Source organism: Canis lupus, chromosome 37, assembly GCF_003254725.2.
Source record: "Canis lupus dingo isolate Sandy chromosome 37, ASM325472v2, whole genome shotgun sequence".
NCBI classification, from domain to species: domain Eukaryota; kingdom Metazoa; phylum Chordata; class Mammalia; order Carnivora; family Canidae; genus Canis; species Canis lupus.
Genome location: NC_064279.1, coordinates 24,968,885 through 26,025,784, shown reverse-complemented (window position 1 = coordinate 26,025,784; position 1,056,900 = coordinate 24,968,885). Strand labels below are relative to the sequence as shown.

Below are 1,056,900 nucleotides of genomic sequence, written 5' to 3'. Positions count from 1 at the left end.
TAATGATTATAATAAGAACATCACTAATAATAAGCAGCTAACGGTTACTGAGCAGTTAATATACACCACATGCTCTAATAAGTGCCTGACATTGAATCCTCACAGCATCATATGAGGAAGATACTGTTAACCCACTTGGAAATAGAGTCTCGAAGTGGTTAAGTGACTTATCAAAGGTCACACAGCTAATAAGTAACCACCAGCATTTGAACCCAGACTTCTGAGTTATTAACTGCATTTGTTTATGTATGACTGACATTTTCTGGGAAGGGTGTTAGGCCTTCTTCCCCATCTTCCATGTAACCATCCTTCTCCTCTGCCCCTGCTCCTGTCAGTGGGATCTTCTAGCTCCCACTGGCTCTTCACAGCAGGAGCCTTTGGGGGCTCCAGGACCCCCCATGCTTTTACTGGCCAGGGGAGCCTGAGAACTCCACCAGGGCTCATTCTCAGGTACCACTGATAGTGCTGCCTCCAGACCACAGCGCCCCAGGATATGCCCCCCAGTCGGGACTGTCATTGAAGTGATCTGGGGACAACATGAAAACAATCCATCAGGTGGCTCACTTTGTCCTTTAGTTTCTTTTTTGGCATAATTTAGATAGCCAGATTTGGACATATGAAAGTATGAGGCCACATGGACTTGCCCAGCAATCTGAGGGGAAATCAGGCTGCTTCACCCTGGATGATCCCTCTGTGCTAAGACTACCATCTTAAGAGCATGTATATTTTTTCCCTAGTTTTTCTTTTAAAGTAGGCTCCACGCCAACCGTGGAGCCCAGTGTGGGGCTTGAACTCACAACCGAGATCAAGAATCAGACACTCAACCTCCTAAGCCATCCAGACACCCCAAGAATGTGCAGTTTTAGTCAGAGGGGGCTCAGGGGTTTGTGAAGCCCCTAAAATTGCGAGTAAAACTCTAAGAGCATAACTTTTTCATGTTCTCAAAAGGATGCATGACTTTTTCTTTTTAAAGGTTAAGTAAGGGCATCTCCCTGCCACTGCCCCCTTTGCCTCAAAGGTTGCTGCCTCCATGGGGATTGGCCTAAACACATCCTCAGAGTAGCGTTGCTCCCGGAGGCTCTGTCTTGGGTGGGTATTCCTGCCCTGAAGCTCTTGCCCCCCCAGAGCTAGGGGTGGTGGTTGAGGATCCTGGGGCAACTCCCGGGAAATCCTGGCCTCCACAGATTGGCGTAGCCAGGCTGTATTCCAGCCCTGCCCCCTGGCTTGGCCACCCCCTCAACCCCCCAGGCTCCCAGCCTGGCCCAACCCCCACCCCACATGCACATAAAAGGGTCGAATTCTCGTGGCTGCTCCATAAATTTTATTCCGTAAATATTAGTTTTCCCTGTGTTTAATAAAGCAGTGGCCCACCTCCCCGCCTACCCGCCCGCTCCCCGGGGCCGGGGCTGGGGCCAGGGCTGGCTGGTGGGAGAAGGGACTCTTTCAATTGCTTTGGAGTATTTTTAGAAAAAAAAATAATATAAGGTGGTTTACACGGAGCAAGCCAGCAAACCAGGAGCAGGACTAGGGACCTCGAGGAAGTTCCTGCAGCAACTGGACCTAAAAAATAGGGAAATAGCGCCACCTAGGCTGCAAGGCCTACTTGGCCTCGCCGCCCGCTCCCCTGCCCCCACCGCCGGCGGGACAGGCAAGCTCTTTGCTGGAAGAGAAATCCTCGGCCCTTAGCGCTCCAGCCCAGCAGCACCTCCTCAAGTCAGGCCCCACTGCGGGGAAGGGCTTTCCTGGCCCACCTCGAGGGCAGCGCCCCAGCCGCCTCCTGGACAAGTCCCACCAGGCTCCCGGGTCAAGGAGGGAGCGTCTCCAAAGGCTGGAAAAGTTCTTGAGAAGGGGAAAAGGAGCTGCTGCTTTCCATCTTCCCACGGAACCCTGAGCAGCTCACCCTGGAAATCCTGGAGGGTGAGGTAGCCAAGAGAGAGACCAGGAGGGAATCTGTCCCTGGCACAGCCGGGTCCCTCCCCGGGACTGATGCACTTCACCTACAGGGAGCACTTGGCAGGGAAGAGAGCTGGTCAAGGGTCTTGAACCCTCAGCCCGACTGCTTCTTAATTGTGTCTGGTGGTGCCTTCGAACTCCCGCTTCTGGCCTTCCTAGTTGCTGCAACCTCCCCTCCTCGAAGCCCTCACCTCCCCTCGCCCTGGTCAGCTGGTGAGGAGCGGGAGTCTCAAGTGTCAGTCTCTGAACAGTAAAGGCAGGAGGAGGGGGAATGGGAAAGGCCACAACCTAGTCTTTTGATGTCACCAGAGGCATCTCCTTCTCTCCGCAATTACTCTGCCTCTCATTCTCTCCTTTTTTACAAAACTAGGAAGATTGCTCCCAAGAGTCTAGGGGAAACCCAAAATCCTCTTAATAACCCTTTCTTGGGCCTCAGTGGTTGAGTGTCTGTCTTTAGCTCAGGTCGTGGTCCTGGGATCGAGTCCTGCATCGGGCTCCCTGCATGGAGCCTGCTTATCCCTCTGCTTATGTCTCTGCCCCTCTCTCTCTGTCTCTCATGAATAAATAAATAAAATCTTAAAACAACAACAACAAACTTTCCTCATGATGTAAGAAGAAGCTCTTTATCTGTTACGCCTATGCCCTCACTATGTGTGCTACTAATATAATCTGTGTTATAGACATATTTCCTACATGTCTTTTGTGGTCACCCTTTCATACTCTCAAGGAGTAAAATATTCTTTGAGAATAGAGTCCGTTTTTAACCCTAACTCAGAAAATAGCACCATGGTGGTATTATAACTACCAAATGGTGCGACTTTATGTTAACTAGGTTCTGATTAAGATCAGGATGTATGCTTTTCTTTTTTTAAAGACGAACATGGGGCTCGAACTCACAACAAGATGAAAAATGACGTGCTCTACCCTCTACCAACTGAGCCGGCCAGGCACCCCCCAGGACTTACACTTTCCTAAGCTCTGACCTGAAGTATTTTCTATATTCTGGCTTTCCTGAAGAAGAAGAAACTGTTCAAAACTACAGGAAGACCCCGGCCTTAGAGCTTAAGGCCCTGGGTTCCTAGTTCCTCTTATGAATATCAGTACATGCGTGGGCTCATAGAATTGCAGTGGGTTATGCTGGGCACTCACAGAGAGGAACGTCGGAAGGGAAGGGAGCCCCACGTTGGAGGGAGAGTTTTCCCTAACTGCCATGACCTTCTGGAAGCTGCTACCGGTTATTCTTGTCGTGGGCCCCGTATTGTTCTATGCGCCCCCCTCCCCATATTTTGTTGCACAGGGTGTCAGAAGATCCCACCCTGAGGGGAAACATCCAGATAGGGAGAGTATGAGTTAGCTTGTGTGGTGCGTGTGTGCGCGATGTAGAGGGGACCTAGGGAATCCCTCACTACTCGAGCTGGAAGCCCGTCTAGCCTCTGTCTTTCGTTCCAGGCCCTTGGAGGAATACTTTTTCCATCTCCCGAGACTTTGCTTTATGGTAGTCCCTTAGGCTTCCTCTCAACTCCGGGGTCTCATTTCTTTACCCTGGCATGCAGGAAGTCATTAGGTGGCACCAAAGCATTCCAGAAAGGCTCATTTGCTCTTGCAAGCTGTTAAGTCCTACCTGCCCTTGGTTTTTCTCTCCTGGAGCCCAGCAGGTTCTGCTGTGCTTTCTACACTCCTGGACACTTTGAATGAGTGCTAGCCTCTCAGCACCTAACTCTCATGGGTTCCTGAGAGTCTGGGCCAGCTTAGGGGAACCCGGAAGAGGCGCTGGAAGGACTCCAGGGTGTGGGGAGCACACAGCCATTGACTCACCTGGGAAGATTGTGCCAGGATTACTTGTCCTGCTGGGCCAAGGGCCAGGAGTTAAAGGAGCATGCAGTGCCACACTCTTCCTCCCCTCACTTTGGGACCCAGAACAGAAGCAGGGCTAGAATTGGGGAGTAGGGCTTGGGGGCTGCTGGGAGTCCCTTCTGAAATCTGGGTGTTATATTTACTTTTTCATATTGGCAGCTGGAAGGGGAAGCCCATCCCAGCTCGGCATTGTTGTCTAACATGGTTAATCAGATCCTATAATCCTGCTGTGGAAATATTGGGCCTCACTCAAAACAATAGAGACCAAGAATATTGTGGTTAAACTTCAACCAACTGCCTCCCTGGCCTGTTTGCCTAACCCCTACCCCCCTCTCCCGGGCCAGAGTCCTCCTCGCTTTATGGACCCCTGATAGGATCGACAGCCGGTCAGAAATCGGTGACAGGAGAAGGGAGAATGGAGTAGGGTAAGGGTAATCCTCTTGACTAGCCCTCCATCCTGCTTTCCCCCTACCACCCCAGGCCTTGAAGGGTAAGCAGGGTGGTGTACAGGGTTGGAGCTGCTGGGCGGAGTGCGGGGTGGGGGTAATAGGGGGAAGCCCTGCAGGGTCTAGGTCTGTCGTCAGGGGTCAAGAGCAATACTGCTGAGGTTCTGGGGGGTAATGAGATCCTTTGTTCAAGACAAAAAGACCTGCTGCCACATGAGGAGGCAAGACTGCCAGTTTCATTTATGACTGCTGCCTGGTCCTGCCAGGGCACACAGCAATACCAGTGGTTCCTGTGTCACATACGAGAGTAGTAGGAAGGCCCTGGTTGGGGGAAGAGGAATTGCCAACAAGGATTTCTGTTTCGTTAGTAACCTGATATGACGGCCATGTAAAGAGTAATACTCTGATGACGTATGGAGGTGATACTGATACCTCAACTGGAGGGGTTTTCTGCTAGTGGTTATGTTCATTGTGTTGCTCTCCTTAATAAATACCAATTCAATGTGGCAGGATAATTTACATGATTAGAGTAAGAGGACAGAAGGAATAGACAGCCTGCACGATGGCACTTGGAATCAAAAGAAGATGCAGTGTCTGGATTGTGCTAAAGGGAAAATTAACACGGTGGTACATTCTGCCAAAGGCAGATGACGTTGTCCTCTTGCAAGACTACAGGGCACCTGGCGTGAGAAATGGCCACCTTTGAGTTTGTACATGGCTGTCACGCACCCAGGATGCACTGGGCACAAGTTGCAGCCATCCTGCTTTTGGAGGTGTCACTAGTCAATGAGGTGAAGTACAGTGAGGCCCAGATCCAGCACCTTGGACTATTGAACGGTCAAAGTGTAGGTGCATTTTTAGGATTTGAAGAATGAAAACAGAAGAATTGTGCCAAATGAAACTATATTTAATCAGTTCATATAGGGCGAGGATGGAACAACAGGAGGGAGCGTTTGATGTTACTCACTTTTTCTCACTTAGGGTGCTATGTGGTAATTCAGGGTAATTCACCAAAGCCATTTTACTTATTTTTTAAAAGATTTTATTGATTTATTTGAGAGAGAGAGAGAAAGAGAGTGCACGAGCAGAGGCAGGGGCAGAGGGAGAGGGAGAAATAGACTCCCCGCTGAGCAGAGAGCCCAACACAGGGCTCCGTCCCAGGACCCTGAGATCATGACCTGAGCTGAAGGCAGACACTTAACAGACTGAGCCACCCAGGCACCCCTCACCAAAGCTATTTTAAAGCAGGAACTGCTTGGTAGAAGCTGAGTTTCCCACCAGAAAGACATCTGGAAAATAGTTCTTGGGAGTAAGAATCTAAGAGGTATGTATGCTTCTGGATAGGAATCTTAAACCACCCTTATGGCCGTCATCAGAGAGAATTGAAGCAGGTATGAAACTGGATATCAAGATGATCTAGGGATGATGGAAAACATTTTAGCCATTCAGTAAGTGGGACAGCTAGTGGAAAGAATTCGGTGGGAAGAAAGATCCCCAATGGAAGCTCCAGAGGACGGTCTGTATTTCTGATCAGGAAGGGAGATGTAAGAAGCCAGGTTGTTTGGTTAAACCTTGTGCCCTACATATCTAGGACCGTGAATGGGAAAGTCCAACAAGGCAGTTCCAAAACATTACAAAGGAATTCAAAGAAAGGCACAGGTTTGTAGGAAGTATGTCAAGAATGAGATAGAAAAACCCATATTCAACAAGAAACAGGCACAATTATACATGCATTAATTCAAAGCTTGTATATATTGAGGGCTTACTCACCAGCATCCCCATCAACAGGGGCATTATGCTACTTGCTGTGTGGCCAGCTCCTGTTTTCAAGAAGCCCGCAATCCAAAGATGCTAGTGAAGGGATAGATTTTTTGAACTGTGTAAAGTAGAAAGTGAAAGCCATGCCTAGGTCGCTCTTTTTTTTTTTTTTTAAGTTTAAAAGAATCATATATACAAATACTGTTTTATTATCTGCTTTTATTCCTACTTGACTATATTGTGTCCATATTTACATGTCAAACATAAATCTCTCTAAAGGGTAAATTATCTTGGGTATGAGCGTTATAAATAGTTGGACGATCATACTTATGATCAGCAAATAGAAAGCCACGCTTCCTCCATTTTCCCCCAGCTTCATCTTCAATTACTCTGGGTTCCTTGCTATTTCCTTAATATGCAAGCACATAAGGCCGTTGCTCTATGCAGTTCTCTCTGCCTAGAATGTTCTTCCCTAGACATCTGCTTGGTTGAAGACCTCACATCTTTCAGGTCTTGGCTGAAGTCACGCCCAGTGAGACCTCCACCGACCACCCTACTTACCAGTGACCCGCCTCCCAACCTCACACCCTCCCCACAAGCTGGCTGCCCACTCAATCCCTTTCCTCCCTTTTACGGTTTGCAGATGATCCTTCGGGTTCCCCTGATACATCATGCATTTCCATTATTTTTAATTGTCAGTATTCCTAATGCTTCCCCACTAGACTACAGCTCCATAAGGGCAGGAATCTTTGCCTTGTGTTTCTGGTTCTCCCACATCCCAAGCATCTCTTGCAGTGTTTGGCACTTGATACGTGCTCAAAAATACTTGTGGAGTGAATATATGCAGAAAGATGATCACACACACGCACACACACACACACACACACACACACACACACACACATACCCCTCCACACCGGCAGTATCTTGAAGTGGTTTTAGAAACCTGTAAACATAAGTGAATGTAATCTTTTTTGTTTGGAGCAACCAGGCATAAGGCAAGAGTAGGGGTTGAATGTCATCATATTAGCTAGAACCACAACGGAATGATGTTGTCATTTTGCAGAAACTAAGAACACAAGTTATATATTTTTTAAAATGTAACAGGATACCTTCTTGCTTCTTTGGCTATACATCCCCAGCATCCTTAGGGTGCTAGCTGTATCAAGAGAGACTGGTGAGAGAGTGAGGGTGGGCCAATCCAAACCCAGTTATAGAAAGCCAACAGGCATGTCAAGAGCATCGCTTGAGAATTAAAAGGGTAGTACCCTTTCCTGAATGAGTATTTTTAAGATTATCTTTAAGCAACTAATTTCCTCCCAAATAGAGACAGTGGGGTTGAAGTAAGGCTACTTTGTTAATACACATGTTATTACTCATATAAAAATATATTTGTATATATGTCTTTCAATCTATAAGAGTTTCCCACAATGTTTGGTTTCTGATTTGAGGGGGGAAATTCCCTTTATAACTAATTTTGTTACTTTTTCCTGCCTTTTCAAAGTTATCAAAGCAAAGTCTTTAATGCCTGAATCTCTCTGAAGTGCCTTGTAATGAGCTTATTGTTAGGGTGAAGGTAACTTGACATTCCCATTTCTAAGCAATAGCCAGCTTTCAAAGCATTTGAGTGGCTCTAATTGGATCTCCAAAATATGTTGTTCTGGACTGAGCTGAGGCTTGAAAGACAGGCCTGCTTCTACCTCTGTATATGCGCCAAATTTGGTGGAGTTGCTAACCTCTTCAAAAGATCAATAGTAGAGGGGTGCCTGGCTGGCTCAGTCAGTAGAACCTGGAACTCCATCTTGGATTGTGAGTTTGACTCCCATATTGGGCGAACAGCCTACTTAAGAAAAAAATTAACAGAAGTCAGAGTGATCTCAACCAGTTGGGGAAATGGTCAAAGAGTATGAGGTCTTAAAAATCCAAAATGAAGGTAACAAAAGAGTCCCTTAGATTTAGAGAGAAAATGAGTGTCTCGAACAGAGGTCAACAATCCAGCATGCTTGCCCCAGGAATCACGAAGAAACGGGATTATTATGGAGTCAAACCGGTCTGGATTCCAACTCCAACTCCCTCACTTACAAGCTCTGAACTTCAGTTCCTCATTCGTAAAAATGAAGATAATGGTGTCAATTTCATAAGGGCCATTGTGAAAGTTACATCAGATCACAGTGGGGTTTCCTCCTTTACTGGATCATCCAGCTTGGGTTTGCATTATCGCTGGTACCATCATCTGTGCTTGGGCCACTGCTTGTCGCTGAGTATCCTCTTCATTCTTTTCAGGCATTCCTTTCCCTCCTTCAAAACCAATCTCTTTCAAGAGGTCTAACTCCTTCATCATATGGAATTGAAGCAGCTATGAAACGGATGTCAAAATGATCTAAAGATGATGGAAAACGTTTCAACAGTTAAGTAACTTAGACAACTAGTGGGACGAATCCAATGGGAAGGAAGATCCCAGGCTAATCGCTTCTTAATTCCATTCCCTTCTCGGCCCTTATCTACCAACTTATCTAGTTTATAATGCATTATTCTGTACCCATTCATGAGTGGCATTCACAGCTTTGTAACTGTCTTTTATTTTCATGATTTATTTTTAAGGTTAAATAGTAAATTTCTTGAGGACAACTGTGTCTTTTACTTTCTGTTTGCATTCTCTGTCTTTATGTGCCTATCACACTAGTATGCACAAAGTAGATGCTCCCTAATAGAAAGAATCCTCTTAATCCCAGCACTGTCTCAGGACACACATGCATGAGCATCCTGATGGATATTATTCCCCCTAGATAGGTGATAGGAATCATTATCCGCTGCTAGTGAACCCAGCAGAGGATAAAAACAAATGACACATAAGGCTTGTACTTTACAGCTTATACTTTTAACCCTCTCAGCAACCCTACAAGGTAAGTGGTAAGATTTTCACTTTATAGAGGGGAAAACTAAAATTTAGAGAAGTCGAGTGACTTACCCAAGGCCACATAGGTAGGAGGTATCAGAGACCATGTTCAGGTGCAAATCTGCCAACTCCAGGCCTAGTGCTCTTTCTATGAACCAGGGCTCCTGTGAGCTGAGTCATTGGAAGATATTTGACTAACTGCATTCCTGAAACTTGTCTGGTTGTGGCTCAGCACCCATGGATTTAGAGCAGGATTGATCTGGTCAAGTGGCATGATTAGGAGGAAAAAGACTAGTTGAGTATAGAAGCATGGACCAGCACAGTATGTATCTGTGTGTATCTGTAGATATACCCACATCTATATACACACACATACATTTATACATTTATATGAATATATGGTGATAAGTATACCATATTTGTACTATAGTGTTAAATTCAGGATTGAGGAAATATACCCATATAGCAGTCTCATAAGCAGATAGTAAAAATTTTTAAAGTTTTATTTAATTAAGTAATCTCCACACCCAACATGGGGCTTGAACTCATGACCCCGAGATCAAGAGTCCCACGCTTTACCGACCTAGTCAGCCAGGTCAGCCAGGTGTCCCAACAGATTTTTTTTTAATTTTTTTTTTTTTATTTATGATAGTCACACAGAGAGAGAGAGAGAGGCAGAGGCAGAGACATAGGCAGAGGAAGAAGCAGGCTCCATGCACCGGGAGCCCGACGTGGGAATCGATCCCTGGTCTCCAGGATCGCGCCCTGGGCCAAAGGCAGGCGCCAAACCGCTGCGCCACCCAGGGATCCCTCCCAACAGATTTTTAATGATCAGGTTCTATGGTTATTTTCCTCCCCGCCCCCCTTCTTTCCAGTCTATTTTTCCAACTTTCACTCTAGTAAGCAAAAAATGAATCATAGTATCCAAGGAAATAGATTTCACTTTGTCCAAAATCCAGATGAGTGAGGAGTAAAAGTGGTCTAAAGGTGGGAGAAGACAAGTGATTTTACCAATAGGCCCAGGACTCAGATGTGAGGTGCCCTGATCAGGCTCTGTTGCTGCTGATCAAACTCCAGGCCATCGGTGGTCCCAGAGTGGCACACTTTGGTTCTTTAGTTTTACCACAGGCAGGAGCCTGGCAGAGACCAGAAAAAGAACCAGGCTTCGTTTGCCACCTCTCATGGATTAGCCCCATTCAAAAGCTACCCTACATCTACTGAGCAGCTAAGAACATAGGGAACCAAGAAATGTCTCCAAGGTTCTTAGGCCCCAATTCAGATTTAAAGTGCTCCAGGATCACTACCATGGAAATTACGATGCTTCCACTCTCCGCTTTCTTCTCTCCCTCCCTGCACTGAATGCTACTAGACTGATGCAGATCCAAATTTGACACTCAGATCTTGAACCACCACTGTGTCTTGAGAAAAAAGTACTCAGTTTGGAGTGGAGAAGCTCCAGGGTTCAAAACTTGACTGTGGGACCACAGACAAACTACTTCACTCTGAGAGCCTTAGAATTGTAGATTTGTAAAATGAGAATAATAATTGCTACAGCACAGAGGGCAGGGGAGATTGTGAAGATTTGACTAAGTGCTTAAGGTAAGTGTCATGGAGAAAAGACTTGATGAATGTTAGCCCCCTCCCCCCATGTGCCTCTCCCAGTACACAACCTGATCGCCATCCTAAGTTAGCCAGGCGGGAGGAGGGGTGAGACTCGGTGGAGCCCAATCTCAACCACAGAGGTTATGCTGCTGTCGCTGCTTTCGGAGCACCCCCAGATGCCAAGCTGCCTCAGCACTGCGTAGTGCTTATTTGACACCGGATCAGATCTTTACCAGAGCTTTGTATTCAACAGGGTCCCAGTTTCAGAAGAGAAATGACAGGAAGAATGGCAAAGTCAACAGACAGATATAAGTTAGAGCCTCTAAGAGAATCTTAAATTGTCTTTTACTTGGAGAAAAGAAGGTTGAAAGTGAATTTAACAACTCTTTGAGACCGTGTTTATGGGATAGTAAGTGGGATAATGGCCCTAATCTCTAAAGCCAGAAAAAAGGGAAAGGAGTTGAATTTGCATTAGAGAGGGAGGAAGAAAGAGACACTGAACTTAAGGCAAAGCTTCTGTAGAAAATTATTACATAACACATTAGGACAGGTGACCCTGGGATCCTATGGGATTGTCTTCTTTAGAGCTCCAGAAGAAGAGGGCCCCTGTTTGTCTGGATTGAGAGAGGTACTGACCTGGCTGAGTAGTCTGCCCCAGAAATCTGAGTGGGAGAGAGGGAGGCGGGTGGGTAATATTGCAGGGATAGTTTTTGAACCCCAAAAAACTGAAGTGCTTAGATTAGGCACTCTCTCGAGTCCCCTTCAATTCTGAACTTCCGTCCACAAAATTGATCCAGAGAAAACGTGAGTACATCCGTGAAAAGTTCACCACCATCCAAAACCCTGGCTGTACTGGCTCTGCAAGACATAGAAGCCTGTGCACGTGCGGGGGTGGGGTGGGGGGACGATTGGGGCTCTGGGGTCAGACTGGGGGGGGGGATAAAGGTAGAGGATTTGAATTCCTCTCTGGTCCCCTGCCAGAAGCTAGTTGTGTATCTTCTCTGAACTTCAAAACCTTCATTTGAAAACTGGGAATAATAATAATAGCTTGTTTGGGGTTGTGAGTTTAAATGAGACAACGCAAGTAGAATACTTAGTATAATAATGTCTAATAGCTTCTGTGTATATGGCACGTAGCAGTAAAACGGTACTTAGCGTGTTAGTATTCTTGGAATGAGAACCTTTTAACCTTTTTATTCCTACTTCTACTGAACCTGTAGGATAGATTGCAACCAAATCATATCATTTGTTGTGATGGTGGCATTTGTTTTTAACATACTCGCCTTTTCTTGTTTTAGCAGAATAAACCCGAATTCATTCAGCTTTCTCGAATGACATATTGAAATACGTACACAATCCATGTTCACTTCTCTGGCTGCCTCTGTATAGCCTTTCTCCTTTTTAATTTATAAAGTGGAATTAAGAGAGTAATTGTCCTGCATGCCAACAGTTCTGAGTCGTTGGTGCGGCCCTTAGCAAGCCCCTGTCGCCTCCGCCGGGGGTCAGTTCCTCCAGCATTCTGTTGAGGTCACCATTTAGCTGCTCTTCTCTACACCTTGGCCCATCCCTTTGCAACTTCATTTTGCTCGCTTTAATGGTGTTTCCAACTCAAAAGCCCCTATCGGGCTCTTGGGTGAGGCTGGACGCCCCACTCCCAGCTTCCCACCCTGCGGCCGTGGGATGTGCACCGGGCTGGTAGAGAGCTCAGTCCACCGAGCCGAGAGGGCGCGTCTCCAGGGCCAGGGTGGGGCGCCAGGTTAGGAGCGGCCTCCCGCCTCTTGGCTTTACTTCCCCGCAGGGGACACCGTAGGCGGCGGTGCGGTCCGGCCACTGCCCCCCGCCCCTCGCGTCCGGCCGCGCCGTGGGTTGCGGTCTCTGTGGGGGTGGCAGCTCCTGTCCCGGAGGTTTGCGCCTGGCGGGGCACCCCGGAGCCGCGGGGAGCCCAGAGGCGAGGCCCAGGCGGGGTGGGGCGCGTCCGGGCGGGGAGGGCGCACTCGGGCAGCGCAGGGGGCGCCGAGGGCAGCGGGCGGGCGGACGGCGGAGGAGCGAGCGGGACGAGGGCTGGCTGGTGCCGGGGCCGCCCGCCCGCCCGAGGGGGAGGAGGCTGTGCCGCCCTTGCTGCAGGTTCGCTGTCGAGCGCACAGGAGGCAGGGACATGGGTAGGGTGCGGTCTGCGCGGGGCCCGAGCCCGGATCTCTTCCATTTCCCCTCTCACTCGGCCCCGGGCTGCGCCGCAGACGGCAGCAGCTCCCGCTCCGCCCGAGCCGCCTGACCGCCGGGCCGGGGCGCTAACCGCGGGGCCCGCCAGCCCGCCGGCCCGGCCAGCCCAGCCCAGCCCGGCGGCCCGCAGCCCCGCCGCCCGCCGCCCCCCGCCGCCGCCGCGTTGCCAAAACAAACGGGCCGGCCTATTTATTGGCGGCGGGCGAGCCGGGCAGCTCAGAGTCGAGGCGCCGAGGGGGACAGCGCGCCGCCACCCGCCAGGGCCCCGGGCCCCCGCCCCGCACCTGAGTCCCGCCGGCCCCGCGCCGCGCCGCGCAGCCCATGGCGCCCCCGCCTGGAGCCCCCCGGAGCCACCCGGACGCCTGAGCCCCCGCAGCGCTCGCGTCGCCTCGCCCACCCACCGGCCCCCCAGGCGCCCTCGCCCGCCGCCCGCCCGGGCTCCCCGGCCATGTCTCCCGCCCGGCTCCGGCCCCGGCTGCGCTTCTGCCTGCTGCTGCTGCTGCTGCTGCTGCTGGTGCCGGCGGCGCGGGGCTGCGGGCCGGGCCGGGTGGTGGGCAGCCGGCGGCGGCCGCCGCGCAAGCTCGTGCCGCTCGCCTACAAGCAGTTCAGCCCCAACGTGCCCGAGAAGACCCTGGGCGCCAGCGGGCGCTACGAAGGCAAGATCGCGCGCAGCTCGGAGCGCTTCAAGGAGCTCACCCCCAACTACAATCCCGACATCATCTTCAAGGACGAGGAGAACACGGGCGCCGACCGCCTCATGACCCAGGTGAGCGCGACCCGCCCTCGCAGGGCGCCGCCGCCGAAGCACCGCCACCTGCCCGGCCCTCCCCGCCCCCCTGGCACCTTTTCTCGACCGGCCGGCACGCCCCCTGGCACCTGCCCCTCTCGCCAAGCCCGGCCGCCTGCTGCCCAGGATGGGCCGGCCAGGGGTCCCGGCGGCAGCGCGGACAGCCGCGAACCCGCGGAGGCCGTGAGAAGAGCTCCCCGCTGCCGAGCGCCCCGGCCGGGTGGCGGCAGCCCCTGTGCCCCGGAGGGCCGGCCGCTGAGGCCGGCCGCGGCCCCCGGAGGTACCTCGACCCGGCCGCCTCCTGCGCCTCCGGGACCCCCGCAGTCCCTGCTGGCCTAACCTTCCGCACCGCTGCGCCCCTCTCCTTGCGAAGCCCGAAGCCCTTCGGCACCCCGGAGGCGAAGAAGCTGCGGGCGCACAGGGCCTTTCCTCCCCGCGCGCTCCCGGTCCGCTGCGCTGCCCCTCCTGGAGTCGCGTGCCCCCTGGGTCCGGGTTTGGGGACCGCGGGAAGAGTCGGGCCGGGAGGCGGTGGGAAAGGGAACTTGCCCGGCGAGCCCACGTGTCTGTCCCGGGAGCTGCGCGGCTCAGCTGCGGTTAAGGGTGGGGTGCCGGGAACTTCGGGATCTGGGACTGAACTTGGGGGATCCCTGGGCTTGGTGGCGGGGACGGGAGGGTTGAAAAAGGAGCGCCAGGATGCCGGGAGAGGCAGGGAGCAGGGCTAAGGCTAGCCAGTTTCGGCAAGCTCCCAACAGGACCGGCTCAAGCCCACGCACTGGGGAGCAGACTTTCTTCTCCGCGGTGGGGGTCCCAGGGAATCGGAAACCTACGGTCCCCTTCCTCAGGGGTCTCCCGGGGCTTCCCCCGCAGGCAGGCAGCGCGCTCCCTAGGTGCTTTGGGAAGAGCGGCTCCACCACAGCTCTCAGCCTGCGCCCTGGCGCCGGGGCTGGCCGGCCGGTGTCGGGGCCGAAGGTTGGCTGGTGGCCGGGCCGGGCCGGGCGCCGAGGAATGCAGATAAGGATCCGGGCCACGGGCTGGGCAATCATTGACAGCGCGCGCCCCGGCTCTGGACCCGGGGGAGGGGGAGAGGGGCGGGGAGCGGGGGCCCGCGGGGCCGCCGTACTTGGGTGCTTGAAGCCTGGAGGCAAGGAGCACGCGGAGCTCCCTCCCCGGGCAGTGAGCGCCCGCAGCGAGGCTGCTCCCCGGAGGCCGGCCAGGACTTGGGCTGTAGCCGTCGTTGGTTCCCGGGAGTCCCGAGTCCAAGGGTCTGTGGGGCCGGGCTCCCCGAGGTGGGGGGGTAGGCGGAGCCTCACACCTGAGTTGAGGACTGTGAAAGGGCCCCCTCTCCCGCTCGCCCCGCCCCGGTCAACTGCAGGGTCCTTTGGGCTGCAGGCCGGCGGGGAGTCATTACAGACGGCGGAGCTCTCCCGTCCTTCCCCCAGGGGCGGCCCTACTCCCACCCCCACGTGGGCCAGGGCTGCAGCTGGCTCGCTGAGATCAGAGGCTGGGTTTCTGGACTCCCTTCCCTGATAGGGGCGGCGCACAGGTGCTGGAGGCTCTGGACTCGGGGAAAACGCTGCCTGGGATTATCATCGCCCGGTGCGCCCGGTGCAGCTGGAGGCGCTCCGCGTCCCCACCCTCTGGCCAGGCTAGGCGCTAACCTTACCACCAGCTTCAGGTTCCCGGGCTTCCACATCCTCGGATAGGTTGCAGGACGCTTTGGGATCTTAAGTCCCAGCAGGAAAACTCTGTGGCTCTCGAGAGATCCCCGCCGCCCAGGATTTCCCCCCAACACACCCCCGCGCTCCTGGGGAGCTCTGCACCTGCCGCGCCTCGGGCACCCGGGTCGGGGGGGCTTCAGCCCTGAGGCTACGGTGACACCTACTGGGCACCTTCGGCCTTGCACGCCTAGCAGGCCCGCCGCAGGCAGTCGGCTCCGCTACCACTCCCACCCTGCGGGCGGAGGGCGGTTTCGGGCTCCCTTGCCACGGTGGGACGGAGGGACTCGGCACTGGAAAAGTGTAGCCCGGTCTGCGGAGGGATCGGTACCTGGGTCTGAGGAGAGAGCGCGCAGGAGGGAGGGGCCGCTTATCGGAGAAGGTCGCCCAAGGGTGCACCTCCCCGTTGCGCCCTCCAGATTTGTGGCGCCACCATGCGGTCCAGGTCCCTGGAACAGCCAGATGCTAGAATGCGAGGAAGCAAGTTAGGGCTCTTTGTTCCTACGAGATGGGAGCAGAGCACCCTCCCCGGTTTCCCAACTCCAGCGGATGCCCTGGGAGAGGCCGGGCGAGGCAGCGCCTCCACCCGCAGGGGCCAGCATCTCCCCCTAACTCCGCGCGCCTTCCTCTCGCAGCGCTGCAAGGACCGCCTGAACTCTCTGGCCATCTCAGTGATGAACCAGTGGCCTGGCGTGAAGCTGCGAGTGACCGAAGGCTGGGACGAGGACGGTCACCACTCAGAGGAGTCGCTGCACTATGAGGGCCGAGCGGTGGACATTACCACTTCGGACCGCGACCGCAACAAGTACGGCCTGCTGGCGCGCTTGGCAGTGGAGGCCGGCTTCGACTGGGTGTATTACGAGTCCAAGGCCCACGTGCATTGCTCCGTCAAGTCTGGTGAGCCGCTGCCTGGGGGCTGGGCCCGGGGCCGGGGCCGCAGGGCGTGGGCAGGCACAGGGCTCACCGCTGCCAGGAAGGTGAAGAGGCCGGCCAGGGGATGGAGGAGGGGACCCCAGGGAAGAGGACGTCCCCGGCGCTCCCCCTCCCCGCTGCTGCTTGTGACCACCTGCTCATCCCGTGTCTGGTAGCGCTCATGGCAGGAGCCTAGGGAGACAGGGCCCTCTCCCAGCGCGGCTGGGGGTCGACCTTGCGGTCCACAGTCCAGAGCCTGCCACAGGAGGTGCAAGACAGAGCGAGCTGGACAGATGGAAGCCAGGCTGTGACAGAGATGGCCTCCCCACTCAGCTGACTCAGAATGGAGGCGGGTGGCGGGACCAGGGGCCAGGGGCCAGGGTGTGCCCAGACACCAGCAGTGGCCTCAGCAGGAGCCAGGAGCCCAGAGATTCAGAGCCCAGAGCCCTGCTGCAGGTCAGCCCCTTTAGGGCATTTTGTATGCTCCTCTGGAGGTGCAGGCGTCCCCAACCTCTCCCTCAGGGCCCTGAAGCTGGACATTTTGGGGCAAAGCCAGCGACGAGGGCCAGAATAAAGAGTGGACTCAATAAAATGGATTTTCCCAGATTAGCCGCCTTGTTGATCTGAATGGGCAGGCGCTGGGGCCCTGCCCCTCCCTCGGATCTTGTCAGCGTCTCTGTCACCTACACTGAACTCAGTCATGGATGCTTCAAATGGTTCCTGCGTGACTGCCGGTCTGGCCCCACCTGGCTGCGGGCACAGCCCTCCACGCTGGCACCAGGCAGTAATCACACTTGAAGACCTGGCACACTGAGACCAGGCCCATTGCTAACAATTCCCAAACCCACCTGGGCACACAGTGGGGACCCCGTCCCCACCCTCCCCTCCAGCACTTTCCTGCCACTTGTATCTACTTCAAGACACGTCCACCTTTCACCGGCGAACACTGGCCTGGTGGCAGCTCCCCACGTGGCCACCTCTGTCATTATTCCTGCCCCCAACACTGCTCTCCACCCCACTCCCCAATGCCCCTGTGTCCTGTCCCCATACAAGGACCCAGCACATGAACCGAAGATGGTGATTTTACCCTTGCCACTGAGCCATGCCCTGATCTGACCATTCACTCTGAGGCTCTCTCTCTTCTCTATGGACTCCAAGGGCCAGCTGTGGCACAGAACTTGGGGAGTCCGTCTGAGAGGGCAATTTTTGGGGAGTGCCTGAGCAAGGACTGAGAAATCATGGGACATCCAGACCCCAGAGGAGCTAAGTGTTTTCTCCACAAGACTGCAGCTGAGTCACAGCTGACCACCGTCTGGCTCAGCTGATCCCCGGCCTCTCTGGCTGCTTTACAGCATTGTCAGGATTGAGAGCTGACGGGGGCTTCACCTGACCTTCAGAAGGGCCCTTTCCTTTCACTCCTAGGTCTTGGTGCCACAATACGCCACTCTCACTGGCAAAGGATTAGACTGGGGGGTGGGGAGTGGGTTCAAGGCTTCATGGGACAGTGGGGAGGAGGTGAAGAGCAGAGTCAGGATACAGTGATGGGGGCTCTCCGGGAGCGCGAGGAGCTCTGGGGAGGGGTGCTGTGACACGATAGTAACACCTTCATGTCCCTTCTTCCCACAGAGCACTCAGCTGCGGCCAAGACAGGTGGCTGCTTTCCTGCTGGAGCCCAGGTGCGCCTGGAGAGTGGGGCACGTGTGGCCTTGTCAGCCGTGAGGCCTGGAGACCGGGTGCTGGCCATGGGGGAGGATGGGAACCCCACCTTCAGCGACGTGCTCATTTTCCTGGATCGCGAGCCAGACAGGATGAGGGCCTTCCAGGTCATCGAGACTCAGGACCCCCCGCGCCGCCTGGCACTCACGCCCGCCCACCTGCTCTTCACCTCCAACAACCACACAGAACCAGCGGCCCACTTCCGGGCCACGTTTGCCAGCCAAGTACAGCCTGGCCAGTATGTGCTGGTGGCTGGGGTGCCAGGCCTGCAGCCTGCCCGAGTGGCAGCTGTCTCCACACATGTGGCCCTTGGAGCCTACGCCCCACTAACAAGGCACGGGACACTGGTGGTGGAGGATGTGGTGGCTTCCTGCTTTGCGGCTGTGGCTGACCACCGTCTGGCTCAGTTGGCCTTTTGGCCCTTGCGACTGTTTCACAGCTTGGCGTGGGGCAGCTGGACCCCGGGAGAGGGCGTGCACTGGTACCCCCAGCTGCTCTACCGCCTGGGACGGCTCTTGTTGGAAGAGGGCAGCTTCCACTCGCTGGGAATGGCTGGGCCAGGGAGCTGAAAAGACTCCTTCGCTGCCCTCCTGCAACTGCCTAATTTGGTCCAAAGTCCTCCTTGCCAGGAGGGCACTAGTCCTGGAAGGGATCTGAGTTGGGGGGCAGGGTTCCCACCATCTCCTCTTTCACAGAGACACACCATTGCAACTTGACCAGGCCACGCCAGCGTCGACCACCCCAACTCAATATAGTGACAGAGCTGTAAGCTAAGCTGGTTGGGAAGGGCTGGTCTATCCTATTCTAAAGACCTCGAGGCTGGCACCATGGGGCCAACCCAGCCAGGTCTCACTTTAATTTTTCATACCTGCCTCCCCCAGTGGGGAGGGCCCATTCCATCTGTCTTAGGCCCCTCTTAGGTGGGCTTACACCTCAGTCGATGCTGCTAGATTCCCTGGGTGCCAGCAGGGAGCTGGCTGGACTCAACGCCTGCTGCCCAGAACTGAGAAGGCCGCAGGGTGGGACAGCCAGCCTGGCCATCCTGAGGCATGACCTTCCTCCCTGGCCACACTCCTTGGGACACATCCAGAGACTGTTGCTGTCAGTGGGCAGAGTTCTGTGTTCCAGTCAATGTGATCATAGTACCCGGGACCAGGGGAGTGGGCTGGATGTCCTCCTGCCCCGGCCCAGGCTAAGCTCCCTCTTCTGCTGAACCGTGACCCCCTAACCCCCTCCGGTCAGTCTCCCCCACCTTATTTATTGGCGCGGAGGGGGAAGCCCATGGGAGAATTTTGGGGACGTTTTGGTCTTTTCTTCCTTTTGTAATAAAAATTATTTAAGTTGTTAGAGCCATAGAATCTAGAATGCTGAACGGGGCCAGTACACAGTCTGGAGCCCTGGGGAGGTCTGTCCTGGGGTGGGTCACCTTCCTCCAAGGACAAAAGCTCCCATGCTCCCACCTCTCTTCAGGCCCTCCTCACCTAGCAGCCCAGCAAAGTCCCCATAAACAGCTGGGCTCTGTATCAGGCAAGGCTTTCACATGCTGACCTCAAAGTTTGCCCTAAACACTATTGGACCAGAGTGAGAACTGAAGTAACTAGCCCACGGTCACCTTATTCATCTCGAACTGCCTCATTTTGTGCCTAGTCAAGGCCTGCGTTTCTCATCTTTTGGTGTGAACAATGGACCATAGTATGAAAAGACTCTGTAGAATTCACATCTGCCTCCTGGCCCCTCTGACTTCTTGGATAACTCAGGAGTCTCTAACCTAGCAGTTCTCAAACCTTGGAATAACCTGGGCAGCTTGTTTAAAAATGATTCCTGGCCCCACTCAAACAATTCTGCTTTAATACAAGCTCTGGAGTGAGGCCCAGGAGCTTATTTTTATGAAGACACCAAACATGGCAGATGGTCCACGGACCACATTTTGAGAAACTGCTTAGTCTAGAGAAGCCCAGTTTGTTGCCAAGACAAAGTGACGCTTTTCTTCATTTTCTCTTGGTCTCTCTATCCCAAGGCAGGTTTTTCTGAGCTCATCTCACTACAGATCAGCTGAGATTCCCAGGTCCAGGGTACACTTGTTAAATTGCCAGCCAGTTAGTAAGCCGGTTGAAATAGGCCATGGCAGGAATATTCATTCATACCACGGAAACTGCAAAGTAGAGTTCCCCTGACCATGAAGAGGCAGTTGCTAAAACACACCACTGTCCAGGTTCTATCCTCTTACAGAGATCACTAAGTTAGGGATGACTGCTCAGACTCTTACTTCACCCTTCTCCCACCTCCACAGAAGAAGACTCCAGAGAAACACTTCGTTGACGTGGAGACTGTGTCATTTGGGAGGAAATAGCCCCCCACAGGCTATAACGACAACTGTTGATCACCAAAGACTAACCATCACCACATATTTTCTAAGGGCTTTATATGAAGCCATTTAATTCTGGTAACAACCCTAGGTGGTGTATGTCTTCATATTACTATGTTCCAGAAGAGCACAGAAGCACGAGGAGGTTAAGTAACTTGCCTGAGATGACACAGCAAGTGACAGAAGCAGGATTTGAACCCATGCATCTCGCCATTGGGCCCACTGTTTTGACCACAAGGCTTTTCCCTTGGTGAACTTGGGTCCTCTCTGGAAGACACTCTCAGCATTTCAGGCTGGAAGTCAGTTTTGTCAGCACATCTAGAGTGGACTCATGGCAAACATCCATGGACCAGGCTCCCATGGACCAGAATGTCCATGAACTCATTGACAGTGAAAAACAGACTATCAAGGTCAAGATACTCTTGTCCATTCACTTGTACAATTCTCTCCCTGATAGACATTCTTTATGGGGGTTGGGGAGAGACAGAAGGTAGGAGGAAGGAGGGAGGGGAGAGGCAGGAAGAGAGAGAGGCTTTCTCCTGTGGGGTCCAGCTGCCCCTCCCACTGGGCCTGAGCACACTCCATCCTGCAGACACAGCCATTTGGTGTCCCCAGCCTTTCTGTTCTAGATGGGCTTTGTCCAGAAACACATCCATTCTTCAGATAGACAAGGCTGCAAAGATTCAGAAAAAAACTTATCTGAATTCAGACCCTCAAAAACCAACCTTAAGGTGGAGGTGGGGCTCTACAGCTTTTCTGGGAATCCTGGGACCAGATATGAACACATTAAGCGAGTGGGGAGACATAGGGAGACAGCTTGGGAAGTCATCTCCTGCGGCGACAGTATAATGGCTGCAATCACTCCCATCAAAACCCATCTTGCCCCGGTGTCTGTAATGCCAAGGCCCAGAGGAGGATCAACCATACTGTTCAGGCAGCTACTGATCCAACGCCTGCCTCTCCTCTCAGGGTCAAGTGCAACCCCCAAGGCTGCTGTGTCCACAATTGTAACCTGCTTTCATCTGTCTGGTCATCATTCACTGGATACTCTTGTGTTAGGTCCTGTGCCAGAGTGAGGGAAAGCGGTTAGTCCCCACTCTTGGGTGGTAGGAAGCAGTCTGGGGAGGCGTGTCTATGCTGTGCGCTGAGTGCTGTGGCTGACAGCTCACAGGGACTATGGGAGTCCCATGGAGAGGCTGGGAGCTAGGAAGGCTTCCTGGAGGTGAGGATGCTACAGGTAGGGCAAGGAGGGCTTTGCATGGCAGGTAAGTAAAGGAAGGGATCTAGTCTCAGAACACAGTAAATGCAAAACTGAGGGCTCGAGTGAGCCTAGGGGCTCGGAAGACCTGCCAGGTCAGCATCACAAAGCTATGTGGCCACACATTTGGACTTGAGCCTGGGGGCCTGTGGGGAGGGCCTGAAGGGTTTGAAGTCAGGAAAGTTCGCCACTGAATTGTTTTAGAAAGCTCGCCCAGCTGCAGTGTGGAGGATGAATCAGACAAGGCAGCTGTGGAAGCAAGGGGTCCATTTACTGGAGAGAGAAGCTGGTGGCCTGGACTGAAGAGGTATCCATGGGGTCAGAAATAAGGCGATGGACTGTAGATGTTTAGTAGTAGAATGGTCAGGACTTGAAGCCAGTTTAGGTGAGTAGTGAGGTTGAGGAAAGGGTTTGAGTCAATTCAGGTACTTATTTATTTATATTTATTTATTTATTTATTTTAAATTTTATTTTTATTTTTTATTTTTTATTTATTTATTTTTCAATTCAGGTGTTTAAGCATGAGACCTAGCTCCCCTATGCCTAGAGCCCTTGACCATGGCTCTTTTCTGGCCTTAGAGTCTGCACCTGTCGGTGAGACATCCAGGGTTTTCCCATATAGATATCCTCTCTCCTCATCGCCCAAGGCTGGTCTACCTGGGTTCGAGGCACCCTACAGTCTCCTGCTTTCTCCTTCTGCTGCCTGCCCCATCGAGAATACATGAGGAGGAGATTCAGAGTAGCCCCTTGCAGCCCAGTCCAGGTGAAATGCAACACCTGTACCTAGTGTACAAGTCCTCCAGGAGAACTGGAGATAGGGAGGCCTGGAGTGTGGGGGAACAGGAGACAAAGTGGGGAATCTGGCTGGGAGGCCTATGGAGCTGCCTGGATGGACTGCCCCTCAACCCAGGGGCCACTGCAACCTGGCTCTCCTACTTGTCCATGCAGAGGCACTCCTTCAGGTACCCATCCCTGCGCTGTCCTTGCAGCCTCCTCTCTGGTTTAGAAAGACCCAGTGCCCCTAGGGATGGCTCTTCCGAAGCTGTGGGACTGCACTCACCTGAAGATGCTGCCCTGGGGATGGTTTCTGACAGTCCGCTGTGCTGGGAATGGCAGAGCTGAATGAATCAATCCTTTAGGCAATCAGGCCTGCTGCTAGGACTGGCAGCCCCAGTGTGGGAACTGGAAGTGGGAGCCCCTCCACCAAAAAATTGAGCAAAGCCCTCCCTCCCTGCCCTGCAAAATGATCCAACTAGAAAAGGAAACTCTTCTGGTCTGGTGCCAGCAAGCCTGTGTAGGAGAGAGCCTAGCGCAGGAGGCACACTGGGGTATCAGCACACCTGGATTGCAGGCCTGCTTACCTGCCCAGCCTAGAGCCCGTATGTAATGTACAACTTGCACAGCCTTAACTCTAGTCCCTGATTCTGCCAGGCTCAGCAGATCGAGGCTTGTGATTAAAGTTTGGAGAGAAATTCCCTACAGTGTCACATGGGAGGAAGCGCAGAGCGATTAGACAGAGGCGGGGACAGGATGAGCTCAATGACCCCAATGTCTGGGGACTTCCTGCAAGTGGTTTTGGGCTGCTGCCTTCTAGGCTGAGTGACTGGGGCAAGGGTAGGTGGACACATTATTGGAAGCAGATGCGCAGAGGAATGCAGGGCATGCTCAGGAACTGGGACTGGTGCCGTTGGAGCTAAAGGTACAGGGAGAGGAAACGGGAGCTGGGCTGGGGGTTGGGGGATGCTGCGCCCCATGTGGGCCTGGTAGGAAGGGCTGGAGCAGGAAATGCCCCCAAACAAGCCAGAATGGTGGCCCTTGGGGGAGGGCACAGGCCCTGCTCCCCACCTGAGAGGATGCCCCCACCCTGGAGAAACCTCTCTGGTTGGGATTGGCCGCAGCATCTCCCCACCCCGTGCCCTCTGCCCCCTGGGTGGAATGTGCCTGATGGGGCTCGGCCCCACGTCCCACACCCCAGCCTGGTTCTCAAAGCCTCTTTGTTCCATGGGGCTGAGTTGTGGCCAGCCCGGATCTGATAAGGCCGGCGGGGCAGATAGTGGCCCGCCCTGTGCGCTGTACCGCCCCAAGCCACACCCTGGCCACCTCGCACGCACATGGCGTGGGGCCCCAGAAGGGCATAGATGCAGGGGGCTTCCTGGCCAGATTAGGATCAGGAAGGCTCAGCTGGCGGGCTGGCCCTCCCCCTAGTCCATTTAAGAGCCCCCTCGCATCCACACAGGGGAATTGGATTAAGAGAATTATCTCCATTTCAGAAATCAAGTCTCCAAGAGGGAAATGACTTGCCCACAGTTATGTCTTTCATAATCAGGAGCATTGGCTATGCTAAATCTGCTATTTACATTATCTTTTAAAATCCTAACAACTTATAAAGTGAGGTTGTGCCTAATTCCTACTTTGCAGAGAAGACATGGAGGCCAGAGAAGTGAAGTGACCTGCCCAAGGTCACACAGTAGCAGAGTCCAGACCAGAACCCAGGTGCCGTCCAGCAGCTGAAGGAAGTGGGACTCACCATCCCAGAGGAATGGGAGGAAGGCATTTCTAACTTCAACCTAAAAGATCTGATGGGGTCAGGGTGGCCAAGGACCCATCAGGGAAGGTAGTCCTGGGGGGAATAATGTTCTAGAAGCTGTGAGAGGAGGATCCCGTGCTTGTAGGAGTGGCAATGGTTAAAAATATGCCCACAAATTATTTGACACTCTCTCTCCTTGGAAAAGGCCACATAGCTTCTGCCTGGTTCTACCCTGAGATTGCTGAACTGGAGAGGCTACAGGTGGGTGGGTGTTCCTGTGCATAGCCTCGCGGAGCTTCCAGGCCACAACCAGCATCAATTGTCAGTTGTGTGAGTGTGCCATCTTGGATGTCCAGTGGAGCCTTCAGAGGGCAGCCCTGGCCAACATCTATATGTAACTACATGAGAGACTCTAAGTAAGAACTGGCTGGCCAAGCCCTTCTTGAATTCTTGGCCCACAAAATCATAAGCAAATAAAATGTGTGTTTGGAACTTTGAAGTTTTAGAGTGATTTCCTACACATCAGTAGTAACCAGAACAAAAGGCAAAGAGGGAATGGGAACAGATGAAGGCATCTTCTAAGGCCTTTGATGCTCTTACACAAAAACTTTTAATCATGGAATCATGGGCTACCCTTGGGTAGCTCAGTTGGTTAAGCATCTTACTCTGGTTTTGGCTTAGGTCATGATCTCATGGGTCCCTAGGTCGAGCCCCATGTTGGGCTCTGGGCTCAGTGAGGAGGCTGTTTGAGATTCTCTCTCCCTCTGCCCCTCCCTCTCTGTCTCTCTCTAAAATAAATAAATGAATCTTTTTTTTTAAATAGAGTCACTATTGGGCTGGAGGAGGTGTGATGCCTCTTAATCTTTTTTTTTTTTTTTTAAGTTTTTATTTCGGGGAGCCTGCATGGTTCATTCGGTTAAGTTTCTCCCTTCGGCTCAGGTCATGATCTCTTTCTCTCTCTCTCTCCCTCCCTCTCTCTCTCTAATAAATAGATGAAATATTTATATTTATTAAGATTTTATTTATTTATTTGACAGAGAGGGGGAGCAGCAAGCAGAGGGAGAGGGAGAAGCAGGCTCCCTGCTGAGCAGAGAATCTGATGTGGGGCTCAATCCCAGGATGCTGTGATCATGACCCAAGCCCAAGGCAGATGCTCAGCCAACTGAGCCATGCAGGTGCCCCAATAAATTAAATCTTTAGAAAAAATAAATTTTTTATTTATTTAAGTAATCTCTACACCCAAAATGGGACTTGAACTCACAACCCTGAGATCAAGAGCTATATGTTCTTCCAGCTGATCTAGCCAGGTGCCCTACCTCTTGATCTTCTAAAGCAGCAGTATGGGAGGACAGACTGATTTGGAATAACCTAGGGGCAAATAGAGATGAAGACAAAAGGGAGGGTTGGGTAAGTAGATCTCTCCACATTCAATTGATTAGAAGTATGTTATGTATCTGCTTTAGTAGCAGGATCTCTGATGATAGCAAACTCATGGAGGAATGAAGAACCTTCTGGAAGGAAAGAAGCTCATGGATCTGGGCTAGTGGGTAGTAAGGAATCATCCATGGCCAAATGAAAGGAATTCTCTTACAGATTTTTAAAAACCCAGAATGCTACATGTTGAAAAAAGTGCTCAAGGGGTGAGGCCAGACCTGAGAGATAGGCTGGACATTTCTGTGGACAGTTGCTGACCACACTTTCTTAGAGTGCCCCTGCACACTGAAACTTGCAGGGACCCAACAAGAAGGTCCCCGAAACCAGATTAGAAGCACCGTATTGCCCTTATAAATTCCAGGTGTGTTTGCATTTGGCTTCTGCACATGCTTCCAAATGCCAGACTTAAGAAGACTCAGAAGAAAGTGACCAGGCTGGTACTAGGGAATGGGTGTGTCTCAGAGGAGTGGTTGGGAGTGTAGGGGTAGAAAGGTTACTTCGAGGACAGATTTCTTGATTTTTGAACTCTTAATCCTAGAGAAGCAAAAGATGGACAGAATCAAAATCCAATAAGGAGAGAAAAGTAACAAGCTGACAGTGGACAATCCTGACACTACTTTTACCAAATAACAAAGTTAACATCACCAGCAATGCATAGTGCCATCATGTGCCCTCTGATATGATGCACTGAGAAGGGCATAGCACCTCTGTATTATGCTGACCAATAATACATAGCTTACTCTAATCAGATGTAATAAACCCAAGATTGAGGAACATTCTACAAAATAATTGACAGTGGGCTAAGAGAGTCAAGGTCATAAAAGACAAGGGAAAGACTCAGGAAATGCCCCAGGTAAGATCTGGAATTGGATACTGAAATAGGAAAAGGATGTTAGTGGACAAACTTGTGAAATCTAAATAAATTCTCTGCTTCCATTGATAGTGTGTATTGTACCAAGGTTAATTTCTTAGTTTTGATAAGTGTTCTATAATCATGTGTAAGATGTTAACCTAAGGGAAGTCTGTGTGAAGGGTTTATGAGAAATCTCTGTGCTATTTTTGTGATGTTTCCATACATCCAAAATTAACTCAAAAAATTTTAAATGCAAAAAAAAAAAAAAAGAATTCTACTAAATCAGAACCTCATGGACCAGTCAAAGGTACTCCCCCCTCGCATCATCCTTCAAGTCCAAGCTAACTTCCACACCCAAAGGAGGCCAGCTGCACTGAGCTAGTCGTCATGTTATGATACTCTTACTTGAGAGAGATCTCTGGACAGAAATGGATTAGAAAAGGGTTTGAGGAATTAAATAGGATGGCAATTAACAGAATAATGGTGTTCTTCCTTTATTTAGAACATATGATAAGGCTGGCACGGTGCTAAGTTCTTTAAATCTTTTATCACACTTAAACTTCAATCTTTGAGTTAGGTGTTAGTTTTCCCTGTTTACAGATGAGCGGACTGGGTCTTATAGAGAGGCAAAAGAACAAGATCATACAGCTGAGAGTTGATGGGGTTGGGATTCAAATTCAAACTTTTTACTCCAGAGCTGGTTCTTAATCACTCCACTGTACTGTCTTCTCAAGTATGACCCTCATTCAATTCATACTTCAGGGGGGTTCCACACTGGAGTGGGTCAGAGAGGTGGGAACAGAAGGCAAGAGGAAGGGGACAGCCTGGTCAGCCAGAGCTGTCCATGGTGCTGGCCAGAAAGGCATGTAGCTGGAAAGAGCAGGAGATGGTCTAGGGAAGACAGCTGGGAAAGGTAACACAGAGGAGCACTGCTCAGACTAGAAAGGAAGAGCAGTTAGACCAAGGAGCAGCCACTTCAAGTTTGGGCTTGAAATAAATAACTGTGTATAGAGTAGCCAGCGAGGTAGGATTTTCCCTTAGGTTTCACTTGTAACTAATACTATCCACTATAGCTATACTGGTTATTAAAATCTGCCAATACTTTGGTACCAGTTGGGAAAGTCACTAGCTGAGTCCTCCACTGCTGCTCCAACAACAAATTGTTAAACCTGACACAATGTGAGAGCAATCAGGACCCCGCGTTGCCTCTAAGGCCAGCTGGTACCCATTCTTATAGATTGGTAGCCATACTTTACCAATTGTTAGGAACTTTGAGTACTATCCTTGTTTGTCTCCATTTTACAGATGAGGAAAGTTAAGCCTCTGGAATGTTTAACAATTTGTCTGAAATCACCCAGCTCTCAGAAGGTAGAACCTGAACTTGAACTCCTGGGATTAAGCCTCATGTCCTTTCCCCTCCATCCCCCTAATGTTGGCTTGCATGTTTAGCTACCCTTTGGTGGTAACAGTGGATGGAGGGAGCAAGTTCTCTAGGGGGTTTGGGCTGGCACAAAAGGGTAGAAAACCCTATGCAGGGGTGAGGGGTGGAAGAATGGAACTCTTTCATTTGAATTCTCTTGTGATATGACAGTCTTCCCTCTAGCTCCTGCCAAGTTTTGTGCCTTGGCAGCCCTTTCAGACTGGAGGTCATGACAGACGGTCTCCAACCCCAGCAGTTTCAGAGGATCATGGCATTCTAATGCAGAGTGTTCCATACCTGCTCTTAGATCCAGCCCCCAAACCACCCAGGTGGTGGTTTCTCTTAGCTGCAGCTTTCTCTTACTCTTCACCCTTCAGGCTGGGCTTGGAAGACTTACCTCACTAATTTCAGAAGTCAGAAATTTCTGTGAGAGGATTCACCTCTTCATCTCCCTCCCCTAAGTTAAGTACATTTTGGATGCAGACCTGATTTCAGAGCCAACACTGGAAATGGAGTCAGAGTTACAGGGAAGGAAGAGGGAGGGGACTTTGCAAGTGCTGGAATTGGGTTGACCTGGTAACTGGACAAGAAGGCACCCTGGCACCTCCTTTTGTCTTTCTCCAACCCAGAGCACCAAGGGAGGCTCCATCTTGTAGAAACAAAGAAGGAGATGTGGAGAGGAGAAAAACTTCCTGGCTCTCCAGTGTGGAACAGAGAGGCTGGGAGGTGGTGGGAGAGGAGGGTGCACAGTAAACTGAGTGGCTTAGTTTTAGGGACATCCCACTTAGTGAGTGAACATCCTGTGTGCCTGCATGTGCATCTAATTTTATTGTCTACCATATGTCAAATACTTTTCACATGCCTGATCACTCAATCACTCACTACACCAGCCTTTTTTCTTTAATTTTTAAAAAAGATTTTATTGCTTGTTAGAGAGTGAGAGTGAGCAAGGCAGAGAGCCGCGCACTAGCAGGGGGAGGGACAGGGAGAGGGAGAATCCGACTCCTCCTTGAGCAGGGAGTCCGAAGCAGGGCTCAATCCAATCCCGGGACCCCAAGATCATGACCTGAACTGAAGGCAGAGGCTTAACTGGATGAGCCACCCAGGTGCCCCACTACACCAGCTTTTTTAATTATCCCCAGGTAACAGTTGAGGAAATGGAGGTTCAGAGGGGTCATGTGACTTGTTCAAGGTCACACAGTCAGTTGGTAAGTGACAGTCAGGATTAATTTCAGGTCTGTTTGATTTCCCAGCCCAGGATCTCCTCTAGTCTGTTTGGTGGTGGAAGGGAGGTGGGACTTAGGAAAGATATTTTTGAGTGTGCTGAAGCCCAAATTACTGAGTGTGTGCTTTATCTTTATTACCCCAGCAATGGTTTCCAGACAAAAGGATTCTAGTCTGTCTACTACCCATCCTCCTTCCTCCTTTTCTCCCACAACCTGGTCCTCATCAATTTCCTGAATCATCACCCACCCTTGTTCAAGCCTTGAACCAAATAGTACTCACCTTGTTGTCCTCTTGGGTCCATGGAAGACACAGTCACCAGGACCTACCACCCATTTTTTCCCCCATGGGTTCTGGGCTCCTGGAAAGGGGGACTTCCAAAGGAAACTCAGCTTTTTCTCTCCTCCTGAGACTCAACCCTTTGCCACACCCCTTTCTGTGTTGTTTGCCTCTTGTAGCAAAGTCCGGCTTGGACCTCTCCCTAGGAGTCCACCACATCAAGGTCAGAACTCTCCAGCAGAATTCTCAGAAGGCAGCCAGAGCCCCATAAAACTAGAGCCCACAGGGGCCCTACTAAGAATATCTTTCCATTGTCCCAAGCCCAGAATCCAGCAAGGTTTGGGCACACCAGAGCTGTGGAGGGACACTCCTTCAGTGAAGAGGCACAAGCACACATGGCCCCCAGCATAAGCTCTCTCACCTTCTTGGGATTTTCTTGCTGGGATTCCTGAGGCTACCACCAAGTCTGTTTGCAGAGTCAATGCTCCCATTTCTTTTCAGCCTAAGAATGGAAAAACAGGTCCCTTTCCCTGCGCTTAAGATCCAGCTGAGTCAGGCTGACCATTTCAAAAAGAACATAGAGGAGGGATCCCTGGGTGGCGCAGCGGTTTGGCGCCTGTCTTTGGCCCAGGGCGCGATCCTGGAGACCCAGGATCGAATCCCACGTCGGGCTCCCGGTGCATGGAGCCTGCTTCTCCCTCTGCCTATGTCTCTGCCTCTCTCTCTCCCTCTCCGTGTGACTATCATAAATAAATAAAAATTAAAAAAAAAAAAAGAACATAGAGGAAAACAAAAAGGAAATCATTATAGAAACTACACAGAAGTTGTCATGTCTAAAGTGTAGGTTTCAGATTCTGAGAATAACATTAAAACCGGTGAAAAGCTCATTGAGTTCCACATTCCTTGATCCCAAGAAAATTCCAGACCTAATGGTGCTGGCATAACTTCATATGCCCCCTGGCCTTCCCCTTCTTTCCAGTTGAGCCAGACTCTGGCTATGTGATTTCCCAGGCCAACTCAGGGCACTCTTAGTCCATCCATTGTTTACTTTCACAGTAAATGTCAACCTTCCTAAAATGAGAGTTTATTTTCTGGGTTTATCCCTAGACCACGAAGGTCTCTCCCTCTCCCTGTAACACCGCCCCCCATCACTGTCCTGGATAGTGAAACATCTTTAATTGCCCATGAATGAACTTTGAGGCTTCACCCACCCAAGGAGTCTTCACCAAATAAGAGCTATTAAAAACAAACAAAACAAAAAAACCCCACAGGCTCAAAATGGTGTCACTTGGGCCAAGTTTCAACCTCCTCTAGAAATGTAGTCTTAACGGGTCAGACAGGAATTTTCTGGTCAGTACCAAGGAGGTTATCTGTTACAAGTGCCCTCTCCAACCCCCAAAGGAAGATAAAGGTGATCTGCAATAACTTTCCCTATGAAGGAAGGCTATCTGGCCTGAAACAATCCCTTTTTTTTTTCTTTTTCTAATAACATCTTATCCCACACCCTCCAGTCTATAAAAACCTTCCATTTTGCACAACTCCCCAGAGCTCCCTTCTACCGGGTAGATGGGACGCTGCCCAATTCATAAATCCGTTTAAAAAGCTAATTAGATTAAAGTTTACTCCCTTGAATTTTTGTTAGCAGACCTTTTCCCCAAAGCCAATGCCTACAAATCAACACGTGGGCTTCCAAGAACCCATATTAGCATACCAGCGCCTTCTTCATGCATTCACCTCCAGATCCCTAGGAAAGAGCTTGGTGCCAGGGAGGAGGAAATGCTGGCAGGAAACGGATAGGACACTTTCTCTCCCACCTGCAAGAGGACTCCAGTTGTAAAGCAACATGCAAATGAGAAATAACAACGAGGTGCTTTTAACTTAGCAATCGCAACCACAGACTGAAGTTCCGGTGGAGATGCTGACCCTAGGTCACGGTCGCGCGTCCGGAAACAACTGGAACGGCTCCCACTCCGGTGACGGAGCCCATGGAGTAAGCTCCCATGAATTTGGTCGTCTTCCTAAAATAAGGATTGACGGGGCGGCGCGACCACTAGGACGCTATACGTGACATGTTGCGACCGGCAGAAGCTCAGGGGCGGCTAGCAGGGAAAATCAGAGAACTCCAAAGGGGTAAGCACTCTAGGTTGGGCGGCGCTTTCGCCTTCTCTGAGCCATGACTCCTCCCGGATGCCGTCGTTGTCCTGGGATACGGGAGACGCCGCGTCCTGAGCGTCCTGTCTCTATGGAGACGACAACATGGTGGCAGAGTGAGTTCTGAGAGTTGGTCCCAGGACCCGGGACGGCGCGAGTGGCTGCAGAAGGTATCTGTCCCGGGAGACCTCCTCCTCTGGGGAGTTGCGGCCGGGGGTCCCCTCCAGGTCCTCAGAGAGCCCCGTGGGGCTGAAAGTGGGGCGAGATCAGCCTGGGGGATCTCCTAGAGAAGGGAGGAACGACCTTAAGTATTTTTATCACTTCATTTTACCGCTTTCTTTTCCACTCCACACTACGCGACGACCTGCCACTTTTTCCACTGGTGAGCTTAGGAATGTTTAGAATGGAGATGAGGCAAATAAAAGAAGTTGATTTTATATATATTAATATATATTAATATAATATATAATATTATATATTATATTAAGGATATATATTATATATAATATATATTAAGAATATATTATAATATAATATATATTATAAGGAATTCCTTAATATATATTATATATTATAATATATCCTTAATATAATATATATAAATATATAATATTATATATTATATATATTCCTTAAGATGAATTTAAAAACAACAACTACCCTGCCCATTGTCTTCACAGTGATTGCAGATGGGTGTCTTTGGAAGACTAGCTCAGCCTGGTATGGAAGTTGTGATTGTTAATTACAGTAACATTAGTTTGTCATTTCATTTCAGCTTCACATAAACTTTGTGAAATAAGATAACCCTTATTTGGTGAGGTGACTGAGGCTCAAGGAGATGGAGAGATTTGCCCATCTCAATGAAGCTGAGCAGATGCTGGAACCCAGCTCTCCTGGTTCCAGGACCAGCGCTCTGTTCCCTCAGCCCTAAGACCTGATCTGGACCGGATTTCTACCCCATTGTCTCTAATTTCTTCTACCTGTGTTGACTGGAGACATTTTCAGAGCTGTGAGGCAGTAGCTATCTAGAATCCCTGAGATCACAGACTTCACTCAGGCAGGACCACGAAGCTATCCAATAGCAGAAAAGTAATGGGACTCTCCTCCCTGCCTCCCCAGCTTGTGTTTCTTTGATTCCTTTTGAACATCCTCTTTACAGTGGACAGCAGGGGCCTTGCCTGTCTTGTCCATTGCCTAGCACTGTACATAACAGGCATTCAGCAAATGCTTTGTGAGTGAATGAGTGAATGAATCTAAGATATTCCTTCAGAAGGTTGGGTGGTATTACCAATTAGGAAAAACTAAATCATCAAAATCTTTTGCTTTGGATGGTGGTGGGGATTGAATGGGAGAGTGTCTGATGAAATTGTGTAACTTCTAAAGGATGACCATAAAATTGTTAACTAAAGTGTAATATGTTATAATAAGGAGTTGAACCCCAAACTTGAAAAGAGATAATTTATTTTTAAATAGCCTTCCTGCCCGGCGTAGAGCCCAGCATAGGGCTTGAACTCACAGCCTTGAGATCAAGACCTGAGCTGAGATCAACAGTCAGACACTTAACCAATTGAGCCACCCAGGCGCCTTGAAAAGGGATTTTAGGCCAAATAAGACAGCTTACATCTCATCATAAATTGTTGTAGAGATTACAATACATAAGGGGCACCTGGCTGGCTCACTTGGTGGAACATGTGACTATTGATCCCAGGCATGTGAGTTGGAGCCCCACATTAGGTGTAGAGATTACTTAAAAATAAGTCTTAAAAAAAATAAAATACGTGAGAAGGCCTTACAACACTGCTTGGCACATAAACTCTCAGTAAATGTCATGTAGAAATTGTTACTATTTTTGAGATTGTTATTCAAAGACGTGGGGAAGGATATCGAATAGTCTGAAAAATATACATGTTCAAAAAGGTATTAGATTGACGCTGTCCAGTATGGTAGCCACATCTGGATGTGTGTGTGCTGAAGGAGGTCTCCTAAAGGAGGAGGGGATTTGGAGTCTAGGCCCCATGTGTGTCCCCTAGAACAGGATCAAACACCCTTTTGAGTGGGACACTCAAAAGGACACTGTGGACACTTTCCCTGGGAAAAAGCACTTCTCCATATATATGATATTTTGCATATATATATTTTGCATTTAATATTTGCATATATTTGCATACACTTTCCAGCAGCAGTCTCTTTGTGGATCCTCTGCTCTAGAAGTTGATTCACTTATCTTTGGATTGAGTGATTATTTTGGTGAATGCTTACTTTACACCTGGGCCACAGGTTGCCTACTGATAGAGGAAACCCAAGAGACTGAGAACTATCCAGTCTCACTTAACCTCTTCTTTGCCCCTCTCCTCCTTCTCACAGGAAGCAAGACACATTCAGAAGAAACAGGTAGAGGGCAAATCTAGATAAAGGTAATGCGTTTGCTTCAGTGACACTCACTGGGGGCTTACTGAGAAATGCCAAGTGTGGCCGTGGCAGGCAGGGCTGCATGGGCCCCATCCCAGAGTCCCTGTCCTGAATGGTGAGTTTCTAGGCCTCTGGGCAAAGTGCTGGATTTTGTATTCAGGTCCATTGCTAATCCCTCATACCTTGTTGCCACAGCTGGCAAGCAGGCCCTCCTTCATGATAATGATGGCCATAGCAGGTCTACTCCATGAGCCTCTCTCTGATGTCCCTCCTGTCTCCCCTCTGGTCTCTCCCTACCTCTGAGTTGGCAGGAACTCCTGGCTTAGCCAGAGTGCTCCCCTTGGACTTGTGTTCCAGGTGACTGATGCTCATCCGGGCAGCCCCAAGCCCCCCAATGAAGACTAGGGACAGCAGGACTACACCATGAACTCTGGGTCCTACCTGAGTGCCAGTACAATGGCCATCCCCACTATCACTGGCAGCAGTGTGGCACTGAGTGCCTGCAGCAGCAGCAACACCAGTGCCCGAGTGAGGACATGGCCAGGGCGGGCGGGGCAGTGGGCAGGAGGGCCGGGCGAGAGGTGGCAGGGCTGGGCGGGTAGGAATCTGGAAGAACCTGACTCCCCCTGTCAAAACCCCAACCCTAGACCCTGCACACATTGAGCACCAAGCTACCTGGAGTGGTGGCAGTAGCAAGAGTGACCGTGGGGGATGCGGGTGCATGTGAAGAACTCTCATGAGGTGCCAGTCGGAGCTGAGAGATAGTCAATGGTTCTCTCTTCCCTCAGAAGGTTCTTCTGGTCTTGACCCCTAGGACTTTGTCTTTGACCAATATGTAAATGTTGCTGACTTTTTTGCAGCCCTCAGGGTTGTCTGTGTGTGACATCACAGGGGCAGGTGGTGGTTGTCTAGAAGCGTGACTGTGAGGTTTCACTGTGTGTGGTGCAGAGTGTGTCTTTGTTGTGTGTATGGATTCTTGTGTCTCCTTAGAGGCGATGGTGCTTGCCTTCGCCTCCCTGAGGACTGGGGGATCACCTCACCCCTCGGTCTCTGCCATTCTGGTGGGCCTCTTTGCCCCATGTTCACGTACTACCCTTCCCTGCTCTGTGCTGAGCCAGCAGGAGGTTGGAAGTGGGGAGGAAGGGAGGACCAGGGTATTTCTCTCCCCGCCCCCTCCACGTTTGTGACAGTATTCCCAGCAGCAGCTGCATCTCCCCATGACTCCAACCCCACCAGACAGGCCTTGGGGTTCTGAGAACCCCAGTACCTCCCCTAACCTAGTGCGATGTTGCTGGCTTCTGGGTTACTTCACTATGCCTTGGTTGTGCTTTAAATACCTTGTTCTAAACACCTGCAGTGGCTTCTGTTTTCCTGATTGGACCCTGACTGATGTACCAACTGATATTTACGATAAATTACCTTTGCTCACCCATGTCACCTTTCCTCCATGGGCAAACCAGGAAGGAAAATAACTATATTGGCCATCTGACACTCTCTGTAAATATTTAAACTGAGAGTGTAAGCTCCAAGAGAGAAGAGATGCATCTGTCTTGTTCTCTATTGTAATCCTGGCACCTAGCACAGTGTCTGGCTCATGATATGTACTCAACAAACATTTGTCGCACGGATGAATATATCTTTATGTTAAGTGACAGTATAGAAGCAATACTTGGCCAAGGATAAAATAACATGGTGATGAGTGCAGTGTTCGTCAAAATGACTGTGGTAGGAAGGGATTCTTTGTTCATCTTCCCTTCAGCAGGGTTTTCTCCCCTCCATTCCCCTCCCTCCTCAGTTAGATGGGGGGCTACGGATCAACTCAGGAAGGATTTTCCATTACAGATGGGAAGCATTGGCACACTGCCCCTCTAGCATCATCAGGAACAGTGGTTGGAGCGGCCCCCACATCAAGGCAGGGGGTGGGGAGTTTGTTGCAGGCAAATTGACTCCTTCCTCTGCTCCACCAGCCAGTTGAGGGACGGGAGAAGGAACTGTAGAGTATCCCTGTGGCCTCCACAAGTGTCCAGGTGAGGCCACACCAGCTAGGAGAAGCTTCTGCAGCAAAAGGGTAGGATGGAAAGGAAGGAAAGGAAAAGTCAGCACCTGAGGGGACTGGTATCTGAGGAACAGAGCAGACCAGCTAAGACTGCTCAGTGCCAGATGGAGTGGCCCCGGGAAGGCTGCCGGGGCAGAGTCACAGAGAATCTAGTTGGAGATTCAGCAACCACAGAGATGGTAATATCTGACTCCAGGGCCTGCCTGCCCCCCACCTTCTCTCTCCAGACCACGCCCCCAGGAGCCAAGGGTAATTCCTTACTTTCTGGAGATGGGAGATCTTAGCCTGTTCTCTGTGTATTTGAATCTTACCCTGCTTCTGTGTCCTTTTTTCTCCCCCGGACCCCTACCAACTGAACAGCCTACCAGCCTAATGGATACTTACGTGTGCTTTCCAAAGAAACAAAGCAAAACAAAGAAGAGGGTCATCTGGGGCATCGAGGTGGCCGAGGAGCTGCAGTGGAAAGGCTGGAGGCTAGGGAAAGAGATCACCAAGAACCTGGCACTGAAAAATCTAACCTTGAAAATTCAGAAGATGAAGTACAGGTACCAGTATGAGGGATCAGAGACCCAGCCCCTAAGCCCTCAAGCCCCCACCCCCAAGCAGTCACTCTTTAGAAAAAAAAAAAGTTTAAAATTATCACAAAATTAGAGGCACCTGGGTGGCTCAGACAGCTAAGTGTTGACTCTTGGTTTTGGCTCAGGTCATGATTTCAGGGTTTTGAGATCAGCCTTGCTTCCGGCTCCTTGCTCAGTGGAGAGTCTGCTTGAGATTCTCTCTCTCCCCCTCTCTCTACACCCCTCCCAACCACACACAGACACACACTCTCTATTTGAAATATTTGAAATAAATCTTAAAAAAATAAAGTTATCCTATAAAATTAGAAGAGTATATAAAACATGCACAGTTTGAATAATTATTGAAAGTAGAACCCATGTGACCAGATTAATAATGAAATATATGAATTCTCCTATAGTATCTTCTAAAGACTCTGTAGTTTTGCCTTTCATGGTTGTCTTTTATTTATACAGAATTGATTTTTGTGAATGGTTTTAAGTAGGGATGTGATGACACTTTTCCTTAAACAAATGTCCAAATGTCCCCAAGCCATTTATTGAATAATGGATGTGTCACTGTCCTGTTGGAACACCTTCCCTGCACATAAAGGTAACCACTCTCCTGACTTCATGATAATGATTCCCTTGCTTTTCTCCAATGGATTTACCATCTGTGTTTGCATCCCTAAATGAAGTAGTTTAATTTTACCTTCTTATGAACTTGATGTTAAGTGGAATAGGATGGTATATTTTTGTGACTCCTTTGTTTTTGTTATGTTTGTAAGACTCATCTGCATGCAACTATAATTCATTCTTTTTTTCTTTTAAAGATTTTATTCATTTATTCATGAGAGACACAGAGAGAGAGAGGCAGAGACACAGGTGGAGGGAGAAGCAGGCTCCATGCAGGGAGCCCAATGTGGGACTCGATCCCAGGACCCTGGGATCACGCCCTGAGCCGAAGGCAGATGCTCAACCACTGAGCCACCCAGGCGTCCCTAGTTCATTCTTTTTCATCACAGTATAATATTCCAACAAATGATTATATTGTAATATATTCATCCATTCTTCTGCTGAGGGACGTTTGGGTTGATTGTGGTTTGGGACTGTTATCAACATTCACGTGTAGGTCTTCACTTGCAGGGGTTCTTCCCAGGGGAGATACATAGGAATAGAATCGCTGTGACCTAGAACATGTATATGTTTGCCTTTTATAGATAAAGCTGACCTCTTCTCCAGAGTACTCATTTCTATTTATATTCCCACCAGCCATGCATGAATTCGTACACCTTCGCATTTTTACTTCGCATTTTTACCAGCCATAGCTATTGTCAGCATTTAAAATTTTTGCCAACAATGATAATTTTTCCTGGTTCTAATTTTCATTTCCCAGCTTACTGAGACAGCTGACTGCCTTTCATATTGCTATTGACCATTTCATCTGTGGAATTCCTGTTCAAGTCTCTACTCACTTTTTTCTATTAGATTGCCTTTTTTTTTTTTAAGTGACCTCCACCCTCACGGAGGGCTTGAACTCATGACCCCGAGATCAAGAGTCCCACGCTTTACCAACTGAGCCAGCCAGGCACCCCTGTCTTTTAAAAAAAATAGCAGTTTTTATCGCTACTAATCCTTTATTGGTTGTGTATTATAAATATCTTCTCCCACCGGTGACTTGTCCTTTCCTCTCTTCATCATGTCTTTTGAGGAATTGAAGTTCTTAATTTCAAAGGAATCAAATGTATCAATCTTTTTATGTTCTGGTTGGTGCCATTTTGGATCGTGCTTAAGAAATCCATCTCTGCCCATGCCTAGGTCATGAAGACAGTCTCCTATAGTATCTTCTAAAGACTCTGTAGTTTTGCCTTTCATGGTTGTCTTTTATTTATACAGAATTGATTTTTGTGAATGGTTTTAAGTAGGGATGTGATGACACTTTTCCTTAAACAAATGTCCAAATGTCCCCAAGCCATTTATTGAAAAGTATACTTTCCCTGATGATCTCCTTCACCACTGATGCTTATGCTTGTCTTGTTTGTGATCTCAAAGTTGGGAAAATTCAAATGTATCACCATTGGTTTGGATGCTTCCTATAGCTTTTTGTTTTGGCTTGGTTTTTTTGTTTTGTTTTTTATCAGGTTAAGGACGATTCCCTTCTATTGCTAGTTTGCTAAGAGTTTTTCTCATAAACATATTGAAGGTTATCTAACATTTCTCTTTATGGAGATGATCACTTGATTTTTTTTTCTGTCTTAATTTGGTAACCTGGTAGATTACATTAATTGATTTTCTCTGCTAAACCAACCAGGTATTCCTTGAGTAAGCTCAACTTTGTCAGAATTCAGTATTCTTTCTCTATGTTGCTATATTCTTTTGGCTCTCTTGCTTTGCTTATGAGAGATAGGCCTATCATTTTCCATCTCCCTCTGCCTCTGTCAGATTTTGGTAAAAACTTTGTGATGGATTCAAAGAATACGTTAGGGAGTGTTTCCTCATTTTATATTACTGGGAAGGTAAGGCTGGAGTTATTTTTTATCAGATGTTTGGCAGGACTTTCTGTGAAGCTATCCAGTGTAGTGTTTTCTCTGCAGGAAGATTTTTAACTACTTATTCAATGGCTTTGATGACCTTATGTAGGATGGCCATGAAATTTATTATCTAATTCTTGAGTCCATTGTGGCAAGTTATACTTTCCTAGAAATGGGTTTATTTCATCTAAACTCTAACACTTATTGGTGTAGATTTATTTGCAGTATCATCTTCCTGTGGATATTTCTGAAGTCTGCAGTATCTATGGTTTTGACCCATGTGGAACTCTACAGCCCTGCCTAGGTCTCTGCTTGGATAGGCATCCCAACCCCTCTCTTCTCAGGCTTGGTTTCCCCCAGCTCAGCACTCAGGGATTCTTCTTGTTTTCTGAGCTGTGATCCTGAAGGGCTTAAGCCCCTGGCTCTCTCCTGCAGGCCCCCCAAGACGAAGTTCTTCTTCACAGTTATCCCTCAGCCCATCTTCCTGAGCCCGGGCATAACCTTCACACTCCCCATTATCTTCAGGCCTCTGGAGGAGGTAAGGTCTGCCATTGCGAGGGGGCAGGCAGGGAGGGGCACAGGCACCATGACCTTGGAACAGGAAGCAGAGGAGAGCAACAGGGAGCACTGCCCGCCGCCCCCCGTCCCCACTCTCCCCTACACTCCACCCCAACCAAGACATACACTTATACATCCTACTGGCTGCAGCCAAAACTCCAGCTTGCAAGCCCGGGAGAGGCTCCAACTCTAAACTCATTAAACTGAGGGGGAATTCCCTGTTGGGTGTTGGGGGCTAAAATCTGTGCTACTGTATCAGCTGCCAGGAAGCCCTAGATTCCTTAGCCTCTTTCTACTCCTCAAAACATTCCCCCAAGTACTTTGTTCCTCACTAAACAGGCCTCCTATTTCTGAGACCGAGACAGTGTTAGAGGATAGGTAACTATCTCTTCGTGGAGACTGAGGAGGGAGGGTTTTGGCCCAGCTCACCCCTCAGTGACCGTGTTGGGGGCCTGGCCAAGAGCCTGGGTAGGATGTGTGCTCCCCAACTACAATGCAGAGATCACTAAGCAGCCACTGCCTCCCGCCTCCCACATTGCAGAAGGAGTATGCGGACCAGCTCTGGTTTGAGAAAGAAGAGGGAATGTTCTATGTGGACCTGAGGGCCACCCTACCTTGCCACAACCTGACCTGCCCGTCATTTCTAGAGTTGCCCATGTGTGCTGTGGGGGACGTGGCTGAGGCCTGGTTCTGCCTGGAAAATGTGGGGTGAGGGGAGCGGCTGAGGCTCAAGGTGGGGAGAGTGAGTTTGGTGAGGAGGGTCCCAAGGAGCTGGTGGGGGAAGGCGGGGAGAAAGGGGCCCAGCATCTCTGCCTTTCTGAAGTAGGGGCAGTGGTCAGAATGAGCCCGGTGGCTCTGATCTACACTCCCCTCCAGGGACCTGCCCACTTTCTTCACCTGGGAGTTCCCCAGCCCATTCCATATACTGCCCACCACGGGGCTGCTGGAGCCGGGCCAGGCTTCCTGCACCAAGGTGACCTTCCATCCCCTTGTGGCTATCATCTATGAAGTACAGGCCACGTGCTGGTACGGAAAGGGCAGCAAGCAGAAGAGGAGCATCCAGTTGCGGGCTGTGGGTGAGGCCCAACCCCTCACCTGTCCCCAGAGCCCATCTACTGCCTCACCCTGGGTCTCAAAGCCTCAGCAGTTCCCCCTGAAACTTCCTCCACTGGCCTCTCCTCCACAGGACCTCCAGCAGCTTCCCCCCTTCCCCTAGCCTTGCAGGTTTTGCTTTTTCTTTGCCTTCCTTCCTGTGGCAGACCAGTGTCTCCCTGGGGATATCTGCCTCTTTCAAGGGACTCAGCTGGGGCAACACAGGTTTCTTCCCAAGACTCCTCTATCTCTGCCCCAGCCAAATGCGCCCAACTGCTGGTGAGCATAAAGCAGAAGCGACCAGAGGACCAGGATGCTGAAGGCGCCCAGAAAGTGTTGCACTTTGGCTCTGTTTCCGTGGGCTGTACCGTGGAGAGGCAGATCAAGCTGTACAACCCTTCGGTGGTAGGCGTCCTGTGTACCAGGGGAGGATGGGGCAGGACCACAGGACTGGCTGCTCCTAAAACCCATCCCCTTTACAAAATGCCATCTTTCTCTCCATACCTTTGGCCCCAAGCCTCACGTAATTAACCCACGGCTGTTGATACATACACGTGTCAACAAGTCCCCTCCTCTCTTCTCAGCTGGGGGCTGGGCTGGAGTCTTCCTTGGCCACCCCGAGAACCATTCCAAGAGCAGCCCTTAGGGGATCTAACCCCAGGACCACAGCTCGTCTTTGTGGTACCTTGGGGAAAGAAAAGAGTGCCCCCCAGGCCGTCCCAGGGCAAGGCGCACAGCTTGGCCCCTTCCTTCCTCCTGGTGGAGGTGGCCTCCATGCTCAAACTGACAAGTGGGCCATGGGCTGGACTTCGCTGCCCTCACCTCCTCAGCTGGGCTCTTGGGAAAGACGCTGCCTCAAGGCAGCTGTGACCTGTGACCTGACCTGACCCTTCCTGCCCTCACCTGGCCCCACAGGTGAGCGCTCCCTTCAGGATCGAAGTGGCCCCGGATATGCTGGCCGAAGATCATGCCTTCTCTTGCCCCACGACCCATGGCAACGTGCCCCCGGGAGAGAAGAAGTCCGTGTCCGTGTTCTTCCACCCAGAGACCTTGGACATCAGAGCTATTGACTACTTGTCCATCGTGCCCTCTGGCTGTGCCTCCCAGACCCTGCTCAAAGTCGTTGGCTTCTGTAGAGGTACTGGCAGCCCCAGGACGCTGCGCTGCTGCTGCTCCGGGACAGGAGCAATCCCACGTTTAGGGCTGGGAAGGGCTCTTGGGCTCCTTAGAAGGGCCTGGGGCCTCCTTCCCTTCAGCCTGGGCGTCTGCTGCCCCCTGGTGGGCTCGGCGGGGAATCAGATTTGGGCCCTGGAAGGAATGTTCCTGCCCTGGCCCCTGGGTGAGCGAGGAGGTGGGCTCAGGTTGCTGGGGCTCTGGGCCTTTCCAGCACAGCTTTCCGTCTCCAGGAAGCACCACTCTCCATCAGGTGGACGCCTCCTGAGACATCCTCCGAGAGGCTGATAGGCCCCTCTACCCGACCAGTGCAAGTGGGTCATGCGGCCCTGCTCACGGAGCCCCGTCCCCTCTACCCAGGTCCTGAGGTGTACCTGCAGCACCACTGCGTCAACTTTGGCTGGGTTAACCTTGGGCAGACCTCGGAGCAGGCCCTGTGGATTGAGGGCAGGTCTGACTGCACAGCCTACTTCCAGTTTGCCATGGACTGCCAAGAGAGTGTCTTCAGCATCAGGCCTACCTTTGGGACCCTGGTGGGCAAGGCCCGTGTGACCCTGCACTGTACCTTCCAGCCCACTCACCCCATCATCTACTCTCGCCGGGTGGCCTGTCTCGTCCACCACCAGGTGAGCCTTGGGGGAGGAGGCGGGGATGGGGTTTCCCTGGGAGTTGGAGGAGCCCAGCCTGAGGCCCAGTCATGAAGACAGGGCTCGGTGATCACTCTCCTGTATTCTGAAACTTCTGCTTGGATCATCTCTGCCTGGCTTTTGGAGCCAGAGCCCCCCGGCCAGGGGCGCAGGAAGGTTCGGCTCCCTCCAAGCCAAGCAGGTGTGCCAGTCTTGTCCTGATTCCTGCTGGGTCCAGGGCTTTTCCACCACTGCTGCTAATGGGAGGTGGGGGGGAGGGACTGGACTCACCCCTGCAGCATGTGCAAGGGTAGAGAGCCTTGAAGTGAGGATCCAACGCAGGGCCGTGAGCAAGGTTGTACAAATTGTGTCCTGATCAGCTGGCACCTGGCCAAGGTGGCAAATGGGGGCTGAAAGCTAGTCTTATACAGACAAATGTCACAGGACCCACTGTTCCTGGACCTGATTGGGACCTGCCACTCGGACAGCACCAAGCCAGCCATCCTGAGACCTCAGCACCTCACTTGGTACCGCACACACCGGGCACGGGGCCTGACGTTCTATCCTCCTGACATCCTGGGCATCATGCTGAGGGAGAAGAAGCTGCAACAGGATAAGGATGGGGCGCTCATGATTTCCACTGAGGTTTGACAGGCCCTTTGGGGCACCCCCCACGCACACACACAAACAGGCTACCCTCCCCAGGGTCATGCCCTTTTCTCTAGAAATTCTTGGCAAGTCCTGTGCCCTCAGAGCCCTATGGGTACCTTTAGTAGTTGGGGATGACCTGTGTGGAGCCCTAGTAGTTTTTTCTAGAAAGAGGCATGCAAATGAGGGGCAGTGGCAGGAGGAATGGTAGTTGGGCCCCCGCTCACCTGTCTCTCCCCATACAGGACCTGGAGGACATGTCAGCCCTGCAGTGTCCTCTCATTCCTCCCATGACTGAGTATTTCTTCGATGGTACCAGCGACCTAGCCATTTTCCCCCCACCTGTCAGCATAGAACCCACGGAGGTGGATTTTGGTGCCTGCCCTGGGCCCAAAAACCCCAACCCTGTCCCCCTGTACTTGATGAACCACACCAAGGGCAAGATCACGGTGGTCTGGACGCACAGGTCTGACTGCCCCTTCTGGGTGACCCCAGACACCTGCGACGTGCCACCACTCAAGTCTATGGCCATGCGCCTCCACTTCCATCCACCTTACCCCAACTGTCTGTATGTTGTGGAGCTCGAGGCCTTCGCTGTCTATAAGGTATGCCCAAGCCGAAGAGACCAGGGGTGGGGCTGCCTCTCTGTCCTGAAGCTTGAATGGCAGGGCAGGGTTGAGGGAGTAGGGTGGGGGTGCTCTGGGATCCATCCCCTCCGTGCCAAGCTCCTCCGTGGCCACAGAATAGTCCTTACTGGTTTGTCTTCTCCCAAGCTCAAAGGCTGCCTTGCTAAGGGGCTTCCTGGCCCATCTGACTATGCCTCATTTATATGTGGCCTCCCACTCCGGAGAACTCAGTTGGGGTCAAGCCCTTTAGGAAAATTCAGCACATAAGGAGTCACTCTCTGGGGTTCCTGGCTTCTCTCTAGTTCTTGAAGTAGGAAGTAGTCTGTCCAAACGAGCCGTGGGCAGGAAGCAGAGCCTGGGAGACCAAGTCAGGGATCTAGATCATTAGTTGAGGGGTGGGGTAGGGGCTCCAAGCACAGCTTCCCTTGGCCAGAGGCTCAGAGCACAGGCTGTGCCCAACCCAGCCTCATGGTCGCAGATGCTGGTCGCTCCCTCATCTCTGATCCTGCTTTTTTTCCCTTCCCTGTGGGCTCTGCCTACATGGATGTTCTTTCCCAGGGGTCAGGATGCTGGGGCTGAGAGAAGATTAGCATCCCTTACCAGCTAGATGACCCTGGGCAAGTGCCTTAATGTCTGAACCTTGGTCTTTTCATCTAAAAAATGGGGTCATATCTGAACTTTCAAGAAGGCTTTCCAAAGCTGAGACTTTAATTGCCTCCGATCTAACATCTTGGCAGAGGGGGAATGTGGAGGCTTGGCCAGGGCCGAGCCCTCCCGATATTTAGGCCACTGGCTCTAGCCCTGCGCCGTCTGATAGGGCAGCCACCAGCTACATGTGGCCACTGAACCCCTGAAATGCGGCTAGCCCAAACTGCGATGGGTTGTAAGAGACCCACCGGCCTTCAAAGACTTCGTGCAAAAAGAATGTGAAGTATTGGGATCCCTGGGTGGCGCAGCGGTTTGGCGCCTGCCTTTGGCCCAGGGCGCGATCCTGGAGACCCGGGATCGAGTCCCACATCGGGCTCCCGGTGCATGGAGCCTGCTTCTCCCTCTGCCTGTGTGTCTGCCTCTCTCTCTCTCTCTCTCTGTGACTATCCTAAATAAATAAATAAAATATTAAAAAAAAAAAAAAAGAATGTGAAGTATCTTACGCATCACGTATATATTGATTATATGTTGAAATGATCAGCTTCGGCATCTATGGGGGTAAATCGACATATCACTGAAATTAATTTCCCGTGTTTCACTTTGGGAAACAGTGGGGCCAACAGAACACGTGAAATGACGTCTGCGGCTTGCGTTTGCGGCTCGCGTTCTGGTTCTGTTGGCCAGCGAAGCTTCTCTAGGCACATTCCTGCAGGATCAGTGCTGTTCCTACCTCCCCTGTTGTGGTTATTACAGGGCGGATCGGCTGAGACCGGGCCTGGCGCGCCAGTCAGAGCTGTCAGGACGGCTGCTCTCTGCGCCGCCCTCCCAGGGAGCCCCCTCCTCTCTCTGTGCCCAACATGAGGCTCTTGTAGTGCAGGGGGGCAGGCTGGGGGCCCCGCAGGGTCGGACTCGGGCCTCTCAGCTTGGGTCCGGCCTCCTTGCAGGTCCTGCGGAGCTACAACAACATCGAGGAGGACTGCACCGTGTGCCCATCCTGGTGCCTGACCCTCCGTGCACGAGGCCATAGCTATGGTGCCTTCTTGGAGCACCACATCCCTCAGTATTCCCTGGATGCCCCCAAGGTGAGCGTGGCCCCAGTCGCAGTGGGAGGTGGGACAGGGGAGCTTGGTGACTGCCTGGCTCTGAAGATCCCTCTCCGCACTCCGATGGCCTCAGATACCTCCCAGTACCCTCCTGGGCCATCCCAACGTCCCCACCACCAGCCTCTGGGCTCTGGGCATGTAGGACTCTCTCATGGGCCAGACTGCGCTTGGACCACTGGCCCCTCCCAGCTCCCTCTGATATAGTCCCTGGGCCTCTCAAACTGAGGTTTAAAATTCTCTAGCTCCTTCATTTGTTTGTGCCTGGTTTACTGAGCACCCGTTAGGGATATGGCCACCCACCTTGAGCCCCTGCCCTTGGAGATTGCCCAGGCCTGTAGGGGTCACGGAGCTAGCTGGTCCCTGTCATGATTCCCAGGCCTCTCTCTCTCTCTTTTTAAGATTTTATTTATTTGGATGTGTGGGTGGCTCAGTGGTTGAGCGTCTGCCTTCAGCTCAGGTTGTAATCTCGGGGTCCTGGGATCGAGTCCTACATCGGGCTCCCCACAGGGAGCCTGCTTCTCCCTCTGCCTGTGTCTCCCTCTGCCTCTCTCTGTGTCTATTAATATTTTAATAAAATATATTTTAAAAAGATTTTATTCCTGGACCCTGGGATCACACCCTGAGCCGAAGGCAGACACTTAAGCACTGAGCCACCCAGGCGCCCCCACCCTGCCCCCAGGCCTCTCTGAAGAGCCCTCAAGGGCCCTGTCTACCTGAGCAGCGGCCAGATGACAGAAGGCCTAAAAGCATAAACCCTGGAGCCACATAGCCAAGGTCTGGTCCTGGCTTCTCCTTTGATGCCTCTTCCCAGCCTCCCTTACCTTTGTCATCCTTCCCATCCTTTGTCTCCACTGCCTTTATGCCTCCTGTTGCTGGAAAGGTGCCACTTTGGGGCACTGTGCTGGGGTGATCCTGCTCCCCTTTCCACCACCAATTGCACTTCTGCTCTCCAATCCCCAACTGACTTCACCCCCGAGATTCAGCTCAAATCTCTCCCTGACTGCATGGGGTTGCCCTCACTGACCCCTGTCCCTTAACCTTGGCCAGTTCATCCCACAGTTTGTGGTCTTTGCTGCTGCCCAGTTGACTCTGGGCCTGTGTTGCCCCCCACTGTCTCACACACGTGCCCCTGGACAGGGCACCCTGGTCAGCAATTTTGGGCCTCATGTTGTATGGTCCCCAGCTCTTAGTCGGCAGCTGGCCATACCCTACATGCTTAAGGAATGTTTGGAAGCTGGGATTTCTGGGGCTTTCCCTTTCTCAAAGTGGGGTTCCCCTCAGCCATCTGTATGAGAATCATCTAGAAGGGGCTGCTTATCCCAGAGCTTCTGGAGCAAGATCTTAAAGTGAATTCTCCAAAGGATGATTTAAGGGCACCCTAAAATGAAAGACCTTCATAACTTTGAGGAGGGGTCACAGAAACCTCCGTTTCCTGGGCCCACTTCCTACAGCCACTCTGTCTCCCCATCTAGAGGTCTCTGGAAGACAGAAGCATTTTTTTGTGCCAAGCTGTGTCCCTCCATTCCCTGCTCCCAGGGTAGTGACTGGGATGTGTGGCAGTACCTTGGAGCTCCTTGTCGGAGGCAGGCCCACCCAAGGCCACATAGACTTCCCTGATCCCCTCGGCGTCCCGGGAATATTGAGGGATGTGGTGCTTGTGTGCACATCAGCGGAGTGTTGGAGGGGGAAGTGCATAGATCTGAGCTTGGTCCGTTTTATCTCGCACCACAGCTCTTTCCAGCAGTGTCCTCCAATGAACCCTCCTACCGCAGCCTGCTCTTGATCAACAAAGGCTCCATGATGTTGACCTTCAACTTGGCCCCCCAAAGCAGCTCGGACATCTCCCTGCGGCCCAGCTCGGGCCTTGTGGCCCCCAAGGCCCACCAGATCCTCTTCGTCTGTACCTACCCCAAGGGCAACTCCTGGAAGCAGCACATTTTCTACTTGCAGTTTAATTTTTGCCCCCAGTATCTCAAGGTAAAAGGCAGAGCCAGGGGACTGGGTCCTGAGGAGTGGGCTGTAGTTCAGGGCTTTCCTTTTCAAAGCTAGATTCTGAGGCTAGCTTCCGAAGATCCCCTAAAATAGTCAGGGGACTGCTTCTCCCCAGGAAGTGCCATAGCAGGGAGAAGACCCCTTGGCCACATCTGTGAACAGCTCTCCCACCCTCAGGGCCCAGCATATCCACCTCAAGGTGTCTGGGACAAGAAAAGGGGTGCAGAGGTCCCAAAGGAATGAGTGGGGGCAATAGTAGGTTCCCATCTGCAGGTTGCAGAGGGGCGTATGGGGCTGGGCCAGGGTGGTGGGCCCATGTCTGGCCCATGAAATGGTCTGTACATCCTCTCTCAGTCCCTGAGTTCTTTTCAAGAACTGTCTTCTGGATCGGCCACTACCTCCTCTGCCGGGACAGAAGCTGCTGGTGCCTGGGCTGGAGGAGGGCCGGGACAGAAGCTGCTGGTGCCTGGGCTGGAGAAGGGCCTTTTGCTGCCCTCCGCAAGGGGGAAGAGCTGCCCACTCATGGCTTCTTGGACATGTAGGGGAGCCAGGGCAGCAGGGTGACGTCAGGACACTGCCCTACCTCCTCCGGCCCTAGGAGGTAATCATGCAGAGCCGGGAGGAGCCTCTGCAGCTGAAGCTGGACACCTGTAGGAGTGTGTTCTTCAAGCCGACCTGGGTGGGCTGCTCCTCCACCAGCCTCTTCACCTTCCACAACCCCTTGCGTCTGCCCCTGGAGTTTGAATGGAGGATTTCCCAGCAGCACCGGAAGATGCTGGCCGTCCAGCCTGCTCGGGGGCTTATCCAGCCCAGCGACAGCCTTGTGAGTCCTGCCCCACTGCTGGGGGCCCATGCTCCCCTCTGCTTGCTCCCTGCCCCCCAGCCAAGGCACGGACTCGGGGAAGTCTACGTGAGCTTGGGTGGGCTGTGTGCAAGGAGATCCCAGGGCATCTCTCACTCATGCCTATCAAGGGCCGGGCTTACAGTGTGCACCTTCCCATTTAATCTGTGATCCCTTCCCTTGACTTAGAAGTGGAGGTTACTGTTACCACTGTCCTAACCCCCATTTTACAAAGAATGGAAACTTAGAGAAGGAAAAGCCATTTCACTAAGATGATAAATGAAGAGGTGCAGAGCTGACACTTGAACCAGTTTCAAGGGGGCAAAGTCCTGTCTCCATCCGTGGTCGTCAAAGCCACGAGATCCTCTGGAGGTGGTTGGGAGCAGCTGGATTTGGGGCCAAATGGTGGATATCATTAAGGTGTGAGGAAGAGGAGTCCTTGAGGCCTCAGCAGCAGTCTGGAAGGGGGACACCAGCTGGATCCCAAACTAGCAGAGCCCCATTCCCTGGTCGAGGGCCTTATGGGTTAGTTGGGGGTGGCCAAACTTGGGCCAAGAACCACCAAGACGTGGTGTCTGGAAGAACCCAGGTAGTAGTCAGTGAGGCGAGAGACCACATGGGCTCTGGAGTCAGCTTCAAGAGTTCACACTCCAGGGATCCCTGGGTGGCGCAGCGGTTTGGCGCCTGCCTTTGGCCCAGGGCGCGATCCTGGAGACCCGGGATCGAATCCCACGTCGGGCTCCCGGTGCATGGAGCCTGCTTCTCCCTCTGCCTGTGTCTCTGCCTCATTCTCTCTCTCTCTCTGTGTGACTATCACAAATAAATAAAAAATTAAAAAAAATTAAAAAAAAAAAAGACTTCACACTCCAGCTCCCACCAAGCCCCCTCACCAGCCGTGTGACTTTGGTCAAGCTACCCCACTTCTCTGCCTCCAGTATCTCATCAGAAAATGAGGTACTAAAATAATGCCACTGACCTCGTGGGGATAAAGGACGGAGGGGCTGAGGGAGATAACACACGATGCCTGGCACAGGGTAACTGCTCAGAAAGGGGTACCATAGCTTGATACCCTGCAGTGGGACCTCCGACGGCCAGGAGTCCGGGCAGGGATCTGGAGAGCCCCATGCAGTGGTGATCTCTGTGACTGCAGACGCTGACGTGGACCTTCAGCCCTCTGGAGGAGACCAAGTACCTGTTCCGAGTGGGGATGTGGGTCTGGAAAGCCGGTCTGCCCCCGAACACCAAGCCCCCCGCCACCACCCACTACATGCTCCGGCTGGTGGGCGTCGGCATCACCAGCAGCCTCTCTGTGAGTAGGAGAACCCCGGCAGGCGGGCTGGGGAGCTGGGGGCCAGGGCGCAGGTGGGAGGAAGGCTCCAGGGTGCCCGGCTCCAAGAGGGCACGGGATGGGAGCCCGCTGGCCCTGCCCTGCCCTGGAGATTCTCTGAGGCCCGGGGTGGGAAAGCCAGGCTGCGGCTGGCTGACTCTGGCCCTCAGGCGAAGGAGAAGGAGCTGGATTTCGGGAACGTGCTGGTGAACAGCACTCAGTCCAGGCTGCTGGTGCTTCTGAATGATGGCAACTGTACCCTTTACTATCGCCTCTACCTGGAGCAGTGCAGCCCCAAGGTCATGGGCAGCAGCCCCCCTGGTACTTGGGCCTGGGCGGGGACTGGGCCCAGGGAGGCAGGCCGTGGGGGACAATGGCTCAAACACAACCGCTAACCAGACCACAGTTTGAGGGCAGGCGGAGCGGGGCTGAAAACTTGGTGCTTCCACCTCTGCAGATGTGTGGCCCTGGGTGGGTGACTGTGAGCCTCAGCTTCCTCATCTTTAAAATGGGGCTGTTGCTGGCACCCACCTCACAGGGCTGCTAGGCGGAGCAGAGTGCATAGCGGGTGCTGGTGACGCAAGAAATGGTTTCCTCTGTCTGCTCTGGGAAGAGGGACTCTGCTCCCTGTTCCTGGCTCTGGGCCTGCTCTCTAGCCAGTGCTCCGCTGGCCCAGGGGAGGATATCGGGAAAGGAGCAGAAGGAGGGGCCGGGACTCTCTGGCCTGCACTGAGGGCCTCCTCTACCCTCGACCCTGCTGGGTCGTCTCTGAGCAGCCTTGCAGCTGGACCGCACAGAGGGCAGCATGCCACCCCGGTCCCGGGACACCATCTGCTTGACTGCCTCTCCCAACCAGCGGTCCCAGTACTCCTGGACGATCAGCTACTCCCTCCTCTCCCACAGAGGTACCTGGGCCATGTGGCAGAGTCGGGGCCAGGGAGGAAGGCGGGAGGAGCACATGAGCAGGACTGAGGGTCCAGACAGGGCTAGCAGGGTGAGTGTTGGCGTGCGAGGGTGCGTCCTTGGGTGGCTGGTGTGTGTGCCCCGTACCAACCACAGCTGCCTGCCAGTGCCTGTGTGTGTGTGTGTGCCTGCGTGCCCCTGAGCTGTGCAGGACTCAGCATGGAGGGTTCAGAGCAGCACCTGTTTCCTGTGGGAACCTTAAGACAAATCCCCCAGCTGCCTTGAGCCTCAGCCTCCTCCTCCGTAAAATGGGGCTGTTATCAGCCTACCCCCGGGGCTGCTGGGAGGAGTCCAGGGCAGCACAGAAGAGTGGCTGACACTGTAGACTCGGGCCAGACTGCCTGGGATTGGCTCCTGATCCCAGCATATATTAGCTGTAGTAATCTTGGCAAGTTGTTTAAATCTCCGTCTGCCTCAGTTTCCACATCTGTAAAATGGTGATAATAATGATGCCCAGACCAAAAAAAAAAAAAAGGAATGAAGCACCAAAACATGTGAACTTCAAGGATGAACCTCGAAAACGTTAGGCCAGGTGAAGGAAGCCAGTGGCCAAAAGCCACATATTGTGTGAGTGTTTATGTGAAATGTCTAGAGCAGGCAAATCTATAGGGACAGAAAGTAGATCAGAGGTTGCTGGGGGGGTGGAGGGCTGGGGAGGGGGGAACGGGGAGCGACAGCTGCTTGGTCCCAGGCTTCCTTTTAGGGATGACAAAATGCTCTAAATTGGATAGTGCTGGTTGCAAAGCTCTGAAAATATGAAATCTCTGAATTGTATGTGTTAAAAGGATTAATTTTATGGTATATGAATTATATCTTGACGAAGCTGTTAGTGAGGGTCAGTTTGCAAACAAGTAACGGGGTGCATTTAACACAGCGATGCATGTGGAGCACTTCAGACGATGCCTGACACATAGGAAGTACCAGACAAGGCTTGGCTGTTGTCAGGAACGTCCCAGAGCCTGGGAGATGTCTGCTGCTCCTGACAAGGGTCCTGGGCAGGTCGCCAGGGGTCCCACACCTTAGGCTTGCATACTCTGCCCCAGGGCAGCTGGGAGGTGAGGCCACTCCTCTCCTCCACACCCTTCTCCCCTAGATAACAAGGCTGGGGACAGGCAGGAGCTGTGCCACGTCTTCCTGATGGCCGTGTATCCCTTACTCTCCATCCTGGATGTCTGCTCCATGGGCAGCATCGAGGGCATCACCCGGAAGCACCTGTGGCACCTCTTCTCCCTGGACAGGCTCAACAGTTACTTGGAGCGTGACCCCACCCCCCAGGAGCTCACCTTCAGGGTGCCCACCCGGCACAGGTGAGGCAGGCCCAGGGAAGGGGCAGGGCCTATTTGGGAATGTTCTCGGAGCTTTCTGCCCACACCTCCAGCACCCATCTCCCCTGCAAAGTCTTGCCCATCCCTGGAGGGGCCTGGAGAAGTCAGGGATTGGCTCAAGGTCTGACGGGCTTGCTCCCCCCTGCCCCCCCAAGTCCCACCTGCTAGAAGATGATTGCCCAGCCAGCACCCCCTGGGAGGGCCCCATACTGTCCCCATCTGACTCTGAGTCTGTTTCTCTGCTCCACACAGCACAAGCCAGATCCCCCAAGTCTTCACCCCTCTGAAGCTCGACTTCAATTTTGGGGCAGCACCAATAGAGGCCTCCCCCTCGGTAGTGCTCCTGGCCCTAAAGAACAGTGGAGTGGTGCCCCTGGACTGGTATGGCAGGCTTGGAAGGGGCTGCTGGGGGGCCCGGGAGACAGGCGCCGGAGGCCTGGTGGCTCTGAGAAGTCTCCTTGATGGGGTGGGGAGGCCAGCGTGAGATGGGGGTCAACCATCCGCACTCCAAACCTGTCGCTTCCGGAGATGTGCATAGGCTCAAGAGGGAGGGGACTGACGGGAGACCGGCACGGTCCTCCTAAGAGCTCAATGAGTGAGAAGTACCCTTTGGACACCTGCTGCAGCGTGGCACTGATGTGCAAGCCTTTTCTCCTCCGAGCTTCACACCAACCCTGGGGGAAGGAAGCCCCCTCCGCTGACTCTTTTGCAGACGAAGGCTGAGGACTCGGCTAAGACCACTCAGCCATCAGCGGCCAGAGCCAGGTTCAAAGCCAGATCTGTACCAGGTAGTCCTCAAGAAGTCTTCAGACCGCTGCTGTGTACCAGGCAGGCACTGTGCTGGGCACCGGGGCACCCCCGCCACAGCTTCGGCCCAGGAGGCCAGGCCTGCATGGGGGCGAGTTAAGACCTCTGGTGGGAAAGGACAGGGATGGGCTGCCATGGAGCCAGTGTCGGGGAGGGTGACGCGGCTCAGCAAAGCCACGTGGGCTGCAGGAAGCCTGAGGCTGTGCCTCTTCAGTCATGTGGGCCTGGGCCTGGAGCCCTGAGCCTGCCAAGCGTGGCCCTTCCTGTGCTCGGCTTTCCTCCCATCGGGGCCCGAACTCGTGCCCAGTAAACATCCTGTTTCCAGGCCAGGGCTTTTCCTTGCTCTTCCTCCCTGCCTCTGCCACGTGTCTTGACTTCCTACTAAATTTCCCTTTGATGACTTCTAATTTTTCGTGCCTAAACGGAGGTGAGAAAGGAGTATACCCAGCTGGGTCAGGCTTGGGGGGGAAAGAACCAGGGGCCTGGCCTGGGAAAGTAGGCATAGGGGGGTGTGGTGGAGGTGGCTTCTGTGATCTCAGGAAAACTTCCAGCTTGAGCAGTCTTGGGGTGTGGTAGGGGCAGGGATGGGGTGGAGGCTGCATCATTGGGGGTGCAGTGGCCGCCCTCACTCTCTGGATTATTCCTGCCCCTGAGGAGGCTGGCTCTTTATGTGGCTCCTGTCTGAGAAGAGCCAGGACTATGAGTGGCTGAGGGCTCCTGGCCCTGATGACTTGAGGAAGCTTGGCAGGCAGGGCTGCTGGCCTGGTGGGGGAGGCCCGGGCCCGCCTGAGCTCCAGATCGCCATTCACTGGGGCTGTTGGAGTGGCCAGAAGCCAGGCGCTACAGGAAAAGCGGCGTTAGTCTGTCCGGGCGTGGAGCAGGGTATTTTGGTGGATTATGCATGCAAGTGTGTTTGTGTAGGAGCAAGCCAGCTCACACTCCGTGTGGAGAGAGTCCAGGTTGCTGGAAACCGAGGCGGGAGGAAACCCAGGCAAGGTGCCCGCTGAGCTGAGCCCATCCATCAGGAGATTATTTGAGGTTCATTCAGGAAGGCAATCCGTGCTTCTTCCTGGAGTCCAAGCACAGCGAACCTTCCTTGGAAGGCTTAACTCTCCTCGGCTTTTTGTGTTGTTGTGTTTCCTTTCAATTTCTTAGAAGGCTATTTTTGAAAAATCTAGCCAGTCTCTGCTGAGCTCATAAAGAACAGACTGAAGGTTTTATTCCCACCAAGACCAGTAAGAAATGGGGAGTGTGGACTTGGCCTGAAGGCAGCAGCAGGCCGGGACAGAGTGACAACCCCCAGGTAGGAGGGGGAGCATCTGAGGAAATAGGAGCCGTAGAGCCCTCCCCCCTCCAGGTCTCCTCCCCTGATGCTTAGGGAGGCAGAGGGCCTTACAGACATCACATATGCTGGTTAACATCTCCTGCTTCCTCGGTGCACTCGTTAGGTCTTGGCTAGATGTTTACTGGGGGCTTCCTAGGCCCGGGCTCCTGGCCTCAAAATTGAGATGCTGACCGGTCCAAGCCTGGCCCTCTGGGTGCCCCAGGAGTCTGGGGTAGGCCAGCTTTTCGGTCCAGAGTGATGTGTGTAGAAGAAAGCTACAACTGAGCTAGACCCACAGCTTAGGGAGAAGGGGCAGAGAGGCTGCAAAGAATCTTCTAGACAGAGGGCCTGGTAGGTGCACAGGTAAGATAAAAGGGCTCAGCCTGGCTGGAGCGCTGACAGAGAAGGAGAAAGGGGTGCCGAATGTGACTTGGGAGGCAGACAAGGGCCAGGGCATTGGGCCTTCTCCCAAGAGTTTGGATTTCTTGGCATTGATGGTGATGTATGTGGGGACAAGGGACAGAGACATGATCTGCCTTCAAGACCTATTGCTCTGGTCTGGGGTCAGGGTGCAAGGTGCAGGGTGCAGGGAGAGAAATGGACTAGCAGCTTGAGGCAAGGGAGCAGAGGTAGGGGCCCACACTACAGAACTGGCAGGGACAAGGGGCTGGGATTATTTGGAGGGGGACTGGGTTGGAAACAGAGGCGTCAGAACTATCCAGATAACCCCAAAGTAGCAAGATCTCCAGTTTATTTATTTTTAAAAAAGATTTTATTTATTTATTCATGAGAGACACAGAGAGAGAGAGAGGCAGAGACACAGGCAGAGGGAAAAGCAGGCTCCATGCAGGGAGCCCAGTGCGGGACCCGATCCCGGGTCTCCAGGATCACAGCCTAGGCTGAAGGCACCGCTAAACCGCTGAGCCATCCGGGCGGCCCAAGATCTCCAGTTTAGTCGCTGATCGGTATCCCCTGGATAAAATGACAAAAGCAGTTTATTCACCTGTCAAAAGACACAAAGGTGATGGAAGAAAAGCAAGAAACTCCCCAGCTCCCAACCCGTGTCCACTCTGCTGGGGTCACCAGGGTTTGGAGGGGGCTTCTGCCCTCAGCACACATACAGAACACACGCACCATCACAGCCCTGAGCACACGTACAGCACACATGCATGAATTCAAGTTACCCTTAAATTTTTTTTACAGTAACAGCACGATGCTGTACTTACAGCCTTCTGCTCAGCATTAGATCAGTAACATTTTCACTCGTCATTATGCCAATAACATTCCTTTCAGATCAATACAGATCAATGCACAAAACTCTTCACTCTTTTTTTTTAAGATTTTATTTATTCATGAGAGAGACAGAGAGAGAGAGAGAGAAAGAGAGAGAGAGGCAGAGACACAGGAAGAGGGAGAAGCAGGCTCCAGGCGGGGAGCTCGATGAGGGACTCGATCCCAAGCCCAGGATCATGCCCTGAGCTGAAGGCAGATGCCCAACCACTGAGCCACCCAGGCGTTCCTCTTCACTCTTTTTTAAAAAGATGTTTTATCTATTCATTTGAGAGAAAGAGAGCACAAACAGGGGGAGAGGCAGAGGGAGAAGCAAGCTTCCTGCTGAGCAGTGAGCTGGACTTGGGGCTCCATCACAGGACCCTGAGATCATGACCTGAGCCAAAGGTGTCCCCTTAACTCTCTTTTTAATACTTGCATAATATTCCATAATATGAATGGCTCTTAAATTATTAAACTAATCCTGTCCTGGATGACATTAGTTGTTCCCAGTGATTTTTTTTTTTGCCACTACAAAGAAAGCTGTAATAAACACCTGTGTGTGTGTGTGTGTGTGTGTGTGTGTGTGTATGTGCACGTGCACACATGCATTTATTCCTGGAGATTAGTTCCCTAGGAGAGAATTTGTGAGTCAAAGGGCATGGGCAGTTTTTATTCTAGTAGATGCTGTCAAAATCCCTATAACAAAAGGTGGCAGCAGTGCCTTCCCTGCCTCCCTGTTTGAAGGTGTCTGCTCTTTCTAAACTTAGCAGCATCGAGTGGAACTGTTTATCAAGCTTCTGATAGGAAAATATTTAAGACTGATTCGGGGGAGTCTCGATTTGCATTTCCTCCACTCTTTGTTGAGCATTTCCCATTTGGCCTGCTCCCCGTTCGCGCCTTCTGCCCAGGGCCCAGTTCTGTGCCCTGTCTCTACAAGGGAAGGGGGTCCTCCTTTTCAGGTTGTAACCTGGGGACCCCCTGGCTGCTTGTTTTGTCAACCAGCTGGAGTGCAGTTTCCTACAACATGAGGCATTTTGGGGAGCACTAAGTCTATGCCCAGACTTTCTCCAGGTGCAAGAGTGCCAGCTCTGCTGGGGCATAGGTTCTCTGCCCTGGGCCCACACTGGCCTGGGCACCCTTCCTCTCGGGGGCTCCTGGTTGGTGGTTGGTGCTGCTGGCATTTTTAACGGCTTCACCTGGCCCTTCCTTAGTCACACAACCTGCCCCCTTCGCCCCAGGATTAGTGGCTAGCTAGGTCAAAGTCACTCACATACCCAGGTAGTCCTCTTCAGCCCCTGTTACCCACAATAAAAGCCCCAGTCTCTACTTTCCCACATCATCAGCAGGGACCTGCTGCTCTTCCCAGGTTTGGGGGCTGTTATGAAGTGAGAACCCACTAGAGCTGCGTTTGCTCAGCCACGGATGGGGCCGCTTACCCAACCCGGGGAGGGAGTAGGAGCAGCCTCCACCCACTCAACCTGCGGCCCAGCGCTCCCGCCTCTCTGGTCCAGGAGGCTTCACTCCGCCTTTGCACCCCTCTTCCAGGGCCTTCCTCTTTCCAAGTGACCAGAAGATTGACCTGGAGCTGTGGGCGGAGCAAGCAGAGTTTGACCGCACAGAGCTGCACCAAATGCGTGTGCAGGACAACTGCATCTTCTCCATCAGCCCCAAGGCTGGGAGCCTGAGTCCTGGGCAGGAGCAGGTGGTGGAACTCAAATACAGGTGCTCCCTCCACTGCCTGCCCTACACTTCCGGTCCTGGAGAATCCCCTCCACCCCACCACTGCACCCTGTCCCTTCCCCTGGTCGCCTGGAGGAGCTTGGCCTTGCACTCTGTGACCCCAGGGTACCCTAAGCGCCCACCACCAATGGACGATGCTGCCCACCCACTTGGAGGGAGGTTTCACTTCCCTCTAGCCCTGTCCCAACTCGGGGGGTTTCCACTTGCTCCCAGCAGCTAGTGGCCCCAAAGCCTCTCTTGCTTGTACCGGGGCTCAGGAACTCAGCCCAGACTTGTCCCCTCCCTTCCAGCCACCTGTTTATTGGCACCGATCGCCTCCCAGTGCTCTTCAAGGTGTCCTATGGCCGGGAGATCCTGGTGAGACCCCAGACCTCATCCTGTCCTGGGCACCCAAGAGAGGAGCAGGGAACCGTGCACCCCCCACCTCCCACCCCGGGAAGCTAGGGTCGAGATCTTTCTGCTGAGTGCTTTATTTCCTCCCAGGGAAGGATGGTAAACTCATGGGCTTTCTATTTCCAGCTAAATTTCATAGGTGTGACAGTGAGGCTGGAGCAAAAGTACGTGCACTTCACCTCCACTAGCCACCAGTTCATCCCTGTACCCATCGGAGACACACTGCCCCCAAGGCAGGTCAGTGAGCCCCACTGTCCTGGTTACCGAGAAGTCTAAGCACTGATCTCTGAGTATCCCCCATTAGCCCTTTCCCAGGTGACAAAGACCCTGCCCTCCGGAAGTCCTCGCTCTTAGAGGTGGGGCAACGAGTGGGACCCTGAGTTTGGGCAACTAGGAGAGATCCAAGGTGAGAGGCTTCCACTTCCTGAGGCCTGGTGCTGAGCCCTTTGCCAGGCCTCGTTCTGGTGCAAAAGCAGGGGCTTCTCTCCTCTGGCATAGGATTCTTTGAATGTCTTTGACCATGAATCACCCTGATATATTTTGGGTAATAACCCAGTAAGTACATACATGCACATATAACTAAAACAAAGCTCATAAATCAGTATGTGCACTACTACATGCAAAGTGTTCTGATATTTTCTGTTTTTAAGTTATTCTGTCCCATTTCTTACATGCTAGACGTGACCTGCTAAATTGGCTTCATGACCTGTTCACAGATAAGTCTCAGCCCCAGTTTGAAAAATCACTGCTCCAGGAAGGACATTTTTCTGATGTATGAAAAACCAGACTATGAACCCTTGCAAAGCTATAGAATTTTCTTTATTCAGTAGAGTGAATTGGGTTCCTTGGCTCTGAAAATGTACACTGGAAATCTCCCACAGGGGGACAAAATATTTTCCCAAACATGCTGTAGCTGTGACATTTCTAAGGATTGAAAAGTCCTTGTATTTCTGAGTGGAGGCCTCTGGTCATCCAGCCAGCAGTCAGAGGAATGGGCTTTCTGGCCATGAAAGGATGGGACCCCCTGGCCCCAACCTCTGTTTGCTTCCCTACAACAGCTTCTACCCTACTGGTTTCCTTGAAGCCCCACCCAAGGCTGCAGGAGCCCAGGTCCTTGAAAAGGAAGGCAAAGACTCAATGTCCCATGGAAAGCTTCCCCTTGAGAGACTAGACCACTCCCCTGTGGCCCTGAACACAGACAATGGAAAATGGGTCTGGAGCCAGGAGACCTAATTGTGCCTCCAGCCAATCTCCACAACTGTGGCCAAGCTTCCTCTTTGATTCATGAGATGACGACAGATTGTGGCCTGGATCCACCAGAGGGCAGCGGAAGTAGAAGTGAACAGATTTAATTTACATTTTGGAGGCAGAATCATTGGGACTTGCTGGGGCTGGATTGGGAGAAAGGGAGGGATTGAGATGTATTGAATTCCTAGTTTGAGCATTTACTGAAAAGAGTTACCCTGGGGGTAGAAATAGGCTTTCTAGTGAAGAGTTTGGTTTTTACCAAATTTGAGATGCCTATAAGACAATCAGTGGCCGGTGAGGGGGCAGGAGGGCTTGTCAAGCGGAAGTTGGATACCAGGTCTGGAGCTCAGAGAATGACCCAGGCTAGAGAAATATCAGCATATTCAGGAGTGGGTGCTGGGAATGATGAGGGGGCAAGACCTAGATCCAGACGAACTGTTGGCTCTCCCTGGCTTCCATTTTTTTTTCATCTTAAAATGAAGGATTGGCCCAGAAGATCCCTGGTTTCTTCCAGGACATTCTATGATTCCCACACTTTGGAGTTAGTCTTGGGGGGCCCCATAGCTTCCTTCCCCTCCCTCATCTGCCTTTAAGCAGGACTGCCTCTGAGGGCAGATGTGGAAAGTGGCAGCCTCCCTGGTGATTAGAACAAGAGCCTAGAAGATGCTGAAGGGTCTGGAGGGTGCATGCATGGACACTTCTGTAAATCACAGACGTGAGCGATAGTGCCCCCTTATACCCTGACAAAGGTGAATTAAGAGTAAATAAGGATTACAGATTATCTTAAAATGTCACAGGCTGAAAATATAGTTATATACTTCTTGAGTGATCAAGTGATAAGGGAAATCAGAGGTCGTCAGGGAGCCCTAGGCTGTAAGAGTGACATCATGATCAGCCTGCCCTCCTGCACACAGAACCCCAGGCTCTGTGCATTGCAGCCCTGGGCTGGTATGAAGACTTCATTATTCCTGCCCCCCTACAGATTTATGAGCTGTATAATGGTGGCTCGGTGCCCGTGACTTATGAGATCCAGACCAATATCCTGTCACAGGTTCAGGAAAAAAATTTCGATCACCCCATCTTCTGCTGCCTCAACCCCAACGGGAAGATCCAGCCAGGCACAACTGCTCAGGTCTTGTGGATCTTCTCACCTATTGAGGCCAAGACCTACACGGTGAGCAGCAGCCCAGGCTGATTAAGGATGGAGGTTGGTGTTGGCCTCCTCGGCAAGCTTTGCTCTGACTAGTCCCTTCCCCGCCCTCCTAACTTCCCAGGTGGATGTGCCCATACACATCCTGGGATGGAACTCAGCCATCATCCGCTTCCAGGGAGTGGGCTATGACCCCCATGTCATGGGGGACACAGCCCCATTCCACAACATCTCCTCTTGGGATGACAACTCCATACATCCTAGGCTGATGGTTCCTGGACAGGTAGGAGAGGGAAGGGAGGTAGGAAGGCCTGGGAACTAGGAGGAGCCTTAGACCCCCGGGGGGCCACTGCAGAGGGATGAGGAAGCTGGGAAAGAAATGTGATGGAGGAGGCAGGGGAGGGATGCAGAGGTGAAGCCTGGAACCAGCCCTCATCTGGAGCTATGAGGCCGCACCGGCTCCATGAGAGGCTTACTCTGCCACCTAGTGCCCATAGGTGTTCCTGCTCAAGTCACTCTGGGCATTGGGATGGAGATATTGGAAGGGGTAGAAGGAAGCTCTCCCATTTTTGGCTGTAAGATATTCTCTTCATACAGAACAGCCCCTCCCTGTTCCTAGATGGATTTTGCTGTAAGATATCTAGAGTCAACAGCACCATCTTTAGTTCAAACACAGCCCACTGTTGGGACATCTGACCTATTCATCCATCCATCCATCCATCCATCCAACTCCTCCCATTGGCCCACATGCCCATCTACTCATCCATCCATCCATCCATCCATCCATCTATTCATCCATTCATCCACTTCTCCATCCATCCTTCCATACAGCCACCCAGTCACTGTATACCTATATATCTGCCTGTTCACCCTTCCACTCCTACTGTTTTTGGACTCTAGCTGCATGCTCAGCACTGCGGAGGACACGAAGAAGAGCCAGACAAGGTCTCAGCCCTGGAGACACTCAGGGTCCCTGCAGAGAGAAAGTGCCCCTTCCATGTGGTGTTTCCAGACCCCCTGCTCTTCTGTTCCCAGTAAAGATGCCAACAGCTCACACCCCCCCCACCACCATTAAGTTTACAACCATCCATCAGGGATCCAAATTATGTTGGTTTGAGTTCTGTCTTCCCCAAGCAAAAATTTTTAAAAGACCTTATTTATTTATTCATGAGAGACGGAGAAAGAGGCAGAGACACAGGCAGAGGGGGAAGCAGGCTCTCTGTAAAAGCCCAATGTGGGACTCGATCCCGGACCCTGGGAATACCCCCTGAGTCAAAGGCTCAACCGCTGAGCCACCCAGGCGTCCCCCTAAGCAAATTCTGATTGCTCAGCCCTCCCAAGCCTATTTTAATGGTCAAAAGCATAGGCTTTAGAGTGAGACTGTCTTGGGTTATTCCCGCTATGCCTGTAAGAGACTTTTGGAAAAAAATTTATGTTCTCTAAACCTTAGCAGCTCATCTGTAAAGTGGGGACAATTATTATATATGTATACCCCAGGGCCATGGTGAGGATCAAATGACTGAACTGTCTACCATGGTACCTGGCCTGCTGAAAGCACTCAGTGACTGGTAGTGGTTGCTATGGTTATGATGTCTTCACCTCCCAAAGTGGCTGTTGTGTTGTCTCCACCAACAGAATGTCTTCCTGTCCCAGTCTCATATCTCCCTGGGAAACATTCCTGTGCAGAGCAAGTGTAGCCGCCTGCTGTTCCTTAACAACATCTCCAAGAATGAGACAATTGTCTTTGAGTGGCAGCTGAAGCCTCTAGAGTTTGGGGAGGTGAGAGTGCCCTATTCCCACAGAATTAGAACCTCTAGCAGGGCTCAAGATCCATCTTACCCCATCCCAGGCCACTCCATCCCACCCCATTCCATCCCATCTTGACCCCTCTCCATCGCACTGAATCCCACCCCATCTTATCCCACTATATCCTATCCTATCGCATCCCATTTCAACCTACTCCATCCCATCCCTGTGAAGCTCCAGAGACCTCTTCCCCCAAACAAACAGGTGTCTGTGAGTCCCATGACAGGGAAGGTGGCTCCTGAAGAGACAATTCCATTCGTGGTGACCCTGAAGGCCTCAGTGCATGCCAGCTTCTACAGCATGGACCTGGTGTGCAAGGTGGGACCAGCACCAGAGAGAAGCTGGGATGGAGCATAGCTCTCACTCCTGGGATGTGTGTGGGCTATGAGATCTGCAGACCTCCACAGAAAGACAGAGGCCAGCCCCTGGAGGAATGGGGAGGGGGAGGGGGTTCCACAAGACACAAGTCCTCCAGACCTTGACCTTCTCCTTGTCCTGGGCTACAGGTGTATCGGCAGGACCTCCTGAACCAGTACCATAAGGAACTACAGGAGTGGAAGGATGAGGAAATGCGGCAGGAAGTGGAGTTTACCATCACAGATAGGAAAGTGAAGGTGAGGAGGCCAGAGTGGGCCTTGAACACCACAGATCTTTCTGACTGGCCTTACCAAGGTGGACAGAGGTGGTGATGTGAGGTGGTCCTACATGTAAAACCTGCCAGCCCTGTCCCACATTAGCTTGCTTTCATTAGACCAAGCATAGCATCTCCCCAAGAGACTCTCTTCTGGATAGAGGACTGGCTGGCCATTCCCTGCCTCATGTAGCCAGTGTTGATGGGTGCCTGCTGAGTGCCAGGTGTGGGGACCCAGGGGAGACAAGACAGCTCACTTTCTTTTTTTTAAAAAAAAATTTATTTATTTATTTATTCACAAGAGACACACAGAGAGAGGCAGAGACACAGGCAAAGGGAGAAGCAGGCTCCCTGTGGGAAGCCTGATGCAGGACTCGATCCCAGGACCCCAGGATCATGCCCTGAGCCGAAGGCAGACGCTCAATCGCTGAGCCACAGGTCTCCCAACAGCTCACCTTTCTGATGGAAGATGGTGTGGGTCAGGGGTTTCAGGGCCAGGCTCTGGAAACCAGTTATCCAGTTTTGATTCTTGGCTTTAATAATTTCTAATTCTGGGATCTTGGTCAAGTTACTTAACATCTCAGTCCCTCAACTGTAAAATAGGGGGAATATGACATCTGGGATTGACTTCAGGATAATCCAGGGGCACCTGGTGGTGCAGTCAGTGAAGCGTCCAACTCTTGATTTCAGCTCAGGTCATGATCTCAGGGTTATGGGATCGAGGTTGAACTCCACCCTCAGCAGGAAGTCTGCTTGAGACTCATTCTCTCCTTCTCCCTCTGCCCCTCCCCTCCCTGCTCACACGAGTGTATGCGCACACTCTCTCAAATACATAAATAAATCTTGAAAAGAGAGAGAGAACCCAGAAGTGGGACACAAATGAGACAAGATTGGCCATGAGCTGCTGATGGGTGGGTAATGTGGTGGGTAATGGAGGACTCTGTACATTCTCTCTACCTTCCTGTACATTTGAAATTGCCCATATGAAGAGGATTAAAAATGAAAGTTCAAAAATATTTTGAATGCAAGTAAAATAATGCCTGCTTCACAGCATTGTGGTGAGGATTGGATGAGTTAAAGCATGCAAAGAGCCTGCAACAGTGCCTGGCATCCAGTGGATGCACTAAACGACTACTAGTATTTGTAGGGAAGACAGAGAATAAACATGAGACAAAACAGCCTCTTCTGTCCCTTCTCATTTCCCAGCCTCCCTATGCTGGTCTTCTTGCACCTTGATCACCTCTGCACTCACCACACTCAACCCCCAGGGAGGAGACACTGCTTCCCTCTAAAGCTGTGGCCCAACTATGAATGCAAATCATGTCTGCAGGGTGTGGGAGAAGGGATTTCTGAATGAAATCTTAATGAAGGAGAGCATTTCCTTATCACACCAAGCTGCAAAGCTCCGAGGCACAAGGACAAGCACCCTTGGTACAGCCTGCGTATATTTGGTGGAATCTCCTTTCCTTTCCTTCGGTTGAGTGATCTGATTTTCCTTGCAGTCTGCAGGCAGCACTTCCCTAAGGAAGGTCCTGGAAGGGGGTGTGGCTGGGAGTTGGGTGAGAGCAAGAGGGCAGCAGGTCCCGGCATGGGCTTCCGGCCACCCATGGGTGGACAGGAAAGGTAGGAAGAGGGGAGTCCCTCTAGGCTTCTCGTATCCCAAGCATGGGTCTCCTTGCTTCCACAGGAAGCCGGATGCTGTGGAGCCTGTGCACCTATGAGGAAGTACAAGGTGAGCTTATAAGCCCCATCTCCTTGGGATAAATTGAAAGGTCCTTGCTTGCTTCCAGAGATACCTCCAACTGCTGGCCCAGCCTCCTGGAAGGGAGGGATGGAAGTGGGGTGGGATCACACTTGCATTTGGCCCAAAAGGCCTGGTTGGGGCTAGGGACCCATCGGTAAGGGAGTGATGTCCCCAAACCCCTGTCATCCACCTCTCCTCCTTTCCAAAGACGCTGCCCCCCATCAGGAATCAGCAGCCTCTCAACCGGCCTGCCAGCTGGAACCTTAAGATCCCAAAGAAGATAAACTGGTTCTGTCCCCAGTTGCCCTCGCCAGACATGCTGTACTTGGGCCTCACGGCCCGTGCTCATGCCACTGACTACTTCCTAGCAAACTTCTCTGACTTTCCCCGCCACTTCTTGCACCGGTGAACTCTCAGGGAGGGAGGGGTCTCTGCCCCCTGGGGACCTCAGATAGGCCTCCTGCCCCACCTCCTTCCTTCCTTTTCCAACTTGGAGCCTCTCTAAGTCCTGTTGCCAACTCTGAGGCTTGGGCACTACATTTGGGCCAAGGTGGGGGGTGGGGGTGCTGTCCCAAGCTCATCTATGTTCTTAGGACTTCATGGCCACCACCATTGCTCATGAACCCACCCACCCCCATCTCCCAACCTCCCACATGGTGGCTTACTCAGGCCACTCAGAATGTCACGGCCTGCTCCAGGGAGCTGCCAAAAAGAAAATGCCCCAGGGAGGAGTTGGAGGCTTCTGAGGAAGAATCCCCAGACAAGTGGGCTGCCGTCTCCAAGCAGGAAAAGCAGCTCCTGATTGACTGTCTCACCACCATCATCAGGTGACCCCCTGGACCCTCACCATCCCCCTCATCTTGTCAGCTCATTCAGCCAACTCTGTGTCCACCCATGGTCCCTGAAATCCCAGCCCTGAAAAACAGAACTTCCTTACAAGATCCTTTCACTGGTGGCCCCAGGCCCTGTAGGATGGGGCAGCTCTGATGGAGCTGGCTAGAGGGATCCTGAGGTCTGGATCCTGAGGTCTGTCCTGTCCAGGGCTAGTAGATAAGGTCTGAGCCAGTTCACTGTCTCCCCAGGCCTCCGGTTGCTTATCTGTGTAACTCTGACCTCTTGGTTCTACCTCTAAGGACCCATGGGGCCCAGAGATGCCTCTAAAGAAGGGGTGGGCAGGGCAGCTGACTAAAGGCTTGTTAGTCCAAGCACCCATTTGTAGACAGAGTGGGCAGGAACTGCCCCTTGGAGAACACTGAAGCCAGAGTCCCAAAGGGGGGGCTCAAGGACCCCTTGCAAGGCCTCCCAGCAGGGACCTCCTCTTCCTCCTCCCTGCCATGCAGGGGTCTGCTAGAAGACAAGATCTTCCATGAGGCCGTGGACCAAAGCCTGGTGGAGAAGATGCCTTACTTCTCCCAGTTCTGGAATGAGCAGTCAGCCAGGTTCGTGGCCCAGAACAACACCCTGCACTTAGCACCAGTCCTGTCTCCATCCTCTAGCAGCTGGGAGGCCAGCAAAGGCAAGGAGCCAGAGGAGGACAAACTGAGGCTGGGAAAGAAAGTGGGGGAGGAGGAGGAGAAGAGCGAAGAGGAAGAGGAAGAGGAGGAGCTGGAGGAGGAAGAGGAGGAAGAGGAGGAAGAGGAGGAGATGGAAGAGGAGGAGACAGGCAAGGGGGAGCTGGAGGAGGAGGAGCTGGAAGGGAAGGAAGAGAAGGTGCCCTGGATGGGGATTGAGCCCATGCTGCAGCCCGCGTCCCAGGAGTCGCTGAAATGGCAGTGGCAGCAGCAGCTGAAGGTCATAGTGAAGGAGGAGCAGGAGCAGGACGAGAAGGAGACCATCAGCCGGTGAGCAGCCTGCGGAAGGATCCCGGGAGGCAGGGGTGTGCTGGGGCGCACCTGGGCAAGGCCCTTCCCAGCTCAGCGTTCACCGACGTCCCCACTGGTGGCTTAAGGCCTTCACGGGGAGTGTCCGCAGGAGGCGATCCGAGCTGTTTCGAGCATTCACTAGCACACCACTTCCGGAGGGTAGTCTGCACCCCCGCTTCTTGGAGGGCCTTTCCCTGGGGCTGCTCCCGGGCCCTCCCTGCCCGTGTGGGGATTCCTTAGGCACCACCACCCCCTTCGTCTCAGCCTGATGCCTCTCCCCACACCCGGCCCCGAGATGGGCCTACACTTGCGGGGGTTCGGATCCCACCGCTTGTTCCAGCAGCTGACAACTTGGGCAGCTCGGCAACTTGGTCCCCTTCAGCCACATACGAGCGTCTGTAAAGTTGGAACAAGGATGCCTTCTAGGGTTGGGAGGGCAGGGAGCGACCCGGGAACCCCCGCAGAGCGCAGGGCGCGCGGTGTACAGCACGCAAGAGGCCCGCGGAGAACGCGGAGCGCCGTCGACGGCGACGCTGCCACCTACCACCGCCCCCTCCCGCCGCCGCAGGCTCCCGGCGTTCGCCAACCTGCAGGAGGCGCTGCTGGAGAACATGATCCAGAACATCCTGGTGGAGGCGAGCCGCGGGGAGGTGGTGCTCACCTCGCGGCCGCGCGTCATCGCCCTGCCGCCGCTCAGCGTTTCCAGGTGGGGGCGCCCCCCGCGCCGCAGGGGCGCGAGGGGCGCGGGGCGGGCAGGCTTGGCCCCGGGCCTGCCCCCGACCTCCCTCTGGGGCTTTCTGTCTTCCAGGGTTGAGACTCCCGACTTGCTGCCCGTGGCGCCCCTCGGGCTGCAGCAAGCAGAGGTGCCCCGCCCGGCGGTGCCGCCCCCTGCGACTCTTTGAGGACGCCAGAGCCCAACCCCTCCGACTTGCTGCCCTAAGGGCCCCCTCCCCGCCGCCCCGCCAGTAAAGCATCCGGCCTTCTGTATCTGCCTTGACTTTGTTTCCCCGACGCAGGAGGAATTCTTGCGCGCGCTCTGGGAGGGACAGATGGTGGGAGCGGCCGAGGCGAACTGCAGCGACTCGTTGCAGACTTGGGTGCTGGGAGGGTGCGTCTCTCCCCTCCACGCGGCCCCGGGGCCTGGGCTCCTGCCGCTCACTCCGGGCGCCGACCTGGTTCGGCCAGTGGAGGGCGCTTCGGGCGGGGCCTAAGCGGCCTTTGCCCCAGCGCAGCCCGGCGGACGGGAACTGAGCGCCGGGCCTAATCGGCGCAGCAGGTGGCTGCAGGGCGAGGTGACTACCCCTCCCCTTTCCCCGTCGCGCCTGCTCCGAGGCTCGGTCCCTCCATCACCAGCCTTTTCTCAGCATCCGTCGGGCTCCCGGGACTGTGCTAAGAGGTTGAGCAGGGAGGAAAACCGGGGCACGTCGTGGAGGGCTAAGGGCTAGACGCTGGGACGTGGGTGGAGGTCACAGCTAGACAGCGGGCCACAGGCCCTACTAAGCGACCCCCATCGTCAATCTGAATCCCCAGCGCAAGTGATGTCCCACCTTCCCTAGGAGACCCACCTCTCTCTCCCCCCTAACCTCCTCCCGGCAGCCTCTGTCCTCTGCTCCTCCCCCCCACCCCCCAGGCAGGTGGGTGGAAAAGTGACATCTGGTGTTGTTCCAGAGGCGCCCAGGTCCCCGACACCCCCCCTCCACCCCCGCGGCCAAGGCCTCGGAAAAGCTCCAGCCCCAGAGCCCAGGCGGGGGCGGAGAGGGGGTGGGGGCGCTCCGCCTCCTCTGAGTCAATATTTGCTCCGAGCAAACGGGCGCCCGGGACAGGTGTGAGTGTGTGTGTGCGTGTGCGTGTGTGTGTGTGTCTAGGGGCGGGGACTGAGCAGGCGGTATAAAAGCGTGCTGAGCCCGGGCTCCCGCACAAGCTCGGGGGAGTGGGCTGGGGACCAAGCCAAGCAGGGCCGGGCCAGGTGAAGGGTGACCAGGAGGGAGGAAGGGAGGGGCGGGCCGGGTGCGCACCTGGGTGGCCTCCTCGGCCGGCGACGTGTCAGCCGCAGATGCGCGCAGGTGAGGGCGGCGGCTAGCGGCGCGCTGGGGGCCACTGCGCTCGCAGAAGACCAGGACCAGGAGCTCGCCGAGGGCGCCAGCCAGGCCCCGGGCCCTCCGCTCCCGCCCCGCGACGAGCCCCTCGCACAAACCGGACCTGAGCGTTTTGTTCGTTCGGCTCGCGTGAGGCAGGGGTGGCCTCTCAGCACCCGCCCGGGGGCCGGGCCCGACCGCCACGCAGGCACCTGCCGCCGCCGCCGCCGCCGCCGCCAGACGGGTCGGAGAGGCCGCGCGCCGCTCCCAGGGGAGATCCGGCTCCCATCCGGCCCCGCCCGCCCTGCCTCGTCCCGCCCGCAACGCCAGGGTGCCCGGCTTGATTCCGGGTAATGTGGGCCGGCTGAGCAGGCTCCACCGGGTCGCATAAGGGGCTGTGGCCGAAACAGGAGCCCTTCTGGAGGTGGAAACCCGGCTGCTAGTCCCGCTCTGTCCCAGCGACTTCTGTGGCCTTGGGCAAGTCATTTCCCAGCCTCTCCTGGGTTTTCCTGTTTGCTCAATGAGAGGGGTTGGTCTGGCCTCCCAGCGAGGGCCTCACCAGTCCCCAAATCCTGGCTTCTGGGCTTCTAGCAATAATTCTGAGCCACCTGCCCTGGGAAGTTGGAGACCCTCAAGGGGCTGGAGCAGTAGCTGTGAAGTGTGGAAAATCTGGGTTGAAGGAGCTAGAGCCAGGTGAAGATCGAGTGTGTTCCTCCAAATCTGTTTGGTGCTGACATCCTGAGGGTTCACTCCCTGCCATCTCCCTGGCCCCTCTTTCAGTCTTCCCATGTGTGAGATAGACTGAGTGATTGAAAAGGACAAACATGGGGTCCCCTAGCCCTTGCCAGATGGGGTCCCCAGGGACCGCAGCTCGCCACCTTTCCGGAACTCCATAATCCCAAGGCCTCCTGTTGCACGCAGCTGCGGGTCGGGTGAGGGTGGGTCCGAATGGCCCTCATCTTAGGCAGGAGTCCACGGGTCATTAGCCACCACCCACACCTGAGACAGCCGGGTGCCCTTCTGCAGTGATTCAGAGTGCTAAGATCTGACATGGGGGAGGGGGCGGAGAGTGCCCTAGACCCTGGCCTCCTGCCTGCTGAGTCTAGAACTGAGAGTTCCACACACAGCAGTAGGTCAGTCCGAGCCCTTAGCGGAGTCCCTCTGTCCTCTGACTCCGGGTGTCCTCCATTCCTCCTCCTCAAAATTGGTGGTGGTGCCAGTCTTGCCGCAGACAGAGGGGCCCGTTGTAGATCGTAAGTGGAGGGAAGCCTCTTGGACAGCGGTAAGGAGCCACAGTTTCCCCTCAGAGTGAGCAAGCATCATGGGGCTACATGGATTGTACCCCCACACACACCCAGGCAGAGGTAGCCCCTGGGGAGAGAGAACAAAGGTCAGGAGCCACAAGTCCTTCCAGCTCCGTTCTGGATGTTCCTAGAGGGGCTGGCTTGTCCTTTCTACCTGCCCCCCCCCTCCACTGTCACCCCCGCTCAACTACCCGCAGGCCCTATGGGATCTGCTGAGTCCTCAGTGCAGAGAAAGGGAGGGGGAGGGGATGAGATGGCTCTGACAGATTCCAGGAAGTTCTGGAAGGGGGTGGACTGCAGCGGCCCTGGGGAGGGGGACATCCATGGGCCCCCAGGCAGGGGCGTGTGCAGCCCCCATCCTGCCCTCCCTTACCAGGCTCCTGGTCCTCTGCTCCTTGCCTGGTGCTGAAGATTTGCCTGTCAGGGGCCTGGCCTGGCACCGGCACATCTTCCCTGTGTCTTTGAGGGCTTCCTCTTCTCCTCCCTGATTGTGGAAGGGGGTTAGAGCTCCCGACCTCTGGCTGAGATTTCAGATCTGGGGGTTGCACAACGAAGAGATGTCCCCCTGAAGCGACCCCCTTCCACACACACACAATCATTTGGTGTGTGTTGGGGGGGGCGGGTGGGAAGAATGAGGCCATCAGGAGGCTGGGTCAGCCCTTGCAACCGAGAACCACTGCCTTTTCCCTCCAGGGCCTAATTTCTCCAGACCTCCACCTCCCGTCCCCAAGACCCGCATTTCCTGACTGAGGCCTAGGCTCAGGCTTGGGCCTCTCCCGTCCAGGGCCCTCCTCCCTGCCCGGCCAGGGGCGGAGACTCCAGGCGCCAGGCTGGCCTGCAGGTGCGGGGCTTGGGGAGGAGGGGGGTGCTCAGCAGCTGGCGTTCGAGAGTGGGCCCCCTCCCCCCACCCCCTTCCAGCTCCCAGCCGGAGCCTGCTTCCTGTCATCCCTGTCAGCACCCCAGGCGGGGGAGGTGACAGGTAGGGGAGGAAGCGGAATAAGGGACTGAGCGGTCGGAGTGCGGGCAGCCCTGGGACTGGGGAAGCGCAGAGGAGCCTTGGGGAGGGGAGACAGGGAGCAGAAAACACAGGCAGGACAGAAAGATAGAAGATGAGGCCTAGAAGGATGTGAGACCCAGGGGAGATTTCAGGATCTGGAGAGGCTGCAGCTCCCCCGCCCCCCGCCCCCGTGAAAGCCAGGGCTAGGGAGCGACAAAGACAACCCCAGAGAAACCAAAACCAGAGAGGGAGCGAAGTACCCTGATAGAGCAAGAGAGGTACAATTGGGAGAGATGGAGAGATTTGAAGATGCCAGGTCAAAGGTCAGGGTAAGCAGAGGTAGAAGGCAGAGCATGTGGGGAGGTAGGGGTCCGCCGGGTGAAAAGGGCCTCCAGCCCCACCCTGGGGGAAATCACCCCCAAGAGAGGAGAGAGAGGTGGCTTCTAACGGCCAGAGCCCCAAAGCCGGGGAGGGCTGATAGGCCTGACTTGGGAGACCCATCTTTCTCCCAGTAAAGGGCAAACGACGAAGAGGGGCAAGGCTCAGGCCCTGCTGGACACTGAGCCACGAGGGGCACCATCTGACCCCATCTCTGCCCTTTTCTCTCTTGGCCACAGCTGTAGAGACAGACAGCTTTGGCAGCTGACCTACCCGCTACCCACCTGCCGGTTGTGGCCCAGCCGTGGAACCTCTGCCCAGGGTCCATTTGAGAGTCAGGGGACCCGGGAGGGGACCGGGAGTGGAGGCACTGGGGTGGGGGGGCTCATAACCAGGTGCTAATCCCCATCCGGCCAAGGCAGAACCAGAGCCTCACTGACCTTCTCAGAGATTAGTCCCCATGGCGACCTTGGCAACTCACCCCCTCACTCTGGCTGGGGGGGGGGGGTGGGTGCAGAGGCTGGGTGGGGAGGGCAGGGAAGCTTCCTGAGGCACCACAGGAGCACAGCAGTCAGGCTTGGGAGGCCTCTCCAAAATCAGCCCGTACTACAAAATTGGGCCCTCAAGAGAGGGGGACTGACCTGCCCCAGGGCACATAGGGAACCCAAAGAGCCTCCAGTTCCGCTCCCAAGTGCTTGTTCCAGAAGAGCAGAGGAAAGGAAATTGAGATACGACCCCTCTGACCCTCCCAAGCCTCCCAAACTGAGATCCTGAGCAGAGTGGCTTGAATGGGGTGAGGCAGGAAGGCTCCCCATCCAGAGTGCTAGGCTGGCTTGCACAAGGCCAATGTGGGAAGGGAGATGCAGCTCCCAGAACTAGGCTTGCTGCCCTGACTCCAGCCTCCATTCCAGCCAGGCCTGGGGGTGCGGGGAGCAGGGGGGAAGCCTTGCAGCAAAGCCATTCGTGACCGCAACCACCGTGACAACTAAGGGCTAACATTTATTGGGCACGTTCGGCAGGCCAGTTCTGTTTTACATGCTCTCGAATCTTCACAGCAGTTTTTAAGACTATTGTTCCCATTTTCCAGCGGGAAAAACTGAGGAGTAGAATGCAACTTAGAAGCAGTGGAGCTTGGATTTGAACCCAGGCAGTGGTGCAAGATTCCCGAGCACTCTTAACCCTCCAGTGTCTGTATGCTCATGGGCCGGTGACTGAGACGACCTTCTCTCCTCTTGGACACTGGCCGTGGAATGGGATATGTGCAAGTGTAAGTCACAAGGGAATACCCGTGTGTGACCCCCCAACACCCAGCACAGGGGGGCACATGGCACATTTTATTAAATTATTGGAGGAATAAGTGAGTGAACAAGCGTTTGCCCATAAATGAGTGTGGCTTTGGGGGCCTATTGAACCCTAGGAGAGTGCTCACGTGCGGTGTGTGGGATCCGCGTGTGGGATCTGCTGTGCCTGTAGCCCCAAGGCATGCGTGTGCCCGCCCTCTCCCTGCTGCCCTGCGTGAGCCCCCTGGCTTTGTGTCTGGTGAGCGTGTGGCGGTGGAAGCTGCCTCCCATCTCCCTGGATGGGAGCCAGCTCCACGTCCCCACTGAGAGGCAGAGAAGAGGGGCTCTGCTGCTGGCAGGAGAGGACAACGGGTGTGTGAGTGGGGCTCCCGCATCCCCCCCAAGACCCCCCTCTTTGGGGCCAGCTGTCGGACCCTGCCTGAACTGAGCTGATCTCTCAGTTATCTGTCTCCCAGGAGACCAGACCTCACAGCCCCAGGGAAGGTGCTCATCTGCCCGTTCCTGGCTCTGAACCTGGGGGGGGGGGGCAGCGGGGGTAGTGAGGCTGTAAAGGAGAGGCTGGTGACCCGACCAGGGGGAGGGAGGGCACCATTCACAGAATTTGCATCTTCAGTCACCAAAGCCCTGGCTGATTTCCCAGTGAAATGAGGGGTAAGAGGTGGGAGCCGGCCAGCTTGAGGAAAGGACATGGGCCACTGGGCGCTTCTAAGCTGCCCAGCAGTACTGGGAAGTCGGGCTGCTCGGGGATGGGGCTCTACTTGAGGGAGAGGTCTCTGGGGATTCTCAAATATCCCCTTTATATGGGATAGAGACCTGGGTGGGAGCCCAGGATCAGGTTGAGGGATCTTCATCAGATCTGTGTGCCCTGTACAGGAAAGGGCCCTGAGTGGGATCTGAGGGTCTCGGGTTCTGAGGACACAGGACTGAGTCTGAGGGTTTCTCTGTGGGATCTGAAGGTACCTGGTGGGTTTCGGGCTTTGGTAGAATCATGGGAAGGGCAGTCCTAGAGATTTCTCTATGGGACCGGAAGTCCCCATAGGAGATGAAGGGCTGGAGAGGGTGGGGATGGGGAGTTCTTTGAGGACGATGAGATCCCTATGAGAGCTTGAGGTCTCTTGGAGGTGTAGATCTGGGGACACTTTTTTTTTTTTGGCCTAACTTCCCCCTTCCACACCCAAAGGCTGAGGCTGTGGATGGGGAGGAGGTGGGAGTGAGGGTGCTGAGCTGGCAAACAAAGCCACCTGTGCCTCCATCCTTCAGGAAGCTCTAAGCACAACTGATCTGGGAAAACAAACAGGACCAGCTGCTGAGGTGAGGAAGGGGGCTAGGAGGCGACGCGGGCGGGGGGGGGGGGGGTGTCAGCTGGGGGACTGGCGCTGGATCAGCCTGGTGGAGAAAGGAGGCCGGGAGAGGGTCCATAGCACAAAATAGGGACAAGGACCCCAGAGTCCCATTCTAGCACACCCGGCAGGGCTGCCTGACAGCCCCTTCTCTGTCAGTGGGTCCTCCTTCCCTTTCTCTAGGACTTTGAGGCCCAGAGCCAGGGCAAGGTCTGGGGGAGGCGAGGACCCCGAGGGAGGTCAAGGCAGCTGGCTCCTGGCCTCTTGGTGGGTGTGCCCATTTCTGAGAGAGCTGCTCGCAGACATCTGGAACGGGGTGGAGCGGGGGAGGGGGAGCGCTGGGCCCTCTAACCGTGTTTCTGATGGGGAAACCGAGGTACCCAGGGGGGAAGAGGCTGACTAGTGCCTCACAGCTTCTGAGAGCAGAGCCCAGACCGGAATTTAGGACTAGAAACGTACCCTTTCTCCCACGAAGTGTCTCCACCCCAAATCCCAGACGGACTCTTCATTCGAATTGGCATCTCAGCTCTTATCGCCTCCCCACTGTGTCCCCGACCACACACACACACACACACCCCTCCTGCAGCATATGGTCGTCTGGCCAACAGCTGGATCGGAAACTGCCCACCTGGGCGCAGCCCAGACCCCAGGGCAACGTCCAGCCTCCCGCAGGCACCCGAGCACCCTCGGGGCGAACACCTGGCGCCCGCGTCACGGAGCAGCGCAGACGCACAGCCTGACGCACTCGCCCCCGCGCGCGTCGCGGCCCGGACCTCAGGCTCGCACCAACTCTCCCTGCCACCCCACCCACCCCACCCCACCCCACCCCACCCCACCCACCTCACCTCGCGGGCTTCCCTTCCAGCGCGGCCCGCCCGCGCCCCCTGGCGGCCGAATCTAGAATTGCCCGATAGAGACGGAGGAGGAGGGAGGGAGGGAGGGAGGGAGGAGGGAAAGAGAGATTCGGTTCTCCCCTCCCGCCGCGTCCGACGACCCCCCTCGGGAGCCCAAGTCCAAGGACCAGGACACGAAGAACCCAGAACTCTGGCCCCCCTCGATAGTTTGTATTTTTCCCTTATAGATTTTTGGGGGAAATTATACCCTATTTGTGTTTCTCCAAACGCCCCCTCTGGTAGGGAATCAGGGCACTGGGCTTGCTCTGACCCCATCTCCACTCAAGCCCGGCTCTGGTCGTCCTTGCTGTGACTCAAACCTTCCTAACATGGACTTTACTCCTCGTGTTTTAGGGCACTTTACTCTTGGCATTCACCTTCACACACCTTAGGATCTTCAATAGCAGTTCCTCACGAGTGAAAACAGAGACCTAAGGGAGGCTCCAGTGTCTCCCAACACCTGTTCTCAGCAGTCCAGAATTATGGGGCCAGAGGGTGGGCGGGGGCTTGGAAGAGTGGGCAAAGCATTGCCCTTGCTCTCTCACTGGGGAATTTCCTCTACACCCCTTCCCCCTGGACATTTGACGCAGCCTGACCACCTGTTCCCTCACTCAGGTTTTATTGAGCACCTACTGTGTGCCCAGTACTGTGCTGGGTTTGAGGATAACAAAGAACAGGACCAACACGGCCCCTGCCCCCCTTAAATGGAGCTTACACTCTAGCAAGAGATACTCAGTGCACCCACAAACACTCTTGAGCAAAAGATGAAGAAACTTTACAGAGTGATAGACACTATAAAGAAAACAGGGTGATGCGATGAACAGTAAATGCCAGGAAGAGCATCACCCAGGAGGTAACAAAGGAGCCAGCTTCCCAAGACCTTGAGACTAAAACACTCCATCCAGGTAAGGGGAGGCTCCAAGGTGGGAATGAGCTTGACTGGCCAGAAAGGACGGCCGGTCAGCATGGCAGGTTGCCAGGAGCTGAGGCCGCAGCATCTGGCCTCTACAAGCCTAACTTTTAGTCAGAGGATGTGGAGTGGTAAGAGCACTGGCTTCGCAATCAAAGGGTTTAAGTTCTAATCTTGCTTTGACCCTGGCTGTGTGAATGTGGAGGAGGCCCTGTGCCCCCCTGGTGCCTCAGTTTCCAGGTCTGCATGTCCAAGCCTACCTCACTGGACTGTTGTTGAGTCTATAAAGAAAGCCGTGGGCTGGTGGGAACAACAAAATAGCAGTTCCCTTCTCACTCTCCCCTCGGTAATGAATACCCCCTCCATTAAGGAAAGCTCACAATTTTGCCAGAAGTCTTTATGCCTTATTGACAACTATGATGGTTAGGAAATTCGGCTGTAAATTGGGAGGAAATGACCTCCCTTGGAGGCCCCAATCCTTTCCTCCTCCTCCTCTCCCCCTCCCACTCTCCCCCCTTCTCCCTGCCACACAGGGCCCTGGGATTGAGGGCCAGAGCCTAGGACCTTCCGTCCCCACCAGAGTCCCCAGACCCTGGAGCTCTGTCTGGCCACTGGGAGCGTAACGCTGAGGTTGAACCATTCTACCTACCACAGTGAGCCACTCCCTTAATTACTATTATTTCTAAGCGCTTCGTAAATCCGAGCCCTCCCTTGGGCGGTTTACGCTTCCTGAGCTCAGCGCCACGTCGCGGAGAGTCCTGGTCATTGCCTCCTTCTTGGCCCCTCCGCGCACGAAAACTCCCGAGAGCGCCGAGCTGGGTCCGGGAACTCAAGCTCGGGAGCATAGGAGCCACCACCGGCCAGCGCTCCGGGGCAAAGAGGACAGAGGGCGGGAGGAAAACCGTTGGCGGAGAGCTGTGTCTACCCTCCCGGCCAGCGTCGGGAGCCGCCTCGCCCTAGGCCTGAGGAAGAAGTGGAGGGTAGGCGTTGGCAAGATTTCTCGAGAGCCTCAAGAATTCGCGATCGTAGCCAAGTGGCCCCAGAGTGACCTGGTACCTCCATCACTAAGGGTCTGGACCAGGGAGGGCGCGTTCTGGCTCGGAGGCCGGGTACGCCTTGCCCGGCTCAGGCCCCCCAAAAAAGAAAAAGCGGAGTCAGCCTCAGCTGCGGCGGGCGCGGGACATGGGCCTCAGCAGTTTCTATTGTGATCCCCGAGGGCTGGGGCCAGATTGGCGGCTGCGGGAAAGGCCTGGGCTCCCCAGGGGACACCAGAACTGACCGCGGCCTGCCCGCTGACTCAGCGCCCCCACCCCGCGGGAGAGAATGCGCGGAGGGGGCCAGGCCCGGTATAAAGCCCCGCGCGCCCAGCCCGCGCGCAGCCTCTCGGTTTTCCGACAGCACAGCGCTCACCCCACCGGGTGAATACTCGGGGCTGGGGCGGGGTCTCCCCGGGACGGGGGAGGGCGAGGCGAGGGACAGCCGCTCGCAGCCCGCAGCCCGGGTGGAGCCCCGCGCTCCTCGCCTCCCTCTACCCGCCTTGGGGGCGCCTGGGCCCGGGAGGGGGCCGGCCCGACGCTGAACCTTTCTTTGGTCCCGCCCTTCTCGCCCGCAGCGGCATGAGCAGCGCCCCCGCGCCGGGTCCGGCGCCCGCCAGCCTCACGCTCTGGGACGAGGAGGACTTCCAGGGCCGCCGCTGCCGGCTGCTGAGCGACTGCGCGAACATCGCCGAGCGCGGAGGCCTCCGCAGGGTGCGCTCTGTCAAGGTGGAAAATGGAGCGTGAGTGATGCGCCAGGCGCGGCGGGGCTGGGTTGGGGGCGCCGGGCTCCCCGGGTCTAAACTCCAAGCCTGGGACCTCAGCTCTCGGACCTCCATTCCCCAGACCTTTAGCCCTGCCCGAGAGAGACCGACCCACATGGGGAACCCCTTGGCCTCCCCAGAACTCCCGTGCGCAAGACAAATCCTAAAGGGATAAAGGCGAGAGGCGACCCTTTGCGGGCACCGGCGAGACCAGCCTGAACCCTGAAGGGATTCCCAGTGTAATTTCCTCCCCAGAGTTTTTCTCTGTGCAAAGTTAGATGGCTCTGCGCTTGGTATAACAAAAGAAACCAACTCCCTCTCCCTTCACCCTGGTCTCTGAGAGCCTGGGACCCTCAGGAGAGCTGAGGGCCCCTGACTATTGGAGGTTGTTGCTATCACAGGTTGCTGCTGCAGGTTGGGAGGTTCCTACACTTACCTTTGCAGGCACCTAAGTGCTTGAGGTAGGAACCCTTGGTTAGGTGATATTCAGAAGATCAGAGAATTCCTTCCAACCTGGGGAGCCTAAGCAGGAAGGCTGGATCCCTCAAACTCCAAATAGCAGGTGGTTTAGAGTCTTTAGCTTCTAGAGGGGCCAGATTGCCATGTGCTGTGTATGTCACGGTAAGAGCCTGGGGTGGGAGAAAAAGATTGTTTTCTCAGTCTTTTAGGACACAGTGAGGGTGGGGGTGAGGAGGAAGGAGTGGGGCTGGGGCAGATACCTCCCAGCTTCCTTTATCTTTCCCCAGTTGGGTGGCCTTTGAGTACCCCGACTTCCAGGGACAGCAGTTCATCCTGGAGAAGGGGGACTATCCTCGCTGGAGCGCCTGGAGCGGCAGTGGCGGCCACCACAGTGACCAGCTGCTCTCCTTCCGGCCAGTGCTCTGCGCGGTAAGCACAGCCTTCCCCTTGCCCCTCTGCCTCCTAGCTCCCAGCTCCAGGCCCTGACTCCACCATGGCACCTCAGAAAGGCTGTCCAGTCACCGTATGGGGATGTGTAAATACAATTCCTAGATGAGCGGTAATGGCATTACTTCCCAGAACCAAACGAATCTCGGAAAGTTCGGACTGTGGGCCTATAATCAGGCGCCAACCCCCCCCCCCCAAATCAGCACCATGGACAGCACCAAGCCCCGTCCGGGCTTAGCACCTACAGGTTCCTCACCTCGTGTCCTCCACACCTGTGAAAGAGTGCCACTGTCATCACACTGTCCTGTAGGGCTGGGGTGGCTCCTGTTGGCCTCATATACAAGTGTGGAAATGGGGCTCAGAAGGGCAGAGTGTCTCGTCCCGGGACACGAGCATTAACACGAAGATGAGACTAGAACTCAATCCAGGGATCCTTGGTGAAAAGAGGTCAGTCTCTGTGTATGTATGTGGGGTAAGGGTTGGTAGTGAATCAAACGAGTCACTGGAGGGGAGAATCTCACTTCTCACTTGTACTGACTTGCCTTCCATAGTCCTAGGCCCTTCCCCTCCTGGAATAGAGAAGCTAGGCTAGAGGTCGAATGCAAAGAGCAAATGCTGACTCAACCTAGCTCTCCATTCCAGGAGGGGAAGGGCCTAGGACTATGCAAGGCAAGACCCAACTAACATTGATGCCCTGGCCTGTCTGTTCTGACTCTGCCATCTGGCACCCCGCAGCTGGGCCCTACCCAGCTGTGAGAGGCTGTATCCAAGGTGCTGGGCAGGGGATTGAATAGTCAACGAGGCCTTTAGGAAAACTGTTTCTTGGTTAATGGGCTAAATTTCTCTCAGGATCTCTGATTTTCCTCCTGAAATATGTCCATATTACAATATGCCCTCTAGCCCTGACCTAGAAGGGACTCTGGGACACCCTCAGTCTCACCACCTCAACCCAAAGCCATAGAAGGGACTAGGCTGGGAACTTCTAAGTACCCCAGCTTCCCAGACTGCTATGGACCTGACGGAGTGATCTCTGAGAATGTCTGTGAAGCCAGAGTGTCTGCACAGCTGTGCTGGGAGGCAAGGTGGGAAAAGTGGGGCTGAGAATGTACTCACTAATACCTCTTTGGAGGGCCTGACCTGTCCACCCCCACCTTCCTGTGCCTCAGAATCACAGTGACAGCCGTGTGACACTGTTTGAGGGGGAGAACTTCCAGGGCAGCAAGTTTGAACTCAGCGATGACTACCCATCTCTGCCTTCCATGGGCTGGGCCAGCAAGGATGTGGGTTCTCTCAAAGTCAGCTCTGGAGCGTGAGTCCTGGGACTGAAACAAAGGAGATAAGAAAAGAAGGGAGGCAATGGGCACCAGGGAAGGGGGTTGGGAAAGGTGATGGGGTGCTAAGAGATAGGGTAAAGGGATGTTGGGGGCTGGAAGGCAGGGGGAAGTGAGATGATGGAGACAGACTGTGGGGAGGCAGGTAATAGAGTAAGAGTCAGGGAGCCAATGTGGGGATAGAAGAAGGGATTTTTTAAAAAGATTTTTTATTTATTCATTCATGAGAGACACAGAGAGAGAGGCAGAGACACAGGCAGAAGGAGAAGCAGGCTCCCCGTAGGGAGCCTGCTCAGGCCCTGAGCCAAAGGCAGATGCTCAACCTCTGAGCCATCCCAAGGAAGGGATGTTTTAAAAGATGGATGAGGAGGCAATGGAGGGTGGGAATAGGGAACAAGGGGAGGACCAGGCAGGGAGAGATCCATGTAGGGAAAATTGAAGCAATAGTTTTGGAGCTGAGGCTGAGAAAGGAAGGCTACTAATGGGAGACATTGGTGGGAGTGGGGGCAGAGCTGCTTACCACTCTTGTGCTCTCACTGGCCTAGGTGGGTGGCCTACCAGTACCCAGGCTACCGAGGCTACCAGTATGTATTGGAGCGGGACCGGCACAGCGGGGAGTTCCGTACCTACAGCGAATTTGGCACCCAGGCCCACACTGGACTGCTGCAGTCCATTCGAAGAGTCCAGCATTAAACTCCACAGCTTGACACCTCCCCTGAGGACCCTCAATAAAGGCTCCTGAACCTGGCTGTCCCTCTTGTCTCTTTCTTGGTGTTTTGTTCTGTGATCTTCATCCTAATCCTTCCCTGCCACAAGCCCTCCCCCCAGGCTTTCAGATTCTTGACTGGAGCATAAACTGCCTTAGTATGTATGTGGCTAGACCCTAATAGAGCTGAGAAAACTGCTGATAAGGACCTTGGGGATCCTGTTAAATACAACCAGTTCCACACTTCTCCTTGGTAAAGGCCATCAGTGGTGTACCACAGTACACATGGAGCATTTGCCATCCTCTGGTTTGAGTTCACACAGTCCTAGAAAGGGGCTCATAGCTGAATTTCAACCACCTGGGCCAGGTACTACCATACACAGCAGGACCTCCTTAACTCTGTGCAGCACTCATTTGGGTTTCTCCCTAACCCCCAAGGCATTTCTAGCCTTTATCTTCACCATGGCTCTCTATCCAACTGAGCAAAGCCTGCACCCTTTCTCCAGCCTTATGGAATCTCTGTCTTCTAAAGAAGCAAGCTGTAAGAGGAGAAATGAGTGGGAAGTCCCACTGCCTCCCAGGGCCTTCTAAAGGGGAAATTTTCTCTGAGTTGAGCCACCAGACCCTTTGGATAATAACAATCCTTTCATGATATTGAACTCCAGGATTGATAAAGCACTTTCATACCCCTCATCTCAGCTGTTCCAAAGAACCCCTCTCTTGTTTTTCCTCTCCCTCCTCTCCCGCCTCTCTCTTCAGAGGATTAGTGATCTGGAGAGGCCACCCCTCAGCCACCAGCCACAGTGAGCCTGTGTTCTGGGGCAGGTGGCAGAAACCTACAGCCATGCTAGGGCTGAGTCATAGCAGACTCAGCTACCAGAGCCCCTGGCACAATGCAGTTTCTACCTAGTTCCCTCTTTGGCCCAGCTAATGATACTCTCAATCCCACATATGCAGGGTCTTCAAGAGCCTTGAGACTCCCCATTCTGTCATTCAGGGATGCTTGTGTTCTTAAGCCCCCAGTGAGACTATCAATGGGGAGGACTGGCCCAGATCATCGCCCAAGCCCAAAGGAGGTAGGGCAATATTGGAGAACAGTCAGACATGGCCCTGAGCCATTCCCAAGGGCCCACTTGTGCAAAGTCAGGCATCTGCTCCCTTGGGAAGAGCCCCAGACCAGAAGTCAGAACACCTGGGACCCAGTCATATAGCATCCTTAAGCCTACCTTGCCTCACTTGCAAAGTAAGGCTACTGATCCCTGTCTTGTCTGTCTCACAGGGTTGTGAGGATTCCAGGAGAAACCACTGAAAATGCTTGTGGTGTTATGGAAAAGTACTGGGGCAGTCAAAGTAAGGTCCTCATTCCCCTGCACTGCCCTCTCCCATCTATGGATCCCAGGGTAGTATTGGGGGAACAAGGGACAGAATTCTGGGTAGGGTATGAATCCTGCTTTCCACCTTGATAGGTTCTAGAGTCCACGCCCCTGTTGCATTTGGTTCTCCTAATACCTACCATATTTTGTCCATCTCATCAATGAAGAAAGGAGCTGGGCTGTCTGAGAAAGATAAGCCTTGATAAGGTCATCTACTTTATTGGTGATGAAGCCAGGACTTGAATACAGGGCTCCTGACCCCAAATCCAGGCTGTTCAGGGGAGGCTAACCTGAGCTGTGGCTAAAAGGCTCAGGCCTCAGCATAGCTCCAAATCTCTGTGGTCCCCAAAAGAGTCAAGGAGAGTCTGTGGCTGCTGGGAAGAGTCAGAAGGATGCAGGAACTGGCAGTGGGAACTTGAATAGGATACTCCCTGTCTCTAGGTCTTAGTGTCCCCATCTGGATAACTAGGGAGTTGAGAGAGCTAATATTTGCTGCAGCCTTTGTCAACAAGAACCTTCTAGGTCTTCTTGGACCTGGGGGTCCAACTCTATTCCCCACACTGGCACCTAAGCAGTAAGGGTTGCCAAGGCCAGGCTGAGACTGAGCATTTTCACCTTTCCAACCTCCTTCCATTCTAGGCAGGTTGATGGTCAGCAGAACCCTGTGGGACTAGCACCCAGTCAGGTGTTAGGATGGTGGAGGAGAAACTGCCTGCCACCCAATCATTGGCTGTACTCAGCCAAGGCCAAAGGGGATGAAGGAGGTCATTTCCTTTTGGCACAGCCAAGATCAAGGGGCAGTAGGATGTGGGGAGCATTTCTCAAACTCTTTCCAGCTCTTTCCAGAGCTCACTTACCCCTTCAGCACCTGAGTCCTCAGTGAAGCAGAGATACACAGTCTGAGCTGTTCATCCCGCACTAGTCTGGAGCTGGGATATCTGGGTAGACTCCCAACTCTGAGCACCTCTCCCTTCTGTCTGTCTCAGCCTTCTGCTGACAGCATGGAATGAACCCCACTGCCTCCCCACTCTCTCAGCTCTGACCTCCTGCTCCTCGTTTTCTACCTGAGAAAGAAATAAGAAGGCATGAAGGAAAGAGATTGAGACCTCAATGCCATCCCCAAGGTCCTCCCCTCCTGTGATGCCCTGGGTTTGGTCCCCAGGGAGTATCCTAATCTCTCATCTTTGCTCTCCCCAGATTCCTCATTGATATCTTCCTTTAGGATCCTGGGGTCCCAGGATCCCCCAGTTCCCCCCCAGACTCTGCCTCCCTCACCTTTGTTCCTTCTGACTTTTGCACCCTCCATCAGCAAAGATGAACACTCTAGCAGTTACAGCAAATGAGGAATGAACAGGGGCCTTGTGGAATTTGCCAAGTTGGACTTTCCAGTCATCCTCAGTTGGGTACCCCAGGATTGTGGATCCTGCAGGAATCTTGCTCCCTCCAATCTGTGTGCCCTGGAGTCCAGGCCACCTCATCTCCTGGGGCACAGGCAGTGGGAGAGAAAGGCCTTGAGATTACCAATTCTGACAGTAGCCACCAGGTACTGCATGGCTGCAGGTAGGCTCCTAAGCTCAGAGCCTCATCTTCAGCTAGCATCCCTCCTTAGCTAGCCTCTCTTGAGCCAGGAAGCCCCACAGGTACTCAGAGACTCCAGGCCACCTGGGAACCACATCAGCTTTGCTAATACACAATCAGTGTCTTTGGAAGGGATTTCAGTCTCCACACCCTCCCTTGGTTGGCTGCCTTATACAGCCACAACCCTGTTTCAACCCTTCTACTCCCGCTAGAGCGAGGTGCCAAATGCAGTCTGGTTCAGGGATAACCAGGATGGGAGTAGTTGAGAGGGTGGGTGGTAGGCTGGGATGACAGAGGGTGGGAAGGTTGGAAGAGGAATACTTTTGGGGGCAATCGGAAGGGGGCTCATGAGCCTATTGTATGCCACAGATTAGGAACAGATGAAGGAAAAATGGAGGGGATGGAGAGAAGACAGAGAGAGAGAGAGAATAGAGACAGGAAGGAGGGGTGGCATTGAACAGACTAGAAGAGGAAGAAAGATCTAGAAAGAAGGAGGAGGGGCAACCGCTAGAAGTTGTAGGGGGACAACCTGGAGCTGGCCCAGAGGCCTGGGAGCCCTGGAAAGGCAAGAAACAGGCCAAAACAAGAGGGAGACAGGGAAGGAGATCGGGTCTCTAGGGAAGAGCAGAGAGCAGGAGAGGAGGAGGAGGGAGAAGGCCCAGGGAGGAGGAGGGGGCGGTGATAAAGGGAGCAACTGCTGCCCGGCCCGGAGCGGAGCGACAGGCGAGAGGGAGGGAAGCGGAAATTTAAAAGTGAAGATGCAGATAACGCAGCCTGGAGACGGGAACCCGGGTGGGGGTGGGGGGAGGAAGGGGGAGGAGAGTGGAGCCGTGATGGGGGCGGGAATGGGCGAAAGGAGGGGCTGTGGCCCCGGGGGTCCGAGGTGGGGCCGGGTACCCTGCCCCGTCGCTGTTTGCTGAGAGTCACGGAGGCGGAAAAGCAATGCGCTCCCGACCCCTATCAGAGCGGGAGGCCCAGGCCCATCCCCCGCGCGTCTCCCGGGTTGCGGGGCGCTGGGGGCTGCTGGGTGCGCTTGGCTGCGGCGCTGCGCGTTGGAGACTTTATTGCGATGGGGCGATAAGAGGGGCGGGGGCGGGGTCCGGGGGGCCGAGGCAGCAGCGCTTTAATTAAAACGGAAATTGCGGCCCCTGCCCGCGCGGGGGGCCGGAGGGTTCCAGGCAGCCTGGTAGCTGGGAGCATCGCTCCAGGACCCCCTCCATCCCCCGCCACACCCGGGCAGCCCCCTCCCGCCAGGCCCTGCCGGACCCGCGCCGTCTTCTTCTCCTTGTCACCCGCGGTTGCCTCGGGCGGGGATCGGTGCCCCGGAGCGCAAAGCCTGACGCGTCCCCCCTCTCTCATCACCCCCCCACACACACCTCCCACCACCCAGTCCCTGGCGGCGATGAGACAGAGCGGCGCCTCCCAGCCCCTGCTGATCAACATGTACCTGCCAGGTACCAGGGACCAGCCGGGGGCTGGAGGCACCAGGACCCGGGGCCGGAAGTTTGGGTTCGGGCATGGGAAGGGGTTACTGGGGTCCAAGGGAACCGGACGTGGTCCAGAGACTAGGATTGCCGGGAGGACTGAGCAATCTAGGGCATCGGGGGACCTTAAAGGCAGATGGAGAGCTTTGGGGTTTTAGTGTGAGGTCTAAGGACTCGAAGTGAGCAGATTGGGAATCTGGGAGGCCGAGGGCGCGAGCCGAGGGGCTTGGAGAGCCTGGTAGGGGGAGCAGGGGTCTTCGGTGTGGCCGGGGACCGACTCCGTGTGCGTTCAGCGTCGGGAGGCTGTGGTCAGCTGAGCGTCGCCCCTGCGCCCTCGTGGCTCCTCACCTCCGTGCTCCGAGCGTTCCCACCAGCCCAGCCTTCCAGGCGCCCTCCTGTCTTCTGCGATGGGCTCCGGGCGCTCCCGCTCCGCCGGCGCACTCCCTGCTCGGCTTTATAAGGCTCCCGCCGGCCCGTTCGGAAAGCGGATTTCCTTTTTCCTGGACGCGTTTCCTGACTTGGGCGTTATGGAGGGGCTCCGCGCGGCGCGCGCCCGGGCCAGGCTCGCGGAGGAGGAGCCGGCGGCTCAAGCCCCCAGCTTCGCACCCAGGAACCAACCCCCAACCCCTCCGCCCCCGAGCCTTGGCCCGGAGCCCTTTCGGTCAAGCCCACAACCTCCGCTCGGGTCCTGAGTGTTTTCTCCTGCTGCATCTTACAGATCCCGTCGGAGACGGTCTCTTCAAGGAAGGGAAGAGCCCGGGGTGGGGGCCGCTGAGCCCGGCGGTGCAGAAAGGTGAGTTGGCCCGCGGGCGCGGGAGAAGGCCGGGGCACCCACCCCAGAAGGAGGGGCCGAACAGAGGGTGGAAGCGATGTGCACTGCACGGCCCTGGAAAGGAAGGGTCCAGACATGGCTGTGGGAGGCTGAGGGAAGGAGGCATTCACTTGGCCTTTGGCTCCAGCAGATTCCCAGTCCCAGAGCTGGACCTGCAGGCCCCGGGCAGAGGGAGAGGATCCTGGCCCTTGGTCCTTATCCCCTTCCAGGCCAGGACCCAGATGCTTGGCGTCCTTTCCCTCTTGGTAGCAGGAGCACAAAGCCGAGCACCTCTGGGCAAGGGGACCCAGATGTTTACTCCCTGGCCACTCCAGTCCTTCTCACCACCCGAACCGAGTGAGCACCTACCTACCTGCCTCACTGGCTCAGGCCCGCAGGGCTCTGGGAGTCAAGTTGGCTGGGCCATTGCTGTTGATTCTCAGGTTCCCCCACCGGGCTCTCCAAGTTGCTAAATTACTCTCCGCTTTGCCTTGCTGGTCTCAGAGCCTGGCTGGCCCTCCAGGCAAAGCCTCCCTGCAGCCCCTACCGCCCCACCAGTCAGTATCCTAGATCTCACCAAGTTACAGTAACCTCAAAGACAAGGTTGGCAACTGCTTTATCCAGAAGGGGACATGACTCCCAACAAAAATGGGTTTCCAAGCCTCTGATGTGGGTCTGCGGCAGTGCCAGCTGCACATTTTAACCCAAACCTTCCTTTGTTCCTGACCTGGAGCTCCTGACCTGGAGTCAGGCAGCTTTTTGCTGAGCTGGTGTGGAGGGATTGGGGTTGAAATGATGGTGAAGGGCAGCGTCTGGATTCAGAGCCAGTGGTTGAGAAAGGAGAGGCTCCATCAGGCCTGATTTGAACCGATAATCAGATTATTATTGTTTTAATAATCAGATTATTTCAAGGAAAAATCTTTTTTTTTTTTTTGCCCTCCCCTTAAAGAGGGGAAGTAATTGTACCAAGATTTTTCTTCCCTTGTCTGATTGAGGCTTGAAAGTAGGGGCATGAAAATTCTTTGGCAGCCCTCTAATCACCTGCATAGCCGGGAAAATCCTACTTGCTGCTACCAGCCATCCTGAATGCAGCCCGAAGAGCCCAGAGATGGCCAAAGATGGAAGGAGGCAGGGAGCCAAGCACAGCGACTTCCCACTTCCCGGTCTTATGTCCTCTCCTCAGAGCCGTGCATCACACCCCAAAGTATGACACCTTCCCAAGCCGAGAATCCCGCCTATTTCGAAAAACGGGGCTGAACGCGAGTGAGCGCCAGCGCAGCGCTCTGCACCCCGGACCCTGGCGAGGGTGGGGAGCCTTCAGAGTCTGACATTCCTCGCAAGCTTTGGAGGTCACTGCCCCCCATTCCTGTCTGACTAGTACCTCCAAAAAGCCAGCCTCCACCTCTTCACCTCAGGCGGCGCCAGTCCAACCGTAGGCCTTTGACCGCTAGGCCCTGTCGAGCGGCGGCGGTGGTCCCGCTGCACCCCTGCCTCTTCCCTCTGGACTTGCAGACATGGTCCAGCTGGGATGTGGCAGTCGAGGCACCTGCGCAGACCACCCCGTGCGGCGGTGCAGGCTCCCCTCTGCTGCGAAGAAGGGCGCAGGGCCCAGGTGGCAGTAGGGGCGCGATATCCGGCCCTCGCCGGCTCCTGAAAGCCGCGGGCCTTGTGCGCGCAGCCGCCGCCTCCTCCCCAATTCTCACCAAGCCTGGAGCCCTCGGGGCTGCGTCCTCCCAGGAGGCAAACCCGGTTTCCATTGTGCAAAAGCCCGGGACGGGCTCAGGGCCGCTGCGCGGAGCGGCCCCCTCCCCCGCCGGCCGGCCGCCGCGCCCCCGCCGCCTCGCCCCTTCCCCGCCCCGCCCCGCCCCGCCCCGCCCGTGGCTGACCGCCCCCTCCCCACAGGCAGCGGGCAGATCCAGCTGTGGCAGTTTCTGCTGGAGCTGCTGGCCGACCGCGCCAACGCCGGCTGCATCGCGTGGGAGGGCGGCCACGGCGAGTTCAAGCTCACGGACCCCGACGAGGTGGCGCGGCGCTGGGGCGAGCGCAAGAGCAAGCCCAACATGAACTACGACAAGCTGAGCCGCGCGCTGCGCTACTACTACGACAAGAACATCATGAGCAAGGTGCACGGCAAGCGCTACGCCTACCGCTTCGACTTCCAGGGCCTGGCGCAGGCCTGCCAGCCGCCCCCCGCGCACGCCCACGCCGCGGCCGCCGCCGCCGCCGCCGCCGCCGCCGCCCAGGACGGCGCGCTCTACAAGCTGCCGGCCGGCCTGGCCCCGCTGCCCTTCCCCGGCCTCTCCAAACTCAACCTGATGGCCGCGTCGGCCGGCGTCGCGCCCGCCGGCTTCTCCTACTGGCCGGGCCCGGGCCCCGCCGCCACGGCCGCCGCCACCGCCGCACTCTACCCCAGCCCCGGCTTGCAGCCCCCGCCCGGGCCCTTCGGGGCGGTGGCCGCCGCCTCGCACTTGGGGGGCCACTACCACTAGCCGGGGCGCCCGGAGCCGCGCGCCGTCCCATCCACACCCGGGGAAAGGGCCCGGAGCCCCCCCACCGCTCCTTTGCTCTCAGATTTTACTCCCTCGCCGCGCCCGCGCCCAGCCCCGGGGAAGGGGCAGGAAGCCTCCGCGGTCTTCTTTCAGCACTGGATTTGCCCCTGCACCCCCCACCCCTCCTCCCACCCTGCATCACCCTCAACCCCCAGGGGAGAGTGACTGTGGCCTCCTCCCCGCTTTCCTTAACTCCACCTTCTAGGCCCCAGAGCCCCGACGGGGTTCCCGGACCTCCCCTGTCTCTCCCTGTCCTCCACCTGTCTTGTGCCTGGCTCCTGGAAGCCCTCTCCGTTAGGACCCCTCTTTTCCGAATTCCAAATCTTTTCTCATTTTTTCTTTCCCCCACTGAGCTGCCCCGTCCTGGAGTGATAGAAGCCTCACACAGTCCTTGACCTCTGGGCTTCTCCGGGCTTGGTGAGGGCCGCTGCCCCCTGTGACTCCTCTGGGTAGCTTCTGGCCCCCCTTCCTCCCGCCTCTGTCTCTCTCTCTGGATGGCCTGGTGTGTTTCTCTTCCCTTCCAGACCCATTAAAGCTCCGGAGCTCCCTACTGCCTCCTCTCTGAGTTCTTTGATGCACCAGAACCTTTATTCCGGGGGAGGGGGGTGGAGATGCCCAACTCAGGCCTGAGCGGGAAGGCCTTACCAGGAAGAGAATGAGGGCAAAGCAGGCTCGGGTGCTGGGGGCGGGCAGAGGAGCCCCTGATGGGTGGGCTCACCCCGGGAGGGAGGCCGCCCTGCTGCAGCCGCCCCACCTGATGGACCCCAGGGTAGTCCACCCCAACCTGCCTCACTCTGCCTTCCACCTGTCCCTTCTCGCCACCCCGTCTCACCCCCCATCCCAGCCGGTCTCCTCTGCACACCATCTCAACCTTTCCTGTCTCCAGTTCCTTTCCTTCCCCACCGCCCCTCCCCAGCCTACCCTCACTTTGACTTTCTCTCCCCTTCATTTACAAAACGCCCCCCCCCCCATCTCCAACGCTATCTCTTCTGTAGATCTGCCTCCTGATTTTGGCTGCCCCCCCCCTTTCCCCGCGCGCGCTCTCGGCGGGGGCTTGCGGCGGGACCCTCCTTCTCGCGGGTGGCGCGCGCCCTCTGCTGGTCGGATGAGGGTAAACCAGGGCCGGGTTTTGCCGCTAATCCCCGGACTGAGCCCGAAGGAACCTCAGGTGTCTCACCCGCCCGAGGCGGGGAGGACCCCGACGCTTCTAGGCTTCCTTTGGCCTTCAGAGAGGAGGGCAAAGGGGCACCCTAGCTCTGCCTCCTTCAGGAAGTCCTGGAAGTGGCTCAAATGGGTCATTCTGGCTGCCCCCCCCTTTGTAAAGATTTTATTTATTTGAGAGAGAGAGAAAAAACACGAATAGGGGGCAAGGGCAGAGGGAGAGGGACAAATCGGGAGCTCTACTCCATCCCAGGACCCTGGGATCATGACCTGGGCTGAAGGCAGATGCTTAATGGCCCGCCTTTTTCCTTACAACCTGGAGGCCCTTCTGAATCTTGTGCCCACTGCAACCCTGGCCTTTATGCTCTCTTGGTGCCTTTTACAACAGCTGTTGGCAGGAAAACTGCCTTAAATGCATTCCCCTAGATGGACCAACACCTGGGCAGGTGCGTGAAGGGAATGCGGCAACTTTGGGCTGCACACCAAGGCAATCCCCTTCCCCATGGTCTTGGTGCTTCTTTCCCAAGGTTCCTGTAGGTTGAGGAGAGACCACCCTGGGCTCCCGCAGGAGGCTGACAAGATTCCACTGTGTCCTGTGGGCCAGAAGGGGACATGCAGGTGGAAGGCAGCACAATTAAGTGCAGGGAGGGTTGGGATGCTTTTCCCCAAGAGTGCTGTTGAAGTCATCAAGGTCCACCCAGGGAAAGAGTCTTTATTCTTTTTCATTTTATTTTCACTTAATTTTTTCCTGGTTTTCCAAATGACACAGAAATAGCATAGAAAATGGAAAATACAGAAGGACAAACATTATATGGTCTCATTCATTTAGGGAATATAAAAAATAGTGAAAGGGAATAAAGGGGAAAGGAGAGAAAATGAGTGGGAAATATCAGAGAGGGAGACAGAACATGAGAGACTCCTAACTCTGGGAAACGAACAAGGGGTGGTGGAAAGGGAGGTGGGGGGAATGGGGTGACTGGGTGATGGGCACTGAGGGGGGCACTTGATGGGATGAGCACTGGGTGTTATGCTATGTATTGGCAAATTGAACTCCAGTAAAAAAAAATAATAAATAATAATTTAAAAATAGAAAAAGAAAATGGAAAATACAGGCATGGGCAGCCCTGGTGGCTCAGCGGTTTGGCGCAAGCTTCAACTCAGGGCGTGGTCCTGGAAACCTGGGATCGAGTCCCACGACAGGCTCCCTGCATGGGGCCTGCTTCTCCCTCTGCCTGTGTCTCAGCTTCTCTCTCTCTGTGTCTCTCATGAATAAATAAATAAAATCTTTTAAAAAAAGGAAAGTACACACATAAGGCCTTCATTAAATATGAGTTGGATGAAGAGTGTAACGAAGCTGGGGGAAAACCACCTACAGCCCCATTACACAGAGATCACTATTCATATCTCTCTGCCATCATCTCTTTTCTTTTCACTATGCCTTTTAGAATTTAATGGTACCCTACTTTAGTCACCTAATGTTCGGGGGTGAGCATGTTCATATCACCATGCCCTATAGACCTCACATGGTGGAAGGGCGGGCTCATGTATTCTAAGGGATCATCCCCACATTGTGAGGGCCTTCGTGTGTTGGAGGGAGGTACAAAGGACCTCCTTACAGGGGGCAGGAAGCTGGGAGGGATAACAGATTCACCGGAGAGACAGAACCAGGATCCAAAAAGCTAAGAATTGAGGGCTAAATCTAACAAGGTGAAATTTTCCAGCACGGAGTGTGAGGCCCTGCTCTTAAATCATTAAATGAAAGGACAGGAGGTCAGAGTGCGAGATGTGGCAAGGCAGTGGTTCAGGAAAGCCTGTGTATAAATTAGTGGCTTCTTTTTTTAAAAAAAATTATTGATTTATTCATGAGAGACACAGAGAGAGAGAGGCAGAGACACAGGCAGAGGGAGAAGCAGGTTCCATGCAGGGAGCCTGATGTGGGACTCGATCCCAGGACCCAAGGACGTACCCCACCCCCCCCAGCCAAAGGGAGATACTCAACCGCTGAGCCACCCAGGTGTCCCAAATTAGTGGCTTCTTAGCACAATATTAAGTGGGAGCCTGATGGGTGGGATGCAGAAAAACCATTGAGCTCTGAGGATGCAGTGACGGAGCTATGGCATCAAAGATGTAGGAAACGACTTGCTCTAGTGATGGTGCCCCCAGCATACTGGACACAGTGTTAGAGAACACTTCTGAGACGACACCAAATGGAGAACATACAGAGTGGTGGGCTCAGGAAATGCAAAGACAGAAAGCTGGAGAACCCACAACATGAGAGGTGGTCTGGAAATCACACTGAGGAAAGGGACACAAGACCTGTCCTCGATTACTCAACATCGCTGCCCATGGCAAAGGACCTGGCTGTGCACGATTGAGGGCAGTGTTGGGACATGTGGTAGGAAACTACAGGAAAACAGATCTGTCACTTTGATTGAAGGAAGCAACACTGTCAATACTCAGCAGCTCCTTCCTTGGGGGTTTGCGGAAGTGGGGGAGACAAGGTTACTTCTCCAACCTTGAGACTTTTTTTTTTTAAGATTTTGTTCATTTATTCATGAGAGACACACAGAGAGAGGTAGAGGGAGAAGCAGGCTTCCTGCGGGGCAGCTGCTCAACCACTGAGCCTCCCAGGTGTCCCCAACCTTGAGACTCTTGAAGTCCTATGAATAAGGCAAGATTTCAGGTGCCTTTGGGCAGCGGAGGGGAGGTATCATTAGATTAGAGGATCTTCTTACCTATGAAATTATATCTTTAAAGCCCACCCTGCCCCTCTGTCTTTTCCTACACACAGAGCCAGTTTCAAAGCTACGATACAGGATTGGGAATCAGAAAACCGGAATTCCAGTCTCAACATGGCAACTAACTTGCTATGTGACCTTTCATCTGCTTCTCCCTCTCCCTCTGCCCACACCCCCCATGTCTCTCTCAAATAAAGCAATAAAATCTTAAAACAACAATAAAACAAAACACTTGCACATCCATTGTTCTGTTGGTCCCCTCTAAGGCCAGGGAGGAAGACAGGGCAGGGATTGCTTGACCCACTAGAAGGATAAATAAACCAAGGCCCAAGATGATAAGAGACTTGGCTAAAGTCTTAGTCTTGTTCTAGCACATGTGTCTTCTGATTTCTCTCCTAAGCTTTTTCTCAGTGGTGAGTGATTTCTCCATTGCCCTGAGTGGCCCTTGATCACCTTTTTTTGTAGGATCCATCCCACCCTTTGCCAGGATTACACAGACCTGTGTCTCCTCCACTAATGTGTGTTCTATGTCACCAAGCTCCACTTGAAGATGGAATCAGAACCCCGACTAGCATGTGGCACAAAGACATCTGTGTCCTCAAGGCCTTATACCTGCAGAGTCACAGGGCAATGATGCCACCTAGGGCACCAAGGCTTACCAGAGCACTTGCCCACATGGTAGCTCAGGTGACCATAGATAGACATTGAAATGGGCTTCTACGCTGTACATTTTCTCAGACCTTTCCGCTTTTCTGGCCTTCATCTTTTTTCAACCTGTCTTTAAAATGCATTTAATTTCAGCTTGTTCCTCAACCTGTCTATAACTCATATCAAGTAGACCTGCCGATAATAAAAATGAGCCTTACCCTTTCATTAAACCTGACTCTGCCAGGCTCTGCCCTATGCTAATACTTTTCATGTGATATCTCATTTGATGGGGCCACAGCCTTGCCAGGTGGGGATGGTTACCACCACGTTCAGATGAGGAAGCTCAGGCTCAGAGAAGTCAGGTGGCTGGCCGAGCCTGTGACGCCCGCCATCCCCCGCCCCCGCCCCCACCCAGCTCACATCCTCAGCATCACAGCAGATCCGTTCCTGCTGGGCCCTCCTGGAGAGCCTCTTCTTCATGTGGCTGTGACCTGCTGCGTGCCCATTGCAGGTACAGTCTTGTCTAGTTGTCATAGCAGAAGGTGGTTGGTTATGAAGGCAGATTGATGACTTGTCTTATGAGTGTCCTTGGTTAGGGCCTCCATCTGATAAAGAACAAATCAGAAACTGTAGTGTTACCCCCTTGTCTTTTGGAAGACTTCACCTTCCTACCTGTGCTCCTACAAGCTGGAGTAGATCACTGTACTCTGGGGTGGGGCTGGGGGGTCTGACTGCACCTTGACTTTGGTGGCATTTCCTACCTCAGTTTTGTCAGTGGTATTTCTCCCTGACTCTCCTCTGTCTTGGAACGGTGGGTTTCATATGAGGAGACAAGTGACCCACTGTCCCATTGACTGTTACTTTCTCTATTTCTGAGAATTCTCTCACTGGATCCTGCCTGCTGTTTCTTTCTTTCCTTTCTTTGTAGACGAAGGCAACATAGTATGGGGGTGGAGGTAGGAGCAAGGGCTTTGGGGCTGGACTTCCCGGGCTTGGGTGCTGGCTCTGTCCCTTACCAGCTGTGTGACCTCAAGCACTTTACTGCTCTACTTTGTCCCTCAATGACCCTATCTGCAAGATGGATTTGATAATAACAGAATCTACCTTATTGGGCTGAAGGATTAAATTATTACATAAGTACCATGGTACATATATCAGTATTTTCTATTATTAAGCAGACCAATAAAACCACCTGAAACAAAGCAAGTAATTGCCTCTTCCTCCTCTAATGCCAATCAGATGCTCCCATCTGTCCCAGGAGGAACTTGAGTGGCCACATCTACTTTTCTAGGCCAGTCCAGACCTTGTCCTAGACCCAGCTGCTGAGCTTCACCAAGAACTGGCCTCTTGACTGGTGATGGGGCCACACTGCTGTCACATGGGGCAGCCTCCTATACCCAATGGATCTTCCATTTCTTCTTGGGGTAATACTGAATCTAGAATTATAGGATCTTAGCTAGTTACCAGCCTTGTGACTTTGGAAATATGTCTATACCATTTGGAGACTTTGTTTTACCTTCTGAAATGTGGACAATAGTAATGCTTACTTCTCATGGTCATTGTGTAGATTAAATAAGAATAATGTTAACAATATGGAGCGTCCGGGTGGCTCAGTCGTTTAAGTGTCTGACTCTCGATTTTGGCTCAGGTCACAATCTCAGGGTCATGAGATCGAGCCCCACTTTGGGCTCTGCATTCAGTGTGGAGTCTGCTTGAGATTCTCTCTCTCTCCCTCTACCCTTCCCCCTGCTCTTGCTGTCTCTAAAATAAATACATAAACATTTAAAAGAATAATACTAGCAATAGCACCTAACCTACTTTTCACACTTACTACTACCCAAATAATATCCTAATATTATTTCTCTCAATGTAGCCAACACAGCTAGCTCTTTCCCCAACCCCCACACTCCAAGATGCATGCTCCTTACTTTACATAGCAGAGTTATCATTGGGAAGTGATTGCCCAGCCAGGAACTAATTTTTCAACTCTCCTTGTATTTTGGTGGGAGCCATGTGACTTGTTTCTGCCAACAGAATATGAATGGAAATGATAGTGTGTGTTGCTTGCAGGCTTGAGCACTTAGAAATGTGCCTTCTCCTTACTCTCTTATTCCCTTTCTGCCACCTGGATTCGGAGGAGGACTATTCCTAAGAGGAGGCAGAGATACCGTATGGATGGATTCTGGTTCCTAAAACACCACATGAAAAGAAGTCACCATCAACATGCATTAGACTATTCCTTGAAATTTGCAGGATTTCTTGTTACAGCAAATAACATGACCATAACTGATATACAGATTGCATTGAATCTTTTTTCCCTTTTTTTCCTAAAGATTTTATTTATTTATTCATTAGAGACACAGAGAGAGAGACAGAGAGAGAGGCAGAGACCCAGGCAGAGGTCCTGGGACTCCAGGATCACGCCCTGGGCCAAAGGCAAGCACTAAACCACTGAGCTACCCAGGGATCCCCTGCATTGAATCTTTACAGCAATCCTCTGAAATAGACATTATTATTTCCCCCCACTTTATAGATGAGGAAACTAACGCATAGAAGGGTTAAGTCTGAAATCACACAGTGAAAAAGGGCAGAACAGAATCCGAACCCAGTCTCATTTCAGAAGCAGTGAGTTCTAACCACTAAGGATGTGAAAAAGCTTTATACACTAAAGCCTCCTAAAAATAATGAAGGACTAGTACTTACTGGACACTTATGTGCCAAGTGATATTTAAAGAGCTCTACATTCATTTAATCTTTATGACCCTCTGTAGTTGTTCTAGTATTATTCCCATTCTGTAGATGAGGAAAAATAAGGCACAGAATGTTAAAGAACATTCTTTAAGCAAGAACCATCTTGCTTGGGGTCGCAGTACTGCTAAATAGTAGAGATGTGATTCAAACCCTAGCAGCCCAGCTCACTCCTTTCCCCACCCCTTATTCCTTTATCATCTCTTGTGGAAGAATGAGCAGACTCTAAGATTCTGAGAGGCCCAGGAAGTGGCAGGACTATAACCTGTGCCCAAACTCCAGCCCAACCCCAGGACAGGTTCCAAATCCAGCTTTCACCATGGGTTCCAGACAAATAGAGTGAGAAATGCCTATCAGAAGTCTTGTGGCCAACTGTGACACTTGAATTGATCTCAAATGACATGATAGAGTAGAAGGAGCCCAAGTATACAGCTTTTGCCTACAAACCCAGCTTTTGCCTACTCTCCTTGGAACCAAGAAGGGTACTTACTCTCTCTGAGCCTCAGTGACCTAATCTGTAGAATGGAGATGCTGATTATACCCACCTTGTTGGTTTGCTCAAGGACAGAGCATATGCCTAAAGAGTAAAGTGCAGAGGGCTGCTTCCTAAGTATTATTCTCCCAGCATCAACCAGCTCAGAACAGAGACCTGTCCTGTGAACTCAAACCATCTCCCACCAGTCTAATCCTCCAACTCTACCTACCCCAAGTCTCCTTCCGTGAGTCAGAGCAGCTCCTTCCTTAAATTTCTGTGAGACTAGGGGAGGGGGAAATAGCTAAAGGAGGCTGGAAGCCCAGACCCTGAGCATGAGCATCAGGTTCCTTTTTCTGGAATAGGAGGACAAGTTGCTTAGCAACACAGCAGGAAGTTGTCAGGGAGGCTTCAGGGAATGCTGTCCTTTTTTATCCTGCAGTACAGAGATATCTGAGGTGACACTAGATGGGGAAATGAATGGGGAAAGTGGGGAAGGGTCTGAGGTCTGATAGCAACCTCTGGACCTCATCCTCCTCTCTTATGATCAACTTTCCAATACCCTTACCCTTTTCCCTTGGTTTTCTACCTTTGACACACAGGCAGAGAGACAAGTTCTGGATACACCTTGCATACACATCTGTGCAATGACCACATCTGTGACCATGTATCAAAAACTCAGGACCACCTTATATGTATTGCACTTTACAGTTTACAAAGCACATCCATAGACGTGATCTCACTGATACTTACAATAGCTTTTTAAATTCCTGTACGACAGGGGCACGGGGAGGTCTCAAGGTCTCACAGTGAGGAAATAGCAAGGCCCAGATTTGCTGAAATCTCAGCATATTTCCACTCCATGTTGAAGCATGGATGTTAGTACAGGTATTGGCACACATATGTGTGCATGCAATTCCATATCCTCACATTTTGAAGGTTTCATGCCTAGTGTCCTAAGATGCCCCCAGATGCACCTAGCCCCACTCCTGGTCACAAAGCAAGTGCAATATAGAGGCAGGGTTCAGCTGTTCTTCCCTGATGGCAAGAGCCAGCCTGGGGCAAGGGCATCCTTAGAGTGTGGAATCCCAAAAGGGACCTGGCCTGCTGGCCCAAAAGCTTCAACTCAGGAATACTGCTGGGCTGGGCCTGGCTGACATAAGAGTCTACATGCCAGCAGCTGAAACAAGTCCCTTGGCTGGCATTCCAGAGAGGTGCACATGGGTCCCACTGGACCCTTGCCTGCAGCAAGGAGTAAACACATATCACTGAGGCCATAGATAGCTCATGGGAGGTCCCCGTCTCCAGAGCTCCCTACTGCCTCAGGGGCCAGCAGAGCTAGTCTTGGCAGTGCTGGGCTCCATTCTGGACTCTGTTTTGGTCCCTTTTCCCTCTGTCAATATTTATTAATAGTGCTGACTACCATAGGAATCGTTGTTACCCCAACAACAGTAATATTATCATTCTTGTTACAGTCATTTGATAGATGCAACACATCTGAAATCCTTGTTTCTATCTGATAGGTGAGAAAACTGAAGTTCAGAGAGGTTGAATAACTTAGATCGATTAGTTAGTTAATGGTAGAATAGGGACTCAAACCTCTGATTCCTGGTATGTTGTTCTGTGTATCACATCACACTGCCTTTAAATGTTTGGGCAGAACAGGGAGGAGGGGTGGGGTGAAATGGGGAGGAGTTGCAAAGGAACATTTGGCCACTCCATCCTTTAACCTCAAATTGCACATGGCCAGGACTATGTAGGCCAATATGCTTCAGAACAGTAAATTTGAATAATTATTTTTATTAAGGGTTTTTTTTAAGATTTTATTTATTTATGAGAGAGAGAGAGAGAGGCAGAGACACAGGCAGAGGGAGAAGCAGGCTCCACGCCAGGAGCCCGACGTGGGACTCAATCCCAGGTCTCCAGGATCAGGCCCTGGGCTGAAGGCAGCGCTTAACTGCTGAGCCACCCGGGCTGCCCTGTTTTACCCTTCTAACCTTCTCATCACTGTGACCGCTGAACATTCTACTAAAGGTCCTATTCAGTGCAATATGACAAGAAAAGATATATGCTATATGCAAAATATTGGAAAGGAAGATATTAAAATGTCCTTGTTTGCAGAGGCTATGACTGCCTACCTAGAAAATCCAACAGAACCAACTGGAACACAATTAAAACTAATGAAGCTAGTATATCCAGTAACATACAAGATTAACATACAAAATCTTATGATTATTCTACAACTCTATAAAATTAAGGGAAAGAATTGGGAATAATAGGTTTACAACAGCAATAAAAATATGCTCCTAGGTAAACCTAATGAAAAACATAGGAACAACTAAATGAAGTACATGACAAATCTCCACTAAGAAACATGAAGGAAGACCTGAATAAATGGAACACTTAGCATGTTCCTGGGTAGAATGACTCAATATTGCAAAACATCAAACCTGTCCAAATTGGTCTAGAAAAGTAATATAGTCCCTGACAGACTTAGTTCTAAAGTTCTTCTGGACTATGTTTAAGAATAGCTTAGAGGGGGCTGCCTGGGTGGCTCAGCAGTTTAGCGCTGCCTTGGGTCCAGGGCATGATCCTGGAGACCTGGGACCGAGTCCCACATTGGTCTCCCTGCATGGAGCCTGCTTCTCCTTCTGCCTGTGTCTCTGCTTCTCTCTCTCTCTCTCTCTCTCTCTCTCTCTCTCTCCTCTGTGTGTATTCTCATGAATAAATAAAAAGAAATAAAATCTTAAAAAAAAGAATAGCGTAGACAATTTTAGCAAAAGAACAATAAGCTTACTGCAAAGCTCCAGTTATTAAAGGTGTGGTTTGGCACAGAAATAGTTAAGTAAACCAATGGAACTGAGTAGAGCCTTGAAACAGACCCATGTATATGTGGGGATTTCATAAAAGATAAAGATCGCATTCACTGTAGGGAAAGGAAGACTTTTCAAAGGTTAGCACAACTTGTTATTCCTTTGGGGAAAAAATAGTTATATCTCTACTTCTCACTACATACAGAAATAAAGTCCAACATAGATAAAGAATAAAAGTATAATTGTATACTTACTGGCAACCAAAGACAAACATGGAAACTGTCACTATTTCACATTTAACTAAGTGCCAGGCACTGTGCTAGTTCTCCCTGTTTAAACAAAGGATATGAATAAGTTCATGTGAAGAGAAAATTTTCCCTAGGTTTTTTATTTAAATAAGGCATAATGGTCTCCTATGGCACTTATGCCAACGATAGAGGAGTGTTCTTTAAATAGTCTTTGAGGGATCCTTGTGAGTATGTATCCATGCTGCGTGTGTGTTCATGCACCAAACATGCTGCGTGGATACCTACACATGTTTGCTGTGCTAGATAGCTATCCAACTTTACTTGTCCAGCAAAGGACATTCTTAAATTCTTGGGATTTGGAAAGAGTTTGAGGAGAGGAAAGGGAGTGAAGAGATTTTGAAGATGTGTGAGAAAGAAGGAGGGCAGCGTTGGCCAGACACCATCCAGCTCCATTTTATCCTTCCTTCCTTCCTTCCTTCCTTCCTTCCTTCCTTCCTTCCTTCCTTCCTTCCTTCCTTCTTTTCTTCCTTCCTTTCTTCCTCCCATCTGTCCTTCCTTCTTCATTTCTTTCTCTGTGTCTTTTTTTTCATCATGATTTTCCTTCTTGTTTAGGTAATAATATTCATTATAAAAAACTAGGAAACTCAAGAAAATACCGAGATTAAAACTGATCATTTAAAATCCCACCACTCAAGGAGAGCAACTATTTAGTAAACATCTTAAAAGAGTCTATTGCTGCACATAAACACACAACACATACACCAATCATTCAGTGTAGACCTATTGACTGCATACTGCATACCCAGCCCTATGCTAGGTGCAGAGAATCCAGCAGTGAACAAGACAGACCTTCTATTGAGAGGATACAAAATAAATAAGCAACAAAAAATGATTGGGGGTGACAAATGCCAAGAAGACAATAAGTTAGGGGTATGTGAAGAAAGGTGGCTATGGGGCAGGCTGAGATGAATTCATCAGGATGAGGTGGCTATTTAAGCCAAGATCTGAATGATATGAAGAGGACAGCTATTTAAAGGTCTCTCTCTCTCTCTTACACAAATAGGACCATATGATATTGTTTTTAACCAGATATTTTCATTTTATCATGGTCATTTTTCATGTCAATAAACATAGATTGATGTATCATTTTTAATGGTCCATAATATCCCAATGAATATTGATCTATACAATTTACTTAATCTCCTACTGTTACATCCATTTTTTTTATTATGATAAACAATGTTACGATAAGCACCCTTGTGTCGGGTCCTTTCTTTTTTTTTTAATTTATTTTTATTTTAATTTTTTTTTGGAGGGGGTCTTTTCCCACTTATTTCCTTAGGGCAAATTTCTGGAAATGTGAAGCAGGGTCAAAGAGCATGCTGCCTTTCACATTTTGATCCCTTGCCAAGTAGCCCTCCAAACAGACTGAACTAATATGTGCATGTGCATATATACATCAATATAAGAAAGTGCATGTCTCCTCATGTTTTTATCATGGTTGACATTTTCCATTTCTGAAATCCTCATCACTATAAGACATGCAATCTCCCATTACTATTTTTACTTGAGTTTCCTGGTCAATAGCTAAGTCTTTTTTTTTTTTTTTTGCAAAGTCTCTTTTTATGTGTTCATTGATTATTTACATTTTTGGTGTGAATGACATTTTCACAGTTTTGATTAATTTTCTACTGAAAATATATTCCATCAGCTTATCACTTGTCTTTCAATCTTACTTATGGTTTTTTTTTTTTCTATTTCTCTAACATTCAAGAGCTGAAATGGAGTCAGATGAATCAATCTTTTCCTTCAAGGTCTATGCCAAAAAAAATGTTCTCCCCCAACCCAAGATGCAGTAGTAACAATACTAATAAATAATCCTTGTTTTCTCTAAGTATTTTTATTCAATATTTGACCATTGCCATATATTAACTTCTACTTTCTAATTATGCAAACAATATACTAATACATTTTTATTGTAAAAATTAAACTACACAGATAAGGTACATGTCCTCTAGACAAAATCAATCCCAGTTCTTCCGAGAAGTCTTTTATAAGAGTGATGTATATCTTTCTCAAGCTTCTATTACACACACACACATAAACACACACAAATTAAGGGTTAGTTTTGTTTTGCTTTTGCATAAATTGTACTGTATATATTGTTTTTTTACTGTATATGTTGTTATGCAACTGTTATTGATACTCCATGTTTTGTAGATCTTTCATCAGTACATCCATTCTTTTTAACTGAATAATGTAGTATTCAGTAATATGGCTGTATCAAAGTTTATTTAACCCCTAACATACTGGTGAATATTTAGATTGATTCTAATTTGTCGATCTCCAAGCAATAACATAACAAAAATATCTTTGTCATGTCTCTATGTGCACATATTCAAGTATTTCTCCAGGGTTGATACTAGAAGTCAGAACTCCTGAATAGAAAGGTATGTGCATTTAAATTTTTAGTAGGTACTTTTAAACTGTCTTCTCTTCTAAGTATTTTGTAGCTCTTTTTCTTTACATGAAAAGAAACAATCTGGAATTTATTTTGGGGTAAAGAATGAGGAAGGATTGACTTTTTTCTTCATATAAATGACTACCCACTTGTACAAAACCATATGCTGACCAATCCATCTTTCCCAATGGATTTGAAATGGTGTCTTTATCATATTTTAAATTCCCATGTATGCCAGAGTTTAGCTTTGGATTATCCATTCTATTTTATGATCTATTCCTATGTCAGTGCCATATATTTGAACTACCTTAGCTCTATAATACATTTAAATATCTGGTAGAGCAAACCCTCCATCATTACTCTTCTTTCTTATGTTTTTCTTGATATTCTGTTTTTCTGGGATCATACATACATTATTTTTTTTAAGGAGTAAAATGTAGAAAAATTATAATGGAATGGATGATAACCCCCTCCTACCTTTTAGGTGGTCATGTATAAAAATGCACACAGAGAAACTAGTTTTATGAATTATGGACTTGAAGCTAAATATCAATTACAAGAGACTGTGACCAAGAGGTATAAAGAAATGAAGGGAAGGGAGTGTTAAGAGAGGGGAGTAACTATTGTGGGCAATATCTCCAAGTAGAAAGAGACCTTAGGAGTAGCTAATTATTAAAGAAATAGTGGCAAAAATCCAGGGGGAAAAAACCCATGAAAGCCCAAACTAGATTGGGGGAATTTTAATCCAGAAACTAAGAGGTTAAACGTAAGCCAGAGGAAAGAAAAAAACAAAAAATAGGGGTGGGGTTGCTGGAGTGAAAAATTAGCCATCCAGTCTGCAAGTGCAACAGAGAGACTGACTCCAAATCTCATCAATGTATTAAATTAAGGTCAACTAATGTATTGAATCCTGAGACTACCCCTGCAGTTTATCTATCTTGTATCTAATCTTTCATCGCTGGACTAAAACAATTTTCTACCCCACATTTACATGCCTTGCCTGTGTGGGTACAGATGACCTTCTTGTAGGATGTTTAGCAATGTGCTGAAAGGAAGGTAATGGTCTTAATGAAAGTCCTTAAAGTGTTAATGCCTGTTGTCTTGAGGCCATTCACAACAAATGTTGTTTATCATGTATAAAGGGATCAAGAGCACCACTTAAAGTGGGATGTGTAAAGATGGTCAGTCCTCCATATCTGGCTCTCAGCTGTCTTTGGTCATGGTGGCATGGTTGGAAGGGTTGCTGTGGCAGCCTCTGTTGTAGAAATCTTCCAGAGATGCCCATCTGGGTGCCTGAGGCACAGTCCCTGTAGGTAGAGGCCACAGGATGTCCCCTTGGATATTGCCAGATGCTCTGGTTGCTGGGCACTCTGTCTGGCAGGCAAAGCGATTACCATGACAACCAACACCCCCGCCCCCACGTCTGTGGTTTTTTTTTTTTTTTTTTTGCATTTCTTCTTTCCCATTAAGTACCAAGGTATTCCAGGGACAGGCAAGCATAGCTGTCAGGACAAAATGTCCTCTGCTCCAGGAAGAGGGGCCCGGAAGTAGGCAGTGGAGATGTGTACTTGTTACGTCTGAAGGAGCCTTCATCAGTATAAATGCATATATACCTGCTTTCTGGGTTAAAATGTGTGCCTTTGGTTGTATATCCATGCAACAAATGGTCAAATCACTGTTTATCCATACATTTGCTTTCCTGCTCCCCTCCTCTCTCTGCTGCTCCTGCGCTGGGAGAGTCACCCATTTGCCAGGGGAAGTGCTGAGTCATGGCTCTAGCTGGGTTTCTGTCTCCTATTCTCCATCTCCATTCTTTCCTCAGTCCACTCCTCACCCAGGCTGGGCTCTCTGTAGAGCTCTGAGCCCTCTTCACCACTTCCCTTCTCAGCCTGGAAGCACTTTCCTGAGGTTCACTTCTGGTCAGTAAAGAGAAGGCACTTTACTCTGTTTCTGCACTTTCTCCGTTCTCACCTTGCCTTCTCAAAAGACTGCGCTTTTCTCCATGTGACCACCCCTCCCTTAGAAAACAGGAGTCTGACCAGGTTTGACCCAGGAGGCTAATTCTTCCATGTATTCATGCTGATCCTCCTCCAGTTGCTTACCCCCTAATCGGATTATGGCAGTGTCTCATGCCTTGGGGCAAGGCAAGGAAAGTGAGATTTAATTTGACACCACGCGCTGAGGCTTTTTTACATTCTGTCTCCAAGTGCCAGACCACAGGTTCCAGGAGGTGTGTGTGTGTGTGTGTGTGTGTGTGTGTGTAGTAAAGGGAGGATGCTGTGCCTATGGGTTCAGAGGCAGTACCTAGTGATCTCTCCAAGAGCAGGATGTTTGGGGGTCTCGGTAGTCTCTCTTTCCCTCCCACTTCAGACTTTTAACGCAGAAGTTCCAATTAAGTAATCTTGCTAACTAGTTCCAAATAAGGCAGATAAGGATTGTTTCCTCCGCTAGAGTGGGGAGAGTGGAAAGGTGGCCCCGCCCGCTCAGTCTGGTTGCTATGGCGACAGCCGCGGGGTGACCCAAGTGCTCCTCCCTCCCTCCTCCCAAACCCAGAAAGATGACGGCACCGCGCTGACTGCGCCAAATTCCAGCCAATGGGCGGCTGCTCCCGCCTTCCCTTCCGCCAGCTCTCCCCCTCCTCCCCCCCGGGAATTCGATTCACAAATCTGGACTAGGGATTTCCGGCTCCAGGCCGGGTGCAAGGGCGCTGGGCCGAGGCCGGGGTAGAGTCACGGTCTGTCCGCTTAGGAGGGCAAATGGAAGCCGGCATCCTTGGGTTTTCGGGCGAGACTCCTGTAACTCGCCATCAGAAGAGATCACAACCTACTCCCAAATTATCCAGAAAATCTAGTTGAAGCCGAGTCTGCAACACCTCCTGCCCCTGCAAGCCCCCACCCCGCCCGAGCGCGCCGATCAGCACCACGGACAGCGAACCCAGGCCTAGTCTTTCAGGGCCTCTCCGGGTTCTGACTCCTGATCCTCGAGGTCTGGGCGACGACCAGGGTCAGAGACGCCAGCGCTCTACTGGAGCCAGGCCTCCTTGGGCCAACGAAACTGAATGGGACGCTTAGCCACGTGGCTAAGAAGGCAATGGGACAGGAATCTTAGGCTAAAGAGCTTATTTCTCTTCTTTCAACCCCAGAGAGTGGCTCCTGTCTTCCAGGCTGCCTTAAGCAGGGATGGACTTCCCAAGGCTATCCTGGGTGGGCGTGTGACTGAAACGGCCTTGAAACAACCCAGTGGGCTGGAGGAGGGGTGTGGAGCTGAGTGTGACAGTCAGGTCCTACCTGAGAGTGGTGAGCACAGGCTTAGTCAGGCCTGACTAGACTCTAGACAGTATATGTAGTGGGGAGAGGTGGAGGAGGAAGAGAAAAGCAGCAATCATCACTAGCTAGTTCTACTTCAATAGACTACTTTGTAAAGGGTACAACTTTTGCTGTCCTCATCATTTAATCCCTAAATAGCCTGGGCATTAATGAAGAGCTAGGTGAGACAAGATGGAGGCATAGTGTGCGAGGGGATTCAGCTTTGTCACCAGGCCTCAATCTTTAGCTACTTTACTCTCTGTAAGATGGAAGCCAGTGTGGGGGCGGGGGGTGGGGGAGAATAGCAGTTCTCAGGGACCTTCCCCACCTTCCCCACTAGGCCCGTGGGGGTCATCCTGCCCTGTCTGTGACAGTTTCACTCCCAATCCCACTCCCTCCCTCCTGGGGCCCAAAGAAAGGCCGGCGCAAAACCATCTGCAGGCGCTTCCAGCGCTTTATAGTTCTCTCCGGGACAGACGGACAGACAGACAGTGCAGCCCGCGCCGTCGGCCCGCATCATTGGCACCTTGGACACGGCACCAGGCCCAACCCAGTCCCTGGTGCCCTCCCGGGAGGATTCCGGTCCGGCCTCAAATCAGCACCTCAGACAGCTCCCGGCCCAACACCCACCCCTCCCCCCTCCCTCTGGAAACAACCAAATAAATTAAAAGGGGGAGGAACAAAAACACCTAAGGATAAGGAAGAGGGGCACCCCCTCCCCCAGAGTAAAAAGAGTTTGTGTCTCTCCCGCCCTTCCTCTGAGGCTCCGCCGCCGCCGGGGTGGCCTCCTAGGTTGATTTGGCTCCCAAACCTCAGCCTCCTGAAGCCGGCATCTCCCTCCCCCCCCAACTCCCGGCATGCAACACGTTGGAAAAAGGTAGAGAGAGGAGGTGGGGGTGGGGCGAAGGACCATCCTGGTGGTTTTTCTGGCTCCTGGGGCTGCAGTTTCTCCCCGCACCTCAGTCAGTCCAAATCAAGAATTAATATTCCCTTCGGTCTGGGAAGGAGGATTGGCGGGGGGGGCGGGGGGCTTAGTCGGGGGAAGAAATGCAAGCTGACATAGGTGGGGGGGTGGGGTGGGGAGGTAAGCAGACAGGAGGGAAGATGGTGACACATGCCAGGAGCAGGGAAAAGGGAACAAGAAGGGGAGGAGGGGACACAGGTGCCGAAAGAGAAAGGGGGGCAATAATAGTCAGGTAGGGGGTAAGATGGAGACGGAAATACACACCCAAGGTATAGGAAAATGGAACGGCAGAGAGGGAGATGGGAAGGCAGACAGGGAGGAAGACGGAGATACAGGAAGGAGGCGAGGAAATGGCCAAAACCGAGGGAGATGGACTTGCGGACACACACGCAAGGGAAGGAGGAGACCCGGGTAGAATTGGAGAGATGGGGGCACAGGCAGACAGGGTGAGGCTGGGGGTCCCCCTTCCGCGGTCATCCCCCCACCCCCACCCTATGCCCAGCAAATCCAGAGCCGCGGCCTCTGGCGTCCTGGCCTCCACCTTCCCCTGCGGGACAGGGGCGGCTCCTCCTCCGGCCACGGCGCGGAGCGGCGGCAACAGCGGCGGCGGCTTGATGGTCCCGGGGGCTCCGAGTGCGTGTCGGGGTCTGGGGTGGGGGGGCGGGCGCGGCCCTTGGGAATCCCTAGCGGTCCAGGTTCATAGTCCAGTGCTTGGCTCCGGTCGCGCAGCTGTCCCTGGCGGCCGAGGCGGCGGCGGGGGCCGCGGGCGCGCCCCCGCTGGGTGGACCCCCGGCGCCGGCGGCGGCCTCGCCCTCGTTCTTGAGGTCTTGAAAGACCTGCGTGAAGAAGTGGGGGTCGGCGTTGAGCCGCAGCATCTGGGGGCTGAGCCGCTGGATGAGGCGCAGGCAGCGTTGCCAGAAGCGCTCCTTGTCGGGCTCCACGAGGAAGGGCTTGAGCGGGTAGGAGATCTCGTTGCCCATGTAGGAGTAGGCGAGGTAGAGGCAGGTGAGGAAGGCGGCCTGCAGCTCGGCGGCCGACGCCAGCTCATCCCCGCGCAGCGACTCGCGGCACAGCAGGTACACGAACACCAGGTTGGCGGGCGTAATGAAGGCCTGGTCTTGCCAGCCCTGCAGCAGCAGTGAGCGGTCCACTCCGCGGAACCAGCCCACCAGCTCGCCCGGGCTCAGCTCCTTGAGGCGGTAGCAGCGGCGGCACACGAAGTCGCCCAGGCAGCGCAGCAGCTCGCCGGTGGACGCCTGCACGATGACCCGCCGCGGCGAGCCCCCGGGCACCGGCGGGGCCGCCTGCGGGGCCGGGGGTGGCGGCGGCGGCGGCTTGCCCCCGCCCGAACCCGGCGGCGGGGCGGCCGCGCTGCCCCCCGACGGCGGCTCGCAGGTGGCTGCGGCCGCGGGCACGGTGGGCACCGGCACCGCCAGGGGCTTGGTGGCGCCGCCGCCGTCGGGGGGGTCCCGGCCCTTGCGGAGAAGGTTCTCGCGATTGCGTTGCTGGACCAGGGGGTCGGGGCCAGTGGACGCCGGCTTGGGCGTCACCTTCTTGCTGCCTTTCTTCTTCTTGGCAGACGCGGCCACCAGGCGCTTCCAGGTAAGCGCCGAGATGAGCACGGACGGCCGCTTGAGTCGGCTCTCGCCTTTGCCGCCCTTGCCTGCTGGCGGCGCCCCGTAGCCCCCCAGCGCCTCGTCCCCCACGGGCGGCGCTTTCTTCTTCTCTTCGGGCAGCCCGCCGGGCCTCCGGCCCTTGGCCGAGGAGGCGGGGGAAAGAGACAGCACCGTGCCCATCCTGCAGAGCGGGGCCGGCGCCCGGGCCCCGGTGGGAACCGCGGGCGGCGCCGCTGTCGCCGCCGCCGCTGCTGCAGCCCCCGGAGACCCGGCGGTGGGGGGCCTAGCCCCGGCCCGGGCGCGGGAACGGGCAGGGGAAGGCGGTTGCTGGGCTGCTCCGCGGCGGTAGCTCTGAGTCCGAGCTGCGCCAGCTGCAGCGTCAGCCCCACCCCTTGGGCCCCGGCTTTAGCCGCGCCGCGCCCCGCCCCACGCAGCCAATCCTCGCCCGAGCTGCGCTCCCGACTGGCAGCTCCCCTGGCCAATAGGAGCTCGCACTCCGATCTCGAGTCCCGCCCCCACCCCCACCCTCGGTCTCTGGTCCTCTGCCCTCACCAGAAAGGGGAAAGGAGGAGGAGGTGGCCCTGGCTCGAAGGGCCTCCTCAGGGTCAGCGCTGGGGAGAGGGGTCTGGCTGGGCCCCTCCTTCTCACCGTCACCCCCCAAGTCCTAAGGCCCTGGGTCGGCTTGTTTTGATGTCCTGGATCGCGAGAGAAGCAGAGGAGCCGTGGGAACAGCCTCCCCCCCTTTTCATTATGTGTTGAGGGCCGTGGGGCAGCGAGTGCCTTCACCGGGGCGCCCCAGCACCTGCTGGGCCCAGCTGCTCTGGCTTCTCCCGTCTGGTCACAGGTCGATTAGCTCAGCTCTCCTCTCCTCCCTTCATCCCGTGCGGCCTCCCGCATGGTGCTTGTGGGTGGGGGAGTGCCGCAGGTGTATCCTTGCTCTACCTGGGATGGGGTGCTGGCGGGCCGGACCTTCCTGCAGGTCACAAACCCCCTCCTTGGGGGCCTTTGCTCTGGGGGCCGCAAGACCCTCAGATATATGCCTGGCTCTGCCGTTGCCGCAGGCCTGATTCTCTGCAGCTGAAGCTGCGGGGAGAGGCCCTAGGCTCGGGTCCTTGGGTGGCTCCTCTTGTGCTCTTCTTCCCCGCCAACACACCCTGGTCCCACACTCAGGGTAAGTGACGAATGATTGGCTCCCGGGGAAGCGCTGGAAATTGAATGGGTTGGTCTCCTCAGGCTCGTTGATCTGTGCGGAGGGAGGCCCAAGAGGGTTGGCTCAGCCTCCAACCCAGGCCTGGGTCCCAGTCAAGGTGGGTTTTCATTGTTAAATTCTTCCTGCCATTCCGATCCCAGCTGCCCCCACTCCCAGCTGCAAGCTATTAGGCTAGGGCCTGCCCGTTCCTCTGTTCCCTCCTCAGCACCCACAAGGCCTCTGTGCTCTGGGCCTTACCTGCAGGCCCTGAGCCCAGCTGCTTCTGGGACTATTCTATCTGCCTTATAGGACAGTGTCCACCCTCCTCCAGCCCTGCTCCCTGTAGCTCCCCAACACAGAAGTCTTCCAAGCTTCATAAGTGGGCCTTGGAGGTGGGTATGATGGGGAGAAAAGCCTCTGCTATGAATTCAGCCAAACCCACAGAATTGTCACCTCCATGTTCCTCACAGACCACCAGAATGACTTCGGAGGATTGCTGCCTGTCGGTCTGTGTGCAAGCATAGGTGTGGGTGTGGTTCCTTACACTCTCGCTGTTCCAGAATCCCCTTAGGCTGCAGCTTCAGCCACCAGAGGCACCAGCTTTTCTCAGCGCTCTCACAGCCTCTGCTCACTCACACCCTCCCGGAGGCCTGTGGTCTGGTTGTCTTGATTCCCTCTCTCTTTACCACGCTACATGTGCAGACTTGTCCCCCATTCCTGACTCAGCACCCAATATGCGCTCAGCAGGGTCTCTCCTGTTCCCTGAGATCTGATCAGTATTCCCCTGCAGCCCAAGCTGACCTATCCCACCTCTCCTTCTCCCCCTAGTTGAAAAAAAAAAAAAAAAAAAAAACAACCCACAAATGTTCCCTCTATTCAGCTCCTGTAATTGGTCCCACTTCCTCCTACAAGGTCTTCTGAGTCAGCCTTTATCTGACACCCAAGGAACCGTAGGCTTCCAGTAGTTAAGGACAGGCCCCACAGAGACGAGTTGCCCTAGCAGAAACACGTGGATTTGAATAGGCACGTGGGTCCTCCCAGCTCTACTCCAGGGAGTCCCTCATTGACGTAAGGCCTATTACTGGTGTCATGCAGAATGATCTATCTGTGCAGCACCCACAGATGTCACCACCAAGGTACCCCCACTCCAGGCTCAGTTGTGGCTCGTGGTATCCTCTGGGTCAGAATCCAGAATCCTCTTCCTTGCTTCAGGGTCCCCAAAATGGGTACCTTAAAAGGTCTTACTCCCCTTCTCGTTCTTCACCTTGGCCCGCCTCAGACCCTCTTTCTCAGGCTCACCCTTTCCACCTCGTACTTTGGTTATCCCTCTTGAATCACTGAGCTCCTACCACTGGGCCAGCACTCTTTCTCAAACCACTACCTTGCCGCCTCTGTCAAACTCTTGAAAATCCACCTCCTCCGAGAAGCCTTTTTGGACTGACTGCAAGGGATCTAGTGCTCTTGCTGATATCAGTCTTTCCCACCTCTTTCCCCAACACCGCTGCTACATAACAACTTGTTTCAGGGCCGGGCTCTGACTCCTGAGTCAAAGATGTGCAAAATGAACATGGATGGAATTTTCAAAGGAAGCAGACAAAACAGATCCATTAAAAAAAGAAAACCCAGCATTTCTGTTTTTTATTTATTCATTCATAAGAGACACACAGAGGCAGAGACACAAAGCAGAAGGAGAAGCAGGCTGTCCGTGGGAGGCCTGATGCAGGACTTGATCCCAGGACTCTGGGACCATGCCCTGAGCTGAAGGCAGATGCTCAACCACTGAGCCACCCAGGTGTCACAACAGCATTTCTGTTATTAAAAAAAAAAAAAAAAAAAAGTTAATGGAGGAGAGAGGGAGCTTATGTCTTGCTTCTAGTTGGGCTGTGTGTAGGGTCTATATTCTATGATTTTTTTTTATTTTATTTTTTTAATTTATGATAGTCACAGAGAGAGAGAGAGAGGCAGAGACACAGGCAGAGGGAGAAGCAGGCTCCATGCAGGGAGCCCGACGCGGGACTCGATCCCGGGTCTCCAGGATCGCGCCCTGGGCCAAAGGCAGGCACCAAACCGCTGCGCCACCCAGGGATCCCTATATTCTATGATTGATTCATTTATCTGTAGTAGTATTTGTAGGTCACTTCTCGTCTGTCCATTTCTCATGGATGTGCGAGCTCCTCCGGGACAGTACTGGCTGTATGAGAACCCACTCCCCCACCTCCTGACCCCGCACCAGGCTCCTTATCTGTCTCCATCACTTCATAGGTTACCTAGAACACCGCCCTGTCCAGATAAATGGTTATTCCTGAAGGCTCTTTAAAGGCAAGAACTTCGGGCCTAGACCAAGAATTGGAAAGCGCAGACCAAGTTATTAGCCTGTGGAGGAGCACAGCCTTACTGATGAGGATCACCACCAATTTCACCGAAGACATGAGCCCTTCACTGACCCGCTCTGGGAAGATGAGCCCCATCTCTAAGGGAATATCTCCGGGCAGTGCTCCTCAGACTCTTCAGCCCCTTGGCTGTTTTTATCTCCTTGTCGGAGAGGCCATAGTCTAGGAAGCAAGAGGTAGAGTTCCAGTCCTTTGAACTCTCTGGGCCTCCTTCTCTTCATATTAAAATGCAGGGATTCCATATATTTTACTTATTATTGGACAAAATGAATATTAAAGAAATCAGATACCATCTTGAGGACTGGACTTAAAAAACGATTCCTAGAGCCGATTCCAATTCTACAATTCTGACTCTAAATAAAACCCATCCTGTAAGTCGGTTTCATTTCCCAGCTCCAGCCCTGTCTGCTTCTCTGTACGGTGTTTCTGCCCAATGGGCTCAGTCTTTGCGCGCGCACAGCATCTGAGAGGCGGGCACTTCTGCAGTTCAGCCCAGGAGACTAAGGGGAGGGTGCTCAGGCTCACAGTAATGTAAATCTCCCAAGGTGTCCCAGGCTTTAGTGGGGCCCCTGAAAAGTTCTGAAATGACAAAGGCCAGGATGCCAGGGTGATTCAGGGACTCCCCAGTAAACATGAAGGCCGGAGGCCCCAGAACTTAAGGTCACTGTGTCTGTCCTATGTCTCTAAGGGGCCCCTACAGAGGCTGATGACAAGGAAGGTTCTTAGAACAGCTAGAGGGGAGGAGACTCAGCCTGGGGATCTGACAGCCTGGATTTTGCTGCCCCCAACCCCGTCACTGGTCCAGTATCCCCTCCCCGGGGTCTCAGCTCCTGAGGTGTGCAAAGGTAGAGGCTATGTACTCACCCAGCCGTGTCCTTCCCTCTCCCGAAGACCTTGGCCCAGGAAAGCTAGGGTGGAAGGGAGTAAGGCCCCAAGAGGCAGTGGAAGGAGAAGCCTTCCCCAGGCAACAGTAGGGGGTGGGCAAAGGGGATGGGCAGAGAGAAGAGGTGAACCTGACAAAGGTTAGGTGCTGCCAGTTATCAAGAGGAAGACCCCACACTCTCACATCCTTCTCACTCCCACAGGCCCGTTGCTAGAAGGACTGAACGGAGGAGGCCAAAGAGGGGTTTATTCTTTAGTAGGAGCAGAGAATGGGGTTGGAAAGCACGGATGAGGAAGTGTCCTGGGGCAGGGAGAGAAGGGACTGATGCTCACATGCCAGAGGCCCGGGATTAGGGGTCAGAGGAGGATGATGATGTGCTGGGGGCTCCTTTTCCTTGCCATGGGCTCGGATTCCTTCCTTCATAAAGCCTTGTCTCCTTTTCAGGTTACCAAGGCCAGCCCTTCTCATCCTCACCCCTGGATCTTCTCTCCCCAGCTCCCCAGCTCCTGACTTCACCTCCTGAGCACAGCACTCTCTGCCCCATCCTTCCAGCTTCCTCTAGTAGCTGTATTTCTGAGTCACCTTGTCCTGCCTCCACCTAGCCCTCTTTCCCCTCCTCCCTTTCTGTACCCACCCCAAGCATCAGCCCCCACTCTGTCTCTTCCCTGCCCCTGCTGGCACCCAGCATAGCACTCCAGATGTAGGAGCAGATCAAGAAGGGCGGGGGTGGTGGCTGTTGCTTTTCTGGGATATTCTTAGCCTGTCTGGGGGCAGGAGCTGGAATCAGTGTTTCCATCTCAACCAGGCAGGTGGCTGCAGGGAAGCTGCTGCTCTAACTGGGTCTTCATCTCATTCCCTGTCCCTTTCCCTGTCCTTCTATGTCTCAGTTCCACTCTGTGAGCACAGACTCCTGTGCCCTGAGGTAGGGAGTTCCCTCCACCCTGGCCTAGCCCCAGTGAGGTCTTAAAACCCTGCTCTTGAAGACTCTTGGGGGGAAAAGGGCTTAGAGAACTCAAGCGCAGATGTTCCCTGGATCCACACACAGCCTTTGTCTCTCTGCCCCAAGTTGGGCTTTCTCTGCCCCAAGAAACCCTGCTTAGCACTTGGTCCATAGACTCTAGTCATGACCATGAGAGCCTTTCTTATCTCAAAATACAGGAATCATTCAGGGGCCCTGGCGTTCTAGGAGCTGTCTCTTGAGAGTCAGAGCCCTTGGGGTCCAGGCCTCCTTTGGGGCTTGAATAAGGGACTCACTGGCCAGATTCCTTTGCTAACAGAGGGAAGAGCCAAGAAGAGATCTGACTCATTCATAAATAGCACAGAATATATTTGTCCCCTTAAAAGAGACAGACAGTGTAGGGGGTCCTATGTGGGGTCTAGAGTCATGCAGATCTAGGTTCAAAAACAGCCCCACCACTTACAAGCTGGGAGATAGGGGACATCTTCTTAATTCTCCTTAAGTCTATAAAAGTAGACCACCACAGGGTCATTGTGAGATTTTTCTGAATCTCCCAATGCTCGTATAGGACATGGGCATGGTGCTTGGTTTTCATAAAATGCAGGTTATTACAAATTACATTGTCACCATTATTTTTACGGAGCAGGAGAGGTTTGACCTGTACCCTTACCATGTGTTTTGTTTTGTCTTGTTTTCTCATCAGCACACTCTTCAGTAAAGCCTGGACACAACCATCATTTCTTTTGGTTTGGTTGAGACCTAAATTTATAGCCGTCCTTTCTTTTTGGCTATTGTCCTGGCAGTTACTCCTACTCAGACCATCCCTGGGGGGTTGGTTTGACTCCTGAGGTGACCAAGACCTGACACCATACCAGGTGCTGGTCCTCTTCTCTGGTCCAGTGGGGGCCTCATTAATTTTGTGAACCTCTGTGTACCTGCTATGTGCCGGGCACCATCCTGGCCCCATATCTGACTTTGTTTTCCGGGGGCATTCTCTGGCTGTACCCTGCTGTCTCTTCGAAGCTCCAGAGACTCTATGTAGCGTCAGTTCCAGTTTTCAAGGGCTTTGAGAAAGTGTTCTGCAGAGTTATAAAACCCATATTAGAAAATACTGCTTCAGAAATTGCAGCCTATGAGGTACTGGGCTAGGTGCTGGGACCAGGACCAAATGTGAGGCAGAGCTTCAGCCTTCAAAGAACACACAACAGAGATGATGGAGACATGAGCAATAATAGTAGTAAATTGACCAGTGTCTTCTGATCGGCTCTGGAGGACAGGATTGGACGATTTGGCTAATCCTGCCCATCCCCCTGCACCTTCTACCGTTGTTGCTAATCCATCTCCAGCTTGTCCTGAATTCTCAAGGGTAAGCAACTACTGGCAGGGAGTTAAAATCAAGTTACCTAAGGTCCAGTACCTCTCCCTCGTGTTGGGTCCTCTCCAGTCATGGCCTTCCCTGTCTCACCCCAAGCTGGGGTGACGATCACCGCCTTTTGAGACAGAGCCCGGCCTCAGCAACTCTCTGATCGCAATGACAGATTACTGCCCTCGGAGCAGGAGAGTTAATGAGTTACTGCATGCATGAGGAGCCCCAGTGGGCCTGCTAACTGGCCCAACATCTTAGGAGCCACTTCTGTTTATCTCCCATTTGTCTAGGATTAGGGGCAGGTGGGGGATGGGCTTCGAAACAGGTTCGTTAATTTACACTTTCTTTTCCCTGATCTCAAAATATAAGGATAATCCTTTATTTTTACCTCCTCTGAGTAAAAAGGCAATTTTTAAAAAAGATTTATTTATTCGTGAGAAACAGAGGCAAAGACACAGGCAGAGGGAGAAGCAGGCTCCCTGTGGGGAGCCAGATGTGGGACTCAATCTCAGGACCCCCGGGTCACGACCTGAGCTGAAGGCAGATGCTCAACCACTGAGCCCCTGGGGCGCCCTTAAAAAGGCAATTCTAATGTTATAAGCTAGAGCCCCACATATATTCACTTTTGATTTCGAGTGGGGAGCAGAGTAAGAAGGTTGTCCCCTAGATTAATTAATTAGCTATTCCTAAACTACTCTGCTCAGCAGAACCACCAGGGGGAACTTTGTAAAAATACAATTTCCATAGGTCTATGTCAGACCTATGGAATCCTAATTTCTTCAGGTGAACTTAAGGTGGCATCACTATCAGAAATTATTAAGAGATAGAAGAAAATTCTGGGAGATGACTAGGTCCCACCTGTTCTTTCTGTTTTGCTCCACTATGGTTGCTGCTGGCCATGCATTCTCTGGTAAAATAATAATAGTAATAGTAATAATAATAATAACACCCTTGTTTACCTTTGGGAAACCCCTTCTTCCATACTCCCAATCCATGTGGTTTTTACCTGCCTAAATTCAACACAGACCTGACCAGCTGCTGTCCTGGTCACAGTGGATGAGGGATGGGCTGGTGACCCAAGCCAGTCCAATGAGACTCAATTCTTGCAGTTTTTCTAGAACTACTGGGAATGAGGTGCCTTTTTCCCCTCTAAGGTTGCTAAACTGGTGTGATGAAAGCCTTAAGATGTTGGCCTCCACATGGAGAGAGGTCATCTGAATGAAATCACAGGGAAAGAGTCAGCGGATAGAGGGAGACATTCCTGGTATGGTTCTAGCTGCTGGATCCAGCTGGGCCTGATACAGGCATGTAATCCAGTAAATGCCCCTCCTCCCCACTTCTTTCCTAATTTCTTTTTTTTTTTTTTAAGATTTTATTTATTCATGCGAGAGACACAGAGAGGCAGAGACACAGGCAGAGGGAGGAGAAGCAGGCTCCCCGCAGGGAGCTGGATGTGGGACTCGATCCTGGATCCCGGGGTCATGCCCTGAGCGGAAGGCAGATGCTCAACTGCTGAGACACCCAGGTGTCCCACTTTCCTAATTTCAAGGTAATTTGAGTTGCAAATCTAGTATTTGCCAGCAGAAAACATCCTGACTAATGAACTTCCTTCTGGAAATTTGTTGGTAACTTCAAAGAAGTACACATTTGGTCTTAATGGCTGAGGAGAGTAGCCTCTGACATCCAGTAGTCAGTGAAGGACTGACTCTGGAAGAGACCCAGCCTGGAGTCTGACCCCAAGGCCTATCTCCTACTACATTCCTCGGACCTCCCCGTCCAAACCTCAGTGGTGATTGTGATTGGAGTTCTTCATCACGTCCCAGTGGCCCTTCCTCTTTCCTTGGGACAGGAAAGCCATTTCCCTACAGCCTGTACAACCATCAAATCTTCTTTCTGGACCGCTCCCAGGTTGCATTCCTTAGGTATCAGCTTTCTGCTCAGATAAGAAATGTGATGCTTCACCCTCCATCATGCTTCTGAATCAAGTTTGCCTCCAGTCAGTGTAAGAGGTGGCTGTGGCCACACAGAATCATTTGTTATCATCAGGGCCATTAGCACAGAGTCTCTGGGGGGCCGGGGTAGGGGTGGCTTTGAGCTTTAAACTGCCTCAGGATTCTTTTTCTTTTTTCTTAAAGATTTTATTTATTTATTCATGAGAGACACAGAGAGAGAGAGAGGCACAGACACAGGCAGAGGGAGAAGCAGGCTCTTTGCAGGGAACCCAATGAGGGACTCGATCCCAGGACCCCGGGATCATGACCTGAGCCAAAGGCAGACATTCAACTGATGAGCCACCCAGGCATTCCTGCCCCAGGATTCTGTCCAGGACTGCAGAACTCTTTCTCTGACCTGCCTCTGGGGAGCTCTCAGAGGAGGGGTTGGGGCGCCAGTCAAACCAAATCAAAATTTTCAGTTATCATATGGCTCACATCTTTTTTTTTTTTAACTCCAAGGTTATTTACTTTCAGATGACTTGTGGATTATTCTTCAATGGGACAATATTCTCCTATTCCACTCTGGTCTGATACACAATATTCTATTGTTTTTAAAGATTTTATTTATTTGAGAAAGAGAATGAGCAGCGGGGGGGAAGGGCAAAGGGAGAGGGAGTAGCAGACTCCCCACTGAGCAGGGAGCGCCATGTGAGGCTCTATCCCAGAACCCTGAGATCATGACCTGAGCTGAAGGCAGATGCTTAACCAACTGAGCCACCCAGTGCCCCTAAATACAGTCTTGATGGGGATTCTATGGGACTTGGGCATCCATTTATAATTCATCTTTTCATTCATTCATTCATTCATTCAACATAAATTTGAGTGTGTAGAAATTTTTTTTTCTTTTGGTTAAATTAAATCCATCTTCTAGCATACTCTTATTGGGTGGAGGGAAATTCAATCTTAGTTGTTATGGAGACTCCATCCTTCTCCCAAAGGTTACAAGATATTTCTAGAAAGCAGAAGGTGTCTGGCACAGTCCTTTGGGGAGACTCATTGTCCAAGCCCAAAGGGCATCTCAGAGTCTTTCATCTCTACTCTTTCTAGAGTATGACTGAAGGTCAGGAATCTTTAAAATGGTTATAAAATAGATGAAAAGCAAAGTATAAAAAATAACATATCCACCTCCTAGTTCAAATAAAATATTGCCTGTACAGTTTAATCTCCTTATCTTCTCCTCTCCAACAGCCACCAACCCTACCCTACCACCAACCACCCACTCTGAATTTGGTGTTTGTCCTTTCCATATATTTCTTTATTCTCTTACTACATATGTAGAGCCTGATTAAACAAGTGTGTGTGTGTGTGTGTGTGTGTGTGTGTGTGTGTGTGTTATTGCTTACATAACAATTACCACAAACTTACACATTTAAAGGCTTAAGACATCTATTCATTAGCTTGCTTCTGTAGGACAGAAGTCCAGGCAGGCCTGGCTTGGTTCTCTACTTAGAACTTTACAAGGCCAATCAAGGGTGGTTTCCTTATCTGGAGGCTCTGGGCAAGTGTAGGCTTCTAGGGTCATTTAGTTTGTTGGCAGTTCTTGGCAGTTATGGAATTGAAGTTCTCATTTACTTGCAGGCTATTAGCTGGAGGCTGCCCCCAAGTCCGTAATTGTGCATCGAATCTTTATCACACTTGGAATGTCTCTTATTTCCAGCTGGAAAAACTTTCCTGCTTCTAAAGGGTTCATATGACTAGGTTAGTTAGGCTCACCCAGATAGGCTATTTTAAGGTCACCTGATTAGTAACTTCACTTACATCTGCAACAATCCCCTGTGCCATGTAATGTAGCATAATCATGGGATTAACATGGAGAAGGGAGAACATGGAGGCATCTTCAAAACCTATACTATCTGTATATCTATGTATTTTTCTGTCTATCCTTTGAGGGGCAGTTGTCCATATTTTAGCTGTATATAAGTGAAACCATACTATATTAATCTGAAATTTGTTTTTTTGCTTTACTTTAAGTTTGTAAGATTTATCCTTGTTTTTTTCTTTTTTTTTTTTAACAGTTTTTTAAAATTTATTTATGATAGTCACACAGAGAGAGAGAGAGAGGCAGAGACACAGGCAGAGGGAGAAGCAGGCTCCACGCACCGGGAGCCCGACGTGGGATTCGATCCCGGGTCTCCAGGATCGCGCCCTGGGCCAAAGGCAGGCGCTAAACCGCTGCGCCACCCAGGGATCCCAGATTTATCCTTGTTGATGTTGGTCTTTGCTACTACATAACACTTCACTGTGTGAGTAAATTTATTTGTTCTCCTGATGACTGATACTTAGTTTGTTCTCAACTGTTTATGATTACAAACAATGTTGTTATTTTATATATAACGTTTCCCTAGGAATATACCCAGTAGTGAAATTGTTGGGGTATTGGGCACACACATTTTCAACTTTGCTAAATTATTCCCTTGAGTAGTTGACCAATTCACAGCCCTTACCAGCGATGTATGTAAGTTCCTACTGCTCCAAGTCCTCATCAGCGTGTGATACTGTCAGATTATGTGAAATAACCCACAGTAATATATGAACTTTATGTATTAAGCAAATATTTATGAAGTGGCACTGCATGCCAGGCAGTGAACAGAATAGACAAAATCCTCATCCTATAGAATCTCATTTCATGGAAAAGGCACACACACACACACACACACACACACACTGCCTACATGAGATCCCCACTTGGACGTACAGCATCTTGACGTGTCAAAAACCAGCTCCTGATACACCCCCCAAACTGCTCCTGCTGTCACCCCCATCTCTGATAACAGCTGTTCTAGTCAACTATTTGCTTAGGGTAAAAGTTTTGGGTTATCCTGGACTCTTCTTATTATTCACAGCCATTTGTAATCCATCAGCAAATCTTGATAGTTCTGTCTTCAAAACATCCAGAATTCCACATCTCATGACCCTTCTGTCTCCACCTTGGCCCAAGCCACCATCCTCTCTTGCTTCGTTTACTGCAACAGACTCCTACCTGGTCTTCCTATTTTTTCCCTCCCTACAGTTTATTCTTTCCAAAAATTATTTATTTATTTATTCATGAGAGACACATGAGAGAGGCAGAGACACAGGTGGAGGGAGAAGCAGGCTCCCCATGGGGAGCCCAGTGTGGGACTTGATCCCAGGACCCTGGGATCACAACCTGAGCCATCCAAGTGTCCCATCCTACAATTTATTTTCAAAATGACAGCTAGACTAGTCCTGTCAAATGTGGACTAGATCATGTTACTTCTCTCCTTCAAACCCTCCAATGGCTCCTTGCCTTTTCACAGCAAAGGCCAAAGTCCTCACTATGACCTATAAGGGCCTACGTTGTAGATTAAAGATGGCCACAAATTCTTTGACGCTCCTCCCATTGAGAGGTGCATCAGTGCCCACCTCTGATTTCTTGACTCTAGGCGGGCTCCATTATGACTCTGACCACTACAATACGGCAGAAGTGCCACTGTGCCCATTTCTGGGGCCTGGTCTTTAAAAGACTGGCAACTGCTATTTCCTCTCTTGAAACGTTTGCTCTTGGAACTTTTTTTTTTAAAGATTTTATTCATTCATTCATGAGAGACATAGAAAGAGAGGCAGAGACACAGGGAGAGGGAGAACCAGGCTCCCTATAGGGAGTTTGATGTGGGACTCAATCCCAGAACCCTGAGATCACGCCCTGAGCCAAAGGCAGATGCTCAACCACTGAGCTGCCCAGGTGTCCCCTGCTCTTGGAACTTTGAGCCACTATGTAGGAAATCCTACCACTCTGTTGGGGAGACTACATGGAGAGGAAAAGGGGCCCAGCTTGTAGTCATCCCCACCAGGGCACCAGACATGACAGTGAGACCATTTTGGACCCTACAGGCCAACACATCTGCCAACTGAACACTGCTGAGTGACCTCAATTGATGCCACATGGAGCAGAAAAATCACCCATTGAGTTCTGTCCAAATTCCTGACCCACAATTGTGAGATATTTAAAAAATGGTTGCTATTTTAAGCCACCAAATTTCAGATGGTTTCTTATGCAGAAATAGGCAACCAAAAGAGCCTAACTAACCTTGCCCCTGCCCATGACCTCTATAACCTCATCTATTACCTTTTACCTCCCTTACTCCTCTCTAGTCCTCACTGCCTCCTTGCAGTTCCTCAAACCCTCCAGAAAAAGCTTCTGTCCAGGACCTTTGCATGTGCTGTTCTTAGTGTTAATTCTTCCATATACACATAAAATAAAGCTGGATCAAATTATAACTGCTGTTTTGGATATTTTGTTTATAATAGAGAATATTCATCTTTCTATTAAAATATTCTGCTAAAATACACTTTTTTTTTTAGATTTTATTTATTCATGAGAACACACACATACACACACACACACACAGAGGCAGAGACACAGGCAGAGGGAGAAGCAGGCTACATGCAGGGCGACCGACGTGGGATTCGATCCCAGGTCTCCAGGATCACGCCCTGGGCTGAAGGCAGGCGCTAAACCGCTGAGCCACTCGGACTGCCCTGCTAAAATACTTTTAATGGATGTTTAATGTTCGATTGTGCAGATATTTGTTTTACCAACATTTCTTTTGTGAAAATTTTCTAATAATACAGAACAAATGAAAGAAGAGTAGAGCAAAAATCCATATACTTGCCATCTATAGTCTATAATTAACCTTTTACTATATTTGCTTTATTACATACCTATTCCTCTACCCAGTTTATTTTGTTAAATACATTTCAAAATAAATAAGGTCAGGGCTTTTTGATTGGTTTGTCCATTACAGGATTCCTAACCTCTAGAACAGTGCCTGGCAAACAGGAGGCATTCTATAAATATTTGAATCAATAAACTCAGGAAAACTATAAAAATTAATATAGCTCAGTAAATCATACTGTTATACAAACATAATGAGAGACTCAAGTCAGATGTCACCCTCTCCAGAAGGCCTTCCTTGAATGACCCCTATCCCCTGCCAAGCTAGGTTGAGGATCCTCCTCAGTGTTCTCGAACGTCTGGTGAGCATCCATCTTGTTGCATTTAAAGTATTATATTGGGATCCCTGGGTGGCTCAGCGGTTTGGCACCTGCCTTTGGCCCAGGGCGCGATCCTGGAGACCCAGGATCGAATCCCACGTCAGGCTCCTGGTGCATGGAGCCTGCTTCTCCCTCTGCCTCTCTCTCTCTCTCTCTCTCTCTGTATGACTATCATAAATAAAATTAAAAAATTAAAAAAAAATAAAGTATTATATTATCACTTTGTACATCTATTTCCTCTATAGGTGGTGAGCTTCTTGAAAGCAAGTACCATTTCTCATCTGCCTTGATACCCAAGTGCCTAATACAATGCCTTACCTAGTAAGTCACAAAATGGATAACATGTACTGAGTTCTTACCATGGGGGGATGTACTACTCTATGTGTGCTAAATGTATCATGCACTTCATATGTATCGTGACTTAACTGGGTCACTAACTCTATGAGGTCTATATTGCTTTTATCATTCATGTTTTATAGGCAGAGAAACTGGGGAACAGAAAGTTCAGGTAATTTGTCTGAAGTCAACAGCTAGATAGACACAAAATTGGGATTTGAATCCAGGCCATCTGGTTCTTGTGCTTGTCTTTGTAACACTACATTGCCTTCTATACATAGGTAGCTCTCTTGTAAAACTTTATTAAACAGTTAAGTCTCAGGGATTCTCACTTGGCCAGAGCCTTCCAAAGCCCTGGGAGGGGCCCAATAATGTAGTCAGAGAGTTACGTACTTTTTCTAAAATCTGAAAAAAATGATATTTGAACCCAAATTGGCCAGAGCCTTCCAAAGCCCTGGGAGGGGCCCAATAATGTAGTCAGAGTTACATACTTTTTCTAAAATCTGAAAAAAATGATATTTGAACCCAAATTGGTTAAGACCACTGTCTCTCCACTCCAACGTCCCCTCTGTTACGTCCCCTCCTTATGCAGAAGGTATTGAAACTCTACAGTGGTTTCTGGGATCAAGCTAAAATTGGGATATTTAATCTGGATTCAGGGGCTATAGTAGTTTCCTGTGACTTGCTGGTTTAAAACAATACATATTTCTCTTACAATCTGGATCCAAGATGTTGCCCACTTTGGTTCCTTCTGGAGACCCCAAAGGAGAATCCGTTCCTTGCCTCTTTCCCAGCGTCTAGTAGTTGCTGACAATACTTGGAAATCCTTGGTTTGTAGACACTTCACTCTAATCTCTGCCTCTGTCTTCGTACCACCTTCTCCTCTGACTCTTGAGTCTCTCTCTCTACCTTTCTCTTGTAAAGGACACCTGATACTGGATTGGGGGCCCATTCAAAATCCAGGATGATCTCATCACAAGAGCCTTAACATCCACAGAGACTCTTTTACTAAGTAATGTCACATGTATAGGTTTGGACAAGGACAAGGATCTTTTGGTGGGGAAGCACTATTCAACCAATGTAGTGGGGTATAGTTGTGGAATCTTCAGGCATTTTTATGTACAGTTCATTATTAACTCATTTTGGCATGAGATTGTCTTCTAGAATGATGACTGGTGCCCATTCACTACACCAACAGATGCATATGTGTGATCAGACATGCAAAATGGACATGTCCTATAATACCTAGTACCAGCAGTGTATGAGTAAGGAAGACAAACAATGTTTGAAATGTGGGGAGCCAAAAGTTTGTCTGTGGAAGATTCTTCTAATCATCAGGTGTGTAAAACTGTAAATAGAGAATTCAGTTCTCATTGACACAAAAATGGAACTTCTCTCTTGTCAGGAATATATTTAATTATGCCCTGAAATCACATAGCTCATATATAAAGGAAACTTGGTAGCAGTTTTTCCTAATTAGACAACACAAAGATTGACACGACAATATCAGTGAGGTTTTTTTTTTAAGATTTATTTATTTATTTATTCATAATAGAGAGAGAGAGAGAGAGAGAGAGAGAGAGACAGGCAGAGGGATAAGCAGGCTCCATGCCGGGACCCTGATGTGGGACTCGATCCTGGGACTCCAGGATTGTGCCCTGGGCCAAAGGCAGGCGCTAAACCGCTGAGCCACCCAGGGATCCCCCCAAGATCAGTGAGTTTTGAAGTCAAAGCAAACTCTTTAAAGCTACAAAAATTATTTTGATCACCCATGCCGAGGAAAGACTAAATTATCTTTCCATTTTTTCTTAGACACTGATATTATAAAATTGTTGTCATGTACAGATGTGATCAGAGTATCCAGCCAAGAAATGTAGTGTAAAAGTACTATAGGATATTCTAAAAAATTGCTAATTTTTCCAGATTTTGTGATATTTGTGTCAGCTTTTTAGAGTTTATAATTGGTTATGATTTCATTTCTCATTCCTTTTTTTAAATTTTATTTATTTATTTGAGAAAGAGAGCATGCATGCACAAGCAGCAGAGAGGGGCAGAGGGAGAAGCAGATTCCCTGCTGAGCAGGGAGCCCAACCCAGGACTTGTTCCCAGCACCCTGGGGTCATGACCTGAGTGGAAGGGAGAAGCTTAACTGACAAAGTCACCCTGGTACCCCTGTTTCTCATTCTAAATAAATATTCACTTTCCTGCCTAATATTATGCTCATAATTTTATCATTTTTTTCTTAAGAGGGGCTCCAAGATTATATAACCTTTAAGCCCCACAAAAATCTACCCTTGCCCCTTTAAATAAGATACTGGCATTTTCACTCCTAGGATTATACCCAAGAAATGAACATATATTCACGGCAAGACATCTATTAGGCTTAGCAGAGATACTGAAATAGCCCCATACTGGAAGCTACCCTAATGCTATTATATTAGTTATCTATTGCTGCATAAAAAAATCACTCTAATACTTAGTGGCTTAAAATGATAAGCATTTATTATTTCCCAGCCTCTGAGATCAGGAGTTTGGGGGTGGCTTAGTTGGATGGTTCTGATTTAGGGTCTCTTCTGAGGTTACAGAGAGAACTGCAGTCCTTTAGAGACTTGAAGACCCACAGCCAAGCTCAATAAGTGGCTGTTAGCATGAGGCCTCATTCCTTGTGGGGGTTGGTCTAAGGCCTCACTGTGCTGGGAGACAGGGATGCCCATCCTATCTCCTATCTCTTTCGGTTCTTGCCTTGATTTTCCTCCTCAGAGATTTCTATTTACTGTGCATTGAGTCTTACTTGCCTATCTTCAATATTTGTAATTTTCCTTCTTTGAATCCTTTTCATCTTTTTTTTTTAAAAGATTTTATTTATTCATGAGAGACACAGAGAGGCAGTGACACAGGCAGAGGGAGAAGCAGGCTCCTCAAGGAGAGCCCGATGTGGGACTTGATCCCAGGACCCCGGGGTCACACCCTGAGCCGAAGGCAGACGCTCAACCAACCACTGAGCCCCCCAGGCGTCTCTCCTTTTCATCTTTTAAAATTTCATTTCAATTCTTCTTTTCTCTTCTGGTCCTATCTACTCTGTTAATTCACTGAAACATTTTTCCAGAGTAGCCTTACCTTCTTTTCTTTCATTTCCAATTCTCTTCTGAGTTCAGTCATCTCATTTCAGAATGTCTCTAACTTTGACGTATGTTGTCTTTTTATGTCTTGTATTATTTTTAATGTCTTTTATCTCTTTTCTAAATAGTTACAGTTACAGGTTTTCTCTGTTCTGTGGGCATGTCTTTCTGGCATGCTTTCTTTGCCTGTAGGTAGTATTGTGGTTCTGCTTCCTATTCTCTTACAACTATAATTGACTTGACCTCAATACTTTTCTGTTGCTTATTTCTATATGAGATTAATTTTCCTGAACTTTTAGGGAAGTGTGGGTCAGAACAGCTCTTCTAACTTCACAGAGCTCCCTTTTCTGTATTCATTATTTTCATGTAGTAATAAAGAATATGGCAGCATGCTTTCTAAGATTTCTTGGCTCTGCTCCCCTACCCATTATCATCTGAGCCTTGTCTTTTTATCGTCCCTATTCTGCTCAATGTTGATTCTCCCCCCAGCAATTTCTTCTCAATATGGGATCCTGTCTTGGCAGAGAGCCCTGATGGCCAGTCTTGAGAGTTCACATGGGCTAGAGTGCCCCAATTATTTCAGCCCTTGTCCCAGGCTGCTTATACTCACCCACTAATGAGTTAGGCAAAACCCTTTCCAATTTCTGGTGCTTTCTTAAATTGACCTATGAACACCTTGTGCAAATTCACTTAACTGTACCCTTCATATTCATGTACTTAGCTCTGTATATTATAGATCCATAGAAATCTATCCCTGTGTTAGGGTTCTCCAGAGAAACAAAGCTAATAGCATATGTGTGTATATATACCTAGTATGTGTGTATATGTATGTGCATATACATATGATATACATATAGAGAGAGAAGGAAGGGAGGGAAAAATGGGGAGATTTATCTTAAGGAACTGCTTGTTTATCTTATGAAAAGAGTGATTATGGAGGCTGGCAAGTCCAAAGTCTCCAGGGTACACCTGTTGGCTGGAGATCCAGAGAAGAGCCAATGTTGCAGTTCAAGTCTGAAGGCTGACTTAAAATTAACCATACACCCTCTAAAAACCACCTTAACATGAACTTACAGATGAGACTGAGAAGCTAAGTAACTTGCTCATGATAGTAGCTAGAGTAGTGGATTCAGTGGACTTAGCCCTCCTTGAGGCCAGAGTCCATGGTCTTTCCACTATACCAGGCAAAAGCTGTTCTACTGGGGTCTGGTCACAGGTCCAAGACATCATCCTCCTTAAGGAGCTGCAATGGCTTCTGAATGTTCTCACTGCTTTTGTCTTCCACACATCAGCCAGAGTGATTATTTCAAAATGGAAATCTGATTCCATCATCTAGAACTTCAATGGTGTACCACTGTCTTAGTCCATTTGGATTGCTACAACAGAAATACCATAGACGGATGGCTTAAACAACAAACGTTATTTCTCACAGTTCTGGAGGGTGAGAAGTCCAACTAAGATCAAGATGCTGATAGATTTGGTTTGGTGAGAGTCCACTTCATTGTTCACAGGTGACAATCTTCTCACTGTGTTTTCACATGGTGGACAGGGTAAGAGAGCTCACTAGAATCTCTTTTGTAAGGGCACCAATCCCATTCCTGAGGGCTTTATTCTCATGTCCTACTAATCACTTCCCAAAGGCCCTACCTCCTAACACCATTACAGGTTAGGATTTCAATACACAAATTTTGGGAAGATGAAAACATTCAGATGGTAACAGTCACTGAGAATATAACTTCCATGATAAAGACCGAAAAGCTGTAGTTTAAACGTGAGAAGTTTATCACTTTGTCACATATAGTCTAACGATCTAGGGCTATGGCTGCTCCATGGTGATGGGGATGCAGTTTCCCTCTATCTTGTTGCTTTGCTGTCCTCAGCATATGGCATCCATCTCATGGTCTAGGACAGCTCCTCCAGCCCCAACCATATGTCTATGCTCTAGTCAGAGAGAAGAAAATAGGAGGAAATAGAAGCCTGCCCTTCTGCTCACAACCCATTAGTCAGATGTGGTCACCTGGGCAAATCTATATGCAAAGAAATCTGGGATGTGGTCTTTAATTGGCACGTACCAAGCCAAAACTCTGGAGTTCAAATTCTAAAGAAATAGGGGGAAAATGAGTATTGGGGAACAACTAAGACTATGCCACATACAGTTTTCCACTGATCTTATATATGTCTCTTGGCTTTGTCTTGCCAGGCTCTAGTCCCACGTACCAACACACCCGTCACTCTCTGCCCTCTAGCCACACTGACCTTTTTCCAGTTCTTGAGTGTTCTGCACCCCAACCCCCCACCCCAATACTCTGGGCCTTTGCAGGAACTGTTCCTTCTGCCTGGAATGCCCTTCTCCCACATCACCTAGTTAACTCCCACTCATACTTCAGATGTTAGCTCAGATGTCACTTCCCCAGGTAGGCCTTCCCTGCTCCCACTCTAAAATAGATAACCACTCATGTCTACCACGAACCCTTCCTGTGTAATACTCAGCTCAGTTGTCATTATACACCTATTTGATAATTATTGAACTAATTGTCACCCCCTCCTCTAGACTATAAGTCAATAAAGGCAAGGCCATTTCAATTTTGCTCACCATTGTATCCCTATCACCTAGCAGAATACATGGGAAAATATTTTTCTTGAAAAAATGGACAAGCGAGTTATAGTGATCCTTAAAATTGTCTGAATGATACTGACAGGGTGATTTCAGCTGTATGGACAAGTTCTCAGACCACACGTCTTGATCTAGACTTATCACCTCTATGGTCACTACAGCAAGACTGGATTATCTGGGTCCTCCTGTAGGCAGAGAATGGTTGTTCAAACCCCATGATATAAGGTTTGATTCTAGTGTTCAGTGCATTGCCCTCTTGCTCCTTGACTGCAATTAGATTCCACCAGGCTTTTAACTTTTCTTTTGCTTTGATAAGGCTGTATTAAAAAAGAAACCAGGTAGTTTGAATCCTGCCAGAACGCATCCCTCCACAGAAAGACCCACAGTTTTATCACGTGAATGACTGGCTGCTCTGATGTCCAGAATACCCAGAGGGAGGAAGCACTTGGGAGTTCCCACTGAAGTGAAAATGAAGTTAAAACACCTGCAAGTCACAGATTTAACTCCCTCTTCTGCATTATTCCAGGTCCTCAGAATTACATGTCTGGATGCTTTTGGCTACAAGTCACAGAACACTCCTTCTCAGCTGGCTTAAACAGTAAAGAGTTTCTCATCATATATCTGCAACAAGTCTGGAGGCAGGGAAGTCCAGGGTTCTTTACTCATTGGAACACTCCACAGAGGCCTTGAATTCTTTCCATTCTCATTATATATGAATGGTTCTGCTCCTTGCTTTTTTCATTTGACTGTCATCCCAAACAGTACATAAATAACTACTTTATTAGTTTGTTTAGAATGAACAGTATCTCATCTTAAAGATATCATAATTTATGTAACCAATCCCCTCTTGATGGACATTTGTTTGCAGTCTTTTGCTATTACAGCAATGTGATACATACTTGTTCGTAAGTTATTTCATGTGTGAGTGAATGCATCTGAAGATAAATTTGTAATTTTGATATATGGTGCCAATCTGCCTTCCATATTGGCTATACCAATTTATATCCCCTCCCCTAATGTGTACAGCAATGCTTTAAATCTTTCTGACACCAGAACTTAGAGCAGAAAAACTATGGTAGACGTCTGAACGGTTTCTGTATACAGAAACAGTAGGTGGGTTGCTTATCAACTCAGTTGTTTTAAGTGGTAGCAACAGAAGCCTTAATCCTCCTTTCCAATAAATCACGAATCCCTTTGGACGCCCCCACCCCACCATTGTCTGTCCAGGCCAGGTTATATCCACACAGTCCATGTTTCAGAACTTAGCTGTCACTTAACCGTTCTATTCACAAATGACTCCTCTCTGGATCTTTTCTCCCTAGCTCCACCTGGCCATGATGAAGACCTCTCCTCCATTAAAACATTATGTGACACCTCCAGGCAGAATTAGTCACTCCTCTCTGCTCCTACAGAATTTTATTCACACCTCAGGCATAGCACGGATCACCTATAATAGAATTATCCATTTACCTGTCTGTCTCCCACACTATGCTCCGCAAGGATAGAAGCTTCACCACCATCTTTCAGCCAGTGCTTCCCTGCATGGCGCCTGGCAGAGTGGTTCACAGTAAAGGGGTGCTGAAATGAAATTCGACGAGGACACAGTGGTATAGCACTGGGTGGCAAATAGAACAGCATTTGTCTTTTTCGTTTTCTGATAGTAATAAGTTTAGCAAAAATATTTTGAGAATAAAAGCCAGAAACTAGTAAAGAAAATCCAATTGAAAAAATATATACAAAGTCTTCCCCCAAATATTGGAAAGGACCTAGTGCGTTCAGGAGACAGGCCCAGGTGAGACGCCCCAGACCCGGCCTGGTCAGAAGAGGCTATGCCTTGCGACCCCACACTTGGGACACTATGTGCTGGCGCCACTCAGTCCAGATCCATGACAGAACAAACTCCGGGGGAATCTAGATCCAGAAAGAACATCTAGGGGCATCTGGGTGACTCAGTGGTTGAGCGTCTGCCTTCAGCTCAGGTCATGATCCTAGGGTCCTGGGATTGAGTCCCGCGTGAGACTCCCTGGAGGAAGGCTGCTTCTCCCTGTGCCTGTGTCTCCGCCTCATTCTGTGTCTCTCGTGAATAAATAAAATCTTTAAAAGAAAAAAGAAGGAATATCTACAGTGCAGCTGAGACTTTTGTGTCTGTTTAATGTAGCCAGAAGATATTTCTAAGTCTTTCCCAATGCCTCAAGCTTGGTCCCTCATGTACCTGTTGTGTATTTGTGTTCTATTTCATATCAGGTGAATGCATATAAGGCTATAAACAGGGTCAGGGAAAAAAATGAAAAAAAAAAACAAAAACAAAAAACAGGGTCAGGTACACTTACACAGTCAATAAGTGCTGACTATGACTTTATTATTCTCACTAGCCCAAGTGTTCCCCTAGCAGTTCACCCGCCCTGTGCTGGTCCCTTTGATTCTCTCCCAGCAGATAATGTGGTCTCAGTCCCTGGGAAACATTCCGTTAAATGCACAGGCTTCAAGTCACCAACTGTGTGACCTTGGAGCAGTTACTTAATCTCTCAGAGGCTGTTTCTTCATTTGGACGATAGGCATTACATTAAGATCTACCTCTTGGGTTGTGATGAAGATTACATGAGATAAACATGGACACTGCCTAGCTCCACATAGGACTTGGAGTAAGCACTCAACTATTGTTCTCCTCCTCCTCCCCACTTTTGCAGGCTTTCACCTCTTCTTTCTGGGGGGACACATTCCCACAGCTCTTCTGGTTGACTGGAAACCTTCGGCTGGTTCTGGAATTGGGAGCATCACCAGGAGGCTTGTTTTGACCATGTGTGGATTAAATTCCTGCTCTTCCCTCAATGCCCTCCTGCCTGGATATACCTATTTCATTCCCATAAAAATGTTTTCCTCTGACCCATTCCTGAGAGCTGGAACTAGGCTGTGGGAACTTCAAATCAGAAAAATATGGTTGCCCAGTCTCTCTGACCATATCCCTACCCACTGGCCAGTATTTGGCTGACACTGCTAGGTGCCTCAATTTTGGTGAATCTGAATTTTCAGATTCACTTGTGACTTTGCCCTGTAAACTTCTTTTTGGGGACCTTTATCTGAAGTAGCAACTATGGAAAAAAATTAGCAAGTAGGCACTCTCCTTACTGACCCATTTTTGTGCATGTAACTCAGTTTTATGAAACTAAATAATATATGGCAGAGGAATACAGAGGTGTTAAAATTACAAAGATAACTATAGATACTGGATAATTATATATAACTAACATAGAAGACAGGAAGAGGCTGTCTCTGTGGAGGAGGGAGGAGGATAGAACTGCTGAAGGGCATTCAGGGAGCAGGAGATCCTCTGAATATTCCGTTTCTTGAGTAGTGGATGCATGGATGTTCATTGGGTTACTAAGCATATTCATGTAATATGCTTAGGTGTGCATGATACAATTCATATTTAAAAAAAATAAAACCATTGGGGGGATCCCTGGGTGGCTCAGGGGTTTAGCGCCTGCCTTCGGACCAGGGTGTGATCCTGGAGTCCCAGGATCGAGTCCCACATTGGGCTTCCTGCATGGAGCCTGCTTCTCCCTCTGCCTGTGTCTCTTCCTCTGTGTGTGTCTCGTGAATAAATAAATAAAATCTTTTTTAAAGAATAAAGAAAACCATTGTAAAAGAGGAAGGAAGAAAGAAAGAAGGACGGAGGGAAGAAGGGAGGGAGGAAGAGGGGGAGGAAACTGGGTCTGTTAATAGGAAAGAACATGCCAATGTCAAATTCCCATTTTTGGTGAACATTATTCAGCATCTAGGAGGATAATCCCAACAATTACTCAGTGGATCAGTTTATTTTATTTATGAACTGTGCATTAATTCAAGCTCAAAATCAAACATTCTAAGCTTCTTTCCTCAGAATATCTTCCACACTAAAATTATCTATGCCATGGTTTTCAGGGACAGAATTTCCTACAGAATCTTCACCTTGTTGTAGCCTCTTGCAGCAAGCATTCATCACACCAGGACAAAAATCAACTCTTTAGTTGTTGTTTTTTTTTTTTTTTAACTCTTTAGTTTTCATTTTAAAATTAACTCTGCTCCTTCTTCCCTCAGTACTCCTATCTCAAATTAGCCATCACCTTCAGTACTCCTATCTTAAGCAAAAGACACTCTTGCTGACAAGTAATACAAAATACCATTCTCTCAATACTAGGGTTCTTAATTTTGAATTACTCTGAAAAGCCTTGCTGAAACAAATTATTTTTCCCTCTGAACTGGCCAATGGGTAGAACGCACAGTATATCAATATGCTAGGGCCTGTGCATAGCTGTTAAATAAACGAATGGATGAATGGATGACTGTGATGTAGCCTAACACAAGAACTTTGCCCAAGAAAATCAACCATGTCTGAACTGAATCAATCAGATTCACTCTTGTGGAGCTGTAACTGACATGCAAAAGTTGGAACTTGACAGGTTAAGAAACAGTGAACACACAAAGAGATGGCAGGTCACAGAGGTTGGGTTTTGTTTTTTTTTTGTTTTTTTTTTGTTTTTTTTTTGTCACAGAGGTTTTGAAGCCACAAGGAACAAATGAACAATATTCAGAGGAGAGTTTGAAGAGGTTGGATGCCAGCAGGAGTAGGAGAATCAAAAAAACAAGGTGAGTTTCTATAATGGCAAGGAACTGAAGCCCTTCTGATGTTGAAGGCATGACAATCATAACCCTGTCACAAATTTTAGTTAAGGTCCTAAGTCACCCAGAGGTGCCTGGGTGGTTCAGTCAGTTAAACCTCCGACTCTTGATTTTGGCTCGGGTCATGGTCTCAGGGTGGTGAGACTGAGTCCCACATGGGGCTCTGAGCTCAGCGTGGAGTCTGTTTGAGATCCTCCACCCCTCCCCCTCCCCCAGCCTGTGCTATAAATAAATAAATAAATAAATAAATAAATAAATAAATCTTTAAAAAAAAGGTCCTAAGTCACCATGTAGTTCTCAAATTACGTCCTACACAAGGATTAGCTGCTCTTGTTTTCTTATGAAATGTTCACTCATTCACCCAAGGTTCACCCAAGATGCAGGAGTAGAGGTAGAACCCCAGAAAACTTCTGAGTCAACATGAGCTAAAACTCAAGGGTCCCCCAAGTCATGAAAACAAGGAGGATGCTGGAAAGAGGCAGAAGGAATGGCATAAACAAAGGCATAGAGGTCTGAAATGGTTGGTTGTATTTAGGGAATGGTGAATGTATGATTTTTTTATGCTGAGCAGAAAGAACCAGAGTAGGGGAAGGATTAAAAATCCAGGAAAGAAACTCTGCTCTAGCCTATGATGAAATAGCAGAATAACTCCCAATGAAAACAAACATATGCTAGATACAAACAAATCATAGGTGTTTGATGACATCAAAGAGTAACAAATGCAGCCAGGACATGGAGCACCAGGTTTCCAGAAAGAAGGAAAATGCAGAAAGAATAGAAAAGCAGTAGAACAGTAAATTTAGAGGTAAATTTCACTGAATAATGACTGTTCAGAACAAAAGTGATCTATTTTGAGGTTTAAAATATATTAAAATAAATTACATGACAAAAATAACATGAAAACAAAGTAGCTACTACACATAATTAAAGTGTCGTAAGGACTAGAAAGGGGTAAAAGTGGTAAAATTAATTTTTTAAAAGATTTTATTTATTTATTCATGAGAGACACACAGAGAGAGGCAGAGACACAGGCAGAGCCACCCAGGGATCCCCTGGTAAAATTAATTTAAGGGTGACTTTATTAACTATGTAGGCACTTGGTTGGCTCAGTCAGTTAAACATGTCTTTGGTTCAGGTCATGATCCTGGGGCCCTGGGACAGAGTGCTGTGTCGGGGGGCGGGTGGGGGGTCTCTGCTCAGCAGGGAGCCGCCGACTTCTCCTTCTCCCCCTCCCCCTGCTTACTTTCTCTCCTCTCTGAAATAAAATCTTAAAAAATAAAAATAAAGGAGACCTTACTAAGTCATGAATGTATGCTATACTTAGGGTAACAAAATACTGAAAACAGATGGATAACAGAAAGAGTTAATAAAAATATTGGTTAATTCAAAAGAGGGCAAGAAAGGGTTAAAAAGGGGCATCTGGGTAGTTCAGCAGTTGAGCATCCCACGGTTCCAGGATCAAGTCCTGCATCAGGCTCCCCACAGGGGGCCTCCCTCTGCCCTATGTCTCTGCCTCTCTCTCTGGGTCTCTCATGAATAAATAAAATCTTTTTTAAAAAGGGATTAAAAAAATCTGTGAGCCACTTTGAGTTAATTTTTATGAAGGATATAAGGTCTGTGTATAGATTCATTTTTTTACATATGGATTGTCCAGTTAATCCAGCACCATTTGTTGAAAGACTATCTTTTCTCTATTGTAGTGTTGCCTCTGATCTTTTGTCAAAATTAGTCAAGGTTGTGTGAAGGCAGCCCCGGTGGCTCAGTGGTTTAGTGCCCCCTGCAGCCCGGGGTGTGATCCTGGAGACCTGGGATCGAGTCCCACGTCGGACTCCCTGCGTGGAGCCTGCTTCTCCCTTTGCCTGTGTGTGTGTGTATGTGTCTCATGAATAAATAAATAAAATCTTTAAAAAAAATTAGTCAACGATATCTATGTAGGTCTATATCTGGGCTCTCTATTCCAATCCATTGATCTATTTGTCCGTTGTGTCATACCACTCTGTTTATTGTACCTTCATAGTAAGTCTTTTTTTTTTTAATAGTAAGTCTTAAAGTTGGGTAGTCTTTGTCAGAACTGTTCTCCCCTCAAGATTGTATTGGCTATTCCTCTACATAAACTTAGAATCTCCTTCAATTTGGTGTTGGCTTTTACCTCTATATAAACTTTAGAATCAGTTTGTTAACATCCACAAAATAACTTGCTGGGATTTTTTTTTTAAGATTTATTTATTCATGAGAGACATAGAGAGAGAGAGAGAGAGAGAGAGAGAGGCGGAGACACAGGCAGAGGGAGAAGCAGGCTTCCTGCAAGGAGCCCGACATGGGACTTGATCCCGGATCCTGAGATCACGCCCTGAGCCGAAGGCAGACACTCAATCACTAAGCCACCCAGGTGTCCCACTTGCTGGGACTTTGATTGTGATAGTTTTGAATCTACAGATCAAGTTGGGAAGAAAGGACGTCTTGACAATATTGAATCTTCCTATCCACAAACAGGATTTAGTTCTTCTTCATCAAAGTTTTGTAGTTTTCTTTATATAAGTCATGTACACATTTTGTTAGATTTATACCTAAGTGCTTCATTTCAGGGAGAGCTAATGTAAACGGTATTGTGTTTTCAATTTCAAATTCCACTTGTTCAATGCTAGTATAAAAGAAAGTGATTGAGTTTTGTATATTTACCTAGTATCACACAACCTTTTTTTTTTTTTTTTTAAGATTTATTTATTCATGAGAGATACAGAGAGAGAGAGAGAGAGAGGCAGAGACACAGGCAGAGGGAGAAGCGGGCTCCATGCAGGGAGCCCAATGTGGGACTCGATCCTGGGACTCCAGGATCAGGCCCCGAGCTGAAGGCGGCACTAAACCACTGAGCCACCAGGGCTGCCTTCACACAACCTTCCTATAATTGCTTATTAGTTGGAGGAATTTTTGTTGCTGATTCTTTCTGATTTTCTACATAAACCATCATGCTCTCCATGGACAAAGAGTTTTATTTCTTCCTTCCCAATCTGCATTCCTTGTATTTCCTTTTATTATTGCATTAGCTAGAACTTTCAGTACAATGTTGAAGAGCAAAGGTGAAAGGGGACATCCTTGCCTTGTTGCTGATGTTACTAGGAAAGATCGGAGTTTCTTACCATTAAGTATAATGTTAGCTTTTGGTTTTCTGTAGGTATTTATCGAATTGAAGAAGTTGCCCCTCTATTTCTAGTTTGCCAAGAGTTGGGATTTTTATTTTGTTTTTTTACCATGAATGGACATTGGATTTCATCAAATGCTCTTTCAGCATCTATTGATATGAACATGTGATTTTTCTTCTTTAGCTTGTTGATGTGATAGATAACACTAACTGATTTTTGAATGTTGAGCCAGCCTTGCATAACTGAGATGAATCTCACTTGGTCAAGGTGTATAATTATCTTTCTACATTGTTGGATTCAATTTGCTAATATTTTATTGAAGATTTTTGCAACCATGTTAATGAGAGATATTGGTCTGTCATTCTCTGTTTCTTTTGTCTGTCTGGTTTGGTATTAGGGTAATGCTGGCCTCATGGAATGCTGCTGCTATCTTTCAAAAGAGATTGTAGAAAATAGGTATAATTTAAAATATTATAGAATTCACCAGTGAAGCCATTTGGATTTCATGTTTTCTGTTTTGGGAAGTTATTATTTATGGATTCAATTTCTTCATTGGGCATAAATTTATTTTGTCTGTTTCCTCTTGTGTATTGCCAGACCATGTCTTTCAAGAAATTGATTTCATCCAGGTTATCACATTTGTGGACACAGAGTTGTTCATATTATTCCAAGAGGGACAAACAGACTCTGTTTAGCACGGAGCCTGTCATGGGGCTTAATCCCAGAACCCTGAGATCATGACCTGAGCCAAAGTCAGATGTTTAACCGACTGAACCACCCAGGCACTCTGCTTTATTATTCTTTTAATGTCCATGGAATCTATAGTGATGTTTCCTTTTTCATTTCTATTAGTAACTTGTGTCCTCTCTCTCTTTTTGTGTCCTCTTTTTTCCTTAGTTAGCCTGGTTAGAAGCTTATTGACTTTATTACTCTTTTCAAAGAAAAGATAATCTTGGTTTGTTGATATTCTCTATTAATTTGATTTTCAATTTCATTGCTTTCTGCTCTAATTTTTATTTTTTTCTTCAATGCTCTTCCTTTCTTTATGTAGATCCAAGTTTCTTATTATCATTTTCCTTCTCTCTAAAGAACTTTTAACATTTACAAAATAAGGTCTCCTGGCAATAAATTCCTTAACTTTGAAAAAGTCTTTGTTTCCCCCTGAACTTCTGAAGGATAATTTCACAGGGTACAGAATGGGAGGTAGTAGGGATTTTCTATCTTAACATGTTAAATGTTTCACCCTAGTCTCTTCTTGCTTGCATGGTTTCCATGTTTGCATGGGAAAAGTTGGATGTAATTCTTATCATTGCTTCTCTATAGGTAACTTATTTGTCCTCCCTGGTTTCTTTCAGGAATTTTTTATCTTTGATTTTCTGTAATTGGAATATAACATGCTTAAGTATAGTTTTCTTTGATATTTATCCTGCTTGATGTTATCTGAGCTTCCTGGATCTATGGCTTCGTGTCTGACATTCATTTTGGGAAAATTCCCAGTCATTGTTTCTCAAATATCTCCTATTCCTCTTTCTCTTTCTTCTGGTTCTCCCATTATGCAATATATTACGCCTTTTGTGGTTGTCCTACAGTTTTGGATAGTCTCCTGGCCTTTTCAGTCTTTTTCTGTTTGCTTTTCAGTTTTGGAGGTTGCCACTGAAATATTCTCAAGGTCAGAGATTCTTTCCTCAGCCATGTCCAGTCCACCTATAAGCCCATCAAAGGCATTCTTCATTTCTTTTTTAAAAATTTAAGTCTAACATGTCATTCTTAATTTCTATTGCAATGGTGTTTTTTTTTTTTTTTAATCTCTAGTATTTAAAGATATTTAAAACAGCTCCTTTTGCCTGGTACATTATACCTGGCAAAAATAAAAATAATAAATCATAAGACATATTAAAAAGAAAACACAGTTGGAAAACAGAGCAAGCATCAGAACCAGACTCTTATATAGCATGTTGAATTATCAGATTGGGAATTAAAAACAATTATGATTAGTATGCTAAGACTGCTAATGGATAAAACAGACAGCATGAAAGAACAGAGGGACAATGTAAACAGAGATGGGAATTAATAGAAAGAACCAAAAAGAAATACTAGAGATTAGGGATGCCTGGGTGGCTCAGCAGTTGAGCATCTGCCATCAGCTCAGGGTGTGATCATGGAGGTCCGGGATCTAGTTCCACATCAGGCTCCCTGCATGGAGCCTGCTTCTCCCTCTGCCTGTGTCTCTGCGTTTTTATCATGAATAAATAAATAAAATATTTTTAAAATAAATATCTTTAGTAATGTGTTAAGTTGTAGGGGGAGAGGAAACATTCTCCAGTTCTATGATTAGGTCTCTGAGCCTGCGCCTCTGGACTGAGAACCTCACATATACTTCTCATGCCCTCCTACCACCCTTAGGTAGAAGAGGATGGCCAGAGGATGCTGGAGTTGGGTATTTCCTTTCCCTAGGTCAGTTATGCTCTGATAAATCCCAGCAAGTTAGACTCCAGTTTTAAAAAGTTTCTCTGGAAGCAGACCTTGCTAAGACAAATGCTTTGGTGTATTTCAAAATGGTTCCTTTTCCTCCTCCCCATCAGAAGCATGTGGAAATTTTTCCATTTATTCACTGTGAGATCCAGGTAGAACTACAGAAGGTAAAACTCACAAAAGTGTGGGGGCCTCTAAATGACTGGGTTCCCCTGGAGTCTTTTTTTTCCCCCTGGAGTCTTTAACTCAGAATTTTCCATACTGAGTTCCCAGGAATTCATAAATTACAGTTCATGTTTCCATACCCCAGCACTGGTTCCTATAGAGCTTTCAGTTCATTGGGTTCCTGCTGTGTCAGCTCTGATTCTCTCCATTTGCCTGTTGGTCTCTCCAATGTGGGGGACAGCAGTTTGCCCTATGACTTCACTTCTCTTACAAAACAAAGAATGTTGATTTTTCAGTTTGTTTAGCTTTTTTTTTTTTTAAAAAAAAGGATTTTGTTTATTTATTCATGAGACACAGAGAGAAGCAGAGACATAGGCAGAGGGAGAAGCAGACTTCCTGTGGGGAGTCCAATGTGGAACTCGATCCTGGGACCCTGGGATCATGATCTGAGCCAAAGGATGTTTGTTTAGCTTTTTACTTGTTGTTAGCATGGAGTAGTGACTTCTAAGCCCAGAAACTGGAAGCCTTATGTTTTATTATTACTGATTTCCAGCTTGTCAGATTTTATTTTTAAGATTTTATTTATTTGAGTGAGGGAAAGAGAGTGAGAGAGAGCACAAGCAGGGGAAGGGGCAGTGGGATAGGAAGAAGCAGAAGCCTCACTGAACAGAGTGCCTGATGTGGGGTTCGATCCCAGGACTCTCGGATCATAACCTAAGCTGAAGGCAGAAGCTTAACAGACTGAGCCACCCAGATGACCCTTATTTGTCAAATTTTAATCCTATAAAGTTTACAGAGATTTCCTTAATGGTCCAGCTTAAAACAAGACTCAAACTGTTACCAAGTAACTTAACTGCATCCCAGAACATAGCCTAAACACAGGAATATTCTAAAGGAATAGAAAACAACCCAGTACCCAATAAAGTAAAATTCACAACGTACAGATGAAACTACAATGTGACATTGCAGAAGAAAAGATTAGTGAACTTGAAGACATAGACTGTGATAAATTTAAGATCTGTTATAATGCCACAGCAGCCACTAAAATAACAAATACAGAATTATATAGCTAAAAATCCAATGAAGCAAAGAGTGGAATAATAAAAAGTACCCAATCCAAAAGAAGGCAGAAAAGGAGGAAAGGGGAGCAAAGAACAGATAGGACAAATAGAAAACAAACAGCAAGGTAATAACCAACCTACATATTTTAAAAATCACATTAAATGTGGCTGAATTCATTAAATGGCAGAGATTTTCAGTTTGGACTTTTTTTTTTTTAATAATAAATTTATTTTTTATTGGTGTTCAATTTGCCAACATACAGAATAACACCCAGTGCTCATCCCATCAAGTGCCCCCCTTAGTGCCTGTCACCCATTCACCCCCACCCCCCGCTCTCCTCCCCTTCCACCACCCCTAGTTCGTTTCCCAGAGTTAGGAGTCTTTATGTTCTGTCTCCCTTTCTGATATTTCCTACCCATTTCTTCTCCCTTCCCTTCTTTCCCTTTCACTATTATTTATATTCCCCAAATGAATGAGAACATATAATGTTTGTCCTTCTCCGATTGACTAATTTCACTCAGCATAATACCCTCCAGCTCCATCCACGTTGAAGCAAATGGTGAGTATTTGTCGTTTCTAATGGCTGAGTAAAAGATAAACTCAAAATGGATGAAAGATCTAAATGTGAGACAAGATTCCATCAAAATCCTAGAGGAGAACACAGGCAACACCCTTTCTGCACTCAGCCGCAGTAACTTCTTACAAGATACATCCACGAAGGCAAAAGAAACAAAAGCAAAAATGAACTATTGGGACTTCATCAAGATAAGAAGCTTTTGCACAGCAAAGGATACAGTCAACAAAACTAAAAGACAACCTACAGAATGGGAGAAGATATTTGCAAATGACGTATCAGATAAAGGGCTAGTTTCCAAGATCTATAAAGAACTTATTTTCTCCCTCTGCCTGTGTCTCTGCCTCTCTCTCTGTGTGTGACTATCATAAATAAATAAAAAAAAGGGGCATCCCTGGGTGGTGCAGCGGTTTAGCACCTGCCTTTGGCCCAGGGCGCGATCCTGGAGACCCGGGATCGAGTCCCACGTCGGGCTCCCGGTGCATGGAGCCTGCTTCTCCCTCTGCCTGTGTCTCTGCCTCTCTCTCTCTCTCTGTGACTATCATAAATAAATAAATAAATAAATAAATAAATAAATAAATAAATAAATAAATAAACTCAACACCATAGAAACAAACAATCCAATCATGAAATGGGCAAAAGACATGAACAGAAATCTCACAGAGGAAGACACAGACATGGCTAACACACACATGAGAAAATGCTCTGCATCACTTGCCATCAGGGAAATACAAATCAAAACCACAATGAGATACCACCCCACACCAGTGAGAATGGGGAAAATTAACAAGGCAGGAAACCAAAAATGTTGGAGAGGATGCAGAGAAAAGGGAACCCTCTTACACTGTTGGTGGGAATGTGAACTGGTGCAGCCACTCTGGAAAACTGTGTGGAGGTTCTTCAGTTTGGACTTCAAAAAAAAAAAAAAAAAAGACCCAACTATGTGTCTCCTAAAAGAAAAACACTTCGGGGGATCCCTGTGTGGCTCAGCGTTTAACACCTGCCTTTGGCCCAGGGCATGATCCTGGAGTCTCGGGATTGAGTCCCGTGTCGGGCTCCCAGCATGGAGCCTGCTTTTCTCTCTGCCTATGTCTCTGCCTCTCTCTCTGTCTTTTATGAATAAATAAATAAAACCTTTAAAAAAAAAAGAAAAAGAAAAACACTTCAAATATAAAGACACAGATTTTGATAAAAAAAGTAAAAGGAAAGAAAAAGACATATGCTATCACTAAAAGAAAGCTAACATGACTATATTAATACCAGACAAAGTAGATTTCAGAGAAAATATATAACCAGGAATAAAGAAGGTCATTACATAATGACAAAGGGGTCAATTCATCAAAAGATCCTAAGAATCCTGAGTGTTTATGCACCTGAAAGCAGAGCTCCAAGATACATGATGCAAAAACTAATACCACTGCAAGGAGTAATCCAGGATTCTATTCAGAGATTTCAATATTCCTGTCAATAATGGATAAACAAGTACAGAGATTCATAAGGATATAGAAGGTATAAGCAACACTATCAACCAGCAACACTATCAACCACCTTAACCTAACTGACATTTATAGAACCAACGACATCAACATACACATTCTTTTCAGTCAGAATGTAGCTTAGAAGAACCATCTGGGTAGGAAAGAGACTTGAGAGTCATTAGTTTTAAGATCATAATCAAAGCCTTGAGACTGGATGCAAAGAGTGTGGAGGGTGAGAAGAAAGGATGAGTAAAGCAGAGCAATCTGAGGAGCAGCCAAGACATGTGGAAGCAGGAGAGTGGGTGTACTCAAGACCACTGAAGAGTGTTTCATGCAGGGACCGGCCCAGAGAGTCAAGTCTGCATTTATTCATTCAACAATTCTGAGCACCTGCTACATAGCAGGCACTGCAATGGGGACACAATGGGAAGAGGAAAAGCAGACTTAGACCATCCTATCCTGAGGTTCACTGTCTAAATAGGGATGTCAATCAAATAAATCCACCAACAAATTTGTAATTACCAAGATGGTTTTGTGAGAGCATATATCAAAGGAATGCAATCTTCCTGAGAAGTAACATTTGAGCAAGATCAAGACAGGCAGGCACTAGATAAAACATCACAAGCAACCAAAGAACAAAATAGGTAAACTGGACTTCATCAAAATTAAAAATTCTTGTGCTTCAAAGGACACCATCAAGATAGTGAAAAAAAAAAAAAAAAAGAAAAAAAGAAAGTGAAAACACTCCCTGAGCACAGGAAAAAATGTCTGCAAAACATGTATCTGAAAAGAGAGTTCCATCTAGAATATATTAATTTTTAAAAACATTTTATTCACTTATTTGAAAGAGAGTGAGTGTGCACATGAGTGTGGGGAGGAGAAGAGGAAGAGGCAAAGAATCTCAAGCAGACTCCATGCCGAGTACAGAGCCAGACGCAAGGCTCTGATGCCACAACGCTGGGATCATGACCTGAGCCAAAATCAAGAGTTGGAGGTTTAACCAACTGAGCCACCTAGGCACCCCTAGAAGATATTTAAGAACTCAATAATAAAAAGACAAATAACTCGGGCAATCCAGGTGGCTCAGCGGTTTGGCGCCTGCCTTCGGCCCAGGATGTGCGTGATCCTGGAGTCCCGGGATCAAGTCCCGCGTTGGGCTTAGTGGAGCCTGCTTCTCCCTCTGCCTGTGTCTCTGCCTCTCCCTCTCTGTGTCTCTCATGAATAAATAAATAAAATCTTTAAAAAAAAAAAAAGACAAATAACTCAATTTAAAAGTGAGCAAAGGATTTGAATAGACATTTATCCAAGGTATACAAATGGCTACTAAGCAAGTATGCTCCAAATCATTTGCACTAAGGAAATGCCTATCAAAACTATGATGAGATACTGCCTCACACCCGAAAGGATGGTCATGATAACCTTTAAACTGGAAAATAACAAGTATTGGTGACTATATTAGTTTGCTAAAGCAGCCATAACAAAGTACCATGAACTGAGTGACTTAAGCAACAGAAATTGACTACTCACAGTTTTAGATGTTAAAAGATAAACTGAGGCACCTTAAAAATTTTGAGTTTATTTGAGCAAAAATTGATTTGAATCAATTGGATCTGCAGCATCCAATCTAGCAGATAGAAGGGACCCTCTGAGGAGCTGTACAAAATGAAAGGCCTTCATAGAATGCAATGGGAAGAAGGAAGTTACAGCAGCAAAAAGCAGATTGGTTCTAGCAAGGTTCTTTTCCTTTGGGGGATGGCGGAGGTTTATCTAGTGCTGATGAGGTGAGTCCTGATTGACTGGTTTAAGATTCCATTTCTTCGAGAGCTGAAACTGCAATTAAGTTAAGCCTGTTTGGTTGACATGGGGCTCAGTATAAGTGACTCCACTGTGGGTCTTGCTTTTAACAGAAGCTAGAAGTCCAAGATCAAGGGGTCAGCAGGGCAGCCATGCTCCCTCTAAAGGGGCTGGGAAGGATAGGTCCCAGGCCTCTCTATAGTTTCTGGTAGTTGCTTGGTCTGTGGCAGCCTGACTCCAATCTTCACATGGCATTCTCCTTGTGTGCGAGTCTGTGTAACCAGATTTCTCCTTTTCATAAAAGACTCCTGTCATATTGGACAAGGGGTCCAATTTATTCCAATATGACCTCATCTTTACTAATTACATATGCAATAACCCTATTTCCAAAGAAGTTCACATTTTATGAGGGACTCTGGGATTAGGACTTCGACATACGAATTTTGGACCCATAACACCAAGGATGAGGAGAAATTGGACACTCATACAGTGCTTTTGGGAATGTAAAATGGTACAGCCACTTTGAAAAACAGTCTGGCAGTTTTTCAACATGTTAAACATAAAGCTACCATATGATCTAGCAATTCCACTCCTAGGTACATATCCAAGGAAATGAAAACATATGTCCATACAAAAAATTATATACAAATATTCATAACAACATAACTCATAAAAGCCAAAAGGTGGAAACAATCCAAATGTCCTTCAATTGATGAATGGATAAACAAAATGTAGTGTTATCACATCACAGAATATTATTTGGCAATAAAACAAATGAAGTACTTAAACTTACATGATATTATATCAATTATATCTCAATAAAAAAGTTAAATGAGTACTGACACATGACTCAGCATGACAGCATAGATGAACCTTGAAAACGTTAAGTGAAAGATGCAGTCATAAGCAACCACATAATGTATGATTCCGCTTATAAGAAATGTCCAGACTTGGCAAATTTGCAGAGGCAGAAAGTACACTGGGTGCTCAGGACTGGGGAATTGTGGAAAGTAGGGGGAAGCGACTTTTAATGGATACAAGGTTTCTTTCTGGAGTAATGAAAATGTTCTGAAATTGTGATGGTTATTCAACTACGAATACACAAAGTTTAACTGTGTACTTTGAATGGGTGAGTTTTATAGTATGTTAATTTTGTTTATAAAGCTGTTACTAGGGATCCCTGGGTGGCGCAGCGGTTTGGCGCCTGCCTTTGGCCCAGGGCGCGATCCTGGAGACCCGGGATCGAATCCCACATCGGGCTCCCAGTGCATGGAGCCTGCTTCTCCCTCTGCCTCTGTCTCTGCCTCTCTTTCTCTCTCTGTGACTATCATAACTAAAATAAAAATTAAAAAAAAAAAAAAAAAAAGCTGTTACTAGGGGCACCTGGGTGGCTCAGGCGGTTAAGCACCTGCCTTCAGGTCAGGTCACGATATCGGGGTCCTGGGATTGAGCCCCCCAGTCAGGTTCCCTGCTCAGCAAGGAGTCTGCTTCTCCCTCTCCCTCTGCCCCTCACCCTCCACTTGTGCTCATGAGCATGGTCTCTCTCAAATAAATAAAATCTTAGAACAAAAAGCTGTTATTAAAAAATAATAAAAAATAATAATAATAAATAAGAATAAACTTCTCACCATGAAAGAAAGGAAGGGGAAGAGCATTCCAGTAAAAAACAATCACCAGAAGGTGAGTTCCAGAATGGCAGCAATTTTTGCCAGTTTTGTTCACTACTGTACTCCCAGTACCAAAACAATGTCTGGTAAATAGGTATAGTATGTATACTCACATATTATTTATAGTACATAGTATAATATAGTTACAAGTGCAAAAGTCTTGCGGCTGGCTCAGTCAGTAGAGCATGCAACTCTTGATCTTGGGGTCATGAGTTCAAGTCCCATGTTGGGGGTAGAGCTTACTTTATAAAATAAAAAATAAAAAGCCCTGTATCCGGAAAAGAGCACTGGCCTCTGGAGAAAAAGATCAGTGTGTATGTGACTGCAATGACACTGAAGAGGACAGTTGGACCGTGTAGGTCAGAGATTTAGACCTCAATCCTAAAAGCAATGGGGAGCCACGGAAGGATTTTAAGTGGAGGTGGAGCAGATTTACATTTTAAAAGACCCTACCAGTAGCAAGGGAGAGTCGTTTAAGGTAAAGACTGAAAAGTTGGATTTAGCAACACAGAAGTTGTTGGTGACCTTGGACAAAATCAATCCAGGTAGAGACGGGGTGACTAATTTTGGGAACTGGAAAGGAAGTAGAGCTGGCAAAATTATACTACACTTGGTAAGACCTCTCCATATTCACAAGTCTCCAAGGAAACCGACCAAAAATACACTTGGCTTGGGAAATAACAAAAGACATGTTCACATGAATATTCACACACAGCCGGTTCGCCAGCTGATTCTGTTTCTGTTCAAGGATTCCACACTTCTCACCCTGACCCAGAGGAGAACCCATGGCCACAGTTCTTCGTTCTCTCCCACCAGATGCTGGCTCTTCGTTGCTGGGAGTGATGGATATAAGACCACAGAGAAAGCTGCTGTCATCTGAGACTTGGGGGCATTTCAGAGACATAACTTGTCCCCTTTTAGCTTCACTGGGCCTCTCACCCAGACTATGTACAACCCAGAACCCAAGGGCAAGCCAAGTAGACACACTCACAGCCTGTTCACTAAAGACTAAAGGTGAAACTTTTGGAATAGGGCACTTGTCCATAGTGTGCCAGATGTCTGAACTGAGAACCAAAGAGGCTGGGTTCTAGGTCTCGCTCTGCCAGTCACCAGAGCAAAGCCTTGGGCAAGCAATATAATCTCTCTGGGCTTCCACGTGCTCATCTCAAATATTAAGAGAATAAACACATGCCCTGCCCTGACCAGAGTGGTTAGGAGATGAGAACTGTGCAAGGGCATATCTAGATTTTGTGGGGCCTGAAGTTTCTATCATTTCGTGGGACCTCTTTAAGAATATAAAATTTTAAGAACAAAATTAGGTACGCATCTGAATATATATTTAGAATGAGAAATTACATCAAACTGTAACTGTTAAAAAGGTAATACAAAAAAAAATCAAAACACTTTTTTTTTAAATTACATATTTGGGGACGCCTGGGTGACTCCTCGTCTGCCTTTGACTCAGGTCGCAATCCCTGGTCCAGGGGATCGAGATAGAGTCCCACATCAGGTTCCCTGCAGGAAGCCTGCTTCTCCCTCTGCCCGTGTCTCTGCTTCTCTGTGTCTCTCATGAATAAATAAATAAAATATTAAAAAATAAAATAAATAAAATAAAATTACATATTTGTCAGGGCACCTGGTGGCTCAGTCTGTTGAGCCTTAGACTCTTGGTTTCTGCTCAGGTCATGATCTCAGGTCGTGGGGTCAAGCCTGTGTAGGGCTCACTTTAAGCACAATGTCTGTCTGAGGTCATCTCCCTTTCCCTCTCCCTCCCCATCTGTCCCTCTCTACCACTCTGTCTCTCAAATAAATAAATAAAATTTTTAAAAAATCACATATCTATCTGTCAAATTAATTGCCTGGCATATCACTATCCATTTTTTCCCCCACTACATTTTTTTTTTTTTTGGTTACATATTCTTTAACGGTTTCCTCAAAGATAACAATTTTGTAATGTTCTCTATGGAGAGAACAGGAAAATAATTCAGTCTTTCTCTCTCAGGGTTGATCAAAATTTATTATTGCCAGTTCAAAAAAAAAATACTTTCAGCATCTCAACTCATTATTTTACAACGGTTCTCAAATTTGGGGAAATCTCTATCAAGTTTCTTTTCTTTATGAGCTAAAGGATTTCAAGGAATTTCACATTTTCTTGTTCAGTGACTAATCATTTACATCTCCTCATTCTTCTGGTGCTGGACACGCTAGGAACCAAGGACCTCTGGTACCTTCAGGCCACCATGCTTGTAATTCAGCACAGTGCGGGGTTAGGAGTATTCTAGAAGCCGCTCCCACACCAGGAAGGCTAGCAATAACTATATACACAAACTGAATATATGGATCCCACTTAATTCAAATTAGGAGTATTCTCTACTCCAGGGGCACCTGGGTGGCTCAGTGGTTGAACATCTGCCTTGGCTCAGGTCGTGACCCCGAGGTCCCGGGATTGAGTCCTGCATGGGGCTCCCTGCAGGGAGCCTGCCTCTCCCTCTGCCTGTGTCTCTGCCTCTCTCTCTCTGTCTCTAATGAATAAATAAAATCTTAAAGAAAAAAAAAAAAGTATTCTTTACTCCAAAATGCCTAAAAATGCTCATGGCTACTTCAGCGACCCCAGATAGGGAAGCCGTACTGAAAAGAGACCACTAGTGGTCTTAACAGATTTGGATTAAAATAGCCCACTGCTTCTAATTTTATAAAAACACTTTTTCCATGGCCTTAGAGGGGGCCTGGGTGCGTGAAGGCCCAGGGAATGGAGGTGCTTTAGCGTTGGGGACAAATGAGCTCCGTGGTCACAGTCTCTCCAAAAGGCGGAGCCAGAGGCAGGGAACGTTACTCACGTTTGCAGGGAAGCTCAGCGGCCAGGCCCAGGCTGCGGCCACTGCCAGCCAAACCCCACGCGGAGGTCCCTGCGGACCCACCCGCCCTCCGCGCCCGCTCTGCGGCCCCCACTCGAGGCCCAGAACGGCCGGGACCTCCAGCCCAGCATCCCGCTCCGCCGCGCGCCCGCCGCCGGTTTCAAACGGAGCGCGCTCCCTCGGGCCCGCCCCTCACTTCCGGCCGGGACGCCCTTTGGTCCCACCGGGTCTCGCGATATCGCGACTCCTCATCCCCGCCCCCCACAGCCCCGGAGAGCGGCGCCCGCCCGTGCCCGGCAGGTGACTCTCCCTGGCTGGTGTCTGGGACCAGGGCTCTTCGCCCGGCACGTTTCCCAGCAGCACGGACCCGGCAGTTAAGGCGCAGTTAGGTCCATCAGGCCCCCAGCGGAGATCAGGAGCGGAGGGGGGAGGGGGTCCGCCTTCCCCCCCGCTGGGATCAGGAGCCGAGGGGGTCCGCCCTCCACCTGACCCTGCTCTGGGTCCGCGCATGCGCGGGACGAGGACTCTAATGTGAGCGACTGCGGGACCCTGGGCTGCACTGCGCACGCGGTCTGGCTTAGCCCCCACCCCAACGCCGGGAGGAAGGCGTGCTCTCTACCCTCGTTATAGCGATGGGGAACCTGCAAGGATGTGACCCGCATGACCGTAAGGCTTGAATCCTTGGGGAAGCAGTTTGTCCACAGGTTCCTCCGACCCCAGATCCCCAGAGGACAGTGCAGCTCAGTGAGAAGGATTCCACCTTTGGGGTCACACCGACTTCTTGTTTGTATGAAAATTGACACCCCTTCCGTGCTGTGGGACCTGGAGCAACTGGCTTAACCTTTCTGACACTCAGGAGATAGATGGGGATAATAATACCTCATGGGATCATGAGGATCGGAGGTATATTCGGTGCCTACTCCCAAATAAGCACTCAATAAATGGAAACTATTGTCCTTGATAATCTTTTTATCCCCTTACGCGTCCTGCAGTGCTCAACGTGTAGGAGATGCTTAATAAACCATTAGTGAATGAGTGAACGAGTGAATGAATGGAGGGAGAAAGGAGTAAGCCAGGCCAGACACCAGGTGGTCCCAGCCTCCAGCCCACTAATCTCTTACCCCTTCCCCCCCTGTGGCTACACCTCAAAGGGCTTGAAGTGGGAAATAACTGTTCATCCTCCTTTTCCCAAACAGTTGTGTGTATGTTCAGTTGTTATTAAAGTAGCATACAGAAAAGTGCACAGATCTTAAGTACGCTTAAGTTCTTATGGTATAGCCAGCTCCCTGATGAAGAAGCAAAACATTACCAGCCCCCAGAATGCCCTCATGTTTCCTTCTTGTTTTCTTTTTTAATTTTGTTAAGATTTTATTTATTTATTCATGAGAGACACACAGAGAGAGGCAGAGACAAAGGCAGAGGGAGAAGCAGGCTCCCTGCAGGGAGCCCGATGCGGGACTCCATCCCAGGACCCTGGGATCAGGACCTCCTGAGCCAAAGGCAGACACCCAACCGCTGAGCCGCCCAGGTGCCCCATGTTTCCTTCTAAGCATATATCTGCCCTAGAGTAACAGTTATCTTGCCTTCTACCAGCAGACATTAGTTTTGCTTGTTTTTGCATGGATGCACCTGGAATCAGATAGCATGTGCTAATCTGCACCTCTCAGATTTCCATGTCTCCTCGCTTCCAGTGGGAGTCCAGGAAGAAGCCGGATGGGGTTGAGTCCTGTGTGATCCGGGCTCCTGTCTGCTGCCACCCATCTCGACATCATGGCTAGCCTCTCTACCTGTTCACTGGCCCAGGATCCCTGTGCGCATGGACTCCTGGCATACCTCTCCCTTTCTGAGGTAAGAAAGCATCTTCTGCTTCCTCTCAGCTCTTTCATAAGGGTTCCCATGGTAGAAATGTGTGTGTTCCTGGTGCCCCCATCTTTGCCATTATACCCCAGATCTTTCCTACTCCATCAGGAAGGCCCTGGGAAAGTAGAGGATGGGGCTCCATACAATATGGAGCCACAATATGGTCATGCCCAGCTTCACACCACTCCGAGTAACACTCCTTCCTCTGCTTTGTTCAGTGTGCCCCTTCCCCCTCCATTTCTCATTCAGGGTGATAAGCTCTCGAAGTCTCTGCTGTTCCTCCCTGCAGTCTAGCATCTGTCACATTCCCTCAGCCCACTAGACATGTTTGTTCCTTCCCTAATCCCAACTGAGGGCATGGTGTTTGTCCTCTTACAAAGGATTCCTGATGCCATTCAGGTTGAGGAAGGTGGTTTATGGGTTCTGGGCGTTCTGCCTCGAGGGGGCAGTGTCTCCTAACACCACAAGACAGCCCAGTCCTTAGTCCAGTCAAGCCCCCATTACACAGATATTATTATCAAACCCATGTTACATATGAGGAGGGTAAGGCTCAGAGAAGTTTAAGGGATTTGTCCAAAACCATATAGTTCATAACTGATGACAAGTAGACCTCAGGAGTGCCATTTGATGTAGGTCTGAAGGCTTGGTATCTGCTACCACTCAATGAAACTAAAATGAGACACGTGGATATTTTACATAATTCATATCTAGTCCTTAACTCCAGGAGAAAGGTTTTTTTTTTAATTTCCATACGCCAGATATAGAAGCTGAGGTCCAGAAAAATTAATTATTCTGCCCAAGGTCACAGGGATAGAGACAGACTAAGCTAGGATTCAGCCCCTCCCATCCCACAGACTGACCTCAAAGCCCGGCTCTTTCCTCTGTGCTCCACCACACTCATCAAAGGGATTCTGGCAAATGCAGATATGAATGGATACATGGATAATATAGAACAGTGGGGACTAGGTATTTACCCAAAGAATACAAAAAATATTAATTCAAAGGGATACATGCACCCTGATGTTTACAGCAGCATTATTTACAACAGCCAATTAATGGAAACAGCCCAAGTGTCCATCAACTGAAAAATAGATAAAGAAGATATTGCACGTGGAATATTATTCAATCAAAAAAAATAATGAAATCTTGCCATATGTAACAACATAGATGGAGCTGGAAAGTATAATGCTGAGTGAAATAAGTCAGAGAAGGACATATACCATATGATTTCACTTATATGTGGAATTTAAGAAACAAAACAAATGAGCAAAGGGAAAAAAAAGGAGAGAGAGAGGCAAACCAAGAAACAGACTCTTAACTATAGAGAACAAACTGCTGGTTATCAGAGGGGAGGTGGGTGGGGGAATAGAGGAAGTAAGTGTTGGGGATTAAGGGGCACGCTTGTCATGATGAGCACCAGGTGTTGTATGGAAGTGTTGAATCACTGTATTGTACACCTGGAACTAATATTACACTGTATGTTAACTAGATGGAATTTAAATAAAAGTCTAAAAAAAATAAGACAGTGGGAAAGCATTCCAGAGAGAACAAAACACATACCACAAAGGGACAGTTTTGCTTCTCTATTAATGTGTAACCCCCCCAACTTAGTGGCTTAAAATCACTATTTATTTTTGTCTTTCACAGTCCTGTGGTTGACTCCACTCAGCTGGGTGGCTCTCACTGGGAGCCTGCCATGCAGTTGCAGTCAGATGGAAGCAGCAGTCATCTGAAGGCTCATCTGGGCTGGATGTCCAAGGTGGCTTTTTAAAAACAGAAATCTGACACCTCATCTGAACTGGTTGGACCAGATGGGGACTGGCCAGACATTCCTCTCTCTCTAGATAGTCTTTCCATCTGGCTTGCTGAAGTTTTCCTTGTAGATGGTGATCTCAGGTATTCAAACCTCATACATGAGTGGTGGCTGACTTTCCCCACCATGAACATTCCGACAGGCGACCTCCCTTTGGAATTCATGCAGCATCACTTCCACAGTATGCTATGAGTGAAAATGGATCACAGGGATGGCCCAGATACAAGGGGAGGGGACAATTCATAGGTGAGAGTACAGGAAGCATGCCTGGTTCAATGGAGACCATCTTTGGATATCAGCTAGTACAGAGGGCCAAGGCGGAAATGATCAACTCAGGAACTGCATGTATTCCTGTCTCAGCAGAAACCAGGGTGCAAAGGAGCAAAACTGGAAGTGATGGCCTGTGACATACCATGGAGGGGTTCAATGACATGCTCCAGAACTTCTAAATGGGTACCTTCTGGGGTCTTTAGCTGCCTAGCACCTAAGCCTCCTTCCTTTTTTGGAGGATCCTCCTTAGTGAAGGTGTTAGTGGGAGGTCAGGATCCCCACCCTTGACCCCTGATAGGAAAGTCACAGAACTGTGACATCAGAAGTATGCCAAATCAATGATCCCACTTGCGACTCTGATCAGTAAGTGACCCAAGGAAGCAGAGGACTGTTTATAATTCATTCTAGAGGCAGCAACAGCCAGTTCTCCGGGTAGTGGCTGTGCAAGAGAGGACCTCCAGAGCCCAGGGGCAGGAATCCCCTAATCAAACTGCCCTTAAGGCAAGACCTGACAGACGTTCTGGCTGCTTAGTTCCTCTTGATTCCTGCCTACTTCCTGACACGGATTCTGGAGGCTTCCTGTCAATTTTGTGAGTTTTCTGATATCATTCCAGTAAATTCCTCTTCTACTTAAGTAAACCAGAGTCCATTTCTGTTGTTTGCAATTAAGAACCCTAATTGGCACAAAGACCCATTGAAATCTTTAGCCAGAGGAAATGACATGACCAGAGCACTTTATGGAAGAGAAAAACAGAAAAATCTGATAAAGATGAAGAGAGAGAAACAGGGATGAGAGAGGCCAGTTGGGAGACTGTTGTGATGTTTGGGGGTGTATGGTGAATTACAATATTGCCAGTGCCAAGGAAGTGGGAGAAATGCAGCTTTTGGCCACTGACTGAATATGGAAAAAAGGAGAGAGGGGAAAATCCACGCTGACAGAGTTTTGAGCCTTAGCAACAAGGAAAATAATAATGTCATAAAGAGAAACAAGCAAGTCAGGGAGAACTAATTTGGAGGGGGAAATATTTCACTCATTTATTCAGTAAATATTAATTGCCTGCTCCATGCCAGGCACTGTTCTAGGCAGTGAGAAGACAGCAGGGAGCAAAACAAAGCTTCAGTCCTAAATTAACAAATAAGTACATGAGATAATGAAACTGCTTTAATAAAGCTTTAGTCTGCAGTGCCATGGACACACAGCAAAACATGTCTAACTGGCAGCAGGACTTTAAGAAAAATCCTAGGAAGCAAGGCTGGGCCTAAAGACAAATTGGTCATCATTCCCATAGACATTCATTCATTCATTCATTTACTTACTTTTATTTATTGAGTACCTCCTATGTACTCAGTACCATTCTTGCCATAGGAAAAACAAAAATAAAAATAAAAGAGGATCTCAGCTCTCGTGGAGTTTCCATTATAGAGTACAAGGGAGATGGTAGACAAGTACACAAATACGTCAGATATGTGATGTGTACTATGAAGAAACTAAAGGAAGGGAAAAGTAAGAGGAAGTTTGCTAGTTTAGATAGTTTGTTCTAAGCAAAGGCCCCTCTTGTAAGGCGATATTAGAGTGAAGTCTTGAATGAAGAGAGGCAACATTCACATGGTTACCATGGGAAATCTATTTCAGGCAGAGGGAATAATAAGTGCAAAGGCCCTGAGGCAGGACAGTTTGGTTTCTTCAAAGAATTTCCAGGAGACCAGTGTGGCTAAACTAAATAGATGAGGGCAGAAGTAGGAGGAGAACAGGTGAACGTGGGAGTGGGAGTGGGAGCCAGATCTTGTAGGGCCTTGCCAGTCATTGCAAATACTTTGGCTCTTGTTCTGAATGAGATAGGAAGACTTTGGAGAATTTTGAGCAGAGGAAGCATGCTACATGACTAACACTTTAAAAGGATTATTCTGGTGGCTGTGTATAGAATAGACTGGGGGTGTGTGAGGGCAGAAGCAGGAAGACCAACTAGAAGACAACTGCAGTCATTCAAGGCAAGAGACCATGGTGGCATGGAGCAGGATGGTAATGATGGAGGAGGGGACATATGATAAGATTCTAGAAATAAACAGAAGGAGAACAAACAGGATCTGCTGATAGATTGGATGTGAGATGTCAGAGAACTAAAGGACTCCAGTGACTCCAGCGCTTTTAATAGGAATCGGTAGAAGAGCAGTTGCCATTTACTGAACAGAGAGGATTGAGAATTATATCTAGAGCTTCAAGATTGCCTCCAGCCAGCCTGCCTGCCTGCCTGCCTGAATAATTTGCTCCAAAGCCATGATGGGGAGCCAAAGTAAATCACCCATGTGCAGGGAGCTGGGGGAGGACATTCAGCTAGCATAGGTTTTCGAGGCCAAGATGAGAGAAGGTGGAAGTCTACAAGGGGGCAGCAGCAACGGCAGGGAATAAATTATCTACAGAGGGATTAAACAACCCTTCCAACAAGAAGAGAGAAGGAAGTCACAGAAATAGAAAGGGGGTAAATTAGAATAAATCTTGTGATGTTGCGTTGGAATTGAAGGTATGGTGTGCGCTCATAGTTTTCTACATAGAGAGATTGAGAGATCGATCAATTGACAGATAGAAATGTATGTGTAAAATTATACATATATTTCCTAGCACTGTCCGTTGAGCAGCCCGAAAGCAGTGATACCCCAAGAAAAATGAGCATACCTAGCACCTAGATATTAATTTCTGAATATCCCTCCCCATTAAAAAGAACAAAGGTGCCTCAGAGAAATGAGGGTTGGAGCAGAGAAAATACAAGATTGGAGCTTGGAACATCTTGTGCCAGAAAATAAGGAAGTGATCAAAGAACCATGGTGGTAGAAGCCAGCTTGGCAGCTGGCCCAATCTGGGAAATTTTTTCAGCACTAAAATAAATAATGATGCAACAAGTAAAACACTCATATCTATAATAATGTTGCCAAAGATGCATAGCCCAAATCTAATGATGAGGAAACAACAGATAAACCCAAACTGAGGGACATTCTGCAGTATGATCGGTCTGCAGTCTTTTCGGTTGTCCCGGTCATTAAAGTAAAGGAAATCTTTGCTCTGTGTCAGACTGAAGGACACTGGAAAGACGTGATAACCAAATGTAATGAATAATTCTGGACTGTATCCTTTCATCATTAGGCCAAGTAATGAAAGTCCAATAAGGTCTGGGGGTTAGATGATATGAATGTATCGATGTTAATTTCCTGATCACGAGCATTGTACTGTTATTTAGGATAATGTCCCTTTTTTGTAAGAAATTTGTGATTGGGCATCATGTAGGCAACTTACTCTCAAGTGGTTCAAGGAAGGGGAAAGTTCCTTGTATGTTGTAATTTTTCTGTTATATCAAATAAAAAGAAAAAAGACAAAGAATGGAGGAAGTCCTTGAGACAGTGGAGAGGGACAGGAGGACCAGCCAGTGCACCAAATGGTAAAATATTTCTAAGGAGAGGACAGTTGATGTGCAGTGTTGCAAAGAGATGAGAGAAGATCAAGACTGAGATAAAGGTATTAAACTTACGAAATTTGTTCTTTGTTGTCAATAAAAATCATGGCAAAGTCTGTTTACGTATGCAGTACAATGGAATATAAATCCGTTATTTATCATGAGATTACTGGATGTGCATATGGATTTTTAACAACTTCTTGGCTTCCCTGGGCCTTGGGATTGAGAGGTTGGAAACCTGCTTTCACTACAAACTGTCACACCTTTAAGAAGAAAATCCTAATGACATAATCATATTAGCTCTGGTCAGGAGGCCAGGTCTCCATAATTCCTAGTTTTGGAAACATTCTTTCTTTAGTATATTTCAATGATATAATTGGATCCTCAAAAATATTCTGTATATGGAACTATTATTGTGTCCAAGTAATACACATTCATTATAAACAAATGAAAAATGTAGATGAAAAAGAACAAGTTTTAAACCACCTATAATCCCATCATCCCAAAATAGTTTCCGCTAGCAATTTGCTGCTTATTTTAGAGGTTTTTTTTTTTTTTTAAAGATTTTATTTATTCATGACAGAGAGAGAAAGAGAGAGGGAGAAGCAGGCTCCATGTAGGGAGCCCGCCGGGGGACTCGATCCTGGGTCTCCAGGATTACACCCCAGGCCGAAGGCAGCGCTAAACCGCTGAGCCACCGGGGCTGCCCTATTTTAGACCTTTAAAATGCAAATCACATCTATAAATCTTTGTTGCACTAAAGGAGGGATCCTGCCCTAGGCTATTTTGTATCTTGCGCGCGCGCACGCACACACACACACACACACACCCATATAGAGCAAACACTGCCTCAGTCACTAAATATGCTTCAACCACCTCAGTTTTAAGGACTCTGCGAAGAATTCCCCTGAGCAGATGGACGATGATTTATGTAATCATGTCCCTATTTGCGGACTTTACATTGGGCGCAGAGAGAGCGCGCCGCAGAACTTGCCCACGAAGCAAGGACAACTGGACAAGATGGGAAGGTTGGGGGACAGCCGGGTCACCGAACAAGGTTTTAAGTACACAGGGACCGAGGAAAGGTCATCGAGGCTGCGGCCGGCAGGAAGCAAAAGCCAAAGGAGTCAGGTTGTGCCCCAGGACAAGGGGCGTGGAATAGGCCGACTCCGAAACCCACGGAGATGAAGCGAGACCCCGGCCCCCCACCCCCACCCCACCCCCGGCGGCGGCAGCGGCTGCGGCTGCGGCCCGTGCGGGCCCGAAAACTGGTGCATCGCCGCTCGTCACCAACAGAGGGCGCCGGGGCCACAGCAGTTCGCAGTGGGCGGGGCCCAGCTGCCGGCCAGATGTCGGCAGCTGGACCGCGGGAGACGCGAGCTACACCCCAGCCCCTGCAGGCCCGCAGGCAGGGGGAAAGCGAAGATGGGATGTAGGGGCGAGGGTGGTGGCGGACACTGTCGCAGGGGGGCCCCAGATTGCCCTCCCCTGTGGGGCAGAAGTGTGGGGGGGGAGCCTCCCGCCCAGAGGGGGCGCCGTTCTCTGATTCCCACTGACGTGCGGTACGGGCTGGCAGCCACCCTGGGGCTGGCTCAGCAAGACAGAGCCAGGTCCTCTGGGTGGGGCTCCGGGCCAGGGGAGACCCACGCGACTGTCTGCGGCGGGAAAGAGAGCCGGCCTTGAGGGCTTTGAGCTTCTTGAGGACGCAGCCCTCGAGTCCAGACGCCCCAACGCGCGCGCGCACACACACACACACCCTCCCCGCGCTCTTTCTGCCCTGAGTGCAGTGTGCATTCAAGAAGAGAGCAACTGGGGGATCCCTGGGTGGCTCAGCGGTTTAGCGCCTGCCTTTGGCCCGGGGCGCGATCCTGGAGACCCGGGATCGAGTCCCACGTCGGGCTCCCTGCATGGAGCCTGCTCCTCCCTCTGCCTGTGTCTCTGCCTCTCTCTCTCTCTCTCTCTCTCTCTCTCATAAATAAAAAATCTTTTAAAAAGAGAGAGAGAGAGCAACTGAGGCACAGCAGGACGGAGCACTGAGTAGACCCCTCCTCCCCGTACTGTCCGGCGCGGAGAAGTCGGGCTGGAGGGCGGCAGTCCCAAGTTCCAGTTAAGGATCCCGGGCTGGAGGGATCCCTGGGTGGCGCAGCGGTTTGGCGCCTGCCTTTGGCCCAGGGCGCGATCCTGGAGACCCGGGATCGAATCCCACGTCGGGCTCCCGGTGCATGGAGCCTGCTTCTCCCTCTGCCTGTGTCTCTGCCCCTCTCTCTCTCTCTCTCTCTGTGTGTGACTGTCATAAATAAATAAAAATTTAAAAAAAAAAAAAAAAGGATCCCGGGCTGGGGACAACCCCGAGGACCCCGCCCCCCGGGCCAGCCTGCGGTCCCCACCCGGCCGCTTCCCTGACTCCGGAGTAATCAGCTGCTGCGCGCGGCTGTAATTGACGGTGCAGGCCCGTCTGGCAGAGAGCCGGCGGCCGGCGCAGGGGCGGGCGGGGGGCTTAATTGCAGGCCTTCAGGTCGCAGTCTGGGCTGCAGCTCCGCTTGCGGGGAAAGGGACAGACACTACGCTAGAGCCTGGCCTCAGAGGAGGCTAAAAGACCTCCGAGTCGGTAGTTGGGGATCCCTACCCCGGAAACCGGGGATTTGAGGGGCTTGAACCCCAGCGAGGGTGCGGGGGTGGGGGAGGAGTGGGACGTCTCCAGGGAGCCAGGCGGAGGGCGCCAGATTCCAAACTCCCCACCCCAACCCCAAGGAGCCCTGGTTCATGTCGTCCGAGACTCCTCCCTGGTTCTGACCCTCCCTCCACCACCACCCCCCGCTCCCCTTTCTGCCGCCCCCGTCACCCCCCCTCTCGTATCCCCAGGGCGCTCCCACCCTGGGGAAGAATGTGCCCTCCTAGCGCACCCTTGCCATGGTAACGGCACACCCCCACCCCCGCGCACCGCAGCGGCCGGGCCTGGCCCGGAGGGCGGCGAGAAAAGGGGGAGTGGGCGCCTCCCAGCCCCGCGGACACACCTCGACTGCCCTGGTTGCCACAGTAACCGGGGGCGTTTCGAAGTGCGCAGCCGCAAAGTGGCACAGGGCTCTCCTCTCGGTCCTGCACCCCTCCGAGCCGCCCGCCGAGGACCCCGGCTCCTGGCAGAGGCCGCCGCCCACCCTCCAACACCCTGCGCGACTTCAAGGACAAAGTCCAGAGAGGGATCGCGGGGCTTTCCAGCTTCCACGCACCGCGAGCCGAGGGAGCACAGGCGGCCGGAGGACCCAGAGAGCCTGAAACCTGAAGAGGGATCCCCTGTCCGCGTCCGTCCCCCTCCCCCAGCGGAGCCTGAGGGGGGGCGCTGGCAGCAGGAAGCCGGGAAGGGCCCCGGAGGCGCGCAGGCCCCACAGTGGAGCGGTGATTACAGGGACCTGTCCCTCCCGCCCCCGGCTCCCACTCTCATTAAGTCATTTTTTCCCCTGTTGGAAAGTCCCCGTGCCTTGAGCACAGGGGTTGGGGCGACCGCAGGCAGCTGCCGGCAACCACATGAGAAGGGGGGGCTCAGAGGGGAGGAGGGGGCCCCGACTCCGGCCTGGACAAACTCCAACGTGGAAGGCCCCCTGCCGGGGGCTAGCTGGGGACGCACTAATTTGGGAGGAGCAGTGCCTGGATGCCGCTGACCTTGCTTCTCACTCACCAGGGTCCTCCTCCAGCTGCCAGGGCCCCTACCTTTGCCTCTGTCCTTTTTTCAGCCCTGGGACCTTGGGTGACTGTAAGCAGGATGCCTGGGTTCTGATCCCCACCCGGGTCTGGCTGCCTCTCCCTGACCCTTAATCCTAAGCCTGCCTGCAGATCTGTCCTCATTCTCTGTTAGTGCTCTCCCTCCCTCCCGTTGAGGCCATCCAGGCTCCAGTGGACCATACTATTGTTTCCTCCTGCAAGGACACCTCCAGGGGCCATCAAGGCGAAAGGTGTTGAGAACCAGGACTGTTCCTTGCCCCTCTGATCTATGGCTCACCATGTTTTTATTCCCAGATTGCAACCGTGGTCCTCCCCAAGCACTTTGACAAGTTCTTCCTCCCATCTACCTCCACCACCCCCTATTTCCAATCGGTGCAGATTCCCACCTCACCCTTCAGCCAGTATGCCTAAACCTGATGCCTCTCGGGCCCTATCTTCCTGACCTTCATCACTTCCACATGTCCCTTTAGGGCCCTTGCCAAATCCCACATTCCTCTTTTCAACTGAGGGATCTGGCTTTGATCTTCAGACTCCAGTCAGCCTCTGGCCCAGAGAGAGGATGTGGAGCGGGCAACACCTGGTTTGTCCCTTTCCCAACTTTCCCTCTCTTCCTTTATAGGTCAGGCCAGCATAGATTAGTTCGCCAGCTCTTGAGTGGAACATGGCCCTCCCCCCCCACGCGGTGTCCAGCCCCTGCCCCACCCCACCACCCACCCCTCCCTCTGGAGGCAGCATGCTCTGCAATATTCCTGCTCCTACCTCATTATCCCAACCCTGATCCTGTATCTCTCCTCTTCAGTCTCTCCTCCCCCAGCTCTGTCTTCCTTAAGCCTGGAAGGCACAAGAGGATGACACCAAAGCTAATGCTGTGGTGGACCCTGCTGGAGTGGGAGTGACCCCCCAGGCCTTCACTCCCTCTCCCATACACACACCTCTTCTCTCCTCCTCCCTGGGATGGGAGGGAGCAAGGGGGCAGGGAACCCAGCCCCCATAGCTCTCTCCTGGGTGAACAAGAGGAAAGGAATGAGGCAGGTGTGTCTGGCTGCTCCTGCTTACCCCTCCTCCCTGGGGGACTCTCACCCGCCTGCCTGTGGGCCTGTCTTTTGGGGGTTGGGGAGAGAAACCCTGTCCTCCACAGAAGCAGCAGAGCTGAGCACATGGAAGGCCCTGCTGTCCTAGGCATGTCCAGGAGCTGCTGGGATGCAGGCAGTGGAGAGAGGGAGGCTGAAAGCAAGCCTAGCGGGGGCAAAGCTCCCAACTGTTGAGCCTGCAGGGGTATATCATCATGAGAGCCTCCTTTCTTTCTCGCCCCTACCCAGAGGGCTAGGGAAATACAGGGATTTGTGTAGGCTGACAATTGGGAAAAGGAATAAGACTTCATCCATCAAGAAGGATGCCATTCTGGGTAAACTGAGGTAGGCAGCAGGATCCTGTGAGCAGCAGGAGGTCTGGATGAAGAAGGTGAAGTGTTCTTTCTCTGAGATCCTGACTCTACCTCCGTCTGTACCACCCTCCTGAGGGTCTATTCCAGAAAAACATCAGATCTGAGAGCCAAGGAGAATGCAACCCTGGACCCAGACTGCCAGCTCAGCAGTGTTTTTAGGGTATGGAGAAGGAGGCTTGCTGACTTGCCAAAGGGCACCCGAGCTGGGAATCTGGGGACATAAGAGGCCTAAGAAGGCTGTCTCTCCACCTCTGGCCTTACCTACATACCCCACCTCCCCTGCATGGACTCAGAGAGACCAAAATCCAGACAGTGAGTCTCCTGGCCCTCCCCCGCCACCCTCCTCCTGGCCGCACCTCCTAGCCCCACCTGCTCCCCGGGGCGCTGGGCTGGCTGGGTTGAGCTGGGTCTTGCCCAGGATTACTCCTCTCAGAGTGCCTGTCTCTGCCGAAGGGTGCTGCTGGGCACCGCCACTCGCCCTGGCTTGTGGCAGAGGGCTTAGGTACAAGGTGGACAGCTAGAGCTCTGGCATCAAGAGCTCCTGAGCCAGCTTCTTGTCAACATCTCGTGGCTTCTATCCAGAAAGCACCTTCTCTGGATTGGAAGATGGACTGGCCCCGTGCTGTCAGTTTGTCCCCTCTTCATTCAGTTCCCTGTATAGCAATCCATGTGGGAATCAGACCATGACACTCATCTGCTTAAGAGTCTCTGAAGTTTCTCATTCCTCTTAAAGCCCATAACCGCTTACATTGGCCCAGGGGGACATGTGATGTGACTCTTGCCTGCCTTCTGAGTGCCTCTCCTGCGAACCTGCCCTTTGAGTCTTTCACTCCAATCACACTGGCCTCTTTGCTGTTCCTCCAGAGGAGATCTTTCTCACCACGGAGCTTTTGCATTCACACGGTCTCTGCTGGTAAGTCCTTACCCTCAGTCTGTGCATGGCAGTCCCCATTGCCCCAGTTTCAACATAAGTAACACAACTCAGAGAGGTCTTCCCAGACCAACGGCTTTATCTAACAGGGCCACACTCCTACCTACGTGTCTATGAATAAATGAATGGATAAAAAAAGATGTAGGCTCTGTGTGTGTATATACACAAACATATACACATGCATGCAATGGAATATTATGCAGCTGCAACAAAGGATGACATCTTGCCATTTGCAACTACAGGATGACCCTTGAGGGTATTATGCTAAGTGAAATAAGACTGGGAAAGACAAGCACCATAGGAGTTCACTCATAGGTGGAATCTAAAAAACAAGACAAATGAATATACAAACAAAAAGCAGAATTGGAACTATAAATACAGAGTTCAGAACTGATGGTTGCCTGAGGGAAGGGGGTATGAGGATGGACATATTGGGTGAAGGGGGAGTGGGAGATCCAGGCTCCCAGTTATGGAACGAATTAGTCACAGGAATACAAGGCACAGCATTGGGAATGCAGTCAATGGTATTGTAACAGCATCCTGAGGTGACAGGTGGCAGCTATTATTTGTGGTGAGCACAGCATAATGCATAGACTTGTAGAATCACCATGTCACACACCTGAAACTAATGTAACATTGTGTGTCAACTCAAATAAAAAGTTCTTTTTAATGCAAACAAAAAAAATAAAGGGGCCCCACTCCCCACAAATCACTCTACATCCAGTACCACGCTTTATTTTCGTCATGGCACAGAGCATTGTCTGAGAACTTGTTTGTGTATTTATTTGTTTATTATCCATCTCCCCCAAGCAGAATGTAAACTCCAAGAGGGCAGGTGCTGTGTCTCTCTTATTCACATCTGTAATCCCCAGCACCCATCGTCCCTCGCAGGGTGCCAGGCCAGAAGGAGTGCAAAATAAATATTTGTTAAATGAATGAGGAGGGGCACAGGCCCTTGGGTGGGGCGCGTGACTGAGGCCTCTACAGAGCCACTTCAGCTCAATTATGTCCGTTTCTTCTGTTCTAATCATCCTCCCCCTGCCCATGGGCTTCCAGGCTTCCACGCACTCTCTCTCTCCGCAGGAAGCGGTGAAGGCAGGAAAGGAGACAGGCGCAGAGGCTGCCTGGCTGACACTCGTGTCCTTACCCGCCCTCCGCCCTCCGGTATGGGGCAATCCCCAGCCCAACTGAGCTGTCTGCGTCTGGGGCAAGGAGCGGGGAGGCCAATCTGTCCTGGAGCCCACAGAAGTGAGGGGCTGGGTCCAGGCACGACTGGACTGTCCCCTGATTGCGGATCTGACCCTCAGAGCCCGGAGGCTCCTGTGCGATCAGCTAGTCCAAACTCCTCTCCCAGGAGCCTAGGCGACGCTGCCGGGCCCAGAGGGCAAGGCCCCTCCGCTCACTTGCACACGCTGACCCACTCGGTGATGCGGCACTCCTCGCACACCACGAAGCAGCACCAGTGGAAGCGGCAGTGGCAGCGCTCGCTGCGCGTCTGGCGCAGGATGTTGTGGCCGCGGCCGCAGCACATGCTGCCGCAGCCGTCGGGGCCCGCGCTGCTCTTGTTGCACAGGCGGCCCACGGTGCCCGCCGAGTCCAGGCGCGGCTCGCGCTCGCAGAAGTCGGGCGACTTCTCGAAGTAGACCAGGTCGGCGGGGCTGGCGCGGCGCCGCGGGCCGGGGGCGCCGGGGGCCGGCGAGGGCGCCCCCGCGGGGCCGGGCTCCAGCTGGCCGCCGTTGCGGTTGTGCGGCCGGATGAGCGTGGCGCGGTGGAAGCGGCTGCGCAGCAGCGCCCCCACCGCGCGGAACTCCGGCGTCACCTGCCAGCACGTCTTGAGCTGGCAGCTGCCCGACGTGCCGTGGCACTTGCACTTCCGCCGCATGTTCTCCATCACCGCCTGCGGAGGGAGGCACGGCGAGGGGTGACGCCCGCGGCCAGCCCGCGGCCCTCCTCCCAGCGCGGACACCGGCCTTCGAGAATCTCTCCTCGGAGACTTCACAACCCGACTCCCACTGAGGCCCCAGCAGGTGGGGAGGGGCGGAGCGGGGTAGGGGTGGGGGCGCACAGGCCGGAGAGGAACCCCCTGCCCTCCTGCTGCTCTCCCATCCGCCCCCCCCCCCCCCCCCCGCCAGGCCGGCCCGGGGAATTCCCTCCTCCCCCACCCCTCTCCTTTCCCAGCAGCTGCAGGGGGCCCTTGGGGCTAGAGGCGCTTGCTTCCTGAGGGGGGATCCCAGATCCTCAGGGAAATTCCCTCTCCTTCCATCCCTCAGCTGGGGGCCAGGAGCAGGGGGGTGCTGGCCCCACTATATCCCATCCCCAAAGCCTCTGGCCTTGATCCAGGCAGGAGTGGGGGCTGCGGGGAGTCTGAGAAAACCCCTTTCCTCCTCTCCTCTGGGCCCTGCGGCCCCTTGCAGGGAGCCCAAGGAGGGAACAGAGCTGGGGAGCCTCCTCCTTCCCCCATTATACTGGCTGGGGCTTATTCTGCCCCATGCTGAATGCCACAGTTCCTCCTAGGGGGTACTGAGCACCAAGGGGAGCCCTAAGGCTCTCTACCTGAATAGGGAATGGGACCAGCCCCAGAGGGCCAGATCCCCAGCCCAGTGGAAGTGAGAAGGCCCCAAGCCCTCAAGGGAGGTAGTTACAGGAACACAACCTATCAACCCCCTGCACAGCCCTCAACCAGCTCTAGAATCTCCTCCCAAAGCACACCTTGACATTACCCTCACTAGAGACACCAGAAGCAGTTGGCCACATCTTCCTTTCCCCAACTCCACTCCAAAACACACCCTCAGACCAGGAGAGCAATGATCACTGGCCCCAGCCCTCTCACCTGGGCAGTTAGGGCCACAAGAAAGGGACTCTGTCCCCTGAGTCTTAAAGGGCTCCTTGGCTTGTGGGTGCAGCCCATGGTGTCAGCACCACGGAGGAACCAGCCCAAGGCCTCCCCTGGTAACAACTCCAGAACATTTGCTTCCCACAGGCAGCAGCCATTAATTAGCCAGTTTAACAAGGAGGAGGCGGCAGTGTTGGTATGGGCTGGGATAGTATGGAAGCTTGGGAAAAGAGCTGCGTGAACGGGGCAGGGCTGGGTGGAAGCTGGATGTGACCTGAGGGTGGAAATGCCTCAGTTTACTTCATCCCTAAGTCAAGAGGGGAAGAGCTGAATAGCTCCAAGTCTTTGTGGAAGGAGAAGACAAACTGCCTAGGCTGACAGGCCAGGAGAAAGGGGAGTGAGGAGGAGCAGGTGTCAGCCTGAGCAAGGCAGGCCTGAAGGCAGGCCAGGCAGGTCCCAGAGAAGGGATGGTGGGGGGGCTGAACAGCCAGGGAAGGAGGGTGCCGAGCTCCCACGATGAGGGATAGGGGGGCATCTTAGCGGAGGCGTGCACATAGTGCAGACAACACTCAGCCACCTGGTGATGAATCCTGCCTCTACCACTTCCAGACCAGTTGCACCGCCGTGGGCAAGCTTCTCTACCTCCCTGTACCTCGGTTTCCATATCTGAACACAAGGCTAATACTAGTACCCTCATAGCTAGTTGTAAGGATTAAATTAGAGGCTACTATGTACTGACACCCTCCAGACAGTGCCTAACACATAGGAAGCACTCAATAAATGCAAGCGATTATTTCTTCCCTTCTCTCTTTTCCTTCCTTCCTTCCTTCCTTCCTTCCTTCCTTCCTTCCTTCCTTCCTTCCTTCCTTTTCTTTAATGAATGACCTTTGATGTAGTATAAACATTCAAGGGTAGGGAGACAAAGGCAATGATGCAAACTATAACATAGGGTCAAGAACCTCCCCTTGAAGGAATCCCTCATTCTGCAAAAAAGGGCTGGGAGAGGAGGTAGAGGGTCACAGCACAGGATAGCACAGGATAACACAGAATCACGGAACATAGAGCTGGGCGGGGCACGGGGGGGGGTGCTGCTGGGCATATTGGGTGATCCAGTTCAACCTTCTTGTTTTATAGGGGAGGTGACAGTGACAGAACAGGACCAAGGCCCCTGAGGCCCAGACCACAGCCCGGTAGCCCCCTCCATTGCTCACTGCAAAATAATGGGAGGAGCAGGCCACTCAGTGGAGGGGAAGCTGACCTAGGACAAGGCTGGTTTCATTCCTGTGTCCCAGGCCTAGTCCAGGCACACAGTAGGTATCCAATGCGTGTTTGGCGACTGGATTAGGTGGGGGCAATAAGATAGTTGCTGAGCTAGGGGGAGTGGTGTGGTCCCCAGAAGAGAGGTAGGCCTGGGGTGGGGGTGGGCCCTAGGCAGAGGGATCTGGAGCAGGCCCAGGCGGGTGGGGCTCTCACCTGTCTCCCAACTCGGTTGTTGTGGAGTCTCATGCGTGCGTGGATGTCTCTGTGAGGCTCCCGGGAGTCCAGAAAGTCCTTAGAGAAGCGCTCCCCGAAGCCCACGTCGGGGCTACAGCCGCCCCACTCCCAGGAGTCCTGCAGGCCGGGGCTGGCAGGGGGCAGGGCCGGGTGTTCCGGGACCCCGTGGCTCAAGCCCTTACCACGCTGCAGTGCGTCCAGCTGCAGGCGGTGCAGCTTCCGACGGAAGGCCTCCTCGTCCCCGCGCCGGGAGGCATCACAGCCGCAGGCCTTCAGTTTGCCCAGGGCACAGGCATTGGACACGGCGTGCACGACCCCAGCTGCCGCGATGGCATAGGCGAAGGCGCTCTCGCGAAAACCTGAGGGTGCAGATCCAGGAAACAGGCTCTGGGGGGCCTCGATATCTCAACCCTCGGCCCTTCCTGCCCAACCTTCTTCCCATACCAAGGGGAAACCGAGGCTCAATTTTGGGGGAGGTCTCCCCCATGGCCCATGGGAGGTCTCCCCCATGGCCCTCTTTTCATTGGCACTTGATTCCCTGTTGCCTTAGCATCACCCTTAGCAAGCTCAGAATTTGTGTCTACCTCTCTCCTGTTGGACAGAGGTATCTGGTAAACACGCTTCTTAAGATCAGGGACTTAATCTATTACCTCTCAAGTGATATCTGCCGTTTAAAAATAAGCCTGCAGAAAGAAGGCAAAATTTAACCTAAAAAAAAAAAAATCACTGGCAATGGACTTCCAGGCCCAGAAGATGTTCATGGGCATAAGGCTAAGTCAGAGGAGATGGTGTCCTCCTACAGCTCCCAGCCCCAAGATTGCCTGCCTGGTGCCATCCCCTTCGGCCCACTACAGAACCCTCTCTGATGGCCAAGTTCAAGAGGCAGAGAAAAGAGCCAGCAGAGGTTTCCCTTTTCCTGTCCACAGGCATCCCAGAAACTGCTCAGAAAAGGGTACCGCCCAGCCACCCCGCCTGCAGTGGGTCTAGGTCATCTGAAGAGGTTGTTTGAGGAATGCTGGAAGTCAGCCCAGTGCCCTGCAGTAGTGTTGAAAGTTGAGAGGGAAGGGTGAGCTAAGGCAGACACCTTCCTTGGGATGCTACAGGGCATAAAGACCCCGGTGAGCTGTTCACAGGGGCCCAGGACTGGTCTACACTACGTTTCTCCTTGGTGTTCCCAGCCTGAGCCATCCTCTGGGAAGGTCCTGATAGGTCTGGGCCTCCCTGGCAGAGGGGGAGGCCTGCTTGCAGAGGAGGGTCTGCCTCTTGGACCCACAAGTGGCTTCTTCCTCTGAGAAGGGACCAGCTAGTAGCATTTTCTGGTATAAGTCTCTGACCAGCCTCTGAAACCGGAAGCGTGTGGCCAGTGGGAGAAGCAGCCAGGAACAATCATAGCCTCTACATGAAGAGGAGAACTCACCTGTGTGGTAGGTACCTGTTGGGGAAGTTCAGACCCTGGCTGGAGACTTAATAGCTTGTAGGAGGCCAGAGATTCAAAGGAAAAACCCCTGGCTCCTTCCACCCTAGCATCAAAGACTGGGAGGACATGCTCTGGGAGTTCCCACAGACCTCAGAGAGCCAACCAGGACTGGACAGAGACCCTAGCCCAATCCTGCTCCTCCCCACCCCCGTGCTCACCCTATCACAGGGTCCTGTCTTCTTGTCCTTGCCTAACCCCACCCCCGCCCAAAGACAAGACATGTAGTAGTTAAAAAATATGAACTCTGAAGCCAAACTGTCTGTGTTCAAATCTTAGCTCTTCCACTTACTGACTCTTAATAGCTACCTGACCTTGACCAAGTGACTTGACCTCTGTGCCTCTGTCTTCTCCTTTATGAGATTGCTATTATCTGCTGCATTATTGTCCCAAGAATTAAATTAGTAAACTTAAAGTACTCAGAAGAGTACCTTACTCACAGAAAGTACTGCACAAACATTAGCTATTTTGATAAGTTCTTCCTCTGTCTCACTCCACTCACTACAGCTGCAGTGTCAGGCCATGGGTTATTGTCTCCCCCAATCAGGGACAGAGCCCAGCAGCTCATGACCCACTTTAGAATAAATCACACGAGCCACAGAAACCCACGAAGCAGGCCGTCCTTGTCTATCTTCTCTCTCCAGCTTGTGGCATCTCAGGACCTTTTCTGTAAGGAGCCCAGCTAAGAGCAGACAAAAAGGATGAGGATTGGGCTGGAGCCTTTTAAGGGCATGTCGGGAATTGGTGGGAGCTGCAGAGGAGTAGACACTGACATGGGAGGTGGGGCCCAGGGGAAAGGAGGGCAGACCCAAGTCCCTGGGGAGTGCACCCTGTGTTCATCCCCTGCCTTTTAGCTCTGGAACTCTGAGCACTCCCCCTATTGCTGGGGGTGGGGGGGAGGGGGTCACCAGCCCACTGCTAGGACAAATAGCAATACTCAGACTTCCAGAAGCATCCCAGACCTCAGAAATCATCCCCCACCCCCCATATACATACACACAGTACAAAAGGGAGATGCCCAAGGTCACAGGGGTTATGTAGCAAACCCAACCCCAGTTCTCTCAGCTCCCAGGCCTGGCAACTTCCTGTTAAAAGACATTCAGCTCTAGGGAAGATATGCTCCTGAATAAGAACCCCAGGTAGCCCAGCTCCCAGTTCCTATGACCCTATCTACACATGGCATCCAGAAAGAGCAAGAGGCTGGTCCAGGGGGATGTGCTAGGCCAACCACCATCTTCCAGGTTCTGTTATATTCAGAGGCAGGCCCAGAGGAATCTGGAAAAATGTAGTTCACAGTCTACAGAGACTACCTGTCCTAGGCAGCTAAAGACACCATGCCATGGCCTCTGGCAGTCGTCACAGCCACGTGTAGGGGCGACTGGCCAGGGCTTGTGTGACTACCCTCTGCTCCAAGCATCCGGGATTCAGAGAAGTCCAGCCTACTGGGTCTGCCCCCAGCTCCCACTCAGGGCCCCAGTTTCGGTCCTGGCCCCGACTGTCTGGGGCAGACGCAGGCACTGTGCCATCTGGCCAGCTGGAGGGGGAGAGGGGTGGGGCCATGGCCAGCTGGGCTGCCTGGAGCATGGAGGGAGGGGGGGCTTGTTAAGACGCACAATTAGCCGTCCTGCCTTTGATCTGGGACAGGGACTGCCAGCATCTAAGTGGAGTCAGCTGCTGCTCCAGGCCGCAGCCAACGGCCAGGATGGGGCTGGGGGAGGAGGTTTGGAGGGCAGGGGAGCTTGGAGGAGAGAGGATTCAGGAGCCAGAGGGGAACAAGGAGGGGTCAGGGAAGCTTGAGCCCCGCCTATTTGAATCAAAGAGGGAGGGAAGGGGAGAGATCTGTTCTCCATCCCCTCCATGCAAATAATCTGCGCATGCTTATGTGCCTGGGCTGAGAGAGAGAGAGTTGTGTGCATGTGGGAACGCTTAGGGGTGACACTGGAAGTGGCTACACGTTTGCACAAACAAAGGTAGGTGTGTAGGTGTGTGTGTGTGTGTGTGTGCTTTTGTGTATACATGTCAGTTTCATTTCTTGGGCCACTCCTCCATTGTACACTCACTCTGGACATACGTGGGAGCTCATGGTGGCCTGGGAGCCTAGGAGGCAGCAGGGCAGGGGTTGAGTGCAATCTCTAAAGTCAGCAGGCCTACATTTGAGTCCTGTCTCTACAGCTCCCTTTTAAGTCCCTGTGTGATTAATGGCAAGTTACCCAACCTCTCTCAGCTTCATCTGTAAAATGAGGATATTAATAGGGCCCATTGCATAGGGGTTGTTTGAGAATCTTAAAGTATAGATAAAGTGCTTTAGAACAGTGTCAGACAAACAGCAAGTACTTAATATGTATTAGCTAATTTATTGAGGGCTACTAGAATAATGGAACTTTAGGTGATCCTGGGACATGACTCCCTGAGCCTCTGTCTCCCTGAGTGCCACCACTCACCCCAAGCCTGGAGACTGAGGCCTAAAACCAAGACTCCTCAAGAATGAATGTAAAAGGGAGGTGGGAGAAGAAAGAGCCAGGGCCTTGGAAAACAGAGGCTGGATTCTCAAACTGTGGGCTTCCATTGGGCTGAGAGCCTGGCCTGCTGCAGGGCCTCATGCCCCCTCTTTCCATCCATTCCAGATGGGTCTGGGCCTTAGGAGAGGGCATTACTAACGCGTGTGGGCGCTCCTAGGACCTGCTGCTTGAATCTACTGCACTTGCCTCCACCAGCCTCTCCTTGGCTCCTCCATCCCCTTCTACTCCATTGCCCCTGTATCAGGAATGAGAGATGGATGGGCTCTAGTCCTCACAATGAGGGACTCCCCTCTTGATCTGCTGCCTAGCACCTCACCCACACAGATACCAACTGTCTGTGTCCTCAGAACAAAACCCTGGGGATATCATTGCCCTACCCACCCAGGTTCCAGCACCCTGTCATGCCCTCTCCTGGGCTGGGTAAAGCCCTAGTATATGCCCTGCCACTCCAGGTGCTCATGCACCCTTCCCTTCTACACTGGAACCCCATCCCTTCACCCAGTCCATTTCAGGGGAGATGCCAGGACAAGTGGATGGCAGTAACAGCATTAAGATGGAAGGCCCCAGGGACCACCTCCTCCCAGCCATCTCTGAATTTTAAACATGTCAGAATGCACCTTTAAGAGAACCCCAGTCACAGTCTGCGTTGGAAGAGGGGTCAGTGCCCTATATTCCACTTGGGGGAAACCACCTGACCCCACATGGAACAAATCACAACTTGAAAAGAGGGGAGACTGAAGGAAGGACCCAGTCCAGGGTCTGGCTGCAACCAAGAGTGGCCCCCTAGAATTCAAATGTAGCTAGTCCTTGAGGTGATGGGCTGGGAAATAACCCCCCGGGGAGGGTGAAGGGTGAACCCAGACATGGAGTGAGGGAAGGTCTGTCACGATGTCCGGGGGAGGAAGAAAGTGGCAATTTCTTCCAGAAGCCCAGAGTCCAGTCCGAGGACGGAGAGGTGGAAAATGGGCTGTCGCAATGTGGGAGCAGAAGCCACATCGGTAGGACAGTGTTCCAAGGCTAAAGGAAGGAGCCAGCACCCCCTCCCCACACACCCCCTGCTGCCAGAGCCCAGGAGCCGCTGCCCCGCCCCTGCCCCGCGCTGGGCACCGCCCCGCCCCGGCTAGCCCCAGCAAGTCTCCCCCCTCCACCCCTAACCTCCCCCCCACCAGTCCCCCCAGCTCACCTCCCGCTTATTAAACTGCAGGTGAACCCGGGAGCGCCTGGCGCCGCGCCAACCCCCAACCCCGCGCGCTTCCACCGCTCTCGGAACTCACCCCTGAGCTTCCACGACCCCACGCTCTCCACCGGGCCACACGGGCCTCACGCGGGCAAAGAAATCGGGACGCGTGGGTTCACTCTATCTAGAGGGGACAGGAGGCCCAGAGGGGAAGAGGGGACACCGTGGCCAGGAAGAGGGCTCAAGAGCTTGCCTTGCCTTGCCTCACCCTGAGCGGGGTGGGCGAGAACCCCAGCACCTGTCCGACCCCCCCCCCGCCCCGCGAGCAGAACCCAAAGGAAGGGCTCCGGGGGACCCTCCCCGCGGGGGGCGCGAGCGTGGGAGGAAACACCCGGGGCGTCGGGGAGCGCGCAGGTCACTTAGAGACCTGGAGGGCGAGCTCCGGGCCGGCGGGGGCAGCGCAGGAGAGAGACACGGGCCGGTCCCGTGGCGTGGGCGAGCGCGGGCGGCGGGGCCCGGCCGGGCGGGGCAGGGCGGGGCGCCGGGCCGGGGTCTGCGGGGTCGGCAGGGCTCGGTGCTGCGGGCGGGTGGGGCGGGCGCGCGCGGGGCGGGCGCGGGGGCAGGGGCGGAGGCGGGGGCGGGGGCGGGGGCACCCCTTGGAGAGCCGCGCGGCTCGGCCGGGAGCTGTCTGCCGCGGCCCGCGGGGATTAGTTCGCGGCTGCATGCCGCCACACGCGTCGGGCTGGGCTCGGCCGGGTAGAAACAGCGCCCCGGGCGCGCGGGGGAGCGAGGGGGGAGGGTGCGCGGGGGCGGGGCGGGCGGCCTGGGGCTGGGCTGGGGGAGGCTGCGGTGGCCCCTGACTTGGGAGCCCCCGGGGATGCGAGGAGGGGTCCCGGTGGAAAGGGAAAGTCCTCATTTTGCCGAGTTCTTTTTGAAATTAGGGTCCCTTATAGTGACTCTCCCAGAAGCCTCTGGGCCCCAAGGCCACAGGGTATAGGGGTAACCCTCCTCCACTGTCAACCAAGAACCGAGAACCGGACAAGTCCCAAGGAGCCAGATCCCCACACTGTCCCACTCAGGCAGCTAAGAGGAAAGATGAATAACTCCCATCTTCCCCCAAAGACCTGAGTCAAGGCCTAAGATACCAGGGCAGGAGGTGGGTGTGAACAGAAACGGGTGACAAAACCTCCTGCCATCTCCAGCCCAAGCTACTCTGGGGGTTGTCAGGGTGGGCCCTGGGTCACCCAGAAGTCGCAGAGGGAGGACAGGGAGTGGGCTGCGGCTTCTCTGGGCTGCCAGGGGAAGAGGGATTGGCAGAGCTGTCAGGCCTGCTGGGCAGGAGGCATGCACACACCCAGTGCCTCTGATTCAGAGAAGGTTTTCGGGGGCGGCAGGAATGACACAGAGGCTGGTGGTGTACCCTGCCCGGAAGAGCTTCTGCAGAAGTACAGACATTTTACCTGCCCAGGCTTCCCTCACCTATACAGTTTGGCAAAAGTCCTTCATGCTGACTCTGGACACCTTATCACAGGCTCTCCATCCTAAATGCTGTGTACTAGGTAGAGTGTAAATCGACGAAGGTGACAGATGTGGCTATTTCCCTGGCCTGAGACATACAGTGTCAATGACAGGGCAGGGTAACCCAGGAATTGACTCTCAGGTGTGGAACCTACTACCCTCAGCCCATGCAGCCCAGGTGGGAGACACATCTGCCCCATTTGTCTGACCCCATGGACTGTCCAAGACCAGAAAAGAGTAGCGCGGCTGGTAGATGGGCACCTGAGGAGGTTGCCAGCTTGAGGGAGTGGGTTGGGAATGGCTGGCTTTGGGGGTGGAGGTGTGCTGGAGGGGTGGGCAGAAGGGTAAGGCAGGGGGCAGCTACCTCTGCTGAAGATGGGACTCTCGTAGGGGATCTTGTTGCGAGTCTCCAGACTGGAGCAGTTCCAGCGCTGGTCCCGGAACTGGTGCTGGCACTCATGGATGGCGATCTGGATGCCCTGGATGGCTGAGGCAGCCACGTCTGGGTGGCGCACACACACTTCCATCTGCCTCCTGCTCAGGCCCGGCAACGTTAGGCACACCGTGTTGGCATTGAGCACAGGCTCCGGGGGGAGGCGGAGGCCCAGAATGTCGTTGGGTGCAGACCTGAAGGCAGTGGGGGAGTAGGTGTGGGGGAGTGTTTTAGGGGAGCTAGGAGGGCCCCCATTTAGCAACTTACACTCTGTCCCAAAGGCCATAATCCATCTGTTCCAATCTTTGCTTCTAAAGGTTGGGCCTATAGGTATATTCCTAAAGCATTCTCCTGTCCTTGCTCCCCTCATCATCATTTCCTAGAACACCACGGGCCCAGCTGCACACCCACCCAGGTTGACGTGTAAATGCACACACATCTGAAATGCCTGCACACATAGTATTTCATAAGTACATCCTGAGGCATAGATGCTCACCTACGTTCCCCAGGAGACCACTCCCAAAGCCTGTTTCAGATAGTCACATTCACACAGACACACTTCTGCACACATTGAGGTGGCCCAGGAACACTTACACAACATGCACACTTCGGACATAGTTTATACACACATACACAAAGACATACACAAAGACACTCGCGAGCATGCACATGTGCTCATCCTAATGTACATCAACCCATAAGCTCTCAGTCACACACATGTGCACACACAGACTGCTGTTTACAACATAACTTGCAGGGTTCACACACACACACACACACACACACACACACACACACACACACGGAGAACCCTTCCAGCTGCAGTGTCTCAGTGACCCCACCTGAACTACTCCCTTCCAGTCTCCAACCCATGGCCCCTCCTGGGAGTGATCTCCAAGGTGGAGCAAGGCGGTGGAGCTTTCTCCTGGGGGTGCGGGTGCATTCCCTCAGCTGGTGTGGCCTCCAGGCTGGCACTTGTCCCCCCCCACACACACACACACTTCCTCTTTTAGTAGCCTTCACTTTTCTGGGCACTGACTGCCTCCTCTCCCTGGACTGCCCAGATTGTCACATCCTATGAGGGCAGTGTCTTTCATTGGGTACCAGCACTTTCCTGCGACACTGTCCCTCCCTCCTTCCAGGGTCCCCTGCCCCAGCAGGAGCGCCAGAGGCCCCCCGCGGCTGGGGGTCCCAGCTCTCCAGGAGGGCGGGGCGTGAGGTGAGGGCTCACCTGGGCACGGCGGCAGCCAGCAGCAGTAGGAAGAACAGGAGCGCGCAGAGCGCGGGCCGCGGCTGGGGCCGAGGTCGGAGCCGCAGCCGGGGGCAAGGGTGGGTGCTGCCCATGGCGCGCGGGCCGTCACGGGCCAGGAGTGGGGGGCTCACAGCCCGGCGGGACCGGTGAGCCAGGGGCGACGGCGCATGTTCCGCGGGGGTCGGGGCGGCTGCGACACACAGCTCCGACTCGGGTCACGGCTCCGGGAGCAGACGGCGCCCGCCTCCCCGCTCCATGGGGCAGCGCCCCCGGGCACCGCCCTCGGGGTGGGGGGGCGGGCGGGCGCACCGGGCACCTCCTGGCACAGGGGTCCAGGGAATTTCCCGAGGCCCCCCTGCGACAACTCCCGGTGCCTCTCGAGGGTAGGGGGGGGCCCGGAGGTGCTGCGGGCTGGGGACGAGAGGCTGGGGTGCCGGGGAGCCCCCCAGAGCAGCGCCGCGAGCTTGCGCTTCCGAGAGCGTGCGAGGCGGGCGGGGGTTGGGGGGGTGGGGGGGGCGGCGCTGTCTGTGCCCGGCCCCACCGCCCAGAGAGTGAGTGACTGTCCCGGCTCGGGAGCTGCCGCCTCCCCTTCCCCCCCCTCCCCCCCCCCCCCGTGTCTCAGGGCTCTACCCTAGGTGACGTCACGACAGGGGGGGTGGAGGCTTGCACGGGTCCCGAGGCCACTGCGTCCGCTCCGGACTCCGGGAGGGAGCGGCGGTGCGGAGGGCGGGGGAGGGAGAGGTGTCGGGGGTCCGTGTGCGCGTGCACGTGGAGGTGCCAGTGCCAGGGCGCTGGTTTGTGTAACACGCTGTGGGTTACGGCAGAGTGTGTGTGTCTGGCCGAGACACAGCTGCCGGAGCGGTCCTCCCCAATATACACACCTGCAGGGGCTGGAGGGGAGGGGCTGGCCCCCCTGCTTGCCTCTCCCACCTCAGGAGGGACTTCCCAGGCTTGGCTGGTGCGGCAGGTGTGGGGGTCCTGTAAGGGGGTTTGGCAGCCTCTGGATTTTGCTCTTCTTACCTATGTGACCTTAAACAGGTGTTTGGTGCTCCCTGAGCCACCCTCTGCCCCTTTGTGAAATGAGGTCATACTGAAGCCCACCTCATCTACAGTGAGCCTGTGAAGGAAAATGTGCTGAGACTCTGTAAACGCTTGTTTGGGAGCAGAGCTCCCTGGGGTGACACACCCTAGGAGAGGAATTAGTGAGCCTTTTCATCCCAAAAGTGTGCTTTGGGGGGTCATCTTTTGTCCCCTTTTATTTCACAAGAAAATAATGAGGCTCAGAGAGGGCCATGACTTACTCAAGGTTACACAGCAAATTAGTTGAAGAGCTGGAACCGAGGCCGTTCTCTTGACCCTGAGCACAGCAGCAAGGGCCCCAACCCTGAGCGTTGCTTGCCTGGGTCTTTCTGCAGAGGCTCCAGATCTTGTCCTGGCCCTGCTACCTGTACTTGGTTCTCTGGGAGCCACCCAAAACCAGTCTCCTGACTCAGACCCCCTCCTCTCTGGGGTTCCTTCACGTCCTCCCGCTCCAGCTGAACATTGAACTCATCTCAATACGCGGTGAGTATACTAGACCCAGGCAAGGGCCTGAGAAACCAGATGGTTGGGGACAGAGGCTCTGGCTTCTGTTTCTGATTCTAACTTGGGTCCTTAGCATCCTCCTCTGTAAAATGGGCACAAGTCTTCCACTCTACATACACACACCTCCCTCCCAACCTCATTGTCCTCTGCTGGTTTAAGGACAAACGCTGGGCTCTGAGACAAAAGGGGCCCATTCCTGGAATTGCCCATCCCTGGGAGATTGGAGAGGGGTGGGGCCTTCCCTGTCCCCAGACTGTCAGGTGGTGGGGGCAGCCTGAGCAACAGCAGGCTGACGGCATCCTCCCCCCCCCCCCTTTCCCCCCATCTCTGCCGGCAGCCACCGCAGCTGTCAGGAATTAAGGGCTTGAGGCTGCGGGGGGTGGGGGTGGGGCAATGGGGGGGGGGAGCAGTCTGGCCGGACAGCAGGAAAACAGCCGGGGGCAGGAAGCAGTCTGCGTCAGCCAGAGCCTTGTCTGACCCTGGCTGCCCCCTGCCCACTCCGCTGCTCTCCTTCGCCCAGCTGAAGGGACAGAGATGGCTTGGGCTAGAGTTGGGAAGAGTATGGGGAAGGATAGGGCAGGACCAGGCTCAGCAGAGGGTATCACAAGGACAAGCCAGGCTGGGGAATTATGTGGCCATTGGCTGTTGGGGAAATTGAGGCCCAAAAAGGATTAGGAAGAGGCCCAAGATGGAACAGGGAATGTGTTCATGACCTCCTTACTCCCCGGTTAGTGCTCAAACTAGCCCTTCCATGCCTGGTGCATCATATGTAAGCCGTCATGGGGAATACTGGTTCTGGGGCCCATGCAGCTGAACCAGCCTGTCCAGGGACTGGGCCTTGGGGCTTACATTTCTAGCTGGTATCTCAAGTGATTTTTGTGAGGACCACATTTGGGAAATTCTGCTGAGCTGCTGTGAAGGGCTGATGTTTTTTTCCTTTGACCTGCCTCTGCCGAGAGGTCTCTTTGCTCCCCACCCCACTCTACTGCTCATGAAATATAGAGGTGTAAAAGAGAGGGAGCAGGGGCCCTTTCTTTGAAAACCCCAGGAGGCAAATAATGATTCTCAAGTCCTGTTTACACTGGGGAGTAGTTCTGGCCCAACATCAGGAGGGTCTCAAAGTGCCCAAGCCTGGGGCACCTCTCAGTACAGGGAGGAGAGGGCATATGGAGGCACACAACCTTGGTGTATGTGGGGATGAGGCCCAGAAAGAGTGTCTGCTACTGGAGCTCCAGTCCCAAATGACCCCTGCCATGGGCAAACCCCTATCAGCAGCCCCCAGTCCCCACCCTGGCCCTGCCCTGGGCCCTGGCCCTCAGCCCAACCCCAGCCCCCGCAGCCGCCAGCTGAGACCACAATTATAGGGGCCACTGGGGGTGGGGGGAGCACCAGGGATGAAAGGCAGCTCCGAGAATGGTTCCAGCTGTGGCAACTCTGGAGGAGGTTGCAGGGAAAGGGAGGGTGTGGGGAGGCACCAGGGTGCGAACAGGTGGGACCCTCATGGCCCCAGCCCAGACCAGGCCAGGCTCGGTCCCGAGGTTCTGCAGAAGTCTATCTTGGTGAAGAGGAGAGGGAAGGAGCCCCACATCAGTGAAGGAGCTCTTTGTCTTATTCTTCCGGCTGCAGAGACCAGCGCCTCTCAGCAAGGTAAGGGGGGATAACTTGCTCCTTTGGTCCCCAAACTCCTAGTATGTTTGGTCATCAGCAGGAAGGGGAAATGAGCCCTTGGCCTCCGGGTGATCACGGGCTTTCCAGCAGCTTCCCCACCCATCTGCCTGCATTCTGGCTGTTCCTGATGTGGTCATGCACACATCTGGGGCGCCTCTGTGCTCTTCCCCCATCTCCCCGGTACCACATGTCCCCCACCACCCGGCCAGCAGGGAACCTTCATGGCTCAGACTGTGCCTGGGGCTGAGCAGCTGAGTGAGCAAGGGGGTGGTGGTGATGGGGCATTTCTGAGCTCTGTGCCCAGCCTTCTTCCAAGGCAGCAGTGCAAGAGCACAGAGCTGTCTCTGAGCTTAGAGATGACCAAGATAATGGCCAAAATAGTGAGGTGCGCACCCTTCACAGAAGGTGTTTCCAGACTCCTGCGGGGCTTGGCCACAGAAGAGGGACCGCTAGCATACAACTAGCAGTTTGAAGAGGGTAATGCCCTCACAAGGTACCAGAAGCTATCAGACACTCTCTGTTTTTGATGGGAAACTGAGGCTCAGAGAGACGAACTACCTTGGTCAAGGTCAAGCTAGAATACTAGGCTTTTTTTTCCCCCCACCGAATCATGCTACTTCCTCTGAATTCCTTTTCACCTGATTGGGGCAGTGTCAGTTCAAGCTGCTGCCTCGGTTTCCTTCTGTGGCATCATGGAGGAGTCCAGCATCACCCACTCTCCACCACTCCCCAGGACTTGGTGATAGAGAGGGGGAGGCAAGCGTCCCAGCCCTACGTCCGGGTCAGCTCAGAGGTCCCAGACAGTCTGGAACCCCAGCAGCTTGACCCAAGCTGTCCCTGGGTCTCCCTGCTTCCTTTCATCCCACCCTCTCCTGCCCCCCCTCCCTCTCTGAGCTCCGCAGATGTCTTGCAGGTCCTGTTGGGCCCCGTTAACAGGGAAGTTGGGTTCTGTGCACCCTCTTGTGGTCTCCGAGAGAAGTGCAGGAGTTAGGTAGTCCGTTTGTTTGTTTGTTTGTTTATTTATTTATTTATTTATTTATTTATTTATTTATTTATTGTATTGAACCCAGCTCTGGGGAAGGCAGAGCTGTGAATATAAACGCCACCCTTAGGGAGCCTAATTTCTCCTCCATGTGGCCCATGATGCCAATTCCATTCTCCCCCTTGAGAGGTTATTCAAACCCCTTCGAGTAGAGAGGTCCTGAGTTCAGATTCTCCACAACTCTTCCCTGAAGCCCAGGCATTTGACCTAAAGGTGCCAGGAGGAGGCAGGAACTCAGATGCCCTTTCCTGCCCACTGCGGCCTGATACCCTCCTCTCTGTAGAGGTCTTGATGTGATTCTTGAGGGCTGAACCAGGCGAGGTCAAGGGGGAATGCAGAGGCATTGTGGGGAGGGAGGCCAGATGCACTGGAAGCCATTGTTAACGTCTCTTACATCCAGGACAAGTTCCCCCTTTCTTCTTTTCATTTGAAAAACTGTCATCTCCTCCTTGTGCCCCCAATACCTGTGGTCTCCAGGAGGCTGGTGCCAGCCCCAGTCTTGGTAATACATCTTCCTGGATGTATTGGTTTGGGGATGGGCAAGTGACCCAAGCTGACCAAATCAGGGTCTTCCTTAGGACTTTTGCTGGGAAGGCCATTCTTTTTTAGACCACCAGCTCTAAGAATGTGGACATAGGGCTGACATATAGAGCAAGTCTATCAGCAGCAGGAGATACTGAGGACAGTATGACAAGAGGAGCAGAGATAAGCTAGAAACTGTAGACTTGGGGATGGTGGTGAGTAAGACTTGAGGGGAGTAAGACCTATGACATCATTTGGCCCTCTGAGTTCAGTTGTGCTTGAATTCAGTCTTACCCCTGGACTTCCCAGGTAAACAATTCCCTTTTTAATTATCTTTCCAATAATTCATTCCTTTGGCCTAAGCTAGTTTGACTTGGGTATCTTCTCAGGGTCTGCCCTGAGAGCATCAGCTCTCTATCCTCATTCCCACAGTAACTGCCATTTATTAAATATAAGCTTGACATAAATCATTGTGCCAAATTTTGTGTTAAGTGCTTTCCACATCTCAAAAAAAAAATCATTTATGAGGAGAGCCTCTTAAACTGTCCAGCCAGCCCAGCCACCGCAGGAGGTGGCCAAGTGAATGACTACAGCCAATAGTTCAGCCATAAGGGGCAGAGCCATCAAGCTGAGTTCTGGCAAATTTCTAACCCGCTGGATCATGACAAATAATTAGTTTGGGGTTGTTTGTCATGCAACAATGGATAACTGAAACACAACTGTGTTCCCATTGTACAGCTAGAGACACTGAGGCTAACCTGCCTGTAACCTTCTAAGCAGCTACAATAGCAGCAGCTTCAAACCCAGAGTGCCTGAATCCAAAGCTCATGCTTTGCCCACATCACCAGGTGGGGCAGTCATTGTCCACTGCAGTGGTTGGGCTGTGGGTAGATTGGTGGCCCTGAATCCCAGCCATTTGGCTATGGCTCCCCCATCCTCTGGATTTAGTTCTGGAGAATCCAGAATCCCAAACCTTTCTTCTCTGTCACTTCAGCCTCAACATCAGCTTGCTGAGAAAGAACCAGAAGGAAGGAAATGTGATTGGGTGCCAAGAGAAACCTTGGGACAACTTTGCTTCACCCCCCTCTGAGTGTGATTAAGAAATGCTGTTCTGGGCAGTCTTTTGAACATTAAGGTGGTGAAGTTAGTTTTGATGGTAACAAAGTCTGGTGTTACTAATAACATAGTTTCATCACATTCTACAGTTGATAAAGTGCTTTAATCCTACGGGCTTGGGTGGCCCTAAACATCTACCCTCGAATTCCTCAGGGGTCACAGAAACAGAAAAGCAGGTAAAGGTGTCACAGTCCCCTAGAATTAAGATGAGGGATGATCTGAGAGCTGAATACACTACCAGAGGCTTCTGGTCTTCTTTTCCTAAACCTGTTCAGTCTGTTCCTTTGAGGAGAGATGGCTTAGGTCTTCCCCCTGCTTGCAGATCCAGGCTGGAGAGATGCGACAAGGGTGACTCTTCACCACCTTGCCAGGAGAGCCTAATCCAATAGATGGGAAGATATAGGGACCTAAGAATGACCCCTGAGATGCTAGTTTTGTCAAAGCCATCTTCCTTTACACGCCTCTTGGGAAGCCTGGCCCCATGGCAGCCCCAAGCTCCCCTCCCAAACTGTGGGCCCAGTCCTATGGGTTTAAATACCTTTATTGATACTAAACTCACCCACCCACCCCGAGGCCAACAGTTCTAAGGAGTCCTGCATCCAGAGGCCTAGAGCCTGGCTCTTTGGTTTCCATAGGCGGCCAAAGGGGGAGGGCGACTGCATAGTCTCCCCCACAGCAGTCCCAGAGCGCTCCCTCCCGGAGGGAGGAGGGGTAATCAGGTGCCCTGGGCCTTCACCTCCAGCCCTGCCGCCTCTCAGTTTCCGGAGGCCTGGGAGAAGCTGGGCAGGGTCCCCGCTGGGGTCCGGAGGTCCCGCAGACGCCGAGGGGCGCGCAGTTCGGGGCGCGGGGGGGAGGGGGCCGGCGGCGCGTCAGAGGCAGAGGCTGAGCTCCTTGCGCACGCGGCAGCGGTGGCACTGCACGACGCAGCACCAGTGGAAGCGGCACAGGCAGTTCTCCTCGAGCTGCACGCTCTCCTGGCGGTGCCCGCGGCCGCAGCACAGCAGGTCGCAGCCGCTGAGGTCCGGGGCGCTGCTGTTGCACGCGCGGCCTCGCGTGCCCGGAGAGCCGGTGCGCCGGTTGGGCGCGCAGAAGTCGGGCGAGTCGGCGGCGTAGAGGAGGTCGGCGCGGCCCGGCGGCTTCAGGGTGCGGACGGCGGGCAGCAGAGCCTTGCCGTCGTTGGTTCCCATGACGCGCGAGGCGCCGTGGAAGCGCTCGAGCAGCCGCGCGCCCACCTCGCGGAACGGGGGCAGCTTCTGCCAGCAGGTTCGCAGCGCGCACGAGCCCGACAGCCCGTGGCACTTGCACTCGGTGCGCGTGTGGCTCCGCACGGCCTGCGGGGGAGCGAAGGAGCGGCCGATGGGGACAGAGGGGAGGGGTGCGTGGTTTGGGAAGGCCCAGAGGACCGACCTAGAGTAAGGTGGGGAGCATGGGGTGGAAGGAAGAGAGGAAGGAGTAGAGGGCAAGGTGGAGAGGATCCCGGAGAAGGAAAACTGATAAAAATGGAAGAGTAACAGAAGTGGGGGTGGGGTGGGAGGGGGCGCAGTGTGTAGCACAGAGGGGAGGGTTTGCAGCTGTCGGGCTCTACTCCTCCTACCAACCCGGCCGGCCCCCCTCGTTGTAGCCCCACGGGCCCCAGGCAGGGCTGAGCAGAGCCGCAGAGCCGCAGAGCGGGCCTCCTGGGCGTCTGCCCCTGCCACCCCTCCCCAACCCTCTCTGACAGGTATGTGGGCCTGTCTGGACATTCCTCTCTGGGTCCCCTCTTACCCCTTGCCTGATGCCTCAGGCCTGAACCCTGGAGGACACCGGATGTGTGTAGGGTGTCCCTAGAGCACCCTAGAACTGAAGCATAGGGTGCGGGAGGGCCCCCTGTCAATGCATTCCCGGGAGCTGGAAGCCAGAACTCCTGCCCCTTATTTGCTACAACCTCACTAGAGATTTATGGTGTCAGATGACCCAGGAAGATCATCTCTGGAAGCTCAGAGTCCAGAGGCCAACCTAATCTACAGACTTGTGTGCCCTCCCTCCCCTTCCCAGGCCTGTCTCCTTTCTCACATCCCCTCCTGGAAACATCTGACCCTGACAGCTCTTATCCCTAAACTGGAGCTCCTGGGGCCCTCCTTCTTGCGGAGAGAAAGGGAGAGGCTGCCAGCGTCCCAAGCAGGGCCTACTCTGGGCTTGGTGGGCAGCCAGTTGGCAAGTACTCAGGTTCGGTCACAGCTTTCTTGGCTCCTGCCTGATTCCCTCCTACCTTCACCAATATCTACTTTTTGTCTTTCACACCTTTCCAAGCCCGCCCCCACCTCATCAGGCCTGTTCTAGCCCCTTGCCAAGCCTCCCTCACTTCTCCTGACTCCTCCACCTCCAGACCCCATGCCTTTGCCCCAAGTTCTCTTTTCTTTCATCTTCAGCTTTTGTCACCCTCCTCTGTCCCTGCCCTGGCAGCCGGATCTCTACATACCTCAAGCTTTGCCCCATCTGCTGGCTCTTGGAGGTTGCTAAAGGCCCCAAGTTCTCTTCCCTGGGTGTCTCCTTCTCACCCTGCCCATTAGACCACCAGCTCCAGGCCCTCCCAGGCGTCTCAAGGGACTCCTTGTTCTCAGCTGGGCACCTTACCTCCCACATGCCCGTCCATGCCCCCAGCCCATCTTCCCAAGAGGTCCCTTTCTGCCAAGCCGGCTCTCCTTCACATACGCCCTCGCTCACCCCTCCACTTCCTCACACTTCCACAGATAAGCTCCCACAGACCCCACCATCACCCACACCCACCCTGACTCACACACCCCTGCCCACACTCACCAGACGGCCTGCCTCATTGTTGTGAAGTTGCACCAATGCACGGATGTCTCCGCGACCCCGCTTGTGCCGGGCATCCATAAAGAGCCTTGATTTCTCGTCCCCGAAGTCCACGTCGTCGCCGCAGCCTCCCCACTCCCAGGTGGCGCTGCCGTCGGTGGAGCCGGCGGCGGGCCCCGGGGGGCCCGGGGTGCCAGGCAGGCCAGGGGGCCGGGGTGGGGCCCGGCCGCGGGGCGCCTGGCAGCCGCACTGCAGCAGCTCGCCCATGGAGCAGGCCTGCGTGACCGCGTGGCTGGCGCCCGCAGCCGTGATGGCAAACACGAAGGCCGTCTCCCGGATGTCTGCGGGTGCAGGGAGGGGGCAGTCAGCAGGCAGCACCCAGGCTTCGAGGGCGGGTCCCCCCAGGATGGAGAGGGGTGCTGGGTGCGTAGTGGCGCGCGGTGCTGCATGCGGTGGGCAAGGCGGCCTGGCTGGGAGACAGAGTCAGGGCAGGGTGCCCACAGGCCCCTGGGACAGATGGGGGCTCAGGCAGTCTCCCCCCACACACCCCCCTCTGATCCCCTAGCGAAGAAAAAGCAGCCCCCTGGGTGCTCAGCCCACACTGACCCTGCTGCAGGATGCGCCCGAAGGCCTTGCTGTGGCTGGAACAGTTCCAGCGGCGGAAACGGAACTGGAACTGGCACTCTCGCACCCCAAGCCGGGCGCCCCGGGCTAGCTCCGCCACCACTTCTGGCTCAGCCTGGCACAGCTCAGCCTGCCGCCCTGCCAGCCGCCGTGCTTTCCTGCAGATGCTGGTAGGGTCCATGACCAGGGGGCTGCCCACCGCCCTGGAAAGCAACCGAACAGCAGGGCCAGGGAATGACTCAGAGGGCTTGGGGGGAGGGGAGGGGGGAGGGAGACTGCCCGGTCAGCCCAGGGCTAAGAGCTGGGATGTGCTTCTTCTCTCGCCCCACTCCAGCTGCGTTTGAGATTGTCCTAACTGGTTCTCTAACCATTCCATGTCCCCCCTTAACTAGATTTTAGACTGAAATTGCTATCGGGCAAGGATTCCGTCTTGTCCTTCTGGGCACATCTTCATTCATAAATCCTTATAGGAATTTGACTCAAGGTGAAGGCACCTGGCACCGGCCTGCCGCAAAAGGGAGACAAGGAAGAAATTAACAGGAGGAAGATCACAAAAACTGTCGAAGTAAAAAAACAGTATGAATCATAAAGCAATACAAAGAAAAGTAGGCAAAAGTTGTATCAAAGAAGGATCTGGCATTAGTTGGACAACAAGCTGGATCTGTCAGCTGAACAGCCCTGGGGCTAGCAAGCAGGGGCAATCCCAGGGATGTAGAAGGCTGCAAGATTTTAGAATGGCTAGGGAAGGGAAGCTCTGAAGGCAGTCACACTCCCTCTGTAGCTCAGTTTGTCCTTCTGTAATATGGGAAGGTTGGGCTTTGATCTCTCAGGTGGGCCCTCACGCAGTGATATCCTCTGTCTCTCTGTACTGGAGAGCAGGAGGAAATAGCTGGGGACCGAGGTGCTGAAGCATTAATGTGAAGTAAGTGACACTGACCCTTCTGTTCTGGGGTCTGTGACATTTTCAGAGCAGCAGGGCAGCAAGCCAAGCCCTGACGCCACTGGTTGTGACATAACTGGTTTGGGGAAAGGGAAGGCCATTTGGCTTGGTGGGTCAAGACCTCACGGGAAGTTCTGTACACTTTCAGAAATCCTTCCGTTCCTAGCCTTTGTTTCACCTAAGAAGAGAGCTGTTATTTGGTTTCCATGTATCAGACCCTCGAAGGTTAAGGTTTTCACTCTTGAGTGGAGCTGCTTTTTTTTTTAAGATTTTATTTATTTATTCAAGAGAGACACAGAGATAGCAGCAGAGACCTAGGCATAAGGAGAAGCAGGGTCCCTGCGGGAGGGAGCCCGATGCAGATCTCAATCACAGGACCGCAGGATTATGACCTGAGCCAAAGGCAGATGTTCAACCACTGAGCCACCCAGTTGCCCCTTGAGTGGAACTACTTTAATGAGATTGCTCTTGAAAGCTTAGCTGGGATCCCTGTGCTTGCTGTAGGAATGAGTGCTTGGAGTACTTGGATCTGAGAGTCACTTGAGATCACACAAAAAAGCCTTCAGCAGAGAGCAGGAAAAGACTCCTTGGGTGGGACTAAGTGGTACCAGGAGATAGAAAATGTAGAGGAAACTGGTAGATAGGTGCCAAAGGTCATGGTGGCCTACTTTCGTGCCCATCGCTGCTCCCCCTCTGTCCCCGTGTGCTCTGCAAGTACAGGCTGCCCAGGCTTGTTCTGGCCCCACAACATGAGATGTAATGGGCTTGAACAGCAGTGAGTGGAATTTAGGTCTTAAGGTAGAACTTCTCAATGCTGGGGAGAAAGATGCTTGAGGAGAGAGTTGTAGGAAGATGTGTAAGATGGATCCTATAAGGTCTCCTACTCTCCTCCCCACACCACCACCAGACCCCACCCTATCAGATCATTGTCAGCCCCCTCGACCCGTTTTCTGGAGCCAAGATCCTTTTCTCAGTGAAGAGACATGCAGTCCAGGTCCTCCTTCCTCCGCGCTTAAGACCTGCTCATCACCGCATTCCAACCACAGCCTGGGAAGGTCCAGCTTCCACCCTTTCCCAACCCAAGAGAAGTGATGGATAGAGGGGTGGGCAGTGCGTCACAGGTACGGTAGGGGAGCCCAAGCTGTTTCCCAGTGGCCCAATGACTTTGAAGAGTGGATCGGCCTCTATCTATCATCTATCTATCTATCATCTCTCTATCCATCTATCCATCCCCGTATCATCTATCCAAACTCCATCCACTTATCCACCTCATTACAATAAGGATTTGAGGCTGCTTCCAGCAGGGTTGTATAGGGTCAGTAGATAAGACTATGTACACCTTGGGAATTAGAAGTGGCATTTTCTTTTCCTTCCCATGGCAGATTTTTAGGTGCTTAGTTCATATTTCCCCCAATTTTTATTATGAAAGTTTGCATATTATGAATGATTACTATAATACTACAATGAACACCATTTAATACATGTTTTTGAATGAATGAATGAGCCACCTAAGAAGAATGTCCCCACTCACCAAGGCCAGGCCCCTATCCATTTGTGATTCCCGGACCCTTAATTAGCTCCCCCCCACACCCCTACACTGGATGTAAAGGCAGGCAAGCAGACTTTCCCATGGCTATCCAGCTCCTTTCCTGCCACCTGCATGTCTAGGCCACCACCTGTGAGTCTGGGGCTCTGCAAACTCATCTTTCTACCCCACCCCCATGCCACTAAGCTCCCCAGTCTCCCCTCCCCAACCCTGCCCTCTGCTAACTCCCTACTTTCCCAAGGTTGACTGGCCTTATCCTCTCAAGGTTACTCTGACCCCATCCCTCTCCTCTCCCTCCTCCTACCCTAGGGAAGCAAGAGAGGGTGGGGGGTATGTAGGGAGAAAAGCAAAAAGCCCCCTGACCTTGTCTGCTTGCCAGGGGCTAGAGATAGAAGGAGCAGGAAGGGTGGGGCCCTCCAGGAGGTGGGGCCAGCCCTTTGCAGGGTTGAGGGGCTGCCCCAGAGTCAGTTGCTGGTCTGGGTCTGGCTCCCCAGGCTGGCTGGCTGGCTGCCTGGGAACAAAGCTTGTTTACAAGCTGGTCAGGAGGAGGGATGGGCAGTAGTAGCAGCTAGAATCCCAAGGGACCGGCTTGCTCCCTGCCCTCCCGTCCTCGCTCCCATCCCCAAGTCACAGGAAAGAAAACTCCGGAAGAAGAGTAGCAGGGGGGCGTTGGACAAAGCATCAAGCCTCATTTCTATACCCTGGTCTCTGTTAATTCTGGGTAAGCTGAGCCACTGTGGGCAAGTTGGTCCCTCTCTGGGCTTCAGAAACAGGAGGAGGTAGCATGAGAAGCTCCCTTTATCCCCCCTACTGTTAACACTTGACTTCACATCAAAAACCAACTCCTCCATCTCCCCTCTTCCTTTACCCTCTTCTCTTCCCTTCTGCTTCCTTAGGGAATCAGCTCTTTTTTGGCCTTTGAGTCAGCATTGGCCTGGGGGCAGCCCAGGGAAGATGTGCCCATTTGGGAGCATCTGCATGTTTGGGGGACTGGAGCACAGTCGTTGTAAGAAATATATAATACGTAGTATGTAGAATCTGAGATCCTAATCAAATAGCCATTCCTGGGCATAGAAAAACATGAGGCTAGCCCTAAAAGAAATCAGTATGCAGACAAGAAGGGACAAGCCTGGGGTTGGCCATTTTAACTGGCTTGGCTTGTGCCAAGATCTCCTTCCCAGGGACCTTGATTGGTAGAGTCAAGTGAGGTGGCATTAGGGGCCAGCCAGTTCCTACTGGCAACATCAGTAGATCTAAGCCCTGGGGGCCCCAGGTTCTGGCCTAACCTACCTTTCCATCTCCAGATTCAGAAAGCCAAAGGGAATGCCAGAGGTCACCTAGTCCTACCCAACCACCTTCCCTCCCCTCATTATACAGATGAACATGAAGGAGGGAGTTGACTGACCCTGGGAGGGAGGTCACTCAGTGGAGGGATCCTTACTGCAAGAAATTTAGGTGAATATTTTTGAAACCAAAGGAGCTGGAGGGAAATGACCACATGAGGTATCAGAAAACCTCAGATGACCCCACATGCCCTCTTCCACACCGCCCTTCCTTACTCTTAGCAGTGTTGGCTAACTCTGCATCCATCCAGATTACACCTTAAACTTTTGGGACTCAGAGCCACCCCCTCCCAACCCCTAAGTCAGCAAAATCAGACCCAACATATCTCCAAGCTCACTTCACTAGCCCCAAGGAGCCACCCCACCACCACCACATCGCCTCGGGTGTCGCTTATTTGGGGGTGCTTGTTGTCCTGCCTGCGGCATAACTATTTTGTCTTGTTTTCTCATCTTATCTTTCTCCCCTTAGATCGAAGACATACTAAAGACAAAGATGTCATGAGGAAGCATAACATCATCAAGAGGGCACCTTCAGACTTTGGGGAGGCTGAGCCTGGGGTTTGGATCTGGGCTCTGCCATTTGCCTGGTTGGCACTTAATATTTGTTGAATGAATGAGACCTCACCTTCTGAGCCTCAGTTTCCACAACTGTGAAATGGAAATAAATGATACCTGACTGCTTCTCTGGTGCACAGGAAAAGAGCCTGTCCAGAGAATGAGACCCAGCAAGTGGGTTTTGTCTTCCTGGTCATACACCCATATTCATCTCTTGGACCTGCCCCGTGCGGGGCAAGCAGTAGGAGTGCAGGCAGTGTTTGTGGGTTGGTGAGAACACCCTCTTCTCCAATGCTCTGCCCTTATGGCTCAGCTTCGATCCCTGTGTTTCATCCTCCCTTGCCTGCCAGGCCCCTGGACCAGAAGCCCCCCTCCAGGACCCTCCCCTTCCCCAGAGAGAACTACTGGATGGGTTTTTGAGGCCAAGGAGATCACAGACTATTTTGATGTCCAGCCTCTGCTGAAGGGCCTCATGGCCAACCCCCCCATTTCCTCACCCTCACCCCCAGGGTCCCTAGTCTGACCCCCACCTCCTAGAAGCCAGCAGAGGGAGCCCTGAGCCCTGGGGCTGTGGGTGGGGGCTGCATGGGGGTGGGGGAGGTGGGTGGTGGAGAAGGGGCAAAAAAATGTTGCCTGACGGCTGCTGAGGCGGCTGGGCCCGGGCCTGTGCCCGCCCGCCTGTCCTGTCCTGCTCTGTCTAACTCCATAATTACTGCTCCCCCTCCCCCAGCCCCTTCCCCCACCCCAAACACCACATCAAAGCCAGTGATGCCCCAGCTCCATTAACCCCTGCCTCCCCACCATCCACCAGACACCCCATTCCAGCCCTCTCCCACGCTGGCCCAATTTGGTTCCCTCTGCCCTGTGCTGGACACTGCCCTTCCCACCTCCTCACCCGGTGATCCTTCTCATAACTCATAGACGCAGGGGCTCTCCCTTCCCTGATGGGACTTCGTCAGTCGAGGGGGCTCCCTGTCAGTCAGGGCTGGGGGGCAGAGGAGTGGGCACACTGAGCCCCCCACTGCATCCTCTGAGGACAACCTGTCACATGCTTCTGCTCTCCCATCCTGAGGTGGGGAGTAGCCATGTGGCGGTGGGGACGGGGAGCAGAAGGTGCCTGTGGAGGGCCCTCTACCCCCTTCCTGACCCCCGCCCTCGCTGCACACAGGGGCGAGGTACACAGCTGGAGGTGGACTCCCAGCTTTAGCCCTCGCTGCCTGCGTTCTGGGTGGCCTCAGGCAAGTCCCCTCTTGTCCCCGGACTTCGCTGGACTCTTAACCAGAAGGGAGAAGACTGGCTTAGATGATCTCCAAGTACTTTCTAGACCTAACTTCTGGCTTCAATGAAGGGCTTTAGCCGGAGGAACCAGCTTTGGACGCCAGGTGGAAAACAGAAGATCCCTCCCAGCGACCTTTCCCTCCCTCAGCTCCTCCTCAGGCGGCCAGGGGAAGCACCCACGGTCTCACCGCACCCGCCCCGGCAGGGAGGAGGACGCGGGCTAGAGGGCGCTCTGCCCAGCCCCCGGGGACAGGCTGCTGAGTGCCCCAGCGCCTCCTGCTCCCTGGCCGGGTGCCCTGCTGCCAGCCTGACCGCGGCCGGCTGCCCGCCTGGCCCTGGCCTCATCCCCTCCACAGCTGCATTTCTCCATCAAAGTACACATTCTGGAATCCCCCTCGCTGGGCCCTGGTGATCAAACCTCCCACTGACCTCCCCCCACCAACTCCTGGCTTCCGATGAGAACGGGGCAGGAGGGGCCCGCCCCCCCCCCACCAGGAAATGTCACAGTGCCAGGACTCTGGTGGGCTCAGGGCATGCTCTGGCCCGGATTGAGCCAGCCTCCTTTTGCCCCTGCCCTTTTCTGCTCACAGCCTCATTGTCTCCCTCCAGGGGAAGCTGCCAAGGCGGGAGGCCTGGAGGGGGGTACTGGGTGGCCACCCCACCCCCATTCTCCACCCCACCCTGAGCTTGACGGGGGCCAGCCACAGGACTGGCCACAAAGGGTCAGATAAAGACACCATGGAAGGGGATGGCCAAACCCAGCCTGAAGGGGGGAGGTGGGGTCTCAGCTGGAAAACCTGGGTGTCAGGAAGAAGCCTGGGTCCTTTCCCTGACTCCCTGTGGGGCAGAGATGAGGCTGTCCTCGGGCCTCCAGGCCTGGTTCCTGGGTTCCTGTTTCTTTTCCATAACGGGGTGGGGTGGGAGGGGGAAGGCAAGATGAGATGGGGGAAGGGAGGGAGACTGGGTGCTGTTTTGCTCATAGAACAAGGGGGAGGGTTGGTTTCTTTCATAGAAAATATAAAACAGAAAGAGGAAGAGAGAAGGGAGATTGATTTGGCTATTCTGTGAGAGTGAGCTATTTTCCACATCCACTGATGGAGGCATAAATAGAGATGGGTCAGACATTGAGAAGAACTTCCTGGGGGAGGGTGGGGAGGGTGGGAAGGGTGGGAAGGGCTCGGAGAGCAGGCTGGAAGGGGTGGGAGCTGGTGACCGGGAAGCTGCAGACTTTCCCTCTCTGCCTCACTCTCAATCTGTCGGGGCCAGAGCGCAGGCTGGATGGCCTGGAGGCAGTGGGCTGGACGAGATGACCTCAAGAGAGCCTGGCCAATGTCCTGGAATCTGGGATTCTGCGATTTACAAAGATATGGTTACAGATGGGAGAGAGACAGACAGAGAGGCCGGAGGCAGAGTTTAGAAAGCATGCATTGCATTGAGGGGGAGGGGGGAGGAGGGGGGAAAAAGGGAAACTTTTCTGGAACCCAGAGCCAAGTACCTGAGCCTATTCCAGTACCTGGATCACTCCCCTACAGGACCCTCCTTTCCTAATCAGGACAGTCCAGTCACTCAGAGTTCCCAGGATCCCCTCTGTTCCTAGCTTGGCTGCTACTAGAATGTCAGAGTGGACTGCAAGGGGCTGCTGCTTTCCTGTCTAGTGCTAGAGCTCTGGCCTGGCTAGCATTCTCTGAGAAGCAGGATAAAGAGAGCCATCAAGCAGGTCCTAGACATCAGAGAATAGCCTGGGAGCTCCTGGCTTGATAAAGGTCTTAGTCATAGTAAAGCTGGGTTAGGGGGACAGCGCAGGGGTGAGGGGTGGGCAAGGAGTGGCAGGAGCCTCAGGTCACTGGGGATGCTGGGTCCAGCCCTCTAGCCCAAGCCAGATCTTAGAGAGCAATGGTGGGGTGGGGTAGGGACAAGAGAACAAGCAAGTAGAGTCAAAGATCCTGAGAAAGGAATCTGGGCTCAGACCAAAGGAATGAAGTATCAGAGACAGAGGAGAGCAAGGGGGCCAGTGCAGGTGGGAGAGGCAGGTTCTTTCTGAGAAGCAGCTGAGAGAGGCAGTTGCCGGACACCTTATCACCCCAGCCCCTCACTCTTCACCCCGCTCCCCCTGCAGCTGCAGCCATGAAGGCCCCTGTGTTCTCCTACACCTGCCCTCCTCACCTCCTCCCCCACTCTCTGCTTCCCCAGCTCCAGGGTCAGTCTCCCAGAGACCAGGTCTCTCCCCCTTTGGCTTGTCACCCACACAGCAGCCCCTCCTGAACCAAGAAACCCCCACAGACACAAGTCTCAGAAAGCTGAATTGACCAATTCAGCAGCACTCCACAAAACTTCCCCGGCACCTTCAGCCTCCAGGGCCCAAAGGCAAAGGCTCTGCCCTCCAGGAGCAGGGAAGAAGGACCACAGAGGGGAAGTGAAGTGCAGTAACTGGCCTGGTTGCCCAATGCGTGGGGTGCAGTGGGAGCACACAGAAGGCAGAGGAGGAAATACACAGAGACGGTGTTAGGGAGGATGTGGTATTCTACTTGGAAGGATGGCAATGGTTTGGAGACAAGGAAAAGTAGAGGGAGGGCAAGGACCACCAGGGAGAGATGCCTGTCTCCATACCTTGAGAAAGGGCAAAATTAGGAAATATGAGTCTGGGAAACAAGGTAGAGATCCCTTGACAAATTTTGCTTGGGACTCTGGATTTTAAACTTAAATTAATCCTCCTTTTCACCCCTACAGATTCTAGTCTGGAGAACCTGCAGCGTGGAAGAGGGGACTTAACATTTACAGAGCACCTCCCAACGTCAGATCATTTTGTAGGTCCTCCCGCCTAATCCTCCTATCCAGCCTCGCAGATAGGGGGGCTGTCTCCCAACTTTACAGTTGCGACGTTGAGGCGCAGAGAGAAGTGACTTATCCAAGGTCACAGACTTAACAAATGGCCGAGACTGGATCTCAGGTCTATTGCAAAACTGATACTATTATTTTTTTTTTGATACTATTATTATACTAAGTTATCCTAAGCCAGGATCGAAGGTCGCAAGTCCTCTGGCCGGGACCTGGGTCATCCTCGATTTGCTCCCTCACTGACACCCCCGAGGGACTTCTCTCCCGCATCACGAAGGAGGGATCGCCGCCAGCAGCTCGCTGTGTGGGCATCCAGCAGCTCCCTATCTCCCCGCAGGAGAGGGATCTGCCTGCCACACCCCTCCTTCCAAATCGGGGGTGGGGGAGGAGTGGAGGGTCGAGAATCCAGCCAATGATGTGGCGCTATGCAAATAGGCAAGACTCTGCTCTCTTAGGATTGGCTGATGCATCAGCGATCCCGTCCAAGTCCCTCCTCTTTAAACACCCAGCTATTCCGGGCGGGTCTTTGCAGCTCTGGAGAGACAGGGACGCGGAAAAAAGGCTACGGGATCCGGATCTCCGAGAGGTCCCGGCCCGGCACCCACTTTCCCAGTTGCTGTCCAACCCCGAGACTCAAAGTTGCCGAGACCTTAGCTCCACAGGTGTCTGCTCTAGGTAGGGCCCGGTCTGGAGGCCACGTCCCCGAGCCCTGGTTGGCCAGGCCTCCCTCCCTTCCACGGGGACACTTCACGATTCCCAGTACCTACGAAGCTGTATTTTTTCATGCCGGACCCTCACGTCTGGAAGGGCCGGGCGCCTGGGTCCCTTTCCTGTCTTTCTTCCTCTTCTTTGCTTCAGGAGGAGGACGTAGAGAAAGCTGGGGTCCTGACTCAGTTTCCCTTTACGTTTTCTTCCCCTCGCCGCTACTGTCCACTTTGAAGGAGCACTCAGAGAGAAGCTGGGGGGTTGTCAGGCAAAAGTAAGGCGGGCAAGAGGCAGCTGTCTGACCCTCCCAGCCTTGTGGCTTCCCACCTTGTTCCTCTCGTTCCCACAAATCCAGTCCTCCTCCCCTAAATCCAGGGCCCTCCTCACACACTCTTTTCTTCGGCTCTGACTACAGACCTTCCCCACGTGTAGCCGGTAGCTCTTTCCTACCCACGTGCCAGTTCCTTGAGGACCTGGGTTGAGCGCATAACCGGAGGGAGTAGGGGGAGGATGGGGAAGGGTGTGCAGCGCGAGGTAGGAGGAAATACAGCAGAAAGCGCGGAGCGGAGGCTTAGGAGCGTGTGAGGGGCAGTTTCGAAGTGGCCCAGGCGGGGCCGGCAGACAGGCGAGCGGCGCGCACCTCCGGCACCTCTCCTGCAGCCCCGGGGCTGGGCTCCGCTCGCAGGTGGAGCCCGGAGGCAGCGGGCGCGCGTTTCGGAGCCCCCCGGTCGGTCCCGAAGCCCCCCGGAAGCTCCCGAGCTCCAGGAGCCGCCCCGGGCCAGCCAGACCGACGCAGCACTCACCACCACAGTCCACCGACGTGCGCGGGGCACAGGAGCAGCAGCAGCAGCAGCCCGAGCAGGGAGGGCGAGGGCGGCAGCATCGTGAGCGCTCTGCCGCCGGCCGGTGCCGTAGGGGGCGAGGCTGCGGGGCGGCCGGTGCGCGCGGGGGCGCGGGCTTCACGGCGAGCGCGGCGGCGGCGGCGGCGGCGGCGGCCGGGAGGCGATGGCTCGGGCGGCGGCGGGGGGGCCCATCGCGGGCGAGGAGGGCGCGGCGGAGGCGGAGAGCGGACGGGGCCGCCAGCGCCTGTGTCTCCCGCCGAGCTCGCTCGGGAGAAGAAATCAGAGCCGCGGGCGGGGGTGGGAGGGGAGCGGGGCCCGGGCGGGGGCGGGGGGCAGGGGGGCGGTGGGGTGGCAGTTGCGACAGTCAGGCGGCGGGACTCTCGGGAGGGAGCCGTGCGCCCAGGGGCTGCAGGCGCGGAGCTCCGCGGAGGGCGGGTGCGAGGTCCCGGGGCGGGGCCCGAGCGCGCCCGTGGCTGCGGGACCCGCCAGCCTCGCCCCTTCCCTTCGCCTCTCGCCTCTCGCGGACTGGGAGCCCCCCGCCGCCGCGCAGAGTCGGGGGCAAGGAGAGGCGGGGAAGCAGGGTGGAGAGGAGTGAGGGGGGGAGATGGGGAATGGGGGGCGGGCTGGAAGGGAGACGTTTGACAGGTTTGTTGACTGTAAAGAGAGAAAACTTCCCAGGAATGAGGGAGTTGGGGGGGGGGGGCGGTTCGGAGGGAGATGCTGGAGCGGGGGCCGGGAGAGGAAGTGCGCCTGGGGCGCTGGGTGCTGCGGGGAGGGGTGCCGACTCGACGGTCGGACCGGGCGGACTCAGGAGGGCTCACCCCCTGCCGGCCCCGCCTTCGCGCTGCACGCCCCTTTCTCAGCCTTTCCTCGAGGAAAGGAGGAAGCCTAGGCCTGCACTCTCGCTCCCTCCCCGGCCACCCCGCCTCTCCTCTCGGAGCCCGCGCTCGGGGGAGGGCTGCGAAGGGGAGATTAGACAGCCAGGGGAACCTCCTGAGGGCCTGCGCCCCAGCGCTCGCACGTGTAAGCGAGCGCGAGAGCTGAGATTGCAGACTCGCAAGAGATAAGGAGGGCAGATCTCGCTGCAGCCGGGCCTCGCGTTCCTTCCCCAACTTGGCCGGGGCCAGGAGGGGTGGAAGAGCCAGCTGCAGGTGAGATGGCGTTTATCTGATTCTCTAATGCCACAAAAATGTCTTTGATGCCCCTGCCCCCCCCCAACTGGGGGGAGATCAAAGGCCTGTGGGGAGGAGGGACAGCTCCATTCATCACGCCAAGCAGTACAGGCAGTGGCTACAGTCCCTGCTCCTCCCCTCCGCCTGCTTGCCCCAGGGGTGCCTAGGGACAGGTGGTGCAGGACATTCCACAGCAAAGGCCAGTCTCCCTATCACCACCATCTAGAATGGCATCACCCTTGGTGGGGGTGTGGGTGTGGATGTCCCAAGTAGTAGAAACTTCAGGCACCCAGAGGAAAGCTCTTGTCTTGTCTGGGATGGAGATAGCACCTGAACTCTGGGAGTGAGGCCATTGCCCAGAGAGATAACATCCTTGGGTGAGCAGAGAGAAGGCAAGATTGAGTCCCCCAGAGAGGGGGGACAAGTGAATAGAGACGAAGCTAGGGGGTTGAGGGGCTGTAACAGAAGACCATAGATGCCTAGCTCAGGGAAGGAGGCAGATCTGGGGAAGGATGGATGAGCAACTGGAGAACAAAAATGGAGAAACTTTGCCCTAGGCGCACAGGGAGGCTCCTAGGTTTGCTGTGAGCCCAACCCCACCGCTGTGGTGTCCAGACTGCGTCAGTGTAATAATCCCCCGTACTGGGTACAGAGTATTTTGGTGAGGAGGCTGGAGCACTCTAGAGATGGGGAAGGGACCCTGGGTAGGTCGCCTGGTAGCTGAGGGAGACAGTGAGGGACATGAGGCCCAAGGGTTGCCCCCTCCCATTTTAGCCTTTCATAGCATCCAGCTGTCACCCATGGCCCCTGCGCCTATTTTGTACACAGTTGCTGTTTCTGCAGGGCAGTGCCGACTCTGGACGCTGCACACTCAGAGACATACCCGGGTTGGGTACACACTCGGTCCAGATGGTACTCAACAGGCAGCTGGAGAGCTTTGGGGGTTCCTAAAGGCTGCAGGTGGCCAGTGACCGGACCCCTGGGAACCACTGCCTGGGTTCTGAGTCCCCTACCCACCCCTGCCCCCACCCTGCTACTGTTATTGCAGATTATGAAATGCTCTCCCTATCCTGCATTCTTCTCCGAGGCAAGAATTTTAATGTATTTGTCTTTGTCATCAGGGGACCAGGGCTCTGGGACCGCCCTGCCTCTGCCTGAGGAGGGAGCGCCCCAAATCTAGTCCCTGCTGTCTCCAGACCCCAGCCTCTTTCCATTACCACCCCCTCATGCCCTAACCCTGCCCCTCGCCTCCCTCTCCTAAGACACAGTCTCTCTGTGGGGTGGATAAAAATGATGTTATTGAAACAACAGAATTGGGAGCAGTGGCAGGGAGCAGGGATCAGCGCAGGAAACTGGGGCGTTTGCCAAGAAGCCTTCTCCCCCGCAGGCGGCCTTTCTGCCCCCACCCCCCACCTTTCCTACAAACACACACAGATCGCCCCACCCCTCCTGCAGCACTCTCTCTGGCCAGATCTTAGAGAATATTTGGCCATCCCTGGCTTCCCTAAACCCTCTCCCCTCACCCAGTCCCCTTGCAGAATCTGTTGGCCCAGTAGAGCCTGCAGAAACACCGGGGCAGGGGAGGGGTCTGCCGGAGTCTGTGATGCGCCGGCCTGGGCTCTGCTGGCTCTCGGTTGCTGTCTCTGCACCCCCATCTAGAGGTTGGCTGGCATCTGGGCAGAAACCAGAGCAATGAACTTCTGCCTTTCTGCCTTCCAAACCTTTAGAGAGATAAGTTCACATGTGTCTGAGGCTTCAGGCCCGCACTCTCACCCTGGAAGTCTTTTCATGGACCGGGGCTGGGGGATAGAGACCAAGGTACTAAGAGATGAAGCTGTGTGCACATGTGCACACCCGCACACACCCACACCCGAGGGAGAACAGACGTCCTGATAACCCCACAGAAACCACAGGACACCCTTGCCCCTCCCCGAGACAGTGCTGGATAACTTTCACCCACAGGTACAGATGGACACACAGATGGGTTGGCTCAGGCTGAGACACATGCCTGCCTCCCTAGAGACTACATGCCCATGCACCCCCACCCCCCAACACACCCCACCTCTGCACAGACATGCATGTGGAGGAGTGTTCATAGAAGACTGGAGCACAGCAACCCAGAGGGGGCAGCGTGGGGGGGTGTTGTTACTCTGATCCCCCCCTCTGTCTGTTCTCTGGGCACTCAAGCCCCCTCCACCTCTTCCTCTACTGCTCAGTCTTTAGTTCTGAGAACCTTTTAACTCCACTTTTAGGCCCCGGTGCAAAAGAGAGAGGGGGAAGGAGCCCCGGGATGCCTGGCTGTGGGAGGGGAGAGGGGGGAGGAGCAGAGGTGGAGACTGGGGATGGGGAGAGAGGCAGCTGGAGAGAGATAACATCGGAGTCGCTGCAGGCGAAAGCAGAGCCCTCCGTCTGTAGGATCCTCTCTCCCCGTCTTCCCGTGTCTTTTCACGTCTCTCCCATCTCCAGAATTCGGTTTCTATTTGTATCTGTCTCTAAATCACTTTCTCTGCTTCTTTGTTTCGCAGAATGACTGAAGCTGCAGGAGCCCAGGAATTTGGGCCTGTGACCCTTCCCCTCCCAGTAACCCTCCTCTCTCTCCCTCCCTCTGCACCGCCTTCCCTCCTCCTTCCCCAGCAAGGGGACCTAACTGCCTACTTCGGGGTGGTGGTGAGGCTTGAGAATTCCCAAGGTCCCTGGGTCTCTAGATCCCAGGAGAACCAGGAGAGGAAAAGTTGACCCTCTAGAGAGATGGAGGGAGGAAAAAGAAAAAAGGGATGCCTTCCTCTCCCTTCCATACCCCTGTATTGTCTAGCTCCACTCCAGTCCACCCCAGCCCATCAGAAGTGAGGGCAGTGCACTTTCCAGCCAAGGTGGGGGGAGCTCAAATGCCCAGTTTCCACATCAGCCTCTTGGATCCTTGCCTCACAGGCCAGGTTTCCTCTGAGACTCCCTCTGGGCCTTTGTCCAAGGGAACCTCCCACGCCCCCCAGGTTCTCCACACAGCTTACCTGCACCACATCTCCCATATCTCCCAAATCTCCCAATCCTACCTATGCCCCAAATTTCCAATCACCCCATCAATCAAAGGGAGAAAGAACTGAAGGAGGTGGTCGGCAGAGGCTCTGAGGAGGGAGAGGGGAAGGGGAAGGGGAGCAGGGGCTGAGAGGGAGGGGCTGCTCGCCCACCAGGACTGGGCTGGGAACAGCCAGAGAACATTTGTTTCCACTTAGCTCAGCCCCAGTGGCCCCGAGTGGGAGTGGCTGGACCCAGGAGCCTCCCAGCCGTCCCAGTCCAGGCCTGGCTCCTGCATTAGGGCCTGGGGATAGGCAGAAGGACCCTGGCACGGCCTCAGGTGTTCTGGGAGGAGCCTCCACCCTCTTCTCCATTCTTCTCCAGGGGACACCCCCCCTATGCCCACTGCTTAGGCTCCCACCTCTGAGGGAATCAGGGCTTTCAGTCTCGGTCTGTTTCTCCTAATTGTGTTGATGTCTGCTGGCTCTCTCTCCCTGGGCAGCCACATTCTTAATTGACCACCTACTATGTGTCAGGCACCCAGCTCTGTAGTGGAGAAACAATGGTGAGCAAGAGCAGACCTAACCCCTATCCTCATGGAGCTCTTGGTCATTACTCATATCATCTTACAAACAAATGGAAAACCGCAACCTTGACCTGTGTTGTCCAGGAGAAGGGAGGGGCTGTGAGGCTCTGGCTGCAGGGGAGGGGTGGATTGGCCACCTCCCTGAAGGAGGAGCAGGCTTCCCTGAGGAGAGAATGCTCCCACCGAGATACAAAAATAAGTTGAGGTTAACTGGAAGACACAAGAGAAGGAAGAGCATTTCAGGCCGAGGAACAGCCTTTGTGAAAGCCCTGCTAGGGCGTGGGGAAGGGCTGGGGTCACTGAATCAAGGTTGGCATGGGTTGAAAGAAAGCAAAAAGCAGCCTAGTGGGAGATGAGGCTTGAGAGACTTTGGGGGATCAAACCAAGTAAAGCCTTCCAGGCATAGAAGAGAATGTTTTTCTTATTTTAAAAGCAAAGGGAATTCTACGAGACAGATACACTGCAAGAGAGAAGAAAAAGAGATGACAGGGGTGTGTGGGGGGGAGACCCTCTAGATTACAGGAGAACTAACAGGCATGTAAACAAAAACCCAAACAGACAAAGTTGAACCACAGTAGTTAGTGACATGTGGTTGAATAACAAAAATAAGTGGATGCCTACCATGAAAGTGGAGATAGGAAGTTCCCCAGAGGTGGGGTGGGGTGGGGTGGGGTGGGGTGGGGGAAGAAGCAGTTCTATTTTGAGGAGCACAAGGAATGGGACGGCTGATAAGGTTCTGTCTCCTTTCATGGCAGTGGGTTCCAAGGGTGTTCAATTGTACATTTGTTCTGTGCTCTTTTCCGTATTTGTTAACAATAAAAGAGTTAAGGTAAAAAACCACTCCCTTTGGGCCTGGTGCAGGAAGCCAATGCAGAGATTTCCCCCTCCCTGGGACAGTGAGTGGCATGGTCAGTTCTACATCGTGAAAAAATAGCTCTGGCCACAGTGTGAAGGGGAGATTGCCAGAGACCCAGAGCAGAAGCTGGAAGGCCAGCTCGGAGGCTCTGTGGTGGCCCAGGTGAAAAGCCATAGCAGCCTGGAGCTGGATGAAGGACAGAGATGATGGATAGAGAGGACAGTTCTAGTCAGTGTGGAGGAGGTAGGGTCAGGTGGACTTGGAGGGAGGTTGGGAAAGGGGATGAGGAAGAGGGAGTTGGCAAGGGCGCCTCTGGGATGTTTCACTGGCCTCGCAGGATGAACAGTGGCTTGTCTGCTCAGCTAAGGAACACGCAGCGGTGGCTTGTCCACTCAGCTAAGGAACACGCGGCGGAAGACCAGCATTAGGGAAGCCTGGCTGGGGAGTTTGGGACATGAATTAGAGATGCTTCTGAAACATTCACTGTCATGTAACAGTTGGATATATGGCTCTGGAGCTCAGAGGGGAGGCCCGGGGCTGAGTCATCCTGGTGTAGGGTGTAATTAAGCCAGCACAGGGCCAGGATCACCCAGGAGAGAGTGCAGAGGGAGAGGAGGCTCCGTGAATATTTAATGGCTGAGGAAGGGGGAAGAGGCCGAAGAGGAGTCCGGGGAAGGCCTCCAGAAGTGTAAGAGGAAAAAAATCATGTGGTTTCAGGGAAACCAAGGAAGGAGAGCACTTGGAGATGGGGGAAGTAAGTGGGCAGCCGTATCTACCATTTGTGAGAGGTCAGAAAATGTGTCTGCAGAACACAGGAGGGAAACCATGGAATCAGCTAAACCTTAGGCTGATTTTGCCAAAGTGCCATTTTCTTGCTGTCACATTGGCTCACCCTCACTTACAAAGTCAAGTGCACACCCCTTAACTCGGCATGCAGGTCCCACCAGGGTTTGTCTCCTTCTCCACTCCCAATCTCACCTTCCTTTTTGTCCTCCACCTGAACTCCAGCCTCACCGTGGCCCTCGGTCAGGCCCCAAAGCCTGGCCTCCCCTCCACACTCTGCTCACCTGCCTCCCAGCCCCAGCAGGCCCAGTTCTGCCCTTTCTCCAGGATTCCACCCACCTATTATGGGAGGCAATCTTTTCGATTCTCATGAACTCGTAGCACTTTGAACCTTTCTTTTTTTTTATAGAAAGAACAGCATTTAGAGTTGATTTTGTCTACATATCCTTCCTCCACTTGCTTATGAACTGTTGGTGTTTTTTTGCAGGGCATGTACCATGTCTGACTTGCAGTGGATACTTCATAAACTTGAGTTCTTTGGAACTCTGAAAGCCTGAAAGATTCACTGCAAGGCCAGGCAAAGGCAGACCAAGGACAGGTGGTGTCAGCTTCTCACCAATATCAGGTCTTCTGAACTCAGGTGGGAAACTGGGTCCCCGGGGGAGAACCCAGAGGATTTATTTTTATTTTTATTTTTTAGAATTTCACTGTTCTTTTTTTAACACTTTTTTTTTTAAGATTTTATTTATTTACTCATAGAAACAGAGAGAGAGAGAGGCAGAGACACAGGCAGAGGGAGAAGCAGGCTCCATGCAGAGAGCCTGACGTGGGACTCGATCCAGGGTCTCCAGGATCACGCCCTGGGCTGCAGGTGGCGCTAAACCGCTGCGCCACCGGGGCTACCCGCTAGAGGATTTTTTTAAATATCCCCTCTCCTGGGGCAAACACACAGCCTACCCCACAGCCCACCATTAACAAGGCAGCGCCTTCTCAGGGAGCCTAGCACAGAGTCACAGCACCATCTCCTGGCAAGATGAGACACTGTTCCTCAAGAGAAAATACTTTCTGAAAGGTCCTCTCCGTAGTAGAAGAAGGCAGATTAAAAATTAGAACCAGGGGGACACCTGAGTGGCTCAGCGGTTGAGCATCTACCTTTGGCGCAGGGTGTGATCCTGGGCTCCTGGGATCGAGTCCCGCATCAGGCTCTCTGCGTCTGTGTCTCTGCCCCTCTCTCTGTGTCTCTCATGGATAAATAAATAAAATATTTTTTAAACATATATTTTTAAATTTTTATTTATTCAGAGAGAGAGAGAGAGAGAGAGGCAGAGACACAGGCAGAGGGAGAAGCAGGCTCCATGCAGGGAGCCTGACAAGGGACTTGATCCCAGGTCTCCAGGATCACACCCGGGGCTGCAGGCGGCGCTAAACCGCTGCGCCACCAGGGCTGCCCTAAATAAAATCTTTTAAAAAATAAAATAAAAATTAGAACCTGGGAGACCACCAACCTGTTAAATTGACCACCAAAAAATTTAGAAAGTATAAAACTCAAAGCTGGGAGAGGTGTGGAGAAACCTTTGCCTATTGCAAGTTGACCAGGTTTCCCAGAGGGCATGCCAACAAGACTGATCATATATATACCCTACATGATTTCACTTTGGAGTGATACCCACTGTAAGTTATTTAAGACAAAAAAAAAAAAAAGAAACTATGCATACAAATGTAACTACCTTTTCTGTATTAGTGGAGCGCTCAAAGCTTACACGGTGCCTAGCTAGCAGCAGGGTGTGTTGACCGCACCATAAGATACTGCTCAGGCACTAAAATGACAAATGTTCATTGCACTGATGCAGGGAACAGCCTCTATAAAATAAATGCTAAGTTACAAAAAGAGCACCCAGAATGTTAATTTCATTTGTAAAGTAGAAACAGTGCATGCAACAAAAAGAATTGGAAGAGCATTAAAGATCTTACAAGGAGTTGAGGTTATTCAATGGTGAAGAAACGTTTTGAGTTTTGGGGTTATTTATTTACTCTCTGGTGGAAGTTTGTTCTTCTGATAGACTTCAGCTATTCAGTAAAAAGAAATCAAATAAGGAAAGAACTGGTTAAGAAAGTGTCCAAAGCTCATGGGGCTGGGTAATGTCCCTTGGGGGACATTACCCAGAGGCTTTTCTCCAGAACTTTCCACGTGCTGGCATAGGAGCTTGTATATAACATGTGTTCAGTAGATGTGTGTGGAGCCTCTGAATGAGAATGATGCCGTGCCCGAACACCAGCCAACTTGCTCAGTGCCATTCTCTCCCTCCCTTGAGCACCCTTCGGCCCTTATATCTTCAAGTTATTTGTCCTGATTCAATGAGAGCTAGATCCTGCCTCGAGACTGTCACAGAACCCATAGCTTGACTTGCCTACTGCCTTCAGTGCCTCTGTCCAAAATGGATCTAGGACTGGCCAAGAGGGAGGTCCCAACAAGCTGGATAATTCTCACACTTTGGATTCATAGCTAGCATCATTTCATAAGATCTAGAGGCGTGCCTCCTTTGTCCTGGCCACAGGAAATAGATACGTCACCTATTGGGCCCTCCAGAGACTGGAGATGGCCTTTGGGGTGCAAGGGGTTTATCTGGAAAGGATGGAGGCGGAAGCAGGATTGGGCAGAGGGAGAAGTGGGGCGGTGACTCAGGCTCAGCTAAGCCTCCATCGCAGGAGCTGTCACCTCTGGAGGGAGTTTTGCCACCAGAGTGTCCCTCAGGGAATGAAATGGCCAGACCTTTATATCCCTGTGTCACTCGGTAGCCAGATATGTGGGCAGCCCTGAGAAAGGAAGAGTGTGTTCTCTGCAGCTGACTCTGAAGGAGCCCGTTCCCCATGACTGGGCAGCAGATCCTTCTGTGAAGGGAAGCCCGGGTGGTGCATCTCTGTGTTTACTAGGGGACATTTGGCAGATGAAGAACTGAGGCCAAGATCATAGGCATTGAGTGACAGAGCTAGGAGTCCAGCTTGTGCTTCTGGTGGACCCTTACCCCCTTACCCCCACCTGTTTCTGAGTACCCCACAATGCACACCCCACTCCCGGCATTGAAAAGGGCTCCCAGGCAGCCCTGGTGGCACAATGGTTTAGCGCCACCTGCAGCCCAGGGCGTGATCCTGGAGACCCTGGATTGAGTCCCACTTCAGGCTCTCTGCATGGGGCCTGCTTCTCCCTCTGCCTGCGTCTCTGCCTCTCTCTCTCTCTCTCTCTGCATCTCTATGAATAAACAAATAAAATCTTTTTTTTTTTTTAAAAGAAAAGGGCTCCCTTGGAGAAAATGTTACTGAATGGCCCGTTAGTGATCAGAAGGGACCAAAGGATATCTGGCAGGGTCAATGGCATTCCTCAGGGCATCAGGAAGATAGAACCTGGAATGCTCCTCTTAGCCACTTTCATCTCCTCCCTCTGCCCCCACCTCTTTGGACTTCTGGCACACACGTCCTCTTGTGCCCCGACCCCACATGCCAGGATACTGCACTTTGCTGGGTCACAGCCTAGCCCACTGCCCTCGCACATCCTCTGTCTGCCTCCTGCATGGATCGGGGGCGGGGGCGGGGGGTGTCCCTCCAGTTCTCATCTCTTCACCATAGCTTGGCATTGTTTTACTTTTAATGTCAAGAAACAACCTTAATTTCAAGGTCACATGAGTTGGCTTTAGAAAGAGTGTGATCAAAATCAGCTCAGCCATCTGCCAGCGGTTGGACAACTAATAACCCTGCCTGTGCCTCACCTTCCCTGAGGTAAGACTCCCCACCCCATAGAGCTGTCATGAGGATTCAATAATATAGTGAAGACACAGCAAAAGTCAGGACCTGAAAGAGGCCGGGCTCTCATTCACTAGTAATGGTTATTTTTTAAATAAAGAATTCAGGGTGAGGCTCAGGTCTACTTTGCCAAATGAAGACAACAAGGATTCAAAAACAATTCCTAGGGAGTCAGATGCATCTATGGGTCATCATCCAGGAGAAGGGTAATGCATGTCCTTGGACTTTGAAGTGTAAAAGAGACAGTTGAAAGAAAAGCATGAAGTAAAAGTGGGGTCTAGGTAGTATGTGGATATCCATGAAAGGACCTACAAATAATGGTGTAAGGGGAGGCACGGGCCCTGCTTAGGGCCTTATGAAACCTTATCCACGCTGAGGGGAATAATGAGGCTTCCCAGAGAGGACAGGTGGAAGCCAGGAGGGCCACTGCCCTAGAACACAGCAGAAGACAAGTGCAGCTGAGCAGGGGTCCCCTGCCTGATGGAGAGTTCCTTAGAGCTCCCAGGGATGTGTGGATGGCCGACCCCCTGGTTGGGGGAGTCCAGTCCAGGGTCTCCCATGTCTTCATTGCTTCCAACAATAGTGTGCAGAAGATCGGAAGGTGGGTCGGAAGGCATAAATCTGGTCCTAGGAGCTGGTTTGCTTTGTGTTCTTGAGCCAGTCGCTTCCCCACTTGCGGCTTCAGTTTCCCCGTGTGCAGTGGGGGCTGGGAATGAATGATTCTGGACACAAGGCACAGCCCTTGAACAATTGTGGCGAATCCTCAGTGCTAGCAGAGGGCGCAAGACCCCAGGAGAGATTGGAGGCTCCCTTAGGACCATCCAGTAGAGGGGCTCAGGGAGCCACAGGGAGGCAGAGAAAGTGACAGCCTCAAATAGAGATGCGGTACCCTAGAGACTGCCTGGAGGGACCCGCTCCTCAGAGAAAGACCTCTGCGTAAGGACGGGGCAGGCGGTGTCCCGGCCTTGCTCTGGGCTCATGGCAATTAGAAACCAACCTTCCCTGCCAGCACCACCCTCCCTTGGGGGCCTCCGTTGTTGGCTGGGGGTTGAAGATCTCTCCCCTCACCCCTCTCCTTCCAAAAATATTTTTAAATATTTGGAGAAAAGAAATGTAGCACCATGGGAAAGTATCATGTTCTACAGACGATTCAAAATGCATCATTCTTACTTCATCTAAATTCAAAATGAATTTGCCACCTCGAGATGTTTAAACAAGACAACTCATTAGCGCATTACCGGTAATGGTAAAAAACAAAACAAAAAACCCTAGAAACAACCTAAAATGTCCATCAATAGGAAAATAATAACCTATATTATAACAAACACCATAAAATATAAGCTCTCGGGGTCAAGACGTAGAATTCATGAAGCAGACGAGAACAGCGCACCAGGATAAATTCTATAAATGGGTAAACTTCTGGAAGGAAACACAAGGAACTGTTAACAGGGGCTTCCTTTGGAATAATGGGAAAAGGAAGACTTGATTTTCAGTTTTAGACCTCCCTTATATAAAATAGGGAATTTTCAAACAACGTGAGTTGTGTGTATAATTATTATTTTAAATGTCCATAGGGATTATCTGGTGGGACGATTATTGACCTTTTTTGTATGTTTTTATCTTTCTGCTTTAAATTTTTTAAAAACAAAAATGGTTTACTGAAATCAATATTACACTGGACGTTAACTAACTGGAATTTAAATAAACACTTGAAGAGAGAAAAACCGTTGTGTTATTTTGAATTAGTGACATAAGACTCAAAAAGTCAGGGCAATCTAACAAAGTATGCATGGAGAAATCTTATTCCTACCCTGTTCTCATCTACCCCATCCCTTGGCCCATCATCTGCTAAGCCCTATGAGCAACTACTTTTTTTTTTTTTTACCTTTTGATCCTCTTCACCCATTTCTTCCACCTCCACCCTACCTCTGGCAGTCACCAACCTGTTCTCTGTATCTATGAATTCGGTTTTGGTTTGTTTTATTTTATTTTTTTATTTATTTATGATAGTCACAGAGAGAGAGAGAGAGACACAGGCAGAAGGAGAAGCAGGCTCCATGCACCGGGAGCCCGATGTGGGATATCGATCCCGGGTCTCCAGGATCGCGCCCTGGGCCAAAGGCAGGCGCCAAACCGCTGCGCCACCCAGGGATCCCGGTTTTGGTTTGTTTTAGATTTCCTATATAGGAGAGATCATATGGTACTTGTCCTTTTCTGTCTGACTTATTTCACTTAGTGCAGTGCCCTCAAAGTCCATCCATGTTGTTGTAAATACCAAGAATTCTTTAAAAACAAAACAAAACGTGAATAAGGAGTGCCTGGGTAGCTTGGTTGGTTGAGTGTCCGACTCTTGGTTTTGTACTGTCAAAAAGTCATGATCTCAGGGTCCTGGGATGGGGTCTTACTCTGGGCTCTGTGCTCAGCAGGGAGTCTGCTTGAGGTTCTCTCTCTGCCTTGCCTTCTGCCCCTCCCTCCACTCATGCATGCTGTCTAAAATAAATAAATAAATCTTTTAAAAAACCTGAATAATATTCCATTTGTATATATACCACATTTCTTTATCTGTTCATCTATCGACAGACACTTAAGTTGTTTCCATCTCTTGGCCATTGTGAATAATGCTGCAATGAATATGGGGGTGCCTTTTTGAGTTAGTGTTTTTGTTTTCTTCAGACAAGTACCCAGAAGTGGAGTCGCTAGATCATGAGATGATTCCATTTTTTAAAATATTTTTTTGGGGGGAATCCCTGGGTGGCTCAGCGGTTTAGCGCCTGCCTTGGGTCCAGGTGTGATCCTGGAGTCCTGGGATCAAGTCCCACATCGGGCTCCCTGCATGGAGCCTGCTTCTCCCTCTGCCTGTGTCTCTGCCAATCTCTCTCTCTCTCTCTCTCTCTCTCTCTGTCTCTCATGAATAAATAAAATCTTTAAAAAAATAAAATAAAAAAATTTTTTTATTTATTCATGACACACAGAGAGAGGCAGAGACACAGGCAGAGGGAGAAGCAGGCTCCCTTTGGAGAGCCCTATGTGGGACTCAATCCCAGGATCCTGGGATCACGACCTGAGCCAAAGGCAGATGCCCAACCACTGAACCACCCAGGTGCCCTGAGATTATTCCATTTTTTTATATTATTATTCCATTTTTGACTCCATAGTGTTTTCCACAGTGGCTGCACCTGTTTACATTCTCACTGGCCTCACCAATACCTGTTATTTCTTGTCCTTTTGATGACAGCTTTTCTAACAGGTGTGAGGTGATATCTCATTGTGATTTTGATTTGCATTTCCCTGATGATGACTGATGTTGAGCATCTTTTCATGTTGGCCAACTGGATTTCTTCTTTGGAAAAATGTCTAGTCAGATTTTCTATCCATTTTTATTTTTATTTTATTTTTATTTTTTGACAGTACAAAAAACCACTTTTATTTAGAAGACTACAGAACTTGGGATCCCTGGGTGGCGCAGCGGTTTGGCGCCTGCCTTTGGCCCAGGGCGTGATCCTGGAGATCCAGGATCGAATCCCACATCAGGCTCCCGGTGCATGGAGCCTGCTTCTCCCTCTGCCTATGTCTCTGCCTCTCTCTCTCTCTCTGTGACTATCATAAATAAATTTAAAAAAATTTAAAAAAAATAGTTATAAAAAAAAAAAAAGAAGACTACAGAACTTGTGCTGTGACATCACTAGGCTTCCAAGGATCTGTGGTGGGAATGGAAGTGAGAGAAGGAGGCAGGGAGGGGAAGAGAGACCTGGTGGTGGCAGGGAAAAGGAGTAAAATGGCTTCCAAGAAAAGCTCACACCACTCTAGGCCTGGGCTTCATTGTCTTTACTCCTCCACACCACAAGGGTGATGAGGAAGGGGATGAGGTAGATGGGGGCTATGATCATGGCCAGGAGTACATCCTCTGGGGGTGCTGATAAGGTGGGCTGCACCAGGGAGCAGTTGATAAAGTGGATCTGGTGAGTCTCAAAGATGACCCCTTCTGCCCAGGGATTGGGGAAGCCCAGGCCAAATGCTTCTGCAAAATGCTGTAGGTCGCCATAAGGCCTGCTAATCATGGCCCAGTCGCACCAATTCTTGGGGATAGAGTCCATCTGCTCCTTATAAGATTGCCAGCAAAATCGGACACTGGTTTCACAGTCATCTATCTTGTTCCCTTCTAACTTCAAGCTGCCTTCAGTGGGAAGAAGCTGAGCCAGGGACTCCTGGGACCTTAGGACAGTGAAGTGGGGCCGAAGACTGTCCAAGGACAGTGCTGTCCCACCCGCACCCCGGGGCCCTGTGTCGGCCTCCTTTGTCCATTTTTAAAAATAGAATTGTTTGTATTTTTGCTATTGAGTTATATGAGTTCTTTATATATTTTGGGTATTAGCACCTTATTGTGCTAATATATTGTGCTATATATTGCCATATATAATTTGGAGATATTTTCTCCCATTTGGTAGGTTGCTTTTTCATTTTGTTGGTTTCCTTTGCTGTGTGGAAGCTTTTTAATTTGATATAGTCCCAATGATTTATTTTTGCTTTTGCTTTCAGTGTCAGGATAAAAAGAAATAATCACCAAGACCCACGTCAAAGAGCTTACCACCTATGTTTTCTTCTAGAAGCTTTATGATTTCAGGTCTTAACATCCAAATCTTTAATCTATTTTGAGTTAATTTTTGTGTATGGTATGAGATAGAAGTCCAGTTTCATTCTTTTGCATGTGGTTGTCCAGTTTTCCCAACACCATTTATTGAAGAGACTGTCCTTTCTCCATTGTACATTCATGGCTTATTTTTTGTAAATAAGTTGACTCAATATATGTGGGTTTATTTCTGGGCTTTCTAGTCTGTTCCATTGATCTACATGTCTGTTTTTATATCAATACCATACTGATTTAATTACTGTAGCTTTATAAAATCATTTGAAATCAGGTGGTGTCATGCCTCCAACTTTGTTCTTTCTCAATTTGCTTTGGCTATTTGGGATCTTCTGTGGTTTCACACACATTTTAAGATTTGTTCTATTTCTGTGAAAAAGGCCATTGGGATTTTGATAGGGATTTCACTGAATCTATTGATTGCTTTTGAGTAGTATAGACAATTTAGCAATATTGATTCTCCCAATCCATGAATACAGAATATCTTTCTATTTATTTATGTCTCTTCAATTTCTTTCATTAATGTCTTGTAGTTTTCAGTATACAGGTCTTTCATCTCCTTGGTTAAATTTATTTCTAAGTATTTTATTATTTTTGATGCAACTACAAGTGAGAATGTTTTCTTATTTTCTCTTTCTAATAGCTCATTATTAGTATCTAGAAACATAACAGATTTTTGTGTATTGATTTTGTATATTGCGACTTTGCTGAATCCATTTGTTACTCGTAACAGTTTTATTTTTATGATGTCTATAGGGTTTTCTCATATGTAATATCATGCCATCATGCCAAATAGTGACCATTTTATTTTTTTTCCTTTCTGATTTGGATGCCTTTTATTTCTTCTTCTTGTCTAATTGCTCTGGCTAGGGCTTCTAGTACTATCTTGAATAAAACAGGTGAGAGTGGCATCCTTGTCTTGTTCCTGATCTTAGAAGAAAAGGTTTAAAAAAAAAAGAAGAAGAAGAAAAGGTTTTAGTTTTTTATCACTGGGTATGTTAACTGTGTGTTTGCTATATATGGCATATATGGTTTATATGGTATATACGATATATAACATACCTTTATTACGTTAAGGTATGTTCTCTCCAAATCAGCTTTATTGAGGATTTTTTTTAAAGATTTTATTTATCTATTCATGAGAGACACACACACACACACACACACACAGAGAGAGAGAGGCAGAGACACAGGCAGAGGGAGAAGCAGGCTCCATGCAGGGAGCCCGATGTGGGATTCGATCTCGAGACTCCAGGATCACACCCTGGGCCAAAGGCAGGCACTAAACCGCTGAGCCACCCAGGGATTCCCCTGAGAATTTTTATTATAAATAGATGTTGAATTTTGTCAGATGGTTTTCCTGCATCTACTAAGATGATCATGTGATTTTTATGCTTCATTTTGTTAATATGGTGTATCATTGACTGATTTGTGGATGTTGAACCACCCGTGTATCCCTGGAATAAATTCCACTTGATCATGGTATATGATCCTTTTATTTTTTTTATTTTTTTTTAATTTTATTTATTTATGATAGTCACAGAGAGAGAGAGAGAGAGGCAGAGACATAGGCAGAGGGAGAAGTAGGCTCCATGCACCGGGAGCCCGATGTGGGATTCGATCCCGGGTCTCCAGGATCGCGCCCTAGGCCAAAGGCAGGCGCCAAACCGCTGCGCCACCCAGGGATCCCTGATCCTTTTAATGTATTATTTGTGAGTAACCACTTTTACCATTTCCTGTAATCCCACCGGTGTTTCTCTGTGTAGAATCAAGCATATAAATGTATATTCTATCCCTCTTTTACATACAAAAGGTAGTATATTATGTACACTGTTGCATCTTGCTTTTTCCATTTAGCACTGTCCTGGATATCTTTCTTTATCATTAAAATATCTCCTATCCTTCTCTTCCCTCCATTTCATGTGAGTAATTAGTGCTATAAATTTCCCTCTCAGGACTGCTTTATGGGGATGTGGAAATCAAGGCTTAAAGAAAATAAGCGATTTGCTGGTAGTCACAGTACTAGTGTGGCAACATCTCTTGGCTGGGCAGAGCAGGGGCTCTGTTGAAACCCAGACTCTTCTCAAAGGTTCTCTGTGGCTTCTAGATAAACTAGGGCATTTTATTTATTTTTTAAAAATATTTTATTTATTTATTCATGAGAGACACAGAGATAGGCAGAGGGAGGGGATTGTGGGACTCAATCCTGGATTTTGGGATCATGCCCTGAGCCAAAGTCAGATGCTCAACAACTGAGCCACCCAGGCATCCCAAACTAGGGCATTTTTTAAATTTTTATTTATTTATTCGAGGGAGAGAGAGAGAGAGGCAGAGACACAGGCAGACGGAGAAGCAGGCTCCATGCTGGGAGCCTGACATGGGACTGGATCCTGGGATTCCAGGGTCAGGCCCTGGGCTGAAGGTGGTGCTAAACCTCTGAGCCACCTGGGCTGCCCCCCAAACTAGGGCATTTTGGATAAGATACCCACTTGAGTTTGCATGCTACCCAAGGCCTCTGTAGAAGAGAACTTGAACCTGGCCTATTTTGTCATTAAAACATGTATAGCTATTGGACTGGGCTTTTCTGAAAAAGATAAGACTGGGTGAGGAAGGGAGGGAGGGAGGGAGGGAGGGAGGCAGAGAGAGAGAGAGAGAGAGAGAGAGAGAGAGAGAGAGAGAATGAGACCATTAATGGGTTCCTGAGATAAATCACTGTGTGTGAAAGAAATCTGGTAGAGGGCAGCAGAGTCAAGATGTTGGAGGACACTATGACTCCAGGCGAGGAGTGATGACATACATGACCATAATCTAGTACCTCCTCCATCCCCTGAGATTCTGGAAAGGAGAAGACTGTGGTGCAAGGGAATGAAGAGTGTTACTTGGGGTTTGAAATAGCTAATCTGAAGAAGTAGATGGAAAGTTTCTGTTGGCCAAAGAGAAGGAAAGAAGCCACAGAGGTCTGTGGTCAGAGAAGTAAGAAAATGACACAGGTGGTGGTGTAGACAGTAGGGTGGCCTTAGTCAACAAACAGAGAATGACTGTGCAGAGGGCAGCATGGCAGTGGGACGGCAGCCCAGCATGATAGCTCAAACTATGTGCAGAACATGTTCAAACTCCTAGAAGGAATTGATGGGAGAAGGGGTTAGTCCCAGGGTTAAATAGCAGCTAATCAAAAAGATATCACTTTGAGCTGCAGGATTTTGGCATATTAGCTGCAAATGTGACACATTTATTAGGGATCAGCAGCTGGAGTATGAATAATACACAGCTTTCACTGGTTTATTTTTGTCACCGTTTTATTTGAAATCGACATCATAACCTGCATAGCAGACATTATTGTTCCCATTTAATACACGCAGACACTAGAGTTAGAGTTTTCCAAGCTCACACAACAAGAAGCACTCACCTCATTCCTTGACCCACTTTCTTTTAAAAAAGAAACTGGATTTTCTTTTTAAAAACCAGATGCACATTTCTGATGTGATGGAGAGGCAGGCACATCTCCCAGGGATCCTGGGTTTGCCCCTGAATATGGGATCCCTGGGTGGCGCAACGGTTTGGCGCCTGCCTTTGGCCCAGGGCGCGATCCTGGAGACCCGGGATCGAATCCCACGTCGGGCTCCCGGTGCATGGAGCCTGCTTCTCCCTCCGCCTGTGTCTCTGCGCCTCTCTCTCTCTCTGTGTGACTATCATAAATAAATAAAAATTTAAAAAAATATGTAGCTGGATGAAGTGTGGGTGATACTTTTTTCAGAAGGATGAATGCATTGCACTTAGACACAGAGTGTCTTTTCTGAAGTTGCATTTCTGAAGTTGCCTATAACCCAGCACCGAGGGTGTGTATGATTATTGGGCAGCCAATGGGGAGGGCTGTAGTATGGTTGATCTATAATAGCCATTCCACTCCTCCTTATTTTGTGGTGGCCACACACCTGGGAGAAGGATCTGATTAATGTCAGTCAAGTGTAGTCTCTCAATGATGGAGATTGGTTCTGGAATGAGCACATGGCTCAGAGTGGGCTAATGAGATACAAAATTTTCCAAAGACTTTGGAAGATAGGTCCTTCTCTTAGAAGAAAGTACAGGGGGAAAAATCGTGCCTTTTCTTCTAGATGTTGTTGAGCATAGACAAGGGATCCAGAATTGCTGCTGCTTCCTTAGTACATGAAGCTGGCACCCGAGGAAAGCAGAGGTAAGAGAACAAAGGGAAAAATATATCAAGGCCACTGGATTAAACCAACCAGAATCAATCAACTGGTTAAATGAGTCAATAAGTCTCCATCTTGTTTAAACCAATTTTTAAAAAGATTTTATTTATTTGAGAGATAGAGATGATAGATAGATAGATAGATAGATAGATAGATAGATAGATAGAGAGTACAAGCAGGGGGAGTGGCAGAGGGAGAGGGACAAGCAGATTCCCAGCTGAGCAGGAAGGCTGACATGGGGCTCAATCTCAGGACCCTGAGATCATGGGCCGAAAGCAGCTGCTTAATCGACTGAGCCACCCAGGTGCCCCTGTTTAAACCAATTTGAATTGAGTTTTCTATTACCGGTGTCTGAAATCACCCTGACTGATACAGTCTGACCTCTGAGTATAAACCAGGGTTTACACTGGAGCCGCCTTCGCCTCTGCAACCGAAATCCCCCATCCTCTCTCTCTCTCTGTCTCCACTTCTGCTCCACTCTTGAGCACACGATAAACATTCTTGCCATGTGGATGCTATGCTGAGTCATAGGAAATGGTATATGATTTTCAAAAGCTTGGTTTCCTCCTGCATTGCTCTTGGATGCTAAGATCATTCTGCTGCTCCCTTACTGTGCTGGGCCTGGGGGAGCCCTGTAAGGTCCTGTCTCCCCACATACACCATGTAACCCTTTCTACTCTGATTCTATCAGGAGAGCACAGGTGACTTCTGCTCTCAGATCTCAACAACCAGCCAGAGGGAGGAGGCAGAGGGCAGAGCTCTCCTTCTTTAACAATCCATATCTGCTCACCCTTACTTCCCATTTGACTCTTGTCTTCCTGCCAAACCAAGAGGTCTTTGTCTCCTCTTGGGGCCAAAGAAATCTTATGGGGATCCCTGGGTGGCTCAGCGATTTGGCGCCTGCCTTTGGTCCAGGGCGCGATCCTGGAGTCCCGGGATCCGTCCCGTGTCGGGCGCCCGGCATGGAGCCTACTTCTCCCTCTGCCTCTCTCTCTCTCTCTCTGTCTATCATGAATAAATAAATAAAATCTTTTTAAAAAACCAAATAAATCTTAATCTAATTCATATTTATTCTCCTAACCATTTTGTGCTTTCTGTGTGTCCTGCCTGTTGTTGTTTCTTTTTTCTCACAAATTTCTTCCTTTTTTATTTATAAACCACATTTGTATTCTCTGAGTGCTTTTTTCTAGAGATTACAGCATTCATGATTAATACATCAAAATTAAAGCTAATCAAAACCCAAAATCTTTTGCTCTTCCCAGATAATACAAGGATTTTCAAATGCTTTAAACACTCCATTTTTTTCACCACCTTTGATTTATATGTCATGGTTGGTAGTATTTTCATTCTAACCCCACAGGACATTACAATCCTTGTCTCTTTTTTTACACTTATGATTAATTTACATTTATATTTTTTACCACTTTCCTTGATGTTTATACCTTCTAAGTCTCAGATCTACTATGTAGGATCACTTTCTTTCTGAAGCATGTTCTCTAGAAATTTCCCTTACTGAGGCGATGAGCCACCTGTTTTTGTTTGTCATAAAATACAGCTTTCATCTTCTTTGTAAATTTTCTTTTAGTGTAACATTGTAAGTGGGAAGTTGCTTTCCTTCAGCACACTGAAGATATTCTATTGTCCTCCCGGTTTCCCTTTTCTATTGAGAAATCAGCTATTAAACTGTCGTTTCTTTGAAAATATAGTTGACCCTTGAACAAAATAGCTTTGACCTGTGTGTGTTCAGTTATTTCTGATTTTTTTTCAGTAAATACATTGGACACATTTTTGGAGATTAATGACAATTTGAAAAAACTCACAAACAAACCACATAGCCTAGAAATATTGGAAAATATCATGAAATGTTAGGTATTATTGTAAGGATACAGTATGTAATAAATATGACATATATATGTCAGTTGACTGTTTATGTTGTGACTAAGGTTTCCAGTCAACAGTGGGCTATTAGTAAAGTTTTGGGGAGTCAAAAATTGCTCAGATTCTCAACTGCATAGGAAGTTGGTGCCTTTCACCTCCATGTTGTTCAAGGGTCAATCATAATCTTTTTTCCTCAGTTGCTTTCAATTTTTTGTTCTCTTTGTCTTTGGTTTTCTGCAATTTTTGCTATGACGTTTCTATGTGTGAGTTTCTTTCCCTTGTCCTCCTGGGGATTCATAGGCTTCTTGAGTCTGGGGTTGTTATTTGTTGATTAGTTCCAGAAAACATCAAGCAATCTCTTCAAATAGTGCTTCTACCTCAAGCTCTCTCCACTCTTCTGAGACTGTTTAAATATGCTTCACCCTACGACCCAGCAATTGCACTGTTGGGGATTTACCCCAAAGATACAAATGCAATGAAACGCCGGGACACCTGCACCCCGATGTTTATAGCAGCAATGGCCACGATAGCCAAACTGTGGAAGGAGCCTCGGTGTCCAACGAAAGATGAATGGATAAAGAAGATGTGGTTTATGTATACAATGGAATATTACTCAGCTATTAGAAATGACAAATACCCACCATTTGCTTCAATGTGGATGGAACTGGAGGGTATTATGCTGAGTGAAGTAAGTCAGTCGGAGAAGGACAAACATTATATGTTCTCATTCATTTGGGGAATATAAATAATAGTGAAAGGGAATATAAGGGAAGGGAGAAGAAATGTGCGGGAAATATCAGAAAAGGAGACAGAACGTAAAGACTGCTAACTCTGGGAAACGAACTAGGGGTGGTAGAAGGGGAGAAGGGCGGGGGGTGGGAGTGAATGGGTGACGGGCACTGGGGGTTATTCTGTATGTTAGTAAATTGAACACCAATAAAAAATAAATTAAAAAATAAAAAATAAAAAAATAAAAAAAATAAAGATAATTTGAATTTTGGCCCTTAAAAAAAAAAATAAATATGCTTCAGACTTTTCTGCTTTAACCTCAATATCTCTTATCCTTTTTCATATGCATTTTACATATTTTTTAACTTTCTGTATTTTTTAAAAGATTGTATTTATTTATTCATGAGAGACACACACAGAGAGAGGCAGAGACACAGGCAGAGGGAGAAGCAGGCTCCATGCAGGGAGCCCGATGTGGGACTCGATCCCAGGTCTCCAGGATCACGCCCTGGGCTGAAGGCAGCACTAAACCGCTGAGCCACCCGGGCTGCCCTTAATTTTCTGTATTATATTCTAGGTAACTTCTCTGACCTGACATTCAATTTTCTCTTCAGCTGCACTTAACCTGTTGTTAAATACATTTATTAAGGTTTTACTTTCGCTTATGTGTTTTTCATTTCTAGAAGTTCTACCTTTTTTTTTTTTTTTTTTTTTTTTTTACGATTTCACGTATTTATTTTAGAGGGGGAGGGGCAGAGAGAGAGGGAGGGAGAGTCTCAAGAAGACTCCACACTGAGTTTGGAGCCTGATGTGGGGTTCAATCCCATGACCCCGGGATCATGACCTTAGCTGAAACCAAGAGTCAGACACTCAACTGACCATGCTACCTAGGTGCCCCTAGAAGTTCTGTCTGTGTTTAAAAATAATCTGTTATAAAAATAAATACATACATACATAATAAAATAATCCATTATATGGCTTTTCATAGTTTCCTATTTGCTCCATACTTTTTCAAACCATCTCATATTTCATTAAACGCAATAAGCATATTGTTATATAGGAAGTGTCTGATAATTCCAGTTGCTGAAGTTTTTATGGGGTTATTTCTACTATCTGTCTTTCTGCTAGTTCTTACAATTCTTAGTGTATCTCATTATTTTTTTAAGATTCATTTTTTTATTTGAGAGAGAGAGAGCACAAGCAGGCTGAGGGGCAGAGGGAGACGGAGAAGCAGACTCCCGCTGAGCAAGGAGCCCAGCGCAGGACTTGTCCCCAGGACCCCTGAGATCATGATCTGAGCCAAAGGTGAACACTTAACGGACTGAACCCCCCGGGTGCCTCTCTCATTATTTTCAACTATGGGCTGGATATTATTGGAATAATTTGTCGCTGTGAAGGAGCTAACTTTCTCCAGAGAACGTTTGTATTTGCTTCTGCCAGGACCTGGGGTCATTTCTGATTTAGTAACACCTTAAACCAAGTTCAAGATTTGATACTTTCTGAACCACTCAGGTGAGAAAAATCTTGTCTGTAAATCTACGAAAGAGCCTACTTTGCTTCTGGATTACGCCTACTCTGAGGGTATGGCCCTTTGAGATCCCAGTTGTTTATAGACGAGATCTCTTCCCATACTCCCAGCTTGTGTGGGTCCTGGGCCCCCATCATCCCACAAGGCTCTTGCCAGCATTGGCAGATGCCCTAGCACAGAGCCACTTCTCTTTTCACTAACTTCATTGTGTACCCCCATCTTCCTTTCAATTGGACCTAGTAAATGGATACTGGGTAGACACAAGCACCATCTGTCCACTTCAGTTTCCAACAGCTCACAGAAAAAAGCTCAGTAATGGGGCCCTGGAGGCAGAGTAAATTGCATTAATGAGGTGCTGGTTCTATCCAGGTCTTTGGGACACTGACCTCCATTTCAGCCACACATAGGATGAGAGCTGGAGTGTTTGGGTGACAGACATGAAGGCTGCTCTCACAGCCTCCCAACCACTCTGGCACAGCAGACCCCATTTGTAATTTATTGGGCTACTCCTCTTGGCCTCCTCAAGCTGTTTTTCTCCCTCTGATATAAAAATAACGCTTAAACAGGATCCTGACCCCATGTCCTAGGCAAATCAGCTATCTAGAGATGGCAGCCAAATTCACCCTAGGGTCAGGGTGCAGGTCTTTATTACACCCAGTTTTGAGAGCGAGCCAAGAAATAGGGTTGCAAGAAATATGATACCATGACCAGAGACTCAAAGCAAACACCCAAGGAGTATTTATTTCCCAGCCAAAGCCAGTACCTTCTGCTGATTGGTCCTGCCAGAGATAATGGGTAGGGCTCACCCAGCAGCAAGAGCAGGTGTGGGAGCACTGAGAGGCAAAGTGCAGGGGCAGAGCAGAGAGGTTTTTTTGTTTTTGTTTTTGTTTTTTTTTTTTTACAACAGGAAAATCACTATGGGTGTAGTGTTGAGCAGCACTGGGGTCTGCCCCAGCTGAAGCCCTCCTCCATCCCCATCCTCAATACCACAAACTCGTGGTGACGACCAGAGCGCCGCATGCCTGCCTGCCTTTGGAGACTGGGTGGAAGTCAAGGGGGAATGAAAGCAGGTGGCAAGGCAATAATTATAGCAACCACTTACTGAGCATCTATTACATGACCAGCCTGTGCTTTATTTACAGTAAGCTTTGTGCTTGAGTGTGTGGCATTGGAGTCCAGAAACACTGGTTTTGACCCTGAGTTCCATCTCACTCACTTTAAGGTTTTGATCAAGTTCATCTCTCTCTGCCTTGATTTTTTCATCTGTAAAATTTTAATTATAAGTATATTATAATATTAGTAAATATTAAATATTTCAAATTTAAATAACAAACATATACTAATATTTGCCACGCAGGGTTGTGAGGGATTACAAGAAATACTGCATACAACGTGCTTTATGGTATCCGGTAGGTATTAAGCGCTGCATAAATGTGAAGGATCATTAGATACACTGGTAACTTTTAACTCTACCCCAATCCTGCGAAGTAAATAAATACATTAGCTAGAGAGAGGCTTTGTTGCTTTAGCAAAGCTTTGATTTGTCAGTGGTTTAAGCAAGATGGAAATTTATTTCTCTTTGTAACAGCCCAGAGGTAGGCGGGCCAGCAAGGGGTCAAGAGGGAGAGGGTCTGTTATTTCCAACCTGCATCTCCCATCGCTGGGTTCAAACAGTGCTCCAGCTCTGACCATTGTATCACAATTCCAGGTAGTAGGAAGGAGAAGATCTGCCCTTCCTGCTAAGGTCATTCTTAAAGTCTGCATATAAGGCAGATACTCACATCCCACTCTCCAAGCTTAGTTACATGGCCATACCATCTGGAAAGGAAACTGGGAAATATAATCTTACACTTTGTTAAAATTGTGAGGATTACTCGTAGAGGAATAAGAAGGAGGGAGGAGGTACTGCTCTGTAGAAGCTCCCCCCACCCTCCCCAACAAAGAGCACAGTCAGCAGCCCTTGGAGGGAGGCATCCAGGCACCGCAACAGTTCAGAGCCCGGGATCTCTGAAGGATGAGGTGTGGATGGGATCCTATGGTCTAGTGACCTGTAAACTAAAAGGCAGATAATCTGCTCCTCTTGCTCCCCATAGACAGCAGTGGAGGAGGAACAGGATAAACTCAGTTAAAACATCCACTTGGGGGACACCTGGGTGGCTCAGCGGTTGAACGTTTGCTTTCGGCTCAGGGTGTGATCCTGAGGTCCTGAGATCGAGTCCCACACTGGGATCCCCACAGGGAGACTGCTTCTCCCTTTGCCTGTGTCTCTGCTTCTCTCTGTGTGTCTCTCATGGATAAATAAAATCTTAAAAAAAAACAACAACCATCCACTTGGATGGACCCTTTTATTATGATGTAGTGTCCTTCATCTCTTATTAGAGTCTTTGGTTTAAAATCTAGTTTGTCTGATATAAGGATGACTTATCCAGCTTTCTTTAGAAGTCCATTAGCATGATACGCGGCTCTCCGCTTCCTCACTTTCAATCTGAGGTGTCTTTGAGTCTAAAATGAGTCTCTTGTAAGCAGCATATCGACGATGGGTCTTGTTTTTTAATCCATTCTGATACTCTGTCTTTTGATTGGAGCAAGAAGTCCATTTACATTCAGAGTAATTGTTGAAAAAGTGCCATTGTATTACTCGTAAAATCACTGTTCCTGTAGATTGTCTCTATTCCTTTTTTTTAAATTTTTATTTATTTATGATAGTCACACACACACAGAGAGATAGAGGCAGAGACACAGGCAGAGGGAGAAGCAGGCTCCATGCAGGGAGCCCGACGTGGGACTTGATCCTGGGTCTACAGGATCACACCCTGAGCTGAAGGCGGCGCTAAACCGCCGAGCCACCCAGGGATCCCCATTGTCTCTATTCCTTTCCAGTCTTTGTTACTTTTGGGTTCTCTCTCCGCTCAAAGGGTCCCCTTTAACATTTCTCGCAGGGCTGGTTTAGTGTTCACAAATTCCTTTAGATGTTTGTCCTGGAAACCCTTTATCTCTCCTTCTATTCTGAATGACAGCCTTGCTGGATAAAGTATTCTTGGCTGCATATTTTTCCCATTGAGCACGTTGATGATATCACGCCAGTCCTTTCTGGCCTGCCAGCTCTCTGCGGACAGGTCTGCTGCCAGCCTTGTGTGTCTACCCTTGATGGGCATGAAGGAGGGCACATGATATGATGAGCACTGGGTGTTATATGCAACTGATGAGTCACTAAATTCTACCTCTGAAGCTAATAACACACTATATGTTAACTAAAGTGAATTTAAATAAAAAAATTTTAAAGAAGTCTACTTGGAACAAGAAAGAAAGGCAAACGGCCAGCAATCACTGGATCTTATCAATTACCAATTCCAGTTGGGCAGGGATTGCAAAGCTGCTTCCCCACAGAGGAGTAAGTTCTTGGGCAATGCCTCTGGCCGCCACTGGTTCTGCTCTCTGAGATGACCTCCCCTTTCTGCCACCCTATGTGGCATGTGGTGTTGCCTCCTGGGGAGCTATCCCTTACCTAGGATCCTCTATGGCTACCCTGCAGAACATGTCCTTGCAGACTTTACAGCTTCTATAGACCTCCTTCTGCTGGCACACATCTGGGAAGCTGGATGGGTCAAACTGGTTGTTGGTGACTAGGTTTGTAGTTTCTTGCCAATACAGCACTATCAAAGTCTTTTTTTAAAGCTTTTATTTATTTATTTGAGAGAAAGAGAGTGCACGAGCCGGGGGAGGGGCTGAGGGAGAGGATGAGGGACAAGCAGACTCTGCTGGGTGTGGGAGCCCGACATGGGACTCAATCCCAGGATGCTGAGATCACAACCTGAGTCGAAGTCAGATGCTTCACCGACCGAGCCACCCAGGTGTCTCCACGACCCTCAAAATCTTAAAAGGCTTCTGACTGGTTCTCTATTTGCATAGCCACAGCCGATGGTCTCATGGAGACATAATTCCTGTGCCCGATACTCTCTGGACGTGGTGTACTTTCTATTCTCTCTCAGACTGCTGGTGGCTATCTTGAGGCCATCTGAAAAAATATGCTTGGCTGCGAAGGGAGCCTCCTTTATCCTGCCCACTGAGCCAGCTCCCACTGTTGCTGAACGGAGTGTGCTGGAGAAAGGTTTGGAACTACAGGTACAACCTGGCTGAGGCTGCCTCTTCCAAGTCACTCTTACAACCAGCCTGAGTGCACCTCTCCCGTAGGTCTTTGCTAGTCGCCGCAGCAAGCAACACCCGACGCACGCCACCAGTCTGTTTCCATCCAGTTTCTGTGACTTAACAGGCTCTGTTAAGATTTACCTTTCAAAGCATCATAGATGACTATCACGCCGCATGTTTTGCTGGAATATAACAATGGTCACCACCTCACCAGCTTACAGTGCTTTGCTTTGCCATCTGCTGCCCAATCTCTAAACCAATGTCGCTTGGTTTAGACTTTCAGAGCAGTGCTACTTACAGATACCAATTCTGTGTTCATTAGGATGCATGTCTGGTCGCTGTACCAAAGACTCAACTTAAGAATGACTTAAACAGAACATTTATTTCTCTCTCACATAATAGTCTATAAACAGTCTAAGGCTGGTAGGGTGACTTTGAAACCCTTAACAAGCATCTTCCAATTTGGGTACAGGATAGCGGCTCTAGCTCCGGCCGTCATATTAGCATTCCAGCATGCAGAGGGGGAAAAGGAAGAAGGAGGGAACCCAGGCCTCTTTCTTTGAAGGCCTGACCTGGAAGTTGCTCACATCCCTTCTACTCACCTCACTTTTGCAAAAATTCATCACAAGGCCTCTTTTTTAAAAACTTATCACTTTATTCTTTTAGATTTTATTTATTTATTCATTAGAGACATAGGCAGAGGGAGAAGCAAGCTCTCTGCGGGGAGCCCAATACAAGACTCGATCCCAGGACCCCAGGATCACACCCTGAGCCAAAGGCAGATGCTCAAACCACTGAGCCACCCAGGTGCCCCACAAGGTCTCATTTAGCTGCAAGGAAGATTGGGAATCTGAGTCTTTATTAAGGGCAGCCACTCCAGCTAACATTCAAGTAATTCTCCTACTAAAAGAAGAAGAGAAGAGAAAAATAGGAGGCAACTGGCAGTCTGCCACAGAATGTTTTTATCCTCATTTTACATTGGTAGAAACAGGCTCAGGGAATACAAGCAATGCTTTTTAAGGTCTTATGGCAAACAAACGGCAGAACATGAATTTTAATCAGGTCCATCTGACCGTCAAACAGGGTTTCTGTCACATCCAGCCAACACACTTTGGTCATCAAGGTGGCCACTGTTTCCTTGGAGATAGAGGACGTTCACATGTGCATAGTCATCTAAATGCCAACTCTATGTACCTTGAGCCTGCACTAGAAGGAGACTAGTGCAGTGGAAGTGATGCTATTGGGGAAGGCTTTCTTAGAGAAGAACCCCTCCCACTGGCCCTGGAGGTGGAACAGGCCCCAGGGCGAAGATGGAGAAGGCAATGGTGTCAACTGTTCTCTATCTGGCTCGGTTGTGAAGGTGGGCCCAGAGCTTAAGGTGCGTAGAGGCTTTCTAGGTCCATCGCATAGCAGATGGGCCTGTCCAAGGATGATCCACTTGACGCTTCCACCAGCCAAGGTGTCCCATCGGCTGTGCCTTGGACATTCCACCATCTGGGACGAGACGGGAGCAGGCCACAGGAATCCTGCAAGAGAGCTGCACCCACCCCCGGTGCTACTCAAGACACACACGGGGAAGGGCCAAGTCCCTGATCTGTTCTCCTCCTCCTCCCTGTAGGCAGTACAGGGGCCTTGCGAGGTGATTAGAAATATGTTCCGTACATTCAGCAAGAAATCCAGTAATTCATTACCGAGTGTCCACTCCAGGGTCAGAGACTGGGATGGGAGAGGCTGGAAGGAGGAAGGGGGGGGCAGAGAGAGGGGAGCTAGAGCAGCTGGGTCAGCATTCCCGATTTGGATACTGACTCAGGCCCCAGGAATGCCAAGGAAGGGGGGTGGGCAGCCACCAGAGCTGGGCTGGGATCCTGTTGGCACCAGGATATGTAGGAACAGCACGCAGAGAGGATGTTGGGACCGGGGCTCCCACACCCTGGGACCCACCTCCAGATCACTGGTAGAAACAGATGGCTCTCATCCTGGGCCCTCAAGCCCACCACACACCTTCATGGTGAGTTCATGGTGAGTCTCCTAGCTCCCCACCTTCCTAACTCATCCCACCCCAACTTCCAGCAGAGGAAGGGATGGGCTCCTGGGATTCGAATGGGGACATCTGGACACACAGTGGCCGTTTTTCTGGGACCACCCACAAACCCCTCAGCCTCTAGCCTCCCAGCTGGCTCCCACTTGCCCCCTCTGACTCCAGCACCACCTACGACTGAAGTTTGTACAAGGAAGAAAGTTGAGCTCAACTCGCCTCCATTTCCCCTCCTTTGGCACCTGATAAAGATGAGCAGGAGCCCAGGACTCTGAAAGCCCACCTCCCACCGGTGCCCCTACAGTGCTCCAAGCCACCTCCCCCATGGCAAAGCCCTTCAAGCTCGTCCTTGAAGACCCAGGAGGGAGCCCAAGGCCAGGTCTCAAGATTCCAGGCGCCCCCCTTCCCTCCCCACCCTGCCCCAGGCTCTGGGTGGGAGCAGCTGAGCCTGCAGAGCCCTCCCTCCCGCTGCCTGACACCCAATCAGAGAGAAACCGATCCGGGGAGGGCAGGGTGCCAAGGGCCGGGCCCAGAATAGTGCCACCCGGCCAGTGTTGCGCACTTGCTCTCCGTTGGTCCGGGTTGGCCGCATGGAGCACACACTGCGCCGGGTATAGGGGTCCCCGGGGACGGGAGCTGGGGCAGCCGAGGCCAGGGGATTGCGAGCACAGCACACTGTGTGAATGTGTGTGAGTGTGTGTGTGTGCATGTGTGGCCTGGATCTTCTGTGTGTGTGTGTGTGTGTGTGAGCATGTGGGTGTCTGTGTGTACGTGTATTCTTCGTGTAAGCAACCTATGTGGTCCTGTGTGTGTCTGGGAATGGTTGGATGTGTGTTTTCCTGAGTGTATAAGTGTTTGTGTAAGGGGGGGTGCTTGCGGGGGTGGGTGCATGCACACGCAGGCCTGCCGGGGAGAGGACCTACCTGTGGTTCGGGAAGGTAGGGCACTTCCCCCACCCCTCCAGACCATTCTCCTCCCCACAGAACCCATCCTGGAGCAGCCTAGGGGGACCCGAGCATCAAGGTAAGTGCAGCTGCTTCCTCCTCAGGGGAAGGAAGTGCCTCTTCTCCCACTTCCTTTGTCCCCCCTCTTTGGGACCGTCATCTCCTTGGCTCTGATAGCCCATCTTTTGTCTCTCTCTCCCTCCTTTTCCTTTTTTTGCTCCTGTGTCTTTTCCTTTTCCCTTCATCACTCTTTTCTATCAGAAGAAGTTGCGGGGGTGCGGGGAGGAGGGGGAGGCGGGGAGGGGAGGGATATAGAGTCTGAAGACTCTGACCCTGGTTCTGACTTTATCACTTACTCACTGTGTGAATTGTGGCAAACCGCTTAACATCTCTGATCTCAGGTCTCTTTTTCATAAAATAAGAATGATGATAATGTCTCCCTTATAAGATTGCTAGGAGTGAGAAATATGGAGGAGAAAAACTCTTGGGAAGCTTGCAAATATTAAATGTTATTATTAATGACATTTTCATTGATTTCGTTGTGTTACTCCCTATTAACCAAACAGGCCCCATTCCCCCTTCCAGAGATGAGCTTCCTAGAACAAGGAGAGAGCACTTCATGGCCATCACCAGCCATGACCACTGGCTCAGAAAGAAGCCATGGGAAACAGGGGGCCAAGTCCTCGAGATGGACGAGGCAGGAGGTGGTGAAGGAAGGGGAGCTGCAGGGTCTGGAGGAAGGTGAGGCCAAGGCCAGTTCCGGAGAGTTGGGAGCGGGGGCAGTGGGACATCCCAGAGCCTGGGACCCAGGGCTCTGCTCTGATCCCTTCATAGAGATGGACCCAAGCCTCATCTTGTAGCCCCAGTCTGTCCATATGGGAAACGTCAACTGCACGGCAGAGCCAGGGGCCTGGCATGGCCAACTCAGGACAGAGCCACTATCTTGTGTGGCTCTGAGACTCAGCGTTCTCACCTGCAAAATGGGGCCATAGCATCCAGGCTTCCCAAGCCTGCTGTGAGGATGACCCGAGCCAGCAGATGAGAAAGCACTCTGGAAGATGGACTTATTGTCCTCTCCCCTCCAACAGATCCCCAGGCCAGGCCGCCTGCTGAGTGCACCGGGCTGGAGGCCACATTCCCCAAGGCCACACACTTGTCGCAAGCTGCCCCCCTGGCCAGGGTGGGCACCCCACCGACAGAGTGGGACATCTCCCCCCTGAACCATGCAGCCTCAGCCGTAGGCTCCAGTCCAGATGATCTGGAGCTGGATATAGAGTTCCCAGTCACAGCAGACTGGGGGTACGAGCTCGGCCTGGTGGAAGAGAGGCCTACCCTGTGCCCCTCCCCGCGGGCCCTGTTACCCAGGCTGGGCTGGGACGACGAGCTGCAGAAGCCGGGGGCCCAAGTCTACATGCACTTCATGCAGGAGCACACCTGCTACGATGCCATGGCAACCAGCTCCAAGCTGGTCATCTTCGACATCACGCTGGAGGTGAGGCCATGGTGCTGCCCCACCTCCATCCTCACGGGGCTGCAGCCACCACTCACACCCTCCAGGACACCCCGCTGGGCACCCTGCAAGTCCCCTTCCAGAACTCCTTCCTAGCACCATGGAGACCAGTGCTGGGGAGGGCTTCTCTCCCTGTCATCCTAGCTCTGCCATTTAGTATCTATAGGATCTTGGGTTAGTCACTATACCTCTCTCATCTCTAAAATAAGGATGGGGGTGCGCCTGGCTAGTTTAGTTGGAAGGGCATGCAACTCTTGATCTTGGGGTCATGAGTTCGAGTCCCACGTTGGGTGGAGAGATTAGTAGAAAATAAGTGCGTAATGAAAAAATTAAATAAAATGGGAACGGAAATGCCTGCTTTTCCCTACAAGCTCTAGAGGACTCCTGGGACCATCCAGGATACATGGGAGCACTTTGCAAACCCCAAGTATGCGGAAGACATTGCAGGGTGGCTTAGGCCAGACAGCAGGGAGGTCTCAATAACAGAAAATTAGAATGAGCTCTAGTCTCTGCTCTTCCATTAGGCTAAGCTATGCAACGCCTGATTCCGTGCTTAGCATCACACAGAGCAGGGCCCTGTTTCCAGAAGCATAGCCTATGAGCCATCCACAGTACACTATTTAATTCTGGTGGTACATGAACAAATATATTTATTTGAGTAGTTCTGCATTTATTTTAACATGCATTAGGAAGACACAACCAGAACAGGTACAAGCAGTGTGGATGCTACCACTTAGGATGAGGCCACACGAGTCAGTGTCAAATTTATTTAGAGAAAAGTTTTTCAAAGTGTTCTGTAAATAAGCACACCTCTAGAACTGAGGTCAGCAAAAGCTCTACTGTGCCTGACTGTACACCTACGACTTCCGAGTGGAAACGCTGCCCACACGTGGCTGCCGGTGAAGGGGTCACCGCAGCGTCACCTGCACCAGCCACCAGCAGCGTCACCTCTAAGTCAGTGTGCCTGACCAGGATGGTGTCTAGTGTCCGCCGTGGCCTGGGAAAGGCAGTCGAGCTCACGTAGGGGAGATCCTGGGAGAAGCCCCGCGGAAGGGCCCTGGTGGGGACAGGGTACCCCCGGGGGGCAGTGGGAGACTCACCCCTCACCTCTCTGGCCCTCAGATCAAGAAGGCCTTCTTTGCGCTCGTGGCCAACGGCATCCGGGCGGCACCCCTGTGGGACAGCAAGAAGCAGAGCTTCGTGGGTGAGCAGGGGCTGGGAGGCAGAGGTGGTCGGGAAGGGAAAGAGGAGAGCTTTCGAGGGGATTCTGGGGCCGAGCTGTGACCCACCGAGGGCTCGCGCAGACCCTTGGGCTGAGCCGCTCTAGGGCCTGGCCCGGGGACAGTGTGACCCTGTGGCGCCGGGTGGGAGACCCTGTGCGTGGAGTGGGTGTGACCAGCTGACCCCTCCAGCTCTGCTCCCCCGGGTCCTGTGTCCTAGGTGCTAGATAGGAAGAGAGGGAGCGAGAGAAAGAAATTAGGAGACCGGAAGGTGGGCGGGGAGGGATTGCAGGGGAAGCCTAAAAGGGGTGACCCCATTTCTCAGGCATGGGAGGGGCTGCCTTGCTCCCCTATTTCCACGGTTCCCACAGCTGTCTCAGTCCTCGGCCTCTGGCGGAGCGGGAAGGGGGTCTGACCCTTCAACCTGCCTCTCACCACAAGCCCCCCCTCCTTCCCCATCCCCCGCAGGGATGCTGACCATCACGGATTTCATTTTGGTGCTGCACCGCTATTACAGGTCCCCGCTGGTGAGGAGTCGGCTGGGGGTCCTGGGGGCTCCCATCTGGGCGAGGGCGGAGGGCAGCTCAGGGAGCCTGGTGCCCAAGGCGCCCATATCTGCCTTCGGTGTCTAGGTCCAGATCTATGAGATTGAACAGCATACGATTGAGACCTGGAGAGGTGAGCTGGCGGAGGGACCTGGAAGGGGCTGAGGGTGTGTGGGTGAGCCTCGGGCTGGAGGATCAGGGGCCTGGCAGAGGCTGAGGTGTGTGGGTGAGCCGGGGGGCCCGAGGGCCTGGCAGGGGTGGAGATAACCTGGAGGGAAAGGGGGAAGGGCAAGAGGGAGCCCAGGGGCCCGAGGGAGGAAGACAGGCCGGGCAGCCGCCTCCCTGAGCCGGACCCTGGTTTGCCTACAGAGATCTACCTGCAAGGCTGCTTCAAGCCTCTGGTCTCCATTTCTCCCAATAGCAGGTAAGTGTCCCCAGCCATCTAGCGGCACCTTCCGCCCGAGCAACCCCTTCCACACCTCCCAGGTCTGAACTCAGGGGCTTATCCTGCAGGGCTCAGGCAGCCTGGACGCCCTGTCCTCCTTTTGCAGGGGCTGGGGTGGGGGTGTAGCTCCCCAGGCCCACTGCTCCCACTTCTGCAGCCTGTTTGAAGCTGTCTACGCCCTCATCAAGAACCGGATCCACCGTCTGCCAGTCCTGGACCCGGTCTCAGGCGCAGTGCTCCACATCCTCACACACAAGCGGCTGCTCAAGTTCCTGCACATCTTCGTGAGCCTGGGCGCAGCCTCGGGGTGCCCTGAGGGGCTGAGAAGTCCTTGGCCCAACGGATTGGGGAGGGAGCGGCTGGGAGCCCTGGGCCCCCCTGATCCCCACCTGTCCCTAACCCACCCAGGGCACCCTGCTGCCCCAGCCCTCCTTCCTCTCTCGCACCATCCAAGATCTGGGCATTGGGACATTCCGGGACTTGGCCGTGGTGCTGGACACAGCGCCCATCCTGATGGCGCTGGACATCTTTGTGGACCGCCGCGTGTCTGCGCTGCCCGTGGTCAATGAAACTGGTACCTGCGCCAGGCGTGGGGCTGGCTGGGGTGCGGTGGTGGCAGGCAGGGGTCTGTGGGCATCAGTTCAGGACCCAGGGTGGAGTGGGGGCTGCTTTGGGTCTCGGATCCATTACTTAGCCTCTCTGTGCCTCAGTTTCCTCATTTGTGAGTTGGGAATCTTAACAACACTCATCCTCTGACTTCAAGGGATGATTTGAAAGGAATATGTGCAACAAAATGTGCATGGTGAGAGGAAACAGAAGATGAGGTTTTAATGTTAATTCCTCCTAAAATGGGCCATGGGATCCAGCCAGATCTCCCCTTTTCTTGCTCTGAATAGGGGTTAGAGGGACTACATTTTTTTGGTTGAATCATGGCTATAAACCATTTCAAAGTTAAAACTGCTGTCATCAAGCTAGATATCAAAACATGTTTTATTTTTTATTATGAAAAATTTCAAACGTATGAAAATGATAGGAAAAAATGTAGTGATTCCACATATCCATTACCTGGATTGACTACTGTTAACATATTTCCATAACCAGTTTTTCTCCCCTTTTTTTTTGCTGACATAATTTAAATTACAGAGATCATGTAATTTACCCCTTACCCCTTCAGCCTATGTCTCTTAAAATCAGTATATTTCCTATATCACCTAACGAAATTCTGAATAATTTATTAATATTATCTAAGATCCGATCCTCATTCTTATTTGCTCACCTTCCCCAAGAGTATCTTTTTCACAGTTGATTTGTACAAACCAGGATCCAATTAAGGTCCATGCTTTGCATTTGCTTCTTTTGTCTGAAGTCTCTTTTAATCTAGAACAGTTCTCCCTTCACTTAATTTTCATGACAGTATAATGGGTTGGTTGCCCTATGGAACGTCCCACCTCCAGATTCGTCTCTGCTTTCTACAGGTGACCTCAGCGTTGTTCCTCTATTCCCAGGTCTCCCATAAACTGGAAATTAGATCTAAAGGCTTGGTTAGGTTCAGGCTGTCCATTTGAGGCGAGGATATTTCAGAGGTGACACTCTGTACTCACATTGCATCACACCAGGAGACATGTCAGGCCGTCTCCTTGTGTGTGACTGTGTGATCTGTGGGTTCAGGTGGTGGCAGCCTGGTGCCTCATTTTAAAGCCGGTAGCCCGGGGAGGGATGGGGGGATGCCCAGTAGATCATTCTGAAAGCCCGCCCCATCTTGCACAGCATCGTGGCTCTGATGTGAACCTCTTCCCTTTCTCTCTCGCCACCCCCACCCCTACCCCCGTAGGACAGGTCGTGGGCCTCTATTCTCGCTTTGATGTGATTGTAAGTGTCTGCGGGAGTGGGGAACTGAGGGTGCCGCCGGGAGGCTGTGGGTGTAAGAATCGGTGGAGGGGCTTCTGTGGACCAGAAGGACCTTTAGGGATGTGTAGTGGGCAGTGTCTGTGGGTCTGGAGCCTGGTTAAGGGGGTGACTAACGTGGCCTTTCCCTCCCTGCCCCAGCACCTGGCTGCCCAGCAAACCTACAACCATCTAGACATTAGTGTGGGAGAAGCACTGAAGCAGAGGACACTGTGCCTGGAGGGAGTCCTCTCCTGCCAGCCTCACGAGAGCCTGGGGGAAGTCATCGACCGGATTGCCCGGGAGCAGGTACCTCCTGCCTCCTCATGCGCACCCCCAATACGTATGGCCCCAACCTCATGAGCAGCTCCAGCTGTCCCTGTACACCCGGCACCTGCCCTCTCCTCCCATTTCATGGCCATTTCCAGCTCTCGGTGTCCACCCTGGTCTGCAGCTGTTCCTGCCCCTGGGACCCTCGTGCTAAGGGCCACAGACAGCTGATCACCCAGAGTGGCCAGAGCCACCCCTAACTGGTCTCTAGGGGACACTCTCTTGCTCCCCCGTTATGTTCCGTTGTTGCCCCTGATTCTTGGTGCCAACCTTGCTGGCTGCCATAGCTGCAGAGCTCCGACCCCTCACGGACCCTCTGCGGACCCACAGGTACACCGGCTGGTGCTTGTGGATGAGACTCAGCATCTCCTGGGTGTGGTGTCACTCTCCGACATCCTTCAGGCCCTGGTGCTCAGCCCTGCTGGCATCGATGCCCTCGGTGCCTAAGAATATCTGAGTCCTCCCTCCCAGGCCACGTCTCACACGCTGAAGCCAACGATGGGAGCCAGGGGACTGGGCCTTCATCCTCCCCCACCCCCATTTGCTGGTTTGGCTCTGGTTCAGGTAGGCTCTGCCCGGGGGCATCGGCCTCAGCACCAGTCCATAGATCTTTCTGGGCTCACAGATCTCAGCCTGGGGTACCCCGAGGACAGAAGTGGCCCAGTTCATTGCTGAACAGCCTGATGTAAACCACAAGTGTCAGGATTCACCGCTTTGTCCCGGTGTCAGCCGAGGTCTTGGGGGTCCTCCTAAGAGGGCCTGGGGTGAAGGCAAGGGCAGTGATGTGCTTTCAGGTGCTCTGGGGAGACTTACCTGCCCTCTCACAATCATTACCCTCCTGCTCAGAATTCCACTGGAAGGAAGCAAGTTACTAAACCTTTGTTGAATGGAATGTCCATGCTCAGTAAGAACTTCGGCCCAAAGGAGGGAGCTTCTCTCTTAATGACTCGTCTCAGTAAAGTTGACATGATCTCAGACTCTTTGCTGGTAGCATGCTTGCTAGGGGCTCGCGCAGGTTCCACCTGCTTGGCACTGGATGGCGGGACGAGGGTCCTCGATTGGAAAGGCAACCTCCCCCCCATGTAGTCACTGTCTTCCCTTCTCTTTTCCCACAGGCTTCTCCAGCCCTCCCTAATTGCCCCTGCCCTGCCTATACTCCCAGGAGCCCTCAGGAATGCCCAGTGCACCATGGGATGATGAAACTAACGGCTGAGTCAAGCCTGGAGGTCTCTGAACCAGAGGCACTGGGACTATTATCCCAGGGCCAGCTGCTCCATGCCCACCCACGCCAAACCTTCCCTCCACCTGGGGTGTGGTTGGCCCCAGGGGGGCAGCAAGCCCTCAGCTGCTGGGGTTGGTCCTCAGCTTCTGGACTACCTGGGAGTCCCAGCTGTTCCTCTGCAACCACCGAGATGGTTCCCCACAACCGTGCCACTGCCCTCCCCCTCCTCCCAGCATTGTCATTTCAGGGCTGCTGGCGGTCGCCACGGAGCAGTAGATTCATGTAGAGCCTGTCGAGTGGGGTCCTCCCTCCCGTTCTCATCCTGAGCACCAGCCAACCAGGTTCTCAGTTTCCCCGGTGACCGCTGGGTTTGGATCACTGAGGGTGAACCGAGGAGAAAACAAAAACAAAAAGAACAACCCATGACCTTAAATTGTAGAAATGTCACTCAGAAAATGCTAGCCATTTGGCCCGAACTTGTGGCAAGACCCCTGTGCTTTCTGAATTCAAAGACATGAGGGAAAATCTGTGATCGACAAACACTACAACTGACTGGCATTTCTTTCGTGCATAGAGTGTTAGTTCGCTGAAATTTCTTTTTTCACCTTTTATTTTATAACAAAACCCTAAAGAAGACATGAATTAATTACATAGTAAATACAGCTCAGTCCACAAACTCTAATATGCAAGAAAATAACTTTATTTTTCTAACACTGAATGGAATTTGTATTATGAACCCCATTTTCGCCAGATGGTAGAAATTAATTGCAGTCAATTTGGGGTGCATCCCTCACCTTTTCCTGGGGTTAAATTCGGTGAGGGGGGAAAGCATTAAGTAGTGTAAGACTGTATTCCTCAGTCATCAACATCCATGCATGCCAGCACCTGCTAAAACCTTCCCATTCCTATCTGGTTGTCACTGGGTTGGTCACTGTTGGGCCTGGCACCTGCTAGGTGCTCCCTCACTCCCTACCACGGAGCCTCCTTGAGCCTGCCTGCTTCTGGGGCATGAGGACATTCTAGCTCCTAGACCTGGACCCGGCTGCACTTCAAAAAGCTCTGTGGGGCACTTGCAAGCCCATCTGCTCAGACGGACAGCAGGTGGTCTGCTGTACTCTGCATTTTGCTGGGGTGTTTTTCAGGCTCTATCCTGGAAACATGGGGCTCAGGGCTCTTCCACCCTTGTCATCTCCAAAGTTTCCTGGGATATTTGTCACATCCCCTCGTCCCTTCAGACACAGCTCCCATCTCAGGGACCCTAGAAATGTCCACAGTTTCTTTGCTTCCCCAGCCCCCATCAATCTATGGCATCTTTACCAGTGGGGCCTTTTGTCTAACCCAGCATGCCTCTTCCAAACCCACTCTATGTGTCTTGCGTTCTTGTCACCACCTATCTTGAGGGGCCAGGCTTTTGAAATTCCAAACCCAAGACCAGGTTTTTGCTATATCATCCCTCCCCTGTGGCAATGGACACTGCAGCTCTGCTGTCCAGTGGGAAGAGGATAGGTTAATATTTCTAAAATATGACCCCACCTCATTTAGCTCACAGAGCAACAGAGTGGAGACACTTGTACTTGATGAGTCAGGCAGCAAAGGAAGGCCTTTCTCATAGACAGGTGCTTCTCTGGGCCCATCGCAAGTGACAGTGTCCTTGGGGAGCCTGGGGCAGTCTGTCTCAGGCTGCAGCCAACTATGGGGAAAGTGTAGCAGGTCAGTCTTTGAGGTGATGCCCCAGATTGCTCTGTATGAGTAGACCTTCTGATGTCACAGTGTAGGCATGAGGTGGAAAGGACAGCCCGAGGAGGTCACTCTTCCCCCCACCCCCGTTCTGCTCCCCCTGAGAGTAAATAGGTCTCCAATCTCCTGGGCCCACCATGCTGAGAACCCAGCAGTTCCCCCATGGGCCTTTCTGTGAGGGACTATGCCAGCCTCCTGCCTCAGAAGCAGAGGGACTCTGCCCTGCTCAGATCACAGCCCAGCCTTCAGTTCCCGACAATCACCAGCATCAAGGCTGCAAGAACAGAGGCAAAAGGTTGCCATGGGGACTACTCCTGCCCTGACTCTGAATAAAAATGTGAAACCCACCTTACTGGTCCCTCTGTTCATACCCGTGAACCTGGGGCTGGCCAAATTTTCTAGCCATTGTTGGCCAAACCCCTGACTCCTGCCCAGACCTCCGAGGTCTCTACAAGGGGGCCTCCAGGCTGCTCCCATCCACTTCTCAGCCAACCCCATCTCTTCTCCCACACCATCTCAACAGCTGTCAATCCGGGCTGTGCAACAGGATCCCCTGGGGAGCTCTATCAGATGGACCTTCCAGGGCCCATCCCTAGCGATGCTAATATCCTGACTTGGGGGTAGGACTTGGGCAAATGCATTTATTTTCTGTAAACACTAGAGACTTATTATGCGTAACACGTGATGAGCACGATGAGCACGATGGCTCGCTGGCTGAGCAATAAGGATGCTTCATTTGCATAATTGGGAAAATCATTTGTCACATAATGGCATCTATATTATTTGTCATGACTACGATCTACAGGAAGAGCTGGCTAAGAGCAGGGACACAATATAGAAGAGACACGATCTGCTGGCATTCTCACTAGTCTTCTAAACAGCCACAAATACAGAAGAATTCAGTACAATGTCACGTGCGTCCATCCCATGATGACAGTTGTCAGAATTTTTATTTGACATGCATCTTAAAACTGGGATCATAAGTAATGAGTTGGAGCTGAACTAATATTAGCAAGCTAAGCTACATCCAGAGCTAAAACATCTACAGGACATGAGCGTTGTAGACAGCCGCAAAACATGGAGTACTCCATCTATTTTTATTGCTGGGAGTGCTGCATAAATGCTAAGAAGACAAGCTGATTTCTTAAAGTCTTACCCCAAAATCTGGATCCTAATTTGGCCAACAAGTGCAGATTAGCTGCAATGAGAGTAATGAGGTACATACATACATCCTTTTCAGTCAAAGGGTACCTGCTGTGCTGAGTTAATGTCTACATCTGCAATTATGCAGAGTCAGGTCAGGGTGGACAATGAAGGAGCCTCACTTTGACATAGCTTCCCTGTGACTTCTGTGGGCAGTCCAGGGTCCCTGAGGCCGCAGACCCCTGCTGGTCTAAAGGAGCAGCCCACTGGGAAGGCAGATATAACCCTGGTTGACTTTGTGACAGAAATCTGGCGCCCTCTGAGCCCGCCCCCATTCTCTGCAGGTATAAGGAGCTCTCACAGGTGAAGTCCTGCACTGATGGGGTGGAGAGCTATGCCCTTGTCATCAGGAATTCCTCCCATGTCTCTCCAGATTTCTGTACTCGGTATGGAAATCTCTGCATCCTCCCCTCTTCTTCCTTCCCCTGCCTCCTATTCCAGCCTTTTCTCAACCCACAAACATTGATTTGTGGCCTCCTAGGTGTTAGACAACAGTGTTGGGCACTGGGATCCAAGCTGAAAGGAGCTTGATTTGTGCCCCTCCAGGGGGTGCTCAACTGGTTGGGGATGCAGTTGGGTCTCTGACAAAGGTGAACCAGCTGAGCACTCAGTTCTGTAAGGTTGTGTGGGGGGGAGGCAGAGGAGAGCACACAGGAAGTGCTTGTGCTCCCTGACAGCTCAGGGGAGGCTTTTCAAAGGCAGTGACCTTTGAGATGAGCCCTAAGGAAGAGCAAGTTCTCTGGGACAGGACGACAGGATGACAGGACGACATCACAGTTGGTGGAGATGTTCCAAGGAGAGGGGACATTGAGAACAAGGCATTGAGGCCGGAAAGAGCATAATGTACTCAGGACAGTACAAGGAATTGGGGTTCGGCTGTGGAAAGGGTGCCTGGGCAGGGAGTGGGGATGGAGGGCAGAGTGCCAGAGTCTTCCAAGCCATAGTAGGGACTTAGGACTTTGCTTTGAGGATGAGGGGAGCCACCGGAGGATTTTTATTATTTATTTATTCATTCATTCATGAGAGAGACAGAGAGAGGTGCAGAGACACAGGCAGAGGGAGAAGGAGGCTCCCTGTGGGGACCCTGACTCGGGACTCGATCCCAGGACCCCGGGATTACACCCTGAGCCGAAGACAGAGGCTCAACCACTGAGCCACCCAGGGGTCCCTCCACCAAAGGATTTTAATAAGGGAAATGACATGATTTATTTTATTTTTAGTTTTTAGTTTTCTATGACCCAGCAGAAATGTACCAGAGTCCCAGTGGGGCTGGGACTCGGTGAGGCTGGGACTGACCGCCTTCTCAGACCTGTGGTACCCTCGGTCTCCCTGCCAGCCTGCTTTCCTTCTGTTGCCTTCCTCTACTAAAGAGGCTAGAAAGCTAAAAACGGTAGTCCCCAAACTCTGTTGCAGCTTGACTTCCAGGTGGCCCTGGGTTCCATCTCTGGGAGGTGTGCGGAAGGTGGTCACGGGGCAGAGGCCACGCTTCTGCTGCTCCCACTGTCGCCGTTGGGGGGGACAGTCATGGGCCAGGATGGGGGCAGGGAGGATACTTTTTTTTTTTCCTACTGGCAGCACTGACCCCACCCAGGAGACACGGAGGCTCCCTCGGGCCGGCAGCTGTCGTGATACTTCCCAGCACTCATGCTCCTGAGGGTGCCAACCTGGTGCTTCCCGGGCCGATCGGTAGCCCCTGGACCCAGTCCTGTAGATCCAGCCGGGAGCCCCTCCATCCATTTTTGCAGCACTTCACTGCCTCTGTCAGAGCACTTCCTGTCCCCAGATGGGTGTCCCTCTAGGTGTCCGGAGGGTGGTTCTGCAGGTCCTGCTCGGGCCGGCTTCAGCCAGCACAGGGTGGTGAGGCCTTCGCCTCTGTGCGGTGCAGGAGAGCACAGGCCTTCTCACTTTCCTTGGAGGGAGAGGGCTCCGCCTCCCACAAGATCCCTAAGAGGGGAGAGGCTGTTCCCCAAACACAGCAAGGGCTTCAGATGCTGGGTCATCACAAAGAATGACACAGGTCTCCAATTATCCACCAGAGTCCCTTTATTCTGTATTTTTTCCAAGGATAGCAATGTGGCACGGGGTGGCCTCCTATCTGAGACGGAGACATTGGAAATGATTAAAGTGGCAAAAGCTCAAGGTCCTACAGAAAGTGCGCTGGGTTTCTTCGATCTCCGGGTCCGGCAGCCACCTTCTCCCCCTTCCCGTCTGAGACACGGGCGGTGGCCTGGAATGACTGCGCCTGGGAGAGAGAAGGGGGCGGCTCCCAGGAGGCCGGGCCCAGCTCAGCACTGTCTCGGCTGGAAATGCAGGCTCACCTTCTTATTGGGAACCAGGACGATGCGGGCCAAGCTCTTCACCTCCCCTGTCTCGGGGGCCAGGACCACCTGGTACTGCTGGATCAGCTGGGGGGCAAACACACGTTGGACTTAGAACCTGTGATCCCTACCCACTGCCCTCCCTCCCAGGGTCCCTCCCTGCCCGACCTCCCGCTCCTCCCCACACTCTGCACCTGCCCTCCTGGCCCCTCACAGCGCCCCGCCCCCCCACTCACCCTTGACAGCAGCAGCTGCATCTCCAGCTCTGCAATCCTGCGGCCCAGGCAGGCCCGGACCCCGTAGCCAAAGGGCACGGAGCCAAATGCATGATGGACCCCAGGGGCAGCAAGCTGGCTCTTCCTGAGCCAGCGGTAAGGCTGGAAGCTCTCTGGCTCAGGGAAGATGTCTGGGTCACGGGACACCACATAGTGACAGAACACAAACTGGGTCTGCAGAGCAAGAACAGGCGGCACATGAGTTTAGGGCTACAGGGCGCCCCTGGGAACCCCAGCTCTTCAGCCCCACTCACGTTCTTGGGGAAGAGGAAGCCATTGACTTCAATCTCCTTTTCCGTGATGACCCGGGAGTTTATGGGGACCACAGGGTAGAGGCTGCAGGGAAAAGAAAGTGCAGGTTTGCCTCTGGTCCCCCAGGTCCTTCCTCCCATCCCACCCCTGGCCCTAGCTCCAGCCCACCGGCCTCTACTTCCAACTCTTATCCCTGAGTCCTCCTCCACACAGACCTTGTCCCCTGGGAACCACAACCTACCGCAGGGTCTCCTTAAGAACAGCTTTGAGCAGGGGCATGTGGGCAAAGTCCTTCTGCTGGGGCACCTGCCCGGGGGGCACCACACCCACCACTTCCTTATGCAAAGCAGCCTGGATCTCTGGGTTCTTGGAAAGATGGTACAGGGCCCATGTCATTGTGTTGGATGTCTGGGAGGCAGAGGGAGAGATGAAGTGAGGAGAGATTTCTAGGAAAAGGGCTGGTTAGGTAGTGGGAGGGTGAGCGAGTGTGGCAGAGATAGACACAGGGGCGCATGGGGACTCCACAGCCGGATGAGGACCCACGGGATGGAGAATCGTGCTCTGACAACAAGGATTGGAACGGAGGGAGACCACACGCGACAAAAGGAAAACAGTCCAACTAAGAAGGTGCTTGAGGTCAAGCTCTCCCCTTAAATTACACCCTAGAAAGATGCGAGGTGAACCTTCTGGCTGTCCGAGAGAGGCTCTGGGGGGCGATGGGATCCCTCTCACAAAAGGACCACTCCCTGCCCACCTCTGCCGGGCTCAATGACCCCTCCCCTGTTTTCCTTCTAGCTCTACATCTACGATACAGAAAGAGAAGCAGGTACCTGGAGGGACGAAGGTCAAGCTCAGGTGAGGGTAATGGGGAATTGGTTCAGGATAGGAGCTGGGAGCCCCTGGTCTCCTCGCTGGCCCCCCTCACGCACCGTGTCTACACCAGCCAGGAGCAGCTCAGGCAGGCTGCCCATGGCCTCACGAGTACTGAGCTGTCCTCTGGTCAGCAAGAAGTGCAGGTAGCCAGATATCTCGACTTCATCTGGCCCCTTTGTCTGAAGCTGGGTCTCTATCTCCTTGAGTTTCTGATCAATCAGCTTCTTGCCTACAGGGACAGTGGAGAACAAAGGAGGACAAGGTCAAAGTCACGATCACCAAAACCAGGAGGCACTGTGACAGCTGGTAGCATGAGGCAGAAGGTCCTGATGGACCGACCTCGGAACCCCTCCCCATCCCCCCACCCCACCGCCACTTCCTTCCCTGGCTTCCTCACCAAAAGAGAAGATGGTGTTCCAGCCATCCAGGTAGCGCTTCCAGAAAGGCAGTAGGGGCCGGGTCCACTTGGGGAGGAAGGTGACATAGACTGAGTTCTGGAACATGAGCCCGACAGATCTGACGAAGGCCACCGTGTCCTGGGGGATGGGGCGCTCCAGGCAGCCAATACGTTTCTCAAACAGGATGTAGCAAATAGCTGGCAGTGCACAGATGCCGTCACAGGAGGCAGTGTCGCGACGCCCAGAATCCAGGGGGCTGGAGGGGTGGGGGGCACAGCCTGCCTCTGACCCAGGTCCACCCCAGCCCCTCTCCCAACAAGGGTACCTTCCAAGGCAAAGTAGTAGAATTGGTGAGCCATGTCGGACACTTGGTTCCCGGAGGGGCTCTCTGCCAACAGCTGGCTCAGGTGGGCCATGAAGTCGTCGACCACCTCATTCAAAGCATCAGTGTACAGCGCAGCCTCACTTGGCTTCAGCATCCGCTGGTTCAGAGCGTGGCGCAGTTGGTACCAGTGGTGTCCTTCGCTGTGGAGAGTGGAGGAACCACGCTCTTGTGAGTGGCTGATGGCGGTTGCATTAGATGGTACCTTCCCCCTGCCCCAAGACCCCAAGAGAGCCTAGGAAAATCTCAGACCCCTAGCTTTAGAATTATAGAATCATTGAACTTCAAAGAACAGAATCTTCAAATCACAAAACATCAGACTCCCGCTGCAGCATCATGGAAGTGAGTCAAGGTGGGCATTCGGAGCCAGGCTACCCAAGGTCAAAACGCACGTCTGACAATCACTGGGTGACCTTAGGCAGGTGAAGTGTCTTAACTCCTCTGTGCCTCAGTATTCCCTTTGGTAAAATGGGAATAATAAGCGTGCCGATCTTAGTAGGGTTGTTCGAACAATCCCGGTGCTTAGATCAGAGCCTGGCACGTGGTGAACACTTAAGGAATGTTGACTATAACTATCTTAGGATGGTACAACTCCAGAATCTTCCTTATGTGAAATGAGGAGGAACTGAAATGGTTCCAGTCCTTCTGTGTGGAGGATGAGGAGTAAAGGAGGAGCAAATTAGGGTTCCTGGGAAACTGAAATTCTGGACCTTCATGCTCTGCTTTGGCTCAGTGAGCCAAGGGGACAGGGAGACCCACCAGGCTGATGCCCTAGGCCCTCTTGCTACAGTCATCCAGTAAGGGGGTGGGTCCCCATCCTGGGACAGAGATGTTCCGAGGGTGGGAACGTGCTTCCCACAGTGGGGGCTTCATGTCCAGGGACTGTATCCACCCACAGCTGTCCCCCAAATCTGTTACCTTTCCTAAGCAAGATGGGCATGGATCAATTTTTTTAAAAGCCAGTCGCAGAGTAATAAGCACAACATGGCCCAATTTTAGGAAGAAGAAAGGAAACCTTATAGGCCCATATGTATATTCTCATGTTTCCACATAAAGTAGGGAAGAGCACCCACCAAACTGTCAGGATTACTTAGAAGAATGGGATGGGAGTGGGTGGTGGGAGACAATATTGTATGATTGGACTTTTTACAATAAGTATTACTTTTGAATTTTAAAAACCGATAAGGTATTTTAAAAAGAAAGATCTTAAAAAGGCTTATAGCAAGAATCAGGATTTTCTTTAAATTTTAGAGAAGTATTTACTTAAATGAACCTCAAACCCCAGGAGTTTTCTTTATTATGTTGGCAAAAGTTGCAAAAAGGTGAACTAAAAGTGTTGCTGAAAAAGAAATGAAAACCAGAATAGAGTCATTTATTGGAACTTGAGATTGTGTGTGCTTCTCCAGGAGTAAAAAATTCTCCCAATAGTAGCAATCAGATTTGCAGAACTTGAATGAGACCATTTATGTGTTTGTTAAAATATTTCCTGGGAAAACAATGCTTCATAAAATGAGATTTAAAATATATATATATATATATATATATATATATATATATATATATATGTTGAGACAAAACTTATCATTGGTTAGCAAAATAGCTTTAAAATACATATATATGGTATAATATAATTAGGAAACTAGCTGTAAAGTAGGAAACTACAAATAGATAAATAGGGGTGTACATAATATTCAGCTCCAATTCTAAAATTTGAGCCATCAGCTCAACTGGTAGCCTGACCTGGCAAAAACCTAAGACCCAAATCTAGCCCTCAGGGCCAGACATCAAATTAAAGAGGTCTGGAAGGACAGATACTCGATTTTCTTCTCCTAACTTTGAATAAAGGCCTCACTCGTTGCAGTTCTGAAACTGTCCACCTGTGAAGGAACCATAAAAAAGAAAAAAACATGCAATGGGAGAATGAACATTTAGGCATCAAAGATAGACGAAATGCACCTTCCAACTCGTCTGCTTCCTTTTCAAAAGTATTAAGGCATTGAGCTCTTAAATTCCAGAATCAGAGATCGATTCCACCACTCATGAGTGGCAAGTGATGCAAAAACCTCTCTAGGCTTCAGTTTCTTCATCTATGAATGGGGATAATCATAGTATCTACCTCATGGGCTTGTTGTGAGAATTAAATGAAATAATAAATATAAAGAGACTGGCCTGATACTTGGCATATTATAAACACACACTTGGCTATTATCATTGGTGCTGCTATTACAACCATCACCAGGATCAGCTTCAATCCCTTAAGAAATGATGAAAGCATGAGATGTCAAGCAACTAAGGAAAACAGAAGTCCTTCATTATTTTTGAAGTTCTGTTAACATACTACAGCAAGATGAAACCTGTAATAGGTTGAAAGAGGTGATGGCGATTAAAGAGTGCACCTATCCTGCTGAACACTGAGTAATGTATAGAATTGTCCAATCACTATAGTATACATCTGAAACTAATATAACACTATGTTAACTGTACTGGAATGAAAACAAAAAACAATTTAAAAAAAACCTATAATATACCCAGTTACAACCTATAGCATTGGGATGGTTCATCACCAATGATTCTCAATGATTTACCTCAGTTGGCCTATGTGCACATAACACATTCAGCCCATCCTCAAATACATCACTGCCAAAATTATTTTGGGTTTAACTTCAAAGCTGCAGCCTACATCTGTCCCTGTGTATGAAGAGTATCTATGAAAGTTATATCCCATAACAAACCTATAATAAATAATTTGGGAAATATTTTTAAAATTAAAGTCAGCCTTCCTAACTAATGTGGTGACAATGTTTTCTCAACTATAAACAAGTATGTCCTATTATGATTCAAGTTGGCATATTTTCAACCATAATGTAGAATAATGGATCTGGAAAGGCACTAGAGATAGCTTGGAGATATTCTACCCCAAACTTCCCATTTTACATTTATTCCTTTGTTCAAAGTCATAGTCTATTAATGGAAAAATAATGTATGGTCCTAATCACTCTTTCTAGACTGAGTATCAGGATCAGAGGATGCAGCGAAAACCCTCTCTGCTCATTATCCACAGGCTTCCCAATGCCACTGTCCTTGGGCCTGGCCCTCTGAGGCCTTGTACCAGTCCCTTCAGGCCCCAGCTCACGTGGTGAAGGGCCCATAAGCCAGGCCCTGCTGGTCCCGATGCTCCTTCCATAGTTCCATGTCGTTCCGTACTGGGTACTTGCCCTCTTGCCGCATCACTTGCTCCAGGAGGGGGGCACTGGCCAGGTTCACATGGGTCTGGGGCCCTGCGTGGGTTACCCACATTGGACCATACTTGGCCTTGTTCAGCACCTGTGGGGTTCAACCAAAGCTGAATAACCATGGCCTATCCAGGCAGGTATTTACTAAAGAGGACATGGGAATGGGGAGTATCCATTAGTCACATCAAAGCAAATGGGCTGGGCAAAAGTGAATTGTATAGGAGGTGGGCACTTGGATGGCCTGTGAGAACACTGCAAAAAATGGGTACACAGGAGTTAGAATACTGAGACAATGAGTGTCTGGCAAAACTGGGGAAGTTGTCCTTGGAGAAATGAAATTTTAGAAAAATGGGATATGTGGCAAACTGGGATATGTTTTGAGGTATAGATACTTGGGGTCCAAGGTTTTAAAGAAATTAAACCTTTACTAAGGTTTAGTAGAGTGCCCACTGTTCCTTCATAGAAGCATTTAAATCTAAGGCAGCTTGCTGTCAGTGAGATAAAGATAAATATCTCCTGTAATCAATAAGAAAAAAAGAAACACAATAGAAACTCCAGGAAAAAAAAGAAGCTGAATGACAGAAAGTCAGGATTCAAATATGAAGTACACTAATGTGGTATGAATTCTTTTTATCTTTAAAAAATACTTTATGAGTGGCCCAGTGAGTCCCATAAAGTCCCAGTGAGGACTTTATGAGTCCCTGCATGGAGCCTGCTTCTCCCTCTGCCTGTGTCTCTGCCTCTCTCTCTCTGTGTATAAATAAAAATAAATAATAAATAAAATCTTAAAAAAAAATTTGAGAGTTACATTACTTAACACAGCTAATGAATTTTTCATTAAAAAAAATTCATACCAGGGCACCTAGGTGGTGCAGTTTGTTAAATCTCTAACTCTTGGGTTTGTCTCAGGTCATGATCTCCAGGTCCTGCGATCTAGCCCCTCCTTGGGCTCTGTGTTCAGCATAGAGTCTGCTTGAGATTTTCTCTCTCTCCCTCTGTCCCACCCACTTGTGCATGCACTGTCTCTCAAATAAATACATAAAATATTTTTAAAGATTTTATTTATTCATTCATGAGAGACACACAGAGAGAGAGAGAGAGAGAGAGAGAGAGAGAGAGGCAGAGACACAGGCAGAGGGAGAAGCAGGCTCCATGCAGGCAGCCTGACGTGGGACTTGATCCCGGGACTCCAGAATCACACCCTGGGCTGAAGGCAGTGCTAAACTGCTGAGCCACCCGGGCTGCCCAACTCTCAAATATTTTAGCTTAGAATTTCTAAATCACTTGACAATTGATACCCACAGCATCTATTTAATTGACATCAGTATAATGTTCTTATAGTTGTTGAAAATGAGGGGGAAAATAAATATATCTTGAGTTTGGGGGTAAAACTCAAGAAGAACCCACAAATACTGAGATTAAATTCACTGGCTAAGTTACACCTACAAATTTAAAGAATATGAAATAAAGTGGCTTCCCGGGTACTCCATCTTTCCTAAACTGTTACTGAAAAGATTTTAAGATGATCAGAATCTGCTCCAGTACAGAAATTAGACCAAAGGGTTTCTGTAAAAGATGTGTTAAAATTATAGAGAAGAGATCTTTCAATCAAATTATAGAAGGAAGCTTCATCCAACTCCTGGTCCAGAAAAACAGCAATCTTACTGGGTTTTACTAACTAAATTCCCCTAGGACCAATGTGACCTGATTGCCTACAATATATTACCCAGTTGCCCAGAATCCACCTTGAACTAATGGCTGATTTTGTCAGTTCCCAGGAAAACAGCCTTGACTGACCCCCAATATCTTTTTAGCTTTGTTTCCCACTCCTACCTCCCAGTAATGCCTGCCAGTGCAGTATGGTTTTTTGTTTTGTTTTGTTTTTGTAGTATGGTTTTGAACAGATGGTTATTGTAAACTACAGTGATTCTTGGAGAGAAGCAGGTATAGTCATACATTGCTGGTGGGAGCCTAAAAATGGCACAAACCTACATGGAGGACAATTTACTAATATTTATAAAAATTACAAATCCATTACAATCCATAAACAAAGTATGGGATGTCTGCATAATAGAACACTATGTTACCTTAAAAGAGGATGAAGCAGCTCCTGTGTAGTAATATGGAAAGATGGGTTGTAATATGGAAAGATAAATAGATAACCAAGGTAGATTGTTCAATGGAAAAGTGTGATATCTTCTGTCTAAGAAAGGGGGACCAAATAAGAATATACAGCATTTACTTTTGCTTTTATAAAGAAACACTGTGTTGATGCATCAGAAACTAATTAAAATGACCACCTATGGGTGGGTGGAGGAGACAGCAGTGAGAGGCAAGACTGCATGTATATCTTGTCATTATTTTGAGTTTTGAACTATGAGAATGAATTCAAAAAATTTTTTAATCTAAAAGGAAAAAAAGAAAGTGTCTGGTGAAACATCGAGTCACCTGCCATTATCAGGTAATTCCAGAAAGCAAGAAAGGCTTGTAAAACCTCTCCTTAGACCTATAAGTGGGCCCTAGCTTTATTCACTTTGTTTATTTCTCTTAAAGTTTCCATTTTGTAAAAGTACTTATATGGGGGCACCTGGGTGGCCCAGTTGGTTAAGTGCCCAACTCTTGATTTGGGCTCAAGTCATGATCTTAGGGTTGTGGGGTCGAGCCTCACCTTGGGCTCTACAATGACATGGTGTCTGCTTGGGATTCTCTCCCTCTCCCTCTGCACACTCCCTCTCTCCATCTCATTAAAAAAAAAAAAAAAAGTGAAAGTACTTACAGGCCTGTTTTTCTGTACTGAATTCCTTAGGAGAATTATCCTAAATATGTTTTAATTTGTGTTTCCAGTTGGTTTATTTAAGATATTAATGACATAATAATAGTTAATATCTCCAAGGAGCTTAGCATAAACTGGACACTGTTCAAAGCACTTTGCTTATTTTAGAAATTCAGTCCTCACTACAGCTGTATGAGGGGGGTATAACCTTATGACAATTTTATAGACGAGGGAACTTAGGCCCAAGGAAGTTGGCCAGGGTCACTTTACTGGGAAGTAGAAGAGTCAGAATTCAAACTCAGACCACCTAAATGGAGGTCATGCTCTCAACCACTTACTCTGTTGATCCCTGAGAAAACTATGTCCTACTAAACAGAAATAAACTTAGGCCCTTGAAAAATATGTACTATTTAAAACCAACATAACTATGCAATAAATCAGGGTTCCTCGCTGCCCTGTTGACATTTGGGGCTGGATGATTATTTGTTGTGGTGGGCTGTCCTGTGCATTGTAGGATGTTTAGCAGTATTCTTGGACTTTACTCACTAGTATCTCCCTGCACTCCAAGTTGTGACAATCCAAAATGTCCCTGGGGGAGGGGGGGGCAATATTGTGGAGGTTGAGAACCTCTACAATAACTCCAACCTTTTTGTTGTTGTTGGTGGTGGTGATTTATTTGTTGCTGTCTTGTTTTGTAACCCCAACCTTTTAATACGACTCTAATTCTTTAATTTTAGAAGACTTTTCTCAAGAAACAGTTTTGAACATTTTGAACAGTCTTCTCATTTTGAAGAAATACTTATCTAAAGTTTGGGGTTTTTTCCCTTGTGTTAAGTTCAAATACAATTACATGCCACAGTTATATAAAAATGCAAATAGTAGTTATCTCTGAGTCATGGTTCATAGATAGGTTACTTCCTTCTTTACACTGTGATTTGTTTTTCAGATTTTCTACCGTGATCTTGTAATCAGGAAAAAAAAGTTATAAGACTAGGGAAATAACCATTTACTTGGGGACCAGGTTCTTCTCTGGAATCCAAAGCCTTTGGCACCTCTTCCTGGCTGTCAGTTTGCAGGTTTCTGAGATGTTTTTCCCTTTGCATAGGCCATGCTTTATTCCTCTTCCTTCATATTCCTCTTCTCAGTTTACTCAGTGGAACTTAACTAGGATCTATTTATGTAAGAACTTATTTTAGAAAGACACCAGAATACTTGCTGAAAGAGTGTGCTGTGTCTGTGAACCTACCATTAGGCTGTAACCTGAGCCAGTTAGAGAGCCCAAGGTTCTCAGATAGATCCTGTCCAAGTGCCACTTTGCAGAACACAGTCCCCTAGGGATCATCTTCCAGGATGAATGGGAGGGGTAGCTTCCACCAAGTGAGATTCTGAAGGGGGAGAAGGATGAATTCACTCAACATTCATTTATTGAGCTTGTATTCTGTTCCTCCTATACTGATCTTGGGCTGGAAATACAACTGTGAGCACAGCAGGAATGCCTACCCTTAGAGAGTTTACATCTTAGTGCATGAGCACCCAGTTGAGATTGACCACATATGCTTATAAATTGCTCCCTAATTATGTCTTGTATCTTCCACTAGATTGAAAATCTTTGAGGGCAGGGACGATGTCATACTTCTTTGTTGCCTCCCATATTGCTTGACATATCACAAGGCACATTTTAGACACTTAATATTTAGCAGTTGTTAATGAGTCAGGTGGAGAAAAAAGTTGCAGACAATGCTGTTTGCAGACAGAAACAAAGACAGACAGAAAGAAAGTGAGGAAGGAGATTCACAGGAAACTGATACACAGCGGCTCCAAAGGAGTGGGCATTTGTTGTAAAAGCCTGGAAGAATAATCCAAAAAGGAAATTAAGAAAATAATTCCATTTAGAATTGTATCTGTTCTGGACTGAATATTTGTATTTTGGGGGATTCATATGGTGAAGCCTTAGCCCCCTCAGTGTGGCTGAATTTAGAAATGGGGCCTCTAAGAAAGTAAGATTAAATGAATAATTAAGATTACATAAGAGTGAGTCCCTGATCCAATAGGATTAGTGTCCTCATAAGAAGAGACATTAGAGAACGTTCTCTTTCTCTGACTGCATGTAGACACCAAGAAAGGGCATGTGAGGACATAGGGAAGAGGTGGCTGTCTACAAGCCAGAAAGAAAGCTGTCACCAGAAACCAACCATGCTGGCACCCTAATCTCAGACTTCCAGCCTCCAGAACTGTGAGAAAATAAATTTATATTATTCAAGACACCCATATTTTGGTATCTTATTATTATCTGTCATATTTTGTGATAGCAGCCAGAGAAGACTAATACATAGCATTCAAAAGAATAAAATACTTGGAAATAAATTTAGCCAAAGAGGTGAAACACTTGTATACTGAAAGCTACAAAGCATTGCTGAAAGAAATTAAAGCACTAGAAAAATGGAAAGATATCCCATGTTCATGGATAGGGAGACTTAATATTGTTAAAATGGAGTACTCCCCAAAGTCTACAGATGCAATCCAATCTTCACCAAAATGCCAATCACCTTTTCTGTAGAAATAGAAAAATCAACCCTAAAATTTATATGGAATCACGAAAGGCCCTGACTAGCCAAAATTTATATATATATATATATAAAGTTGGAGGTTTTACACTTCCTAATTTTAAAACCTATTACAAGGCTACAATAATCAAAACAGTGTGGCAGTAGCATAAGGATACACAGACCAATGGACAAGAACTGACAGTTCACCCTCTACGGTGAATTGATTTTTATACAGTGCCAAGACCATTCAGTGGGAAGAAAGAACAGTCTCATCAACAAATGATGCTGGAACTACTAGAGAACCAAGTGCAAAAGAATGAAGTTGGACTACTACCTCACTTCCTATACAAAGATTAACTCAAAATGGGCCAATAAACTAAATAAAAGAGCTAAAACTATAAAACCCTTACAACAAAACACAGAGGTGAGTGTTCATGACCTTGGATTTGACAATGGATTCTTAGATTTGATGCTAAAAGCATGAGCAATAAAAGAAAAAAAAAAAAGGGCAGCCCCGGTGGCTCAGCGGTTTAGCCCCGCCTTCAGCCCAGGGCCTGATCCTGGAGACCGGGATCGAGTCCCTGCATCGGGTTCCCTGCATGGAGCATGCTTCTCCCTCTGCCTGTGTCTCTGCCTCTCTCTCTCTTTCTCTGTGTGTTTGTCTCTCATGAATGAATAAATAAAATCTTAAAAAAAAAAAGAATGTGAAAAGATAATCAATGGAATGGGAAAAAATTGCAAATCATATATTTGATGAGAATTTAATAACTAGACTATACAAAGAAGAAAAAAACTTAAAAATAAGATAGTTCAACTTGAAAATGGTCATTTCTTCAAAGAAGGCATAAGAAATGGCCAATAAGCACATGAAAAGACATTCAACACCATTGGTCATTAAGGAAATACAAATCAACATCACAATAAGACACCATTTCACACCCACTAGGATAGCTTTAAACCCCCCCCCCCAAAAAAAAACAGAAAATAACAAGTTTTGGGTGAGCATGTGGAGAAATCGAAACCCTTGTACATTGCTGATGGAATTGTAAAAATGGTACAGATGCTATGGAAAACGACTTGGCAGGTCCCAAAAAGTTAAATACTGAATTACCATATGATCCAGCAATTCCATGGCTAAGTATATGCCCAAGAGAAAGGAAAACATATGCCACACAGACTTGGACACAAATGTTTATAGCAGCATTATTCATAATAGTTGAAAGGTGTAAACAACCCAAATGTCATCAATTGATGAATGGATAAGCAAATTGTGGTTTACACATAAAATGGAATATTTTTCAGCCATAAAAAGGAACAAAGTAAAAAAAAAAAAAAGGAACAAAGTATGATACATGCTACAACTTGGATGAACCTTAAAAACATGTGCTAAGTGAAAAAAGACACAAAAGGTCATATCCCGTAAGATTCTTTTTTTTTTTTTTTTTTTTTTTTTAAGTAGGCTCCATGCCAGCATGGAGCCCAACACTGGGCTTGAACTCATGACCCTTAGGTGAAGACCGGAGCTGAGATGAAGAGTCAGATAAGCCACTCCGGTGCCCCTGTATGATCCTTTTTTTGTGATTTAACTACATAGGCAAATCCATAGACATAGAAAGCAGATTAATGATTATCAAGGGGCAATAGGAGAGAGGAATGAGGAGAGATTAATTGGTGACAGGCTGTTTTTCTGGGATATTGAAAAAGTTTCGAAATTAGGGAGAGGGAATGGTTTCATAATACTGAGAATATACTAAATGCCACTGAATTGTACACATTGAAATGTATTGTGTGATTTTCTCCTAAAACAAAACAAACAAACAAAAAAGCCTAGAAGTTTGTGGTATTTAAAACATCCAGGGGCGCTGGGTGGCTCAGATGGTAAAGCAATGGACTCTTGGTTTTGGCTCAGGTCATGATCTATCGGTGGTGAGATAAAGCCCTATGTTGGGCTCCAGGCTGAGCATGAGATCCTGCTTGGGATTCTTCTCTCTTTCTTCTCCCTCTGCCCCTGCACCCCTCTAGTGTGCATGCTCAGTCTCTCTCTCAACAAACAAGCAAACAAACCAAACAAACAAAAACCTCCAGAGGGGCGCCTGGGTGGCTCAGTTGGTTGAGCGTCTGACTCTTGATCTCAGCCCAGGTCTTGATCTCAAGGTCATGAATTCAGGCTGTTGGAATCCGCGCTGGGTGTGGAGCCTACTTCAAATTAAAAAAAAAAAAAAAAGGCCTCCAGAGCCTCCGCAAGAACCTGCTGTGAACAAAAAATAGCCCCTCAGAAAAGAACAGAAAGAAGCTAAGAAATGCTCCCTCGAGTTGGTTCTTCTTTGGCTCCATGATTTTCTCTCTTGTACATAAAGGAGGAAAGAGAACTGGGCCGACCTTTCCTTTCTGCTATTAGCTCCTAACCCAAGACTAAACATCAAGCTTTGAGGGGTATTTGTTGGTCTGTTTATTTGTTCCGGGAAGAACACAGTGGCAGTGTCTGAGAATGCCCTCTGTTGTTCAAAACTACTGTGTTTACAACTGTCCTAGAGGACAACTTGGCAGGCGATACATATCAAAGCCCTGAACAAAATCTTTTAACAACAATTCCATTTTGGGATTTATTCTACGGAACTAATTCAGGATTGGCATGATATTTAGCAATAGACATATTTATCAAAGCTTGATACATAAAAAAATCTAAATATGTAACAGTAAGGCTGATTCACCAGCAAATTCTGGTGAAGCTATACGCTAGAATGCTATTCAGCCATTAAAAAAATGTTATAGAAGTGTTTGTTGATATAAAGGTATGCATATTTATTTTTAATAAAGGGTGGGTTACAAAAGAGAGCATATGGCATGCTTTCATTTTAAAAAAACATATATATGTCGATGACACACATCGGGGAAAGTGTGGGAATCTATTCACCAAGGATAAGCAACCAGGGATAATGATTCCTCACCACTAAGATCATGTGTGTATTAATGAATTCATTTTACAAATGTTTTTTTGTTTTTTTGTTTTAATTTTTTTAAATTTATTTATGATAGTCACACAGAGAGAGAGAGGCAGAGACACAGGCAGAGGGAGAAGCAGGCTCCATGCACCGGGAGCCCGACGTGGGATTCGATCCTGGGTCTCCAGGATCGCGCCCTGGGCCAAAGGCAGGCGCCAAACCGCTGCGCCACCCAGGGATCCCTCATTTTACAAATGTTTATCAAGCACCTAATGTGTACAAGACACTGTGACATGTGCAGGGTTTGGAGATTACAGAAGCTTGGGATTTTCTTCTTTTTATGTCTTTATATTTTCTGATCTCCCTACAATAAACACGTATCTCTGTGGACAAAATATTGTTTAATATCCTGCAAATTACGTCAGCCACATCAAAATGACATTGTCTCCCTCGGGTGGTACGCAGTCATAAATAATTAGCACGTAACTCATATTTACGTGATTTTTCAAAAAAACAAGAGCAATTTTTATAGGAAAAAAGTGCCTGTTTCTCTGTCATGTGTTTTTATCTCATCCACTGCTGGCAGGATCAGTGGAGGGATCAGGGACTGCCTGGCAAGAGACTTTGTTCCAGTTCCAGCTCCAACACTAACAGGCTTTGTCACTTTGTTGGGTGACAGCTCCACCACGGCACCCTCCTGACCTTGCGAGCATCCATACACACAAAGGCTGGAACCCAGCCTTCCCTGAGTCTTCAGGGCTGAGTGCCCTGTGACCCTCCTGGGACACGGGGGGACAGGAGGCCGACCAGGAGCCACCATGAGGCCACCCAGCACTTGCCTCCCTCTGTCCCCTGGGAGGCTGTCAGGAGACAGACAGACAGCTTCTCCTCTGGGTTCTGATGAGGTGTGTGCTTCCTGCCCTGCTCCCCTCAGGAAAGAGCTACAAAATATAAAAACCCCCAGCCGCAATCTAGAAGGGGCGCCTCCACCATCCTTTTGTGTAACAAGGATCTTGGGGAGCTGGCACCTTTGGCCTCTTCTTTTTATTCTCTGGGTTAAGTAATAAACCACTGAAGTCTAAATGTGGCCTATTGTATCTTTACCAGAAAAATCAGTTATGTCTTGGCCTTGCCTTGTCTAACGTATAAACTTGACATATTTGGTGCCCAATATGGGGCTGGGAAAGTTACAATGCTCTTTTTAGGGAACTGGGACCATGGGGCCAGGTTCGGAGATAAAGTAGAACCCGTGATGTAGGGGCACATGCTCGGGGCCAAGTGCCTGTGGGAGGGGCGGGCAGAGAAGGGCCCTCCACTGGCGGTTGGCATGGGCCACGGTAGCAGAGATAAGGCAGTGGAGTAGGGCTCTTCAAGGCCGCTGAAGAGGCGCCTGGGGGGCTCAGTCAGCTAACCTTCCAACTCGTGATTTTGGCTCAGGTCATGATCTCATGGATCTTGAGATGGAGCCCCAGAGTGCGGGGGTGGGGGGGGTGGTCCATGCTCAGCGGGGTGTCTGCCTGAGATTCACTCCCTCCATCTCTCCCCCAGTTGCTCTTGTGCTCATTCTCTCTCTAATAAATACATAAATCTTGAAAAAGAAAAAAGGCCACTGAAAATTGAAAGTAAATGCCAAGCTGTCCTCCCAGTGGAGCTGTCCCCCTGCGTTGCCCCTTCTCCCCTGCCCCTGGACTCCCTGACCATTCAGCCACTGCCCACTTCCTGAAGTGCCTGTGCTAAACCCTTTGGTCGGTGTTTCTGTAAAAAGCAACTGATGGCTTGGGACAAGAATGACAGCAAAAAGAGAACAAAAGGGAAAGTGATTCTGTGAGACGTCCGTGAGCTGATCCCTCCTACGTGCTGTTGCAAAATGTGTGACCAGTATTGAGATGTCTCACTGACAGTGTCTCTAAAGTGTTAGAAACATTCCTCTGATGTCTAAACTTTTCATTATATAATGACACCTTGTCGGTTGGCAAGCTGAAGCTCTCAGTAGGAATGACTGGTAAGATTCAGCGTCCGCTTGCCAAGTAGTTTTGGAAACAATGTTGGTAGAGTGACAACAAGGACTCCCTCTGGCAGCCAAAGAAAAACTGCTGCCTTTTTACCAACTAAAAAGCAGTATATTCTTGATATAAAAGTTGCACCTGCAAAAAAGAACCACACCCCACTGCCCCAGACAGATGGACTACGTGGGGGTTTTAAACCCTCCTCACCAAAGCAGACAAGGTCACAGCATCCTTTCAGAAAAAAGACAGTGAGACCCCACAAGCCAAGTAGCCAAATGTGCAATAGGATCCTGGTAGGCAATAGCAGACCTGGTTGATGTGCTTAGTGACAAGGTGACAAGGGTCACCTTGACCGTGGTCCCTGAGAGCCCCTGTGAGTTGTGTTGGTTTTTAGACCAAAAGGGAAGAGGGCTCCATAAAATGTTTAAAAAGCATTCCACAGTTGTTTCTTCCCCTTCTGTATCACTGAGGAAAGCAAAACTGTTTCCATCAGACAGGTGGCTGTGGCTACAGGTAAAATATGCCCTATCATCGCGGGCAGTTGGTTCCTCAGAGATATACTAAAGTCTCCTCTTACAATGAGCAGGAAAGGAGGGTTAGGAAAATATTTGGGCAATAGCCTAATGAGACTCCAGAAGTTTGGTTGCACCAGGTAGCAGATGAGAAAGCCACAGCAGTTCCGCCAGATGAGAAGGAATGGAAATCAACATGTCTCTTAATGACGACCTCATGCTCCTTAGACACCCTGGCCACCAACACCTTGGCTGCTGGCACGAGCACAGAGGAAGGACAGGCGAAGACTGATCAGGGCTTGTTGCAGTGGGTCCTTCCATCCATAATGAAACCATTGTCTGATGAGCACCTGGGGATGACAATGGAGGAAACCCTAACTTCCCTTAGGACCAGCGTGACCCTGCCTGGATTCACAGTAGAAAACATGAGTGCCCAGAGGATCAGTCATTTATGGTTAGATTGAGCTGTTTGTTCAATCAATGGGCACCATCAGGCATTAGGGGATGGTTAAATCTGCTCTTGCACTCCAAAGACAGACACTGGAAGACTATGCACCTCTGGGCAACAAACTTCCCAGAATGGAAGCCTAGACACAGAGCAAGATCAATATCCCTCAGGCTAAGGGAGGGGGGTGTCATGGATTGAAATGTGCTCCTCTCCAAATTCATATGTTGAAGTCCCAATATGCAGTACCTCAGAAAGTGACCTTATTTTAAGATAGAATAAAGAAGTAATACAGTGAACATGAGGGTGGGCCCAAATCCAATATGACTTGTGTCCTAATAAAAGGAAATTTGGATGCAGAAACACACATGCATCCAGGGAGAATGGCAAGTGAACATGAAGACAGTCTTCTACCAGGAAAGAAAAAGAGGCCTGGAAAAGACCTTCCCCATCCAACCCTCAGAAGGAACCCAACCTGCACACCTTGATCTGGGGCTTCTGGCCTCCAGAACTAAGAGACAGTACATTTCTGTTGTTTAAACCACTCAGCTTGTGGTCCTTGTTATGGCAGGCCTAGCAAACCAACACATGGGGACAGTGTAGGAATACAGATGTCCAGAATGTAGGGCCACATGGACCTGGTTATTGTGCCTGGGTGACACCCAATTGGAGAATGATAGCTTGTCCACAAGGGAATTTCTCTCTTGCTACTAGGCCATGAGAAGGCGACAAATTTGAAAGTCCCAGGCTATAACGGGAGACTCCCCAGTCATCACTAGCATTTACTGTGGACAAACAGGAGGAGAGGCAAGAGAATCAAGATGTGCTTGCTGAGGTCTCTGCAGTTTGGAGCAGTGCTGATGCAGTGCTCTGCCCCACCTCTCTCCCCAGACCTTATCCCCTTCAAGAACAAACAGGATGAGGGCAGGGGCCCAAGTCCCTCATTCCCTAAGGAGGACTAGGATTCATATGCACCAGTCAAGATGTGTTTGGGACTTGTTGGCAACCAAGGCTGTCAGAACTTTTTAGCCTTTCTGGACTCTGGGGCACAAGTCATTACCATGCTGAGAAATACCCATGGGCCTGGGCTGAAAATTGCTTCAGCTGGATTTGGAAGTGACACTGATTGGACAATGGACTGATATAATTTTGTGGGTATATTAATCAGGCCTTTTTAAAGAGACAGAACCACTGAGATATATATATATATATAGAGAGAGAGAGAGAGATTTATTTTAAGGAATTGGCTCATCCAATTGTGGGGGCTAGCAAGTCTGAAATTTATAGGCAGGCCAGGAGGCTGGAAATTCCAGCGGGAGGTTGATGTTGTAGTCATGGGTCTGAAGGCAGTCTGGAGGCAGAGTTTCTTCTTCTTATGGGGACACTAAGTCTTTTCACCTAAGGCCTTCAACTGATTTGATGAGGCCCACCCCCATTATGGAGGGTAAATTGCTCTAAATGTTAATCAAACTCATAAAATCCCTTCATGGCAATATCAAGACTAGTGCTTCACCAAATATCATAACCTCGCCACGATGATGCATAAAATTAACAATCAGCGTGGGTGAGCCTTTTTTGAGCCAGTATACACAAAAATGGTTCTCATGGATACTACTGAATAGATTGTGGGAATAGATGAGTTAAGTGCACGTAATACTCTACACTGTAAGGGATGTTCCCAGTCGGGAAAAGCCATGATTAGAGCAGTGGTAGTGGGTTGAATGGACCACCAGGAGTCCACCTTGTTCTCTCAGCTGAGTCATGTGATTATCAATCATCTATTAAGTAGTATAGGATTCCAGGGGAAGAGAAGGGGTGGAAGAGGAGATCACGGTCTAAGAATTAGTACAGACAAACATGCTAAAGAAAAACAATCTGGAGGCACCTGGCTGACTCAGCAGGAAGAGCTTGCGACTTTTGATCTCAGGGTCACGGGTTTGAGCCCTGCCCTAGGTGTAGAGGTCATTTAAATAAATACATACATACATACATAAATACATAAATAAATACATAAATAAATGTATTTTAAAAAAAACAAGGGATCCCTGGGTGGCGCAGCGGTTTAGCGCCTGCCTTTGGCCCAGGGCGTGATCCTGGAGGCCCGGGATCGAATCCCACGTCGGGCTCCCGGTAAATGGAGCCTGCTTCTCCTTCTGTCTGTGTCTCTGCTTCTATCTCTCTCTTTGTGTGACTATCACAAATAAATAAAAATTAAAAAAAAAAAACAAAGAACAAACAAAAAAAAACAAAAGTAAACACCCAGGGTGCAAAAACAAAACAAAACAAACAAACGAGGGTGCCTGGGTGGCTCAGTTGATTACGCGTCTGCCTTCGGTTCAGGTTATGGTCTCAGGGTCCTGGGATGGACCTGCATCAGGCTCCCTGCTCGGTGGCTGAGTCTACTTCTCCCTCTTCCTCCGTGATCTCTCTCACTCTCGCTCTCTCTCAAATAAATAAATAAAATATTTTAAAAGAAAAACCCAAATAATCCAACAGTACAGATTGCCCTTCCACTTGGGTCAACCCTCACGAGCCATTTGAACTACACGCATCAGTGACTGACATGTAGACTGAGGCCTGTAGTAAAATGATGTGGCCACTGGGCAATGGTTCTCTAGGGTTCTGGACATGCCCCTTGCCCAACATCAGCACCCAGAGCACCCCATGTGAGAAACCATTACTGCCTTGTTGCAGAGCACTAGCATGTATTGAGAGACCGACACAGCCAAGTGTGGCCCTACCCCATGTCCCTCGCATGAGATAGGTCAGAAATGAGAACATCAACAAGTGGGTATTGCCCAGCAAGCATCCCTCAGATTTCTTGGGGGCTTCGCTGCACTGAGGTTCCTGACAAAGCCTGGGCCTGGTTCATGGACAGATCAGCTACGTTGAGGGCCATGGGGTATACTAGGCTGCTGCTGCCGTGCAGCTCCAAAGAAAACTGCTCACAATTATGCATGGAAAAGAGAATGCTTGCTTTTCAGTGGACAGAGTTGTGAGCTGTGGTACTTGTTCTGGAAAAGATCTCCCAAAATGCACCTTGCTATATTTTCACTTGACTCATGACAGTGTGGGCTGATGCTTGGTAGTGGAATGCCTGGATGAGCAGGTCTCAGGCTCTGTGGTGATGAACATTATAGCAGCAGATCACACAAGCCCCATACCCTCTGTGACCCAGGTGGGTGCCCGAGGCAAAGGTTTCCTGGGATGAACATCAGTGGAGTTAGCAAGCTGAGGGGACCTATAATGCCCATGTAAGGACCACCTGAATGCACCATTGCACAGGGCATGGTACTATAGTTCAAAACTGGGCCCTAGGGGCACCTGGGTGGCTCAGTGGTTGAGCGTCTGCCTTCGGCTCAGGTCATTGATCCCAGGGTCCTGGGATGGAGACTCACATTGGGTTCCCCGCAGGGAGCCTGCTTCTCCCTCTGCCTATGTCTCTGGCCCCCTCTCTCTCATGAATAAATAAAATCTAAAAAAAAAAAAAAAAGACTGGGCCCTAAAACAAGGCACAGTGACTCTGGCACATGAAGCCAAAGAAGCCTGGCAAATATGTCAAGACCGTCAGCGAGACAGTCCAGTGGTTAAGGAAATTTGGGGGCACATAGTGAGCGGTACCAGAGCTGGCCTGCCTTGGCAAATAGACTGTACAGGTCCCCTACTATTCTCTCGAGAGGCCTGGATAAGCTGAAAGAGACCCAAGGCACATAATTAACCTCATTCTATCATTTTTCTTCCCACACCTGCCACTTGGAGAACCAAGGCTATTGGAATTTGCACATAGCAAGGAGAGTCAGGGAGTGAAAACTCTAACTTGATGCTGCTTCTGCCATCAGCTATGCTTGCTGCTCTTGGGCAATAGCAGATATTGACGATAATGGTCATGAGTATGAGGTGACGACTCCTTAGTTGGTCCTGCCATGAGGTTTCGGAGATGTTCTAGAATGGTAGTTGGCAGATAAGGAAGAAATGACTGAAGCACCTCAGGAGAAACCAGGGCTCATGTGAGAATAAGACACAAGAAGGATTGGGACAAAAAGTGAAGTGACTACTAGAAAAATGGTGGCATTGGTCACATGGTTGTGGTAAGAGGAATACCTCTGGCTTGTGGGAGATCAGGGGTCATTCTCTGGAAGTTGAAGGTGCAGGAGAGACTATTAATCTCTGTCTCTCTTTCTCTCTCTCTCTCAGCTCCTATCTACAGACAAGATGGCATCTAATTGACATCTGACCAATGTAACCCAGACCACCAGCCAAATAGAATCTCAATATGAAAACTCTTAGAAACTTCTCAAGAGACCTTAATTCCAGAAATGGTCAGCTTCCAGCGAAGATAACAGAACAAGATTAACTTTCTGGACACTGATTTGGTCTCCTTACCTTCATCCTGTCACCATTGGCCTCTTTTGTTCATTTGTCACCAGCTTCTCGAAACTCTTCACGCACGGGTGGTAATGGGCAGTCGGAGTGCCCAGGACCTACGCGGGCCAGCTGAGGCAGGGTGTGCGTGGCTGCCGACACCTCTGGCTGCCCTCGGGCGTGGTGCCTGGCTGCAGTCTCTGCTCCAAATAGGCCTAACCAGCCTCTGGGGAGTTGCAGATGTGGGGACTCTCATCTGATGTTGCTGAAGACAAACTGATTTGGTATGAGCTCCTATCAGTAGAACCGGACTATTTATCTGATGGGGTAGTCACATCCCTGAGAATTCTCTATCGCCTCTGGATATGTGAAAGGTCAGGGGAGAATTGTGGAGCAGTGCCAGATGTATCCATGCCCACAATGACCTGAGCCATAGCTTAGGAGTTTTGGCAGAACACTACCATCTTCCTAGAATATGAAAGAATGTTCTATAAGGAGCTATAAGGCCACCTCCCACTCACCTCCCTAATCTCCCCTGGGAGGTTGTCACGAAACAGTTTTTCATCACCTCCCAGGTTCTGATGAGGGCTTGGCTTTCTGCCCACCCCCTACCCGGACAAGAGCCACAGAATAGAAATCCCTCTGGCTGCTGTCCAAAAGGAACTCACCAGCAGGGTACCCTGGGAGTCACACTGCCCTCACTTGATGGGAAAAGTTTCAGTGTTGGCGTTTTAAACACGTGGGACGAGATTCACGGCGAGCTGGCACCTTTGCCCATCACTATATAAGCAATAAACTTGTCTAAATCTAGAAGCAGCTTGTTGTATCTTTGCTGATTAAATCAACCAGGCCTTAGCTTTGCCTTTTCTTCTGACATTTCATCTGTTAAATAAGAGCCCTAGACTATTAGTTGATCCCAAAGGTACACTGTGACTAGCCATGTGATAAGGTCAATGGCTCAAGGCAAGCCATAATGGCCATTACCCAAATTATAGGCATAGTGCCCAGAATGTACTAATCCACCTCTAGGCCAAGGGGTGGTCACCTGGGATGTGCAGACAGGCTGTGACGGCAGAGGGGGGATGGAAAGCTGAAATTCTATGTAATACGTTGTACACAAACTCATTTTTTGCTGCTGCAAAGGGCCATAGCTTTCAGATTTTTGAAGGGCCAGGTACATAAACAAATTTAGGAAACTCAGCTTTGAGTTGTGATAGAGATTCTCTCTGGAACCAGATTCTGGTCAGGCTCTCCCCAGCCCTCTTCTCAACTTGAACATGCTAACATAGTTTCTAACAGCTCAGAGTAGCATCCCTAGGATGACCTGCGTCCCTCGGAGAACGGCTGCCAGAAGAATTTCCTGTTTGCTCCAGCCAACACCTAAAAATAAGGCCCCTGTCTCCAGTCCTTGAGGAAACGTAGGAGTCTAACTTTGATAAGCACCGGTTAACAAACCGGATGAGTGGACCACCAGGAGTCCACTTCCCCACTTCCTGCTTGCCCCACTTCCTGCTTTTTGTTTTTGTTTTTGTTTTTTTTTTTTTTCAGGATTTTATTTATTTGTTCCTGAGAGACACGGAGAGAGAGGCAGAGACACAAACAGAGGGAGAAGTAGGCTCCCTGAGGGGAGCCCAATACGGGACTCAATCCCAGGACCCTGGGGTCACGCCCTGAGCCAAAGGCAGACTCTCAACCACTGAGCCACCCAGGCATCCTGTTCCTATTTTTTAATAATTTTTCACCTCCCTGACTCTGCTCAAGTGTCCACCATGCTGCTCCCCGCTCCCTCACTCTCCTTTTAAAATGCCCAGTCACCCCCACCCAAACCAGAATGGAGTTTATCTCTTTCCCCTCCTGTCAGTCATTACTGAATAAAATCTGTTTTCACACTTTAACTTATGTCCGCTGCATTTGTCTTTGACAGTTGTGTGTACCCTGCAAACTCAGAAAGTAACACTGAGCCAAAAGATGCAAACCACACAAACCTCCATCAGAAGGTGAGTGAAGAGGGATCGAGTCCCACATCGGGCTCCCTGTGAGGAGCCTGCTTCTCCCTCTGCCTCTGTCTCCCGCCCCCCCTGTCTTTCATGAATAAATAAATAAAATATTTAAAAAGAAAAAAAGAAGGTGAGTGAAGAAACAAATGGTGGCATATCCCCCACCATTTGGTGGAATATTAGTCAGTCATGAAAAGGAGCACAGTTCTGGTACAAGCCACGACATGGGTGGACCTTGAAAACGGCCCACTATGTGACAGAAGCCTTCAAACAGACCACGTATACAAAACAAGTACACTTATACAAAATATCCAGAAGAGGCAAATCCATAGAGACAGAAAGTAGATTAGTGGCTGCTGGGGACCGATAAGGGGATAGGGCCCAGGTGATGCTAAAGAGCACAGGGTTTCCTTCTGCGGTGATGGAAATATCCTTAAATTGCTGTGGTGACAGTTGTTTAAGTCTGTGAATTCCCTAAAAGTCATTTAATGGGTCAGTGGAGTGAATTACATGGCTCGTGATTATATCTCAATAAAGCTGTTCCAGGAGGGGGGAAAAAAAAAGAACATTGAAATCATCTAAAAATCTCCTCTAGGAAAAATTGATACCATATTGCAATGTTCTATTTTCCTACTCAACGGCCTGATCAGTTTACTGACTTGCGGACTCCTTGGGGAGGCTCTCAGCACCGCAGGAAAACCCACAAAAACAGCAAGTAAATAGCCCTGGGGACAAAAGTAAACTCACAGACACAACGTACTGTTTTGCCGGAGTCAACAGATCTGCCCCTAAAAGTTGGCAGCCATCAGTTGGATAAACAGAAGGAGAGAGAGAACTGTAGGTGCTGGCCACTCTTTTGCCTACCCTGACAGATGTGTCAGAAAGAAGGCCCACTCGGGGTCAAAGGTGAAGAGGAGCCCCGCTGGGACTGTCATGTCTCAATGTTGTCAAGTGTCATCAGGAATTTAGCCCCAACCCCCTTACACAAGTGGAATTCACATTTCCAAGAGACAGAAGGTGCTAAATAATTAACAGCATTCCCCAGTTCTCCTTGCTCTCAACCTGGCCTCGAAAGATCTCTGGGATCAGACTAAGCCAGTGGCACCATTTGGATTTAGGATGAGCAGGATTACTTGTATTTTTTATTATTAATATTTTAATGTGGATAGTTAAAGAAAATAACATTATAAATATTTATTTTTTTAAGATTTTATTTATTTATTCATGAGAGTCACAGGGAGAGAGGCAGAGACACAGGCCGAGGGAGAAGCAGGCTCTCTCCAGGAAGCCCAATGCAAGACTCGATCTCAGGACCCCGGGATCATGCCTTGAGCCAAAGGCAGATGCTCAACCACTGAGCCACCCAGCTGCTCCAATAACATTACAAATATTAATTATTTTAAATATATTTATAATTAATATATTTAATGATATTATATTTAATATAAATGTCATTAGTTAATAATTAAGGAAGTTAATATTTGTCATATTTGCTTCAAGTATTTTTCAAAAATGACATTTCATAAAAAAGAAAATGTTTCAAAGTCCCATTCTTATCCCTTTGCCCTCCCTCCCCAGAACCACTATCCTGAATCTGAAATGTATCCTGTTAATGTTTGTATAATTTAACTACATATATATGTGTCCAATGATAGCCTATAGTATTTTTGTGTGGTTTTTAATTCACAGAAATAGTATTCCATACCTATCATTCTATATTCAACCTTGTTTTTGGTTCTATATCAATACATTAAAGCTTGGAAAAAAAATACATTAAAGCTTGGACATTCATTATGACTGTCGTATACTGTTCCATTGTATGACCATCTCACAATTTCTTTACCCTGTTCATGGGCATTCAACATGTTCCTGAATTTTTTATTTTATAAACAAAACTGCCCAAGAATGTGCATGTGTGCAGCTATTACTACTTCAATAATCATAAAAATGTCTGTTTTTATGCAACACAGAACTGTCATAAGTTACAAAGACATGTTCTGGACCCTACAACAGTGAGAATTTCCCTCTGATTTTGCTCTCTAGAAAAACAATGGGCTGAGGGTAGAGGGTGATCCAAGAAAAGGCATTGCCAGGGATGCCCTGAGAGAGGCTGTCAGGGAAACAGGAGCGCTGCCCACCCCTCATCTGCAGTCCTCACCCCCCCAGAGGTGAACCCCAGTACGCCGAGCACACTGTGTCTATGGGTCGGGTTGGTCTGGGGTGGAACAACGGGAGTACTCCAAGAACAAGGGATGCGCCGTCCCCAACGGAGGCAGAACTGGAAACAGGATGTAGGCAGAGGCAGAAATCGAAAGGACCCAGGGCCAAACAAGGGTACGAGAGGAAGGGCCATGAGAGGACCTCGGAATATTATGTTACAGCAGGAAGCACGCAGTCAGCTGTGCATTTCTCTCCTGCTTTCCATTCTTTGGCTGTTATTATTGCTATTTTTATTGTAACAGGTAATCTTGTTGTAATAGAGAAAACCTGGTGGAAGTCCAGAGGAGTCCTGCAATAAAAGATAAGACTTCCTTCTAATTCTCATCTCCAACTCCAAGACCCCACACAGGGACAGCCATCATTACCAAGTTCTTGTGTGCCCTCCCAGAGATATATTACGCACCTCCTAAACATGCATATGCATTATAATCACACTCTTCCTTCATCCACAGACGAGGATGCATATAATATAGTTTTGTGCCTTACTTTCTTCCCATCTCTTAGCAGGCAATTCATATTAATAGACATAGAACTGCCCCTATTCTTTCTAGCGGTTGCCTAAAATCCCATCGTGTGAAGATACTATAATCAATTAGGCCCTTACTGGGGATATACATCATTCTAATCTTTCCCGATCAGAAATACTGCTACCTTGAATATTCAGTATTCTCTTTGACCATGGAATTTTATCTGCAAGATAAAAATTCTAACAGTAAGTTGCTAAGTTGATATGATTCACACTTTTGACCTTAATATCTGGTTTCAAATTACCCATCCCTGAAGCTTTAAAAGCAGTCCACCCAATTTGGCTATAGTCTCAAGGACAACCTATCTCGTCTGCCAGATGAGACAGAGAGCCAAATAAAGGTAACTAGAGGATACTCTCTGAAAGACTGGATGGTAACAGGAGTCCTGGGGCAGAAAATGTACTAATCAATGGTATTAGCCAAACTGAAGAAAGAATGTGTTAAGAGGAGCCAAATAGCGAGAATTTGGCAGCATTTATCTCTCGAGAGGGAGATACTTAATCCAATGGACAGGCACCAGAGAGACACATTCAACCAGATTTCTCCAAAGCCTAAACAAAATTTCCTTCCATATGATTCTACGCCTTTTGTTCTGGGGTCTCTGCACATCAAGCAGTCCACTAGTGTAATGACTATTTTCTCTCCTTGGGTACCTGGATCCTATAAAGAGGATATGGCAGATTAAAGATGGCCACAGATTCTTTGCCACCCTTCCCATTAAGGGGTGAGGTCTACATCTTCTCTTCTAGAACCCGAGTGGGCTCTGCAACTGCTTTGATGGGTAGAACACAGTAGAAATGATGCTGTGCTAGTTTTCAGACCCAGACCTTAAGAAACTGGCAGCTTCCACTTTCTGGAAAATTGGAAATTCACTGTCGGGGAAGCCAGTACCCTGACTGGATAATCTGGCTATCCAGAGACCACCATGCTGTGAGGAAGCCCAATCTAGTTACATAGAAAGAAAGAGAGAGAGAGATACTCAGCTGATCTGGCCAAATCAGCCCAGGGACCCAACATGCAATTGGAGGAGCCCCGGGAGTAGTGACCCGGGGAAAAAACTGAGAAGCCAGCCAAAAGCCAGGCCTGAGGCCTGCAAATATGGTCCCACTCAAGCCATCCCAGCCATCGCCAGCCACTCAAACTGAAGCCCCACTCCATTGTGAAGCTAAGTCAATTCTGATGTGCACTGCCCAATTCAGGAGGGTAACAGAATGTTGGTGTAAGCCATTATGTTTTGGGATAGGTTGTTACATAGCAATAGATGATGAGATTACAGGATTTCTATGTGATGGAGTATTATGGTCCCCTAGAGGGCCAGCTTCTTCAGTAAGGAAACACATGGGCACTCCAGTCCACAATTTGTTCTGTGGGCTTGGCTATCATTGGCCAACCCCTGGTAGTCTGCCTATGCTGAATTTGCTGATAAGATTTCGTTTCCGAACTTGAAAAGCTGAGACCAAAGAGTCAGGCTTACTCCATCTGCCACCATGCTTACTGTCTCTTCTTCACCCAATCTCATGTCACATAACCTAGGCCAAAGAGCTGAGGAGAGTCTCACAAAGTTTACCACCAGATGTTGCCACTGCTCGGTATCCCTCATAGTCCTTTGACTGGTATATGATATTTATTATTTTTTATTTTTATTTCTTTTTATTTTGAGAGAGATAGCAGGGAGGGACAGAGAGAAAGAAAGAATCTCAAGCAGGCTCCACACCCAGCATGGAGCCCAATGTGCGGCTCGATCTCACCACCCCGAGATCATAACCTGAGCCAAAGTCAAGAGTCAGACACTTAACCAATTGAGCCCCCCAGATGCGCCTGAAATTTATTTTTTATCAAACATTACTGGAGAACTTTCCCTGTAGCCAGGACTGTGTCTGGTGCTGGAGGACACAGAGGTGGGAAGGATATAGACTCAGCCCTCAGAATTTCCAGTCCAGCCTCTAAACCATATAAACAGGTGATGGTATAAAATATGTACACATGCATATATAAACAAATAATAATAGACCTAAAGAGAGAAATAGACAGCAATACAGTAATAGTAGGGAAATCTGATACCCCACTGGACACATCATCAAGACAGAAAATCAATAAGGAAAAAATAGCCTTAAATGACACAAAACAGACCAGAGGGACTTAACAGACATATACCGAACATTCCATCCAAACACAACAGTACACACATTCTCAAGTGTCTGTGGAGCATTCTCCAGGAGAGATCACCTGATAGGCTACAAAACAAGTCTTAACACCTTTAAGAAGATTAAAATCTTATCAAGCATCTTTTCTCACCACAACGGTATGAAACGAGAACTCAATTACAAAATTAAAAAAAGAAAAAAACCCACCTGGAAAAATTTACAAGAGATTAAACAAACACGCCACTGAATAACCAAGAAGAAACCAAAAGAGAAAATCAAAAAATACCTAAAGACAAATGGAAATGGAAATACAGCATATGAAAACTTCAAAAAGAGGGGGCGCGGGCCCTGGGAGGAGTTAAAAGCTGATTCCCCCTCTCCCCCGGGGGTGGGGGGCATATGGAGATTCCTGAGCAGGGGAACCAAACGTGCCTTTAGGGACAGTGACCCGGCAGTGGAGCCTGTGCACATTATAGGGGCGGCGGCGCAGCACGGGAGACCCGGCGGGAGGGGGCGCCCGGCACCGCTCCTCCGGGTCCCCACGGGGCCGCTGCAGCCCAGCCCGGAGGCCGACCTGGCACTGGGGCTGCTGGAGCTGCCAGAGCTGGAAACTACCCTTCGCGGTGGGCAGAACAAAGCCTGCCAGGTTCAGGAGGTCACGGATCATCTGGCCTTTGATGCGGCTGTCCAGCGGAGAATGGGAATGCCGGCTTCAGGGAAAGGACTGAAAGAGTGGGAAACGCCAGAATTTCTGGGATGCAGCAAAACCAATTCTAAGAGAGACGTGCACGGTGATTAAGAAACAGGAAAGAGGGGCGCCTGGGTGGCTCAGTGGTTGAGCGCCTGCCTTTGGCTTGGGTTGTGATCCCAGAGTCCTGGGATCCAGTCCCACATTGGGCTCCCCGCTTGGGGACCCTGCTTCTCCCTCTGCCTCTGTCTGTGCCCCTCTTTCTGTGTCTCTCAGGAATAAATAAATAAATAAACAAGAAAGATATTAAAGAAACAACATAACGTTACCCTTCGAGGGAATAGAAGAAGAACAACAAACTAACCCCAAAGTTAGTAGAAGGAAGAAAATAAAGATCGGAAACGGGGCAGCCTGGGTGGCCCAGCAGTTTAGTGCCGCCTACATCCCAGGGCCTGATCCTGGAGACCGGGATTGAGTCCCATGTTGGGCTCCCTGCAGGGGGCCTGCTTCTCCCTCTGCCTGTGTCTCTACCTCTCTGTCTCTCTGTCTCTCATGAATAAATAAATAAAATCTTAAAAAAAAAAAAGATCATAATGGAAATAAATCAAATAGAGACCAAAAAGACAATAGAGAGTATCAATGAAAACAAGCTGCCTAACCAATGGGCGGAAGATCTGGGCAGACATTTCTCCAAAGAAGACATCCAGGTGGCCAATGGGTACATGAAAAGATGCTCAACATCACCCATCATCAGGGAAATGCAAATCAAAACCACAACCAGATAACACCTCACAGCTGTTAGAATGAACATCAAAAGGACAAGAGATAGCAAGCGTTGGCGAGGATGTGGAGAAGAGAGAACCCTTGTGCGCTGTAGGTGGGAATACAAATTAGTGCAGCCACTGTAGAAGAGTAGGCAGGTTCCTCAAAAAATCACAAATAGAAACGCCTGGGTGCCTCGGCTCAGCGGTTGAGTGTCTGCCTTCGGCTCAGGGCGTGATCCCGAGGTCCCGGGATCGAGTCCCGCATCAGGTTCCCTGCAAAGGGCCGGCTTCTCCTTCTGCCTGTGTCTCTGTTTCTCTCTGTGTGTCTCTCATGAATAAATAAACTAAATCTTTAAAAAAAAAAATAGAACTACCCTGTATAATTCAACAATTTCACTCTGGGTAAATATCTGAAGAAAACAAAAATACTAACCAAAAAGATATGTGCACCCCCTGTTCGCTGCAGCATCGTTTACAAGAGCCAAGACCTGGAAGCAATCTAAGTGTCATTGATGGATGAACTGATACAGAAACTGTGCTACCTACACAGCGGAATATTATTATTCAGCCACACAAAAGAAAGGACATCTTGACATTTCTGACAACGGGGATGGACGGTGAGGGCATTATGCTAAGTGAAAGAAGCCAGAGAAACACAAATATTGACTGATGTCTCATCCTTGTGGAATCTAAAGACAAAACCAACCAGAACCGAATTCACAGATGCACAGAACAGACCGGTGGTTTCCAGAGGTGGCGAGTGGGATGAGCGGAAGGGGTGAAGGGGCTCAAAAGAAACAAACTTCCAGATACCAAATAAATAAGTCCTGGAGATGCAATGCTCAGCCTGGAGACTGTAGTTATTTCTACGGTATTGTATATTTGAAAGTTTCGAAGAAAGTAGATCTTAGAGTTCTCATCAAAAGAAAAAATGTTGTAACTATAAAAAAAGAGAAACGTGATATATGAAGTGACATGTGCACAGGGCATTGTGTGGCACACAGGGAGTCGCCAGCCTAGGCAGCCCACAATAAGACCTGCAGAATGGGGTGCCTGGGTGGCTCAGGTCATGGTCCCCGGGTCCTGGGATCGAGTCCCGCATCAGGCTCCCCACCGGGAGCCTGCTTCTCCCTCTGCCTGTGTCTCTGCCTCTCTCTGTGTGTCTCTCATGAATAAATTAAAAAATCTTTTTTAAAAAGTAATATTTCTTTATTAAGTTGTCTATGTTTAGTTCTGTATATCTCGCTGGTTCCTTCATTAATTAATCAGTTGAATAAAATCTTTGACACATTTATGTTTGGAAAGAGTTATGATTTTACCATTTAAAATGATGCTCTAGGGATGCCTGGGCGGCTCTGCAGTTGTGCGTCTGTCTTTGGCTCAGGGCCTGATCCCAGGGTCTGGGGATCGAGTCCCGCACCAGGCTCCCTGCGGGGAATATGCTTCTCTCTCTGCCTATGTCTCTGCCTCTCTCTGTGTTTCACTCACGAATTAATGAAATCTTTAAAAAAATAAATAAAATAAAATAAAATGATATTCTAAAAAATAATAAATAAAATAAAATGATACTCAAGTAAATAATTACTTCAATGTTTATTCATTTGATTAATTATCTTGGATGACTGAATATGTATATTCCACATAATGACCACAACTATTACCTTCTTTTACTTTGTATATTCTCTTTAAATGGCGTTGCTTTGGGACGCCTGGGTGGTTCAGTGGTTGAGCATTGTGATCCCAGGGTCCAGGGATCAAGTCCCACACCGGGCTCCCCATAGGGAGCCTGCTTCTCCCTCTGCCTGCGTCTCTGCTTCTCTCTGTGTGTTTCTCATGAATAAATAAATAAAATCCTTAAAAAGAAAATAAAAGAGCTACAGCACAGATAACAGGTCTCATCACTCTCTGGTGGGCTAACATTTTTGAAAGAAATCAATTGACTATAAATCTACATATAAATTTAATGTATGTTCACGTTTCATTTTTCTAGTATGCTTGGTATTATTTTAGTTGAGAAAGAGAAGGGAACTGCATTTATGGACCAGTATGATTTTCACATGTTCCAATTCCCACCATGCCCTTAAGTCCTTCAATGTTTCCCTGAGCTGATTTTATTCTTTTTCTGTGTGATATGCAGTTTTTGACAACTGAGGGTGCAGGGGATATCGTGGTCAGCCGTCCTTCAACTCCACTCCTCTGCCTTGTGCAGCCCTCAGACGGTTTAGGTGGGAGGGACCCCAATCCCAGCTTTAGGAGCGAGCCTGCATGCATCTAAGCTAATTAGAGTACACCTCTGGCCTCTGTGCTGGGTTCAGAGATGACCTATTAACCCAGGTCAGTCAACTAACTTCTGCAAGACAACAGAGCCAAGAGAACTCCAGAAAAACAAAGCTATAGCTTTGATGATCTCCTGAATCTCTAGAGCAAATTATATAGCTGAAGAGCATCCAACTATTAGAATTTTTGAACTATATGAACCAATAAAGCTACTTTAAAGTTTATGCCAGGGTGAGTGGCAACCAAACAAATCCTAACTGATACAAAGTGGGTCCCTGAAATGTATCCGCCTCCTCATTAGGGGCACTAACTGGGTTTTCCAGATGTGCAGCACAACACCCTTGATTAACTCACACCAGCCACATGTAGTAGAAAGGCCTAATATATTTCTCATCCGTGCCCTGGGAAGGTTCATGTGACGCCAGATCTCTGGGATACAAGGGCTAGAGCCGGGGGCTCTCCTAAACCCTAGCCCTGGCTGCTCCTTTAAAAGACTGCACAATCCTGGGGTGCTTGGGTGGCTCAGTTGGTTAAGCAGCCAGTTCTGGATTTCAGCTCGGGTCATGATCTCAGGGTTGTGAGATGGAGTCCCACATTGGGCTCCACACTCAGTGTGGAGTCTGCTTGAGATTCTCTCTCTCCCTCTTCCTCTGCCTGTCCCCTGTCTCTCTCTCTGTATAAGATAATAAAATAAAATAAAATAAAATAAAATAAATAAAATAAAATAAAAACTACACATTCCTGGCTTTCTCCTGCTTGAGGAAGCAAGCAGGAGACCACCTCCTAGGATGGTCTAGAATTTCTTTGATAGTTATTGCTCTAGAGAGAACCCTAAGCTACACCTTCCAGTAAATTCTCCTTCAGAAGTGATGAGAACTCTTTAAACCCACCCTTGGGGCATTCACTGGGCCTCTCATATTTCCAGAGGTTAAATGAAGTAGGAAAAATTTACAGGACTCTGGTTTCTTGGCTTACTTAGTTTCTTGATGCTGAGCCCAGAAGGAATGATTTTTTTTCACCATCCCAGAGTGCCTCGGGAGCTGCCCACCAAGTCCTGGAAACAAGAGCTAACAGGGAAGATCCCCGCCCTGTAGTAGCACCCAGGAGGGGGCAGAGGGTGTGGGATGCTCAGAAACTGGTCAGGCTAGTGCTTCCAACCCTCAGAGTCATTTCCCCCTCATCCTCAACTCTTGGTCCATTGAATAGAGGGTGGCTCTGACAGGCCACGCTGAAGCCTTTGTCCCCTGAGGGCCTCTCCACCTCTCCTGCCTGGTCCATCCTACTGCACACACCTGGCAGTACCTGGGCAGTACCCAGGCAGTACCCAGGCAGTACCTGGGCAGTACCTGCTCAAGAGCCCACCGTGGCCCTCAGAGGAACTAGGGCTCTCAGTCTCACCTCCAAGGCCCTCCTCAGAGGCTAGTCCTAGCCCAGTGCCCACAGCTCCTCTGAGTTTTTGACCGCTGCCCAGCCCAGCTACCCAGTAACCAGACTGCTCACCAGCCCAGCCAAAGGCCTGCCCACTCCTCCCGCCAACCACCGATAACCACACATGTGCCAGGAGGGCAAATGAATCAAAAGTCCCACCCCGCCCCCAACCCTGGACCAGCTTCCCCTCTCAGGGTACTGAAGTTCTCTATCTGAAGTTAGCTGTGTATTGACTTATTCATACTCCTGCCCTCTTTCTTCCCCCAAAGGAGCATAGAAACCTTGGGGTGTAAGCCTCCAGCTGAGCATATAGCCCAGGAGAGCACTGGCCACCTCCCAATGAATCCCAGCACTTGGAAAAATACTGGGGTCACAGTGGATGTGTTTATACTTTGTAATAGTCATTAAGAAGACAGATCCCACCCAGATGTGTTGAGTTCATTTCCCAAAACCTCTCCAACTGAACCCACATCGGGATTTCCAATCTCTGTCCGTTCACAGTGGGATCTCCACCCATCGCTGCCTCAACCAGGGTCCCACTGAATAAACTCTTCTTCGTGGACATGGATTCCTTAATAACAACAACAACAACAACAAAAAATACACCTTTTCCAGAATGTCTATGATTTCGCTCCCTGAGAAGTGACATTTTTCTCCCTATGGCCAAGTCTGTCTTGCAAATCACTAGATGTCTATCCTCCATGAAGCCCCCTCCTTCGGGACAAGTCTGTGGTAGCCAACAGCATCGCAGAATTACACAGTGGTTCTTCCACACCTGGTCGTTTAGACACCTGTACCTGCCATTCCGTGACCAGACGGGTCCCTCCTCCCTCGACCTCTGTTCATTTTGAGCCCGGCCTCCCAAGTCACCTCTTCCCTGGTGCCCTCCTGGTGCAAACCCCTCGAGGACCTATCCATTTCAGTTTAAGCGGTTCTGACTCCCCTTTGCACATAATCCCTACAGCTCCAGTTGGTCCTCAGCTAAATTCTCAACATCTGGAGAATTAGGCCTTTCCACTAAAAATCTGATATATGCTTCTACCTTTATTCTTTTTCCTCCCTCTGGATTCATTTTCCTGATATTTTGTATCTTTTAACCTTTTTAAAAAACCAAACTGCTTCATCAGATTTTCTGATTTCCCAATAAGTGCGTTGAATGCTGTACATTTTCACATGTTACCGTGTTGGCCATTCCAACAAGATTCAGTACACATTCTCTCTTTTTGTAGTCGTTCAAATCCCAATAGTTTGTAATTTCCATTTTGATTTTCTTTTTTCTTCACTTTTTTTGCCCCAACATCTCTCCCCCTCGGGCGTCTGGGTCCTGGCGCTCACCCCCCCACGCCCCGCACCCCACCCCACCCCCGCTCGGTTACCTGGAGCTTGTGTAACTGCAGAACGTAGCCTTGCCCTAACAGCTGGAATAAGAAGCGCAGCTGCCCGGGCCCTGGAAGCTCCTCCAGCGTCCGCAGCCTCCGGTCGCCAGGCCCGTTTCCAGGAGTCTCGGCGGTGGCCGGGACGGCGGCGGGGATCGCGGCCTTGGCTCTGGCCCCGCGTGGGCAGAGGCCGGCCGGGGCCCCCCGCGCCCCCCGCAGCGCCCCCCGCAGCCTCGCGCCCCGCAGCGCCGCCAGCCGATCCATGGCCCGCGCCGCCGCGCGTCGGGACCGCGAGTGAGCAGCGCCCGAGCCGCTCGCAGCCCGATCCCGAGGGGCGGGTTCAAGGGCGCGGGGGGGGGGGGGGGGCGGGCCCCTCTGCTCGCTTCGCCCCGGTCCCCCGACAGCGGGGAGCTAACCGACGCGCCGAAGCCTCCTCCTCCGGCCGCAAGCCGAGGGCGCGCCCCGGATTCAGCGGCCCCGCGGCCCTCGCCGCGACTCCCCGCCTTCCCTGGCTCCCAGTTCTTTGGGTCGCAGCACAGCAAGTTGTCCGGAGCCGGGGCCGCCTCCACCGCCGGGAAGCCCCAGCCCGGGAGCCGGGCCTCTCGCGGGCCTCTCCTAATGCCCCCAACCCCGGGTGATCCCCGGAGTCGGAGCGTCCAGGGACGACAGAAAAGAAAAGCAAAGGGGGGGGGGGGGGGGAGAAGAAGGAGAAGAAGGAAGTAAGCAAAGCAGAGCAAAGCAAAAGAAAAACACACCGGTCCGGTGTCCAAGGTCATCTGATTCCTGGAGGGTGAAAGCCAAACAAACATTTAAATATTAGGGATTTACTAATGCAGTTCTAGAGGCCCCCCACCCCCACTCCTAAGTCGGCTAAGGCAGGGTTTTTCAGACCGCAGGTTGAGCCCAGATTTAGGGTCTGTGGCTGGTTTTTTTTTTTAATAAGGTGGAAAAGAATAAAATAGTACAGGAAACACGGCCAAGAAGAAAGAGTGGTGTTTCATGAATCTTTTGTTTCGTGTATATTGGAAGTCTACTGAAAAGTTATTTCTATTTCAGAAAGTTAAAAGCAGGATGGAAAAACTTGTTTTAAGAATATTGGAAGGAGGGCAACCCTGGTGGCTCAGCGGTTTAGCGCCGCTTGTAGCCCGGGGTGTGATCCTGGAGACCCAGAATTGAGTTCCACATCGGGCTCCCCGCATGGGGCCTGCTTCTCCCTCTGTCTGTGTCTCTGCCTCTCTCTCTCTCTCTCTCTCTCTCTCTCTCTCTCTCTCTCTGTCTCTATGAATAAATAAATAAAATCTTAAAAAAAAAAAAAAGAATATCGGAAAGAAAAAAAAGAATATTGGAAGAATTGGTTATTTATTAGGAATCAGAGGAAGAATGGGGGCATATAAGGTTCAAAGGGGCAACAATTAGAGGGTCAGTTAATGTGGCTAGGTGTGGATTTACGGTTTTATTTATCCCATTTGGGACCGTAGAATTTCTCAAAACTGTGACTGAAAATCTTTCATCAGTTTGGGAGTTTTTCAGACATTATCAGTTCAAACATTTTTTTCTACCCCATTCCTTTTTCTCCACCCCCCTTCTAGGACTCCAGATTATACATATGTTAGACCTTCTAACTGATCCTTCCCATCTCTTACCCTCTCTTCTGCATTTTTGAATTTTTTTTTAAGCAGGCTGCATGCCCAGGGTGGAGCCCAATATGGGGCTTAGACTCAGGACACTGACATCAAGACCTTAGCTAAGATCAAGAATTGGTCACCTACTGGACTGAGCCACCCAGGTGCCCCTCTTCTGCATTTTTAAAAGTCCTCCTGTCTATTCTAGCTCATTAATTTTCTCTTCTGCTGTGTATAATCTATTAAATCTGTCCATTGAATTCTCAATTTCAGGTATTGTGTTTTTCAGTTTTTAATTTCGATTCGTTTTTTTCAAATCTATGTCTTTGTTTTGTATTTCTAGTTTTATGTCAGAATTCATAGTTTTATCTCTTAATATCCCTTTCTATTGTGTGAACAGTTGTTTTAAGAATTATGATTAATAACTCCAACATCTGGATTCTCCCTGAGGTGATTTCTTTTGTCCATTGTTTCTACTAGGTTTTGTTCATGTTGCCATATTTCTTCCTGGGCCTGGTTGCTTTTGATTGGTGTGCCAGAAAAAAATAATTAAGTTACTGGAGGAACTCATTTAAGTTTAGGATGATTTCATTTTCCTCGGGCAAGGTTTACTTTTCTTCCTGACAGTTGCCTGAAGGCACAAGCAACCTAGGATCCACTTAATTCAGTTTGGGGAGTGAGATGCTTTGAAACCAGGCTGCAATCCTTTAGAAAGCCAGTCTAATCCAGTCCTTAATCCTTGAGGATCTCAACCCAAAGTTTGGGTATAAGAGATCGTGGATCCCAGCATTACACTCAGCTTCCTCCAATGAAAATGGGAAATACCACTAATAGGAAAGTGGTACCTAATACCTAACTTACCTCTGAGTTTCTGTCTTCCGGTTCCTGTCTGGTTTTTGTCTGTTACCTTGTGTGTTCGCTGATGCTGGTGCTTCAAGTAAATGCTTGACATATTCGTAGTCATATAGCTTTCCTAGCTATCCTTAGAGAGTCTAGTATTAGAAGTAAAAATCTGATATATGCTTCTACCTTTATTCTTTTTCCTCCCTCTGGATTCATTTTCCTGATATGTTGTATCTTTTAACCTTTTTAAAAAACCAAACTGCTTCATCAGATTTTCTGATTTCCCAATAAGTACGTTGAATGCTGTACATTTTCACATGTTACTGTGTTGGCCATTCCAACAAGATTCAATACACATTCTCTCTTTTCGTAGTCGTTCAAATCCCAATAGTTTGTAATTTCCATTTTGATTTTCTTTTTAAGCTAAGAGTCATACAAAAAGGCAATTTTGTTCTCCTGCAAATAGTTGCAGTTTTGTTTTTTGTTTTGAAAAGTTCCATTCCTTTGTTATTGATTTATAGGTATTACATTGTGGTCAGTGTATGGGTTCTGCTTTTTAGAATTATTGAAATGTTTTTATAAGTCTCATAATTGCTTTTTCTGAGCATCTCATATGGTTTTTTAAAAATATGTATTCTCTGTTTATTAACTTAATTTTGTTATTCAGATCCTCTATAACTTTACTTTTGTCTACTTGATTTGTTAACTTCTTTTTTTTTTTTAATTTTAGTTCTTTATTCATGAGAGATGGAGAGAGAGAGGCAGAGACACAGGCAGAGGGAGAAGCAGGCTCCATGCAGGGAGCCCGATGTGGGACTCGATCCCGGGACTCCAGGATCAGGCCCTGGGCTGAAGGCAGGCGTCAAACCGCTGAGCCACCCAGGTGTCCCTGATATGCTAACTTCTGAGAGAGGCTCATTAAGGATCCTCAAAATAGTATATATTTGTGGATTCGTCAAGTTTTCCTGTATTTCCGACAGGTTTTTTGTTGTTGTTGTTGCTTTGGGGTTTTTTAGATCTTATTTATTTATTCATGAGAGACACAGGCATAGGGAGAAGCAGGCTCATTGCAGGGCACCAGATGCGGGACTTGATCCCAGGATCCCAAGATCACACCCAGAGCCAAAGGTTCAACCACTAAGCTACCCAGGTATCCCACTGACAGTTTTTGTTTGACATTTTGGAATCTGTTGTTAGAGTCATAAAGGTTCATGACTATTATATATTCTTGATGGATAGCACCTGTCATAAATCTGAAAAATTGCTTTGGATTTAGTTTGTTTGATTTTAATATTGTTACTCCTACTTTATTTTTTATTCATGTTTGATACCTTTATTCATCCCTTTATTTTTAGTTATTCTAAGTTATTTTGATTTAGAAGTATCTTGTAAATACCATGTAGCTGGATTTTTTTCTTACCCAGGAAGAGAATCTTTAAACAGCAAAAAATATTTTTTTAATTTGAATGAAGCTTAAAACTAAATAAATGAAACTGAATAAAATTACGACAACAAATGGGTAATTCAGAAGAGGAAATATGAATGAAAAATGTTCAACTTCACTTACAATGAAAGAAAGACGAATCTGAACTACATAAGAGTTCATTTTTCACCTATAGTTTGGCAAAGATCAAAAGCTTGCTATCTATGAAGGTATAAGGAAACAAACTCTTAATCATGGTTCAAAGGAATACAAATTGCTACAGAGCATTTGAAGTTTAAAGTGCCCTTACCTTATGAACCAGTGATCCTACTTGCAGAGATTTTTTTCTACAAATATACTTGCACATTTGCAAAATCACAAATACAGAAGGATATTTATTACAGCATTGCTTGAAAAGATAAAATTTTAGAAGCAACATAAACATCCATGAGTAGAGGACTAAAGAGGTAAATTAAGCTTAATCCACACACTGATATCATTTGAATTTGCATATCACTGAAAACGATACAGCTCTCTGTATACTGATATGCAACAAAATCTTTCTTTTTTCTTTTTTTAAGATTTTATTTGTTTATTTGACACACAGAGAGCGTGTTAGCACAAACGGGGAGCGGCAGGCAGAGGGAGAGGGAGAAGCAGACTCCCCTCCGAGCAGGGAGCCCAATGCGGGGCTCTATCTCAGGACTCTGGGATCATAACCTGAGCCAAAGGCCAATGCTTAACCGACTGAGCCACCCAGGAGCTCCAATAGACAGAAAGTTCTAAGATATATATTTTTCTAAGTAAAAAGAGCAAGATGCAAAACTGCGTTGTAGTAGGGTATAGGCTACCCTGTGATTATGCCAATGTTGGCACATGCATAGACCGTCGCTGAAAGGATACACAGGATATTACTCTTTGTAATAGTATCTGCCTCAAAGAACAAAGGTGGCAAGGACACAATTTCCCACCACACTCTCTTGGACTCTTTGAATTATGCAATATGTACATGTCCTAATTTTTTCAAGTGGCTTATTTAAAAGTCACATAGCAAGGACATTTTCTTTTCACCTTTCTGAAAACTCGTTTCCCAAAGTGATGTCTGGCTATTATCTTGGTCACTTTGATCCTCATCAGAGCCAAAAGCTTTAGTGAAAGCAATAATCATGTATTAAAATAATTAAAATAATTAAAGCCACACATATACACATAGGCACATTTTTTTCTTTCTTTCCTTCTTGTTTTCTTTCTATTTTCAATAGGGGGGGATTTCTAGAAAGAAGTATATTGGGGAAAATGTATAATTGAAGATATCCATGAATTAAGTACAAGGTCAAATAGTGTGAATAAAAATTGGTTTGAGGGGTGCCTGGGTGGCTCAGTCAGTTAAGTGTTGGACTCCTGATTTCGGCTCAGGTCATGATCTCAAGGTCTTAGAATCTCCTTTAGATTCTCTTTCTTCCTCTCCCTCTACCCCTCCTCACCCCAAAATATTGAGATGTGAGAGGAGGTAAAAACTGGTCTGATTCTTCTAACTCATACATTTTTGTGTGTGATTTCGAAAACTAAAATAAACAAGAATTTCCCAGACCTTCCGAAAGTAGTGAATTTATGTTTGCGCTGCTTGCAAAGGCTTTGAATTATACAGCAAAACATCCCCAAAGGAAAAATCACCCATAATCTCACCACATGAAAAGTTGATATAATGTAACAAAATAAAAGACCTCTGCTCTCTTTGGCCAATTTTATTCCCTTAGAATAAAGCACTGCTCGTAGGTAAGTACATACTCTTTCAGACCTTATTCCACATTTACAAATCTTTTTTCATGTATAAGTAAAAGAATCAGACTGATACATTAACATGAATTCCTTTAAATATTATAAAGGCTCAGGGTTTCTAAAAAAAAATGTATTCTTATTGACCATTTCTATTTCTCTATGAAGTCCTTAATCATATTCTTTGATCTTTTTCCCATTGGGTTTTTTGGGTCTTTCTTATTAGTGTGTTGGTGTTCTTGCCCTATTTTGGGAGATTAACCTTTGTCTGTATGTATTACAAGTATTTTCTCCTGCTAGTCTGTTCCCTATATCTTGGTTATATTTGAGGCATCTTTTGTTAATTTCTGTGTGGTCCAATCTGGAATTTTTTCTTTTATGACCTCTTGGTTCCATATCTTACTTGGGACTACCCCAAGATTGTTAGTGGAAAAAACTTTCATAGATTTTACCTTATATTTGACAGTTTTGTCTTTATATGCTACACATTTTCTTCACAATGAGCAATCTAATCCATCTGGCATTAATTTTCATTTCTGATGTGACCTAGGGTGTTAATGTATCTAATTATTCCAACGTCATTAAATTAAATGACATCTAATTATTCCAACATGATTTATTATATAATAGATTTGGAGTTTGCTAGATGCTTCCATCTCCTCTCTGGGAGTAGCATTCTTTAAACTACAAGGCTTAGCAGATTTGATCTTCCATTTCACTCCAGAACATTCCTTTGGGGCCACGTAGCTTTCAAATGCTGTCCTCTGGATCATCTTCTGATATTACAATGACCACTTGCAGCTTAGAGTTACAGTTCACCCAAGGGTGACCCTCCATCTTTCACTGGAGGCCAGGAGAAGATGGGAAGGGACATCCCCTTCCACGTCATGCCACTCTGCCTTTTTAGTGTTCACAAGACCAACATAGCAGGGGGCATATGTTCCTTTAGCAAAAAGGACATTTCCAGAAGGGAAGCACTACATAGGAGAATCAAACATTCTCCTTCATGTTGCTCAAGGGTGGGCAGCTGGTGCCCTAGACCTTCGTGACTTGGTGCTTCAGAGGCTTCTTCTTTTTTTTTAAGATTTTATTTATTTATTTGACAGAGAACACAAGCAGAGGGAGAGGGAGAAGCAGGCTTCCCACTGAGCAGGGAGCCGGATGTGGGGCGCAATCCCAAGACCCTGGGATCATGACCTGAGCTGAAGGCAGATACTTAACTGACCAAGCCACTGAGGTGCTGCCTCTTTTTAAAAAGATTTCCAACTCACAGCAATTTATGGGACTACTACAGCCTCCTTGAATAGTTAGAGGTCATTACACTTCTCCAAGTAAGAAAAATGAAGTTCAGAGAGGTGAAAAGGAGGTGGCCGAGCCAGACTTTGCATGAACCCAGGACTTCAGGTACCGAGCTTAGTGTTCTTTCTGCTAGGTTTGTGGTGAGAGGGGAGCGACTACGTTGTTCGAACATTTCTACCGCAAAAATGGGAATGAGGAGGAGCTCACTATTACCCTGATAACCAGAGGCTGGATGATGGTCCATAAGAAGGTAGGACCCCTAGCCTGGCCCCACATAAAGACATCTGCTTGGAGCAAACAGTGCCCTCCAGTCCTTGTGACCTGAGCATCTGTGGGTGTGGTGGCTCACTGTTACCCCAACCAGTGCTGCCATGCTGAGGCCTCCAGAAATTACCTCAAGGGTACGTGCTGGCCTTCTGAATCTGGACAAGCTCTTATCTGGAATTCTATTTTGTTTTGTTTTTAAATATATATATATTTATTTATTTGAGGGAGAGCACAAGGAGAGGGAGGGTCAGAGGGAGATGGAGAAGCAGACTCTCCACTGAGCAGGGAGCCTGACCTGGGGCTTGATCCCAGGACCCTCGATCATGATCAGAGCCAAAGGCAGACACTTAACCAACTGAGCCACCCAGGTGACCCGTGGAATTCCATTTTGCAACCGAAAGTTATCCTCAGTAAATTTAGGGATGCCTGCTGCTGTATAATAAAGAATTTTTCTGGTCTTTGTCCCAGGTTCCTCAGGGACAGTGTCTAGCTGTTGAAATTCTATGAGTGGTAGGAGTGTCCACGATCCATTGTTGTTCACAGTGGATCCTTAGATAATTCCAGGGTGGGGATGGTCATGCTGGAGAGCTTGGTCATATGATTAGATCCTGGCTAAGTTATGAAACACCAATAAAAGAACTCTGACACCAAAGCTCAGTTGAGCTTCCTGGTGGGTAAGCACATGAATATGCTGGGAGGGTGACGCCTCCTGATTCCATGGACAGAGGACTTGACAGCTTCATGTTCAAGACACTCCTAGACTCCATCCTATAGGTCTCTTCTTTTGCCTGGTCTTGATTCAGATGATTATAACATACCTATACTTAAAAAAAATGTGTTTCTTTATTTATTTTAGAGAGAGTGTGTGTGTATGAGTGGTGGAGAGGGGCAGAAGGAGAGGGAGAGAGAATCCTCAAGCCGACTCACTGTTGATCATGGAGCCCAACCCAGGGCTTGATCCCAGGACCCTGAGATCATGACCTGAGCCAAAATAGACAGTTGGCTGCTTAACCAACTGAGCCACCAAGGTGCCCCAATAAAACCATAATTTTTAAAAAAGATTTTGTTTATTTATTCATGAGAGACACACAGAGAGAGAGGCAGAGACACAGGCAGAGGGAGAAGCAGGCTCCATGCAGGGAGCCCGATGTGGGACGCGATCCCAGGACTCCAGGGTCACACCCTGGGCTGAAGGCAGGTGCTAAATCACTGAGCCAGTGAGGGGACCCCTAAAACTGTAATTTTATGTATAGAACTTTCCCCAGTTCTGTGAGTCTTCCTAGTGAATTATCAAATCTCATAGGGTTGTGGGAACCCTTGGCTTTGTAGCCAGTTGATCAGAAGCATAGGTGGCTTGGGGACCCCCAATGTAGCAGATGGCATCTGAAATGAGGGTAGTCTTGTTGGGAGACTGGCCTCTTGTAAAGTCTGTGCTAACTGCAGGTAGTTAGTGTCAGAATTGCAGTGTCGTACCTACCCCTTCCCTGTGGTTAAGCAATCACGCTGTGCCCAGTGCCTGTGAGGGTCCCAACCTGGTCTTCAGCTGCTGTTGGCTCAGGCTGCCATTAACTGAAATATCCTCATTTCTGCCTGGCTGCAAACTCCTCTCCTCTTTCTGACCAAAGGGCTCTTAGGTACAGTTCCCACTCGGTCTTTCCTCACCCAACACACACATCTTCTCCTACTTCTACATCTTATATGGGCTCCTGGGAGCATCTGGGTCTTCCTGAACTCAGGCAAAGAGAACTTGAAGGTCATCTCAGGCCTATCTGCCTACATATCCCATATGTCCTCATATTGGGCATGAAGGAATCTCTGGGACTTCCCTTCCAGGAGGCTGGTGCAAGGCTTTTCTGTTCTCTGATTCTCCAGATCATTGGCAGAGGAGAAGTACAGGACACAGGCCCCAATCTCAGAGACACACATCAGTCTAGAAGAAGGAGGAGGAAGAAGAGAAGAAGAAGGGGATGGGAGAAGGAGGAAGAATTAACATTTGAGGACTTACTATGTGCCAGGCACTGGTCTGAGACTTTCCTAATATTAAATCCATTGGATTCCCGCAGCAGCACTACAGTTTACATTATTATCCTAATATTTTAGAAAGCAGAGGGGTAAAGATTAAAAATAATCTGCCCAAGTCACACAGCCAGTAAAATCAGAGCCCAGAATTCCAAAACCGAAAGTTGCCATGATCACCAACGCTTGTCATGAGCACATATGCGCTGCATCATTTCCGCATGTCAGTTTTGTTCAGTCATAAAGGCAGGTTAACATGACTGTAAAGCAGAGTCAGGATTCCAAACCCAAGGACATCTCACCACATGTTTAACTTGGCTTCTTTCTTAACACAAAGAGGGGCACCTGGGTGGCTCATTTGGTTAAGTCTCTCTCTCTCTCTCTCTTTTAAGATTTTATTCATTCATTATTCACCTGAGAGAGAGAAAGCAAGCTTGTGTGCAAGTGGCAGAGGTGGGGGGGTAGGGAGCAGAGGGAGAAGGAGAAGCAGACTCCCCACTAAGCAGGGAGCCCAATGAGAGGCTCGATCCCAGGACCCACAGAGATCATGTCCTGAGCTGAAGGCAGACACTCAACCAACCGAGCCACCCAGGCGCCCCAAGTGTTTGACTCTTGATCCCAGATGAGTTGAAGCCCTGTGATGGGTGTGGAGCCTCCTTTAAAAAAAAAAAAAAAAAAGTCACGCAAGGCTCAAGGCAAGTCACACAACAAACAAGATAGAACAGGGGTTGGAAATTAATGAACCAAAAGTGAAGTCAGTCTGAGCCGCCCCTGAGATAAGGCCTCAGATAAGGCCTCTGTCTGGTCCAGGTCAGCTCTCCGCACTTACTGCTCATTGTGTTCAAGCCGTGAAGGATCTCGGTTCTCTCCGAGACCTATTGGGCAGAGCCTTTGGCAGCTGCTGCCTTTTTTAAGTGGTCAGACATAGAGGAGTCAGTGTCTAGAGAGTCTGACGGTTTGCTGGAAAAATCTTCTTTTTTAACAGGGATTTGGTCAGTGTTGGGCCCTTGCAGACCGCCTCTGTTTCTACTGGTTATCAGTTCCGGTGCGTCCTCAGCTGTGGCCCGTCTAGGTATCTGGTCTGAGCTGCAATGCCCTGCGCGGCCTGCACCATTGCTCCACACAGGCCACTGCTTGACACGAGTGACTCCATCTTGCTCTCTGCAGTGCTCTGTACTGACTTCCTTTCACCAGACCTCCTCGCCATTGCCTCCCCTTCTGCCACCTAAGGTAACAAATACATATTTTTCTAAATATCTCATAACATGTCTAAGCTTGAAATTTTGTGAACAAATAAATGACTATCTTCTTCTCCCTAAAATCTTTCCCTAAAAGGAATGAGATAAAACACTCCGGCCACTGCTTCCTTGATGGGTGAGGGCCACCTGATGAAAAGGGAACCACTGGGAGTGTTGCTATACTCCGACACTTGAATGGGGCTCCCTAGCCTGACACAAAAGAATTCCTGGAGACAGGAGACAGTTTGACATGGTGGAAAGAGCAAGGGTTGTGTTAAAATGCTCACAACGTGGGGTGCATCTGCCTTCCGTTCAGGTCATGATCCCAGGGTCCTGAGATTGAGCCTGCCCCCACCCCCAACCCGGTTAGACTCCCTGCTGGGGTGGGAGGGCCTGCTGCTCCCTCTCCTCCCCACTCTTGCTCTCTCTCCCTATCCCTGTCTCTCTCTCTCTCAAGTAAATAAATAAAATCTTTGTTTAAAAATGCTCACGTTTCATTAAGAAGAAACAAAAACATGTTATGAAACCATTTCAACAATTTGTCTCTCTCCCTCCCTACCTCTCTCCCCCTCACACACAAAATTGGAAATACACACACCAAAATTAATAATGGTGATAAATTGGATGTGGCTTATATTCTTTATCCTTTTCTGCAAGCTGCCTTGATTTTTTAAATGAATTTCTTTATAAGAAGAAGAAAAATGTTCAGGACAGTAAAGCACATAGAGTCCTGGCTTTGTTACTTACTAGCCATGAGACTTTGGGGAAGTTACGTAACCCCTTGAGCAAGCCTCAGTTCTTAAGGAATGAAGTAAGAATAATACACAGCAAATTTCCAGGGCTGTTGTGAGGATGAAAGATAACATAAATCAAGTTCATCACTAGATTAATTATTATCATTACTGTCATATACCAGGGCATCGTGTTTAATCTATAACCAGGGCTCTGTTTATTTTTTTTTTAAGATTTTATTTATTTATTCATGAGAGACACACAGAACACACCCTGGGCTGAAGGCGGGCACCAAACCACTGAGCCACCCAGGGATCCCCATCTGTTCACTTCTTTTAATGAATGGATATAAAAGTATTGGGATGCCTGGGTGATTCAGCAGTAGGGTACCTGCCTTCTGCTCAGGGTGTGATCCTGGAGTCCCAGGATCGAGTCCTACATCGGGCTCCCTGCATGGAGCCTGCTTCTCCCTCTGCCTGTGTCTCTGCCTCTCTCTCTGTGTCTCTCATGAATAAATATATAAAATCTTTTTTTTAAAAAGAAAGAAAGAAAGAAAGAAAGAAAGAAAGAAAGAAAGAAAGAGAAAGAAAGAAAGAAAAAGAAAGAAAAAAAGGAAGGGAGGGAGGAAGGAAGAAAGAAGAAAGAAAGAAAGAAAGAAAGAAAGAAAGAAAGAAAGAAAGAAAGAAAGAAAGAAGAAAGAAAGAAAGAAAGAAAGAAAGAAAGAAAGAAAGAAAGAAAGAAAGAAAGAAAGAAAGAAAGAAAAGTATTGATTCAGGAGGCCCGGGGTAAGACTGGAATTCCCCATTTGTAACAAGCTCCTAGGTAATGACAAGACATCTGGTCCATAGACCACATTTTGAGTCACAGGTCTGGAGGGATGAAGACATTGAGGGGAAAGAAGGTATAGCTGATCACTGCAAGTATTTTCAACTGGGGAGCATTTGGAAATTCTGGAAACAGGCAGAAGGTTGAAAGTCCAGGCTTTAATTTCAAGGAGAACCACTTAGGAGAGATGGAGAAAGTACAAAGAATGTTGGCAGAACTTATGGGGGCCTTCAGCACACAGCCAGTTTCTCCTTCAGGACATTTGCCAGATTCTAGGGTTGCAAAATGAGAGATTGAAAATCTAAGAAGAAAAGGCTCCCCAAAGCAGAGCATTGCTTTTAGCAGCCTTGCCATATGCATAGAATTAAAAATATTAATTTTAAATAAGAGGTTCTGCTCACCCAATTTCCATGTGTCCCTGGGGTGGGGAATACACCACCAAATGGTGCTTGGATGCCAGCTGGGTGTCCTACAGTTCAACCCGATTCTGACACTAGGTACCCAGAGATAGCATCAGATTCCACAGCTTAGGAGCTCAGTCCCACAAAACAGCCCCCCACCCCTGCAGGTACCATTGCAAGCCCAGGTTATCTGTACTTCTGACCACCCAGCTACAGCCTGGAGGTTCCCATGGCCTCCTCCTTAGACTTCAGATGCCAGCCATGAATTCAGGTAGTTAGTTGTCTGTACTTCTGACCAACTAGCTGTAAATCAGAGGGTTCTAAGTTTGGGGCTTTGATTAATTTGCCAGAGCAGTTCACTGAACTCAGGAAACCCAGTCACTCACGAGATCGCTAGTTTATTACAAAGAATTTTAAAGGAGATAAACCAACAGCCAGACGAAGAGAAACAGGACAACATCCAGAACAAAGGAGCCTCTGTCCCCGTGGACTTTGGGCCCAGCACAGAGGCATGTGGAAGCCTTCTGGTTCCCCAACTGGAAGCTCTCCAAACCCCATCCTTTGGGTTTTTTACGGAGGCTTCATTACAGAGGCATGTTGGTGAAATCATTGGCTGTTGGTGATTGATTCCACCTCCAGCCCCACTCCCCTCCCTGGGAATCAGGGGTTGGGACTGGAAGTTCCAATCCTCTATTCCTGGTTGGTTCCCCCTGGCGACCAGCCTCCCCTCTTAGGTGCTTTCCAAAAGTCCCTTTATGAATGTAAACTCAATTGGGGTGCAAAGGGGCTCGTGAGGAATAGCCAGACGCTCGTTGTACCTTTATGGCTCGGGAGTGATTTCGGGAACTGAAGACGAGAGAGCAAATGTTGTAACAAAAGATTGTCCCACTGCTCTTATTGCTCAGGAAATTCCAAGGGTCCTAGGAGCTGTGAGCCAGGAGCCACGGATGAAGAATATGTTTTGGTCATCTGCGTGATATATATATCATAAATCACAATGTCATAGTAATAATAATGCAAAAGGCAGGAAGGCAACTGGAGCTAATGTGTTCTAACATACTGAGCATGACACTTTAAAACCAGTCATGTGTATTAGATTTCTGCTATTGCTGCATAACAAACTGTCCAAATAATTAGCAACTTAAAACAACAACTGCTGTGTTACAGGTACGGATTCTGTGAGTCAGGGGATCGGGAGTGGGCACAGTGGGAATCGCTCGTTTCTGTTCTATGATGTGTGAGAGCTCAGGCTGAAGGATTCAAAGGCTGAGGGCTGGAAGAATCTGGAAGTGCCCAGTGACTCAGGGGCAAGGATTGCCATCCAGAATGTCCTCACATGGCTTTTCTGTGTGGCTGGGCTTCCAGGAGTGAAGCAGTAGGACTTACCACTACATGGCAGCCCAGGGCTCTGAGCATGAATGTTCCAAAGAATAAGACAGAAGCGGCGTGACCTTTTATTAGCCTGCTTCAAAAGTGACACAGCATCCGTTTTGCCATACGCTTTCGTCAGAGAAGTTCCATGCTCAGGGGGAGGGATGGTACACTCGAATTCCTAACGGAGGAGTGACCAGATCAGTTATAGAATTACATGAGTTGGGATCCCTGGGTGGCGCAGCGGTTTAGCGCCTGCCTTTGGCCCAGGGCGCGATCCTGGAGATGTGGGATCGAATCCCATGTCGGGCTCCCGGTGCATGGAGCCTGCTTCTCCCTCTGCCTGTGTCTCTGCCTCTCTGTGTGTGTGTGTGTGTGTGACTATCATTAAACAAAAAAAAAAAAAAAAAAATTACATGAGTTTCCAAAGAAATTGTTGCGGTTCCCTTTGGGGGAAAAAACAAACAAAAAACCTCCCACTTGGGCCATCTGTTTGGGGTGATGAAATATTTGGCAACACGTAGAGATAATGGTTATGTAATAATGTGCATGTCATTAATGCTACTGAGTTGTACATTTAAAATGGTTAAAATGGGCCAATTTTATTTTATATATATTTTGCCACCAAAAAAAAACAAAAAACAAAAAACTATAGAGAGGGAGGAAGGGAGGAGGGAAAGAAGGAAGAGACGGAGTAAATAAGGAAAGAAAGAGGCCCAGACCAGCCCAGGGCTGGTGGGAAACGAGGCATGACACTCCAGAGAAAAGCTGGATACTATGTTCTGGGTCCTCCCTGTGCATATAATTTGTACCCCCATGATCCTCCATCTAGAAGCTTGTTAGAGCTTTTGTAGATAGTGTGAAGGATAGGAGAGGGTTTGGCTGGACCCACGATCAAGTGTACTCACTACAGTAAACGAGAGGCTAAGAATAAAACCAAAGGACCAACTTCCATTTCCAAACCCAGAATTTCAACAGGTTTACAAGACCAACCTTGGAAGACTAACTTACAATTCCAACAACATTAGTGAATTTCTCAAAATCACTTTTAATGAACAGTGACACTGAGCTGAGAGCAACTCTCCGGGGCAGAAAGATCACCAGCATAGTCTCTGGGCAGTGGTGTTGCCTGAATGATATTATGTGGGTGATTGTATAACAAGGGGGCAGTAATGCTACCAAACAATGGGTACATTGTCTGTTCAAAATGAGGAAGTGGTTTCTAGTGCTGTCATCACATATTTCGTTTCCGGTTTCTATTTTTTTGGTGACTTTTTTTTTTTTTTTTTTAAAGATCTGATGGCTGATGGAATTTATTTGTTACTCTTAGAAAAATCTCCTCTTAACTGGACTGAGACTTCGAGGTGGAAGCTCTCAGAGAGGACAGTCCCCATCTCCTGGTAACCTGTTCCTGGTGCTTTTCTTTGGCCTCCTTCATTCTATTGGCCAAAGGTTTAGCATATTCTACAACCTCTTCCTTAGTTTTCTTAGTACGCTGTTCCTTCAGAGCGATACACCGACATTTGCGTTGGAGGACACATGGAGGAACAAGACACCAGATCTTGGGCACTTTGGTCCTAGGTTTCTTATCTGCTTTGTTTAGGGACTTTCTCACAACAAACGGGTGGACATCTTCTTTAGAGAGATTGAAAAGTCTGCAGCCTCTGCTGGCTCTTTCCAGCCCCTGATCAGTGAGCCCAAGAATATCCTTCTCCACTTTTTTTGGACAATAACCAAATCGAGAACCCTGAGATTGGCATCCACAATGCAACCCTGAACAGATTTGTGCATCCTTTCTCCAGACCTCCTTGGTCTCTCACAGGAATGCCCCTTACCCAGCAGCAGGGGTTTCTGGTTTTCTGGTGGCTGGGGGCCACGGCCGCGGGGCCACTGCTGTGGGTCAAGAGCACCTGCTTCGCGGGGTGCCTTGTTTGTCATTGGCACTGTGCTTCAGACCACATGACCTCCCATTCCTCACCCAGAGCATCGGCGGCAATTCTGTGGCCATAGGCTTCTCATAAAAGGCACGAAGTTTGCATTCATCATCCACCTCAATGAGTCCTGGCAGCCAGTAGCTGGGAAAGAGCTGTTCAGTCATATTCTAGAGCAGGCTGCAGCCTGCGAGGTGCCACGAAAAAAAGTTGCATCGCACGTTCTAAACACATATGGGGGCATTAGATTTTACAGCTTTAGCCAGAGAGCTGGATACATCTGCTGCTAAATAGAACACAAACTAGATAGAGGAGAAAATAGAAATTGAATGTGTAGGGGCTCAGGGCAGGCCGCCCCCCAAGATGGGCCACTTTGGCATGGAGATTTTTTCGAGCTGAAGGCAATTAAGACCCTGAGGGCTCAATAGAAACATTTGCCCTTCCCTTAACTACTTAGAAGAATTTAAATTGGGGATCTTTCCCAAAATAATAGTTATTACCAGAGATAAGTTTTATCTGAGTGACCCATCTGTACAGCAGGGAAAACATACAGTTACCAGCATCTGCTCTTCTTACTGCTCTGTAAACTGCATTCCTTTCCTCTGGAGTCCCGGACCCCAACCCCCCTTCTCCTCATTCAGGATGACATATAGACCTCATTACGCCTGTCTTTGGAATTTCCATGTCTGTTTGGATCCCCTATATGTTCGCTCTTAATTTTGATCTTCTCTGTCTCAAGTCAATTTGATTCTTACTCTAGCTGGAAGGACCTTGAAGGGGACCGGACATTCTGGCTCCCGGACAAAGGGTACACCTTATTCCACTTCTGTGACCTTCTCACCCATATCTCCCCTCACGCTTGTATAACTTGGGAGTTGGATGCCAAAATCTAGGCAAAAATCTCTATTCAGCTTTATAGTTATTTAATGAATATTTATTGTGGGACCAGATGGGAAGACAACCATCTCCAAAGATGGGAAATAAGTACTTTCAGCCATGTAGATTTTAAATTGTTAGGTGGGATTAGAACAGACCTTCTAGGATTATTTTTTTTAATATTTCATTTATTTATTCATGAGAGACACACACACACACAGAGAGAGAGAGAGAGAGAGAGAGAGAGAGGCAGAGGGAGAAGCAGGCTCCATGCAGGGAGCCCAACGTGGGACCCATAAGGTCATTTTTGGAGGCTAGAGAAGGATTGCAAAACAAAACAAAACAACAACAACAACAACAACAAAAAAAAACCCTCTGTCATCCCCAGGGATTTGAGATTTTTCCCATGTGATAAAAGCAACAGAATTTCTCTCAGCTACAGTCTCAGGTATGATTGCTGAGATACCTGGCACTTACCAAGCCCATGGATCCTGATTTTGAATCAGTTCCAAGAAAAATGACTTAAAATTTGTATTCCTCTGTATTTGTATTCAGATTTGGGTTGGCTTGTTTCAAGTGAACTATCTTTCAAATTTTATTATTTTTATTTTTATTTTCTATTTATTTATGATAGTCACACACACAGAGAGAGAGAGAGTCAGAGACACAGGCAGAGGGAGAAGCAGGCTCCATGCACCGGGAGCCTGATGTGGGATTCGATCCCAGGTCTCCAGGATCACGCCCTGGGCCAAAGGCAGGCGCCAAACTGCTGCGCCACCCAGGGATCCCTCAAATTTTAAATATATCATGCACTGACAATATTATGACTATCATAATTATTCTAGAGAGCTACATACTACGGCTGATAATGTCCTTGTCACAGCATTATCAGTTGCTGATATGAGCTGGGAATTCCACCCCTACGTATGTGCTATGATACATTGAATTGTGTGCCCCCAAATTCATATATTGAAGTCCTGACCCTCAGTAGCTCATATTGTGATCTTATTGGGGAATAAGGTCATTGCAGGGTGTAAATAGTTGAGGTTATACTAGAGCAGGGTGGGTCCTTATTCCAATCTGGTGTCCTTATGGAAAGGGGAAATTTGGATACAAATAGGCACACAGGGACACCAGGACATGTGGACCTGAGGGCAGAGATTGGGTGTTAGGTCTACAAGCCAAGGAATGCCAAAGATTATCAATGAACCACCAGAAGTTAGGAGAGAGGCATGGAACAAATCCTCCCTCATATCCTCAGAAGGAACAAACTTTGGAGACACCTTGATTTCAGGTTTCAGGCCTCCAGAACTGCAAAACAATAAATCTCTATTGTTCTAAACCAACCACCCAATGTGTGGTACATTGTCACAGCAGCCCTAGTGAACTAATACAATATCCAAAAGAATTGACAACAGGCACTCAAACTAATACATACACAAGCGTGTTCACAAGAGCACTCTTCACAATAGCCAAAAGCCAGAAACCATCCAAATGTTCACCAATGGATGAATGGATAAATAATAGTATATACTCTGGGGGATGTGATTCTTAAAAAACAAACAAAAAACATTGGGATGCCTGGGTGACTCAGTGATTGAGCCTCTGCCTTCGGCTCAGGTTGTGAATCCAGGGTCCTGGGATCAGGTCCCACATCGGGCTCCCCATAGGAAGCATGCTTCTTCCTCTGTCTGTCTCTACCTGTCTCTTTCTATCACTCATGAATAAATAAAGTCTTAAAAAACAAAACAAAACAAAACATGACCACTGATTGACCTGTGAACTGGACCCAGGCACTCCCTCTCTCCCCTGTCCTTGAAATGTGGGTTCCACTTGCTTTCCCTGCTCCAAGGACAGAGCGTTGGGGGTGGTGATGAGGTGTTGAAAACACCTGCATAGTATATGTGGCTGAACCCAGGTAGGGCCTCTTTATAAGCTTTTAAGATTTGCAGGGCGGGTGTGGGGATCCATTCACCTTGCTGCCACCCAACACAAACCTCATATGTAAGTTCCCTTTGCTAGTATTAAAGTTGCCACCTACCACGCTGGGGTGGCCTGCTTCTTTCTTCAGCCTCTCCCCGCCCTCTGCATATGCGGGCTGGTTTCAGATTACACCAGGAAAGCTTAGGAGGTGGTTGTGAATCTACACAGGCACACAATGGAATATTATTCAGCCAAAAAAAGGCATGAAGTGCTGATACATGCTACGAAGTGCATGGACCTAAAATATACTAAGTGAAAGAAGCCGGGCACAAAAGATCACTAATTGTAGGATTCCATTTACATGAAATATCCACAATAGGTAAATCAATAGAAACAGCAAACAGAAAGTGGGGGCTGGGGGTAGGGGTACTAGGGTTTCCCTTTATTTTTTTTTTAAGATTTTATTTACTTATTCATGAGAGACAGAGAGAGAGGCAGAGACACAGGCAGAGGGAGAAGCAGGCTCCATGCAGAGAGCCCCATGCAGAAATCGATCCCAGGACTCCAGGACCACACCCTGGGCCAAAGGCAAGCGCCAAACCACTGAGCCACCCAGGGATTCCCCCCTAGGGTTTCCTTTTAGATTGATGAGGATGTTTTGGGACTGATGGCAGTCACACAACATTGTGAATGTACTAAATGCCACTGAATTGTTCACTTTCAAACAGTTGATTTGGGGACGCCCAAATTAGTTGCTTAAGCAGCTGACTCTTGATTTCGGCTCAGGCCATGATCTTGGGGTCCCCAGAATGAGCCCCACATCAGCCTCCACATTCAGTGGGGGATCCACTTGAGGATTCTTCCTCCCTCTCCCTTCGCCCCTCTCCCTACTACTCTCTCACACAAGTCTTTTAAAAAATAAGTTAATTTTGTTATGTCAATGTTACCTCAATTTCTAAAAAAAAATAATAATAAGTGCTATCTTAAAATTAATGTACAGGTCTTAAGCACACAACTTGATGAGTTGAACTAGTGCATTCCCTATGTGAACAACACCCCCATCAAGAATAGAGCATTGCTGGGCGCCTGGGTGGCTCAATCAGTTAAATGTCTGCCTTTTAGCTCAGGTCATGTCCCCGGGGTCCTGGGATCAGCCCAAGGTCCAGCTCTCTGCTAAGTGGGGAGCCTGCTTCTCCCTTTCCCTCTGCCCCTCCCCATGCTCATGCTCTCTCTCCTTCCCTGGCAAATAAATAAAATCCAAACAAACAAACAAACAAACAAACAAACAAACAAAAAACATTGCCATTGCCATCACTCCAGAAAGTTCCCTGACACCCCCTTACTTACCACACCATTAACTCTCAGAAGGAAACACTGCTCAGATTTTAATCCCCATAGTTTACTTTCCTCAGTTCTTGAACTCCATGAGTGGTACAGCGTGTACTCTTTTGCATCTGGCTTCTTTTACGCAATATAATTTTTTCCAGACTCGGGTTGTTGAATAAATCAGTAGTTTGTTTCTTTTTATGCTGAGTGATAGTATTTCTGACCAGTTTATCTGATCTTCTATTGAGAGACATTTGGGTTGTTTCCAACGCTTTGTTATTATGAAGAAAGCTGCAACAACATTTTTGGTGGGTGTATTATTTTATCGGGGAGGGGTTATCTAAGAGTGGAAATGCTGAATCGTAGGTAGATATATGTTAACTCACAAGAAACTGCTGGTGCTCCACAGCAGTTGTACCATTTTACATTTACAAGTCGTATGTGAAAGCCCCGATGGTATAACCTCTCCAACATTTGGTCTTGTTTGCCTTTTAAACTTTAATTATTCTGGTATTATCTCATTGTCTTTAATTTGCATATGCATCATGAAACGGTATCTCTCTGTCCTTTTTAAAAAGTTAGCTTTATTTACTTACTACAATGAAATTCACCCATCTCAAGTGTCTAATTTGACTACTTTTAACAAATGTACAGTCATGTAACCACTATCACAATCAAAATAGAGTATTTCCAACATGCCCCTGAAGAGTCAATCCCCTCCCTCATCTACAGTCTCTGGCAACCACTGATAGGCTTTGTCACTAGTTTGCCTTTGTTATACTAAGTGGAATTGTATAGTACATAGTCCCTTGTTTCTGGCTTTTTTGACTTAGCACAATGCTCTTGAGATTCATCCATATTGTTGCATATCAGGTTTTTGTTTTTGTTTTGGTTCTTTTGAGAGAGAGAGAGAGAGAGAGAGAAACGTGAGTGTGCATGCTGGGGTGGGAGGCTGGGGGAGGCAGAGGGAGAGAGAGAATCCTAAGTATGATCCACGCCCAGCGTGGCGCCGACGCAAGGCTTGATGTCACGACCCTGAGATCACAAACTGAGCCAAAGTCAAGAGTTGGACACTTAACCGACTGAGCCACCCAGGCACACCAGCTTATTCCTTTTTTTATATCGAAGTAGTATTGAATAGATGTATCACAATTTATTCAGTAGTTGTTGGATATTTGGGTTGTTTCCAAGTGTTTGCTACTATGAATAAAGCTGCTATGAACGTTTGTATGCAAGAGTGAACTGCTGGGTCATATGTTGAAGAAGAAGAGTAGGTTTCACTTTACAAGAACCTACCAGGCTGTTTTCCAATGTACCATTCCCACCGGCAATGTGTGCATTCCAGCTGCTGACACAGGGTATTTTCAGCCTTTTTCATTTGAGCCATCCCACTATGTACGTGGTGTCTCCTTGCGGTTTTTCTTGTATTTTGGTTTTCTTTTGTTTTACTCCTTTCCCATCCCACCCCTACCCGCTTATGTCAAGGGCTGACTTTCAACAGATCCCAGTGAGGCTACTGCTCAGCTACTTAGCAACCCAGACCCAGAAACAGGCCCTCTACAAAAAGTGTAACACCAGGTTCTCCTTGAATGTGCCTCGCATGGCATGCAAGGAGAAGGCTCCTTCCTTCGTATCTGGAGGAGCGGCTCTCCGCTCAGGCAGCAGGCACCTGCGAGAATGGGTGGAGGCCCAGTCATGCTGCCCTATTGTTTAGCCTCAATAACATTCTGACCTAAAGGGTCAGTCACAATCCTACAGATGGTAACTTTGCCCTCACTGGATCCTCATTCAAGCATATACACCAAATCTCTGAACTTGCATCTTTATAGTTTTAAATGCTCTTTCCTGACAACGAATGTTAAAGGATCCAATCTTTCTAAGTTAATTATCTTGATGAAATCATGAGGTTTTGTATCTCACAAATACTATTAAAGTAGATTTGGTTAGTTTTATAATAGCAAAATGCTGTTGTAACAGTTTTGTAGAACTATTGAAATAGGGGATCCCTGGGTGGCGCAGCGGTTTAGCGCCTGCCTTTGGCCCAGGGCGCGATCCTGGAGACCCGGGATCGAATCCCACGTCGGGCTCCCAGTACATGGAGCCTGCTTCTCCCTCTGCCTAGGTCTCTGCCTCTCTCTCTCTCTCTCTGTGTGTGTATCATAAATAAATAAAAATTAAAAAAAAAGAACTATTGAAATAGTAACGTGCTAGGTTACTATTACTTGATGGAAAAAATCCTTTTGGTGATTTTAGAATCTATTTTTTTAAAGTTTTATTTAAGTAATCTCTATGCCCAACTTGGGGTTTGAACTCACGACCCTGAGATCAAGTCACATGCTCTTCTGAGCCAGCTGGGAGCCCCAGAATCTATTTTAAATCTGCACTATGGGGGAATCCCTGGGTAGCTCAGCGGTTTAGCACCTGCCTTTGGCCCAGGGCACGATCCTGGAGTCCTGGGATCAAGTCCCGCATCGAGCTTCTGGCATGAAGCCCGCTTCTCCCTCTGCCTGTGTCTCTGCCTCTCTCTATGTCTATCATGAATAAACAAATCTTAAAAAAAATAATAAATCTGCACTATGTTATCACTTTGTCTAATGTTTTACATATATTTCTCATCCCCATTTAACCCTCACAACTACCCTATTTCGTATGCTTTGGCCTCCTCACTTCATTAATGGAAACATAGAAGAGCTTTTCATTGTGTTAGCTTTTCCAGTGACAGTCCCTAGCATTCTGTGTCCTAATCCATTATAATAAAGGCGCAAATAAGTTTTAGAAAACTATTGATCCTTCTTGTATTCTTTCATCTATGTGAGAAATCTGCCAACAGCAATGTAAGACTGCTTGCAGTTTTCATTGCTCCAAAGCTGATGAAAGGTCATGTCAAAAGAGCATCTATTGATCCCTGGACATTAACAAGGATGCAAACTCTGCTCAGGTGGGGGTAGGGGTGGGGTCCAAAGGCCAAGGTTTGAGAGGCTGGATCAGAATCACAAGTGGCATGAAATAGAGGTGCCTTGGCTACACATCTCTGAAAAGTCTCAAAGCAGTTGGGGGATTCAATCAGTAAGTACACAGCTGAATCGTAAGTCTTAAAGGACAAATCCAGAGTAAACAGTAAGGGGAGGTCCCCTGGCTGCCTTTAGTGACCCTTATTTGTGTAACTAATTCAGCTGACAGGGACATGGAATTACCTACCATGCGCTGGATTCTCCACCTCTTTCACTGGCCCAGTGCTGGATGGTCCCAGGGGACCTCCGGGTGTGCTGTTTGGCTATGGTGATAGGGAGAACCACCCTCAATGAACAGCCTAGAATCTTAAGAATGCACCTGTAACAGCTATCCCTCGGCACAGCTGTTGGGTCTGCATGTTCCTTGGCCCTAGCTCAAGGTCTCCTTTCTGTACCTGCCCTGCTCCTCCCCCTTTCCTGCCACCAGGTCCCTTTTCGCTCCCTTGTTTTTATTGAGGTTTCTCTTGGGATAGGACTGAAGAATTTCATTCAATTCACATACTTAAAATGCTTAATGTGTTTCCTGTCCCAGAGAATTTGTATTCTCTAAAATATGAATCAAAGAAATGCCCAGTGAAGAGCAAAACAGCAGAATGATTAATGCTGGTGGTGTTTGTGCAGGGTGGGAGGGTGATGAGGTATATAAAGCCTGTTCTGGCATTCCTCACCTCGAACACGTCTCAGCTGCTTCACTTCCCTGTGGAAAGGGCTTTACATTTCTTGTTTGCCTTCCCTTAGCCAAGGAGCGGGGCTTGAGCAGCAAATGGAGAGAGGAGTAACCATGTATTAAGTCCCTTTACAACCTAAGTACTTTTACTATGTCTTGCTTAATTTTCACAGTCCTGGCATGTAGGTATTATTTTTAAATTATTAAAAGCACCTGACTTTAGGGATGCCTGGGTGGCTCAATCAGTTGGGTGTCTGACTCTTGGTTTCAGCTTGGGTTGTGATTTCAGGTTTGTGGGACTGAGCCCTGCATCAGGATTCATGCTCAGCATGGAGTCTGCTTGATATTCTCTCCCTCTGCCCCTGCCCTCCCCACCCGCTCATGCGTGTGCTCAAATAAATAAATAAATAGATAGATAAATAAAATCTTAAAAAAACCAACCCTGACTTTAAAAAGTTAGATAACATGCCAAAGGTCACACAGCAGATCTGAGATTAGAACCCAGGGTCAGACTACAAGGTCCATGCTCTCTTCCTATCACAATGCCACCTCTTCATTAGTGTTCATTCTAAAAATAGTTTTCTATCAATCCTGAGTGAATCTGAAGTGAATGGGAATAGTGACCACCTTCCATACCCCCACTCCCCCGGATCCCTACTCCATTGACCCAGAAATACCCTGTATTTCATTCTTTGGCTCAGGAACACTTGCCTGGGTGTAAGTTACCAATTTAGAAAAATAGCGGATACATTCTGATGTTTACCCTACTATAGCTCCAAAATTAAACTTAAAAAAAAAATGTCATTACTTCCCCTAAAGCCCTTATTTAGCTGAATACCTTATACTGTGGGTTTTCATTGCTAAACATGTATGCTGAATGCTTAAGCAAGATTCAATTTTCTCTCAAGGATGAAGGGGGCATATAAGACCCATTCCTTTCTCCCATCTGGCAAAACACACCTTCAGATATGATGCGATGTGATGGAAATTAAAAATGTCTGTATACACATGCTTTAAACTACTAAGGACACTTATTTTCATTACTCATTTAACTTACTAAGTCCACCTCTCACCCGCCGTTCCATGCTGCCACAATGCTGGTCCCCTCTCGTTGCATGGATGCTGTCTGGGGATTCTCAGATGGCAGGCCAAAGAACTGAAGTTGCTTTCCAAGAAGTAAAGCAGCTTGGCCAGGCCTCCACACTGAAGCCCTTGCACCAGACCAGACATCACAAAAGTACTCAAGTAGGTGGCCAGCTTTTTTAGGAAGACCGCATCTGCCCTTGTCACAAGGTTTGTTTTGACATTGCTCTAGAGTACTGCATGCAGGTAGGATGGGGGAGTTGGCTTCATTTCTACCCAAATGGATTTAACCAGACTGCCAGGGCCACTGTTGCTGGGCCCAACTTTGAAATCCTTGCCGCCGAGCAGCATGTATTGCCCCAGGACTTTGCCACCAAGCTTTCTTCACAATTGTCAACATGGCCTTCAGACTGGCCAGTGTAGCCATCACTGGGTGGCCTTGAACCCAGCCAGGCCTCTCAGTGACTTTTCTATAGCTCTATCCCAACTCTCCACTTAGAACTCTAGGAGCCACAAAGCAGGGTAGTCATCTTTCCAAAACTTCGAGAGAATGAAGGCAGAGAGCCCGGGGCCAGGTGCCTTCTTACTGGGCACCACTGCTAGAAAATGAGAGTAAAGAGACCTCAGGCCTGGGGAGGGAGGGAGCAACTACCCGGAAGTGCTGGGTTGAGGGGGAGCACAGTTCAAGTGAAAACTACCTTCCCGATCACACCTTATACTTCCCCTGGACCCCACCATGCCCTGGGAAAGGAGAATTTCTGGTTTGGGTGTTTGTGTTCTTTGTAAGCATGGTTCACTCAGCCAACATCTATCGAATGGTCACCATTTTACTGAGTCTTGGGGAGGGAGGTAGATTCAGTTAAAAGCACAAAGAATTTTGTCAGCAGTCTGACTAGAAAGCCATCCTACAGTGGTGACTGCTCCTGAAATCCACCTGCCATGCCATCAGACCTGTGAGCCAGACCCCGCTCATCAGACAGTGACAAGAGTAAGCAGAACCTGAAACTTCCTCCATGTTGTGGGGAAATCACAGCTCCTGCCACTTCCCCCTGGATGGTGTCCTTCGTTGTATGAGCAGAGACAACAGCAACTGGGATTATCTGGGCTCCTTCAACGGGGCCACAGGAAATTTGCAAAGCTCACAAGACCTCTCACCTCACAGAGCACTAAGAACTAACATCCATGAGAGAGAAGTCTAGAAGGCTGAACAGGTAGTGATGTGAGGTCAGAAAAGGAAGACTCAGGACTGTCGACTGCTGGGTATATGAAAGAAGTGAATCCCCGAAGACTTGGTATGATAGGAAATGGGTTGATCATGTTTGGCCTCTCCCTGCCTGTCTCCTGAGGAAGTCTGAAGTTTCTCAAAGTGGTTCCTCAGAACAGGGGGTTTGGGACATGGGGACTGAGGGTGATGATGGAGATGAGGAGGAGAGGAGGACCTTTGGAGGGACCTCCTCAATTACAGACAAAGGACTTCAGGCCCAAAAGTGTTCATTGCGTCTTCTCCTCTAGAGCTGTAACTCAATCACTGCACCAAGGTCTAAAACAAACCACACACGGCTCTCTGAAGTTAGAAACCAAACCCTGCTTTATAAGGCTGAGTGGCCATTAGTGGCTTCTCTGCGGAGACATGAGGTACCAGCCAGTGAACCTTCCTCACCTTCTCCCCATTCCCACCACCCCTCCAGCCCTCTAGATACCCATTTCTGCAATTCAACCACTTCAAAAAAATACTTTGAGAAAGGGGCCGGGGGCTCAGGCTGGCTGGCCGGCCGGCCAGTTCCCATGAGGTAGCTAACACCGGTGCTCCTAGGTAGGGGCTAGTGGAGAGAGGCCAGTCATGGGCTCACAGCAGCCAGGAGTGAGTCACCGGTTGACTGGGAGGTGGGGGAAGCAGAGAGTCTCGAAGTCTGCCCAGAGTACTTCAACAGAGGTAACATCTGGGTAGAGAGGCTGGGCTCTTTGCTGATGTCCTCACTGTCCTTGGAAGAACTGGGTTTCCCGGGAACAGGACAAAGGCCAGCTTGGGTCTTCTTGGGCTTAGGCATGGTCCCATCTTCACAGAGTGGTATGCTTCCCTCGGAGAAGCTGTGTTTTCTGAAGGAAACAGTGAGGAAAGAAATGGCTGAGATGGGACTTTAGCCTATGATCTACCTTCAGAGTGCAGACCAGGCATTCACACCATTACTGTGCTACACGCCATACAGAGGTAACTATAAAATACATCTTCTTTATCTGAAGGCTGGAGAGCTTGGTGCAAATGTGAAGTGAGAGAGGAGGGCCAAGGAGTCCACAGGCAGTGCGCACAGCTGAGAGGGGCCATGTCTGCAGGTAATCCTGCACTCCAGCTCAGCTGTGTCAGGCAGACGAGGAGCCACCAGGCAGAGGAGATGGCAGTTGCGTATCTCGCCACCCCCACCCCCACCCGGAGAATGCTGATCTCATCATAATCTGGGAAGAGAGAAAGGAGAAAACTCCCCAAACTCACACCCAACACCCTTCCCTTGCCCAGACAGCACTCACCCCAGCTTGCCACTCTCTAGTTTGGGGAAAGTGCTGAGTCCCACGTCACCCTTTGGGATGGTCAGAAGTGATGCTGGGAGAGACCACTAAAAGCAAAGGAAGCAATGAGGCCAAAAGGGCTAAGCAAAAGTCAGGCGGGAGTGTCTAGGGTCTTGGGACTCTCTTCTGGCTCTACCTCTGAGTGATCATGGGGCTCTCCTCTTCCCTACCCTTCAGGCATGGGCCCATCTGGGACAAAAATCCCCATTCTCTCCAGATTCAGACAAGAAGTTGAGACTACCAAGCACTCGTTGACCTTTGGAAAAAAGGCACCCAGGGGATCCTGGAGGCCATTATTCCCTTGAAAGGGAAGGGTCACGAGACACAGAGACAGGGTCTAGGGGAGAAGGTGAGAGGGTCTGGATCTACATCCATTCCATGCTGCACTCCTATGGTGGAGGAGGGACTGAGGCGGACTGGAGTACCCCCACCCCCACCCCCCAAAATAGTATCACTCACCATTGGAGCAGAATCACAGATGGCTCCTGTGTGGAACCCTTTGTAGCACCAACTCCGAAGCAGATCTACTCCTAGGACAAGATTAGCAGGGGTGGGACTTAAGAGGGTAGAATCAACTGGTCAATTCTTCTTATCAGGGAGGCTCATTTCTTTAATCACTCACTAAACACGGCCTCCTGTGGGCAAGGAGGACACATCACCTTTGAGCTTGTTGCCATGGTACTTCTGTTCCCATTGGGTGGTGAGAATGTTGAAGTATCGTGGCTGCTCAAAAAAGCGGAGATAGCGAGAAGAGATTCGAGAAGGAAAAATTCGTTCAAATTGACCACGGCGAGAAAACTCATCCTCCATCTCAACCAGAATCCGAACATCATCTGGCGTCAGGACATCCAGCACAGATGCATAGAAGTCCTAAGGCCCAAAAATGGAAAGGAAGAGGGTGTGACAGAGAGTGTGGGCTGGAGATAGAGAATTAAGAAGCTGGGGGACAGCATGCATGGCTCTGAGGTCCTCGGGCTCCAGGACTCCTAAAGGGAACAACAAAGGCCGACTAGTGAGTCCGGCTGGGGACCTCGTCTGTTCTGCTGTCCGGAGAAGATAGTCTGGGTAGGGGAGCCCCTGGAGCCCAGAGGTTTTAAGAGGTCTGCTGGATGGAGTCAAGACCAGAATTTGCAGCTGAGATTTGGCAGCAGCCTTTGGTCTACTATTCTCATCTGCTCCAAAAAGTTGTCAGGCCTCCTTGGGGCTCACTGTACCTCAAGGGAAGAAACCCGAAAGGTCTACAGCTCTGATAACAAGTAGAGCATTTTGCTGAGAGCAGCAGTTGACCATGGGACAAAGGCCAGCAACTCTCTCCTGGAGCAACACGGAGCCCCGCAGATCCCTGCACACTGAGGGATCACGGAGCTGGGTTGGGAAGCCGTTTTAGAGCGAGAGAAAAAAATCGCTTGCCTTGGGCTCCCAGATGTTTGTTTAACCAAGGGAACTTTCTGTTGGCACTTGGGGGCGGAGGGTAATCTCCTACCTGATCGGGAATTTTCTGGGTCAGATAATAGGCCTTCTTCATCTTCTGTGCGGTGAAATGCTCTGGAGCCATTCGACATTTATCCTTGGGGGAGCTGGGCAAGCTAGTGCAGTGGATGGAAAAGAAGCAGAGGGTAAGGTCAACAGCTTCACATCCTGGGGACATGTGGAGAGAGGGTCCAGCCCAGGGCCCCTAGCTTGGCTGGAGGAGAAAGACATTCTTAGTTGGGGCCACGGACTCACCAGGGAACCAAGGTTAAATGGTTTGTTGGAGGGAGTCACCCCCATCTCAAAAGAAGACAAAGAAGTTTTGACAGATGTTTGTTACTTGAGTAGATCAGACTGTAACGTACTCTACTCAAGTAACCTGTCTGAGCATCAAAGATCAAGTACCATGGAAGAACTCAAAGAGTTTAAGGTACCTTCACTGGGTTGCATTTCAGTGATAAAAAAAAAAAAAAAAAGACCCTGAAATACTCACTGCATACATCAGTTTTAGTTTAGCTCAGCACTGGCTGTGACCCTGGGCACATTACGAACTCCCTGCCCAGTTTCTTCATCCACATCACTATGGTTGCTGCTGAGAGACCTGTACGTGGCCTCCAAAGAACTCACAGATGGCAGTTGTCAAATAACAACCACAGCACAGAGCCACACAGGAGTCTACGAGGCATGGTGGGGAAAGCAAGTTTTGTTCCCAGAAAATCAGGATTGGATTCCCAGCTCTACCTCTCTGTAGCTGAATAACCATGGGTGAGCTACCTAATTCCAGTGATTTCCACTTTCCTCATCTGTAAACTGAGGATACTAGTACCAACCTCACAGGGTTGAAGGGGAGATGTTACAGGTGCCTCCTTACATATAGTAGGTACCGACTAAAAATTAGTTCCCTTTCCTCAGCAGTGGTTCCAAGAGGTTTGGGGCTACAGTACAGAGCCCACAGGGAGCTGGCTTCATGAACATGCTGCCTTCAACTAGGTTCTCATGGCAGGGTAAGGTCACAACAGGGAGGTCTGATGGAAGAGAATTTCAGGAGGCAAAAAGCTCATGAGCAGAGAAGGGGACACTATGGAGGGACAGTGAAACCATACCCACTTCAGAGAAAAGACTCAACTCACTGAGCCTTTCAATTTTGAGGCTCTAGGAGCGACCGGTTTGTCAGAGCACAGGAGCAGTAGAGAAGAGGGCGTCTGGGAAAAGGAGGCTGGGGCCTCAAATGTCCCTGTGAGGAGTTAAAAGCTGATTCCCTGGCCCTGTAGAGATTCCTGACCTGGAAGCAGTATCACCAGCAACGCTTTTAAGAGGCACTGATGTGGGAGAGGTGTGTGGGAAGACCATGGGGACAAACCGAGCAGCACGAGACGGAGGAGAGGGCACCCCGGCACCGCTCCTTCCCACAGTCTCCACGGGGCCGTTTGCACTGTCCGCCCAGCCACAGCCAAGTGAGGAGGCTAACCTGGCACTGGAGCTGCTGGAGCTGCCAGAGCTGGAAACGATATCCTCTGCGGTGGGCAGAACAAAGCCTGCCAGGTTCAGAAGGTCACGGATCATCTGGCCTTTGATGCTGATGTCCAGCGGAGAGTTGGAGTGGAGGCTTTGGGGAAAGGGTACAGGGAGGAGTCAAACTGTTTCCGGCTATGCGCCCAAAGTCAGCGCCAGCCCTGTGAACAGCCTGCCTTCTGGGCTCCTGAGCACCAGCATGGGGACTTCTTGCCCCACAGATCATGAATAACCTCACCCAGGGTGGTTCCTAAGGCTTTCATTTGCCAGCCAGGGAAAAGCATGCAGGAGGGATCAAGTTGCAACATTAGAAGGGAAAGAGGCTACAGGAAGGGCTCTACCATGAGCACCGTGAGAAGCCCAGTTACCTCGGGGAAATGTTGACTTCCAGGACCCAGGGCTTGAGGTTCTCGTCCAGCATGATGTCAAAGCCAAAGAGCTCATGGCAGCTGTATGGCCGCCGCACGTACATCTTCAGTAGGCTGGTCACATAGGGCTCTGACCTGGTCACAGGGAAGACCAAGTATTCAGCTCATATCTTCCCAGAGGGACCCACCTAGAGCTGCCCTGACAAGGGAGTTGCCCAGAGATGGGAGAACAGAAACAGCTCCCAAGAGATGCCTCTGATCTGGAGCCAGCTTCTGGAGAGGAAGTTCAGTAGAAGAGCAGAGTTCTAGCCACTCCATCCTACTCCCTGTTCTCAGAAACTGACACACAGTGCAGTCAATGTCTGGGGCACAGCAGTGTGGAGGCCCATGAGAAAAGGGGGTCCAGTGGCAAGCCCCACAGCCAGGGTGGCAGTGTGACTCACGAGATGATGGTTTTGACAACAACGTCCTTTATCTTCTCCCAGATGGCATCACTATTGACTCCCTTCTGGCTCAGGTAGTTCCACAAAGCCTTCAGCGCCCTGCAAAACGGGGGAGGGGAGGGGAGTATCTGGAGTTATATTCTATGAATGGGTTATGAAGAAAAGAAAAAGAAAAAGGAGTAAGAGGACCAAAGTAATTTTCTCCATGTCTCTTCTTAGATTTTAAATTAAGAAAGAGAGAAGTATGGATGGAAGTAGACTGCTTCTGAGCTGCCCAGGGCTTATGCAACCTTTGGGTTTTCCACCAGTCTTCCACTGACCATGCCCCCAAAGCTCCCCAAAGCCCAGAACCCTGTGTGCCTCCAGGCCTCTGCTCAATGGGGACCCAGCCTGGGTACCATTTGTGGCCCTGGCAGGCCGTTTCATCTGCATTGGCCTGGTACTCGGCATTCTTTTTATTGACACTGTAGTTGGTCAGGTGCATGAACTTGTTGCTGAGGCTCTTCATGGAAGGGGAATACCTGCAAGTGAGGAGAAAGGCAGAGGTGAGACAGGGAGACACAGCAGGTGGACAAAGGCCGAAACATCTTCCCAAATCCCGAAGAGATAAAGGCCAAGTAGACCAATCTTTTCAGATGCACAAGAGCCAGAGCAGTATGTCTGTTGGCAAGGTTTCTAGAACAGCACAGCTCCTTTATCCTGAGCAGCTCACAAAACTCAGGAAAACAGTTTACTTATGTTTACTAGCATCTTATCAAAGGATATGATAAAGGATACAGATGAACAGCCAAGTGGAAGAGAAGCGTGGGACAAGATATGTGGGACTCATCTCCTCCATCCCACCTCTGGCAAGAAGATGCACCCTACATTCAGCAAGGTAGAGGAACTTCTCACTTCCTATTCCCCATGTGACAATTTGATTTATAATAAGAAACTTAACACGTGTGTGTCTGCCCCTGGTTCCTGGCACAGAGCTCCTAAATCCCTTATAACTTCCTCAGTGAGAAGTGCACTAAGAACATCTTTTGACTAATATTTGGTCTTTGACCCCAATTCCTGAAACCCTTGTCATTTCCTGGGTGATAGGAGTGTCTTGTGTTCTAATGAGGTGACTCCGGATGGGTTCCTGGAGAAGGTCTGATGGCTAGAAAGACCAGGCCATGATTTGAAGCCTGGAATTTTCAACCCCGCCCCCACCCTTAAGAGGGAGAAGGGCTAAAAACAGAATTACCAAACAACATGCCCACATGATGAAGTCTCCATAAAATCCCAAAAGTATGGGGCTCATGTTCTGGGTGGGTGAGCATGTGGTATATGCTGGGACAGTGGTGTCCAGAGAGAGCAGGGGAGCCCCTGCGCCCCTTCCCACACACATTGCTCTGTGCATTGTCTCTTCTGACACTTTACCCTGTTCTCTTCCACTTGGTTGTTCGCCTATAACCAAACTTACCATCTCCTTATATGATGAGCTGCTCCGGCAAATTAATAGAGCCTAAGAAGGGGGTCCCAGGAACCTCTGACTTATAGCTGACCAGGCAAGGAGCAGAGGTGGCACCTGGACTTGGGACTGGCATCTGAAGCAGGAGGAAGGGGCAACCTTGTGAGACTGAGCCCTGACCTGTGGGACCACACCCCCGGGGGGTAGACAGTGCTAGGGTAACGCAGGTAGACAATGCAGGATACTCAGCTGGTACTCCAGAGAACTGCTTCATGTGGGGAAAAGCCCCACACATTTGGTGACTGGAAGTTTAGAAGTGAAGTGGTGTTCTACGTAAAAGGAGACACAGAAGAGGAAAGGAAGATCGGGTTTTCCGGAAACACCCCTCCTTTTCCTCTGCCAACAAAACCCACCAAAATGTGCTTTTATTCTGCTTGGCATCCTCTAGTTTCTCACTCTTTCAGGAAAACAAAACCCAGAGCCATCAGGGTGAGCCTCACCACTAACACGTACTTGCAATCACCACTATCACGTACTTGCAACTGGCAAAGCGGACAAGTCCATCTGAAAAGAGGTAAATCCGGAGGGGATCGTAGGAGGTGACGTAAACATAGATTCGCAGATCGAACTTGCTGCCACTGATGAGGTAGGGTTTGTGTAGATACCTAAATAGGGAAAGGCCAGCTTTAGGGACATTGCTCAATGAGACAGGGCTCAGTGGGTAAAACAGCAAAAGCCAGCAAGTGAGCAGTCTGAGAGATAAAGACCTTCAAACAGCTGCTGAAGGAGGTCAATGGCTGGGAGGGCAAAGGGCAGAAGAACACTCTAAAAAGAGAACCTCCAGGCTGAGGCCACAGGAAAATGAGCGGTGGGATGAGAGCTGGAGACAGGCTCACCTCTGTACCAGGAGGGGCCTTCGCTTGGGGAGCTGACTCCACTTGTGAATGACCTGGATGCCAATGCCCCGGGCTGACGCTGGCTAGAAGTCAAGTGGAAAGGAGGAGCTGAGATTTGCTGCTGGCCCAATACGCATTGTTCCCACTCTCAGACGGCCCCCACCCACTGGGATCCACTTACAGGCTTAACAATCCACTTCTGGCGGCTGCCGCTCTCCCAGGCTTTGCGCAGGAGCTTGGCATCCTGGGGCAGGATGAAGGACTGGGGGAAGAAGCTGAACTCCTTCTTGCCAAAGCGGCTCTGCATGCGAGACAGGTTCCGCCACAGTCGGTCCTTTCGTCCAATCTGGAAGGAACCTGGGAAGTGGTTTAGCTACAGAAGGGACAAAGGGTGAGAGCAGGGAGAGAGCTTGGGTGAGGCCAGGAGGGAGAGAGCAAGATTCACAGTGCCGTTCCAACTTTCTCAGCGACATCATGAGCTCTTGATCCATCTTACCATCACCATCTATTAGTAGTACTCTGAGCACTCACCAAAAGATGATTAAAACAAATAAAATACACCAAACTGTAGTGACCCCAAGAAACTGACAGTTCACAAACAGCCAAAGAACAGTGATTAAGTCAGACATGATATTTCCCTGAAGTGCAAAGAAAAGTGTTTGAAGTCTTTTGCCGTGACAGCTGCAGGGCAAAAACAGGAAGGCACCTGGACTTCATTAAAGTCTGGGGACAGGGACTCCTTTGCTGCAACATGAGACCAGAGTCCTCTTTATACATATCCAGCTTGGAGGCACGGAGGCAATGCACAGTAGTCACAGGAGAAGCACAATTCAAAGAAACAGATGCCACATCTCAAGACACATCAGAGGAGAATGGGTCTTTGGGGTGCCTGGAGCACTGCCACTGCGCTGCTAGAGGTATGTGATCCACAAGGGCCCCACTGCCCCCTCCTCTCGCACCATCTCCACTCTGCACACCTTCCTGGCTTCTCCACAGTCATCCTCCTCTTTCCCTACTGCCCACACCAACCTCCTCCTGCCTAGTCCAAAGTCCAGGGGAAGAGTTCCCCACAAAGGACCCCTACCTTCTGATGCTCCCGAATGGATCGGAAACTAGGAGACTTCATGTGGTGACCCCAGCAGCCTAGCCAGTCGTCATTTCCTGCAGAAGGCACATCACAGAGTCAGTCCTGCTAGCAGCTCAGACTTCAGGACAGAGAGACCTAGGGGCCCCAGAAATACCACTGGGCCTAGGCTCAGCTCCCAGTGTTCTAAAAGTCACCATGGAGCTGTCCTACATGAAACCCTAGGGTCAGGAAGAGAACAACAGCTCTCTGTCTTCTAATTTTGAGGAACAGGCTCCAGCCCAGAGAGATTTCAGCCATCTTCCTATTAAGTGGAAACTCCAGAACAGGATCCCCACACAGCAGGAGGTATCTAGGGTTTCCTCCTGCCCAGAGCCCATCCATTGGGGCAGAGGACAGGATCGAAGTAAGGCAGGTAACTCACTCTTGCTGATTTTGAAGTGGGACCGTCCAATGGTCTGCTTGACAATGTTGGGAGTCACTGTGCTCATCTTCCACCGGAGCAGCTTCCTCTGCTCCCAGGGAAGTTTCTCCACTGGGGAAAGGAAATGGGGGGGGGGAACAGCAGGAGAGTCTGGGTTAGAAGAGGAAAGGTGGCATTGTTGCGCAGGAGCTTGGCATCCTAGGCAAGACAAGTCACTAAGGATTGTTCTAGGCCAGAATTTAAAAGGAGTCCCAGTTTTCTTAGTGGGAAAAAAGGGCGCTGCATGGGACTGAGGAACACTGAGAGGAGGGAGGTTAAAAGGCAGAAGAGACAAGGTTAGAGGACAAGAATGCAGCATGAGATTATGGGGCTGACAAGGGTCAGCTCAGGGAAAGACAAGGAAAAGTCTCCTATATTGGACTGGTGAACTATGAAGGAGGCAGAAGGATGACAGTGAATACCAAAAGGGCCATTCTGGAAAGCCCCTTCCACCCTACTGCCACCCCTCCCAACTTCGCCAGCATCCTTCTCCTGGGGGCACTCCTGGGCTTAGACACTTGGCCAGGTTTACCTCTCTCATCCCGGGTGCCAAAATAGATGGTAGGGGGCACGTTGGGAAAGAGGCTGTAGATGAGCGCTGGTCGGACCACTTTCTCACTGGAGAGGGGTTTGGTCAGAATCTCTGCACAGCTCCTAGGATGCAAGACAGACAGATGTGTGGAAGAGAAAGAGGAGGCCACAGCCCTCAAGTGCTGTTACTAGGTCATTTTTTGGCGGGGTGCTGTCTTCTACATCATGATTCTACAAAGACAAGTACTTGGTGATTATTTCACAAACAGTAATCCATATTAACTCCATTAAATGTCACCTACAGACCAGATTTCCCAATACCTCCTTCTGTGATATAGCTCAACATTTCTGGTGAGAAGCCACAGGTGGGGGAAGCCCCTGGAAAAGAGCGGTTCTGAGAGCAGGTGTGTGACTGAACAAAGAGAAGAGAAAACAAATGGTATGGATAATCAAAAAGAAGGAAGAGCAGAAAAGACCAAAGACGTACAGAAGGTTTTAAAAAGAAAAAGGAAAAAAAAGCAACAGAAGGAAAAGAGAGTGATCCTTCCAAATCATTTTATATTTAGGTTAATCTGAAGATATGCAGATGATTAATGCTCCTCTCCGTTTTGGAAATGATTTGTGACATGGGTTTTTTTATGTAACACTGTGGTAACACAGATCTGGGAATTTGGGGCAGTAGGCCATGGAGTCCCTACTGTTGCTCCAATGATGGCTCGGCCAAGACTAGCTCAAGGGATCTCTAAAAAATGGACATCTCAACTCCATATCCAGTACAAGTGCAGAGACCCAACCATTTCTTTAAATAGCACTGGCAAAGGAGAAAAGAGTTATTACTCTCTTTACGGAGCTGTTCTGATCTACAAAGATTAGTATTTAAAGATTAATCTTTAGCTTATAAAGAGCCATTGTGCCTGTTATTTTGCAGCACAATAGAAATAGGCATTAGTATGGAAAACATTTCAGTGTTTTAAATACCAAAGGTTTTTTTTTTATTATTTAAATAAAATATCAAAGATTTTTAAAGAATGCTGTTGGGTCAGGTTAAATACTAATTTTCAGTAAAATAATTCCAATGAATTCAACTCTTAATTCCTCATTCCAAAATATTTTATTTCAAAGACTTTTAATTTATGGAGTATTAGAATTTAAGATTGTTGAAAATCAAGGAGAATGAGGTAAGATTTCAGAAACAAAGACAAAATAGGAATGTAAAATGGTATAGCCACTCTGGAAAACTGTTTTGGAAGTTTCTCAAAAAACAAAAAACAGGCAGGGCACGTGGGTGGCTCAGTCAGTAACTAGGCCATGATCTCAGGGTTGTGAGATTCAGCCCCGCATCAGGGTCCGCACTCAGTGTGGAGTCTGCTTGGAACTATTTCCCCCTCACCCATTCCCCTGTGCTCCTCCGCCTGTTGCACATACATACATACATACATACATACATAAATCTAAAAAAAAAACACTCCTGGGATCCCTGGGTGGCACAGCGGTTTGGTGCCTGCCTTTGGCCCAGGGCGCAATCCTGGAGACCCGGGATCGAATCCCACGTCGGGCTCCCGGTTCATTGAGCTGCTTCTCCCTCTGTGTCTCTGCCTCCCTCTCTCTCTGTGTGTGACTATCGTAGATAAATTAAAAAAACAACAACAACAACAAAAAAACACTCCTGGTTGGCTCTGTCGGTAGAGCTTATGACTCTTAATTTCAGGGTCATGAGTTCAAGCCCCACGCTGGATGTAGAAGTTATTTAAAAATTTTTTTTTTAATTTTAAAAATATATGGACATGATGACTTACAGCAGCCTTATTCATAAAACCCCAATCTGGAAGTAACCCAAATATCCTTCAACAGCTAAATGTACTGTGATACATCCACACCATATAACACTGCTCTGAAATAAAAAGGGATGAAGAACCTTGATGCACGCAACAACCTGTATAAATCTGCAGTGAATACACAGTAAAAAAAAAAAAAAAAAAAAAAAAAAAAAAAAAAAAAAGCCCATCCCTAAAAGTTACATATGGCTATCATTCTATTAGTATAATATTCTTGAAATGACTAAATTATGTAACAAATTAGTAGTTGCCAAACATCAAGGAGGGAATAGTCATAGGAGGGAAGTAGGGGTGGCTATTAGGACAGCTGGAGGGATTCCTGCAGTGACGGACATATCTGTATCTTGACTAACATTAGTATCTGGGTCATACTATATGGTACTGGTTTTGCCAGATGTCACCACTGGGGGACATTTAGTAAAAAGTTTAGGGGATCTCTGTATTATTTCTCACAACTACATGTAAATCTATAATGTCTCAAAATCAAAAGTTTAATTTTAGGGCAGCCCGCGTAGCTCAGTGGTTTAGCGCCACCTTCAGTCCAGGGCATGATCCCGGAGTCCCGGGATCGAGTCCCATGTCGGGCTCCCTGCATGGGGCCTGCTTCTCCCTCTGCCTGTGTCTCTGCCTGTGTCTCGCTCTGTGTCTCTCATGAATAAATAAATAAAATCTTTAAAAAAAAAAAAAAGTTTAATTAAAAAAAAAAAGGTGTAAAATCTTTGTTCGCTGCCTCTCAAGAGTACTGGACCTATCTATCATCTTCAAGAGGCCTGGCTTCTGGTCTAGCAGTGTTGGAAACTATGACCTCATAATACTTCTCTGGTCCTCATTATCCACATCTGAAAAAAGAGACTGGACTTAATGACCCCCAGTTCTAAAATTAAATGATTCTTAGAAAAAAGAATATGAAACAGGAAAGGCAATAAACTAGGTAGAGAAACAGAGATAGTGTTTTCAATGACCTCTCTGTAATTGTCAACTTTTCTATAATAAAATACATAAATCTCTCCCAATTTCGGAAAAAATGATTTTAACAATCCAAAAGTATTTTAGTGATCTTTAAAATGTGAAGTAGTTTGGAATTCCTCGACCTCCATTTGACTGAAAATCCATGTTTTAAGCCTTATATAGAAAAGAAAGTCTGCACATCTTGTAAGAGCTAAATTAACCAACAAACAAAGTATAAGCAAATACCTTTTGTGAATTTTGTTAGAAAGGTAAGTTAAAGGGTTGGGCAGCTGTCTCCAAGTAGGTCTCAAGACAAACCTAGAGCACTGGTAAGTATGGAAAAGGTGAGACTCCAAGTCAATCACATGTTAAATGTCCTTCTCTTATGGACAGCAGAGGTCCTGAGTCAACATTCAGATGTACCTTTGTTTTTTGGAAGGAGGACAGGTTACTGTGCTCAAAGTAACAGAACTGAGGCACCAGACTCAAGGTACCTATGACAGGATTTCTATCCACCCTCAAAGAAAGACCTAGAAAGTATCTCTTCACTTTCCAAAGAGCTCTCTCCCCTCACTGGTTTAGAGCTCTGACATTGGTGCAGCTGCTGCCACCATCACACTCACAGGGCTGCAGCTTGCCTCGTCCACACTAACCAAGGCACGGAAGGCTCCTGATCCCCTTCACTTCAGCTGAGACACAGCAGACACAAGAGAAAAGCCAGCCAAGTGCTGTGTACGACAGGTGTATGTAAGCCCTGACACGTACAGCTTTTCATTGAAGTTAGAGTTTTATTCTGTGTGAAAAACGAAACTCACCAATGGTCAATACTTGTATTTTGTTTTTGTTTTTCCAGAAGTTATTTTTATTTTATTTTTTTATTTTTTATTTTTATTTTTATTTATTTATGATAGTCACACAGAGAGAGAGAGGCAGAGACACAGGCAGAGGGAGAAGCAGGCTCCATGCACCGGGAGCCCGATGTGGGAATCGATCCAGGGTCTCCCGGATCGGGCCCTGGGCCAAAGGCAGGCGCCAAACCGCTGTGCCACCCAGGGATCCCCCAGAAGTTATTTTTAAAAAGAAAAAAAAAACTTTAATGTTTAGTACTTTGGGCGGGTGTGTGTGTGGGGGTTCTTTATAGTATTTAATAGAATACAATGAGGCAAGGTTGGAAATAGTGAGGGGAACAATAAAGATTATGTTGAAGGGTGTTAAATACCTGAAAGATGGCATCTATGACCCTTCGGCAAGTTCCAAAGATCTTTAGCACAATGACATACCCTGGTTCATAGTAACTTCCTCACAGTCCTGCATTCCTTGCCCTCCCCCAACCCTCATCTCAGTCATGCAACAGGCTCCAGCCACTTTTTCTGTAAAAGAAGGGCCTATGTGAAGAGGCTGGCATTTTTGGTTCCCTAGTGAGAGATGGATCTTGCTCAGACTCGACCAAGAGTAGTCAAGAAAATAATCTAGGTTTTAAGCTGGAGGATTTTTAATTCAATTTCAATTTTATTCAATTCAATTCAATTTTATTATTAAGGTCAATGTCAACCTTATTTCCCCTAATAACACTAACCTCAGAAAGAAGCATTTCAAAAAGCTCCAGTGAGGGGCATATGTATCTCAGAACTGCATCTGACAGTGGGGCACGCTGATGATGCAAGGTGGCAATTACCCTCATGTGGGTGGCCAAATATCATGTTTCTCCACTGACTGCTTATCAATCTTCTAAGCACTTCTTGAAATCCTTTTCTTTTTACTTGAACAATTTCTTGGAAACTAAAGGCCAAACCACAGCCTAAGAAACATGGTCCTATTTTTAAGCCCAATTGGTAAAATATGCTTTTGGTCCCTTCCACTGGTCCTTGTTTGAAAAATAAAAGTCCCGAATGTAAAAATCTGGTAAAAAATGAGTTATAGTTAACAGGGCCATTAATTATGCTTCTGGTCCCTTCCACTGGTCCTTGTTTGAAAAATAAAAGTCCCGAATGTAAAAATCTGGTAAAAAATGAGTTATAGTTAACAGGGCCATTAATGACTTAGGTGATTAATCTCTTCATAATTTTTTTTAAAGATTTATTTATTCATGATAGTCACAGAGACAGAGAGAAAGAGAGAGAGGCAGAGACACAGGCAGAGGGAGAAGCAGGCTCCATGCAGGGAGCCCGACGTGGGATTCGATCCTGGGTCTCCAGGATCGCGCCCTGGGCCAAAGGTAGGCGCCAAACTGCTGCGCCACCCAGGGATCCCTCTTCATAATTTTTTTTAAGGATTTACTTATTTATTTGAAAGAGAGAGAGAGATCGAGCGAGTAGAGGGTATGTGAGGGAGACAATCTTCAAGCAGACACCCCGCTGAGTGCAGAGTCCAAAACAGAGCTCGATCCCATGACCCATGAGATGATGATCTAAGCTGAAACCAAGAGCTGGACACTCAACTGACTGAGCCACCCAAGTGCCTCTCTCTTTATAATCTTAAAGAGACTGCAAATGAGTACCAACGATGGACAGTACTCACCGAGAGATCACTGCTACTGACTCACCAGTGGAGACAGCACTGAACGAAGAGCACTCAGAGTCTCCTGGAGGGGAGAGAGCAGAGAAGTTCCACTAGGAGAGGCTGCTACTCAAACTCACCAAGCCTAGGCAGCTCTTCCTTGGGACATCTTGGCTCAGCCTTCCTGAAAAGCCAGGAACATCACCCTGCCACCTTGTACCACCTTCTGTGAGCTTGGCAGCAGCACGAAGAAAACGACACTGGTGGGCAGCAGGGCTAGCGAATCAACTTCCCAGAAACCACGACCACCCTAAGACCCACAGGCAGATGGGGATGGTAGGTGATAAAGCAAGTCAAGGTCCCAGTCAGTATATAACTGTCAGGCCCCTCCGTCTCAGGTGGTGACCACTTCCCAGCTGGAGGGGAGAGAGTCCCTTACTCACCTTCCTCCTCTTCATTTTCATCATGGCTACAGCAGTCCTCCAAACCATCTACTAGCTCTTCTTCTAGATCTTCAGCCTCACCCAGGTCTGGCTGGAGGTCTGCAGCTGAACTATAAGAAAGAATCATGCCCCCACCCAGTCCATGAGAGAAGTCAGTTAGATTCTCATTCCTTCGTCACCTGCCAGTGTTCATCTCCCCCCACTTGCCAACCTGCTGCCTCTTGCCTGGATCTCATAAGTCCTCTCGGCCTCAGAGCTTAGGTCTAGTCACAGCTCTTCAGCTCTATAGCCCCTGTTGTGCAGAGAGGCACTTTGTCTCCCATCTTTGAAATCCCTCATAGCACTTCAGTGCAAAATTCTACATGCGAAACACCATTAGTGAATGGTCATTGATTTCAAGGGTCCCTAGACCTCTGGGAATTCAAAACAAGGCCTCGGTGGACCAAGGTTCCAGAGATGTATCAAAGCACAAGAGAAGGAACCCAGTTTGTATATGCCCTAACTCTGAAATGACTGTCAAACAAGGAATGACAGAGTCTGAGTTGGTTTGGAATTAAGAAAAGTCACAGGCCCCAACATGTTTGGTATTATTTCTTCCTGCTTATAACCTAAAGCAGGGTCAACAAACTCTTTCTCTAAAGGACTAGGTAGTAAATCTTTTCAATTTTGTGGGCCAGTTTGTTGCACCCCTACCCGTGTGTAACAGGAAAGTAGCCCCAGTTAGCAGTGCGAATGAATGAGTGAGGCTGTGTTTCAATAAAACTTTATTTATAAAAGCAGGCAGCAGCCAAGATTTGGCCCACATGCTGGTCTAGTTTGTCTACCTCTGCCCTATAGTGAAAACCAAAATTCCAGGACAGCCAAAAAAATAAAACCAAACCTTCAGAGACTTAGTTTCAGTGCCACCAAATTACGGCATATATGTTCTACTGCTCTAAATGAATCATAAACTTTCTCTAACTTACCCGATACCCCTGGCAGGGAAGTCCGGTCCTCTGGCTTCCGTAGGCCCCTCCTTCCCAAGTTGGCCCAAGTGGATGGAAGAGAGGCGGGTGGCCACATCAGCTACACCCAGGGGCTGAGGAGGAGCAGGTGGCTCAGGAGTTTTGTCTTCTCCGGGTGGTGGGGAGTCAATGGCAGATCCACAGGCAGGGCTGCAGCTGAGCGCGCTGGCATGTGAGGCAAGGAGGTGAATGCTGATGCGTTTGGTACAGAAGACTGTACCGTCCAGCTCCAGGGCGTCCGAGGGGCTGGGCAGGGTCCTACTGTTAGCTCCAGCATCCTCCTGGGGGAACTGCTGGCCTACGGTGGGAGGTTTCCACTGCCGGTTCCTGTTGAGGAGCTCACACTGCAAGCTGGGGTTCATGAAACGAGATTGTTCCAACTGGCAGCCTTGCCTTGGCTTCTTCTCAAAGCCTCTTGCGGCCAATTTCCTCACCGCCTCAGTGAACCGAACCTCCCTGGTCAGAGCCTGAGAAACAAAGTTGCCATCCAGGCCACAAGGATGTGGCTCTGCTCTAGTGGCTAAGTTACTCCGGTTGTACTGAGGAGAGGCAACACTGGTGGTCAAAGTGTCTAAGGAGCTAGGGGCAGAGAGGGTGCCAGGGGCAGGGGCATCATCTAGGACAGCGCCATGGCTCTTGGGTACCTTGTGTTCGACAGGCTGGAGTGCACAGTCTCCGGTGCCCCCCGAATGATGCCAGGAGACAAGATGGATCTTGGGTGAGGATACTGGCTTCAGGCCCTCTGTGGCCTGCGATAAAGGCACTTTAGTGCTATTTGGCCGCATGAAGGAGTTGTTATTTAGCATGGGCTTGTAGGAGGAGGAGAGTGGAGATGGGATCTTCCCTGAGATGGCAGCAGCCAGGCACTTCCCCGAAGGGTTCTCCCCAGCCGCTCCCAGTGAGAGGTACCGATCTGTGGACGAGGACGCCATGGGCTGGGCCATGGGGGACACCGTGAAAGAAGGGGCCTTATTGGCAGTGAGTCTGACAGGGAGGCCCTTGTGAGGGAGAGAAAAAGGTCTTTTTTCCGGCAGGCTTGAGCGCAAGCAGAAAGACTCCAGCTGCTGGTAGGGTTTGTGCCTGTGGCTGGAGCGGCGGTACAGCAGCGTGCTGCTGAACAAGTCTGGGAGGGAGCGCAGGTAGCAGGAGCTGCCGTGGCCTGCGATGACAGCTGAGTGCCCCGAGCTACACAGAGTGCCCGGGCAAAAGAAATAGGCTGGCTCGGGTGGGACACCCAAGACGCTGGGGCCCAACCCTGCTGAAAGCGTCCCCACGTGCTTTCTCTCCAGCTTCCAGATTGGCTTCACCTGCTGATGGGCCTGAGCCCAGGCTCTGCCCTCAGAGGCTTTCTCCGGTGGTGGGGCAGGCGCCGTGTCTGAGGGGCCGCTCTGCTTTAAGCTGTTTCCCCGGCGGAGGCCAATATCGTAGTGCTCTGTTCTCGCTGAGGCCATGAGGGGCCCCCATCATGGCCACATGGCCTCGTGGCCCAAATTGGAGAAGGTGCCCTGCACCTCCAGGAGTAGCAGCTGCATCCTTGAAATCCGTCAGCCTGAAGGGAAGAGAAGCCATTGGGGATGTTACAGTTCCAGGAGGATGGACGCCGTGCTACTGGGGGCCTCAACTAAGCAACAGAGCCATACCTCTGTCCCTCCTGGGCAACCAGCTGTGGCTGTCACTTAGGACCCCGAGAGAAGAACAGTAGATCCGTACCACGTTTTCAGTGGTCTTCCTGCTGCCCTCAGGCCATCAAAGCCGGCTTCATCAAGGACTGGGAGTTTAAGACTACTAATGGGTCTGCTCATGTGTCCCCACTCCCTCGAGCTCTGCTCTCGTTCCAAAGAACAATACAGCTGTCTCACCATCCATGACTTCACTGAGTGGCTTTCTTTTCTCTCCTAACCCTGGTGTGGCTTGAAATAAGGCAAGGCTGGGGGTGCCAGAGAAACCAGCCAATATCTTCCTCCTCACCAACCAATTCTGAAAGGTCAACGGTCACTAGAGAAACATATTTTACATCTACTCGTCCCTGACCAACTCTCAGCAGCCCCTGCTGTTGTCTGCTTTTCATAGCGAAGTGTGACAAGTCAAGATATAAGCAGAGAATTCCCCTGCCAACCTCTGGAGTTCACCTGAGTTCAGCTGAGACAGTGATTTCACCTCTTCAAGCATCTTGCCAGCTATAGGGACTTAAATCCCATCACACATGTTGGTGGGGGGAAAAAAAGAAACAAAATGGAACTGGATGCCAACATTATTTTACTTAAAGTGATCTTATTTCCAGCAGCCACAATGGGCCAGGAGAGTTCAGGGAATAGAACATAAGGGAAGGAGGAGGAGGATCACCCCAAACCTCAGATGTCAGTTTGGGCTCATCTCAGGGGGGAGGGCCTGTCTTACACGTTCCCTCATTCAATGTTTCCTCTAAAGCAAAACCTCTGAACCAGCCAGTAATTCTGAATTCCAAACAGTCCATTAAGCACAGTCATTTACTGTCTAAATCAAAGTCATAAAACCATCTTCAGTTTTCACAAATGACAAAAAACAAGACTCTTCTATAAGAAGTCATTCATCTGGGATAATTCTGAATGGAATCCTGGCATCCTTACCAAGCAAGCAATTTTGCAATGGCTAGGCAGAAAGAATTAGCAGAGAATTTTTTGGTTCAAGTTACTTTTAAAACACAAACTTCGATGGGGAGAGGACCTTGTATCTTGATGAGACTAGCTACCAAGGAAGACCCCCGATTTCTGTCTATATCTCTAGGAACTGTGGGTGTCGTCTCTGCACAGAAAGCCTGCAGAAGCCACATGATGTCATCCTCTTTTCCTGCGAAGGAAACTACATGGATTCTTTCTAAAGGAGAGAGAGTACGAAACCACAACTGATTACTGCCAATATTCAATACAACAGTGGGCTAAAAACAGCCTACGTTCTAGGACTAGATTTTGATGCCAATAACCTCAAATTAAGGACACAGAAAATGGACCTCACCATGTCCCAACTACAGAGTTACGGTGCAGGGGATGTTACACTCTGTGTGTTTATGGTAGGCAAGCACACACAAGAGAAGAGTCAAAGCCTGCCAGGGACTTTACAAGACCACACATGTGTGTATTGTATACACTCAACAGATTCACAGTCCCAACTCACATAGTTCCTCTTTCGGGAATCCACATTTTACCTACCAATGCAATCCAGCAGACACATCAAAGTGATAGGAGAAAAGGGCCAGGAAATGAAAATGGACTGGTAGGCCTGAAAAATACCGTCCTCGGGGCTCCTCATGCATATCCCGCTATCTCAGACCTTCATGCCTCCATAAGTGCTACTCCCTGGAGTCCTTCCTTCTCTTTCCCCAGACTTAAAAGTAATCAGCTTGAATATCACCTTCTCCAGGCAGCCTTCCTGGGCTCTCCACTTTGAACAGGATGCCTCATCTGCGTGCATGCCATCGTCATTGCTTCTACTACACTGAACTTGAGTAATGTGCTACTCAACTGACCAGGAGCGAAAAGCTGTTTCCAGCAGTGGGTGGAACACAGTAAGTGCTCAATATTCTGTTGAATGAATGAATAAACTGAAGAAGTTTGGTAAATGAAGGGGAAACACAGGAGCAGTGATGAATACTAATTTGGGTACCTAAAAAATGCCAGGTACTGTGGTAGGCACTTTACTTCTGTTATCTTATTTAATTCTCACAAAAACCTTACTTCAATTTGTTGATGATGAATCCAAGAATCAGAAGAACTAAGTAACTCTTCTATAATTAAACAACCAATAATGAGTGGTGCCTAGATTAAAACTCAACTTTGCCTGACTCCACATGTTTCTTAAATAGGAATGAAACACATGCTTAGTCCCTGTCCCCTCAATTATCCTTAAGTTTCAGGGACAAGACAAAACCCAGGCTGGAAACACTCCCATTTATACTGAGGCCCTTTGTGGATGAAGCTTGTAAGAGCATGTGTTCTCATTAGCACTGCAGCCAACCCCACTTTCCCCTGTTGTCATGGATGCCCACTGCACAGGACTCCAGGGCTGGGTGAAAAGAACTCTTCCATTCTCCCTTTTGCACACACCATGCAATGTCTGCCTCTCTGCATCATATCACATGAATCCTCAGTTCCAGGAAAATCGAATGTGAGTGGCCTAGCATCTGGCTGGCTTGACTTCGAATCCAAATGAGGAAGAGGGAAGCAAAGAATACACTCCTTCCCTCTTCAGAGCCTGCGAGTAGCCTGCTCCCAGGCAGTGTGTGAAGCAGGCCAGCTGGGCAAGTGCCAAAGTAAAGTGGGTTCTCCTGACTAACGAGATTCTAAATCTCGTATGTTTTTGCAAAGGCTGTTTCCCACTCCTTGTTTCCTCTCAGAGTCCCCATGATGTGGAGGATGGCAACTTAGGAAAGAGCCATCTGTATTCCCAAAGAAGCATTATCTGGACACAGGGATCAAGCAGACAAGAAGATGGCTCTGTAAAAATCTCTTTTGGGGAAAGAGCTCCATCACTAGTAAGAGACAGCCGAGGTTGGCTAAGATGGCTGTGTCAGGAACTGCCAAGCAAAACAAGTCTGTTATGGCAGATAATCTACACAGAGCAGATTTGAGAACATGAAGTAAACAATACCGCTCATAACAGTACCACATACAAGTGTTCCAACCTGGTATCAGTTTCTGGCTCAGGAGTAGTGTCTGGTTTACACGAGGAAATGGCTGTCAAAGCAACTTTCTTCCTTCTCTTTAGAGATTCTTGATGAAATCAAAACCCTATGTGAAGAGGAAGCAGGACCTAGCTAGAAAATTTGGGCAACCTGGATCCCAGGAACCTCTGATTGCTGCCATAGGTAACCTTTTCCCACATGCGGCCCTTAATAGCATTGCCACTCAAGTGCCATGGAATGACCCCATCTTCCTAAAGGAATGAGGAATGACAAACTTAAAAAAAGTATTAGAAGGTCTAAAATATAAGAAGTAGAGGAAGTCAGAAAATAGTTGCAAAATACAACACACTAGAATAGTGGTTTCTGCCATAAAGATGAAGTCTAGATAATGTCTGCGGCCAGACCCCACAGACGCATATATTCATAAGGCTGTTTTTCCATGAGGTCATAAAACCTGTCCCTGTAGTATACCCTGGGCTCCTGACACAATGTCTGTGAGATCCTTCTCCCCACCTCCTTCAAATTTCTAAGTGCACTGTGACAACATACACTTGGTGTGTCTATGTGTGTGTGCCTTTGAATCTCAGAACAGGCTGCCCATCTCCCAGGAAATATTTTAGGATGAGACACTGAAGGCAAGAGAACAAGAAGGAAAAGTATTTATATATGTAGGAGGCCTCACAGGTTGGAAGCCTTGTTTTAAAAACACCCAACTGAAGCAAACCTAGAGTAATTGGTGATTATATAAATTAAAAGATTCACAAGTCCCATTATTTTCATCCAATTTACATACTTTTTTTTTTTAGCCATATATGGCCACTACTTAAAAATAAGCAAGGGAATTCATACTTACTCTCTCTGACTAAGCCTAAAGGATACACCATCAGTTGACCCTCCAATCGAGAGCTTGGGAGGAACTTACTTTAGGAGCCAACAACACAGTGACCTCATCTGGAAAAAAGTATTTTGAATAATCTGATATATTTCATAGAGCTATTAATCTTACATCTTTCTTGCTCCTACACATTATCCCTGGGGAACAAGAGGACTTCAGGAGTGAACAGGGGCTACAAACACTACGTTACTGCCCCACAGAGTTCTTTAGAAGCAAACAAGCCTGTTTCTGGTGAAGTTCCTCAATCAAGGTCCAAACAGGAAAATACCAGCTGAAAAGAAAGGTTAGTTTAGGGCAGAGCAGCCAAGGAGTGAGTTCTTTGGAAGGAAAGTCTCTTTGAAACTGCTCTCAGAATATTTGAATATGTTTATGCCAAAACACAGGTCTGGGTGGCCCAGTTGGTGAGCGTCCGATTCTTGATTTCAGCTCAGGTTTTGATCTCAAGGTTGTGTGTTCAAGCTCTGTGTTTGGCTCTATGCTGGCCATCAAGCCTACTTTTTAAAAAAAATCAAAACAAACACACACCAAAGGTCTGGCGGATATCTCGGGGAGAGGGTTGAAACAAAGATAGGGCAGGGGCAGGGGCCACTTTTCCAGTTTACTTGTTTAATCTTTCAAAACAAACAACAAACGACCACATGTTACTTGAGTGAAGTATTTCAAGAGTCTCCAGGGCACTACTACTACTCACAACCATGCTGGGCCAGCAGTTACCACTCCTTCATAACTCATGTCAAACAGATGCTCTGATGAATAGTGAATTCATTCAATGCTGAAACCAGACAGCTGGAATGCTTGGGAAAAGACGAGAGGAAGTACCATAACCCCCACTGGGTAGCAGTGAAATCAAATTAGAAAATCAAATAAAGTATACTGCATGGTCCACACTAAACATTCAAGGGATGGTGTTATCATGCTCATTATTACCAGCACCAGATGATCTAACTTTTTCCCCTCAGCCCTTCTCAACCTTCCATGAAGAGGGGTGGAGAGGGGGACACACATGGAGAAGGCAACAAGTATTCCACTGCAAAATTTCAGCTAGTACAAATGTTCTTTTATAAAAAGACACAGTAGTCTAGTTATCTGGAAACTTCTGTGAAATTTGTTATATTACCAGTAACTGGGTTTTTCAGTAGCAGGTCAGCTTGGCACTAAAAAACAACTGAAAAGTGCTCTAGGATATACCCAGAGAAGATGCTGGCTTCTGGCGTTTAGAGTTTTTATATAACTAGGTGGTTGGGATTTCTGAAAACACTGAGTGAAAAGTTAAAAAATGATTGTTATGCACCTAGTGATCACTACATACCGTTTGTCAATAAAAGGAACCAAGGAACTGGAGCTCCTTGGAGAACTGGGGCAGGGAAAGCATCAGATGAGCGTGACTGTCTCTTATGCTGCAAAAACTAAGGAAATACTCAAATTTTGATAGAAATACATTGTAAGATCATAGAAATAGCTCACCTCACAGTTAACACTAGATGCTTTCCCTCTAAGATCCAGAATAAGGCAAAGATGTCTACTCATTTCTATTCGACATTGCTCTAGAAATTCTCACCTGTGTAATGAGGCAAGAAAAAGAAGTTAAATGCATGTAGATTGCAAAGGAAGAAGTAAAACTATACTTATTTGCAGGAGACATCATCTTGTACATAGAAAATCCTAAGAAATCTACAAAAAAACCTATTAAAATAAGCAAGTTTAGTAAAATTATACAATACAAGATCAATATACAAAAATGGATTTTTTCTCTACACTAATGAGTAAAAAATGAAATAAAAGAAACAATTCCCTTCACAATAGCATCAAAAAGAATAAAATACCTAAGAATAAACTTAAAAGAAGTACACCAAAAACTATAAAACACTCCCAAAAGAAATTAAAAAGTTACATAAATGGAGGGATATAACATGTTTATGAATTGGAAGACTCAATATTATTAAGATGGCAATTCTTCCCAAACTGATCTATTGAGTAAATGCAACTTCTTTTTTAAAGATTTTATTTTTTTAATTTTTATTTATTTATGATAGTCACAGAGAGAGAGAGAGAGAGAGGCAGAGACACAGGCAGAGGGAGAAGCAGGCTCCATGCACCGGGAGCCCGACGTGGGATTGGATCCCGGGTCTCCAGGATCGAGCCCTGGGCCAAAGGCAGGAGCCAAACCGCTGAGCCACCCAGGGATCCCAGTAAATTCAACTTCTATCAAAATCTCAGCAGGCTCTTCTGATCCTACAACTTATATGGAAATAGAAAAGATCGAGAACAGCCAAAAACAACTTTGAAAAAAAAAAAACAACAACAACAACCTTGAACTTATACTACCTGATTACAATAATCAAGATAAGGTAGTATTGACATAAGAATAGATATACATATAGATAGATAGATAGATATAGATAAATATATATTTATCTATTTAACCAAATAGAGTCTAGAAAGAAACCCTTACATTTATGGTCAATTAATTCTCAATAAAGTTGCCTATGTAAGGATAACCTTTAACAAATGATGTTAGAACAAGTGGATATCCATGTACAAAAAAAATGAATTCAGACTCTTACCTTACACCATAAACTAACTCAAAATGGATAAGAGAGCTAAGCATAAGACTAAAACTATGAAACTTGTGGCAGAAACATAGGAGAAAATGTTTATGATCTTGGGCGATGGAAAAATTTTAAGAGAAAATGTGGTAACCGTCTAGCTGTTAACTGGATTATATCACAATGAAGAATTTAGAAAAACACAATTGAGAGAATAAAAAGAAAAATGGGAGAAAATATTTGCAATTATAAAGGACTTATATCTAGAATATGCTAAGAATTCTCACAACTCAATAAGATGAAAACAAACCCAATTAAAAAAAATTTTTAAATAGGCAATGTGAGGGATGCCTGGGTGGCTCAGCGGTTAAAGCATCTGCCTTTGGCTCAGGTCGTGATCCTGGAGACCCGGGATCGAGTCCCACATCGGGCTCCCTGCATGGAGCCTGCTTCTCCCTCTGCCTCCGTCTCTGCATCTCTCTGTGTCTCTCATGAATAAATAAATAAAATCTTTAAAAAAAAAAAAAAGGCAATGTGACTAATAAGCACATGAAAAGATGATCAATACCATTAGTCATTAGGGAAATGACAATTAAAACCACAGGAAGATACTACTACACATCCACTAGGATGGTTATAATCAAATGGATAATAGTAAGTGTTGACCAGAGATGGAGAAATTGGAACTTTCATACATTAGTGATGGGAATGTAAGATGATACAGCTACTCTGAAAAACAGATTGGCAGTTTCTTCAAAACTATAATATATGATGACCCAGCACTTCTACTCCTAAGTATCTACCAAAGAGAAATTAAAGCATTATGTCTAAACACTTACACACAAATATTTATACCAGCATTTTTCTTAATAGGCAAAAACTATGGATAATCTGATGTCTATCAACTGGTAAAGGAATAAACAAAATATGATATATCCATATAATGCAATTCTGCTCAGCAATAAAAGGCAACAACCTGGATTAACCTCAAAAACATTCTGCTAAGAAAAAGAAGCCAGACATGAAAGACTATTCTGTAGGATTCCATAATTCCATTTTTATAAAATTTCTAAAAAAGACAAAATTATAGATAGAAAGTAGATCAGTGCTTGCCTGAGGCTGAGGGCAGGAACAAGGAATGACTATAAGTGGGGACGAGGGAACTTTACGGGGTGATGAAAGTGCTCTAAAACCAGATGGTGATGGTTGTACAAATGTACAAACTTACTAAAACCGATCAAATTCTACTTTTATAGTGAATGAATCAATTGTATGGTATGTAAATTATACCTCAGTAAAGCCATTAAAAGTGGAAGGGAAAAAAAGGACAGAGGAGCCAGCTTAAAAGAGGCTCCTTCTAACCAAATCTGGGACAACCTGAGCAGCAAAAGAAATGAGTATCAGACTATGTAAAACAAGAATCCATGAATCCATAGTGATACAAATAAAGAAAAGGATGAATGAATAAATGGGGGAGAAGTAACAACACTCCCTTACAACAGAATTCCAACTGTTAAGAATAGAAAATCACCACTGGCCACCACCCTGGTAATAACTGCTTCTGGGTGAAAGTATATTGGAAAATGGGACAATTATAATATCTAAATATTATATCTCTCAAAATATCTCTCCACAAGATATTTGTTAATTATGAAGGGAAAAAAAAAAAACAGAACTTGGGGCGCCTGGGTGGCACAGACAGTTGAGCCCCCGACTCTTGGTGATGCTTCAAATCATGATCTCAGGTTTGTGAGATCAAGCCCCACATCGGTTCCACACTCAGCTCAGAGTCTCCTTAGTTTCTCTCTCCCTCTTCCCCTCCCTGCCACGCATGTGCATGCTCTCTCTCAAAAAACAAAACAAAACAAAAAAACAAAAAAAAAAACCCATAACTTTACAGTAGAAAAATCAGGCAGACGCTGCCATAATCAAGTGATCTAAGTTCCCATCATCAGTAAGAGCACAAATTGGCATTATGCACCTCATTATGACTCACTGAAGGACACACCATCACATCTGTGATTCCCTGACCTAAATGCACCATCTGAATACAGGGAAATATCAGACAAGACCAAATCAAAGGTCATTCTACAGAATAACTGGTCTGAACTCTTCAACTGTGTCAAGCTCATGAAAGACAGAGGCTGAGGAACTATTCCACTTAAAGGAGACAAAAAAGGACAACCAAGTCCAATGTGTGCTCCTAAAACAAAGGACAGTGACAGGACCATTGACCATATCTGAATAAGGCAGATCTAGCAATAACATTATAGTTACGGTATTAATTTCCTGATTTTGATGAATATACTGTGGCAATTTAAGAGGATATATTTGGTTTGGGAAACATTTAGGGGGTTTTTAGGAAATATTCAGATGTAAAGAGGTTTTGTGCCTGCAACTTACTGTCAAATACTTCAAAAAAACAATTCATGGTTCATTCATGAATAAAAAAGCAAGGGTGGTAAAATATCAACATTTGATAAATGTGGGTAAAAAGTAAATAGGAATTTTTTTGTACTGTTTTTTGCAGCTTTTTTTGCAAGTCTGAAATTTCAAAATAAGAAAGTTAAAAAAAAATTACTACTACTTAAAGAGGAGTTTTGTTTTCCTCAGGCCAAGAGGCAGGCAGCATACAGTCACCTTCAACTCTTCTGCGGAAGTGAACTGGGAGGAATGGATTTTACCAGGGAATGATTCCAGCCAATGAAGCAAGACCTACTCCTTGCTCCATTACCTGAAGGAGGCTTGACTGGGGATCCATCTGTCATCACTAAGGTATAAGAACAAAGGTCACATGCCTTGTGAAGGGCCTCCCCAGAACATAAGTCTTTTCAGTGTAGCTACCTTTATATGAACCAGCCACCCAGCATACTCTGCTCTCATGTGTGAGTGAATTTGCAAACTTCGGCTTAAGGGGAGTTCGAAGAAGAAGGCAAATACCAGAGACTGGCAGATACAGTTCAACACACTTTATCTGGAGCCCATCAACACAGAATCTCGGGGGATGTCTCCAATTTTTAGGGGAGAAATGCTGTTTAAACCTGATTCTATGTGAAAAGCTCCCTTGCCCAACAAAACACTACCTTGTGTTGACTTCAACCTAGAAAGCAGTTGCTGCCAGCACCAGCTGAGAAACAGGAACCTAGAGGCTGAGCTAAGGACTGGCTAGAGAAAGGGATCATGGTGACAATATGGGAAACTCAAGGTTTTCTATGATTCCTGTTATTCGAGAAGGGAACATGCTTTCTCTTCATCTCCCTGAAATTAGATGGCAATGTCAAATTTTAATAAAGTCACGCTAAGGACAAAAGGAGCAGGGCCGAGATAAGAATGCATCAGTCATATTCCTCACTTAATTGATTCACTTTTAGAGCCAAGGTTAATCCTTGTAGAGTCAGGGGCAGTAAATAAGCTGCAATTGCACAAAAAGACTTCAGTAAAGACAAAACAAAACAAAACAAAACAACATACAAGCAGAAGGGGCTAAGTCCCTGGGATAGGTGTTCATGCAACACCAAAACTCCCAGCATGCCCTGGGTAATGATTTCACCCTGACCTCAGATCTTCATTCCTACTCACTCAATCCAACAAGAAGTCTTTCTAGCTTCAAATACACGTCCCTGGAGCCATCTATTCTCCATTTCCACCGTTATTACCTTAGTCCATACTATTATTATCACCTCTCACTGCTGGTTTCCCTGAACTCTTACGCCTTCTTTATATTCAATTCTCTAGACTGTGGTGGAGACGCTCTTTTTAAAATGTAGCTTAGGGATGCCTGGGTGGCTCAGGGGTTGAGCGTCTGCCTTTGGCTCAGGTCATGATCCTGGGGTTCTGGGATTGAGTCCCACATCGGGCATGGAGCCTGCTTCTCCCTCTGCCTATGTCTCTGCCTCTGTCTCTCATGAATAAATAAATAAAATCTTTTAAAAAAAAATGTAGCTTAGGGATCCCTGGGTGGCACAGCGGTTTAGCGCCTGCCTTTAGCCCAGGGCGCAATCCTGGAGACCTGGGATCGAATCCCACATCGGGCTCCCTGCATGAAGCCTGCTTCTCCCTCTGCCTGTGTCTCTGCCTCTCTCTCTCTCTCTCTCTCTCTCTCTATCATGAATAAATAAATTAATTAATTTTTTAAAAATGTAGCTTAAAGCCATCTGGTGGCTCCAAGGCCTACGTGATCTGACTCCTATCTCTCTGACCTTATGCAAGCCACTCTCTTCCCTCAGCAAGGCATGTTCCCACCTGCGTTCCCAGGGGCTTTGTTGTTCCTTCTGAAACACTCAGATCTCCCAATGGCCAGCCCAGTTCCCTCAGCATTCAGCAAACATCACCACCTCAAAGAACCTATCTACACTAATACTGTACCACCCCCAATCATTCCCTATCACATTACCTTATTCTAATATGTTTCATTCTTCAACTAGCTGAAATTATTGTGTATTAGTATTTCCTTATAACTGCCTAAAGAAACAGTGGACGAATAAATACGAACTGATATTTTTTTAAAAAGGTGACCAATGGAGTATGAGACTTACTTATGTATACCTTGTCTATCATTTTCATTTCAGGCTGTATAAATGAATCACCTAGTCAAAAACGCTGTTCATTATTGTTACAATAAAAACTTTAATTATTTATACATTCCTTTGTTATTTGTTTGTGTTCTCTTCCAGAATGAAAGCTCTTTGAGAACTGGGGCCTTGTTTACACAGTCTGTGCCCAGCCCTGGAAATGTAATCGGGGCTCATTAAATATTTGCTGAATACACAAATGCATCTACAACAGCTAAAACCAGCGCAGCCACAGTGAGCCCTCTTCCGATTAAACAGGTGCTCATCTCCTACCAACCATCTCCTTGTTGCTACTTTACACAGTGCAGGAACTTGGCCACAGCCACACCCAGGTCCTTTAGGGGTGCCTTTTCCTTCCCATGAAGCCCTCTCCAAAGTCCTCCTCAACTTCTGTTTTATCCTCCCTCTCACATCCAACTAATCTGCCCTTGCTATTTCAACCATTACCTGCAGAAGAGCCACTCTTCAGACCTGACCTCTCTCAAGCTTCACGTCCCGGTCACCAATTGTCTGTTCCACCTTTCCCACATGCATATCCAACCACTTCAAGCTTGCCACACTAGCTCTGCACTCCTGACCTTCAATTTTTTTTTTAGTGGAACCTTCTTTCTCTCAGTTACCTAAGAGGAACACTGAAGTCACTCTTCTTCCTTTCCCTTATTCTCCAAAGCCATACAAAGTCATTAAACTTGAGAGATTCTTTCTTCTGAGCATGCTTCCTCCATTTACTTCCCCCGCCCCCTTGGCAGAGTTGGACCATTGCAGTAACATCCAGACTGAGGTGTTTCTGGGGTATGCCCTTCCGAAGTCCATCCTGTAAGCAGCATCCAGATTAACTCTGCTTTATTTTTCACTTAATCAGGTTATTCCCCTTTCAGAAATTTCCCAGGGGTCCTCACTAAGTGTCACAGTAGCCCACCAATCACCTGGATCAGAATAGCATGGGGTGCTGGGGCGAACTGGTTGACTCAGTCAGTAGCGTGTGTGACTCTTGATCTCAGGGTCATGAGTTCATGCCCCACACTGGGTGTGGAGCCTACTCATAAATAAATAAATAAATAAACAAACAAACAGGGCAAACAAACATGAGGTACAGATTCCTGAGCCCCATCCCATCTTCAGAGTGGATTCAGCGGGCTGTGGTGGGGCCAGGAACTTGCATTCTTAACAAGCATTCCAGATGATTCTCACATGAGTCAATAAATAAAATCCAGATTTCTTAGTTTGGGCTGGAAGGCTTATTCCCATCTCCCTCTACCTTAAACTCTGCCCTATGAACTCTTCTGGTCTTAACACTAAACTCTTGGAATAAACCTTTTAAACTTGCCTGTAGGCCTTTACTCCATTAAGCCTCTTCCTTCTGAATCCTCATATTTCATTTACCTTTTCCAGGTAAAACTCCAGGTTCCAGCTCAAGCCCACCCTCTCCATGAATAATATCTCTTGCTTCTTTATCCCTCTAACTTGATACTTTACAAAGGCTACTCTTACCACTGTTTTCTTCTCCCACAGGCTACGCCTCATAAGCTCCACGATGGTTTCCACAGGGAACCCCTGTGTACCTACATTATTCAGGTGTGTATCTACACTATAAAGCTAATCTGGTAGAAGAAGAAAGACCCCTACCCTAGTAGGGCCTCCTCCCCAAACAACTTCAGGACACTCGGTCCCTACTAGAACAAAGTTTCAAAAACAACTGGCTTGGGGTGATGGATATGTTCCATGTCAGTTATACCTCCACAAAGCTGTTAAAACAAAACAAAACAAAAAACTGACTAAAGGATAAGAAAGAAGGATAAAGACATGCAGAGCATTCTAAAGATAAAATGGACTGAAACATCCCTTTCTATCTACATACCTGGCTCAGCCCAATCCCTACCCCCTCCAAGCACCTGCCTGACCAAGTGCAGGACTCTTGCAGTAGAATCCTGACCGCCATCCCTGGCTACAGCCTCTGCATCTGGCGTCAGGGATCACACCGACCTGCTTTGTCATCTTCATATAGCTCTCGGAAACTGCCTCTCTCATTCTGCCTTCCACTCTTTGAGATGTAATTTTGCCTCAAGTTTCTTCCTTAGTCGAGAGTGAATGATGAGCAGCCTATGCTAGAAAATCTATGGCTGTTGTTTCAAACTGTCAAGTCTCTCTAGAGGCCCGGTCCAGACCAACTTGGATGATGTACCTATTTCTACAGAAAGCAATTATTCATTACCTACTGATTAAATCACTCTCTTATATCACAGCAGTGGTGTGTGGCTCCTGGGATCTGCAGTTTCCTTTTTCTCCTCCACCTAGGTGTTTCCCTAGGTCACCAGGGGAACTCAGGACATCAGAAATGGTTCAGAGTCTACAATTGGAAAGAGCTCTAATGGGATCGTTTTAATTGCTCAGGAGTTATTTTAGAAGACAGAACTGACTTACCTGGGACCAAACAGAATGGGGAGGAATGTAGGAATCAGACTCGTTTTCTCTTATGAGCTAAATCCCTAGCTATGTCTCCCTTAAAAAAAAAAAAAAAAAAGTTGGAGGGGCAATGGAACTTCTAGAAGGCTTACTGAGAAAGGAAGGCCACTACCCCAGTCCTATGAGAAGGGAGGGGCAGTACTGCAAGTTAAGATAGCTAGTTTCCGTAGGACCCTGGAGTCCCGGGATTGAGTTCTGCATCGGGCTCCTTGTATGGAGCCTGCTTCTCCCTCTGCCTGTGTCTCTGCCTCTCTCTCTCTCTCTCTCGCTCTGTCTCTCTCATGAATAAATGAATAAAATCTTTAAAAAAACAACAAAAAACTATTTTCCTATCAAAATTCAGATATGATTTGCCTTTTTAATTGTGCTAGCCTTCCCACTGATGGTACAAAAGCAATGGTGGGCCAGACTGTTGGTGCTGGTGGACCAAGTTGGATCCTTTACCCCCACATGCTTCCTCACTACACAGCAAAAGAATAGCAGCTTCACTCAAGAATGTCCTTGATGACACAGTAAAAAATCATACTAAATCTCAATTCCGGAGTGCATCTTTTTAATAATGTGACAAAACAAGCAGCACGTGTCAAACAAACACTTCTGTGACATCCAGAAGGTGGTGGCTATCTCTAAGGAAAGCAGTGTGTTTGTATTGCAAAATTTTTCTGTGGAACACCGTGTTCACTTGAAAGAATAAATGACACAAAAGTGATGGGTTATTCAGACTTTGGCATTTGGCAAACATTTTCTAGAAAATAAAGTGAGTCTGTCAATTCAAGAAAAACAACTGACAGTACTTGTTGCCAAAGATAAAACTTCAGCTTCCAAGAGAAAATCAGAATTTGGGCAAAACTGTATGCCACCATGAGCTTGACAGCTTCCCCAAATTTAACCATTTTTCTGGTGAAAGTGTGGTGGTGATAATGTGAATGATTTTTTTCATATTGTTAATAAAATGTGGCAACATTTGGAAGAGCTGCATAACTCAGTGAAACCAGTGTTTTCCAGATACCTATCACAATGTTACAGAATCAGGTCTGGGTAAAAGGCTGAGTGGAAAACAAGCAAAAACAAACAAAAAAACAAACAAACAAAAAAAAAACCAAAAAAAAAAGAAAAAGAAAAAAAAACAGTCAAAATGAGAGACAGACCAATGGATTTTAGCATAACAAAATGTGAATAGTTCATTTCAGATTCCACATTGCGATAACCTTCATAAAACCATCCCTTAACTTTTGTGTAATACCAAAGAATACCCATAATTATCTGGAAGGCTATTAAAAATACTCCTCTCTTTCCAACTAAATGTCTGTGAGGCTGGATTTACTTAATAATTCAATCAAAACAACACATTACAATTGACTGAACACAGAAAGAGATATGAATATCCAGCTGTCTTCTATTAAGCCAGACATTAAAGAGATTTGCAAAAACAATGCCTCTTCTCACTGATTTCTTTGAAACAGTATCATTTTTCATTTTAAAAATTCTGCTTCTGGGGGTGCCTGGATGGCTCAGTCAGTCGAGTGTCGACTCATGATTTCAGCTCAGGTCATGATCTCCAGGTCATGAGATGAAGCCCCACATCAGGCTCTGTACTCCACGTGTACTCTGCTTGTCCCTCTCCCTCTGCTCCTCCCCACTGCTAGCGAGCTCTCAAATAAATAAATAAATAAATAAATAAATAAATAAATAAATCTGAAAATATAAAATAAAAATTCTGCTTACGATAACATAATGTATTTATTATTTCTAAATGAATTAATATTTTTATTTCAAAAATGGTAAATGCCAAGATTACATATCCCACATTAAAAAATATATTGAAGATCCTGAAGAGGTTTTAAAGTGCATAAAGGAGTCCTAAAAGCAATAAGGCTGAGTACCTTTGGTCTAAAATACCATTGCCTGTCTAGAACATCCATGAGGGCTCCTAAGGACAAAGTTCTATGTATTTCAGGGCCCAAGAGATTAGCAATCCCCATATTTTTTTCAAAATGCCTGATCTAGTTTCCCAGTTCTGCCAGAGGAAAAGGGTAAGAAATTCAGGACATTTAAGAAAATTTTTCTCAGGGTGCTTGGGTGGCTCAGTGGTTGAGCCTCTGCCTTAGGTTCTGGGCATGATCCCGGGGTCCTGGGAGCAAGTTCTGCATTAGGCTCCTTGCAGGGAGTCTGCTTCTCCCTCTGCCTATGTCTCTGCCTCTCTCTCTGTGTTGTCACTCATGAACAAATAAAATCTTAAAAAAAAAAAAGAAAGAAAGAAAATAAAATTTTTCTCTGCATTTCATGGACAGATCAAAGTACCTAATCTTGTGCTAAAATCCAGGGAGCCTACAAGACAACTCAAGGTCACAAAGCAATCTAGTGGAGAAGCTAAACTCAACTCCAGATCATGAGTGTAAGATCCTGAAGTTAAAACTTCATTCAGATGCAGCTCTTTAGCAAGTGCCTTTTCATTTATACTCATTTTTGTATTTGGTTATAAATTCTGTCTCCTTCTTTTATCCCTTTTCCTCTTCTTACTCTCTCAATGTTGGTGTTCCTAGGAGTTCAGTCTTCTCATTTTGCTTGGCACATGAGTAAGTGCTCAATAAACTCTCCTAGAGCAAGCTCTTCCATCCCATGACCTCAACCACCTCCTCCATTCTCAACTTTTTATCATCACCCAGACCTACAGAATGACCTCCTAGGCCTCTCTAACCTGGATGTGGGGAGCACAACTTGGTGCATGTCCAGTGTGAACCCCTTTATCCTCCTCCTTAAAGCTGCCCTTGCTCCTAATAGTTTCTCTAGCATTACCACCCACCTGGTCACTAAAGTCAGAACCTAGGATCATTCCAAACTGATTCTTGTCCCACTCTGTATATTTTGCCACCAGGCTTTGTCTAATCTATCAACTTTAAAAATCTCTAACCTCCCCACCCCCCCAAAAAATCTCTAAACCCTCTCCATTCCCACTGCAACCAACACAGAGCCCTCAACATCTCTAGCCTGGTCTCTAGTTTTCTCACTGGCTCCCTGCCTCCAGTCTAAAATCCTCTCCTAGGGGCACCTGGGTGGTCCAGTGGTTGAGTGTCTGCCGTTGGCCTAGGTCATGATCCCAGGGTCCTGGATTCGAGCTCTGCATCAGGCTCCTCTTAGGGAGCCTGATTCTTCCTCTGTCTGTCTCTGTCTCTCATGAATAAATAAAATCTTTAAAAAATAATAATAAAAAAATAAAATCCTCCTCCAACCCACACACTGATGCTACAGTAATCTCAAACACAAATCTAATGTTATCTTCCTGCTAGTTATCTTTCCAGTTTTCCTGCTACATACTCTTTTAATGGTTTTACTCATGTATCCCCAACAGAATTTAAATCATATATTCCTTGCACATTAAAGTTTAATTCTGAGATTCTTCATCAGAAGTTTAAACAAGTTTATTCTTTTGGTAAAAGTAGGTAGAACCTAGTAAACATTTTATAGAAAGAACTAAGTTAAGGATTAACTGTATTTGAATAAGCATTTCATGATTTGATAAAATAATTTGATAAAAAATTTCCTATTGAAAAACACACATCTAAACTAAAAGAAATCTCTTTAAAAGTTTTTCCGCAAGTTTTATCCCACAGCCTGAAAAACCCATGGTCTCCAAAAAAACATTCTAGCCACATTTAACTGTTGAGTTCATCTGAATTCAGAATATCACAAGAAACAAGCCTCCCCCTAAGAGCAATGTGTATTAGGGGAAGACAGGAAGCCTTCTGGGTTTTCAAAGTAATCACCAAAGGAGGCTTTCCTGAAATCAGTATTTCCCAATGCTCCACTTGGCAACCTGATGTTTTTACACTTGGGATAAAACACTGTAATTTGGGAGGTGTGAGGGATAGAACATCCTGTCAGCCCCACCTTTTCTCATAAGGTCAGTTTTAGAAGTGTTCATTTGGAAGCTGAGGATCTGGAAATTGATTCTTCTACAGTTATATGTGCAGGTGTCTTCCTTGGAAGTCCTGGGCCCCAATTACCCTGCTTGAAATACCTGAGGAAACTGTTCTCTTTAAGAAAACATCTAAAAAACAAAAACAACGACAAAAAAAACTATGGTCCTCTGTGATCTAACCCCTATTAATTTTCCTCTTTCTATTTGTCATTGGATGGCTACCTCCAAACCCAGGTTGCATTTGTCAAACTGTTTCCAGTTCTCTTTTTAGGCCTTGCTGTGTTTTTTCTAAAGTTACTTTGTATCTAGAATGTGCTCTCCACTTCTTTATTCCCAGAAAACACTTGATAATTTTTCAATGTGCATTCAGTCCAACCAACAAGCAGCTGGTAATAACTTTCTCAGCATCAAGGGGGAGGGCGTGGATCTCAAACAGTGTTTCAATACTTGCTGCAAGAAATGAAGATGGACAGAAAGCTGTCCCGAAGGGTTCCCTAACTACTTCCTGATTGGCTAAATCAACAGGTGAAGAAGTAGAGGAAGATGCGATTGGAGTATCTAAGGCAGCAAGGAGGACTCTATAAAGGAAGGATTAAAACATTTCCTAGATCCAGAATGAGGGTGCGAAGACCAAAGAATGGGGATCAGATACATAGTTTTCCAAGCGAGTCGGGTTAACTTTCCACGAGGGCACACACCACGCAGTATGGCAAACGCTTGTACTTGGTTAAAATCTCCCCCGGACTATAAGCTCCGCGAAGACAAGCCTGCCTCGTTCACCACTGCTGTCTTCCAGCGCCTTCCACAGTGCGCCGGCTCATTAAATATTTGTCGATGTTCGTAAAAAAAACGTTGAATGAATGATTACATAAAGGGATGGATAAAGGAGAGAAATTTACAAGATCTCAAATTCTGTTTGAAACTCTCCAGTTTAGGAAAGCACTTCTCTATAGCTACAGGATGGGGACAGGAAAAGGTGGGCATCCATGTTCAACTCAGCCACGAATGGAGAGGAGCCTGGGCTCACCCCCGGGCGGGGAGGATTTAAACCGCAGCGCGGCGGGAACCAGGAGGACGGAGGCCCAGGCTGAGGGGATGCTGCGGGGCTGCCTAGGCTCCCGGGGCGTGGCGGAGACCGGGAAGGGTCCCGAGGCCGCGCGAAGAGCCGGCCGGGTGGGAGGCCGCAAGCCCCCTCGCCGCCCCGGACAGGGAGAGGCGGCGGGCAGGGCGCGGGGCCGGGGCGGGAGGCGCCGCAGGGCTGGGGACCCGCGCGGAAGGACCCGCGCAGAGGGCGGGGCGGCGGGGCGGCGGGGCGGCGGGGCGGCGGGCGGAGGCTCGCTCCCCCGGCTTCACAGCCACACTCACCTAGTCGACTCCGCCTCGCCTCGGCTCCGCTCGCCGCCGGCTCCGCGCGGCTTCCTCCCTCCGCCTGCTGGGCGAGCTGGCGGCCTCAGACGCCCCTAGCAACCACGCACCGCCGCGCGCCCCGCGCTCCCAGCCGCCGGCGCCGCCTGCCACGCACTGCGCGCGCCCCCAGCGGACGGACTGAAGGCCTGGAAGGGGCGATCGCGGCGGCGGGCGGGCGGGAGGCCGGCGCGCGGAATCTCGGGGGTTGTGGGGCCCGGGAGGGCAGGCCGTCACCTGCCTCGCGCACGCGCAGTCGCTTCAGGGCGCGTGAGACCCGGAGGGCGGAATTCTGGGAGATGTAGTCCTGAGATTAACACAGGCCTCCAACCCCCACCCGCTAAAGAGTACGTTCTGGGATTCCAGGATTCTCTGGGCCTTGATGCCACCTCACCTGTATGGACTTTTTCTTTGGCCGTGCTTTAATTCGCTCCTCTAAAATCAAAGAGTTCAAACTTTATTAAAGAAGTTTCTTAATAGTTCTTTTAAGCAAAAGTCTCTTGACTTTGAACCCCAGGAAAGGAGACATTGCTAGATCCCCTTTCCCTCCAACCCATTTTACCCTAACTCCAATCCACTCAGTAGAGTACTATTACAACCACCTGCTTTATGGGCTTCAGGTATGAACTTTAGAAAAAACTGACTCAACTCATCTCCCTAGGCAAGGCAGACAGTACCCCAGATGTCCTTAGTCCGAGATATCACTAGACCTAATGGATCTGAATGACAATCGAAAGAGCTAGAGGGTGAAAAGGTCTTTTCTAAACAGTAGGCTACAGAAATAAAGGACATAATAAAAGGTGAAACTATCCTAATAAAAACAATCTGGACCAGAGCAAGGAAGCTTAATAATTGATTTCAGCAACAGTATTGACAGATGCTAAAACCATGAGAGGACTGACTGGAGGAATTTACACAGGAAAGATCACCTACATATTTTAACCAATCTTAGATTATTATTTTTTTTCCCAATCTTAGATTATGAAATGTGAGACAGCCATAAATTATGTCCCCTAATGTGATGCAATTTGAACCTCACTATTTAGGAAATAGGGTATTTTTGTCAAAAGATAGTTGAATCTGAACCTAATATAACCTTTGACTCCAACTTCCACTTCATAGGAAGTAAAGAGAAATAATGACACTGCAAGAAAGCAATCCGACGAACCCAGAATGTGGGCCAATGTAGAGATAAATGGCCTCATTTCTTCAACAGTTTCAGAGTTTTTTTTATAGAGTGAGGTGTTCTAGATTGTAGGAGACTTAAGAGATTATCAAATGCAGTGAGTGGACCTTGCCTGGATCCTGATTCAAATAAACCAATTGTAAACGATATTTTTGAGACAACGGAGAAATCTGAATGTGGACTGGGAATATTATGAACAAAGACAGGTGTTAAGAATCCATTGTTAATTTCGTTACTGCAGTTGACTGAATGGTGGCCCCCCCTGCCACAGATATATCCACATCCTAATTCCAGGAACCTGTAAATATTATATGGAAAAGGATTTTAAGAGGATTAAGGAATTTTCCTGGATTTCCTGAGTGGGCCCTAAATCCCATAACAAGCGTCCTTCCTGAGGCAAAGTGAGATGTCACAGACACGGAGAAGACATAGAAAAGAGGAGGAGGCAAAGTGACCAAGGGGGCAGAGGTTGGACTGATGTGGATACAAGCCAACGAATGCCTGGAGCCACCAGAAGGTGGAAGAGCCGAGAAATGGATTCTTCCATAGACTTCTGAGGGAATGGAGGTCCTTAAGACAAGCCTGATTTCAGACTTCTGGCCTCCAGAACTGTGAATGAATAAATCTCTATTTTAAGCCACTAAATTTGAGGTAATCCATTGTGGCAGCTACAGGATACTTTGACATTTTGGTTATTTAAGAGAATACAGATAGATATTTTTAGCGATTAAATGACACAATGCCAGGGGTTTGCTTTTCTTTTAAAATACTAATAGCAAACACCCTAGAGGCAATGAGCACACTCAGTACCCAGGTCCTACTTTCTAATACCATTCTCCAAAAGAGATACCAAAAGAACAGGGGTTCCTTGAAGAAATGGCTGATTCCAAGACTAGGGTAAGAAATATACAAGATGATGAGCCTGAAGCATTTTGTAGTGCCAGCAAGAAAAACCACTCTGGTGGGAGTGTATCACAGGAGCTAACTGAAAGAACTACCAATGACCAAAGTTGGAACAATTTGAACAACAAAATTAAATAAAGTGGGCAGCCCCCGTGGTGCAGCGGTTTAGCACCGCCTTACGCCCAGGGCGTGATCCTGGAGACCCGGGATCGAGTCCCCCCTCAGGCTCCCTGCATGGAGCCTGCGTCTCCCTGTGCCTGTGTCTCTGCCTCTCTCTCTCTCTCTGTCTCTCATGAATAAATAAAATCTTAAAAAAAAAAAAGTAAGCAATTTAAAAAAAGGCAAAGATGAGAGATGGTTCTAGATTGGAGACAACACAGCTAACACAAAACATGATCTTGGGTTGGATCTTGGACCAAGAAAAAAATTGGTATAAAGAACATTACTGGACAGAGGTGGGCAGCGGGAAGGCTAAATGGGTGATGGGTATTAAGGAGGGCATTTGATATGATGAGCACTGGGTGTTACATGTAAGTGATGAATCACTAAATTCTACTCCTGAAACAAATTAACTATAGGTTAATTGGAATTTAAATAAAAACTTGAAAACAAAACAAAATGAGCCATTTTACAAAACACAGAACAAAACATTATTGGAACAATTGACAATATTTGAATATGGGCTGCAGGTTAGTTAACAGTATTATATTAATGTTAAATTTCCTGATTTTGTCAATCATGTGGTGATTATATAAGTGAATATCCTTGATCTCAAGGAATTCCTACATAAATCTGAGGAGGTAAAAGGACATGATATTTACAACTTACTAACAAATGGTTCAGGAAAATATGGTAAAACCAGTTATGGCAAAATGCTAACGATCAGTGAATCTGGGTGAAGGGTATATGCAAGTTCTTTGTAATTATTCTTTTACCTTTTCTTTAAATTTTAAACTATTTCAAAATAGAATGCCTTTTAAACCATAGCAATGACAAAATTTAAAAATGAATAGTTAAGACCAGTGTGACAAAACGTTTATAACAGCCGAACTGTGGGATCAGGGCTTGGGAGTTTATTATGCCATTCTCTCTACTTTTAATGTTTGAAAACGTTAACCTCTTTATCACACCAAAGGAGTTAAAACACATATACACTCATACACATGCAAAACCAAACACAGGCACAAATCCTCAAACCTTCCAGACATTCTCTGAATTCCAGGCACTACTCAGACCATTCATGTCAAATCCTCTCAGCACTTTGTGCAGTGATGTAAAATGAGGTGAAATTGTTTACATATTTCTAAGCCCTTAGATTATATGCCCCCAAGGATGAAAACATGTTTTTTTATTATGCTTTCTCATAAACTAATTAAATATTGCTTTATGTGATAACCTAAAAAGTTTGCATATTTAATTTCTCTATATCAATTTTTTTATGTACCAGACAAGCATGGTATTTCTAGCTAATATTTAGTGAATTATTTGTGGAAAAAAATAATTTTTTCTTAAGGTAATTCTTCCTAGATCATCTTTTAGGGGAGAAAAATCTAGATTTTAAAATACAATACTGTATTTGCCTGAATCTAGACAAGTCTTGAAGAAGTACTGTGGTTTTGTTAAAAACAAAAACAGAAGTTCTGATCCGTTAAAGATATACACCAAAGTACTATGGGTAACATTCTATATTTCCCAAGATTTGTTTAAAAATATTTGAAGAAAAAAATCTAAAAAATAAATTAAATGATTGAATAGAGAAAGAATAGATATGGTAGCTATTGGAACCCTAATGGAGTTCACTGAACTCATGTCTCTCCTTTCGTGTGTTTAAAAATTTTCAACTAATAGACTTAACTAACATGTTCAAAACATTCAAACCTTGAATTTTCCCACCCAGTACCACTTCACTAATAGCCTTCCCCATTTTAGCTAAGGGCAATTCCATTCTCCCAATTGCTTAGGCCAAGAACTTTGAAGTCATCCTTGTCTTCTTTTCTTTGTTCACACCCTCACATCCAATCAGTCAAAAAATCTTATTTGCTCCATGTTCAAAATCTGACTACTCTTTACCATTCCATTGGTGCCACCACAGCCTCCTAAGCACTCACCGTGCCACCCAACAGCCCGCCCCAACCCCCAACTCTTTACAGTTCATGCACACCAGAATGAAGAGTAATCTTTCAGAACATAAGGTAGATCACATCACTTCTCTGTCAAAACTCTCCAATAGATGCCTCCTTTACTCAAAGTTCAAGGTCTCCAGGCTTACAACATCCTGGTCCCCACTGTCTTCCTGTCCTCAGCTCCTACTATTCTCCCCCTTCTTCGCATCTTCCATCCAAACTGGCCTCCTCACAGCTCCTCAAGCCCCCCCAGGGATACTTCCACCTCAGGGCCTCTGCAATGATTATTCTGTCTTGGATTTTCCCTCAGATAGCTGCATTGTTCATTTTCTCACTTCCTTCAAGTCTTGGCTCAAAGGACATCTCAGTGGGGCCTCCCCTGACCGTCCAACTCAACACTCCTCATACTCTCTCTGCTTAATTTTTCCCAGAGCTTTATCACATCTCTACATGCTATACAGAATTCACTCATTTTAGTAAGTTGTCTTTCCTACCAGAATGGAAACTCTGTGATGAACACGCATTGCTTTATCTCCAATGCCTAGAACAATACCTGCCACAGAGAAAGGACTGAACTGTGAACTGAACTGAAATAATCTGGATAGGAGGAAATTATAGTGGTTTCTAGGAAAAATGTTATTTTTGCTAAAATATAAACACAGACAGTGCACAGTGAAGGTGAGGGCTAAATAAAATTCCTTATAAAAATAAGGGCACCTGGGGTATCTGGGTAGCTCAGTTGGTTGAGTATCTAGCTCTTGATTTCGGCTCAGGTTGTGATGTCAGTGTCATGAGATTGAGCCCCATGTCAGGGTCTGCACTCAGTATAGAGTCTGCCTGTCCCTTTCCCTCTGTTCTTCCTCTGGCTTGCACACTGTCTCCCAAATAAATATATAGAATCTTAAAAAAAAAAAAAAAGGGCATCTTACTTATCTTTCATTTCGAAAATAATTGGAATTTAGATAGGATAAAAAGTAGTCTCCCCATTTTGTGGATGGAGAAATCAGAGCCCTTGCAAGCCATCCAGTGAGTTAAGGTTTAAGCTTCCTAGTATGTTTCCAGCTGGATCATGACTCTAACTGATGGGTCTGCCAAACATCTTTCTGGTAAAATGCACAACATCCATAAACAGCTGCCCTTCTCAAGCAGCTGGGCTTCCTTATACATTGAAACTCCATCAAACAGTAAAACTCATCACTAAGGCTGAGATCACAAAGCAATCCAATGTACCTCTCTGTTTAATCCTATTCCTCCCTGTTTCAGCTCCACTGGCCTTGGCTTGGAAGTAGGTAACTACATGTAGCTCATTATGGGTGGAGGAAGCTGGAAGGCAGGAAGAGATACAATTAATAAACTCCCAAACCAGGATCTTGTGTGAACAGGACACAAGTGCTTCCAGCACCACAAGAGCTGAGAGAGGAGCTGAGCCTCCCCAAACTCTTACCCTGGCAGCTCCAAGTAAGATAAAGTATACCTTTTATTATAAGAATTCACAGAGGAAAGATGAGCAGAAGAAAGGCAGGAAGGAGAGAGGGAGGAAAGAAAGGAAGGAGGAAGGAAAGGAATGAGGGAGGGAAGAAAGGAGTAAGGGAAGGAAGGGAGGGAAAAAAAGAAAAAGAAAGACAAGTCTCTTTCCATACTAACCCATGGATGGGAATGTGGGCAATGGGGCCAGGGAACCATCCACAGCAGGGACTACTGGCATTTATCACCCTAAGGTGAGACAGGTCCTGTTTATCACCGACCTGAGGCCAGTGCACTACAGCAAGAACCTGCTAGGATTATAGAAGCTCCAGAAAGGGAGAGCTCTTGGATAGAAAGTGCCTCCCCGAGGTCCAGGAGGTGTGTTCCTGGGATTAAAGGCACACAATTGCAGAAAGAGCCCTCAATATAGAAAAGGAAGGACTCTTCTCTGGCACCAACAGCAATGAAGTTTACTGGTTGAAATCATCCTGAATCTGGGGAAAGGAGGGAGCTTTATACATAAATCTCTTCTAGTTTCTCATTCACAAATCAGTTGACTTGCAGCTTATCTCTCTCTCTCTCTCTTTTTTTAAGTCTCTTTAGCTCTCGGTTGAGTTGGTGGCTTGTACAGTAGAAAAAGGAGAAGTTGGCAATAAGGGGGCAAACAGGCTGGAGGCTGGACCACAGTACTCTGAGGTCACGTGCTGTGGGTTGGCCTCAGGAGGTGAATGAGTTTCCTGCAGTGTCTGGCAGAGGCAGGGCGGGGGCTGCTGTGCACCAGTAACTGATTGCCCAGAGAAAGCATGGCCAATCGCTCGCTGGCCCCCAGGGACACCAGCACCTGTGGGACAGAGAGCAGATGACGGAATACGGCACACAGAGGACTCTCATGTGGCCCAACAATTCCCACCCTAGAAAACAAAGAAAAGGAAACCAGGGACTCCATCCAGATCGGGTGGGGTTAAGAGAAACCGTGGAGACGAGGCTCAGCAGGACCAGAGGTCTACTCCTGTTCACTTTGGTGATATACCATGAAACTGAGGCACTGAGGGATCCATGCACTTGTCCCCAGAAAGGGTAATCCATGCAGCAGTGACAGCTCATCACAAAGTATGATTCCCAGTCGTAGAGCCTGACCAGTGGGCCTTAACCTCATTACCTCTGGGAATCCCTTTCATTATTTCCCCACAAGGACTGCCAGAAAAATCCTAGAATTGATATCGTCACCATCCTGTCAAACTATCTGTCCTGCATGAGCCATCCAATGCTACCACATTGCACTATTACAATTTGGACGTGGACGTGTGATTTCCATTCAGCTACTTGATGTACTCAGCAGAAAAAGCAAAATAAAGCAGTGGTTAAGGTATGGGCTCAGGACTCAGACTCTTGAGCTCCAGTCTCCCAAACTAGCTTTGTAACTTGAATAAGTTCTTAAAATCTTAGTGCCTTGGTGCCCTCACCTGCAAAATAAGGAATATAATAGCTTAAAGCAGATAATAAAGGTAAAATGCTTAGCATGCTGCTTGTCACATGGTAAGTGCTAAAAAAAAAAAATAGCCACTTAATGGCCCCCAGAATGAAATCTCTCTATGCCTCAACATAGCCTGCTGTGCCCTCAACTCTGTCCACACAGCCTCGAGGAGATAGAAACCCTGGTTCTTGGGATCCCAGGAATTTCCCACTCATTGGAGCTCCTCCCACACTCCTTCCCTTCTCCAGGGTGGAAGGTGGGAGATGGCAAACTCATCTCCAGCACACTGCCCAGACATCTCCCGCTTCCCAACGGGGGGTTTCTGAGTGTCCCAATTCCTTAAAGACTATCTCAGAAAAACATTGTGAAATACAACCCCATTGTCGTGGTCCACAAATCCCCGTGGGTATACCTGATGGATGCAGGGCTCCTGTCGGAGGCTCCGGAGGGCAATGAGGGCAGCTTCCTTCACATTCAGCTGGGGGTCTCCACATGCCATTTCTAGGAGCCGCTGGGGTACTTGGTACTGTAACAGCTCTGCCCCCAATCCCTCAGGCCCCAGGTTCCCCAGAGCAGACACGGCATTGCGCCGGATGCCAGCCTGAGGATCTTCCAGCAGCTGGGTCATACCGGGTACCGCGGCGGCCAAGGCAGGTCCCAGGGGACCAGCTTGGTAGGCTGCATTGCCCACAGCGAAACTGGCACTGCGCCGCACCGCAGGGTCCTTGTCTCCAAGCCCCAATAGCAGAAGGTTGAGCAGCCCGGCCTGGCTCTGCAGCGCCCCACGCAGGGCCATGCTGTGTTGCAGTAAGTGTCCCAGAAGCCCATAAGTGCGGGCCCGCACAGAATGCTCTGGGTGGCCCAGGAGACTGCGCAGGGGCCGATAGGACTCATCGGAGCCGGCCAGGAGTTCTTGGATAAAGGACAAGTGGCTAGGAGACAACACTCGGGCTGTGTGGGCCAGCAAGGAGAGAAGGTCGGAGGTTAGCAGTGGCTGGTCACCCAGGAGGGCAACTGAGAGGAAGGAGATGACAGTTCTAGGGGAGGCAGCCACTGTGTTCACAAACTGGTTGAGAGACGTGAGATCCGTGAGGGCCAGGCGTGTGAGGAGGCTGACAGGCAACTCGACTTGAGGCAACGGAAGATGGTGGCAGCAGACCTGGAAAGAGAGGAGCAGGGTAGCAGGCAAAAGTGGTTCAGGGAGTTGGAGCACTCACTGCAGCGAGGTAGCTAGTAGGAACCCAAGATCTGGCAGAGAGAAAAGCCAAGCTATGCTGGGAAAGACCACAGAGAACTGGAAGACCTGACCCAAGCCCTCCACGTGAGACACTGTGGAGCCCAGGAGAACAAGTGCAAGATCATTCCTTGCTCTGCAAGTACTCAGTCTTGGCCTTCAAAGGCCCACTGCTTCATGCCAAGAATTGCCAGAGAAGTGATTCCTGGCTGAGGAGCTGGGTCTCCAGTGCCTTGACTGGGATGTCCTCCCCAGGAGCTCCAACTGATCCAGATGAGGGACTGGTGGAGAGTGGCGGTGCCAGACCCAGCTCCAACCAATGCTCTCTGCTCAGATCTGAATGCTTTCTCCACTCCCAGCTCTTACATGGAGCCAGATACTCTGCTGTTCTAGGGGCCCAGGAAAGCCCTGGAGCTGTCAGCAAGTCAATCAGAGTACACAGGGTTGGACATCTCCACCTTCGTGCCTAAGGAGCTTCCCAAGTACCTGCAGCAGGTGGGCCGCGACTTCTGAGTCCACAAAGTCAGCCAAGACACCTCTGAAGAGGTCGGCATCCACATCCAGGGCGAAGGGGAAGCAGAGGAGCTGGCAGACAGAGAGCACCACGACGGGCAGAAACTCAGCCCCCTGAGGCCTAACGAGGGCAGTGTGGGAGGATTTACCAGGTGCGGCTTACCTACCCTTTTACCATTCTCTGCCCCTCCTCAAATCCAAGTCTGCTCCCACTCCCCACCCTCCTCAGTGCCATGGCTTGCCTCACAGCTCAACCTGTCAGCTACGGCTCTCCTGCCTAGCCCTCCTCATCCCCCACCCTGTACTGCAGACTCTCTGAACCATCGGGTCTCCCTCCTCTTGCTCAAACTTACGCCCGGCCCAGCTGACGCAGGAAGCTGGGGGAAAGCAGGTGCTTCAGAGTGGACATGAGGATACTTCCACGCTGTGACAGGTGGCTCAGGCATAACTGGGGCTCCTGGGTGAAGGTGGCCACAGCCAGACTCAGCAGGGCTGCCATGCCTGAAAACACCAAGAATGGAGACCCCGTGGAGCAGGCAAGAGGCCCAGGTGCTCCTGCTTCTCCAGGGCTCCCGGGGCTCCCACCTATTTAGTCCCTTTCCTACCCAGCATATCCCACTCCGTCCTCTGCCCTGGCAGCAGCAGCCGCAGCAATCTCCGTGGGCTAACCCAGTGCTAGTCTGCCTCTTCCTTTTTTTTTTTAAAGATTTTATTTATTTATTTATTCATGAGAGACAGAGAGAGAGAGAGAGGCAGAGACACAGGCAGAGGGAGACGCAGGCTTCACGCAGGGAGCCTGACATGGGACTCGATTCCAGGACTCCAGGATCACGCCCTGGGCCAAAGGTGGATGCTCAACCACTGAGCCACCCGGGCATCCCTAGTCTGCCTCTTGAAGAGAGATCAAGACTTTGGTCTCACAATGGAGGCCATGCGGATGGAAAGATACCTTGGGGTGAGATCAGCGTCCAGTCTGGCTCTGGGCTTTGTGGCCTGGATAGTGATGGCTCCTCTTCCTGTGGAGACACCTCCTCAGGGAGCCTCAGAGCCATTGAGAACCGGTGCCACAGAACGGTCCATATTTCTGAGTCAGCCACGTCCCTTAACAGGCTACCCTTTCCTGGCTGAAAATGAAATTAAAGGAGGGTGGGTAGGGAGGTCAAAGTCAGGCCTCAAAGTGCTTTTTTTTTTTTTTTGCACTCTCATCCCTGACCTATAAGGAAAGGCAGTCCCAGAAATAATTCCTCTGTTTTCCCAACAACCTGGGACTTCCCTGTTAGTTTCCTTTCTTATCACATCTTAACCCATGTTAAGATGGGTTAACCCATGTCTGCTGAAAGCCAGGGAATTATAGCTCTCCTCCCCCACTGAATCCTGAGGGATGCAGCTGTGATTTCTTAGAAAGGAAATCTGTGCTGAGGGTGGGCGGGGGGTCCCATTTGAAGGCTATCACAGGCACCAAGTATGACTGATGAGGTAAGTGTGGGTTGCTTCTTCATTCCTATTGTCTAGCGGTTCATCAAAATACCTAGTTGCTCTCTCCTGCCTTTCCATTCAACCTAGGATGCCCCCATACCTGGGTGAGAAGCTGTAGCAGGAGGATGAGGAGGCCATCATAGAAGCCACAGCAACCTGGTGGAATCAGCCGGACCTATTGGAGAGAAGCAGGAAGAATGCAGATCCCTGGGAGAGATGAAGAGGGTGCCTCATGAACCTGTGCATGCAACTCCCGGTCAGGCAGAAAGAGCTCTTCCTCAACCTGGGGCAGTGGGGAGAACTCTTATGGACTTTGGAGCCTTGGCTCCTGACTATTCATTCAATGACTACTTCTGCCCCAAAGATACATAGTCTGGGGTTGGGATGGGGGTTAGGTTGAGAGGACCTAACTCTGCATTCTGGAGGTAGAACACGGATGAACTGAAAGTCGAAAAGCCAGTCAAGAGAAAGAGGTAGTAGGAAGGAACAGCATTCCAAATAGAACTCATAGCATAAATAAAGTAGCTTATGAAGGATGAGAATAAATTCTAGAAGTGGTAAGTCTGGGTATAGCAGGATTACAGAGCCCAGAGGTAACAGATGAGCTCTGAGTAGATGGTAAAGGAGTCTGAATTTTATCCTGGAAGTGGTGGGAAGCCACTGAGGACTTATGCAAGGTTCCCATAGGCAAGATTTTCATCTCTTCTATTCACTGCTATACCCTCAGTGCCCAGGATAGCATCTGGTACTCAATATGTGTTTCTGTGCTAAATACTTACTGGTTGAATAAATGACTAGACTTTTAAGAAAGCTCATTCTGGTGGCAGTGAAGAGAATAAACTGGAGAGGAGAGAGTCTAGAAAAGAGATCCTTCGGCAGGCAAGTGCCACAGTGCAAGACAGATGATGTGCACACAAGCTAAGGCAGGGCAACGACGGTGGCAGGCAAAAAAAAAGATCGGAAACGTGACAGGAAGGCAGAACACAGGGAGCCCAGGGGAACCATCTAGGTGGGGGAATAATGGAGCAGAGGGCACAGTCTCTGATGACTCCCAGGTTACTGACCGGGGCTCCTGGATGAAAGGGAGTACCATCACTACTGCCACCACCTCTCTGAAGTTCCACTTCACCTAGGGGAAGCAGGTCAGTACCATTACATCTCACGTGTCTCTCTCCAGCGTGTCATGGGATAACATGTGAAACACTTTCTGAGTTCTAAAGAATTCTGCACCTATAAGGATGATGATCATTTGAATCCAAAGTCTATCCTTTTTACAAATGAGAGACAGGTGGGTTCCAAAAGTATCTAAAAAGGAGAGTGGGGAAGGGCCTAGAAAAAGGAGAAAGTGGAAAGGAGGCTACAGAGTGGACAGGATTTGTGAAGAGTTCTCAGGATGCCAGCTACCTTTTCCAACTTGGTTGAGGAGAAGGCGGGGTGGTGGGGTGGGGGACAGGGAGCACAATCTGCCATCTGAGGGGAAGGGATGAAGCTTTGGAAAAGATCTTAATAACAGGAGCAGGAGCTCCCGGAGGAAGGGAGTGAGGTACACAGGGAAATCACATCCTCTGGTAACTTGGGTCCCCTTCCCTCTCCTTCTTTGCCTGCCAGTCTGGGCTCAGAGGGGGCTGTGATCTGGGAACAGACAGACAGGAAAGGAAAGACTCCATGGCTCCTTTCCAACTGTTTGGTTTGCCCCAGTCATGCTGGCGCTTCAGTCTCCTCCCCTGACAGGAGCACTGGGTCTGTGTCCTCCCTGGGCTATCTCACCTCCGCAGGGGCAGACAGAGCGTGTGAGGCTGCAGCAATCCACTCCACAGGCTGGAGGTCGAAGGTCACCCCTTGCTGCCCAAGTTGTCCCAACAGACAGGCTGCTGCACTCTGGGGGGGAGTCAGAGAAGAAGGAATGTCTGAATTGGCACAGCAGTCAAGACAGAGGATTTATGTCTCCATCTGGCGCCACGGAATATGCGTCATACCTGCTGCTAATGACACAGTGATGTCTGTTCTCCAGAAGGGCTGGATGGCAGGGCAAAAAGGGGAGGAAGAAGAAAGTTGAAAACTCACCACAAGAGAGACGATGTGTGAATGAGTAAAGAGAGTAGCAATCTCATTGCCTAGCTTCTCCATTCTGGAAAAAGGAGACACATCAAAGGGTGCAGCTGAGTGAAAAGAGGCAGGGGGGTGGCCTCCCTCCCCGCTGGACAGCACTCTCCATGTAGGTTGGCACAAAGTTGGTGGGAATCTAGGTCTATTCTTTGTAGAGAAGACTTCACTCTCTCTATCCCAATCCCTCCTAAGGGGAGGCTACAAGGTGCCATTCCCCATATTCTACATAAGGGTGAGCAATGGGGATGGGAGATTCCAGCGGAGAGACCCCACTTTATGACTTACCCAGGAGGCAGATCTTGCAGCTGAAGGACAAGAAGGGAGAGGAGGTAGAGAGCCACTTCAGTAGACTCTTCCCAATCCACGACCTTTACCTACAAAGGAAATCAAGATAGCAGAGCAACTTCTGATTGAGGCAGTGGGGCCACCACAATATACCTGCCTGTGTTGCTGGCCTACCTTCCCCTGGACCAACATCAACAGTGACTCCAAGGCCAAGGGCTCTTGCCCTAGAAGATGGCACAGGCGCTCACTGATGTGGCAGCATGAGTAGAGAACCTAAGAGAGTGCAAAGCAGTCTGTCAGTGAGGCCAAATGGCCCCCAGGCAACTAGATTGGAAGGCTCAGCTGAGAAGCAGGCTAGCCTCTCAACGGATCTAGTATCCACACTGAGGTGTTAGAGAAGTTCAGGCCCATCCCACTCTTGCTATAAGACACTGAGATTGGGCTACTTCTCTGTTCTGATGAGGACTGGTGAACACTGGGGCCATCTCAGTGGAATAGATTTAAAAGCAGAAAGGGACCCTATGGGGTCTCTTGTCTCTCTCAGTGTCTTTCTCTTTCTTTCTCTCTTAGTCCTAGGGATTAAAAAGAAATCTGGGGGTGCCTGGGGGGCTCAGTTAGTTAAGCGCCTGACTCTTGATTCCAGCTTGGGTCATGATCTCAGGGTCGTGAGATCCAGCCCCATGTTGGGCTCTGTGTTGGGCATGGAGCCTGCTGAAGATTCTCTTTCCCTCTCCCTCTGTCCCTTCTGAAAGAAAAGAAAGAAAAGAAGAAAAGAAAAAAGAAAAGAAAAGAAAAGAAAAGAGAAGAAAAGAGAAATATGAAGTCCCAAGAGTTTTGAACAGGCAGTACCTTGAGAAGGTGTAGGCACAGGATGGGATGCTGCAAGCCAGAGATGAGGGATGGCCTCAGTTGGTTGCTCTCTTCACTGAGCTGGTTCGCCAAATGCCTAGAGATCTGTAGGGACACACCTGAAGCCTCCATCCCATTCCTGATTCCAATACTATTTCTCTCCTATCTCCAATGAATCAGGACTCTTGACCCCTTGGTAGCCACTCTCCCCCAAGTTCACCAGGAACCTCAGACCCCATCCCATCCTCAGTCGTCATGGCCAATGGAGAACCAATGGTCATGGCCTATTTTAGCCTCAGTATGGGCAGGTACAGAGGAAAGTGTTACTGGCCAAAAGGAGCAGGAAATATAAATCCTGAGCCCTTGAGGAAGCATCATGGGTGGCTTCAGAGCAGCCGCTCTGCCACATGGGCAGTTTGTCACTGAGCTCTCTAACCAGCTAGCCAAGGGCTTTGGGGTTTTGGTGACATCATGTTCTAAAAGTGGCACAGACCCAGGGTGGGAGCGTCTGTTTCTGGAGATACGGAGTAAGGGGAAGCATAAATGCTCATTTTTCTGCCTTTCTAAGAAACTGAGGCCAGCTTCCTCATCTCCAGCAACATGGATGAGAGGAACCAAAAACTGCAGTTCAGACCTGCTCCTTGGCCTCCCAGCAGCTGGGCAGCCCCACAGGAGCAGTACATATGGCTGCCAGCGCAGAGGACATGGCTCCAGGCAGATCCTCACTCTGCTCCCGCAGTGGCTGGCTCACTTGGGGGGCTCCTATAGAGAAAGGCGAAGAACGGAGGGTAGGACCTGGTTATTTCTCTCAGATCCCCATTCATTCTTTCAGTACACAGTTAGTTACTGAGCACTCACTAAATGTCAGGCACTGTTTGAGACAATGGCAGTTGGGAGGGCAGAGCCAGAGTTACTCTCGAGTCAAGTGAATCACACACCCCTGGTTACCTGGGGGGGTGTGGAAAGAGAGCTGGGGGACTGTCAAACCGTGAAGAAGCCCATCCAGCACCGCCCGCTGCGTTGTCAGCAGGCTGGAGTAAAAGGCTTTGGAGATGGTCCAGCTGTTCCCATCCATGGCTTCACACAGAACAGTAAAGCACTAAGGGTAACAAAGGCAGGGTTGACGTTAGGGCAGCAGACTGACTGGGCTTAGGGTAAGGAGCAAGAATCCCCTAGAGAACCTGAGAAAAAAAGAGAAAACCCAGAGGGACCCGCTGTGACATTCTAAGTATTCTTTGCATAGAAAATGCATTAATAATCACCTTCATGTTTCAAGGATGGCAATTTTAGGTGTCAACCCTTCTATTCTTTGATCAACTGCCTCCCAGATGATGTTTCTCAAAGTGTTATCTGTAGACCATGAGTATGAGAACTCCTAGGGATTCCTGGGTCCCCTCCCAACCTAGTACTACTGGTTCAGAATTTCGGGAGGTGGGGGGGGTTTATTCCAAATTCCCTATGCACTCGCTGCACAGTGACATATATGATAAATGCCGGCCAGTAACATGAGTCACTGATGGCCAAAATTTAGGTTAGACATTGGAAAAGCTTCCTGACATGAGAGGGTGAAGGATGTTAAAATAGGCTCTCAGACTAGAAGAGTCTGAATGGACTGCTCGCTGGAGGCAGAAATGCAGCTCAGATTTGTGTCCCCTCATTGCCAGTTTGAACAACTAGGCAATTGTTTACTTCCTTGCTGATGTTCCTCTCTGTCTCCTCTGACATAAGTTAGAACTTAGGTATCTTCTTGTTCAATCTTCTGTTCTCCTGGCCCTCACCTCCAGAGTCCAGAGGCGAGAACTCACTAGCTTACTAGTCCACAGGACAAATAAGTTTGAGAAACTAGCTCATCTGCAATCTCTTCGAAAAGGAATACTTCTACACGTGGTTCCCTAAAACAGGGAACAGTGCTTAATACTTCTGGACCTTTATGTACGCTGTTCCTTCTGCCTGGAATGTCCTCCCTACTTCCTGCCTCATCCACCTGGCAAGTTTCTATGTGCTCTTCAAATTCTAGCAAAGATGATTTCCTTCAAGACTTCTAGGACTCCCCAAACAGCATTAATTGTATCTTCTTCAGTGGTGCTTCTGTATTTTATGCAAGTTTTATATAAGTTCTAATGTACTAGTCCTTGATCATTTTTCATTTCCCCTACTAGACTACTTCTAGTCCCTTGAGGACGGGGACTTTCTCTTCATATGGCACAAAGTCAGTAAATGCTTGTATTACCTTGATCCAACCCCATGCAGTTATAAGAAAGGAGAAGGGAGAAACATGGGGAAAGACATCAAAGACAAAAATCTGGACAAAGGAGTAGATTACCATAAGGCTATCCCTCCGCAAAGTTTGCTTAGAGTCATCTGGTTGGGCCAGCAGTTTCCCCAACTGGTCCAGAAAGAGGTTGGCAGCCTCCTGAAACACCTGTAGGCTGGGAAAAAATAGCCCATCTCTCTAAAAGCCCACATGTGGTAAATAGGTCAATTCTGGGAAGATAGGAGAATCTCTGAAGAGGAAAATCTCAGAATGCTCCATCCCCTCTCCCCTGCTAAACATACACACAGTCTTACATACATGCCCTTCTAGCCCCTTCTTTGCTATTTTCTCGAGATTATTCATACTGTGACCCCTTCCATTTACTGTCTCATGACCCTTAGAACCTTCAAGTCTTGGAGTGGGTCTCAGGGTCCTTAGGAAGATTAGCTAGACTCTCAGGGTCAGTGAGCTCATCCCTAACCTGTCATCTTCTCCTTACTCAGCCTTTTCATGATAGGGGAAGAAACTGGGATAGACATTGTAGCCAAAGCAACCAACGAAGCAAAACTGGCTCTCATCCCACCTGTCACCTGTCTGGCTCCTCTCCAGATTGAAGGTACAGGCAAAGTAGGCCTGAATCACAGCCATCAGGTCCCGTAAGAAGGTCCCATACCAACATTGCTGCCAGGGAAGAGGACAGAGAGTAAGAGCGACGTATGAGATGGAGACAAAATAGAAAAAACAGTTTAAAAAAAAGTGATCTGATATCCAGTCACGTTGACCAAACAGGAAGGGTCAGAGGGAATAGAGTGTCCAGAAAAAGAGGGGAAATCTAGAGGTAACAAACTGGTAGCCAATGGCCAAAAGCAGCCTGAAAATGTGTCCTGTCTGGCCTGAGAGCATTTAGAGGGTTTAGGAGGCTCTATTTTTTCAAAATAGCTCAAATTATTTTCTAAATTCTTTAATAACACTCAAGGTTAATACTCATGAACAGAAAGCAGCTTCCAGCTGCCTAAGCTAAAGCCCCAGGAAACATTTCAGTATCCTGCCCTCTCAGCTCAGCCCCAGCACAACACAGAATGGGAGGTAGGGATTCAGCCTCAGACACATTAAGCCTCAACCCTAGCTCCTCTACTCATCATCCCTGTGACCACGTACAACTTAGTGCCTGTGTATGAGTAGGTGAATCTCTGAATTTCCATACTTTTGTTTCCATAAAATTGGGTCAATGAAAGCCTAGGATTTGACATTCCAAAACGCAGCGCTCTACCTTTTGGGAAACTGTGCATATACATCTGGATTTCTTGCTTTTCTTAGAAAACTGGAAGATCTAGCAACATTGGGCCCATGTTCTTGTGTGGCAACAGTGAGCTGGAGCTGAGGGGATTTCCCATTCAGACTGGGCTCGAGCTCTCCAGTTTATCATGTTTCCCATTATTCATAGAGTCATACAGTCTACTTCGCTGACTGACGTGATCTGTCTGGCCTCAGAAGGCAGTGGCGTTTGCAACTCATGATCTACTAACTGCACAGGAGAAAAGAAAATAAAAGGCTGGGGGCCGGGCACCTGGCTGTCTCTGCCAGTTGAGCATCTGCCTTTGGCTCAGGTCGTGATCCCGGAGTCCTGAGATGGAGCCCCATATTGGGCTCCCTGCTCAGTGGGGAGTCTGCTTCTACCTCTCCCTCTGCCTGCAGCTCCCTCTGCTTGTGTGCTGTCAAATAAATAAAATCTTAAAAAAAAAAAAAAAAAAAAAAACGCTGGGGCCTGAATAGAAACAACACTTGGAAGAAGAGACATGGAAAGTGAAGAAATTTCTGTAAGTCTTGTGAGGCTCCTGGCCTCGTGCTTACCTGCTGGATACTGTTGCTCTCCTGGCTGTGTCTGAGCAGGCTGAGCAGGAGCCCGGGGAGCCCTGCCTCACGGCAGAAGGAGTACAAGGGAACAGAGTCGCTGCAGCTGGATAGAAGACTGCTCAGGACCCGAAGTGCAGGAAGGATATGGGAAGCGTCCTCCGGCACATCTTTCAGGATCTGGGTGACATGAGGGAAACAGACAGTAATTGCTATTATCAGAGGGAAAAGGAAAGTCACAAATACCAGTGTCCTCCAAGGAGTTGGCAAAGCAGACCAAATGTTCTCACTCCTTTCTTTGGGACTCCAAAACCCAGAGAGGGAGACCACAGAAAAAGGGAAACAGTGCCAGGGAAAAGAAATATAGATGGACAGGTCACCTGACTTACAACAGCAGGGACCAATGGAAAGGGGGCCTCCCCTAAATCTCTGTCAGACCTAGTGTTATCGCTATCTGCTCCCTTCCTTCTCCAGCCCTTCACCTTAAACATGCATGCACACACACATACTTCCAAAGATTAAAACCAACAGACATAAAATAATGTCCTTCAACTCCAGACAGATAAAATAGTATTATCTTAACTCTAGATCAAAACTTAACTATGACTCGCAGGGCAAATCCAGTCTGTCACTTATTTTTATACAACCTGCAAGGTAAGGGCAGTATGATACTCTTAAACGGTTATTCTTTAGGGGCACCTGGGTGGCTCAGTGGCTGAGCAATTGCCTTTGCCTCGGGTAGTGATCTTGGGGTCCTCGGATCAAGTCCCACATGGGGCTCCCCACAGGGGGCCTGCTTCTCCCTCTGCCTAGGTCTCTGCCTCTGTGTGTCTCTCCTGAATAAATAAATAAAATTTTAAAACAAACAAACATGGTTATTCTTTAAAAAGTCACTCTTCGGGATCCCTGGGTGGCTCGGTGGTTTAGCGCCGCCTTCAGCTTAGGGTGTGATCCTGTAGACCCAGGATCAAGTCCCACATCGGGCTCCCTGCATGGAGCCTGCTTCTCCCTCTGCCTGTGTCTCTGCCTCCCTTTCTCTCTCTGTGTCTCATGAATAAATAAATAAAATCCTTAAAAAAATTTAAAATAAAAACAAAAAGTCACTCTTCAAAAGAGAATAACATTTACATCAAGTGCTTTATAACATGTCATTCACTGTTTCTAAATCTTTTCACTTATTTGCTCATTTACTCTTTTACAATAACCTGCTCAGTAAACACAATTATCCATTTTACAGATGAGAAGATTAAAGTCTATAGGAAGGTTAAGTAAGGAGTCAATTATCACACAGCTAAAGAGTAGTTGGCTGGAATTCAAACTCCAAAGTTTTACCCTGGAGGCAGAGCTTTTCACCTGCCTCCCTATTTTTTTAAAAAAGATTTTATTTATTCATGAGAGACACGAGAGAGAGAGAGAGAGAGAGAGAGAGAGAGAGAGAGGCAGAGACACAGGCAGAACGAGAAGCAGGCTCCATGCAGGGAGCCCAATGTGGGACTCGATCCCAGGTCTCCAGGGTCACGCCCTGGGCTGCAGGCGGCGCTAAACTGCTGTGCCACTGGGGCTACCCAATTGAAGTTACCCAACACTGTGAAGACAGCGAGGACAGCACGGAAGGGCCAGAGGGAGGTGCACGGTGCCAAGGCAATTCAATGAGGAAAAGGGTGCCTTAGACCATGGATGCTGTACAGCCACATGCAGAGAGATGAACTTAGATCCCTACCTCACGTTATACATAAAAAGTAACTCAAAATGGGCCAGAGACATAAATATTAGAGCTCCAACTAAAAAACTTTTAGAAAAAACATGGGAGGGGATCCCTGGGTGGCGCAGTGGTTTGGCGCCTGCCTTTGGCCCAGGGCGCGATCCTGGAGACCCGGGATCGAATCCCACATCGGGCTCCCGGTGCATGGAGCCTGCTTCTCCCTCTGCCTGTGTCTCTGCCTCCTCTCTCGCTCTCTCTCTCTGCGGCTATCATAAATAAATAAAAATTAAAAAAAAAAAAAAAAAAAAAGAAAAAACATGGGAGAAAAGTCTTCCAGACTTTGGGTTTGGAAAAGAATTCTTTCTTCTAACACCAAAAGCATAATCCACAAAAGAAAAAAAAATGGTAACTTGACGTCATCAAAATTCAAAACCTTTGTGCTTCAAAAAACACTCTTATGAAAATAAAAAGACAAATCAGAGCCTGGGAGAAAATATTTGCAAACCATATATCTGATAAAGGTCTCCTACCCAGAATATACAAAGAACTCTTAAAACTCAAACAACCAGATTTAAAAATGAGCAAAATGACTGAATGGATATTTCGCCAAAGAAGAAATACAAAGAGCTAATAAGCACATGAAAAGATCCTCATTAGTTATTAGCAAAATTCAAATTAAAATGACAATAAGACACTATTTCACATTCACTAGAATGGCTGTGATAAAAAGACAAACAATAATATATGTTGGCAAGAACATGGAGAAACAGAGACCTTCACACAGTGCTGGTGGGAATGCAAAATGAGACAGCCACTTTGGAAAATAGTTTAGCAGCTTCTTAAAATGATAAATATAAATTACCATACAACCCAGCAATTCTTAGGTATCCAAGAAAGAAAAATGAAAATGTATGCCCACACAAAGACTTCCACGTGAATGTCCTGAATGGCAAAGTTATTCACAAAAGCCAAAAAGTGGAAACAATTCAAATGTCCATCAACTAGTGAGTGAATAAACAAAATGTGATACATCCATATGATGGAATTCTAATCAGCAACAAAGAGAAATGAAGTATTGATACACCTCACAAGAAGAACAAACCTCAAAAACATTCTACTACATGAAAGGAACCAAATATAAAGACTGTATATTTTTATGATTCCATTTAGGTCCAGCAAAGGCAAATCTATGAGACAGAAAGTAGACAGGGGTCTGAGGCCAGGGTTGGGACTGATAATTACCTGTAAATGGGTATGAGGGATCTTAATGGAGGGATAAAAATATTCTAAAAATATATTATAGTGACGGTCTCACAATTTGGTACATTTTATAAAACGCACTAAAAAAAAAACTTTAAGGAAAAGAGAAGGAAAGAGATGCAGGCAACATATTTTGGTGAGTTCCTGGCAAGGAAGAACATGGTGTTTCAGAAAAGGAAAGCCTTAAAAAAAAAAAAAAAAAAAAAAAAGGAAAGCCTTTGTAAGAAAAAAAACACTTATTATGAATGCAAATTAAAATGCTATCCTTTAAAAAAGAATCTCATTCTTCTCATTACTATATTTATGTTAGAACCTCTTACATACTTACTATATCTATACTTTAATTTCATCAATAAAATTGTGTGGAAGAGAGCTTTCTCTCATCATGGAAGGACTTAACAATATCCTCCATTTTTGCCTCTTGCTCTTCAATGTCTAAAACATTTACCATCCAAGTTTGCCCATTCTTGCTCTAGATGAATGTTTTTTGCTTCAGAAAAATTGAGGCCTGTTCTTTTTTTTTTTTTTTTTTTTAAGATTTATGTATTTATTAGAGAGAGAGAGCACATACACGAGCTTACATGCACAGGGGGCAGAGAGGCAGAGGGAGAAAGAGAATCTCAAGCAGACTCCCTCCTGAATGTGGAGCCTGAGGCTGGACTAGGTCTCTCAACCCTGAGATCATGACCTGAGCAGAAATCAAGAGTCAGACACTCAACCGACTAGCCACCAAGGCGCCTCCTTTTTAAAAAATATTTATTTACTTTAGAGAGCCAAGGACTGTTCTTTCTGTGTTACTAAAGGAGCTTAGAAAATCTTGAATTAAACAGATGAATTGAAAGAGAATTGGAAAGGGACAAACCTCCTTTTTTCTCCTGTTTTTTTCATGCCTCATCTGTGACTAACATAGTCTAAAATCCCGTTACTTGTGCCCGTTACCTGCCCTCCAGCCTCATGCAGCTGACCCTGGATGCGTTGGCAGAAGTCAGGATTGCACAGCAGAGTGAGAGGAGCCTTCAGTTGGATGGGCACAGGTTCACCAGTCTTTAGCAGGTGTTGCCACTCGTCATCGCTATCTGGCTCCTGAAGCATAGGGGAATAAAAGAGGTCACTCAACCTGGTGAATCATTGGAGTAGATGCAAGAACCAGTGAATTCTTTGGTACAGATGTATTTTTTCCAACCACCAGTTTAAAAAGGTACAGTTGACAGCACTTGAGGGGTCTTGAAAAGTCTCTTGGAGAATACTGGCATGTGTTCTTAAAGAGGTATCTAAAAATATGTCTATCACAACATGGTTTCTAATTTAAAAAATTGGAAATATCATAAAGGCAATCAGTAAGGGAATAATAAATCATGGCACATCCATCTTAGGAAATATTATGAAGTTATTAAAAAGAGTGTAGGGGGCAGCCCCGGTGGCGCAGCGCTTTAGCGCCGCCTGCAGCCCAAGGCATGATTCTGGAGACCCTGGATTGAGTCCCGCATCGGGTTCTCTGCATGAAGCCTGCTTCTCCCTCTGCCTGTGTGTCTCTGCCTCTCTCTCTCTCTCTGTGTGTGTCTCTATGAATAAATAAATAAAATCTTAAAAAAAAAAAAGAATTCTCTTTAAAAAAATAAAAATAAAAAGAGTGTAGAAGGGGGGATGTATCACTTATGTAGTATTCCCATACATAAACGAATCTCATCAGGAGGAAATATTGAATTTGAGGAACATTCTATAAAATAACTGGCCTCTGTACCTCAAAATTGTCAGTTATGAAAAACAAAGAAAAACTAGAAACTCTTCCAGAATAAAGGAAACTCATGAGGCATAACAACTAAACACAATATGTAACACCAGATTAGAGCATGGACTGGGAAAAAAAATTTTTCCCCTATAAAGAACATTACTGGAGCAACTGGCAAACTTTAAATATGGATTGTAGATGAAGTAAAAGAATTATATCCGCATTAAATTTCTGACGTCTGTTATTGTACTGTCACGGTGTAGGTTAATGGTCTCATTCTTCAGAAATATGCACTCAAGCACTTAGGAGTAAAGGGACATAATTGCAACTGACCCTAAAATGACTCAATAAAGATACACCCATATGCAGATATCTAGAGAGAGAATCAAAGCAACTATGGCAGCATTTTAACAGTGGGCTAATTTGTGTGAAGGGTATACAGGAACTTTTTGTGGCCTCTTCACAATTATTAAGTTTGAAACTTAATAAAAATAAAAAGTTAAAATCCCCCCAAAACTACATGTTCAGATGTAGAAGGCTCTCCAAAACAGGTTATATGGTAAGTGAGGCACAATGTAAAACAGTATACGTGGTGTGAACTCAGATACGTAAGAACAGCCAAACTGTAGATTTGTGTGTGCATATACATATATGTAAAAATTCAGGAAGTCTGGAAGAAGAAAGACTAAACTAATAACAGCAGACACCTCTGGGATTGGGGTAAGGCTCCAGATGGGGTAAGGCTTCATTTTTACCTATGTGTTCCAATTTTTGATAATTATATGTTCAGACACTATGCAATTAAAATCTACAAATTATAATAAAAAAGCAATTTTTAACACAAGGGGAGCTCATACTTGCTTGGATAGTTGGGAATCACTGTAACCCAGATCCAACATCTCCCGGCAGGGTCAAGGCCAAATGGAGCCCCTTAGGGCTTACCTCATTTTCTAGGTCCACTGCATCAATGCTCTGCTGGCCCACCACCTCTGGCCTCAGCTCTGGGTCAGCTTGTTCACAATCCTGGGTGATCTGGTTTTCCCTGCCAGAGGAACAGGGAGTAGGAGGAGTTCCTGTGAGGTTCAGGAACATTTCCCTCTCTCTAGGCCCAGGATAAGAATGAAGAATAAGCCATAAAGGATTGGATAGGGGAGCGCTCTCTTGTAGGACAGGATGTTGACCACTACACACTTATTCTTGACTGCTCTTCCACTTTGGATCTTACTCTCAAGTCTACCTTGGCGGTTTTCACTTGGAGCTTGCAACTCAATCTTCCCTTTTGCACGGAGACATTCTTTCTTTCTCAGTTAATAAAGGCATAGAGAATAGAAAGTTCTGATTCCTGATGAATCAGAAAAATATTCTGATGAATCAGAATTCAAGAACCTAGGCCTTGGACTCCCAGGGCCCTGTCTCCATTTAGGCAGTGGCTAAATGGTGCTAGGCACCATGGCACCATATTGTATTTGCTTTGGCTAAAGCTTTAGCTTTAGCTTAAATCAATCCGCAAGATACCTCATCCTATAAATCCCTGACTATCCTTTCCTCACCGAGGTGCAGGGGGGGTCTCTCCAGCCCCCCATTCAGCCCAGCTGCTCTTCATTTCTGAGGCCAAGATCCCAGCTATGAGGCCTGGTTCCTGAGGAGTGGCTCTTAGTCTAGGCAGAGGGGCTGTGCCAGAAGCCATCTTGCTGGTCCTATCCTCTTGCTCAAGGGCAGGTCCTGTGTTCTGGTGTTTCTGTGGGAAGTGGGCAGGAGACACGGCATCAAAACCATGTGGTTGCCACAAGGCATTATGATTTCTATTCATGGCCCTTTCTCACCTTCCTTCTCCAACTTTCCCAGTCGCTAGTCTAGTCATGTCACCTGTCCCCTCTGTCTCACATACCTTCCGCTTGGCCTCCTCAGCCATGCGCTTACAGGCAAGTCGCAAGATGCGAGATCGATTGCCCTTGGGGGCCAGTCGATGCACCTGCTGTTCCTTTAGGACCTGAAGTTCTGGGGGTAGATGACTGGTGAATGGGGTGCCCAAATCTGAGCCTCCTGGTTCAGTTATTACTGCAAGGAAGAAAGAGGGAAGAATATGTGATCACACTGGAGTGGAGCCATCATCTCCACTTAGCCAGAGACAACCTCAGTGTCTTCAGGCTTCTGTGGAAGATCATTTTAACAACGTGAGAAAGAGGGAGTGGGGTGGGGTGGCATGGGAAGTGGCAAAGGTCAGGCAAGGGGCTAGGAAGAAAGTTCGAGGGATCCCTGGGTGGCGCAGCGGTTTGGCGCCTGCCTTTGGCCCAGGGCGCGATCCTGGAGACCCGGGATCGAATCCCACGTCAGGCTCCCGGTGCATGGAGCCTACTTCTCCCTCTGCCTATGTCTCTGCCCCTCTCTCTCTCTGTGACTATCATAAATTAAAAAAAAAAAAGAAAGAAAGTTCGAGCTGGTAGGGTAAAGCAGATGCACTGCATCCAGACATGGGGGACGAGGGTGGGTTGAAAAGAACACCAGGGAAGTGCCAAAGCCCTGGGAACCATAATGACTCACTGGTGACACGACCAGCTATAAAAGGATGATGTAAGAGGTCTGGCCAGGACAGACGCTGCCTGGGGTCTTTGGTGAGCAGTCCCTGCAGGAAGCTCTGTGGAAAGAAAAAATAACCCGTGGGTCCTTGCTTTCCTACAGGCTCTCTTCAGCTCCCCAGTAGAAGCAGGAAACCAAGACTCCTGAGTCCATTCCTTCAGCAAACTAGCTGGTCTTGATCACAGCCTCTCTAGCCCTATCCTCAGGCCTCATTTCCCTGGCTCCAGAGACAGACTTCACCGCCTCACCTCCCGGAAAGCCCCAATTCCTATCCAGAAACATTCTGTCACCTTCATAATCATCTTCAGAAAGCAAACGTTCAAAGGGGTCCAAGTCGCTCACTGTGTCCTCCCTTTGATTGTGGGTTTGTCTGCAGCCAGGTAGGAACAGATGCATTTGTGGCTAAACGCACACTCACACACAAAGTCACTGTGTAAAGATAGGTTTGGGAGCACGCAAAACAGAAATCTTTTGGCAAGTTTTCAGACGGTGGTGGGAAAGGGAGACTGCCTCTGAAAAAGGTACATCTGTTATGAGGTAATCTTGGGAAAATCCTCAGTTGGGCCTAAAACTGGAATAGAAGGTACTGGTAGGTGATGACCACTGCTTTAAAACAAGGTGATTAGTGTACTATGGCTCTTGCTGAATGAAGATGACTACGTGTCTGCTCTAAGACAGAATGAATATCTTGTGTCTCTCACTCACAGAAGTTTCTTTTGTTTAGATTCACTTTGATAACTACTTGAGCCTCCCCAACTAAATAGGTTAGGGAGAAACTTGTCCCTTTTCATCTCAGACAGGGCAAGGGAAAGTTATAATGAGACTGCACTCTGGGAAAAGGTTGCATTTAAATTCCATTGAGGGCCTAAATTTTGCCCTAGATAAGAAATAAAAAAAGGGTCAACTCTTTTCCCTCCCTCCCACCTCCCCCCCTTCCCCTGCTGCAACTTAGCTACAATCAACAAGCAGCATTTCTGTCATCTGCCCCTATCACTGAGCTAGCCCCACTAGCTCTGGCTGTCTGGATGTCTGAGGGTTCCTTCTTTCAGGAAGACTGAAAGTTTTGTGGGCAAATCTAAACATCATCTTGCATCTGATAGCAAATAAGCAGGATAGAGAGTGTGTAAGAGGACAGCATCTGTCCCTCGTGGCTCAAAATTACCTTCCCATTGCGATAAAGAATAATCTGCCCCCAGCAGAGTCTGCTATTCCCGTTTGGCCGATCTTAGAACAGCCTCCCAGAATCCGCCCCTGCAGTAGAAAAGCAAGGCAGCTTGGCCCAGCTCCTGCATTCATTCAGTAACTGCAAAGTCTTGCCCCAGATTTTTGAAAAGGGATCGGGGGCACAGGAACACAGGTGTCTGATGCAAAAGTAATTTCCCTTTCTATGTTTGTTACCTTGAAGCAAGGACTAATGGTGGTTGGCCAGCGCACAGGGTCCTTGAGAATGAGGCTGACCAGCTGAAAGATGCTTGTAGTATAGAAGGGAGGGGTGCCTACAGCCAACTCATACAGTATGCAGCCCACAGACCAGAGGTCTGCGGTGTGGTCATATGGTCGCTCTTCCACCAGCTCTGGAGACATATAAAGTGGTGTGCCTTTGATGGAGGTCAGCACCATCGTGTTGGTGCTCATCGCCCGGGCAAATCTGCAGGAGACGATGGAAGGAAATAGGAAGAGAGAATGTATGATCAATATAAACTAGGCCTGCTGACTACTACCTGTCATTGTGTGAGATATCCCAAATGCAAACAGAGAGCGCCTTTCAAAAGACCCAATAGGAATCCCAGTCTCCAGCTCGGGTTCTAATATGAGACCCGGGTAAGTCAAGCATATGGTCTAAGACTCCCTACAGAACTAGAAGCAGAGAAGGAAGGTCAGTCTTCTCCTCACCCAAAGTCACAGAGCTTGATACCACCACCCTTGGCAAGAAGGATGTTCTGCGGTTTCATGTCTCGGTGGAGGATGCGGTGGGAATGCAGATAGTACAGAGCAGACACCAACTGGGCAGCGATGGCTTGAACCTAGGGGTCAAACGGGTGCAACAAAAAGGAGAGGTCAGACGAAGGAGACTCCTGTTGATTCCAAAGACACTTCCCTAAATTACTGATGTCATCTTCTCTTCTTTTTCTTTCTTCCAGAGCTTCACATAACATCTTCCTTAGTTCTTGCTGCCCCATTCATTCATTCTTTCACTTGTTCATTCACTCACTCAAGGAAAATGTTCTGAGTCTCAGTAGCCACATGACCACGATGGGCAAATTATCTCATGCCTTTCAGATGTGTCATTTACGAAGTGACGATAATAATACCACCTCCCTTATAGGATTACTGCAAGGATTAAATAAATTACAGCATTCCATACTCAGAATGGTGCCTGGCACTTAGTAAACCTTCAACATACGTTAGCTGTCATTAAATGAGACAAAGTTCTTTTTCTCAAGAGAAGTATGCAAACGAATAAGATAGAAAAAATGGACGAAATGATGACTTACAAATAATAATCCTTAGAAGGAGATAAAATGATGCAGTAAGAAGTCTTGAGGGGGGCCTACTTGCTTGCTAGGGTACAGAGAAATCCCTACAACGAGTGTGGCTGGAGAATGTGTTCAACCAAATCCCACTGCTAACCACTAGGTCTTGGTGGTGAATCCTGCCTTAACTACGCCCCCTTATACCTTCCTGCCCTCTCTGGTACCACACACTAGCCCTTCTTCCCTAAAGATGCCTTTAGGGAAGAAACAGCATTAATAATCGTGAACTGGGGTGCCTGGGTGGCTCAATCGGTTAAGCAGCTGCTTTGGGCTCAGGTCATGATCTGAGGGTCCTGGGGTTGAGCCCCAAGTCAGGCTCCCCACTTCCGTCACTCCCCATGCTTGTGCATGCAGGCACACGCTCTTTCTCTTTCTATCTCTATCAAAAGAATAAATAAAATTGGGAAGCCCAAATGGCTCAGTGGTTTAGTGCTGCCTTCAGCCCAGGGTGTGATCCTGGAGACCCGGGACGAGTCCCACGTTGGGCATCCTGCATGGAGCCTGCTTCTCCCTCTGCCTGTGTCTCTGCCTCTCTCTCTCTCTGTCTCTCATGAATAAATAAATAAAATCTTAAAAAAAATAAATCTTAAAAAATAATAGCAATAATAACTAACTATATTGAATACTGTGTGTCAGGCACTCTTCTAAACACTTTACAAGAATTAATTCACTAGGGATCCCCCTGGGTTGCTCAGTGGTTAGCACCTGCCTTTGGCCCAGGGCCTGATCCTGGAGTCCCGGGATCAGGTCCCGCATCGGGCTCCCTGCATGAAGCCTGCTTCTCCCTCTGCCTGTGTCTCTGCCTGTGTCTCTGTCCCTCTGTGTGTGTGTGTCTATCATGAATAAATAAGTAAAATCTTTTTAAAAAAAAGAATTCACTAATCTTCACAATAGCCTCATGAAACAGACGTTATAATTACTTCCATTTTTAAATGAGGAAACAGCACAAAGAGGTTAAATGAACTTACCCACGAAGATCCAGCTAGAAAGTGGTAGGGTCAACCTCTGTACTCAGAGATTTGAGCTCCAGTGTTCACATACTTTCCTGTCACACCACACTGACTCCATAGACACCCAGAGTCTTGTATTTTCCTCAGGACTTTTCAAAATGGTGACGGTCAGTGCCCCGAGCTTTCCCTACCAGTCCTTAAGCTGAAAAGAGGTCAGGGGAGAGGAGAAGTTTGAGCCAGGAAAGGTACCTGGTCTTCAGGAAGTTTTCCGTCATCTTCCAAGATCTGAAAGAGCTCTCCCTCAGCATAGTCTGTCACCACCACCACCTGCAGGGAGAAGACAATGGTACTGATGGCTCCAGATTTATGCATTGTGAGGTCAGGAAATTTCTGGGAGCCTTCTTCTTGGGGAAGGGTGACCCAAAACCCAAGTGCACCTCTTTGTCAGTTTCAAAGCTGTCAAGCATATGCACTATGTTAGGATGCCGCAGACCCCGCATGATTTCAATCTCTCGTTGCAGATTTCTCAGCTCCTTCTCTGAGCGTCCTAATTTTGGAATGAACTTCAGGGCCACCACCTGTCAGTGGTAAGATGAAACATCAAGGCCTAATCACGCTATTGAAACATTCATCTCAGAGTTCCAGAACTCAGGCTTTAGATTGAACAAATTCTCATTACCCACTAGTCAGCTACTCCCCTTACCCCATATACCCTGGCCTTATCTAGGCCTCCCCCACCCCCTGCCCTAGGACAAAACAGCCTCCACCAGGCAGATCCCTTTGGTGGATTCTGGGAGAGGTGTTCTAATCTGGGTAAAGCACTCTGGGTAAAGATTTAAGAGAAAGAAAAAAAAAAAAAGATTTAAGGGAAAGAGAAAGAAGAAAAAAATGAAGAAAGAATAGAGTTCAAGTGGTCTCTCTCTTCTGCTATGGCTTGACAGAGAGAATAATAATAAACATAATTTATTTACTGTTTACTAGGTGCCAGACACTATACTAGCGTAGTGATTCAGTGTTAATCACATTTAATCCTCAAACCCCATCAATCAGATACTGTTTTTATCCTCATCCTAGAGATGAGGAAAGAAACGCTGAGAGGTTAAGTAACTTGTCCATAGTTCAAAGGCTACAAAGTGGTGGACTTAAGATCTGAACTCAAGTAATCCAATATTAGAGCTCCTACTCTGTAAGAGGAATGAGAGAGTGCTTCAGGAATACTGGCCGGTAATCTGGTCCCATTTTCCACAGTAGTTGGAGGTACAGAATCCCACCCAAGAGACGCCCCTCTTTGTGCACCACCTGAGCACTGTATTTTCTTCGACCCTTATACACCCTCCCAAAAGAGCCTTCTCCAATCATCTCCAACACGTGGTACTTTTCCATGACAGAGGCTTCAGGATCCCTCAGAAGGAAGGAGGTAGAGATGGTGGTGAAGAGCTACAGCTCCAGGGACAGGTCTACACATCTAGGAGGCCTGGTGCGGGGCATGGAAGAAAGCTTAATGTTAGCCACCTTGCCTTTTCCTTTTTCATAATAATCCAGGCTTCAAAAACATCGTAGTGGAGTGAATGGCAAGACGAGATCTCGGAGCAAACAGAGCGCCTCTTGTCGTTCTCCCTCCTTTCCAGCCCCCCCCACCCCACCCCAACTCCGTTCCCGTAGGACGCAGTGGCCCCCTTCCCTCTCCGCGCACACCCGACCGCCCGGCCCCGCCCCCTCCCCCGCCCCAGCCGCGTCCTCGCCCCGCCCCCCCCGCCCCCTCCATCCGGCCAGACCCACCGACCCCGCCCCTCCCAGCCTCTCCCAAGTTCCCGCCACCGCCAACCTGCCCAGCAGCCCGCCCACGGCCCCGGCCGGCGCGCTTCGCAGACCGGAGCCCCTCGCTCACCCCCAGCCTAGGCGCTTCCAGCTCCTCAGGCCGAGGGACGTGGGCCCGGGCCCTCAGCCCCGCCCCGCCCGGCTGCCTGCACACTTTGCCTGACTTACAATTCTTCCCCTCCCCCCCACAGCCGGACTCTTTGGACTCCCACTGTTACCAGCTGTAGTCGTTGGAATTGGCCAGAAGAAGCCCAGAGGACAGAGGCGCTCAGGCTTTGGGAGAGACGGAGGACTGCCCATAGGCACTTCCTAGGGCACTTCCGAGCCGTCCCTTGGGCCTCAGGACCCCCTGAGGACCCGGAGTCCACGGTTGCCTGGAAACGGCTGCGCGCCGGCTCCCTCCTCGCCGCCTCCGACTTCCCAGAGGGCATTTCCGGTTCCGGCTGTGGGCCGGAGGAGACATGGCGGCGTCTGCGTCGGCAGCTGCGGGGGAGGAGGACTGGTAACTCTGGGGGCATGGGCTTTGGCTGGCCGCCTGGGTCCGGTCCCGGAGACTGGCGGTGGCCGCGGACGGTCCGTACGGCGGGCTTGTGGGGCGGAGCGAGGGATAAGGGGTGGCAGCGGCGCTGACATGTCTTCTTGAGAGAGCTTCTGTACCGGGGAGCTGAGGGTGGAGGGGCACCGATCGGACGGGAGAGGAGGCCAGGCCAGCTCGGGCCGCGCCTTAGCTGGCTCGATCCCCTCTTCTCTGGCCTCACTCGTCTCATTGTCCTGAAGTGGATTTGCTCAGGGTCCCAAGGATGCCTGCTTATCACCTCTCCCACCTCCCTTTTACCTCCCGGAGCCGATGCCCTCCAGCCCCGACCCCTTTCCCCTTGGGTCAGCCTATTTCCGCCGAGGTTTTCCTCAACCTTCTCCCTCCCCGACAGCACGAATGAGCTTGTTTGAATAAAGCTTTACACCTCACACAAAGCTCTCCTAGTCCTTCTCTCAAGCATTCTCAACAAGAGACCCAAACCTGGAAGGACTCTGGGATTGGAAATAGGATAAATGTGGGTTCACTCCACATTTTATTAGCGTGTGATGCTGACCGGGCCACCTAGCTTCTGTGAGTCAGTGTCCTGAGATGTAAAAAAGTGGGTGTGGCATCTACCTCATAGAATAGTTGAGAGGCTCACGGTGGATTTATACATAAAAGCGTCCTTTTTCCAATTGAGGTGCGAGCACCTGAGGGGACTAGATGAAGCCTGAAGAGGTAAATCGATTTGCCAAAAAGGTGCATACCTATGACCTAGGAATCCAGGTTATCTGATTCTGAATCATGTTTTTGGTACTAGGACATTATACAGTCTCCCTACCCTCACCCCCTTTTTTGTCACCACCTCACATCCAGGTCCCAAGTCACAACTAGGGAAGGTGAAGCCTCTTCATGGATGTCATTGGTTCAAGGAGCCCAGCCACTGTTGGCCTTTTTGAGACTATCTAGGCTCATGGTTTTCAACTTATTTAGGGAAACTTTATGATTCTGAGGAGACACGTTGAGCCATGGAGAGGCCAGTAGTGATTGCACAGTTAGCCTGTGGTGTCCTGAGACTCCCACACTCACGTCAACCCAAACCACACCACTGTTATCTATTTTATATTTTGAGGGGCCTAAGACTTAAAAAGAAAATTTGAGAACGAGTAATATATGGGATATGCTAGAGCAGCCCTGCTCTTGATGAAGAAGGAACAATAACTGTAAAGGAAACCAAGCATGCGTCCTTATGTGCATTACCTGAGCAGAGCTATGGACTTGAGCCTATCACTAATCTTCAGTGTCATTACAACTCCTGTTTCTTTGATTAAACATGTATGTTCTCTCGTTGACATCAGGGCCACCTGATCTTGACCTAAACAGGTTGATCTAGATCAACCAGATAGCAAGGGTCGTAAATACATTGAATACCGACTATATCCTTTTCTTTCGTTTTTACAGGAGAAGGTTATATACAAATAGGAGAAAAAAGAACCTAGACTACATACTATGGCCAAGATATTATTAGATACTTTACATAAACAGCCTTTTATCATTACAATAAATCTAGACAGTAGGTGGCATTACCTACATATAGTAGCCAGAGTGACTCAAGCTTACGGAGTTACTCAGATCATGTAGCTATAAGTGATTAGTACCTATTACTCGAAAACTGGTGGCTCTTCTGCTACATCATGGTATTTATACCACCTAGACCTCTTTTTCTGTTCAGGTTGCTATCTCCTTGAGTAGGCTTAGGGTAACTGATACTGAGAGTATGTGTAGACACTGGAATCCACATGAACAGTGGTGTAGGGAAAGCTAGGAGTGGTATTGGTAGCCTTGATGTGAATCATTTGACAGCTTATTTCTGGGTCACAGAGATAGTCAACCAGCAGCACGATGGAATTTAAACAGAGTCAGGCTCTGTTTCTAGTTCTGCCTGTTAAACTTTGGTATTTGAGCCAGTCATTTCACCTTCCCAAGAATCCATTTCCTCATCTCTTGACAGGAATAGTCCCTTAAACTCTGATTCCCATGCTTCCTACCTGGCCCCTTGACAATGTAAGAAAATCTATTTCCCCTGTTTTTATGGAGGTTAGCAAAAGAACGCACTCAGGCAAAATTTCGTTTTGTAAAAGTCAGCCATCACAGGCTCTAGCAGGCTTTGATGGGGAGAGCTGTAATGGTGAGCCAATCTCCTCCTGTCTCTCCAGGGTACTTCCCTCTGAAGTCGAGGTGTTAGAGTCTATCTATCTGGATGAACTACAGGTGGTTAAAGGAAATGGCAGGTACGTATTCAACTGAAGGTGGGCAGGAGTCCCCTTAGTAATGAGCAGATTTCATGCAGAATCCATGAGCCTTGATTCAGAGAAGATGTTCTCATGGAGACAGACATACTCCTTTAATCTCCCCCAAAAGAAAGAGCCCACTTCTCACTTCCTCCATCAGCTTTACTGTTTCACTCCCATCTTTCCTGGTCCTCAAACTCCTGCCCAGTCACATCCCAGGTCCCCACTTCATCTACCTACAGATCCTCACCATGGGAGATCTACATCACCCTGCACCCTGCCACTGCAGAAGACCAGAATTCACAGTATGTGTGCTTCACCCTGGTGCTTCAGGTCCCAACACAGGTGAGGCCCCTGCCTTGTGGCAGCAAAGGGAGAAAGGAGAGAGGCTCTGGGGTGGAGTGCTTTAGCAGTAACATCATTTCCTCCCACTAGTACCCCAATGAGGTGCCACAGATCTCTATCCGTAACCCCCGAGGACTCTCAGATGAACAGATCCACAAGTAAGCTGGGCTGGTCAGGGCAGGGAAAATGGGCTGCAGCTCAGTCTGGTGAGGGGAGGGAGCAGGCCTAATGTTTGCTTTGCCCTTTTCCAGGATTTCACAGGCACTGAGCCACGTGGCCAATGCTGGGCTGGGTACTGCTATGCTCTATGAACTCATCGAGGTAAGAGGTGTGCTAGCTCGGGAAACTCCTAGAGCTGTTTCTCTTAGGGGAGGTAATGGGCCTAGGATCTTACATACATCTGGAGTCATTCATTTACTCTTGTTTAGGTGAGGCCTAAATCCAGAAAGATGAAATTTTCTGTTACCAAGAATCCTACCACCCCCCCAAAAGAGAGTTCCCTAGCTTCCCCAAGTGGCCTATGCTAGTATCCTAAAAATGACTTTGCCTTTATAACTTGAATTTTTCTTGATTCTGCTTCAAGGCATTCTCTGGGCACTGGCAACCGAAAGTAGCAAGAGATAGAGACCTTGCCTAGAGAGTCTCACCACAAATAAAAATTTGAAGGCTAGTCTGCCATTGCAGTGGACTAGGACTAAAAAAGTCATGGTTCTTTTACTCAGTTTCTCCCCTAATGAAGTTAACAACCCACAGAGAACACCTAAAGCTACAAGTTCACATACACAGACAACTTCTGTTGCTTGAGATTAAAAACACAATTAAGTACAGTCTTGTTTCAAAACTTCAAAACTTTGACTTTTGAAGAAAAATGTTCAGAAAAGAATGAAGGTGGGCGGCCTGGAGTCCGAGTGGCTTAGACCACTGTAGCACTCCTGAGCCCGGCCTCCACAATGCCACTTTGAGCTTTGTGGAATTCCAGAATATTAGCTATTCAAACAACAGTGCAAAGGAGTTTGTTTGCAGCCCAACTTGATGCCCTTGAGTTCTCTGTTCATTTGGGTTGTCCATGCCTCAACTTTTTCTGGAAGCTGGCTCGAAGAACAGACCTCTTAGAGTGATAATCAGAGGGGGTTAACCAAAGAAGACCTCCCAGAAGATAAGAGTTTCAATTGAACATTCTGTTCTCTCGAGGCATATTATTTTCATCCCTGAGGTGTACTAAAGGTGATTTATGAAGTGGAAAAACAGCAAAATTGGATTGTGCGGCTGGGTTGATGTGGCAGGAGGGGCAGGGACGCGGAGGACTGATTCCAGGGGGAGGACACCTCCCCGAGACAGGAATGCATGAACACAAAGTAACATGCTAGCTTAGTAGGAGACATTCCCGCATTCACCCCTGGGAATAGTAGAACCCTGGCTGTGTTCCCAGTTCTTGCCCCTGCCTCCCTGTTTGAAATGTCTTCTCTCCTCTCAGAAAGGGAAGGAAATTCTCACAGACAATAATATCCCCCATGGCCAGTGCGTCATCTGCCTCTATGATTTCCAGGTGGGTTTCTCCCTTGGGACCTGGCGTCTGCTTGGGCTGGCAGTGGAGGACTCATGAGAGCTCCGGCGCCATGCCCTGTGTCTCCTCCCTTCAGGAGAAGGAGGCCTTTACCAAAACACCCTGTTACCACTACTTCCACTGCCACTGCCTTGCTCGATACATCCAGCACATGGAGCGTGAGCTACAGGCTCAAGGCCAGGAGCAGGAGCAGGAACGGCAGCATGCCGCAACCAAGCAGGTCAGCTTGCCAGCCCCTGCTCTCACCTGACCGCCTCACACCCTTTTCTGTCCCTCGACTCCAGGGGCTCTTCGCCTTTTTGGGGTCACAGATCCCTTTGAAATTTGAAAGCTCACCTCTGTCCAGAAAAAAGGGTGTTCTTATATACATGTATACATGCTGTGTGCAGTTTCAGAGTTCCCAGACCTCTATCTGGGGAGGCAACCCCTGCCCTATCCTGCCTCAATGTGCCTGTGCCCTTCATCCCTGCCCTGTTCAGATTAGCCTGGCTGACTGGGTTGGGCAGCTGGCAAGCGAGCACTATGGGCCGTGAAGCAGGGCTGTGATTTCTCTATTTTTAGAAGGCAGTCGGTGTGCAGTGTCCGGTGTGCAGAGAGCCCCTTGTATATGATCTTGCCTCACTGAAAGCAGCCCCTGAACCCCAACAGCCCATGGTAAGGAAATTCCCTTGTCATCTGAGCCAGGAATAATGGCATCCTCCAAGGAGGGAGGGATGGCATCTTATCTTCCTCAAATGGGACCTCCAGAATTGGGCTTGACCTGCCTGGGACCCTGCAGAGCTACAGCCCCAACTAGGCTGAGGCTTTGAGAGCCCAGATCTGAGAGGCAAACCCAAGAACCTCAAGCAGATCTGAGGCAGTCCTGAAAGAGCAGGGATTCGAGTCTGCCTTCTATTTTTTTTTTCCCCGCTCTCACTCTGCTCACTGCCTTCCAGGAGCTATACCAGCCCAGCGCAGAGAGCCTGCGCCAACAAGAAGAGCGCAAGCGGCTCTACCAGAGGCAGCAGGAGCGGGGAGGCATCATTGACCTTGAGGCTGAGCGTAACCGGTACTTCATCAGCCTCCAGCAGGTGAGGGAAGCCTTCCTCACACCTCCCTTACTGCCCCCTACCTTCCCAGCAGCGCCCCTCTGCCATGGCCCTAGGGAGAGCTCTGTTCTACCCTTAAGGTTAGAGGCTGATGGCAGTTAGCCTCAGCTGTGAGCAAGGGGCCTACAGCTCCCTGCTTTGGGAAACTACACCTCCCTCACTGCATCTGCTCATTTCTTTCTAGCCTCCTGCCCCTGTGGAGCCGGAGTCGGCTGTAGATGCCTCCAGAGGATCCCAGCCACCCAGTGCCCTTGCCTCAGAACTGTCCACCTCATCAACTGCCCAGCCCAACCTGTCAGCTCCTCTGCCTGTGGCCTCCCAGTACACGTGTGAGAAGATTCCAGGGGCTGGGCCAAATCAGCAAAGGTTGGGCGAGACCCAGAAAGCTATGATAGATCCCCCCCGGGCCAGTCGAGGCCCCTGGAAACAGCCTGAACGGAGGCACCTAAAGGGAGGGGAGTGCCATGCCCACAAAGGTACCAGTGACACCCAGGAACTGCCACCTCCTGAGGGGCCCCTCAAGGAGCCCATGGACCTAAAGCCAGAACCCTGTAGCCAAGGGGTTGAAGGTCCTCCCCAAGAGAAGGGGCCTGGCAACTGGCAGGGTCCCCCACCCCGCAGGACTCGGGACTGTGCTCGCTGGGAGCGCTCCAAGGCTCGGACACCGGGTTCTTCCTACCCCCGCCTGCCTCGGGGTCGGGGAGCCTTTCGTCCTGGTACTCGGAGGGAGCCCCTGAGCATGGAGTCTGAGGACGGTTCCTAGCAGTACTGTGGGGGGCAGGGATTTGGGGGGGCAGGGAGGGGCAATAAAGAGATTTGGCCTTGTTTGGCTTTCTTTGCTTAGTAGCGCCTAGCCTGTACAGTATGGCTTTTTCTGAATCTCTAGCAAGACCTGAGTGGGAGACTAGCTCCAACTTTGCCCTGAAGTCCCATTTTCCCAAGAGATCAAGTTCTGAATAAAGATAGGCCTGACACCTCAGCCAGCGTGGTGGGTTTCAGGAAAACTAGTAGATGCCAACATCTAAGCAGAACATGCAAGAATATGATGTGCACACACCCACCGTGTATATGTCCACATTTTTATGTATATACATTTTTTTAAAACCGAATGCCTTTAGATCGAAGACTGTACTTCCCTGTTTACCATGGTGTCTCTTCCAGCTTTGCCTTAGCTTATACCCCCAGCACTGGCCTCTGTGGATGCCTGAGGGCCCCTGCCTTTGACCTAAGTACCAATACAGGGAGGCAGGGAGGGAGGCCAGAAAGCAGAGTGGTGTGGCAGGTGTTTATTGATCTAGAGGAGAAGCGCTGAGCACAGCTTGCCCGTCATGTCCTCAGAGACTCAGCATTGTGAATGGCCCCTGCAGGGTCGTTTTTATACAGCATGAAGTAGCCCTGTACCTGGGCAGGACTGATCTGCGTTGTGACTTGAAGGACACGTCCTGCAAAGGCCTCGGCCAAGGAAGGTGCTTGCCCTGGATAGAACCTCTGGAACATCTGGGTCAGCTGCCAGTGTGAGCAGTAGCCCACGTACTCCTTCATGTCTACTCTTCCGGGGCGTATCAGGGCAGGGTCCAGCCTAAGAGCACAAGGCGGCAAAGGCAGAGTCAACAGGTACCAGTACCCCCCAGAAATGTCGGTCCCTCTCAACCTCCTGATCTCCCACCCATGGGGCTGCGGGGGTGGAGTCTCACCTCACAGCTTCAGAGGGCCTCACCCCTTCTTACCTGTCAACGTGGTTGGTGGTCATAAAAACGATGCGTGCCTCAGTGGATGCCACACCATCCAAGGCGTTGAGCAGTCCGCTGAAGGTGAGGCGACCTAGACCTTGGTACTTGACTGGGTCTAGAGGCAGGCAGAGATAAAGAATTGCAGCTGGTCATGACCCTGCTTAAGCTCTCGACTCCCCACCACATTCTCCAACTTAGCAGTGCCTCTTGTGTTGCCAATCCAGGCATCCTCCGTCAGCCCTTGGGATTTCCACTTCCTTCCACTGCTCCTCACTCCTCTACCTCACTGACCCTCATCTAGAAATGCTTCCCCTTCCCTTCACTTACTCTCTGCAGCCAGGTCTCGGCTAAGAAAGGCTGCATCGACATCCTCCAGGAGCACCAGGCTCTGCTGTGGGGCCACGCTCAGCAGGTGGTTGAGCCGGTCATCGGAGAGGCTGGAGTCTGTGAGACTCAGCAGGCAGATGCTGTGCTCCAGTTCCCCAGCCAGGGCTGTGCTATGGAGGATGGGAGGACAGGTGGTGGGCAACCTGGGAATCTGTTCTTGGACCCAAATACTTGTCCTCACCAACCCAGTGGCTCTCAGAGACCTAGTTCTGTCACCCGAATGCTTCTGTCCCAATGTTTATCCTGTTCCCTGGTCCCCACAATTCAATTCCCTTTGCAACTCCACAGCCCTATTTTTTCCTCCAGTTTACAGATTAAGAGAAAATGTGACCCTACTCACATAAAACTGCTTTTTCCACAACCAGGAGGCCCATAAAGCAGGTAGCCACGTCTGTAGGGAATGCCTAGGAATACAGCCAAGATGATCATCAAAGACCTAAAACGGATTCAACGGATTCAAGTACTCCACCCCAGAAGTCCACATTCATTCCCAACCCTGCCCCCTGGTGGCTTGATGACCTTGGAATAGCCTTGGAATAGGAAGAAATCAATGCTAGGGCAACTTTTCTCTGAAAATTGGGCTCGAGCTTTATATTCATTCACCTGGTCTGGCCACAGACCCAGGCTGTTTGACACCACATCAAAAACAGTCTGGCCAAGACTTCTCACCTCTGTCAGTGTACCACTTGGGGTTATCGATGAATTCCCGGACATCTCTAACAATTCGGTCAGCCAGACCCTGTCCTAGAACCACAGAAGTCAGTGGCCGCCGCCGGCGTGGATAACCAAAAGGGCGCCATTCAGAGCCCATGGCTGTGTACATCACTGTCTTCCCTTCCTCCTGCTGCAAGGCCAGCTCTCGAGCTAGGACGAGGAAGATGAGACAAAGCCAATAATTCCTCTTTACCGTGCAATTAGGCAGAGCTGTGCCAAAACAGCTTTCCGATTGGTCCTCTGGGCTCATTTTGCCCTGTCCAAGCTTCCCTTCCTCCAATGTCAAGCGCCCCCGTCCTTACAACCCTCATGTAAAGCCAGCCTGTGCTATCCCACACCTTCCTCCAGGATGTTGAAGAAGACCTTTCGGTCAGTGCCCAGAGCTGTGAAGGTGACAGATTCCCAAGGGGTTCCCGTCTGCAGGTCTATCATCTGCATCTCTCGACTTCGTTCCACTCGGATCCATTTCCCCTGATACCTGAATAAAAATGGTCAAGGCAGGGTGAAAGGATGAGTCAAATCGAGCTCCCCTTGTTCTCCTTTTCTTTCTTGGCCCTCCCTGATTTCCATTCTTACCAGATAAAGTGGTTTCCAGGGCTGGGGACAAATTCGAACTTAGTGGAGATGCGCCCACTCTCATGCTGAAGGTACGAAGTCTCAACACTGAGGTGCTGAGTACGGGTACTGTGGCGGGTGAGCCAGCTAAGCAACCAGGCATAGCTTCGGTCTCGAGCAGGGACTTCCAGTGTGATCATGTAATGACGCCGGAATGCCACCAGGCCCAGTTGGGCACCCTTCCGGGCCAGGGCCAGGGCCGTGCCCACACCCACAAGCCCAAATCCAGCCCCAAAGTAGGGATTGTCCTTCAGGGCCAGAATAAAGTCTGAGAGGGGCATCTTGACAAGGAAACACTGAACCTTACAGGCTCTGAGGCATTTTCAAAACCTGAGGAAGGGGAGCAGCAGAGACAGGACAAAGCACAAGACTAGTTTAGAAACTGGACTCCACAATCCCTCCTCACCCTTGCTCCCTCCCTGCCCCAGAAGCCAGGTGCAGGAAGGACAGGTCAGTGCTACTGTGTGTTTCAACATCTGTGGGGACGACAAGGTGTTGGAATGCAAGAGCTGGAACTCCAGGCCCCTCTTTCCATTTTGCTCTTCATTATCCCGTTCATCTCATTTTCTGCCAGAGGACTAGGTCTGAAGATTCTTTAAACATGAGAGGGCAACGTAACCAACTTCTCATCAGCATAATGAACTGAATTTTTGTGGCCTCTGGGACTAGCTGAGATAGAAAGGGGTCCCCTGGCCAGAGTTAACCGGGGATGAAGAAGCTACTCTCTTCCGCTGACCTTAACTTCATGAGAAATGTCCTTCAAATACCCTGTCCTTCACGTGCTCAATTGCTCATGTCCTGTTTAGCCCTTTGTCACCTCCCAACTAAACTGTCTCTTTCAAATTAATTTTACTTCTTGAAATGTCATCTTAATGGGTCTCCCTGCCTACTGCTTCAAATTGCTCCACAGGGATCCAGATCTTTCTTGATAAAGTCCGCTTCAGTCCTACTACTCTCCCTACTGCACCAGCTCCGATGGCTGGCTCTCAACAGATCCCTGAATTAGGTAAGGAGTCCTCTGCCTGGTACTCAAAACCCTCCGCCACTCGGATTAGCGCCTAACGCGCCAACAACCTTCTCTGCTCCAGCAGGTCGCTCTACTCGGAACCGCCCATTCGAATGGATTCCTTCCCTCTCCAGGTGAAGACCTGTCCACTTGCTGCTTTCTCCATGGAGATTTCCCCCCGAATCCCCCACCCCCAATAAAACGTGACCGAGTCTAATTCTAGACCGCAGGATGCCGAGGGGCAGGAGGCCGCGTCGTTTCCAGCACAGCTCCCCGGCCCCTCTGCCGCTCTGCTCCGCGCGGGGCGCGCCGGGCGGCGCACTGACAGCCGCGGCCACCGCCGGGGCTCAGAGTAGAATCCAGAATGCCCAAATACCCATGCACGGAAGGCCGCGGACAAAGCCCTGCCCCCTCCCGACCCTCCCGGCGCCCAGAAACCCCCTCCCGACCCCCTCGACAGCCCAGCTCGCGCCCCGGGCGGCGTGGCTCGCAGCAAGCCGTCACCCCGCCCCCTTACCGCCATGACTCTCTGGCCCTCCCTCTCGATGGTCTCGGCCCGCGCGCTCCAGGGAAGCGCTCTCGGCCCCGCCCCCGCGCTCCTCACCTACTTCCCGCCACACCCACCCGGCGGGCCGTGCCACTCTGCCCCGCAGCTCTCGATGGTACTCCCTGGGCTTCTCGGCGGGCGGAGGGGCGAGGGGAAAGGCCGGAGGGAACCATAGAGTACCCCTCCAGCCGACGACGGGGAGACAGAGCGGCCTCCATTGGCCCCCCAAGCCCCAGAGGCGGCTGGGCCGGAGGCGGTCGCACAAAGGGAGTCCCCGGAGGCCGCTCCTGCAGCTGGCGGACCATAGAGACGCAGCTCCCGCCCGCCCTGGGCCGGGAGGTGAGTGAGCGGCTGCCGGGCGGGAAGTAGTACGGGGTGCGTGTGGAGCGGGCCGGAGGCAAAAGTTTCTCGAGCCCCAGGATGAGCGTGGGCCTGGGCGGCGGGACCCCTCGGGAGGAGGCGCTGAAGGGAGCACGCCGACGATCGCGGCCCCGGCGCGGCGCAGCAGCGGTCCCCGTGCCCCGGCCGCGTCACCGCTCCGGACCCCGCCCGGTCACCCGCTGCCTCTCCTCAGGACCGTAATCGTGACGATGCTCCATCCCAAGCTTCGCAGGTTACAAAACGGCCTTCCCACTTGCTGGCTCTTGTGATCCTCGCTCCCGCCCAACGATGCGGACGCTGTCATCACCTCCACTTTACAGATAGGAAAGCCGAGGCCCTGGAAGCGAGGTGACTGCCTCTGAGGCCACGCGGTGAGTCAGAGCCCAAAGGCAGGTGGGAACTCGGGTGCCTCCGTCCCCAGGCCGGGTCTCATTCTTTCCCCAGGCCTTCTCTGTCCCTTAATATGTCCTTTCTCTTCCTCAATGCCTCCGCCCCAAGGTACGCGCATTTCACCTCGTATGACCTGTCTCCCACCTCACCTGCCTTCCAGCGGCTGGAGGTTCAGGTTCTCCCATCTAGACGGCGCCTTGTCCTCCGTGGCTCCCCGCAGAGCAGCGAGAATATTCTATAAGTGCAGGCTGTGGTTTCTGGAGAATCCTCTGACTGTGGAAGTGCACTTCCCAGCTCCCTTCTGAGTCCCCTGACCTGAGATTTAGAGTTGCAGGATTCTCACCTGCAACCTGATTTCCTAGCCCCAAGCCCTTATTTGACCCACGTGACTCAATTTCATGAAGCCACTAAGGTCGTTCTCATGCATTACTGATTATTTGGCTTCAGCTAATTTTAGCTGCGTGTAACAGGATATGCAGTTTAGATGCCATTCATTTCTCGGGTTCTGCTCTAGGGTTTTCAGTGTGAAGCTGTAGTCAATGAGTCTGAAATTTCCCCAGGCGTGTTACTTTAGCTGGTTTGTTATCTCTCTGGAAAGCTACCTTGCCTCTGATGCATTTCGACGTCTGCAGTTCTTCACTAGAATCTCATTTGTCTGACTTGTGTAGATTGTTGTGGTTTGTGTTCAGTGAAGTGATAATGTCAGTAGATTGCTCTCAGAAAGCTCCAGGTGGGAGGGAGACTGAGCGGTAACGGTGGTGCCGTGGGAGACTTGCTGATAGAGCTAAGCGCAAGGTGCTGTTAGGACTCCAGAGACAGTAACTTCTGTGAACGGTGTCAAGAAGCCCTCATAGCAGAAGTGACATCTGTGCAGATTCTTAAAGGACAGGAGTTGAGAGAATGGAGAAGGGGATAGGTCTATCAAACGTGGGGGGCGTGGGGCACGGCAGGCATGTGTGATGGTATGGGAGCAAACGAGAATGTGGTGCGCCTGCGGGATGGCAACTCACTGGAACGACTGGATCAAGGTGTTGAGGGGCAAGGTGGAAGATGAGCCTGGAGAGGTCGGCAGGGCCAGATCCTGAAGGAAAGGCCTTATACCCGCACTAAGGAATAGTGACCTCATAGTATGTTAAGAGGGGAAGGGACATGTGAGATCTCTTGGCCCCAGTTTTGGTGCAGATAAGAAAACTGAGGCCCAGATTTCTTAACGATTTCACCAAGGTCACTTAGCTTCAAGAAACATAACCTTCAGTCTTTAAATATTGGCTAAAACCTGTTGGCTCTCTCCTAATACTGATCCCTACTGGCGTCTGTATACTTTTTGTTCTGAACATTGTTGTAAAAAGAAAACTTCTAGACTAGCTAGGTGTGGCATGCTGCCATACAAGGAAATGCCTAAGTGGACGGTCCTGGGCGGAGCCCCCACAGCAACTGAGAAGAAAGTGAGATTTCTTTCTTTTTTTTTTTTTTTTTTTTTTTTTATATTTTGTTTGTTTATTCCTGAGAGCAGCAGAGACATAGGCAGAGGGAGAAGCAGGCTCCCTGGAGGGAACCTGATGCAGGACTTGATCCCAGGACTCTGGAATCATAACCTGAGCAGAAGGCAGATGCTCAACCACTGGGCCTGGTGCCATGAAAGTGAGATTTCTAACTATATTTTGTTTGGGTTCTCTTCCATTGGCTTACCAGCACATAAGAGACGACAGAACACCCAGTGGCGATGACAGACCCTGTGTTGGACTCACAGCCAACCAACAGCACTGGGGAGATGGATGGACTGTGCCCTGAGCTATTGCTGATTCCTCCATCTCTCTCTAACCGTGGAATCCTGGAGCCCGTCCAGAGCCCCTGTCCTGCTGGGAACCCCACAGCTTTGCCGGCTGACCCAGGCTGCCTGCTGGTAGAGGCCACGGCAACTGAAGAGGACACAGGGAATATGGAAATCATTGTGGAAGCAGTAGCTGGAAACCTGTCCCCAGGTGCTCCTGGAGAGACCCCAGGTACAAACACAGTCACTAGCAGGCCACTGGGACACTTCACTTAGCCTTGATGTTTTGTCTAGGCTATTTTTGACCTTTCTATATAAATATGATGAGAACACAAGGGAGCATATTATTTTTATTCTTAGAGATGTTGTAATTTGATTTGCAGTTGGTGAATGTTGATTGAAGGCTGGCAAGGTGGTTCACAGCCTGGTACCAAGCTCTTGGCAGTCTATCTCTGCGAGGACTTCATGTGTGCTAGGCAGTAGTCCAGAAGGGAAGACCTTTCTGACACCTCCACCCAATCCTTACTCCTATACCCCTCAGGAATTCTCTCCCCCATATCGACCCTCCCACTCAGGAACTGCAGCCAAGGATTAGGCAAAAGGCCCAGCGTCTCTACCACCCTGGGCTTGGCAAGGCTTCCCAGAGGTAGTCTGGTATTTCCTTGCCCTAGTTTCTTGTATATAACATACATAACTCATCCAAGGCATGTTGTCAAGAGTGGGAGTTGAGCGTTTATATATGCTAGAGAAAATTCTCCCCTTTATTCTTCCCATATCTACAACTTCTTATTTTTAGGTGACTTCCCGGTTGTTAACTGCCATCCTCCGGCGACAGTTGTCACAACTTCCCTTGGCAGCATAGTATAGTGACAACGAATCCTGGGAAAGATTAGCTAATTTGATCATAGAGTGTTTCTAAACTTCTGTGTGGTGAAGCAAATAATAAAGAAAGAACAAACATGGGAAAAACATTTGCAATATATAAGGAGGTTAATCTCTTTAAAATTCAAAGAGCTCCATAATAAAAAGAAAGAGTGGGTTTTTTTTTTTAAAGGGAAAGTAAACATAGTCAATAACTATAAGAATGCTTAATCTCACTAACACACAAATAAATACTAGTTAAAAATAATTATGAGGGGTGCCTGGCTGGCTTAGTTGGAAAAGCATGTGACTCTTGATGTCAGGATCGTGAGCTCAAGCCCCATGTTAGATGTAGAGATTACTAAAAAAAATAAATAAATAAACTGTAAAAAAAAAATTATGATATGCCATTATTGTTACTTAACTTTGCAAAAATTATACATTTTTTATAATACCTAGTGTTGGTGGGAAAACAGGTACTGTCTTATAGCTTATGGACGACATAAATTAGTATAATCTTTTGAAGGTCAAATTATCAACCTAACAAATTTTAAAATCTGCGTACTCTGACCCAGTAATTCCATTTCCAGGGCTCTGTCCTCTAGAAAGACTCACAAACACACGCAAGGATACAGGGGTAATGCTATCTAGAGCAGCTTCATTTATAATGGTTGCAAATAACCTAAATGCATCAGTAAGGGCAGTGCCTTGTTTTGACCTGTTCCTGCTTGGAAGTACTACCAACTGGACAAAAAAATACAAGCTAGACCTAAAGGTACTCATAGAAATAAGTATCTGGGCTATATAGCAAGTGGGGAAAAAAAAAAAGAAGAAGAAGAAGCAGAAGCAACTTGCAGAGAAGTGACTCAGAAAAGCCTAAAAGGATAAAGACCAAATTGTGTGTGAGGGTGAGGTTGGTTATTGTTTTCGTAGATACATCCATGTCATTTAAACTGTTGTACCGAATTTTCACTTAGATAAAGAAATAATTAAAAAAAAAAAAAACCACCAGAGTAGATGTGGCACAAACCTGAGCTTGAGTCATGGCTTCACCATGAGCAAGCACAGCAGCCTAAACCTCACAGAACTCTGGGTCCCTCTTCGTGTAGGGCAGGTGGAGGACCAAGTGTTTCCCAGGCCTTTTTCTTTATCAAGGTCCTGCCCATTGCTTAAGAAATGGCAGTGATTACTCTGCACACGATTGGGGTCTTTAGAAAATGAATGTTCTCCATTTTGTGGATTACTGTGCCTTTGTAAAAATCTTCTTACCGAACGTGAAAGCAACACTTTGTCACTTATACTATAGATATTATCCCCAGATGGTCATTGTCTTCTCTTGTCAGTTCCTAATCTTTTCATTTGGGCAAAACTTGCTGCCTTTTCTTAACGCTTTCTGGATTTGGTTAACACTTGTATTTATTTAGCAAATGTGTAGTAAATACCCATCTTACGGCAAATTCCATGCTAGATCCCGAGAATCCAAATACGTGTGCCGGTGGACTGTCCCTGACCTTATGGGGCTTACAGTCCAGGCGTAAGACTTAAAGTCCATCTCCGCTCCACTAATATTAAAAGATTCACCTACATTTTCTCCTAGAAGCTAACTCCTATGAGTCTCGTTCCATCTGATTCTGTGCCTTTCTCTGTCGGTCCTCTGCCTGCAGGTGTCCTGGTAAAGGTGGTGGAGGTGTACTTCTGTGAGCGCTGTGAGCAGAGCTTCGCAGAGCCCACTCTGCTGGCCCTGCACCAGTGCACTGAGACCCTTATACAGCCCGTGCAGGGCCTCTCTGGCACCCCCTGCTCTGTAGAGCTCACCCCCAGCAACCTCACTCTCTCTGGCCCTCCGCAGGGCCAGGGCCCACCAGATAGCCCTCTGCCATGCCCGGTGTGTAGACAGGAGTTTGCTCAACCCCAGGCCCTGAAAAGCCACTTCAAGACCCACCGGGGTGCTCCAGACACCTTCTCCTGCCCGGAGTCCGGCTGTGTGTTTTCCGCGGAAGATCGCAAGGGTCTGCAGCACCACCTGAGGCAGGCCCACGCCGCGGTTCCTGTGCCATGTTCTTTCCGGGGCTGCCCCCTGCTCTTCGGGAGCCATCAGGGCATGGAGCTGCACCGGCAGGCCCATTACCCTTTCCACTGCAACTACTGCAGCTTCATGGGCTCCAACGTCAAACTCTTCCGGCAGCATCAGCGGAGCCACGGGGCCGGGACACAGGGAGAGCTGTCTGCCCGTCGGGGTCTTCCATCCCAGGAGCTGCTGCCAGGTAGGAGGCCCAGGCCCGGCAGGACCTTGCCGGGAACGCAGCCACGGGCAGTCCCATGGGATAGGCAGTTGGTTCCAGGGCTGTAGGCCTGAACACAAGGGAATCTGGAGCAGTAGCTGCATCTAGAAACCTCGGACGGGTCAGAACATATGAGACAAAGAGTGAAATTTGACTTTGGCAACACGGTGGCCTTGAAGTCACTTGACCACTATTGTTTTTTGATTCATTTCAGAACTTTCTGAGGGCAAAAGCTAAAAGGTTCCTTAGCAGCTACAGCCACTGGTAGAAAGTCTATAGCCTTCCTTTTAGAGTGTGTGGGATTGGGCCAGAGAACTGGGGTTATTTTGAAAAGAATCATTCAAGGAGGGTGGCACTTCACTGATTCTTACTCTTCTCAATCTCAAAAAGGGTCTGGGTGAAGAGGAGCAGGAGGCAATAGGCCAGAGGAGGCCAGATTCTGCTAAGAGACTTGGCCTTGCAAAGACTGGTTGGTGCTCTGTTCCCTCCTTCCTGGGAGAGAGTCCTAGGTCTTTGCCTCACTGAGGCAACTACCTCTGTGGAGGGATAGAAGGGACGGATTGGAGGGGCCAGGGTGTGACCCTGAATTACTGAGTGAGGCTTCTCAGTAGAGCAGTTGTGAGGTCAGGCTGTGTTCGCCTGCACTGAGCCACCAGCCTTTAGCCCTGGGGAGCCGAGCTGGGGAAGTGCAGTCCACCCCCTCCGTCCATCACAGCCCCTGGCCCCCACTGCAGTGATCTCAAAGCCCTTCCCTTCGAGGGATCTGAGGATGGTGTTATCTAAGGTTGGATCTGCTTTAGGTTGGAGCATTAATGATATCCTAGCTCCTGGTCTTCCTGTCCCTGTCTTGAGTGGTAATAAACCTATAGACCTAGAATCCTAGATTCTCTCACGCTAAACGGGGAGGGGTGGTCCTGCCAGCCAGGAAGAGGAGCAGTACAAGCGTTCACTGCTGTCGTTGGCTCCTAGAGATATCATCGAGTTTTATGTGTCTCCAGCTCCCAAACTGCCCCCTAGAGAGGAAGAGGTTTCAGAACAAGCAGATACAGCCTTGCCTAGGCAGGAGTCAGCAGATGAGGAGGACGGAGAGGAAGAGGAGAGTGGCGCCCTGAAGGACTCCCAGAAAGCCCTGGAGAAAGGCCAGGGGGCTCAGCAGTTAGAAGGTAAGGACATGGTTGGGCTTGAACCTCGGTGGTGGGGAGGAATGGATTGTGGAGAGTCTGGCATTGAGGCTCTAGGGTTTGGTTTTCTGGGCTTTGGTTCATATCCTTTTATTCTTAACCTTCCACTTTGATATGTTTAGTGGGAAAATGATAAATGGGTAGAGACCGTGGAAACACAGAGTAGGGGTAAATTGAGTTTGCTCTCCTGGGCTGGTTTTCCTCAGGCAGAAAGCTCTTTTGCAGAAAAGGAGAGGGTGATAGGCATATAAAAGATGCCAGAGGATGGGATGCCTGGGTAGCTCAGCAGTTGAGCATCTGCCTTTGGCTCAGGGCATGATCCCAGAGATCCGGGATCGAGTCCCGCATTGGGCTCGCCACAGGGAGCCTGCTTCTCCCTCTGCCTGTGTCTCTGCCTCTCTCTCTGTCTGTGTCTCTCATGAATAAATAAAATCTTAAAAAAAAAAAAAAAAAAGCCAGAAGTTACTGATTGACAGCCTGTCTCATCTGGCATTGTGCCCACTACAATTTTATTTCTGAATCCTTGCTTCCCCGTTTTCCGACTTGCTGGAACAACATTTGAAAGCCATCTATCCCACAGGGGGCCTGTTTACTGTCAAGTGAATAGAAAAGATGACCTAGAACTCCGTGAGCCAGTGTTTGGAGGCAGGAATACTTTACCATCTTCTCTTCCCTTCTACACACTCTGGGTTTCTTTTCTTTTCAACCAATCCTGCTAATTCCGCTGCCAACCCCCACGAACAAGGCAGGAAGAACAAGAATGTTTTATCCAGATTGTTCTCTTGAGCAGCTTTAGACAAAGGCTTTGGAATAGTAAATAAATCCTTGCAATTTTGCCTTTTTAAATACTTGAATTTCTTATCTTTTTTGAGACTACACTGTTTGAGATGCTATCATTAGGTTTCCTGGAGAGAAAGGGGAAAGGCCACATAATGTCTGTGTCCAGGCACATTGTGGTTCTCCCATTATCTTTCCAGCCCCTGGCCTATCCAAGACTCTTCACCATCAACCTTCTCTACCTTTCCTTCTCCCAGGGGATGTGGCTTCTGGCACCGAGTCCCTCTTCAAGACCCACATGTGTTCAGAATGCAAGCGCTGCTTTAAGAAGCGGACACATCTGGTGGAGCACCTCCATCTCCATTTCCCAGATCCCAGCCTCCAGTGCCCCAACTGCCAGAAATTCTTCACCAGCAAGAGCAAGCTCAAGACCCATCTGCTGCGGGAGCTCGGCCAGAAAGCCCACCGCTGCCCGCTGTGCCACTACAGCGCAGTGGAGAGGAATGCGCTCAACCGCCACATGGCCAGCATGCACGAGGATATCTCCAACTTCTACTCGGACACCTACGCCTGTCCTGTCTGCCGTGAGGAGTTCCGCCTCAGCCAGGCCCTGAAGGAGCACCTCAAGAGCCACACGGCAGCAGCCGCAGCGGGGCCCTTGCCCCTTCGCTGCTTTCAGGAGGGCTGCAGCTACGCGGCTCCTGACCGCAAGGCCTTTGTAAAGCACCTGAAGGAGACCCATGGCGTGCGGGCCGTGGAGTGCCGCCACCACTCTTGTCCCATGCTCTTCGCCACAGCCGAAGCCATGGAGGCGCACCACAAAAGCCACTACGCCTTCCACTGCCCGCACTGTGACTTTGCCTGCTCCAATAAGCACCTGTTCCGCAAACACAAGAAGCAGGGCCACCCGGGCAATGAGGAGCTGCGCTGCACCTTCTGCCCCTTTGCCACCTTCAACCCTGTGGCCTACCAGGACCACGTGGGCAAGATGCACGCCCACGAGAAGATCCACCAGTGCCCTGAGTGCAACTTCGCCACTGCCCACAAGAGGGTGCTCATCCGCCACATGCTGCTGCACACGGGTGAGCCACCTTCCCTGATTGCAGGAGCGTAAGGTGACCACGACCCACCCGGTGATGGCAAACAAGCTTTTACTGTGTGCAGGACACAGGAAGGGCTCTGCATCTGTTGTTTTCTTTGACCCAGTATCCCCGGAGCTAAATCTACCATTCGTAGTTTACAAACAAGCCTTAAGTTGAGCGTCACTCAGCTAGTAAAGTGATTAAGGTGGGATTTGAATCCAGGCAGTCTGATCCAAAGCCCGTGCTCTAACCACTGTGCCTCTGTGTCTCACCCCTTCCCCCCTTTTAAAGATTTTATTTATTTATTTATTTACTTACTTACTTACTTATTTATTTATTTGAGAGAGCACGAGCAGGGGGAGAGGGAGAAGCAGGCACCCTGCTGAGTTGGGAGCCTGACAGGGGGCTCCATCCCAGGACCTCAGGATCATGACCTGAGCCAAAGGTAGATGCTGAACCAACTGAGCCATCCAGGTGCCCCACCTAAGTCTCACTCTTTTTAATTTTTTTAAAAAGATTTTATTTATTTATTTATTCATGAGAGACACAGAAAGGGGCAGAGACACAGGCAGAGGGAGAAGCAGGCTCCCGCAGGGGAGCCCAAGGAGGGACTCGATCCTGGGATTCTAGAATCACGACCTGAGCCAAAGGCAGATGCTCAACCGCTGAGCCATCCAGGCATCTCCTGAGCCTCACCCTTAAGGCTGTTTCCAATTCTGTCTCCTGTCAGGAAGACAGAGGGGTTGGTCTCCAACCTATAGAAGTAAAGAAACCCTGACCAGGAAAGAGATACCTTCCTTTGTGATTTCAATTCTGAGATGTGCTATGAGAGCCGGGGTGAGGGGACTGAGCACAGTGTAGCCTTGGCAGCTGACTCAGACTCTTTTAATTAGTTGCCAGCATTACCGCTGAGTGACAACCGAATTAGGCTTCCTGCTACAGCATCATCCCATTTGTGATCCCTAGGCAAACACCAGTGGGTTGGACAGATATTTTTTTTAAAAATCTCTTTGAAGACTAGCTTGGGAGGACAGATTTTTGGCAGCTTAGGGCAAAGCTGTCACTGTTCCCATGAAGCAGTTCATTTCTGTGCATACTTTAGCCACCAAACCTCACTTTTTGAGGCCCTTCCTGCAGTCTCCCATCTCTGCAGTGCTCTATAGTTGGATGAGTTCTTTCAAATTTATTACCTCATTTGATGCGTAATAACAGTCTTGCAAGGAAGGCAGGTAAAGGAGAGAAACCGAACATTTAAACAGCCTGTTTCAGGATCGCACAGCTAGTATTAGAACTGGAGCTAGAAGACCCTTTTGCTCTCCTTTCACCACAGGGAAATGGGCTGAGTGTCAGGCAGGGGTCACAGGGGACGGTCCTGAAGGAACATGCCCCCCGCCTCTTCATGGCAGCTCTTGTCCAACTCCATGGACAGCTTTTCCCTGAGTCTTGCTGGGCACCACTGAGGACTTTGGGGTATCTTGTTTAATCTTCTCACCAGCCCTGAGCGGTCAGAATTTTTGTTGCCCCTTCTTTGGGGATAAGGAAACAGACTTGGAAGGGTTATGTGACCTGTCCCAAGGCCACACAGTAGTCGTGACCTGGGATTGGAATCACACCTCATAGCTCTATGGTTTCTCTGTAAAATGGGGCAGTCCTAGCACCTGCCTGGTAAGGCTGTTGGGGAAGGGTTGGGAAGAGGGGGCATTTTTATCAAGTGCTCATCGGGGGGCCTGGCCCAGAATGAGCATTCTGTACATGTTACCTATTAAGATCTTTATTACCATGTTGGACTCCAGAGTCCAAATTCTTTTTTTTTTTAAGATTTTATTTATTTATTCATGAGAATACACAGAGAGGAGAGAGAGAGGCAGAGACACAGGCAGAAGGAGAAGCAGGCTCCATGCAGGGAGCCCGACGTGGGACTCGATCCCAGGTCTCCAGGATCAGGCCCTGGCTGAAGGCGGCGCTAAACCGCTGAGCCACCCAGGCTGCCCCAGAGTCCGAATTCTTAACTACTGTGTCATATGGCCCAATTTTTTCTCTTCCACAAAACTGGAGGGAATTAGGGTAAGTGGAACAGTTGGCCATCAGTGCCAACAAGCTCTACAACAGATCAAGGGTAGATTTTCAAGCTGGCTTTGGAAAACACGCTCCTCCCTTTCATTCCGGCTTTCTCCGTGTCGGCGGGGAGGAGTTGTCTGAGAGGGCTGGGAAGCAGCAGCGACTGTTGTGAGCCAGCCACACCTCGGGCAGCACATGAAGCTTCTGCTGGCTCCTGGCAGCAGGGCAAGCTTGCCGGGGGAGACGGTCTGTGTGCTCACTCCATCCGTGTGTGACCTGTGTTTTCTCCCCTCTCCTTCCCACCCCCACTCGCACATAAGGTGAGAAGCCTCACAAGTGTGAGCTCTGCGACTTCACGTGCCGAGACGTGAGCTACCTGTCCAAGCACATGCTGACGCACTCCAACACCAAGGATTACATGTGCACTGAGTGTGGCTATGTCACCAAGTGGAAGCACTACCTCAGCGTGCACATGCGGAAGCACGCAGGGGACCTCAGGTATGAGCACGTGCATGCCCCCCTCCCTGTCCCAGGAAGCTCATGCTCAGCCAGCCTCGTCTTGAACTCCAGTTGCTCTCCTGGCCCCAGAGCGATCCTCCCAATGCCCCCTCTCTGCTCCTCTCATCTCCGTGCCGGTGCCTATAGCTGGCCTCTGCACCTGTGGCCCAGTGTGCACGGTGAAAGCTGCCTGGGCTCTGGAGGGAGCGCAGACCCAGAGTCCAGGCCTAGAGGTGAAGGCATCCCTCAAGCTCTCACAGAGTTCAGGCCTGGGAAAGTAGGGAGACCCCGCGTGCAACCCCAGTCCTAGCCATGTTCCCAATTCAGGCAAGCTGCCCTCCGAGCTGTGGCACAGCTTTCGTGCCTCCATGGGAGAATGGGGCCTCGGCACAGAAAGCTGGCAGCTCCCTAGGAGTCCATAGTGAGCCGTCCTCCCTTTGGGGAGCCATAGAGAGTAGGGCTTGAAACATGAGCCCTGAAGCCTCCGCCCTTCACTTTGTAACCTGAAGCAGGTTATTGACTTCTGTGCTTTAATCTCCTTGCTGGTAAGTAGATGCCTGTGTCACAGGGTGGCGGCAAAGAGTAAACTAGGTGACATGTGTACCCTACTGAGCGTAGGGCCTCTGGTGCACAAAGGGCCTACCAGCTGTTTGTGAACATGTATGTAATGGCGATCCCCCCTCCCCCCACCAGATACCAGTGCAACCAGTGCTCCTATCGCTGCCACCGGGCGGATCAGCTGAGCAGCCACAAGCTGCGCCACCAGGGCAAGTCCCTGATGTGCGAGGTGTGCGCCTTCGCTTGCAAGCGCAAGTACGAGCTGCGGAAGCACATGGCTTCCCAGCACCGGCCCGGCACGCCGGCCCCGCTCTACCCCTGCCGCTACTGCAGCTACCAGAGCCGCCACAAGCAGGCCCTGCTGAGCCACGAGAACTGCAAGCACACCCGCCTCCGGGAGTTCCGCTGTGCCCTCTGTGACTACCGCACGTTCAGCAACACCGCCCTCTTCTTCCACAAGCGCAAGGCCCACGGTTACGTGCCCGGGGACCAGGTGTGGCAGCTCCGCTATGCCGGCCAGGAGCCGGAGGGTGCCGGGCCCTGCCCAACCCCCTCACCGGACTCCGAGCCCTCCAGCCAGCCGCCTGCCCGGCCTGAGGGACCAGGCTGCGACCCCGATACTGTTGCCGAGCCCCCCTTGGACCAGGCCCTGCCGGAGACCAGTGAGGAGGAGAGCGCCGGGAGACAGGATGGCAGTGAGGGCCCGCAGGGGGACGACCTGGTTGGCAGCCCCAGTCCCACGGAGGTCGAGGAGGGTGGCTGCACACTGCACCTAGAGACCCTGGGGGTGGAGCTGGAGCCTGTGGCCGAGCCGCCCCTTGAGGAGATCGCCGAAACCCACCCTGTGGCGTTCAGGCCCCTGGATCCCTCAGAGCCGCTGAGACTAGAAGGGCCAGATGGAACTTTGACAGAGCTGTCTACCTTCGAAGGCGCCGAGACTTCCAGCTTGGGTGCCAAAGAAGAGCCCGTTCTGGAAAAGCCAGTCCCTGAGACCCCCAGAAACCCCCCCTCCTCAGAGGAGCCCCCCGACGGCTGGGTGGGAACCTTCAAGGCGGCTATGCCCGCCGAGACCGCTCCCCTTCCCCAGTTCCCTGAGTCAGAGTCGTTACTCAAGGCCCTGCGGAGGCAGGACAAAGAGCAAGCAGAGGCCCTGGTCCTGGAGGGCCGCGTTCAGATGGTGGTGATCCAGGGTGAGGGGCGGGCCTTCCGCTGCCCTCACTGCCCTTTTATTACGCGTCGGGAGAAGGCCCTGAGTGTGCACTCCAGGACGGGGTGCCAGGGCCGCCGGGACCCCCTGCTGTGCCCCGAGTGTGGGGCTAGCTTCAAGCAACAGCGCGGCCTTAGCACCCACCTGCTGAAGAAGTGCCCTGTCCTGCTGAGAAAGAACAAGGGTTTGCCCAGACCGGGTTCACCCATCCCTCCGCGTCCCCTGCCCCCGGACACCCAGGTCCCAGAGGCTGCAGAAAGCGGGAGGCCCCCACCTACACCAGTGGAAGTAGAGCTGGTGCTCCCGAAAACTGCTGCTGCTGTGCTGGCTAAGGAGCCAGAAGAGGTAGAGGAGCCCCCCAGCACGCTGCGTGCCCCCACGGCCCCTCCTGCAGGAAACGCCTCCGCCGCAGAGACCCCTGAGAAGTTCCACTTCGAGCAGGGCAAGTTCCACTGCAACTCCTGCACGTTCCTTTGCTCTCGGCTCTCCTCCATCACCTCTCACGTGGCCGAAGGCTGCCGGGGCGGCAGGGGCGGGGGAGGGAAGCGAGGGGCCTCCCAGAGCCAGCCTGCACCCCTCCTGAGCAACAGGGATGCTGCCTCCCTAAACGGTGGAGGAGCAGAGTGCAGCCCTGGGAGCGGGGACGCCACCCCAGTTCCGAAGCAGAAGGGGGCTCGCTTCTCCTGCCCCACGTGTCCCTTTAGTTGCCAGCAGGAGCGGGCTCTGAGGACCCACCAGACCCGGGGCTGCCCCCTCGAAGAGTCTGGAGAGCTGCACTGCAGCCTCTGCTCGTTCACCACTCCGGCCGCCGCCGCCCTGAGGCTCCACCAGAAGCGGAGGCACCCTCCTGCCGCCGCAGCCCGCGGGCCCCGGCCCCCTCTTCAGTGCGGGGACTGTGGCTTCACCTGCAAACAGAGCCGCTGCCTACAGCAACACCGGCGCCTCAAGCACGAGGGGGTGAAGCCACACCAGTGCCCCTTCTGTGACTTCTCCACCACCAGACGGTACCGGCTGGAGGCACATCAGTCCCGACACACGGGTGTCGGCCGCATCCCCTGCAGCTCCTGTCCCCAGACATTTGGCACCAACTCGAAGCTGCGCCTGCACCGGCTCAGGGTACACGACAAAACCCCCACCCATTTCTGTCCGCTCTGTGACTACAGCGGCTACCTGCGCCACGACATCACCCGCCACGTCAACAGTTGCCACCGGGGCACCCCTGCCTTTGCCTGCCCGCAGTGCGAGGCCCAGTTCAGCTCCGAGACGGCCCTCAAGCAGCACGCCCTGCGCCGGCATCCCGAGCCCGCACCGCCGGCGCCCGGCTCCCCGGCCGAGGCCGCCGAGGGCCCCCTGCACTGCTCCCGCTGCGGGCTGCTGTGCCCCAGCCCGGCCAGCCTGCGGGGACACACCCGGAAGCAGCATCCGCGCCTGGAGTGCGGGGCCTGCCGGGAGGCCTTCCCCAGCCGCCCGGCGCTGGACGAGCACCGGAGGCGCCAGCACTTCAGCCACCGCTGCCAGCTGTGTGACTTCGCCGCCCGGGAGCGCGCAGGCCTGGTCAAGCACTACCTGGAGCAGCACGAGGAGGCAGCAGCGGCGGCGGCCTCGGAGGGCGGCGCGGGTGCCAGCCAGCCCCCCCTGCGCTGCCCCTTCTGCGACTTTGCGTGCCGCCACCAGCTGGTGCTCGATCACCACGTGAAGGGGCACGGGGGCACCCGGCTCTACAAGTGTACCGACTGCGCCTACAGCACCAAAAACCGGCAGAAGATCACCTGGCACAGCCGCATCCACACGGGCGAAAAGCCCTACCGCTGTCACCTCTGTCCCTATGCCTGCGCTGACCCCTCCCGCCTCAAGGTAAGGTCAGGGGCCGCGGCGGGGGTGCTGGGGGAGGTGGCGAGGGAAGGCAAGCGGGCCATGGAGGAAACTACCTGGGTTCTCCAGTCCTGACTCCCAGTTAGGTCTGGGATCCTCATCAGGCCCCTTACCGTCTCCAAGCCTCGGATTCTACCCCTGTGAAGGGGCGGGGGTGGGGGGTGACACTTCATAGGGTCGTTGCAAAGATGAAATGCCATTATATGTGCTTGGCCTGCGATAAAGGCAGTGGTGGTTCGGGGGGAATCTAGATCGTAACAGCCAACGTTTATCGAGCACTTACTGGATGCCGAACACTGGAATTTGAATCCTTGCAAAACAGGAGATGGTTATTTCTGTTATTTCTTACCGTACTGGCTAATAAACTGAGAGTTCGGAGTTAGGCACCCAAAGGCCCCGGTAGTGAGCGGCAGAGCTGAGTTAGGGCAGAGGTAGGCAGACCTAGAGGTAGGCCCAGTGGGTTAGGGTTCAAAGTGGCCAGACCGGGGAGCTCGCTTGGTGGGGGGGAGTATGGCTAGGATGGGAGCGCATCCACCGAGGACAAGGGGGCACATTTCCCGGGCATACTCTGCTCTTCCCTCCTCAGTACCATATGCGGATCCACAAGGAGGAACGGAAGTATCTGTGCCCTGACTGTGGCTACAAGTGCAAGTGGGTCAACCAGCTCAAGTACCACATGACCAAGCACACAGGTGGGTCTCTGTGGTTTCGACAGTGCCGAGGGGTCCCCCATATTCCCTGGCACAGGCAACCCCCCCGAGTGGTGGATGTCTTCACTCAGATGCAGGCACACACTGGAGGGAGAGGGGAGGCTCGATGGCCAGAGTAGCTTCCCAACCCACTGAAGACTTATCAGAATCAGAAGGGGGGTGAACCGGAGAGCCTGGGCGTGCATACTTTGTAAAAGTTTCCCTGGTGGTTGTGGTACTCCCGCTGAGAACCCCCCAGCATGAACGTGTGATTGAGGGATGATACTTGGTTCCTACAGACATGATGGAACTTTTAGGAGTAACAAGAATGTGAAAGGTTCTCTAGTTTTAACTTCCTTTTTTTCTTCTGGGTATGGACTCTGTGTGAAGTATAGGTGCTCAGAAGAGGGATATGGCCTCTTGGATATGATCCCCTCATGTAAAGGAAATAACCACATGACTTTCAAGGCACTCTGCATCAGCGAATGCCGCTTCTCTTGCTTCTATTCCTTTCTTCTCAAGCATTTTTTTTTTAAGAATTTGTTCATGAGACACAGAGAGAGAGGCAAAGACACGGGCAGAGGGAGAAGCAGGCTCCCTGCGGGGGGTCTGATGCGGGACTCGATCCCAGGACCCCAAGGATCAACCACTGAGCCACCCAGACACTCCCCTAAGCATTTCTTTGACTTCTTGAGTTGAACAAAGAGTTCTACTTAAATGGATTCCTAAGTTCCATGAATACCCCATGGTCAAAAGAGGGTTAGAGTTTTCCATTTGGAAACCCCCGTCTATTTGGGTGAGTATCCATTGCTATCAGGTGGCTACTCAGGGGTCCCATGAGCTATCAGCATTCATTAAGCACTCATTGTATACAAGGAGCTGTGTCAGGAGAAGGTCCTAGAAATGTCAGGCGAGGCTGGAATGTTCTATAGATGTGGTCGTGGGTCAGCTTGCCACTTGTGTGTCATGTCCCAGGATCACAGGGACTCCTAGAGCCACTAAATGCTGCTCCGCCCCCTTCAGTAACTTGTTCCTTGGCCCTGCCCTGTCCTGTAGGACTGAAGCCATACCAGTGTCCCGAGTGTGAGTACTGTACCAACCGAGCTGACGCGCTGCGTGTGCACCAGGAGACACGGCATCGGGAGGCACGGGCCTTCATGTGTGAGCAGTGTGGCAAGGCCTTCAAGACACGCTTCCTGCTGCGCACCCACCTCCGCAAGCACAGTGAGGCCAAACCCTACGTGTGCAACGTGTGCCACCGTGCTTTCCGATGGGCCGCCGGCCTGCGCCACCACGCCCTCACCCACACCGACCGCCACCCCTTCTTCTGCCGCCTGTGCAGCTACAAGGCCAAGCAGAAGTTCCAGGTGGTGAAGCACGTGCGCCGGCACCACCCAGACCAGGCTGACCCGAACCAAGGAGTGGGCAAAGACCCCAGCACCCCCACAGTGCACTTGCATGATGTGCAGCTGGAGGACCCGAGCCCACCTGCTCCTGCTGCCCCCCCCACTGGACCTGAGGGCTGAGAGCCGACGCCACCTCTTGGAGGGTGTGGTCCAAGATGTGCAGACTGGGAGCAGAGCTAGCCTGGAGCTTGGAGCTTAAGGAAAGGCTGGCTGTGAGCTGCCCGAGTGGCCGAGGCCGCCAGGGACTGGGGCTGTAGTACTTGGAGGTTGATGGCCATATAAAAGAGTGACACGGACCACAGAGTGATTTCCTGTTGAGGCACACTGTGTTCTTAAACCGTGAGTTCCCGATTCCTTCAGCACCACGCCCCCCGAGTCCCCGGCTCTAAGACCTTGGTTTTACCCCGTCTATCTTCTTCCTTCTGGCTCTGTCAAGTCCTGTTTTCTTTCAGCGCCCTCAAACAACTGTATCTAACTGCATGTGCTGTTGTGCCGATGCTCTCTAAAGCATGTTAAACAGAATGGTGACTACCTTACAGACGCGTCCACGTCCCTGACTTAACGTTTCCAGCTATCCTCTCCATTGGCCCTGTTCCCTCTCAGGCCTCGGCCTCTCCTTCGTCTCCTTCCGTCTTCACTGAGGGATTCCTAAGTGGGCCCGGATCTGCCTGCCCTCTATCCTTGAGCCTGTCTCAGCCCTAGCCCTGCTCCTTACTTCCGGGCCCCTTTGCCAACCCATAGAGGGAGGACTGCCACCCACTAAGCCTCCTCCTGGAAGCAGCTTTGATTCAGCCGCCGGCCTCAGCCTGGCTCAGCAGCTGCACCAGAGTTAAAGTACAGATAGCGTGAGAGGCAGAGGACTCGAGGGGGAGGGGAGCCAGGAAGAATCTCGGATCCAAGATTCTGTGAGTACCTCACAGGGACTGTGTGATTAATCATTTAAACTGGGACACAAAAAAATAAATAAATAAATAAATAAACTGGGACACACCGGGAAAATGAAAGAAGGTACTTTTAGTAATTAGTGAGGACAGTAGGCGTAAACCAGGACTATTCAGGCAGACTTGGGAGGGCTTAGATCACATGAGCCTTTGTCTCCTCCTTTTGCCCTTAGAAGCCATACTTCTGAGCCCTTCTATGTAGCACGTAACATGCAGGGGGGCCCTGGAAACCTCTTATTTTTCTGCCCTTTCCCTGCCCTCCCCAAATGTCCCCCAACCTTCATACCTCCTCCTCTGGCCCAACAATGACAGACCATACTCCAGCCAAACTGGGGAGAAAAGTTATATTTATACAGGTGGGGCCAGGGCAGAGCAGTCCAGTGGGGACTCAGGGCTGTTCTCTTGAGTCACAGTATAGCCTTGGGGTCAGGTCTCCTTCCCCAGCCTTTGCCTGGGGAGCTTTGAGGCTCGATTTATCTTTCCCTTGGCTCTGGGCTTTGAGGAGGTCAGGGTGGAGGGGATGATGTCTCTATGTTCCTTGCTCCAAGCCCTTCTCTGGGCCTCTAGCTGCAGCCAGCCTTTGAGCCAGGATAAGAGAGATTAGTCCTAGATTTAGGTATGGGATTGAGCCTATGGCAAGAGGAAGAAAGGAAGTCCAGTGTCGAGTATGCAGAGGAAGGAGCAGAAAAGATACCACAGACTTGCAAAAACAAAGAAAGGGGGGGAGAGAGAGAGAGAGAGAAATCAGGTCCTAGATTTGCCTGTTAAGGGTGAGGTCATATTGTGCTCAGGAATGCGCAATCCCAAACTTGGTTTTTACCACCTGTGTTTGCTTTCTGGAGCATCCTTCTGGGTTTTTCTTACTATCTCAAGCCAGCACACCCACCCTTCCCACGAAGTGCCCACCTTAGCATTCATCCCCCTCCAGCCCTTCCCGGATGTTGATATGCACGAAGATGGAAGCTGGGTGGAGGCTGGTGCCATCCTTGGAGAGCAGGTGTATGTGGCGGTAGCCTGGAGGAGGGCGGGAGGAGAGCGTTAGGCGGGCAGCCAGGGCTGGGGTGTCGGCCAGGGGATGAAGGACTGGCCCACCTTGCTGCATGCAGGTCCAAGGTAGTGTGTACTGCCCGATAAAATCATTTCGGGATTTCCAGTTGTAATCCTTGACCACGAAACGCAGCAGGGCCAGTTCAGGCACCAGGACCCGGAAGCATAGTGTCTGCCCCCAGTATGGATTAAAACCTGGGGTGGGACCAAAGGGAGAGACACCGTTGGCTGCTTTAGGCGCGTCCTGGGTAGCTTTCCTTGTGTTCTCAAGATTTTCACAGTGATCAGCATTTTACAAGTAAGGGAACTGAGGTCCAGGGTGGGTGGGTAAGCAACGTGCCCAGGTCACTGGAGCTCGGAACTAAGGGGCCCAGATCCACAGCCAAGCCGTCCAAGCCCTGACCCTTTGTCCTGTTCCACACTGCCTCCCGTGTTGGCGGGTCAGGGGTGGGGACAGAGACTGTGCTCCAGGGAGGGCAGCGTGGTAGGGAGACCGCACCCCTGCCACCACCCGGCCTCACCGTTGTTCTCCACGTAGCTGGTCTCTTGCCGGGTTGTGTCCGGGCGGACGCCAAAGATCTCTACTCTCACCAGTGGATCCACAATGGACCGCTCTTTAGACATGTCCTCCTTGGGGAGTTGCTGCCCACTGATCACCTGCAAGCAGACTCTGGAACCTCACCAGCTCCTGTTCAGCCCAGCCCCCCTCCAGCTCGCTCTTACCCCCACCCCTGCCCCTGCCCCAGGGGGAGGAGGGGGTACATAAGGCCTGGCGCTATAGCTTCGGGGTTTGGGTAATATATTCTCTTCTAGTAAACTATCTGCAATTTAAAATGCATCGGAGTAGAAATTTAACAAGGTTTGAAAGCAGGTATGTTCTGCGAGCCCTTTCCAGCACTGACTCTGCCCCGGACATTGTCGTAGGTACTTTAGACTCAAGATCCCCACACCCCAGTGATGTGGGCAGTATCGTTGCTCCCATTTTGCAGGTGAGGAGCGTGAGGTTAAGCAACTTGCCCAGAGTTGCACAGCTAGTGAATGGGTTTGAGCCTAGGCAGCTGGCTCCCAAATTCATGCTGTTGCAGTCAGGCTATCCCCCCTCGTGAGGGGTTCTCCGCCCATTACATTCCTGCCTGGCCCAGCCTCCTCTTCCCTCGACTTCTATCCTGGCCACCCTGGGTTCTTCCCCACGGTTTCTCTCTCCCCGGTACCTGGATGAGGAGGGTCTGGGCTCTGAAAGGGCTGACGGGCCTCTCAGGGTGGAAGGAACTCTGGGCATCGCGCAGGAAGTCTGGCTTCAGCACATAGCCGCAGCCACCGTTCTGGCGGAAGAGCCCGTCACAGATGTCCATCTCCAGCCCCGCGGTCTGCACGTTCATGGCCACTGAGGACCCCAGGAGAAAGGAAGGCAACAATACATTTCAGGAGCCATCTAGCCCTCTTGGGGAAGTAAGGAGACGTACTGGGTATAACAGGGCCTGCTGGGAACACCGCCATAGATTGCAGCTTCCTTAGCCTAGCACACTTTGAGCAGCCCCTGGCTGTAGTGCTGGGGCATGTAACTTCCCACCTGTTGCTCTTTGACTCCCTCCTCCCTGTCCCTGCTGCCGCCTCACCCATCTGGCAGCCTGCATTCCAGAGTTCCTGGGGGTTGTAGTTGGACGAATCCGTCCTCAGGCCACTGGGATACACACGGCTTAACTGCCAGGCGTTGTGCTGCACGAACTCATTGCCTGTAAAAGGTATAGTAGGGAGATGGCCATGGGGTGGATTCTCCCACTTCCCACCTACCCACTTCACTCTCGCCCCAGCATCTCCAGAGGCCGGCTCCAGAAAGCTGCACCGTGCCGTTCCATCCTGACCGTCTCCCCAGCTGTCCTCCGCCTGGAGCCTTGAGCCCACTCCTCAGAGCTCCTGTCCCTGTGCGTGCTCTGAGGCACTGCTTAGCTCCCTCACCCCTCCTTGGCCCCTTTGCCCTCTTTCTTGGGACTCTTCTGCCTGCCAGTTGCCTGAACCTACCCCTCCAGCTCCCTCCCTGGCCCTCCCTTTGGTCCTGACCAGCCTCCTTGATGAGGCTCTTGGCCTTGGTTTCAGAGAAAGATGATGTCTCATAGAAGCGGTAGTGCTCCCTCGAATGAGTGAAGCTGTGGAATGAGACCGACTTCAAGTAGACAACCAGGGCAGAGAGGGATGGGCACAAGATGGGTTTGGATTTCTGGAAAAGGAGAAAATAGAGAGGAAGATGGAATTGAATCCTTGGCCATCTGAGAGGGAAAGAGCCAACAGCCAGGATCTGAATTTCCCAACCCGACCTAAGCCTCGGCCCGCTGCCTCCCCTTTGCATTCTCCCTCCTGCCTCACCTGCTTGGGAAAGAGGAGGGACTTAGGCTTGGAAAAAGGAGCCTGAACCATAACCTCACAACAGGTAGGCGGACAAAACAGCGGACACATCACAACCTGGGGATGGGAATGGGAATAAAGGCAGTCTACATATCCTGATGGCTCGGTTTCCAGCCTCTGCTCTACTGTTACTTTTTGGGTAACAGGTTTTTTCATGATTATTGGTAAGCAGAGAGGTGTCATCCCCTACCTCTTGTCTTTTAAAACAAATTAATAGTATATTTTGGTCAAAATGTACACAAACCCAGACAAATAATGTTGAGGTGTGCAAATGGCCGTGGAAGTCACGCTGGAAGGATGTGAGGCTCCCAGAGTGATACATTTACATTTGTCTCCTGAATTCCCATTTCCTTCCCTGGACACGGTAGCAGGTTAGACACCAGAGCCCCAGAGGGGACGGGATAAGCTAGAAGTTAGTCAGCTAAGTCAAGGGTGTGCACAAGAAGGAGAAAGGCAGACTTCTAACCAGGACTTTTGGCAGTTCCACCAACAGCACAGCACCCCTTCCCGGCAGGGAGATGGGTCACTTTAGCACAGCCTCCTTAGAGTCTTCACGTTACTCAACAGTTTCTGCTTCTCCTTTTGGGCTATTTCTGGCCCCTTCTCAGACTCACCTTTTCCAAGAAACTTCCTCTAAGCCCATTTTAGATGAGGTCACAGCAGTCACTCCAGTAAGCTCTACTTGCCCAATGCAGTAGGCAGGGCACCCTCTCTCACTCACACAGACACACCACGGTGGTTTTCAAACTGGCCTTTTAAGGGACCGAGAAGTACAAAGATGTCTCAGGAAGCAACGGGGGATGCAGTTGAGAGCCAAATGGGTACTTCAACTAGGATGGCTCTGCAGTTACCTGTTGCATACACAGAGCTCCCATATAAGATTTCATTCAAAAACTATTTCATGGCCCAAAGAAGTTGGAAAGCCACCGCAATCTATCTATCTAGGACGATAGATGGTGATGCCATGCATTCATCCTTACACCCTTTTTATTGGGGGCAAGGGGCATTTTGCTCCTCGGCCCCCTGCCCTGCTTAGCTCTAGTCTCTCCACACGTGAGCACAGCTTATGGTACAGACCAACCATGCTAGAGTGGAAAGATCACTCTCCTGGCCCACCTTCTCCTTCTTTTTGTCCTTACTACGTGGACTCAACTCCTGGGGCTCAGACTCCAACTGGGCCTCTGGCTCTGGGTCAGCCTCCTGCTCCCCCTCCAGTTCAGATTCTAGCTCCTCCTCTTCCTCTTCCTCAAGATCCTCCTCAAGTGTCCTTAACTTCTTCCCCTTCACCAGGATCTTCCTCCGAAGCTCCTGGGGACAGAAATGAAGGGGCTTGTTTACCAGTCTGCTCTGGGACCCTCCTGGGGGCCATGCAGCTCCCACTGCTCTCATGGGACCACCTCAAAGGAAGAGGAAGTGAGTGGCCAGATGTCTCCCCTGGGCAGCTGCTTCATGCATGAACCAGGGATTCCCCGTTAGGCCAACTTGTCAAATCTCTGTCCATTTGGAAAACAATACAAAACAGAAAAAAAAAAAAAAAAAAAAAACAGAAAATACCTCACCTGACACATAGAAATTCCTCCCAGATTAAAGATTTCCATGCAAATATAAAGAATATGAGTATTAGAAGAAAATAGAGAATCTTCTTGAATGATCTTCAAGTGGGAAAACCATTAGAAACAGGAGATGAGTGTGTGGGTGGCTCAGTTGGTTAAGTGTCTGACTCTTGGTTTCAGCTCAGGTCATGATCTCGGGTCCTAGGATAGAGGCCCATGTCGGGCTCTGCTCTGGCGAGGAGTCTGCTTGAGATTCTCTCCCTCTCCCTCTGCCCCTTCCTCCTCTCTCTCAAAAAAAAAAAAAAAGAAGAAAGGAAGGAAGGAAAGAAAGGAAGAAAGAAAGAAGAAGGAAAGAAAGAAAAAGAAAGAAAAGAAAGGAAAGAAAGAAGAAAGAAAGAAAGAAAGAAAGAAAGAAAGAAAGAAAGAAAGAAAGAAAGAAGAAAGAAAGAAAGAAAGAAAGAAAGAAAGAAAGAAAGAAAGGAAGAAGAAAGAAAGAAAGAAAAGAAAGAAGAAAGAAAAAACAAGCCTGAGATGAAAACTCAGAAGACAGGCAGCCCGGGTGTCTCAGCGGTTTAGCGCTGCCTTCAGCCCAGGTCGTGGTCCTGGAGTCCCGGGATCAAGTCCCATGTCAGGCTCCCTGCATGGAGCCTACTTCTCCCTCTGCCTGGGTCTCTGCCCCTCTCTCTCTCTGTCTCTCATAAATAAATAAATAAAATCTTAAGGAAAAAAAAAAAGAAAACTCAGAAGACATAAAAAGGACTCGCAGATTTGACTACATAAAGCTTAAAATCCTCTATGGGGCAGAAGATGCTGTAAGACAAAAGCAAAGACTACAGAAATTTCCCAAAGCATCAATATCTTTAACATTTAAAAATTTGTTCTAGGGTCCCTGGGTGGCTCAGTGGTTTAGCGCCTGCCTTTGGCCCAGGGTGTGATCCTGGAGCCCCAGGATCGAATCCCACATCAGGCTCCCAGCATGGAGCCTGCTTCTCCCTCCACCTGTGTCTCTGTCCCTCTCTCTCTCTCTCTATGTCTACCGTGAATAAATAAATAAAAACTCTCAAAAAAAAAAGCAGTTTTTAAAAAAATTAAATAAATAAAAATTTGTTCTAGACCAAGAAATATTATAAACCCCAATAAAAGTGGGTAAATAATATCAATTAATTCTAAAGAAGAAAATATAGACTTCTTTTTGAAAAAATTAACTTTTTTTTTTCACATTTGCCACTATGAATCTCTTCTTACTGGAGTTATTTGTGGCCATTCTCTTACACTGTTGGTCAGAGAGTAGTTTGGGATTGTTTTTTCCCAGAGGGTAACTTGGCAATAATAATAAAAATATCAACATGCAAACTCTTTAACCCAGCAATTTACTTCTAGGAATCCATCTCAAAGAAAGAGTAAATGGGGCGCCTGGGTGGCTCAATCAGTTAAGCACCCGACTCTTGATTTCAGCTCAGGTCATGATCTCAGGGTCATGGGATCAAGGTCCATGTTGGGCTCCTTGCTCAGTAAGGAGTCTGTTTGAAATTCTCTCGGTCCCTACCCTCCCCACACACACACCTTTCCTCCTCTCTCTCTCTCATTCTCTTTCTCTCTCTCTCTCAAATAAATAACTAAATCTTAAAAAAAAAAAAAATAGAGCAAAGAGACAAAGCTGTATGACAAGTGAAAAATTACCAGCAACCAGAATGTTTACCACTTATTGGTTGAATAAATAATGGTTCATAACAGAAAATGGAATACCACAGAGCCATTAAAAAGAAAACAATTATACATGAAAAGACATCCATGATATATATTACATGTGAGATATAAAAGGGATATAGAAAGTACCCCCATGTGTTTTTAAAAGTATAAATATAGGGATCCCTGGGTGGCGCAGCGGTTTGGCGCCTGCCTTTGGCCCAGGGCGTGATCCTGGAGACCCGGGATCGAATCCCACGTCGGGCTCCCAGTGCATGGAGCCTGCTTCTCCCTCTGCCTATGTCTCTGCCTCTCTCTCTTTCTCTCTCTGTGACTATCATGGATAAATAAAAATTTAAAAAAAAAAGTATAAATATATATATACACATATATGTTTGTATAAGCATTTACAAAAATCTATTGACAGCTGTTGGGGAGAGGTTGAGATTATGGTCGGGGATTTCCCTTTCTCTATATTGTTTCTTTGGTCTACAACAATTATGAACTATCAGGGAACAAAATCAAGATATTTATACTGAAAAAAAGAAATAAGTAAATAATTGATTTAAAATTTAGAAAACTACAAACAGTTGTGCATTCAATTGGATTTTTAAAAAATTAAAGTTGTCTTCAAGGATATTAAAGAGCAAGATGGTCCCAGTAAGAGTGAGAGAAGGGAACAGGAGGGACATGGAAGAAGGAGCCAAGGTAGGGAGGCTACGGAAGCCACCGTAGAGCCAGGGCTGGGGGAACAGGTGCATACCTCAGGTGAGGGCAGCTGAGTGGGCAGCAGCCCGTCCAAGGTGGTGCTCAGCAGCTGCTCCCCCAAGATCTCGGTCAGATGGCATGCCATGACCTGCTGCTGCTCCCAGCTGCAGTGGTTCTCCAGGGACAAGATGACCGGGTATTCGGATGTCTGATGGGGAAGGGAGGGAACGCTAGAGCCAGAGTTCTAAAGCATGCAACCTCCTTGCTTCTCCAGACCTTCCCTGGTGACTCACTCAGCTGAGTACCCTGATTGCTAATCCCCTGTGGCCCTACTCTGGGTGTCAAGGAGGTCTTGCTGGGTCTGGGACCCCCCTCACATCTAAAAGTCACTGTTGAGATCCCAAATCTCAGACCTATACCAGGCGTGACCCAGCTTCCTCTGGGACCTTTGAGTTTTTAGGCTCATACTGGGAAGGTGAGGTCATTCCCCTTATTATGTGTTCATGTTACATTCTCACCTCCAGACTCCTATCGTCCTCCCAGCGCTACCCACCCCTTTCTCTGTCTCCTTAGGCACCCTCTCTGAGATGGGTGACAATTGTTAGAAGCCATAGGTACTGATCTCTACCAATTACCTCTAGGACTACTCACCCTTATTCACAATCTCTTACTATTTGCCTGATGCTTCACAGTTAAAACTTTTACATCTGTGCCATTTGATATAAAGCCCCCTGCATCCATCTACTTTCCCCAGATCCAGAGCCAGCCATCTTCCCTCAGATCATCTTCCCTCACCAGTATGCCCATCCCAGGACTCCTACCTGGAAGGCATACTGTGCTACAGTGGCCACGACATCTTTGAATGGGATGCGGGAAGTCAGGGTGTGTCCATGGTAAACAATAGGTTCCCCGCTAGGTCCATCCCATATATCCACCTCCACGCAGCGGCACCCCCTCTTCAGGGCCCTGCAAGAACCCCAAGCCCCCAGGGACACAGAGGTCAAGGTCTTATCTTCCATCTAGGGACCCTCTCCCCACTCTGGAGAGAACAGTGCTCACTGACACTTCAAGCTACATCTCCGTGGACCCTTCTCTGTCCACTGGATACTGCTACGGCTCACACTACCTCCACCCCCCCATCCTTCCCAACTCAGTCTTCCTTCAGCAAGTCATTACATACTGCCTCATGATGCTCCTGGTGTTCTGGTTGTATAGCATTCTGCGACACCTGAGTTAATTGAACTCTCAGTAATTTTGTTATTTGTTTTTAAAGTAATCTCTATGCCCAGCGTGGGGCTTGAACTCATGATCCTAAGATCAAGAGTTGCATGCGCTACTGACTGAGCCAGCCAGGCGCCCCTCAAACTCTCAGTAAATTTACACTTTATTTTCTCTACTAGACTTCCTAGGGCAGAAACAATATGTTCCACTCATCTTTGTATACCCTGAAGCTACTAGTTTAGTTGCTGGCACTACAAAGATATCTTGACTCTTCAATCGAACCCATGATTAGCAGATACCACTTATTAGCTATTAACACATGGATTATCTCATTTAATCCTCACAACTCAGAATAGGCATTGTTATCACCTCTATTTCAGTGATGGGGAAACTGAGACACAGAGAGGTTAAATACTTAGCACCAAAGCACCAAGGAAGAGAACTAGGATTTGGCCTCAAGGAACCTAACCTCTATGCTGTACTGCCTTCCATGTAACATTTAGTTTACTTATTTGTTCAAAATAAATCTGAGTTCTGAGAGAGTTCCATAGCCCATAAAAGGGAGAAAAGTCCCATTCATCCGTAGAGTTTCAATGCTACTCTCCTGTCAGTCTTCAGTGTCTCCTCCAAGTCTCTCAGGTACCCAGGAATCCTCAGCCCCAAGCCCCCCCCACAACGTCTTTTCAACCCGTTATCCACGGATAGCACAGATGGCCCCTTCTCCTGAGCTGCAGCCTTTCCCCCTTCCTTCCCACTGCACCGTATATATCCCTCGACGCTGCTCTGGCCATAAAGCTGGTCCCCCACGAGGTAAGTGTTGTGAGAGGAGTTGATGTAGTAGTTGTTCAGGGGTTGAGTCATATCCTGGTAGATGGGGAGGCAGGTCGGCTTGAAGATATCTCCGTCCTTTGAGCAGAGGTAGCTGAGGAAGCCATCCATGCTCAGCACATGTCGCAATTTACCTAAGATGTGGCGGGGAAGGCTAGGGTAAGAAGCTGGGCGTGAGAGCATCCCAGCACACCTCGAGCCGTCCTTCACCTCACCCCCCTCCAGGGTCCTACCTTTCAGATGGCGTCCGCTCTCAGCCTCCAGATCCCAAATGTGCCCTACCCACTGTCCATTTCAATCATCTCCACCCTCACAGACAGTTAAAGCTACGAGGAGAATCATTAAGGTCATTCCAGTCCAGTGCTACCCAACAGAACTTTCTGCAATGATGGAAATGTTCTGTTCTATGCTGTCCAGTGCGGTAGCCTCCAGACACATACGGCTACTGAGCCCTTGAGATGTGGCTGTGTGACCAAAGAACTGAATTTAAAATTTTTATTTTAGTTAATTAATATTTTACGGCTTTTATTTGTTCATTCATTTAAGTAACCTCTATGACCAGTGGAGGGCTAAAACTCATGATCCCGAGATCAAGAGTCATGCTCTTTCAACTGAGACAGCCAGGCACCCCAATTTTTATTTTTTATTTTATTTTTTTAAAGACTGAATTTATTTTAGAGAGAAAGAGCACATGCTCACATGTTCAGGAGCAGGGGGAGGGCAGGGGAAGAGGGAAAGAAAGAATGCCAAGCGGACTCCATGCTGAGCACAGAGCCCGGCCCCTGAGGCTCAGGCTCGACCCCACAAACCAGAGATTATGACCTGAGCCAAAATCAAGAGTCAGAGTCTTAACCAACCGAGCCACTCGGGTGTCGTGTTAAATTTAAATTGAAATAGTCACACTGGGCTGGCACTGGGGTGGCATAGTCGGTTGATCACCCACTCTTGGTTCTGGCTCAGATCATGATCTCAGGGTCTGATCGAGCCCTGGGTTGGGCTGTGTGCTCTCCACGCAGCGTGGAGTCTGCTTGTCCCTCTCCCTCCACTTTAGCTCCTCCCCCTCAATCGCTTGAGTGCCTGCTCTCTCTCTCTCTCTCTCTTAAATAAGTAAATAAAAATCTTCAAACAAAAACCTTAAAAAAGGGGCAGCCTGGGTGGCTCAGCGGTTTAGCGCCACCTTCAGCCCGGGGCATGATCCTGGAGACCCGGGATCCTGGAGACCCGGGATCGAGTCCCACATCAGGCTTCCTGCATGGAGCCTGCTTCTCCCTCTGCCTCTGTCTCTGCCTGCCTTTCTCTCTGTGTGTCTCATGAATAAATAAATAAATAATCTTTAAAAAAAACTTTAAAAAAAGTCACACAGAGCTCATTTGTTACCAAATTGGACAGCATAGTATTCAGTGTAAAGGGTTAATTTTATATATGGGGAAACTGAGGCCCAGAGAGAAACAAAGTCAAAGGCTTGCTAGTGACACGACCAAGGTGCCTGTGTTTTATTCCCTGGGCTATGGCTGCTGCCAACTGTGACCTGAGGGTTTCTTCCTACCTACAATCAACTCCCATGTGGTGTTTCGAAGAGTATTTGCCCAGTACACCCTTGGACTACACTCTCTCTGAGGGCAGGGCCCTGTCACTCCTGCCATAGCCCTCACCCATCTCAGCATGGGCTTCATGCAATACCAACAACGACAATGAATACTGAGCACTTGCTCTCTGCCCAGGGCGTCCCATGCAGCACCTCAGTGCTCTCACTGACATGATGAAGTAGATCTTATATAATCTGCCCTGAGAGCTTAGGTAACAGGGAGGAGCTGGGATGTGAACCCAGGCAGCCAGGTGTCTGGGCCACGGCCATCCCACTGTGCTGTGCAGTCTCACCGAGGGGAGCACTGCTGCAGGGGACTCCTTTGGGAGGAACAACAACTTGACCCCAAGGCCCAGCTTTGTAGCTCCAGCTCTGACAAAGCCTCCAGATGGTGGAGAGTGTCAGGAAGTCAGGCAGGAAGTTTTGTCCTTGACACTAATAACCTAAATTGGGACAGTAAAGCCACAGTTGCCAGATACTTTCCATGTGCGTCATTTCGTTTGGTCACCAATTATTTTACAAATGAGAAAATCAAGTCTCAGATAGGCTAAGCCACTTGCCCAGCGTTACTCAGTAAGAAGCACACTGGGGCCTTGAGCCCTGGTCTCCTGGCGGATGCTGCGCTCTGCAGCCAGAGTAGAGTAGCTGACAGCTGAGCGCAGGAAAGGGGACAGCACCCAGAGGGGCTGGGGGTAGAATTAATGTAACTGATGTCTACTGGACCCTCCACTGGAAATAGAAGATCTGATTTCTTAACCCTCATGCATTCTTCTATTTACTCTTCTGAGACGATTGCTCTATATCCCCTTTTCTTCTCTGAGCACAGACATGTATCTGGAATCAGTGATTCTGGCCCTTTCCTTGTCTGTTTGACTCGAAGTTCCATGAGTGCAATGTCCTTGTTGGACCTCCTGCTGCATCTCTGGGGCTGGGTGCTGGCTGCAGGTCCTGGCCCATTCCAGGGGCTCAGGAAGCATTAGCTGCAGGAGTGAGTGAGTGAATGAATGAAAGGAGTGGCAGTTGAGATCCATGAAACGTGCATCCCTTGTCCAGCTCTCATTCATCTCATCTTTCTCTCTCTTTTTAAAGATTTTATTTATTCATTTGAGAGAGAGAGAGCACGCACAAGCACACAAGTGCAAAAGCAGGGGGGAGTGGCTGGGAGAGAGAGAAGCAGACTCCCCCCACTGAGCAGGGAGCCTGATGCAGGGCTCAATCCCAGGACCCTAGGATCATGACCCGAGTTGAAGGCAGAGGCAGATGCTTAGCTGACTGAGCCACCCAGGCGCCCTTCATGCATCTCATATCTAATCCTCATGCTCCACAGAGGTACTAAGGGTCAGGTGACCCATGTTTGAATCTCATTCCTCCTCTCATTAGCCACTGGCTTTGACCAAGTCATTTGATCTTTCTGAACCCTAGTTTTCCTCTTTTGCACAAATGACTTAATAATGCAAACCACTTCACTGGGTCATTGGAAGGATGAGAAGAGAAAAAGCAAGTAGAGATGTTAGCACATTATGAGATACTTAGCCCAGGCCGAATAAGGATTATGCTTTTGATTTACAAGGTTGTAGTGAGGCTAGATCAAGTAAGTGTTGTGGAAGTGCCTTGTAAATCATTTATTATTAATGTAAATCCCTCGTATTCTGAAGGAAATGGAGGGCAGGAAAGTGTCTAGTGAAGGGGCAAGGAGAAAGTTCTGAGGACAGAGAGGGCATATTTGAGCTGTGCTTGCTAAAAGTTAGATGACTGGCCTCTTCATCATCCCCCTCAGCCAGGGGCTGACTAGCTTCCTGGCCAGGGAAGAACCACTTGGAGAATCTGGACAAAGTCCAGGAAGGCACAGGGAGCCGGCATTCAAAGAGGCAGCAGGGGCGTGTGGGTGGCTCAGTAGGTTAAGCATCTGTCTTTGGCTTAGGTCATGATCTCAGGGTCCCGGGTTCCAGCCCCACATCGGGCTCCCTGCTCAACGGGGTGCCTGCTTCTCCCTTTCCCTCTGCCTCTCTCCCTAGGCTGTGCTCTCTCTCTAGCTCACTCTCTCTTTCAAATAAATAAATTTTTTTAAAAAAAGATTTTATTTATTTATTCATGAGAGACACACAGAGAGAGGCAAAGACACAGGCAGAGGGAGGAGCAGGCTCCATGCAGGGAGCCCGACGCAGGACTCGATCCCGGGTCTCTAGGATCACACCCTGGGCTGAAGGCAGTGCTAAACCACCGAGCCACCCAGGCTGCCCCTCAAATAAATAAAATCTTTTTTTAAAAAAATAAATAAAATCTTAAAAAAAATTAAAGAGGCAGCAAATAGGAACCATGAAGGGAGCTGGAAGAAAAGGAATCCTGCACTAAAGGAGAAGAAGCCAAAGGGAGAGGATCAAGGAGCTTCCTTTCCCCAGTGGGACAAACGCTGAGATCAGTACAAACTTATTCTCAAAGTGAAGCATGAGCTTGGTGGAGGAAAGGGGACTTAATGGGATGTTCTTCGTCCTACGAGATCTAGGGTTATGGAGGAGACTCCTGTCTTATCTGGATAGCAAAGGGCTGCTCTCCTTCCCAGGCAGTAGTTGAATGAGATGAAAATTATTGTGCAGGGGCTGGGGTGGGGGTAGACTCAGCCTTCCCTGAGTTTGGCAGTAGGAGGCTTATCTCTGAGTCTTTTTTTTTTTTTTTAATATTTATTTATGACAGATACAGAGAGAGAGAGAGAGAGGCAGAGACACAGGCAGAGGGAGAAGCAGGCTCCATGCACCAGGAGCCCGATGTGGGATTCGATCCCGGGTCTCCAGGATCACTCCCTGGGGCAAAGGCAGGCGCCAAACCGCTGTGCCACCCAGGGATCCCCTATCTCTGAGTCTTTCTTTCTTTTTTTTTCTTTTAAATATTTTATTTATTTATTCATAGACAAAGAGAAAGAGAGAGAGAGAGAAAGAGAAAGAGATCCCTGGGTGGCGCAGCGGTTTGGTGCCTGCCTTTGGCCCAGGGCGCGATCCTGGAGACCCGGGATCGAGTTCCACGTCGGGCTCCCGGAGCATGGAGCCTGCTTCTCCCTCTGCCTGTGTCTCTGCCTCTCTCTCTCTCTCTCTGTGTGACTATAATAAATAAATAAATAAATAAATAAATAAATAAATAAATAAATAAAAGGGCTGCCCTCTCTGGGTCTTTCTACAGTCCCCCTCCCTACCCATGTCCAGTGCCCCTCCACCCTAGCCCTCTTACCGCTCTCTGAGGGCTCATAGCGGTCGATGAGTTCCAGAGCAAGGTCAGGAGCTCGTTCTCCTTCTTTCTGCTCCTCTCGGAGGAAATCCACAAATTCCAGCAGGGTCAGCTTCTGCCCATCAGCCGAAAAGTTTTCAAACAGCTCCTGCACCTCAGCACGTTTAGTCAGCGCCTTATAGAAGTCTACAAATTCTTCTCCTTCCAGGGTCCCAGAATGGGACGTGTCTGCTGTCTGCAAGTGAGGGTTTAGAGGATTGTGGAAAGTCCTTTTAAGAGCAAATGTTATATGGTTTTGACCTGTCCTGTAAGGGCAATCTCACTGACAGGTGGATACACACATATTTCCACAAAATTCCCACGGAACTCCTGACAGTTAGTGTTCACAGAAGCTGCTTCGGTATAAGTAAAAAGAAAATTGCAGCCGTACTATTTGCTACTAGAGAAAAATTTCAATAGAAAGAGTTAAATGCCCCAAGTGCCTAAAAGGTCAAAAGATCCCTCCTCCTATTTACTCACATTCCAGTTAGAGATTTTAATCGTTACTAGGCATCTGTGAAGTTCTAGCCATGGACCAAGAGGTCCTTGAGGTCTGACATAGTAACCTATGGTTGTTTACCTATATAAGATTATGAATTATCTTCCTAAGAAGACTGAAGGGTGAGAACCACGCCCTACACTTTCCATCTAGCCTGGCAGAGTGGTAGGGCAATAGGAGAGATTCAATAGAGTGATGCTTGGTAGGGCCTGGGTACCTCTGGCCAAGTGAGAACGTGGCCTTGGCTGGCTTCTGAAAATCCTTCTCCAAAGACTCACTTGGAAAAGATGGAAGGCATATTCTTGATCCATTTCCACATTCATCAGGTGCAGTAATCGCTGGACTTCTTGGAAACTCATCCGACCATCCTGGTTCTTGTCTCCACGCTGGAACCAGTCACTCAGCCATCCAGGTGCAAGTCAAGGCAAAAGCACTGTGTCTGTGTGTGCGTGTGTGTGTGCAAGTTCAACCACTGACATCATCACCCCTATCTTTGCTGCATCGTCTCTCCTCCATGCCAATGCATTTTCCACATTAGCTTCCAGAATTATCTCCCCGAGCACTAATCTATCTTGTCTCTGCATGGCTCAGTGCCTGCAGGGCCCTCCCTGTTGCCTGCAGGAAGAAGCTCAAGTTTCTGAACCTAGATTGAAGTACACCCAGGGATCCCTGGGTGGCTCAGCGGTTGAGCGCCTGCCTTCCGCCCAGGGCGTGAGTCCCACATTGGGCTCCCTGCATGGAGCCTGCTTCTCCCTTCGCCTGTGTCTCTGCCTCTCTCTCTCTCTCTGTGTATCTCTCACGAATAAATAAATAAAATCTTAAAAAAAAAAAAAGAAGTACACCCATGATCTGGCCCCCACCCAGCCTTTTCAACACACCTGTGTCCTCCCCGTACCTTAGCCAGCCTTAGCTACCCCCAGCTCTCCGTGTCCCGCTCTCTCTCCTGCTCTTCAACGTCCTATCTCCGGGCCTTTACTCATGCTGTTCCTTCAGGCAGGAGAGCCTTCCCCTCCTCCTTTCTTTTTGTATTTGACAGAGAGAAAGAGAGAGAGAAGAGACAAGCAGGGAGAGGGGCAGAGGCAGAAGCAAACTCCCCTCTGAGCAGGGAGCCCCATGCAGGACCCCAGGACCCTGAGATCATGACCTGAGCCGAAGGCAGACACTTAACTGACTGAGCCACCCAGGCACTCCCCTCTCCTCCTTTCTTTATGTTCAAATTCTACTTTTCAAGGCTCAGCTCAAATGCAACTTCCTTCCTAAAGTTTTCTCAGAAATCTCTCAGCTAGAATTAACTAATTCTCCTTCCTTTGAACACCCACAAACACTTTCAGTCCTGTAACACTTCTAGGGTACTTAGATTACTTACCACAATTCCATTTTCTCCACCGACTAGAACAATGCCTGAGTCTCACTAATCTTCGAACCTCCACAGCCTGGCATGGTGCCTGATTCATTCTGCTTAATAGATGGTGAATGAATGAACGAACGAACAAATGAATAAGTGAATGACCTGGCATGGAAGGTGAATAGAGTCTAGGAAGCCTGAATGAGACAACAACACTAAGGCTGCTTCCCAGTCCTGTGGTAGTTAACAGCCCTGGGATCTTCTGTTGAGCTCTCAAGATCTTTGCCTCTCGCCACCCCTTCCACCTATCCTGAAGGGCCACATTTCTGTCCACACTCTGCCTGGCATTGTTCTTGCCATCCCTAGGCTCCATTCACCCTTCCACATCTTTTGCCTCACTCTAGCCTCAGCCGCCCTTGCCCATCCCATCTGGACTCCTGGGTCTCCGTAGCCCTGCATGCCCCCACCTGTCTCTAGCCCTGCAGCATCTGGCTCCTTCAGTGACCCCTGACCCCCACTCTGGCTCCCTCCTGCTGATACTGGTCCAGCCGCTCCTGTTGGTCCATGCCGTTGACAAAGTCCATCAGATGCCAGAGCCCCCGCTTCCATACCTCGGCCTCCTCGACACTGTTGGCCACCAGGTCCAGGTTGGCACGGCGGCCGTGGAAGATGATGGTGAAGCCCCGCTCTAGGGGGAACTCCTCTGCCAGGCTGCGTAGCAGCTCAGACTCATGGCCCTCACGTACTGTCTCCACATCAGAGATTGAGACTACCAGAGAAGGAAGAAGTGGGTCATGGAGGGAGAGGATCCACCAGATTGCAAGGGCAAAGGGCCAAGGACCCTTTGTGAAGCCATAGGGAGGAGGAACCCCAACCTCCACAGGATGGATGAAGCCCCCAAATACTTGGTACAGAGAGACACAGAATCATGACCCCGGAATTCAGGATGCCCCATGAGCCACTGCCACTTTCATAGGCAGCATGGCAAGGGGCCTATGCTGGAATTGACAAGACCTGGCTTTGGGCCGCCAGCTGGTAGGGTGACACAGACCAAAATGACTTCGGGCCTCAGTAACCCTTGTCTGAAATAAGGGATGGTCCCATCCATAGCCTGTCCACGTCACAGGAGGATGGGCGGGGCTGACAGATGGAAATGCACTTTAAGATAGAAGCAGTTACACCAAAGCATGGTATGTCCAAGTCCAAGTCCCCTGTTCCAGGTTTGAGGGCTTCCTCTTTCCAGATGTCTAGGAAAGGGCCAGAGAAATTCATCCATCCTGCTTTCCTCAGCTGGGGTGCTGGGGATCGTGAGCTTTGATTATGTCTCTAAAGCAGACTTTCTTGGATGTGTCCTGTGATCAATTTTTTAGAGGGATCATAAAGCGTCCGTCTGGCTGACAGGATGCACATTGTGGTGCTGCATTTATGGTATTTAAACATATTCATCATAATGGCTAATTTAGTTTCCGGTCCCATGCTAAATGCCACCGAGTCCCTGTAACCTTCTGAGCAGGTATTGTTCAATCCCCATTTTGCAGATGAGGAAACTAAAGCATAATTGAAGCAATTTGTCCAAAGCTACTCAGCTAGAAAGTGACAGAGCGAGGGCTTTAATCCAGGCTGTCTAAAGCCTGAGATCATGCTCTCACTATGATAATAAAAAAATATAACCTAGGATTTATCGAGCCTCATTATGTGCCAGGGCTCGCCCAAGCAGCAATTGAATCCTCATAAATAGACTTAAGAGGCAAGTACTGTTATAACTTCCATTTTGTAGGCTCAGAGGTAGACACAAGAGGGGTCGTGCAAGGACGCATTGTAGGGATCCCTGGGTGGCGCAGCGGTTTGGCGCCTGCCTTTGGCTCAGGGCGTGATCCTGGAGACCCGGGATCGAATCCCACGTCGGCTCCCGGTGCATGGAGCCTGCTTCTCCCTCTGCCTCTCTCTCTCTCTCTCTCTCTCTCTGTGACTATCATAAATAAATTTAAAAAAATTTTAAAAAGGACGCATTGTAGACCCTGGTACCTCCTCTGCTGGGCTCTTCAGAGTCCAATCCCCCCAGTGTGCCCACCCCTAGCTATCCACACGACTCACAGGTGGGCTTGGCATTGCCTCCTTCCTGCCGGGCATGCCAGACTGTCATGCCATCATCTTGAAGTCTGAAGTATCTTAGTTTCTTCCAGCATTTGGATCTCACCTTGCGCATCAGCATGCCCTTCTGCATCAGCATCAGGTCTTGATTGATAGGCAACCCTGGGCCAGGAAAAGAAGGGGCTGCTGGCTGGGTGGCTGGCAGGAAGGGTGGAGGGCCTAGGAGGAGCTCCTGAACAGGGGGCCAGACTCCTCCCTGTCCCTGGGCTGTCTTCCCAAGCCCTCCTCTCCTGCTGGGGTACTCACGGCTTTGCATCAGAGACGCCATCACCAGCTGGTGCTAGAGTCACCTGGAGGAGCAGGGAGGAGACAAAGGGTCTGAGTTAATACTGGTGATCTTAGAATAACGGATCAGAGGAGGAAGAGAAGGAAACCTGATGGCCTATGATGCACCAGGTGCTTCATCTACATAGCTTTTAGCTCTTTTTACTTCTAGTTTGAGTTTGGTGACTTTGAGGCTTAGAGAGGCTAAGAACCTTGCATCAAACCATATAGGGATTCAGAATTTAAAGCCAAATATGTTTGATTCCAAAGGGTCTGCTGTTTCCCACAGCCATCTCCAGAGAGGACTATACCAGGGCTTCCTAATACCACACAGTCCGCTGGGTAACCTGTGTCATGCGCCTCAACCTCCATCTTGCTGGCTGTCCCCTTTCAGAACCTGGAATGTCTCTACATCCTAGCCTTCTCTTCCCCCGGTGGAATCACCCCAGCTTCTCTATCTTGGGAGCCCTCTCCATATTCCCACGCAGATCACCCAGCTCCAGAGGGGCCAGGCCAGACAGGTTCTTTTGCCTCTTCCATGACACTCAGTGCCATACTTGCTATGTAAGCCATCTTCTTCTGCCTTCACGCGGTAAAGCACATTTTTATACTCCTTGTATAAGTTACACAGTCTTAGAAATGCATTTTCAAGTTTTCTTTGCCTCTTGAGAAAGAGAACCCTCTTTAAGATCCAAGCTAATTTAGGACTTGGTTAAATTGTCTTCATAGGTAACAACAAATTTCCCTTGAAAAGCACCAGAAGACTCGACAGGTAGCCACATTGATTTTAGATCCGCCCCTCTAAGAAATTCTCAACTCTTGACCAAATCATTCTGGAACTGACAAAGCGCATGAAACAAAGCTCTATGCTTTGTATAAGCAAAGGAACTGCTTAGAAATGTTGTATTTTTTAATCGAGACATTTGAATTTTTGACAATGATGAGCATCTAAAACATGAAAAGCATCTCTAAAGCTCCATTAGAACATTGTGCAGTTCAACTCACCATGAGCTATATCTCATACATGAAAAGCAGAAGTCCACAAATGTGATGGGACTTGTCTGAGGTCACTCAGCATCTCAGTGCCTGATCTCTCTCGAGCTGGGAGAGCCTATAAAGTTATCCGGGGGTGACTAAATCTTTAGGAAAAATGTAGAGGTCACTGAAAATACAGCTCCCCTGGCTGTAGGACCTAGGGAAGGCTTTCTAGAGGAGTAGCAATATGAGGGTGCCCAGAGGGAGAGGGCAAGGCTGAGAGCCAGTCTGTACCTAAGTGGGAAAGATGACTCAAGAGAGATAGAACCCTGCGACAGTTCCAGAAATCAAAGGTTTTGCTGGCTGAGACTGAATATAATGAGCCTGGGTGAGACCAGAAGAAGCCTCTGGCTGGATGAAGGGACCCAGAGTGCTTCACGAGAGGCAGAAAAGCAGCTCCGCTTTCTACAGCAGAGCTGCTTTCCTGCCTGGTGATGTAGTTTGGAATCTAAGGCTTACAAAAACCGAATGAAGACTGAAGTAACAGGTCCCCAGATGCTAGCAGAAGGAAGCTCTGATCCCATTTACCAATATCCTGCCTTATCTCCTCTTTGAATTTCAGCTCGCATGTCTGGGGCATAAGAACCATGGGATGAGGTGGATCTCCGCCCTGGGAGAAGTCAGAATTCTCTTTCCTTACTCTTGTGTCCAGGAGCTTCACAATCATGTCCTGAAACATGGGAAGCCTAAGCTCAAGTGCTGGGACACCCCTATTTTGGAACCTATCTTCTTTCAAACAAGCCTTAGAAAATTATTTTATGCTTTTTGTCAAACTCTTCCAGCCCCAGGGCTTGGCATGCTCTTCCAATCCTGCTCCTATTCCTGCCTCACTATTTTAAATCTAGATCCAGGGGACATGTGGCCATGTGAGGGCCGATTTCAACTCAGGGAGCCACAGAATGTTAGAGCTGGACTTCATTTTATAGAGAAGGGCTAGAAAGATTGGCTGAACTGCTGGAATCATTGAATGAATTAGGTGGCAAAGGTGGGACTAGAACCCTGGTTCCTTATGACCAACTCAGAGATCTCACCAAGGCTCTGCCCTTAGAAAGGGTTTTCTCTAGGGGGGCCTAGGGGGCTCAGTTGGTTGCGTGTCTGACTGTTGGTTTTGGCTCAGGTCATGATCTCAGGGTCATAGGATTGAGCCACACGTTGGGCTCCGCCCTTAGCAAGGAGTCTGCTTGAGATTCTCTTTCCCTCTCCCTCTGCTCCTCCCTCTGCCCTCTCTCTCTAAAATAAATAACAAATGAATCAAGAAAGAAAGAAAGAAAGAAAGAAAGAAAGAGAGAGAGAGAGAAAGAAAGAAAGAAAGAAAGAAAGAAGAAAGAAAGAAAGAAAGAAAGAAAGAAAGAAAGAAAGAGAAAGAAAGAGGAAAGGAAGGGAAAGGAAAGGAAAGGAAAGGAAAGGAAAGGAAAGGAAAGGAAAGGAAAGGAAAGGAAAGGAAAGGAAAGGAAAGGAAAGGAAAGGAAAGGAAAGAGAAATCCTTTCTTTCCAAAAGAAAACTTTTGGTAGCAGGTTAGAGCAGGGCTAATAAACCGATAAGGGATGTGGATGCTTTGTTCCCCCTACTTTGTCATTCTCTGCCCCCACATGTCCCAGTTCATAGCCTAAAGAAAATTTCTTCCCATTTGCCTCCTCTCCCCATCCCGAGGTCTTCCCTTTCCTTTCTCCCAGCTCACTCCTCTCCCCTGATCCCATTGGCCTCCCTACTTGCTCCCTGGTCAGCCTCTCTGCGCTCTCCTCTCCTTATCCTTCTCCCCGACCCCTCTCTCCCCTCACCTCTTCCTCTTTCTTTGTCCTCTAATTCCCAATAGGTCGGTTCTCGTCCCCTGTGGGGATTTTGAGCCTAGGGACCAGGAACAAGGAGGACACTCAGGAGCACACTAGGGAGCATACCCCCTCCATTCAGTCTCCCCTCCCCCGTATCCTAGGAGACTGACCCTAAGGAACACAGGGCCCAGAGAATGCAACCTAGAACCCAGGGGTTCTCTAGGTCTGGTGTTGCACCTGGCATCTGAAGACAGGATGGGAAGGATGGTCACAGCTGATGCAGGTGTAGTGACAAGGGAAGGGACAAAGGATTGGGAGTGGGAGCAAGAGCAAGAGGTGAAGAGCAGAAGATGAAGACTGAGTAAGAGATTGGGTCTTAACTGTTCACTCCTAGATGAGAACGTGGAGATCCTCGAGGACACCTTTAGAATACAGAGAGAACAGAGACACAAAATAAGGGGGGAAGTGGTCAGGGCTGCCGAGTAAGATTTGGGCCTCAACTTACAGGTGGCTTATTGTCACCTGGGGATGGGCTTTGGGAGAGTTGCCAGTAGTGCCAATGGCATTACAGTGAAATTCAGGGTGTCTCAGGTCCCTCTGGGGGGCAGGAAGGAAAAGAATCATTATGTCTACTCTTCTTGTTTCTGAGCAGGATCACTGAGTGACCTCATTCATATAAAGAGGACAGAATGGCTCCGGTCATAGGTCATAGCCCCCAGAATGTTAGAGCTCGAAGACTCTTTTACAAGTCATCTAATCCAGAGGTTCCTGGCTGTAGGATCTCCCTAGGTAAAATAGAGATCCTCAGCGCGCATACCACCTACCCGCCACCCCCACCAAATCTACTAGATCAGAATTTGCAAAGATGGAGCTCAGGAATGTTTATTTTCAAGAAGAGCCCCTAATACACATGCAAGCCTGGGACACCCCACATTCCCATCACAGACAGATCAGGGAGCTGCTGTCCGAAGTCACTTAGCTAACGGTAGAGTCAGGACTAGGAGCAGGTGCTCTTCCCAGCACAGCATTAGAGCATGCCCACAAACTGCCCCGGCCCATTAAGCAGGCTGGGAACGGATACAGAGCTCAAACCCGGGCTCTTTCTAAGGAAATCTCATAACTCTCTCAGTCCTACACTCTTCCCTGGGTCTTCGGTAACCCTCCACGTTCTGTTACTGAATCTATGCTAACATAGGGCTGCTCCAATTCTCTGTCTTCCCTTGCTAGGATGGGGCTCACTTCTGAGAGGGAGCTAAGGGGTCCCCCCCTATGAAGGGGTGACTGCCACAGCCAGGAAGAAAACTGTCAATCAAAGGGGATGAGCTAGAGAGAACCAGGAGGATCTGATAGGGCTAAGGAGTCCAGGGTACAAGTTAATCAGAGTGGATAAGCATGGAGGGGACAGCGGTAGGGACTGGGGCAGGGGGTGCACAGCTTGGAGCAGAGGCTGCCCAGAGCCTCGGGGCCCTTACCATGGGCAGGATAGCAGTCCTGTGGCTGTGAGCTGTGCGATGCTCTCTCTGGTGGGACGAGGGAACCCGGCCGGGCTCCTTCTCTCCTCGCTTGCTCGCTCGCTCGCTCGCTGGCTGCCTCCCCTTTTCTGCTGCAGTTTTCTGCTGTGACCGGCAGACTCGCAGCCAAAGGGAAGGAGTAGGGAGGGGGAGAGGTATGAGGTCTCTCCTCGGTCCAGCCCTTCCAACTCTTAAAGGCCCAGGACACTGGTCAACGGGAGTACTGGGGGAGGGGTGGGTGGAAAAGGATTAGAAGAGGAGGAGCCTGGCTGCCCTTCGTCTTGATGCCAGCTCTCACTGACCCCAATCCTGCAGCAGCGCCCAGAGGGAAACCCAAGGAGTGTCCGAGTTGTGCGGGCGCTCCGTGAATCACTGCTTTTCAGTCCGCACGGCTTCTCCCTGCATGTTCTGCAGCCGTGTTTGCCCTTATTTCATCTGGCGCCTTTCCAGTGTCTGTTCCACCAGCCTCGCAGGGCACTCAGTCTAGCTCTGTGGCACAGGGAAAGGAAAAGAGAAACAGGACGGGGAAGGAGAAAGATGAGAAGAGAGGGAGGGGAGGGATGATCTAAGAGGGCAGAGGGACAGGCTCGTATCTCTGTATATTTTGGGCCCTCGCTAAACACCGGAGGAATGCATACATAAGTGCATGAAGCAGTGCACTTGTTCTTCCTTTGCACGAATGTGTTCTATGAACATTTCTTCAGCCCCTCCAATGTGCAAGGACACGCGTGCGTGTTTATCAAGATGCGTGCAGAGATGACGAGCAGATGATGTCGTGGTACTGTAAGAATCAACGGCAAAAAGTGGAGCAGAGGATCGGAAAGACACCCAGGGGGGAAAGAAAGGTGAAGCGGTTCTTGCAAGGTCAATGAACAGGCAGCTGAAATAGCGAGACTGAGGCAAGGAGACCAAGTCAAGGAGAGGAATATAGGGGATCGTAAGAGGCTTCATGATGGTCCCATACGTCACACTGAGACTGAGACCCAGGGAAGTCTAGGCAACGTCCTGGGCTCACATGTCAGCAGCAGAGACAAACAGTCCCTGGCACTCCCCCAAACATTGTGAGCTGAGACCTACTTTTGCTCTGCTTTGGAAAGACTGTGGGGTACGGAGCTTTCTGGACCAGTGGACGGGAGTCAGGCCGTTGAGGGCACCAGGCACAGCCCTGGACTTGGACTTCTGTGGATCCTTTCCACTGAGATGTGTTTTGATCATAAGCATAGAAGGAACTAACTGTATGAAATGATGTGATTTTAAGTGTGCTGAGATCTACCTCTCATGGCTCCCCCGAACACCCCTTGAGTGCCTAATAGTCTACCATCGGTGATTATTTATAGCTAAACCTTTAGTCCCATTAAAATAAAATCCTCCTAAGTGATTACCATAAATGTCAGGATTGTGGTGACTTCTGGGAGGAGGGAGAATTGCGATAGGATCGGGCACATAGGGGACGCCTGGGTGGCTCAGTGGTTGAGTGTCTGCCTTCAGCTCAGGGTGTGATCCTGGGGTCCAGGGATTTAGTCCTGCATCGGACTCCCCGCAGGGAGCCTGCTTCTCCCTCTGCTTGTCTCTCTCTCTCTCTCTCTTTCTCTCTCTCATGAATAAATAAAATCTTAGGGGAAAAAAAAAAAAAGGATTGGGCACATAGCTGGCTTCTGAAATAGTTGACCAAGTTCTATTTCTAGTCCTGGGTGCTAACAAGGGTTTCCCCTTTATAACTTACTCAAGGTAATTTTTTAAAATTTTATTTTATTTTTAAAAAATATTTATTTGACAGAGATAGAGAGCACAAGCAGGGGGAACAGCAGGCAGACGGAGAGGGAGAAGCAGGCTCCCCGCCGAGCAAGGAGCCCGATGTGGGGCTCAATCCCAGGACCCGGGATCATGACCTGAGCCGAAGGCAGATGCTCAACCTACTGAGCCATGCAGGCACTCCTCAAAGTACTTTTTTAAAAGTAATTTTAAAAAAAATTTTTAAAGTAATTTTTTAAAAGATTTTATTCATTTATTTAGAGAAAGTGCATGAGCAGGGGGAGGGGTTAAAGGGAGATGGAGAGAGAAAATCCCAGGATGATTCTGCTGAGTGCAGAGCCCAATGTGCAGCTGGATCCCAGGCCCTGAGATCATGCCCCCAGCTGAAAATGAAGAGGCACTGGTCCAACCGACTGAGCCACTTAGGTGCTCCAGTAATGTTTTTTAAAGTAATCTCTACACTCTATCAACGTGGGGCTTGAACTTGCAGCCCTGAGATCAAGAGTCCCATGCTCCACTGAGCCAGCCAGGTGCCCCTAACTATACATTTTCTTTATGTGTTTTTCTAATATCTGTGTTATATTTTACAAAAAGAGGGCTTCTGGTTTTTGCAACTGGTAATTTCTGATGTTTTATTGGTTTTCCACAATTTATAGGTTGTTTCCATCTTCTCCTGAGAGCAGGGTTTTTTGTTTTTTAAAGTTTATCTACTTATTTAAGTAATCTCTACCCCCCATGTGGGGCTTGAACTTGCAACCCTGAGATCAAGAGTTGCATGATCTTCTGACTGAGCCAGCCAGGCGCCCCTGAGAGTAGGTTTTGATAAAGAGGAGTATGCAGGAAGGGGAGAATGAAGAGGGAGGCATTCACAGGGAATAGAAAGATTAAGGGGGGATCCCTGGGTTGCTCAGCAGTTTGGCGCCTGCCTTTGGCCCAGGGCACGATCCTGGAGTCCTGGGATCGAGTCCCGGGATCAAGTCCCACGTCAGGCTCCCGGCATGGAGCCTGCTTTTCCCTCTGTCTGTGTTTCTGCCTCTCTCTCTATGTCTATCATAAATAAATAAAAGAAAGAAAGAAAGAAAGAAAGAAAGAAAGAGAGAGAGAGAGAGAGAGAGAAAGAAAGACAGAAAGAAAGAAAGAAAGAAGAAAGAAGAAAGAAGAAAGAAAGAAAGAAAGAAGAAAAGGAAGGGAGGGAGGGAGGAGGAGGGAGGGAAGGAGGGAGGAGGAAGAAGAAAGAAAAGAAAGAAAGAAAGAAAGAAAGAAAAGAAAGAAAAGAAAGAAAGAAAAGAAGAAAGAAAGAAAGAAAGAAAGAAAGAAAGAAAGAAAGAAAGAAAGAAAGAAAGATTGATTAAGGGGGCATCGAAGTTTAACAGTGCTGGCTTCAGGTTTTATTTAATAGAGCCCCTGCCTCACACACTTGTCTTCCTCTCCCATTTCTACTCACCTAACACCATCCCATCCTTTGTTTTCCATGTTTCCCCTTCACATTCCTCACTCCTTCTATACTCCAGGATTACATATGCTTTGCCTCTATTTGCCTCACTTAATTGCTGCCAAACCTCTTTCCTTTTTGGGGGCTCAGTGAGGAGCACTACCATTCCTCCTGGGTTTTCTGGGAGAGTTCAGATCTCAAATATTCTTTTTCAGTGTTCTCATATACATACCAATGCTCCCCAGATCATGCATTGATTTTTAGGGGCAGACATCTGGGAGACCTTTGCATGGTTAGAATGGCTCCAAAGAGTGGTTTCGAAGACCTGCCTACTGCAGAACGATCTTTAGATCCAGGGAGGGAGCAGACAGGGGCCCCTGGCACAAAAACTGTCCATGTGGTTTGGTTGTTCCTATTTCCATAATGATCGTGGCCCTTCCCCCGCTGTTGTCTATTATTAACAGATCCAGAAACTTGATCAGGGCAGTAGCAGCAGAGGGATTTTCTGGGAACCATGCCCAGGAAAGGCCCAGAAGCCCTAAATTGAAATGAAGGGGCAGCTGGCAAAGATAGAGTCCTAAATACTGTCCTCTCCCGCTGCCACCCGGACATACCCAGATTCTCCTCCTGATACACAAGGGAGATGCCCTACACATCTTGCTTCTTGGGACTAGAGAGTCAGAGACCAGTTCCCCAATCCATCCAGCCAAACTACTCGAACTTCTGAAATGAAGTTCATCTTCTTTGTGGTAGAAAAATGCAGCTCAAAATATTAAATTCCATTTAAAAAATCATCATCAATATAAGACCACTTGTGGAATTAAATGCCAGGATACATAATTTCAAAAGACAAAATATAGAGCAATTCCTCTGTTCTCACATTAAAAACAGAAAACCAAGGGGAATGAGAAAAAGGAGGTATAAAATTTGAGAACAAGATGAGGGAATAGGAATAAAAAAATACAAATGGTGTAATAGTCCATACTGCGACAAAACTTTCAGAAAAAATCATAAAACAAAATACAAATATGTGCTATTTGTAAGGGGCATGTCTACAAAAAAGTGTTATTAAAAGGTTGAAAGTTAGGGACGCCTGGGTGGCTCAGTGGCTGAGCACCTGCCTTCAGCCCAGGGTGTGATCCTGGAGACCCGGGATTGAGTCCCGCGTCGGGCTCCCTGCATGGAGCCTGCTTCTCCCTCTGCCTGTCTCTGCCTCTTTCTCTGTGTCTCTTATGAATAAATAAATAAAATCTTAAAAAAATAAATACAAGGTTGAAAGGTAAAGGAACACATTTGGAAGGGAGACTCCAGTTTTGTCCTTAAAGACGGCTTTGGATGTTTTGGCATTTTGCATTTCCATACAGATTTTGGAATCTGCTTGTCAATTTCATAGGAATAAACCTGCTGAGATTTAGAAGTGAGTTTAACCAGATCAATTTGAGAGAACTGGCATCCTTACAATATTGTTTTCTAATCCACGGAGATGATGATATATCTTTTCATTCATTTATGGAGGTGTTTATTTCAAGAATATTTTGTTTTCAGTATAAAGGTTCTGCATTTCAATAGATCGATTTGATTTCTTATGCTATTATATTTTTATAAGTTTTAAGTAATCTCTACACCCAACATGGGGCTCAAACTCAACAGCTCGGAGATCGAGTCACACACTCTTCCTACTGAACAGCCAGGCACTCCGTTATGAATATTTTTGAAATTCCATTTTTTGTTGTTGTATCTAGAAACATGTAATTGATTTTCTTCCACATTGACTTTGTATTCTAGGACTTTGCTAAGTCCATTTCATTCTAAGAGTTTGTAGATTTTTTTTTTTTGAGTTTGTAGATTCTTTTGGATTATCAATGTACAGTCATGTTGTCAGCAAAATTTTCCTTTATAATCCTATTTTCTTGGTTTCACACAGGCTTCGACCAGTATATGTGGTTTGCATGTTGACTGTGATAGTGGTGTGACAGTGGACATCTTTGGCTCAATCCTCATTTCATGGAGGAGGATTTCAGTATTATTTTATTGAGAGGTTTACCACAGGGTTTTTGTTGATACCTTTCATTATATTTAGAATGTGCCCTCCTATTTCTGGTTTTCAGTTTTTTCTTTTAATCATGAATAGGTATTGTATTTTATAGTATTCTTTTGTGCATCTATCTAGACAATTATGATTTTTCTCCTTTATACTTTTTTTTTTTTTATGAGAGAGAGAGAGAGAGAGAGAGAGAGAGAGGCAGAGACACAGGCAGAGGGAGAAGCAGGCTCCATGCACCGGGAGCCCGACGTGGGATTTGATCCCAGGTCTCCAGGATTGGGCCCTGGGCCAAAGGCAGGTGCCAAACCGCTGTGCCACCCAGGGATCCCTCCTTTATACATTTGTTAATTGCCTTGGTTACTTTTCAAGTATTGAATCAATTTTTTTTTTTTACAGTAAACCTAGATTAAGTATGGCGCATTATCATGTTTATGTATTACTAATTTGATTTGCCTGTTTTTTCCAGGAATTTTACATCTACATTCACAGGAGAGTTCGGGCCCCTGGTTTTCCCATGATATCCTTGATGGGTTTTGGTGGACCTGTTCCCTTATTCTATAGTCTCTGGAACTTCATGAAAGATTAGCGAGTGTAAGATAGGAGTGATGTCCTTTTGCTCTTTTTCTAAGGTCTGCTAAGGGTTTATCAAGTTTATTGATGCTTTCAAGGGAATGACTTCCCACTTCATTGATTTTCTTTCTTGGACATTTGTTTTCTAGTTCATTGATACTTGCTTTTTTGGAACTTTCCTGCTTCTTGAATTTGCTATCCTTTGTTTGACATAAAAACTTAGATCATTATGTCAGCCTTTCTTTTGAAACATGTAAATTTAAAGTCATATTAAGTATCACTTTACCTGTATACCACAGGTTTTGATATGGTGCTCATCTTCATTATTCAATTTTTTTCTAACTTCGCTATTTCTTCTGTGATTCATGGGTTATTTAGAACTGTACTGCCTGTTTTTTAAAATTACTGACTGTCCAGTTTTCTTTTTAAAACTGTGTTCACTGAACATTATTTTAATTCTTAAAAATTTTCTGAGGCTTGATGGTCTATGACCAATTTCAGTAAATGCTTCTGGCGTCAAGAGAATGTGCACACTGTTGGTTTAGAACACAGTGTTCTATTTGTCAATTAAGTTAGGTTTGTTTATTGTGTTGTTCAACTTATCTGTTATATCGGCTTTTGAAATAAATGTATTAAAATATTTTTAAAATATTAAATTCCATGGCATTCAGGAATTTCATTTCATTCTCTGCTTCCCTATTCCAAATATTTCCCTTGGGCTTTTGACAGCAATATCTTTGCGTATCTCCCCCTTCTCAGCCTTTGAGCAGCAGGAGTAGTGAGCAGAGGAATGCTATATATAAGTAAGGAAGGCATGCTCTGAAGGCTACCAGTGCCTTGCCTTGCCCAGTTCCACTACTCAGTCATAGGCCCTCTGATGCCTTGGAAAAGAGCTGGAAGCAGAGGTTGGCTCTGTCTCACCGAGCGCCAGAAACAGGCATGGAAACTCTGGAGGCTGTGCTAAGCCTTGAACCTCGGAAGGAAATGAATATTTAAGTCTGTGATAAAATGTTTCCAGCACTACCTCTTCACTTCAAGACTCTCCAGAACTACATTCTGGCCACCATAATCAGGAGTGAGGTTCTGTTTAGGCAAAAGATGTTTTATCAGATAAAGGGTACCATCCCAGCCTCTCAAACAGCTTTTATACATTGGCAAGACTCTTCTTCCCAAAGGACCTAGCCACGAGGGAACCATCATTGCCCTCTTGGCAGAACAGCATGTTCGTGTCAAACAGATGGTAGAGGCAGGGGTGACATGGATCATGTGACCAGAGTGCCTAGAGATCTCTATATTGACAAAATCAAATCCCGAGTTGAAAGGAAAAACTATTTTTATAAAAACAGAAACAGGTTTTATTTCAATCCTGTTAGGGAGTGAGAGGGATGGAAAACAAAAAATGAAGGGAGGGGTCTCTTTATACACACATGACATCAGGATCAACTACAAGGAATAATACCCATTTTCATCCCTCCCCCAACTCCTACGTGGGGTCCAAGGCCAGCTGAGAATAGATGGAACAGGAATTAAGACAATATTGGCACAGCAACATGGCCAATGCACCAGAAGATGGAGAGAGAAGAGAATTCCTTTAGGGAGCAAGGCCTTGCGCCTCAGCTGCTTCCCCAGTGGAGGGGGAATGAGAAAACTTTGGCTCAGCAGGAAGGCAGTTGGCAAAAATCAGAGATCCCTTAGCTGGACGCTCCAGATCACAAAACTATGGGCTGAGGGAAATCCAGACGTCTATCCAGTCCATGCTGTTCTCTGCTTTCTCCAAGACCTCTTCTCTTCAGGCTTGAGACTGAGAGCTGACCTGGTTCTCCTCTTCATTTTGGAAGACCGGGGAGTAAGTGCTTATTCTACCCTTCTTACCTCTAGGCTACTCGAGTACTAGTTTCTTGGCTCTAGAGACAGAAGCCAACTAACAAGTCCGGCTCCCTTTGTGAAAGTCGGCTTGAAAGAGCCCTTGAGCTGGCAAAACTGCCTCTGCAAAGGTTTCTCTCAGTTTGCTCCTTCTAGACAGACCCTCCCTAAACTTGTTCGGGAGATGTGGACAGAAAACACTTTGTCTCTCTCTAGAGCTGGATTAAAAATCCCATCTTTGACTGGAGGTGGGATTATGAGAGAGAGAGAGAAAGAGAGAAGATGTTGGCAGGGGGAAGGACTGGGGGAAAGCAAGGCAGTGTATACTGCATTACAGATTCAAGTCTCTGGATTGTGAAGTCATCTAGGGCTCCAAATGAAGGGGGATTGGGGATTTGAGGACTCAATATGAACAAGTGGAAATATCTCAGTGGCAACCCTGTAATTTCCATAGACCAATAGAGAATGTGTCCCCCCCACCAAAAAAAAGACTAAGTGAAGAAGCAGAGTCCAACCTTCTGTCTTAAATCTGAATAAAATAAACTCATTCAATTAATACCACTTCAAGTACAATCATGAACCCCAATGGAACCGCAGAAATTCATACTAAAGAATGAGATCAAGTAGCTTGTCATCTTGATCCCGGCGCCTTCCCCTTAAACAGTCATCTGAGACCATCTCTCTGAGGACTGGAATTTAAAGAAAGGCTCGCTGCCACCTCTCCTCCCCCAGTACAGCACCCTTCCAGGACAGCCTGATGAATTAAGACGTCTGCTGAAGTTGAATAGGAGGGACATGAAAAAGGGGAAAGCACTGAAATTTGGAAAAGCTAGCAGCTAGAGACAGAAACAAGGTTAGGGTCCTTGCGGCATCCAGAACTGGGGGCAGAAGGACAGAAAGGGAAGGGAAAAAGAGGCGGTAGGGTCCTGTCGTCCTTTGGCTTTATCCTTCCCCTGCCTCCCATTCCTCCCCACAGTTCATGCAGCTATTGGCTTGCTAGAGGGGATGTAATGCCCAGACCAACTTTTTATTAAGCTTATGCAGCTAACAGACTTGTAAACAGTGCCAATTGACAAAGTTTTGCTGAGTATTACAGCTTGTGTCCACTAAACACGCCTCTCTCTGACATTAAAAACAAAAGATCAAAGTAAACAAATACTGAGAGAGAGGATGAAGAGACACATCTTGAGTCTTCCAGGAAGGCAAAAGAAAAGACCGCCACACGGCTTGGTCCCAGGCGTTCAGCATGCCTAGAGTGCTGCCACCAGCACGTCTCCCTCCCTGCCAGCGGCTGGTACGGGTGGGGGAGAGGGGCCATCTTGGGCATGCTGCGGACACAGCATTTGCTGGTGTTGACAGCCTCCTGGAGCTGCGGTGGCAGACTGCGGTGTCAGGAGCCCATCTCCCTCCTGGGAGTGGTGGAGGGAGCCCAGGTCCCGGAGGCGGCCTGAGACGGTAGCCCGTACACCTCAGCGGGGTGAGCTTGCCCCTCTCTTCTCCAGTGCAGTTCAGCATTGAGGTTGTCTATTCCCGGTCGGCGGTAAAACCTGAGCTGTTTTCCTCCAGGTTCCCCCTCCCTTCCCCAACTCAGGGGAGCAGGAGAAGGGGGCGGGGAAGGATCACTGAGGGGGCAGGGGGATCCCCCGGGGATCGGTGACCTGGCCCTCTTGCAGGTTCTTCACCAGTTGTGCCAGCCAGCGTTTCGTGGTGGTGTCATCTTTTAGCACCTGGGCGAAGGTGGTGTCCTTCAGCTGATCAGGGAGGCACTGCCTGAGCGCTTCACGTGCCCTACATCAGAGACAAACAAGCCAACCAGGGAGACCAGCAAATAAACCCACATTTGGAGAACGGGGAAGAGGCTCTTTCTTAGACATAAATATACAGAATCCTGGGAATATGTGGTTCAGTCAAATTATCTTAAGAATCCATTAAAATTCCTTAAAACTTGTATTAGGAGTGGGCTCAGAGATCTCCAGGATCTGTCATCTTGTGAACATTTTCAGAATGATGTCTCAATGTGGAATTTCAGGATAAAGCAAAATGGAATGGTACAATAGTTCAATTCAAACTGCTTTCTGATTTATTACAGTAAATACTGTCAATATGCTCATGGTAGTAACAGATGGGTTATAGTAAATGAAACACTTCCAAAATCAGTACATGAATAGGGAAGATGACCTGACTCACCGTATGATAAATTAATGAACTTGAATTCTAAATTAATATAAATTTGTGTCTTTCCAAAAACTGCCTCAGTTTTTTTTTTTTTTTTTTTTTCTTAAAGTAAGCTCTATGCCCAACATGGGGCTCAAACGCACAACTTCGAGATCCAGAGTGGCATGTGCTACCAACTGCACCCTTCAGGTGCCCGTTTTAGTTTTATAGTTAAAACACTTAATAAATTGAGATGAGAAGTAAAAACAAAATTATAGTAGCAATATGATCAGATGAAATTTCAAATGTTTCATTTTCTTTAAAAGATAATCAGTGACAAATCAAATCCAGAACCTCAAGGTAAGTGTTAATGGTTTATAAAGCTGTTTTAAATAAAGTTATGGCTTTTGTACTCAGACTAGTTTAAGTAAACATATTTTCAAACTGATAACATGAACCACTGAAGAACGAGACAAAATGGTTGAAGAAGTAGTTAGGGCTTGAATAACCTCAGAGGCAGAAGGATGCATTCACATTAAATTGAGTTATCCTCATTCCTAGGAACATAGAAATTGCCCATTATGTGGTTTAGCAGAACCTGAGCAAGTGGCTTTCAGCATGAATTATGGATTTACAAAGCAAAAGGTCAAATGTTTCTAAAATGCATTATATCTACAACGTATGATTTCTGACAGAAAGATTATGAAGATAGGGAGATAAAATAATTAGCTCAAGGACTTTACAGGAATCAAAGAGAAGAAATGAAAATATAATTTAAGAGCCCTCTGGGGCTCTATTCCATTCTTAAGCGATCTTTGAAAATAGACCTTCTCTTTCTGACCACCTGGGGTAGCAATAACTAGATATAATAGAAAGCTCAAACTAGGGGCGCCTGGTTGGCTCAGTCGGTTAAGCATCGGTCTTTGGCTCAGATCATGATCCCAAGGGTCCTGGGATGGAGCTCTACATAGGACTCCCTGCTCAGCAGGAAGCTTGCTTCTCCCTCTCCCTCTGCCGTCCCCCTGCTTGTGCTCTCTTTCTCTCTCAAATGAATACATAAAAATAAAATCTTTAAAAATAAAAAAAAGAAAGCTTAAACCATAGGAGTAATGTATCATACGGTTCCCTGGGAACTGCCTGGACTCTCTGGAATTCTAGAAGAAGGTAAGGAGTTACAGAGAGACAGAGATAAAACTCTGATGGATTTTTTAAAGTAAGCTCTATGCCCTAATGTGGGGCTTGAACTCATGACTCTGAGATCAAGAGCTGCATGCTCTACTGACTAAGCCAGCCAGGTGTCCCCAATACTCTGATGGACTTTTAAATTTAGCACTTCAGATCTAAAAGGAATTAACTAAGTTCTGCCAAACTAATTATTGTTATATCCCTTCCCTACTCTAAAGATATAGGAGCTATGCCACGAGATGGGGCAACTATTCACCAGAGTGTTTCCCTAACATCCTATAAATCCTGTAAATGTTTACCTGGGATTATCTGAGAGTCGAAGGTAACACCTCACTACATGCTTCAACAGACGGGCAGAAGGCTCTTTGGATAGCTGCAGGACCATCTTACCCTGTTTTCCCCCAAAATGGGTTGGGGTAGGAAAAAACACACAAACATAAAATAATCCTAGTTGACATCAGAAATCAGATATTTCAAGAATCATTATACAAGGTTCCAGGAAGAAGCTGTTCAGTGTCAATGACAAAGGGACTAAACTATGTTATTAAAAGTAATTGTAAGGGGGATAGATAGAAGAACTCACCAAAATCATGGCAACATGGGAGAAACGCTCGTATGTCTGACATATATATGCCAAACCTGTGTCATCTAAGAGGATCTTCTGGAGGATGAATGTGGCAACCTGGAGGAAAAAAAAAAAAAATGGGAGTCCAAAATATTGCTCAGACTTGCCTTCTAATGGTCGATTCACCTTCCAATAATTGTGAATCAGAAAATTAAACAGAGGGCAGCCCCAATGGCTCAGCGGTTTGGTGCTGCCTTCAGCCCAGGGTGTGATCCTGGAGACCCAGGACTGAATCCCACATGGGGCTCCCTGAATGGAACCTGTTTCTCCCTCTGCCTGTGTCTCTGCCTCTCTGCCTCTGTGTCTCTCATGAATAAATAAATAAAATCTTTAAAAAAAATTAAAAAAAATTAAGCAGAGACCTTGACAATATGTACAAGTTAGTCAACAAGGACACGCATAACTTATTTATTTTATTTATTTATTTATTTGTAAGATTTTATTTATTTATTCATAAGAGACACAGAGGCAGAAACATAGGGAGAGTGAGAAGCAGGCCCCTCACAGGAAGCCTGATGCGGGACTCGATCCCCAGACCCGGGATCACACCCTGAGCCAAAGGCAGATGCTCAACCAGTGAGCCACCCAGGCGTCCCAAGACATGCATAATTTAAACAAAATTAATAATAAACATCACTATATTGAATACCTACTATGAGCCAAAATTATAGTACAACATAACAGATATTATTTTCGCAATAAACCTATGAGGTAAGTACCCACTATTATTCTTTTTACATTAAAGGGGTAGGTTCTGGGTAATTATCAGATTCTTAAAAATGTAGGTACTTTTTCAGTTACTGATACCAACTATGTGCCAAGCCTAACTGCTAATCAGTAACTTGTCAGGTTAAGGCATCAATTAACAAAGCCACTAAGTTGCAGAGTTGAGATCCAAATCTACTTTAAATACAGAGGCTTTTCTCTTTTCCATGGACAAAGATGAGTTTAGAAATCCATCTGTGCCTCATCTCTTCTAAATGAGGTATGTAAAGCTTTTCCTACTCTCTCTCTTGCTTTTTTTTTTTTTTTTTTTTTTAAAGTAGGCTTCATGGGGCACCTGGGTGGCCCAGTGGTTGAGCGTCTGCCTTTGGCTCAGGGTGTGATCCTGGAGTCCTGGGATGGAGTTCTGCATCAGGCTTCCCATAGGGGGTTTGCTTATCCCTCTATGTCTTTGCCTCTCTGTGTCTCTCATGAATGAATACATAAAATCTTAATAAATAAATAAAGTGGCTTCATGCCCAGTATGGAGCCCAGTGTCAGTCAAACTCATGACCCTGAGATCAAGACCTGAGCCAAGATCCAGAGTTGGACACTTAACTGACTAAACCACCCAGGTGCTCCAAGCTTTTCCTACTCTTAAAAGATCTTTAAGAATTAAGATTTTAGGGCAACCCAGGTGGCTCAGTGGTTTAGCGCCGCCTTCAGCCCAGGGCGTGATCCTGGAGACCTGGGATCGAGTCCCACATCAGGCTCCCTGCATGGAGCCTGCTTCGCCCTCTGCCTGTGTCTCTGCCTCTCTCTCTCTCTCTGTGTCTCTCATGAATAAATAAAATCTTTAAAAAAAAAAGATTTTATTTTATTATCATTTTTTGAAGATTTTGTTTATTTTGAGAGACAAAATAGAGAGGGAGGGAGAAGCAGGCTCCCTGAGGGGAGCCCGATGTGGCACTCGATACCAGGACCCCAGGATCATGACCTGAGCCAAAGGCAGATGCTGAACCACTGAGCCACCCAAGTGCCCCAAGAATTAAGATTTTAAAGTCTTCCTTCTAAAACTGTTCCAACAATAGTAAAGAATATCCTCAATTTGAACTCATTAACTCTTATACAGAAGGGACTAAAAAATACTGGTTAATTCAGGTCAAACAATTATTTTAATCATTTCCTTTCTTGGCTGCTCATCAGAACCAACTGTGGGAATTATTTATTTCATTTTACTCGGGTATAAAATTGTGGTTAGACTAAATAATGGCCCCCAAAGATATCGAGGACCAATCACCAAATTCTGTAATTCCTACCTTAAATGGTAAAAGGCACTCTGCATATGTGATTAAGGACTTTGGGGATGGGGGTGATTGGCTGGCTCAGTTGGAAGAGCATGTGACTCTTGATTCTCAGGTTTTGAGTTCGAGTCCCATGTGGGTGTAGAGATTACTTCAAACTTAAAAAAATTAAAAAAAAAAAATCTTGGGGGAGATGAATCATTCTGGATTATCTAGGAGGGCTGTAAATGTAATTTTAAGAGGGAGGTGGAGGGTGATTTGACCACATAGGAAAGGGACGTGACAGAGCACGAAGAGATTTGAACACGCGACATCGCTGGCTTTGAAGATGGAGGAGGGGAGCACGAGCCAAGGAATGTAATTCTCAAAGACGGAAAAAACAAGGAAAGAGATGCTTCCTTAGAGGCTCCAAAAGGAATGTTGCCCTACTAATACCCTGACTTTAGCTTGGTGAAACTGATTTACAATTTCTAAGTTCCAGAACTACAAGAGAATAAATCTATGTTGTTTTAAGTCACCAAGTTTGTGGAATTTGTTATGGGAGCAAGAGGAAATACACACGCAAAATATGTATAGTGCACAAAGTGCCCTAATCTTCAGTGTATCTTAATAAATTTTTACATATGTACACATTTATGAACCACAGCCAAATTAAAATATGAAAGCTTTCCAACACTCCAGGATATTCTGTTGTGCCTTTCCTCAGTCAGTATCCTTCCTTGAGAGGGAAGCCTGGGTGGCTCAGTTGGCTAAGTGTCTGACTTCGGCTCGGGTTATCATCTCAGGGTCCTGTGACAGGGCTCCACATCAGGCTCTGTGCTGAGCGGGGACTCGGTTTCTCCATCTCCCTGTGCCTGTCCCCCTGCTCTGTGCGTTCTCCTCTCAAATATATAAAATCTTAACAAAAAACCAAACCACCCTTCCCTGAGAAGTAAACAGTATTCAGACTTATCCCCACTGACTGGTTTTGCCGCTTTTTTGACTTTCACAGAAATGGAATCATTAAATATGAATTCATAAATGTGCTGGCTTCTTTTGCTCAATATAATCCCTATGAGTATCATCTATGCTGCACATATCAGTATTCTTCCTAATTATTGTGTAGTTTATTTGTGGCTATACTACAATTTATCTTTTATGAATACTGCTGCTATAAACATTCTTATACATACATCTGTGATGTATACAAGAGCTCATTTCTCTTGGATATATACCCAAGAGTGAGACTGCTGGGTCAAACAGTAGGCTTGTGTTGATAGTGCATACTGCCAAATAGTTTCCCAAAACAGTTATACTATACACTCAATTACAGGGACTTTTTTTTAAAGAAACACCAATGTCTAGACTTTACTACCCTAGAGAATGATTCAGTAGGTCAGAGATTGGACCTGGGCATCTCTAGTTTTAAAACACTTCAGTGGGGTGCTTGGGTGGCTCAGTCAGTTGAGCATCCAACTCCTGATTTCAGCTCAGGTCATGATCTTGGGTTGGGCTCTGTGCTGGATGTGAAGCCTGCTTAAGATGCTCTCTTCCTCCCTGCTCCCACCTCCTGCACTCCCCCTTCTCAAAAAACAAAAATAAAAACCACTTCACAGGTGATCATTCCACACAGCCTTGATTGACACCCTGTGCTTTACTGAGTACCTACTATAGCAAGATGTTAGACTAAGTATTAAACATAAAAACTGAATGTGGGGACATTTGGCTCAGTGATTGAGCATCTGCCTTTGGCTCAGGTCGTGATTCTGGGGTCCTGGGATTGAGTCCCGCATCAGGCTCCCCACAGGGAGCCTTCTTCTCCCTCCATCTACAGCTCTCCCTCTCTCATGAATAAATAAAATTAAAAAAACCAAAACCAAATGAACCCCCCCCCGCCAAAACCCAAAACTGACTGTGGTAAGGTTTCGGCTTGCATGGAGCAAATGAGGACAAGTCACGAGGTATTAACCATACCAGGTAGGATATGTCATACAAGCTAATGGGAACCTATATGTGTTCAGAATGCATTAACTTTAGTAATAGGTAAGGAATGTAAACAAGGGAGAGATCATTAAGATGGCATTCCTGAAAAAGGGAGAGATGTCACAAAAGAAATGGTTTCTTTCCTATCCCATCCGTAAAAAACCAACTTGAAAAACCTATTCACAGGAAACCACTGATATAAGATGACAGAGTACAGTTGTATCCATTCTGATCCTGTCCCAGAAAGCCACTGAAATTAACAAAACGCCCTAAAATTAGGGAAGAAACAAAAGAAAAAACACACACATAGATCCCTACATCACTTACTTTTGTATGTTTAAGGAGAAAAATGAATGCAGAGGTATTAATACCTCCCAAATATATACATCCCAGACTGGGTGGAAAATATTCGGAGGTAAAATACTTGATTGCCAATCTGGGCAGCTAATTGGGGGCTCAGCGGTTTAGTGCCGCCTTCAGCCCAGGATGCGATCCTAGAGACCGGGGATCAAGTCCCACGTCAGACTCCCTGCATGGAGACTGCTTCTCCCTCTGCCTGTGTCTCTCTGCCTCTCTTTCTCTCTGTGTCTCTCATGAATAAATAAAATCTTAAAAAAAAATAAAAAACTGCCAATCTGAGCTCCTACCACCATCACTCTTTCCTCCATTATTTTTATTTTATTTTATTTTTTATTTTTATTTACTCACGAGAGATACAGAGCGAGAGAGAGAGAGGCAGAGACATAGGCAGAGGGAGAAGCAGACTCCCTGCAAGAAGCCTGATGTGGGACTCGATCTCTGGACCAGGATCACACCCTGCACCAAAGGCAGATGCTCAACCACTGAGCCACCCAGGCGTCCCTGAATTAAAAATTAATTCAATGTGACTGAGCATACTTTAGAAGTAGAGGTTGATGTTGCTAAAAATAGCAACATGGAAAAGTAGCCTTGAGAAAAATCACATGACATGAAATAAAGAAGTAGAAAGCTATTAAAGGGAAAAAAGGATAGGTTGGAAAGATACACAATGTGGCATAACTGATGTTGCTGAGAGGCCAGAACAAATTAAAAACTATAAAAATTAATGAGACACAAAGAGGATACTCTTCCAGAAAAAAATTTGATATAAGATTATTAAATGAACTTAAAAATAATAAAAAAAAAGCTTACAGACATCCACACAGAAAACGCAAGTTCACCAACAAAAGGAAAAACTTGGGCTGGCCCAAGATTTCTCTGTATACTCAATATCAAAGACATCAGTGCTATGGCAACATAGTTCTGACAAGGAGAAACGAGGTAAGAATTTTTTACCCAGTCATGGTGTCATTCATAGAAAGCAAAGTAAGCAGAAGCTCAAGTATACATATACTTGAATATGCATAAAAAAATGCTTGGAATGATACACCCATGGAGAAGTAGGTTCAGAGAAAAGGGAGAAATTTAGTTTTTAATTTTATATTCCTCTTAAGGGTCTGGGTTTTTAAAAGATCATTTTTTAATAATTTTTATCTAAAAGAGAAAATATATACATAGAAGTTTCAGAAAGTCTAAAGGGATGCAGAAAATGCTCCTAGGAGCATAAAGTAGTCCAAGAGCCAACACAATATAGAATCTAAGTTGAAAAGCACATACCGTTTTAGAAAGTTCACTTCCAGATTCCATAATGCGCAAACACAAAGGGATAATTTCTGTTGTCAATAAAAAGTTGATTACTTCTTGCTCATCTGTTTTCACTAAGGCCCCTAAAGGAAATATGGACAAACAAAATTATTTTACAGTCAGGTTTTGAATTAAAATTTGGGGCGCCTGGGTGGCTCAGTTGGTTAAGTGTCTGCCTTTGGCTCAGGTCATGATCTCAGGGTCCTGAGATAGAGCCCCAGGTCATGCTCCTTGCTCAATGGGGAGCTTGCTTCTCCCACTCCCTCTGCCTGCCCCTCCTCCTGCTGTGTCCTCTGTCAAAAACAAACAAACAAACAAAACAACAACAAAGACCCAACAACTTTATTTTTTTTAAAAAAGATTTTATTTATTTATTCATGAGAGACACAGAAAGAGAGGCAGAGACACAGGCAGAGGGAGAAGCAGGCTCCATGCAGGGAGCTTGACGCAGAACTCGATCCTGGGACTCCAGGATGACACCCTGGGCTGAAGGCGGCGCTAAACCTCTGAGCTACCTGGGCTGCCCCCACCCAACAACTTTAAAATTAACTTTGTAGTGTTCATCCAGCTAGCTGTAGAACTTAACTAACAGAGAACAAAAACTGTGGTTCATTTCAGAGAATCAGATTCATAATGATGTTAAAGAAGAAATAAAAAAACAGGAGGAGGGTAGCCCGGGTGGCTCAGCGGTTTAGCACTGCCGTCGGCCCAGGGTGTGATCCTGGAGACCTAGGATCGAGTCCCGCATCGGGCTCCTTGCATGGAGCCTGCTTCTCCCTCTGCCTGTGTCTCTGCCTCTATCTCTCTCCCTGTGTCTCTCGTGAATAAATAAAATCTTAAAAAAACAAAACAAAACAGGAAGAGAAAACAGAGGTTGACTGTCATCAGTCAGCATTTGAAAGATCAGATACCAAGTTGGGTCCATCACATAATTAGCAGCAGGTCAGCCATCTAAATCATTTTTCTATAACTCTTGGTAGACAGCCACACAATAATATCATGATCTATTCTCCATTTATTTTATGTGAGAGAGAAGAATTCTGTATCAGTATAAAAAGATATTCCCACGTAGCAAAGAAATGGTGCCAGTTCGAATCCTACTTCACAATGGACATAAACAAACACTGCTTCTTGGTTATTTAATTGTCACTTTCTCTACAGAGTGCAAATCTGGTAGGGTTTACCCAAACAAGAAGCATACACACACTTCAACTCTAATCCTAATTCCACAACTAGTTTACCTAAGTTTGATAGAGTTACCTTCCCTTTATAGGTCTCTGTTTATCTATAAAATAAGAGTTGATCTCACAATTCTGAGATGATGACCTCAGCTGAAATCAAGAGTTGGGTGCTTAATAGACTGAGCCCCCAGACACCCTAAAAAACCAACTCAAATTCTTATCTCTGTAATAATACTTTTGTTGTTGTTTTTAAAGATTTTATTTATTTTAAATGCAGAGATGGGGAGGAGAGAGAGAGAGAGAGCAAGCACAAGCAGAGGGAGCAGCAAAAAGAGAGAGGGAGAAGACTCCCTGCTGAGCAGGGAGCCCAATGTGGGGCTCAATCCCAAGACCCTGGGATCATGACCTGAGCTGAAGGCAGATACTTAACCGACCAAGCCACTCAGGTGCCCCAATAATACTTTGTTGACTTCAGTTCTTGTTTTCTATTCTCCCAACGATTCTAGTAAATGTTTCTACATATATGCTGAATATAATTCCAAATGTTGGGTCTCATATGCATACATATATTTTTAAATATTTATTTATTCATGAGAGACACAGAGACACACACACACACACACACACACAGAGTGGGGGTAAGGGGCAGAGGGAGAAGCAGCCTCCATGCAGGGAGCCCGACATGGGACTCGATCCTGGGACTCCAGGATCATGCCCTGAGCTGAAGGCAGGCGCTTAACTGCTGAGTCACCCAGGCATCCCTATTTATTTACTTATTACTTAAGAAATATTTATCACCTATTACCATTTATTCAATATTAAGTCCTCATTTATTATTGAAAATAGACTCAATCTCAAAAACAAAAATGAAGAATGGTGAACAAAACCTGTAAAAAACAAGACAAAACACTTAAGATCACTATTATGAATGATTTCAGACTTGCAAAACCATCCCAATAACTTACCAATAACTCCAAGACTGGTTAGTCGAAGATATTCAAAGGGTCGTGTTTTGCTGACAGTGTGCAAAAAGGGGTACAAAAAAAGTGGGATGTGTGCTGCAAGAAATGCTGACCTGGAAGAAAAAAATAATCCCAATCAGAACCCAGAGTTCATTTCTAAGGATTCCGAATATTTATTTCCATACAGTCCGTTTTATAAGGCCTGAAACATTGCCTAACCAAGGAATCTCTAGGAAAGAGTTACAGGTCATTAGCCTAGACCAGCAGTTCACAGTTGGGGTCATTTTGCCCACCAGGGTACATGTGACAATGTCTGGAGATATTTTTGGTTGGCACAACCGAAGGGGTGCTATTGGCATCCAGTGAACAGAGGCCAGGGATGCTGCTAAATATTCAACGGTGCATAGGACAGGCCACTTTCACTCCCCTCCTCCTACCACAAAATCTAGCTCAAAATGGTAATGTCAAGGTTAAAAAAAACCTAGTCTAGGTCTATGGTTAAGAGAATACACGATTTTCCCTGTAATCAGTACCAAGTACCTGAAAAACATAAAATATCCAATTGTGGATTTAAAAAAATAGGTCATATAATGCCATTAAGTGCCCAAGAGAGTTTCCTAGGTGCCTTCCCTTACCTAATTTATGACTGAATAATAATATTCAGGAACAGTCAGACAAAACCTCATAAACCAAGATGAAAAACTAAGGTGTTTTCAGATTTATCTGCTATGTTTATTTTTATTTGTATTTTTTTAAAGATTTTATTCATAGAGACAGAGGGGGCAGAGACACAGGCAGAGGGAGAAGCAGGCTTCATACAGGAAGCCCGACGTGGGACTCGATCCCGGGTCCCCAGGATCACACCCCAGGCTGAAGGCAGTGCTAAACCTCTGCGCCACAGGGGCTGCCCTATCTGCTATGTTTAAATGCACACTGTTCATTTTTAGTTAGAGCAGTTCAGAAACACTAAGTATTCTAAAAACATTTTAAAGATTTTATTTATTTTTAGAGAAAGAGAGAGTACATTCATGAGGGGAGGAGCAGAAGGGGAAAGAATCTAAAGCAGACTCCATGTTGAGTGTGGAGCCCAACGTGTGCCTTGATCTCATGACACCGAGATTATGACCTGAGCTGAAACCAAGAGTTGGAGGCTTAACCAACTGAGCCACCCAGGTGCCCCTTTAAAAACACTGTAATCCATGGGATCCCTGGGTGGCGCAGCGGTTTGGCGCCTGCCTTTGGCCCAGGGCGCAATCCTGGAGACCCGGGGTCGAATCCCACGTCAGGCTCGCTGCATGGAGCCTGCTTCTCCCTCTGCCTGTGTCTCTGCCTCTCTCTCTCTCTCTGGGTGACTATCATAAATAAATAAAAATTAAAAAAAATAAAAATAAAAACACTGTAATCCTAAGCTAATATGTCAGGCAACTAATATAGAACCAATCTATTATATTATTTATAGTTAACACCTTGTGGAAGAGCCAACACTCTTAAATTTTTAACACTCAAAGTACTCTTGCACTTTTCTTAAGTGCTTAAGCGTAATTTTCATAATAACTTCTCTAAAGTTTTGAAATGTCAGTGCCAACCCAGCACTCAGATTTTATACCTGACAAAGAGATGAAAGGCTTTAATAAGATGACTGTTAAATGCTTTAAAACCATAAAGGTTAAAAAAAAAAAAAACCCATAAAGGTCATAAAGATTACTGAAGAGTATTTCTCTTGTCGGACGTAGCAGGCCAAATGGCATGCCAATTTTGATCTACTACAAGGTTGCCTAGGATCCTGTGTTAAGAAAGATTCTGAAGCCAAATCTCGGTTCAGTAGGAAAAAATGCTGGGTTCAAATATTTACTGAACTCCTACTAAATGCCATGCACTGTGCCTCACCGATGGCAAAATGATGCCTACCATATATTCAGGAGGGAGAAATATCTACATGCCTGACCTTTCCTGAGAGGTGAACACCACTCTCTTTTTTTTTTTAAATAGTAAACTCAAAAAAATAAATAAATAAATAAATAGTAAACTCTACTCCCAATGTGGGGCTTGAATTCATAACCCCAAGATCAAGAGTCGCATCTCTACTAGCTGAGCTGGCCAGGGGCCCTGTGAATACCATTCTTTTAAAGTTCATCACTATGTATAGGTAAAAGGTAATTAAAACAATGGATTATTAGTCTTAAAAAGGAAAGAAATTCTGACATATGGTACCATATGGACATTATACTAAATGAAATAAACCAATCACAAAAAGACAAATACTGAATGATTTCACTTAAATGAAGTACTCAAGAGTAGTCAAAAATCAAAGAGACAGAAAGTAGAATGATGGTTATCAGGTGCTATGAGAATGAGGAGTTATGGTTTAATGGGTATCATTTCAGTTTTATAAGATGAAAAGTTATGGAGATGCATGGTGGGGATGGATGCCCACTGCAAATACATTTAATACTACTGAACTCTATGCTTAAAAATAGTTGAAATGTTAAGTTTATGTTATATATATATTTTTTTTTTTACCAAAAAAAAAAAAAAAAAAAGCAAAAAAGTTTATAAAAGAATATGCCAATCAAAACTATACTGTTACCACATGAAAACTTGAATAATAATAATAAAAAAATACTTGGTGAATTAGAGATGAGAAATTCTTTAAGGAAAAAAAAAGTAAACAAGAATCTTAAAGATCCACATCCACACACATGCATCCTACTGCATGCCTCTCCTCTCCTCAAAAAGAAAAAGACCGTATTTGATACAAACCTCCATCAACGGACTCATCAAAACACCTACCTGGTTTCTGGGTGTGATGCCACACATTGCAGTAATGCCAGAGCATTGCAAACTCTGTTAGATTGGTGTGCTGTCAAGGTGGGTGGGTTGATAGATGGATAAATATTTACAATTTCCTATGAAATGGAAACCAGCACCAGATAAATAAGGAATAACTTATTTCAAAAGTAATTCTCATGGTATTAAAGCAAAAACCCTACAAACCTCCCACAACCCTTAATTCCACATATCCTGTAAAAATTGAATCATCAAAGTATGAGCAAAAATAAACAAATAATGCTCCTATCTTTTCTTCAGAAATATACTTGAGACTATGAGACATTTCTACATAGGTCTCTAGGAAGATTACTCTGGAGGCAACTGTAGTCACCTATACTTCCTCTTATATCTAGCATCTGTTGAGGCCTTCACTTGAGGGGCTATTATAGTTGAAATCCTTCTTTCTGTCAACACCCTGCTTTAAGTTACAGTGATAACTAGCCAGATAGCAAGTGTCAGTAAATCAACCACAGTGACTCATAAAGAAGTCTGAGTTTGGTCAGGTAGCAACTGCCCCAAGGGAGAGATAAGAACAGGGGTATCCATGTGGAGGTACCTATAATCAGCAGTGAATATGTGTACTCTCTGTCCAAAGGGGATGATCTGCTGTATACAAATTCCTTTTAACTGTAAAAACTTTTAGTGAAAATGTTTCTAAAAAAAAGATTAGTTTGGGGTACTAAAAATACACTTATTGTAAAAAAGCAGTGAATATAGAATTGTTCAATTGTTGAACTGTTATATTGAACACCTGAAACGAATGGAACACCGTATGTTAACTGTACTTTAAAAAAAGATTAGTTTCTTGACTACATGAAGTAGAAATTGAATGCAAATTTACTTAACAGATTTGAAAAATTATTAGGAATTTTAAACAACACTTTAAAAGATGATTATCCCATTATCTTGATATCTTAGGATTATACTGTATCACTTTATTCTCCACCAATGACCATTACAGTCAAAACCAAATTTCAGTGATTCATTAATGTACAAGCTTACCTACTTCTAATCCTACAGCTGTTATATCTTTATCTTAACATTTACTTTCACCAGAATATACCCTGCAGTTCTTATATTCTACCTTCTGCTTTTTCTTCTCTCACCTAGAAATATCTTGTACGATTCCTAAAGCTGTGTTTTTTGAAATGTGGTTCTCAGACTACCTTACCTGCATCAGGATGACCTAAGAATAGAGCAGGTGCTTGTTAAAAACACAGATTTTTAATCTTAGACTAAATAAATCTTTTGAGTAAGATCTATGAACCTGCATTTTAACAAGCACCTCAGACTTTTCTAAAACAGATTCTTCCAAATCCTAACATTTAAAGAATCATTCTTCTCAAGTCTTTAAAATCATTTCAGCCAAAGCAGAGACAGAAGTGTGATGAACAAGACTGAACTGTAACTCACGGACATATACCCACCTGTAAAAGTGCTGCAATAGTACCAAATGAATGCCACAGCATGGGTGCAAGGTCAGGAACAGATTCTCGCTTCTTACTCAGCTCCAGCAGAGCATTTTCCCTTGTCTCAGGACTGGACAGCTCATTGATCCACTGATAGATTTTTTCTCTATCTACTTGAGCCAGTGCAGTAGGCACAGGCTTTAAGTGAAAACAAGAAAGTGAACATGTGAGTTTCACTGGAGTCAAACCAAGTCTTATTTACTCTTCTTTAGAAGGAGTATATTTTTCCTAAATACAAGGGGAGCTTTTCTACATACATACCTAAGTCAATCTATCAATATCTAAAATGCATATATCCTTTTAATAACTGCATGCTTAGGAATATCTCCTCTAGGTATACTTGGGCTATACCGAAGACATACCAGGATGTTTACTGCTGCGTTGTTTTATTTTTTTAAAATTTTTTATTTATTTATGATAGACACACACACACACACAGAGGCAGAGACACAGGCAGAGGGAGAAGCAGGCTCCATGCACCGGGAGCCCGACGTGGGATTCGATCCCGGGTCTCCAGGATCGCACCCTGGGCCAAAGGCAGGCGCTAAACCGCTGCGCCACCCAGGGATCCCTGCTGCGTTGTTTTATAAGTGAAAACTTGAAATAGTACATATCTATCAACTAGGAACTGTTAAATATGTATGATTATATCTTTGTAATACTATGAAACCCTTTTTAAAAAAACATACCTCTACATGTGGATACTAAACTTAAAAAAGGGGTACAGAACAGCATATATGCTTCCATTAATATACACAAACCTATTCTTATATATTTATGTATGTTTCTGGAATGACACATAAGAAACTTAACAGTAACAACAAAAAATGTAACTGTAATAAAGCTAAAGTTGGAATCTATATGGGAGATTTACCTTCCTTTTTAAAGCTTTTATTTATTTGAGAGAGAGGGAGAGAGAGAATGCAAAAGAGCACATGTGCACCAGGGAGGAGGTGGAGGGAGCAGAGGGGGAGGGAGAAGAATCCAAGCAGACTCCACATGCAGAGGCTAATGCAGGGTTCAATCTCAACACTCAATCTTAAGACCCTGAGATCATGATCTGAACTGAAACCAAGAGTTGGAGGCTCAAACAACTAAGCCACCTAGGCGCCCTGATTTACTTTTCATTATGTACAATAAAGTCTTCTGTATAGTTTGAACTTTTTTAAAGCATATGACTACAATAGTTTTTGAAAGAAAAAAATTTACAACCTCTCCACCTACTGCTAGTCCTTCCCCAGTATTCCAGCAATACCCTCCATGAAGCAGAAAACCTATGTAATTTGGAAAAGCTTCCCTTCTAATGATTCTTATACATACTCTACCTCCACCCCTTTAAGAATCATTTATTACTTACTCATGTAGGAACATTCTTTCATTAATGTGCTAAAGCATCACACCATTTCAAAAGAACCTAAGCATTTCTATAATTCTCTATACTTGCCAGCCTTGTGACCTTGGTTAAATTCCTTAATTACTCTTCTCTGGAAAAGAAGATGATAGACTAGAAAAACGATTACCATTGCTATTTCTAGCTCTAATGTCCTAACAAATCTATGATTTCTATGCCCAATATTTTCTCACTTAATTCCTCCAACCAAGGGGAATAGATTGGTAGGTAGGGTGAGTAGGTAGAAAAAAGGGCAACTACACTTGTAGATGATATCACTAACAGCCAGAGGAATTAACCTGTTCAATTCACCCAAGTATGAAGCTGAATATTCCAGTGCCTTCTTGAACTGTATCACACAACTTTGCATGATATTTACATGTTCCCTCTACACCTTAGTGTGACAGAATGATGACCATACCATCGTACAGATGGGAAGATGAGGAACAGAAAGGACAGCTGTCTTTGAAGAACAGAAGTCTAAGGTAGACTATGAAGTATACTCACAATTACTCTACCCAAGTTGAACAATAGCCTTCTATAAATGGAAGCTTGATTATAAGCTTTTAGCTTAATGCTTATCATTTCACTTGCTTGACAGAATGAACCACAGGTGTTCTGCTAAATGGACTGAAATACCATGCAGCTCAAGTCTTCTGTAAGTGCCTTAGAATAATCTGTTGTAAAGTGTTTTGTAATTCCCATCAGTTATGCTCAAGGAAACACAGGCTCCCACAGCAACAATATGAAATGGGTAGTCCTTCCCATTCCCCAACAGCAGAAGCAGTACTGACCAAGCACATGCCCTTTCCAAGCTGCTACAGATAGGCCCTCAACTTAAAAAATTATTTTTGGAAATATAATTCCCACCAGAAGACAGGGCATGTTTATTTAGAGTATTACGTCACCTTAAAAGCTCAGTGGAAACAAGGGCTAAAATTTTAGCTTTGGGTTTCCTGCCCACAGTCTCCTGCATGACCCACAATCCAGTAACTAAAGGAGCCTCAGAGACACTCCTCCAGCAATATAATATCTATCCTGAATAGTCGTTACTCATTCAACTCTCCCTAAAGTCCTGTCGCCCCAACACCATCATCAGTAAGCTCTACTGTCGTCATCAGAGCCAGTCTGCGACTTGTATCTGGAATTCCTATGCCTCAAGCTGCCCTGGGGAGTCCAAGATAAAAAAGCAGGATGTACTTGTAGCCATCAGTCTATCATATATCATGGTTTCTGGATACCAGGACCCACTCCCCATGTATTCCCTTTCCAAAGCTGTCCTGACTCCAGAAAAGAGATGGTATCCCTGGAGCACGGCTAACTCCAATGCTTAGTGACAACCAAGGTCATGGCCACCTGCTGCCAAGCAATACTCCAACTTTTGAGGCTACTTGTGGAATTACAGCATCCAAGGGGCTTTGGTTCTAAGAGAGCTAGGGGCTCTGTAGCCATTCTAGAAATGGGAAGGCAGTGAGGGGTAAAGACCCTCTTTTTCATCATCCCTGGTGAATTTTGCCCCCAATTTAATAGTAGGTCTTAGTTTAAACCCATGGAATACCTATTTGTTATGAGATGAATACAATTATTGCTGAAAATAAAAATGGGAGCTAACATGTATAGTGCTTATTACTCTGTCAGGCATTGTTCTAAATGAATACTTGCTACCACCCTGATTTTATAAAGGAACAGAGAAGTTATTTAACAGGTAAGTGCCAAAGTCAAAATTTGAACCCAGGCAGCATGGCAACAGAGTATACTTCTTAACTGCTTTGCTCAGGCTGCTTCTCACCTTCCTGAAAAATTAGGTCTGATAAAAACCCTATTTCCTGTGACACAGACAAGATACAGGAAACATGTAAACATTTCAGACAAAAATTAAAATGTTACTGCTGTTAGTTCAGCAAAATCTGAAAAAATAATCAGCACCATGAAAATACCATTGATGTGAAGAGAAATTCTCGACTTAACTGAGATCACAAAGTACTTGATAATCACCATTTTAATGAGAAAGTCAGTGAGATGGTTTGACATAATTCCCTATGCAAATCATGGTTCACATAGGAATAATCTAGCTAGTGCTAACCACTAACACCCACACACACCTCCCCCACATACATCAACAGGTAATTTTGTAGCACATCCAGAAGTTTATTTTGGAGGATAAAGGGAAAAATATTTTTACATTTTAGTCACATGTTGATTTATGTACAGATGACTCTTGAACGTGGCTTTGAACTGCACACATCCACTCATTCATAGTTTTAGTAAATACACTACTGTGTATTTTCTCTTCCTTACGACTTAACATTTTCTTTTACTTTATTTTTAAAGATTTTATTTATTTATTCATGAGAGACACACAGAGAGAGAGGCAGAGACAAAGGCAGAGGGAGAAGCAGGCTCCCTATGGGGAGCCTGATACGGAGCTTGATCCCAGGACCCCGGGATCATGATCTGAGCCAAAGGCAGATGCTCACATACTGAGCTACCCAGGCACACCTTTTTCTTTTACTTTATTATAAAAATATAGTATATAAAATTATAACCTACAAGATATGTGTTGAATCAACTGTTATCAGTAAAGCTAGTAGTTAAGAATAGGCTATTAGGACTTAAGTTTTGGGGGAGCTGAGTTATATGCAGAATTTGACTGTGTGTATGGAGTAAGGTCGCTTCTCTTTTTTTAAAACATTTTTTTTTAAATTTTTATTTATTTATGATAGTCACAGAGAGAGAGAGAGAGAGGCGGAGACATAGGCAGAGGGAGAAGCAGGCTCCATGCACCAGGAGCCCGATATGGGATTCGATCCCGGGTCTCCAGGATCGCGCCCTGGGCCAAAGGCAGGCGCTAAACCGCTGCGCCACCCAGGGATCCCTAAGGTCGCTTCTCTAACTCCCATCTTGTTCAGGGGTAGTATCTGTATTAGTACCTGTATTAATGTTATCAAACAACTGATAAAATTTTTGGACATATCCTTGAATAAAACTCCAAAGCATAACTCCAGCATCTCACTAGATCTTGATGTTAATAAAAACCCCAAGTGTATCTTACTCTCCTTCTAAATCCCAAGGATCATTTAGGCACACCTTTCACAAAAATGAGAATCTGGAAATTAAGGTCTTCCTAAACAGATGTGGGAAGTGAAAGAGGGTGGATGAGGAAAGAAACAGAACTGTACTGTACACTTTATTTACATATGTATGTATGTATTTTTGAGAGAGAGAGAGAGAGAGAGAGAGAGAGCACATGTGTGCAAGCAGGGCAGAGGGTGAGGGAGAGCATCTTAAACAGGCTCCATTCCCAGAGTGGAGCCCAATGTGGGGCTTGATCCCAAGATCATGACCTGAGATGAAACCAAGAGTCAGACACTTAACCGACTGAGCCACCCAGGCATTGCTAGTATACTTTTTTTTTTTTTGCTAGTATACTTTTGATTTATTTTATTTATTTTTTTTTACTAGTATACTTTTTAAAACATGGTTTCATCTAATTAATGGTCAGAACAACAAAATTACCCTCATTTTACTCTTGATAAAAACTATGAGTAAATGATGGCAGGTTTCCTCCTGCTCCCATTCTCTATTTAAAGATCTCCTCTAGGGATGCCTGAGTGGCTCAGTGGTTGAGTGTCTGCCTTCGGCTGGGGGCATGATCCTGAAGTTGCAGGATCAAGTCCCACATTGGGCTCCTTGCGTGGACCCTGCTTCTCCTCCGTCTGCCTATGTCTCTGCTTCTCTCTGTCTCTCATCAATAAGTAAATAAAATCTTTATTTATATATATATATATATATATATATATATATATATATATATATATCTCCTCTAAAGATTCCTAATCCAAGTGCTACAATTCTTTTAGTTTATAATTTACTAACACATTTCTGAGGCTGTGGGTGATAATGGAACTCCACCTAGTAGCACACATTGTTCAGTGGCTGATAAGCAATTTATCTATGACTTCTCTACTGGAGACTACTTAAACACATTGAAAATAATAGCAGGATACGACCACAAGAGTGGAGCTTAACGCTTCTTGAATCACATGAAATCTATGGATCTTTTCCTCAGAAAAATATACAATTGCAAATGGTTTTGTACGTAATTTTTTTCCACAAAATTTAAACATAATTTCTAAGAATTCATAGACCCCCATGAAACCTATCCATGGATCCAGAATTAAGAACCGTTTATCAAGTTAAAGAATAGGAAGACCTCAATTTACACATAACTACACAAGTACAGTAAGTGGAATGCACCCTGGGTTGGGAGCCAGAAATGGCCTCAAAACAAAGTTTTGGCATTTCTAGAATTGTGTGACCTAGGATAAGTCATTTACTTTTCCAAGCCTCAATTTTATCATTCATAAAATGAGGGAACTATGATTATCAAAGTCCCAGGCAGCTCTAAAATCTTGGATATTATTTTATTTAGCTCTTAATTAAAAGTGAGAGACTAATTCCAGAGCTCTTTTAAAAAGTTAATTTTATCATTAATGTGCATAAGTTTTAAGTGCACCATTTTAAGTGTTTATTTCAATGAATTTTGAGAAATCTATATACTTGAGTAACCATCACAACCAAGAGATAGACCTCTTCTACCATCCCCAAAGGTTCTCTTCTGCTTCTTTCAGTAAACCCCACACCCAGTCCTAGGCAACCATGAATAGGCATTCCACCACTACAGATTAGGTATGCCTTTTCTAGAAATTATTTATAGGTGGTGAAATTTATTAAGCACACCCTATTTATATCAATATACCAATCACTGTGGATTACCTTCCTTTACTCTCAAAATTCTAGGAGGAAACAGGTTCAGGGACATTTAGCAGACTCAAATTCGCACTGCGAGTATACAGCAGAATTAGATTCAAACTGTAGTCTACTTCTTTCTAGAATCAGTCAGCCCTACTTGGTCTATAGGACTGAAATCACAATAATCTTTCCAAGTTGAAATTTTTTAAGAACTCAATACAGGACTCTGAGTTTAATAGTCTATTATAATACAACTCATAAACAGTGGGTTCAATTACATACGCAGAAACCAGAAAGTCATTTATGAGAAGAATGGGTTGGACTATTATCATTCTCAACACTTACTTCCAAGATTAGAAATCATATAACTGTGTATTTTTAGGTATAACCTCCTTAAAGTTAGTGGTCTTTTCCTTATAACAGATTTTTTTTTAAGATTTTATTTATTTATTCATGAGAGACAGAGAGAGAGAGAGAGAGAGAGAGAGAGAGAGAGAAAGAGAGGCAGAGACACAGGCAGAGGGAGAAGCAGGCTCCATGCAGGGAGCCTGATGTGCGACCCGATCCCAGGTCTCCAGGATCAGGCCCCAGGCCGAAGGCAGGTGCCAAACCGCTGAGCCATCCAGGGATCCCCATAACAGATATGTTTTAAGAATATTTATATTATCAAAATTTAGGAGGAAATCACTCTCCTCTTTTCTGTTTAATGGTTTGGATATGAAAAATGTATTTCAAGGAACTTTTTTCTTTCAACAAAGCTTAACACAGGCAAGACATTTACCAACGTAAGTCATTAATGGTTAACTCTTAAGTGTCACAAACACATGGCAGACAGTTGATCTTTTATCTCTGAAAGATCTTGACTCCCATGTGAAAAGGAGAAAGACATTCACAACTTAACAAAAGACCCACATTATCCATAAATGGGAATAAAATATGACATACCCTCTGAGTAATTTACAAAATTCATGTTTTTGGGGGGTTTTAAAAATTATTTATTTACTTTTAAAGATTTTATTTATTTATTCCTGAGAGACACAGAGAGAGTGGCAGAGGCATATAGGCAGAGGGAGAAGCAGGCTCTCCATGGGACGCCATCCCAGGACCCCCGGATTACAACATGAGCCAAAGGTAGATGCTCAATCACCGAGCCTCTCAGGTGCCCCACAAAATTGATGGATGGTTTTTTAAAACAGAAAATAACCAAATCCCTCAATACAACTTTACATTTAAGAGCCAAAATACTTGTTGGTTTTTCTACCAATAAATATGTGACAGTCAATAAACAAAGAATGGTATAAGATTGTAATAGAGATTATTTTCCTAAATCTAGAGATGACTCAACATGTGGCTTTGGTGTCTACATGATGATAATCCAAGAAAATACTTTCTAAATAATGCCAAAGGGAAATATTAAATGAACTATCTTACCTTTATAAAGGCCAGAATGTTCTTCAAAATATCTTTTTAAAAATGTGAGGGGCACCTGGTGGTTCAGTGGTTGAGCATCTGTCTTTGGCTCAGGTTGTGATCCCAGGGTCCTGGGATCGAGTTCTGAATCAGGCTCCCCATGGGGGTGTGTTTCTCCCTCTGTCTAGGTCTCAATGAATAAATAAATAAAATCTCAAAAAAAAAAAAAAAGTGAACAGACAGAAGTTAAGGCAATTTGCTTAAAGCTTCAACAGAAGACATGAGAGGAGACAGTGTTTAAATCAGATCCCTCAGAGTGCACAATGTTCTTTCTACTTGCCACAGACAAGAGAATTTGGGAGTCTAGCACAGTTTCAACAAAAAGATGTACTCATGATACTACTGGTTAGGTATAAAGTAAGGGGGAAAATGTGTATGAGAATGCCAAAATTGCTAGAGCAAATTAGTGGAGGAAATTAAAAACAAAACAAAACAAAAACATACCCAATGCATCTCTTAAAGGCTTACCTTTGACTATTTGGTTGCTAGTATGACATTCATTAAAGATCCACAGTATGTGAAGATCTGTAATGCTTTAATTCTGAAACAACTTCCAAGGTCCACAACAAAGTGATTTGTTACTTTGCTGAGACAGAAATTATACTCCCAAGGCTTAAGTCTGGGAGCAAGTCATATAACCAAGGAGTGTACCTAAACAACTACTGAGCATTCTGCTATTCTTATTTCCTCTTTAGAATAATCCTGTGTGGTATTTCCATCCTATTTAACAGACGTCAGAAAGAAATTCTATTCCATGGTGGCAATAATGACAATGTTAAAAAGTATTCTGTAAAGTTCGACGAGAGTCTACTTATACCGTGCATTTCTAGCCTAATATACTACTATTAAAGAGTCAAAATTTAAGATACTTCCCAAATTCTCAGTTCTTTCATCTAGTGAATAAAATCCTACATTCATGTGATCACATTCTCCTTTGATAGTACTATCGCTCTAGCTGAAGTGATGATCTACTTGTTATTTTTTTTTTAAAGATTTTATTTATTTATTCATGAGAGACACACAGAGGGAGAGAGGCAGAGACATAAGCAGAGGGAGAAGCAGGCTTCATACAGGGAGCCCGACGCGGGACTCGATCCTGGGTCTCCAAGATCATACCCTGGCTGAAGGCGGCGCTAAACCACTGAGTCACCCGGGCTGCCCTCTACTTGTTATTTTAAAAAAGATAAAGGTACACACGAGTACAAAATTTGTCATCAAGCAAAAAAACATCTTCTCAAGTGGCTTAGATTATTGCAGGCACTATTGTATGTTATCATATACCATTACTGTCCCTTTACCCAGATCAGAATAACACAGGCAGTTTAGTCTAATAGAATGCATGAAGGATTGGGAAAGAGGTGGTGGCTCAACTTGTCAATGCTTCAGTTTCCTCAGTAATCAAATAGTTTAGGGAATGAATGCTACAAAGGAACTTCTCAGAGCTTCTGTGGGAGCTCAAAAGCACTGATGGATGAAAATGTATCTAAAATCTTAAATTTTAAATCAATGTAAAGCACTGCAAATTTAATTAAAGAAACACATATTGAATATTTATTATAAGTAATGAACCACAGCTTTAATGGCTGTTCAGAAGATACATTAGTTTGGGGTGCCTGGGTGGCTCAGTCCGCTAAGAGTCCAACTCTTGATTTCCACCCAGGTCATGATCTCAGGGTTGTGGGATTGAGCCCTGAGTAGGGCTCCATGCTCAGCAGGAGTTTGCTTGAGATTCTCTCTCTCCCTCTGCCTCTCTCTCAAAATAAATGAATAATAACTCTTAAACGATGCATTATAGAACAAGTAAAAATAAAAGGAGTTGAGTAAGCATGGTGTTTGGAGAGTCATGGACAAAAGAGTAGTTTGGTATCAAAGCCTGGAGAAGACACAATCAGATTTTGAGAATTGGACAAACCAAGCTTAGAAGAATCCTTTGTGTAACCTATCCCTCCCCTACCAACAGCAGCCTCATCTTCTGACTTGCTTCTTCCTCAACTGCATGTATAATTTAGGAGAAGAAACAACAAAGCTGGAGGAACCGCAATTAACTAACTGAAAGATGTAAAGGTATCCACTGAGTAGTTATGAACACTTAGAAACATGATGACAAGGAGGCAGAGATGCCACTGGCCCTGGAGATAGCAATGTTTTCTACAGCTGAGTCATACTCAATACCAGTTTTCCACTTTTTATATTTAAAGTAATTTTTTTGATTCCCTGTTTAGTACTTATGTCATTTTTCCTGATAATACAATTTAAGTATACTACCCCTCTTGAGTCACTTCATCTTAGTTAAACAGGAAAAGGGCAACTGGTATTCAGAAGAGTGTACTCCAATCACACGATCTCATTTTCCCATTATGGCTGTGTGCTCTCTGTAGTCACCTCCCTCATCTATACTCTTTCATTCAGCAAAATAATTGAGCCCTTACTTTGTGCCAGGAACTGTCCTGGCACTTGGGGTAACCATGTAAACAGGACCCACAGGATCTCGGTCCTTGCCCTCAAGACAGACAGTCAACAAACAAGTAAATGAACACAGAAATGACAAAACTGGGATCAGCGCTGATAAAGATATTTTAACGGAGAAAAGTTGGGGGTTACAGAACTTATTTAAAAAGAGTGCTCAGGGAAGGCTATTTTAAGGAGATTTAGGCAGAGACCCCAGGGAAGAGGATCCAGTTTGGGTGTGTATGGGCATGTGCAACTGGGGGTGGGTACGTGGTAAGAAGAGCATCCCAGGAATAGAGATCAGAAAGTGCAAGCCGAGTGGAAAAGCAGGGGCAGCCGATGTAGCTGGAGCTTACGGAGCAAGTGATGTAAGATTACACCGCAAAACGTGGGTAGGGACCGTATGGCACAGGGAGGGCCTTGTAGGCCCCAGCAAGGAGTCTAGATTTTATGTAAATGCAATGGAAAGCCAAAAAATTACTTCAGACGGGTGAATTACACGATCCGTTTTTCTTGTTAAAAGACCGCCCTGGTAAAATGAGCTGTGTGTGTGTGGGGGGACTTTTAAGCGCAGGGAACCGTAAGTCAGACGTAGTAATTATTCACTTCTCCCAATTTCAGATTTTCCACCTGTGAAGCAAGTGGGGCGAGCTAGAAGCCATTTCCTTCCCGCTGCAAAGTGCCGGGGCATGAGGTCCGAGCGCAAGGGCCGTGTCGGATCGACCACGGAATTCCCCGTCATCCCCGCCGCCGCCCGGCACGCAACCGGCACCCGAAACTGTTGGTCAGCGCAGGGAATCAATGAATGGCCCGTCCCGGCCGCGAGGGAGGCGCTCGGGCGCTGGACCAGGCCCCGGGGCCGGAAAAGAACGCGATACGCGGCGCAGGAGGCCGCGAGAGCCGACCCGAGGGAAAAGTGGGGGGTCAGCTCCGCCACGGTCCGGGCGCGACGAGGAGGAGGGCCGGGGCCTCGCAGCCGGGGGGCAGGAGGAGCTGGACGCCGGGCCCGACACGGGGACCGCCGAGAGCAGGCCGAGACGCGGGGCTGAGGAGGGGGTGTGGGCCCAGGCCGGAACGCCCAGCCACTCACCGCAGCCGTCGCCAGGCTGTGCATGTTGGGAGCGGCCGCCGCTCTTCTCCCGCTGCCGGACGCGCCGCAGCCGCGTCCCCGCTTCAGTGACTCTGCCGCCAGAGATGAAGAGCCGCCGCAGCCGCCATCCGCCTCCGGCTCGCTCCGCCCCCTTCGCGGCCCTATGACCTTTCACCCCTGACCCCGCCCACACACCTCTTCCCGCCTCCTGGCTCTCGGCGGAGTTGAGTCCCAGAGTATGTCCTTTACCCCTTAAGATTCTGAGCCAGAAGGACGTCTGCCACCTACTAGTCCCCGCAGCCTCTGGCTTTGCGCAGGTATTCCCCAGACAGGGGCGTGAACTCTGACTCTCCTCCGGAGGCCAGGGAAGGGCGGGAAAAGCCGGACGGTCTCGGAGGACACGTAGTGCGCATGCCCGACCGGGCTGTGTAGGAGGGAAAGGATGGGAGGACCAGAGTGCGTGAAGCGGCGAGTGAGCATGCGTACCACTTCCCCGCGGGGGTGGGGCCTTCTCGGCTAGGCGGCGCTCGGTGCCGGGGCGGGGCGAAGGCGTAGGAAGGGCGGAGCTTGCAGGCTTGCGCGCACGCGCCTCGTCCGGGCGCGTCGAGTGTGCGTGCGTGCGTGCGTGTTTGCGTGTGGTCACAGTTCCCGCCATCAGCCGCTCTCCCTGACTAGGGGGAGTGAGCGGCCCCTCTCCTCCGTGCCCGGTGTCCCTTCCTTCCTTACCCTCGGCTCCTCCCCCTCCGCGCGGACTCTGTGCTTCCGGCAGGCCGGTGCAGGGCTCCGGACCCGCAGGCACAGGTAAGGTGGGCCCGGCGGCCAGCTTCTCAACCGAGCCGTTTTCCCAGGTCCCCCTCCCCCGCCCCCCGCCCCTTGCGGTCCGCCCACTCGGCGTTCACTCTTCTGGAGTTCGCCCCGCTGCTGCTCCGCTCACCCCCACCCCTTCGGCGCTCCCAGGGCCTCACAGGTACTCCTCTGGGGTTTCCCCCCAGGCTTTCCTTTTCCTTTCACCTGGTCTTCCTTGTCACGCTCTTGCTCCGCAACCCAAACCTGGCCCCCTTTCGCTGGGGGCTGTCGTCGCCCGCCACCCGCCCCTTAGCAAGGCCTGCTGTCTCTTCAGGTGACTTCCGTTGCCGCACACCCATCAGGCCTTGGATAGTCTCTCTTGACCATTTTTCGTCTTTTTCCCTCTCCTATCTGTCTCTCACTGGAAGGCATGGATTGTATTTTTGTCGTGCGTTTGGTTGCTCCTCCTCTTCTAGCTATCAGATCGGGTTGTCAGGTTTACCTATTTTAGGTCATGATCCACGGAAAGGAAATGATCACTGATGACAAAATCCTGTGTTCTGGAGAATTGGCTTGTAGTGGTTTTGTGGTAATCGTTTTCAAAATTTCGGCTCTGTAAATGCCTTTTGGCGGGGGTGGGGGGAGTAGGCAGTATGGACAAGTCTCTTAACTGGGGACAGGTCTAAGGCTGTCAAGGAGGCAGTTGGATGTAGTGGGTTGGAGCTCAAAGGAGAGCTCTGGACAGGCTGTATAAATTCATGTATATGTGTCATCTGCCATGTTGATAGTAACTGAAGCTATGCATGTGGATGAAATTGCCTAAGGAGAGTGTAGTGCTAGAAAAAACGGACCCAGGATGGAGCACTGAGGGATTCTTGGTGTTTAATAACTGTACAGAGGTCAAATCTCCGGTTAAAGAGATGAAAGAAGTAATCAAGAGTTGTTGAATTCTGTTGAAATGTAGAGTTGAATGAGGGCTGTAAAGCCGGGTGACATCAAAGTAATCGATGAACACAGCGCGAGATGTTTGATGGAGTGAAATGGAATATCTGGGTTTAGTGCTAGGTCTGTTCACCTTTGCTGCAAATTCTTAATTTGCCCGAAGCTGTAAATTCCACCTGTATGTTGAAGACTTAAGAATTTTAATTTCCAGCTTTTTCCCTTTATTTTCAGGTCAAGATCTAAATAACCAACTGCTTGACATCCCCACTTGATTTTTTTCTTGGGAATTTCAAATATAATACATCTAAAACCAAAGTCTTAAGTTTTCTCTGCATACCCCAAGTTCTTTGTCCTTCAGTATCCTGTTTCATTAAGTGGTATATTTATCTACTTATATAAGCTAGAAACTTGAAATCCATTTTTGATTTCTCCTTCATCCCATGTATCTTTAAGTTCTATATCCAATACAGTTGACCCGTGAACAATGCAAGGGATGGTGCACTGACCCTTTCCAGTTGAAAGTCCACATGTAACTTGATTCTCCTAAAACCTAGCTACTAATAACCTACAGTTGACTGGAATACCAATAAGTAAATGTCAGTGCGTATTCTGTGCTATGTATATTTTATGCTGTATTCTTAGAATAAAGTTAGACTAAATAAATGTTATTAAGAAAATCATAAGAAACAGAAAATACGTTTACAATAACTATATTTATTGAAAATGTCACGTAGAAGTAGCTCCATGCATTTCAAACCCGTGTTCAAAGGGTCATATGTACGTCTGAATGTATTTCTGTACATCTTCAGTATCAATTTTCAAGTTCAAGCCACAATCTTTCACCTGGACTTAATGTCACTGGTTCCCTTTATTTCTCATCTGTAAAATGGGAATAATAACTACCTTACTGGATTGTTATGAGGATTAAATGGCAGATGGCACACAGTAAATAGCCAGTAAGCATTAATTGTTATTGTAATTGTTATAAGCTGAATCACTTCAATATTCTCTTCTGCCCTACTTTTTTGGATTCTTTTTTTACTCTCCTCCCCAAACCCAAAATATATCATTTCTCCATTCGAGTAACATGTTATTTCTCAGCTTACAACACTTATTTACTTACTTACTTATTTATGACACAGAGAGAGAATCAGAGACACAGGCAGAGGGAGAAGCAGGCTCCATGTAGGGAGCTTGATGTGGGATTCAATCCTGGGACTCCGGGATCATGCCCTGGCCAAAAGCAGGTGCTTAACCGCTGAGCCACCCAGGTGTCCCTCTGCTTACAACTCTTTAGTGGATTTCCTATCACTAAATGTTTATTACATTTAGGGTAAAAATAAAAATCCTTACTGTGGTCTATAGGATTCTATATAACTTGATTCTTCTACCTTCACTAGCTTCATCTTGCTCCAGCCTCCTCTTGCTCACTAAAATCTAGCTACACTGCTTTTCATTTCCTTAGTCACACCAAGTTATTTTCCAGCTATGGGTCCTTTGCTCATGCTGTTGTATTTTCCTGGATTGTTCAGTATGGCCATCCCAAATTCATTCATTCTTCAATATTAGCTTAGCTTTGGCCTCTACCCACTACCCCAAGTCTTAAATCAGGTACCTTATTATAATGTCTTGTCATGCCCTGTACGTTATATTTGTATCACTTTTTAGAACTTGTAATTGTATATTGTGTGATTGTTTAAAATGTGTCTCCTACTAGAATATATGTTAATAGCTATTTCATTTCTATTTCTCAAGAATTTGTTAAGTAAGTAAACTAGAGCTTGTTTTAGGAACCGTCATGTCTTTGGGAAGCACTAGCTTACTGATATCTTGTCATCTGATGATAAGCACCTTTTCACTCTTAACAATTTAAAGGACACAAAAGAAAAAACCCAAGAGTTTTCCAGCTATGGATGATTTTACTCATTCTTTGGTCATAAAATCATTTAGATTTTAGACTCTAAACTGGAGAGAAACTTTACCTAGATCAACTTCATTCTTTTAGTCATGCACTAATTTTATCTGTCTGCATTTGTTTTATGGATTTTTTAGAAAAGAAAGCTCTTTTAGAAAAGAAATCAGAGCAGTGGTTTATATATTTTAACAGTAGGTTAAACTATAAGACAAGTGAGGATGAGGTTTCCAAAAATAAATACAAGAAAAATCCCTACCTAAGTTGTTGGATATGGAAAATACTAAAATTTATTAATTTGTGTGTGTAGAACAGGATTTGTGTTGAGAAATAGGAAATAGGGGCAGCCCCGGTGGCCCAGTGGTCTAGCGCCGCCTTCAGCCCAGAGTGTGATCCTGGAGACCCGGGATCGAGTCCCACATCAGGCTCCCTGCATGGAGCCTGCTTCTCCCTCTGCCTGTCTCTCTCTCTCTCTCACTCTCTCTGTCATGAATAAATACAATCTTTAAAAAAAAAAAAAAAGAAAAAAGAAAAATAGGAAATAAATACAGGAAGTATATGAGGGCCAAACACAGAAAGGCATTTGGATTTATTTTATGCATAGTGATGAGCTGTTAAAAAGCTGATTGTAAAAAACGTTTTGGGAGAACGTTTCAGTTGAGATGAAAATATTCTAGAGGTATGCTGTACAGCATTGTACCTATAGTTAACAATAAAGCATTGTACATTTAAAGTTTTGTTAAGAGGGCAGATCTTGTATTAAGTATTCTTACCACAGTAAAATTTTAAAAAGGTGGGAATGGACTCCAATAACAAGTATTTCGCACTTGCTAAGTGCTTGTATTTTTGTTGTACAAGAGAAGATAAGATAGATACCTACCTTGCTCCTCACTTAGAAAGTTAAGGAGACAAAGTGCATACTTAACTTGGTAAGAGAGTAGTTCCTTAGAAAGGGTATTATAGAGTAGAGGATTCATTGAATGGAAACATTGTGCAAGAATGGAGACTGGAAAGTGATTGTTGCTGCAAATCATTAATGAGGTTACAGTGTGGTAGTGGTTAAAAACATGGGTTCTGGTGTTAGATTTACTTTTGTCTCTTAATGAATTTTGTAACTGTGAATAACTTAATCTCTCTAAACCTCAGTTTCCTAATCTGTAAACTAGAGATGATAATCCCTGTAAGATTATTGGGAATTTTTTTTTAAGATTTTATTATTTATTTATTTATTCATGAGAGACACAGAGGGAGAGAGAGGCAGAGACACAGGCAGAGGGAGAAGCAGGCTCCATGCAGGGAGCCCAATGTGGGACTCCATCCCTGGTCTCCAGGATCACACCCTGGACTGAAGGCGGCGCTAAACCGCTGAGCCACCGGGGCTGCCCCAGTTATTGGGAAAATTAAATGAGATAATGCAGCATGGCTCTTAGCACTATGTTTAGTAAATGTTGCATAATAAATATTAGATGGGAGTGATGGCACAATGAGTTTCTGAATCAGCAGCTATAAAAAGGCTGGGTTTTAGATGAACGAGAAGGAGGGTAAAGATGGTTCTAAAATTTTTTGTCTGAATGATAGTGGGAGGAAAATGTAGAGAAGTGTGGGATCCTCATAAGGAGGATGTGGACTGTATCATCTTCACATTTGTATTCTTTCCACAGTGCCATCAAATTAAAGTAACTCAGTCATTTTTTTACTAAGTGAAGGAATGAGTTTAAAGTTGATTTTATAGCATTCAAGGGGGCAGTGAAAGATGTTTGGGTAGAACTTTATGGAAAGTTGAGAGTTAGGCTAAATTTGAGAAACATCCATAAAGTTAGTTTTGAAAGAAAAATAAAAACTCCAAATTTACTCACCTTTCGAAATTTGTATCAGTACATCATGGAAATGGTATTTTAGGATTTAAGACATCATTATGTAACAATGTTTATAGAGTTAACAAAGAATATACTCTTTTTCACTGTTGTCTTAATTTCAAAATGTCGCAGGAATAAATATACCAAGACACAAATGGATAAGGTAGAAGCCTCAAGTCCTTCATTTGTACAGCAGATACATCCCTGAAGTTCTATTGATTGCGTATATATGTATCTTGAGTGTTGTTATATTTTAAATGTTTTCAGTAAGGTAACTTGTGGTTTTTAAATAAAAAGAGTTCATCTTGTGTAAATGATTGCTTTCTTCTTTTTTTTTTTATTTTAATTTTGTAAGTTGGATTCTTTTAAAAAGGCACACTTATATTTTCTTTAGCTGAGTTGATGGCTTCCCGGAGAACTGGCATAGCTGCAAAATATGAGTAGTTCCCCAAGAAGAGTGCATTGCCTTTGGCACAAGGATCAGAATAAAGGTGAATTGTTATTACATAGGGTTTTTCAGTAAAAGTCACTGAAAAGTAAGTAATGTTTTTTATTTTGGGTATATTTTTTCCAAGACTATGCAAATTAGCAAGAATTAACAATTTTCTTCTATTTTTGTAGTAATTTTGTTTTAGCATGCTTGCTTAATGCAGAACACCCTATAGATAAGGATGTCTTCAGAGCAGTACCTAAAAGGTGTGCATTTAAATAACTGTACAGGGTACAGAAACATTTTTGTCCATATTATTGATTAAGCTTTCATAGAATGCTCAAAGTTGAACAGTAATTTTAATAGTGAAAAAGTTAGGGAAAGAGGAATCTCTTTGGACATACTTAAATAATTTGTTATTTAAAAAATAAAAAATCATTTTTTTTTCACCTTGTCTTAGTAATATTGCTTTGGTAGGGAATTAGCATTATAGAATTCAAAGAAAGCTTCTCATTGTCCTAGATTAATAGAAAGTTTAACTGTTACCACAGGATCATGCTACACACTGAAAAAGAAACTTAGTTTTTTTTTCTTTTAACTGGATAGAGCAAACCTTGATAATATGATGAATGTACAAAAGTAGATATAGTAATTCATTTAGGACAAGACCAGGAATGGACTAAATTGAGAGATTAAGAAAAAGTTCTGTTGCTTCTACAAATTTTATATCCTCTACCTTTTAGGGTTGTTTTTTCTTAAAGGAAAGAGGGATTGCTAGTAGAAATGGTTAAGGAAATGTTTGGTATCTGAAGTAAAATTTCATATACTTAAAATTTTGCATCAAAATGTTTGAGAATCATACAGAGAATAATTATATATAGAAACAGAAGTAACCAATAGTTTTTTTATTTCTCATATGCTTTAGTGAACTTTGAAATCTTCACCTCCACTTTTGTTAAAATAATTTTTAGAAGTATATTTTGTTAGAGGAATTCAAGGTCATTGGCTTTTACTTTTGGTTTGTTAAGAAAGCACCAAGATAATAGAGTTTTATATTATCTTTTAATTTGGTACCCTGACCTGTAGTGACATATAAGGAAAAGTGAGGAAATCTGACAGAACTCTTAACATGGAGTTTCTTCATTAAGCAATGAATAATATGAATCCCAGTTTAAGCAAGTTTACCTACGTTTTTGTTTTAATGCATTCTATAACTGTATTAATTCTTAGTCTTCCACAAATGATTTTTCTTTCCTTGAATTTCGGTAAGATACAAGGACAGCTTTGCATTTAGTAGAGAAATTCAGATGCACATAGAAAAGGCTTAGATGCAGTGTTCAAAAGATGAGTTTTATGCAGTACAGCGCATAGCGATACTTTTATAAAGAACTTAGTAAATAAAAAAAAAGAACTTAGTAAATATAATTCTATATATATAAGAGATTTATGGTTTCAATATCTGCTGTTGTATATTTTAATAGCAAATTGAATAGAATTGATAGGGCTGATTTGTTCCTTATTCTTGAATAATAAGTATTTCTTCTGTGTCAGACACTGTCATAAATGGGGTTTCAGAGTTTAAAGTACATATTCCCTGTCTTCAAATAGCAAAGTGTAAATAGAGACAAAGAAGTGAACAGTTTATGATACAATGTTATACTAGAGGTAAGCACAGGGTACAACAGAGACTGCAGAAGCATGAAGCAGTCTCAGTCTGGATATGGGGTGAGAGAAAAAGTGAAAGGTAGCTCGAAAGCCTTCTTAAGGAAGATAGCATCTAAGCTGAGCCTTGATTTTATAGCCAAGAGAAGAAATCAAGGGGCCTTTGGGGGGATAAGGAGAGTACCTACAGATTCTCCAGAGATAAACCATAGTGCACCATGCAAAGGTATAGTGGGATGAGAACATACGACTTTTGGGGGGACATTATAAATAGTTTAGATGACTGGATTTGAAGGGCTTTGGGATAGGTAAGTAAAGCCTGGATCACGAAAGTTGTTTAATGTCATTTTAATGAGTCTAGATTTTATTGTGAGGGCAGTGGGGAGCTGTTGAATGGTATTAAGGAGAGTGATGTGGTTTGACCTACAGTTCATTATAAAAATGTCTGAGAGGTATATAGAGGTAGAATTGATGGGACTCTACCATGATCTTCATTTCCAATATAATACTAGTAATTGAAAAAAATCAAAGATAACTCTTGTCTTTCTGGATGGGCAACTGGGGTAGGAGAGGGGTCACAGTCTTGGCAATGCTGAGACAGGAAAAAAGTCTAAGGGCAGAGTGGAAAAGTCTAAGGACACATCCAAACATTGAAGCATCAAATTATTAATTGCAAGAAAAGTATTACAAACCACGCATTTTTGGTCCAAAATTCTGTAGTTACTAGTTTGAGCAGTGCCATGTTAACAGATCTGTAAACAGTAGTGGGCTCTGTTACTTTGATGGGTTCATAAACCTAGTAAATTATACCATATAAATCTGGCCGGGGTGCCTGAGTGGCTCAGTTGTTTAAGCGTCGGCCTTTGGCTCAGGTCGTGGTCCCAGAATCCTGGGATTGAGTCCTGTGTTGGGCTCCCTGCTCAGCAGAGAGCCTGCTTGAACCTGCTTCTCCCTCACCCTTTCCTCCTTCCCTTGCTTGTTTTCTCTCTCTCTCTCTCTCTCTCTCTCCCCCCCTCCCCAATAAATAAAATCTTTAAAAAAAATTAATAAATCTGGCCAAAGTAGGTATTCAGGAAATTTGATGAAATGAGTGAATAGTAAAGGAGACTTAAAATGCCTAACACCTTTTAACTATTCAAAGGGTTTTCAACATCTCTTTTAAATTTAATTCCCAGTTATTTGATATCTAATATCACGAGACCTCAAACTAAGGGCCCCCAGGCTCTATCCTGCCTATATCCTGCCTGTAGGTGGGTTTTGCTTGATTTGTTGCTTTTAAAAATAAATTTGAATTCCTTGCTCATAATTTAAAGTGGGCAGTTTTACATAAATATTTGGAACTCATTTTCTTGAAAAGTTAGATGGTCTGATAATACCTGGGTTGACTAATTCTGCATGGTAAAATTAGATTTCAGTAGCAGTTTTTCTTGCTTAAGTCATGTCACCTGCATGGTCCCTCTACGCAGTTGAGTTTAATCCCTGTTAACAGCTTATTTAATTGGAGGTCTTTGGAGGAATGGGGTTGCAGGTGAGGAGTAAATTCAGAAAGTGGACACTGATTTCATTCATATTAAAGCTTTTGTCTGTTGGGTGCCTAATGTGTGTTATTTCATTTAGTTTTGCAACGCTATAGCATTTGCTGTTCCTATATACAATTGAGAAAACTAATAGTTAGAAAGGGAAGTTATAAATTAGGGACAGCTGGCTCCTGATAGTTAGGCCTCCTGTATTTTTTCTTTTGTATACTACATTTTTAAAGCTTTTCTAGTTGAGTTGTTTAGGCAGAGGCAAAGTCTGATGATTTTTAATTTCTAAAATTATAAGCAAGAATCTATTAGCAATGTTTTTAGAAATTTGAAAAGAGTATAAATAAAATTTGTTTTAGATGATTGTGTATATATGTACATAACAACACTAATGTTCTTTGCTATTATAATTGTATTTACTTGCTGACATTTGGCAAACTAGTTTGAAAGTCTTAAATATTCTATTATTACTAGAAGTAATTTTTAAGTATTTAGAAGTTCATTCAGAAATTTGAGTATTTGTCAAAGAAAATTGGTAAGGATTCTTTTCACTGTGCTAGGTGGTTCTTAGGAAGAGAGGTTTTTTCTGTTTTACCTAGAGAATAACTTTCTCAGTATAATTCTGGAAGTTAAACTAATTTGATTATTACAATATTTTAATTCATTTAGTATCTTTTATACTTATACATGGAAATGCTTAGACTACTGACTGGCAGAAGGAATTGTAACATGATTTGATATTTTGAGAGGAACTCCATTTTAAGAAATGGAGTCAGCGGACTGAAAATATTTAACTAAATTTGAAACTCAAGACCTTTTAGCATTCATGAAGGAAGATACAAGTTGGTTATATTGCTGTGGACAATTGACATGTGGGCATTGACAGTGGAATCTTCAATATTCCTGATTGATATGCCTTTAGTGGCAGCAGTCTGTTAATGATGCATAGTGCAAAATTTAAACACTAGTAGGGCATAGATACTGGACATATGGCAAAGAAGGGAACATGCATGGAAGAAATAAAAGGTGGATAGATTTAGTAGTCAAGGACATTCAGTGACATTTAGTTGTCTTTCTTGTGCCTATCAGCTAATCAAGGCCTTTGAAGATGCTTAATAAAAAGTGGTTTATTGAAATAGAGAAAAGGACATAACATGGTTTATTAAATGCTCTTTCAAACTCTTATTTTAATCACTCTTATTTTAGTAAATTGTAACTTACTATTTTATTTTTCTTCCTTAGAATCTGTCAGGTGAAGGTGTATTTTTGCTTTTTAATTTGGCTAGAAGCAATTTATTTTTAAAGAATGTCTCCTCTGAAGATACACGGTCCTATCAGAATTCGAAGCATGCAGACTGGAATTACAAAATGGAAAGAAGGGTCCTTTGAAATTGTGGAAAAAGAGAATAAAGTCAGCCTAGTAGTTCACTACAATACTGGAGGAATCCCAAGGATATTTCAGGTATTACCAAATTTTGATGTGGAATAGATCTTGAATCATAACCTTTAGTGAATAGCCTCCTTGTACCATAGTAAGTGTAATGGTAGCCTTCCTCTGAGATTAACATTCTTTTTATTTCCAGGACACTGATAGTTTTGTGTGCATATTTTATAAATTATTCAACAGCATCATTAATGGTATATAATAAATAGTGGGAAGTAGTCACCGTTATTGAAAAAAAAAACTAAGAAGCAGAGAAGAACTGAGTTTGAATACTATTTCTGTCAAAGCTATTTTAAAAACCACATTAGGATAACTTTAGTTATTCTCTTCTTTCCTTAGTATATGATAGATTCATCACTGTGTAGTATTAACTTTTAATAGGACTTATTAGTATCTTCTAAAACCAAATACTTCCTAAATAATTTTGCCAAGGGTTGTGGTATGGGCCATTCAAGGATGATTATTCAAGGTCATTCTTACTGCTGTTTTCTGACTACAAGCTTTTGAAGAATTTCATTATTTTATCACTGCAAAAAATAATTTTGTTTTTACCTCTTTACTGTCTATTCTGTGCAGCTAAGAACTACTCATCCTGACATAATTTGAATTTAAGAAAGTAAACCATATTTTTCTGCACTTTAAAATTCTGTATTTGTTAATTAGATAATACAAAAGTATAATATTCATTCTAAACTGAAAAACTCTAGTGAATAACAATTTATGAAGCTTTATGCTTGAGAATCCTAGAGCTGGAGTAAGATTTCCATTTCTCCTTGCTTTTGAACTGTGAAAATAAATTGCTTATGATTTTGTATATTAGAGATCGTCTTAAATAGATTGGAAGTGGTGACAGGGGCAATAGAAACAATAGTAGTTTCTTCCACCTACGTGTATCTACAATTGCTCATCTCAATGAAAGAAAGATTCATTTTCAAATAGATTCAGTTTCTTAGTCCTCAACCCAAATTAGCAGTCAGTAAATATTTAAATATTTAAGCAAACATAGGTGTTGAGGAGCATGAGGATTCTGCTGTGATTCCAGCCTTATCTCAGTTCTAGATCAGTATGCATTCAGCATTTATTTTGTTAACTATCTACAGATAACCATGACGGATACTATATACTAAGTGCTAATAATACAGAGCTAAGTGAGATGCTTTTCTTCTCAAACTTAAGCATAATCAGAAGCATTTTCAGATGTAAAAATATTTCAGAGACACTGAAGTAATACAAAGAAGAATGGTTTGGTCCTGAGCATTTAGAGGATAAGTAGGAGTTTGCCAAGCACAGTGAAGGTAGGGCAGAGGTGATTTCTGTCCATGGACAAACACGTGGAAATGTAAATCAACCCTCAGAAAACCAGAACATTATTTTAAAGTAAATGGACAGTAAGGAGTGCATGGCAGAAGTAGAGGCTGAAGAGCTAGATAGGAACCAGATCTTGTTTGTCATACTAAGAGGACCTTAGAGTCTAAGGAGCCAAGAATCTCAAGTTCAGATTCACTTAGGGGCTAGGCAGATGACTATTTCAAGAGATAGTGGGAGAAGGAGGACATATAGGAGGTTATTGTGGGAGTTTAGATGAAGAATAAGAGTCGTAATCAAAGGAAAAGACAGTAGGAAGAAGCAAGAGGAGAAAAGGATAGATTGGAAGAGATTAAAAGAAGACTTGACTCATTAGATTTAGGGAAGTGAGAAAGAAGACACTGGTTTCTGAGTGGATGACAATGCCTTTCATGTCTTAGTAGGGAGCAGAGGGGAAGAACTAGGGTGGAAGGATTGAGAGATGAGTTGTTTGAGGTATCAAGCATTCAGATGTCAGTATCTAGTAAGTGTTAGGTAAGCAGGACTGGAACTCCATGAGAGGGGTCTTCTGGACTTAGAGAAAAGATGGAAGGCCTCACCATATGGTAGTTAATAAAATTATCAGTTGAAGACCTCAAGTTCAAGATTATTCTTTCATCTTGTTTGATAATGAACAAGCTTTTTGTCTTATGTATTTAACTTACATTTTTAAAAAGTGGTATATTGACTGAAATAGTGTTGTTATGTGATCTCTTTTCCTTTTGCATGCTAAACTCCTTGTTTAAATATTTCGGAGTTAAAGCCTCTGATACTGTTTATTGTGTTTTATGATAGAATTTTTACTCAAGAACATAGATTTAAGACCTACTTTGAATATATATATATATATATAATTTTAAATTGAATATAAATTAATCTGATAAAATTAATTTTCATTCTTCTCTAAAAATTGACAAAGATCAATTCTAGTTTAAAAAAATTATATAAAGTTGTTCTTTCGGGATACCTGGGTGACTCCTCGGTTGAGCATCTGCCTTTGTCTCAGGGCGTGCTCCCGGCCCGGGGATCAAATCCCATATTGGGCTCCTTCAATAGAAGATAGAAGGAGCCTGCTTCTCCCTCTGCCTATGTCTCTGCCTCTCTCTCTGAGTCTCTCATGAATAAATAAATAAGTAAAGTCTTTAAAAAAAAAAAAAAAAGCTATTCTTCCTTTATAATATTTAAAGGGTATGTTTTCAGCAAAAAGCGGCTTTTGAAGCCTTTGTATACTCCGGCTGAGGGAGAACATTAGAGAATAAAGATGCCTAGTTGGCAAGAATTACTTAGGTAGTAAACTGCAAGATTTATTAATTTGGTCTTGGAAAAATTTTGGCCAAGAGAAAATAAAAGTTATCACTTGATAGCACATATCCAGAGTCTGGAAGAGTATAAGACAAATTATTGAACCAATTTTGGGGAATGGAAAAAGTAAGCTAAATTAGTTTCTAGAGTGCTTATGATCTTCATGAGTGAATGAAAGTTAAATGAGCCTGCTTAGACACTTAAAAAAGAAAAAAAGGATGGGTGCACCTGGCTGGCTCAGTGGGTAGAGCAAGCAACTCTTGAACTTGGGGCTATAAGTTTGAGCCCTATAGTGGGTGTAGAGATTAGTTAAAAATAAAAAAGTGTGTGTGTGTGTGTGTGTGTGTGTGTGTGTGTGTGTACAGACAGAAATGAAGAAAGATGTCTTGTATTGATAAAGGTTCATTTTGATGTGTTTTTAAGAATTGGAATCCTTTTGAGGATGATCATTTGGGTTAAGAAATCCTTTTAAATTATAACTACCCGGGATGCCTGGGTGGCTGAGCAGTTGAGCGTCTGCCTTCAGCTCAGGGTGTGATCCTGGAGTCCCGGGATCGGGTCCCGCATCGGGCTCCCTGCATATGGAGCCCGCTTCTCCCTCTGCCTATGTCTCTACCTCTGTCTCTCTCTCTCTCTCTCTGTATCTCTCATGAATAAATAAATAAAATTTTTTTATAAAAAAAATTTACAGCTACCCAAACCAATTGCCAGAATATTATACAAGCTTTTGTTTAAAAAAAAAAAAAAAAAGGTGGGAAGAGTGAAGAAAAAGAAAGTCTGTAACACAGTATGGCTTTCTAAGCTAGCACTGGTGTAACCATCTAGGCTCTGTAAATTTTTTTTTTTTTTTTGAGATTTTATTTATTCATGAGAGACACAGAGAGAGAGAGGCAGAGACATAGGCAGAGAGAGAAGCAGGCTCCATGCAGGGAGCCCGATGTGGGACTTGATCTCGGGACTCCAGGATCACACCCTGGGCCAAAGGCAGGCGCTCAACTGCTGAGCCACCCAGGCATCCCAGCTCTATAAATTGTTAACTCACTAATTTTTATAGCTTTATAACTATACCTGAAAATATGCAATTCCCTACCATAAAATCAACAGTGGTAGGGTTACTTTGTAAATAAGTTTTAATAGTAGATGTTTGCCTTTCCTAAAAGTGAAATCTTTGACTTAAGTGTATCAAGAAATGGGAATTCTTTTTGGTTGGAAGGAAAAAACTCTAAATTAATATGGGAAAGACTAAGAAATAAAATTTAGCAAGCATAAAGTTTAGTATTGCTTGTATAACTTGTTATACTTTGTCACCATATATTTTTAACAATAACATAATTTTCCTTTTGTGTTGATTAGCTAAGTCATAACATTAAAAACGTGGTGCTTCGACCCAGTGGAGCAAAACAAAGCCGCCTAATGTTAACTCTACAAGATAACAGCTTTTTGTCTATTGACAAAGTACCAAGTAAGGATGCAGAGGAAATGAGGTTGTTTCTAGATGCAGTACATCAAAACAGACTTCACGCAGGTGAGCACAAATCTACCCAGGGTTTGCTATTAACTGTTATAAAAGAATATAATGGTGGCTCAGTGGTTGAGCATCTCTGCCTTTGGTTCAGGGTGTGATCCTGGTCCCAGGATCGAGTCCCGTGTTGGGCTCCCTGTGAGGAGCCTGCTTCTCCCTGTGCCTGTGTCTCTGCCTCTCTCTCTCTGCATCTCTCATGAATAAATAAATAAAATCTTAAAAAAAAAAAGAATATAATAGATAGTAGACCGTGTCCCTGGTGAATATTGATACACAAATCTTCAGCAAAGCACTGGCAGACTGAATTCAACAGCACATTTAAAGGATTATATACCGGGATACCTGGGTGGCTCAGTCAGTTAAGCATCCCACTCTTGGTTTTGACTCACATCATGATTGAGCCCTGCATCAGGCTTGGCATTCGGCATGGAGACTGCTTATTTCTCTCCCTCTCCCCCTCCTTACTCTGTCGCTTTCAATAAATAAAATATTTTTAAGAAGGAGTATAGGGGTGCCTGATTGCCTCAGGCAGTTAAGCATCTGCCTTCGGCTCAGGTCATGATCCCAGGGTCCTGTGATCAAAATCCCCTATAAGACTCCCTGCTAGGTGGGGAGCTTGTTTCTCTCTCTCCCTTTGCCTGCCACTCCCCCTGCTTGTGCGTGCACGTGCACTCTCTTCTCTGTCAAATAAATCTTAAAAAAAAAAAAAATTAAAAAAGTATTATGTACCATGACCAGGTGGAATTTATTTCTGAAATGGAAGGATGGTTCGAGATAGGAAAAAATCCATGTGATACACCAAATGAGTGAATGAAGGACAAAAGCCACATGCAGAGAAAGCATTTGATAAAATTCAAAACCCTTTCATGATAAAACATTCAAGAAACTAGAAATAGAAGGACATTACCTTAACCCAATAAAAGCTGTAGATGAAAAGCCCACATGTAGATGAAAAGCCACATACATTGCTAACATACTCAGCAATGAAAAACTGAAAGATTTTTCTTTAAGATAAGGAACAAGGCAAGAATGCCTTTTCCTGCTATCCAACATAATACTAGAAGTCCTAGCGAGAGCACTTGGGCAAGAAATAGAAATGAAGTGCATCCAAATTAGGAAGAAGTAGGGGGTCCCTGGTTGGCTCAGTCTGGAGAGCATGCAGCTCTTGATCTCTGGGTCATGAGTTTAAGCCCCACATTAGGTGTAGAGCTTACTTTAAAGAAAAAAAAGAGGAAGAAGAGATGATATGTTACTATATGAGAAAACCCTAAGGATTCCACAAAAGAATATGGCTAGCAAAGGAGGAAGATTTAAATTATGATTGGGAAGAGTTACCTTGTTATATAAATCTTAGATACTTGTCTTTGTCTATGTGAAACTTACTCCATGGTTTTAGTCTTACTGTGAAGACAGCAAGTACTATAGAAAATCATAAACAATATTATCAGATTCCCCTGTCCCTTCCTAATCCTTTTCATTTAAAATGTTTTGATTTTTTAAAAAATGTTATAGATATTTTTAAGGAATAATCTAGTGCTTAAAAGAAGTTTTCTGTTATTACTGTTAGTATCCAGCTCTATTATTATCAAAACTTTATTACTAATAAATTACTAATACTTTAGAGTTGACAGACTTTAAATTGGGCTTCTTAAATATAAAAATATTAGAAAATGAGGATGTAGCAGTGCTACTTTGCTTATATTTAATGTATCTATTTGATGTGCTATTTTCCTTGTAAAATGAAAAAAAAATTATGATTGTGTGCCATTTAGTACCTACTCATTGTGTTCATGTTACCAAATCTGAGCTATGTCAATTTACTAAATAACTGTTGAATTTTAGAATCAAGGAATTGAATACTGTTAACATTTTTTAGAATATGTCAGGGACTATGTCTATATTTCTCTTTTTGTTTCATTCCATCATACCCATCATTTTAATTGAACCACTGTTTTAAGAATTGATGTGTAAGAAAAGCATGTCTATATATATTGGAATGGAAACCACAGCAGATCGTCTAGGGACCCAAGTTTGAATTTGAACAACATGATAAATGGAAAAATAGGAGCTTTGGACCTAAACAGATTTAGATTTGAATCCTACCTCTACTTATTTCAATATAGCACTTAATGATTAAATTTCAGGTTCCTCATCTCTAAAATGAAGGGTTATATCACCTTAATTTCAGGGCTTATTAAAGAATAAGAACTCATAAATATAAAGCATGACTGACGACATATGATAGTAATTAAGAATAGCAGTGACTTGTTTTATGCTCTTAGGCTAGTTATTTTAATCTTTTGGGTTTAGTTGCCTTGGCTGCCCCAAAGTGATAATATAAACTTTACAGAGACCAGAGTAGGATAATGAATGTAAAACTACTTCAAAAAGTATAATGCATTTATTATATAGTGTGTGGCATTTCTGATCAGTGGAAAAGAGACTAAAATTTGATAAAAGTGTTATCTGTCAAGACAACTAACCATTTAAGAAGATAAAGCTGGCTCCCTTATTCCACTCCATTCATCTAAATAGATTTTACATTTGGGCTCCTGGGTGGCTTAGTTGGTTGAGCATCCGACTCTTGGTTTTGGTTCAGGTCATGATCTCAGGGTTGTGAGATCGAGCCCCGCATTGGCTCCTCACTCAGTGGGTAGTGAGCTTGAGATCCTCTCCCTCTTTTCCACATCCTCTCTCTCTAAAATAGATAAATCTTCAAAAAAAAAAAAATAGATTTTACATTGATCAGGGATTTGAACATAAAATGATAAAAGCTTTATTAAAGAGGGAGAGTGGATTTTAATGTAATATCTGGATGGAATAGAACTTTCTGAGTATGACATAAAAATCATTCAGTAAAAAAAGATTAATAATTTGTACTGTGTAAAAATTTTAAGTGATCTGTGGCAAGAGTAGAAAAAAGAAGAAAATATTAGTCACAGTGATAGTGTTAATGTTGCTAATATACAAAAATGTACTTTCCAAATCAGTATGAAAAAGACAATCTAGTAGAGAAATAGAAACTGCATATAGGAAATTCAGGAAGTAAACAGATGGCTCTTACACATGAAAAAAATCTCAACATCACCAGTAATTAAATTTAAAATTTTGGTATCACATTGGCAAGTAGTGTGAGGGGAACCACAATAGTGTCAAATACTGGGTAGGAACTGTGAGATATTTTTTTGGAATAATAAGTGATAATACCAATTTAGTTTAAAACTGTACATCCTTTAGAAATTTTTATTCTGAGGAGTTCTTAGGGCAGCCCGGGTGGCTCAGCGGTTTAGCACTGCCTTCGGCCCAGGGTGTGATCCTGGAGACCCAGGATCGAGTCCCATGTCGGGCTTCTTGCATGGAGCCTGCTTCTCCCTCTGCCTGTGTCTCTGCCTCTCTCTCTCTTTCTCTCTCTCTCTCTGTCTCTCATGAATAAATAAATAAAATATTTTTTTAAAAAAAGGAGTTCTTAGAATTCCTGTCCTCAAAAATCATTTTATTAGTTTAAGAAGATAGGTGAAAGAATGAATGTTCAGTATTGTTTGCATTTTTTAAAAATTAAAAGAATTTTAAATGTTCATTTCAAATAATTAGAGGGAAATTGACTAAAGTATAAAATACTCTTTAAAAGTATATACCAGGGCAGCCTGAGTGGCTCAGCAGTTTTTTGCTGCTTTCAGCCCAGGGTGTGATCCTGGTGACCTGGGATCGAGTCCCACGTCGGGCTCCCTGCATGGAGCCTGCTTCTCCCTCTGCCTGTGTCTCTGCCTCTCTCCGTCTTTCTCTCTCTCTCTCTCTCTGTCTCACGAATGAATAAATAAAATCTTAAAAAAGTATGAATCAAAAAAAAGTATATACAAATTGATGCTTCTACAGTACCTTACATGTTTTACATTAGCATCGATTTCTTTGGAATAGAAGCCATTTATGCTGCTTGCTGAACTTAATAGAGGATGCTTTGGAGTATACGTTATTGGAAGTATATCTGTCTCTGATTCTGACATGTTTCCTTGGCATCCAGTGTCACTGTTCATGCCATAGACACACAGTGACCAACTTTTTAGTAGTGTTAATTACCAAATATTTATATGGGAGAATTTGTAGCATTTTCATTTAAAAATTTGTTTCTTTTACGTCTTCCCAAGTTTTTGCATATTATTTCATTTTTTGCTTGAGTTTCTAGCTCTGAATTTAAATTGCTATATATATCTGGTAAACTTTCAGAATCGGTTGATAAGCACTTTCATTTTTTTACGCTTCTGTTTTTTCAGTATTCTATAATGATGATTAAACTCTGTTAAAGTAAACGGCTTGGGATTTATTTATTTTCCCCCCCACCAGCCATGAAACCTTCTCAGGGGTCTGGTAGTTTTGGAGCTATTCTGGGCAGCAGGACTTCACAGAAGGAAACCAACAGGCAGCTTTCTTACTCAGACAATCAGGTATGTTCATTTGAATCTTTCTAGCTTTTAAAAAAAGTTATAATCTATTATTATGAAATCTTTTCAAAATTTATCACATACTATTCTTCTTAGATTTATTGAACACAATATAGCTTATACTCTACATCTCATGGTATTCATTATGGACCATAGTAAAGTGTAGTTTTTAAAAGCATAGCTTTGGAGTTAGATGTGGGTTTGAGATTGGGTGCTGCTACTTAGTAGTTGTGGGTTCCTTGAGTATCCTGAGCCTCACTCTCCATCTGTAAAATTGAGATAGCAATAATATTTTAAGGGTTTTATGTGAGATAATGCATGTAAAAGTGTTATTAGCCCACAATACCATATACTAACAATGCTATAAATGTTTACTCCTATTATGTCTGTGATGCCTTTTGGGTCTGTTGTGCATTATGAACTTTACCCCTACACTATATGATACCAGACTTTTAGTTAAGATTTTCCATTTGCTTTTTAAATATTTTCTTTCATAAATATTCCGACAGCCATGAGACTTGCTTTACACTTTTGCAACTTAGCAGTGCTATGTCTTTGAAAATTTATCTTATAAGATAAATAAAGATAAAGGGAAAGATAAAGGGAAACCAGGCAGGGGGATCCCTGGGTGGCTCAGTGGTTTGGCGCCAGCCTTTGGCCCAGGGCGTGATCCTGGAGTCCCGGGATCAAGTCCCACATTGGGCTCCTGACATGGAGCCTGCTTCTCCCTCCTCTTGTGTCTCTGCCTCTCTCTCTCTCTCTCTCTCTCTCTCTCTGTCTATCATGAATAAATAAATAAATAAATCTTTTTTTTTTTTTAAAGGGAAACCAGGCATAAAGTAAGAAAAACTTTGAAACTATTTTATAAGTAAACTGATGAGTTCTATTTGGCTATGCAGAGAGATGATTACTTAGTCCATTTGCTGGACTAACCGATGAATAAGATTTTATTTTATTTTTTTTTAATAGGTTGTGGGGTGTTTTTCATGTTTTAAATTCAGATGTAATTGATATGCTCTAAACTGCACATAGGGGCAGCCCTGGTGGCACAGCGGTTTAGTGCCGCCTGCAGCCCAGGGCATGATCCTGGAGACCCTGGATCGAGTCCCACGTCAGGCTCTGCACGGAGCCTGCTTCTCCCTCTGCCTGTGTCTCTGCCTCTCTCTCTCTCTCTCTCTCTGTATCTCTATGAATAAATAAATAAAATTTAAAAAAAATAAAAAGTAAACTGCACATAGTAGAAGTATACAATTTGATACGTTTTGACTTATGTATATACCTCTAAAATCATCACTATAATCAACCAAGTGATCATAACTATAACCCTTAAAAGTTTCCTCATCCTTTGAAATTCTTCCTTCCTGCTTTCTCTCTGGCCCCTATCCCTAAACCTCAACTGGTTTGCTTTCTGTCACTATAGATTAGTTTGCATTTTCTAGGTTTTAAATAAATAAAATCATTATATATTATTATTATTATTATTTTTTTTTTGGTCTAGCTTTTTCACTCAGTGTAATTACTTTGAGATTCATCTATGGGTAGAAATTTAAACTGTTACCATATTTAAATGTATAAATGTTATCATAGAAAGCAGAAACAAATATTTATACTCTCACAAATAATGATTCTTATCAATGGGATTGTAAAATCAATGTTATGGGTCATAACTGGGATTAAATTAAAAAACAAAATAGAAAATATTAAAGGAGATATTATATATAGTAAAGATAAGTATTTCTGAAACATTTGATTTTTTTTTTTAAAGATTTTATTTATTTATTCATGATAGAGAGAGAGAGGCAGAGACACAGGCAGAGGGAGAAGCAGGCATCATACAAAGAGCCTGACGTGGGACTCGATCCAGGGTCTCCAGGACCACGCCCTGGGCTGCAGGTGGCGCCAAACCGCTGCACCACCGGGGCTGCCCACATTTGATTATTTATATGTATATATAATAGCTGCGATATTTCTGGGGAACTGGAAGAATTTGGTGGATAGTAGTAGTAGGTGATAATGAAACATCACAGGAAATGGCTTTTATAATAATATTTTGATATTTGAATCTTGAAAATGTATTACCCATTTGGAAATAACTTTTAAAAACTATTCAGATGATCTCAGAGATTTTTTTCTTTCCTATCCTAACATTGTATGTAATTCTATAGAAGAAAGAAATTGGAAATTTCTCCCATAGACAAAGCACATAGCTTTTAATCTAGTAAAATTTACTGGCAGAAAGCTGATCAAAAGCACTGTTTCCCAATATTGCTTTTCCCAAACTAATATGTTTAAATTGCCATATTCACCCTGTATGTTCTTGCTGTGTCTTTAAGATAAATGCTTTGATTCATCTTCTGCCAGTGGACTGACTCTTCGTTTCATTTTTCCCATCATTACCTATATTGGTTTCATTCCTCCAGACTAGAATCCCATCAAAAGTCATATGAGGTATTTGTGACTTGGCATTTTAGTTGTGGCAACGAAATGTCATTGTTGCTCCTTTTTCTCACATTTATGTCACTTTATCATAATCATACTGGATTTTTTTCTCTGAAGATTTATTTTTATCCTGATCACTAAAATCATATCTTGTGTATCTGAGTCTTTTAAGTCAAATATTCAAAGAAAATTCCTTTCTGCCTCTAGTTTTATTGTGGAAAATTTAAATTTATAGGCGTGCTGGAAGAAAATAAGTGTCAAGTTCAGCTTATGACACAAATTGTATATTACACTCCGCTGGAGTGCTTTTAAAAAAAACTAATGAATGGGCCTCAGCCTAGGCCAATTAGGCTAGAATGTCTGGAGATGGGTTTCCAGTTGTATTTTTAAAAATTGATTCCACATTGGAATCAATGATCTAAAGGCATATCAATTAATTTGAACATTTAGCTATGTTAAACTTTACTCTTACAGGCATCTTCAAAAAGAGGAAGTTTGGAAACTAAAGATGATATTCCATTTCGAAAAGTTCTTGGTAATCCAGGTAGAGGATCAATTAAGACTGCAACAGGAAGTGGAATAACTGTCACCCGGACAATTCCCTCTTTGACATCTGCATCCACACCACTTAGATCAGGGTTATTAGAAAATAGGTATGGAAGATTTACTTTTTTTCTTTCTTAGTCATTAGCTCTGCCTGTTTATAAATAAGTGTCTTTTATGCCATTTAGGAAGACAAATATTTTGAGAAAAAGGAGATTGTGCGGTTAGTAAAGTATATTAGAAGAAAGTATAGAGTATATTTTTAGTAGGTAATTGTTTTATTTATAATTTATGTCAGTGACACATACTGAGCATGCACATATACAGTATATTAATCAAAATGTGGTTTAGAGAATTAGGCAGCAGTAGTCATGGTTCTTGTCCTTGAGTTTGTTGGTTTACACTTCTTAATGATATAAATTATGGCTTTTTTAAATAACTTTTTTTCTTTGTCCTCTACAGGACTGAAAAGAGAAAAAGAATGTTATCATCTGGTTCAGAGCTGAATGAAGATTACCCTAAGGAAAATGATTCATCATCGTAAGTTGGTTTAAGAACCTTATGGCAGGGATCCCTGGGTGGCGCAGCGGTTTGGCTCCTGCCTTTGGCCCAGGGCGCGATCCTGGAGACCCGGGATCGAATCCCACGCCGGGCTCCCGGTGCATGGAGCCTGCTTCTCCCTCTGCCTATGTCTCTGCCTCTCTCTCTCTCTCTCTCTCTCTCTGTGACTATCATAAGTAAGAAAAAAAAAAAAAAAAAAAAAGAACCTTATGGCAGTAGAGGCACCTTGGTGGCTCAGTCACTTAAGCTTTTGCCTTCAGCTCAGATCATGATTTCAGGGTCCTGGGATTGAGCCCCAAGTCTGGGAGTCACACTCCCTTTCCCTCTGCCCCTCCCCCCTTCATGCTTTTTCTCTCAAATCTTAAGAAAAAAAAAAAAAAAGAATGCCTATGGCACTAGATCAGTGTTTCTTACATTGACACACTCCCTATGGAATATTGGTGGAGGAGGTACAATTTATGAGAATGCTAAAGATAGAATAGAATTTAAAGTATTTTGGTGATGGTAGATTATAGACTCCATAGAGATTATTTGGCCATTGCTAATTGTTTTGGTAATTTCATTACCTCTCCCATCCTAGCTTTTTTTACCTGCAATACTGAGACAAAGAATAGAATTGAAGAACTCATTAAACAGATGTTTCTTGTTGGCTGTTATTTTGTTGTGAATTCTTTCCTTCTCTTTACCTGTGAATTTTTTTTACCCTATTTGTGTGAAAAGTTAGCCTAGCAGTAAAAAGGATGTGAACCCAGGGTACCAGGGTGGCTCAGTTGGCTAAGGGTCCAACTCTTGATTTCAGCTCAGGTCATGATCTCAGGGTCATGAAATTGAGCCCCATTTGAGGCTACACGCTGGTGTGGAGCCTGCTTAAGATGCTGTCTCCCTCCCCACGCCACTACCTCCTTACCCCCTTGCCTGTGGGCACACTCTCTGTAAAAAGAAAAAGATGTGAACCTGACATGTCTATGCAAGGAACATCAGTCTTTTAGAGGTATTTTCTGGTTGAACAAAAAAGGATAGACCTAACAACAGAACAGTCACCAGCTCACAATCTCTTCCTCATCATGGGAAGAATTTTTTATGTTGGGGGGAAAATGGTTATTATACTGTTATGAAACACCTCAGTTATTACCTTTTTTAAAAAGTTCTTATTTAATTTTCAGTTAACATACAATGTAATATTAATTCAGGTGTAAAATTTAGTGATTCAACACTTACATAAAATACCCACTACTCATCACAACAAGTGTACTCCTTAATCCGCATCACCTATTTAACCTTTCTTCCTACCCAGCTCTCTTCTTGTAACCATCAGTTTGTTCTCTATAGTTAAGAGTCTGTTTTTTGGTTTTCCTCTCTCTTTTTTTCCTCTAGAATATTTGTTTTGTTTCTTAAATTCCACATGTGAGTAAAATCATACGGTATTTGTCTTTCTCTGACTGACTTATTTTGCTGAGCATTAGTACTCTGGCTCCATCCATATCATTGCAAATGGTCAATTAATGCCTTAACAGAAATCGGTTGATAGTCAATTAACTAGTATTCTGGGTCAGAGGTCACCAGAAGGTAGTTGGGGAAAAAGCTAAAGAAAGTTTATTTATGGAGATCTTTGTCCTATTGCTGCAATAGGTATAAAACTGAGTAGGTGATAGGACTGGTGTGATACCTAAAACTATATCACCATGGGCTCAGATTCATACTATCTTTTGACCTACAGTGAACTGAGATAACTGCTTTTAGCCTCTGCTCTCATTTTTGCATGCCTATTGGTGGGAGTGGGGAAAGGAACAAAAGGGGAGGGCTTACTGCTTTCATTAAGGCTGAAAATTGTACACACTACTTTGGTGCACATTGGCCAGAATTTGGTCGTGTTGTTATATCAAATTATGAGAAACTGGGAAATATGCCTGGCCTATCCCAAATCCTATTATGGCAGAAGGATAGAGCAGTTTTTTGGGGACAACTTAACAGTCTACTATAGTTTACCTCTCTAGCCATAGAAGTATACCTGTTCATCATTCTTCCCATATGTTTAGTCATTATATCCAGTTCAGAGTCCAGGATCTCTGGGTGATGTGTAGTTCTCTCTATAAGATCATAGTGTGCATATTACCATGTTCCTCATAGTCTGATACCTAAAAGGCAAGTTAATCTGTTTTCCCCACTCCCATTTCCATGCATACATCATTATACATTGCTGGCATAGGATAACCACAATAAAAATTTCCATTTAGAAAAGGCAGGAATAGGAAACTTAACGAGTTGCTGTTCTATTGCAGCAATAAAATCTTTGTAGGCAGAAGTTGTGAAGACAGTGAAGGCAGTAGAGTAAGTTCTTGGTTAGCCCATATCGCAGTCTCTCTTCTATCCTCTGGGAGAAACTCCCTTCCCCACTATACTTCATTTGACTCCTGACTTTGTCCTCTGGTAGATTTCCTTTGCCTGTTATCTTTCAAGGGCATAGATGAATTAGGTTTTGAAGACTCTGTTCTTCCTTGGGGCTATTATGCAGCTTTTGTAGCCTGCTTCATGCTGATCAAGTTCTGGGAGTTTAGAAGTATCCAGAAATCTAGGAGTTTTAGAAGTCTAGAAGTTTCTTTAAAGCTACAACAAGCAGGATTTTATAGGCTTGAGAAAGAATTCAGGCCATTATTTTTGTTGTTTGGATTTTTTGTTTTAATAAACTCTTAAGTTTTGAAATAATTTTAGATTTACAGAAAAGTTGCAAAGACAATATAGAATGTTCCTCTGTACCCTTACCCAGTTTCCCTTAATATTAACATACAGTTGTTTTTTCCCAAGCTACTTCCTCAGTTACCTCCTAACGTTGCCTCAGTTTGAGTATCAGAAGGAATTGGATTTTTTTGGTCTCGTATGGTCTCATTACCAGGCAATTTCAATTCTAGGCCATTGGCACAGAGAGCTGTATTCTTTTTCATCTTTGATTGTAAGGTGGCTAGCCCTTGCCTGAATTTATCTGTCTTGAATAGGGCCTTGCTGAAACACAGACCAGTGTTCATATTGTCTCAATCTTTTAGAGCTATAGGTTGAGTAAGTATGCAGTCTGCTTTCAAAGACATTACAGATGACAGGCTTTGGGTTTGTTTTGTTTTGTTTTTTTTAAGATTTATTTTAGAGTGCGTACATGCATGCATGAAGTTGAGGGAGGGGCAGAGGGAGATATTTTCAAGCAGACTCCCCAATGAGTGCAGAGCCTGATGTGGGGCTTGATCCTGAGATCATGACTTAAGCCGAAACCAAGATTCGGACACTCGACCGACTGAGCCATCCAGGTGCCCCTGCAGATAACAAGATATAAATATCTTGCTGAGATATAACAATCGTTACCAGCTTTCTAATCTGTAATATTGGAGTCCTTACTCTCTACCTTACTACTGTAGGTAGTGCAATATATTTTAGATTTGTTATGATAGCACCCCACTTCTAGTAACAAAATTTGTGGGTTCAGGGTCCAGTTGTAGGAAATAAAATTCACTTTAGCTAGTTTACACACAAAAATGTTTGCCTTCAGAGAGTATGAAATAACCAGAATCATTAGGAAACCTGAAAATACAGGCTATAGGTTAAGCTTTCAGGATGATTTTGAGAACTATGCCACAGATCAGGTCACCAAAGATGCTCCTGGCTATTGTCAAATCTTTTTTTTTTTTTTTTTAAGATTTTATTTATTCATGAGAGACCCAGAGAAAGAGAGGCAGAGACATAGGCAGAGGGAAAAGCAGGCTCCATACAGGGAGCCCGATAAGGGACTCAATCCCGGGACTCCAGGATCACGCCCTCAGCTGAAGTCAGACTCTCAACCACTGAGCCACCCAGGTGTCTCTATTGCCAAATCTAATAGCTGAATTGGAAGCTGTCATCTCTGGAACCATGCTGACACTACCAAGATTAGAAATCTCTACAGAAAAACCAGACACTTCCAAAATGGTTTTTGCCATCACAATAGAACACATGATCTTTGTCTTACTTCCACTTTGCAGATCTTATACAATTCTATGTAATTACCTTATCTTGATTCACATCCTGAACACTTAACTAGGAAATGTAGTTTTTTAGCTTTCTGGCTTTTATAGGACAGATATGCTAAACGGTGGTTGTAATAAACAATTGCATGCCAGTTCACCATATTCACCACACTTTGGGGTCATCTCACTTTTCCCACTTAGAATTCTGTCTGGTGAGCCCTAAGTTTCTGATCTTTGTTCTGGGCTAATAATACTTTTTACAATATCACAGTTAGATTTTTTGAAGTTTAAGTTTCTTAGAAGACTGTAGATTAATATACTTGAAAAGTGACTTGTTAAGAAAGTGCCCATAAGAGAGACCAGAGTGAGGAAAATAGGACAGGGACGGGAGGAAGCCAACCAAGGGTGTGATCTCTGTGGGAGAGTAGGCTTTATCTTGATCCAGCAAGGGACTCTGGGTCTGTTCCAAATTGAAGTAAGGAAGTTGGGCTTTTGTGTTCTCATACTGTACAGTCTTTGGTTCTGTGGCTCTGCCCAGATGGACAGAATATGTTAAGTAGCCCAAAGGCAGTCCTCTGAAGAAGAACTGCAGGTGCTAACTGTTGAAAACACATTTTGGAGGTGTAACACGAAGGGATCGGAGGGGCTCTATTGGAGCATTACTTATTAAATTCATTCCATGTTATCACAGATTCTTCACATTGATACTGCCCAATATCTGGATGAAAATCTTACAAAAGGAGAGTTAAAGGGATGAGCTATAGTCCTTTTTGTCCTTATTGGTATAGATAGCCCTGAGGCTATAACTGATACTATCATCTTTTTCTTCTACCATCTGTTCTAGGTTTACTGCATTCTTCACTAATACTTCTGCTGGTCTTGGTGATTTGCCTAGTGATATGACTAAGATCTGCATCCCTGTGGGGATGAGCCCCCTGGTCACTCTGTGCTTGTGCAGGCCATGGTTGGTGAGATTGCCCATTCGTAGTTAAAACTGAACATGATAGCACTAGGAGAGTCCCTAGTGTGCTCCTATTATTCCAAACATATTCCTGCCCTCATTATATAGCTATAGCATCAACCCTACCTCCTTATAATAATCAAACCAGTTACTCCTGCTAGTATAGCATTTCCTTTCTTTGCCTGATGCTCTGCCAACATGAGGAGCCCAAAATGAGTAACAGCCATAGCTTTAGATTAAATGGGATTCTTACTATTCCCACGGGTGAAAAAGTTCCCCCTGTGGGGGAACCAGGACCTGATTTTTTAATGTCTCTGTAGTGGAGTTCTCTGGTGAACATTAATATGTGAAAAAGATCTTCACCCTTTATATACATTTCCTTATGGCTATTCATTTATCTCTTCATAAATCATTTCTCCCTGATCTTCCAGGCCTGTTATTTGCAGGCTCCTGACTATCCATGCAAACAGTTTGCCACTATTTAGGAATCCATAGCCCACTCCTTTCTCCACACAGAGTGGTGAATGAAATGCACCTCTCAAACTCTGCACAGTAGAGGATTTCCTTTTACCATCCCCTTTTTGGGCAGTCCAGTAATGGCTCTCTAGTGCAACAACACTTCATTTTCATTTTCTAGCAAGATACTGAGATGATCTATCCATGAATCGAGCCAGGTTTTTTTTTTCCTTCTTTCATTGGTTATAGGGAGTACTCATAAAGCCTGTTCTTGTTATCTATTCCTGTTTATGTAGAACTCATCCTAGGTATACCACTTCCATTTTTCTAAGGATTACTCCTCTTATCTTCCTGATCTTACGACTTCAGGAGTATGATAGCACCCAGCTCATGTTGGCGAGCTCTGGTTGATGACCCATAGTCAGATATTCAGTCTTTAGTAATATGCCAGGAGTAGTATGTGATACTTCCTAAGGAATATATACTTTTTTTTTTTTTTTTGCTGCAGATAGCATGGTCTTACTCTCAATTCCTAAAGAGCTGGGCTGCAACTGATGATTTTGTTTTTTTGTTTTTTTGTTTTTTTTTTTTTTTTTTAATTTTTTTTATTTATGATAGTCACACACAGAGAGAGAGAGGCAGAGACATAGGCAGAGGGAGAAGCAGGCTCCATGCACCGGGAGCCCGACGTGGGATTCGATCCTGGGTCTCCAGGATCGCGCCCTGGGCCAAAGGCAGGCGCTAAACCGCTGCGCCACCCAGGGATCCCGCAACTGATGATTTTGATCCAATCACTTTGGATGAGTGATTCCTCATGGTGTCTTTGTGTTTAAGTTGATGGTTGGCTCAGCTGAATCTATCATATTCTCTCTTGAGTGGATCAGTACTCATAGCAACAATCAAACAGTTCTATAGTCTTTATGGTTATTATTCTATATCATTTGTATCAGTTATCTGTTGACCACTCCAAAATGTAGTGTCTTAAAATAGTAGCTATTATCGCCTATGAGTTAATGGCGACTTGAGTGGTTCTGCTTATCTGGGCTGGAATTGGCTGATTGTGGCTGAGTACTCTCATTTTGTCACACATCCATGGTCATTTGGTGAGTTGGCTAGTAGTTGGTTGGTCCAGAATGGCCTTACCCATATTGGCTGCCTAGTAGTTGGGTGATCAGAATGATTGGGCCATGTGTCTTTCATCATCTAACAAGTTAGCCTGGAGTTACTCACAAAGCAATGTCAGGGTTCCAAGAGAGTAAACATAAATCTGCAAAGTGCTTTTAGCCTTACAATCAGAAGTTACAAACTCTTAATATCTGTTGCAATATTTTGGGGAAAGAAATCACAAAGCCATCCCATTAAGGAATAGGAAAATAGATTAGACTGGATTTCTTGACAGGGACAAGGAAAGGAATAATTTGGGACATATTTTTAAACTTTATTGAAGTACATATTTACATATTATAAAATTCACTTTTTTAAAAATGTACAATTCAGTAATTTTGGGTAGATTGATTAAGTTGTGCAACATCACCATAATCTAGTTTTAGAACATTTCTGTAACTCCAGTAAGATCCATTTTGTGATCTACCACATTTCTTGCATGCTAGAGATATCGCATGAGCCATGTTCTCTTCTAATTTATTCCATCCCAATTCACTACAGATGAAAAATTGTAGTAATTGTAAAATATAAGGTCCTAGAGGGATTTTCACCAGTAGTAGGATTTCTGTTACCATTGCCAAATAAATGGTCCAATTCCAGAATCCTGTGCTTAGAAGTATGCTTCCTAGGCCCATTTCTACAACCAGCTGTTGTAGATCAAGTTCTCTAGAAGCAGACCCTGAAATGGTGGTTTGTGTGATTATTTAAGAAAGTACTCCCAGAGGATAACAGGAAAGGAGTAGGGAAAGCAAGTCAGTCAGTGAGTATAGGAAGTGAAGCCTGAATGTGATCTCAGACAAAAATCAAGCAGAGGTTAGGCTTCATCCTAATTACAAAGAGGAAATGAGGGATCCCTGGGTGGCGCAGTGGTTTGGCGCCTGCCTTTGGCTCGGGGCACGATCCTGGAGGCCTGGGATCGAGTCCCACGTCGGGCTCCCTGCATGGAGCCTGCTTCTCCCTCTGCCTGTGTATCTGCCTCTCTGTCTCTCTCTGTGTAACTATCATGAATAAATAAATAAAATCTTTAAAAAAAAAAAAAACAAAGAGGAAATGATGTTATATAACCATTTTTAAAAAGTTTTTTCACTTTAAAGTTGTTCTCATCCAAGGCAAGGGAAATGGGCTTGGGCTTCTTGACCTTACTTGTGACTCTCAGAGTGCAGGTAAAGGAACTCTAGTAGCTTGAGGACAATCTGTGGAAAAGAGCCCTGGGTATGGCTGTCAAAAACAAACCTAAATTGGTGTGGAAGAGAGGACACAAAAGTGGGGTCAGAGTGAGTCTGGGTAGAGTATCTGCATTATCTGCTATATGCATGATGGGTCTCCTAAAATAAGCACTATTAATCAAAGCATGAGTGTATTTCTGAGTGATCCTGCTCCACTTGTATAGGTTTAGGTATTTGGGAGTAATACATGGGGGAAATGTGACTTAAGGAATTTTAACTACATGTGAAATGTAAATATTCTGAAATGATAACTACTTAAAATTAAGAACTGTGTCTTTATATACCTATGCATATATTGAATTAAATTATTAACTGTAGGAACAACAAGGCTATGACAGATCCCTCCAGAAAGTATTTAACCAGCAGTAGAGAGAAGCAGCTGAGTTTGAAACAGTCAGAAGAGAATAGGACATCAGGTAAGTATTTGGTCTTCATATAAGATAATCATTTATTATATGACATACTGTATTAAGACTAGAAATAAAAATTGAAACTGGGATTATCTCTATATTATTCAGGAATATTGCATGATTCAGTACTAGTTATTGGGTGCCAATTTGTATCCAGTACTTGCCTGAAGTATTAGAAATGTAAAGGAACTTTATTCTATTAGCAAAAAATTTACCTTTACTTTCTTTCCTAATTAACTACCTAAAATTAAACTTTTTCATTGTCAAAGTACCTGGACCATAAAATGAATCCAAGGAGTTAAAGTGGTTAAAACTGAATCTTATCAGTGTTGCTACATGTTAGAAGTTCCAGAACATCTTGGAATTATTGCCCTAAAGCAGTTGTTTAAGCTCAGCTTGTACCCTGTTTTTACAAAAACTAAAAGACTGTCCACGAATTGATAGGAATGTTTGCACATTTAACATATCTCTCTGATCCTCCTTAGAGACTCCACTATGTAGTATTAATTTAAATATTATATCAGGTGGAAATTAAATTGAAGCAAGCTAAAATATGGCATGATTTTGAGAGGTTAAGAGAATTCATTTGATTAGGACTCTAGAAACATTTTTCTTTTAGTGGTTCGGGATTGTGATATTCTTCTACAGAAAAAAGTATCTAATAAAATTCATACCTCTGAAATAATAATATATTATGTAAACTGCACTTACTGGTTTTCACCTTTTATAGTCAACCTATAGATAGAAAACAGAATGCTTAAGTATTTTGTTAAGCCAAAAAAAAGTCTTTTGCCCGAGAATTGGGTAATATAAATGAGAAATTTCTAATTTTTCATAATAGAGGTAACTGATGCTGTTTATAATGAAATAAATTGAGAAATAGAAACATTATCTAACATTATAAAGGAAGTGAGGAAAAGTTTTAAAAAGTGGTTAAGAAATTAGTAGCAAAATTTGTAGAGCTTTTGGACAGGAGAGTATTTGCTGTCCTAAACAACCTTTCCACAGTGTTTGATCTTCTAACATGAATATATATTACTTTGATGAAAAGAAAGGGGGAAAAGAGTTAAATATAAACAGGCCTAATGCATAATTTTATTACTAAATCAACTTGAATGGTTGATTTAAGAATTAAATTTTTCCTGTTTGGTTTTTTTTAGGGCTTTTACCTTTACAGTCATCATCCTTTTATGGCAGCAGAACTGGATCCAAGGACTACTCCTCTGGTAGCACTAACTTAGACAGGTATGGGTTGGTAATAGACCTTGTGAAGAGCTTGAGGTGCTTTCTTCTTCAGAATATTGAATGATGGGGTCAGCTGTGCATTATGCACTAAGTGAATACCCTAATTTAAAATAATGAAACTGATGAGAATCATAGATTCATGACATTTTAGTAAAACAGCACTCTGGAAATGTTTTAGTTTTCAGATGCTTTTTCTTTTTCTTTCTCTTTTTTTTTTTGTTTTTTTTTTGTTTTTTTTTTGTTTTTTTTTGTTTTTTTAACATTTTTCAACAAATTAATAAACTGAGGTCTAGGTACTGAGGCCACAGGTTGTTGACTGGGAATGCGCTTAGATTCTAAACAGTGTATTCTCCATCATGCCAAGCAGTGAACATATTAAGATCTCTTCTGAGGCATTTTAAATTGCCTTTATTGCCTGTGTATTTGTTAAGCTACTACCAAAAGTTAAGACATTTGCTTTAAAAAACAAGTTGCAGGAGATGCCTGGGTGGCTCAGTGGTTGAACATCTGCTTTCAGCTCAGTGCATGATCTTGGGGTCCTGGATCGAGTCCCATATTGGGCTCCCCACAGGGAGTCTGCTGCTCCCTCTGCCTATATCTCTGCCTCTCTCTGTGTGTCTCTCATGAATAAATAAATTCTTTAAAAATAAAAGCTTACACATTAGTATTTTTTATTGGGAAAGGCTAGTCAGAAATTTAGTTGCTGATCCTATAGATACAGATTAAATTTTTTTGAGATTTACTGAATATAAATATATGAGACAACTGCTAAGTACTTGTGGAGAAGGCATGATCTTGGAATGTAGCCTGGAGGGGTAGTGGTAAATGTAAAAAAGTAAGTGTAATGGTGGTGTATAAAGATATCCTATGTAATGACCTATTAAGTAATATTTTGGTTTTTTAGTAGAATTTAATTCAGAGTGGTAAAAAAAAAAAATCTTAATTATTGATAAAATGAGATGAAGTAAAGAATTTGATATTGTATTTTTAGATATTTTCCTGTTTGGTTGCTTTAGGGCTTTTACCTTTACACTCATCATCCTTTTATGGCAGCAGAACTGGATCCAAGGACTACTCCTTGGGTGGTATTTCAAACACTTTATGACTGCAGCGGTGACTAAGTTATTTGAATTTAGGAGAGAGACATATATCTGCTTATTAGAAGAATCTTAAAGGAGTCTAGGTTTTTAAAAAACTTAAATTTAGTTATATAGTACAAATTTCTTCTCAGAATAACAGAATTCATTGTATATAGGAATGGCTGAAGAAAGAAATTTTCTTTAATGCAAAACTGCATTCAGAGATGAAGTGAAAATTTCCAAATCAGTGAGAAAAAACTAATATTGAGAAAGACTAAAGTTGTAGACGCAATGGAAAACACAGACTAGAGCCAAGTATTTAGTATTTAGGTTTGAGTCTTCAAAGCCTAATCTCATACTTAGGAACTGAATATGACCCCAGGCCAGAATTTAGTTTCTTATATGAAGCTGCATATCTAGAACTGTTCTCTGTGGTAATAAACCAAGGTAAAACACTTCTGTAGAATTACCTGTGTTTAGAACCATAAATGTGCTGCTTGCCTGATGCTTCTCGAGCAGAGAGCAAATACACAGAAATGGGAATTTCAGTGACTGACATCTGTGTTACCTGCATAGGGGCAAGAATTCTGAACCTCTAATGTAAAGTCCCATGCAGATTAGAGGTCGGTAACTGAAGCAACTACTAAACATGTCAAGAACAACTGATTGTGGAATGCAGCACAGAGAAAAGGTGGCAAATGTGAAATGAAGAGGCTTATGTTGAGCTCCATTGTCTGATCTTCCATGTCTTTTTTTAAAGATATATTTATTTTAGAGAAGGCATGTGAACGGGTGGTGAGGGGGAGAGGCAGAAGGAGAAGGGAGGGAGATAATTTTTTTTTTTTTAAAGATTTTATTCATTCATGAGAGACAGAGAAAGAGAGGCAGAGACATAGGCTGAGGGAGAGGCAGGCTTCTCACAAGAAGCCTGATGTGGAACTTGATCCCAGGACCCCGGGATTACACCCTGAGCCAAAGGCAGAGACTCTCAGCTGCTGAGCCACCCAGGCATCCGGGAGGTAAATAATCTTAAACAGAATCTGCACCAAACGCCTAGGTCAGTGTGGGACTTGGTCTCTCAACTCTGAGATGATGACCTGAGCCGAGACCAAGAGTCAGATGCTTAACCAATTAAGCCACCAGGGCACCCCCATCCTCCATGTCTTAGTAGTATTTTGGAGAAAATAAGACCAAGGAAAATAAAGACCAGGAATTTGTCAGAGAAATAATGGATGCAAATGATGAAAGTCCACAACCTTGAAAAGCTTCAACAAATGCCAAACAGCAGATACAAAACAAAAAAATCGACATTGTACGTGAAATTTTAAAAGCTACTTGAAGGAAAATATGTCATTTAAAAACGGAAAAGAGATGACAACAATAGAAACAGAAGATACTGGAGTAATAGCATCAAAGAATTCTGTATTAGAGAATTCTAATTAAATTATAAATCAATTATAAATAAGATTATAATTATATATAAAATTATATAAAATATAAATAAATTATAATTTAAAATGCAGACAAATGCTGTTTTTAGATACAGAGATGATTTATTCTGCAAGAAGCAAACTGAACCAAGGAAGGAGTGAAAATATCTGTGAGCAGAATTATAGAAGCATATATAAAAATCTAAATACTTTCAAAATCCTTCTGTATAATTAATAAGTGCATATGGTGGAAATTTCAGAAGTTACAAGGTGCATACAGTGGAAAGTAAATCTCCCTTTCTTTTCTGATTCCTAGTTGTTTATCTTTCCAGAGGCAGCTATTATGACTAATAGCCACTTAGGGTTATTCTGTACATCTGAATGGTTCGATAGTTTTTTATAAAATGAGGATACAATAGGATTGAAAGCAAAAAAAATTACTAGACAATATGAAATAGAGAAGTGGGGAAGAGTGTAGGGAAATTAAACATTTTAAGTTCCTTTTGAGGACTTAAATTGCATGTATTAAAGAGTTAAAGATGACTTCCACTTCTGGCCAAAATGGAATAAGGACCAAATTTGCCCTCCTTCATGAAACAACTGAGGACCTGGACAAAATACATGAAACATTAATGGATCTCAGGACATTGGACATGAGGCAGTGAAGGACAGAGATCCATGAGAGATGGGAAACAAATGAAATTAATTTGATGACTGCTCCAGCTTGCTTCCTGGAGAAAGTTCCCAGGCTGCCACACAGGAGAGGGAACCAAGCAGAGCCCTGTTGCTCTTCCTGAGTTGAGGAAGTGGAGCTAGGAGTCCTGGAAGGTCAAGGCATCTGGAACTCTCAGAACAGAGACCAGAGGGGATAACGGCACAGAGAAAGAACTGCAGAGATCTGCAGAGGGTCCCCCTGGGTATTCAGTTGACTTCTGATCAACATATGCAGGTAAGTAAACTAGCCAAGGCCTGGGACGGAATCACCCACAGGATCTAAGTGAATAATACTTGGGAGTTCACATAAAGCCAGGCATCATTCTTGTTCCTAATAGTAGGCATTTGCACACTAAGAAAGGTCATACCTCATTAGTAAGGAGATCTATCCCTGGACTAACTGCTGCTCAGTTTTCACATAACCTTAAAAGCAAGACCCCAAAATCGTACCTTTTCCAAGTAACCTAACCACATCTCAGAGCAAAATTCCAGAATGTTTATAGAAATCAAAAATACCTAGCACCCAATAAAATAAAATTCTCAATGTCTGGCATCCAAGAAAACATACTAGGCATACAAACAAATGGGAAAATACAACTCATGGAAGAGAAAAATTAATAAATACTCAGAAATGACATAGGTGATAGAATTAGTACATGGGGGCAGCCCCAGTGGCACAGCGGTTTAGCGCCGCCTGCAGCCCAGAGCCTGATCCTGGAGACCCGGGATCGAGTCCCACGTTGGGCTCCCTGCGTGGAGCCTGCTTCTCCCTCTGCTTCTCTCTCGCTCGCTCTGTATCTCTCATGAGTACATAAAATAAAATCTTAAAAAAAGAATTAGTACATGGATATTAAAAGTTATTAGTCCAAATCAGTCATGATGTTAAATACAAATATAAAATATTCTAGTTAGAGAAAGATTGGATTTTATTTTTTTGAAAGATTGGATTTTAAAGGAAGAAAAATAATCTATGTACTATTTATTTTTTTTTTATCTATATACTATTTAAAAGAAACAACTACAACATAAAGATGAAAGGTTGAGAGTGAAAGAATGGAAGCACATATACCTTGCACTGTTCAAACCACAGTGTTTAGTAGTGCACAGTAAGAGATGCAACTGTTAGGAAGCTAATGATAAGTTTTAAGGTAGGGGCACCTGGCTGGCTGTCAGTAGAGCATGTGACCCTTAATCTTGGGGTTGTGAATTCCAGACTTGCATTGGTTGTAGAGAATACTTATAAATAAAATCTTAAAAAAAAAAAATCTAAGGAGATTAAAGACCTAAATAAGAATTAAAACTTTTAGGAGAAAATAATAGGAAAATATTCCGTGACCTAATAGAATTATAGAATTTTTAAAAAAATTTTTTTTAAATTAAAAAAAAAGAATTATAGAATTAATTCTTGAGACACAAAAATTGAAACCATAAGGCAGCAACCAGGCAGCCCAGCTTCACAAAGACTTTCCTTGATAGGCCTGCCACCGGGATGCTCAAGAGGAAAGTCAGCTCTGTGTGTGGGTATGTGTGTGGCGGTGGGGGCAGTGAAGGAGGGGAAACCTGTGCCCGCAAAAGTAGAAATAAAGCCAAAAAGGCAGTAGGAAAGAATAAATCTTGAGATAAAAAGTGGAAAGAGGGAAAAGGGGAGCAAAATGGGCTTAAAGTGGTTAATCAAGAAACAAAAGACTTACCTGCAGAAACAGAAATGAGCACCCGCGTAGGGTAGCTCAGTTATGTGTCTGCCTTCAGCTCAGGTTGTGATCCTGGGGTCGAGCCCCATGTCAGGCTCCCTGCTCAGTGGAGAACCTTCTCCCTCTCTCTGTTAAATACATAAAGTCTTTTTAAAAATACACACACAAAAATGGAGAATCTAAAAATGAGAATCTAGCCACAGATGAAACAGGAGACAGAGAAGACACATCTGATTAATATCATATACCATGTCTTGGGCAGCCTGGGTGGCTCAGCGGTTTAGCGCCGCCTTCAGCCCAGGGCCTGATCCTGGAGACCCAGGATCGAGTCCCATGTCAGGCTCCCTGCATGGAGCCTGCTTCTCCCTCTGCCTGTGTCTCTGCCTCTCTCTCTCTCTCTCTCTCTCTCTCTCTCTGTGTGTGTGTGTGTCTCTCACAAATAAATAAATAAAATCTTTAAAATATATATATATATATCATATACCATGTCTTATCAGTGGTCTGTGTTTCCCTTCTTGTACAATCTAGAGGAATATTTTAATCAACTGTTTTATAAATGTAAGGTTTTCAGTAGCTCTAGAAACATTTTTAAGAAGGAGAGGATCTCACCTCATCCCATTCTTTTTAAGTGTAAATTTTTTTTAAGAGGTAAAATCATTTGCTGGTTGTTTCTTGATACAACCAGAAAATAGTGGGATATTGAATATGGGGGGCTTTGATTGTCTTGGGTGTCAGCTCAACATTCCATAGATGGAGTAGTTTTTCTATCCTTTAATATCAAGCATACTAAATGGCCATTTGCAGTCAGTCATGCATTTAATAGGTCTTGGACATTTTAAATTATTTTTTTTTAATTTATTCACGAGAGACACAGAGAATGAGGCACAGAGACACTGCAGAGGCAGAGAGAGAAACTGGTTCCATGTAGGGAGCCCGATGCGGGACTCGATCCCAGGTCTCTAGGATCACTCCCTGAACTGAAGGCAGATGCTCAACCAACCACTGAGCTACCCAGGTGTCCCTAAATTACTTCTTAACCCATGTTTTTGATAGAATTGTTTTCTAAAGAAAACCACTCCTTGATCTTGGCTCCTAGTCAGAATTTTGTGCACTCTGTAACATGTTGGTCATGGCAGTCCAGTTTTCCTAAGTAACTTTGTTAATGTGCTATGCAAGATTGAAAATTTGAGTATGTAGTATATATGATATAAATTATGAATCAATGGGACTTAACCGTATAACATTTGAAGCCTATCAACATTTGAAGATATTGGTACTTGATAAGAAAAATTATTATCAATTATCATAAATTGGTACTTAAGGAAGATTTGCCTTCAAATTTTAAGCTGGAAGGTCACTGGAATAACTTTTAAAAAAGAATTATAGCTGGATGATTTTTAGATTTTTGGTACATAAAGAATTAACAAGTTGAAATGTTTACTGTTCTCAGAACAACCAATAAAAACTGAATTATGAAAAATACTGAAACCAGGTTGATAGAGATTGATTGATAGAGATTATGTAAAAGCTAAAGACTTAGAATATATAATAGAAGATTAGAATGTGAAACATATGAAAAACCACAAATTCTTAAGAACCCATTATAAAACTAAAGATATGCAAAAGCAGTTCAGAAAAGAGCAAAGGATTATAAAAATACGTTCAACTTCAGTAGTAATCAGGAAGATGCAAAACAATACAACAGTCGGATCAGTTTCACTCAGTAATGTAATGGAGATTATGTGAAGATATGGATATTTGCTATTAGTGGACATAGAAATTGGTACAGCCTTTTTGAAAAATGATCACAAGATCTCAAAACACTAAAAATCAAAAATACTTATTCCTAACATTTTCACTTCTAAGCATATAAACTAAAGGAAGTTCTCTAGGAGATTGTATAAAAGAGTATTTGTTGTATCATTATTTGTAATAGTGGAAAAAGTTAACTGCCAAAATGTTTTTAAGACTGGGAAAACTGATGCATCATATCCATTAAGTGAATAAAAGTAAATAACAAAGTAAAACTATATTATAGTTTTTCTGAAGTCATTAACTTAATTATTTTAATTATAGATTAGGTATAGTATCATATGCCTCTTCAGCTATCTATTGACAGATTTGCTAATTTACATTTGGGGAATTTCTCCCCAGGTAATCATTATTACTGATATTACCCTAAGTTTAGGATTTTTTTTTCCCCCAGACATTGACTTTTCTGAATTTGCTAAGGGAAAAAATAGCAGGCAAAATTGTTTTGCTTATGCACTATCTATTCTTTTTTACAGGACTAATGTTTCAGGCCAAACTCCCTCTGCCAAAAGAAGTTTGGGATTTCTTCCTCAACCAGCTCCTCTTTCTGTTAAAAAACTGAGGTGTAACCAGGATTATACTGGCTGGAACAAACCAAGAGTGCCCCTTTCCTCTCACCAACAGCAACAACTGCAGGGGTAGGTAAATTCTTAATATTTTGCTTTCTTCTTACAAAGTGATTAACTGGAGTATTTATTGCTTCATGTCAAAAAAAATGATGAAAGTCAAACTAATTCTAGTTCTTAAGTATGTACTTGCTTTTTAAAGATTTATCACATCCATAAATAGTGGTAACTCCACTATCCAGTCTCCTGTTTTTGAACTTTGAAAAAAATACATGTATATAACATACTAATCATAAAGTAGAAAGTGTGTATTCTCTAGTTACATACACTTCATGATACTCCTAAGATACTTCAACGTTTTATGTATATCCTCCCCGTGTCGTTCATGCTTATATTTTATTAGACACATAAAGAGATCATAGTATAATAACTGTAATAATAGTCTTACCTGGGCAGCCCCGGTGGTGCAACGGTTTAGTGCCGCCTGCAGCCCAGGGCGTGATCCTGGAGACCCTGGATCGAGTCCCACATCAGGCTCCCTGCATGGAGCCTGCTTCTCCCTCTTTGCCTGTGTCTCTGCCTCTCTCTCTCTCTCTGTCTCTATGAATAAATAAATAAAATATTTTTTAAAAATAGCCTTCCCTAAAGTGTTTGTTATATGCCAAATACTGTGTCCTAAGTGTTTAAATAGATTTTTTCTTTAATTCCTTACAGTAGTTCTGTGAGCTAGATGTGTCAAAAATTGGCTTTTATAAATGAAGTAATCAAGACTTAGAGAACTTAATTAACTTTCTCAAGGTGACATAGTGGTACAGTAATAATAAATCTAGTCAATTAGACTCCACTTGCAATCCCCCCCCTTTTTTTTTTTTTTGAAGATTTTTTGAAGATGTGCATGAGCAGAGGGAGAGAGGGAATCTCAAACAGACTCCACACTGAGCACAGAGCCTGACACAGGGCTCAATCTCATAATCCTGAGATCATGACCTGAGGTGAAAGCAAGAGCCGGATGCTCAACTGACTGAGCCACCCAGGCTTCTCTCCACTTGCATTCTTAACCAATCTGCTGTATTGTCTTTTCCCTTCCCACTCCCATGTTGATCATTTAGATTTCCCTTTTTAGGGCAGCCCTCGTGGCTTAGTGGTTTAGCGCTGCCTTCAGCCCAGGGCGTGATCCCAAAGCCCTGGGATCGAGTCCCGCATCAGGCTCCCTGCATGGAGCCTGCTTCTCCCTCTGCTTGTGTCTTTGCATCTCTTTCTCTCTGTGTCTCTCATGAATAAGTAAATATAATCTTTAAAAAAAAAAAAAAAGATTTCCCTTTTTACGCATTACAATCCAGGCTAGAATAAACATTCTCATATAGATATCTTTTTTTTTTCATATAGATATCTTTTAAAAATTTATTGGAATTTTTCTATAGCATAAGTTCTTGGAAGTATATTTTCATTAAGATTAAGGAAGGCATTTTGAAATGTTTTAAGTAATGAGTAATGTTATTACTCTTAACCAAATTACTCTCTTCAAACCTACCAGCTTGTTTTCACTGTCACTCAAATAAATGTTTTTGTACCAGCCTTAAGGTTATCTTTTTACTTGAATGAGTAGCATCCCCCTATTTGGCTTATCCATAGTAATATATATGCTTCATGTCTTGGCAGATAATATAAATTTTACAGTGAAGGTATTTCACTTTCTTCTCTGTTTACCTGTTTTTTTCCTCCAAGCTTTTTTTTCCTGCACTGTTTTCTAAATTGTGTATCTTCCGGTTTAACTCTTCATTTCCTTTGTTCTTCATTCTAATTGATCTGTCTCAAATTATCATCCTGCTTTCTCCTTACTGGACAGCATTGTTAGTATATTAGTCTTACCTATCCCACATTGTGACTATTTTTCATCCATTTCTTGTCTCTATGTTCACCTTATTTACGTCATTTTCTTATTGTCTCCTCTTACGTATTTTGTGGTCTTTCTTCCCATTTTTGGTCTCTGTCATTCACTTCCTTCAGAGTCCTTTGAAATCCTCGTGAGTTACCCACTCTTGGTGCTCCAGATTCCCTGTCAACTTCCAGTATTTCTTTAATTTTTGTATGGTACCTGTACCCATCTGTAGGAATACAGCTTTCCTTTTTTCAGACTTCTTCCGTGAATTAGAGTGTAGTATTTCAAGTAGGCCACTTACTGAGGACTAAGGACTCCTTAAAAACAAAAAAACAGAACAAACAAAAAAAACTGGTAGAAAACTGCCAGATCTAAAGGATAAAGGAGGCTACCTAATTCCAATGTTCCTTACAAATCCTCAAAAAATATAAAATGAATAAGGAAAGCAAAGAAAAGCACACATAACCTTCAGCATTACTAGGAGAGAAAGAATACCATCACCTTCAAACTGCCTTCTAGGTAGAGAAGAAAACAAAATTCCAGGACTGTTCTTATTTCCCACTGCTTTAAGCCTGTAGGTGCTAAGCTGGGGATAAGAGGCTTTAGAGATTCCGTGAAACAAAAATATATAGGAGTTAGAATACTTAGATGAAGCACAGAAAAAAGAATCACAGAAATTCAAAGGCTAACTGCTGAAATACTAAATATAAGTCTAGGTCTTGGGAGTTCACAGCTCTGGTTACAAGAAAGGGACTTGAAAGTTTGTGGTATCAGAAGTAACCGTCTCAAAGAAGCATTAGATACAGAGGAAGAAATCAGCCAAACTTGGAGACTTGGTTTAGAAGCAAAAGAAAAAAAAATGAGAGGGAAATTAAGCATCGGACTGAAATAAAGGGTAAATAAGACCTGCCAGCCTTCCTGTTTTACCACCACCACTATCTTCAAGTAAAGAAACTGCTTTTTACTAAACTAACAGGAGAAGCTGTGCTTAAGTTAGGAACTCTCTCCATGAAGTGAATAGGAATGTACAAAAACAGACCACTTCCATACAGAATTGTATGAAAAAAAAAAAAACCAAAAACCCATGAATCAAAATATTTAGGCCAAAAAAATTATACTCCTAAAATCACCATAAACCATTAGAAAACTGTTGTATAGCACTCAAAACTGAATTAAATATCCTCAGACAAACATTTGAAGATATGAGAAAAGCACCATGGATCAGGAATTTAAACCTAAGGATCAGAATGGACAGATAAGAAGAAATGGCAGTTGCTTGAGCTCAGAAAATTTAGAGAAGATGACAACATCATCTCAAAATTAAGTCTAAATTAAAGGTCCCCAAGGAGAAAATAAGCTTACGTGAAGATTTAATAAGGGGCTTTGAAGGAAAACCAAAACAACCAAGAGGGAGTGGGGATAAGATAAAGAAGTACAAAAATATCGAAGAGAAAGGGATTAAACTGGAAAACAGGAAAGGAAGGTCCCATATTCCATATAAATAGAATCCCTAGGGAGGAAAATCAAAACTGTGAAATAGAACTAGTTTTTTGAGTTTTTTAGGGTTTTATATTTGAGGAATCTCTACACCCAAGGACTTGAACTCACAACTCCAAAATCAAGAGATGCATGTTCCACTGAGCCAACCAGGTGCCCCCAGAACTAGTATTTAAAACTTTAACTCAAGAAAACTTTTTAGAAATAAAATTATTGAATCTGTACATTGAAAGAGCTCTCCCCAGGTATTGCAAAATGGAATGATCAGAACACATCTTAACTTTTTAAAGTCTAAGTCTAGACTTTAAGAAAACTGTTAGACTTTAGACTATTAAACTTTTTTAGACATTAAAGATAAGATGAGAAATCCTCAGTGCCTGCTTCAAAAATATGAAATAATTTTCAAGGGCAAGAGACAGACTTTTTTCAAGTCATCATTCAAAGGAAGACAACAAAAGAATATCGTTTTCAAGAAACTTAAGGAAAGAAAGGGTGAACAAAGATTTTTGTGCCAATCCAAGCTGCCAAGTATGCTGATTAGAGAAAATAGGTTTTGAAATGGAAGAACTCAGAAAACTATACATATGCTCTTCCTGGGGACTCTGTAGAGTGTGAGGTTCATCTAACCAAGAGGTGACAAGGGAGACATTGACAAAAGGTAGATGGTGAACGTTTTCTTTTATTTAGTTGTAGAGCTAAGATTAGAACAATGGTAGGAGGGGTGCCTGGGTGGTTCAGTGGTTGAGCATTTGCCTTTGGCTCAGGGCCGGATCCTGGATTCCTGGGATTGAGCCCCACATCGGGCTTCTTGCATGGAGCCTGCTTCTCCTCCCTCTGCCTGTGTCTTTGCTTCTCTATGTCTCTCATGAATAAATAAATAAAATCGTTTAAAAAAAAAAAAAAAAGAACAATGCTGGGAACACCTGGAAGGATAGTATATAAACATTATGTCTTCTGTTAGAGAGTATGATTGTATCTACAAGAAAATGGAAAGAGAGAAAAGGAAAAGTAGAATAAACCAATTGTTTATTGGTTTAGGTAATAGGTGTGATTCGAAGGATGCCTTTAAAAATGGACAGTCTAGTTCATTTTTCTTCTTCTGGGAACAGCATCCTAGGTGTTCAGAATGGTCCAGTGTTTGACATACTGTCATAGGCTATCCTACAATACAGCCTCTAACAAAACTAGGCTGTCCCGAACCTCTGGTAATAGAATCATTTACCTTTATACCAAGAAGGTTGGGAAAGCACCAAAATATGCATGTGGCGTGTGCCCAAGCTGACTTTGAGGAATTCATGCTATGAGACCTAAAGTCCATATGACATTGTCTAAAACAAAAAAATATGTCAGCAGGGCCTATGGTGGTTCCATGTGTGCTAAGTGTGCATATGACAGGATCAAGTATGCTTTCCTTATTGAGGAGCAGAAAATCATTGTGAAAGTGGTGAAGGCCCAAGCACAGAATCAGAAAGGTAATTTAAAAGTGAAGCTTTTTTGAGTAATAAAAGAAAAAAAATAAAATGGACAGTCTAGATAGTAAAATAAGTGAGAGTTAATGACTCTATAGAAAAGTATAAATATAACTACTAGAACAAAAAATACAAACTTTTTTGAAACCAGAAGTATTTTTCTGAAACACACAAATAAGTAAAATTATAACTTGACAAAGTTGATCAGTTACATCAAGAAATGTGAATGGGCTCGGTGCACCGGTGGCTCAGTGGTTGATCGTCTCCCTTTGGCTCAGGTCATGATCTCCAGGGCCCTGGGATCAAGTCCTGCATCAGGCTCCCCTCGGAGAGCCTGCTTTTCTCCCTCTTCCTATCTCTGTCTCGCCCTGTGTCTCTCATGAATAAATAAATAAAAATTTTTTTAAAAATGTGAATGAGCTAATACATTTAATAAAAAAATATATTTTCAAGTTGGCTTATAAAGCCAACTCTATTATATACTATAGATACACCTGGTACAGTGACTTTTGAAGTTTAAAACTAGAAATTAAATATGAAACTAAATAGTCTGAAATTATTTTATCTTTTTATTAATTATTTCTCCCTATCTTATTCTGTATATTTGCCTCTTCTCAGTTTACCTACTTTTCAAGTATCCGTATTTTGTTTTTTAGCTCTCTACTTCATACAACTTTAACTTTTATCTTTATTTTTTGCTTTTGCTTTTTTTGGTTTACATTTTTCTGGGTTTTTTTTGTTTTTTTTTGGTTTTTTTTTGTCTAATTTATTTCACTTAGCCTAATGCCCTCAAAATCCACCCATATTGTCAAAAATGGAAAGATTTCCATTTTTATGGCTAAATAACATTTCCACTCCATATATGTATTGCTTTGTCTTTTCATGTTCTTCCATTGATGGACACATAGATTGTTTACATATATTGGCTGTTGTAAATAATGCTGCAGTGAACATAGTGGTACATATATCTTTTTGAGCTAATGTATATATTTTTAAGATTCTATTTATTCATGAGAGATACAGGCAGAGAGACACAGGCAGAGGGAGAAGCAAGCTCCCCTCACGGAGCCCAATTCAGGACTTGATCCCAGGACCCTGGGATCACACCCTGAGCTGAAGGCAGATGCTCACCACTGAGCCACCCAGGAGTCCCATATTATTATTTTCTTTGAGTAAATAACCAGAAATGGAATTGCTGATCATAGGGTAGTTCTTTTTTTTTTTTTTAAGATTTTATTTATTTATTCATCAGAGACACAGAGAGAGGCAGACACAGAGGGAGAAGCAGTCTCTGTGCAGGGAGCCTGATGAGGATTTGATCCCTAGACTCCAGGATCACGCCCTGGGCGGAAGGGAGGCGCTCAACCACTGAGCCGCCCAGGTGTCCCTATTTTTAATTTTTTTATGGAACCTCCATTCTATTTTCGATAGTGGCTACACCATTTTGTAGTCCAACAGTACACAAAAGTTCCTTTTTCTCCATATCCTCACTGATACTTATTTTTATTCTTTTTGATCTCCATCCTAACAGGTATAAGGTAGTATCTCATTGTGTTTGTTTTTTTTTTTAAGATTTTATTTTATTTTATTTTATTTTATTTTATTTTTTTTATTTATTTATTTATTTATTTATTTATTTATTTATTTATTTATTTATTTATGAATGAGAGAGCAAGGGAGAGAGGTGGAGACACAGGCAGAGGGAGAAGCAGGCTCCATGCAGGGAGTCTGACGTGGGACTCAATCCTTGGTTTCCAGGATCATGCCCTGGGCTGAAGGTGGCGCTAAACTGCTGAGCCACCTGGGCTGCCTCATTGTGGTTTTGATTGTGTTTCCTTGATGATTCTTGATGTTGATCTTTTCATTTATCTGTTGACCATCTATATGTCTTCTTTGGAAAAATGTCTGTTCAGATGCACTATTCACTTTTTAATTGGATCGTTTGGGTTTTTTGCTATTGAGTTATTTGAGTTCTATTTGTATTTTGAGTATTAACCTCTTAGCAGAAAAATAATTTGCAAATATTTCTTCCATTTGGTAGATTGGCTTTTCATTGCAGTGATGGTTTCCTTTGCAGTGCAGAAGCTTTTTTAGTTTGATGTACTCCCATTTGTTCATTTCTGTCTTCTAATCCTTAGATACTATGTTTTTTTAATATTTTATTTATTGGGTATCCCTGGGTGGCTCAGCGGTTTAGCGCCTGCCTTTGGCCCAGGGCGCGGTCCTGGAGTCCCGGGATCGAGTCCCATGTTGGGCTCCTGGCATGAAGCCTGCTTCTCCCTCTGCCCGTGTCTCTGCCTCTCTCTCTCTCTATGTCTATCATGAATTAAATATATATATATATTAAAAATAATTTATTTATTTGAGAGAGCAAGAGAGTGCATAAGCAGGAGGGAGCGGCAGAGGGAGAGAAAGAAGGAGGAGCAGACTCCTCACTGAGCGGGGAGCCTGATACGGGGCTTGATCCCAGGACCCTGAGATCCTGACTTGAGCTAAAGGCAGACACTTAAACAACTGAGCCACCTAGGTGCCCCTTAAGATATTATAATGAACAGTATAGACTTGTTCATGTAGTACACAAAAGGTTACAAACCAATATCATTTATGAATATTGATACAAGAAACCTTAAGTCAGATATTGGCATGTTCCAGTACCATATTAATAATAAATTATGACTGAATGGACTTATACCAAGATTGCAAGGTAGTTCTGTTTTAGGAAATGTATTATTATAACTCACCATGTTAATATGTCTAAAGAGAAAATCATGATTTTCTTTGTTGATATTGAAACAACCTTTGACAAAATTTAATACCGGTTTCTGCTAAAAACATTTGAAAACCATAAGAATCAGTGGATACTTTCTTAAATTGATTAAATATATATCTTAGTTTTAAAACCAATATTTAGTCAAGAGGAAGTCAAGGATGCCTGCTATCTTGACTTCTATTTAATTTTGTATTGGAGATATTAGTCAATGTAGTTAGACAAGAAAAGAGGAGGCGTAAGAATTAGAAACAAAAGACCTGGAAACCGTGATGAAATTGACTGAAAGCATTAGGCAGATAGCTGGATTGGAAATTAACATACAGAATAGTTTTGCATGTTAATACAAATAATCAGGTGGAGATAATGAACAAAAGACCTCATTTATAATAACAAGAAAGTTTATAGATATATAGATAGATTATGTACATATATACATATACATACATATACATATGTTATGTGTATAAAGAAATGTAACAATTGTTTAGGGACATGAGGCGCTCAGTGGTTGAGCATATGCCTTCGGCTCAGGGCATGATCCTGGGGTCCTGGGATCGAGTCCCACATTGGGCTCCACCACACAGAGCCTGCTTCTCCCTCTGCCTGTGTGCCTTTCTCTCTGTCTCTCTCATGAATAAGTAAATAAAAATCTTAGAAAAAAAAAAACTATTTAAAACTAAATGAAGAAAGCTACAAAATACTTCAAAAAAATACAAAGTAAACTTAAATACATGTAAACCATGCATGTTCTTGGTGAGGATGTCTTAGCATGGTCAAGCTGTAGTTCTCCCTAAAATAATTTGTAAGTTTGATATGATCTCAATAAAAAGAACAAATAGTTTTTTTATGGAGATAGATCAGTTGATGTATTTGTGTGTGGTAGTTCATATGGAAAAATATACACAGAAAAATAGCTAGGCAAATACTAGGAAAAAATAGCAAGGGTGGAGAGAATAGCCCTCTATATTAGAAATGCTGTAAAATCAATGTAATTAACATAGCTTAGTACTGATACTGAATAGACACAGGTTAGTGGAACAGAACAGAAAGTCCAGGGACAAAGAAGGATTTTTTTTTTAAATAAATGAAGTTGGATTATCTATATAGCTATTTTGAAAAAAAAATACAGTTAGATTCATCTCTCAACTGTACACAAAAATAAATTACAAATTAATTAGGGCCCTAAATTTATTTTTAAGATTTATTTATTCATGAGAGACACAGAGAGAGAGGCAGAGACACAGGCAGAGGGAGAAGCAGGCTCCATGCAGGGAGCCCGACGTGGGACTCGATCCTGGACTCCAGGATCACACCCCGGGCTGACGGCAGTGCTAAACCGCTAAGCCACCGGGGCTGCCCAGGGTCCTAAATTTTAAAAATGGAACTTTAAATACTAGAACCTTGGAGTGAATTTCTCTATAATGCTGGTATAGGGAAATGCTTTGTAACTATGACTCAAAATCAGGATTCAATAAAAGATTGATAAATTTGTGTACATAAAAATTATGTTTTTCATGACCAAAAACATAAACTAAGAAAATTTGGGAGCAAATCTTTATAGCATGTATCATAAATATAGTGCTGATTTCTCTAAAATACAAAGAAGTTTAAAAATTGACAGAGGAAGAAGATACCCGGTAAAGTGGTAGAGCTCCAAGGTTCCATCTGTTCACAGAAATATTGACAGCTCAAGCAAAACTATCAGAATCAACTTTGTCAGAACTCTGGAAAACAGGTTCACGACAACCAAGCAAATACTAAGTCAAGAAAAAGGCAATTTTGAAATAGGAAATTGGGACATTTTAAAACCTTTGTGTATGGTGGAAAATTTTGAAAAACATGCACATGCCTAGGATTCATGCTCAGGTAAAACCTTAGAAGTCATGAAACTTTCACTTCTGTCTAATCTGTAGACTCAGTGCAAGCAGAACTTGAAGGCTAAGGCAGTTTATACTTGATGCACATAAGCACCCAAGGAGTGAGTGTTCCAGCACAATGCCAGTCTTCAAAGTCTGGGAGAAGTTTTTTCTTTTTGTTGTTTTTCTATCACTTTTTTCCTTCCTCTTCCTTCTCCTTTTTTTTTTTCCTCCTTTTCTCTCTCTCTCTCCTCCTGGTGTTCAAGGAAATCTGTCAAAACATTAGCTAAATACAAGTCAAAGGAACAGAGACTTCGGAGACCACACACGACAAATAACAACAGACTACAAAATGAGTTCCGAAAACTCACTAAACTCATAGCTATGGCAGACAACAAAAAATTCTGGGGAGAGAGAAGAATCTGTTTTCCGTAGTTACCATATTATATTCAAAGTATTCAGCTTTCAGTATAAAACTTAAAAACACTCAGAGAAACAAAATATAGCCCATTGGTAGGAGAAATTAAACTCTTCCTGAGGAAGTATAGACATTAGACTTAATAGACAAATTTAGTTACTTTTTATTTTTTTAGAGAGAGTGAGTGTATGCATGTGCAAGCAGAGAGGAGAGGTTATGAGAGAATCTTAAGCAGGCTCCACACACAGCATGAAGCCTGATGCAAGGCTTTATCTCATGACCCTGAGGTCATGACCTGAGCGGAAATCAGGAGTCAGACCCTTAACTGAGCCACCCAGGTGCTCCTATAGACAAAATATTTAAAGAAACTGCAAGTAGAAAAACACTTGTAAAATAATAGCTGAAGATCATTAATATTTCACTTTCAATAATGGATAGAATGTATGGACAGAAAAATCAATAAGGAAACATAGGACTTGACCAATACTATAAACTGCCTAGCTCTTGTGGACGTAGATAGAACACTCCACCCAACAACAGCATAACACATTCTTCTCAAATGCACATGAAACATTCTCTAGGAGAGATCATATGCTAGGCTACAAAATAAGTCTCCGTTTTAAAGGTTTGAAACCATCTAAAAGATCTTCTTGAACCACAGTAGAATGAAGCTGGAAATCAGTTATAAATGGAAAACGAAATATGTAGAAATTAAGTAAACACACTCTTAACCAATGAAGTCAAAGAAGAAATCACAAGGGAAATTTAAAAATACTTATAGATGAATTAAAGCTCTAGCAGGATACCAGAATTGATGGGTTACAGCAACAGAGGGAAATTTATAGCAGGTAACACCTACATTAGTAAGTAAGTGAGGTTGTGAAGAAGTTAGAACCTTTGTACTTTGGTAATGGGATTGAGTGCCACATCAGGCTCCCTACAGGGAACCTGTTTCTCCCTCTGCCTATATCTCTGCACCTCTCTCTGTGTCTCTCATGAATAATCTTTTTTTAAAAAAAAAAATGGTTAAATGGTAAGTTTTATGTGTATTTTATCATGATTTTTTAAAAAATGACCTCAAGTGAAAAATCTAACTTTACACCTTAAGGAACTAGAATAAGAAGAGCAAACTAAACCCAAAGGTAGCAGAAGGAAGGGAACAATAAAGATGAGAGAAGAGATAAAATAGAGACTAGAACAAGAGAAAATTAATAAAACCTAAAGTCAATTCTTTGAAAAATCAACAAACCTTTATCTGACAAAAAGAGAAGACTCACATAACTAAAATCAGAAACGCAAGTGAGTATATTACTATTACCAACCTTACCAAAATAAAAAGGATTTTAAGACAATACTATGGAAAAAAAAAAAAAAAAAAGACAATACTATGGTTTTACCATCAAATTAGATAACTAGATGACATGGGCAGATTTCTAGAAATAAGGGAGAATTGTGCAGCTCTGAAAAAGAAAGTGGAAAAAGTTGAAGGTATGTGAACTCAAAGCCAAAATGAGATATCATTTTACACCCACTAAGGTGGCTATAATTTTTAAAAAGAAACCTGAGAATAACAAAGTATGTGTTTAGGTTTTTAAAAAGTCACTCAAAAGTACACACTATACATTCTGTATTTTGTTTTTTATGAAAAAAGAAGAAATAAGAAAATGCGCATTTGCTTATATGTATACATAAAATATTTAAAATGTTTAAAATATACTGTATTTAATATTTTTTATTTAGAGTATAATACATAGTATTTGAATATAAATTTTATGTATTACATATATAGATACTTCTTATATTTTAAGTTTCTGTGTCTTCAAGTTCACTAGTATTTCCTTCAGTATCTAATCTGCTAGTAATCTCATTCATTTTTTTAAAATATTTTATTTATTTATTCATGAAAGACACAGAGAGAGGCAGAGACATAGGCAGAGGGAGAAGCAGGCTGCATGCAGGGAGCCCGATTTGGGACTCAATCCCGGGACTCTGGGATCATGCTGAGCCAAAGGCAGACAGACACTCAAGCGCTGAGCCACCCAGGTGTCCCTAGTAATCTCATTCAATGATATTTTCATCTGTTGTGTTTTCCATCTCTAAAATTAATCTAGAGTTCTTTTATATCTTGTTTCTTTCATCTTAGGTCTATGTTTTTCTTTGTACCTGTGATCATATGAAGCAGATTAGCTGATTTTTTTAAAGATTTTATTTATTTATCATGAGAGACACAGGCAGAGATGTAGAGGGAGAAGCAGGCTCCCCATGGGGAGCCTGATGTGGAACTTCATCCCAGGACCCCAGGATCATGGCACTGAGCCACCCAGGCATCCCTGTAATAGCTGTTTTAAATCTGTAATTGGGTTTGATTATTCTGAGACTTGTGTTTAAGCTCTTTGGTGTCAGATCTATTCTAAGACTAATTCAATGCCTTTCCTAAAGCATAGCTCCTCTGGGATTTCTAATAATGTCCTCTGAGTTCACCTAGATCTCTCCACTCTGGTGGGAACTCCAACAGTTTTGGGTCCTACATAAGCTCCGGGAATTATTCTGCTAGTAGCTCCCCAATAGTTATTCTTTTCCTTGAAGTTCTTGCCTAGTATCACAGGGTTTTACCCTAAGCTTACACAGGTTCATATTCAGCCGAATGCTCAACAGACTGCATATTTCTGGAGCTCTTCCTTTGCATAGCTCCCTCCTCTCAGGTACTCTGTCCCAGAAATTTTAGCGACCTCAGTCTATCAAACTCCAGTTTCTTTCAACTCAGCATGATTTCTGGGCTCTGTTTGACTACTCCTCCCTGGACTGCAGTTTACAAATTGCCTGTAGCCAGAAACCCTCTGTAATGGTAGGATTCACACTGTTTGTTTCCCTTCTCTTAAGGATCAGATTTGCACTGCCTATTCAATATTTTATCCATTTTTTCGTTGTTTATGGCAGTAGGATAACCCCAGACCCTGATACTTTCTCATAGTCTGATGTGTAAATTCTCCAAGGTATTCAAAATTGACATCACCAGTGATTAGCACAAGAATATCATGTACCTCTGAATGTGATACCCTTGGAAGGACACAGTATCACTAGGTGTCACTCTGCTTTTCCAGCCTGGACTGAATCTCATCATGAAGAAATAGCAAACCCAACATGAGGAACAGTCCATTAAAAAATAGTTGTGGGGGTAAGGGAGGTTGTATTCTTCAGAAATGGCAGTGTCTCAAAAGAGAAAGCTGAAGATGTATTCCAGATTAAAAAACAACAACAACAACAACTAAATGCATTATGCTATTCTGGATTGAATCTTGTGCTTAAGCACGAGTGTGTATGCTATGAAGAACATTGTTGAATCAATTGACAAAATTGGATTAAAGTATGTTAGATAAAGAGTATGTCAGCATTAAATTTTATAATGCTGGTAACTCATTATATAAGAGAATCTTCTTGTTCTTGTGAAATACACACTGAAGTATTTAGGGCTAAAGGGTTATTTATACAACTTACTCTCGCATGGTTCAGGAGAAATACAGAGATGCACCAAATGGTAAAGCATATAGTACAAAAGATTAACAATTGGTGAATAGGGATAAGGAGTATTCTTGTGCAACTGTTCTTGAGAGTTTGGGAATGTTTTCTAATAAAAAAATTTTTTTAAATATGTGCTTTAGGAAAGTGTTTGGCAATACCCATTAAGTCTAAACACATATATCCTATGACCCAGCAGTTCCACTCTGGGCATACACTAAACAGAAATAAGTAAGCTATATCTCAATGGAAAAATTAAAATTATAAATAAGAACAAATAGCTCTTTGGATAAGTCCCCAGTTCTTTTTAGCATTCCTTTGAAAATGTATAATTTTCCTTGTTATAATGCAGTGGTATTCAAAGTATAGTCCCCAGACCAACAGAATCAACATCAGCTGAAATCATGTTAGAAATGCAGTTTTGCACCGTCTCTTTCTAGACTTACGGTTTCTAAGTCAGAAACTGTAGTTGGGGCCCAGGGACCCAGCAATACATATTCTAATAAGTCCTCCATGTGATTCTGATGTGTGTTATACTGGTGATTCCCTATTTTAATGAACATATGTCAGGAACTTCAGTCTTCAAAAGTACTATTTTTTTTTTCATTTTCAGCTTCTCCAATTTGGGAAATACCTGCTATATGAATGCTATTTTACAATCTCTGTTTTCACTCCAATCATTTGCAAATGACTTGCTTAAGCAAGGTATCCCATGGAAGAAAATTCCCCTCAATGCTCTTATCAGGTAATTGTTAAATTCTTACTAAGAAACCTTTTACCTTATGTGCTATTGTTAACAGTCTTTAAAATATCATGCTAACCAAACTTATGTAAAACATCACTAAACTTTCTTGTTTTAACAGACGCTTTGCACACTTGCTTGTTAAGAAAGATATTTGTAATTCAGAGACCAAAAAAGATTTACTCAAGAAGGTTAAAAATGCCATTTCAGCTACAGCAGAAAGATTCTCTGGTTATATGCAGAATGTGAGTACTAATTGTTTTTAAACACTTTAGAGATAAGGGAAATTAAATGATTTTAATGTATTATCTAATTTCTACTTTAAAATGAGATTTATGTACATGTGTTCATCACAAGTTGAAAAACCTAAGGACTTATAGTAAGATTTAATATGACTCTTCTGTGTGTTTTATCATATTTTAATAATTTGGATACCATTTGCCATTATAGGAACTTGGGCTATTTTAGCTTTTACAAAGGCTATTTTAGAAAAAATACTTTATCTTAAAGGGCTGATTGATTTATTCAGTCATGCCAATCCAATTGGTGGTTAAAAATATAAAATCCGTCATTGTTTTTTTTTTAATTTTTATTTAAATTCAATTTAGTTAACTTATAGTGTTGTATGTATTAATAACACTATATGTTATATGTGTAATACAGCATACAACACTGTACAATAATATAGTGCATATTAGCTTTAGAGGTAGAATTTAGTGATTCATCAGTTGCAGTGTCATTTGTTCTTATTCACAAATATGTTCCCCCAAATGGCTAGAGTAAATCTGACCTTTTTCACATATGGTGCTGACCTCCAAGAGCTATAGTTGTATAAATCACAGTGTTTGGAAGCTATTCTTGTGACAGAAGGATTTTGATCTTATGATTAAAGATATTGTGCTTTCTTAGGATGCTCATGAATTTTTAAGTCAGTGCTTAGACCAGCTGAAAGAGGACATGGAGAAGTTAAATAAAACTTGGAAGACTGAACCTGTTCCTGGAGAAGAAAATTCACCAGATATTTCAGCCACCAGGGTGTACACTTGCCCTGTTATTACTAACTTGGAGTTTGAAGTTCAGCACTCCATCATCTGTAAAGCGTAAGTAGACTCTAAGAGAGCTCTTTGCCCTTTTAATTCTTTATAGTATGTGATTAAAATTTTTCTAGAAGGTTTTAGTTCTTATCTTCCTTTTTTGTGTTGTAAGGACATAATAAATGCATAGGTTCTACCAAACGTCTCCTTTCAGTGTCCTCATCTTCTATAAAAATGTTTTATAGGGTGAGAACTAAGGAAAACTTGACTGTTTTCTCATGTACTTTATTTTTTTTTTTAATTTTTATTTATTTATGATAGTCACAGAGAGAGAGAGAGAGAGAGGCAGAGGCACAGGCAGAGGGAGAAGCAGGCTCCATGCACCGGGAGCCCGACGTGGGATTCGATCCCGGGTCTCCAGGATCGCGCCCTGAGCCAAAGGCAGGCGCTAAACCGCTGCGCCACCCAGGGATCCCTCTCATGTACTTTAGTGCTGACTAAACACTAAATTTTGATCTATAAGTTTGTTCTTATGAGTTTTTTTTTCTTTTAATCTCTGTGTGGAATAATGAGTACTTTGGGAATACTTTTTCCCTGAAAAGACTCTGCTCCTGTTGCTTATTTTATTAAATCAAATTGTTTTTATTAAAAATGGGGTTTTTTTTACAAGATCAAAATTTGTTTTTAACTTTTGCAATCCTTTTTAATTTATTAATGTTTATATTGATTATTTGGACTTTCTATATTTAGTTAATTTCCATGCTCATTACCAAGACTTTTATACCATGCATTTCTTCTTTTTTTTTTTTTAAAGATTTTTTTTATTTATTCATGAGAGACACAGAGGCAGAGACATAGGCAGAGAGAGAAGCAGGCTCCCTGCGGGGAACCTGATATGGGACCCGATCCCAGGACCAGGATCACACCCTGAGCCAAAGGCATAGATGCTCAACCGCTCAGCTACCCGGGCGTCCCTATACCATGCATTTCACATCAAAAGGATCTGTTTTGATTAATTTTTCAGTTATTGTACTACATATCTGAAAATGTTTTTCTTAGAATGGAATTCTTCTGTTTAAGAATTATTTTTGTGGCTTTCACATGAGTTAATACAGAATTATTGAATCACATATAGCCTTTCCCCCTTAATATCTTACATACACTGTCTCATCATGTGCTATATTACTTTGTGACATTTGGGAGACCTGATTTTGTGAGTAATCTTTTTCTTCCTGAAAATCTGTGATATTCTTTATTTTTGAAATTCACATTTTCACAAGTTTACATTTAAGTATTTTGTTTAATTTTGCCTTTAACACGATGGAGCTTTCTCATCTGAAAAATTTGGGATTTTCTTCTGCGCAAGAAAACTATTCTCTGAATATTGCTTCTCTTTCATTTATTTTTGAGAAATTTATTTAGAAATACTCAAAACCCATATATTGGCTATCCGTTGTGTCTTGCATATTCTATTTTTCTTAGACTGTTCATGAGGTCTCTTTCAGTTACAACATTCTAATAATTGTGACTAGGATTTTGAACATTCACGTGGATGCTATAAAAATAGTTTTTTTTTTTATCACTAGTGTGTGACATTTCTTGTCTTCATAAATTCGTCAGTCTTTTTATTAAAATTATTTTTACAAGAAAAAGTCCAGGTCTTATAAATATAGTCCATCTCCTTGTAAAAGCTAGAAAAGCCTACCAGTAGTTAATAATATGGTAGCCAATTATCTTTCCTTTTCTTCTAATGAACTTTCCAAACAAATTTGTTCAAGTTAGAGAAGCAAAGTTATTTAATTGTGATTGTATCATTTAATTGTGGGGGTGCCAACCAAATTTGTTTTGATAGGAAAATTTCAATGGCCTCTGACATGAACAGCTATAGGCAGCACAAGAAGACAGAAGGCAACATCAAAGTAGTGGCTGCTGTACTGTTTCAACAGCATCAGTCAGGCACTCCACTTGTGTGGCACCCAGATGTTGGGTGTACATTTGAGGAGTACATGCACCATGCATGAAGTAACAAGTCTCGTGAAATGTACACACACCAGGTGGCCAGGCTGAGCAGTGGCCCAAGAGTGTGGCAAATATGGGAGGCAGCAAGGTTCTATGAGGCTACAGCAGCAGTGGTACAACTACCTCCTTAAAGGCCTTGCTTTAGTTACTGTATTAGCAAGTTTCTTTAAGACATTTTGTTAAACACAAAATAGTTTTTGACTGAAGGAAGATTGCATACGCCTCAAATTATAATTTTCATTGTTTAGCCTCTGTCCCATCTCACTGTAGGGTTAGTTTGGCCAGTTTGCCAAATGTACTTATTTTTTATTTTTATTATTTTTTTAAAGATTTTATTTATTTATTCATGAGAGACACAGAAAGAGAGGCAGAGACACAGGCAGAGGGAGGGGAAGGAGGCTTCATGCAAAGAGCCTGATGTTTGACTCAATCCCAGGACTCGGGGATCAGGCCCTAAGCCAAAGGCAGACACTCAACCGCTGAGCATCCAGGTGTCCCTGTACTTATTTTTTAAAACTGTTGTGGGTTTTTTTTTTTTTTTTTTTTAAGATTTTATTTAAGAGGAGGAGACAGACTGAGTGCAAGAGCGCAAGAGCAGAGGGAGAGGGAAACAGACTCCTGCTGAGCAGGGGCCTGATGTGGGGCTCAATCCCAGGACCCTGGGATCATGACCAGAGTCAAAGGCAGACACTTAACTTACTGAGCCACCCAGGTGCCCTGAACTGTTCTAGTTTAAATGGACTTATTTTCAGTTAAATTATAAGGTGTTTCAGTATAATAATGTATTATTGAATATGAGGAATTCTCCATTCAAAGAACTTAAATTTAAAAAAAAACTAAAATTACCTAAAATTAAGTACTTAATATTTTCCATAAAACCTTCTGTAGTCTTTCCTATCTCAGTAATAACAGTTTCATACTTAGAATTTATCAGCCCCAAAATGTGGTATATTTCTTAATTCTTCTCTTTCTCTCATATCCCTACATCTTATATGTCAGGAAATCCTTTCAACTTTTCCTTCAGAGTACATCCAGAATCTGATCTCTTGCCACTATTCTGATCAAATCCACTATCATCTCTTGCCTGAAGCATTGGAATACCTTCTAAACTGGTCTCTGTGTTTCTATACTGTCTCTCTCTAGTCTTTTTAAAACACATTAGCCAGAGTGATCCATTTGAAGTGGAAGTAGTTTGTGTTAGCCTTCTCTTCATAACCTGTAAAATAAAAGCTGAAATTCTTACGGTAATGTGCAAAATCCCCTCTGGTCTGTTTTTCAGCAGTCCCTCTTCCCCCAATTAACTCTGACTTCTGCTATCACTCTTTTCCTCTTTCTCATTCTGTTCCTTCCAAATTAGCTTCCTTGCTTTATTTATTTATTTTTTTTCAAAAATGCTAGATCCTGGTACCTAAGGGCTTTTTTTTTTTTTTTCCCCCTAAGGGCTTTTTTCACTTAGTGTTTCCTTTATCTCAAATTCTCTTTCCCCATATTCCCCTCTATATCTTTATGTAAAAGCCACTTGCTCAGTAAAAGCCTTTTCTAGGCATTTACCCTATTTAAATTCCAACCATCTACTCTGATCTTTACTTTTTTTTTTTCCCTTTCTCGCTTACCACTTTAGCATACCATACATACTTCTTTTTTATTGTCTTTTTCTCCAGTATAGCTTTGTGCAGGGAGGTATTTTATCTTGGATTTGTTCATTGCTGTAACCTCAGTGCTACTAGAAGAGTTTCTGGCATTTAGGAGGTGTATTTTAGTGATGCCTAAGAAATTGCCCAAATTTATCAGCTTAAAACAATATTTATTAACTCACAGTTCCGTGGGCCAGAAGTCTAGGCAGGGTGTGGCCAAGTTCTCTGTTCATGGTATCAGAAGACTGAAGTCAAGGTGTTGCTTGTTCTCATCTGGATCCCCCTCTAAGCTCATTAAGGTTGTGGGCAGAATTTAGTTCCTTATGATTGTAGTACTGAAGTCCTCATTTTCTTGCAGGCTATTGGCTGCAACTACTCATTTCCTAAAGGCTGCCTATAGTTTCATGCTATGTGGCTTTCATAGGCAGTTCACAGCAGTGCTCTTTGCTTTCTTTCAGGTCAGCAGTACATGTGTGACTTTGAATCCTTGATTTCCTCTGTTTGAGACCTCTGGACCCAGATTTAAAAAGCTCAAGTGATTAAGTCTGACCCACTCAGATAATCTCTTTTTTTTAATCAACTCAGCATTAAGATTAGTAACATTAATCATATCTGCAAAATCTTTGTCATGTAAAGTAACATCATGAGAGTGAAAGCTCATTTTGGTTACAAGTTCTCTTAAAGGGGATGGAATTATACAAAGGGCAAGGGTCATCTTAGAATTCTGCCTATTAGATAGAGACACTCAAATATTTGTTGAATAAAGAATATACTTTTATGGTCCCCCGTCTTCAACTGTGGCAGTAGAGAACTGGGGCAAGAGATTGAATATTACTATAAATGCTGATATGCAGACAGAAGGAAGAACGTCAACTAAAGCTATTTAAAATTAAAAGAAATGAATTTGCTTCCAGATAAATACGGTGTTTCGATCTCTGATCCCATTTTTAAAAATTCTATAGAAATATATCCAGTGGGATCCCTGGGTGGCGCAGTGGTTTAGCGCCTGCCTTTGGCCCAGGGCGTGATCCTGGAGACCCGGGATCGAATCCCACATCCGGCTCCCGGTGCATGGATCCTGCTTCTCCCTCTGCCTATGTCTCTGCCTCTCTCTCTCTCTCTCTCTCTCTCTCTCTCTCTCTCCCCCTCTCCCTCTCTCTCTCTCTCTGTGTGACTATCATAAATAAAATTTTTAAAAAATTAAAAAAATATATATCCAGTGATCAAACACCTCTGCTAATTTCACCAAAACACCTAGAATTTTTTTAAAGATTATTTTAGAAAGAGAGTGCACATGTGAGGAGGGGTAGAAGGAGAGGAATAGAGAGAGACTCTCACATCTCTTGATGTGGGGCTCAATCTCACGATCCTGAGATTGTGACCTGAACTGAAACTAAGAGTTGGATGATTAACCAACTGAGACACCCAGGTGCCCCAAGAACACATAGGATTTTTTAAATTCTTATTTTCGATACAAAAAGGTGTTTTCATTATTAAAACACAGGGACAGGGATCCCTGGGTGGCACAGCGGTTTAGCGCCTGTCTTTGGCCCAGGGCGCGATCCTGGAGACCCGGGATCGAATCCCACATCGGGCTCCCGGTGCATGGAGCCTGCTTCTCCCTCTCCCTGTGTCTCTGCCCCCCTCTCTCTCTCTCTCTCTCTCTCTCTCTCTCTGTGTGACTATCATAAATAAATAAAAATTTTTAAAAAGTTTATTAAAAAAAAAAAAAACACAGGGACAGGGGGCGCCTGGGTGGCTCAGTGATTGAGCGTGTGCCTTTGGCCCAGGGTGTGATCCTGGAGTCCCGGGATTGAGTCCCACGTCAGGCTCCCTGCATGGAGCCTGCTTCTCCCTCTGCCTGTGTCTCTGCCTCTGCCTCTCTCTCTCTCTCTCTCTCTCTCTCTGTCTCATGAATAAATAAATGAAAATTTAAAAAAAAAATAAGCATGAGAAAAGTCTTAAAAGCTGTATATTGCTTATGCCTGGTCTTAGTCTGTCAGTACCTGCTAAGTTCTGTGCGAGAACAGTGTTTCTGAAGTATATTTGTATTTTATCTTGTATTGCACAGTTAAACTTCAAAGTCCTTCCATTTGTCTTCTTTTATTCTTACAGATGTGGAGAGATTATTCCCAAAAGAGAACAGTTTAATGACCTCTCGATTGACCTTCCTCGAAGGAAAAAACCACTCCCTCCTCGTTCAATTCAAGATTCTCTTGATCTTTTCTTTAGAGTAAGTAATATTTTTTGGTATTTTTGAAAACCTAAATTCCATATATCATAGATAATTGTATTTGAAATTGGCTTCCTTAAGGCAGAGTGTCAACAAAATTGCTTGATGGGAAAATAAATGAGAAATATTTATAAATAACATTTAATTTTAAAAGCTTAATAAATGGAACTGTTAACTCATTGAAAAAGATTATTAATTGCTTAAGTAGATGATACATTAAACTTAATAGCAGGTATTTTAGACAACCTTAGGAGCAATTATTTGTAAATAAATATTAACTTGAAGCATGTGCTGAAATTTGGTGGTGTTGCTAAAAATTGGAGATTCTATCCAATTATGCCCCCAAAACTTGGTGGATATTTGTAACAGTATATCACAGAAACATTTATCTACAGCTTTGGGTACACATGACTCTTCCCTTTTGTTTCTAACAGGTTACATACATAATTGCATAATTGGACCTATTGTGTAGCAGTCCTTACAACTGATGGAAATCACCCTTTGTCTCTTTAATAGTGGTTCTTGTTTTATTGTAGCAAATGGGTAGGGTTGTCTTCCTAAGGTTAAAAAAAAAAAAAAAATCTGTTTTTTAAATGATGAACATCCAGCTCCACCCAAAGATAAATACTCTGCTTTTTTGTTTTGTTTTATTTTATCATTCCTTACTATTCCTGTTATTATAGAATTTGAAGCTTTTCCTGTGTACCTTTACTCCCCTTTTTTAAGGATTTCTTGTTTCAGTTTTCTCTAGGTAATGATATCCACCCCAAACTTTGGTCCTTTTAGAGCAGTTGTTCTTAGTGGGCTGTCACCAGAAGATTGAGTTCCATTATAAGAAAAGGGTAGAGTTACACCTAACAGACCAGGAACTCCGCCTAACCTGAAGGTGATCTTATCTCTGCTATGGCCAAATGTTAAAATCTGGATATACTCTTGGCAGTGGTTCTTGTGCATCCATGGGGAAAAGGTTGAGAATCTGCTACTGCAGAGTCTAGTTGCTGTCATAAATTGAGATGTTTCCATGGTAAAAAAGGAAGTTAAGAAGTCTGAAATAGGGCGTGATATCATAAGGTAACTGTTTTGAGGATTAGGTCTCAATTTAGTAAGGCTTGTAGCTCTAGACACAAAATTTAAACCGATTGAAGTTGTCATTGTACTGAACTAGTGTGACTAGAGAAGAGTATTTAGTATTTAATGGGGTAATGCTGATTCAACTTCATGCTTCTTTATTTTTCCATCTTGTCTTTTTACAGGCAGAAGAACTTGAGTATTCCTGTGAGAAGTGTGGTGGGAAGTGTGCTCTTGTCAGGCACAAATTTAACAGGCTACCTAGGTAAAATTAATTGCTCTTCAGTTTTTCTTCTTTAAAGTACTGACATATTACTGGGTAAGTGAGGCTCATTAGAATGGATTGGTAAAGCAAAGCTGAGATATGAGGGGGTTAGGTTAGGATGCTCTTGCATAAGAAAGGGAGAAGACTTGGAATGCTGGAGAAGAGTAGTCACTTGAGCCTCCTTGGAAGATGGCAAGAAGAGGATGCAGCTGGTGAGATTTTGGAACAATGAATGGTAGGGACTAGGTAGTAGATTTTTAATTTGGTGATTATGACATTCACTTATAATTTGCAATTTGGTTATGTGCTAGTCTCCTTCTCTTATCCCAAACCTTCAGTAAAAATCTGCCACAAACACATATATGTGTGTGCATGAAAAAAAAAACAAGAAGAGTAATTTTCTGCAGGTTTGTTGTTGTTGTTTTGCATTCCTTTATTCAAAGGATCCTGTAAGTTAGTGAGTTTCTTGTAATCAAAACAATTCTGAATTAGGACTGAAATTAACTTCTATTAGTTCTGTGTAAACATATATAAAACTAAACTAATGAGACAAAGTATGATGTGATTATAGTGCAGCTTTTAGTTCTTTCCAAGAATAGATCTCAACCACAAACAAGGTTGTTATTATTAAGTATTTATGTGGCACTTTGCCTGCAGAGTGCTTTACTTTCTTTTATTAGCTTCACTTTTCTGTAAGTAGAGTTTCTGGAACCTAGCCCCTAGAGACTAGTTTTTTTTACATTCCGTAATCTCCTTTCTAGAAAATGAATTTCTTTTAAAAAAAAAATGACTTTCTAAATCATAGCAGTATTACTATGTTGACCATTTTTTTACTCAAGAAACATTCTTTCCTATTTCTGTTTTGAGGCAGGAGATGGGGGAGACAAACCTTAAGGCAAAGGATTGATTGTGACCAGCTATCATTAACTAAGGAAAGCAGTGTACAATTTGAAATACTTGTTTGACCTGGCAAGCTGAATGTCTATTCCTTTTTCCAGTGTCTAGTTATTTGTTCTTTTAGTAGAAAAAAAAAAAACATAGGGGAATTTTTTTCCTTGGTTTTCCCTTTTTTCTGGAAGATCGCTTTTGTTATATATTTATTTATTCCAAACTTTAGAAGCCTTTGTATCATTTCAGTGTTAAAGCCAGTTTACCTTTATCCTTGAAGGGCCTGGTATCTATCAAATATGTTCAATTTTAGTTTACTTCATCTTTGTAGATAAGTGATTTTGATTGTCATCTATCTGTTTCATATTACTGTTTATTTTGGTAGGATTATTTAAAAATTTAGTCAAAATATTTGCCATTAGTTTTAATCTCTTCATACCATTTGGATCCTTGTGCTCTTTCAGGTTGTAAATTTGAAGATTATGAGTTCTAGCATACTTTTTAAAGAAAAAATAGTAACTTTAATTTACAGTTTTTAATAGTTTGTGGCTTCTGTGATAAATATACATACGGTAAGAAAGGAAATAGTTTTCCATAAAACGACATTATTTTGCCTAGAATTGAGATTTACTCCCATAAGAGTTCTGAAATTCAAATTTTAAAATGGTCTTGTGGGCTGTGAAATATATTTAGTCCATCAAGCAGAGATTATGGTCTGTATCAGAGGTGAAAAGGTTGGCACAATAGTAACTAAAAAGAAGTGTTTCTATGGAGCTAAAAGCCTTTTCAGACCCACAAGCCATATTTGCCATATAAATTTTACAGAACTTTTTGTAAGCGGAGAAAACTTTTCTATTTCTTTCTTAGCTTTCTCCAGAGAAAGTGCTACACATGGAAATAGGAGGTCTTGTCAGGGATGCCTGGGTGGTTCAGTCAGTTAAGTGTCTGACTCTTGATCTCAGCTCAGGTCTTGATTACAGGATAATGAGTTCAAGCCCCCCAGGTTGGGCTCCATGCTGGGCATAGAGCCTACTAAAAAAAAAAAAAAAAAAAAAAAAAAAAAAACTTGTTAAAAATCATCTTGAAAAAATTAATGTTCACCATCAAACATAAGGACTAATTAATATTTTAATTAAATTACCATTAATGGTTACATAATACCTATTTTTTGGTAAATTATATAACATTGAAATAAATAATTTAAGGATTTAACCCAATACCAACATTTTATTTTTTTAGATTTTTTTTTTTAATTTATTTATGATAGGCACACAGTGAGAGAGAGGCAGAGACACAGGCAGAGGGAGAAGCAGGCTCCATGCACTGGGAGCCCGACGTGGGACTCGATCCCGGAGACCCGGGATTGCGCCCTGGGCCAAAGGCAGGCGCTAAACCGCTGCACCACCCAGGGATCCCTTTTTTTAGATTTTTTAAATAAAGATTTGTTTATTTGTTTATTTATTTTAGAGAGAGAATGACAAAGGGGAGCACAGAGGGAGAGGGAGAGAAAAACTAAGCAGACTCTGTGCTGAGTACAGAGTCCAATGCAGGGCTCAGTCTCATGACCCAGAGATTATGATGTGAGCCGAAACCAAGAGTCAGACAGTCAACGGACTGTATTACCCAGGTGCCCCCCAGAACCAACATTTTAAAAGAAAATGTGTTGTATTTGGTATTTTGTTGTTTGTATGTTTTTTCTGGTAACATTATAAATATTTTACCCAATATCCACCTAATGCCCATGTTTTATTTTTATTTATATTCTTAGTACCTAGCACATGGCAAGTATTCAATAAGTGTACTTGAAGGATCTTTCGTTTAGCCAAATGTATTAAGTCAAAAGCTATCTAACATGGTTAGTTACAGTGATCTCTTTTCATCTGTAAGAGAGCTAGCTCTGTTATGTATGAACTAGTAATGTCATCTCCTGTTTTTCAGGATACTCATTCTTCATTTGAAACGGTATAGCTTCAATGTCACTCTCTCACTTAACAACAAGATTGGGCAGCAGGTCATCATTCCAAGATATCTGACCCTATCCTCTCATTGCACTGAAAATACAAAACCACCCTTCACCCTTGGTTGGAGTGCACATATGGCAATGTAAGTCCTTGGGAGAGAATTTCTTTACCTTCCCTTTTGAAGTAGAAAGGCTTTAGTATCTGTTTGAAACGATAATTGAACTAGATAATATGACTCTCAGGTAAAATCAGCCCAAGCAGGAGATTTTATTTTGATTTATTTTGGGATTTTGTGCCAAATTACTGCCTGATGGAAATAATTAAGTAAAATACTTAAAACAAAATTTTTCCATTGTACATTAATTGCTTTTCATAATAAACTACCTTTTTAGAGAGTGCTCTTAGTCGTATAGATAACTAGAAGACAAGTTTATACATTTTGGGACTATAAATCTGATTTGGATATTCATAAGAATCACCTGAACACTAAAAAAATACCAGTTCCTGTGTTCTTTCCCTAGCAGTTCTGTTTCAGTAGATATGAGATAGGGCTTAAGAATAAGCATTTTTTTTAATTTTTTATTTATTTATGATAGTCACAGAGAGAGAGAGAGAGAGAGAGGCAGAGACACAGGCAGAGGGAGAAGCAGGCTCCATGCACCGGGAGCCCGACGTGGGATTCGATCCCGGGTCTCCAGGATTGCGCCCTGAGCCAAAGGCAGGCGCCAAACCGCTGCGCCACCCAGGGATCCCAGAATAAGCATTTTTTAAAATACCTTTACTAACTCTTTGGGTTATACAAATTTGAGAAACCGTTTACTAAATTTTATCTAGTGCCCCCAAAATTGCTTGTCTCTTCCTAAATGTATTATCAGTAATGTGAATGAAGAACTTCTGAGGCTCCAAGAAATTTTTCTGTGAGAAAAGAAGTAACCTTTACATTTGATTTTGCTTCATCATGTATTCTGGGAAAACCTTAGGACTTCTCTGAATGTTGCTCTTTCTTGCATTATTCTTGTTGCATTATTTTGGAGCCATGTATTACAGTTTTTATACTTGAACTCTAATTTGGTAAAACCATAAAGTTCTCCAACTTTAGAAGTGGAAAGGATCTTAAGAGATTTTGCCTAAATTTTTAGTTTTACAGAGAAGATCCAAGATTAAGTGATTTTTCTTTTTCCTTTTTTTTTTTTTTTTTAAGTGATTTTTCTTAAGGTCGTGCAGTTAGTAACTGAAAGAGCCTGGTCTCTTAGCTAAAATAGAATCATAGACCTTTCAGAAAGTGAGTGAACATTTGCTAACACAAATTGGTGCAGTTTTATAAAATGTATTTCCCTTGGACTAATGAAATAAATACTACGTTATATAAGTTTGCACTAAAGGCATTGGTGGATCTACTTATTAATAAAGACATTTTCCCCAGAGTCTTAGTGTTTCTGGGTTTTCTCTCAAGGCCTTTCTTCAGAATAGATGATTTGCTTAATGCAAACTGCCCTCTGCTGGTGGAACTGTTACTCTTTGTGGCCATCAGTGTAGGCGATTCATGATCACAGGCCTGAGACCAGGCTATATGACTCCACATTGGAATGGCTTGAAGACTTTGGACAAGTTCTTTGACCTGTCTGTAGGGGAAATAATAGGATGGTATGAACATTAAATGAGGTAATACACATGAGCTCTTACTCTAGTGTCTGATAGCTAGTAAGTCCTCAATAAATGAGAGCTATTATTACTCTATTGCTTAAAAGTAAAGCACCGAGACGAGATCATTTTTCCCAAGTTGTTCTTTTCATATGCATTACCTTTGACTTCATTTCCAATGCTGTTTATTTAGATCATTGGATCAGAAAAAGCCTACAGATGGTATTTTGTTTTCTCTTTTGGCCTCTACTGCTAGTATTAGTATTATACTTATTTGCTTTTCAAAAGGATATATAAGTAACTATAGTAGGGAATAATTCATTTTATAGTTAAATATATATTTTTAATAATGTAATTATATACATTATATATTTTCTAATTTTCTGATAGTTCTAGACCATTGAAAGCTTCTCAAATGGTGAATTCCTGCATCACCAGCCCTTCTACACCTTCAAAGTGAGTTATATTTCTTGTGTACCCAAAATTTGTATTTTTAAGGATTTGGCTTACCCTGATTTCCAAGATTATGCCCTTCCCTTTTCTTTGTTTTTCTTTGCATGATAATTGCTCTGTATTACTATACTTTGTAATTTTCCTGAATCTGCTTTAAACTATAACCTAGGGTATAACAAATCTTTAACAGTGAAGCACATTCAGGTGATCCTCTCAAAATTCTGTTTTTAAACTTAAGTCATCTGTTAATATGTAATATTTTAATCCTACAAGTGTAGAAATTGATGACAAGGGATTTTAAGGATTGAAGGGATAAAATAGCCACTGTTGGTATAAAGCACTGTTCCTCAAAGGTACACTTGGGGATCCCAAAATATCTTTTTCACCTGTTGCTAACCAGTCTGGGACTTCCTGTCTTAGACACTGAACTGGAGCAATTCTGAAAGGGAACAAGAAAACAAACACACAATGAACTGTAGCTATTCTACAAATGTTTTATATTTTTTACTTAAGATGGAAGTTTGTCCAAGAAAAGGAAGCAAATACTTTTTTTTTAAAATATATCTCCTCTATGATTTAACTAGAACCACAGTTCCTGATTAAATAATTCTAAATGACTTGGCTGTCATTTATCTTTCAAATTAGTTTTTCTGAAAATTTGATGTCCCAAAGTACTTTTAGAAAAGAGACACTTCTGTTGTTTAAGGGCTTTGGGGGGCTTATATAACCATAAAATGACATTTGGGAACTGCTATTTTCTTTTCCTCCTGTTAATTATTTTTCAGTGCAATTAAAACCAGATGACTAACATGACTAGAAATCTGAAATGGTACCGATATGAATACTCTTGCCCGTTCTCAAGATACAAATGAGCAATACCACTTGGCTGCTTAGAAAGTGAGCAAGTGATGCATTTACAGGATGAATATTTTTCCTTACTACAGGCAAGCTGCCTTCTGTGAATATAGTAATTATTAATGGAATGCACTCTTTATGTACCAAATCACTATAGTTTCAAGAAGGAGATGGTTTCATTGGGCATCATTATATTTGGCATGGTCATCTGTTCTCCAGGGTCTACTAGTATGAGAATTTGAGAGTTGGTCAATAAAGGATAATTAGGCCCTAGAAGACCTGTCATGCCGATCAAACTTAAAAGAGGCTGAGTTATGAACAAGAATACCATTGGTTCTTTTATAATGTCCTTTGTCACATTTGACCCTGGTACATTAGTAGCCAGGTGTCACCCTCCTTCAGCAAAGTATTTACATGGATAAACAAATTAATACACTCAGTTTTGCTTGGTGAGCGTGAAATCAGAAATGAGGAATTAAGATGGCTAATTGGCTATTTCTAAGTTATACTAAAAACCCTTTGAACACATAATGGGAGGCTATTCAAGTGTATAGGCTGGAGTGCAGTGATATCCTGGGTACTCTCAGCCACAGACTATGTTTGGGCTTATCACTGACCACTTGCCTCTTTTCTTTGATCTACATTGCTATGCAATCCTCCTGGTTTCCATTGTGGCCTCTTATTTCTTGGTGCCATCATTCTATATGTTTATTTATAGTTTTTACATTTAGGTTAATTGCATTTTTCCAATTTCCATTTTGCTTTTTTTTTTTTTTAGTATAGTATATGAATTTATGTTAACCTCCATCAAAGAAAGTTCATGCTCTTTGACCTTTACCACTTTTTCTTTTAGTTTATTTTCAGCTCACTTAGACAATGCAGTAACACGTTACTTATCTGGTATCATTGAAGATGATATTTGATATTTCATATACAAATTTTTATGTGGCTGAAGCTTGCTTTTTTAAGCATTAATCTTTAAAATGTTTAACCATTTCAGGTGGTTATATACTCTATAACCTTACAGAATACCTACCCTATATTCTTAAAAAAAATACATTGAAGATAATTTAAATATATTTTAGTGACTTAACAGCATTAATAAGTGTCACTTATTGCACTATGTTCTAATATGATAATGCCCTAAGAGGCTTTTAATTCTTACAAAACATTTTATATTAATTTATAGTCTTTATTGCCCTTTTTGTGGTTATTCTCTCTCATTTCCTAGCTCTCATTTCTTGATGAACTTGCTACATTATTTTATACACCATTTCCTGGGAAAGAAAGGGTCCCTGTCTAAAGAGTAAAGTGCATGGGCTTTGAAATTATTGTTTCCTCAGAAGCCTTTTTTCTTGCCTTTGAATCCCTGTGTTCTGGAAAATAGAGGTTGCCAGAAGTCTGATCTACATATAATTGGATAAGTGGAATGTTACTGTTAATTTTAAAATACATGGATCATAATTTAAAAGATCAAGAATTAGTCCTCGTGCACAGTGTTGTCAAAAACATTTATTCATTGCTATGTCTGCATGCATTTAGTAGAATACTTGCTTTATAAATACAAAAACTTCTTTGGGGTTAATCATTAAAAGAAAAAAGGCACAAAGTGATTAGTTTACCAATGGATTTTACTATAACATAAGAATTGTTAATTTTCAAAGCATGGCTGTTTTGGAGTGGGGCAAAGGTAATGCTTAAATACACCTTTTTTGCTATATCTTTTTTTTCTCTGTAAATCATTTTCCATAATGAAAAAGTTTTTTTTATTTTGGTATTTATACATCAAGGGAATAACAGGGACAGATGTTTATAGGTTTTTTCTCTTAAATTACAGGAATTTCACCTTCAAATCCAAGAGCTCCTTGGCTTTATGCCTTGATTCAGACAGTGAGGATGAGCTAAAACGCTCTGTGGCCCTTAGCCAGAGACTTTGTGAAATGTCAGGCTGTGAACAGCAGCAGGACGACCTGGAAAAAGTAAGTAATTTCTCATCAAAATATTTGAAAAATATTTGTATAGCTCTTACTGTCCAAACAAATGCTTTAAAACCAGCATCAGCAAACTTTTTTTTTAAACAAACTTAGTAAATACACAGATCATAAACTCATAAACTTAATGGATCTGTCGAAACACTAGCTTTAAAGAGTTTATTTTCTGTAACTACAAAACCAGTTTGTTTAAAAATGGATTGGGGGGATCCCTGGGTGGCGCAGCGGTTTGGCGCCTGCCTTTGGCCCAGGGCGCGATCCTGGAGACCCGGGATCAAATCCCACATCGGGCTCCCGGTGCATGGAGCCTGCTTCTCCCTCTGCCTGTGTCTCTGCCTCTCTCTCTCTCTCTCTGTGACTATCATAAATAAATAAAAATTAAAAAAAAAAAAAAAATGGATTGGGACTTTTTTTTACTGAGGTATAATTGATATATTAGTTTTTCTAAGTATTGCAATAAGATCACCACAGTAAGGTAACATCCATTACCATACATAGGTAGCCAAAAAAATTTTTTTTTCTTGTGATAACGACTTCTAACATCTATTCTCTTAAGCAACTTTCAGATCTGCAATAAAATATTAATAATAGTCTAGCTCTTTTCATTACATCCTCACAACTTATGTATTTTATAACTGGAAGTTGGTCTGCTTTACCCATTTCATGTGAACACATACTGGCTTCCTCCCCTAGCAACTGCTGGTCTGTTCTTTATATCTCTGAACTTGTTGGGTGTGGGGGTTGTTTTGGTTTTAGATTCCACATGTAAGTGAAATATGGTATTTGTCTTTCTCTGATTTATTTCACTTAGCATAATACCTTCAAGGGTCCATCCATGTTGCAAATGACAAAATTTCATTTCTTTTTTTTTTTTGTGGCAGAATCGTATTCCATTGTATGTGTATACCACATTTTTATTTATCCATTGATGGACATTTAGGTTGTTTCCATGATTGAGACCCTAGAAATAAAAGTTGTTACAGGTAAATTGCTTTCTCCTGTTAATCTTCAGAGCTGCTTTTATGTATGGGTCTTGAAATAATTAATCGCTTTATTTATTACTGTTTATTAATATATGGGAGACTGTAGTAAGCATTTTACAACAGGCCAACCATGTAATCTAGAGGTTTCAATAATGTGAGAAAGCAGAACTTCATCATTTTCTGTCTTGACACATGTTAGTACTTTTTGTTTTTATGGTGAAAAAAATTTATATTTAGATTTATAGCCGGCTGGACTCCATTTAGATGATCCCAATTTTGTTGGCAACATCCAAAGCATCATAGTCAGGAGCCAGTCGAACATATGCTTTCTTCTCTCCATCAGGCCTGATCAGGTGTTGACCTTGGCCACATCAGTGTCATAGAGCTTCTTCACAGCCTATTTGATCTGGTGCTTATTGGCCTTGACATCCACAATGAACACAAGTGTGTTGTTGTCTTCTATTTTGTTCATGGCTGATTCAGTAGTCAGGGGGAACGTGATCATGGCATAGTGATCCAGCTTGTTTCTCCTGGGGGCACTCTTTCAAGGATATTTGGGCTGCCTTCGGAGATGCAGGGTCTTGGGTCATCAGAATGTAGGTGACGTATGGATCTTCTTTTTTTGTGACTGTGCACGTCTTTCAGCACCGCTTTCTTAGCTTTCAAAGCCTTTGCTTTGGCTTCAGCTTTGGGAGGGGCAAGGGCTTCCTTCTTCGCCTTCAGCGCCATCTTTATGAAAGGCAGTATTTTGAAGATACAGATTTTCCTAGAAGTTTGCACCATCTCATGTGACTGATTTTAAATCTCTGTTTTGTTAACAGTTTAGTAGTTAATTTTTATTCACTTGTTTCCCATCTTCTTTAAAGCTAAAGATAGTTTGTGGCTGCTCACCTTGAATGAGAAATGATAGAAAGTCACATGTTCTCCCAGAAACGAGAGAAAGTGCTTCAGAAAATAATTTCTGAATATTTATATAATCTTAATGTTGTTTTTATTTTTCTCACTTATTTGAAAAGAGCAGGGGAAAAGATGGTGACCTAAAATTTAAATAGCAATGAAAAAAGAAGTATTATGTATACCGTCAGAATGGCTAAAATTAAGAACTTAGGAAACAACAGGTATTGGTGAGGATGTGGCAAGAGTGGAACCCTTTTACATGGTGAGGATGCAAACTGGTGCACGCACTCTAGGAAACAGTATGGAGGTTCTTCAAAAAGTTAAAAATAGGGACACCTGGGTGGCCTAGTGGTTGAGTATGTGCCTTCGGTGGCCTAGTGGTTGAGTATGTGCCTTCGGCTCAGGGCATGATCCCAGAATCCTGGAATCAAATCCTACATCAGGCTTCCTGCATGGAACCTGCTTCTCTCTCTGCCTGTGTCTCTGCCTCTCTCTGTGCGTGTCTCTTATGAATAAATAAAATCTTAAAAAAAAAAAAGTTAAAAATAGAACTATTCTGTGACTGAGCAGTTGTACTATAACATATTTATCCAAAGGATTCAGAAATAGTGATTCGAAGGGATACATGCATCCCAATGTTTATAGCAGCACTGTCCACAATAGCCAAACTATGGAAACTATCCTTTGACAGATGAATGGATAAAGAAGATGTGGTATATATACATACAATGGAATATTATTCAGCCATCAAAAAGAATGAAATTTTGCCATTTTGTAATGACATGGATGGAACTAGAGGATATCTTGCTAAGCAAAATAAGTCAGAAAAGACAAATACCATATGATTCATTCATATGTTGTAATTTAAGAAACAAAACAGATGGGATCCCTGGGTGGCGCAGCGGTTTGGCGCCTGCCTTTGGCCCAGGGCGCGATCCTGGAGACCCGGGATCGGATCCCACGTCGGGCTCCCGGTGCATGGAGCCTGCTTCTCCCTCTGCCTGTGTCTCTGCCTCTCTCTCTCTCACTGTGTGCCTATCATGAATAAATAAAAAAAAAAAAAAAAAAAAAAAAAAAAAGAAACAAAACAGATGAACATGGGGAAGAGAAGGAAAAATAAGATAAAAACAGGGAGGCAAACTATGAGACTTTTTTTAAGATTTTGTTAGAGAGAGACAGAGCTTGAGCATGAGCAGGGAAAGGGGGGTGGAGACAGAAAAAGGGGGAAAAGCAGACTCCCTCCTGAGCAGGGCTTCGTTCCCAGGACCCTGAAACCATGACCTGAGCCTAAGGCACACTTAAGCAACTGGGTGGCTCAGTCAGCAACTGAGGGTTGCTGGAAGAGAGGTGCGTCAGGGGATAGGGTAGTTGGATGGTGGGCATTAAGGAGGTCACTTGGTGTAATGAGCACTGGGTGTTATATGCACATAATAAATCACTAAATTCTATCCCCAAAATTAATACACCATATGTTAACTAAATTAAATTTAAATAAAAAATTTAAAAATGTAACTAAAATGACAAAAAAAATACTAGGTTTAGTGACAGAGTGATCCACGTATATCTGGAAGAAAATACACCAAAAATATTTACTATAGTTATTTCTGAGTGATGGATTTTGAGTGAATTTATTATTTTTATGTATTTTCCAAATCCTATACTTAACACTTAATATAATCAATAAAATAAACGTGTATCCCTGTGTACTTATTAAAAGAAAATTAGGTTTGCCAGAGTTCATACATCAGTTATTGGTTGCTAAATGACCCAAAACATCAAAGAAAGGAAACTTTTTAGAGATAAACTTCTCACATCAAACTCTTAAGATTGCCATATTCTCAGGCATTGTGGTTTCCTCTAAAAGTAACTCTCTTCTTCAGGATTCAAAACCATGCAGAATAGAGCCTGATAAGTCAGAATTGGAAAACTCCGGATTTGACGGAATGAGCGAAGAAGAGCTGCTAGCAGCTGTTTTAGAGATGAGTAAGAGAGAAGCTTCACCAACTCTGAGTCATGAAGATGATGATAAACCAACCAGCAGCCCAGATACCGGATTTGCAGAAGATGATATTCAAGAAATGCCTGAAAATCAAGACCCTGTGGAAACTGAGAAGCCCAAAACAGTCACAGAGCCTGGTAGGTTTCATGAAAATAAACATCTGTTAAGGCACAGCTATGTTCTAAAGCTTTATAGGGACAAGTGGCTTCTAAATAATGGGAGGTGAAATGGATCTGTGTAACAAGGCTAATAATATTTTCATGCTTTAAAAAAGAAGAAAAAAAAAACAGGTTAAAAAAATGAGAAGTAAATACTGTGAGTAGTATCCAGAGGCTGGTGGTAAAGTATGCCATATCCCTTTAAATGTACATCAAAAGAATAGTTAAAATTCTTTTGTACATTTTAAGTAAATGTCATTTTTTTGGTCACTTTTTTCTCACCACTGCTCTCTCAGAAACTGGTATAATTCTTTCCTCATTTTTCTGCATCTGAATTTGTACTAAGTTTTAGTGTATAGATGATAATTCTCCTTTGGGTTCATCCCTTTATAATAGTAGAAAGACCCCTGAACTAAGAGGTCAGGTTTTGAGTCTCTAATCTTTTACTATCTCTTCCTATAACCAACTCTAATATTGTTCTCCAGATATCCTTGAAATGCATATCTATTTGTCTAGCTGATGTGTTCAGTACATCAAGCTGAGAATTTTGGAGATAAATAGTAGTAAATCACAATTATTTTCTGTATTCTTGGAGTTAAGCCTCATCAGTTGTGAATTAGTTTACATGCAAGTGAAAGTAAGAATTAGTATATCCTCAGTCTAATTGGAAACAGAAAGCTGATGGTTTTTGGAAATAGATGTTCCTTTTTCCCCTCCTTCTTGATGCAAGTATCATTAAGAAATCCCTTTCTCTTATTAAACTTGTAGTCACTGCCATTAGATATCATTGGTTAATATTAGTGCTTTTGCCTTTTGCCAATAATTCCTGCTTTCAACTCTTCCTTTCACATATTTGCTCAGTCCTGCAGCTCCCTAAAATTAACAAAGGAAGTTACATACAATTAGTTCTAGATTCTCTATAAGTAGAGAACACTGAGTTATCAAAATCATTAATAACCACTGCGGTTTACAACCATATAGCAGCTTTGAGGAGAGCAAAGTTGTTTTTAAGTACTTTATATTCTTTTTATAAAATCCTCTATTGTCTAGCTACTGTCTTCCCCAATTGGATACAAGCCTTTTTTGTGTTTCTTTAATGTCACTGTTCCATTCACCACCTTCTTACTGTAACTGAAACCCAAAGACATTGCTTCTGCTGCAGCATTTCTTTTTTTTTTTTTTTTTTTTTTTTTTTTAATTTCTGGAAAATATGGAAGAAGGGCAAAAGTAGAAAAAAAAAAAAAAGGACAGAAGTAGAGAGATGAGTATAATGGCTCTTCCCCCTTGTACCTATTACCAACAATAATTATCAAAAAAGCCAATCTTGTCTTTATATATATACCATCTCCTTCTCCTTCATCTACTTAAAAATATGCAATAACTTCCTAAAGCTTTTGAAATGAAAGTCCAAACTTCCAAACGTGGCTTTAGGCCATGTAAAAACTAGAGAATGCATCCATCACCTTCATCTGCTAGATTTTTTTTTTTAAGATTTTATTTATTCATCAGAGACACAGAGAGACACACTTCTCTCCTTCCAACTTACTTAGTGTTATGTTCTATTCAGTGATTATTTGATTTCATTAAGATTTCTAGTCCTGGGGTACGTAGGTGGTTCAGTCAAATGAGTGTCTAACTCTTGGTCTTGGCTCAGGTCTTGATCTCAGGGTTGTGAGTTCAAGCCCCATGTTGGGCTCCTGCTAGGTGTGAAGCCTACTTTAAAAATACTCATCATCTCCCTCTTTCGATTTCCCAGCCTGTATGCTGGATCTTGGTATCCTCATCTCTTTTCCTCTTCTCTTTTGTCACAGTCACCTGACACAACCCCAGCTCCCAGCTCAACTAGCTTCCTATATATCCAAGCAGCTGAAGATTACTGAGAAAATCACAAATTCGTGCTTAGACTTCCCTCTTATTCGTGACTGTACTCTTAAGTGGGCACTAAATGCTACTAGTCAGTTCTGTTATACTTCTTTAGTAAATTTCTTTTCTCACTCTCCATGATCTCTTCTTCAAATATCCATTTCTCTTTCCACACACACTCTAGGTTTATAGATAAACTGTGTACTTTTCAAAGAGATAGATGTAGTCATGAAAACTCTGCCTTCACTTTTGTTATGGAGGAAATATCCCTGCTCTTATTTAAGGCCAGTCCTCTGTTCATGTTCAGAATTTGATCCACTGTGCCTTCCAAAAGATCTCTCTTGAAATTATATTCTTTCTCTTCTGTATCAAGTCTTCCCTCTCTTTAAATTATTCTTTTCTTCCTTAATCTTAAAAATTCTTAAAACCCCATCTTTTAAAAAAACTCTGGTGACCTTCTATTCCCCTACTGCTGCTACTGCCCCCTTTTTTTGCTCTACTCACAGCAGAATTCTTTGAGAGTGTTGTTTTATTCATTCTTTCTACTTTTTTACCATTTCCCATTCTCTTGTCAACCCTCTCCAAGTGGGTTTTCCTCCCCATCACTCTACTGAAACGGTGTTTATCAAGTTTATGTTAGTGGTATTTCACATAATTCACCACTCCCTCCTTAACATTTAAAACTTCTAAAAGCAAAAAAAAATAAATAAATAAAAATAAAACTTCTAAAAGCTTTTTTTCTCTGAGCTTCCATGATAACCATACTTGGGCAGGGGGTTTTCTTCCTACTAAACTCACTTCAATTATCCACCCCACCCCCCAGCCAGAACTCTAATTGGTGGAGTATTCCCAGGACATCATCCTTAGCTGTCTTCTCTACTAAAGCTGTCTTCCTGAGTCAGCTCATATTTTACCACAGCTTCACATACTGATGAACTACCCAATACGTATCTCTAGCCTGAATCTCTCTCATGAGCTTTAAACTTATAGCTTAAACTTTACATTTGAAGCAGCCAAAGTAATCTCTATGAAGCATAAATCACAGTTATTCTTCTTTAAATTTATTTGATTTACCGGTACACTTCATCCAAGCTTCTTAACATGGCCTATCTCCACTCTCCCCCTCTTTCACTCTACTTAGCCATCATGGCTTTTGTCTCTCTGTTTCCCTCAAAATATGCTAAGTTCATTCTCATCTGAGAGTCTTTGTACTTACTTAAGCTCCTTGAGGACAAGGGTCATCTTGCCTCAATTATCACAATATCCCCATCTTCTACAACAGTCCCCGGGGCATAGTAGATCCTCAGTTAATATTTAGAGCCCAACAGATTGTCTCATGAATCAACTCAAGAGAGGCAGGAGGACTGGCCAAGTAAAGTTTCACTGTCTCCAGACACTAGCCAGAGAGAAGAGTGTATGCAAAGGCCAGATGTGAGAAAGGCTGGCAAGGTAGTGGGCAACAAAAAAAAGTTTAGAATGATCTACATGGCTGGAGCATAGTGTTGAGGAAGAAAAGCAAAAGATAGCCATGCATTCTCTAGTTTTTACATGGCCTAAAGCCACGTTTGGAAGTTTGGACTTTTATTTCAAAAGCTTTAGGAAGTTATTGCATATTTTTAAGCAAACAAAGCAAATCTTTGATAAAGATTTATATTTGTAAAAGATGATTCTGGCTGCAGTGTAACACATAAATTAAAGAACCCAAAGTAATCCTTTGAGACCTTTTAGAAAGCTACTGCAGTTGTCTAGACCAAAAGCCAATGGTGCCTTAGGTCAGGGTTTTTGCATTTGAAAGAAAAGTTGATGGAGTTAAGAGATACTTAGGAAATAATGACTTATCTGATATGAAGGGGTAAATAAAAAAGACCAGCTTTCTGTCTTTAAGAAAAAATTGTGGGGGGTGGGAGTGAATGGGTGACGGGCACTGGGTGTTATTCTGTATGTTAGTAAATTGAACACCAATAAAAAAAAAAAAGAATTTTAAATTAAAAAAAAAATTGTGTATGGAGTTCCCATTCACTGTGGGAAAGGAGATTTCACTTAGGGTAGGGAAAGAGACAGTATGATCTGTATTCAGTATATAAGAATGTTGAGTTTTATCACATGATTTTCCTTTTATTCATTGTACAAGTTCCTTGAACTTAAGTTTTAGGGAACTTAAAAGTGTGTTACTATTCCATGGTTATATTTGTTCCCATGGATCTTAAGCAGTGTTTGTATCCATCTGATAATCTTGTCCTGAAGTTAAACCTATCTTGATTATCTCAAACTTTCTTTTTTTTTTTTATGATTGATTCTTTTATTTTTTTTTACAAAAGTTTATTCTTAAATGTACAACAGGATCTAAGACAACACTTCATCCCAGCTATAGGTGGCAACAGATGCTATGATAGGGAATCCAGATGTTTAAACAGGAATGGAATTAAGGATCATCACTGCCTCAGGCACAAGGAATAGCTTACTTTTTGCCAGATTTCTTTTTTTTTTTTTTCTTTTTTTTTTTATTTTTTTTATTTTTTGCCAGATTTCTTAATTCCACCTGTGGCCAGAGGTCCCTTCCTCGCAGCCTTGGCTTTTAGCTCCTCAAGTTTCTTCTGCTCCTCTTTCTGTTTCTGCTGCCTTATCTTCCTCGTCCATCTCCTTGGCCTGTTTCTTGGGCTGCTTCAAGGACTTATTGCCACCTTTGCAACCGGACATGGTGCCTGCCGCCCCTTCCCCAGACCCTGGCAGTGGAAGCCTATCTCAAACTTTCTTGATTGGTTTTCTATTACATGGAATCACTGATAGTGTAATTTTAGGATTGTGTAGAGCACATTGATACATGGAATGATGAAAATTATTGGTTAAGAAAAATTGTACTTGTCACTTTTTTTAATTGAGTATATTTTGGTAATAAAAGTAATAATATTTGTCTTAGGTCCTAAAAAAGCAGCCTTATTAGCTCCCAAATATTTCTTCCACGTGAAATGTTTCCCATCAGCTAACTTTGTATGCCTCAGTTCCAGATTTCCAGAAGTAATCTGATTGATTAACTCAAATATCCATTCCTGGTGTACTAAGCTAAGGCCACAGGGACAGGTAGGGTCAGATGGACTTGAGAGCTGCCCCTTTGGGGCTATTGGAAATGACTGTTTCTCCAAGAATGGAGGAAAGGAAGAAGTTCTGACATCTTTTATATATATATATATTTTTTTTTTTTTTTAATTGGGATCATACTGCTTTTGCCCTTAATATATCCTGAGGGTTTTTTTCTCTTTTAATGAATATTCAGAGTTAGTTTTAATGGTAAATATTCAGTCAGCAATTCAATACAATTAAAAAATGATGAGCTACTTACTGATTTGTAGTCTAAAATCAAGATGCTGTAAACTTCAGAGTTTATAGTCTGTGCTATAGAAAAGTGTCTATCATTTAAGTGGTTAAAAATGCAGTTTTAGGGAAGGTAAAGAGCTACTGATTTTGTGTGTGTGTGTGTGTGTGTGTGTGTGTGTGTGTGTGTGTGTGAATGAGAGCAAGGAGGGGGAGAGGGAAAGAGAGAACCCTCAGCAGGCTCCCCACCCAGCATAGAGCCCAACATGGGGGTTTAATCTCACAACTCTGAGATACTTAACTGACTGAGTCATCCAAACACCCCGAGCATATACTGATTTTACATCAATCAATATAAAATTAATCTGTAAAGGTAATTCTTGTTATAACCAAATTCTTTTTATATGAGAATTTCCTTAAGCTGAGAACCTTTGTTTTACAATTTGTAAGGTGGTTTGAGAAAGAAGAATCCTTTGTCTATCACTCTTACCTGTATTAAAATTATAATGAAATACTGTTCTCATAGAGCAAAATCCGTGTCACCAGAACAAAATCATGACCATACTGTTTATCTCAGCTAGCTGTGTTCTAGAGACTGAGAAGGAACAGAAAGAAATGAAAGATTAATTTTTTTCTTATCTCCTTGGATGAATATTTTCAACATCTATATTATTTACTTGTACAGTACATGAGGTGTTTATTACATATCTCATGTAGCTCTTTTGATTTAGAATATGTACAAGGCTTATTTGATTATTAATGTGAAAATATACTCATTACATACTATTTAATAGTGAAAAATTCTCAGTATTAGCTTAATCACTCTACCCTAATTCTTATTTCATTTACTCTAAACAATACTTTATTCCTAGTACTTGGTCATGTGAAATTATGACTGGCTGTGAATATGGCTACTCATTTTTCTCCATACTGAACGATAGTGCTTCTGATGATTGGTTAAGTTTCAGAACCATTGATATAGATCAGTGTTCTTAACCAAGGACAGTTTTGTCCCCCAGGGACATTTGACAATGTCATTTTTGGCTGTCACTACTAGGGGAGAGGAGTGCTTAGCATCTAGTAGGTAGAGGCCAAGGATGTCGCTAAACATTCTGCAGTCTATAAGACAGCTTTCTGAAACAACAAAAAAAAATTATCCCACCCGGAATGTCAGTAGTGCTGAGATTGAGAAACCATGATCTAAATGTAGTAAGATGAAATCATATGTCCTAATAAGCAGGTTATCTATGAGGTTCAGGTCAATTACTCTCTGAACAGTAGATGTCACTCTAATCCGGAGATTTCAGTTTGAGAGGATTTCCCAGTTATGTCCTGTTCTGCTTCCTCAGATCCTGCCAGTTTTACTGAGATAACTAAAGACTGTGATGAGAATAAAGAAAACAAAACTCCAGAAGGATCTCAAGGAGAGGTCGATTGGCTCCAGCAGTATGATATGGAGCGTGAAAGGGAAGAACAAGAGCTTCAGCAGGCATTGGCTCAGAGCCTTCAAGAGCAAGTAAGAGATAATTATATTGCTATTTTCTCCATACCCATCTTTCCCAGTAATAACAACTAACAGGTGTTAAGCACTTACTATATGTCAAGCATTGTTCCAGTAAATGAATAAATCATTGATAGAGCAAAACTTTGTTGGAGCTTCGCCTTGGGTTTCAAATAGAAACAGTGATAGTTTTTCTTTTTTGAAAATCCAAATGCAACAAAATATATTGTTGATTACCTTCCATTACTGTAATTCATTGCATACTCCACCGACTGAGACAGCCAGGGGCCCCATATAATAATCTGTTCTTAAATTTTTAGTTCTTCATGCTTGTATTTGGCAGAGCTGGTCAATTGCAGTTGCCTGAGGTGTCTGACTAAAAGGTGATGTTTTCACAGTTATCTAAACCAATGCAGCCCAAGTCATGTTAGTAGTAAAAATTTACTAAAACTCCCTAGAATAAACGCACAGCTTTAGTGTTTACGAATAATCAGATTAAGAAATCTGTTTTGGGGCAGCCCCGGTGGCTTAGCGGTTTAGTGCCACCTTCAGCCCAGGGCGTGATCCTGGAGACCTGGGATCGAGTCCCACATCAGGCTCCCTGCATGGAGCCTGCTTCTCCCTCTGCCTGTGTCTCTGCCTTTCTCTCCTTCTGTATCTCTCATGAATAAATAAATAAAATTAAAAAAAAAAAAAGAAATCTGTTTTGTCTTGGGGTCCTGGTTGGCTCAGTTGGTGATGTATGCAAATTCTTGATCTTGGGGTTGTAAGTTTAAGCCCCATTTGGCATAGAGATTACTTAAAAATAAAATCTTAAAAAAAAAAAAAAAGAACTCTAATTGGTGTAGAATGATGGGGTTCAACCTTAACTGCACATTAGTATCATCTGGGGAGCTTTAAAAAATACTGATGCCTGGGTCGTTCTTTTCTCCTCAGGAATTCTGATACAGTTGATCCTGGGGTGTAGTCTGGGCATCCAGATTTCTTTCCTTTTCTCTATTTGTATCCCCTCCCCTCTCCCTCCCTTTCCTCCTTCCTTCTTGCTTTCTTCCTCCCACCCTTCCTTCCTTCCCTCCCTCCCTCCTTACTTGCTTCTTTCATTTTTAAAAACTCCCCACAGTGATTCTAGTGTTCAGTCAAGGTTGAAAACTGCTGCTTTAAAAAGATTTCAGAACCATCTGTTCTGTATCCTTTTATTTAGAAGAAGTACCTCCCTAGCTGCCTGGCTGTCAGGATGTATTTATGTCACTCATTTTACAAATAATGAATAGTAATCGTTTGTTTTAGAAAACTTTTTTTTTAAAGATTTTACTTATTTATTCATGAGAGACACAGAGAGAGAGAGAGAGAGACATAGGCAGAGAGAGAAGCAGGCTCCATGCAGGGAGCCTGATGTGGGACTTGATCCCAGGACTCCAGGACACACCCTGGGCAGAAGGCAGGCATTAAACTGCTGAGCCATCCAGGGATCCCCCTAGAAAACTTATTTTTAATATAAAATTTCTTAATAATAGTTTCTTATAGTGCAGAAAATGAAAAATTCAAAACCCTTCTTTTTCATATACAGAAGACGTATATTCTATTTCTTGTCAGCTGACCCAGTTAAAACTATCTTATAAACCTATCTTCACATCTGAGAAATATAAGATGAAGTTTCTTTAGTTTGGTATACCTGCATCATTCCGTTAATAGCTAAGAGTCTTTTACCATCTGGGTTTCCACATCGACTTTATATGCTGGATAAGTTTTAATCATATTTCTTCTTAGAGAATTTCTCTGTTTCTCTCTTGAATTACAGTATTATTGTTCCCAGGACTGTAATGCAGAATAGCTCATTGTAAGCTTCTTATATACTTTAGTAACTTTAAAAACAAGTCTAGGGGCGCCTGGGTGGCTCAGTCAGTTAAGCCTCTGACTTCAGCTCAGTTCATTATCCTGGGATCCTGGGTTTGAACCCCGTGTAGGGCTCCCTGTTGAGCAGGGAGCCTACCTCTCCGGCTCCCTCTGCTATTTCTCCCAGTTGTGCTCTTCTCTCTCTCTCTCTCTCTCCCTTCCTCCTCCCTCCCTCCCTCCCCCTCTCCCTCCCCCTCTCCCTCTCCCTCTCTTTCTCTCTCTCTTTCTCTCTCTGTCAAATAAATAAAATCTTTAACAACAACAACAAAAACAAGTCTAGACTTGAGAAAAGTATAAAACAGTTCTGCTTAAATTACATTTTTTTCCTTCATTTGCACATGAAGTTTGTAAATTTTATTTTCTCTGCAGATGAGAGACAAAATTTTTTTATAGTCAGTCATTCCATATTTTTATTATTAGTCATTCAGTTGAGACATTTTCAAAGATACTTGTTTTTTTAAGAGCAGAGAACCTCAGATGTATTAGAGAAATAACAGTTAACAGTCAGTGAATTCATTTCGTTTTCACCAAGTTATCTGTTATGTCTTGGGCTTTTTTAGCAAGAACAAAGTAGAAGTGATTAAATAATCTTGTGGAAATATTGTTTATCTTGCTGTCACAGACTTAGGGTCAGCGATATGCTGAAGCCAACTCAGCATCATGTTAGTAGCTTAAAATTGGCCATAGTGGAAATGTTTATACTGTGAAAATCGGCAAATGGCTATAAATCAGAGGAAAGAAATCAGGGCAGTTTGCTAAGTAGGTTCTGCTATGTGCCAGGTATTTCATACATATAAGAAGAAAGGGAATTATATCATAATGTCAGAGTGAATGACTTTTGGTTCACAAGCCAAATGTCACTAACTAGAGGAGATAGCATGTAAGGCTTTTTAACCTCCCAAGGTTGTGTTTTAAGTGGACAACATTGAAAAAAGTAAAGAATTTCTCCACATCCCTCAAAGGTCATATTCTAAACATTTGTAAGATTATGGAAAATATATTTTTTAAAGGTTTTTATTTATTTGAGAGAGCCAGCACAAGCAGAGGGGCAGAGGAAGAGTAAGAAGCAGGCTCCCTGCTGAGCAGGGAGCCCAAGGTGGGGCTCAATCCTAGGACCCTGAGATTATGACCCAAGCTGAAGGCAGACACTTAACCGATTGAGCCACCTAGGAGCCCTGATGGAAAACATTATTAGCAAATAATTCCAGAGCAGTTGATTTTATAATTGTTAAATAAGTTTAATCAGTACTGTTTTAAATACCTTAGTTGTGTTCTTATCCCTTTAGGAAGCCTGGGAACAGAAAGAAGATGATGACCTCAAAAGAGCAACAGAGTTAAGTCTTCAAGGTGTGGAGATTATTTTAATTACATTGTTTTAATGATGAAATGTATCACAAACAGAAAAGTATGTGAAGCATTATTTTTAGTGATGATAACAAATGTGAACACCTTCAAGGTAAAGAAATAGAACCTTAGAAATTACCTGTATACCTCTTCCACCCCAGAGAAAACCACTATTCTAATTTTTGTATCCATCAGTAGCTTGCTTTTTTTTTTTTTTTTTAATTTTATTTATTTATTCATGAGAGACACATACAGAGAGGGAGGCAGAGATACACAGGCAGAGGAAGAAGCAGATCCATGCAGGGAGCCTGATATGGGACTTGATCCTGGGTCTCCAGGATCACACCTGGGCCAAAGATGGCGCTAAATCGCTGAGCCACCCAGGCATCCCCAGTAGCTTGCTTTTTTAAAATAATTTTATCATCTATATCCGTATCCCCCTTTTTTAATTTTGAAAAGTTAAATCACAAGGACAATCTGTAATTGTAATTCATCTATATGAAAGAGCATTACTTAAAAAAAAAAAGAAAAATGGGGATCCCTGGGTGGCGCAGCGGTTTAGCGCCTGCCTTTGGCTCAGGGCGTGATCCTGGAGACCCGGGATCAAGTCCCACGTCGGGCTCCCGGTGCATGGAGCCTGCTTCTCCCTCTGCCTGTGTCTCTGCCTCTCTCTCTCTGTGTGTGACTATCGTAAATAAATTAAAAAAAAAAAAAAAAGAAAAGAAAAATGAAAGAGCATTACTGCCACTAGTAGGGCTATTAGGAGAAGATAATGTGGCTTCAGTTAATCCATGAATTTATAAGAGTTCACTCTTAGGAAGTCAGTGGGCAAAAATCATGAGTTAGTATTAGAAACATAATCTTACCATAGTCATGGCCTTTCATAGAACTAATATATGGACCAGGTGCTAACAGGGACATATAGCCATGGGAATTATACTAACTTTTATTTTCTATGATCACTGGTCTTTCTCTGGTTCTCAGAAATGAATCAAAGCAGAACACTTTGGTGTTACAAACTAAGTGCTCTAGGCTGATTTATACGCCAGGGTATAGAGAAGAGGGCATGAGTTTTGTGGCACATAGTTGAGGCAGTTACAAATAATTGAAGCAAGGTTTACCAAGGCATTGTGTCCTCCTATTAAAAAACTGGTATAGGGATCCCTGGGTGGCGCAGCGGTTTGGCGCCTGCCTTTGGCCCGGGGCGCGATCCTGGAGATCCGGGATCGAATCCCACGTCGGGCTCCCGGTGCATGGAGCCTGCTTCTCCCTCTGCCTGTGTCTCTGCCTCTCTCTCTCTCTCTCTCTCTCTGTGTGTGTGACTATCATAAATAAATAAAAATTTAAAAAAAAAATGTTTAAAAAACTGGTGTAGTAGTGGCAGTGATGGCAGCGATGGCTGTCCCAAGTCCTGTTGTACCAGTCTGGACTCATTGCCCTCTACATCCACACATAGATATCCTGAGATCTCCCTAACCATTCTCCTGGGGATTCCCTTCTGATTCTCTCCTTTCTTTGAATCTCCCATTTCCTGTTTCTCACTCTTCTTCATTCTTGGTCTATACTTGTGCTTTGATGGAGAACATCCTAGTAGTTTTCTTAGAAAAGAGGGACTGAGGGGTGCCCGGCTGGCTCAGTCAGAAGGGCATATGACTCTTGATCTGAGGATCATGAGTTCAAACCCCACATTTGGTGTTAAAGGTTACTTAAATAAATAAAAACTTTTTAAAAAATTTTTAAATAAAATAGGGGTTAAGACTTAGATTTTTTGGAGACCTTGCAAGTTTTACTCTACCCAGTCAAGTATTTGATTAATACTTTGGCCTGAATATAGAAGTCTGGGTTTGCAATCATTGTGAAAGTACTGTTTGCAGAGTTGCTGTAAAGAAAGCTATTCTTTATCCTAATAGGACCTCTTTTTTCTCTGAAAGCTTGTAGGATCTTCCTTTTATTTCTGTTGTGATGAAGTGTCAAGCAACATGCCTTGATGTGGGTCTGTTTCATCCATTTTGCTGGCCATTTAGTTGATCATTTTAATAGAGAAACGTGTCCTTCAATTATAAGCAATTTTCACTGACTTCCCTTCTTTTTTTATTTTTTTTATTTTTAATTTTTCTTTTTTAAGATTTTATTTATTTATTCATGAAAGACACAGAGAGAAGCAGAGACACAGGCAGAGCGAGAAGCAGGCTCCATGCAAGGAGCCCAACGTGGGACTCGATCCCAGGTCTCCAGGATCACACCCCGGGCTGAAGGCAGCACTAAACCGCTGAGCCACCCGGGCTGCCCCCTTTCTTTTTTTAGATTTATTTATTTATTTGATGGGGGGAGCAGAGGGAGAAAATCTTAAAGCCGACTCCCCACTGAGTGTGGAGCCCAACACAGGACTCAGTCCCAGCACCTGTGAGACCATGACCAGAGCCAGAATTGAGAGTCGGATGCCTAACTGACTGAGCCATCCAGGCACCCCTGTCTTTTGAAACTTCTGTTACCCAGACCTCCTGGTCTGTTTTTTCCATTTTCTCATTTCTTCTTTCCAGGTTTCCATCTTTTGATAATTTTGCTCGGCTCCCTGGGAAATTTCTCTAACCTTATTTCTAACTCCAAACTTTCTTTTGAGTGTTTTGTCATATTTCTAATTTTCAAGAACAGATTTGTTTTGTAAATATTCCTTTTTTGTAAGTTTTTTTGGGGAGATGGAATCATAGAAGCAATACCATCTCAAATCTCTGAGGATGTTAAATATAATTCATTTGTGAAGTTTTCTTCTCCCTGAATAGATTGTTTCCTCCAGCTGCTCTGTCCTATGTGGACATTATGGTCTTTATATTCCTTATTAGAGGCTTTCCTCAGATACCTAGTAATCCTTGGCTGTGGGTTCATGATTAAGAGAAGCAGACTAAAAGGATGGTTGGAAGCCCTAAACACATGAATAGCTAGGGCTTGTCACTTGTGTGTTTTACAGAGTGGGACTGTTTTGGGGATGATATTAATGTTTTAGGCCTTTTTCTTGGGCTGGTCAGATTCCTAAAAAAGAGTTTTCTAATCTCTTGCCTTTGCCTAAAGGTAAAAGATGTGGCTGCCAGAGTTCTGGGAACCAAATATAGGAACAGGGCTGGGGGTTATATTCATTCTTCACTATTCAACTGTGGCCCACTCCCCTGTTTTCAGTATGTGCATGGCATCCCCCAGTCCAGAGACTGTATTCACCCTCTCCAGAGGATAAAACTCTAAACTTCTATCATTGCTCAGCAGCATGAATTCTGGAGAAGAGGATCCTGGGAGTCTGTTTCTCAAGTACTTTTCACCAAATCCTTATTTTTATCTCCTACTTAAGCCTCCAGTTTCAAGGGTACCTGGTACTTCCAAGTTGTATGTTTCTTGAACTCTGTGTGATGTAAATTGGATTGGTTCTCAACTTTTCCATTACTGGCTTAGGGTTTGGCTTTGGCTCTCCTGGGTCTGCTAATTCAGTCACCATCTACTTTCCAGCTTGCACAATTCTGACACTAGTCTTTTTTTCTGTTCTTCCCATTCTTAGGTGTTCATGTCTTTTAAATAACTATACTGTGATTTGAGTGGAATTAATTATATTTAAAGCAAAGAGGGAGGATGCCTGGGTGGCTCAGTGGTTGAGCGTCTACCTTTGGCTCAGGTTGTGATCCTGGGGTCCTGGGAACAAGTCCTGCATCAGGCTCCCCAAGGCGAGCCTATTTCTCCCTCTACCTATATCTTGGCCTCTCTCTCTGAATCTCTCATGAATAAGCAAATAAAATCTTAAAACTAAATAAAAAAGCAAAGAGACACTCAAGTACAAATGCTTCTGGGATTTTTTTTTTTTTTTAAGATTTTATCGATTTATTTGAGAGAACGTGAGCAGGGGGAGCAGCGAGGAGTGACAAGCAGACTCCCCACTGAGCAAGGAGCCTGACATGGGACTTGATTCCAGAACCATGAGATCATGACCTGAGCCAAAATCGCGTCTCTACCGACTGAGGCACCCAGGCCGCCACCTGAGAGTGTTTATTTAAAGTCATTAGTAAAGATGGATTCTTCCAGTGAAAACACATTATTAAAGAAAAAAGTGGGGATCCCTGGGTGGCGCAGCGGTTTGGCGCCTGCCTTTGGCCCAGGGCGCGATCCCGGAGACCCGGGATCGAATCCCACGTCGGGCTCCCGGTGCATGGAGCCTGCTTCTCCCTCTGCCTGTGTCTCTGCCTCTCTCTCAATCTCTCTGTGACTATCATAAATAAATAAAAATTAAAAAAAAAAAAAAAGAAAAATGGGGATCCCTGGGTGGTGCAGCGGTTTGGCACCTGCCTTTGGCCCAGGGCGTGATCCTGGAGACCCGGGATCGAATCCCACGTTGGGCTCCCGGTGCATGGAGCCTGCTTCTCCCTCTGCCTATGTCTTTGCCTCTCTCTCTCTCTGTGACTATCATAAATAAATAAAAAAATTTAAAAAAAATAAAAAAGTGGATCTTGGATTTAGTTGTTAGTGCATTTTAGTGAAACTTACAGGTTAAATTTGCATTGTATTTGTTAAATTTCAGAAGATTAATATTGAAGAAAATGAAAGGATACCAATTTTTTTTATGTCTTTTCTGTGAGATCATTTGTACTTGCTAGGGGCACCTACAATATACACCAAGTACTTGAAATCTAACATACAGTTTATGTAATGTGAAATTTAGTGAAATTGGGTTATTTGTAAAATCCTGTTCTTTTTTTCAGTTTTATTCCTTCTTATTAGCATTATATCCTTTTCATATAAACATATTTTTAAGAAAAAGGGACATTTCTTTCATAGATACCTGATACCTGATTGTTATTCCCCACAGTGGGCTGGATAAATAGAACCCTAATAATAATATGGTTTATGTTTCCTTAGGATGATAAAATGTGTACTCCAAGCTGTTTTATCTTTCTAATCAAATTACTTTGTGTCTATTCTAAGAACTTTTACAACACTTTGTATTCTGCAGAGTTTAACAACTCTTTTCTGGATTCATTGGGTTCTGATGAGGACTCTGGCAATGAGGATGTTTTAGACATGGAATACACAGAAGCTGAGGCGGAGGAACTGAAGAGAAATGCAGAGGTAGGCTGCCTTATTGTCTAAGTAGGACTGCTCGGGCTGCCAGCATCACTCCTGCCATTTCTCTAACAAGGCCCCACTGTCAGTGTCCATGGTGGCAACTACCAAATGCTCTTCACTTTCTCTTGTCCTTTGCTTCTGTTTTCTCTTTTCTCTTCTTTCCTTTCCTTTCCTTTCCTTTCCTTTCCTTTCTCTCTCTTTTTTTTTTTTTTTTTTTTTTTAGATTTTATTTATTTTAGAGAAGGAGAGCCTGTGTGTGAGGGAAGGGGCAAAGGGAAAGGGAGAAAGAATCCCAAGCAGATTCCAAGCTGTATGCAGAGCCTGACACAGAGCTTGATCCCAGGACCCTGATATCGTGACCTGAGCCAAAACCAAAAATCAGATGCCTAACCAACTGAGCCACCTGGTACCCTACTTCTTGTTTCTTGTTCACAAAATTCAAAACAATATGAAATAAAACTAGAAAGACATCCTGACTCCCTTGTGTGCATGTTAGGTAGTAACTGGGTAACATGCCTCTCAATATCATATATATGTGTTAATTCACCTGTAGTTCTGCTAAAACTATGTTGTCTTTAAAGTGAAATAACAATAAATAAATAAGTAAATAAATAAATAAAGTGAAATAACAAAACTAGTTGGCTATTAGTAAAAACTATTGGATTAATGACATTAAACTACATTGTAACTTTCTTTTACCCTTTTTTTCCTGAAAGAGTTGGTTTTTTTCCATTTTCCAATTCTTTTTGTAATTTTAATTACCTAGGAGTTTACTGTCCTAACACAACTACTATTAGTATTTTTACATATTATTTTGTCAGCCCTGCCGCTAAGTATGCTTCTAAAAGGTCATAAGTACAGCATTTTTATCCTGTTTACTTCTTAAAGATGACTTATAAGCATTTTATTTTTAATGATTCTATGTGCTATATTCCTTCAGATCAACATACTATTTCATTTAATTTTTAACCATGAATATTTAAGTTTCTACTGTTCTACTGTAATAATACTTTGGGAGGTGCCTGGCTGGCTCAGTTGGTAGAGCATCCAAACTTTTGATCCCAGGGTCGTAGATTCAAGCCCCACATTGGGTGTAGAGATTACTTTAAAAATATATTGAGGGGTGCCCGGGTGGCTCAGTGGTTGAGTGTCCGCCTCTGACCCAGGGCCTGATCCTGGAGACCCGGGATCGAGTCCCACATCAGGCTCCTTGCATGGAGCCTGCTTCTCCCTCTGCCTGTGTCTTCTGCCTCTCTCTCTCTCTCTCTCTCTCTCTCTCTCTCTCTCTCTGGGTCTCTCATGAATAAATAAATAAAATCTTTAAAATATATATATAGAGAGAGAGAGGGAACTGTGTATGATTGTAATGTTTTTGATATTTAGGATTTTCTTCTTTTGATAAATTCCTAGAAGTAAATTACTGCCTCCAAGTTGAGAAACAGTTTAATAGTTTCTGGTTTACATATACCCATATTCCTTCCCCAAATGTGTACCTTACAGTGCTGCCTTCAGTGCATGAATGTCACTTTCCAGGTTTTTAACATTTTTTTACTAACAATGTCTTAATAGCATTTTTAAGAATATTTAAAATGTTAAAGCTTACCCATAATCCCTATAGCACCACTGCAACTGTTTTCATTTTGTTCATTTTGTTTTCCAGTACTTAATCATTAACATACCTGCTTTTATAGAGCTATAATTATTGTGTGCATTCGTGTGGGTTTGAAAAACAAGTTAATGTGTTGCTGACCCACTGAATACTATTGTGTTGAGTTGATATACCACTAATCATTCAACTATTATTGGGCCTATTGTTAGTTCCAGCTTTTCATTATTATAGGTAATGCTACAATGAATAATTTTATACATCTACTCTTTTCTCCTTTTGAATTATTTTCCTAGGATAAATTCTTAGTTGGGAGTAGAATTCTTGGGTCAAAAATCAAGTTTGACTACACACACACTGGAAGTCAGCCATGTTAGCTTTGATAATAAATTTAAATTTAGTGTTTTGCTTTTATTCAAATGAAGAGTTAAACATCATGCCCACTTCTGTTTTCCAGACAGGAAATCTTCCTCATTCTTATCGGCTCATTAGTGTTGTCAGTCACATTGGTAGCACATCGTCTTCAGGTAAATGGACATGATGATTTCAGCATTTTATACATGAAGTAGCCAGCATTTGCTCCCTATCAGCTTGCTCTGTGCCTAGCTTCATGAGCTGTAGGTTGAATGCATCAAGAAAAAGTCTTAAATCTTTTCTTTGATCACACTAAATGTGAATTGTGTTAAACATGCAACTTTTTTTTTTTATAAATGTCCCCAATTCCCCTATATATGTGTAAATTTATTTATCCAAAAAGTTGTCCTAGTGTATATTTCTCCCTTAAATTTCTGTATGTTTTCTGAATGGTTTTTAGAAACATTGTTGGGGATAGGGTGGATGGGGTGGCTGTTTCTCTCTTCAAAACTTCCTGTACCTGAGAAAAATGCAGTGTGTTTTAAAAACTACAATTTTATAAATAAATAAAAAAAAAAAATTTAAAAAAAAAAAAAAAAAAAAAAAAAAAAAAAAAAAAAAAAAAAAATAAAAACTGCAATTTTAAGATTGTGTTTATTTTAGGTCATTACATTAGTGATGTGTACGATATTAAGAAGCAGGCATGGTTTACTTACAACGATCTCGAGGTATCTAAAATCCAAGAGGCTTCAGTGCAGAGTGATCGGGACCGAAGTGGTTACATCTTCTTTTATATGCACAAGTAAGAAACTACCAGGTCTGGAGCTGTGGGCTAAAAATCTCCCATACTTTTTTTTTTTCCTGTAAGGACAAATTGTTCCCATCACTTATTGATTGACAATTTTTTACTTTTGTTATTTTTTGCTAGGGCTGCTATCTTGATATCTTAACTCCATATTAATTACTTATCTCAGAGTAGCATGTTATGTGATAAAACTGTCCTATCGTAAACATTTTTGGTGTTCTAGTTATATCAGCTAGAAGATCTGAGTTACATGGATGGGAACTACATAGCATTGTTATCAGGGGTAGCCATTCTCCTCCGCTCACCCGCACCCCGTTTTCTCAAAAATCAGTACTTGGGGTTAAGACAGTGATCAAATGAATGAGCTGCTTATTTAATAAAATTTAGACACCAAATGGAATTGTGTAGGCTTTATCTCAGCATCTTCTGTCTATCCTTTGGCTTTGCTCACTGAATTTCCTGTTTTATTTCTTGTTTGTTTTATCCCAAGGGAGATCTTTGATGAACTGCTGGAAACGGAAAAGAATTCTCAGGCACTTAGCATGGAAGTGGGGAAGACCACTCGTCAGGCCTTGTGAGGAACAAACTCCTGGCTTGGCAGTGTGCACTGCGTATTCCCTCTTATTGCTGCCCACCTCACCTTTCCTCTGCCGAGGAGAATTTGGAATTCTACTTGATGCGGGAGCAACAAACAGCTCAGGGCCAAACCAAAAGACGAAAATTGCAATTATGTGGAACGCTCCATGCTAATTGTTTTTATGGAAACTTTGGTCTCACATATGTAGCTGATTATCCTCTTTTTCTCCTACAAAAGTGGCACTTCCTTTTGTCTTAGGAATACATGTTGTACATATATATATACACATACATATATATATATGTACATACAAACACGTGCACACATATATGTGGAATGAATGGAGCCTTAAAGAGTTAGGAGGAGCCACCAGAGAATGCCTGCTCAAAATTAATAGCACAGCAGTTTGGAGAAGAAATGAAGGTGTCAAAGAGTCCATTCACCTGAGAGATGTGTAAAGATATACATATCAGTTGACATTTAGCTTTTCTGTTCCTTGAGTAGTTTCACTCAAGTATATAATCTTTCATGTGTGTTTCTTATTAGTAGAGTTCACTGGAAAGCCAGCTCTCCATGTTACACTAATGACAGTTTGTCCTCCTTGCAAAGGAGAGACATTTCTGCCACCTGGCGTGAGGAGCTTTTTTAAAAAAATTATTTCATGGATTTGTGATGCTTTTGCTGTTTACATGCAGTCCCAAGAAATGGATTGTTGGTGCTTTGGAATGGGTTATGGTCCCGTTTGGTATTTGTTGTATACTTTGTATTTTCTTTAAAGAGGTTCCTTCACACAGTATATTCATTGTATATCATCTATATTAGTATGGTAGTGAAGGTAAAATCTTTGTTTTCTTCTGTATCATTCTTCTGTGGAGCGAGCATTACCTTAATAGATCACAACCAAACTGTAAGAGGTAGGAAAATAATAATCCCAATTGGAATTCCCCAGCAAGGATATTTGGGATTAAGGAAGAATGCTGGCATCTGTCTCATACATGGAGGGGATCCAGATGATGATTCTTGTATTAAAGCTGAAAACTCTGGACCACTAGAAGCCCTACTGCAAGTGGGAAAATTAAGTACATCAGCTTAAGAGAAAGCTTGAACATTTAATCATTTGCTGTCTGGCTTTGCCCTTAAAACAGGGTGAGAATTAGAATGAGATTGGTTTAGGTAATCCCAAGAACTAACAAATAACAAAGGTGCATGATACATTTTATCTTTCTGGGTGCTTTGAGTTGAGACTAAGTGGGAGTGCAACATTAAGTACCACATTAGTCACTCAGCTGGCATAACCAGCTTGGTTATTAAACAGTTTATGAAACCATATAAAGAATGAGTTTGAGAGCAGAATTCTATCCACAAAATAATTTTGTAAGCCCAGGAATCCTTAGGCTCACACAGTGAAGTATAGCAAAATGCAATCTTCAGTATTTTCTTACATGTTTTTCTTGCTTTTATCATCAACAAGGAGGTAATTCTTAGTTCAGTTCTGAGGTAGGGACAAAACCACATCAGTTTTTCAGGGGAGGAAACATGTTAAAGTCCATCATCACAGAAGATGCAACATCTTTTCTGGAAGATTGCCTTAAGAGAGCTTCAGCCCCACACTTGGACATGTTCTGACATAGTAACTTGTTCTAAAATTTTCTGTTTTTAAATCGTAAATGGCCCCAGCACATTGGTTAACTACAGATGAAAGCTCTGCCTCCTACCATTTACCTATACACTACTATAGTGAATGTCCCGAAATGGTGTGCTGGTAGGTTATCCATGAGTAATATAGAGCAGAAGAAGATACTTGTTTTAAAAACTACAGCTTTTGCTGGAAAATAACTGGTTTTCTCCAGAATGAGTGAAGTGATGATCAAATTCTATAACTAATTAGGACTTCTCTTCCACATATTTGCATTTGAGAGCTTCAAGAGGTGCTGTTAAAAATATGACTGGAAATATTTTGAAGTGGGGGATACGTTAGGGCATAAAAAAATAGAAATGATGCCATAAGCCTGATTGTCCAGAAGTGCCCTCATTTGACTTGTTTTTTGTAGTGTGTGTGTGTGTGTGTGTGTGTGGTTGGTTGGTTGGTTGGTTGGTTTAGAAGTACACGTGGTTCAAAAACCTGGTTTGAAAAAAAAAAGAAAAGGAAAGAAACTTGGTTTGATCTTCATTTCTTGGTCTGGACTTGTTAGTTGAAAATAGGTTACTGAGGTAGATGAATTTTATCATTGCTCATGTGCTTGCAAGTTTGGGATATGAATTTTCCTTGGTAGCCCATGCATTGTTGTGGCCTGGTCAGCCTTCCTCTCTCCCTGCACTCCTTTATTTCCCCTTTCACTACACTTTATTTCTCATTTGGGTTCAGGGAAGGGTTCAGGACTACAGTTGGCGATTTCAGAGGGACCGCATTGTAGGGATTTATTGTTTTTTTTGAGCTGGCTGTATATATTTAAAAATTGTAAGTAGATAATATATTATTTTTTTGCACAGTATGATCAGTTTGCTCAGAATCAGAGCAGGGGTGGGGGGACATTTGATGTGTTGGGGCCAGGAAGGGACAAGTCAGATAAGGACAGAGTGCTTCAGTCCCGGGCAGCCCACACAGCCACCTATTTTCTATTGAAAATACCAAATGTGGTTACATTACTTTAGATGGCATTGAATTGGAACTTGACAGCACTTAGTCCTGCAGACAACTGATCTTAATTGAAAATTTTTGGAAGGGAAAAACTAAAAGTCAAACTTACTGACTCTTATCCCCGAGTATTTGGAGAATTAGAAGTTGCATGTGCCCAGACGGCTGCTGTCCCTTTAGTAGCCATGACCTTAATCCAGGCCCATGAGAAGATAGACACTCTGATTTGTGGGCAATGTATTTATATGTGTGTGCTCACTCATCCGTTTTGTCTCAGCAGGATAGAATAAGAAGAAGCAAGTCCATGAATTGTTCTTCTATTTATATTTTGATTCCAAAAGCTATTTGTTTACTTGCCAGGGTCTGTTAATTTCAGGCCTAACTTAATGGCTCAGTAACAGATGTAACAAATGTAAATGTGTTTACATTTTTAAAAAGTATACAGTGATACTTAGAGATCAGCTGATTAACTCTGGGAGGCAAATATTAGACTATACATTTCTTTACTTTTAATTCAAGTGTAGAATTCTTCCAAAAGAGAAACTGTAAGAATTAAACCCTCACCAAGTGAATTCATGAATTTACTTATTCTTCTGTATTGCAGTTACCATTATGTAACTATATAAACATAGCTCTACACATGTACAGCTACAGATATAGTTGTATAATGAAATTTGGAAACACCTAAATTGAAGAGATTTTTGGCAGTGTCTATATAGTTAAGTGTTAGAGTATAGAGAGAGCATGGGAGTGAGGTTTGGAGACATACAGAAAAAAAGTAGTTGTAAACTCCATGGTCTGAAAAGAGTTTATATTAAAACAAATAAAAACATTACTCTTCTTCTTTCTTTGTCCTCTGAAATGACTGCAGTGGATACTCCTAGTCAGCCAAACTTTTTTTTTCTCTTTAAATTGGCATTCCCCACCCCCGGTGGTCTTTAGTCGGGGAAACAGAGCTAGATCTCCCAAGTACATTCAGATCTTGTATATATATATATGGAGATTTTTAGAATAATGAACAACCCAGTACCAGATGCAAGTCCCATGGGTGTCCCCCAAAACACCAAAACAGGTGTATCCTTTCCTTCTCCCCATCTTGCTTTACCACTGAGTAATGCTCTCTTTAAGTGTGTACAAAACTGAATGGATTTCTGCCATCTAATATCTTTCAAATGCATTACTTCAAAATTCTAATTTTGTCTCTATTGGTATGTCTTATTAACATCTGAAAAACATATTTTATTGGGAAACTACAGTTTGGTCGGCCTTGAGAGTTTTGTGACAGTTTTTTGCTCTTGTCACCACAATCACTGACTCCTTTATGGCATGCTTTGATTATTAGACTTCAGGCAGTCTTTTCTGTTGTATCATATTTATACACAGTAAATTTTTCTTTCCATGTGTGCTATATGTCTGAGGTTTCGAAGTTTTTAATAAAAAGTGTGCCAGTATGAGTAAAAGCAGTTGATTTTAGAATATTGGACTTAAAGTACATTAAGAGGTTCAAAGTATAGGCGAATTCACTGGTGAAACAATAGAGGGGATGAGGGTCTGAATCAAGACCCAAGTTCAATAGGTCAAATGCCAAAACAAGAGCAATCAACTGACCTGGCCTGTTTCAAGAACAGAGGGGATGCAGGGAGTGAGACCACACACTTCTCGTCCCCAAGGCTTCCCTCCCTCTCTGAGCTTGCCCTTCCATCCCAACTCCTCTGGCCTGTTGTCAGTGTTGTTTACTATAGAGAGGAAAACCGAAGGAAGGGTCCTACACTTTGCCTAATTGAGCCACTACCAGATTTGCTGGCAGCTTTGGCCACATTATTTGTGAGGTGATTTTCTTTCTTTGTGTTCAGAGTGACTTGATTCTGATTCTTTATGTTGTTTCGTATGGAGCGGCACTTTATCTGTGTTTTAGCAGAACTGTTCCTCTGTATCCTTTACGGTTTTTCCTTATTTTTGTTTCCTTTTAAATTATGCATAGAGTTTTTTGTGTGTGTGAAATTAAAGCCTTTATTAACCTTGTGTTGGTTCGCCTGTTATTTCCGGAAAGGACATAACCTTTCAGACACTTAACCATTGGTTGAGGTTGTTAAATCACTTTCTGTTGGCTTTCTGGTTTGGACTTCCATGCAGCAGCATCACACCTTAGAGGAAACGGAAGGGCAGACAGCCACATGGCTGGAGTCCACAGAGTTCTCGTTTTCACTGGAGGAGCCCGTGAAGCTTTGCAGAGGTCCTGGATGACAGTTTTAACTCGGCATTGGGCTTAGCTAAGCTCTTCCTTTGCCTTATTGGTACCAGACAGGCATGAAACGGCCTCCAATAGAGACATACCCAGTGGGTATGTTGCTTTTGCTGGGAACCAGTTAGTGTGAAACTTCCTAACTGGGCCTTTTCCCAGGCCATTCAACTCTTGCAAAGGAGTCCCCTTTAACTTGTCGCCTAAATCAGGAAAGTGTGAAAAGGAAAAGCCATTACTCTGGGAAAGATGTAAAACTGCAAAAGCTTCAATCCACTCTTCTTAGATAAAAATTAGTCACAAGAGAGGAAGACCAAGGGACCCTCAGAATTCAAATGTTTTGTGGAGTGTTTGCTCTTCTAAGAAGGGAAAAGTCTGAACAGGATGATTAAAGTGATGTTAACACCCAGGATGGAAACAATGTGACCAGCTTCTTAGCTGAAATTGAGACCATAGTCTTCTTAGGGAGGTATCATTCTGGAAGTATAGTTAGGTTATTAAATAAAAGTGGCAATGCCACAGACAGCCACTCACAGATAAAATTTCACTTCAATTAGTACAGGACTAATAGGCCAGTCATGAAAACAATGAAACCGCAAACAAGATAGGGGACTGCTCTCCAACCACAACCATTTCTGCTTCTCAAAACAGGCCTTTTTCTTTCTTGAGGTTTTGTTGCTTCCATTTAGGGAGGGCAGAGAAGGCCGTGGGTGTCATTCCCAAGACCTTGGTGAAATCCTCGACAGACAGGTGCTCCTAGAAGAGAGGAACCAGAAGGCAACGGTCACCTTCTTCCCCCACGGTTTACTTTGAGAAGTCCTATAGGTGTGGTATAGTAACTACATGAGGGGCAAAAGCAGGTAAGGTCAGGAGAACCAGGATGGTTGGGGAGGAGTCAGGTGACACGTGAGGTCTAAGAAGTTTGATCCCTGAATTTGGAATGTGACCAACATGAGGTAGATTGAGTTCCTTTAAAAAAAAAAAAAAAAAAGATTGAGCTCCTTTTGACAAGTGCACCCTAGCACCCTAGCTCTGAAATAACTAGGACATTTGACTTTAGCTTGCTTAAGGAATTGGCCAACTAAGAGAATGTCTTAGTTTTCCTCTATAAGATGGGAGAATAAAGGCCAATTTTTGCTTCTTTGTAATGCTTTTATGGGGAGGAAAATGATACTACACAGGAAAGGGCACTGGAAACCAGTATCTTGTTCATCTGTCTTACTGAACCGTGGACCCAAGCGAGGGATCCTTTCTGTATCTGGCCCACAGGGTCAGCAGATGAGCCCCAGAAGGGAATCTACCCACGTCTGGATATACAAGACTCTGCTGTTACACAGGAGGCCCAGCTCTGCTAGCAAGAGTCTGTGAGCCTGGGGAGGGGCTTGCCCTCCTGGGCCCCACCTTGCTCGAGATCAAGTGAGCAAGGCCGGCCACCCCAGCCCGAAGAGCAGAGCACGCAGCAGTCTGGCACACATGTACAGCTGCGGCACTTGCAGAAACACCTGGCTGTTCTGAGCGGAAGTGGATGACTCATCCTGGCTTCTCCCATCCTGTGAATGATCTAGAAGCTTAGCACAATTCTATCTACTTTTTTGCTCTTAGTTTAGAGATCATGACCTGGAAACCACTTTCTAAGCCCAGGATATGCTGCTTCATGAAATGAAGGGCTTGCCTGAGATGACCTTTGCTCCCAGCTAACTCGATCGTAGACAATACTGCTTAAGGCCAGCTAAGTGCCCTCAAGGCACATCGTGTGAGAACCCCAAATTGAAGCTGCTATGAAACAGCATCCCCCAGCCTTCACCTCTGCTCCCCAGGCCCCAAGAAGAGGACGAGGTAGTAAGAGCCATGGGTTCTTTTCAATGTGAGCCCCCCCAACTGCCACCCCAGGGGAGTGCTTTATCCACTCCTGCAGAGAGCCCTTAAAGAAACAGCTTGGAAAACATCTGTAGGTGGACTTCAAGCTCAGGTGGTCTGTTGCCTCAGTTCTCTAACCTGTCTTTAGGTTTGCCTCCTGCCTCCGGGCATTCGCTCCTCAAGTTCCCTGAGAGCCCTGCCCCTGCCCTTCCGCGCCCCTCCCCAGGCAGGGAAGAAGAGAGGAAAGGTGAGCGGTTCGAGCATCAGTGGCTGGGGAAGATGTGCCTACACCAAATTGGTTTGTAGCAAACCGCCACCCCAGGTCCTTCACCACTGGGGCTACAGGTGCCCTCTCTGGCCCCACCCAGGCTGGCTCCACAGCTTGGCTGCAACTTCTGGACTCTGACCCGGAGGGTAGATAGCAGGAACTGCCCATCCCAGTGGACTTGTATCTTTCCACCAGTCCTGCTGTTGGACTCTGTGGTCCTACCAGCTGATTACTGGCCTCACCCATACCCACATCCGCCTCTCTGTGGTTTACTCATTGGTACTCAGATTATCCTCTTGCTACTGCCTGCAGCCAGGCCCACCACCCCACTCTTCATTGCCCCTGGCTCCCCGTCCGAGTTTGGAGCAGCCAGAGAGGCCTGAAGCCCTCTCCTACTCTCCCCACTGAACATTGAACCTACAGCTCTCCCACAAGTATGTATGTTATTCCCATGATTAAAAACAAAACAAAACAAAAAAACGGGGCACCTGGGTGGTACAGTCGGTTAAGCGTCTGAGTCTTGTTTCGGCTCAGATCATGATTTGAGGGTCTTGAGATCAAGCCCAATATTGGGCTTCTCCCTGAGAAGAGTCCAGATTCTTTTTCCCTCACCCTCTGCCCCTCTCCACTGCGTGCCCGTGCTCTCTCGCTCTCAAATCTTTTTTAAAAAATCAGCCACAGGGACACCTGGGTGGCTCAGAGGTTAAGCATCTGCCTTCAGCTCATGTTGTGATCCTGGGGTCCCGGGATTGAGTCCAACATCGGGCTCCTGGTGCATGGAGCCTGCTTCTCCCTCTGCCTGTGTCTCTGCCTGTCTCTCTCTCTGTATGACTATCATAAATAAATAAAAATAAAAAAAAAAAGAATCTTAGATTTTGTAGACTGTGTCTACCATGGTAGGGTTGTCTTGATTCTGTTTGTCCCATTCCAAATGCACCATCCCTTCGGCCCCCTATCAATCACCTGGTTCAATAACACTGGCTCCCCCTCCTTTCGGAAATAAGGAAATACCATCACAAGATGGTAGCGGCAAGGCGGCAGGACTCCGAAGACCTGGTTCTTGCCCTGACTCTGCCACTAAGTAGCTTATGTCAAGTTACGTGGGGCAAGTTCCTTCCCCTCTCCAGTTTTCTCAGGCACTCATAAGAGCAGCTTATGTTTACAGAGCACTTGCTATGCACCAGGTGCTGGGCAAAGAATATTCATAATATCACTGTTACCAAAAAATATATTGGGACCATCCCATTATTCCAGCAAGGACACAGATGGGTACATCTGGGAGATAATGCATGGACTGGTCTCCAAGGTGAAGGGCAGAGCAAATGCTCTGGGAACAATACACTTAAACATGTATCAGGCCCATTTCTTGGAGAAATCGGGCATCTCTGTTCTGTGGACTCTTTAATCCATTAGTAACACTTCTTTACAGTTTCTTATACCCAGAGTGCATTTTCCCTCAATACCCACATCAGGCTAGATTTGCCATCTATTTTGGATCTTCACATAGCAGGAACGAACAGACATTGGAACTGTGTTTTTAACAAACTCTTCTTACCATACTCTCTCCCCACAAGTGACCCAAGTAGGACCTGCAGCTGCAGCCACCAGAAGCACCTCGCGCTGGCGCACCTCTGAAGAGCCTGCCCACCAAATACACAGCAACTCCGATGTCTCCAGGCTGCCTCAAATGGCACAGCTACCACCAAACTCATTGTTGTCCCATCTAAGCTCTGCCCCAGAGGTGTTTCTTTTTCATCTCAGGAAATGACACAACTGCACCCCCACACACACTCCTTTCATCAGTAATTACCAAGTGCCATTGACTTTACCTCCTAAATATTTCTCTAAACCATCTCCTGTCCTCCGCTTCCCCAGCCACCGCCTATTCTACACTCCCGTCCACCACTCAGCCTGCCTATGGCTGCTGCTTTTGCCACCTTCCAGTCCCTTTTTCACTGAGTAGCTATAGTGATCTTTTTTATTTAAGGTTTTACTTTGGGGGTGTCTCAGTCTGTAGAGAGTGTGACTCTTGATCTCAGGGTGGTGAGTTCAAGCCCCATGCTTGGTGCAGAGATTACTTAATAAATAAATAAATAAATAAATAAATAAATAAATAAATAAATAAATAAATAAAATCGGGTTTTTTCCTTAATATTTTAAAACTTCTTAAAAGTAAACTTTTTAGGGCAGCCCAGATGGCTCAGTGGTTTAGCGCCGCCTTCAGCCCAGGGCGTGATCCTGGAGTCCCAGGATCGAGTCCCATGTCGGGCTCCCTGCACGGAGCCTGCTTCTCCCTCTGCCTGTGTCTCTGCCCCTCTCTCTCTCTCTCTCTCATGAATATATAAATAAAATATTTTTTTAAAAGGTAAACTTTTTAAAAGTTCAGTCTACCGACTGAACCAGCCAGGTGCCCCATAGCGATCTTTTAAAAGCTTAAACTCGACTGCCACTCCCCTGCTCCAACCATGATGGCTCCTGTCTACTTTGGACAGACACCACGTTCCCCAACGTGGCGTAACAGGCACTGCTCCCTCGGGCCCCCAGCCCCCGTGCCTGCTGCTCCCCAGCTCCACATCCCACAGCCAGCTGGCCGCCCTGCTTATTCCCTGCCTCTGGGCTTCGTGCATGCTGTTCCCTTCTCCAGGAATAATCCATTTGCCTAAATAATTCCTGTTCCCCTTTCAGAAGGCAATCTTCTCTCCCTAAATCAGGTTCCTTTTTGGAATACTCTTCATGGCACCTGCACTTCACCTTTGTGGTCCTTATCTTTTTGTTGTTGTTGTTGTTGTTTTGTGGCCCTTATCATCACTGAAGTTAAATGATACTATAACCAGGATCCTTTGAACCCACTGTCCTCACTGAGCTGTGATCTCACATAGAGGTGAAGACCAGTTCTGTTGTGTTCACCAGGGCACCCCCAGCACCTAATCACCTGCAGGGCACAGTCAGGGCTGGGGGTCAGGGGAGGGCAATTAGTGCTGTCCAGCAAATGGCAGCCAGCTCTCCTCCTCCTCCTCCTCCCCATCCTCCCCCTCCTCCTCGTCTGACCTACCTCCTTCCTAGTGGGGTCTACACCCTCAGGGAGCTCCTCCACAGACTTGTTCACCAGCTGCTCCAGGGGAAAGATGGGTAGAGGCCCAGAAATGAGGCTGGTGTTAGCGGTGAACGTGTTCGGCTTAGGTTTGGTGATCTCCTAGGGAAGAAAAGGAAACCACTAGTCAATTCGACTGGTTTGTGATGACCTCCAAGGCTGCCTTCTTCTCTGGAGTCAATACTGATTCTAGAGCACCTCCTTCAAGAAGCCTTCCATAGCCCCCACTGCCCACCCACCTGCATGTACACAGTCCTCACAAGAACACACCATTCCAGCAGACCTGTGAGCAAAACCTTGCTGGGTTTGTACCCAACCAAAGCCAATGGGTGGAAGGTGATTATGTTGTTCTATGATTTCTGAACTTCTCCATGGCTTCCCACAGATGTCTGAGGTCCACCTTGGGCATTTATGGGCCTCTTTCTCTTATCTGTCATGAAACTGTCATCAGCTCGCTTAGCCTTGACCTATCTATGCTTTTCTGCCCAAAGTATCTGTCCACCGTGAAGGGTTTATTGAGTGTGCAGGTGTTCAGCCTGCGGGTGGGGCCAAGAAGCCTGCATTATCTACTAATGACCCCAGCATGCTTGTGAAACTGCTCTCGTGCCCTGGACACATTTCTACAGAGTCTACTTGGTCACGCCTCCCCTTGCCAGCCTGAGAATTTCTGGAAGGAAGGGCTTTGCTTTCGGATTTCCACATCCTAGGCCAATAGGCTCGATGTGGTTCTATTAACTAGGTGAGAGGCCACAGGTCTGGAGAGGGGACCCCAGGGTGACCAAGGCAGACAAATCATTCTTTCTCAAAGTGTAGCCCATGCACTAACAAATCACCTGGCTGTTCGTTTACAACAGGCATATTCCTGGGGCTCGTCCCAGTTCCACACGCCAGAATTTGGGGGAGTGAGTGGGACTTTGGGATCTGCGTTTTAACCAGCTGCACCCCCCTTGCTCCAAGCTCCCATCACCCAGACTGTTCTCTTAATGCACCATCATACTAGGAAGTGGAAGAAAAAAAAAGAAAACAGGCTTCAAAAGCTCGAAGTTAAATAGGGAGAAGCACTTTCCTGAGCCGTGGGAGGACATGGTGGAAAGGAAAGCCGGGGACCCTGCTATCGTTGCTAGAGCTTTCTCAGCTCCCGTGGGGCTGCGCGTCGTCAGCCTGCCACCTCCCCATACTCACAGCAGTGATCTGGCTCCAGTCCTCAGGGCTTTGGAGCTCCGCCTTCAGGTCCTCATAGGATTTGGTGTTCTGCACATAAAGTAAATAACAAGTTAGACCCGGCTCTCAGCAGAGGAGATGGAAGAATTTTTTTCCTTCCGGGGGCTGAAAGAAGGCTGGTCTCAGTCCTGGGGGTGGGAAGGGGAAGAGGGGGCCGGGGCCGGGACCTGGGCCTGGGCCTGGGGGAGGGACCCCAAGACAAGAGGCTAGATGGGGAGGATGGGCACCCACAGGGCGCTGGTCAGCAAAGGCCCCCTCAGCCCCATGTGGGGATGGAGACCACCCTCGGAGGCGGAGCAAGCAGCCACATGCAGCCTGGAGAACCTGCCTCCATGGTGGGGGCTCTGGGGACCACAGGGGTCTCGTCCCAGAGCCTGGAGGGGACCCTACCGCAGAAAGATGAAGCCATAGAAGGGACCTCGGCCATCTCCATACACCCGGGGCCTGGCCCCGCATGGCACGTCATGACTGCAGTTGCGCTGACCCAGAGAGAAGCCAGCGAGGACTGGAGGGGAGGGAAGGCCTCCAGAGTTGACACCGATATGAATTTAAGAAGTTCTGGCATCGGGACACTGGGTGGCTCAGCGGTTGGCCGTCTGCCTTTAGCTCAGAGCGTGATCCCGGGGTCCTGGGATCGAGTCTCACATTGGGGCTCCCTGAGTGGAGCCTGCTTCTCCCTCTGCCTGTGTCTCTGCCTCTCTCTCTGTGTTTCTCATGAATAAATAAATAAATTTATTTAAAAAAATAAATAGAATCTTTTAAAACATCTACTTAAAAATAAATTAATTAAAATAATAAAGGAATAAATAAAATCATAAAAAAAAGAGTTCTAGCATCTAGATTTGCAGCCTTGAGATTTGTTTCATCTCTCCTCAAGACTAAATTCAGCCCATCAACCACTGAACGGATGCCTTCAAAAAACGGTTCCGAGGAAATGAATCTAAGCTCTGTTTCCCTAAACTCATCCGTTGTGCAAATTTTCGTGCACCCAAAGCCACCGGGCCAGCACTCTCCACCTTAGCCTTCTCTCTTCCTGCAGAAACCTTGCACAGGCTTCCATCCTGAGGACCCTCCTTCTGCTTCTATGTGCAGCCAGTTCAGGAAAACCCTGTGAAAGTCTGACTCACTGTCCCCCAGATAAGGGCCACAGGTATGACCCATTTGGCTTAGGATGTAGTGCCAGGAAGACATTTGTCCTCAAGAACTGACGTGTCATTTCATCTGGCTTGAGGATTCGCCAGCACTGTCTCCGAGAAGTGTCTACGGAGATGGGAATGTTCCTTCTCTGTGCCGTCCAAATGGGAGCCACCAGCCGCAGGCGGCTATGAAGCACCTAGCTTCGGGCTTGTGAGAAATGGAATCTTTGATTTTGTTCAGCTTTAATTTAACTGGTCAGTACGGCTCTTAGCAATAACGTGCAGCAGCCCTGAGCTAAGTCTGGTACACAGGCAAGGCCCCGTCATCAGCCTGGGGGTTGACAGATTGCCTTCCTCTCCCTCACCAGGGGGCCTAATGGTCTCACACAGCCTTCCTCCTCACTCGAGGCCCCCTTGGGCCCCTTTAAAAATTTATCACTGGGGATCCCTGGGTGGCTCAGTGGGTTGGCCCTGCCTTTGGCCCGGGGCGTGATCCTGGAGTCCCCAGGATCGAGTCCCACGTCGGGCTCCCCTCATGGAGCCTGCTTCTCCCTCTGCCTGTGTCTCTGCCTCTCTCTATGTCTATCATGAATAAATAAATAAAAATTAAAAAAAAAATAAAATAAAAAAATAAAAATTTATCACTGGTCCTCTCTCAGGACGAACAGAACAGCCTGGGAGTCTGGCCTGGCCCCGGGGGTGTGCACAGGGGCCTCCCGGAGAAGGCCGTAAGGGTGAGGGCCGGCCGGCCACTCACACTCCACTTGAAGGGATCCCACGCCAGGAACCAGCCGGTGAAGGTGGAGGGCTCGTATCCCTGCTTCACCACGATGATGGGGGTGTCGGGGTCACGGCCGCTGGGGTGAGTCTTGAGATACTCCTGTGCCGTGACGGCTGCGGCTCTCTTCTCCTCCTCGTTGGCGTGCTTCCCGATCCAGAAGAAGACCTGTGGAGAATGCAGAGTGTGGGCAGCCCTGCCCGTCCCCCCTGGCCCACCGGGCTCCGATGGCCGAGAGTGGGGGCTAAGTGACCTCAGGCAGGCCCCATCTGGTCTTGACTCTGCAGCTGGGACATGAACGGTTTGGACAGATGCCCTCTGCTTGGATAACCTGCCAGCCTGAGTCCCAGCCTCTCCAGAGCCACTGACCTCAAGAACATGCTTCTGCCGTGTGACAGAGGTGGGGCTTTGGGAAAATACATCTTGCCCTGCAGCCCCTTTGGGCACATTCCTCCCCACCTGCCTCTTTCTTCCTTAGGCTCTTGTTCACATCCCACTCCCAGGAAGGATGAATAAGGGAGCTGAGACAGTGTCAGACCTTGCCTGTCCCTAAAGTCACCCTTTCTCGGCTGTGGGAATGGAGCTGGTAGGAAGGGAGGTCCTCAGGCCCAGGTACCTGGTCCCAGACATCTAGCAGGAACACATCGTCCTCTTCCAAGTCATCTTGATTGAAGTCAGGGATTTCTGTGGCCAGAAAGCGCCCGGTCTGGTTGGAACATTCAAAGAGCCGGGGCGTGATGGCCAGGGTTTCCTCCTGCAATCTGCGGGATGGAGACAAAATTGTGTTGACAAGAAGGCAGGGAAAGAAAAATCGAGGACACAGAACTCCTACTTGGAAAGCCCAGCTTCTCAGAGAATGCTCTTTTTTTCCTGATCCCACAAAAAGTGCTCCCCTCCTCCCAAGAGTCTAAGAGTGCTCCATGGGAGAAAGCCCCACCGCCTTTCCAGGGCGTGCATTCCAGAAGCTCTTCCTTAGGCCCGTTGGGAAGTTCTTTCTGATATCTTCCTTCTAGGCCTCCGACAGTAGCAGTAGGAGGCCTAGAACTACTGGGCCTCAACACTAAAGGGCAGGGCTCCGGCACCTTTTTCCCAAAGGGCAAGCCCTGTCCCTTTCTTTGAGTTGCTTCCTACTGCCATGAACTCCATTTGCCAAGAAAACATGCCCAACAGGCCCCAGGCATACCGCACAGACACAGCCCCTGTGCCCAAGAGGCTCTGAGGGCATGGGCTGCCCCTTACTCGTCTTCCAGCCCCAGGGACCTGGTACCCAGAGTCCACAGTCCATGCTTGCTGCAGGCTCTGGGCCATGGGATGGAGGTGCTGAGAGGCTCTCCAGCCTCAGGTCGTGAGCTGGAGGCAGAGGGTCCCCGTAGTTACCTCTTGGTGTTGGCATAGGGAGCCTTTCCACCCAGGGCTACCCAGAAGTTGGCCGGCTCCTGCCCTTCCACCACCACTTGCTTCTCTGTCCGGGAGATGGTGTCAGCAACCATCTTGGCCATCTCCCGCTCGTCCCCACTGCAGCCCTGGGGAGAGGAGGGGATCAGCTCTTTGGGGCAAGGCCATCTCTACTGCCACACCGACTGCCACCCTTCCACCACATTCACTGGCCCAGAGCTCCTCGTCCAAGACGGCCCTTCTGCCTGGATCAGGGCCCCGTGCACACCCCTCCTCCGTCCTCGACACACCAAAGAATGGCAGAGGGGACAGGAGTCGCCCGCTCCTTACAGGAAGGGAGAAGGGAGGCTGGCTAGAGGTCACTGGGAAATGAGCCAGACCTACTGGCCAGAGGCTCCCAGGAGGCCCGGGGACCCCTAAGACCCCCTTGGGGAGGAGGAGGCCACCAGGCCCCGCACACACCTTCCCGCACCATAGATAGCAGCAGGACTGGGTCTTAAGGATGAAGACGTCATTGGAGTTGAGGGAGCTGGCCCGGGGCTGGACCTCAAAGGCCTTGGTGTTGTTGGCGCTGGTTCCCTGGACCTGGAACAGCCGTGTGGAGGGCACTGGCTCCTGTGTGTTGGCCCGGGAGGTGCCTCCCTGGAGAGTGTGGGGAGAAGGCAGAGAGAGAGACAGAGAGACAGAGAGCAACTTAGTGCAAACAACAGAAGATACGAGAAGGACACAGAGAACAGAGCAGAAGAGAGGCTGGGGTGGGGCTGCCCGCCCCCGGGTCCTGACGCATCATTACCAGACTAGCCTTTGAAGACATTGCTTTGGTCATGGCACAGCCCTGCTCCGAAATCTTCAGTGGCTCCCCAGTGCGTATAGGCTAGAACCCGCTCCTGAGCCCAGCCTTTGAAGGCCCCACAGGACGCAGGTGCAAATGGCCCTTCCAGACACTCGGCTCTCTCCAGACCCTCGCGTTTAGCTCGGCCAGGCTTCTCACGGCTCCATGTGGACCGCTCCCCTGGGCCTTTGTCCTTGCTGGTGCTCCTGCACTGCATGCCTCATTTTACCTCTGCTGAGCTCTTCAACTCTGACCCTGACGTCAAGGGCTCCTCCAAGCCCCACTTCTGCCAGGAACTCCCCGCCTGCCCGGCCTCTCGGGTTCCCTCTCCTGCCCTGTAAGGGCGCAGGCTCCCATTCACGCCCCCCTTTGGACTCAACCTGTGTGTCTGGGTTTAACCACACAGTGCCTGAGGCTGTTAGTCTGCTGCTGTCCCAACAAGACAGGCAACAGGAATGCGTGGCCTGTTCCTGCCCTGGCACTTTGAGGAGGCCCCAGGCTTCATGATGAAGGCCCCAGATGATCTCTTAAATGAGTGCGGGACATGCCTATGCCATTATGCCATTATGTTAGAGGGCACGACGCAGTTTGGGCAGGCTCATCGCTTGGGCAAATCCAGCCAAACGAACACCCGTTCTCATGTAGAGGATCCAGGGAGATGGGGTGCAGAGACTAACGGTACTTGCACACCCTGTGTACCCCTTGCATGTTCTTAAAGTCCTGAGAGGTTGTTTGTCTTGCCAGTTCCATGTACATGGTGGGGCCTCAAACAGTCCTGTCCCACTAAGGATGCGCTTCACCCCGGGCCCGCCCCAGGCCCTTGCCCCATCTCCTGGTGCCTGCCCCACCGCGATTGTGGGTACCGCCAGGAGCCTCGGGCCAGCAGCCACACCTGGTAAACCACCATTTGTCCCTTGAAGATGGCCATGAGGTGTGGTGGCTCCTTGCCCATCGGGACCCGGATCTGGACCGGTTCGTTGTTGTACTTCTGGTCTAGGGTGACAGCTTGATAGGCAGAGGCTGTTATTTCATCCTGGCTGGCTTGGCTACCCTGGGGACAAGCACAGTGGAAGGGGAGGGGGACACGGTTGGCCCGGTTCTGACCCCATCCTCGGCCGCGGCAACAACCCCATCCCCGATTCTCAACTGGCCCCAAAGCAACTGTCTGCCCCTCCAAACAGCGCCCTGGACATGGCCCAAACCAAACCTGACCCGAACCGAGTCCTTTCCCAGCTCACCTGCCCCGCACCCTGCCCCCCACCCTGACCCCAGACCTCCTCTTCTTCTTTTTTATTTATTTATTTATTTATTCATGAGAGACATAGAGAGAGAGAGAGAGGCAGAGACACAGGCAGAAGGAGAAGCAGGCTCCATGCAGGGAGCCCTACATGGGACTCGATCCCGGGTCTCCAGGATCACACCCTGGGCCGAAGGCGGTGCTAAACCCTGAGCCACCTGGGCTGCCCTCCTCTCCTTCTTACTTGGGACAACACTGTGGCTACCACACCGCTACCCCCAGCACCCACACATCTCCCTGCTCACTCATATCTGGACACAGAAACAGTGCTTTGAGCACAGGAAGGGAATGTTCTGGAAGCCATGGACATTGGAAGGGAGGCTCCATGAACCCAGAGAGGGGAAAGGGTTGTGAATGGGGGTACCCCGTGCCAGTGGGATCTCATAGCCAAAGGAGTCCCAGTATGATAAAGGGGTGAGCTCCCCATCACTAGAGGTATTCAACTCAAGAGTCGTGGCCACTTAGCAGGGGTATACCAGAGTGGGAGCCAAGCTGGCGGTGTTCTGGGCAGGGCTGGGTGGGGCCTGACCTGCCAAATGTAGAGCAAGTAGTTCTTCTTCTCGCCAATGAGGTAGGTGTAGAGCAGCAGGTAGCAGTCACCCCCGTAGAAGTGGCCTAGCCACTTGGACTCCACCGGCACCAGCTCTAGGTTCTCAATGCGCCACATCTGGGGCAGGTAGCAGGCTGGCATGAGGGCCAGGACAGGTTCCGCTGACCCCTCGCCCCCCGGCCCGGCCTCCCCTGCTCACCGTACCTGCACCTCCCCGCTCCCGTCATCCACCATCTTCTTCTGGGCAGCCACCTGAGGCTGGACATGCATGGATGTGGCATCAAACTTCACTTGCTCCACCTTGGCTGGAGTGAAGGGGAATCGCGACAAGCTTGTCACAAGCTGAGGGCCCCCAGGTCCTCACAACAGCCCCGAGTGACAGCTACAATTCTTAGATCCGTTTTCCGGATGGGGAAGCCGAGGCCGGCGAGGTCGGCTAGCTTACCCAAGGTCGCAGGGCTAGAGAGCGGCAGTCTTGCGGCGGAACCCCATCTCCCACCCCCCACCCCCGAGCCTCGGGCTTCTGCAGGGCCTCCAGGGGAGCCCGGGGAGGGAGAGCCCCTTTATCCTCTTCCAGGGGCCCCGGTACTCAGTTTGCCTTCAGCAAACACTGTGTGGCGACACACTGACGCTGCCTGCTTTCCAGGGCGACAGCCCCATTCCAAAGGAAAGACAGGTGCTTGTCAGCTCCCTTTGAGTGACAGCCCCAAGGAAGGGAATGCAGGTTCCCTCGTGTCGTTCCCCCCCCACCCCGCCCTGAGGAGCCCAGAGCCAGGGCGAAAGATCGCATGCAGGGGGGCAGGAGGCAGGTGGAGGTGCTCCCCCCGCCCCACTCCGGCTCCTGACCCCACCCTGCCTCGGGCCAGGCCTCACCCACGGAACCCACGGCATGGGTTTTGCCCAGGCCTGAAGTCCGATTGGGCAGGGTCCACTTCTGGAAGAGCTGCTGGAACACAGCTGACTCGGCCCCATCATTCTGCACCTCCACCTGTGTGCTGGGCGGGTACTGCTTTGCTTTGATAAAGTTCTGGGAAGAGAAAGGGGGTGGCTGGGTCTGTGTCCCTCTCCGAACCCCCCCAGACCCCCTCACGGCACGCCGCAGCCTGGCTCTAACCCCAACCCCACCACAAACTTACACCTTGGTCCCAAGCCCAAACTTGGACCCAACCCCAGTCCCAGTGCTGACCCCAAAGCTAAACCCTGCTTGGCCCCAACCCCAAAACCCAGCGAGATCCCAACCTTGACCCTACCTCAATTCTAACCCCGTTCACCAGCTGCCATCTCCAAGCTTGAACCCAACTCCGATTCTATCACTGACCCCATGCCAACTCGGACTTTAGCCCTAATAATGACCCCAAACTCCGACTTGCCCCCACCCAGCCCCCTGTCGACCCAATTCTCTCTTGCAGAAAGTACAGCCTCCAATTCTCCCTCTTTCCTCTGAACCGAGATGGAGGTGGGAGCTCCCATCCTGAGGAGGCTGCGAGGTTGCCTGGTGGTTGGCCCCCCGGCATGCAGAGAACCCCCAAGACGGACAGAACTGACCCCCGCACCCCCAGCCAGGTCAGGCCCAGGGTGGTCTGACCCCATCCCCTCTCCATCCCTATCTGTTCGTCTCCTTGCCTGCCTGACCCCATGCCCACCAGTGCCTGGTTCATGGCTCCCGTCTTCTCCTGGGCGTTGGCCCTCTTCCCCTTCCACACGTAGATCTTCAGGCCCCCCTGGTCCAGGATATAACAGTCCTAGAGGTGGGAGACAAGGGTGACGCGGGGTGGGGGCCCGAGGGCGCGGTCGGCGCTGGGCCGCGGGGAGGGGGGCAGACACCAAGGTGCCTCCAGGGCCTGGCCTTGCTCCCACCTGGGGTGGGGTGGGCAGGGTGCAGCGGGATGGGAGTCGGGGCTGGGGGTCCCCAGGCCCTCTCACCTCGTGGCTGAGCAGGTCTTGGGTGAGGGGCCTCGTGGCGACTTCTCGCACCACCAGCTTTCCCTCCGCGTCCGACACGCTGCGGGCCAAAGGCACAGCACAGGCCGGGAGGTCCCACGCCGCCCCCCGTCGCCCTCCCCGGAGCCCCCTCGCCCGCGGGGAGCCCAGCTGGACACTCACTGGTACAGCTTGAGGGCGGCCTTGACCGCCGGCTCCACCTCGTTGTCCGGCACCGCCGCCCTCAGGGTGCCGCGCGGGCCCAGCACGTGGGTCATGATCTCCATCAGCTGCGGGGTGGCCTTCTCGTTGTCCCCCTCCACCACCGCCACGTAGGTCCGCCCGCCGCGCTCCTGGTCTCGGATCTCCTTGGCCAGGGTCATGCCCTGCGGGGAGGCCGCGGTGACCCCGCGAAGGCTAGTGGGGCAGGGGGTGGGGGGAGCCGGCCCACCCCGCAGCGGCCCCAAGGGACGAGGCACCGTGAGGGGGGACCAGGCTCTTAAGGTGCGTGTGAGGGAACCAAAGCAAACCCCACTGGGAAGGCAGGTTTCTCGGTGGCAAGAGGGTGTTTGGGGTGCACATGCTGGGCCTTCGCTTTTGACTTTGAAATTTGTGATTTTACTTCACAGTCTTGGACAAAAGCGAGCCCTGGGTATCACAGTACTCAGTCTCTTTGCCCACGGTGAGCTCGCCTGTGCACACACATGCTCACACACACGTGCACACACACGCACCCCTGGCTCCCCCTCCTCGGCCCCGCGGCCCCTGCTCTGGGGACTGCCACTTCAGTCCCCAGCCCCAGTCCCGGGCCTGCTTCCTCTCTCTGTCACCAGCCCAGCTCTCTGCTCTCAGCTCATTTACCCAAGCCCCACGCCAACCCCATTTTATTGTTTTTTCCAACCCCATTTTAAAGGTGCCCCAAACTGAACCCTGTCCCCCGCAGGCTGTCACTCCTGGTCGTTCCCAATTCAGGAAATGGGACTCCAGCCCCTTCCCGGCTGCTCCAGCATAGCGCCCCTCTCTCCTCCACCCCGTCCACCACCCACGGAAGGCCGGTGGGTCCCCACCCCCTGCCCCCCGTCCTGTCAGGAGGGGCGGGGCACCTCCTCCCCTGCCCCGATGGCCACTGGGATCCCTGTGTCCCCACCATCCCTTGCACCCCTTCTCCATCAGAAGTCAGAACGCCCTTCAGACCTCCCAGGCCCTGAGAACAAAACCCAACCCAGAACACCCCCGAGAGCCAGACCCCTCTCCCCTCCCAGTTCCCTGTAATCCCCCCTGGTGCTCTGGCTGTGCTGGCAGGGCCCCCACCGGCCACTTCCCTCTGCCTTAGGGCCCTCGCCTCCCCAGCCCACCTCCTCCCGGAAGCCTTTCCAGAACCCCCAGGACCACGCTCACCCCTCACTTCTCAGCTGCTGCCTTCCTGTCTGTCTCCCCGACCCGACGGCCAGTGGAGGCCAGAGCCAGGGCAGATGAGCCAAGAGAACACACGCCAACCCTGACACGCGGGCCTCCAGACACACACACACACACACACACACACACACACACACACAAACACACACACAGACACTCGGATCTACCTCTGAACATGTGGCCTAGGGTGGTGAGGCCTGGGGACCTGGGGGCAGGTGGGCTGGAGGGAGAGGGGAGGGGCGGGTGTGGGGGGCAGGTGAGGCCAGGTGGGATGGGGGAGACGGGTGATGCCGCCCGGCCTACCCTGAGTCTCTCCATGCGGTTGCTCTCGGGCCCGTTCCACTGGATGATGAGCTTCCCCAGGTCCAGGAGGAAAACATCCCCGCGGTTGAAACTCTTCCAAGCCAGCTCCACCTGGAGCGCCAGGGGGGAGGCGCAGTCAGAGACTTGCCCCAGGGCATCGTCCCTTCCCCGCCTCCTCCCACCCACACCCCTCCTAGGCCTCTGCCCTCCACCCAGGCTGGGAGGGGAGACAGGAGGCCATGCCCCAGGGCCCTGGCCGGGGCCCACCTCTCCGGCCACCACGTTCCTCTTGCCCTTGACATGCAGCAGCCGCTGGATCTCGTAGGAGTTGGTCTCCACTTGCTTCATGCCGGAAGCCACACCCCCCTTCTGGATCCTGCGAAGAGAGGGAGCTAAGCAGGGACAGCCGGGGAGGGGGGGGGGGGGGCGGCATGACAGCCTGGGCGCCTGGCTGCATGGGGCCCTCTGAGGGCTGGCGCGGGACTAGGATGAGGTGCACGACATGCCACAGCTGCAGCTTTGAGGCCCTCGCTCTCAAGGTCACACAAGTTCCAGTTTGGGCTTTCGCCTGCATGTGTGTGACCTTCCTCAGCCTCCTTAAAGTTTGCACCCCAGAGCCTTCCCTCCCCGCCCCTGTGGAAGTGTGAAAGGCCTGCCGAGGACAGGGGGCTGAAGGGAAGGGGAAGAGGGGAGATGCTGTGGGCTGAACTGTGTCCCCTGCCAAACTCCTATGTTGAAGCCTTAACCCCAGGGAGGTGGGATTTGGACCTGGGGTCTTTGGGAGATTTTGATGAAGTTTAGATGAGGTTGTGAGGCTGGGGCCCCTGTGATGAGGTTAGAGCCCTCAAAGGAAGAGACTCCAGAGAGCTTGCTCACTCTCTTCACCGTGTGAGGACACAGTGAGGAGTGGCTGTCGGCCAGCCAGGAAGTAGCACCCAAATTAGCTGGAACCTTCGTGGACTCCCCAACCTCCAGAAGTGTGAGAACATTCATCCCTGTTGTTTAAGCTACTCGTTCCGAGGCATTTTGTTAGGGCAGTCCAAGAAGGCTAAGCCGGGAGAGGCACCAGCTCTAATGCCCCAAAGGGGTGGACTGTTGCTCTAAGTGTGGGAAGAAGAGGAGCAAGACAAAAGGGAGGGGTGAGGACTGTGGCTAAGTGAAGAGCTTCTGGCCTATCCTGCTGGTCAGGAGCAACTTGGCTCTTGAGTGTGTGTTTCCATGGGCAAAGCCCAGAGACCAGGTCTTCAGACTTTTCAGGAAAAGCTAGAAATCTGGGTGTTTAGTGTGAAAGCCCTGCTTTGGAGCATGGAGAAGCAATCATTCACCCACTGGCCACAGGGAAGACTTGATGTGATGCCCCGGAAGGCCTGCTTTGGCACCGGGCTCTCCAGGACATTCAAAGAGGGGGTGATTTACAAAACTTATGGTGCACAGACTTTCAGAATGGCCACCCAGAGGAATAAAGACCAAGGACAGCGCAGGAACAGAAATGGGGGTGGGGAAGCACAAAGAACAAAAGTCTCCCAGAGCCCATGGTAGGTCTCCCCACCCCAGAACGCCACCCCCTTGTGGCCCCAGCTCTGCCCCTCCCTGGCCCTGGTCCCCCAGCCCCCGCCCACCCCGCTGGTGGTGTGCCCCTCCGTACACAATGCCCTGCTTGAAGTAGCCCCGGAAGGCCTCGCTCTCGTTGCCCTGGACCTCCCGGTGCTGGACAGCCCGGCCCTTCAGGAAGTCATCCATCTGTGTGGTGTAGATGGCAGCCGCCCCTTGCTCGTCCTGGGACGAGGCCTGGCCGATCCAGTAGTGGATGTCATAGGACAGATTGCTGCCCGTCTTGTGGATCTAGGGAGGAGAGCAGGTGTGCGGTGTGCCCGAGGCCCTGGCCTCCCACAGGCCTCTGCCCGCCTCCCTGCTTTGCATGGTTTCCCACACACATGGGCTTGGGCCACGGGCAAGCTGGGTGGGGAGGGCGTCTAGTGCACGGCCCTGGCGGTCAGGAGCCCAGCGTACTGGCCCTAGCTCCGCCACAGACTCTCTGAGACACGGGGCCAGTGGCTTTCCCCCTGGGTCTTGCACATCTCGGCTTGGAAAGCAGTTGGTGGCTGATAGCAGCACTTCCCGAAGTGATGTGCGGGCCCCGTCAGAGGCGAGGTGCTCAGGTGGTGTGCAAACAAATGTGCATACGGAAGGATGATGTGAATGTTTTATAGCTGCTTTCTGTCTGTGACATGGGACACCCCTTTCCGCTTAGGATAATGAGGCAGAGTTATGTTTTTAAAAATATGGATTTAAATTTGAAAAGTGAGTCAATATGAGGGCAAATACAAGCACATTAATAGTATAGATGTGGCCCAAACCATGATGGTGATACAGAGGGGACTATGGATTTCGGAAACGTGGACTTGAGGTAGGGTAACATCCTACTGGCTCAGAGGGTCCCCAAGACTATAAACTCAAAGGAGTTCAGCTCAGGTGGGAGCTCAGGGAGCCAAGGGCGGCGAGAGCCTGTTCTATCTCTGGCTCTGCAGAGCCGCTAAAGGCCAGGTACCTGTTGGTACCTGGGTGGTACTTGGGTGGTACCTGGGTGGTACACCCAGCAGATGCTGTCCAGGGGTGGAGCTGGCCAGCCCCCTTCCCACCCCCAGCCTCAGATTGTCCCTCTGAGCCAGAGACCTTTGCTGTCCGCAGCCCCTCCCGCGCCCACCCCCAACTCACAGCCAAGACTATGTAGCAGTCACCGTCAAAGAAGCTACCGAAGGTGCTGGAAGGAACAGGAACCATCTTCATGGCCTAGGGAGAGGAAGGAGCTCAGAGGGGCTGCCCTGGACCACCCAGAACCCCCAGCTGCCCCGCTGCCCTTGACCCCAGGGAGAGGTCGGAGAGGGGGACAGTCAGGGAATCTCAGGCACCTTCTCTCCCTCAGCCCATCCCAACCTGCAGAGCCCCCCACCCCCTGACAGACCCCGGCAGGCCTCACCTCGATCCTCCATATCTGCACCCCGGGGGTGGTGATGTTGAGCGAGTTTTTGACTTGGGTGGTCAGTCTGGTCATGGCGGATGAGCCTGGAGAAGGGGGTGTGGGAGAAAGAGCTGAGGATCTGGGGGCAGTTCAGGAGCTGCCCTTCCATCCCAGCCCTGGAGAGCTCCCAACAGCCCTGGAGGCCAGGGCTCAGGGGCCCTGGGAGGAGAGGGGTCTCTCCCCACCCTGGCCCCCGAATTGCGGAGGACCTGGCCTCCAGCCTTCCCACCCAGCTCGGGTCTTGTCCCTCTCTTGCTCAAACTTCTACCCTGACTTCCTATTACCCACTGAAGAAAGCCCCCCACTCTTTAGCCCCAAACAATTTTTTTTTAAGATTTTATTTATTTATTCATGAGAGACACAGACTGAGAGAGACAGAGAGAAGCAGAGGCACAGGCAGAGGGAGAAGCAGGCTCCATGCGGGGAGCCCGATGTGGGACTCGATTCTAGGACTCCAGGATCACGCCCTGGGCCTAAGGCAGGCGCTAAACCACTGAGCCACCCAGGGATCCCCCAAACAATTTTTCTTTTTGAAAATTTTTTTACAGAGCCATGCTGGCTGGGGGAAAAAAAATCATACAGACTTAAAAAAAAAAAAAAAAAAAAAGGAAAACAAATAATAAATAAAGGCCAAAAGAAAAAACAGGTGGTCAAACAAAACCTTGTGCTTGAAATTCATAGCAGCTCTAATCACAATAACCAAAATGTAGAAACAACCCAAATATCCATCAACAAAAGATGGCATATATACAAATCTATTATCTATATCTCCACAATGGAATATTCAGCTGTAAAAAAAGGATGAAACCCTAATATGTGTCGCAACACAAATGACCCTGGAATACATTATGTTTCGTGGAAGATACTGGATACAAAAGGCCACCTGTTGTGTGAGTCCATTTATATGAACCATCCAGAACAGACAAGTCCATACCCATGGCAAGCGGATTAGGGGCTGGCAGGGGCTGGAGGGAGGGGAGAGGGCCCAGCCTACTAGTGGGCCTAGAGCTTCATTTGGGATGGTGAGAAAATCCTGGAACTAGACAGTGTGATGGTTGTAGGGCACAGCATCCCGAATGTCCTGAACGCCACTGACCTGTGTACTTTGGTTAAAATGCTAAATCTCACGTGTATTTTTACAACAGTAGAAAAAAGCATACACAGCAGTTTCGTGGTCCCGCCTCGCTATCCCCGGACACCCCTCAATCACTGCTCAGGTGGCTCTCAAGATGCAGTCCCCACAAGGGCGGGGACCCTGTTTGCTCAGTCCTGAGCCCCCAGCATCTAAAACCATGTGGGCACTTGGCGAGGTGGGTGGATGGGTGGGTGGAAGACAGAGTGAACTCTCCCAGGGTGAACCAGCCTCCACCCACGGAGCTGAGAGAAACCTCGCCTCCCCAAGCTGCTTTTGCGGTATCTTTTATGGCTCATTCCATTTTCACCTGTAGCTCTGGTCCCTGCTGCAGCTGCTCATCAGAATCCCCTCAGGAGCTTTTAAACACTACCAAGGCTTTGAGGCGGCTCAGGTCTATCCCCAGGGATTCTGATTTAATTAGGCTGGGTGGGGCCCAGGCCTGGGTACTTTATTTTCTGCCTTTTGGGAGGCGGAGCATGGGTGCTTTAAAATCTGCCCAGGGAAGGGCGCCTGGGTGGCTCAGTCGGGTAAGCGTCCGAGGCTTGGTCATGATCTCAAGGTCTTGAGACCAAGTCGGTCTCTGGGCACCATGCTCAGCCTGGAATCTGCTTCCCTCCCTCTGCCCCTCCCAGCTCAGGTTCTCTCTCTCTCTCTCTCTCTTAACTTTAAAACAAAAAACTTCCCAGAGACCCTGATAGGAGCCAGGGTGGAGATTGGCTTGTCCCCAGTTACTCTCATCCTTGGTTTCCTGCCTCTCCCCATCAGGCTGGAGGCCAACCCCATTCCCCACCGAGCCCACCTCCCCGCCTGGCACAGAGTTTGCCCTCCAGGAAGGCTCCTTGGATACTCCTTGAATTGACAAGCAATAAATGAAAGGTCATGTGGCCCCGAGGGTCAGGCTTCATGCTCTGACAGCCTGGAACCTCCCTATCTAATCTCTCATGGCACCTTGACTCTGAGTCACCTCTTGGAACAAGGACCTGGCCCTTTACTGCTGGGAAACTCCCTCTTCTGCGTCCTGAGGGGTGACCTCTCTCCCTGGCTTTCCGGAGTTTGGGGCAAAGTCTCCCTGCCCAGCCTCTGATTAGCGCAGATTGGGGGACCAGAGCTCTGTGCCTGTAGGAACCCCTCACTGTGCTTGTAGGAGCCCCCCTGCACCTGGGTCCTGTCCGATGCCCCTGTCTGCCGTGGCCCCTCTACGAGGGTTGCCAGGACTCCTGGGTCAGTAGGACTAATTCAGGTACAAAGGAGAAACCTGTTTCCTGTGTTACTTCATTTATCACCTTGGTCAACGTCTTCCTTTCTCCAAGACAGACTCTTTGGCACTCGCTAGCTGTATGAACACGAACCCCGCTTCTTCATCTCTGGGTGGGGGGATGGTCGGGTCAACTAGATGATCTTTAGGGACATGCTCTGATCCTGGGAGTGAGCAGCAAGAGGAATCGAGGGTGGACAGGAGGAGGCCCTTCTTGCCCATCAGATGAGTGGAGATTTGGGGGAGCAGGGACTTGAATAAGCCACATGCTCCCTCCCTAGAGGAAACCCAGGATGTGGGGCCTCCAGCAGCCTGAAAGGGGAAGGTGGCCCGCCCCCCACCGGCGTGGGGTGCAGGGGATCCTGAGGAGGGTGGACCTGAGAGGTGAGCTCATACTCCAAGCATACCTCCTGGGCACTCTCCAGCTGCTCCTACTCTTAACCCATCTTGTTCAGAGCAGAGGCCTCTGTCCCTCATCCCTGGAGGGCCCTCCCCAGAGAGGCTGGGGCTCCTGAGCCCGCGGGAGGATGATGGGCTCCTCGCTCCCCCGTGCCCACACAGCATGGCCCCAGGTTGGGATACGCACTGCCTTCCCCCTCAACTTGAGCTCTCTGGGTGCCCCCCTCTCTCCTGCTCCCTGGTATTCTCTGTCCCCTGCTCAAGGAAAGACACCATTACTCCCAGACCCCAAAGTCAGCTATCTGAGCAGCACCCTGAACCCCTCCGTCTCCTGGCCCTCTGTCCACCTGAATGTCTCTCCAGCCTGCCCCCGCCACACCCCCTACCTCTCCCCGCCAGGCTCTGCCTCCTAGTGATGCTGTTCTGCTCGATGCCTGGCCCCCAGGCTGCTTCTCCCGGTCCCCATGCCCTTGCTCCTGCTTTCCCTTTACCAAGCGCCCTCCCCCCCTTCCTTCTCTGATTCCTAACAGCTACATGTTCCTCTAGATTTAGTTTCATTCTCACTTCTTCCAGGAGGCCTTCCCAAGAATCCTCAGGCTAGACTAAGGGGCTGCGGGGCATCCTGGCCCCAGGCCTCTCTTGGCCCTCTGACCACAGGGTGATGAAAGCATCTGTTTATAAATCTGAGGGGCGCCCGGGTGGCTTAGCGGTGGAGCGTCTGCCTTTAGCCCAGGGCGTGATCTCTGGGTCCTGGGATCGAGTCCCGCATCGGGCTCTCTGCATGGAGCCTGCTTCTTCCTCTGCCTGTGTCTCAGCTTCTCTCTCTCTGTGTCTCTCATGAACAAATAAATAAAATCTTTAAAAAATTAAAAAATATATCTGAGGTCTCCAAGGTCAAGGCCCTAGACAGTTTGTCTGTGTAGCCCTCAGCGCTAGCACATAGTAGGTGCTCAACAAATATTCGCAGAGTTTAAAGACAGAACTAAGGAATGGGGGCAGCCCCGGTGGCACAGCAGTTTAGCGCCGCCTGAAGCCCAGGGTGTGATCCTGGGGACCCGGGATTGAGTCCCACATCGGGCTCCTTGCATGGAGCCTGCTTCTCCCTCTGACTGTGTCTCTGCCTCTCTCTCTCTCTGTGTGTCTCTCATAAATAAATAAATAAATAAATAAATAAATAAATAAATAAATAAATAAATAAATAAAATATTAAAAAAAAAAAAGAACTAAGGAATGGTAGGGGTGGACCATGTTGGAGTCCTGGTGGGAGTTAGGGCTCCTGCTCCCCCCAGGTCCCATCTTTCCCTTCTTAACTGCTCCCCTGTTGCCTTCAGGGTTCTGGCTTCAGAGACCTGTGGGGTGCTGTCATGGCTCCCAGTCCCCAGGCATGCTGAACGGGACAGGGATGCGAACCCAGGACATCCTGCTGCTTCCCCAGTCCCCAGGCCCAGGGAAGCAGGGAGGGAGGACACACCCCAGCATCCCAGCCTGCAGACTGCCAGCCGCAGACCTGGAATGCCTTTGCAGGCTTTCTGGAAAGAGGTGGACGGGAGGTCCCAAAACCCTGGTCTGGACTTGGCTCCCTCCTCCCCTCCACCCGTTTCAGTTAAATGGAGCCACAGTGGCTGGTAAAGCCAGGTGACGGCTGGTGGCAGGGCGAAGACTGGACAGAGCAGCGTGCTTGGCCTGGCGGTCACCGGCCCCCTGCCCCTCTCTGCTCATTCAATGCCTGGTGGCTATTGTTCACCATCTCAGAGCGCCCAGGCCCCGGAGCGGTGGAGGGCAAGGCGACACAAAGAAAGGAATGATTTCAGATAAAAGAACAAATGGGCAAAGAGACCGGTGGGCGGGGGAAGGGGAGGCAGAGTCGCCTCCAACTAGTCCTGGTGTGCCCAGGAGTGTCCAGGTTTGAAATCTAAAGTCTCCAGACCCTCCCCATTCAGGGCAGTGGGGATGGTTGACACCCGCGTGGGCTGGGGGCGGTGTCAGGTGCGGGCCTGAAAGAGCAGCTATCTGGACTGGAACCCGTACAACTCTTTCCTTGGAGGCCCAGGAAGCCACAGCGGGCTCCTTGCTCTTTCCAGACGCTCCAGAATGCCAAGCGTCTCCCTCCCTTCCGCTCCAAGGTGCTCCAGGAGGCCCTACGCTGCCAGCAAGAAGCGGGGCCCCTGTCCGGTCCTCTCCTACCACCTACTGTCCCCCCCCCACCCCGAGTCCCGCAGGGTTGCCTTACCTGTCTGGGGGAGGCAGCTGCCACCTAGGAGGTCTCAGGGAGTTGTGGCAAGCTGGCTGCAGGAGATCGACCTTTGTCCTCACTCCCCCCCCCAGGAACTGCCTTCACCATATAAGGGAAGATAGGGCCCCAGAGAGAGAGAGAGAGAGAGAGTGAGAGAGAAAGAGAAAGAGAGAGAGGGTGAGGGGGTGGGGAGGCAGGTGCCCGCCAGGTCCCTGGGAGCCAGTGGAGCCCAGCGACAGTCTGACAGACAGAGCCAATGGGCCCCACCCTTGGCTCTGAGTGAGCGAGCTCCCAGGGACAGTGAGCTGCCCAAGGCTCAGGCCTTCACTGCAGGTGGACAGCACTGCCCAGGGAAGCCTGGACCCTTCCTCCTAAAAAACCCAAATGATTGGGATCCCTGGGTGGCGCAGCGGTTTAGCGCCTGCCTCTGGCCCAGGGCGCGATCCTGGAGACCCGGGATCGAATCTCACGTCAGGCTCCCGGTGCATGGAGCCTGCTTCTCCCTCTGCCTATGTCTCTGCCTCTCTCTCTCTGTGTGACTATCATGAATAAATAAAAATTAAAAAACAAACAAACAAACAAAAAAAACCCAAATGAGGAGGCTCGGGGGTCCTCCCTCGTTCTCTGGGAAAATGGCCTTTAGGGCGGGGCTTAGGGATCCAGGGCCAGGGGTTCACACTTGCAGCCCCTCCTAGACAGAAGAGACCCTGGCACCCCTAAAGGTCTCTTTTACTTAGCATGCTCAGAGGGGGCACAGGTGCTCTTCTTGTCCTGCCCCCCACCCCCTTCAGGCACACTGTCTCCATCTGGAGTGTTTATTAGCTGCCATAAACCAGTGCCTTTGGACTCTGCTACTTTCTCCCAGAAGCCAAGGCTTCCATTCTCAACCCCTGACCCTAGAAGGGCCCATCTCACTGATGACCCGAAACAGATGCCACCCTTTCTGGGATGGCTCTTGCTCTGAAGTCGATTTTGCCTACAAACTCCGCACCTTGGGCAGCTGCCTCCCAACCTTGACCCCTACAGAAATTCCCCAGTCATCCCTGAACCCTGGTCCTCTGGAGGGGAGCCCCTCCTCCTGACCACACCTTCCCCAGAGGTCTGGAGAACAACTGCAGGCCTGTGTGTGCACACGGGAGCACGTGTGAGCATGCTCACCAACAGTCTGGTAAGAGGAATAAACACATGGCAGGTGCTACTCTGTTTTTTAAAAGGACTTCTTTTTTTTTTTTGTGAATAAAAAAGGAGTCTGTGTTTATTCAATTATACAGCCAGGCACGAAGGAAAGGAAAAATTCATTTATAATTTCACTACAAAGATGACCTACAAATAAATCAGTTAGTGATTTATTTTGGAGTGTCTCTTCCGAGCACCTGTGTTGTGTGTATGTACTACATGTACATAACTACTTTTCTATCTATCCTTTTTACTGTGACATGTTATATATTATTTCACAACTGCATTTTATTGTCTCCTGATAATCCATTAGGTAGCAGAGTTTATGTAACCGATGGTTCATTACTGGACTTCCAAATTATTGCCATTTATTTGATGCCACAAAGAATGTCATGGTGAATATTCTTATTGCTAAATCTTTTTTTAAGATTTTATTTATTTATTCATGAGAGACACAGAGAGAGAGAGAGGCAGAGACACAGGCAGAGGGAGAAGCAGGCTCCATGCAGGGAGCCCGACGTGGGACTCGATTCCGGGTCTCCAGGATCATGCCCCCGGCTGAAGGCGGTGCTAAACCACTAAGCCACTGGGGCTGTCCCTAAATCTATTTTTTAAATCTTTTTTAATATATTTTATTTATTTATCTGAGAGAGAGAGCACGAGCAGGAGCGGAGGGGCAGAGGGAGATGGAGAAGCAGAGAAGCAGACTCTTCCCTGAGCCGGGAGCCCACTGTGGGGCTCCATCCCCGGCCCCCAGGATTATGACCTGAGCCTAAGGTAGATGCTTAACTGACTGAGCCACCTAGGCGCCCCTCTTATTGCTAAACCTTTGCCATTCGATTGTATCCCTTATTATTGCTTCGAGATAAACTTCTAAAGTTGGGATTGCTGGATCAAAGATGTGAACAGGTAAATCGGCCTCTGGAAAAGTCACACTAATTTCTAGTATCACCTACAGCACAGAAGACTGCCTGTTTCTCTGCACTGTCCCCAGCAACGGGCTCAGCTTTTAAGAAAATCTCTGTCAATCTGACCACCGAAAAGAAATTAGTCATTGGGATCCCTGGGTGGCGCAGCGGTTTAGCGCCTGCCTTTGGCCCAGGGCGCGATCCTGGAGACCCGGGATCGAATCCCACATCAGGTTCCCAGTGCATGGAGCCTGCTTCTCCCTCTGTCTGTGTCTCTGCCTCTCTCTCTCTCTCTCTCTCTCTGTGACTATCATAAAAAAAAAAAAAAAGAAACTAGTCATTGGGCGCGTTATGTTATTTTGATTACCCATGGAATAGACCATTTTAAGATACATTTACTGGCTATGTCTTCTTTTGTGAATTTTTAGTTAATTTGTTGAGTTGTTTGTGTTTAATGTATCGAGGTTGGTAATCTGTCATTTATGCTGCAGTTTCTCCAGTTTGCTTCTTGCCTTTTAATTTAGCCTCAAGATTTTTTTGGAATAACATAGGTTTGGTTTGCTTGTTTGTTTTAAACTTAATTTTTTAAAAGATTTTATTTATTCATGAGAGACACAGAAAGAGAGGCAGAGATACAGGCAGAGGAAGAAGCAGGCTCCATGCAGGGAGCCCGACGTGGGACTCGATCCCGGGTCTCCAGGTTCAGGCCCTGGGCTGAAGGCAGGTGCTAAACTGCTGAGCCACCCAGGGATCCCAGTGCCTCTGTTTTTCATCTTAATTCCAGTACAGTTCACATACAGTGTTGTATCTGTTTCAGGTGTACAACATAGCGATTCAACACTTCCACACATGACCCAGTGCTCACACCAGCGCCCTCCTCAATCCCCATCAACGGTTTCTCCCATTCCCCCCCACCTCCCCTTTGGTGACCATCAGTTTGTTCTCTCTAGTTAAGAGTCTGTTTCTTGGGGATCCTTGGGTGGCTCAGCGGTTTAGTGCCTGCCTTTGGCCCAGGGCACGATCCTGGAGTCCTGGACAGGCTCCCGGCATGGAGCCTGCTTCTCCCTCCTCCTGTGTCTCTGCCTCTCTCTCTCTCTCTCTTGCTCTCTCTCTATGTCTATCAGAAATAAATAAATAAATCTTTTGAAAAAAAAAAGTCTGTTTCTTGGCTTGTCTCCTTTCTTTCTCCCCCTTTATTCATTTGTTTTTTCTTAAATTTCACATATGATTGAAATCATATGGTATTTGTCTTTCTCTGACTGGCTTATTTTGCATTTATACTCTCCAGCTCCATCAACGTTGTTGCAAATAGCGAGATTTCTTTTTTTTTAAGATTTTTTATTTATTTATTCATAGAGACACAGAGAGAGAATGAGAGGCAGAGACACAGGCCGAGGGAGAAGCAGGCTCCATGCAGAGAGCCCAACACGGGACTTGATCCAGGGTCTCCAGGATCACTCCCTGAGCTTCAGGCAGCGCTAAACCGCTGTGCCACTGGGGCTGCCCGATTTCATTCTTTTTATGGCTGAGTACTACTCCATTTTATATATATATACCACATCTTCTTTATCCATCTGTTGATGAACTCTTAGATTGCCTCCATGATTTGGCTCCATAAATAAGACTGCAATGAACTTACAGATCCTTTAATGTAGTGTTTTTGTATTCTTTGGGTAAATATGCAATAGTGTGATTACTGGGTCATAGAGTAGTTCAATTTTAAATTTTTTGAGGACATTCCATCCTGTCTTCCACAGCAGCTGCACCAGTTTGCATTCGTACCAACAATCCAGGAGGGTTCCTATTGGAGGAACACATGTATTAAAAAGTCATTTCCGATTTCTTTATTATGATAAATGTCAAATATAGAGAAAAGTATAAATAATAGCACAACAGTACAATACTCAATACTCAAGGGTTCGAGAATGAATGGAAATAATTATACTGAGAAGTGATTTGTAGATATCATGAACCTTGAGCCCAAAATATTTGTCACATGTATCCTAAGAGCGAAGACATTTCCATAACTGTAATATGATTTTCACACCTGAGAATATTAGCAATAATTTCTAACATCACCTTCTATCCAGTCCATAATTAACATTTTGCCAATTCGGGAATCCCTGGGTGGCTCATTGGTGTAGTGTCTGCCTTCGGCCCAGGGTGTGATCCTGGAGTCCTGGGATCGAGTCCCAGCTTGGGCTCCCTGCGAGGAGCCTGCTTCTCCCTCTGCCTGTGTTTCTGCCTCTCTCTCTCTCTCTCTGTGTGTCTCTCATGAATAAATAAATAAAATATTTAAAAAGAAAAATTTGGGGACAGCCTGGGTGGCTCAGCGGTTTAGCACTGCCTTCGGCCTAAGGCATGATCCTGGAGACCTGGGATTGAGTCCCATGTCGGGCTCCCTGTATGGAGCCTGCTTCTGCCTATGTCTGTGCCTCTCTCTCTCTCTCTCTCTCATGAATAAATAAATAAAATCTAAAAAAAAAATTTTTTTTTTGCCAATTGGTTCCACAAGGATGTAAACACCTGCTTTTATTGACTCAAGATCAAAAAAAGATCAAGCATCCCCTGTGAATGTTACATCTTTTCAGTATTTTGTAAACCTAAAACAGTCCCCCAGCTTATTTCTTGATATTGACTGACCCGAGTCAAGGTCACATGTCCTGTCCTGTGTTCACATTGCGGATTTGTCTGTCTTTCCCTGTGTATTACCCAATTGTTCCTCTTCCTCCACTATTGTCCACAAACCAAAAATATATCTAAATTCTTGATTAGGGACGCCTGGGTGGCTCAGCGGTTGAACCTCTGCCTTCGGCTCAGGGTGTGATCCCGGGGTGTTGGGATCAAGTCCCAAACCGGGTTCCCCCACAGGGAGCCTGCTTCTCCCTCTGTCTAGGTCTCTGCTTCTCTCTGTGTCTCTCATGAATAAATAAGTAAAATATTAAAAAAACAAGTCTTGATTGGGTTCTGTAAAGGCACATTCTCCCCTTTGCAATTAGAAAGTCATCTCGAGGTGACAGTTTGGCATTAGAAGCACAACAGTTTTAAATTCCTTACTTGCCACTTTTTACTTCTTCTGTAATACTCATTCTGTAATTACAGAAAAAGTAATTACTTTTTTTTTTTTTAAGGTTTTATTTATTTATTCATGAGAGACACAGAGAGAGGCAGAGACACAGGCTGAGGGAGAGGCAGGCTCCCTGCCGGGAGCCCGATTCAGGAATCAATCCCAGGGCCCTGGGATCACGACCTGAGCCAAAGGCAGATGCTCAACCACTGAGCCCCTGTAGTTACATTTCCCTACTGTGTCTGCTTAGCTCACTGCTGAACCCTAGTGCTGGGTACGTGGTAGGCATGCAATGAATGTTTGAAGGAAAGAAATAGAATGTATGATTTCTATCTTTGATATTATATTTAGCAAGCTGGGTTTTATTTTTAAAAGACTGTATTTATTAATTCATGAGAAACACACAGAGAGAGGCAGAGACACAAGCAGAGGGTGAAGTAGGCTCCTTGAGAGGAGCTTGATGTGGGATTTGATCCCCAGGACCCTGGGATCACAGTGTGAGCCAAAGGGAGGTGCTCAACCATTGAGCCACCCAGGTGCCCCTGTGTTTTAAATTTTAAACTGATTTTTAGGTTTTTTTTTTAAGAGTGATTTTTAGTTTTAAAAATTAATAAATATGTCTGGTGAAAGGATTCAAATTAGATGTGTAATAAAATGTGTCCCTTCCATGGTAGATGACTCCCACCTAGTCCCCCAAGCCCTGTTCCCTGGATTGGCAACAGTTCTCATTTCTTGTGTGCCCAATTGGAGTATAAGCAAGTATATATTTGTGTGTGTTTTTGTATTTCTCCTTTATGGAAATACACCATCACCCTTGTTAGAACCCTTGCTTTGCTTCATTTACCAGTCATCTGTCTGGGAAATCATCCTGCATCTGCTTGAATAGTTCCAACTCGTTTGTTTTCAAGACTGCATGGTATTCTCTGCTCTAGATACAGCAATATTTATTTAACCAGTCCCTTACTGATGGACACTTAGGTTATTTCAAGTGGCTGTTACAAACAAGGATGCAGTTAGTACCCGTATACATACTAGTTTATATGTACATACATTTTATACACAGCACAAATTCCTAAAAGTGGAATTGCTGGATCAAAGGGCATCTGCATTTAAAAAATAATGCTTTAAATATTTCTGTATTTATTTGAGAGAGAGAGAGAAAGATAGCATGGGGGGTGGACAGAGGGAGAGGGAGAGAGAGAGAATCTCAAGCACATTCTCTGCTGAGCAAGGAGCCCGGAGGGCAGACCTGATCTCACCACCCCCAGATCATGACCTGAGCCAAAATCGACTGGCACGCTTAACCCACTGAGCCACCCCTCAAAAATGACTTTGATAGATGTCGTCAAATTGCTGTCCAAAGAGGTTATAGCAGCTCAACACGCCTGGCAGCAGTGTTTTATCGGTGCCCTTCCCTGCACCCTCTCCTCCTGTGTGTGTAACAAGCAAATAGTGAATATCTGCCCACACCAGGCTCCCGTTAGATACGTTTTCACAGCTGACATCTCCAACGCCTTCCTCCAGCCCAGCGTCCTTGCCCCCACCCCCCACCCTCCCGGCCGAGCAGCCACAGTTTCCCCCAGGGTTATCTCGTCTCCCACATTCATCCCTTCTATCCTCTTCTTGCTTCACTCCGCCTCGGCCTGAGTTCAGGCTTCTGCCCCCCATGCTTGGGATCACGGCTGTAGTCTCCCCGTGTGGTCTCAGGTCCCTGCACCCTTAGGTTTAGGTTCCAAAATCCAGCTGCTGGCTTTGAGCACTGCGCCCTCCTATTGGGTGTTCCTCGGTGGCACCCACCGCCCCGCAAGAGGGCTACGCCCGTGGACTCCCGGAAGACCCACATCCTCTGGCCTCTCCTGTCCGCGCCAACGCTTCCCATCCTTTCTCCCTTGTGGGCCATCCCCAAATTCTCATTTCCCACGCTCCCTTCCGTGGCTGTCCTCGGATGCTTCCGCTTCCTCTCCTGTGCACCTCCTTGCTTAGGTCACCGGTTCCCGGAATTGCTCCTGTTTCCCAAACCCCTCTGAGCCGCAAGGCAGCAGGAAGCGTTTTCCAGACCTCCCGGGCCCTCCCAGGTGGGGTGTGGCGTCCCCTGCGCCCCCCACCTCCCCACCTTCCAGTCTCTCTCTCTCTTCCTCACTGCGCCGCAGCAGGTCAGGTTCTAGTCTGTTCAGGTGTCTTTCTCTGCCCTGGAGTGTGAGTTCCTTGAGAGCAGAGGCAGGGCCCAGTCATGGGGTGTCCCTGGGTCCTGGCACCCTGCCTGGCACCCAGCCAACGCGGATGCGTGTGGTTGAGTTGAACTGTGTGGGTGCCGGCTGTGTGGGCAGAGGCTGGCTGTGGTCAAGTTCAAAGCCCGGAGCCCAGCTGACTCCCCGGCGTGTCATTTGCATCCACTGGGATGCAAATCCCGGGGTAACCGGTGTGTGCTGGGAGGGCAGGACCTCCCGCGGGTCAGAGGGAGGAGGAGGGCAGAGGCGGGCCGGGCGGCCTTCACCCCCGGGGGGCTCGAGCGGAGTGGGGCTGATGGGCGCCGCGGGCTGCTCTTCCCAGGCGCGGGGGGAGGGCAGGGAGGCGCTGCACGCACGCTGCCCCGGGCCTGGGGGGGGATCCCCGAGCCGCGGGGGTGGGGGTGGGGGTGGGGGGTGCGGCGGGCGGCGCTGGGGCACAGACACCACCTCGGGCCAGGGCAGGCCGCGTGCGCCGCGGGGAGGCGGGTGGACGGCCCCGACCCCCATCTTCGCAGCCCCGGTGTCCCCGGGGGCGGCGTCGGCGAGGCGGGGAGGCCTCTAGCGGCCACCGCGGGGAGCGGGGGAGGGCGGGCCGGGAGGGCACTTCCTGCGGGGCCCGGGGCTGCCCGGTTTTGCAGAGGAAGTGCTGCCAGGGCCGGAGGGGCGGGGGCAGGAAGTGGGCCGGAGGCTCGTGCAGGGGCGCGGCCGGGAGGGGCCCGAGGCCGCCGGGGGCGGGGGCAGCGCGGGGCTGGGGGGGCAGGCGCCCGCCCGCCGCCTCCGGGACACCGGGACGCCTCCGCGGCCGAACTGGGCTTCCCAGGAGGCCCCCCTCCCGCCTGCCTGCAAGTACCCGGCAGGGGCCCCCTGGGGGCGCGGCCGCCCTGCAGCCCCCCCCCGCCCAGCACTCCGCCTGGGGGGCCCCTGCACTTGCCCGAGGCCGGGAGGGGCGCACGCGGCCCCACGTCGCCCTCGCACACCTGAAGCCCCGGGACCTAGGGCGGCCGCTCCCTCCCCGCGCGCCCCTCGGGGAGGACACACAAGCGCTCCCCCAGCGTGCCCCCTAATGACCACAGAGGCAGGATGGGGTTCTGGCTTTCTCTTTAGTTCCCGTCATACCGTGGGGCACTCAGTCACAGAGAAGGCACTTCAAGGGAAGGTCACCGATTCCGGCCAACCTTGTCCTCCCGCCCGCCCGCCCCCAGTTCTCGGAGGTGGAGGGGCAAGGAGATCTCCGTTTGACATCCCCCTTGGCACTGGTACGTGGGTCCCCTTAACAGTTAGGCCGTGGGCAGAGCCCAAGGCCTAGATCTCCAGACTCAGCATTTGGGGAAGGGGTTCCAGACACAGAAGTCAGAGCTGGAAGGCAGGAGGTCTTGGGAGCTGCCCCCAACCAGCAGGGGGTGAGGCGGGGGACGGAGTCCACAGGGGTGGGTTGGCACAGTGGAGGGGGGACAGCTTGGCCAGGCTTCCTGGAGACCCCCAAACCCCACAAGAAGGGTCCCACCTCCTACAGCTCCCCTAAAGGCACCGGTGAATGGAGTGGGTGGGGGAGGCACCGATGGGGTGCAGAGACCCCCCACACACACTCAGCTGGTGGGCCTAGCACAGTGCTGGGCACAGAGAAGGTGCTGATGTGTTTTGAATTAATGAATAAATTGGAGCAAAGAGGGTGTGAGGGATAGAAGACAGGGCCTGGGGCCCCTTGGCCCAGCCTGTTTCATTCAGAAAATAGCAGTTTAAAAAATGTAAAAATCCTTTCCCTCCCTCCCCGCAATTTATGGGTCCAGGAAAGGGGTGAAGGGGGGTGTCTCTACCCCGGCTCTTCCCTCTCCCCTTTCCCTAAACATCTATATACACATATACATATTTATATGGCACCACAAAGGGGTCCTGCCTCTGCCCCCACGAGGAGCTGGGGAGCCAAGCCCCAAGGGCCTTGGGGGTGGTCAAGGCAGATGTGAGGGGTCAGGGCTTGGTGTGGGGAGCAGCCTTTGGCAGCTGATGAGCCTAGAGAGGCTGGACTCTGGTCCCAGAGGACACACCCGGAACCCTTCACAAGTGGTAACAGATTTTCTCCCCTCCCTGCCCTGGAGGCAGAGATGGGGGGGGGCTGTATCGATCCCAAGGGAGGAGGTGGGGAGACTGCGTCCTCTCCCACCAGCCTAGACTGCAGCCACTTGGAGACTGTTCCAGGCAAGAGCCCACTGACTGCGGCCCTGGAACCCGGGCAGGGACAGGGGCTCTACGCAAGGCACTTGGGTGTCCACCATTCCCAGGCTGGGGGGGCCCCCGAGGCACAGAGCAGCAGGAAGCCTGCCCCTCCCCCAAGTAGAACCAGAAAGGGCCAAGGGGCCCAATTTGGCAGCAAAGAAACATGGCAGCAAAGAGAGAAGACAAAAGGGGGAAGTGGCACACAGGACCCCACAGGTCCCCCAAGGAGGAGGTTCTAAGGCACTAAGGCACAGACACAGGGGCCCAGAGGCTCATCAGCCTCCGTGTGGCCGGCTGTCCCCTTCGCAGCCAAGCTGGACAGTTGGGGAGGGCCCACTTCCCCGTGACGCTGAGGTGGCGGCCGTGGCCGCTCAGGATTCTTCAGGAAAAGTCCACGGGTGAGGGGTGTGGGCGTCGGTCAGGGGCAGGTCCTGGCCCCCGGGGCGCCTCACTAGCTGCCGGGCCGTGGCTGCCTGAGCACTGAGTACACGTCATCCACGCGGCTGAGCTGCTCAAAGAAAGGCAGGAGGTCGTGGAGCTCCGTGTCACTCATGTTGTCAAACCAGGAGGCCACCGGTACCTGGGCAGATGGATGCAGGCCCGTGAGGAGGGCAGGTGGCTCTGGGCGCAGGATGCCCAGGCCAGCCCTGAGCACCCCTGCCTGGTGGGCCACCTGCCCCACTCCCGGGAAGCCCCTTACCCATGACTTTCAACCATTTTGACGGCAGCCCACGGTAAGTCACGTTTATGCACAATAAAGCCAGAGTTGTACAAAATGACACTTAACCCTTCTGTATGCAAGGCACACTGATGTTTTCTATTCTATTTGTTTTTTTTAAACCTCCAACTAGGACCCGCCGAATTATTTCTGTGACCCACTAAATAGGTCACAATTGGCAGGCTGGGCCCCCTCTTCACACAAGCAAGTGGATCGAATGATCAAGAAGGTATGAAAAGCAGCAGCGGTGGGTAGATTAGGCGAGCGGGTGGCAGGCACAGGTCACTCAGGGCAGGGAGGAGGACCAGGAGGGCACCAGGCCCCGGACACCACCCAGCATGGCAGCGGGGAGGCCAAGGGGGCCCCCGTGGCCGGACCCTCACCTTGGCTCTCGGCCCCCAACCCGGTCCTGCCCGGCACTCACGGCGTTGTCTGGATGGAAGACATAGGAGGCGGGCGAGTTGTCGAGGATGAGCACCCGCCGCAGGTCTCGGCCCAGCCGGCTCAGGTCCTTGACGTAGTTCCCTCGGTGGAAGACGCAGGACTCGCGAAACAGCCGCGCCCGGAAGGCCCCCCACTTGTCCAGCAGATCGGCCACTGGATCTGCATACTGCAGAGTGGGACATGCGTCACCCGAGGCCCAAGGGGACCCAGGGGTCCATCCGGCTGCAGGCTGGAGGTGGGGAAAGGCCGGTGGCCCCAGGAGCCCTTGGGGGGCGGGGATGGGGGGCTCACCTTGGCAAGGCTGGCAGTGAACAGCACACACTCAAAGAGCTCGCCCATTCGCTGCAGGAACTCATCCACGTGGGGCCTCTTCAGCACGTAGACCTAGGGGGTGCACAGGTGAGGGGCCTGCAGGCCCAGGGCCCACGGGGAGGGGCGGGGCAGGGCGGCAGAGGAGCACAGGTGGGGACTGGTCCCAGGGCCAGCGGGGCACTCCAACTGTCCTTCCAGAAGAGGATTCAAAACGAACCTCCAAAGTCTAGCTTCAGGTCCTACTCATGGGGGAGCACTAATTCCCAGTCCTTCCCCTCCCCCCACCACCGCCTTAGCCAAATGTAGGGGCCTGGGGGCAGCCCCCTCGCCCCAAGGCTGCAGGGCGCCGGCCCCCGAGCCAAGTAATGGAGAACAGGCTGGACAGCACACAACCTATCCTGAATTACTTGAACTGGGTCCCGGGCAACGTGGGGCAAGGGGGCGCCGAGGAGGAACCCCACTCCCTGCAGGCCTTGGAGGTGGGCCAAGTCCCTGAGGGACCTCGTGACCTCGGGCAAGTCTCACACCTTCTGGGGCCCTTGCTTTCCACATCTACCAAAGTCCCACCTGGGGTTCTCAGGACTGATGAGAGGAGCCTGGGGTCTGGAAGGCAGATGCCAAGCCCGCCGCCTCCCCCCCCCACCAGCCCCTCACCTGGTGGACCACCCCATCAATCTCCACAGGGATGATGAAGTCGGCGTTGTTCACAGGCTGTGGGGGGGGAAAAGGAGCTGCTGGGGCGGGGCCCGCAGAGACCACCCACCCCCAAGTCCAGGGCAGGCCCTCTCCGAGACCCCAGGGCTGCGGGCTGCTGGGCAGGGCCCACCTTGAAGGAGCTGTGCACCAGGGTCTCGTCCAGGTCGATGACCACACAGATCTTGTCCGCGTCCTGGGCCTTGGCCTCTGGGAGCAGGTACTGGACTGGGGTCTGCTGCAGGGATGGGCGAGGTAGTTGGGGGCACCTCCCGCAAGGCCCGGTCACTTCTTCTCCCCCAGCCCTCTACCTGGGGAGACACCACCCCCTTCCCAGCTCTGCCCCTGCCAACTGGAGCCTGGGGCAGGCCACTTGGCTCTGGGCCTCACTTCCCCACCTGGGAAACCAAGGGAGAGAAAGGCTTTCATCTTATGGGGGAAATCCAGAGGTCCCTTGGTTGAGGGGCCCTCACTTGGGTGGCAGTCTTGGGGGATTCAGGGCCAGGCTGGGAAGGCCTGGAGGGCGGGTCTAGGGCTTTGGGGGGGGGTCACCTTCTTCCATATCCTACAGGGCCTGCAAATGGGTCATGAAAAGATCCTTCCTCTAAACCTCCTCCAGGCTGAGCCCCGGTGCCCGGCCCTACAGCTCCCAGCTGGCCATCACCCACCTTGGGGACAGCTCCGTTCTCCTCCACCAGCAGTGGGGCCCCACTGTGCGCAGGCAGGGCCTCCCCATCGTCCCGGCAGACGCAGCAGAAAAGCGAATGGAGGATGCCCCGGCTCCGGGGCTTCTGAGAAGCTGCTGACTTCTGCTCACCTGAAGCAGGGAGACCCAACGTGGGGGTGTCACGTATATGTGCCCAGGTGCGAACCCCTGCGCTGAGAGGGTCTGGCCATGCCCCCTCCGTCCAGAGAGATCCACCGCCATGGCTTCAGACCCTCCTGGCAGCCTTGACTCCAGGCCACCCCTCGAGTCCCCACAAAACCTCCCAGCGTGGGCACAAAGGCACCCTCATCGGGAAGTGGGCCGCCTGGAAGGGGCCCACGTAGAGTGCCTTCTCTTTTCCTCCCAGCCTTCATCGCTGCTGAGGGATGAGCCCCACTGGGGACACTCACCTGGACACCCACCTGGACGCGCGCAACCCCTGCTCGGTGGGGCCCCTACCCAGGAGGGCTGGGGCCTGGGGCCCCGCCGTCCACTCCCGCGCTCCTCCCACCCTTTCCGCCCACGTGGGTCCAAAGTCCTCAGCAAGGCTGGGCCCAGAGGCCGGGAGTGGGGGCCCCTGCCAGTGTCCCTCAGCCATCTGCCGGCCCCGCCTCCTCCGCCCTCGCCCCGCCCAGACCTCCGACCTAGAGCGGGGCATCCGCCGCCTGATTGACGGGCCCACCCTCCACCGCCCCTCTCCCGGGCCCCTGCCTTCGGGCGGAGCTAGGCCCCGGGCCCGAGCGGGGCGGACCCGGAGGGGCTTCCCGGCCTCTGGGGTCCGCCCCGGCCGCGGAGGGGCAGACCCCCAGCCGAGCCCTCCAGCCCCGGGGGCCCGGCCGAGGCGGGCGGCACCGCTTACCGGGTCGGGGCGCGTGTGCACGGGCGCGGCGCCCGCGGGGCCCGCAGCCGGGCCGGGTGCTCAGCCCCACGCGCGGGGCTCCCCGTGGGCGCGCCTGCGACCCTTGAAGGGCTGCCCCACTCCCGGGCCTCCGAGGGGCTCAGCGCTTCCACGCGTGACGCGGAAGTTTGTTGGGATCATAGCTGAGTGTTGGCGGGAGATCCTCCCAGCCCTCCCCCGCCCGCTGTCACCTCGGCGCCCCCTCCGGCGACCCAGCCGGACCGCGGCCCGGGGCGGAGCCTCAGCGGGTGGCCCGAAGGCGCCCTCTTCAGCCCCCCCCACCTCCCAGCCTCATGGGCGCCAATGGGGGGAGGGGGCGACTGTCGGGCCCGGCGCAGTGCCAGCCCGGGAGGCCCGGAAGGAGCCCACGCTCTACCCCTGCCTCAGTTTCCCCACCTCGAGTACTCGGGACGCCAGCGGCTGCAGGCCCCGCCCCGCGTCTCTGAGCCTCGGGAGTTCAGACTCGGTCCCCGCTCGCTCGCGGGCGGGCAGCTGAGCGGCCCCGGCAGGTCTCGGCCCCCTCCGCCGCCCACGCCGCCGCCGCGCTGCAGCCCCTCCGCGCAGCCCCAGTACCTTTGCCCCGTAGCGGGCCCCGCGCCTCCTCCTTGGTGATCTGAGTAATGACGGCCGAGCTGTCCATGGGGCCGGGCGCGCTCCGCTCCGGCCGGACTCTGGCCCGGGCGCCCGGCCTCCCCCCCGGCTCGGGCCGGAATCGGGGCGCGGGGGGGAGGGGAGGGGTGGGAGGGAGGGATCCCCGCGAGCTTCGGAGGGGAGGGGAGCCAGGTTCTAAGGGGGAGGGGGAGGGAGGGGGCGCGGAGGAAACTTTGTTACAACATGGAGTTTCCTCCCCGCGAGGCGGATGCAAACATGGAACCCGGGCGCTGTTTCAAGGCTCCCCCTTAAAAGGGCAACGGCTTCGGCGTGACCTGGACTCGGCCGCGGCTTTCATCACCGCTGGGGCCGGCGCGGCTGGGCTCTGCTGGCGGGGAGGCGGGCCCGGCCGGGTTCCTGCCGCGCTCCAGGGGGCGTCGCCTCGCTTCCTGCCGCCCGCCCGCGGGGCCGAGCCTCTGCGGCTGCGTGGCAGGACCGGCACCCGGCCCGCGGTTGCAGCCCGCCGGGGGCCCGGGGCCGGGGGCCGGGGGCCGGGACCGCCCCGCCCGCCGCGAGCGCCCGCGCCGGGGTAGAGCCCGAGGGCGGCGCGACTCCACCTCCGCGCCCGCGGGGGCCCGGCACTAGCGGCTCCTCGGCGTCCCCGTCTGGGGACCGGGAATAACGCTGTCTGGGCTGCGAAATGGGTCTTCGGTGGTTGCGGGCGCCACCGGGCAGGAAAGCCCCGAGCCCGGGAAGGCTGGCTGCCGGCTCCAACAGGCTGCGCAGAGCCGCAGAGCCGACCTTTTGGCCCGACTGTGGCGGTCAACACCACCCCCCCGCCCCGCGCCCTTTCGGGGCCAGGTGACCCGGATCTGCAGGGCGCGAGAATGACGACCCCTGCCCCCGAGTGCCCCCTGCGGACCTCGCGCAGTTGCCCCACCTGGCGTCCCGCGCGTCTGCGCCCACGGCCGGGCACCAGGCTCCCCTGTGCCGCAGGGCCGTCGTGTGCGCTGTTCCCTCTGCCTGCGAAGGCGCTTCCAGCCCCTTTACGGAGCCAAATCCCACTGCCCTCGACGACAAGCCACCTTCTCCGAGGGGCCCTCCTAGACCCTCCCTCTGCCGCCCACGCCGGCCACTCGGTAATCATCGGGGCGGAGGGTCCCGCGGGGGCCGCACGCAGGGGGCGCTGAGTCCCTGCGGGCCCCGTTCCTGACGGGGGGGGGTGGGGGGTCCACACACATCAGCTCTTGGTACGATGTAGAGCACCCGCCCCCTCGGGGCGCGGGGCCACGGCTGGAGCGCGGCCCGCACTTCCACGCGGACCCTTCCCGGGGGAGGCTCCCGTGTGACGCGCCGCGCGGTCGGCGGGGTCGGTTCTGCTTTGTGTCTCGGCCCCACCGAGTTCTCCCCCGTGTCCTTACTACGCTGGCTTCGCGGCTTAAACACTAAGCCTGACGCCGGGGCCTGGCGGACACGCCTCGGCACTTCCTTCCCCCGCGGGGCCGCGGTGGCGGGCGGAGCGGGCGCGTCCTGTCCCGTCCCGCCGCCTGGTGCGAGCGCGGCGCACGTCCTCCGGGCCCGGGGCGGGCGGGAAGGGCAGGGGAGGGCGGGCAGGGGAGGGGGGGAGGGGCCGGGAGGGGGCGGAGAGGCCCGCGCGGGGCGGCCGGACGAGAGCGGCGCCGGCCCGAAGGCGCGCCAGCTTTGTGCCCGGCGACGGGGCAGAGGGGAGGCGGCCCCGGGCTGGGACTCCCCCTCCTCCCCCTCCCATCCGCCCCTCCCCGCCCAGCGCCCCCGCCGGAGCCCCGCGGCCTCCTCCGGCCCCCCCTTCCCGGCGCCCCCACCGCCGCCAGCGTTGCGTTTAATGGTGATCGTCGCAACGTGTGGCGAGCGCTTGTCTGTGTCCTGCTTCGGCCGCGCCCCCCATCTCGTTCACTCCTCAGAACCACCCCCTGCTTCTCCCCATTTTACAGATAAGGAAACCGAGCTCCGAGAGGTGAAGGACGTGACCCAGCCTTCCGGGCGAGGGTAGAGGTGGGGTTCGGGCCACCAAGCCGAGACCCCTCCCCTTGGGCTGAGCCCCGGGGCCGGGCCGGGGTGTCAGCTTTATCTCCGGTGGCAGGGCTCGCACTGACCCCAAAAGGAAACGTGTGGTGAGGACCCAGTGAACTCCTGGCCTCGCCCCCGCCTGAGCAGGGCGGCTCAGCGTCCTCTCCTTTTGTTTCTCCGGCTCTGGAGGCTGGACCCTGGACGCCTGTCCCCTTCCTCCCAGTCGAGTAGCGGAAGGAATGCACAGGGCACCGGGCAGGGGCGCAGCCCACCCCTGCCCATGGCCCCAGACCTCCCATCCCTAACACTGGCCCCCTCCCAGGCCTCTTCCCCTGGGAGACTTTCCCAGGCTCCCAGGCCTTCCAGGTGGACTCCCCCCCGCCCCTCGGGGTGGTTAGCAGTGAGGCGCCCTGCACTGCACGGTCTGGGGGGATCCGAGGACACAGAGGGGTGTGTGTGTGCTGTAGGGTCTGGGGATTCTTTGGGCTTCTCCCTGGGGAGGGTGGTGTTCACACTGCGCTGCTGCCCCCTAACTGCTAGGCCCCAGCAGCTGGACGTCACCTTACCCTCATTTATTTTTCTCCTGGCACCCCAGGAGGAATCAGAGGGGCTGTGGCTCCAGAAACACCAGGGCTCCACTGCTTCTGACTAGCCCCTGTGGACAAGTGACCCCCTTCAGCACCTCAGCTTCCTCATCTACCAAATGGGGTTGGTGAGAGTCCAACCCTGGCAAATGAAGTGGGGGGGGCGGTCAGCGCCGAAAGGGACAGTGGCCTCCACAGGCCCTTGGGGAGAATCCAGGTGCTAGGCCCCTTCTTGACCAGGGGGGACCAGAGCTACTTGGGGGTGGAGGCAGCCCCTGCCCGGCAGGGGACTGACCTTGACCTGACCTCATCCCTAACCCTTGCCCAGGCCCAGGGTAGCCCCGTGGCTGACCCTTTGGTCCCCCTACTTCCTTACCCGCACGTTCTCAGTGCTAGGCTTAACTATTCAGATGACCAGCCTGCTCCTTCCTCTGGGGCCCCCTGTCCTGCTCACAGGACTCAAGAACTCCCCACAAGGCTGCAAGTCTGTTTTGCACACACCTGCTCCCCCTCCCCCACTCCTGGCAGGTTCATTCTCCCCTGGCTGCTCCCCCTCCCCCATTCAGCTTTCAAAATCCTGCTCAGAAGTTACCTGCTCTGGCCCTGGCCTCGCTCCTTTCCAGGGGTGCCTGACAGGCACTTGGGTGGTTCTGTCCTCCCACCCTAGGCCCATTTGCTGTCACTCACTAGCCGTCTCCCCCTACTGGAGTGTGAGCTCCTCCAGGGCTGACGCCTTTAATGGGGACTTTGCTTCCTTCCCCCACGTCTAACACAAGGATGGCACCCCCTGAATAGTGAACTGACTGGAGAAGGCTGTGCAGGGGTTCGGCAGGGGACACCCAGGAAGCTGGAGAGGAGCACGGACGAAGCCTCCTTCTCCATTACCAGGCCCCCATCCATCCCCCTCTTCCGCGAGCGTGGGTCCCACCTTCTCCAGGGCCAAGCCCAGATCGCGGATACAGCGGCCTTCTGGCTCAGGTACCGCACCCTCGCCCACCCCTTCTCTGGTTGGGCCAGAACCTGTCCCATCCCGTCCCTCCTTAAGGGCCCCACTCGCATCGTTGCCCTTTTAAGAAAGAGGAAATTCTTCTCATAAACAAGCGCCCCAACCCGAGCGCGGAGCTTGCCCCGCCAGATCCCCGGGCACATGGGGGTGCTCCAGGCACAAAGCCCGCCCCAGCCTCAACCCAGGGCAACGCCTGGGGGCCCCTTCTCGCCACCGCTCTCCGCGGCTCCCGGGCTGGGGTCCGAGGGACCCGAAGAGCCTTGGAGGAGGGACTTGGGGGAGCCTAGAAACAGCCCAGGGAGCGTCTGTAAAGTGCAACCTCTGCACCGAGCGAAGGGGTGCCGGGCGGCTCCCAGCGGCCGAAGGGGTTCCCCGCCCACCTCCCCGCCCCCCACACCCCGCCTCGCCGGGCGGATTCCGAGGCCCCAGGGCGCGAGGCGCCAGCGCCCGCCTCCTCCTCCTCTTTGGCCGGGAGGGGTGAGGCCGCGGCCGGGAGCGAGGGCGCTCGGGACCGTCCCTGCCCCTAGGGGGAGCTGGGAGTCAGCGCCGAGGGAGCATTAAGTGCGCCGCGTGGGAGTCCCGGCCGCCCGCTCCCCTGGGGAGATGGCAAATGAATTGCGCCTCCGAGGCACGGACTCTTGGGTTCCGCGACCTGGCGCCCGAAGAGGGGGCAACGGCGCCTCCGTTTTACTGCCTGGAGAGCGGGTTGCGGGTGGAACCGAAAGTCTGAGGCTAAACCAGCTTGATAGGAACATTCGAGCACAGCGCTTCTAAGGGTTCAAGGATGTCGCGCTTTCCCAGCTTCTGCTCTCCTGCTCTTCTTTTGGACAAGAGAAGTGAACTAGCATTTATTGAGCACTCAACAGCATTCATTCGCCCCCAACTGGGTCCATCGGTCAGGTCGCTCCCATAGGGGTCCAATAAATATTTTTGGAATTACTATTATTTTTAAGTCTCAAAATGTCAGGCACTGTGTTAAAATGCTTTATGTCCATTGCACAGTTGGTGTTGTCCCCATTCTACAGGTGAGGACACCGAGACTGGAGATTAATCACTCACTGGAGCTCGGAAGCTGCAGGTCCTGATGGTACCCAGCTTGGCCTGCCTTCAAAACTCCCACTCGGTCTTGCTGTCTTCACACTCACCCCAGCAGGCCAGTCTGCCCCACTCATTCCACCCCCTAGCGGGGCACTGCGTGGGAGTTCACCCAGAGATCTTCCCTTTCTCCTCCACATCAGGAAGCCCATACAGGAAGTGTTGATGGGAGCTGTGGGCCAGAAGGGTGACTCCATGGGCAATGAAACAGGTCCAGACCTGAGGGAGGGGAGGCAGTGAGGCCCAGGGAGAGCAAGACCTCCCGGGAAACCCCCAAGCATTTCCTTCCCCCAATGCTCTCCATCCCTTGCCTCCTTTCCTTGCCTCCCCCACCCTCTAGGCACCCTCTGGCCCTACAGTACCAGATAGGTGGTGAGGCCCAGGTAGACTATAGCCAGAAGGGCTACGAGGATGAAGTAGGCAGGGTGTGGGAGGCTGGGCAGGTAGATGACCACGAAGTAGAGGTTGATGGCACAGACCAGGGCCATGATGAAGGATGTGATGGCCTTGCTCAGCCTGGGAGACAAGGAGGGAGGCTCAGGTCTGGCTGCACCTCCCCCTTCTCCCCACTGCCCCGAGCTCCCCCCGCAAAGAGTGAGGGGATACATAAAGCCACTTTTTCTGGGCTGTGGGACCTGGAGCACACCCCTTGCTCCCTTCTGTCCCCCCCCCCCCCCCCCGCCCACCCCCCGGCCCTCCATGCCCCACACTGGCAGGATTTGGCAAGAGCAGAATCTGAGATGAGACAGTGAGGAGCTCAGGCTCTAGATCCCAGTCCTAGTTCCCCACACTTGATAGTTGTGTGGCCCTTGCACACGTTGCTTAACCTCTATGAGCGTAACTGGATAGTAATGGCAATTCCTACCTCTGGGTGGTTGTGAGGATCAAATGCAGACTTGCACGTCCAGTGCTTGGGACGGGAGTACTCACCGGCCATTGGCAAACTCCTGCATGAGGGCTGGCATGCTGGTGAACGTAAGGATAGGCAGCACCGCAAAGGGAAGCTGGGGAGAAGTAGGGGGACGTGGCTGAGGAACCCTGCCCTCAGAATACACCAGGGAAGGGAGGAGGGGAGCAGGGCTCCAGTCATCCTCTGCCTGTGTGCCCTGGGCAAGTCTCTAACCACTCAGGGCTTCGGTTTCTCCAGCTCTACGCCCTCCAAAGATGTGTGGCTTCGAAGCAGGAGAAAGCGTTGCGGGGCTCTCTGGTCCCAGCCTGCCTGAGTTTGAATCCCAGCTCAGCCACTGGTCGCTTGACTGTGTTCATCAGTTTTCCAATCTGCCCAGTGGGGACAGTGGTGGGTCATGCGGGGCTTGCGAGAGCCTTAGAGGCAAGGTGGGCTTAGACCAGTGTTAAGGGTGGGGGGCAGGCTCCACATGGGGGACACCTGTGGTTTCTGCTTAGCTCTGCAGGGGCAAGGGTGCTAGGGACCCCAGGCTCACCAGCAGGCTCTGCAGCACGTTGAGCAGGTCGTTGAGACCTGACAGGTCTTTCAGGTCCCTGAAGACTGCCACGAGCACGGTGGGCAGGATGGCGCAGGAGCGAGTGAGGAGCACCCGCGCGAAGCGTGACCACCGCAGCCGCAGGAAGCCCTGGGGGAGGGGGGTGGGCACTTTGGTGGTGGGGTGCAGCCCTGGGAGTCCAGAGGAGGGATCCTCCGGCGTCCCTCAGCCCATCTCACACACTGGGGGTGGGGGGGACCCTCTGTCTTTCCGTCTCTGAAATGGGGTAGCTCTGACCCTAGTGGCAGACAGCACGGATGAGGAGCAATGGGGGGCGAGGGGGGATCCCGGCTGTACTCCCGCGGAATGCTTGCGACTAGAACTTGTGGGATGAAGGCTGCTACTCGTGCTGGGTCTGCGGCCTTGGGCGGGTCGCCTCACCTCCCCGCATCTGCCTTCTCGTCTATGCAGCGGGGCTTCCAGCAGCGCCCTGTGGGCCGCCCTAGGAGCAGGGAGGCTGGCGGCTGAGCCCCCGGGGGTGCTCCCGTGACCTGGGGCTCCCAGGCCCTCCCCGGCCGCCCCAGACCCCACCTCCATCACAAACTGTCCCGCGTAGGTGCCGGTCATGGTGGAGCTCTGTCCCGCCGCCAGGAGGCCCACGGCCCAGATGTAGAGCGCCGCGGGCCCGAAGACGCAGCCCAGCATCACGCCCTGCGGGGCGGGGCGGGGCGAGGCGAGGCGGGGTGAGGCCTGGCCCCGCCCCGAGTGGGCGTGGCCCGAGCCCGCGGGCCCGCCCCGCCCCGCCCCGCCCCCCGCGCCCGCGCCCGCTTACTCCCTGGTAGATGTCCACCTCCACCGTAAGGTTGTTCCTGGGGAAGATCTTGGCGTAGTCGTGGAGGCTGCTGTTGGCGCAGACGTTGAACTGCGGGCACCGGGGGGTGGGGAGGGGGAGGGAAGGGTGGGCTCTCAGAAACCCAGCCCCCAGGCCTCCAGGCTGTGACCCGCGGTGAACCGGCCCGGTACAGGGTACAGTCTGCTCGACTAACCAGTGTGTGTCCTCCGTAATGTGAATTGGCCGCCAACGGCTCAGATTGGGGAAGAATTCCCGCGGGAACCGGGTCTCCGGTGTTCCGCGGGGCTTGTCAGGGCCTGGCATTACCCCAGACACAGCTGGCCGGCAGGGACTCAGGCTGCCCCACGGCCTCCTCTCCCTTCACCGGCCCCACTTAACCACAGCTCCCAGACCCGCCTGGTCTTTAGGGCCGCACAGCAAGGCAGTGGCAGTGCCTGTGGCCCCCGAGGCTTGGCCAGTCCTCCCCGCCGCAGTGCTCAGCATCCAGGAAGCACCCACCCCTGGCTGGCAGTTGTTAGAGCCCCGTGACAGACACCTGCTCAGAAAGGAGACAGGCACAGGTCCCAAACCCCAGGGGGCCAGGGAGCAGCTTTGCATCCTTGGCTGCTGTATCCCCAGGGTCCAGGCACTGCCTGACCCAAAACACATAGTCGGTAAATCTTTGCTGAATGAGTGATGGTTTATCTGCTAACAGTGAAGATTATCAGGAGATCGGACTCAGGGAAGAAAAGAGCCGCCTGCACATCCCCAAGTGTGCGCTCTGGCTCAGGCAGGCAGGCACCTGCTCCCAGAATGCCCTCCGCGCAGTTTGCTGGACAAATCCTGGCCCCCCTTCAAGGTAGAGCTGGAATGCTAGGTCCTCCAAGACTCCGCTCCTCCCTCCCCCATCACCTCCTCTGGGTGTCTGTGCCTTGCAGCCCCTGGGGTGGGTCTGACTCTCTAGGAGCCTGTGAGGGGGGTGGAGGCTGCCGTGACTCCCCAGCAGAGTGGGGAAGGGGTCTCAGCCAGAGGCCAGGTCACGCACGCCCTCCCCTACCAGGGCCAGATCTGCAGGACAGACATCAAAGGGCTTAGATGTGCTGCCTGGGGGCTCCCACAGAGCCTGTAGAGCGTGGGGGGGGGGTGCGAGGGGGGCAGCTGTGGCTGTGTGGGGATGTGGGTCTCACCGCAGCCTCGTTGGTTTGCTGGTAGAAGGCCTGCCCGAACACCGCTACAACAAAGAGATTGATGAAGAAGGAGACAGACAGGGCGATGCTGGCCTCAATCAGGAAGTACATGTTGGCTTCTCGGATGTCCGGCCGGCGGGACCGGTCTATCTCTCGAGACTATGAAGGTCAGAGGGGGGGAAGAGCCAACGTTCCTCAGAGCTCCCTCACAGTTTTCTACCCTCACACTTCTCCCTATGTTTTCTTCAGACCCCAGTTCTTTCTAAAGCCCTCTCCGTGGTGCTTTGGGACAGGCCTTGGTCAGCTGACCCTCCTCCTGCCCCCCCCCCCAGTGAGTGCCCAGTTAATTTCAGAAATTAACTGCCTCAGGGCCCTTGCACTTGCCATCCGCCCTGCTTGGAATATCTTCTCCCCTGATCTTCCTTCCCATCTTTCATGTCTCAAAGCTTACCCCCTTGGGCCTTTCCCGGCTTCCTTTTCTAAAGGAGCTCCTGCTTAGTCATTCTCTATCATACTTCTGTGTTTCCTTCCTTCAAAGCACCTTTCACAATCTATAATTCTTTCCTTTACCTGTTTACTTGCTCATGGTCTGTCTCCTCCTCTAGAATACAAGCCCTAGAAAGGCGGATGACCTGTCTGCCCTCGTCATCACTGACCCCCGCTCCCAGCACACAGTAGCCGCTCTCTTGCTACATGTTGAATAAATAGAGAATGATTCACTTCCCGCCTAAAATCAGGAAGGCAGGAGCCAACGGGGTGGGGCGCCCGGTTTGGAGGTGGGGGGGGCGGGGCAAGGGCATCTCGCCCTCCCCTTCGGTCCCTGCTCACCTTGACCAGGGCCGAGTGCAGGTAGATGTTGTGGGGCATGATGATGGCGCCGACGATGCCCACGGCCTGCAGCAGCTCCGGCCGGCCGCAGCCGGGGCACGAGGGCAGGAGCAGGCCCTGGAGAAGCGCTACCTGGGCGGGACGTGCCACCACGTACTGTAGGGGAGAGGCCTCGTCAGGCTGAGGGGGGGAGGGGGGAGGGGGAGGGGGCACTCCGCCCCTGGGCGCTAGGGGGCTCCGCTACGAGGGGCACAGAGGAACCGCCTCGGTGCGGGGTGTTGCCGGCCTGGGCCTCCCACCTCGTAGCCGAAGGTCAAGGCCATAATTGTAATAAGGATTCCGAAAAAGGCTTCCAGCTTCCGCAACCCTAGGGGGAAGCAAAAAGGTCACAGTAGCAACAACAACAAAAATTGTAGCACGAGCCGGTTAGTGGCCAATATCTCTAGTGCTTTGTGCCCGGCTCGGTGCCAAGCGCTGAACATATATTCCTGCGTGGATCCTGGCCACAGCCCCAGCATCTGTGCTAGGAGCATCCCCGTGGTGTAGACGAAGAAACAGAAGCCCAAGGAACTTGCTCAAGGCCGCGCAGCCAGAGCCAGGGGGCCCGGAGCCTTGCTCTCCCTCTCTGGGTCCAGCAGAGTGTGGTTTTTAGGTTCACTGGCTCCCCCAACCCAGGGCCCTCCGAGGTGAGGGGCACACCCACCGTAGTTGTCAAGGAAGAGGAAGAAGAAGGTGTCCACGATGGTGATGAGGACGCCACCCCAGAGTGGGATTCTGAAACCGGAGGGACGAGGGTCAGCCCAGCCTGGGCCAGGGATCCCGGACTCCCACCCTGGGGCGGGGGGTGGGGGGACGACACTGTGGAGTCTGGCCTCCTGGAAGCAGGGACCCAACTGGCCCCAGGCAGCCAATGGACAGGGGCGCTGGATATGGGGAAATGGCACAAAACGCTAGGAAGGGCCAAGCAGGTGGGGAGGCATGACCCCCGAGGCCCTGAGCTGGGGGCTGCAGTCCTGAAGCCTGTGTGGCCACTTGCATCTCTGTGACTTTCCACAAGTCACTCTACAATTTCAGCCTGTCTCAGATGCTTGCCACCGGCAACACAGCACAGCAGCTCTAAGTGGGAGGAGCCTGCAAGGTGAAAGGGACTGGGAGGTACAAGGCCCTGGACGCCAGCGCTGGGGCCCCTGGGGCAATACCGGCCGGCTGACAGCAGGCTGAACGCGATGGCCGTGCCGATGACCTCCTGCATGTCCGAGCCCACGATGGCTAGCTCGATGGTCAGCCAGAGGAGGGTGCGGGGCACCTGCGGGGAGGAGGTCACCCTTCACCAAAGCTGGCCCACTTGTCCTTGTTACTTGTTGGTGCCTGATGGCTTTCCATTCCCGGCACTCCCCTGTTGGGCTGGAGGCCTGCAAACTACATGTGCCGGCCTCGCCAGCTGGCTTCCACTTGGGGTTTGTAGGAAACAATTAAGGCAGATTGAAAGGCGGGGAAATGTCATTTTCCCCCCTACTTCTAGTGGTGTTTCTGGCAGTGGTGCCAGCAAGGGCACCGGGCAGCCTGGGCTCCCGCGGTACTGGTGGCGGTTTGGACGGCAGTGGCCATGCTTCCAGAAACTTGGCAGCAGATGACGGCTCTTGGGCTGCTGCCCAGCAGCTCTCTGATCTCCGGGTAACATCCCTTCCCTGGCTCCCCCAGCTCTTCCAGCACCTTTGTGACCTCATCCCTGCATTAAACACCTTTGAAGTCCCTTGTGCCATGGTTTCCGTTTTCCTGCTGGACGCTGACAGCAGCCGAGTCGCCAGTGTCCACCCCAGCCAATGACCATCCCAAGCCAATGCCTACCCATGCTGCACCTTGGGCAAGTCACTTCCCCGGGGTTTTAACGTCCCCTCCTATAAAACAAGCAGGTAACTCTAACATCCCTCTTGGTCTGTGACTGGTAGTTTGAGCCTCAGTCTTCCCATCTATCAAATGGACTTGGGCTGCCCCACTTGAGATGGTGTATTTATTTGATCGTGGAAGGTGTACATGGCTGTTTGGGGTGTGGGGGGCCTGTGAGTGCTCCCTGTGCAGGCCCCCGAGCTCACCTTAGGGTAGTAGAGATGACAGATCTCGCCCAAGTCCTTGCCTGTCACCACACCCAGCCGGGCAGCCAGGCGCTGGCAGAGCAAGCCCAGCACCGTGGCCCATAGCAGCACCCAGAGCAGCTGTGAGAAGGCAGGGGAGGCCTTCAGTAGGGAGGTGGGGGTGCGGCCTGACACCCGAGGCTGCTCCCGTGCCCTCTGACGGAGGACGCCCCTTGGGGAGAGAGTAGGGGAGCCAGAGCGAGACCAGCAAACCCATGCACCCTGCACCCTGGTAGGGCAGCCCTGGGGACCCGTTTCTGGCCCATTTGAACCTGACGCCTGCTCCCCCCAACCCCAGCCATGTGGCCCACCCTGGGGAAATATGGCAAGCTAGGGGGTCTCCTCCGCCCTCCCCGTGGTGCCCCCACTCAATCACTTTGAATCCAGCCACGGCGCCAGCCTGAAGATCTGACTCGATGTTTCCTGGGTCCAGGAAAGCGATGCTCATGAGGAAGCCAGGCCCGGTGAAGGCCCACAGCTTCCTCAGGCTGAATGTGCCCTGTGGGTGGGAGTGAAGCGAGGAGGTGCTGGGAGCAGTGGGCCTTGGCGCGCTCCCTGCTGCAGCCCTATGGGCTCCTCAGCCCAGGCGGCCAGCCCTGCACTCATTCCGTTTCCCAAGCCCGGAGCTGCCACCCCTAGGGGTTGGCGGAGGGGTGGGGTGGGGGGGCGGCTGAGAGGGAGGAAGCAGCAGGATTTGCTGAGTCATAGTGGATCCGTCTGCTTTCTGGATCTATCCAATTTGGCAACCCGCCTGCACCTGACTAGTTGGCATCAAGCTTACCCTGACTCAGCAGATCCTCAGAGCCCAAAGGGGGTCTTTCCTGGGATCAAGTTCCCCTGGTCCTGGTCGTTCTTCCCCAGTCCCTTCTCAGGCCACAGTGTCTCCTCTCTGGAGTCCGCTGAGCCTAGGGTCTCCCTCCATCCCATTCCAAGACTTGGCCTGGCCCCAAATCCTCGAGGCTCCAACCTGAACTCGCCCCAGGACCCTTTCTGTCTATAAGAAAGCTGGGGTTCATTCAGAAAGCCACATGATAATTTTTAGACAAAAAAATAAGCCTTCCCCCACCCCCGCACCCCGCTGCCCCAGCTAAGAACTAAAGACAGAAGCAGGAAAGGGCAGGTGCCGCTGTCAGTTACTGCTGCTCAGACCTGGAAGGGACTGGCCATGGTCTTCAGGAGACCTCTTGCCCCCCGCCTGTGAGAGCCCACAGCATCCTGTCAATCCTGAAGGACTCCAGGAGGTTTCCAGCATTCCTACCGGTTCTGTGTCCGGGATGGGGATCTTCTCACTCAGGTAGGTTGTTCTGAGAGGTTCTTGCTGTGGCTCTGAGCTGGGTGGGTGGGAGATGGAGCCATAGTTGGGCCTGCTTAGACTTTGGGGGTCCTTGTCACCTGCAAAGGGCCCCAATGAGGCTTGGTTAGTGACTGGTTCCTTTCTGGTGGCCCAGGGCAAAAGCCATCTGTTCCCTCTCCTACAGCCTTCTGGCCAAGTGGGGAAATTAAGGCTCACATGAACAGGGCCCCTTGACTCCCATCGTGGGCCTATCACCTCCACCCTTCAAACGAATGTTTCAAGATATTTATTTATTTATTTATTTATTTATTTATTTATGAGATAATGAGAGAGAGCATGAGGAGGGATAGAGGGAGAGGAAGGGGAGAGAATCTCAAGCAGACTCCGCATTCAGCACCCAATCTGGGGCTCAGTCTCACAGTCTTGAGATCATGACCTGAGCTGAAATCAAGAGTCGACACTTCCCCAACTGAGCCCCCCAGGTGCCCCGACCGACCAAATGTCTCAGAAGATGTGTAGAAATAGAGCTTCTCAAGTTACTCTCCTTCCATGTGGGCACAGAGATTCCCAAATCCAGAGCTCTCCCGCTACAAAGGCTGCAGAGGGGGACACTGGGCTCTGAGGGGCGCATGCTGATGCCAGTGTGCCAGCCCCGTGGCCTCGCTCTTGCTCCTGCATCAGCCAGGTAAGCTCCAAACGCACAAAGAGGATGCTATGCCCTTGGGGATGCAAGGAGCCCAGGCCCAGGCTGGTGTCCAGAGTTTGGCTCAAGACAGGACACCCACGGGGGTTTCGGGGGCCCCTTTGCCTCCCTGACTCTCCCCGCCTCCTGCCACCCCCGCTCCCAGACTCTGACCCTGGAGGGACTACTCACCTGTCATGAGGACGGCAGGCTCCGGCACCGTCTGCGTGTGAGTGGGATGCTGGCAGCTACTCAGCACATGCTTCCCCTCTGAGTGCCGGTGCGCGCCAGCGGGCAAGCTCACGCCCTCCTAGCCATCCTCAGCTGATCTCAGCTGTCCTCATATACATTGTGAAACACTTTCCAAAGGCAGAAGTGGCCAGCTCTGGCGGAAGAGTCTAGTTGACCAAAATGCAGGAACTTTCGTTCCCCTCCTGGCCTGGGGCCCACAACACTTTTGGCCTCCTGCCAGGCGCCGTATATTCTGTGTCTCCCAAGCCAGCTCTGATTTCAAGACATTTCCTGCTACTTGGGCGTTCATGTCCAGATCACATGGCTGCCCCCCCACCCGCCCCACACAAGCAGTCAGGCCCTTCACTTCAGTCTGGAGTTCCTGGCAATGGGAGTCCTGATGGCTACCAAGCCTCAGTTTCCCCTTGAGTGCCTCAGAGGGGAAGACCGTCAGGCAGTGCCACAGGGACGTGCATTGATGACTCGGGCCAGAGAGAGCCTCAGAAGAACGTGGCGCTGGAATTCTGGTCCCGATCCTGCCACTGACTCACTTAAGATTGTCACCAGGCCAGCCCTTTCTCTAAACTTGTTTCTTCTGTTACATGAAGGGCTCAGACTAGCTGAGAGGTTAAAACTAGATGCCCAAGAAGGCCAAGCAGGTAAGATAACCTACAAGACAGGTAGGGAGTAAGAAAACCAGTGCTGGTGGTTCAGTGTTAAATGAGAAATGGTGCTGATGAGCCTCATTGTTGGGGGTCGGGGGGCGGCGGGTAACAGGGAGTGGTGGTGACTGTAGCTACACAAGGGACACTGCCTGAACAGGGCAGTGCCTCCAGAGTTCTAGCCAATTGTCATGGGGGAAGGTGTGCCCACTGTCACCACATCTTCTGATTTGTCAAGAATATTGGAAAGTTTTGAGTTTTATGCAACATATGCTTTTTGAATCGTAGGCTAAAAACATTGAAAATACTGTGTAATCTAAACAAAAGATTCCTTTAGGCTGGCTTCCACTTGAGGGTTATCATCTGTAAGCTCTGGATGAATGGGGGGGGGGGGTGGCGGGTAAGACTCTCCAGGTCCCGACTGCTTCTCCTTGCCTGTCGTGTGCCCCCACCACTTAACTCCCTTAGGGCCTTCTCCTTCCCGTGCCCACTCCTGTCCTCTCTCCTGTGGCCTTCTTTTTCTGCCAAGAAAATTCAAAACCAATCTTTGGGGTTTCCAGCTCCAAGGTCTGAGATCTCAGGATCCAGAGAAAACAGGGCCAACCTCTCAGGCCCAGACCTGAACTAGGACATGATGGATCCCCATGTTATGTCAAACACTTTAGTCAAAGCTTGGGAGTTGGGTGGGAGGCTTTGGCAACCAATTTCCTGGCTCCTCAAGGATGGGAGAGGTTGGAGGGGCTGGAGAGGTGGGGGTATGGGAGGAAGAGTGAATGATAGGTCATTCATAGAGGAGAGAGGAACGTCATGGTTTGTCACTGTGCAATCCTATTGCTCAATGAGCTGCACAGTCTCAAATTTCCCAATCACTATCTGGGCTTGTAGGGGATGGCTGGGGTTGGGGCTGGGGTAGGATGTTGTGATGGTTACTTTTATTGTCAACTTGACAGGGTCACAGTGTGCACTGACACTTGGTCAGATATTCAGGGTGTGTCGGCGAGGGTATTTCTGGAGGAGATTAACTTTGGAATCTACGGGCTGAGTAAAGCAGATTTCTCTTCCCAATGAGGGTGGGCCTCATCCAACCCACTGAATGGAACGAAGGGCTGAGTAAGGCAGTGTTCACTCTCTCTGCCTGTCTTTGAACTGAGAACTTCTCTTGCCCTCAGGCTTGCCTTGGACTGGAACTTAGACCATTGACTCTCCTGATTCTCGGGCCTTCGGACTCAGACTGGAATTGCAGGTACTGTCAGTGTACCTGGGTCTCCAGCCTGCAGATCTTGGGACTCCTCAGTCTCCATACTCATGTGAACCAAGTCTTTAGTATCTTTCTATCTATCCATCTTTATTTTCTTCCTTCCTTTCTTTCTTTCTTTTCTTTCTTTTTTAAGATTTTATTTATTCATGGGAAACACAGGGAAAGAGGCAGAGACACAGGCAGAGGGAGAGGCAGGCTCCTCTGCTGGGAACCCAACATGGGACTCAATGGGGACCTGAGCTGAGGGTAGACGCTCAACCACTGAGCCACCCAGGCGCACTATCATCTATATTTTTCTGTTGGTTCTGTTTCTCTGGAGAACACTAGGGTAGACTCAGCAAGGATAACTGATTAATAACTGATCAATACCTGCCCAACCTCTACCTTATGGAAGAGGCAGTGCAGTGTGATAGTTAAGAGCAGAGTTTCCTGGCAGAATTATCAGCAAGTGAGGAGCTACTGAGGTAGAGCTCCAGAAATCTCCATGGCAGTCCCCTTGGGCCTGGAACTGCCGCTGAATCCTAAACCCTGTGGGTTTAGGGTGAGCTTTCATGAAGAAATTTCCTCAAAATGGATTACAGACTTAAAAGTAGATATAAAACTAAAAATTTTAAGATAAAAGTTGGAGAAAATCTTCAGGATCTAGGACTAGACAAAGACTTAGACTCAACACCAAAAGCATGATCCATAAAGGAAAAAAATGGATAAATTGGGCCTCAACAAAATTACCAGCGTTTGCTCTGTGCAGGGTCCTTTTAAGAGGATGAAAAGACAAACTAAATACTCAGAGAAGGGGGATCCCTGGGTGGCTCAGTGGTTTAGCGCCTGCCTTAGGCCCTGGAGTCCCAGGATCAAGTCCCGCGTTGGGCTTCCTGCATGGAGCCTGCTTCTCCCTCTGCTTGTGTCTCTGCCTCCCTCTCTCTCTGTGTCTCTCATGAATAAATAAATAAAATCTTTAAAAAAATACTCAGAGAAAATATTTGCAAACCACATATCTGACAAAGAGAAAAATCTCTTCCTACTTACTTAACAGTGAAAAACCAAGCAATTCAGTTAGAAATGGGCAAAAATCATGAACAGACATTTCACCAAATAGGATGTACAGATGGCAAACAAACTCAGGGAAAGATGTTCAGCGCCATTAGCCATCAGGGAACTGCAAATTAGAATCATAATGAGATATTGCTACACTCCTATTGGACTGGCTAAAAGAAAAACGAAACAGTCACAATACCAAATATTGACAATGATGTGGAGAAACTAGATCCCTCATTTGAAGGTAAAATGCTACAGCCACTCTGGACATAGTTAGGGGATTTCTTAAAAAAATAAAAATGCAACTTACCATATGATCTAGCAACTGCACTGTCGGGCATTTTTTCCCAGAGAAATGGTTCATGTTCACACAGAAATCTGCACACAAATTCTTATAGCAGCTTTATTTGTAATAGCCCAACGGAAGCAACCCACATTGTCCTTTACTAGGGGAATGGTTAATCAAACTATGGTGTATCTAAACTGTAGAACATACTCCTGGGCATTTATCCCAGAGAAACTAAAACCAACATAGGTTTGAACATAGGTGTGAACATACACACAAAAATCTGTATATAAGTTGCAGTGTTATTTTAAAAAAGATTTTATTTATTTATTAATGAGAGACACAGAGAGAGAGGCAGAGACATAGGCAGAGGGAGAAGCAGGCTCCATGGAAGGAGCCTGATATGGGACTCGATCCCGGGACTCTGGGATCATACCCTGAGCCGAAGGCAGGCGCTCAACCGCTGAGCCACCCAGGCGTCCCTCCAGTGTTATTTGTGATAAAGATTAGAATTAGCCCAAATGTCCTTTGACAGGAGAATGGTTAAACTAATGGCTGTACAGACCATGGATTACAGCTCCACAATAAAAGAAACGAACCATTGCTACAATTACTTGGATGAATCTCCAGGAAATCATGCTGAGTGAAAAAAAGTTTGTCTCAGAAGGTTACAAATATATTGTTCCATTTACAGAACATATTTGCAATGACAAAGTTTTGGAAGTGAAAGTCAGATTAACGGCCGCCAGTGGGTATGGCATCTAGCTTCAGTTCAGGTTGTGACCCTGGGAACACAACCTGAGCCGAAGATAGTTGCTCAATCGACTGAGCCACCCAGATGCCCCTAAACCCCTAGTTTCAATACAACCAGGATACTGACATTGACATAATCCACTGATCATTTTCAGATTTCCTGTTTTATTTCTACTCATCTGTGTGTGTGTGTCTGTATGTGTGTGTATGTGTGAAGTCCTATACAATTTTATCACGTGTGTAGGTTTGTGGGTCCACCACCAAGGTCAAGATACTTGAACAGTTCTAACACCAAAAGGATCCTTCAAGTTACCCTCCCATAGACACCCTCACCCCTCTCTCTACCCTCCACCATACCCATTGGCTTGCTCTCTCCTCTCTCTGTCAAATAAGTAAATAAAATATTATTAAAAAGTTAAAAAAATAAAAATAAAAAGGAAAGTCTGGTACATACTATAACATGGATAAGTTTTGAAAACATTATGCTAGGTAAAATAAGCCAGACACAAAAGGACAAGTATGAGTCCATTTACATGAGTACTCAGCATAGACATATAGAGACAAAAAGTAAAACGATGATTTCCAGGAGCTAGGGGAAGGGAGAAGGAGCAGTTCCTCTTCAATGGGTTTAGAGTTTAATCTAGGACACTAGCAATGTTCCGGAAATGGATGATGGCGATGGTTGCACAACAGTGTGAATAGCCTTAATATCACTGAATTATACACCTAAAGAGGGTTAAAGGGTAAATTTTATATGTATCTTGGCACCTCCCAAAAAGTGGGAGAAAAAAAGTCCTGGCTGTAATATTGTATAACGAGTCTGCAAGATGTTAGCACTGTTGGGAGGTGGGCAAAGTGTACATGAGATCTCTCTATATTTTTTTCCTACAGATATGTGGGAATTTGCAGTGATCTCAATATTTAAAGTGGAAGAAAAGGATGGGTTTTATTGAATGGATATTACACCTCAATAACGTCGATTAAAAACAAAACGAAAAGCAAAAAACCCAAAAAAACAAAAAAACAAAAAAAATAAAACAGAGCTTCTGGAATTAAATGGCCTGGGTTTGAATCTTACTTTTACTAGCTCTGTGACTCAGGTAAGTTCCTTAGGCCCTCAGTTTCCTTGCCTGGAAAGTGGTGATAATAAAAGTACTCACCCCAAAGAGTGTTTATGAAGCCCAAGAAATGCACCTAGCACTCTGCAGCTGGCTGCTCCCTGCCCGCCACTTTTTTTTTTTTTTAATTTCTAAGGTTTTATTTATTCATGAGAGACACACAGAGAGAGAGGCAGAGAAGAGACATAGGCAGAGGGAGAAGCAGGCTCCCTCCAAGCAGGACTCGACCTCAGGACCCCGGGATCACAACCCGAGCCAAAGGCAGACGCGCAACCACTGAGCGCCCCCCCCCCCCCCCCCCGCCCCCGGGTGCCCTGATGGTTGCTCCTATAAATGGGCTTCCTTAGTCCGCAGCCACCACCAGTCCTTCGGAACCCGAGATGCGTTTTCTGCTGCAAACGTTGCTGCCTCTGGTGGTTTGGTTCCCAGACTTGCCCACCCAAGCCTTTGGATTCGGCAGCTAGAACATTCAGGGCTCCCTCCCTCTCACCTCTGGGACTCTGCACATGCTGCTTCCTCCACAAGCACCCTTGACACCCTTTGTCTGGCAAACAGCCTTGTGTCCCTCAGGAGGCAGCACTGGGGTGACCTCTTCCAGGAAGCCCTCCTTGATTTCTCCAGAATTGGGCTGTGGGCTCCCTCAGCGCAACGCCCTTGCCATGTGCCGCAGGAGTGAGGCTGCTGTCCGGGAGAGCGGGGAGGGGATGGGCAGTTTCTGGGAGCTCGGGGAAGGGGAAGGACGGGGTACAGCCCAGCCTACTATGGGAGTATCTGCGGCAGGAAGATACCTCTTCTCTCTACTGAGATCTGTGTCTAGAGAGTCACATCTGATCTGTGTATCAGAGTGAATTTGCACGCGTACTCGAGCCAGATCCCTGGGCCCAAATCCTGGCTCTGCCACCAGCCAGTGCATGGTCTTGGCCTTAACTTTCCTGCATCTGTAAAATGGGCACAAGACTAGATCCGCCCTCACACGGCTGTTGTGAGAATCTCACAAATTACCGTGTGTAGAGGGATCAAAACAACACGTGCTACCTAGCACTCGCTCAGTAATAATATTGTCGTTTGTTGCCCACTGCCCTCCACCCCGGGCTCCCACGCCTGGTCCCGTGCACGTTACACACCACTGTCCCAGGTATGTGTTTCCTTCTCAGCGCTTCCTGTGGTCTGGGTCCAGGCTGAGTGTGGGCCACGCGGATCGGGATGGCCCTGATGCTCCCACGGCACCCCCAGATCCTAGCCCAGTGCTTGGAGCCTCGTAAGTGCTCAGTGCTTGGTTCTTCTCCGCCCAGAGACATATACGCCTTGGGGCGAGGGAGCGAGAGGAAGGGGTCATCGAAGTTCTGGGGGGCAAATGATAAGATGGAAAAACGAACCCGTTTTGCAATGGATGTCACGGGGCGGGGGCAGTGGGCTCCTTCGTGAGTCGCTGGACACAAGGGAGCTCAGCAGAGGAAGGATGTCAGTGGGTCAGATGTCACTGGCCTCCTTCCTGCCTGAGCATTGGGGACTGGAGGGGACTCTCAGGAGCCCTGTGGGAGTGTTCTGGGTGCACTGGGCTGAGCCCTTGGGTTTCAGTTCTGCACAGATGAAGTGAACTTGCCCGGGAGGGGAGCCCTCTGCCACCCGGGCCCGTCTACCTCACGATGACTGAGCACTCTGTCCCCCCACCTCTCCTGCCCTATTGTGCTCCAGCCTTCCTGGCCCTCTGACTGCAGCGGGCCATGCTCAGGAGCCCTCGTCCTGCGGTTCCCTCTGCCTGGAGTGCTTTTCCCACAGCTCTCCACAGGTCCGACCCCTTGTCATTCATTCAGGTCCCAGCTCACCCGAGACGCCAGGAAGGCCCTCTCTGAAGTCTCCACCCTCAACCCTCCAACTCTGAGTCACTTTCTACCCAAGACTTGGCCTTATTTTTCCACCCCATAAATCTCCAAAACTGCACATATGAAATTACTTCTTGTGTTTATCTGTCTCCCCATGCCACCTGTAAGCATCATGAGGACGGGAGCTTTTGTCCTGTCACTGCTGATCTCCCACTGACCAGAACGTTCCTGGCACGTGGAAGGGACCTGGTATTTGTTGAGCTGAGTGTCAGGTTGGATGGAGACACCTTACCCTCTAGAGCTGTTGCCGTCCAGTACGGCAGCTGGGGGCCACATTTGGTCAAATTGAAACCAAAATTAAAGCAAAGTCTAGTTCCTCACTCATATTAACCACATTTCTTGTGCTCAGTGGCCACAAAAGGCTAACGGCTATTGTGTGAGATATTACAAATACAGAACATTCCCATCATTGCAGAAAGTTCTGGGGCACAGCACTGCTCTAGACCATAAATACACATTGCCTTCCTACTTCTACTCTTCATTCACACCACTTTCTCTGCCTGGAATGCTTTAGCTGATCATTAATAAAAATCCTACGTGTCTAGTTAGGGGCGCCTGGGTGGCTCAGTAGGTTAAGTGACCGACTCTTGATTTCGGCTCAGGCCATGATCTCAGGGACCTGGGATCGAGCCCCGAGACTGGCTCTGCGCACTGTGGGGAGTCAGCTTGAGGATTCTCTCTCCCCCTCTCCCTTTGCCCCTTCCTCCCACCCTCTGCTCGTGTTCTCTCTCTCAAATAGATAAATAAATCTCTAAAAAAATTATGGTAGGGGGACACCTGGGTGGCTCAGTGGTTGAGCATCTGCCTTCAGTTCAGGTCGTGATCTGGGGTCCTGGGATCGAGTCGGGTGGATCCACAGGGATCCTGCTTCTCCCTTTGCCTGTGTCTCTGCCCCTCTCTGTGTGTCTCTCATGAATAAATAAATAAAATCTTTGAAAAAAAATTATGGTAGATCCATCAAAAATAGAAGACTGTGTAATGCCATGGAACTCTTTCAAAATATATTGTTAAACGAAAGAAAGCCAGCTTTAATACAGGGGGAAAATGTCACAAAACATGAGAAGATTGGGGCCAGAAGTTTCCAGCTTTATCTGGAATGTTTAAAACTTTTAAGGAACATAATTAAGTATGTAATTATCAGTTAATGAGCATGTATTACTGTATGGTCTCATTTTTGTTTTAAAAAAAGTTCCCTTGGAATTTTAAAGACCAGATCAAACGTCTTACATAAAAGCGCTTGACGTGGGGGCGCCTGGCTGGGTCAGTCAGAAGAGCATGTGACTCCCAATCTTGGGGTCAGGAGTTTGAGCCCCACCTTGGGTGTAGATATTACTTAAAAAAAAAAAAAAAAGAATTTAAAACAAGTGCTTAACATGAAGCTAATATAATGCTGTACCTCAACTACAAGAATAAAAAAAAAAGGTCGTGTCCAAAAACTCCTTGACAGAGTACATGCTAAAGGAACACAGGCCACTTTTACACATCAAAAAGAGTAAAGAGGATATTTGCCAAAAAACCTCTAGGTTGAGAAATTGGGGTGATTTCACTTTCTTCTTTTGGTTCAGATTTCTCTAGTGAACATGAATTTCTTTTGAAATAAGGACTGGGGACAATAAAAGATCTTGTTAAAAATTCTTTAAGGCTCAACTCAGGGGAGAACTCATGGGCCTTGCTACCTTGAGTCTGGAGTCACGGCCACCGTCATCACGGGTAGAGCTTCTTGGTGGGGGGGGTCCCTCAGCTGGAAGATGCCTGCCCATGAGTGCCTAGATGGAGGGATGGAGACTGCACCCCCCTTGCCAGCTGTCCTGGAGGGGGTTGTCTAATATTTGCCGATGAGCTGTGGCCAGCCCTGCGCAGAAACAAGCCATTGGCTGTACTGACATTGTATAAGGAGGAGCTTAAAGGACCCCATGATCCCTTGCCTCTCCTTTGTTCTCAGGGAGTCATTAACTGGGGACCTTGCACGCAGTTTGGGGGTTCCTGTGTGTCAGGGGAAAAAAGGAGGTGGTGTGTGGACAGCTGGAGAGCCGGGTGTTTTGGGAGGCTTCAGAGGTGAAGAGCGAGGCCGCTGGTCATCCAGATCGCCCCCAAGCCCTGCTCTTTTTCTTGGGTGGGGGGATGGGGAGGTGGAAGCAGGGTAATTCATTCTATTAGTGGCATCCAGAAGGATTCTGAGTGCCCAGAAGCCTCGCCCCTCCGTCCCTACTAACCTGGTGACTAAGCGTGAGTTTTGGCTCTGGTCCGACTCCCGTTCCCTAAGTACTAAGCCTCTAAGCTACTTACTTAACCTTTTCCATGCCTCTATTTTCTTCTCTGTCAAATAGGGATATTGATGATATAAGGATATTGATGTTATAGGGATACTGATGATACAGGGATTTGATGATACCGCCTCAGAAGAAGCCCGAGATTCGCTGATGAACCCTGTTAATTTAACCCTGTTCCTCTTTTCAAGCCAAGACACAAGACTCTGGCCAGGGAAGGTTCCCGCGCCCACAGCGGAAGCGCGGGGCCGGGGCCCATTTATTCCCCCCTCCGCCCCCCCGCAAAAAAACCCCACAGCGGGTAAGGCGCGCCTCGGGGGAGTCCCGCCCGTCCCCGCTGCGTCCCCGCGACGCCCGGCCTCGCGCACCCGCACCCGCACCCGCACCCGCACCCGCACCCGCAGCCGCAGGCCCTAGGCGGGGGGGCGCCCCGGGCTCGGCGAGCGGAAGGGGCTGCGCCGCGTGGAGGAGCGCAGGGCGGGCGGCGGCGGGCGGCGGCTCGCGAAGGGCCCGAAGTGCTCGGCGGCGAAGGCGACCACGTCGCGGGGCTGGCGCAGCAGCAGGAAGAGCAGGAAGTCGGCGACCAGCGCCCGGGCCTCGGGGTGTTGCCGCAGGTAGCCGGCGTGCCTGACGCGGAGCTCCTCCTGGCGGGGCCGAGCCTGAGCGCGACCCGGAACCCCGCCCCCGCGCCCCCCGGCACACCGCACCCCGCACCCCCAGGCACCCCGCACCCCGGCACCCCGTGCCACCCCCGCACCCCGCGCCCCCAGGCACCCAGCGCTCCCCCGGCACCCCGCGCCCCCCTGGCACCCCGCGCCCCCAAGCACCCCGCGCCCCCCCCGGCACCCCGCGCCCCCAGGCACCCCGCACCCCAGGCACCCCGCGCACCCCCGGCACCCCGCGCCCCCAGGCACCCCGCGCACCCCCGGCACTCCGCGCCCCCCGCACCCCCCCGGCACCCCGCGCCCCCCGGCACACCGCACCCCGCGCGCCCCCGGCACCCCGCGCCCCCAGGCACCCCCCGTACCCCCGGCACCCCGCGCCCCCGCACCCCCCGCACCCCGGCACCCCGTGCCACCCCCGCACCCCGCGCCCCCAGGCACCCAGCGCTCCCCCGGCACCCCGCGCTCCCAGGCACCCCGCATCCCCATCTCGGCACCCCGCTCCCCCCTGGCACCCTGCGCCCCCAAGCACTCCGCGCCCCCCACACCCCCCGGCACACCGCACCCCCCGCGCCCCCAGGCACCCCGCGCCCCAGGCACCCCGCACCCCCTGCACCCCCGGCCCCCCGCGCCCCCCCGGCACCCCTCGCCCCCCGCACCCCCCGGCACACCGCACCACCTGCGCCCCTGGCACACCGCGCCCCCAGGCACCCCGCATCCCCCGCACCCCAGGCCCCCCGTGCCCCCCGCGCCCCCGGCACCCCGCACCCCCCGCGCCCCCGGCACCCAGCACTCCCCGCGCCCCCAGCACCCGCGCACCCCGGCACCCCGCGCCCCGCGCCCCCCGGCACCCCGCACCCCGGCACCCCGCGCCCCCCCGGCACTCTGCCCCCCTTGGCACCCTGCACCCCCCAGGCACCCCGCGCCCCCCGCACCCTAAGTCCCCCAGGCACCCGCGCCCCCACCTAGGCACCCCGCGCCTCCCGGCACCCCACGCCCCCAGACACCCCGCCACACCCCGGCACCTCGTGTCCCCCCCGGCACTCTGCCCCCCCCCCCGGGGCACCCTGCGCGCCCCCCCCCCCCCCCCCCCCGGCACCCCGTGCCCCCGCCTCGGCACTCCTCGCCCCTCGGCACTCCGTGCCCCTGGCATCCCACGCCTCCACCTCGGCACCCCGTGCCCCCCCCTGGGAACCCCGCCCCTCACCCCTCGACGCAGGGCCTCCCCGCAGGGCCTCCCCGCCTTCGCTGGGTGCATTTCAAGGAGGCTCCCCGGCGGGGAGAGGGGGACCCCAGGTTGGCTGCAGCTCCCCCTCACCTTCCGGTCCAGGAACCTCGAGGAGAGCTCCAGATCCTCCTCCCACACCAGGGGCTTCTTCCCAAATACGGGGCGGGGCTCAATCTCCTCTGGGTGGGCAGAGAGGAAGGCTGCACAGGCTGGCCCCAGAACCTTCCGGGATACACAGGGGCTGCCCCAGAGCGGCCACACCCGCCACACCGCAGGCTCGGTAAAGTCCCCGGGTTCTGCTCAGATGGCTGGAAGGCCTTCCCTGCTCAACGAGCCTCCCCTAGTGGCCTTGGGGTCAGGGGCTGGGGGGCAGAGCTTCCCCCACCTGTTTCAGGTTCTGATCCCACACTGAGCCCAGCCTCTGCACCCTGGGGGGCCCCAGGATTTCCCACCTCTCCCTCACTCTCCTCCAGCCAGAGGTTTCACTCACCCTTCTCCCTCAAGACAGGCATCTTGGGGATCATGCAGTAGCCGGGGGAACCCACCTGGATTCTCTTGGCCAAGTGCCTGGAATACAACGCGGGTGTGAGAGTGGGAGTCTTCCCAGACCAGCCCGCTCCCCTGAGGGGCTGGGGGCCTCCCTTTACTGCTGCTTCCCCAACACCCCTATTTATCTTTCAGTTCCAGGGTTGTGTTCATGTCTAGGCCCCCAGATAACGGCCCCTGCTTTTCAAACTGGGTCTTGCTCATGCCCTTGGACGTGTGTGCTGGTGTGCCAGGGCTGGCATGAGAACTCTAGCACCAAAAATACCATGAGCCTCCAGCTAGGGGACACTCAAGATAGAAACAACATGCCAGGGGCGCCTGGGGACTCAGTGGTTGAGCATCTGCCTTCGGCTCAGGTTGCGATCCCAGGGTCCTGGAATTCTGGGATCCTGAGGTCGAATCCCATTTGGGGCTCCCTGCAGGGAGCCTGCTTCTCCCTCTGCCTGTGTCTCTGCCTCTCTCTGTGTGTCTCTCATGAATAAATAAATAAAATCTTAAAAAAAAAAAAATAAACAACATGCTAAGTTATCAAATAAAGAAAGCCAACAATCCAATTACTTTCCCCCCCAGTGTAATGATTATTATATCAATACCTCTTTGGGAATTTCAAGAAGTAAATTCTTACTCCCCACCCCCACCCCAAATTATCTCATAATTTGGTGCCTGTGCCGGGCTGCTGACGGCTTGGCAGTGTGCCAGGATGCTTTCCCCCAGCACATGGATTCCATCTAATGTCAAGTTGTTCAAAACTTGTTGCTTTTCAGCGTTACGCCCCCCGCGCCCCGCCCCGGCAGCTGCTTGGGCCTCTAGGCCTTAGGCCTGGGCGGGTCAGCATTGACCTCAGCCATTCAGGGCTCCTTGGTGAGCATCAGGTGAATGCGTGGGCATTGCGCGTGGTGCAGGAGGAAATACGTGAAGGAAGAGTGAGTGGTGTGGATCAAGCAAGGGGGCACGCTTCCTGGGGGCGTCCCACAGACAGTAGTCCCCCTTCAGCCTGGGCCGCCCCGCGGTCCAGCACCCACGCTCCCGCTCCACACTGCCCCCTGGCCGCCACTGTCAGTAGCTCACCCGTCCGAGAGCAGGTAAAACTGGCAGGAGCTGGGGACGCCTTTCACCGAGTGGACGGTCTGCTCCACGATGAACACTCGCACCTGCTGGCGGTCCACTTCAATGGTCTGGAAGCCCAGGGCTTGCTGGCAGCAGCCAAAAAGGAGGGAAGGAGGTGAGGGGGATGCCCACCAGGATCTCCCCCAAATCTCACCCTGGCCCTTTTTCACATCTTGCCACTTCCTTCCTTGTTTATCAGTGATAAGCAACTCTTGGCTGTCCAGACCCTCAGGCACCACGGGATTTCAGTTGCACTTAAGTGGGTGCAGGCCCCCCCCCCACCGTTGCTGCACCCCAGCCCTCCCCGCATCATCTCGATGACCAACTGCTTCTAGTTGGCAGATTCAGTTACAGGGATGAGGGGTGAGGAAGGGGGGCGGGGAGAGTGGGGAGTTGGGCTATTTGAGGGAGGGGCACTTGATGCTTTGCGGGGGTGGGGTGGGGTAGGGTGGGGTGGGGGGCGGTGTTGATTGAGATCTGTGGCTCCAGGCAGGCTGCTCTGTTGTGAAAACTTAAACCCTTGGAGCAGCTACGGCCATGGGCAGAAAGTGCTGATATAAAACATGTGTTTCAAAGAAGGTGGGGTGGAGGGGGGAGTGACATGGCTTGTTAGTGTCAAACACATTGCTGTTTGTCACGTTTGTCATGATAGAAAAGACTAGAATGTCATTTTCAAATTAGCACCCAGAATGTGTGTTTAGAGGCACAGCTTTAAAGATCCCACATTAAAAAAAAAAAAAAAATCCCACATTGTAGGGCACCCGGGTGACTCAGTGGTTGAGCAACTGCCTTCGGCTCAGGGTGTGATCCCGGGGTCCTGGGATCGAGTCCCGCATCAGGCTCCCTACAGGGAGCCTGCTTCTCCCTCTGCCCATGTCTCTGCCTCTCTTTCTGTGTCTCATGAATAAATAAATTAATTAATTAATCAAAAAACCCTCCCACATTGCAGGAAGTCCTAGGTATGTTGATTATGAAGTTTTAACCACAAGAAAGGGAAAAAAAAAGGGAGGGGATACCCTTCAGGTCTGAGACATAATCAAAGAACATTTAAGTGCAGTTGGAAATGGTGTGTTAAAAAAATATATCTTTCAAAGCAGCCCTCTGCTGTGTTTCTGTCTCCTGGACTGACTTCCGTGCGACAAGCATTGCTTCTCTCAACTGCTCCCAGCTTGGGTCCCTCCTCTCCAGGCCTCCTGCACCACTCGTGATGGTGATCGGCCGACAACCGTGCAAGTCCCACTTGCACGGGCCCAGCCCACCCCCCTCCTACCCCAACCCACCTCCCCACCCCTTCGGATTTTCCCCAGGCCAACTCCCCGACCCGGGGAAACCCCTCACGTAAGTGGAGTAGCACAGTTTGCCCTCCGTGTCCAAGGCCAGGAAGCGGGCATTGTTGGGCACCGTCTGCCGCCAGGCCATCACCCTCAGCAACACCAGGTTGGCAGCCTGGGAGATGAAGCCTACGGTTGAGCTCCCCGGGAAAAAAGTCACTTCGGTCTTCATTTCCTGTTCAGGAGAGATCTGGGTTGGGGACACGGATCTGGGAAGGGGTGGGGAGGATGGGAAAGCCAAGCGTGGGCACATCTAGGGTCCCTGCTGAGTCTCCCTGCCAGGCTCCTGGCCTGACCCAGTCCACACCCCCCTCCCCTTGGCTTCGAAGAGGACGCAGGGTACGGCTTCTACCTGCCTCTCAGCCTCACCTCACCCTCCTTGACGTTCCTGGTCATGGTCAGCTGGTCATCCTGCTTCACCAAACTCATCTTGTGCTCCATGGGGAGGATGTGAAACTAAGGGCCAAGGGAAGAATCAGGAGCTCACCCCGCTGCACCCGAACAGCGCCCCCCACACCAGGTCACTGTGCCTGTTCTCCTTTATGAATGAGAAAACAGGGAAATTTGTAGAAAGATCTTCCCTATGTAGTGAGGTTCAAGAACAGAAGGCATGTGATCATGTCATACAAAGTGAAAAGGCAACTGCGCTTCAGAATACAGGTTTTCAAAGATGGGGATGGTTTCTGTGGGAAAGTTCTTGGGCATCAGTGGTTTCCAGTGTGTAAAACCGGTTGCGTTCCAGAAGAGGTGGCTGGGCCTGGGCACGGGAGGAAGGGAGCAGGAGGCCTTGGAGGCGAGGTGGTGACAGGCCCTTGGGAAATGCCAGGCTCTGGGAAAGGCCAGACCATGGGGCCCCCAGAGAGATGCTGGGCTTTGGGCCTGGAGGAGGCCCCGGGTGGACTGGACCCAGGGTTCCTGTGTTAGGAGGTCATGAGAAGCAACTTGCTGCCACGGATGGGTTGGTTTCCACGTTATGCATGGTGAGGATTGCAGAGGAACCAGAAGAGAGTTGGGGTGACCTCCACTGAGCCCCCGGCCCCTGCCCATGTTCTTTCCTCCCTCCCTCCCAGGGTCTCCATTCTCTCACCCCGGTTTGGGGTCCAGGCCGGGACCCTAGGAGGTACCTTGATGAACTCCTGACTATGTTGCTCCATGATATGCAGTTTCCACGAGAGGTAACCTGGGGCCGGGAGGAGAAGGTTGCTGTCACCGTCACCCTGTCACCCCATCACCGGGGACAGGCCAGGCGGGAAGGTGGCAGGAGGCTGGACAAGTCAGGAGGAGTGTGACCGCAGGGAAAACTAAGTGGCTTCCTTGTCCTAAGTCTGTGATCAACTTCCTCATCACCCCCCTAAACACACCCGCTTTGCTGCCTTCTGGTCCCAAGGTGAAGCCCAGGGTGGGTCCTGAGTGAGGGTCCTGGGGTGGGGGCGGGGGAGCTTGCCCAGGAGGGAGTTCCCGCAGAGCATTCTGTCCATGAAGCCGCGGCTGAAGGCGTGCACCAGGACGCACGAGGACATCACGCCCAGCTCGTCTTTGTATTTTCCTCTCTGGACCTCAATGGTCAGCTCTCCCTCGGGCTCCCCCGTGTCCGAGACCATGGCCAGCGTCTCGGAGAACATCAACATCTGCAGCTCCTCCTGTTCTGTGGGGGTTCCCGTGGGCACAGATGAAGCCCTAGGTCCTGGGCCTCGACTCCCTGACTGTCCCCCCAGCAGGGCCCCACAGTCTGCACCCACCCCTTCCTCATCCCCCATGTCCCAGGCAGCTCCTGCCTACCCTCTGTTGGCCCCCACAGGTGAAGACCTCCCTGCCCCCCCCCCCCGCCCCGCCAGTCCCCGTGGCCTTGGGGTCTTCCCTCCACAGTTATCAATACTGGGTGTTATACTATATGTTGGCAAATCGAACTTCAAAAAAATTATATATATAAACAAATAGGGGGTCTGGGTGGCTCAGTTGGTTAAGCATCTGCCTTCGGCTCAGATCATGATCTCAGGGCCCTGGGATCAAGCTCTGCCTGGAGCTCTCTGCTCAGTGGGGAGCCTGCTTCTCCCTTTCCCTCTGGGCTCTCGCTCACTGGCTCACTGGCTCACTCTCTCTCAAATAAACAAATAATTAATTAAACAGTAAGTCTTTAAAAAAATTATCAACAAATAGGCCTCGCACCCTTTCTGAGTGCCAGGGCCAGCAAGGCTCAGCGAGACCGGCCGGGCCTGCACCCTGCACCCCCGCCCCCCACGCTCCCACCGCCCCCACTGTCCAGGCTCACGGAGGTTGCTGAGGAAGTGGATGGCTTCAGCATTGGCCTCTGGGGCTGCCAGGCTCCCTTGGGCTGGAGGCTGGTGGTCCTTGGCTCTGTGGCCTAGGGAGGGAGAAGAGGCTGAGATGGCAACCTTGGGGAGAGGGACAGGGGTCCCCAAAGCAGAATTCTCCAAGGCCACCCCAGGGAGGAAGAAGGAGGAGAGAGGGAGGGAGAAGAGGAGGAGATGCCGCTCCAATATCCATCCCAGCGGCCTCTTCCCACCTGTGGATTGAAGTTTAGAGGACATGCTGCCTTCAGCTACCCGGTCAGTGTCTAGTTGTCTCCCTGGCAACCGGATGCCAGTGACCGCCTCTTAAAGGGCCATCAACACACCTCACAAAACACCCAGACCTTGGAGGCAATGGTAGGAGCTGTGGGGACTGGAGCTCAGACCATGCCTGGAGTATTATCTTGCAGAGGGAGCATATGACACAGCAGGGAGGTGACATGGGTCATTAGGATGACTTTAGGGAGCACCTGGCTGGCTCAGTCAGAGGAGTATGTGACTCTTGATCTCAGGGTGGTGAGTCTGAGCCCCATGGTGGGTATAGAGATTACTAAGACAACAACGACGACAACAACAACAATAATGATAAGCTTTAAAAAGCCAGATTGACCTTGGAAGTTGTGACCTTGAGTCAGATATGGCCTCACATGCGTAGAACCCACTTGGATGTCATATGAGAGCAATGGTGGTAACAATGACAATCACAGCAAACCTTTCAGCCTCGCTCACCTGAGGCCTGGCACTGTTCTGGAGGGCTGCACGTGTGTGTGCAATCATTCAGTATTCAGACTAACCCTGTGAGTAGGATCTTTTTTCCCTGCACTTTATGGCTGAGAAATCGTTGGGGTCTTTCCTAATGTCACACAGCTGATACAGTTGACCCTTGAGCAGCATGGGTTTGAGCTGCCTGGTCCACTAATATGTGGATGTTTTTCAGTAAATATGCTACAGTGCTCTAACTGTAATCTCTTTATGATTTCTTTTTAAAAAATAATTAATTAATTACTTTATTTTTTGTGGGGGGACAAAGGAAGAGGGAAAGAGAGAATCTCAAGCAGACTCTCTGCCAAGCATGGAGCCCAATGGGGGCCTCCATCTCATGACCCCGAGATCATGCCCTGAGCCAAAATCAAGAGTCCAACACTTAACGACTGAGCCACCTAGGCACCTCTCTTCCTTATGACTTCTTCTTCTTTTTTTTTTTTTAAGATTTATTTATTTATTTATTTATTTGTTTGTTTGTTTATGATAGACATAGAGAGAGAGGCAGAGACACAGGAGGAGGGAGAAGCAGGATCCATGCTGGGAGCCCGATGTGGGACTCAATCCCGGGACTCCAGGATCACGCCCTGGGCCAAAGCAGGCGCCAAACCGCTGAGCCACCCTTCCTTATGACTTCTTAACAACATTTTCTCTAGCTTACTTTATTGGAAGAACACAGTATATAATACATAGATCATATAAAACATGTGTTAACTGTTTCTGTTATTTGTAAGACTTTGGGTCAATAGTAGGCTACGAGTAGTTAAATTTTGGAGGAGTCAAAAGTTATACTTAAATTTTATTTTTTTAAACACAGTGCTCAATTTCATTTTTTTGTTTATTTACTTATTTAACTAATGTCTACACCCATTGTGGGGCCCTAACTCATGAACTTGAGATCAAGAGTCGCATGCTCCTCCCAGTGAACCAACGAGGTACCCCTATGCTGGAATCTTCAACTGTGCAGGAAAGAGGGGATTGTCAGCACACCTCACCCCCGTGTTGTTCAAGGGTCAACCGTAATTGACAGAGCCACAACTCAACCCAAGGCAGTGTGGCTCCTAGAGAGAATTCAAAGAAAAATGAAACAGCAAATAGACAATACACTGAATCCAAACAACCGGTGCCATAGAGTAGGTAGTGATTAGTGACAAAGATGAAAATTGAATTATGATAGGTAGGACTCAAGCCCCAGGCTGTGGGCTATCTGGTCCACACCTTGTAAGTGTTTGAGTCTACATCATAGTGGCTCTAAAAAGGGGCTCAACCTGACAGAGTTACAAAAAAAAAAGAAAAATAGTGTCCAAAAGCCTCAGTCACCTAAGGAATTGCCCTCCATCCCCGACCTTAGTACTCAGGAAGATAATTTTCCAATGTCTTCTCATTGGAAGGTAGTTATCTATCAACTTCAGGAAGATTTAGAATCACATGCAGAATTGTTTGAGACAATAAAAGTAGCAATATTAATTTGTATGTTGTCACACTGTGCATATTTGGTATTTCAAACTCTTTAAAATAATTTGGCATGGGAGGGGGCTTAAAAGATAAGACATGAGGGGCACCTGGGTGGCTCAGCGGTGAAGCATCTGACTTTGGCTCAGGTCATGATCTCAGGGTCCTGTGAGAGAGGTCCTGTGAGGTCCCCTCTCTCTCTGCCCTTCCCCCTGCTTGATCTCTCTCTCTCTCTTTCTCTCTTAAATAAAAAATAAATAAATAAATAAATAAATAAATAAAATCTTTTTAAAAAGAAAAGAAAAGTTTTGAGATTCTAATTTATATCAAGCAGTTGAATGGCACTTGGCTGGCTCAGATGTAGACGGTGGAACTCTTGATCTTGGTGGTTGTGAGTTAGGTGTAAGAGAATACTTAAAGAATCAAATAAATAGGGATGCCTGGATGGCTCAGGGGTTGAGTGTCTGCCTTTGGCTCAGGGTGTGATTCTGCGATCCAGGTTTGAGTCCCATATTGGGCTCCTTGGGGGAGGCCTGCTTCTCCCTCTGCCTGTGTCCCTGCCTCTGTGTGTGTGTTACGAATAAATAAACATATTTTAAAAAGGAATAAAATAAATAAAATAAAATATTTAAAAAATAAACAAATTAGTTGAATAATTTAATTATTTTAAAAAATATTTTATTTATTTATTCATGAGAGACACACGGAGAGAGGCAGAGACACAGGCAGAGGGAGAAGCAGGCTCCATTCCATGCAGGGAGCTTGATGGGGACTCAATCCCGGGTCTCCAGGACCACACCCTGGGCTGAAGGTGGTGCTAAACCATTGAGCCACCCGGGCTGCCCTGAATAATTGATTTAAATTGAATTCTGAAGTTAAATTCTTACTGGAATTGAAAGTAGAACCAAAATATTTTTTAAAAACCTTAAAATTTGCTTCATTCATTCATTCATTTATTTTATTTAGTTTCATTCATTTATTTTTAAGTAAGATCCACACCCAGTATGGAGCCCAACCTGGAGCCTGAACTCATGACCCTGAGATCAAAACTTGAACTGATACCAAGATTATGTTCAACTATATAGCAACAAATTAGGCAATCTGGGAGAAATGGATGCATTCCTAGAGATGAATAAACTACCAAAACTGAAACAGGAAGAAGTAGAAAATCTGAACAGACCCTTGCTGAATAGAGAGCAAGAAAATTGCAGCAGTCGTCAAAAGCTCCCAACAAACAAGAGTCTAGGGCCAAATGGCCTCCCAGGGGAATTCTACCAAATATTTAAAGAAGAATTAACCTATTCTTCTGAAGCTGTTTCAAAAATAGAAATGGGAGGAAAACTTCCAAACTCTTTCTATGAAGCCAGCATTACCTTGATCCTAAAACCAGACAAAGACCCCACCAAAAAAGGGGAATTACAGACCAATATCCCTGATGAACACGGATGCCAAATTCTCACCAAAATACTAGCCAATAGGATCCAACAGTACATTAAAAGGATTTTTACCACAACCAAGTGAGATTTATTCCTGGACTGCAACGTTGGTTCAACATCCGGAAATCAGTCAATGTGATACATCACATTAATAAAAGAAAGGACAAGAACCATATGACCTTCTCAACAGATGCAGAGAAAGCATTTGACAAACTACAGCATCCTTTCTTGATTAAAACTCTTCACAGTGTAGGGATAGAGGGAACATACCTCAATATCATAAAAGTTATATATGAAAAGCACCACAGCAAATATCATCCTCAATGGGGAAAAACGGAGAGCTTCCCCTTAAGGTCAGGAACATAGCAGGGATGTCCACTGTCACCATTGCTGTTCAACATAGTACTAGAAGTCCTAGCCTCAGCAATCAGACAACAAAAAGAAATAAAAGGCATCCAAACTCGCAAAGAAGTCAAAGTCTCACTCTTTGCCGATGACATGATACCCTATATGGAAAACCCAAAAGACTCGACCCCAAAATTGCTAGAACTCATACAGGAATTCAGCAAAGTGTCAGGATATAAAATCATTGCACAGAAATCAATTGTATTTCTATACACTAACAATGAGATAAAAAAAAGAGAAATTAAGGAATCCATCCCATTTATAATTGTACCCCAAACCATAAGATACCCAGGAATAAACCTAACCAAAGAGGCAAAAGATCTGTACTCAGAAAGCTACAGAACACTCACGAAAGAAAAGGAGGAAGACACAAAGAAATGGAAAAACGTTCCACGCTCATGGATTGGAAGAACAAATATTGTTAAAATGTCTATGCTACCCAGAGAAATCTATACATTCAATGCAATCCCTATCAAAATACCATCAACTTATTTCACCGAGTTGGAACAAATAATCCTAAAATTTGTATGGAACCAGAAAAGACCCCATAGAGCCAAAGGAATGTTGAAAAAGAAAACCAAAACTGGTGGCATCACAATTCTGGATTTCAAGCTCTATTACAAAGCTGTGATAATCAATACAGTATGATCCTGGCACAAAAACAGACCCGTAGATCAATGGAACAGAATAAAGAACCCAGCCATGGACCCTCAATTCTATGGTCAACTAATCTTTGACAAAGCAGGAAAAATATTCAATGGAAAAAAGACAGTCTTTTCAACAAATGGTGCTGGGAAAACTGGACAGCCACAGGCAGAAAAATGAAACTGGACCATTTCCTGGCATCATACACAAAAATAGACTCCAAATGGATGAAAGACCTAAATGTGAGACAGGAATCCATTAAAATCCTAGAGAACACAGGCAGCAGCCTCTGTGATCTTGGCCACAGCAGCTTCTTGCCAGACACTTCTCCAAAGACAAGGGAGACAAAGGCAAAAATGAACTATTGGGACTTCATTAAGATAAAATGCCTAGTGGACAAAACCAAAAGGCAACCTATAGAATGGGAGATGTTTGCAAAGGCATTATCAGATAAAGGGCTAGTATCCAAAGTCTACAAAGAACTTATCAGGGGTGCCTGGGTGGCTCAGTCGGTTAAGTGCCTGCCTTCTGCTCAGGTCATGATCCCAGGGTCCTGGGATAGAGCCCCGTATCGGGCTCCCTGCTAGACAGGAAGCCTGCTTCTCCGTCTCCCTCTGCCCCTCCCCCTGCTTGTGTTCCCTCACTCTCTCTGTTAAATAAATAGATAGAAATATTTTTGAAAAAGAACTTAATCAAACCCAACACCCAAAGCACAAATAATCCAATCAAGAAATGGGCAGAAAATCTGAACAGACATTTCTCCAAAGAAGACAAATGGCCAACAGACACATGAGAAAATGCTCATCACTTGGCATCAGGGAAATCAAATCAAAACTACAACAATATACCACCTCACCCCAGTCAGAATGGCTAAAATTAACAAGTCAGGAAAGGATAGATGTTGGCGACGATGCAGAGAAAGGGGAACCCTCTTAAAACATTGGTGTGAACACAAGCTGATGCAGTCCCTCTGGAAAGCAGAATGGAGGTTCCTCAAAAAGTTGAAAACAGAGCTACCCTACGACCCAGCAATTGCATACTAGGTATTTACCCCAAAGATAAAAATGTAGTGATCCAAAGGGCACCTTGCAGTGTTGTCCACAGTAGCCAAATTGTGGAAAGAGCCCCAATGTCCATTGACAGATGAATGGATAAAGAAGATGTGGTAAATACATGCAATGGAAAACTACTCAGCCATCAAAAATGAAATCTTGCCATTTGCAATGACATGGATGAAACTAGAGGGTTATTATGCTAAGTGAAATAAGTCAATCAGAGAGAGAGTTATCATATGATCTCATGAGGAATTTAAGAATCAAAACAGAGGATCATAGAGGAAGAGAGGAAAAAATAAAGCAAGACGAAATCAGAGAGGGAGACAAACCATAAGAGACTCTTAATCACAGGAAACAAACTGAAGTCGCTGGACAGGAGGTGAGAGTGGGGGAATGGGGTAACTGGGGGACGGGCATTAAGAAGGGCACGTGATGTGATAAGCACTGGGTGTTATATAAGGCTGATGAATCACCGAACTCCACCTCTGAAGCCAATAATATATAATATGTTAATTAATTCAATTTAAATAAAAATTTAAAATAATATAAAAACATTTAAATTTGCTTAATTACTTAATTAATTAGCTAATTTTTAAGCAGGCTCCACACCCAGTGTGCAGCCCAACCTGGGGCCTGAACTCACTACCCTGAGATCAAGACTTGAGCTGATACCAAGATTTGGACACTGAACCAACTGAGCCATCCAAGTGCCCTCAAATTTATTATATGTTTACTTTTTCTTAGATTGCAGTTAAAGTACTTGGGAGGCTGGTTTCTCTCTCTCTCTCTCTCTCTTTTTAAAGATAATTGAATTCTTCTTATTTTACTTTTTCCAGCTTTATGAGATATAATTGACATATAACAATTATTTGCTTTTAAAAAGGAAGTAGAATATCGAGGATGAGTAAATACAACATAAACTGCTTAAACCTTTTGCAGTTTTTAAAAGAGGACCAATTATTCATCAAAGCCCTCTTAAAAGTCATCATTAACATGTGCTAGATTTCTGATTAAAAAATGACTCAGGGAATGCCTGGGTGGCTCAGCGGTTGAGCGTCTGCCTTTGGCTCAGGGTGATCCCAGAGTCTCAGGATCAAGTCCCACATCGGGTTTCCTGCATGGAGCCTGCTTCTCCCTCTGCCTGTGTCTCTGCCTTTCTCTCTCTCTCTCCCTCCCTCTGTGTCTCTCATGAATAAATAAATAAAATCTAAAAAAAAAAAAGAAATAACAGTGTTGGATAGAAGCATTATATTTAACAACAACAAAAAAAATGACTCAGAAGTTGAACTTAAAAGTTTAAAAAATGTTTACGTTTTAAAATTTGCAATTTGAGAAATTGAGCCACCCAGGTGCCCCTAATTTTATTTGCCATTTAAATTTTATTTTGAGTATTCATTTTTAAAAGCGAAAGTGAATTCTGAAGAAGCCTTTCTCTGCACGTGAGATACTGTCAGTAGCATTAAGAAAACTCACAACTACTTTAGGAGGTGGTTTGTTACTTCCTCAAAAAGTTAAATGTGGAGTTACTATATGACTCGGCAATTCCACTCCTAGGTCTATACCCGAGAGAACTGAAAGCATCTCTCCGCACAACAACCTGTACACAGATGTTCACAGCACCTGATGCATGGTAGCCGAAAAATGGAAACAACCCAACTGTCAACTGACAAATGGATAAACAAAATGTGGTGCATATCCCCACAATGCAATATTATTCAGCCATAAGGAGAGTAGATGTGAACTACTGCCATGTGCTCCGATGTGAACCTTGAGGATATGCCGAGGGAGAGGAGCTGGTCACAAAAGACCACATATTGCCTGATGCCACGTATGTGAAACGTCCAGAGCAGGTAAATCTGTGGAGACAGAGAGATCAGTGGTCGCTTGGTGTGGGTACGCAGAGGCGTGGAGTCACATCAAGTGTGCACAGGCTTTCATCTGCGGGTGAATGAAAATGTCCTAAGATTAGATTGTGGGGTCCCTGGGTGGCCCAGTCAGTTCAGCGTCTGACTCTTGGTTTTGGCTCAGGTTGTGGTTGTGATCACAGGATTGTGGGATCAAGCTCCATGGTGGGCTCTGCGCTCAGCGCGGAATCTTCTTAGGTTTCTCTCTCTCCTTCTCCTCCTCTCTCCCCACGCATGCTCTCTCTGTCTCTCTTTCTCAAATAAATATATCTTAAAACAAAATTAGGGATCCCTGGGTGGCGCAGCGGTTTAGCGCCTGCCTTTGGCCCAGGGCGCGATCCTGGAGACCCGGGATCGAGTCCCACATCAGGCTCCCGGTGCATGGAGCCTGCTTCTCCCTCTGCCTATGTCTCTGCCTCTCTCTCTCTCTCTCTCTCTCTCTCTCTGTGTGACTATCATAAATAAATAAAAATTAAAAAAAACAAAAAACAAAAAAAAACAAAAAACAAAATTAGATTGTGATGGTCACAAAACAGTGCATATACTAAAAACTACTCAATTGTACACTTTAAAAGGATGAATTTTGTGTTATGGAAATGATAGCTTGATAAAGTTGTTAATAAAAGAGAGAAGAGGGATCCCTGGGTGGCGCAGCGGTTTGGCGCCTGCCTTTGGCCCAGGGCGCGATCCTGGAGACCCGGGATCGAATCCCACGTCGGGCTCCCGGTGCATGGAGCCTGCTTCTCCCTCTGCCTGTGTCTCTGCCTCTCTTTCTCTCTCTCTTTCTGTGTGGCTATCATAAAAAATAAAAAATAAAAAATAATTTAAAAGAGAGAAGATTTTTTTTCAAAGATTTAATTTATTTATTCACTAGAGACACAGAGAGAGAGGCAGAGACACAGGCAGAGGGAGAAGTGGGCTCCCCGGGGAGAACCTGATGCAGGACTCGATCTCAGGACTCCAGGATCATGACCTGAGCTGAAGGCAGATGCTCAACCACTGAGATACCCGGGCGCCTCAAGATAGAAGATTTAAATAAGGTCTACAAAAGCAAACTCTATCGCTTTCCTATGTAAATTATATAAAATTGGAAACATTTTTTTTTATTATTAGGACAAAGTTGGAAAATAAAAGAAGCACATTATGGTCTAGATGCTCTTTATTTTATTTTTTTTTAATTTTTTTTTAATTTTTTATTTATTTGTGACAGTCACAGAGAGAGAAAGGGAGAGAGGCAGAGACACAGGCAGAGGGAGAGGCAGGCTCCATGCACCGGGAGCCTGACGTGGGATTCGATCCCGGGTCTCCAGGATCGCGCCCTGGGCCAAAGGCAGGCGCCAAACCGCTGCGCCACCCAGGGATCCCCTAGATGCTCTTTAAGGGGTGCCCACGTAGCTCCGTCCCTACTGTGCACCCTCTTCCTGGCCTGAGGGCAGATTCGCTCCCAGAGCCCTGTACCCTTTAGAGTTGCCCCCCTCCTCCCTCCCCTTTCCTTGGTCAGGCCCTTGGAGCTGCACAGGACTGCCACCTCCCTGCGCACACAGGCTCCCAGCCCTGGGAGCCCAGGTTCTTTCTCCCTGCCCCTCCCAAGAACCCCCCCATTCATGCTGGCTGTTTCCTACTAGAAGAGAAAGAAGTTTGACAGAGTGGTTCCTAGAAGGATCAACATCCAATTTTTAAAAAAAGATTTATTTATCTATTTATGAGAGAGAGAGAGAGAGAGAGAGGCAGAGACCCAGGCAGAGGGAGAAGCAGGCTCCATGCCAGGAGCCCGACGTGGGACTCGATCCCGGGACTCCAGGATCGTGCCCTGAGCCAAAGGCAGGCGCCAAAACACTGAGCCACCCAGGGATCCCCAACATCCAATTTTTTTAATCTAATTTTTAAACCTCCGAAAGAGAGTCGCTGCAGACCCTTGTTACCGGTCCCCTTAGGGCCTCGTAGGCCAGCGGAGGGACCCTCTGTAGCAGGTAGATCTGCGAGCTGTGCAGCCCTCCTGGGCAGGTTGGCCTCTCTGAACCTGTGACAGGGACAGCCTGCGTCCTCCCAGCTGCTGGGATGGGCATCTATGGCATCATGAGCTCTGCGGGTGTGAACTCACTCATGCATCACAATCAGCTCCCAGGGTGGTGCTACCCATGTCCTCAGTGGGCTCAGGAGAAATGGAGGCACAGAAGGTTAAGTAACTTACCCAAGGTCATCTGGTTAATCAGTGGAAACCGTGGGGCTATCTGGGGGGCTCAGTCAGTTAACTGTCTTTAATTCAGGTCACAATCTCGGGGTCCCAGGATGAAGCCCCCACATTGGGCTCCCTGCTCAGGGGGGAGCTTGCTCCTCCCTCTCCCTCTGCCCCTCCCCACCCGTGACTGTGCTCATTCCTCAGTCCCCGCAGTCACTCCAGAATGGAGCTGGGTGACATGAGATGCCCATCTGGCGTCACTCATGGTCAACCAGAGGCAGAACCTATCCTATCCAGCCTGGTCCCTCTCCAAGTCCTCTCTCTGCCACCTTATTATCTATTTGTCATCTCTATTATCTGTCATCTCTATTATCTATCATCTATCTATCTATCTATCTATCTATCTATCTATCATCTATGATCTCATTTTCTAGCGGTTCTGTCCCTCTGAAGAACCCTAAGACAGGTGCCTTTCTCTGCATCTCTTGTGGGGCTTTGCCTATGTTTAGGATCTCAGTAAATGTAACTGCCTGGGGTTTACTGACCCCAGAGTTAGGTTCCCACCCACTTTTCAAGGCTCCATGTGTGGCTAAGGCCTTGGAGGGCTGAGACCATCCCCAGCACACACGGGTAGGCCCAGGGCTCCTCGCCTCCCCCCTTCCCCATCTCCATTCCTCCCTGGAACGCCTGGGGCTGCCCACATCGTGTCCCCTCCCTTTCTCCTTTCCTGCCCTAGAGACAGCCAGCCTGTGACTCAGGAAGAAACAAATAGCTTACTGGTTATTTTTAAAACTACGTATTATTCAAATACCTTTGCGGCCACACATCTACCTCCATGTCCTCTGTCTAATGAATTATAGCACCAGGAATCTGACGTAGCATTTTCCAAAGTGACTTCACATGCCTTTGCTCATAATAGCCTCTCACAAGCAGAATTGTTGGTGAACCTCTATGATTTTGCTGCCTTGCGTCATTTCTGTTACTCTGGGGAACATTTTCTACACTCTCAGCACACCTTTCGGTTGCTTGGGTCTGACACTGCCCTTTCCAAGAGTGGTCATAGGACCTAACCTGGCAGGTGAGAAGGGCCCATGCCCCTAACTCCTGATTGGCTCAGGGTAGGGCACGTGGCTCAAGCTGAACTGACGCAGCTGGATAGACCCTGGGAGGTTGTGCTAGGGTTTGCTGAACTAACTAGCAGCCTGCAAGCCTAGCACTTCCAGACGTGATCTTTCCACCTCAGGGAGAAAGCCTGAGGCAGACTGATCCCAATGCAGAAGAAAGTTAAGCTGAATGATAAAATTGCCCTTTGAATCCATGGATCCTGCAATGCCCGAAGCCACCATGACCTAATCCCCCACTTCTTAATTTCATAAACTGATAAATTTTCCTCTTGGTCTAAGCTTAGTGTTGAGTATGTCACTGGCCCCTGAAAAGCGTTCGGACTCATTCAAGGTTGTCACCTCCAGGGAAGGTGAAGAAACAGGTTGAGGAAGTGACATCTGCCCAAGGACACTTGGATGTTGAATGACAGAGCTGGGGATGGAACTGAAGCCTCTAAGGCCGGTGACACCTGCGGTCCCGTAAGCAACGGGCTGGGAGCCTGGTTGCTGCTGGTCATTGCCAGCACCACAAAAAGCACATGCTATCCTTTGGGATGATGTCCCAGTGGGGGGATCACAAAGGCCCTAGGAACATGCCCCACCAGCCCTAGAGAACTGTCACCAAGTGCCTCTTGAAGCTGGGTAGACCCCAGGAGACCTGGCCCTGGGGCTTGCCCGTTCACGGCAGCAGGGACCCAGAGACAACCACAGACACAGGGAGCTACTCTTCTTCGGGAAGGTAAGGACCACAGCCCCTTCCTCCATGCCCACCCTAAGCACAGCCCTGATCCGGCATAGCGGGGGACCAGTGCCAAGGTCCCTTGCTTGGGGTGAGGGCGCCCATTGTGCCAAGGGGTGGGAGAACTGCGCCTTGGCCTGGCCCCAGGGAAATGTGGAGTGAAGCCAGTGCTGCCCGGCCCTCAGCCATATCAGGGCCACCTTTAAAAGTTCTGCTATGGGGGCGCTTGGGTGGCTTGGTCTGTTGAGCGGCTGGCTCTTGAGTTTGGCTCATGTAGTGATCTCAGGGTCGTGGGATCCAGCCCCAGCTTGGGCTCTGTGCTCAGCTTGGGGACTGCTTGAGATCCCCCTCTCTCCCTCTCCCTCTGTGCCCCCCCTTTCTAAATAAATAAATATTTAATAAATAAATAAATCTTAAAAAATAGGAGTTCTGCTATGGTCAAGTACCACCTTTACTTCACTCCTATTTCAATACACATCTTTAATTACTTTCATGAATTGAAGACTGCTATCACTTTGAAAAAAGAAAAAAAGAAAACTGCTGTCACTTGTCAAAAACATTGACTCCAGGGGCACCTGGGTGACTCAGTCAGTTGAGTGTCTGACTATTGGATTTCGGTTCAGGTCATGATCTCAGGGTGGTGGGATCAAGCTCCACGTTGTCATCGGGCTCCGCGCTCAGCAAGGAGTCTGCTTGTCCTTCTCCCTCCCTCTCTGCCCCTCTGCATGCACCTGTGCTATCTAAAATAAATAATACATTTTTAAAAATATTGACCCCAAAGGTAAATACAATGAAAACAAAGCCACAGTGTTAACGTTTAACTCAAGATAGTTGGGGGCGCCTGGGTGGCTCAGGGGTTGAGCGGCTGCTTTCGGCTCAGGTCGTGACCTCACGGTCCTGGGATCGAGTCCCACATCGGACTCCCCACAGGGAGCCTGCTTCTCCCTCTGCCTGTCTGCCTCTCTCTGTATCTCTCATGAATAAATAAATAAAATCTTAAAAAAAAAAAAAGCAAAAAACCTCAAGATAGTTGACTAAGGTACAGACCCGGAGTCTGGCTCTGTTAGAGACGCACTGAAGGGAAGCTGGTGCCAAGGCCTGGCTTCCCGGTGCTATTCCTCTGCTCTGCAGCCGGTGCTGCGCCCGTGACTCTCGAGCTCCGGGAAACACTGAGGTAAGCTCGTCGTAACCCCAAACGAGTGCACACAGGCCACGAGAGGATGTATTTCTAGCACTGTCTCTGGCCAAGGCTGCGGCAGGGCAGTAACTCCAAGTTAGCAGGCTTGTAACTCAGACGGGAGGACGGAACGGGCAGGAAAGCTGATCTCACTGAGTGACCGAGCCCCAGTTAAATTCTTCATTCAAGATTTATTGAGCGCCTACTGCGTGCCAGGCACCGTGCTAGGCGCAGAGTTACAGAGATGCATAAGATACAGTCCATGCCCTGAAGGGTTCACAGTCTAGAAGGGGAGACAAACATGTAAACAAGTAAAATACAGTGTGAGAAGTGCCACGAGAGAAGCATTTACAAAGAGCAGAGGTAGCCTGGAGGGTGGGGGGGCACGGGGTTGTCTTCCTGGAGGAGGGGGCCTTTGAGGGGGATTGTGAGAGGTGAATGAATGGGTGTTTGCCAGGCAGACAAGGCCGGAGGAGCAGGGGAAAGGCATTCCAGTCTGAAGAGACAGCATGAGCAAAGGCACAGCGGCATGAAACTGCAGGTCTGGGGGGTGGGGAGCTCTATTCTGGCGGTATTGCTAGAGCTGGTACCAGAGGCTGTGGCTGGAGAGGGAGGCAGAGGCAGGGCGAGGAGGGAAACTGAGGGCAGGGGGCATCTCGGAGGCTCACGAGAGGCGGGCATAGGCCCAGAGGCTTGAACACAGGAAGAGAAGGCTCCCGGCTGACCCCAGGTAGGCCTGCTCCAGGACCTTGGGCTTCCTCTCTGTGGCCCCAAGGGGACCCGGACCAGAGCCCAGAGGAGAGGCTGAGCTGGGGGTAGGGCTCAGGCCTGGGGTTCTGGGGGCTGCTGCTCCCTCGAGGGCTGACGGCTTGCTGCTCCCGTCCCCAGCCAGGATGGGGCCTGGGATCAACGAGAAATGACATGGGGTGTTCTTGGCAAACTGCTGAGGGCCAGATGAATGTCTTTATAAACTAAAAGAGGAGAGGGACCGAGGATAAAGCAGGAGTTAGAACAAGGCAGATGTTCCTAAGGACGAGGGCCATCAGGAGAAGACCGCTCTGGCCGGGGAGGACGGCTCTCTCTCTCTCTCTCTCTCTCTCTCTCTCTCTCTCTCTCCTGGCAAGGGGAGTCCTCTGGGCGCCAGGCAAGGGCAGAGGCCAGCTATGCAGGGAGCCTATGGGGCTGCAGTCCCAGCTCCTGGCGTCTCCTCAGCCTGTCACCTCGGTCCCGTCTGTGGCAACCAGGAGCCTCCGTCTTCCAGGCCGTAGGGGAGGCGCTGAGGCCCAGACTGTCCAGACATGCAGACTTCCAGCCCTTTCGTCTTTCCCAGAAATGGCTCTGTTCGAAAAATGCCTTTGGGAGGCGGGGAGGCGTGGGGAGGAGGGCCGGTGCCTCAGGACACCCGAGCCCAGCCACCTCCCCGAGTGACCACTTTTCCAAGGCACCACACCTCAGGCCACTAAGGGGGCCTGTGCTTCCCAACCCTGTGTGGGAGAAGGGGGAAGGGGACTCAACCTGTTGGAGGCTCCGGCTGCCCTGGGTTCAGGGGCTACAGGGAGAGTGAGGCGTCCTGAGGGAGGGGTGACTGGCACTCTCCATGTCCTCGCTGGCAGGAGCAGGACAGGGGAGGAGGCACCCTCCCAGCTGGGTCTGGAGGTGTCCCAAGGCTCCCCTTCCCTCAGCCTCACCCCCTGGGGTCTCCATGCCTTTGACCAGCCTCCAGCCTCTGGCTCTCATGGCCTCGTCACCTTGTTCCTCCTCCCTCTGACAGTGTTGGGGACTGATGCCCCCTGTGGGCACCGATGGAGGTGGTGGTGGTAGTGATGAGAGGGATGGTGTGGTGCGGGCGACGAGACAGGTGGCCTCCCTGCCGTGCGGGGTGGGCTGCGCCGGGGAGGGGCTGTCACTTGCTCTTGTGCAGGTCTTTCAGCTGCCGGAGCTTCTCCAGGAGCTGGGCCCGGGAGTAGCCGTCATCCCCAGTGGGGCCTGGGCCTGGCCCCAGAGCCTCCTGCAGCACCAGGCAGTGGGTCCTCAGGAATGGGTTGTAGGAGCGCTCCTCTCCCAGGGTGGACGGGCACTGGGGGATGAGAGGTACCGGGATTAGCGGGTTTGATGGAGAGAATCTGGAAAACAGATCCCATCGGGGAAGCCCCCCACCGCACCCCCTCCCCTGTCTCAGGGACCAGAGGGCCTCACTCCAAGACCAAACATGTGGGGGCTCTGGGGAGGGGCCTGCAGGCCGCAGCTCAGCCGGGAGGGGTCCCTACTGGGGAAGCACCCTGGGGGCCCGCCCTGGACCCCGGCCCTGGCCCCGCACCGTGCTCTTGCGCTCCATTCGCTGCCTCTGGACCCACTGCATCTTCCTCTCCCGGGCCAGGTTCTCGGGCTCCACCACACCCGCAAAGCCCAGGTTCTCTTCCGCATACTCATGACCTAAGGGCCACCAGGGGTGGGGGGTGGCGGGCAAGATGCAGGACACAGAGAGAGGGGAGGTGCCGTCAGGAAAAGTCCTCCCTGCCCCAGGCCTCTGGGTACCCGACAGCCAGGGGGAGGGGTGGCACTTCCAGGAAAGGCCCAACCCCACAGAGCTGCTTCTCTAAATGTGGGCACAGGTCAGCCCCGAGTGGAGGGGCAGAGCAGTTCAGGGGTAAAACCACTGGGACCTGGAGCCAGACGGCCTTGCAGTCTTAGTCCTGACTCTGCCCCTGCCCGGCTGTGCAGCCTTGGCCGAGTCGTGGAACCTCTCTGGGCCGCAGTTTTGTCATCTGGAGAAAATAATGCTACTAGAACACAGACGTGTCCCTGGTGCCTAGAACAGAGCCCGGTAAGTGTCAGGTGTTTAATCAAGTATGATCAAATGAATGGATGGATAAATAGATGTTTTGAGGGGGCACCTGGGTGGCTCAGTGGTTGAGCATCTGGCTTTGGCTCAGGGCATGATCCTGGGGTCCTGGTATCGAGTCCTGCATCAGGTTCCCCACAGGGAGCCTGCTTCTCCCTCTGCCTATGTCTCTGCCTCTCTCTATGTCTCTCATGAATAAATAAATAAATCTTAAAAAAAATATATATATATATATGTTTTGAGGATTACCTAACATCTTAGTGATGTGTTTTAGGAACCACGGACATCCCAATGCTCGTGTATGTACATAGGGACATGCAGAGTCTGGAAGGATGGATGCATGGACATGCCACGTACATGCATGGGGAGAGGCGCCCACGTAATGTGTGGTACGGGTGCATGCGGGTGATACATGGAGAGATACTGACTTCTCTGATAAGCAAAGGCTATTTTCTGTTGTTGGCTTTGGCTCTAAAATCTCAGCCATCTCTCTGGGATGCACCGGGACCAACAAAGCTCCCAAGAGGCCGAGGGCTGGCTGTCAGGGGCAGTTGGCGTGAGAAGCAGAGGCATTCGGAGCCAGCACTCTGGAATGAAGGGGGCTCTGTGCTCAGTGCTAGAGTTGGCTCCCAGGAGCCACCAGAGGTGGGGTTGTGTCGCCTCTGGGCCAGAGGCTGGGGCAGCCAGGACTCCAGGGGAGTGAGGGAGGAGTGGGAGGGGCACCTCACCAGGCCACAGCAGAGTGTCATCCTCCAGCCCCAGCACCGTGTCCAGGGAGCTCAGCATGGTCTCTGCGGTACCCTCAAAGGTCCGTCCTGGGGAGGGTCAGCGGGCATGTCACAGGACAAGGAGAACACAGCTTGGTAGCGGAGGGGGTGAGGACAGCTGGGGCCGGCCACTGGCCCTCAACCGTGTCCCCGCCATACCCACCCCCAGGTTCTCCACCCTCCTTCCCATGGCAGCTGAGCCACGTATTCACCCCCCAGCCAAGGCCTCCATCGCACATACTGACACGTGGACGGAGAGGGGACAGGAGCTTCAGGCTGAGTGCCAGGGGCCCCACGCATGGTTGGTGGGTGGTTGCTCTTTTCCAAGGCGCACTTCTTTGCCTGCGCCGCCCTCTGAGACTCACACAGCCCGGAACTGTGATCCTCCCCTGCCCACGGGTCACCCTCTCATTCGAGGGTTCTCCACCTTTTGTGACCTAGTCTCTCCAGTTACTGTGCCAGAGAACTAGGCTCCACCCAGTGGAAACCAACACCCTGCAAGGTCTATACCCAGTTCCAAGCATTGTCTCATTCTGTGCATCCCCCGTGCGAAGTCGCGAGGGTATTAAAACAATGGGCTGACACAGATGAGAGTAACAGCGAGGCAGTGTTTGTGCCGACAGCAAAGTTTTCATGTGCTGCATGGGGCTGTGGCCATCCTTGGGTCTCTGCTGTGACCTCTCCCCCTCCTTCCTGCCTCCCTCCTCCTGCATCCCTTTGGTGGGGGGGGGGGGGCAAGACTCACCACAGCCAGAGAGGAAGAGCAGGTCCCCTGAGAAGAGGCAGGAGGGACCCTTGTAGGGCTCCCCGTCCAGCAGGTAGACCAGATGGCCTTGCGTGTGGCCAGGGGTGGCCAGAGCCCGGATCTGAAGCCGTCCCACGCTAACCACATCTTGATGACACAAGGGACTGAGAAGCAAGGCAGTAGAGGAGAGAAGGTGCTAGAGCTTGGGCTGTGCTAATCCTTGCCCTACCCTAGGCCTCAAGGGGCTGGGTGACTTGAAGGAGGCAGGGCTTCCAGACTAGAGAGGGGAGGCACTCACAGTCCCCAGGGCTTCAGATCCAAAAACCTGGCCTCTCCCCACTTTGGGGACCATGGCTGGATGAGTTGGGGGGCAGACAGTGCCGGTCTTCAGACGGGCTGTGATCTGCCCTCTAAGGAAGGGGCAGGAAGGGCACCAGCACAGATCCAGCTGCTGGTGGTCCTGCAAGACTCAGCTGAAGGATGGGGTGTGGCAAAGGGCTCACAGAGGAGCCACCCACCCCGGGTCAGGGCCTTACTGGGTGAGGTAGGGGATGCCGTCCTGAGGGCTCCCATACACCCGACAGTCCTGGTGCCGCCGGCTGAGGTCACGGTTCCCTCCACTGTGGTCCCTGGAGGACGGCAAAGACAGGCAGGGACTTTGAAGGACAAAGGGACTTGGGAGGCCCCCTTGCCTTCCTCTCTCCAGGTCTCCAGACCTTTGAGTCCTGAGCCCCAGGCTTCTGAACTGAGCCAAGCCGTCCACACCTCTAGGCCTCTGTTCAAGCTGCTGCCCTGCTCATCCCCACGACTTGCCCCCCTGCCCTGGACTCTCTCAGCCTCCGGGTCACTGACCTCTAATTCTCCCAAGAGGATCTGGTCACACTTCACCAAGTACCCCCCACCTCCCATCCCTTGTGCCAACTGCTACCTAAACGTTGGTTCTCGTACGCTGGAGTGCAGGGCTGTCTCCCCTATTGGACTATACTCTCCTTGCGGAAAGAACTCACAGGGTTTGCTCATGTCCCGAGCACAGTGGGCATCTGATATGTGCCCAAGGAATGAAAGATAAATGCCCGCCCTGCCCTCCTCCAGGGCTTCAGGGGCCTGATAAGTGCCATGGGGGGAGCCCCGCCCCTTCCCTCCTCTACTGGTGCCCCTGCGACTTTATGAAGAAGGCGGGTGCCCTGGTATCTTGACTCCCTGCCCCCCAGCCCGGCCTGTCCTCACTGGGCCTCATCCTGCCAAGCCCACTAGGGCCAGGGACGGCCAGAGAAGCTCATCTGTCCCCCAGCCCCCCATCCCAGCCCCTTACCAGTGCTTGTGGGTGCAGAGGATGGCAACCAAATTAACACCCTCCTTTTCGATGGAAGCCTGGGGGAGAGAGGAGGTGCTGACACTGGGTAGTGCTCTGCGAGCGGCAGGGGCACAGGTGCTGGGTGAAGAGGGGGAGAGCGGGGAGGAGGAGGGCCAGGGAGGTGACGCAGCTAGAGGATGAGGGGGTAGGGACGAGAGGGCTGGGGGGATTCGGGCAGCTGAGGCTGAGCCAGCACACAGGGGAGAGGATGGGGAGGTGCGGGGAGGGAGACCGAGGGGCAGGGAACACCCAGGCACACACGCACACAGGGAAATAAGAAGTGGGAAGGAGAGATGGAGAGACCCAGAGACCGACCGACACAGATGAGAGAAGAGGGTCAGAAAGGGGCCACAGAGAGTGAGAGACAGAAGAAACCCCAGACCAGGGTCCTGAGTGAGCATCCCTCTCCCTAGGGTTCCCCCACGACTGTCCTCCCCCGCCCAGCCCTGCCCTGGGTGGTTGTGGGGGTCCCTGTGTGTACTTGCACGGTGGGGTCTGTGTGTGCAGGCACGTCCCACTGGCAGAGGGATCAGGGAGGGAAAGCTGCCAGCCGCCCAGGTGGCCCCAGGTGGCCCCAGGTAGCCCTGCCCCCCTCCCCTCACCTGCACGGCCTGAGGGTCAGAGGGGTCCACAGCCACAGCCAGCCGGGCCTGGGTGTCGATGATGAGGTAGCTGTAGTTGTCTGAGAGGACGGGGATGGGAAGCACCTTCACTCCTGGGGGACAGAGATGGGCTGTGGGCAGGCTGACGGGCAGGGAGCCCAGCGGCAGTGGGGGGGCATATGGGGGGTGGGTGATGGGGGGTGATGGGGCACAGGCAGGGGGCGGTGCGGGCCCGGGGCGGCCGGAGCTCACCGTTGAAGAGGCGGGCCTGGGTTCTGGAGTGGCCTTTGGGGTAGCGATTCCGAGCCCTGCGCAGCTGCTGGCGGTAGAAGAGGTACCCGAGCCAGGTGCGGGTGTACAGGCTGTACCTGCGGGTTGGGACACCGGCGCTCAGCCCCGCTCCAGGCCCGGGCCCCTCCGCGAGGCGGCCCTCACGATGCCCGGGCCCCACATCTCCACTCCCGTGGCCACCCCCGAGGCAGCGCATCTCTACCGTCACTTATTATGTGCCTACGGTTTGCCCTGCTCGGTCCCCAGGCCAAGATGGACAAACGGGACAGATGCACCCTAAGCCCCAGGCCCATCCGGGGACAGGTGAACTGAGGGATTCGCGGAAGGGACTCGGAGGCGGAGGCCTTTATTCCACAATGAGGATGTAGCAGTTAAGAAGCTGACATGAGGTGGAAAACGTATTTCCAAAGAGCAGTGGGCATCACATGGCGCCAGGCAGCCACTGGACCTGATTCTTTGTCCCATCCCCAGCCTCCCCCATTCGGCAGGTCTGGGGTGGGGCCCGGGAATGTGCATTTCTAACAAGCTCCGCAGGATGCTGGCTGCGGCTGGCCCAGGGACCAAAGTTGGAGAGCCTCTGGGGGCACAGGAAACAACAGGCCCAGAGGCAGCAGACGGCAGGGCTTGTTTGGGGAAACTCTAGAAAGTTCTCTCTGGCCGGTTGGTGGAGGAAGCAGGGAGAGGTGAGGCGGGATGGATGGCCTGAGCACACTCCCTCCATCTTCCTGCCACCATGTCAGGCCATCCCAGGCTACCTATGGAAAAAGCGGAAAGGTGGCACAAGACACAGAGGGGACTTGTGACCAACAGAGTCCTCCAAACACAGGATGCTGGCCTGCAGGGTGAGCCTCCCAGCCATGCGACCGGCACAGTCATGGGGGACCCACGCTTGGTTCAATGCTCCACTGTCACCTTCGTGGAATTCTTAATGCTTTTACCTTTGAGTTTGCGTCCTGTAAGTGAAGTGTGATAGGACAACGGAACATGCGCTGGGCGGAGGAGACCCCCACACCTGCACGCTCTGTCCCGGGTGGCCCCACGCCTGCCATATTCAAGCTGTCCCCGCGCACAGGATGCTGGTGGCCCCACCATGCTGGGGATGCGAGACTCAAAGTGGTCGCAAGGTGAGAATACGTCCACGACTGAGCGAGGGGGCTCGCTGCCTGGCCTGGCAGACCAGAACTTGCTTCAAATGCAGAGAGAAGGTGGTGTTCTAAGAAACACAAGCGACCGAGAAACCCTGCCCCGTCCTTCTTCCTTGTGTTGTGTCCCCGTGTGATCCGTCTTTGCAGCAGACGATGCCACAGGAGGCAAGCCATCTGTCCCGTCCCTTTGGTCCCCCCTCATTCATCAGTAAGCCGAAGGCAGACAGGGTTGGCGGAATGTGCGCGAACCAGAAGGGAAATAGAAACAGGTAATTCCGTAGTGTGCGCATTTCCACTGCTCGGGTGAGATCAAAATACTATCCGTGTACGAGCTGGGGAACGTGAATTATAGTTCTGGTGATTTCACGTGTGACTTAAATGTCACATGTTATATTTGCATTTGAAACTGGGATTGTGTAAAAAAAAAAAAAAAAAAAAAAAAAGAAACTGGGATTGTACAGGGGCTCCCGGGTGGCTCAGTCAGGGGCCTCAGACTCTTGGTTTCAGCTCAGGTCATGATCTCAGGGTGGTGGGATCGAGCCCCGTATGGGCTCCGCGCTGCATGTGGAGCCTGCTTGGGGATTCTCTCTCTCTCTCTCTCTCTCCCTCCTTCTCACCCACAAAAACAAAAACTGGGATTGTACAGTAAAAAAGCCAAAGGCAAAATATGTGCTAATGGTTTAGATTTTTAATTTTTCTTTATTTAGGGGGATGTCAAGTAGCAAATTATTTTTTTTAAAGATTTATTTATTTATTCATGAGAGACACACAGAGAGAGAGAGGCAGAGACAGAGGCAGAAGGAGAGGCAGGCTCCTGCAGGGAGCCCGATGTGGGATGCTCAAAGACTGAGCCACCCAGGTGCCCCAGGCCTGATGTTTTTAATTTGCTACTTGAGGGGCACCTGGGTGGCTCAGCAGGTGAGGGTCTGCCTTCAGCCCAGGGCGTGATCCTGGGATCGGGATCCAGTCCTGCATCGGGCTCCCGGCAGGAGCCTGCTTCTCCCTCTGCCCATGTCTCCACCTCTTTCTCTGTCTCTCATGAATAAATAAAATCTCTAAAAAAGAAAAAAAAGAAAAAAAAAAAAAAGAAAAAAAGAAACATCAGGACAAGTCAAAAGAGAAATCATAGAAGAAAGGAAAAGCTTTCTTTTCCTTTGAACAAGAGGCTCCAAATTCCATTTTACACCGGGCTTTGCCAATAATGTGAGCAGCTCAGCATGAGCCTCCTCGAGCTGTCTCACGCCCCGGCCACTCAGAAGGGAAGATGAGACTAGGCTGGGGGGCTTGGGGGACCCTTACAAACACCTCCTGTGTCGATGTTTAGGGCTGTGCAGCAAGTCAGTCAGAAAAGGGGCAGGAATTCTAGGTGATTGGATTGAGACAGAGAAGTCGAGGTGCAGGGTTGGGGTAGACGGTGTGCCCTAAATCCCTACGGAGGTTTGTTGTGTTGTTGGGGGGGCGGGAGGCAGGGGCAGCCGCTCTTCAGGCCTCTTGGCAAGAGCTGGCTGATTTGTCTACAAACAAGTCAGCCAAAAATGAGCAGGTTTCCATGATTTCATCTAAGCATTGCGGTCCCTGCCTGGGTGCCCGCGTGCCCATATGTGTTGGGCATCCGGACACCCGATGGCAAGGTTGTGCCAGGCTTTCTGTGTCTTTGTACCCAGTTTCCTTAGGCCCCCTCTTTCTGTTCCGTTTTCAGATCGGTTCCAGGTCTTCTCACTTTGACCCGTTCACCAGGATTCAGCGAGGTCTGGCTCCGCTTTGGGCACAGAGTACAGGGAGTCAGGCAGTCGCCGCCTCTGGTGCTCGTGGGGCAGACAGGATAACAAATAATATTGTCAAGTCGAGATGACATAATAAAACTGAAGAAAAAAATAACAAAACTGGGCAACGGAACAGAGAATGGTGACATCAAGGAAGGCCACTGTGGAGGTGACATTTCCAAGAAGCGAAGGCAGCGTGCTGTGCCAGAATGTGGGGAGGGCTTACCAAGAAATGGATAGGCGGGAAGTGTACAAGTCCCCGGAGGGAGGGGGGGGGAGCCACGGGGGTGGGGGTGTTGCTGGTTCTCTGCGCTGTGCTGTTGTAATAACAGAGTTGGCACAACGGATCTGCCCAAGGGGAGGGGACTGGGTGAGACAACATGAGTATCCCGGATTGGATTCTAGGCCAGAAGAGGAATGTTAGTGGGACAATTGGAAAAACTTCAGTAAGGAGAGTAGTTCAGGGTTTATATGGACGTTAGCATCCTGGTTGTGCTGTCTGTGGTGGTGGAAGATGTAACATTCAGGGGAGCCAGATGAGAGGTATGTGGGAGCCCTGTGTGCTGTTTTTGCCAGTCTGAAATTATTGCAGAACGAAAACTTACACAATAAGTACAGAAACTCACTCTTTGCTCTGTGCCCCGGATAGCACCTCGCATCCGTTCTCGGAGTCCTGTTCCTGACCTCACTCCCTCCTACTGAGGCTTAAGGAACGTACAGAGGCCCTGGCAAGAGAAAGCTCTGGGTTCCAGTCATGGCTCGGACCCCCAGCCTGGTGTCCTTGGGCAAACTATCAGACTCTTCGATCAGGTTCCTTGTCTATTAAGTGGCGATACCATGACTTACTCCTCCAGGACCATGTGAAATTAAGTGGCCATACAAGATGACAAATGCTAATAGTCGGGGGCCTGGTGGGTGGAAGGTTTGGCAACTGTGGCTTCCTTCCCGAATTCAACGGGGCACCCCTCACAGCTGTTAGAACGCGGTTGTCCACACTTGGGAGGCAACGTTCCCTGGTAAACGTTCCCTGGCTTCCTTACTGGTGCTTATTATACGTGCTTTCTCCACCAGCAAAGGTCAAGATCCACCGGGGCAGGGGCTGTGCACTGAGAGGCTGCAGGAAACAAAGCCTCTTTCTTTCATTCACTCTCTTCGGCGAGCATTTGCTGCATGTGCCAGACCCGGGGCACAAGCAGAGCACAAGGCAGGCCCTGCCAGCAGACACCGAACCAGGAAACGAATCGATCGCAGGTGGGCAGTGAAGTGCAGCTGGCGAGGCAAGAGAGCAGCAGGGGAGAGGGGAGGCAGTCTTGCTGCAGTGGGGGGCTCAGGGAAGGCCTGTAGCTTCCCTGAGGGTCACCCCGGGGGAGGGAAACTGCTGGGAGTTTGAAAGCCGGGGAGGCACATGCTTTGACTTCCCTTTCTGAGAGCTTGCTGGCCTGGAGTGTCAGTGTCGGAGGAAGCAGCGTGGCAGGTGGCAGGAGGAACTGAGGCGCCAGGGGTGGGGGAGATGACAAGGGCCTGAGCTGGACTGGAGGGGGAGCTGGAGGTCGGTGGGGATGGATGCCAGACCTGAGATCTCAGATGGGTTGGTGTGCCCTGCTTGGCTGCAGGGGGAGGTGGCCTTGGGGGCCTGAAGTCCGGGTCACTGTACAGAGCAGGGGAAGGCTGGCCTGCGGCAGGAGGCGGGGGTGAGGACCTGGTGACCCTGGGACCCTGTCCCCAGGCCTGCTCTTTCGCTGACAGTGACTTCTGTGTGACGCTCTCCAGTCCCAGACCTGGGGCACCTTCTCCATCTGCCCGTGGCGCTGGTTAGGTGGGTGTCACAATCACCAGGTTCCAAAAACCATGCTTGTCAGCTCCTCCCCTTGTGGCCTCTCTGTCTGGAACAGGCCCTGTCACCCTCCCAGTGACGCAGCTTGAGCTCCCAAACCGAATCCTCTCAGTTTCGGCTCCCCCTCCCCCTGCCCCCAGGGAACAGGTCCCAGGAGCTCTGCAGGAGGCCTCCTCCCCTTAGCTCTCCGCCCAAACCGCAAACCACTGGAAAAAGTTAAGGTCTTAAAGTGCCACCTAAATGAGCCCTGCTCCTGCTCAAGAGGCTGGAGTGGCTCCCCACTGGTGACAGAAGAGTGCCTGACAACCAGAATGATCCAGAGCACCAGGTCTCAGCATGCACAAAACTCAAACATGCAACCTTAAGCTAGCAGACACATTCAAGGAAAACAGACAATCTGACAACAGCTTTTAAAAATGCCAATGCAGGGGCGCCTGGGTGGCTCAGTCGGTTCAGTGTCTGCCTTCGGCTCAGGTCATGATCTCAGGGTCCTTGGATCAAGCCCCACATCGGGCTCCCTGCTCACTGCTCTGCTTGTCCCCCTCCCTCTGCCCCTCCTTCCTGCTCAGTCTCTCTCTTTCAAGTAAATACATAAAATCTTAAAAACAACAACAACAACAACAATAAAACAAATATATATGCCAGAGCATGCAAAGCCATTATCTATATTGTTTGGGGGGTACAGATGGCTGTGGTGAAAAAATATGGGCAGCTGGGGGGATGGTCAGTAGGCAGGTCAGCAGGGTGCCCTCAGAGGCAGGAAGGAGGCAGGCTGGGGAGGTGGGCCCAGGGCCTTCATGGTGTCAGTAATATTCTGATCCTTAAGCTAGGAGGTCATGGGGATTGTTCTATTATCTCTGTCCTTTTGAATGCCCCCAATAACGCCTTCAAATCTCAGGCTACCCTCCTGCCTCAGCTCCTGCATGGCTCTACCCCGAATACCCTCCAGGCCTTCTCTATTTGCTAGAATCCTAAGTATCCTTCAGACCTCAGTTCAAACCCACCTCCTCGTGACCCCAGTAGACAGCCGCCTTCCTCTGCTCCATCTAGAGCATTCGGCCTCTCCCTGCCCCTGGGGGTGGCAGAAGCTGCGCCCCTCAGTGGCAGGGCCTTATCAACTTCTACCCGGTGTCTAATCAGTGCCACACACAGTCTAGGCAGACTTGGCTGGTGACACGGCCTGTGACCTGGCCTGCTCCTCGAGGCTCCTCTGCGCCCCCCGGGGGTGCCCCCAGCACCAGCACACCGCAGAAAGGGCCTTCAGAAAATGCTGGCTTAGTGCCCAGGAGAGGTGGGGGGAGTGGGGGCAGCATGCAGGTGTTACAGCCGTCAGCTCAGGGGGCCCCATGTGCCCGGCTCTGGGCCTTGCAAAGCCCAGTGGGGGCTTGTGAGGCCTCTGCCCCTGCTCTGCCTTCCCCTGCTCACTCATCTGCTTCCCCAGTCCCTCCCTCTCTCTGTTGCACCCACACACCTGGCCAAGCAGGGTGCTCTGATAACCAGGTCACCTAGACCCAAGGGCATGGGTGCGGCTGTCACAGGCACAAAATCCCAACTTCCCAGGCCCTGAGGTCTGGGCCCAGGACCCCCGAAGGGAGGAGATGGAGGGAGCGCTGGATGGGGTCTGCACACACAGGTTAGAGCATGTGTCTGGAGCTCCCGGGCTCTTCTTTCCCCAGCCTCACCTCAGAGCAGCCCTGAGCTAAGTGTCTCCCAGCAATCCTGTCGGCCTCCAAACAACCTGGAGGCAGCCACTATTAGTTCCTCTGACAAGGACACTGAGGCCCTGAACCCTGGGAAGGGGTCGGCTCAGGGTCACACCTGAGCGAGTGGCGGGGCAGAGATTCATCCTCTTAACTGCTAACATCCTCCCCAAACCCCAAACGCAGGGGGAGGATGACATGAGGGGGCCTGAAGTATTCTGGGGGAGACCCACCTCCTCTGAGAGCATCTGTTGAGAAAATGATATGGCTTCAGTGACCCAGACACGCAGCCGCGGATCTGGCCGCTTGGACCTCTTGGACCTCTTGGATCACTGCTTTGGCTTTTCTGAGACCCAGACTCGGGCCAAACTAATTACATGTGCTGTATTTTGCTGATGAACGCAGAGGGCCAGAGACCCCGTGGGCCCCCGGGTAAGACACCCTGAACCGGAGAATCCTGAAGGTCCCTTTCCAATCTAGGCTCTGATTCCTCATCCTGGATTTATGACAGGGTTGATGGTTCCATGGGTGGCATCGCGAGCCCGATGCACGGGGTAGGAGAAAAGAACAGACCCTGTGGCCAGGCAAAAGTGAAGGGGAAGGAGTCACGGGGAAGAACCTGTCCCATCTCCTGGACCCCACCTAGCTGAGAGGCACTGCCCCATGTAAGGGCCCCTACAGCTCCCTTTCTTCTGTTGTTGGAGGTGAGAAGCAGAGCTCACTCCCTGCCTCAGTTTCCCTCTCTGTGAAACCAGGTGCTCCCCCTCCCTGAAGGCAAGCAGCTTAGCCTGGAAAGGTCACAGGATTTACAAAATGCCGCTGACATCTGGGGACCTGATGCGGGATTCGAACTCTCTGCCCTGGGGTTCCCAGGCATCATCAGAAAACTCGGATCTTGGCCTTAGGTCACTGCATCAGAATGATGTGGGGGTGCTGGTTAAACAGGAAGATCTGTACCTTTTCCTCCTCTTCAGCTTGCCCCCCCCACCCCCGCCCCTCACCTGGATTCTGACTGAGCAGTTCAGGGGCTCACTACCCACTGTGCTCCACCAAAAAGAAAAGGAAGTTTCCTAATTGGTCCCCTGGGACTCAGAAAAACCACTGCGCAGGTTTGGGTGGCGGTGGGGGCAGACTGCCCGGGGGATCCTCCGCAGCGGGCCCAGCACCAGCCACCCAGCGAGGGTCGCGGGCACCCCTGGAGGAGCGGGGCCTGCGGGACAGGACAGCTGGGGACTGAGGCGCGGCCCCTCCCGCGGAGGCACACAGTGGAGCTCTTCTTCCCCTCCTCCCCGAGGGCTCAGGCCCACCTCCAGGGCACCTCCTCCCGGGCGCCAGGACACAGCCTGTCCCGGGCTCTGCACCTGACAGGACACGCTGTCTATGAAACCAAACCCAGAAGTGCCTGCGAGGGCCACCGGGTCACAGCTCGGCCGGGGCCTGCTCCCAGGACCCTGAGGAACAGAAAGAGGCTCAAGGTCTTACGCTTTCTCAAAATTGAGGAAACCAAGGAAGATAATGAGACAGCAAAAAAGGCCCTGGAGAGGGAGTTTCCTGAAGCTGCCCGCAGGCCTGGAGTGGGGGGGCACGTCCCCGTGCCCCGGAGAGGGCCAGCGTCTGCATGGGGATGGGGGGGACAGGCCTGCCCGGGGGACCACGGGGCCTATCTGCAGCCCTCGCAGCCCTCCCTGGACTCCGACCACCTTCTCCAGAGGGAGGAGGAGTCGCTGCTGAGGGCCCTCGGGGAGGACAAAGGCGCAGCCACTGCTGAGACCCCCTGGCCTGGACTAGCTCTACCTCCCTGCCTGCAATTCTTGGCCACCTGCCCAGCCAAGGCCCCTGGGTTTTGTTTGATTTGGGTTTTGGTCTGTTCTTTTGGCTTTCCCCTGCTCTCCCTCACCCCGGTGCCAGTTCCTCTTCACTCAGCCTGTTCCCTGGGCTAGGAGTCCAGTGGGGGGGGACTCCGACCTGTGGACACCTAAGCAAGAACAAGCAAATGTGCAATGAAAGCTCTAAGGGGTGGGGGACACCTGGGTGGCTCAGCGGTTGAGGGTCTGCCTTCAGCTCAGGGCGAGATCCTGAGGTCCTGGGATCGAGTCCCGCATCAGGCTCCCTGCAGGGAGCCTGCTTCTCCCTCTGCCTGTGTCTCTGCCTCTCTGTGTCTCTCTCATGAATAAATACATAAAATTTAAAAAAAAGAAAGAAAGCTCTAAGGGGGAAGCCAGTGCCAAGGGTCACACTAGAGGCAGAGATGAGTTTTGACTGGTGAGCCTGGACGGGCTTCATGGAGGAGATGGTACCTGTGCCAAGCTTTTCATCCATTCAAAAAACTTTTAACAAGGGCCAACTCTGCCTGGCACTGTCGTGGCCCTGGGATACATTAGTGAGAGAAATCTCTTCCCTCCTGTGGTTCATATTCCAGTTGGGGGAGGAAACCAATAAACAAATAGACAAATCAATATATAGGATGCCCTATGGTGACATGTACCATGGACCACAATAAAGCAGGAGAGACGAGAGAGAGTGCAGGGGTGTGAGCATTGCCATTGTTATAAAGGGTGGTCGGGGCAGGACTCCCTAGTAGGGTGAAATATGAGCAGAGACCTGAAGGGAGTGGGGCAGCAAGGCATGTGGCCATCTGGGGGAAGAAGGTTCTAGTGAGAAAGACCAGCAATTGAAGGGCTCAGAGGTAAGACTGTCTTGGAGCATCTGGAGACGAGCCAAGTGGCTGGAGTAGGCACTTTGCCGAATGAGCAAGGTGAAGAGCATTAAACGGTGAGGAGGGGGATGGGCTGGTTCCACGGGACCTTAAAGCCATTCTGGAGGGATCTGAGCAGAGGATGGCACATTTCTGACTTAAATCTTCATGGTTTTGTTCTAATTGCTGTGCTGAGAATACTTTGAGGAAGGCGGGAGTAACAAATGCCAGGAAGCAGCCAGTTTACGAGGCCAGGCAAGAGATGACCATGATTGGCCCAGGGTGATAACAGTGGAAGTAGGGGTAGGTGTTTTCAGATTTGGGATGTATTTTATTTTTATTTATTTATTTATTTATTTATTTATTTATTTATTTATTTAATAATAGATTTATTTTTTTTTGGTGTTCAATTTGCCAACATACAGAATAACACCCAGTGCTCATCCCATCAAGTGCTCCCCTCAGTGCCCGTCACCCATTCACCCCCACCCCCCGCCCTCCTCCCCTTCCACCACCTCTAGTTCATTTCCCAGAGCTAGGAGTCTTTATGTTCTGTCTCCCTTTCTGATATTTCCTACCCATTTCTTCGCCATTCCCTTCTATTCCCTTTCACTATTATTTATATTCCCCAAATGAATGAGACCATATAATGTTTGTTCTTCTCCGATTGACTTATTTCACTCAGCATAATACCCTCTATTTATTTATTTTTTAAAGTCAACTCTACACCCAGCATGGGGCTTGACCTCAGGACCGCAGAGTCGTATGCTCTACCGACTGAGCCAGCCAGGTACACTTGGATATATTTTGAAGGTGAGCTTCGAGAATGCAACAAAATTTGACACAGGGAGGAAGGAAGGTCTGACAGTTCCCAGACAAAAGTACAGAAATTGCTGCGGGCCTGGGGAAGACAGCATGAGGCAGGTCTGGAGCCGGTGAAGGAGGGCCCCAAAAGCCTGTGCAAGGGGCGTGGCAATGTGGCTTGGGCAAGGCGACACCCACTCAGAGCCATGGTTTGGAAATGACCCTACAGCCCTGTGGATGCAGGGGCTGTAGCTGCCCAGGGCGGAGGACCCTGCTCCCCTCGTGCAGGCTGTGCTGGGCTGGGGAAGGCGCAGCCCACTGCCTCTGCCCGGCCTTCGTTCAGGGTTCCGGTCACGAGCAGGTGGCTCACTTCCTCCAGGGCCCTCAGCTCAGGATTCGGGCCTCTCCCTGAAATGGAGCCAGTGGGCCTCACCGGCCCCAGAGAAGCGGTTCCTCTTGCGGAAGTAGAGCAAGCAAGGTTTGTCCTGGGGACAGTTGGCTTTCCTCGGGTCAGGAGAGTCAAGAAAGACCCTCTCTGCCTAGGAATGAAGAGGAGGTTTGGTCAGGGAGGGAAGAAGGGCTCTGGCAGCTAGGACTGCCTACCCTCAAGGCCAGCTGCCATTTGCTTTCTCAGTTCTGTAAGACATTCGGAGCCCTGGGCAAGCCCAGACTTGTTCCCCATTCACCCCTGCCCCTGCAGACAGATGCCCTGCTCAGGGCCCCATTCTGCAACACCTTCTCAACTACCACTGAGAAGGCGAAGGGAAACTGAGGCACGAAGCAGGTGGCACACAAAGGAGAGTCCCATGCTCCTGATCCCAGCCTCCACAGGCAAACCCTGCCACCCCTTGGGGAACTTGTCGTGCCCTGCCTCCTGCCATAGATTGGGGGTCTCTGTTCATGCTCCTTTCCCCGTATTCCTTGAGAGCAGCAAAGCAACGACCAGACTCCGTTCCTATCTGTGGTCCCACGATCCCAACCCAGAAGAGTTAGGAGTTCACTGGATGAATAAAGGGATGTGGGATCTCCTGAAGGATGGGTGCATAGGATAGGCTTGGAAAACAAGAGAAGGAAGAAAGGAAGCTCCAGAAGGAGGCTGGCCAATGCCACCTTCCCACCCATTCTCCATCCTACAGAACGAGCCATTGTTAACATTTCCCAAGCACTTGCTAGGAGCCAGGCCCTGTGCACTTATATGCACAATTTCATTCAATCCCCAGAAGATCCCCATGAGAGAGGTACGATCACCATGCCCATTCTACAGATGCAGACCACCAAGGCACAGACAGTTTGAGTTATCTGTCCAAGGTCCCATGGCTACTAAGCAACAAACCTAAGCTTCAAAAGCAGATTTGCCCCACGTTCCGTGTGCTTCCCGTACCCGGCACAGTTCCAAATATGTGTGTCTATCTCAGGTTAGCCCAGATGTACCCTCCATCAGCCATCCCGGTCCCAAGGCAACTGTGGTTATGTTTGAGGAAAGCCCTTTATAAAATTGTCACACGCCAGTGATTACTGCTATTAATGATAACAATTGCTCTTCTCTTAGTATTTCCATCACCTGCTTTCCAGCCCCCAGTGGAACCTTCTATCTGTGGTCCTCTCAGCCACATATCAGGGGTGGAGTGTGCCCCTGCGCTCCCCCTTCCCATCTCGACCTGTCCCGTCCCACCCCACCCCCTGCCCTCTCCATCCTTCCTGGAGGCAACCTCCCAGCAGCAACACCTGCCCATTTCCCCCAGACCATTTCCTGCTCACACCCCCTGTCCCTCCCAGCAGCCAACAGTCTCTCCCCCAGGGGACTGAACTGATTGTTTCCCAGACCCTGGATTCTGATTCTAGGCACGCCCTTGTGCTCTACAAATTTGGGGAGCTGATTCCAAGGCAAGAGTGAGATCCAGACACAGGGGAGCCCAACAGGAACACCGAATTCCAAAGAAGCTCTCTGAGAATTCCAAGTTTTGGGTTTTGGAAACTCCCAGGTCCTAAGTTCTAGGAACACCCAGACCCTCGGGATTCAGAGAAGGCAATCTTGGGAATTCTTATTTCAGGACTTCTGATTCCAGTTCTTTGTGGAAACCTTCATTTTCCACTTCCTCAGGCCATTTGTATGACTTCAACATTACTGATTTTGAAAGTCAGAAGTAAATTTTAAAATCCTTTCCCAAATAGAAAGGAAATTCCCAGAAATTTTATGGGGAACATATTTTTTAGGTCCCAAATATGAAATTATTTAAACACCTGTAAATCTCATTATTTTAACACCATTTGCAGAGCAATGGTGACTTGGCTGGAGCATTAGCAAGAATGTGACCAATGTTGGGGTGCCTGGCTGGCTCAGTGGGTAGAACATGTGACTCCTGATCTTGGGGTTGTGAGTTTGAGCACCGGGCCCTACATTGGGTGTAGAGATTACTTTAAAAAGAATCTTAGAAGAAAAAAAAAAAAAAGAGTGTGACCAAGGTTTGAGCCATTAGAGATGTGAATGCCCCAAAGGCACCCACCCAGGATTCTCTCTCCCCTGCAAGTTTTTCCACTTTTCCCCTCACTAGCCCTTGTATCTCTACTCCTTGGACGGAGTTTGGGAAGAAGCCCAGGGCCGAAGCTTCTTGGAAGATCTGGGGTGGTCTGGGGAAGAGGGATAAATTGTACAATGTCCTCTCTGAAGCTCAGGAAATTCCCAGACTTGCGCCCTCCCCCAAACCTGGCCAGTGGCCAGGGCTCCCACAGTTCCCGTCCCTATCATAGCTGTCCTCAGGCTTGAGGTCCTGCCCCCAGCAGCTGCGGGAAGGGAACAGGGGCCCTAGGAAGGCTTCTCGTGGTTCCCTCCCTGCCTCTTAGTGTCTTCGTGGCAGATGGGAGCTGGTTACCTTCCCTGTCTGGCTCGGGGCTAGGGGAGAAGTAGGGGGAAGGAAAGAGTGAGGACTGGGGGGGAGGGGGTCGGACAGAAAAGTCCTTGGAGGTCAGCGAAGCTCCACACTTCTGGCTGAGTGAGTGGGGTCGGATTTCACAGCCCCGGGCTCTGGACTCGGGCCAGGCTGGGGGAGTGGAAGGAGAGACAGACCTACAAAGTTGGGACTCTCGCTTGGGACAGAAGCGCTTAGGTCGTGTGGTGGGGAGCCGGGTGATGGGGCGCAGGATGGGGACACTTGGAAGGAGCGGGCGGTTTCCAGTGACAGCTTGGCGGGCAGAGGCATCCCTTCTCTCTTGCACCTGCCCTCCTTTCCCAGCTCCGTCTCTCCGGCCCCTCCTCGGGCTCTTTTCTCCGGATGCCCTCCCTGCCGCCTTCCCCGGGCCGCCCTGGCCCGCCGCTCCGGTCCATCCCAATTTTCCAGCCCCCCAGTTCTCGCTCTCCCTCAGTTCCCCCAAACCGGTGGCTTCCCCTGCCCGCCTCTCGGATCGCTCCGTGTGGCCCTGGATGCCCAGCCCCGGCTCGGTGCGACCCAGCCCCGCCTCCCCGCGCCCCTGCCCCCGCGCGCCCGCGGCCCGAGCCCCGCATCCCGCCCCGGCGGCCGGGCACTAACCCGATTCGGAAGAGCAGCCGCTTGCTGCGCGCCATGAGCAGGCCGCGGAGGGTCCGCCGCGCTCGGCGGCTGCGGGGGCTCGCGAGCAGGACGCCGACGAGCAGCAGCAGCCCGCAGCCCGCGACCCACAGCCACAGCGCCGGCCCGCCCGGCCAGGCCATGCTGGGGGCAGGCGCCCGCGGCCGAGCGCGGCGGGGGCGGGGCAGGGGCGGGGCGGGCGGGGCGTTGCTAGGCGACGGCTGCGCCCGGGCGCCCGGCGGGAGTCGGCGGGGCGGCCCCGCCCCCGCTGCCCGCGGGCCCGAGGGGGGCGCTGTGCCCGCCCCGCCCCTCGTCGCCCTCGGCCGCGCGCGCCCCGGAGGCCACCGCCGGGGAGGGGACGCGGGGCCGGCGCAGGGTAGGGGCCCGGGAGGGGACGGACGCTCGGCGGGTCCCGTCCCCCGTCCGCCTCCCGTCCTCCCACCCTCCCCCAACAGGGCAGCCTGGGAGAGGCCCTGGAATGGTCCTCTGGGCGGGAAACCAAGACTGGGACTCTTGCAGCAGGAGGGAACCTGGAGGAGCGTGTGGTCAGCTGCCATCCATCCATCCATCCATCCGTCCGTCCGTTCGTTCGTTCGTTCATTCACTAAATGACCGTTCTGTGTGCCCACCTTTGTGCCAAGCACTGTGCTAGGCTCTGAGGATGCAAGGATCAAAGACACACAGCCTCGGGCAGCCCGGGTGGCTCAGCGGTTTAGCACCGCCTGCAGCCCGGGGTGTGATCCTGGAGACCCGGGATCGAGTCCCGCGTCGGGCTCCCTGCATGGAGCCTGCTTCTCCTCCTGCCTGTGTCTCTTCCCCCCGCCTCCCCCCTCTCTGTCTCTCATGATTGAATAAATAAAATCTTAAAAAAAAAAAAAAGGACACACAGCCTCTTCTTGGAGCCTACAATCTAGAATCTGGCAGTGAAACAAACCAAATAAGCAAACATAATTATATATGCATTTACTTATATTTATATACACACACATATATACACACACACACATACATATGTACGTACTTGTGTGTAATTACAAAAATGTGCTGTGATAGGGACGCCTGGGTGGCCCAGTGGCTGGGCATCTGCCTTTGGCTCAGGGTGTGATCCCCCGGTGGTGGGATGGAGTCCCATATGGGACTCCTGTAGGGAGCCTGCTTCTCCCTCTGCCTGTGTCTCTGCCTCTCTCTCTGTCTCTGTCTCTCATGAATAAATAAAATCTTAAAAACAAAAACAAACAACCAAAGTGTGCTGTGCTAAAGGAAGCAAGCAGAGAGGGCAGTGACAAGGACAGAGGAACAATTTAGGTAGGGGAGGCACTCCCTAAGCAGGTGAAGTGTAAATCATGCCCTTAAGGATAAGAAGAGGGCACAGAGGCTCAGAGGGTGTGATTCAACCAGGATTATGCAACAATGGGTGGCAGAAACAGGACTAGGACCTTGGTATCCTGCCACCCAAGCCCAGTGGGATTTCCACATCATTGTCCCCCACCCCCTGCTCCCGCCCCCTGCACTGCTGCCCTGCCAGGTTCCAGAAGTTGTTGAGGGGTTCCAGAAGTTGTTGAGGTCGGTGGGAGGAAAATAGATGCAAGGGCGGGTGTGGTGACGTCGACAAATATGGGCAAACCTTCTGCTCCAGCCCTAGCCCTGGCCCAGCACAAGAAGGGAAGGAAATGCTGCCAATGGTCAAATTAGCTCTCTCTCCTGCTGGGAGATGGTTGTGGGGGGAGGGAAGCAGGGGAGGCAGATGCTCCTGTTTTCTTCCCTGCAGCCTGTGCTCAGGTCTAAACCCTGGATAAGCTTCCCCCCCAATCACACACACTCTGTCCCTCTGATGGCCAGCTGGGTCTAAAGGCTGGGTCCCCAGCGTGGAGAGCATAGAAGTGTAGGATCATTACTCACAATGAATTGGAGGCCTCATCCTCACCCTCTGAAAGAGCCAAGACATGGATTGATTTATCCCCAAAAGGAATTGTAATCACAACACCTAATCCTGCTTTCATTCAGAAACCCTGGACATGGACTTCCTCTTATGTGGGTACAGAGCCTATGGCCCGCTCCCTCCCTGTCTCCTGGCCCACAGTCCGGCTCCTTCTCAGGCTGGGGCCTGGCACACCAAGGGGCTCAGTAAACAAGTATCAGATAGAATGGAATTAGGCTCCGGCTGACAGCCTCCCACCTGTGGGCGCTGAGCCTGAGGGGGAGGGCACAGGACTGGCAGGCTACTTTGCAGAAGGCCCTTCCAGGCCAAGGGAGTCTGCATGTCTCTAAGTCTGCGTCCATGCAAAGTGAAGAATTGTGAAACCTCATAAAAAATCATTGTGAGGGCAGCCTCCAGCCCGGGGTGTGATCCTGGAGTCCTGGGGTCGAGTCCCACGTCAGGCTCCCTGCATGGAGCCCGCTTCTCCCTCTGCCTGTGTCTCCACCTCTCTCTTTCTCTCTCTCTCTGTGTCTCTCATGAATAAATAAATAAAATCTTAAAAATAATCTTTGTGAACACACTTTTCTGCAGGTAAGGCTGTGCCAAGCATTATACTCGAAATTAAAATATAGTCTCCGTCATCCGAAACAGGAAATGCAGGCTCAGGCATGAGCCTGTGGAGGATACAGAGTGATCGAATCCTTAATCTCCAGCCACACACACGTTGACAAGATTACAGATAATCCGTCCAAAATGCATTTCACGAGACATGGAGCCAGGACAGGGCTGGGGATGAGTGAGGGTGGGTGTTTTAGGGGCCTCACATAGGCTCAGGAAGCCCTCCTCTCCTTCCCTGGACTATTCTGGAAGATTTCCAACATCTGCTCCGAATCTGCTTTAAAGATTTTACTTTTTAATGTAATCCTTACACCCAACGGGGGGCTTGAATTTACAACCCCAAGATCAAGAGTCTTAGGCTTCTCTGAGCCAGCCAGGCGCCCCCAAATCTGCTTTAGTTTCATCTCCTCTCCCATGAGAATCTTCTGTCCCAGCCAGACCAATGCCTCATTATTTACCTCCTCTTGCACTTTGTACCTTATATTACCTAACTAGTTATTTTTCCCTGAATCGATCATATTGCCTCACACCCCTGTGACTTTGCACAGGCTGTGCCTTCTGCCTGGAGTGTCATTCATCCTGTGCTCCCTAAAGACTCAGCTCAGATGTGCTCTCTTTAAGAAAGCTGTTCTCGAACCCTCCCTCTCCAGCATGGGCTGACTCCGCATGGCGCCCCTTCTGCCAGCTGTAGGTCTTGGACGTAATTCCATCTTTCAATGCGATACCTCATGCCATATACATGTTTGTTTACACGTCTATCTCAGAGTCTAGAGTCTTAAAGACTTTACTGTTTTCCTGAAGAGTAGGGAGTATGATTTAATTGATTCATCTTTGAGTCTCCAGTGTCTGGCGTGGTACCAGATGCATGCTAGATACTCACAAATGTTCTTTGAAATGTCCCAAAGCCAAGACCCCTGATTGGTGGTGCCAAGCCTACCTCTTCTACCTTCCCAGGTGTCATTCTTCCCCTTGTCACCAAGGACCAGGCGCACCATTCCTCAAATGTGCCAAGCTCATTCCCACCTCAGGGCCTTTGCCCACGCTCCCCCTGGAAACCCCCTTCCCTCAGTTCTTTAGCAGCTTCTCATCCATTGAGTCGGAGCTCAAATGTCAACCTCTCTGTGATGGGAATAGCCTGTATCTTGAGCTGACTGGTGATGACATGATGACATGGCTTATCGCAGGGGGAACTGCCCGCAGGGGTGATTTTGCCTCACAGAAGACATCTGGCAAAGTCTGGAGACATTTCTGATTGTCACAAAAGGGAGGGGGAGGAGTGCTACTGGCATCTGGCAAGTAGAGGCCAGGAATGCTGCTAAACAATGAACGGGACAGCCCCCACAACAAAGAATTATCCAGCCCCAAGTGTCAATAGTGCAGAGGTTGAGAAGCCCTTGCACCTGCAAATGTGAAAACTCACCAGATTGTGCCCTAAAAATGTGTCCACTTACCATGTGTAAGTTATACATCACATTAAAGAAAAAAATGTTACCCTGAGAGGTCTTCGCTGACCACTCCATCACTGTCCATCGTATTGCTCTGCTCGCTGCCCTCACCACACTTTTCACAATATGACATTATTTGGTGATTCTTGCCTGCCACACCGCTGGCATGGAAGCCCTGTGAAGTCAGGGAAGGATCTGTCTGCCTTTGCACCACCGTATTCTCCGTGGCGTGCACAATACCTGGCTCAGGGTGGGTATCTAGTTAAGTGTCTGTTGAATGAATGAGTGCATGACAGAAACAAGGAATAACTTGGTTGTTGCCATCGAGTCCTGTGACTGTCAGAAGACTAGAGTTCTGATTGGTGGCTTGAGTCCCTGCAGGACTGCTGTGCCGAAACCATGTCCCACCCAGGAGGGCGACTAGTGAGCAGGGACTTGGGACAAGCCTGGTGGCTGCCCGTGTGTCCTAACATTAGGGCGGGAGAGCCAAGTCCGAAGAACCCCTATTCGCCCATGATCTCTTCCACTGAGCAACTTGGGGTACCCTGCCACGGCTAAGGTTTGCCTCTGCGACTCCCTTAGGAGAGACCCATTGGGGCCTCTGGGTGGCTCAGTGATTGAGTGTCTGCCTTCAGCTCAGGTCATGATCCCAGGGTCCTGGCATTGAGACCCACATCAGGCTCTCTGCTCAGGGATCCTGCTTCTCCCTCTGCCTGTATCTCTGCCTCTCCCATGAATAAAGAAAATCTTTAAAAAAATAAATAAATAAAAGGAGAGACCCATTCATCACCTGGGTCAAGTGACTGGCAGCTGTGCAATTCTGGTGGTTTCAGAACTTAACTCACAAAAAGCAAGCTTCCTCATGGGTTCCTGGGGCGGGGTGGGGATTCTCAACTCTGCCCCTTATTCACTTGCCACTGTAGTTTGCCTGTCCCTGGTGTCTGAGTCCTGTCTTCCCAATTGGCCCGGGGACCTTCCATTAGGATTGAGCCTGCCTTCATCTTGTATCATAGCTCAGCCTTGATGCCTGGCGCTTGGCTGGCAGTCAGGACATCATGGTATTGATGGTGAGGATGGTGGTGATGATGATGATGATAACGACGATGACGGTGAGCAGTCATGAAGGAGCTGAGATGGTTGGAGCTGTTTGAATATTAGAGAAAAGAGACATCTTGTTGGACCAGGATGCAGAAGCAAGTTCAGTGTAGAAAAGTCAGCCGGATGCACCCGTGGTGGTGAGGCTAGCCTGGCCCCACTCAGCCCAGCCCCATTCATATCCGTCCGACCCCATATCTGCTGCCCCCAGGCCAAGCCCACCTTCCCACTGTGGGCCTCCCTCCAAGGTGCTGTGCTGTACACCCTGGAACCCTGGTTTGTGTGAAAACGAGGCCCTCCACGACATCCTTTGCCTCCTCACACCCTGCCCTGTCCTGACTGAATATGACCCCTATCTTCTATTTCTTTCCTCCATCCTGCTGCCCTGCCTTCTGGAGGGGAAACCTTCAGCCTCCGATGTTTGTCGTGTGCCATTCCAGGTCAGGATCGCTGCTCCACCTGCTTCATGTGAAAACTTCTCTCCAGCCGTCCTCCTCACTCCAGCCACGACCCAGCCCAGACTCTGAGGGCTTAGACACCTGCTTTTGGTCTTCCTGCCTGCCTCCTGCCTTCAGGGAATTCCAGCCAGCATGGCTCATTTGAACTTTCAGCTCAGCAGGGAACCTAAGAACCACTCGGGGAGCCTGTTAACATGCAGAATCCTGGGCCTCTCCCTAAAAGAGAGGTCTGGCTTGGTAGGTCTAACTAGGACCCAGGAATCTGCATTTAGCATAGGTAACTCTGAACTGTGCCTTGGCCTCAGTTCCTGACCCCATTTCCAAGGCCTTCAATGCAGTTTACTAGCCCACTCACATGGTCACACCCTGGCTCCCCCTGGAACTTCTCTACCTCTGAAATCCTCCAGTCAGTTGCTTCCTGTTGACCACTCAGCCCCACTTCCTGTGCTCCTCTGTCTCTAGTTCCTCAAACTGTATGTTTTCTCCCAGCCCCTTCAGCTCCTCCTGTCCACAGTTTCTTCCCTCCCAGTGAGGACCTGGGTTCAGTCCCCTGAGCCACTCACCAGCTGAGGAGGCTGTCAGCTTCCTCGCCCCCTTGGCCATCTGGACCAACCTGGACCAACCTGGACCAACCTGACAACCCACTATTCTGATCCAGCCTCATGGAGGGGGCTGGAGAAAATGGCCATCCCATGTGAATCAGGACCTCTACAATTCAGGCCCTACTGGGAGCCCCCAAGACCAACACTTGACAATGCTTTGACTTTGCTGAGATGCCTACTCATGGCCCCTGGTTGCTACTGGAAGCCTCAGGCCCACCTCCAATTCATCTGCTTCCAGCCAATATACTTCTTAGAGGAAATAATTTCCGTGCCCACCCACCCCTCCCCCTACAAATTTTGCTGCTTCCATATCCATGTTTAGAGGAAATGGTATTAGCCTTGCTCATACCTTCAACTGGTGTTCCTCCTGACAACTGTCCTCCTCAACCAATGAACAAACTTGAGTACCTCATTGCCTTAAAAACACTTCCTTTGCCTTCGGATCACTTTCTAGACTCTGTTCTGCCATTGACCTCAACACGACTGAGTTTCCTGAAAGTTTGTCTCCATGGGTTTGTTAGACTGCATTTCAGTTCTCAATTTTTTTTTCTTCCAGTTCTTAATTCTTCATCTCTCCCTGTAAACACATTCTTTGTCATGTGACTACGTACATTTCAATAAAGGTGAAATATATTGCCCCACACCATTGAGGTTGGGCTTGGTCTTGAGATTCGTTTCTGCCAGTGGAACATGAGCAGACATGATATAAGCAGAGGTCTTTAATGTGCAGTTGTGGTTGAATTTGGTCCCTATATCTATGCCTTTTGCCGTGAGGACATCCCTCAGGCAGTTGCTGGTCTAAGGGGGATGAAAAACACACGGAGCCACCTTGACCCTACTCACAACCTAGAAGCCAGTTCAGCCCCGCAGAGCCCAGCCTAGATCAAACTCAGCCTGCCCACAGATGCATGAGAGAATAATAGTTGCTGCTGCATGCAACTCAGTGTTGGATTTGCTTGTTTTTCGGTGTGATTGCAACATTAGCTGATGGAGACAGTGGGGAGCAAAAAGATTAGTTATGAATGGTGCTGGAAACCTGATGCTTGGATAACCGATTAGCTACTTGGACAGCAGCAATTTAGATCAATGTCTGGTAGAGTATAACAAAATAAATTACAAGTGAATGAAAAGTGTTAAGGGCATAAAATTAAACCATACAAAATTAGAGGAAATTTAAATACACATTCAACCTCTGGACAGTGGAAGACTTTCTAGGGCTAAAAGCAACAGAAGTGTTTTTCTAATTTTTTAAATAGGCATATAGGACTCTTAAACTTGGGCAAAAAGCAAGTGAAGGCCTAACAAAGGGAGCAATTACCCTTTTAGCTACTTAAGAATTTAAACCTGGGACTCCTGGGTGATTTAGTGGTGGAGCATCTGCCTTCAGCTCAGGTCGTGATCCATGGGTCCTGGGATTGAGGCCCACATCGGGCTCCCCGTAGGGAGGCTTGTTTCTCTGAACTCCGCCTATGTTTCTGCCCCTCTCTCTGTGTCTCTCATGAATAAATAAAATCTTTAAAAAAATTTATATCTTTTGTATATTGAAAGAAAAACCATGCACACACACACAAAGAAAAAGCCAAAACCAAAAAACATGGAAAATATTTGCTTCAGATGTGTCACAGAGTTAATCTACTTGGTAAATAATAAAGACCTTTATAATATAAAGACCTTAAATAAGAAAATACAAAGAGCCCAATTAACAAGGGGATAAATGGTTAGTATGCATGAAAAAATGTTAAACTCTTAACATTTAAGAGTTATTAAATTCCTTAAATTAAAAAAATCTAGGAAATGTAAGCTAAAGAATGAGATATGGTTTTCATCTGTCAAAATAGAGAAGATTAAAACTAATAAAATCTGGGGAGTCAGACTCTTAATTTCTGACTGAGTCCCTCCTCAGGCTCTCTCTGGGTGTGGAGCGAGCCTGGAAGTCTCTCCCCTCTCTCTCCCTCTGCTCCCACCCCCATCTCTAAAAAAACAAAACCAAACCAAAAAACCTAATAAAATCTGAAGATTGGAAAGACTATGGGAAGGTGGATATTTGCACACTGCTTGTGGTGGTATCAATTGGTATAATTTTCTACATGCTCAGACGTGGGGCCTGAACTCACGAACCTGAGATCAAGATCGGAGCTGAGATCAAGAGTTGGATGCTTGGGATGACTGAGTGGCTCAGAGGTTGAGCGTCTGCCTTGGGCTCAGGGCGTGATCCTGGGGTCCTGGGGCCGAGTTCCACATCGGGCTTCTGAGCCTGCTTCTCCCTCTGCCTGTGTCTCTGCCTCTCTGTGTCTCTTGTGAATAAATTTTTAAAAATCTTAAAAAAAAAAAAAAAAAAGACTTGGATGCTTAACCTACTGAGCCATCCAGGTGCCCCTAGTCTTTTTTAAACAACACAGTTGTGGGGTTGCCTGGCTGGCTCAGTGGGTAGAGTACAGGCCCTCTGGATCTCAGGGCCAAGAATTCAGGCCCCACATTGGGCACGGAGCCTACTTAACAAAACAAAACAAAATACACACACATACAAAACAATACAGGTTTTGGCAGATCCTGCTGGTTGGTTGACACCCATTTTGCCAGCTCTCCAGGGAACTGCCATGGCTTCCAAGTGAGCCCCGCCCCAGCCCTGCTGGGTGAAACTTGACTGTCCAAGCCAGTTGGTGCATTCTTTGCCACGCCATGTAATTGGTTGGACCCAGGAATGTGATATAATTCCTGCCACTAGACAATAATGGCAAATATTTACTTTTTTAAAGATTTTATTTATTTATTCATGAGAGACACAGAGAGAGGCAGAGACACAGGCAGAGGGAGAAGCAGGCTCCCTGCAGGGGAGCAGGACTCGATCCCAGATCCTGGGATCACTCCCTGAGCTGAAGCCAGACGCTCAACCATTGAGCCACCCAGGCGTCCCATGTTTTGTTTTGTTTTGATAGTTGCAAGCCAAAAACATTCAAACTAATATTGTGGGCAAATTGTCTATTTCAAGTGTGGGGGGGGACAGAATATAAACGTATACATTTTGTATCGTTAATAAGACTGGTGTAAACAAAAATGCATAGAAGAAAATCTAAGATGCTACCAGTGATGACTGTTGATTAATGAACTTATGGGACATCGCTATGAATAAATAAATACAATCTTAAAAACAAAAAAAACAAACAAAAAAAAAAACAAAGAAAGCAGGGACGCCTGGGTAGCTCAGTGGTTGAGTCTCTGCCTTCCGCTCAAGGCGTGATCCTAGAGTCTTGGGATTGAGTCGCCCATCGGGCTCCCTGCACGGAGCCTGCTTCTCCCTCTGCCTGTGTCTCTGCCTCTCTCTCTCTCTCTGCCTCTCATGAATAAATAAATAAAATATTAAAAAAAAACACAAAAAACAAAGAAAGCAGTCCTCTTTCCTGCTGTTACTTTTCACTTTGCACTGATTCTTAGGCCACTCAACTGAGCTCCTGCCCCCACCATCCCATCCTAATTTGGCTGTGACTCCTAGAACATCAAACCCTTAGCCTGGCCAGTGAGTAGAGTGAGTGACTCTTTTTTTTTAATTTTTTTTTTAGAGTGAGTGACTCTTGATCTCGGGGTTGTATGTTTGAGCCCCACCCTGGGTGTAGAGATAACGCAAAAAATAGAAAAATCTTAAAAAATATTAACAAACAAACCCCTCTGTCACTGTTCAGTCCTGGTCACCTAACCTTCCCTGTCACAGTCTCTTCTGACTGTCCTCCCACAAGCATCCCCTTCTGCTGCCGTCGTTCCCCAGAGCTCACGACTTGGTCCTTTTACTTCCCAAGCCACATGGACTGTTGCCCCTGCTTCAGCTTGGCCTAGAATGCATCGCTCCCAAAGAGGGACGTCCACCTTGGTTTCCCTCTCAAGCTCCAAATCAAAATGCCCATCCTCCTTCTGGTCATTTCCAGGTGTGGCAGGGCAGGTGTAGGGGATCCTCAGTCTCTTTCTTGGCAAAAGGGACTGAGGATCTGTGCAGAGCTCTCCTGAGGATTAACCTTGGTTCCCCCAGGAAAGCATGCAGTGCCCGGTTCTTTGCAGATACTCATTCAGTGATGTTATTGAATCTTGGATTCAATTCATTGCAACATCAATGTCTGGTCTTTGTGGGTGCGCCAAGACACATTTCAGGAATGGGCGCAGAGGGTGTGAGCCTACCCCTCCATTTCCCACTGCCATCCCCCAAATTTGGGCTGAGTCCTCACGCCTGGTCCACCGCAGACACCTCCAGCCTCCATCCAGCTTACAAACGCTATCAGCAAAGCCTTTGGAAGCCGGGCTCTCAACCAGGTCTGCTCCCCCGCTGCTCAAAGCCAGTGTCTACACCATTACATTCACATCGTTTGACTTGGCAATATGGCTTCGACCCAGTTTTCCAGCATCTTATGCTCCTACTGCTCCCTTCCATGTGCCCCCCACCGCTTCAGTAGGCCTGCCCTGGTCACTGTCTTGGATTTTCTGTCCCCTACCTCTGCCCCACCAAGCCTGGAGAAATCCCCCGAGGCACCCTTCTCGGCTACCTTCTGTCCCCGCATGGCCAAGGTGATCTAATACACTCCACAAGTCGCTGTAACTAATTAAGGCCGATTCTCAGTCTGGGGAGTTCTGCAGGCTCTCCCAGGAGCAGGAAGGGAGGAACGTGAGGTCAGTCCCCAGGGAGATGGGTATGTCCTACCTCGGAGCACAGCTCCTTTAAAGCTAAACATAAATTCAATCTCCCTCCCGAAGCCCCTTCTGATCACCACAGCTTATGCCTGGTCACTACTCTGTCTCCAGACTCTGGAAAAAATACGTGCCACATAGTTGTCAAAAAAGCAACTTAATGAATAGTTGAAAAGTAACCCTCATGATTTCTTTCTTTTTCTTTTAAAAAAAATTTTATTTATTTATTCATGAGAGACACAGAGAGAAAGGCAGAGACACAGGCAGAGGGAGAAGCAGGCTCCATGCAGGGAGCCCTATGTGGGACTTGATCCAGGACCCCAGGATCACACCCTGAGCCCAAGGCAGATGTTCAACCACTGAGCCACCCAGGTGTCCCCCTCACGATTTTCTACCTTGAACCATGGTGGAGTCCGACTGGGGGAGCCACTGTACTTTGTTTCCAGGACTGCGGCCTCCTCAGCCTCCCCCTCATCCCAGTGCAGAGTAGGAAATGCTTGCTCAGTCGCCGGGGGAGGAAGAACAGAACCAGCGTGGATGGTCGTCTACCCGGCACAAGGCACGAGCCACACCCTTGCACGTGTTCTGTCCCTGTCCTAGCCACGGTGTAAGCAGGTAAGGGTGTCCTCACGTTGGAGATGAATGGACTGAGGCTCGGCAGGCTAAACGAGGCACCCCATCACAGAGCCAGTGGTGACAGAGCCGGAATTCGGCCCTGGTTTTATCTGACCCCAAAGTCCAGGCGCATCCCACTGATGCTGCGTTGCCAGCTGGGGGAGAAGGTGGTTGGGTCCAAGTCGGCCAGGAAATGGAGGACACACTCAAATTAAGGGCCTGAGGAGAGTGTTGTGAATGGATTACAAGGCAAAGGGACACTCCTTGTACAGGAAGCACGAGGGATTGTGCAGGTCCCCAGGGCTCTGACAGTGGGGCCCTAGCACTAGTTCTCAGCCTGGCAGGTGAGGGGATAAAGCAGGTGTAGAACTTGGAGGGACAGGGATGTGTGGACAGGACCACAGGCCCTTTGGTTGAGGGATGAGCCGGTTCGTGGTGACCCTTTGGGAAGGGGAACAAATATCCTGACTTCACTTGCTCCTTGACGCCCCCACCTCCATTGGCCAAACCCAGCTGAAGTTAGAGGACGAAGGGCCCACGGATATGTCACCAAGGCCAGCTCTGAGCACAGTGAAGGGCAGAGATAGTTGAGGGAGGGGGGCAAATGAAAGCTAGCCAGCCAAATGAGGCCAAAGAAGATATGTGCGTTTGGGGTGGCTGTGGGTGGAAGTGCGCTGATTCTTCAGAGGTAAGGCCCACCACCACTTCCATCCGATGCCTGAGACACCTCCTAACTGGCTGCCGTGCTCTCATGCCCATACCCCAGCCCGTTCTCCACTCAGAGCCAGGGGATTTTCTTTCTTTTTTTTTTAATTTTATTTATTTATATTTTAAATTATTTTATTCATTCATGAGAGACACAGAAATAGAGGCAGAGACACAGGCAGAGGGAGGAGAAGCAGGCTCCATGCAAGGAATTCGATGTGGGACTCGATCCCAGGAGTCCCAGATCATGCCCTGAGCCAAAGGCAGATGCTCAACCGCTGAGCCACCCAGACGTCCCAGGGATTTTCTTAAAATGAAAACCAAATCACATCTCTCCTTTGTTCAAAACCATTCAGTGGCTTCCCTTTGAGGTAACATTCAAAATCTTTAATGAGGCCCAAGAGGTCCTGCGGGTCTGGACCCTGCCTCCACTTTGGACACGCCCCAGTGCTCACCTCACCTCAAAGTTCCCCAAGCACCCCAGGCACTTTCAGCTTCAGAGGAGCTGAAAGCCACCTCCACACGGCTTGTTCCTTCAGTGGAGAATGAACACAGCATGCCCGCCACTTGTCCCCCCCCCCACACCACATATGACACGCATACAGATACACATACACACATACCACACATCATCTACACACATCCACACCACAAAGCACACACCATACGCATCTGCACACACACACACCTCACACCCATACGCATACATAAGCAGCCCCCAAACACACACACAAATATACCATACAGGTCCATACCCCTCTCTCCCTGCCCCCGGTCATGCCCTCTTGCACTGTATCTCTGTCTTAACTCTGAAGTAACTAAATATAATCTAAAAAAATAAGACTCACACACAGGGGTGCTTGGGTGGCTCAGTTGGTTAAGTGTCTGACCCTTGATTTTATCTCAGGTCATGATCCAGAGGTTGTGGGATGGAGCCCTGGGCCTGCTCCACACTCAGCAGGAAGTTGGCTTGTGATTCTCTCCCTCTCCCTTTGCCCCTCCCCTAGCTCACTATGTGCGTGCTCTTTCCTTCTCTCTCTCTCTCTCTCAAATAAATAAATAAACCTAAAAAAAAAAAGACTCATACACAAAAGATGTATAAATAAAACTAAAACTCAGGCAGCCTGGGTGGCTCAGCGGTTTAGTGCCACCTTCAGCCCAGGGCCTGATCCTGGAGACCGGGATCGAGTCCCACATCAGGCTCCCTGCATGGAGCCTGCTTCTCCCTCTGCCTGTGTCTCTGCCTCTCTCTGTGTCTCTCACGAATAAATAAAAATCTTAAAAAAAAAAAAACCCTAAAACAAAATTACAATGTAACAATAATAGTGCTTATATTCTCATTTTTATCTGGTCTATTTTTTTAATGTTGGTATGACGCACTTAACTGACTTCACTAATGGGTCACGATGAGCAATAAAAAACACTGCACCAGATGATCTTCCACCTGTGGAGACAATTGTTAGGGTTCTTTTTTTTTCTTGCCAAGAGATGATAGCCAGATCCTGCCGCCTAGTGGTCATCTTTGGGAACTAAGCGGGTCTTCCTAGAGGTTTATTTTTGACCCAGGAATAAATTTATTTCAGTAAAAAGTGGTGAGTTCAGGTCCTTGGTCTGGAGAGAAAGGGAGGGGGATTTCTGAGATGAACTACAGCATAGACCTTGACCCTCAGATTCTTCCCCCTGCTGATGACCAGCATGACTGCCATAATCTGTGCCGTCCGACATGGTGGCCACAGGTCACAAGTGGCTAGTGAATACTTGAACTTTGGCTGGTGCAACTGAGAAATTGAATTTTAACTTTATCTTATTTCAATTCACTGAAAGATAAATATAAAAATCAACACTTATTTCAGGTACCCAAATATGTTTGGAACAACCTGGGTATGTGAATCTAACCTTTTCAACTGTACATTTTTTATAAGATCTAGACAAAGAGTCAATATTTCTGATGAAAGTTTAACATCCAAATTGAGATGTGCTGTAAGTGTAAACTATGCATCAGACTTCATGCTTTCCTAGCATGAAAAAAGTCCTGTCAATGATTTTTAATATTAGGTTAAACATTGAAATAATTCTTTTAGACAAATGTTGTGTCAAATAAGTTATTAAAATTCATTGCACCTGTTTATTTTTACTTTTTAAATGGGCCTATTGGAAAATTTTAAATTGCTCATGTGGCTTAAATCATATTTCTCCTGGACTGGAGTTCCTTCCGGTGTCCCTCCTTGCAGCCCCTTCTGTGTGTCATGCATCCTTGATGGAGATGAAGATGCTAGAATCCTCAATCAGGCTGGGTGGGGATGGGGATGGGGATTAGGGATAAAGTGTTGGCCAAGTTAAGCCTGAGATGCCCATGACCTCACCTGGAAGACCATGGGCCAACAGGCAGCAGCATCACCTGAAGCTCATTAGGAATGCAGATGCCCAGGTCCCACCCCGAGAAGCAGAATCTGCATGTAGACAAGATTCCCACATCATGTGTTTGCACACTGAGGTTTGAGAGCCCCATGGAGATGCAGGTGGTGGTTCTCTGACTGCTTTTGCTCGCTCAGTGATGTAGGAAGCAAGGCCAAGGCTGAGAGTGATGCTGGGGGTAGTTGGAGCTTTGAAGAGATTGATGGAAGTGTGGAGTAATTATCTAGGGCGGGAAGGTCAAGATCAATGCCCAGAAAAATCTAAGTCTTGATGAACTCAGTGAGATCCGTCAGCGCCTTACATGTCTTCCTTCTTCCTTTCAGCTATGTGTGGGCAGCGGGCAGGGTGCTGAGCTCCAACAGGCAGGGGGCAAGGAGTCCAGGGATTCCCATGGTGTGTGTGTGGGGGGGTGGACAAGGAAAAGGAGATAAGACGTAGAAACTGTCAATCCTGGTGTGCTCAGAGTTGTTGCTGTTGGGGTTTGTTGAGCTGGGGAGACAGGCAGTGGTCAGAGCTTGGGAGCTTGACACTGAGATTATGGTGGGGGGTGCAGTTATTGGCAACGGGAGGTCCTAGGGAAGCTACAGTCTCAGGCTGGGAATAAGACAAGAGGAAATGGCTTGTTGGCTTTTTGGATGCGGAGTCGTTTAGACAAATGTAGGTAAAATATGAGAAAGGCTGCTTTTATGCGGAGGCTGGGAATCCCTTGACAGGTGACGGTGACCGAGGAGGCCAAGGTCCACGGTGGCAGTGGGCAGGGCGAGACGGCAAATTCACCTGTATTCAGGTCCTGTTTGGTCTTCCAGATGCAGCCACATTGCTGGCTAAACTGCAGTGTGTGCTCATCACTGAGTCACTGGGCTTCTCTCTCACCACCGACTGTAACAATTGACAGTTTTGCTAGGCCCCAAGCAACTGAAAACTGCCATTTTAAAACCTTACATCCTCTATTGTTACCTCCCTTTTTTACAGATAAGGATACCAAGGCTCCGAGAAGTGAAGTAATACGCCCCATGTCACACAGCCACTAACGCAATTTGAACAGAGTCCAGATCTGTCTAGCACCAAAGCTGGCTGAGAATTGGGTTCACCAGGGGGGTGTTTCTTTCAGCCTCCCCTGGAGATTCGGATTCACATTTCTGATTCTAGAAAGAGGTATCCCCAAAGGAACTGACATGTTTTCAAAAGGCCCTTTGGGTGATTCTGATGGTCAGGGAAGACTGGAAAGCATTGCCCTGTGTCCTGGCTGTGGCACAGTGGATGCCAGGCCGGTTCCACAGCCCAGCCTCTGTCACCAGGTGACACACCCAGGGAAGGAGGACCTCTCACCTAACCTGTTTCCAGTTCTACTCAGCTGGTAAGATCATTAACAACAGCACCACGTGCATGCCTTTCTCAGGGCTTTTCATGTAGATGACTTCATCTGAGGCTTCAAAAGTGTAGGAGATAGGAAAGAATGATATGATTAGACTCATTTATGAATAAAGAGATGGGCCCCAGGCCTGACAACCCTTCAGTGGCAAAGCTGGGACAAAACTCTTGTTCCTGGGACATTCAAACCCACTATTCTTTCTAGTCCTGCTATCTTTATGAAAAAAATAAAAAGTTATGACTCATGTTGATAGACAATAAGACTAATCTTTAGGGGAAAGAGTGCCAATGCCTCCCCACCCCAATTTAGCACATTAGAGTTTTAATTTAATTCAACAGATGATGGGGCAGGGCTGTCTGAGGCTGGGGATGAATGAGACTTTGTCCTTGCCCTCCAGTGACAAGAAGGAGGCATATTTACTCCCATATTTACCTGTGAAAAACAAAAGGGAGCTTTTTGGAGAAAGCTAGTAATACATGAAAAGAACTTTCTCAGGTGGAGTAATGGGTAAACTAAGTAATCAGGTACAGGGCAGGAGGAATTTGTAGGATAGATTAGTGGAGCCCTGGGACTGGCTGCAGAGAAAGTCAAGCTTTCCCCACCCACTCCTTTCTGGTTTCACCTGAGCCCCAGGGAAACCGCTCCAGGGGCCCAGTCCCTCCAACTTCCCTTTGCCTCCAACTACTAGGCTTTGGCTGCTTCATCTGTAAAACAAACAGCAGCCTGATTCCTTTCATTCCCTCTACCCGGACTCCTGCTGCTGTCTCTGGTTTGACTGAACTTCATTTGACTTTCCTCTCAGGGCAGGGTTGCCAGAAAAATGCAAGATGGCCAGTTAAATTTGAATTTCAGATAAGCAACGAACACTTTGTAGTGGAAGTATTCCCAAATATTATACGGGACAAAGATGCATACTTACCAAAAAATTATTTGTTGTTTGAAGTTCATATATAACTGGTCATGCTGCATATTTATTTGCTGAAGCTGGCAACCTCACTCCAGGGGTACCACCAAGCCTCCCGTGACCTTCCCCAAAACTTCCCTCTAGCTGGCTGTTAACAGACACATGCCTCTCATTGCCCTGGAGATAAAATCTTAATTCTGACCCCCTGTCTCCTTGTTCAGTCCCATTTTTTTTTTTTTTTTTTAAGTAGGCTATACCCAGTGTAGAGCCCAGCATGGGGCCTGAACTCATGAACCTGAGATCAAGACCCAAGCTGAGATCAGGGTCAGATACTTAACTGACTGAGCCACCCAGGCGCCCCCTCAGACCAATTTCTTAGCACTCCCGCTCTACTTGCTCGATCCTAGATTACTGGGATCTAGGGGCCCTAAACCCTTTGCTTAAGATGCTGTTCCCAAGCGAATACTTCTTCATCCCAGCACTTGCCAAGCTGTCAAAATTAGCATTATGTGGTCTTTAACCTTCTCTCCTGGACTGTGAGTTTCTTGAGGTTGGGGGGTGGGGGGGTGGGTGTTGCTGTGTCCTTCAGTTTTGTTATCTCCAGAACCAGAAATTCCTGTCTGCTTGACAGACAGTAGGGGCTTAGTTAATAATCTGCTAAGAGTCTTATAAATAAGACCCTTATTCCTTTTATCCAGGGATAAAAAGGGGTCAAGAGAAGGAGACATCATTTACTGAATGCCCATGGTGTGCTCTGAGCTAGGTGCTTCGTTTCGGATTCTTTAGGATTAAGATCGTGATTCCATGATCAGAAAATGGGCTCAGGAGAAAGCACGCAGCAAAGCTTGTGTGGAGCTTGTCAGTGCGTGTCTCCACATTCCACTTTCCCACGAGGCGGATGTGATTGCTGGCCGGAAAGCAAATCTCCTTGGAGACTGTTCTGGCAGTTCCAGAAAGTGGAGGGTGCTTTCTGGAGAAGGAAGCTAAGTGCAGAAGACATAAAGGGGGTGTCCAGAGATCTGGCCAGATTCTGCGGGGCTTTACATCCCACCAAGGGCTCTATTCTGTCAGGGAACTTGCTCTTGTGAGCTCTGGTGGGTAAGCTCACACTTTGGGAGGGGACTTCCTAAAATGAGGTCTGTGGCTCCTAAGAACTAAATTCATATTGAGAGTTGGGGTGGCTGGGGGGTGGTTAGACTGCCAAAATGTCCACCAGTCCCCCTAAGTAACTCCTACTTAAATTATATCTGTACAAATAAACATACAAACTGTGTGTGTGTGGGGGGGGGGATGCAATTTTAAAAACATCTGTATTTTAATTGGTTTGAAATATACAATCTAAGAGGTAATTTTGCTTACTGAGCTTGCTAGTAGGCACACGGCTTTCACTTACGAGCTTCCAGGTAAGTCCATGGGCCCTTCCTTCCTAAGTGTTGCTCTATGACAATGCCTGGCGGGCCACCAGAGGGAATCACGTCAAGAGAAGGGCTTAGTGATGGGTCTGGAATCCGGAGGGGTTCTGCTTGTCTTGGTGGTCTACCGGCACTCATTGCTAGCTGTGCTTCCTCAAGTGTCCCGGCCCCATCTCTGCCATTCAAGAGGTTTGCACCCTACGGCTGGGAAAGACATCCAGTGGTGGTGTTGATTTGTAGCTATTAGCACTAGATAAGCACCTGATATCGACTGGCAGCTTTGGCGTAATGGAAAAAAACATGGACTTTTGCAATTACACCAACTCAGGCAATGTTTCAAAAATTCGCATAACCCATTTCCTGGTCTGTAAAATGTCACTAGGAGGAAATCCTTGCATTAGGTGGCGGGGTGGGAGTGGCGTGGGGGGGCTGCGATGACAGGCCCATGAATGCTAGTAACCGACATCCCAAGTCAGGGATGAAGTAACTTCAAGCAGGAAATGTCTTAATTTCCAGAGACAGAGGGATTCTAAGCCCCATCTTCAGCGCGTGAAAGTGCGTTGGGTTTCAAAGAAGAGAATTGTCACGGATGTTCACCACGGATTTATGGCCGATAATGAGAAATGGGAGACCATTTAAATGTCTTCCAGTAGGAAATTGATTTAATAAATCAGCATGGCTAACGTGATAGAACGCTCTGCGGCATTAAAACTACGCTTTTGAAGAACGATCTAGTGGCAAGAAAAACGCTGGTGGTGCAGCGCTGGGTGGAACGCGAGCAAGCGCGCAGCGCGCCGGGCTCCAGGGGCGAGGCCGGGCTGCAGGGGCGAGGCAGGGCGCGGCGCAAGCCCGGCCGCAGGCGTCGGGAGGCGTGGGGAGGAGGCTCCCCTCCCGCGTTTTTGTGTCTCCCAAGTCTGCATCAACCATCACGTGTCGCTTTTAAACCAGAGGGCACGGGACGGGGGTCGCGGCCTCCGGAGGCGCGCGGCGCGGGGGGCGCGGAGCCGGGACCCCGGGCGGGACCCCCCTCCCCCGCCAGCGCCCCCTGGCGGCGCCCCGAGGCCCCGCCCCACGAGGGCCGGCGCGGCGGGGCGGGGGGCGGGGCGCGGGCCCGGGTCAGCCCAGCGCAGCCCAGCGCAGCCCAGGCCCGGCCGCGCGCTCCGTGCGGGACTCGCTGCGCCGGGGCCAGGCCGGGAGCCGGGAGCCGCGAGCCGCGAGCCGCGAGCCGAGCCGCGCCGGGAGGGAGCGCACGGTCGGAGCGGCCAGGCAAGCCGGGGTGCGGGGCCGGCGGGGTGGGGGGCCGCGGGCCGGCGGGGACGGACCCCGGGCTGGGGCGGCGCCCCGAACTTTCTCGGAGGGCTCGGCCCGGGGCCCGGCAGGCGGCGCCGCAGGAGACGCCGCGGCCCTCGCCCGGGAAGTTTTCCTTGTCCGGTGGCGCCCGGGCCCCGCGCGCGCAGGGTCTGGGGGCGGCGCACCCCCTCCTGGCGCGGGGCGAGGGCCGCGGGGCCTGGGCCGGCGGGGGGAGGGGAGGGGCGCGGCGCCTGGGGGGCTGGGGACAGGTGGAAGGGCACGGGGTGGAAGGGACGGCCGCCCACCGCGCTGGGCATGGGGAATGGTCACCCCGTCGCCGCACTTCGCTTCAGCCCACCTGCTTCCAGCCGCCGGCCCCCGCCGGCCAGAGAGGCGACAAGGAAGTACCGCAGCCTCCGGGTCATCATGAAAACCCAACAGGAACTCGGGAAAGGGAAAACAAGTGGAGCGGGACGGAGCCAGGAGCCAGTGGAGGGCAGGGCTGCTGGGAGGCTCGAGGCTGATCCCTGGGCCCTGCATCAGCTCTTGTCCTCTGGGGGTGTGCGTCCCCTCGCCCCACTGCGCCTCGGGGTGGTATCCAGGGGGTGGCCTCCTACCTGAGGCACTTAGGACGTGGGATAAATGGAGGTAGGCCTGGGAACTAAAGGGTCAGAGCCAGATGTCATGGCAGGTCCCCCGGGTGTCCAGTTCCTTGGGGCTCTGAAATATTCATCTCACTGGTGAGAGCTTTGGTTTCAAAGCTGGCGCCTTTGGCCTGGCCAGTGGTGGCAGGGGGAGCCAGGTGCTGCCTGGGGGCTGCTTTGGCTGGGGCAGAGCCATACTTCCTCTTCACCTGCCTGCTGTCCCTGTCTCTCTAGGCTTGGGACCTAACCAGCGACCTGGTTTGTAACGTAGGAGCAAGTGATGGGACCACACAGTGTCGAGGGCCCTGACTTCCTCTGTCTTCTGGTGCTATGACCTCAGGGCCTCACTTGTAAAAATGGGCCTGTCAGAGACGTAATGATGGGTTACACCATAAGTGTGGGGAGCGCTTCATATCACGAGTTGGGGTAATAGCCATCTCAGCTCGGCCTCCTTCCATGGGAACGGGGCCTCAGCTGGAAGCTGTCTCCCTCAGAGCACTTCCACCCCTCGAACTTCTCACCCTGGCTCCTTCGGAAAGAGCAGAAGCCCCAGAGAAGGAACACACACTCCTGCCTTCGGAGGGCCGACGGGGGAGGGCCGGAGAGTGAAGGCGCAGACAGCTCTCTGGGAAGAAGGCCTCTGCTAACAATCCCGTTACCGCTGATGTGGGCTTTCTTGAGTATTCTGTTGGGAATGCCGTGGAGGGGATGGCCTTGACCCGGAATCCTCCAACCCTAAGGGTCGGGGATTCTAGACTAAAACCTGGGTCTTGTTTTGAAGAAGCTGTTCAGAACTCCACAGGCCACAGCGCCAGGTACTGAGAGTACTCAGTGCACTGGTCAGGGAGGAAGATAAAAATGAGTCCTTGTATTTAATGATCTCTATTTTTTCTCATTACATAAAGGTGAGGTTCGGGGATGCCAGTCTCCTAGTTGTGCTATGAAGATGTGCCCCAGCGCTTGGCAGTAAATCCCATCGTGGAGATTATAATAGCGGCTGTCTTGGGGGTGGGGGTGGGGGCGTGGGCAGTGGATGGAGAGGACAGGAAGGGCCCTCGCGGGACCGTGGCACTGAGCTGACTCAGAGTGAGGGGGCCTGCCCGTCCTTCATGTGACTGCTCTGAGGGCTGGCTCTAAGCACAGGGACTTTAAGAGTTAGGACGTGAATCATTCTCAGGGCTGGATCTGATCTGTAAAACAAAGGTGGACTGGTCAGGATCCCACAGGATAGTAATTAGATGTGCCCTGATAAAAATGTTTCAGGCGTAAGGAAGTTTGGAGGGAAAGTGGGTTATAGCAGAGTTGAACAGTTGTGCTCACTGCAGGACGGCTCAGAGGCGGAGTATGCCTTCTTGCCCTGGGAATTTCCAAAAGGGGTATGGATTGTTTTTCAGACTTATCTGTTTCAGAGCTCATCCATTAACATCTCCTGGGGGTGTGTTCTTTAGAGCAGTCCCAGAAATGCCTGGCTGGGTCATTTTAGCTCTTGGCTCCATGGTTCTGGGTAGTGGGTCCCTCCCTCTCTTCTCCATGGGGGCTGAGGTGGGGGAAAACTTGGCCAAGGGAGGTCATTTGCCTGGTTGGCAGGGTTAGAACTGGAGCCCACCTGGAGCCCATGTCTCTTGACCTCCCTCCTCCCTGGTCCTCTTTATTGTCTACAGTGTTCCATTGTTTCTCTGCAGGCTCTGGGGTAAGCTTGGCCGTAGGTTCCAGAGGGCAGTATGAGGGCAGTTTGGGAGGAGAGGGTGTGAGGGTCACTCCCATCCCCTGAACATGCCACGTGCCTCTGCCTCCGTAGATGTTCTACATTGGTAGTGACCCCAAGTGTAGATCCTTTAGGAAGCAGGTCGTTTTGCCCTGAAACCTGCTGTGCTCTGTTAGGTTGCTCCTTCAGAATCAGAGGCTGTTGGAGTTGGAATGAACTTGACCTTTTGGTTCAGTGTACCTGTGTTATGGAGGAGAAAAGTGAGTCCGGGGATGTGGAGTGGCCCACCCTGACTCTCGGTGGAGTTAGGACCGGGACAAGAACGGACCAGGACAAGAACCCCACTCCCTACCTTCTAGCCCAGGGCTCTGGCATGGACTGACTGTTTACAAGGAGATGGTCTTTATGGCCTCAGCCCACCCCAGGTGCTGGCCTGTTCATGCAGGGGGGCTGGTGGGGGTGCCTCAGGGGCTTACACTCAGCAGGTGTAAAAGGACGGGGCATGAACTTGAAAATCAGACATCAAATCTGGGTTCAAACACATCTCTGCTGTTTGCCCGCTGTGGGTCCTTAGATCTGTTTTTCTCTGAATTTCAGTTTTCTCCTCTGGAGAGTGGGGAGAAGGATACGCACCTCATCAGAGGGCTGCTGTCAGGCTCAGACCTGCCTTAGTAGCCAGTAACAGGTACCCAGTACTCACTGCTGAAGGTTCTCTCCCTTCCCTGCCCGTCCTGCCCACCGCAGGGAAAGGTCAGTCTCCCTTCTCCACTGTGGGTGGCTCATTACGTCTGCCTCTCCTCCCTCCTGACCTGGAAGTCTGATGGAAATGCTGGAGATGAAAGGCAGAGGAGGAGGGGGGCTAGGGACTGTGTTTCTGAAGCCTCCTTCCTTATCTGCATGTCCAGGCCATTGGGACCAGCAACGTGGCTGGGGTCACTGAGCTTGCCTGCACTGGTGACACACTCCATTCCCTCCCACTGAAGGGTGATGGAGCTGTGGGGCCTGGGTCCTCCCCTGCTCTCCAGGGTGTCTCCCCAACCCTTCTCCACCTCGGATGGGAGAGAGGCCACCCTGGCTTGAGACCGGAGGCCAGGAGGGAAGTCGTGGGTTGGCAGTCTTCTTATCTATTTCTGAGCAGGAGGGCACAGAGGATGGGTGTGGGGGGTTGGGGGGGCAGTGTGACCTATCCTGGCTCCGCCTCAGCTGTGCGTGTGCTTGCGTCCGTTACTGGGTTCTCGGACATTGGGCAGGGCTGGGAATGGAAGTTCTAAACCCCATGACTGAGAGGGCCTTTCATGGGCTGGGCGGGAACTTTACTGGCGTTGGGGTTTCTTGTCTGTCAGACAACCAGATGATTCCTAAAGGCCACGCCAGCTCTTACATTTCAGGTTTTAGATTTAGATCCCCTCCGAGTCATCCTGTTATTCCCAGAAGCCCGGCAGACAGAAGGATAAGTTGATTCTGGGCCTCTTCGTCCGTGTGCCCGTGTGCAGCAGGCCTGGTGACTTGCCCAGACACTCCTGGGTGTATCTTTTTACTCCTCTGCCCTGGTGGCTCAGAGCTGGGGTGGGGACGGGAGGGGAGTTCTTGGGGGTGGGGGAGAGCTAGGGGAGTAGGGGGGTAGGTAAAGGAAAAGGGAGGGAAGGAGACTGTCCTGAGAGCCCAGGGGCTGTGCTCCTGGGCCTGCTGGGTGGGGTTTCCTGAGATGCATGCTCTGAGCTATTCTTTCCATTCTGGCTCTGGGCATCCGTTCCTGGCAGAGAGGAGGGCAGGCTGCCTGGACCAGTCAGCTGTTCCTTTCCGCCCCTCCCTCCAACAGACACACACACACACACACACACACACACCCTCACCCTCTTGCTGCACTACCCTTCTCTGTGGATTCCAGAGCCTTAACCCTTCAGGTGCCCCCAGGGGAGCGTGACCTCAGCTGGCAGGGGTATGGTGGCCGCACTGAGATGGCTCCAGCGGAGGGAGACGCTTCCCCAGGGCTGAATCTGAAAACCTGCGTCTGAGCCCACCCACTCTGCTGCCCGAATGCTGGGTCTGGAGGAGAAAGGAGAGCTTCTGGCACCCTCCTGATGGGGAGGATTGGGGTCATGAGGATGGGGGTGGCGCAAACTTAGATCTGTAACATGGCAAGGAGGAGGGAGAGTTAGGATGTCTTGATGACAGGCGTGGTGAGGAGGAATGTTCTAATGATTCAGGCAGGCTGCTCACAAGTGGAACAGCCTTGCTTCCTGTTGTAGAGTGCGTTTAGGAGAAAGTGAAGGCCTACTGTGTTTTAGGAAGATTCTGGTTCCTTTTAGTCCCTGGAGACTGAGCTCCTCCACCAGCTCCTAGCAGAACCCAGACGACCTGATTCCTGGTTTCTAGGCTTTGGGCACCAGTCATCCCCCCCACCCCCCTCTGGATTGTCTCTCTCCTCTTTCCCCTCCTTCCCTTTGGACTTCCCGTTCTCCAGCTCCTACCCTTAGTCATAGCTATGAAAGTAAATATTGACCACTTCCCCCTTTCCCTACTATGTAGGCAGAGGCCAGCCCTTCATCCTTAGCTGAGGCCTTGATGGCATGGAGGTGGCCGGGGCCCTCGTATAGGTTGGGCAGCAGGCAGGGGGCAGGCCTGGCGCTGGCAGCCCTGGGCTGGAGGCTCCTGCCCCACGAGGCTCCTGCCCCGCCGGGCCCTGCTCAGAGGGGCTTGTGGCTGAACTTAGCTACTCCCCCGACTCACCTGAACACTATCTGTCCTTTTCCTATTACTCTACCTCAGAGAGCCCTAGGCCCAGCTCCACGACCGCAGATAGGTCAGTGTACTTCCCTGTCTGGTTGGTAAAGTGAAGGGGTTGGCTCACCTTCGATGAGTGGGTTTGCTTTCGGCTCTGGCAGTTAAGAATCTCTATCTCTGACGACCCTTTTCACCTGTTGCCAGTTGTCTGGAAATGGGGTTGGGTTGGGAGGGACAGAGAGGGCGCTGAATGGCCCAGTGTCCACTTGCTATGTAAGCCTTCTGTTGTTAGAGTCTTAGATGGGTAGCCGTGACAAGTGGCGAGAGGCTTAGATAGACGGACGGGGGCCGAATGTGGGATGAGAGCATGGGCTCTGGAGTCTTGGAGCTCGGGGGTTGACTTCATCACACCCTAGCTAAGTAACCTTGGGACAGTGGCTTTTCTTTTCTTCGTTTGTAAATAGGGATAACACTTACCCACTGTGTTGGACTACTGTAAGGATACTGTAAGGATTAATAAAAATAATCACTAAAAATAGCCACCGTTTACGGTTTTTATCGGGGGTCAGGTACCCTTCTAAGGGCCTCGTGCATATTTTTACAGTTCTCTGGAGGGTACTATTATAGTGTTAAACCCATTTTCCAGGTGGAGAAATGGAGGCAGTGCGAGGTGAAGTGGTCCAGTGCCAGTCTCTGGGGAGCGAGGGCTGGTGGCTAAGCCCTTGGAGAACTGGACTGTGACCTGCTGTGTCCTCAGCAAGCAGGTTTACTGGTGAATTCCTCTGAAACCAGAATAGTCAGAGGGAGTCCTTGTGAGTCAACAGCCTTCTGAGCTGGAGGGGGCCCCTGGAGTCCTGGTGGCCCATCCAAGGCTGACCCTCCTCTCAGTGATTCACCACTGGGGCCCCAGCCCTTGTGGTCTGGGAAGGGACCTGTTTGCCTGGCTTGGCTTAGAGGAAGGAGGGAGAGCCAGCTGCTGGCTGGGCAAAGGGCAAGCCCCACGTAGCTGGGTGGCTCAGATAATTCAGTCTGCTCGAGCTAGAAATGAGCTCACAGATCATTTGGCCCATAACACCTCATTTTACAGAGGTACACCCTGAGCAGGAGACAGGGCCAGGGCCTGGTGACATCACCGTGTGGTGGCCCAGCTGGGGCTTCCAACCACAGGGCCTTCCCTGCCCGTCTCCTGGGTCATGTGTAGCCAGTTCACCTGTGTGCCACCAGCCAGGTGGGTGAGTATCACAGGGCCCCGGGCTGAGATGGCCATAAAATGACTGGCAGCCTTGTTCCCTAAGTGACCTGTTTGTACCTCTTCCAACAAACAGGAGGTCATTCATTCTCTTGGTGGAGTTAGACCCGGTGTGTGTGGGGGGAGGCGGGGGTGCTCCTGGAGAGGGGCGGGAGATAGGGTGGAGGGAGAAGGAGCCAATTGCCTCAGGGGAGGGGAGCCAGCTTGCATTTCTTCCTTTTCAAACATCTACAGAAATTTCCATATTACAACTATTTATGCTTATTTCTCTACCCTTACGTGAGACCAGAACATTCCTAGAGCAGTTAGTATATCTGTTTCTGAAACTCCCAACACTCAGTGTTTGGTCTTCGCCTGCTCTCTTTTGGTCCTCAGCCCCTCGGCGGGCTCTGCTCCACCGTGCAGGCCACACCGCAAGCCTGCTGTGGGCGCCTCGGGTCGCTGTGTCCCACCTTCACTGCTAGAAAGGTCTTTCTTATTTCTAACCTGACACATCCTTGCCGTGCTGGTCTGTCTACTTTCCTCAAAGTAACCCAGTTAGAGGCCTGGCCTGGTACTCCATGCCTCCCCGCTGCCGCTCCCTCCCACCTTCCTCTCGGAACTCCCCCACTTCTCTTAAGAGAGAAGAGATAAGATAGCCCCCTGTCTGCTCCCTAGACTCCGTGGGGTACCCTAAAAAGAGAAGCTGGTTCTCCCTTCGGGCAGATGTTCGGAGGGTGTCTGGCTGCCTGGATCTGGGGGTGCTTCCTCCCTTTGGGGCCCGAAGGTCTGCCCCTTGGGAGATGCTACAGGACGAGGTCATGGCCCTGTCAAGGCCCCTCTTTACCAAGGACATAGGCCTTTCTGGGGCCTCCTTAGCTTTTCCAAGCCCCCATCTTTGCCGCCTCAGGGGAACACCAGGCCTGGAGGACAGTTGTGGGGCCTGAGAGGCATCAAGAACACAGTATAGGGGTGCCTGGGTGGCTCAGTGGGTTAAGTGTCTGCCTTTGGCTCGGGCCATGGTCCCAGGGTCCTGGGATCCAGCCCTGCATCAGGCTCCCTGCTGTGCTCCCTGGCTCGCTCTCTCTGTCAATTAAGTAAAACAAAATAAAAATAAAAATTAAAGAGCACAACATAACACACAGTGTACCTAGGACCCTAAAGGCCTCAATTCTGGTTGTGCTTTCACCTGCTAGTTCTGTAACCTTGGGGGGTCATGAGGCACTGCACTGTTCTGTGCCTCAATTCCCTTATCTGAATGGAGCATTTGGAGCCACACCACCTGAGGGTCCCTTTGAGCTGTTTTTGGGGTTTCCTCCTCCTCGTTCCTCAGCCCTCCCCTTCCTGATACACAGAAGGTACAGGCTGGACCTGGTGGCATGACTCCTTGGCGCTCTCTCCTCCCCACGAGCCATGGCCCCTGCTGGGGAACATGGGGATACCAGAGGCCCCAGGGGTCAAACATGTGTCTGTCCCTTCAAAAGAGCTTCAGGGCCCTGCACACACCATCCACTCCCCAGCGAGGCTGCTCCACACCCATCGGATGCGCCTTAGTTATTATTCGAAGGAACCAGAAAGTCCTGTCCCTGGCCTGCCCTTTTGTACAGCTTCCCAGCCCCGGGTGGCCAGCCGAGGGCACCTCCTGGCCCAGGCCTCTCAGGCGTCCCCTGACTCAGCTGCTGGCCAGGGGCCCGCTGCCACTCGGCCTGGGGCTAGCTTGTTGTCCTCCACCCCCTCCCGCTCCACGCTGAGCCTTGGCTCCTCCCCAGCTCTGCCTTTCAGGCCTGCGGCTCCTGCCAGCTGCCCTGGGGGCTGGGTGACCCCTTCCATGGGTCCCAGCTGGCCTTGTGACTCACCCCACGGCTTGGCTGGGGCCACCCGGCTTCTTCCTGGGTCACTGGAAGCTTTTCTTAAATGGGCCCGGGGGGGTTCCCAGGCCCCGTCCCCCATCTCTCACCCCCATTCCCCTGTGCCCAGTGACGGCTCTGGGCTCCCACACAACCCCGGCCTTCTGCTTTCCCCGGGCGCGAAGCTGCACGGGAAGGGGGGCAGGGGCTGAGCTGGTGGGGCAGGCAGCACTGTGGGGATGGGGAGGGCCTGTGGGCACGGGATGACATGCTGGCCTCATGATGAAGGGAGGAGATACGAGGGTCCCCTCTCCACGGAGCAGCGTGGACGGGGCCTGCTGAGCCAAGTCTGGGCACCCCTGATTACTCTTCTCTCCGTTTCAGGTGCCAGCAGCGGGGTCTCCCCTCAGGCCTTGAGCAGCCATGTCCCACCCCAGCGCGCCCCCTCCATATGAGGACCGCAATCCCCTGTACCCTGGCTCTCCGCCCCAGGGGGGCTACGGGCAGCCCTCCGTCCTGCCCGGTGGCTACCCTGCCTACCCTGCCTACCCACAGCCTGGCTACGGCCACCCTGCTGGCTACCCACAGCCTGTGCCCCCCATCCACCCGATGCCCATGCACTATGGTGAGTCCCTGAAGGGTGTCAGTGGCGGGGGGGCGGGGGAGGGGGACATGGTGGCACTTGTACCACATGAGCCACTTCTTTTCCTTCCATCTCAGCTTCCTGTTTCATCCCTTTTTTTCACCTCCTTTAGAGCTCTCCTTCTGTTTCCCTGTCTTTGTTACCTCCCCACCTGCCTTCTCTGCACCTAGGACTCCTGACCGCTACCTCCTTACCTGCCCTCCTCAGCACCTAGGATCCCCCCACTGGGCCACCTGCTACCTCCCCACCTGCCCCTCAGAACCTAGCACCTCCCACTGGGCCACCTACTACCTCCCCACCTACCCCCTCAGCACCTAGGACCCCCCCCACTGGGCCACCTGCTACCTCCCCACCTGCCCCCCCATTGGGCCACCTGCTACCTCCCCACCTGCCTCCTCAGCACCTAGCCCCTCCTCCCAGGCTGCCTGCTAGCCTCCTTATTCAGGAAGGAGACTGAGTCCATATTACACACCAGAACTTAACACAGTTCATGGCAAAGTGGCAGGGTGAAGTGACCAGTTACTTGAGAGACACTACCTTAGGAGGCCACTTCCATGTCCTAACTAGACAGTTGCCACCTCTGTTCCCAGACTCCTCTCTTTGGAACTGCCTTTGGAACCTGAAGCCTATTTTTTTTTTTTTTTTTTTTTTAATATTCTCAGTGCTGGACAGCCCTGGTGGCTCAGCGATTTAGTGCCGCCTTCAGTCCAGGGCCTGATCCTGGAGACCCAGGATCGAGTCCCACATCGGGCTCCCTGCATGGAGCCTGCTTCTCCCTCTGCCTGTGTCTCTGCCTCTCTCTCTCTCTCTCTCTGTGTGTGTGTCTCTCATGAATAAATAAAACAAAAATCTTAAAAATAAATAAATAAAAATAAATATTCTCAGTGCTGACAGGCCCTCCTTTGTTAAGGTAATGGCTGAGGTTTGCAAATATCCGGAAGTCATTTGGATGTTTGATAAAAGTCATGGCAGGTAAATGCTCTGTCGGTCAGAAATTCCAGGTTAGAGGCAGGGACTTTTCTTGAATGGCTCATGTGTGGATTCTGAAAGCAGTTCCCAAGGAGGCACTGATGGAATGTTCTGAGCCCTGCAGCCTCTGAAATGCTGGAGCGTGGCTGGTTTTTAGCTGCCCATACGTGTTCATACGTGTTCCGGTGGGAATGTTGGCACGTCAGTCACGTTCACAGTCACGCCTTGTCCTCGGCACGCAGAGCCCTGCCATCCCTGAGCACTCGTGTTTGCTGGATGGAGATCACGGCCCTCAATCTGTTCTCCACCCTCCACACATAAGCACTGTGTTTCTACCTTCCTTTTCTTCCTTCCATCCATCATGTCCCTGTCCTGACCCTGCCAGCTCCTCTGGCTGCTACTCCAAGCCATGCCCCTGCCTGGCTTCCTCACTAGGTCGTGACTCCTAGCTGGCAGGGACCACGTGTGTTCACGCCCCAGAGCATCCAGGTGTGGGCTAGACACCCTCACCCAAGGAGCTCTCAGCGGATGCGCACTGATGGACTGGTGCACACCTAAGCCCCTTCGTGACAGGGACACATGGCCCCATATGGTGCCCAGGCCAGCACTGGGTCACTCAGAGGGCATCTAGAGGATCTGGCTGGATGAGCAGGTCCTGAGTTATGGCACCTGTCTTTTGGCTGGAGATACCGGAGGCTCTGAGATAATGTCATGCAGGCTTCGGGATTGAGGCCACAAGTCCCAGGCCTCCGTTGGTCATATGTGATTTGTCCCCAGGCCCAGGCCAGGGCTATGATGGGGAAGAGAGAGCAGTGAGTGAAAGCTTCGGGCCTGGAGAATGGGATGACAGGAAAGTCCGGCACACCTTCATCCGAAAGGTGAGATATGGGCCCGGAGGCCACCGTAACCAGGCCCCTTGGCTGTGGGAATGGGGTGGGTGGCCAGGCACCGTGAGCCCCGGGGTGCTCATTCCTATGGAGATCTGTTGCCACCTTCTGAATTCTCTCCAGCTCTGCCCTGCCCTCAGAGGGGCCCCCAGCTCCTCTGACCTATGTTCCCTCTCACTCCTCTCCACCATGACCTTGTGGCAGGGGACACATTCAATCTGGGAAAATCTAGATGGGCTCTGCCAAAGTGTTCTGGCCTCTGCAAACTTCTTTCTCCTTTGAGACCTGAAGCAACCCGAAGGCAGAACGATCCTGCTTTTGTATAGCCTTCCTCCCTGCCATCTCCCATCTCTCAGCGCCCTGCTCTGAGTACGCAGATACCCGCCAAATGTCCCACGCAAGTGCTGGATGAGCTGGAGGCCGTGGCTGCTAGTGCAGTGAGGCAGGGGGAGTAGGGAGGGAACCCAGGCGAGACGTGGGACAAGCAGGGGCAATGTCAGGGGGCAGCTGGAGGGGGATGGTCAGCCCTGAGGGTGTGGACAGTGTCTGAGCCAGACTCCTCGCTTGCGGGTGACCTTCGGGACGGGCTGCAGCAGGGGAGGGCTCTCGGGTGGAAATGAAGTAAGAGTACAGCCTTCGGAATTAAGGAAGAGAGCCCCCTCCCCACCAGTAAAAGGTGGTCTTTTGGGCTCCTGAGTTGTGGGGGGGTGCTGCCTTCTTCCTGGGGAGATGGGCGTGATGGTGACCGGGCTGCCCCTCCCCTGACTCGCGTTCCAGGTTTACTCCATCATCTCTATCCAGCTGCTCATCACGGTGGCCATCATCGCTATCTTTACCTTCGTGTGAGTCTGAGGACTCTGTCCCAGTCTTCCCAGTGGGGAGCGTGGGTGGGGGTGGGTCCTGTGTTGGATGGACTGGGCAGGGAGGGGGCCAAGCCAGTGTGTGACTCCTCCCCTTCTACCCTCCCCTGTTCCACAGGAAGCCAGTCGGTGATTTTGTGAGGAGAAACCTGTTTGTCTACTATGTGTCCTAGTGAGTCTCTGCTCCTGTCCCTGTGTGTGTGTGTGTGTGTGTGTGTGTTAGGGGAGGGGGACAAGGAGATGAGGGGGGATCATTGACCAGCTTCTCTCCAGGCAGGGATCAAAGTACTTTTTGAGAGGGGCCCACCAAGCTGTGCTGGGAAGTATGGGTGTGTGGAGTGACCGGGGGAGGGGTACCAGCACCACAGAACTCCCGAGAGCAGGGGTGGGGTGTGGGTGGCAACACGCATACTGCCAAATGGTCCCCAGGTTCTCTTAGTCCGTCTTCCATAGTCTCCTTCAGTCTCCTTCCTGGCCAAACCCCAAACCTCTCAGAGGTTCTCAGTGTCCTTGGCTGGGTAATTTTGTCCTGGGTAGCTTCCCCTCAGACTTCCAGACGGTTCTGTGGGTCTGCCACCTGCCGGCCCGGTGAGTGCTGCCAGATGGGGCCCGGAGGGGGCCAAGGGGTGTGCTGGGCCCATAGACTACTTCCTCATCCATTTCTTCCAGTGCTGTATTCCTGGCCACCTATCTGACCCTCGCCTGCTGCCAGGGACCCAGGTGAGTCCCAGACAGACAATGAGAAGGGATGATGGGGGGCGAGGGGGGAGGGCCAAGTGTCTGGGGAAGAAGGGGGTCCCCCTCTAGCAGCTGAATGGTGGTGGGCACAGCTGGAATTCAGGTGTGTTCAAGGTCTCCTGCCTGTGTGGGATCTATTCAGCTATGTGGCTGTTACTTTTACGGTACGTCTGCAAGGTATGTAAGAGTTTAACTGTTTAGCAAATAGGAAGAACCCAAGGCTCAGGCAGGCAGCGTAAGAGCTGCAGATGGATCCAGGTCTGTCCCAGTGGCCCATGATGTGCCTGCAGAGAACACCTGGGCAGGTACCAAAGGCCACGCCAGCCTCCCCTCCCCCAGTAAGGGCCTAATTCTCTAAGCGCCTGAGCCAAGAACTTCCTTCTGCTAAAGGAGTCTGATACCAAGCTGGCCCCAGTCACTTAATCACGGTCTCTTTCCCTCCAGACGCCGATTCCCATGGAACATCATCCTGCTGACCCTCTTTGTAAGTCTAGAAGGGGCGAGGGAGGGTTGACCCCAGGGAAGGGCTGGGGACACAATTGTGGAAGTGGCCTGTGGCTTCCTCTGCACCCTAACCTGACCCACCCAAGCCCTGGGGCTCCTCTGGCCACTGCCCTGGCAGTCCCCCACCGCCACGCCTCCAAGGCTGCCATTTATTTATTTATTTATTTATTTATTTATTTATTTATTTATTTTATTTATTTATTTAGTCAGTCACAGAGAGAGAGAGAGAGGCAGAGACACAGGCAGAGGGAGAAGCAGGCTCCATGCACCGGGAGCCTGACGTGGGATTCGATCCCGGGTCTCCAGGATCGCGCCCTGGGCCAGAGGCAGGCGCTAAACCGCTGCGCCACCCAGGGATCCCCAAGGCTGCCTTTCTTATGTGTTCCGCTCTTGTCTCTGTCTTTCCCTCAGACTCTTGCCATGGGCTTCATGACCGGCACCATTTCCAGGTATGTTCAGGGGCAAACTACCACACTCTTGTGAAGTGTCTATTATGGGGGACTGGGGGTGTCCCTGGGCTGGCAGTCATCTGCAGGGGGTGGGGGATGCTGGGCAGGATCCTTCTAGAAGCAACTGTTTGGAAGTCATTCCTACATGACTTATGTCTCTGGCCTCTCTGGACCCCTTTCCCTCAGTGTGTATGAAACCAAAGCTGTCATCATCGCCATGATCATCACTGCTGTGGTGTCCATTTCGGTCACCATCTTCTGCTTCCAGACCAAGGTGAGGGTATGGGGTGGGGGGGCCTTCCCTGGCCACATCATATCCCTTTCTTATATAAACCTGGCCCTCCAGGTTTGGCACTTCAGCAGGCTTGCGAAGGCCCAGACCCCTCTACACCAGAGATTTCCCTTAGAGACCCTAGTCCCCTCCCCCTCCTGTCTGCACCTACAAAACTCTTTCTGGTGTCTGTCCTCAGAGTGGCATGGTGAGTCCCATGCCTGCTAGGAGGCAGCACTGGGACTCCCTGGTTGGGGAGCCAGGGCAGTGGTTGCGACACTTATCTGACAGCTGCCTCGTCTCCCTTCCTGGCAGGTGGACTTCACTTCATGCACAGGCCTCTTCTGTGTCCTGGGCATTGTGCTGATGGTGACAGGGATTGTCACTGCCATTGTGCTGTCCTTCAAATATGTGAGTGTCTGGGAAGAGCTGGGGTCAGCTGATATATAAAGGCTTCCATATAAAGTGTTATAGGAGGCCCTGCCCTGGCCTCTGGGCAGGCTCTGACTTCTGGAAGCTCTCAACTGGCTAGCAAAGGTGCCAACACGGGCGCCGTTCTTGGGGCTCAGGTAATCTCTGTTTGGAGACAGAAAGCCTTGAGAGCCGTAGAACCTGAAGCCCTGCTCGGCATCACAACTCCCATGCGAAGTAGTGGATGAGATCTGCCCCACAGCTGAGGTTAGGTTCTAGAAGGGAGCTGGGCAAGGCAGATGGGCTGCCTGAGAAGATGGGCTTGGATGGAGGGGACCCATGAAGAGGGGAGCACAGTGCTGGGAGGGCCACCTGTCTACTGGACCAGGGCTGGCCCTGTCCTTCTGTGAGCAGGCTGCCCTGGGGGGCTCCATGATTCTGACAGTCCTTAGGGTGGTTAGGGGGCTTCCTTCCCAGGCTGGGCTGAAGGAAACATGACTGAGTGCTGTGACCGGGGGGAGTGACAGGGCTCTTTAACCAGTACCTGCCTGGCTCTGTCCCTGGCAAGAGCTACAACTCAACCACCTGCTTTTTTTCCAGAAGGACAGTGGACAGTTCTATACCCTGACTTTGGAGATTGGTTTCATATGACCACTGGAGGATGGCCTCTGTTTCCTCTGTCCAGATTTGTTGCTATTCTTTTTTTTAAAAACCAATCTCTATACCCCATGTGGATCTTGAACTCAACCCCGAGATCAAGAGTCGCATGCTCCACCAACTGTGCCCCAGGCATCCCAAATGTGTTACCACTCCTAACTGCTTCCAGGATCTAAGAGGCAGTAGTCCTTTCGTGTAGCTAGCCTCCTGGGTCTCCCTACTCAGACGCCAGAATTCCAGGGGCAGCTGGTCCTGAGGGACTGCCTGGGTCCATGCTTTGCTAGGATTTCTAACCCCATGCCTGTCCCATCTCTCCAGATTTACTGGCTTCACATGGTGTATGCTGCTCTGGGGGCCATCTGCTTCACGTTGGTGAGTAAGGCCCTGTTCGCTCTAGGGAGGGGAGCTGAAGGGCTGGAGGAGGAGCAACTAGATGGATGAAGCCTAAATTTAGGCTGCTTGGGAGGCAGGGAGTGGGGCCACAGCTACCCTTCCCCGTCCCCACTGTCAAGAGGTGACAGATTTTCTGGGCATTCTTGCCACCTCTTGTTCACCCGCCAGCTATAGAACACACCCAGCAGGCCGTGTTACAGATGAGGGTGTCTCTCTCCCTTTCTAGACTGAACCGCTAGAGGGTAGAGACCATGTGTCCTGCTGTTCGTTCATGTGTCTCTAAGCACACTGCATGGCCCAGAGCCTCCCAGGACAGATCTGCTCAGGCAAAGGAGAACCAGAAGGAGGCTCTGGCCACTGAGCCGCCCTGGGTCCTCACTCGTGCCTTCCCTGTTCCTACAGTTCCTGGCTTATGACACGCAGCTGGTCCTGGGTAACCGGAAGCACACCATCAGCCCAGAGGACTACATCACTGGCGCTCTGCAGATCTACACTGACATCATCTACATTTTCACCTTTGTGCTGCAGCTGGTTGGGGATCGCAATTAAGGAGCACCGTGTTCCGCCCCACCGCAGGCTCTCCCTTCCCTAGAGGGCTGGGCCCTGTGACCCGAGTCTGGATCCCAGATCCCTTTCCTTCTCCTCCAGTAACATGCCCAGTTTCTTTTCTGCCTTGGGATGGGTGGCCTCTCTGGCGGCGGATGTGCAGGTCCTGGGCGGGCTGGAGGAACTGGGGACTAACTCTTGCCTTCAGCAGACTCAGTGAGAACGAGGCAGAAGATGGGCTGGCTGCCTACCTGCTACCTGGCACCAAACTCTTCTTAGCAGCTGGGGTTGCAGGGAGGGACAAGGAGAGCCTATTCTATAGCCAAAAAGGAATATGAGAGGTAGAAGTGACTTTGAGGTGCTGAGGTGTCCCCTCCCACCTCTGCCTTAGGCTTCTGGGCTCTACATAATAGCCAGAGCTATTTCTGCCCTCAACCCCCAACAAAGCCAGAGAGCTCTGTCCCTAGCCTCCTGTGCTCCTAGGCCACTGTCCTGTACTCCTTTGACAACCCTTGGCACCTTCCAGCTTACAAAGATAGACAAGATCTGTGCCCATGGGTCTCCCCTGCTTCAATCCCTCTTCTTTTGATGGCATGTATGTGCTGTTTGTTTGGAGTGGGGGAGGAAGAGGAGAGTCAGCAAAGTCAAGCACAGGGGGCAATAAAAAGCAGCATCTACCCTGGGCTTCTCATGGCTTCTGGTGGTAGAGAGGACAGGCCGTGTTGGCAGCTGTCTGGTCCCCATTCTCCAAAGCTGCCTGGGGCCTCCCTGGGTGCTTCTGAGATCTCTCATCAGACACCTCTTGCTTCTTGTTGCCCAGGTTGCTCAGCAGAAGGTGAGGAGCGAAGGTCAGGAGGTGGGGTGGTTTGTAGGATCCTAAGTGTGGCCAGGGAGTAACCAGGGTAAAGAGAGGCCAGGGTGGGGGCAGGGAAAATGCCCTGGGGGTTCTCTACCTGGTATGAGGGAAATGAAAGCCTCCTGTGATGTCCATGGAAACTTCTATGTTCTTTCTTTACATTAACCTGGGGAGGACCTTGAGCGAAAGATTTCCCCTCAAAGTTTGTGCTGGGGGATTTTAGACTTGAGCCTTAAACCTGCCTCTTTCTTTGTGACACCAAGTGCCTCAAGCGGGGAAGGGGGAACAAGAGTCACTGTTGTGGGGGTGGAAACCAAATCAGCCCGAGGGTGTAATTAGGACTTCTCTTAACTACTTGGTCCTAAATATATCACACAAAAGGACATATCTAGAAGTGTAATAAAGTTTTATGTTTAGAAGTTAAAGCACTGTTTGGCTCTGGTTTCTTTTAAGGTGTGAGCTTTGGGAGTGCTGGTCTGGCTCTGCCCAGAGCATCCGCTTCCCACCTCTGCATTCTGGCTTGGCGTCTTCGGCTTTTTCTAAGATAACCGAATATGTTTTGCCCCAGTGCTTCCTGTAATGCATGCAATACTCTGGTACAGGTTCAACCTTGCAAAACTGGGTCTGGCAGGGACTGGTCAGAGCAGTGGCATCTCACGGACCCTTTACAAAAGCCCAGGAGAGCTATGAACTCTCCTCCCCACAGAGCTGTATGTGTACACACAATTTCGCCCGTAGGGGGGCGGGGGAGATGGACCACAGGTTCAAGTTTTAGAACCCATGTCTTAGAAATCACTAGTTCAATCCCTGTGACAACCAAGGAAACTGAGGCCCCGAGGGGCTAAGTCACTTGGACCGGACCAAGAGGAGTCCTGCTTTCTCCCCCTCACACTCTGAATGTCCTTTTTCAGGTTCTCTTTATTTTTTGTTAGAGGCTCAGTGGGACCCCACCCTCCTGGCCAGCAGCTCTGAAGGCTTGGTCCCCAGGGCCTGAGCCTAGGCCTGTTGTACTTAAGTCTCTGTAGTCTCCCCAACCATCCAGCCAGGAACACTGAGGGCTTCTGTGAGAGGGAGCACACGTGAGTAACCAACCCCTCCCTCTGCCCCTCCCGTCCCAAGGGATGCACAAGCCCACTCCTGGTTCCTTTCTGCTTGAAACACTCGATGACTTTATTTGCCTTTGGCTGGCTTCTGGGAAGGGGCAGGGCAGGGCAGGGGCCGGCAGCAGCCTGGGCTTCATGCGCCCTCTGGTGGACCTCACAGGCAAGGACCAGAATCCGGCCAAACCCAAAGGGCTTCACAGTCTGGAGGCCACAGTCAACAGTCTAGGGAAGGGCTGCAGTGTTCCTCAGGCCTGCACTCCCCGCCCAGCTTCAGGAGATGGGGCATGCTGGGAGGAGGCCCTGAATCTCTGGCTCTCATACTCGCCCGTGTTGGATGCCCGCATGTTCTGCCGAGCCTTCATCTGCTTCAAACGGTCCTTGTCCACTTCCCGCTTGGTGAGGATGAAGAGGAGGATACCACAGGGGAAGCCGATGGCCCTAGGGGTGGGGAGATGTGCATGGGGTTTGGGGAGGAGCCAAGCCTGAGCCAGAGTTGCTGGGGGAATCTCATTCCAGCTTCATCGATCGCACAAATACTGCAATACCTCTTGTGTCTATGCAGCCTCCGCACTGGCTGCTGGAAGGCCCCAAGCAAACCAGGTCCTGCTGCTGCACTGCTTAAAACTCTGTAACAGCTCTCCGTCACTTCCTGGCCAAATCCAAACTCCTAGGCACAGCACAAAAGGCCCCGTGTGGTTGGTTTTCTGCCCACCTTTCCATTCCTGTCCCCAACAGCTTGACGCTCTGCTTGACATGAGCCCCTGCAATCCCGCCGTGCCAACTATGCCAGATTCTCCAGATAGCCCACCCTCTTTCCCTCTCCAAGTGTCGGCAAAGGTTCCTTCTGCCTTAACCGCCCCATGTCGCTTCCCAGACCCCTGTTCTCCATCTGAGTAACCACTACTCGGGAGGCACTTTGGTGTGGGGGAGAGGGCATGGAGTCACAAGACCTGGCGAGGATCCCACCTCTGAACCTTAGTTCCCTCCTTTATGAATTGAGATGTAATTTTTTTCTTACATGTTTTCATCTTTTGGATTTAGGAGATGTAACATTTATCTCAGAAAAACTAAACATATTACACTGTAAAGTACAGGCACACCTCAGGTGTGGGGGAAAAAACATTAATTTCCCCCTCCTTTCCTTTTAATATTGATCAACGATACGTATTAAGGTCAGAATCAGATCTAAGTAACGATACACTGAACACCTTCTAGATGCTCCTTATTCAACTAATACACACTCTCTCACGTGACCTCAATGAAAGCTCAATTGCCTTTCACCCCAAGCTCCCAAAAGAGAGAATAAAGCCAGGGACCCAAACTCAAATCAGATTAGCTCAGCTTACCACTACACAGAAAACTCACTGTGTCTCCAATTCCACATACCTTCCCACCCCCTTTGCCTCATTCCTCCAAGAGTCCAATCCTCACTCCAAGCAGTTCCATCCCCACAACCTCGGATTCAACTCACCACCTGAAACTTAGAGAAGTTTCTGGGTCCCGCCCTCCCCTGTGCCACTCCCCGTTGGTGGGCAAAGAGTTAGTTAAAACTCACCAGGCTAGTCCCACAGCTTTCATGGGGTTCTTGCCCCTCTTTCTGGGGATGTATTCCAGCTCAGGGGATAGGGGCTCAGGCTCCTCCTTGCACTCTGGAGAGCTGTGGCTTTGCAGTGCCCGGGTCCTGCTCTGGGAGGCTTTGTTAGCTGTGGCTCCTGAAAGAATCCCTGTGGATGGAAGGAAGGAAGGAAGGTCAGTAAGAGGAGGAGAGCCCAGGGGAGGAAGGGGAGTGACTGCGGTTTGGAGTAACAAGTGCCAGGGAGAATCCAAAGGGAAATGGGAAAACTGCCATCGAGGTGGCACCTTTGAAAGCCACTTCCACGTCACTGCGGGCTCATCACCCCGGTGCCAGGACGGCGAGCTTCGTCGCTCTTCATCTGCTCGGACGACAGGAAGTGAAGGACTGCAGTGGGGCTCACATAAGACGTATGAAGGGAATCGGAGAAAAGGTTTTCAAACTGCAGAACGTTAGCACTGGAGCTTAAACGTAGTCTACTCCTTCCCCTCGTTCTGTAGAAGAGGAACCTGAAGCCCCCAGAGACGAGCTGCTTCGCCCAAGGTCAAACTGCCAATTATCCGGGGCTAGAACCCAAGCGTCCAGAAGCCCGGGGCTCTATCCTCTGCACTGCGGTGAGTGTGAGACACCTGGAGCGCGGGAGTCTAAAAGGCTTCCTCGGAGCTCCCTCTCGCAGCGTGACCCTGCAGGTGTCGCGGAACTTGAGGGCAGGGGATGGGCTGGGTGACCTCCAGAGAGCATCTTTTCTTAGCCCCCAGACTCTTTATGATCCCGCAGAGAGGTGCGGGCAGGAACCGACAGCCATGACCTCCTGCTATCGCTGGTCGGGAGTATATAAAAAGGGGATCCCCTGCAGCCTTGCCCTCCCCGGGGTCCCTCTCCTTACCCCGGAGGACGCGGGCATTTCTCGCCCCCCGGCCCTTCAGCGCCGTAGCAGCTACCACCGCCGCCATGTTCAGATCCCACCCCCCTTCACCGCGCTCCCCGCCGGGAATTGTAGTTTGCGTAAGGGGCCTCCCCCGCTCCTTCCGTCCTGCCTACAGACCAGAAACTACATCTCCCAGAAGCCCGCGAGGGGCCCCGGGAGAACTACTCTTCCCAGGAGACCCCGGAGGCGCGCACGCTCGCTTGTTTCCCTCCTGTTGGAGGCGGAGTCAGGCCGGGCGGAGTTTGGGTTCTCCCCGCCACGGCCCGCCCCCTTCTCCCAGCTCTGCCCCGTGATTGGTGGGTCAGCCGGGTAGCCCCCTTCGCTATTGGGCTAGCGGCCGTCGCTCTTCCTGCCGGGGAGTCGCCTACGCCTACTTCCTCCCGGGAGGAGGGGCTCGAGTTCCGCGTCGTCGCGCAGAGCTGACTCTGGGAGGCGTTTGGGCCCAGAGAAGTGGATCGGCCGCTTGCGCCGCATGGAGTCCGAATCGGAGAGCGGGGCCGCTGCTGACACCCCCCCCCTGGAGACCCTGAGCTTCCATGGTGATGAAGAGATTATCGAGGTGGTAGAGCTGGATCCTGGCCCGCCCGACCCGGGTGAGAACTGCCGCCGCTCGGGCCGCGGGACGGGAGGCGCCCCCCTGGCCCCCGGCCCCTGCTTCTCCCCCCGGCCCCCCTCCCCTCCGGCCGTTCCTGCCGCTCCCCGTCGCCCTTCCTCCCTGCCCTGCCCCCACACGTAGTTCCCAGGCCTGGCAGGGGTGGGGGTTCCCCTGACGCCTCCTCCGGCCCTTCCCCTCACACACCCCCTTCCCGTCATCCCCTCGGTCCTCCCTTCCCACACGGCCCCTGGCCATGCCCGGGTCCTCCACCTCGGCGTCCTCCGCCCCCAGAGCCCCCCTCCCCGCCGCCTCACCCCCTCCGTGTGACCTCAGCCGACCCTCTTGCTACACCCCAGCTCCCCACACTTCTCCGCTAAGCCTCTTCTGGCTGCCGAGCCCCACCTTTTAACCCTCTCCCCAAAGCAGATGATCTGGCCCAGGAGATGGAAGACGTGGACTTCGAAGAAGAGGAAGAAGAGGAAGAGGGCAACGAGGAGGGCTGGGTTTTGGAACCCCAGGAAGGAGTGGTGGGCAGCATGGAGGGCCCGGACGACAGCGAAGTCACCTTCGCGCTGCACTCAGGTAGGTCTCTGGTAAACCCCGTGCGCCGGCGCCGCTGAACATCAGACGCCTGCTGTGCCCGGAGCCTTCCCCGGGGCAGGGAGAGGGCCCGGGAGGAGCTCACGCCCCATGGCCTGGGGGAGAGCTGGGCTGCTGGAGCCCGCCCAGGCACCGGGCGTCGGATCTGCTTTTGCTCCTTACAGATCTGTGGTCTTTGTAGCGTCTCTAGGTCTTTGTTTCTTTTCCAGAAGTTACCTTGTCGTAAATTAGAGGTAGCAGTACTTTTTCTGAGCAAATTTTGTATACTATTCTTAAATACTGGTCCGTAATAAGGCAAGTGACGGGGTGCCCTCACTCCGTGCTCAGCCCGGTGGCAGCCCCGGCTGAGCCTGTAAGCCCTGCACGTGTCCACTGCTCTGGTCTGAGCGTCAGTCTGGGGTGGTGAAGGCAGCAGCCCTGCAGAAGGACTCGGAGCTTGGCAAGGGTAGAGAGGGATTTCTCCAACAACCTGATGCTTGAAACTTAGAAGAACTTGGATGCACCCTTCTTTTCTGGAGGAAAGACATGGTGCTCTGGGTGGAAGCGGGTGGGCTTCCCGAAGGACAGGACCCTGGGTGGCAGCCCTGTCCGCTCACTCGTGGACTCTCTCTTGGGACAGCGTCTGTGTTTTGTGTGAGCCTGGACCCCAAGACCAACACGTTGGCCGTGACGGGGGGTGAAGATGACAAAGCTTTCGTGTGGAGGCTCAGCGATGGGGAGCTGCTCTTTGAGTGTGCAGGTGAGGGAGCACGGCTGAGGTCCTGTTCTCCTGGAGGTCTTAGGGGGGCTAGCCTGCTGTGCTCATGCCTCCAGCAGCTACTTACTGATCTCCATCCTGTGCTGGACCCGAGGACTTCAAAGCAGATGATCTAGTCTGTTTTGGGTGCAGGGGAGGGAGCTGGTAGTGGCCAAAGGAGTCTGGGCAGGGTCTGCGAGGAGGTAGCACTGGCTTAGGCAGAAAGGGGGAGCAGGTATTTGGGGCAGAGGTGTGGAGGTATTTGGGGCAGAGGACGTAAGCCTGAGCGAGGCACGGTTGAGTGGGAGGCTAGCATTGCCACCCCTAGGGAGGCCTGGGGGTATTGGCGCCTGGCACGGGCAGTGACTCGAGTCACCTGTTACGGTGGGAACCCCCCCTCTTTCCTTCCCAGCTGGTCCTTCCTGGGGGCCGGACGCCTGGGTCGTGTGTCACCAGCACCAGATACCCTGACGTTCTCCTCTCTTTCTACCTACTTTGCTTTGCAGGCCATAAAGACTCTGTTACTTGTGCTGGCTTCAGCCACGACTCTACCCTAGTGGCCACCGGGGACATGAGTGGCCTCTTGAAAGTGTGGCAGGTCGACACCAAGGAGGAAGTGTGGTCCTTTGAAGCAGGAGACCTGGAGGTGAGATCGTCAGAGTGGTGTTTGGCTGTGTGGGGCCTTGGGTGGGAGGTGAGGGCTTGGGGGTCCGGTGTCGCCTGTCCCGGACCCAGCCAGCTCTGAGCCAGTGCGCTCTCAGGTTGCAGCAAGGGTGTCTACTCCGTTTCCCGTCCAGGCCCCGCTGACCTCAGCAGCAAGGACAGCTTGGGGGGAGCTTAGGGGACAGGCTCCTAGGCGGGATGGGGTGACAGGCGCCTCCCTGCTGACCCTTCCTTTCTGCCCAGTGGATGGAGTGGCACCCTCGGGCACCTGTCCTCCTGGCGGGCACCGCTGACGGCAACACTTGGATGTGGAAGGTCCCAAATGGTGACTGCAAGACCTTCCAAGGCCCCAACTGCCCAGCTACCTGTGGCCGCGTCCTCCCTGATGGTGAGGGCAGCTCTCTGTCCGTCCTTCCCTGGGTGTACAGAGGTTGGCTCCAGGTGTACTCACCCTCCTGGGCTCCCTCCGGGTCCTGGCCGGCCAGCTCCGAGGTCCGCCGTCCGGAGCGTGGACCCAGGCCCCAGAGCAGACCGCGTCCCCTCTCCGGCCTGGACTGCACACTCTTCCTTCCGTGGGGCAGGGTCTGCTCCCTTACTTTCCTGTCTCCCCGCCCCCCTCATTCCCTTGCTGGGTGTGCCTGAGGGTGCCATCTGACCTCCTCTGTGCCTGTGGCCCTTCAGGGAAGAGAGCTGTGGTCGGCTATGAAGATGGCACCATCAGGATCTGGGACCTGAAGCAGGGAAGTCCGATCCACGTACTAAAAGGTCTCTAAGGCAGGGGAAGGGTTCGCTGGGGGTGTCTGTGCGGGAGACCTGGGGCAGGACTCGGGGCCTGGGGGGCAGCCTGACCTAGCTGTCTGCCCCCTCCTAGGGACCGAGGGTCACCAGGGCCCTCTGACCTGTGTCGCCACCAACCAGGACGGCAGCCTGATCCTCACTGGCTCCGTGGACTGCCAGGCCCAGCTGGTCAGTGCCACCACTGGCAAGGTGAGTGCGACCTGCAGCCTGTCGCTGGAGCCTCTGCTGCCCACGTCCCCTGTGCGTCTCCTGTTGCCTTGCCGCCCTCTCGTCAGCCCTCCCGTCAGCCCTCCTCCCGTCCCGATTCTCCCCCCATGGCTTACAGGTGGTGGGTGTGTTCAGACCCGAGACTGTGGCCTCCCAGCCCAACGTTGGAGAGGGGGAGGAGAGCGAGTCCAACTCCGTGGAGTCTTTGGGCTTCTGCAGCGTGTGAGTGTGAGAGTGAGAAGGGCCAGGGCCTGGGCCTGGAGATGAGGACAGCTGTAGAGAAGGGGGTGGGGCGAGGGGCGCCTGGGCCGGGGAGCCAGGGAGGAGTGCAGGGTGCGTGAGCCCACGTCCCTCCACGAGCCTTTCTTTAGTGGTGCTCCCCTCTGCCCAGGATGCCTCTGGCAGCTGTTGGCTACCTGGATGGGACCTTGGCCATCTATGACCTGTCTACGCAGACCCTCAGGCATCAGTGTCAGCACCAGGTACAGGCAGCCTGGAGCTCTGGTGGGGCCTCTCTGTCACCCGCCCCCTCCTTTCCTCCCTCCTCCCCTCCCTCTGTCCCTGAGAGTCTGGGGCAGGTGCCTGTCAGCTTCCCCGGCCCTGATGCCCTCCTTCTCTCTGGCACCCGGGTGTAGTCGGGCATCGTGCAGCTGCTGTGGGAGGCAGGCACCGCCGTGGTTTACACTTGCAGCCTGGACGGCATCGTGCGCCTCTGGGACGCCCGCACCGGCCGCTTGCTTACCGACTACCGGGGCCACACGGCCGAGATCCTGGACTTTGCCCTCAGCAAGTATGTGAATTGGGCCAGGGCCAGAGCCCCTGTGTGATTGGGAGGTGGGACCAGCACGCGGGGGCCATGGAGTCCTTGGGCCGTGGGAGGGGATTCCTCAGGGAAGCTGGACCCCAAGGCCTGGTGGCGGCCGTGAGGCAGACGCACTGGGAAGCCCGAGGGAGTTGCGGCTTCTGGTTGACGGGGACCCGCCTGGGCTCTCCCATCTCAGTTCAGGGCTGAGGGGCTGGGACTGTCCCCCATGTGGTGGCTCTTCTCTGATCCCCTTAGTGGTTGCTGGCTCTAAGCGTGTTCCCTCCACGTGGCACATTGGCCCGGTGCCAGGCACTGGGGATCTAGAATCAAGGCTGCACTGGAGGTGGCCACCCGAGGGCCCCAGGTGGTGGGCTTGGGCCAGGCCCCGGGCCCTTGGTCCCGGCCCCGGGCCCTTGGTCCCGCCGACCCGCACTTTCTGTCCACAGAGATGCCTCCCTGGTGGTGACTACGTCAGGAGACCACAAAGCTAAAGTATTTTGTGTGCAGAGACCTGACCGCTAACGGCTGCGGCCTCTGCTTTGGTGTTGAGGGGTGAAGGGAGACCCCACCAGCAGAGGCGGTAGGGCCCGGGGAGGAGGAGGGGGCCGCGGACTGTGTTCCAACCCCTTCAGCCGACTTGCCCCCTCCGTCCCTTCTCTTAAGAGACCCATCCCTTGGCCCCCCACCCCACCCTCACCCAGACCTGCGGGTCCCTCAGAGGGGGGTCAGGCCTCTTTCTCTTTCACCTTCATTTGCTGGCGTGAGCTGCGGGGGTGTGTGTTTGTATGTGGGGAGTAGGTGTTTGAGGTTCCCGTTCTTTCCCTTCCCAAGTCTCTGGGGGTGGAAAGGAGGAAGAGATATTAGTTACAGATTTTAAAAATGTAAATAAAATATACTTCCCAGAGACCGTGTGTGTTTGGATCTTGTGGCCTCTGGGCAGGAGGAACCGGTGAGGGAAACGTCAGGGTGAGGCTCCCAGCAAAATCTCATTTTCGAGGTACCTCAGCTCACCACCTGGGGTGGTGTCTCGTCCCCCCACCTCCCCAGTCAGTTCTGAGGGAGTCGGGATCTCCGCAGGTGCGTGTCTGGCTCTAGTTTCTTTCCGCTGGTGTCCCTCCTGCCTCCTGCTCAGGGATGCGGAATGAGATAACCAGGAACTGGGCCCGATGGGTTTATTGGGTCAGGGTGGAGTTGGATAAGGGCAGGGCTTCTGATCCAGAGGCGTGGGGACGAGGAGGCCGGCTTGGTGGCCGAGATGGACAGATGGTTCTGGCAGGAGCCAGCAGAGGCCCGCCCCTAGTTCAAGTCGAGGTCCACGCTGCTTTGGCTGCCGGTGTGGTAGGCGCTGCCCGGGCCCGGCCCGCCCCGGGGGGCTCTTCCCTGCAGCCCCTGCAGCCACCTTCGGGCGGCCGCCCTCCAGGGGGCCGTGTAGCGCTGGTCCCCCAGCCCCATGGCCACGGGCACGGCCGCCGCGCTGGCGCTGCCCAGCGACATGAGGGACAGCAGGGTCCCTGGGCCCAGCGGCGGGCGCTGCTCATAGGCCAGGACCGAGAGGAGCAGGGTGGCCACGTAGGGCCCCCAGCACAGCCCGAAGAGCAGCGTGGCCCCGGCCTGCGCCTTCGCCTGCCTCCAGGTAAGGGCCCGGGCCAGGGCCGAGGGGGCGCCGCGACACACGGCCCGCTCCAGTCGCCGGATGTCCTGCAGCTGACGGTGCGCCGCGGCCAGCACGCGGGCCGAGAGCAGGGCGGCGGCCCCCACGGCGGGCAGCAGGAGCCCGTAGACTTCCAGGTAGAGGTAGGGGGCCGGGAAGACGGCCTGGGAGCTGCAGTTGGCGCCGGGGGCCCAGTGGTTCCAGCCCAGCGCGGGCAGGCTGGCGAAGAGCAGGGGCCCGGCCCAGGTGAGCAGCAGGGCCAGCCGCGGGCTCCCGCGGGGCCGGAGGGGCCGCAGCACGGCCACGTAGCGCTCGCCGTGCACCAGCAGGAGGTTGGCGAGCAGGGAGAGGAAGGAGAAGTTGGGCGCCAGGTAGAGGAAGAGGCAGGACCAGTAGCCCCGGCGGCTCTGGCTCCAGAGGCCGGGCAGCGCGGGCAGCGCCAGCCCCGTGAGCAGCCCGGCCAGCAGCAGGCTCAGGAAGAAGCAGCCGGCGGGCGGGCGGCGCAGGTGCCGGTCCCTGGCGATGCCCAAGGCCAGGAGCAGGTTGGCAGCGACGATGAGGCTGGCCAGGGCCAGGGAGAGCCCCAAGGCCCCGGCGGGAACGGGGCTGGGCTCCTCCCTGGTGCTGTTGGGTGTCATCGGGACGGGGGAGGCCTGGGGCCGCGGCCGGCGAGCCTGGGTGAAAGACGGGCGGCCGGGATCAGCCGGGTGGGGGGGCTGCGCGTCGTCCGCGGGTTGCACACCAGCCGCCGCCCGGCCTTATCTGGCTCGCGGATACGCCCTTTTATTCATGAGCGGCCAGTTACAGTTTGCGCAAAAATCCACGATTTGGGGCTTCTCTTAAAAGTCACATCCAGCCAGCAATTCTGTCCTGCGTGGTAGCAACTGTCGGGCGCCGAGCGCGGGCTGTGTCCACCCGGTGCCCCCGTCCCCGCCCTGCCGCGCCGGCCCTTGCTATTACCTGTCCCCGTCCCACCCGCTCCCGGCAGCTGTGCTGAGGCCTCTGTTGAGACTGCAGGGCCGCCCCACGGGGCCCCGGGGCCCCAAAGCCCCAAAGGGTCTTGTCCGGCGGCCTCCACCAGCCGAGGCCTCTAAGTTGGCTGAAAGGGAGGATGGGGTCTGGCGGGGGTGTCCTGGTCTTCCGGCCAGGCCAGCACGTGAGGGGCTCCTTCAGGTTGGGCTGGGGCCAGTGCTAGGGGTGGCCGCTGTGACGGAGAGGGGTCCCCGTCCTCTGGCTGGGGCTGGGGCTTTAGGGAAGGACCCGGAGGGGTGGGCAGGGCAGGCGGGAGGCAGAGGCAAAGGCAGGGCTTGCTCAATGCCTGAGTTAGTGACAGGCCAGGGCCAGGGTGGCAGCAGCAAGTGGGGGACCCTGTCCCCTGAGTTCCCCGCCTCTCTCCCCCGCCTCACAGGTTACAGCCCAGTGAGCAGCCTCCGGGTAGGACTTCCAGCCCATAAACTTGACTCCTCCTCACCACACTAGCAACAGGGCCCTTTCTGGGAACTGGAGGCAGAGGGGAGTCACTGGGGAGGATGAAGGTGCCAGCAGGAAGGGGGACAGTCCCCACACCCCGGAGCGCTGGGCTGAGCCCAGAGCGGACGCAGGAGGAGCTGCCCGTTTCGTTTCGTGACTCTGATCCGGGCCTGTCCTTCCCTTTCTTGGTTCTATGTCCTCAGGCCCCTCAGACACCCTGGCCCCAGGGCCACGCCGTGCGGAGGGGGGGGGTCCCGGCCCTTGGGGGAATCTCCTGCTGCTGTCAGCTGGGGAGCAGCCGCCGTTGCCAGGGTTAAAGTCAATAAGGAATGGATTCCTGCCTGCCCCCACCTCCTCACCCCGGATCTGAGGGCATCACCGCCACCCTGAGCTGCCACCCCGAGCCCTGGAGACGAAGGCTGACCCCTTCTCTTCCCAGACCCCTCCTCCCCCCAACTCTGGGCCCGCCAAGCCCCGCCAGGCTGCCTCCTCCCTTCCCCTCCCCGCAGCCCGGTTCCTCTTCCTCAACCTCCCCCGCTCCTCACCCCTGCGCTCTCCCCAGGACCTCCTTCCCTGTCTAGCAGGCCCTTTGGTTTCTGTTCCTTCGTCCCTGCGCCAGGAACTCTATTAAGCCCCGGGAGACCTCGGGGGCTGTTAGTCAAAGCTGGACTCTGGGGTCACGGCTGGAGCTCCCAGCACTCAGCCTGGAGGGCGTCCTCACCCCTCCTCCCCCGGAGCAGCAAGGGGGCGGGGTGGCCCCAGGGCCCCCTTCCCACCGGGAGGCTCGGCGGCTTGGACTGGGTGCAGGCGCTCTCCAGGGTCCCGGGCTGCGGTCTCCAGGTGAGGCTCGGTGCTACTCACATGCTGCGGCAGGTGTCGCTGGGCCGGCCTGGGCCTTGCTCCTCGCGTCAGGGACTGGCTGCGGGCAGGCGGGCAGGGCTTCGGGCGCGGTCTGCTGTGCCTCGGGGACCGCGGGGCCCGGGCTCCCTGCTGCCCAGGCTCTGCCCCCGCCTGGGTTCTGGAGGGACGGAGCTGGGGCTGGTGGGGCTCGGCCTGGCCCCGCCTCTGGGGGTGGGACCTGGCACACCCTGAGCCGCGGCAACGGGGAGGCCTTCCCATCCCTGTCCAGTGCCCTCTCCTTATCCTCCATCAGTGTGTCCCTTCCCCGGCCGCAGCTCGCCACCAAGGCGGCGGATCCCCTACGTCAGGTCACCCAACTTGGAGCCGGTCACCGGCCAGCAGCCTAGCTAGTCTGAAAATTGCTTTCCAGTCAATGAGTAATCATGGTTTCGTCTACCCCCTCCACTTCCCATCTGAGCTAATACATTTACATTTTATGAGACTTGAACCCTCGGAGTGGCCTGCCGGCTGACAGCACGTCCCGGACCCGTGCACTGCAGAGTCGTGTCTGATGGTGGCAGTGGCGGGGTTGTTTGGAGCTTGCGGATCTTCCCCATCCTTGTCACCTGGTGGGCCTTTCAGCTTAGAAAGCCAACCTTGCTTTCTAGAACCTGGGGTCATCCTGCACTTTTCTCGATGACTTTGAGTCAAGTTCTGAGCTATGAGGTTGAAATGGCTCTGGGGGTGTGTGGCATTGGGCCGGCTACCCTCAATTTTCCCACCTGTAAAATGGGTACAAGTACACCTACCTCTCTGGGCTGTTGGGGCATATCATGGAGTAACACGTGACTGCATATATTCTGGTGCCGGACACTTGATCGGGTGGCGGGGAGGTGTTGGTTCTCAACAAATGATTCATTTCCTTCCCCTCCGTGGTGGTAAGAGGTGCAAGTCAGTATTGGGACCAGAAGGCCTGGATTTGAATCTTAGAATTCCGGCTGGGATTTTTTTTTTTTTTTTTTTTTTTTAAGCTGTGTGAACTTGGGCAAATTAATGAAGTTCTCTTGCCTTTGTGTCTTCATCTGTAGGATGGGGCTTATGTTGCACTCACCTATGGTGAGACTAACGGAATTAATGCGTGATGAGGACTTGGATGAGCACTAGGCACACAGGCACTCCATGAAAGGCAGCCGTCATTACCATTTTTAGGATTCCTGCCCTTCTCTGCATGTCACTTCCCTCCAGCCACCAGTCCAGTCCGAGAGAGAGAACTCTGTAGGGAAAGGCAGATAGAGAGCTCATGGAAAAGCAAGAGGAGAATGGGCACTTCTGCTCCATGGGGATGCTGAGGAAAGTAGGTACAGGAGAGGAAGGGCAAGGAAGTTCAGGCAAGGCAGCCAGGTGTGATGCTCTAATTTTTGCTTGTATCACGCGAGGCCTTGGGGTGCTGGAAAGAAGCTGGCTCAAGTGGGAGGGAGCAGGTTGGAACTGCAGCAAGAAAGCTGGAGATGAGACACAAGGAAAGACTTCCCTGCTCAGGAGCACAGGCAGACAGAGCCAGGGGACTTTCGTGCCCTTGGCAGGGGGGTGGGAGACCCAGGTGGGGGGTGGGGGTCCCAGGGATCTAGCTCCACCCATCCTGCACAGTGGCCAGGGGGTCTGGGGAGGCAGGACTTCTGTTGGGACAGGAGGGGAGAGGAGGAAAGCATCCAGCCCCAAGCCCATCCTCAAGCGGGCAGCCGGCCCTCCGACCCACGCTATCTGGCGGTAGAAGTCAGAGGCTCTGGGAGAGTTCAGCCTGGGGCCCGGACAGAAGTGGGTGTGGGGCCCCTCAGATGCTCGACTGCCAGGAATAAACAGACCTCCTTCTGTTCCCAGCCCTGGCCTCCTCCCTACGGGATCCAGGATGTCTGTGTTTCTTCTTCGCTGCTTTGTCTAAACACTGTGTGTGGGATGACGTATGAAGGGGCCGGGAAGCCTGGGTCCGGTCTCTTCCTCACTGGACCATCCAGGCCTTCTTGGCTCCCCCATCAACCTCTGGCACGGACTCATCCCTGGCCTTCTCTTGCCCACAGGAGGGCTCTGGCACCGGCAGTTTCCAGATGCTCCATGTCAGCTGCAGGCTGGAGAGCACCCTCCGTGGCCCCCATTCTCCTCTCCTCAGGCAGAGCCTCTATGGGGGGGCTCAACCCTGCCAGAGCATCCTCCTGGCCTTCGTTCACTGCTCACTCCATTCTCTGGGATATTTGAAGCTCTTTGCTGACCTTGGGGGCCCAGGACTGGGTGGGTGTGGTATGCAGGGGCTGGGGTACGGGTACGGGGAATGGGATGAACGGAGGCAAGGAGGCTCAAGGCTTTCTGGACCCTGGCTGGCCTCCAGGAGCCGCTGTCAAAACTCTTCAGTCTCCATAGGCAAGAGCAGACAAGCCCTTGGGAGCCTCTGGGGGACTCGGCACAATCCTGGCCAGGAACTTGGCTTCAGGAAGCCTGGAGTCAGGTCTATGGGCCGAAGAAACCCCGGTCCTCCCTGTTGGTGCTTAACCAGATTCTCCACGGCCCCCTCAGAGCCACACTGCACTGCTTTTAGCAATCCCCAGAAGGGGAGCATTGCTTGAACTCAAAACAGCCCCCAGAGCAGACGTAGGCTTGGGTCTTTGGCCTCAGGAGCTCTTAGGATGAGGGTCTTCACACCACTGAGACTGAAGGGAACTGCAATGGCAACTACCAAATACTGGCTTCCCAGGAGGCGGCTGCTGCAGCAGCCAGCACTTCCTTTTCCAGGTTTGCCAGCCACCAGAAGCAGGTGACAAGGGGCCGCCCCGTCAGCACCAGCACTCCCCAGTACACACGTTTGTTGGGATGGGCACTTAGCTACTAAGTCCTGAGCTAAAAGCCCATTTCAGTGGAGTCCAGGTGACTCAATGACCTGTGGCTTTCAGACTTGACTCACAGCAAAAAGGCATTTCATAATCCAATCAAGACGTATGTACAAAACTAAAACACATTCCCAAATCAATACTTACGATTGAGAAGTGTGATGTATACTGATCTATACTATCCCATTAAAAAAAAAAAAAAAGAAAAAAAGCTGGGGCACGTGGGTGGCTCAGTTGGTTGTCTGCCTTTGACTCAGGTCATGATCTCGGGGTCCTGAGATCGAGCCCCTGTTCAGCAAGGAGCCTGCTTCTCCCTTTATCCACCCCCGCTACCCTGTTCATGCTCTCAAAAAATAAGATCTTAAAAAGGCCAGTGATGAAGTTACACATGTGACAGACACAGAAATACACCACACACACACACACACACTCGTGCGCGCGCGTGGGTGGGTGGGTGAGTCAGGCCTGGACCACAACATGGTCCTGGCTAAGACGTTGTACTACAGTCATTCGAGATGCTACCACTGGGGGGAGCTGGGTGAAGAGCACACAGAATTTCTATATTATTTCTTATAACTGCATATGAATCTCCAGTGATCTCATAACGGTTTAGGAAATAAAAAAGTGGGCAGCCCCGGTGGCGCAGCGGTTTAGCGCCGCCTGCAGCCTGGGGTGTGATCCTGGAGACCCAGGATCAAGTCGCACATCAGGCTTCCTGCATGGAGCCTGCTTCTCCCTCCGCCTGTGTCTCTGCCTCTCTTCACTCTCTCTGAATGAATGAATGAATAAATCTTAAAAAAAAAAAAAAAAAAAAAAAAAAAAGGAAATAAAAACGTCAGGACAATTCATGAATGGGTCTCAAACCAGCCTGAAACTCACTTCACTAGGTGGAGACAAGTTAAAAGGAAAAGCAAGAAGCTAGAAACCACTAGGATGGCCCTCAGACCATTTCAGCGGCTCCTAAAATTGCCCTGATAATTCTTTACCGAATTTTCTGAACGCTTTCATTTTTGGGATCAGTGTCCTGCTAGGGGACAGCATGCTTTGCTAGACCTGGTAATGTTAGGTGAGCATCTCCCCAAAGGTAATTCTGTGGAATGCCAGTCTTTTGGGCTACTGCGTGAGAAGAGAAAGGGCGGCCGCTCAGTCTGCATTACGTCCAGACATAATACCCATCAATGTCCTGCAGAACAACACAGGCCACGGAACACATGTTTTGGGAAATGCTGTGCGTTAATGATAAAATAAGAAGCCAGAAAACAATATGACTGTCACGGTCCCAGAAACTACTTGGCCACAGCCAGACAGACTTTGTCACCAAGGTTTACAGGAAGCCTGTTCACATATACTCAGAACCATTGACCAGAGCCCACTAGCCAGCCATCCTCTTTCTCTCCTCGAAGTGGGAGGTTAGGGGACTCCTGAATCTAAGGTTTCCCAGATGGAGTCTGTAGGTTCAAAGCGTCATGTGTACTCTTCCTCCCTTCTCCTCTCTCTTTTGGACTGTCTAGAGACCCAGCAAATTCTCATGTAAGATAGAAAGATTTTCTTTATTAATGACCCCAACTGTATTTCTTTAGATACAGGAGTTTTGAACTCAAACACTTAGGAGAAAACAAGTTAAGATTGCATTATCCTGCAACTCATTACCAGTAACATATTGCAAAGCGCAACAGCTTGGAAGAGGGGGAGGAAGGCAAGGGGAGTGAGGGAGGGAAAGTAAAGAAAAGGAATTAAGTTGATCAAGTGGAATTGTTTTCCTTTTTTTTTAATTCTTGAGAACTATGAAGTCCTTGCAAGCACAGCTCGTTTCTGCAGATTATTTTCCAAACGTATACAAAATGGAACCCAAACGGAGAATCCCTTAAGAACCTGGAGAGGTGCAACATTAAAAGCTACGATTATCCAGTAGCAAGTGTTCCAGCCTTCAGCTGCCAGCCGCCTCCTCTTCCTGTTCCCCAGAGTTAGCGGGACGAAAACGTCTTCCCCCTTCAAGAACAGAGAGAAGTGTGAAGGCTGGTTTTGGGCTCACCTGTCCCGCCACCCCATGCTCCTGGACTAGGGATGGGACCCCAGAGACACTGAGACACAGGTGCCAAGGCTCCTCAGAGGATGTGGGAACTCTAGGCCCAGAGAGATTTCATCAGCTTTCTTCCTGTCGAATACTTTTGGGGTAACAGGGAGCATCTAGGCCAAGCCCACAAGGATGTTCAATAAATATCAAGTTAAGACAAGAGAGTCCCTTGCCCACAACTTCTGGATGGCCAAACCTACTCGAATTTCAGACTGGGCTCAACCTTCTTCCCGGTTGAGAGCTCCGGTTCCTCTTACACAGCTTATACCTCTTCAGGCTTACAGATAACAGTTCCTTCATTTTCCACCATGGGAGGAGGATAGGATGCTCAAAACTTCCAAGTACAGACCCTTCATGCTGCCATGTGGTGACCACACTCTGGGTTACAGAATGCTCGCCTGACTTTAGGCTCCTGAGTCCTGGCCTTCCATCCCACCCAGTATTTCTCTGGGAGGGCCATTTTTGGGAACAGGCTGGTTCTCAAAGACAGAGGTAGTAATTCAGTCTAGGGCTGAGAACTATGGGAAATTGGGGCAAAGACATGGGAGCTAAATATTCCTGTCCTAAAGGTCTCACCCACCCTAAAATGAAATCGTGTTTCTTCACTCCCATCCCCACCTCACCACACAAAGATCATTCTGGCAGAGGCACCAAGCCAGGCCTGCCATCCTATTCCATGCAGCATCCCCCTGTTTCTGTTGTCTGTGGGGGTCCTGGCCTCCTCTACTCATCCTTAGTAACATGACTTGGTTTTCAGCTCAGATGTGGTTGTCTGCCTCCCCCTTCTTTCTGGGACCCATCTCTGCTAAAGAAAGGTCACAGGGCAGAAAAAAGCAGAGCTACTTTCTCAGTCCCAGGAAGGAGGTTTATGGATGCCTGGTTGGTTTCAAGAATCTATCCTTCCTCAACTCCCGGGCAGGGCAGGGGGTTCGTCCCTGTACCTCAGATGACTGCATTTGTGTTGCAGCACCCCAAGACCACTGCTGGGGGGGTAACAGGGCAGGGGGGAAGCTCTCTGGGGAGACACTGGGCGGCATCTGCCGTGCTGGCCTCTTCTGAACAGACAAGTTACAGGGCTGAAGATGACGCAGGCAGCCCCATGACTGCTATTTACGAAGCCAGCCTTCCTATTTGGTGTAGGACGGGCTGGCCAGGTCAGGCTTCCTTCTGCTGTTCCCAGCTGCCCATTTACCTCCCAGCCAGTCTCTCCACTTGCCCTGAAAATGGCACAGCACTGGTTGCCCCACACTCAAGGTCACCAAAGCAGTGCCCTGTGAGAAGAGCAGTCCTGTGGCAAGAGGTGCAGGGGAACTTGTTAACTCCAAGAGGGAGGCAAGTTTCAGAGGGGGCAGAAAGAGCGTAAGTGTCCCAGGACATATGCCCTCCCTACGCTGTGTCAGTTTTGCCCATTTTAGGCCTTGCCACAAAGCTGCAGAGTAGAAGGCATGACGCTGCCACTGTGTCACCATGGCACCTGGGACACTCTCTGGAAGCAGAGATTCCAACTATAGGCTGAACACCACTTCTTAGGCTCCGGACAGGAAGTATAGAGCTACTACCAAGAGAGGCCTTTGGTACCACTTTCATGAGATGGGTAGCCTCTACAGCCTTCACCTAAGGAAGTCAGGAGTGACAAACTGCTTTTACAACCATCTGATGTTTCTGAGATTGAAAACCCTCTGCTCAGGTATCAGGCGTCAGGCACTTCTCTCATCCTGTCACGTAGCAGCAGAAACTAGATTGGCAGGAGAGGCCTCACATGCCCAGGGAGGGAACTTGGGAGCCTCGTGGACACCACACTTGCCAAAGGTCGCCCCCAAGAGGAGTAGGTGTTGGCAAATACACTGGCTGTGAGGGGTGTGCAGCACTAAGTTCACCTTAAGACTTGAGTTCAGTGGGCACAAAGGCTGGCAGGTAAGAACGTGTTGCCTTATCTTGAGAACAGGATCACCTAAACATCACCAAAAGAGGAACCCAACACCTGACATTTTGTCCAAAGACCTACATGCCTACCTAGGCTCTAGACCACGCTGGCCTCTCCTGCACAGCCACACATGGGAGCGTGCTAGCCAACATGTCCATCTCTGAGAGAGACAACTTCATTTCCATACAAAATTCCCACTGAGAAGCAGACTGGGGCATAATAGCACTTAGGGGTGGGCTCTCGGCCTGTTCACTCAACTAAAATGGCCAGAAGCAAATCTCCCCCTTTCTGCAGGAAGACCTCGAGGGGGCTGACCTCCTAACGTAGGCCCAGGGAGGACACAGTGTATCTCGGTAACAAGGTCCCTTTGTGTTCTCCCTGGCTGCCACCCCCCTCGCTCATGGAGACGTGCAACGAGGGAGTCCAGCCCAAACCACTCAGAAGTGAAAACCTGTCCATCCCGTCTTTAGTTGCTCACATGGCTACAGGCCCAACCCTGCCTGCCTCACCTGTAACTGCTGTCCAGACACCCGGAGGGCCAGGGCACCAGCACCCACTACTTTCCTCTTGGGGGAATCAGGAAAGGAAAGTGGTCCTGCTTGTGTGGCCGCCCTACTCACGTGATTGTTTTCATTTCTTTCTTCTCGGCATCTGGGCGTGCACGGTTCAGCACCTTGAGGAAGTCCGATGTTTTTGCCCGCATACGTGTGTGAATATAGGCCTGGGAGCAAACACAATGGGTACTGAAGCAATGAACACAATGTTCTAGAAAGACAACTTTGGTTTTAGTAAGAGTTACCAGGAAAGTTTGGGAACACATGCCCTGGGACTGACACAGGGCCATGCAAATAAGCAGGAGGGCAACCCTTTCTGAAGACAAATACTCATTTCTCTACTATAGGGAGGAGGTTAGAGGGAGAGATGGAAGGAAGGCCATGGGATCTTAAAGTCTCTAGAACCGTCAGAATTCATAGCAACAGCCTGGACTATAAGAATGACTTTTGTTTTCCCAAAAAGTAAACTCTATCCCCAGTGTGGTGCTCAGACACACAACCTCAAGATCAAGAGCGATGTGCTCTACTGATTGAGGCAGCCCCCAACCCGAATGACGTTCTATGTCACTAACTGTGGTGGAGAGAATGATCTGGACCATAGGAGTCGAGTTGCTGTGGCCCTTCCCACCTTAGAGCACTTGATGTGGTAATGCAGGTAGTCCCGGAACGTGTGGATCAGGTTGATGGTATTGTCTCGAGCGCTGGCATTGGTGTGCCGAGGGAACAGCACTGTGGGCAGGGCACAAAAAAGGTGTCACATGGAGGCTGAAAGGTGGGTAGGTAGAGTCTACGGTCAGCTCCGATCTCTCCCTGCCTGAGTACATCGCACCTGGTTCACCCCACCCAGGCTTTGTCAGGGCTTTCCCCTCAGATGAGGAAGGGATAAACACCATAACCAGGACAGGTACCAGGGAGTGCAAATGGAGGCTATGTCAAGGAAAACGGAGATGATGGGAGAAAACCAGGGCTTCCCTGAGAAAGGGCTCAGTGCCAGGCATCACTCCAGGTCTAGGTTCCACCCTGTGGCTGTGCATTCTGAGATCTATGCCCTGCCTGCTGCACGCCTATTAGCCTCTGCCTCTGCAGCATGGAGGTCTCCTGAGACGGTGATACCACTGGCTACAGGAGATGGGGGCCTTGGAGAAAACACTTCATCTTAGGTATCAGCATCAGGAAACAAAGCCTGCCCGTCCTCCATCCCTGGTGCTGCAGCTTTCAGAGGCACATGGTTCCAGAAGATTCTGTGGTCTTGTGGTGAAAACTAAACACTAAGCTCCAAGGACCTCAACTCTCCTGATGAGGACAGGCAGTAGGAGCTCCTCAGCTGGGGGATGAGAAAAGCCCCTCCCACGGTGCCATGCACCGAAGCCCTCTCTAGCCACTCTGCATTCGTTCCCCCTTCAGCTTTCTGGAATCCTCTCCATCTCCTGTATCTACTCTAGTCAGTGGTCTTGGCAACCATAAAATTCTCCAAGTAGGAGGTTTTCCTAACATGAAAAGGAATGCCTCAAAAGAAAGGGTGGGACCTGTGTGTCAATTCTGAGAAGAAATGAACAGCAGAACTGCAACAACTAGAAGTTTACCATCAGTTTATGCACCATAAAGACAAAGGCGAATTAAACTGTGTGGCATGCGTCAGGCTACCTGCAAGGAGCCTGCTTCTCCCTCTGTATCTCTGTCTCTCTGATGAATAAATCTTAACAAAACAAAACAAAAAAATCCACAAAAAAACCCAACCGTGTGGCATGAATTGTAAGCTGCATCCCAACATCAAAGACTGTCACATGAAAGAAAATGTGTAGTTTAGATTTAATGAAATATGGTAAATCGGTGGGCTCATCACCCATAAACGGGTACACCTTCAGTACTGAGATGATTTAAATTTCACAAAAAGCAATATTTTAATGGTGTTAAGTGCAGTGTGGGAATGAGCTGTTATTCCAAATTGTTAGCTACACTCATTGGAGCCAGCTCACTGGTCTGGACCAACCATAAGAAGGGAAGACTTAAATTTCTTCAGTGGAATACGTGAATCATGGCAGGAGCTCTGGCTTAGTCAGCAAAAACCCAACAAATGCCAAATGACAGAAACTTCCTCCCACCCTGCTGCTTGGCAATGTTTACGTGGTCCCAACTCTTAACACTTGACATCAGGGACCACACTTTTTTCCCTCAGGATTTAAGAAAAACAGGAAAAAAAGAAAATGATTGCGACACACCCTCCTACAGTCATAGCATTTGTAATCAGAACAATCTGGTACACATGCCTTTGCCCCTTTTACATCTTAACAAAGGTCTGTCCTAGTTTACGCATCCTGCAGCAGGAAGGCATCAGAGGCCCCCTGACTTGGCATTCCTGCCCCACTCACCGAAGGTAATGTAGCCAATGTTGTCGCCCACGGCAGCATCTGTGTCTTTCAGCTCCAGAGGAGGTTCCCTGTGGCTAAAGAGGACCTGTGGGGCTGTGTGGCTGGCTCTGCGGCCTTCTTTGAACTCCTGGCGGGAAGAAACAAAGTAACCAGAAGAAAATGAAATGTAAGATGAATGCCAACTTCCCACTACAAGGCTGGTCCGGTGTAGTGTGACCCCTGTACCACTCCGGACTGTCAGGTGAAGAAACACCTGACACCAAGAGTACAAGTGCTGGCTGCTATCAATGTGATCCAAACTCAAAAAGAAGGAGACCACAGAGTACGTAGCAAGACTGATCTTTAGAATGTGAGGAGATCTTTTTTTTTTTTTTTTTTTAATGATTTTATTTAGAGCAAGAAAGAGAGCATGAGCATGAGTGCACTAGCCGGGATGGGGGTATGCGGGGGGCAGAGGGAGAGGGAAAAGCAAGCTCCTCACTGAGCAGGGAGCCTGATGTGGGTCAAATCCAGGACCCTAGGATCATGAGTGATCTGAGCCAAAGGCAGATGCTTAACTGACTGAGCCACCCAGGCACCTCTGATGAGAGCATTCTTTTTTTTTTTTTTTGATGAGAGCATTCTTAATCCCATTCCCTTTCTCTTTCTCTTGTTTTGGAACAATAGAAGCAGTAAAAGTTTGTCTGAGACTAAACAGACAATGAATTTAGACATTTAGGATTAAGGACTACTGCTGATTAGTTTTTTTTTTTTTTTTTAAGATTTATTAATGGGGGCGGGGGGCAGAGACACAAGCAGGTCCCATGCAGGGAGCCCGACGTGGGACCGATCCTGGTCTCCAGGATCAGGCCCTGGGCCAAAGGTGGCGCTAAACCACTAAGCCACTCGGGCTGCCCTGATTCGTTTTATTTCATGTGAAGAGGTTTTATTTTTTAGGAAATCTTGAAAATCTCAGGGTACATGGAACCCAGCCTCTAGCTTGGTTAAGACTCAAGATCAAATCTTAACTCCTTTCATCTTTGCCTGAAAGCCCCTTATGAGCTGGCTCATTTCTCACCCCCCTGCACCTCCGTATCTACTTCTTCCCGTTTCATGAAAACCATGCTTTTTCAGGGCTCCGAACCTTTGCACAAGTCCTGTTTCATGGAGGTATCTTAGACTGTTACTGTTTAGAATCCATCAATCAAAACTTTAAACTACACGTAAGCCCTTCTTGGGGACAGAAGACAACAGTTAAAGAAGCTGAGTTTTAGGGTTCACGGAGAAGAAGGAGGCTGTGTGACAGGAGAACTGAAAGCCAGATTGTTAATTCTGGCATTGAATGGCTAGAGACTCAATCACCACCACTCTGCGTAAGAGCTCATCATCCTTAACAAAATGTCCCCACCCTCATCGAACAACAAGAAAATGAGCATGTAAAAACCAGGCTGTTCCTATGTTTTAATCTTTAAATCTTGAGCTTTTCTAACGCATACATTCCTGTGGACATACCAAAGTGATAACAAGGCATCCCTGTCTCAACCAAGATCTGCAAGAACAGAACTAGATTTTCCAGCAATACCAGTAAAACAGGGTGATCCAAATTCACTAAATGATAGCGGAAGGATGGAACCAAAGGTTGTGCAAAGCCCCGGAGAGTTTTAGGAGTACGGAAGGCATGCTAACACAGCTGTCTGGTCTGCAATGCTCTACTGCTGCTCAGATATGACCTTCTCTATCATGCCATCTCCAACAGACTCAGGCAGCTGGTTGCTCTATGGTGGGAAGTTCCCATGTCTTCTCTGTAAGCCTCTACCATGGCACTTTACCATTCACTAACACCTCTGGCTTCCCGACCAAGTTGTAAGCTCTGCAAGCCAAGGATCCTCCTTTATTACTCTGTATCTATTCCTCTTTCTTCAAAGAGACTGGCTAGCACATGGCTTGCTGAATGAAAGCAAACACTTCCTACCTTGGCGGACTTAGTGCCTCACACTGTATTGGAAGGGGCAGGGATTACATTTTCCATTTGCAGATAGGAAGAATGTGCATTGGGCAGCAAGCCCTAGCAAATTAGTGGCAAAAGGGGAGATAAAAAACATAGCTAGGTTAGGTTAGCTCTCTCTTAAATTTTGTTCCTCAAAGGAAAAATATTTGGAGAGGCAGGGAAGGAGTCAATATCATTCAAAATGGAAATTGCTAAAGCTAAGCTTCTGAGATTACCCTTCCCTAGAAAAATTACTTTTTACCTTGCAAGAGGTTTGGAAGTTTTCTAACTTCTATTATTTTTATTCTTTAGCCTCCGGGGATAAAACAGAACAGATAATAAATGCCAGCATTTTCTTGCATTTAGTAAGGCTCCAAATCACTGGTACTTACTGGCATTCATACCCAGATGTGACAACTTATTACAGTGGATTCCATCAGTTCTGTGTACGTTTGGTTTGCAATGGGCAGAAACCCTAGCAAATTAGTGGCAAAAGGAGGATAACATGTAAGATCTGGTTAACAATTATTTCTGATTTGGGTCTCCTTGGTGCTGTCTCCTAAATAATACTTATTAAGAAACAATCAACCAACCCACCCAAACAGTTCTTTTTCATTAGGGTCTTTCTTTGTCCTGTATGTGTCAGCAACGATGCCTCTTTTCTCTTCCTCCAACTAAGATGTCTTTTGAGTATCAGAATACCTTTCTCTCTTCCATCAAAGCATAATTTATGATAGCAAGTTCAGAATATATACATACATACACACACACACACGCATATATACATATGCACACACACAGAAACTGATTATATGATAAAGATAGCATCTTAAATTGGTTGTATAAACATTGGCTTTGAAACAACAGCTACTAATACCAATAGGTAGCCATTTAGAAAAAAATGATGGCTCCATCTTTCATACTACATACCAGGAGAAAACTCTAAACAGGTAATCAAAAGATTGTGTAAAATATGAAACTGTAAAAATACTAGGATATAATATAGGCAAATTTCTTTATGGTCTTGGAGTAGGGAATTTCTAACTATGACTTGAAATCTAGAAGCTGTAGGAGGCACTGACTGACTTAACCATGTGAACATAAACTTCTGTATGAGGGGGAAAACCCCCCACAAACTCTAATAACAAATTGGAAAAAATATCTGCAACTCTTACCATAGATAAAAGGCTAATCTCTCTAGTATATAAAGAAATGGAGAAGATCAGTAACTGAACAGAAAAATGGATTAAGGGCATAGAGACATTTCACAGGAGAAGAAAAACAGCCTTCAACATAAGAGAAGATTTTGGACCTCTTTCACAAGAGAATGTAGATACCATTTTTAATCTATCAGATTGGCAGAGATCCGAACATCTGCCAACATACCCTGGGAAAACGAGCACTCTCATGCATCATAGGGTGAGAGGCAAAAGGGTATAAACTCTGTAGAGGAGGGTCTGGCAATATCTACCAAAATTACTAACTTTGACTCAGTGCTCTCACTTCAGGAAAACATCCTACAGCTACAACCACAGAGGCATCTAGGTAGACAGAGTCCTCAACATCCTGTCTTTGTGACTGCCTAAGAGGTAGACTGCTTGTGTCTTGTCCCTAAACATACAGAAACCAATAGTCTCTGTTTAACTTTTCTTGGTTACAGGGCTGACACTAAGATCTAAAAAATATGAAAAATACTCTAATCTCCAAAACTATTGTTCCTAATGCTTTTCACAGACTAAGCAGTGAAATGTTCTCTATCAGACTTTCTCTAGTGCTCAGCTTGCATGCCGATAAAGATAACATACCAAAGGCAAACACTAGAATATCCCTGTGAGTGGGGAATAGCAACTCTGTCTTTTTCCTAAAGGCAGGAAGTAGGACAGCCCTGGTGGCTCAGCGGTTTAGCGCCGCCTTTAGCCCAGGGTGTGATCCTGGAGACCCGGGATCGAGTCCCACGTCGGGCTCCCTGCATGGGGCCTGCTTCTCCCTCTGCCTGTATCTCTGCCTTTCTCTCTGCCTCTCAGGAATAAATAAAATCTTAAAAAAATAAAAATAAATAAAGGCAGGAAGTATCCCTCAGAGTCTGCCTGCTGAATGACAAAAGTGTTCTGAGCAGACTGTAGGTCCACACTGGGAGGGGGAAACCCACAAAGGCCCACAGCAAACAGGTAAGTGACCAGGAGGACTTCAAACAGCGTCCCTGGGTCGCAGCATTCTGTGCTAGGCATCACTGTTCTCTCAGGATTTTATAATAATGAGGCCCAGGAAAATTCTCAGATGATTTATTCTGGGGTAAAAGCCAGCAAAATAAACCCAGGTTTCTAAGGTCATTTCAAATAAATTGCCCCAGCCTTGGACTTTGGTGAGGAAGGCAAGGCAGATGGCTTCCCCAGCACAGCCTTTCCATATTCCTGGACGCCAGATGGGGCTGCATGGTGCCCATCCAGTCACTAGCTAGAGTTACGGTCAGTGCAAAAACGCGGAGATTTTCTTTTAAGACCAGTGCCCTACCACATGTACTTTGAGGGAGGAGTTTAAATTCATATGCAAAAAATACACTAAGTTCTCCTAAGGAACAAATCTCCTGGAAGCTCTCCAAGATAAGGTCTGTTTAAAGCATAAAAATAAGTTAAGATGTCGCCTGGAATAAAATGGAACAAGACTGGTAAAAAACCAGCCAAATCTAAATATGTACTTCATAGCTTTTAAAATTAGTTTCTCAGTCTGGATTCAGGCCAATTTCTAAGCTACTGCATTTAATTCCCCTGTCAATTCGCATAAAAACAGATGAAATGCCTTTCTGGAAGCTTACATTTAGGACCCAAGATATAGGTCTGTACACACACACACACACACACACACACACACTCTCTCTCTCTCTCTAACACAAAGTTTAGTACTCCCAGATGCTGTATCAATATTCCAGTTTTTCTGTACAGTGGCTCCAAAATTAGAATTTCTGATCATTAGACTAAACACAAAAAGCCCCCAGAGATAGATCAAATTGAGGCTATCACTTTTGAGTATTTTCCTTGCCGCTTAGGACACCCATAAAATATCCTCACTACATTAAGCACAACCATCTTTCAACTCTATGCAATAAAAAATATTCTGTCCCAGAATTCTTAAATCTCCTTACCCTGCCAAGGAACAGCATGAATGTGCAAAAGGTGTTTAAAAATTTAACCACTGTACTAGATTTTGAATGCTGAGCCATCTCAGAAGAAATCAGCCTGTTTTATTACTTCAATGATGAGCTCTTCATGTCTTAGAGCCAGCAACTGGTTAGCAGACAGCATGACAAAGCCACAATGAGGTATCGTATCAGACTAGAGTCCAGATGTACCAGAAATTCATTTACAAAATGTCCCACTAAAGCCCCATTCCTCTTCTTGTTACGTGAGCTGCTTTTGAGGGACGTGCTCTACAGTGACCTCAAGCAAACTATGGCTAATTTGCCTCACTGACCACTCAACGACTCTGGCCTATTGATGTAATACTTACTACTAAGAATTTTTAGAGATTCTGTTCTGAGAAGAGTTTAGGACTAAACCAAGCCAAGAATGGATCTTGCCAAGAAATCACAGGAAATGCAACGCAGGAAATGTGACTAAGCTTTAAATCAAAGACCCTATGGCAGCAAGGATGCTTAAAACTCAGTCACACCATTAATATGTTTAATCCTTAATGCACTCTCCAATTCAGTCCTGCAAAAGGTTAAAGCCACTAAGGAAAAACTATCCACAGTGAGTTTGGTAGGAGCTATTTAATTGAATCTTCAAGCTCTGGCATCTAAAGAGCTGCCCGTTTTCTATATTTATGGTATGTTACGGTACCCAGGTATAAACCACCACACCATGGTGTTCCCCCCAAGATGTCCACTCCATACCTGCATGAACACTTTTCCAATGACCACATCGTCGTCATCCTTAAACACTGTGCTGAAGACTACTGTGACTCTGTCCTTTTTAGATTCAACATACCTGAGGATAACAAAACCCACGAGGTAAGAAGTACAGAATGAGCATGAGGTTTTGTCAAGAACTTGATCTCCAAGTGAAGTAGATGGGTAAAGCCAAATAAATCTCTTAGTTCATAAAACCAGGCATGCCAAGGGAGACTCAGTATGTATGACCAACAAAGTCAGTATAACACATGCATGCCCTGAGAGGGGCAGGAGAGGAAAATCACCCTCAGTGGCTAGTACTGACTTGTCTGTGTGGTAGGACATGGAATCTAGGGTTTGTGACTCTCAGAACCTCACTTCTAAAAATTTCTTTATATACTAGGAGATTCCTACTATGTAGATGATCCAAGAGTTGCAAACATACAGAATGCACAGTCCCTTCTACCTCCCTATTACTCAGGCTATATGACTGAAGAATAGTGGTGCTTTAAAGAAAAGCACTGGATTTGCCTTTCAACTTTTGCCAACTTTTTTTTTTTTTTTTTTTTTTTTAATTTTTATTTATTTATGATAGTTACAGAGAGAGAGAGAGAGGCAGAGACACAGGCAGAGGGAGAAGCAGGCTCCATGCGCCGGGAGCCCGATGTGGGACTCGATCCCGGGTCTCCAGGATCGCGCCCTGGGCCAAAGGCAGGCGCCAAACCGCTGCGCCACCCAGGGATCCTGCCAACTTTTGATATAGAGACGAGCAAAAGTGGCCTCCTTTGCTCCCCCTGTCATCTATCTCCTGGCTTAAAGAATGTTATGAGAAACACATGGTAGGGGGGATTCATACAACAGAGTTTAAGGGTCTGACCTAACCATGTGTCTTTCAGAAAGGGCATGTAACAGCCACACCAAGGCTTTGGGACCAAGTTCTTCCTTCCTTCTTTCCTTTCTTTATTTTTATTTTATTTTTTTGGGGGGGGAGGGGCAAGTTCTATACTCACATGGTCTCATCGTCCCTATAATGGATAACTGCTCTGTTCTCTCCTTCCTTGCCCTCTTCTTGGAATTGGAAATATTTCTCAAAGACAGAGGCGAAACAATTTCGTTTCAACATGCCAGCCTGATGCACAATGGAATCCTTGGATGCCGGCAGATTTTCAAGGTCATATAGCAAAGAGACATTGTATCCTGGAGGGGGGGAAAAACCCAGTGGTTATATTAAATACAGAACAAACAACTCTGCAGGTTCTAAGGACATTCTATTTTGTTTCAGTGTCCATTCTTTTAACCCAGGTAGATTGCTGTCTATTCTCATCCGTCTCATATGGCAAAGTAAGTAAGATAAAACCTTAATTCTTGTAAAACCACTGTGAATATATACAGCTAACTAATAGATGCTATGCCAAAATTGGAATCAGTATCAAAGATGACTGATAACAAGTAGAAGCCATAATGCAGGAACTCCGATTAGAAATCTAGTATTCCAGATACTGTAGTCAAGAGGGGACTTGTGTATGCTATCAAGCTATAATAACATGAGTTACACATTTTTTTCTGATGGTTTAACCTGCCAAGTGCTAACACAACCAGTAGCTGGGTAGCTTTTTGATTAAAACAACAACAACAAAACCTCATCACATACCATTACAAATCCCTTTGTGGAAGGAGGCTAAGTATGGAAAAATCTGAAAAGTGTGTGTGTATATGTATATACTTCCCCAAAAGCTTTTACTTGCATACTCTATAAAAATTTCAAAGTGTTTAATTTTACTTAATTGGGTCTCTATAAGAATTTTTTAAGTTGGCAGGCAGATATGGTTATTCTCATTTTACAGGGAAAAGAAGTTCAAAGGAGCAGAGTGCTATGCTAAATGCAGCATGATACAGAGGTGTAGGTATTCTATTTTGAGTTGAACAGAATTGGGTCCAAATCCTGGCCTTGCCACTTTGTGACCTTGGACAAACTACCTAACCTCCAAAATTCCTGCGTCTATTTAAAAAGGATACTGAGAGGGGGAGGCCCTTGGGAAAATTTAGAGTGTACAGTATTTTAAAGTGCCCAGAACACAGTAGGTCATTAACTAATGGGACCTGAAGCCAAGTCTGCTGACCACTACACCCTATTCTGCCTCTTTACAGCATGTTGAGTAGGAGTTCCACCAAACAAGGCTGGGACAACTGATTATCTAATCAAATGATTAATACATGCCAAAAGGCCTATAGGTGGTTTTGTAAGAGTATCTGTACACCACTGTGGATCTTTTCATATAGATAACTGCTGGGAATAATTTTATCAGAACTGTATGGAATGTCTTAGACATTTATACTTTGCCACTATTTAACTTTTTTCTAAGAACATTCCTGAGATCTGTTTTTTGTTGTATCTATCCTCACTGAGAACACGGACTATCCAAATCTCTGTTCTAGGTTGTGCTTTTGGCATATTTTTGGCACTCCAATATTAAATAATATCAATCATCATTCCATTTTGGGCACCTGAAAACCGATAAGCAGACTACAAGATGAGATAGAAAAAGAAAATATTTAGAGTTCAGGTTTGTTAGTTTTAAGAAGCCAAATAAAACAAGCTAAGTAAAACTACAGCTAAAGTCAGACTCTTAAGTAAGGCTTTGATATGATGAAGAAAAACATACCGAGGATAGATTAAAAGTAAAAATCTACTATGGCTTGGTGAGACCCCCCAAGCTTGCTTAGATAAACCCATAGAAAGACAGGAGGTGACACACTACTTTCACTCATTTTTATACTTTCCACTTGTATGAACACAAGGTCTGCAATCCAGCAATGCCTGTGCTTTAGCAGAAGTGGCAGAAAAGGTCCAGGGACAGAAACATAAGCTCTCTGTGTTACACTCCAGGGGTTCTGATGGATTGTGAGATCTGAGCTGTGTCAAGCACACCCAAGAGTTCCTACACATTTTTTTTCTATTCTAGTTCTGCTCCTTCCTCTCCCTCTCTCTCTGAAATTCCTTGATTCCTTTTAAAGCCTACAGTGTTATTTATTTTTTGGTTTTTATTTCTCCATATATTTTTACCATCAATTTGGGGATGAACATATTCCAATATTCTTCATGGACTGCAGTTAATGCTTCTGCCCACAGTACTCCTAATAACAAGTTTCATCCCAAAGACCTATCTCTGTATTTGATATTTTGTTTCCAGAGCATACAGAAGACAGGGAAAGGTCTTCCACTAAGAGTGGTGAGGCATGTCATATTATAAGAAAACAAACAAGCAAACAAAACCCCCACAAAGGCTGAGGGAGGAAATAAGCTAGCAGAAGTAACCACTGTGGAAAGACAGACATGCCTACCTTCTTAGAATGATCTACAGAGACACCACAGGAATAAAATTCAAGTAATATTATGTTTAAAGGAACTTAACTACTTGGTCCTTATCTGGGGGGCAAGCTAAATGCCTCAGAATTTGAGACTACCACTTATTCACAAGGATGAAAATACTGTTCGTTTTTTTTTTTTTTTTTTTTTTTTTTTTGCTTTAAATTTTCTATAAAGCAATAGATCATAGCTGTTGTAATCAAGGAAGGCCATGGTGCTTTTCAATTCCTCTGGCTGCAAAGAGGCTATTATTCTTCATTAGAAGAACGGATTAAAAGGAGGGGCTGAAATTTCTGTTCTTTGAATATGTGAGAATAGCTTCTCCAAATGTGCAGAGTACAGAAATGGTGTTACTAGGGGCTGGGGTGAAAATCAATGTTTGCTTAGTCTCAAAAGGCTAAGAGAAAATCACCATGAGAAAACAAGTGGCCCACTGAGCGCAAGTCACTTGGCTCCACGACATAAATGTTAAAAATGACATACATCAATTCTGCACACCACACTGTGTACCATTACTGGATAAAGCAAAGCCCCTTATAAACTAGTTTCATGGAGAGGGTTGAAGTGGGAACTGGGCTCAGGCAAAAATATTTGTAAAAGGAACAATATTTAAATGAAATGCTTTGGTTAAAAAAATAAAAAAAGCACAGTACAAAACAGGACAGGTATCTTCCCATGTCACTCCACAGTTGCTCACATGGCTACATACCTGATTCGGGATTTACCAAGAAACTCCCGTACACCCTCTTTAATAACTAGAAAATACAAAAACAAATGTTAATCCAAAGAGCATGATAATGCCATTTTTAAAGCACTGTATTTGCCAAGCTTCTTCTAAGCCAGAATTTTTCATTTGGCGGATGGGACACTGGACACATAAAGGGAAGCAGATTTAACTGAGTTACCAAGCAAGTCACTCATTGAACTGAGATTAAATCCAAAAGGTTAATCTAGGATCTGTTTTTAAATCAAGGCTCATCTTTTACTCTTTTAGGAATTGGTCACGCCCTATATATGTTCTGTTCTCCCCCAGACCATGTATTGCACACAATCACTTTTATTTTCAAGAGTGCTGAAGGGTGCCAAACCCAAGTGAAAGAAGATTATGTCAGTTATCAACTAAGTACAGGCCAAACCAGTAACCCAGGTAAGTGAAGAGATAAAACCAGAATTACTGGGAACAGATTCCAGTTAGCCTGCTTATCTTGTAAGCTTTAAAATTATTTAGCTCACCAACAGTTTTATGACAAAAGACAATAGATCATTGAAGCATAGCCATTTATTTACACTGGTGGGTCCACAGAAGGTTGTACTTTCTACATGTTTTGTTTGTTTGTTTGTTTCCCCAAAACTAATACTTACTGCTTGGCTACTCTCCAGCTTTGAGGAGTAAATGATAAAACAAGAACCCTTTTTATACCTTCCTATTTCTCTGTCAGTATAACTGGTTCACCTGGTAGAAACTGCTCCTAGGCTGACAGTTCAAGAAACAAACATTTTAGAAGGACTAGTTCAGATTTAAATGTTACATAGGCTATGGTAAGCAGAAGGCAGCTATCTGAAGACAGAAAAAAGTAAACATTAGAGCAATCAGAACTATTTAATCAGTCTTTATATGTTTAAGAGCAAAACAGACATGGCTGATTCTTAGCCCTCATTAAAAACATACTTAGGAGGGAGGGGGGGTCGTCATTATTCTACAAGAAGGGAAAAACTGAGGCCAGTATTAACAGTATATGTAAGAGCAGTACGATGGGCTGCAGGATTTTGTATCTAGATGTTTTAGTCAATTTCTCAACACTACCTCACCACAAACACATTCATGATCCTCTGGAATTTTCTGGGATATCAAAAAAAAATTTAAAAAGGATACTTAATACAGAACAATCTACCAAGTTATAAGTAAACAAAAGCATTAACTTTTGTTTTAGTTTTAAGGGTTATAAATGCATGTTTTAAAGAATTCTATCAGCCAGAGAAAGCACTGCAAACATAGGCAGACTAGAGGGTAGCTCCATGTGAGCAGGAGCTCAGCCCTGCTCACTGTTGTGGTCTCTGCACCCACACATGTCTGTGTATGGGGAGTTGCAATAAACAGAGCTTAGTCAATATTGATGTTTTCTTCTTCTTTTTTTTTAAATTTTTTTATGATAGTCACAGAGAGAGAGAGAGAGAGAGAGAGAGAGAGAGAGGCAGAGACACAGGCAGAGGGAGAAGCAGGCTCCATGCACCGGGAGCCCGACATGGGATTCGATCCCGGGTCTCCAGGATCGCGCCCTGGGACAAAGGCAGGCGCCAAACCGCTGCGCCACCCAGGGATCCCTGATGTTTTCTTCTAATCTTACTTTCAACATACCCTCTATAATGATAATTAAAAAAAAGCAACAGCAAACCATGTATTTTTTGTCCTATTTGAAAAAATTATCACAAGGTGAGGTTCCTTCCTTCCTGTTCTTAAATACTCTTTAATATTCCACATACTTATTTCACCACTTTCTTACAGCTGGAAGAAATTCTCTATCTGCAAACTATAGATAACAGAATAGATCTCAATGCATGACTTTGTGATCACACTTATTTGTATCCAGGCAAAAGATAAGTAATACCACATGCAGTTCCGATCTAGTGACCATGTAGCCACTGTGAGGTTCTCTCTTTTACAGAAGAGGAACTCAAAGGAGATGTTAAGGTCACAGAGTTTTGGTGGCACAGAGAGATCTGACCTTCAGGTGTCTTATATACACCACTTCTCCTAAAAGAGTCTGAGGGATGGGGTGGTGTATAACCAGGCGTATCTCATAAGAATTTTAACTAGCATGCTATCTCTGAGTCATAATACTGTACTGTGTGCAATATGGGTACTTGGAAGAAGGGGAAATTAGACGTGGAAGAAAAAACCATTAACTCCTAAGATTTAGTTTAATTCCAAGCTTAATACTCTGAGATCTAAAAGGTTCTTAGAGCCAAATTTATACCCTGTTCAGCTCCTTCCACTTGGCAAAACCAGACAACGCTTCCGTGTTGATTCCACTTGTACTTTAAACCACAATTCACTTTTTCAATGAACGCCCCCCTCTTCCAAACTGACACCAGAAGATGCGTGGAGGCAACAACCCATCAGTCCTCACCATCAGATCTACCTGCCCTAGCAACAGAGGTTTTCTGCCTTGAAAAAGGGCCTGGGCTACGAAACAAGCTTCCTCTGGTTATCACAGACTAGTCACTGTTTAACCAACCCCAAGAGCCATTTACTGTGCACTCTGCTCCAAAACTCCGAATGTTACTTGCTCCACCCACTTGGGCGGGTGGGGTCGGTTCTTTGACCCCGCGGGAGCTACAAGAATAGCACTGTGTTTGGAGTTCTAGGGTATGGAAGGCACAGACTGGAAAGGAGGCTTAAGAAATCCAGCTTTAATGCTTTTTTTCCCTTCCAAAGATTATTATCATCACTGCACCTGCATCTTTAAAGAAAGAAAACTGTCTAGGGAAAATTTTGAGTTGTCTGTTTGAAGGTTTAACAATTCTTTTCAGGTAGTTATTTTATGGTTACTCAAAAGCAGGGCCACTTAATAGCCGCTTGTTTCCTTTTGTTCTTAATCTGGTAAAGAGAAGAGGTGGCCACTAACTTTTATAGAATAATCCTTCATATGTTTCTATGAGACTAGGTTTTCCTCCTTAAGCTTTTCTTTCAGGTAAAATCACCCTGAATACAAATTCTCTAGACATTTCTTCTTCCCTTGAACTTATGAGGCAAATCAGAAAAGGTTTTGGCTCTTCCCTTGAATTGCTGGGACAGATCAACTGCATATGAATAATTAAGAGAAATAATGGTCTATGATTTCTAGGATTGCATTTACTTAACATCAACTTTAATTTTTATACCAAAATATTACTGAGATAGAGATTTTTTTTTTTTTTTTACAAACACCATTTTCATTGCGTAAGTTTTAAGTAATTCAAAAGGAATCACCCTTAATCAGAAAGAAACTAGAAATAGCTGTATCTTCATTAACTGGATTAAGGAGAACCTAGCTTGTTAAAACTAAAAGATATCTGAAAACTGATTCAGGAACTGAGTCATACTTCCTGCTTTGAGACCCAACCACAACGTGTGCTCACTGGTGTAACAACATTTTCTTTCTTCCATAAATGGTTCTACCCAGAGCAAGTATAGTTCAACAGGAACCAAACCTGCTACTTTAGCTATAGAAAAAAGCCAGTGAATAAGGCATGGCCATTAAGAATTTCAAAATGCACAGAGAGCCTTTCTATTTCCCCTGTGGTAGTCATAAGGAAGAAGAGAAACTCAAGGAGACCAGCTCTAAAGAAGTTTACATCAAAAAGGGTAGATTTGTACCTAAATTTCCAGAATGAGAAATTAAGACCATAAAATTTAAAGGCCAGAGCTATATACCTACTTCACAATATTATAGAAACAAAATGGAACCCATCTGATAGCTTTTTTTTTTTTTTTTTTTTAAAAAAGGCTCCACAACACAGAGCCCAATGCAGGGCTTGAACTCACAACCCTGAGATCAAGAGTCTGATACTTAACCAAATGAGCTACCCAGCTGCCCCATGATAGCTATTTTTATACTGGTCAAAGAATGTATTCTTTGGTGCATTTTTTGAGAACTAAAGTTTTGTTTTCATTGGTTAGGGAACATCTTTATTTTTCTAGAGTAGCAAACAAGTAAGCAAAGAGCCAAAGCTTTTTCTGAAAAATATGCTATCGTTATGGAAAATGAAGTCAAGAAGTCTTGACTGAAGTGAAGTCACTTCACTTCACATCTTGACTGAAAATGAAGTCAACCACTTCACTGGTTAAGTGGGCTAGCTGTCCAGAGTGATCAGTGCAACAGACCTTCTAGGAATGGCAAGCTACCAATAAAAGGTGAAGAGGAAACAGGAGTCCCAAGGAAAATGATGTAGAACATACCTCATCAGCACCATGTGCCTGAAGTTCCTTGTAGAATTTCAAAGAAATACTGACCATCACTTTTGTTTTGTCTCCATTAGGATTTGAAATATGATAGAGAACTCCATCAAAATCTGTGAAGAAAGTAAATAAAACTGATTAACTTAGGAATGGGGAGTAAGATCTCAAAACACTGGTCTGCCTTGTTACAGGACACAAGGAGGTCCCCCTTGGAAGTAGGCACATAAATAAAATGGTATTTATTTTAAATCCATACAGAAAGTCAGCAAAAAAACACTGGGATAAAACTATCAAGTACTTATCTCTTGGTTCTCTTCTAAAATTACAAAGCTATTCTTACCTCCATCATAGCTTGGTGCAGAAAGTTATTTTTTTTTAAAGATTTTATTTATTTATTCAAAAGAGAGAGAGAGAGAGACAGGCAGAGAGAGAAGCAGGCTCCATGTGGGGAGCCTGACATAGGACTCGATCCCTGGTCTCCAGGATCACACCCCAGGCTGAAGGCAGCGCTAAACTGCAGAGCCACTAGGGCTGCCCAGAAAGTATTTTTTTAAAGGTTTTATTTCTCTATTCATGAGAGACATAGAAGAGAGGGAGAACCATAGGCAGAGGGAGAAGCAGGATCCCTGAGGGGTGCCTGATGTGGACTCAGTCCCAGAACCCTGGGATTACAACCTGAGCCAAAGGCAGATGCTCAACCACTGAGCCACCGAGGTGCCCCTGAAAGTATTTTTTTTAAAAAAGCTTTTGTTGCGATGTATTTTATTTTTAATTTTTATTTATTTATGATAGTCACACACAGAGAGGGAGAGAGAGGCAGAGACACAGGCAGAGGGAGAAGCAGGCTCCATGCACCGGGAGCCCGACGTGGGACTCCATCCCGGGTCTCCAGGATCGCGCCCTGGACCAAAGGCAGGCGCTAAACCGCTGCACCACCCAGGGATCCCGTTGCGATGTATTTTAAACAAGCCTAGATTATAACGTGTAATCAACTCTTAATTTCCCCGTGACTTCAATAATTATCAACACACGGCCAATCTTATTTCATTTAGATGCCCCCCTCAATGATTTATTCTAAAGCATATCCGAGACATCACATCATTTTATCCATAAATATTTCACAATGTATCCCCAAATAATAAAGAATTATTTATTTACTTTTTTTTTAAATATTTTATTTATTCATGAGATATACACACAGAGAGAGGCAGAGACACAGGCAGAAGGAGAAGCAGACTCCCCTCAGGGAGTCCAATGTGGGACTCGATCTCTGAACTCCAGGATCACGGCCTGAGCCAAAAGCAGAGCTTAAGCGTCTCAAGAATTTTTTAGAAAGCACAGCCACAATACCACTACCATGCCTTAATTTTTAAAACCAATTTCTTAATATCAAATATCCAGTCAAGTGTTCAAATATTCTGCCTCAAAAAACCAAACCAAAATAAAAACAAAACCAAAAAACCCCACAATGGTTTTAAAATACTGTTGTCTTATTTGAATTAAGATCCAAATAAGAGCCCCACACTGCGTTTGGTTATTAAGTTTCTTCTAAACTATATACAAGCCTCCCTTCTCTTTGGCTTCTACCTTCCTGCAGAGAGGATTTAACTGGTGTAGTTCCCGAAACCAGATGCTGAGAACCTCAGTTTAGGGAGATTTGACATTGCTAGTTAGTGGGAGAGGACAGGGATGGTGCCTAGCCTCCAGTCACAGCACTTCAGAACTGCAAAGTCTTCCCAGATCACCTAATCAAATACCCTCACTATACAGAGGGTGACTGTTTTAACTCCATGAAGTCCACACAGCACATGAGTAGCATCAATATCTAATTCTTAGTAGGGAACAGAAAGCAGTAACTTCTCTGACTTGAACAGGTCTCTAGTATTTTCCATGTTTCCCCACTACTCTAGTGTTGGGAAAACTGAGATGAAGGTTACTTGAAGACAGTAATTTAATATTTCCAAATTAAACAAACTTTAGTTTATACCACAACATTAAGCCCAAACCTCTGAGATATCAGTAGGTAACTTTACAAAGTTCAATAAATCCATAAATAATCATCTAAAGCAAAGATCTCAAAAAGCATTGACAATCAGGGGACAGTACTCCAAATCTCAAAACTTACTTTAGGAATGATTTTGTTTTCTATTTTTATATTGTGCCTTCTCTTACAGGGTTAAGGTAAGGACACTTACCTGCAAATGTTACTTCTACTGCTTCTGGTTTGTTACTGCAAAACAAAAGAAAAGTTCCTTAGTAAAGATAGTTGTATTGCTGCTGGCCTTCAAAAGGACTCACAAAGACCCCTGAGCTTTACTTCAGATTGGAGCATTCTGGACCAATCTTATGCTTACTGCTGACCTGAGTACACAATTTGCTTCCTCAGGTACCTGAACCTTTAGGCTCACTTAAGGTAGAGGATACAAAAAGGCAGCAGGACAGACACAGCTTTTGTTTTTCAGCTGCTGTCCAATCTCTGTCATGGTTGGTGTCTTACCTCTAGTTTTGAATTCCTTAGGACTATGATACACACTTTTGCATATATATAGGAACTACCAAATGCTATCTTTTGATCAATGTCTCCCCCACAGGACAGGAGTGATGGAAGTAGAGGTAGTACATTCCACAGGAAAGCTGCTAAACAGAATGCAGAATGGTTTTAATTTACTGAAGATGAAAGCATAATTTCAGTCCATAAAACAAGAAGTTCTATACCATTTCAAAGACAATCTGGAAGTCTTCCTACACGTCTTTCTCTCTCCCTTTATGTCACCAAAGTACTCACCACTCTCCTTCAGGAAGCCCTCTTTCACTGGTTCTACTCTAGTTTTGTTTGGTTTTGTTTTGTTTTGAAAATCCACTTTCTATGGAAGTGCAGCACAAAACAACACTGTGGAATCACTGAGAACAGTCAAGACATCAATTTTCCACCTTCAGCTTTTCATCAGGACCATGTTTTCAGACAAATTAACACTGCACGCTTTTATTTTTTCACCTATTCATCTATAAAATGGGAGAATACAAGTGATCCTACTGACCTTATAGAACTACTAAAGATAAAGAGAACAGACACAGAATAACCTATCCTGGCAGGCAATGAGGACAGCCTGATACTTTCTGTGCAGCTCCTAGCTCAGCCTGGTACAGAAACTTCTACTTGATAAATGCTGCTGAGTTATTACCTAGAAAGCATGACATACATACTAGCTATACACAATAATTGTTAATTAACCTCCTGTGAAAAGCCACCTTACATGATTTCCCCACTTCTCCTCAAAACCCAATGGTAGGAAACAAAGGAAGACTCCAAGGTTTTATCTCTAGCTACCTAGGACTGCAATGATTCCACTTTGTTTTATGGACCAGCAGACAAGACACACACATTTCCACAATTATTCTTGCCTAATTTGCTCAAGACCACACCATCAAGTACATCTCTTTTATACTACCTCCGCTCCCTTACCTGTAAAGAGAACCACAACTGAGCTGCCCTCTAGGGTTGCTGGGAAATAATGGAATATGTGGCGTGGTTTATGAGTGTTAAAAAGCTGCTGCAGATGCTACACAATACCTTTCCAGGAAACTGGCTTCTACGAAGCATACGTTAGCCCTGCTGAAAAATCAACCAATACAAGTCACATACGGAGTTCCACTCTACTCCTTCATGGCCATCCATGTGACTTAGGAAAATCGCTCTGGGAGTCTCTAAGAATGGAAGCATCAAGTGGGTTTATGGAGAAGCAATGAGTTTAGAGTATGATGAAAAGAATGAGATGAAAACTTAAACTGATTCTGATCTTTCATTAGAAACTGTAGCCAGCAAAGACAATGAATGGCCAACCACCATTCCTCACCTCTAAAAAACAAGAGCAAAGGAAGAAGCAGCACAAACATTAATCTATGGCTCACTTGAATGAAATATGAAGAGGCTGCACAATGGGAGGAAGCATGGAAGTCTATTTTCCTGGGAAAGGGTGGCTATGCCAAAAAGTCAGGGTGGAGGCTTGTAAAAGTCCGTATTACATCACTTAGTAGGTAGCTGGGTTTTTTTATTTTTTAAATCCTTAGACTTTAACTCAGTCAACAAAGGACTGAGTTCCTCACTCTCCTACTTTATCAGCAGACTGAGAAAAATTAGGTATAAATAAAAACCCTAAGGGTTGCAAGCTGTAAACATTAAAGCAAAATAAAACAAAACCACAACTTTTTTTTTTTTTTTTTTTTTTAAAGTAGGGTCCACACCTAGCACTGTGTCCAATGCAGGGCTTGAACTCATGATCCTGAGGATCCAGACCTGAGCTGAGATCAAGAGTTGGACACTAAACTGACAACCACCCAGGTGCCCCCAAGCTATCAACATTTTAACTAAAATTATGAACTTCTCTAGGCTGTAAAGTTCCCCAAGCAGATCCCCACTGGGAGAAGTTGCTTAGGAAGAGGTATACTAAGTGGTTTGCTGCTTGACTTGGGAATATTTGTCAAATCACTGCCATTAATATTTTAGTTTACTATTTATGGCTACACAATAGGTTATAGAGGAGACAAGCTGTAGAGAAGAACATTTGGCCAAAGGAGTGTTCCTGAGAGGTCATGTGGGAATTACAACTCTGTACCCCAACAAATAGACCATACCAAGAGTGAAATATACCAAACAGGATGGCATGTCAATTACTAAGACCAGGTGTTTGTTTCCCCAGAAAGACTGGTCTGGGCGAAAGTGTACCTCTAACAAGCCCAGAAGATAAATGGTTCAAGTTTTTTGTTTTGTTTCGTTTTTTTGTTTTACCATCTGGTAAAGTTTCAGATGCTGGGAATGAGGTTAATTAATCACAATAAAAGGAAGGCCTTTAGCATTGACTGTTCAACTCAAGTCCTGTCACCTACTGGCTAAAAACCATACCCAACGTGGCTCAGATGTTGCTGAGCCTCAGGATCCTTTTCTAGAAAATGAAGATTAAAAGGTTGTTGTGAAGATTAATTGAGATGACATGTGTACAGGAAAGTTTCCCAACCAGTGTCTTGTGACTAAGTTACAGACATGATGAGATAATGAGCCTCACAGCCCTCAGGGGCAGCCCGGTAGCAGGATCTCTAGGCTAGACCATTTACTCAAATTTGCCATGCAAGTATGTTCTGTGTATGACAGATCATAAATAAGGTTAGAAGTCAGTGAAAGATATCTGCACAATGCTTCATGCATACGTCTACTCCCTCCACAACTCTCAAGAGCCCTAGTTTTCTCAACTGTAAATGGGAACTGCACATTTTAAAATCAAATGGAATTATGATTTCAAAGCTTATAGCAAATAAGCTATTTGCTTATTTGTCTAATTCATAGACAGTGATTGATGAATCAGTTTTTCTGACGGAGTCAGAAAAGACCAGACTTTGAAGTCATGGTTGGAAGAAGTCGTGGGACTGTGCTAACTCCCAGAATCACGAATTGGTCAGCACTACAAGGAGAAACAGAACCCTGTATCAGTGTTGTAATGTCCAAAATCCTAGAACAAACCAGCTAGATAAATCCTCAGGGTAACTGACTGGATTGCACAGGACACAAACATACTCAATTCATCCAGATGGGTTTCAAAAGCTATTCTTAAAATCCTTAGGAAAAATTTTCTTCTATCCTTTTTGTAAGGAAGCTTCTAAAATGTCACCAATCAATAAAGGACTCCTGACAGTTGCATTTTCCAATCTTCTTTTCTTGTTAAGATTTTGGAGTTTTTACTCCTGAATGCATCCAATTCTCCATTTGGGCATTTATGTCCCTCTTCTACTTACCCCTTCTATGAGCTGAACGAAAGGAATTACTGAATTCTGCTATTTCACTATAAAGTTTTTGATCACTCTTCTGTAATTCCCCTATAAGGCTCCCATCATCCAATTTGAGCAAAGACCAAAAAATTGTCTACTCTCTAAGCCGTATCTCAAAATATGAAAAACCAACATGATTAAAAGCAGATTCACACAGCATCAGAATAGTGATAAATTAAGCACCTGAAGAAACAAAGATCCATTCTGCCTGGCCTCATCCATTCCTTAAAGAGAATATTTACTGAGCTAACTATATATACAATGAGGATGCTGGGAAAGAAAGACAACCAAAGTGATAGGCCCTGACCTTAAGGAGCCATCAGCATAGCTCTAGGACTTCATGCACAAAGCAATGCCGAGGTCAGAAGCTAGGCAGCAGTGTGCAACTGTAATGACCTGTAAAAAGACCAACCAGACATTTCCATTCCTTCTGGATGCTTAATGTCCCAATTCCGTATCACTTCAAACCAGTCTGTCTCTCTGAGGACATATGCAGCATATTTAGGAATGAGAACAAGGTATCAGCAAGATTTAATTTATTCCTTTCTCAAGTTTCTCCTCCCACGGTCTTTGCCCACCCCAACTGGCACCGCTTGCTTACTGAGCTTCACTCCCCCTCACACAACCACAGAGCCCCACAATATGCACAGCTGTGGCAAGAAGCCAGCATGTACTTAAAAGCAACAGCAATTTGCATCTGACAGCATTTCCTCAATTCTGGACTTCAGACTGTAAGTTGACAGGCCTAGTTTTTGAGGCTGAAAAGGTTCTTGGTGTGTATACAGTAACAAAAAAATTAAATTAATTTGCCAGATTACTTCTGCTTTAATTGGGCATCTGGGTAAGAATTCCTAAATGAAAAGGTAATGCTGTTGACAAGACCTGCATGAGCTTATTTGCAGTGCTGAGCGTGGCTTCTTCATCAGCATATTCTCTTAGTGTGTAGGCTGTTGGGGAGACAGTTTACTAATAATTACCATTTTGTGACGATATATGAATTGTTCCAATAAGCCATTTTCCCAGAAGTGTGGTAGGAAAAAATTAAAAGCAATTTGTTGGGAATGAATCTTAGGCTTTTGGAACTGCCTCCAAATTAAAAGGTGATCATGCCTAAATGTTCAACGTTTAGATAACAGAGCTGTTTTACCCAAAGCAAGTTTAGAGTCTTAGACTCTTACTTAGTACTAGGATGTCACAGGCAAGAAGACTTAGGAGGATGGTGTGAGGCATCGTTTAAAAAAAAAAAAAATCAACCTCAGGAGGAAAATTACTGCAACTGTATACTGAAGCATATACCACAGAACTATTTTTAAGACTATCTCATGCTTGCATTTTCAGTAGCTGCAATAGTCCTAGTGCTGTTTTACAGACTTTCTGCAATAATGGAAATGTTCTACTTGTGGGCTCTCCAAATATGGCTGCTACCAGGCACATGTGGCAACTGAGCACTAGAACTGTGGCTGGTGTGAAGGGGAACTTAATTTTAGTTTTATTTCACTTTCTTATTTAAACTTAACCAGCCACATGCAGCCACCGGTTATTGTACTGGACATCACAGAGTTGGGAGAGATTCACTCAGGAAAATGCTGCTCTGAACCCCTAAGTTCCCCAACTGGTTTGTCCTGAGAAGCAAAGCCAGGTGGAGCTGCCCCGTCCCAGCAGGTCCCCCCACTGGCAAAGCCATTCCGATTTCAGGGTTTCTTCTGCAAGCTACTTCTCTTCATTAATGTCTTTCTCCCATCGCCACCCTAACACACCTCACCCTTCAGCTCCTCTCTTGCCAACAGGCTCTTTCAGAAAGGCCTCCTTTCTCTGTCCCTGCTTGGTAGAATCCCATAAATGTTTATGATGATCACACTAGTCATTTCTTGCTGGAAGTTCTGGTGTAGTAGGCATGCGCCTTAATAAATAACGTTAACTCCTTCACTGCTGCCTCACCATGTAGGCCTGGAAACTCACCGCGAGCTTAGAGGCCAGCTCCTGCTAGCTGTTAACATCTGCAATCCCAAGAAAGCTCTACCTCCTAGGCCTGATATCCGGGTCTCTTTTCAAAGGTTTTCAGAGTGCTTTTCAGCAGAACATGTTTTTAAGCCCACGTATTGAAAGTAGCATCTCAAAGAGAAGACAGGCCAGACTAAAAGCCAAAACTTGCCCTTCCCCAATATCCAACATCGCTATAACATATACTTTGTTGAGAAATGTCCTAGAAGTTCTAACTTAGGCTTCCAGACTTGAGTGCCTATTTTAATTCCTCTGAAACGATATTTTGTAAGAGTTATAGTTTTCTAAAAGGAAAAGGGTGGATGGTCTGGATAATGAGCTTCATTTTGGAATCACAAATACACAAATAGATGTGAATGTACTTCTACACTACAAGGCAGGCTTCTACTTGAAAATGAACAGGCATTTATCTTGTAGATCAGCTTATAACCACATAGGTCTCATTCTTTGCTAGTCTGGACTCGAGAATGCGCTTAACAGGTTCATCTGTGAAAATGCAGAAGTTAATTTAACTTCCTCCTATGTGCTACACTGCTCAAAAAAGTACCCAGCAATCACCCAAAATAAGACTCGGAGCTGATTCACTCAAACATTTAAAATGCAAAGGAACTGGTAAGTGAGGCTGAAGACAAGAAGCAAGTTAGCTTAAAATATAAGTAACTGCAGCCCCTGGCAGGAAACAGTAGCTCTTGCTTACTGTAAGCCTCACTTCAAGGAAAGCCATGCTTTACTTTACAGATAAAACCTGTGACCTTACAAAAGAGATAGGAGACTCAATATATTCAATTTAAGCGGTGAGCTAGAAGCACTTTTCTTAATGCCTCCAAGCCACAAGTTCATTAGGAGCACTTAGAATTTCCCCTCCACCAATGCTCTCCCGGCCACTTACTTTTCTATCCCTAGTTCCCAGTTCACCAGCAAGTGGGCACTTATTTCCTCAACTGTGCAACCAAGAGGCGAGGCCCCAGCCTCAGGATGTGGAAACGAGGCAGAGGGACTGGCTACAGGCGACCGAAAATCAGAAGCTAAAACCAGATCCCTGGCTCACGTTTTAAATATTAAAAAAAGCAAAGAAGCTTTGGAGGAGGAGGAGGAGGAGGAGGAGGAGAAGGAGGTTGTTTTCCACTGATGCTTGCGTTTCACGGAGAAGGCTGCCTTGGAAATATGTGCTAAGGCTACCTTTAAAAAGGCCACTGGTAAATTAAAAAAAAAAAAAAAAAAAAAAAAGGTTATCTGAGAACTTTATAGACTTTGGATGCCTCTGAGTGTGTACCTGGGCCGGGATTACCACTCAAGAAATCACAGGCCAGGGGTCTTGTATAAGAGTTTAAAAGATAAATGGGTGGGGAGAGGAGTATTAGAACCTCAGAAGAGAGATAAGGGAGGGGTGCGGATGGGGAGCCTATCTGCTTTGCTTGAGAAATATGTAACAAAATGGCCAGTGTGTCTTATGTCTTACGGTAAGGTTCGGGGAAGGGAAACTAGAGAAGTCGCGTTTTTCCGGCTGCAAGCCTGGGTCTGCTTTCTGCTCCTTTAGACGTGGGGGTGGGGGTGGGGGTGGGGCCGGGGCCGGGGAGCGAGGAGGCCGGCGGGGATCTGGGCCTGCACCTTCTGCCCTCCTCCAGTCCCGGGAATTCTGGCAACTCCTTCCAGCCCAACCCCAAACGGGCTTTCTCGGGGTTCAGAACAATGACGCGGGGTGCAGAGGGAGGGGGCCCGCTCGCTCCAGAAGGCAACGGGGTCCTCGGCCGCAGCTGCCCGCACGTCCCCCAGGTCGCCTGCCCTCTGGCACGCGCGCCCCGGTGCCCCGCCGCTTCCGCATCCCTCCTCCGAGCCTCTCCCCACGCATCTCGGCCCCTCACCCCGCCGCGCCCAGTCGCCTCCCACGATCACCGCGCCGGGGCCGGACCCGCGCCCAGCCGGGCCTCCGCCCTCGTCCCCGCGAGCGACCCCGCGGACCAGCCGGGGGTCCACGCCGCCGCCCCCGCCCCCGCCCCCGCCGCCCACCGGCCCCGGGCGCGCGCTCACCCGGCGGCCGCGTTCTCGAACTTGAGCGCGAGCGTCTCCTCGATGATGCGGTTGTTCACCTCCAGCAGGATCATGGCGGCGGCTGCCCCGGGCAGGGAGGGAGAGACGAGGGAGGGTGAGGGTGGGTGAAAGGGAGGCAAGGACGGAGGGAGCGGCCCCGCTGCCCCCGGAGGAGGGGGGGTGGGTGGGGTAGGAGGTCAGGGGCGAGGGGACCGGGGCCGGGGCCGGGGGAAGGCGCAGACGCGCGCTCGCCCTCCTACGCGCGGGCTGCGGAGTCACCCACCCACCCGACCGACCTGGCCCCCGAAGCCTGAACCCGCCTGCCGAGCCGCCGCCGCCGCCGCCGCCGCCGCTGCCGCCTCACCGACAAGCCCGGTCCCCGCCCAGCCCCCGGCTCCAGCCGGCCACTTCCGCTCTCACACCCACTTCCGCTCGCTGCCCGGACGCGCGGCCCCGCGGCGCCATTTCCGCTTCGACCCCTCGCGCACGCGCACGCGCACGCAGGGGCGCCGCGGAGGCTGGGCTGGCGCATGCGCGACCCCCCCCATCATCCCGGGTCCCCGCCCCCCCCCGCCTCGCTTGGGGCTCCGATGCCCGCCGGTCTGTCCAGCCCCTCCATCCCGCTCGTCCCGGAGGTCCAGCTCCAGCCTTCGGGTCCTGTCGGGTCAGGGACGCGGTGAGTGTCGCCCGGGTCGTCTCCCGGCCGGCTCGTGGCTCTCAGCTCGTCGCTGTGCCCCTCGTGCGGCGCTAAGGGCTGTCGGGCGGCAGCGTCGCGAATCCATGGGCTAGTGCTCTGTGCGGGGGGTACAGCGACGAAGGCACGGACGTCCTGCCCTCGTGGGGTCGACAGTCTGGTCGAGGGAGCGTGACCGACTAACCCTCGGTTCAGAACTACACACAGACCAGCAGTGAGGAGCCCCCCGGGTGAATGGGCCTCCCTGGGTTCCTCACGCCTGCATCTCTGTGCCTGGGGGGCTGGTGTGGGTGCCACGCACGTGGTCCCTGGCCTCGACACCCTCCCCATCCGTTGCACACGTGCATACTGACCGCGTGCGGGGTCTGCGCCTTCTGCGTGTGCGCCTTGCCCTGTGCTTTCCTCCTCCAGGGGGAATCTTAACAAACTCCGTGGAGTCTCTCCTACACGCGTGGACTTATTTTCTGCTATGTACTCCCCAAAAATGAACAAAAACTAGCCCCTGTCATCAAGGCCCAGACAGCTCTTTGTTGTTGTTGTTTTTTTTAATGAACATTTTTAAACATTTAGAATCCAAAGTGATTTTATTATTTATTTGTTTTGGGGGGAGAGAGAGTGCCTGGGCACGGAGGGGCAGGGGCAGAGGGAGAGTGAGAAGCAGACTCCCCCGCTTGAGCGGGGAGCCAGATACGGGGGATGGATCCCAGGACCCTGACATCACAACCTGAGACGAAGGGCAGCCGCTTAACTGACTGAACCACCCAGGCGCCCCACCAGGCAGCTCTATAAAACAGATTCTTACGTGCTAATACTTTAGCATTAGTGTTTATTGAACTAAAATAATGCACAAACGCGGTGTAAAAATGTATAGGTAAACTAAAAGTCTCGTAATGAAAAAAAAAAAAAAAGCAGTTCCCTGGCCTACTTTGTAAATGCAGTATCTTCAACTCTTACATATTCTGATTCCATCCATAAATCAAAATACATACTTGTACTGTTAATTCTTGATTTGTTAATTTTAAGCATTATCTGTTGACTTCCTGCCCTGATAGATAAGAACCTGATAGATAACCACTCAGGCTCAGTTGGTTAATCTGTCTTTGCTCAGGTTGTGATCCTGTGGTCCTGGGATGGAGCCCCCCATCAGGGATCCCTGCTTGGTGGGGAGCCTGCTTCTCCCTCTCCCTCTGCCTGCCACTCCCCCTGCTTGTGCTCTCTTTCTCTGTCAAGTTAATAAAATCTTTTAAAAAACAGAAGAACTTGGTCTTTCACTTCTGCCCTTGCCCTCTGCAAAGTTATGTAATAATTTTTGGTGAAACCAATAATAAGCACTTAAATTATAATGTATGCAAATATCGTTCACTGATGAGCCCTGAAGTCCACTACATCCATGCCTTCTAACTTCTACAACCCTTTATTTTCCTTAGACCCGATTATTGCCTTTTTTCTCTTACTTGTCAATTTTGTATATTATCTACAGTTGCCTGCCTGTCCCCTCTTCAGGTGCTCTAAGACTCTGTCAAAGTCTAGCAATATTTCCAATATACTCAAATACATAAGTTCCACTTTTTCTCTAGAGTCTTTGTCCCAGAGTGCCTCCTTTCTCTTGTTTCAATCTGGATTGACTGCTCTCTAGACTTACTGTTGTCATTCTGGGATTTTCCTTCACTGCTGTTCTGGGCTGTTTTGTCAATTTCCTGGACAAATTGTCAATGACAGTTGTCATTCTGGGATTTTCCTTCACTGCTGTTCTGGGCTGTTTTGCCCATTTCCTGGATCCCAGGTTTTCCTTTCTTGGTTTATGTGTTTTGCTAAAACATCTTCTCCAGTAACTTCCTAAGGAAGGAACTTAAGAGATATGTTGTTGGAATCTGCATATTTGAAAATATCTTTATTTATTTATTTTTTAAGTAATCACGTCCAAAGTGTGACTCTTACTCAGGACCCCAAGATCAAGAGTCATGTGCTCTACTGACTGAGCCAGCCAGGGGTCCCCATATTTGAAAATATCTTTATTCTAACACTTTAATTGTAGTTGGACTGTGTTAAGAAGAAACCCAAAATGGTGCTACTTAGGCCAGTTCACCAACCTGGGGCTTAATACCTAACCGAATTATGCTTTCAACCTTCCCCAGAAATGTAGTCTTAAACATTAGGAATTTTCTGGTGGGAGTCGGGAAGAATGCTTTGAATCCCAGCTGACTTCTGCTTAATCTCACTATTAGCCCATTGCCTTCCTGCTGCCTTCCATGGGTTAAAGTCTATAAAAAATGAATCTTTGGTGGTAGTAATGGAGGAAGGGGTGGAAGTAGGGTGAGTGGGGTGGGAAAGGCAACAATCCTTTACTAGTGGATTTAGAAGACTAAAGACTTTTGATATGGCTTTTCTTCCTATTTTCTTTATCTTGCTTTTGGTTTATTTAAATTTATGACTAATAGGAGCTATGTCTTTGTACTACCACCCACTTTTCTTGAATCTTAACATATTATAATTAAACTTACTTCAGAGGTTTTAAAAAAATAAGTGTAGTGGAAACTTCCCTTGAATCCAACCAGATTCCTTTCCTTTCACCCCTTTTCCTCAACACTTAGGGCCTAGAGGTGGTATCAGCTTGTCTGCTGTTAGTCCTGGCTTACTGCATTCTCTTGTGGTTCCTATACATCCATGCTTTGTTTTTTTCTTAAGATTTTATTTATTTATGAGAGAGAGAGAGAGAAAGAGAATGAGCAGGGTGAGGAGCAGAGGGAGAAGAAGCAAGCTCCCTGCTGAATAGGAAGCCCAATGTGGGGCTTGATCCCAGGACCCTGAGATCATGACCCGAGCAGAAGGCAGATGCTTACCTGACTGAGCCACCCAGGTGCCCCACATGTATGCTTTGTAAATAGCCTTTTGTAAACAGCCCCTCTTCTTTTTTTTAATTTTTTAAAAATTTTTATTTATTTATGATAGTCACACACACACAGAGAGAGAGAGAGAGAGGCGGAGACATAGGCAGAGAGAGAAGCAGGCTCCATGCACCAGGAGCCCGACATGGGATTCGATCCTGGGTCTCCAGGATCACGCCCTGGGCCAAAGGCAGGCACTAAACCGCTGCGCCACCCAGGGATCCCAACAGCCCCTCTTCTTAAGTCTCCTGTCTATTCTTTGTAGGATCAAGATTAGTACAGGTTGGAGAGTGATATCATAGAAGATAGTGAAGTCAGGAAACTCCAGGAATTGGTCCTTTCACTGAAACAATTACTGAGGTGGCAAGAGCTGTCAGAGTAAATTATTTGTAACTGTAGAGTCTAGTTAAATAAACACTTGAAGCATCTAGGGAAATCTTTAATGAATAAAAATGCTGGTGACTTTTGGTGAGTCTTAATGTTTCACATAGCAGCCACCATCCCTCACCCCCAAAGCAAGTAATCATATGGATGGCATTCCACATCTCTGGTATGACTTGCTTAATCAAGAGTGTGAGCAATAGGGACCTGTCCTCCAAAAAATCAGGTTTCTGTGTTTTGGTCTGCTTGGCAGTTTGCTAATGGATGTGCACAGAGGCTGGTCATTGTTTCAACTTCAATAGGCTGGGCAGAAGTGATTTCCCCATGGTATCAATTAAGAATCTTTAAAGAAACAGAACACTCATTTTTTTATCCTTTCCTTTTCTGGATTCATGCATTCATGAAAATCTCTGTCAGGTCACTGGATGACTAAAGAGATAATAAATTGAGGCTTCAGTAACTATACACAATAAAGACTATTTAGTCTTTGCAAAAAATAGTGTGAGAAAAGCATGAAATAAGCAGATGACTGCAAGCTTCATCATACAATAATAACAATCCCTATGTGTGAGAGGATCTGATCCATAGTTACCACTTTAACATTCAAAATGCCAATTCTCACACAAAATTGCAAAGAAACAGTAAAGTATGGCCTATTCATAGTAAAGAAGAAGAAGAAGAAGAAGAAGAAGAAGAAGAAGAAGAAGAAGAAATTGATAGAAACAATCCCTGAGGAAACCCAAACATTAGACTTACTAGAAAAATATTTAAATAAACTCTCTTAAACATACTCAAAAAGCTGAAGGAAGCCATGGACAAAAAACTAAAAGAAATGAGGTGAATGATATATGAATAAATATATAATATAAATAAAGAGATAAAAATTATAAATAGGAACCAAATAGAAATTCTGGACCTGAAAAACAGAAGAGGAGTTTATCAGAAGAGTTGAGTAGGCAGAAGGAAGAATCAGCAAACTTAAAGATAGAGCACATTAAAATTACCTAGTTTAAGGAGCAGAAAGCAAAGAGAATAAAGAATAATGAACAAAGCCTGAGGGACATATGGGACACCATCAACAATATCAGCATACACATTATGGGAACCCCAGAAGCAAAAGAGAAAAGGGGGGGGGATATTTGAGGAAATAATGGTGACAAAATTTATACATTTGTTGAATATTATGAATATACACCAGCTGGTAAGCTCAAAAAACTCAAAGTATGATAAATGCAGAGATCCACACTATAGTACATTATAACCAAGCTGTTGAAAGCTAAAAACAGAAAATCTTGAAAGTAGCAAGAGAGAAGTGGTTCATCATTTACAAGGGATCCTCAATTAGATTTAATGCTAATTTTTCATCTGAAAACACAGAGGTCAGAAGGCCTTGGAATGATCTCTTTAAAGTGCTGAAAGAAAAAAACTATCAACCAAGAATTCCATATCCAGAAAAACTATCCTTAAAAAGTGAAGAAGAAAGACATTCCCAGATAAACAAAAACTAATGAAATTCATTATTGATAGACCTGCCATACAAGAAGTGCCATCAAGAGACCTTCAGGCTGAAACAAAAGGGCACTAGATGGTAACCTGAAGTATTATGAAGAAATCAAGATTATTGGTAAAGGTAACCACACAGATAAACATAAAAGCTACTATTATTGTATTTTTGAATGTAACTCCTCTTTGTATTTCCTATATGATTTAAAAGCCAAAGGTAGAAAATAATTCTAAATCTATGTTAACAAACACACAATGTATGAAGATGTCACTTGTGACAATGAGAAAATAAAGAGGAGATGGAGCTGGATAGAAGCAGAGTAAAGGTATGCTATTGAAGTAAATTGATATCAATTCAAACTAGATTTAATTTATTTATTTATTTATTTATTTATTTATTTATTTATTTATTTATTTATTTTAAGAGACATAGAGAAAGATAGGTAGGGAGGGTCAGAGGGAGACAGAGAGAGAGAGAGAGAGGGAGAGAATCTTAAGCAGGCTCCAAGCCCGGCATGAAGCCAGCCAGCGGGCTTGATCTCCTACCCTGATTATCATGAGCTGAGCCAAAATCAAGAGTCAAATGCAAAAAAAAAAAAAAAAAAAAAAAAGAGTCAAATGCTTAACTGACTGAGCTGCCCAGGTGCTCCTCAAACTAGATTTTAAAAATAAATTTAGGAGGTGCCTGGGTGGTGCAATTGGTTAAATGATTGACTCTTGGTTTGGGCTCAGGTCATGATCTCATGGTCATGGGATTGAGCCCCACATTGAATTCTATGCTCAGTGCAGAGTCTGCTTGAGATTCTCTCTCCTTTTTTTCCTGTTCTTATCCTGCTCATGCTCATGCTCTGTCTCTTAAATAAGTGAATAAATCTTTTTTTTTATTAAGTCTTTATTTTTTAAGATTTTATTTACTCATGAGAGACACATACAGAGTGAGGCAGAGACACAGGCAGAGAGAGAAGCAGGCTCCACGCAGGTAGCCCCATGTGGGACTGGATCCCAGGTCCCCAGGATCATGCCCTGGGCCGAAGGTGGTCCTAAACCACTAAGCCACGGGGGCTGCCCAAATAAGTGAATAAATGTTAAAAATAAAGATAAGGGGGATCCCTGGGTGGCTCAGCAGTTTAGCGCCTGCCTTTGGCCCAGGGTGCGATCTTGGAGACCCGGGATCGACTCCCACGTCAGGCTCCTGGCATGGAGCCTGCTTCTCCCTCCTCCTGTGTCTCTGCCTCTCTCTCTCTCTCTCTTTCTCTATGTCTATCATAAATAAATCTTAAAAAAAAATAAAGATGGGGTGCCTGGGTGGCTCAGTCGTTTAAGTGTCTACCTTTAGTTCAGGTCATGATCTTGGGGTCCTGGGATCAAGCCGCAAGTCAGGCTCCCTGCTCAGTGGAGAGACTACTTCTCCCTCTCCCTCTGCCCCTCCCCACAGTTCGTGTTCTTTCTTTCTGTCTCATATAAATAAATAAATAAATAAATAAATAAATAAATAAATAAATAAATAAATCAAATCTTTTAAAAAATAATACATTTAAGATGTCAATTGATAACCAAGATAATAACTGGAAAAATGTATGGAAAAGGAAACAAAGAAGGAATTAAAGTTCCTTCGGTACAACAAGTACTGTATTTCTGGGACAAATCTCACTAGGTAATGGTATGTACAAGAAGTACAGTAGAAGAATCAGTCAAACAAAAGAAGGCAGTGTTGGAGGAAATAAAAAAAGATATATAGAGGAAACAATACATAGTAGAAGTAAGTCTTTATCAGTAATCATTTAAAATGTAAATAGAAGAAATCCACTTTATTAAAAGACAAAGATTGGTAAAATGAATTAAAAAACCATGATCTAACCATATGTTGCTTACAAGAGACTCATTTTAGATCCAAAGACACAAAAAGACTGAAAGTGAAAGGATAGAAAAAGATATTCCATGTGAATACTAACCAAAAGAGATCTGGGGTGGTTCTATGAGTATCAGAAAAGTAGATTTTTTAAAAAAGATTTTATTTATTTATTCATGAGAGACAGAGACAGAGAGAGAGAGAGAGAGGCAGAGACATAGGCAGAGGGAGAAGCAGGCTCCACACAGGGAGCCTGATGTGGGACCCGATCCTGGGACTCCAGGATCACACCCTGGGTGGAAAGCAGGCGCTAAACCTGCTGAGCCACACAGGCATCCCAGAAAAGTAGATTTTAAGTTAAAAGTTGTTAACAGGAGGAACACTTGGGTAGCTCAGTGGTTGAGCATCTGCCTTCAGCTCAGAATGTGATACTGGGTCCGGGGATCAAGTCCCATATTGGGCTCCCTGCAAGGAGTCTGCTTCTCCTTCTGTCTATGTCTCTGCCTCCCTCTCTGTGTCTCTCATAAATAAATAAATAATTTTTTTAAAAAAAGTTGTTGCAAGAGATAAAGAAGGACATAATACAGAGATAGATAAAAGGGTCACTTCATAAAGATGATATAACAATTGTAAGCATATATGCAGCAGACAATGGGCAGCCCCTCCCAAATAACTAAAGCAAATGTTGACAGAATTGAAGAAAGGAATAGACTATCTACAATAATAGTTAGAAATCGACTTTAGTATCCCACTTTCAACAATGCATTGAACATCTAGACAGAAGATCAATAGGGAAATAGAAGACTTGAGGAACACTATAAACCAACTAAATTTGGCACACATATACAGAACACCCCCCTCTACAACAGGAGCATATACATTTTTCTTGACTTTACATGGCACATTCTCCAGGATAGACCATATGTTAGGCCATAGAAAAATCTTAATACATTTTAAAAGATCAGAATCATACAAAAGATTTTCTCTAATCACTAGAGAATGAAGCCAAAAATCAATAACAGATGGAAAACTGGAAAATTCACAAATGAACAGAAATTGAACAACACACTCCTTAACAATGAATACATCAAGAAGAAATCACTAAGGAAATTAGAAAATACTTTGAGATGCATAAAAACAAAAAACACAATATACCAAAATAGGTGGAATGCAGTGAAAGCAGTGCTCAGGGGGAAATTTATAATTGCAAGTGCCTCACTAAAAAAGAAGAAAGAAAAAAAATAAAAAAGAAGAAAGATCTCAGATCAACACCCTAACTTTATACTTTAAGGAACTAGAAAAAGAAGAGCAAACTAAACCTAAAGCTGGCAAAAGGAAGGAAATGACAAAGACTGGAGTATATGGGCACCTGGGTGGCACAGTCAATTGCATGTCCAACTCTTGGTTTCGGCTCAGGTCATTATCTTAGGGTCATGGCATGAAGCCCTGCATTGGATTCTGCATTCGGTGCAGAGTCTGCCTAAGAGTCTCTCTCCCTTTCCCTGTGCCTCCCTTCACTCTCTCTAAAATAAATAAATAAATCTTCAAAAAAGATTGGAGCATAGATAGAGAATAGAAAACAATAAAGAAAAACAATGAAACCAAAAGAAAAATAATAAAATTGATGAACTTTTTAGCTTAACTAAGATAAAAAAGAGGATGCAAATTACTAAAACCAGAAATGAAAATGGGGACCATACAGAAATTAAAAGGATTTGGGAGATTATTATGAATAATTGTATGCCAAAAAATTACATAATGTAGACAAAATGAACAAATTCTCAGAGACACACAAATTATCAAAAATTACTCAAGAACCAGTAAAAAATATCAATAGACTTATAACAAGTAAAGATTGAATTAGCAATAAAAAACCTCCCGGGACACCTGGGTGGCTCAGTTGGTTAAGCATCCAACTCTTGATCTCAGCTCAGGTCTTGATCTCAAGGTTGTGAGACCCAACATGGAGCCTACTTAAAACAAAACAAAGGAAAACAAAACAAAACACCTCTGAAGAAAGAAAAGGCTTTTATTTATTTATTTATAAATTGAGATGTAATTTACATATGGTGTTATTATTAGTTTCACATATACAATATAATGATTCAATAATTACTCGGTGCTCACCATGGTAAGTTGTAATCACCATCTGTCACCAAACAATGTTATTACCATCTTAGTGACTGTATTCCTTATGCTGGACTTTGAATTTTTTCTGGACTTATTTATTTTGTAACTGGAAGTTTGTATCTCTTAATCCCCTTTATCTATTTTACTCATCCCCCAACCCACCTCTCCTCTGGGAGAAAATGCTTTTAAAAGAATTTAAAGAATTAATACCAACCATACTCAAACTCTTCCAAGAAACAGAAGAGGAAGGATAACTTCTTACACATTCTTTGAAGCCAGCATTTCCCTGATACAAACCCAGACCAAGATGCCACAAGAAATGCAAACTGTAGAGCGATATCTCTTATGAATATAGATACAAAGATCCTCAGCAAAATCCTAGCAAACCAAATCCAACAGCACATTGAAAGGATTATATACCATGACCTAGTGAGATTTATCCCAGGAATACAACAATGGTTCAACATAAGAAAATCAATCAATGTAATAACCACATGAACAGAATGAAAGAAAAGAAAACAGAACATCTCAATTGATGCAGAAAAGGCATTTGACAAAATTCAGCTTCTTTTCATGATAAAAATACTCAGAAAAGTAGGAATAGAAGGGAGTTTCCTTAACATGGTAATGGACATTTATGAAAAATCCCACAACTAATAATATCCTTGATGGTGAAAGATTGAAGCTTTCTGCCTCTGATTGGGAACAAGACAAAGATGTCTGCTTTCACCATTGCTATTCAACATTGTACTGGAAGCTGTAGCCATGGCAATCAGACAATAGGAATAAATAAAAGGCATCAAAATTAGAAATCAAGAATTAAGCTATCTCTTTCAAACATGATTCTATATAAAGAAAATCCCATTGAATCCACACACACAAAATGCTAGAGGCAATAAATGAATTCAGCAGACTTTTAGGGAACAAAATCAATTCACAAAAATCAGTTGAGTTTCTATATACCAACAACGAACAATCTAGAAAGGAAATGAAGAAAACAACTCCATTTAAATAGCACCTAAAATAATAAATTATCTAGGAATATGTATAACCAAGGAGATAAAAGACTCAGATGCTGAAAACTACAAAACATGACTAGAAGAATTGAAGAAGACTTAAATCAATGGGAAGATTCCATGGTCATGAATTGGAAGACTGAATATTGTTAAGATGACAGTATTCCCCGAAGCAATCTACAGGTTCAATGCACTCCCTCTCACAATTCTAGTGGCTTTTTTTTTTTTTTTTGCAGAAATGGAAAAGCCAATTTTCAAGTTTATAGGGAACTGCAAGCAGCCCTAGAGAGCGAGAACAACATTTAAAAGAGAAAAAAATCAGAGAACTCACACTTCCTAATTGCAAAACTTACTACAAATCTACAGCAATAAAACCAGTGTGTAAAAAAAAAAAAAAAAAAAAAACAGTGTGTGACTGGCATAAAGATAGAAATATGCAGACCAATGGAATAGAACTGAGAGTCCAAGCAATAAGCCCGACATTTATGGCCAGTTGATTTTTGGCAAGAGCGTCAAGACCATTCACTGGGGGGAGGAGGGAAATGAGAGTCTCTCTTTAAACAAATTGTGCTGGAACAACTGATTGACCACAGGCAAAAGAATGAAGTTATACCTTACCTCATTCCAGATACAAAAGTTAATTCAATGTGGATCAGCAAACCTAAATAAAAATGCCTAGATATAAAACTGTTAGAAGAAAACTTAGGGGGATGCCTCGGTGGCTCAGCGGTTGAGCATCTGCCTTTGGCTCAGCTTGTGATCCTGGGCCCCTGGAATCGAGTCCTGCATCAGACTCCCCAGAGGGAGCCTGCTTCTCCCTCTGCCTGTGTCTCTGCCTCTCTCTGTGTGTGTCTCTCATCAATCAATAAATAAAATCTTAAAAAAAAAAGAAAACATAGAGGCAAAATCTTCATCACCTTGGACTTGACAATGGATACTTAGACGTGACACTAAAGCAGAAGCAACAAAAGGAAAAGCAGATGAACTGTTCTTTCAAAATTAAAAACTTGTAATAGATGAATGCGAGCTGTACCTCCAAACCTGAGATGAGTCAGCTGGGAGCTGTCATTAAGTACAGTCAGCTGAAAGTCTGAATATGAATAATGTAATGGGTTGTGCTATTTACAGGAAATTAATGATTTATTTTATTTAAATTTTATGTGGTTTAATGTGCGTCCCAAAAAGTTATCTGCTTTGGAAAAGCACATGTATCGAACTTTCCATTTTGGCATAAGAAGAGAGGCATACCGCTTTTATTAATAGACAATTTCTCCTCCTGTCTGCTGAATAAATAAATGCTGAGCTGAAGGAATGCCAAGTTACTTGCTTGCCGGGATGCTCTCATGCGTTGGCTCAGTTCTGAGAGGAGGGGCAATTGTGACAAGGGAGGTCAGGAGGCTATTCTCTTTGTCTGTTAGGAGATGATGACAGTTTGCTCTGGGTGGAGTAGTGGAGAAGGAGAGAATTGAATGTTTTTGAGAATTACTTCAGTGAAGAAATCCAAAAGTTCTGGCGATGGATTGGAGAGATGTTGCATTAATTTTCTATATTGAGTAATAAATCACCACAAACTTAGCAACTAAACAATACTCATTTATTATCTCATGGTTTCCACGGGTCAGGAGTCCAGGCATAGCTTGCTGGGGTCCTCTGCTCAGGCCCTTAGCAGACTTCAGTTAGGTGCTGGCTGGGGCTGTGGTCTCGCCAGAAGATCAACTGGGAGAAGATCTACTTCCACGCTGCCTCAGGTGTTTGGAAGAATTCATCTCCTTGCAATTTGTGGCACTGAGATCTCTTTTCTTTCTGGCTGTCAGGGGGATCCCCCACAGTTCCTTGACATATATGACAGCTTACTTCTTGAAAGCTAGCAGGAGAGTCTCTCTCATTTCAACCCACGGGATGGAGTCTTATATAACATAATCCTGGGCCTGGCATCCTGTCACTTTGTCACCCTTGCAATATAACACAACCTAAACAAGGTACTGACATCTACCACCTTGGCCATATTCTACTGATTAGAAGCAAGTCACAGGTTCTGCCTCAAGGGGAAGGAGTTATATAAAAGCATGACTCAGTGGAGGAGGGGAATCACCTTAGAGTGTGTCTCCCACAGGGAAGATAAGGGATAGCAAAGTGCCGGCTCTAGAGTTCAGATTTCTGTTGAGCAGGTGGGATATTGCCATTTACAGAGATAGAAAACATGGAGGAGCATATTGGTTGAGGGAAGATCTTGAGTTCAGTTGTGGACAAGTTAAGCTGCTCAAGGGCATGAACCGTGTCTAGACTGTTCTTCACTTTTTTTTTTCACTCTTTATTCTGTACCTACGGTAGTTCCCAACACATAGTAAGTGCTCAAGACAATGAATGAATGAATGAATGAGATCTGTGAGACATCCTAGTGGAGACAGTGACGAGGCCAGTGTCTCCTAGAGGTCACTGGTGTTTGTACAGTGATTAGCACTTTGCCTTGGATGGAACAACCTGGGAAAGAGAATGGGGGGGGGGAGCAAGGATCTCAGGACTGGGTGCTGGGAGTCCCCAAACTGAAAAGTCAGGCTGAAACGGAAACACTGGCAAAGGCTACCAAGAAAAGTAGACACAAGAGTGTGGTGCTGAATGCTGTGGAGAAGTTGAGACAGGACTGAGGGGTCCCTGGGGAGAACTGGTTTTGGTGGAGTGGTGGGGCTCAGCAGTCAACCCCATGGGCTGAGGCATGTTCAGGAGGTGAGGCAGGGGAGGGCAAGCAGGCAGTTCTTTCTAGAAGTTTGGCCATAGGAAGGAGGGATTGAGTGATAACTGGAGGGAGATGCACCCACTATTGAGATCATCCAGGTACTGACATCAAGAGAGGGCAGCCCAAGGCAGGTGCTGGGGCACGCAGGACTAGATGGTCAGGGGGAGAGAGAGCACCTTCTCTGCCTGTCTCATGGTCTCGCTTTTATACCCTTTTATACCGCTTTCTCGATCATGTTTTTTTTTTTTAAAGATTTATTTATTTATTTATGATAGACACAGAGAGAGAGAGAGAGAGAGAGAGAGAGAGGCAGAGACACAGGCAGAGGGAGAAGCAGGCTCCATGCTGGGAGCCCGATGCGGGTCTCGATCCCGGGACTCCAGGATCGCGCCCTGGGCCAAAGGCAGGTGCCAAACCGCTGAGCCACCCAGGGATCCCCTCGATCATGTTTTTATTACAGTGAAGCTAATGTAGTTCTTTAAGAATATTAAGAATGGAAAATATGCTCAAGGAGCCTCTTTCCTCTCCCCTTCTCTCCCTCTGTCCCCTTCCTTCTTTCTCATCTCCAATAATTCTGTCTAGAATTTATTTGCTCCCTCTCTCCTTCCTTCCCTCTTTCTTTCCATCCTTTCATTAGTATGGAAGAGCCTTGAGTTGTTCTCATTGCCAACAAGTAGGTTTCAAGAAAGAAGGAGAAATTGAAGATAAAGAGAGAGAAGATGATACTTGATTGCGTGAGACTAGCCAGAAAGCAGCAGGGAGATGGATTTTAGGGCACAAGATTGGCTTTGGGGTGGCCAAGGGACAGCAGCTCCACTGTGGCAGGAGGAAAGGAGGAAGGTATGGTGTGGGCCCAGCAGTGTGCTGGTCTGGAGTCAGCAAGTAGAGGGGGGTTCCCAGAACTCAGGGCCCATTGTCTTTTGTGTCCACCTTAGTCCCTGAGACACCACCTTTCACATAATAAACTAACAATACTTGTTGAATGAAAGAATATGTGCCGAAACACTTTAAAGGACAGCATACATAGCACATTTTTTCCTTGATTTTTCAACATGAAGTCCTTATTGACTTTACTTATCATGAATGTAGCACATGGTTCTTGTAAAAAAAAATTTTAATAATGTAGAAAATTTCCCTTGAAATTCTACCTCACAGAGATAACCATTGTTAATGGTGAGCAGCTACCTTACCAATGGGTTACATATTAAACAAAAGACAATATATGGAATTGTGTGAGCTGTTTCTCTCACTTTCACATTATATCCTTTATGTCAATATGTAAAGATCGTCCTTATCTTTCGTAACACCTGTCTGGTCTCTTGGTCTCCATAACACCTCCGAGCCTCATACATTTTTTTTTTTAACAAAAACCCTTTGATTAGCATTTAGGTTGTTTCCAATTTTTTCAATACAATGACTGTTCTCGTTCATACCTCTTTGCACACCTGCACCATTATTTTCTTAGAATAAATTTCCAGAAGAGGGAAACACATGTGTACATTTAAAATTTTGATATCTCTCTCTAAATTGCCCTCCAGAAGGCTCTGCCAATTTGAGCTTTCATTAACAGCTACAGGTGCCTGTTTCCCCACACTCTTGCTAACAACTGGCTTATAAATCTTTTAATCCTGTTAATCAAAGTGAAAAGTGACATCTCATTTTAATTTGTTTATCTGCAATTGCTAGTGAGATAGAACATCTTGAACAGGAGTTTTGGCCATTTGCATATCTTTTATGGAGTGCTTCTTAATGCCTTTTACTCATTTTCTATTGGGCTTGTAATGTTCTTATTCTAAATAATCCATAGTTTAATAATACTGCTCTTTATCTGTTGCAAATATTTTTTCCATTTTGTTATTTATCTTTTAGCTATGCCATTGGTTTGCTTTGCGATATAGAAAATTTCTCCATCTTTCCTGTCATTTTATTTTTTACTTTTTTCTTTTTTCAGTAGGCTCCACACCCAACATGGAGATTGAACTCATGACCCTGAGATCAATAGTTGCATGCTCTACTGACCAAGCCAATCAGGTGCCTCTCCATTTTATTTTACTTATTTTATTTTTTAATGTAATTGAAGTACTCTTAAGAAAGCTGATAATCACATTAAAATTATTTAAAAATTCTATTTTTTCTGTTACTTTGTAGTTTAAACTTTTTCATTAAAATTTTATCCATTTTTTAAAAAAAGATTCTGTTTATTTACTTGAAAGAGAGAGAGAGAATGAGCGGTGGGGAGGAGCAGAGAGAGAGAGAGAGAGAGAAAGAGAAAGAAAGAAGCAGACTCCCTGCTGAGCAGGAAGCCTGCCCCAATGAGGGGCTGGATCGCAGGACCTTGAGGTCATGACCTGAACTGAAGGCAGACGCTTAACCAACTGAGCCACCCAGGTGCCCCAAATTTTATCCTTTTCTGCTTATTTTTTAAATTAGATGGACAATATATGATTATATTCTAGTCACTTTCTTTTTTGTTTATTAATTAATTAATTTATTTCTAATCACTTTCTTAGAAGTAATAATGGTTATCTGATTAAGATTTGTCCTTTCAAAATCCTTTAATGCATTTACATTCATATACTCGTGTGGACATATACACACATATTTAACATAGTGTCATTCTATATGTGTGATTTATAACCTGTTCTTTCATTGAACAATAGTTAAGTATTTCCTTATTAGTACCGATAGATTGCCTTTTCTAGCTGCCGCACGATAGTCACTTGTATGAATGCACTGTAAGATGTGGTTTAACTCTTTCATTTTTAAATCTTTAATCCATCTGAATTTCATGGGTATACATATGTAACTGAAGTGAATGAGGGATATAATTTAATTTTTTCCCCAATAAATTTCCAGCTATCCTAATACCATACATTGAATAACCCATATTTCCTTTACTGTCTTGAAATGTTGCTTTACAACTGAATGAATGCTAGACTGATGATGTTGGGAGGTAGACACAGCAAAGTCTTCAGGAACTGAAAATAATTTTAATAATAATAATTTTAAAATAATAATTTTAATTATTATTCATGAAGGAGCTTCCTGCTTCTGCTGGAGCAGCAGTACCAGCTAGCCTGCTGTTCCTAATTCTTCCCCCCCCTGCTCCCCCCACCCCCTGTAGCTTGCTCTGCACAGGTGTAGAAAAGGACTGACCAATATTCCCTAATTGTTTTATCCTCAGGTACATGGAAATCCTAGTTTTGCAATAAGACCTTTCTCCTCCTCCTTCTTTTTCTTCCTCTTCCTCCTCCCTCCCCGCTCTTCTCCTTCTTCTTCTTCTCCTCCTCCTCCTCCCTCTCCCTCTTTCTTCCTCCACCCTTCTTGTCCTTCTTCATCCTTTATAAGTCTGTGATGAACTGCCTATTAGCTTCATCTCCCCTGAATTCTTGAGGTGTGTATGGTTTTATGTGCCATGTGGCTCAGGAGAAGACCCTGATCACTAACATTCCCTCCTGGGAATCTGGAACAGGAGTATCAGAGACAGAGATAGAGCTGGTTTTGCTTTTGCAAAGTGCTCCAGTGGTAAAAATGAGATGATTTGGAGTGGCTTGCAGTGACTCAGTTTTAATTTAATTAAAAATTAAAAATTATTATTTTTTACTTATATTTACCAGTTTCTTATAATGGATATAAGTGAACAGCCAGGTAGACAAGAAGGTCTGGAAGGGTCCTGAGTGCAGCAACTTCTCGGTGGAGTTGGAATGCACCACCCTCATGGTGGATGGATGTGTTTGCCAATTTGGAAACTTGTTTTAATTTTAATTATTACATAGATATATATATATATATATTTAAAGATTTTATTTATTTATTCATGAGAGACACAGAGAGAGAGGCAGAGGAAAGGCAGGTGCCCTGCAAGGGGCCCGATGCGGGACTCGATCCCGGACTCCGGGATCAAGCCCTGGCCCGAAGGCAGACACTCAACCACTGAGCCACCCAGGCATCCCTTACATACATATTTTAACAGGTATTGGAAAAAGATAAAATTCACACATGAGAGTCACAAGGCTAAAGTCAGTATTTAAGTTACTTTGATAAAAGTTAATCAATGTATTTATTTTTTAAAGTATTTTATTTATTTATTTGGCAGAGAGAGAGAGAGAGAAAATGCACACAAGCAAGGGGAGTGACAGGCAAGGGAGATGGAGAGGGAGAAACAGGTGCCCCGCTGAGCAGGGAGCCCTATGTGGGGCTTGATCCCAGGACCCTAAGATTGTGACCTTAGCCATAGGCAGATGCTCAACCAACTGAGCTACCCCAGGCACTCCAAAGTTAATCAATTTAAAGAAGAACATGGCACTTGAGTAGACATGGTACAAATGCTGCAGACAGTTTGAGGCTGATTGCAGTTCGCAAAATCCCAAATTAGATGATAGTCTAATCACTCAGTTAGTCAAGGGTGCCCTCCGCCGCAAGTAACAAGAACCAAACTCATAATAGCTTAAACACATAGTGGTATTTTTGTCGTTGTTATTTTACCCATAATGTCCTTTAGTGTTGGTTTGGTAGCTCAATGCAGTCCAAGAGTAAACCGCCTTTTTGTGATTCTTCAGATCTTTTCTTCATGGTCCCATGATGGCTGTCGTAGCTCTAGCTCTCACAGCCAAATGGAAGAAAAAGGAAGAGGTGGCACCAGGCAGCATCTTTCCCTTCTGCCAGGAAAAGCAAGAGCTTTCCTAGAGTTCCTAGCAGTCTTCTCCTTGAGTGTCATTTGCCAGAACCACATACTGGGCCACATACGGCTAGGTGTAAAGGAGGCTGGGAACATGGACAATAGCTCAGCATAGTTGCCTGTGACCACCTTTGTCAAGCTGAGCTCTTCATAGTGAGGAAGGAAGGACAGGTAGTGGGTCAGACAGGTGCTGTGTCTGCCACGTGGGAGTGCGTGGACCTGCAGAGATGGGAGGCCAGATGGCCCCAGAGAGAATGCCACGGTGAGGAATAAAGTCAGGCTTTCAGCTCCAATGCCTAAGTGACAAACTGTACTTCATTTCCTGCTCTTATGAGCTGGTGAGATTGCCTGTTGTATCACTTCCATAAACTCTCCTTTGACCTGAGCTGGTGGGAGTGGGGTTCTATTATTCCTTAGAGCCCTGAGTGGATTGTTTGACAAGTCTTAATATGTGTTTCCTCATTTGTTCCTTAGAGCAGTTGCTGTTATCTTTATGTTATGCAAGAGCCAAAAGGGGCTCTGAGAGGTTAGGTTTCCACCTTCATATGACTCTGACCCAGGTTTTCTGGCAACTAATACCTTCTTTATGCCATCTCTGTAGTTTTAGGAAGATCATATATATAGGAGAAGCATTTATTCTGTAAATAGCATCAAGGGCATATGAGAGATGGAGTTTCCTCTGGGGCCTGTCAGTGTTACCCATGGGCTCTGTCCCTGGCTTAAGTCAAAAAGCAGGAGGCGGCTTGACTCTGTCATGCATCTGGGTTTTTGGAGACTCGGAGAATGTTTACTTTTCTGCTTGTCTATTTTCAAACTTTATGCCTGTAATTTATTGTTTAACATGGTTGGGAGATGTGAGATATTCAAGCTACGGATTTGTGTGAGAAGCACAAGAAAAAATAAATGCATTTGGGAGCTATTGCTCTACCCTTTCTCACGCCATCATCTCCTTGGGTGACCTTTGCCGGCTGGAGCTTCTACCACCACCCATTCAGTGCCGGCTATCAAGATGGTGATTCATCTGGGTAAGCAGAAGTCATTATCTCCTCTCCCTAAACTTGACCCTTCCTCTGAATTCTCTATCTTGGTAAACGGTACGGCTGTCTACACAGTCATGCCCGGATGTCACTACCCCCACATGCAACTGCTTGCCACATTATTGAAGATTAATCACGCTGGTAATATGCCTCCTCTTCTCTTCCCCTAATGCATCAGTTCCGACTTTAATCTCCTTTCAGAAGACTGTGGACACCATCTCCTGGACCTCCTGTGTTTTAAACTTGTTAGAAACCTGGGGTGCTTGTTAATTACCTAGATTCCCAGGCCCTTCTCCTACACTCCGATTCAGTGTGTCTGGTGTGGGGGCCTGGAATCCATGTGCTTAACAATGATCCCAATCGGTTCTTCCAGACAATGGGCAGCACTGGTCCTGAGCTGGCTTCCCTGCCTCAGGGTGCTCTGTGGTCAGTCTAGCTCACCTCTGCTGGAGAAATAGCTTCCAGAAAATGGGCCCCATAGCTCTTAATCTGCAGCACAAAACCCAAACCTGCCACATACCAAACAGGGCATGATTTAGCCACCACCTCCCTCTCCAGTCTTAATCTCCTACCTTCCCTGGACTCTAATAGTGAAAGCTGTTTGTCAGATTTGGGGATCCCATTGCTTTTCTTTTTCTTTTAAGATTTATTTATTTTAGGGGCACCTGGGTGGCTCAGTGGTTGAGCATCTGCCTTTGGCTCAGGGCATGATCCTGGGGTCCTGGAATCAAGTCCCTCATGGGGCTCCCCATGGGGAGCCTGCTTCTCCCTCTGCCTATATCTCTGCCTCTCTCTCTGTGTCTCTCATGAATAAATAAATAAAATATTAAAGAAAGATTTATGTATTTTAGAGAGAGAGAGAGAGGAGAGGAAGAGGGAGAGAGGGAGAATCTCAAGTGGACTCCCTGCTGAGTGCAGAACCCTATGTGGGGCTCAATCTCAGAATCCTGGGATCATGACCTGAGCTGAAATGGAGCCAGACATTTAACTGACTGAGCCACCCAGGTGCCCCCTCAAATTGCTTTTCCTGTGCTGTTTTTCCTGCCTGGACATCCCCTGCAGCTCCGTCCTGGAAAACTCTGATCCATCCTGCGAGACCCAACTCTTCTTCCCTGAAGCTTTCCTTGCCATCCCTGCAACCCAAATGTGTGTTTATTATTGCAGTTATCCCATTGAATTCTCCATTGCAGAGATTGTGTTTAGCTCATAAGTACAGGTGGCATTGGCTTTTCCTCTGTGAGAAGAAATTTAGAGGAAGCCCATAGAGCAGTTTCCATGAAAAGGTGTTTCCATTCTTTCCTCTGAGTGTAAACTCCAGAGAGTTTCTTATGTGAAAACCAAACATTCCTCTACCTGTTTACACTTGCAAAGTCAGTATATTGAACTGTGTAATAATAGTCAACATGTGTCTTGTGCCGCTGTGTGCTAGAAACTTTGTGTTCACCATTTTACTTCCTCCTACAGATGAGAAAACTGAGGCTCAGTGGCGAATTCATTTGCCCAAGGTCACAAAACTGGTAAGCAGTGGGATTGGGGCAATGCTAATTCTACTTTTTCTGGAGATTTCTTTAACAACCTAACACCCATTAGGATGTGCAGTATGTGTCTAGGACAAAACACTGCTATACCTGGGGGTGCAGGAGATGTAAATGAGTGAAGCGGTGTGGCTTGAGGCAATAAGGCGGGGTAGGGAGTGCGGATTACACCCTGCTTAAACGAGTGCCAAGACTGAGTGCCAGCTGACTGCCCTCTCCAACATTTTATTGTGAAAAATTTCAAACATATGGCAAAGTTTACAGTATGTGCCTCTATACCTCCTACCTAGATTCTACTGTTAACACTTGACTTGCCTTGTCCTGTATCTATGCATCTAACCATCCCTGTATCCGTTAATCCATTTTGCTTTTTTGATGTGTTTCAAGGTAAATTGCAGACAGAAGTACACTTTTCTCTAAATATATCAGGTTGTATAGCACTAACTAGAGATCAGTATTTATAATTTTTCTTTTAATGTAAAATTTGCAGGAAACAAAATACAGAAATCTATAGTGCATATTCATGAAATTTCGGTAAATATGTGCTCCTGTATCATCCCAACCTCCATCAATGCAGAAAACATTGCCATATCCCTAAAAATCTCAAGTCCCTCCTGTTTGTCTCTGCTTCCGTCCCCACGAAGGTAGCCACTGGTTTTTTTTTTTTTTTAATTTTATTTATTTATTCATGAGAGACACAGAGAGAGAGGCAGAGGGAGAAGCAGGCTCCCTGCAGGGAGCCCGACGTGGGACTCGGTTTCAGGACACTGGGATCACGCCCTGGGCCGAAGGCAGAGGCTCAACCACTGAGCCACCCAGGCATCCTGGTAGGCACTGTTCTGATTTCTTTCTTTCTTCTTTCTTTCTTCTTTCTTTTCTTTCTTTCTTTCTTTCTTTCTTTCTTTCTTTTCTTTCTTTCTTTCTTTCTTCTTTCTTCTTTCTTTCTTTCTTTCTCTTTCTTTCTTTCTTTCTTTTTTTCTTTCTTTCTTTCTTTCTTTCTTCTTTCTTTCTTTCTTTCTTTCTTTCTTCTTTCTTTTTTCTTTCTTTCCCCTTCCTTCCTTCCTTCCTTCCTTCCTTCCTTCCTTCCTTCCTTCCTTCCTTCCTTCCTCCCTTCTTTTCTATTTCAGAAAACTTTTTGTAACTTGTTTTATTTACAATGCCAATTTTTAAATGTCATTAAACTAAAGTTAACTAGACAATAAACTAGGCAGAAATTGCTCTACCAAAAGAGGGAAAACCCAAAATACTACCTCCTAGAGAGAACCCACAGTTCCATTTTAATCAGAGCAAAGAAAAAGGAAACTTTTGATGATACTGGAAGAAACTGAGCCAGAATGTTTGGAATCTGTACTCAACCAACATCCGCAAGGAGGACAGACAATATTCTGCCGAAACAACTGATTTGGTGCTACTGTTGGTCTAATACTTACACTTATAAACAGAGCAGTGCAACTAGTCTTTGGAAGCATCCTTAGAGTGTTACAGGGTCAGGCAGGACATTTCACTTTTCACACCACTGCTTCCCTCTGCATACCTCTTCTTCAGGAAAAGTCATTTTTAAAAAAGATTTTATTTATTTCTCCATGAGAGACAGAGAGAGAGAGGCAGAGACACAGGCAGAGGGAGAAGCAGGGTCCCTGTGGGGAACCCGATGTGGGACTCAATCCCAGGACCCTGGGATCACGGCCTGAGCTTAAGGCAGATGCTCAACCACTGAGTCACCCAGGTGCCCCCAGGAAAAGTCATTTTTTTATATTGACGTTCTTATGAATCTTCTCAGGAGTTTTCTCCTTGATTGTATTGGCAGTGGTCTTGTACTTAACATCCAACGAACCTTGGACGTCTAAGTGGTTGGCAGCCAGAATAAGTTCAAAAAGTGTTCCTTGGCCAACTTACAGGAATTCTTGGTCCCAAACAGGGAGATACTCTGTTCACTTTCCTTTGTTCTCATCATCCTCAGGAGGAGGGCGTGGGGGTCATCCTTGTGGTGGGTGCACCACTGAATGACTGTTTTTAATATTGTTGGATTAACATTTGGTGGAGGAACTGGGTCATCATCTCATCCCTTATCCATTCCCAAATCTCCCAACGTGGTCCTGATAGCCATAAATTGCTTGGCAACTTCAACATCAACTTAAATATCTCTCTGTCAAACCCTGCCCCTGAATTGGAGGCATGGTGCTCAGTCTCAGGGAGGCTGAAGGCCAGAGGCTGACAAGGACATGGTGGCCAGGACGCCTGGGTGGCTCAGTGGTTGAGCACCTGCCTTTGGCTCAGGTCGTGATCCCAGTGTCCTGGGATCGAGTCCCATATTGGACTCCCCGCAGGGAGCCTGCTTCTCCCTCTGCCTGTGTCTCTGTTTCTGTATCTCTCATGAACAAATAAATAAAATCTTAAAAAAAAAAAAAGAACATGGTGGCCTCAGCAATGAGAAGAGAAAGGTGGAGATACAAGGCCACTACCTGATTTTTTCTCATAGGTTATTTTACCTGTTCTAGAACTTCACAAAAGTAGACTCAAACAGTATGTACTGTCATTTGGCTTGAAGTTTTAAAGAGTCATCCATGTTGTTGTGTGTATCAGTAGTTCATCGCTCTGTATTGTTGAGAAGTCCTCCTCTCTATTCCATTGTATGAACAGACCACAGTTCGTTCAGCCACCTCCATGTGCGGACAGCTGGACTGTTTCTAGTTCTGGGCTCTTATGAATAAAGCTAATAATATTTTGTGTAAATATTTTTGTGAGCATATATTTTCACTTCTCCTGGGTGTATTTCTAGGGGTGAAAGTGCTGGGCTATAGGGTAGGAGTATGTTCACTTTCATAAGAAACTGCCAGACCTTTCACCTGAGTAGTTGTACCTGTTCCCACCAATGATGAATGAGAGTTCTGGTTCCTCCACAGCCTTCATGTACATACTGGTCATTTGTACATCTTTTTTGGTGAAGTTTCCATTTAAAACTTTTTTTAAAAAAAGATTTTGTTTATTCATTTGAGACACACACACAGAGAGAGAGAGCATGAGCAGGAGAGAGGGGTAGAGGGAGAGGGAGAAGCAGACTCCCTACTGAGCAAGAGGCCCGATGCAGAGCTCCATCCCAAGACCCCAGGATCAAGACCTGAGCCTGAAGGCAGACCCTTAACCAACTGAGCCACCCAGGCATCCCTCAAATCTTTTTTTTTTTTTAAAGATATTATTTGTTCATTTATTTGAGGAGGGAGAGGGGCAGAAGGAAAGGGAGAATTTCTTTTTTTTTTTAAGATTTTATTTATGTATTCATGAGAGACCCACAGAGAGAAGCAGAGACACAGGCAGAGTGAGAAGCAGACTCCCTGCAGGGAGCCCAAAATGGGACTTGATCCCAGGACCCAGGACCATGCCCCAAGCCGAAGGCAGACGGTCAACCACTGAGCACCCAGGTGCCTGAGAGGCACCCAGGTGCCTGAGAATTTCAAGCAGACTCTATCCAGGGTGCAGAGCTTTATATGGGGTTTGGTCCCCCCGGCCATGAGATCATCACCTGACCTGAAACGAAGAGTCAGATGCTCAACCAACTGAGCTATCCAGGTGCTGCTGCCTGTTCACATCTTTTGCCCACTTTTTTTTTTTTTTTTTTAGTTTTCTTTTGCTATTATTATTGTTGGAGTTCTTTATATATCCTGGTTGCCAACCCTTTCTCAGATAGATGTTTCACAATTGTTCTCTTCCAGGTGGTGGTTTGTCTAGAGTCTTTCTTATTTTTAAAAAATATTTTATTTATTTATTCATGAGAAACACGCGGAGAGGCAGAGACACAGGCAGAGGGAGAAGCAGGCTCCCTGTGGGGAGCCCGATGCCAGACTTGATCCCAGGACCCCAGGGTCACGATCTGAGCCGAAGGCAGATGTTCAACCACTGAGCCACCCAGGTGCCCCTCTAGCCCTTCTCTTAATGGTGTCTTTTGGATAAGCAGAAATTTTTGATTTTGATGAAATCTAATTTAGCAGACATATTTTTATTTATTTTTAAAGATTTTATTTATTTGAGAGAGGACAAGCAAGGTGAAGAGCAGGAGGAGAAACAGACGGTCTGCTGAGCAGGGAGCCCGATGTGGGGTTCAATCCCTAAACTCCAGGATCATGACCTGAGCCGAAGGCAGATGCTTAACTGACTGAGCCACCCAGGAGCCCCAAGCAAAGACATTTCTAAATGGTTATTGCATTCTTTGATTTGTCTGAGAAACTTTTTGCTTGTCCCTGAGTCATGGAGATTTTCATTCATGTTTTCTTTAGAAGTTTACAGTTTTAGCTTTTATGTTTAGGCCTGTGATTCACCTCAAAATAATGTTTGTACATGATGTAGAGGTCAAGGTTCGTATTTTCCCCATACCTTGCTATTCTAGCAATAGTTTATGTGATAAAACTTTCCATTCCCATCTGACTGGTTTGGCACTTCTTTTAAAAATCAGATGATGGCATGAGTGTGGTTCCATTTCTAGGATCTCTTTCCTGTGCCAGCTTCAACTGATTTTTGCCATGGGCTCAGTATTGCCAGACCTCCCAAATTTTAGAGGACAGCATAGAAACTCCAGTGCTTCTTAATGGGAATACATCTGCATTTTTAAACATTGAAAACCAACTCTAGTTTAAATGAGCAAACAGACAAAGAAACCAACTCTGTGCAACCAAAATAACTTACTTGGTCTGTGGCCTCGGGAGTAGGGGAGGTCATTTCAGCAGGAAGCTGGATATATGTAGAGCCAAGTATAAATCAAGGGCCTTATTTTAAGTAACAGAAAATGGGAATGTCCTCAGGGCGGGCAGGTAGGTTTCCACAGTCAGTGCAAGTCATTGAGAATTCACTGCCTGGGCAAGATGAAAACCCAGGCCTGAGGTTTCGTTGGTGCCCAGGAGACCAGGGGAGTACTCTGTGGAGCTATTTGGAGTTGCATCTAGAAACAATATCTGCAGAGAGGGCCAGGTGGGAGATGAGGAGAGGCCAGCACGCCCTGGGTTATAGTAGGGGGCCTGAGAGTGTAGCATCGAGGCAGACTAGTGCCAGGACAGAGACAAGGACCAAGAGAGTCCAGGGTGAGCTGATGTAGATAGAGTCAAGGGTCTGGAGGGCAGGGAACTAAGAAGGGGCCCTTCTGTAAGCTCAGGCCCAGAGAGATGCTTCATGGAGTTGGCTGAAGGCCTCTTTGGCTCTCTGGGGGGAGGTTGAGACGAAGCCAGAAGACATCCAACTGTAGATGCCACAGCTTCCAGGAGGGTTCTCGGCAGCACCACCTACTTGTCACCCCCAAGTTAAAGTTCCTAGTTTTTAACATTTTTAAGATTACCTTTTACATTTAAAATTTGCAATGGGTCCCATGTCACATGTTTCAAAAATAAAAAAAATATTAAAAATGATCAATGAGAAGCCTTTTTTCCCACCTGTCTCCCATCTGCCCCGTTCCCATCTTCAACCCCTCCACCCCCAAGTACCATTTGTACAGTTTATTTTTACTACAACCGAGGACACTGTTTTGGCAGCCATGTCTGTCAGACAGAATGTCGGGTATGCTGGTTGGGCCGCATACGGTAGAGCTTGGTGCAAGTGGCTGCATGGAAGAGAAAATAAGCAAGCCTGCATTAAAGCCACATAGAAATTTGTTAGAATTTGCTAGAACCTTGCCCCGTGAATATGTAAGAGAGGGCCATCAAGACAGGAAGTCATTCTACTTAAAGTGTGACATGGAAAAAAAAGTGTGACATGGTCAATTGGCTATGGACCAAATTGTGTCTTCTCAAAATTCATATGTTGAATCCCTAACCCCCAGCGGCAAGGTATTTGGAGGTGGGGCCTTTGGGAAGCAATTAGGTTGAGCTGAAGTTAGGGTAAGGCCCCTGTGATGGGCTTCCGCGTCCTTAGGAGGAGAGGAAGAGGCCAGAGCTCTTTCTGTGGCCACTGTGGACCTCCCCATGCCATGAGAAGGCAGGTGTCTGCAGGCCGGGAAGGGAGTTCTCACTAAGAGCCCGACCATGCCGGCACCCTGACGTCCACCTGCCACCCAGTCCACCTAACGCTGTTTTTTTTTTTTTTTTTTTTTTTTGTTTTTTAAGATTTAATTTATTTATTCATGAGAGACACAGAGAGGGGCAGAGACACAGGCAGAGGGAGAAGCAGGCTCCCTGCAGGGGATCCCAATGAGGGACTCCATCCTAGGACCCCAGGATTAGACCTGAGCCAAAGGCAGATGCCCAACCACTGAGGCACCCAGGTGCCCCCACCCACACTGCTTCGTGAGGGCAGCCCCAGCTGGCTGAGACGGTACTCCGGCACCCAAAAGTGAGCTCTGACTAAACAGTGGAAAGGGGACGCTGCTGGCTCAGCGGTTTAGCGTCTGCCTGCAGCCCGGGGCGTGATCCCGGGGTCCTGGGATCGAGTCCCGCATCGGGTTCCCTGCGTGGAGCCCGCTTCTCCCTCTGCCTGCGTCTCTGCCTCTCTCTGTGTCTCATGAATAAATAAATAATCAATTAATTAAATAAAAGGAAAAAAACAAAAAAACAGTGGAAAGATTTCCAGTCCTTTGAAACATAACCCTTGAAGGGTTTTGCGGAGAGTGTGCTGTATTTGAACGCGCGGGCTCGCAGGGAGAGACTGCGCACCCCTGGTCGGGAGGAAGGGGACAGCCACAGGGACGGACGCAGGTGCACGAAGCCTGCGCTTGGAGGCGGGGCCCGCAGCACCGCGAGCACCGGGGGCTGAGGTTCGCGCGCGTCTCCAGCTGCGCTCGCCCCGGGAGGACTTCCGAGGGGACAGTGAATGCATGTGAGGATCCGCCAGCCTTCAGGGGTGAGGGTGGCTTCCAGAGGTCGGCCGCCTGACTCAGCTTCTGTGGGTTAGAGGGGATTTTCTCCGAGAGGATCTCATTTCCCCTTCCCGCTCGCGTTCGTCTCGATGGGGGGGATAATGCTGCCCTCTCCTGGGCTCAGCTGGCAGCTGCAGCCGCCGGCCTCGCGGAGGGGAGCCCCCCCCCCCCCCCCCCCCCGCAGCCAGGGGTCTCCCGCTTGCTAAGTCATTTCCTACAGCCACGGTGGGGTGGGCTTTCCCTTCAGGGCTACATCCCAGAGGCTGGGGAGGGGGGGGGGCGGGAGCTAAACAGAAGGCAACTTACGTGTGGGTCTCCCTGTCTCTAGAAATAGAGCTCATCTTTTTTTTTTTTTTTTTTTTTTGCTTTTTCTTTTTTCTTTTTTTTTTTTTTTATTTTTATTTATTTATGATAGTCACACAGAGAGAGAGAGAGAGAGGCAGAGACACAGGCAGAGGGAGAAGCAGGCTCCATGCACCGAGAGCCCGATGTGGGATTCGATCCCGGGTCTCCAGGATCGCGCCCTGGGCCAAAGGCAGGCGCCAAACCGCTGCGCCACCCAGGGATCCCTTCTTTTTTTCTTTCTTTCTTTCTTTCTTTCTTTCTTTCTTTCTTTCTTTCTTTCTTTCTTTTTCTTCCTTTCTCTTCTTTCTTTCTTTTTTTTTTTAGATTTCATTTAGGGATCCCTGGGTGGCGCAGTGGTTTAGCGCCTGCCTTTGGCCCAGGGCGCGATCCTGGAGACCCGGGATCAAGTCCCACATCGGGCTCCCGGTGCATGGAGCCTGCTTCTCCCTCTGCCTGTGTCTCTGCCTCTCTCTCTCTCTCTCTCTGTTACTATCATAAATAAATAAAAATTAAAAAAGATTTTATTTATTCATGAGAGACAGAGAGAGAGGCAGGGACACAGGCAGAGGGAGGAGAAGCAGGCTCCATGCAGGGAGCCCGACGTGGGACTCAATCCTGGGAATCCAGGATCACGCCCTGAGCCAAAGGCAGACGCTAAACCACCGAGCCACCCAGGCGTCCCAGCTTTTGATTTCTCAACCACTTTTTATCTCATCCTACTCACCAAGTGGTCTCCTAGGCACTTGGGATACGGTGATCTAGATAGGCAAGGATTTCCAGCTTCCCGAAGCTTAGGGTCTAAAGAGGAGAGAGGTGATAAGTCGTAAGTACAGGTGATACACATGCACGTGTGTTACACGTGGTAAGTGCTGCGACCAGAGAAAATGTTTGGAATATAGCATAGCAGGGGGCATCCGGAATGCTAGGGGAGGTGCCGTGGTGAATAGGTGCACAAGGTAGGTCTCAGTGAGAAGGTAGCATTTGAGCAAATTCCTAGAGGAGGTGGGGGAGTTACCTGTGGGAGGTCTACAGGGGGGCCTGCAGAGGAAAATGGACATTGGAAGCAATGCCCTACGACAGGAGCCGGGCTAATGTGGCTGGAGCAGAGCTCTAAGTCGGGGGGTGGGGGGGTGGGGGGGGAGGATAGAGTTAGAGGATGCTATGGGCCGAATTGAGTCCACCTCCCCCTCACTCATGTTGCAGTCCTAACCCGCAGTGTGTCAGAATGGGACCTTATTTAGAAATAGGGCTGTCCATTAGAAACGACAAATACCCACCATTTGCTTTGACGTGGATGGACCTGGAGGGTATTATGCCGAGTGAAATAAGTCAATCCAAAAAGGACAAACATTATATGGTCTCATTCATTTGGGGAATATAAAAATTAGTGAAAAGGAATAAAGGGAAAGGAGAGAAAATGAGTGAAAATATCAGTGAGGGTGACAAAACATGAGAGACACCTAACTCTGGGAAATGAACAAGGGGTGGTGGAAGTGGAAGTGGGCGGGGGGTTGGGGTGACTGGGTGACGGGCATTGAGGGGGGCACTCGTAGGGATGAGCACTGGGTGTTATGCTATATGTTGGCAAAAATGAACTCCAATTTAAAAAAAAAGAAATGGGGGGGGGGGGATCCCTGGGTGGCTCAGTGGTTTAGCGCCGCCTTTGGCTCAGGGCTTGGTCCTGGAGCCCCGGGATCAAGTCCCATGTCAGGCTCCCTGCATGGAGCCTGCTTCTCCCTCTGCCTGTGTCTCTGCCTCTCTCTGTCTCGTGAATAAATAAAATCTTAAAAAAAAAAAAAAAGAAAAGAAATAGGGCTGTCAGGGTGTAAGTAGTTAGGAGGAGGCCATCAGAGGGTGCCCTAATCCAACATGACTGGGGGCCTTATAAAAAGGGGAGATTTGGACACCAACACAGGCATCCCAGGAGAGCATCTCGAGACGATGAGGGCAGAGATGAAGGTGATGCATCTGTAAGCCAAGGAATGCCAAAGACGACCAGGAAACCAGCAGGCACTGGGACACAAGCCTGGAACAGATTTTCTCTCACCGCCCTCAGGAGGAACCAGCCCTGCTGACACCCTTACCTTGGACATCCAGCCACCAGAACTGTAAGACAATAAATCTCTCTGTTTAAGCCTCCCGATCTGTGGTACTTTGTTGTGGTGGCTCCAGCACAGTAACACACAAGGATGATGAGGCGGGATGGGAGTGGGGAATGGTAGGAAAGCCCCTAAAGGATTTTGGATTTTTTCAAGTTCATTTTTTTTCATGATTAAATGGGATATATCTTCCCACATGTAAGCATTATTCAACATCAGAAAACCATTAATACAATTCACATGCTAATATATCTAAGAAGAAAAAAATCAAATGACTTATCTACATAGGCCTTTGGCAAACCTCAATATCTACTCCTGACTTAAAAAATAAAACTAATAAAAAAAACTCAATATGACACCCTGTGTTAACTACACTGGAATGGGAATTAGAAAAATAATTAAAGTCATCTAGACCTATAGGCAGAAAGCATTCTCAAATGTAGAAGAATGGAATTGTATTCATAAATAAGATAGAAACTAATCTTTCAATTACAAAAATCAATTTTAAGACAAAAAAATAAAACTTCATAAAATCAGATAGGTGACAGCTTCTAAAAACAAGTATTAATGGAATTTCAGCTTTTATTTGGATTTTGCCGGCTTTTCCATTATCAACTCTTTCGGTACCAGGATCCAGTCCAGGGGACCGTGTTGCCTCTAGTTGGCATGTCACCCCAATCTCCTGTGAGAGACTGCGCAGTCCTTCCTGGTTTCTCATGACCTTGATAGTCTTGGGGAGTACTGGCCAAGTATCCTGTAGAACACCTCCCCCGTGTGGGTTTGTCTGATGTTTTTTTCCCCCCTGATTAGATGGGTTTTTAGAGAGAATACTGCAGGTGGAAGCCTTCTCATCATATCCTACTGGGAGCGTAAGAGCACACAGCATCTCTGGTGATGTCAACCTTCCTTAATTGGTTACTGTAGTTTTTGCCAGGTTTCTTGTCTGTGAAGCTGCTTAAAATGCACTTAAAAAAATTAAAGCAGTGAAATTCATTATTTGGAGCCATTGGAGGGCAATGAGAAGGCATGATATGATCTGACTTAGAATGTTAAAGAATCGGGACGCCTGGGTGTCTCAGCAGTTGAGAACCTGTCTTCAGCTCAGGGGATGATCCCGGGGTCCTGGGATCGAGTCCCACATCGGGCTCCCTGCAGGGAGCCTGCTTCTCCCTCTGCCTGTGTCTCTGCCTCTCTCTGTGTGTCCCTCATAAAAAAAAAAAAAAAAAGAATGTCTCATCATACCTGTCACTCTGGCAGGTATGATGAGAACAGACTAGAAGAGCAGGAGGTCTGGGAGGTCGTCTTGGTAATCTAGGTGGAACAAGAGGGTAGCAGGGACCAGAGCGCCAGCTGTAGAGGTGGTGAGAAAATAGGAGTTGGAATCCATTCTGGTAGAATTGGCAGTTTTCTGGTAGATCGAATATTGAGTGTAAGAGATGGAGGGGTGTCAACGAAGAGCCTACAAAGTGGCCACAGCTCCTGGAAGGAAGGAGTTGCCATCAGCTGAGCTGAGAGGAAGATTCCGATCTGCCACTTTGCTCCTCTCCACTACTTCATCGTTTTGCCTGATTTATTGGGTGCCAGGGCTGGCTGCAGGACCCAGTGCAAAATAAAAGTGTGGACCCCTTGTTCCAAAAGCAGGAGAAAAGCACGTTTCTTTCTTCTCTGATTGCTCTGCTAACCGGATTCTGTGTTTTGTTTTGTGTTTTCTTTTCAGTGGGCTCCACGTTGGAGCTCCAAGTGCGGAGCTTCAGTGGGCTCCAAGTGCGGGGCTTGAACTCACAACCCTGAGATCAAGACCTGGGCTTACTTGACCACCCCTGAAGACAGTCTCTAGCGGACTCTGTGTGTTTTTTATTTGCTATTTGCTGCTGCGCTTCCTGAAAGCATAGGGCTCTTGTGGGGTGGGGAGTGGGAGGCTGGGCCCAAGGAGGTGGGGCTGCATGCGAGCTGAGCTTCCAACCCCTGTGTGTGCTCCGCTCTCCCACCAGACTTCGCTCAGAAACACGGATTCCAAGATAAAGTTATTAAGAATTTCATGGCAGCGGCCGCAGAGCATTATGCCCAAGCTCAGGGCTCTGCACTGGTCACACACCCACTCCCTGTTTGGCATCTCCTCGCATGTGTCACACGGTTTGCACCAAGAATGCAAAACAGAATCCTTTATAGTTCCTGCCCTTAAGGAGGGGCAAGGAACGCAGGGATGGTTTGTGAATCACTTCCCTGGGCCAGAGTCTTGCCTATTCACAGCCCAGTGGGAGGAAAAGACTCCTAAAAATGATCCAATAATGCAATCTGGAAACCACAACAGTGGAGAACCTGGGTGGGTGACACGGGAGCCCCGAGGGGAAGCGGAGGAGGGTGCAGGGTATTCAGGGCTTAAGGAGTTGGGACTTCAGCGGACCGGAGGCTCAGGGTCCCGGACATCTGCTCACAAACCTAGTTGGACCAGCAAATCTGAGTGAGGAGAGGGGAAATGACCACTAGAGGGTTATTCACTGTTTGGTGTTTTTTTTTCTTTTGGTGAAAATGACTAAAGACATGTATATGTATTTTTTTTTAATTGTGGAAGTTATGCTTGTTTTAGAAATTGGGCAACATCAAAAGATACAAACAAGAAAGCAACTGTCTGTAATCCCACCGCCCAAAGGTAGCCACCATTAACATCTGGACTCTCTTCCTTATTTTTCCCTGTGTGCGTACACACATTAATTACAGAGTGCTGGGGCAGCCTGGGTGGCTCCGCGTTTAGCGCTGCCTTCAGCCCAGGGCGTGATCCTGGGGACCCCTGATGGAGTCCCACGTCCCACTCCCTGCATGGAGCCTGCTTCTCCCTCTGCCTCTCTTTCTCTCTCTGTCTCTGTCTCTCATGAATAAATAAATAAAATCTTAAAAAATAATTACAAAGTGCTATCATACTGTGCATTCTGCTTGTTAACTCTTATTTGCTCTTGGCATCCTGTTATCTTGGCATCCGTAACATTAATTATAGCTATACATCGTTATGTTTAATGGACACACAGCATTCTATTGTATAGATCTACTATAATTTTTTTAAAGATTTATTTATTTATGATAGACATAGAGAGAGAGAGAGAGGCAGAGACACAGGAGGAGGGAGAAGCAGGCTCCATGCCGGGAGCCTGACACGGGACTCGATCCCGGGGCTCCAAGATCACACCCTGGGCCAAAAGCAGGTGCTAAACCGCTGAGCCACCCAGGGATCCCTGATCTACTATAATTTGTTTTTTTTTTTTTTTTTTTAATTTTTTTTTTTTTTTTTAATTTATGATAGTCGCACAGAGAGAGAGAGAGAAGCAGAGACATAGGCAGAGGGAGAAGCAGGCTCCATGCACCGGGAGCCTGACGTGGGATTCGATCCCGGGTCTCCAGGATCGCGCCCTGGGCCAAAGGCAGGCGCCAAACCGCTGAGCCACCCAGGGATCCCTGATCTACTATAATTTGTATAAAAGTTTTGGACGGGTACTGAAGTTATTACCAACTCGTATTACATGAACAACCCTGTGATAAGCTTTGTCTTGCCACCCTCCCTCCCTCCCTTCTTCCCTCTCTCCCTTCCATTCCTCACATTAAGTGGGATTGTAGGATCAGAGGATCTGCATTGTTTAGGGTGTTTGATGCATATTCTCCCAACAGGACTGTGGGGGGCGTGTATAAAGCCAGCGCATGGTGACTGAACATTTCTTATCTGCCAGATACTGTGCTAAGCACTTTACATATATTAACTCATTGATCCTCATATCAATTCTATGAGCTCGGTGCTACTTTTCTTCTAATTTTACAGAAGAGAACACTGGAGCACTGAAAGAGTATCCAGGCCTCCAAAGGGCACATAACCGGCCAGGGACAGAACTGGGATTTGCGCCACGGTGGTTTGGTTCCAGAGCCCACGCTCTACACCAGTTCATCATCACACACTTCCCTGAGGCAAGTATTATTATCCTCATTTTTATGGATAAAGATTTTTTTTTTAGTCCTTTTCCTAAGCTTTGATTTTAGTTCCAAGAATAAAGATATTTTGATACACGTTAAGAAACTCATCCAAGATCATAAACCAATAAAGGAAGGCCTGTACTTGAAGCATGATCTGTCTGACTCCACAGCAGAGACCACACGAGGATTTCTGAATTCGTTCAGGAGCGTGTTCTCAGATGGGCTTTTACGTGCTTACTTTTTATTTAAAGATTTTATTTATTTATTCATGGGAGACACACACACACACACACAGAGAGAGAGAGAGAGAGAGGCAGAGACGGGCGGAAGGAGAAGCAGGCTCCCTGCGGGAGCCCCATGTAGGACTTGATCCCAGGACCCCGGGGTCACAACCTAAGGCAGCTGCTCAACCACTGAGCCACCCAGGTGCCCTTTATGTGCTTACTTTTCAAGGTTCCTCTTTGGCTTCCACCAGAGCTTGGTGATCAGGGCTAGGAGGTGTGCACCTGCCCAGGTCATACCTCCGTGAAGTCCTCTCTTACCCTGACTGTCACAGCCTGGACCTGTGATGCACTGACATTCCTCTCCTCTCATCCTAGGTCACTTTTGTCTGTCTTTCTTCTTCTTCTTCTTCTTCTTCTTCTTCTTCTTCTTCTTCTTCTTCTTCTTCTTCTTCTTCTTCTTCTTCTTCTTTTCTTCTTCTCCCTCTTCCTCTTCCTTCTTCTTTTTTCTTTTTAGATTTTATTTATTTATTTGAGAGAGTGCAAAAGCACAAGCTGGGGGAGGGGCAAAGGGAGAAGGAGAATCAGGCTCTCCACAGAGCAGGGAACCCAACTCAGGACTTGATTCAGAGACCCTGAGATCATGACCTGAGCTGAGGGCAGATGCCCAACCGACTGAGTCACCCCGGCGCTCCTCACTTTTGTTTTTCTAGAACTCTTTCAGTTGGTCAGAGTTTTGGTTGCAAGTAACAGAAAGCAGTCTGAAGTGGTCTTCACAAGAAAGAACCAAAAAGTCCCTGGGGAAGATGGCCTCTGGGTATGGTTTGTTCAGAACTCTGGCTCTGTTTCTCTGTGATTGTCTCAGTTCTGCTTTTTTCTCTGTGTTAGTTTTTATCCTTGGACTGGTTTGCCATTTATATACCAAGATGGCTCCGAGTTATAGCAAGACGACATCCTTGCTTTTCCACGGTCACCAAACAACCATCCTGAACGTAGCTCTGCATGGACCATCTTAGGTCACATACTTGCCCTGCACCTGTTACTATGGCAATGGGGATGATCACTGGGGGAGAGGGGTGAACCCTCTCTCCTCCACCTCCTTTGCCTCTATTTTGGTCCCCAGGTCCAAGTGGATCCTTCTGCAGGAATGGGAGGAGATGCTGACGCTGGCATCCAAGCTGTTACAGGGACGGAATAGATAGACTTGCAGCCATATTGTGCTGTTCACATGCTCTTGCATAGATGCTTCCATTGTCAAAACAGAGTGGAAAGAAGAGGCCTCCGCATTTTGCTAGAGGCCTGGCATTCAGGCTACACATGTCACAACAATCTTTGTGGCACTGGATGTTCTGCACAGAATAGAAAGATGCTTTCTCATTAAGAACATTATAGATCCATGGAAGAGGGAGCAAGCAGTTCTATTTTTTTGTATATATTTTTATTGGAGTTCGATTTGCCAACATATAGCATAACACCCAGTGCCCATCCTGTCAAATGCCCCCCTCAGTGCCCATCACCCAGTCACCCCATCCCCCCCACCTCCCTTTCTATTACCCCTTGTTCGTTTCCCAGAGTTAGGAGTCTCTCATGTTCTGTCTCCCTCTCTGATATTTCTCACTCATTTTTTCTCCTTTCCCCTTTATTCCCTTTCACTATTTTTTATGTTCCCCGAATGAATGAAACCATATAATGTTTGTCCTTCTCCGATTGACTTACTTCACTCAGGATCATACCCTCCAGTTCTATCCACATCGAAGCAAATGGTGGGTATTTGTCATTTCTAATGGCTGAGGAATATTCCATTGTATACATAGACCACAGCTTCTTTATCCATTCATCTTTCGATGGACACCGAGGCTCCTTCCACAGTTTGGCTATTGTGGCCATTGCTGCTATAAACATCGGGGTGCAGGTGTCCCGGTGTTTCACTGCATCTGTATCTTTGGGGTAAATCCCCAGCAATGCAATTGCTGGGTTGTAGGTTAGCTCTATTTTTAACTCTTTGAGGAACCTCCACACAGTTTTCCAGAGTGGTTGCACCAGTTCACATTCCCACCAACAGTGCAAGAGGGTTCCCCTTTCTCCACATCCTCTCCAACATTTGTTGTTTCCTGTCTTGTTAATTTTCACCATTCTCACTGGTGTGAGGTGGGATCTCATTGTGGTTTTGATTTGTATTTCCCTGATGGCAAGTGAGGTGGAGCACTTTCTCATGTGCTTGTTAGGTCTTCTTTGGTGAAATGTCTGTTCATGTCTTTTGCCCATTTCATGATCAGATTGTTTATTTCTTTGCTGTTGAGTTTAATAAGTTCTTTTTTAAAAAAAGATTTTATTTATTTATGAAAGACACACACACACAGAGAGAGAGAGAGAGAGAGGGAGAGAGAGGCAGAGACACAGGCAGAGGGAGAAGCAGGCTCCATGCAGGGATCCCGACTTGGGACTCGATCCTGGGTCTCTAGGATCACATCCCAGACTAAAGGCAGTGCTAAAAAAAAAAAAAAAAAAAAAAAAAATAAATAAAAAATAAATAAATAAATAAATAAATAAAGGCAGTGCTAAACCGCTGAGCCACCCGGGCTGCCCATAAGTTCTTTATAGATCTTGGAGACTAGCTCTTTATCTGATATGTAATTTGCAAATATCTTCTCCCATTATGTAGGTTGTTCTTTAGTTTTGTTGACTGTTTCATTTGCTGTGTGGAAGCTTTTTATCTTAAGTCCCAATAGTTCACTTTTGCTTTTGTTTCCCTTGCCTTCATGGATGTATCTTGCAAGAAGTTGCTGTGGCCAAGTTCAAAAAAGGGTGTTGCTTGTGTTCTCCTCTAGGATTTTGATGGATTCTTGTCTCACATTTAGATCTTTCATCCATTTTGAGTTTATCTTTGATTATAGTGTAAGAGAATGGTCTAGTTTCATTCTCCTGCACGTGGCTGTCCAATTTTCCCAGCACCATTTATTGAAGAGACTGTCCTTTCTCCAGTGGATAATCTTCCCTGCTTTGTCGGATATTAGTTGACCATAGAGTTGAGGACCCATTTCTGCGTTCTCTATTCTGTTCCATTGATCTATGTGTCTGTTTTTGTGCCAGTACCACACTGTCTTGGTGATCACAGCTTTGTAGTTCAACTAGAAATCCAGCATTGTGATGCCCCCATCTCTGGTTTTCTTTCTCAAAATTCCCCTGCCTATTCGGGGTCTTTTCTGATTCCTCACAAATCTTAAGATTATTTGTTTCAACTCTCTGAGGAAAGTACATGGTATTTTATTTTGATAGGGATTGCATTCAATGTGTAAACTGCCCTGGGTAGCATTGACATTTTCACAATATTAATTCTTCCAATCCATGAGCATGGAATATTTTCCCATCTCTTTGTGTCTTCCTCAATTTCTTTCCGAAGTGTTCTGTAGTTTTTAGGGTATAGATCCTTTACTTTGGTTAGGTTTATTCCTAGGTATCTTATCCTTTTGGGTGCAATTGTAAATGGGATTGATTCCTTAATTTCTCTTTCTTCAGTCTCATTGTTAGTGTATAGAAATGCCACTGATTTCTGGACATATATTTTGTATCCTGCTATACTGCCAAATTGCTGTATGAGTTCTAGCAATCTTGGGGTGGAGTCTTTTGGGTTTTCTATGTACAGTATCATGTCATCTGCGAATAGGGAGAGTTTGACTTCTTCTTTGCCAATTTGCCTTTTATTTCTTTTTGTTGCCTGATTGCTGAGGCTAGGACTTCTAGTACTATGTTGAATAACAGTGGTGACAGTAGACATCCCTGTCATGTTCCTGATCTTAGGGGAAAGGCCCTCAATGTTTCCCCATTGAGAATGATATTTGCTGTGGGCTTTTCATAGATGGCTTTTAAGATATTGAGGAATGTTCCCTCTATCCCTACACTCTGAAGAGTTTTGGTCAGGAATAGATGCTGCATTTTGTCAAATGCTTTCTCTGCATCTATTGAGAGGATCATATGGTTCTCATGTTTTCTCTTGTTGTTATGATCTATTACGTTGATTGTTTTACGAGTGTTGAACCACCCTTGCATCCCAGGGATGAATCCCACTTGGTCATGGTGGATAATCTTCTTAATGTATTGTTGGATCTTATTGGCTTGTATCTTGTTGAGAATTTTTGCATCGTGTTCATCAGGGATATTGGTCTATAATTCTCCTTTTTGGTGGGGTCTTTGCTTTTGGAATTAAGGTGATGCTGGACTCATAAAACGAGTTTGGAAGTATTACGTCCCTTTCTATCTGTCAGAACACCTTTAGTAGAATAGGTATTGTTTCTTCTTTAAACGTTTGATAGAATTCTCCTGGGAAGCCATCTGGCCCTGGACTTTTGTATGTTGGGAGGTTTTTGATGACTGCTTCAATTTCCTTCCTGGTTTTGGCCTGTTCAGGTTTTCTATTTCTTCCTGTTCCAGTTTTGGTAGTTTGTGGTTTTCCAGAAATGCGTCCATTTCTTCTAGATTGACTAATTTATTGGCGTATAGCTGTTCATAATATGTTTTTAAAATTGTTTGTATTTCCTTGGTATTGGTTGTGAGCTCTCCTTTTTCATTTGTGGGTTTATTGATTTGAGTCTTTTTTCTTTTTAATAAGGCTGGCTAATGGTTTATCTATCTTATTAATTCTTTCAAAGAACCAACTCCTGGTTTTGTTGATCTGTTCTACAGTTCTTCTGGTCTCTATTTCATTGAGTTCTGCTCGAATCTTTATTAACTCTCTTCTGCTTGGTGTAGATTTTATTTGCTGTTCTTTCTCCAGTTCCTTTAGGTGTGAGGTTAGCTTGTATATTTGAATTTTTTTCAATTTTTTGAGGGATGGGAGCAAGCAGTTCTGAGTGGGAAGGTGCATACGAAAGATATATTGGGTGGGCAGGCTTGCTGGAACATTTTCAAGTGGGTAACATTTTATTCCAAGCTCACCTATATGTGCCTTTCCCCTCTTTCAGTGCAATGCTCTTCCATTTCTTTCATCCACGAAGGTGAGGAGATTCTTTTTAACTCTGGTTGTTTGGGTCCCTTCCCACTGGAGACCTCAGTGACCACCATTGCCACTGCCACAACCACCCTGAGGGAGTGCTACTCCTTTACTCCTTGGGCTTGAGGGTGGACCAGACCCTTCCCTCATACCTCAGTCATTCACTGATTAGACTGGAATGTTGGACTGCCTGAACTCAGGGCTTAAGAAAACCAGAAGGGAATTAGGGACAAAGAGGGACTTAAAGTATTAGCTAGGGCTGGGTCTTTCTCATTGGGTCCCCGTCCTGCAACTACCGCCCCCTTGTGGCAGACACTCTCTTTTCCCAGGCTTCAGCTTGCACTTGAGTCTGCGTAGGTGTTTTGCAGACAGGCCCCAGTCAGTTTCCTCCTGTGTTACCAGTCACTGTTTTCTGCCCCAGAATTACTTTTTCCCAGATGATTAATAAGGGGATGTCCATTCCCTTCAGGGAATACCCTGCTTTCAAGTCCTTTCTGGTCTAGACAATCCGATCACAATAGTCCAACACCAGTAAAAGCAAAGGATGGGTGGCCCCAGGGCAGTTGTCTCCTTATACTTCCTGCCACTTTTTATGAATGATAGGAGAAACCCAGGAGGAGAGCATGCCTTAGCTTAGAAAGTACACTTGCCAGTGGCAGACCTTAGGCACCGGGGGCATGATTAATTGGCATTTATGGTAAGGGGCAGACTTTATACTTGAACAGATCGATATTAACTTTAAACTATAGAGGAGGGTTGGAAAAGAACAACGCCAGACAGACCAGCCTGGCCGTGTGGAAGTGAAGCTTTCAGGCACGCCTCATACATGACTGTGTGGCTGACAGCAATAGACGCTCTGAATCATGGTGGTGACCTGATCCGTGAATCAGAGCAGATGTGTCTAATGTCATTTCTTCTACAACTATTTATTTATTTATTTATTTATTAAATGGTATCTCACTGTGCTTTTGTCAAAGTGTGCATTTTCTTACTTTTCTATTTTTTTAAGATTTTTATTTATTTATTCATGAGACACACACACACACACACACACACACACAGAAGCAAAGACAGGCAGGGGGAGAATCAGGCTCCATGCAGGGAGCCCGACGTGGGACTCGATCCAGGACTCCAGGATCAGGCCCTGGGCTGCAGGCAGCACTAAACCGCTGAGCCACTCGGGCTGCCCAACAACCATTGATTTAACACCAACTTTGTTCCCTGGCGGAGGATCAGAAGATGGATCAGATCAGAGAGGGTCTCTATTCTCTAGAGGCTCACAGTCTGGGGGGGCACTGGGGGAGCCTGACTTGTAAACACATCGTTATAACGCAGTGGGTTCATGTTGTAACAATGGAGAAGTGGGTACCATACCAGAGGAGTAAAGCCAGGGACAAACATTAGCTACTGGGAACAGCTGAGGCAGGGTCCAAGAAGCCATTCTATATTCTGAGAGCGGAGCAAGATGAGCTTAACCCCAACTCCTCTGTTCATGGATTGCCCCAGCACCGATGGTCTACTTGTCTGGCCAGGCTGTAGGAGTGGTCCCTGCCCCCAGCCTCAGGCCATTCTAATCAACCAGTTGTTGATAGTGGTTGTGTGGTGTGTGGGGTGAGGAAGGATAGTTCTCCCTCTCATCTTCTTGACATTCCCCCCCAACTGGGACCACCCCAAAGAAGCCTACAAGAGAAGTAAAAACTGTGTGCTTGTTGTCCAAACGCAGCTTAAGGACTGCCCTCCACCTCCTTCCCACCAGATCACTCCCCCCAATCCCTCCTAAGTGTGTGTGGGGGTGCTCTTACCAGGCTGGCCTACAGTGGACTCCTTCTGAAGTCTCTACTGTAAAAAGAAAAACCCTCTGCTCTTTATTTATGTCAAAGGAAGTTGGAAGCTTTCAAAGATGATTTACTAGGGAATTTAAGGGATAAACAAGTGGACACACATGCAAGAAAATGAAAAGAACAAAAATAGTCATCCATGTGGAGAGTTCAGAGAGAGAACTCTTAACTCCACCTTCGTGTCTGATACCTCTGCTTGACATCTGGGTCCTGGGAGGCTCTGATCCCCTGTGGTCCCTTGATATCATCTATTATCCAAATATGGATGTGGGCAGGGCTCAGAGAGGAGGCGTGTGGTGACAAGCCTTCCCTATTTCCCTTTATTCATCAAGGTTCTTCGAACTGTTAAGTCATTCTGGTCTCTGAGCTCCAGGCTTTTACAGTTGGACACACCTAGCCAGTGCCTCAGGTAAGAAGCCATTTCTGTTGCCAGGACTATCCTCGGGGAGGGAGACTTGGTTTGACTATATTTTAGAAAATGCATCCATTTCTCTGGGACCTGAAGATTTCTGCTCACTTGGCTTCCTGCCTCCTCCCTTGTGACCACTTATTCAATTCTGATCTCATACATGGCTGTAGTTGGTAACAAGGGGGACACAGTCTTGTCACCTCTTCCTTTCACACCTCTCCATTTTTGTGGGGAAGATGCTTACATTTCCCCAATCTGCTGTTTATTGCTTTGCCCTCAAATGCAGTCTTCTATAAAAATTCAGTATCTGCAGACAGAGAAAACATACTAATGTGTGAATCAGAATGATAGAACCTCAGGCTTGAGAGCAGCTCAGGGGTTATATACGCTGCCTCCCTCCACTTGCAGATGAGAAAACAGAAATCTATGAAGGTAAAACAACCCACTGAAAGTCATGCAGGTTATTATTGATAAATAAGGATAAAGTGAGGACTGATACCAGATATCCTTATTTCCAGTCTTGGTAACTTCCCAAAGATCTTCATATTGTTTTCTGGAGAGCCTGGGAGCTTTGGGGGAGTCACCTTAACAGCTGTTTGGGTAGAAATAGCAGGACCTCCTTCTTCCCAGCAGATGAGTTTTTGTTGGTTTTACGTGTTGGTCTTTTGGTGTGGTTTTGCTCCAGTAAAGTGTTTCACGATTTAGAAAGATATTCGAACACTGCTGATGGTTCTGTGGATGTTTAGGGGGGTGATAACAGGGTATAAAAGATTCCCTCAAATGATGATGCTATGAACTTGATCTCTAAAGAAGCTCAAAATAGAAGAGAAGGAAGGGATCTCCTGTTGCCAAACCAGCAGAGAAGCAGAAGATATCCCAGTAACTGTTCTCACATCCTTGATTGAGTGACTTTAATCTGAGTTACTAAATCACGTTTCTTTCCTTTGAATCTTTCAACTAGATTGAACCATGACTGTCTTTATGATAAATATGTGGAACATTACTGATTGGTGGGAGTCGGCTGAGGATGAATTTGGAGACTTCACTGGCACACCACCCACAGAAATATATAGTCCCTGTAAGATAGACACTGAGACACTCAACAAGTATGCCGTGGTCGTCATCTATGCCTTGGTCTTTGTGCTGAGCCTGCTGGGAAACTCCCTAGTCATACTCGTTGTCTTATACAGTCAGATCGGCCACTCTGTCACCGACGTCTACCTGCTGAACCTGGCCATAGCTGACCTGCTCTTCGCCCTGACCTTGCCTATCTGGGCTGTCTCCAAGGTAAAGGGCTGGATCTTTGGCACACCCCTGTGCAAGATCGTCTCGCTCCTGAAGGAAGTCAACTTCTACAGTGGTATTCTCCTACTGGCTAGCATCAGCATGGACCGCTACCTGGCCATTGTCCATGCCACCCGCAGGCTGACCCAGAAGAGGCACTGGGTCAAGTTCATATGCTTAGGCATCTGGGCCCTGTCCCTCATCCTGTCCCTGCCCATCTTCGTCTTCCGCAGGGCCATCAATCCCCCCTACTCCAGCCCAGTCTGCTACGAGGACATGGGTACCAATACAACAAAATTGCGGATAGTGATGCGGGCCCTGCCCCAGACCTTTGGCTTCATCGTGCCCCTGATGATCATGCTGTTCTGCTATGGGCTCACCCTGCGCACGCTGTTTGAGGCCCACATGGGGCAGAAGCACCGGGCCATGCGGGTGATCTTTGCTGTCGTGCTCGTCTTCCTGCTCTGCTGGCTGCCCTACAACCTGGTCCTGGTCGCAGACACCCTCATGAGGCTCCAGGCCATCGAGGAGACCTGTCAGCGCCGCAATGACATTGGCCGTGCCCTGGATGCCACCGAGATTCTGGGCTTCTTCCACAGCTGCCTTAATCCCCTCATCTATGCCTTCATTGGCCAGAAGTTTCGCCATGGACTCCTCAAGATCATGGCCTTCCATGGGCTCATCAGCAAGGAGTACCTGCCCAAGGACAGCAGGCCTTCCTTTGTTGGCTCTTCTTCAGCGAACACTTCTACTACTTTCTAAGCACCCCCTGCCCCGGTTGCAGTCCCTCAGGGCTCTCCCTCGCCATCAGCATCCCGTTCCAAACCTCATGTCCACTGGCTGTTCACAGTCTCTGTGTCAAGGCAGCTCCCAGCTGTGGTTCCAGGGAGTTGCTGGGGCCACGTCCTTTTCAGGCCCATTGTATGGTTTAGGGAGCCTGCCCTGCTGCCCCACCCCTTACTATAGCTACAGTGTCAGCTGCTAGAGCTCACTGAGCCCACAGCACTCTGTTCTCTGAGGCAGCTAAAGATGTTTAAAAGATATCCTTTTAAATGACACCAGAAAGTTCCTACCATTGGGAGCCTTTAGTGGCAAGCGACATTAGTAGCTGCCCCAACTCTCCCTTTCTTGCTTGCCAGCAAAGCCCTCCTCCCTTGAGAGAGGCTGAAAAGGACAGGTACTCACTTCTAAAGACTCCCTTAAGCTAGGAGTGGCCCTGTCATTCACTTCTGACTGCTGAACTTTCAGGACAATGGTGTGCTGGGAAACCACTCTACTGGGGGAAAGAAATCTTGGTCTGTAGCATTTGCCAGGTGACCTGGTGTAAATGCCCCCACCACGGTGATTTCAAGGGTTTTCAAGTGTTTGGCAACCAGCTCACAAAAATCTAGGAAATGTAATGAGCTGCTTTCACAAGCAGGTACAAACTGGCTTCAGCACACCATTGCTTAAGAGGAAGTCTACTGGGGCCAGGGACTCCTGGGAAATACTCCTGATTGAAAAAAGAAATGCACACACACACACACACACACACACACACACCCTTGTTTCATTCTTGCCTTTGAATATGGTTGTAGGATATGATGTGACAGAGAGGCAACAAGTATGCTCAACACACTGAGGCAGATGGAGCGGGTGAGGACAAAGAGCCCAGAAGGAAACCTAAGCATAAATGGTCAAATGATTTTCAACAAGGGGCACCAAGATTATTCAATGGGGAGAGGATAGTCGTTCAACAAATGGTGTTGGGCAAAGTAGCTATCCACACACACAGGAACGAACTTGGTCCCTTTCCTTACACTGTCTACAACAGTTAACTCAAAATGAGTCAAAGACCTAATAATAAGCTGAATCTATAAAACTCTTAGAAGAAAATACAAAGGAAATGCTTCATCTGGTTTGAGGTTGGGGATGGGGAGAAGTTCAGAGATGAGGTTTAGATCAAGGTTGAGACTGGAATCAGGGATGAGGTTGGAGTTAGAGGTGATGCAGCAGGGAGCCAGAGATGGGGTGGCAGCTTGGGACAAGGTGGAAGGTAAGAAAAGGATGAGTGTCAGGTACAGGAGGAAATGCAGAATAAGGAGAAGCTGAGGCTGGGGTTAATGATATTCAGGGAAGTTCAATGGGGTTGGGACTAGGTATGGAGTGAAGTATAGGAATGGGATCAGTGTGCAGGTGTGGTGACGCTCAGGGAGAGATGTTAGAACTGGGGTGAATGTCAGGGGCTACTCCAGTTAGAGACATCACTGGCAGAGTCATCATTTTCTGGGGAGCATTGTCTAAGATGTTATCTGGGGTCCAGGATGGAGGTACCTTGGCTGTTCAACTGAGGCTCTCCAAGTGGATTGATGAGAAAAGCTGGAAGAATGCAGAAGAAAACCAGGGAGGAAGGCTGGCAACTGGGCCTGGGAACCTCCCCTTCCTTCCCTCTCTCCCTTCCTCCCTCCCCTAATGCACTTCCACCTCTCCTGTGACGTGCTTAAATGCCCATCTTCCTTCATCCTCTGCTGTCCCAAAGACAACTTGGTCAGGGGCTTCAGTAAATAAACATAGATCCTTATTGGGTCTGGGGAAATGCAAATGACTAATACATATCTGAAAAGGCCAAAACTTGGCCTCGATAGGAACCTGGGAAGTGGGAATCAAACAGCAATAAAATAACTTGAAAGTGTTTCAAAGAGAGAGGGATATACAGTTCACTCTCAAACAACACGAGTTTGCATTGCATGGGTCCACTTACATGTGGATTTTTAAAATAACTACAGTACTATAAATCTATTTTCATCATGATTTTTTAAAAATTTTAAGTACAGTCTACCCCCTCCACCCAACATGGGGCTTGCACTCACGACCCCAAGACCAAGAGTCACATGCTCCACCAACTGAGCAAGCCAGGTGACCTTCATGATCTTCTCAATAACGTTTTCTCCAGCTTACTCCATTGTAAGGATACAGTATATAGAGCACACCCAATATGTGTTCATCAGTGATTTTTGTTATTGGTAAGGCTTCTGGTCAACAGTAAGTTGTTAGCAGTTAAGTTTTAGGGGAGCCAAAAGTTACATACAAATTTTCAACAGCACGGTGGGGTCCGTGTCTCTAACCCCTGTGGAGTTTTAAGGGTCAACTGTAGTCAGAATTCCCTTTGGGGGTGGGGGATGGGGTAACTGGGTGATGGACATGAAGGAGGGCACGTGATGTAATGAGCACTGGGTGTTATATAAGACTAATGGATCACTGACCTCTACTTATGAAACTAATAATACATGTCAATTGATTGAATTTAAATAAAAAATAAACAGCAAAACAAAAGAATTTCCTTTAAACAGGGGTGGCATTGTTCCATTAGATTTTCTTTTAAGATTTTATTTATTTATTCATGGCAGACACAGAGAGAGAGAGAGAGAGAGAGAGAGAGGCAGAGGAAGAAGGGGGCTTCATGCAGGGAACCCAACATGGGACTCGATCCCGGGTCTCCAGGATCACACCCCGGGCTGCAGGCAGCGCTAAATCGCTGAGCCACGGGGGCTGCCCTCCCTTAGATTTTCAATGCAAAGTGTAATTCTCTGATTAGACCACAAGACACAAATGATTTGGATTCAGATCTGTATCAATGTCAGGAGGTGGGTCCTAAAATAAAATAATGAAATATAAAAAGCAAGTGTTTCAACCACTCGATAGGGTAAGGATTAGATACGTGGTCAAGGTCAGGGAGAGGGTTCACCTCAGAGAGGGCGCAGCATCCAGGGTGAGCCTGGGATCAGGGATGGGGTACATCTTGGGAGGGGACTGGGGTATCAGAGATGGTAGAGAGCGAGGGATGGGACTAGGTTAGAAATGTGGGCAACATCAAGGATAGAGTGGGGGACAGGGATTGGGATATGAATGTGTGTTCTGTTCAGTGCCTGCTGATTTTAAGTCTTGAAAATTTGTTTTAGGGGAAGCTGGCTGGCTTAGTGGAAAGAGCATGGGACTCTTGATCTCAGGCTCATGATTTTGAGCCCCACCTTGGGTGTAGAGATTACTAAAAATGAATGAAAGAATGAATGAGTGAAGGAACTAAAAAAATAATGTTTTTAAAAAATGAAAATTTGTATTGTAAGCCAGGTTAAAAATTTTCAGTCTCCATGTAAATAATTATGTTGAAATATACTATTTTCCCCTACTTTAGTTACCCTTCTGACCAACCATGGCTCCCTCGCCTTCTCTCGCCCCCACTCCAGTGGCTCGTTCTTACTAGTTCCAGCAAAAAACATTAATTGAGAGTCTGGGTTTTATTCTGTAGGGGTTTAAGATGGCCCCTTTCCCTGCAACTTGCATTTGAACTCGAGACTTTCAGAGGAAATAAAATAATGTAGATGAAATAAAATGACCACCTCCTCTCTGGTCTAAGGGTCTTTCTCAAGATGTGTCTTCTCTGAGATGACCACTAACTGAGAAATCATGATGGACTACAGCCTTTTGTTGTTTCCATGCAGAGGTTGGAATGGCCAAAGATCTCTGGGCTTGGCCCTTCTAGAAAACCACAAGTAGCTATGTTCTTACCACAGTTGCTTTTATCCATCCTGGTGCTCTGCTTTTAAACTCAAGATCCTTTTTTCAACCTTGAGGGTAAACATGAATTTAAGAACTAAAACTATGTAAAATACACAAAATACATTTCAGACTTTCAAAAAATTAATGTTTTAAAATAAAAATATTTTATGTACATTGTTAAAAAAAGTGAAATAGCTTTATAAAGCTTATAATAAACGTCATCAGCAGCCCTCCTGCCATACTCCCTGCAGGCAAAGGGGGCAACTTTCAATTCTCATAGCTGTTTCATTTAATAGTAATGCACATACTTCTAAATATCATGCTTATTCAGCTGGCTCTTGATATTTTTCCACCCACTTTTTTTTTCCACCCACTTTTAAATATCATTTATTTACTTTCTCTTTTGGCTTCTGAAGATTTAACATTCTTTCAAACTCTCTCCAGCATTTGCCCCTGTCCAAGGAAACACAAATATGGCCCCCACCATTCTCCCAGGACAGATAACCACACTTTTTGGTTAAATCAGCGTTCAATGTTTTCCTTATAATAACTATATAAGAAATTATTCACAGTTGGGTACAATGTTTACATTTCCTTTCTTTGTACAAGTTCTGTTTTCTCTAGAATTAACAATAGGATTTTCATCATTACTTTTTATTACATCATTCTCAGATGTCTCCCTCAATACATTCATATTCATCAGGTAACCTTTATATATATATATATATTTTTTTTTTCTTTCTTGGAGACCTTTCTTCTGGAACCCTTCATAGTCCTGTTTTCAATCTGGACAGATTACTCTTTAAGCCTGTGCTTTTTCTTTTCTTTTTTTCTAAATTCCTTTAACTGCTTTACCAGATTAATTTTAGAATCTGATAGCCAATTTTTGCAAAATTATCCTACTGGGATTTTTAATTTGGATTATGTTGAATCTGCAGATCAATTTGGAAGAGTTGACATCTTAACAATACTGAGTTTTCCAATCCATAGCATGGTACTTTTCTCCAATTTTTCACATCTTGTCTAATTTATCTAGGCAATGTTTTGTAGTTCTCAGTATATCGATCTTGTACATGTTTTGTTAAATTTATCCCTAAGTATTTTGTGGTTATTTGGATGCTATTATAAGTGGTATTTAAATTTTTGTCCAGGTTTTTTTCTTACCAGTATGTAGGAATATAATTGAGTTATATATATTGACCTCATATTGTAGGAGGTCAGGAAATTCTCTTATTAGTTCTAGTGGTTTTATTTTTTAAAGGTCCTTTTGGATTTTATAGTACATAATTATGTCATCTGAGACTAAAGACAGTTTTATTTATTCCTTTTAAAAATGTCTTTTATTTATTTTTCTTGCCTTAATTCATTGGCCAGGACCTCCAGTCCAATGCTGAATAGAGATTGTGAGAGTGGAAATCCTCGCCCTGTTCCCAGTCATTTGGTTTTTCTCTCTTAAATATGATGTTAGCTAAAGATTTTTCATAGAGAACCTTTATCAGATCGAAGAAGTTCCTTTCATGAATGGGTGTTAAATCTTCCTCTTTCTTTAAGTATATGGCTCTGGAGCCAGACTATTGCTGCTTACAGGCTTCATGACCAAGGGCAGATTACTTAGCTTCCCTCTATTACCTTTTAAAATGTAGATAATAACAATGCTCATGGGGATCCCTGGGTGGTGCAGCGGTTTGGCGCCTGCCCTTTGGCCCAGGGCGCCATCCTGGAGACCCGGGATCGAATCCCACGTCAGGATCCCTGCATGGAGCCTGCTTCTCCCTCTGCCTGTGTCTCTGCCTCTCTCTCTCTCTCTCCCTCTCTCTCTGTGTGTGTGTGACTATCATAAATAAATAAAAAAAAACAATGCTCAGTTATTTTCTATGAAGATTAAATTAAATCAGCACATATACACACATGTGACATTTAGAAGACTGCCTAGCATACAATAGGTACTATATAAATGCCATGGATAATCATTATTTTCATTTATCCCTTATTTTCCTGGATTACTGGATTTTGTTAAGGAAGGATATGTGGGGAATAACTTTTTGAGACCTTGAATTTCCAAAAAAGATTTTTAAAATATTTTATTTATTTATTTGAGATATAGAGAAAGAGCAGGAGAGAGGGAGTACAAGCTGAGGGGGAGGGCAGAGGGGGAGGGAGAAGCAGAGTCCCTGATGAGCAGGGAGTGATCACAGGACCCTGAGATCATGACCTGAGCTGAAGGGAGATGCCTAACCAACTGAATCACCTAGGCACAGCACCCCTCCCCACCAACTTTAATTTGGTATTTTGGCTGAGTGTTGAATTCTAGATTGGAATTCATTTTTCTTCAGAATTTTTCTGTCTCTTAATTTCTTCTAGCTTCTAAGGTTGCTGTTGAGACTGCTGATGCTATTCTAATTCTTGAACTGTTGTATGAGACTGGTGTTTTTCTCTTAGAAACTTTTATAGGGCTCCTGGCTGGCTCAGTTGGTAGAGTATGTGACTCTTGACCTCAGGGTTGCAAGTTCAAATGCCATGTTGGGAGTAGAGATTACTTTAAAAAGGAGAACTTTTAGGATATTCTCTTTATCTTCTTAGTTTTAGAAGGGATGAAGATGTGCCTTGGTGGGGCTCTTTTTCTCATTCATTTTGAATCCTTTTAATGTGGAACTCAGGTTCTGTGAAATTTTCTGGTATTATTTATTAGATGGTTTTCTACCCTTCATTTTCTCTATTCTCTTCTTTCTAGAATTCCTTTTACTTGGGTGTTAAACTCCCCAAAGTTGATTCTCTAATACATTTTTTTGTTAGCAACTTTTTGCCTGTTTTTCAATATCTTCATCTTTCCACTTCTTGTGAAGTGACCCTTAACTTTCTTGTCCAGCCTGTGAATTGGAATTTAACATTTATAATATCATATTTTAAATTTCCAATAGGCCTTTTCCCCCCTGTTCCCCAAGATTCTCTTTTATAATACCTTTTTCTTGCCTCATGGTTGCAATATTTCCTCTTACCTTTCTGAGGATATTATGGTTTTTGTGAAGATTTCTTTAGCTCCCTTCATTGTCTTTTCTTCTGGTCTAATAACATCTACGTTCTGATTTCTGTTAAAAAATCTCTTATATTTTCTCACATATTTTCTTTGTTCTTGTACATTGTAAGGTTATGCCTTAAAAACCCCTTTAGTGTCATTTTCAGTGGATTTTTGAGGGGGAGCAGAGATAAAAAACAGTCCTTCAATCTTCCATTTTTAACATAAAATTCCCCTGGATTTATAAAATATACTTATTTTATTTTTAAAAGGATATTATTAAAAAATTAAAGGATATTATTTATTAGAGAGAGAGAGCAAGCAAGACGGAGAGGAAGAGAGAGAGCATGAGTGGGGGGAGGAGCAGAGGGAGAGGAAGGAGCAGACTCCCCACTGAGCAAGAAGCCCAATGCGGGGCTCAATCTGGGGACTCTGGGATCATGACATGAGCTGAAGGCAGACCCCTAACCAACTGAGCTACCCAGGTGTCCCAAAATATACTTATTTTAAAGGCACAAGAAGATTGCTTTGCTATATTCCATTCCTCAGGTATAAATTCTCCCATTAAAAAAAATATTTAATTTATTTATTTACAAAAGACACAGAGAGAGAATGAGAGAGAGAGAGGCAGAGACAGAGGGAGAAGCAGGCTCCATGGAGGGTGCCCAATGGTGGACTCGATCCTGGGACTCCAGGACCACACCCCCAGCTGAAGGCAGGTGTGAAAGTGCTGAGCCACCCAGGGATCTCAAATTCTCCCATTTGTTATGTTGACTGACTTGATTATAGTGGTATTAGTTCTTTGTAATAGTTGATTATGAGTTCATCTGTTGAAGAGCATTTTTTTTTCCCATGGGAGTCTTGCATGTGTTTTAGATTATGAAGAATCTACATAGGAGTAGTGTCATGGCTGTCCTTGCTGGAGTTCTACTGGGTCAGATGGTTCAGAGTATTGTTATTTTTTGGTCTTGGGTTTTCATACCATTTCAAAGGTCAGATTTGTGTCCTCTCCATTTGCTACTCAGGCTTGGGATTTGGGACTGTCCCCCAGGTGGCTCTCTTTCCCCTATGGCCTAGAACTCCTTCCTGATATATTTCTAAGTTCCTTTTCCATATAGCCCTTAGATCTCTCTCTCTCTCCTTTTGCTTTTGATTTCAGGCATTTATTTAAAATACATGTCATCTAACATATTTCTATGTAGATTGTGGTGTGTTGTTTCCCATGCACCCTCAGTCCACCATTGTGATGACAGGATATCAATAAACATTCAAATAGCACACAAAATGAAAACAAGGTTTCCCTTCCTATTCTTTATTTTATTTCCATAAAGACAAGTACTGTTGAAAAATTCTCCCAATACATTTTAAATGTCAACTTGGAAAGCACATCGATCAGATTTCTAGTTAACTCACAGCATGAATGCATATGTGTATGTTGGAGGTGAATGGCACTGTGTTATCCAGAATTATCGCCCCTTCTTTTAGCCCAATTCAGATCGGGGGCATGGGGTGGGTGGGTGAGAGAAATAATATAGAGAAGGTAAGTAGGAAGGTGCTTGTGATGAAATCCAGTCACTTCCGACATGGGAAGAAGTATTGCTCAACAGAAATATGAGGCCACATCCGTACATCTCTTCGTTCCCCTGTTGTAAACAAGGCTGTCTTCCTGAAAGAGCTGGCTTTGCTCCAACTTTGAAAGTGTGGAGGGTGGAGAAAAACTAAACATATAGTGCTGGGCTCCCCACTTTGCCAGTGTCCTGTGTACTCCTCTTGGCTGGGGTCTTGATGATACTTAGCATGTACCATCCCCTGTGCCCACTGACCAAGGTCTTTTAGAAAACATACATTAACAAGCAAGAATCAACTAACCAGGTAACTGATTACGTATCAAATGCCTACAATGCCCCCAACTTTGTGTTAGATCTTGAAGATGAGGGCACATACTATAGAAATGAAACTGAGGGCATAAAGGAAACTTGTGAATGGAGGGTATGCCAAGAGTTCATGAAATTTCCTGTAGTGTTATGGTAACCAGAACAAAGAGGTCTATCTGGGGGTCCTAATGTACCACAATCAATCTGAAGGTTTGGGGGAAATGCTTCTAATTAAATACAAGAGAAAGAAAAGAAGGACTTAGTAGCTGTGTGACTTTGAATATACATTAAAATTTTCTGAAACTCAGTTTCCTCTTTATTGAAATGAGGTCTGGTTAGGTAAGCTCCCTTCCAGTTCCAGGAGGTGATCTAAACCTAAGAGTCTACTTGGTATAAAATGTTTATTTTTGCTCAGATCACAATCATCCGTGATTAGGTACATTGTAGAAGGCCGTTTCTTTGTGGTTTCTAGGAAGCTGCTGACCAGGCCTAACATGAGGGGTCCTAGAGAGGCCTCCCTTCTTTCTCCTACTCTTCCCTCATTCCTCTTTTCTTCTGCCTCCCCTTCCAATACCTTCTCCTATCATCTGTCAACAATTCATTATTTGGGGTAGGCAGGCCCTCTGGGAAAAGAACAAATACCCCTGGGGGAGGAAAATACTTCTCTTTCAGTCACTAAGCCTAGAACAAGAATGAACACAGAAGACTCTCTGAGCCATTAGGCTGGCTTCTCAAGGTCATATCAAGGTCTGACATGTCATCTTAGCCTGTCACTAACAGATGTGTCTGCTAATTGGAAACCTAATCAGTGCCAGGCTCTGTGAAAGGCACTTCTTGCATTCGATGATTTCATTAATGCTCACTGAGACCTTATGGTAGGAATTACTATTATTTCCATTTTACAGATAAGGGAAATAAGAGCCAAAGAGATTGAGTACCTCATTCAAGGTAACACAGCAGCAGATAAGTGGCAAAACTGGAGATTACATCAAGGACTAAGTACTTTTAGAGTCTGAGCTCTCAACTGCTCATGGTAGGTGGAGAAGCACTGTGGTAGAGCAAGAGGCATGGTGGTGGGGATTTGAGCCAGGCTGGGTCTTTGTCTACCTTGACTTTTATGAACTTGAGCAAGTAACTTAACTTTTCTGAATCCTTGTCTCCTTGAAAGGATGGTAACATTAGATGCTTGTCAAGGTTCAAGGTAATATATGCCAGGCTCTTGGAATAAATGAGGGCCTTGACAAATGGCAGACATTATTACTATTGCAGAGAGTCTTGGGAAGATGACTCAGCTGAAGAACAGGCAAGTATCCCCAAACCTTCTAACTTTAATGGTGGTGCTTCTTGCATGACATCACGGGGACAAGGGGCTGATGGGAGAGTTGGGATAAACCACTTTCATAGGCATTGGGCTGCTCTGAGATGAAAGGACAGGACTTGGAAAGGGGATCAATGGTCTAGCTTCATGTTCCTTCAACAACCATTTTTTCTCTTCTCTCGAACTATTTGCATTAGGATACAGCTCCTTTCTTATAATAACCTACCCTTGACCCCATTATGTCCCTGTCAGGTATAGTCCTGTTTCTCTGCTCTATTTTGCAGCCAAGATCTGAGTCTTGTGGCTCAGATTTATTTTTTTTAAAGTTTTCTTTTTTAAAGATTTATTTATTTACTTGAGAGAGAGAGAGAGAGAATACATAAGAAGGGGGAAGGGTATAGGGAGAGGGAGAAACAGAATCTTAAGCAGACTTCACCCCTAGTGCAGAACTTGATACAGTGCTCAATCTCACGACCCTGAGATAGTGACCTGAGACAAAATCAAGAGTTGGCCACTCAACCGACTAATCCACCCAGGGCCCCGCCATGAGGCTGGTTCTGTATTTAGTCCATTTTATAGGAGGAAACTGAGGCACAACAGTTTAACTAGAGTTGGAATGTGCATGTAGGGATCTGGCCCCAGGGCTTACCACCTAAGCTAAACCTACTTATTGGTAGTAGGCCCTGGGGCCAGATCCCTAAGTTGCTAAACCTACCACCTAAACCAGCTCCGAATATATTTACCTACTTCTCATGACAGATGCTAATAAATGAAGAAGTTTAGGACTGCTCTCTAAGTCTCTAGCTTTGGGTTTTCTTTCCTCTTGAATCTTTATCTATAGGTACTGGAAGAAAGAGGTCATGGGCACATTCCCATGAATCTTGCTGCCAGTCCTATGGGAATTAGGTTCCCTAGCAACCTGACAGGAGGCTTTCTGGTATAGTGAACAGGGCAATGGATGAAGGACTCAGAGACCAGGGTCCTGCTCTGCTTTTGTCACTTGTAGTTTAAAATCTTTGGCAAGTGTCCAGTCCACCTGCTCTGGGTCTTGAGTTACTCACCTGTCAGAAGGGGATTTCAGTGTATAAGGGGATATTTTAAGTTCCCTTCCACCCAGAAGCATAGGTTTAGGTAGGGCAGTCCAGGGCCACCACTCGCAGATGGGCAGATTTGACACTGCACTGCCTAAGAGGTGCCATTTGCATAGAGTAAGATGTAAATAACATACTTATATGTATATGTCCTAAACTGAATTAGCAGGATCCTTCCATCAACAGTGGGTTTTTGTGCAACCCTGACCTTGGTCCCTGAGAGTTACTATGACATGGAGACTCCTGAGCCTTTCAGGAGCAACCTGAGAGTCATGCTCCTGCATTTTGGCGACTGAATTAGACTCAAGCATGGACTTACAGGGCAGCAGAGTTGACCAAAGTGCCATAGGCAGCTGTGCCGTCTAGTGTAGTAAATCCCTTAGCATAATGCTGGATATCCAAGAAGGTCATCTAGAAACGCTAGCTGGGATTATTACTGTATGGAATAGAGAAGAACATCAGACAGATCACCTCATGGGACTCAAGAGTTTCTGAGCCGGCTTGGCACCGAGCCAGCTTTGATAGGAAGCTGACCCTACTGTTTTTGGTCAGGGGAACATGTCTGACATCAGACTTTGCAAGGCTTTGTTGAGAAATCAGTTGTGTATCTGTCTTCTCCGGGAAGGTGACTTGTGAATGTGCCTGAAGCTGCTGGGGGAGGGGCCTTGAGCTGGGAATGTGACCTCTGTTCCTCTCTCCATTCCCTCCCCACCCCCACATCTGTTCCACCAGGTGGAATGGTCAGAAGGAAGCTGCAATGCAAGGCCACCTTGCTTTGGGCGAGGGGTCAGCAGGAGTTGGGGGTCTTCCTGGAAGCATACAGCATGGAGAGCGAGAAGAAGGAGAACATATACCTGTGAGAGAAAGACTCACCCTCACAAACAGTTCTAATTCCAACAGGGCATCTCTCATCTCTAGTTTGGGCAGCTCTGCCACCATTGCTTCTGGGTGAGTGGGTTTTAAACTTGAGTCTTGATCAGTCTCACCTGGGACTCCAGGTTCCCAGAACCTGCCCTCAGCTACCCTACTCGGTAGGACTGGGGCTCTCACCTTACGTTAACCTTAAGCTGGGGTGGTGAGTTGGACACCTTCCATGTGTCTTCTAGGTTCACTCTCTACCTTTCTTACCCTGCTCCATGCCCTGGGATTCCAACTGAGATGCACCATCTCAACCCATTTCCCTGTCCTCTGGATTCCGAGCCCAGCCAATGGGAACCCTTGGAGGAGATGGTGAAGTGGAAGCTTCAAGTCAAGACATTTATTCCTTCAGCTCTGTCTGAGGTCACTAGGTTTGGTTCCTGCCAAGGAGCCCTCATCATACAGCTTTCTCCCTGGGCTCCCGTAATGGCTCCCTTGCCTTGCCCCTCAGGCCCAGGGCAGTAACAGCTCCCAACTGTTACTGGCCTTGGGGTCCTGCACCACTCCTCATTACTTGCCCCACATCCTTTCCACATGTTGTTAAACTCTTACGAGTTTGAGAAAACGCTCTCCCCTGATGCAGCTCCATATAGTCTGCTATCTGGTTCTGTCAGGGTTCCGATCTCTTCAGGGATTGTCCGTAAAGTTGCCTTTTAGGCGAGGAGTCCATTTTAAACATGGGGCGCTTTTAGAAATACTGCTTTGTAGCCTTGAACGCTCTCTAGTTCTTTTTTGGACCCTCAGCGCTGAAGTCATTTGAAACTAGGGTGACATTTTGCAAAAGCAACTTTACCAGGAAATGAAGGAAAAACAAAACAAAACAAAACAAAATAAAAGATGCTCACTGAGAAAATATAAGGATATAGAAACGTACCCACAAAGCCTAGCCTCCTTGTCTGTAAGGAGGCCAATATGAGTGTTGCCTGGCATGCCCCCTCCATGGGTGGGCAGGCCTCAGTTCTTGCATTTTTGAGAAAATCCCACCCCAATCAAATACACTGAAACAATATAGAAGTGTACGAATTAATCCTGAATATTACTCCACCCTCCAGCTCTCTTTAACTATAACTCCTTTCAACAACTCTGTGTATTTTCTCCCAGATATTTTTCTGAACATTTATAAACCCACATATATTGTTTTTTACACAAGTGGATAGGCCATTTACTATACACTGTCCTACTTTTCCTTTTTCATTAGATATTATTTCTTAAAGATCTTTCCATGTCCACTCATATAACTACCTCATTATTTTTTAGAGATTTTTTTAACAGCTTTATTGGCTATAATTTACCTACTATAAAATTGATCCACTTAAATATACCAGGCAATAACTCAGCAATTTTATAGAGCTGTGCAATTACGACCATAATCCAGATTTAGAATATTTCCATTGTCCCTAAAAGAGGCCTCGTGCCTGTCTGTAATCATTCCTTGCTCTCCTCTCCAACCTACAAGTCACCCGTCCTCTGTCTCTGTAGGTTTGCCTTTCTTTGAGACATTTTATGTCAGTGGAATCATACAACATGTGGTCTTCTGTTCTGGCGTTAGCCTTGTGTTAAAACCACTGCATTCAATGTATTCCATGGCATGGATGCTCCTTCATAGTTTATTGGGCCCTTTCCCTCTTGTTGAATATTTAGGTTGCTTCTAAGCTTTGAGTTTTATAAATAACACTGTGACAAATATCCTGTATACATTTGTCTACCTATGTGGCTATTTCTATAGGATGGGTTTCTAGAAGTATAATTCCTGGATCAGAAGGTGTGTGTACTTAAATACATATGATCAGATTGCTTTCTCTAAAGGTTGTAACTATTTACCCTACTACAAATCTGGGTGATAATATTGTCTTCTAATTTGGCGGATTTGACCCCAAAACCATAGGAAGTAGTAGCCTCCCCTTGACTCCCTGCAGTTGCTCCTTCAAATGACCAGAATTGTCTCTTTGTTCTTCCAATAACTTTCTTCATTAGTTTTTCCTTTAATTTAATAATTTAAAAGCATTTTTTTATGGTGACTAGGATACATGCTACAGGTTGTAGAAAACTAATGTTTATGCTTTAAGAATAATAATACAACAAATCCCGGGTGCCCATAATCTAGGTAAAGAAAGAGGATATTACCAGTACTCTCAAAAGCCCCAGTGTGTTCCTCCCTGGGAGATTCAAACCCTAAATAAACATTATCCAAACTTTGGCTGTGATCCTTTTTTAGAGTCTGCACGCACCTGTTTGTGTGAAAGATTTTCAATGAGTCAATTTGATTAAGCTGATACAATGTTTCATCAGATTCCCTCCCTTTCTTGCCTAGTTCCACGTTAGTGTCAGCCAGAAGAGACTTGTGTGAGCTTTGGAAAGTGGAACAGAAGCTGCCTTCTTTTTATGTTCTGGAAGGTCAGGGCAAGGCCCCGGATGCTGTTCTATGCTGTCCCTTATTTGCTGGCTCCTCTCGCTAGTGTGGGGCAGCAGCTGAACGGGCCGCACCTCCTCCTCCTGAGCCGGGTGCATTCTGACCTTCATGAGGTTCCAGCTTGTCCCCACTACAGTCTGCTTCATGTGATCTTTCCTTCTTGACTATGTTCTGCCACTTGCAGGTCCCAGCACCAGAAACAAAGACAACAGCCCAACCTAGACTACTTAGCCAGCTCCCACAGTCCCATACAGTCAAATCCCTATAACAAATCTCTCCTCCAAATGGTCCTGCTTTTCTTTTCTTTTTTTTAAAAATTTTAAAAATATTTATTTATTTATTTATTTATTTATTTATTTATTTATTTATTTATGATAGACATAGAGAGAGAGAGAGAGAAAGAGGCAGAGACACAGGAGGAGGGAGAAACATGCTCCATGCCGGGAGCCCGACGCGGGACTCGATCCCGGGACTCCAGGATCGCGCCCTGGGCCAAAGGCAGGCACTAAACCCCTGAGCCACCCAGGGATCCTTTTTTTTCTTTTTTAAACATTTTATTTATTTATTCATGAGGGACAGAGAGAGAATGAGAGAGGCAGAGACATACGCAGAAGGAGAAGCAGGCTCCCTGGGAGGAGCACGATTCAGGACTCAATCCTGGGACCCCGGGATCATGACCTGAGCTGAAGGCAGATGCTCAACCCCTGAGCCACCCAGGGGCCCCAGTCCTGCTTTCCTAATTGAACCCTGTGTGATATGGCATGTGTCCTCAACAGAGACTTTAGTTTTGCTTGTCTTTGAATTTTGTATTGGGCTCCAATCGTCTCTTGTTTTTAGAGAAAGAGTGTGTACCTGTGCGGGTTTGCAAGTGGGGAAGATGGGCAGAGGGAGAGGAAGAGGGAGAGAGCAGAGCCCGTTGTAGGGCTCAATCCCACGTCTTGAGATCATGACCTGAGCTGAAATCAAGAATTGGATACCCAGCCCAGTGAAGCACCCAGGTGCCCCTTCCAACTGTCCCCTTAACTGTCTTAGCTACCAGCTTAGAATAAGGTAACCCCCTCTGAGCTTGCTCTCAAACCTGGGCCCCAAGCTGTTGGCCCTTAACTCCTTCAGATGAATGTAGGCCCTGAAGAAGTGGACCGGTCCCACCTGTATGAGTGGAATGCTCTGAGGGGTTCATATAGATATCTTCCCATCTATTTGTAAGGTGCCTGAAGTGTTACCACTAGAAGAGCAAAATATCTGGAAAAATGAACCACCCTAGGCATTTTTATTCCAGCTCTGCTACTACCCAGCCATGAGATCTTGATCAAGATGCTTTCCTTGGGCCTCAGTGTCCTCATTTGTGTATTGCAAGGGTTGGCGGGGGTGGGAGGGATCCCTATACCTCCTCTGGCTCTGCAATGGCAGGGTGGCGGTTTTCCATGTACGTCAACGTGTGATGAACTTCAATGTGACATGTGCAAACTGGGGGCACGTCCTCGTATCACCCAAGAGACACTGGGGGCTGTCCCTGTTTCGTGAACAAAGGGAGCCCATTCCTGCAGACAACGAGGAGGGATTGTGTTGCAAACTCAGGAGACAGAGAGAGACGATGGAGGGTGTTCATGTAAGAAGGGGAGTGTGTCTCAGAAGCAAGAGGCACCAGCTGAGACTGAGTGGGCAGATCCAGGCAGAAAGGAGCTGGGCCCTGACAGTGGGACTCAGGCCTGGAAACATCGGAGGGAAGGAAGAAATCAACAACTCAAAGACAGGCCCTGGATGTGCCTCCTCCTAGTGATGGCTGGGTTGGTAGGTTAGTTGTGCCAAGACTGTCTTTATGTGAGAGAAGGAGGGAGGAAGGAAGGGAGAGAGAGAATGAGAGAGAGAGAAATATTAACAGAGTTCACGTAAGTGCAACTCAATCTCTGCCTCATTGCTCCTGGGCTTATTTTATTCTCTTATTTTCCTTGGAGAAACGTGCCTCCTCTAGCCCTTGTTATAGGAGCAAAGAGCAGAACCAGAACCAGAGTGAAACTTGGTCTGGCCTCCTCCCACTGACAATAATCTCAGCGAGCCATCTGGCCCATCCGCCCTGCCAGGTCAGAACACCACTGGTCCCTCTGGCAACACTGGGTGTTCCCTCTAGTAAATACACTTTCGCCTGCCTTTCCCACCTGCTGAATCAGAAGCTGTTCTGAAGGCTTGGCCAGAGCAGCTCAGTCAAGCTTGAACCTGAGCTCAGCACAGTGCCTGGCACAGAATGAGCTTGGAACAAGGGATTATTGTGGCCGGATTAATCCTGTTTACATTTTCATGAGCTAGGAGTGGTAGATACCTACCCCTTGAGTCCTCCAGCTCCGAGGTTTGCTCCTGCCTCCCTGGACAGGCCTCCTGTCAGAGCCACAGCAGCTGTCTCTTTGCTTTAGTGGTTGGAGAGTTGTTAACAAGAAGGGGACCAGAACCCAGTAAAGTTTGGGGGCTTTGCAGCTGAATCCCCTCTGCCACTGTACTTCCTCAATAGGCTGCTCAGAGCCCAACCCCCTCCTGTCAAAGCCCCTGCAGGGAAGAGGCCTGTGAACAGGAGCCCTGGGATGGCAGGCCCTTAGTAAATACTGCCCAAGCAATGAGTCAAATCGTTTGTTTTGTGTGGAAATCATTTCCCTATTCTGCAAGGTGTGCTTTTGTCAATCCTGAATGATGGGCTGTGTGTGTGTGTGTGTGTGTGTGAGAGAGAGAGAGAGAGAGAGAGAGAGAGAGAATTTTGCATGGGAGAGAGAAGAGAGTGAAGACTCAAAGTAGGGGTTGCTGGTTGAGCTCAGCAGAGCTCTCTGATGTCCTGCTCCCCAATCCTGCTGATTTGGTAAACACGTTGAACCTTCTAATCCCACCCTTGACACTGTTGACTATGATTTCACCCAAAGACACAAGAAGCACTAGATGATCCTGGGACCCAGCGGTCCATAATACATGGCCAGTGGTAACAGGCTTGGGCTGGGGATGAAGGAGGTAGAAAGGCTGGGCTCTCTCTCGACTTCAGTCCTTCTCTCTGAGTACTCAATAAACAGCAAAGAGATTTATTTATTGTAAATAAACGTACATTCGGGACCTCTGTTCACCCTTGCCTGACTTCTCTGTAGCAGTTTGGGTGCTTTTTGTGGTAAGTAATGAAATACGCAACTCAAAGTGGCTTACACACAAAAAAAGAAAAAAACAAAAGACATTTAATTATCCCCCCTGAACAAGAAGTTATAGGTAGATGGTTCCACAGTTACTTCAGTTGCTAAAAATTGTCTTTTTTTTTCATTGTACTAGGATACGCGCAACATAAAATTTACCATTTTTACCATCTTTAACTGTACAGTTTAGTGGCATTAAACACATTCACAGTGTTGTACAGTGATCACCCCTATCCATCTCCAGAAACTTTTCATCGCCCCCAGCTGAATTGTGCACCCATTAAACAATTACTTCCCATTTCCCCCCTCTGTCCAGTCCCTGGGAGCCACTGTTTTACTTCTTGTCTCTATGAACTTGACTATCGGAGGTACTTCAAGTAAGTGTAATCATACACTATTTTTTTTCTGGCTTCTTTCACTTGATATACTGTTTTCAGGGTTTATTCATCCATCCATCCATCCAGAATTTCATTCATTTTTAAGACTGAACAATATTCCATTGTATGTATATCCCACATTTTGTTTGTTCATCATCCTTTGATGGACATTGGGTTGTTTTCACCTGTTGGCAATTGTGAATAATGCTGCTATAAACATTAGTGTACCAACATCCCTTTGAGTCTCTGCTTTCAGTTTTTTTTGGAATATACTTAGACATGGAATTTCTGGAATCATATAGTAATTCTATGTTTAATCTTTTGAGACATTGTTTTCCATGGTGGCTGCACCATTTTACATTTCCACCAAGAGTGCACAAGGGTCCCACCACGTTTTCCATAATGTTACTGACACTTGTTATTATCTGTCTTTATTGTTGTTGAATTGTAGCAATTCTTTGTATATTGTGGATTGTAAACTGTATAAAATATATGATTTACAAATATTTTCTCCCATTCTGTGATTTTCCTTTCCACTCTGTTGATAGTGTCCTTTGATGCACAAAAGGTTTGACTTTCATGAAATCCAGTTCTCTGTTTATTCTTTGCTTGGTGTCATATCCAAGGAATCGTTGCCAAATCAATGTTATAAAACTTTTCTTCTACATTTCTATTAAAAGTTTTATAGTTAAAGTTCTCATGTGTAGGTCTTTGACCCATTTTGAGTTAACTGTTGTGTAAGGAAAGGGACCAAGTTCGTTCCTGTGTGTGTGGATAGCTACTTTGCCCAACACCATTTGTTGAACGACTATCCTCTCCCTATTGAATAATCTTGGTGCCCCTTGTTGAAAATCATTTGACCATTTATGCTTAGGTTTCCTTCTGGGCTCTTTGTCCTCATCCACTCCATCTGCCTCAGTGTGTTGAGCACACTTGTTACTTCTCTGTCACATCGTATCCTACAACCATATTCAAAGGCAAGAATGAACCAAGGATGTGTGTGTGTGTGTGTGTGTGTGTTTGTATGCGTTTCTCTTTTCAATCAGGAGTATTTCCCAGGAGTCCCTGGCCCCAGTAGACTTCCTCTTAAGCAATGGTGTGCTGAAGCCAGTTTGTACCTGCTTGTGAAAGCAGCTCATTACATTTCCTAGATTTTTGTGAGCTGGTTGCCAAACACTTGAAAACCCTTGAAATCACCGTGGTGGGGGCATTTACACCAGGTCACCTGGCAAATGCTACAGACCAAGATTTCTTTCCCCCAGTAGAGTGGTTTCCCAGCACACCATTGTCCTGAAAGTTCAGCAGTCAGAAGTGAATGACAGGGCCACTCCTAGCTTAAGGGAGTCTTTAGAAGTGAGTACCTGTCCTTTTCAGCCTCTCTCAAGGGAGGAGGGCTTTGCTGGCAAGCAAGAAAGGGAGAGTTGGGGCAGCTACTAATGTCGCTTGCCACTAAAGGCTCCCAATGGTAGGAACTTTCTGGTGTCATTTAAAAGGATATCTTTTAAACATCTTTAGCTGCCTCAGAGAACAGAGTGCTGTGGGCTCAGTGAGCTCTAGCAGCTGACACTGTAGCTATAGTAAGGGGTGGGGCAGCAGGGCAGGCTCCCTAAACCATACAATGGGCCTGAAAAGGACGTGGCCCCAGCAACTCCCTGGAACCACAGCTGGGAGCTGCCTTGACACAGAGACTGTGAACAGCCAGTGGACATGAGGTTTGGAACGGGATGCTGATGGCGAGGGAGAGCCCTGAGGGACTGCAACCGGGGCAGGGGGTGCTTAGAAAGTAGTAGAAGTGTTCGCTGAAGAAGAGCCAACAAAGGAAGGCCTGCTGTCCTTGGGCAGGTACTCTTTGCTGATGAGCCCATGGAAGGCCATGATCTTGAGGAGTCCATGGCGAAACTTCTGGCCAATGAAGGCATAGATGAGGGGATTAAGGCAGCTGTGGAAGAAGCCCAGAATCTCGGTGGCATCCAGGGCACGGCCAATGTCATTGCGGCGCTGACAGGTCTCCTTAATGGCCTGGAGCCTCATGAGGGTGTCTGCGACCAGAACCAGGTTGTAGGGCAGCCAGCAGAGCAGGAAGACGAGCACGACAGCAAAGATCACCCGCATGGCCCGGTGCTTCTGCCCCATGTGGGCCTCAAACAGCGTGCGCAGGGTGAGCCCATAGCAGAACAGCATGATCATCAGGGGCACGATGAAGCCAAAGGTCTGGGGCAGGGCCCGCATCACTATCCGCAATTTTGTTGTATTGGCACCCATGTCCTCGTAGCAGACTGGGCTGGAGTAGGGGGGATTGATGGCCCTGCGGAAGACGAAGATGGGCAGGGACAGGATGAGGGACAGGGCCCAGATGCCTAAGCATATGAACTTGACCCAGTGCCTCTTCTGGGTCAGCGTGCGTGTGGCATGGACAATGGCCAGGTAGCGGTCCATGCTGATGCAGGCCAGCAGCAGGATGCTGCTGTAGAAGTTGACTTCCTTCAGGAGCGAGACAATCTTGCACAGGGGTGTGCCAAAGATCCAACCCTTTACCTTGGAGACAGCCCAGATAGGCAAGGTCAAGGCGAAGAGCAGGTCAGCTATGGCCAGGTTCAGCAGATAGACGTCGGTGACAGAGTGACTGACCCGACTGTATAAGACAACCATTATGACTAGGGAGTTTCCCAGCAGGTTCAGCACAAAGACCAGGACATAGATGACAACCACAGCATACTTGTTGATGTCCAGAGATTCTGGCCTGCATGGGGCAGAGTCTGCTGGAATTATGGGCATCTCCGTGTTGTAAGTGTAATTATCAATATCACCGAAGAGATCCTCCAGGCTGTAATTATCCCAGTTAATGTATTCCATATTGGAGGGAAGCTTAAATCCTGGCCTAGAGAAGAGAGATGAGAGTTACTGCACAATAACGTCTCCCCAGATTCTAGCCTGTTGGTCCATGAACCTCAGACGGGATCCTCTGCCTTGCTTATGTGTTACATGGAAGCAACTTTCACATTAGGAGATGGTCGTGGCTCTAGATTATGAGCCATATTTAGGGATAAATGGTGCACTACACGAAGCACACAGTTCCCTTCAAAGCCAGAGGGGTTCTGAGCACTTTCCATGACATCACCATCCCCTGAAACATTGTTGAAACCTCCCTTCAAGCAATCTCTACAGAACATGTCTTGGGTTCTTCAGTGGTAAACATCTCTGGCTGTTGAGGCTGAATTTAATGTCAGAAATATGAGGTGCTATTCAGTTCTTGATGTGGGGGATTAAGCAGGCAATCAATTGGGTTTGACTGCTAGAAAAAGATCGAGGCTTAACCACAAAGCTGAAGGGGGAGTCCCTTTTTCCAACTTTCTGAAAGTCATAAAGAAGTATGTGGGAAGACAGATTGAGCGGTAACAGCATAGAGGTATAGGATACCCGAGCAAGAAGAGAGCTTACTTACAGCCCAGCATTTTTCTTTCAGGATGCAGGAGACCCACTGCGGGAATATTTGTGCAGTTTGAAAAAAATATTTTAAAAATCCTAAGCAGGTGGCTGACTGATTCCTCAAGTGCATAGAAATATAATGGACTGTGTTGGGACCTTGGAGCGGCCACGTCCTGCCATGAGGAGGTGAGCATAGAAAGCCAGTGTGCTTCCAGCCCTAGGAGGAGAGGCAGCAGGAAGCAGAGAAGACAGGGGGAGAAACCCTACCCTTGTTTTAGTGGCTTTTCAGTTCTGGTGGGGACACTTTCTGCCCTGCCAGTGAGTGCCTTCATCCATCCCTGACTCCCCAGGACCTCCAGGCTACCCCCAGGTAGACCGACTTCTGTTGGCTTTGCCCTCGTTATAGGGATAGCCCAAAGGCTGCTTCTGGGGAAGCTGCTGTCACTCTAAAATATTAACTAAGTTTCCAAAGAGGAAGTAAATTAAGGTAAACCAGATTGGTTCCTTTTGAACCACAAGATATGTCACCATCGTGCCATTTCTTTATAACAAGGTATGACCATCCTGGGACCCTATGCCAGTCTGTAACCCACCTCAACATGGAGTTAGTGTTAAAGAGAAAAATATAAAGTAAAACAGTTCCAGATTACTTCAACACTCTATGATAGGATCATTGTCACAAACCAAGATGGACAGTAATGATGTTAACAGGGATGTGGAGCATCGGACCCCTCATCCATCATGAGTGTGGATGTAACAAGGTGCAGCTACTACTTTGGAGAACAGTTTGGCAGTTGTTCAGAAAGTTAAACATAGTTACTAATGACCCAGCAATTTCACTTCTAGATATGTATGCAAGAGAATTGAAAACCTACGTCCACACGAAAGCTTGTACACAAATGTTCATAGCAGCATCATAGTCAAAAAGTGGAAACAATGCAAATGTGCATCAACCAATAAATGAATAAACAAATGGGATCCCTGTGTGGCGCAGCGGTTTGGCGCCTGCCTTTGGCCCAGGGCGCGATCCTGGAGACCCAGGATCAAATCCCACGTCGGGCTCCCGGTGCATGGAGCCTGCTTCTCCCTCTGCCTGTGTCTCTGCCTCTCTCTCTCTCACTGTGTGCCTATCATAAATAAAAAAAAAAAAAAAAACAAATAGAGGTATGCACCCACAATGGACTATTCAACCAACAAAAGGAACGAAGTACTGATATATGCCATAATGAGGATGAACCTTGAAAACATTCTTTCAAGGAAAAAAAAAGCCAGACATAAAAGCCTTCATCCTGGGGTGCCTGGGTGGCTCAGTGGTTGAGCGGCTGCCTTTGGCTTAGGTCAAGATCCCGGGGTCCTGGGATCGACTCCTGCCTCAGGGTCCCCCCATGGGGAGCTTGCTTCTCCCTCTGCCTGTGACTCTGCCTCTCTCTCTGTGTATCTCTCGTGAATAAATAAATAAAATCTTTAAAAATACAGATAGTAAACAACCAACATCAACAACAAAACTCCTGAGAAGCTTTTCTCTTTAGCAGAAGAAAGTCTGTCACTGTTGATGACATATAGCAAAGAAGAAAGCGGAGTCCACTTAGGAGAAACTGTGAAAGTAATGGCCTTTCCCCTAGAGGGATGGAACCCTTAGTCTAGGTGATGGGGGCCAGTTAAATCAGCTTCTCAGCCCGTAGAGACCACAGATAGAGCAGACTCCATCAGTCTGTGAATCTAGAAAGATCTGTTTCGGGGGTGGGGTTGGGTGGGGAAGGGGGGAACCCTGTCTAGCCAGGAGGATAAGGCGATGGTGGGAGAGGCTGTAGTACAACTGGCTCAGCCAGTGTTGTTGGTAAGACCTGCGACAAGTCACTAGTTCTGCAGTCCCATGGTCAAGAGGATGTTTATCCCAGGGTTATGTCCAGTGAAGTTACAAGGTCAAGGGCGGGTCGCCTCTGGGAACAGATGATCAGAGATGCTCTCAAGGGAAGAAATGATCTAAAAGAAGGCTCACTTTTGAGAGCGGGTGCAGAGCATGATGGGACAGAGAGCTTGTGACCAAAGAGAGGAGAACCCCATTGGTATGAGCAATGACCACGGGAAGGCGAGGCTGGGGTGGCGGCCGAAACTGCCCTATCAGCAGACAGCAGCAGCTGTGATACTTCCCTGAAAAGCTCTAGTCCTGGATAATCTAGTGCTCAGCTATGAAGTACATGGGCACGAAGCATCAGCTTGAGGGTCCAGCGGGAGACCCTGCAAGTCAGGGCAGGAGGTAGAGAAGTCAGGAAAGAGAAACGGGCCAGGGCAGTGACCTCTAACCCCCAGGAGGGGACAATGCTTTGTGGATGCTCGTTGGTTCCTCAGTTTACCAATCTCTATGGAGGACATGTTGATAGTGAAAGGGAGAAACTAAGGGAAGGGAGTTGACATATCTGAGGTCAGCTTTGTACTCCTAGGTACATGACCTCCCTGGAGGGTTACAGGTGGGTATGAGTAGCCTCCATTCACAGGTGAGAGGACAGGCACAGAGAGGCTCAGAAACCAGCCCCTGGTCACACAGTTTGCGAATGCTGCGGTCAGGATTCCATGTGGGTGTGGACGGCTCCACAGGCTACTTCCACTCTACAGACAGAGCTGCTTCGAAAAAAAAAATCACACCTCGTATGTGAAATGTATTTGTAAGCTGAAGTTTTCGAGAGCTCAAGAAGTCAGGCTGTATACGATCTATTCCTATCATTTGATGTTTTGTGCATTGCTCTCTTAGCTTTTCTGTAGGCCCAGAATGAAAGAAACGGCCCTTGTAGGAGTGATAAGCCAAACACCCTTGCGCTGGCTGACTCCTATGGACCCCCCTGGTCATGGTCTTGGTGAGCAAGTGGGAGATTCCCTCATTGAGTGAAATGGCCAGACCCTTACTGACTCACGGCCGCTCAGAAACTCCATGCATGGGATGCTTCTAATTTAATTTTATGAAAATGCTGTACCATTATCTGTAGAACGGAGACATTTACAAGATCCCAAACACTGAAGTCAATCTTTTCCACAGCAATAAAAAGTGCAGTCATTTTAATACAATTCTAGCATTCTTTCTTTCTATAAATATCACCCACGCATATTTGCATTTCATAGAGGGGAGGAGGGACTAGGCAATGTCTGGCCCTTCCTCAGTCCCCATCCGAGCCAAACAAAGCAGGATAGCTGGTGGAATCAGGAAGGGAAGGGGGTGGGCAGAAAGTTGCCCTGAGTGGTTGTCAGAGAGAAGGGTAGGGAAGAGGGGCAGAGGCTCTCCCTTCAGGGTAGAGAGGTCTCAAGAGGAATGAAGCCCACCCCAGGATGGGGAGAGATGTCTGGGATAAATGGATGCTGGGTGTTAAGGGAGACAGAAAACAAGAGATATTCTGGAAGGTGAGAAGGGCAGATGTTCCAGGACTTACCAGGAGTCTGGGCCTTTCACCTGTAGGACTCGTCCAGGAGAGCAGATGTGCCTGACTGACAGGGTGGTGGTGGTGAGAATAGAGTGGAGGAAGTGAGCGGTGGATTAGATTGCTTAATTCTGGGGTGGAGTCCTGAGGGTGCTGGATGTTTTTGATAGCTTGAATAATTAATTCCCGGGTCAGTTTTTGGATCACCAGTCATGTGATGGACTGGGAGAGTTCCCCATGGGTTAGAGACCTGCGCTGTTTTCTAGCCAATCTTTCCATTTCACAGATGAACAGACTGTGTGGCCCCCACAAAAGGCAGTGGTTTGCCCAGGATGGCATGGATTTCTCTCGTCTTTGCCCTGGTCTCAGCAGCCCCTGGCTCTCAGCTGCCTTGTCTGAGTCTCCCCTCACTCCAGCTGCCTTGGGCTGCTCCCCTGCTCCGAAGCCGGCAGCTCTCCTGCTCTTGAACATCTCCGTCCAGGAGAGCAGCTCAGCAAGACTGACAAGAGATGGAACTGGGCCTAATGCCTCCTTCCTGTCCCCACCCCCTTCACTCTTAAACCTCACAGATTGCTTCTCCCGGTCACATCCCTTTGAGAACACCCCCCCCCCACCACCACCACCCGCCCAGGGGCTGCACTCACTTCTCTCATCTTTCACTTCCCTGCCCAGCCACCTGCTCTGACCAGGAGTCCCTCTGAGGTCACTTCTCTTCTTCCTTGGCTTGTACCCTTGGGCTCCGGGCTGCAGAGGCTGCTGCCTTTGGAGCCAAGACCATCTAATTTGGAAAGAAAGCCTTTTGGGAAAAATTCGCATCTTATCCAAATCCAAACATATTTTCAAAAACAGTGTTGAGTGACGTTAAGAGTATATTTTTGTCACATTTGCTAATGATGACAGGGGAAAGGATAAACGCAGGCAGGACAGTGAACACTGATGCCCAAGCCCCCACCCTAGCGAACAATGCCTCCACTCACCCCCTCCCTGCCTCTGGCTCCGCCTTGCTCTCCAGGGCCTGCAGAGTGCTCCAAGCCCGCACAGGCTCAGCCAGGCTGCTGATCCCTAGGAAAGAACCTTGGAGTCCAACTGTTGAACAAACATTCTTGGTCACTTCTCTCTTTCCCGTGCTGGAGAAGAATGCAGTGACTCCTGGCCAGGCGCGGCTAAACCAGACCGGAGCCTCGTTATATTTAGAGAGAGGAGCATGAAAGCAGCGGTCAAGGACTCTGCTAGCCCAGCCACTCTGGGCAGGTGACTTTCCCTTCCTGAGTCTCAGTTTACTCATCTGTGAAATGAGGTCAATGATAGCCTCTAACTCGTCAGGTTGTGCTGAGGATTGAATGAGGGATTACCTGGAAAGCCCTTAAGACATACAGCAGGCGTGACATTAGCATTTATTGTCGTGATCTTCATTACTGATATTGTTTATCAATTAGTGCCACCATGTGCCTCCTACTGCAAACCCCCCTCCCCCCCCCCCCCCCCCCCCCCCGCCAAAGGAAGGAAAAGCAGCGGGTCTGCTTTCTTTTCTTTTTTTTTTTTTTGGGTCTGCTTTCTAAGCTGACTTCGATGTGCATCTGTATCTGCTCTGGCCTAAATAACAACGGTCACATTAGCTGTAAAGCTGGGTGCCTACCAGGGTCCAGCTTCTGGGAAAAGTGCTTTTTCAGAATTTGTACATATAGGGGCACCTGGCTGTCTCAGTGGGTGGAGCATGCAACTCTTGATCTTGGGGTTGTGAGTTCGAGCCCCACGTTGGGTACAGAGATGACAAAAAGAAAATCTTAAGAAAGAGAATCCATACATATTTAATCCTCACAAAAAGTCGTGAGGTATGCACTTTCTGGGTGAGGAAACCGAACCCTGGGAGTTAGGCAACCTCATCAGAGTGACACAGGGAACTGGGTTTCAGTTTTTAAGAGATGTTTTTACCTGACCTCAGATCCTGTATTCTGTTCATTGTAGCAAGGGGCTGGATCCCAGCCTCGGCTTTCTGAGCTCGGTTAGGAACCCCTCTATCCCAGACAATGGAATTAAAGGTGTAGAAAGGGAAGCTCAGATCTGACATGTCCCCGCCGGCCCGCTTCTTGATTTTTTGTTAGGTTGATTTCATCTCCCCTGCACCCACCACCTACATATGGATAGTGGGGTGAATAGAGAACCGGCTGGTTCTTCTGTTGATGGCAGGATGAGCTCAGACTACTCAATTCTCTCTGGACCTTTCTATTGGAAATGAGGCAGTTGCTCTAGATCTGTACTGTCCAGTAGGATAGCTACGAGACATACGTAGCTACTTAAATTTAGTGAAAATAGAACCAAAAATGTAGTTCCTCAGATCTACCAGCCACCTTTCAAGTGTTCAAGAGCCACCTGTGACTATTGGCTGCCATATCTATAGGGCAGTGCAGATGGAGAGCACTCCCAGTATTATAGAAAGTTCTTTCGTGTCATGTTGTCTAGGCGAAGGTTTCGTTCCCTTTAGCGCTAAGTTTCTGCAATTCATCACCTCAGTTCTCAGGGAACTCAGAGAGGAGACTGAAGTTGCAAAGTCACTTCCATCAGACATGTGTCCCTGGTGGCCCCGAGACGGAACAGCTCACTTACCTGCTATTTGACGTTCCAGTTGCTGCGGTGGTTGGCGTGGCCACTGATACCTCCTCTGTGGCTTGGGGCTTGGGAGCAGTCAGGGCTGTTGGGTGGGGGAAAAAGCAAAACAGACTTTATAGGGAAATGTCTGACCTGGGGTTGCCAGGGTGAATTCCTGGAGGCCCACCCGGGGAGGTGTTCCCTCCGAGGAGCAATGAGGTCTGTCCTGGGACTCTGACTCCAGGCCAAGGATCCCCCTGGAGATTCTGTGATGAGCACTGGGGTTTTTCACACCTACCTGTCTAATGGCTGCTGGAGGAGGCTGCCAGTCTGAAGGTGGAGGTGTGCTTGGTCCACCTCTGTCTCCTAGCATTTTGAACCTGCTCCTCTTTCTTTACAAGAAAGATACAGGCAACCGCAGCCCCCGGTAAACGACTTGCCTGCACTTGTTGCACACTTTCTTCCTTCCTTCTAGGGTCAGCGTGAGAAATGTCCCTCCTCTTTCCGGTGAATTCCGGCACTGGCTGTGGGACACATTGCCTCTCAGAGCCTCGAGGGTCTTGCCTCCTGGCCCTTCAGCCCCATCCACTGTCTCTTCTTCTGAGCCTGCTCATGTCTTTCCCACCTCCTTCTGCTGTAGGACCCCTCCAGCTACTACTCCCCCTGCGCCCTCCTCACGGGTGGGCTTCTGGAGAGAGCACCTGCTTCCACTTTGTCACCTCTTGTTCACACCTCAGCCCCCTGTAGCTAGCTCTGCTCAAACAGCTCTCACCAACAACGACCTCAGGCCGCGACCTCCAATAAGCCCTTTTCTTAAATAAAGCGGTTTTAATGTTATAAAAACAAAGCATGCATATTGTAAAGGACAGAGGCACCGCAAAAACACCTAAAGTCAAACTGGAAGGACCCCTTTCCATCCTTAGATTCACATGTTATCTCATGTCTGTCTTCCCAGAATTTCTCCCAGGCATACACCAACATGTTTTCCTTCCTTCTTCCCCTAAAACAAATGACATTTAACTAGTTGTATCATTCTGCACCTCACACGCTGTTAGGGACCTATTGTACATCGGTGCATATAAAGCATCGATGTACAATCTTACCCTTATCTTACCCTTTTCAATAACCCGACGTATCGTGATAAATTTGATAATGACCTCATGGATGAATATTTAAGTCTTGTTACAAGCTTCTTTGGACGTAGGTCTTTGGGGACTTGTATAATTGTGTAGCTGAAGTATCATTTTGCTGGGTCATATCTGTGCACATTTAAATGTTAATAAGGCTGTACCAGCTTCTGGTGACTACGCTTACGGTGGTGAGCATGGATGGCATAATGTACAGAATTGGCAAATCACTGTGTTGTGTACCTGAACTTAATATAACATTGTGTTTTGACTGTACTTCAATTAAAAAAGAAGACTGTATCAACTTCTCCTTCCGTTGGGGTTAATAAAAGGGCCTGTTACCCTATCTACTCATATTATCTCACATTTGTTAGTTATGTTAAAGTATTTCTTCCCAACCTGCTGTATGCCTCGTAACTACTGTATTTATGGGGAAATGGTTATTGTTCAAAGTCTCATTTGACCTCTGCAGCAGTTAATTCCACTGACCTCATTCTCTTCTTCCTTTTTTTAAAAATATATTTTTAAAGATTTTATTTACTTATTCATGAGAGACACAGACACACACAGACACACACACACACACACACAGAGATAGAGAGAGAGGCAGAGACACAGGCAGACACAGGCATGTCACGCAGGGAGCCTGACATGGGACTCCATCCCAGGACCGCAGGATCATGCCCTGGGCTGAAAGCTGCGCTAAACCGCTGAAGCACCCAGGATCCCCTAAAAAATATTTTATTTATTTGTTCATGAGAGACATAGAGAGAGAGAGGCAAAGATACAGGCAGAGGGAGAAGCAGACTCCCTATGGGGGGATCCAATGCAGGACTCGATCCCAGGACCTCAGGATCCCGTTCTGAGCCAAAGGCAGACGCTCAACCACTGAGCCACCCAGGCATCCCCTCATTCTCTTCTTATTTCTCCTAAGACTTAATCTCTTTTTGTGGCTTTAGTTCTCTATTTGTTTCTCAAATCTGGATGTTTCTGGTGGCTCTGCCTTGGTCTTCCCCCCTCCCTGCCCTCCCACCTGTCCCCTTGGCTTCAGCGACCACCCAATCAGTGCCAAGGTCCCCCACACCTTCTGCGTCTAACTTCCCTCCTAAACTCTCTGAAGCTCAAGCTCGTCATGCAGCCACCTCTTGGCGTTTCCCCTGAGGTCCCACAGGTGCTGCAAGCTCAGTTGGTAGAAAACCAGTCTTTTGGAATTCTGGCCCCACCCTCCCAGCCGGGCATCTGCCCAACCGGAAACCGCCTGCCCCTCACACACCCCTGGCACAAGGCTATCTCCTTAGCATCTCTCTTAATCATCTCTTCCTCACCGTCTTCACTGATAGTGTGAGGCAGCACTTTATTCTCTCCTGCCTAAACTTCTGCAATGTGCGCGCCAGAGCTGTGGATTCCAGAGCTGGCTTGCAGAGCGTGGGCAAGTCCTTCAGTCTCAAGGGGTCTCCGTTTCAGCATCTGTAAGATGGGGCTAATGAAGCACCTACTACATAGTGTTGTCATGTGGATTAAATGAGCCTATGTTTAAAGTTTTTTATTTGAGAGCGAGAGCGAGCAAGAGAGAGAGCCCAAGCAGAAGGGAGGAGCAGAGGGCAGAGGGAGAAGCAGATTCTCTGCTGAGCTGGGAGCCCAACGTAGGGCTCATGGGAGCCCTGGGATCATGACCCAAGCCCAAGGCAGACGCTTAACCGACTGAGCCCCCCGGGTGTCCCTAAATGAGTATATTTATTAAGCACTTAGAATGGTATCGGGCACTGTCTGCTACTGCTGTTAGTATCACCACCACCACCACCACAACTATTCTCCTAACTGATCTCTGCCTCAAGTCTTCCCCCTCAAACCATCCTCTACTCCGCTTCTGGGACAAACTTCCCAAAGTATGCTCTTTTCCATTTATTTATTTATTTATTTATTTATTTATTTATTTATTTATTTTTAAAAGATTTTACTTATTTATTCTTGAGAGACACACACACATACACACACACACAGAGGCAGAGACACAGGCAGAGGGAGAAGCAGGCTCCATTCCATGCAGGGAGCCCGACGTGGGACTCGATCGTGAGACTCGATCCCGGGTCTCCAGGATCACACCCTGGGCTGAAGGCAGGTGCTAAACCGCTGAGCCGCCCAGGGATCCCCTCTTTTCCTTTTAAAACTCTATGAGGACCCACCTTGCCCTCAGAAAGAGTCAGTCTCCTGACCTGGGTACCTGGTGCCTCTGCATCTGATCTCGTGTTCATCTCCAGCCTTGTTTCAGGCCACACCCCCAGGACCCCTTAACTACAGGCCACAGAGAACTACTTGCAGTTCCCAAAGAGCTATTTGGTGGCCCCCCCAACCCCAGAGCTTGGCATACATTTCTCTTCCTCTTGGAACACCCTCCCCTGTATTTTTTGGTCTGGCCAACTCTCCTCTTTCCTTTAAGATTCAGCGGGGTCAGGGCCTCCATGGACTGCAGCCCTCTCTCTGTGCTGTCCACACCCCGGGGACTTATCTCTATTGTGGCTTCAGTTACAGGATTTGTAATCATCTGGCTGCTCCCTCCTCCCCACTGTGAGGTTCTCAAAAGTAGGGATTTTATATCTTTTATATATATCAAAAAATATTTAAATAAATATAAATAGATGATATATAAAAATAAAAATAATACATATAAACATATGACAAATATATCATAAAATCTCTGTATCCCCAAATTGATCACAGTGTGTGGCATCTCCTGGGTGCTTCATATAATTCTTTTGAGCACTAAATGAGTTGCCAAAGTGGGGGAGCTGGTGTACATTGGAGGATCTGAGTGACATCCGATTTCCCAGGGCATCCCCAGCTGTGTGTACGAACGAGGTCGCATCAAGAGCAGTGACCAAAGTTGCACCGGCTTAGACTCTCCATGCTCATGCAGGGCATCATCCTCCCATGAAATTCTCCCAGGGATTTGAGGGAGTCTGTTGGGAGTGTCTCCCAGGCATTCCTCTTGGTGCTGCTGTGCTAGACAGGCGCCCTGGAGTCACTGCTGAACGACTGGCGCCCTCGCGTTGCTGGGGGTGGCCTGTGGTGACTGGGGAGCCTTTGGCCAGAGCATCCCTAATCTTCCAGTGTCTCTGTGGAGCTTTGGTGCTCTTCCTTGGACTTGCTGGGGACTCTTTGGGGGGCAGTGTTGAACCAGTCTAGAGCCTGGTTGTCAGCAATGTCCTTCCATCCCTCCTGAATGGAGAGGAGGTCAAGCTCCTCCATTCCTGGCCCCTGATCTATCTTTCTTTCTTTCTTTCTTTCTTTCTTTCTTTCTTTCTTTCTTTCTTTCTTTCTTTCTTTCTTCTTTTTCTTTCTTCCTTCCTTCCTTCCTTCCTTCCTTCCTTCCTTCCTTCCTTCCTTCCTTCCTTCCTTCCTGTCTTCTTTCAGATTTTATTTATTTAATTGAGAGATAGAGAGCATGAGTGGGGTGGGGAGGGGCAGAGGGAGAGGGAGAAGCCGACTCTCCGCTGAGCAGGGAGCCTGATGCGGGGTTTGATCCCAGGACCCTAATATCATGACCTGAGCCAAAAGCAGATGCTTAGCCATCTGAGCCACCTGGGCACCACCCCCCGCCCCGATTTCCTTCTGATAAGTTCTTTTCCAGGAGCATCTTGCCTCCTCTTTGAACATTGGCTTTTGCTCGGTCTCCTCTCTCCCATCAGCTCTTCGGGCGGACCTGAACTCTACTCTGGAGTTGCACTAGAATATGAGGTCTTCCACTATAACGAGAACCTTGCCCTGATAAAAGTTTCTGAGCAACTCTGACCCTCGAGAAGGGACTGCTGTCTTTTAGGGTAGGGGTGATTCTATTGTCCTGATTGCTCCAGGGCCCCAGCCCTGCCCCCCTCCACTCCCTCCATTCCCTGCCCCTCACCTTGTTGCAGCCTTTGCTAAGGAGAAGTTCTCACCAGCTCTCCAGGGCAGGAACTGCTGTTGCAAAACTCTTGCTCCATGCAATGGTAATGGGATGCAACTCTGGGTGGCCCTGACCCCAGGAGGCGGTCCACAGGCGCTGGTCAGAGCCACAGGGTTGCCCAACTGCTACAGAGGCTCTGGCAGACTGTGTGAGGCAGAGGGGATGGAGATAACAGCACAAATGCCTGTTTGGGGCCTCAAAGTCTGCCCTGGAGCTCAGATAGGGCAGCTAATCCCCTTGATATAGAGTGGGGCCCACGCTTCTTTGGAAACAGTATTCTCAGAAGCACCACAGTTGGCTGACCGGTAAATAAATTTACGTAAGACTTCTCAGGCAGTCAGGGGATATGCTCTCGTCCCAGGGAGCTACATGAGTCCTCACCAACTGTCTATTAAAATGTAGCTGAGTGAGCACTGCATGGAGGAGAGTCACCTAGTCTCAGCCCTTCCCTCCAGACACTCACAGCTCGGAAACCACTGAGTCACCAGAGCTGTTGGAAGGAAAGGAGAGAGGCCCAAGCCCCATGTCTGTCTGGTCCACCTCTTCTGTCCACCAAACCAGATGCCCCGGGGAGCGGCGGGGACTCCCACACACTGCTGGTGTGTGTGTGTGTTGAGGTTGGGGTGCGGGGACAATGCACAACTTGTCTGGGAAACAACTCAGCAGTTTCTTTCTTTTTTTTTTTTTTTAATTTATTTATGATAGTCACAGAGAGAGAGAGAGAGAGAGGCAGAGGGAGAAGCAGGCTCCATGCACCGGGAGCCCGATGTGGGATTCGATTCCAGGTCTCCAGGATCGCACCCTGGGCCAAAGGCAGGCGCTAAACCGCTGCGCCACCCAGGGATCCCAACTCAGCAGTTTCTTAAAAGCTAAACATACATGTATCGGAGGACCTGGGCATTTCATTCCTAGGTATCTACCCAAGAGAAAGAAAAGCAAATGTCTATACAAAGATTTGTACACCGATGCCGATGATCATAGGAAACATATTTGTAACAGCCTCAAATTGGAAACGGTCCAAATGTCTGGCAATGGGTGAAGGTGTGAACAAAATTGTGGTCTCTCCCTGCAGCGGGGTACTATTTAGCAGTAAATGGGGACCTCTGAGACGTGCACCCACCTGGAGGAATCGCAGAATACGTACGCTGAGTGAAAGGAGGCAGGCAGTACAGAGTGCATACTGCAGGGCTCTGTTTTCATAAAATTCTGGAAAACTGGTGTCTAGTGGTAGGAAGCAGAATTGTGGTTGCCTAGGGATGGCGAGGGAGAGGGAGCGATTACAAAGGGCATGAAGACATTTTGGGAATGATGGGTGCATTCTTTATTGCGAATACGGTGATGGCTTTGTGGGTGATACCAAGGTCAAAACCCATCATACTGTACAATTTATACGAAACGTGTTACAGGTCAACAGCACCTCGGGAGAGCTATTGAAAATGAAACACAACGAAAGCAGACTTTCAAAACAGACTCCAGACGGGGTGGTCAGGAGTGTGGGGAATGAGGGGCTGGGGGAGAGATGGGGTGGGGGTGCGGAGAGATGTCGGGGCCCCTGGGTCTTCTTGGCCAAGGATGTCCTGAGCCTGGAGGGACTTCAGGGAGGACGGTGCCTGGCGCTCTTGCTCAGGAAGAAGCCGGACAGCTGTGAGCTTCCTCAAGTGGCCCAGCTCAGGGGTGGCGGGTGCAGGCCTCCGACCTGCCTCCGCCTCCTGCCTACCAGCCGGCATCCATCCTTCCGCACTTGAGCACTGGCTGCCTCAGATCACCAGCCCAGAGGAGGGGAGGGAGCTCCTGGGTGCGGTGGGCGGCCAGTCCTGGGTGTTGCCATCAGTGGGACTGAGCCTCTCCCTTCTGGGAGCAGGGGGGGCAGCGGCGCTCCCTCTTCTTGTAGTCCACAGAGCAAGCATGGCAGACCAGGCCTCCGCAGAGCCTGGGAGCAGGGCGGGGGAGCGGGAGCTCAGGGATGTGGGTGCAGGAGGGGGGCGCGGGCTTTGAGCACGGCTGTCCCTCCTGCGGCCCTGGGGCTGTCCAAGGAGGCTCCCCGTCCCCAAAGGGTGTCTTAATGGCCCATGCCCTCCAGAGCCCTTTAGATCCAAACAGGCAGGGTCTTGGGCGAGCCCCCTCCCTCCCACTGCTTGTCCTGCCCGTGCTCCCAGAGGGGGGTGACTCCCAGAGGGGGGTGAGGGGAGCAGCGTCCTCTGCACAGGACGTCTCTTCCCAGAGGCCTGTTAATCGGTCTCTTCTGGGGAGGGATGGACGCACAATCCCATCCTCTGAGCCCTTTCCACTGCTCTGGTTCAGGTCGATGCTAAGTGTTGTGTAAGGTGAGTGGCCAGCTTTCTATGGCTTTCCCAAACCCCAGTTCCCGTATCCCTCCCTTCCCGAAGGGGGCAGAGCAAGGACTCTGTGTCCCCCCCCACCCATTACCTGCACGGGTACCGCCGAGACAGCCGGCCAAACACCCTGCTGCAGGCCGCACAGCACCCTGGGGCCATGGAAGAGAGACGCTGCACCTCCTGCCACAGGTCATCCTTCTCTCTGATGGGCCCGTGGAGGTGGGGAGATCCAGATGGGGAGAAAGAAGAGATGAGATGGAGTCACACAGACCCCCCCCCCCCACACACACACACAGCAGCGCGGAAAGACAGAGGCATAGAAAATGAGAGGGAGACAGAGAGAAAGGAAGCCAGGGAGTCAGAGAAGAGATGGAGAGAGGTAGATGGCGAGGTAAATGGAGAGAGAGAGAGAGAGAACAAGACGCAGAGACAGGGACACAGACAGAGAGGGAGAGACAAATAGATGGAGAGACAGAGAAAGGAGAGACAGAAATGAAGAGATCATGAGAGAGACATTGAGAGAGACATACACACAAGAGATGGGGAGTCTGTGGTCTTTGGGAAGATGGACAGTGACACCTGGGTCCCCCTTGCCCAACGTGGCCTATAGATCCCACCTCCTCCTAGGGCTGCTCCCTGATTGTGGACGCCCCCAGAAGTTTCCTATAATGCCCGCAGGTTTTATTTGGCACTTGATGCAAACCCCCTTCTAGTTATGATCTGCTCCTGCAAAACTGTCCTCACTGCTTTTATTTATTTTTATTTTTTAAAGGGGGCATCTGGGTGGATCAGTTGGTTAAGCGTCCGACTCCTGATTTTGGCTCAGGTCATGATCTCAGGGTGGTGAGATTAAGTCCCATGTCAGACTCTTCACTGGGAGTTGGGCCTGCTTAAGATTCTCTCTCTCTCCTTCTCCCCTCCACCCCCTCTCCATCTCTAAAAAAAAAAAAAAAGGATGTTTAGGAATGTGGATTGAAATGTTAAAATGTTTTTGTTTTAAATCTAGGACGGTTGGGTGGCTCTGTTGGTTAATCATCAGTCTCTTGATTTTGGCTCAGGTCATGATCTCAGGGTTGTGAGATCGAGCCCCTCCTCCGGCTCCAAGCTGGGCATGGAGCCTGCCTAAGACCCTCTCTCTCTCCCTCTGAGCCTCCCCCTCTGTCTCCCTCTCTAAAAAAATTTTTTTAAGCAAAATGATACATACACATGCATTAGAAATCCAAAAGCACAGAAGAACTTAGACCAAAGGGAAATAGACACCCTCCCCACACCTTCCAATGTCGGTGGCAAACCACTTCTTACACTTTTAGCTTTTTCTCCTTGATATTACTCCCACACTTAAATGACATACTCATATCCTCTCTTCCTGACATATCAAGAAGGAGCGTCTTCTACAGAGCTCCTTACCTTGATGTCAGGGGAGTTCGCTTTATTTCGTACCATCCCCACTAGCTCCACCTCCTTCCTCCCCAGGCAGTTAGATCCCTGTTTTTGGTTTCTCTATTACTACAGCAGCTTTACGGAACACACTCACACATTTATCCCTCACTCATCCTATGAAGCACAGATAGCATCCTGGTTGCCATTCTGTGATACGACCGTGGTGCCGCCAGCCTCCGTTGGTCTTCAGCTGGCCTCCTTCGCCCACCTCCTGCTTGTCACCCAGTCCCACAACGTCCAATATGGTAGCCACTAGCCACGTGTGGCTACTTAAACTTGTATTTAATTCAACTAAAATTCACTAAGATTAGGGATCCCTGGGTGGCGCAGCGGTTTAGTGCCTGCCTTTGGCCCAGGGCGTGATCCTGGAGACCTGGGATCGAGTCCCATGTCGGGCTCCCGGTGTATGGAGCCTGCATCTCCCTCTGCCTGTGTCTCTGCCTCTCTCTCTCTCTCTCTGTGTGACTATCATAAATAAATAAAAAAATTAAAAAAAATTCACTAAGATTAGAATGTTAGTTCCTCAGTCACACCAGACGCATCAGAAGTGCTCAGTCACTAGGTGTGACTGGTAGCCACCATATCGGATAGGGCAAAGTTCTAGAACATCTCCATCTTCACAGAAAGTTCTCTTGGATTCTATTCTATACTTAATATTGTTTAGATGATGACCTTCACGTTTGTTCTATAATTGCAATTGTTTTCTGTGTTTTGTTTTTAGGTTGATTCTAACATTTAAAAAAATCAATTAATAGTATTTGCATTATCAGACAATATTAAGCATATTGCTTCGGGGAGAGTTCAGATGGGTTTTAAACATGCCCTTTCTTGGAAATTTCCTATTTTTCCAGGACTTTCCAGTTGCCTTTCTTTGCTCTTTGAGTGACTTGCCTTACGCATCACCTAATTATTCCCTCTCCCTAACAAATTCTTCATCATATCAGGTGTTCTATTGATTCTCTTTCTCCCCAGAGACCTTCCTCCTGGGTCCTCAATACTTCTGCAACAGCCTGGACTCTCTGGGCTTGCTGTCCACTTGTCATCTCGGGAATTCCCTTTGCTTCTGCCCTGGGTTACTGTGACTGCTTCCTGAATTCCACGTCTTCTCTTTTCTTGGCTTACTTCCTTGTTTTTCGGAAGCACATCCTTAATTAACTTCCCAAGAAAGGCTGTGTGGGAGTGGGAGTTGGTTTTTCTGTGACCTGTCTTTCTGAAAAATGTTTTTTCCTGAATCACCTTCCCTACTTGCTTCATAATGTGGCTGGACCTAGAATTCTAGGCCAAAATTTGTCCTTCCTCAGAACTTGAAAGTATGACACCACTGATTCTTTTTCCTTTTTTTTTTTTTTTTTTTTAAGCAGACTTCACACCCAGCGTGGACCCCCAGGTGGGGCTTGAACTCATGACCCTGAGATCAAGACCTGAGCCAAGACAAAGAGTTGGATGCTTAACTGACTGAGCTATGCAGGCGCCCCAGCACCGTTGATTCTTGACATGCTTTTCCATGTCTTATTTCTTTCATAAGTGACATGTTTGAATATATTGCCCTCATCTTTGTTCTACAGAGATTTCACAATGGTGTGTATCTGTGGGCTTTTCCCTTCCTTTCACTTGTGTTGGTCACTCAGTGACATCTTTACATCTAAAGACCTATGACCATCAGAGTTGAGAAAGTCTCTCATCATTTTATCTGACAATCTCCTCCATCTTATTCTCTCCTTTGGAATTGTCAGTTGGAGAAGATAGTGAAACTCCTGGAGTGATTCTTTATGTTTGCAATTGTTTCTCTCGTGCATTCCATCTTGTCATGCCTTTTACTCTGTGTCCTGAGAGACTGCCTCCTCTTCCTTTTCCAGTCCTTATGAATTAAAAAATTTTTTTGAGAGATATTTTTAATTTCCAAGAACATTTCTCATCTTTTGCTGGTCGCTTTGCACAGCGTCTTGTTTCATGGGAGATGTTGTCTTTTTGTTTATCTTTGTCTCTTCCTTTTATGTACTAGATTCTTCTCAAACATCTGGGGATCTCTGGTTACCATTTCATGTTTAAGTTGCTCAAGCTTCAAGTAGTGGACAGGGGCGGTTGGCTTGTGGCATCCCTTGAGGAAGGACTGGGCAGGGAGATAGCTGCTATGCAGACAAATGCCAGAACACATTGTTCTTTGGGGCATCTAACTTTTTTAGAGAAGGATGCTTTAATGATTTGCCTCAGAAATAGACCCCTTGGTGTTAATATTCTGCAGTCAAGGAGGCAGGGGGGTGTACACTGCTCTTTCTAATGACTTTATCAGTTAATTTTCCCGATTTCTGTCTCTCATTTCATTTCTGCCATTTGAGATGTTCCTGGTGACCCTGGTGTCTCTGGCCCTGAGTTTTAACTTGGGCTAACTCCAGTGTCTACTTTTTTCATCCATTTTCTGGTTTCTGGAAATTAGCAGAAATCTCTTTTTTTCTGGTTGGCTCCTCCACCTTTCTCTCTATTACAAGTTTTATTTAATAATTTTTTTTATAATCATTCTAGTGAGATTTCTGGATGGAAAATAGGTGATGTGCTATCAGTCTACCATCCTGATGCAGAAGTCAGTCTCTGTGGCTTTCCTCCCCTATTTTTGCTTAGGGCCAGATTTTCCATGATGCGTCTGCAAGGGACATTAGGTTACGCAGTTTGGAATCTTGTGATGAGTTTCTTTAACACAAGGAAAAACATTTTTCTTTCCTGATGCACTGCTGTATTTTTCCTTGGAACACCTGATGACATTTAGGCAACTGTTTCCAGTTTTGATTGTCCCGCCAAAATGCTCAGAGTTAAGTTTTAACCCTAACCCTAATCCTAATACCTCGGGAGTATATATTTTTCCTCTTCCATTTCATCTGTTTTTCTTTAACAATCATATGTGTGGACACTTGTGTCTTTTATTGTTGGCTACCTTAAATTCTTTTGTGAGATATACAGCTAATTTTTTATATCCCCCTTTTTCCCAGTTGACGGCTACTTGGAGGAGATCATTCCTTAAATTGTTCTTTCCAGATTGACCTCTCCCTTCTCTCATCTTTAATATCACTTGGATTTTGTGCAAGAAGATTTAGTCCTAGATGATTCCTCAATGACCTTCCAATTCTAATGGAACCTGAGTCCAATGGTATCCTGCTTCCTGAACTGGGTCAAAGTATAACACTAGCTCCCTACTAGCCAGAAGAGCAGAAACCAGACTTTACAAAGCTCCTCCATCCCTCTGTGGCTTAGTGGTTTGGAATCAATCCTGGTGCGCTCAGCCTCTGAATCCAGGACAGCTGACCCAGGACGGCCCATAGACCCACCCAGAGGCCGAGGAAGCCCAGCAGGCAGTCAGGTACAGGACATTAGCTCCTGCCTCACCTCCCCTTTCTTTCAATCCTTTCTCCATCCATAGGCTCCTTTCCTTTCCCCTAACCTTAGTAGGTGTGTGTGTATGTGTGTGTGTGGGGGGGTGTTTGCAGTGGTGGCGTGCCTTACAGCCAGTGGACTCCATGCAATTCATTTGCTGTGTGTCCCTGGTGGCCTAGTCAGCCTCTCTGAGCCTTAGTTTCTTCATCTATAGAATGAGGAGAACAGCTGGGATGACTAAAGGAAGGAGAAGAGGCAGGGTACATAAAGGATTCAGAACCCTGCTTGATAGTTTTTAGTGGAGTGGAATCTTCATTCCCGTCTCTGCATCCCACGCCACCCCAACCCACACTCCTGCCCCCCGTGGCCGCCCTTACCGAACCAGCTCCAGCACCCTCATCTTCATGGCACGGACCAGGTCCCGCTGCCCTCCAAGCTCCTTCTCGTACTTGGCGTCCCTCTTCTCAGCCTCCTGCTGCTTCTGCTCCAGCTCTGTCTGCAGCCGGGCCCTGTCTTCCTGACACCTGGGCAGGGGAGGAGGGCTCAGCTCTCAGCATGGCTGCTCGAGCCAGGCCTCTACCTGACAGGGAGCCCCCCGGGGAAGCTGGTGGGGCCTCCTACAGCTGGTGTGTGCACACACACCGTACACACCACACACACACACCAGCAACACACATGCTCGCATACACACACGTACTACACATGTACTTCACGCCCTCACGGCCCCCCATGTCACACACGCCACATATACACACACACAACACAGAACACCAACACCGTTCCACATAAGTCACAACACACCACACACACCACACACACCATATAACACACATAACCACACACTACATACTGATATCACACTGCGTATACTTGCAACACACCATATCTACACACAATACACAACACATATACCACATACCATACACACACATCACACACACACAACACACACACCATATGCCACACACACTGTACACACTACACATATACACACCACACACAACACACACACACACAGTCACATATACACACATACGCCACACATTCTCCTCACCTCCCCACACCCTCCTATGCCACACATACTCACACACACATAACACACAGCACCATACACCACGAGCTGAGTGCTGTAGAGTATGACATCTATAGGCTGACTCCTTACCAACTGTTCAGAGGAATGAAAACAGGGTGTATGTAGCCTCATGTGTTCCCTTAGAGAGGATGAGCCAACATTTCCATTTGCATTTCATTTCTTTTCTTTTTTAACATTTCCATTTTAAAATGTAATTTTTCTTGAAGGGCATGCTCACAATTGTGGCAGCTCTCTGGAGGGAAGGGGGGTGACCCAGGCTGGATGGGCTGTGCCCAGCTGAGAACAATTATTGGTTTGGGAGGGAGGTAAGTGGTGTAGGGCTTGGGGTAATTTTTAGGTTCTAAAATATTCTGAAACATTATAATACATTGTATTTTCAGTTAAAAAAGCAATATTAAACATATGGCTTTCTTGGATTTTTGTTTCAATTTGGGCTTGGCATCTCCTCAGCTCTATTCTTGCCTCTTCTGTCTTTGATGGCTTCCTAGAAAGTTCCAAGAAATCTACTGGACTGGAAATAAGAAGGTCCCCGCCCTGGGTTCTAGTCGCTCCCTCCATCACTCAGATAGGAGGGTGTTGCAAAGGCGGGTACACATCCTGTGACCTCAGATGTGTGTGTGTGTGGCCACATCCCTGGGCTTCTGTGTGTTTGAGACTTGCAAGAGGCTTGACAATGAACTAAGTTATGAGTTTTTCCAGCGCCGCTGTGTAGCACGCCTCAGAGAAGAAAGCTGGGTGGGGTGGAGGAGCTTAAAATCAAACCAGCCACAGATCCCCTCGGAAATTCTGAAAGACCAGTCAGTCCCTGCAGCCTTAAGGAAGGGTGTCCCTGTGCTCAGGGCCGTGGTCTGACTTTTAATGAACATTCTGGTCTTCAGTCTCCTTACATCTTAGTACCGATGTTTCATTTTCCTGAGGTAGTTTAATTGTGCTCTGATTCCAGGGCCTTTGGCGTGGCTGGTGCTGGCCCTGATGTGAGTGAGCATTGTGCTTATGGGGTGTCTTTGAGTGGGAGGGAACATTTATTAAACACCTATGGGGTGCCAATGGCTGTTTGAGGTGGCGGGAATAGAGAAGTGCATATGCAGAGGAAGACACAGACATGGCCAACAAGCACATGAGAAAATGCTCCGCATCACTTGCCATCAGGGAAATACAAATCAAAACCACAATGAGATTCCACCTCACACCAGTGAGAATGGGGAAAATTAACAAGGCAGGAAACAACAAATGCTGGAGAGGATGTGGAGAAAGGGGAACCCTCTTGCACTGTTGGTGGGAATGTGAACTGGTGCAGCCACTCTGGAAAACTGTGTGGAGGTTCCTCAAAGAGTTAAAAATAGACCTTCCTACGACCCAGCAATTGCACTGTTGGGGATTTACCCTAAAGATACAGATGCAGTGAAACGCCGGGACACCTGCACCCCGATGTTTATACAGCAATGTCCACAGTAGCCACACTGTGGAAGGAGCCTCGGTGTCCATCAAAAGATGATGGATAAAGAAGCTGTGGTCTATGTATACAATGGAATATTCCTCAGCCATTAGAAATGACAAATACCCACCATTTGCTTCGATGTGGATGGACCTGAAGGGTATTATGCTGAGTGAAGTAAGTCAATCAGAGAAGGACAAACATGGTCTCATTCATTCGGGGAATATAAAAAATAGTGAAAGGGATCATAGGGGAAAGGAGAGAAAATGAGTGGGAAATATCAGAGAGGGAGACAGAACATGAAAGACTCCTAACTCTGGGAAATGAACTAGGGGTGGTGGAAAGGGAAGTGGGTGGGGAGATGGGGTGACTGGGTGACGGGCACTGAGGGGGGCACTTGACGGGATGAACACTGGGTGTTATGCTATATGTTGGCAAATCGAACTCCAATAAAAAAATATACAAAGAGAGAGAGAGAGAGAGAGAGAGAGAGAGAAAGTGCATATGGCTCCTGATAGAGCTTAGAGTGTTTGGGGCAGGGGTCAAAGCAGGTGATAGGCTAGTAAGATAGTGAAGTGAAGCTTATGACCAAGATACAGGAGAGGGGGTCAGACTTGAGAGGGTCCTCGGGAGAGGCTCCTGAGACAAGGTGACTTTTCAGCAGATCTAGGGGGTGAAAAGTCAGCCATGTAGAGTCAGTGAAGGACACATGCAAAGGTCTGCAAGTTGGCATGAACGTGGTTTGTTTGAGGAACTGAAAGAAGGCAAGGGAAGGTGAAATATCAGGAAGGGCAGGAGGTAGGGGCAGGCAAGAGATGAGGTGGGAAGGATACAGGGCCTGATCTCTCCCTCCCTGGCCCCAGGAGTAGTGGACTTTAATCTCAATGCAATTGAAAGCCATTGAAGTGGGGCGTCTGAGTGGCTTAGTCGGGTAAGCTTCTGCCTTTGACTAAGGTCATGATCCTCGGGTCCTGGGATTGAGCCCCGTGTCAGCTCCCTGCTCAGTGGGGAATCTGCTTCTCCCTCTTCCTCTGTCCGCCCCCTCCCCCCCAGCTTGTGCTAACTCTCTCTCAAGTAAATAAATAAAAATCTTTTTAAAAAATATTTTTATTTATTTACTCATAAGAGACACAGAGAGAGGCAGAGACATAGGCAGAGGGAGAAGCAGGCTCCCTGCAGGGAACTCGACAGGGGATTCGATCCCAGGATCCTGGGGTCATGACCTTAGTCAAAGGCAGATGCTCAACCACTGAGCCACCCAGGTGTCCCTAAATAAAACCTTTAAAAAAAAGAAAAAAGAAAAAAGAAAATCACCAGCATATTTCAAGCAGGGGCTGATAGACACTGCTGGTGTGGGGGCACTGAGGGGGGCATGGAAGGAATTTGAGTGTATTGAACACCTACTATATGCCAGCCCCTGAGCCCAGTGCTTTATAGCCCAGTTTCATTTAATTTTCACAAATTTATGGGCAGCTAGTATGATCACCATTTTACAGGAAAGAAAATAGAGCTTCAGGGAGGAGATCACACTTTGCCTACAGTCACACAGCTTGGTAAGTGGAGGGAGCAGAGATCTGGATGCAGGCCCGTCAAGCCATACTTTTCTGCCTCTGCATTTTCGTCCATGCAGGGCCCTGGTCACCAGTGGTTTATGGCACCACTGCTGAGTGGGCAGCAGGTGGGAGCAGGGACCAATCCTTAGGAGCCCCTGGTCTGCCTCAAAGGAGTTCAGTGGGGGGTGGGGGTGGGGGAGAAGTGTGATGTTTGCCTATCTCCCCATCTGAGGACCTCTTCCAGTCATACGTGACTTAGTCACGTTAGTCCCTCCAGGGGCAGAGGAAACCTACCTGCTTGGAAAGATGGTCTCACAGAGCACCTGGGCTGGAAGGAGGAACTTTAGAGATCCAACCATCTCCTTTTCAAATCAGGGACCAGAGGCCAGAGAGGGAAGGCCAGTTTCCCAAGGTGCCAAGGCTCAAAAGCTGGGGAGTGGGTATTGGATGCCCCGTAGCCCAGTTCCAAGTGTATTTTCTTAGCCCCCCGTTGGTCTGCTGGGGCCTGATGCTTGGCTGGTCTTGCTAGGTCTCCCGTATGCGTCCAGCCTGGGGCTCTGCACCCGTGGGCTGCTCCCCTGCCCACCTTCACTCTATCCTCTACGCCACAGACAGAGCAATCCTGAAGCCCATGGGAACCCCCACCTCCTGCTCAAGACTCTGCTCTAGCCTTCCATAGCACACGGGGGTCTCCCTCTGCTCCAGCCACACGGGCCCGCGTGTCCCCAAGTGCACTTGCTGGGCCCCCTGCCTGGAGCACTCCTCCTACGATATTTGCATGGTCCAGTTTTCCCAGTGATTGGGGCTTCTGCTCAAGTGTCACCTCCTCAGAGAGGAAGCCTGCGGCTCTAAGTCTAGGTGACTCTTCTGTCTCTGTCCCCTTTCCCAGACTGATGTTTTTCCATAGCACCCATGACTAGCTGACAGCCTATTTCTATCTGTTGATCTACTGCCTGTCTCCTCAGGTCCCCACTCATGGCCTCAGTAGAAGCACAACAGTGTTGCTGGCTGACTCAGTGGGCCCCGTGGCACTTTGGTCTGGCGGTGGTGACGCAGCCAATCCCAGCTGGATGCCGGGGACCCCTGAAGTGACACGCTCCTCCTGAGTTCCCTGGATCCCAAGAGGCAGGGGAGCGCATCCTCCTCCCAGCCACAGGAACACAAGTTCCCGCTCTCTGCATTCTGACTCTGCAGCAGGTCCCCGGCCTGTGTGTCTCCTCCGAGCTCCACACCCTGCCGCCTGCCCAACGGCTCCACTTGCACGTCCAACGGGCTCCTCAAACTTAATATGTTCTCACCTCAACTCCTGCAACTCCCCCACAAGCCTGCCCCACCACGGCAGACCGTCAGCTGGGACTGTAGCCTTCCAGCTGGTCAGGCTGGAAAATGAGTCATTCTTGACTTCCGTCTTTCTCTCCCCCACCAGGAAGCCCGGCCTCACAGCTAATCCAGAATCCCGCAGCCTCTCTGCCAGAGAGCATCTGGGGGCTCCCTTGCCTTCCCCTTCCTCATCAGCATCCCTGCTTCCTTACACACTAGCTCCACGGAGCAGGAGCCGCGAGCCCTTGAGAGCACAGATCAGTCCAGAATAGGCACGGCTATGGGGATGGATTAGGGCCTGCACAGGGCTGGGAGGATGGGAGAAAACGGGCAGTGGCTAATGGTACAGGGCTTCTCTTTGGGGTGGTGACCGAGGCACAATTTTATGAATACACTCAAAGCCATCGAATTGTTGAAAAAAAAAAAAAAAAGCAAACGTACTTAACACTAAAGCAAACAGCTCGTCTTGTCCCTCCTCTGCTCAGAACTCGGGATGCTTCCTATCTCACTGAGTCAAAGCCAAGGTCCTTCTGGCGACCTGCGAGGGTCTCCTGTTAGCGCGTGGCCTGCCCCTACCTCTCTCCCTCCCTTACTGCACCGAGCCTCAGTGACGGCCCTCGGACCTGCCAGGCCTGTTCCCACCTCGGGCCCTTACTCTTGCGGCTCCTCTGTCTAGAACTTTCTTCCACCACATACCCAAATGGCTTATCCCTCGCTTCCTTCAGGTGTTTCTCACACATGCTTTCTCAGGGAGGTCCCGGGCCAAGCCGCCGTGTTTAACATCACCCCTTGAGACATCCATTCCCTTTCCCTGCTCCATTTTTTTCTTCTTAGAGCTTGTCACATGGGACACTGCGTGATTATCGCGTTCATCGATTGCCTCCCCCACTAGAAGGTAGGCTCCACGCGGCCAGGGATCGGTCTGTGTGGCCCACAGGAGGATTTCCAGCACACAGCACAGGGCTGGCACAGAGTAGGCCGACAGAGGGTCTGTGGGAGGATGGGTGGCAGGACAGCGGTCTGTGAGACACAGTCTCCCTGCCAAGGGAGCAGCCTGGGTCCGGTGGTCTCCTCGGAGCCTCCCAGCTGCTCCCTCCAGCCCGTCTGGATTTCCAGAGAAGGTCCCTGGGTGGGCAAGGCCCCTGCCTTCACTTGGGGCCCGGATCATGGGACTCTTCCCTGACCAAACTGCCAGGCTCAGCTGAGCGTCTGGAGGGAGGAGCCCTGGGGGCCTTTTATGGGGTTGGTTTCTGGGCCCACAGCCTCTCTCAGCCTTTTGAGCAGATACAGTGAACTGGCCGGTGATTCAGTCTGAGGCACAGCTCCTCGGGCTCCCATGGGGTTCGGGCTGGTGCCTCCCGGGCCCTGGGGGCGAAGGTCAGCGTGTGCGAGAGACAGAGCCAGGTGAGCACACTAGGCACACAGGGGCCAAGGGAGCGAGACCCAGAGAGGCGGAGTCAGGCCAAGGAAGACCTTTGCAGGGCGGAGATAGTTGAAAAAATTATGAAGGAGAAACTCAGCCGCTGAGAGAGTGTGTTCCAGGCTCTTGAGTTAACGTGATGACGGGAAGGCAAAGACGCTGGGTGGTGAGAGGTGCTGAGTAGGAGAGACAGAGGCCAGGTACTGGCTGAGCGCCTGTGTGTAAGCCCACTGATTGTGCAGCCAGCTGCCGGGGTGCAGACCTCAGCTCCTCCACTGACCGGAGACGTTGGGGGAATTGTGTGGGGCCTTTGAGACTCAGTTTCCTTATCTAGAAGATGGAGATCCTTAGAGAACCTACCTCACAAGTTTGTTAAAAGGAAATGCCTAGGGGCAGCCCCGGTGGTGCAGCGGTTTGGTGCTGCCTGCAGCCCAGGGCGTGATCCTGGAGACCTGGATCGAGTCCCACATCGGGCTCTCTGCATGGAGCCTGCTTCTCCCTCTGCCTGTGCCTCTGACTCTCCTTCTCTCTCTGTGTCTCAATGAATAAATAAATAAAAAATCATTAAAAAAAATTAAAAAAAAAAAGGAAATGCCTAGAACAGTGCCAGGGACATAGTAAATGCCCAGTACGTGATGGTTGCGATGAGGGCTGTGACTGAAGAGGGTGAAAGAGACACTGCAACAGGGAGCAGGAAAGTGAGAGACAAACGGACAAGGGAAAGATGGAGACCAAAGGGCAGGGGTGTGGAGGGGCAGGGAGGGAGGCTGGCTTGCGGAGAGGGAGAGGGGAGCAGCAGCAGAAGGGCTGAGGTGAGTGTGGGAGGGGAGGGAGGCTGGGACAGGAGGCTCTTGGAGACACCAGAGAGGGAGGGGCTGGCAAGGGGGCGGGAATGGGAGCTCCTCGGGGAGCCCCAGGTGTGCTGCCCTGATGCCTCAGCATCCTGAGGTTGTGCCCAGCACGGGAGGCACTCAGAAGATGCCTGCTGGGGTGACCCAGGAAGGAGGAGCAGGAGCTGGGGGGGGGGCTCCACCCAGTGGCCTCCCTGCCTCCCCTGTTATGTGCTCTGTTGCCAAGGTTACCTGCTGAGCTGCTCCTGCAGTGTCTTCAATTCCCCTTCCCGCTCCTTCAGCAGCTGCTCCAGATGCTGGGCCTGCTCCTTGGTCTTCTGGAGCCCATGTCTCAGGCTCTTGAGGGTGGGAGGTAAAGGGAGGGAGAGGGAAGCTGATGGAGAAAGGCAGAGATCCCAGCCCCCGGGTCTGACTGGACAAACATCCCTGTGAGACCCCAGGCCAGGTGAGACAGCACTGGGGTGGAGGGCAGGGCTGGGGGACAGCGTTGGGAGCAGATGCCCGGCTCTACTGCTGGGTGAGCCTGGAGCCACTACTCTGTCCTTTGCTGAGGGATGAAAGTTTAGAGCTCAGGGGGTTGGGTGGGCTGGGCATGAAGGCTCTGGCCAGAGGAGGCTGAAGGAAGGCCCGAAATCGATGTTGGTGATCTCCAGGAGAAGCAGCTACAAGAGCAGTGAGGTGGCTGCCCCAAGACCTGCTGGGGAGGGGTCTCAGACCCAAGTGCCCGCAGGAGCCAGGCAGGTAGGACTGATGATGAATGGAGTGGACCTGGCACAGGCTGCGGTAAGACCTCCCGGGAGAATAATCATCCTGTGCGGACCAATCAGAACTGATCTGGCGGCTGCAAGGCCCGCCCCCTACTACCACGAAGGCTCCCACCTGTGGGCCAGGTGAGAGAGGGAGACACAGGTATGGCGCTCAGCTGCTCTCACCTTGACCACATCCTGCAAGGCCATCGCTGCCTGTTTCTTCCTCCTGGTCACAGTGGTCACTCCTGTTTCCCCTTGTGGTCTCTCTGGGGCGGCGTCTTCCTCTGCTCCCAGGTCTCGTAGTAGGACCCGAGGGTCCCCCGGAAGGCTAGGCACCTCCAGCTCCTGCCGGCTCCCTGGCATCGTGTCCTCTATTGTCCCTGTGGGGCTGGAGGCCGGCAGCCTATGGACATGACCCCACTCTGCTCCCCCTTTAGGTGTCCCCTCTGCACCAGGTAGGACGCCTCTGTCCTCAGCCTCTGTCCCTATCACCTCCTTCGGAGCTCCCTCGGCCCGCTCCCCTTGTCCCTGGATGCTGGGTGTTGAGTTCTCCAGGCAGAATCCTGTTCTTGGGGCTCCCTGAAGCCCCTCCCCCTCTGGTTCCCACATGCTCTGGGGGGGCCCGAGGCTCCTGGGATCTTCTCTCTTCTTTTCCATGGAGGGACGAAGATGCCTGTGTTGCTGCGACCTGGGGGGTGCAGCTAACCAGTCTTCCCTGGGCGCATCTCGCCGACAGCCGGCGTGGCTAGTGTGCAGCTCCTCTGGCTGGACTCTTGTGGGGTCCGCATGTGCGGCTGAGATCTGCAGAGAAGCCCCCAAAACTCCCTCACAACCAATTCACCAACCAGGTGCGTAGGAGGGGCCACAGACCTTCACCAAGGAACTTGCTAACTCTCAGGGAGTTGAGTCAGGAGATCGGGGTCCAGGCCCAGGAATCGGAATGTTCCCATCGCCCCAGGCGGATCCGGCCGAGCTGTGGTCTGGTCAGGGAGCAGTGGCGTTTCTCCCTGTTCTTTCCTCTCCTCCCTCCCTCCTTCCCCTGCGCCTTCTGCATCGATCTGCCTCCCACGAAGTTCTTCCCACCGTCTGCTCTGACCCTGCCCCCTGAACTTCTCTGTGTTTCAGTTTTCTTGTCTGTAAAATGGGAATAATAGCGTCTGCCTCGTAGGGTTGTGGTGAAAGCTTAGAGACCCACAGCAGCCAAGAGTCACCTCTCTCAGGCAGCCTTCTCTGTGCTCCCATGTTCTTCTGTGCACACCCGCATCACCGCGCTGGACAGGTTGTATTGTGACGGACTCCCCCTTCTGGTCGGAGGCTGTGTCCTCATGGTTTCTGTACCTGGTGCCTGGAAGCTGATGGGGTGCAAAGCGAGACTGGGGACCGGCAAGAGCCACAAGCCACCACTTGGAGAGCATGTGGCCAGGGGCCGTGCTCTGTGCTACATGAGGTCTGTCTCAAAGCATCCTCACGACCACTTGCCAGGGGGGACAAGTACCTTGCCAGGGACCTTTGTTATTAGGGGCAGAACTGGGATTTGAACCCAGAAACCTGGCTCTTCAGTTGCTTCCTGAACTGAACTGAGATGTTTGCAAATTGTCACATGGAGGCTGTTCCCTGGTGTGCATCCTACATGCTTCTGGTTACCCTCCCCCTGCCCCCTTTCCCTGGGTTCCCTGGCTCCCGTGTAGGGTGCCAATGGTCCCCTTCTCTCCCCAATACCCTCACCACCTCGGGAATATGAGCCCTTCCTTCTCCTGTGGCTTCCCAGTCCTCAGGTCTACACGCTGGCGTCTGTCTGTCTGCTTGTGACTGCTCATCCTTGGGGGGCCCAACAGAGATGGAGAGGAGGCAACTCAGAGTGAAGTTGGGCAGAGGTACCTGCTTCGGGGCATCTTTGGTCTTTCTGGGTCTTCTTCCCTGGGTCCTGGCGCTGGAGCCACAGGACCTGCAGTGAAAAGGGGGGCCGGGGGGGCTCTCTCCGGCAGTGGCCTTGGTGCTCAGCTGCAGGACATCCCATCTTTCCAACCCCCCATTCACGGTGCTACCCCTCCCACCTTCCGCCCTCATCCTCGTGGATGCATGCCCCTCTCCATCCACGCACGCACCCCGCCAGCCACTCATGCTGACACCCGCCATGGGTTCATCTTTCTGACCCTCCAACAACTCCTTAGGAGTGTGTCCTGTATGCAGCACCACGCAACTTGGCGGGATTACACTGGGCAAACAGATGCCTGGGGAGGTGGGGAACCGGGGCCTCGGACCGCAAGAAGGGGAGGTGAACTGATGGGACCAGAGGCCGAATTTGGAGCTCACTGGTGGGTGGGTGGTGGTCAACGGCAGTGAGGCACTGGAGACAGGCTTCCCTCCACGCTGGACCCACTCACTCTGAGAACATGGGCCAGGCTTCGTCTAGGTTTGGCCACTGCAGGTCCAAGTCAAAGGCCACCGCATTGAGAGTGTAGAGAGCGTCCAGGAGGTCTTCCCGGAGTTCGGGGCACACCAGAGGGCTCCGGGGGCCATACCATTCCCTGTGTTAATAGTGAGCAGCAGCCTTGGCCTTTGGCCTTGGTGCTATTGCTCCCCCCACCACCCCGAGAATCTGCCTCCGCTGTGCACGACGTGGCATGGTTCCCAAGGCAAGGGTGTGGCCCTCGGGGAGCAGGAGGCTTCAGCATCATGGTGCTACGGGGACTCCTGTGTTCTGGCCGCCCCCCTTGCTCTTTCTTCCTTGATTTTTCCCTCATGGCTCTCATTTTAGTTGCTCTTGATAGTCACCCTCCATCTGGGGCAGGGGGGCGGGGAGAGAGGCATCTTGCACAAGGGAGGGACAGTGGGCTCCAAGGGTGTCAGGAGGAGCACGTCCCAACAGCCCCACCTGGTGAGCTCTGTGTTCAGGAGGCAGAGCTGCAGGGACTCGGCCAGCTGTCCCTGAGCCAAGCAGAAGCGGATGAGAGCGCGGCCTTTTGCCAGAGGAGTCTTCAGCTGCAAGGTGCACAGGGGGCGAATGGTGAGGGGCCGGGGGCTGGGGGGCACTCAGCCAGCACAGACAGACGATATGGGAACTTGTATCATCATGGGAGGAAAGGGGTGGCCGGAGGGATGCTGAGGGCAGGGCTAATGAGATGTGAGGACCAGGTGAGGGGTCTGTGGTCTGCGGGGCAGGGATGGGTGAGAAAGGGGCCCCCGGAGGCCATTCCCCACAAAGGGCCGATGACAGGACCCCCTGATGCTGAGGCCAGCCACCCTACCACCTGGCTCTGGACACCTTGTCCTGTGAGTGAACGAAGTGGACGGGCTCCGTGCCACCCCGCTGCCGCCACAGGGCGGTGCAGAGGAAGTCCCAGTAATCCTTCCGAGGCCTCAGGAAGCTCTTCTGCTCTTTCTGGTCAAACTGGGAGCGAGATGAGGGACAGGAAAGCATAGAGATGTTTCCTCCCAGAAGCGGCCTTGCCTTCCAGCACGCTGAGAGAGGAAAGGGCTACAGTAGACGGGCCTGGCTCCGCCCTGACGGGCTGTGTGACCACGAGCAAGGTGCTGGACCTCTCTGAGCCTTTGGTGTTCCATTCAATCGTTCCAATAGTACTTGTTGAGCACTTGCTTTGTGCCAGACTTTGTTCTGTGCCCTGGGAATTCAGCGATGAACAAACTGACCTCCTGGGCATGTACTTGGTAGTGGAGTTAGCGAACACACTGAGTCAGTAAAACATCTGTTATGCTAGACAGCGCTGCCTGCCAAGGAGAATAAAGCAGGGAACGAGAATAGAAAGTTCGTGGTGTGTGCACACATGTATGTATGTGGTGCGTGTGTGAAATGTGTGTGTGGTGTGTGATGTGTGTGGTGTGTATTTGTGGTGTGTAGGCCCACGTGGGTATGATTTGGGAGGTGTGTGTGTTTTAAAAATTTAGATTAGAATGGCCAGAGAGAGCCTCACCCAGGAGATACCACTCAAGTCCAGATCTGAAGCAAATGAGAAATTGTGCCATCTAGATTTCTGGGGGAAGAACAGTGCAGGCGGCAGCAATAGCAGGTGCAAAGGCCCTGAGGTAGGTGCACTCCTGGTGCGCTTTAGGGAGATCAAGGAGGCCAGTGGGACTGGAGTGCAGCACATGAGGGGTAGACTGGCAGGAGATTCACACCCTATATGCACCTGACACACCTCACGTGTGCACACAGGTACACTCACACCACGCATGTGCATAACACACAGAGAACTAGGAAGGCTACATGTGTGTATGTGGGGGTGGTAGGGTCATCAAGCATCTCAGGGGGTCCTTGAGAATTTAGTAGGATGGGGCATGAGAAGGGCTTAGCCTGGCCCATGATAGGTGCTCAACAAAAGTGCCAGCAGCAGGAAGAGCCAGGCCTAGGACACCTTGCCTCTGAAATGTGAGTCCTCAGAGCCCGGTGGCTGCCCTCCCCACCCCTGGCCCCTCCCCACCCTGCCCCAACCTGGCCCCACCTCACTTCCTAGGCTGCAGTGACAACCACCAAGAGTGAGGTCAGATGTCAGGAAGGGCTTGCGGACTCTGAGGCGGCTGAGGCTGGCGGGCAGCTCTTCCTTGGTATCTGGGGAAACCCTCATGGTTATCTGGGCCAGGAGAGAGGGGACTGGGAGGAGGGCGGTGGGGAGGGTCACCTGCAGGAGCTGCTCCAGGCAGCCACAGAGTCTGTGCAGCTCGGCACTGGCATCTGTCACCGGCTGCTGCCGGCCCCCGTAGTCCTGGAGGATGGCCGAGACCGCAGCTATCGGGGGGCAGGGTGGGGGGTGGTGGACATCAAGCCTTAGGTCATGAGGGCTCTGAGGGAGGGGCTCCCAAGGCCCCTCCCTTCTCCCCCCAATTCCATCCCAGAAAACCTCTCGGGACACACTCACCTTTCAGGTTCCTGGTGAGGATGGCCCCCTCCTCTGCCATGAGTATTCCAAAGTGATGTGATTCCTTGTGGCTCTGGAAGGTCCAGCCAGGAAGGCGCCTCTGGGTTCAGCTGCCCAGTTGTCTCCCCACACAAAGGAAGGATCAGAGCCTAGGCCGGGAATGGGATATATCTGGAGTCACACAGTGAGTTAACTGGCAGGATAAACACACCAGCTCTTCCTTGTAGGCCAGCGTGCGAAGGGGATGGTGTGGCCCTCACTAATGGGCAGTTCCTGGGTGCTAGGTGCCGTGCTCCGTGTCTGACATCCTCGTCTTAGGCCCCGTAATAATCTAGGAGGTCATTAACTCCGTTGAATACCCGGTGAGAGGGCGGCTCAGACAGACAGATGAGTCTTTTATCCGATGTCACAAAGCTCTCGGTGGAGAAGCTAGAGTTTGACCTCTGGTCCGTGTGCTCACACACAGGGCAACTGGACACAAGCGGCCCATTAGTGCTCGGGCCATGAGGGCGCTGGGCTGAGGGAAAGTCACCCCTCTGCCCCACAGGGAGCCTTGCCAGAGCAGTCATCATCCTTGAGGCACACATTCATCCTTTCCTGGCCCCCAGCTGAGCGGAAAATGTGTGTGTTTGAGGAAAGGGAGGCAGAAGTAAAATGAGGCCCTAGAGCTGGGATGGGGCCAGAATGCTGGGTGTGTGTGGGGAGCAGGGCACCTGGTTTTAATCCTAAGGTTCTTTCCTGAGGGAACTGTGGCCTGTTACCCCAGTGGGTCCTGGGGCTCAGAGAGCAGTCCTGTGGCCGCTGGGGGCCAGGGGCTTATCCTAATGTAACAGAATAAAGACCAGGCACGGGAAACCCGGGTGCTGCTGTTGCTGGAATTTCAGGGGTGGGTGGGAGTGAAGAAGCAGAGGACACAGTGGGGTGGGGGGAGGAGAGAAGGTAAAGGAGGGTGGACGGGCAGGATGGTGTTCAGGAAACACTGAGCTGGGAGTTAAGAGACCTGGGTCTCGGGACTCCTGGGGTGGCTCAGTGGTTGAGCATCGGCCTTCTGCTCAGGGCGTGATTCTGGGGTCCCAGGATCAAATTCTCCCTCTGCTTATGTCTCTGCCTCTCTCTCTGTGTCTCTCATGAATAAATAAATACAATCTTAAAAAGAGAGAGAGAGAGAGAGAGAGAGAGACCTGGGTCTTTGCCCTGGCACTGCTACTAACTCACTGCATGACCTTTTGCTTTTCTGGGCCTCAGTTTCCCCATCGGTAGACCCAGGCGCAGATGGAGGGTCTCTGCATCCCCTTCCAGTCCAGATGCTCTACAAAATCCATGACCACCTAGATGTACCTCCTCTGCTCTCCCTTTTCTGTCCAAGAACCTCTGCCCCCCCCTCCTGGCATTGCCACCCTAGATCCCTTCCCTGCTACTCACCTGGGAAGGCCTGGAGAGCGGCCACTTGCGTCCTGCACAGCCTTTCCCAGAGTGCTGCCTGGGAAGTGACTCAGGCCCAGCCCAGCACCCTGGAGGGGGAACCCCTGCTCAGAGCAGGAGGAGCACAAAACTGGGGGCGGGGGTGCAGAGGGGAGGGGGAGAAGTGGGAGGGGCAGGTCAGGGTGCCAGGGCCCAATGGGTGGGCTGGGGGTTGGTACCCCTCAGGCAGACCTGGTGGTAGATGCACTTGTTGGCCAAAAGCCAGCTCGCCCTGAGTGACAGCAGCATTTGCCCAAATGCAAGTTTCCTTCCCCAGCTTCTCATTGGAGGGGGGTGGTTGGGGGGTGCGCGTCACTTGCTCTTGTCTTTCTTCCTTGTCCCCACCAGGTGGCACAGTGAGGCTGTGACTGCGGCTCCCGGATCCTCCGCGGGTCTCCAGTCTCTCCGGGGAGCGCGGTGCAGGTGGGGAGGAGGACAGCCCCCCCCCGCCCGTGTGTCTCCCCCCTCCTCCCCACCTTAGTCCGCTGGTCACCAGGGCCATCCTGCCCGCCCCGGCTGCTCCCCCCCTAAGAGAATGCGAGAGAAGCCACGGCGAAGCCTGGGATCCGGGGCCCGGCGGCTGGGCCCTCCCACGCCGGCTGTGCTCCGCCTCCGCGAGGCTCCCCCGCGGGGCCGGCTGGGGCTCGCGGTCCGGGTCTGGGTGCGCGGGGGCGGCGAGGCGGGCGCGGGCGAGCAGAGGGGCGCGCTCCGGCTCCCAGACCTCGGCGACGTCAACAGTGGCCCACGCGGTGGCCGAGCCCGGCTCTGCCCTCGGCCGCCACTTCCTGCCCCGCTCTCCCCGCCTGGGACTCGGTCCCCCGCGGAGCCTCCGGCCCCCGTCGGTGCCCGGGTGCCCTGGTGCCCCGCGCTCTGCCGCGCTCTCTCCTTACCCGCTCCCCCCGCCGCCGTCGGTCTGCTGCTCGCCCTCCCAGACCCGCCAGGTCGCCGCCGGCGCCCCCGGGCCCCCGCAGCCTCGCCCCCGCCGGCGCCCCGGAGGCCCCCGCCCCCGCCCCCCAGCCCGGGCCGCCGGCGCCCCCCCCCCCCGGGCTCCCGCCCCCCGCCAGCCCGCGGCCCCGGGGCCCCGCTCCCCCGACCCAGCCCGCACCCCGGGCCCCCGCGCCCCCGCCCCCGCCCCCCGCCCGGGCCGCCGGCGCCCCCCCCCCCCGGGCTCCCGCCCCCCGCCAGCCCGCGGCCCCGGGGCCCCGCTCCCCCGACCCAGCCCGCACCCCGGGCCCCCGCGCCCCCGCCCCCGAGCCCCCGCAGCCCCGCCCCACCCGCGCCCCCGGGGCTCCCCCGCCCCCCAGCCCGGGCCGCCGGCGCCCTCCCCCGGGCTCCCGCCTCCGCTAGCCCGTGCCCCGGGGTCCCGCCCCCCAGCCCGTCCCCCGCCCGCGCCCCGGGGTCCCGCCCCCCAGCCCGTCCCCCGCCCGCGCCCCGGGGTCCCGCCCCCCAGCCCCGCCCCCGCCCGCGCCCCCGGGGCTCCCCCGCCCCCCGCAGCCCGGGCCCCCGGTCGCCAACCCCTCGCCCGGCGGGCACTCGGCGGCTGGCGGGCGGCGCGGGCCCCGGAGGCTCGGGCGGGGGCGCGCCGGGGGCGTCGAGGGCCCCGCGGTGGCCGGGGCGGGGGGCGGGCCGGCTCCCCCCGCGCCCCCCTCCCCCGCCCGCCGGGCGCCCGGCCGGATGGGCTGCACCGTGAGCCTGGTGTGCTGCGAGGCGCTGGAGCCCGGGCCCCCCTGCGGCCCCCAGCCCCCGGGGAGCCCCCCGGCCCCGGCCGAGCGCCGGGAGCCCGGGGCCTCCGTCCGCGCCGAGAGCGGGCGGCCGCCGCTTCAGGTAGGGCGCCGCGGGGCGGCGGGGGGCGGGAGGCGGTGGCGGGCAGAGCCGGCTCACCTGAGACAGGTAGGGAGCCGGAGCCGGAGCCGGAGCCGGAGCCGGGAGCCGGGAGCCGCGCCGGGAAGCCGGCAGCCCGCAGCGGGGAGGGGCGGCCCGCGAGCTGGGCCTGGGCCGAGGCCGGTCCTGGGCCTCTGGTGGCCTTGGGAGGAGGCGCCCGTGGGACGCGACTCTTGGAAGGGCAAGCGGTTCAGGTGAGGTGTAGGAGCCGCCCAGGTAGGGCCCGAGTGCTGCGGTGGAGGGGCGCCGAAAGAACGTACCTCCCCCGAGCTGGTCCGGAGTTGACGGTGTGTCCCAGGGTAGCCGACGCCTTGTCACCCGCCTCTGTAGGCAGGACGGAGGGGGCCCTCTGAACCCGGGAAGGCCCAACCAGAGCAAGGACTGACCTGCAGGTGATGTGGGCAGCTGGCCCCTCCCCCCATTCTCTGCCTCCAGTGGGTCTTGCAGGTGGGCAGCTGACCCAGAGGGTCGGGGAGGCAGGTGCTTGTTCCGGATGAGGTGTCTGTCGCGGAACCACTAGGCCTGGCATAGGTGTGGGCACTAGGTTTCTCCAAGGAGGAAGAGGAGGACAAGGAGACATTTGGGGTCACTAGGGGCTAGATAATCTTGCTCTGGGCTACCTGCTTAATCCCAACCTACCTCCCTGTTTGGGAAGTGGGACGGATGCAGCCTCCTCAGGTTTGTTTGCTGTGCAGGGTTTGGGTTATAATGCTGTTGTCTTACGTGCCTCCACCTGGGGCACTCCGTGTTTGGGCAACTCAAAATGTACCCTAAGGCCGCATCGCATCCCCGCCCTTCTTCCCGTCACTGGGGCAGCCAGGAAGCCTGGTGTGTGTGTGTGTGTGTGTGTGTGTGTGTGTGTGTGCATGCTGGTGACCCCTCTGCCTCCCTTGACCAAGGCAGGATGACATTCCTGGTTATACCCCACATTGCCAGGGCTCCATTTACTGGGCTCTCGGTCCTTCCCAACTCCCTAGCGCTGCTCATCACTGCGCTGGTTGATCATGGTGACAGACAGGCGTGGTGGGGCATAGCTGCCGCCCTAGCCCTTCTAGGGGGTGGTGGCCCATGTGTGATGCTGATGGGAGCCTGAGCCTAGCCTAGTGGGGTAGGGTGAGGCCTCGGGGTGTTAGCTGGGCATCCCATATTATTGCTTCTCGGCCCTTGCAAAGGAGCAGAGGATCTGGAGAGTGAGAGTGACATCGCACAACCCCCCGATGGTCAGGCCCTTCCAGAGGTCATCAGGGCTTCTCTGCCTCAGAGCCTCATGAACACTCCTCTGCCCTTGAAGGTTTCAGGCAGAAGTGAGTTCACAGTGTCCTTCCCTTATCTGTTCCTATCTCAATGCCTTCCTTTTTTTTTTTTTTTAAGGTTTATTTATTTATGAGAGACACCGACTGAGAGAGAGAGGCAGAGACATAGGCAGAGGGAGAAGCAGGCTCCTCGCGGGGAGCCTGATGGTGGCACTCGATCCCAGATCCCGGGATCACGACCTGAGCCGAAGGCAGGCGCCAACCACTGAGCGACCCAGGTGTCCATATCTCAGACCCTTCTTGACTTTACTTTCTCTGTCTCCCTACCTTCCGCGCTCAGGATGCAGGCAACTGTGGGGCAGATGCCAGGTGGGCCACGTGAGGGTGGGTGGGGACAGGGGCTTCGAGGGAGGAAGAAGCCGGGGGCAGTGGAGGTGGGTGATCAAGGAGAAGGGAGAAGGAGGAGGAGAGGAGTGAGAGCGTGGGTGTGTGACACCACAGGGACAGGGATGGGAACAAGTGTCTGTCTGCATTCGGATGAGCTGGTTTCTGCGTGGCCTCTTGAGAGCGCCTGGCGCTCGCCTATGACTCACCCCCTCCTTCATCTGCAAGATGAAGCTCCATCCCAGTCCCAGCCCTCACCCACTGCTCCCCTGGCCCTGGCTCCAAGGGGGGGGGATGCTGTTGCTGGCTGCTGTCTCCCCTCGCCGGGTCCCCCTCCCCTCATTTATACTGCAGCTCTCAGGAGACCAGGTGACCCAGGAGACAACAGCCAGGCCGCCTAGTATTTCACTAGAGGAGGCGTTTACCACGTTCCTGTGGCGGATAAACATCTCTTGAGCTCTCAGCTCCCCTCAGGAGTCAGGGCTTAGAAGTTGCTCAGGCATCTGGGCTCCTAGCCAGGGCACTCCCATCAGCAGGCCTGCCACTGACATGCCACCATTGCTGCCATTGACCACGTTCCCTGGTCCTCCTCCAATACATATGCTAAGCTTCTCCCCTTGGGCCACAGGCTCTACACCTCCACCCACAGCTCTCCTTCTCTCCGCCCTGGGCAGCCCCCTCCCACCCAGGCCACATTGCCCCCATCTCAGTCCCCCTGCGTGCTGGCCCCAAGTCACTCCCCTAAGCAGGCTGTCCTCTGCTCAGACCACACTGCCCTCTTCTCTCTGGCGGCCTGCTTTGTCCTTCCGGGCTCTGTGGCCCACACTACTCTCCTCCTCCGTCTGGAATTTGTGGCCTGCTCCTCCTCTTTGCTTTGGGGAGGCCTGCCCACTTTGGTTGCCAGGTCTCAGAGCCCTGGATTTTTGGAGGTTGGAGGTGTGGGCCCTTCACCCCTTAGGTGGCCTCCTCAGGGTCCCCTGATTGCCTGATGTTCTGAGCTCTCCTTTGGCTGCACATGTCAGCCTGCCAGGCTCAGGAGAAGGGAAGGTGGGGTTTGGCATCCCTCCTGAGCATTCCCGCCAAGCCTTCTCTGACCTGGGTGCCAAGGGGCCTGGAGGGCATCTCCAGGTGCCAGCCTCGCCTCCTCGCTTTCTGCCGTATCCCAAGACAAGTGGGTGCTTGTCAGATGGTGGCAGGAGCAGAGAGGAGGAGACTCTGGGTTGCTTCCGCCTCCTCTCTCGAAAAACCAGCCCCTCAGGTCAGTTGGTCTGGCTTCTGTCCAGTTGCCTAGAGCCCTGTTGAGTTTAGGAGTTCCCCAGAAGGCCAGATCCTGCAGCCTCCCCTGGGTTCCTATTGTGGGGTCCTACACCCCTGATGAAAGTTCTTTAATTCCCTCCACTATGAGTTTGAGTACTTCCTCTTTCTCTCTAGTTATGTATAATCGTAGACCATCAGAGCCAAAAAGGATCTTGGTTAGTGGTTTTGAACCTTTTGAGGTCACAGATCCCTTTAAGAATCTGGTGAAAGCTATGGATTTTCTTGCTAGGAAAATGTGCGTGGGCATGTGTACACACACACACACACACACACACACGTCATATACCCCTTCAAGCCCACCTATGGGCCCCATATGTCACAAATGAGCACACTGCAGCCCAGAGAGGAGACATGTGATGCCCACAGCCACAAAACAAGTGAGTGTCAGAGTCAGGACCGCAACCCAGGTGTCTTGACCCTCGATAAATGGAAGTTTTTTTTTTTCCCAGAGGCCACTCTGCCTTCCCCAAAGGCTGCCTGCAATGGCCTGGCCGTTCATTTGTTCAATAAGAATTTTTTTTGAGGACGAGGTGGGGAATTTGGGGATATTTATTACCTTAGCCTTTAATTGAGTTTTTCATTGTAGGTTAATGTATTTTTACAAATTTATTTTTATTGAGCTACATTTGACATTCCACATTGTGTAAGGTTAAGGTGTACTGTGAGGCCCTGTGATACATTTGTATGTTGCATCAATATGATATATTTATATGCCGCCATATGATTACCACTGTAGCCTCAGCTAACACTTCATTATCGTTCTTTTTTTTTTTTTTTTTTGTAGTGGGAACAATTAAGATTTAGTCTCTTAGGCGACAAGTATTTTTGAGCACCTGATCTGAGCCAGGCATTGAGCTAGGAGCTGGAGATAGAGCAGAAAAAGCAGACAGCTCTCGTTCTTGCCTTCAGAGGTGGTGTCAATCCAGCAGGACAGAGCACAAATGAATAGTTGCAAGAATAAATGCATTAATGGAAACAGTGCCATGGGAGAGAAGTGAGGGTGTAATGGAAGCCAGTGGAGGGATCAGATTTAGACTGGGAAGGTGGAGGAAGTGGTATTTAATTAAGCAGGAAGACCAAGTGCAAGCAGAAGGGAGGGAAGAGAAGCATCCTAGATGGTGGGAACAGCATGCTTGAAGGTCCTCAGGTGAAGAGGTGTGAGCCCTTTTAGGATTTGACGGAGGCTTTCTCTGGCTGCTCCTGGCTCCCCATGAACCCTCCCATCCATGCAGTGTGGATGTGGATTGGGAAGGGTGGGAGGGGCCTGCCTGGGGTAGGCAGTTACAGTCATCCAGGTGAGAGATGGTAGTGATTTAGGTTAGAGAATTGGTTGGCCATGGGGAGGGCTTAGGGAGTGAGGCTGAGCCTGATTCAGGTGGAGAAAGGACAAGGCCGAGAGGTGGAGATGGGCTGGAGATGGGCAGGGAAGAAGCAGAGGTGTGTGTGAACCTGACTCCTCATCTTCCAAGACTGGCAGCTGATAAGGCTTCATCAGGCACTGCTCCATTTCAGTTTAGTATTTTATAAATATGAAGTGTTTCCTAAATACAGAGAAGCACACAGACTTTTCCCAAACTGGACACACTGGGCATTAATTCCCCTGGGAGGGTTCTTCGGTCTCCCAACTTCTAACCACATGTATTTTTCTGTTGTAGAGTTTCTTTTTTTTTTTTTTAAAGATTTTATTTATTAATCATGAAAGACACAGAGAGAGAGGCAGAGACACAGGCAGAGGGAGAAGAGGCTCCATGCAGGGAGCTCGATGTGGGACTCGATCCCGGGGACCCGGGATCACGCTCTGAACCAAAGGCAGACGCTCAACCGCTGAGCCACCCAGGCGTCCCATGTTATAGAGCTTCTTATAGACGGAGCCCATCGCGTGGGTTGTTTTGTGCCTGATTTCTTTTGCTCAACATTATGGTTGTGGATTTTATCCGTTGTCTTGCGCTTGCTTGTAGATGGCTCCTTCTCATTGCTGGCCAGTGTTCCACCATGTGAAGATACACAATTTACTTATCAGTTCTGCTATTGATAGGCATTTGGGTTGTTTCCAGGTTGGGGCTATTGGGAATAGTTCTTCTATGAACAGTTTTGTGCCAGTCTTTTGGTTCTGATTTCCGTTGGGTAGATTCATCCCTCTGTTTCGATGGGTGCCTCTGGAAGACCCCAGCATCTCAAGAATCAGAGGCAGCATTCTATAAAGGGAGCACTTCAGGCATTTGGGGGGGATGAGAGACAATTTGGGGAAGGGGAGAAGATTCTCTGGCTTCCTAGTACGTCCCTTTGCAGTGACTCTTCTCATCTTTCCCTCCCTCTCAAGGTGGGGCTCAGTGTAGGAGGGGAAGGGGGAAGAAGCTCTAGAGACTTGCACTGGAGTCGGGGTGGCTGGGAGTCAGCTGACCACGGCTCTCAGACTTACCTACTCCCTAGGGGCAGGTCTGGGTCCCTGGTGGATCAGGAGAGTGTGAAGCTATGGATGGGGCTGTGCCCTCCGACTTTCCCTCCTTCCCCAAAGGGCAGGAAGCCAGCCACTGCCTCCCTGTTTGATGTATGAACTTGCCAAGGGCCCCTGGCACCGGGACAGAGCGTGGTGCCAAGGGCAGGCAAGCTACGGCAGCCCCTGGAGGGGCAGGGGCCTGTGGGTGGGAAGCAGAGGGTGCCATCTGCAAAGAAGCCAAGCGGTGGGGAGTAAAGGGAGCGCAGACAATGTCTAGGGTTCGGTCCCCTTGCTGATTATGCCAGCTTTGGCCTCTAAGTTGACTCTACCCACCAGAGCCCGGGTACTTTGGACCAGCCCCTCCCTCTTCCAGCCCGAGGAGTCCTCACGCCCAGAGCAGAGGCTGGATCTCTGAAGCCCACCCCAGGGATAGGGGATGAGGGACCTCAACTTTAGTTCTCTTTCTGATCAAGGACGTGAGAGAGTCGGGGTGCTTCTGGTGATACTGCTTCACAAGTCTGTCTCCCTAGTGAGTCTGAGAGCCAGTGTTTTTAGATCAGAGCTCAGTTTTTGAGAATCTGGTGTCCTAGGTACCTAGCCGAGGATGGATGGGCTCCATCCTCCGACGGAAGGATGGCTGCTGTGAGCTTGGGGCAGGTAGAGGCCCCACAAGGCAGGAGAGCCCAGGGTGAGGGCCAGGCACAGGGGATGGCCGTGGGCAGGTGTGGCTGCTGCTGGGTGGGGCTGTCCTGCTTGGGAAGCTGACATGGGCGTGGGGATGGGAGGGGAGTGAGGATGAGACCGCAGGGGTCCAGCTCAGCCCTAGTTGGAGGTCCACTGACCGAGGCCTTTTGCAGGTTTGGAGAGAGTGGAGGGGAGTAAGACTGTGATCCGCAGGGGCCAGCAGTGGGTGGCAGTCACTGGGAGGCCCAGGGAGTTGTCCTGTGGCCTCAGGGTGAGTAGCTCCTCTTGACATGCCTGCCAGCGCCTGCTTCTCAGGGACTTCTCAGCGTCCCCATCAAACCCCACCTCAGCCTGCTCCTCCTGCCACAGCTGAAGCCCAGGAGTTAAGAATGGCCTGGTGTGTCCTTAGGCCCGGCCCGATCCTCGAAGCCTTCTGTCAAATGTTCCATGGACCCTGGGGCCATGTGTCATGTGCTTTTGCCCCTGGTAGAAGCTTCTCGATTCTCCTTTGTCTGTTCCCCTCTCAGCTCATCTGCCTTTCCACCCATCTGCTCCTCCCTTTTGACCTGCCCACCCATTATCCCTGTGCCCACCACCACCTTCCCTCCCTCCCACTCACCTGCCCTCTGCCAAGTCCTGAGCACACACACTAGTCTTCCCTGTTCAGAGGCCTAAATTGGGGGCGAGGGGGAGGGAGGAGAAGCCCAAACACATCATCTGGAGACAAGGTGCAGGAAGCCTGTATAAGCTGTCCCCTGGTTCAAGAGCAGGGGGTGGCCTACTTTGCCTGGGGCAGTCTGGAAAGCCCTCCCAGAGGAGGTGACATTTTGACCTGGGTTCTACACGGTGAGTAGGAGTTCACTGACACAGGGCCGGGGCGGGAGAGCCCAGGGGTCTGAAGGTGTGTGGTACCCTCAGGGCAATGGAAGATAGGGTGGGAAGGGAGAGGCTGGATCAGAAGCTGGAAAAGAGGTGGGTCAGTGTGGGTAGGGCCTTGAATGCCAAGCTAAAGAGTTTGGACCTCAGACTTCTGTGGGTCATAGAAAGCCCCCGGAAGTTTGTGTGTGGGGAGGGGATGGAGTCTGCATCTTAGACTATCCCTGGCACAGGGTGGGGGGTGGATGATGGGCAGGTGTGGGGTGCCTGGAGCCAGTGACGGATCTTTCTCATGTGGCTGCACCGCATGGGGATGTGCGAATGCACGTGTGCGTGTGTACGGGGGTCCCTTGGAAGCTGGTTCCCCTTTTTCGCCCCAGACTTCACTTCTCCCAACACTCTCCTCCCCCAACAGCTCAGCCGGGAGCACTGTGGCCTGGCAGGCCAGGAGTTAAGCTGGGAACTCACCTGGAGGACACACAGCGGGCTCTCCGCCATGTCCCTTTGGCTCAGGTTTACCTGCTGCCCAGCCCAGAGAGCACTCCCACGGAGGCCGGGCAGGGGACAGGCCTGGCTTTGTCGGGACCCTGGGACCCTGCCCGCTAGGCCTGTTGGCTCTGCCCTGGAAGGGATGGAGGACGAGGAATGGCGGAGGCGGGGAGGGATGGAGATTGCAGGGACTGGGTGCTGCCAGGAGTCCCTTGGCTGACACCTCTGGCACACCCTAGTCACATGCCTGGCGGAGGGGGGGCCTCGGATGGCAAGACGTGGGCGGGGCTGGAAAGCGCTCCAGGGCCACCTTCTCCTTCCTCTTCTGCTCCCTGTGGTCCCAGAGCTCGCTGGTCCTTGGCCTGGGGCGGCGAGGCGCACCCCCCCCCCCCTTGTGGGATCAGGACTTTCCCGAGGAGGCCACAGCTGGCTCTCCTCCTAGTGTCCCCTGGCTGTCACCTGGGCCTTCTTTCTCTCTCTCAATTTCCACTCGATTTTCTCTGCGTCCTTGTCTTGCCCACTCCTCAGGGGTTTCAATTCCCTTTTCTATCTTTTTTCTTTCCCCGGAGGCAGAAAGCAGGAGGGCTGGCCTGTCTCTCAAAGAGGAGGGAGTGAGGGGTAGTGGTTACACAGTGGACTTTGGGATTTAAACTGTTGTCACCCTTGGCTTTGCCACTTCGGGGCTGTGCATCGCCGAGCGCATTACGTAACCTCTCTGTGCCTCGCTGCCCTTCAAAGGGCAGAACAGTGGGGGGCATATCGATAGCATTTAAAGAAGGGTAGCTATTGTGGTTGGTGTTGTTATGGTTACTGAGCAGTTGTATTAGTCCGGGTCCTCCAAGAAACAAGATGGGATTAAATGTGTAAAGATTTTATTAGGGGAGATGCCGGAGTGAAAGAAGGAGCCAGGGTAGGCTGGGAGGGCCTTCCGCTGGCCCTGTGCGTCTGACCCTGAGTGGAGGGGAGGCAGAGGCGGAGGGGCCCGGGCTGCACAGAAGCCTCCTAGACCTCTGTGTGCTCCGGAGCAAAGCCAGCAGGGAATCCATGAACCAAAGTTGGCCCGGAGCCTGTGTCTGCTAGGATCAAGGCTGCTTGAGAGCTGCCCCTGCGCTCTGGCAATGGGGGGCCCCTTCCGAGGCCTGGCCTCAGCGAGCACAGCGGTGGTTCCAAGGCGCACAGCTGCGGCCTTGGCCAGTCCTGGTCTGGTCAGCAGGAGGTCTCAAGGGTGCGTTCTTGTGGCTGCCAGGAGGCCTGGAGATCCGGGAGGAGGAGGAGGCCTTTCATCCTGGGGGTCTGGGGTGCACTGGGGGGTGGATAGGTGGAGGGGAGTGACCCCTTGATGTGGGAGGAGGCAGCAGACTGGGCCCCAGGCGGCCCTGCTCCCTTCTGGGCCTGGGCCTGCTGGGCCTGGCCTCGGGCTGACTCCTGGCTGTAGAGTTAATGTCCTGGTCGCATCAACTGGTGTGCTCCTGCCCGGGGCGGAGGGACGACCCACTTGGCCTTTGGGATTGGCCCTCTGTTCACCCCCCCCCCTTCCTCTGTGCTTGGGGTGTCTCAGTGTGGAGGGGGAAACTGAGGCATGGGTGCACCAGGCCAGTGAGAGCCTCCCCAGGGGCATCTAGGACCCTGTGTCGTGCTCTTCTCCTCTTCCACCCTGAACAGAGCCATCCATCTCGGAGTGCATCCTGGGAGGATGGGCAGCACGACGCTACCCCTGACACTACCCTTGGGCGTCCTCTGGGGCTGGCCAGAGCACGGGGCAGGGGTGCGAGAGCAGGTGCCAAGCTGCGGCACCATTAGGGGAATGAAATTGGAGCAGGAGCAAGGGCTTCTGGGCACTGAGCTGAGGCCATCTGTGGGCGGTCGGAGCAGGCCCAGCGTGGCCAGACCGCACCCCCCTCCGCCGCCCGTGGGCTCCCCACCAAGGCCGTTGCTGGCAGGCTGCAGTGAGATGTGCGAGCCACCCAGAGCCACCCAGACGGCCTCTTGAACCCCAGCCACTCAATATGCTAAGCAGGGCTAATTTATTCCTTTGCTTCTTAATGGAATTGCACAAAGCAGCAGGGGGTGAGTGAGCTGGAGGTGGCACGGGGGCCGGGTTCTCTGGGCTTCTGCATTCTGAGGCAAGACCCCTGGGCTCCCTGTGGGACTCAACACCGCCTCTTCCCAGGCCTCAGGCCTCCTCCTCCCAAGCCGTGTTGTGGAGGGCGCAGGCATCAGGGGACGGGCAGCTGGATGAATCCTTGCTCACTACCACTTAGCAGGGTGCCCTGGAAATGCTACTTCACGCCTCTGAGCCTTCACTTCCTACCTGTAAAATGGGAGCACCCCCCCCCCCCCGGCTGTTATGCGGAGCCAGCCCCATGGTACACGCCAAGCCCTGGGACACAGTGGGTAGGCAGCACCGTGCCAGCCTGTCCACACTCTGTTCTTGTTGGCATCTCCTGTCTCTCTTTTGTCACCCTCTGCGGTCCTGAGTCCTAGGGTCAGCTGAGGATGGCTGTTGGGGGAGGAGGCCATTCTGGGAGCTCTGCTCTGAGGTTACAGGGACTGGGGACCGGGATGAGGCAGGGGAGCTCCTAACACTGCCCTGCTGAAACGAGGGAGTGTTTGTGGTCGAAAAGCGTGGACCCAGGGCTTGGGCTGCTCTGGTCACAGATCTGGGCTCGGCCACTGACGACTTGGTGAGCTCCGTTTCCTCATCTGGGAAATGGGAATCACAGCACCTACGTTGCAGGGTTAGCCAGGAGATTGAGGGGGCTGATGCAGGTCAAGCTCCTAGCACGTCGGAAGTAGGCCCCCAATAAACAGTAGTCTCCTTCTTCCCCGGGGAAGGAGGCTTTGAGATCATCTGGTTGACCCCTTCACTCGCTGGCCGGAAGCCTCACCTGGGCACTCCTCTCAGAAAGTAGAAAGTGGAGGTAGGAATGGGGGAGAGCCCTGGGCTTGGGGGTCTCTGACTTGTCTGGCAGGTCAGAGGTCACTCGGCAATAATGATAATAAATGCCCTCAAAAAGAGCCTCACGTGATGCTCACGACAACCCTGACCAGTGTTGTGAGCAGCCTTCGTTACCCTAGTTCACAGATGGGGAAGTTGAGGCCCTGGGGGGTGACTTGTCAACAGCCCCGCTGCTTTAGCATAGTTAGGATGCAAGCCAGGTCTTAGGGTTCCCAGCTCACTGCACGTGGCCTCTGTCCTCCTCACCCATTCTTCTGAGCGGCACGGCCCCCCCACAGGACTTGGAGGGTGTGCAGTAGGAGCAAAGGGAGAGGTTGCCCTTGTTCCCACTGGACTCCTTGGAGAAGAAGCTGTTTTCTCGCTTGAGTGGTCAGTTCTCCTGGGGACCCCGGCCTGGCCTTCAGCCCTAAAGAAGGTATCCACCCTTGTCCCAGCCAGACCCAGGCTGCATAGGGAAGGGGGAAGGAAGATGGGGTGATCTGTGGCCCCCCCACAATCTTTGGGGATAGGGTGGGGTTAAGCTTGTTGCCCCCTCACTTAGGCTGGAAGGAAGGAAGCCCAGCGACCCCTCTCTCGAAGCCTCCAGCAGGTTAGTACCTCTGACTGCCTCCTCCAGGAAGCCAGGTCTGGCCCTAGCTTTCCTCCTGAGCCCCACCCCCACCCCCTACCTCCCCCTCCCGCTGAGCTCTTCTGTGGCCTCTGTGGCTGTGAGAACCGCCCCCATTTTGCTTCCCAGACCCACTAATGGGCATATGCAGCTCTGGGGGCGCCCTTTTCCCCTCTCCCCCCATTTATCTCCCGCTCTGGGAGCCAGAGGCCCTGTGTGAAGGTCTTTGTGTGGCTTTGAGCTCCCAAGGCTGGGCAGGGGGACAAAGAGACACCCCTCTCTCCCCTCTCCATTGTCCCTTCTCTTCCCGGGTGGCTGTGCATGTGCGTGGGTGCATGTGTGTGTGTGCGTGTGCATGCACTCGTGTGCGTGCACTCACGTCCTTGCCTGAGCTTGGCGGCTTTCGTATGTAACCGGGGGCAGGGAGGAGCCTTGGAAGGAGTCAGGGATGCCGCCAGTGGTCCTGGTGCCTCTACTCCAAGGCTGAGAGGCCCTGGTGGGTGGAAGGAGACTGGGTGCTTTTGAGGAGGGCGATTGGGCCCGGGGTGTGTGGAGTGAGGACAAGACTGTCCCCAGGAGCGGGTGCTGCGCCCCCACCCCCACCTCTACCCAGCTCTCAATTCTCTTGTCGTTCTGTCTCTTTGCCAGTCTGTCTCTCCTCTCCCTGCCCTGCCCCTTGTCCATCCTCCCAGCTCACTCCATCCGTGGCTGTCCCTCATTCTTAGCCTGGCCTCTGCCTCCTTTGGCACTGCCCGCTGGCACCGGGCAGAGTAAAGCAGACCCCGTCCCTGCCCCGTGGTGCCAGTTCCAGGGAGGCCCTGTCCCCTACTGCCATCCCAGATCCCAGCCTTTCCTGGACTTTTCCAACTCAACCCTCCCTGGCCCTGGAGGGCCTCCTCCTGCCCCTCCCTCCGTCCTCAGGTGTCTCCTCTCGGGGGTGCCATTTCCGCAGCCTCAGCCCTGGCTCCCCTTTACCCTGGCCAACCTGATGCTGATGACCCCACAGTCTAGAATAACTCTGGGTGGCTGGCTGCCCGCTGGGGCCTGGCTAAAAATAGGCCCACGCTTGGGGTGTTTTCAGGGCAGTCTGGGGCAGAGGCAGGGTCCTCCCTACAGGTCCCTCATGGTCTCCTTGGGGGACACACTCTGCTGGGGCCTTGGGGCCTCCCCACCGTCCTGCTGCAGCCCGAAGCCTGGTTGGAGGGCCATGGGCCCCAGCGACACCCGGGAGGGACTTTCTGGTGCTGGTGGGTGACACGTGAGCAGAAAGACCTGAACTGAGGGCTGGGATCAATCCAGGATTCCTAGCTGGTGAGTGTCAATGGCCAGGACTTGAACCCAAGTCGAGACTCTCAGACTGGAGGTGTAGACACTCCAGCTTTAGATAGTTTTGTTGCACGAAGGTTGGGAATTCACCTTCCTAGCTCTGCCCTTCTCTTGCTTTGGACCTTGAGCAGTGACTCAACCTCTTTGCACAGGAGCTTTTCCCGCCTGTGAGATGGGCCTTCCGCCTCCTGGGGCTTCTGCTCGGTGCATCTCCGCTGGGTCAGTGGTTGGCAGAGCTGCAGGGGGACTGGTGAGCTTGTAGACAGGCCCCCAGGCCCTGGACCCTCGTCTCTTCCTGGCCGCTTGGGTCCCTCCCTGTGTCTGGGTGTCCATGTCATCTGGTCTCCAGATTGCTCCCATCGTGGACTCTGGGGACCCTGAGGGGCATGCAGAGCTTCTTGGGGCGGAGAGCCTGGCCTGCTGCCAGCCTGTGCAGAGCGGGTGAAGGGGCAGGGATGCCCCAGGGCCTAGTGAGGGCCTCAGTCTGGGCTCTGTCCTTTTTTTTTTTTTTTTTTTTTTTTAAGATTATTTATTTATAAGAGAAAGAGAGAGCATGAGCAGAGTGGAGAAGGAGAGGGAGAAGCCGACTCTCCGCGGAGCAGGGAGCCCGACTTGGGGCTCGATCCCAGGACCCCAGGATTGTGACCTGAGCTGAAGGCAGACACTTAACCACCGGAGCCACCCAGGCGCCCCTGGGCTCTGTATTTTTAAATGAGTTCCCAACAGCTTTTTGGTTTGCTGGTTTTCTGAATATTCTTTGAATGAGTGAACGAATCTGTGGCCTTCTGTTCCTGTCTCATGGATGCGCTTTCTTCTCTGGTCTCTGTCAATAACTTTATCCTCAGGTTTTCTCCCTGCGCGCCACCTGCTTCCCCCAAGTGGCTCTGCGGCTCTACTGCTTGGCTGTTAAGCTTTCCCCTGATGCCTGCAGCCTGGGGTTTTGGCTTATGTTTCAAATGGGACCCTAAGGGGTAGGTGGTTGGCTCTGAGGGTGGGAATGAGCCCACCCAGGGCTTCACTCTCGGGGACCTGGCCGGCCTGCGGCCTGCTGCATCTGGGAGCCTCCCGTCTATACCTGGGTCCCTCCTCCTCCTGGGCCTGTCGGATCCTCAGAGAAGTCTCACTTCTCTGCCTGGGGGCAGGTATGGGGCCTGACTGCCTCATACTCAGTAAACACTTAACCCTCTTTTTTCCCACCAATGCCCACATCCTCAAGCTGTGCCCGGTGGCCCCCAGGCCAGGGCCTGCTGCTCTACTCTCTCTCCAGGGACTAAGCCTCCTGCCTTCTGCTGGGGGGTCAGAGAGAGGATCTGGAAACCAAGCTCTTCTCCAAATCCTACCTGTCTTCTAGTTTAAGTTCTCCGTCACCCCCATGCCCAGAGACACCTGCCTCTGGCGATCCAGAGCCTTTGGGGGGTCCTGTGCCGGAGGGTCTGGTGGCTGCTCGGCTTGGGCTTTTTTTGCAGCCAGTTCAGGTACAGCTTTCTCGGGCTCGCAGATCCTCCTCATCCATCTGTCCTCCAGGTCCCAGAATTTTGATACTGTTGTCAAGGGTGATAATCAAAATATTTAACAAGAGATCCTGGTGACTGGGTTGGGAGGCTGGTGCAGTCCTGAGCACCCCCCCGCCCCCCGCTCCGCCGGCCAGGAAGTAGCCCCTTCAGGTCCGGGAAGGGCCAGAGCACTGGAGCAGGGGCTGGGGGGGTGTGATGGGGGCGGGGAGTGCGGTAGCTATTTATTAATGGGAACAGAAGGGTTTTGCTATTTGGGCAGGTGTAGTGCTTATGCGGTGCTGAGCGGTGCTCCACGGTTGCGTCTTCTTTTTTTTGTTTTATTTGTCCTCCTGGCTTTCTGCTTTAATTTAAAAAAATGTGTTCTTTTTCTTCTTTGCTGTTGTTTTAGAGGAGTTTCAAGAGGGAGCACTAGTAAATGTGTATATTCAGTTGGCCTATGTCACCGGAAGTATCCACTTCACAGGGCTTTGGCTGCTGTCACCTGCAGAAGGGCGGTGTTGGGGGGGCACCTGACTCAGTCGGTGGAGCGTATGACTCTTGATCTCGGGTTGTGAGTTCGAGCCCCACGTTGGATGTAGAGATTACTTAAAAATCAAAGCTTAGGAAAACAAAAGGAGCAAAGCTGGCAGGCGGAGAGGCTGTGTGACTGGTCAGGAGGGCCTGGAACACACAGCCTGTCCTGCGACCCAGACGCAGGGTCTTCCCTCTCCTCCTGTCCTAAGTATGGCCTGGAGGCCACTGATGGGACAGCGTGAAGCCAGCTTGAAGGTCAGCAGGTCAGACAACTGGAAGTACTTCCAAGCCAAGAAGGGCTGTGAAGCCAGAGAACAGGATGATCCCGGCGGGCTGTAGGGTCTCCCTTCCAGAACTTTAAGCCAAGAGGGACCCTGGTGGGCCTGAGCTGGAGGAGCTCTCTGGGGAGGCGGAGGGCTGACTGGGGTGATCCCAGGGGCACCTGCTGTCCCCTCCGATTGTTGATGAATTCATTTCCCTTTTGTGGCCTCCCTTCCTCTTTTTATCGACAGAAAACTTCCCTCCGTGGGAGGCAGGATCCTAGGGGACTAGCCCCTTGCAGAAGACGGAAGTTTGGGGTGTGAGGGGCGGAGATAGGAGGAGCTTTGGAGGCCTAGAGAGAGACCCAAGGGTGGGGAGAGCCCCATGAGGTCCTCTCTCTGGGGCCCAAGGTTGGAGGGAGAGAGGGATCACCTGCAGGGAGGTAAGGGGCTGGGGGGCTGGGGGCGTTTCTTCCCTGCAGCCCGACACCCCACACCGACACCTCATCACAGTCAAGCATAGAGAAAGAATTCTGTGTGGGGCCACCTCCATTGCATACTCTTTGCATTAGGCTTGAATATCATTTGTCAGAAAGTTCCTTTGAGCACCTGCTTTTCTCTTTCTGAGGAGTCCTCAGCTCAACTCCCTTCCATTCCTTTCTGCCCTGGTCCCCCGCTCCTTGTCTACACGGCCCCAGCCCTGGCCCTGGCCCTGCAGGATGCTCGCTTCGTCGTCCTGCGTGGGGCATGCGTGTTACCTAAGTGTGGGTATGTCGTACCTGCCTCTTCTCTTTCCAGGCCCATTTCTGGTCCTTTCGAACCAAATCCCAGCCCTTTCCTACAAGCTTTCGGGAACAATAATGGGGTCCTGGGATCAAGTCCTGCATGGGGCTCCCCACAGGGAGCCTGCTTCTCCCTCTGCCTGCCTCCCACGAATTAACAAGTAAAATATTAAAAAATAATAATAATGGGGTTCTATCAACCTTTCTCTATGAAGGCTTCCTTCCCCCCAACGTACCTAAAGTTTCTTGAAAATTCCCGCCTCCCCTGCTCCCAGCCGGTCAGCCTGTGCACCTCACACTCTGCCTCCTGGACAGAAAACAGGGAGGGGCACAACCGGTAGGAGGCACAGCCAGGTGTGAGCAGCTCAGGCCAGGCCTGGTGGAGGCAGAAGGGGGTTCTGAGGGGCTGGGGGTAGAGGTCTCTGTGGGAAGTGGTCCCGACTCCAGGCATCTGAGATGGCCACGGATGGTAGGACTGCCAGAGAAGCTGCACGGAGGGTGCTGGGCTGAGTGAGTCTGGGGATTCGGGGAGCAGGGAAGCAAGACTGGCCTATTTTCCTGCTAAGGAGAACAGGGACTTCTAATACTGAGGTTTTATGCTAAGTAATGGGACGTTGAAGACTCAACGTTACGGAGGTTTAAAGGAGAGTGGGGAAATAATGGGGTGGAAACAGGGCCCTCTCTGTCGGTGTGGCCCTGCATCGGAAGTTCTGCGTTGTCTAACTCGAGTATCTCTTGCTTCGGTCCAGACCCATTTCCTCACGTCGATCTTCAGGGTGGGTGGGAACTCAGGAGCTCACCGTTTTGCTTTTTCCTTCTGTTTTCTCTGCCCCGGAGGCTTCCCTCGAGCCCTCTTTCTTCCTGAGTTCTGGCTTCTTCTGGGCTCCTGTGCCCCCATTCTACCTCTCCTCTGGCCGGCTTCCAACATGGCCTAACAATGCTGTTTTGGCTCATCCTGCTAGGCCTCCTGGCTCCTCTTCCCCGGGTGTCCATTCCCCAGATGGTGGTGTGAACTGTGTGTTCCAGACAGGGTGCTCTTGCCGAAGGTTCTGGTGGGGAGCGTCTGTCCCGTGGAGGTGGGTGAACTTGCTTTGACAGTCGCCCCCGGGTGGCCCCTCTTGGCCCGAGGTTCTGAGATATTTGCCCAGTAGCACCCTAGGGTACCTTGATGCGTCAGGCCCGGTGCCAGGAGGCATTGTCACGTTTAATTCCATCCTGACAACTACCGTGTGAGGTTAGGGTCCTCGTCTCCATTTTACAGAAGGGGACACAGGCTCAGAAGAGGGAAGTAATCTCTCCCAGGTCACACAGCCAGTAAGTGTCAGGGTCAGGGTTAGGACCCTGGTCTCCGCTGGCTTTGAACCTGTATCCTTTCCTTCGGGGGGTGACGCTTCCCATAAGCTTTCTCCTGGCATGCTCTCGACAGCAGCGCTGAGAGACGAGAAAGGAGAGGTGGCGGTGTCCGTTCCCCAGATGACGCCAGGCTCCCGGGGGGGGGGCTGTGCCTTCTGTCCTTGGGTCTGACTCCTCACCCCTCGTGGCCTCGTGACTTGGCTCAGACATCCAGGGGCTACATCAGTAACTTCCCCTTTTCTGGTCTGCCCGGGGCCCAGGCCGGCCCTGGTCTGCCCTGAAGCTACCAGACAAGAGTGAGAATTAGAACATGCCAGAAGCCAAGCTTGAGTGGGTCACGCAGGGGGTGTGGGGCCCTTTGGGGAGCGGGAAGAGGAAGGAAGCCACATTGAACCTTTCAGGGCAGAGGAGCAAATGGAAGTCTCTAGGCCCTAGGAGGGCCTCCAGCCTTGGGAGGATGCAGGATCCAGCCTGGGGGCACCGAGGTGCCGTTCTTCCTGGCATCTGTGGAATGGTGAAGAATTTGCTTCTGGTGGGGCTTGGGTCCCCTCGGGAGCTTGTTCTGAGCCAGCTGAGGCCTCCTCCTAGTCAGGTATCAAGTGGCCTGCAGCTGGGCCCTGGTGGGAGTCCCTTGCTTCTGGAGCTTGGGCATGAGGCCATGTCACCTTGTGGTGTGCCTCAGATTCCCTGGCTGGCTGGCAGGTGGTACCTACACTCTTCTCTCCTCTTTTATGGGTTCCTGGCCTCTCCTGCCCTCACCCAGTGCCCTTCGCTGCCGCCTTTTGTGAGATGGTCACCCTCCTCCCCACCTCCTTGTCCTTGCGCTGGCCTCCTTTCTGTCTTGCTCGCCTCCTTCTCTCCACTCACCCGGGCTTTTTCTCGCTTCCCAGCTTTGACGATCTCGGCCCCAGGGCCTCTCCTGTGCTTGCTTGTCTCTCTTGGAGGCTCCGTTTCCCCCTTCTGAGTCTGACTCCTCAGCTCAGTCTTGGGGTCCACCTGGGATCTGTCTCAGTGACCCCAGAGCTCCTGGCTCCTCCCGGCCCTACTTCCTTCTCCTGCTTCCCTGGAGGACGGCAGGGCGCAGGCTGAGGACCCTGGGCTACGTGGGGAGCCTGAGAGCCCTGGGGTCCCTTTGCCCAGACTCCCTGCCATTTCCTCACTCCGTGGTCAGGGGTGCACCCAGGAGAGGAGTCCAGCGAGGGGACTGGGGGAGGGTGGGGAGGTGTGCCAGGAGTGGGACGGGAGGGAGGCTGCTGGGTGAAGAGGGTGTAGATGGGGATCTGCTTATCTGTCTGTATCTGCCTCCGTTTGCCCGTCTCTGGCTCCGGATGTCTCTAGCTGTCTGCCGGTCACTGTCACTGTCTTTGCCTTTCTCTGTGTCATCTTGCTTCTGGGACTGGGGGCCTTTAACCCAGCTCCTCTCCTCTGTGGCTCCCACGCCCACCCACCCTCCCTGACCGGTTCTGGGGCAGACCAGTCAGGGGGCTGGTTTCCCAGGAGGGGGAGGGGGCCGAGCAGGGTGGGTGGGGGTTGGTGGGGGTGGAGGTGAATGGTAATTGTATTAGCTTGTTCTGATGCAATTGGGCTTCCCAGGCTGGGCCCTCCCCTGCCCACCTCCCTCCCTCTCCCCTCTCCCCTGCCCCCCCTGCCCTCTCCATTCATCTCCCTCCCTCTCCCAGTTCCATCAGAATCAATTAGACAGTCCCTGCTTTAATCTCATGCAGGAGCCTGGGCTCAGACCCAGCTGCCCAGCTCCTGGTCTGCAGTTTCCACGTGGGGCCCTGCAACCAGCACCCCAGGGGCAGAGGGATGACCAGGATGACCTCAGGGCCCCTGTTCTTACTTTCCCACCCACAGAAGCTCTGGCCTGCCCCGGTGGGGGGAGGGACCAGGCCTCGGGCTCCCCAGTGGATCGATCCTCACCATCACTCCGGGTCTGTCCCCGCCCCTCCCCCCAAGGTCCACCGTTTATCATGTCAGCCGCTGGGTGGTGATGGAAGTTGTTTGGAAAGGGGCCCAGAGGACCCAGGATTCTCATCCAGCAGAATAAAGAGAGCTGGGGGTGGGGTGGGGATGGGGGCTTGAATAATGAGCTGCCAGCGCCTGAAGGCATTCATTGTGTGGAAGAGGGACCAAGTTGTTCCTCCCCAGGCAAGGCAGTCCAAGAGGCTACGCTTTGGAATTTGAGGGGGGTGGGTGGAGGTTAGGTATTAGGAGGAACTTCCTGCCTGTCAGGGGTCAGAGACAGGGTTAAAGGGGTGAAAGGGAGAAAGAGGACTTAGGGACTCACCTCCTTGGGATATCTATAAGAGGAGAAAAGCCCTTCCTGCCTTTCCTTTCTCCCTCCCCCTTCTCTCCCTCTCCCCTCCCCATCTGCAATGCTGTGCTATGGAAAAACAATGGGGGGGGGCCCTCCATCCAGTTCAGGCACTGCTACTTTCTAGCTGAGTGGCCCCTGGCAAGTCACTTTACTTCTCTGGGCCTCAGTTTCCTCATATGTAAATCGAGTGTTGGGAGAACGTGTTGGGCCTCTTTCAAGTTGAATTGGAATCAAGACTGGATATTGGGGAGCTGTTTCTGAATAGGAAGGAACACGGGGCCCCTAGTAGGGGCAAGTGGAGTGGAGCTGCACGAAGACCTCCCAGTCCTGGCTGCAGCAGCAGCAAGGACGCAGAACGCCACACTCCCCGCTGGCCTGTCCTAATCCAGGGCTGGGGGGCTGACCAAGTGCATTTGGAAGCAGGAATGGCCCTTCCTTCCTTCCTTCCTTCCTTCCTTCCTTCCTTCCTTCCTTCCTTCCTTCCTTCCTTCCTTCCTTTGTTCTTTTATTCATGCGGTCACCCATCCGATCTACCACATAATGCACGCTCATCGTCCATGCACCGGGCACCGTGCTGCATGCGGGGGGTACAATGGAAAGACGGATCAGCTCTTCAGGAAGCTGGTGTTCTGGTGGGGAAGGGGCAGGATAGTGAGCAAACCTGTCAGCAAGCGGTGCTAAGTGCTATGAAGAAATGCTGGTGTCACACAAGCCTGACGGGGGGAGGGCACACAAGGACTTTCGTGGGGCTGTCCGTGGAGATGGGAACCTAGGAGATGACCCTGGACCAAGCCCTGCAGGGCCCCCTATTCTTTTGCATGGAGGGAGAATGGTTTGAGTTCGGAACCTTATAGATGGTTGGGCAGCGTAATGATGCTTGCAGTCCTTGCCAGTCCTTGGTCCTTCTAGGTGGGGTGCTGGGCTCTAGGGAAGCCACCCTGGAGGCGAGACCCAGGTGAGAGCCCCCTGGAGGCCACAAGAGGACTAGCTATGGCTGGGAGGGTGTCGAAACCGGTAGTGAGAAAGCCAGGCCTGCCAGAGCTGTCCCCATCTGATGAAGGAAAAAGGCTAGGAGGTCCCTGGGGAGCGGCCTCTGTGCATCTCTCTGTGGGTGTGAAAAGAAGACCTGGAGCCTCTGATCAGATGCCCAAGCTATTCACCCCACACAGGAGCTGCCTTTGTCCCCCCACAGACAAAACCAGCTGGGGGCACTGTGACCCTGGGACAGAGGAGGCTCTGTGCCTCCCCCACCCCCGAGTGGTGGGCCCTCCAACAAGGCCTGTCCCCAGGGGGCTAGTGGCTGTGACCTGCTCTCTTATTTCTCCGACACCTTTGCTGGCTGCCTCTGGGAAGTTTCCCAGTCTTCCATTCAAGGGAAAAGTGGGCCCTCCTGGCTTGGACCCAGGGAAAACTTGGGGAGAAAAGCTCAGAGTGGCCCCCTCTCTGTACGTGGCCTCTATCCCACCTCATCTCTGGAATTTCCTCCCTGGCCTGCACACAGTATTCGGGTCTCTGGGCTGTGTGAACCAGAGTGGGCCAAGGAGAAGAAATTCCTCCTCCTTCGAGCCCTGGCCAGCCCTGCAGCACTGCCTAGCTTGCCAGTGTGGACTCTAACTGAGGAGAGGAGGAAGAGCAGGGATCTCAGAGGGTGGCAGGGCCAGGGGTCAGGCCCTGGGGACCACGGAGGTGTGGGCAGGGCCATGTCACATGGGTAGAAGCAGTCATTGGAGGGTTGGTTGACCCTCTGAGGATGGTGGCCAACTTTTCAATGGGGAGGGAGAGTTAACAGCGGGGCGGGAGGGCTCCTATCTGGCACCCCAGTGGACACTGTAGGGGTTGGGGGTCTAATGTAAGGTCCTCTGATGGACCAGGCTCATCCCAACCCCTCCCTCACTCCATGTGTTGGCTGTAATACGTGGTCCCCTGTGTCTGAGCATCCGTGTCTGGTCCATTCTGTGGAGCCTTGCATCTCTGTCCCTGATGCTCAGGGGCCTGGAAGAAGAAGGAGAGGGAGGAAAGATTTGCTAAACACCCACCAGGAGCTGCATGCTGTTTCTGGTGCTTTGAGTACTTTGCAGGAAAAAGGAGTTGAGACTGAGAGACCTTTTGGGATTAGGCTCCTCCTCATCACCGCCCCGCCAAACACAAATGTTTTGGTGGAAGAAGCAGCCAAGGGATCCCTGCTGAAACCTTCCAGGAGGTTCTGGGGGGTCCTGCAGCTGTTAGTCTCAGGATTCTGACCTCCTCTGGTGGCAAAAACAGAACAGAGGATTTGTGATTTCCCATGAGGCATCGAACTCCCCGGGGGGACACGTTTCTGGGTCCTTCCAAGACAGAACACATGGCAGCAGGACTACACTGATCTTCAGGAATTAAGCCACAGGGCATGAAGTGAGGCCAGAGGTTAGGGGGTGGGGAGAGTGCTGGGGAGCAGCTCCAGGCCGTGATGGGCTGGACTTCATGTCCTTGTCAGCCTACACTGTTCCCTTCCTCTCTGGAGGGTCCTGGGCTTAAGAACACCTCCTGCTGGGCAGTAGCTGAAGTAAAGGGCCCTCTGCCTTTCTGAGCCTTTTTCTTCAGGATCTCCCTGGGGAAAAGCTGGGTCTAGCTCCAGCCTCCTTCTATTTCTTCCTTCCCTCCCTGTTTTCTTTCTGTGTTTGGTAAGTGCCTTTTGTGCCCTAAGTACCAGGGAGACTCAAGGATGCTATTAAGAAAAAGTCATCTTGTCTTCATCTCTTTGGCTGAGCAGGGCCTCAGATTGCCTCCTCCTATCGGAAGGACTTCCTCCAATTTAAAAAATTCAACAAGTGATTCCTTTTGATTAAACTTTATTCCACTTGCTATGGATTAAGCCCCATTTCCTAATGTCTCATGTCTTATCCATTTCCTCTGGTTCCCCAGGTGGGGAGGCTCTGGAGATGCAGGACCCCCAGAGAGGAGGGAGGCCCCTCTGCAGGCCTGGAAGGGACTTCAGCAGTGCCGGAGACTTTGCCGGGGGTCATGGGCATGAGCGAGGGCCTGCTAGGGGTCAGCTCACTTTAGCAGGAGGCTGAGAGAGTCCCACTGCCTCTCCACCTCCTTTTCTGAGACTCCCCCTCCAGCTTTCACCCGGAGCCTTCTGTGTGTGTGTGTGGTGGTGGTGGTGATGGGGTGTGGGAGTGATGGGGGTGATGGTGGTTCCCTTGCTTGGGGAACTGTTAGGGGCTGAGGGCCCTAGTGTCTGTCTTTCCCCCTCTCACTAGCCATCCATGCACCAGCTGGGACGCCTTCCTTCTCTTTCACTGTGTTCCTGCCCAATCTCCCCGGAAGCACTGTACCCCACTGCCTTGTCTCCTGGTGGGGATCTGAAGGGGGGAGGGGGGCAGGGCCTGAGAAGTCTGCTGGAGTAGGGGAGAGCTTGGGGCAGGGGTGAGGGCAAGGGGACAGAGAGACGGCATTGCCAAGAAAAAGGGGCCCCGTGATGATCCCAGAAAAGCCTGGCTGGGCAGCCCTGGCAATGGCGATGGGGGCCCTGGGGGTGGGGTCCCCAGCCTGCGCTAGGCTCCCAGGGCCTGCGGCTGCGGAAGAGGCCCTGGCAGGGTCCTGCTGGCGCGCAGCTCCCCCGCCCCTTTCCCTCCAGGCTTGGCTGCCTGCCCTCCCGGTTTCTCTGCAGCAGCAGAAGCAGGGGCAAAGCTCATGGCTGCCTGACCACCGCTCCGGAGCCTGGCAGTGGGGCTCGGGCGCCTCTCCCTGCTTTTGGCTCTCAGAGCCTCTGTTTCTCTCTCCTCCCCCCCCCCCCCCCCCCCGTCCTGCACCTCCTTCTCACTCCTCTCTTCTTCCCTCCCCCCTAGTTCCAGGGGCACAGCGTGGTCACCCCAAACAGCATTCCCGAGAGGCCCCATCCTCTGTTCACATCCGAGGACCGCGGAGGCAGAGGAGGGTCCCCGGCTCCATGGGCAGCCCCGGGGCGGGACAGAAAGTGAAGATGGGAAGGGGTGCGCCCTGAGCCACAGCTGCGGGGGGCGGGGGTGTCCAGCTCCCACCCATCTGCGCTGGTCCAGCCCCCAGGCAGGGTCCCTGCCAGCCTGCGCAGGCTCGGGATGCTCAGAGCCCTGAGTCCCTGCCGTGGCTGGAGGGAGGTCCAGGCGCAGGAGTCTGAGCGCGGCCAGGGTCGGGGGCTGGCGGTGCGTTGGGACAGGCCGCCCGGGGTGCCCCGCGTCCCCACGGGCGCCCGTGGATGTTTCCGCTTGTCCTGGGGGCCGGCGGCCTCGGTGGAAGTGAACCACACGGTGCCCTGGGGAGCGATACGGCGAGCGAGGTCCGGGGAATCGCGCACGCCCGCTGCTCACACCCTCCCTGCAGCGGGAGCAACGCCTGCCGGCAGGTGGACGCCCCCCCCCGCCCCGCCCGCAGCCGCCGGTCCCGGGGTGCTCCGCCCCCCCCCCAGCCGGCCCGGGAGGCGGTCCCCGAGGGGGGAAGCGCCCCGCCGCCGCCCGCGCCGCCCGCAGGGCTTCCGGGGAGATGCGGCCACGTCGGGGCGGCTCCTCCCGCTAGAGGGGCCCGCGCTCGCCGCCGCCCCGGGCCCCGCCGGCCTCCTCCCGGCGCCCCAGCGTCCCCGTCCGCAGACCCTCGCGCCCGCCCGCGGCGCCGGCCCGGGTCACCATGACTCGGCTGAGCTGGTGCTTCTCCTGCGCGATCCGGTGGGGCAAGTACCTCTTCTCCTGCCTGCTGCCGCTGCGCTTCTGCCTCCGCAGCCAGGTAAATGCCCTCGGCCTCTCCCGGCACCTGCGCCCCGCCCGCTCCCAGACCGGCACTCCCGCGCCCCATGGATCCATCACCCCCCCACCCTCCGGCACACCCCGGGTGACCCTCGTCAGCCTGGCTTTTCTCAGAGTTCGGGGACTCCTGGGGAGCCCCTACCTGTGGGGCACAGACTCCTGGGGAGCCCCTACCTGTGGGGCACAGACTCCTGGGGAGCCCCTATTTGTGCGGCACAGACTCCTGGGGAGCCCCTACCTGTGGGGCACAGACTCCTGGGGAGGCCCTACCTGTGGGGCACAGACTCCTGGGGAGCCCCCCTACCTGTGGGGCACAGACTCCTGGGGAGCCCCCCTACCTGTGGGGCAGACTCCTGGGGAGCCCCTACCTGTGGGGCACAGACTCCTGGAGAGCCCCTACCTGTGGGGCACAGACTCCTGGGGAGGCCCTACCTGTGCAGCACTCCAGCACCTGGAGTTTGGGTCAGAAGTCGGCAGGACAGGACCCAAGTCAGCGGGGAGTTGAGCACAGAGGAGCTTTTCCAAGCATTTTAAGCATCCCTCCTAAGTTTCTGTGGGAAGGGAGGATGAGTTCCTGGAAATGTCTCTTTTTGCCCCCCACCAGACTGTGATGACCCAGAGTCAAGTCTGGGGGTGTAGCAGAGAGAGATGGAAGTGGGGCACAAAGAAGCAGGTGGACTCAGGAGGGATTTCCCAGAGGATGGAGGGCCCAGGGAAGCGGACAGGGAGAGGATGAGGGCAGGAGGCAGGGTCTGCGGGGACTGCGGGGACTGCGGTGCTGTGGGTGGGCGTGTCCTGGTTGAGCATCTTTCCCCCTGAGATCCTCCCAGAGAGGATTCTTGACGATGCCTACAGGGTGTGTTTGCTTGTGTGTGTGTGTGTGTGTGTGTCTGTGTGTGTAAGGGGGAGGTTGGGGAGAGAGTGGAGATGGGGACATAATCTAGCCAGCAGAGTGGGGAACTGGACAAAGTGTTTGTAACCTTAAATTCTCCCCTGGAGGGGCAGAGAGAACCCCAAGAGCGTGACCTTGACCATTTAGAAGCATCTAGTGAGGGGAAAGGTGTCAGGGACTGGATGTCCTGTAACAGGGAACTGGCCCCCTGATCCATTCTTTGGGGAACCAGAAGGGCCCCCGTCACACTGGCAGAGAGGGGCACAGTACACCATTCTGTTAAGAGCGCCAGACGCAGACCCCGTCTGCCCAGCTTTAATTCTGGTTTTCCCATTTACTAGCTGGGGACCTTGGGCAAGTTGCATAATTTGGCTGTACCTGAGTTTTCACACCTGTAAAATGGGGATAATGAAACTACCTACCCCACTGGGCTGTTGTGAGGACTAAATGAGGCAATACGTTTGAAGTGTTTACCAAAGTGCCTACTCCATAGTAGATGTTCAGTAAAAATTAGGGATATTGTTTTTATTATTATTGTGCCTTTCCAGCGGGGGTCTGCTTCCTCGTAGACCTCCAGACAGGGCCAGAACTGGGGTGTGTGGAGATGGAGAGATTTCTCCCAGTATCCATTCTCCCCAATCATATGGGGTTGAATGGGCAGCTCCTCTTCCCAGGTGCTGCCTCTGGGACTCAGTTTCCCTCTCTGCCACTCCGCAGTGGGGAAAGGTGCCAGCCAGCATGCTTCCGCCTCAGTCGCCCAAGGTGTACTTTGAAATCTTCTAGCAAAATACATTGTCCCCAGTGATTGGCTGGGAGGCAGGCGCTGCAGCTGTGGAGCACGGGGCCAGAGCCCCATCCACGGTCCAGTGGGTTCTGAGTTCAGATGCTGCGGAGTCGGGTTTTCACACTTGGGAAAAGGCAGCCTGCGGCAGGAAATGGCCAGCCAGGACCAGGTCAGTTGGACCCCAGGCCACTTAGCAATCCCCCACTCCTCATTTGCAGAGGTAGAGGATGACTTGAACTCCTCCTGGGCTAGGATTTGAGCCGGGCACCGGGGATAAGGGGCTGGGCGAGCAGCTGCAGCTGCCTCCCTCCCTCCAGCCAGGCTTTGAGGGCCTGAGTCAGGCAGGAAATTAGAGCTGGGGGAGAGAGATCAAGATCACTGAGTAGAGCTCTGGGAAAGATTTTATTAAAAATTGTTAGGATTGGGTCCAGACTCTGTCCCTACCTGGGGTGTTGGTGGAGGGGAGGTTAGGGGAAGGGGATGTGAATGATGCTCCTTTTTGTATCAGCTAGGGAAACTGAGGTCCAGGCAGGGCCCAGTTGGAACCTCAGTTTTTGTCTCAGGGAGCATCCAGATTTCTGGAATGCAAGGGGGTTACCTCCATTTTGTACTAGAGGGGTGGTGGGAATGGGGGCAAGGGCCAAGACCTCCCCTAGCCCACAGGGTGCCTTGGTAAGCTTTGGGATGGACGATGCCTCATGCTCCGGGCTGATGTGTTCCATGCCAGGCTCGGTGAATGGAGTGTGGATGGGACCGTAGCCCCCACTGAACCCTGCCACCCTGTGCAATGAACACCCTGCGCCGTGGTACCTGGAGGCACGCTAGGCTCCTGGCACCCCAGAACGCCAAGACTGAGTGTGTATGGGGGTGGGAAGCAGCATGAAGAAGCATGGCTTACTGGAAAGGAGGCTCTGTGGGCAGCAGAGGCCAGACCCTGTGCTCACCCAGATCTCAGGCCCCAGAGCTCACGAGTCCTGCAGATTTTTTCTTCTTGTTGGCTCTTCTAGAGCCACAGGGGAGCCAGTCAGTCTCATCCCGAGCCATGTGGCAGCACTGTCCTCGGCTTCCGTCTTTCCTGTCCCCTGCACCTCCCACCCAAGCCAGACCTGGGCCTGGGTTACTGAACCCCTGGAGCTGCAGCGCCAGCCCTTGGATGAGCAGTGGGAGAGCTAACACAGCACCACAACGTGAGACCATGACCCCTAGTCCCTGGGTGACTGCATTGCTATAGGAGCAGCAGGTACATTTTCAATTCCCTTGAATTGAAATTCCGTCTGCTTGAGTCAGACGTCCCAGTCTCCATTCTCACACACCCTAACTGTGTGACTCTGAGCAATTTGCTGAACCTCTCTGGGTCTCAGCTTCTGCATCTGTAAAATGAGAGCTGGTAGGAGCCTTAAACGGATCCCATAATCAAGTGACTGCTTAGTTAATACCGATCTTTCCTGGGGCAAGGGGTGGAGTGGTATGGATATAGTTGCCCAGTGTTTCGGTGTCAGATTCCTGCGTGTCCCATACTCGGGATCTGTAGCTGGAAGTTGGAGAGGAGCCCCAGAGCCAGCAATGCACCTGCCTTTTTGATGGGAGGCATCTGGGACCGACTGGGAGGAAGGCTGGGGTGTGGAAGGCGGTGGGCTGTGCCTCTGGTGTCGCGGTGGCTGGATGGCAGCTGCTTAGGGAAATGTGTGGGCCTGGGAATCACGAGACTGTTCCTGCCCAGCTCTGTGACCTCCCTCCATTGCAGTGTTGTTGTCTGTTAAACGAGGGGGCTCGATTAGATAAGCTGTGCTCCAAAGGCCAAGTCTCCGGGTGGACATGTTTCACTTGGCTGGCGGAATGTTTTTTGTTTTTTTTCAAAGCTAACATTTCAAAATTTGTCTTTTTTGTTCGTATTTTGTATGAAGGAATTTATATGATCATATAGATTTGGGGACTTTCGGCAGATCAAAAGATCTGATGGCCTTTTGTCAGATGTCCCTGATGCCACAGTGGCTGTCACTGAGGAGCGTGTGTCCCCTTTAGGTGGGGCTGCCCTCTTGAGGTCCCCAGAGACCCCTCACCTGCTCCTCTCATGTAGTTCCTGTCGGGGCCCCGATGGCTCTGACTGTGACCCCTACTAATCGCCCTGTGACTGCTAGCTGAGCCTGAGTGCCTTTCCACCTCCGATGTTCTATGACCTTCAGCTTCTGTGCCAGTAGTGACGGCGACAAGGCTCACTGCTACCGTATGAGATGGGCTGGACAAGAGGAAGAACATTTTGATGAACGAGTGTTGAGGGATAGGAAGGATGGACTGGAGGGACCTCGAGCCTTGGCCTGGGCACTTGGTGGCATCACAAAAGGTGGAGCTGGAAGGGACCTGAGAGGACAGCAAGTTGGCCATTTTGCAGATGAGGCAGTGAGGCTGGGGGAGGGAGTGTCGGGCTCAGGCTCCCGAAGCCCTCGGCTTCATTCCTGCCCTCACGCACCCATCCCTGTGCGCCGGTCAGTCCGCCTCCGTCCAGCACCGGCCCTAGGGCCCGCAGAACCGTTTCTTCTCTGGCTCCTGGGCGCCGATCTGGAGGGCAGCTAGCAGGAAGGGCTCTGAGCGCAGATGGGGGAGGTGAGCGGAGCACAGACCTGGCCTTGGCAGGGGCGGGGGGTGGAGGTAGTGGGGTGGCGTGGCACAGGGTGGTGGCAGGTCCGAGGCTTCTGGGATCCCAGCCCGGAAAATCCAGCCAGCCCACTGGCATGTACCTGGTCTGATGTCTGCTGCAGACAAGATCCTGGTCCAAGCACAAGGCGAGGAATCCCAGGCTGAGCAATGCTTTTCTGGCCTCCTGAGGGTCTGCGGCCTGGGAGAGCTCAGAGGCTGGGGGGTGACAGGAGGAGCTGGTGCTGAAGATGGGTGGGTGTCACAGGCAAGTGCGAATGTGTGTAGCCGGACTGCCCAACGCCCTTCCAAGGGGGTCACAGAGGGAGCGAAGGAGGGTTTGGGAAGGCGACAGTAGCTGTGACCCTACTAATGGCCCTGACTGTGACTGCTAGCAGTAGGGAAATAGGTTAGGACCCACTGATGGATAGATCAACTCATTCTTCAACCGTGTGTGGTACCTGCTACATGCCGGGCGTCAGGGACACAAAACACAGGACATGTCCTTGCCCAAGGAGCTCTCTCCTGGTGTGGGTGGGGGAGGGGGACACCAGGCTTGCGAAGGATGAATAATGGGTAAGAAGCTGGAAACGGGGGTCATTACAGACTTGGAGACACCTCGGCGGCAGAGTTGGACACCCAACAGGGTGGATGGTGGTTAGATAGCAGGAAGGACTTCCTGACAGTGAGAGACTAAGATACAAGAGAGACCCCCATAGGCTCAGGGAAAGAGGGATGGGGACATTCTGGGGGCGGGTTCTTCCGGGGGGGGGGGTAGGTATGTCCAGCACCAGGGTCCTCCACACCCTGAGGCGACTGGGGAAGGAGGGTGGCTGAAGGGCTGCAGGGCCCCGTTGGGCTTTGTGGGAGGACAGACAAGTTGGTGTCACCGCGACTTGGTCTTCAGTCTTGTTTTCTGGCGTTTCTGGGAAGCTGCAAGGTGATTTCTCAGAACTTGTGAGCTAGCTGCCGGGAGGCGCATCTTCGAGTGCCGCCAGCAGCCTAGGGCGATGGGAGCAGGCGGGGGGAGATGGGTGGGCGTGGGCACCCGGATGTCAGGATGTAGCTGGCTGAGCCCTTGAAGTTGTGGGGAGGCTGGAAGGGCTGCTGGGGGTGGCTGCGGGCTGCCCCCCCAGCACTCAGGCCTCCTGAAAGCTCCTCCTCCGTGCTTGCCCGATGCTCCAGTCGGCAGAGGGTGGGAGGGTTCGCAGGAGTGTCTGTGGACACCCCCTGACCCGTGGTGGCTGCAGGGCCAGCCATGTGGGGAGCCCTGCTGCATGTGGTGTTGGCCAAACTGTCAGCTGAGCCCCAGTAGGCTTGGTAGGGAGGTGTCTGGGGTGGGGGAGCCAGAGGGTCTTGTGATGCTGCAGGGCATGTGGTGGAGAGGCAAGACCTTTTGCGGCTCCATAGCTCTGCAGAAGGACTCAGAGAGTCAGGAGAAGGGACCCCGAGTCCTCACTCTAGCTCCTTGACCAGAACAAAGGCTTTGAACTCAGGTGTCAGCTCCCAGAAGGACCAGGATCAGACGCTTTGGCTTCAGCGGCCACCGCCTCCACCGCCGCCCGACTTCTCAGAATCACCAAACGATAGAGAGTGGGTCCCTTGTGCAGTGCACAACCTGCGTTTCTGCCTGTGGCCGCCTTTCCCCAGATGAGGTGGGAATGTATCCCTCTCTTTCCGGAGTTAGCCAGGTAAATGTCTTGGTTGGACTGGGAGCCAACACACCTGGCTGGGCAGGGCCAGCTGAGGCGGGGAGGCCGGTTGTAGAGCCTGAACCCTCCGGATGCACCGTGTGTGGTGCTCACAGAGTGGCAAGGACGTGCTCTTGGGTGAGTGGGGGAGAGAGTCCAGGGGATCTGGAGCCCTCTGTACGTGCCAGGGGCGTGCACAGCACACTCATGCATGTGCAGAGGAGCTCGAGCGGGAGGCCTCTCTTGCCAGGTTACTCAATCCAGGAAAGTGGTCTCCAAGCGCCTGCTCTGGGTGGGGCCCTGTCCTCGGCATTTTTTGTGTGTTTATGTGAGTTGTACTGTGTGTCTCGATGTGTGTGTCTGCAGAAGGGGGTGGGGCTGAGGCCTCTTTCCCTCCCCTGGAAGGCTCCAAAAAGCAGAGCTGGTGATTCACCAGCCCCACCCACCCTCACTTGGTCCAGCCTTGGCCAGAGCTCAAAGAGGAAAGTCTTTGGGGGGGAAGGTGGGGGCGGGGGGGGGGGGGGGAGTGGTGGATCAGACAATGAGGGCCTGAGCAGATTTTACTGGATCCCCCTGCAGTGCTTCCTGGGAATACATTTATATTCTGGACCCTCCTTTCTACCCCACACTGGACTCCAAACTATTGCCCCTGAACTAAGGTGGGGGAGAGGAGAGGGGAGGGGAGGGCTGGCAGGGGGCAGGGGGACACTGTGGGGGAGAATGAGGCGGGTGGAGTGATGGGAGGTGAACACTGGGCCCAGGGAGGGGGAGCAGGGGAGGTGGAGGAGGAAGTGGGGAAATGCAAACCAAATGTTGGCCCAGGGTACAGTCAAGAAAAACAGACTCTCTCGCAGGAGCCTGGAGAGCCTGGAGCGGGGCTCCCTTTAGGAAGGGCAGGAAGGGCTGGGACAGATGTTTGGAGAAAAGAAAGAAAGAAGGGAAAAAAAAAAAGAAGTAGGAAAAAAATTGGAATGAAATCCACAGCCTGGAGGCAGGGCCATTCTCCCACAGTCTCAGGCCTGGTTTTTCTTGTGTTAAGGCCTGTTGCTGAGTGTGTTGTGCAAATAAATGTATGTTCCCAGGGCTGGAGGGCACACATCTATCTGCACTCAGAGATAGGACCTGGCGGACCCCAGGATATGCAGACTGTGTCTGTCTGTCTGTTCATCCATGCTCTGGGGGCTGGAGGGGGGATCTGCAGGAGGACAGTAGACCTGGGGGCTGCCAGCATCCCATTAGAAGGCAGGAGGAGCCTGGGTGGCTCCCAGGGTGGCTCCCAGGGCTTGTATGTCTGGAGGTGGGGGTGGCGGTGGAGGGGGGGGTAATGGTAACGGCCTGGGGGCAGCTGGCTCTAGTAGCTGTCCCTTTGCCTGGTCTCCTTCACACCCCCCTGCAAAGCAGGCTTCTGACCCCCAACAGCCACCAGCGGAGCCTGGGAGGAGGGAGGAGACAGGAGGCTGGGACAAGGGGGTGGAGTGGGGGGAGGAGGGAAGGAGGGAGGGTGAGCGGGAGGCAGGCAGGGTGAGAGGCCCGACAGATGCTGGCTGGAGGAGCCGCAGCCCGAGCTGCCTTCTTGCTCCGTGGGGGCCGCGAGCTCAGGGGCCGTGAGCAGGCTCCAGGCTGGGCCTGAGGGACAGCACCCGCCGAAGATGACGTGGATCTGTCTGTCCTGCATGCTCTGGGTAGGTCCGGCTGCTTTAGCTACGAGGTCATGGGCCCCCCTCCCTCCCGTCTTATCCTTAGGCTGAGAGCCAGTGTGTGTGGGGGTGTTGGTGTGAAGGCAGGGGGGCAGGGGGGGCTCTCTGCCTCTTACTGACTGAAGGACACATGGACTCACGCAGGCCCTCGGCTGTGGTCCTTCCCCATCAACAGGGCCTCGGCGGTCAGGACATGCCCCCTCCCCAGCTCTCTTGCTGCCTCTGGAGTCCAGGAGCGGGAAGTGGAAGGAAGCCGGCAAGAAGTTTGTTTCCTTTTGGAGCCTCTCTTGCCACCCTCCCACCCCCTGCCACACTGGGGGGGCAATTCTTCACCCCCTCTGACGCTCAGCCCAAGCCGGAGGAGGTGGCAGCCGAGGGGTCTGGAGGGACAGGGGACCCTGACCTGGCACATGAAACCTGGGGGAAGCCTGGCTCTGGAGAACTCTGCTCCGATCCCTCACTTTGATCCCTTCTGGACCCGATTTCAGCTTCTACCGCTGCCAGCCCCCTTCCTCTATGGGCCTCCCATCCTTACCAGGACCCCCCTGCCGCCCTCCCCTCCTGCCCAGCAGAGGGAAACATGGCCTGCTCTTTCTCCCTTCTTGCACCCCCAACCCCAGTTACCAGGGCGTGTGTTGGGGTGAGGGTGCCTGAGGGGTGGGCAGGCAGGGTCTGGGGGCCGCTTGATGAAGTTACAAGTCTCCTGGGAGAGTCCTGACTGCTGCGGGAGGGGTGGGGGCAGGGCCAGGAGACCCCGGCCTCAGAGGGGCTTCTGGGCTCTGGGCTGGGTGAAGGCATGCGCGGGTCAGGAGGGCAGCGAGGAAGTCATCCCTGGCCGAGGTCCATGTGGGCCTCCAAGAGAGTGATGGCTGGTGGGGGGGAGGAGCGCGTGGGGAGGGGGCTTGCAGCCCAGGATCCAGATGTGGCCTTTCCTGCCCGGTTCCCTGTTCCGGCCAGTCCCCAGGCAAGCCCAGGCTGGGGACAGCTGTGGGAGATCAGACTCAGGGGGCCAGGTGTCCTTGGGGCAGAGAGGGGAAGGGTGGGAGAGGGGTTTGGGCGGACTGTGGGGCTCGGGTGCAGGGGAGTGTGGGGGTGGGTCAGAATGCTAGACTGAGGGCCCGGAGCATCCTGCACTGGGGCTGCACCGGCGGTTTTCTGGGCTGCTGTTCACATCTGTAAAAGGGGAGCCTTGGCCCAGCTCACCTGGCTAGGGCCTTCCAGCTCCCTCGGGCAAGCTCTGGGAGGCCTGCGTACAGTGCTGGGGATGGAGGTGGGCAGCGGGGGAGAGCCCTGCAGTGGCACAGGTGGCAGTGAGACTTCCAGGGTGACAGGCTGCTGTGGGCGGACGAAGGGCCACTTCCGCTCGGAGGTCGTGAGAAAAATGACTTCACCCTGGCAGGCCTCCGTTTCCCCACGTGTGAAATGAGGTCGGTGAAGGGGAGTTGCAGAGAGGTGGGCATGAGTGCCCTGTCGATCTTACTGGCCTTCCTGGGAGTTGGGAGAAGGTGCTGGTTACCAAAGACGGGTGTGGATGGTGCCACCTGGGGGCCTCTAAGCCCCTCCCCTGCCCTGTCTCCTGGTCCCTTCCCAGACCTGTTCCTCCCAACCCTGTGGGACAGCCCAGGGAGGGGCACTTGGCTGTGGGAATGGGAAGAGCTGGTGAGAGTGGGCTGGACAGAGGACCAGGTTCTGGTCGGGTCGGGGCTCTCGGCTCCCCCCTCCGCCCCAGTGGCACCGGCAGCCCTACCAGCAAACTTCCTCTCTTCTCGGCGGGCCATGGTGGGACTGGGGGGTGTGTCTGGGGCAGGCGATGGAGGGGTAGATGGCACCAGTTATGGAGAAGGGGCACAGAAGCCCTGGAGGCTTTGCCGAGGGGGCTGCTTCTTCTGCCTTGAGAGGCACCTGGTGGCGGGACGTGTGCGGACTTTGACACCAGGCAGGGCTAGGTTAAAATCTTAGTTCCATTGTTTACCAGGTGGGCCTTGGGTAAGACAGGCCCCTTCGTGAGTCTCAGTTTCCTGGTCTGTAAAGTGGGAATAATAAAACCCACCTTGTATGACTGGGATGAGCACAGAGGTAAAGTATATCAAAAGTTCAGGTGCCCAGGCACACAGTAGGTGCTCAGTAGATGCTTGTCCATCCCCCTCTCAGAAACCTCCTGCTTGGCTGGTGGGATCCCCTGAACCCAGATCTCACGTGCAGGAGGATGTCCCTGGGATGGCTGTTGTGGGAGGGGGCCCCACCTCTGAGGCTCCTGACTGCCCAGCTGTTCTGGGGCCAGCAACTAGCTGGGTCTGCGGCCTCAGGGAGGTAAACTGAGGCATGGTCTGGAAGAGACACTATGTGTGTGTGCTTGTCCATGTGCACCCACGTTCCTGGACAGGGATAGGTACGGAAGCTTCTTCCGAGCAGCAGTGTATCTGCAGTGCATGGTCTTTACAAGCTCGAGGAATAAAAATCACTTTATTAGCAGAGGAGCATAGCTACATATTATGCATAACTTGATTTTCTCATCAAATGCTCCTGCTATTACATATTCAAGGATGGTTTCTTTAGAAAATAATTACATGCCCATTAATTGAGGCTTTTTGGTGTTGTGCCGATGGAGTTAGAGCTGCAGGCTCTTCCTGCCAGAAGGACTCACTCTGTTCTCTGGGACTGGGAAGGAGCTTATCAAGGGTGGTGGGACTGAAAGGACCACCAGGCAGGGCCGGGGCTGGGGGTAGGGGTGGGGGGCAGGCGCAGCTCTGGCCCTGCCCTGAGCAAGCCATGTGGCTTCAGGCTGGTTGCTCGACTTTTCTGGACCTCACAGAAGTGGGGAAAGTCTTCTCGGAGGCCCCTTGCAGCTGCGGACAGTGAAGTGTTCTCTTTCCTGGAGCTGGTGTTCTTCCCAGCGCCAAGCACACGTTTTTGTCCAGAAGGGTCCTCATGCACCCGCAGATTCTGGGTGTGCAGTTGCTGCCACATTGACCCCAGTCTGACCCCTTGGCTCTGAGATTGCTGTGTCTGGAGTGTCATTTGCCTCTGAGGGCTGTGCCCACCCGGGGCCCCCTGATGCGTGGGGTTTGGGCCCTAGGATGGGCTCCACGAGCCTGGCCGGGGTCTGAAATAAAACCCTCCTTTTGCAAAGCTTCTCCTCTGAATGACATTTGAGGCACAGAGTCTGAGACAAGTACCTCAGTGTTCAGCTGGAGTGCAGTGAGCTGGCCGAGGGTGCTAGGCCTGGCTCCCATCCTGGCCTTGACCCTTGCTAGCTGGGTGACCTTAGGCAAGGAGCTTCACAGTTCTGTGCCTCAGTTTCCCCACCCACCTAGAGGGTTGTTCCGTTTTAAATGAGCTAATAGACGCATACATTTAGAAGAGCGTCTCTCACACAGGCGGGGCTCAAGGAATGTTAGCTCTGATCGTACGATGGCGTGTTTCCAAAGCCACGCCAGCGAGCTAGAGCAGAACCGGAACCTGGGTTCTCCTGGTCCCCCGTCAAGGGCTTTCCATCCTGGGAATCCTTCAGGGCAGGGTATGTGGCAGGGGCCATGAGAATGATGTGAAGGCTGAGGAGAGTCAGGGCCTTCCCCTACAGGCAGCCTGTGCAATGGGCAGAAGGTGGGCTCTGGAGGAGCCTGCCTGGTACAAATGCTGACGCGGCCACTTATTAGCTGTGGGCTCAGGCAAGTTACTTAGCCTCTCTGCGCTTCTCTTGTGTTCAGTTCCTCGACTTAAATAATGTCGTTCGGACCTCAGTGTGATTCTGGAAGGCATGAAGGGTGGAGACGAGTTCTGGTTTCCAGCCATGGTGAAGGGGAGCCACAGAGGGGAAAGGGCCTGCCCACGGCCCACATGTTTTCTGGGTTCCGTGGTCCTAGACAGAAGGGTATGGGCTGCCAGGGCTTTGGAGCTCTGGGTTGAAGGTCGGGGCTTGGGGGCAGGCAGCCCAGGGGTAGTGGCTGGTGTTGGGGAAATTCTGTGTGTGATGGAGAAACCATCCAGCCACTGGGCCATGTGGGCACCCACCCACCCAGTGCCCGTCCATCCATCTCACAGATGATTATGGGGTGTCCACTTTCTTCAAGAGCCTTGCAGATAGATCTTGGGCTCATGATTAAAATAAGGGGGGGGGTGTTGCCAAGAGGGCAGCTGTGGGGACAGGTAGAGGGGACCTAACCTGGACTGGACAATGGGGAGGTGTTGGGAAAGTCCTCTTGGGAGGTGAACTTCAATGCAGGGGTGAAGCTGAGAGCTCAGAAGTCCAAGTGCAGCAGGTGAAGGTAATCGTGGGTGGCTAGGACTGGGTAAACTGGCCAGGATGTGGCCTTGGGCAGGGGGGCCCTGACGATGACTGGCAGGGCTCCTGGCACACTGTCAGAGACGGTGGTAGTGCAGGGGCTAGGGGCTTGCGGGTCGGCCTCAGGCAGACTTGGATTTGAATGTTGTTCCATCCTGCCCTCTGTGTGCGTCCAGAGCAGGCTCCTCAGGCTCATCGTCACTGTGGGGGCTTACTGGGGATTCTGTGCCAGCCTCTCGCCGTGGCACCGGCCACGAATGGGGCTCAGGCTGTCCCACCTCTGAGCCCTTGCACCCCATGAGACAACTCCCTTTAGGGCACAAAAGGGACCTGGGACTTGCCACTCAGGAATGTTGCGGTGCAGTTTATGAAGTTGCTGGGCACGGGGGAGAGAGGCAAGCTGAGGGGAGATCATCCAGCTCAGGAAACTGAGTCTGGGGCTGAATCCTGGGTTCCCAGCCTCGGGGCGCTCCTCTGTCCCGTGGGAGGAGTCCAGCCAGTGTCGCCCTCTGCCCGCCCCCCCTCACCTCCCCGCAGAGAAGCAGGGCTACTCAGAGTCACAGAGTTCTCATTCACCCGGCACCTGTGGCCGGTGAAGGGGGTGACCTGTGTCCTCTCCCTGAGGACAGGCCAGTGGGAGTGGGGTATAGTTATAGGTGCAGAAACTGAGGCACGGCAGCAAATCCATTCAGTTTGCTCCTTCAGACGTATTTAAGGGTCACACCATGCCAGGACATGAGGACATGGAACAGAAGTACCGGTAGACGTGTGCCCCCAGGTGGGCGAGTGTAGTGCACGCACCAGTGACACACAATGTGCCCAGGAGGTGCTTCACCATGTGCCGGGCGTTGTCTCAAAGCAACCTGTGGGAGGTTACTATTAGCCCATTTAACCCATGAGTCAAGTGAGGCAGACCGGGGTTAATCCACTTGCCTGGGTCCACCTAACCCGGGGAAGGTGCAACCAGGAGAGGAGGGGATGCCTGGGGCCGGGAGGTGGGGGTTCAGCCTGAATTGAATCATGAGGAAGTAAGCTGACAAATCCAAACCAAGGGACCTCCTGCCAAACAGCCGAGAGTCTTCAAAAAAGGCAAATCAAAAGGTGGAGTAGTGTGTCCAGTTGAAAACAGATGAAGGAAACCCCGCAAGGAAACGTGATGCAGGGTCCTGATGGATCCCCAGTCCAAAAGCAAAACCAAACCAAAGACCCAGCTGTGATGGATGCTCATGGGGCAAAAGGGGAAATTAGAATATGAATGGAATATTAGAGAATGGCACTGCACTGATGCGGGGTTTCAAGTGGGTGGTCATCCCAGTGGGGTTTCTGTAGGGGCAGAGACCGAGGAAGAGCCCGGAAAAGCGGCTCGACATCAGCCAACGGTGAATCACGGTGATCGGAACATGTGTGCTCATCTTTTCCAGCGCTTTCAGACTTTTCGAGAAAGAAGCAGTGGTGGAGAGTCTGAATCTCAGGCAGGGGTGTGTGTGGGAGGGTATGGGGGGTGGAATTTCCCTGAGGGGGTGGGCATGGAATGAGGCCTTGGAGGACCCTCAGAAACTTAGCAAGCTGAGGGGGGAGGAAGGGCATTCTGGGAAGAGGGAACAGCAGAGCGGAGGCTCAGAGGTGGGTGCGGGGCAGGGAGCTGGGGAGTGAGGTGTGGAGATTGAGATGGCGGAGTGGGCTGGGTATGCTCGAGGCTGCTTCCTCCGCTGGCTGGAGAGAGCGCAGCTTTTGTCTTGGATGCATGCGTGGGCATGGAAGCATTTTGGGGCGAGTGGGGGTGCCAGTGACCCCATAGAGCTGTGCTCCTTAGAGGCTGCACAGAGGGGCCCAGGGTCAGGGGCCCAGGAGGCTGTTGCAATAGAAGTGACGAGGCCTTCCATCGGGCAGAGGCCCTGGAATCGAAAGGCGCAGGAGGCCTGAGAGTGTTCAGGAAGCAAGATTCAGAGTCTGGCAGCTAGTTGGATTGGAGGGTGGAGGGCTGGGAGGAGTTTGGGGGTGACTCAGAGTTTTCCACCCGGGCGACCAAAAACACCGTCAGGCCGTTCGCTGGCTAGCAGACTGGGGGGGCTCGTTGAGGAGCTTTGGTGTGTGTGTGAAGGGAGGTGGGGCTGGGGGAGCCTGCACCTGATGCGACTGAGGTCTCCCCGATGCCAGCCTGCGGCTCCCTGGGGAGTCCGAGTCCTCCCCACGGAAATGACAGCCGATGCCAAGCCCGTCCTGGTGTGTCCCCACCCAGGATGACAACGTGGACAAGACATGGAGGGGGGTGTGGATGGCCAGGAGGCGGGGAGAGGGCTGACTGGCTCTCCAGGCCTGCTTTTTGGTGATGCTCTCCCCTGAGGCTCAGTGGCCCCCCGCAGACGTCTGTCCTCTGGCCACTTCATTGAGGCTCCTAAGTGTGCGCCAGGGCTGGGGAAGCTTCGGGAGGGGGCGGGAGGCCTGAGCTGGAGGACCCCTAGGGCTGTCGGTTCCCCACCCCACCACACTCTGCCCCCATGGGGCAGGGAGGAGCCCACAAACAGCCTTTCCCACCCAGGGCCCGAGGACTCCCGCCAAAGCTTGTCCTAGCCAGATGTGGCCCGCCCCTCTGGCTGGGACTCTGCAGGCAGGCAGGCCTTGCTGAATGGAGGGTGGGAAGGCCAGGATCCCCCTGAGGCCCAGGAAAGCCCTGTGATGCTGGGTGGGCCTGTCACAGGGCTGGGGCTCTGGCTGGCAGGGAGGGGGGGGACTGACTTCCGGGCTGGGACCCCTGCCCTTCTCTGGGCCCTGGCTCTCGAGAGAGGTGGGTGTTGGGGAGACCGGCAGCTCCTGCTGCAGCTGTGCCTTCTCTGCCTCCCAGTATCCCCCAGGTCCTCGAGGAGCCAATCCAGCTGGGAAGGGTGGGAAGGGCTTTGTGGGGCTGTCTGCCCCTTGTCAGGAAAAAGGATGACGCGCCTTGTCCCAAGGAGTGGTTACCCCCGTGCAGAGCTTTGCACTTCAAGGGCTGGTTCACATCCGCTGCGTGTATCTGCAGAGTAACCCTGGGCGAGGGCAGCGTAGGTGCCAGCCCCCACCCCACCGCAGGCTGCTTCTTCGTCTGGGTTTTAACGTATGGTTGGTCGTTGGGAAGTTCTTGTGCCCCCTTGAGTCTAATCGTGCGCCCTTGTGGCTTCTGCCCCCACCTCCCCCCTCGAGTTTTGTTTTGCCTTCAGTAACTTCACACATCATGTCTGGTGCATTCTTACAATGCCAGTGCCTTCAGATATTTGAAGATACAAGGCTCACTCACCCTACACTATCTCCTCCAGCCAACTGGGAAACCTTCAGACCTCTGTGGATCTGTGGATGACTCCACGAAATTGCCAGATACCCATTTTATGGCTGGGGGGGGGGGATCTTGGGGGTGGGGGAGCCAGTGTTGCAGAGTGGGGGTCACAGCCTGGGGCCACTTGCCTGGGGGTGGGCGGGCTGGCCTCCTGCTCCCCCGTGCGTTCCCTAGCCTCTCCTGGAGGGCTGATATCTCATTAGATACCCCTCTCTGTAACCATGAGCATGTCCCACCCCCAGTTCCTCTAACCCCTCCATCTCAAACTGGCCCATCCTCTCCCCTGCTCTTTCGATGCTCAGACTATCTTGTCCAAAGCCATCACCTCCATTTGGGGGGTTGTGAAGCCCAGAGAAGGCCACTGATGTTGTCAAGGTCATCAACCTAGAGAGCGGGTCTCTAGACTCCCGTGGCAGTGCTCCTTCAGCCAGAGAGCCAGAGAGCCAGAAATAGGGGAGGGGAGGGGCGGGAGCCTGCTGGGCCTTGGCCCACGAGCTGCTTACAGAGGCCATGAGTGAGGCCAGACAATGTCTCTGAAACCCTGTTCCTGTTCTCCAAGCCTGGGCGGGAAAGATTTTGTAAACTCACATTTATGAGTTTGGGCAGGCAGGGCAGGTAAGCCCAGGGCCCCGGGGGAGAAGCCTGGGTGTTTTTGCTTGTCAGCCTGGAAGGCTCGGCCTGTTCCCGGTCTGTGCATTGGGCAGCCAGGACCCCCTTTTGGGAGAATCCATTGCCCCAGCTATGCTTTGGGCAGTAGGCCTCCTTCTGTAGGCTTTAGGGTATAGATGGAGAAGTCTAGGGGTTGAGCTGGAATGGGGTGCTCTGCTGGACTCCATGAGGTGGGACAGGCAGGCTTGGGGGGGTGGCTGGGGTAGGCCTGGGAAGACTGGGCTTTGGGGCTTTCTGCACCTCCCCCAAGACAGGCCTTAGATTGAACCCCAAGCCCCCTTTCTGCACCTCCCCCAAGCCCAGGGCCGGGCTGCTACAGTTGCCTTCGGGCGGGGCCCCCTCTCCAGACCGTCTATGAGGACCGTCTATGACCAAGATTATCTGGAAGGCTGCGGGCCAGGGGCCGAGGTAGGCAAACGGGGCAGGTGAGATTGCAGAATGGAGGCGGCTCACTGCCCCTTGTCATGGGATGGGGGACCCTGAGTGAGGTCTAGTGCAGGACTGTGCCTTGCTCCCACCCCCCCTCAGTGGAAGCACAGCCCCTGGGACCCAACCCCTGGGTGAGCGGGACCCAGGCCCAGGGGCCAGTGCTGGGGCGGGGCTGCGGGCTGCACCGCCTGTGCTCGCTCCACCTCGCCCGGGCTTTGTCGCAGCTGCTCCGTCCGTCCCTGCCTCCCGGTCGTCTCAGTCTGCCTCTCTTTGAATTTTGAGATAGTCTCAGACTTCAGACAAGTGGCAAATGCAGTGCAAGGGACTCGTTTTCCGAGCTGTTTGCCAGTGAGCTGCTGACACAGTGCCCTGCCACCCCTCAGCGCTTTCCTGGTTCTCCACAAGGACGTTCCCCTACCGAACCCAAGCCAGGCAGCAAAGTCAGGGATCGGACACTGACACATGACCACGGTCTCGGCCTGGGACCCCACTGCAGCGCGGCCCGTTGCCCCCACCCCACCTGCCCATGATGTCCTTCCCGGGCCTGGGAAGAACCCAGTTCCGAGTCAGCGCCGGCGTTTGACTGGCCTAGCTCTTTAGACTTCCAGCAGGCTGGAAATCTCCGCGGTCTTCCCTTGGCTTCTGTGACCTTGTCACTTGGGATGATCCCGAGCCACGTCATGGGTAGACGGTGCCTCCATCCGGGTTGCTCTGATGCTTCCCCACGACGATGAGATTGCGCTTGTGTCTGTTCGGCAGGGACGCGCCAGGGGTGGTGTCCTGCTCTCACCGCGTCCCCTCGGTGGTGCCCCGTGATTTCCATTCACCCCGTTACCGGTCACCTTGGCTTTGATCCCTTGATTAACCAGGAGCCTGCCAGGCAAAGTTACTTCTTCCCCTTTTGTGATTTCTAAGTGTGGCGTGGCCATGTGCTTCGAGATTTGTAAATCTTCTGTTTCTCATCAGGCTTGGAATTTTTTTTCACTTATTTCACCTATCGGCTTGGGCCCATTTTAGCCGCTACTATCTTTCCATATTGTGATGCTCAGGACAACCTGGGGTTAGCCTTTGGGGCCCGTTCAGGATGGCTCTTGGGTCCCTTTGTCTGCCCCTTTGATTCCCTGGTTCCCTTTATAGTCTCTGTGTTTCTAATTTCTTTTATTTCTGGATGTGCTTGTTCATCTCTGCCTTTATCTGGGTCTTTTCTTCCTTTCTGACTCCCTGTTGCTTTTCTCTATCTGTGTCTCTGTGTCTCTGGCTCTGTCTTTCTGTCTGTCTTGTCTGTCCCTCTCCCTTCCTCTCTATCTCTTTGTCTCTTTGTCTCTCTGGCTTTCTGTCTCTCTCTCATGCTGTCGGTTTTTCTCTCTGTCTCTGGGGGCTCAGCCCCTCTCTTCCCCAGGACTCACCACTGCAGCGCCTCAGCGAGGAGTCCTGGACGGGCTGGGTTTGCGGGACGCTGTCTCCCTCCCTTCTCTGAACACACAAGTCGCCCCTCCGCCCCCTGTCCCTGAGGCTCTGGAACTGGGTACAAGGAGGGAGATTGGGAAAGAAGAACCCTCCCCCGGAACCTCAGGGTCTGTCGTCAATCGTGGCCTTGTGTGTGGCTCTGGGTGTGTAGATGGGTGTCAGGAAGCTCTGTGCTGGCGAGAGAGAGAGAGAGAGAGAGAGAGAGAGAGAGAGAGAGAGAGCGCTGCCGATGTCTGTGTTCTGCTGGCCTCTGCTGCCGAAGCTGGGAAACGGATCAGGTGGGATCCCAGGGTGAGGTGCCTCTAGGCGTGGTGCCCGCGAGCAGGGACGGCTTCCCGGGGTGCCCCCTGCTGAGGGCCACAGGTGGGAGGGGGGGCTCCCAAGCAGTGTGGGTGCAGGGCTTTGCGGTGCGGAGTGTGTTCCCGCATGTGGTTACAGAGGACAGACTGTCCGAGCTTGGGGTGTGGTGCCCGACCCGGTGCTGTCCAGGGTGGGAAACTGAGTCCCGTGGTAGCGGTGGGCTCGGGGCAGGTGAGACCTCCAGAAGGCTTGGACCGCCTGCCCGCCCGCCGCTCCTCTCCCATGTGTGCTGGGGTAGTGAGGAAAAGGAGATTGGACATGCTGATGTTTTCATGATGCAAAGAACCAAAAATAAAAATAAAGGTGGAAGGAGGCTTCCGGCGAGGGGGTGAGAGAGACCTGGGGGGACGTGGCCTTCCGGGGACGTGGGGAGGAAGGCCAAGGACCCTCAGCAGTAGGACGGATAAAGGAAGCGCCGCAGTCGGGTGGCCGGGTGGATGAATCCCACAGGTTGATCCCCAGGACAGAAGCTGGACAGGGAGCACGTCTTGTGTGGGGAAGTTAAAAACGCCGGCAACCCGAATCTTTGGTGATAGAAATCACAATCATAGCAGGGCGCAGGGGTGCGGGGGGGTCAGTCGGTCAAGCGGCAACTCTTGATTTCGGCTCAGGTCATGATCTCAGGGTCGTGGGATCCAGCCCTGCGTGGGGCCCCATGCTCAGTGCAGACTGTGCTTGGGGTTCTCTCCCTCCCCCTGCTCATGCCTGTGCACGCATCCCCCACTCTCTCAAATAAATAAATAAATAAATAAATAAATAAATAAATAAAATCTTAAAAAAAAAAAAAAAAAAAGAAGCCACGATAGTATTCACTTTAGGGGAATCTTGCCCGGGACGGCCCTGAGAGAACCTTCTGGGCTGTAGCGACATGGTATATGTGGAAAATTGTATTGTGTGATCCATTTTATTTATTTATTTAAGATTTAAAAAAATTTATTTATTCGTGAGAGACACAGAGAGAGGCAGAGACATACGCAGAGGGAGAAGCAGGCTCCCTGAGGGGAGCCCCATGCGGGGCTTGATCCCAGGACCCAGGATCACACACCTGAGTCAAAGGCAGCTGAGCCACCCAGGTGTCCCACGTAATCCATTTAAAATCAGTGTCCCAGGGATCCCTGGGTGGCGCAGCGGTTTGGCGCCTGCCTTTGGCCCAGGGCGCGATCCTGGAGACCCGGGATCGAATCCCACATCAGGCTCCCAGTGCATGGAGCCTGCTTCTCCCTCTGTCTGTGTCTCTGCCTCTCTCTCTCTCTCTGTGACTATCATAAATAAATAAAAATAAATAAATAAATAAATAAATTCAGTGTCCCAGTATGCTGACCCACCTGACTGTGGGAGTCTCGGTTCCACTCAGCTCTTTCCTGGGGCACCTCCTCCCAGAAATGGGCTGAGGCCTGTCACCCGGGAAGGGGCTGGCACCTCTCGTTTTCCCCAGTCCTGGCCCACTTCTCCTGGAGGCAACCCCCACACCCACCCCCTGCTCCCTCCCCTGCCCAGACCCTGATCTCTGTGCCTCTCCCCCCACAGCCAGAGGATCTGGAGGCGCCCAAGACTCATCACTTCAAGGTGAAGACCTTCAAGAAGGTGAAGCCCTGTGGTATCTGCCGTCAGGTCATCACCCGGGAGGGGTGCACCTGCAAAGGTGAGGAGCTGGTCAGACTATGGGGGATGGGGAGCACGTCATCATGGGAATGAGGTGGCCTGGGGCCCAGGCACATGTCTTTGGGTCCTGGCCTGGTGCCAGGTTCTCAAGAGGTGGGGAGTTGCTGAGCACACCAGAAGGCAAGCTTGTGGGTGTGTATGGATGACATGTGGCAGGTGGTGGGTGGCATGGAGATGGCATGTGGCTTGTGTGTGGATGCTAGGAAGGCAGCATGTGGATGGCATGTGAAAGGTGTATGGCTAGTAGCGTGTGGTGTGGGGATGATGTGTGGTTGGCATGTACTGGGTGTGTGGATGGCCTGGGGAGGGTGTATGAGTGGGGTTGTGGCTGGCCCATGGATGTCATGTAGTTGGCATGTGGCGGGCGTGCACAGGGTGTGTGGTGCTGTGTGGCAGTCATGTGGATGACATGTGGAGGTCCCGTGATTGGCATGTGGCGGGCATGGGGAAGGTGTGTGTGTGGCGTGTGCCTGGCACTGGGAAAGATACCAAACTTAGGGGTGAGTTTAAGAGGCCTCAAATCAGACTGGAGGGAAGGCCTGGTGGCTGCTGGGCTTCTTTAATCACTGTCATCATGTGCTTCTGAGACGGCCTGGGGTTTGGCTCTCACTGTAGCTGGACAAGCCAGTGTCTTGCCCCAGATCACACATAAGATCAGCAGGAGGCCCCTGCGCCCCATCTCGGTGGCTGACACCTCCCCCACCCAGCTGCCCCACAGAGGCCCTCCTCTGCCCCCACCTCCTGTCAGTCTCCAGGGCCCCTCGGTATAGTTGAGTCCTTGAGCTTCTCAGGCTGCCGGCATCTCTCCCCTGGCGGGCGGCCCGCTGCCCCTGGTCTCCTGACCCACCCTCTCCAACCCACTGTCCTCGCCAGCTCTCAGCCCGACTCCAGGCAGATCTAGTTCTGTCCGTTCCCTGGAAACGGTCTTGGGAGCCCCCACTGCCCTCAAGACAAAGCACTGACCCCTCCCTTGCCAGCTCTCCGGCCCATCCACCCCCGTGCCCCAAGCCCATACTCACCCGAGCCGCACCAGCTCGGCTCCCGAATATGCCAGGGGTGGCACACATGCCAAAGCGGCCGGGCTCTTTCTCGCCGTGGGCCTTTATCACGTGGCTCTACCTGGACTCTCCCCTCCGCCTGTCCCTCCCCGCCGAGGTGTCCGGGAAGCTGGGCCTCAGCGCCCAGGGAGCCCTCAGCCAAGTGCTGGGTATTAGAGCCCTCACGTGGCTCTCCTGCAGTGCTCGCAGGCCCAGCATCTGGCAGGTGCCGCTGTCACCCTCACTTTACAGGTGAGGAAACTGAGGCTCAGAAGAGTCCAATCTCTTGCCAAGGCTCACAGCTGGCTGGGTCCTGGTGGGGTTGTCAGGGGCTGTGCTCTCTGGGGGAGGGAAGTCTTCCTAGACAAGGAGTTTGGGCTGCAGGACGGAGCGGGGAGAGGGTGGGAATGTGCGCGGCGAAGACACTCTGGGCACGTCCTGCTCCGGCCAAAGGGAAGAGGTCAATGGGCCTTAACCCAAGAGCTGGCACCCCCAGACAGGTGGAGGGGGCCAAAGGGACTTCCGCAGTACCAAGGTCAGCCGCGTGGTGGCACCCTCCTCCTGCGAGGTCCGACTGCGGCGGTGGTGGGAGAGGGTAGGAGCTGGGAGGATCCCAATTGCTGGGGGCGGGTTTGGCATTTTACCTGCGTCACCGCGGCCACCTGACCCCGCCCCCTGAACCTGCAGCAGTTAGCCCCCCTCAGCCTCCCCGACCCCCACCGGTTCCTTCCTTCCTTCCAGTGTGCCGTCCCTTCACCCCAGTGACCGCCAGCGCTGCTCTGATAGGAGGCAGCACAGGCCTGGGGCAGAGGGAAGTCCTGGCACTCACTGTGTGACCTTGGGCACATCTGTGGCCGCATGTTCTGTGATGGTCTGTGGTCCTAGGCTCCTCAGTTGACCTGGCTGGAGAGCCTGGGTTGGGGAGGGGACGTGGCCCCCATGGGAATGGAAGGCTCCCAAGGTGAGCTGTGGGTTTTCCCCGGTTCGGAGCCTGGCCCTGCCTGCGTGAACCAGAGTGGAGGGCAGGTGGCCAGTGGGCTGCCAGGCTGGTTTGGCAGCTCTGAGCGAGTTATTGAGAAGCGGGATGAAAGCTGGGACTGAAGTCCAAAGGCACCACCAGGTGTCAGGACTGGGCCATGGGACGGGCCCGCAAGGGAGGACTGAAGACTCCCAGCTCTGCAGGCTCCGGGGTGCATTCTCAGCAAGAGCATTGGGGTCACCAGGTGTGAGGTCAGGGTGGGGCCACTGGATGTACTGGTGGGAGACGCAGTTATGAGCCAACTGTCTGTGCTTTGGAACAGGGAGGTGGCACAAGATGGATAGCCCCCCTTATCCATCCATCCATCCATCCATCCATCCATCCATGGCCACCAGGTATGGTCAGACAGGTTGTTCTCTGGCTAAGGGGATGATTGTGGACTAAAATCCAGGTCAGATTTTGTTCGCCAAGCCCAGGGTTTGCTGTGCTCTCTGGTTCCTTCTCTGGTCTTCAAGTCTGGGGTTACAGCGTGGCTACCCTCTGGATTAGTGGCTGGGGGTGGTGAGGGGACAGGGTGTATGGAGCCTCAAGGCTCTGGCTCACAGTCCCCACGGTGCTCACAGCGCTGAGGGAAGTCCTGCAGGCAGGGGCAGTGAGGACACTTTCCTAGATCCAGAGAAACTGGGGCATTTGTCCTGTCTCCCTCCGGCTGGCCTGCTCTAGAGCTCCCCGCCTTCCCGCATTTCGCTGTCTAATGTAATATGGCAGAGGGGGTCGGGGTGGGACCCAGGGGTGGGGTGGGGTGGGGAGAGGAGTCAGGGAGCCTGGGGTCTGGTCTGGGGGACTCACAGATGGACAGTGCAGACAAACTAAGGTGGCAGGATGTTGGGGCATAAGTGTGACCGATAAATAGGCGAAGAAGAGGTCACCGTGAGACGGCTGCCGGGCTTCTCCTTTGCTGAGCCTGTTTCCGCCTGTGTACCATGGGGTTAATGATAAACCCTGCCCTGTGTCCCTGGGGGGTGGTTACTGTGGGGAACACTGAGGTTCTGTGTGTGGCTTTAACACGAATACCAGTGTTACGGACTAGGGCTCCGTGTAGGGGAGACGGACGGATGAGACCATGGGAGGAGAGGAGGCCCCGGGCCTTTGTTAGTGGCTCTGCCACCCACAGGCTGTGTGACCTCAGATAAATCATGTCACTGCTCAGGGATTCAGCTTCCCCAACTATAGGGAAGGGGCTGGACCCAGAATGCTCACTGAGGCTCAGACAGTGAAGGGTGGGGGGTGGGGGGAGGCCCGGAAACTCACTCAGGGGCTCTAAGGGCTCGATAACTCTCCCACTGGAGGCGGCCACTTCACCCCTGCATACACCTGTGCATGCATCTGATGATTGTGCACCTCTGGGCTGGATGTGGTGCCAGGAACTGGTGCCAAGACCCAGCCCCTGACCTGGGAACATAGACTTGCCATCAGACAATCACAGAATGTAGCGGCAAAGACGACGTACAGGTGCGTGTGAGAGGTCCTCTCTGACTTAGCAGAGATTTTCCTGTTGGGCTTTGTCAGGGAACGCAGATAGAGGCTGGGTCTTGAGGGTTGTGTGAGAGCTTCTCCGTTCACACGGTGGGTTTCCTAGAGCTCCTTGGGGCAGTGCTCTAAGGAGTCTAGGGCCTTGCCAAAGGCTGAAACCCCAAGGGAAGAGACTAGAATGCCAGCTCAAGAGCCCAAGGGCTGCCAGCTGGGCCTGGATTTGGGGTTTGACTTAGTGTACTTCTCTTCTCAAGGCCTCTGATCAGCCTGGAAGGTAGGGGGAAGTCGTCTGCAGTTTCCCCAGAGTGGGATGCACTTGGCACTTGGGAAAGACAGTTAAGCTCTCAATGGGACAAATCTACCTAGAAGCCCTTACTGGTTGGATTTGGGGGAAACCTTGTTTCAGGGAGCTCTTTGTCCTCTGTTACTTCACTGGGGACCCCAGCTTCTCCCCTCTGTCTGAGGACCTCTTGGGAGTCATTGGAGACAGCCTGGTAGGGTGGGAAGACCCTGGGTTCTAGTCCTGGCTTGCCTTAGTCTTGTTCTGTGCCTGGCTGTGTGAGCTTGGGTGAGAAATTTAACCTCTCTGGGCCTGGCATTTGAGCTTCTCTAAAGGATGGATTGGACTAGATCAGAGGCTCTAAATTGTCATCCAAAATTTTGAACTGTAAGTTTTCTTTCTTTTTTTTTTTTTTTTTTGGAGGTACTTTAGGTACCTGAGAAGATAGGAATAAGGAGAAATCCAAGGGGGAAGGCTTGAGGGGTTGGGGCCCTGCAGCCCCTGCCCACCTTAATCAGAAGAGTTGTGGTTTTAGCAGTTAAGTGTATCGGGAGGCGGGATGGATGGTGGTCTTGCACTTGGCCCGGACGTCCTGGATTCATATTCCAGCCCTGTCCCTTATTAGTAAGAACGTGAGCAGGTTGTGTCACCTCTAAAAGCCTGTCACCTCTCCTTTAAAATGAGACACATGGCACACCTCCCTCCTCGGGTTACTTTGGGGATCAAATGAGATAATATGTACACATAAAGGGCTCAGAACACAGCCTGGCACAGAGCAAGCATTTAGTAAATGTTAACACAAGTTCGCTGAGGTTCCACTAAGAGTCCATCTGCATGAAAGTTTGAAAACTGCTGGATGGGATGATCTAGGTTTCCTCTTGCTTGAACTTCAGAGCCACATGGACTCCCCCTGACCATCCCTTGAGATACCTTGTATTAAGTTGCGGTTCCCCCGGCCAAAGAAACAGAACCAACAGGATGTGTGGATGGGTGGATAGATAGGTAGGTAGGTACCTGATGGATGGGTAGACAGATTATTTATTTTAAGGACTGGGCTCATGTGATTATAGGGGCTCGGCAAGTCCAAAATCCGCAGGGAGGGTTGTCAGGCTGGAGACCCAGGGAAGAGTTGCAGTTCAGGCCCAACATCAGTCTGCTGGGAGAGTCCCTTCTTGCTTAGGGAGATCAAGCCTTTGTTTTATTCAGGCCTTCACCTGATTGGACGAGGCCCACCCACGTCGTGGAAGTCAATGTGCTTTACTCACAGTCTACTGATTTATTTATTTATTTAAAAGATTTATTTATTCATGAGACACACAGAGAGAGGCAGAGACACAGGCAGAGGGAGAAGCAGGCTCCCGCATCGGGACTCCATCCCAAGACCCTGGCATCACAACCTGAGCTGAAGGCAGATGCTGAACCCCTGAGCCACCCAGGTGCCCTGAAGCCTACTGATTTAAATGTTAATCCCCCCCCAAAAAAAACCCCTCAAAAAACCTCTTCATAGAAACATCTTGGATAACGTTGACCAACTATGTGGGTCTGATAGCCTCCCCGAGCTGACACGTGATGTGAGCTCTCACGCACCTCCAGGCCGGGCCATGGAGCTAAGCAGGGCAGGGAGGGGCCGGGAGGCCGGGCGGGCAGGTGGGTGGCTGGGCCAGCCTGTCTGGCAGCTGGGGAAGGAGCGGAGGCCCACTGGGGGTGTGGGCGGTTACTGCTGGGGTCAGGTGCACACCGACGCTATGTGCTCATTTTCCGAGCCGAGGCCAGGAGGAAAAGGCCATTTAGATCGCAACAATGTTGGCTTCCTGTGTTCCCGGGAGGCAGGAAGCCACCTCGGGACAGAGTACCAGCAGCCCAGTGAGGCGGGAGCTGGCTCAGCGCTGGGGTTGGGGGTGCAGCTCTCCACCCCGGCAGGTAACCTGTGGACCCTTCCACACTCTGGGGCTCTCAGCTCCCTCCTGGCCACCGGCTCAGACAGTGACAGTGTGTGTGTGGGGGGGGACAGTGACCCCTGAGCAGAGATGAGGCTCCCAGGGCTCCGTGGAGCTCGGGTTTGACAGGGTCACTCCCCAGGGGGCTTCATCTTGCGGGGTCACTGGTTTACAAGGTCCCGGCCCTCGGGGGGAGCTGAGGAGGCCACGGTCTGCCCAGGGGGGGCGGATCCTGGGATGTGCCTCTGGGGAGGACGCAAGCGTGAAGCACACCGGGATGGGAGGGCCGCTGTTTTCCTGCCCTTGTCCCCCTGCCCTGAGGAGCGGGACCCCGTGGCGCGGGCATCCCTGTCAACCGCAGGCTGGGAGTTCCCCCCACCGCGTCTGGGATGCGATCAGGGTTGGAACTCGGGCTTCCTTCCCTCCCCTTCCTTCCTTGGAGGAAGAGGCAGGTGGTGAGCGATGAAGAGCCCAGGGGTACCACAGGCTCTCACCGCCGACAGAGGCTTGAGGACCATGTGTCCCAGGGCTCAGCGACCTAGGGGACCTTGAGGGAACGTGGGTGGACAGCAGGGCGTGCTGGGGACCAGAGGGTGCGGATGACTTGCTTCAGGTCACATAGCCGTATGGTGGCACCCGGGACTAGAACCGGGTCCCCCGCTAGGAGGCCTAACGCCAGCCACGGCCTTGCACGCAGCCCAGGCTGGGCCAGCCGGGTCTGCGGAGCCCGTCAGTTGTCACAACGACGCTGTGAGGCAGATGCTATTACGGGCCGCGTCTTAGAGCTGAGGAAATGGAGGCTCAGAGCGGCTGAGCAACCTGTCCGGGCTCCCGCAGCATGACGGGCCTCTGAGCTGGGAGCCAGTCTACATGCAGCCGGCAGGGAAGCGGGTAGGTGGAGAGCCGGACCAGGCTGGACCACGGGGCCGTTAGTACCGAAGCACCCAGAAAGCCCAGCTCCTGGTCCACACAGGCCCTCTCCCGGCTGGCTGTCTGGAGCCCCAGACACAGTGGGGCTCACCCGCCCTCTCCTGTGTCTGCCCCAGGCCCTCAGCCCTCAGCCCCCAGCCCCAGTGGTTTAGGCTGGGAAGAATTCTTTTGGTTTTAAATTTCTTCCACACTTGTTAAGCCCCATCTGTAGGTCAGACCCTGTGCTGGGAGCAGGGGCAGGATGCAGAGCTGCCAGGTTGAACAGGACCCCAGTGGGGGCACAAAGGAGGGAGGCATCATCTTCGGATGCCCGGTTATCCAGGGAGGGGCATTTTGAACAGGGCCTTGGAGGATGTATATGAGTTTGCCATTTCAGACCTACCAGACTCCGTGTCCTCTTGGGGGAGCTCAGTGTGGCACATCTGTTGTGGGGCAGGGGCTGGAGGTGGAGGCAAGGCCTTGTGAGTGTGCTGAGGAGCTGGATGAGACAGTTGTCAGCAGGAGTGTAATGTGATCAGTTTGCACTTGAGAATGGCCTGTGGCTCCGTGGATTAAAGGGGGAGGAGGCTGGAGATGGAGACAGGGCCCCGGGAAGGATACTTGGTCTGAACTGGGGCAGTGGAGAGGAGCTGGTAGGAGGGAGGGGGGCCTTGACAGCCTTTTTGGAGTTACTTTCTGGGACGCGATGACTAATTGTGTGCTAGGGTAAGGAGAGGGAAGAAGGAATTCCAGAAAGGAGCATGCCTGAACCCAGGGGGGAAGAAGGACTGAGGAGATGGCCTCTGGCCCCAGTGTCGGGCATCAGCCTTTAGCCTCCCACTTTCTGAGGGATCCTGTGCTCTGGTTTCTGTGTCGGTTATCTCCAGCTACATCACAGATCTGTCCCCAGACTGAGCAATTTACAACCAATATGAAGTCACGATGTCACGTAGTTTCTGAGGGTTGTAGTCATCTGAGAGCCTGACAGGGGCTGGAGGATCCACTTGCAAGGTGGGTCAGTCATGGGCCTGCCCACGTGGCACTTGGCTGGTGGCGGGGCTGGGGGTGCTCAGCTGCCGGTCACATGGGCCTGTCTGCAGGGCTGCTTGGGTGTCCTCACCGCAGGGTAACTGGCTTCCCCCAGAGCGGGCGACCCAAGAGACGGGGGGGGGGGGGGGGGTGGGGGGGGGTGGGGGGGCTGAAGCCACAATGCCTTTGATGAGGGGTCACACTCCCTCATTTCTAAGTATTCAGCTGGGTACACGAGCCAGCCCTGTTGGCCATGGGAAGGGAGTACAGGAGCGCGTGCACACCAGCAGGCGGGACACACTGGCTGCCACAGTTTCCCTTCTGGAGCGCATTCGAACGTGCCGAGCATCTGGGCAGTGAGAAGCCCGCAGAGTGGCATGCCTGAGTTTCACACGACAGCAGGGGACATGCCGGTGAGAGTAGGAAATACTGCCCCCTGGCGGAGACCCGAGAGGGATGGCCCAGCCTGGGAGGGCACAATCCCGGGAGGGCACTCAGCGCAACAGGGCCTCCGTGGGGGCGGGCGCAGGTGCGCCTCAGGGGTACAAATGCACCAGCGGAGCTGCTGGGAACCTGCCACTTGAGTGGAGTTTGCTGAGCTTCCATCCTCTGGGCTGGGCTGGGGGGCTGGGGGCTCGGGAAGGCTTCATCTGCTCCCCACAGGAGAGCGTTCAAGGGCACACTCGGCATTCCAGCCCGCATGGAGCACTCGGCTCACTGTAGGGCAGTTTGCCCGACGATTTCCCCACCTGCCCTCCATCCAAGGGCGTTCGCTGAGCGCATGTCCACTGTGTGACGGGTAGGGCTGCCCTGTATGGCCGTGCAGGCCGCTCACTGCCAAGGGTGCCTGCCCGAGAGCCAGCCACACTCCAGGTATAGAGCTGGGTCCGCCTGCAGAAGGGGCACTTTCGTGCCATTTCCATAAAGACGCTGTACTCAGCTGTGTGTCCAAGGGGCTGGTCTGTCCAGAGGGTAAGACTTTTCCTAATTTACACAAAACTGCCATTTGCGGTTGGGGAAACCGTTCTAGCTACTACTGGGGATATGGTGTGAATGAGATAGGGGCGCTCTTTGCCTTCCTGGGTCTGGTGTAGGGAGATACACTGTTCCTAAGGGAGCATATGTTGACTTCCGACTGTGAACTGTAGTAAGAGGAAAATTATCGGGGTGCTGTTGGGAAAGAATATTGGAGGTGCCTAATGTCACTTAGGTGGTCAGGAAAAGCCTCTTTGAGAGACAAACTTCAGTGGGTTCTAGAAGTAGAAGAGGGATTTGGCTTGGTAAACAATGGACAGCTGGGGTCAGGGAGAATGGTTTGGGCAGCCAGAACAGCAAGTGCAAAGGCCCTGAGGCAGGAAAGAGGTTGGTGTGTTCTGTGAACTGTCAGAAGTATGGAGTACGGTACTTGAGGAAGACGGAGTCCTGGCTCTCATTGTGCTTTTGGTGTCTAGACTGGGGTTGGGAGGCCCAGACTGGACACCCAGGGAGGCCTTTTTGATGGATTATGAAATGTTGGGGGCAGGGTATGGCTCAGGAAAAGGCTGAGAGTGGGGTGGGAATGATTAAGTGGGGGTACACATAAACTCCAGGGGAGATCTTCAGTCAGGTCCAACTCATTTATTAAGCCCCTACTGTGTATGAGGTATTGTGTAGTGTGTGTGTGTGTGTGTGTGTGTGTGTGTGTGTGTGAGAGAGAGAGAGAGAGAGAGAGAGAGAGGTCTTCCTTTGAAGGAGCTCACAGCTGTAGGAACCAAGGTGGCAGGGGGAGGGGGGACCTGCTGTGTGGTGATACCTGCCAGGAGGTAGGGAACAGTGAGGGAGGCGTCCAGAGGAGGGGCCTGGGCCTTGATTAGCCAGGAAGGGGAAAGGTCCTTCTGTTTGGAGGTAGTGGCCCAGTAGGGCGTCCAACTGGCAGGAAGGGCCTTCCGAGCTCAGGCCACATGGCCCGAGGCTTTCTCAATTCCACATTCCAAGGCCAGAAAAGAAGGCATGGGGGTGGGGGTGGGGAGTCTGCAGGGAACTTGCAGGGAACTTGCCACCCTGGGGTAGCGGGTGTGGGGCGAGAGAAGCAGAAAGGCTAGACAGAAGGACGTGACTTGGGTGGCCAGGGGTGGGTATGTCCTGGTGTGGCCAGGGGTGAGCTGGGCTGGGCGGCTGGTGGGGTCAGGAAAGCCTTGCTCAGCACCAGCTGAGTCACAGGCCTGAGCCAAGGCCAGGACTAGGTTCTGGGAGAACAAGGCCCCAGGCAGGGCCAATGGCCAAGTCGCATCCCAGACTCCACCCATTGTGCCTCCCAGCTTCACTCCTACAGACCAACCAGAAGCCTTGGGATGGACAGCCCTGTCTGGGCCTTCATCTGTGCCTCAGTCTACCCTTTTGCATTCTGCTGAGAATCAGGTCGGCTCAAAGCCAGAAAGGGGTTGGAGGCTGTAGATCCAAGAGGCCAGGGCAGTAGGCTGGGGCCCAAGGCTGTGGCTGCCAAGGATATAGGGTGGGGGCAGCTTGCCTCCCTCCCGGACCTTGGCTCTCTAACCCGTGCCCCTAACCCCCCCCCCCCCCCCCCCCCCCCCCCCCCCCGTCTCAGCAGGCCGTGGGCAGCTAACAAGGTCAAGTGGGTGCAGAAGCTCAGCTCAGTAGACCCCTCACTCCATCTGTGGGACTTGGTGGGAGGGGACCACCGAATGCCAGGGTGGAGGGCCCTGGGGGTGGGGCAGGTAGGGCTGGGACATTCCAGACTGAGGGAACCCCGTAGGAAATTTGATTCCAGCTTCTGGTAGTGGGAGGGCAGAGTTAAGTCGGCTGTGTGTGTGTGTGTGTGTGTGTGTGTTTCAAATGATGCACAAGAACTCTGCGAGCCTGTGTAAGCATCTGTCCACATGTCTGTGTCCACACGTCTGTGTCAGGCTGTACTGTGAGGGTGTCCCGTGAAGTTGTGTGTGCTGGTGCCTCTGAATCAGAGGTGTCCCTTGGGGGGGCGTGCAGTGAGCATGAGGCTCTATATGTGTATGTGTGCACGTCCGGTGGTGCGTGTGGGGAGAGCGGCTGCTGGTGTCTGAGTGTGTATGGGTGTGACCGTGTCTGTGTGAGCCCCTCGGTCCCCTCCTGGACGCCGGTCGGGGCTGTGTGTCTCTCTGGGGGACAGTGAGTGTGATCATGGCTTCGGGGGTGCCGGCTGCCTGCCTGCCTGCCTGGTGTGTAAGGGAGACCCCCCACCCCCACCCCAAGCCCTTATTCCTTGGCGCGGCTGCCCGGGGCCTGGGCCTGGGTCTGGGCCACCCCTGCCCCCCCCACCCGCGAGGATCCAGGGGGAGTTGCTCCCCCCTCCCCCTCCCTCCACCCCCACCCCTGGGGCTCGGGCGATGGGGGGCTCAGCGCCTCCCCGCAGGCCCCGGGAGCTGCGGCAGCGGCCCCCTCCCCTCCCCCCTGCCCCCTCCTCCCTCCTTCCCTCCTCGTGGTCTCCCTCCTTCCCTCCTTCCCTCCCAGCGCCGGGTGCGGGCGGGGGTGGGAGGAGATTTCGCCGAGTTTCCATTTCATACCTCGCGGCTAAACTTTCTTTCTGTGTCTCGCCCTCTCGCAGTCTGCAGCTTCTCCTGTCATCGGAAATGCCAGGCCAAGGTAAGGGGCTCGGGGACCCGGGGCGGGGGCGGGGGCGGGGCCGGGGCGTCCCCTGGGCGTCCCCTGCCCCGCTCTTTGTTTATGCAAAGCTCCGCGGCCCGAGCGGGCTCGGGTCAAGGTGAAGGCGAGGCCCGGGGTGGGGGCGGCAGCGGCTCCGAGGGAGGGGGGCCCGGAAGGTGTGTCCCCAGGTGGGGGCGGAGGAGGGGACGCTTTGCAGAGACCGCGGGCCGCACAGCCCCGTGGGCCCGGTGGGGGCCTCTGCGAAGCCTGGGGATGGGGGCCCCAGCCGCGGGAGCCCCAAAGGCGGGAAAACTGGGTAGCTGGGGAAGTGGGGACGGGGTCGGAGGTCAGGGAAACCATCCTCGCCTGCGGACCCGCCCGCTCACTTTACGGGCCAGGTGGCACTTTGGTCCTCAGTTTCCCCATCAGTGCGTCAGGGCTGGTTTTGGTGGGCGAGGAAGAGTGAGGCAAGAAGGCCAGAGGGACTGCTGGGTCCTGGTTGGCCAGGCTGGCTGGAGCCCGCTCGCTCGCTGCAGCCTCTCAGGCCCGGACAGAGTGTGGGCTTCTTGGAGTAGTGGGTTATGATGGCTTATTTTGGGCTGTTGGGTGCGATGGGCTCAGCTCTCTGGAGGTGGAAGTGCCCGGCCCTACCTGTGGGTCTGCACCGACCCCCACGTCCCCCAGGAAGGCTCACCTTCTCCCTGCCCTCTCACCTCGCCTTTGCTGTTCAGGAAGGACTGCAGGGGATGGGAGGAGGAGGGAGCAGCTTTCAAAAGGATGCGCTGAGCACTGTTGAGGCCACTGTCTGGTGCATCTCCTGCTCTGCTTCCTTATCTACTGAGGGTGACTTTGGGCAAATCATGGAACCTCTCTGAGCCTCTGTGTCATCCTCAGGGGTATGGGAATAAGAAAAGGGTCTTAGGAGATGACATGGGATAATGTGTGTGAAATGCCCAGTCCGGTGCCTGACATAAGGTAGGTGTTCAGAACATAGAAATTGATTATTATCAATTGGTAGCTCCAAGAGCCAAGTGTTATTTTGGAGGAGGGTGCTCACGGAACGGGCATCTAGATCTTCGAGGGAATCTACTTCCTCTCGAGTGACCTTGCTCAAGTAAAGTCCACGGGCTTGCTGGGGGCATCTCGCCATCTGCAAACTCCCGGTGGGGGTGCCCTCCCAGCAGAGGTGCAGTGGGCACACCTGGAGAGCTGCTGCCCCTCCCATCGCCTACTGCTTTGCTGACTCTCTCAGGGGAGGGGGGGGGTGAGTGTCTGCTTCTCCCTCCATCTCCCTCCTGTTCTCTTCATCCAAGTAGAGCTTCTCCACCCTGAGCCCAGAGGCCGTTTTCTCGCTCCTCCCCTGTCTCCTCCCTTCCTCCCTTCCTTTCTGCACCTGCTTCTCTTAATAACAATGAGTGTTTGTACAGCGCTTCGGGCTTTAGAAGGCACTCCGGTGCATTATCTGATTTTATTTTTTTTAATTCCATCACAGCGTGAGACGGGCTGAAAGATCCCATTGTTGTACGAAGAAGGAAACTGAGGCACCCAAAGGGTGAATGACTTTCCCAAGGTCTCACAGTGTAACTCCTCACCTGACTATGTCCCTGGGCCTTTGTGCTTCCTTCTAAATATCCCATCTTGCAGATGTTCCTTAACCCTTCTCTGCACCCCCTGGCCCCCCACTTTGCTTTCCATGTCTTGCAGCAGCAGATGCCTTCAGAGAGGATAAGGGGTAAATATACTGGCAGTGGATGGTCTGAGTCTGGGTGAATGGGGGGTTGAGAAACGTGTGACTGAAGAGGTTTTCTTATACAACAGCCTCCTGTAGGATGACAGAGGGATGCCAAAGGTGATGTCCGGGGGCATAGCCTGCCTGGCAATTCTTGAGACTACCGCGGGCTCAGAATCCACCGGGCTGTGGCAATCCTGCTCTGCCTAGTGCAGGAGGACGACCGAGAGGGTAGGGGTGGACTGGTGGGGCATGGCCAGCCAGGCAGAAAGAGCTTTTTAGAGGATTTTTTTCTATAGGAAATGGGACCCACTGGTGGTGCGAGCTCCACCCAGCTGGCAAGTGTTTCCCCTAAAACCACAGCTCTTACTACCGCCCTGCCTTTTCCTCCTGCTGGAGGGTGATGTGAGCCCCAGAGCACACAGCAGAGCTCTGTCCTCTGGATTTTATAACCAGATCAGCCTGCAGGTCATCGTATCCATCCCCTTCCCTCTAGACAGGATTCATTAAACAAACGTTTATTGAGCTCTTTCCATGGGCCAGACGCTGGTCTAGGAGAACAAGACAGATAAGGCGTTTGCCCTCATGGGGTTGACATTCTCTTGGGGAAGATAGACAATAAATAGGTAAGCATGTTCTGAAGGAAATGAGCCAAAGCAGTGGGCTAGGGAGTGATTAGGCTAATGTGGCCCAGAAAGAACTTCTCAGAGGAAGTATTGTGTGAGGTGAGATCCTGAAATCCAAATGATGATGTTACACGATGATCTGGAAGATGGAGGAGCAAGTGCAAAGGCCCTGAGGTGAGATGAGCTTATCAGATGCTTGAAAGAAGGCTGTGTCACTGAAGAATAGTGAGCTCCGGAGCATTCTGAGTACACGAGATGTGATCTGATCTCTGTTTTGAGAAGGCTACTCTGGCTTTGAGCAGGTACAAGGGTAGGATAGAGAGATGGGCCAATAGGCTGCTGGTGTTGAGCAAGTGAAGGAGGCTGGTGGCTTAACTCCATAGTGATCGCAGGAAAGGCAGTGAGGAGGGGCCAGGTCTAGAATACATTCTGGGGTAGAGCCCAGAGTTTGGCTGACGATGAGATGTGGGCTGTGTGAGAGACAATGGGCCTAAGGATGACCCCCTGGTTTTTGGCCAGAGTCACTGGGTGCACGTGGTTTCATCTGCTGAGATAGATGGAGTGTGTGAGAAGTTCCTAGGGAAGAAGATGCCAGGATTTCTGCTTTCCTTGATTTCTTATCTCGCAGCTCTTTTCCCACATACTGGAAATTTCTTGTGGATATGGGTCCCCTCCTGTCTTCTCAAATTCAGCCCGTTCTGGCCACCCTTATAGTGGGTGACTAGTTCTGGACACCTTAACATGTCACCTTCCAGACTGTTCTTCCAGTGTGAACCCAGGATCTGATCTGAGAGGGACTATATATATATACATATATATTTTTTTTGTTAAAAAATATTTTATTTTTTTTTATTCATGAGAGAGAGAGAGAGAGAGAGAGAGAGAGAGGCAGAGACACAGGCAGAGACACAGGCAGAGGGAGAAGCAGGCTCCCTCCGGGAAGCCTGATCCAGGACTCAATCCCAGGACTCCAGCATCATACCCTGAGCCAAAGGCAGACGCTCAACCACTAAGCCACCCAGGCATCCTGGGAGGGACTATATTATTTATATATATAGCAATATGATATAACAATCTGCCCCTCAATTTAGCAGCTGAAAGCAGCAACAGACATTTCTTATCTCAGCTAGTTTCCGGGGGTCAGAAATTTGGGAGTGGTTTGGCCGGCTGGTCCTAGCCTGGGGTCTCTCACGAGGTGGCAGTCAAGATGTCCGTTGGGGCTGTAGTTATCTGAAGGCCTGACTGGGGCTGGAGAAGTTGCTTCCAAAGTGGTTCTTGCATGTAGCTAGTGGGCTGCCGCTGGCTGTTGGCAGGGAGTCCTAGTTTCTTGCCACCTGGCACTCTCCATGGGGCTGCGTAAGTGTCCTCACAACATCGTGGCTGGCTTCCTTAGAGCGGTGACTCAAGAAAGAGCAGGGTGGTAGCCACAATGTCTTCTATATCCTAACCTTGGAAGACAAACACCGTTAGGTTTACAATATCCTATTGGTTGTACGGGTCATCCTCATTGGCTGTGGGAGGGACTTATATGAAGACATGAATACTTAGGGGCAAGAATCAGTGGGAGTCGCCTTGGAGGCTGGCTGCGCAGAGGCCCAAGAGGGAGGGCAAGGTGGACCTGGCTCCTGGGAAGCTGTGGGAGCGGTGGGAAGGGCAGAGAGGTAGGAATCAGACACACCTGGGCTTCAGCTCTACCCCTGCCTTCCAGCTACGCGAGCTGCATTGTAGAGGAATAAATGCACACCAGCACATAGTAGGCTCAGTTTTCCTTCCTTGAGCCATAAGCGAAGACTGGAAAGGATCTCAGAGTTTCTGTGTCCAGTTCTTTGCCACTTGGACCTGCTTGAGAGAAAATGCTCCGTGCTGGTAGAGGAGGGGCCTCAGAGTAGATGTTCAGTATCTGTTTATCGCACAAAGGAGGGCTGAGAGTTGGGTTGTACCCTCAGCTTCTAGAATAGTGCCTGACTTATAGTAGGGGTTCCAAAGAAGGAGTAAAGGAGTGGAGCAAAGGAATGTTGAGGAACAAGAGGTTCCTATTTAGAGAGGGACTGTGGAGTGGGGTGAGTGAGGGTGTGGGAGCAGGAGAGAAGGAGCAGCAAAATCATTTCATAATTTCCTTCCAAAAAGCCTTCCGACCTTCCGACAGAGACTCACACTCCACATAACTTTAGTCATTTACATTTTCTAGCTGCCGTCAAGTACACACATCAATGTTTGTACCTACATATGAACCAGATCAAGATCTAGAACATTTCCGGCACCCAGAAATGCCTTATGCACCCCTCCCAGTGTCCCCCAAAGGTAATTTCTAGTCTTATTTCTACTGTCACAGATTAGTTTTGCCTCTTTTTGAACTTCATATAAATTGAATCATCCAGTATGTTTACTCTTTTTTTTTTTTTAAGTTGTATTTGTTTGTGAGAGAGCGTGAGTGAGCCGTGGGGAGGGGCAGAGGGAGAGAGTCTTAAGCAGACTCCTCACTGTTTGCAGAACCCATCATGTGGCTCGATCCTATGACCCTGAGATCATGAGCTGAGCTGAAACCAAAAGTCGGACACTCAACCGACGGTGCCACCCAGGTGCCCCTTGCTCCTGGCTTATCTCACCCAACGTTCTGTGTGGGAGGTTCATCCGGGCCCTTGCCTATTCCAGCGGTTCATTCTTTTTGATTGCCCTGTTGTATTCCAGCATACGAATAAACCACAATTGGTTGATCCATCCCACTGTTGATTGCCATTTGGGTTCTGTGCAGTTTGGGGCTTTTAGGAAGAGACGTGCTAGGGACGTTTCATCATCGGTAGCTAAGCAGAACTTTGTCATATACCCAATGTCTTCGTTCACCTTCTGGGTTCTGTGAGGTGGGCTGGGCTCATGGTAGCCCTATTTTATAGATCCAAAATTGAGGCCTAGGGAGGGTAACTAACTTGGCTAAGGGCCAGTGGCCTTCTCCACGATTCCGGCTCTGCCCTGGGATCCATGGGTAGGGAGCAGGTGAGAAAGGAAGAGAGTGAGGCCAGCAGAGAGCAGGGCTGCTCTGGGCACTGGAGACTCAGCACGGCCCGTGGAAATGCCACCCCCTAGCTCCCCACTCTGAATCTCTGGAAGGAAGCAGTTCCAAGCCTCGCTGAGTCCCCACCCCCATGTCTCAGGGGGTCCTTATGTGTCCCCAGTTGTTTCTCTCCTGTAAGGATTAAAATGGATGGTCCAGGATTTGCCCTCCACTTTTATTTCACTTTTATTTAAGGTATGTGCCCAGTGTCTATACACGCGGCGGGTTTTCTTCTGCTTTGCTTCTTCTCGCTCCCCTGCTGCAGGATTCCGCAACCTCTAGGTGCATTTTATCGAGCTAGCTATCACCTGTTTATCTATTGCTTTAAAGGAAAATTGTAATTCTAGAGTTGTCTTAGATTTACAGAAAAGTTGCAAAGTTGACACAGGTGGTGCCCGCGTGGCCCACAGGGTTTCCCTCATCCCTAATACGAGTTCGAGAAATGCTTTCTCAGTCCTGATTTCCCCTTTATATATATATATATTTTAATTATTATTTATTTATGATAGTCACGCAGAGAAAGAGAGAGGCAGAGACACAGGCAGAGGGAGAAGCAGGCTCCATGCACCAGGAGCCTGACGTGGGACTCGATCCCTGGTCTCTAGGATCGCGCCCTGGGCCAAAGGCAGGCGCCAAACCGCTGCGCCACCCAGGGATCCCTCCCCTTTGTTTTAAAATAGCAGTCCCGGCTGAAAAATGCAGCTCCTTCCAGCAAAATGCTCATTGTCCACTCCAGGTCAGATAAGAGAGAAGGGAAGGCAGCAGGCAGCTGCTGGGCAGGCGGGTTGCCCACGCCTCCGCCCCCGGGCAGCTCCTACTGCCCTCCTGCTTCTCTCTTGATCTCTCTCCTACCCTCTTCCCAGACCCCTTCTCTCCCCTGTCCCGAGCACTAGCAATGGCCTGGTCTCCCCATGCTCTACTAGAGGGGTTTAAATCCCATCCTTTAAGCTTGAAAGGAAAGGAAATCCCATAATTAACCCCCGCCTCTCCGTCATAGACACACCGCCTTTCCAGCGCTCTCCTAAGCACACCTGCAACCTGCCTTGGCAGTTGTACTGGAGGCTTGGAGTGTCCCCCTGCTACCAGGTATAGCTGGGCTGGGGGAGGCTCGTGGCCCCAGCACCCACTGCTTGTTTTTTGGCCTTGGAGGCAGAGTATTGGGTTTAAATCCCGACTGCATCCATAATAGGTCGTGTGACCTCGGGCACGTGCCTTAACCTCTCTGAGCTCCAGTTCCCTGTACCATGGGGATGGTAGTCGGACCTATCTCGTAGGGCTCTTGTGGGCACTGAGAATGATGACCCAACTCTAATGCCATGTTCAGGTCAAGTGGTCAAAAAGTTGCTAATATTTATTATTTTGTATTCCTCTCGCCTTCTCCTAACTCATGAAAGGGGGGAGAATCTGGGAGACCAACATAGGGGACCAGTGTGGACTGGGCCTGATACTTGCCTCTGTTTTTCTTCTCTTCTTTCCATTATCAAAGAGGCATGAAGAAATAGTGCAGGGGAATACAATGAATCTTTTGGTTGTTCTCTTGCCCCAGGGCACCTGAGATTGTAACGGTGGCTCTGAATGTTATCTGTGCCTTAGAATCACCTAGGGGCAGTAATGATGCCTGAATCCTTCTCCCTAGAGTCAGGTTTAGTTGGTTTGGGGCTTGATCAACCATTGGGATTTTTAAAAGTGGCAACAAGCATTGGGAGTGTAAAATGGTAGAACCATTCTGGAAGACAACCTGACTGTTCCTTATTGACTTACACACACACTTGCTGCCTGACCTGGCAATTCTACTCCAAGGTGTTTACACAAGAGAAATGGAAACCTGTCCACAAGATACATAAATATTCAAAGCAGCTTTATGTACAGTTGCCCCAAACTGGAAAAAAACAAATATTTAACAACAGGTGTGTGGAGAAATTGTGATAGAATGGCCCAGTGGAATACCACCCAGCAACGAAAAGGAACCCACTATTGTTATACATCGTGGGCGAATGTTGAAAACACTGCTGAGTGAAAGAAGCCAGGCACAACAATACATACTGGATGATTCCATTTTTTATGATTTTTTTATGATTTTATTTATTTACTCATGAGAGACAAACAGAGAGAGGCAGAGACGACATAGGCAGAGGGAGAAGCAGGCTCCCCGCGGGGAGCCCGATGTGGGACTCGATTCCAAGACCCCAGATCACGTCCTGGTCTAAAGGCAGACACTCAACCGCTGAGCCACCCAGGAGTCCCCATTTTTATGAAATTCTCGAGAGTATGGAACTATTGTGGCAAAAAGCAGATTAGTAGCTTTCTGGAACTGGGGGTGGTGGGAAGGTTGCAAAAGGGTGTGTGGGAGCTTTTATGGGTGATAGAAATGTTCTTTCTCTTGACTGGTGGTAGTCATGCAGATGTATACATCCGTCAAACTCCCCTGAACTACATACTTAAAAGGGATACATTTATTGTATTTAAATTCTCCCTCAATAAAGTTGATTTAAATAAATCCTTGTCTGGTAAGTCCCCTTTGCAGCCAAATTTGAAAACCACTGGTCTATAGCTTCCGAAGGCCCATCTCCATCCTTTCTCTCATGATTGGCACTGACCATGAATCAATTTCCTCCCCTTGGAAAGAAACCTGTAGGGGGGGGATCCCTGGGTGGCGCAGCGGTTTGGCGCCTGCCTTTGGCCCAGGGCACGATCCTGGAGACCCGGGATCGAATCCCACAATGGGCTCCCGGTGCATGGAGCCTGCTTCTCCCTCTGCCTGTGTCTCTGCCCCTCTCTCTCTCTCTCTGTGACTATCATAAATAAAAAAATAAATAAATTAATTTAAAAAAAAAAAGAAACCTGTAGGGGGTAGCTATCACTTCTCGTGATGGCACCTCTATCCTTTCCCCTAACCTCTGCCTCAGCCCTAATTTACTTTCTGTATCTACATATTTCCCTATTCTGGAGATTTCATATGAATGGCATAATAGAATATATGGCTTCCATGATTGGCTTCTTTCACTTAGTATAAAGTTTTCAAGGCACATTCTTTGCATGGCTGAATAATACTCCATCGTGGGAATGTACCACATTTTGTCTATCCATTCATCGGTTGATGGACGTTTGGGTTGTTTCCACCTTTGGATTATTATGCATAATGCTCTCATGAATGCTCATGTACAAGTCTTTCTGTGACCGTAAGTTTTCATTTCTCACGGATGTATAGTCAACCTTTGAACAACACAGGTGTGTGAACTGCACAGGTCCACATATACACAGATTTTTACAGGAGAGTATTGTAAATGTATTTTCTCATCCTTATGATTTTTTTTAGTTAACATTTTCCTTCCTCTAGCTTACTTTATTGTAAGACTACAGTATGTAATACATATACCATATAAAATATGTGCTAATTTAAATTTAAAAATGTGTTAATTGACTTTAAGGCTTCTAGTCAACAGTAGATTATTAGTAGTTATGTTTTTTGGGGGGGTCAGCAGTGATGTGGGGATTTTCACTGCTCTCAAGTGTTGGTGACCCGAACCTCCTCGTTCAAGGGCCGACTGTATATACGTAGGAGTAGAATTGCAGGGTCGTAGGGTAATTCTGCTTAACTTTTGGAGGCACCACTAGACTGTTTTCCAAAGTAGCTTATATTAGTTTTCTAGGTCTGCTGTAACAAAGTAGCACAAACCCGTGACTTTAAACAACAGATATTTATTGTCTTACAGTTCTGCAGGCTGGAAGTCCAAAATAGAGGTGTTGGTGGGGCCATGCCCCTCTGAAAGCTGTAGAGGAAACCCTCCCTTGCCTCTTCCTGGTGCCTGGTGGTTTGCTGGCAATCTTTGGCACCTCTTGTCTTACAGATCCTCAATCCTCAATCCTCTCTCTTCTTCTTCTTCTTTTTTTTTTTTTAATCCTCTCTCTTCGTATGGTATTTTCCCTATTTTCCCTGTATGTCTTCACATCATCCTCCCTCTGTGTCCACCTGTCTCTGTGTCCAGATTGTGATAAAGACACCGGTCCTACTAGATTAAGGCCTCCAACAATAACCTCATTCTAATTTGATTGTCTCTGTAAAGAATCTACTTCCAAATGAGATCCTGTTCTCAGGTGCTAAGGAATAGGACCTCAACATATTTTTTTTAGAGGGACACAGTCCAACCCACAACAGAGCCGCACCACTTTACAGTCTCCTCAGCAATGTATGGAGGTTATGATATTTCTACATCCTCATCCCTGCTTATCTGACTTTTTGATTATAGCCATCCTAGTGGATATGAAGTGACATCTCATTGTGGTTTTGATTTGATGTCCCTGATGACTAGTGATGTTGAGCATCTTTTCATGCACTTACTGGTCATTGGTATAACTTCTTTGAAGAAACGTCTATTCAGATTCTTTGCTCACTTAAAACATTGGGTTGTCTTTATTATTGAGTTCTAAGTACTGTTTATATATTCACAATACAAGTCCCTTATTGGATATGATTTGAGGTATTTTTTTCCCCATTCTGTGGGTTGTCCTTTCACTTTGTAGCAGAAAAGTGTTAAATTTTGATACAGTCTGATTATTTTTTTATGACTTTGCTTTTGGTGTCATGCTTAAGAATTCATTGCCAAATCCAAGGTCACAAAGATTTGACCCTGTGTTTTCTTCTAAAATTTTAATAGTGTTGGCTCTTTCAGTTAGATCTTTCATCCATTTTGAGTTTTTTTTTTTTTAAGATTTTATTTATTTATTCATAGAGATGCAGAGAGAGAGAGAGAGAGAGAGAGGCAGAGACACAGGCAGAGGGAGAAGCAGGCCCCTGCAGGGAGCCCCACGGACTCAATCCAGGGTCTCCAGGATCACGCCCTGGGCTGCAGACGGTGTGCTAAACTGCTGCGCCACCGGGGCTTCCCCATTTTGAGTTATTTTTTTAAGCTTTTATTTATTTGAGAGAGAGAGAGAGAGAGAGAGAGAGAGAGAGAATGAGCACAGGAGGGGTGGAGAGGGAGAGGGAGAAGCAGATTCCCTGCTGAGCTGGAGGCCAGACGGCCAGACGTGGGGCTTGATCCCAGGACTCTGAGATCATGACTCAAGCTGAAGGCAGACGCTTAACTGACTGAGCCACCCAGACACCCTGAGTTAATTTTTATTTAGGGTGTTAGGTAAGGGTCCAACTGCATTCCTTTGCATGTGGCTAACCAATTGTCCCAAAACCATCTCTTGAAAAGAGATGAAAAGACTGTTCTTTCCCCACTGAATGATCTCGGCAACCCTGTCAAAAATCAATTGATCACAGGTGTATGAGTTTATTTCTGGAATTAATTCTGTTTCATTGATACATATGGCTATCCTTATGCTGGTACTACACTATTTTTATTGCTTTGTAGTAAGTATTAAAATTGGGAAGCATGAGTTTTCTTTTTCAAAATTGCTTTGGCTATTCTGGGTCCCAGAATTTTAGGATCATCTATCAGTTTCTACAAAACAACCTACTGGGCTTCTAATAGGGATTGCATTGAATTTGTTGATTAATTTGGGAAGTATTACTATCTTAACAATATTGAGTTTTCTGAGCCATGAGCATAGAATATCTTTCCATTTATTTAGATCTTCTTTAATTTCTTTCAACATGTTTTTTTTTTTAATATTTTATTTATTAATCATGAAAGACACACAAAGAGAGGCAGAGACACAGCCAGAGGGAGAAGCAGGCTCCATGCAGGCAGCCCGATGTGGGACTTGATCCCAGTCAGACCCGGAGCCAAAGACAGACACCCAACTGCTGAGCCACCCAAGTGTCCCTGGAATTGCTTTCTTAATTTCATTTTCATTTTGTTCATTGCCAGTGTATAGAAACACAACTGACTTTTGAACATTGGAGATTCCTCCTGCAACCTGATGAACTATTAGATTTAATAGTTTTTAAATGGGTTATTTAGCATTTTTTATATATGTGATCATGTAATTTGTGAATAGAGATAGTTTCACTTCTTCCTTTCCAACTTGGATGTTTTTTGTTTCTTATCCCTTTCATCCTTATGACTGTCCTGGCTAGCACCTCCAGTACAATATTGATTAGAAGTGGCAAGAGCAGAGATCCTAATTTTGTTCTTGACTTCAGGGTAAAGCATGCAGTCTTTCACCATTAAGCACGATGATAGCTGTGAATTTTTTTAAAAGATTTTATTTATTTATTTATTCATTAAAGATGCATAGACGGAGGCAGAAACATAGGTGGAAGGAGAAGCAGGATCCTCATGGGGAGCCCAATGTGGGATTTGATCCCAGGACCCCAGGATCATGCCCTGAGTCAAAGGCAGATGCTCAACCACTGAGCCACCCAGGCGTCCCAATAGCTGTGGATTTTTTTGTGATGCCCCTATATCAGGGGCATTTCCTTCTATTTCTAGTTTGCTGAGTTTTTTTTAAATCAGGAGATATTACTGGGTTTTGTCTAGATCTTTTTCTGTATCTGTTGAGGTGATTAAGTGGTTTTGTTTTTCTATTCATTTGATTTGGATTGTATTATGGGATGGGATTATACTAGTTGATTTTCAGGTGTGAAAACAGCCCTGCACTCCTGGGGCAAATCCCATTTGGTCATGGTGTATAATTATTATTATTTGTAGCTGGCTTTATTTTTTAATATTTAGTTGAGAGTTTTTGTATCTCTGTTCATAAGAGAAATTGGTCTTTAGTTTTCTTTCTTTTATAATGTATTCATCTGGTTTTAGCGTCAAGGTATTACTGGCCTCACAGAATTAGTTGGAGACTAATTTTTGGAAGAGTTTGGGAAGAATTGATATTGATTCTTTAAATGTTTGGTAGAATTCACACATGAAGCAGTTTGAGTCTGGGCTTTTTTTTGGTGGGCAGTTTTTTGATTGTGAGTTCAATCTCCATTTCTTATAGGTCTATTCAGGTTTTCTGTTTCCTCTTGAGACAGTTTTGGAAGTTTGTATCTCTTAAAAAAAGATTTTATTTATTTATTTATTTATTTATTTATTTATTTATTTATTTATGAGAGAGAGAAGGGCAGAAGGAGGAGAGAGAATCCCAAGCAGACTCCAAGCTGAGTGTGGAGCCCAACTCATGGCTCCATCTCATGACCCTGAAATCATGACCTGAGCTAAAACCAAGAGTCGGACACTTAACCAACTGAGCTACCCAGGCACCCAGGAAGTGTGTGTCTTTCCAGGAATTTGTCCATTTCTTCTTGGTTATCTTATTTATTGGCATATGATTTTGTTCATAGTCTTCCTTCATAATTCTTTTTATTTCCATGAGGTCGGCAGGAATGTCTCCTGTTCTATTTCTGAGTCTAGTACTTGACTCTTCTCTCTCTTGTTCTTGGTTAGTCTACCTAAACATTTGTCAAATCTGTTGGCCTTTTCAGAGAACCTATTTTTTCTCTTACTTTTATGGGATTTTTCATTGCAATCACTTTGTTTATGGCCACTGTTTATTGAGTGTCCTCTGCATAGTGGCTACTTGACACTCAACTCATTTAGTCCTTGAAAAAACACACATAAAGCAGATGTAATTGGCCACACTGAGGTGCGATACTTTGTGCCAGGTGTGAAGCTGGCAGGCAGTGGGCCTGGAGCTCCCAAGCCTGATGACTTTTCGATGCAGCAGGGGACCTTCCCTGTTCTGCTTTCAGCCTCTGTTGTCTTGCTGCTGAGGCTCATTTTCGATTTCTGTGGGAAGAACTATGGGTCACTGTTCCCTCGTGTCACCTGTCAGGGGGCCTCAGCATCACCTGTGAGCCTGTTAAGCATGTTCCTGTCACCCTCAGCTTTTGATTCAGTGAGCCTGGGCTCAGGTCCACAGATATGCATTATTGTCTACCATCCCCAAAGATTCTGATGACAGCGTCTGAGTAACTCGTGTTTCCTCTGGATACTCCTCCTCAAATTTCCTGGGTGCAGTTTCCCCAGGAAGCCACTGGTTCCTCTGGGCTCTGTGTTCTCCTGGCTTCTGCTTCCCCTGGGGTGCAGGTCAAGGATGAGGCAGGTCCTGGGGGGGGAAGCCATTTCCTTGCTGCTTTATAAAAATTAGCAAGAGGTTGTAACAACTTGCCCATCCCCATTCCATCTTCCTCAAGTTCTCTCTGAGGTAGTAGGTATAGGACCTTCAGGAGTTAATAAGTCAGCTTGGAGTGTGTGTCGTAAGCAGTCAGGAGTGTGTGCGTGCTCCCGGGAGCGTACACACACACACACACACACACACCAGCAGGGAGGGGGCGAGGCAGGGTGTTGGGGGGAGAAAGTGACACTGAGCTGAGACTGGCGTCTCATTTTCCTGGAATGTGGTTCCCAAAAGGTCTCATAGTTTTTAGCGTTTCTGACTCTGGGGCTGTGTAAACATCGCATAGGGGACTGCTGCCTCTGAGAGAAGGGGGGAGTTAGGGGGAGGGTGGGAGCCTGGAGCAGGGAGAGGAGGCAGAGAGGGGGAGAGGAGAGGGAAATCCCAGGGTCCTGTTGAAACAGGAGCTTCCCACTGAGGGTGTGAGGGATCTGGGTGAGGGCTGGGGTCCAGGGTGTGGGGCAGAGGGCGGGAGGCCCAGCCCGGACGGGGAGGCTTGTCGGTGGTGTGGGAAGGAAGTGGGAAGGAATGGGGTGACTCCTGGACTCCTGGCCCACACCAGCCTCCTCCCACTGCTTCCAGCATTTAGCCTGGGGGTCTGTAGTCTCTGCTGGAGCCAGCTGAGCAGGGAGCCCAGCCCACTCCTGGGGCATGGTGAGCCCCTGCCTCCTGGCGTCCTGAGCTGCCTTCCTGGAACCCAGCATTCTCTCCTGCCAACACGGTCTTAACCTTCTGAGCCTCCCTAGTTTCCAGAGCCTGCGTGTCCTGGGAGGGGGCCCGGTGGAGTTGGGGCTCCTCTGGCCTTGGGCTCAGGTGGATCTTGACTCTGCCATTTATGTGAGCTGTGTTACATCAGACAAGGCACTCAACCTCCAAAAACTGGTTTCCTCATCAGAATAAAAATGGTGACACTGATATCAGCGAACCTTGCAACGCTGGTGTGAGGATTAGAGGAAATGTAGGTAAAATCCTGGCATGTGATAGGCTCTTTCTCAATAAATGATAACTTCTATTTATTCTGTTATTTTGAGACCCAAGGATAACAAACAGCTAAGCATCGCAGAACTCCACCAGCCAGCAGGTCTGGCCAGCTCCACCAGAAGGACAATGGCCCACACTCCCTTACCCTCCCCACATTGGTTCCTCTGCCTGAGGTCACCTGCTGGCCCCCTGTCCTGTGCCCTGCTTTGCCCTGCCTGGGCCCTATGAGGCCCCGCTCCCTTTCCCTGAGGGTTCTGGCCTCTGGCTGATGAGTCATTTGTGTCCCATAGCTGGCAAGCAGGGTGGGATGTTAGCGGGGGGCCATTAGGAAGAGAGGGGTATGCATGTCCTGAAGCACAAGAAAGCACAGAGTGAGTCACAGATTAACTCCCCGGCCTGTTTCCACCTGCTGGGCCGGAGCACCCAAGCGAGGGTGTCCAGAGGTGTCTGGGTTCAAACTGGGTTCTGTTTAAGGAAGCAGGGGAGGAAGGTCACTCATGAGTCATACATGATTGGAGGAACAGTAGAAAAGCTCCAGTGCCCTCTCCTGCACTAGGAAAATCACACTGGCTTGAATTCCACCATTAGTGCCCGGCTTACTCTATCCTTGTGTGGACAGGATCCATTTAATCTAATCGTCACAACAACACGGAAAGGTAGGCGTTAATATAATCCCTTAGGGCACAGAGGAGGAGACAGGCTGAGATGGTTGAGCTGCATGCTCACGCAGCCAGGAAGGTGCTGGAACTGGGACTCAGGAGCTGAGCCCAGACTTAGGGAGAGCCTTGAGGAGAGAGTAGAGTGGATGGCATAGTGAGAGACCTGACCCACTTCTGACTTTTCTTCCTCAACAGCCTCATTGTGACTTGGGCTTTTGATCTGTCCCTGCCTCGCCAGAGAATTGTGACAGTTAAATGAGTGAATGCATAGAAAGTGCTTAGAGCAAGTAGTGAATCCTAGCATTTTGTGTCATCGTCATTGCCTTGTGACTGGGGTCCCAGACAAGAGGCTGCATTTGGGTTGGGTGGAGAGAATTCTATATTAACAGGCCAGTTTTAACCTCCAGGGGAGACGATAGAATGGTCCCCACTGGACCGGGCTGTCCTGTGAGATGGCAAGCTCTTAGCAGCCATCCTGTGCTGTGGGGAGAGAAGTTGGACTGGGGGCAGTCAAAGTCTCCTTTGTTGTAAGGTTTGGGAGCTTGGGAGTCAGAGCTGGATTTGTTTGCTGCTTCCCCTGCTTATGGCTGAGTGACCTGGGGTCATTTACTGAGGTGTGCTGAATCTCAGTTTCCTCATCTATAAAGGTCCTAAAGACCTTCCTGGAGGTACAGTTGTAGTGAGGATGAAATTAGTAGGTATGGAGAGTGCATTCAGCTCCTGGTGCGCAGTGGCTGGCGATGTGTGACACTGGTGGGGGCGGTGGCATCGTGGTTGTTAGCCAAGTCGGGCTCTCTCCAGGTGGTGATCCCAGAGCTGGAAGGCCCGTGTACTGTATTTGTCACTTTATCCGGAGCCAGATCTGTTTGCTGTGCACTCCGAGCAGCCTGCATCCTTCCTCCTCTCGCCTGAGCATCCCTCCTCTGATTCCCTGAGGCATCTGGGGATCTTCGCACATTGAATCCCTCTTCCCTCCCCAAGACATAAATTCTTTAACTGCCCTCTGGCTCTCATTCTGACCCTTAATCTGTGTCTTCCTTAGAATCCATGTAAATGCATTTTTTTCCCTTCCCTGTTTTGAAATGATTTTAGGGTTACGGAAAGTTTGTGCCAAAATAGCACAAAGAGTTCCCATATACCCTTCACTCAACTTCCCCACATGTTGACAGCTTTAGAGATTTATTGCGCAATGATCGGAACCAGGAAATTAACAGTGATCTGATGCTATTGCTAATCCACAGATCTTAGTAGAATCTGCCGGGTTTTTCCAGTACCGCCCCTTTACGGATCCCAAATCCACTTCAGGATCCCACGTTGCATTTAGCCTCCACCGAGCTGGAACAGATCTGCAGTCCTTCTTCTTCGCTCGTGACTTTAGCACTTCTGGAGAGTACGCATCAGATATTTTGTAGAATGTCTCTTAGTTTGAGTTTATTTGATTTTGCGTTTCCATCATTCCTCCTACATGGATAAATGGAATCCGACTGTTCTTAATATTCTACTGTCCCTATTCACTCTACGGTCTCTTACCCCCCCCCTTTTTTTTTACATCCAATTTATGTCAGTATGGAACCTGGATATTCACTTTTTTAAAACAATGCTATCATCATCATCATCATCATTATTTGATCGAATTGACCCTGCCATGGCCATTGGGAGTTTAAGTTGGTAGAACTCATGTATTTTTGACATCTCTTACTTCCTTGCTGTATGGTCAAGTATGTGTCTCTGCCTCTCTCATGAATAAATAAATAAAGTCTTAAAAAAAAAGTAGTAGTAAGAGAAATAGAAGTGGAGCCTAAGACGTGCTCGAATGGCTGTAATCTCATGGTCAAACCTGAACACATGAGGGGTTGCTTCCTGGAGATGAGCAAACAAAGTGGTTTCTCTCTCTCTCTCTCTTTCTTCCTTTCAAGATTTTATTTATTTATTCATGAGAGACATAGAGAGGCAGAGACACAGGGAGAGGGAGAAGCAGGCTCCCCACAGGGAGCCTGCTGCAAGACTTGATCCCAGGACTCCGGGATCACGACCTGAGCCAAAGGCAAACGCTCAGCTGCTGAGCCATCCAGGTCCCCCCAAAGTGGTTTCTTGAGACAGCTCCTATTCCTGGTGAAGATGCCGTGGGGATTGTTGAAAAGGCCACAAAGGACTTAGAGTATTGCATACACTTGGTTGACAAAGCAGAGGCAAGTTTGGAGGATGGACTCCAATTATAAAAGAAGCCGCACTGTTGGTGAAAGCTCTCCAACAGCATCACATGCTACGGAGAATTGGTTCATGAAAGGAAGAGTCCGTTGCTGTGGCAAACTTTACTGTCTGATTTTAAGAAATTGCCCGGGCCACTCCAGCCTTCAGCAACCACCTCCCTGAGCAGTCAGCGGCCATCAACAGGGAGGCGAGACCCTCCACGGGCAAAAAGATGAAGACTTGCTGAAAGCTCAGGTGGTGATTAGCACTTTTTATCAATCACACATTTTATTTTATTTTTTATTTTTTTATTTTTTATTTTTCAATCACACATTTTAGATTATAGTCTAGCATCAACGTAACTTTTATCTTTTATATGCACTGGGAAACCAAAAAACTCATTCGACTAGCCTTATTGTGGCAATTCTGGTTTTTAATGGTTGCTCTAGAATTGAACCTGTGACATCTCTGAGGTATGCCTGTATGTGTATTAAGAGATTTTATTTTGGGGCTCCTGGGTGGCTCCGTCGGTTGAACCTCCGACTCTCGATTTCGACTTAGGTCATCATCTCGTGGTCATGAGCGCAAGCCCCGCATCAGGCAGGCTCCACGCTCTCTGCAGGGAGTCTGTGATTCTCCCTCTCCCTCTGCCTCTCCTCCTGCTTATGATCTCTTTCTCTCTCTCTCTCAAATAAATAAATAAATCTTGAGTTTGAGTAGACATGATTCAAAAAGGTAGGTAGGAACCAAATTGTGGAAGGCATGTAGAAAGGTCTACTTTCTACTGTAGACCAAGGACTCTTAACTTAATCTCTATTTCAACATCATACTCTTAATAGATAAAAATTACACGTGTGTCACTCACCTGAGCTTACTCAAGATTAAGTATGGCTCTCTCTCTTTTTTGTTATTCAAGAAAACTCATCTATTTCTTTTTTATACTTTAATGGTTTTCAGCATCAAATATACAGATGCCCTGAGTTATTCTATAGTTAAGAATTGTTACATCAAGTAATGGGTAACAATTGAAAAAATGAATCAGATTAATCTTCAGGGAGATTATTGTAACAAAATCTATAAAATACTTGTTAATAACAATGTCTAGGGTGGTATCATGCATGCCAGTTCTCAAAAATGGATGGCTAAAGAAGGACAATTAAGCTAGAGGCTAAAATGTGTGGTCAAAGTTCTTAACTCAGTAATTCAATAAGTGCGAAAGGATTATTCTGTACTTCAATACAACTGGAGAATAAATTAAAAAAAAGATTTTATTAAAGATTTTATTTTAAGGAATTGGCTTACACAGCTGTGGGGACTGGCAAATCTGAAATCTCTAGGGGAGGCTGGCCGTCTAGCAAATCAGATAGAAGCTGTTGTTGCAGTCTTTTTTTGAAAAAAGATTTTATTCATTTATTCATGAGAGATACAGAGAGAGAGGCAGAGGGGGAAACAGGCTCCTCGCAGGGAGCCTGATGGGGGACTCGATCCCCGGACTTGGGATCATGCCCTGAGCCGGAGGCAGATGCTCAGCCGGAGGCAGATGCTCAGCCCAGGCATCCCTGGTGTTGCAGTCTTGAGGCAGAATTTCTTCTTCTGCAGGAAGCCTTAGTTATTGGTCTTTGCATCTTCAAGTGAATGGACGCGGCCTGTGCACATTATTGAGAGTGATCTCCTTTACTTAAGGTTGAGTGATTATAGATATAAACTGTCCTCACCCAACACCTAGATCGTGTTTGATTAAATCACCGGGTACTGTAGCCTAGACAAGTTGACACAGAAAGCTGTCACACCCACCCGTTCAATAGGAAGCATGCAAGCCACTTAGCTTCTCACTTGTCAAGGTAGGTAGATGGAGGGGGAATGCAGAGGTCCCATCTGGCTGGTTTGGGATGCAAGTATGCGCTTCTGGCCTGCGCCTCTTTAGTTTGCAGATTTGGTCTTTGACTCCTACCCTCCTTGAGATGATCTCGGCAGATTTTGCTCCTTTCATCTGTAACATGCAGGAATCATTATTATCCTCAGGTGGCTAGGGGGATCAGAAGAGGGACTTTAGAGGATCCCTGGGTGGCTTGGTGGTTTAGCGCCTGCCTTTGGCCCGGGGCGCCGTCCTGGGTTCCCAGGATCGAGTCCCATGTCGGGTTCCCTGCATGGAACCTGCTTCTCCCTCTGCCTGTGTCTCTGCCTCTTTCTCTCTATCATGAATAAATAAAATCTTAAAAAAAAAAAAAGAAGAAGAAGAAGAAGAGGGACTTTAAATGCCTGCCTCAGAAGCCTGAGTGGGAACATCCCCTCCACAGGGCTTGGCTTCAGCTGCCTTCCAGGACGTGCCTCCAGTTTTCAGGGGACACATGGGGTACCTTCTTCCCTTCTGGGAGAGAGGCTAAGGTGGTGTTAGCAGCAGTACTTCCTCTGTCCGATCTGATCCTATGGGAGACAGTAATCAGAGAGACCAAAGTGGGTTAACCACAGAGCCCAGGCAGGAATTGAGGCTACGAGGCACGTGTGTGCGTGTGTGTGTGTGTGTGTGTGTGTGTAATATCCTGGGGTGTGGGTGGAGAGTGATCGGAGATTCAGGGAGACCTCCGGGGATTTGAACCAGCAAGGAGATGATAGCTGCCAAGCAAGGCTCTCTAACAGGGCTGAGCTCACTGGAGTTTTGCAGAGAGGGGAGTGGAGGAGGCCTGGCTTTCCCAGAATTGGGGAAGATCCGGAAACTAGGGGGAAACTGGCCAGAGGAAAGCTCTAGGCCTATCCCCCAAGCCCTCCCCTGCTTTGAGGGCCTCAGCATTCCTCCTCCCTCCCTGTGGGTCACTTGTCCTCCTTCTTTCCATATGGGGAAACCGAGGCCCAGGGCGGTTCTAGCTTCTGTAGAGGAGCAGGTATGGCCACAATCCCTCAGGGTAACCAGATGATTTTCTTGGTCTCGGTGGAGGACAGCCTAGGAGGAAACAGGTTGAAATGGCAGCTGGAGTGAGTTGGGTTCATTCGGAGGGGCTGCCTTCTGGTGGTGGGGAGCCAGAAGAGAGCACCAGGGAACCCAAGGAGCCGCTGGGGCCCCTTGATTGGAATGTCAAGAACAGAAGTGGTTGTATTTGGCCAGGGGTGGGGGGGGGGGTGCGAGCTGTCCTGGACTCCTGGACTGGTGGCTGTTGTGTCTGCAGGGGCAGGATGATGAGTCTCAGCCTGCCTTGCACGGACCTGGGGCAAACCAGCGCAGGCCACCTGTGCCTCCTTAGGGCCACATCCTGTCTCCCAGCACCCCTGTGAGTGGCCTCTGGGGCAGTGAGGAGATCCAGGGAATGGGGCTGGTGTCAGTGAGCATCCTTGGGCAGTGAGCTTGAGCAGCCCCAGCCTCAGTTTCCTTGTCTGTCAGCTGAGGATGACACGATCCAGCTTGCTGGGTGGTGGTGATGGGCTTTGGAAGTGGGGCCCACGGTGGGGGGGGGGGCGGATGTCCTGTTCCTGGCTGACACGGCAGCTGCCGGGCAGGGGGCACTTTTGGGTGCCGCTGGCACTCCTCCTGCCCCCACTCACTGAGGGAGTTCTTGGAGGGGCCGGTGGGGTCTCCTAGGACACCAGCAAAGGCGCAGGTCCCTCTGGCTCTCTCCGGGAGTCCTCCCCTCCTCCCAGCAGCTGCTTCTCTTCCTCCCCCTCTCCGCTCCCCCCTCCCCTCACACGTGAGGATGATAAACACCCTGCCAGCTCCAAATAGGGCCTGACCTCAGCGGCGAGGCATCTCCCCTCGCCCCCCACCCTTCCAGCCGCCAGCCGCATTCCTGGAGAGGATGAGGTTGGGCTGCTCTCCCCTCTCAGCCTCCTTTGTCCCGAGGGCTGCTGCCCACCCTGCGGCCTCCTCTGGCCCAGGCCTCAGTGCCCGAGGGCCCCACTGTGGATCTCGTTAATGATAATAATCGCTGTGGTTATCACCTATTAGGCAATTGGGCACCAGGTTCCATGCTGAGCACATTACATGGATCATGTCAATGAATCCTCAAAACAGCCCCATGAGGAAGTCATTATTATTATTATTATTATTATTATTATTATCTGGATGGGCAGGGGAAAGTGGGAAGGCCTGGGAAACAGGGGTGGGGAGGGGGTAGGTCATGCTGCCTGCCCAGCCTTTCCCAGCTGGGGAGTGGAGTTGGGATAACCGGGGCCCCCCCTTGTCTACCCCCCCCCCCGCCCCCCAGCCAGCATTAGGCTCAGGTCGGCCTGTCCAACCCAGGCCAGGGCCCCGAGAGAGCAGGTGCAGGAATGGGAGCAGGACTTGCTTAGGAGCCTGGGCCTCCCGGGGAGGCTGGATGGAGGGGGGTCTCCTGGGTGCTCAGAGCTTTGGCGAAGCTTCGTGTTCCTTCCTGTTTCCCAGCCTTGGCAGGTTAGAAACTCCGGTGGGCAGAGGGCCCTTCCAGGGCATTACCCCCGTCCTCGGGTCTGTTCCAGGTTCTGGTGCCCAATGACAGGATTCTTTTATTAGTATTTCCCCCCCCATGAAGCTCACATCTGGGGAAATTACATGCATTTCCCCATATTTTTGTCAAGCAGACACATTTTGGCTACCAACTAGAAACTTCCGGGAGGCGCCCAATAACCTACGTTTGCCATGCTGAGTTGGTATAATTCCAGCCCAAAGTTCAGAAGTGTGTGTTTTGAAATGTTGACCGAGGCTCACAGCCTTCCATTCTACCCTCCAGCTGCACCGGCTGCGTGACCTTCATTCAGCTTGCCGCTGTCCTTCGCTACCTGCCGCTTCTGGGTAACAACCAGGCGGGCACCCAAGCCGATGTGCAGCCCAGGCCCTGCCGGCCCGCCTGTCCTTCCTCTCCCTCCCACCGATCGCGTCCCTCTTGTCTTCCTTTCCAGTTCTTTCAGCACTTTAGCCCTTTGCCGGGCCAGTTACCCGGCTGCCTTCTTGTTTCAACTTGTAAGTCTGGGTGTCAGGGAGATGCGGGTTCAAATCCTGACCCTGTCACCCACTGGCCTTGGGGGCCGTGGGAAAGTCACATCTTCTCTCGGAGTCTCAGTTTCCCCATCTGTAAAATGGGTATGATGTGGTCTCCCTCCGAGGGCTGTGGCGGGGGTTGGGGTGGGAGATTGTGCAAGCACGGGGCCGGGGGGAGCTGGTCTTGGTAAAGGGCAGTGACCGTGACCCACTGTGGTCTCTGCATCCCAGCTCTTCGCCGGCAGAGCCCGGTGCGGCGTGGGTGGCAGATGTCTCAGGCACACCTGCCCATCCAGGATGCCAGTGAGGGAGGGGAGTGCCTACGCCTGGGCGCCGTGTGTGGCTTCCCTGGCCGTGGGAAGTCTGGGTGGGTTTGGTGGCTTCCCAGCTGTCCCCCCGCCCCCCCGGCATATTCCCCTTTGCCTGCCACTTTAGTTTGAGTTCTCACTGGCTTGCACTATTACTACATTAAGAAAAAAAAAAGTTGCCTTTATAACCTTTTACTCATTTAAGTGATAGAATGTGTAGACTTACTTGGGGGCACCTGGGTGGCTTCGTTGGTTAAGCATCTGGCTCTGGGTTTTGGGGTTTCAGCTTAGGTCATGATCTCTGCTTCAGGTTCTCTCTCTCTCTCTCTCAAATAAATAAAATCTTAAAAAAAAAAAAGAATGGAAAGCCTTACTCTACGATTATATATTTTTAATTTTTTTTAATACACAAAAATATTGGAATAAAATTGTTGAGCCATGTTTCCAACTAACATCATCCTAATTCCACACTTTAGGGAACGTGGGTCAGATGAATCCCCCCCACCCCACCCCACCGTGCGCCTGCGTGTTCATCAGTTTTCTACTGTGGGAGATTTAAAACATACAGAAGTAGCAAGAATAGCATAATGAACTCCTTTGTACCCACGCTCGACAACCATCAACTTTTGTTTTTGTTTCATCTGCCCCCCTCACTCGCTTTTTTTTTTTTTTTTTTTGCTGGAGTGTTTTTAAAGCAAATCCCAGACATTATATCATTCCGCTGTAAATACTTCGCTATGTATCATTAACAGATAAGGACTTTTAATTTTAACATTACCATAATACCATTATTACAGTCAACATAATTAATAACAATTTCTTAGGAGAAGCTAATACCTAGTGTGTGTTCAGTTTTCCCTGATTATCTCAAAAATGTCCCATTTCGATTGGTTTGTTTGCTTCAGGCAAATGAACGTGGAATCTCTGTTCTTGTCTCTTTCCGTAATAATCATGTATCTACACATATTCTTGCCTCTGTCCCTTCAGCAGTCAGCTGCCGGTATGTGATCACTTCTCCTTTTTTTTTTTTGGTTTAATGTTTTATTTAAATTCAGTTTGCCAACATCTACTATAACATGTGACCACTTTTTCGATGGGTCCTCATTCCTTAGTCGCTTTCTCCTTTCCGGCTTTCTCTCTAGGCTTCCAGCTGGGGTCTCTGTCCAGCTGGATGTGAAATCCAGAGGCCAGTGCCCCGTGTCAGCTTCTCCTCTCTGGCTTTGGCCGCTGGGTCCACTGTCTTGTCCCCAGGGAAGAGGGGGCTCTGGAAGGAGGAGCGGTGGAGACAGAGTGCACCCCAGGGTGAAGTTGGGGGGCAGGGGGAGTTCACACGCCTGTGTCCCTTGATGCCTCATCTCATAGATACTGTGTCCCTGAGATGTCCGTGTAAGGCTGCCTGGCTTGCTCAGAGTGGGGAGGGCTGGGGTGGCCAGTAGGCAACATCGGATGGGCTGTCTGCAGGCTGTGGGGCCACACGGCTCTGGGAAGCACAGCTGCCCTACCGAGCCTGTGCTGGGGGCGGCCGGAGTCTTCATGGGAACACAGCCCCCCGCTTTCAGCCTTACTCCCCACCGTGACCTGTGCCCTCTGCCTTCATCGCCAGCCAAGGTCCTGCCCTCCTGGAGCCTGGCGGGCTGGTGTCAAGCTTGGGATGCTGCTCTGATCATCCTCCACCATCTCCTCATCTCCTCGGGGCGCTGGGAAAGTCACACCCCAGAGTCCCCGGGGCCTGCTTCCTTCCGCTCTCCCTTTGCCTCTGAGGCCTCTGGCCTCAGCTCTGCCAGTTGGCAGGGCTGCCTCTTGGGGAATTAAAGAGATAGGGATACTTGGGTCGTCTTCTTAGCTTTTTTTTTTTTTTTTTTTTTTCTCAGCAAAAAGGAAAGCTGGCGCCTTTGGGAAGCCACAGCCCTTCCCTGGACCCCACTGTTCTTATATGAGAAATGTCCAGAGCAGCTCTTGACCTCATTGACTGAGTTGCCAAGAGGGACACTTGAGATTTAGGTGTGTGTGTGTGTGTGTGTGTGTGTGTGTGCACAGACTCTAGAACTGCTGCCCTGGGACATGATTGGGCTACAAGGTGAGAAAAAGACCAAAGTGTGGGCTGCCCCGGATCACCAAAGTGTGATAGAACTTTCTAGCTCTAGCTGGCCTCTGTTGCAACCACATCTCTTATTCTTCCCCTGTTGCCTCTTTCCTTAGGGACCTCAGGTTCCTTAGCTTTGTTCTTTCCCGTCCATTCTTTCTGGGTCCCTTCTGGGTCCCTACAGACTTCATATGTTCATGTCATCCTCCGGACCCTGCCTTGTTCCCCAAGGGCCAGCCCTTTCTCCTGGCCCTCCAGCCCTAAAATCCAAAGGCCTCTCTCTCTCCCTCTTGACTCCAGGGATGGGGGAGCCCCGTTCTCTGTCTTCACAGCTCTGTTTCCTCCCAGGCCCTCGGGGACTTGGGGGTTTAGGAGCTCATATTCTCCTGTCTCTTCTTCCGAGGATACTCCTCACCCCTCAAGGCAGCTGTGATGCCCCAGAACATCTCCTATCATCTGACAGTTTTATGGGCGGTGTTGCCTGTGTATGTGTGTGTGTGTGTGTGTGTGTGTTACTGAGAACTCCTCCTCCTAAGCCTGTAATGAACACAAATCTTTTCCCTGAGAAGGGTGATTCCTGAGATGTCCCTCATCCACCTGGTGGCACTGAAAATACATGATATAAGACGCAGCCAGGAGGGGGGTTGTTTGAGGTCCTGGGAGGAACCTTTGACTTAGGAGACAGAAGACCTGGGTCCTGATTCTAGGTCTCTTACTTCCTAGCAGTGGGGTCTCAGTGGACTTCAGTCCTCAGCTGCAGGGATACAGTGATGTCACTGAGTCGTGGCCAGCAGCCGTGCGATGAGGCGCTGGAACAGCCCCTGGCAGTGGGGGCTCCGCCCGGGTGTCGTGTCCTTAGCACCGGAGGCCCGTGGGGTGTGTGTTTGCCGGAACACATAGATCCTGTAATTTAGTCCCCATCTCGGGATAGACCCCGACGTCCCCTCCATCCCTGCGTGCGCATCTCTGTGGGGAGACTGAGGCCTGCAGTGGGCCTGGGTCCCCGGGGAGGGCTGGGTCCCCAGTGGCAGGCCCCTGGCCAAGGTGTCTGTGCTGGCGGCGCCGGCTGCTGGGGCTCCTCCAGGACGGCGCTGTGGGTGGAATCCACAGGGGTGAGGCAGCGAGGCCAGAACGTGCCGAGGATGCTTGGGGCCGCTTATCTCGGGCCAGGAATGCGCCGCAGTATTATTAGCCGACGGCCTTCTCGCCTTTGGAATAACCACCCGGGTGGCACGGCCGACATCTGTCCGGTCCTGCTTGCCCAGACAGTCCGAGGGTGCCTACGCCAAGCCTCCCAGGGCTGCGGCTCGCGTGTGTGCTTGTGTGTGTGTGCGTGCGTGCAGGTACCTGCGTGGCTGCCAGTGTGTGTGTCAGTGTGGATCTTCGGGGGCCATCGGGCCTGGGAGCGTGTGTGCACAGAGGGTGCACGTATATCCTGTACACATATTTTCATGCCCGTGTGTGCAGATGTGTGTATGTGCATGAGTTTAAGTGCACGTGCTTGTGTGTCGTGAATGGGGCCCTGTGCATACGTGCACAAGTGTGTGTCCATGTGTGTGTGAGTGTGCATGCCTGTGTGGTTGTGGCTGTAGGTGCCACTGCCCTGGGGGAAGTGGGAAGCCCAAGGGGGCCTAGGGAGCTGCAGGTAAAGGACAGAGAGGGGGCTGGTGACCCCACGTGGGTGAGGCAGAGGCTGGGAGGCAGCGGTCAGATGTGCAGGGCGGAGAGGAGGGGCTGCTGGGGCTCTTGGTGCTTTGGGGGCTGGGTCACTCACTCCCCTTGATTGGAATCTTCAAGGCAGCATGAACCCTGAGGTCAGCCAGCCGGCCTGGGTCCAAGTCCTGCCTCTGTCACTCACGCCATCACTTGAGCAAGTGACTCCTCAACTACTCCAAGACTCAGTGTCCTCATCTGTTCCATGGTGACAATAATAGCACCTGCCCAGCAGAATTAATGAGAGAGAAAAAAATATGGTGCCTGGAACATACGGAGAGTTTGATAAATGATAACGTATCCCCATCATCATCATGATTACGGACTCCTCTGTCTGCCCTGCGTCTGGCCTTGGCAATCCCTCCGTGGTTGGGATGGGGGACGCCCCCCTGACTAGCTCTCTTGGCATGGCAGTAAGATGCGGGCCCAGAGAGGGCACAGACTGGCCCGGGGTGATCAGGGAGCCGAGTAGAGCTGTGAGGACCCAGCCCTGGCTCCTGGCAGCTCTTCCCGCCCCCTGCACAGCCTCGCTCCCGTTCCTGGGGTGCCAGGCTGGAGACGAGAGGAGAGTCTGCCAGGCTTTCTCACCTGGGCCTGCTGCTGCAGTTAGCCCAGAACCAATCTTTTCACCCCTGGATCTGTTCTTACAGGATCGATGTTTATACTCTCTGTCCTAACGACTGTCCCGTGAGTGTTCTGCTTTCCAGCTCCCTTGATTCTGCTGCAAATTCTGACTTTCAGATGGAGACGATCTGGCGCCAAGGAGGGCAGGACCCAGAATCCTCACCCCCTCACCCGGTCCAGCCCAGGAGAGCTGGCCATCTGGCTCCGGACTTAGGTTCTCGTACCTGGTTGGGCTGCCCCAGCTCCACCTTCTGCCCCTGGCTGCAGCCAGACAGGGCGGAACTCCTAGGAAGCGCTGGGCCCCCACCTGCCCTTCCTCTGCTCCTGCCAGCACATCCCACATCCTCTCCTCTGGCCCCGCTAGGCCTCTCTGGACCTCCCAGGTGCCAGGACAGCTGCCCGCCCCTGGGAAGTGGGCCCAGGGTGTCGCCAGGACTGTGGAGGTGGGAGCGGGCACTTTGGCGCCTGGGCATGGTGGGTGGGGCAGGCAGAGGCAGGTGGGACCTGCCAGGACCCCTCAGCCTGGGCAGGCGGTGGTTGCCCTGGACACCAGCCAGAAGAGACTTGTTCCTCATAACCATCACCAGGTACCTGGAAGGAAAAGAAAAAAACCAACAACAAAAACAACCATCAAACTTTTTTTTTCTTGTTTTGTTTTTTGGAACCTGCTGTTAATGGCCGATTGGCTGTACATTATTAAACAGGCAGCTGGAGATCTGCCAGGGTAGGGTGCTGGAGCCAAGACTCACAGCTCGAACACAATGTTCCTTGGAAAACAGTCACCCGTGGGGTCCCTGGGGAGGAGCACCCAGAGGGAGGGGCCCCAGCTGATGTCCCTTGCCCTGCTCACCCTTCCTGGTCCAGCCTCCATACTCGTCATTGGTGGGGAGCTGGACTGGGCTGCACTAGGAACCCTAGGATCCTTTATTGGGCCCTGCGGGTCCCTCACCACTCCAGCGGCTGGAGCCCCTCTTTCCTTCCTTGTGGTTAGATGCACAAGGTCCTGCTTCCCTCCCCAGGTGGATAAGGCCAGTACCAGCTCTCCTGGGGGCCAGTGTGGTGCAGGGGCCTGAGCATTGGGTGGGGAGCTGGACCCATGGTTCTAGGGTTGACTCCATCGAGTTCCTCCTCTCTGTGGTGACATTGGGACCCCCTACTTGTCCTTTCTGGGCTTCAGTTTCCATAAACTACAATGAGAAGGTTGGGTTAGTCAACTCTAGATTCTTGTGATCCTCGGTTGGGTGGCCCTGGGGAGAGCCTGGGGGGCTTGTTTCCCAGAGTTTGGGACTCTTCTTGCTCCATCCCTGGTCCCATCCAGGTGACACCAGAAGCCATGTCTCAAGCAAGCCTGATGAATGGGGCTGGCCTCTGGCCCCATTCGTACCCTTTACCGGCCACCTTGAAATCAACCAGGTCAAAGGTCCAATGTCTGAAGGTAACAGCAAGTGGAGAATAAGCTGGGGGTCTGGGGTTTGGGTGACTACTGTCTTAGTGAAGCTAGTGCTGCACCAGGCGACATGGATAAAAGGACAGTATGGGGTCCAGGTCACCACCAGGGTGGGCCTGGCATGTGTGTGAGGGGTCATTGGTTTGGGAACTGAGCCCTAAGGAACCCTCCCTGAGTCCCTTGGAGACAACACGGTGTGCTGTGTAAGAGTACGGCTGGGGTTCGGGCCTGTTGCCACTGCTTCTCTGCTGTTGTCTTACTAGCTTTGGGCAAGTGACTCTGCCTCTTGTGTCTGAGCTCCCTCCACTGTTCAGAGTGGGCTTAGAAGGACATCCCCCAGGGCTGTGGTGAGGGGCGGGGGGGATGAGCTAATAAGGCCTGTGCAGGATTTCTAACAGGACCTGGCACATGTGAAGTGCGCATTAGCTGTTAGGATCTAAGCGATCCCTCCGTCTGGCGTGCTGCTCTTTCCCCTTGCACCACTCAGCACTATTTGTGTTACGCGTTTGTGCTTTTGTTTGTTTGGTGTCTCCTCCTCTAGACCAAATATTCCAGAGCTGGCACCTTTGGGCCTGCCCCAGTGCAGGCACTCAAGAGCATTTGTTGAACGAATTGGTGACTGTGTGCATGGATGAAGGCCCATGGGGACAGGCTCAGAAGCAGGGAAACAACCGATCACCTGGAAGGTGGAAAGATCCAGAAACTATGGAAGAGCTGGGAATGTCCATCCTGTGAAGTGGGGAGATTGTGAGCAGCTGTGCATGTGTGTGTGTGTGTGTGTGTGTGAGAGAGAGAGAGAGAGATTTCTGAATAAAGCTTTAAAGGGACTTGTTCTCTGCAGCAGAACTGGGAGCCACAGTAAACAGGCTGCCACTCACTGGAACCTTCCAATCTCAGCTGGGTGTGGGAGTGAACTCCGAGGGCCTGGTGTGTGAAAGCAGAGGCCGTGAGCGAGCATCAGTCAGGCACAGGAGAGCCCTGCGTTGCACAGGATGTCGATGGGCCGGGCCCTGAGGTCCCTGCTGATGCACTGCTGCTGCTTGAGCGAGGAGAGTGGTGGCAATCATAGCCCATGTCTCTGAGCATCCACTTCCTTACCTCAGGATGGGGTTAATCGTGGTCGATACCCAGACGGTTGTTAGGACGATTAAAGTTAATACCTCCGAAGCTCAAGGAATAGGGCCTGGCACATGGAAAGCACTTGATAAATGTGCTTATTAAATAGAGCCTAAGAGACACACGGGGAGCAGAGGTGAATCGTGACTCTGGGGTGGGGATGGTGATGGCTCCTCTGAAGGAGGAGGATGTGGGGCAGCAGGCATATAGGGAGGGCTGCCGTGTGTCAGACTGTGCGCTCCTCTTTCATAACTTGCCCGAGGTCACACAGCGGCGAGTGAGGTGGCCCGGCTTCGGAGATGGTCCATGCGACACGAAAGCCTGGACTCTCCCTGCCCGCCTCGGGCCTCAGTAGGACGGGGCCGGGTGTCCCTGGCTCTCGTAGTCCAGGAGGGAAGGCGGGGTGGAGAGGTTCTTCTGTGTAGGGGCCGAAGCAGAGTCCTCAGGCGGAGTCCTCGGGAGGACGTCTCCGGCCAGCCCCGGAAGCCGTCCGTAAGTAAGAGGCTCTGGGGAGGTGGGAGCAGGGCGAGGGCTGGCATTTTTAGCAGCCCGTTGGCACGGAGCACAGAGCAGGACGCGGTCAGAAGAGGGACACTGAGGCACACGGTTCGGTGTTAAGGAGAAGGGATGGTGAGAGGAGGGTCGGTTGGGGGGCGAAGGATCTCGATGTGCAGATGATGAGGCCTGAGGCCCCACACAGGTGATGGGAGGCAGGGCCTGGGCCAGGGGGCAGCGCCACGGCGTGGGCAGCGGTGCCCATCTGGGGCCGGTCCCCACAGAGTAGTGGCGAGCGCTGAGTCTCGGGGGGCGGGAGGCCAGGCGGCCAGCTCGGGACAGCGCGGCGAGCCCAACGTCCCGCCACCAGCCTGGCCCTCGCCTCCTCCGGCTCAGCAGCCGGCTTGGCGAGAGGTTAGCGTTCGTGCCCGGGCCAGCACGCTCCCTACTGATCAGCGGCCACGGGCCTGGCCTTGTCAGGACGCTGTTTCGGCCTTCGCCGCGGCTCAGCCCCTGACCGGTCCTGCCTTTTGGACATTCTGGGGTGAATGGGAGGTGGTCCCGGGCTTCAAGGAATTCACAGATGAAGGGGCAGAGAGACAAAGGAGGTGGATGTGGGCAGTAGTGTTTGCCCTGGCTCACTTGCTCAAGGTAGTTTGGTTTTCAAATACTTGATGATGCATGCTGTGTCCTTTTTTAAAAAAATCAGCTGAAGTAAAAATTGGGCCCAATTTCTTTAACCTTTCTTATACTTTTCTTTTTAAAGATTTTATTTATTTATGATAGACATAGAGAAAGAGAGAGAGGCAGAGACACAGGCAGAGAGAGAGGCAGGCTCCATGCCGGGAGCCCAACGTGGGACTCGATCCCGGGACTCCAGGATCGTGCCCCGGGCCAAAGGCAGGCGCTAAACCACTGCGCCACCCAGGGATCCTCCTTTCTTGTACTTTTATTCAAAGAATACTTATCGAGTGTCTTCTGCTATCTTCTTGAGGATGCTCTCTGATTTATAGAATATAGGAGAGAACTAGACACTTTATTTATTTATTTATTTATTTATTTATTTATTTATTCTTGAGAGAGAGAGAGAGAGAGAGAGAGAGAGAGGCAGAGGAAGAAGCAGTCTCCATGCAGGGACCCCGACGTGGGACTCGATCCCAGGACTCCAGGATCAGCCCCTGGGCTGAAGGCGGTGGTAAACCGCTGAGCCACTGGGGCTGCCTGAGAACTAGACACTTCTAATGCTGTCTGAGAGGCATGGCATAGAGTGGAACTCTCATCTCCTTTGGTCTAGATTCTACACCTTTGTTAATGCAACCCAAAGAGCATGTGCCTTTTGGTGGCAGCCATATATCCTACCGGGAGCTGAACTGAATTTCTGTTTTAACTAAATCTTAGATCTTTCCATGCATGAACTATTTTTTTTAATTGCACCAACTATTATCAATTCAGGGTTTTTTATTTTTATGACTTTGAACCCTAGGTTAGGACTTGCCCCCAAAAGAAATGGGGGCTTACTGATTACTGGCCTGTTTATCAAGTCAGTTTTGCATTTTGGTTCACATCAGCGTCTTAGCTCTTCCTTTTGCTTTTTCCACCTTCGTGCACTTGGTAAGCCTCTGTTCTAAAGCTTCATCTAAGTTACTGATAAGTATGTTGGACAAGCCAGGGCAGAGGACAGAGCCCTTTGGCAAGTCAGGAAGTTGACATTGATCTATTAATCAACGCCCCTTGGCTGGCTGGCTAGGAATCCACTCGGCTTTCTATCTCGTCTCCAAGCATGTCATCAGGGCTCTTGCCAACACCTTTCTGAGGTCCAGATAACCTAGGGTGTGGGGGTTCTCCGACTGTCCAGGCTAGGGACCTTGTAATAATGGGGTTAGGGTGGTGGGCGTGCCGTGTGAGGCAGGGCTGCGGGTCCTCCGAAAGGATCCAGGCCGAAGCCAGTGATCGTTGCTGGTTTAGGCTTGAGAGGAATCCAGTCCCAGAGGCGATTACATCCCAGAGCTCTTACAGCTTTAAAATCGAGTTTCTAAGGGGGAGACAGGGGTTTGTGTGCAGTGAACTGGCACAGCAGTGACTTTCTGCCAAGGACCAGCGTCTGTCCAGATATGTGTTCAGGAATCTTCCAAGGGACCTTAGAGGTTGTCAAATGTGAGGATGGAAGCTAAGAGGGTTGATGTTCTCTGGTCACCAGGGCACTGGTGGCTGAGCAGGGCTGAAACCCAAGGCCCTGACTCCCAGTCTGAGGCCTTGGGGCTGGATTCAAGTGCCTTTCCTGGCTGGAAACTGAGGCAGGCTCGAGAGGGAGGAGCTGCCAGCGTGTGTGTCTCAAGCACAAGTTGTTGGCAGGCCACTTTTCTCATGCTTCTCCTGCCCGTTTGATCCTCTGCCCTCAGACCACGGACGCAGTAGCAAACCTGAGAGTAGGAAACCAGACCGTCTCCCTCCCTGGGAGGGAGTGAGGGGAAGGGGCTGAGGCCCTGCCCAGTTCTGCATTCCCAGAGATGCTGGGAATGCATGCAAATGAGATGCAAATGAGGCGGCAGTGGTGAGGAGGGGGGGGCCCCTCCTGCGGCCTCAGTCTGGCCTGAGTGTTGAGGATGACACTTAGAAAAGGAAGAGACCTGTGATCTGGGCTTTGGAACCCGGCATCCCAGAAGGAAGGGAGGGGGCTCTGTGGGGTGACAAGGTGGGGCGAGGCTTTTGGAGCCAGCTTTGGGGGACAGGGAGGCCAGCTGAGGTGGGGGGTGCTAGGGGGTAGCCCTGAGAGGAAGGATCCTGGGAGAAAGCCGGGACTCCTCTCTCGCTGCCCTGGGGCGGGGGCGGAGGAGGGGTGGTCAGAGGGGGGAGGGTGGAACCCAAGGCACAGACATTGACCAAGTGCCTAGGGTGTCCCCCAGGGCCTGGCTCCCAGCCAGCTGTGCTCTGAGCCCAGTCGGACTCTGAGGCCCTCTGAGGCCCGTGGCCTCTCTGCTTGGGACCTGGGCATATGGCCCTGCCTTCTCCGGTGGGGAGGCAGGAAGAGAATGGGGGGGGGGGCAAGGGTGCTAGAGAGGAAGCTCCTGCCCCTCCTGCCCCCATCCTGGGGAGATTGGGAAGTCAGTCCCTGCCTGCTGGATGGTGCTGGTCTACTCTTGGCCCCCCCACAGGAGCTTGCCCTTTAGTGCATCAGGCCCTGCAAGAGTGGGGGTTACATGACATGACCCCTGGTGGGTGCACAGGGGCCCGCAATGCCCACTCTTGAGTTGCAAGCCCTGGATTCAAATTCTGTGTGTTTTGTCAGCTGCCCTGTGGTTTTGGGTAAATCGCTTAACTGCTCTGAGCCTGTTTCGGAGACTGATAGGAGTTATAGCCATTTTGCTATAGTGGAAAAATGGGAAAAATACCCGGGAAAGGTTTGGTGCAGGGTAGGCACTCAAATCTTGATGCAAATGGAATGAGGGAAAACCTGGGAGCAGCTCTGTGCTCCCCCCTGGGGCCCAGAGGCCTGGGGGAATCGGGATCCAACGTTCTGGACTTCATCCTGGCCCTTTCTCCCCAGTCTCTGTGTGTCCCTTTGTCCTCCTTTCTGTCACATCCCTCCTGTTGCACTGGAAGTGCCTAACTCAGCACCTGGCCCCGACAGGCACAATTCATTTTCCCAGTTCTTCTCAATGCTGCTCTGTGGCGCAGTGGCCCTGTCCCCCCACCCCCAGCTTCGTGGCTCTCCTCCTTCTGGGTCTCTGTTTCTGATCCCCTCTTTGTCCTGCCCTCTCTCCTCCTGGCTCTCCTGCTCTCTGTCTCTCCGGCTTCTTTCCTCCCTCAACAAGCATCCATTGAATCCTTCCTGGATGCCAGGCACAGCCCTGCTCCTTTCGGGGGTTCTCTGTGTCTCCCTGGCTCCTTGCTGCCCTGCCTCTCTCCCTCCCGCCCCTCCGGCCTTCTGCCCACCCTTCCCCCAGCTCCACAGGCTCCAACACTGGTATTATTCAGTTTTATGAAAAACCCCCAGGCCTACCCCTGAACGGACCAACCACAACTGGAACCAGATGTGCAGTCCTGCAGTTGGGGATGGGAGGGGGGGAGGAGAGAAAGGGGCAAGGGCTGGCTTAGGAGGGGGAGGGGAGACGGGAAACCCTGGGAATCCCTCGGCCTGCTTTGGCTCAGGGAGGAGGCTTTGAGCAGAGCAGGGGAGGGAAAAGGGGCTGAGCCGGCTTCTGTAGAAAGCAGCTCTCACTCTGCGTATGAGTGTGCACGGGCATGTGTGTGAGATGCTGGGACTGACATGGGAAAGCCCGGGTGGGGGGGGGGGGGCGGCGGCGGTGGAGCATCAGCTATGGGACAGCTCTTGGAAATAAAAGGGAAGGCTTTTATTTTTCTTTGGGATCCTCTAGCTCTTCGACTTCCTGTCTGTGTGGTTTCTAGAGACTTGCTGAATTCACGCTTCTGTGCCCAGGTGCTGGAGCAGGAGGGCTGGGAAAGAGGGGTGTTTTGGGGTGGACGATAGAGCGAGGCATCTCTAGGGGCTCCTGGCAAGCAGCTGAGGCTGGCATGTCTCAGAGCTCCTCCTGTCTGCTGCAGACCTGGGGTGGTTGGGGTGCGCCTGGGACGTCATGTACATGGTCCTCGTATCTTAGCACAGTCAGTTTTTTATACAGCTTCGAAGATAAAAGTCTGCCAAAGTTGTCTGGGGTACAGTCTGGTGCAGAATCAAGCGTTTAAAAGTGCTCTTTTATTCAGTTCCATCCATCTCTCTACCATCCGTTTTTTTCATTCTGCATTCTTTGAGAATCTAGGTGCCCACCTTGTGTTGGGCATTGAGCACACTGGGGTCGGGGAAGAGGATGAAGAATAAATCTTTGCTCAACTCACTGGGAGATCTAGAAGTGCACCCGACAAGTGAGTGTCCTGGCGTTAATGTATGAGCAAGAGCCTTGGGTGTTCAGAGGAAGGCAAGGTACCTACCAAATGGTGCAGTTGCAGAAGGACCCAGGGAGGATGTGGCTTTTGAGTTGAAGCCTGATTGCTGATGGAAGAGGGAATTGTGCCTTGAAAAGGCTCAGAGGTGGGGCTTTGTCACAGAGGGTCCTTCTGCAGAGCTCAGACTGGATCTGGTGGGCAGTGGAGAGCCGGGGACAGTTTGGTGTCAATCAGGGTGATAGTGGGTGTGCGTTAGGAGATGGAGAGGATCACCCTGGAATCAGATGTGCAGTCCTGCACTTGGGGATGGGGAGAGGGGTTCCCACTTTTGTGGCAGACTCCCCATCCACCTCTAGAGGAGCCCGGATTGCTGACGTGGAATCTCTCCCTTCCCTCACCTGACGGGGCTGATCTAAGCCCCCAAGCCACCCTTGGTCTGCAGGGGTGTGGGGGTGAGCAGGACAAGGCTATTGGGATTCACCTTTGCTCTAGAGTTGGGGCCAGTGAGGGCTGGGCAGGGAACCAAGGCCACTGGGCAGGTCTCCCGACACAGTCCTCAGGCTCAGAGGCACCGCCAGTGGGGCCATTCTCTCCCATCTCTGTCTCTGGCAGCACCCACACACACAGTCTGCGGCCACCGGCAAGGCTGGTAGGTTCTGATGTGCTGGAATCTGGGACTCTGGGAACCCAGGCTCTCCACTTAAGAAGGGGTGAAGTCATCTTGTTCTGGAGGCAGGGAGTGGGCGCAATGATGCTTCTGTCTCCACCCTGTCCACACAGGGTGCTGGGAAGGTGCCCCTCTTGCCTGAATCCACAGGGTTTCACTGTTGCCCAAGTGAGGGGGAGCAGCCCTCGGATGGCTTGACTATCACTGGCCCCGGATGCCCCCCTAATTTTTCCTGATGCCGTTTGCCCCTCCTCTGGGCCTTCCTTGTCACTTTACTCTTTGGAAGATTGAAGCTTGGAGAAGGGTTTGGCTGAATTAATACAAATTAGTGAGTGTTAGAACTGGAAGACATCTTGAGGACCTGTGGATTCAAACTCATCGTACAGCAGGGGAAACTGAGGATTTGCGATGCAGATCACTGGCCCAGGACCTCCTACAAAGGCCGCCCAGATGGGCAAGAGAAGAGCCTGTCGGTCTCTGGAGGGCTGAGTGGTGGGGAGCTTGGCTCTGGAGCGAGCCTGTCCGAGGCTGAGTTTCCCCTCCATACCACCCTGCGTGGTCTTGGACAAGTCACCTAACCTCTCCAAGATCACTTTCTTCAGCTAGAATAAGGGAGACTTGAAGATTAAGTGAGAGAGAATATTTTTTAAGTGCCTGGCATGCAACAGGCGTGCAGCAAAATGACTTTTCCCTCCCGCCCAAAATAATCCCATCTGCTTCTTAACTCTTATCATTCACATGGTGCTGCAAACTTTTCAAATCGCATTTCCCCTGATGTTTGTAATTAAAAAAAATTTTTTGTGTGTGCATATAGAACAGTTGAAAGGATTATCAGGTAAGCTCCCTGGATTCTATAATGAATTCTCTGGCCTATTTGCTTTATAACATTTCTATTCTCTCTCCATCCATCAGTCCCTGTGATTGATGTATTTCAAAGAGAACTGAAGCAGGCATCTCATTAGCTAGAGGTCACTTCACATGGCTTTCGAATATAGGGTCACAAATGTCTTCACCCAGCCCACGAAGCCGAGAGAAAAAAGCAGTGACTGTTATCCCAGATTTGACAGATAAAGGGAAAAAAAAACCCAAACAGGTTCGGAAGTGAGAGTCTAGGTCTCCTGTCACAAAATGAGTTGGGACTGGCGTAGTAGATCGGGGTGCTCTACAGAAACTGGGAGCTGGTGCTCTCGTGGTTATCACCATTACCCTCTGACCAAACACCCTTCTCCAGTCAGCAGCCCTCTGCCCATTTCTCTGCAGCCGGGTTTGGGTTTCTTACCTGAGCTCCGGGACCTCTTGGCCACCTGTCACCAAGCCCTCCGATGCCCTGCTTCCGGTCCGGGCTGGCTACGGGGGCTGTGGCTGCGGGAGGGGAGGCCGCATTTCTGGGCCCGGAGGGGGCCCAGTGGGGCGTGGGGCACAGGGTGCAGGGAGGGGAGCAGGGTGCAAGGAAGGGCGCAGGGTGCAGAGAGGAGAGCAGGGTGCAGGGAGGGGAGCAGGGTGCAAGGAAGGGCGCAGGGTGCAGGGAGGGGCGCAGGGTGCAGGGAGGGGAGCAGGGTGCAGGGAGGTGCGCAGGGTGCAGGGAGGTGCGCAGGGTGCAGGGAGGGGAGCAGGGTGCAGGGAGGGGTGCAGGGTGCAGGGAGGGGAGCAGGGTGCAAGGAAGGGCGCAGGGTGCAGGGAGGGGCGCAGGGTGCAGGGAGGGGAGCCGAGCGCTGCAGGGGTTAAAGGAGGCGGCGGCTCCGGGAGGAGGGGAAGGAGGCGGTGCCCCGCCCGCGGGGAGGGAGCCGGCGCGCAGCGCCCTGGCCAGTTGTTCCCAGCAGTGGCCCTGGGACCAGCTCCGCCGCCCTGCCCGCTCCCGCCTGGACACAAGGCTCGCTCACGCCCTCCCCGGCCACCCGCCTCCTGCCAGCCGCACTGCTGCCCCGTCATTGCCCCCGCCGTGTCCCGGGAGCCCAGACACCCCCCCGGCACCCGGTGGCCCTCGGCTGGGAAGGTGAGTGTGGGGTGTGGGTGCCGTGAGGGCTGTAACTTAGGGGAGGGCGAGGCCAGCCCCCCTGGTCGCAGGTCCGGCTTGGCTTGTCCTCCCCCCTCCCCAGGCCAACCTGTCAGTCTCCTGTCTCCTGCCTTTGGTGTCTGCTTCCGGCAGGGATGTTGGGGTGCGGTGGTCCCCGCTCTGAGGGACCAGTCGGAAGGAGTTTCCTTTGCTGGGGAAGTTGCTGGTGTCAGTGGCTGCTTGAGGCTGAGGCCAGCAGGGCGAGAGGGGGAGGTTGGGAGCAGGAGTCTCAGGAGGTACTGGTCTCTTCCCCTGCCCCTGCCTGCTGCCCATCCCAGGGCTGGCCGGAGAGGGAGACCGAGAGGGAGACGCGGCCAGGACCGGGGGGATGCCACCCGCTGGAGCTGCTTCCGGGCCCTGTTCTCCTCCTTGGGGCTCTCCTTGCTCCCCGCTCTCATCTCCTGGAGGGAGGGGCCGGCAGGCCTGGAAGGGTTGCCCTGCCGCCCTCCCCTCAGCCCGGGCACCTGGGCACCTGGGCACTGCCGAGCATGAGTGCCCCTGCCGGTCCCCCCGCCCCCGCCCGCCCCCCAGCAGCTCTTACTCCCTCCTCACCCCTCTGGGCAGAAATGGCTAATCCAGGTGGTTAATGAACAGACACAGGCAGCTGCCTTCCACCCCCCTCTCCTTCCTCTCTTCCTGCTCCCCATCTCCTCCTCTGACCCTCGGGTGCCCTACCTGCCACCCCTTCCCCAGTGGGAGAGTAGGCAGCGCTAACCTCAGTGTCTGGCCTCCCACCCCCCCAATTCAGGACCAGGGCCAGGACGGCCTGCCCAGATGTTTTTAGGCTGGCCACTGTCCTAGAAGAGGAAACTGGGAGGGGGGACCGAGGGGTGACCAGGAGAGGCCTGCTGCGCTCCCAAGCTGGGCTCCCTGCAGGGGTGGGATGGGGCTAGTGGACCGGATGGGTGCTGGGTAGGGGAGGGCAGGACACGCAGTTGTGGGATGAGGGTCAGAGGACGAACTGGAAACCGGGGTTCCAGAGGCTTCTGGGACAGGGGTTTCTCTTGTGGAAGCCGCAGAGTCAAAGCAGCGGGGTCAGGAGGGCGTGGGGAGCGCTCTCTTTCCTCGAGTCTCTGCAGGGCCCCTTCCTGAAGCTGCCTGGGTGGGGTGGGGACCATTGTGGCTCAGACTTGGCGTTAAGTTGCTTCTGGCTCTGCCAGCTGGCGCCTCCTCCTGTCTCCCCCACCCTCACTCTCCCCCAGGTCCTCGGAGCTTGCTACAGCGAGCGCCACCCTGCCGGACCCCTCCGGCCCGGGCTGTGGGGACCAGGCTCCGCGTGGGGAGCGGGTAGGAGAGCTGCCCCGGTGCTGGGATCCCGGGTTGGGGATGGTCTCCGCCAGTCTGCAGGACCCCAGGGTGGTGATGTGGGACCTTCGGCTTCCAGACCCCTGCCTCTCCTTCCCTCCGGCTCACCCGGTACTGCTCCCCACTTCACTTCCCTCAGAGCCCCAGCTTCGAGTCTCCCAGGGGGGCTGCAGCATCCAGAATCCTGAACACAGGGAGCTGGCGGCTGGGCGGAGGGGGGCTGGGCGGGGTGCAGGTGAGTTCAGAGCTGACCTTGCTGTCTGGTGACCATCTTCCCATCTCTGGGGGACTAGAGCGAGGGGGTTTGGGCATTCTCAGTGCCCTGGGTGTAGTGAGGTAGGAACAGGAAGCAAAGAGGGAGAAAGGATTTTTGTTTGGTGAAGGAAGCTTGGCTCAGGTTTAGCGAAGGGTTTCTTAAGAGGCCTGGCTGCTCAGCGAGAGAAGGGGCTGCCTTGTAAGGTAGTGAGCTTCCCGTTCTGGGGGGAGTTCAGACAGAGGCTGGAAACAGCTTGGAAGGATTCCTGAGCGGGGATGCGGTTAGGAGAGATGACCCTGACGGTCTCTTGGGATGCTGAGGTCCTGGGATACTTGGGAGTCAGAAATTCTCTGACACCCGGAATGGGGGAGCCGGAAGGCGCGGCCTCCGCCCTGCCAGCCCCTGCCAGCGTTGGGGAGCCCAGAGCCTGACGCCCTCCCCTCGCACCCACTGCTCGCTCTCCTACCAGGTCTGCCCCAGCTGCTTCCTGCAAAGATTCGAAGTTTCTTCCGATTCTTCCTGCCTCACTCTGAGCCGTGCCCTGCTGGTTAACCCCACGAGGGCCAGCACAGACCCGTGGGCTGCGTGACGCGGTGCGGGATGGGGGCGCCTGGAGGCCTTGCCCCCTGCCCCCTGCACTTAGAGCCCTTGCTCCTAGCTAAGGGATTAGGGGCAGGGGTGTGAGGATTAGGGGCAGGGGTGCGTTTGGAGGTTCCAGAGCTCAAGCTCCTGCCCAGTGTGTCGTCCTCTATCCGCACCCCCCACTATGGGAAGGGGCCTCCCCAGCCTGCCTGGAGATCTTTGGGGTGACTCTCACTTGAGCCTCAGTTTCCAAATTTGTGAAATAACACAGGGTTGTCAGGACAGCCTGAAACGGTTTGCGGGTTTGTGTAAGTCGTGGTGGGGTTGCTGGGGAGGAGCGTGGGAGGAGCAGGTCACCTCACTCCCTCCACACTGTCTCTCCAGACTTGTTTCCCTGCACCAGGCAGGGGGAGGAGAGAGGCAGGTGGGGTTGGGGTTAGGGATTTCTGGGCACCAAAGCCCGGGAGGCGGGGGCTTTTCCTGTCAAGGGGAGCTTCTGGGCTGGGCTCAGGACCCACCTGGGCTCCATCCTTCCTGTCCCAGCCTGCGTCTCCCCCCGAGCCCCTGTGACTCCTTTTCTCCTGAGTGGCGAGGGTGAAGGAGTAGGGTCTGAGGTCACCCGGGTCAGCCCCCCGCCCTCCCGCCCCATCTCCAGTCAGTCCTGGCTTGGCCTGACGATGAAGTCCTCTTCCGAGTCTGTCTAGTTCCTCGTCTCGAGCCGGGACCAGATGAGGCTGCTTCATCAGGACACTCTGTCCCCTGGCCCGACAGGGACCCAGTAGCGGGGCGGGAAGGCGAAATGCCCAGTGCGCCCTTGAGCCTCGCCCAGTCAGGGTCAGAGCTGGTGTGGACGGCGACGGCTCTGAGCCACGGGCTGTTCTTGTGGCCTATTTCTGGGGCCACAAGTCTCTCCCCAGAAAGGGAAACAGAGGTCCAGCTGGGGGTCGTGTGCTGGAGGGGGGCAGAGAAAGACCCTCCCGGTTACTGGACTCTGAAAAAAGCCAAGTGGGTGTGATGCTGGGGGGAGGGGCAGAGAGGTTTTCAGAGACCCGAGGGACTCTTGTCCCCGGTGCTGTGTTCCCATGGCCCTGGCCCTCAGCTTTCAAGCCATTAGGGGCACAGAGGTGTGGGCACCAGCGAGCTGGAACGAGAGGAGTGGGGTGGCGGGGCTGCCAGCCTTGCGGGCCGTGCCCAGCCCCCTGGGTGCCCTGCTCCATTATGCAAGGTCACACCTGGCCCTCCTCTCCTTCCTTCTCTCAAATTGCCCGAAGTGCTTTCCCAAGAGGGGAGGTGGCAGGAGGCACAACCGGGTCCCTTGCTTGCCTCTACTCAGATTGGTGACCGTGGCCGTCTTCCCACTTGTCCACACCTAGGTTTCCCTCCGAGAGATGGTCGGTGTCCGTGGCGTTGGAGCTTGGTGGGGTGGGGCGGGGTGGTAGGTGGGTGGGGTGGGGTGGTAGGTGGGCCCGAGCCAGGCCCTGGCGCTGCCTCCTCCGGGGCCAGTCTGGGCTCTGTAATCCCTGCCTTTTTAGGGCTGGAGGCTCGTAGCTCCGGCCTTGGCTGTTCGGGGAGGCAGGAGGGACTGGCCCAGGAGGGCGCGGTCCTGGGGAGCCGAGAGCAGTGACAGTAGTGGTGTCTGAGCCCAGTCTCTCGGCAGAGAATAGGGGACCCCTCCGCTTTCCTGGTGCTGGCAAACTTCCTGCGAGCCCACCTTTCTTCTGGCTGGATTACGAGCTCCTCGAGGGCAGGCCTGGGCCTTTCGCCTTCCTGGCGGTCGTTGCCACCTGCCTGGCAGGGTGTGCTCAGCGCTAACGAGGGGCAGCGGCCTGGGGGCCTGAGACGGGCGGGCCGGGGAGGTTTGCTAGGCCTGCACACAGGAGGTACACAGTGAGGCAGAAAACGTGGCTCCGAAGGCCAGATCGCTGGGGCCCAGCTCCGGCCCACGCTGCTGATTAGCTGCGTGGCTCTGGCAGGTGCCGAACCTCTCCAAGCCTCGGTTGTCTCGTCTGGAGTGTGGAGTAAGAATTGCACCTGTGTCACGGGATGGTTGTGAGTATCAGATGAGTTGGTTTTATTTGAAACACCTTGAACAGTGCCTGGCACATAGTAAGGGAGTGATAAATGTTAGTAACTGTTATTATTACGGGTCGGTGGTGGAGCTGGTGTTTCTCCAGGAGCTCCATTCTGGGTAGACTCTTCTCCGTCCCATGGTTGTTCCATCCCTAAGACAGGAGGATTATGGGACCAGAGAGTGGAGGGACCCCCTCAAGGGGTCCCAGCATCAGCCCAGAGAAGAGACTCTCTCCCCGCCCATGTCTCTGTCTCTCTGTCTCTGTCTCTCTCCCTGTGAGTGGGGGGAGGCGGGGAGCTAAGGGGACCTCCCGAGGCCTTGTCTGCCCAGGGGAGCCGATGCAGAGCTGTGTTTATGGAGGACTCTGAGAAAGCTGCCATCACTGTAAACAAGATGCATTATTATAAACCAGTCCAAGCTCCCCTCCTTGGATCCCATCCCATCCCTTGATGAGAGTCACTGAATCAGAGACTCCCAGGCCTGGCAAGGACGTGGCTGGCCTGGCCTCCAGGCAGGCTACTCTTGACCATGGGTTATACCCAGGGGGGTGGCGCCTATATTTTAAAGTGGAATCTCCAGATAATTGCTGCAAGTTGCTGTGTCTCATACCCTCTGGGTCTCTCTGAAGTCTCTGAACCTGCATCCCTCTGGCTGCGACTTTAGGTTTCAGTCCCTGGTTTGGTGGGAAGTGGGGGAGCAGCATGCCCAGCCCTTCCTGCATGCCACATAGTTGGGAGCTCTGAACCCGTGGTCTGGGCGGGTCCTGGCCACACTCCCTCCTCATCCCAGGCTTCTGTCCTCTCTGGGGTCCTCCGCTTTCTCGTGCCTCTGACGTTCCTCATTAACAGGGGTCAGCCCTCCAGGCCTGGCAAGCTGCACTCTCCACCTAGCCCTCGTTCCCACCCAGGGAGGCTGGGGTTGCTCCAGGTCGGGGGTGAGCTCTATTTCCGGACCCCTGGCCCGCCCAGTTGCAGCTGCAAAAGGCATTAAGCATTTTTTTGGAGAAAGAATGGGTTTGGGTTGATGATGATGACAGCTGGGGAGGGTTCCTGAGCTCAACCCGGCCCTATCTCGCTTCCCCTGTGTAGCCCCTGCTCACCTCTGCTCCATTTCTGGGCCATTGCTCCTTTAGAGGAGGGGCTCGCCTTTGGCTCTTGACCTTGACCAGACCCGAACAATCCACTGGTCTACGACAACCCTTTATGGGGGGCAGTCTGTAGGTTAGGCCCTGGGCTTGGAGCTGGGGGGTAGGGGCGAGGGGTAGGCATGGGGTTTAAGGGCAGTATAAGAAAGGCCCAGGGCATGGGGAGAGCAGTGCACCTTCCCTTGCTGGGCCTGATGTCCTCACCTGTCAGTGAGAGGCTGGGGAGGTGCAGAGGCTGGAAAAGTCTATGAGTCCATCTCCCTGACTGAATCTCCCCTGGTCCCAGGCTGCGAGAACTTCACCTTGGGTTGACCTTGCTTCCCTCCTGCCCCGCCCCCACCCCTGGCAATCGCTGGCAGGAAGTCCTGCTGATTAGGGCCCTAATCACCGGCTGAGACTCCCAGAAACAGCCAGGCTGGTTGAGCAGAGAGGGGCAGGCCGACTGGCACAGGGAAAAGCTCCCACCAAGGAACATGAGCTAGGTGTTGGGCTGTGATGGGGGCACTTGATGCCTGCTTGTGACTGGGGGTGGGCTCCACAGTGGAGGCTGTGTGGCGGTGGCTGAGTCCTGCCGGGCACACGAGGCCCCTGATTATTCACTTAAAAGCCCTGTTTGGGCACCGACCCTATGCCAGGCAAGGTGCCAGGAGTATGGGGCTGCAAAGGTCGGGGGGACATGGTCTAGAAGAAACGAAGGAGAGTAGATGGATGGTTTCTGCCCAATGCAGAAGGAGGGTACGTCACGCAGGAAGCAGTGTGTGCGAGCTGATGGAGTGGAGAAAGTGTTGGGGAAGAGGTGCCACTTGAGATGGGTTTCGAAGGCTGAGAAGGAGTTCTGCAGGAGGCGGAAGGGACACAGACTCCTTCAGGCACCAGGGAGAGGCCTGCACGAAGGCACAGTGGCACGCGCATGACGATGGGTCAGATAACGCCCCGGCCCTGGGTTAGAGCGGACAGGATGCGCCGACCCTCCCGGCTCTGCTGCTTGCTGGCTGGGTGGCCTGGGCCGGACCTCGGCGTCCGCATCTGTCAGGTGGGGTGGATACTCAAACCTCATAGACCAGTGATGGGGATGAAATGAGATCCTACCTGGGAAGTGCCCTGCTTAGTGCCCGGCACAGGATAAGCCCCAGTAAGCGGGGTGTGTGTGTGGGTGGGGGGAAGGCCAGCTTTGGGGGAGCCTGCAGGTGTTGCTTGGGCCCCAGCCATGGGAGGATGTTCTGGGCCGGGTTAACTGGGAGCAGCAGAGGGCTTTGACGTGAAAATGTGATGGGACTGTTGTTTCGGAGGGTGATTGGGGCAGCTGTGAAGGCCGTCCTGGCCGGGGAGATCCGGGGACAGGCCACAAGCCAGAGCCCTTGGAGTCCTCCGTCCACATTTCTCAACCCCACGCCGGGAAATCCTCTCCTGAATCACTTCCTCTCTCCCGGCTCCCTTCCCACGTGCTGCCCTCCTCTTCTGGATCCGGAGGCCTCCTGAAATCTCCTTCCTGGGAGACCTTTCAGGCCCGGAGAGAGCCCTCGCTGGCAAGGCTTCACACACAGGCCTGGCATGGGTGGATTGGAGCAGGTGGGAGCGAGGCGAGACCGCAGGCAGCTCGCAGTTCTAAGGAATCAAGAGGCTCCTCTCGGGGGGCATCCTTCACCGCCCCCGTCTGCCTGGCGCACAGTGGGCCCTCACTGTTTGTTGAATGAATGAACGAACAGGAGTGTGTCCCCAAGTTGGGGTGGAGAAGCCTGCCTGTTCTGAGGCCGAGGGTTCCCAGCCTGACCGTAAGTGGCCTGGTGAGTGTCTGTCCAGGGGCTGCCTGTCCAGAGCCACGAGGACTGTTGAGTGTCACCAGGCTGCTGGGGCGGCGGGGGTTCAGTGGCTGCGTGGATGAGGAAGCAGGGATCTTAGGAGCTTAACCGTGGAGCGAGGTCCTCTCATGAGGCAGGGAGTCAACATGAGATGCTGTAGCCACGGCGTCTGCATTTAGGTGTTGACCCCACCTCTTGCAGAGTGTGTGACTGTGGAGAACTTTCCTAACCTGCCAGTGCTTTAGTTTACTCATCTGTCAAAAGTGGGAAATAAATAGAACCATGTCCAGCAGGGAGGCTATGCTATGTGACCCTTGGTTATTATTACTGCTATTATTTCGTTGGTGCAGAGGGAGACAGGCAGGCAGGGGCCTCCGGGCGGGGATGGGTGCCCCGAGCTGGTGGGAGAGCACGAGAGACACAGGCTCCTCGGTGCCTCATGAGCTGCCTCAAACGCCGCACATGGGGCTGTGTCTGATGTGGCCGGCTGGGCTGAGCTGGGCGTGGGAGCGGAGGCCGAGGCCAGCCTGGATTCCATGCGGGAGCCCTGGGAGAGCAGGGGTGAGCCGGGGCGAGGGGCAGCAGGGAGGAGAGGTGAGCAGAGAGGAGGCCACTGGGACCCCAGGAATTCCTCCCATCATGTCCTGCCAGAAGGCCTGGCCCTTTAGCTCCATGGCCTCCGGCAGCCCATGGTCCAGCTCCCCGTCTGCCGTGTTCCTAATGCCCCGTCACTGTTAGAAAGTGACTGGTTCCCACTAACCACTGTTTGGCTGCAACTCCTTCCTTCTTGTCTCATCTGGACTTCAGCTCTCCCAACTTCAGTGCTTTGGGATATGGGGGTGGGGTGGGGTGTGTGAGCGTGGGCTTTCCGGGCCTGCTCCAGCCAGCTCTGTGGGGTGAAGGGACTTGCAGTGAGTGGAGGGACTGGTGGCAGGGGGGTCAGGCAGACTGTTTCCAGTCCCTCTTCGGTGCCTTGGGCAAATCACATCCCCTCTCTGGGCTTCAGTTTCTTCATTTGTAAGACAAGCGATTGGCCTTAGGAGAGCTCTCCGTTTCTCTAACCGCTGCTGACACTCTGCAAGGCTCTGCATCTCTCTGAACAGAGAGGCTCTTGTTCTTGGGGCTGTTGGAGGAGCCATGCAGCATGGAAGTTGGGGTCCCGGAAGGTCTTCAGGCATCTGCGGGGAAGCCAGCTGAGATGTTGGGGAGATCCCTTCTAGCCCTGGGATTGGAAGGTTCTGTGCCCAGTGACCACTCCTCCAGGCAGCTCCGTTTCTTGGAACAGAGTGGAGGGTAACAGCTGTCAGGTTGAGTGGGCCGGAGTCTCTGGGGCTCTGTCCCGGTGACTCAGGTGGAGGGAGATGCGCTGGCAGGATTGGAGCTCGCGAAGCAAGGGAGAGAACCGTCCAGATCCTTCGGCCCTCTTTGGCCTCTCTCAGGGAGCAGAGTGGGAGTGAGTGTTGTGCTGGGGGGCAGGGTGCAGAGAAGAGTGAGTAACAGTCGTGAGTAATGGCCCAGTGTCTCTGCTCAGCAGGTGGCTCCTAGTCTGCAGCTCTGTCTGAGGCTCCGGAAACGCTCCCTGGAGGCCCAGCCACTGAGTCACGGCAGCCTGAGCTCTTTAGGAGCAGGGGTCCAGGCTGGCCTGCCCACTTGCCCGCTCCCTTCGCCTCTCTGCGCCCCTCTGCATTAGCGCCTCCTACCAGCTATCCCACCGCACCCTCTAGGCTGCACACAGCTGCCCTGTCTTGTCTTCCGAGCACCTGGTGGCTTGGGTTGCCTGCAGGAGTAGAGATGCTGCAGGCTGGCTGTCCTGGGTTTGAGTCCCAGCTCAACTGCTCATGGCCGTGTGACCTTGGGCACCTTACTTTTCTTGCTGAGCTTCTTTGGCCTCCTATGGAAAGAGAGATTTGTCTGTTGTGCTTACCGTTGAAAGGGTTAAATGTGATCCCATGTCTATAGGACACAGCACATTCTAGGTATTTGGATAATTCATGTCCATCAAGCCCTAACCTCTGTTTTGCTCCTCTTCACCACCTCCCCCTTAACATTCCTGCTCCCATGCTTTTATTTTGTGATTTTCAGGATGTTTATCCTCCTATCGGATCGTACGAGCCCCTATCGGATCAGTGGCTCGTACACTTACCCTCCTGTTTCTGACACCTCCTACCCAGCTTCCATCAGTCAGCGTGCTTCGTCCCTCACCTGCTCAGGATGGGCAGGATGCAAGTAGGGGGGAGAGAGTCCAGGGGGAGTTTGTTGCTGGCCTCGCTGCGGTGGATGGGCTGGGTCCTGTGGGCACTTGGAGAGCTGGGTGAGTGTTCAGACTTGACCCCCCCACCTCTGCTGGTTCATGCTCTCACCTCCAGTCTGCCCACATGGACCATCCCCCCCGCACTCCGTGGCTCCCCCCTTTCCCCCCACCCCTGTGGGTATGCTGGTGGGGCTGCTGTGTTCCCATCAGGGCCGCTGTGCTCGGGGTGGGGCCGGGAGCACCAGGGAGTGACTTTGCATCTGGACCTGGCAGTGGTCCTGCGGCCTGTGTGTGTGCTATGGGGTGTGTGCTCTGTGTCTGGACCTCAGCAGTGTCTCTGGGCCACCGGGTCTGTAGCTGATGGGAGCCCTCGCTCCTGTCTGTTTAAAATCCGCCTGGGTTTTGGGAACCGGAGAGAGCCGGGTCTTCCACCGCCCCTCCCTCCGGCAACCCCTTCCCTCCAGACCTGGTTTCAGATGCGTGCATCTCGGAGGTTTTCCTGGAGAACAAGGAAACATTGCAGGGGGGTGGATATGCGTCAGATGGAGCCGAACAATGCTGGTGACAGCCAGGCCTCCGCTGGCCTTCAGTGCTGGCTGCGCGTCAAGTCTCTGCTGCCGCTAATTGGGAGCCAGAGGGGGCTTCCTGCGTCTCGGCCACAGATAGATTTAAAGGAGCAACATGGGGCTGGGCTGCCCTGCCCTCGGGACTCCTGCTTCCGGGGCTCCTGGTGCAGTTGGTCAGAGCAGATGGGGTTCCAGAACACCAGCCCTTGACATGTGCTAATTGTGCAGAACCATCACTAACTCCTCCTGGTGCTGATGTCTGGGGTCCAGGACTTTCCTACATAAAGTGCATTTTCGGATAACTGAAGCTGAGGCCAGAGTTGAAAGCTCTGGGGAAAAAAAGGTGGATTTTTGTTTTGTTTTGTTTTTGGGTGGGAATGAATCTTTTGCATTGTATTATACTGTCTTCGGCTCTGACTTATCGGTGGATGGGGCCCTGTAAATTGACTACTTCTCATTTGTTATACTTCTTCAGATTATTCTTCTGTTACGAGGGCATAAGAACAGAGCCTACCTCACAGGATGGAAGTGATGATTTTTTAAAGATTTAAAAAAAATATTTTATTTGAGAGAGAGAGAAAGGGAGAGCAGGAGCAGGGGGAGGAGCAGAGGGAGAGGGAGAGAATCTCCAGCAGACTCCGAGCTGAGTGCAGAGCCTGATCTGATGCAGGACTTGATCCCAGGACCGCAAGATCATGACCTGAGCTGAAACCAAGAGCCGGATGCCCAACCAACTGAGCTGCCCAGGCGCCCCTGAAGTGACGGTCTGATGAGCTGAGATGCATGCAATGCTTAGAATGGGGTCCAGGGCCTCGTCCACACGTGCAGTTTACTGCCCTGGACATGAAGACACGGAGGCGCGTGTGTGCAGCCCGCTCGATGGAAGGGGCCTCCCGTGTACCAAGCGTGTGCTGTGTTCTAGGACTTCTTAATTGTGTCGACTCGGTCAGTTTTATTAACTTGCACCCTGCAAAGCAGGTCTCCTCATCCCCATTTTACAGACGAGGAGATAGACTCAGGGACCTTTAGAAGGAAGTGGCGGTCTGTGGCAAAGTGGTATTTGAAGCCACACCTGACGCCCAGTCCCATGCTTTTCTGTCCCATGTCTTGCTTTTGCTGGGAAACTCAGGGCCTCTCGATGTGTTGAGGAATTTGGAAGTAAGGATCCACAGCCAGAAGGTGTTAGGTGTGATCCTTCAGAACTGAATCTGCTCCCAGCTCCCGGTCCTTGGTTAGATTCCGAGCTGTCTGGAATCAGGCCATGAGACAGAATGACCTGTAAGGGGTCCAGGGAATGTAAGGCCACAGATGGGCTCTTCGGAGATAGAATTTTCTCCCGGGTATCGTGAGCTTGGGGTTCCTTTCATTTTCTTTTGGCATCCTTAAATTCTTTAAAAAAAGAAAAAAAAAAAAAGTAGGTAGACACTGGGAGGGACTTCCTGATGGCTAGCAGCATAGGGCAGTCGAAGCTGCCCGAAGAGCCCACACGAGTTTTCTTCAAATTGGAGATGCTTTCTTTTACATGTTGGTGTTTGTGAAATCGGTAGGCGTCTTGCAATTGAAGCGCACGTTTTGAGGAGCCTTTTTCCCTCTCCAAAGCTGTCACCACCCGATGGAAGGTGCCCCAGGCACCTTCAAGATTAGGAAGCAGGGTGGTAAAGCCTGTGGTTTGCAGGTGCAGGGGGAAGGGAGAGGCCAGGAGGCCCTTGTCCTGCCCCCACCCCCAGGAGACTCCGGCCTAGTTTAAGAAGGCAGAGGGACCCCCTGGTGTTTGTGTGGGCTTGAGTGTGGCCCCAGAATTCTCAAATCTGGCCTGGCCCAGCGCCCCCCACCCCCGCTGCCACTGCTTCTCCCCCACCCTCAGCCTCCTTCTCCACGTCCCAGGACCCGGGTACGTTTCTCAGCAGTTCCCGAGCCCTTTGACTTTTTGGGCTTCCCCCTTGCTCTGAGCTGTTTTTCCCATGCGTCCTTCCTGCCTCACTGTTCTGGCACAGTTTAGGGTCAAAGACTTTTGTCCCTTCAAGTTCTCATCTAGGGACAGAAATCCTCAGTGGGGAGTGAGGGGGGCTGGGCGCACGGCCTCCCTCTGGGCGTAATTTCTGGAAAAACAGATGGGTTTGAATCCCAGGGAGATAATAGCCCTCTTCATACCTTCATTATAGCAGTTTACTGGGCTCTTTTATAATTCCCTGTTTACATGTGTGGCCTCCTCCACTGGGCCCCAAGTTCCCCTCCTGGGCCAGGCCGTCCTTATTCATCTCTGTCTCCCTTGCTGGGAACCTGGCACCGAGGGACCCTCCTTAGTGCTGTTGAGTGAATGCATGGTCTTGCTTCCCATGCCTGTCACCCTCCTCTGCCCCCGGTTCCACCAAAACCTTGACCACAGACCACAGCCCTCTTCTTGACCAGATTCTTCTAGGAACTTCCTAGAAGCTATGTGTTCTGTGCTGCGGGCCCTGTCACCCCACCCCCTGCTTCGGAACAAATGGCCCCTCTCCAGGAGGGCAAGAAGGGCTGGGGTTTCCCCTGGTCTTTGGATCTCAAGAGAAGGCAGTTCTGAGGTCTACATTTCAAACTGCCTGTTGACACTTTCACTTCTACAGTAGAGGCCCTGCTTCCTCTGGGGCCCCCAGGCTGGGCCCCTCAGTGGTGTCCGGCTTCTCCATCTTCTTGTGTCCCCTCGAAGCTCTCTTGGTGGCCTCTCTCCTCTGCACCCGGCCCTGGCTCAGCGCTAGTCGCACTCTGGCAGCAACTGCCTATTTGAGGCTGGACATCTGGCCTCCAGGCCTGCCACTTGCCTGCGCCCTCTCTCCCTGGCTCCGGAGGACTGGATATTTGCCTCAGTCCAGCCCTCCAGGCCTTGCAGAGCATGTTCCCTTTGACTTGCTTCCTCCATTTTGCCATGTGCGCCCTGGGCCTGGGGGACTGGTCTGCTCCCTGCTCTCCCATGATTGATGTCTCTCCCACCCCACCCACCTCGGAGGCCATGCCCTCCCTGAAACTCTTGCTGGGGCCCCTGACGGGGCAAGGAGGTGCAGCGCTGGCACAGTTGAGGCTTGGGACCTTGGGTGAAGCATGTGACATCTCTGAGCCTCATCTGGGAAATGGGTTGATAACCCCTAGGACCTCAGAGTGTATGAGATGGAACAGAATTGGACCTGAAAGGGGATTTCTCTGATGGGAGCAAGAGCTTGAGGCAAGAGAGGTGGGGAATGGGGAACTGAAAGAGACACTCAGCCAGGTCCTGCAGGGCCTTGAGGACCATATTAGGGCATTTGGACTCTGTCCCATGGAACCGGGAAGGACTTCAGGCAGGGGAATGACAGGACTGGACGCACATTTTAGAAAGAGTTCCCTGGCTGCTGAGTGGAGAATAGGTTAGAGAGATAAGACCCAAGGCAGAGACCTGGGTTAGGAGGTTCTTGCCATAATCTCCATGGTTAAGGAGACTGTGGGGTGGGCTGGCTTGGAGAGATATTTGGGCCGAAGAGTTGTCCAGGCTTAGTGGGAGGGAGTGGAGGGAGGAGGCTGATGCTCAGGTTTCTGGCTTAACAGCCTTGGGTGGCCTGGGGTGGGGTGGGGTGGGGTGGTGGGGGAGCAGGGTGGTTGTCAGCGCTGATCTGCGAAGTAGCGGGGTGGAGGCCAAGCGGGGCAGGGCCGTGAGCCCAGTATGCTGACCAGTGTCAAGCCCTGGGCCCAGCTGTGCCTTCTGACCCCTGCTGGTGCTTTCCTGTGGCCCCACATGCCCCCCGCCCCTTGTCTTGTGGTTACTGCTCAGCGCCCCCAGACCCCTGGCTTACCCTCGTGTGCTCCCAGGGCCTGGCACATAGTAGATGCTCAGTGCGGGTTTGCTGACTGCAACTTTTCTGATTCTTCTGCTCCCGGGGTTTCATCATGAGAGGGCTGGCCGGTTGCAACCTCAACCCTCCCGGAGTCACTAATTGTGGGTGTGGGTAAACAGGGCCCCTGAGCTGGGGCCCCAGCTCAGGCTCAAGGGGAGGCAGATCTTCAGAGAAAATGCTCTGTGACCAGCTGGGCCCCCAGCATGGGCTAATCTGGGTGCTCTCTCATGCCATCCTCCAGAAAGGCCCTGCAGGGGAGCGGCTTCCGCAGGTGGGGCCTGCTGGTTCCACAGCGTGCCCTGCCCGGTCCACTGTACCCCCTTTCCCGTGGCTGGACCTTCTGGCTGGGCACAGAGGGGCACACCCGGCTCTCCCCGCCCTGTGGGGTTGGGCCGTGCGGGTCGGGCTGCCGCATGTGGGTGTGACCAGGGGCCAGGGAGGTGTTCGCTGCAGAGAAGCTGACCTGTCTGGAGAGCCCGTTCTTGAGTGTGTCAGCAGGCCTAGAGGCTGGCGGTGGGCTGGGCGGCCCGCGCCTGGGGCCTGAGGAGAAGGTTCCCGAGACAAGAGGGAGGACCGAGGAGAAGGGGCGCTGCTGGGGAACAGGTGGATTGGCTCAGTGGTTCAAGAGGCATGTGGCCCAGGAGGATTTGGGGAAGAACGGAAGAGGCCGGAGTCCCGGGGACATCACCCAGAGTCGGCCCTCTCCTCTGTTTCTTTTCTTTTCTTTTCTTTTTTAAGATTTTATTCATTTATTCATGAAAGACACAGAGAGAGGCAGAGACACAGGCAGAGGGAGAAGCAGGCTCCATGCAGGAGCCCGGTGTGGGACTCGATCCCGGGACCCCAGCACCATGCCCCAGGCTGAAGGCAGGTGCTGAACCGCTGAGCCACCCAGGGATCCCATCTCCTCTGTTTCTCGTCTGAGTTGGAGCCTCTGCTGGGTTTGGGGGGAAAGGGCCAGCCTCCTGGCTCTGGAGGGGACTCTCGGCTGGGACAGGCCCTACCCCCCGCGCCCCCCCAGCTCGAGGTGTCCCTGGGAATAGGCCCCTTCTTGCCTCCAGGAACTGGATGCACTTCCTTTCCTGATCCTGAGCAGAACTCTATATAAGGGAAGGAAACAGCCAAGCAGGCCAGGAGCAAGCTCTGGTGAGGACAGGCGGCCCGGAGGGAGGGTGCAGGCCTGGGAGGAAATGGAGCCAGGGTCGTGGCCATCTTCTCCCCAGGAGCCCCCCAACCCCTGCCCGGGGTCTGGGGCTCAGATCGGACGCCCGGGGTGTGGAGCCACGGAGCAGTGCTGGGCTCTGCCTTCTGCAGCCCTGGCCTTGCCCTGCTCCCCCACCCCGGCCCCCCGGCCCGGCCGTGGCAGTCTGGGACCACTGTGTACGCCCGGGTCCTGCGGGAGCTCATGCTCGCCGCCTCCTTGCGGGAGCCAGGTGGACGCATCACGTGAAGTGGGAGGTGCTGGGCTGACCTCAGCCGAGGGGTCCTCTGGCTCTTTCCTTAGTCACCTGGCGTGTAGGCCACAGCCTCTGGGGGTCATGGGCTCTATGGTTCTTGACCCCCGTGGTGGCACCTCGGTGACCAGGGCTCGGAGATAGCAGCACGCTGGCTGCAGGTTCTCCAAGCGGGGCCCAGAGGGGGAGCAGGAGCTCGCGTGGGGAGGGCCCACTTGCTGCGTGCAGGGAGGGAGGGAGGAAGTCGGGGCAGTGCTGTCCTCCTGGGCCGAGGCTGGGGGAAGACAAGTAAAGCCTGGGGGTGGGGGTCTGTCCACATGTGTGTCTTGTTAGGGTGGAGATGAGGGCCTCGTGGTTTTAGGGTGCCCAATGGCCCCTTGCCTGTGGGCTTTGGGGGTCCCCTCCTCTTCCCCCCCCCCCATTATTATTAGGATCATATGACACATCTTCTACCTGCCTTGAGCTTCACCCTTTTTTTTTTTTTTTTTTTTTTTGAGCTTCACCCTTTACTTCCCCCTGCCACCTCCTGCTCAGGCACCTTCACTGGCTCCCCAGTGCCGGCATCTCAAAGTCTTAACTTCTCTGCTGGGCCGTCACGGTTGCCCGTGGTCCAGCCTGGAAAGAGAGTTTGCAGCCAGTCGTCCTTCCCTTCGTCTCCTTCGATATGTCCTCCTCCTTCCCTTGTCCCACCCTGTGTCCCAGCCTAAGGGGACCTCCCGTGGTCCTTTCCTCCATGCCTCGTCCATGTGATCATTTCCACCTGAGATGCCCTTTCCCCATCTCCACCTTTTAAAGCCCTGTCCACATACCCGGTGAGCTCCAGGCTCTGAACCAGGGCTTCCCGCCCTCGGGGCTCTTAGAACAGTAGTGGGTGAGACACCCAGTAGACAAAAGCGATGTGTCCTGGAGGCCTGGCCCAGGTGTCCCCTCCTCTGTGGACCCTGCCCGGGACCCCCGAGAGCACTCTCACAGCCCCTGGCACCTCTGCCCGGCCACGAAGGCAGCGTGGCGTGCTGGGCAAAGAGGGTATCGGAGTCGGGCAGACCCAGGTGGCGGTCCTGGCTCTGTCACTTAGTGGCCAGGCCGTCTTGGGTCTCACAGGATTGCTGAGATGGCTTGAGATCATGTGAGATGTGGGCACTATGATCTACCTCGAGGAGGTCACAGGGAGCAGAGGGGATAAAACAGCGTGCCTGGCACACAGCGAGCGTTCAAAGAAATCTTGGCAATCTCTGCTGCTGCTTCTACCATTCCTACTACTGGCCATTCCACTTTGGGCAGTTGCCTCACTTCTCTGAGCCCACAACAACCTGTCATAGAGACGAACTGAAATAATGTATGTAAAGCACCCAGGTCAGTGATGCACACAGTTAGGTGCTCTGCAAACCCTCCTTTCCTCCCTCCCGTGCACCATCAGTCGAGATGGGTGCCTGGAGTTGTGGGGGCAGGGACGTGGAGGAGGTGCCAGTAGAAGCCTCTGGAAACAGCCCGAGTGTCCATGGAGGACCGTGGATAGACACAGCGTGCCGTGCTCATGCAGTGGAGTAGCAGGCAGCCCGGAAGAGGAAGGCAGCTGACGCATGCTGCGACATGTGTGAGTCTTGAGGACACGGCGCTAAGTGTGACGGTCTCCTGGGGCTGCCCTGGCAACACACCACAGCCTGGGTGGCTCAACTAATTCATCTTCAGCCAGTTCTGGAGGCTGGGGCTCCAAGATCCAGGCCCTTCCGAGTTGGCCCTTCCGATTTCTTCCGAGGCCTCTCATTGCATCCTCACACAGTCCTTGCCTTTTGCACGTTCCCCGAGTGGCTCTCTCTGGGTCCTCACCTCTTCTCATACGGACACCAGTCGGGTTGGATTAGGGCCCACTGATGGCTTCCTTGTAACTTCCTCACCTCTTTTTTTTAAAGGTTTTATTTATTTATTCCTGAGAGACACACAGAGAGAGAGAGAGAGAGAGAGGCAGAGACACAGGCAGAGGGAGAAGCAGGGCTCCCTGCAGGGAGCCTGATGTGGGACTCGATCTTGGGACTCCAGGATCACACCCTGGGCCAAAGGCAGGGGCTAAACCGCTGAGCTACCCAGGCGTCCCCCCACCCCCCTTTTTAAAAGATTTTATTTACTTCCTCACCTCTTTAAAGGCCTGTCTCTCGATGCGCTCACATTCTGAGGTACTGGAGATCGGGGCTTCAACATGTGAATTTGGGGGGATAAAACACCAAGTGGAATAAGCCAGACTCCAAATGCGGTGTGATTCCTCTTACATGAGGTGCCTAGGAGAGGTAAATTCAGAGACATGGAAGGTAGCTTAGAGATCACCAGGCTGGGAGGAAAGGGGATGAGGTTTAAAGGATGTGGGATTTCTTGTTCGGGAAGGTGAAAAGGTTCTGGAAATGGATAGGAGTGATGGTTGTACGGCAGTGTGAATGCACTTAAATGCCTTTGAAATGTACTCCTAGCAATGGTTCAAATGGTAAATTCTATGTTGTATGCTTTTAATAATAATAATAGTAATAGTAATGATAATAATAATAAAGGACTAACTAGAGATAGGGAAAAAAATTCTACTCAGGATCATGTGAAATGCTAGAGTCAGGGACTCGAGCGGCTCTAGTTTTGGCTGGGGCAAGGTGGTCCTGTCCAGCCCCAGGGTCAGGTGGATGTGGAGAGCTCCTCAGAGGGCTGGGCAAGTTTCAGAGCCCGGGGTTTCATGTAACCAAGGCTGACAATTTGAGGCCCTGAGGATGGGAATGTCACTCAGTTGGGGACTCGGTCCCGCCACCTGCATGCTGGGGAGGTGATCAGGGCCGTGCCAGGTGGGTGCCTGGGTTTTCTCTTGCTCTGCAAACAGCAGTGCCTGGAACCTGCAGACCAAGATTTCACCTGCAGCGTGCCCTTCCTGGCCGATTGACCCGGGACAAGTGTCACGATCTCTTCGAGCCTCCGTTTTTTTTCGTCTGTGACATGGGAGCAATATCGCTGACAGTACAGGATCAGAAGGGCTCAGAGAGCCAGGCCTATGGCAGGATTGGCCCTGGCACCTGGCGCATAGGAGGTGCTTAGCGATGGCGGTGATTTTTACCTCTCGTGGTTGCAGGTGCCTCCCTGGCTGAGGCCTTGAGTGTCCTTCATCTTTCCACAAGTATTTAGTGAGCAGCTACTGTATGCTGGGACCAGTGTGATGAACAATATGTATTTTTTGTCCCCAGGGCACTTGTTTCCTAGCAGGGGAAACAGATTATAGACAAGAAAACAGACACCTGTTTAATTATAAATTGTAATTAGATCTGTGAAGGAAGAGATAAGAGTGCAAGAGAAACAATGTGTGTGTGTGTGTGTGTGTGTGTGTGTGTGTGAGACCATGACCTAGGGGTGTCAGGAAGGGCCTCTCTGGGGGTGGTGGCATTTAAGCCAAAGCTAGAAGGCTGGGAAGGACCCAGCTATGCAGACAGTGGGATGAGCATGTCCCAGGCACAAGGAACAGCATATGCAGAGGCCCTGAGGAGGAGCAGAGCGAGGTGTGTTCGGGGGCCAGGGAGGAGCCCACCCTTGATGTGTGGCCTGAGGTCCTGGACAAGGGGGGCAGACGACACGGATGGTGGAGAGGAGGGCAGGGGCCCAGTCATGCAGGGAGCCCTTGCCTGGCTGGCTGCTGTCTGGTGCATTCCACCCTCGGGACCTGCGGGAGTCTCCAAGGGGGTGCCCTGTTGTTGGCGTTGAGCCCAGGGACCTTTGAAATTCAGAAGCTATCGGTGGGTGAGGGATGAAGAGTGCGGGGCATTGGCCCTGGTCTGGGCCTGCTGACTCCCCTCCCCGTGCCCCCAGATCTCTACTTTGCGGGCGCCAGACTCAGACTGCTCCTCTGCAGTGGCCTTAGGCAAGTCGTCACCCTTTCTGTGCCTTATCTTCTTCATCTGGGAAATGGGGACACTAAGTCTCTAGCCCACACATTCTTCGAGCTTAGGGCAGCAGCAGACAGAAAGCCGCATTCCGGGAGCTTCTTGTGGCCGTTGTTGGCTCCAGCTGTATGGAAATTAGTGCTTGCCCGAGCATCAGCCTAGCGGAGGGGGCAGGAGCACATCTCCGTCCCGAGCCACGCTGCTGGCTTCGTGTCCCGTCTCCTCTGTTGCATCACTTACTGACGTCCCTGCACCTCAGCCTCCTCGTCCGTAAAACTGGGGTGTTGAGGGCTGTTGTGGGAATTCAGTGAGTGAATTTAGGCAGAGCATGAAGAGTAGTGCCTGACATCTAACAAGTGAGATGGGAGTGTCTGCCGCGGCTGCTACTTTTGCTGTCACGTTTTTCAGAGTGGAGAGACTGGGCATGAGGCCTGCTCAGCCCCCAGTGTGCAGACGGGTTTTTGGAGGTACACCGGGGCGGGGGGCTTCCCTGAGGCTGACCTCCTGGGCCCGAGCCGCAGAGTGCCGCACGGCCAGTGCCGGGACCCAGAGGCCCTGCGGACACCCCAGAGCCTGCCCCCTGTGCAGGGAGAGGGTTCCTAGCTTGGGTCCCTGAGGGGCAGTGGGAGGGGTCACTGTTGACACCAGGAGTGTGGGGCCGTAGGGCCTGGGCCACAGAGTGGCAGGGGGCCCTGGCTCTCCCTGGCACATTCCAGGCTCCTGAGAGGGTGGCCAGGGGCCAGGGTGCCGGAGGGAAGGAGAGAGCCTTTTAAGGAAACATTTCTCTGCTTACAAAAAAAAAGAGAGACAAGAAACATTGAAACACACAACAAAGTTAGTGGGCTGGCGGCCGGCTGGCCTGGAATGCACAGCTGTGGGCGGCGGGCGGAGGAGCTGCTGGGGGGCAGCAGGCCGCGAGGGGCACCCAGGCCTCGGGCCCTCGGGCTGCAGGTCCACAGAGCTCAGTCCTTAGGGGTGGCGCTGCCTCAGGGGAGCAGGGAAGAGACTTGGGGTCGGGATGCCTGGCTCCCCATTCTTTCCACTGCCTTAGGGTGGCTCTGGGAGAGAGGCCCTCCCACTGTTTCAGAGGACACTGTCCATCCTGCTGCTGCTTCAGGTGTATCCATAACCTGTCCCTCCCTCTATCAGTCCCCAGAGCCCGAATGGAGACTAGAAACCCCCTTGTGTAACGGCCTGGGAGATGTGGCTGTGGACGGGACTTGCCCGGGTCTGGAGGCTGTGGCCTCCCCCTGCAGAGTGGTCCTGCGTCCAGGTCCCCTGCGCTCGCCCCAGCTCCAGCTCCAGCTCCGAAGGAGGGAGCAGAGCAGGGTGCTGCCCTGTGGGTGGCGCTCACTCCCACCCGGGGCCCGAGGGACCCAAACACAGTGGTGGGGGAGGTGGCATTGGGGGCCTGGCCCCATGGGGTTGAAACCTACAGCCCCTGAACGGGGTTAGGGACAGGAGAGGACGGGGAGGGGGCCACTGCTAGATGCAGGACTCCTGGCCCACGGGTGCCTGGTGGGGGACGGCTGTGTCCCCCACAGCTGAGACCTTGTCTGGTGGGCAGGGCAGGCAGGGAGCCCTGAAGGCCACAGCCACCCCTGGGACCTTCCCGGCCTTCCCGGTCTGTTCTCCTGTCATTCTCCACCCCACCCCGGGCTCCGTCTCCCCCAGAAACTTCTAAACTCATGGCTTCATGCTTACGTTTATCAAGAATCCTGAACTTAGGGGGAGCATTTGCCCCTGTGTCTCCTCGTTCCCTTTCACATTTCATTTTGGGAACCAGAATGCCTGGGTTCACATCTTCACCACGTATGAGTGGTGTGACCTCGGGCAAGTTGTTTAAACTCTCTGGGCCCCTCACCTCAACTGGAGATGTAATAGTCCCTACCTTATAGGGCTGTTGGGAGGATTGAATGAGGTAGTATGGGTCGAGCATCGATAACAACGCCTGTCCTTCCTGTGGTCCGTATTTAATCCGCGTTAGCCGTTGTTCCTTTCTTTTGGCCTCATATATGAGTCTCTCAGCCGCACCAAGGGGTCTCAGAGTAATGGTGAGTACAGGGCGATAGGTGCTGAGACTCAGCTGAGACTCAGCTCAGGCTTCTTTGCTGGAGAATGAGGTGGGCGGGAAGCCCATAGCAGGCCTGGGTCGAGAACCCAGGGATGCTAAAGCCCCCGGCTTCTCCACCCATTCCGGAGCTCAGGGCACAGCATCACATGAGCCCTGGCCCCTTCTGGGCTGGTGTGTCAAGCCTGGGGATCCCCTGGGCTGGTGGGAGGACAGGACTGGCTCAGGCATGGGGAGGGCCCGGCTGAGGGTGGCTTCTTGTGAACAGCCAGCTCCATCCGAGCCTGTAGGTTGTCACCGTCACCGCTCCACCGGGGCGGTGGCTGGAGCAGGGGTTGCCCCCTGCTCCAGGAGGCAGCAGCCTCCTCTTCAGCGATCCAGGGCTTGTGCCCAGACACCCCACACGCCTGGGGGAGAGCCTTCCCTAGTCCCTTCTGTGGGCCCCTTGGGTTGGGAATTGGAGCCAAGATTGAGGTATGAGCTCCAAGAAAAACGTGTCCCGACTAGAAAAAAAGAGCACGCTGAGTCTCTGATAAAGGGCCCTGCTAATTGTCAGGGTAGTGGTTTGGCTGCCTGGCCTGGATGGGGGGTGTTATCTCAGGGGAGGGTTCAGAAATGCAGCCCTCCCTCCACCCGCCCTCGTCTGGAGGCCCGAGTTGCCAGCCCCCACCCTCCATCAGAGAGGACGGTGAGGGCGATGGTAGGAAGAACCGCTCACCCACAGAGGGTGCTTTCACCCCTCGAGGCTTTCTTTTGAGGAACTGGCAGGGGCCTTCCACCAACCTGCTTCCCATGTGCTGTGGGGACCCCAGACTCTGTCTGCAGCTTTGGGTGACATGCCCTGGCCCTGGGGAGAACCCCCTTTCTTAGAGGCCTTAAACATGTTTTTAAAAACTTTAAAACACATCTTAGTATATCGTAGAACATTTAGAACATAGAGCCAAGAAGACAAAATCCTTATTCTTGTTACCTTAACCCACTGTTATTAAAAATCCTGGGGCACTGGGACACCTGGGTGGCTCAGCAGTTGAACATCTGCCTTCAGCTCAGGGTGTGGTCCTGGGGCCCCGGGATCGAATCCCACATTGAGCTCCCCGCATGGAGCCTGCTTCTCCCTCTGCCTGTGTCTCTGCCTCTCTCTCTTTCTCTCTCTGTGTGTCTCTCATAAATAAATAAATAAATAAATAAATAAATAAATAAATAAATAAATAAATCTTTAAAAAAAAATCCTGGAGCACTGACCTATAGCCTTCCACATATTTTTTCTACAGAATTTAAAAATTGGGATATACGGGGCGCCTGGGTGGCTCAGTCAGTTAAGCTTCCAACTCTTGGTTGCGGCTCAGGTCATGATCTCAGGGTCGTGAGACTGAGCTTCGCCTCGGGCTCTGCGCTCTGCACGGAGTCTGCTTGAGATTCACTCTCTCCCTCTCCTCCTGCCCCCTCCCGTGAGCATATGCTCTCTGTCTCTCTCTAAAATAACTAACTAAATAAATTCTTTTAAAAAATTGTGATATATATTTCATTTCTGCCTTTGCCGCTCGCCCTCTGCCAAGTGTTATTAGCTGAGGGATCCCCCACGAGGCTGCAGAGTCTTCCAGTGACCTCTCAAGCTGGAGATGGTCGGTGTGCTGAGCCGAGGGAAGGGGTGTCTAGCATGGAGGGGGCCGTGGAATGATCTCAGGAGGCCCTGGTTTTCTATGGGGATGAAGGATGCTAACCTTGCCCTTTCTCTGTTCCTCCCACAGGTGGCTGCCCCCTGCATTCCTCCGTCCAGCCATGAACTGGTGGTGAGTGACAGTCCCTTCCCTACCTTGCTGGGCCCTCCCTCCTCTTTCTTCTGCTCCTTTGTTAAGGGCTTACATTAAACCATTAGACTGAAGCATGCTGCTAGCCCCAAAGGGTGCTGGGCAAGTAGGTAAGGAGGAGGAGGAGGAGGGGACACTTCCCAAGAAGTGAAGCTGGACCGGGAGGAAATGAGTCATGAGGTCCCTTCTGATGAGATGCAGGGCCTCCTATTTCAATTTGAGGCTTAAGTCCTTGGAAAAACCCATAAAAGGGCATCTCGTGTGCCTCTAGGCCTGGCCAGGGGCCTGTTGTTCTGTGGCTTCCAGAACCCGAGGATGGCATCTTCTACCTGCCTGGTCCCAGGTCAGGTACCTTCGGCCGGAGGAAGGGGAATGGATGGCCTGACCCACAGAGCTCGCCTGCCTGGGCAGTGGCTCATGTCTGGGTGGCACCTTCCACCTCCCACCTCCTTCCACCTCCCACCTCCTTCCACCTTCCACCTCCTTCCACCTCCCACCTCCTTCCACTTCCCAGCTCCTTCCACTTCCCAGCTCCTTGGCTGACTCTGCCTTTCTGCTCTGTCTCCATGTCTCCCACCCCTGCCTCCCCCATCAGGCTTCTAGAAAAGTGTGGAGAGGAGCAGAACTCCTATGATCTGTAGGCTGTGGAGAGGGGCCAGTTCCAGACTGATCCCAGCTGGGCTGATTTGGAACCCTGGGAACCTTTCCTCCCTCCTGGCCCTCTCGGGGTCTTCTCACCCTCTGAAGGCCCCTCTCTTCCCCCTCCCAGCGCCGAGGCAGGCCGGGCCCTGGAAGCTGGAGGGGAGGGGTCTGCATGAGGGCAGGTTCATGTGTGTGTGTTTGTGTATGTGTTGGGTGGGGAGTGTCACAATCCACCTGCTGATACAGAGGAGCCTCCAGTGACACTGGCATGGGTGGGAGTCTGGGGGAGGGGGCAGGGCTGTCCGGGGATCCAGACAGGTTCAGAGGTCTGCACACTCGCTCAGCCTGGATCCTGGAGTCTCAGTCACGCCACCTGGTTTCTTCTTTCCCTCCAACATCCATTTTCCCGGTGACGATGGACAAGTCCTGCCCTCTTTCTGGACCCCGGCTCCCTTCCTGTCAAAGGGAGGAGTTGCTCTAGGTGCTCCCAAGGCCTTCTCAGTGGTGGGCAGTGTCCCCTCCATTGAAGGTCACTGCCTGAATGAAATAAAGTTTGTAAAAGTGCTCGTGACTCAGCCACCTCGGGCCCACGGCGGTGTCCTCCCAGGCCCAGGCCCTGCCGAGGCATTTCTCTTCCTTGCAGAGGAAGGTCCTCCTCCTGGGTCCCACTGGGCTCACACCCTTCTGGGTCTCAGCTCTGCCCAGCTGTGCCGCTCCAGATGTGGAGTGTTATTCGCACAGGGCCCAGTCACAGGTCATCTGGTGACAGCCGGGTGGGGTGGGGCATGTAGTGAGGCCAGAGTGCGGGCCTGGTTTGCAGCTGCCAGCAAGAAGTTGCTCTAGGACTGGGGAGGGTCACCGTGGCGGGCAGGCGGGGAGACGTTGGGGGAAGTGGGGAGCATGAGTCTCATCATTGCAACCGAACTGCCCCCTCCCCTCTGAGAACAGAATGTCCTTGGCGGGTCTGGGATAGCTGGGGGGTCTGGGGTTTAGGGATCTCCAGGCGAGGCAGATTCCTGGCCACTTGGAGTCTTGTGAGCTTTGTTTATGTGAGGAGGGGTCAGGGGTTGGGACAAAAGGGAAAAGGTTGGCATTCCAGCTGGAAGGACTGCAGATACAGACAGGATACAGAAGGAGCTCCTACCTGAGTGAGGCTGTGGAGTTGTCCCGTCCCTGGGACCCTGGGACCCTGTGACGGGCCCCACCTGAGCAGGGGGCTCTGACCTTCCTGGAGGCTGGGTCAGCCACCTGGTGGTGGAGTGGGGAGATTGTGGGAGATTGTGCTCCCAGAGGTTCCCCCCACCTGAATCAGAACAACGCCATCGCCCCCCTCGCCCCATGCACTGCATTCAAGGGTGAGGGCATTAGACTCCCTCCCTTTGGACCCTGGCTCCCCAGCCTCTGCTGTGTGACCTTGGGACACATGATTTGACCTCTCTGGACCTCAGTTTCCCCTCTGCAGATTGGGAGCTGGTAACAGCAGCTACCCTGGAAGGTCGTTAGGGAGCAAATGAATGTATTTTTTTTTTAATTTTTATTTATTTAAGAGAGAGTGCAGGTGCATGCAAGAGCACAAGGAGGGAGGTGGAGAGGGGCAGAGGGAGAAGCAGACTCCCCGGGAGCAGGGAGCCCTACTGGAGTCCTACTGGAGGCTCGATCCCAGGGCCCCAGGATCCTGACCTGAGCTGAAGGCAGATACTTAGCCGGCTGAGCCACCCGAGGATGTATTTAATTAATCTGTATTGAGGCCCCTCCAGGGGCTGCCCTCCTGATTTGGTGTAAAAGTCCAGGTTCTTGCTTTGACCTGTGCAACCCCACGTGACGGGTTTCCTCTCTGACCTCATCTCCTTTCTAGAAGCTCTCTCCTTCACTCACTGCTTCAGATGCCTGGGCTTCTTGTCCTTGAATGTAGCAGGCAGCGTCAGGACCGTCAGGACGGCGGCGCTTCCTGCTCCTTCTGGCCGAGAGGGTCTTCCTTCAGGTCCCTGGGAGGCTCCTTCCCTCCTGGGCGTGAGATTTCCCTCCCCCCAGCGACCCTGCCTCCCCGCCTTGCTCTCTCCATCCGTCCATCCGTCCATCCATGGTCAGCGTCTGGGACGCTGTGCATCTCGCTCACTGGGCTCCCCTCGTCCCAGCACGAAGCCCGTGTCCGCAGAGGACTTTGGTCTGTTGTGATCACTGCTGCATCCCCCCACGCACGTAGTAGGTGCTTGGCGCGCTCGGCGAGTGGCTGGCACACTGGGGTTCAGCAAGCAGGGTGCTCAGCAAGCAGGACTGCTGTGGCTCCCGCTGCCGGGCTTGCTCGGGGGCGGGGGGCTCTTAGCAGGGGCTGAGCTCCCGCTGGAAGCTGCTGCTGTCCCCTGGGAGTGGGAAAGTGGCCCAGGGGAATCCGGGAGAAAGTTGGGCTTCCCCCAGAGAGCACCCGGTACCTGTTTCCTCAAGGCGGGCGAGGCAACTGCTTTGAGCAGGTTCACAAGAGGGAGGAAAGGGCGGGTTGTATTTTTCCTTCCTTTTCCATTTGCTGCCTCCCCTTCAGCCTCCGCAGAGCTGGTCTCTGGTCTCCCTGCCCCCTTCCCTTGCGCCTCACACTGTGTGTGTGTGTGTGTGTGTGTGTGTGTCTGTCGTGTTTTCTCCGTGTCTTTGGGGGGCCCCAGCTCTCCCTCTGGCCTTCCCACCCATCTTGCTTAGATCCTACCCTCCCTGGGATGGGGCGCCCTTGTCCCAGGCTCAGGATTTCTGCCCAGCGTGGGCCTCCCAGACACGGTTTCCAGCCCGTGCCAGGCCAGCCAGGGCAAAGTGGCTTAATCTTCAACCCATGTTTTCATCTTACTCAACAGATGTTGCCCAAGGCCTTGGGTAGAAGGGTCCTAGGGTCATGTCCCTCCTGTGGGGTCCCCCGGTGGGGGCAGGATGAAGAGGGGAGAGGGTTTGTTTGCCATGGACACTCCTGATCCTTGGAAATTGCTGAAGCAGCTCTTCTCAACTTCTGAAAAATAAGAGTCAAAAGGAATTTCCCGAGCGTGATAGCCAAGTGGAGTGGCCGCCGAGGTCGGCCGGATGGAGAGCCCTCTTGCACACACAGCCTGGCACCCAGGAGCTTGGGCTGGAGACAGATGGGTGTGCATCTCCTCACCAGACCAGCCCCTAGGCAGGTGCTCGAAATGTCCTTGGAATGAACTGGAGGTCGGGGGAGTCGAGGAGTGTGTAGGGGCAGGAGGAAAGAGGTGAATGGGACAAGGGGAACGCCAGGCTGGATTCACCCATAATAGCAGCCAGAGTGCTAGTGAGAAGTTACCCCTTGTATGGAACTTTCTAGCTGCCAAACATTGTTCTGAAAGCTTTGCAAAAATAAACTCATTTATTCTTCATGACAACACAGCAAGAGAGATGCTGTGATTATCCCAATGATACAGAAAGGAACGGAGGCCTCAGGCCACAGAGCTATGCAAAGGGGGAACTGGGATTTTGACTGGGTCGTCCAGCACCACAGGCCACCCCTCCTGACCATCAATCATGACAAACATCATTCGCTTGCACGACTCCTGCGGTTTCCAAGGCCCTTCCCCTGACATCAGGCCATCCGGAACCCACTGTGGATTGTGTGCAGGTCTGGGCACGTGCGAGAGCCGCCTGGGTCGGCGGGAGGAGCGTGTTGTGCTGAGGAACAGTGTGGGGCTCAGAAAGGCTAGGCGACCTACCTGTCCGTGGTCACACCGCCGTCGGGGAGGTGGGGTGGGTAGTGGTGTGCTGGGTTTAGATTCCTGCTTTCTCCCCAGGGTCCCCTAGATACTTGCTGCTGTTGTAATACTGGATGCCTGCAGGTGGACTTTTCTGGGATTTCCTCTCCTCTCCTTTCCTTTCTTCCTCCCTCCCTCTCTCCCTTCATTTATTGGAAGTATAGTCGACACACAGTGTTACATTAGTTTCAGGTGGTGGGATTTTTTCATTTTTTTTTTCTAAACACAGTGCCAATCACAAGTCCACCTAGCTAGCTCAGGGCCTGGGATTTAGAGGAGGGTCTGTCCCTCCATTCTGTCCATCCATCCATCCTACTCACAGACATTTCCTGAGCTCCCACCTCATGCCAGCTGCTGTGTTTTTATTTTTTAATTTAATTTATTTATTTGAGAGAGAGACAGAGACAGAGACAGCAGAGGGAGAAACAACATGTGTGGCAGAGGGAGAAGCAGCAGCAGGCTCCCCACTGAGCAGGAAGCCCAACGTGGGAGTCGATCCCAGCACCCTGGGATCACGACCTGAGCCGAAGGCAGATGCCCAACTGACTGAGCCCCTCAGCTGCTTTTTTTTTGTTTGTTTTTTTTAAAGATTTTGTTTATTCATGAGATACACACGGAGAAAGGCAGAGACACAGGCAGAGGGAGAAGCAGGCTCCATGCAGGGAGCCTGATGTGGAACTCGATCCCAGGTCTCCAGGATCAGGCCCTGGGCCAAAGGTGGCGCTAAACCACTGAGCCACTGGGGCTGTCCCCTACTCTTTTTTTTAATTTTTAATTTTTTTTCATCCCTATTCTTGTATAAAAGATTTTATTTGCGAGAGAGAGAGAGAGAGCACATGTGTGCACGAGCAGGGGCAGAGGGAGAAACAGGCCCCTTGCTGAGCAGGGAGCCAGACGTGGGGCTCGATCCCAGGACCCTGAGATCACGACCTGAGCTGGGCAGACGTTTCACTGAGCGAGCCACCCAGGCGCCCTGGTCCCCGTCCTTGTATAAACATCACCCCTCCGTCTCCAGAACTCTTATCATCTTGTAAAACAAAGCTCTACTCACTCGATAAGAAGGCTGCTTCCCCTTCCCCAGGGCCTGCCAACCACCCTTCTACTTGGTATCTCTATGAATTTGACCACTTAAGGGCCTCATGTGAGCAAACTCATATGTGTCCTTTTGTTTCTGGCTTGTTTCACTTAGCGCTGATGTCACGATTCCCCTGTGCTGTGTGTCAGAGCGTCCTTGCTTTTCAAGGCTGAATAATATTCCATGTGTGTCTGTGTCATGTTTTGCTCACACATTCGTCGGTCAGTGCACATTCGAGCTGTTTCCATGATTTAACTCTTGTGCATAATGCTATTTTCTTGGGAGCAGCCATCCTCATGGGTGTGAGGTGGTGGTCCTGAGATTTTCAGATGGTTTTCCCAAGGTGCCCTAGTGTTGGATCTGAGGCAGGAGGGCACCACGCCGCCTGGTGGAGGAGGAGGAGGAGGAGGAGGAGGAGGAGGAGGAGGAGGAGGAGGAGGAGGAAATGTTAGCCCATTCCGGAGAAGTGTGCAGAGCCCCCAGCTCCAACGATGCCGTCTTACCCTCCATTAAGGAGGGTGATTAGCAGGCGCTTTAGTTTGAACTCCAGGCTCTGATGAAATTTCATCTTCTGGCAATGAGGGCCATGAGTAGCCATCTTGGGAGATTCTAGAAAACAGAGCAATACCAGGAGAGACGAGCCCAATAGAGCCTTGCTTTTCAACAGGGAGAGCACAGTGATCATTACATTCCAAAGAAGATTCCTAGAGTGGTGAGGGAGGCTGAAAATCTCAATTTGTGCAACGGGGCTGCACGATCTGGAGAAGGAAAATATGGAACAGGTGCAGAATGGGACTGAGAACGTGGGGAAAGGCAAATGGCCTATTTGCTGTTGCTCTCTGGAGGAGAACCTAATAGATGTTCTTGCAAAAAAGGAGGAGACTTGAGTGCAAAGAAGAGCCTTCTAACATCTACAGTGGCCCAGAGGGGCTGTTTGGGGCAGTCTCTGTGTGTTGCCAGAACCCATACTCGCCAGCACCTACTAGGTGTAAGGTGGGAGCTGATAGCATGTTCCTTCTCAGGGGCAGTGCCTGTTGGAAGTCCTGCCCTTGACTCGGCTGCAAAGGGACATGGTTCCTGGAGGTCAAGGCATCCATGAATGTGTTGATCGCCATCCCCGGGGCATCCGTTGGGAGAGACCCAAGTCAGGTGAAGGGGAGCCCTGGGGAGCCGTGTTCAGTGGAGGGGAGAGAGAGGAGTATGAGATGGAAACTAATGAGTGCCCAGCTGGGGGCTTCCGACCAGAGGCAGCCTTGGGGGGCCAGGGAAGGAAGCAATCAGTTTATGCTTGGGGGGTTGAGAAAGCCTGTCTCCTGTTCCAGGCTTAGTTTAAGATTTGAGCAAATGGGAGGGAGGCGGGCAGGAGGACGGGGAGCTGACCCAGAGAGGGGGCAGGGCCTTGGTACGAGTTACTGAGCCTGTTGGGAGCCAAGGCAAATCCAGAGTAAATATTTTTGGCCAATCTGCGCTTGCTGGGGGGTAGTGGGGGCCAGGCAATGCTGTGTCATTTTGGTTGTCATTTGGTCATTTGGCTGTCCACTGGCTGGGCGCGCCGGTGGAACTGGTGAGCGTGGGCGGGAATGGAAGCTGAGTGAACATGGCCACATGGGGCGCGTGTAGAGGAAGGGGCCAGATAAGGGAGGAGTCCATGCACTGGCCAGGGGAACTTGAACTTGAGCCAAGCAGTAGGGCCATTGTGGGTCCTTGAGTGGGGAAGTGGCCCAGAGCAGGATCTGAGAGTTGCTGCCAGCGTGGGGCGTGGCTCGGGGTGAGGGGGTGCGGGAGGAGTGCGGGGCGGACCCCAGGCTGGCGCAGGTGCAGGTGCTCCGCTGGAGCAGAGAGGATGTGGACTAGAGTGGCCGGAGGGGCACGGAGGAGGGGCCTGGGGAAGCGCGGCCTCCCGTGTCCTGTGAGGGGAGAAATCCTCCACCCTGGCCTGGCCTGGCCGGGGAGCGCAGGCCCCTCCTGCTGTTGCCCCCTGTCTGCCAGGGGTTGTGTGCTGGGTCCCTCCGGGTGAACTGGGTGAACTGGGGCCGGCCTGAGGACAGGAGTGGGCTTGCCTGGGCCCCTCCCTGGGGAGGGGGGGGCGGGTGCAGGGAAAATCAGGCATCACATTTCATTTAATCACACCCAGCCTGTTTTGTTTTGTTTTTTTGTTTTTGTTTTTTTTTCCCCCCCTCTGGTGGCCTAGGCCTGCTGAGAGAGGATGGAGCCCCCAGAGCAGAGGGCACCCAAACACTTCATGGGGAACCAGGGTCCCGGCTTCCCTCGCACCCTGGCGGGGCCTAGCCCTGCCTGTTCTGAACCCTGCCTGTCTCCAGTCCCCAGCCCTCAGTGCTGCTGTCCACCCCCAGGGGCTCCTCTTCCTGAGAGGGTGGTCATTTACACTGGGGGGGGGGGGTAACAGGTGGGGAGATGGAGGGCAAACCCAGGCTTTGAGGTGCAGACCTGCAACGAGCTTCTGCATCTGCCCAAAGGGGCTCAAAGAGCTACCCGAGCAGCCCCAGCTGCTGCAGGTTACTTTGTCCTTGTGCGATGATGCAGCTCGCACCCCCAGGGCTGTGGGGTCTGTACTGTGCCAGCCCGGCCGCGCCCCCCGAAGTGCCCAGTAAATGGCCCTTCCCTTTCACTTCCAGCCCCTCCCTTCATCTGCTTAGGGTTCTATTTCCGGACCCAGTGAGCCTGGAATAATCTGCTGTGGGTCCTGGGGCTGAGGACACCCCAGCCCTTGCCGGCCCTACCTGCCGGCTCCCACCAGTGCCCTTCCCCTCCTGATAGGCAGCGCCACTTGTGATCTCACAGTGCGTTGCCATGGCAGCAGATGTGATGTCATGGGGTCTTTTTGGCCCAAATAGCTGCCTGGATTCCAGGCCTCCCAGGGGGCAAGAGTGGGGAGGGCCGGAGGGGTGGAAGGGAGGAGGGTGTGAGGAATTTCTGGACAGAATGTTCCTCCGGAGGCTGAGTCCGCATTCTGCGCCAGACCCCTCCCCCCAGCCCTGGGCTTGGGCATCTCTCCCCTCCCCACCCCCCTGTGGCCCTTGCCTTGCCTTTTCCTTCCTCCACAACAGCAGCCCACAGATACATTTTTTTCCCAGCCCACCCTCCCTGCAGGCCACCAACATGTACGGCACGAACGTCTGGGCATCATCCCAGCCACCCGGCCCCTTGGGCCCACACAGTCAGGGGTGGGTATGCATGCACAGAGGGGGTGTGCGTGGCTTTTTTTGGAAAAAAAAACTTGAGGAAAGGATGTGCAGTTTCCCTTATCCGCCCTGTGGTTCTCAACCCCTCACATTCAGGAAGTTCTCTCTGATGTCTGATGTCAGGGTCTCCTACTGCGGTCCATTCCCTCTTCCTATGGCAGTGCCCTGAAGGATCTGAGGGACCTGAGACTGCTCGTCCTTAAGTCACAGGAAGCTTGTTCCCAACGGGAGGGCAGTTGATGGAGAGGACCTCTCAGCGAGTGTAGGTCTTCGTCAGGGAGGGGAGAAAGAAGCTGAGCGGGGGACGGAGGGTTCACATAGCAGCCGAGCAAGTTAGTGAACGTCCCGGGCCGTCTGTCTCAACTGCAAAGTGGGGTCACGCTTGCCTCCCGGGGTGGTTCCGAGGACTGATGGTCAAGAAAGTAAAGAACTTGATATTATGCCTGGATCGTTAGCACTTAGTGAACACTTGGTATTACCGCGTTGACACTGTGAAAAGGCACCCCCAGAGCAGGGCAGGAAGAGGTAAGGTGAGGGAGGCCCGTTGGGTGGAAAATTTGAGGAGGCCTTGCTCTGAGGGTTGTGTGGGCGCACCTGGGGCAAGCTGAGAATGGCTGCCTCCCCACATTTTCTGCCCTAAGCACCTCCCCCTACTCCCTGCTCCCTGCCTTGCCGTAGACTTCCACGTTTGAGACCCCAGGGCAGAGTAAGCTGTGAGGTGCGAGGTCTGGCCGCCAAGGGACACCAGGTCCGAACCCTGCCACCTGCTTGGAATTGTCCTGCCTGGGGGGCAAGGAAGATTCTGGAAGACTCCTGGCAGGGGTGGGCATTGGCTGTTGCCCTCAGCTTTGGAAAGCCTGGAGTCCTGAAGATGGAGGCTTTGTCGGGGTGCCTGGGTGGCTCAGTTGGTTAAGCGGTTAAACACCTGCCTTCAGCTCAGGTCGTGATCCCAGGGTCCTGGAATGGAGCCCCTTGCTCAGCGGGAAATCTGCTTCTCCCTCTCCCTCCGGGCTCTTCCCTGGCTTGTGCACACACGCTCTCTCTCAAATAAATAAAACCTTAAAAAAAAAAAAGATACAGCTTTCGTCCTGGGCTTGGATAGGGGTGGGGCTAGATGTGGGGGTGCTGTCTCTGTCTGGGCTCCATCTTTTGCATCCTGGTACAGCTGAGTCTCAGGGAGAAGGAAGAGGAGAGCCCGCAGGGAGGTGTTCTGCGTGGCTAGGGACTGGGGTGAGTGAGGTGCAGCAAGGTGTGCTCAGCGGTGGGCCTACAAGCTAAGCCTGGGTGCCAAGCCCTGTATTGCCATGGACCTCACCATGAGAGGCTGGGCGAGTCATACTTCTCTGTTTCTCAGTTTCCCCATCTGTGAAACAGGGAGGGAGGAGATGGTGTCTGAAGTCCTTCTCAGAGCTGGTGTCCTGAGGAGTGGTGTGCAAGGATGGTGTGTGTGTGTGTCCTGGCCAAAATCCAAGCAGAGATGGAGATTAGAGACATTGGCTCCAGAAGGTCCGCAGGTGCTCGCTGCATTGTTGTGGTGAGCATGGTCAGGGGGCCAGCCAGGGAAGATAGGGAGGGGCTGTCTTGGTTAAGTCACTCAGTGGATATTTGCTGAGGCCCTACAGTGTGCCAAGCCCAGGCCTAGGCTCCGGAGGCTTTGGGAGCTTACGTTGTAGTGGGGAAGGAAGACCCTAAATGAGATGAGAAAGTGAAATATATAGTGTGTTGGAGAGTGAGGAGTTCTAAGCAGGCAATTAAACCATGCAACAGGGATACGGTATGTTTGAGTGGGTGTGTTTCCACCTGCCGAAGGTGAGCTAACAGCCCAGGCCGAGTGGGTCTCTCTGGCCATGGGAGCTCTGGCTCTGCCACCTTGGGACCCAAAGCGTGGCTTCTCTGGGAGCTTTCCTACAGCATGGCCAGGGGCCTGGGGCAGGGGCAGCACAGGGGAGACCCTGCCCTGTGCTACGCGTCCCTTGCCTGTTCCATAGCCAGCAAACCCAGAGCTGGCAGTGCCTGGGAAACAGAGAAGCAGGACTTCAGTCCCTGGAGAACTGGGATGGGGAGGGGTGGGGAGCTCAGCTTGCATGCTGGGCTGGGTTTGCAAACACTAAGGGGTGGGGGGTGAGGGGTGGGGGGGTGGGGGTGGACAGGGCTTTTAGCTCCTGAGGGGTTATTGGAAATTTTTACCTTCTCGGAGAGCATCTCAACCAGTAAGTTGAAGGCATCTGGTGGCTGGCCCTGTGGCAGCCCTCCAGCTGGCACGGGGAGGGGTGGGGGCAGAGGGGCTGGTGCTCAGATGATTGCTGGCCAGGAGGGAAGTGTCTCTTGCAGTGCTGAGGCCTGTGGTTTCTAATATTGACTCGTCTCCCTGGTTCGCATCGTGCCAGACTGGGGAGGGGTGGAGCAGGAGGGTCAGGGTGGGGTCGGGTGGGCCTTGGGAGTGTGCAGGGTGGAGAGGAGAAATAAAAGCTCACATTGACGGAGAGCTTCCTAAGTGCCAGGCCTGTGTTCTAAGTGCTTAATGTCCTCCGTGTCGTGTGGCGCTCACAGAATAGCGCTCAGCCCTGCTGAGGAGCAGCAAGGCCAAGGTGACCTACGCGAGCTCTCACAGTTAGTAGTGGAGAGCGTCAGGACGGGGCCGGCTGCCGGCAATGCTGTTAGCTTAGACTCATCCCTGGGCCCGGAAACCTTTGAGGACTGTGCTTTCTTGGGTCCCACCATAGGGCCGCTGGATTAGACCCTCTGGGCAGGGCCCGCCACCTGTGTCCTCAGCCCTCCAGGTGATTCTGAGGGCTGCTGGAGACTTCTGTTGTGCCCAGAGCCGGGGCCTCTGAGGGGGCTTTACCCAGAGCAGGAGGAGGGGCTCTTCGGGGCCTGTCACGGGCCCGGGGCAGGTGCTTTGTCCCCACCGTCTCCGTCCCACCGCATTTCTGTCTTCTCTGACCACTCCTGTCTAGTCAGGCTGGTTAAGGGTGAGGGCTTTGGAGCTGAGAGATCTGCATTCGAATCACAATTCTGTGGTGTAAACTCCGCACATGGAAGGTTCCTGGGATCTGCCCTCCTTGTTGGGAGGAGAGCTTGTCGGAAGAGTGTGGGGCGGGGTGGGGTGGGGGTGTGGAGCCGTTCCCCAAGCAAGGGCCTGGATGTAGGGGTAAGCAAGGGGGTCCAGGGGACAGGTCGGACGGGCAGAGCTTTTGGGCATGGACTCTGAGGTCTGCGAGGGGCAGGGCTGGTGGTGGAGGGTCATGAAAGCCTGCAGAAGAGTTAAGACTCTGGCAGGCCTCACCCTGGGCTGTGGGGATTTCACACAAAGAGAATGAAGCCCTCGGGTTCAGATCCTGTCGTCACCAGTAGTAGTCGATGGCCCTGGGCCACTCATGTAACTTCTCCTTTCCTGAGAAGCGGGGCTCAGAGGTGATCAGGGGACCCACCTCACTGGGTTCTTGTCACGAATAAATGAGCCGGTGCAGGGGGAGAGGTCCGGCACGTAGGGACAGGCCTGCTCTCTGCTCCTCTCTGAGGGCTCAACACCGATTCACAGGCCTTGTGAGGTTTGTCGAGCTGGGTGGTTCTACTACCAGTAGGGTTGTTTTTTCATTTTCCAAACTCTGCCTCCTGAGCTTGGGGCTACCAGGTTACGTCTGAGCCTTGGGTTGGCACCACGGGCCCTGCCCCACGAGGCTTTCTGCCCGTCACGGCCACCAGCCCAGGGGAGACAGCCGGTGCGTGGCTGTTGGCCCTGAGACCTCACCCCGCTTTCTCCCTGTGTTCACAGCCCATCAACGCTGAGAGCGCCCCGAAGAATGTAGCCAACACGGTGAGTGGCAGCCCGGGCCCAGAAAGCAGAAGGGCAATTTGGGGTGTGTGGTGGGGAGTGAACAGATGTGTCTGGGGATATCCTTCTGGAGGAGATTTGAGGAACTCGGGGTGAGGGGAAGGATGGGGAGGTGGGTCGTGCTGGGAGCCGGGCATCTGGCCTCACTTGTGTGCTCGGAAATGGATTGCCAAGGAAGTAGGCAGGGCGGTGGGAGAGGCCAGTGGTTAAATGTGGGTTTCTTTATTAAATATGTAGAACGCAAGAAGGCCGGGCAGATGTTCCCAAACAGATCTTTCTGACTTAGCAGAAAGACAGATAATTTCCCAATTTCCTCAAGGGTGCGTGGAGGAGGAAGGGAAGAGAGAGTGGGTGGGGCGTGCAGCGGGGAAGCTGAGGTTAGCAGCCGAGGGGGCACCTCCTGGCCACGGCCGCGGCGCAGGAGGTTGGAGGGCTCGCGTCCAGATCCTACCTCCTCCGCGCTGCTAACTGTGCGACCGTTGGCAAGTCATGAGCCTGTGTGTGCCTCGGTGTTCTTACGTGCAAAATGGGAGTAAGAAGGTCTGGAAGAGTGGCCGTGAGACACAGGTGAGACAGCGGGTGAGCTCTGAGGGGCTTTTAGTGGACAGGGAAATGCTAAACACACGGCTAAGTTCCCTCCCGGGCCCTTCTGCTACCCCCCTTCACCCCCTTGCCCCTGCCAGACCCGGGAGGTGAAAGACCAGGTTACCTTTTGATTACTTGCCTTGCCTCCCCCCTCTGACTGCTTTTTCTCTGTCTTCAGGGAGAAGGAGCTTTCCGGAGTGGAAACACACGGAAAAGCCTTGAGGAAGACGTAAGTACGGGAAAGGGAAGGATGTGTCTGGGCTCACGGTGCCCTCGGGGGAATTGGGGGTGCAGAAGATGTCTCATACCTGGCTCCTTCGGGGGAGCATCCTTGCCTCCTTTCCAGAAGGGCAGCAGGGGTCACTCGGCTCTGTGGCTGAGCCGGGGAGGAGGCGCTGGGGTGAACAGGCCCCAGGTACTTATGCACTTACGGACCTCAGTCTTGGCTTTGGCCTCCGGCTCAGCTGGATCCAGAGCTCCTTTGCCCATCCCTTTGCCAGACCTCTGTGCCCCCGGGTGGGGAGGGAGGACGGAGAGGGAGTGCTCTTCGAGGGCTGGCTTGGTGGTGAGCAGTCACCAAGGTAAGGCCAAGGGAAACGGGCAACACTGCAGCAAGAGAGACCAAGGGCAGAGGTGAAGAAGGATGCCTGGGCTCCTGGAGGGTCATCAGACCTTGAGGAATTGCAGCCTCTGCTTCTGGGGAGAAAAGAGTCTTTGAAAACGTGAGAGTCTCTGTGTGACTTAAATGCCATTGCTTCGGGAGGCGGCTGCAAGATCCCGCTGGGCTCCTCGGGCCATGCATTCCTGCTGGAGGTCAATGGGCACATTCCTAAACCGAAGGAGCCCCCAGGGCAGGGCAGAGGGGGCTCCCCCAGGACCCTGCTTTGAGCAGCGGTCCCGCCTGGGCTTGCCCTCACTACGTCCCTGGGGGAGACGCCCCAGCGAGTTGGGCCTCTCTCTTTCTCTGACAGTTTGCCCCTCTGCTGGCCTCTCCATCCTTGCCCGCCCTGGTCTGCAGAGGAACAGGGAGTGGTTTTGGCGGTTGGCACAGGGGGAGCTGTTGATGGCATGAGGCCCTATCATCTGACAGCTGCCTGACCCACGGTGGGGAGGGCCCTGGAGGGAGGTGCTGGGGCAGCAGGAGGCAGCTCCCGCCGGCAGCCGCACTTCTGTGGTGAGCCCGAGCCCGTCGCCACTGCCACATTGCCCTGCCACATTGCCCCGGGGCAGCCCTGCCAGGTGGAGGCCTCCCCGGGGCCTTCCCCGGCCCGTCCAGATGCAGCAGGAGCATGCCTCTTAAATTAGTGGGGAAGGCTCTGTTCAAGGTATGCGCGGGGCCTCTGGGCGCAGAGTGCAGGTGTCGGGGTGGGCCTCTTGCCCAACTCTGTGATCTTTCTGGGGCTGGGATGCAGGTCAGAAATCAATTTTTGTGCGCACCTACTCCCGAGGACGAGCTAACTTAATGCACACAAAGCATATAACTCATGCTCAATAAACACTAGGCGTTCTTATTACTGTTATTTTGACTAAGGCTCGGGAGGTGGGCTGGGTGATTTTTGGATTCCCGGACACACCCCCCCACCGTGGCAGATGCTCTGGTCCCATTTTTCAGATGGGAAAACAGAGTCTTGAAGGGGCTCAGTGACGGGATGAGAGCCTTCTCCATCCCTTCCTGGGTCTGCTGCTCAGATCTGGTGCTGCCCGGCTCTCCCAACCCTTGGCCAGCGGAGGCTGTGTGAACCGAACGTTTTACCCAGTGGTCTGAGCACATTGATAAGCCAAGTCCTAATGCCGCTGCTTCTCACAACCCCAGCCTGGGCCCGATAGAACTTGTCAGATAAAGCTTCAGCGAGAGAGAGCGAAGTTAGACATCATGAAGAACTTTTTGACGCGATGGTGGGTATGACCTTGGTCCCGGGAAAGGAAGAAGTGGCCATTTAGTTAGGACAAGATGGTTTGTTTTAGAAGAAAATGTTGTTGATCTGGGATGAACGTGGGTGCATCTGGGCGTGCCAGGGTGGGTAGGGGTTGTGTCCTGTCTGGACCTGGGACGAGGGACAATGTGAATTTTGGCTTAGCTAGTCTAGTCAAGGAAGCCAGTGGAAGGCTAAGCAAGGGAGCAGGTTCCAGAATGGCCTGTGTACTGCCAAGGAGGGAACACCTGAGGTCTAAAGCTCCCGCACACCTGTCCCGGGTTGGGGGACCCCAGGGCATTGGTGCGTGCCGTGCCCAGCCAGGGGCCCCCTGCCGTCTGCCCCGTGCGAGGGGACCCGTTTTGGAGGCTGTGCTCTTGCAGCCCTGGGCCTACTGGTGAGCTAGTGAGCCTGTTTGTTGAGCTGCTTTCCTGTCTCTGGCCCGCGGCCCAGGACTCACAGGGCAGGAATGGCTGTTTTCCTCTAGCAGGGTTGGTGTGTAGAGAGGTTTGTGGACCGTGTGCTGTGTCGCACTTTGTTTTGGAAAAATCCAGGCTGGTGGGCAGGAAGGAGAGAGGAAGGGGTGTGGCTGGAGGGGCTGGTGGCGGGTGGGGGTGAGAGGGGGTGGCCACAGCCCCTGGAGGAGAGGTAGGAATGGGGACGGGCCCCTGACGTCGATTGGGCCCCAGTTTCTGGATGCCTGACGCGGCCCCCGGTGTTTCTGACGGACCCTCCTCCCAACTGTGCCCCCTGGGACCTGGGGCTCAGGAAACGCGCCTTTTTTTTTGGTCCAGAACTGTTGTGTTTGGTCTGCGGACCTCAAAGGCAGGCAGGACTCTTCCCACAGTCGTTTTGCTCTAAAGCAGCCCCGCCCGAGTCCTGGGGTTCCTGCTCCTAGTGATGGTGGGGAAGGCAGATGAGGAGCCTGGGGCCACAGACCCCGGCCTCTCAGGAGTGTCTGAGGGTGGTCGCAGGGGGTGGCGGTGGGGGGTGGAACAAGGCAGAAAGAGTCGGGTGGCTCTGCAGGAGGCAGGGTGAGGGTTAGACTCCAGGAGGAACTTCCTGATGGTAAGAGAAGCAAGACACCGTTTTGGGGGGAAGGGGTCAGGGTGTGTGTGCAGAATTTCCTTTCATGCTGGTCTCCCAGTGAGAGAGGGACCGTGGTTTGGTGGTGACCGTAGGGGAGGGTCCTGGTGCCTAGGGAGTTGAATCAAGGTTGTATGACTGCTTTCTGTCTTGGGAAGGGCCAGGACAAAGTTAAAACCTGGTGGGTAAAGGGCTTTGACCACAGCCCCAGAGAAGAGTGGGAGAACTTCTTTTTCAAATAAAATCTTTGTAAAGCCCTCTGGTGGTTTTCCCTGGAGGCTGTAGGTGGAACAGGTAAATCACCTGAGATCACAGGAGCGCCGGGCTCTACCCATTTTACAGCTTTACCCTGAGGCCCAGCAGCAGCATCTCGTACCAGCTCGCTCTTTCTTTCTTCCTTTTTTTTTTTTTTTTTTTTTTTTTTAAGATTCTATTTATTTATTCATGAGAGACACAGAGAGAGAGGCAGAGACACAGGCAGAGGGAGAAGCAGGCTCCCTGCAGGGATCCCGATGCAGGACTCGATCCCAGGACCCCAGGATCACGCCCTGGGCCGAAGGCAGACGCTCACCCACTGAACCACCCAGGCGCCCCATCCTCATACCAGTTCTTGAAGAGTGTTTTCCTCCATGGAATATAAGTTCTCCGAGGTCAGGGATTCACCGCTCTGGTCCCCACATTGCCCGGCACACAGCTGGTGGCACTCGGTGACAGTTTTCCGAGTGCGTGATTGTGCATGATGATGGGCACCAGAGGTGACCGGTCTGGACTCACTCCCAGCCTCTTGGGAAGAGCCCGTGTGGTGAGGTGCGCAGCGGGGTGGGTGGGGGGCATTTCTGGCCTCGTGTGTGAGGTCACCTGCGTGTTTGGAACTTTCGGCTGTGCTTGCTCCCAGCCCCACCCCCTGGAACTGCGTGCGGTTCTCCACGTTCACTAGACTCAGACTTGTCACCCCTGTAAGTCTGCTTTCTGCCAGTGAGTGTCACATGTCCCCAAACTCTGCAGAAAACAGGAAGCCCCGTCAGTGAGAGGACAGCCCAGTGATTCAACAGGGGATGACCATCCAGCTGTTCCCATCCCCGTCATCTAGTGGGGTCACGGTCCAGGGCAGCTTCCTCCCCTGCCTCCCCTTCCCTGGCCAGCCTGGTGGAGCAGAGCCGGCTTGAACTTTGTCTTATCACCTCTGGAGGCGGCATGGCCAGACTCTGTTGGGGCCAAGTTTTTATTTATCTTCCCTGGCTTTTTTGGGGTGGGGAGGCTGAGGAATGTGGAGTGTTGTAACGTGGGGGGGGGGGTGGAATGGAGAAACAGGATCCGGTGCTCCTGCCCCGTTCTTCCTTTTCCCCCCTGTGCCCCGGGAGACTCCTGGCTCCCCTTGGCTCTCCAGTCCCCTGGCCAGGCCCGTCTCAATATCACATTGTCTCCCTGCAGCTCCGTGGCCAGGACCCACGGCCCAGGCCACACCTCAGGCCTCGGCTATAGCTGCGGCTTCCAGTTGTTTGAAGCAGCTGTGGTGGCCTCCTCCAAAAGTGGCTGTGGATCTGCAACAGATGAAACCCGAGGGCCTATTTATAGCAGGGTGGCCCCGGGGCCTGGAGCAGGGCCTAGGGTCTGGGGAGGTTCAGCGACTCCTCATCAGGGACCAGTGAAATCAAGACGGATGAAGTGTTGAGTCTCTATGTTCCTCCGGGTGGGCAGTCTTGGAACAGCCTGGTTTGGGGCTTGAAAACCAAACGTGATCCCTCCTTACCACCCCCGCGCCCCTGTGCCTGACTCATCCAAACCCAAGTCGTCAGGGCCAGGGGCTGTGGAGACAGAAACCTGCTGCCCTGACAGTCCCACTTGGCTGTTTGTTCCCCTTGCTGCTGCTGCAGAGGCTGAGCAGACGAGAGCTGGGCCCTAGCCCACGCCGAGGGGCTCTGGGCGCCGTGTCCTCCCAGAGGGCTGGATGGAGAGCCCTCCTCTTAGGGGGGCTGCCCTGACTTCGGGCTCGGCCGGGAGCCAGGCCTCCAAGCCTACCCACCGCTGCCTCGTAGGCGCCGCAGGGCCCTGGGGGAGGCCGACAGGGGCTCCTCTTCTCCGCGCCCCCGTGGCCAGACCCAGGGCCTGAGGGTGAATCCTGCTGGTTGTAGACTTCCCCAGGACTCAGGGGGTGAGTCACCGTGCCTCAGTTTCTCCTCCTCTTGGCAGACTGGTCGTGTCTCCTCCGAGAGGTGGTTGCAACTGGGTGGTTGGGAAAGGCTGGTTACGGGGAGGTTTGGAAGGTGTTGATGGGCTCAGAGGGCTCTGGCCGGGCCTGGGAACTAGAAGCTGGGCGCTTGATTCTGCATCAGTGAGGTGGGTGACGGGGTGGGCGGCTGCTGGTGGTAGAGGCGATGTGGGGCTTTGGTTTTCTATAGAGGTGAAGGTTGGTTTTATCTCCAACTACCCTTGTAATTGTACTACTATAGAGGGGCCCTATATGCAACTTCCTTTTCATCTTCGGACAGCTCTGTAAGGATCGCCCCATTTTACATGTGATGTTACAGAGGCTCTAAGTATTGCAAGGCTGCCTGGAGGGCCGCTGCAGGACCCCGACCCTGTACCATCGGGTTGTCTTGGGCTGTTGGGACCCCAACTTGGGTCCACTTGACTAATTTTCTGCAAGTTGACAACCCTGGAGATGGGAGCGGGTGAGGGTTAACAGCCAACGGGCGGCAGGTCCTCAGGCACATGACTTGCTGCCCAGCACTGGTCTCGGCTGGTACGTGCCACCCCTCGCTGCTCTCGCCCCACAACTTTTGATTGAATGGCTCAGTGTTGCTGCTTTGAAGGGGAGGAGTGCAGGGTGATGGTGGTCGGTGGACAGACGGTCAGAGCTGGACAGGGGCCTGCTGTACCAGTCTGTCCTCCTTCCAGGCTTGCAGTGTGTATTCTCCGCTCGGGCTTACTGTTATGGTGTCCAGGGAATCAGGACGAAATGTGTTTCCATCCGCTTAGTGACTGTTTTATTGAGTGTGTGTACTCAGTGCCGATGGCACCAGCCCAGGCATTTCTCAGCATTTGGGATTTCTTCGTTCCCCCGGGAGGGAAAGCGGGGCCCTCTGGGGGCTTGCATGCACACTCACAAGGAATTGGCACCGATTGCTTTTGGCTTTAGGTTGCCGTGTTGCCTGGGTGTTAGGGTGCCTGGGCTGGAATGTTGGCAGAGAAAGGAGAAGAGAGTCTGTGTTTGTCTGCAGCCCTGACTGCTCCCGTGGACGGCTCTCCGCCGGCCTCCTCCATAATGCCGCTTCTCTTTCCTCTGTCCCAGGGCACCACCAGAGTCACCCCGAGTGTCCAGCCTCATCCCCAGCCTATCAGGTATGCCTGGCCTGTGTGGGGGGCAAGGGGTGGGGGTGCCGCAGTGAGGTCACTGTGGGTGTTTCCAGCAAGTCATGCCTTTGGGTTTCTGAGACCAAAGTCATAAAGCCACAGGTAGGGGGCATGGGGAGACGTGCCAGCTACAGGGAGAGTATGCAGGTAGATGCCTCTTGGAAATGCTCATGTTTTGAGTTCTAGCTCGAAGCCAGGCCTTGAGCTGGATTCTTTATGTCCTTGCATGATCTCATCTAGTCCTTGCAACAACCTTGCAAGGTAAGTATTTTATTCCCATTTGTCAGATGAGGAAACTGAGTCTCTGGGAGGTGAGGTGACTTGTTAAGGGTCACGCGGTCACCAGGACTTGGGTGTATGTTCAGGACTGGCTGGCGTCAAGGCCTGTGCTACATCCGGGTCGTCTTCGTGGGCAGGGGGTGTTTGATGTTGGAGGGTCATTTATAAAAGCCAAGTTCTCTGTCTGGCTGGGCTGGGGGAGGGGATGCACAAAGCCCAGTGCCTTGCTGATCCAGAGTCTCTTTTCCCTGTGTCCAGGTTCTGTGGTTTTCTGGCTTGGGCTCTTCCCTTCTGCCTCACTTTCACTCCCAAGGCTCCCGAGATGAGTGAGAATCTGGCTCCAGGGAAACAGAGCCCCAGCCAGCGACGGCTGGTGTGTAGCTAAAGCCCCAGTGGGCCGTGGCCCAGCTGTCAGCTGCCCACAGACCCCAGGGGCCCTTTGGAGAATCCCCTTCCCTGAGGGCTGAGAACCACCCCGGGTTGGTGGATGGGTGCAGGGTGCGATGCTCAAGTTGTCCAGGCGGTGGCACTGCTCGGCCTTGGACACCCTCCCCCCCCCCCCCCCCCCCAAAAAAAAAAAAGGCTGGAGTGAGAACTTTATCTTAGGGACAAGGAGTCATGGGAGCTCAGAGGTCAAATTCAAACTGGGCTCCTTGCCACAGCCCGCTGGCCCCTCTACCACTTGGCTCCTGTCCTTGCCACCGTGGAGAAGCCATACCTCACCCCTGGCTCCCCTGGCTCCCAGCCCTGTATACACACTTGGGCTCAGAGGTCACCCTGGTGGACATCTGGACTCTGCCACTGGTGCCCCCCCCATCTCTTTGACATACCCTGGTGCTATTTCTCTGCTGCCCCCACCTCTAGCCTCTCCTTAACCCTGCGGTAGTGAAAGATTGTCAAAAGGAAATGTGAGTGCTGCCCACCTTGGGTAGAGAGGGGGAAGTGAGACAGTGGGGGTTTGGTGATGGGGTAAGAAGGTGAGAGGGTAGGAAGGGTAGGGGATGCCCCCAGGAGTCACAGGGGGCCTCAGAATGGAATTCCAGTGTCCTGAGACCCATTTCCCCTTCCTGGGCCTCCCTGCTGGAGGAGAAGCTGGGTGAGGTGTACAGGTGTGAACCCCCACCTCGCCACACCCAGTGCCCAGCCCAGGGGCTTTCCACTTCTTTTAGGAGCTCAGGTGGAGCTGGGATGTCTGGGGACCACCCACCTGCCACCACCACGGCAAAGGCTCAGCACCCTCTGCTTCCTGGGCCCTTAGAAATCACGGAGGCCAGTGCCAACACACAGGCCCGGCAGGCAGTGGGAGCTGCCGGAGTGGGAGAGCGCCAGGGAACACGGGGCAGGAGCCGGCCTGCCTCCGGGGAGGGCTGGAATGTGCGCCGCGGTCTGGCTTACCTGGAGCCCAGGCAGGCGAGCGTGTCACCCGAGCTGCCCTTTCCCCTGAGCGGCCTCCCCGCCCACTCTCCGGTTCAGGAGCGAGGGGAGGGCAGCACAGTGCTCAGCTCTGGGATGCTGGGCAGCACCCAGCTCAGTTCAGTCCTCTCTAAAACCTGTCCCGGGATCCTTGGAGAGACTTTTGCCAGACCCAGTGGCCACAGTGTGTTGGAAGGCTGGGCTGGACTCCTGGGCTCCTGGCTGGGTCCCGTCCTGGCCCTGGCGCTGACCTCTGGGATCACAGGTTGAAGGCAGTGCCAACAGGATCGAGGGGCCCCTAGGGTTGCTGTCATGGCTGAAATGGCCTGGGATCCTTGCAAGCCCCTTGCCCAGGTGCACCCGGGCTCCCAGGCCGGCCTTGCCGGTTGCGCGGGCCTTGGCTCTGGGTCTGGGAAGAGCCAAGCCTCCTGGGTTGGAATTGCAGGCCACATGTGGGGTGTTGGGGGTACGGCCACCTGAACCTTGCCCTGAGGATCTGGGTGCTGACCTGCACCCCCTTCTGCCTACCGTCTCTCAGAAACATGAGTGTGAGCCGGACCATGGAGGACAGCTGTGAGCTGGACCTGGTGTACGTCACGGAGAGGATCATCGCCGTCTCCTTCCCCAGCACAGCCAACGAGGAGAACTTCCGGAGCAACCTCCGAGAGGTGGCCCAGATGCTCAAGTCCAAGCATGGAGGCAGCTACCTGGTGAGGAGGGGGCCTGGGGCCCCCTGTCCTTTCTGCTGGCCGCCCCCTCGCTTCTGGTGGCTGGGCTCAGCTCCAGCTTTACTGTGAGGAGTGTATCTGTGGCTGGGATGGGGCATCTGGCCCCGTTGCGTGTGCACGAGTGCCCGTGTACGTGTGTGGTGACCAGGAGGAGAGCATAACAACAGGAATTCAGGTTACCGAGTGTTCCCTGTGAGGCAGGCCCTGTCCTAACTGCTTTCCACGTATTAACTTCACACTCACCCTAGAGATTGGGTTTCATTGGAGCACATGTGGGGTATAGGGCGGTGGGGTGTCGCCTGCGGTCACAGCGGCAGCAAGTGGCAGAGCTGGTGCACCGTCAGGGCCTCTGAGGAGGCTGAGAATCGCGTTGTGGCGACGGGTGGCGTCTGCAGGGACCTTGTGATGCTGGCACCGGGGCGGTGCCTGGCCCAGGAGAAGCACCTCGCCCATGTGGGTGATCTCTAATGTCGGAGGGCCGGCGTGAGGGCCCCGAGGAGAGCTCAGTTCCACGTAGCAGGGAAGTACCTGTGGGATTGGGCTGGACCCACTGGCCAGGAGGTGCGGGCTCCGGGAGCCACCCCACGTGTGAGCCGAGGGGGGATCGGGATGTGCGGGCTCCGGGGACCACCCCACATATGAGCCGAGGGGGGATCGGGAGTTGTGGGCCCTGGGGGCCGACCCCCGTGTGAGCCGAGGGGGGATCGGGAGGTGCGGGTTCCAGGGGCCACCCAGCCTGTGAGCCAAGGGGGGATCGGGAGGTGCGGGCCCCGGGGGGCCGCCCCCGCATGTGAACTGAGGTCTGGGAGGCCGTGTGAGGTCCCTGGGGCTTCCGTAACAAATGATCGCACCTTGGTGTCTGCAAACAACAGAATTGATTTTTTCATGGTTCTGGAGGCCGGAAGTCCAAATCGAGGTGTTGGCGGGGCCGTGCTCCCTCTGAAGGCTCTCCAGGGGAGCGTGCCTTGCCCCTAGCTGCTTTCTGCTGCCTCCCAGCAGTCCTCGGTGACCTTGGCTTGTAGCCCCATCGCTCCAGGCTCCACCTCTGTCCTCACACGGCCTGCCTTCTTTCCCGTATCTCTTGGTGGTTCCTCTCCGCATCTTATAAGGACACCAGGCATGGGACCCAGGGCCCGCCCGACACCCGGGATGATCTCATCTTGAGATCCTTAACTACTTACATCAGCAGAGGCCCCGTTTCCAAATAAGGTCACATTCTGAAGTTGCAGGTGCATGTGAATTTTTGTGGGACACTCCTGAACCCACCGCAGAGGCCTGTGCGTCAGCTGTGCTGGGCTGAGTGCAGACATCAGAGAGCCCCGGGTTTGGATGCTGGCTCTGCTCTTACTGCCTGACTTTGGCCACTTCGCCTCACTAAACCTTAGGTCCTGTGTCTGTGAAATGGGTCTAATTACATCACCTCCTTGTGGTTGTTGAGAGGCTTAAGCCGGCTCCTGAGGCCTAACGTCCTCAGCATGGGCTGCCAGGTTGGGGATGCTCGACTGGTAGCTGTTGTTAATGTAGTAAAGCGTGAGCCCTTATGGGGCCGACAATGGACTGGTAGCCAAGTGAGATCGTTCCCGGTGTCAGGAATCCGGGATTCTGTGGGTCTCTGTGCTACGCTGCCCTCCCTCTGTCTTACCCATTGCAGGCTGTGGCTCCTCTTTTCTCCCCAGGAGTCAGCACAGTTTTCTTCGAGTTTCCTGGGGGGTGAGGTGGAGTGGTGCATTCTGTGCACCTCCTTTGGAGGCAGAGACTGGAATTCTAGGGCCTGGGGGACTCCCATGGGACGAGGTTAGGTGCCAGAGGGCATCTGCTGAGAGAGGGGTGGGGAGGGTCTGAGAGGGCCCCCTCAGGGCCATTTGCACCCTCAGTAGGAGCGTGGCTGCCCACAGAGCTGTTGCGTCTTCAGGGGATGAAGTTCTCAGGTTGACGTGTGAGGTGGCAAATATTTAGCACCTAACACCACCGGGTTCCCACCCAGTGCGGGAAGATGCCCACCTCGTGGGTGGCACAAGGGCCCCAAGGCAGGCTGCATCCCCTTCTCGTCTCCAGTTCTGGGTGTCTGTCCGCTCAGCGAGGGGAGTGGCGTGTCTACATACTTCTCTGTCCTCCTCTTTTCCCTGAGAACCCGCAGTTGAGCTCTTGGTGGTCAGTGTGTGTGTGTCCGATGGGATGCCATTGTAAGCCCTTGCATGGGTAGAATTTTCACTGAGGGGTTGTGCGGGGAGCGGGGGAGAGACAGACAGACAGACAGCGAACACCATCCCACGGTCTCTCCCTTTTCCTCCTTCTAGCTTTTCAACCTCTCTGAGCGGAGGCCCGACATCACGAAGCTCCACGCCAAGGTGAGCTGATGCCCATCGCGGGTGGGGGCCTCCCATCAGGCCTGGAAGAGGAGAACAGCGGGGCTCCCTCGCCCTGGGTTCCTACTTTGGAATCTGGGGGGAAGTGATGAGAAGCTTCGCAAAGTCTATTCCGTGTCTGTGCCATTTTCTATTTGGAACAAGGAAAAGACCGTATTTATGGTTTTTGCCAGACATACAGAGAGCCAAGCTCGGTACAGTGATTTCCTACCCAGGTCTGTCCCCCTGGGGTGCACTTGGTATCTCTCTGGGGTGAGGCTGGAGCTACGAGATTCCTAGCCTAATGGAAAAGCACTTTGGATATGACCTGGCTGGGAATTGCCAACGGGTGTTCACTCGCTGGCTCCGCGGGCTGAGTTGCCCGATGTATGCTCTGGTTCCTGGATTCTGGTGCCTGTGGCTTTGTGACCCTGAGCAGGTGACAGCTCTCTGGGCACCTCTGAAAGTGGACGGGCTGTATCAGATGTGCTCCCTCAGCTCTTCCAAGCACGAGTTCTCTTTCACTTTAGTGGTCTGTGAGTTAAGAAAAGTTTCAGGCTGCTCTCCAGATCTGCCCTCTGCCCCCTTCAGGCTCTCTCTCGGCCGGCCTGAAAAATCCATGGTTTGTGTGTCCAGGCCTAGAAGAGAGCTGTGACTAGCAGTGGGGGGGGAGGGGTTCACTTTTCCTCCTTGGCTCAGGGCTGGGCTTTGGGGTTATATGTGGGAGGAGAGCTTAGGGGAAATGCTGGGGGGTCCCAGCACATTTTGAAGTTAGAGTCATGTGGAAGGGACCTTGGGGTCATCAGCTTTACACACATATGAGGAAACTCTTCCATGACTTGCCAGAGGCCCCAGAGCGAGGCAGTGTCAGAGCTGAGACTCAGGCGCAGGGTCTCTGATCCTGGGGCCCACGTCCTCTCTGCCCACGCCCTTGCCTCCCCTCTGGGCTGATGGGAGGGGCAGGAAGCTAGGAGGGCGAGTGGCTGCAGCCCTGGGACCAACATGTGGGGCGTGTGTCACCCCCGCTGCCCTGGTCCACTCTCTGGGGCTTCCGCCCCTTCTCACTTGTGACTTGGGCCACAGGTACTGGAATTTGGCTGGCCTGACCTTCACACCCCAGCCCTGGAGAAGATCTGCAGTGTCTGCAAGGCCATGGACACTTGGCTCAACGCAGACCCTCACAATGTCGTTGTTCTTCACAATAAGGTCAGAGCGGGGGCCAACGGCTGTGTGTGTGTTTGTGTGTGTGTGTGTGTCTGTACGCATAGGCACATACGCTCGTGTGTGCACACATGCATAGATGTGTCCTTGGATGATTGTGCGCGCCTACCTGTAGGCACATTGGATTGCGTGAGCATGCAAATCTGTGTGTATGCCTTTTTCTAGGGTATAGTAGATTATGTCCCAGGGGCACCCCCGGGAAATGGGGAGTTGTGAGCTTGAGGGGCCCTCAGGTGTAGTGGGTGATCGGCTGGGTTTCTTTTCCTTGAGACTCAGCCCACCTGCTTCCCTCCCTTGCATTCTCCTCCCCCGTCCTGTTCTCCCTTAGAACCTCTCCCTCTCTCTAGCCACTGCCCCCTTATCTCCGGGTGTCTGGGTGGGCTCTGGGGCAGTCGGGCTGACGTTAGAAATAAAGGCTTTGTGTTTGGGGTTCTTTTAGGGAAACCGAGGCAGGATAGGTGTTGTCATCGCAGCTTACATGCACTACAGCAACATTTCTGCCAGGTAAGAGCCTCCCGTTCTCTGAATATTGCCAGCAGGAACCCCTTCTGTCCCTCCCCCCATGGCCTCGCCCTTCCTTGGGTGGGAGAATGATGATGCGGGATGAGAGGTGCTGGGGATGGGGTAGAGGAACCCACAGAAAGGAGAGGGATCTGCCTCCAGTGCTGAGGCAGGTGGCTATGCATGGCAGGGCAGAAGAACGGAGAGTCCTTCCCTCTCTACTGAGAGCACTGGTAGGAGCAGCCTTGGGAGGCAAGCCCTCCCACGGACACCCCATCCACCCACCTTTCGGGGCCACTTTTCTTTGGCAAAGGACCTGTTTTCCTGAGTGAGCTGGTGAGGGAGTCAGAAAGAAATGTTGGATCAGATCTGGCTCTGGCGGAACCATCCAGAAGTTATCTCATCCTTGTGGGCCTCGATAAAGATTTTGGGGTTTGGGATGGGATGTCATTGGAGAGTCAAGAATAGACAGGCAGCATCATTTGTCTCTTCCTTTTAAAATGATCTCTTTGTGGGTAGATAGAATGTTCTATGGAGCCTTAGTTGGTAGTTTTGTGGCTCTAAGAAACTCAACCCAGCCTAATCTTCCCTTAACAGTGAACATTTCCTGTACACCTACTGTGTGGCCACATGTGCCAAGCTCTTTACAGGTGTTATTTCACTTAATTGCCATAACAACCTTCAAGGAAGGCACTTGTCAGTCTCCTTTGACAGGGAGGGAAATCCGGTTCAGAAAGGTTAAATAACCGGATTCAAGACACCGGGCTAATAAGTAAGTGGCAGACTTGCTGTGGGAAGTCAGGCTGTCTGGCTCCAAAGCCCCTGCGCTGAGTCCTGCAGCACATACATAGAAAGCAGAGATGCTGGAACTCTCTTTTCCTGAGAGCTTCTCAGCATGGGGTGCCTGGAGGGTTCTATAGGTTTGGGGGAGCAGGGATGAGGAGATAAGGGACTCTTAGACATAAGAGTTGGCTCCTCTGACCACCCGTCTCTCCCCGCAGCGCTGATCAGGCCCTGGACCGGTTTGCCATGAAGCGGTTCTATGAGGATAAGATTGTGCCCATTGGCCAGCCATCCCAGAGAAGGTGGGTCTCCGGGCTCACAGCCAGTGCATGCACGTGTGTGTGTGTGTGTGTGTGTGCACGCGCGCACGCGCTTGCTATCTTGGGGACTAGCCTTATGCACCCACAGGGGTTGGAACAGCCATGCCTAGGTGGGGGTGTGTTTAGGTGCCAGCCTGGAGTGGAGTGAGCTCAGGAACCCGGGTGAGCCCATGGGCAGTTGTGTGTACCCACAGTTGGGCATGGCAGTTGGCTCCTGAGGCCAGTGCTGGAGAGCAATGGGGCTGCTAGTGGAGGCCGCATTGGTCTGGGTGCAAGAAGGCAGCCCGTATTAAGAAGGCAGTGCTGTTCTTGGTTCTGGCAGTAGGACTGCTTCCGTGCCTTGGTGAGCTTAGAGGAGGCTGATGTCAATGCCACCTGCCCTGAGGACGTCACAGATTCTTACCATGAGGGTCAGTCATCTTCTGCTGGAAGAGCTTCAAAAATTTTACCAAGGGCTCTCAAGCACATGGTCTCATCGGAGCCCATAGGAGCCCTAGAAGAAAGCAGGGCGGGCAGAGATGATTCATTCATTCATTGGACAAGTTTTAGGTGCTTCAGTAGGTTCTGAGTGCTGGAGATACCTAGTGGAACAGGACGAAGTGCTCTGCCCTCAGTGAGCTGATATCCCATGATGGACATTGCCCAAGTAAATAGACCAACAGGACCATTTCTATAGTGGTTAGTGCTAGGAAAGAAAGAGAGCAGGATGGGATAGATCTGATGGGGGATACTGGGGATATTTAATGAAGGGGGAGTCAGGGAACACCTGGCAGAGGTGGTGGATTTGAGTCCCAACCTGAACAACAGCTGTCCAGGGCATTCCCATTTTACAGATGAGAAGCCTGAGCCTGGAGCGGGGGGTAGGGGCTCAGCATGGCCGGGATCCACAGCAGTCAGTAGCAGAGCTAGAAGGTACTCGGGGGCCTGTAACTCAGGCCAGTTGTGCCACCGCCTGTCCCGAGGGCCGCCCCTGGATTCTGCTCTGGGGATGGCGTACTGTGTAGTGATGGCTGATCCACAGAAGAGCACACGTAGAATCAGGGCTGGTGGACTGTGGGGAGGCTGCAGGTGAGTGTGAGTCAGGAGCCCAGGCCCAGAGGGGCGAGTGGAGATGGGGAGGGGAACCCAGCCCCTGTGTGGCCAGAGCTGTGGCCCTGCCACGTGTCCTCGTGATGTGCCACACTGCTCCGCGCGCGGGGGCTGTGGGGCTGACTCTCTCAGCAGGTCCCGCGGAGTTTACCAAGGACACGAGCCATCAAGGTGCTTTCAGGTCATGAGAAATCCTTGGAAGGGGAAAAAACCCAAAATGGAGTGATGGGGTGGGTGTGGGGCTGAACATTCTGGGAAGGTGATGGATGGGCTGGGCTCTCAGGGGAAGACGGAGGCATCTGAGTGCAGGTTTCTGGCCCAGGGGCCAGAGCATCCCCCTGACTTTTCTAGCCCATCAGGACACTGACTGGGGGGCACCCAGGGCACCTGGGTGGCTCAGGGGTTGAGTATCTGCCTTCGGCTCAGGTCGTGATGCCAGGGTCCTGGGATTGAGTCCCACATCGGGCCTCTCGCGGAGCCTCAGGATGCATGCTGATTGGCGCCTGCTTCTTCCTCTGCCTATGTCTCTGCCTCTTTCTCTGTATCTGTAAATAAATAAAACATAATAAAAGAAAAGAAGAACACTGACTGGGCCAGCAGGACCCCTTGCCTCCCCAGGCTGGGGTTCTCATCGTATTCCCCATCACCCCCACCTGGCTTGCCTTGCTGGAAGGGTGCTGGCTCTGCCGGTGACTGTGTCTACCATTGTAGCGGGAAGCCCAAGCACAAGTGAGTCCTCAGGCCACCCAGCGCCTTACAACGGGCACAGGACAGCCGGTAGCTGGTCTCTGGGTCAGCCATCAGAAACAGGATGTCTGTGTGCAGAAAATTCTGGTTGGGCTGCCAGACGCAGCAGCTGTGGATCAATGAGAGTCTTCCCAGGGAGGAAGGAACTGTCATTCAAGTACCCGCCAGTCAGGCCCTGGCTCGCTACCTGTGACTGGTGGCCTTGGTCATGAGTCTGACTTTGAAGGATAAGAAGTCCCGATGGAGGAGCCTGATAGTATGAGGGCACGATGTGGCTTGGAGAGAGTGGGAGAGCAGCCACATCCCTGAAGCTGGAAGCCTGGGGAATGCGACCAGGGCCACCTCTCAGTAGTAGGAGGGTTTAGGGACTCCACGGTGTGCAGCGTGCGCTTACCCAGCGCAGTCGGGTGTTCACATGATCTGTCTGCCTTGCAGCTCGTTATCTGTCACCGCATCTGCTGATGGGTGGGTAACTCGGGCCGTGCGCACCGTGGGTGAGAGGACAGCTGTTGGCTTCATTGTGTATTTGTTGCCACTCTCCCGCCTTCTGGGCAGTGTCATTTGTAGGGAGCAGAGCAGTTGGAGGAGAGGAGGGCAGAGAGGGAGGGAGGGAGGGGCTTTGCCTGCAACTGCCCCATTCATCGTCACCCCACCCCCGGACTCATTGTCCCCAGCACACAGACACATCCTGTTGGCACGATTGAGAGATCTGATAGGAACCGCCATTCCAGGTTTCCGGTTTGAGTAATGGGGCTGGGGGCTGGGCAAGGGCTGACCAGGAACCGGGGCTGCCCATCAGATTATCTTGCTTGGGTAGTGCGAGGTGGCCCCTCCCCGGGCCCGGGGACAGAGGCGCACAGGCCTGGAGGTGGGCCAGGGAGTCAAGAGACAGGAGGGGACCATTGTCATGGTCACGTGGGTTCTGGCTCCACCAGCCTCAGGGAGCTCCCTGGCCTCTCGCGGAGTCTCAGGATGCATGCGGATTGGTGTGTCGGACGCAGCGCAGCGTCCTCTGGCCATTCAGAGAGGAAGGGCGCGGCGTCCAATCCACAGCAGAGGGACTGACCTCTCAATGCAGCAGGTGCACCGAAGTTCAGACTGCTTTCCTTCTCTCCCCACCCACGCTCAGCTTGTGTGTCCTTGCTACGTGTTAGCAACTCTTTCTGCACCCGGTTTCCCCTCTCTTCTAGAAGGAGTGGAGTTGGATTAACTCTTGGGTTCTTCCAACATGATCCAAAAAGAATTGGGGAGTACTGACCGTAGGGATGGGGGGGATACTTGATGGACTTGGTGGAAGTTAGGGGTCTTTCAGTACCATATATAGAGGGATCTCCTACACTTCAGTGTGATATAAAAAAGTAAAGGACTCTAGTTATTAAGCTCTTACTGTTTGCTAGACTGTCATGTAGCTGGTGGGTCGGTCGGGGCCCAACGGCGGCCTTGGGCACAAGCGTTAAGCTTGGTTTCAGCTCCGTGTGAGGGTGTTGGAGGGGTTTGCCTTGGGCAGCGGTGAGCAGCTTATTGATACCTGTCGGGGATGCGGGGGAGGAACTTTTTGGGTGGGAGTGAGGCTGGAAAGAGATGCTCACGTTGACCACCAGGGGACGCCAGAGAACCCCCAAACAGGAGTATTGGCTCCACTCCGCTCCTGGTTGAGTGGTACCTGCTCGTCCTCCTACCTGGGGCTCCCGGCAGCAAGAAAGGACTGTGCTGGGGTGGAGACCCCCCCTTCCAGGAGGCCCGGGAGAGAGGTGGGGGTGGTGGCGGGGAGGCTCTGCTGTGGGACAGCTCTCCTGGCTGAAGCCGCCCTTCTCCCGGCCCCCCAGGTACGTGCACTACTTCAGTGGCCTGCTCTCTGGCTCCATCAAAATGAACAACAAGCCCTTGTTTCTGCACCACGTGATCATGCATGGCATCCCCAACTTCGAGTCTAAAGGAGGTACCTGCCCGGGCCCTCTGGCTTCCCTCCCCTGCTGTCTCCCATCTTTTCTCAAGGGGCAGCATCGGGGGGTAAAGGTGTGGGCTTGGGTTGGAGGCCCCACCTCCTGAGCTTTCTTTAAGCCCCGGGTCCAGTCACGGGTCAGATTTTGGCAGCGCCCGCTGGCACGTGATGTTGGATGCTACAGGGGTTCTTACCCACTTAAAAGTATCTCTCAGACGAAGAGTTAGTATCCCTTCCTCCTTTCTCTGTTCGTGTCTCCTGCCTACCTCTCCTGCCCCCAGCCCTTCCTTGCTTCTCCCTCTGCCCCCCACCCCGCCTGACACCACCCTCCCTTGCAGGATGTCGGCCGTTTCTCCGGATCTACCAGGCCATGCAGCCTGTCTACACGTCTGGCATCTAGTAGGTATCCCAGGGGATGAGCAGCCAGGGCTGCGCGAGGGCGAGGATGGGGACAAGGGTGCGGGGGAAGGGCCAGGACCTCTTCCAGGAGGATCTCGGCCTGCAGAGGGCTGAGCCACAGGGAGCCCCCGGCAGGGGGCGGCAAGGAGCAAGCGTGCCCCCTCCGCAGCTCTTGCTCCCTGCTCCCCTCTCTCCTGTAGCAATGTCCAAGGAGACAGCCAGACCAGCATCTGCATCACCATCGAGCCCGGGCTGCTCCTGAAGGGAGACATCTTGGTGAGTGCCCCCTCCTCTCTGTTTATTTTTTCTCGTTTTTTCTGTCTTCCTGCTCCCCTCCTGCCTCTTCAGACAGGATTGTCACTCCTCGGTGGCCACCAGGGCTCCCGCGAGGCCCTTCCGGCCTCCGACAGTCCTTGTCCATTCCCCTGCCTCAGAGGTGGACATCTCTTCTCCTGTGCTTGTCTCTTGTTCTAGAACATCTCCAGGGAAGTATCTCTCAGTGTGAGCTGTTACCCGCCTGGCTTCCTGTGGTGACAAGGACTCCCTCAATTCTAACTTCAGTCTTTCCTCCTGCAATTTAAAGTCACTCCTCCCTTTTTCCATTCTGTGTGCAGGAACTTATTGGGAGGACAGTTTTCTCCCCACAGGGCAAGATTGGCCTCCAACATTCTGCTTTCTAGAAGTTTCCCCAGATAGCTCTGAGATCCTGTTTGGTACTGGTGACCTCTCCCTCATTAAGGCTGGGTGAGCCCTGGGGTCTCAGTCATGCTGCTAAGAAGGAGGCTCCCTGAGACCTGATTTCCCATCCTCGGGTCCCTGATGGGCTCTGCTCTCTTCCCACCCAGCTGAAGTGTTACCATAAGAAGTTCCGGAGCCCAGCCCGAGATGTCATCTTCCGTGTGCAGTTCCACACCTGTGCCATCCATGACCTGGGGGTTGTCTTTGGGAAGGAAGACCTTGATGATGCCTTCAAAGGTGGGCTCACTGAGTAGAGACATAGACCTCACAAGGAATAATCATACCACAGGGTAGAAGAGCACTGATGGAGGAGCTATGGCAGCAGTGAAGGGGGGACCATTTTCTGAGGGAATAAGAGGTGTTTAGGGAGGTGTCTCCCTTTGCTTCTTTATCTATTTGAGGTTATGTCTGTATCACATTCAGGCCTGAGACATATCCATATCCGTTCAGTCATTCACTCATCCACCCATCTGCCCATGCATCTACCTACTTATCCAAATCCATCCATCCATCCATCCACCTACTCATCCAAATCTATCCATCCATCCATCTATCCAACAATCCATACCCATCCATCCATCCATCCACCCATCTATCTACTCACCCAATCCACCCATCCATGCACTCACCCAAATCCACCCATCCATCCACCAAGAAATACTTGTGTGTCTATATGTGCCAGGCAGGTGCTAGTCTCTGGGGTTACAAAGAGACAGAAGTCTGGCCCTACCCTCAGGGAACTCACAGGTCCGTGGGAGAAAAAGAGACACACAAGTGTGATACCACGAAGCAGCGCCTGCAGTGACGGAGACATTCCCACCCCAGGGAACGCCTGCCATCCCTACTGTAACATCTCTTCCCACAAGCAGTGGATGGTGATCTGTGTCCAGATTGGTCTTAGGCCAAGAGCAGAGAGTAGGGCTGGCGCTCGGGGGAGGAGGAGCCTGACCCCCCCCCCTCCCCCGCAGTGCAGTCTGGCTCATGTAGTAAAAGGATGTTTCTGTGGTGAGCTTCCTCTGTACTGGAGCCAGGAGGGCAAAAGCAGAGGGGATGCCATAATCATTACGGAACAGAATGTAAATGTTATCAGTCTTAACAAGGAAAAGTAAAGGGAAAACAGACAACATAAAGATGGAGTTGGTAAAGGGAGGAGAAAGTGGGGGCACGAATTTTCTTCTCTTACATGGAGGGAGTCAGGGGACACCATTGAAAATGGACAGCTCACGAAACAGAGGCTTAGTTGTAGCATTTAAAGTCGCAAAGGAAATCAGAATAAATATTACTACTAATTGATTTAGTGAGAAGGGAGATGGGAGTGATATTAGCAGGCCAAATTAATTACCGTCATCATGGTAAATCAATGGAGATTGCTTGAAACTGGTATGTCTAGAAATAGTGGCATAAAAACAGTGGCTATTATTTAGAGTCTTAGAGGCAACTGCTAGTAGGACAAGAAATAGAAACGGTTGGGAATGGTTTCAAGCAAGTAGCACTTGGGCCAAAGGTGGGCAAGAGGCCATTTCATTATATATATGGTATGATCAGCCATATATTTGCATATTATTTTTACCTTCTCCTGAAAGATAAAGCTGAAGTCCGTTTGGGGAATTAACTGCTCATTTTTGTCTTTCCTTCTCCCTTTTCAGATGATCGATTTCCAGAGTATGGCAAAGTAGAATTTGTATTTTCTTACGGACCAGAGAAAATTCAAGGTAAAAGCTTGTTAGAGTTCATTTTTTTTCCCACCCCCTTGCCTGCATCCTCACTTGTCCTCACTCCACCCCCGTCATTCTCCCACTGACGTGCTTTACAATGAGCAAGTTCCCTGTGAATGAGAGGCAGGCCAGCAGTAGAGGATCTGGGTATCACAGTGGACCCCCAGCTAAACATGAACCAATGACTTAATCTTTGGATCATAAAAATAAAAGAGCTGACCAAGATGTGCTGGGCTGGATAAACTGTTCTGGTCCCATTAGGTCACCGTCCCGTTATATTCGGAGACTAGGGGGCTGTGGTAGATGCGGGGAGTGGCTGAAGGGACGTTCAGAGGTGCTAGATGGGCGAGAGAAGTATTTATGAGGATTGAGGTGGTTCAACCTGAAGATGAGAAGGCCGATTTAATAATAGCTGGTATGCCTTCAGACTGGTTATATGTGGAGACCAGTTGTTCTCCATCCTATTTGAGAACAGAGTGAGATGAGACGAAGTTAGGCTACCGACGGAGGGACTCTGGGAAGAGGCAAGGAGGGACTGCCAGGTCAGGAGAGGGACTTGCCCCAGGAGGCAGGACTTGCGGCCTGTGCGGCCTTCATCTTCCCGTGGATGAGTGGGAGAGACTGCTTCTCCCCTCAGAGTCCTGCCGGCAGCCGGGAGCATCTGAAGAGGAAGGCAGGGGGTTGGCTAGCATGCCCTTGTGTCCTCTCAGTGTCCTGGCTGGGATTTCCCTGCTGTCCCTACCCCATGCCACTCAGCACAAGCCTCTTCCACACTCCCCCCGACTCCAGGGGCAGACCTTCCAGTCTCCTGGCACTGCCCCGGGGGTGGGAGGGCCCGGGACATGGAAAAGGAAGAAACAGATGCCTAGCCAGAGGGCCCCCCAGCTTTCTCCTGGAGGAGGAGGGGTCTTCATTCCTCAGTGTCCCATCCTGATGTCCCCCATGACCACATACGAGCCTTTTCAAGAATGCAAGGAAACAGGGGTGCCTGGGTGGCTCAGTCGGTTGAGCACCTGACTCTTGATTTGGGCTCGGTCATGATCGGAGGTCATGATCTCCGGGTGGTGGGATCGAGCCCCTCGTTAGGCTACATGGTGGATGTGGAGCCTGCTTTGGGTTCTCTCTCTCCCTCTGCCCCCCACTATAAAATAAAACAGACAATGCAAGAAACCAGACTCCTGGGTTCTCTGTCCACTTGAAGCCGCTGGCCGCACCCCACCATGCTCAGGAGAATGAGAAGCCCCTCAGGGGGCAGCCCCGGGGGAGCCGTTGGCTTCTTCTGTTTGCCTAGCTGCTGATCGGCCTTTTCCCCCACCTTTCTCTGCACTGCCCTCCTGCCTCCTTCCGTCAGGCATGGAACACCTGGAGAACGGGCCGAGCGTGTCCGTGGACTATAACACCTCCGACCCCCTCATCCGCTGGGATTCCTATGACAACTTCGATGGGCACCGAGAGGACGGCATGGAGGGTAGGTGGCACCGGGGTTTCCAGCTCCCCTCCCCGCAGCACTGCCCTGCTCCCGTGGCCTGAGGCAGCAGACAGGGTTCGGGGGAGGCCGAGGAGAGGTCCAGGCACCTCGGAGAGCTCCCGGTTCAGTGAGGGGACAGTAAGACAAAGCACGAATGTGTGGAATAACCAAGACACAGGTGACGAATGCAGCCAAACGGCCACGCAACCACGGTGTGCCTCTGCTGCTGAATGAGTCCCACGAACTGTAAACAGCCTGTGCTCTGACCCTGGCCGGGGAGGGACTCTTGAGAGCTGGAGTGGTCTGGGAGGGCTCCTTGGAGGAGGTGGCCTTGAGCGGACCTTGACATAACTCTCACGCCCCGCAAATGCGGCATTTTGTTAGATTTCTTTGAAACCCGCCGTTAGATTTCTCCAGGCTCGAGGCCTGAGTTCCCTGGGGTCAGAGCCCTAGGAATGTAGTAGACACAGCATGCGGGTCCTACACGCTTTCATCGACGGCCAACGAAAATGTTTGAGAGCTGGAGACCGATAGGCTGCAGAATTTGAAAAGTTAAACCAAGGTCGAAATTAATGCATGTTTAATTTAGCTGCACAACCTAGCATTATGTCAAGTGGGCAACTGCAGCTCAGTTCAGTGCTGGGGGCGGGGGTGATGTGTGGATTGTATTTGTTTGTGTGGTTCATTTGCATGTGGGAGGCAGGGCGGAGCCTCCAAAGGCAGCATTCTGGGAGCCCTCGAGACGCCGGGTCTGGGGTTTGGCCTAGACTTGCTTTTCTGATTTAATCCTGGGACTGCAGCATGTGGGAGCCCAAAGGATCCTCAGGACTGTTGGCCCACCCCCGGATTTTCAGTTGGGGATAACCAAGAGCCCCCCACCCCGGCCCCACTCGAAGGAAGGGTCTTCTGGTTTACCCACTGCCCAATGGATACGTGCTTTCAAGGATACCAGCTCCCGGCCCCTGAGCTGCAGCTGGTCCTTGGGTGAGGCTGTGACATCCCTGGGACTCTGAGCCCTGTGGCAGAGCTGGGTTAAAGAGAGCCAGGCCTCCTGGACCCCCACCTGCTCCCCATCTTCCTTCTACCTTCTTCTCCAGGATTTTTTTTTTTTTTTAATTTTTATTTATTCACGATAGGCACACAGTGAGAGAGAGAGGCAGAGACACAGGCAGAGGGAGAAGCAGGCTCCATGCACCGGGAGCCTGACGTGGGATTCGATCCCGGATCTCCAGGATCGCGCCCTGGGCCAAAGGCAGGCGCCAAACCGCTGCGCCACCCAGGGATCCCCTTCTCCAGGATTTTGGATATGTTGACTCCACCCTGAAAGTCTTCTTTTTCTTGAAAAAAAAAAAAAAATTCTCCCTCTGACCTCTGAGATACCAGAAGGAGTGATGGAGCTCAGAGCAAGTGGAATGAGGGCAGTGGTTGGGCCAGCCTTTGGGGCTTGATGAGAGCATGTTGTTTACAGGCAACACTGCAAAGTGGATGGCTTGTCCTCAAGCCTACCTTCTTAGTTCCCTCCACCCCCTCCCCCAGGGGCCCAGACACCCCACCCTGCAGAGGCACCGCCCCAAGTACTCCTCCCCACCTCCCCGGGGCCCCCTCTGCTGTGCTGAGTGGCTGGGGAGAGGGCAGAGGACGAAATAATTTAGTTCGGAGCTACTGCCAGCCTAATTGTTCAACGTTCTGGGGATGTTTGCATTTTTCACAAGAACACTTGGCAATTTGAAGGTATTTTTAATGTGTCCCCGTCTCTCCCTGCTGTGGATTCTGTGCTGCGGCCAATGTAAAACACTCAGTAAACTGCAAGGTGCCAGGCAACCAAAAGGTAAAAGAGTTAAGGGGACAGGAGAGGCCGTGGGAGGCCTGATGGGGACACGTTGCCAGAGGGAAGGCAGGGGGCAGGAGGCGGGGGAGCAGAAGGAGGAGCAGCAGCTAGAGGCAGGAATGGGGTAGGAAGGAGAGGCTGGGGGAGTCTGGACTCTTCTCCACCCCTTGCCTCCTTCCTTTCCCCCCCCCGGGGCAGGGGAATGGAACCCATCAGCTCATCCTGCAGGGACAGAGGGGCTCCTGTCTGGAGGCTGAGGAGCTGGCCCTATGCCTGGAGGGTGGGAAGGGAAGGCAGGGCAAGCAGATCGAGGCTCTGCTGTCCTCTTCGCTGGCCTGGCCTCGTCTGGCCAGCTGGTTGGCCTGGACCGGGAGCGATGAGGTTGGGGTGGTCACCAGGACAGACCCCGCCTGTCCATCTGTGTGCCCCCTGCTGCCGCTGGGCTGCATCCCCCACAGGGATGGGAAAGCCAGCCATGGGGTGGGAGCAATGATCATTATTCCAGTCCTGCTCTTCTTCATGGCTGGAGGCACTTCTGGAAGGCTCTAGGTTCTGGGGCCCAGAGATAAAAGCATTTTCTTCTGGCTGATTTCCTTGGTCAAGAAAGAGACATAGGAGGCCTGAGTCCATCTCCTTTGTGGGCAAGTCCCTGTACCTCAATGTCCCCATGTAACACTCTTGGGGTAAGGGCACCTAACCTCCTGGGGTGCCCAGGAAGTGGCTCAAGCTGGAGCCTGGAAGGTGCCTGGGGGCTCCTAGGAGTGGCCCCGGGGCTGGGGGGCTGGGCTCTGTGGGTGACATGGTACCCAAGGTGGCCCTGCCTGCCCCCCAGGGAAGTCATGGACTGGGAGAGGCAGGCTAACCCCAAGGTGCTGTGGGTCAGCCTGTGTGCCTGAGGCCTGACCGCCCAGGGTCCCCGATCCCCCTCTGTAGCTGAAGGCCTTACCTAGCCTTCCTGGTCTCAGTTTGTTCTTCTACAGACTGGGATGGTTAATGGCGCCCATGTCCTTGGCTTAATGCAGCAATGTTCATGAAAGGCGGTTTAGCATAGGGGTCCCCAAGGTGGCCTCTAGAGCCGAACTACCAGGGTCCAGACCCTCTGACAAGAAGCCATCCTCTCAGGGCCTTGGTTTGCTCTGCTGTAAATGGGGGATTGAGTGGACAAATCATTTTGAGCATCGTGTGGGGAGTAGGAGCTGCGGAGGCTGCCTGTGGTGGCTCCTCAGGAGTCTCTGCACGTAATGACCGTGGCCAGCATCTCAGGCGTCTCTGCAGAGAAGACCAAGGAGGTCTTGGTCTTGGCCTTGGGAGCCCGCTCTGGCTTTGTCACATGCCAGTCATGGTGCCCAGCCCTTGCAAGTCTCCCTTTGCCTAGTGTTCACAGCCACCCTGTGAGGTGGGCACTGGTTTCATGCCTGGGTAGGGAAACTGAGGCACAGCGGGGTTTAGTAACCCGCAGGAAGGTTGCCCCAACAGTAAGGAGCAGGTCTGGGTGTGAAACCCCAGTGCTCATCGCTGTGCTACTTTGGTAACCGCAGGCCTGTATTCTGGGCGCCAGCCCCTGTGACACTCCCTGGGTCGCCCCCGAGCTTGGGTGGATCTGGACCCCTCCGTCCCCACCTCTGACCACTGGGCAGACCCCTGTCCTGAGTCTCAGCAGGAGGGAGGCGCTGGAGGCCCTGGGATCTGGAGTGTGGCAGCCAGGAGAGCACCGGGCCGGCCCGCGGCAGGTGCTTAGCTGGATGTCAGCGCCGGGGACAGCTGAGGCGCATCCCTTAGTGTCCCTCCCCTGCCCCCCAGGAGGCTGTGGGGCTGCTCCCACCACAAGGCCTCTGGTGAGGGGATGGCCGCTCAAAATAGGGGAGGCGTGTCGGAGGTGAGATCAGGTCGTTTCTGCAAGTGGCACGCCTCTCCTATTTCAGGCCCGTGAGGGAAGGAATCCGAGAGGCCGGGCCAGGCCCTCCAGAGGCCACCGGGTGACTCAGAGGGGCAGCAGGGGGCACTGAGCCAGGCACTGGGGACCAGGGACAGACGATCTCGGGCCTGGGCTGCTCCTCGCCGCCTTGCAGTCGGCCCTCTGCCCACTATTCCTCCTGCTTCTGCAGGAGACCCTGACTTTACCGTCCAGTGCCGGGAACTGCACCCCTGTCTCCCCCCAACCCCCCATTCCTAGTTCAAGTTTCTTTTTTTTTTTTTTTTTTAAGATTTTCTTTATCTATTCATGAGAGACACACACACAGAGAGAGAGAGAGAGAGAGAGAGGCAGAGACACAGGCAAAGGGAGAAGCAGGCTCCATGCAGGGAGCCTGATGTGGGACTCGATCCCGGGTCTCCAGGATCACGCCCTGGGCTGCAGGTGGCACTAAATGGCTGAGCCACCTGGGCTGCCCCCTAGTTCAAGTTTCTACTCCTTTGGGGCATCGCAGATCCATCTCAGCAACAGAAACGATGGAAGAAAAGCCCCGTGCTCTGTAGGCCCACGTCCCAGGCTGGGCGGTCCAGGCCGGTCAGGGAGCCCGCCTGCTGGCCTCCTGCCACAGTGAGGACACGAGGCTGGCACTTGTGGGCCTGCCAGGGGGGAGGTCATCCTCACGTGCAGAGGCTCCCTTTGCACGACCTCCGCTCCAGTCGTACTGACCCCATTGCACCGATGGCCACACCCACGTGTGGAGAGGTTAGTCGTGCTGCGGGGGTCATGAGATAGGACATGGGGTGGCTACTGAATCCAGGGGTCTGACTCTGGTCCCTTCCCTCCTCCCTCGGAGCTCAGTGTGTTCAGCGCCCCACACCCCCTAATACGGGTGGTCCTTGCAGGTGCTTGTCCAACTTCTCACACCTTTGGACGGCAGAGAGCTCACCGCCGCACCGGGCAGGCCGTTTCACCTGTGGACAAGTCCAGAAATTTGGAGAGAAATAGAGGGAAAAGGGCGAGTTGCCTCTGTGTGGTGGCCATGGATGCTCAGGGACCCTGCACTCAGGCCAGAAGGAAGGGGAAGTGGTGACAGGTGAAGAATCCGTTAGAAACTCAGTATTAAGAACTTTCTCACCAGAGAAGGTTCCAGGCCTTGACATGTGGCTGGGGAGCAGGGGAGCACCTGCCGTCTCCAGGCCTCCTCACTTCGGGAGTAGCACCCTCTGGTGCACCCCGCAGGCCGGTGTCTGAGTCTGCTTGGGCGGCCACGACAAGATACCCCAGCCTGTGAGGCTCGCACGGCAGACGTGTCTTTCCCCAGTTCTGGAGGCCGCGAGTCTGAGAGCAAAGCGTCAGCAGCATTGGTTCCTCCCGAGCTTGTGGATGGCGGTCTTCTCTCCGTGTCTTCGCTGGGTCCTCCCTCTGTGTGCCTCTGTGTCCCCATCTCTTCTTTATAAGGACACCGGTCGGATTGGCCTGGGGCCCACTCGTGTCTAGAGTGGGTTTTAACTTAATTATCTGCTAAAGGCCCTCTTTCCAGACACAATTACACTCTGAGGTACTGGGGGTTAGGGCTCCCACGTATGAACTTGGGGGGAGAGCACGTCAGCCCACAACACCTAGGAAGGAGTTTTCTGGGTGGCCTGTAGTCGGACGCCTGGAGCCTTGGTCCTGAGCTGGGGGGCGCAGGTTCCGGGCGCTGGAGGGGGTAGTGGGCTGGCCCCCCACCAGCCTCCTCCTCGCAGGCTGTCTGTCTTTCTCTGGTTTGGTCTGGAGCCTGCCAGCTCAGCGCTCTGGCTGACACCACGTTTCACAGCCTCCAGAAGCCCCATTAGCCATTTGGCCTGAGTTCTGACGCCCCATGCCCAGATCCCAGCTCCCTGTGGGTGGGAGTGGGGCTGTTTTTTTGTCTATGCTGCACAGAGCCGCCTCCAAATTCCTCCAGAGTGTTCCAGGGCGAGCCTTCTCGGAAGCGAGTTCCGTACCAAGAGCTGTGGGCTGCCTTCCACCCGGGGGCTGGCCAGGCCTGAGTTCCCTCACTGTCCCCCTTCACGTCTCCCGTCCCCCAACGTCCTCAGGCTTGGAGTTGTTCAGAGTGTGTCACAACTTAAGTGGGTACAGGGGAATAGGGCGCGTGCTGGGCGCAGTAGCGGATTGCTCAGGGCCGGAGGAAGGAACGGAGAATGTGAGAAGCCCCCGGTTACCTGGCTGGTAACCAACCCTCTTCTGGGCTTCTCCTGTGTGGTGCCCATCAGTCCCTCCCCGTTTCTGTGGGAAGCCCCCCAAGAGCCAGGGGCTGGTGACAGGGGGTGTGGTTTTGGGCCCAAGCTGCTCAGCCCTCGGAGGATCTGTGAGGAGAGCCATTCCTTCCTCGGGGAGAGCTCCCAGTTCTGCAGGACACCCAGTGCCTCCTCGAGCTCGGTCGTCTGAGCTGGGGAAGAGCCTCCTGGATGGCAGCCAGCGGCCCCTGGTCTGTGGTGACTTCTCCTGAGCTGGGCTCGTCCAAGAACTCTCTGATATTTATTTATTTATGTATTTATTTTGAGGGAGAGGAAAGAGGGAGGGAGACACAGCAAACAGAGAGTGAGAAGGAGACAGAAGTAGGCAAGAGACATGGAGAGAGAGCCAGACACTGGGAGGCGTGGGTGGCAGGAGACTGTTCGGGGTGGGGGGGGTCTTGGTAACTCCTTTTCTTTAGATCTCCCTTATGTCCTGTAAAATGAGGGAATTGGAGGAGTGGTTCTTTCTGTCTCTTTGAGCTTAATCATTGTGTCTTTTTGTGAGTTGGGAGGAGCTAAGATGGACCCACCAAACTTCCCACCTCATGGGCTTGGAGCGGGGAAGCAGTGTAGCTTCGTGGTGGTTGTATTAGTCAGGAGAGGCTTGGTTACGCTGGGTAACAAACAGCCCCAAAATATATATCTCTTGCCCGTGCCGCATGTCCAGTGTGGGTTGGCACGGGGTCTGCGTTCATCTTATTTACTCGAGGCTGCTGGTGGCTTCATCCCATAGCTGCTTCCATCATCGCCGCCACAGTGGGTAGTGGGCACTGTGACGTGCACACTGCTTCTGCCCGGACGTGACACACATTCCTCCTGCTGACATTTCATTGGCCAAAGCAGGTCTCACACCCAAGCCTGACTTCAAAGGGAGCAGAGAAGTGGTTCATGGAAAATGGAAAGTGGAAAATAATGTTGAACAGACTGAGCTCTGCTATAGGGACTAAGTCTGTGGGACCTAGAGTCAGAAGGCCAGGTTCCAAGCCCTGTTGTTTAGGACTGTGTTTCTTGGTCAAGACACTCGACCTCTCTGAGCCCCAAATGTCATTTTTATAAAACGGGTACAGTAATAGTCTTTTTTCATGGGATTGCTGTTAAGATCAATGAGGATGTCAAAGGTCAAATCCAGAGTGCTAGGCATGTACTCTGCTGGCAGGAATTTGAGTTTATTACTATTGTCACTATTGAAGTGCTGGAGGAAGGAAGGTAGAGAGGTGATTTGAACATATGCAAGTCCTCTCTTCTTGGGAAACATTCCACATCCCTGTGGCCCCTCTACGCTCGGGAACCATCCATAGTGGCTCTGTTCTGGGAGCCCCACTCTTGGGAGTCAGAGACCTGCCTCTGACAGCAGCTTGCTGTGTGACCTTGGCAAAGTTACTTCTCCTCTCTAGTTCTCAATTCCCTTGTCAGTGAAACGAAGAGGATGGATTCCCAAGGGGACCTCATGGGGGGACGGCGATGGTAACGATGCCAGCGCCAGTGACCAGATGCTGGCTGGCTTTGGGGCCTGCCCTGAGCCGGGTGCCACCGTGCTCTTTCTCGTGGTTAGTCCTCCCCAGCAGGTGCTACTGTTTCCTGATCAGCAGGCAGACCTTGTCGAGTGTGGTCATCAAGCCACTCCCTGTGTCTCCTGCTGGCACGTCCTGCCTGACGTCTGTCCTCTGCTTTCCCTGCCCCCTCATGGTATTAGGGCGAGTCCCGTGCCTGTTCTGGCCACTTAGGGAACGAAAGATCCTCAGCCAGTTGACAGTGTGTCCAGTGCCAGTGGACTTGGCCCTTCATTCAGCCAGTTCCTCCCCCTTGTCAGCTCCTGCCTGGCACCGACTGTGTGTGTGTGTGTGTGTGTGTGCGCGCGTGCGCACGTGGGGGGGTGCAGCTCACTAGGTTTCCCGACTTATAGGAAGAGAGGACAGGACGGGTGTGGGGGAGAGAATCAGGAGGGGATTCCTGCCCACTCTGTGTGGGGCAGGCGGGGATGGCCACTCCTGAGCTCTTGGCCGATGGAAGATTCCGGGATGTCGAACGCGGGCTGTTTCTCTCCTGCGGCACCTTTGTGGGTGTTTGGGGGACCCCTGGGGCTCCGCGTAGGTCACTGCATCGGTGTTTCCTTCAGGCAGGGGACTGCCGCTCAGGCGGACTCTCACAACCCTCTGGGCCCAGGCGTCCCTCGTCCCCTGCAGTCTCTCGTGGACACGGGACAGCATGCGAGGGGCCCAGGCCGGCTCTCCCTCCCCGGCCCGAGGGGGCCCTCATGCATCTGGGCCTCAGCTGAGCCTGGGGGGGACGTGACCCAGGCAGCCCCTCTGTGGGTCCCCCTGCCTGCCTCTCGCCCCTTGGACTTTTGGCCCAAGCCAGTCCCTGTCTCTCCTGTTCTCTGTGCTCCCGCACTCGCTGAGGGGGAGGGAGAGGCCCCCAGCAACAAAACAACATTCTCCAACATTCCTCGTGGCCTCTCCCCCTTCCTGATCCGTTTGCTCCGTGATGTGGAGGTGTCCGAGGGAGTTCAGAGCCACGGAACAGTTTGGGGCCTTCTCTCTGTCTCTTAAAAAACCCCCCAAAAAACAGCTAATATTATATATTTCCAATATCGTGTTATAAAATTGTATTCATTGACTTAATAACGTCCACCTGTCTTAAAGTGGACGATTCAGTGGGTTTTAGTACATTTGGGGTTGTGCACCTTCACCATCACCATCACCAACTGTACAACATTTCCAACACCCCCAACCATTGGCAGCCACCCGGCCCCCGTTTCTTGCCCCACCCCCAGCCTCGTCTCCTTTCTGTCTTGACAGATTTTAAAAAGTTAGTTCATTAATTTTTAGAATTCTATTTAAATCCAATTATTATCATATAATGTATTATTGGTTTTAGAGATAGAGATCAGTGATTCATCAGTCTCAGATGACACCCAGTGCTCATCTCATCACGTGCCCTCCTTAATGCGTCACCCAGTTATTCCATCCCCCCTCCCATCCAGCGACCCTCAGTTCATTTCCTGTGATTAAGAGTCTCTTATGGTTTGTCTCTCTGACTTCATTCCTTCTTTTCCTTCCCTTCCCCTATGATCCTCTGTTTTGTTTCTTAAATTCCATGTATGAGTGAGATCATATGATAACTGTCTTTCTCTGACTTATTTCTCTCAGCGTAATACCCTCTAGTTCCATCCACGTCATTGCAAATGGCAAGATTTCATTTTTGATGGCTGAGAAATATTCCATTGTGTGGATTTACCACATCTTCTTTATCCCTTCATCTGTCGATGGACATCTGGGCTCTTTCCATAGTTTGGCTACTGTGGACATTGCTGCTGTAAACAATGGGTTGTGGGTACCCCTTCGGATCACTGCATTTGTATCTTTGGGGTAAATACCCAGTAGTGCCTTGACAGACTGGAATTTTTTTTTAAAAGATTTTATTTATTTATTCATGAGAGATACAGAGAGAGAGAGAGAGAGAGAGGCAGAGACACAGGCAGAGGGAGAAGCAGGCTCCATGTAGGGAGCCCGACGTGGGACTCAATCCCGGAACTCCAGGATCACACCCTGAGCCGAAGGCAGACGCTCAATCGCTGAGCCACCCAGGCGTCCCCAGACTGGAATGTTCTGCTGATTTCCTGTAAATGGAATTATACAGCACGTGGCCTTCTTTCACTGAGCCGAATAGTTTCAGGCCACATCCAAGTTGGAGCATGGGTCACTGCTTTGTTTTTGTTGCTGCGTAATACTCTACTTATGGCCATACCACGTTTTGTTCACTTATTCCTCAGTCAGTGGATGTTTTCTTTATGTCCACTTCTTGAATATTTTAACAAACACTGCTGTGGACATTCATGGACCAGTTTTCACGTGGACTTGGGTTTTCACGTTTTCTTGTGTAGATACCTAGGGGTGGAGTGGCTGGGCTGTAGGGTCACAGTGTGTCCAATCATTTGAGGACACAGACTGTTTTCCAAAGTTTTATATCACTGCAGCCAGTGTCTGAGGATGCCAGCGTCTCCCATCCGTCCTCACCAACTCCTGCCTTCAGTACCCGAGCCATCCTAATGGGTATAAAGTACATTGGCCAGTTGGGTTTTCATTTCCCTCATAATGGACGGTGATGAGCATCTTTTCACATGGTAACTGGCCACTATAGATCTGTTTTTATTTATTTATTTAATTAATTTTAAAGATTTTATTTATTTATTAGAGAAAGAGAGGGATTGAGGGAGCATAAGCAGGGGGAGCAGCAGAGGGAGAAGCAGGCTCCCCACTGAGCAGGGAGCCTGACAGGAGGCTGGATCCCAGAACCCCGGGATCATGACCTGAGCCAAAGGCAGAAGCTTAACCCACTGAGCCACCCAGGCGCCCTGTAGATCTCTTTTTAGAGAAATGTTTATTCACATATTTTGGACACTTCAAAACAATGTTTTTTTTTTTTTTTTGGTCTATTTGCTATTGAGTTATAAGTTCCTTCTCTATTCTGAAAACAGATCCCTTATTGGATAAGTGATTTGCATCCTGTGGATTATGGTCTCTTTGCTCTCGATGCTAGCGATGTCTTCCTGCCATCCTTGTGTGCTGATCCCTTGCCTTACTTTCGGAGTGGGGCGTTCATCTTCCTGGGGCCTCTGTCACAACTGAGACCCCACTACTTCCACGTTAATATCCGGTTGCCCCTGGGGTTCCCGTTTTATAGAGGATGGAACGGGTAGTAGCAGAGAGGTTGGGGGCCTCGTCCACGGCAGTGTCCTGAGTAAACGGTGGAGGCAGGACTCCAACGTGAGGGTCTGGAGCCAGAGTCCGGGATCGATACTGCGTACTATCATTTAATGATCTTGATCTAAAAGATTATTCATCTGCAGCCCGAAATGCTTTCGGCTGCTTGGTCTGATCTCTTTCCAGCCCTAGAGCTGGTGCTTGAACTGGTCTAGAAAAGCTGCCCCAACCCCCAGAGAGGGAGGCCAAGTGTCAGATCCCTGGATGGCCGAGCAATGCAAAATTGCGTGAATTCTGCACCCCCAGCTGCCCCTGCGGCCCTTGTGGCCCTGGGTCCCTTCGTGTCCCCGAGGCCAGGCAGGGTGAGGGAGGGTAGCCCCTCCTCCAGAAGGTGGCCCCTTTAGGTTGGAACTGAGGCAGTTGGGCAGCGGGGAGGGAAGAACACTTGTGCACCGTGGTGAATATCTGCCCTTGACGTACCTTCAAAGGGTTTGGCATTCCTGCCTTCTGGAGTTTTGGGTCAGATGTGGGAGGAACCAGTAAGAGAGGAGTGCAAGTTTGCAAGGTGGTCCCAAATAATTTAGGGAAAGGTTCCAAGGATCCCGGACTGATACATCCGCCCCCCCATCTCTGAGCAGAAGGCTTTAGGGGGTGATCTTCTGACCAAGAGCTTGGGGTTCATGAGCACCAGACTGACTTTTGTTGGAAAATCCTAACCTGGTCGCCGGAGAGGGCAGCCCTTCTGGGATGTGGCTTCAGGGGATGAGGGGGAGAGATGGGCAGAGACGGAGACCTTCAAAGCTGCTGCAGGAATCTTCTGTCCTTGTTATGTCACATCATAGATGACCAAGGACTTAGTCTACAGCAGGAAGGGTTTGAGTCAGCCACCCGGTGGCACTTCCTGACGGTGAGAGAGCGGATCAGCTGTAGTGGGGAGGTTGGGCCCTTGTCTCCTTGGCATCCTTGGGCAGAGATGTCAGGAGACAAGGGAGATGGCTGTCCGTGTGGGATGGCCTCCACAGATGTGGTGAGAGAGGCCGGGATAGACTGGCTTCCTGGGGAGGATCTGGTGCCTTCTTTTCCCCCAAGTCGGGGGGCGGGAGTCCTCCCTGCTGACGTCCTGCAGCAATCAGAGTGCTAAGAATCCAAATGTGAGGTCGGCCTGACCTTGTGGGTGGAGAAGATGACACCACTGACCCAGCATCTCCCCACCACCTGCTTAGTGGGGCGAGGCGGGGCTCGTCCCGATGCCCTCAGACCCTTGGCTGGCTCTGCTCTGTGAGGCAGCTGGCAGGCCTGGGCGAGTAGTGTCTGCCCAGGGAACATTCAGTAAACCAATACCCTCCCGAGTGAATGTGCCTTGGTCCTCTGTAATCTCTGCCATCGGGTGGAGGTTGGAAGGCCGGAGCCGCGCTTGGTTGGGCCGGAGCTCCTGGCCGGCAGCCTGAGCCTCGAGTCTGCCTTCCCGGTGTGCTCAAATATCGAGCTCCAGGCAGGGCAGGAGGAGAGCGCTGTCCCCTTCTCGGCCCCTCCCACTTCCCCTCTTGCCAGACCCGCAGACAAGCACAAGGTAAGCTGGAGCCTGCAAGACCCCAAGATACCAACTCTAGCCATGTCCGAGGGAAGAAATGGAAGCTTCCAGTAATCAGATATTGTTTCCTACCCAGCTGTGGCTGCTTTTCACCCATCATCCTTCCTCCTTCCTTCCCTTCCTTTCTCCCTTCCTTTTCTCTCTCCTTTCATTCCCCCAGTACTTACAGATCACCGCCTAGGCGGCGGGCGGCGGGCTGGCCTGGGTGCTGTAGAAAGTTGTGCCCTGGAGTCGCCTGAGGACAAGGGCGGGGTGTGTGTCTCACAGCCACAGGGAGGAGGATCTCGGCTGGGCCTCGGCTCCTCGGGAGACAGGCAGCTCCTGGGGGACGGTGGTGCTCAGAGGTGCACAGCTCTGCAGAGGGGCTGCGTTTGTCCCAGGGCTGGGAGGGCGACGTGCGTGGAGAGCAGCCCCATTTTCAAACCTAGAAGTGGCATCACAGCCTTGCTCAAAGTCTAGCTTGGTGGAGGGAAAGAGAAGCCTTCGATTCAGACGGACCTCGCTCGCCACTCGGCTGTCCTGGGGTGCGGTGCTGGAGCTGGTCAAGGTGGAGTGCTGGGGAGGGTGGAGCGGAGGGTGAGGGAGCACCCAGAGAGCCACATACCGGGGTCCAGAAGGGGAGAAGGAACCAGGAGATTCATTGAAAAGACAGCCTCGAATCACACACACAGAAAGGCCAGAATCCTGCCGCGGGTGAGACCCTCTTGCCTTCCGTTGACCTTGGGCAGATGGCTTAGCCTGTCTGAGCCTCAGTGTTCTCACCTGTAACGTGGGGCAAGGATGGTACCTCCCCCCTGGGGCTGAGAATTAACTGAGATCGTCTCTGGGCTCCTAGGTCTGCCCTATGCGTCCTAAGCCAGCTGGTTCTGTTTGTTGTTCCTGATACGGCTCCCTGACCTTGGGGGGCACTTGATAAACTGCTTCCCGGAGCGCAAGTCAGTTCATTTTTTGACTATCGCAGCTGTTGAACTGGGCCTCTGGCTGCACGTCCGGTGTTCCTCCTCCCACACTGAACCAGGTGCGGGTGTCGGCACCTTTTCCTTGGCATCTTCCAACCAGGCTCCGTTCCCCGGGGGGGTGAGCTGCCCCCTTAGCTCCGGGCTTGGGGGACTTGTGGAGGTCACACGGATCGCGGAGGGCAGAGCCAGCCCTAGCCCCCAAGGGTCTTTTCAGGGGCTTCCCCTCCACGGGTCCTGCCTTCCTGGCACCAGTCATCGGCGATGCCCAGGCTGTGTGTTATGGTGACGGCTGGCATAGCTGTAAGGTTGCTCCTTTCTCTTCCATTTGAGAAAACAGAGTGTGGGAGAGTGAAAATAAGGGTAACCTTGAATCTGCTCCACCGACAAAAAGAAAAAAACAAAAACAAATCGCGTGTGTTCTTTGGTATGTGGACTATCCTCAGTCAACAAATAATCACTAGGTGCCTACTAAATGCCAGTCGCCATTCTAGATACTGAGGATATAACAGTGAGCAAAACGAAGATCCTTGCCCCCATCACGATTCCATTGTAATGGGAGAAGAGAGACAATGAAAAAAAACATTAAAGACATTATATGTAAATGAGAGAGCATGCTAGACGGTGATGAACACCTGGGAAAAGATAGAGCAGAATAGGGTGATTGGGAAAGGGGAGGTGGAGGGGTGAGTTGAAATTTTTTAAAAAGCTGATCAGCCCAGGCCTCACTGAGGGAGAGATAGCTGAACAAAGACTCGAAGGGGTGAGTCAGCCAAGAAAATATCTGAGGAAGAGCATTGCCGGCAAGAGAGCAGCAAGTGCAAAGGTCCTGAGACAGCAGCTTGCCTGAGCCGTACGTAGGCTTGGGAAGCATCAGAGGGGCCAGTGTCACTGCAGCGAAGGCTGCAATAGGCCATTAGGTCAGAGGTTATGGGGACTAGGTCATGGGGGTTCTGGTAGCTGTGGCAAGGATTTGGCTTGTATCCTGAACTTTTTCATCTAGTGATGCATCGTGGAGACCCTTCCATAGTGGCACGTGAAGAGCTGTTTTCACTTTTCTTCCGATGCTGACGAGTCCACTGTACGTGCGTTCTGTGTTTTATGTAACTGTATTTAAGTAACACGACATTTAAGTTGTTGCCAGTCTTTTGTTGTTTCCAAAAATGCTGCAAAGAATAGCCTTATACACACAGTGTGTGTGTGTGTGTGTGTGTGTGTGTAATCCCATCGATGGAAGTGGCATTTGTAGAAGTGCAGTTGCTGGGTGAAGAATATGTGCATATATAATCTTGATGGTGCCCAAGTGGCCTCTGCAAGCGTTGTACTTAGTTGACATTTTCCAGCGGCAGTTTGGTTAGGGCCTAGGAGAAAAATGTGTGAGACACCGTTAGGTGCCCACTATTTCCTTTACTCCTCATGACCCTCCCGTGGGCTGGGTCTTCTTGTTCCTATTCCACAGACGGGGAAGGCACAGAGAGGTGAAGTAACCTACCAGCGTTTGCCCAGCCAGTAGTAGGTGTAGAGCTGGGATTGCGAAGCCTGCCATTTCTCACCAGGGCTTCCCAGGAGCAGGGGTCCGAGGAGCTCTGGCCCCCGGTCCCCCTGCCCCTGCGCCCCCTGCACATGGTCATGTGGACCCAGAGGCCTCCAGGTCTGAGGCTCCTGAAAATGAGGGGCTGAGTTAAAAGGGGAAGCCTGCTTGCCTGGCTCTGCCCCTGCTGGAGACCCTTGGAGGCCGGGGGCAGGCTGGGAAGAGGCCCTCCTGAGGGACCTGGAGCCACACTGGCTGAGCTGGCCTCCCCCTGTCCCTCCCCTCATTGGCCCCCGTGGTGAGACCCGGCAGGCTGCCATCCAGCTAATTCTGCTCCAGGTGGGGCGCTCCCTGCCACCGTCTGCTGGGTCAGCTCGCTCCGGGGATTAGGTTTCCGCATTTCACTGATGAAAATAAATCAGCCTCTTGATTGCCGGCAGGGCCCTCGCGAGCTCCGCAGCCTGGAGGGTACTTCCACATTTCCTGTAAGTCACACTATTTCTGTCCTAAGCCCCGGGGGCTCTGACGCTGCTGCAGAAAGAGCCTCAGATGAGCTTGGAGCCCGGAGCCACCCAGGCAGGACCGAGCAGGAGAGGAGAACGAGGCTCAGTGCTGACCCAGCATCTTCTCTTTGGTGGATCTTGGAGCATCTGGAGTTGGCCAGGAGGTCAGGGGTCATCTGGTTGTGCTCTCCCATTGCACAGAGGGGTACACCGAGGCCCATCGAAGACCACTCCTTAGTAGTCTGGCCTCTTGGCTCCCAGGCTACTGCCGTTGCTACTGGACAGTAGATCTGTTCATCGTGCAGTGGCCGGTCAGGGGCAGGGGGACTGCGTGGGAGAAAGTGGGCTTTAGCTGCAGCAGGCCGGGCAGAGAGATCTGACATCTAGGAGAACTGTCTTGCCTTGGAGGGACATGGGAAAGGGGAACTGGTGACAGGACTGGATTTTCTTGAAGTCCCTTCCACCCTGCACACCTGCCTAAATGGGGGTGAGTGACCATGGTGTATGGATGTTGGGGGTACCAGGCAAATTCTAGAGCGCTGTGACCAAGCCCCGGCAAGGTTCCGTGTGCAAAGGGGACTCTGGAGTCTTGCCCCAAACTCCCCTTTCTCCTGCGTCTCCCTTTGTGTGCTCAAGCATTATTTGCAAGCACAGGACTCTCCAGCAGGGACGTGGGGCATCCTGCCTCCCATGGCAGACTTGCTGGACTGTTGTCCCACCCTCCGGGGCCAGGCCTAGCCAACCTCCGGGAGCTTTGTTCAGGCCACAGTGGGACTCCCTTGTTCTGGGAAGCAGCTGAAGAGCTGGAGTGGGTGGGCGCCAGGAGCTCGGACTGCCTTGCTTGCCCTGGACCAACCAAGTCTTCACATCCTTACAGCCTGTCGATGCCCTGATGCTCGTCAGACACTTTGCCTCGGGCTGCTCTGATAGCTTTAAAAATTGTCAGCCGCAGAGTGTTCTTTGATGTCTGTTCTTCTCCAGGGGCAGTGAGATCAGATTTTGATATGAAAGCTCAAAGCTGCTCAGATCTTTCCTTCTCCCTTCCTGCTGCCTCCCTGCCCCCTTCCTGCTTGCAAACCTTCCAGAGCCAGACAGGCGCTCTTCATGTGACACAAGCAGAGAAAGAAGCCTGGGGGTAGCGCTCCTGGGTCCTGTCCAGGCCTGCACCCCATAGTTTTATAGCTTCTGTGGGTCAGGGGAGTCACTGCCAGCTCGTCCCGCTGCAGCAGGGGCTGCCAGCTTCCGGCCCACACCTGCTCCGGGGTGTGAGCTCGTGCACACTGGCCGGCAGATCCCCACAGAGGTGCCTGTGTGAGCTTCCTCATGCTAACGCACATGGATGGACCCATTTGGGAAAGGCAGCAGAGACCCAAGCAGATTCACCACCCACACCCATACCCACAGCCACTCAGGCATAGAACCACACAGACCCCGCTGCACATGCCACCTGTGCAGAGAAGCACAAAGGTCCTCCCCTCGACATACACCCACCCCTCGTTCATAGACCCATGAGACCTCTACCCCACTGCACACCCCCACAGTGCTGATGGGGACTCTAACGGCCAGTCTGATAACCACATGTGGTACCTAATTTCCTGTTTGGGATCAAGAATGGGGATCGACCCCCCAAGTGCAGAGAGGGGCTCATCTGTGTGCATTTTGAACCAGCCCTAAAGCAGTTCCCTACAAATTTCCAGAAATGCTTTGAGCTCTGGAAACATCATTGGGATAAACGCATGAAAGCCCTAGGGGGGCAGCCTGGGTGGCCCAGTGGTTTAGCACTGCCTTCGGCCCGGGGTGTGATCCTGGAGGCCTGGGATCAAGTCCCATGTCGGGTTCCCTGCATGGAGCCTGCTCCTTCCTCTGCCTATGTCTCTCTGCCTCTCTCTCTCTCTCTCTCTGTGTGTGTCTGTCATGAATAAATAAATAAAATCTCTAAAAAAAGTAATAAATAATTGAAAAAAAAAAAGCCCTAGGGGGCCACCTTGATGCGTGGATGGTGGGGTTGGGGCAGGGTGTTCTGGACAACCTGCGGTTTGTTGTCGCCCTTAACTCCCTTCTTCCTGGTGGGTTCCTCTGCTCTCGCCCTCTGCGCCTCCCACTCCTTCCTTCTTCCTCTCTGGAAAGCAGAAAGAGCATGAACACCAGGGGCCCACAGCCAGGTGATCTTGAGCAAGCCACAACTTCCAAGCCTCGGTCTCTTTATCAGGATGATGGGCACGATAGTCTTTCCCTTGAAAAGCACTTGTGGAAGCAAATGTGAGAGCATCCGTTGAAGGGCAGACAGACCGTAAAAACCTGCAGTCCCCATGCTGGAGCCCCTCCCCATTTCCCCCCATCCTTCTCCGGGTGGGGAGAGGCGGGAGGAGGTGCGTGGGTACGTATGGCCCCCCGACCTTTGTCCAGCTCAGACACCTGCCTGGGAGTTGACAGTTCCCTTCCTGAGTAGTCCTCTGGCACCGTGGCTCCTGCCCTCTGGTTGGGGAACACTGTCCTGAGCCCAGGCCCTGTCCGCTGCCTTCCTGGGTGGGGAGCACCCCGGAAGGCTAGGGCCGTGTGAGGGGTGCCCAGGACCTGCCCTTTGCCCCATACACCGTGATGCTCGGCACACCCGTGCCTTTCTCCTCCTCCTTGTGGTTCTGCGTAGAACCGGCTGTTTTAGGGTTCAGAGCTCTTTCTTATTCCTCCCTCGCTTTTTACTGCTTTGGAGACTGAGGCCCAGGAAAAGGAAATGACTTGCCCAAAGTCAAGTGGTGAGTTAGCGGCGCAGCGGGGACCAGAAGCCAGGACTCCTGAGTCATAGTCCCAAGCTCCATCTCACACCCCAGACTCCCTCTGCCCTCAGGCTGGCTCACGGCCTCAAGCTGTGGCCCACTTGGCACTTGGACTGGGTAATTGCTGGTTGCCGGGCCCTGTCCTGTGCGATGTTGGGTGTTTAGCAGCATCCCTACCCACCAGATGCCGGGAGCATTTCTTCTAGATGTGACAGTCCCAGCTATTTCCAGACTCTGCTCCATGTTCCCCGGAGTGGGGGGGGGGGTGTCACATCCTCTCGGGGGAGGACCCCCAGCCTAGCTGTCCCCTCAGCCCTTTGTCTCTGGGGCCTTACCTCTCCCCCATGTAGGGTGTGAAATGGTCCTTCTCTCTTTTCCTGCGTCCTGTTTCTATGTCAGGACTGGCTGCTTGGAAACCACAACGTGCAGCCATTTAATTCCTTAAAAGAAAGAGCAAAAGAAATCCAGATTGGGGAAGATGCTTCCACAGCTGCCAATGAAAAGAAAGCACTGGGCGGGAAGGGGGCCGGAGGAGGTGACGGAAGGAGACTGGGCGTCCTTCCTCCCTGGAGGACCCTCGGCCTGATTGAGCGGCCTCTGCTGCACCCCACTGGCCCAGCTGTGGGGTCTCCCGAAGCTGGGCCTGCAGGGGAGGCGGCCTGTGTTCCATTTGCGAGTGGATGGTCTTTAGCTGCAGATTTGCCCATAACTGTTCTACTTTGTTTGCATGGCCAGACCTGGAGACCTTTGAGGGTCTAATGTCGCAGGGTTTCCAGCACCCTTTGGGCATCCCCCTCGTGTGTCTGACTCAGCTCTGGCAGCGGACAGGATTTCCTTCCGGGATCCCGGGTCCCGGGTGGTAGTCTCTGCTCCAGTCCTGACCCAATATGCAAGCGGGGGATACTTGCCCGCCCTGAGTCTGATGGGCCACCCTGGGGGGGGTGTGTGTGTGGGGGGGTGGGGGCTGATGAACTCAGGACATCCTCCGGCTTGACCATGCTGTGACTAGGGATCAGCCTGGGCTGGTGGCCCACAGCTGGGCCTCACGTGGCAAATCTGGGGTCTCAAGTCCTACTGAGCATCCAAGGGGCTCCCAGAGGTCATGCATCACATCCCTGCTCTAGATCCTATATCTCATGAAACCGCCCTACCCAGGGCTGCCTCAGGGGACAGGGGACACCGAGCCGCCTCGGAAGAGCGAACTGTACTTTCACCTCTCAAGCTTGGCTTCGCCCATCCCCCTGTCCAGAAAGATTTTTGACTTAGCTCTATTCTGGAAAATATTTTTTTTTTCCTTAAACAGAAAGTGATAAAATTACATATATCCTTTTCCAAACCAGATCTACTACACCCCCTGCCCCATGTTGTCCTGTCTGCGTGAAGGCAGCTGACGTCTTGCCCTCCCCTCCCTTGTGGTCCTACACAGCGGAAGCCATCTCTGGAGGCGGGAGGGGCGGTGGCATCTTCCGGCCTGCTGTTGGCAGCCACCGAACCGGACGGTCTCGGTATTTATTAGCTGAGCAGCATCACGTTTTAGTGTCCGAGCTGTTTCATTTGATGCTGTGATTTTTGAGCAGGGAAAAGGCGAGGCGGATGATAGGCCCTGAAGCTGAAGCATCGGGCCTGTGCATCTGTACCCTGAGGAGACAGGGTCACCGACGTCCCTCTCAGGGTGGAGCTGGGTTAGGGAGAGAGAAGGAGGTAGCACATGGCATGGACGTGGTTGTATATATGGGGCCGCCTCATTTAGAGCATCTCTCTGTGCTGTGTGCTGGGCCAACTGCTTTAGATGCGTTACGTCAGTCTCTGCACTTGGCACTTGGACGGGGTAATTGCTGGTTGCCGGGCCCTGTCCTGTGCGATGTTGGGTGTTTAGCACTATCCTGCTCTGAGGTGAAAATATTAATATACCCATTTTGCAGATAAAGAAACTGAAGCTCAGGAAGACTAAGTAATTGGCCCAGGGTTGCACTGAGTAGTAAGTGGTCATGTCTGGATTCAAATCAGTGTCTGCTTGACCCCTAAGCCTTTGTTCTTGGCCACTGTGTTCTAGGCAGATGCTGAAGTGACATGAGCAAGAAGGGCTGGGTATAACATTAGGCCTCATTATTGAAGGTATGGTGTGGGGACACCTGGGTGGCTCAGCGGTTGAGCGTCTGCCTTGGGTTCAGGGCGTGATCCCGGAGCCCCGGCATTGAGTCGCACGTTGGGCTCCCTGCAGGGAGCCTGCTTCTCCCTCTGCCTGTGTCTCTGCCTCTTTCTCTGGGTCCCTCATGAATAAATAAAATCTTTCAAAAAAAGAAAAGAAAAAAAGGTATGGTGTCCAGAAAGTGGGAGGTGATAGGCCTGTGGAGCTCCTTGTGGCACTGGGTACCATCTCTGTTCTTCCTCTTATTTTCCTTCTTTACTCTCAGAAAAAAGTAGTGAGAGAGGGATGGATGTTGGAGATGGGGAGGGGGCTGGCATTGAGGTGTTGGCTCAGGAGAGGGAGGGGTTGGTGGCCTGTACCTGGCACGCCCCTCCCTCTTGGCACTTTGGGATTACAGACTGAGTGGGGTCCTCAAGGAGACAGCAGGCCCCGAAGCCCCCACTGACCTGACTGCAGACCCCAGGCCATCTCTTGCCCACTCTGGGAGCTGGGTTGGGACATTGCCTTGATGTGAAAATAAGCCACCAACATTGTGCAAATAAGAGTTAGGGTTTGCTGTCCTGCTGTCAGCGATTTCTGGCACTTTTCAGGGCACGCCAGGATAAAGGAGGGGGCGCTTTTGGGGCAGCTCTCATGATTTTGGCTGAGGGGCCTGCTTTAGGTCTGGGTGCTGGGGGTGAGGGTGGATGTCACCGACACTCTGAAAAGTTATTGTCTCTGCCATTCGTGATCTTTATAGACTGGAACAAACGGAATACCAATAGCTGGTCAACTGGAGGCACCTTAGGTGGTGGCCTGGTGGATCAATGTCCTGGGCGGGATGCCCACTGGCCTTCCCAAAGTCACACCTCAAGAATTGTCAAGGTTGCCAGGCCAGAATCCAAAGCTTTGCCCTGAGGATGTAGCTTTGGGGCTCCTGCCCCCCTCCCCGCCCCATCCCCTCCAGAGACCTGCCTGGGTGACCCCTCGGTGCCTCTGCTCAGGCCCGCTGTCACCTCTGGGACGTACAGGGGCTTGTGGGTTTTTTTTTTTTTTTTAATCTTTCTTCCTCTTTTATAAGCCAAGGAAGTGTCCTGGCTCCTAGACTCTGCCCTGTGGTGGGGGTGTTGGGGAGAAGGAGGGGGAGAGGGAGGGAAGAAAAGATTTCCACCTTATTTATTGTTCAGCAGCTGGAAAATTGTTGTCATCTGTTCTGCCTTTCATTTAGCTGAGAATGGAAAAAAAATGTGGAAAACTTTGGGGAAATAAATCTCAGTACCCTCGTAGGAACTGCGGTGCGGCCCTTCCCCGTGTCCCGCTAGCGTCCCCGGCCGCTCGGGCTCCCAGGCTCTCCCTTCCCACGCGGCCGGGCCCTGGAGCCCTGGTGGCTTCGGGGCCGGGCCGGGGCCGCCGCTGGCCGCGCTCGCTCCGTGCGGAGCGCTTGGGAAGCCGCTGTGATGTCATCGGAGAACTGCGTAGCTACAGGATGATAAGTGAAGCCCTGGGGACCCAGCTGGCTGAAATTACAGACAGAGTTTTATCCCACTGGCTTCCTCCAAGCCAGAGCGAGGCGAGGCGGGCTGGCCGAGGGGGGAGCGGGGAGCAGGGGAGGGTGGTGCGTGGACGGGGCAGGCCGGCCGCCGGCTCCTCCCAGCCCTGACAGTCTCGCTGAGCCGAGCGCGACGCACACAGCCTGGGGCTGCAGCCGCGCAGGGAAGATTTGAAACTTGAAGCACGAGGAGCCGAGATCAAATCAGAGCGGCTCCGTTCTCCTCCCCTTCCCGCGGCTCCGTGCAGAGGGTGAGTGTGCGCGGGCACGCGCGTGGCCCTCGAGCCCTTGTGCGGCTCCGTGCCGGCCCTCGGGGCGGTGGGGGGCTCCTGGACCAGGGAAGCCGGGGCGGGGCGCTGGGGCCGCTGCTGCCTTCGCAGCCGGGTGTGCCGGGGCCGGCCGCCTCCCTCCTGGACTTGCGGCCCTGGGACCCGCGAGCGCCGCTGCCCCGGGGCCGAGAGGTGGCCCTTGGGGGGTCCGCGTGGGTGGGCAGCGTCATGGTTCACGGAGGATGAGGATGGGGTGGCGGGTGGAGGGCATGTAGTGGAGGCAGGCCCAGCCCCTGGGCCCCTCCCAGTGGGACCTTGATTCAGGATGCCCCCCACCCCACCCCACCCCACCCCCGTCCTGTGGTCAGAGCTTCATGGCACCCCGGGTGCTGCCCGTGCCCCGCGGGCCGCCGCGGGCTCCCTTTCATGGCTTTCCCCCAACGTTGGCAGGGCTCGTAGTGGCCCGGCTGTCCTGGCCAGGGATCCCTGGGTGGCCAGGCGGACGCCCTGGCCTGGCAGAGAAGGACTTGGGTTGTTGTGGGCTCGGGTGCTATTTTTACTGTCCCGAGTCCCTGTGATATCTGGTGCCCGGATAGGCTGAGGGCAGGGAGTGGGAGTGCCTGGCGTGGGAGCTGGAGGCCAGGCCGGACTCAGGAGGCAGGCCCAGCAAGTTCACATTTGCCCCACAGGCGTGGGCCAGTCGTGTGACCTGGGCAGGTCACTCCAGGCCCTGGTCCCTCGGGTCCGAAATAAAGGTCATGATTGAGCTTTCTGTTCCTCCTTCTCTCTCTGGAGGAATTCCAGGGAGATGGTATCTGTGAAAGTGCCATGGGTCCTTCCTGAGGAAGGCCTGGGGACACATCTGTCATCATCACTCGATGAAGCCCGGTGTATTATGTTGGGAGGTTCTCGGTCCACGGCCCCCCGCCCCCCCAGACTCCGGCCATCTTCACCTTGAAGGCCATTCAGGAGAAAGAGCCCTGAGCTTCTCTGTGCTGCGTGACCTTGGTGGGGGGGATCCCCCGGCCTGCCGAGTGCCACTGTCGTCCTGTAAAACGAGGGGTGGTGGCCAGTGGATTAACTGATCCCCTGAGACCCTTCTGCCAAAAAGCCCATGGCATTTAGAAAGCTCTCTTGGCTCCGCTGACTTCCTGGAGCAGCAGGAGACAGGAGCAGCCCGTGGGAGGGGCTCTGTTTCCCATTTCTGCTTGAATGCTGACTTTCTTCATCCCCAAGGCCCACAGGCAGGAATTCGGACCAGGGCTCTGTTTGGACATTGGGCCTTCTTTCTTCCTTGCCACAGCAGAATGATGGAGGTGGCCTCCCACCCTCCCTGGGTCCTGAGAGGCAGGTTTGTGGGTGACTCTGGGGTGGTCACTCGTCCAGGGGACACAGCCACCTGTGAAAAGATGGACAGCAGCCTTGGGAAGACTCACTGCTCTGTTGTCCGAGGTCTGAGAACGCAGTGGCTCCCCTCTGAGTGCCATCAAGCGGAAGACAGGGGCTCTGCTTGCCACGCCGGCGCTCATCTGTCTCCGCCTGCAGGGCCCGAGGCCCCCGCCCATCAGCGGTCCCCCTCCCAGTGTGAACCCCGGTCTCTCGGGCCGGACGTGTTGTCCGCCCTCTGCCATCCCGGAGGCTGTGTCTCCTTTGTGTGCTTCCCCTTCAGAGACCTGGGGTCTTGTCTTCAACCGTAAATCTGCGGACCTTCAGAGTCCCTGAGGAAGCCCATTCCCATGCAGAGCTCCATGTGGTCCAGAGCTCTCTGCGGCTGGGAGGGGCAGAGGGCTGCCTCAGTACCCGGCTGCCTGTGGGATGGGAGGTCGGCGTGGGTGGTCCGCATGGGTGACCGTCGCAGGGTCACCGGAGATGCCTGTCGCCGTTGCCACGGTGTCTCAAGAAGACCCCGGGTCGTGCCTGAGCCGTGGGGCTGAGCTTCTGCACACCCCTGTGAGGTTCTGCACACCATCCTCATCCCCTCCCCACACACCCTCCCGCGGGCAGGTCGCAACTCAGGGGGCTCCTCCGGGCTAGACCCCACCTGCGCTCCTCCAGCAGGAAGAGTTTCCTTTTCTGTGTGTTCTCCTGTTTTTCTTGGACGGAGCCTGGCGTTCTTTGTGGAATCCCAGGTGACAGAGAGGGATCCCCAGGAGCAGCACCCTGTGAGAGATACAGACGCTAAATTTAAAAGTCCATACGTGGACTTTGGGGTGTCCATTCACCCTTGGCCATTATGTGAAAGATTTGTGTTTGTGCATTTTGGGGGCAGTTAGTCTGGGCTTTCACCAGATATCCCGAATGGCCCTTAGTCTGAGAAAGTTAACATCCCGTGGACCAGAGTATGGCCGGGGAGTCCTGGGGGACACTGCAGGCGAGGCTCTGGCCCAGCCAACTTACGGGGACCTCCCCTGTGCCCAGCCTCGGCTACCAACTGTGTGAGACAATACTCCTCTCTCAGGATATTTTTGCCTGCAGTGCTTTTCTTTTCTCTTTCCTATGGGAGAAGCTTGGGTCCACGTTGAACCTCTGGTTTTCCACAGCCCTGGATGGCAGTGGAGGAAGAGTGCCTCAGTGGCTGACAGGACGATATATAACTTTGGGGACGATTAAAGGAATGCAAGAAGCATTTATGAGCCACGTAACGTGTGCCAGGCGCGGTGCTGCATCCTGCAGAGCTGTCCCATACGGCCGGTTGTGCATTGAGCTCCAAGAGGCACAGTTCGCATAGACCATATAGTGAAGGGCACCCCGTCTGGAAACCAGGCACTGGGTGGAGGGTGGGGCAGGGCTAAGGGCTTTTTCTCAAGGAGCCCTTGGCTCAGTGGAAGGACGGAACATGGACAACAGTCATGACCGGCCAGTGGGTGATTCGTGTCATGGTCGTTGTCTGCACAGGGCAAAGGGACACAGAAGAGGCTGATCTCCGTCCGGAGGATGGTGGGCAGAGGGTTAGGCCGAGGGCTGTTCCTCAGAGAAGTTCAGGCTGAACCTGGAGGAGGAAGAAGGGACTTTTCAGGGAGCTTGGGAGTTGTAGGGAAGAAACATGAAGGATCTTTCAGGAAGGGGAAGAGCATGTGCAAAGCCCGGGGTAGGAGAGAGCCTATGGATAGGAAGAGGAGTGAAGGGTGTTGGGGGATTTTGAGGACAGCGAAGATGAGCCTTCAGAAGGCAACCAGGGGCCAGATGATAGGAGGTATGGCATGTCCAGCAGTGGAGGGGAGTGGGGCTTGGGCTTTACTTGGTGGGTGATGGGAGCTGTTGAAACACCTAAGACAGAATGGAGAGAGGAGAACGCAGGATGTGCCAGGCCTGGCTTCAGGGACTTAGCTCCTGAGTCCTGTCACTCAGCACCCCTGCAAGTAAGCATTGGAATCTTGCCTCGCTGGGCTTGGAGGCCAGGCTCTGTGCGGTTAAGTGGTTGGTGCAAGCGGACTTGCCATCAAGATGGGGACCATCCTTCTGAGTGATGCTTGTGTCTGGCACACGGGTGGGGTGGGAAGGGGCACCTCTGGCTCCTCCATCTTCTCTCCAGAACCATGTCCCCCCGGCCTTCCCGGTATCCGGCCGCATCCTCTGGCTCCCACAATAGCCCTGGTCCTATTATGGGGCCCCAGCCTGGGGCTCTCCACAGCTGAGGGGGAATCTGTGACCAATGGGTTAACATGTCCAGACCTTGCTCTCTCAGCTGCTTCTCGGCCAGGCCTCAGCCCTCGTGAAAGCTCACCTACGTCCCACACGCGTGTGGCCTTAGATGCCCCCTCACTGTGTTTAAGGAGCTGAGGCTCCCTCTGCGTGTGCCGAGGCCCTGGTCTGCTTCTAAACTACTGTGTCCGGGGTGGGCGTGATGCTGCCTCCCGTTGGCACTGCTTTGATTCTCCTCCACGTTGGTTGGTCATCACTGCTCTGGGGAACATGTTTTAGTGATTGTTATTCTGCTGGCCGTGGACCCACAGGACTTTTGTGTCACGAAGTGCCCCCTCCTTGAAAACCTTAATAAATCATTCACTGTTCAAAACAGACCTGCTGCTTGGACAAGGAGGGGTCGCTCCTCGCTGAATCATCGCCAAAGGAAACTTCTTTCTTGGAGTCAACCGGGCTGGCACCTTTTACTCTTCATGGTCGGGGCCATCTGTCCTGACATCTAAATAAGTGAAACTTTTCCATTAGCAAGAAAAGTGGGGGGGGTTGGGACTTAATCTCAGAGTCTAAAGTGCTGACCACGGGGGTCAGGGTTTCTCAAGATAGTATCCACCTATGCGAGTCCCGGAGCCTCAGGAAAGCTAAAATACTGCTTTTTGGCCTCGCCCCAGACCTATGAGTAAAAAATCTTTCGGGGTGGGGCCCCAGAATCTACATTTTTAACACTCCTTATGGAGTCTATTCTTATGAACATCAAAATTGGGAAACTGCCGCCCTAAACCCGGGTCATCCTTGCATCCCGTCTTTCTTTCCTTCTTTTCGAAGGGTGCAGGATGCACGCGTCTTTCCTTCCCTGCCTCCTGGCCCGTTCTGTGCTTCTAGCACCACGCACACCTCCGTGGGTTGCTGGAGGGAGCCGAGGGGGTGGGTCCGTGTCCAATCAGCTGGGGATTTTCCTCGAAGCTTTCCAAAAGCATGACTCGCACATCTGGATCGCGGCCGCCGAGGAACCAGGGCCTCTTGGTGTCGTGGAGCTCGTGCTGGAGGGTGGAGCCGGGGCTGGGAGCAGCTGCCGGAGAGAGTGGAAGACAAATTCAGACAAAGCAAGTGGAGCTTTGAAGAGACCGTGGGCGTCTCGGTGGCCCGGGGAGGTGGCCCAGGACACAGCACGCCCCGGTGGCCTGCCCTTGCGGCTGGGGGCTCTTGGCTACGTGTAGCTGGCGTGACCCCTGCCGTCCATCCTCCTGCTCCACTGTCACCCGTACTGGTACCCAATGCCCCGATCGGGCAGGTTCCACCTCTGTCCCCTGCGCCCTGCCCCTGGGCATCTCATCCTCACCTGCCCTATGCCAGTCGTGCCCCTGGAGGCTGTGGCCCTGGAGGTCCCTGGAGGTCGTGCCCCTGGAGGTCCCTGGAGGTCCCTAGAAGTCGTGCCCCTGGAGGCTGTGCCCCTGGAAGTCCCTGGAGGTCATGCCCCTGGAGACTGTGGCCCTGGAGGCTGTGGCCCTGGAGGCTGCAGAGACTGTGAGCTGGATCTGGTGGCCTCTCGGCTTTAGAACCTCGAAACCACCTCCTACCCCCATCTCCTTGGGCTGTTTCCCTCCTCCTCCTTGGCCTGCCTGCCACTCTCTTTTGCCCTTCCTGCCTTAATAGATCCAAACCAACATTGTGTTCCGGCTTCTTGTGGTCCTGCTAAGTAGCACTTAAGGTGGCGGCGGTGGCCGTGCAGAAGGGAGTGACGAGCGTGTGTGTACTGGTGTGGGGGGCAGAGGGGAGTGCATCTCCTGCAGGAGGAACAGGGGTACCTGCCATGCTGGGGTCAGGCCAACACACTGGGGGTTCGGCAGAGCCCTCTCGAGGCTGCACACCCCTGGGGTGGGCCCTGGGTGTCCTCACGGCCTCCCCTCGATAGGGAAAGGAAGGCCAGCGCAGGCGCAGGACAGCCCGCAGTGGCGGGAGCAGCTGGCTCCTGCCTGGAGGACTGCGATAGATGTTTCTATTTGTATTTTGCAGAAAAGAATTAGTTAAACGATCCACACGTCTTCGATTTTCTTACTCAGTCTCGGTGGCCTGGCAATTATCACTGGTGATGTGGCCACAAACAGTGGACCGTGTGGGTCTAAATTCCAGGGAAGAATAGGTTTAATATTGACGTTGTAAGAATCGATGAAGGGGCCAAGCGGGGCAAGGTATCGGGTCCTGGGAATGAGTGTGAGATCGTCCTCCCTGCCTCCCTCGGGGGATGCCTTCTTAGCTCTCTCGCCAAAAGCTCGTCTCTTAGGAACCCAAGCGAGATGATGCGGGAGTGGGCCTCCTTTCTCTCGGAAGGAAAGAATACTTTTAGGTGTATGCTGGTTTGCACCCTCTGTGTAAAGGGGGAGCCCGTCGGCCACTCCACCCTTTGCTTTGCTGTTCCCCCCACTTCCCAGACCACATGAGGAGGAACTTAGGAGATTAAGGGGTACAGGGGATAGAGCAGCTCCCTGGCCTCACAGCGTGAGCTTCGGAGTGGGGCCAGGGCCCAGGAGTGGCCTGCCTCCTTTGGGGTCAGCAGCTTTCCAGGCTCATCGGGAAGGAAGGACAGCTCTTCGGCTTCCCACTCTCATGGGAACCAACCCCAAGAAATCTGATGGAGGAGAGCTCTGGTCTTCAATGCCTCCCCGCTGTGGAAGCTGTCAGCTGGAGTCTCTTGCGAGTGTGTGTAGCAGGGAGCCCAGTTCTTTGGAAGGACGTGGCATGAGGGGCAGTGTGTCTCTTTGGAAGGACGTGGCATGAAGAGCAGTGCCTCTCTTTGGAAGGACACGACATGAGGGGCAGTGCATCTCTTTGGAAGGACGTGGCATGAGGGGTGTGTGTCTCTTGAAGGATGTGACATGAAGGGCAGTGCCACTCTTTGGAAGGACATGGCATGAGGGGCAGTGGGTCTTTGGAAGGACGTGGCATGAGGGGCAGTGCCTCTCTCCAGTAGCTTTGACACCTTTAGCGACGATGACAGGCCAGTTGGAAGAGGCAGTCTTCCAAGCAGTCCCTGGGGACCCCGGCACGAAGAACAGAGGAGCTGTTCTGGAGCTTAGAGCGAGCTCCGACTCACACCAGCCCGATCCCTGGGAGCCCTGGGCCGTGGCCACACTCCGGCCCAGTATTGCGTGGGGCCTGCCGCTGGCCAAGGTCCCAAAGCCCCAGGGAACACTGGGGACGGAGAGGTGGTTCTGGACAGTTAAGTGAGTGAGCAGAGCATCCAGCTCCCCGGGGGCGGGGGGGCGTGGACGATGCACCTCGCTGGGCATCGCTGTGCTAGCTCCCGTGACGTCACTGGTTGGCCTGTGGTCCGTTGAGTGTGTATGTTGATCAGGATGTTCCTGTTTTGTGGTTGTGTGATCACTTGTTTTTGGCTGTGGGCTTCTGTGCGAGTGTTTATTTTTAGAGGCTGCCACTATCTGGCCTGAGGGCTGGCTGATCCTTGGGCCTGGTGTAGGAGCTTGTATTTTGTGAAATGACTGTGGCTTTAGATTGAAGTATTTATGTTGGGGTGTTGCTGCCTTTTTATGTGTTTAAGTGACCCTGTGTGTGCGTGTGATACGAGAGACCGTGTGGAATAATAAAAATTACATGGTTTTTTGATGTTCTGATTTTAAATTAATTTCGCTTTTAATTTCGTTTTATTTTAATCATACTTTAAATTAGTTCTGATGTTGAATCCCAGCTCTCCCGTGTATCTGCAGATGAATGGCCTCACTTCTGCGGACCTCAATTTCTCCCAACCTTAAAGTAGGCATAATACTCCCGACTCACAGGATTAGAAATAACGGGTGTGTAAAGGGCACCGTGTTTGGCGCCTCGGGGGCACCTATGCATCTAGTGTGCCCCGAGAGTGCAGCAGGGTGTTTGATTTGGGCGAATTCTGGGTGTTTGACTCGGGTGATTATTAGTTGGCGTGTGTGTCCCTGGATGTCTTTGTGTCTGGTTTTCCTGTGTGTGGTTGGTGTGTGAGTGACTCTGGGTGTCTGGCTGGAGTTTGTGCAGGGTTTGGGAGGGGGCTTCCTTTTCTTGCCAGCTGGGGGCCTGCCTTTAGAGCGAAGGGAGGGGAGGTGTTTGTGCGTGCACGCAAGTGTGTGTGTGTGTGTGTGTGTGTGTGTGTGTGTGTGTCGGGGCTGGAAGCTGGGCTGCTGACTGTACAGGGTGTGAAATCACTGAGTCCCTCTGGGTGGGGAAGTTCTTCATTCCTGAGTCAGCCCTTTGGCCCTGAGCCACCCAGTGCTCACTCTTTCCTTTCAGAGAAAGTATTGCTCATGGGGTCCCCAGAGCTGTGCAGACAAAATGACACAGGGGACACCCCTCCCTGATGAGAACATCTCCTTTCGTGTTCTGGATGCTTCCCCTGCCACCCTGGTCTCTGAGTCCCCTTTCCGGAACCCCACAAGCTCAGCATTCAGAGGGAAAGCATGTCCTCTGTGACACGGGGACTGCTGGCTTTGCTGGACCCCATCCTGACCCAGTGCTTCCAGTCTTTGGGAAGCTGGTGAGATGCCAGAGCCAGGGTTTAGACTGGGGCATCTTGCTCCCAGGACCCCCCCGCAACACCCACCTACCTTAGGCTTCACTGCCTGGCCCTGAGGCTGTGTTGGGGCCCAAAAGCCTGGGGTCGGGTCCTTTTTTCCTCCTCTCCCACATCCCTCACCTCAGCTCTATCTTGAGTCAGGAGAGGAGATTTTAGGATCCAGGGAATGGAAGCTCTTCACTCCTTTCCTCTGGGAGAAGAGAAGATGTCATGCCTCCCACTGACCTCTGTGTCTGTTGTCCCCTCCGGCTCTCTTGCAGAGGTGGTGGGACACACTCAGGGACCCCTGGATGGGAGCCTGTACGCCAAGGTGAAGAAGAAGGACTCCTTGCACGGCAGCACTGGGGCTGTCAATGCCACGCGCCCTGCCCTGTCGGCCACCCCCAACCACGTGGAGCACACCCTCTCCGTGAGCAGCGACTCCGGCAACTCCACAGCCTCCACCAAGACAGACAAGACCGATGAGCCCGCCCCCGGCCCCTCCAGCGCCCCTGCTGCCCTGAGTCCCGAGGAGAAGCGTGAGCTGGACCGCCTGCTCAGTGGCTTCGGTGTAGAGAGAGAGAAGCAAGGGGCCATGTACCACCCCCAGCATCTCCGGTCCCGCCCGGCGGGGGGCCCGGCCGTACCCTCCTCTGGCCGGCACGTCGTCCCAGCCCAGGTTCACGTCAACGGTGGGGCCTTGGCCTCTGAGCGGGAGACGGACATCCTGGACGACGAGTTGCCCAACCAGGATGGGCACAGCGTGGGCAGCATGGGCACACTGTCCTCCCTGGACGGGGTCACCAACACCAGTGAGGGGGGCTACCCAGAGGCCCTGTCCTCCCTGACCAACGGCCTGGACAAGCCCTACCCCGTGGAACCCATGGTCAATGGTGGGGCCTACCCCTATGAGTCCGCCAGCCGGATGGCACCTGCCCACGCAGCCCACGTGGCCCCCATGCGACCCTCCTACTCGGCGCAGGAGGGCTTAGCCGGCTACCAGCGGGAGGGGCCCCACCCAGCCTGGCCGCAGCCAGTGACCACCTCCCACTATGGCCATGACCCCAGCAGTATGTTCCGCTCCCAGTCCTTTCCGGAAAGCGAGCCCCAGCTGCCCCCAGCTCCAGCACGCGGGGGCAGCAGCCGGGAGGCTGTGCAGAGGGGCCTGAATTCCTGGCAGCAGCAGCAGCAGCAGCAGCAGCAGCAGCAGCCTCGTCCACCTCCTCGCCAGCAGGAGAGAGCCCACCTGGAGAGTCTCGGGCCCAGCAGGCCCAGCCCCCAGCCGTCGGCAGAGACCCCCACCCCCGGCCTCCCTGAGTTCCCCAGGGCAGCCTCCCAGCAGGAGATTGAGCAGTCCATCGAAGCACTCAACATGCTGATGCTGGATTTGGAGCCGGCCACAGCTTCCGCCCCCCTGCACAAGTCCCAGAGTGTCCCGGGGGCCTGGCCAGGGGCTTCCCCGCTGTCCTCCCAGCCTCTCTCAGGCTCCTCCTGCCAGCCCCATCCACTGACCCAGTCCAGGTCTGGCTACATCCCCAGTGGGCATTCCTTGGGAACCCCTGAGCTGGCCCCACGGGCCTCCCTGGCCGTGGAGTCCTTCCCTCCTGGCAGGCCTTACTCACCTTATGATTATCAGCCATGTCCAGCTGGGTCCAGCCAGAGTTTCCGTCCAAAGAGCCCAGCCTCCTCCTCATCTGCCTTCCTGTCAACTACCCAGAGCCCTCCAGGGCCTCAGCAGCCCCCAGCCTCTCTCCCTGGCCTCACTGCTCAGCCTCCGCTCCCACCGAAGGAGGCAACTTCAGACCCTTCGCGCACTCCAGAGGAGGAACCACTAAACCTGGAGGGACTGGTGGCCCACCGCGTAGCAGGTGAGAGCCTCAGGGACCATCAGTCCTGGCAATCCCCTCCCACCCCCTCTGTGCCTTCCTTCTTTGGTCTCGGTTGGTCTTGCTGGGGGGAGGTGCCAGGGCAGCCATCAGCCCTTGGCAGGTGCTGCTTTGACCTGGGGAAGAGGTGTCAGGAGCTCACAGGCTAGCCAGCCATCCCTTCCTGCATTCAATGTCTGTTAGGCTCTATGCCAGGCATTGAGATTCAAAGACTAGTGTCTCTCAGTTCCTGCCTTCAAGGAGCTTACAGTTTAGGAAACGGAGAGGTACACAGGAGTGTAAGGTGTGCCATGACAGGGGTGGGGACCGACACCCCAGAGCTGGAGGAAAAGCAAGGCTTATCAGCTAGGATGATCAGGGAAAGGTTCCTGGAGGTGGTTACTTTGGGGCTGGAGTACAGATTTTCTAGGCAGAGAGAAGATGCTCTTCGCAACTACCTGCAGCCCTCAGACTTCAGTTCCTGGGGGAAGGTGTGGAGAAGGCTGGAGGGGAGGTTTCTGTAGACTCAGGTCCTTGGGCCCTCCCAGGGGCATAGTAGAGAAGAGAGGGTGTCCTAAAGGTCTGGGCTCTACCTGAGTGCTCAACCCTGGTGGGTCCCCTCAGGAAATGTCTCATTTGGTGGGGAGACCAAGGTTCCCCTTCTTGTTCAACTGTCTTGTTGGTCCTTGCTTTTGGACCGGCTCTGTATGAGAAGCAGACACAGAAACGAAGCTCCATTTCCTATCAGAGAATGGGCTTAACTTTCTGGAGAGAGGAGAGAGAATGGAGTGACCAGAGAGCTTATTGGGGAGATAAAGGCAAGAAATGGCAGAGTGTGCAGGGCCACATTGGGAGGGATGGGAAGGGCTCCCTTCCTTCCTATTGGCCTAAGCCTATGACAATTCCATGGGGGCAGCTGAACTGGGTGGGAAATCCTGTGGGTTTATTTAAATGTTGGAGGTAAGGCCAGGCAGGGGTGGACTAGAGACTGCGGGTAGGGGACCTTGTGCCAAGCCCCTCAGCTGCCAGGGTGATGAGAGCTCAGGGAGGAGAAGAGGAGCCTGGGCAGCTGACTCTGCCCTCCACCTCTTTCCCTAAATGTAGGGGAAGCTGAGTCACCATACCAGCTGTAGGAAGAGAGGGAGACCCCTCTCTGGGGATGGACAGTGGGTTTGGGGAAATAGCTGAGGGCAGGCCAGCTGGCTATTGGTCTGTGTCTAGGACCTGTGTGGGGCATGGATGCCCTGCTATACTTCAGAGCAGAGTGCAGTTCCTCATTCCACTCTCAGTAACTTCAAATTGGCCACGATGGAAGTATTTATTCCATGGAAATTGGCAATCAGGGTTTCATCTTGCCTGGAGAGCTGGTCAGGGAGCACATTATTGCTTTTAGCTGAGAGTCAAAACACAGGATGAGTAGTTCTCTAACTCTAGAAGTGAAAAGCTTTATGAGGTGGTCCACATGGGGCTGCCATCTTCTGCTTTTTCCCCACCTCTGGGCTCCTGAGATAAGGACCCCTGGCTTCTTTGTCAGAGATTTTGTTAAAGGGGGAAGAATGGGGCCCTCTTAATATTTCATAGAATTGAGGTGACCTGAGGAATAGTAACACTCTAACCTAATCATGGGCGGGATCTGGGGCCAGATTCTCTGGGGAAGCAGAGTGAATTTCCTCTCCCCTACCAGAAATCCCTTCTGTATAGCTCTCCTGGAGCTTGCTCTAAAGGAAGCTGTACCTTAATGGGTCCAGAAGGATGCCCATCATCCTTCTAATGGGTCAGAAGGATGGGCATCTTGTAGTGCATCTCCTCTCAGCCTTTTCTCTGCTACCAGTTTCTGAAGTCTTGCTGTCAGCCTCTATATCCTTAGCTGCTCAGGCTTTGGCTGCCAAGGAGTCATAGGGAGGGAGAGATGTTGGTACAGTGTCTCTGTCCCCAACCCTGCTATCATCCTCTCCACCAACTGTGAGTGACTCAGTCAGGAGAAGTGATGAGGTGTATAGAGTGGACAGATATATTTGGTCTCCAAGGCTATAGAGGGGCCTCTTTGGTCCACACCCTGTCATGAAAGTATTTCTTATGTCAGCAGGTCCTGTTTGCACAACTTCCTCAGTAACCCTGCAGAGGCAGGATCATTGTGTACAACAATCTGGGAGTCAGGGAACAGACTAGTACCACTTCCTCCTGCATCTTCTACATTTTTCTGCGAGAAGCTGGAACATAAGCTTCAGCATGAGTAACCCAGGAAGCTCAGATCTGAGGGAGAGCCTCTTCATGGCTATGAACTTGATCTGGTTTCTCCTGGCTCTTCTTCCTTGGCTCAGTATTTCTCCAATACTGTATCATTGGTTCATTCCACTTTGATCCAACAACTCCTTGTGTCTTATTTCAGCTTGGATATCAGAGAATATAGGAGTAGTTTTCTTAACTTGATAAAGGGTAGGTGCCAGGAATCTGTAGCATATACATCACACTTTCTTGTGAAACATTAGAAGCATTCTTGTTAAACCAAGGACAAAATAAATATGCCTGTTATCACCACTATCACTTAGCATTGTATTGGATATCCTAGCCAGTGCAATAAGACAAGAAAAAGAAATAGGAGTCAGAGTTGTTGAGTCCATGTTATCTTATAATCCTGATTCTGTGACTGGACTGATCTCAGATGTCCCTAGAGGTAGAGATTTCAATGCATGTTGGAGATCAGATGTGCATCTTATCTTTAAGGAGTCTAGAGTTTAGTAAGAGGAGAAAGAATTGGAACTTTAAAATGAAGTCTTTCTTAATAAGTGAGCTATAGAGAAAATTCTGTGGGAGTAAAGAAAAGGTAAAGATCCATATCAGCTGAAGAAATTGAGGAGTGTGTTGAATGTGGGTTTTAAATAGAACCTTGGGAGAGGTGTAGGAGTTGGAAACTGGTTGGGGTCATTGGAGAGACAGGGTTCTTAGTGAAGACAGGGAAGCATAAGTGTTTGACGAACATAGTAGATTGAGAGCATATAGGCAGTGTGAGAGAGAGTCAAGGAAGGCAGCCTGGGGCCTGCAGGTTGTTGGTCTTAAAATACTAGACTATGGAGTTTGAATCTTGCCTGGTGGCAGTGTGGAGCCACGGCCTGTTTTAGTTGGAGTATGCCATGATCAGAGCTGTAATTTAGGAAGATGTATCTGGTGGATCTGGGCAGGAAGGATGCAAAATAGGAGAGTTTGCATCTTTGAGTTGGGAGAGAGTTTCTAACTCTGAGTTGGGAGATGTGGTCATTTATTAGATAGACTGGGTTGGGCCATTGCATGAGGATGCTGACCATGGAGACGAAAAAGAGATGGGTGCTAAGGATACCACGAGAATGGAACCAGTACACTTACAAATTGATTGGATATAGGAGGTGAAGGAGAGGAAGACACCAAAGATGAATCTGGTACTCCATGAATAGGACCAGAATGCCAGTTCCATTAACAAGCCAGGCTTTAGGGGAAGTGGATTTTGTGTAAGATGAAGACATCAGTGTTCCATATGTTGAGTTTGAGGTAATGGCGGAGCCTGCAGGTAGTAGATGTAGGGAAAGCAGCTAAACATCTGGAATTGGAGCTTGAAAGAGTAGAAAGAACTATAGATTTTGGAGTCATCCTCACAACGATGTAGATTAACACTTGGCCATGAATGAGATCTCTATGTCAGAGGGCATGGAGAGAAAGGAACTTAGGGTGAAATGGCCATGAGGGGAATGGAGTGGGGGTGGCGCTGAGAAGGAATGTTCAGGACAGCGAGAGAAGACAAGGACAGTGGGTCACCACAGAAGTCAAGACAGTAAAAGGTTTCCAGAAGGAGGGGTGCGGGGCTCGAAATGTCACTGGAGAGATCACGAGGAGGAGGACTGGGAAAAATCCACTGGGCTTGCCAATTAGGTGGCCCCGGGGATTTTCAAAGACATATTTTCAGTAGAGTGGTCATGACAGAAAGCAGACCGCGGGATTGAGAAGTGAGTGCAGAGAGGCCGCGCAGACAGGATGTCAACTGTTCTTTCAAGTGGTTGTATGATAAAAGGGAAGAGCATGGGTAGCTAAAGAGTGTAGCAAGATGCTGGGAGTTTTATTTGTTTATTTTTTATTTTTTGTAAATATAGGAGCCATGAGAATGTTTTTTAGAGGAGGAGAAGCAGAGGTTGAATATGGAGGGAATCAAAAGTAGTAAAAGATGTAAGAGAAAGAAAGAAACTGCAAGAACAAGATCAGTAAGGAAGTAAGAGTGGATATAGGCCTAGGAGCCCAAGTGGATGGGTGATTTAGGCTCAACGAGGAGGTGAGATACCTCTTCTGTGAAGTAGGAATAAAGGGTGAATACAAATTTAGGGAAATACCGGTATCAGGCTTTGGGACCTTGAACTGAGAACCCAACTTTTACATTTCATTGTGTGGAAATAGGAGATGATATCAAGGCCCATTCAGCCATTCATTCAGCATGAATTCCTAGTCTGTGTTAGTCCAGGCTCTGGAAAAATGGTGGTAAACAAAAGAGGTAAAAATTCTTGCCTCCATGAGGGGACAATAAACAAATAAGCAAATGCATGTATATTACGTCAGATGGATGATAAGTGCCACAGAGATAACGTAAAGCAGCAGAGTGTCAGTGAGCGGCAGAGGGAGGGTGGGTGGTTGCATTTTACACAGGATCAGGGAAGGCTACACTGGGCCGTGAGGGAACATGCAGATAGAACAGCAAGTGCAAAGGCCCTGGGGTGAGGAGTGTAGTGGGGCACGAAGTCAGAGAGGTGATAGGCCTGGGGGCCAGCTTGCGGGGGGCCTGGTGGGTGATTATACGAACTTGGGCTTTTGCTCTGTGTGCTGTGTGCAGAGCAGTGACATCGTCTGACTTGTTCTAAAAGGACCAGTGTGGCCAGGATGGAAGGAGGGAGACCGGTGAGGAGGCTGCTGCTATTGATCAGAGTGGTGGCTGTGGAGACGGGGAGAAGTGCTTAGATTGTAGACAGCTTTGGAGGTGGGGCCGTCAGACCTAGATGTGGGATGGGAACAAAAGTCGAGGACGGCTCTAGGGTTTGGGGGCCTGAGCAACTAAAGGGTGGAGCTGCTCTATATCTAGACGGGTAAGAACGTGGGAAGGGCAGACTTGGGGGGAACGTCCGAGGTGTGATTTTGGCCATGACAGATTGCAGATGCCCTCGAAAGCTCTGAGGGGAGAGGTTGGAGCTTAGAAGCGGTGGCACAATGATGCCAGTATACGATGTCACCAGTGTATGATGTCGCATGCAGTGTGGCACTGCGTGATGGCGCCCAGCGGGGACCACAGGTACAGAAGAGCTCCCAGGGCTGAGTCCCACAGCCTCCCACATTTGGCAGGTAGAGGCACGGGGAGGATGGGGCCAAGAAGCTGGTGTGGAGCAGCTTGTGAGGCAGAAGGTTGGTGAAGGAGCGCGGTTTCCCGTGCGGCCCCTGCGGTGTCAGGGGGTCTGCGAGCGTGGAGAACAGGAGGGCATGGCAGGTCTTTATGGGGCATCCAGGCGGGCTCATCTGAAGGACTCTTTAGTGGTGCCCGGCAGCTTGGGGGCAGGAGTAGAAATGTAAGGGACTCCGCGGAAGAGGGTTATGAAGGCGAGTGCAAGGGAAGGACTGACGGCCTGGAGATGATGGATGCTCGGGACTGTGGCCCCTGGGCTCAGGCTGGTGGGGTCACAGCTGAGTCCAGAAGGAGGCAGGTGACCATGAGAGAAGAGAGGTCCCAGGTTGGGGCCATGCTGACCGTGGGGGCAAGTGAGTTGTGGGCCAGTGGGACTGCATCTCCAGGTCCCTGACCGGCCCCTGCTTGCCCCATGCTGGGGTGAGAAAAGAGAGAGGTGTGGCGTCCTGCAGGACAGCAGGAGGCCCCCCTACCCCTGGGGAAGCAGGACCCTGGACGCACCCTCTTTTCTTGTCTGACAGCCCCCCCCCCCAACCTCTCTCCAGCGTGTGGCCGGCTCCCAGACTCAGAACACCAACTAATCTTGATTTTCTCTTTGTTTTTGTTTTGTTTCGTCTTGTTTGATGGCTTGTCCCTTGCGTTCTCCATGTGTGTGGTGTCCCTCGTCCCCTGTGCTGTGGGCGTGGTGCCTTCCTTGCCTGGTGTGGTCCCCTTGCCCCTGCCTTCCCTTCCTGCTTGTCCCCCTCCCTGCCGGCTCCCCCGGGGTGGGGGTGGGCAGCGTACAATGCCAAGCTGCAGGGCCTCGGGCACCCCGGCTCCCGGCTGCCTCCTCTCCACCGGCTCCGATCTTCTTCCCTCTCCGGTTGGTTCCCCTCCACCCCTCCACCCTTCCGCCCCTCCACCCCTTCCCTCTACCCCCTTCCCCCTTATAAGTCTCTGGCCCTCATTGTGGCTGTCAGCCTCTCTTCCCCCTCTCTCATGGGCCACTCCTTCAAACCCCTGCCCTCTCTCGTCCTCTTTCATTTTCCCGTCCACCTTCCCTCTCCTCCTCCCCTCTTTCTCCTCTTTCCATCTCTTCCCATTCTCTTTGCCCCCTCCTCCCTTCCTTACTGCCTCCCTGCCCTGCCCACTTCCTCCTCCCTTTCTCGAGACCCTCTCCCCTTCCTTTCTGCATGAGCGAGTGCTCCCACTTCCGCATGGACACAGGCCTGATGCTTTTGGCTTTGGCCTTACCTGCTGGGGACACAGGGTCTGGGGTGACTAGATGAGCTTCCAGATTCCCCATGGACACATAGGCTTTTGCACTGAGTGTGCTCGGTGAGGGTGGGGACAGCTCGGCTCTCCGGCCACCCTCGCCAGACCGCCCAGGCTGCTGGGCCAGGGTCTCAGCAGGAGCCAGGCTGTGCTTTGCATGGGCCACCAGGCTTCATGACAGACAGTGGCGCCCTAGCACCTGCCGCTCTGTCCACTCTCGAGTGCGGTACTCCGTGGGGACGCAGCATCCCCTCTGACCTCATCCCCAATCTCTGATCCTGGGACCCACGGCCAAGAGTCAGAAGCCCTGGGTGTGGTCCTGGCTCTGCCTGTGACTGCCTCTGTGACTCTGGGCAAATTTCTTAATTACTCAGCTCAATTTCCTGATGTGAAACATGGAGAGATCATAGCACTGCCACGTGTGTTTTGCACGGTGGCCTGACCTGCCCCAGTATGGTGCACCTTTCATCAAGGATCCCGTTGCTCTATTTGACGGTGATGCCCCCTCACGTCTGCCCCGGGTCTCTTGGACATACAGGCTGTTAGCTCTGGGGAGACTCACCTCACTGTTTTCCCTGTGCCTCTGAGCCCGGAGGCCCAGGTTAGGGAGGAGGCCGTGCTGAGCTTGCCCCATGCCGTGGCCTTGAGCAGTTCTGGGAAAAGGCTTAGGGGGTCATGGGGACTGGTGGCCACTGATGGCAGCATCTGGTGCTGGCACAGACCCTCCTCTTCCCCATCATGGAAAGTGGGGAGATGACTCTAGCAGAATGCCCCCTGTCCTCCACCTCCCCTCTCTCCCTTCACCTCTCCTTGACCCAGTGGTGGGGAGTGCAGTGTTCACTTGGACCTGGGGGTTCGGGGCAGTTCTGGGGTGGTGGGCCTGTCCTGAGGGGAGCTGGCATGGCTTGCCCTGGGGCTGCTAGTGTGATCGCCGTGTGGCTTTCTGGTGCCCTGGCCCAGCAGGTGGCCTCCCGGATACCCTGGCTTTCGGAGCCCCAAGCATGCCGTCGGACACCCAGCCCCGTCACCTGGAGCTGAGGAATCCAGGCTTCTGGAAATCGGAAGGCTGGAAAGAAGAGCTGGGTCTGTGGGGGTGGACACGGCCAGTCCGGGGAGGCACGTGATGATGCCTGACACCAGGGCGTTTGTCCATGGGACTCGGGTGGTGGGCCCCTGTGTTCTGCTGAAATGGGTGTATGGATGTGTGTTAGGGCTGCGGCCCCCAGAAGTGCAGTGTGTGTGTGTGTGTGTGTGTGTGTGTGTGTGTGTGTGTGTGTGTTAGATGAAGGGGATTCATTGCCTCAGGTCCAGTCCACCTCGGGGGGTGGGGGGGGCTTGGAGCCAGCTGTGCCACCCGGAGTGAGGACCCCCAGGAATGGGGCTGTCTTGGCACCCTGTTCTTTGAGGTCTGGTGGGTGGGGTGGAGGCCCTGGGCTGAGGTGACTGTCATCATCCAGGTGGTGGAATGGCCCAAAGCAGCCTCCAGAGGACACCGAGTGCTGCTGACTGTTTTGATCCTAAAGGCCACGTCCTCGCCATGAGGGCATCGCACTCCTCTTGCTCTGGCGCTAGGACGAAGACATCTCAGAGCCCCTTGGGCGGTTCTTTCCACCTTTCTTCACCAGCTTCCTCCAGCCCCGGGGTCTCCTGCTGGGGTAGAGGCTCTGAGGGCAACTCTGACCCACCGCCACTCCGGGTGAAGGCTGTGTGTGTGTGTGTGTGTGTGTGTCCATGTGTGCGTGTGCTGTGCGTGTGCGCCTGTAGGGAGCGGAGCACGTGGACGCAGAGGCCCCGGGCAGAGACGGGGGACAGGCCCAAGAGACTGAGAAAGTCCTGGGGTTGAGGGTGGCGTTGGGGAGGAGGGTGGCAGGGAGTAAGCCTGTTGTTATGGTCGGTCAGTCTCTGGGACATGAGGGAGGGGTGTTCTCTCTCTGACACTGGCTGTTAGCTTGTGTCCAGCTGTCCCAGCTTGGCCAGGGAACAATGGGGCTCTCTTCCCTCCCCCTGGCCATGCCCTGTCTCCCCTCCCATGGAGAAGGACAAGAGCGAGGGGACATGGCTCTCCAGCTCTCTGGGGCATATCTGGGCCTGCCAAAGGGGACAACAGTGAGATACTGTGTTCAAAGAATGTGAGAGGCTCTGACTGGCCACTGGTGCCTTGGGGCTCACTGTAGGGGAGAGGCCATCTCCGTGGGAGTGGAATGTGGGGTCTTCCCCCTTGTGCGGAGGCTAGCTCTTTGGAGATAGTCCTATCCATCCCCCTGCCTCAGGACTTGAGGAGCTGTGATCATCCTCAGATGTCAGTGCCAGGATCTCGCATCCTCCACAGCTGGGAAGCCCCCCACTCTGGCACTCTGGACCCTTCTCTGGGCGGCTGCAACCATCTGCAGCACCTGAACGTGAAGGATGCTTCTGGACACACCGGGGAGGATTTTCTCTGTCCCCCTGGGAGATTGAGGGCCTCGGATTAACACAGACCCACTTTCCAAGGGTGGACATCAGATCCCCGTGCAGGGAAGCTGGCCACCCCTTGCAAAGGCGCAGAGATCTGCCAGAAACAGGCTGCCGGGCTGGGTGAGCCGGAACTGAAACCAGCCCTAATGCATTTCTTTTAACCTTGGGGCCGAACTTAGTTCCAAACCCCAAGAGCCTTTCCCAAATGGGCCTCCTTTGTCACAATTATTATTAGAAAATCAATGGCTATGTCTGTTTCTTTCTGATGTTTTTGCCAGGAATGAGAGGAGCGGCAGCTCTGGAGCGGGCGGCCCAGGAGGCCTGGGAGGAGGGGGCTCAGTGCAGGGTGAAGGCAGGGGGCCCCGGGGCAGGCACAGCGGGCTGCTCTCTGAGGGCTGGGAGCCTGGGGTGGCCGCAGCCCGGGGTCCCAGGTGCTGCTCAGCCCGGTGAGAGCCTGCCTGCATCTTTAATCCGGGCTGATGGTCATAACAGACCCTTATTAGGACTATGTGACCCCCATTTCTCTCTTTGGAAAATAAGGGGCACATTCAGGGGAGGGTTTATTTGCCTTTAAGTAAAGCCGTTGGTGGGTCTGGTTTACTGTCCCCATCTGGGGCTCTTTTTTCCTGGTTGAGATAGAGAGTGGGCTGCCTCTGAGTGATAGAGACCCCGAAGTGGAGGCTCAAACCTCTGCCTTGTAACTGCCACGCCAGTCCTACTGCTGTCTGGACCGGGCCCCCAGTTACACGACAATATGAGTGTGTGTCTCAGAGTGACTGTGTGTCCGCCCCTAGTTTGGCTTCGGCAGCCTCTTGTTCGTGACAAGTAGGAAGGCTTCCCAGCGTGTGCTCTCCCGGCAGCCTTAGTGGCCGCACCAGGCTGGAGCTGGGGGGCCGGGGCGCCGGGGCCACGCAGACCCCACCGTGGAGGGCAGATGACTCGGGCTGAATGAGGGTGATTTCTGCTTGGCTCCCGTGGTGCACGCCCAGGGGCCAGGAGTGTGCGCGTGTGCATGTGTATCTGTGTGCAGTGTGCCACGGGGCGGTGTTCCCAGACGCGTCGGCCTGAGGCCGGGGCGGCCAGGCGCGCACGTGCCCTTGGCCCTGTCCCAGCCCCCTTCCCCTGGCTTCACCTGCCCCCCCTCCAGGGTGCGGGTTGGGCAGAGCTGAAAGTGTCCTCGCACAGGCTCGGGAAGACAGGAAGCCTGTCCTCAGGCTGGGTCTTGGCCTCTGGGACCCAGGGAGTGAGTTTTCTAGGATTCCGGAGCCAGCTCCATGAGGCAATGGGTTCCGTGCCTCAGCCCAGCTGTGGGAAGCCAGTGGGAAGGAGGGAGGGCGAGGCTAACGACATGCCGAGGCCTGTGGGATGGAAGGGAATACAGAAAAGCAGATGGAGAACATGACTTCGGGGCCTCTGCCTGCTGCTCTGCTGGGAGGGGCAGGGTGGGAGCCGGGCCATCTTCGGGGTGAAGCAAGGGGTGGGTAGACGAGGGGCCGGCACAAGGGGAGTTGGCAAGAGGTTCGGGGGTGCCGGCACGAGGGCTGGGGAACCCCAGAGAAGGCCAGCAGTATCCTAGGGGCCAGCTGGGGCCGAGGACTTCACAGGACTTCGTCATTTCTTTGTTTCTTCTCGAGAGCACCACTCGCAAGATGATGCATTATTTGCTCTTTCCAAAGTTCTTCCCCCGGGCCTGATGTTGCTTGTTGGTTGATGCGGTCACCTTGGAGACTGTCTCTCCTCTTTCCACCTTCCCTCATTTGCCTGGAAGCTCTGGCCCTCTGCCTCCAGGGTTTGCAAGGAGCTGACATCTGTTTCTTGTATCACCCCCTTTGCGCTTTGGGCCTCAACCCTGTGCAGGGCAGAGCTTCCTAGGAAAGGGCAGCCCCACCTAAGCAGATCCCCCACCCTTCAGAGAAAGCCCGGGGTGGGGGCTGGGCAGAGGGAGGCAGTGGGGAGTCCTGCGGGGGGACGGGCCCCCTCCAGCGCGGCCCCTGGCTACGATGCCCTGCCTTCTCTGGGGAAATGGGGCCTGACCAATCCTCTCTCGCCTGATATGCTCACTGCCCTCGCTGTCTTGCCTTCCTCCCAGGGGTGCAGGCTCGGGAGAAGCAGCCTGCAGAGCCCCCAGCCCCTCTGCGGAGGCGGGCAGCCAGCGATGGACAGTACGAGAACCAGTCTCCAGAACCCGGATCTCCCCGTAGCCCGGGGGTTCGTTCTCCTGTTCAGTGCGTGTCCCCCGAGCTGGCTCTCACCATCGCCCTCAATCCTGGAGGGCGGCCCAAAGAGGTGAGTCCCTGGGCAGCATCCTGTGGCCAGAGAGAGGGGTGGGGCCCATCTGAGCTATCCAGGAGCCAGATAGTCACCTGAGGGGCACTGCCCCTTCAGCAAACGCAGTCCTCCCCCTGTATCTCTTCTCTGGGGTGTGGAATCTGGCATTTCCGTCCCTAAGTAGTTTTTATGCTCCCACTTCTCAGATTAACACTGAGATTGGAGTTCCCTCCTGGATTCCTAAAGAGCGCCGCGTAGTAGGGGGGTAAGGGTCCCGGGTATGACCACCGTCTCTACCCTCCAAACCCGATCATACAGACTGACGAGAGCAGTTTTGGATTCCTTCTAGGTATAGGGTTTTCTTGGGAGATCTGATTCCAATGCCAGAAGGTTTGCATTTCTGAGACATTTCAGTAGTTGGAGGCAGCGAATTTTAGACTTCAAGGAGCATACCAACCACTGGGGAGTTTGTCAAATACATAGATTCCCAAGTCCACCTCCAGAGATTCCTGCATATTAGATCTAGGACAGCGCCCAGAAATATGCATTTTAAACGTACATCCTGGAAGATTCTGATCGGAGTGGCCCATGTCTGATAAAATCCAGGCTAGTGTGTTATTCTGGGTATAAATGGCTTTTGGACATCTTTTCTCTCCTGCCTTCTGGCAGGATCCGAGTCCCCTGTCCCCAGACCCTTCTCTTTGGCCCTGTTGGGGAAATTTCCAAGGCAAGCATTCCTGATTTCCACCCGCAGGGACCGTGGGGGACCCCGGCTTTGCAAAGGGCCTTTTTTCATTCCGTCAGTGACAAAGGAGTGGGTGGGGCTGTGAATGGCTGGGATGTCCCTTTGACCTTTATGTTTACCGAGGAGGGATGGGTGGGCTGGTTACCTGGGAAACCGCTGCTCTTCAGGGTCACGGCCAGCAGCGGGCATCCCCCTCTACTCCCCTGTTCTTGTCCTGCAGCCCCATCTGCACAGCTACAAGGAGGCCTTTGAGGAGATGGAGGGAACCTCCCCGACCAGCCCACCGCCCAGCGGGGGTAAGAGCTGCTCACTACCCTGTCTTCCCTGGGTCCCCTCAAGCCCCTCTCTCAGCCCCGGCCTGAGTAAGCGCCCCAGGTTTGCAGGCAGGTACTGGTGGGGCGTGGCGGGGGGGCATGATCTGTTCTTCCCCCCCACTGGATGGCTCATCGCACTTCACCATCCCTGCCCTGCTTCTCTTCCTTCCGTTGTCCCCGTGCACACATGTAAGGGGGCAGAAGCCACAGGCTCGGATCCTGCTGACCTTCTGTGGGGTCCCTGGCCTCCCAAAGTCTAGAATTTTCCTAAGCTTTGAGAGTGTTGGCATCCTGTGTGCAAAACACACCCCCTCCATCCGAAAGTGACTCTTGTGACTTGGTGGCATATCTCTGAGATGCCTCTTGACCTTTTTGCTCGTGACCCTCAATCCTGTCTACATCCAGGCACCTCTTCTGTTTCAGGCAACCTACTTAGTTGCCATCAGGGAAAGAAAGGCCTAGAACACTCAGTCTTGTCAGAGTCCCCATCTCATCCATTCTTGGCCTACGGGCAGGAACATTTAGTCCCTGATGCACTCACTGGAGAGGCAAATCCCCAAACGGCAGAGGCATTTCCACCCATAGAGAAGACCCGGATGAGTACAGCATAGAAGAGACAGGGGGAGCTGGTAGGGGGCAGCTGTGGGACAGCAGTGATGGGAGGATACTGAGGACTCAGAGCCCCTGCGACAGGCCTCCCGGCAGCAGAGGAGGAAGAGATGAGGGAGGGGAGGAGGGTGAGCACGGAAGAGCAGAACTGGCGGTAATGTTCTCCTGGGGGCTGGCTGTCCTGAGGAGGGAAGAATGTGGCACCCCTGTGCCAGCAGAACTTGTGTGGGCTGCCTTCTGGGGCCTGCAGGAGGCTGGGGTTGTGAGTGGGAGCCGTGGCTCTCCTCCCCAGAGCAGCATGGTCCAAAGGAAATAGAGCACAAGCCATGTTTGTGATGTAACGTTTTCTAGTGGCTGCGCTGAAATACGTAATAGGAAACTAGAGAAGTAGATTTAATATTTTCTACTTAACCCCAAATGTCTAAAATATTATTGATTTCAATAGGTAGATCAAGATAAAAATATTAAGGACATGCCTTACCATCTTTTTTTTTAAAAAAACTGTAAAAAGAGTCCAGTGAAATTACTTTTAATTAATAGGTTTGACTTAATCCCCAAGATCTAGAATATCATAATTTCAACGTGGAATCAACCTAAGGAGACACGTTGCCTTCTTGTTTCATAGCAAGTGTTTGAAATCCGGTGTACGTTTTACACCGAGAGCGTGTCTCGGTTCTGGTCGGCTCCACAGCCGGCGCCGTAGCCCCATGAGCCTCCTCGCTACCATATTGGACCAGTGCAAGCCGGGGTGGTCCACTGAAGAGGCATCTCTGTGGCCTCTTGTGACTCCGTGGAATCAGTTGCTGTCCCTCCTGAGGGTGGTCTTCACCCTCCCCCTTCACGCCTGGCTCTGATTTGCCGTTGGTCCAGTCAGCCAGGATCTTGGCCATCACCCTGTTTGGGATGGAAGCCATCTGGGCCGAGCGAGGGTGAGGTTTTGCCATCTGTGTCTGTTCCCATTCTTCTCGGCCTGCCCTGGCCAGCCCTGCTGCCCCAGCCTCCCGGAGAAGAAGTCAGAGGTTTCGTCAATGCACAGGCTTGGGAGAGAGGACAGAGGCGGAGAAATTCGAGGAATTCCTCTCTCGGGAAGCAAAAGCCTTGCCTGGCTTCAGGGCCACCCACTCGTCTGCCTCAGCAGGAGAGCCAGTTGCTTGGGGACCGGAGCATGAGCCACCAGGGAGCTGGAGGTGCTTGGGGTGGAAGCAGGAGAGCCCTCCCACCGCCTCTGGTCCTCTTCACCTGGTCGCACTGGTCCACCTGTGTCTCTCCTGTGCCAACTGGGCCAACACATGCTTCGCGGTCATTCCGTGGACAGTGGCCTCTAGGCTGGGCTCATTCCTCCCTGACTAAGTACATTCAAATTCATTCCCTTGACAAACATTAATAAGTGCTCCATAAGGGCCTATTGCAAGGCACCATTTTCAGTAGCTGGAGGGTGGTAGAAACCGAATCTGTGTGTGTACGTGTGTGTGTAAGGAGAGGGAGGGATGGAGACACGTGAGTCTAGACCTATCCCCTTTACCTGGATGTGTGCCTCTGTGCACATTTGTCTCCTCTGCTGTATTTGTCCGCTGGGCATCTAAGGACGGTGTGAGGGTGGAGTCTGCGCCCGCCCGGACCCCCGTCACCGCTCACTGCTCCTGTGTGGCCCTATGCACACACCCACGTGTGCACAGATAAGTTATGTGTGTTGCTTGCACCGAGGGACTGTAGCTTGTAGCCTTTCGTTTCCTGTAGGTCTCCCTGTCTTTTAGGGAAAGGAGGAGGGCCCGGGGAGGGTCCTGGAGCCGCTGTGCGGTGCTGGGCATCCGAGGGCTACAGCCAGGCTGTTGAGGCCATTGGTGGTGGCAGGCAGGCTGGGGCTCCGACTGACCTGTGCGGCGGCCTGTCCTCAGGGCCCGTGGCCTCTGCACGCTCCCGATTAGCTGTGACAGGGGACACAGAGCTCAGTTCTTTGCTTCTTCTCAGAGGTGTGTCAGGAGACGCAGCAGCTGCCACCGAGAAATCGCGTGACTGGGCCTAACAACCGCCCTGCAGTTCAGCTCGGAGTCTGGCCACGTCCTTGGCTGACGGGAAAGAGCCTGACGGCCCTCCCTGACCTTGTGTGTTACGTGACACTTCTCACCCCGCCCGGCAGCCTGGAAGGGCCCTGGGGTTTGCGCAGGGAGTCGGTGCTCTTGGCCAAGGGTTGTGGAGCTTCTCCCTCTCCCAGGACGCCCAGATTTGGGGGGTACAGAGTCCCACACTGAGAAATTCTCTCTTCCTGGGGTTTACAAGTGGCTTGGGTGGCTGGGGGTCAGAGACCTTTGGCCAAGGGCTGCCCCGGGGTCTCAGGGTTGGCACGGCTGTGCCCATGACCCTTCCGCCCTCCGTCCTTTACAGGGTCCATCTTGATTTCCCATCTCCTTTTGTTCTCTGAGTCCATCAAGGTGCAGGGCGTGGGAAGACTGTGTGTGTGTGTGTGTGTGTGTGTGTGTGTGTCGGGGGGAGCGAGAGGGTGAGGGAAGAGAGGATAGAGTATGGAGGAAGTCAGAGAGTCAGAGAAACCTGCGTGTATGTTGTCAGCCATGGCCATGCCGGGCGACCACAGTGACACAACTAAGGGCCCCCGCATAGAAGCTATTTGCTGGAGGTTGAGGGCCAGGGCCAGGGCCCGTTGAGGGGCAGTGCCATTTCCTGTTTCACTCTGCCCTTTGTGCTGTGGAGAAGCACGGAGATGGGAAAGGGCTGTGGGAGCAAGGCAGTAACCCCTGGGGGCTGCGGCTGGCTCCTCTGCCCTGCGCCTGCTGCCCACCCCTCACCAACACGTCCTCACGTAGGGGTGTCCCCGCTCCTGCCCCCTTTCCTCTCCCCATACCCCCCTCACCCCAAGGCTCACCCCCTGTGTCTCCTTTCTGCTTCCTGGCACAGTGCGCTCCCCTCCGGGTCTGGCCAAGACACCCCTGTCTGCTCTAGGCCTGAAACCCCACAACCCAGCGGACATCCTGTTGCACCCTACAGGTGGTGAGTGACTCTAGCTGGAAGGGAGGTGGGAGGGGGAGGCCAGAGGGAGGAGTAGGGGTTGGAGGACCCCTGTGGTCCTGGGCAGGGCCTCAGGATTGAATCAGAAAATGCCCAGAGGTGATGGCTTCTCAGGACCCTTCTGGAAACAAGATGACAGCCTGGCTTTGTGCCCACAGTGAGGTCAGGCCTGTGTCGGGGCTCTCTGTGCAGAGGTTGAGGGGGATAAATCCCTCTGCAGCCTTCATGCCCATTGACATGTGAGGTCTGTGCCACTCCCAGGGTCCTCTGACTTGGGGATTTGGGGGCTTGGCCTCAGTCTCCTTGGAGCTGGTCAGCTCTCTGCCAGAAGGCTGGCTCCACCATCCCCCAGCGTTCAGGCACTTGTGTACATGCACACACACAGATGTACACACACCCTCCCCCCACCCCAGTTCACACCTCCCACTCCCTTATCACATCCTCCAGCTTCTGTCCTCCCTGTGGGGAAGGGGAGAGTGGAGGGCCCTAGGCCCTATGTGGCCATTTTGAACAAGTTTGAACCACCCCGAAGGTTGTCCCCTTAGACTCTGGTTTTAGGGCTGGACTGGGACTCTTGAGGCCAACTTTGCTTTTTCTCCTTAGTCACCAGAAGACTGATCCAGCCAGGTAGGAGGGCAATGACACGCTTGTGTGACACACAGACACACGGCCGGCACAGCCTCCCACTCAGGGGTGCCTGCATGGCCAGGGACACCGAGTCACCGGGGAGCAGAAGGGGATCAGGGCTGCCTCTCACCAGCCAGCACATTGCTGCTTGAGATGCAGGCCCTGGGTGCAGGGGCTGTGAGGGGGACGGCCTCGTCCCTGACAGCGAGGCCCACCTTAACCTGCGTGTCCTGAGCCCCCAGGGTCGTGTCCGGTGGACCTTACCTCCTCCCTGGGCTCTTCTGCTCTGGCCTCACTCCTGCTTTCCCACCTCCTTCTTCTCAGCAGATTGCTTTTCAGGAAAGGACCCCTGTTAATTGATCTCTCTCTCTCTCCTTTCCTCTTTTCCTCTCTTCCTCCTCGCCTGCCTCTCTTTCCTGCCTCTCCTTCCTCCTACCTCTCCTCTTGTCTTCCCTCAGAGGAGGATGAGGGGAAGGTGGTGACAGAGCTTCCCAAAGGTGAGTGTGGCTTTGCTTGCGTGGCCGCTTCCTGCTCTCTGGGCCTGGGGATGGCTGTGGACGAGGAGCTTGCTCAGGCTGGCTCGGGGGCAGCTCTCTCTTCTGACAGGTCTCAGATGACCAGGCCTGGAGCCCACCCCCTGGTGATGAGCTGTCATCTTGGATGCTGCCTGAGTTCTGACGGTGGGGGGGCGGTGGGCAGGGGTTCAGGTGTAGCCAGCTCCAACCGCCAGTGCGGAGCCACCCTGGTGATGATCCCTCCCTCCTGCCACCTTGCTTGGTTTCGTATCAACACAGATGGTAGGAAGTCTGTCTTTCTGGGCTCTTGGATGCCTCTGGGGATCGCAGAATGGCCACGGACCCACTCCCACATCGGGACACCCATGAACATGGTTCTGACAGTTTCAAGGAGTCCCCACGTCCGTGCCTCTGCTTAACCCTCGATTTAGATGAACTCTGCTTTGTACATGAAGCAGAGCGGAGGATGTGAGGAAGGGGGACGTAAGCAGAAGAGGAAAATAGAGAGGGGACATAATCTGGTTGGAGGCCTTTAACCTATTAGGGACAGAATTCAAATGATGTCTCAGAGCATCAGGTGAAATGAAGGGGGTGCCGGCCTCGGTTGTCTGTGTGTGACTGGGCATCGGGGGGCCTTGGATGAGGGGGGCACTGAGGCCCCTTCCAGCTCTGACACATTAGATGTTCTGACTTCCCACCTGGGCCCTGGTTCTATGCGGCCTGGTTTCTTTAAAGGCTTTATCTGCTTTCTCTTTTTCTTTTTAGATTTATTTGTTTATTTATTTGAGGGGGGGGGGAGTAGGGGAGGGACAGAGGGAGAAAATCTCAAGCAGACTCCCTGCTGAGCATGGGGCCCAATGCAGGGCTTTATCCCACAACCTGTGAGTTCATGACCTGAGCTGAAACCAAGAGTCGGATGCTCAACCGACTGAGCCACCAGGTGCCCCCCTGTCTGTGTTTCTTAAGCCCGTTTCCCACTCACCACCTTGGTTTTCCACCCCCAGAGAGGGCATGGGCTGGGGATCACCCAGGTAAGGTGGCTGCAGCTTCCCGGAGGCTTTGCTCACTTGGAGCCAGCCAGGGTTGGGCAGCCGCGCCAGGATGCTGGGGGTCGCAGCAACAGATCCCAGGGTGGGATGAGCCCCAGCGGGCTCCTGGCTGCCCCTCCCCACAAGCCTCCTACCCTGGGAGAGGACTTTCCCCCAGGCTGGCTGCCGGCTGCTGGCTGCTGGCTCCTGACAGGGCAGTGACCGTGGGACAGGAGTCCAGAAACGCTGGTGCCCGGAGCCCACCCCCAAACACTCTCCAGTGGGACGGTCTGAGGGGAGATTATCCCACAGGCTGACAGGCCCCGGATGTCGTGTTTCCCACACTTTGGGGTGACACTTCAGGGAAGCGAGTATCAACAGAGCTGAGCTGAGACCTGCCCGTTTTGCCTCACGAATGACTCTCAGCCTTCCAGGCCTCAAGGCCTCTGGCCCTCTTCGTGTGTCTTGGAGCCACAGAGTTTGGAGGGGAAGGTTCTCGTGGATCAGCTCTGCTGCACCCATCATTTTCACGGATGTGGGGGCACTGAGGCCTGAGCTGTGGGGGTGATGGTCGGGGGAGCCTGCCCAGGACCACAGTTAGGAGGCAGAAGGCCCAGACTGGACTTCCAGGTCTCCCGTCTGCTCGTCCTCGGGCTATTTCAAAGCCCTCCTCCCGCCTCCAGGCCCTGTGCCTGGGGATTCCAGCGTGGGGGTCGGAATTGCTGTCGTGGCCTGGGGAGTGCGGCGGGAGAGGGACGGGGAGCAGGGCCGTGGGCAGCCAGCTCCGTTTTTCCTAACTCATGTACCACCTCCCGGGTCAGACCGAAGCGCATTGTCTGCTGCCCCTCTGAAGCCCTGGCTGATTTCCCTGCTGACACTTTGGTGGGAAATGCAGGAAAAGATGCCTGTGAGGAAAGATGGTCAGAGGCAGAAGTATCCAGCTAGGGGCAGAGCTGACTTGAAGGGACTCTGCCCTGGTCACACATGCATTCATTCCCTCCTTTGCTGATTCATTCAGCATCTCGTGTGCCTACCATGTATACCACGCACCGTGCCGGGCTCCGGGAATAGGATTATAGGCAGCACTACGATTCCTAATGTCACGGAGCATATGCATGAACAGGACCCGGAATTAAATTACTTGGAATTACGTATTGAGGTAGTGCTCTAAGGGGAAGGGTGTAGTTTATGAAACATTATAGCCAAGAACCTGACCTTGGCTGAAGAGGTAAGACGTGAGGGTGAGTGACGTGAACTTGGTGAAACCAGGAGATGAGAAAAGCATTCCGCGTGGAGGGAAAGCATGTACAAAGGCCCAGGGGTCAGAAGGAACTGCATGGTTTTTTTTTCTAGGAACCGCAAAATCAGTGAGGCTCAGAGCAAGAGGGAGCTAGTGGTTGGAGCAAGTGGGGGAGTGTGGTCCAGATAAGGTTCGACAGGCAGGAGTGGGCCACATGGGGCCATGGTCACCACATCTTGTTTAACAATCACCGAGAGGAAGGCGGTAGGAACCCCATTCTACCAATGGGGAGATGACGTTTAGGGTGGTTAAATGGCTGGTCTGGGTCTGCGCAGTCAGCCGGGGGCATGGCTGAGAGCCAACGCCAGAGCCGCGGAGGCTGCCCCGCCCCGGGCACGACCTGTCAACCGTGGGGCTGGGGACGGGGCTCTCTTCTCCATGAAGGCAGGCGAGCAAGGAGGCCTGCAGCAGTTAAGGCGTGAGGTCAACGTCAAGACTATTCTCCCAGTGGTGAAACAGGGAAAGAATTGTAGAAGGTCCCTTCGCAGAGGAGTGGGGACGGGGAGCATGCGGGTTAGCTTCTGTTTGTCCGGGTGGCGAGGCGGGACAGATTTGGCCTAAAGGAAGACTCTGGACTAGAAATGGCCCCTCTGGGGAATTGTTCCTGCTCTGAGATCCGTGGTGGTGGGTGTCCTGTGGCATCTGGGATTCTTGGGGGGGGGGGGCAGTGCTGTGCAATGCAGATTTATTGAGCACCCATTGTATGCCGGCTCCTGCGCTAGGCACCGAGGGTCTACCCACTGAGGGTATAAGGTGAGATATCCTGGTGAGGGCAGAGGCGCCAACAGACGATCGAGCATTGTGAAGAAGCGCTGAGCGGGGGTTGGAAGAGGATGTCACGGGAGTTCAGAACGCCTGTGTATGGCCCAACCTCAGAGGCTTGAAATTCCAACTTCGGAGCTCCTGGATGGGAACTCGGGCGTTTCTCTACTTCCTGCCTCTCCCCACGCACATGTCTTCATTTTGCTTGGGGTGGGCAGGCCCCTTCTCTCCAAGCAAAGAGCCTTTCCTGGGGGCAGGACAGGCAATTCAGGGTGTGGATGAAGAGCCGATAGTGCCCTGGGCCTGGTGGGGCCAAGTCACTCTTGTGCTGCCAGCTGCTCTCAGCCGCCAACAGCCACTGAGAATAGGTTTGAGCTCTGGAATGTTCTACATGAAGCACCCTCCCCGGCCCCACCTCTCCTGCTCTTCGCAACTCCTTTGGGTGCAGCTGCTCCAGGACTGGACGGGAGGAGGAAAGGAGCAGGAGAGGGTCAGAGAGAAGGGTGGAGGGAGACAGGAGCAGGTGTGGCCGGGGCATAGGCTGACACCCGTGGGGCTGCTTGTAAACGCTGCTGTGGAAAAGAGCAGGAAGGGATTAGAGGGAACTGCCCCATCTTTCTCACTTGATCTCGGCCGGGCAGGTGAGTATTCTCATTCCCCTTTTACAGATGAGGAAACTGAGTCCCAGAAAGTTTGAGCAGCCTTTCCCAGGTCACCCCTCCAGGAGTTGAAAGAAATGGGGGATCCCAGGAGTCATATGTTGTCCTGTAGCTGGGAAAAGAGAAAAAGCTGAAGAATAGACAGAAAAAGGAGGTGTTTTCAATATGGCAACTGAGTCAGAAAACTTGGGAAAACTGAGTTTTGGGCCTTAGAGGTTGGTTTTGAACAGTTCTGGAGATGGACTCAAATGAAGTAACTTCCCAAAGGTCTCTCCTGCTTCGGGTTCAGGAGGAACAGAGATGGAGACAGAGGGCTTAGCTCATCTCCACCCCCGGGTGGGCCAGGCAGGCTAGGAAGGGGCGACAGATGGCCGCAGTCTAGCCAACCAAAGATGAGGGTGGTCATGCCTCTCACAGGACTGGGGAAGGGCGGTGGGCAGGTGAGGGAAGGGCCAGGTGGACTGGGTCACTGAAATCCTGCTAGGCCAGGAGCAAAGCGTGAGGTTGGTTGGCCTCTAAGTCCAAGGACTGTTTCCTACCATGTGGCAGCTACTGCTTCTCCCTGGGGAAGGAGTCCTGTCCCCCGAGTTCACAGAGTCTTCCTTTGGCTTCCTGTGTCTCAGGATCTGATGGGAGTGGGGAAGGGGCCGAGGAAACTGATGCCTTGCAAGCGTAACCATCCTGTAACCACCCCAGGCTTTCTGACATCCCAGAATTTCTCATAGGCTGTCCCATCGTCACCCTGTGCAAACTATGTGCAGGCGTCTGGCCTGGAGCTCAGGCTGTCCCATTCAGGCCAGGGGCAGTGAGTGGGGACACAGTCTTACCTAATGGCAGGCAGGCTAGATGGGAGTCAGCATCCACAGGTCCCAGGCTCGGCTGTGTCCTGACTAGGTGACAGGGTGGTGAGGCCTGCTTTATCTCCCTTTTGCTGCTGGTAGAAGGGGTACATGTACATTTTGTTAGGGGGTGCGGTGGGGTAATGTGAGTTGCTTACTCAGTAAAGGGACCTGGGTCCTGGTAGGAAACAGACGGCTCATTCTGTGGGGCAACAGAGAAGAGTTTCATGGACTGTTTAAAAGGTCTGAGTAAACCAGTGATGGGTGGTGAAGCGCCCCTCCGGTGATCCCTAGCGGGATGAGAGATTAGACCTGAAGGAAGAGCAGAGAGCTGGAAGAGAGGACCTGTGACCGCAGCTGTGGGCTTGGGTAGAAGGAGGCAGCCACTGGCACCTTGACCTCCTCTCCTCACTCCCATCTCCTGGCGGTCCCCCACACTGGCCGATGCCAAAGCCTTCCAGAGCCCTAGAACCAGAGGGTCTGGGTGACACAGTCAGTGCTGGCCTCCAGGGATGAGGAGCAGGCTGGACAGTGGACCAGGAGGGCATCGACGGGTACAAGAGCACAGACGTCGGGGATCATCCACGGGGGTTTCAGCTGGAAATTCTGGGCTCAGCAAGAATTCCAGGGAATGAGAAACATGAATGTGCGTCTCTAAGGTCCCAGTTCTTACGCATGTCTGTGTGGGTGGGTTGGAGGGTGAAGGTCGTGCACCGACAAGCTGGTAGGATAGATGCATATCAGGGGCCTCACTGCTTCCCGGGGGTGTGTGGGGCACTGTGAATGTGGATCCGCAAAGAGCCTGGGGTGGCCAAGAAGCAGGTGGATCCCTTTGTTGTCTCTCGGTGGGAGAGGGGCTGCCGAGTGTTGCAGGCACCCAGGTGAAACTGAGATCCTAGAAGGGTACGGAAGGAGTTTTCGGACAGTGACTCAGAATGGGGGGGGGGGGGGTTGACTGGCTTTGCGTCTCCATCGCCGTTTCTGTGGGCTCCTGGTTGCATAGCAAGGACACAGCTATCCCCCCGAGACTGAAGACACGTGAAACTACAGGCGCCCTGAGTTTTCGCTGGCTGGTGTGTGCGCCGTGGGCGAGAGGGCGGGCTCTGGGCCAGACTGCCTGCATTCCTAGGCCAGCTCTGCCCCTTGGTCCTGTGTGAGGGGGCAAGGTACTTGCATTCTCCGATTACTTACGTTCTCCTACTTTCCTTCATATAATTGTTTGCTATTTTTATCATTACTAATGGTTCTGGCTGACATGCTGGAGTGCTGGGTAGCAGCCAGCTCTCAGCGTCGCCGCGAGGCTGTGGCCCTTCCCTAGGCCACCAGGAGCCAGCCTTGAGAGTCAGGAGACCGTGACGCTGGTATCTCTGGCCGTTGATTGGCTGTGTGTTCTGGGGCAAATCCCTCTACCTCTCTGGGCTGAGGAGACAGGTGAGATCACGGGGAGGCAGCAAAGTATGGCCCAGTCTGGCCCGCTGCCTGTTTTTGTAGAGAACATTTTATTGCAACACAGCCACGGTATTTTGTTTACGAATTCTGTGTGACCGCTTGTGTGGCACAAAAGCAGAAGCGACCAGCTGCCACAGAGACCATCGACTAAGCGGCGTGGAACATTCACTATCGAGTCTTTCACAAAATGCACACCTGTCCTGGGCCAGAGGATCCCCATAGCATTTCCTGGCTCCAGCAGGCCCTCGAACACAGTGGGCACAGATTCGGTGCCTTTGCAGTGAAAGCGGCCTGAGGCTTCTGGGAGGTGGGTGGGTGGCCCCCAGCTGGGTGAGGGGGCTTTTGAGGAGCCCTTTTGTGAGGCTGACCCTCTGCCTATATGGACTCCGGCTTCGGGCACTGAGGCGGCTGGTTCTCCCTCACCCTGTGCCCGGTACCCGGACGAGACCCCCTCATGCTCGTCCCTTGGCAGACACCCTGCCCCACCCCCAGGCACTGTCACACAGTCCTGGCCAGCAAAAGCTCCAGGGGCCTGACCTGCCCAGGGCACCACGTACTCTCTGCTTCTTCACTCTGAGGCTGGTTTCAGCAGATGCCCTGATTGTGGTCAGCATGTGAGCTGTGCTCTGATCACGTCCCACTTGGGGGAGACAGGTCAGTGCCAGGTTTGGAGGTGGTAGGAATGTCATCTGTTCCCGATCACGGCCCTGGAGAAGCCAAGAGTGGCCTGCTTCTTCTCCCTGTGTAGCACCGAGTGCGGGTCAGGCCTGGCCTCAGAGGTCTGGGAGGAAGGTCAGACGAACGCTGGCTGGGCGTCAGATCTCCTCCTGGTCGTGCACTCCCCAGGCCTCAGCGTCCTCACCTGTAGAATGGCCTTCCTGGCACTTGTTCCCCCACCTGCCCTGATTCTTAAGCTCTTCTAAACACCAGGCAGGGATAATGATGTCATCTCGGGAGGAATGCTAAGTGTGTCAGGCAAGGTGGGTGGGAGGGTCTTGGCGTGGAAGAGGCTGGGCGTGACTGGCCGGCACAGGCCCGTTGCTAGGCCAGCAAGCCTGTTTCTGGATTCTGGGCGTGGGTGGAGCCCCTTGAACCCTGGCACCGTCCTGAACGTGGGCAAGGCTGGGCCAGAGCCCTGGGCCCGCTGTAGAGCAGACTCCAGCCATGCCAGCGGGACCTAGGAGGGAAGAAGGAGCTCAAGGGGCTGCCAGCTATAGACGGGTGTCCTAGCTGTGACAGGAGGGAGGAGTGTCGGATGGCTCTGTTCGGAGGCAAAGCTGGGGTCTGTTTCTGGGAAGCTTCTGCAAGCAAGGCCCCGGTTAAAGGTTCCATGGGGGCTCTCACAGCTTCTCCAAGACAACTGGGAAGAGCGGTAGGCGTGGGCAGGCTGAAGCACCAGAAGTGCCCTTTGCATGCTTGGCTGTCTTTCTGGAATCGTCCTCACAGGCTGGGGAATTCCCTGACAGGTTGGGAGGGGTCTAGGCTGCACCCCCATAGATCTCAGTCTCTCTTCTGCCCCCTTCCAGAGCCCCGGAGCTATGTGGAGTCGGTGGTGCGGACGGCCGTGGCGGGGCCCCGAGCTCAGGACCCTGAACCCAAGAGCTTTAGTGCTCCAGCTGCCCAGGCCTACGGCCACGACACGCCCCTGAGGAACGGGACCCTGGGAGGCTCCTTTGTCTCCCCCAGTCCCCTCTCCACCAGCAGCCCCATCCTCAGCGCCGACAGGTAAGTGGGGGGGACGATCCAGGCCTGGATCTGCCTAGAGCACGGCCGGGCTGAAATCACATCCAGACCGCTGTACCTTGGCAGCCAGCCCACTGGGGCGCATTGAGAGAGTATCCGGGTGCCAGAGCCCCTGGGGAGTGTGAGGGTGGGGGAGCTAGAATTCCCAGGCTGGATTCGGTCCTTCCGTCCAGAACTGTGCTGGAAGAAATTGGGGCCACCGTGGTGGACCAGGCCTTCCCCCACATTCAAAATCTACCAACTGCGATCGCTGTGTGGTGAGTGCTTCTGGTGAGCCAGGCACTTCGCTAAATGCTGCATATGGTGATTTTAGTTAATCCTGAGAGGTAAGTACTCTTAGGATCCCGCTTTTCAGAAGAGGAAACTGAGGCACAGGGAGGCCAAGTGGCTTGCTCAAGGCCCTGCAGCTAGACAGCAGCAGAAACAGGATTCAGACCCAAGGCGTCTGGTTTCAGAGCCCGCGTCTCTCCTCTCCCCTGGACCTGTGTTTCGGTGCCCTCTCCGTCCCAGGGGGCCATTGTTTCTGGCTAGGGACGCAGAGAGGGGGGCCGGAGGTACTTGTGGTGAGGCCAGAAGGAAGAGCAGTTGTCGAAAGATGGAGGAGGAGGGAATGGGCATTCTAGAAGGGCAGCACAGCCTGGGTGGGCTGTGGACCTGGTGGTGGATGGGCGACTGGCGTTCTGAGTGGGTCAGATGGAGGGGAGAGCCTGGAACCAGGCAGGGGAGGGCTCTGAAGAGGGGATGCAGCGGGGGACTGGGCCGTAGGCTTTGTGACAGAGAATGTGACGTGACACAGGAGAGGGAGCTTGAGATCAGCCCAGGCAAGGCAAAGGGTGCCAGGCACGGGGGACGGACTTGGCTAGCCTGCCCCGACCAGAGCTCTCCTCCCAGAAGGAAGACTGCGGGCATCCCTTTGCATATCCACCCCCTTTCCTGGTCTGGCCTTGCTTGGGGCCCAGAAACAGTCCAGCCACCTCCCCGTATTGTCACAGGCCAGGCCCGGTGGTGGAGTTGGCTGTGTGCCCCTCCCAGGTCGGGGGTGGGGGGCAGCACGGTGCGGGGGCAGAGGCTGTGTTCTTCTGCGTTCTAAGCATTCTAGAACCTCAAGCATGCATGCAGCCCCCTCTCCAGCCCCTTGACAGGGCAGACGGCTCCATTTCTCAGGAAGTCTGCTTCTGGGCCGAAGGTGTAATCTTCCTTTAACGGCGAGGGGATTTTCCTAACCTGGCCAGCCACCGCTGCTCACGTTCGGGGAGCCCTGACCTTAGGAAGTTTTCACTGTTTCTCACTCAAATTCCTCCCGCTGTAGAGTTGGCTTTTTTCAGGGCTCAGGAAGCTAGTGTTTCTCCGATGGGATTAATCTTCCAGAACTGCATGTCAGTGTCCCCTACCCCGCCCTGCTCAGCCTGACACGTCCTCCCACTCCTCAGAGCCCGTGTTATTCCATACCCGGAATGGCATTCCACTCTAGCTCCTTCTGGGATTCGAGGTAGACTTTTTCTTGGCCTGGCCCGTGACCTGCTTCCTGCCCTTGGCTCTCGCCTGGCCCCCCACCTCACGTCGCCCCGGCACTCGAGCCTGTCCAACCGGGCCTCGACACTCCTTCCAGTCTGTAGCTCCAGGCTTTGGCCCATTGTCTTGTGTAAGGACTGCACACCCCCCCCCCCCGTCCGCTGCCGCCTGCCCCCTGCCCCCTGCCCCCTGCCCCCTGCCCCCTGCCCCCTGCCCAGGGGCTCCTGGTGCAGAGCCTACCTGCTACCTCCCTATAGCCACAGCTTATGCAGGGTCCCTGTCCACCTGTGTCTCTCCTACCATGTCATCCACGGATAGGAGTCTGTGGCTGGAAGGAATCAGGATTATCTAACCCAGCCCCACCTCGTTTGCCACATGAGAAGAATTTCATGGGTTTCCAGAATCTAGGTTTTCCAGCTGACGGGCTGTTGCGTTGCACGGCTGTACAGACTTCCCCGTAACTTCAGAGAAGAGTCTGCGGTTGTGGCTATTCCCCCAGAGACGGTCCCCTCTGAACTGAATTTTTATCTGAGTCTTAGAATTGGGAACGACCTCCGAGCTCATCTAATCTAACCTCCCAATGGAGGAAATCCCCCCACCCCACGACATTCAGGTCAAGAAGTGGGTCTGCTTCTGCTTAAACCCTCCTAATGACGGGAGTCTCATTACTATGCAAGGAAGCTTGTTAAATTAGTGGCCAGATCCAACGGCTGGAAAGCAGACCCTACAATTAACTGAAATCTCCTTCTATGAGATTTGTTGTCTTTGCCTTTTGGAGCTATCCAGGAATGAAAGCCCAGTTCCAGCACTCTTTGGTGTTCAAAGATGATAATAACATTCTGGGAAAAGTGAATCAAGGCGGGGATACTCCCAGTAGGAACAGGAGCCAGGTGGTTTGACCCCTCCCTGGTGTCCAGTTTCTGTGATGCTGGAGGTGACACAAGGACAGCCACCTTCAGTTTCCATAGGGGAGATCCCCTTGCTTGGACTTGTGGTTTCGGAGTCGACAAGGAGGGGGAAACCGGGGCTTTGAAATCAGATGCAGTTGGGTTGGGATCCTGGCTTTTTCCTGTGTGGTCGTGAGCTCATGCTTTGCCTCTCTGAGCCTCTGTCTCTTCCTCGGCGGGTTCCACAGGGTGGTGTGCAAACGTCATGGCCTCCCAGCACCTGCCAGGGGAGCTCTTCCTGTTGGTACTAGTGGTGGGCGGGAGGGCTGAGTACCCGCCCCCCCAGACTCTGTCCTTCATCCTGACATCTCAACCTGCCTCCTCTCTTTCCAGCACTTCAGTGGGGAGTTTCCCATCCGGGGAAAGCAGCGACCAGGGCCCCCGGACACCCACCCAGCCTTTGCTGGATTCGGGCTTCCGCTCCGGCAGCCTGGGCCAGCCTAGCCCTTCGGCTCAGAGAAGCTACCAGAGCTCTTCTCCTCTCCCGACCGTGGGCAGCAGCTACGGCAGCCCCGACTACTCACTGCAGCAGTTCAGCTCCCCAGAAAGTCAGGCCCGGCCCCAGTTCACCGTGGCCGGCGTCCACCCGGTGCCTGGGAGCCCTCAGGCCCGCCACAGGACAGTGGGCACCAACACCCCCCCGAGTCCTGGCTTTGGCCGCCGGGCCTTCAACCCCAGCGTGGCTGCCCCCGGGAGTCCCAGCTTGAGCCACCGCCAGGCCATGGGCCCGGCGGGAACTGCTTTCCACGGGAGCACGGTGTCCAGCCCGCAGAGCAGCGCGGCCACCACCCCGGGAAGCCCCAGCCTGGCCCGGCACCCCGGCGCCCACCCGGGCGGCCTGGCATCCGGTGTGCACGGCAGCGCGCTGGGCAGCCCGGGGAGCCCGAGCCTGGGCCGCCACCTGGGAGCGCAGGGCCCCGGGCTTCCCGGCAGCCCCGGCCTGGAGCGGCACGCGGCCTACGGCGGCTATTCCACCCCCGAGGACCCGAGACCCGCGCTGTCCCGGCAGAGCAGTGCCTCCGGCTACCAGGCTCCGTCCACGCCCTCCTTCCCCGTGTCCCCTGCCTACTACCCGGGCCTGAGCAGCCCCGCCACCTCCCCGTCGCCGGACTCGGCGGCCTTCCGGCAAGGGAGCCCGACGCCGGCGCTGCCCGAGAAGCGGAGGATGTCGGTGGGGGACCGAGCGGGCAGCCTCCCCAACTACGCCACCGTCAACGGGAAGGTGTCCTCCTCGCCCGTGGCCAGCGGCATGTCCAGTCCCAGCGGGGGCAGCACGGTGTCCTTCTCCCACACTCTGCCCGACTTCTCCAAGTACTCCCTGCCGGGTGAGCCCCGCCTCCCGGCCCCCTGCGCCACCCTCGGCTCTGTCCCCGCCCGGGTCCCACACCTCTTTGCCGGAGAACCTTGGGCAGATCGCTGACCTCCCGGCCTCCTCCGCTTCCTTGTCTGTGTAGCGGGAGCTGGAGGTGTCCTCAGAGGAAGTGTGCTGGGGCGGGGGCGGTGATGGGGCAGGGGGCGCCATGAGGACCACGAGGAGGGGGAGGAGGAAAGTACGGCGGTGACACTGCTGTTAGCCACGATCACCACCACCGGCATAGCTTATGCCGCTTGTTGAGCACGTGCTGTGTGCCAGGCTCTGAGCCACACACAGGCTGCCTGGCACAGTAGGCATTATCACCCCCATTTTATCTTGTTTTAGTTGACCTTTTTAAGGATTTTTAAAAATTATTTATGGGAGAGGGAGAGAGCATGCACCTGAGTGTTCATGAGCAGAGGGGAGCAGCAGGCAGAGGGACGGGGGGAGAGGGGGGGAGCAAGCTCCCAGCTGAGCGGGGAGCCCCATGTGGGGCTCTATCCCAGGACCCTGAGGTCATGACCTGAGCCGAAGGCAGATGCTTAACGGGCTGAGCCACCCAGGCGCCCTCTCATTACCCCCATATTATGCAGGAGCAAACCGAGGCTTAGAGAGACTCAGTCATCTGTCCAGGGTCACATACTTAACAAATGGCTTCCCATCTAGGCCCTTATACCCTAAAATTTGTGCTCGTCAAGCGTTATGGGAGTTACCTTGTCATGTTTCCATACTTGCGATTTAGCATCACCTTGAAAATCTGCCTTCGAAACCTGGACTCCAGACCTGTCGGCTGCCCACAGCCCTCTGTCCCACCTCTTGATCCCACCACATGCACGCATCTCTGATAACAGATCCAGCAGCCCGACATGCCATGGGCCGAGGCCGGGGGTGTGTGCAGAGTGGGGGGCATGTTCACTGGAGTCTCGTTCCTTCCCTGAAGCCCGTGCACGTTCACACACTGAATTCTTCACTCAACCCCCATAACGGGGCACGTCCCCCCTCCGTGCAGAGGGCTCCTTCTCTAAACACAAAGGTCAAGGCCTCAGCTGATTTGCAGCCTCTCAGCCAGACCTGGAACGTGACTGTTGCCGAGTGGCTCTGGAGCTCTGGGGCATTCGAGGAAGGGTCAGAATGTTTCGGGCAGCCTAGGGTGGGCCTCCCCCTGCCTAGATTTCTCCGTGTGATGCTCTGGGGTCCTGCCCTGAGCCGGCTGGCCAGGGGCACCTACAGCGACCCCGTGCGCCCCTGCTTCCTGCTGCCCACCAGAGACATCTGGTTCCCAGCCCCTCTTCTTGGAGGATGGAAAACTTCTAGTAGTTGGGACATTTCCTGTTTCCCACCATCTTCCCTGCTTAAAATAGCACTGGAGTCAACACAGGAAGGCACATGGGGCTGCAGCCGCCGCTGACAGCTCATTAGGCCCCAGCGGCAGAGGGGCCGGGGCTCCGGAGCCGGGCGAGAGGCAGCTTGCGGCGCTTGCGGCCCAGCTGCCCAGCCCAGAGGCCCCCCTCCAAGCACAGCTGCCAGGAAAGGGAGCTGGCCTGTCCCCGTGCCGTCCCCCCAGTGGCCCATCCCAGGGGCCGAGCGCAGCGTTACTGACATGTGGAAGTTGCTGGGCGCACACTCTAACTCGGGTCTCAGGTCTGCGCCGCCACCTTCACAGCATCGTGAGCACAGACTCCCTCGGTCCCAGCTTCTCTGAAGAAAGGAGGGGAAAGGAACATGTGGAATTGGGATCTTCCTTTCTTCCTCTGTCCTCCACCCCCATTTTGTTTCTTTGGTGCCAGGAGATGAAGGAAGAGCTTGGAGAGCGAGGGCCACACTCCTAATACCCAGACACGGAAGACAAGGTGTAGCTGGCATGGAATTGGCGGCTGTGTTTTCTTACCTGGGAAGGTCTTAGAGGAGCCTTTCTGAGGACCACCTGTGTGATTTGGGCAGGTCCCTCTCCCTCTCTGAGCCTACCTTCCCTCATTTGTAAAGTTAAGTGATTGGACTGGATGCTCCCTGAGCATCTTCCAGAATGTGTAGGAAGCATCGCTGGTCAGCAGAGGGTCTGGGTGAGGGTCATTTGCCAGGAAAGTGGGGTATGTGACCCCTTAGTAGATAGTCTCTAGGCCACCTCCTCCTCTGTTCCAGGGCAGGGCTGATTTTTTTTTCTTTTATTCTTTTTTTTTTTTTTTTTTGTGACGCAAACCACAGACTCTCCAATGAGGACACGGAGGGCGGGTGCTTGGGGAGAAGCGATGGACATGTATCTTTCTTCCCTCAACTTTGAGGTTGTTCTGACAAAGTTGGGAAATGGGAAATTCATCTTGTGGAGAAAGAGGCCCGGAAGGTATGGTGCCTTAGTCTGTGGGAGAGAAGCTGCAGGAAGGGTTTAGTCCAAATCTTCTGGAGAAAGGAGCAAGATGGGGTGCAGGAAGGGCTTTCCTCAGCTCCACAAGAATGTTGTGCCAGGCTCTTCGACAGGAGAGCAGCTCTGTGATGCACGGCAGCTGGCAGGAGATGGGAAGGGTGGGCAGGCCACTCAGGGTCCCCGCCAGCAGTCCTCTGATCGTGCCTGAAGACCCTGCCTTTCTGTGCTAGTTTCTGTGACTGCCGTAAAAAGTACCACACACTTGGTGGCTTAAGACAACAGAATTTAATCCTTCACGGGTTGGAGGCTAGAAGTCCAAAGTCAAGGTTCTGGCAGGGTTGGTTCCTTCTGGAAGCTCGAGGGAGACTCTATTCAAGGCCTTCTTCTTAGCTTCTTGTGGTTTGCTGGCAATCCAGCAAGGGATCCCCCCAGAATGGGATCCCTTGGCCTGTAGATGTGTCCCTCCGTCTCTGCCTCCGTCGTCATGGCTCTCCTGTGTGTCTCTCTGTCTCTTCCCCTCTTCTGATAAGGACGTCCGTCATCTTGGATTGGAGCCCACTCTAATCCAGCATGAGCTCATCGTACCTTAATTATATCTGCAGAGACCCTATTTCCGAATAAGGACATGCTCATAGGCCCCTGGGCTTAGGGCTTCGACGTACCTTTTTGTTGGGGGGTGGGGGATGCATTTCAACCCATCACACTGTTTCTCTCTCTGCATCTCTCTCAGACAACAGCCCCGAGACGCGGGCCAAAGTGAAGTTTGTCCAGGACACTTCCAAGTATTGGTACAAGCCTGAGATCTCCAGAGAGCAGGGTGAGTGAGTCCTGGGTGGCACCGAGGGTCCCGGGGCCCATCAGAGGTCACGGCTGGCTGCCGCCCACCACGTCGGCCTCGGGCAAGGAACACAGGCAGACTCCCTCCTTCTTGCGGTACGTGGTGGTCACGGGGAGGGGCTGGGCTCGAGGTCAGGCAGTGAGAGGCACCTCCCCATGGTGAAGTGTGGGGGCGCAGAAGCAGGGTTTGCAGACCTAGGTAGGGTCCTTAACAGCAGCACAGTCTGGATTTTCCAAGCGGAGTAAAACAGCGGAGAAAAAGGCCAGCCGAGGTGATAGCAAATCTTAGCTCTCTAGCTACGTGAGGTGGGAGATTTTTGCACATTTTACAGAAAAAAACAAAGTCAGCATGGTGGGGCTTGAGACAAGGCCCACCTCAGGCTCTCAAAGAAGGTCTGTGTGGATGGAAGACAGGTGCTGGCCGTGGGGTCGAATCTGCACCACTGCCCGTTTTTGTAGCTACCGTTTTCGTGCCGTGCGCCGTGTCCATTCGCTTACGTGTCATGTGTGGCTGCTTTTGTGCTGCCGTAGCAGAGCCCAGAACATTCAGTAGAGGCTGCATGGCCTGCGAGGCCTGAAGTATTTACTACCTGGCTATTTACAGAAGACGCTTGCCTACTGTAGTGTCGGAGGACCCTTACATTCAAACTCAAGCACGAGATTCCATAGGCCTGATGAGTCTTAAGTAAGGCCATGGCCATCAGTGTCTTCTCTCTTCCTCTCTCCTCATCCCTTTCCCATCCCAGCCATCGCACTCCTCAAGGACCAGGAGCCAGGGGCCTTCATCATCCGCGACAGCCACTCCTTCCGAGGGGCCTACGGGCTGGCCATGAAGGTGTCTTCTCCGCCTCCGACCATCATGCAGCAGAATAAGAAAGGTAGCACCCTCTCCTCGAGCAGGGTGCAGGACCAGGTGGTCTGTCCAGCCTCCTCGGAGTCCGAGGTGCTCAAGGACCCGGTGACCGGCAGGGGAGCTGGTCCCTGCTGAGTCAGACTCTTCAGGCGAATGAGTCCTGGGCCTGGTGGTGGTTGGGGCCAGAGCACGAGGAAGCAGGATTGTCGGGACTCTGTGGTTGTGTTTGCTCGAGTAGTGGTCTCTGCATTCTGGGGTTCTGGCCGTTGCTCCCATCACAGAGCCCCACACGGGGAAGGGGTAAAGCGCTGTTGGCAGGGGTGGGAGGGCGCCAGGAGAAGTGCTCAAGCCTCATGTCTTTCTCTTCATCCCAGGGGACATGACCCATGAGCTGGTGAGACATTTCCTGATAGAGACCGGCCCCAGAGGAGTCAAGCTCAAGGGGTGCCCCAATGAGCCAAACTTTGGTGAGCTGTCCCCCGTCTTCGCCTCCACAGCCTGCCTGCTGAGTCTTGGGCTGGCCCCGGTCCCCCTTGTCATAGATCAGTGAACAGTGACCTCCTGTCCTGTGTACTGTGCCTGCTTGACGCTGCCAAATTCGTCCCACCCCACGGGAATGCGTTATTGTTAGCGTTGGCACAACCACCGTTAACAACCGCCTTTATCGATGACCCCCTCCTGTGTGAAAGTCACTCTCCGGGAACCTAATATCACTTCTGGTCTCATAACAATCCTGCTTGGTGGGTGTTATGGTCCCATTTTACACGTGAGGCTCACAGAAGTTAGACTTACCCATGGAACACGGAGCTAACAGGGGACTGAGCCGGGGTTTGATCCCGGGATTCTCTGATACTTCTGCTGCACGGTCCTGAGAGCGGCCCCAGCAGCCAGAAGAACTGAGGGGTTGTCTAGAAGGGAAACCTCGTGGCTGCTGGAGTGAGCCTCTGGAACCTTCTCCCTTAGATCTTGCTGACAAAGGGGGTGGATTTTCGACTTCACCGGTGGGATGAGGGAGAGGTGATAAAGAAGCTGGAGATTACGGATAGCGGGGTGGGGTGTCTGGGCTCCGGGGCACCCTGGCTGCTCCCGGTGACACTGCTCCTGACGCGCTGTCTCCTCTTACAGGGTCTCTGTCTGCCCTGGTCTACCAGCATTCCATCATCCCACTGGCTCTGCCCTGTAAGCTGGTCATTCCAAACCGAGGTAGGAACGTGAGACTCCTTGCTCTCCGTGCGTCTTTGAGCTGGCCTCCTCCTTGTGAGAGTCCACTGTGCCAGCTGCTCCAGAACATGCGCCAGGGTTGGAGGACATGTGTCATTTTGCCAGTCCAGGGAAATTCAAAACTATTCTCCTCCCTCCCACCTTGCATCACCCCCTGCCCCTTAAAAATGAAGGAAAAGTTATTTAAAAGACTTAACTCCAGGAATACACATAATTGACTTAACAGATTGTTCTGGAAAATTCTCTGGTGGTTTTTAGGAATTCTTTTCCTGAATCTTCAGAATACGCCCAGCGGAGGCACGAGAAGTAGGAGACGGTCACGGGGAGGACCGTGTCTGGAGGATGAGATGGGCGTCGGTGGGTGGGGTTCAGGGGAGGGGGGTGCGGACGGCAGATTTAGGTCATGGGGATGTTGCCCAGGTGTTGGAGGTTGGTGTGATAAAGAGGATGGAGCACACTCTGAGGAAGAGGTGACTGGGCTTTACTTGGCATGGGAAGGGAAGGGGGCCAAGATGTTCCTGGAGTCCCCACAGTCCGCTTGGCTGTGAGGGTGTTCTCTGACGGAGGGGATATAGAGCTGGTGGGAAGTACTAATGGAACCCAAGAGCCTCGGGACCTAGAGGTGAGAATTTGAGTGGGACACCATGCCTCGCAAAGGAGACTTTAGTGTCTCTCAGAGAAGCCTTCCAGCTTTGGAGGATGGCAGATGGACATCTAAGACTCCTCACCGCGCGGGCTTCGGGTCACCCAGCCCCACGTACAGGGGCCCACGCAAGGGGAATTATGCTCAGCCCTATCGAGGTCTAGGAATTGGAAACTCGCTACCTTCTCCCCATCCTCTCTGTTTAAAAATAGGAGGTTCAGAAGTGTCTCTGGGACTTCCTTCCAGTTTCTCTCAGAGCTCCTGGGGTTATGCCCACACACAAAACCCCCAATAGTATAATAGTATTTCACAATTTCTACATATCCAACTCAATTCATTGAATTATTATGATAATTAACCAACATTATTAGTTTAGAAGTTCAAGTACACCTTAAGTAGTGTTGTTAACCCCACAATTTGAACACCAACTATAGTTCTATGAAACTTAGGCAAGTAGTTTAGCAATTATAAAACTTTGATATTTACATCGTTTAAAATGGTGCTTCTCAAAGTATGGTTCCCAGACCTGCAGCACTGGCACCCCTTCCCAGGAATTAAAATACAAATACTTCCCTTGTTAAAAATGCAAATACTCTCAAGCCCCATCTAATGAGAAACTCTGGGGTGAGGCCCAGGGATCTGTGTTTTAATAAGCCTGCACACCAAAGTCTGGGAAACACTGGTGCAAAAATACCCCGTTCTTGTTAATATTGAAATTATACTTGTGCTGCGTTAATGGCTTGATGAATTAGGGCATTCATCGATCTACACAAAGACACATCAATGCAAAACGACAACAGCGACATCCATTGCCACTTGAAGTCCTGGTTTATGTCAGGCACTGGGTTCACACTGTACTTGGAACGTCTCAAAAACCCAACAAAATGGGTACTATTACATCTCCATTTTATAGCTACTTGGCAAATGCTGGGGCGAGGGTCTGAACCCCACATTGTTGGATTCCAGAGCTCTCAACCCGTGTGCTGAATATTTACAGTAATCATTGGAATGTTCAGACTGGACACACACGTGCCAACTGCCAGGGCCTGTTATGAAAAGCAGTATCCATTGCAGAAAGTATTTGCAGGGCTTGCCTGAGGCCCAGCCAAACTTGTGCTACTTTCCAGCTCTAGAGTTTTAATTACCAGCTGAATTAAATTTTTGTCTCAGACCCCACAGATGAATCGAAAGATAGCTCGGGCCCTGCCAACTCAACCACTGATCTGCTGAAGCAAGGGGCAGGTGAGTGGCCACCCCAGACTGGATCCCCACCCAGGCCTTTCCTCTTGCCTGCCCTACCCCTTCCTGCAGACCCAAATATCTCTGGGCAGTCTACATTTCTCTGTGCAGATGCCTGGCCTGAGGCTGGCCTAAAATTCATAAATTCCTTCCCCCAAAGAGCTGACTTGAGGTGTTATCCCCACCTACTCCAGCCCCCGTAACTCCTCTTTGGGTGGGTTTATTCCAGCCTGCAACGTGCTCTTCGTCAACTCTGTGGACATGGAGTCACTCACTGGGCCGCAGGCCATCTCCAAAGCCGCTTCTGAGACACTGGCTGCTGACCCCACACCAGCTGCCACCATCGTTCACTTCAAAGTTTCTGCCCAGGGAATTACACTGACTGACAACCAGAGAAAGTAAGGCTCTTCTACTTGCTTCCATATTGCGCTCTCTTTCCCTGTGACCCATCTATCTATCTACTTACCCACCCGCTTACCATTCATTCCTTGTATTCATCTATCTACCCACTTAGCCATCTGCCTACCCACCCATGCATCCATCTATCCACCTGCCCACTCATCCATCTACCTATCCACTCTTCCACCCACTCAGCCATCCTTCTATCTGACTACCCATCCATCCACTTGCTCATCCACTCACCAGTTGATCCACTCATTCCTGCATCCATTCATGCTCCATTTATCCTCTCCACCCATTTATCCCATCACCCATTTATATCTCTATTCATCCATTTATCCGTTCATCCATCCATCCATCCATCCATCCACCTATCCATTCATCCATCCATCTTTCCTTCTACAAATGTGCCTGCGTTGAGCACACAGCCATAAATGCATAAAAGTGCTTGCTTTCTGGAGCAGAGCCTTTCCTCTCAGGCTCTCCCTCCTGCTTCTTTCCTTCCTCCCCCAAGGTTTGCTCATTTTCTCATTCTTCAATACCAATTTGTTCTTTCTTTTCCTAGTTACTAACATTTGGGACATGTTTCAATGACACATTTATCTCTCCCCATGCATTGCTTTATATGAGCAGCCCAGGCTATCTTGCTTCTAAGGGGAAGGCTGGGTCAGCCGGTGACAGCCACACATGGTGGCCTGACCTGCAAAGGGAAGGTGGGAAAGAGTGGCCACTTCAGTGCTCATTCTCTGTTCATCTGATATCTGTGCCACAGGCTCTTCTTCAGACGACACTACCCCCTCAACACTGTCACCTTCTGTGACCTGGATCCTCAGGAGAGAAAGTAAGTCTCTTGCAGATACCTTCTCTCCCGCCTATTTCTGTAATCCTAAGGCCTCTGTGTGTGTGTGTGTGTGTGTGTGTACGGGCGCAGGCATATATCCTTGGTCTGCATGTGTCTGTGAGACCATGAGTAATTGTGTTGGGTAGCTTTTTGAGTTTTTCCCACCATAAATTTAGAGCCCCTCCCAGGGACTGGAATGCTTGCTTCCATGTCCTTTGCCATATCCTTGACCTTGAATCTGCTTCTCTTCACACCGGGGAGAGCTCCTTGGGAGACAGGCCATGGTGTCCGTTGAAGCCTCCCCTGCATGATCTTTGGCAGCTCCCATCCCGCTGGAACGGGGTCTCCCTTGCCCTCCTGCAGGAGGCCTCGGCATGCACAGGGCTGAGTTCTGGGGGGAAGAAAGTGTAGTGATTTACGCTGTGGCATCTTTCTCTCCACAGGTGGATGAAGACAGAGGGAGGTGTCCCTGCTAAGTAAGTGTGTCTTCTCCCTCTGCCCCAGCTGGCTGCATCTTGGGGAGGCTTAGAACCGGGGACCGGGGGTAGGCAAAGGGCAGCAAAGGCCTTTGTGCTGGCGTCGGTCAGCATTGGAGAGAGCTTGGCCAGGCAGCCGGGTCTTCTGCATTTTCCTCCCTCGAGGCTGGAGGCTCAGCTTCCAGTCTTGTTGCTTTGCCTCTCCTGGGACCAGACCAGCAGGGACCTGAGAAGTGGGCAGAAAGCTGGCAGTTATATTGGAGGCAGTGGCCACGGGGCAGGGGGCTGTTTGAATGGTCTCTCTGCCCCAGTCCTGGCTTCCTTCATTGCTAGTCTCACGCTTGGTGAGCTGTGAATCCCGTGGCTGGGCTCCACCTCCTCATCATAGCTCGGGAGCCCAGAAGGTCCAGATTTCGGGGATGGACCAGGGACTTTTAGCTGAGTCTTCGGGAAACCCCTCCAGCATTTCCCAAGTGCCTGCAGGGAACGCAGCCCCAGGATGATTCAGACGGACCAGGGGGCTGACTCTGCCCTCGGGAGGCTTAACATTGGTGCAGCGGATAAGACAAGTGTATCAACCCACTAACTTGTACAGTGGTTTTCAAACCATGTGCCAAGGAACTGAGGATCCTCAGGTTACAGCTCAGGCCTTAGGAAGGAAGGAAAACTGTCACGATTGGCAATTATTTACTGGTAAGAATCAGGGTTTTCTCAGTGTCATAAAACCGAAGCCAAGTGTAGGAATAACCCGAGTACCGCCGCTGACGTGAGACTGGCATTATGGCCTGTGAGTCCACAGTTTACTTCATCTGAGTCATCCAAACAGCCCCATTTTTTTCTCACTGATTGACTATAATAGGTAAATGTCTTGAGGTTGAGTAGATACATGTGTGGCCACAAATCCTGCTGTCACCTTTATGTATTTGGACTTCATGTAAGATTGCTTTAGAAAAGGCAAACCTTCACTGTTAAAAAAACATTAAATCTCCTGCTGTTTGAGACACACCCCAGAAGGTACAAAGCACAGCTGTGTCCGTGTAACAAAGGAGAGCACATCTAGGCCGGGAACGATTTGGGGAGGTTTGGGAAAAAAACTATTATTTTAAAAATGGATCTTAAAAGACAGTACGCTTTGGACAGAAGTAGGTGTGGGGATAGGAGGCAATTTCAAGGGGCTGGGCAGGCATGGCCACCCAACCGGAGGCTCCCTGAGGGCAGGACTGTGTTGCATGGGAGGGTGATAAGTATTTGTCAAATGAAAAAATTTGAGGAAGGAGGCAGGCAGGACACAGCGAGGAGGCATAGGGAAGTCACCCTGGTCAGAAAAGGATGTTGCTCAGCTGTAGACAGTTGGCACCATCCAGAGGGGCTGTGTGGGATAGAGGGGACCTCACCTTGCCCAAGGTCACATAGAGAACCAGCGGCCCAGCTGAAAGGAGGAGCCAGGTGTCCAGCCATCTCGAAGCATGCCTCAACCTACCTGGGCCTGCTTTGAGTTCCCAGGGTCAATAGCGTCTCTGAGTCCCTGACCCAGCCAGGCAGGCCAGAGCTTTGTGTTTGAGGAAGGACTCGTGCTCACTCACCCCTGGGTCCCACGATGGGGAGATGGGTCAGGGACAGAGGTGGGCTGGCCCCAGGCCTGGAAATCATTCTCCTCATTCTGGAGCTGGTTGTGTGCTGAGCTTCCTGCTGACACAGGCCTTGGGGCCTTGATCTCAGGGCAGAGGCCCAGGAGAGCCTGGCTCAGGCAGGGACTGGGAAGAGGCATGTGAAGAGCCTGGGGCCCCAGATTTAAGGAGGCACTTGTTCTCGGATTCTTGCAAATGCTCCTCCCTGGCCTGGGGCTAAGGTCTCTTGCCTGGATCCATCCTCCTCCCCGCTCCCCCCCCAGCCACCACGCCCCCAGCCGAGAAAGGACTTGGCAGTTGTTGAACCGGCCCTGGGAGCCAGGGAGCCGAAATAAACAGCAGTGAGGGCAGGCGGGCCATGTTTAGGCTGGTGAGGTTGGCTGGCTCTCCACCTTGGCAGAACCAGGCAGCCAGGGCTGGCTCGCTGTGGGCCCGCCCAGAGCCACTCCCCCCCACCCTCATTGGCCTCCACTGCACAGAGGAGCCTGAGCGAGCCTGGAAGGGAGGTCCTGGGGATTGGTCCATGGACCCAGGCATCCATCCCCTTCACTTGGGCAGGCCATTACCCCCAGACCTTTGGCCCTAGCCGTTCCCGGCCTCTGAAACTACACTGGCGAGAGCAAAGCTGTAGGAGGCCTTGTGTGTACGTGTGTGCGTGTGTATACGTGTGTGTAAACACGTGCGTGCGGCTGGTGGCAAGCAGGACCCAACGCTGCTAATTTTAGCTGTTGTGGTCCAGTCCTGGGGAGAGGGGTTTCCATCGGCATGTCCAGCTGTCCCGATTTCCCCATCTCGCTCTAATTAGCAATGTGCCGACTGGGAGGGGACCTGGGCTCACATTCTGTTCTCTGCTCATATTTTTAACTCTGTTTTGCACAGAGAATGCCAGGTCACTGCAGCTCTGGTGCCGGGAGTGGGGGTGGGGAGGAACAGGTGTGGGGTCGCCTGTCCCCTCCCATTCTCTGGAGCCCAGGAGAAGTGAGTGTGAGGGGGGTGGTGACCCCTTGTCCTTTTGTCTCCCTCGCCCTCTCTGAGGAGGCCACGCGCTTTGACAGGCAGACAACCTATTATTCATGCGTTTTAGTGTCGTGTGCCAGAATAGTCGGGGAGGGGTGGGGCTGGGAAGGACGGAGAAGCCCGCCTAGGAATGTCCCCATTTTATTTTTGGTCTCCTCCCCACCTCTTACTGTCCAGTCTCATCATATGCCTCCGACTCCTCCTGCCCCCGCTCCTCAAAGGGGAATGGCTGCTTACCCCGGGACCAGTGTCACTGTCATCTCCAGGACCTGGCTCTCTGGGGGCAGAAGAGACAGGATTCCCTCCTGTGCCTGCAGGGAGAGGTGGGAGGCTGGGGACAGGCTTCGAGGAGGAGCTCGCTCCCCTGGGCAGCAACTCTCCAGGCCTGGGCCCCCCTCCCCAACTTCCCTCACCCCCATCTCCCCTCTCCTGCCCACCCCGCAGGCTCTTCGGCTTCGTGGCCCGGAAGCAGGGCAGCACCACGGACAACGCCTGCCACCTCTTCGCTGAGCTCGACCCCAACCAGCCCGCCTCTGCCATCGTCAACTTCGTCTCCAAGGTCATGCTGAGTGCCGGCCAGAAGAGATGAACGCCACCCCTCGCCCGGGGCCAGGGCAGTGGGGCTGGGGCGCGTGGGGAGGGGACCCGTGAATCCTGACCACCCTTGAATCCAGAAGGAGGACTTTGGGCCAATTTTGGAGAAGGAGAGAAGAAAGTGCAACGTGAGGAGGGGGAAGTGAATTGCGGAGGGGAAGGGGGGAGAGAGAGAGAGAGAAAGAAGGAAGAAGACGGAGGAGAATAACTTGGATTCCCCTGGGTAGACGGATACCGTGGGGCCCCCAAAGCCTCCACTGCTAACCAGGTCCCCCTAGCTCCCCCTCCCCTCCGAGAGGATAGGGCTCCTCAGAGGAGACACACTGACTCCTTGGGGTTCTATAATTTGGGAGTAAATGCAAAAGCTCTGTCTCCCTAACCCAACTGCTTTGCAAGGAGAAATCAGATTGAGGGGATCCTTTTCTGGCCGCCTCTGGGGTAGATTGGCAAAGCAAAAAGAGCCAGCGTGGGACATCGGGTGGCCCAACTTTTGCCTTTGGGAGTCTGAGACCCGAGGTTCCTGAGGTCTCTGGACTCCACCTCCGTTGTACAGTCTGTGTGGGTGTATATATGGGGCGTATGATGTGTCCACACCCACATCCTCACATACTGGTTTCCATGTGCCTCTCAGCCAGAGCTGTAAATGCGTATGCTCGTCTGCGCCCCACGTGTTTGCGCACACACGTGCATACTGTCCAAAGAAGGTGAGAGTTGGGGGTGACAGGGCAGCCCAGGGTGGGGACATATACGCTTGCTTCCCCAGGAGAACCCCAGATTATGGTCGCAGACTCCGGGTGCCTGCACCTGTTTCTAGAGGCCCTGGGTGCTGCCGGCGGCTTCTCCCAGCAGGAAGGGGCTGGCTGCCCAGCAGTTACACCCGTTTTGCCTCAGCCGGGAGCCTGGAGCTTTGGTGTCGGGAGGTGCAGACGTGCGTGTGCATAGCCGCGCGGGAGAGATCCCTCAGGAGGGGCGGCTCTTGAGCTCTGCAGGTCTTCCCCAGGCGTGTGGCCCTGTGGCAGTAGGGGCAGGTCGCCCCGCCAGCTCCTGGCCGGCCCTCTGCCCGTTCCTGGGTTTCGCAGCCCAGCTCAGCCTTTCCTCACATCTGCCTATCTGCTTGGTGCCCTTCCAGGTGTGGGGGGGATTGGGCCTTGCTGCCTTGCCCTGCCCTGCTCTGTCTCTTGGGGTCCCCGTGTTGGAGCGTGCCTTGGGGAGCCTGCTTGTAAAAGCCCTGCCCAGTGAGCCCCGGGGGAGACTCCCGAAAGGCCTCGTGCTCCCCTACATGAGCGTTTCGGGCTCTGACATGGACCGGGCGGCCCAGGATGTCCTTAGCAGAGCTCCTGGGGCTGCTACCTGTGCCTCCCACGTGGCCTACCTACAATGCCAAAACCATGCTGGCCCCCCTCCTGCCTTGGTTTCCCTGTCGGAGCCTAGCTGCCCATGGAAGAGAAAGGCATGCATTTAGGTCGGAGGGCCGAGAGTCCATGTGGGCAGTTGGGAAAGGCCCAGGCCGCCACCCAAGGACTCTAAGCCGGAATGGAGAATTCACCAGGACTCCAGTCTTGGGCGGCTTCTTAAGCCTATGGGATCCCCCAGAGAGAGGCATTGTACTGATATATAAATATATATAATATATATGTGAGACATACAGAATCTGTAAGCTAATAAAATATAAGAAAAGGTTAAAAAAAAGAATAGGTAAATTGACAAGAAGTATTTATTGTTTTCCTATATTGCTTTATTGCCTCCCCGGGGATAAACCAATTCCCATCCCTTTTTTTGTGTATAAGTGAAGTCTGAAATGTGGGGGGGCCTTTATCCTTGGAGCGCGCAGGGTCTGCCGTCCTAGATGCTGCCTGGGGCTCGGTGTGGAGGGCTGCATGGGTGCTGTTCCCTTGGCTTCCCTATTTTCTGGTAAGCTGGGGGCACGGCAGCCGGCTCCCAGAGATACGGGGAGCCTCCCCCGCCCCCCACCCTGCACTGCAGGCCCAAGCAAGCAGGGGAGCCTGCGGGGCACAAGGGTGTGTGTAGCGGATGTGGGTGATGTGTGTGTCTTTTGTGTTTCTTTCTCCTCCAAGAGGCTGTATCTGTGCGGACGCTGTGTTTCAGGGAGTTGGAAAGGAGAGTGTCTGAGGGTGGGGAGCAGGATCCCCGCTTCCTAGAGATGGCAACCTTCTACTCGGTGATGGAGGGTCCTCCAAAGTGCTCTTCCTTCTGAGGCATTCAAGCCAGATCCCCAGATCTACCCTGGCCCCCATTCCCTACCTACCCCGACTCTCTTCCCAGATGGGAGATATTTCCTGCCAACTGTAAATACCTTCAGTCTCCCACTGGACGTGGCCCCGGGACTCGCCCCTCCTGGTCTGCGCATCCTCTCCTCACTTGGGGCCAGGCGGAGCCGCGGACCCTTCGGCCCCCCGGCCCTAGGGCCCCCAGCCCCTGGGCCTTTACACGCGCTTTCCCACTGCCCACCGGCAGCCCCCACCCCCGAGTCAGGGCTGGCCCGCCCCACTCAGGCCTGAGCCAGTGTGACCCTGGGAAGGACTGGGGGCATCCTGGGAAGCTGATCAGCTCCCTCCCTGGCATCCCTCTGGATGGAGCAGGTTTCCGGAAGAACCATGGGGAAGGGTACCCCAGTCTCCAAGTGGCCCTACCTTGGGGTCAGACACTGGTTGGGAGGACACTGGCTCCCCACGCCTCACAGGTTAGGTCTCTGCACCCCTGCGCGCACGTGCGCACACACACACACAGCACTGCAGTATATTCTTGCCAAAGATTTCCTTTAAGAGAAAGCACTTTTAATCATTATTGTTATTATTGTGTAAATGTCTAGCCTTCTCTCTCCTCCCTCTCCCTCACCCCGTTTTGCTGTTACTGTGGAATCTGTCTGTCAGCCAGGAGAGCTGTCTGGTCTTGAAAACAGGCTGGCAGGGCAAGGGTCTGGGGGAGGTTGGCAAGGAGGACCGGGAGGGGCAGGGGAAGCTTGCCGAGCGGGGTGCAGATGCCAGGAGGGCTCAGGCCCTGGCTCCCGCGCTCCAGCCAGCGTCGGAGGCCGGCCCGGGCCTCCCGGAGGCTGGCCTGTGTGGCGTCTGGAGGGAAGGGGCAGGGAAATGACATCTGTCTGATTCAGGGAGAGAGCCCAGAGAGGCACAGGTGGAACAGGGGGTGAGGGCAGGCCTGGGAACAATGGAGAGGTGACCCCAGAGGGGAAATAGGAAGGAAGGGAGCATCTGGTCAACCTCCAGGGGAGCCTGGGTCGCCCCTGCCCTGCCGTCTTGGCTTCCTGGTCCCCGTGTCTAGCCAGGTGTTTGAGGGCCACGAACATGGTGTCCTAGGTTGGGGATGGGCCTTTTGACTCCTATCTTCATTGGAGTCTCTCCCCAGTAGGTCTGAGAACTCGTGGACTCCTTCTCCCTTGGGTTTTGAGGAGTCCCCATGTATCAGAGACTAGCAGGAAAGGGGTGGTGGCCGAGTGACCTGGTGGCCATAGGAGGCAGCAACCAACCCACAAGTGTGATCTTTACAAAGGGGCTCTCGGGACGGGGAGGTAGGGTACTCTGATGGGCCCGAGCCGAGGTCGGGCAGGCTCCTCCTGCCATGTGAGGTGTGTGGAGGCTTCTGGAAGTGGACCATCTATGTCCTGGATGTTTGCCCACCTGCTCTGCCTCCCAGGTCCTCCCCCCTTCTTTGGCATTTCTCAACTACCGGCCCTGGGGAGGTCAAGTGGGTCGGTGCCCTGTCCATGGGCTGCCTCCCGCCCCTGCATCTCAGGGTCCTTGGAGAGGTTGGGGGCAGAGTCCCAGAGTCACTCTTCACCCAAGTCCAGGCCCCAGGCCCCTGAGACTGGAGCTCCTGGCCGGCGTGACACAGGATGTACGCGTAGGCGTGCGTGTGCGTGCGAGTGCGGGTGTCTGTGTGTGTATATTTTGCCGATCTCTTTGGGAAACGTGGGGTTAGGGTCAAACGTAGTAGGTGGGCGGTGGGATGTCCAGTTCAACACCACCCAGCAGTGAAAGAATTCGGGAGGGCCCCCGGCCGGCGGAATCTCGGTATTGTGGATGGTGAGGACTGGCTCCGCCGGCTGGGGGGCTGGGGCTCGGGCGGATCTGCTCCTTCCTGACTTCTCCGTCCTCGGGGGTCCAAGCCGTTGGAGGACTTCCGCGTGTGTCCCACACCTGGGCCCTTGCCAGCAGCGAGGTGATTGCGGACGGGTGTCCCCGGTTTGGTTTCTAATCAGTGTTAAACGGTTTGAGACTCTCCTGTGTGTCCGTGTTTGGTTTGCGTGCGAGAGTGAGCACACCCGTGTGTGCATGCCGCGTTTCCCCGTTTTCTCCCCTCCCTCCGACAAGCCGTTCATAGCAAATGTAAGAAATACCTTGCCACACCTGCCCGCCTCCTCTGCAGGAGAAACAGAGTAACCCGGCATCCTCCCCATCCCCTGGCTGTGTATTTATATAGATGGAAATATCCTTTCTATTTTGTATCGTCGTGCCTATAACCTCTGCCACCTTGTATAAACCCTGACCTGCGCTACTTCCCCTGGATATGAATGTATTGTACACCGACGCCGGCCCATCCTGTACAGCTGCTTTGTTTCTTTGCAACCCATTGTATGGCTTTATAAATGATAAAGCGAAAGAAAACCCTGTGCCTTTATCTTGCCGTGTTATTTGGGAAGGGGTCTGCTGAGTGTCCGGGCGAGCCTCGCCGCCCAGGCTCCGGGTGTGTGGTGGGCTTCGGGGCGTCTCTCGCACACAGCTCACCTGTAACCCTCCGAGCGGCTTCCCCACCGTCCGGGCCTCATGATTCTGATTGCCGTGAGTTTTTCGTCTGGACTCTTTGAGCGAGGAGAGAAACTCAAACTGGTTTAAGGAAGAAAAAAAGAAAAGAAAAGAACTGTGTTGGCCCACCCAACGTGAACAAGAGGTGAGGCAGGTCCAGCTGGATCTAGCAGCTCAAAGGCTGGAATCATGAGTTTGTTTCCATCACTTGGTTCTGGGCTGGCCTAGTTTTCAGGCAGGCTCTGTCCTCCTGGGTGGCACCACCACCTGCTCCGGCGTTTGGCCGCTTGGTGCTCCCAGTTTGCATCCCACTGGCACGGGAAGCCCCCGTACAGACTTCTCATTTTCTCCTAGTATTTTAAGCAACTATTAAATGCTGGGACAAGTGCTCTTAGGCTCGGATAGACCCTGCCTGGGTCATATGACCAACTCGGAACGAACTAGTCTGTGCAGAGCTGCCTCTTGTGACTGCCTCTGGGGCTTTCTGGGCCACAGGGACAGCAGGTCCTGCACACCTGCCGTGGGCTGGGCATTGTCACCACTGAATTTTCTAACACATCCGGGAGGTTAGTGTCAGGACATTAAAGTGACAAAGAAGGAAACCGAGTCTGTAAGCGGTCCCAGAGCTTCTAACCGGCAGAACTGGTACTTGCCCTCCTGGTGACAGCTGCATTTAGCAATCCCGCCAAGTGCCAGAGACGGTGCTGAGCACGTGTGTGTATTTTCTCACGCACATGCGCCCAGTGGGATGAGGGCTCTTCTGGTCCTCAGTTTACGGAGAAAGAAACTGAGCTTCAAAGACGTTGGGAGATTGCTCAGAATCACCACAAGCCTGGTGATTGGCAGAGCGGCCTGGGAACCCTAGAAGTCTATGCCTTTCTTAGCTCACACCTCCTCCTTGGCTCTTAGGGCCTTGTCTGTGAGGGAAAGACTGACGAGTGAGGGGCAGAAAGGAGACCAAACTGATGGCATTGGGCAGACGGAGGGAGCTAGCGGGCTAGGTAGTCTGGCTGGCATCCCACGGAGGGGACCAGGGCTCCAGGTGTGTGAGCGGGAAGGCACCCTCTGATGCCACCCAGCTGTGGAGTGACATGGCTACCTCGGCAGGGCCTGGGGCGGGGGAC

The 1,056,900-nt window shown here is 50.0% G+C and overlaps 32 protein-coding genes and 16 long non-coding RNA genes across 143 annotated transcripts; 24 read left to right on the top strand and 24 right to left on the bottom strand.

The window, feature by feature from the left end:
• The first annotated feature begins 4,063 nt into the window (after window positions 1-4,063).
• Window positions 4,064-8,639, top strand: LOC112656446 (uncharacterized). 2 transcript variants are annotated; one of them, XR_003134320.3, is made up of 2 exons: window positions 4,064-4,232; window positions 8,295-8,639. It is a non-coding gene; the product is annotated as an uncharacterized LOC112656446 (long non-coding RNA). The 2 variants fall into 2 exon arrangements; XR_004812532.2 differs by having other exon boundaries at window positions 4,064-4,297.
• LOC125754523 (uncharacterized) lies at window positions 8,255-13,539 on the bottom strand. Its single transcript, XR_007409020.1, has 3 exons — window positions 13,426-13,539; window positions 8,980-9,166; window positions 8,255-8,391 (listed from the first exon to the last, which is right to left on the bottom strand). It is a non-coding gene; the product is annotated as an uncharacterized LOC125754523 (long non-coding RNA).
• On the top strand, window positions 13,163-19,208 carry IHH (Indian hedgehog signaling molecule). The gene is made up of 3 exons (XM_025441795.3): window positions 13,163-13,495; window positions 15,867-16,128; window positions 17,770-19,208. The coding sequence occupies exons 1-3, from the start codon at window positions 13,178-13,180 to the stop codon at window positions 18,426-18,428; spliced, it is 1,239 nt and encodes a 412-aa protein (XP_025297580.1). The 5' UTR covers window positions 13,163-13,177; the 3' UTR covers window positions 18,429-19,208.
• A 1,074-nt stretch (window positions 19,209-20,282) lies between these two features.
• Window positions 20,283-31,404, bottom strand: LOC112656445 (uncharacterized). Its single transcript, XR_003134319.3, has 3 exons — window positions 30,931-31,404; window positions 29,641-29,776; window positions 20,283-20,897 (listed from the first exon to the last, which is right to left on the bottom strand). It is a non-coding gene; the product is annotated as an uncharacterized LOC112656445 (long non-coding RNA).
• Window positions 31,405-34,143: 2,739 nt separating this feature from the next.
• CFAP65 (cilia and flagella associated protein 65) lies at window positions 34,144-66,806 on the top strand. The gene is given in 33 exon segments (XM_025441794.1): window positions 34,144-34,192; window positions 34,195-34,307; window positions 36,196-36,380; window positions 39,356-39,458; window positions 40,020-40,186; window positions 40,355-40,554; window positions 40,830-40,975; window positions 41,486-41,708; window positions 42,104-42,369; window positions 42,814-43,014; window positions 43,263-43,622; window positions 45,236-45,373; window positions 47,126-47,371; window positions 47,985-48,209; window positions 49,378-49,536; window positions 49,725-49,875; window positions 50,331-50,459; window positions 51,611-51,824; window positions 52,095-52,223; window positions 56,791-56,967; window positions 57,276-57,342; window positions 57,505-57,615; window positions 59,609-59,800; window positions 59,901-60,059; window positions 61,412-61,555; window positions 61,787-61,900; window positions 62,089-62,196; window positions 63,901-63,945; window positions 64,166-64,362; window positions 64,656-64,784; window positions 65,298-65,798; window positions 66,388-66,525; window positions 66,628-66,806. Coding segments are annotated over 33 exon segments (5,580 nt in total). The 3' UTR covers window positions 66,722-66,806.
• A 1,338-nt stretch (window positions 66,807-68,144) lies between these two features.
• On the top strand, window positions 68,145-79,799 carry CRYBA2 (crystallin beta A2). 4 transcript variants are annotated; one of them, XM_025441979.3, is made up of 7 exons: window positions 68,145-68,587; window positions 69,892-70,039; window positions 71,661-71,840; window positions 76,630-76,794; window positions 77,562-77,703; window positions 78,888-79,030; window positions 79,598-79,799. In XM_025441979.3, the coding sequence occupies exons 3-7, from the start codon at window positions 71,824-71,826 to the stop codon at window positions 79,743-79,745; spliced, it is 615 nt and encodes a 204-aa protein (XP_025297764.1). In that variant the 5' UTR covers window positions 68,145-68,587; window positions 69,892-70,039; window positions 71,661-71,823; the 3' UTR covers window positions 79,746-79,799. The 4 variants fall into 4 exon arrangements, with proteins under 4 accessions (XP_025297764.1, XP_048962761.1, XP_035566791.1 ...); XM_049106804.1 differs by lacking the exon at window positions 68,145-68,587 and adding an exon at window positions 73,135-73,185 and having other exon boundaries at window positions 69,623-70,039; XM_035710898.2 differs by lacking the exons at window positions 68,145-68,587; window positions 69,892-70,039; window positions 71,661-71,840 and adding an exon at window positions 74,171-75,997.
• Window positions 69,080-71,007, bottom strand: LOC125754522 (uncharacterized). The gene is made up of 3 exons (XR_007409019.1): window positions 70,858-71,007; window positions 69,572-69,733; window positions 69,080-69,265 (listed from the first exon to the last, which is right to left on the bottom strand). It is a non-coding gene; the product is annotated as an uncharacterized LOC125754522 (long non-coding RNA).
• Window positions 79,800-83,948: 4,149 nt separating the features above from the next.
• FEV (FEV transcription factor, ETS family member) lies at window positions 83,949-88,448 on the top strand. The gene is made up of 3 exons (XM_025442125.2): window positions 83,949-84,163; window positions 84,912-84,986; window positions 86,907-88,448. Exons 1-3 carry the CDS (start codon window positions 84,112-84,114, stop codon window positions 87,491-87,493), a joined length of 714 nt encoding a protein of 237 aa, XP_025297910.1. The 5' UTR covers window positions 83,949-84,111; the 3' UTR covers window positions 87,494-88,448.
• Window positions 88,449-104,583: 16,135 nt separating this feature from the next.
• Window positions 104,584-107,106, bottom strand: CDK5R2 (cyclin dependent kinase 5 regulatory subunit 2). Its single transcript, XM_035710893.2, has one exon. The coding sequence runs from the start codon at window positions 106,905-106,907 to the stop codon at window positions 105,795-105,797; it is 1,113 nt and encodes a 370-aa protein (XP_035566786.1). The 5' UTR covers window positions 106,908-107,106; the 3' UTR covers window positions 104,584-105,794.
• A 2,413-nt stretch (window positions 107,107-109,519) lies between these two features.
• Window positions 109,520-146,607, bottom strand: LOC112656421 (uncharacterized). 3 transcript variants are annotated; one of them, XR_003134315.3, is made up of 4 exons: window positions 146,441-146,607; window positions 113,083-113,226; window positions 110,361-110,468; window positions 109,520-109,725 (listed from the first exon to the last, which is right to left on the bottom strand). It is a non-coding gene; the product is annotated as an uncharacterized LOC112656421 (long non-coding RNA). The 3 variants fall into 3 exon arrangements; XR_007409018.1 differs by lacking the exon at window positions 110,361-110,468 and having other exon boundaries at window positions 112,818-113,226; XR_007409017.1 differs by lacking the exon at window positions 110,361-110,468.
• A 94-nt stretch (window positions 146,608-146,701) lies between these two features.
• On the top strand, window positions 146,702-154,008 carry LOC112656420 (uncharacterized). Its single transcript, XR_003134313.3, has 3 exons — window positions 146,702-147,124; window positions 148,150-148,306; window positions 149,966-154,008. It is a non-coding gene; the product is annotated as an uncharacterized LOC112656420 (long non-coding RNA).
• A 6,696-nt stretch (window positions 154,009-160,704) lies between these two features.
• On the bottom strand, window positions 160,705-172,873 carry WNT10A (Wnt family member 10A). Its single transcript, XM_025441889.3, has 4 exons — window positions 172,616-172,873; window positions 171,316-171,578; window positions 164,243-164,622; window positions 160,705-161,833 (listed from the first exon to the last, which is right to left on the bottom strand). Exons 1-4 carry the CDS (start codon window positions 172,726-172,728, stop codon window positions 161,336-161,338), a joined length of 1,254 nt encoding a protein of 417 aa, XP_025297674.1. The 5' UTR covers window positions 172,729-172,873; the 3' UTR covers window positions 160,705-161,335.
• Window positions 172,874-178,639: 5,766 nt separating this feature from the next.
• WNT6 (Wnt family member 6) lies at window positions 178,640-192,144 on the bottom strand. Its single transcript, XM_025441890.3, has 4 exons — window positions 191,991-192,144; window positions 181,968-182,188; window positions 181,365-181,702; window positions 178,640-179,899 (listed from the first exon to the last, which is right to left on the bottom strand). The coding sequence occupies exons 1-4, from the start codon at window positions 192,068-192,070 to the stop codon at window positions 179,438-179,440; spliced, it is 1,101 nt and encodes a 366-aa protein (XP_025297675.1). The 5' UTR covers window positions 192,071-192,144; the 3' UTR covers window positions 178,640-179,437.
• LOC112656504 (uncharacterized) lies at window positions 181,640-186,543 on the top strand. Its single transcript, XR_003134359.3, has 2 exons — window positions 181,640-182,155; window positions 186,284-186,543. It is a non-coding gene; the product is annotated as an uncharacterized LOC112656504 (long non-coding RNA).
• Window positions 192,145-221,213: 29,069 nt separating the features above from the next.
• Window positions 221,214-231,583, top strand: PRKAG3 (protein kinase AMP-activated non-catalytic subunit gamma 3). Of its 15 annotated transcripts, XR_004812618.2 has the most exons (15): window positions 221,238-221,372; window positions 221,651-221,778; window positions 222,383-222,422; window positions 222,929-223,084; window positions 223,432-223,835; window positions 224,976-225,057; window positions 225,542-225,600; window positions 225,706-225,751; window positions 225,988-226,042; window positions 226,221-226,347; window positions 226,472-226,637; window positions 227,895-227,932; window positions 228,110-228,256; window positions 228,608-228,841; window positions 229,393-231,583. XR_004812618.2 is itself a non-coding variant. In XM_049106799.1 (14 exons), the coding sequence occupies exons 4-14, from the start codon at window positions 222,931-222,933 to the stop codon at window positions 228,722-228,724; spliced, it is 1,395 nt and encodes a 464-aa protein (XP_048962756.1). In that variant the 5' UTR covers window positions 221,234-221,372; window positions 221,568-221,778; window positions 222,383-222,422; window positions 222,929-222,930; the 3' UTR covers window positions 228,725-231,583. The 15 variants fall into 15 exon arrangements, 7 of the variants coding, with proteins under 7 accessions (XP_048962756.1, XP_048962753.1, XP_048962754.1 ...); XR_003134668.3 differs by lacking the exon at window positions 221,651-221,778 and having other exon boundaries at window positions 221,214-221,383; XM_049106799.1 differs by having other exon boundaries at window positions 221,234-221,372; window positions 221,568-221,778; window positions 228,110-228,260; window positions 228,612-231,583.
• Window positions 231,584-234,459: 2,876 nt separating this feature from the next.
• Window positions 234,460-269,443, bottom strand: LOC112656756 (sterol 26-hydroxylase, mitochondrial). 3 transcript variants are annotated; one of them, XM_049106802.1, is made up of 10 exons: window positions 269,178-269,306; window positions 244,190-244,328; window positions 240,071-240,261; window positions 236,881-237,080; window positions 236,555-236,752; window positions 236,214-236,386; window positions 235,526-235,692; window positions 235,287-235,368; window positions 234,994-235,206; window positions 234,460-234,844 (listed from the first exon to the last, which is right to left on the bottom strand). In XM_049106802.1, exons 2-10 carry the CDS (start codon window positions 244,283-244,285, stop codon window positions 234,725-234,727), a joined length of 1,440 nt encoding a protein of 479 aa, XP_048962759.1. In that variant the 5' UTR covers window positions 244,286-244,328; window positions 269,178-269,306; the 3' UTR covers window positions 234,460-234,724. The 3 variants fall into 3 exon arrangements, with proteins under 3 accessions (XP_048962759.1, XP_025297983.1, XP_048962760.1); XM_025442198.3 differs by lacking the exon at window positions 244,190-244,328 and having other exon boundaries at window positions 269,178-269,443; XM_049106803.1 differs by lacking the exons at window positions 244,190-244,328; window positions 269,178-269,306 and adding an exon at window positions 255,778-256,003.
• A 25,934-nt stretch (window positions 269,444-295,377) lies between these two features.
• On the bottom strand, window positions 295,378-331,883 carry TTLL4 (tubulin tyrosine ligase like 4). Of its 3 annotated transcripts, XM_025441660.3 has the most exons (21): window positions 331,717-331,883; window positions 318,317-318,410; window positions 316,811-316,908; window positions 311,262-312,849; window positions 310,297-310,406; window positions 309,875-309,938; window positions 304,576-304,697; window positions 304,005-304,115; window positions 303,581-303,657; window positions 302,678-302,869; window positions 302,497-302,579; window positions 302,137-302,265; window positions 300,561-300,683; window positions 300,163-300,261; window positions 299,720-299,854; window positions 299,308-299,445; window positions 297,853-297,955; window positions 297,029-297,239; window positions 296,829-296,899; window positions 296,331-296,416; window positions 295,378-295,904 (listed from the first exon to the last, which is right to left on the bottom strand). In XM_025441660.3, exons 4-21 carry the CDS (start codon window positions 312,749-312,751, stop codon window positions 295,646-295,648), a joined length of 3,603 nt encoding a protein of 1,200 aa, XP_025297445.1. In that variant the 5' UTR covers window positions 312,752-312,849; window positions 316,811-316,908; window positions 318,317-318,410; window positions 331,717-331,883; the 3' UTR covers window positions 295,378-295,645. The 3 variants fall into 3 exon arrangements, with proteins under 3 accessions (XP_025297445.1, XP_025297446.1, XP_025297443.1); XM_025441661.3 differs by lacking the exon at window positions 316,811-316,908; XM_025441658.3 differs by lacking the exons at window positions 316,811-316,908; window positions 318,317-318,410.
• Window positions 331,884-337,996: 6,113 nt separating this feature from the next.
• STK36 (serine/threonine kinase 36) lies at window positions 337,997-362,474 on the bottom strand. 9 transcript variants are annotated; one of them, XM_025441801.3, is made up of 27 exons: window positions 362,262-362,474; window positions 361,743-361,808; window positions 360,663-360,803; window positions 360,475-360,552; window positions 358,635-358,765; window positions 358,140-358,389; window positions 356,706-356,799; window positions 356,053-356,222; window positions 355,715-355,902; window positions 355,107-355,206; window positions 353,375-353,518; window positions 349,474-349,653; window positions 348,206-348,303; window positions 347,692-347,797; window positions 346,317-346,467; window positions 346,003-346,130; window positions 345,369-345,473; window positions 344,694-344,792; window positions 344,520-344,608; window positions 344,193-344,256; window positions 343,896-344,006; window positions 342,229-342,303; window positions 341,602-341,776; window positions 341,006-341,153; window positions 340,626-340,773; window positions 339,318-340,064; window positions 337,997-338,272 (listed from the first exon to the last, which is right to left on the bottom strand). In XM_025441801.3, exons 1-27 carry the CDS (start codon window positions 362,472-362,474, stop codon window positions 338,129-338,131), a joined length of 4,143 nt encoding a protein of 1,380 aa, XP_025297586.3. In that variant the 3' UTR covers window positions 337,997-338,128. The 9 variants fall into 9 exon arrangements, with proteins under 9 accessions (XP_025297586.3, XP_025297588.1, XP_025297591.1 ...); XM_025441803.3 differs by lacking the exon at window positions 361,743-361,808 and adding an exon at window positions 361,525-361,699 and having other exon boundaries at window positions 362,262-362,400; XM_025441806.3 differs by lacking the exon at window positions 361,743-361,808 and adding an exon at window positions 361,601-361,699 and having other exon boundaries at window positions 362,262-362,400.
• Window positions 362,414-368,957, top strand: RNF25 (ring finger protein 25). Of its 2 annotated transcripts, XM_025441816.3 has the most exons (10): window positions 362,414-362,545; window positions 364,777-364,851; window positions 365,094-365,196; window positions 365,287-365,354; window positions 365,448-365,517; window positions 366,671-366,742; window positions 366,837-366,980; window positions 367,322-367,414; window positions 367,696-367,830; window positions 368,033-368,957. In XM_025441816.3, exons 1-10 carry the CDS (start codon window positions 362,505-362,507, stop codon window positions 368,609-368,611), a joined length of 1,380 nt encoding a protein of 459 aa, XP_025297601.1. In that variant the 5' UTR covers window positions 362,414-362,504; the 3' UTR covers window positions 368,612-368,957. The 2 variants fall into 2 exon arrangements, with proteins under 2 accessions (XP_025297601.1, XP_048962567.1); XM_049106610.1 differs by lacking the exon at window positions 366,671-366,742.
• Window positions 368,958-369,119: 162 nt separating this feature from the next.
• On the bottom strand, window positions 369,120-374,165 carry LOC112656454 (mitochondrial chaperone BCS1). Of its 4 annotated transcripts, none has more exons than XM_025441820.3 (8): window positions 373,768-374,165; window positions 371,256-371,624; window positions 371,018-371,157; window positions 370,635-370,829; window positions 370,306-370,369; window positions 369,906-370,075; window positions 369,576-369,693; window positions 369,120-369,427 (listed from the first exon to the last, which is right to left on the bottom strand). In XM_025441820.3, exons 2-8 carry the CDS (start codon window positions 371,573-371,575, stop codon window positions 369,175-369,177), a joined length of 1,260 nt encoding a protein of 419 aa, XP_025297605.1. In that variant the 5' UTR covers window positions 371,576-371,624; window positions 373,768-374,165; the 3' UTR covers window positions 369,120-369,174. The 4 variants fall into 4 exon arrangements, with proteins under 4 accessions (XP_025297605.1, XP_025297606.1, XP_025297603.1 ...); XM_025441821.3 differs by lacking the exon at window positions 373,768-374,165 and adding an exon at window positions 372,925-373,062; XM_025441818.3 differs by lacking the exon at window positions 373,768-374,165 and adding an exon at window positions 372,818-372,909.
• ZNF142 (zinc finger protein 142) lies at window positions 373,045-390,396 on the top strand. 5 transcript variants are annotated; one of them, XM_025441800.3, is made up of 10 exons: window positions 373,045-373,186; window positions 373,453-373,599; window positions 375,311-375,621; window positions 377,915-378,514; window positions 379,531-379,695; window positions 380,748-381,572; window positions 383,951-384,128; window positions 384,822-387,747; window positions 388,352-388,457; window positions 389,511-390,396. In XM_025441800.3, the coding sequence occupies exons 3-10, from the start codon at window positions 375,342-375,344 to the stop codon at window positions 389,978-389,980; spliced, it is 5,550 nt and encodes a 1,849-aa protein (XP_025297585.1). In that variant the 5' UTR covers window positions 373,045-373,186; window positions 373,453-373,599; window positions 375,311-375,341; the 3' UTR covers window positions 389,981-390,396. The 5 variants fall into 5 exon arrangements, with proteins under 5 accessions (XP_025297585.1, XP_025297584.1, XP_048962566.1 ...); XM_025441799.3 differs by having other exon boundaries at window positions 373,049-373,186; window positions 373,422-373,599; XM_049106609.1 differs by having other exon boundaries at window positions 373,143-373,599.
• Window positions 390,397-390,854: 458 nt separating this feature from the next.
• PLCD4 (phospholipase C delta 4) lies at window positions 390,855-414,183 on the bottom strand. 6 transcript variants are annotated; one of them, XM_025441813.3, is made up of 18 exons: window positions 413,621-414,183; window positions 409,326-409,369; window positions 409,023-409,181; window positions 407,469-407,697; window positions 405,862-405,991; window positions 405,049-405,280; window positions 400,177-400,378; window positions 399,017-399,161; window positions 398,251-398,403; window positions 395,365-395,556; window positions 394,210-394,305; window positions 393,907-394,063; window positions 393,465-393,581; window positions 393,060-393,232; window positions 392,370-392,505; window positions 391,894-392,043; window positions 391,708-391,815; window positions 390,855-391,501 (listed from the first exon to the last, which is right to left on the bottom strand). In XM_025441813.3, exons 2-17 carry the CDS (start codon window positions 409,345-409,347, stop codon window positions 391,709-391,711), a joined length of 2,400 nt encoding a protein of 799 aa, XP_025297598.1. In that variant the 5' UTR covers window positions 409,348-409,369; window positions 413,621-414,183; the 3' UTR covers window positions 390,855-391,501; window position 391,708. The 6 variants fall into 6 exon arrangements, with proteins under 6 accessions (XP_025297598.1, XP_025297599.1, XP_025297597.1 ...); XM_025441814.3 differs by having other exon boundaries at window positions 390,855-391,431; XM_025441812.3 differs by lacking the exon at window positions 413,621-414,183 and adding exons at window positions 410,349-410,454; window positions 412,158-412,304 and having other exon boundaries at window positions 390,855-391,815.
• Window positions 411,775-415,322, top strand: LOC112656455 (uncharacterized). 2 transcript variants are annotated; one of them, XR_003134323.3, is made up of 3 exons: window positions 411,775-412,509; window positions 412,801-412,937; window positions 414,364-415,322. It is a non-coding gene; the product is annotated as an uncharacterized LOC112656455 (long non-coding RNA). The 2 variants fall into 2 exon arrangements; XR_007408889.1 differs by lacking the exon at window positions 411,775-412,509 and having other exon boundaries at window positions 412,794-412,937.
• A 7,006-nt stretch (window positions 415,323-422,328) lies between these two features.
• On the bottom strand, window positions 422,329-448,874 carry CNOT9 (CCR4-NOT transcription complex subunit 9). 3 transcript variants are annotated; one of them, XM_025442101.3, is made up of 8 exons: window positions 448,506-448,874; window positions 437,314-437,493; window positions 435,848-435,963; window positions 433,061-433,170; window positions 430,888-430,997; window positions 425,243-425,341; window positions 424,959-425,050; window positions 422,329-423,108 (listed from the first exon to the last, which is right to left on the bottom strand). In XM_025442101.3, the coding sequence occupies exons 1-8, from the start codon at window positions 448,527-448,529 to the stop codon at window positions 422,940-422,942; spliced, it is 900 nt and encodes a 299-aa protein (XP_025297886.1). In that variant the 5' UTR covers window positions 448,530-448,874; the 3' UTR covers window positions 422,329-422,939. The 3 variants fall into 3 exon arrangements, with proteins under 3 accessions (XP_025297886.1, XP_025297888.1, XP_025297887.1); XM_025442103.3 differs by lacking the exon at window positions 448,506-448,874 and adding an exon at window positions 448,046-448,181; XM_025442102.3 differs by lacking the exon at window positions 422,329-423,108 and adding an exon at window positions 423,378-424,031.
• A 289-nt stretch (window positions 448,875-449,163) lies between these two features.
• Window positions 449,164-545,182, top strand: USP37 (ubiquitin specific peptidase 37). 8 transcript variants are annotated; one of them, XM_049106793.1, is made up of 26 exons: window positions 449,166-449,306; window positions 454,396-454,492; window positions 458,862-459,081; window positions 463,063-463,234; window positions 467,570-467,670; window positions 470,581-470,759; window positions 471,112-471,189; window positions 476,041-476,160; window positions 479,322-479,419; window positions 480,574-480,658; window positions 487,861-488,022; window positions 501,969-502,100; window positions 502,219-502,342; window positions 503,007-503,197; window positions 508,900-509,017; window positions 510,271-510,350; window positions 513,177-513,341; window positions 515,231-515,296; window positions 517,986-518,127; window positions 521,900-522,155; window positions 528,698-528,864; window positions 532,029-532,089; window positions 537,071-537,186; window positions 539,247-539,316; window positions 539,807-539,945; window positions 540,439-545,182. In XM_049106793.1, the coding sequence occupies exons 3-26, from the start codon at window positions 458,926-458,928 to the stop codon at window positions 540,524-540,526; spliced, it is 3,066 nt and encodes a 1,021-aa protein (XP_048962750.1). In that variant the 5' UTR covers window positions 449,166-449,306; window positions 454,396-454,492; window positions 458,862-458,925; the 3' UTR covers window positions 540,527-545,182. The 8 variants fall into 8 exon arrangements, with proteins under 8 accessions (XP_048962749.1, XP_025297883.1, XP_048962750.1 ...); XM_049106791.1 differs by having other exon boundaries at window positions 454,396-454,537; XM_049106792.1 differs by lacking the exon at window positions 454,396-454,492 and having other exon boundaries at window positions 449,164-449,306.
• Window positions 492,379-492,847, top strand: LOC112656690 (60S ribosomal protein L34-like). The gene is given in 1 exon segment (XM_035711028.2): window positions 492,379-492,847. A coding segment is annotated over 1 exon segment (372 nt). The 5' UTR covers window positions 492,379-492,452; the 3' UTR covers window positions 492,825-492,847.
• Window positions 542,576-569,647, bottom strand: VIL1 (villin 1). The gene is made up of 20 exons (XM_025442100.3): window positions 569,502-569,647; window positions 564,441-564,526; window positions 564,179-564,253; window positions 563,109-563,305; window positions 561,731-561,839; window positions 561,464-561,574; window positions 559,928-560,130; window positions 559,748-559,826; window positions 559,468-559,566; window positions 558,698-558,851; window positions 558,029-558,129; window positions 557,804-557,941; window positions 556,870-557,028; window positions 555,608-555,787; window positions 555,128-555,273; window positions 554,367-554,511; window positions 553,730-553,918; window positions 551,798-551,866; window positions 550,577-550,717; window positions 542,576-546,155 (listed from the first exon to the last, which is right to left on the bottom strand). Exons 2-20 carry the CDS (start codon window positions 564,513-564,515, stop codon window positions 546,042-546,044), a joined length of 2,484 nt encoding a protein of 827 aa, XP_025297885.1. The 5' UTR covers window positions 564,516-564,526; window positions 569,502-569,647; the 3' UTR covers window positions 542,576-546,041.
• Window positions 569,648-577,964: 8,317 nt separating this feature from the next.
• CTDSP1 (CTD small phosphatase 1) lies at window positions 577,965-583,743 on the bottom strand. Of its 2 annotated transcripts, none has more exons than XM_025441885.3 (7): window positions 583,439-583,743; window positions 581,930-582,078; window positions 581,395-581,496; window positions 581,223-581,279; window positions 580,548-580,640; window positions 580,237-580,422; window positions 577,965-579,674 (listed from the first exon to the last, which is right to left on the bottom strand). In XM_025441885.3, exons 1-7 carry the CDS (start codon window positions 583,503-583,505, stop codon window positions 579,546-579,548), a joined length of 783 nt encoding a protein of 260 aa, XP_025297670.1. In that variant the 5' UTR covers window positions 583,506-583,743; the 3' UTR covers window positions 577,965-579,545. The 2 variants fall into 2 exon arrangements, with proteins under 2 accessions (XP_025297670.1, XP_025297669.1); XM_025441884.3 differs by having other exon boundaries at window positions 581,395-581,499; window positions 583,439-583,735.
• A 4,167-nt stretch (window positions 583,744-587,910) lies between these two features.
• SLC11A1 (solute carrier family 11 member 1) lies at window positions 587,911-597,084 on the bottom strand. Of its 2 annotated transcripts, XM_025441772.3 has the most exons (15): window positions 596,777-597,082; window positions 595,867-596,000; window positions 594,985-595,107; window positions 594,570-594,689; window positions 593,676-593,782; window positions 593,180-593,250; window positions 592,776-592,843; window positions 592,477-592,632; window positions 591,649-591,807; window positions 590,462-590,551; window positions 590,221-590,340; window positions 589,630-589,779; window positions 589,118-589,191; window positions 588,550-588,703; window positions 587,911-588,406 (listed from the first exon to the last, which is right to left on the bottom strand). In XM_025441772.3, the coding sequence occupies exons 1-15, from the start codon at window positions 596,781-596,783 to the stop codon at window positions 588,296-588,298; spliced, it is 1,644 nt and encodes a 547-aa protein (XP_025297557.1). In that variant the 5' UTR covers window positions 596,784-597,082; the 3' UTR covers window positions 587,911-588,295. The 2 variants fall into 2 exon arrangements, with proteins under 2 accessions (XP_025297557.1, XP_035566807.1); XM_035710914.2 differs by lacking the exons at window positions 594,570-594,689; window positions 594,985-595,107 and having other exon boundaries at window positions 596,777-597,084.
• On the top strand, window positions 593,777-596,003 carry LOC125754496 (uncharacterized). The gene is made up of 2 exons (XR_007408863.1): window positions 593,777-594,389; window positions 595,696-596,003. It is a non-coding gene; the product is annotated as an uncharacterized LOC125754496 (long non-coding RNA).
• Window positions 597,085-597,149: 65 nt separating the features above from the next.
• Window positions 597,150-601,866, top strand: LOC112656433 (uncharacterized). The gene is made up of 3 exons (XR_003134317.3): window positions 597,150-597,474; window positions 598,647-598,720; window positions 601,701-601,866. It is a non-coding gene; the product is annotated as an uncharacterized LOC112656433 (long non-coding RNA).
• On the bottom strand, window positions 600,359-624,008 carry LOC112656428 (ciliogenesis associated TTC17 interacting protein). 7 transcript variants are annotated; one of them, XM_049106592.1, is made up of 10 exons: window positions 623,910-624,008; window positions 620,783-620,871; window positions 613,221-613,313; window positions 612,076-612,131; window positions 611,321-611,407; window positions 610,959-611,126; window positions 609,582-609,706; window positions 608,458-608,534; window positions 608,058-608,146; window positions 600,359-605,576 (listed from the first exon to the last, which is right to left on the bottom strand). In XM_049106592.1, exons 1-10 carry the CDS (start codon window positions 623,933-623,935, stop codon window positions 605,454-605,456), a joined length of 933 nt encoding a protein of 310 aa, XP_048962549.1. In that variant the 5' UTR covers window positions 623,936-624,008; the 3' UTR covers window positions 600,359-605,453. The 7 variants fall into 7 exon arrangements, with proteins under 7 accessions (XP_048962549.1, XP_048962544.1, XP_048962545.1 ...); XM_049106587.1 differs by lacking the exon at window positions 600,359-605,576 and adding an exon at window positions 606,465-606,721; XM_049106588.1 differs by lacking the exons at window positions 600,359-605,576; window positions 623,910-624,008 and adding exons at window positions 606,465-606,721; window positions 622,833-623,425 and having other exon boundaries at window positions 620,783-620,953.
• A 4-nt stretch (window positions 624,009-624,012) lies between these two features.
• LOC125754494 (uncharacterized) lies at window positions 624,013-635,859 on the top strand. Its single transcript, XR_007408861.1, has 3 exons — window positions 624,013-624,176; window positions 624,568-624,940; window positions 635,563-635,859. It is a non-coding gene; the product is annotated as an uncharacterized LOC125754494 (long non-coding RNA).
• PNKD (PNKD metallo-beta-lactamase domain containing) lies at window positions 626,289-685,863 on the bottom strand. Of its 4 annotated transcripts, none has more exons than XM_025441784.3 (10): window positions 685,613-685,863; window positions 684,709-684,877; window positions 632,680-632,795; window positions 632,428-632,540; window positions 631,784-631,842; window positions 631,008-631,100; window positions 630,472-630,635; window positions 629,688-629,774; window positions 628,435-628,550; window positions 626,289-628,194 (listed from the first exon to the last, which is right to left on the bottom strand). In XM_025441784.3, exons 1-10 carry the CDS (start codon window positions 685,677-685,679, stop codon window positions 628,021-628,023), a joined length of 1,158 nt encoding a protein of 385 aa, XP_025297569.1. In that variant the 5' UTR covers window positions 685,680-685,863; the 3' UTR covers window positions 626,289-628,020. The 4 variants fall into 4 exon arrangements, with proteins under 4 accessions (XP_025297569.1, XP_025297571.1, XP_025297570.1 ...); XM_025441786.3 differs by lacking the exon at window positions 685,613-685,863 and adding an exon at window positions 685,014-685,576; XM_025441785.3 differs by lacking the exons at window positions 684,709-684,877; window positions 685,613-685,863 and adding an exon at window positions 646,184-646,370.
• Window positions 665,546-682,475, top strand: TMBIM1 (transmembrane BAX inhibitor motif containing 1). Of its 3 annotated transcripts, none has more exons than XM_025441788.3 (12): window positions 665,546-665,694; window positions 674,251-674,491; window positions 676,256-676,356; window positions 677,143-677,207; window positions 677,344-677,397; window positions 677,895-677,945; window positions 678,408-678,447; window positions 678,879-678,916; window positions 679,103-679,190; window positions 679,503-679,598; window positions 680,574-680,627; window positions 681,051-682,475. In XM_025441788.3, exons 2-12 carry the CDS (start codon window positions 674,290-674,292, stop codon window positions 681,195-681,197), a joined length of 936 nt encoding a protein of 311 aa, XP_025297573.1. In that variant the 5' UTR covers window positions 665,546-665,694; window positions 674,251-674,289; the 3' UTR covers window positions 681,198-682,475. The 3 variants fall into 3 exon arrangements, with proteins under 3 accessions (XP_025297573.1, XP_035566814.1, XP_035566811.1); XM_035710921.2 differs by lacking the exon at window positions 665,546-665,694 and adding an exon at window positions 669,397-669,568; XM_035710918.2 differs by lacking the exon at window positions 665,546-665,694 and adding an exon at window positions 671,970-672,023.
• A 162-nt stretch (window positions 685,864-686,025) lies between the features above and the next one.
• Window positions 686,026-690,964, top strand: LOC112656426 (angio associated migratory cell protein). 2 transcript variants are annotated; one of them, XM_025441775.3, is made up of 11 exons: window positions 686,026-686,247; window positions 686,673-686,831; window positions 687,469-687,588; window positions 688,092-688,231; window positions 688,492-688,636; window positions 688,930-689,013; window positions 689,120-689,235; window positions 689,372-689,475; window positions 689,645-689,735; window positions 689,889-690,043; window positions 690,505-690,964. In XM_025441775.3, exons 1-11 carry the CDS (start codon window positions 686,127-686,129, stop codon window positions 690,578-690,580), a joined length of 1,311 nt encoding a protein of 436 aa, XP_025297560.1. In that variant the 5' UTR covers window positions 686,026-686,126; the 3' UTR covers window positions 690,581-690,964. The 2 variants fall into 2 exon arrangements, with proteins under 2 accessions (XP_025297560.1, XP_025297559.1); XM_025441774.3 differs by having other exon boundaries at window positions 686,027-686,247; window positions 686,676-686,831.
• A 252-nt stretch (window positions 690,965-691,216) lies between these two features.
• On the bottom strand, window positions 691,217-698,277 carry GPBAR1 (G protein-coupled bile acid receptor 1). The gene is made up of 2 exons (XM_025441776.3): window positions 694,041-698,277; window positions 691,217-692,383 (listed from the first exon to the last, which is right to left on the bottom strand). The coding sequence occupies exons 1-2, from the start codon at window positions 694,296-694,298 to the stop codon at window positions 691,355-691,357; spliced, it is 1,287 nt and encodes a 428-aa protein (XP_025297561.1). The 5' UTR covers window positions 694,299-698,277; the 3' UTR covers window positions 691,217-691,354.
• Window positions 698,278-698,426: 149 nt separating this feature from the next.
• On the bottom strand, window positions 698,427-728,257 carry ARPC2 (actin related protein 2/3 complex subunit 2). Its single transcript, XM_025441525.3, has 11 exons — window positions 728,117-728,257; window positions 727,821-727,902; window positions 720,170-720,204; window positions 717,975-718,087; window positions 713,745-713,790; window positions 710,679-710,865; window positions 709,672-709,765; window positions 703,817-703,943; window positions 702,076-702,176; window positions 701,514-701,614; window positions 698,427-698,884 (listed from the first exon to the last, which is right to left on the bottom strand). The coding sequence occupies exons 2-11, from the start codon at window positions 727,892-727,894 to the stop codon at window positions 698,860-698,862; spliced, it is 903 nt and encodes a 300-aa protein (XP_025297310.1). The 5' UTR covers window positions 727,895-727,902; window positions 728,117-728,257; the 3' UTR covers window positions 698,427-698,859.
• Window positions 727,893-761,470, top strand: LOC125754471 (sterile alpha motif domain-containing protein 1-like). Its single transcript, XM_049106455.1, has 5 exons — window positions 727,893-727,935; window positions 728,014-728,496; window positions 742,967-743,043; window positions 748,192-748,244; window positions 761,344-761,470. Coding segments are annotated over exons 1-5 (657 nt in total). The 3' UTR covers window positions 761,345-761,470.
• Window positions 748,961-753,652, top strand: LOC125754495 (uncharacterized). The gene is made up of 2 exons (XR_007408862.1): window positions 748,961-749,089; window positions 752,273-753,652. It is a non-coding gene; the product is annotated as an uncharacterized LOC125754495 (long non-coding RNA).
• LOC118353494 (uncharacterized) lies at window positions 754,915-757,578 on the top strand. Its single transcript, XR_004812563.2, has 2 exons — window positions 754,915-755,078; window positions 757,355-757,578. It is a non-coding gene; the product is annotated as an uncharacterized LOC118353494 (long non-coding RNA).
• A 7,387-nt stretch (window positions 761,471-768,857) lies between the features above and the next one.
• Window positions 768,858-772,909, top strand: LOC112656593 (C-X-C chemokine receptor type 2-like). The gene is made up of 2 exons (XM_025441991.2): window positions 768,858-768,947; window positions 769,909-772,909. Exon 2 carries the CDS (start codon window positions 769,917-769,919, stop codon window positions 770,991-770,993), a length of 1,077 nt encoding a protein of 358 aa, XP_025297776.1. The 5' UTR covers window positions 768,858-768,947; window positions 769,909-769,916; the 3' UTR covers window positions 770,994-772,909.
• Window positions 772,910-788,573: 15,664 nt separating this feature from the next.
• Window positions 788,574-803,447, bottom strand: CXCR2 (C-X-C motif chemokine receptor 2). 4 transcript variants are annotated; one of them, XM_025441983.3, is made up of 3 exons: window positions 803,371-803,447; window positions 798,364-798,448; window positions 788,574-791,804 (listed from the first exon to the last, which is right to left on the bottom strand). In XM_025441983.3, the coding sequence occupies exon 3, from the start codon at window positions 791,777-791,779 to the stop codon at window positions 790,703-790,705; it is 1,077 nt and encodes a 358-aa protein (XP_025297768.1). In that variant the 5' UTR covers window positions 791,780-791,804; window positions 798,364-798,448; window positions 803,371-803,447; the 3' UTR covers window positions 788,574-790,702. The 4 variants fall into 4 exon arrangements, with proteins under 4 accessions (XP_025297768.1, XP_025297769.1, XP_048962542.1 ...); XM_025441984.3 differs by lacking the exon at window positions 803,371-803,447 and adding an exon at window positions 798,644-799,566; XM_049106585.1 differs by lacking the exons at window positions 798,364-798,448; window positions 803,371-803,447 and adding an exon at window positions 796,737-797,135.
• A 652-nt stretch (window positions 803,448-804,099) lies between these two features.
• RUFY4 (RUN and FYVE domain containing 4) lies at window positions 804,100-825,643 on the bottom strand. 3 transcript variants are annotated; one of them, XM_049106594.1, is made up of 14 exons: window positions 825,269-825,643; window positions 824,847-824,992; window positions 823,847-823,995; window positions 823,610-823,716; window positions 822,238-822,363; window positions 821,848-821,954; window positions 821,357-821,500; window positions 820,851-820,917; window positions 820,184-820,324; window positions 819,156-819,773; window positions 818,455-818,561; window positions 810,929-811,075; window positions 805,840-805,950; window positions 804,100-805,342 (listed from the first exon to the last, which is right to left on the bottom strand). In XM_049106594.1, the coding sequence occupies exons 3-14, from the start codon at window positions 823,884-823,886 to the stop codon at window positions 805,240-805,242; spliced, it is 1,818 nt and encodes a 605-aa protein (XP_048962551.1). In that variant the 5' UTR covers window positions 823,887-823,995; window positions 824,847-824,992; window positions 825,269-825,643; the 3' UTR covers window positions 804,100-805,239. The 3 variants fall into 3 exon arrangements, with proteins under 3 accessions (XP_048962551.1, XP_048962552.1, XP_025297693.1); XM_049106595.1 differs by having other exon boundaries at window positions 824,847-824,968; XM_025441908.3 differs by lacking the exon at window positions 824,847-824,992.
• Window positions 825,644-836,469: 10,826 nt separating this feature from the next.
• On the top strand, window positions 836,470-841,010 carry LOC125754504 (uncharacterized). Its single transcript, XR_007408895.1, has 4 exons — window positions 836,470-838,002; window positions 838,129-838,176; window positions 839,673-839,770; window positions 840,045-841,010. It is a non-coding gene; the product is annotated as an uncharacterized LOC125754504 (long non-coding RNA).
• A 9,970-nt stretch (window positions 841,011-850,980) lies between these two features.
• TNS1 (tensin 1) lies at window positions 850,981-1,055,643 on the top strand. 18 transcript variants are annotated; one of them, XM_049106611.1, is made up of 37 exons: window positions 850,981-850,999; window positions 870,756-870,870; window positions 882,172-882,209; window positions 942,843-942,884; window positions 955,335-955,376; window positions 956,158-956,208; window positions 962,271-962,320; window positions 964,563-964,734; window positions 967,050-967,100; window positions 968,181-968,303; window positions 968,758-968,822; window positions 969,821-969,904; window positions 973,585-973,697; window positions 974,039-974,099; window positions 974,300-974,375; window positions 974,945-975,074; window positions 976,484-976,549; window positions 977,904-978,020; window positions 1,008,501-1,010,087; window positions 1,016,270-1,016,353; window positions 1,017,709-1,017,861; window positions 1,021,289-1,021,485; window positions 1,022,433-1,022,508; window positions 1,026,046-1,026,138; window positions 1,026,760-1,026,783; window positions 1,027,242-1,027,280; window positions 1,034,862-1,035,060; window positions 1,037,871-1,038,862; window positions 1,041,981-1,042,067; window positions 1,042,834-1,042,965; window positions 1,043,315-1,043,407; window positions 1,044,066-1,044,143; window positions 1,045,975-1,046,046; window positions 1,046,273-1,046,441; window positions 1,047,215-1,047,283; window positions 1,047,727-1,047,759; window positions 1,050,849-1,055,643. In XM_049106611.1, the coding sequence occupies exons 8-37, from the start codon at window positions 964,567-964,569 to the stop codon at window positions 1,050,991-1,050,993; spliced, it is 5,376 nt and encodes a 1,791-aa protein (XP_048962568.1). In that variant the 5' UTR covers window positions 850,981-850,999; window positions 870,756-870,870; window positions 882,172-882,209; window positions 942,843-942,884; window positions 955,335-955,376; window positions 956,158-956,208; window positions 962,271-962,320; window positions 964,563-964,566; the 3' UTR covers window positions 1,050,994-1,055,643. The 18 variants fall into 18 exon arrangements, with proteins under 18 accessions (XP_048962568.1, XP_035566798.2, XP_035566793.2 ...); XM_035710905.2 differs by lacking the exon at window positions 850,981-850,999 and adding an exon at window positions 858,550-858,699; XM_035710900.2 differs by lacking the exon at window positions 850,981-850,999 and having other exon boundaries at window positions 1,017,709-1,017,828.
• Window positions 916,563-920,334, bottom strand: LOC112656782 (uncharacterized). Its single transcript, XR_007408896.1, has 2 exons — window positions 919,904-920,334; window positions 916,563-919,163 (listed from the first exon to the last, which is right to left on the bottom strand). It is a non-coding gene; the product is annotated as an uncharacterized LOC112656782 (long non-coding RNA).
• On the bottom strand, window positions 982,028-993,004 carry LOC118353493 (uncharacterized). Of its 5 annotated transcripts, none has more exons than XR_007408891.1 (2): window positions 990,501-993,004; window positions 982,028-989,909 (listed from the first exon to the last, which is right to left on the bottom strand). It is a non-coding gene; the product is annotated as an uncharacterized LOC118353493 (long non-coding RNA). The 5 variants fall into 5 exon arrangements; XR_007408893.1 differs by having other exon boundaries at window positions 982,028-989,879; XR_007408892.1 differs by having other exon boundaries at window positions 982,028-989,862.
• Window positions 1,055,644-1,056,900: the final 1,257 nt, after the last annotated feature.

What these genes read in the sequence shown, in the direction of transcription:
- VIL1 (XM_025442100.3), bottom strand. Translation starts at nt 564,515, where the DNA reads ATGACCAGACTGACCACCCAAGTCAAAAACTCGCTCAACATCACCACC. An exon ending in CCATGCCGTGGGTTCCGTGG is followed by an intron (nt 558,130 to 558,697) that starts GTGAGGCCTGGC and finishes CCTTCACTCCAG; the next exon opens with CCAAGGTGGAGCAAGTGAAG. An exon ending in ACTTGCTCTACATTTGGCAG is followed by an intron (nt 557,029 to 557,803) that starts GTCAGGCCCCAC and finishes GCTTGTCCCCAG; the next exon opens with GGTAGCCAAGCCAGCCAGGA.
- PRKAG3 (XM_049106796.1), top strand. Translation starts at nt 221,270, where the DNA reads ATGTTGGGACCGGGGCTCCCACACCCTGGGACCCACCTCCAGATCACT. An exon ending in AGGAGGGAGCCCAAGGCCAG is followed by an intron (nt 221,779 to 222,382) that starts GTCTCAAGATTC and finishes TCCTCCCCACAG; the next exon opens with AACCCATCCTGGAGCAGCCT. An exon ending in GCCCGTGGTCAATGAAACTG is followed by an intron (nt 226,638 to 227,894) that starts GTACCTGCGCCA and finishes CTACCCCCGTAG; the next exon opens with GACAGGTCGTGGGCCTCTAT.
- LOC125754471 (XM_049106455.1), top strand. Translation starts at nt 727,893, where the DNA reads ATGGCGGCGGCTGCCCCGGGCAGGGAGGGAGAGACGAGGGAGG. An exon ending in GGAGGGAGAGACGAGGGAGG is followed by an intron (nt 727,936 to 728,013) that starts GTGAGGGTGGGT and finishes TGGGTGGGGTAG; the next exon opens with GAGGTCAGGGGCGAGGGGAC. An exon ending in CTACTGACCAAGCCAATCAG is followed by an intron (nt 743,044 to 748,191) that starts GTGCCTCTCCAT and finishes TTCCTCCTACAG; the next exon opens with ATGAGAAAACTGAGGCTCAG.
- TMBIM1 (XM_025441788.3), top strand. Translation starts at nt 674,290, where the DNA reads ATGTCCCACCCCAGCGCGCCCCCTCCATATGAGGACCGCAATCCCCTG. An exon ending in ATCGCTATCTTTACCTTCGT is followed by an intron (nt 677,208 to 677,343) that starts GTGAGTCTGAGG and finishes CCTGTTCCACAG; the next exon opens with GAAGCCAGTCGGTGATTTTG. An exon ending in GCCTGCTGCCAGGGACCCAG is followed by an intron (nt 677,946 to 678,407) that starts GTGAGTCCCAGA and finishes CTTTCCCTCCAG; the next exon opens with ACGCCGATTCCCATGGAACA.
- RNF25 (XM_025441816.3), top strand. Translation starts at nt 362,505, where the DNA reads ATGGCGGCGTCTGCGTCGGCAGCTGCGGGGGAGGAGGACTG. An exon ending in TCAGATGAACAGATCCACAA is followed by an intron (nt 365,355 to 365,447) that starts GTAAGCTGGGCT and finishes GCCCTTTTCCAG; the next exon opens with GATTTCACAGGCACTGAGCC. An exon ending in TCTGCCTCTATGATTTCCAG is followed by an intron (nt 366,743 to 366,836) that starts GTGGGTTTCTCC and finishes TCCTCCCTTCAG; the next exon opens with GAGAAGGAGGCCTTTACCAA.
- RUFY4 (XM_049106594.1), bottom strand. Translation starts at nt 823,886, where the DNA reads ATGGCAGAGGAGGGGGCCATCCTCACCAGGAACCTGAAAG. An exon ending in TCGTTCACTCACAGGACAAG is followed by an intron (nt 821,955 to 822,237) that starts GTGTCCAGAGCC and finishes TGCACCTTGCAG; the next exon opens with CTGAAGACTCCTCTGGCAAA. An exon ending in CTGAACACAGAGCTCACCAG is followed by an intron (nt 821,501 to 821,847) that starts GTGGGGCTGTTG and finishes CTATTAACACAG; the next exon opens with GGAATGGTATGGCCCCCGGA.
- LOC112656593 (XM_025441991.2), top strand. Translation starts at nt 769,917, where the DNA reads ATGACTGTCTTTATGATAAATATGTGGAACATTACTGATTGGTGGGAG.
- LOC112656426 (XM_025441775.3), top strand. Translation starts at nt 686,127, where the DNA reads ATGGAGTCCGAATCGGAGAGCGGGGCCGCTGCTGACACCCCCCCCCTG. An exon ending in TCCTGGCCCGCCCGACCCGG is followed by an intron (nt 686,248 to 686,672) that starts GTGAGAACTGCC and finishes CTCTCCCCAAAG; the next exon opens with CAGATGATCTGGCCCAGGAG. An exon ending in CACCTTCGCGCTGCACTCAG is followed by an intron (nt 686,832 to 687,468) that starts GTAGGTCTCTGG and finishes CTCTTGGGACAG; the next exon opens with CGTCTGTGTTTTGTGTGAGC.
- LOC112656428 (XM_049106593.1), bottom strand. Translation starts at nt 613,500, where the DNA reads ATGTCCTCTAAACTTCAATCCACAG. An exon ending in GGAACGTCAAGGAGGGTGAG is followed by an intron (nt 611,127 to 611,320) that starts GTGAGGCTGAGA and finishes TCTCCTGAACAG; the next exon opens with GAAATGAAGACCGAAGTGAC. An exon ending in GCCTGTCTTGAGGGAGAAGG is followed by an intron (nt 608,147 to 608,457) that starts GTGAGTGAAACC and finishes CTGCCCACCCAG; the next exon opens with AGGAGATTGAGCCCCGCCCC.
- WNT6 (XM_025441890.3), bottom strand. Translation starts at nt 192,070, where the DNA reads ATGCTGCCGCCCTCGCCCTCCCTGCTCGGGCTGCTGCTGCTGCTGCTC. An exon ending in CGGGCGCATCCTGCAGCAGG is followed by an intron (nt 181,703 to 181,967) that starts GTCAGTGTGGGC and finishes CTGCACCCGCAG; the next exon opens with ACATCCGGGAGACGGCCTTC. An exon ending in ACAATGAGGCAGGCCGTCTG is followed by an intron (nt 179,900 to 181,364) that starts GTGAGTGTGGGC and finishes GCTCCCCCGCAG; the next exon opens with GCCGTGCGGAGCCACACGCG.
- TNS1 (XM_035710905.2), top strand. Translation starts at nt 858,667, where the DNA reads ATGACGTGGATCTGTCTGTCCTGCATGCTCTGG. An exon ending in GTCTACACGTCTGGCATCTA is followed by an intron (nt 974,100 to 974,299) that starts GTAGGTATCCCA and finishes TCTCTCCTGTAG; the next exon opens with CAATGTCCAAGGAGACAGCC. An exon ending in CCGAGAGGACGGCATGGAGG is followed by an intron (nt 978,021 to 1,008,500) that starts GTAGGTGGCACC and finishes GCTCTCTTGCAG; the next exon opens with AGGTGGTGGGACACACTCAG.
- GPBAR1 (XM_025441776.3), bottom strand. Translation starts at nt 694,298, where the DNA reads ATGGGAAGGCCTCCCCGTTGCCGCGGCTCAGGGTGTGCCAGGTCCCAC. An exon ending in AGCGACACCTGCCGCAGCAT is followed by an intron (nt 692,384 to 694,040) that starts GTGAGTAGCACC and finishes TCTTTCACCCAG; the next exon opens with GCTCGCCGGCCGCGGCCCCA.
- PNKD (XM_025441784.3), bottom strand. Translation starts at nt 685,679, where the DNA reads ATGGCGGCGGTGGTAGCTGCTACGGCGCTGAAGGGCCGGGGGGCGAGA. An exon ending in AAATGCCCGCGTCCTCCGGG is followed by an intron (nt 684,878 to 685,612) that starts GTAAGGAGAGGG and finishes TTCCATCCACAG; the next exon opens with GGATTCTTTCAGGAGCCACA. An exon ending in GAATGGAGCGCAAGAGCACG is followed by an intron (nt 628,195 to 628,434) that starts GTGCGGGGCCAG and finishes CTCATCCCCCAG; the next exon opens with TGCCCGTCCACCCTGGGAGA.
- CRYBA2 (XM_025441979.3), top strand. An exon ending in GTCAAGGTGGAAAATGGAGC is followed by an intron (nt 76,795 to 77,561) that starts GTGAGTGATGCG and finishes ATCTTTCCCCAG; the next exon opens with TTGGGTGGCCTTTGAGTACC. An exon ending in TCCGGCCAGTGCTCTGCGCG is followed by an intron (nt 77,704 to 78,887) that starts GTAAGCACAGCC and finishes CCTGTGCCTCAG; the next exon opens with AATCACAGTGACAGCCGTGT.
- LOC112656454 (XM_025441820.3), bottom strand. Translation starts at nt 371,575, where the DNA reads ATGCCCCTCTCAGACTTTATTCTGGCCCTGAAGGACAATCCCTACTTT. An exon ending in CCTGGAAACCACTTTATCTG is followed by an intron (nt 371,158 to 371,255) that starts GTAAGAATGGAA and finishes ATTTTTATTCAG; the next exon opens with GTATCAGGGGAAATGGATCC. An exon ending in ACCACCAACCACGTTGACAG is followed by an intron (nt 369,428 to 369,575) that starts GTAAGAAGGGGT and finishes TTGTGCTCTTAG; the next exon opens with GCTGGACCCTGCCCTGATAC.
- STK36 (XM_025441801.3), bottom strand. Translation starts at nt 362,474, where the DNA reads ATGCCCTCTGGGAAGTCGGAGGCGGCGAGGAGGGAGCCGGCGCGCAGC. An exon ending in CCATTAGTCCTTGCTTCAAG is followed by an intron (nt 356,800 to 358,139) that starts GTAACAAACATA and finishes TTCTTTCCACAG; the next exon opens with AGCTTCCTGCAGGGACTGCT. An exon ending in CACACATCGTCTCTCTTGTG is followed by an intron (nt 344,007 to 344,192) that starts GTGAGTTTTCAA and finishes ACTCCCCCCCAG; the next exon opens with AGTGCAGCAGCCTGTCTGTT.
- ZNF142 (XM_025441800.3), top strand. Translation starts at nt 375,342, where the DNA reads ATGACAGACCCTGTGTTGGACTCACAGCCAACCAACAGCACTGGGGAG. An exon ending in ATCCCAGGAGCTGCTGCCAG is followed by an intron (nt 378,515 to 379,530) that starts GTAGGAGGCCCA and finishes ATGTGTCTCCAG; the next exon opens with CTCCCAAACTGCCCCCTAGA. An exon ending in GGGGGCTCAGCAGTTAGAAG is followed by an intron (nt 379,696 to 380,747) that starts GTAAGGACATGG and finishes TCCTTCTCCCAG; the next exon opens with GGGATGTGGCTTCTGGCACC.
- PLCD4 (XM_025441813.3), bottom strand. Translation starts at nt 409,347, where the DNA reads ATGGCGTCTCTGATGCAAAGCC. An exon ending in GGCGTCTCTGATGCAAAGCC is followed by an intron (nt 409,182 to 409,325) that starts GTGAGTACCCCA and finishes TTCCTGGCCCAG; the next exon opens with GGTTGCCTATCAATCAAGAC. An exon ending in CTATGAGCCCTCAGAGAGCG is followed by an intron (nt 400,379 to 405,048) that starts GTAAGAGGGCTA and finishes GCCACATCTTAG; the next exon opens with GTAAATTGCGACATGTGCTG.
- LOC112656756 (XM_025442198.3), bottom strand. Translation starts at nt 269,441, where the DNA reads ATGGATCGGCTGGCGGCGCTGCGGGGCGCGAGGCTGCGGGGGGCGCTG. An exon ending in CTACTACTTTGCCTTGGAAG is followed by an intron (nt 236,753 to 236,880) that starts GTACCCTTGTTG and finishes GTGCACTGCCAG; the next exon opens with CTATTTGCTACATCCTGTTT. An exon ending in TCCTGGCTGGTGTAGACACG is followed by an intron (nt 235,693 to 236,213) that starts GTGCGTGAGGGG and finishes TCTGCCTCCCAG; the next exon opens with ACATCCAACACAATGACATG.
- SLC11A1 (XM_025441772.3), bottom strand. An exon ending in CCTTGACCTTCGGCTACGAG is followed by an intron (nt 592,633 to 592,775) that starts GTGGGAGGCCCA and finishes TCTCCCCTACAG; the next exon opens with TACGTGGTGGCACGTCCCGC. An exon ending in ACGTGCTGCAGAGCCTGCTG is followed by an intron (nt 589,192 to 589,629) that starts GTGAGCCTGGGG and finishes ACTTCTCCCCAG; the next exon opens with CTTCCCTTTGCGGTGCTGCC.
- CTDSP1 (XM_025441884.3), bottom strand. Translation starts at nt 583,505, where the DNA reads ATGGACAGCTCGGCCGTCATTACTCAGATCACCAAGGAGGAGGCGCGG. An exon ending in GGGCCCGCTACGGGGCAAAG is followed by an intron (nt 582,079 to 583,438) that starts GTACTGGGGCTG and finishes TCCCTGCTTCAG; the next exon opens with GTGAGCAGAAGTCAGCAGCT. An exon ending in AGAACGGAGCTGTCCCCAAG is followed by an intron (nt 581,500 to 581,929) that starts GTGGGTGATGGC and finishes CCATCCCTGCAG; the next exon opens with CAGACCCCAGTCCAGTACCT.
- CNOT9 (XM_025442101.3), bottom strand. Translation starts at nt 448,529, where the DNA reads ATGCACAGCCTGGCGACGGCTGCG. An exon ending in GAAGTGAACTTTCTAAAACG is followed by an intron (nt 425,342 to 430,887) that starts GTATGTGCTTTT and finishes TTTTTCCTCCAG; the next exon opens with GTTGCCACATTCATCCTCCA. An exon ending in CGACTCTCAGATAATCCCAG is followed by an intron (nt 423,109 to 424,958) that starts GTAAACATTTAC and finishes TCTCTGATGTAG; the next exon opens with GGCACGTGAAGCGCTCAGGC.
- CXCR2 (XM_049106585.1), bottom strand. Translation starts at nt 797,044, where the DNA reads ATGAGTAAACTGAGACTCAGGAAGGGAAAGTCACCTGCCCAGAGTGGC. An exon ending in GAGCCAGAGGCAGGGAGGGG is followed by an intron (nt 791,805 to 796,736) that starts GTGAGTGGAGGC and finishes TCTCTTCTCTAG; the next exon opens with GCCAGGATTTAAGCTTCCCT.
- WNT10A (XM_025441889.3), bottom strand. Translation starts at nt 172,728, where the DNA reads ATGGGCAGCACCCACCCTTGCCCCCGGCTGCGGCTCCGACCTCGGCCC. An exon ending in CTGGCTGCCGCCGTGCCCAG is followed by an intron (nt 171,579 to 172,615) that starts GTGAGCCCTCAC and finishes CACTGCCTTCAG; the next exon opens with GTCTGCACCCAACGACATTC. An exon ending in GAGTCCCATCTTCAGCAGAG is followed by an intron (nt 164,623 to 171,315) that starts GTAGCTGCCCCC and finishes CTGCACCCTCAG; the next exon opens with GTTTTCGCGAGAGCGCCTTC.
- TTLL4 (XM_025441660.3), bottom strand. Translation starts at nt 312,751, where the DNA reads ATGGCCTCAGCGAGAACAGAGCACTACGATATTGGCCTCCGCCGGGGA. An exon ending in GTTGTCAAAACCATCATCTC is followed by an intron (nt 299,855 to 300,162) that starts GTGAGTCACACT and finishes CCCTGTGACCAG; the next exon opens with GTCAGAGCCCTATGTGACCA. An exon ending in TCCAGCAGCTCCAGTGCCAG is followed by an intron (nt 297,956 to 299,307) that starts GTTAGCCTCCTC and finishes CCACTGCACTAG; the next exon opens with CTTGCCCAGCTCCCCCAAGG.
- USP37 (XM_049106792.1), top strand. Translation starts at nt 458,926, where the DNA reads ATGTCTCCTCTGAAGATACACGGTCCTATCAGAATTCGAAGCATGCAG. An exon ending in CACTCCATCATCTGTAAAGC is followed by an intron (nt 503,198 to 508,899) that starts GTAAGTAGACTC and finishes TTATTCTTACAG; the next exon opens with ATGTGGAGAGATTATTCCCA. An exon ending in CTCAGAGCCTTCAAGAGCAA is followed by an intron (nt 528,865 to 532,028) that starts GTAAGAGATAAT and finishes TTATCCCTTTAG; the next exon opens with GAAGCCTGGGAACAGAAAGA.
- ARPC2 (XM_025441525.3), bottom strand. Translation starts at nt 727,894, where the DNA reads ATGATCCTGCTGGAGGTGAACAACCGCATCATCGAGGAGACGCTCGCG. An exon ending in CTTGGTAAATCCCGAATCAG is followed by an intron (nt 710,866 to 713,744) that starts GTATGTAGCCAT and finishes CCCCCCCTCCAG; the next exon opens with GATACAATGTCTCTTTGCTA. An exon ending in AAAGAAATGAAAACAATCAC is followed by an intron (nt 698,885 to 701,513) that starts GTGAGTAGGGCG and finishes CTGTTCTTGAAG; the next exon opens with GGGGAAGACGTTTTCGTCCC.
- IHH (XM_025441795.3), top strand. Translation starts at nt 13,178, where the DNA reads ATGTCTCCCGCCCGGCTCCGGCCCCGGCTGCGCTTCTGCCTGCTGCTG. An exon ending in CCGACCGCCTCATGACCCAG is followed by an intron (nt 13,496 to 15,866) that starts GTGAGCGCGACC and finishes TTCCTCTCGCAG; the next exon opens with CGCTGCAAGGACCGCCTGAA. An exon ending in GCATTGCTCCGTCAAGTCTG is followed by an intron (nt 16,129 to 17,769) that starts GTGAGCCGCTGC and finishes TTCTTCCCACAG; the next exon opens with AGCACTCAGCTGCGGCCAAG.
- CDK5R2 (XM_035710893.2), bottom strand. Translation starts at nt 106,907, where the DNA reads ATGGGCACGGTGCTGTCTCTTTCCCCCGCCTCCTCGGCCAAGGGCCGG.
- FEV (XM_025442125.2), top strand. Translation starts at nt 84,112, where the DNA reads ATGAGACAGAGCGGCGCCTCCCAGCCCCTGCTGATCAACATGTACCTG. An exon ending in GATCAACATGTACCTGCCAG is followed by an intron (nt 84,164 to 84,911) that starts GTACCAGGGACC and finishes TGCATCTTACAG; the next exon opens with ATCCCGTCGGAGACGGTCTC. An exon ending in GAGCCCGGCGGTGCAGAAAG is followed by an intron (nt 84,987 to 86,906) that starts GTGAGTTGGCCC and finishes CCCTCCCCACAG; the next exon opens with GCAGCGGGCAGATCCAGCTG.